Genomic DNA, 1,153,433 nt, shown 5'->3' on the forward strand with positions numbered 1-1,153,433 from the left:
CCAACTGGAACACGACATAAAGGCAGACGAGGGTAGACGGCCAGAAGTGGATGAGGATCAGGAAGAAGGAGGGGAGCAGGGGACCCAACCAGAATCAAACGTCTACTGGCAAATGACAAACAAGAAGCTGTAACTATTGTAAATAACGTATGATAACCGATGTAAAAAACAGAAGTTGACCAATGTATATTTATTTCTCTTTATTTTTCTTTTGTTTTCAATGTATGTCCACGCTTACCTTTGTTCTGTATATTACAAACAATCCGTAATAAAAACATTTAAAAAAAGAAATCGAAGGGCGGCACGTGGCGCAGTGGTTAGCATTGGGACTGCGGCGCTGAGGACCCGGGTTCAAATCCCGGCCCTGGGTCACTGTCCGTGTGGAGTTTGCACATTCTCCCCATGTCTGCGTGGGTTTCACCCCCAAAGCCACACTAAATTGGCCCTTGAGTGGAAAAAAAAGTAATTGAATATTCTAAGTTTATTTTAAAAATCTACATTCTTCAGTTCCTGCCTAATAATTTTGTAATTAGCCTTCCCTGATTTAGAAGCTTCACCTGAGGACTACTTATCTTTATCCATCAGTATCTTAAAGCTTACTGAATTGTGGTCACTGTTCCCAAACTGCTCCCCTACTCAACCGTCGACCACCTGGCTGGGTTCATTCCCCAATACCAGATCCAGTACGGTCCCCTCCCTAGTTGGACTATCTACATACTGTTTCAAGAAGCCTTTCTGGATGTTCCTTACAAACTCTGCCTCAGCCATTCCCCCAGCACTAAGTGAGTCCCAGTCAATATAGGGGAAACTAAAATCGCCCATCACAACAACCCTGTTACTTTTAAACCTTGACAAAATCTGCCTACCTATTTATTCCTTGATCTCCTGCTGGCTGTTAGGAGGCCTATAGTAAACCCCCAACATTGTGACTACACCCTTCCTAGTATTGAGCCCTACCCATACCTCACGGTATGAGCCCTCTGAGGTGTCCTCCTGCAGTACAGATGTGATATTCTCCTTAACCAGTAGTGCGACTCCCCCACCCTTTTTATATCCCTCTCTATCCCATCTGAAACTGTACTCTGGAACGTTAAGCTGCCAATCCTGTCCTTCCCTTAACCAAGTCTCTGGAACGGCAACAACTTCATAGTTCCAAGTATTAATTCAAGCTCTAAGTTCATCTGTCTTACCTGTTACACTTCTCACATTGGAACAATTGCACTTCAGTCCACCAGACCCTCTTTGATCAGCAAGCACACCCTGCCTGCTCTTCCTCTGAGTCTTACTAGCCCTACACTCTAGTTCCCCTTCAGTTAATTATCCTTTGCTATGGTTCCCACCCCCCTGCCAAACTAGTTTAAATCCTCCCATGTAACACTAACAAACCTCACGCCAGGATATTTATGCCTCTACAGTTTAGAAGCAACTCGTCCTTCTTATTCACGTCCCACCTGCCCTGGAAAAGCTTCCGATGGTCCAGAAATCTGAAACCCTCCCTCCTAAACCAGCTGTTTAGTCACCTATTGAGCTGTACTATTTTCCTATTTCTAGCCTCACTGGCACATGGCACAGGGAGTAATCCTGAGATTACAACTGTAGAGGTCCTGCTTTTTAACTTTCTACCTAACTCCCTAAACTGCTGCTGCAGGACCTTGTCACTCTTCCTACCTATGTCAATATGTTCCACGACCTCTGGCTGTTCATCCTCTCCCTTTAGAATGCTTTCTGCTTGTTCAGAGACATCCTGGATCTGGCACCAGGGAGGCAACATATTATCCTGGAGACTCTTTCACATGCATAGAAGCACCTATCCATACCCTACCTTGGAGTCCCCTATAACTATTACTCTAGTGCTCTTTGTCCCTCCCTGCGTAACAACAGAGCCAGCTCTGGTGCCACTGCTCTGGCTGCTGCTGCTGTTATCCCCTGATAGGCCAGCCCCCAACAGTATCCAAAACAGTATACTTGCAAGAGAGGGGGACGACCACAGGGGATTCCTGCACTGACTGCCTGTCCCTTCTAGCGGTCACCTATCTATCTGCCTGCATCTTGGGTGTCACCACTTCACTAAAACGCCTGTCTATCACACTTTCCGCCACCTTCATGCTCCTAAGTGCATCCAACGGCTGCTCCAATCTATCCATGTGGTCTATGAGGAGCTGCAATTGGGTGCACTTCCAGCAGATGTAGTTGTCCGAGACGCTGGAAGCGTCACGGATATCCCACATCTCACAAGTGCAGCACCTAACCCCACTCACCGACACCAATTAAATTATTTAAAAATGTATTAAACTCTTACCTTCACTTATCACTGCAGGTACCCGAGGTAGGTCTTTACATCACTCATCTTCCTAGGATGCTCTCTGGATCTCTCCCTGCAGATTAACAGTTACAAAGCGAGAAGAAAGAAAACAAAACAAAAAGAGAAAAAGGACCTCCTCCCACTCTGCACTGAATTACCACACTGCTCCAAATTACCAAGTTTCAATCCCACTCTGGCTGCCTCACTCAGGCTGTCTCCCACGTCATGTGCGCAAAGCTTATTGAGAGTGCGCTAATGCCTATCACTTATATGGAGCTCAGCTGGGCTGAGATGACACACACCAGTTAGGCTTCAAACAGATGTGTAACTGGGTCCTGTGTGAATACTGCTGTTATGCTGAATAAATGTCTTTCTTATAAAGGGAGAAGGGGGTGAAGGAAGGATTAGGGGGCGTTGAAGAGAGGGGTGTGAAGGGAGGGTTGGGGGTTTGAAGGGAGGGTGGTGGAGGGAGGGCTGGGGATCACATGGAGAGTTAGGGGGTGGATACTCTCGTGGGGCTGGAAAGATCTCGGCGGAGGGGGGGTGGGTGTCTACTCACTCATGCTGCCCGGTGTAGATCGTTGATCGTTTTCCAGCACTTGATGCCAGTCCTCCTGGTCACACTCCCAGTGCTCACACCTGCCGCCACATTGTCCCAGGCAGCACTGGCTGCCCTGTGGCTGACCCTCCGGGACATCTCGCCTGGCCTCCACTGCATCTATGAGCCTCCCCAGATCTGCATCCCCGAATCTTGGGGCCGATCGCCTGGGCGAGCTGGCTGAGGATGGCTGAGCAAGTGCCGTGCGACCTTGTTAGTGGGGGGGCGGGGGGGTGGGGGGGGGGGGGTTGGCCAGCGCGGTGCCGGCGAATCGGCTGGCGAACCTTCATTTGCAGCGAGAAGCCCGTGGGGCCTCGTTCAGTGGACCAATTAACATTGAATAGCATTGCCTGCCCTGCTGGGCCGAGCGCCGGGAAGCTCACAGCAATTCCCACTCCCTACCACACTTGGGAAATCTTTCCAGAGAATTGCGGCCAACATTTCGAGTCTGGATGACTCTTTGTCAAAGCCGCTTGAAACGTTAGCTCCCTTTTCTCTTCACAGGTGATGTTGGACCTGCTGAGATTATCCAGTAGTTTCTGTTTTTGTTTCAGATTCCAGCAACAGCAGAAATTTGCTTTTATATTATTCTAGTAGATCATGATGAAAGCTATAGGTTTCAGGATGACAAACAGGATGATGAAATGAGCAGAAACATGACAGATGGAATTTATTGCAGTGAGTGTGAAGTGATGTACTCTGGGAGGACTAAAATAGAAAGATAGTACTCTATAAATGTCACGATCCTGAAAAGTGTAGATGAGTAGAAAGACATGTGTACTCTACACACAAATCCTTAAAGTTAGCAGGGCAAGTTGATAAAGTAGTTAAACTGCAGATGGGTTACTTAAGTTTATAAGTAAAGGAATAGAATATTAAAGTAAAGCGATCATGCTGGAATTTTATTTCATAAACTCATTAGGCCTGAGCTGGAATATTGTGAACAATTCCAGACACCACCTTTCAGGAGGTTTGGCTTAATTAAGGAAAGCCAACATGGATTTGTTCAGGGCAAATTGTGTTTAACAAACTTGCTTAAGTTTTTTGATGAGGTGATGTAGTTGATACGGTGCATATGGACTTCCAAAAGGCACTTGATAAAGTGCCACACTAGAGGCTTATGAGCAAAGTTAAAAATCATGGAACAGAATCGACAGTGGCAGCATGGACATGAAGTTTCCTCAGCAACTGGAAACAGGAGCGAAATTCTCCATCCCGCCCCGCCACATTTCTGCCCCGACCCGCCGGCGGGATGCTCCGTTACACCGGCCGGTCAATGGGGTTTCCCATTGTGGGGCAGCCCCATGCCGTCGGGAAACCCCCGGGCGCCGGCAAAACGGAGACTCCCGCCGGCGGAGAATGACGCCCCAGATTAGTGGTGAAAGTTTGTTTTTCCGACAGGAGGACAAAATGTAGTGGGATTTCCCAGAGTTGGAGTGAGGACCACTACTTTTCTTGATCTGTATTAAAGAATTAGTGCGAGGGAACAAGGCACAGTTTCAAAATCTGCAGATGATACAAAACTTGGAAGTATTGAGAAATATGATGAGGGCAGTGATAAAGTTCAAGAGGACATAAAATAGGCTGTGGAATGGGTGAACACATGATGGGTGCGATTCTCCAGAAGGATTTCTAAGTGTAGTCGCAAGCAGGACCTGCCGGGAGCTTCCCAGCTCTTGGTCCAGCGAGGCCAACAACACTATTCAATGTTAATTGGTTCACCTAACAATGCCCCACAGGCTTCGCTCTTCAAAAAATGGCTCCCTTCACCCCCCTCTCTCTTCAATCTCCCAAACCTTCCTTCATACCTCCCCTCTCATCACTGTGAACCACACGTGTGGCTAACGATGCCCTCTCTGCGTCTCCTCAGGAAACGCTCTCCCACAATTGTCAGGAGAGGGGCCAGACTGGCGGAAGCGTGCTGGACTTAAGAACACTCACTACCTTTGAGGAATGGGCCCTGGAGATGACGGGGTGGCCGAGGACAGAGCGGTCACCAACCCATCCCTCTCATTGACCAAATGTCGATTCTCCCTCAGGTCCTCCAGCTGACGGTGCTGGCCCATCCCAGGTGGCCCGCTCCCCAGTCTCCCATGAGAACATCTCAGAGGAGAGCTCCGAGGATCCCCACCCTCCACCAGCGTAGATACACCACCTCGGTGGGAAATGTTAATGGACAGGCTTCTGGGGCACAGTCTGGTGAGCACCACACAGCTGCAGATGCACATCAGGTGGAGGCAGGAAATCCCAGGTGAGACGGCTGTTGGAGGTCTGCTGGATCCCAGGACCCAGCTGGTCCCAGCGTGATGCTGAGCCTTAGGTAGAGAGTACCCTGAGCTGATGGAGACGTTAGAATGCGGCCGGGACATTCAGAGGGAGATGACAGCGACACTCCAGCTGATCCACAGCCGCTTACAGGAGTCCCAGAGGCTACAGACGCAGGAGATGTCGCCGGCAATGCGAGGCAGCATGGCCAAAACTGCTAGGGTGGCGTACACGGTGAAGAGCCTGGTGCACAATATCAACACCATTAGTGAGGGTGTCCAAGGGGTCACGCAATCGGTGACGGCCATGGCTGAGGGTCTCGCTGGGGGATGTGACCCCAGCTGACCAGTCTGACCTTGATGAGATTCTGCGGGACATGTCCCGCTCTCAGATGGGAATGGCTGAAGTTCTGCAGAGCTTGCCCCAGTCACAGATGGGCATTGCCGAGGCACTGCAGAGTGTGTCCCAACCACTGAGGAGCATCGCCGAGGGCGTTGACGCGAGGATCATGAGGATCGGCCAGGACTGGCAGAACCAGATGACGCAGGGGCAGCCGGGACTTGAACCAGCTGCCCTTCTGTCCCGAGGTGAACCCCAGGCCCTATGGGCACTGATCGGGGGGAGGGGACATTGGGTGCCAACCCGGACCCATCCCACTGAGTGGGGATGGTGGCCACCAGCTCCCCTGAGTTCCACCCCTCGATGAGGCTGCGTCTCGGGGTCAGCTCACGGGACAGGACAGCGCGGCTGTGCATTTTGCCGTCGACAAGTGCGCCAGGGCCTTCCAGCCCCAGGGGATGCCCATCAGGGGCATCAAAGGTCACGGGACGAGGTAAGCAGCTGTCTGCCTCCCCTTCTGATGTGTATCCTGGGGACACACTTAGATGCAGTGGTCGAGCAAGGAAGGCAAAGTACACTGAGGATCACTGAGGGCACAGGGGAAGGAGAGAGAGGGCGGGGGGGGTTTGAGTGGGGGCGGGGGGTAAGGGCATTTTGGCGAGGGTGGGGTGGCACCATCGGCAGAGTGGGGAATTGTATGACACATTAAAATCCCTACAACCAGTATGACGCCTCTGTCACTTTCTTCCGTAACACGACCGACCTCCGAACTCTTGGCCCATCTATCCAGGAATCCATTACCCCCAGCACACCGCATGCAGTGGGTGGGAGCGAGCACTCAGCAGGCAGGCAGGGGTCAGACTATGGCATATATTGAGGAGCAGCGGCGCTCAGCTCTCTGCGGGTTATCATCACCCACCTGCCGAGCACCCTGGAGTGATGTGACACAGACCCTGGGAGGGTGAAGGTGGGTAAGGGATTGACGACGGACCAGGCAATACCCTATGTCAATCAGGCGAGTATCAGGATCACTCTGGTCCTCCAGGCTTGCCGGACCTTCGCCGCTGCTGCCTGTCCTCCAGCACCTGACGATCTGGTGGCGCCTCATCATCCTCGTCCTGCTCCTCATCCTCGGAGGTGGCCATATGTTCCTCATCACCAACCTCCAGCTCGGCCCTCCGCGGCTGTGCCAGGTTGTGGAGGACACAGCAAACAACCACAAAGCGTGCGATCCTCTGGGTGGTGTGCTGCAGGGCACCACCGGAACAGTCAAAGCATCAGAACCGCAACTTGAGGAGTCCGGTGCACTGTTCAATGACGGCCACATGGACCTCGTTGTACTGGGTCTCCGTTTCGGTCTCCAGCCTCCGTACTGGTACCATTAGCCAGGTCCTCAGCGGGTAACCCTTATCCGCAAAGAGCCAGCCACCACTCTGTGGTGGTCCTCAAAGAGGCCGGGGATGACCGACTGCCCAGGAGGTAGGTGTTGTGCATACTCCCCGGGAAGTGTGCACACACGTGCTTGATCTTCATGTGATGGTCGCATATCAGCTGTATTTTCAGGGACTGGAACCCCTTCCTGCTAATGTAGGGCACTCTAAGATGGCCTGGAGAGCGCAGGGCAACATGCATGCCATCCACTAACCCCCGGACCTGCGGCATCCTGGCGATGGTGGGAAATCCTGCTGCCCGGGCATCCTGTTGGGCTTGGCCCATGTCAAAGTAATTTTCCACCCAGTCAAACAGGGCATCTGTTACCCGTCAGATGCACCTATGGGGTGGGCTGTGGCCTGGGAGATGCCACACGGGTCCCCGCTCGAGCCCTGGAAAGATGCTGAGGCGCAAAAGTTCAGGGCTGCGGTGACCTTGATGGCCAATGGGAGCAGGTGTCTTCCTCCTCCATGTGGTGCCAGGTCCGCGAGGACATGGCACCGGTTCTGTGCCTTCTCCTTGTTGAGGCTGAACCTCCTGCGGCATATGTTATCCGTCATCTGTTTGAATGACCAGCGACGCCTGTACACCCTGGGCCGTTGCGTACCTCACCCTCTGGGTCCCTCGGCCTGATGGGCGGCTGGGTCCTCAGGGTGTGTGGCGGGGTCTGGCACATGGGCCTCTTCCTCTAGCATCTGCAGGCGCTGCTGCCGCTGTCTCTGGCATCTAGCCACCCAGCTTAGCAGCAACGCCATTAGGGCAAGTTCTGCAGGTCCAAAATCCCATCCATAGCATTTAATACTTGTAAGGAATTGGGAGAGGGTGCTCGACTGACAAACAGTGTTGGCTCTCACCCCAGGACCCTCCATTCCCCATTCATCCCCCCCTCTCCCCCACTTATAAGGCCCTGCCCACGCACACCCGCCGGGCCCCCCTCAATGGACCCCAAACCCTGTACTCCAGCCACCTGCTCATAACGTCACCAGGCTTGGGCACAGGTCCCCTCCCTGTTGCACTCACCCACCTTCTGGCCATGAACATGTGTCCCATCGCCCGGGAGTTTGGATGTTGGCTGCTGCGTGTGTGGTGTTGCCTCCCGCGGTGTTCAGGCACAATGTCCTGGCATCAAGGTTTGATTGGGTTGCTAGGCAAGGATTCGCACATGTGAATCCAATTGGGTTGTGTGAAGTGTTCACTTAACCTTGGCTGAGCTTAATAAACTGCAGTCACCAGGTTTGTGAAATTAAAACAAAAATAACCTTTTTATTATTTAACAGTAATATAATTACACTTACAAAAATGTAACTGACTACCAAATATCCCTTTCCCAACCCCCCCTTTCTAACTATCCCACTCTCTACACACACATGGACAAACAACACAAAGAGAAAAGGGTGGTTAATAGGTAAAGAAAGGCTTCCGGGTGCGGCGATGACCAGCTGAGTCGCACGTTTCGGCAGCTCCCTGTGAAACGGACTTTTGGGCTCTTGATAGGAGCCCCAACGGCAATTTTAACGGCTGAAAACACCGTGCGGTAAACCAGAAGGGTGTTCCCCCTGGACACGGATGGAAAAAGGAGAGGAAAGTGGCCGGATTGCAGCGGATCCTTTGGAGCAGCGGCAAGGAAGGCAAGCAGAAACCAAGATGGCGTCGGAAGGTGGCAGTTTCATATGGGGCCCTGAACAACAAGAGTTTTTGAAACGCTGCGTGGAGGAGATAAAAAAGGAAATGAAGAAAGAGTTGTTGGCCCCGATATTACAGGCGATTGAAGGGCTGAAAGAGGAACAAAAGACCCAGGAGCAGGAGCTTCGGGTCGTGAAGGCGAAAGCAGCAGGGAATGAAAACGATATACAGGGCCTGGTGGTGAAGTCGGAGATACAGGAGGCACACCAGAAACGATCTGTGGAGAGGTTGGAGGCACTGGAAAATAACGCAAGGAGGAACAACTTGAGGATTCTTGGCCTTCCTGAAGGTGTGGAGGGGGCGGACGTCGGGGCATATGTGAGCACGATGCTGCACTCGTTAATGGGAGTGGAGGCCCCGACGGGTCCGCTGGAGGTGGAGGGAGCATACCGAGTTATGGTGCGAGGATCGAGAGCAGGAGAAGCTCCCAGAGCCATAGTGGTGAGATTTCTCCGTTTTAAGGATAGAGAAATGGTCCTTAGATGGGCGAAGAAAACTCGGTGTAGTAAATGGGAGAACGCGGTGATCCGCGTCTATCAAGATTGGAGTGCGGAGGTGGCGAGAAGGAGGGCGAGCTTTAATCGGGCCAAAGCGGTACTTCACAAAAAAAAGATAAAGTTTGGAATGCTGCAACCGGCAAGACTGTGGGTCACATATCAAGGGAGGCACCACTACTTTGAGACGGCGGATGAAGCGTGGACTTTTATTGTAGAAGAAAAATTGGAATGATTGGACTACGAAAATGAACGTTTGGACAAAGTGGTGGGACGAGTGGGGGGGGGGGGGGGCAAAGAGGGATTGTATGATTAATCCTGCGGTATGGTAACTTTTCTTTCTCCCACAGGTGGTGATGGGGGGAGGTGGGGAGGGAGAGGAGATGGGGCGTTGGCCGTGGGAGGCGGGGCCGAGGGAGAGGCGCGGGCTTGGTTCCCGCGCTATGATAATTATGGCGGGAATAGAGAAGCAGGAAGGAGGGGGCGCCGCACGGGGCGAGCCGTGATCACGGGGGGAAGCCGAGGTCAGCCAGAGTTTGCTGACTTCTGGGAGCAACATGGGGGGAGTAATTACGCTAGCGGGGGGTCTAGCGGGGGGGGGGGGGGGGAGGGGGGAATTACTGGGTTGCTGCTGCTGGGGAAAGGGGGGAGTGGGTACGGGAAAGGATGGGCGGGGGGGCACCGTCTGGGAGAAATACAGCTGCGTGGGAACTGGGCGAGAAGCTGGAAAAAGATGATGGCTAACCGGCAAGGGGGGGGGGTGGGAAGCCCCCCAACTCGGCTGATCACGTGGAACGTGAGGGGGCTTAACGGGCCGATAAAGAGGGCACGAGTACTCGCACACCTTAAGAAACTTAAAGCAGATGTGGTCATGTTACAGGAAACGCACCTGAAACTGATAGATCAGGTTAGGTTGCGCAAAGGATGGGTAGGGCAGGTGTTCCATTCGGGGCTGGATGCGAAAAACAGGGGGGTGGCTATATTAGTGGGGAAGCGGGTAATGTTCGAGGCAAAGACTATAGTGGCGGATAACGGGGGCAGATACGTGATGGTGAGTGGCAAATTACAGGGAGAGATGGTGGTGTTGGTAAACGTGTATGCCCCGAATTGGGACGATGCCAATTTTATGAGGCGAATGCTAGGACGCATCCCAGACCTAGAGACCGGAAAGCTGATAATGGGGGGAGACTTTAACACGGTGTTGGAACCAAGGCTGGATAGGTCGAAGTCCAGGACTGGTAGGAGGCCGGCAGCAGCCAAGGTGCTTAAGGATTTTATGGAGCAGATGGGAGGGGTGGACCCGTGGAGATTCAGTAGACCTAGGAGTAAGGAGTTCTCGTTTTTCTCCTATGTCCATAAAGTCTATTCACGCATAGACTTTTTTGTGTTGGGTAGGGCATTGATCCCGAGGGTGAGGGGAACGGAATATACGGCTATAGCCATTTTGGATCATGCCCCACACTGGGTAGACTTGGAGATAGGGGAGGAAACAAGAGGGCGTCCACCCTGGAGAATGGACATGGGACTAATGGCGGATGAGGGTGTGTGCTTAAGGGTGAGGGGATGCATTGAAAAGTACTTGGAACTCAATGACAATGGGGAGGTTCAGGTGGGAGTGGTCTGGGAGGCGTTGAAGGCGGTGGTTAGGGGGGAGCTGATATCAATAAGGACACATAAAGGGAAGCAGGAGAGCAAGGAACGGGAGCGGTTGTTGCAAGAACTTTTGAGGGTGGACAGACAGTATGCGGAAGCACCGGAGGAGGGACTGTATAGGGAAAGGCAAAGGCTGCATGTGGAATTTGACTTGCTGACCACAGGCACTGCAGAGGCACAATGGAGGAAGGCGTAGGGTGTACAGTATGAATATGGAGAGAAGGCGAGCAGATTGCTGGCACACCAATTGAGGAAAAGGGGAGCAGCGAGGGAAATAGGGGGGGTGAGAGACGAAGATGGAGAGACGGAGCGGGGAGCGGAGAGAGTGAATGAAGTGTTTAAGACATTTTATAAAAAATTGTATGAAGCTCAACCCCCGGATGGGAGGGAGAGAATGATGGAGTTTTTGGATCGGCTGGAAATTCCCAAGGTGGAAGAGCAGGAAAGGATGGGATTGGGAGCACAGATCACGGTAGAAGAAGTGGTGAAAGGAATTAGGAACATGCAGACGGGAAAGGCCCCGGGACCGGACGGATTCCCAGTTGAATTTTACAGAAAATATTTGGACTTGCTCGCCCCGCTACTGACGAGGACCTTTAACGAGGCAAAGGAAAGGGGACAACTGCCCCCGACTATGTCAGAAGCAACGATATCGCTTCTTTTAAAGAAGGAAAAGGATCCGCTACAATGCGGGTCCTACAGACCAATCTCCCTCCTCAATGTAGATGCCAAGGTCTTGGCCAAGGTAATGGCAATGAGAATAGAGGAATGTGTCCCGGGGGTGGTTCATGAGGACCAAACTGGGTTTGTGAAGGGGAGACAGCTGAACACGAACATACGGAGGTTGTTAGGGGTAATGATGATGGCCCCACCAGAGGGTGAAACGGAGATAGTAGTGGCGATGGATGCCGAGAAAGCATTTGATAGAGTGGAGTGGGATTATCTGTGGGAGGTGTTGAGGAGATTTGGGTTCGGAGAGGGGTATGTTAGATGGGTGCAGCTGTTGTATAGGGCCCCAGTGGCGAGTGTGGTCACGAATGGACGGGGATCGGCATATTTTCGGCTCCATAGAGGGACAAGGCAGGGATGTCCTCTGTCCCCATTACTGTTTGCACTGGCGATTGAGCCCCTGGCGATAGCGCTGAGAGGTTCCAAGGGATGGAGGGGAATACTTAGGGGAGGAGAAGAACACCGGGTATCTTTATATGCGGATGATCTGCTACTATATGTGGCGGATCCAGCGGAGGGGATGCCAGAAATAATGCGGATACTTGGAGAGTTTGGGGATTTTTCAGGGTATAAATTGAACATGGGGAAGAGTGAGCTGTTTGTGGTGCATCCAGGGGAGCAGAGTAGAGAAATAGAAGACCTACCGTTGAGGAAGGTAACAAGAGACTTTCGTTACCTGGGGATCCAGATAGCTAAGAATTGGGGCACATTGCACAGGCTAAATTTGACGCGGTTGGTGGAACAGATGGAGGAAGATTTCAAGAGATGGGATATGGTAGCATTGTCAATGGCAGGGAGGGTGCAGGCGGTTAAGATGGTGGTCCTCCCGAGATTCCTCTTTGTGTTTCAGTGTCTCCCGGTGGTGATCACGAAGGCTTTTTTCAAAAGGATAGAAAAGAGTATCATGGGTTTTGTTTGGGCCGGGAAGACTCCGAGAGTGAGGAAGGGATTCTTACAGCGTAGTAGGGATAGGGGGGGGCTGGCACTACCGAGCCTAAGTGAGTATTATTGGGCCGCTAATATTTCAATGGTGAGTAAGTGGATGGGAGAGGAGGAAGGAGCGGCGTGGAAGAGATTAGAGAGGGCGTCCTGTAGGGGGACCAGCCTGCAGGCTATGGTGACAGCCCCATTGCCGTTCTCACCAAGGAACTATACCACGAGTCCGGTGGTGGTAGCTACACTGAAGATTTGGGGACAGTGGAGACGACATAGGGGAAAGACCGGAGCACTGGGGGGGTCCCCGATAAGAAACAACCATAGGTTTGCCCCGGGGGGAATGGATGGGGGATATGGAATGTGGCAAAGAGCAGGTATAACGCAATTGAAAGATCTATTTGTGGATGGGAAGTTTGCGAGTCTGGGAGCGCTGACCGAGAAATATGGGTTGCCCCAAGGGAATGCATTCAGGTACATGCAATTGAGGGCTTTTGCGAGGCAACAGGTGAGGGAATTCCCGCAGCTCCCGACACAAGAGGTGCAGGACAGAGTCATCTCAAAGAAATGGGTGGGGGACGGTAAGGTGTCGGATATATATAGGGAAATGAGAGACGAAGGGGAGACTATGATGGACGAACTAAAAGGGAAATGGGAAGAAGAGCTGGGGGAGGAGATTGAGGAGGGGATGTGGGCAGATGCCCTAAACAGGGTAAACTCGTCGTCCTCGTGCGCCAGGCTAAGCCTGATTCAGTTTAAGGTATTACACAGGGCACATATGACTGGAACACGGCTCAGTAAATTTTTTGGGGTGGAGGATAGGTGTGCGAGGTGCTCGAGAAGCCCAGCGAATCATACCCATATGTTTTGGTCATGCCCGGCACTACAGGGGTTTTGGATGGGGGTGACAAAGGTGCTTTCGAAAGTAGTAGGAGTCCGGGTCGAACCAAGCTGGGGGTTGGCTATATTTGGGGTTGCACAAGAGCCGGGAGTGCAGGAGGCGAAAGAGGCCGATGTTTTGGCCTTTGCGTCCCTAGTAGCCCGGCGCAGAATATTGCTAATGTGGAAAGAAGCCAAGCCCCCGGGGGTGGAGACCTGGATAAATGATATGGCGGGGTTCATAAAGTTAGAGCGGATTAAGTTCGTCCTAAGGGGGTCGGCTCAAGGGTTTACTAGGCGGTGGCAACCGTTCGTCGAATATCTTGCGGAAAGATAGATAGGGGAGAACAAAGAAGGCAGCAGCAGCGGCCCAGGACTTGGGGGGGGGGGGAGGGATGGGGGGGGATGGGGGGGGGGTGTGGCCTGAGACAAGGCAGTTGCCAATTAGGGCTAGGTTTTATTTTTTGTTATTTAATATTTATTTATTTGTTGTTGTTTTTGTTTAAATTTAAAAAGGTCATTATTATCTGTAGTGTTACAATGTTGTGTAAAGGATGCACAATGTACTGTGTTGGTTGACCAAAAAGTTTCAATAAAATATTATTTAAAAAAAAAAAAAATAGGTAAAGAAAATATCAATAAAAATAAAAGGATAAAGAATCTTTGACGCATTGGGAAGGCTTCCAGTTAATGTCTCTCTGGAGTTCAAGCTTTCATTTGGGTACTTCTTCCTTCTAGGCTTGGGATGGTTTTCTCTGGCAAGGTTGTCTACTTTATCTGTCGATTCAAGATCATTTCAAGTTTATAGTAAAGATGTGCCAAGCACTCACTGGTTTTTGAACAATAAAACAATTCTTTCCTTCAGCAGCGAGAGCGAGTTCTTTGTCCTTTCAAGGTCTAATCACTTCTGCCCAGCTCTCTCAGGAGCATCATTCAGGAACAAATCACCGACTGTTGTCTGGCAGAACACTCTCTCTGACCAACCCACAGTTTTCCAGCTAGCTGGTCGAACCAACTTCCTCCAAAGCTAGTTCTTAAGGTTCCCTTGGCCTTGCCGAGTCTGTTTTTCCTCTCTGATTAACATTCAAGTAATATCCCTAAGACTATTGGCCACCAGTCCACTGGTTCACAGGATGTATTGCGCATGTGGCTCAATTGTCCTGCTACTTCCTCAAAATGTATGCCAATAATTAGTCCATTTCATTTCTGTGATTATAGAAAGAAGAGAAATTAAATTAATTTAACAGCTGATATTCCACTCATCTGGGAGAAAAGAAAACACACATAAAACAGTGAAATTAAATGACTAATTCATGAATGTTTATTACAACTCCTCCAAACTGCAATATGAGGGGTTAAAATGCTAAACGTTTCTTCTCTGCTCAACATAAAATGTGAAAATGCAGGTGATTATCCAACAGGGAGAAACAGTTGAACAATATGCACGCTGTTAGCACAACATTGAAGTTCAGTGAAACGATTGCAGCAGTGGACTTTGTCACAGAATGTCAGTTACTATAGCAACGAGGCCATACATTGTTAATTGCTGTACAATAAGTAAGCTGGGTGGCAGGGAAAATAAATGAATGTTAATGAAATCTAATATCCTCCTGCCTTTTCTTGATTATTGTCAGGCTAATTTTTTTCTGATAATCTTGAACAGCGTACCAATTGTGAATTTTTTAAAAATTACATGGCAGTCATTGGCAAGGCCAATATTTGTTGCCTGTCCCTAATTGCTCTTGAATGAGTGGCTTACTAGCTCAATGGAAAGAAAGGGAAGGGGGGGGGGGGGACGCATGGGAACCACTAGGGCCACAGAAAGCAGACAGGAACAAGGGGGAGGGGCAACGGGGGTTGAGACCCAAGGAAACGCCAGGAGTGAACCCAGTGAGAGATTGACATTGGGACCAGCCCCCCCCCCCCAGCTATAACAGCAAAACAAACAACAAATAAACCATCTACGGCGGCAGAAAGGGCCTAACATGGGCCCTGAAAATAGTAGAAAAGGGGAGGGGGAAGCAGGGGGTGGGAGGGAACAAAGGGGGAGAGAGGGAGTGCCAAAAAGGAACAGCATGTAAATTGTAAATAATAACTGTTTCAGACACCTCCCTAACAGTGTAAAAATGTAAACTTCAATAAAAATATTTATGAAAAAAAAGAATCTCGCAAGAGGCCTGTCGTGAGATTTGTGATGCTCAAAACACCATGCGAGATTTAACAAAATCTCGCGAGACATTGCGATCTGGATCTTGACCTTACTGGCATGATCCAGATCTGCATATTTAAATAAACCATTAGACTCCTTTAGATATGCAGTCGTGGAATTCTCCCGAGCTTGGGACCAAAGGCGGAGCCTAGGAGATGTCGCCAGGGGGCCGTTTGGTACTGGTTTCCACAAACATGGACCATCATAATGACACCTGGGGGGAAGGGGGGGGGGAGGGGGGGGTCACCCACGCTACTGGAGACCCTTGGGTATCATAGACATAGTGGCATGGTCACACTCCCTCTGGCACCCAAGCACCTTGGCACTGTCAGGCTGACAGTGCCAGGCTGTCTGGATGACATGTTGACACTGCCAAGGATCGGGCCCGGGGGCCTTCGCAGGCTGAGTAGTGTGAGGGGGCGTTCCCCCAGGGGCCTCTCCGAGGTTGGCGAGGGGTGGGGGTGGGGGTGGGGATTGAAAATGGGGGGGGGGTGGCTGAAAGCGGGGGAAAGATCAGGGCAACCAGACAAAATCAAAATGGTGCCCAGTTCTCTCATAATATCCACGCATGTATATAATGAGATGCAGACAGGCAGTGATTGACACACAGGATGACCAGTAAGCACACAGCACTGTGCAGCCAATCACCAGACAGGTCACTACCACTATAAAGCCAGAGGGCACTAGGTTTCCCGCTATCTCTGGACCCAGCCACTGAGACAGTCAGAGTCCACGAGCTAGCACAGTGCAAACACCATGCGGTAGCTAGTAAGTCTGGTCAGACTAGTACAAGGTCTCCAGTCAGTTCAGTATAGTGTTGACCAACAGTTAAAGATGTATGTATGTTCTATCGTTCAATAAAACCGTGTTGGATCTTCTACAGTGTTAGACGTCTGTTTCTAGCTTCCCTGCATCGAGTGCAGTCCACATCGAACCTACCTGCCTAACACATCATGGTACCGCAGTGATACTGATCTTAACGGACCTACCTCGAGTGAATCAGCATTGACCAGCAAACAGCCATCCGGTGAAATGGAAAACATCCAGCCTCCTCCGCAGCTCCGCATCTCCGGCAGCCTCGGCGTCATTTGGAAGCTCTTCAAGCAAAAGTTCCTCTGGTTCATCGAGGCCTCCGACCTCGAAGCAGCATCGGATGCCAGGAAGATCGCGCTATTTCTCTCCACCGCGGGGAACCACGCCATCCACATCTACAACTCCCTCACGTTCGCTAACGGTGAAGACAAAACAAAATTTAAAACAGCCCTGCTGAAGTTTGACAGCCACTGCGACATTGAGGTTAATGAGAGCTTTGAACGGTACGTTTTCCAGCAGAGGCTTCAGGGTAAGGATGAACCTTTTCAGTCCTTCGTGACCCATCTCCGCATCCCAGCACAGTCATGTAACTATGGCTCGATGGCTGATTCCATGATCCGGGATCAGATTGTTTTCGGGGTCCACTCCGACTCCCTTCGGCAGCATCTCCTGAGAGTCAAACGGTTGACCCTCTCTGTCGCTATCGAAACGTGAGTTGTCCATGAGCATGCTAAGAATCGTTACTCCCACATCAGGGTGGCAGAAACTGCAAAGCTGGCCTCCCACGAGGTGGAACGGGTGCAGACCATTGCACAAATGCAGGGCCTGAGCATCGAGGAGAGTGGCCGTTTCGCGCGCTTTTCCCGGGTCCCTGCGCATGCGCGCCACGACCGAGTGGGCGACGAGCCCAACAACCCGACTGCGCAGGTGTGTAAGTCGACCGACTGCACTGCGCATGCGCGATGGCTCACGGAACGCGCTGACATCCGCGTCATGATGTGTCCGAGTTGTGGCTCCACCCATTTAAAGCGGCAATGTCCGCCAAAAGGACGCCGGTGTCTACAGTGTGGCAAGCTTGGCCACCACGCAGCCCTTTGCAGATCTGCTCCACCGCTCAGCAGCCAGCGATCCCAGCTGTGGCGCAGAAGTGTCCGTTCAATACAACAAGGCATGGCCAGATTCCGATCCTGACAGCCCAACAAACTCTGATGCTGAGTGCCTCAAGTCCCCATACCGGGTGGGTAGCATAACTACACATGCACTGCCTTCTAGCACAACGGTGAAACGCCTCGTGATCCTCAGTGTGGATCCCGACGACGAGTGGCCTGCTGTCCTCACAGTGAACAAGGCCCGCATCCGATTTAAACTGGACACAGGCACATCAGCAAACCTCATCTCAAAATCCGACCTCAACACCATCCGCGCCAGACCAAGCATTCTTCCACCGGCCTGCCAGCTCCTTGACTACAATGGCAATGCCATAGCTGCCAGTGGCTACTGTCAACTGGGGGTATCCAACAAGGCGAGCAAGGCAACACTGCGGTTTGAAATCGTCGGACCTGACAGAGCGTCCCTGCTCGGTGCTCGAGCCTGCAAGCTCCTGAACCTGGTTCAGCGAGTCCACACCATGTCATCATCACCGGCGATGGCCTCACCCGATGGAAACTTGCAAGCCGACATAGACGACATTATCACGCAGTACCACAGCGTATTCGATGGAATGGGCACGCTCCCATACCGATACAAAATCCTGCTCAAGCCGAATGCCACCCCTGAAATTCATGCACCTCGCCGGGTGCCGACACCCCTCAAGGATCGTCTGAAGAAGCAATTACAGGACCTCCAAGACCAGGGCATCATATCGAAGGTCACAGAGCCAACAGACTGGGTCAGCTCCATGGTCTGCGTAAAGAAGCCGTCAGGGGAGCTTCGCATTTGCATTGACCCTAAGGATCTAAACCGCAACATCATGCGGGAACATTACCCGATACCAAAACGTGAAGAGTTGACCAGTGAGATGGCTCATGCCAAATTCTTTACTAAGCTGGATGCCTCCAAGGGTTTTTGGCAAATACAGCTGGACGCATCCAGTCGTAAGCTGTGCACGTTCAACACCCCGTTTGGTCGCTACTGCTACAACCGGATGCCTTTTGGGATCATATCTGCCTCCGAGGTATTTCACCGCATCATGGAGCAGATGATGGAGGGCATTGAGGGGGTGCAAGTATACGTTGACGACATAATTATCTGGTCCACAACGCCCCAGGAACACAATCGCTCGCCTCAAGAAGGTATTCCAGAGAATTCATGAACCTAGGGCGAAATTCTCCGGAAACGGCGCGATGTCCGCCGACTGGCACCCAAAACAGCGCAAATCAGACGGGCATCGCGCCGCCCCAAAGGTGCGGAATGCTCCGCATCTTTGGGGGCCGAGCCCCAACCTTGAGGGGCTAGGTCGGCGCCGGACAAATTTCCGCCCCGCCAGCTGGCGGAAAAGGCCTTTGGTGCCCCGCCAGCTGGCGCGGAAATGACATCTCCGGGCGGCGCATGCGCAGGAGCGTGTGCGGCCGCTGACAGCTTCCCACGCATGCGCAGTGGAGGGAGTCTCTTCCGCCTCCGCCATGGTGGAGACCGTGGCGAAGGCGGAATGGAAAGAGTGCCCCCACGGAACAGGCCCGCCCGCGGATCTGTGGGCCCCGATCGCGGGCCAGGCCACCGTGGGGGCACCCCCCCAGGGCCAGATCGCCCCGCGCCCCCCCCAGGACCCCCGAGACCGTCCGCGCCGCCTTGTCCCGCCGGTAAGGTAGGTGGTTTAATTTATGCCGGCGGGACAGGCATTTTAGCGGCGGGACTACGGCCCATCCAGGCCGGAGAATCGAGCAGGGGGGGCCCGCCAACCGGCGGGGGCGCGATTCCCGCCCCCGCCGAATCTCAGGTGCCGGAGACTTCGGCAACCGGCGGGGGCGGGGTTCACGCCAGCCCCCGGCGATTCTCCGACCCGGCGGGGGGTCGGAGAATCTCACCCATGGTCTCCAGCTCAACAGGGCCAAGTGCTCATTTGATCAATTGGATATTAGGTTCCTGGGTGACCACATCTCGCAGCAGCGCGTGCGGACAGATGCCGACAAGGTCTCGGCGATCAACGCCATGAAGACCCCGGAGGACAAGAAGGCGGTCCTCCGCTTCCTCGGGATGGTCAACTTCCTCAGGAAATTCATTCCCAATATGGTATCCCACACTACGGCCCTCCACCATCTCGTCAAGAAGTCAACGGAATTCCAGTGGCCGCCACGCATGAAGAGGAATGGCATGAGCTGAAAGCAAAGCTCACCACAGCCCCGGTTCTAGCGTTCTTCGACCCAACCAAGGAAACCAAGAATCGACTGATGCAAGCCAGGATGGCATTGGGGCGATGCTCCTTCAGCGAGATGATTCCTCATCCTGGGCTCCAGTGGCATATGTCTCCAGGGCCATGACGCCCACTGAGAAATGGTACGCTCAGATTGAGAAGGGGTGTCTGGGCCTCCTGACAGGGATTGTCAAGTTTCACGACTACGTTTACGGCCTGCCAAAATTCACGGTAGAAACGGACCACAGGCCTCTAGTACATATAATCCAGAAGGATTTAAATGACATGACACCTCGGTGACAGCAAATTCTTCTTAAGCTACGCCGCTACAACTTCGAACTTGTCTACACGCCAGGCAAAGAGCTGATCGTTGCAGATGCCCTATCCAGGTCCATTACCACACCGTGTGAACAAAGTGATTTCATCTGCCACATAGAAGCCCCAGTGCAGTTGTGTGGCACCAACCTTCCGGCCTCTGACGAACGGGTGGTCCAAATTCGTGAGGAGACGGCCAAGGATCCTCTGCTGCAGCATGTGATTCAGCACCTTACCAATCGCTGGCAGAAGGGACAATGTCCCCAGTTCTATAACGTAAAAGACGACCTGACGGTGGTGGAGGGAATCCTCCTTTGTAATTCCTCAGAGCATGCGTGCTATGGTGCTGGGCCAACTCCATGAGGGTCACCTTGGGGTCGAGAAATGCCGACGCAGTGCTCGGGAGGCGGTCAATTGGCCGGGCATCAGCCAGGACATTGCCAACACAGTCCTCAACTGCCCTACCTGTCAGAAGTTTCAACCAGCTCAACCCAAGGAAACGCTGCAACAGCACGAGATCGTGACCTCTCCGTGGTCCAAAGTCAGTGTAGACCTTTTCCATGCAAAGGGGCGTGACTACGTACTCCTGGTCGACTACTTCTCCAGTTACCCAGAAGTGGTGAAACTGTCCGACCTCACGTCGAAGGCGGTAATCAAAGCCTGCAAAGAAACGTTCGCCAGGCACGGGATTCCGCTCATGGTAATGAGCAACAACGGTCCTTGCTTTTACAGCCAGGAATGGTCAGATTTTGCACAGTCCTACAACTTCCGTCACGTAACCTCCAGTCCCCACTACCCGCAGTCAAACGGGAAGGCCGAGAAAGGGGTCCATATTGTAAAGCGGTTGCTGTGCAAAGCTGCAGATTCAGGCTCCGACTTCAACCTGACGATGCTGGCACACCCCAGTGTCCACTGGATTGTCTTCAGCGCAGATGCTAATGAATCGCTCTCTGAGGACCACAGTTCCAGCCATCCATGTTCCAGACCTTGACCACCTCACGGTCTTACAGAAAATTCAGCCGTCACGGGCCCAACAGAAGGCCACATACGATGCTCATGCCACGGATCTACCCGAGCTGGCCCCAACTGATCATGTTCGTGTCCAGTTGCCTGAGGGCGTCTGGTCAGCCACAGCTGTTGTGATCAAACAAGTGGCCCCAAGATCGTTCCTTTTCCGCATGGCTGATGGCTCCCTGCTACGGCGCAACAGACGGGCACTGCGAAGAGTTCCACGCCCGCTACCTGACCGAAGTGCCCCGCCGCCTACGATGCTTCCTCCGGACGTACCCTGCCACGAGGCCACAGATCTACCAGCAATCCTGCCAGCCCCTGCGACCACCGCGATGGCAGCGATCCCGCCTATCCACGTGCAGGCGGCTCCTGATCCACCTCTGCGGTGATCGACAAGAATTTGTCGCCCACCACAAAGACTGAATCTGTAGACTGAACTTTTGTACATTTTGTGACTTCATCGATTTAACCTCTGTAAATATTGTTTTGTTTGCCATGTATCTGCACTATTGACACCTTCCTATGTATATATGTTCATTTAGACACCTTTTGTATATAGTCAGGCATATATATATATATACGCACACACACCTTAGTATTTATTTATCTAAAAACAAAATGGGGAGATGTCATAATATCCACTCATGTATATAATGAGATGCAGACAGGCAGTGATTGACACACAGGATGACCAGTAAGCACACAACACACTGCAGCCAATCACCAGACAGGACACCACCACTATAAAGCCAGAGGGCACTAGGTTTCCCGCTCTCTCGGGACCCAGCCACTGAGACAGTCAGAGTCCACGAGCTAGCAAGTGCAAACACCATGCGGTAGCCAGTAAGTCTGGTCAGGCTACGACAAGGTCTCCAGTCAGTTCAGTATAGTGTCGACCCACAGCTGAATATGTATGTCAGTTCTATTGTTGAATAAAACAGTGTTGGATCTTCTCCAGTGTTAGACGTCTGTTTCTAGTTTCCCTGCATCGAATGCAGTCCACATTGAACCTAGCTGCCTAACACATCAAGTTCAACGAGGAGCCTTTCCTGCTGGGCTCACCACAAAAAAGGGGCAAACGTGGTCTCGGCAGAGTGAAACACCCCGTGACCAAAAAAAGTGACAAAGTGCTGCTGACTAGCGGGGTGTTCCTTCGCACTGCAACTGCTGAGAAACACTCCGCTAAACCCGCCCAAAACCCAACAAAGATTTTTCTGTTGAATTATGCTTTGTACATTTACATATGTAACATTAATGCTTTTATTATCTCTCCAAAAGCCTCTGACCCCAATAAATACATTATCCTTTAGGAAACAGTCCTGAAATATGCTAATGAGGCTCTGTTGTTAAATTTGGCTGTGTCTCCACATTCCCCCAAGCCTTGTCAGTTTACCCTACGTGGCCCTGCACACTCCCTGCCTCACTGTAATTATCAGGGTTCGTATTTCCCTTGTCGCTACTTGACTGCAATTTACCCTAGCCAGAATTCTCCAGCCGTTCGCTGGTGGCGGGATTCTCCGGTCCTGCTGGCAGCTCACCCCTGCTCATGGGTTTCCTGGTGGTGTGGGGTGGCATCAATGGGAATTCCCATTGACGCATCTGGGAGGCCGGAGAATCCCGCCCCCTATTCCCCTCTTTGCTATTTCTCTGTATCTTGCTATATCCTTTTGTTTCATTGTTAAGGAAATAGACCATTTGGTATAGTGTTCATGAGGTCCCAGTTGTGATGTTTATATCACAGCACTATTGTTGTTTCAACAACCCCACAATTTGTAATACTGTGCAATGTGAATTGTGAGGTTAAAAAGTCATTCACTGGGAGATGTACCATTGCAGCAATTTCTTGCTCATAAACTTACCTTTTCTCCATAGAGATCTGGCTGATTTGCTGTGCGTTTGCAGCATTTCCTGCTTTAATTTAACTTTTCCAGTTTTTCAGTTTTGTTTCTCTTTCTACTGACATAAATCCAGTTGTGGAATACACCATTTTGTTAAAAGTAAAAGGATGCACTGCATTTGCAAAGTCTACATCAGAGAAGATACCACAAAAATTGTGGAATGAGGGCTCAGCAAAGTGCTCTTTTTGAGATCAACTCACCAACAAGACGGTAAGCAGATAAGGGGAGGAAATCATGCTTATAGTGAACGCTACATTATTCACCTGTCTCATGTGGTGAATGAGACCTGGAGTAAAGTGTGAAGGTGAGCAATGCAAAGACCCTTCCTGTTGATTTCCTTATTTCCCATTTCTTTTACTTTGTTGATTCATGGATATTTAATGGACATTTACCTTTTATTCGAGCAGAGGAAGTGGCATCCGGGCACCTGGGTTTCCGGGCACCCAGGCACCTTGGTATTGCCATCCAAGCACCCTGGTGGTCAGGTGGCAGGCTGGCCGTTCTAAGGTGCTGGGCTGCCAGCAGGCGTGCCAAGATGCCACCCTGTCCAATGTCTGACCACCTGGAGGTCTGGGATGCTGAGAGAAGAAACTGTGTTATTCTCTCTCTCTCACTTTCTCCCTCTCCAGAAATGCTACCATCTTCTGTTTCTGAATCGGCAGAGAAATCTTGAGAGCCTGATGAATCTACAGTGGAAACCATCACAGACTGAAAGCAAAGACTTCATCCAACTGAAGACCCACCCTAAAAGAATCAAACTGCAAGGCGTCCATCTGAAACAGAGACTTTTATCCTTTTACATTTCATATTATTCTTTTTCTTTTACACCCTTCTTTCTTCTCTGTGTTTCTCTGTCTTGTGTGTGTGTGTAGAGGGTGGGGCGAGTTAAAGGAGGGAGGTTAGGAATTAGATAATAGGTAACCAGTTGTTACAAACCTGGGTGACTGTAGTTATTGGGCAGCCAAAGACCAAAGACTTAAGATATTTTCTAAAAGTGAATAGTTAATAAATAGTGGGAATGGAATTGACTGCACGCTAGCTCAGGGTGTTGTAACAACAATAACAATGTATGTGAGTCATCTGTGGCTACATACTAAAATCAATTAAATTGCATTAAAGTGCTGATGACACGATCATAGTGGGTCGGATCTCAAACACCAATGAGTCAGAGTATAGGATGAGATAGAGAACCCAGTGGCATGGTGTAACGACTACAATCTCTCTCAGCGTCAAGATGTGTTTACAGATGTGTCATAGAAAGCATCCTATCTGGCTGCATCACAGTTTGGTACGTCAACTGCTCGGCCCAAGACCATAAGAAACTACAGAGAGTCGTGAACACAGCCCAGTCCATCAAGCGAACCCGCCTCCCATCCATTGAGTCTGTCTACACTTCCCGCTGCCTTGGGAAAGCGGGCAGCATAATCAAAGACCCCTCCCACCCAGGTTATTCTCTCTTTCAACCTTTTCCATCAGGCAGGAGATACAAATGTCTGAGTACACGCACTAACAGGTTCAAAATCAGCTTCTTCCCCATTGTTACAAGACTCCTGAATGACCTTCTCATGAAGTGAACTGATCTCTCGATGCACCTTCTCTACTGAGTAGCACTACACTCCGTATGCTTCACCCGATGTCTATGTATTTACATTGTGTATGTATCATATGTCCTATGCTTTTCATGTATGGAACGATCTGCCTGGACTGCATGCAGAACAACATATTTCACTGTACCTCGTACATGTGACAATAAATCTAAATCTAAAATCTGTGCTAGATATGTGGCAATGCATACCTTTACAATTAAAGCAAATTACTGCGGATGCTGGAATCTGAAACCAAAGAGAAAATGCTGGAAATGCTGGAAAGAGACCAAACGCAGGCTGGGTGGTCGCTTTGCTGAGCACCTTCGGTCTGTGCGCATTCAGGCCCCTTACCTTCCCGTTGCTTGCCATTTTAACACAAGACCCTGCTCCCATGCCCACATGCCTGTTCTTGGCCTGCTGCAATGTTCCAGTGAAGCTCAACGCAAACTGGAGGAACAACACTCATCTTCCGGTTAGGCACGCTACAGCCTTCCGGTCTCAACATTGAATTCAACAACTTCAGATGATCAGCTCTACCCCACCTCGAACCCTTTGTTTTCATTCCATTTCATTTGAACTGTCTTTTACTCTTTCTTTCTCTCTTGTCTTTCTTTATATATATTTAAACCCCCACCCCCCACCTTATCCACCTTTCCTTACCCTTTCTCCCCTTTGCTTCCCCCTCCCCCTCCCCCACATCTACATCTGTCACAGTTTACCCTCTGATCTTAGTTTCCCTGATGTTTGGCCTTTCACACCTTTTGTTCTCTCTGGGGACTGCCATTAGCACTCTTTCCCCTTGGTTTCTGTGGCTGTGACTCACCGTTCATTCTCACTCCACAGTATAAATATTCCCCACTTTCTCTGTCTGTTAGCTTTGACAAAGGGTCACCGGGACTCGAAACGTTAGCTCTTTTCTCTCCCTATAGATGCTGCCAGACCTCCTGAGATTTTCCAGCATTTTCTCTTTGGTTTCATACCTTTACAATGTTTTGTTAAATTTGATGGGGTAAATCTGTAAAACGGTTGGTAATTAGTTGACAGCCTGTTTTACATTTTCAGGAAAGATGTAAAACAGACTGCGAATTCCCTATTTTATATTTTCACACAACATCAAGATCTATCACAATTAATCTTGCAATATGGTGGAATTGCAATATCGAGGAAACCAAAGCCTACAGTTGCTGTACTTCAATAAATAAGTAATTAATTGTGAAAAGTGCTGTGACACATTTGGCATGGAAAGATTTATACAGATATAAGTATTATTATTGATAATGAAAATTGTTTTTAAGTAAGCCAACCAAATTGGAAATCTAGAAAGATGAAGGGAAGTAAAGTTGATGATTGCCTCTCATTACACACACATACGAGCAATGATATCAGTGCATTCAAGGCACTATTTGAAGTCTTTCTTGAGAACGCTGGCTGGCCCCCTGCCATGCAATGGTGTCCCTGGAATGACACAATGTGGTCAGGCATCCACTGATGTATCAAGGAAACTGGACTCCAATTAACACCTTTCTGTGGAAGATGTGGTACATTGGGTTTGTTGCTCATCTGCCCCCTCAGGAATACAGGTTAGTAAGAACATCTTACAATAACCAAATACTGCAAATGCTGGGGATCTGAAACAAACAGAAAATCCTGGAAATACTCAGAGATCCAGCAGGATCTACGGAGGGAGGGAGCAGTTAGCTTTTCTGGTGGATGACCTGGTGTTCTGATGAAAGATCATCAATCTGAAATGTTGAGTGAAATTTTGGGACCCCCCCAGATCAGGTCTGGCAAGCCAGGGCTGGGTGGGGCTGGTAGTGCTGGGCTAAAGGGTGTCATGATGGCAGCGCTGTTCTCTATCTGTCTCCACTGGGATTTTACCTGCAGATAGGGGAGATGCAGGCAGCCAGCTGACCCTTACGCCAATTGAGGCCGTCAAGTGGCCAATTAACAGTGCCGATGAAATGTTAACTGTGTTCCTCTCTACCCACAGATACAGTCTGTCCTGTTGAGTATTTCCTGCATTCTCCACCTTTCATTCAGATTTCCAGCATCTGCAATTTGTTCTTTTGCATTCGAGGTAATTGTTACACTGCCCGCTTGACAGACCCTGGATGAACAGACATGAAATAAATGTCAGCTGTAGAATTCACCTGTCAATGTCCCACTCCAATTCCACAGGTTGTGAATTTAACCTATTCTTTTCAGTAGACAAGAGGGTCACCTGCTGGTAACTGGTAACTTCTTTAGATCAGGAGATCTGGGGCGAAATTCTCCGTTATCGGCGGAAAGTCCGCCGATCGGCGCAAAAAACGGCGCAAATCCGACTTGCGTCACGTTGGAAAAATGGGCCGAAAGTCTCCGGCCCGAAATGGGCTAGCAGCGACATAACGGGATCCGCGCTTGCGCAGTGGTTCACGCCGTGCAGCATCATACGCGCCGCACGGCGTGACGGCTCATAAGGCCGCGCTGCTCCCCCCCACCCGACCGGAACACCCGACCGCAACACCCGACTGGATGGCTGGCCGTCGCTCAGCCCCGAGGTTCGAGTCACGGGATGTGGAGGCGCTCCTGGACGCGGTGGAGCAGAGGAGGGACGCCCTGTATCCCGGGCACGGCCGCAGAGTTGCCCCACGCCACAGCCGGCGTCTGCGGGTTGTGGGGGGAGACCCACGCAGACATGGGGAGAATGTGTAAGCTCCACATGGACAGCGACCCGGTGCTGGGATTGAACCCGGGCCTTGGCGCCGTGAGGCAGCAGTGCTAATCACTGCACCACCGTGCTGTCCGCTTCTCAGTCTTCTTGATTTTACATGGTGTGCTGCTACGTCTAGGTGTGTCCCCAGGATACACATCAGAGATGGAGGCAGCAGGCTGCTTTCTGCACCTTGTGGTCTTTGATGCCCTTGGTGGACACGCTCTGGTGATTCCTCACCTCTGCGGTGTCCGCCAGCCTCAGCGTGGGTGGCCGCCCTGTCCTTAGCCACACCAGTCACCTTCAGTGCACACTCCTCAGAGGTGGTGAGGAGGGAAGTGGCAGAGGCCGTCACCGCTGCGGCCCTGACACCACGGACAGGCACCCAGTGCCACAAGAAGGTGAACAACCTCGTCAGAGCAGGCAGGGTGAGCCTCCCCCATATCCCCCTCCCCCATATTCCCCCTCCCCCATATCCCCCCTCCCCCATATCCCCCCTTCCCCCATATCCCCCTCCCCCATATCCCCCCTTCCCCCATATAGTGTTTCCAGCCTCACTGGCCGAGCAACGGGAAGCTCGCGGCAATTCCTGCTCGCTACAACACTGAGAAATCTTTACGGAGAATCACGCCCTACCTCTACAAAACTGGTAATATCTATCTTCTGATATGCCTCCCATTTAAGGCAGAAATGAGGAGAATGTTTTTCTCTCAGAGGGCGGTTCGGAAATGGAGAATTCTGTGCTCAGTGTTGGCCTCAGCACAGGTAGAAGCATTTGTTGTACCGCTGTAGCAGTGGTAGCTGCCACCTGTTGTTGTTCGGGCCTTCTACTTACTCAGCTGCAGCTTATTTACTTCAGCAGATGGCTGGCAATTGTTAGCTCGAACATTTCTCGAGTCATGTTCCCCCATGTCCATGGATAATGCTGTTTGACAAACTATGCCATAAGTTAGGCAATTTCATTGACTTACTGAGAATGCGTTCACTTTCTGAACCACAAACAAATCTGTTCTGCAGTGTTCCCTCGTGAAATTTTCCAAAATTACCCATAATGGACAGCGTTTTCAAAGCCACGATAAAGTCTCCAATGTCTTCACTGGGAACTGATTCCTCCAAACTGATAGATTTGTGGAACCGCCAACATTTGGAACTGCAGTGCTGCTCACACTTGTACAAAATGTCTGGCAACGGTGTGTCTTTTGGCTGAGCTGGGGCAAGCAAATTCTTGAACATCTTGTTCACTCCTGGGCCTGCTTGAGTCAACAATGCCACCCTTTTCCTGATTAACAGCTGGATTATCAGGTTTTTGGGGGATATTATTAGCAGTGAAAAATATCTCGAGCTGCTCACATATGCACCGAAAGACTCTCAGTCACTGTATTCTCACAGTCGCCCAATGATACCTGGTGACGCAGCCATCTTTGCAAATCCAGTCCACCCACATGGGCAAACAGTCTTTTTTCTCAGACTGGATTTTTAAGCTTAATTGTCACTGAAAAGAAAAAATTCAGAAGTTCTTCTGCTGGTTTTCTCAAAGCTTCTCCAACTCAGTTGTTGAGCTAAGGAATCCGCAATCCCACCTTGCCACCAGACGGTGATATCTTTGCAGGACAAGAACGCTGTATGCTGCACGGACTCTGGTACCCAAGTAAAAATTGGTTTCATCCAGTTTGGTTTATACAGCAACATAGGAAATAGGACTCTGAGTATGCCATTCGGCCCCTCGAGCCAGCTCCACCATTAAATTAGATCATTGCTGATCTTCCACCTTAAACCCACTTTCCTGCACTATACCCGCATCCCTTGATACAAACATAGGTACATACATGTTTATATGCTTTACACAAATGACCAGAGGAGGGTGCTATTAGAGTGGCCTGGTGGAACAGCTTCAGATGACATACTGGGGGTTAAATGAGGCTGTGTAGCAACCGTTTCTTCAATGCTATGTGGCCTCAAGAGGATTGAAAATTGGAGCTAAGATATGTGTACAATTCTGACAAGAAGCACGCAGACCACCATCTTGGCAAAGGAGTTAGTGATCCTGATTGCTTGCAAAATTGGAGCCGCAAGATGATGATATAAATCAATGTACAACTCCGATTTAATGCCAGTGCTGCCATTTTCAAACTACACGCGCAGGCCAATGCCCTGATATAATCTCACGCAGTTAAGCACATTACATGGAATGAAGGAATCGTCACAAGTAGATTATGAACTACTTACAGGCCAGTTGCTGGATTATTTCTTTTGACTGTTGCGTGTTTTTGGTGTTTTCCTGTACTTGACAGAGAGTGGTCTGATTGGTGTTGAAGTACTTTTTCGGACATTTAAAATTTTGTGCTGAAGTAAGTTGCTTCCGGACATAGTTGGCCGATAGGACTTCCTCCAGGAATGAAAGAAACAGGGAGATTTTAACGAGGCCATGAGAGCAGGGCAAGTTGGTAAAAAAAGGAGAAAGTGGGGGAAAAGAGCTCTCAGCAGAAGGCCATATGGGCCCGAAGGAACTATTCCCTTACTTCAACTGGATTAAACCAATTTTCACTTGGGTATCAGACTCCATGCAGCATCCAGGCCCATAACCTCTATGTATCAGAGGTAGAAAAGTGACCAATTACCAGCGCGCAAAAATCCCAACAAACCTTCCACCCTCCAGTAGCAGCCTTCTGTGGCAGAACACTTTGAGCAGACCAGAGCATGGCGCAGTTTGAATGTACCCATGCCTCCTTGTGATGGGAAAATAAGGGAACACACATTGAGGTCAGGGATTTAAACTGCAGGTTTTAATTGAAGACAACAAGCTGTTTTAAAGGTACATTGAAGATTTTCACCTTTTTTGTTCTTTATTTTAAACATGCAATGCTGTTTTGTTTACAACATAATTTCTCTCAACCCTCCTCCGGCTACTTTCTGAGGTCCCTATTTGACTTTTCCAAAACTGCCTGCTTTACACATACCTCTCCTGCCAAAGTTACCACATCCTCGCTTGGCCGCTTCCTCCATTCCCTCTCCACCTATATCTGACCCAGGATATGTTCTGCGAGTGCATACTGCCCTTCCTTTTCACCAAAGACATTTGCCAATCCCTCTTTTTCTGCATCATTCTATCTCCTTTATCCACCATTTTAGTTTTATACTCCTCCAGCTTTTTTGCCTCTGGTATTATCGCTGACTTTTATTTCCATTATTTAGCTGTCTAATTTCTTGTATTTTGCCTGCGGTGCCAGCGATCAGGTTGCCCTGTTTTACTCACTGATTTACCCACACCGGGTCCACCTCAATGACTGGATCATCGGATTGTTGGGAGTCACAACCTTCCTTCCTTCAGGGATAACTCAGCTCGAAGATGTTTCTCTATTGCCCCATCCAGGTGCATCTCTGCACTCCTGGCTGGCTGTCAAAATCTGTAACAATTTAATTGAATATATGGTAATTAAAATCGACAATATAAAAAAGTTAAAAGAACGATAAAGGAGATTGCACACAAATATATAAAAATGTTTCTATTGGGCATGATCTAACGGCTGTGGCACGCGGGGTGAGAGAGAGTGGGAGGGCCGGTTAGATAGCTGGAGTGGCAGGAATCGGGAACCATGCCAGGCGCTATCGGATTCCGATCTAACCGGCCACTCCCATTGGCGAGATCCAGATCCCGCCACGGCGAGAAACCAATAATCACCAATTAAGACCATCTCCATCCCATGGCCGCCCAGCCAAACGGCCGCCCAGGATGTAAGCTCCTCCCAGCGAACAGCCTTGCGGGCGCCGTTTAGTAAACCTTTTCAATCATGAACCTGGTGGAGAAGTTGCTGTGGGGATTTGTGTCTGTGTGGGTTTTCTCCGGGTGCTCTGGTTTCCTCTCACAGTCCAAAGATGTGCGGGTTAGGTGGATTGGCCATGCTAAATTTCTTGTCCGTCCCACCGAATATCCCAGTGACGGTGATGGTCACCTTCACTCCCACTGCCCATAGCGTCTGCAGGTTAGTGTTAATGGGGAATCTGCAATTCCAGCACTTCCCAGCTCCCAAGTGGATTCCCAGGGTCCATGTGCCAGGAAGCAGGCGGCTGATAAAGCTGAGAATTCCAATCAGCCCGTGAGGCCGGGAGACAGAAACACCACAGAGGCAGCGGGCAACATTCCCAACCCAGGAGCTGGGCCATCGCACTGGGGTGACCAGAGGGTGGGTGTGTGGACCGGGGAGGGAACCAGCATCCGGTCCGGGGTCTGCCATCCTGCTGTGGATGGGGGTGGGTGTGCAGGGCATGTTGGATGGCACCATGAGGGATGGCAGGGGATGTGAGGGTGAGGGCGAGGTCTGGGGGACCTCTGGGTCTGGGGTGGAAGCCGTAGCTGATTGGCCCTCACCTCTCCAATTCCTTATAGATTTCACATTATGGACCCCGCGGAGGCTGCCATCATGGAGCTGCTGGCAGGACCAGACGGTCAGACGGCGGAGAAGATGTCGGCATGAGCGTCGGCAAAAGCGCAAGGCAGCTGCCCATGCGCTGAGTCCCGCCCCACACCCTGAGGACCCGGCCATCCATCAGGTCAGGGAGGCAGATGCGGGAGTCCGGTGAAGGCCCAGAGTGCACAGCATCGCTGGTCTTTCAAACAGGTGACGGACAGCGTGTGTCTCGGGAGGCTCCGCCTCAACAAGGAGATGGTGCGTCATTTGTGCCATGTCCTCACGGGCTTGGCACCACGTGGAGGAGGAGGATACCCGCTCCCGGTGGCCATCAAGGTCACCGCAGCCCTGAACGTTTACGCCTCAGGTTCATTCCAGGGCTCGAGCGGGGGCGTGTGTGGACGCGGATGTTTCCCAACCTCCTTGAAGTCACAGATGCCCTGTTTGCCCGTGCTGGTGAGTAAACTTTGAACTGGACCAGACAGGATGCCTGGGCAGCAGGATTCTCCGCCCTCGCCAGGGTGCAGGGGGTAATAGATGGTACACATGTCACCTTCCGTGCACTGGGCGGTCCGGGAGTGCCCTTCAGTAACAGAAACGTCCAGCTTGTGTGTGACCACCACCTCAATAATCTTTATTAGTGTCACAAGTAGGTTTACGTTAACACTGCAATGAAGTTACTGTGAATATCCCCGAGTCGCCACATTCTGCCGCGTGTTCGGGTAGAAGATCACGACGTGCGCCCGCTTCCCAGGGAATGTGCAAGACAGCGACATCCTGGAGCAGTTGGAGATCCCGGCATCATTGAGGAACACCCCAGGATGGGGGATAAGGGGTACCCGCTTAGGACCTGGCTAATGCCGCCAGTACGGCGACAGGTGGCTGATGCGGAGACCCGGTACAACGCTGTCATTGAGCGGTGCATCGGACTGGTAAAAATACAGTTCTGCCACCTCGACTGCTCTGTTGGAGCCTGCAGTACCCCCCCCCCCCCCCCCCCCCCCGGAGGGTCGCCCACTTTGTGATGTGGTGGTGAGGGTCCGGCATTCCCAGGGGATCTTCACAAAGGATATGGCTTCATCCGTCATCACTCCCCCCCCCCCCACTTGCCCCCCCCCCCCCCAACCTCCCACTTCATCACCATGTTCCAGCCTTCCAGGGTGTCCTCGGGTCACTGTCGAGCGCAGGGGGGTGATGATAACCCGCAGAGAGCTGAGCGCCGCTGCTCCTCAATCTATGCCATAGTCTGACCCCTCCCTGTCTGCTGAGTGCTCGCTCACACCCATCACCGGCACGTGATACACCTTGGTGGGGAGGGTGGGGTGCGGTGGGGCAAGGACCCTGGGACTGGGGAAGGCGGAGCGCAGAGGGGGGAGGGCAGCGCGGAATAACATGTCAGAGGCTTCACATGTCTCAAATGTAATGTCTGTTTGATAATGGACCAGTCCCCAGTCCCCGATGGTACCCCCCTCCCCGTGCCCTCTCAGTGATCGTCAATCTTATTAACCCTCCGTGCTCTACCGTCACGTTGAGCTGTATCCCCTGGATACACATCGAGGTGTAGACAGCTAACTGCTTACCGCGTCGCATGGCCTTTGATGCCCCATGCAGGCTTCCCCTGGAAGGACCCAGCCGATTGGCTGGCACATGCCTTGCCATGCCACCCTGTTCCACGCGCTGACCCCGTAAAGCACTGTTGTCAGGGGCGTGGACTCGGGGGAGCTGGTGACTGTCTCCCTCTTGGTGTCCCCTGGTTGGCCTCCAGCACTCCTTCCTCCCGGTCGGTGCATGTAGAGCCCAGGGGGGGTCACCTTGGGTGGTAGGGCAGCTGAATTCAGTTCCGCCTGCCCCTTCATCATCTGGTGGCTCTCCCGGTGTCCACGGCAAAGTGTCTCTGAGGCTATTCCCTCGCCAATGACCAGCTGCGTCAGGAACACAGTCCTCTGCGACCGGGACATGGTCATGAACTCCACAACGTCCACCTGAGACTGGGACTCAGAGTAGGCAGCACGGTAGCACAGTGGTTAGCACTGTGGCTTCACAGCTCCAGGGTCCCAGGTTCGATTCCCGGCTTGGGTCACTGTCTGTGAGGAGTCTGCACGTTCTCCCCGTGTGTGCGTGGGTTTCCTCCGGGTGCTCTGGTTTCCTCCCACAGTCCAAAGATGTGCAGGTTAGGTGGATTGGCCATGTTAAATTACCCTTAGTGTCCAAAAGGCTAGGTTGGGTTTTATTAGGTAGGGTTACTGGGTTTGCGGGGATAGGGCGGGGGAGTGGGCTTGGGTAGAATGCTCTTTCAGAGGGTTGGTGCATATTCAATGGGCCGAATGGCTTCTTCCTGCATGTGATGAACGGTTACTGCCTTATCACCATGTAAGGTGATGTCCCCTTTAAGACCAGGCTTGGAACCCTGGGGACTCCGCCTCTGGCTCCGCCCATCTGGGAGCCATACATAAAGGCCTGCCTCATGGTCTGTATAGCAGTCAGCTCTCGTCCAAATCTGTAGCATAGTTATTAGCCTAATAAAGCCTTCTTTACAGTTTAATCTCTAAGCATCATTATTGAGGGTACCTCAATTTAATAGGCTAAACTAGATTCAGGATGGACGCAGGCCTAAAACCAGAGAAGCTCAATCTGGAAGCACTAACGCCGGAGGCAAAGGACATTTTTAAATACTGGCTGCGGTGCTTCGAGGCCTACCTGGACTCCGCAGAGACTCCCATCCTGGGGCCACACAAGCTGCGTCTACTCCACGCCCGGGTGAGTCACAGAATCTCCGCCACGCTCGAAAAGGCCACGACTTATGAGGAAGCGATTGAGTTGCTCCGCAAGCGGTTTGTCAAACCCGTCAATGAGGTGCACGCCCGGCATCTGCTCTCTACCTGCCGGCAGTGCTCGGGGGAATCGCTCGACGGGTTTGTTGAGAAACTCACCGCGCTGGCCAGGGACTGTGACCATCAGGATGTGACAGGGGAAGTCCATATGAACCTGCACATCAGAGATTCTTTCGTGTCTGGCATCCGCTCGACCTACATCCGGCAGCGACTGCTCAAAAACGGGGCAAAAGACCTCCAGGAGACGCTAACGCTCGCCTCCTCGCTGGAGGTGGCCCGACACAACTTGGGTACGTACCCCACAGACTCTGCCAGCCCCCCCCGGACTTCCTCAGACTCGCCCGTATTACAGGCCTGCGCCACGCGGTGACCCGCTCACCATGGGGGCACACCTTGCTACTTCTGCGGGCAGGGCCAGCACCCATGCCCACGCTGCCCAGCCCGCTCCGCGATCTGCAGCGACTGCGGGAAGAAAGGGCACTTTGCGAGGGTCTGCCTGGCCAGACCCAGGGGCCAGAAAAACAAAGAACAGCCGGCCCGAAAATCACGCTCTCAGGCCCGCAGGCCTCGCAATGCGGCTGCGCACCGACCCGTCACGCCCCCTTCTGACGCGTCATCAGCCTCGTGCGAATCATGGGAGCGGCCATCTTCTCGACCTGACACGTGTGACCAACGGCAGCGGCCATTTTACGACTCCGACTACCCGCGACTGGGTGCGATCACCCTCGATCAAACTCGGCCAAAACACCTGCAGGACTCCATGATGCAGGTCCAGGTCAACGGGCACGACACTGCATGCCTCTTCGACTCCGGGAGCACGGACAGCTTTATCCACCCTGAAACGGTAAGGCGCTGCTCCCTACGCACCCATCCCACATCCCAAACCATAGCCCTCGCATCTGGGTCCCACTCGGTACAAATCACGGGGTACTGTATTGCGGATCTCTCGATCCAGAGTGCCAAATACACCCGTTTCAAATTTTATATCCTCCCTCACCTCTGTGCCCCCCTACTGCTCGGACTGGATTTCCAGTGCAGCCACCGAAGCCTGACACTGAAGTTCGGCGGACCCTTGCCCCACCTCACGGTGTGCTGCCTTGCGACACTGAAAGTTGCACCCCCCTCGCTATTCGCTAACCTCACTCCCGACTGTAAGCCCGTCGCCACCAGGAGCCGGCGCTACAGTGCCCAAGATATGGCTTTTATCAAGTCAGAGGTTCAGCGTTTACTGGGAGAGGGGGTCATCGAGGCTAGCAACAGCCCTTGGAGAGCGCAAGTGGTGGTAGTCCGGTCCGAGGAGAAGAAACGGATGGTCGTGGATTATAGCCAGACCATCAACCAATTCACGCAGTTTGATGCGTACCCCCTTCCTCGCATCGCGGAAATGGTAAATCGGATCGCCCAATACCGAGTCTTTTCCACGGTCGACCTCAAATCTGCCTACCACCAGCTCCCCATCCGACCAAAAGACCGCCTCTATACTGCCTTCGAAGCAGCCGGCCGGCTCTTCCACTTCCTCAGGGTCCCCTTTGGTGTCACAAATGGGGTCTCCGTCTTTCAAAGGGCGATGGACCAAATGGTGGACCAGTACGGTTTGCTGGCTACATACCCGTACTTGGACAATGTCACCATCTGCGGCCATGATCAGCAGGACCATGACGCTAACCTCAAAAAGTTCCTCCAGACCGCCCGAGACCTTAACCTTACCTATAACGAGGGCAAATGCGTTTTCCACACCACCCGGCTGGCCATCCTCGGCTATGTCGTGGAAGACGGGGTCCTAGGTCCCGACCCCGACCGCATGCGCTCCCTTTAGGAACTCCCTCTCCCCCGCAGCCTCAAGGCCCTCAAACGGTGCTTGGGGCTTTTCTCCTATTACGCCCAGTGGGTCCCCAAGTATGCGGACAAAGCCCGCCCACTCCTAAAGACCACCACTTTTCCCCTCTCGGCTGAGGCTCAATTGGCCTTCAACCGCATCAAGGCCGACATCATCAAGGCCGCCATGCACGCGGTGGACGAAACCATCCCTTTCCAGGTAGAGAGCGATGCATCAGACATCGCCCTGGCTGCTACCCTCAATCAAGGAGGCAGACCAGTAGCGTTCTTCTCCCGAACCCTCACGGCCTCCGAGATTCGACACTCTGCAGTCGAAAAGGAGGCACAAGCCATTGTGGAGGCTGTGCGGTGCTGGAGACACTACCTCACCGGTAGGAGGTTTACCCTCGTCACCGACCAACGGTCGGTCGCCTATATGTTCGATAACACGCAACGGGGCAAAATAAAAAACGATAAGATTTTGAGGTGGAGGATCGAACTCTCCACCTACTCGTACGATATCAAGTATCGTCCAGGGGAGCTCAACGAGCCCCCAGATGCCCTGTCCCGCGGCACATGCGCCAACGCGCAGGAGGACCGCCTGCAAGCCATCCACAATGACCTCTGCCACCCGGGGGTTACCCGGCTCGTCCATTTCATCAAGTCCCGCAACCTACCTTACTCAACCAAGGAGGTCAAGGCCATGGTCAGGGCCTGCCAGGTCTGTGCGGAGTGCAAACCGCACTTCTATCGGCCAGACAAGGTTCGGCTCGTGGAGGCCTCGGGCCCCTTTGAGCGACTGAGCGTGGACTTCAAGGGGCCTCTCCCGTCCACCAACCGTTATGCCTATTTCCTCACCGTGATCGATGAGTTCTCCCGTTTCCCATTCGCCATTCCCTGCACCGACATGACCTCAGCCACGGTGATTAAGACACTGCACAGCATCTTCACCCTGTTCGGTTTCCCTGCTTATATCCACAGCGACCGGGGTACATCGTTCATGAGCGATGAACTGCGTCAGTATCTGCTCAGCAAAGGCATCGCCTCGAGCAGAACGACCAGCTATAACCCACGGGGAAACGGGCAGGTGGAGAGGGAGAACGCTACCGTGTGGAAGGCTGTCCTTCTGGCCCTGCGGTTGAGAAATCTCCCAACCACCCGCTGGCAGGAGGTCCTACCCGATGCCCTACACTCCATTAGGTCACTCCTCTGCACGGCCACAAATGAGACCCCTCTTGAGCGATTGTTTCTCTTCCCCAGGAAGTCTACCTCCGGGGTCTCGCTTCCACCTTGGCTGACGGCTCCAGGACCTGTTCTTCTCCGGAGGCACGCGAGGAGCCATAAAACGGACCCCCTAGTTGAAAAGGTCCGACTGCTCCACGCCAACCCCAGTTACGCCTACGTGGAGTACTCCGACGGCAGGCAAGATACGGTTTCCCTCCGGGATCTGGCGCCCGCTGGATCCTCCACCACAGACGCCCCTTCCCGCGCCGCTCCCCTGCAGGACCCGTCGCCTCCTACAACACACCCCCTTCCGGCCCTACCACCCGTTGGTGAGCTCCTACCGTGCGCCCCCCCCTTTACACACCCCGCCGGTGCCGGCTCCGCTACCCCCGGCCCTGCCTAGTTCCTCTGCCCCGACCCGGACCGAAGCTCCAACCGCTGTGCTCCCGGATGTGCCCTCAACCGGGACGTCCGTGCCCGCCGCACCACCGCCCGAACTGAGGAGATCGAGGAGGACGATCCGGCCGCCGAGACGGATGGACCTATGATGGCACTTCACCCCCCGCCGGACTCCTTTTTAAACAGGGGGGTGAATGTGATGAACGGTTACTGCCTTATCATCATGTAAGGTGATGTCCCCTTTAAGACCAGGCTTGGAACCCTGGGGACTCCGCCTCTGGCTCCGCCCATCTGGGAGCCATACATAAAGGCCTGCCTCATGGTCTGTATAGCAGTCAGCTCTCGTCTCTAGCTGTAGCATAGTTATTAGCCTAATAAAGCCTTCTTTACAGTTTAATCTCTAAGCATCATTATTGAGGGTACCTCATATTATATAACAGTGCATGCTGCATGCTTAAAAGTGTTTGTATGTTTTAATTTAGAATATGGCAATTGAAAATTTAGTTGGGAAGAAGAGAAGTCAGAACTTCTTGGACCACTAACAATGGAGATTCTTGAAGCCGGACAAAATGTAAATGACACTGTCTCCTTACAGTCCTGCAGAAGGGGTCGTAAAATGTTGTTACAAGATGGTTCTGACCTGGTCAAATATCCCCCATGTCTTATTGTCTTTAGGTCTCATTGTCCTTGGAACATCTGGGGCTGGATTCTCTATTTCAGCGGCTAAGTGCCAGCTGGAACGGAGAATTTGCGGGTGGGTTATGTTGAAAAGATCAGCGCCGCCCCTTCACTTATTCCGGGACTGGTGAGGGGCTAGCAACGCACTGAAAATGGCCAGATTGGGCAGCACGGTGGCGCAGTGGTTAGTGCTGCAGTCTCACGGCGCCGAGGTCCCAGGTTCGATCCCAGATCTGGGTCAGTGTCCGTGTGGAGTTTGCACATTCTCCCCGTGTTTGCGTTCGCCCCCACAACCCAAAGATGTGCAGGGTAGGTGGATTGGCCACGCTAAATTGCCCCTTAATTAGAAAAAATGAATTGGGTACTCTAAATTTAGCAACAAAAAGAAAATGGCCAGATTATGGCCAGATCCCTGGCCGCATATGTGCATGGCTGACATGCAACGTTTGCGCCGTACAACATGGCGCAGCCATGCACAGACCTGGCCCACCATCCGCGACCCCACGGGCCACCTCCTGGCCAGTCCCCACCAATCCCCCAACACTTGCGGCCGCGGATGGGCAGGTGGAAGCCGCTCAGGCTGGAGGGCGGTCTGCTCGACAGGCCGAAGAGGAGAAGGAGGGATAAGACGAGGAGGAGGAGGTGGTGGTGCCAAGGAGGCGCCTGATGAGGCTTCGCATGTACCGGCGCCGCATGGGAGTGGGGGGGACACCCGCTACCGGTGGCCGTCAAGGTGACGGTTGCCCTCAAACTCTACGCCACGGGGTTGTTCCAGTCGCTGAGTGGGGACCTGTCCGGCATCTCGCAGGCATAGGTGCACAGGTGCATCCACGCCATCACGACGCCCTGTATGCCCTTGCGGACCGGTACATACAGTTACCTGTGGACCGCGTCCACCAGGATGCCCGAGCAGTGGTGTTCACTGCCATCGCCAGGATGCCCATGGTCCAGGCGGTCATTGATGGGATGCATGTCGCCCGACAGGCATCGGTGTGTAACAGGCCGATGTTCACGAACAGGAAGGGTTACTATTCCATGGACGTACAGGTGGTCTGTGACCACGAGATGAAGATCCTGCATGTCTGCGCCCGGTACCCAGGCAGTGTGCATGACTCATTTATCTTGGCGCAATTATTCATCCCAGGCTGTGGGGCTGGTTGCTGGGCGACAGGGGTTACTCGTTTATGTTGTGGCTGATGACGCCAATACGGAGGATACAGAGCAACGCGGAGAACCGCTACAATGAGGTGCTTTGGGGTGCTCAAGGTGCGTATCAGGCGCTTGGACCGCTCTGGAGGGGTCCTCCAGTACGAATCAAGGAAGGTCGGCCGCATTGTGGCGGTCTGCTGCATTCTCCACACTATAGCCCAGCAGAGGGGCAATGTGCTGGAGGAGGATGAGGTGCAAGGGTCTCGTCAGACGAGGAGGAGGAGAGAGAGAGGGACAATGGGTGGGACAGGGCGGCTGGACATGCACGGCAGGCTGTGTGACAACACCGGCAGGGCAAGCGAGCATGGGGCGCTTTGGTCGACTCACATTTCACCAACTGGGGGGTGGGGTTGCTGGGCAGGAGCATGAATACCATAATAGCGCCCCCCTCACCACCCTCCCCTCCCACACCACCGAACACACTCACCTTCACCACCACCGAGCACACTCCCCTCCCCCAGCACCGAGCACACTCACCTCCTCACCACCGAACTCACTCACCTCCCACACCACTGAGCACACTCACCTCCTCCAGCACCGAACACACTCACCTCCCCCACCACCGAGCACACTCACCTCCCCCACCACCGAACACACTCACCTCCCCCACCACCGAACTCACTCACCTCCCCCACCACCGAGCACACTCACCTCCCCCACCACCGAACTCACCCCCCGCCCCCACCATCGAACTCACTCACCTCCTCACCACCGAGCACACTCGCCTCCCCCACCACCGAACTCACTCACCTCCCCCACCACCGAGCACACTCACCTCCCCCACCACCGAACACACTCACCTCCTCACCACCGAACTCACTCACCTCCCACACCACTGAGCACACTCACCTCCTCCAGCACCGAACACACTCACCTCCGCCACCACCGAGCACACTCACCTCCCCCACCACCGAACACACTCACCTCCCCCACCACCGAACTCACTCACCTCCTCACCACCGAACTCACTCACCTCCCCCACCACCGAACTCACCCCCCGCCCCCACCATCGAACTCACTCACCTCCCCCACCACCGAACTCACTCCCCGCCCACACCACTGAACACACTCACCTCCCCCACCACCGAGCACACTCACCTCCCACACCACCGAACACACTCACCTCCCCCAGCACCGAGCACTCACCCCTCCCCCAGCACCGAGCACGCTCCCCTCCCCCAGCACCGAGCATACTCACCTCCCACACCACCGAACACACTCACCTCCCCCACCACCGAACACACTCACCTCCCCCACCACCGAGCACACTCCCCTCCCCCAGCACCGAGCACACTCACCTCCCACACCACCGAACACACACCTCCCCAGCACCGAGCACACTCACCTCCCCCACCACTGAGCACACTCCCCTCCCCCAGCACCGAGCGCACTCACCTCCCCCACCACCGAACACACACCTCCCCAGCACCGGGCACACTCACCTCCCCCACCACCGAGCACACTCACCTCCCCACGACCGAGCACGCTCACCTCCCACACCACCGAACACACACCTCCCCCAGCACCGAGCACACTCACCTCCTCCAGCACCGAGCACACTAACCTCCCACACCACCGAGCACACTCACCTCCCCCACGACCGAACTCACTCCCCGCCCCCACCACCGAACTCACTCCCCGCCCCCACCACTGAGCACACTCCCCTCCCCCACCACCGAGCACACTCACCTCCCACACCACCGAGCACACTCCCCTCCCCCACCACCGAGCACACTCCCCTCCCCCACCACCGAGCACACTCCCCTCCCCCACCACTGAGCACACTCCCCTCCCCCACCACCGAACTCACTCCCCGCCCCCACCACCGAACTCACTCCCCTCCCCCAGCACCGAGCACACTACCCTCCCCCACCACCGAGCACACTCCCCTCCCCCACCACCGAGCACACTCCCCTCCCCCACCACCGAGCACACTCCCCTCCCCACCACCGAGCACACTCCCCTCCCCCACCACCGAGCACACTCCCCTCCCCCACCACTGAGCACACTCCCCTCCCCCACCATCGAACTCACTCCCCGCCCCCACCACCGAGCACACTCCCCTCCCCCACCACCAAGCACACTCACCTCCCACACCACCGAGCACACTCCCCTCCCCCACCACCGAGCACACTCCCCTCCCCCACCACTGAGCACACTCACCTCCCCCACCACCGAACTCACTCCCCGCCCCCACCACCGAACTCACTCCCCTCCCCCAGCACCGAGCACACTACCCTCTCCCACCACCGGACACACTCCCCTCTCCCACCACCGAACACACTCACCACCCCCACCACCGAGCACACTCCCCTCCCCCAGCACCGAACACACTCACCTCCCACAACACCGAGCACACTCACCTCCCCACCACCGAGCACACTCACCTCCCCACCACCGAGCACACTCCCCTCCCACACCACCGAGCACACTCACCTCCCCCACCACCGAGCACACTCACCTCCCCCACCACCGAGCACATTCACCTTCCCCACCACCGAGCACATTCACCTCCCAGCACCGAGCACACTCACCTCCCCCACCCCCGAACACACTCACCTCCCCCACCACCGAGCACACTCACCTCCCCCACCACCGAGCACACTCGCCTCCCCCACCGCCGAACACACTCCCCTCCCCCACCGCCGAACACACTCCCCTCCCCGACCACCGAGCACACTCCCCTCCCCCAGCACCGAACACACTCACCTCCCACAACACCGAGCACACTCACCTCCCCACCACCGAGCACACTCCCTTCCCACACCACCGAGCACACTCACCTCCCCCACAACCGAGCACACTCCCCTCCCCCACCACCGTGCACACTCACCTCCCACACCACCGAGCACACTCCCCTCCCCCACCACCGAGCACACTCCCCTCCCCCACTACTGAGCACACTCCCCTCCCCCACCACCGAACTCACTCCCCGCCCCCACCACCGAGCACACTCCCCTCCCCCACCACCGAGCAAACTCACCTCCCACACCACCGAGCACACTCCCCTCCCCCACCACCGAGCACACTCCCCTCCCCCACCACTGAGCACACTCACCTCCCCACCACCGAACTCACTCCCCGCCCCCACCACCGAACTCACTCCCCTCCCCCAGCACCGAGCACACTACCCTCCCCCACCACCGGACACACTCCCCTCTCCCACCACCGAACACACTCACCACCCCCACCACCGAGCACACTCCCCTCCCCCAGCACCGAACACACTCAACTCCCACAACACCGAGCACACTCACCTCGCCACCACCGAGCACACTCACCTCCCCACCACCGAGCACACTCCCCTCCCACACCACCGAGCACACTCACCTCCCCCACCACCGAGCACACTCACCTCCCCCACCACCGAGCACACTCACCTTCCCCACCACCGAGCACATTCACCTCCCAGCACCGAGCACACTCACCTCCCCCACCCCCGAACACACTCACCTCCCCCACCACCGAGCACACTCACCTCCCCCACCACCGAGCACACTCGCCTCCCCCACCGCCGAACACACTCCCCTCCCCCACCGCCGAACACACTCCCCTCCCCGACCACCGATCACACTCCCCTCCCCCAGCACCGAACACACTCACCTCCCACAACACCGAGCACACTCACCTCCCCACCAGCGAGCACACTCACCTCCCCACCACCGAGCACACTCTCTTCCCACACCACCGAGCACACCCACCTCCCCCACCACCGAGCATACTCACCTCCCCACCACCGAGCACACTCCCTTCCCACACCATCGAACACACTAACCTCCCCCACCACCGAGCACACTCACCTCCCCACCACCGAACACACTCCCCTCCCCACCACCGAGCACACTCCCCTCCCCCACCACCGGACACACTCCCCTCTCCCACCACCGAGCACACCCCCTCCCCCACCACCGAGCACACTCACCACCCCCAGCACCGAACACACTCACCTCCCCCACCACCGAACACACTCACCTCCCACACCACCGAGCACACTCCCCTCCCCCAGCACCGAACACACTCACCTCCCACAACACCGAGCACACTCCGCTCCCCCACCACCGAACACACTCACCTCCCCCACCACCGAGCTCACTCACCTCCCCACCACCGAGCACACTCCCCTCCCACACCACCGAGCACACTCGCCTCCCCCACCACCGAGCACACTCGCCTCCCCCACCACCGAGCACACTCGCCTCCCCCACCACCGAGCACACTCGCCTCCCCCACCACCGAGCACACTCCCCTCCCCCACCACCGAGCACACTCACCTCCCCCACCATCGAACACGCTCACCTCCCCCACCATCGAACACACTCACCTCCCCCACCACCGAGCACACTCACCTCCCCCACCACCAAACACACTCCCCTCCCCCACCACCGAGCACACTCCCCTCCCCCACCACCGGACACACTCCCCTCTCCCGCGACCGAGCACACCCCCTCCCCCACCACCGAGCACACTCACCACCCCCAGCACCGAACACACTCCCCTCCCCCACCACCGAGCACACTCACCTCCCACACCACCGAACACACTCACCTTCCCCACCATCGAACACACTAACCTCCCCCACCACCGAACACACTCACCTCCACCACCACCGAGCACACTCCCCTACCCCACCACCGAACACACTCACCTCCCCCACCACCGAACGCACTCACCTCCCCCAGCACCGAGCACACTCACCTCCCCCACCACCGAACACACTCACCTCCCCACCACCGAACACACTCACCTCCCACACCACCGAACACACTCACCTTCCCCACCACCGAAAACACTCACCTCCCCCACCACCGAGCACACTCCCCTCCCCCACCACCGAACACACTCACCTCCCCCACCACCGACCACAGTCACCTCCCCCACCACCGAACACACTCACCTCCCCCACCACCGAACACACTCACCTCCCCACCACCGAACACACTCACCTCCACCACCACCGAGCACACTCACCTCCCCCACCACCGAACACACTCCCCTCCCCCAGCAGCGAGCACACTCACCTCCCCCACCACCGAATACACTCACCTCCCCCACCACCGAGCACACTCCCCTCCCCCAGCACCGAGCACACTCCCCTCCCCCAACACCGAGCACACTCCACTCCCCCACCACCGAGCACACTCACCTCCCCCACGATCGAACTCACTCCCCGCCCCCACCACCGAACTCACTCCCCGCCCCCACCACTGAGCACACTCCCCTCCCCCACCACCGAGCACACTCACATCCCACACCACCGAGCACACTCCCCTCCCCCACCACCGAGTACACTCCCCTCCCCCACCACTGAGCACACTCCCCTCCCCCACCACCGAACTCACTCCCCGCCCCCACCACCGAACTCACTCCCCTCCCCCAGCACCGAGCACACTACCCTCCCCCACCACCGAGCACACTCCCCTCCCCCACCACCGAGCACACTCCCTTCCCCCACCACCGAACTCACTCCCCGCCCCCACCACCGAGCACACTCCCCTCCCCCACCACCGAGCACACTCACCTCCCACACCACCGAGCACACTCCCCTCCCCCACCACCGAGCACACTCACCTCCCCCACCACCGACCACACTCACCTCCCCCACCACCGAACACACTCACCTCCCCCACCACCGAACATACTCACCTCCCCACCACCGAACACACTCACCTCCACCACCACCGAGCACACTCACCTCCCCCACCACCGAACACACTCCCCTCCCCCAGCAGCGAGCACACGCACCTCCCCCACCACCGAACACACTCACCTCCCCCACCACCGAGCACACTCCACTCCCCCAGCACCGAGCACACTCCACTCCCCCACCACCGAGCACACTCACCTTCCCCACCACCGAACACACTAACCTCCCCCACCACCGAGCACACTCACCTCCCCCACCACTGAACACACTCGCCTCCATCACCACCGAGCACACTCCCCTCCCCCACCACCAACACACTCACCTTCCCCACCACCGAACACACTCCCCTCCCACCACCGAACACACTCACCAACCCCACCACCGAGCACACTCCCCTCCCCCGCCACCGAGCAGACTCACCTCCCCCACCACCGAGCACACTCCCCTCCCCACCACCGAGCACACTCACCTCCCACACCACCGAGCACACTCCCCTCCCCCACCACTGAGCACACTCACCTCCCCCACCACCGAGCACACCCACCTCCCCCACCACCGAACACACTCCCCTCCCACCACCGAACACACTCCCCTCCCCCACCACCGAGCACACTCACCTCCCCCACCACCGAACACACTCCCCTCCCCCACCACCGAGCACACCCACCTCCCCCACCACCGAGCACACTCACCTTCCCCACCACCAAGCACACTCCCCTCCCCACCACCGAGCACACTCCCCTCCCCCACCATCGAACACACTCCCCTCCCCCACCACCGAACACACTCCCCTCCCCCACCACCGAGCACACTCACCTCCCCCACCACCGAGCACACTCACCTCCCCCACCACCGAACACACACACCTCCCCCACCACCGAACACACTCACCTCCCCCACCACCGAGCACACCCACCTTCCCCACCACCGAACACACTCACCTCCCCCACCACCGAACACACCCACCTCCCCAGCACCGGGCACACTCACCTCCCCCACCACCGAGCACACTCACCTCCCCACGACCGAGCATGCTCACCTCCCACACCACCGAACACACACCTCCCCCAGCACCGAGCACACTCACCTCCCCCAGCACCGAGCACACTAACCTCCCACACCACCGAGCACACTCACCTCCCCCACGACCGAACTCACTCCCCGCCCCCACCACCGAACTCACTCCCCGCCCCCACCACTGAGCACACTCCCCTCCCCCACCACCGAGCACACTCACCTCCCACACCACCGAGCACACTCCCCTCCCCCACCACCGAGCACACTCCCCTCCCCCACCACCGAGCACACTCCCCTCCCCCACCACCGAACTCACTCCCCGCCCCCACCACCGAACTCACTCCCCGCCCCCACCACCGAACTCACTCCCCTCCCCCAGCACCGAGCACACTACCCTCCCCCACCACCGAGCACACTCCCCTCCCCCACCACCGAGCACACTCCCCTCCCCCCACCACCGAGCACACTCCCCTCCCCCACCACCGAGCACACTCCCCTCCCCCACCACCGAGCACACTCCCCTCCCCCACCACTGAGCACACTCCCCTCCCCCACCACCGAACTCACTCCCCGCCCCCACCACCGAGCACACTCCCCTCCCCCACCACCGAGCACACTCACCTCCCCACCACAGAACACACTCCTCTCTCCCACCACCGAACACTCTCACCACCCCCACCACCGAGCACACTCCCCTCCCCAGCACCGAACACACTCACCTCCCACAACACCGAGCACACTCACCTCCCCACCACCGAGCACACTCACCTCCCCCACCACCGAACACACTCACCTCCCCCACCACCGAACACACTCACCTCCCACACCACCGAACACACTCACCTCCCCCACCACCGAGCACACTCCCCTCCCCCACCACCGAGCACACTCCCCTCCCCCACCACCGAACACACTCACCTCCCCCACCACCGACCACACTCACCTCCCCCACCACCGAACACACTCACCTCCCCCACCACCGAACATACTCACCTCCCCACCACAGAACACACTCACCTCCACCACCACCGAGCACACTCACCTCCCCCACCACCGAACACACTCCCCTCCCCCAGCAGCGAGCACACTCACCTCCCCCACCACCGAACACACTCACCTCCCCCACCACCGAGCACACTCCCCTCCCCCAGCACCGAGCACACTCCACTCCCCCACCACCGAGCACACTCACCTTCCCCACCACCGAACACACTAACCTCCCCCACCACCGAGCACACTCACCTCCCCCACCACTGAACACACTCACCTCCATCACCACCGAGCACACTCCCCTCCCCCACCACCAACACACTCACCTTCCCCACCACCGAACACACTCCCCTCCCACCACCGAACACACTCACCAACCCCACCACCGAGCACACTCCCCAACCCCGCCACCGAGCAGACTCACCTCCCCCACCACCGAGCACACTCCCCTCCCCACCACCGAGCACACTCACCTCCCACACCACCGAGCACACTCCCCTCCCCCACCACTGAGCACACTCACCTCGCCCACCACCGAGCACACCCACCTCCCCCACCACCGAACACACTCCCCTCCCACGACCGAACACACTCCCCTCCCCCACCACCGAGCACACTCACCTCCCCCACCACCGAACACACTCCCCTCCCCCACCACCGAGCACACCCACCTTCCCCACCACCAAGCACACTCCCCTCCCCACCACCGAGCACACTCCCCTCCCCCACCATCGAACACACTCCCCTCCCCCACCACCGAACACACTCCCCTCCCCCACCACCGAGCACACTCACCTCCCCCACCACCGAGCACACTCACCTCCCCCACCACCGAACACACACACCTCCCCCACCACCGAACACACTCCCCTCCCCCACCACCGAACACACTCACCTCCCCCACCACCGAGCACACCCACCTTCCCCACCACCGAACACACTCACCTCCCCCCCCACCGAACACACCCACCTCCCCACCACCGAGCACACTCACCTCCCCCACCACTGAGCACAATCCCCTCCCCCAGCACCGAGCGCACTCACCTCCCCCACCACCGAACACACACCTCCCCAGCACCGGGCACACTCACCTCCCCCACCACCGAGCACACTCACCTCCCCACGACCGAGCACGCTCACCTCCCACACCACCGAACACACACCTCCCCCAGCACCGAGCACACTCACCTCCCCCAGCACCGCGCACACTAACCTCCCACACCACCGAGCACACTCACCTCCCCCACGACCGAACTCACTCCCCGCCCCCACCACCGAACTAACTCCCCGCCCCCACCACAGAGCACACTCCCCTCCCCCACCACCGAGCACACTCACCTCCCTCACCACCGAGCACACTCCCCTCCCCCACCACCGAGCACACTCCCCTCCCCCACCACTGAGCACACTCCCCTCCCCCACCACCGAACTCACTCCCCGCCCCCACCACCGAACTCACTCCCCTCCCCCAGCACCGAGCACACTACCCTCCCCCACCACCGAGCACACTCCCCTCCCCCACCACCGAGCACACTCCCCTCCCCCACCACCGAGCACACTCACCTCCCACGCCACGGAGCACACTCCCCTACCCCACCACCGAGCACACTCCCCTCCCCCACCACTGAGCACACTCCCCTCCCCCACCACCGAACTCACTCCCCGCCCCCACCACCGAGCACACTCCCCTCCCCCACCACCGAGCACAATCACCTCCCACACCACCGAGCACACTCCCCTCCCCCACCACCGAGCACACTCCCCTCCCCCACCACTGAGCACACTCACCTCCCCCACCACCGAACTCACTCCCCGCCCCCACCACCGAACTCACTCCCCTCCCCCAGCACCGAGCACACTACCCTCCCCCACCACCGGACACACTCCCCTCTCCCACCACCGAACACACTCACCACCCCCACCACTGAGCACACTCCCCTCCCCCAGCACCGAGCACACTCACCTCCCCACCACCGAGCACACTCACCTCCCCACCACCGAGCACACTCACCTCCCCACCATCGAGCACACTCCCCTCCCACACCACCGAGCACACTCACCTCCCCCACCACCGAGCACACTCACCTCCCCCACCACCGAGCACACTCACCTTCCCCACCACCGAGCACATTCACCTCCCAGCACCGAGCACACTCACCTCCCCCACCCCCGAACACACTCACCTCCCCCACCACCGAGCACACTCACCTCCCCCACCACCGAGCACACTCGCCTCCCCCACCGCCGAACACACTCCCATCTCCCACCGCCGAACACACTCCCCTCCCCGACCACCGAGCACACTCCCCTCCCCCAGCACCGAACACACTCACCTCCCACAACACCGAGCACACTCACCTCCCCACCACCGAGCATACTCACCTCCCCACCACCGAGCACACTCCCTTCCCACACCACCGAGCACACTCCCCTCCCCCACCACCGAGCACACTCCCCTCCCCCACCACTGAGCACACTCCCCTCCCCCACCACCGAACTCACTCCCCGCCCCCACCACCGAGCACACTCCCCTCCCCCACCACCGAGCACACTCACCTCCCACACCACCGAGCACACTCACCTCCCCCACCACCGAGCACACTCCCCTCCCCACCACCGAGCACACTCACCTCCCACACCACCGAGCACACTCCCCTCCCCCACCACTGAGCACACTCACCTCCCCACCACCGAGCACACCCACCTCCCCCACCACCGAATACACTCCCCTCCCACCACCGAACACACTCCCCTCCCCCACCACCGAGCACACTCACCTCCCCCACCACCGAACACACTCCCCTCCCCCACCACCGAGCACACCCACCTCCCCCACCACCGAGCACACTCACCTTCCCCACCACCAAGCACACTCCCCTCCCCACCACCGAGCACACTCCCCTCCCCCACCATCGAACACACTCCCCTCCCCCACCACCGAACACACTCCCCTCCCCCACCACCGAGCACACTCACCTCCCCCACCACCGAGCACACTCACCTCCCCCACCACCGAACACACACACCTCCCCACCACCGAACACACTCCCCTCCCCCACCACCGAACACACTCACCTCCCCCACCACCGAGCACACCCACCTTCCCCACCACCGAACACACTCACCTCCCCCACCACCGAACACACCCACCTCCCCACCACCGAGCACACTCACCTCCCCCACCACTGAGCACAATCCCCTCCCCCAGCACCGAGCGCACTCACCTCCCCCACCACCGAACACACACCTCCCCAGCACCGGGCACACTCACCTCCCCCACCACCGAGCACACTCACCTCCCCACGACCGAGCACGCTCACCTCCCACACCACCGAACACACACCTCCCCAGCACCGAGCACACTCACCTCCCCCACCACCGAGCACACTAACCTCCCACACCACCGAGCACACTCACCTCCCCCACGACCGAACTCACTCCCCGCCCCAAACAACGAACTCACTCCCCGCCCCCACCACTGAGCACACTCCCCTCCCCCACCACCGAGCACACTCACCTCCCACACCACCGAGCACACACCCCTCCCCCACCACCGAGCACACTCCCCTCCCCCACCACTGAGCACACTCCCCTCCCCCACCACCGAACTCACTCCCCGCCCCCACCACCGAACTCACTCCCCTCCCCCAGCACCGAGCACACTACCCTCCCCCACCACCGGACACACTCCCCTCTCCCACCACCGAACACACTCACCACCCCCACCACCGAGCACACTCCCCTCCCCCAGCACCGAACACACTCACCTCCCACAACACCGAGCACACTCACCTCCCCACCACCGAGCACACTCACCTCCCCACCATCGTGCACACTCCCCTCCCACACCACCGAGCACACTCACCTCCCCCACCACCGAGCACACTCACCTCCCCCACCACCGAGCACACTCACCTTCCCCACCACCGAGCACATTCACCTCCCAGCACCGAGCACACTCACCTCCCCCACCCCCGAACACACTCACCTCCCCCACCACCGAGCACACTCACCTCCCCCACCACCGAGCACACTCGCCTCCCCCACCGCCGAACACACTCCCATCTCCCACCGCCGAACACACTCCCCTCCCCGACCACCGAGCACACTCCCCTCCCCCAGCACCGAACACACTCACCTCCCACAACACCGAGCACACTCACCTCCCCACCACCGAGCACACTCACCTCCCCACCACCGAGCACACTCCCTTCCCACACCACCGAGCACACTCACCTCCCCCACAACCGAGCACACTCCCCTCCCCCACCACCGAGCACACTCACCTCCCACACCACCGAGCACACTCCCCTCCCCCACCACCGAGCACACTCCCCTCCCCCACCACTGAGCACACTCCCCTCCCCCACCACCGAACTCACTCCCCGCCCCCACCACCGAGCACACTCCCCTCCCCCACCACCGAGCACACTCACCTCCCACACCACCGAGCACACTCACCTCCCCCACCACCGAGCACACTCCCCTCCCCACCACCGAGCACACTCACCTCCCACACCACCGAGCACACTCCCCTCCCCCACCACTGAGCACACTCACCTCCCCACCACCGAGCACACCCACCTCCCCCACCACCGAATACACTCCCCTCCCACCACCGAACACACTCCCCTCCCCCACCACCGAGCACACTCACCTCCCCCACCACCGAACACACTCCCCTCCCCCACCACCGAGCACACCCACCTCCCCCACCACCGAGCACACTCACCTTCCCCACCACCAAGCACACTCCCCTCCCCACCACCGAGCACACTCCCCTCCCCCACCATCGAACACACTCCCCTCCCCCACCACCGAACACACTCCCCTCCCCCACCACCGAGCACACTCACCTCCCCCACCACCGAGCACACTCACCTCCCCCACCACCGAACACACACACCTCCCCACCACCGAACACACTCCCCTCCCCCACCACGGAACACACTCACCTCCCCCACCACCGAGCACACCCACCTTCCCCACCACCGAACACACTCACCTCCCCCACCACCGAACACACCCACCTCCCCACCACCGAGCACACTCCCCTCCCCAGCACCGAACACACTCACCTCCCACAACACCGAGCACACTCACCTCCCCACCACCGAGCACACTCACCTCCCCCACCACCGAACACACTCACCTCCCCCACCACCGAACACACTCACCTCCCACACCACCGAACACACTCACCTTCCCCACCACCGAACACACTCACCTCCCCCACCACCGAGCACACTGCCCTCCCCCACCACCGAACACACTCACCTCCCCCACCACCGAACACACTCACCTCCCCCACCACCGAACACACACCTCCCCAGCACCGGGCACACTCACCTCCCCCACCACCGAGCACACTCACCTCCCCACGACCGAGCACGCTCACCTCCCACACCACCGAACACACACCTCCCCAGCACCGAGCACACTCACCTCCCCCACCACCGAGCACACTAACCTCCCACACCACCGAGCACACTCACCTCCCCCACGACCGAACTCACTCCCCGCCCCAAACAACGAACTCACTCCCCGCCCCCACCACTGAGCACACTCCCCTCCCCCACCACCGAGCACACTCACCTCCCACACCACCGAGCACACACCCCTCCCCCACCACCGAGCACACTCCCCTCCCCCACCACTGAGCACACTCCCCTCCCCCACCACCGAACTCACTCCCCGCCCCCACCACCGAACTCACTCCCCTCCCCCAGCACCGAGCACACTACCCTCCCCCACCACCGGACACACTCCCCTCTCCCACCACCGAACACACTCACCACCCCCACCACCGAGCACACTCCCCTCCCCCAGCACCGAACACACTCACCTCCCACAACACCGAGCACACTCACCTCCCCACCACCGAGCACACTCACCTCCCCACCATCGTGCACACTCCCCTCCCACACCACCGAGCACACTCACCTCCCCCACCACCGAGCACACTCACCTCCCCCACCACCGAGCACACTCACCTTCCCCACCACCGAGCACATTCACCTCCCAGCACCGAGCACACTCACCTCCCCCACCCCCGAACACACTCACCTCCCCCACCACCGAGCACACTCACCTCCCCCACCACCGAGCACACTCGCCTCCCCCACCGCCGAACACACTCCCATCTCCCACCGCCGAACACACTCCCCTCCCCGACCACCGAGCACACTCCCCTCCCCCAGCACCGAACACACTCACCTCCCACAACACCGAGCACACTCACCTCCCCACCACCGAGCACACTCACCTCCCCACCACCGAGCACACTCCCTTCCCACACCACCGAGCACACTCACCTCCCCCACAACCGAGCACACTCCCCTCCCCCACCACCGAGCACACTCACCTCCCACACCACCGAGCACACTCCCCTCCCCCACCACCGAGCACACTCCCCTCCCCCACCACTGAGCACACTCCCCTCCCCCACCACCGAACTCACTCCCCGCCCCCACCACCGAGCACACTCCCCTCCCCCACCACCGAGCACACTCACCTCCCACACCACCGAGCACACTCACCTCCCCCACCACCGAGCACACTCCCCTCCCCACCACCGAGCACACTCACCTCCCACACCACCGAGCACACTCCCCTCCCCCACCACTGAGCACACTCACCTCCCCACCACCGAGCACACCCACCTCCCCCACCACCGAATACACTCCCCTCCCACCACCGAACACACTCCCCTCCCCCACCACCGAGCACACTCACCTCCCCCACCACCGAACACACTCCCCTCCCCCACCACCGAGCACACCCACCTCCCCCACCACCGAGCACACTCACCTTCCCCACCACCAAGCACACTCCCCTCCCCACCACCGAGCACACTCCCCTCCCCCACCATCGAACACACTCCCCTCCCCCACCACCGAACACACTCCCCTCCCCCACCACCGAGCACACTCACCTCCCCCACCACCGAGCACACTCACCTCCCCCACCACCGAACACACACACCTCCCCACCACCGAACACACTCCCCTCCCCCACCACGGAACACACTCACCTCCCCCACCACCGAGCACACCCACCTTCCCCACCACCGAACACACTCACCTCCCCCACCACCGAACACACCCACCTCCCCACCACCGAGCACACTCCCCTCCCCAGCACCGAACACACTCACCTCCCACAACACCGAGCACACTCACCTCCCCACCACCGAGCACACTCACCTCCCCCACCACCGAACACACTCACCTCCCCCACCACCGAACACACTCACCTCCCACACCACCGAACACACTCACCTTCCCCACCACCGAACACACTCACCTCCCCCACCACCGAGCACACTCCCCTCCCCCACCACCGAACACACTCACCTCCCCCACCACCGACCACACTCACCTCCCCCACCACCGAACACACTCACCTCCCCCACCACCGAACATACTCACCTCCCCACCACAGAACACACTCACCTCCACCACCACCGAGCACACTCACCTCCCCCACCACCGAACACACTCCCCTCCCCCAGCAGCGAGCACACTCACCTCCCCCACCACCGAACACACTCACCTCCCCCACCACCGAGCACACTCCCCTCCCCCAGCACCGAGCACACTCCACTCCCCCACCACCGAGCACACTCACCTTCCCCACCACCGAACACACTAACCTCCCCCACCACCGAGCACACTCACCTCCCCCACCACTGAACACACTCACCTCCATCACCACCGAGCACACTCCCCTCCCCCACCACCAACACACTCACCTTCCCCACCACCGAACACACTCCCCTCCCACCACCGAACACACTCACCAACCCCACCACCGAGCACACTCCCCTCCCCCACCACCGAGCACACTCCCCTCCCCCACCACCGAACTCACTCCCCGCCCCCACCACCGAACTCACTCCCCTCCCCCAGCACCGAGCACACTACCCTCCCCCACCACCGAGCACACTCCCCTCCCCCACCACCGAGCACACTCCCCTCCCCCACCACCGAGCACACTCACCTCCCACGCCACGGAGCACACTCCCCTACCCCACCACCGAGCACACTCCCCTCCCCCACCACTGAGCACACTCCCCTCCCCCACCACCGAACTCACTCCCCGCCCCCACCACCGAGCACACTCCCCTCCCCCACCACCGAGCACAATCACCTCCCACACCACCGAGCACACTCCCCTCCCCCACCACCGAGCACACTCCCCTCCCCCACCACTGAGCACACTCACCTCCCCCACCACCGAACTCACTCCCCGCCCCCACCACCGAACTCACTCCCCTCCCCCAGCACCGAGCACACTACCCTCCCCCACCACCGGACACACTCCCCTCTCCCACCACCGAACACACTCACCACCCCCACCACCGAGCACACTCCCCTCCCCCAGCACCGAGCACACTCACCTCCCCACCACCGAGCACACTCACCTCCCCACCACCGAGCACACTCACCTCCCCACCATCGAGCACACTCCCCTCCCACACCACCGAGCACACTCACCTCCCCCACCACCGAGCACACTCACCTCCCCCACCACCGAGCACACTCACCTTCCCCACCACCGAGCACATTCACCTCCCAGCACCGAGCACACTCACCTCCCCCACCCCCGAACACACTCACCTCCCCCACCACCGAGCACACTCACCTCCCCCACCACCGAGCACACTCGCCTCCCCCACCGCCGAACACACTCCCATCTCCCACCGCCGAACACACTCCCCTCCCCGACCACCGAGCACACTCCCCTCCCCCAGCACCGAACACACTCACCTCCCACAACACCGAGCACACTCACCTCCCCACCACCGAGCACACTCACCTCCCCACCACCGAGCACACTCCCTTCCCACACCACCGAGCACACTCCCCTCCCCCACCACCGAGCACACTCCCCTCCCCCACCACTGAGCACACTCCCCTCCCCCACCACCGAACTCACTCCCCGCCCCCACCACCGAGCACACTCCCCTCCCCCACCACCGAGCACACTCACCTCCCACACCACCGAGCACACTCACCTCCCCCACCACCGAGCACACTCCCCTCCCCACCACCGAGCACACTCACCTCCCACACCACCGAGCACACTCCCCTCCCCCACCACTGAGCACACTCACCTCCCCACCACCGAGCACACCCACCTCCCCCACCACCGAATACACTCCCCTCCCACCACCGAACACACTCCCCTCCCCCACCACCGAGCACACTCACCTCCCCCACCACCGAACACACTCCCCTCCCCCACCACCGAGCACACCCACCTCCCCCACCACCGAGCACACTCACCTTCCCCACCACCAAGCACACTCCCCTCCCCACCACCGAGCACACTCCCCTCCCCCACCATCGAACACACTCCCCTCCCCCACCACCGAACACACTCCCCTCCCCCACCACCGAGCACACTCACCTCCCCCACCACCGAGCACACTCACCTCCCCCACCACCGAACACACACACCTCCCCACCACCGAACACACTCCCCTCCCCCACCACCGAACACACTCACCTCCCCCACCACCGAGCACACCCACCTTCCCCACCACCGAACACACTCACCTCCCCCACCACCGAACACACCCACCTCCCCACCACCGAGCACACTCACCTCCCCCACCACTGAGCACAATCCCCTCCCCCAGCACCGAGCGCACTCACCTCCCCCACCACCGAACACACACCTCCCCAGCACCGGGCACACTCACCTCCCCCACCACCGAGCACACTCACCTCCCCACGACCGAGCACGCTCACCTCCCACACCACCGAACACACACCTCCCCAGCACCGAGCACACTCACCTCCCCCACCACCGAGCACACTAACCTCCCACACCACCGAGCACACTCACCTCCCCCACGACCGAACTCACTCCCCGCCCCAAACAACGAACTCACTCCCCGCCCCCACCACTGAGCACACTCCCCTCCCCCACCACCGAGCACACTCACCTCCCACACCACCGAGCACACACCCCTCCCCCACCACCGAGCACACTCCCCTCCCCCACCACTGAGCACACTCCCCTCCCCCACCACCGAACTCACTCCCCGCCCCCACCACCGAACTCACTCCCCTCCCCCAGCACCGAGCACACTACCCTCCCCCACCACCGGACACACTCCCCTCTCCCACCACCGAACACACTCACCTCCCCCACCACCGAACACACTCACCTCCCCCACCACCGAACACACACCTCCCCAGCACCGGGCACACTCACCTCCCCCACCACCGAGCACACTCACCTCCCCACGACCGAGCACGCTCACCTCCCACACCACCGAACACACACCTCCCCAGCACCGAGCACACTCACCTCCCCCACCACCGAGCACACTAACCTCCCACACCACCGAGCACACTCACCTCCCCCACGACCGAACTCACTCCCCGCCCCAAACAACGAACTCACTCCCCGCCCCCACCACTGAGCACACTCCCCTCCCCCACCACCGAGCACACTCACCTCCCACACCACCGAGCACACACCCCTCCCCCACCACCGAGCACACTCCCCTCCCCCACCACTGAGCACACTCCCCTCCCCCACCACCGAACTCACTCCCCGCCCCCACCACCGAACTCACTCCCCTCCCCCAGCACCGAGCACACTACCCTCCCCCACCACCGGACACACTCCCCTCTCCCACCACCGAACACACTCACCACCCCCACCACCGAGCACACTCCCCTCCCCCAGCACCGAACACACTCACCTCCCACAACACCGAGCACACTCACCTCCCCACCACCGAGCACACTCACCTCCCCACCATCGTGCACACTCCCCTCCCACACCACCGAGCACACTCACCTCCCCCACCACCGAGCACACTCACCTCCCCCACCACCGAGCACACTCACCTTCCCCACCACCGAGCACATTCACCTCCCAGCACCGAGCACACTCACCTCCCCCACCCCCGAACACACTCACCTCCCCCACCACCGAGCACACTCACCTCCCCCACCACCGAGCACACTCGCCTCCCCCACCGCCGAACACACTCCCATCTCCCACCGCCGAACACACTCCCCTCCCCGACCACCGAGCACACTCCCCTCCCCCAGCACCGAACACACTCACCTCCCACAACACCGAGCACACTCACCTCCCCACCACCGAGCACACTCACCTCCCCACCACCGAGCACACTCCCTTCCCACACCACCGAGCACACTCACCTCCCCCACAACCGAGCACACTCCCCTCCCCCACCACCGAGCACACTCACCTCCCACACCACCGAGCACACTCCCCTCCCCCACCACCGAGCACACTCCCCTCCCCCACCACTGAGCACACTCCCCTCCCCCACCACCGAACTCACTCCCCGCCCCCACCACCGAGCACACTCCCCTCCCCCACCACCGAGCACACTCACCTCCCACACCACCGAGCACACTCACCTCCCCCACCACCGAGCACACTCCCCTCCCCACCACCGAGCACACTCACCTCCCACACCACCGAGCACACTCCCCTCCCCCACCACTGAGCACACTCACCTCCCCACCACCGAGCACACCCACCTCCCCCACCACCGAATACACTCCCCTCCCACCACCGAACACACTCCCCTCCCCCACCACCGAGCACACTCACCTCCCCCACCACCGAACACACTCCCCTCCCCCACCACCGAGCACACCCACCTCCCCCACCACCGAGCACACTCACCTTCCCCACCACCAAGCACACTCCCCTCCCCACCACCGAGCACACTCCCCTCCCCCACCATCGAACACACTCCCCTCCCCCACCACCGAACACACTCCCCTCCCCCACCACCGAGCACACTCACCTCCCCCACCACCGAGCACACTCACCTCCCCCACCACCGAACACACACACCTCCCCACCACCGAACACACTCCCCTCCCCCACCACGGAACACACTCACCTCCCCCACCACCGAGCACACCCACCTTCCCCACCACCGAACACACTCACCTCCCCCACCACCGAACACACCCACCTCCCCACCACCGAGCACACTCCCCTCCCCAGCACCGAACACACTCACCTCCCACAACACCGAGCACACTCACCTCCCCACCACCGAGCACACTCACCTCCCCCACCACCGAACACACTCACCTCCCCCACCACCGAACACACTCACCTCCCACACCACCGAACACACTCACCTTCCCCACCACCGAACACACTCACCTCCCCCACCACCGAGCACACTCCCCTCCCCCACCACCGAACACACTCACCTCCCCCACCACCGACCACACTCACCTCCCCCACCACCGAACACACTCACCTCCCCCACCACCGAACATACTCACCTCCCCACCACAGAACACACTCACCTCCACCACCACCGAGCACACTCACCTCCCCCACCACCGAACACACTCCCCTCCCCCAGCAGCGAGCACACTCACCTCCCCCACCACCGAACACACTCACCTCCCCCACCACCGAGCACACTCCCCTCCCCCAGCACCGAGCACACTCCACTCCCCCACCACCGAGCACACTCACCTTCCCCACCACCGAACACACTAACCTCCCCCACCACCGAGCACACTCACCTCCCCCACCACTGAACACACTCACCTCCATCACCACCGAGCACACTCCCCTCCCCCACCACCAACACACTCACCTTCCCCACCACCGAACACACTCCCCTCCCACCACCGAACACACTCACCAACCCCACCACCGAGCACACTCCCCTCCCCCGCCACCGAGCAGACTCACCTCCCCCACCACCGAGCACACTCCCCTCCCCACCACCGAGCACACTCACCTCCCACACCACCGAGCACACTCCCCTCCCCCACCACTGAGCACACTCACCTCGCCCACCACCGAGCACACCCACCTCCCCCACCACCGAACACACTCCCCTCCCACGACCGAACACACTCCCCTCCCCCACCACCGAGCACACTCACCTCCCCCACCACCGAACACACTCCCCTCCCCCACCACCGAGCACACCCACCTTCCCCACCACCAAGCACACTCCCCTCCCCACCACCGAGCACACTCCCCTCCCCCACCATCGAACACACTCCCCTCCCCCACCATCGAACACACTCCCCTCCCCCACCACCGAACACACTCCCCTCCCCCACCACCGAGCACACTCACCTCCCCCACCACCGAGCACACTCACCTCCCCCACCACCGAACACACACACCTCCCCCACCACCGAACACACTCCCCTCCCCCACCACCGAACACACTCACCTCCCCCACCACCGAGCACACCCACCTTCCCCACCACCGAACACACTCACCTCCCCCCCCACCGAACACACCCACCTCCCCACCACCGAGCACACTCACCTCCCCCACCACTGAGCACAATCCCCTCCCCCAGCACCGAGCGCACTCACCTCCCCCACCACCGAACACACACCTCCCCAGCACCGGGCACACTCACCTCCCCCACCACCGAGCACACTCACCTCCCCACGACCGAGCACGCTCACCTCCCACACCACCGAACACACACCTCCCCCAGCACCGAGCACACTCACCTCCCCCAGCACCGCGCACACTAACCTCCCACACCACCGAGCACACTCACCTCCCCCACGACCGAACTCACTCCCCGCCCCCACCACCGAACTAACTCCCCGCCCCCACCACAGAGCACACTCCCCTCCCCCACCACCGAGCACACTCACCTCCCTCACCACCGAGCACACTCCCCTCCCCCACCACCGAGCACACTCCCCTCCCCCACCACTGAGCACACTCCCCTCCCCCACCACCGAACTCACTCCCCGCCCCCACCACCGAACTCACTCCCCTCCCCCAGCACCGAGCACACTACCCTCCCCCACCACCGAGCACACTCCCCTCCCCCACCACCGAGCACACTCCCCTCCCCCACCACCGAGCACACTCACCTCCCACGCCACGGAGCACACTCCCCTACCCCACCACCGAGCACACTCCCCTCCCCCACCACTGAGCACACTCCCCTCCCCCACCACCGAACTCACTCCCCGCCCCCACCACCGAGCACACTCCCCTCCCCCACCACCGAGCACAATCACCTCCCACACCACCGAGCACACTCCCCTCCCCCACCACCGAGCACACTCCCCTCCCCCACCACTGAGCACACTCACCTCCCCCACCACCGAACTCACTCCCCGCCCCCACCACCGAACTCACTCCCCTCCCCCAGCACCGAGCACACTACCCTCCCCCACCACCGGACACACTCCCCTCTCCCACCACCGAACACACTCACCACCCCCACCACCGAGCACACTCCCCTCCCCCAGCACCGAGCACACTCACCTCCCCACCACCGAGCACACTCACCTCCCCACCACCGAGCACACTCACCTCCCCACCATCGAGCACACTCCCCTCCCACACCACCGAGCACACTCACCTCCCCCACCACCGAGCACACTCACCTCCCCCACCACCGAGCACACTCACCTTCCCCACCACCGAGCACATTCACCTCCCAGCACCGAGCACACTCACCTCCCCCACCCCCGAACACACTCACCTCCCCCACCACCGAGCACACTCACCTCCCCCACCACCGAGCACACTCGCCTCCCCCACCGCCGAACACACTCCCATCTCCCACCGCCGAACACACTCCCCTCCCTGACCACCGAGCACACTCCCCTCCCCCAGCACCGAACACACTCACCTCCCACAACACCGAGCACACTCACCTCCCCACCACCGAGCACACTCACCTCCCCACCACCGAGCACACTCCCTTCCCACACCACCGAGCACACTCCCCTCCCCCACCACCGAGCACACTCCCCTCCCCCACCACTGAGCACACTCCCCTCCCCCACCACCGAACTCACTCCCCGCCCCCACCACCGAGCACACTCCCCTCCCCCACCACCGAGCACACTCACCTCCCACACCACCGAGCACACTCACCTCCCCCACCACCGAGCACACTCCCCTCCCCACCACCGAGCACACTCACCTCCCACACCACCGAGCACACTCCCCTCCCCCACCACTGAGCACACTCACCTCCCCACCACCGAGCACACCCACCTCCCCCACCACCGAATACACTCCCCTCCCACCACCGAACACACTCCCCTCCCCCACCACCGAGCACACTCACCTCCCCCACCACCGAACACACTCCCCTCCCCCACCACCGAGCACACCCACCTCCCCCACCACCGAGCACACTCACCTTCCCCACCACCAAGCACACTCCCCTCCCCACCACCGAGCACACTCCCCTCCCCCACCATCGAACACACTCCCCTCCCCCACCACCGAACACACTCCCCTCCCCCACCACCGAGCACACTCACCTCCCCCACCACCGAGCACACTCACCTCCCCCACCACCGAACACACACACCTCCCCACCACCGAACACACTCCCCTCCCCCACCACCGAACACACTCACCTCCCCCACCACCGAGCACACCCACCTTCCCCACCACCGAACACACTCACCTCCCCCACCACCGAACACACCCACCTCCCCACCACCGAGCACACTCACCTCCCCCACCACTGAGCACAATCCCCTCCCCCAGCACCGAGCGCACTCACCTCCCCCACCACCGAACACACACCTCCCCAGCACCGGGCACACTCACCTCCCCCACCACCGAGCACACTCACCTCCCCACGACCGAGCACGCTCACCTCCCACACCACCGAACACACACCTCCCCAGCACCGAGCACACTCACCTCCCCCACCACCGAGCACACTAACCTCCCACACCACCGAGCACACTCACCTCCCCCACGACCGAACTCACTCCCCGCCCCAAACAACGAACTCACTCCCCGCCCCCACCACTGAGCACACTCCCCTCCCCCACCACCGAGCACACTCACCTCCCACACCACCGAGCACACACCCCTCCCCCACCACCGAGCACACTCCCCTCCCCCACCACTGAGCACACTCCCCTCCCCCACCACCGAACTCACTCCCCGCCCCCACCACCGAACTCACTCCCCTCCCCCAGCACCGAGCACACTACCCTCCCCCACCACCGGACACACTCCCCTCTCCCACCACCGAACACACTCACCACCCCCACCACCGAGCACACTCCCCTCCCCCAGCACCGAACACACTCACCTCCCACAACACCGAGCACACTCACCTCCCCACCACCGAGCACACTCACCTCCCCACCATCGTGCACACTCCCCTCCCACACCACCGAGCACACTCACCTCCCCCACCACCGAGCACACTCACCTCCCCCACCACCGAGCACACTCACCTTCCCCACCACCGAGCACATTCACCTCCCAGCACCGAGCACACTCACCTCCCCCACCCCCGAACACACTCACCTCCCCCACCACCGAGCACACTCACCTCCCCCACCACCGAGCACACTCGCCTCCCCCACCGCCGAACACACTCCCATCTCCCACCGCCGAACACACTCCCCTCCCCGACCACCGAGCACACTCCCCTCCCCCAGCACCGAGCACACTCACCTCCCCACCACCGAGCACACTCACCTCCCCACCACCGAGCACACTCCCTTCCCACACCACCGAGCACACTCACCTCCCCCACAACCGAGCACACTCCCCTCCCCCACCACCGAGCACACTCACCTCCCACACCACCGAGCACACTCCCCTCCCCCACCACCGAGCACACTCCCCTCCCCCACCACTGAGCACACTCCCCTCCCCCACCACCGAACTCACTCCCCGCCCCCACCACCGAGCACACTCCCCTCCCCCACCACCGAGCACACTCACCTCCCACACCACCGAGCACACTCACCTCCCCCACCACCGAGCACACTCCCCTCCCCACCACCGAGCACACTCACCTCCCACACCACCGAGCACACTCCCCTCCCCCACCACTGAGCACACTCACCTCCCCACCACCGAGCACACCCACCTCCCCCACCACCGAATACACTCCCCTCCCACCACCGAACACACTCCCCTCCCCCACCACCGAGCACACTCACCTCCCCCACCACCGAACACACTCCCCTCCCCCACCACCGAGCACACCCACCTCCCCCACCACCGAGCACACTCACCTTCCCCACCACCAAGCACACTCCCCTCCCCACCACCGAGCACACTCCCCTCCCCCACCATCGAACACACTCCCCTCCCCCACCACCGAACACATTCCCCTCCCCCACCACCGAGCACACTCACCTCCCCCACCACCGAGCACACTCACCTCCCCCACCACCGAACACACACACCTCCCCACCACCGAACACACTCCCCTCCCCCACCACGGAACACACTCACCTCCCCCACCACCGAGCACACCCACCTTCCCCACCACCGAACACACTCACCTCCCCCACCACCGAACACACCCACCTCCCCACCACCGAGCACACTCACCTCCCCCACCACTGAGCACAATCCCCTCCCCCAGCACCGAGCGCACTCACCTCCCCCACCACCGAACACACACCTCCCCAGCACCGGGCACACTCACCTCCCCCACCACCGAGCACACTCACCTCCCCACGACCGAGCACGCTCACCTCCCACACCACCGAACACACACCTCCCCAGCACCGAGCACACTCACCTCCCCCACCACCGAGCACACTAACCTCCCACAACACCGAGCACACTCACCTCCCCCACGACCGAACTCACTCCCCGCCCCCACCACCGAACTCACTCCCCGCCCCCACCACTGAGCACACTCCCCTCCCCCACCACCGAGCACACTCACCTCCCACACCACCGAGCACACTCCCCTCCCCCACCACCGAGCACACTCCCCTCCCCCACCACTGAGCACACTCCCCTCCCCCACCACCGAACTCACTCCCCGCCCCCACCAACGAACTCACTCCCCTCCCCCAGCACCGAGCACACTACCCTCCCCCACCACCGAGCACACTCCCCTCCCCCACCACCGAGCACACTCCCCTCCCCCACCACCGAGCACACTCACCTCCCACGCCACCGAGCACACTCCCCTCCCCCACCACCGAGCACACTCCCCTCCCCCACCACTGAGCACACTCCCCTCCCCCACCACCGAACTCACTCCCCGCCCCCACCACCGAGCACACTCCCCTCCCCCACCACCGAGCACACTCACCTCCCACACCACCGAGCACACTCCCCTCCCCCACCACCGAGCACACTCCCCTCCCCCACCACTGAGCACACTCACCTCCCCCACCACCGAACTCACTCCCCGCCCCCACCACCGAACTCACTCCCCTCCCCCAGCACCGAGCACACTACCCTCCCCCACCACCGGACACACTCCCCTCTCCCACCACCGAACACACTCACCACCCCCACCACCGAGCACACTCCCCTCCCCCAGCACCGAACACACTCACCTCCCACAACACCGAGCACACTCACCTCCCCACCACCGAGCACACTCACCTCCCCACCACCGAGCACACTCCCCTCCCACACCACCGAGCACACTCACCTCCCCCACCACCGAGCACACTCACCTCCCCCACCACCGAGCACACTCACCTTCCCCACCACCGAGCACATTCACCTCCCAGCACCGAGCACACTCACCTCCCCCACCCCCGAACACACTCACCTCCCCCACCACCGAGCACACTCACCTCCCCCACCACCGAGCACACTCGCCTCCCCCACCGCCGAACACACTCCCATCTCCCACCGCCGAACACACTCCCCTCCCCGACCACCGAGCACACTCCCCTCCCCCACAACCGAGCACACTCCCCTCCCCCACCACCGAGCACACTCACCTCCCACACCACCGAGCACACTCCCCTCCCCCACCACCGAGCACACTCCCCTCCCCCACCACTGAGCACACTCCCCTCCCCCACCACCGAACTCACTCCCCGCCCCCACCACCGAACTCACTCCCCGCCCCCACCACCGAGCACACTCCCCTCCCACAACACCGAGCACACTCACCTCCCCACCACCGAGCACACTCACCTCCCCACCACCGAGCACACTCCCTTCCCACACCACCGAGCACACTCACCTCCCCCACAACCGAGCACACTCCCCTCCCCCACCACCGAGCACACTCCCCTCCCACACCACCGAGCACACTCCCCTCCCCCACCACCGAGCACACTCCCCTCCCCCACCACTGAGCACACTCCCCTCCCCCACCACCGAACTCACTCCCCGCCCCCACCACCGAGCACACTCCCCTCCCCCACCACCGAGCACACTCACCTCCCACACCACCGAGCACACTCCCCTCCCCCACCACCGAGCACACTCCCCTCCCCCACCACCGAGCACACTCCCCTCCCCCACCACCGAGCACACTCACCTCCCCCACCACCGAACTCACTCCCCGCCCCCACCACCGAACTCACTCCCCTCCCCCAGCACCGAGCACACTCCCCTCCCCCACCATCGAACACACTCACCTCCCCCACCATCGAACACACTCACCTCCCCCACCACCGAGCACACTCACCTCCCCCACCACCGAACACACTCCCCTCCCCCACCACCGAGCACACTCCCCTCCCCCACCACCGGACACACTCCCCTCCCCCGCGACCGAGCACACCCCCTCCCCCACCACCGAGCACACTCACCACCCCCAGCACCGAACACACTCACCTCCCACACCACCGAACACACTCACCTTCCCCACCACCGAGCACACTCCCCTACCCCACCACCGAACACACTCACCTCCCCCACCACCGAACACACTCACCTCCCCCAGCACCGAGCAAACTCACCTCCCCCACCACCGAACACACTCACCTCCCCCACCACCGAACACACTCACCTCCCACACCACCGAACACACTCACCTTCCCCACCACCGAACACACTCACCTCCCCCACCACCGAGCACACTCCCCTCCCCCACCACCGAACACACTCACCTCCCCCACCACCGACCACACTCACCTCCCCCACCACCGACCACACTCACCTCCCCCACCACCGAACACACTCACCTCCCCCACCACCGAACACACTCACCTCCCCACCACCGAACACACTCACCTCCACCACCACCGAGCACACTCACCTCCCCCACCACCGAACACACTCCCCTCCCCCAGCAGCGAGCACACTCACCTCCCCCACCACCGAACACACTCACCTCCCCCACCACCGAGCACACTCCCCTCCCCCAGCACCGAGCACACTCCACTCCGCCACCACCGAGCACACTCACCTTCCCCACCACCGAACACACTAACCTCCCCCACCACCGAGCACACTCACCTACCCCACCACTGAACACACTCACCTCCATCACCAACGAGCACACTCCCCTCCCCCACCACCGAACACACTCACCTTCCCCACCACCGAACACACTCCCCTCCCACCACCGAACACACTCACCAACCCCACCACCGAGCACACTCCCCTCCCCCGCCACCGAGCAGACTCACCTCCCCCACCACCGAGCACACTCCCCTCCCCACCACCGAGCACACTCACCTCCCACACCACCGAGCACACTCCCCTCCCCCACCACTGAGCACACTCACCTCCCCCACCACCGAGCACACCCACCTCCCCCACCACCGAACACACTCCCCTCCCACCACCGAACACACTCCCCTCCCCCACCACCGAGCACACTCACCTCCCCCACAACCGAACACACTCCCCTCCCCCACCACCGAGCACACCCACCTCCCCCACCACCGAACACACTCCCCTCCCCCACCACCGAGCACACTCACCTTCCCCACCACCAAGCACACTCCCCTCCCCACCACCGAGCACACTCCCCTCCCACACCACCGAGCACAATCACCTCCCACACCACCGAGCACACTCACCTCCCCCACCACCGAGCACACTCACCTTCCCCACCACCGAGCACATTCACCTCCCAGCACCGAGCACACTCACCTCCCCCACCCCCGAACACACTCACCTCCCCCACCACCGAGCACACTCACCTCCCCCACCACCGAGCACACTCGCCTCCCCCACCGCCGAACACACTCCCATCTCCCACCGCCGAACACACTCCCCTCCCCGACCGCCGAGCACACTCCCCTCCCCCAGCACCGAACACACTCACCTCCCACAACACCGAGCACACTCACCTCCCCACCACCGAGCACACTCACCTCCCCACCACCGAGCACACTCCCTTCCCACACCACCGAGCACACTCACCTCCCCCACAACCGAGCACACTCCCCTCCCCCACCACCGAGCACACTCACCTCCCACACCACCGAGCACACTCCCCTCCCCCACCACCGAGCACACTCCACTCCCCCACCACTGAGCACACTCCCCTCCCCCACCACCGAACTCACTCCCCGCCCCCACCACTGAGCACACTCCCCTCCCCCACCACCGAACTCACTCCCCGCCCCCACCACCGAACTCACTCCCCGCCCCCACCACCGAGCACACTCCCCTCCCACAACACCGAGCACACTCACCTCCCCACCACCGAGCACACTCACCTCCCCACCACCGAGCACACTCCCTTCCCACACCACCGAGCACACTCACCTCCCCCACAACCGAGCACACTCCCCTCCCCCACCACCGAGCACACTCCCCTCCCACACCACCGAGCACACTCCCCTCCCCCACCACCGAGCACACTCCCCTCCCCCACCACTGAGCACACTCCCCTCCCCCACCACCGAACTCACTCCCCGCCCCCACCACCGAGCACACTCCCCTCCCCCACCACCGAGCACACTCACCTCCCACACCACCGAGCACACTCCCCTCCCCCACCACCGAGCACACTCCCCTCCCCCACCACCGAGCACACTCCCCTCCCCCACCACCGAGCACACTCACCTCCCCCACCACCGAACTCACTCCCCGCCCCCACCACCGAACTCACTCCCCTCCCCCAGCACCGAGCACACTCCCCTCCCCCACCATCGAACACACTCACCTCCCCCACCATCGAACACACTCACCTCCCCCACCACCGAGCACACTCACCTCCCCCACCACCGAACACACTCCCCTCCCCCACCACCGAGCACACTCCCCTCCCCCACCACCGGACACACTCCCCTCCCCCGCGACCGAGCACACCCCCTCCCCCACCACCGAGCACACTCACCACCCCCAGCACCGAACACACTCACCTCCCACACCACCGAACACACTCACCTTCCCCACCACCGAGCACACTCCCCTACCCCACCACCGAACACACTCACCTCCCCCACCACCGAACACACTCACCTCCCCCAGCACCGAGCAAACTCACCTCCCCCACCACCGAACACACTCACCTCCCCCACCACCGAACACACTCACCTCCCACACCACCGAACACACTCACCTTCCCCACCACCGAACACACTCACCTCCCCCACCACCGAGCACACTCCCCTCCCCCACCACCGAACACACTCACCTCCCCCACCACCGACCACACTCACCTCCCCCACCACCGACCACACTCACCTCCCCCACCACCGAACACACTCACCTCCCCCACCACCGAACACACTCACCTCCCCACCACCGAACACACTCACCTCCACCACCACCGAGCACACTCACCTCCCCCACCACCGAACACACTCCCCTCCCCCAGCAGCGAGCACACTCACCTCCCCCACCACCGAACACACTCACCTCCCCCACCACCGAGCACACTCCCCTCCCCCAGCACCGAGCACACTCCACTCCGCCACCACCGAGCACACTCACCTTCCCCACCACCGAACACACTAACCTCCCCCACCACCGAGCACACTCACCTACCCCACCACTGAACACACTCACCTCCATCACCAACGAGCACACTCCCCTCCCCCACCACCGAACACACTCACCTTCCCCACCACCGAACACACTCCCCTCCCACCACCGAACACACTCACCAACCCCACCACCGAGCACACTCCCCTCCCCCGCCACCGAGCAGACTCACCTCCCCCACCACCGAGCACACTCCCCTCCCCACCACCGAGCACACTCACCTCCCACACCACCGAGCACACTCCCCTCCCCCACCACTGAGCACACTCACCTCCCCCACCACCGAGCACACCCACCTCCCCCACCACCGAACACACTCCCCTCCCACCACCGAACACACTCCCCTCCCCCACCACCGAGCACACTCACCTCCCCCACAACCGAACACACTCCCCTCCCCCACCACCGAGCACACCCACCTCCCCCACCACCGAACACACTCCCCTCCCCCACCACCGAGCACACTCACCTTCCCCACCACCAAGCACACTCCCCTCCCCACCACCGAGCACACTCCCCTCCCACACCACCGAGCACAATCACCTCCCACACCACCGAGCACACTCACCTCCCCCACCACCGAGCACACTCACCTTCCCCACCACCGAGCACATTCACCTCCCAGCACCGAGCACACTCACCTCCCCCACCCCCGAACACACTCACCTCCCCCACCACCGAGCACACTCACCTCCCCCACCACCGAGCACACTCGCCTCCCCCACCGCCGAACACACTCCCATCTCCCACCGCCGAACACACTCCCCTCCCCGACCGCCGAGCACACTCCCCTCCCCCAGCACCGAACACACTCACCTCCCACAACACCGAGCACACTCACCTCCCCACCACCGAGCACACTCACCTCCCCACCACCGAGCACACTCCCTTCCCACACCACCGAGCACACTCACCTCCCCCACAACCGAGCACACTCCCCTCCCCCACCACCGAGCACACTCACCTCCCACACCACCGAGCACACTCCCCTCCCCCACCACCGAGCACACTCCACTCCCCCACCACTGAGCACACTCCCCTCCCCCACCACCGAACTCACTCCCCGCCCCCACCACCGAGCACACTCCCCTCCCCCACCACCGAGCACACTCACCTCCCACACCACCGAGCACACTCCCCTCCCCCACCACCGAGCACACTCCCCTCCCCCACCACCGAGCACACTCACCTCCCCCACCACCGAACTCACTCCCCGCCCCCACCACCGAACTCACTCCCCTCCCCCAGCACCGAGCACACTCCCCTCCCCCACCATCGAACACACTCACCTCCCCCACCATCGAACACACTCACCTCCCCCACCACCGAGCACACTCACCTCCCCCACCACCGAACACACTCCCCTCCCCCACCACCGAGCACACTCCCCTGCCCCACCACCGGACACACTCCCCTCCCCCGCGACCGAGCACACCCCCTCCCCCACCACCGAGCACACTCACCACCCCCAGCACCGAACACACTCACCTCCCACACCACCGAACACACTCACCTTCCCCACCACCGAGCACACTCCCCTACCCCACCACCGAACACACTCACCTCCCCCACCACCGAACACACTCACCTCCCCAGCACCGAGCAAACTCACCTCCCCCACCACCGAACACACTCACCTCCCCCACCACCGAACACACTCACCTCCCCCACCACCGAACACACTCACCTCCCACACCACCGAACACACTCACCTTCCCCACCACCGAACACACTCACCTCCCCCACCACCGAACACACTCACCTCCCCCACCACCGACCACACTCACCTCCCCCACCACCGACCACACTCACCTCCCCCACCACCGAACACACTCACCTCCCCCACCACCGAACACACTCACCTCCCCACCACCGAACACACTCACCTCCACCACCACCGAGCACACTCACCTCCCCCACCACCGAACACACTCCCCTCCCCCAGCAGCGAGCACACTCACCTCCCCCACCACCGAACACACTCACCTCCCCCACCACCGAGCACACTCCCCTCCCCCAGCACCGAGCACACTCCACTCCGCCACCACCGAGCACACTCACCTTCCCCACCACCGAACACACTAACCTCCCCCACCACCGAGCACACTCACCTCCCCCACCACTGAACACACTCACCTCCATCACCAACGAGCACACTCCCCTCCCCCACCACCGAACACACTCACCTTCCCCACCACCGAACACACTCCCCTCCCACCACCGAACACACTCACCAACCCCACCACCGAGCACACTCCCCTCCCCCGCCACCGAGCAGACTCACCTCCCCCACCACCGAGCACACTCCCCTCCCCACCACCGAGCACACTCACCTCCCACACCACCGAGCACACTCCCCTCCCCCACCACTGAGCACACTCACCTCCCCCACCACCGAGCACACCCACCTCCCCCACCACCGAGCACACTCACCTTCCCCACCACCGAGCACATTCACCTCCCAGCACCGAGCACACTCACCTCCCCCACCCCCGAATACACTCACCTCCCCCACCACCGAGCACACTCACCTCCCCCACCACCGAGCACACTCGCCTCCCCCACCGCCGAACACACTCGCCTCCCCCACCGCCGAACACACTCCCATCTCCCACCGCCGAACACACTCCCCTCCCCGACCACCGAGCACACTCCCCTCCCCCAGCACCGAACACACTCACCTCCCACAACACCGAGCACACTCACCTCCCCACCACCGAGCACACTCACCTCCCCACCACCGAGCACACTCCCTTCCCACACCACCGAGCACACTCACCTCCCCCACAACCGAGCACACTCCCCTCCCCCACCACCGAGCACACTCACCTCCCACACCACCGAGCACACTCCCCTCCCCCACCACCGAGCACACTCCACTCCCCCACCACTGAGCACACTCCCCTCCCCCACCACCGAACTCACTCCCCGCCCCCACCACCGAGCACACTCCCCTCCCCCACCACCGAGCACACTCAACTCCCACACCACCGAGCACACTCCCCTCCCCCACCACCGAGCACACTCCCCTCCCCCACCACCGAGCACACTCACCTCCCCCACCACCGAACTCACTCCCCGCCCCCACCACCGAACTCACTCCCCTCCCCCAGCACCGAGCACACTCCCCTCCCACACCATCGAACACACTCACCTCCCCCACCATCGAACACACTCACCTCCCCCACCACCGAGCACACTCACCTCCCCCACCACCGAACACACTCCCCTCCCCCACCACCGAGCACACTCCCCTCCCCCACCACCGGACACACTCCCCTCCCCCGCGACCGAGCACACCCCCTCCCCCACCACCGAGCACACTCACCACCCCCAGCACCGAACACACTCACCTCCCACACCACCGAACACACTCACCTTCCCCACCACCGAGCACACTCCCCTACCCCACCACCGAACACACTCACCTCCCCCACCACCGAACACACTCACCTCCCCCAGCACCGAGCAAACTCACCTCCCCCACCACCGAACACACTCACCTCCCCCACCACCGAACACACTCACCTCCCACACCACCGAACACACTCACTTTCCCCACCACCGAACACACTCACCTCCCCCACCACCGAACACACTCACCTCCCCCACCACCGACCACACTCACCTCCCCCACCACCGACCACACTCACCTCCCCCACCACCGAACACACTCACCTCCCCCACCACCGAACACACTCACCTCCCCACCACCGAACACACTCACCTCCACCACCACCGAGCACACTCACCTCCCCCACCACCGAACACACTCCCCTCCCCCAGCAGCGAGCACACTCACCTCCCCCACCACCGAACACACTCACCTCCCCCACCACCGAGCACACTCCCCTCCCCCAGCACCGAGCACACTCCACTCCGCCACCACCGAGCACACTCACCTTCCCCACCACCGAACACACTAACCTCCCCCACCACCGAGCACACTCACCTCCCCCACCACTGAACACACTCACCTCCATCACCAACGAGCACACTCCCCTCCCCCACCACCGAACACACTCACCTTCCCCACCACCGAACACACTCCCCTCCCACCACCGAACACACTCACCAACCCCACCACCGAGCACACTCCCCTCCCCCGCCACCGAGCAGACTCACCTCCCCCACCACCGAGCACACTCCCCTCCCCACCACCGAGCACACTCACCTCCCACACCACCGAGCACACTCCCCTCCCCCACCACTGAGCACACTCACCTCCCCCACCACCGAGCACACCCACCTCCCCCACCACCGAACACACTCCCCTCCCACCACCGAACACACTCCCCTCCCCCACCACCGAGCACACTCACCTCGCCCACCACCGAACACACTCCCCTCCCCCACCACCGAGCACACCCACCTCCCCCACCACCGAACACACTCCCCTCCGGCACCACCGAGCACACTCACATTCCCCACCACCAAGCACACTTCCCTCCCCACCACCGAGCACACTCCCCTCCCACACCACCGAGCACACTCACCTCCCCCACCACCGAGCACACTCACCTCCCCCACCACCGAGCACACTCACCTTCCCCACCACCGAGCACATTCACCTCCCAGCACCGAGCACACTCACCTCCCCCACCCCCGAACACACTCACCTCCCCCACCACCGAGCACACTCACCTCCCCCACCACCGAGCACACTCGCCTCCCCCACCGCCGAACACACTCCCATCTCCCACCGCCGAACACACTCCCCTCCCCGACCACCGAGCACACTCCCCTCCCCCAGCACCGAACACACTCACCACCCACAACACCGAGCACACTCACCTCCCCACCACCGAGCACACTCACCTCCCCACCACCGAGCACACTCCCTTCCCACACCACCGAGCACACTCACCTCCCCCACAACCGAGCACACTCCCCTCCCCCACCACCGAGCACACTCACCTCCCACACCACCGAGCACACTCCCCTCCCCCACCACCGAGCACACTCCACTCCCCCACCACTGAGCACACTCCCCTCCCCCACCACCGAACTCACTCCCCGCCCCCACCACCGAGCACACTCCCCTCCCCCACCACCGAGCACACTCACCTCCCACACCACCGAGCACACTCCCCTCCCCCACCACCGAGCACACTCCCCTCCCCCACCACCGAGCACACTCACCTCCCCCACCACCGAACTCACTCCCCGCCCCCACCACCGAACTCACTCCCCTCCCCCGCGACCGAGCACACCCCCTCCCCCACCACCGAGCACACTCACCACCCCCAGCACCGAACACACTCACCTCCCACACCACCGAACACACTCACCTTCCCCACCACCGAGCACACTCCCCTACCCCACCACCGAACACACTCACCTCCCCCACCACCGAACACACTCACCTCCCCCAGCACCGAGCACACTCACCTCCCCCACCACCGAACACACTCACCTCCCCCACCACCGAACACACTCACCTCCCCCACCACCGAACACACTCACCTTCCCCACCACCGAACACACTCACCTCCCCCACCACCGAGCACACTCACCTTCCCCACCACCGAGCACACTCACCTCCCCCACCACCGAACACACTCACCTCCCCACCACCGAACACACTCACCTCCACCACCACCGAGCACACTCACCTCCCCCACCACCGAACACACTCCCCTCCCCCAGCAGCGAGCACACTCACCTCCCCCACCACCGAACACACTCACCTCCCCCACCACCGAGCACACTCCCGTCCCCCAGCACCGAGCACACTCCACTCCCCCACCACCGAGCACACTCACCTTCCCCACCACCGAGCACACTCACCTCCCCCACCACCGAACACACTCACCTCCCCACCACCGAACACACTCACCTCCACCACCACCGAGCACACTCACCTCCCCCACCACCGAACACACTCCCCTCCCCCAGCAGCGAGCACACTCACCTCCCCCACCACCGAACACACTCCCCTCCGGCACCACCGAGCACACTCACATTCCCCACCACCAAGCACACTTCCCTCCCCACCACCGAGCACACTCCCCTCCCACACCACCGAGCACACTCACCTCCCCCACCACCGAGCACACTCACCTCCCCCACCACCGAGCACACTCACCTTCCCCACCACCGAGCACATTCACCTCCCAGCACCGAGCACACTCACCTCCCCCACCCCCGAACACACTCACCTCCCCCACCACCGAGCACACTCACCTCCCCCACCACCGAGCACACTCGCCTCCCCCACCGCCGAACACACTCCCATCTCCCACCGCCGAACACACTCCCCTCCCCGACCACCGAGCACACTCCCCTCCCCCAGCACCGAACACACTCACCACCCACAACACCGAGCACACTCACCTCCCCACCACCGAGCACACTCACCTCCCCACCACCGAGCACACTCCCTTCCCACACCACCGAGCACACTCACCTCCCCCACAACCGAGCACACTCCCCTCCCCCACCACCGAGCACACTCACCTCCCACACCACCGAGCACACTCCCCTCCCCCACCACCGAGCACACTCCACTCCCCCACCACTGAGCACACTCCCCTCCCCCACCACCGAACTCACTCCCCGCCCCCACCACCGAGCACACTCCCCTCCCCCACCACCGAGCACACTCACCTCCCACACCACCGAGCACACTCCCCTCCCCCACCACCGAGCACACTCCCCTCCCCCACCACCGAGCACACTCACCTCCCCCACCACCGAACTCACTCCCCGCCCCCACCACCGAACTCACTCCCCTCCCCCGCGACCGAGCACACCCCCTCCCCCACCACCGAGCACACTCACCACCCCCAGCACCGAACACACTCACCTCCCACACCACCGAACACACTCACCTTCCCCACCACCGAGCACACTCCCCTACCCCACCACCGAACACACTCACCTCCCCCACCACCGAACACACTCACCTCCCCCAGTACCGAGCACACTCACCTCCCCCACCACCGAACACACTCACCTCCCCCACCACCGAACACACTCACCTCCCCCACCACCGAACACACTCACCTTCCCCACCACCGAACACACTCACCTCCCCCACCACCGAGCACACTCACCTTCCCCACCACCGAGCACACTCACCTCCCCCACCACCGAACACACTCACCTCCCCACCACCGAACACACTCACCTCCACCACCACCGAGCACACTCACCTCCCCCACCACCGAACACACTCCCCTCCCCCAGCAGCGAGCACACTCACCTCCCCCACCACCGAACACACTCACCTCCCCCACCACCGAGCACACTCCCCTCCCCCAGCACCGAGCACACTCCACTCCCCCACCACCGAGCACACTCACCTTCCCCACCACCGAACACACTAACCTCTCCCACCACCGAGCACACTCACCTCCCCCACCACTGAACAGACTCACCTCCATTACCAACGAGCACACTCCCCTCCCCCACCACCGAACACACTCACCTTCCCCACCACCGAACACACTCCCCTCCCACCACCGAACACACTCACCAACCCCACCACCGAGCACACTCCCCTCCCCCGCCACCGAGCAGACTCACCTCCCCCACCACCGAGCACACTCCCCTCCCCACCACCGAGCACACTCACCTCCCACACCACCGAGCACACTCCCCTCCCCCACCACTGAGCACACTCACCTCCCCCACCACCGAGCACACCCACCTCCCCCACCACCGAACACACTCCCGTCCCACCACCGAACACACTCCCCTCCCCCACCACCGAGCACACTCACCTCCCCCACCACCGAACACACTCCCCTCCCCCACCACCGAGCACACCCACCTCCCCACCACCGAACACACTCCCCTCCCCCACCACCGAGCACACTCACCTTCCCCACCACCAAGCACACTCCCCTCCCCACCACCGAGCACACTCCCCTCCCCCACCATCGAACACACTCCCCTCCCCCACCACCGAGCACACTCCCCTCCCCCACCATCGAACACACTCCCCTCCCCCACCACCGAACACACTCCCCTCCCCCACCACCGAGCACACTCACCTCCCCCACCACCGAGCACTCTCACCTCCCCCACCACCGAACACACACACCTCCCCCACCACCGAACACACTCCCCTCCCCCACCACCGAACACACTCACCTCCCCACCACCGAGCACACCCACCTTCCCCACCACCGAACACACTCACCTCCCCCACCACCGAACACACCCACCTCCCCACCACCGAGCACACTCCCCTCCCCCACCACCGAGCACACTCACTTTCCCCACCACCGAACACACACACCACCCAGCACCGAACACACTCACCTCCCCCACCACCGAGCACACTCCCCTCCCCCAGCACCGAGCACACTCACCTCCCCACCATCGAACACACTCAACTCCCACACCACCGAACACACACATCCCCACCACCGAGCACACTCACCTCCCCCACCACCGAGCACACTCACCTCCCCCACCACCGAGCACACTCACCTCCCACACCACCGAACACACTCACCTCCCACACCACCGAACACACTCCCCTCCCCCACCACTGAAAACACACATCCCCACCACCGAGCACACTCACCTCCCACACCACCGAACACACTCCCCTCCCCCACCACCGAACTCACTCCCCTCCCCCAGCTCCGAGCACACTCACCTCCCTACCATCGATCACACTCACCTCCCCCACCACCGAGCACACTCACCTCCCCCACCACCGAGCACACTCCCCTCCCCTACCACCGAGCACACTCACCTCCCCCAGCATCGAACACACTCACCTTCCCCACCACCGAGCACACTCACCTCCCCCACCACCGAGCACACTCACCACCCCCACCACCGAACACACTCCCCTCCCCCACCACCGAGCACACTCACCTCCCCACCACCGAGCACACTCACCTCCCCCACCACCGAGCACACTGACCTCCCCCACCACCGAGCACACTCACCTCCCCCACCACCGAGCACACTGACCTCCCCCACCACCGAGCACACTCACCACCCCCACCACCGAACACACTCCCCTCCCCCACCACCGAACACACTCCCCTCCCCCACCACCGAGCACACTCACCTCCCCCACCACCGAGCACACTCACCTCCCCCACCACCGAGCACACTGACCTCCCCCACCACCGAGCACACTCCCCTCCCCCACCATCGAACACACTCACCTCCCCCACCATCGAACACACTCACCTCCCCCACCACCGAGCACACTCACCTCCCCCACCACCGAACACACTCCCCTCCCCCACCACCGAGCACACTCCCCTCCCCCACCACCGGACACACTCCCCTCCCCCGCGACCGAGCACACCCCCTCCCCCACCACCGAGCACACTCACCACCCCCAGCACCGAACACACTCACCTCCCACACCACCGAACACACTCACCTTCCCCACCACCGAGCACACTCCCCTACCCCACCACCGAACACACTCACCTCCCCCACCACCGAACACACTCACCTCCCCCAGCACCGAGCACACTCACCTCCCCCACCACCGAACACACTCACCTCCCCCACCACCGAACACACTCACCTCCCACACCACCGAACACACTCACCTTCCCCACCACCGAACAGACTCACCTCCATTACCAACGAGCACACTCCCCTCCCCCACCACCGAACACACTCACCTTCCCCACCACCGAACACACTCCCCTCCCACCACCGAACACACTCACCAACCCCACCACCGAGCACACTCCCCTCCCCCGCCACCGAGCAGACTCACCTCCCCCACCACCGAGCACACTCCCCTCCCCACCACCGAGCACACTCACCTCCCACACCACCGAGCACACTCCCCTCCCCCACCACTGAGCACACTCACCTCCCCCACCACCGAGCACACCCACCTCCCCCACCACCGAACACACTCCCGTCCCACCACCGAACACACTCCCCTCCCCCACCACCGAGCACACTCACCTCCCCCACCACCGAACACACTCCCCTCCCCCACCACCGAGCACACCCACCTCCCCACCACCGAACACACTCCCCTCCCCCACCACCGAGCACACTCACCTTCCCCACCACCAAGCACACTCCCCTCCCCACCACCGAGCACACTCCCCTCCCCCACCATCGAACACACTCCCCTCCCCCACCACCGAGCACACTCCCCTCCCCCACCATCGAACACACTCCCCTCCCCCACCACCGAACACACTCCCCTCCCCCACCACCGAGCACACTCACCTCCCCCACCACCGAGCACTCTCACCTCCCCCACCACCGAACACACACACCTCCCCCACCACCGAACACACTCCCCTCCCCCACCACCGAACACACTCACTTCCCCACCACCGAGCACACCCACCTTCCCCACCACCGAACACACTCACCTCCCCCACCACCGAACACACCCACCTCCCCACCACCGAGCACACTCCCCTCCCCCACCACCGAGCACACTCACTTTCCCCACCACCGAACACACACACCACCCAGCACCGAACACACTCACCTCCCCCACCACCGAGCACACTCCCCTCCCCCAGCACCGAGCACACTCACCTCCCCACCATCGAACACACTCAACTCCCACACCACCGAACACACACATCCCCACCACCGAGCACACTCACCTCCCCCACCACCGAGCACACTCACCTCCCCCACCACCGAGCACACTCACCTCCCACACCACCGAACACACTCACCTCCCACACCACCGAACACACTCCCCTCCCCCACCACTGAAAACACACATCCCCACCACCGAGCACACTCACCTCCCACACCACCGAACACACTCCCCTCCCCCACCACCGAACTCACTCCCCTCCCCCAGCTCCGAGCACACTCACCTCCCTACCATCGATCACACTCACCTCCCCCACCACCGAGCACACTCACCTCCCCCACCACCGAGCACACTCCCCTCCCCTACCACCGAGCACACTCACCTCCCCCAGCATCGAACACACTCACCTTCCCCACCACCGAGCACACTCACCTCCCCCACCACCGAGCACACTCACCACCCCCACCACCGAACACACTCCCCTCCCCCACCACCGAGCACACTCACCTCCCCACCACCGAGCACACTCACCTCCCCCACCACCGAGCACACTGACCTCCCCCACCACCGAGCACACTCACCTCCCCCACCACCGAGCACACTGACCTCCCCCACCACCGAGCACACTCACCACCCCCACCACCGAACACACTCCCCTCCCCCACCACCGAACACACTCCCCTCCCCCACCACCGAGCACACTCACCTCCCCCACCACCGAGCACACTCACCTCCCCCACCACCGAGCACACTGACCTCCCCCACCACCGAGCACACTCCCCTCCCCCACCATCGAACACACTCACCTCCCCCACCATCGAACACACTCACCTCCCCCACCACCGAGCACACTCACCTCCCCCACCACCGAACACACTCCCCTCCCCCACCACCGAGCACACTCCCCTCCCCCACCACCGGACACACTCCCCTCCCCCGCGACCGAGCACACCCCCTCCCCCACCACCGAGCACACTCACCACCCCCAGCACCGAACACACTCACCTCCCACACCACCGAACACACTCACCTTCCCCACCACCGAGCACACTCCCCTACCCCACCACCGAACACACTCACCTCCCCCACCACCGAACACACTCACCTCCCCCAGCACCGAGCACACTCACCTCCCCCACCACCGAACACACTCACCTCCCCCACCACCGAACACACTCACCTCCCACACCACCGAACACACTCACCTTCCCCACCACCGAACACACTCACCTCCCCACCACCGAGCACACTCCCCTCCCCCACCACCGAACACACTCACCTCCCCCACCACCGACCACACTCACCTCCCCCACCACCGACCACACTCACCTCCCCCACCACCGAACACACTCACCTCCCCCACCACCGAACACACTCACCTCCCCACCACCGAACACACTCACCTCCACCACCACCGAGCACACTCACCTCCCCCACCACCGAACACACTCCCCTCCCCCAGCAGCGAGCACACTCACCTCCCCCACCACCGAACACACTCACCTCCCCCACCACCGAGCACACTCCCCTCCCCCAGCACCGAGCACACTCCACTCCCCCACCACCGAGCACACTCACCTTCCCCACCACCGAACACACTAACCTCTCCCACCACCGAGCACACTCACCTCCCCCACCACTGAACAGACTCACCTCCATTACCAACGAGCACACTGCCCTCCCCCACCACCGAACACACTCACCTTCCCCACCACCGAACACACTCCCCTCCCACCACCGAACACACTCAGCAACCCCACCACCGAGCACACTCCCCTCCCCCGCCACCGAGCAAACTCACCTCCCCCACCACCGAGCACACTCCCCTCCCCACCACCGAGCACACTCACCTCCCACACCACCGAGCACACTCCCCTCCCCCACCACTGAGCACACTCACCTCCCCCACCACCGAGCACACCCACCTCCCCCACCACCGAACACACTCCCGTCCCACCACCGAACACACTCCCCTCCCCCACCACCGAGCACACTCACCTCCCCCACCACCGAACACACTCCCCTCCCCACCACCGAGCACACTCCCCTCCCCCACCATCGAACACACTCCCCTCCCCCACCACCGAGCACACTCCCCTCCCCCACCATCGAACACACTCCCCTCCCCCACCACCGAACACACTCCCCTCCCCACCACCGAGCACACTCACCTCCCCCACCACCGAGCACTCTCACCTCCCCCACCACCGAACACACACACCTCCCCCACCACCGAACACACTCCCCTCCCCCACCACCGAACACACTCACCTCCCCACCACCGAGCACACCCACCTTCCCCACCACCGAACACACTCACCTCCCCCACCACCGAACACACCCACCTCCCCACCACCGAGCACACTCCCCTCCCCCACCACCGAGCACACTCACTTTCCCCACCACCGAACACACACACCACCCAGCACCGAACACACTCACCTCCCCCACCACCGAGCACACTCCCCTCCCCCAGCACCGAGCACACTCACCTCCCCACCATCGAACACACTCACCTCCCACACCACCGAACACACACATCCCCACCACCGAGCACACTCACCTCCCCCACCACCGAGCACACTCACCTCCCACACCACCGAACACGCTCACCTCCCACACCACCGAACACACTCCCCTCCCCCACCACCGAAAACACACATCCCCACCACCGAGCACACTCACCTCCCACACCACCGAACACACTCCCCTCCCCCACCACCGAACTCACTCCCCTCCCCCAGCTCCGAGCACACTCACCTCCCTACCATCGATCACACTCACCTCCCACACCACCGAACACACTCACCTCCCCCACCACCGAGCACACTCACCTCCCCCACCACCGAGCACACTCCCCTCCCCTACCACCGAGCACACTCACCTCCCCCACCACCGAACACACTCACCTCCCCCACCACCGCGCACACTCACCTCCCCACCACCGAACACACTCACCTCCCCCACCACGGAGCACACTCACCTCCCACACCACCGAACACACTCACCTCTCCCACCACCGAGCACACTCACCTCCCCCACCACCGAGCACACTCACCTCCCACACCACCGAACACACACCTCCCTCACCACCGAACACACTCACCTCTCCCACCACCGAGCACACTCCCGTCCCACCACCGAACACACTCACCTCTCCCACCACCGAACACACTCACCTTGGCCACCACTGAGCACACTCACCTTCCACACCACCGAGCACAGTCCCCTCCCCCAGCACCGAACACACACACCTCCCACACCACCGAGCACACTCCCCGCCCCCACCACCGAGCACACTCACCTCCCCACCACCGAGCACACTCCCCTCCCACACCACCGAGCACACTCACCTCCCCAGCACGGAGCACACTCACCTCCCCCACCACCGAACACACTCACCTCCCCCACCACCGAGCACACTCCCCTCCCACCACCGAACACACTCACCTCTCCCACCACCGAACACACTCACCTTGGCCACCACTGAGCACACTCACCTCCCACAGCACCGAGCACACTCCCCTCCCCCAGCACCGAACACACACACCTCCCACACAACCGAGCACACTCCCCGCCCCCACCACCGAGCACACTCACCTCCCCACCACCGAGCACACTCCCCTCCCACACCACCGAGCACACTCACCTCCCCAGCACGGAGCACACTCACCTCCCCCACCACCGAGCACACTCACCTCCCACACCACCGAACACACTCACCTCCCTCACCACCGAGCACACTCACCTCCCCCACCACCGGATACACTCCCCGCCCCCACCACCGAGCACACTCACCTCCCCACCACCGAGCACACTCCCCTCCCACACCACCGAGCAGACTCACCTCCCCAGCACGGAGCACACTCACCTCCCCCACCACCGAGCACAGTCACCTCCCACACCACCGAACACACTCACCTCCCTCACCACCGAGCACACTCACCTCCCCACCACCGGACACACTCCCCTCTCCCATCACCGAGCACACCCCCTCCCCCACCACCGAGCACACTCACCTCCCAAAGCACCGAGCACACTCATCTCCCCCACCACCGAACACACTCACCTCCCCCACCACCGAGAACACTCCCCTCCCCCAGCACCGAGAACACTCCCCTCCCCCAGCACCGAGCACGCTCACCTCGCCCACCACCGAGCACACTCACCTCCCCCACCACCGAACGCACTCACCTCCCCCACCACCGAGCACACTCCCCTCCCCCAGCACCGAGCACACTCACCTCCCCCACCACCGAGGACACACACCTCCCCCACCACCGAACATACTCACCTCCCCACCACCGAGCACACTCCCCTCCCCCACCACCGAGCACACTCACCTCCCCCACCACCGAGCACACTCACCTCCCCCAGCATCGAACACACTCACCTTCCCCACCACCGAGCACACTCACCTCCCCCACCACCGAGCACACTCACCACCCCCACCACCGAACACACTCCCCTCCCCCACCACCGAGCACACTCACCTCCCCACCACCGAGCACACTCACCTCCCCCACCACAGAGCACACTGACCTCCCCCACCACCAAGCACACTCACCTCCCCCACCACCGAGCACACTGACCTCCCCCACCACCGAGCACACTCACCACCCCCACCACCGAACACACTCCCCTCCCCCACCACCGAGCACACTCACCTCCCCCACCACCGAGCACACTCACCTCCCCCACCACCGAGCACACTGACCTCCCCCACCACCGAGCACACTCCCCTCCCCCACCATCGAACACACTCACCTCCCCCACCATCGAACACACTCACCTCCTCCACCACCGAGCACACTCACCTCCCCCACCACCGAACACACTCCCCTCCCCCACCACCGAGCACACTCCCCTCCCCCACCACCGGACACACTCCCCTCCCCCGCGACCGAGCACACCCCCTCCCCCACCACCGAGCACACTCACCACCCCCAGCACCGAACACACTCACCTCCCACACCACCGAACACACTCACCTTCCCCACCACCGAGCACACTCCCCTACCCCACCACCGAACACACTCACCTCCCCCACCACCGAACACACTCACCTCCCCCAGCACCGAGCACACTCACCTCCCCCACCACCGAACACACTCACCTCCCCCACCACCGAACACACTCACCTCCCACACCACCGAACACACTCACCTTCCCCACCACCGAACACACTCACCTCCCCCACCACCGAGCACACTCCCCTCCCCCACCACCGAACACACTCACCTCCCCCACCACCGACCACACTCACCTCCCCCACCACCGACCACACTCACCTCCCCCACCACCGAACACACTCACCTCCCCCACCACCGAACACACTCACCTCCCCACCACCGAACACACTCACCTCCACCACCACCGAGCACACTCACCTCCCCCACCACCGAACACACTCCCCTCCCCCAGCAGCGAGCACACTCACCTCCCCCACCACCGAATACACTCACCTCCCCCACCACCGAGCACACTCCCCTCCCCCAGCACCGAGCACACTCCACTCCCCTACCACCGAGCACACTCACCTTCCCCACCACCGAACACACTAACCTCTCCCACCACCGAGCACACTCACCTCCCCCACCACTGAACAGACTCACCTCCATTACCAACGAGCACACTCCCCTCCCCCACCACCGAACACACTCACCTTCCCCACCACCGAACACACTCCCCTCCCACCACCGAACACACTCACCAACCCCACCACCGAGCACACTCCCCTCCCCCGCCACCGAGCAGACTCACCTCCCCCACCACCGAGCACACTCCCCTCCCCACCACCGAGCACACTCACCTCCCACACCACCGAGCACACTCCCCTCCCCCACCACTGAGCACACTCACCTCCCCCACCACCGAGCACACCCACCTCCCCCACCACCGAGCACACTCACCTCCCCCACCACCGAACACACTCCCCTCCCCCACCACCGAGCACACCCACCTCCCCCACCACCGAACACACTCCCCTCCCCCACCACCGAGCACACTCACCTTCCCCACCACCAAGCACACTCCCCTCCCCACCACCGAGCACACTCCCCTCCCCCACCATCGAACACACTCCCCTCCCCCACCACCGAGCACACTCCCCTCCCCCACCATCGAACACACTCCCCTCCCCCACCACCGAACACACTCCCCTCCCCCACCACCGAGCACACTCTCCTCCCCCACCACCGAGCACTCTCACCTCCCCCACCACCGAACACACACACCTCCCCACCACCGAGCACACCCACCTTCCCCACCACCGAACACACTCACCTCCCCCACCACCGAACACACCCACCTCCCCACCACCGAGCACACTCCCCTCCCCCACCACCGAGCACACTCACTTTCCCCACCACCGAACACACACACCACCCAGCACCGAACACACTCACCTCCCCCACCACCGAGCACACTCCCCTCCCCCAGCACCGAGCACACTCACCTCCCCACCATCGAACACACTCACCTCCCACACCACCGAACACACACATCCCCACCACCGAGCACACTCACCTCCCCCACCACCGAGCACACTCACCTCCCCCACCACCGAGCACACTCACCTCCCACACCACCGAACACACTCACCTCCCACACCACCGAACACACTCCCCTCCCCCACCACCGAAAACACACATCCCCACCACCGAGCACACTCACCTCCCACACCACCGAACACACTCCCCTCCCCCACCACCGAACTCACTCCCCTCCCCCAGCTCCGAGCACACTCACCTCCCTACCATCTATCACACTCACCTCCCACACCACCGAACACACTCACCTCCCCCACCACCGAGCACACTCACCTCCCCCACCACCGAGCACACTCACCTCCCCCACCACCGAACACACTCACCTCCCCCACCACGGAGCACACTCACCTCCCACACCACCGAACACACTCACCTCTCCCACCACCGAGCACACTCACCTCCCCCACCACCGAGCACACTCACCTCCCACACCACCGAACACACACCTCCATCACCACCGAACACACTCACCTCTCCCACCACCGAGCACACTCCCCTCCCACCACCGAACACACTCACCTCTCCCACCACCGAACACAGTCACCTTGGCCACCACTGAGCACACTCACCTTCCACACCACCGAGCACAGTCCCCTCCCCCAGCACCGAACACACACACCTCCCACACCACCGAGCACACTCCCCGCCCCCACCACCGAGCACACTCACCTCCCCACCACCGAGCACACTCCCCTCCCACACCACCGAGCACACTCACCTCCCCAGCACGGAGCACACTCACCTCCCCCACCACCGAACACACTCACCTCCCCCACCACCGAGCACACTCCCCTCCCACCACCGAACACACTCACCTCTCCCACCACCGAACACACTCACCTTGGCCACCACTGAGCACACTCACCTCCCACAGCACCGAGCACACTCCCCTCCCCCAGCACCGAACACACACACCTCCCACACCACCGAGCACACTCCCCGCCCCCACCACCGAGCACACTCACCTCCCCACCACCGAGCACACTCCCCTCCCACACCACCGAGCACACTCACCTCCCCAGCACGGAGCACACTCACCTCCCCCACCACCGAGCACACTCACCTCCCACACCACCGAACACACTCACCTCCCTCACCACCGAGCACACTCACCTCCCCCACCACCGGATACACTCCCCGCCCCCACCACCGAGCACACTCACCTCCCCACCACCGAGCACACTCCCCTCCCACACCACCGAGCAGACTCACCTCCCCAGCACGGAGCACACTCACCTCCCCCACCACCGAGCACAGTCACCTCCCACACCACCGAACACACTCACCTCCCTCACCACCGAGCACACTCACCTCCCCCACCACCGGACACACTCCCCTCTCCCATCACCGAGCACACCCCCTCCCCCACCACCGAGCACACTCACCTCCCAAAGCACCGAGCACACTCATCTCCCCCACCACCGAACACACTCACCTCCCCCACCACCGAGAACACTCCCCTCCCCCAGCACCGAGAACACTCCCCTCCCCCAGCACCGAGCACGCTCACCTCGCCCACCACCGAGCACACTCACCTCCCCCACCACCGAACACACTCACCTCCCCCACCACCGAGCACACTCCCCTCCCCCAGCACCGAGCACACTCACCTCCGCCACCACCGAGGACACACACCTCCCCCACCACCGAACATACTCACCTCCCCACCACCGAGCACACTCCCCTCCCCCACCACCGAGCACACTCACCTCCCCCACCACCGAGCACACTCACCTCCCCCAGCATCGAACACACTCACCTTCCCCACCACCGAGCACACTCACCTCCCCCACCACCGAGCACACTCACCACCCCCACCACCGAACACACTCCCCTCCCCCACCACCGAGCACACTCACCTCCCCACCACCGAGCACACTCACCTCCCCCACCACCGAGCACACTGACCTCCCCCACCACCGAGCACACTCACCTCCCCCACCACCGAGCACACTGACCTCCCCCACCACCGAGCACACTCACCACCCCCACCACCGAACACACTCCCCTCCCCCACCACCGAGCACACTCACCTCCCCCACCACCGAGCACACTCACCTCCCCCACCACCGAGCACACTGACCTCCCCCACCACCGAGCACACTCCCCTCCCCCACCATCGAACACACTCACCTCCCCCACCATCGAACACACTCACCTCCCCCACCACCGAGCACACTCACCTCCCCCACCACCGAACACACTCCCCTCCCCCACCACCGAGCACACTCCCCTCCCCCACCACCGAGCACACTCCCCTCCCCCGCGACCGAGCACACCCCCTCCCCCACCACCGAGCACACTCACCACCCCCAGCACCGAACACACTCACCTCCCACACCACCGAACACACTCACCTTCCCCACCACCGAGCACACTCCCCTACCCCACCACCGAACACACTCACCTCCCCCACCACCGAACACACTCACCTCCCCCAGCACCGAGCACACTCACCTCCCCCACCACCGAACACACTCACCTCCCCCACCACCGAACACACTCACCTCCCCCACCACCGAACACACTCACCTCCCCCACCACCGAACACACTCATCTCCCCCACCACCAAACACACTCACCTCCCCCACCACCGAACACACTCACCTCCCCCACCACCGAGCACTCTCACCTCCCCCACCATCGAGCACACTCACCTCCCCCACCACCGAGCACACTCACCTCCCCCACCACCGAACACACTCCCCTCCCACACCACTGCGCACACTCACCTCCCCCACCACCGAACACACTCACCTCCCCCACCACCGAGCACACTCACCTCCCCCACCACCGAACACACTCACCTCCCACACCACCGAGCACACTCCGCTCCCCCACCCCCGAGCACACTCACCTCCCCACCACCGAGCACACTCCCCTCCCCACCACCGAACACACTCACCTCCTCCAGCACCGAGCACACTCACCTCCCCCACCACCGAGCACACCCCCATCCCACACCACCGAGCACACTCACCTCCCCCACCACCGAGCACACTCACCTCCCCCACCACCGAACACACTCCCCTCCCCCACCGCCGAGCACACTCACCTCCCCCACCACCGAGCACACTCACCTCCCCCACCACCGGACACACTCACCTCCCTCACCACCGAGCACACTCACCTCCCCCACCACCGAGTACACTCACCTCCCCCACCACCGAGCACACCCACCTCCCCCACCACCGAACACACTCACCTCCCCCACCACCGAGCACACCCACCTCCCCACCACCGAACACACTCCCCTCCCACACCACCGAACTCACTCCCCTCCCCCACCACCGAGCACACTCACCTCCCCCACCACCGAGCACACCCACCTCCCCCACTACCAAACTCACTCCCCTCCCCCACCACCGAACTCACTCCCCTCCCCCACCACCGAGCACACTCCCCTCCCCCACCACCGAACACACTCACCTCCCACACCACCGAGCACACTCCCCTCCCCCACCACCGAACACACTCCCCTCCCCCACCACCGAGTACACTCACCTCCCCCACCACCAAACTCACTCCCCTCCCCCACCACCGAGCACACTCCCCTCCCCCACCACCGAACACACTCCCCTCCCACACCACTAAGCACACTCCCCTCCCACCACCGAACACACTCCCCTCCCCCACCACCGAGCACACTCCCCTCCCCCACCACCGAGAACACTCCCCTCCCCCACCACCGAGTACACTCACCTCCCCCACCACCGAACTCACTCCCCTCCCCCACCACCGAGCACACTCCCCTCCCACCATCGAACACACTCACCTCCCCCACCACCGAACACACTCACCTCCCCCACCACCGAACACACTCACCTCCCCCACCACCGAGCACACTCACCTCCCCAACCACCGAACACTCTCACCTCCCCCACCATCGAGCACACTCACCTCCCCCACCACCGAGCACACTCACCTCCCCCACCACCGAACACACTCCCCTCCCGCACCACCGAGCACACTCCCCTGCCCCACCACCGAGCACACCCCCTCCCCCACCACCGAGCACACTCACCTCCCCCAGCACCGAGCACACTCATCTCCCCCACCACCGGACACACTCGCCTCTCCTACCACCGAACACACTCCCCTCCCCCACCACCGAGCACACTCACCTCCCCCACCACCGAACACACTCACCTCCCCCACCACCGAGCACACTCCCCTCCCCCAGCACCGAGCACACTCACCTCCCCCACCACCGAGCACACACACCACCCCCACCACCGAACATACTCACCTCCCCCACCACCGAGCACACTCACCTCCCCCAGCATCTAACACACTCACCATCCCCACCACTGAGCACACTCACCTCCCCCACCACCGAGCACACTCACCACCCCCACCACCGAACACACTCCCCTCCCCCACCACCGAGCACACTCACCTCCCCCACCACCGAGCACACCCACCTCCGCCACCACCGAGCACACTCCCCTCCCCCACCACCGAGCACACTCCCCTCCCCCACCACCGAGCACACTCACCTCGCCCACCACCGAGCACACTCACCTCCCCAACCACCGAACACACTCCCCTCCCCCACCACCGAGCACACTCCCCTCCCCCACCACCGAGCACACTCACCTCGCCCACCACCGAGCACACTCACCTCCCCAACCACCGAACACACTCCCCTCCCCCACCACCGAGCACAGTCGCCTCCCCCACCACCGAGCACACTGACCTCCCCCACCACCGAGCACACTCACCTCCCCCACCACCGAGCACACTGACCTCCCCCACCACCGAGCACACCCACCTCCCCCACCACCGAGCACACTCCCCTCCGCCACCACCGAACACACTCACCTCCCCCACCACCGAGCACACTCACCTCCCCCACCACCGAGCACACTCACCTCCCCCACCACCGAGCACACTCACCTCCCCCACCACCGAACACACTCACCTCCCACACCACCGGACACACTCCCCTCTCCCACCACCGAGCACACCCCCTCCCCCACCACCGAGCACACTCACCTCCCCCACCACCGAGCACACTCCCCTCCCCCAGCACCGAACACACTCCCCTCCCCCACCACCGAACACACTCACCTCCCACACCACCGAACACACTCACCTTCCCCACCACCGAACACACTGACCTCCCCCACCACCGAACACACCCACCTCCCCCACCACCGAACACACTGACCTCCCCCACCACCGAGCACACTGACCTCCCCCACCACCGAGCACACTCACCTCCCCCACCACCGAGCACACTCACCTCCCCCACCACCGAGCACACTCCCCTCCCCCACCACCGAACACACTCACCTCCCTCACCACCGAGCACACTCACCTCCCCCACCACCGGACACACTCACCTCCCTCACCACCGAACACACTCACCTCCCCCACCACCGAACACACTCACCTCCCTCACCACCGAGCACACTCACCTCCCTCACCACCGAACACACTCCCCTCCCCCACCACCGAACACACTCACCTCCCTCACCACCGAGCACACTCACCTCCCCCACCACCGGACACACTCACCTCCCTCACCACCGAACACACTCCCCTCCCCCACCTCCGAGCACACTGACCTCCCCCACCACCGAGTACACTCACCTCCCCCACCACCGAGTACACTCACCTCCCCACCACCGAACACACTCCCCTCCCCCACCACCGAACACACTCACCTCCCCACCACCGAACACACTCACCTCCCCCACCACCGAGCACACTCACCTCCCACACCACTGCGCAAACTCACCTCCCACACCACCGAGCACACTCCCCTCCCCCACCACCGAACACACTCACCTCCCACACCACCGAGCACACTCCGCTCCCCCACCCCCGAGCACACTCACCTCCCCACCACCGAGCACACTCCCCTCCCCACCACCGAACACACTCACCTCCTCCAGCACCGAGCACACTCACCACCCCCACCACCGAGCAAACTCCCATCCCACACCACCGAGCACACTCACCTCCCCCACCACCGAGCACACTCACCTCCCCCACCACCAAACACACTCCCCTCCCCCACCGCCGAGCACACTCACCTCCCCCACCACCGAGCACCCTCACCTCCCCCACAATCGAACACACTCACCTCCCCCACCACCGAGCATAATCACCTCCCCCACCACCGAGCACACTCCCCTCCCCCACCACCGAGCACACTCCCCTCCCCCACCACCGAACACACTCCCCTCCCCCACCACCGAACACACTCACCGCCCTCACCACCGAGCACACTCACCTCCCCCACCACCGGACACACTCACCTCCCTCACCACTGAGCACACTCACCTCCCCCACCACCGAGTACACTCACCTCCCCCACCACCGAGCACACCCACCTCCCCCACCACCGAACACACTCACCTCCCCCACCACCGAGCACACCCACCTCCCCCACCACCGAACACACTCCCCTCCCCCACTACCAAACTCACTCCCCTCCCCCACCACCGAACTCACTCCCCTCCCCCACCACCGAGCACACTCCCCTCCCCCACCACCGAACACACTCCCCTCCCACACCACTGAGCACACTCCCCTCCCCCACCACCGAACACACTGCCCTCCCCCACCGCCGAGCACACTCACCTCCCCCACCACCGAGCACCCTCACCTCCCCCACCATCGAACACACTCACCTCCCCCACCACCGAGCACACTCACCTCCCCCACCACCGAGCACACTCCCCTCCCCCACCACCGAACACACTCCCCTCCCCCACCACTGAACACACTCACCGCCCTCACCACCGAGCACACTCACCTCCCCCACCACCGGACACACTCACCTCCCTCACCACCGAGCACACTCACCTCCCCCACCACCGAGTACACTCACCTCCCCCACCACCGAGCACACCCACCTCCCCCACCACCGAACACACTCACCTCCCCCACCACCGAGCACACCCACCTCCCCCACCACCGAACACACTCCCCTCCCCCACTACCAAACTCACTCCCCTCCCCCACCACCGAACTCACTCCCCTCCCCCACCACCGAGCACACTCCCCAATTCCCCACCACCGAACACACTCCCCTCCCACACCACTGAGCACACTCCCCTCCCCCACCACCGAACACACTCCCCTCCCCCACCACCGAGTACACTCACCTCCCCCACCACCAAACTCACTCCCCTCCCCCACCACCGAGCACACTCCCCTCCCCCACCACCGAACACACTCCCCTCCCACACCACTGAGCACACTCCCTTCTCACCACCAAACACACTCCCCTCCCCCACCACCGAACACACTCCCCTCCCCCACCACCGAGAACACTCCCCTCCCCCACCACCGAGTACACTCACCTCCCCCACCACCGAACTCACACCCCTCCCCTACCACCGAGCACACTCCCCTCCCACCATCGAACACACTCACCTCCCCCACCACCGAACACACTCACCTCCCCCACCACCGAACACACTCACCTCCCCCACCACCGAGCACACTCACCTCCCCAACCACCGAACACTCTCACCTCCCCCACCATCGAGCACACTCACCTCCCCCACCACCGAGCACACTCACCTCCCCCACCACCGAACACACTCCCCTCCCACACCACCGAGCACACTCCCCTGCCCCACCACCGAGCACACCCCCTCCCCCACCACCGAGCACACTCAACTCCCCCAGCACCGAGCACACTCATCTCCCCCACCACCGGACACACTCGCCTCTCCTACCACCGAGCACACTCACCTCCCCCACCACCGAGCACACTCACCTCCCCCACCACCGAACACACTCACCTCCCCCACCACCGAGCACACTCCCCTCCCCCAGCACCGAGCACACTCACCTCCCCCACCACCGAGCACACACACCACCCCCACCACCGAACATACTCACCTCCCCCACCACCGAGCACACTCACCTCCCCCAGCATCGAACACACTCACCTTCCCCACCACCGAGCACACTCACCTCCCCACCACCGAGCACACTCACCACCCCCACCACCGAACACACTCCCCTCCCCCACCACCGAGCACACTCACCTCCCCACCACCGAACACACCCACCTCCGCCACCACCGAGCACACTCCCCTCCCCCACCACCGAGCACACTCCCCTCCCCCACCACCGAGCACACTGACCTCCCCCACCACCGAGCACACTGACCTCCCCCACCACCGAACACACTCACCTCCCCCACCACCGAGCACACTGACCTCCCCCACCACCGAACACACTCACCTCCCCCACCACCGAACACACTCACCTCCCCCACCACCGAGCACACTCACCTCCCCAACCACCGAACACTCACACCTCCCCCACCATCGAGCACACTCACCTCCCCCACCACCGAGCACACTCACCTCCCCCACCACCGAACACACTCCCCTCCCACACCACCGAGCACACTCCCCTGCCCCACCACCGAGCACACCCCCTCCCCCACCACCGAGCACACTCACCTCCCCCAGCACCGAGCACACTCATCTCCCCCACCACCGGGCACACTCGCCTCTCCTACCACCGAACACACTCCCCTCCCCCACCACCGAGCACACTCACCTCCCCCACCACCGAACACACTCACCTCCCCCACCACCGAGCACACTCCCCTCCCCCAGCACCGAGCACACTCACCTCCCCCACCACCGAGCACACACACCACCCCCACCACCGAACATACTCACCTCCCCCACCACCGAGCACACTCACCTCCCCCAGCATCGAACACACTCACCTTCCCCACCACCGAGCACACTCACCTCCCCCACCACCGAGCACACTCACCACCCCCACCACCGAACACACTCCCCTCCCCCACCACCGAGCACACTCACCTCCCCCACCACCGAGCACACCCACCTCCGCCACCACCGAGCACACTCCCCTCCCCCAGCACCGAGCACACTCCCCTCCCCCACCACCGAGCACACTGACCTCCCCCACCACCGAGCACACTGACCTCCCCCACCACCGAGCACACTGACCTCCCCCACCACCGAGCACACTGACCTCCCCCACCACCGAGCACACCCACCTCCCCCACCACCGAGCACACTCCCCTCCCCCACCACCGAGCACACTGACCTCCCCCAGCACCGAGCACACCCACCTCCCCCACCTCTGAGCACACTCACTTCCCCCACCACCGAGCACAACCACCTCCCCCACCACTGAGCATACTCGCCTCCCCCACCATCGAACACACTCACCTCCCCCACCACCGAGCACACTCACCTCCCCCACAACCGAGCACACTCACCTCCCCCACCACCGAGCACACTCACCTCCCCCACCACCGAGCATACTCACCTCCCCCACCACCGAACACACTCCCCTCCCCCACCACCGAGCACACCCACCTCCCACACCACCGAGCACACTCCCCTCCCCCACCACCGAGCACACTCCCCTCCCCCACCACCGAACACACTCACCTCCCCCACCACCGAGCACAATCCCCTCCCCCACCACCGAGCACACTCCCCTCCCCCACCACCGAGCACACTCCCCTCCCCCACCACCGAGCACACTCCCCTCCCCCACCGCCGAGCACACTCCCCTCCCCCACCACCGAGCAGACTCCCCTCCCCCACCACCGAGCACACTCCCCTCCCCCACCACCGAGCACACTCCCCTCCCCCACCACCGAACTCACTCACCTCTTCACCACCGAACTCACTCACCTCCCACACCACTGAGCACACTCACCTCCTCCAGCACCGAACACACTCACCTCCCCCACCACCGAGCACACTCACCTCCCCCACCACCGAACACCCTCACCTCCCCCACCACCGAACTCACTCACCTCCTCACCACCGAACTCACTCACCTCCCCCACCACCGAACTCACTCCCCGCCCCCACCATTGAAATCACTCACCTCCTCACCACCGAGCACACTCACCTCCCCCACCACCGAACACACTCCCCTCCCACACCACCGAGCACACTACCCTGCCCCACCACCGAGCACACCCCCTCCCCCACCACCGAGCACACTCACCTCCCCCAGCACCGAGCACACTCATCTCCCCCACCACCGGACACACTCGCCTCTCCTACCACCGAACACACTCCCCTCCCCCACCACCGAGCACACTCACCTCCCCCACCACCGAACACACTCACCTCCCCCCCCACCGAGCACAGTCCCCTCCCCCAGCACCGAGCACACTCACCTCCCCCACCACCGAGCACACACACCACCCCCACCACCGAACATACTCACCTCCCCCACCACCGAGCACACTCACCTCCCCCAGCATCGAACACACTCACCTTCCCCACCACCGAGCACACTCACCTCCCCCACCACCGAGCACACTCACCACCCCCACCACCGAACACACTCCCCTCCCCCACCACCGAGCACACTCACCTCCCCCACCACCGAGCACACCCACCTCCGCCACCACCGAGCACACTCCCCTCCCCCACCACCGAGCACACTCCCCTCCCCCACCACCGAGCACACTGACCTCCCCCACCACCGAGCACACTGACCTCCCCCACGACCGAGCACACTCACCTCCCCCACCACCGAGCACACTGACCTACCCCACAACCGAGCACACCCACCTCCCCCACCATCGAGCACACTCCCCTCCCCCACCACCGAGCACACTGACCTCCCCCAGCACCGAGTAGACTCACCTCCCCCAGCACCGAGCACACCCACCTCCCCCACCTCTGAGCACACTCACTTCCCCCACCACCGAGCACAACCACCTCCCCCACCACTGAGCATACTTGCCTCCCCCACCACCGAACACACTCACCTCCCCCACCACCGAGCACACTCACCTCCCCCACCACCGAGCACACTCACCTCCCCCACCACCAAGCACACTCACCTCCCCCACCACCGAGCACACTCACCTCCCCCACCACCGAACACACCCACCTCCCCCACCACCGAGCACACTCACCTCCCCCACCACCGAACACACTCACCTCCCCCACCACCGAGCACACTCACCTCCCCCACCACTGAGCACACTCCCCTCCCCCACCACCGAGCACACTCACCTCCCCCACCACCGAGCACACTCCCCTCCCACACCACCGAACACACTCACTTCCCCCACCACCGAGCACACTCCCCTCCCCCATCACCGAGCACACTCCCCTCCCCCACCACCGAGCACACTCCCCTCCCCCACCACCGAGCACCCTCCCCTCCCCCACCCCCGAGCACACTCACCTCCCCACCACCGAGCACACTCCCCTCCCCACCACCGAACACACTCACCTCCTCCAGCACCGAGCACACTCACCTCCCCCACCACCGAGCACACTCCCATCCCACACCACCGAGCACACTCACCTCCCCCACCACCGAGCACACTCACCTCCCCCACCACCGAACACACTCCCCTCCCCACCGCCGAGCACACTCACCTCCCCCACCACCGAGCACACTCACCTCCCCCACCACCGGACACACTCACCTCCCTCACCACCGAGCACACTCACCTCCCCCACCACCGAGTACACTCACCTCCCCCACCACCGAGCACACCCACCTCCCCCACCACCGAACACACTCACCTCCCCCACCACCGAGCACACCCACCTCCCCACCACCGAACACACTCCCCTCCCACACCACCGAACTCACTCCCCTCCCCCACCACCGAGCACACTCACCTCCCCCACCACCGAGCACACCCACCTCCCCCACTACCAAACTCACTCCCCTCCCCCACCACCGAACTCACTCCCCTCCCCCACCACCGAGCACACTCCCCTCCCCCACCACCGAACACACTCCTCTCCCACACCACCGAGCACACTCCCCTCCCCCACCACCGAACACACACCCCTCCCCCACCACCGAGTACACTCACCTCCCCCACCACCAAACTCACTCCCCTCCCCCACCACCGAGCACACTCCCCTCCCCCACCACCGAACACACTCCCCTCACACACCACTGAGCACACTCCCCTCCCACCACCGAACACACTCCCCTCCCCCACCACCGAGCACACTCCCCTCCTCCACCACCGAGAACACTCCCCTCCCCCACCACCGAGTACACTCACCTCCCCCACCACCGAACTCACTCTCCTCCCCCACCACCGAGCACACTCCCCTCCCACCATCGAACACACTCACCTCCCCCACCACCGAACACACTCACCTCCCCCACCACCGAACACACTCACCTCCCCCACCACCGAGCACACTCACCTCTCCTACCACCGAACACACTCCCCTCCCCCACCACCGAGCACACTCACCTCCCCCACCACCGAACACACTCACCTCCCCCACCACCGAGCACACTCCCCTCCCCCAGCACCGAGCACACTCACCTCCCCCACCACCGAGCACACACACCACCCCCACCACCGAACATACTCACCTCCCCCACCACCGAGCACACTCACCTCCCCCAGCATCTAACACACTCACCATCCCCACCACTGAGCACACTCACCTCCCCCACCACCGAGCACACTCACCACCCCCACCACCGAACACACTCCCCTCGCCCACCACCGAGCACACTCACCTCCCCCACCACCGAGCACACCCACCTCCGCCACCACCGAGCACACTCCCCTCCCCCACCACCGAGCACACTCCCCTCCCCCATCCACCGAGCACACTCACATCCCCCACCACCGAGCACACTCACCTCCCCAACCACCGAACACACTCCCCTCCCCCACCACCGAGCACAGTCGCCTCCCCCACCACCGAGCACACTGACCTCCCCCACCACCGAGCACACTCACCTCCCCCACCACCGAGCACACTGACCTCCCCCACCACCGAGCACACCCACCTCCCCCACCACCGAGCACACTCCCCTCCCCCACCACCGAGCACACTGACCTCCCCCAGCACCGAGTAGACTCACCTCCCCCAGCACTGAGCACACTCACTTCCCCCACCACTGAGCACACTCACTTCCCCCACCACCGAGCACAACCACCTCCCCACCACTGAGCATACTCGCCTCCCCCACCACCGAACACACTCACCTCCCCCACCACCGAGCACACTCACCTCCCCCACCACCGAGCACACTCTCCTCCCCCACCACCGAGCACACTCACCTCCCCCACCACCGAACACACTCACCTCCCACACCACCGGACACACTCCCCTCTCCCACCACCGAGCACACCCCCTCCCCCACCACCGAGCACACTCACCTCCCCCACCACCGAGCACACTCCCCTCCCCCAGCACCGAACACACTCCCCTCCCCCACCACCGAACACACTCACCTCCCACACCACCGAACACACTCACCTTCCCCACCACCGAACACACTAACCTCCCCCACCACCGAACACACCCACCTCTCCCACCACCGAACACACTCACCTCCCCCACCACCGAGCACACTGACCTCCCCCACCACCGAGCACACTGACCTCCCCCACCACCGAGTACACTCACCTCCCCCACCACCGAGTACACTCACCTCCCCCACCACCGAACACACTCCCCTCCCCCACCACCGAGCACACTCCCCTCCCCCACCACCGAACACACTCCCCTCCCACACCACTGAACGCACTCCCCTCTCACCACCGAACACACTCCCCTCCCCCACCACCGAACACACTCCCCTCCCCCACCACCGAGAACACTGACCTCCCCCACCACCGAGTACACTCACCTCCCCCACCACCGAACTCACTCTCCTCCCCCACCACCGAGCACACTCCCCTCCCACCACCGAGCACACTCCCCTCCCACCACCGAACACACTCACCTGCCCCACCACCGACCACACTCACCTCTCCCACCACCGAACACACTCCCCTCCCCCACCACCGAGCGCACCCCCTCCCCCACCACCGAGCACACTCACCTCCCCCAGCACCGAGCACACTCACCTCCCCCAGCACCGAGCACACCCCCTCCCCCACCACTGAACACACTCACATCCCCCACCACTGAGCACACTCACCTCCCCCAGCACCGAGCACACTCACCTCCCACACCACCGAACACACTCACTTCCCCCACCACCGAGCACACTCCCCTCCCCCACCACCGAGCACACTCAACTCCCCCAGCACCAAGCACACTCACCTCCCCCACCACCGAGCACACTCACCTCCCACACCACCGAACACACTCACCTCTCACACCACCGAGCACACTCACCTCCCCCACCACCAAAGACACTCACCTCCCCCACCACCGAGCACACTCCCCTCCCCCACCACCGAGCACACTCCCCTCCCCCACCACCGAACACACTCCCCTCCCCCACCACCGAGCACATTTCCCTCCCCCACCACCGAGCACACTCACCTCCCCCACCACCGAGCACACTCACCTCCCCCACCACGGAGCACACTCACCTCCCCCACCACCGAGCGACCTCACCTCCCCCACCACCGAACACACTCACCTCCCACACCACGGAACACGCTCACCTCCCCCACCACCGAGCACACTCCCCTCCCCCACCACCGAGCACACTCCCCTCCCCCACCACCGAACACACTCACCTCCCTCACCACTGAACACACTCCCTTCCCCCACCACCGAGCACACTCACCTTCCCCACCACCGAGCACACTCCCCTCCCCCACCACCGAGCACACTCACCTCCCACACCACCGAGCACACTCACCTCCCACACCACCGAACAAACTCACCTCCCCCACCACCGAGCACACTCCCCTCCCGCACCACCGAACACACTCACCTTCCCCACCACCGAACACACTCACCTCCCCGACCACCGAGCACACTCCCCTCCCCCACCACCGAGCACACTCCCCTCCCCCACCACCGAGCACACTCACCTCCCCCACCGCCGTACACACTCCCCTCCCCCACCACCGACCACACTCACCTCCCCCAGCACCGATCACACCCCCCACTCCCACCACCGAGCACACTCACCTCCCCACCACCGAGCACACTCACCTCCCCACCACCGAGCACACTCACCTCCCCCACCACCGAACACACTCACCTCCCCCACCACCGAGCACACTCACCTACCCCGCCACCGAGCACACTCCCCTCCCCCACCACCGAGCACACTCACCTCCCCCACCACCGAACACACTCCCTTACCCCACCACCGAACACGCTCCCCTCCCCCACCACCGAACACACTCCCCTCCCCCACCACCGAACACGCTCCCCTCCCCCACCACCGAACACAGTCACCTCCCCCACCACCGAGCACACTCCCGTCCCCCAGCACCGAGCACACTCCCCTCCCCCACAACCGAACACGCTCCCCTCCCCCACCACCGAACACAGTCACCTCCCCCACCACCAAGCACACTCACCTCCCACACCACCGAACACACTCACCTCCCACACCACCAAACACACTCACCTCCCCCACCACCGGGCACACTCACCTCCCCCACCACCGAGCACACTCACCTCCCCCACCACCGAACACACTCACCTCCCCCACCACCGAGCACACTCACCTTCCCCACCACGGAGCACACTCACCTCCCCCACCACCGAGCGACCTCACCTCCCCCACCACCGAACACACTCACCTCCCACACCACCGAACACACTCACCTCCCGAACCACCGAGCACCCTCCCCTCCCCCACCACCGAACACACTCACCTCCCACACCACCGAGCACACCCCCTCCCCCACCACTTAACACACTCACCTCCCCCACCACCGAACACACTCCCCTCCCCCACCACCGAGCACACTCACCTACCACACCACCGAACACACTCCCCTCCCCCACCACCGCGCACACTCCCCTCCCCCACCACCGAACTCACTCCCCTCTTTCCCCACCGAACACACTCCCCTCCCCCACCACCGAGCACACTCCCCTCCCCCACCACCGAACACACTCACCTCCCCCACCACCGAGCACACTCCCCTCCCCCACAACCGAGCACACTCACCTCCCACACTACCGAGCACACTCACCTCCCCCACCACCGAACACACTCCCCTCCCCCACAACCGAGCACACTCACCTCCCCCACCACCGAGCACACTCACCTCCCACACCACCGAACACACTCCCCTCCCCCACCACCGAGCACACTCCCCTCCCCCACCACCGAACACACTCACCTCCCCCACCACCGAGCACACTCACCTCCCCCACCACCGAGCACACTCACCTCCCACACCACCGAACACACTCACCTCCCCCACCACCGAACACACTCACCTCCCACACCACCGAGCACACTCACCTTCCCCACCACCGAACACACTCACCTCCCCCACCACCGAGCACACTCCCCTCCCCCACCACCGAGCACACTCCCCTCCCCCACCACCGAGCACACTCACCTCCCACACCACCGAACACACTCACCTCCCCCACCACCGAACACACTCACCTCCCCCACCACCGAACACACTCACCTCCCCCACCACCGAGCACACTCACCTCCCACTCCACCAAGCACACTCACCTCCCCCACCACCGAACACACTCACCTCCCACACCACCAAGCACACTCACCTCCCCCACCACCGAGCACACTCCCCTCCCCCACCACCGAACACACTCACCTCCCTCACCACTGAACACACTCCCTTCCCCCACCACCGAGCACACTCACCTTCCCCACCACCGAGCACACTCCCCTCCCCCACCACCGAGCACACTCACCTCCCACACCACCGAGCACACTCACCTCCCACACCACCGAACAAACTCACCTCCCCCACCACCGAGCACACTCCCCTCCCGCACCACCGAACACACTCACCTTCCCCACCACCGAACACACTCACCTCCCCGACCACCGAGCACACTCCCCTCCCCCACCACCGAGCACACTCCCCTCCCCCACCACCGAGCACACTCACCTCCCCCACCGCCGTACACACTCCCCTCCCCCACCACCGACCACACTCACCTCCCCCAGCACCGATCACACCCCCCACTCCCACCACCGAGCACACTCACCTCCCCACCACCGAGCACACTCACCTCCCCACCACCGAGCACACTCACCTCCCCCACCACCGAACACACTCACCTCCCCCACCACCGAGCACACTCACCTACCCCGCCACCGAGCACACTCCCCTCCCCCACCACCGAGCACACTCACCTCCCCCACCACCGAACACACTCCCTTACCCCACCACCGAACACGCTCCCCTCCCCCACCACCGAACACACTCCCCTCCCCCACCACCGAACACGCTCCCCTCCCCCACCACCGAACACAGTCACGTCCCCCACCACCGAGCACACTCCCGTCCCCCAGCACCGAGCACACTCCCCTCCCCCACAACCGAACACGCTCCCCTCCCCCACCACCGAACACAGTCACCTCCCCCACCACCAAGCACACTCACCTCCCACACCACCGAACACACTCACCTCCCACACCACCAAACACACTCACCTCCCCCACCACCGGGCACACTCACCTCCCCCACCACCGAGCACACTCACCTCCCCCACCACCGAACACACTCACCTCCCCCACCACCGAGCACACTCACCTTCCCCACCACGGAGCACACTCACCTCCCCCACCACCGAGCGACCTCACCTCCCCCACCACCGAACACACTCACCTCCCACACCACCGAACACACTCACCTCCCGAACCACCGAGCACCCTCCCCTCCCCCACCACCGAACACACTCACCTCCCACACCACCGAGCACACCCCCTCCCCCACCACTTAACACACTCACCTCCCCCACCACCGAACACACTCCCCTCCCCCACCACCGAGCACACTCACCTACCACACCACCGAACACACTCCCCTCCCCCACCACCGCGCACACTCCCCTCCCCCACCACCGAACTCACTCCCCTCTTTCCCCACCGAACACACTCCCCTCCCCCACCACCGAGCACACTCCCCTCCCCCACCACCGAACACACTCACCTCCCCCACCACCGAGCACACTCCCCTCCCCCACAACCGAGCACACTCACCTCCCACACTACCGAGCACACTCACCTCCCCCACCACCGAACACACTCCCCTCCCCCACAACCGAGCACACTCACCTCCCCCACCACCGAGCACACTCACCTCCCACACCACCGAACACACTCCCCTCCCCCACCACCGAGCACACTCCCCTCCCCCACCACCGAACACACTCACCTCCCCCACCACCGAGCACACTCACCTCCCCCACCACCGAGCACACTCACCTCCCACACCACCGAACACACTCACCTCCCCCACCACCGAACACACTCACCTCCCACACCACCGAGCACACTCACCTTCCCCACCACCGAACACACTCACCTCCCCCACCACCGAGCACACTCCCCTCCCCCACCACCGAGCACACTCCCCTCCCCCACCACCGAGCACACTCACCTCCCACACCACCGAACACACTCACCTCCCACACCACCGAACACACTCACCTCCCCCACCACCGAACACACTCACCTCCCCCACCACCGAACACACTCACCTCCCCCACCACCGAGCACACTCACCTCCCACTCCACCAAGCACACTCACCTCCCCCACCACCGAACACACTCACCTCCCACACCACCAAGCACACTCACCTCCCCCACCACCGAGCACACTCACCTCCCACACCACCGAGCGACCTCACCTCCCACACCACTGAGCACATTTCCCTCCCCCACCACCGAGCACACTCACCTCCCCCACCACCGAGCACACTCACCTCCCCCACCACGGAGCACACTCACCTCCCCCACCACCGAGCGACCTCACCTCCCCCACCACCGAGCACACTCCCCTCCCCCACCACCGAACACACACCCCTCCCCCACCACCGAGCACATTCCCCTCCCACACCACCGAGCACACTCACCTCCCACACCACTGAGCACACTCACCTCCCCCACCACCGAGCACACTCACCTCCCCCACCACCGAACACACTCCCCTCCCCCACCACCGAACACACTCACCTCCCCCACCACCGAACACACTCCCCTTCCCCACCACCGAACACACTCCCCTCCCCCACCACCGAACACACTCACCTTCCCCACCACCGAGCACACTCCCCTCCCCCACCACCGAGCACACTCACCTCCCCCACCACCGAGCACACTCACCTCCCACACCACCGAACACACTCACCTCCCCACCACCGAACACACTCACATTCCACACCACCGAACACACTCACCTCCCCCACCACCGAGCACACTCACCTTCATCACCACCGAGCACACTCATCCCCCCCAGCACCGAGCACACTCACCTCCCCCACCACCGAACACACTCCCCTCCCCCACCACCGAACACACTCACCTTCCCCACCACCGAACACACTCACCTTCCCCACCACCGAACACACTCACCTCCCCCACCACCGAACACACTCACCTCCCCCACCACCGAACACACTCACCTTCATCACCACCGAGCACACTCATCCCCCCCAGCACCGAGCACACTGACCTCCCCCACCACCGAACACACTCCCCTCCCCCACCACCGAACACACTCACCTCCCCCACCACCGAACACACTCACCTCCCACACCACCGAGCACACTCACCTCCCCCACCACCGAACACACTCCCCTCCCCACCACCGAACACACTCACCTCCCACACCACCGAGCACACTCACCTCCCCCACCACCGAACACACTCCCCTCCCCCACCACCGAGCACACTCACCTCCCACACCACCGAACACACTCACCTTCCCCACCACCGAACACACTCACCTCCCCCACCACCGAACACACTCACCTCCCCCACCACCGAGCACACTCACCTTCATCACCACCGAGCACCCTCATCCCCCCCAGCACCGAGCACACTCACCTCCCCCACCACCGAACACACTCCCCTCCCCCACCACCGAACACACTCACCTCCCCCAGCACCGAGCACACTCACCTCCCCCACCACCGAGCACACTCACCTCCCACACCACCGAACACACTCACCTCCCCCACCACCGAGCACACTCCCCTCCCCCACCACCGAACACACTCACCTCCCACACCACCGAGCACACTCACCTCCCCCACCACCGAGCACACTCCCCTCCCCCACCACCGAACACACTCACCTCTCCCACCACCGAGCACACTCCCCTCCCCCACCACCGAACTCATTCCCCTCCCCAGCACCGAACGCACTCACCTTCCCCCCCCACCGAGCACACTCCCCTCCCACACCACTGCGCACTCTCACCTCCCCCACCACCGAACTCACTCACCTCCCTCACCACCGAACACGCTCACCTCCCTCACCACCGAACACGCTCACCTCCCTCACCACTGAACACACTCCCCTCCCCCACCACCGAGCACACTCCCGTCCCTCACCACCGAACACGCTCACCTCCCTCACCACCGAACACACTCCCCTCCCCCACCACCGAGCACACTCACCTCCCCCACCACCGAACTCACTCACCTCCCTCACCACCGAACACGCTCACCTCCCTCACCACCGAACACGCTCACCTCCCTCACCACTGAACACACTCCCCTCCCCTACCACCGAGCACACTCCCCTCCCTCACCACCGAACACGCTCACCTCCCTCACCACAGAACACACTCCCCTCCCCCACCACCGAGCACACTCACCTCCCCCACCACCGAACGCACTCACCTCCCCCACCACCGAGCACACTCACCTCCCACACCACCGAGCACACTTCCCTCCCCCACCACCGAGCACACTCCCCTCCCCCACCACCGAGCACACTCACCTCCCACACCACCGAGCACACTCTCCTCCCCCGCCACCGAGCACACTCACCTCCCCCACCACCGAACACACTCACCTCCCCCTCCACCGAACACACTCACCTCCCCCACCACCGAACACACTCACCTCCCCCACCACCGAACACACTCCCCTCCCCCACCACCGAGCACACTCACCTCCCACACCACCGAGCACACTTCCCTCCCACACCACCGAGCACACTCCCCTCCCCACCACCGAGCACACTCACCTCCCACACCACCGAGCACACTCCCCTCCCCCGCCACCGAGCACACTCACCTCCCCCACCACCGAACACACTCACCTCCCCCTCCACCGAACACACTCACCTCCCCCACCACCGAACACACTCACCTCCCCCAACACCTAGCACACTCCCCTCCCCCACCACCGAGCACACTCACCTCCCCCACCACCGAACACACTCACCTTCCCCACCACCGAGCACACTCCCCTCCCCCACCACCGAACACACTCACCATCTCCACCACCGAACACACTCCCCTCCCCCACCACCGACCACACTCACCTCCCCCAGCACCGATCACACCCCCCACTCCCACCACCGAGCACACTCACCTCCCCCACCACCGAACACACTCACCTGCCCCACCACCGAACACACTCCCCTCCCCCACCACCGAACACACTCACCTCCCCCACCACCGAACACACTCACCTCCCCCACCACCAAACACACTCACCTCCCCCACCACCGAGCACACTCACCTCCCCCACCACCGAGCACACTCACCTCCCACACCACCGAACACACTCACCTCCCACACCACCGAACACACTCACCTCCCACACCACCGAACACACTCACCTCCCCGGCCACCGAGCTCACTCACCTCCCCCACCACCGAACACACTCCCCTCCCCCACCACCGAACACACTCACCTCCCCCACCACCGAACACACTCACCTCCCACACCACCGAACACACTCACCTCCCCCACCACCGAGCACACTCACCTCCCACACCACCGAACACACTCACCTCCCCGGCCACCGAGTTCACTCACCTCCCCCAACACCGAACACACTCACCTCCCCCACCACCGAACACACTCACCTCCCCCACCACCGAACACACTCACCTCCCCCACCACCAAGCACACTCACCTCCCACACCACCGAGCACACTCACCTCCCCCACCACCGAACACACTCACCTCCCACACCACCGAGCACACTCACCTTCCCCACCACCGAACACACTCACCTCCCCCACCACCGAGCACACTCCCCTCCCGCACCACCGAGCACACACACCTCCTCCACCACCGAGCACACTCCCCTCCCCCACCACCGAGCACACTCACCTCCCCCACCACCGAGCACACTCACCTCCCCCACCACCGAGCACACTCACCTCCCCCACCACCGAACACACTCACCTCCCCCACCACCGAGCACACTCCCCTCTCGCACCACCGAGCACACACACCTCCTCCACCACCGAGCACACTCCCCTCCCCCACCACCGAGCACACTCACCTCCCCCACCACCGAGCACACTCACCTCCCCCACCACCGAGCACACTCACCTCCCCCACCACCGAACACACTCACCTCCCACACCACCGAGCACACTCACATCCCCCACCACCGAACACACTCACCTCCCACACCACCGAGCACACTCACCTCCCACACCACCGAGCACACTCCCCTCCCCCACCACCGAGCACACTCCCCTCCCCCACCACCGAGCACACTCCCCTCCCCCACCACCAAACACACTCCCCTCCCCCACCACCGAGCACACTCACCTCCCCTACCACCGAGCACACTCACCTCCCCACCACCGAGCACACTCCCCTCCCCCACCACCGAGCACATTCCCCTCCCCACCATCGAAGACACTCACCTCCCCCGCCACGGAACACACACACCTCCCCCACCACGGAGCACACCCCCTCCCCCACCACCGAGCACACTCCCCTCCCCCACCACTGAGCACATTCCCCTCCCCCACCACCGAGCACACTCACCTCCCCCACCACCGACCACACTCACCTCCCCCACCACCGAGCACACTCACCTCCCCAACCACCGAACACACTCCCCTCCCCCACCACCGAACACACTCACCTCCCCCACCACCGAACACACTCCCCTCCCCAGCACCGAACACACTCCCCTCCCCAGCACCGAACACACTCCCCTCCCCCACCACCGAACACACTCACCTTCCCCACCACCGAACACACTCACCTCCCACACCACCGAACACACTCACGTCCCCGGCCACCGAGCACACTAATCTCCCCCACCACCGAACACACTCAACTCCCACACCACCGAACACACTCACGTCCCCGGCCACCGAGCACACTCACCTCCCCCACCACCGAACACACTCCCCTCCCACACCACCGAGCACACTCACCTCCCACACCACCGAGCACACTCACCTCCCCCACCACCGAACACACTCCCCTCCCCCACCACCGAACACACTCCCCTCCCACACCACCGAGCACACTCACCTCCCACACCACTGAGCACACTCACCTCCCACACCACTGAGCACACTCCCCTCCCCCACCACCGAGCACACTCCCCTCCCCCACCACCGAAAACACTCACCTTCCCCACCACCGAGCACACTCCCCTCCCCCACCACCGAGCACACTCCCCTCCCCCACCACCGAACACACTCACCTCCTCCAGCACCGAACCACTCCCATGCACACCACCCCTCCATTATATATCCACCTGCGCACACTGAGCTGGGGGCACTGGGTTGGCAGTGACAGCGGGTCGGGTCCATGGGATGGAGGATGATGACAGCCCGCTCTGCGATGAGCTCCGTGCTCCGCATCGTTCGACAATGTCTGACTCCTGCCCACCGCAGCACCTGCCACCTTGGTGATCCCTGCATGCCAGCTGGACATTGATTCACTTGCCCCTATCCTACAGTTGGGGACAGGGTGATGCGGACGTCCGGGGGGTGGGGGTTGGTGGGCTGTACGGTGCACCCATTGGGCCTCACTCTTACACCATCCCTCACCAACAGTGGCCCTCACTTACCGCCCCACCCCCACACCCATCAGACAGAGCACAGAGGCAGCTTTCATTGGTGATAACAGGTGTTTAATGTGCAGAGGTGTATACAGTCTGTGACCTCGCCCCGATAACTAGACTGTGCCCTGCACCTGTGCCAACATTACTGGTGTCTATCTTTCTCGCCTTAAGAGCCTTATCACTACTCCTAGGTGGTTCCCCAGACGGCACACCAGGAGTGGAGGAGGATTGCTGTGACTCCTGCCCCGCGGCGAGGGTCCCATTGGCGCACGTTTCCTGGGGTGGCCCAGCCTGGATGGGGCAAGCTCCCCCTCGGGCATCCCCGCTGTCCACCAGATGCACCAGGGACAGGATTGGGTTAAGTCCGAGGTGCTGCGGTGTTCCGGCACCTCCCCTGCGGGAGTCACCAGCACGGGCCCCAGCACCTCCTCCTCCATCGACCTGCCCGATGGCCACCGGGTGCCTCAATGGGACCGGGTGCGAGCGGAGCCATCACCCGAGGCCCTAGGCCACCTGGCGCTGCAGTCCTGGAAGCCCGCTCTTGTATCGACAAGGCTCTGAATGTTCGCGGCCTTGGAGCACAGGGAGTGCGCCGTCCCTGTTTGGGTCTGTGCCACGCCAGCCAGCAACTGGGCAATGGCGCCGCTGCTCACAGGCAGCCGTGGCCTGCTGAGACTGGGCCACACTGAGGAGTACCGCTGCAGTCTGCAGCTGGCTCTGGCACATGGCTGCCTGTGAATGGGCACCCCTCTCCTGGGCCACGGCCCCTGCCTGCACAGATAACCCCAGGCCTTGCGTAAACTGGCCATGCCCGACACATCCGCCCACATTGCCTCCACCGCGGACGCCACCCGTGCGGTTTCGGCCTGGGTGGCACGCATGACCGGCAACACTCCCTGCTCCTGCAGGTGGTTGGACTCCTCCACCTGCACCTGCAATTGCTGGAAACCGGCTGTCATCCCCTTCTCTGGTCCCCGATGTCTCTGACTTAGGGGGTGGGGTGAGGGGCTCGGGTGAGGGGGGTGGGGTAAGGGGGTGGGGTGAGTGGATGGGGTGAGGGGTTGTGGTGAGGGGTGGGGTGAGGAGGTGGGGTGAGGGGTGGGGTGAGAGGTTGGGGTGAGAGGTTGGGGTGAGGGGGTGGGGTGAGGGGGTGGGGTGAGGGGGTGGGGTGAGGGGGTGGGGTGAGGGGGTGGGGTGAGGGGTTGGGGCGATGGGGTGGGGTGAGTGGGTGGGGTGAGGGGTTAGGGTGAGGGGGTGGGGTGAGGGGGTGGGGTGAGGGGGTGGGGTGAGTGGTTGGGGTGAGGGGGTGGGGTGAGGGGATGGGGTGAGGGAATGGGGTGAGGGGATGGGGTGAGGGGATGGGGTAAGGGGGTGGGGTGAGGGTTTGGGTGATGGGGTGGAGTGATGGGGTGGGGTGATGGGCTGGGGTGAGGGGTTGGGGTGAGGGGTTGGGGCAATGGGTTGGGGTGAGTGGGTGGGGTGAGGGGTGGGGTGAGCGGTTGGGGTGATGGGGTGGGGTGATGGGGTGGGGTGATGGGGATGGGGTGAGGGGTTGGGGTGATGGGGTGGGGTGAGGGTTTGGGTGAGGGGGTGGGGTGAGGGGTTGGGGTGAGGGTTTGGGTGATGGGTGGTGTGATGGGGTGGGGTGAGGGTTTGGGTGATGGGCTGTGTTGAGGGGGTGGGGTGAGGGGTTGGGATGAGGGGGTGGGGTGAGCGGTTGGGGTGATGGGCTGAGGTGAGGGGGCTGGGTGAGGGGTTGGGGTGATGGGCTGGGGTGAGGGGGTGGGGTGAGGGGTTGGGATGATGGGCTGGGGTGAGGGGGTGGGGTGAGGGATTGGGTGATGGGGTGGGATGAGGGGGTGGTGTGAGGGGTTGGGGTGATGGGGTGAGATGAGGGTGTGGGGTGAGGGGTTGGGGTGATGGGGTGGGATGAGGGGGTGGTGTGAGGGGTGAGATGTTGGGGAGTGGGTGTGGGATGAGGGGGTGGGGTGAGGGGTTGGGGTGATGGGATGGGGTGAGGGGGTGGGGGTGAGGGTTTGGGGTGATGGGGTAGGGTGAGGGGGTGGGGGTGGGCACACATGTGTTGTGACGGGCCACATACAGGCAGGGGGTTGTCACTTGGTGGCGTGCCTCCGACCTCCGCATCGGCAACCTCCCGCTCCTCGGGTCCGCCAACAATGTCCAGTGCCCTCTGCTCGGGCACGGTGAGGGGACGCAGTTCTTGTGATCCCCCTCTGGTCCTCTCCCGCTCCCGGCAGTTATGCGCGCATTTGTCCTGACGGGTAGTGGGGGTGCAAATACAAACAGCAACAGCTTTAGATGTCCAACGCATGCAGCCCCGGGGTTGGTCTCTGATCGCATCAGTGCACATGGCACCCGGCCATTGCGGCTGGCATGGGTAGGTACAGCCATGTGGGAAGGATGGGGGTGGGACTGTCCCCCTGGGTGGGAGGGCTGCGGGTCACATGTGTATGGGGGGAATGGTGGTTGGTGCCAGGGGCACAATGCTGGGTACTCACCCTGGCTGCCCTGAGGAGGTCATGCAGATTCTTCTGGCCCTGGTCTGCGGTCCTGGCCACCAGCCCGACGGCGCTGACAGCCTCGGCCACCTCTGCCCACGCACGCTGAACGGTGGCGCTTGCTATCCTGCGTCCCGGACCGGGGTACAACACCAGCCTCCTCTCCTCCACGACGTCCAGGAGGGTGTCCAACTCACCGTCACTAAATCGCGGGGCTGCCCGTCTGGTGGCCATCGTGCCTGCGACGCTGAGTGTGTGGAGGGGAGAATGCTTTTCAGCAGCTGCGGCGTTGCATCAGTGACGCAACCCGCATAAGGGCGGCCTCTCCCTTGGGCGCTCCACGTTCCGCCCGTGCTATCTCCTTGTGGGCCGTTGAATAGCTCCACCTGGGGGCCCGATGACGCCATTGTGAAACTCCATGGTTTTCACTACAGCGTCAAGACTTATCCCCATTTTCAGAGAATCCAGCCTCACGTTAACATTTAACATAATGTTTAACATTAACAGCTGTACTATGGCATTTTGTTTCATAACTACCTCAACTTTTCCAAATTTCTTGCAATAAATATATTTTTTCACTTTAACACAACACCCAATAACTTTTTTTTACATGAACACAACAGTTTTGTAAACAGAGGAGGGAGGGGTAGGGATGGAGTTGGGGATGCTGTTGAGGGAGGTGAGCAGAGGGAGGGGAGAAAGGGAGGAGGCAGGAAAGGGGAGGAGGGGTAGGAGGGAGGCTCAATGTCAAAAAGTAGCAATTCATAAAATCATAGAATTTACAGTGCAGAAGGAGGCCATTCGGCCCATCGAGTTTGTACCAGCCTTTGGGAAGAGCACCCTAATTAAGCCCACACCTCCACCCTATCCCTGTAAATCCAGTCACCTGACCTAACCTAAGGGGCAAATTAGAATGGCCAATCCACCCAACCTGCTCATCATGGGACTGTGGGAGGAAACTGGAGCACAGGAGGAAACCCACGCAGACTCGATTCTGAATTTTCCACCTGCATTGCTACTCTTTCTGATGGCAATCGTGGGCTGAAAATCACCTCCAATATGTTATGGTCATTCTTGCCTGGAAGATCCTTTATTTTGAGGCCCTTAATTAATCCTTTCTCAATGCACGTTACCAGGTCCTAAATGCTCTGCTCCCTGGTTGGTTCCAAAACGGCCACATTACACCAGACGAGAATCCACACGAGCCGGTTAGCTCGTAGGAGAGGCCGAAATTGGTAGGGGGGGGAGAGGACAGGCTGATTTTGGGGGGGGTCGGCCGCCAACGGTGGGGGTTCACCCAGGGCTGGGGGCGTGAGATGTCTCACGCCCACGAGTCCAGAATGTCCTGGACCGTGTATACGCATAACAGCGCCAACTCTAGCTGCTGCCCATTCACCCAACCGAACACCTCAGGGCAGAGCCCCATCTGTGGTAATATGGTGAAGGTCACTTTAACCCCCGTTGACAGTAGCGACCGGAGGCTATTGCTAATAGGGAATTGACAATTCTAGTACTGAGTGCACTCCAGCGCTCCCAAGTTGATTCCCGTGAGTAGACGTGCCATGTCGCAGGCAGGTGTTACTGCCAAGCACCCCAATCGGACTCTGAGGTCTAGACACTGTGCCTGAACTCCGCAGGCATCCAACACTGCAGCCAACATTCAAACACCCAAGAGTTGGGCCACAGCACCGGCAACATCCTTGCGACCAGAGGGTATGGGTGTACGTATGGACGGGAGGGAACCAGCACCTGGTTCAGGTAGCGTTACTAGCGGGGGGCTGGGGTAGAGGGATTGGTGTCCAGTGCCCAGAGGTCCCTGCTGCGGCCGGGGTGCATGTGCAGGGCATGTTGATTGGCACCCTGAGGGATGGCAGGGGATGTGAGGGTGAGGAGGAATGGAGGACTCATGGGTGCTGGGGGGGAAGCCGTAACTGGTCTCTCACTCTCTCCAATTCCTTACAGATATCAATATGATGGATGATATTGTGGACCCTGTGGAAGCTGCCCTCACGGTGGCGTTGGCAGTGCAGGCGGCCAGACACTGGGGAAGGCAGCGGCAGCAACGTCGACCGAGGCTTGGGGTGGCGGCCCATGTGCAGGGGCACACTCCACACCCTGAGGACCCAGCCACCTTTCAGGCCAGAGAGGGACAGTGGGGGAGACTGGCGATGGCCCAAGGTGTACAGGCATCGCTGGTTTTTCAAACAGATGTGGGACAGCATGTCCGCAGGAGGCTCCGTCTCAACAAGGAGACAGTGCAGCAACCTGTGCCATGTCCTTGTGGACTTTGCACCTCGTGGAGGAGGATACCTGTTCCCGGTGGCTTAAAGGTCATGGCAACCCTGAACTTTTACGCCTCAGGATCACTCCAGGGCTTGAGCGGGGACTTGTGTGGCATTTCCCAGCCAATGGCCCACAAGTGCATCCAGGAAGTCACAGATGCCCTGTTTGCCTGGGCAGCCAACTGTATAAACCTTGACCTGGACAATGTCCAAGAAGATGCCCGAGCAGCAGGATTCTTGCCATCGCCGGGATGCCCCAGGTCCAAGGGGTAATAGATGGCACGCATGTCATCTTCCAAATGGACCAGCTGGAGATCCTGTGGGAGAATGGACATGTGGTTAGTGGGAGGTAATGATCACCATGCTGGCATGAACAACACACGTGTGACAGGCCATATGGGCGGATGCCGGTGGTACTCACTTCTGTGACGCAGGTCAATCTCAACATTGGTGACCGATTTGTCCTTGGCCACCCCCGTGACCTCCAGGGTCCGTTCCTCGTACGGGGTGAGGGCTCTGATATCCGGCTGAGCCCCCTCCCATCTGTCGTGGGCCAACTTCTTCTCCGGGGACACAGAGAGGTCATCGTGAGCCGCACACTGCATGCTTCGCTGGGGGGTGTGGAGCGGGTTGCAAAGTGGGGGACAGGAGTGCGCACCGCCGCTGGGTATACGTGGCATGAGCTGATAGATGCCAGGCTGTCCTGGGGCATTGGTGCAGTATTGTGCTGGGGGGGAGATACCAAGTGCAGGGCCATCTGGAGTCGGGGGGTGGGGGGGGGTGTATAGCGATATTCAGATATCAATATACATGATCAATGTATGGAAATGTAGTACTGTCATTTCAACACTAGATAGCTCACAGTCAGATACTGTAAGAACTGGTTTCCTGCCTTTTCTAAGTCAGATGATGATCATGATGATGTGATTCAGAACAGTGAATACTGTTGAAGCAAGACATAGAATAGCTAGTGAGAGAAGTTAGAACTAGTTTATTATAATAGTGTATAATTATATAGTTATCTGTATTGTACTTTAATTCTTTATTATTAGTTTAATATTGAGTAAAAAGACTCACAGTTTATTATTTTATTACTCATTAAATAGTTCATCTTTCAACAAGAAGACTATTGGTCATTTTATCATCCTGCTGGATTCAAGAGTAATATATATATTATAGATAAGTCATTATTTAAAGTATAACGGGGGGAGTGTGCGGGGGCTGATAGGTGGGACCGGTGTCATGGGGCCGATGCCAACTCATCCATGTGGCACGGTGTAGGTCGCTTAGCTTCTTGTGGCACGGGGTGGCGGTCCTCCTGGTGACAGTCCTTAGCTGATGGCCGCTGCCATTGCCTCCCAGGCTGATCCACCGACCCCTTCTGGGGAACAGGGTATCCCGTCTGGACTCCACCATATCCATCAGTCTGGCCAGGTCGGCATCCCTGAATTGTGGAACTGGCTACGTGCTGTCTGGTGTTTGCTTTGTGGGATTGATTTAAGAGGGGCTCCCCCTCGATAGCGGGGAGCTATCGAGCACAGTCCTGGTAAATCAACTGGTGGGGCAGTCTTTTCCGCAGTGAAGCCGTGGGGCATCTTTAAGTGGCTCAATTAATGTTAGATATCAGTGACAGCCTTACCGGGTTGGCCATCAGGAAACACCCAGCTGTTCCCCCTCGTTACCACACTTAGAAACTTTCCCTTAGATTGCACCCATACTGTTCCACAAAACTGTCTCGAATACAACTCTATGAACTCATCTTCCAGGTCACCACAGCCAATCCAATTTGTCCAATCTATATGAAGATTAATGCCATCCATGATTAGTGCAGTATCTTTCTTGCACGCCTCAATTACTCATTGATATATATCTGTCCTACTGTAGAGCTACTACAAGAGGCCTATAAACTGCTCCTACCAGTGCCTTATTTCCTTTGATATTTCTTACATTCACCCAAAGTGATTCTACACCTTGATCTTCTGAACCAAGGTAATTTTTCATTATTTCACTGATCTCATGCTTTACTTTTTATTTTTTTAAATATAAATTTAGAGTACCCAATTAGTTTTTCCCCAATTAAGGGGCAATTTAGCGTGGCCAATCCACCTAGCCTGCAGACTTTGGGTTGTGGGGGTGAAACCCACGCAGACATGGGGAGAATGTGCAAACTCCACACGGACAGTGACCCAGGGCTGGGATTCGAACCCAAGTCCTCAGCGCTGTAGTCCCAGTGCTAACCACTGCGCTACATGCCGCCCGATCTTATCCTTTATTAACAGAGCTACCCCACCTTCTTTCCTATCCTCCCTCCCGAACTTCTCAAATATCAGACACCCTTGATTATTCAAGCTCCAGCTTGGTCACATTGCAACCACATCTCCGTAATGGCCGTCATATCATACCAATTTATTTCTATTTGTACTATCAATTCAACCATCCTGTTATAAATGTGCGAGTATTAAGATAAGGAGCCTTTAACTCTGTCTTTTTACCATTTTTGCTTAAGTTTGCATGCCCTGTCCCTTCCTGTTGCACTCTGGTTATCATTACGTGTACCGTTACCCTTCAAAATTGCTTTGCCAATTCTTTTTAACTTTCCAAATCGCCTCTCACTTTGAGCTCATCAGGAATGTTTTCTTTAAACCTGCAGCTGGTTTCATTGCCAGGCCTACTGATGAATTACTGATTAGGGAAGAAGTCAGAGGAACATGAACCAAGGTAGCTGAGTCAGGGAGGAAAGCCTGGTCCAATGAGGGAAAAGTTGCTTTTTCAAGCTCAGAGACAAATTGAATCAGAACACTTACCTGAAATTAGTTTGGTGAGCCCAGATAAGAATATAGGAACAGGAGGACGCCATTCAGCCCCTCAAGTTAATATATCACGGGTGGGATTCTCCATTGACTGACGTTGAAATCGGGAAATGCGATTGGGCGGAGAATAGGTTCCGACGCCAAAATCGCGCCAGGCACCGATTTGATGCCAAATCACAATTCTCCATCACCTCAATAACGGCATCAATACGTTCCGGAATGCACATACAGTAAACATTGTTTGCATATCATTGGCGTGCCTGACCCAGCAGTCTCTGGGGCCTCCGCGATTCTCTGCCTCCTATGGGCCGAGTTCCTGACGACGAGTTTCACTTGTGCTTTTAAAAATCGTGAAACCGGCGTCATGGCTGAAGAGGGAGAGAGAGAGGAGGTAGGACACGAGAGGCGTGACTATGGGCTGCAGGGCTGGACACAGGCCGGGCTGGCTGAGGTGGGGGGACCCTGCCAAGGCCAGGGGGGGAACAAGGGAACACGCCGAGTGGCCGGGACTGGGGCAATGTCCAGGCACGGACCTCCGTTGCTGCAGCCTGCAAGGCAGCCACCTTCCTGCGCACCTCACTGACCACCCAGCTTGGCCCCTAGTTCTGCAAAATGACACTGGCTGTATGGGTGCCCCTAGCTTCCCACCTACACACCCCACCCTCTGGCGGGGCATCAGGCGGCCCACCCAGGGCAAAGCCCACTGTAGCCCCTACATAAAGTTGGCAAGGGCAGTGCCAGCCGATGGTCCGTTTGGCATCAGGAGCAGCCAGCAGGACCAGAGGCCCCCACAGTACCAGGCACCGACGGGGCCAGGGGTGCGCAGATGGGGGGGGGGGGGGGGTGAACATGTGGGGGAAGAGCGCGCAGTTCCAACCAGGACCACCATGGTGCCCGTTGGACTCCCCATGCCAACATGTCGGCCTTTCACCCCCTACAGACAATGGATATTGGAATTCAATCAGCAATGGTGGCCTTCATCCTGCCCGCCGCAGCCCTGGGGAATGCCCTGCGGCTGTACGAGCTGGAGTGTTCGAGGAGGAGGAGCCTGCAGCAGCGGAGCGGGCCCAGAGGAACACGAGGCAGCTACCTAGGATGGAGACCCAACCACCCAACCAGCCTAGGAGGAAGAGGTGCCAAGGAGGCACCGCATGAGACCTTCTGTGTACCGGCAGAGTCTATCATTCGAGGACCTGCCGGACCGGGCATGCCGTCAAAGACTCAGGCTGAGCAGGGGGACTGTGCTACAGATCTGACAGATCATGGCACACCTGGCACCAGGGGTGTGTGGGGAGGACACCCGCTCCCAGTGGTCATCAAGGTGATGGTCATCCTGAACATTTACGCCATGGGCTCCTTCAAGACGCTGAGTGGGGACCTGTCCGCCATCTCACAGAGCTCAGTGCACAGGTACATCTGCGTCGTCACCGAGGCCCTATATGCCCAGACGGCACAATACATCCATTTCAATGTGGACTGAGCCAACCAGGATGCTGAGGTGCCCCGGGTCCAAGCTGATCAATGGGATGCATGTCCGCCTACAAGCACCTACAGATGACAGGCCGCTCTACACAAACCGAAAGGGGTTCAACTCGATGAACATGTAGCTGCTTTCTGACTATCAACTGCTCATCATGCACCTCTGCGTCCGATACCCAGGCAGTGTGCACAGCGCCTTCATCTTGGCACCCTCGATGATTCCTGACATGTTTGAGATGCCCCCAAAGTTGGGGGGCTGGCTCCTGGGCGACAGGAGTTATCTGTTGCGGTTGTGGCTGATGATGCTTATCCTGAGGCCGCAGACCGACGCGGAGATCTCCAACAACAACGCCCATACAGCGACCAGGTCCATGGTCGACCAGTGCGTCGACATCTTGAAGATGTGGTTCAGGTGCCTGGATCGCTCTGGAGGGCCCTCCAGTATGACGCTGATAGGGTCGCCTGCATTGTGGTGGCCTGCTGTGTCCTCCACAATGTCGCGCAGCAGAGGGGAGACGTGCTGAAGGAGGAGGATGAACACCAGGCCTCATTCCACGAGGAGGATTCGGGGGAGAGCGAGGATGGGCAGGATATGGGGCCCTTGGCAGGCACAGGAGGCTGCACGATATGTGCGCCAGGGCCAATACGCATGGGATGAACTGATAGCCTCCAGGTTCACCGACCGGGGTGTGGAGATTGGCCAGGGCCATGGACACCGCATCCTGTGAGGCGGCAACACTGTCCTGGGCCCCGGCCAGTACCTACACAGAATGCCCAAGCCTTGGACACGCTGGTCCATAGCCACGGCCGCCGCCCCCAATGCCTCCACGACGGACGCCCCCTCGTGCAGTGTTGGCCTGGGTGGCACACGTTGTTGGCTCCACCTCCTGCTCCTGTATGCAGTTGAACTCCTCCACCTACACGTGCAGGTACTGGCTGCTCGCCGCCAACCCCTCATGTATTCCCTGGCTCTACAACTGCATCTTCACAATCGATGGGACAGTCTATCCAAGAAGGCCGAAACCCATCTAGATGGCAGCTAGTTGCTTGGGTAGGCCTGCCCTCCTACAGGCGCAGGAAATGGCACCAGCAATGAGTGGCACCGAGGCCAACGCTGCTAGGGTGGCGACCGTAGTGGAGAGCCTGGTGCACGATGTTGGCACCATCAGTGAAGGTCTCCAAGGCGTTGCGCAGTCGGTGACGGCCATGGCTGAGGCAGAATGTTGACTCGCTGGGGGATGTCACCTAGTACCAGGTCGACCTGGATGAGGTTCAGTGGGACATGTCCCGCTCTCAGGTGGGAATGGCTGAGGCGCTGCGGAGCTTGTCCCAGTCGCATGTGGGCATTGCTGATGTGCTGTAGACCATGTCCCAGTCACTGAGGAGCATCACCAAGGGCATCAACATGATTGTGCAGACCATGGAGCAACGCCAGGGCTGGCAGAGCCAGATGATGCAGGGGCAGCCGGGTCTCAAACCAGCTGCCCCTCCATCCCAAGGTGAACCCCAGGGCCCTATGGGCAACGAATGGAGGGAGGGGGCGCTGAGTGCCAACCCGGGCCCATCCCATGGAACGGAGATGGTGGCCACCAGCTCCCCTGAGTTCCACTCCCATGGTGAGGCTGTGCCTCAAAGTCAGCACACGGGACATAGAACATACAGTGCAGAAAGAGGCCATTCGGCCCATCGAGTCTGCATCGACCCACTTAAGCCCTCACTTCCACCCTATACCCAGAACCCAATAACCCCTCCTAAATGTTTTGGATACTATGGGCAATTTATCATGGCCAATCCACCTAATCTGCATGTCTTTGGAGTGGAGGAGGAAACCGGAGCACCCGGAGGAAACTCACGCAGACATGGGGAGAACGTGCAGACTCCGCACAGACAGTGACCCAGCGGGGAATCGAACCTGGGACCCTGGTGCTCTGAAGGCTCAATGCTATCCACTGTGTTACTGTGCTGCCCACAAACATGGCGACATGGCTGTGCATGTGCCGGCGAGAAGTGAGCCGGGGCTCTCCGGCCTCAGAGCTTCCAGAGCCCCCATCAAAGGCCATGGGACAAGGTAAGCAGCTGGCTGCCTCCACCTCAGATATGCACCCTGGAGACGCATCTAGACGTAGTGGTAGAGCTAGGAGGGCTAAGCACATTGAGGATCACTGAGGGCACCGGAGGTGGGGATAGTGGGCAGGGGTGTAGAAAGGGAGTGGGGAGGGGGGTGGGGGTGAAGCACTATTGGGAGAATGAGGGATTGAAAAAGCACTTTAAAAGCCTTTTTGCACAACCATTATGATGCCTCTGTCACTTTCTTCCCCAATGCAGGCTGACCTCCAACCATTTGCCCATCTCTCATCTCTCCAGGCATCCCCCTCTCCCCGTGGCACTCACCCATATTCCAGCCATGGACATACCCCGGAGCTGTGGCCCATCCCCTGGACGTATAGATGTTGGCTGCTGCGTGTGAGGTGTTGCCTCCCGCAGTGTTTAGGCACAGTCTAGGCATCAAGGTGTGATTGGGATGCTAGGCAATGGCTCACACTTGCTACATGGCCCACCTGCCCACGGGAATCCATGTGACATATGTGAAGTGCTCACTTAACTACAATTGCCAATTCCCTGTCAGCAAGAGCCTTCAGCTGCATGGCCAGAGGCCTCGGCAGTTGGTGGGGGTTATGGGTAGTCATTGAGGCAGATGGGCTGGGACAAGGGTTTCCCCCCAGAACCCTGATTCAAAACGACCATGACACCACACAACCCTGTCATCGCAATCTCTGCAAGACGTGCCAGATCATCGACATGGGTACCACCATTACACGTGAGAACACCACCCACCGGGTACTCCTGCGACTCGGCCAATGTTGTCTATCTCATACGCAAGAAAGGATGTCCCGAAGCGTGGTACATTGGTGAGATCATGCAGACGCTGCGACAACGGATGAACGGACATCGCGCGACAATCGCCAGGCAGGAATGTTCCCTTCCAATCGTGGAACACTTCAGCAGTCAAGGGCATTCAACCTCTGATCCTCGGGTAAGCGTTCTCCAAGGCGGCCTTCAGAACGCGCAACAACGCAGAATCGCTGGCAGAAACTTATAGCCAAGTTCCGCACACGTGAGGATGGCCTCAACTGGGACCTGGGATTCGTGTCGCATTACATTCACTCCCCACCATCTGGCCTGGGTTTGCAAAATCCTATCAACTGTCGTGGCTTGAGACAATTCACACCTCTTTAACCTATGATTATCCCTATGATTAAGTTGCTTCGTCTGGACCTGTAGACTTAATTACTACAAAGACTCGCATTCAAAGTATCGTATTGCATCTTTGACTTTGTCTATAGACATGTTTCTGGAGCCCACCTCTTCACTCATCTGAGGAAGGAGCTGCGCTCTGAAAGCTAGTGATTCAAAACAAACCTGTTTGACTTTAACCTGGTGTTGTAAGATTTCTTATTGTGCTCACCCCGGTCCAACACCGGCATCTCCACATCAATATTGCAGGGCACAGGCATTCCTCCCACAGTTTCCCTATGTCTGACTTAAAGATTGGAGAAGTGCGCACGAGGACACTTGCGAATGACACAAGCCCTTAAATTTTGTTGTGTTCTTATGGTTTCCCTTTGTAATCCAGTTCTCTTAAAATAAGTGCTGAAAATCAAATGGAATGGTGCCTTGTACATGCTGAGATACATTCTCATTCATTTTGACTAATTTGTACTTCTTTGCCGTAATTGTAAAATGAACAGTAAGTTCTTATCACTGTGGAGTATTGCTAGCAGGCTGGTTGGCATGACGATTCTTGAAGACCAGAATCGTGAGGTTTTTTTTTTGTGTGTATTCCCCAAAGCAAAACAAAATGTTGGCTGCAATAGAATGTACCAGCAGATCAAATTACAACTGCTGCTTCTCAACATGTCAAGAGATTCATTTGAAAGTCATCTCTACTTAGTGTTTATCTATGGTTTAGTATTTTTAAAAAACATTGTTTTGGCATATGTAAATGGAATTGAAATAAATAGCAATAGCTGGGATCATGAAACAAAATACAAAATGTTAAAAATGCATAACATCCTTGGGCAGCACGGTGGCACATTGCTGCCTAAGGCGCTGAGGACCCGGGTTCGAATCCCTGCTCTGGGTCACTGTCCGTGTGGAGTTTGCACATTCTCCCCGTGTCTGCGTGGGTTTCGCCCCCACAACCCAAAGATGTGCAGGGTAGGTGGATTGGCCACGCTAAATTGCCCCTTAATTGGAAAAAATAATTGGGTACTCTAAATTTTAAAAAAAATGCAAAACATCCGCAAGGGAAAAGATAGGTTATGTTATGGGTTAAAAATCGGCCTGAGTTTCAATTCATGTGCCAGTTGAGGTGGAGGTAAGCAGTACACAAATTTGGTGCTGCCACCTCATTTATCTGATAGAAGCATTGGGCTAAGTGGCCCCCCTGCCGTTGGTTTCCTCGAGGCTCAGCAGGAAGCCAAGCAGCATGTACTAATAGCATGTGGTACAACAAGCTTTCTGTTCTGAAAACTAATGTTCTTGAAGGGAACTGCACTGAATTACAGGTGACTGCTGCTGAATGCTACAGCTGTCATTTTAAAGAAGGAAGTGGAACTGCCAGGCAGAGAGAGGGTCAGAGGGGAATAGGAGAAGAAATGCCAAGTTCATCCTCAGAAGTAATTAGGTGGATGTAGCCAGAAGATCAATTCCTGGTCGCTGACGCCAGGGCATCAATAGCACAAGAAGTTGAATGAATCACATGAGCGGTCAAGTGAGGAATTCCAGTGGCGACCATGGAGGAGTAGGTCGCGCAGTCGATAGCTCCTGCCTGAAACGGACTTTCGGACCTTTTTCCCCGACTTTTCTCGAACTTTAAGGGATAGATCGGTGTAGTGGACGATATTAAGAAGGATTCCCCCCCCCCGATGTATGGCTAATTGGACTAGAAGTGGCCGTGTGAAAAGACTCAGCCGGGATAGAGTGAAGCAGTCGGAGCTGGTACCGCGGGGCAGCATGGCGGAGGGTCAGGACCAGGGAGCGGTGGCTCAGTGGTCTAAGGAGCAGCAGATGAAGTTCTTTGAGGACTGTTTTGCTGAGCTGAAAAAGGAAACGCTGGGCCCGATCAAGGCTGCGATCGATTTGAACCAGGCGGCCCAAGGGAAAGCGATACAAGAAACTGAGCTGAAGTTGTCCAGCCAGGAGGCCTATCTAACCGTGCTGGAGCACAAGGTGGATGTGTTGGATGAGCGCCACAAGAGAATGCAGGAGAAGTTGGAGGACCTGAAGAACAGGTCCAGGAGGCAGAACTTAAGGATCGTTGGCCTCCTTGAAGGAATTGAGGGGTCGAATGTGGGAGCATATGTGGCGAGCATGCTGGAGCCGCTGATGGGGCCCAGGGCTTTTTCTCGACCCCTGGAAGTGGACGGAGCGCATCGAGCTCTCGCAAGGAAGCCTAAGGCGAATGACCCGCCGAGAGCCATGGTGGTGCGTTTCTACCGCTTTTCGGACAAAGAACTCGTCTTGTGGTGGGCCAAGAAGGAGCGGGGTAGCAGATGGGAAAACAGCGAGGTGCGCATCTACCAGGACTTGGGAGCAGGGCTGGCCAAGAGATATGCTGAGTTTAATCGGGTGGAGGCGATCCTCTTCAAGAAGGGGGTAAAATTCGGGATGTTGTATCCAGAGCGGTTGTGGGTTACGCACGAAGACCGGCCCTTTTACTTTGAGGCACCGGACGATGTTTGGTCTTTTATCAAAGAAAATAAGTTGGAAGCATCTTAAAGGACACTTAAGTCTTGAAGGAGTTATGTGGCGACGGTTTGTAATTTTTGTAATTCTTATATCGGTTCAAATAAGACTGTATGTGGTTCTGGGTTAAGTATTGGGCTGGGGTGGTGGTTTGAGGGTGCTTTGTTGTTGCAGAGATTGGATGCGGAGGGGGAAGGGGAGCCCTGAAGTTGGTGCTATTCTGTGGGAGGTTGGGTCTGGTTTCAAGCGATTGTTTCTTCATTGGTTTATGTTCATTTATTTTACTTGAGGTTGTTTACTTACTGGGGACGGCGATGTTTTTAAATTGTTTATGCATGTCGGGAGAGGGGTTCGAACAATAGAGAGCCAGACTGTTTGGCACCAAGGGCTGGGGCTGTCGGGGTCAGCATGGGTCAGCTGACCCTCGGAAACGTGGTGGGGGGTGCACATGTGCTAAAATGGTGCTTGACCTGGGGGATTAGGTTTTTGGGACTGTTGTGGGGGGGGGGGGGGGGGGGGAGGGGTGGAAGTGGGAGGTTGCTTCACTGACGGGGAGGAACTATTATCAGGGAACAAAAGGGAGGTCGAGGGCGGTTGCTGCTTGTGGGGGAGCTCGAGGAAGCAGGGGGCGTGGGCTCTGGGCTGGCCAAGAAAAGGTTATGGCTAGTCTGTAGGGATGGGGGTGGGTGTGGCAGCCCCCCCCCCCCCCCCCCCGTCCAGGCTGATTACGTGGAATGTGAGTGGTTTGAATGGGCTGGTCAAAAGGGCTCGCGTTTTCACGCATTTAAAGGGGCTGAAGGCAGACGTAGCAATGCTTCAGGAGACACATCTAAAGATTATTGATCAGATGAGATTGAGAAAGGGGTGGGTTGGTCAGGTGTTTCACTCTGGGCTGGACTCAAAGACCAGGGGGGTAGCAATATTGATCAGCAAGCGGGCGGCGTTTGAGGCTGGAAGAATTGTGGCAGACAAGGGGGGGGTAGATATATTATGGTGAGTGGGAAGCTTGATATGTATACGCTCCGAACTGGGACGATGTGGGATTTATGAGACAGGTATTAGGCAAGATCCCGGATCAATTTGGCACACGAAGCCCGCTGGGTCGCAGGGTGTGGTGACAGATCGGGAGAGTGCATCGGCGACGATGAGCTCCTTACGCGGGGTGTAGACGAGTTCGAAGTCGTACCGCCTGAGTTTAAGGAGATTGCGCTGCAGGCGCGGCGTCATGTCGTTAAGGTCTTTTTGAATGATATTGACCAGTGACCTGTGGTCTGTCTTGACTGTGAACTTTGGGAGTCCATAGACATAGTCATAGAATTTGACGACTCCGGTCAGAAGGCCCAGGCACTCTTTTTCAATTTGCGCATAGCGCTGTTCAGTGGGCGTCATTGCACGTGACGCGTATGCGACAGGAGCCCATGAGGAGGCGGTGTCACGTTGAAGGAGCACTGCTCCAATGCCGGACTGACTGGCATCCGTAGAGATCTTTGTTTCTTTGGCCGGATTGAAAAATGCCAACACCGGGGCCTTGGTCAGCTTCGCCCTGAGTTCCCGCCATTCTTGTTCATGGGCGGGGAGCCATTGGAACTCGGTCGTCTTCTTAACCAGGTTCCTGAGAGCCGTGGTGTGGGAGGCGAGGTTAGGGATGAATTTCCCCAGGAAATTGACCATGCCCAGAAAGCGGAGGACCGCCTTCTTGCCCTCCGGTGTCTTCATGGCCTTCATGGCAGATACCTTGTCAGCATCCGGCTGCACGCCAAACTGTGAAATGTGGTCTCCGCGGAATTTAAGTTCTGTTTGACCAAAGGAGCATTTGGCCCTGTTGAGGCGGAGGCCATGCTCATGGATTCGTCAGAAGACACGTTGGAGGCGATCAATGTGCTCCTGCGGGGTGGTAGACCAGACAATGATGTCGTCCACATATACGCGAACCCCTTCGATACCTTCCATCATCTGCTCCATTATTCTGTGGAACATTTCCGATGCAGAGATGATGCCAAACGGCATCCGGTTGTAGCAAAACCGGACAAATGGGGTGTTAAAGCTACAGAGCTTCCGACTGGATGCGTCGAGTTGGATCTGCCAGAACCCCTTGGATGCGTCTAGTTTGATGAAAAATTTGGCGCGAGCCATCTCGCAGATGAGTTCTTCGCGCTTTAGAATGGGATAGTGTTCTCTCATAATATTGCGGTTGCGGTCCTTGGGATCAATACATATGTGTAATTCGCCGGATGGTTTTTTTCACGCACACCATAGAGCTGACCCAGTCAGTCGGTTCTGTAACTTTAGAAATTACGCCTGGTCCTGGAGGTCCTGCAGCTGCTGCTTGAGGCGGTCCTTGAGGAATGCTGGTACCTGCGAGGTGCGTGCACCACAGGCGTGGCATTTGGTTTTAGCAAGATTTTATAAGTGTATGGGAGTGTGCCCATGCCCTCAAATACGCCGTGGTATCGGGTGATGATGGCGTTCAGCTGTGTCCGAAAGTCAGCGTCCTGAGATGCGGAAGCGTCAGCGGGTGACAGGGAGTGAATCCTTGGGACAAGGTTTAGAGGTTTGCACGCCAGAGCACCAAGCAGGGAGGCTTTAGTGGATCCCACTATTTCGAATGGCAGGTTAGCCTTTAATGACCGGTGCGACACTTCAAGCTGGCAAGAGCCACTGGCAGCAATGGCATTACCATTATAGTCCAGAAGCTGGCAGGCGGATGGCAGGATGGTAGGCTTGACATGGAGGCTTTCGAGGTCAGACCGCGCAATGAGGTTGGCTGAGGCGCCGGTGTCCAGGCGGAATCGGATGCGGGATCGGTTGACCGTGAGGGTGGCACACCACTCGTCGTCCGGATCAATGCTGAATATTGGGAGAGACTTGGCTTTTGTCTTCTGGAGCATCTTGTGTTTGGTGATGATGCCCATCCGAAATGATGCTTTAGGATCCTCGGTGTCAAGGTCCGGAATCAAGTCGGAGTCGGAATCGTTGACCGGTGGCTGGATGGTTCGGACATCCCTGCGTGGCTGGTTGGAGCGACGAGAGGTAGTAGGTTGAGCAGACCTGGGTAAGGCTGCATAGTGGCCAAGCTTGCCACATTGGAGACAGCGCCGGGATTTTGCAGGACATTGCCGCTTTAAGTGGGCGGAGCTACAGTTGCCGCACGTTGTGACGTCAGAACGTTCGGTACGCCACCGCGCATGCGCGGTGCAGTCATACGTAGTGCGCGCCTGCGCAATGCGGCCTTTGGCCTTGCCGTCCCCTCGGTCAGTGCGCGCATGCGCGGGAGCCCGCAAAAAGCGTGCGAAATGGCCGCCCTCATCCAGGCTTAGGCCCTGGAGTTGTTTAATGGCTTGCACCCGCTCTGCCTCGTGGGGACCTTGCCATGCTGTTTCAGCCGCTTGAATGTGCAAGTATCGGTTAGTGGCGTGTTCATGCAGAATGCAGGTCTCGATGGCTATCGCAAGGGTGGGCTGTTTAACCTTGAGGAGCTGCTGGCGTAGGGGGTCCGATTGCACACCGAAAACGATCTGGTCACGGATCATCGAGTCGGAGGTGGAGCCGTAATTACAGGACTCCGCGAGGATGCGAAGGTGGGTGAGGAAAGATTGAAAAGTTTCATCCTTACCCTGCAGACGCTGTTGAAAGACATCGCGCTCAAAACTTTCATTTACTTCGATGTCACAGTGACTGTCGAATTTGAGCAGGACTGTCTTGAACTTGGACTTGTCTTCACCTTCAGCCAAAGTGAGAGAGTTGAAAATATGGTTGGCGTGGTCCCCGGCCGTATAAAGGAAGAGAGCAATCTTCATGGCATCTGAAGCAGCTTCCAGGTCTGTAGCTTCGAGGTATAGCTGGAATCGTTGTTTAAAGATTTTCCAGTTTGCACCGAGGTTGCCGTTGATGCGGAGCGGCGGGGGAGGGTGGACGCTGTCCGTACTACCGGATGGCTGATTGCTGGTCGAAGGCAGATCACTTGAAGGTAGGTCAATAAACTCTAACATCACATACTGGTGCCATGATGTGCTGGGTACTCTGGATCTGTGGAGACTGCATTTAACTTGGCAGTAACATAGACAGGCTACCAACACTTGTAATAGTACAACCCTATTTTATTTAACTAAGAGCTGTTAAACATACTTGCACTGTGGGACGACACTATGTTAGATTGACTGAAGACCTATGCCTAACCTGACCAGCCTATACTGCTCGCACATGGTGGATGTTTGTGCTACTGACTGTAGGCTCTGTCTCTCTCAGAGGCTGCATCCCGAATGAGCGGGAAAACTGGTGCCCTCTGTCTTTATAGTGACCGTGCCCTAACTGGTGATTGGCTGCTGTGTTGTGTGTGTTGATTGGTCTTGCAGTGCGTCAGTCAGTGTGTGTTTCTGCACCATCATATACTGATGTGTATATTATGACAGGTGGAGCACCGGGTCTCGTTGTACGTGGACGATCTGCTCTTGAACATCTCGGACCCGGTGGAGGGGATGGGGGAGGTTATGCAGATCTTGGGGGAATTTGGCAGGTTCTCGGGGTACAAATTGAATGTGGGAAAAAGTGAATTGTTCGGAGAGGAGACTGAAGGAGCTGCCACTCAGGATGGTAGAGAGGAGCTTTCGCTACCTGGGAATACAGGTGGCTCGGAAATGGGAGGCATTACATAAGCTCAACATAACCCAGCTGGTGGAGCAAATGGAGGGAGACTTTAAAAGATGGGACATGCTCCCACTATCGCTGGCGGGGAGGGTACAGACCGTGAAAATGACGGTGCTCCCCAGATTTTTGTTTGTCTGCCAGTGCCTCCCCATCTTCATCCCTGAGGCCTTTTTCAAGCGGGCAAACAAGATTATTTTGGGCTTTGTATGGGCGAATAAAACCCCGCGAGTGAAGAAAATGTTGTTGGAGCGTAGTCGGGGGGAGGGTGGGTTGGCGCTGCCGAACTTCTGCAACTACTACTGGGAGGCGATTACTATTATAGCGATGACTAGGAAGTGGGTAATGGGGGAGGGGTCGGCATGGGAGCGGATGGAGGCACCAGTTTGGGAGCACTGGTAACGGCACCTCTGCCATTCTCGCCAGCCCGGTACTCCACTAGCCCGGTGGTGGTGGCGGCATTGAGGAGCTGGGGACAATGGAGGAGGTATAAGAAGGTGGAGGGTGCATCAGTCTGGACCCCGATTTGCAACAACCACAGGTTCGCGCCGGGCAGGATAGATGGCGGGCTCCAAAGTTGGTAGAGAGCAGGAATTAGGAGGATGGGAGATCTATTCATAGATGGGAGTTTTCCCAGTCTGAAGGCGCTGGGGGACAAGTTCAAGCTGCCGCTGGGGAAGGGTTTCAGATATTTACAAGTCTGGGACTTTCTGAGGAAACAGGTGTTGGCTTTCCCGCTGATCCCGCTACGGGGGATACAGGACAGAGTAGTGTCCGGTACCTGGGTGGGGGAGAGGAAAGTGTCGGATATCTATCAGGAGTTGTTGGAGGCGGAGGAGACCCCGGTGGAGGAACTGAAGGGCAAGAGGGAGGAGGAGCTAGGTGGGGAGTTAGAAGCGGGTCTATGGGCGGACGCCCTAAGCAGGGTTAATTCCTCCTCATCATGTGCCAGGCTCAGTCTAATACAGTTTAAGGTGGTACACCGGGCACACATGACAGCGGCGAGGATGAGCACGTTTTTCGGAGTAGAAGATAGATGTGCGAGGTGCGCGAGAACCCCAGCAAACCATGTCCACATGTTTTGGGCATGCCCGAAGCTTGGAAGATTCTGGCAGGGGTTTGCCAGGGCAATGTCCACGGTGCTAGGTATGCGGGTGCTGCTGAGTCCAGAGGTGGGGATCTTTGGGGTGTCAGAAGACCCGGGAGTTCAGGGAGTGAAAGAGGCCAATGTTTTGGCCTTTGCCTCCCTGGTAGCCCGGAGACGGATCCTTTTAATGTGGAGGGACTCAAAGCTCCCGAGCGTGGAGACCTGGGTTAGTGCCATGGCTGGGTTTCTCAGTCTCGAGAAAATAAAGTTTGCCTTGAGGGGGTCAATGCTGGGGTTCTCCCGGAGGTGGCAGCCGTTCGTCGATTTTCTCGGGGAAAATTAATATGTCAGCAGAAGCAGCATTCTCAAGGGGGGGGCAGCGGGCGGGTAGGTGCAATATGGTTAAGGATGTACAGAAAGGGTTGGGTGGGAAATGTCTAGTTTACCATGTTGATGTTTATGTTATTATTGTTTTGTTTGCTATTGTTATAAAAATTTACAAATGCTTCAATAAAAATATTTTTTAAAAAATAAATGATTGGTCAAAAGAATACACTTTAATTTGACACCTTGAACTCACTGTTCTACCAGTGTCTCATTCTGCTGAATGGACCACACCCCAATCACTTAGCCATCAGCTATGGCACAACGTCACTCAAACATAGTGCGACAAAATCTCTGACATTCTTCCTTTTCTTTTAATGGACTAGGTGGCTCATAACAGAAGGAATTAGAGCAGAACTGGTGGGGCAAGGATGCCTACATTTCATGAGCCTCATAGAGGAGATGGTTCTCAGCAACGTGAGGCTGGCCACGGTGAGTTTGTGTAATTGAAAACATTAAGGATGGCGTTATTATCTTTCTTTATGCTGGCCTTTCTAGTGGCACCCACATTCCATGAAAGAATAAAGAAAAGGCTCAGGATCCATTTGTTTGGGCTCAGCTAGAATCTGAGCAGAACAGCAGAGGAGTGGATGAAAAGGTAAGTACAGAAACCGCTGGTGGCTCTGGCTTCAGAGAAATTGGGAATGAATGGATGATACTAATTGGATTGGTGTAGAAATGTTGTAAGCAGGAGAGCGGAACAATGAAATCATTATAGAACCAAATCCTGGAGTATTTTTTCTTAACACTTATCAGGATACCAGGACATAGTGATGTAATTGCCAGGAATTTCCTTGACAATCCTGATTCAAAACGTTTTGAGTTTGAGTCCCACATGTAACTTCGAATGAGACTTCTTTACAGAATGAAGAGAGCACTACCTTAGGAAGGGAGCAACATTGAAATTTCTGATCCCATTCAATGAGATAATCTGTGACATAGACATAGAATTTACAGTGCAGAAAGAGGCCATTCGGCCCATCGATTCTGCACCGGCCCTTGCAAAGAGCACCCTACTTAAGCCCACACCTCCACCTTATCCCTGTAACCCAGTAACCCCATCTAACCTTTTTGGACACTAAGGGCAATTTAGCATGGCCAATCCACCTAACCTGCACATCTTTTGACTGTGGGAGGAAACCGGAGCACCCGGAGGAAACCCACGCACACACGGGGAGAACGTGCAGACTCCGCACAGACAGTGACCCAAGCCGGGAATCGAACCTGGGACTTTGGAGCTGTGAAGCAACTGTGCTAACCACTGTGCTATCGTGCCACCCAAATCACGTAATACTTTTCAGATGAGATGTTAAAAAAAATGTCCGTTTGGGACATAAAGGATCCCAGAGCACAATTCAAAGAATAGCAAAGAGAGTATCATAATATGCACCCATGCACATCATGAGGTAAAAACAGGCAGTGACAGACACCCAGGTTAGCCAATCAACATACAGGACTGAACACAACCAATCACCAGACAGAACACCAGAGGGGGGCTTCCAACTATAAACTACACGAGGCATCAGCACTCCGCCTCTTTCCACTGGTGACAACTGTAGTGACAGTCAGGGTGTGCAAATCATTCAACACCTTCTACACGTGGCTCAGAGCTAGCCTGATTTAGTTAGTTAGAGTTAGTACACTTAGAGTAGTAGAGTGTCAACCCACAGCCAGCTGTGTGCATTGTTACAGAAGTTCAATAAATTGTTTTGAACCAATGCCTACGTTTGGTGTCTGCTTTACAGTTCATCTGCATCCTGTTGCAGTCCGTGTTACCCCAGGGTGAATAACACGACATGATACCAGGAGTCTACTTCACTAAGTAATTTACCTTGAATAATTCAGTGACAACCAGCAAGTGCCTTCCAGCGGCATGGAGAAGATCCAGGCCCCTCCACAGCTCCTGATCTCCGGAAATCTCGGCTCCAACTGGCGGGTCTTCAAGCAGAAATTCAGTCCATACATTGCGGCCTCGGGCCTCGAGGATGCGACCGATGCCAGAAAAATCGCGCTGCTCCTAACGACTGCGGGGGACCAGGCCATCCAACTCTTCAATTCGCTCACTTTTGCCAACGGCGAGGACAAGACCAAGTTCCAGACTGTGTTAGCCAAATTCGACAGTCACTGTGAAGTCGAAACGAATGAGAGCTTTGAGCGCTATGTCTTCCAGCAACGCCTTCAGGATAAGGATGAGTCTTTCCAATCCTTTCTAACTCATCTCCGCATACTAGCGCAATCCTGCAACTAAGGTGACACTGCTGACTCCTTCACCAGGGATCAGATCGTGTTTGGGGTCCACTCCGACGCCCTGCGGGAGCAGCTCCTAAAAATAAAAAACGTGACCCTGCCAGTTGCCATCGAGACGTGTAAAGTGCATGAACAGGCAAAAAGTCGCTACTCCTGCCTTAAATCAGCAGAACAGGACCAACTTGCCTCCCACGAGGCAGTGTGTACAGGCCATCGCCCGAATGCGGTGCCTTAGCATCGATGAAGGCGGCCATTTCGCGCGCTTTTCCCGGGGTCCCACGCATGCGCACCACGGATGGGAGAACAAAGTGGCAGAAGACCACACTGCGCAGGTGCGAACGGCGGCTGACCGCACTGCGTATGTGCGACGACGCACGGAGCGTTACGACGTCAACGTGATGACGTGCCCGAACTGCGGCATTGCCCACTTAAAACGGCAATGCCCTGCAAGAGGCAGGCGATGTCTAAATTGTGGGAAGCCTGGCCACTATGCAGCCTTGTGCAGGTCTGCACCACCGATCGTGGGCCAGCGATCCCAGTTCCAACGCAATCGCGTTCGAAGTGTGCAGCAAGGGCTGCTGGATTCGGAACCTGGTAACACCACGGATCCAGAGGACGACTGCCTAGAGTCCCCACTTCATATGGGCATCATTACTACGTATGACAAGGCCTCCTCAAACTCAACAACACGCCTACCCATCCTCAACGTGGATTCTGAGGACGAATGGCGTGCTGTCGTACAAGTCAACCAATGCAGCATCCGGTTCAAGCTGGACACTGGTGCTTCAGCCAATCTCATATCTCAAGCAGATCTTGCTCGCATCCAAAGGCAGCCAAAAATTCTACCGCCGGCCTGCCAGCTGCTTGATTATAATGGCAATGCCATTACTGCGTTAGGGTCTTGTCACCTGCATGTCTCCAACAAGGCCATCCAAGCCAAACTAAGATTCGAAATCGTCAAGCCTGACAAGGCTTCCCTGCTTGGTGCCCAGGCATGCAAGCTGCTCAATCTCGTCCAGCGCGTACATGCCTTGTCCTCTGCCAATGTGAATCTTCAGGCTGACATTGACAAAGTCACAATACCCGGATGTGTTCAGTGGGATGGGCACGTTTCCGTACCGCTACAAAATCTTACTCCGACCTGATGCCACGCCTGTGATCCATGCACCACGCCGGGTGCCGGCCCCTCTGAAGGGTCGTTTAAAGGCACAGCTGCAGGAGCTCCAAGACCAGGGTATAATCTCTAAAGCGACGGAACCGACTGACTGGGTCAGCTCGATGGTCTGTGTGAAGAAGCCCTCTGGAGAACTGCGCATATGTATAGATCCCACGGATCTTAACCGAAACATAATGAGGGAACACTACCCGATCCCAAAGCGGGAGGAGGTAACCAGTGAGATGGCACATGCCAAATTCTTCACGAAGCTAGATGCATCGCGTGGCTTCTGGCAGATACAACTGGACGAGTCCAGCAGGAAGCTCTGCACGTTTAATACACCTTTCGGAAGGTACTGTTACAACCGCATGCCGTTCGGTAATGTTTCAGCCTCTGAAATCTTTCACAGGATCATGGAACAGATGCTGTTGGTGGGCATTGAGGGTGTGCAAGTTTACGTTGATGACATTATATGGTCCACGACCCCAGAGGAACACATATCTCGTCTCCAACAAGTCTTCGGACGCATACATGCCAACGGCCTCAAGTTGAACAAGGCCAAATGCTCCTTTGGCATGTCATCAATCAAGTTTTTGGGTGATCAAATATCCCAGCAGGGCATGCAACCGGACTCGGACAAAGTCAAGGCCATCAACACCATGAAGACCCCGGAAGACAAAATGGCGGTACTCCGCTTCCTGGGTATGGTTAACTTCTTGGGAAAGTTCATTCCCAACCTCGCATCACACACCACGGCTCTCAGGCATCTGGTGAAGAAGTCCACTGCCTTTCATTGGCTACCCACACATCAAGCAGAGTGGCTCGAGTTAAAGGCAAAGCTCACCACTGCTCCGGTACTAGCGTTTTTGACCCAGAGCGGGAGACAAAGATCTCCACGGACTCCAGCGAGGATGGCAATGGTGCGGTGCTCCTCCAGAAGGATGACTCCTCGTCCTGGGCTCCAGTGGCCTATGCATCAAGGGCCATGACTCCCACTGAGCAGAGGTATGCTCAGATAGAGAAAGAGTGCCTCGGCCTCCTCACCGGTATTGTAAAGTTCCATGATTACGTCTACGGTCTACCAACCTTCGCAGTAGAGACTGACCACAGGCCCCTAGTCCATATCATTCACAAGGACTTGAATGACATGACGCCCAGGCTTCAGCGCATTCTCCTTCGACTCCGCAGGTTTGATTTTGAATTGGTTTACACACCGGGCAAGGAGCTAATCATTGCAGATGCCCTGTCTCACACCATCACCTCACCCTGTGAACAGGTCGACTTCATCCGCCAAATTGAGGCACAGGTGCAACTGTGTGCCAGCAACCTCCCGGCCTCAGACGAACGTGTAGTCAACATTCGAGAAGAGACTGCCGAGGACCCTCTTCTGCAGCGGGTCATTCATCAGCTTGCAAATGGTTGACAGAAAGGGCAATGCCCCGTTCTTTAATGTCAAGGATGACTACACAGTTGTTGAGGGGATCCTCCTCAAGATGGATTGTATCGTTATTCCTCGCAGCCTCCAGAGCTTAGTGCTCAAACAGATCCACGAGAGACACCTCGATATCGAGAAATGCAGGCGCAGGGTGAAGCAACTGCTCTGGAAGGCTGCGGACTCAGCTTCTGACTTTAACCTTGCGCTCCTGGCGTACAAGGCAACCCCTCTGTCCACCGTATGTCTCCGGCACAACTCCTTATGAGTCGTGGCCTGCGGACGACTGTTCCGGCCATTCATTCACCTAACCTGGATCACCTCCCAGTGCTGCAAAAGGTGCAGCCACTCAGGAACCGGCAAAGCCTGACATACGATGCTCATGCTACTGATTTGCCTGTGCTCTCTCCGGACGATGCTGTTCGGATCAAGTTGCCTGGTGGAGGCTGGTCAGCTCCAGCTGTTGTTGTTCGACAGGCTGCTCCTAGGTCGTTCGTGGTTCGCATTGTTGATGGATCCATTGTCCGGCGCAACAGAAGGGCACTACGCAAACTTGCCTGCCCACCACCGGATCTCACATTTCCAGCTGTCGTTATGCCTTTTCCGGACATCTCGCTCCACGAGGCCACCAATCTGGCTGCAACCCCGCCTGTCAAGGTGCCATCATCCCCACCTCCACCTCGCAGGCGATCGAACGCCAGCCCCAGAGATTGGACTTATAAATATTTCCTTTGTACATATTGTTCTGTATCTGCACGCTAGGCACCTTACGTGTACATATGCATTCACTCGCCATTTGCTGTAAATAGTTATATCTATAAATATGTCATATATGCTCTCAGCAACCAACACATTTTTTTTTAAAAAGGGGGATGTCATAATATGCACCCATGCACATCATGAGGTAAAAACAGACCGGGACAGACACCCAGGTTAGCCAATCAACATACAGAACAGAACACAACCAATCACCAGACAGAACACCAGAGGGGGGCTTCCAACTATAAAACACATGAGGCATCAGCACTCTGCCTCTTTCCACTGGTGACAACTGTAGTGACAGTCAGGGTGTATATATCAGTCAGCACCTTCTACACGTGGATCAGAGCTAGTCTGGTCTAGTAAGTTAGAGTTAGTACACTTAGAGTAGTAGAGTGTCAACCCACAGCCAGCTGTGTGCATTGTTACAGAAGTTCAATAAATCGTATTGAACCAACGCCTACGTTTGGTGTATGCTTCACATTTCATCTGCATCCTGTCGCAGTCTGTGTTACCCCAGGGTGAATAACACGACAGAGAGTCCTGGCCAATATTTATCCCTCACCCAATACCAATCTGGTCATTTATTTCATTGCTGTCTGGGAGCTTGTTGTGCAAAATTGGCTGCCATGTTTCCTACATTACAGCAGTGACTATATTTCATAAGTACTCCATCAGTTGCAAAGACCTTTGGGGCATTCAGAGGTCATATGAAGTGCGATATAATTTGATGTGTTGGGTGTTCTGGATCACATACAGGTCACCAACACTTGAAGTAGTGCAACACTATTTTATTAAAAGGTTAACTATTTAAACATACTTGAACTGTGGGTAAATACGATACCAGCTTTAACTAAAGACCTTTGCCTTGTCCTAACCAGTTGATGCACTCAGCACATGGTGAATGTCTGTGTTGCAGGTTGTGAGCTCTGTGCTCATGGCTAGCTGCTACTCGAATGAGCAGGAATTCTGATGCCCCCTGTCTTTATAGTGCGCGTGCTCTCACTGGTGATTGGCTGCGGTGTTATGTGTGTTGATTGGTCCCACTGTGTGTCCATCAGTGTGTGTCGACACCATGATATACTGGTGTATATTATGATATACTTTTTGGGGACCAAGTCCATTGGGCCCAGGAACTATGCACAGGTGTTGATGCTTCTTGCTGTATCAAATTATGTAAGTTATTTGGAGATTGAAATCTATCATACAGTCCACATTTAAAAAATAACTTGGTCTGCATAAAATTCCACTCTGAATTGGAAAATGAAATAAATTAATTTATCTCATGTGTAAAACGAAGACTGCCAATAATGCAATGCTCCACCAATGCAGAAGATCATATAATGGCAGGAAATGGCTCCCTGCTAGGTGATAGGAAAATAGATCATAAAATAGTTAAGTAACCCTAGCAACTGTAAGTAGTTTTCTTGCAATATGCCACAGGACACCTGACACAACTTCCTGAGAAGTCAGTTAGCAAGGCACACAGCTGTCACATAAATCCTGGCTTCCTGTCTTCCCCAGCTCCCTGTGAGTACCAGAGATTGTACTATGTTCATCAGAATATATTTGAACAGCAACTTGAAATGGCACTCAGATTGCATTTACTAACTCCTTTACAGCTGTACCCTTCATCATGCCTGCACAACACGACTGGTGACCTGGGAGAAAAACAAGGCAGTTATGGATGAGAGTTAGTTATGAGAAATCTTAATTAAACTTGTGGAGCCATAGCTGAAAGTGCAAAGAAAATCTGAGAAAATATGATTACAATTACCCTACTCATTTTGATGCAAGTGAGTCCTGAGTTGTGTATTTGAACATGTTCACCTGTTGTTTCCTCAATTCAAAAAGGCAAAGAGGCACAAAAAGGCAAGAATATCTCACTCATACGAAACTTCACTCTTAGTTATGATTTCTAATAGCGATCAATATAAAAAACCTGCAGCTCTTTTCTCAGGCGTTGATTTTACACCAAGTCTTCAGAACTAAAAGGAAATGAATGAAACTATGTTTGTCACTTTTAACCCTTATCCTCACCTTCTCAATGATTTTTCATGGTATTGCCAAGAAATCAACATTTTTCCTCCCCCATTTAATTTGATATTGTTCATCATTTAGCATATCCTGAAATTACTTTTGCCGTTATTAAACACTGAGATGAGGAAATAATTTAGTATGCAAAGGACAGATTTATTGTCTGATGACTGTATATGAGAGCCTGAGGTTAGAAACAGTCAATAAGCTGTGCTGAACTAGTTCACTGCTTAGCGAGGGAGCAGTAATATATAATATGATGTATTCCAAGCATAAATTCAGCCATACATGAAATGAGAACCATGCACTCTAAAAAATACATTTAACCCATTTGTTTGTAGTATCTAAATTCTCTTGGTGCTTTGTCGCATGCCAAAAAACAAATTTAAGCCTTAATCTTTTTGTTAAAGGGCCATTTCCAGATAATTGGTGTGCGAGCCTTGAATCCAATCTCCAATGTGATACTTATTGCTCATTTTTGGATGGTGTTTTTCTATTTCCCAACTGTATTTTGCTCTCAATTTTCCCACTGCCAGCAATTAATTACACCCAGATTGCTCCTCAATTCCGCATGTAAAAAGGCTGCTAAAGACTTAATTAAGTTAACTGAACTCCAATTGAATCCAACGTGGAACCTGATATTGGTAAGGAATTCTGTAGTCCTCACCTGGTTTCCTGAATGTGACTCAGCAGAGAGGGCAGTATACCAAAATGCTCAGATATTGCAATGTGATACATTCCCTCTCCACTTAAAAAACTTATACATTAATATGGGAAATGTACATAAGTTTTCAGAACGGAATATGACTAAACCAACATCAGTAATACCTGAATATTTAACAGGATGGGCTACTTACTTGATTTTGCTGAAATCACAATCAAAACATATGCTCAATGCTAACAGAGTAATTAATATGGGGAAAAATAATTACTTAGCACCAGAATGTGTTTTACAAAAATATCATCATCAAACAAGAAATATTGAAAAGAACAAGATTTTTCTTCTTTATTCCTATATAGATAGGCCCATCGAGCCTTCTCAGCCTAGAATCCAAATCAGATTGTGATGCCTGGAGTCTGTGCCTGAACACCGCAGGAAGCAACACCACGGACGCAGCAGCCAACATCCGAACACCCAGGGGCTGGGCCTCAGCACCGGGGACATTTCCATGACCAGAGGGTGGGTGTGTGCATCGGTGAGGGAACCAGCGCCCGGTTCAGGTAATGATACAACCAGGTGTCTGGGGTCCAGGGTCTGGAGTCTGGTTACCAGGTGTTCCCACTGCAGCCAGGGAGGGTTGGATGGCACCCTGAAGGATGGCAGGAGACGGTAGCATTGTGGATAGCACAATTGCTTCACAGCTCCAGGGTCCCAGGTTCGATTCCGGCTTGGGTCACTGTCTGTGCGGAGTCTACACATCCTCCCCGTGTGTGCATGGGTTTCCTCCGGGTGCTCCGGTTTCCTCCCACAGTCCAAAGATGTGCAGGTTAGGTGGATTGGCCATGATAAATTGCCCTTAGTGTCCAAAATTGCCCTTAGTGTTGGGTGGGGTTACTAGGTTATGGGGATAGGGTGGAGGTGTTGACCTTGGGTAGGGTGCTCTTTCCAAGAGCCGGTGCAGACTCAATGGGCTGAATGGCCTCCTTCTGCACTGTAAATTCTATGATACTATGATTCTATGAAGATGTGAGGGAGGAGGTGAGAGGAGCCATGGGGGACTGGAGGGTCCCGGGGTGGAAGACACGGCTGGATGCTGATCTTTCACCCTCTCCAATTCCTTCCAGATATTACATGAGATGGATAATATCTTGGACCTTGCAGAAGCTGCCCTCACGGTGACCAGACACCGGAGAAGACAGCAGCAACAGCATTGACAGAGGCTCAAGGTGGCGGCCCATGTGCAGCGAGCCATTTCCTGCCATTATATGATCTTCTGCATTGGTGGTGCATATGCACCCTAAGGACACAGCCGCCCACCAGGCCAGGGATGGACCCAGAGAGGGGACCAGCAACGGCCCAAGGTGTAGAGGCATTGTGGTGAACCACTGTAATAGGAGATGTAAGGTAGGACCTGCACTACAGGTTCGCCGGTAGCTCCTGCCGGCTGGCTCCGCCCATGGAGAACTGTGTAAATATGCATGACCTCCAGTGCCCTGCCATTTCGCCAGCTGCAGCAGGAGGCCAGGCATCTGACTGTAATAAAGCCACAGTTGTATCCAACTTTAGTCTTTGTGCAATTGATCGTGCATCAATTTATTACAGTCAGATTTTCCACAGAATGGAGATCAGAATTAAGCCTGATCGCCTGCAGCTGGATCCGCACTTGCCCGACGCCAGGAAAGACTTTACTCACTGGCTAGCATGTTTCAAGGCCTACATCAACACGGCGGACCCCGCGCCAACGGAGGCTCAGAAGATAAACGTCCTGTACTCCAGACTGAGCTCCAGCGTGTTCCCGTTGATCCAAGATGCCACGACTTACACAAAAGCAATGGAACTCCTCAAAGAACACTATGCGCAGAAGGCGAACACGCTCTTCGCCAGGCATGTACTTGTCACCCGCTCGCAACTACCTGGTGAGTCCATCGAAGACTTCTGGCGGGTCCTAATTCCACTCATCCGGGACTGTGACTGTCAGGCCGTTACGGCCGGCGAACACGCGAATCTCCTCATGCGCGATGCCTTCGTGACGGGGATTGCGTCGGACCGCATCCGAGAACGATTACTGGAAGGGGCCACGCTCGAACTGGCGGAGACGAAAACCTTGGCACTCTCCATGACAGTTGCACCCCGTAACGTACAATCATACCTCTCCCGCCGCGCTGCCCACCCTTCCTACCCCTCCTGGACCCCGCCGATGACCTCCTCAGCCGGGGCCCTACCTCCGCAATACGCCTGTGCCGCACGCCGATCCGCGCACCCCGGGGGCCCCCGCTGCTACTTCTGCAGTCAGCAGAAGCACCCCCGCCAACACTGCCCAGCCCGCACTGCAGTTTGTAAAGCCTGCAGTAAAAAGGGCCACTTCACAGCTGTGTGCAGTCGCTGCGATTGCACCCGTTATCGCCCCCTCCCCCACGCTAGACGCACAATGGGAGCCGCCATCTTCTCCTCCCGGGTCCATGTGCGACCAATGGGCGCCGCCATCTTGTCCCCCTTCGGCCACGTGCGCCCCATGGGTGCCGCCATCTTGTCCCGACCCCGCAATGTGCGCACCATGGGCGCCGCCATCTTGTCCCCCACAGGGTCTCCGGACATCCCGACATCAGAACCGCACACGCTCGCCACCCGAAGCATCCGATGGCTACCCGCAGCTCGCTTCGATGACGCTGGACCAATCTCGCCCGCACAACCTGGCCACCGCGTCGACGACGGTTAAAATCAACGGCCACGAGACCCCGTGCCTGCTGGACTCCGGGAGCACCGAAAGCTTCGTTCACCCAGATATGGTAAGGCGCTGCTCCCTCGCGGTCCACCCTGCCAATCAAAGGATCTCCCTAGCATCCGGATCCCACTCCGTCCCGATCCGAGGCTTTTGTACAGTCACCCTCACGGTCCAGGGCGTAGAATTTAGTAATTTCCGCCTCTATGTTCTTCCTAATCTCTGCGCTGCACTCATGTTGGGCCTGGACTTCCAGTGCAACCTCCAGAGCCTCACCCTCAAATTTGGCGGGCCCTTACCCCCCCTTACCGTTTGTGGCCTCGCGACCCTCAAGGTCGATCCCCCCTCCCTTTTTGCCAATCTAACTGCGGACTGCAAGCCCGTTGCAACGAGGAGCAGACGGTACAGCACCCAGGACAAGACCTTCATCAGGTCCGAAGTCCAGCGGCTGCTTAAGGAGGGTATTATTGAGGCCAACAACAGCCTCTGGAGAGCCCAAGTGGTAGTGGTTAAAACTGGGGAGAAACACAGGATGGTCGTGGACTACAGCCAGACCATCAATCGGTACACCCAGCTCGACGTGTACCACCTCCCATGCATATCTGATATGGTCAATCAGATTGCACAGTACCGGGTCTTCTCAACAATTGACCTGAAATCCGCCTACCACCAGCTCCCCATCCGGAAGTCGAACCGGCCATACGCTGCCTTCGAGGCGAACGGTCGCCTCTACCACTTCCTTAGGGTACCTTTCGGTGTCACAAATGGGGTCTCAGTCTTCCAAAGAGAGATGGACCGAATGGTCGACCAGTACGGTTTGCGGGCCACCTTTCCGTACTTAGATAATGACACCATCTGCGGCCATGACCAGCAGGACCATGATGCCAACCTCGATAAATTCCTCCGCACTGCCACTCTTCTCAACCTGACCTACAACAAAGAGAAGTGTGTGTTCAGCGCAACCCGGTTAGCCATTCTCGGCTATATAGTCCAAAACAGACTTCTTGGGCCCTACCCCGACTGCATGCGCCCCCCTCATGGAACTTCCCCTCCCCCACTGCCCCAAGGCCCTCAAACGCTGCCTGGGGTTCTTTTCCTACTACACTCTGTGAGTCCCAAACTATGCGGACAAGGCCCGCCCACTCATTCAGTCCACCCAATTCCCCCTTGGCCGCCAACATTCTTTCGCCTGCATCAGAGCAGACATCGCCAAGGCCGGGATGCGCACAGTGGACGAGTCACTGCCTTTCCAAGTAGAAAGCAACGCTTCAGACGTCGCCCTTGCCGCCACTCTAAACCAGGCAGGCAGACCCGTGGCATTCTTTTCCCGCACCCTTCATGCCTCTGAAATTCGACACTCATCCATCGAGAAGGAGGCCCAAGCTATCGTTGAAGCTGTGCGGCATTGGAGGCATTACCCGGCCGGTAAGAGATTCATTCTCCTTACGGACCAATGGTCGGTAGCCTTCATGTTCAACAACACACAGCGGGGCAAGATCAAAAATGATAAAATCTTGCGATGGAGAATCGAGCTCTCCACCTATAATTACGAGGTCTTGTATCGCCCCGGTAAACTCAACGAGCCCCCAGACGCCCTCTCCCGAGGTACATGTGCCAGCGCACAAGTGGACCAACTCTGGGCCCTACACGACAGCCTTTGTCACCCGGGGGTCACTCAATTGTACCATCTGGTCAAAAGTCGCAATCTGCCCTACTCCATCGAGGAAGCAAGGACAGTCACCAGGGACTGCCAGGTCTGTGCGGAGTGCAAACCGCACTTCTACCGGCCAGACCGTGCGTGCCTGGTGAAGGCTGCCCGCCCCTTTGAACGCCTCAGCGTGGATTTCAAAGGGCTCCTCCCCTCCACCGACCGTAACACATACATTCTCAGTGTGGTCGATGAGTACTCCAGATTCCCCTTTGCCATCCCATGCCCCGATATGACGTCTGCCATCGTCATCAAGGCCCTCAGCACCATCTTCGCTCTGTTCGGTTTCCCTGCCTACATCCACAGTGACAGGGGATCCTCATCCATGAGCGATGAGCTGCGTCAGTTCCTGCTCAGCAGGGGTATAGCCTCCAGCAGGACGACCAGCTACAACCCCCGGGGAAACGGACAAGTAGAACGGGAGAATGGGACGGCTTGGAGGGCCGTCCAGCTGGCCCTACGGTCCAGGAATCTCCCAGCCTCTCGCTGGCAGGAGGTCCTCCCTGACGCTCTGCGCTCCATCCGGTCACAATTGTGCACCGCCACTTATAACACACCCCATGAACGTGTTTTTACCTTCCCCCAGAAATCCACATCCGGGGTGTCACTCCCGACTTGGCTCGCTGCTCCAGGACCGGTCCTTCTCCGTAGGCACGTCCGACTCCACAAGGCGGACCCCTTGGTGGACAGGGTTCACCTGCTCCACGCCAACCCTCAATACGCCTACATTGAGTTCCCCGACGGCCGCCAAGATACTGTCTCACTCAGGGACCTGGCACCGTCAGGTTCCACACCAACACCCCCCCCCACCAATGCGCCGCCCCCCCTACCTCCCACCAAGCCACCAATATTGACCCCATCAGACCACCCCCCCTCCCCTTTTCCGCACAAGAGGACGAAGAGTACTTCTGCACGGTCCCGGAGTTCCCCGATGACTGGCCAGCATCAGCACTGCCACCACCGCCATCGGTGCCACCTCCACCACCGCCAGCACCGACTTCGCCACCACTGTTACGCCGCTCCCCACGAAGCACCAAAGCACCGGACCGGCTGAACCTTTGACGGTCTCCGGACCGTCAACATGGACTTTTCTTTCCCTACCACTGTACATAATTGCACTAATTGTATATAGTTTCACGTCACCCCCGCCGGACTCATTTTTAACAGGGGGTGAATGTGGTGAACCACTGTAATAGGAGAAGTAAGGTAGGACCTGCACTACAGATTCACCGATAGCTCCTGCCGGCTGGCTCCGCCCACGGAGAACTGTATAAATATGCATGACCTCCAGTGCCCTGCCATTTCGCCAGCTGCAGCAGGAGGCCACGCATCTGACTGTAATAAAGCCACAGTTGTACCCAACTTTAGTCTTTGTGCAATTGATCGTGCATCAGGCATCACCAGTCCTTCGAACAGATGACGGACAGCATAAGGGGATAGCACGGCACGGCATGGCCGCTCGATTTGTGGTGGTCTGTTGTGCCCTCTACAACCTGGCACAGCAGCAGGGCGACGTGCTGGAGGCGGAGGTGGACAAAGAGGCACCAGACTAAAAGGGGCTGAAGGACAAGCCAGGGAGGACCTCCAGGACCAGCTGGAGGATAGAGGACAGGCGGCAGCGATGCGGGTCCTCCTTGTCCCTTCACATAGGACGTGGCTTCATCCTCCATATCATCCCCTCCTCCCATCCCACACCTATCCCTCTCCCATCCAACCACCCTCCCCATTTCTCCCATTCCCCCAACCACCCTGTCCCACCCTCCTAGGGTCTGTGTGACGTCACCCCAGGGTGACTGGACTGTGTTATCATACAATCATAGAATCAGAGAATTTACAGTGCAGAAGGAGGCCATTCGATCAATCGAGTCTGCACCGGCCATTGGAAAAGCACCCTACTTAAGCACATACCTCCACCCTAAAACCACACCTCCACCCTATTCACGTAACCCAACAAACCTTTTTTGGACACTCAGAGAAATTTAGCATAGCCAATCCACCTAACTTGCATATCTTTGGACTGTGGGAGGAAGCCGGAGTACCCGGAGGAAACCCACGCACACACGGGGAGGATGTGCAGACTCCGCACATACAGTGACCCAAACCGGAATCGAACCTGGGACCCTCGAGCTGTGAAGCAATTGTGCTATCCACAATGCTATCGTGCTGCCCTTGGTGCTGTCAGTGGGTCTGTCGAAAATAGGAGGGTGATGATAACCCGCAGAGAGCTGAGCGCTGGTGCTCCTCAATGTACAGCATAGTCTGACCCCTGCCTGTCTGCTGAGTGCTCGCTCACATGCATAACCTGCACGTGGCATGTGCTGGTCTGCATAAAGTGCTAGCGGCATCATATTTCTCAGGTTCGATGTGTTTTAATGCTGTACATTTGTGACCCAAACTGCCACTCGCCCCCGATGGTGCCGTCTCCTCCTTCCCCCCCAGTTTCCTCGATCTGCTTAGCCTTCCGTGCTCTATCGCTGTGTCTAGGTGTGTCCCCAGGAGGCACATCAGAGGTGGAGGCAGCCAGCTGCTTACTGCATCAAGTGGCCTTTGATGCCCCTGGCAGGCCTGGGGCCAGAGGGTCCCGGCCCACTTGCTGGTGGCACATGCCTCGCTGTGCCATCCTGTTCCAGAGGCTGACTCCGAGACGTACCATTCTTAGGGGGGGGGGGGTAGGAACTCAGAGGAGCTGGTGGCCACTGTCGCCTCTCCATCGTGTGGCTCTGTGTTGGCACCCAGTGGCGCCTCCCCGTAGGGCCCTGGGGGGTCACCTCAGGATGGAGTGGCAGTTGGATTGAGCTTTGGTTCCACCAGAGGACATGGTCTCAGAATAAAGTTGTGAGATGAGGAGAAATTTCTTCTCACAAAGGGTTGTGAGTCTTTGGAACTCCTTGCCACAGAGAGCTGTGGGAGCCGGGTCCATGTGTATACTTAAGGCTGATATTGATAGATTCTTGATCAGTCAGGGAATCTAGGGTTACAGGGAAAGGGCAGGAAAGTGAACGTGAGGAATGTCAGATCAGCCATGATCCTATTGGATGGCGGAGCAGGCTCGAGGGGCCAAACAACTGACTCCTGTTCCTATTTCTTATGGTCTTACGGTGGGCCTAGTCTACAAGAGAACAAAATCAAAATGCAGCTGCAAAGACCTCGTCAGAGTCTGCACACTTCTTTCTGCAGCACCATCTGCTGTTGGATGACATGGTGATATTAGAGCATGTTTGTCTCCATTGTTATGGGTCAGGACTAAATTTGGTTGACTCATTAGGTGCATCCCTAATTGCAAACAGTACGAATGGAATTCCTTTATCCCAATCCTCTGGATAATCTTGACAATAAGCCCTCAACATTGTCTTTAATGTCTGATGCCACCTTTCTAACGCTCCCTGCGATTCTGGATGGTACGCAGTTGATTTAAATAGTTTTATTCCTAAGCTATCCATAACTTCTTTGAATAACCTTGAGGTAAAATTTGATCCTTGATCCGATTATATTTCTGTGGGTAGTCCATATCTGGTAAAGAATTTATTTAACTCCTCCACAATCATTTTAGCTGTAATATTACGGAATTGAATGGCCTCTGGAAACCTAGTAGACACATCCATTATCGTCAAAAGATATTGATTCCCACTTTTTGTTTTAGGAAGCGGTCCTAAATTAGGACCCTTGTAAAAGGTTCCTCAAATGCTGGAATGGGTATTAAGGGCGCTGGTTTTATCACTGCTTGAGGTTTCCCTATCATTTGACATGTGTGACATGATTGACAAAATTTAACTACATCTTTATGTTATCCCAGGCCAATAAAAATGTTTTTGGATTTTAGCTTGAGTTTTTCTTATTCCCAAATGAACTCCCACTGGTACCTCATGTGCAACTCGCAACACCTCCTTTCTATACCCGACCGGCAATACTACTTGATGAACGTCTGCCCACTTTTCATCCGCCTGCATATGTAAAAGTCTCAATTTTCTCATCAAGCCATCACTTTTACGGTAATAACACTCTGGTATACACTCAGATTCCTCTTCTGTGTATGCTTTCTGATACATCCGTTTTATTTCCATATCTTTCTGTTGTAACTCTGCCAATTTTCCTGTACTAAAAATATCCGCCTCATCCTCCACCTGTTCTTGTTCTTTTTCAACCATCTAATCAAAAATCGTTTCTGATAATTGCACTTCAACTTCATCTTCACTCTTTGATTTCTCCTCTTGTCTTAACCTGTGACTTTGCGACCTTGTTACTACACAATCCGGAAAAATCCCAGGATATTTGTCCTTCAACACTTCAGTTGTCTGATTTTCCACTGGCTTATCAACCACAGGATGCATCACTCCCACCTGCGATCCAGTGATATCATTACCCAAGATAGACTGTATTCCTGGACAAGATAATTTCTCTATTACTCCTACTACCACTTCACCACTCATCACTGGACATTCCAACCTTACCTTATATAATGGAACACTACTCCTCTCACCCTGAATTACACATATTACCACCTTTTCTGGCAACATTCTTCCCAAACTACTTAACTTCTCATCTTTTACCATTAAAGATTGACTAGCTCCCTTATCTCTTAAAATTGTGACTTCTTTACCTGCTCCTCCTGATACACCTGAGTAAACTTTACCCACACAAGTAAATTCTTTAAAGAGATCTGGCACCTTCTTATCAATCACCTCTTGATCAGGCTGTACAATCTTTTGCACTTCCTTCGCTTCACTTGGGCTTTCCTTTACCACTTTAACAAACCCCACTGTCTTATCCTGTTTTACCACATCAGCCTTCCCAGTGCTTTTCTTCAACCACCAACACTGTGACTTTACATAGCCTAGTTTATTACAGTGAAAACATTTGAAACTTTTCATGTCTCTTCCACCCTCCTGGATTTCTTTTTTAATCTGAGGTACACTCTCCTTATTATCTCCCATCAGATCACCTTTACTTTTACCACTTGAGTATTTCTCATGTCCCCAGTTTCTATCCCTCACAGGCTGAAACTGATGTTGGAAACCAAGCTTTGATTTATGAACTAATTCATAATCATCTGCCATTTCTGCTTCTAATCTCGCAGTTTTTTAACCCTCTGTTCTTCCACATGAGTTCTCACTACACCAGGTATTGAATTTTTAAACTCCTCCAAAAGTATAATTTCTCTGAGAGCTTCATACGTTTGGTCTATTTTCAAAGCCCTTATCCACCTATCAAAATTACTCTGTTTGAGCCTTTCAAACTCCATGTATGTTTGACCAAATTCTTTCCTTAAATTTCTAAACCTTTGTCTGTAAGCTTCAGGCACTAGTTCATATGCACCTAAGATGGATTTTTTCACCTCCTCATACGACCCAGATACCTCCTCTGATAGTGATGCAAACACATCACTAGCCCTACTTACCAGCTTTGTTTGAATCAGTAATACCCACATGTCCTGTGGCCATTTCATTTGTTTAGCTCCCTTCTCAAATCAAATGAAAAAGGCTTATACCTCCTTCTCGTCAAACCTTGGCAATGCTTGGACATATTTAAATAGATTCCCACCACGCCTTCAACTATGGCGCTCTTTCTCACTATCCTCATCACTATCATCCAACTGTACGTTTCCCTTTACGTCTGCCAATTTTAACTGACTGTCATGTTTCATGGCCATTTTCTGAAGTTCAAACTCTCTCTCTTTATCTTTTTCCCTGATCTGTATCTCCTTTTCTCTTTCTTTTTGTTCTGCTAGGGTTATTCTTTCTTTTCTCCTTTCTTCTCTCTCCTTTTCTTTTCCCTCTCTCTCTCTCTTTTTCTTTCCGCTCTCTCTCTTTCGTATTCAAGCTGCTTTAATTCTTTCTCATGTTCCATTTGTTTAATTTGCAACTGAATTTTTGCCATTTCCAATGAGTCAAACTGTGTCTCAGGCAACTTTAAATGCTTAGCCACCGCCATAATTACCTCATCTTTTCGCATTTTGTCACGTAATGTTAACTGTTAAATGTTTTTTGCCGAATCTAACAGTCTGCTTTTAGTCTCTGTCCGTAAGGTACTGCGTGTGACCATCTCCAGCCCCAAAAACCTCTGAGCCTCTGAAACAGCCATTGTCCACAACACACTCCCCACTTAAACTAAAATACCACACCTGAAAAGCAACCACAATATGCTCACCCCTCACTGTCTTTAAGTTCACTAAGCCAATCCAATAGATAGACTTATATCCCGGACGAGACCCCAATTGTTATGGGTCAGGGTTTAGAGAATCCCAAAGTGTATCATAGAGTTCACCTGACCCACAACTTTTAATAGATTGTGGTATGGGGAGCACACGACTCACTCTACAGGTATGGTACAGCAGAAAACGGACCAGTGTTTTTTTAAAAACAAAACAATGTTTATTCTATGAATTCAAGTTAACTTTTTTAAAACAAACAGTGAATATCTTAGCAACCTGTAAATCAAATACACCCCCAAAGAATGCAACACTAAGTAACCTGTATGCTGTCCTTTTAACATCCAAAAGACTTAACAAACCTTCAAACAGGAATACATTAGGTTTACATTTAATAATGAGGCCTTTTTACAATTCTGAGTTCGCCAAATGATCCAAATGATGCCTTTGGATGGCAGAGATCAACAGCAGTGCAGCTCCCTGAAAAACACAGACACACCCAAGCTCTTTCTCAAACTGAAACTAAAAAGCAGAAGTAGAGCTCAGCTCCACCCACACTCTGACATCACTCCAGTAACATGAGCAGCTCCATTTCTTAAAGGTACATTTCTTAAACACCCATTTCTTAAAGGGTACTCTCACGTGACACCATTCTTACTCTGAAATATTTAAAACTCTTCTGACTTAAATTGTGGATCATTATCTGACACCAACACCACTGGCAACCCTTAAATTGCAAATCAATGTGTCAAAACCTCAATGGTTTTGGCACTTAAAGTATTGGACATAGGCTCAACATTTATCCACTTGCTTTAGCTGTTGGCCAAAAGAAGGTAATCATTCCTTTCCACCTCAAGGAAATTGACATTTACTTGTTCTTACGGTTTTCTTGTGTTTGAGCAAGGAGTGAAAGCGATTTTGATTGGATTATTTCTCAGTCTGAAACACACTACAACTTTTCATCAATTCTTCAACATCAGTAACTACCTTTCTCTAACAAATAGTTTATATGGATTCTTGCTACTATTTTCATACTGGCTATCCCTATGTGTTCTTGATTAGGCTTCCCGAACAATCGCCCCCTAAACCTTGGTGAAAAAAATGGCACTTAAACCCTAAAGAGGACGGACGGCCTGGGTCTATAGTCAGTTCCGTTCTTCATGTGAAATACTGCTGCAATTTGTCATCATCACACTCCTTAGGAAAGTATTTCATGACATAATTGAACACTTTACTGAGCATTACACCTTTAAGGGTTTCTTCAGTAATGTTTTTGGCAGACACCAGCATGTCACTTGTGTATGTAAAGTAATTCTCAGGTAACTCAGTGGCTAAAAATGAATCAGTCCTCAGGAAAACTCGAAAGAATGTCTACATTTATATGATCTGCTGACTTATATTTAATATTGTACTGATGGCTAATTTTATCACTTGGTCCTCCTTGCTCAAAGACCATTTTGTGCTTTCTTAGTGCTCTCACATGAAATAAGTAGATAACAACATAAGAAACAGTAGCTCTTCAAGCCCACTCCACCATTCAGCGATGTCATGGCTGATTTTCCACTTCAACAGTTTTTTTGCACCATTCCTGTACCCCTTGATGTTTTTAATATGTAGAAATCTGTTGCACCCACAGCCTTATGAGTCAGAGAATTTATACTCTAACTGATCCCTTCTGTAATTAACCTGACCCAGTTTATTCATATCTTCTTCAGCTAATTTCTTCCAATCAGATGTTTTGTTCCCTTCTACTACTATATATTCCCACCCTGGCACTAACTTCACCTAACATTATTTTATTATTGGAATAATTTAAAAAAATGAATTTATTAAGAATTTTTCATAGTGTACAAAACAAGGGCAAGTGTGTCCATACATCAAGAACAAAAGAAAAAGAAAAAGAGAAATATATACACATTGGTCGCCTTTCATTATTTACATGAGTTGACCGTTGTTATTTACAGTGGTTAGGGTTTCTTGTTTTACTTTCTTCAGTAGGCATTCATTTCTAGCTGGGTGCCCTGCCCCCTCTCACCTTTTTCTTACTGGCCCCCTCCCTTTCTGGTCTTCTGACGTGCCCTCTTCCCTCATCAGTTTTTGTGTGCTGTTCCTGTTTGGTTGGCATGATGCTGTGTGTTATGTTGTTTGCTGGGCACGGTTGGGCTCCATGCCTCTTTATTTCCCCCACCCCCCACCCCCACCCCCTCCCCCCTTTTGTTTGCATTTGTTGTTATACCATGGCTTCCCTCTCCCTTCCTCTGGCTTATTGGCTGTTGGCTACAAACTGGTTTTGGAACAACTGGGTGAATGGCTCCGGCCCCACTACCAGTTTTTGTTATTGGAATAATGAATCAGTTTCACATCAGTTTTATGCAAGGGAATGTGATCCAGGGACTTCTTGTACTCTTCTTAATCGATCACCTGTGCATTTGAGGATTTCCAGACTCCTGAATGAGCTCTAGTTACCAGGGCCTCAACCTGGTGCATGTCTGTGACCTGGAACTTTACCATGACCTGCAGAATAACTGTTTCCTGCACTCATGCCTTTTGGATGTGCCCAACTGTCCCTCGACTTTGATTGGAAAAAGGGCCATTTAAATGTGTGGTGGCTACCATAGCAACTGTAGCATCTACATTTCTGTATCTGAGGCTGTGAACTTGGCGGATATGGCCTGAATCTGGTGAACCTCTCCTGTCAGCTCAGGAGAAGAACAGCCTTATAATTTGCAATGATTAAATCGCTTATTTTTAAACCATGTCCTCTAATTCAAGACTTTCTCTCCCACCTACACGAACCTTGTCCCCATAATACACAGGGCGGTTGTGGTTAAGGCACCTGCTAGCCCACTTCCCCTTCGGTCCAATGACCACTTAAAACCTCAATCCACTTCAGTGGGATGTGGGCATTCGGGCAGCCCCCCAGGATCATACCCACTTTTGCCCCTGCCGCCTGGCCTCCAAAATTTGCCACCCGTCCCACCCGATGGGACTCAACCTCTCCACCCGATCTCTACCTGCCCAAAAGGCCTGACATACCTGTCTCCCACACAATGGCACTTTTTCGTTGGGTGCTTGCACTCTCACTCCCACACTCTTTTGCACTCCTGGGACTGCAAGACTTGCCGGTCGGTTAGGTAGTTCCACTGCTTCCAACCGACCTTTCCTCTGGGGGTCAGCGTTTAGTTCGTCCTGTAAAAATTCTATGGGTGGGATTCTCCGTTTTAGCGGCAGAGTGTTAACGCCGTCATAAACACCGCAGCGTTTTACAACGGCGTCATTTGGTCGCAAGGAGCAGCGATACCCCAATCCACAGGGGGCCAGCATGGCACTGGAGCACTTCACGCAGCTCCACCTGCCGATACTGGCTCCAGCCGGCCGGCGCGGGTCCGTGCATGCGCGTGGGTTTCCGTCTCCGCGCTGGCCCCCACGCAACATGGCAGAGACCTACAGGGACCCGGCACGGAGGAAAATAGCCCTCCTTCCGGAATTAGCCTGCCCGCCAATCGGTAGCCCCCGATCGTGGGCCTGGCCACCGTGGAGGTCCCCCCCGGAGTCGGATCCCCCCTCCCCCCCACCAGGACGGCCCCCACAGCCAGAACGCCAAGGTCCCACCCGGTAGGACCACACGCAAACAACGCCGGCGGGTCTCGGCGGGCACTCGGCCCGTTGAGTACGGAGAATCGCCGGGGGGGGGGGGGGGCGCTGCAGCCGGCGTGGCGGCCGCGCCGCAGCCATTAGTGCCGATTCTCCGGTCGCCGGAGATTCAGCGGGCCGGTGTCAGGGCGGCGTGACGGGATTCACGCGCCCCCCGGCAATTCTCCGACCCGGAGTTTAGAAAAATTCTGGTTAGTAAGATGTGACAATTGATGTGCCATAAGAAACAGTGCTGGGGCCTCAACTTTAAAATTTATATAAATGATTTGTGTGAAGGGAATGAAGGTATGGTTGCTAAATTTGCTGTTGATACAAACGTAGGCCAGAAAGTAGGTTTTAAAGAGGACATAAGGAAGCTATAAAGTGATACAGATAGTTAAGTGAGTGGGCAAATGGAGAGTAGGAAGAATAAAAGAGAAGTTTGTAGATTCATAGAATTTACTGTGCAGAAGGAGGCCATTCGGCCCATCTAGTCGGCACCGGCTCTTGGAAAGAGCACCCTACTTAAGCCCATGCCTCCACCCTATCCCCATAACCCAGTAACCCCACCTAACCTTTTGTTTTGGACACTAAGGGCAATTTATCATGGCCAATCCACCTAACCTGCACATCTTCGGCCTGTGACAGGAAACAGGAGCACCCGGAGGAAACCCACGCACACACAGGGAGAACGTGCAGACTCCGCACAGACCAAGCCAGGAATCGAACCTGGGAACCAGGCGCCGTGAAACAACTGTGCTAACCACTGTGCTACCATGCAGCCCTCTAAATGGTGGGAGTTTGCTGAGTTCTTAAAGGGAAAGGTGTCTGGGTGTCCCAGTGCATGAATCGGCACCCATTCCACGATTATAAATACCACAAGCGAATGTCACCGTCGTCACTTCCGCCTGGTGGAGGCGAAGCATTGTGTGAGGTCAGAGACTACCAAGTTGGGCCCGTTAATGAGATGCTAATGACTGTTACCATAGGATTTGCATGTCCACACTGGAGCGCGACATGGAATGCATTCACATCACGATAGAGGCGATGGAGCGTGGCATTTCATTGGACCCCCGGTGCCAACCTCAATTCTTAGCTGATGCCGTTTTCTCCACCTGATCACAGTTCGCGATCCTGGCGTCAGCTGACGGAGAATCCAACCCTCTGTCTTTCAGAGAAGGAAATCTGCTGTTCTTACCTGGTCTGGCCGACACCTAACTCCAGACCCATGGCAATGTGATTGGTTCCTACGGTCCTCTGGAATGGCCCAGAAAGCCACTAAGCCGTATCAAATAGCTACAGAAAAGTGAAAGTTTCCACCAAAAACAACAAAGCCACATCCTGCCCAATTGACCCTGCCTGTGAAAAGATTGGGAGAGCGGTCCCATAATACATTTAGATGCCAGGATTGATGAGCTAAGATGGATTAGAAGCAGAAGTAGGCCACCTGGTCCCTGAGCCTTCTCTGCCATTCAGTAAGGTCATGGCTGATCTGACTGTAACCTCAACTTCACATGACCATGTCCCCTCAATAACCTTCACCCCCTTGTTTTGCAAGAATCTATCTAGCTCTTTAAAATATTCAAAGTCTCTGCTCCTATTGCATTTTAAGGAAGAGAGTTCCAAAGACTCACTACCCTATGAGAGAAAAACAATCTTCTTATCTCAGTCTGAAATGGGAAACCTCTTGGGCTGGATTCTCTGTCAGCGGGATTCTCCACTTTGCCTGCAGTGCACTCAAACCCGTGGAATTCCCGACGGCGTGGGGTGCACACAAAGGGAAACCCCATTGGCTGGCTGCCGGGACAGAGGATCCCGCTGCTGGCGGGGACGTGCCGCACCAGAAAACAGGTACGTCGGGACAGAGAATCCTGCCCCGTATTTTTAAACAATGATCCCACCCCCCCCCCCCCCCCCCCCCCAAGTTCTAGATTCTTCCAAAAGAGGAAACTGTAAGGTCCGACACAGTGACCACATGGGTACGACCAGTTGGATACAAACAAATACAGGTTTTATTGAATAGACAGCACTACCCTCCACTCCCCTAAGGGTCTCCTTGAACATGTGGGGGTGACATGTGGAGGCATGGGCTGCAGTGTAGTCGCTGGATCTGGGTGGGCACGGGGATACTCACAATGCTAACAGGTCTGCCCCTTTACCCTCTGCAGAAAATGGAGTTCGGAGTACAGCTGAATGTGGTTGGCATCGGCCTGGCTGCTGGAGCAAATGCACTGAGGCTGCATGAGCAGGAGCTGCTGGGGGAGGACCTCGCTGACAGGAGCCTGCCCCAGAGGAGCAGGGGCCAGCAGGTGAGGAAGGAGAGCCGGCTGTCCAGCAGGTCGAGGAGGAGACTTTGCATTAGGCCTCTTGTGTACTGGCAATACCTGACATACGAAGGTGTGCCGCTGCCGAATGCAGCTGAGCAGAGAGACTGTAAACATCTGTGCCAGGTCATACCGCATTTAGAACTGCAGGGTAATGGGGGACGAATACTGCTCCCGGTGGCTATCAAGGTGGCGGTCTCCCTGAACCTTTTCACCATGGGGAACTTCCAGGCGCTGAGTGGGGACCGTGCACGGGTGCATCCGGGCCGTGACATTTGTCCTATATGCCTGGATGGGGCAATATGTCATCTTTAATGTGAACCGAGCCCACCAGGTTGAACGGCCAGTGGGATTCACCACCATCGCTGGCATGCCCCAGGTCCAGAGGGTGATTGACTGGACACATAACCTCCTGGTGACACCGGCGCAGGTGGGAGTGCAGTTAATAAATCGGAAGGAATTCCACTCACTCAATGTGCAGTTGGTGTGTGACCACCGGATGCACATCGTGCACGTCTGTGCCCGATACCCGGGCAGCATGTGGGACGCATTTGTCTTGGTGAACTCGACGGTTCCTGACACCTTTGAGGTTGATCCACAGGCGAGGGGTATGCTCTTTGGCAACAGGGGTTATCGCTGCAGTTGTGGCCAATGACTCCTATTGGGAGGTTTCAGAATAATGCGGAGAACCACTACAACGACGCCCATGCAGCAACCAGGACAAGAAGGCGGCCCTCCGCTTCCTAGGGATGGTCAATTTCCTTGGGAAGTTTATCCCCAACCTTGCGTCACACACCACAGCTCTCCGCAATCTTGTCAAAAAAACTACGGACTCCTAGTGGCTCCCCGCTCATGATCAAGAGTAGCGTGAGCTCAGAGCGAAACTCACCAAGGCCCCGGTACTGGCATTTTTCGACTCCGCCAAGGAGACGAAGATCTCCACCGACGCGAGCCAGGCTGGCATTGGGGCAGTACTCCTCCAGCGGGACGAATCCTCCTCCTGGGCCCCAGTCGCATATGCCTCTAGAGCCATGACACCTACTGAGCAACGATACGCTCAGATTGAAAAAGAATGCCTGGGCCTCCTCACAGAGATTGACAAATTCCATGATTATGTGTATGGACTCCCCAAATTCACGGTCGAGACAGAGCACAGGCCATTGGTTCACATCATCCAAAAAGACCTCAATGATATGACGCCATGGCTACAACGTATCCTCCTCAAACTCCGCACTACGATTTCGACCTGGTCTACACCCCAGGCAAAGAGCTCATTGTGGCCGACGCACTCTCTAGATCCATCACCACGCCGTGTGAGCAGTCGGACTTCGTCTGTCAGATGGACGCTCAGGTGAAGTTTTGTGCATCCAACTTTCCGGCCACTGATGAAAGAGTCGTGCAATTTCGTCAGGAGACGGCCAGGGATCCTTTACTCCAGCGGGTAATGCAACATCTCACGGATGGTTGGCAAAAGGGGCAGTGCCCCCAGTTTTATAATATAAAGGACGATCTAGCGGTAGTGGACGGCATATTAATGAAGCTGGACAGGATAGTAATCCCACAGAGCATGCGAGAGCTGGTCCTCGGCTAATTCCACGAGGGTCACCTGGGGGTCGAAAAGTGTCGCCGTCGAGCCCGAGAGGCAGTATATTGGCCAGGCATCAGTCAGGATATCGCCAACACGGTCCTCAATTGCCCAACGGGTCAAAGGTTGCAGCCGGCTCAGCCCAAAGAGACTCTACAGCCGCATGAACTGGTGTCCTCCCCATGGTCCAAAGTTGGTATTGACCTCTTTCATGCAAAGGGCCGAGACTATGTCCTCCTCGTGGACTACTTATCCATCTACCCCGAGGTGGTCAGACTAACTGACCTCACATCAGCAACAGTCATCAAGGCATGCAGAGAGACTTTTGCCCGTCATGGCATTCCACTTACAGTTACGACTGATAATGGCCCTTGTTTCTTCAGCCAGGAGTGGACGGATTTTGCCTGGCTGTACAATTTTACGCACGTCACTTCAAGCCCCCACTACCCCCAGTCGAATGGGAAAGCTGAAAAGGGGGTCCACATTGTTAAAAGACTGTTGTGCAAAGCTGCTGACTCGGGTTCGGATTTTAACCTGGCACTGTTAGCCTACAGGGCGACTTCTTTGTCCGCTGGCCTGTCCCCAGCACAGCTGCTAATGAACCGCACACTACGGACGATGGTGCCGGCTATCCACATCCTGGACCTTGACAATTTTCCGGTCCTGCAGAGGATGCAACAGTCTCAGGCTCAATGCAAGTCAGAGTACGACGCCCACGGCACAGATCTCCCTGCTCTGGCTCCTGCTGACCGAGTTCGTGTTCAGCTACCTGACGGTGGCTGGTCTGCCACGGCTGTGGTGGTTAAGCAAGTGTCCCCGAGATCGTTCCTCGTTCGCATGCATGATGGCTCCTTTCTTCGGCGTCATAGGCGGGCACTGCGGCTACTTCCGCGCTCGCCACCTGAACGTGATGTCCCGCCTCGCATGCTGATTCCTCAGGCCCTTCCACGAGGCCACCGATCTGCCAGTTCTTTTACCGACCTCTACATTGGCGGCAGTTCCGCCCGTTCTAGTGCAGACGGCCCCTGACCCACCCTTGAGGTGGTCAACCAGAATTCGGCACCCACCACAGAGTCTGAATTTATAGACTGAATGTTGCATTACCTTGTGATCCGTTTACACATCTGTACATATTGTTTCTTCCTAATTTGTTATCTGCCCTCTATCTGCACTGGATACCTTCCCATGTAAATACATTAACATACTTTGTATATAGTCAGGCTCCTGTACACACACACACTCACTATTTATTGACCTACACACATTTGTTTTAAATAAGTTTAAAACAAAAGGGGTGATGTCATAATATACACACAGGTATATGATGGTGCACAGACAGGCAGTGATTGACACACAGGATGACCAGTGAACACACAGAACACAGCAGCCAATCACCAGACAGGACATGACCACTATAAAGCCAGAGGGCACTAGTTTTCCCGCTCTCTTGGGATCCAGCCTCTGAGACAGTCAGAGCTCGTGAGCAGCAACTTGAACATACACCATGTGGTAGTAAGATAGTCTGGTCAGGTTAGCCTCAGGTCTCCAGTCAAGTCAGCATAGTGTCAACCCACAGTTATAGAACATAGAACATAGAACAATACAGCGCAGTACAGGCCCTTCAGCCCACGATGTTGCACCGAAACAAAAGCCATCTAACCTACACTATGCCATTATCATCCATATGTTTATCCAATAAACTTTTAAATGCCCTCAATGTTGGCGGGTTCACTACTGTAGCAGGTAGGGCATTCCACGGCCTCACTACTCTTTGCGTAAAGAACCTACCTCTGACCTCTGTCCTATATCTATTACCCCTCAGTTTAAAGTTATGTCCCCTCGTGCCAGCCATATCCATCCGCGGGAGAAGGCTCTCACGGTCCACCCTATCCAACCCCCTGATCATTTTGTATGCCTCTATTAAGTCTCCTCTTAACCTTCTTCTCTCCAACGAAAACAACCTCAAGTCCATCAGCCTTTCCTCATAAGATTTTCCCTCCATACCAGGCAACATCCTGGTAAATCTCCTCTGCACCCGCTCCAAAGCCTCCACGTCCTTCCTATAATGCGGCGACCAGAACTGTACGCAATACTCCAAATGCGGCCGTACCAGAGTTCTGTACAGCTGCAACATGACCTCCCGACTCCGGAACTCAATCCCTCTACCAGTAAAGGCCAACACTCCATAGGCCTTCTTCACAACCCTATCAACCTGGGTGGCAACTTTCAGGGATCTATGTACATGGACACCTAGATCCCTCTGCTCATCCACACTTTCAAGAACTTTACCATTAGCCAAATATTCCGCATTCCTGTTATTCCTTCCAAAGTGAATCACCTCACACTTCTCTACATTAAACTCCATTTGCCACCTCTCAGCCCAGCTCTGCAGCTTATCTATATCCCTCTGTAACCTGCTACATCCTTCCACACTATCGACAACACCACCGACTTTAGTATCGTCTGCAAATTTACTCACCCACCCTTCTGCGCCTTCCTCTAGGTCATTGATAAAAATGACAAACAGCAACGGCCCCAGAACAGATCCTTGTGGTACTCCACTTGTGACTGTACTCCATTCTGAACATTTCCCATCAACCACCACCCTCTGTCTTCTTTCAGCTAGCCAATTTCTGATCCACATCTCTAAATCACCCTCAATCCCCAGCCTCCGTATTTTTTGCAATAGCCTACCGTGGGGAACCTTATCAAACGCTTTGCTGAAATCCATATACACCACATCAACTGCTCTACCCTCGTCTACCTGTTCAGTCACCTTCTCAAAGAACTCAATAAGGTTTGTGAGGCATGACCTACCCTTCACAAAGCCATGCTGACTATCCCTGATCATATTATTCCTATCTAGATGATTATAAATCTTGTCTCTTATAATCCCCTCCAAGACTTTACCCACTACAGACGTGAGGCTCACCGGTCTATAGTTGCCGGGGTTGTCTCTGCTCCCCTTTTTGAACAAAGGGACCACATTTGCTGTCCTCCAGTCCTCTGGCACTATTCCTGTAGCCAATGATGACATAAAAATCAAAGCCAAAGGTCCAGCAATCTCTTCCCTGGCCTCACAGAGAATCCTAGGATAAATCCCATCAGGTCCCGGGGACTTATCTATTTTCAGCCTGTCCAGAATTGCCAACACCTCTTCCCTACGTACCTCAATGCCATCTATTCTATTAGCCTGGGGCTCAGCATTCTCCTCCACAACATTATCTTTTTCCTGAGTGAATACTGACGAAAAATATTCATTTAGTATCTCGCCTATCTCTTCAGACTCCACACACAATTTCCCATCCCTGTCCTTGACTGGTCCTACTCTTTCCCTAGTCATTCGCTTATTCCTGACATACCTATAGAAAGCTTTTGGGCTTTCCTTGATCCTTCCTGCCAAATACTTCTCATGTCCCCTCCTTGCTCGTCTTAGCTCTCTCTTTAGATCCTTCCTCGCTACCTTGTAACTATCCACCGCCCCAACCGAAACTTCACACTTCATCTTCACATAGGCCTCCTTCTTTCTCTTAACAAGAGATTCCACTTCCTTGGTAAACCACGGTTCCCTCGCTCGACGCCTTCCTCCCTGTCTGACCGGTACATACTTATCAAGAACACGCAGTAGCTGATCCTTGAACAAGCCCCACTTATCCAGTGTGCCCAACACTTGCAGCCTACTTCTCCACCTTATCCCCCCCAAGTCACATCTAATGGCATCATAATTGCCCTTCCCCCAGCTATAACTCTTGCCCTGCGGTGTATAATTATCCCTTTCCATCATTAACGTAAACGTCACCGAATTGTGGTCACTGTCCCCAAAGTGCTCTCCTACCTCCAAATCCAACACCTGGCCTGGTTCATTACCCAAAACCAAATCCAACGTGGCCTCGCCTCTTGTTGGCCTGTCAACATATTGTTTCAGGAAACCCTCCTGCACACACTGTACAAAAAACGACCCATCTATTGTACTCAAACTATATCTTTTCCAGTCAATATTTGGAAAGTTAAAGTCTCCCATAATAACTACCCTGTTACTTTCGCTCATATCCAGAATCATCTTCGCCATCCTTTCCTCTACATCCCTAGAACTATTAGGAGGCCTATAAAAAACTCCCAACAGGGTGACCTCTCCTTTCCTGTTTCTAACTTCAGCCCATACTACCTCGGAAGAAGAGTACCCATCTAGCATCCTCTCCGCCACCGTAATACTGCTCTTGACTAGCAGCGCCACACCTCCCCCTCTTTTGCCTCCTTCTCTGAGCTTACTAAAACACCTAAACCCCGGAACCTGCAACATCCATTCCTGTCCCTGCTCTATCCATGTCTCCGAAATGGCCACAACATCGAAGTCCCAGGTACCAACCCATGCTGCCAGTTCCCCTACCGTGTTTCGTATACTCCTAGCATTGAAGTAAACACACTTCAAACCACCTACCTGAACACTGGCCCCCTCCTGCGACGTCAAATCTGTGCTCCTGACCTCTATACTCTCATTCTCCCTTACCCTAAAACTACAATCCAGGTTCCCATGCCCCTGGATTAAAGATTACAGTTAAAGTATGTATGATAGTTAAGAGTTCAATAAAATCGAGTTGCATTTCTTCAAGTGTTGGAAGCCTGTCTCTCTCACTGCTGCAGTAAACGCAGTCCTCGCAGACCCGGCATACCCAACACATCAGGTCCCAGGTTCGATTCCCGCTTGGGTCACTGTCTGTGCGGAGTCTGCATGTTCTCCCTGAGTCTGCTTGGGTTTCCTCCGGGTGCTCCGGTTTCCCCCCACAAGTCCCGAAAGACGTGCTTGTTAGGTGGATTGGACATTCTGAATTCTCCCTCTGTGTACCCGGACAGGCACCGGTGAATAGGGGATTTTCACAGTAACTTAATTGCAGTGTTAATGTAAACCTACTTGTGACACTAATAAAGATTATTATTATTTGGAAAGTTGTTAAACATTACCTTCATCCACCTTCAGGGACAGGGTAATTAATGGAATTTAAATTCCCCCCGTCTGCCGTGGTGTGATCTGGAGACAAGTCTACAAAGCATTAGTAGAGGTCTCTGGATCTCTCACGCAGTAACATTGCCACTATGCTACTGCCCATCATTATACTTGAGTTTTTGCTGATTGCTGTTTTATGTATCCTTTCTTGCAAATGTATCTTTTTTATAGTGAACACGAGAGAAATCAAGCTGGAGAATTTCTTGGAGCTGCTCCAGCTTTGCTGACATTTCTTCATCAGAGTTTCATCATTGGGTTTCTGCTGCATTCCTGCCTACTGATCACTCACAATCAGCCCCCAATAGCTCACATCTGGCACAAGGCCCAATTTTCAGTTACAATTCCACAACAGAGTAGTGGGCAGCACGGTAGCACAGTGGTTAGCACTGGTGCTTCACAGAGCCAGGGACCCGGATTTGATTCCCGGCTTGGGTCACTGTCTGTGCAGCATCTGAACGTTCTCCCCGTGTCTGCGTGGGTTTCCTCCGGGTGCTCCGGTTTCTCTCACAAGTCCCGAAAGACATGCTTGTTAGGTGAATTGGACATGCTGAATTCTCTCTCCGTGTACCCGAACATGCGCCGGAATGTGGCAATGAGGGGATTTTCACAATAACTTAATTGCAGTGTTAATGTAAGCCTACTTGTGACAACAATAAAGATTATTATTATTACAGATTTCTAGCTTCATATAAACGAGCTCCAAGGCTCAATATCAGGTTTGTCTTAGCTTCACCATTCAGATGCAAGGACAGTATTCTGCACTTTCTAAGCACCCAAAAGATTGGCATGTCTGAATTATAGGCTTTTGAGTTCTTCACATCTCTGTGACTTGCAATATCTAGTTTGGAAATCTGTTTTTCTTCACTCTGTATCAGCAACAATGCTTATTAACATGGACCGTTGTTTCTCCATTGTTATTTTGACTTGTTTGACTACTTCTCATTACAGATCAAGGCTGAAAACAAAATGAACCATTTTCAGTTTTCCTTAGCTAGGCTACTGTGTGGGAGGTGTCGGGCCACCTGATAGCCCACAGACTGAGGCAGCAAAAAGTAAACCAGCAGGTGCTTTTACCTAAAATCTTCCAGTAATCCAAAATTAATCCTACAGTCGTTCATAAACAGTCATTTCTATGATTGAGTCTACAATTCTTGGATCTCTACAATTGATTGGGAGGGTTTAAACTAATGTGGCAGGGGGATGGGAACCAATGCAGGAAGTCAGAGGGTAGTAAAGAGGGGACAGAAACAAAAGCTAGTAAGGAGAAAAGTGGAAGGCAGAGAAACTGCCTAGTACGGCAGGGGTGTGTGAACCAGAGCAGTAGGTCAGCGGGAGAAATAACGGAGGGAGAGCTGTAGACTGAGGCCAATAAGATTAAGAGGAAGAGCAGGCAGGATGGTTGGTCAACGCAGCGGGGCTGGTGGTCTGAAGTGCATTAGTTTCAATGCGAGGAGTATTTCAGGTAAGACAGATGAACTCGACTTCCGGTTGCGGTGATGCCTAGCTAGCCGCATGTTTCGGCGGCTCCAGCTCCGACGGACCTTCGGGCTCTTTTAAGAGCCCCAACGGGGAATTTTTTGACCACGCAACCCGGTGTGGGGTGTGTAAGAAGGGAGTCCCCCCCCCAACGAAGGAGGAAAAAACCGGCGGCGGCGGCTGCAGCGCGAGGAATCGTCGACCAAAGGGTCAGAAAGAGAGAAGTACAAGATGGCGGCGGAGAAAGCGCAGGCGACATGGGGGCCTGAGCAGGATGAAATCGTGAGACGGTGCGTGGAGCTGCTGAAGAGGGAGGTGCTGACCCCGATGCTACAGGCAATTGAGGGGCTCAAGGAGACATTAAAGACCCAGGAGACAGAGCTCCGCGTGGTGGAGCAGAAGGTGACAGATATTGAGGACGAGATCCTGGGCCTGGCGGTTAAGACACAGACGCACGAGGCACTTCATAAAAAGTGTACTGAAAGGATCGAGGCCCTAGAAAACGGAGCGCGAAGGAAGAACCTTCGGATACTGGGTCTCCCTGAGGGTGTGGAAGGAGTGGACTGTGGAGCGTATGCAAGTACGATGCTGAGCTCACTGATGGGTGCTGAGGCCCCTACGGGCCCCTTGGAGGTGGAGTGGGCAAATCGGATTCCGGCGAGAAGACCAAAAGCGGGAGAACCACCCAGGGCGATAATTGTGCGATTTTACCGCCTTAAGGATAGAGAAGAGGTCCTGAGATGGGCTAAAAAGGTGCGGCGTAGCAGATGGGAGAATGCAGTGGTACGGGTGTACCAGGATTGGAGTGCGGAGGTGGCGCGAAGGAGGGCGAGCTTTAACCGAGCCAAAGAGGTGTTGCATAAAAGGAAGGTGAAGTTCGGGATGCTGCAGCCGGCAAGACTATGGGTCACGTATCAGGAGAGACACCATTATTTCGAGACGGCGGAGGAAACATGGACCTTTATCAAAGGGGAGAAATTGGATCGGAACTGAGGGACTGATGCTGCAGGAAATGTTATTGTTAATGTTATGGTTGAAGTTAATTGAGAAGTAAATTGGGAAGGGGGGAGACATTGGGGAAATGTGGGCGCCGGTGAGGGGGGAAAGACGGGACATAGTTGGAGAATGGGGAAGGGGAGGGGGAGGGGAAAGGGAGCTGCGCCATAAGAGGCGGGTCAGGTAAAGGGATGTTCCCGCGCCAGAAAGAATAAGGCGGGAAGACAGGCGCAAGGCGGATGTGAGTTCCCCACACGGGGGGGTCGAGGAGTGAGCAGGAGAAGCCGGGGTCAGTTGAAGTCAGCTGACTTACGGAAGTAATATGGGGGGAGCAATCACGCTAGAAAGAGATCTAGCGGGGCGGGGGGGGGGGGAACAACTGGGTTGCTGCTGCGGAAATCCAAAAGGAAATGGCTAAAGAGTGGGTGGGCGGGGATGGTGTGTGACGCTGGGGGAGCGAGCGGGAGCGCGGAGGCGGGATATGGGACTGGCCTAGAGAAGGTAATGGCTAGTCGACACGGGAGGGGGGCAGGTAGCCCCCCAGTGAGGCTGATCACGTGGAACGTGAGAGGCCTGAACGGACCGATAAAAAGGGCCCGAGTGCTCGCGCATTTGAAAGGACTAAGGGCAGACGTGGTTATACTCCAAGAGACGCACCTAAAGGTGGCGGACCAAGTTAGGTTAAGGAAAGGATGGGTGGGACAGGTGTTCCACTCAGGACTGGACGCAAAGAATAGAGGGGAGGCCATTTTGGTGGGGAAACGGGTAGCATTTGAAGCAAAGAACATCGTAGCAGATAGCGGAGGTAGATATGTAATGGTGAGTGGCAGGCTGGAGGGAATGGAGGTCGTGTTGGTTAATGTGTATGCCCCAAACTGGGACGATGCGGGATTTATGAGACGGATGCTGGGGCGTATACCGGACCTGGAGGTAGGAAACTTGATTTTAGGAGGGGACTTTAATACGGTGCTGGACCCGGGGCTAGATAGATCCAGCTCAAGGACCGGAAGAAGGCCGGCAGCGGTCAAGGTACTTAAGGGGTTTATGGACCAAATGGGGGGAGTGGATCCATGGCGATTTCTTAGACCTAGGGCTAGGGAGTTCTCCTTCTTCTCCCATGTCCATAAAGTGTACTCCTGGATAGATTTTTTTGTTTTAGGAAGGTCGTTGATCTCTAGGGTGGAAGAAGCTGAGTACTCAGCCATAGCGGTTTCGGATCATGCCCCACATTGGGTGGACCTGGAATTAGGAGAGGAAAGGGAGCAGAGAACACTCTGGCGATTAGATGTGGGACTGATGGCGGATGAGGGAGTGTGTGCAAGAGTGCCGGGGTGTATTGAGAGATACCTGGAGGTCAATGACGACGGCGAGGTCCCTGTGGGAGTGGTATGGGAAGCACTAAAAGCGGTGGTCAGAGGAGAGCTGATCTCCATTGGGGCCCACAAAAGGAAAACAGAGGCCAAGGAAAGGGAAAGAGTAGTGGGGGAGATTTTAAGGGTGGATAGGGAATTTGCAGAGACCCCGGAGGAGGAATTGTACAGGGAGAGGAGACGACTCCAGACGGAGTTTGACCTTCTGACCACCAGAAAGGCGGAGGTACTGTGGAGGAAGGCACAGGGGAGGAGGTATGAATATGGGGAAAAGGCTAGTCGCCTGTTGGCTCATCAATTGCGAAAGAGGGCAGCAGCGAGGGAGATAGGAGGAATTAGAGACGAAGGGCAGGAAAGATAAATGAGGTGTTCAAGACCTTCTATGAGGAACTGTATAGGTCTCAACCCCCAGGGGGAGAGGAGGGGATGCGGCAGTTCCTGGACCAATTGAGGTTCCCGAAAGTGGAGGAGCAGGAGGTGGTAGGCCTGGGGGCACCGATTGGGGTGGACGAGGTTATTAAGGGACTGGGAAGCATGCAAGCAGGGAAGGCCCCGGGACCAGACGGGTTCCCGGTGGAATATTACAGAAAATATGTGGACTTGTTAGCCCCGTTGATGGTGAGGACGTTCAATGAGGCCAGGGAAGGGGGGACTCTACCCCCGACAATGTCGGAGGCGACGATATCGTTAATTTTGAAGAGGGATAAAGATCTGTTGCAGTGCGGGTCCTATAGACCTATTTCATTATTGAACGTGGACGCCAAATTGTTGGCAAAGGTACTGGCATCGAGGATAGAGGACTGTGTCCCGGGGGTAGTGCACGAAGACCAGACAGGGTTCGTAAAAGGGAGACAATTGAATGTTAACGTGCGACGACTACTAGGGGTGATAATGATGCCCCCAGTGGAAGGGGAGGCAGAGATAGTGGCGGCAATGGATGCAGAGAAGGCATTTGATAGGCTGGAGTGGGAGTATCTATGGGAAGTGTTAAGGAGGTTTGGGTTAGGGAACGGGTTTATTAGCTGGGTTAGACTTCTTTATGGGGCTCCAACGGCAAGTGTAGCTACAGGTCGACATAGATCGGAGTATTTCCAACAATATAGGGGAACAAGACAGGGATGCCCGCTGTCTCCATTGTTGTTCGCGTTGGCAATTGAACCTCTGGCCATGGCGTTGAGAGACTCCAGGAAATGGAGAAGGGTGATTAGAGGGGGAGAAGAACACCGAGTCTCGTTATACGCAGATGACCTATTGTTATACGTGTCGGACCCAGCGGGGGGGATGATAGAGGTTATGCGAATGTTGAGGGAGTTCGGGGATTTCTCGGGGTATAGGCTAAACATGGGGAAGAGTGAATTATTTGTGATACATCCAGGGGACCAGAGTAGAGAGATAGAAGGCCTGCCTCTAAGGAAAGTGGAAAGAAACTTCCGATACCTGGGGATTCAGATCGCTAGGAGCTGGGGAACCTTGCACAGACTTAATCTGACACGGCTGGTAGAACAAATGTAGGAGGACTTTAAGAGGTGGGACATGCAGCCTCTGTCGCTGGCAGGCAGGGTGCAGGCAATTAAGATGATGATCCTCCCGAGGTTCTTATTTGTATTTCAATGTCTCCCTATACTAATCACCAAGACCTTTTTTAATAAAATAGACAGGAGCATCACGAGTTTCGTGTGGGCAGGGAAAGTTCCGAGAGTAAGGAGGGGGTTACTTCAGCGTAGTAGGGACAGAGGAGGATTGGCACTACCGAATTTGGGCGATTACTATTGGGCCGCCAATGAGGCAATGATACGTAAATGGATGATGGAGGGTGAGGGAGCGGCGTGGAAAAGACTGGAGAGAAAGTCCTGTAAAGGGACGAGTTTAGAGGCGCTGGTGACGGTGCCGCTACCGTTCTCACCTAAAAAGTTTACCACGAACCCGGTGGTGGCGGCAACTTTGAATATCTGGGGTCAGTGGAGGCGACAGAGAGGGGTGCGGGGAGCCCTGGTGGGGTCCCCAATCAGGAACAACCATAGGTTCGCCCCAGGAAGAATGGATGGAGGATTTCAGAGCTGGTACCAGTTGGGAATTAGGAGGGTGGGAGATTTATTTATAGATGGGACTTTTGCGAGCTTGGGAGCATTGGAGGAAAAGTATAAGTTGCCCCGGGGAAATTTCTTGAGATATATGCAGGTGAGGGCGTTTACTAGACAACAGGTGAGGGAATTTCCGTTGCTCCCGACGCAGGGGATACAGGACAGAGTGCTTTCAGGGGTGTGGGTCGGAGAGGGCAAGGTGTCAGAGATTTACCGAGAGATGAGGGAAGAGGGGGAGGAATCGGTGGGCGAACTAAAAGGAAAGTGGGAAGAAGAACTAGGGGAGGAGATAGAGGAGGGTATGTGGGCTGATGCCCTAAGCAGGGTAAATTCCTCTTCCTCATGCGCCAGGCTTAGCCTGATTCAATTTAAGGTGCTACATAGAGCACACATAACGGGAGCAAGATTGAGCAGGTTCTTTGGAGTGGAGGACAAATGTGGGAGGTGTGGCGGGCGCCAGGCAAACTACGCACATATGTTTTGGGCGTGCCCGGCACTGGAAGGGTATTGGAAGGGAGTGACGGGAGTGATTTCGAAGGTGGTGAAGGCCCGGGTCAAACCAGGCTGGGGGTTAGCTCTATTTGGAGTTGCGGATGAGCCGGGAGTGCAGAAGGCGAAAGAGGCCGACGTTGTGGCCTTTGCGTCCCTAGTAGCCCGGCGCAGGATCCTACTCATGTGGAAGGAGGCGAAACCCCCCGGACTGGAGGCCTGGGTAAATGATATGGCGGGGTTTATTAAACTGGAGCGGATAAAGTTTGCCCTGAGAGGATCGGCTCAAGGGTTCACCAAGCGGTGGCAGCCATTTCTCGACTACCTAGGGGAACGTTAGAGGGAAGACAGATGACCAGCAGCAGCAACCCAGGGGGGAGGGGGAGGGGAGGGGGGAGGGGGGGGGGTTTAGTTTAGTTAAGGTCAAAAGATAATGGGGTTTTGTTATTAGTGTATTGTTAAAAATTTCTGTATTGTTACGTTTGTTTTGTAAGAGGGGAAAAATTGTTGTTTGGGAAAAAAATTTCAATAAAATATATTTTTTTTAAAAAAGACAGATGAACTCAGAGCTTGACTTAGTACGTGGAATTATGATGTTGTTGCTATTACAGAAACTTGGTTGAAAGAGGGACAGGATTGGCAACTAAACATTCCAGGATTTAGATGCTTCACAGCTGTGCTGAAGGAGGACACCTTGGAGGGTTCAGGCAGCGAGGTAATCTGGGTAGAGCTCAGGAATTGGAAAGGTGCTGTTACAATTTTGGGGGTTTACTACAGACCCTTTAACAGCAAGCGGGAGATAGAGGAGCAGATTTGCAGAGAGATCTTGGAAAGAAACATAAACAATATGGTTGTCATGGTGGGTGATTTTAACTTTCCCTATATTGACAGGGACACACTTACTGCTAGAGGCATGACTGGAGCAGAATTTGTAAGGAACATCCAGCAGGGTTTCTTGAAACAATATGCAAATAGCCCAACTCGGCAAGGGGCCATTGATGCGACCATCAATTCACACGACTCAGAGAGTTGAAGTGAACAGTGGTTTTAATCAGCTAGAACTGAGCCTGCCTGCGACTGCTCTGCACTGAGAGCCGCCTGCAGGGCAGCAGATCTATATACCTACCCCGAGGGGGCGGAGCCAGGGGCAGAGCCCACAAGGGCACCAACATGATACAATGCAATGTAATGTAATACAATGGTCCATAGGTGGAGCCCACAAGGGCATCAACATAGTACAATGTAATGTAATGTAATACAGTGGTGATTGGTTGCCGTAATACATTCACCACAGCCATATTAGATCTGGTGCTGGGAAATGAGCCCAGCCAGGTTAGCGAAGTTTCAGTAGGAGATAATTTCAGTAACAGGGATCATAATTCTCTAAGCTTTAAGCTGCTTCTTGAAAAGGACAAGAGTGGTCCTCAGGTGAAGGTGTTAGACTGGGGGAAGGCTAATTACAACAGCATTGGGCAGGATCTGGAGCATTGACTGGGCAAGGCTGTTTGACGGAAAATCAACATCTGGCATGTGGGAGGCTTTCAAATGTCCATTGATTAGAATTCAGGACCGGCATGTACCTGTGAGGACGAAAGATAAGGGTGGTAAGTATAGGGAACCCTGGATAACGTGGGATATTATGAATCTTGTCAAAAAGATAAAGGAAGCATTCGTAAGATCTAAAAGGCTTAGGACAGATGAATCCCTTGAAGAATATAAAGCAAGTAGGAAGGAACTTAAGGTAGGAGTTAGGAAGACTAAAAGGGGTCATGAAATGTCATTAGCAAACAGGATTAAGGAAAATCCTAAGGCGTTTTATACAGAGGAGGTGTTGAACAGCTTAAAAAGCATTAAAGTAGATAAGTCCCCAGGGCCTGATAGGATCTAGCCCAGAATACTGCGGGAGGCAAGGGAGGAAATTGCTGGGACCTTGACAGTAATCTTTGTATCCTCATTGGCTGCAGGTGAGGTTCCAGAGGACTGGAGAGTAGCCAATGTTGTTCCATTGTTTAAGAAGGGGCAGCAGGGATAATCCAGGAGTTTATAGGCTGGTGAGCCTTATGTCAGTGGTAGGGAAATTATTGGAAAAGATTCTTAGAGATAGGATTTACTCACATTTGGAAACAAATGGACTTATTAGTGATGGACAGCATGGTTTTGTGAAGGGGAGGTCGTGCATCACTAATTTGATCGAGTTTTTTGAGGAAGTGACAAAGATGATAGATGAGGGAAAGGCAGTAGATGTTGTGTACATGGACTTCAGTAAAGCCTTTGACGAGGTATCTCATGGTAGACTGGTACAAAAGGAGAAGTCACATGAGATCAGAGAAGAGATGGCAAGTTGGATAAAGAACTGGCTTGAGTACAGAAGACAGAAGGTAGCAGTAGAAGGGAGATTTTCTGAATGGAAGGCTGTGACTAGCAGCGTTCCACAGGGATCAGTTCTGGGTCCTTTGTTGTTCATGGTGTATATAAATGATTTGGAAGAAAATGTAGCTGGTCTGATTAGTCAGTTTGCAGACGACACAAGAATTGGTGGAGTTGACGATAGTGAAGAGGATTGTCAGAGGATACAGCAAGATATAAACTGGTTGGAGTCTTAGATGGAAAAAAGGCACATGGAGTTTATTCCGGACAAGTGTGAGTTAATGCACTATGGAAGGCCCAATGCATGTAGGAATTACACAATATATGGTAGAAGTCTTGCGAGTACTGACAGGCAGAGAGATCTGAGCGTGCATGTCCACTGATCACTGAAAGTGGCAATGCATGTGGATAAGGTGGTCAAGAAGGCATATGGCATGCTGGCCTTCATCGGTCGGGGCATTGAATATAAAAATTAGCAAATCATGTTGCAGCTGTACAGGACCTTAGTTAGGCCTCATTTAGAATATTGTGTACAATTCTGGTTGCCATACTACCAGAAGAATGTGGATGCTTTGGAGAGGGTACAGAAGCGATTTACTAGGATGTTGCCTGGTATGGAGGGCATTAGCAATGAGGAGAGGTCAGATAAACTTGGTCTGTTCTCACTGGAACGACGGAGGTTGAGAGGCAGCCTGATAGAGGTCTGCAAGATTATGAGTGGCATGGACAGAGTGGATAGTCAGATGCTCTTTCCTAGGGTAGGAGTGTCAAGTACTCGGGGACATAGGTTTAAAGTGCACGTGGAAAAGTTTAGAACAGATGTGTGAGGCAAGTTTTTTACACAGGTGGTAAATATACGGAATGTGCTGCCTGGGGAGGTGGTGGGAGCAGATACGTTAGCGGCATTTATGGGGCATCTAGACAAATATATGAATAGGGTGTGAACGGAAGAATATGGACTCCGTAAGTGCAGACAGTTTTAGTTTAGGCAGGTGCCATGGTCGGCGCAGGCTTGGAGGGCCTGTTCCTGTGCTGTATTGTTCTTTGTTCTTTGATAATGGTTACTGGTTAAAATCTTAATCTGCTTAAAATGCTCATAAGTTGCAACATATCTGAATTTGAATAAAAAGTTTATTATTTTAGGTCTGCCTAGATTATTGTTAAGGAACTATATTGGGATATGAGCAGAAAAATATATGGTTAACAATCATAAAAGATATAATTTATGGATGGCCCTTTGATCATTTACACGATTGTTATCCTTCAGTGTGGGCCTTCCATCTAGGCTTCTTAATTAAATATTGCTGCAAACCAGCTCGGCAGACAATGTTGTCAGCATTCTTGAAAAGCATGGACAAACATTAAGAATACTGACGCTAATGATTGGCTCTCTTATAAATGTCTAGGTATTTCAAGCCACTTTTACATTTGGGTCTTTTTAGTTTATGACTGATGTCTTCACGCTGTCATTGCTGAAAGCATCTTTATACAATATCAGTCTGCTGACAGTTTCTAACTGTCACCTGAACAACCTCTCTCCTTTTTCCAACGGCATTGTATATCCACTGTGGGCGTATGATTGTGTGATTCTCCATTAGTAATGCAAAAACAATGAGTTAATCCAACACTTTTGCTCTCTGTGGGTGCTTGTATGTTGTGTGATACTGAAGAATTAAAGCTTGGAATAGCTTTTGCTTTTGGATTAAGGATATATATAAAAAAAAGCCTGAAGAAGAGGTCAAAATGAATAAGGCTGCAGTCAGGGGAAGAGACGAGCATTTGTCTGGGGAAGGGTTGGGGGTGGGGGAGGTGAGCTAAAAGCAGAGAAATAAACTGAAGATTGTTGCAAGACAAAAATTGCACACAATACACAACAAACACTGTGCACACTTACATACTAAGCCCCTCCTCCCCCATTCCAACACAAAATCAAAAATGTATTAAGGATATTGTTCTGATGAAACCAGATAAAGCTATTTACAAATATAAACACATCTTAAAACATTTTAAAGGAAAACCAGTAGTGATACTGCTCACAGAACAGTTACAGTGCAGAAGGAGGCCATTTGGTCCATCATGTTTATGCAAGCTCTCTGAAGGAGAAATTTACATAGTGCCACTCCCTGTAGCCCTGCACATTCTTCCTTTTCAAACAACACCATAGGTCACAATGGAGAAGACGGCCTTTGAAACCAAGAAAAACCCTTCCCAAAATAGGGGTCGACTGACACGGCAAATATAAAATGTGAACCCGTCGTCATATTGAAATGTGGATAACAACCCACTGTTAAATCAAATTAACTCAATGGGACACGTTTTATTGGATGATTTGATTCTACAAGGATAACTTTAATCACTATTATTTATATTATATTTCAAAAACTGTAAAACTAATTACCCTTGGCAGCCAACACAGATTTAATTGAATTCATACATAGGGGTAGAATTGTGGTGGTGCGCAGGGAGTGGAAGCACATTGCAGAATAGGGAGAGTGGCCCATGTACAGTTGGGCAATGGTGATCCCAACCATTCCAGGGTTGCATCAACAGGGGTACATCAAAAATAGTGGAACAGGTTTTATGAAGAAGAGCCTGGGCAAATCACCAGATGTAGCAAATCAGTTAATGCAAACCTCCAAATAGACTTCAGACACACAAGGAGAGAAAAATTGAGAGAGGTGTATAACGTACAACCAATCCAACATTGTCCCATTTACAGTATCACCAAAAGTTAAAATTACTCAGTGCACAGATGGGATTAAAAGTTAACAAATGTCATACATTTAAATCATTCAAATCTTAAATAGCCCCACCTATGAACTCGAGTCCTGCTTGAATTAGGATTCAGACAGCAATTAGGTCCACTTCAACTTTATTTTCAAATTATATACAGTATGACAGCTCGTGACCTTGGATCGGAGCCCATAATTCAATCTACCCCTCCCACTCCCACTCCTACCTCTGTCCTCAATCTCTTCTAACCCTTCACCTCTTGTCTCTGTACCCTCACTATCTCCTTCCATCTCAATTATCTCAGTTCACTGACCCCCTCCCTTATTCTGCCTGTTTGCTGTTGTTTCATTTTCAGCCAGCCTCCTCCATTGTCCCTAGTTTTCAGTGCTCTTTTACACATTTTCCAAAATTGGAGAAATTCAGAATTGAGTGGATGGATTACAAATCCTAGAGAACTTAAATTATCCTGTGGGAATTATATCACCATGCGACCCTGTTACACCGGTGCAGATCCGGCCGCAATGGGTGAATCGCGCCAGAGCCCAAATCGGGCTCCACGGTAGGTGCCAGGCCAATCGCAAGTCACCCCACCTGCTCCGCTAGGCGCAGTCTGGACCTCACCCTCGCTGGTGGCTCATTTAAATACCTGGATGACGGATTTACTTGGCACCCGGGACTCAATGCCCATGCCTGGGGGACTGTGCAAGGGTGCCGTTTAGTACTGGTCCACACTGGACCAGACGTAAACGGCATCTTGGGGGGTCTCGAATGCCACTGGAGGCACCAGGCTGGTTGGGGGCAGTGTAGTACACTGACATCCCCCTGGTACCCGGGAACCTTTTCACTGCCAGCCTGACACCCTGCCAGTGCCACCCAGGCACCCTGACAGTGACACCCTGGTACTGCCAGGGTGCCCAGCTGGCACTGCCAGAGTGACAGGGGCACTGCCATGGTGTCCGGTGGGCAGTGCCAGGGTAACTGGGTACCAGGTTGGCACTGCCATAGGTCAGGCCCAGGAGGGCCTTGTCAATTACAGAGGGGGTTCACAGGGGCCTCAACAGGGGGGGGGGAACTGAGGGACGGGAGGTTCAATAAAGTGGGGAGGGACTGAAAAGTGGGTGGAGGAAAGATCGGGGCTGCCAATCAAAATGGCATCCTGAATTGCGAACAGCAGGAAATCCCTCTAAGTACAGCCTCAGTGGGGATCAACATCCACCTTATTAGTACCGTTCAGGACCTTATATACATCAATCAAATCACCCCTCACTCTTCGAAACTCTAGTGCAAACAAGCCCAGCCTTTCCAATCTATACTCAGAAATCAACCTTCTCATTCCAGATATCAATCTAGCAAATCTCCTCCAAGCCACCTCCAATGCATTTACACCCTTCCTTAAATAAGGAACCAAAAATTTCACAGTCTTTCAAGATGCAGCCTCACCAATGCCCCTTATAACTGAAGCATAACTTAGCGGTGTGTTTCTTGGAGCCTGCAGTACCGAGAATGATCCCATTATCAAATGAGACTTTGTTCTTTTCTGGGCCTCTGTGAGAACATCCCGGCAAGAGCGTATTTACTTCACTTCCTGCACTGCCAAGCTCAGCTTGTTAGTGCAGAAAGAGATCGGGGCGCCATTTAAAATGCCGCCCATATCTATTGACCCCCTTCAGCCAACCCACTGAGGCCTCCAGACTCCCAAACGCCCCAACTCACCTTCATAGGTGGTCCTTGAGCGCTCCTCCTCCCACCTCTTATGGTCAGGGCACCCCCAGGCCTGATTCCTAGCATTGGCAACCTGGCACCCAGGCACCTTGGCACTGCCAGCCTGACACCCCAGCAGTGCCACCCAGGCATTCTGCAATGTGCAAGTTTTAAAAAATAAATTGAGAGTACCCAATAATTTTTTTTTCCAATTAAGGAGCAAATTAGCGTGGCCAATCCACCTAACCTGCACATCTTTGGGTTGTGGGGGTGAAACCCATGCAGGCATGGGGAGACTGTGCAAACCTCACACGGACAGTGACCAAGGGCCAGGATTCAAAGCCGGGTCCTCAGCGCCGCAGTCCCAGTGCTATCTACTGCGCCACTTGCCGCCCTGCATGGTGCAAGGCTGGCAGTGCCAATGTGCCCGGGTGGTAGCAGGAGTTCCAAGGTACCACTCTGCCCAGGGCCCGACCACCCAGGGGCCTCCGATAGCCTGGGAGATGCCGCCAGGTGTCATTACACGTTGTCCACGTTTGTGTGGACCAGTGCTAAACAGTGTCATGGAGAGGTCTCCCAGGCGAGACTGTTAGTTCCTGGGCCTCAGGATAATCGGGTGCAGACATATTTAAATGAGCCGAATGGCTAATTTTAATATGGGTGAGATCCAGATTGTGACGTCTCACGAGATCCAATGAGATCCAAATGTCGCAAATCCTCTTCTGAGATTTAACGGCCTTGTTGCGTCACCAAGTTGGGCGTAATGAGGCCGTTCGATTATGTTCTATATCTCTTATCCTGAGTGTCAACTAATAATTGATTAATGGGACTTCCGAATGCGGCTATGCGGAGCTATGTTGCACATTCGGCGGCTCCCACAAAAACTGACTTTTCGGCTCTTTTCAGGGCCCCCAACGGGACTTTTTCGACGTTTCCCGGTGTGGGAAGGGGATTATAACAGCTCCCCGATAGGATATGGCTTTTACCAGGAGCGGGGCGACTAAAAAGGTGGTGGTGGACCCGAAGAAGGTTCGATGGAAGAAGAACAAAATGGCGGCGGGCGAAGACCAGGCAGCGTGGATGCAGTGGGCGGAGGAGCAGCAGGAGGGTATCTAGCACTGCTTCAGAGAGATTAAAGCATACCTGCTAGAGCCGATGAAGGCTTCTATTGATAAGCAGCTGGAGACACAGACGGCCCAGGGGGTGGCGATCCGCGAGGCTCGACAAAAGATCTCCGACAACGAGGACGAGATCTTAGGCCTGGCGGTAAAGATGGAGGCGCACGAGGCGCTCCACAAGAAATGGCAGGAGCGGTTCGAGGAGATGGAGAATCGGTCGAGGCGGAAGAATCTGCGGATTCTGGGCCTCCCAGAGGGCTGGAGGGGCCGGACGTGGGGGCCTATGTGGTCACCATGTTGAACTCGCTGATGGGAGCGGGGTCCTTCCAGGGGCCCCTGGAGCTGGAAGGGGCCCATAGAGTGTTGGCGAGGAGGCCCAAGGCTAACGAGCCTCCGCGGGCGGTGCTGATGAGGTTCCATCGGTTCGTCGATCGGGAGTGTGTGCTCAGGTGGGCCAATAAGGTGAGGAGCAGCAGGTGGGAGAACGCGGAGGTTCGAATATACCAGGACTGGAGTGCGGAGGTGGCGAAGAGGAGGGCTGGGTACAATCGAGCGAACGCAGTGCTGCACAGGAAGGGGGTGAAGTTTGGCATGTTGCAGCCGGCGCGACTGTGGGTTACCTATAAAGACCGGCACCATTATTTTGAGTCTCCGGAGGAGGCGTGGGCCTTTGTTCAGGCCGAGAAGTTGGACACAGATTGATGGTCGGGATGGGCGATTGGGGACTGCAGTTGATATGTTAAAAAAAATTTTGAGGGGGGGGGGCTTTGCTTTGCTCTTGGTTTCTTTTTCTCTGTGTTTTTCTCTTTCGGGTCGGTGAGGGTGGTTGGGGCGGGTTGGGCACTGTTTTGGTTGGGTTGGTCGGGGGGGCTCTTGGAGGGGGGTATGTAAACGGAACAGGGGTGGTGGCCGGTGGTGAGATGGGGCCCCGTGGGGGAGGGGGAGGCCCGAGTCGGGGGTGAGGGGACTGGGCCTGTAAAAGGAGCTGCGTCAGAGGTGGCGGGGCCGGGTAGGTGGAAAGCGCGGGCTTTTTCCCGCGCTGAAGACTGGAGGGGGCGGGGCCGGGGCGGGGAAGCGAGGGTTGTTTCCCGTGCTTAGAATGGAAGGGGGAGAGCCTATGGGTGGGGATGGGAGAGGAGGGTGTGTCACACAATGGGAGAGGTCGAAGGAGAGGCGGGAGTGGCCGGGGTCAGCAGTAGTCAGCTGACTTGCGGACGTGCAATGGGGGGAGTAAATCAGCTAGGATGGGTCCTAGTCGGGGAGGGGAGGGAGCGGGGGGGGGGGGGGGGGGTCGAGTTGCTACTGCTATGGTCAAGGGGGAGCTGGAGCGAGTGGGGGGGGGGGTCGAGACGGGGGTATGCCGCTGTGGGGAACGTGCCGGGTGTGGGGTACGGGTGCGTGGCTGGCCGAGGAGGGGTCATGGCTAGTCGGCGGGGGAGGGGGGCGGGTAGCCCCCTGATCCGGCTGATAACCTGGAATGTAAGGGGACTGAATGGGCCAGTTAAGCAGGCCCGCGTGTTTGTGCACCTGAAGGGTCTCAAGGCGGATGTGGTTATGCTCCAGGTGACACACCTAAAGGTGGCAGACCAGGTAAGATTGAGGAAAGGGTGGGTAGGTCAGGTGTTTCACTCGGGGATGGATGCCAAAAATCGAGGGGTGGCGATCTTGGTGGGAAAAAAGGTGTCATTCGAGGCGTCGAGAATTGTGGCAGATAATGGCGGTAGGTACGTAATGGTAAGTGGTAAGTTGCAGGGAGAGAGGGTGGTACTGGTCAATGTGTATGCCCCAAACTGGGACGATGCGGGTTTTATGCGGCATATGTTGGGTCGGATCCCAGACTTGGAAGTGGGGGGCCTGATAATGGGGGGAGACTTTAACACGGTGCTGGATCCGGCACTGGATCGCTCCAGGTCCAGGACGGGTAGGAAGCCGCCGGCGGCTAGAGTGTTGAGGGGATTTATGGACCAGATGGGAGGGGTGGACCCTTGGAGATTTGCAAGGCCGGGGGCGAGGGAATTTTCATTCTTCTCACATGTCCATAAGGCTTATTCCCGAATCGACTTTTTCATTTTGAGTAGGGCGCTGATAGTGAGAGTAGAGGATACTGAGTATTCGGCAATAGCCATTTCGGACCACGCCTCGCATTGGGTGGACTTGGAGATGGGGGCGGAGAGGGACCAGCGCCCGTTGTGACGCTTGGAGGTGGGGCTGTTGGCGGACGAGGAGGTGAGCGAGCGGGTCCGAGGAAGTATAGAGAGGTACTTGGAGTCCAACGATTGTGCCGATATTAGCCCCCACGGGAGGAGGGAGGGATGGGCCGCTTCCTGGACCAATTGAGGTTTCCAAAGGTGAACGAGGGACTGGGGGTGGGATTGGGAGCCCCGATTGGGCTGGAGGAGCTGACCAAAGGGATAAGAAGCATGCAGGTGGGGAAGGGACCGGGTTTCCCGGTCGAAGTCTACAAAGAATATATGGACCTGTTGGGCCCGTTGCTAGTCAGGACCTTCAATGAGGCAAGGGAGGGGAGGGCTTTGCCCCCGACGATGTCCAGGGTACTGATGCCCTTGATCCTGAAACGGGACAAGGATCCCCTGCAGTGTGAATCTTACAGACCGATTTCCTTGCTAAATATAGATTCCAAGGTGCAGGCGAAGGTCTTAGCCACGAGGATTGAGGATTGTGTGCCGCAGATCATTCACGAAGACCAGACGGGGTTTGTGAAGGGGAGGCAGTTGAACGCGAATGTGCGGAGGCTTTTGAACGTTATCATGATGCCGGCGAGGGAGGGGGAGGCGGAGATAGTGGTGGCGATGGACGCTGAGAAAGCCTTCGATAGGGTAGAGTGGGGGTACCTGTGGGAGGTGCTGAAGAGGTTCGGGTTTGGGGAGGGCTTTGTCAGGTGGGTTAGGCTGTTGTATGAGGTCCCGATGGCGAGTGTGGCCACAAACAGGAGGAGGTCCGAGTACTTTCGGTTGCACCGAGGGACGAGGCAGGGGTGTCCCCTGTCCCCCCTGCTCTTCGCACTGGCGATTGAACCCCTGGCTATGGCACTGAGGGAGTCAAGGAACTGGAGGGGGCTGGTGCGGGGTGGGGAGGAGCATAGGGTGTTGCTTTATGCGGACGACCTGCTGCTGTATGTGGCGGACCCGGTGGGGGGAATACCGGAGGTAATGAGGATTCTTAGGGAATTCGGGGACTTTTCGGGGTACAAGCTCAACATGGGGAAGAGCAAGCTGTTCGTGGTTCACCCAGTTGACCAGGAGAGGGGGATTGGTGAGCTCCCACTAAAAAGGGCGGAGAGGAGCTTCAGGTATTTGAGGGTCCAGGTGGCCAGGAGCTGGGGGGCCCTGCATAGGCTTAATTTTACAAGGCTGGTGGAGCAAATGGAGGAGGAGTTCAAGAGGTGAGACGCGTTGCCGCTGTCCTTGACGGGTAGTCAATCAAAATGACGGTGCTCCCAAGGTTTTTGTTCCTGTTCCAATGCCTCCCCGTGTTTATCCTGAAGGCTTTTTTTAGGGGGGTTAACAGGAGTATAGTGGGGTTTGTGTGGGCGCGAAGGACACCGAGGGTGAGAAGGGTGTTCCTGAAGCGGAGTAGAGATTGGGGGGGACTGGCGCTGCCCAACCTCTGTGGGTACTACTGGGGACTTGTTTGTGGACGGGAAGTTTGCGAGCCTGGGTGAGCTGGAGAAGAAGTACGGGCTCCCCCCCGGGGAACACCTTCAGGTACTTACAGGTAAGGGCGTTTGCCAGACGGCAGGTGGTGGCATTCCCGCGGCTACTACCACACACAGTACAGGACAGGGTGCTCTCGGGGTGGGGTGGGTGGGAGTGGGGAAGATCTCGGAAACTTACCAGGTGATGCAGGAGGAGGAGGAGGCCTCGGTGGTGGAGTTGAAAGGTAAGTGGGAGGAGGAGTTGGGAGAGGAGATTGAGGAAGGGACGTGGGCAGATGCCCTAGGGAGGGTGAACTTTTCCTCTTTGTGCGTGAGGCTCAGCCTCATACAGTTTAAGGTGCTACACAGGGCACACATGACCGGGACAAGGATGAGCCAGTTTTTTGGGGGTGAGGACAGGTGTGTTAGGTGCTCAGGGAGCCCAGCAAATCACACCCATATGTTCTGGGCATGTCCAGCGCTGGAGGAATTTTGGAAGGGCGTAGCGAGGACGGTGTCGAGGGTGGTAGGATCCAGGGTCAAACCGGGCTGGGGGCTCGCAATATATGGGGTGGCAGAGGAGCCGGGAGTGCAGCATGTGAAAGAGGCCGGTATTCTGGCCTTTGCGTCCCTGGTAGCCCGGTGAAGGATTCTTCTTCAGTGGAAGGATGCAAGGCCCCCAAGTGTGGAATCCTGGATCAACGATATGGCGGGGTTCATTAAATTGGAGAGGGTGAAATTCACCTTGAGAGGGTCGGTACAAGGGTTCTTTAGGCGGTGGCAACCGTTCTTAGACTTCCTGGCAGAACGGTAGGCATTGGTCAATGGCAGCAGCAACTCGGGGAGGGGGGTGCGGGGGGGGGTTACTTTATTTTTGTTTTTGTTATTTACACTGAAGGGTCTGAGGGGGTGTAGATACCTGTTGTGTTAAGTCGGGGTGTTAATGTTAATTTATTATTTATGTACAGGGAGGAGGGGGGTATGGAGGGTTGCTTTTCTGGACTGTGTTTTGTACTTAACCCTGTTGGGTTCTTTTTCATTTTGTTATTGATACTTTATGAAAACCTTAATAAAAATTATTTTTTTTAAAATAAAAAATAATTGGTTAACAAAGCTGTCCACCATCACTAGTTTAGACATCTTAACCTGCAACTCATTCATTCTCTCCAGTCAAGGTTTACAAGTCATGTTTTCTATTTTTCTGTCTGAGAAGAGCACAAGCTTATTTTTCCTACAGCATTTCTGTATTCATAATGAAGTGTTAATAATATATTGATAATTATAAAAGTTATACACATTTTTCTTCCAAATTACATTTCCAGCCTTTGTAACAGAACTACTAATGAATTTGTTATTCTTTAATTGACTCACAATTAAGGCAATTAAGGCTGTCTACATAACTAATCTGGTTGGTTTCCAAAAAATGCATGCAGATTTTATTGAAAAGGCTTTTATCAATCTAGCACAAAATTCTTAATAACATACAAATTTAAACTACAAAATGCTAGTCACACTAAAACTAATGATTTTGAAACTACCAACATGAGTTTGGTAGCGTTGTCCAGTATCCTCCAGCGGATCTCTCAAATCATTGTGATATGCTGTGCTCCAAAGTGGGTGACTTGCCACATGGAGAGATGGAAGGGCTGTACATCAACTCTGATGTGGAGGGCATCAAAAGGGATAACCTCAAAGAGGACGAGGATGTTGGTGCCCCAAAGGAAGAGCCCACAGATTGGGCCAGATTCAGCATATGTGCCAGTGAGATCCTGATAGCAACAAGGGTCCAGAAAGATGAAGGTGACTAGCTCATTCAAACCCATCTCACCTGCCCCCTCGATGCAGGGCAGACATGAATACCTTCTTTGTTATCCTCAACATCTCAATGAAGGACATATATCTCAGAATGAGTAGTCACAATCTTGTCCTCATCCTTGGAAGCCTGGGCAGTTTTTGGAGCATGTGAACATTCTGTAAAGGGATAAGAATTCCACCAGCGTTCCCTGTGAAGTAGACATTGTGCAGTCCTTTCAATCATCACACTGCCTATGGCAGCCTTAAAGAGGCAGGAACATCAGTGCTCTTCTGGCACTATGCCTGGAGTGTTGCAAGTTTCCTCAAAGAGGATAATCATCAATCATTGGTTCTCACTTGACCATCTGAGGACTGATCTGAATTCAGACTCAGGATCTCTCCATAGGTCATGTCTTATGCAAGAATAATGTTCGAGCCTCATCCTCAGACTAATTCCTCAGCATGACATTGTTCTTTAGGGTGCTATGATCTGTCAGTGTCAATCATGGATATGAGCCTTCGAGTCAAATTACCTGTCTGTGCACAGAAAGAGCTGCAGCAACACTATCGTCTGATCATTGACAAGCACTCATGACCCAGCATTTGGCTGGAGCTTTCCAAGTTCACGTCCACCATTGCTATGGCAACTGAGAGAGAGGTGGCCTCGTCAGTCTGAGCACCCCATTTAAGCATTACTTAGTAACTTTGTTGATAATAATGACCACACTGCAGGTGTACTGAAGCTTTTTTCTCATCCCATTAGAGACCTCCACATTTTCATTCTAGCAGATTAAGATATACATGAGGAAGTGTAGGAAATTGATGGCCTGGTCACGATTAGATAACCACCTTGAATGCTCTTCTGAAAGCTAGTACAAGATTATATCAAGCCATGCTAGTCAGATGTAGTTGGGGGCGGTGGCCCTAGTGGTATTGTAATCCAGAGACCCAGAATCATGCTCTGGGGAAATCTGGAATTGTAAAGCTTAATGATAACCTTGAAACAATTGTTGTAAAAACCCATCTGGCTCGCTAATACCCTTTAAGGAAGGAAATCTGTGACCACAGAAATATGGTTGACTTTTAAATGCCTTCTGTTTAAAAAAAATCTTTATTGTCACAAGTAGGCTTATATTAACACTGCAATGAAGTCACAGTGAAAAGCCCCTAGCCGCCACATTCCAGCACCTGTTCGGGTGCACGGAGGGAGAATTCAGAATGTCCAATTCATTAACAAGCACGTCTTTCGGGACTTGTGGGAGGAAACCGGAGTGCCCGGAGGAAACCCACGCAGACACTGGGAGAACGTGCAGACTCCACACAGACAGTGACCCAAGTCGGGAATTGAACCTGGGACCCTGGCGCTGTGAAGCAACAGTGCTGACCACTGTGCTACCATGCCCTCTGATCTGGCAGCAATAAATGCAACACCCACATCCCATATATGAATAAACAAAACAGCATCCTCACATATATGCTGGTACCATAAGGCTAGACACACACCTATAACATTGCACAGTAATAGGCATTTCAGGTGTCAACACATGCTAGCTAAGCCCATTGCTCTGCATCATGCTGGTGGAGACTGTGAACTACTATAGGGGTAATGTTTAGCCATAAATGTGGACTCAGTGTCACATTGCAGGCCACCTGATTTATATTTTCATTGGTAAACATTAGGAATAAGGATTTATAATAAGGTAGAATTTTAAGTATGTTTAATTTAATGTTTCTGGGCCTGGAAGTGATCTATGGTTAGTTTCATGTGGACAAAGATATTTTTAACAATAATAATCTTTATTAGTGTCACAAGTAGGCTAACATTAACACTGCAATGAAGTTACTGTGAAAATCCCCTAGTTGCCACACTATGGTACATGTTCGGGTACACTGAGGGAGAATTCAGAATGTTCAATTCACTTAACAGCATGTCTTTCGGGACTTGTGGGAAGAACCTGGAGCTAACTCACGCAGACAGGGGGAAAACATGCAGACTCCACACAGACAGTGACCCAAGCCGGGAATCGAACCCGGGTCCCTGGTGCTGTGAAGCAACAATGCTAATCACTGTGTTGCCATGCTACCATGTGTGGGGGTTGGTTAAGTTCCAACTGTGTTTCCATTGTACTTAGAGAGGGCTATGGCATGGTGAATAAGTAGGCCAGCAGAGTATGTGGGTGTTGCTTAGTAACTGGAGGCTTTTGTAAGGTAAGAATAAAACTTTTAAGTTTTCTTTTAATTTGATATATTGCAGTTAGAGACAGGTCATTGCGGAGTGAATATCTCTCAACTCTGCCAGAAGAAAGACTGGACAGAGCGGGAACTACAAAGAGACAGGCTTCCTTGAGTATCAGTCATTGTTTAGATAACCAGGGAATTGGGTCAGAAATAATTTCTTAAATGAATGAAATGGAAATTGCTTATTGTCACAAGTAGGCTTCAAATGAAGTTACTGTGAAAAGCCCCTAGTCACCACATTCCAGCACCTGTTCAGGGAGGCTAGTACAGGAATTGAACTGTGCTGCTGGCCTGCCTAGGTCTGCTTTAAAAGCCAGCGATTTAGCCCAGTGTGCTAAACCAGCCCCTGACTGGATGACTGAAGTTAAGAGAACAGAGACCAAGGAATTGTTCAGAAGAATTCAAGGAAGAGTAATCAAAGTTTTCTGAGTTAACGAGACAGTAACCAGATTTAAAGTGGTACAGCAGACTTCAAATGTAACTCAAATGTTTGATGACATTTTAATACAGTCTGAAAATCAAGTGTTAAAACAATTGTAAACAGTTTGCATAGCAGTCAAGGGACTGGTTTAGCACACTGGGCTAAATCGCTGGCTTTTAAAGCAGAACAAGGCAGGCCAGCAGCACGGTTCAATTCCTGCACAGGTGCCGGAATGTAGCAACGAGGGGCTTTTCACAGTAACTTCATTTGAAGCCTACTTGTGACAATAAGTGATTTTCATTTCATTTTTCATTTCAAGAGAAAGAAATTCTAAAGGGAGTGGCGTAAAATCCTGTAATGGATTTTATGTTAAAAGTGGAGCGGATGCTTTGTTCAAAAGTGCCATTTGAAAAATCTTCAAGAAAGGTGACAAGTCCGACTGCAGTAACTGAAGATGAAATTCGTTGTTGTTGGTCACAGGGAAGGTCATCACAAGAACCTTCCTCAATCACTTTCTCCCTGTGGCTGAAGAGCACCTCCCACATTCGCAATGCGGGTTCCACCCAGTAAGGGGCACAATTGACATGCTCTTCACTGCACAGCAACTACAAGAGGAATGCAGGGAACGGCACCAACTTTTGCACATGGGCCTTCTTTGACCTCACAAAGACCTTCAACACTTTCAACTGTGAGGAATGATGGAGCATTCTCCTCCATTTTGGCTGCCTCTAAAAGTTTGTCACCATTCTCTTCCGGCTCCGTGATGACATGTAATCAGTGATCTGACCAACGGATCCACCACAGACCCAATTCACGTTTGGACTAGGGTCAAGCAAGGCTGTGTCATTGCACCGATGGTCAGCTTGATTCTTCCTTGCAGCAATGCTCCATCTCACCCTCAACATGCTCCCTGTTGCATTTGAACTGAACTACAGAACAGAAAGGAACCTGTTCAATCTTCAGAGCCTGCAAATAAGATCCAATGTCTTCCCATCCTCTGTCATTGAACTACATTGAAAAGTGTGAAGATGATGCTTGCATCTGTGCACACTCAATGGCAGAGCTCCAAGCCATCATCAAAACCTTCATTGAGGCATTTGAGAGCATGGGCCTTACACTAAACATTTGTAAGATAAAGGTCCTCTAACAACCTGCCCGACCACACAGCACTGCACACCCCTCCCCTGGTTATCAAAATCCACAATGCGGAGATGCCGACGCTGGACTGGGGTGGGCACAGGAAGAAATCTCACAACACCAGGTTCAAATCCAAAAGGTTTATTTGAAATCACAAGCTTCCGGAGCGCTGCTCCTCCATCAGGTGAAGTGGAGCAGGTTCACAATCACAGCATATATAGGAGAGGCAAGGTAACTACAGATTGGAACGTGAAGAATGGTTAGTGTGCCTTTGAATGAGGAACCTCCTCCCACTACACCTCTTCAACACCTCATTATTGCAGGAGCCACAAGCAACATTGCCAGGGTTTGCTTTTTGGGTTCCCCACATGTCAAGTTCTCTGCCCACCACTGGTTAATTACGCTCAGTGTCAGGGATCTACACTAAAACACACAGTGTGAGGGAACTCAACTAACCTGCATAGTTAAAGCTGAAATTAGGCTAATGACTAATGCTGATTCAACTCTCTCACTGATCCTGCATTTATCTGTAATATGTATATATACTTCAAATTGTTGTCTTATAAATAGATTAATAGTGGAGATAGATGAATAATGCAGATAAACAAGTAGTACTGGAAAGTACGATGACCAAAGAGCTCATTGGATTATTAAAATAAGTGTCAACAAATGGAGATCAGCATTTTAAAAACTCAGCTTCCCCCTTTTGTTTCAGTTCCAAAATCTGTGTTATGCCTGCTAGTCATGCATACGTGTAATTCGTTGAACTGAGTCTCTGCTGCCTACTCACTGGGGATTTGTGTTAAACTGACAATCCTAGCTGCCTTGTTAGTCTGAAAACAGGTTGGAAGCACCTGCTGCACAGTCGTGTCAGGGGAGGGAGGGAGAAAGGGATGGGAAGGGGAGGAGAACTGTAATTTGCATTGAACCATCTGCTTGTACATTTGAGAAGAAATTAATTTGATATAACTGTTGACTTGTCTCTCTATCATGTGCAGTGTTGTTTTTCAAGTCTTTCATGTCACATTTAATAGAATTGCAATCATTTTGCTGTTACATCGTAATATAGAATATTAGATTGTTACATTTTGATATGTATTATTATGGTATGTGTGCTCTGCCTGAAGGCAATCTTCTGTGGATTGTTTAACCCCAGGTGTTCTTTCTTTAAACATATTTTTAAAAGTTTGTTTATGGTATATGGGTGTCACAGGCTAGGCCAGCATTTATTTCCCACCCCTGATTGCTCTTGAGGGGGCAGTTAAGAATGTTGCTGTGGATCTGGAGTCATAGGTAGGCCAAGCAAGGACAGCAGATTTCCTTCCCTAAAGGACATTAGTGAACCAGATCGGTTTTTATGACAATTCACAATGGTCATGGCATAATTTGACTTTTTAATTCCAGATTTTTTATTGAATTCAAATTTCACTATCTGCGGTGGCAAGGTTTGAACCTGGGTCCCCAGAGTATAACTCTGGCTCTCTGGTTTACTTGTCTCGTGACAATACCACAGCATCCCCAGGTGACTTCCTCTGTGATTCTCCACATTAGAACATAGAACATAGAACATTACAGCGCAGTACAGGCCCTTCGGCCCTCGATGTTGCGCCGATCTGTGAAACCACTCTAAAGCCCATCTACACTATTCCTTTAGCGTCCATATGTCTATCCAATGACCATTTGAATGCCCTTCGTGTTGGCGAGTCCACTACTGTTGCAGGCAGGGCATTCCACGCCCTTACTACTCTCTGAGTAAAGAACCTACCTCGGACATAGAACATAGAACATAGAAAATACAGCACAGAACAGGCCCTTCAGCCCACGATGTTGTGCCGAACCTTTGTCCTAGATTAATCATAGATTATCATTGAATTTACAGTGCAGAAGGAGGCCATTCGGCCCTTTGAGTCTGCACCGACTCTTGGAAAGAGCACCCTACCCAAACTCAACACCTCCACCCAACACCAAGGGCAATTTGGACATTAAGGGCAATTTATCATTGGCCAATTCACCTAACCCGCACATCTTTGGACTGTGGGAGGAAACCGGAGCACCCGGAGGAAACCCATGCAGACACGGGGAGGACGTGCAGACTCCGCACAGACAATGACCCAAGCCAGAATCGAACCTGGGACCATGGAGCTGTGAAGCAATTGTGCTATCCACAATGCTACCGTGCTGCCCTTAAGAATCTGTCTTATATCTATCTCCCCTCAATTTAAAGCTATGTCCCCTTATTTTAAAAAAATAATAATTTTTATTAAAGGTTTTCATAAAATATCAATAATAAAATGAGAAAGAAAAAAGAGCCCAACAGGGTTAAGTACAAAACACAATCTAAAAAAGCAACCCCCCAAACCCCTCCCCCCTGTACCTGAAAAATAAATTAACATTAACACCCCGACTTAAGACAACAAGTGTATACACCCCCTCAGACCCTTCCAGTGTAAATAACATAAACAAAAATAAAGTAAACCCCCCCCCCCCCCCGCCCCCCCCCCCAACACCCCCCGAGCTGCTGCTGCCATTGACCAATGTCTAGCGTTCTGCCAGAAAGTCTAAGAACGGTTGCCACCGCCTAAAGAACCCTTGTACCGACCCTCTCAAGGCGAATTTCACCCTCTCCAATTTAATGAACCCTGCCATATCGCTGATCCAGGATTCCACGCTTGGGGGCCTCGTATCTTTCCACTGAAAGAGAATCCTTCGCCGGGCTACCAGGGACGCAAAGGCCAGAATTCCGGCCTCTTTCGCCTCCTGCACTCCCGGCTCCTCTGCCACCACAAATATTGCGAGCCCCCAGCCCGGTTTGACCCTGGATCTTACCACCCTCGACACCGTCCTCGCTACGCCCTTCCAAAATTCCTCCAGCGCTGGGCATGCCTCGAACATATGGGTGTGATTTGCTGGGCTCCCTGAGCACCTAACACACCTGTCCTCACCCCCAAAGAACCTGCTCATCCTTGTCCCGGTCATGTGTGCACTGTGCAGCACCTTAAACTGTATGAGGCTGAGCCTCGCGCATGAAGAGAAAGAGTTCACCCTCCCCAGGGTATCTGCCCATGTCCCCTCTTCGATCTCCTCTCCCAACTCCTCCTCCCACTTACCTTTCAACTCCACCACCGAGGCCTCCTCCTCCTCCTGCATCACCTGGTAAGTTTCCGAGATCTTCCCCACTCCCACCCACCCTCCCGAGAGCACCCTGTCCTGTACTGTGTGTGGCAGTAGCCATGGGAATTCCACCACCTGCCGTCTGGCAAATGCCCTTACCTGTAAGTACCTGAAGGTGTTCCCCGGGGGGAGCCCGTACTTCTCCTCCAGCTCACCCAAGCTCGCGAACTTCCCGTCCACAAACAGGTCCCCTAACTTTCGTATGCCTGCCCTGTGCCACCCCGAAAACCCTCCACCTGTTCTTCCTGGGGCGAACCGGTGGTTCCACCGTAATGGGGTCCACGCCGAGGCCCTAACTTCCCCCCTATGCCGCCTCCACTGCCCCCAAATTTTGAGGGCCGCCACCACCACCGGGCTCATGGTATACCTCCTTGGAGGGAGTGGCAGCTGTGCCGTTGCCAGCGCCCCCAGACTCGTACCTACACAGGACGCCGTCTCCAGCCTCTTCCATGCAGCCCCCTCCCCCTCCATCACCCACTTGCGCACCATTGTCGCATTGGCGGCCCAGTAGTACCCACAGAGGTTGGGCAGCGCCAGCCCCCCCCTATCTCTACTCCGCTCCAGGAACACCCTTCTCACCCTCGGAGTCCCTCGCGCCCACACAAACCCCATTATACTCCTGTTAACCCGCCTGAAAAAAGCCTTCGGGATAAACACGGGGAGGCACTGGAACAGGAACAAAAACCTTGGGAGCACCGTCATTTTGATTGACTGCACCCTACCCGCCAGGGACAGCGGCATCGCGTCCCACCTCTTGAACTCCTCCTCCATTTGCTCCACCAGCCTTGTAAAGTTAAGCCTATGCAGGGCCCCCCAGCTCCTGGCCACCTGGACCCCCAAATATCTGAAACTCCTCTCCGCCCTTTTTAGTGGGAGCTCGCCAATCCCCCTCTCCTGGTCCCCTAGCTGAACTACGAACAGCTCGCTCTTCCCCATATTGAGCTTGTACCCGAAAAGTCCCCAAATTCCCTAAGCATCCTCATTACCTCTGGCATTCCTCCCACCGGGTCCGCCACATACAGCAGCAGGTCGTCCGCATAAAGCGACACCCTATGCTCCTCCCCACCCCGCACCAACCCCCTCCAGTTCCTCGACTCTCTCAGTGCCATAGCCAGGGGTTCAATCGCCAGTGCGAAGAGCAGGGGGGACAGGGGACACCCCTGTCTCGTCCCTCGGTGCAACCGAAAGTACTCGGACCTCCTCCTATTTGTGGCCACACTCGCCATCGGGACGTCGTACAACAGCCTAACCCACCTGACAAACCCCTCTCCAAACCCGAACCTCTTCAGCACCTCCCACAGGTACCCCCACTCTACCCTATCGAAGGCTTTCTCAGCGTCCATCGCCACCACTATCTCCGCCTCCCCCTCTCTCGCCGGCATCATGATAACGTTCAAAAGCCTCTGCACATTCGCGTTCAACTGTCTCCCCTTCACAAACCCCGTCTGGTCTTCATGGATGATCTGCGGCACACAATCCTCAATCCTCGTGGCTAAGACCTTCGCCAGCACCTTGGCATCTACATTTAGCAAGGAAATCGGTCTGTAAGACCCACATTGCAGGGGATCCTTGTCCCGCTTCAGGATCAAGGAGATCAGTGCCCGGGACATCGTCGGGGGTAAAGCCCCCCCCTCCCTTGCCTCATTAAAGGTCCTAACTAACAGCGGGCCCAACAGGTCCATATATTTTTTATAGAACTCGACCGGGATACCGTCCGGCCCTGGTGCCTTCCCCGCCTGCATGCTTCCTATCCCGTTGATCAGCTCCTCCAGCCCAATCGGGGCCCCCAGTCCCACCACCAGTCCCTCTTCCACCTTTGGAAACCTCAATTGGTCCAGGAAACGGCCCATCCCTCCCTCCTCCCGTGGGGGCTCGGATCGGTACAATTCCTCGTAAAAGTCCCTGAAGACCCCATTGATGCCAACCCCACTCCGCACCACGCTCCCTCCCCGTCCTTAATTCCCCCGATCTCCCTAGCTGCGTGCCGCTTCCGAAGCTGATGCGCCAGCATCCGGCTTGCCTTTTCCCCATACTCGTAGACCGCCCCCTGGGCCTTCCTCCACTGCACCTCCGCCTTCCTGGTGGTCACCAGGTCGAATTCGGCCTGGAGGCTGCGCCTCTTCCTCAACAATCCTTCCTCAGGTTCTTCCGCATACCTCCTGTCTACCCTCACCATCTCCCCCACCAGCCTCTCCCTCTCCCCCCGCTCAATCCGCTCCTTGTGGGCCCTGATGGAGGTCAGCTCTCCCCTCACCACCGCCTTCAGTGCCTCCCATACCATCCCCACTCGGACCTCTCCGTTGCCGTTGGTCTCCAAGTACCTCTCTATACTTCCTCGGACCCGCTCGCTCACCTCCTCGTCCGCCAACCGCCCCACCTCCAAGTGCCACAGCGGGCACTGGTCCCTCTCCTCCCCCATCTCCAAGTCCACCCAATGCGGGGCGTGGTCCGAAATGGCTATTGCCGAATACTCGGTATCCTCTACTCTCGCTATCAGCGCCCTACTCAAAATGAAAAAGTCGATTCGAGAATAAGCCTTATGGACATGTGAGAAGAATGAAAATTCCCTAGCCCCCGGCCTTGCAAATATCCAAGGGTCCACCCCTCCCATTTAGTCCATAAATCCCCTCAACACTCTAGCCGCCGCCGGCTTCCTACCCGTCCTAGACCTGGAGCGATCCAGAGCAGGATCCAACACAGTGTTAAAGTCTCCCCCCATTATCAGGCCCCCGGCTTCCAAGTCTGGGATCCGACCCAACATACGCCGCATAAAACCCGCATCGTCCCAGTTCGGAGCATACACATTGACCAGTACCACCCTCTCTCCCTGCAACTTACCACTTACCATTATGTACCTACCGCCATTATCTGCCACAATGCTCGATGCCTCGAATAACACCTTCTTTCCCCCCAAGATCGCCACCCCTCGATTTTTGGCATCTAGCCCCGAGTGAAACACCTGACCTACCCACCCTTTCCTCAGTCTTACCTGGTCTGCCACCTTCAGGTGTGTCTCCTGGAGCATAACCACATCTGCCTTGAGCCCCTTCAGGTGAGCGAACACGCGGGCCCGCTTAACCGGCCCATTCAGTCCCCTTACATTCCAGGTTATCAGCCGGATTAGGGAGCTACCCGCCCCCCTCCCCCGCCGACTAGCCATGACCCCCTCCTCGGCCAGCCACGCGCCCGCACCCCACACCTGGCCCGTTCCCCACAGCGGCAAACCCCCGTCTTGACCCACCCCACTCGCTCCAGCTCCTCCTTGATCTTAGCAGCAGCAACTCGATACCCCCCCCGCCCCCCGGCTAGGACCCATCCTAGCTGGTTTACTCCCCCCGTTGCACTTCCGCAAGTCAGCTGGCTCCTGCTGACCCCGGCCACTCCCGCCTCCCCTTCGACTCCTCCCATTGTGTGGCACACCCTCCTCTCCCGCTCCCCATTCACAGGCTCTCCCCCTCCATTCTAAGCGCGGGAAACAATCCTCGCTTCCCCGCCCCGGTCCCGCCCCCCCCCCAGTCTTCGGCGCGGGAAAAAACCTCGCGCTCTCCACCTACCAGGCCCCGCCACCAACCAAAACAGTGCCCAACCCGTCCCATCCACCCTCCCCAACCCGAAAGAGAAAAACACAGAGAAAAAGAAACCCAAAATAATGCAAAGGCCCCCCCTCCCGAACCAAAAATAGGCATAACATATCCACCGCAGTCCCCAATCGCCCATCCCGACCCTCAGTCTGTGTCCAGCTTCTCGGCCTAAACAAAGGCCCACGCCTCCTCCGGAGACTCAAAATAATGGTGCCGGTCCTTGTAGGTAACCCACAATCGCGCCGGCTACAACATGCCAAACTTCACCCCCTTCCTGTGCAGCACCGCCTTCGCTCGATTGTACCCAGCCCTCCTCTTCGTCACCTCCGCACTCCAGTCCTGATATATCCGAACTTCCGCGTTCCCCCACCTGCTGCTCCTCTCCTTCTTGGCCCACCTGAGCACACACTCCCGATCGACGAACCGATGGAACCGCACCAGCACCACCCGCGGAGGCGCGTTAGCCTTGGGCCTCCTTGCCAACACTCTATGGGCCCCTTCCAGCTCCAGGGGCCCCTGGAAGGACCCCACTCCCATCAGCGAGTTTAACATCGTGACCACATAGGCATCCACGTCCGGCCCCTCCAGCCCCTCCGGGAGGCCCAGAATCCGCAGATTCTTCCGCCTCGACCGATTCTCCATCTCCTCGAACCGCTCCTGCCATTTCTTGTGGAGCGCCTCGTGCGCCTCCACCTTTACCGCCAGGGCTGAGATCTCGTCCTCATTGTCAGAGATCTTTTGTTGAGCCTCTCGGATCGCCACCCCCTGGGCCGTCTGTGTCTCCAGCAGCTTATCAATAGAAGCCTTCATCGGCTCTAGCAGGTCCTTTTTAATCTCTCTGAGGCAGCGCTGGATACCCTCCTGCTGCTCCTCCGCCCACTGCCTCCACGCTGCCTGGTCTCCGCCCGCCGCCATTTTGTCCTTCTTCCCTCCCTTCTTCTGGTCCACCACCACCTTTTTTGTCAACCCGCTCCCACTTAAAGCCATATACTGACGGGGAACTATTATTAACTCCTTCCCACACCGGGAAACGTCAGAAAAGTGCCCTTGGGGGCCCTGAAAAGAGCCCAAAAGTCTCGAGAGGGAATACTTTTGGCAGTGTTCGCTTCACCAATCTGCCCCAAAATGTCCGTGGAAACTCCTGAAAAAGGTCTAAGTGTCCGTTCCAGACGGGAGCTGCCGAATGCGTGACCTACTCCTCCATGGCAGCCACCGGAAGCCTCGTCCCCGCTTCTTCAGTGGCCCTGGCGAGATCTTTTCACAGTTGTTCCCTCTGCTGTTAGAATTTACTTTTGATAAAGGTCCTCAGGTCAGTTTGCATCTTTAAGCTTGCCCTTCCCCCGCTTGCATGCTGGAAGGGGCCCTGTTTATCCTGTTTGCAGCCAAATCGTCCACTGCTTCTGCCGGGCCTGGCAGCCAAAAGACACAATACTCCTGGGGGACACCATCAGGGGAGTGTTGCAGTCCTCTTGCCACACCGGGAAATGTCAAACAAATGCCGTGGGGGCCCTGCAAAAGAGCCCAAAAGTCCGTTCCAAGCGGGAGCTACCGAATATGCGACCGAGCTCTGCATAGCCGCACCCAGAAGTGTGCTATGTCCCCTCATGCTAGACATCACCATCCGAGGAAGAAGGGTCTCACTGTCCACCCTATCCAATCCTCTGATCATCTTGTATGCCTCAATTAAGTCACCTCTTAACCTTCTCTCTAACGAAAACAGCCTCAAGTCCCTCAGCCTTTCCTCATAAGATCTTCCCTCCATACCAGGCAACATTCTGGTAAATCTCCTCTGCACCCTTTCCAATGCTTCCACATCCTTCCTATAATGCGGCGACCAGAATTGCACGCAATACTCCAAATGCGGCCGCACCAGAGTTTTGTATAGCTGCAACATGACCTCATGGCTCTGAAACTCAATCCCTCTACCAATAAAAGCTAACACACCGTACCCCTTCTTAACAACCCTTTCAACCTGGGTGGCAACTTTCAGGGATCTATGTACATGGACACCGAGATCTCTCTGCTCATCCACACTGCCAAGAATCTTACCATTAACCCTGTGACATGTAAGTGCCTCACATCTCAGTGCATAGTAAGTGTTGTCACAGTACATCAGAGGTGTACCTTACAATGAATAACAGAGCTCTTAATGAGTAAGTTAACATTTTTTACAGATAGACAGACCAGAATAAAATACATTTCAAATCAATGTAGTTCAAAAAGTTGGAACAAATGTTCCAGCAGAAAATTGGGTGGGGTACCTTTTACAAGTGGGATTTGAAAATCAGGATAAGGAAGAGTGGACCTTGGGAAAAAACATTGATGATAGGTTTGCAGGTTTATCTGTGGGAGAGGAACAGACTGCTGAGATTTGGGTTTCCTGGAATTTTTAAAGGAGGAAGTTGGGTTGGATAGTGAACAATCTTTTGGTGAAAATCTGAAGGTCAAAAGTTATATTATATTCACTGCTATTTTTCTTCCCATGTACTAATATTTCCCAGGGTGACATTATTGTTCTAATGTCAGCCTCTAAGAGATAGACTCATTGAAATACTCGTTCTTCATTTGTTCCCTTCTCACTTCACTATTTCTCCTTTGCATTTGATGGGGACAGTGTGGACAGAGAGGGAAATCTTCAACTTCCACCTGAAACTAAAATACTAAAAGGTATGGTGGTAAATAAATAATGCAAATATATCAAGAAACAATTCAAAATGTTCAGCAAAAATACATCCCATTAAAAACAAAACTCATAACAGGCGAGGCTAGGAGAAGAGCAGAGTAACATGTATATGGACGCATAGAGCATGGGTAAATAGATAAACATAAGGGAATATGATGCTGTGGCAATAACAGAGACCTGGCTCAAAAAGGGGCAGGAGTGGGTACAAAATATCCCTGGATACAGGGTGTTCAGGAAAAACTTGGAATGAAAGAAAAGAGGAGGGGTGGCACTGGCAGCATTGATTAAGTGGGACATTATAGTGCTGGAGATAAAGAATGTTCTAGAGTGGTCAAGGACAGAATCTGGAGCTGAGAAACAATAGAGATAACATTACACTAGGGTGTAATCTGTAGGTCACTCATGAGTGGAAAAGCTGTAGAGGTACAAATTTGCAAGAAAATTAGAGAGAGGTGCAAAAATTATATACTAGTTATAATGGGGATTTGAACTATCCTAATATTGGAAAGGGCAAGATTGGGACAAAGTTTCTGAAATGTATTCAGGAAAATTGTCTATATCAATATGTTTTAGGTTCAACAAGGGGAGGTTCTGAGAAATATGGCAGACAAATGGGTCCAGTATTAGTGGGGAACATTTAGGGAACAGTGATCACAGCATCATAATATTTAGGTTAGCCATGGAAAAGGACAATTGGATGAGGGCCAGTTACAGTGGGGTCAGAACAGATCTGGCCCACGTAAATTGAAATCAAAGATTGGCAGACAAAAACTATAACTATAACATTAATGCACTGTCTTTAAAGAGGAGATGGTTCAGGTAGAGTCAAAGTATATTCCCATGGGAGAGGGGGGGGGGGGGGGGGGAGGTAAAGGTAGGAATAACAGAACTAATGCTCCCTGAATGATGAAAATGATCAAGAATAAGAAAAAGTGTGCACATGACAGAAGTCAAGTTTTTTTTGGAATATTTTAATGATAATTTTTAACAATTTGAATACAAAACATCCAAAAAACAGAGTTTAAAAAAAAAATTAGAGGACCCAATTATTTGTTTCCAATTAAGGGGCAATTCAGCATGGCTAATCCAATTAACATGCACATCTTTGAATTGTGGGGATGAAACCCATGCAGACACGGGGAGAATGTGCAAACTCTGCACAGACAGTGACGCAGGGCCAGATCTAACCCAGAGTAACAATAAAACAGTAAGAGTCCCCACCCCCTGCTTTTCCTTACAACAGTAAAATTTAGTTACTAAGTCAGCCCCACCCACCCTATTCCCCCCCTCCTAACAGCTAACAGTGACCAACTTTTTAAAGTACATTATAAAAGGCCGCCATCTACAGTAAAACCCTTCCACTGACCCTCTCATGGTAAACCTAATCTGCCCGAGGCGTGAAAACTCCATCAAGTCACCCAGCCATGCCGAGGTGCTTGACAGTGTAGTCGACCTCCAGCCTAGGAGGATCCACCTTCTTGCCACCAGTGAGGCAAAGCCCAGGACATCTGCCCCGCCCGTGACCTGAGTTCTGGCACAACCGGAAACCCAAAAATCCCCACCATTGGGCAAGGCTCCAAACCAATGTTCAGAATTGCTGACATAGTCTCAAAAAAGGACCTGCAGAAGTCCACCAGCTTTGAGCATGACCAGAACACGTGCGCATGATGTGCTAGGCCCCCCAAACACCCATCACATCTATCATCCACCCTTCAAAAAAATGACTCATCCTGGCCTTTGTGAGGTCTGCCCAGAACACCACTTTCAGCTGGATGAGACTAAGCCTCACACAGGATGAGGTCAAATTCACCCTCCTCAGCACCTCACTCCAAACCTCCTCCTCCAAGATCAGTCCCAGCCCCTCCGCCCACTTTGCCTTCATACCTTCAACAGAGCATGTCTCCTCCCCCACTATCTGCTGGTATATACCCGACATGTTGGCCACTTCCAAACCAGAGCAGGATAAGATCCTCTTGAGAAAAATAGAAGGCTGCTTCACCGGAAAGGCGGAAAAGCATTTTTTGACCCAGCTGCGGACCTGGAGATACCTGAACCCATCAGCGTCTGTAAGCCCGTATTTTTCTTTCAGTTCCCCAAGGCTAGCGAACCAACCTTATAAAAATAAATCTATTTGATCTGAACGTTTATCCTTCCATTCTCTAAATTTCACATCCGATTTGGCAGGTTCGAATAACTGATGGGGGTCAGCCTAGAGGCAGTCCTCAAATAAAAATATTTTCGGAGCTGCCTCCAAATATTTAATGTGCCCACTGCTACCGAGCTAGACAAAGGTTTCTTCAGTACCACCGGTAATGGAGCTGTGACCAACGTCTCTAGGCTTGCTCCCCTCACAGACTCTGCTTCCACCTGGAACAAAACTCACCTGAACCTCCGAACCACTCAACCACTGTTTCAACATTAACCATGCAGTAATAATATTGATAGTTTGGCAAGGGCAAGCTCCCCTAATTGTCTCTCGCTTTGGAGCAACATCCTCCTGATTCTCATGCTCTTACCCACCCAAATAAACCCAGTCACCAGACGGTTAATCGCTCTCAAAAAAGCCTTGGGCAAGAGTATCGGAAGGCACTGGAATAAAAATAAAAATCTCAGCAAGATATTCACCTTAACCGATTGCATTCAGCCCCCCAGGGATAATGGGAGACCATTCCACCTGCAGGTCCGCTTTGATGTTCTCCACCAGATTCGTACAATTCAACCTCTGGAGTTCCCCCAGTCCCTTGCTACCTGGATTCGCAAACATCGAAAATGACTCCCAGCTGGCCGGAAAGGCACTCCCCTAAGCCCCTCTCTCTGCCTCGGCACCTCAACCACAAAGTATTCACTCTTTCCTATATTTATCCTATAGCCAGAGAAGGCCCGAAAAGGCTGCAAGAACCCATAATGTTGTGCATTGACACCTCCAGATCCCTCACATATAATAGTAAGTCTTTAGTGTACAGTGAGACCCTGCATTCCACCCTACCTCTAACTATTCCTCCCCATGTACTCGAGGACCTCAGGGCCGTGGCTCATGAGAAATGGCCATGCTAGTGCAAACAGCAAAGGGGACATCGGACATCTCTGCCTGGTACCCTGGTGTGGTGAAATGAATTCACCAGGAGACGTGGTGCCTGTGTAACCTTTAACCTTTAAGGATTGAGCTGGAACCCCGGTGGGCTCTGCCTCTGGCTCCGCCCCCCCGGGACAGTATATAGTCCTGCGCCCAGTGGGTGGCGCTCATTTGTACAAAAGTCACTGGCAGGCTAGTTCTTTGTGTAATAAAGCCTTCATTCACTTGTTCATATGGTCTCGCTTTGAATTGATGGCATATCAATTTATTATACAAACAACATCACTATGGACGCCGCTCTCAAGCCAGAAAAACTCAACTTAGACGCCTGTGCCCCAGAAGGCAAGGGGATCTTCTCTCACTGGCTCCGCTGCTTCGAGGCCTACCTCAGCTCCTCCGAAGCGCCTATCCCCGAAGTTCGCAAGCTGCACCTCCTCCATACCCGGTGAGCCATCGAATTTCAGTTTTGATCGAAAAGGCGGTCACGTACGAGGCAGCGGTCGCGATTCTGAAGAAGCGCTTCATCAAGCCTGTAAGCGAGGTGTTTGCGCGGCATCTGCTCACTACCCACCGGCAGCACGCGGGAGAATCTCTGGACGAATATCTGGAAAACCTGACCCTACTCGCCAGAAACTGTAATTATCAAGACGTGACGGCTGAGGAGCACATGAAGCTGCAGATCCGGGACACCTATGTGGCTGGGGTCCGCTCTAATTACGTCAGGCAGCGACTGCTGGAAAACGGGGCTACCAACCTGCAGGACACAGTAAAACTAGCCACCTCGTTATAGGTGGCCGACCAGAGCCTCAGCGCGTTCCCCGCGGACCCAGCGTGCACCACATGGGCCCCGCCGAAACTGATGTCGCCAGACCCGGCCATGCCACAGGCCTGTGCCGCACAGCTGCCCGCCCAGACTGGGGGACCGTCGTGCTTCTTCTGCGGCCAGGGCCAACACCCACGGCAGCGTTGCCCAGCCCGCTCCGCGACATGCAGTGACTGTGGCAAAAAGGGTCACTTGGCCAGAGTCTGTCTGGCCAGATCGAAAGCCCAGAAGCCGAAAGCTCCTCAGGCCTGACCCATGGACTCACAGGCCTGAAGCTCGGTGGACCCTTACCCCCCTCACGACCCTTAAGGTCGCCCCCCCCCCTCGCTCTTCGCGAACCTCACCCCCGACTGTAAGCCCGTCGCCACCAGGAGCAGGCGGTACAGTGCACAAGATATGACTTTCATCAAGTCAGAGGTCCAGAGACTTTTGAGAGAGGGGGTCATCGAGGCCAGCAACAGCCCTGGAAAGCTCAAGCGGTGGTTGTCAGGACTGGGGAAAAGAACCGGATGGTGGTGGACTACAGACAGGCCATTAACCGGTTCACGCAACTGGATGCGTATCCCCTCCCCCGCATTGCGGAGATGGTCAACCAGATCGCGCAATACCGGGTTTTCTCTCCGGTGAATCTGAAGTCTGCCTACCACCAGCTCCCGATTCGCCCGGAAGATCACCACTACACGGCTTTTGAAGCAGCCGGCCGACTCTTCCACTTCCTCAGGGTCCCTTTCTTCATCACCAATGGGGTCTCGGTCTTCCAGAGAACTATGGACCGAATGGTGGACCAGTACGGGCTGTGGGCTACATACCCGTACTTGGACAATGTTACCATCTGCGGCCATGACCAGCAGGACCATGACGCCAACCTTTAGAAGTTCCTCCAAACCGCCCAATCCCTCAACCTGACATATAATAGGGAGAAGTGCGTTTTCCGCACAACCCGGCTAGCCATACTCGGCTATGTCGTGGAAAACGGAATCCTGGGGCCCGACCCCGACCGCATGCGCCCCCTCACGGAACTTCCCCTTCCGCACAGCCTCAAGGCCCTCAAACGGTGCCTGGGGCTTTTCTCACACTACGCCCAGTGGGTCCCCAACTACGCGGACAAAGCCCGCCAACTTATTAAGACCACTACGTTTCCCCTGACGGCTGAGGCCCGCTCGGTCTTCAGCCGCATCAAGGCTGATATCACTAATGCCACCATGCACGCGGTGGACGAGTCCATCCTTTTCAGGTAGAGAGCGATGCATTAGACGCCGCCCTGGCTGCTGCCCTCAACGAGGCGGGCAGGCCCATAGCCTTCTTCTCTAGAACCCTCAATGCTTCCGAGATTTGACACTCCTCTGTCGAGAAGGAGGCCAAGCCATTGTGGAAGCTGTGCGGCATTGGAGGCACTACATGGCTGGTAGGACGTTCACCCTCGTCACCGACCAACGGTCGGTAGCCTTTATGTTTGACAATGCACAGCGGGCAAGATTAAAAATGATAAGATCTTGAGGTGGAGGATCGAATTCTTCACCTACACTTCCGATATTAAGTATCGTCCTGGGGAACTCAACGAGACCTCAGATGCCCTGTCCCGCGGTACTTGCACCAGCGCGCAGTTGGACCAACTGCGGGCTCTCCACAAGGACCTCTGCCACCCAGGGGCCACCCGGCTTGTCCATTTTATTAAGTCCCGCAACCTGCCCTACTCCACCGAGGAGGTCAGAGCCATGAGCAGGGATTGCCAAGTCTGCGCGGAGTGCAAACCACACTTCTACCGGCCAGACAAGGCCCATCTGGTAAAGGCCTCCCGGCTCTTTGAGCGCCTCAGTATCGACTTCAAGGGGCCACTCCCGTCCACCAACCGCAATCTGTACTTCCTGACCATCATTGACGAGTACTCCCGCTTCCCTTTCGTTGTCCCTTGCCCCAACCTGACCTCAGCCACAGTAATAAAGGCCCTGCACAGCATCTTCACATTGTTCGGTTTCCCTGCATACATCCACAGTGACCGGGGCACATCGTTTATGAGCGATGAGCTGCCTCAGTACCTGCTCGGTAAGGGCATCGCCTCGAGCAGGACTACCAGCTACAACCTGCCTTCTCCCCATACTCATACGTCGCCCCCTGTGCTTTCCTCCACTGTGCCTCTGCCTTCCCTGTGGTCAACAGGTCGAACTCCATCTGGAGACTTAGCCTCTCCCTGAGTAGTCCCTCTTCATGGGCCTCTGCATATCTCCTGTCCACCCTTAAAATCTCCCCCACTAACCTCTCCCTTTCCCTGCCCTCTCTCTTCTCCCTGTGAGCCCTGATGGAGATTAACTCTCCCCTGACCACCGCCTTCAGCGCCTCCCATACTACCCCCACCTGCACCTCCCCGTTGTCGTTGGCCTCCAAATACCTTTCAATGCAACCCCGTACCCTCCCGCACACCTCCTCATCTGCCAGTAATCCCACATCCAAACGCCACAACAGGCGTTGGTCCCTCTCCTCTCCCAACTCCAGTTCCGCCCAGTGCGGGGCGTGGTTTGAGATGGCTATGGCCGAATACTCCGTTCCCTCCACTTTCGGGATCAGCACCCTGCTCAGAACAAAAAAATCTATCCGGGAGTAGGCTTTGTGTACGTAGGAGAAAAAAGAAAATTCTCTGGCCAAAGGCCTGGCAAATCTCCACGGATCCACTCCCCCCATCTGGTCCATAAACCCCTAAGCACCTTGGCCGCAGCCGGCCTCTTTCCGGTCCTAGATCTGGAACGATCTAATGCCGGGTCCAACACCGTGTTAAAATCCCCCCCATTATCAAGCTTCCTACCTCCAGGTCCGGAATGTGCCCCAACATACGCTCATTAAATCCAGCATCGTCCCAGTTCGGGTCGTATACATTTACCAACACCACCCATGTCCCCTGCAACCTACTGCTCACTATCACGTATCGACCTCCATTGCCCACTACTATGTTCTTGGCCTCAAACGACACCCGCTTCTCCACCAGTATTGCCACCCCTCTATTCTTCGCATCCAGCCCCGAATGGATTACCTGTCCTACCCATCCCTTTTTTAACCTGACCTGGTCCGCCACCTTCAAATGTGTCTCCTGAAGCATGACCACATCTGCCTTCAGTCCCTTTAAGTGCGCGAACACTCGGGTCCTCTTAACCGGCCCGTTCAGGCCCCTCATTCCACGTTATCAGCCGGATTGGGGGGCTTCCCACGTTATCAGCCGGATTGGGGGGCTTCCCACCCCCCCCCCCCCCCACCCCGCCGACTAGCCATCTCCTGTTTTAGGCCTGTCCCATGCCCCGCCTCCCGCGCCCTCCAGTCCCCCAGACAGGGAACCCCCGCCCCGACTACCTCTTCCGCTTTCAGTTCCCCCTCGGCCAATGCAGCAGCAACCCTATTTTCTCCCCATCTCCCCCCCTCCCCCCGCTAGATCCAAATCTAGCTCTTTTGCTCCCCCCATAACACTTCCGTAAGTCAGCTGACACCTGCTGACCCCGGCTTCCCCCGCCTTCCCGTTGACCTCCCCGGTGTGGAAATCCCCCCTCCTCCTTGCGCTCATCCATCCCCCCCTCCGCCCTTCCCTAACGCGGGAGAAAGCCCGCGCTTTCCTGAGCCAGCCCCGCCCCCTGTGGCGACCTGTTCTCGAATCTTTCGGCCCACCTCTTGTGCAGCGCCTCGTGCACCTCCATCTTCACCGCCAGGCCCAAGATCTCGTCCTTGTTCTCGGTGGTTTTTTCCCGTACCTCTCGGATTTCTACCTCTTGGGCCTTCTGGGTCTCCTTCAGCCCCTCGATCGCCGTCAGCAGTGGAGCCAGCACCTCTTTTTTAAGCTCCTCCACGCAGCGCCTGAGAAACTCCTGCTGCTCCGGCCCCCATGCTGCTCGATCTCCACCCTCCGCCATCTTGTTTTTTCTCCCCCGTTTCTTACGCTGCTCCAAAGCCGCTTTTTTTCCTTTTTTCCCCGCTCCACTACTGGTCCCCTCCATACACTATGGACGGGGGATCTTGCTCTCACCTTCCCACATGGGAAGTGGTCGAAACATTTTCGTTGGGGCTCCTCTGGAGAGCCCAAAGGTCCGTTCTAGCGGGAGCCGCCGAAATGTGCGGCTTAGCTCCGCATCGCCGTAACCGGAAGTCGATCCACTTTTTACTTAACTTACAATTGTTCTCATCTTTTAAAATTTAATTCCCTATTATGTATTTTCCTTTATTCCCTTTTCTTTCCATGTACTTAATGATCTGTTGAGTTGCTCACAGAAAAATACTTTTCACTGTACCTCGGTACACATGACAATAAACAAATCCAAATCCAATCCAATCCAGTGTCTCTACCAGATATAGCTGATACTGGGATGTCACCATGAGGGAATAGCCAGTGGAACCAAAGGGACAGATCGTCTGATGCCAACAATGACAAATGTTGTGGTGACCACTGATGTTGCACTTTAGGATCCATTGGGAGCCTTAATGCATTCAAAAGTGCTATCATTGCCTCGGATGTTTAAACTACCAATAGGCTGATTTACACTCCTCAGACATTTCATGAATGTCTCTTACACTGATCCCCATTGAGCAACCCACCCCCAACCCCACCCCCCATTGACCCAATTCCCCACCCCCACCGACCTGACTGCGCATACCCATCCTGATTACCCACACCCAGTCATCTACTCACTAACCCACTCAGCCTCCCTTTTAATCAGTCACCCACTCATCCACACACCTACCCACTTCTCAACCCACCAACTCACTGACTTACCCACCCAAACACAACCCCACATACCTATCCACTCACCCACCCACTTACTCATCCATTCAACCACACACTCACTCAAACTCACTCACTCACCCACCCACTCACACACACACAGACCCACTCAGCTATCCACACATTTACTCACTCACCCACTCAATCACCCACTTACTCTACTGAAAACCTTTGTTATCTTTAAGTACTTACCTGAATACTGTAGTTGATGTTGTAAAAAGGGGTCATGTCCTCTGCTCTGCTTCTCTTTGCCAATTTTCTCCATGGATGACTGAGTGGAAGTATCACTGCTGTTGCTTGGACAGGAAGTTCCAGCTGGAAGGATGCAAATAGATTGGGATTCAGCGACTTCACAGTCAGCGATGTTCACCCTGTTATTGCCGCTAATTGGAGGATCATGGCCAAAATGTTCTCCAATAAAGTGAGTGCTGCGATGCATGAATATGCTTGCTTCATCCTCAGGCACTTAAATGCTATTAATACACTTTTACTTTCTGCTTATCCTGGCGTTACATTTTTTTGCATATTATTATCCTCAAACAATATACAACAAATATAATGTATTTATAAACTGCCCTATATCGGTATTATTTTCATAAAATGTTCAGGTGAAAATCCACTTTGCTCAATGCAGCAGTGAAATACCATCTGTTGGTCAGTCACTGACACCATTTCCAGTATTTCGTGAAGAATAGCAGCTTCCTGAAGTGGTGTATGTGCCAGGAATCCCCACTAACCAATTCCTGTAAAGGTTTCCCTTGGCTATAAATTGGCTACATTGTCAGACTAAAGAGAATGTAAACAAGTAATACTGGAGTATGGGATTTGAGGGCATAGTACTGGCCATGTATCATATGGTAATTTTACCACTCAGTTGTATGGCATTTCTATTTTAAAAAATATATTTAGAGTACTCAATTAATTTTTTCCAATTAAGGGGCAATTTAATATGGCTAATCCACCTGCCATGCACATCTTTGGGTTGTGGGGGTGAAACCCACGCAAACACGGGGATAATGTGCAAACTCCACACCGACAGTGACCCAGAGCCGGGATCAAACCTGGGATCTCGGTGCCATGAGGCGGCAATGCTAACCGCTGCGCCACCGTGCTGCCCCCTGCATTTCTATTTTTTAGTCCAAAATACATTTTATCTGTTTTGCAGTTATGTTAATAAAATTAGAATCCATCTTACCGTTGGAACTTGTTTCAAATTTCTTTTGATGTTTTGAAATCTACTGGAAAATTAGTGTTTATCTTATGATAAAGCAGTAGCATATTATGTGCTGAAACAACTCCAGAGAAGAGTGTTTATGGGATGTCTGTGGTGTTCAGGAACTGATTGATTCTATCTTCTTCTACTAAATGAATTCTACATGCTCAGGCTCTCTTTAAAATTCAGTGAACCAGAATTTACCATAAAGGTAACGAAGAGGCAAACAACTCTCACCATTATTTATCACAAATCCAACAGTAGCTTCAGGGACCAAAACAGAAAGAAACTACTCAACAGGTTAGGCAACACCTGTGGCAAGAGAAATCCAGTTATGTTTCAGGTTGATGACCTTTTTTCTAGAAGTTAGAGATGTATCAAATTTTTATGAAGTATAGCGATAGGAAAAGGGTGAATGGTTAAAGAACAAAAGGGAAGGTTTGATGTGTAAGGAACCTCTTTTAAATGCTTGTTTCCCTTTTTAACTTCTGTCTTGTGGGCTGCTATGAAACAGCAGACTTGGGGTTTAGACTGAACCCCCCTGGTCTAATGTGTCATTTGAACTGGCCCAAGCACTCCCCTCGATCCTGTGCACTGTGCGGCAGGGTCCCGTGATGTCATTTTGATGGACTTGGCCAGCAATCAATCAGCTCTGCTGAAATCCAGGTCTTCACCGACTCTTGATCCTGATTAGGGACTGATTCAGGACTGTTCCGGAAACACACAGGCAAGCTCCATTTTGCAGAGCTAATTTTTAGTTTTGTTTAAAATTTGGAGAGAGCAGGTTCTTTCAGACCTGGAAGGCAGCAAGGAGCAGGTTTAAAACACTCTCTCAGGCCTGTGAAGGTTTAACTTCTGATTGAAAGATTGCAAGCAACAGCCAGGCCTGTTAAGGGTTAATCCTCTGTTTGAAAGGCTGGAAAAGGCCCAGTCTAATATCTCTCCTGAGAACCCTAAAAGACCCTGAAGACAAAGCCCTTCTGTCTCTCTTCATACCGCAGACAGAAACCCTGCACAAAGACCAGACAAGCAGTTAAAAGGCAGAGTAAACGGAGAACCTGCTATAAACACTCAGGTAGAGAATTATAATATTATCTCCCTCCCCCCAACATTACTCTACTGGTTACTGACTATGAACAGATCTACTAACCCCTGTATGCTAAATTTAATTATCTCCGGCCTGGGAAATTCCGCCAGGTTGAACAGCCAGGCTGCAGCTTTGGGTGGCACTGCCAATGGTCAGCTGAGTGTTATGGGCCAGGGCTTAGAAAACTCCAAACTATTTCATGGAGTTCACCTGACCTACAACTGTTTATTGACTTTAGTTATGATGAGCACAAAGGTCTGCCTTTCAGGTGTTATTCAACTGAGGTCTCAGGTGCTTTAAATCAAAAAACAGGCTTTATTCTACAAATTTAGTTAACATTTTTATAAGCACACACAGTAAGCATTTTTATCAACTATAAACATAAATACCCCACACAGCTGCAGTAATCTATGTATCACCCTTAATAAATCCCCTCTTTACTGTTCCAATTTAATAACAAGATACAAGTAAAAACCAGAACTCCTTTTTCAAAGGTGTAGGCCAGCACACAACCCTTTTCCTGATATAAGGCTTGGTATTGATACTCTTCTTTCCTTTCCAAACAGCAGGTTTGAATTTCTTCCAGAAAGCAATAATCTCTTTAAGTTATCAAGCAGTCTGGAAACCTTTTAAAATGAAGATAGAGAAACCCTTATTTTCAACCTGTGCAGTACAACACCAGTTCAAACTCAAAGCGAAAGTAAAACTCAGAGCCACAACCAGCTCCCAACCCAATTTGAAAGTAAAAACTCCCAGAACCACAGCCCAGCTCCACCCACACAATGACATCACTGAAGCCATGTGACAAGACAAAAATATTTCTTAAAGGGACACTCCAATGACACAAACAAGATTCTCCGGTGAGCAATCAAGGAGGCAAAGGCTCGGACATTGGCATTGCCCCCCCCCCCCTCTCCATGAAGAGTTCTGGCTGATCTGAAACCCCGAAGACCACCACTTTTGGGCATGGCTCCACCCTCACTCCCACAACCCTGAACATGGCCTCAGAAAAGGTCGTCCAGTACCAGAAAGATCTGGGAAAAGCCCATAAAATGTGGGTGTGGTTGGCTGGGCCTCCTTGGCACCGTTCCCATTTGTCCTCCACGTCGGGAAAGAACCCACTCATTCGGGTTCTGGTTAGGTCTGCTCTGTGATCCATCTTTTGCTGTATTAGGCTCAGCCCTGTGCACGTGGAGGTGAAGTTCGCCCTGTATAGTGCTTCGATCCAGAGTCTTCCCCCTATCTTGATGCCTAGTTCCTCCTTCTGTTTTTTTCCTTATCTCGTCCAGGGGGGAGTGTACCTCCTCCAACAGTCGCCCGTCCATATCCACACAGTTTCCCTTCCCTGGGTTGCCCACGTCCAGCAGTTCTTCCACTAGTGGCCTGGTATCTTGGGTTTGTCGTTGTTTCTTTATGGAGAAGGTTTTTGACGTGAATGTATCTCAGATCATTTCCTCTTGGTATTTGGAACCTCCACATGGATTCCCCAGGATTGCTACTCTATTGTCCTTGTACATGTCCCTAATTGTCAATGTCTCCTCACCCTGCCTCCATCTTTTGAAGGTGGCATCCATTATTGCGGGAGTAAACCTATAGTTGTTGCAGATAGGGGCCATGGTGGACATTTTGGTTAGGCCGAAGTGCTGCCTTATTTGGTACTATGTCCGGAGCATGACTCTTACCACTGGGCTCCGTGTATTTGGCTGAGGGGGATCTGAGAGCGGCTGTGGCCACGGCTCGGAGGGACGGTCCTATGCAGGAACTCTCCTCTATCTTCACTCATTCTGCTCCTGGTTCTTTCATCCATCCCCTCACTCCCTTTTGACTTCCTCCACCACACCTATCAGGTTCCATTTATCGATTGTGTCCAGTTGTGGACTATTTAGATCCCCAGGTAGCAGAATTTGGTTTGGGCTTGCTTCAACGGCAGTCCCCCCAGTTCTGTACCCCCCCCCCCCCCGCAGGATCAAAGGGAAGATCTCGCTCTTGCTCAGATTAAGCTTGTAACCCGTGAAGGTTCCAAACTCCTTTAATAGTTTCATTATCCCTTCCATGCTGGCCCATGGGTTGGAGATGTAGAGGAGCAGGTCATCTGCGAAGAGTGAAACTCTTCCCTCCCCTTTGGATACCTCTCCACCCCTTCGCCGTTCTGAGGGCGATCAACAATGGCTCGATTGCCAGAGCATCCCTGTCTCGTGCCTCTGTGCAACCAGAAGTATTTAGAGCTGGTAGTGTTTGTCCATACCATGGACAATACCATGCTCACCATGGGAGCATTGTACGGTAGTTTCAGCGAGGTGGTGAATGAAGCCTGGTCCAAACCCAAACCATTCCAGTACCTCTTTGAGAGACTTCCACTCGACTCTATCAAAGGCCTTTTCTGCATCCAGGGAGATAATCATTTCGGATGTTCTCTCCAGTTTTCCTTCCAGCTCAAAGAACATCTCACCCCAGATGGGACTTGAACCAACAACCCCTGGCTCCGGAATCGAGTGCCCATGGATGGGGTTATTATCGCGTTTAGCAGGTGCCTGATTTTCGATGCCAGCTGCCTTCCCTTGACAAAGCCCATCTGGTCCTACACGACTACCTCTGGCACACAACTCTCCAGCCACCTCGCCCAGGCCTTTGGCAGTATTTTTGCATCGATGTTGAGTACTGAGATGGGCCTGTAGGACCTGTACTCAGTGAGGTCTTTGTCCTTTTTGGGCTCAGTGATATTGAGGCTTGTGCCAGTGTTGGTGGCAGGCTGCCTCTTACTAGCGAGTCTGCAAACATCTCCCGCAAGTACGGGGCCAAAGCTGGCGCAAATCTTTTGTAGAAGTCTGCTGGCCCCTTCCCCGCTTGTATGGAGTTGATACTCTCCATGACTTATCCCAGTTCTAATTGTGCTTCCAGGCCCTCGGTAGAAGGTTGCAAAGGCTTTGTTTGCCTTTTCTGGCATGGCTACTAGCTTACCGCTACCGTCCCTAACCTGGGTTATTCCCCTCGTGGCTGTCTGCTTTCTCAGCTGGTGAGCCAGTAGGGTGGCTGGCTTTGTCTCCATGTTCATAAAAGGTCTCCTGTGCCTGGCAAAGCTGGTACACTGCCTTCCACCTGGAGAGCAGGTGAAAGCCCATCTGTAGCTTTTTCCTCTCCGTCAGTAGTTCCACGGTCAGGGCCGAGGAGTACCGCCAATCCACCTCCAGTATGGAGTCAACCAGCTGTTGCCTGGCCACTCTCTGCTTTCCTATCTTTGGATGCCTTGTACACAATAATTTCCCCTCTTACCACCGCCTTCAGTGCCTCCCAGAACGTGGCGGGTGAGACTGTGATATCCGTTCTCAGAATGGCTGATCAGTCTGGAGGGCCGTGTCCAGCCTCCATGGGGGGGCATTACGCCCAACTTGACTCCAACTTCATGTCCACGTAGTGTGGAGTGTGGTCGGAGATTACAATTGTGGAGTACTCCACTCCTGCTACCCTTGGAAGCACCGCATTTCCTACTACAAAAAAGTCAATCCTAGTTATAACCCTGTGTACCTGGGAGAAAAAGGAGAACTCCTTCTCCCCTGGGTGTGTGAACCTCCATGGGTCCACTTCCCCCATCTGTTCCATGAAATCATAGAACCATAGAATTTACAGTGCAGAAGGAGGCCATTCGGCCCATCGAGTCTGCACCGGCTCTTGGAAAGAGCACCCTACCCAAGGTCAACACCGCCACCCTATCCCCATAACCCAGTAACCCCACCCAACACTAAGGGAAATTTTGGACACTAAGGGCAATTTATCATGGCCAATCCACCTAACCTGCACATCTTTGGACTGTGGGAGGAAACCGGAGCACCCGGAGGAAACCCACGCACACACGGGGAGGATGTGCAGACTCCGCACAGACAGTGACCCAAGCCGGAATCGAACCTGGGACCCTGGAGTTGTGAAGCAGTTGTGCTATCCACAATGCTACCGTGCTGCCCGGTAAATCATTCAATTCCTTCGTCAAGTTTGATTTTTTTTCACCGACTTGGGGTTTGATCTGGGTCCTGTACGCAGTTAAAGTGTCGGGGTGTGTTTATGTCGGGGACTTCTGCCATGGTTTTCTTCATGAAGTCTGTGTCATCCCAGTTGGGAGCGTACACATTTACAAGGACCACTGGTTCCACCACTAACCATGACATACCATCCCCCTTGGTCCGTAACCGTCCTCCTCTCTGTAAATGCTGTCCTCTTATTGAGCAGTGTGGCCCTAGACCTTGTCCTGTAACACGAATGGTAAATCTGTCCCATCCAGCTCTTTCTTACCCATAGTAGGTTCTTCTCCCTCAGGTGGGTTTTTTGGATGAAGACTATGTCGGCTCTCAGACTTTTCAGATGGGCGAAGACTCTGGATCTTTTCACTGGCCTCTCAAGTCCTCCAACGTTCCAGATGACTATTCTGACAGGGGGTTTCTGTCCCTACCGATTCTACGGGATAACCATAATAATAATAATCTTTATTAGTGTCACAAGTAGGCTTACATTAACACTGCAATGAAGTTACTGTGAAAATTCCCTAGTCGCCACACCACGGCACTCATTCGGGTACACTGAGGGTGAATTCAGAATGTCCAACAAGCACTTCTTTCGGGATGATACTTACTTGTATGTGCGCCCCTGCACTCCAAAGTTTCTCTTTGTTTGGAGTCCCCCAAAATAGTTATTTGCGGTGCCCTTGTTTCTGTTGTTGCCATGTGTGACCTATCGTAGTCAGCCTTTTACCCCTCCCCCCCCACCCCTGGGCTATCCCCATGGCCCTTTCCACCTCCCCTTCACCCACCCCCCCTCAGCTGTCCCCCTTCTGTTTCCCCCCACTATATTCCCCCCATCTGGAGTTTTCTGCCCCCTCCTGCTGCATGTCACTCTCTCCCCATCAGAAGTTGTGCTTGGCCTTCCCCTTGCTCGTACTTCCCTACGCTAGCTCACCCGCTATAGCGGTGCCCCCTCAACCCCTCCCGGGATTGATTCACACCTTCCTCTGACTATTGAGTTTCTCTTGCCCCCTCTCCCCCTCCCCACCCCCTCCTTTCTGAGACTCATCGGCCGATTGAAAATTAGGCAGAGCCGTCCCGCGCTAATAGTCTCTAATGTTTTTTTAACTGATGAGACTTGAGGTCTGGTTCACTGCTGGTGTCATTGCCTTCCCAGCCCATTCTTGTGCACAAATTTGTCTGCTTCTGCCGGTGCAGTGAAGTAGTACTCCCTACGCTGGAAAGTCATCCAGAGTTTGGTAGGGTACAGCATCCCGAACCGCACATAATTCCTGTAAAGGACCGCCTTGGCTGAGTTAAATCCAACCCGGTGTTTGGCCAGGTCTGCCCCAATGTCCTGCTACACCCGGATCAAGTGCACCTTCCATTTACAGAATTGTATGTGCCTTGTCCAATTCACAATCTTTTTCTGGTCTTGGTATTGGTGGAGCTTCGCGATGATGGCCCGAGGCTGTTCTCCGGCCTTGGGCTTTGGCCGGAGTGACCTGCGGGCTCTGCCTACTTCTGGGGGCTTGGGGGAGCTTTCCCTTCCAACATGTTTGTCTCGCATCAAGCGGCATGGTGGCCCAATGGTTAGCACTGCTGTCTATGGCGCTGAGGACCCAGGTTCAATCCGGGCCCCGAGTCACTGCCTGTGTGAAGTTTGCACATTCTCCCTGTGTCTGCATGGGTTTCACCCCCACACCCCAAAGATGTGCAGGTTGGTGGGTTGGCCACACTAAATTGCCCCTCAATTCGAAAAAAAATAATTGGGTAATCTAAATTTATAAAAAAAGCTTGCCCAGTATCTGTGCCACATATTCCGTAGGGTTCCTGCCCCTGGTACTTTCCGGTAGGCCCACAATGCAGAGTTGTTTGCGACGCAACTGATTCTCTTGGTCCTTGACCTTCCTCTTTAGCATCCCGTGGGTCGCCACCATCTTGCCATCTCCGTCTCCAGTGAGGTGATCCGGTCGCTCTGGTTGGTTGCAGCCTTCTCCAGCTCTCTGATCGTCGCCTCCTGTGTATCCAGGCGCCGCCCTGTCTTTTCTGGCGCTGCTTGAAGGGAAACAGCGCCTCCGCTACTTTCACCGTCTCCATCATTTAGAGTTTGATGACATCTTTGAGCACTTGGAGCTCCTGTGTTAGGAGATCCCTCCATTATTTATCAGTGGGTAGCCAGGCATATGTTCTGATGTTCCATCCTGTTCGGGTGTGACCAATTCTCATCACACCAAATGTACACCATTGCCTCAATCTTCCTCCCCAGATTCTTACTGGCTCTGCCGTCTTTTCGGCTCCTCAGGTTGTTGTTGCCTGGCGTGTCTCATTCGTTGTGGTGGTGTTGGAGGAGGGTGTTTTTTTCCCCCCAAGTTTAGCTGTCTATTTTTGGACTAAAAGTGTCTAATTTGAAGTTTACAGGAGGAGAGTCACCTTCTGTGCGTCCGCTCAGCACATCCCCATCACCGGAAGTCCGCCATTCCTGCACTTGCCCGGATCTGGAAAACTTCTTCAAATTGTCTTCCATTATTCGTTCTTATTTCACCTTCATATGGTCCATATCTGACTCTTCCTTTCCATGACTTTTCTGTCTCCTTTCCCGGGATAGCTATCAACAGAACCCTACCCCACTTGCCTCCACTTTCAACAGATCATCTTTGCCATTTCTGCCACATCCAGCATGGCCCCCCATCAAACACATCCCTCCCTCCCTCTCATTTCAACATTCTGAAATGGCTGTTTCCTCTGTGATAGCCCAGTCCACTGCTCCAGCACCTGCAGCAATGTAACCCCTTCCTACACAAACACCAGAGATGCACCAACTATCCTTTTACTTCCTCCTTTCGCACTATCCAAAGCCCCAACACAGCATCAAGGTTGAACTTCAATTTGTTTGTACCTCTTTCAATTTTGAATACGATAATCGCTGGTCACAATGTGGTCTTCTCTACATTTGGGTGACCAAACACAGATTAGATGACTGCTTTGTGGAACACTACATTCAGTCCACAAGTATGACCCGCGCTTCTGATCACTTGTCATTTTCATTCTCCACTCACTCCCACTTTGACCTCTCTGTTCTCAACCTCCTACAATGTTTCAGGGAAACTCAACATAAGTTGAGGGCAGCACGGTAGCATTGTGGATAGCACAACTGCTTCACAGCTCCAGGGTCCCAGGTTCGATTCCGGCTTGGGTCACTGTCTGTGCGGAGTCTGCACACCCTCCCCGTGTGTGCGTGGGTTTCCTCCGGGTGCTCCGGTTTCCTCCCACAGTCCAAAGATGTGCAGGTTAGGTGGATTGGCCATGATAAATTGCCCTTAGTGTCCAAAATTGCCCTTAGTGTTGGGTGGGGTTACTGGGTTATGGGGATAGGGTGGAGGTGCTAACCTTGGGTAGGGTGCTCTTTCCAAGAGCCGGTGCAGACTCGATGGGCCAAATGGCCTCCTTCTGCACTGTAAATTCTATGAAAAAAAAATATGCTTGTGGAACAGTACCTCATTTTCCAATTTGGCTCTTTACAGCCTTCTGGATTGAATAAGGATTCAACAATTTCAGATCACAACCTTTGCCTCTATTTTCTCAGACAGTTGGTACTGGTTTTGTTATTCCCATTTTGGCCTCCTCCACAAAACCCATCTTTTGTTTCTTTACTTGTTCCATTACTATCTCCTTTTGCCTTGCACCATTATTTTGTCATTTAATCTCTCCCGCCTTCAAATGGAACACAAACCTTCCTTTTTTCCTTTCCTCAGCTTTCTCCTTTCCCTACCTGAGTCCTTGCATCTCTAACTTTTTCAGTTCTCATCAAGGATTATCAACTTGAAATATTCTCTCTGTTCCTCTCATCCCAGATGCTGTCTGACTTACTGAGTACAAAACAATTTTCTGATTTTATAATTTGACAGCTTCAGCCATCATAAGATACATAGCGAAGCACAAATCCAGATGCTTGCCGTCCAAGATTCACTCCTCCTCCATAGTTTGTGTGATCGCTATCTGGCTCCCCATTCAAATATATCGAACAGTGTCAATTTCCTGCAGTTGCATCATAGTTACAAGCTAAACGCACTATAGAAAGTTGGGTTTGTAGCCATCTGGGATGGCCACTTCCAGAATACAAATTAGACATTTGCAAAAATTGCAGGGAAAAATGGACAATGTTAAGGAAGCAAGCAGGCACAGAGCCTGTCTGCATATTGGAGAAACAGCTCCCAGACGAGACTGAAACTGTAGGCCCATTAGCATATGGATGGCCCATCTCCGGGAACAAAGGAAGATACTTAAGTAACCGATCTGGCTCCAGACCTCGCAGTGCCAGTTCCCCAAACCGAAAGCAGAAAACAAAGCAGGCCAACGGCCACCGAGGACACACCCAGCCATCAAGGCACCCACCCCTTTATTGGTCAAGATCAATACCAGTGATCAAGATACGGCCCAATTGATTGGGGTCAAGTTTAAGGCCCGCCCAAAAGCGCGCGAAGCCCCTCCGGGTAGAAGAAGAAACCCCCGAGAGAGAATCGCTCTCTTGGACTTGGCTCTCACAGCAGAGAGACCCGTCCATCAGCTGCACCAGAACAAGTAAGTCCAAGGTCAATGCACGCTACCAGACAGACGACCTTAGCTGTTTCCCCTCTACCACTTCGACCCCAGCAGCCTCAGACCCGAACAACGGCCATTGTTCCTCTGACTGAGTGGGCGCCCGAAGCTAAGTATAGGCTTTAGCAGTAGTGATAGTTTAGTTTGTAGTATTTCGTGCATGAGTAGATATTGCTGTGTGTGTAAATAAATAGTATTGACTTTGAACTAACTAACTGGTGTACCGACTCTTTGATCAGTATTCGGGTTTGAACCTTGTGGCGGTAACGAGAGATACCTGCCGACTCTAAAGCAAACATAATTAGAATTAAGGAAGGCGACCACATTGACCGCCATATTCAGAGCCAACCAAAGAGAGCAACAGGTTTGTCCATTCCCATTTTGAATCTTTTCCAAGGGTGTGATACATCTTAATTACAGCTGAACATGCTCTCTGGCAGTGAAAATTTACTTTTACAAATCTGTAACTCATTCCTTCACCTTTTAATCATTATGGACAATTTTTTAAAAAAACAATGGAAGAAAGGCAGCAGGGAAGTGCAGATGAAGGTGAGCAGTGTTTAATCCAAGAAATTGGCAATCTTCTCTCAAACAATGAAAATACTGCTTGAGAGAACAAGTGCTTTGACCAGACGTTTTGTAGTGGCCATGGCTGGAACTCTTCAATGTAACTGATAAAATCCTTCCCAGCTTCCCAGTTCACTGAAGAAGTTCTTCCTGCCCTGCACTCGCTCCAGTGATCCTGGCGAGTTGCTGATCGACCAGTAAACAAGTTCAATATGTCAGAAATCCAGGGTGTTAAAGCATCTAATAATTGGCTTCTTAACCTCAAACACATGGGCCGGGATTCTCCAAAATCCCGGCCAAGTGTTGACGACGGCGTAAACACTGGAGTGTGTCACGGCAGCGTCAATGGGCCTCTTGGCCCAGTGATTCAGTGGGCCACAGGGGGCCAGCACAGCGTCGGAGTGCTGAGCGCTGCTCCGGCGCCGATACACGGCCCTGCACTGCCAGAGTGGGTCCGCGCATGCGCGTGGTGGCCATTTCCGCGGCGCGCAACATGGCAGAGCCACACAGTGGGCCCGCATGGAAGGAGGTAGGCCCCCTCCAGATCATGCCCGCCCGCCGATCGGTAGCCCCCGATCGGGGGCCTGGCCGTCGTGCAGGCCCTCCCCGGAGTCTGATCTCTCCACCCCCGCCCCAGGACGGTCACCATGGCCGTGGGTCCGAGCTCCCGCTGGGTGGTACCAGGTTGGAACCACGCCGGCGGAACTCGGCGGGAACTCGGCCGGTCGACCACGGAAAATCAACGGCCCACGACCGGCGCCGCGTCGACCGCGCGCGGCTGCCGCCGATTCTCCTGACGTCGGAGTGGTGTGGCGGGAATTTCCGGCGCGACCGGCAATTCTCCGACCCGGCCAGAGAATCCCGGCCATTAATTATTTTCCTGACAGATACAAGGAGGATACCCTAATTCCTTCAATCCTGCCCCAGGAAAAGTCAACCGAGAGCTGGATCACTTTTGGATTGACATACCACTCAATTTCTAATTAGTTCACCAATATTCCTTAGAGAAGGAAACCTGCTGTCCTTACCTTAAAACAAGAATTGCCGTGGTCACAAGAAGGACCACAACCACAGACAGACTTACAATGAAACACACAGAGCTGCAGCGTGGGGACCCGGCCAATGGGAGGCCACACTGAGTGGTGGCTGTGTATGCCCCCAAAAGTTTATGTTCATCTCTGCTACGAAGCCTTCAGTGAGGTGGAGGAGGAAGCATTGGTCAACGACCATCGATGGGAGCAGCACGGCAGCTCTTGACCCCCCAGGCCAGGGCTGAAGAGGGCGGTTGGGCAACCAACCAAAAAGAACTGTGGCCAAGAGGCTAGATAGCAAGCAGCAGCTGCTAGACAGGAGCACACGCAGTTATCAAGAATCAAAGCTCAGCCATCCAAGTGGGAGCCAAGAGGGGAGCAGAGCAGCAGTTGTGAAGTGCAAAGAAGGCCAGGCAAGTGCCGGGATTGTGTCTCGGGGGAATCAGGGAGCAGCGGCCAGCGGGAGCGGATGTGAGTCATCCAGAGGCTAGCCAGGCAGAGCTATGAGCGAGGGGGCCGGACTGGGCAGCAGCCAGATCAGGTGGCAAGGCAAGAGAGAGCAGAGACCAGGCTGGATATGCAGCAGCAGCAGCCAGGCAGGAGCATAAATAGTCATCAACAGTCAAGGTTTGGCTACCCAAGCAAAAACCAGAGGTGAGTAGAGCAGCAGTCGGATTGTTCGAAGAGGGCCAGGCAAGTGCCAGCGTTGTTTCTTGGGGAATCCGGGAGCAGCGGCCAATGGGAGAAGGGCAACTTGACCAGAGCTGGAAGCCAGGCAGGCAACAGAGTTGCGAGTGAGCGCTGGGCAGCAACCGGACTGAGCAAGAAGGGCAAGGTTTTGGGTTTCTATGCCTTGTATTATGTGAGCTGAGCATCGACGGAATCAGAAGGACATTTACGTCATTTAGGGTGGGGCTCGAGATCATTGGGGAGAGGCTCAATGTCATTGGGGGCAGGGCGCGATGTTATTGGGGGTGGGCTGCCACATCACCAACGGGCAGAGCGTGATGTGGGGCCCCGGAAAGAGGGAGCTCATGGGGCCCCCAAAAGTGTAAGTCCACCTTTGGCCACAATCTGCTTTTGAGAACAATGAGGAATGGGCAATAAATGATGGTCTTGTCAGCAATGCCGTTATTAATCTCTCTCTTGACATTTCTTTGAAGTTAACAGCTCTGACTGTGTCATCATCCGAAACCACTGTCTACTACAATTCAATTATTTGCGTGCTAGTTTTTGCATGTACAATGCAAATTTTTTAATTGTTTAGTTTAAAATTAAAAATCTTAGGTCCAATACAAATGCAGAGGATGAAATGACAGCTATTGTTTGGTGGATTTTATTTAATCATGCACTTTCGGAGGGCGTTTCTGGCATCGGCAGCATTTATTATTATTATTATTATTGCCTATTGCTAATTGTCCTCAAGAGGGTGGTGAGCCACCTTGAACTATTGACGTCTGTGTGGTGAAAGCATTTACCTAGTGCTGTTAGGAAGGAAGTTTCAGGATTTTGACCCAGCGATGATGAAGGAATAATGCTCTCCTCCCATATCAGGATGGTGTATGACTTGGAGGAGAACTTGGAGTTGGTTGTATTCCCATGCAAATGCTGCTTTTGACCTTCAAAGTGATAAGAGGCCACAGCTTTCAGAAGTGTTTTGAAGATCTCTGTGCTCTTATCAATTTGTATTCTTCCAGCTTGAACATTTTATCCCAGCTGCGTCAATGATGATTCAGTGCAGTCATCCATGGAGAACACTGGTGAAGAGGAGCAATGCCAATGGCATCCCACCATGCCCCCCCACCCCCACCCATTTTTACAACATCAGCTGTCATATTCAGGTAAGTGTTCAAAGATCTCAAAGGTTTTCAGTGAGTGACTGAGTGAGCAGATGACTGAGTGAGTGGATGGGTGATTGAGTGAGTGGATGGGTGATTGAGTGAGTGAGTGGATGGGTGATTGAGTGAGTGAGTGGGTGGGTGATTGACTGAGTGGGTGGGTGATTGAATGAGTGGGTGGGTGATTGAGTGAGTGGGTGGGTGATTGAGTAAGTGGGTGGGTGATTGAGTGAGTGGATGGGTTATTGAGTGAGTGGATGAGTGATTGAGTGAGTGAGTGGATAGGTGATTGTGTGAGTGAGTGGGTGGGTGACTGAGTGAGTGGATGGGTGATTGAGTGAGTGGGTGGGTGACTGAGTGAGTGGATGGGTGATTGAGTGAGTGAGTGAGTGGGTGGGTGATTGTGAGTGGGTGGGTGATTGAGTGAGTGGAAGGGTGATTGAGTGAGTGAGTGGATGGGTGATTGAGTGAGTGAGTGGGTGGGTGATTGAGTGAGTGGGTGGGTGATTGAGTGAGTGGGTAGGTGATTGAGTGAGTGGGTGGGTGATTGAGTGAGTGGATGGGTGATTGAGTGAGTGGGTGGGTGATTGAGTGAGTGGGTGGGTGATTGAGTGAGTGGATGGGTGATTGAGTGAGTGAGTGGGTGGGTGATTGAGTGAGTGGGTGGGTGATTGAGTGAGTGGATGGGTGATTGAGTGGGTGGGTGATTGAGTGAGTGAGTGGGTGGGTGATTGAGTGAGTGAATGGGTGATTGAGTGAGTGAGTGGGTGGGTGATTGAGTGAGTGGGTGGGTGATTGAGTGAGTGGGTGGGTGATTGAGTGAGTGGGTGGGTGATTGAGTGAGTGGATGGGTGATTGAGTGAGTGGATGGGTGATTGAGTGAGTGAGTGGGTGATTGTGTGAGTGAGTGCGTGATTGAGTGAGTGAGTGGGGGGGTGATGGCGTGAGTGAGTGGGTGATTGAATGAGTGAGTGGATGGGTGATTGAGTGAGTGGATGGGTGATTGAGGTAGTGAGTGGGTGATTGAGTGAGTGAGTGGATGGGTGATTGAGTGAGTGAGTGGCTGATTGAGTGAGTGAGTGCGTGGTTGAGTGAGTGAGTGGGTGGGTGATTGCGTGAGTGAGTGGGTGGGTGATTGAGTGAGTGGGTGGATGAATGCGTGAGTGGGTGGGTAATTGAGTAAGTGGGTGGGTGATTGAGTGAGTGGGTGGGTGAATGAGTAAGTGGATGGGTGATTGGGTGGGTGATTGAGTGAGTGGGTGGGTGATTGAGTGAGTGGGTGGGTGATTGAGTGAGTGGGTGGGTGATTGAGTGAGTGGGTTGGTGATTGAGTGAGTGGGTGGGTGATTGAGTGAGTGGGTGGGTGATTGAGTGAGTGAGTGGGCTGGTGATTGAGTGAGTGGGTGGGTGATTGAGTGAGTGGGTGGGTGATTCAGTGAGTGGGTGGGTGATTGTGTGAATGGGTGGGTGATTGAGTGAGTGAGTGGGTTGGTGATTGAGTGAGTGGGTGGGTGATTGAGTGAGTGAGTGGGTCGGTGATTGAGTGAGTGAGCGGGTGATTGAGTGAGTGGGTGGGTGATTGAGTGAATGTGTGGGTGATTGAGTGAGTGGGTGGGTGATTGAGTGAGTGGGTGGGTGATTGAGTGAGTGAGTGGGTGGGTGATTGAGTGAGTGAGTGGGTTGGTGATTGAGTGAGTGGTTGGGTGATTGAGTGAGTGGGTGGGTGATTGGGTGAGTGGGTGCATAATTGAGTGAGTGGGTGGGTGATTGAGTGAGTGGATGGGAGATTGAGTGAGTGAGTGGGTTGGTGATTGAGTGAGTGGGTGGGTGATTGAGTGAGTGGGTGGGTGATTCAGTGAGTGGGTGGGTGATTGTGTGAATGGGTGGGTGGGTGATTGAGTGAGTGGGTGGGTGATTGAGTGAGTGAGTGGGTTGGTGATTGAGTGAGTGGGTGGGTGATTGAGTGAGTGGGTGGGTGATTCAGTGAGTGGGTGGGTGATTGTGTGAATGGGTGGGTGATTGAGTGAGTGAGTGGGTTGGTGATTGAGTGAGTGGGTGGGTGATTGAGTGAGTGAGTGGGTCGGTGATTGAGTGAGTGAGCGGATGATTGAGTGAGTGGCTGGGTGATTGAGTGAATGTGTGGGTGATTGAGTGAGTGGGTGGGTGATTGAGTGAGTGGGTGGGTGATTGAGTGAGTGAGTGGGTGGGTGATTGAGTGAGTGAGTGGGTTGGTGATTGAGTGAGTGGTTGGGTGATTGAGTGAGTGGGTGGGTGATTGGGTGAGTGGGTGCATAATTGAGTGAGTGGGTGGGTGATTGAGTGAGTGGATGGGAGATTGAGTGAGTGGGTGGGTGATTGAGTGAGTAGACGGGTGATTGAGTGAGTGAGTGGTGGGTGATTGAGTGAGTGGGTGGGTGATTGAGTGAGTGGGTGGGTGATTGAGTGAGTGAGTGGGTGGGTGATTGAGTGGGTGAGTGGGTGGGTGATTGAGTGAGTGGGTGGGTGATTAAGTGAGTGGGTGGGTGATTGAGTGAGTGAGTGGGTGGGTGATTGAGTGAGTGAGTGGGTGGGTGATTGAGTGAGTGGGTGGGTGATTGTGTGAATGGGTGGGTGATTGAGTGAGTGAGTGGGTTGGTGATTGAGTGAGTGGTGGGTGATTGAGTGAGTTGGTGGTTGATTGAGTGAGTGAGTGGGTTGGTGATTGAGTGAGTGGGTGGGTGATTGAGTGAGTGGGTGGGTGATTCAGTGAGTGGGTGGGTGATTGTGTGAATGGGTGGGTGATTGAGTGAGTGAGTGGGTCGGTGATTGAGTGAATGAGTGGGTGATTGAGTGAGTGGGTGGGTGATTGAGTGAGTGGGTGGGTGATTGAGTGAGTGGGTGGGTGATTGAGTGAGTGGGTGGGTGATTGAGTGAGTGAGTGGGTGGGTCATTGAGTGAGTGAGTGGGTTAGTGATTGAGTGAGTGGGTGGGTGATTGAGTGAGTGGGTGGGTGATTGGGTGAGTGGGTGCGTGATTGAGTGAGTGAGTGGGTTGGTGATTTAGTGATTGGTGGGTGATTGAGTGAGTGGGTGGGTGATTGAGTGAGTGGGTGGGTGATTGAGTGAGTGAGTGGGTGATTGAGTGAGTGGATGGGTGATTGACTGACTGGGTGGGTGATTGAGTGAGTAGATGGGTGATTGAGTGAGTGAGTGGTGGGTGATTGAGTGAGTGGGTGGGTGATTGAGTGAGTGGGTGGGTGATTGAGTGAGTGAGTGGGTGGGTGATTGAGTGGGTGGGTGATTGAGTGAGTGGGTGGGTGATTAAGTGAGTCGGTGGGTGATTGAGTGAGTGAGTGGGTGGGCGATTGAGTGAGTGGGTGGGTGGGTGATTGAGTGGGTGGGTGGGTGATTGAGTGATTGGATGGGTGATTGAGTGAGTGGGTGGCTGATTGAGTGAGTGGGTGGGTGATTCAGTGAGTGGATGGGTGATTGAGTGAGTGAATAGGTGGGTGATTGAGTGAGTGCGTGGATGGGTGATTGAGTGAGTGGTGGGTGATTGCGTGAGTGGGTGGGTAATTGAGTGAGTGAATGGGTGGGTGATTGATTGAGTGAGTGAATGGGTGGGTGATTCAGTGAGTGAGTGCGTGATTGAGTGAGTGAGTGGGTGCGTGATTGCGTGAGTGAGTGGGTAGGTGATTGAGTGAGTGCGTGAATGATTGCGTGAGTGGGTGGGTGATTGAGTGAGTGGATGGGTGAATGAGTGAGTGGGTGGGTGATTGAGTGAGTGGGTGGGTGATTGAGTGAGTGGATGGGTGATTGAGTGAGTGAGTGGGTGGGTGATGGAGTGAGTGGGTGGGTGATTGAGTAAGTGGGTGGGTGATTGAGTGAGTGGGTGGGTTATTGAGTGAGTGGATGAGTGATTGAGTGAGTGAGTGGATAGGTGATTGTGTGAGTGAGTGGGTGGGTGACTGAGTGAGTGGATGGGTGATTGAGTGAGTGGGTGGGTGACTGAGTGAGTGGATGGGTGATTGAGTGAGTGAGTGGGTGGGTGATTGTGAGTGGGTGGGTGATTGAGTGAGTGGAAGGGTGATTGAGTGAGTGAGTGGATGGGTGATTGAGTGAGTGAGTGGGTGGGTGATTGAGTGAGTGGGTGGGTGATTGAGTGAGTGGGTGGGTGATTGAGTGAGTGGGTGGGTGATTGAGTGAGTGGATGGGTGATTGAGTGAGTGGGTGGGTGATTGAGTGAGTGGGTGGGTGATTGAGTGAGTGGATGGGTGATTGAGTGAATGAGTGGGTGGGTGATTGAGTGAGTGGGTGGGTGATTGAGTGAGTGGATGGGTGATTGAGTGAGTGGGTGGGTATTTGAGTGAGTGAGTGGGTGGGTGATTGAGTGAGTGAATGGGTGATTGAGTGAGTGAGTGGGTGGGTGATTGAGTGAGTGGGTGGGTGATTGAGTGAGTGGGTGGGTGATTGAGTGAGTGGGTGGGTGATTGAGTGAGTGGATGGGTGATTGAGTGAGTTGATGGGTGATTGAGTGAGTGAGTGGGTGATTGTGTGAGTGAGTGCGTGATTGAGTGAGTGAGTGGGGGGGTGATGGCGTGAGTGAGTGGGTGATTGAGTGAGTGAGTGGATGGGTGATTGAGTGAGTGGATGGGTGATTGAGGTAGTGAGTGGGTGATTGAGTGAGTGAGTGGATGGGTGATTGAGTGAGTGATTGGCTGATTGAGTGAGTGAGTGCGTGGTTGAGTGAGTGAGTGGGTGGGTGATTGCGTGAGTGAGTGGGTGGGTGATTGAGTGAGTGGGTGGATGATTGCGTGAGTGGGTGGGTAATTGAGTAAGTGGGTGGGTGATTGAGTGAGTGGGTGGGTGAATGAGTAAGTGGATGGGTGATTGGGTGGGTGATTGAGTGAGTGGGTGGGTGATTGAGTGAGTGGGTGGGTGATTGAGTGAGTGGGTGGGTGATTTATTGAGTGGGTTGGTGATTGAGTGAGTGGGTGGGTGATTGAGTGAGTGGGTGGGTGATTGAGTGATTGAGTGGGTTGGTGATTGAGTGGGTGGGTGATTGTGTGAGTGAGTGGGTGGGTGATTGAGTGAGTGGGTGGGTGATTGAGTGAGTGAGTGGGTTGGTGATTGAGTGAGTGGGTGGGTTGGTGATGGAGTGAGTGGGTGGGTGATTGAGTGAGTGAGTGGGTGATTGTGTGAATGGGTGGGTGATTGAGTGAGTGAGTGGGTTGGTGATTGAGTGAGTGGGTGGGTGATTGAGTGAGTGAGTGGGTCGGTGATTGAGTGAGTGAGCGGTTCATTGAGTGAGTGGGTGGGTGATTGAGTGAATGTGTGGGTGATTGAGTGAGTGGGTGGGTGATTGAGTGAGTGGGTGGGTGATTGAGTGAGTGAGTGGGTGGGTGATTGAGTGAGTGAGTGGGTTGGTGATTGAGTGAGTGGTTGGGTGATTGAGTGAGTGGGTGGGTGATTGGGTGAGTGGGTGCATGATTGAGCGAGTGGGTGGGTGATTGAGTGAGTGGATGGGAGATTGAGTGAGTGGGTGGGTGATTGAGTGAGTAGATGGGTGATTGAGTGAGTGAGTGGTGGGTGATTGAGTGAGTGGGTGGGTGATTGAGTGAGTGGGTGGGTGATTGAGTGAGTGAGTGGGTGGGTGATTGAGTGGGTGAGTGGGTGGGTGATTGAGTGAGTGGGTGGGTGATTAAGTGAGTGGGTGGGTGATTGAGTGAGTGAGTGGGTGGGTGATTGAGTGAGTGAGTGGGTGGGTGATTGAGTGAGTGGGTGGGTGATTGAGTGAGTGGGTGGGTGATTGAGTGAGTGGGTGGCTGATTGAGTGAGTGGGTGGGTGATTCAGTGAGTGGATGGGTGATTGAGTGAGTGAATGGGTGGGTGATTGAGTGGGTGCGTGGATGGGTGATTGAGTGAGTGGTGGGTGATTGAGTGAGTGGGTGGTTGATTGAGTGAGTGAGTGGGTTGGTGATTGAGTGAGTGGGTGGGTGATTGAGTGAGTGGGTGGGTGATTCAGTGAGTGGGTGGGTGATTGTGTGAATGGGTGGGAGATTGAGTGAGTGAGTGGGTCGGTGATTGAGTGAATGAGTGGGTGATTGAGTGAGTGGGTGGGTGATTGAGTGAGTGGGTGGGTGATTGAGTGAGTGGGTGGGTGATTGAGTGAGTGGCTGGGTGATTGAGTGAGTGAGTGGGTGGGTCATTGAGTGAGTGAGTGGGTTAGTGATTGAGTGAGTGGGTGGGTGATTGAGTGAGTGGGTGGGTGATTGGGTGAGTGGGTGCGTGATTGAGTGAGTGAGTGAGTTGGTGATTGAGTGAGTGGGTGGGTGATTGAGTGAGTGGGTGGGTGATTGAGTGAGTGGGTGGGTGATTGAGTGAGTGAGTGGGTGATTGAGTGAGTGGATGGGTGATTGAGTGAGTGGGTGGGTGATTGAGTGAGTAGATGGGTGATTGAGTGAGTGAGTGGTGGGTGATTGAGTGAGTGGGTGGGTGATTGAGTGAGTGGGTGGGTGATTGAGTGAGTGAGTGGGTGGGTGATTGAGTGGGTGGGTGATTGAGTGAGTGGGTGGGTGATTAAGTGTGTCGGTGGGTGATTGAGTGAGTGAGTGGGTGGGCGATTGAGTGAGTGGGTGGGTGGGTGATTGAGTGGGTGGGTGGGTGATTGAGTGAGTGGGTGGGTGATTGAGTGAGTGGGTGGCTGATTGAGTGAGTGGGTGGGTGATTCAGTGAGTGGATGGGTGATTGAGTGAGTGAATGGGTGGGTGATTGAGTGAGTGCGTGGATGGGTGATTGAGTGAGTGGTGGGTGATTGCGTGAGTGGGTGGGTAATTGAGTGAGTGAATGGGTGGGTGATTGATTGAGTGAGTGAATGGGTGGGTGATTCAGTGAGTGAGTGCGTGATTGAGTGAGTGAGTGGGTGCGTGATTGCGTGAGTGAGTGGGTAGGTGATTGAGTGAGTGCGTGAATGATTGCGTGAGTGGGTGGGTGATTGAGTGAGAAGGTGGGTGATTGAGTGAGTCGATGGGTGTTTGAGTGAGTGGGTGGGTGATTGAGTGAGTGGGTGGGTGAATGAGTGAGTGAGTGGGTGATTGAGTGAGTGGATGGGTGATTGAGTGAGTGGGTGTGTGATTGAGTGAGTAGATGGGTGATTGAGTGAGTGAGTGGTGGGTGATTGAGTGAGTGGGTGGGTGATTGAGTGAGTGGGTGGGTGATTGAGTGAGTGAGTGGGTGGGTGATTGAGTGGGTGGGTGATTGAGTGAGTGGGTGGGTGATTAAGTGAGTCGGTGGGTGATTGAGTGAGTGAGTGGGTGGGCGATTGAGTGAGTGGGTGGGTGGGTGATTGAGTGGGTGGGTGGGTGATTGAGTGAGTGGGTGGGTGATTGAGTGAGTGGATGGCTGATTGAGTGAGTGGGTGGGTGATTCAGTGAGTGGATGGGTGATTGAGTGAGTGAATGGGTGGGTGATTGAGTGAGTGCGTGGATGGGTGATTGAGTGAGTGGTGGGTGATTGCGTGAGTGGGTGGGTAATTGAGTGAGTGAATGGGTGGGTGATTGATTGAGTGAGAGAATGGGTGGGTGATTCAGTGAGTGAGTGCGTGATTGAGTGAGTGAGTGGGTGCGTGATTGCGTGAGTGAGTGGGTAGGTGATTGAATGAATGCGTGAATGATTGCGTGAGTGGGTGGGTGATTGAGTGAGAAGGTGGGTGATTGAGTGAGTGGATGGGTGATTGAGTGAGTGCGTGGGTGATTGAGTGAGTGGGTGGGTGATTGAGTGTGTGAGTGGATGGGTGATTGAGTGAGTGGGTGGGTGATTAAGTGAGTGGGTGGGTGATTGAGTGAGTGAGTGGGTGGGTGTTTGAGTGAGTGAGTGGGTGGGTGATTGAGTGAGTGGGTGGGTGATTAAGTGAGTGGGTGGCTGATCGAGTACGTGGGTGAGTGGGTGATTCAGTGAGTGGATGGGTGTTTGAGTGAGTGAATGGGTGGGTGATTGAGTGAGTGCGTGAATGGGTGATTGAGTGAGTGGTGGGTGATTGAGTGAGTGAGTGGGTGGGTGATTGAGTGAGTGGGTTGGTGATTGAGTGAGTGGGTGGGTGATTGAGTGGATGAGTAATTGAATGAGTGAGTGGATAGGAGATTGTGTGAGTGAGTGGGTGGGTGACTGAGTGAGTGGATGGGTGATTAAGAAAGAGGGTGCGTGATTGAGTGAGTGGGTGGGTGATTGAGTGAGTGGGTGGGTGGGTGATTCAGTGAGTGGGTGGGTGATTGAGTGAGTGGGTGGGTGATTGAGTGAGTGAATTGGTGGGTGATTGAGTGAGTGAGTGGTGGGTGATTGAGTGAGTGTGAGGGTGATAGAGTGTGTGAGTGGGTGGGTGATTGTCAGTGGGTGGGTGATTGAGTGACTGGGTGGATGATTGAGTGAGTGGGTGAAAGAGTGAGTGAGTGGGTGGGTGATTGAGTGAGTGGGTGGGTGATTGAGTGAGTGAGTGGGTGGGTGATTGAGTGACTGGGTGGATGATTGAGTGAGTGGGTGATTGAGTGAGTGTGTGGATGGGTGATTGAGTGAGTGAGTCGATGGGTGATTGTGTGAGTGAGTGGGTGGGTGATTGAGTGAGTGAGTGGGTTGGTGATTGAGTGAGTGGGTGGGTGACTGAGTGAGTGGATGGGTGATTGAGTGAGTGAGTGTGTGGGTGGTTGACTGAGTGGGTGGGTGATTGAGTGAGTGAATGGGTGGGTGATTGAGTGAGTGGATGGGTGATTGAGTGAGTGAGTGGATGGGTGATTGAGTGAGTGGATGGGTGATTGAGGTAGTGAGTGGGTGATTGAGTGAGTGAGTGGATGGGTGATTGAGTGAGTGAGTGGCTGATTGAGTGAGTGAGTGCGTGGTTGAGTGAGTGAGTGGGTGGGTGCTTCCGTGAGTGAGTGGGTGGGTGATTGAGTGAGTGGGTGGATGATTGCGTGAGTGGGTGGGTGATTGAGTAAGTGGGTGGGTGATTGAGTGAGTGGGTGGGTGAATGAGTAAGTGGGTTGGTGATTGAGTGAGTGGGTGGGTGATTGAGTGAGTGGGTGGGTGATTGAGTGATTGAGTGGGTTGGTGATTGAGTGGGTGGGTGATTGTGTGAGTGAGTGGGTGGGTGATTGAGTGAGTGGGTGGGTGATTGAGTGAGTGAGTGGGTTGGTGATTGAGTGAGTGGGTGGGTGATTGAGTGAGTGGGTGGGTGATTCAGTGAGTGGGTGGGTGATTGGGTGAGTGGGTGCGTGATTGAGTGAGTGGGTGGGTGATTGAGTGAGTGGATGGGTGATTGGGTGAGTGGGTGGGTGATTGAGTGAGTAGATGGGTGATTGAGTGAGTGAGTGGTGGGTGATTGAGTGAGTGGGTGGGTGATTGAGTGAGTGGGTGGGTGATTGAGTGAGTGAGTGGGTGGGTGACTGAGTGAGTGGGTGGGTGATTAAGTGAGTGGGTGGGTGATTGAGTGAGTGAGTGGGTGGGTGATTGAGTGAGTGAGTGGGTGGGTGATTGAGTGAGTGGGTGATTGAGTGAGTGGGTGGGTGATTGAGTGAGTGGGTGGCTGATTGAGTGAGTGGGTGGGTGATTCAGTGAGTGGATGGGAGATTGAGTGAGTGAATGGGTGGGTGATTGAGTGAGTGCGTGGATGGGTGATTGAGTGAGTGGTGGGTGATTGAGTGAGTGGGTGGTTGATTGAGTGAGTGAGTGGGTTGGTGATTGAGTGAGTGGGTGGGTGATTGAGTGAGTGGGTGGGTGATTCAGTGAGTGGGTGGGTGATTGAGTGAGTGGGTGGGTGATTGAGTGAGTGAGTGGGTGGGTGATTGAGTGAGTGAGTGGGTTAGTGATTGAGTGAGTGGGTGGGTGATTGAGTGAGTGGGTGGGTGATTGTGTGAGTGGGTGCGTGATTGAGTGAGTGATTGGGTTGGTGATTGAGTGAGTGGGTGGGTGATTGAGTGAGTGGGTGGGTGATTGAGTGAGTGGGTGGGTGATTGAGTGAGTGGATGGGTGATTGAGTGAGTGGGTGGGTGATTGAGTGAGTAGATGGGTGATTGAGTGAGTGAGTGGTGGGTGATTGAGTGAGTGGGTGGGTGATTGAGTGAGTGGGTGGGTGATTGAGTGAGTGAGTGGGTGGGTGATTGAGTGGGTGGGTGATTGAGTGAGTGGGTCGGTGATTAAGTGAGTCGGTGGGTGATTGAGTGAGTGAGTGGGTGGGTGATTGAGTGAGTGAGTGGGTTAGTGATTGAGTGAGTGGGTGGGTGATTGAGTGAGTGGGTGGGTGATTGTGTGAGTGGGTGCGTGATTGAGTGAGTGAGTGGGTTGGTGATTGAGTGAGTGGGTGGGTGATTGAGTGAGTGGGTGGGTGATTGAGTGTGTGTGAGGGTGATTGAGTGAGTGGGTGGGTGATTGTGAGTGGGTGGGTGATTGAGTGACTGGGTGGATGATTGAGTGAGTGGGTGACGGAGTGCGTGAGTGGATGGGTGATTGAGTGATTGAGTGGATGGGTGATTGAGTGAGTGAGTGGGTGGTTGATTGAGTGAGTGAGTGGTTGGTGGTTGAGTGAGTGGGTGGGTGATTGAGTGAGTGAGTGGATGGGTGATTGAGTGAGTGAGTGGGTGGGTGATTGAGTGAGTGGGTGGGTGATTGAGTGACTGGGTGGATGATTGAGTGAGTGGGTGATTGAGTGAGTGAGTGGATGGGTGATTGAGTGAGTGAGTCGATGGCTGATTGAGTGAGTGAGTCGGTGGGTGATTGAATAAGTGTGTGGGTGATTGAGTGAGTGAGTGGGTGGGTGATTGTATGAGTGAGTGGATGGGTGATTGAGTGAGTGGGTGGGTGACTGAGTGAGTGGAAGGGTGATTGAGCGAGTGAGTGGGTGGGTGATTGAGTGAGTGGGTGGGTGATTGAGTGAGTGAATGGGTGGGTGATTGAGTGAGTGGATGGGTGATGGAGTGAGTGAGTGGATGGGTGATTGTGTGAGTGGATGGGTGATTGAGGTAGTGGGTGGGTGATTGAGTGAGTGAGTGGATGGGTGATTGAGTGAGTGAGTGGCTGATTGAGTGAGTGAGTGCGTGATTGAGTGAGTGAGTGGGTGGGTGATTGCGTGAGTGAGTGGGTGGGTGATTAAGTGAGTGGGTGGATGATTGCGTGAGTGGGTGGGTGTTTGAGTAAGTGGATGGGTGATTGAGTGAGTGGGTGGGTGATTGTGTAAGTGGATGGGTGATTGAGTGATTGGCTGCGTGATTGAGTGAGTGGGTGGGTGATTGAGTGACTGGGTGGATGATTGAGTGAGTGGGTGATTGAGTGAGTGAGTGGATGGGTGATTGAGTGAGTGAATCGAAGTGTGATTGAGTGAGTGAGTGGGTGTGTGATTGAGTGAGTGGGTGGGTGATTGAGTGAGTGGGTGGGTGATTGAGTGAGTGAATGGGTGGGTGATTGAGTGAGTGAGTGGATGGGTGATTGAGTGAGTGAGTGGGTGGGTGATTGGGTGAGTGAGTGGTGGGTGATTGAGTGAGTGGGTGCGTGATTGAGTGAGTGGGTGGGTGATTGAGTGAGTGGGTGGGTGATTGTGTGAGTGGGTGGGTGATTGAGTGAGTGGGTGGATGATTGAGTGAGTAGGCGGGTTATTGAGTGAGTGGGTGTGTGGGTGATTGAGTGAGTGAGTGGATGGGTGACTATGTGAGTGAGTGGGTGGGTGATTGAGTGAGTGAGTGGTGGGTGATTGAGTGAGTGGGTGGGTGATTGAGTGAGTGGGTGGGTGATTGTGTGAGTGGGTGGGTGATTGAGTGAGTGCGTGGATGATTGAGTAAGTGGGCGGGTGATTGAGTGAGTGGGTGGGTGGGTGAATCAGTGAGTGGGTGGGTGATTGAGTGAGTGGGTGGATGATTGAGTGAGTGGGCGGGTGATTGAGTGAGTGGGTGGGTGGGTGATTCAGTGAGTCGGTGGGTGATTGAGTGAATGAGTGTGATTCAGTGAGTGTGTGGGTGGGTGATTGTGTGAGTGGGTAGGTGATTGAGTGAGTGGGTGGGTGACTGAGTGAGTGGGTGGGTGATTCAGTGAGTGAATGGGTGGGTGGGTGAGTGGGTGGGTGCTTGAGTGAGTGGGTGGGTGATTGAGTGAGTGAGTGGATGGGTGATTGAGTGAGTGAGTGGGTGGGTGATTGAGTGAGTGGGTGGCTGAGTGAGTGGGTGGGTGTTTGAGTGAGTGGGTGGGTGTTTGAGTGAGTGAGTGGGTGATTGAGTGAGTGAGTGGGTGGGTGATTGAGTGAGTGAGTGGGTGGGTGATTCTGTGAGTGAGTGGGTGGGTGATTGAGTGAGTGGGTTGGTGATTGAGTGAGTGGGTGGGTGATTGTGTGAGTGAGTGGGTGGATGATTGAGTGAGCGGGTGGGTGATTGAGTGAGTGGGTTGGTGATTGAGTGAGTGAGTGGGTGGGTGATTGAGTGAGTGGGTGGGTGATTCAGTGAGTGGGTGGGTGATTGTGTGAATGGGTGGGTGATTGAGTGAGTGAGTGGGTTGGTGATTGAGTGAGTGGGTGGGTGATTGTGTGAGTGAGTGGATGGGTGATTGAGTGAGTGAGTGGGTGGGTGATTGAGTGAGTGGGTGAGTGATTGAGTGAGTGGGTGGGTGACTGAGTGAGTGGATGGGTGATTGAGTGAGTGGGTGGGTGATTGAGTGAGTGGGTGGGTGATTGAGTGAGTGGGTGGGTGGGTGATTCAGTGAGTGGGTGGGTGATTGAGTGAGTGGGTGGGTGATTGAGTGAGTGAATTGGTGGGTGATTGAGTGAGTGAGTGGTGGGTGATTGAGTGTGTGTGAGGGTGATTGAGTGAGTGGGTGGGTGATTGTGAGTGGGTGGGTGATTGAGTGACTGGGTGGATGATTGAGTGAGTGGGTGACGGAGTGCGTGATTGGATGGGTGATTGAGTGATTGAGTGGATGGGTGATTGAGTGAGTGGTTGGTGGTTGAGTGAGTGGGTGGGTGATTGAGTGAGTGAGTGGATGGGTGATTGAGTGAGTGAGTGGGTGGGTGATTGAGTGAGTGGGTGGGTGATTGAGTGACTGGGTGGATGACTGAGTGAGTGGGTGATTGAGTGAGTGAGTGGATGGGTGATTGAGTGAGTGAGTCGATGGGTGATTGAGTGAGTGAGTCGGTGGGTGATTGAGTAAGTGTGTGGGTGATTGAGTGAGTGAGTGGGTGGGTGATTGTATGAGTGAGTGGGTGGGTGATTGAGTGAGTGGGTGGGTGATTGAGTGAGTGGAAGGGTGATTGAGTGAGTGAGTGGGTGGGTGATTGAGTGAGTGGGTGGGTGATTGAGTGAGTGAATGGGTGGGTGATTGAGTGAGTGGATGGGTGATGGAGTGAGTGAGTGGATGGGTGATTGTGTGAGTGGATGGGTGATTGAGGTAGTGGGTGGGTGATTGAGTGAGTGAGTGGATGGGTGATTGAGTGAGTGAGTGGCTGATTGAGTGAGTGAGTGCGTGATTGAGTGAGTGAGTGGGTGGGTGATTGCGTGAGTGAGTGGGTGGGTGATTAAGTGAGTGGGTGGATGATTGCGTGAGTGGGTGGGTGATTGAGTAAGTGGATGGGTGATTGAGTGAGTGGGTGGGTGATTGTGTAAGTGGATGGGTGATTGAGTGATTGGCTGCGTGATTGAGTGAGTGGGTGGGTGATTGAGTGACTGGGTGGATGATTGACTGAGTGGGTGATTGAGTGAGTGAGTGGATGGGTGATTGAGTGAGTGAATCGAAGTGTGATTGAGTGAGTGAGTGGGTGTGATTGAGTGAGTGGGTGGGTGATTGAGTGAGTGGGTGGGTGATTGAGTGAGTGAATGGGTGGGTGATTGAGTGAGTGAGTGGATGGGTGATTGAGTGAGTGAGTGGGTGGGTGATTGGGTGAGTGAGTGGTGGGTGATTGAGTGAGTGGGTGCGTGATTGAGTGAGTGGGTGGGTGATTGAGTGAGTGGGTGGGTGATTGTGTGAGTGGGTGGGTGATTGAGTGAGTGGGTGGATGATTGAGTGAGTGGGCGGGTGATTGAGTGAGTGGGTGTGTGGGTGATTGAGTGAGTGAGTGGATGGGTGATTATGTGAGTGAGTGGGTGGGTGATTGAGTGAGTGGGTGGGTGATTGTGTGAGTGGGTGGGTGATTGAGTGAGTGCGTGGATGATTGAGTAAGTGGGCGGGTGATTGAGTGAGTGGGTGGGTGGGTGATTCAGTGAGTGGGTGGGTGATTGAGTGAGTGGGTGGATGATTGAGTGAGTGGGCGGGTGATTGAGTGAGTGGGTGGGTGGGTGATTCAGTGAGTCGGTGGGTGATTGAGTGAGTGGGTGGATGGGTGATTGAGTGAATGAGTGTGATTCAGTGAGTGTGTGGGTGGGTGATTGTGTGAGTGGGTAGTTGATTGAGTGAGTGGGTGGGTGACTGAGTGAGTGGGTGGGTGATTCAGTGAGTGAATGGGTGGGTGGGTGAGTGGGTGGGTGCTTGAGTGAGTGGGTGGGTGATTGAGTGAGTGAGTGGGTGGGTGATTGAGTGAGTGAGTGGGTGGGTGATTCTGTGAGTGAGTGGGTGGGTGATTGAGTGAGTGGGTTGGTGATTGAGTGAGTGGGTGGGTGATTGTGTGAGTGAGTGGGTGGATGATTGAGTGAGCGGGTGGGTGATTGAGTGAGTGGGTTGGTGATTGAGTGAGTGAGTGGGTGGGTGATTGAGTGAGTGGGTGGGTGATTCAGTGAGTGGGTGGGTGATTGTGTGAATGGGTGGGTGATTGAGTGAGTGAGTGGGTTGGTGATTGAGTGAGTGGGTGGTTGATTGAGTGAGTGTGTGGGTCGGTGATTCAGTGAGAGTGGGTCGGTGATTGAGTGAGTGGGTGGGTGATTGAGTGAGTGAGTGGATGGGTGATTGAGTGCGTGAGTGGGTGGGTGATTGAGTGAGTGGGTGGCTGAGTGAGTGGGTGGGTGTTTGAGTGAGTGGGTGGGTGTTTGAGTGAGTGGGTGGGTGATTGAGTGAGTGAGTGGGTGGGTGATTGAGTGAGTGAGTGGGTGGGTGATTCTGTGAGTGAGTGGGTGGGTGATTGAGTGAGTGGGTTGGTGATTCAGTGAGTGGGTGGGTGATTGTGTGAGTGAGTGGGTGGATGATTGAGTGAGCGGGTGGGTGATTGAGTGAGTGGGTTGGTGATTGAGTGAGTGAGTGGGTCGGTGATTGAGTGAGAGTGGGTTGGTGATTGAGTGAGTGGGTGGGTGATTGAGTGAGTGGGTGGGTGATTGAGTGAGTGGGTGGGGGATTGAGTGAGTGAGTGGGTTGGTGATTGAGTGAGTGGGTGGGTGATTGAGTGAGTGGGTGGGTGGTTGAGTGAGTGAGTGGGTGGGTGATTGTGTGAGTGAGTGGGTTGGTGATTGAGTGAGTGGGTGGGTGATTGAGTGGGTGGGTGATTGAGTGAGTGGTTTGGTGATTGAGAGAGTGAGTGGGTTGGTGATTGAGTGAGTGGGTGGGTGATTGAGTGAGTGGGTGGGTGAATGAGTGAGTTGGTGGGTGATTGAGTGAGTGGGTGGATGATTGAGTGAGTGGGTGACTGAGTGAGTGAGTGGGTGGGTGATTGAGTGAGTGAGTGGTGGGTAATTGAGTGAGTGTGGGTGATTGAGCGAGTGAGTGGGTGGGTGATTGAGTGACTGGGTGGATGATTGAGTGAGTGGGTGGATGGGTGATTGAGTGAGTGGATGGGTGATTGAGGTAGTGATTGGGTGATTGAGTGAGTGAGTGGATGGGTGATTGAGTGAGTGAGTGGCTGATTGAGTGAGTGAGTGCGTGATTGAGTGATTGAGTGGGTGGGTGATTGCGTGAGTGAGTCGATGGGTGATTGAGTGAGTGAGTGGGTGGGTGATTGAGTGAGTGAGTGGGTGGGTGATTGAGTGAGTGGGTGGGTGACTGAGTGAGTGGATGGGTGGTTGAGTGAGTGGGGGGGTGATTGAGTGAGTGAATGGGTGGGTGATTGAGTGAGTGGATGGGTGATTGAGTGAGTGAGTGGATGGGTGATTGAGTGAGTGGATGGGTGATTGAGGTAGTGATTGGGTGATTGAGTGAGTGAGTGGATGGGTGATTGAGTGAGTGAGTGGCTGATTGAGTGAGTGAGTGCGTGATTGAGTGATTGAGTGGGTGGGTGATTGCGTGAGTGAGTGGGTGGGTGACTGAGTGAGTGGGTGGATGATTGCGTGAGTGGGTGGGTGATTGAGTAAGTGGGTGGGTGATTGAGTGAGTGGGTGGGTGAATGAGTAAGTGGATGGGTGATTGAGTGATTGGTTGGGTGACTGAGTGAGTGGGTGGGTGATTGAGTGAGTGGGTGGGTGAGTGAGTGAGTGGGCGGGTGATTGAGTGAGTGGGTTGGTGATTGAGTGAGTGGGTGGGTGATTGAGTGAGTGGCTGGGTGATTGAGTGATTGAGTGGGTTGGTGATTGAGTGAGTGGGTGGGTGATTGTGTGAGTGAGTGGGTGGGTGATTGACTGAGTGGGTGGGTGATTGAGTGAGTGAGTGGGTTGGTGATTGAGTGAGTGGGTGGGTGATTGAGTGAGTGGGTGGGTGATTCAGTGAGTGGGTGGGTGATTGTGTGAATGCGTGGGTGATTGAGTGAGTGAGTGGGTTGCTGATGGTATGAGTGGGTGGGTGATTGAGTGAGTAAGTGGGTCGGTGATTGAGTGAGTGAGTGGGTGATTGAGTGAGTGGGTGGGTGATTGAGTGAGTGGGTGGGGAATTGAGTGAGAGGGTGGGTGATTGAGTGAGTGGGTGGGTGATTGCGTGAGTGAGTGGGTGGGTGATTGAGTGAGTGAGTGGGTTGGTGATTGAGTGAGTGGGTGGGTGATTGAGTGAGTGGGTGGGTGATTGTGTGAGAGGGTGCGTGATTGAGTGAGTGGGTGGGTGATTGAGTGAGTGGATGGGTGATTGAGTGAGTGGGTGGGTGATTGATTGAGTAGATGGGTGATTGAGTGAGAGAGTGGTGGGTGATTGAGTGAGTGGGTGGGTGGTTGAGTGAGTGGGTGGGTGATTGAGTGAGTGAGTGGGTGGGTGATTGAGTGGGTGAGTGGGTGGGTGATTGAGTGAGTGGGTGGGTGATTAAGTGAGTGGGTGGGTGATTGAGTGAGTGAGTGGGTGGGTGATTGAGTGAGTGAGTGGGTGGGTGATTGAGTGAGTGGGTGGGTGACAGAGTGAGTGGGTGGCTGATTGAGTGAGTGGGTGGGTGATTGAGTGAGTGAGTGGGTGGGTGATTGAGTGAGTGAGTGGGTTGGTGATTGAGTGAGTGGGTGGGTGATTGAGTGAGTGAGTGGGTGATTGGGTGAGTGGGTGCGTGATTGAGTGAGCGGGTGGGTGATTGAGTGAGTGGGTGGGTGATTGAGTGAGTGAGTGGGTTGGTGATTGAATGAGTGGGTGGGTGATTAAGTGAGTGTGTGGGTCGGTGATTGAGTGAGAGTGGGTTGGTGATTGAGTGAGTGAGTGGGTTGGTGATCGAGTGAGTGGGTGGGCGATTGAGTGATTGGGTTAGTGATTGAGTGTGTGAGTGGGTGGGTGATTGAGTGAGTGAGTGGGTTGGTGATTGAGTGAGTGGGTGGGTGATTGAGTGGGTGGGTGATTGAGTGAGTGGGTGTGTGATTGAGTGAGTGGGTGGGTGATTGAGTGAGTGAGTGGGTTGGTGATCGAGTGAGTGGGTGGGCGATTGAGTGATTGGGTTAGTGATTGAGTGTGTGAGTGGGTGGGTGATTGAGTGAGTGAGTGGGTTGGTGATTGAGTGAGTGGGTGGGTGATTGAGTGGGTGGGTGATTGAGTGAGTGGGTGCGTGATTGAGTGAGTGAGTGGGTGGGTGATTGAGTGAGTGGGTGGGTGATTGAGTGAGTGGGTGGGTGATTGAGTGACTGGGTGGATGATTGAGTGAGTGGGTGACTGAGTCAGTGAGTGGGGGGGTGATTGAGTGAGTGAGTGGTGGGTGATTGAGTGAGTGGGTGGGTGATTGAGTGAGTGAGTGGGTGGGTGATTGAGTGACTGGGTGGATGATTGAGTGAGTGGGTGATTGAGTGAGTGTGTGGATGGGTGATTCAGTGAGTGAGTCGATGTGTGATTGAGTGAGTGAGTGGGTGGGTGATTGAGTGAGTGAGTGGGTGGGTGATTGAGTGAGTGGGTGGGTGACTGAGTGAGTGGATGGGTGATTGAGTGAGTGAGTGGGTGGGTGGTTGAGTGAGTGGGTGGGTGATTGAGTGAGTGAATGGGTGGGTGACTGAGTGAGTGGATGGGTGATTGAGTGAGTGAGTGGATAGGTGATTGAGTGAGTGGATGGCTGATTGAGGTAGTGATTGGGTGATTGAGTGAGTGAGTGGCTGATTGAGTGAGTGAGTGCGTGATTGAGTGAGTGAGTGGGTGGGTGATTGCGTGAGTGAGTGGGTGGGTGATTGAGTGAGTGGGTGGATGATTGCGTGAGTGGGTGGGTGATTGAGTAAGTGGGTGGGTGATTGAGTGAGTGGGTGGGTGAATGAGTAAGTGGATGGGTGATTGAGTGAGTGGGTGGGTGATTGAGTGAGTGGGTGGGTGATTGAGTGAGTGGGTGGGTGATTGATTGAGTGGGCAGGTGATTGAGTGAGTGGGTTGGTGATTGAGTGAGTGGGTGGGTGATTGAGTGAGTGGGTGGGTGATTGAGTGATTGAGTGGGTTGGTGATTGAGTGAGTGGGTGGGTGATTGTGTGAGTGAGTGGGTGGGTGATTGAGTGAGTGGGTGGGTGATTGAGTGAGTGAGTGGGTTGGTGATTGAGTGAGTGGGTGGGTGATTGAGTGAGTGGGTGGGTGATTCAGTGAGTGGGTGAGTGATTGTGTGAATGGGTGGGTGATTGAGTGAGTGAGTGGGTTGGTGATTGAGTGAGTGGGTGGGTGATTGAGTGAGTGAGTGGGTCGGTGATTGAGTGAGTGAGTGGGTGATTGAGTGAGTGGGTGGGTGATTGAGTCAGTGGGTGGGTGATTGAGTGAGTGGGTGGGTTGGTGATTGAGTGAGTGGGTGGGTGATTGAGTGAGTGGGTGGGTCATTCAGTGAGTGGGTGGGTGATTGTGTGAATGGGTCGGTGATTGAGTGAGTGAGTGGGTTGGTGATTGAGTGAGTGGGTGGGTGATTGAGTGAGTGAGTGGGTCGGTGATTGAGTGAATGAGTGGGTGATTGAGTGAGTGGGTGGGTGATTGAGTGAGTGGGTGGGTGATTGAGTGAGTGGGTGGGTGATTGAGTGAGTGGGTGGGTGATTGAGTGAGTGAGTGGGTGGGTGATTGAGTGAGTGAGTGGGTTGGTGATTGAGTGAGAGGGTGGGTGATTGAGTGAGTGGGTGGGTGATTGGGTGAGTGGGTGCGTGATTGAGTGAGTGAGTGGGTTGGTGATTGAGTGAGTGGGTGGGTGATTGAGTGAGTGGGTGGGTGATTGAGTGAGTGGGTGGGTGATTGAGTGAGTGGGTGGGTGATTGATTGAGTGGATGGATGATTGAGTGAGTGGGTGGGTGATTGAGGGAGTAGGTGGGTGATTGAGTGAGTGAGTGGTGGGTGATTGAGTGAGTGAGTGGGTGGGTGATTGAGTGAGTGAGTGGGTGGGTGATTGAGTGAGTGGGTGGGTGACTGAGTGAGTGGATGGGTGATTGAGTGAGTGAGTGGGTGGGTGGTTGAGTGAGTGGGTGGGTGATTGAGTGAGTGAATGGGTGGGTGATTGAGTGAGTGGATGGGTGATTGAGTGAGTGAGTGGATAGGTGATTGAGTGAGTGGATGGCTGATTGAGGTAGTGATTGGGTGATTGAGTGAGTGAGTGGCTGATTGAGTGAGTGAGTGCGTGATTGAGTGAGTGAGTGGGTGGGTGATTGCGTGAGTGAGTGGGTGGGTGATTGAGTGAGTGGGTGGATGATTGCGTGAGTGGGTGGGTGATTGAGTAAGTGGGTGGGTGATTGAGTGAGTGGGTGGGTGAATGAGTAAGTGGATGGGTGATTGAGTGAGTGGGTGGGTGATTGAGTGAGTGGGTGGGTGATTGAGTGAGTGGGTGGGTGATTGATTGAGTGGGCAGGTGATTGAGTGAGTGGGTTGGTGATTGAGTGAGTGGGTGGGTGATTGAGTGAGTGGGTGGGTGATTCAGTGAGTGGGTGAGTGATTGTGTGAGTGAGTGGGTTGGTGATTGAGTGAGTGGGTGGGTGATTGAGTGAGTGGGTGGGTGATTCAGTGAGTGGGTGAGTGATTGTGTGAATGGGTGGGTGATTGAGTGAGTGAGTCGGTTGGTGATTGAGTGAGTGTGTGGGTGATTGAGTGAGTGAGTGGGTCGGTGATTGAGTGAGTGAGTGGGTGATTGAGTGAGTGGGTTGGTGATTGAGTGAGTGGGTGGGTGATTGAGTGAGTGGGTGGGTGATTCAGTGAGTGGGTGAGTGATTGTGTGAGTGAGTGGGTTGGTGATTGAGTGAGTGGGTGGGTGATTGAGTGAGTGGGTGGGTGATTCAGTGAGTGGGTGAGTGATTGTGTGAATGGGTGGGTGATTGAGTGAGTGAGTGGGTTGGTGATTGAGTGAGTGTGTGGGTGATTGAGTGAGTGAGTGGGTCGGTGATTGAGTGAGTGGGTGGGTGATTGAGTGAGTGGGTGGGTTGGTGATTGAGTGAGTGGGTGGGTGATTGAGTGAGTGGGTGGGTCATTCAGTGAGTGGGTGGGTGATTGAGTAAGTGGGTGGGTGATTGAGTGAGTGGGTGGGTGAATGAGTAAGTGGATGGGTGATTGAGTGAGTGGGTGGGTGATTCAGTGAGTGGGTGAGTGATTGTGTGAATGGGTGGGTGATTGAGTGAGTGAGTGGGTTGGTGATTGAGTGAGTGTGTGGGTGATTGAGTGAGTGAGTGGGTCGGTGATTGAGTGAGTGAGTGGGTGATTGAGTGAGTGGGTGGGTGATTGAGTGAGTGGGTGGGTGATTGAGTGAGTGGGTGGGTTGGTGATTGAGTGAGTGGGTGGGTGATTGAGTGAGTGGGTGGGTCATTCAGTGAGTGGGTGGGTGATTGTGTGAATGGGTCGGTGATTGAGTGAGTGAGTGGGTTGGTGATTGAGTGAGTGGGTGGGTGATTGAGTGAGTGAGTGGGTCGGTGATTGAGTGAATGAGTGGGTGATTGAGTGAGTGGGTGGGTGATTGAGTGAGTGGGTGGGTGATTGAGTGAGTGGGTGGGTGATTGAGTGAGTGACTGGGTGGGTGATTGAGTGAGTGAGTGGGTTGGTGATTGAGTGAGAGGGTGGGTGATTGAGTGAGTGGGTGGGTGATTGGGTGAGTGGGTGCGTGATTGAGTGAGTGAGTGGGTTGGTGATTGAGTGAGTGGGTGGGTGATTGAGTGAGTGGGTGGGTGATTGAGTGAGTGGGTGGGTGATTGAGTGAGTGGGTGGGTGATTGAGTGAGTGGATGGATGATTGAGTGAGTGGGTGGGTGATTGAGGGAGTAGGTGGGTGATTGAGTGAGTGAGTGGTGGGTGATTGAGTGAGTGGGTGGGTGATTGAGTGAGTGGGTGGGTGATTGAGTGAGTGAGTGGGTGGGTGATTGAGTGGGTGGGTGATTGAGTGAGTGGGTGGGTGATTAAGTGAGTCGGTGGGTGATTGAGTGAGTGAGTGGGTGGGTGATTGAGTGAGTGGATGGGTGGGTGATTGAGTGGGTGGGTGGGTGATTGAGTGAGTGGGTGGGTGATTGAGTGAGTGGGTGGCTGATTGAGTGAGTGGGTGGGTGGTTCAGTGAGTGGATGGGTGATTGAGTGAGTGAATGGGTGGGTGATTGAGTGAGTGCGTGGATGGGTGCTTGAGTGAGTGGTGGGTGATGCGTGAGTGGGTGGGTGATTGAGTGAGTGAATGGGTGGTTGATTGATTGAGTGAGTGAATGGGTGGGTGATTGAGTGAGTGGATGGGTGATTGAATGAGTGAGTGGGTGGGTGATTGAGTGAGTGAGTGGGTGTGTGATTGAGTGAGTGGGTGAGTGATTGAGTGAGTGGGTGGGTGACTGAGTGAGTGGATGGGTGATTGAGTGAGTGGGTGGGTGATTGAGTGAGTGGGTGGGTGATTGAGTGATTGGGTGGATGATTGAGTGAGTGGGTGATTGAGTGAGTGAGTGGATGGGTGATTGAGTGAGTGAGTCGATGGGTGATTGAGTGAGTGAGTCGGTGGGTGATTGAGTAAGTGTGTGGGTGATTGAGTGAGTGAGTGCGTGATTGAGTGAGTGAGTGGGTGGGTGATTGCGTGAGTGAGTGGGTGGGTGATTGAGTGAGTGGGTGGGTGATTGAGTGAGTGAGTGGGTGGGTGATTGAGTGAGTGAGTGGGTTGGTGATTGAGTGAGAGGGTGGGTGATAGAGTGAGTGGGTGGGTGATTGGGTGAGTGGGTGCGTGATTGAGTGAGTGAGTGGGTTGGTGATTGAGTGAGTGGGTGGGTGATTGAGTGAGTGGGTGGGTGATTGAGTGAGTGGGTGGGTGATTGAGTGAGTGGGTGGGTGATTGATTGAGTGGATGGATGATTGAGTGAGTGGGTGGGTGATTGATTGAGTGGATGGATGATTGAGTGAGTGGGTGGGTGATTGAGGGAGTAGGTGGGTGATTGAGTGAGTGAGTGGTGGGTGATTGAGTGAGTGAGTGGGTGGGTGATTGAGTGAGTGAGTGGGTGGGTGATTGAGTGAGTGGGTGGGTGACTGAGTGAGTGGATGGGTGATTGAGTGAGTGAGTGGGTGGGTGGTTGAGTGAGTGGGTGGGTGATTGAGTGAGTGAATGGGTGGGTGATTGAGTGAGTGGATGGGTGATTGAGTGAGTGAGTGGATAGGTGATTGAGTGAGTGGATGGCTGATTGAGGTAGTGATTGGGTGATTGAGTGAGTGAGTGGCTGATTGAGTGAGTGAGTGCGTGATTGAGTGAGTGAGTGGGTGGGTGATTGCGTGAGTGAGTGGGTGGGTGATTGAGTGAGTGGGTGGATGATTGCGTGAGTGGGTGGGTGATTGAGTAAGTGGGTGGGTGATTGAGTGAGTGGGTGGGTGAATGAGTAAGTGGATGGGTGATTGAGTGAGTGGGTGGGTGATTGAGTGAGTGGGTGGGTGATTGAGTGAGTGGGTGGGTGATTGATTGAGTGGGCAGGTGATTGAGTGAGTGGGTTGGTGATTGAGTGAGTGGGTGGGTGATTGAGTGAGTGGGTGGGTGATTCAGTGAGTGGGTGAGTGATTGTGTGAGTGAGTGGGTTGGTGATTGAGTGAGTGGGTGGGTGATTGAGTGAGTGGGTGGGTGATTCAGTGAGTGGGTGAGTGATTGTGTGAATGGGTGGGTGATTGAGTGAGTGAATCGGTTGGTGATTGAGTGAGTGTGTGGGTGATTGAGTGAGTGAGTGGGTCGGTGATTGAGTGAGTGAGTGGGTGATTGAGTGAGTGGGTGGGTGATTGAGTGAGTGGGTGGGTGATTGAGTGATTGAGTGAGTGGGTTGGTGATTGAGTGAGTGGGTGGGTGATTGAGTGAGTGGGTGGGTGATTCAGTGAGTGGGTGAGTGATTGTGTGAGTGAGTGGGTTGGTGATTGAGTGAGTGGGTGGGTGATTGAGTGAGTGGGTGGGTGATTCAGTGAGTGGGTGAGTGATTGTGTGAATGGGTGGGTGATTGAGTGAGTGAGTGGGTTGGTGATTGAGTGAGTGTGTGGGTGATTGAGTGAGTGAGTGGGTCGGTGATTGAGTGAGTGGGTGGGTGATTGAGTGAGTGGGTGGGTTGGTGATTGAGTGAGTGGGTGGGTGATTGAGTGAGTGGGTGGGTCATTCAGTGAGTGGGTGGGTGATTGAGTAAGTGGGTGGGTGATTGAGTGAGTGGGTGGGTGAATGAGTAAGTGGATGGGTGATTGAGTGAGTGGGTGGGTGATTCAGTGAGTGGGTGAGTGATTGTGTGAATGGGTGGGTGATTGAGTGAGTGAGTGGGTTGGTGATTGAGTGAGTGTGTGGGTGATTGAGTGAGTGAGTGGGTCGGTGATTGAGTGAGTGAGTGGGTGATTGAGTGAGTGGGTGGGTGATTGAGTGAGTGGGTGGGTGATTGAGTGAGTGGGTGGGTTGGTGATTGAGTGAGTGGGTGGGTGATTGAGTGAGTGGGTGGGTCATTCAGTGAGTGGGTGGGTGATTGTGTGAATGGGTCGGTGATTGAGTGAGTGAGTGGGTTGGTGATTGAGTGAGTGGGTGGGTGATTGAGTGAGTGAGTGGGTCGGTGATTGAGTGAATGAGTGGGTGATTGAGTGAGTGGGTGGGTGATTGAGTGAGTGGGTGGGTGATTGAGTGAGTGGGTGGGTGATTGAGTGAGTGAGTGGGTGGGTGATTGAGTGAGTGAGTGGGTTGGTGATTGAGTGAGAGGGTGGGTGATTGAGTGAGTGGGTGGGTGATTGGGTGAGTGGGTGCGTGATTGAGTGAGTGAGTGGGTTGGTGATTGAGTGAGTGGGTGGGTGATTGAGTGAGTGGGTGGGTGATTGAGTGAGTGGGTGGGTGATTGAGTGAGTGGGTGGGTGATTGAGTGAGTGGATGGATGATTGAGTGAGTGGGTGGGTGATTGAGGGAGTAGGTGGGTGATTGAGTGAGTGAGTGGTGGGTGATTGAGTGAGTGGATGGGTGATTGAGTGAGTGGGTGGGTGATTGAGTGAGTGAGTGGGTGGGTGATTGAGTGGGTGGGTGATTGAGTGAGTGGGTGGGTGATTAAGTGAGTCGGTGGGTGATTGAGTGAGTGAGTGGGTGGGTGATTGAGTGAGTGGATGGGTGGGTGATTGAGTGGGTGGGTGGGTGATTGAGTGAGTGGGTGGGTGATTGAGTGAGTGGGTGGCTGATTGAGTGAGTGGGTGGGTGGTTCAGTGAGTGGATGGGTGATTGAGTGAGTGAATGGGTGGGTGATTGAGTGAGTGCGTGGATGGGTGCTTGAGTGAGTGGTGGGTGATGCGTGAGTGGGTGGGTGATTGAGTGAGTGAATGGGTGGTTGATTGATTGAGTGAGTGAATGGGTGGGTGATTGAGTGAGTGGATGGGTGATTGAATGAGTGAGTGGGTGGGTGATTGAGTGAGTGAGTGGGTGTGTGATTGAGTGAGTGGGTGAGTGATTGAGTGAGTGGGTGGGTGACTGAGTGAGTGGATGGGTGATTGAGTGAGTGGGTGGGTGATTGAGTGAGTGGGTGGGTGATTGAGTGATTGGGTGGATGATTGAGTGAGTGGGTGATTGAGTGAGTGAGTGGATGGGTGATTGAGTGAGTGAGTCGATGGGTGATTGAGTGAGTGAGTCGGTGGGTGATTGAGTAAGTGTGTGGGTGATTGAGTGAGTGAGTGCGTGATTGAGTGAGTGAGTGGGTGGGTGATTGCGTGAGTGAGTGGGTGGGTGATTGAGTGAGTGGGTGGATGATTGCGTGATTGGGTGGGTGATTGAGTAAGTGGGTGGGTGATTGAGTGAGTGGGTGGGTGAATGAGTAAGTGGATGGGTGATTGAGTGAGTGGGTGGGTGATTGAGTGAGTGGGTGGGTGATTGAGTGAGTGGGTGGGTGATTGATTGAGTGGGCAGGTGATTGAGTGAGTGCGTTGGTGATTGAGTGAGTGGGTGGGTGATTGAGTGAGTGGGTGGGTGATTCAGTGAGTGGGTGAGTGATTGTGTGAGTGAGTGGGTTGGTGATTGAGTGAGTGGGTGGGTGATTGAGTGAGTGGGTGGGTGATTCAGTGAGTGGGTGAGTGATTGTGTGAATGGGTGGGTGATTGAGTGGGTTGGTGATTGAGTGAGTGGGTGGGTGATTGAGTGAGTGAGTGGGTCGGTGATTGAGTGAGTGAGTGTGTGATTGAGTGAGTGGGTGGGTGATTGAGTGAGTGGGTGGGTGATTGAGTGAGTGGGTGGGTTGGTGATTGAGTGAGTGGGTGGGTGATTGAGTGAGTGGGTGGGTCATTCAGTGAGTGGGTGGGTGATTGTGTGAATGGGTCGGTGATTGAGTGAGTGAGTGGGTTGGTGATTGAGTGAGTGGGTGGGTGATTGAGTGAGTGAGTGGGTCGGTGATTGAGTGAATGAGTGGGTGATTGAGTGAGTGGGTGGGTGATTGAGTGAGTGGGTGGGTGATTGAGTGAGTGGGTGGGTGATTGAGTGAGTGGGTGGGTGATTGAGTGAGTGAGTGGGTGGGTGATTGAGTGAGTGAGTGGGTTGGTGATTGAGTGAGAGGGGGGGTGATTGAGTTAGTGGGTGGGTGATTGGGTGAGTGGGTGCGTGATTGAGTGAGTGAGTGGGTTGGTGATTGAGTGAGTGGGTGGGTGATTGAGTGAGTGGGTGGGTGATTGAGTGAGTGGGTGGGTGATTGAGTGAGTGGGTGGGTGATTGAGTGAGTGGATGGATGATTGAGTGAGTGGGTGGGTGATTGAGGGAGTAGGTGGGTGATTGAGTGAGTGAGTGGTGGGTGATTGAGTGAGTGGGTGGGTGATTGAGTGAGTGGGTGGGTGGGTGATTGAGTGGGTGGGTGGGTGATTGAGTGAGTGGGTTGGTGATTGAGTGAGAGGGGGGGTGATTGAGTTAGTGGGTGGGTGATTGGGTGAGTGGGTGCGTGATTGAGTGAGTGAGTGGGTTGGTGATTGAGTGAGTGGGTGGGTGATTGAGTGAGTGGGTGGGTGATTGAGTGAGTGGGTGGGTGATTGAGTGAGTGGGTGGGTGATTGAGTGAGTGGATGGATGATTGAGTGAGTGGGTGGGTGATTGAGGGAGTAGGTGGGTGATTGAGTGAGTGAGTGGTGGGTGATTGAGTGAGTGGGTGGGTGATTGAGTGAGTGGGTGGGTGATTGAGTGAGTGAGTGGGTGGGTGATTGAGTGGGTGGGTGATTGAGTGAGTGGGTGGGTGATTAAGTGAGTCGGTGGGTGATTGAGTGAGTGAGTGGGTGGGTGATTGAGTGAGTGGGTGGGTGGGTGATTGAGTGGGTGGGTGGGTGATTGAGTGAGTGGGTGGGTGATTGAGTGAGTGGGTGGCTGATTGAGTGAGTGGGTGGGTGGTTCAGTGAGTGGATGGGTGATTGAGTGAGTGAATGGGTGGGTGATTGAGTGAGTGCGTGGATGGGTGCTTGAGTGAGTGGTGGGTGATTGCGTGAGTGGGTGGGTGATTGAGTGAGTGAATGGGTGGTTGATTGATTGAGTGAGTGAATGGGTGGGTGATTGAGTGAGTGGATGGGTGATTGAATGAGTGAGTGGGTGGGTGATTGAGTGAGTGAGTGGGTGTGTGATTGAGTGAGTGGGTGAGTGATTGAGTGAGTGGGTGGGTGACTGAGTGAGTGGATGGGTGATTGAGTGAGTGGGTGGGTGATTGAGTGAGTGGGTGGGTGATTGAGTGAGTGGGTGGATGATTGAGTGAGTGGGTGATTGAGTGAGTGAGTGGATGGGTGATTGAGTGAGTGAGTCGATGGGTGATTGAGTGAGTGAGTCGGTGGGTGATTGAGTAAGTGTGTGGGTGATTGAGTGAGTGAGTGGGTGGGTGATTGTGTGAGTGAGTGCGTGGGTGATTGAGTGAGTGGGTGGGTGACTGAGTGAGTGAATGGGTGGGTGATTGAGTGAGTGGATGGGCGATTGAGTGAGTGAGTGGATGGGTGATTGTGTGAGTGGATGGGTGATTGAGGTAGTGGGTGGGTGATTGAGTGAGTGAGTGGGTGGGTGATTGGGTGAGTGAGTGGTGTGTGATTGAGTGAGTGGGTGGGTGATTGGGTGAGTGGGTGGGTGATTGAGTGAGTGGGTGGGTGATTGTGTGAGTGGGTGGGTGATTGAGTGAGTGGGTGGATGATTGAGTGAGTGGGCGGGTGATTGAGTGAGTGGGTGTGTGGGTGATTGAGTGAGTGAGTGGATGGGTGATTGAGTGAGTGAGTGGGTGGGTAATTGAGTGAGTGAGTGGTGGGTGATTGAGTGAGTGGGTGGGTGATTGAGTGAGTGGGTGGGTGATTGTGTGAGTGGGTGGGTGATTGAGTGAGTGGGTGGATGATTGAGTGAGTGGGCGGGTGGGTGATTCAGTGAGTGGGTGGGTGATTGAGTGAGTGGGTGGATGGGTGATTGAGTGACTGAGTGTGATTCAGTGAGTGTGTGGGTGGGTGATTGAGTGAGTGGGTAGGTGATTGAGTGAGTGAGTGGGTGGGTGATTGAGTGAGTGGGTGGGTGATTGAGTGAGTGAGTGGATGGGTGATTGAGTGAGTGAGTGGGTGGGTGATTGAGTGAGTGGGTGGGTGAGTGAGTGGGTGGGTGTTTGAGTGAGTGGGTGGGTGTTTGAGTGAGTGGGTGTGTGATTGAGTGAGTGAGTGGGTGGGTGATTGAGTGAGTGAGTGGGTGGGTGATTGTGTGAGTGAGTGGGTGGGTGATTGAGTGAGTGGGTTGGTGACTGAGTGAGTGGGTGGGTGATTCAGTGAGTGGGTGGGTGATTGAGTGATTGAGTGGGTTGGTGATTGAGTGAGTGGGTGGGTGATTGTGCGAGTGAGTGGGTGGATGATTGAGTGAGTGGGTGGGTGATTGAGTGAGTGGGTTGGTGATTGAGTGAGAGAGTGGGTGGGTGATTGAGTGAGTGGGTGGGTGATTCAGTGAGTGGGTGGGTGATTGTGTGAATGGGTGGGTGATTGAGTGAGTGAGTGGGTTGGTGATTGAGTGAGTGGGTGGGTGATTGAGTGAGTCTGTGGGTCGGTGATTGAGTGAGAGTGGGTTGGTGATTGAGTGAGTGGGTGGGTGATTGAGTGAGTGGGTGGGTGATTGAGTGAGTGTGTGGGTGATTGAGTGAGTGAGTGGGTTGGTGATTGAGTGAGTGGGTGGGTGATTGAGTGAGTGGGTGGGTGATTGAGTGAGTGAGTGGGTGGGTGATTGAGTGAGTGAGTGGGTTGGTGATTGAGTGAGTGGGTGGGTGATTGAGTGGGTGGGTGATTGAGTGAGTGGGTGCGTGATTGAGTGAGTGAGTGGGTGGGTGATTGAGTGAGTGGGTGGGTGATTGAGTGAGTGGGTGGGTGATTGAGTGACTGGGTGGATGATTGAGTGAGTGGGTAACTGAGTGAGTGAGTGGGTGGGTAATTGAGTGAGTGAGTGGTGGGTGATTGAGTGAGTGGGTGGGTGATTGAGTGAGTGAGTGCGTGGGTGATTGAGTGACTGGGTGGATGATTGAGTGAGTGGGTGATTGAGTGAGTGTGTGGATGGGTGATTGAGTGAGTGAGTCGATGGGTGATTGAGTGAGTGAGTGGGTGGGTGATTGAGTGAGTGAGTGGGTGGGTGATTGAGTGAGTGGGTGGGTGACTGAGTGAGTGGATGGGTGATTGAGTGAGTGAGTGGGTGGGTGGTTGAGTGAGTGGGTGGGTGATTGAGTGAGTGAATGGGTGGGTGATTGAGTGAGTGGATGGGTGATTGAGTGAGTGAGTGGATAGGTGATTGAGTGAGTGGATGGGTGATTGAGGTAGTGATTGGGTGATTGAGTGAGTGAGTGGATGGGTGATTGAGTGAGTGAGTGGCTGATTGAGTGAGTGAGTGCGTGATTGATTGAGTGAGTGGGTGGGTGATTGCGTGAGTGAGTGGATGGGTGATTGAGTGAGTGGGTGGATGATTGCGTGAGTGGGTGGGTGATTGAGTAAGTGGGTGGGTGATTGAGTGAGTGGGTGGGTGAATGAGTAAGTGGATGGGTGATTGAGTGATTGAGTGGGTGATTGAGTGAGTGAGTGGGTGATTGAGTGAGTGGGTGGGTGATTGATTGAGTGGGCAGGTGATTGAGTGAGTGGGTTGGTGATTGAGTGAGTGGATGGGTGATTGAGTGAGTGGGTGGGTGATTGAGTGATTGAGTGGGTGGGTGATTGAGTGAGTGAATGGGTGGTTGATTGATTGAGTGAGTGAATGGGTGGGTGATTGAGTGAGTGGATGGGTGATTGAATGAGTGAGTGGCTGGGTGATTGAGTGAGTGAGTGGGTGTGTGATTGAGTGAGTGGGTGAGTGATTGAGTGAGTGGGTGGGTGACTGAGTGAGTGGATGGGTGATTGAGTGAGTGGGTGGGTGATTGAGTGAGTGGGTGGGTGTTTGAGTGAGTGGGTGGATGATTGAGTGAGTGGGTGATTGAGTGAGTGAGTGGATGGGTGATTGAGTGAGTGAGTCGATGGGTGATTGAGTGAGTGAGTCGGTGGGTGATTGAGTAAGTGTGTGGGTGATTGAGTGAGTGAGTGGGTGGGTGATTGTGTGAGTGAGTGGGTGGGTGATTGAGTGAGTGGGTGGGTGACTGAGTGAGTGAATGGGTGGGTGATTCAGTGAGTGGATGGGTGATTGAGTGAGTGAGTGGATGGGTGATTGTGTGAGTGGATGGGTGATTGAGGTAGTGGGTGGGTGATTGAGTGAGTGAGTGGATGGGTGATTGAGTGAGTGAGTGGCTGATTGAGTGAGTGAGTGCGCGATTGAGTGAGTGAGTGGGTGGGTGATTGCGTGAGTGAGTGGGTGGGTGATTAAGTGAGTGGGTGGATGATTGCTTGAGTGGGTGGGTGATTGAGTAAGTGGGTGGGTGATTGAGTGAGTGGGTGGGTGATTGAGTAAGTGGGTGGGTGATTGAGTGATTGGCTGCGTGACTGAGTGAGTGGGTGGGTGATTGAGTGACTGGGTGGATGCTTGAGTGAGTGGGTGATTGAGTGAGTGAGTGGATGGGTGATTGAGTGAGTGAGTCGAAGTGTGATTGAGTGAGTGAGTGGGTGTGTGATTGAGTGAGTGGGTGGGTGATTGAGTGAGTGGGTGGGTGATTGAGTGAGTGAATGGGTGGGTAATTGAGTGAGTGCGTGGATGGGTGATTGAGTGAGTGAGTGGGTGGGTGATTGGGTGAGTGAGTGGTGGGTGATTGAGTGAGTGGGTGGGTGATTGGGTGAGTGGGTGGGTGATTGAGTGAGTGGGTGGGTGATTGTGTGAGTGGGTGGGTGATTGAGTGAGTGGGTGGATGATTGAGTGAGTGGGCGGGTGATTGAGTGAGTGGGTGTGTGGGTGATTGAGTGAGTGAGTGGATGGGTGATTGAGTGAGTGAGTGGGTGGGTAATTGAGTGAGTGAGTGGTGGGTGATTGAGTGAGTGGGTGGGTGATTGAGTGAGTGGGTGGGTGATTGAGTGAGTGGGTGGGTGATTGAGTGACTGGGTGGATGATTGAGTGATTGAGTGAGTGAGTGGGTTGGTGATTGAGTGAGTGGGTGGGTGATTGAGTGGGTGGGTGATTGAGTGAGTGGGTGCGTGATTGAGTGAGTGAGTGGGTGGGTGATTGAGTGAGTGGGTGGGTGATTGAGTGAGTGGGTGGGTGATTGAGTGACTGGGTGGATGATTGAGTGAGTGGGTAACTGAGTGAGTGAGTGGGTGGGTAATTGAGTGAGTGAGTGGTGATTGAGTGAGTGAGTGCGTGGGTGATTGAGTGACTGGGTGGATGATTGAGTGAGTGGGTGATTGAGTGAGTGTGTGGATGGGTGATTGAGTGAGTGAGTCGATGGGTGATTGAGTGAGTGAGTGGGTGGGTGATTGAGTGAGTGAGTGGGTGGGTGATTGAGTGAGTGGGTGGGTGACTGAGTGAGTGGATGGGTGATTGAGTGAGTGAGTGGGTGGGTGGTTGAGTGAGTGGGTGGGTGATTGAGTGAGTGAATGGGTGGGTGATTGAGTGAGTGGATGGGTGATTGAGTGAGTGAGTGGATAGGTGATTGAGTGAGTGGATGGGTGATTGAGGTAGTGATTGGGTGATTGAGTGAGTGAGTGGATGGGTGATTGAGTGAGTGAGTGGCTGATTGAGTGAGTGAGTGCGTGATTGATTGAGTGAGTGGGTGGGTGATTGCGTGAGTGAGTGGATGGGTGATTGAGTGAGTGGGTGGATGATTGCGTGAGTGGGTGGGTGATTGAGTAAGTGGGTGGGTGATTGAGTGAGTGGGTGGGTGAATGAGTAAGTGGATGGGTGATTGAGTGATTGAGTGGGTGATTGAGTGAGTGAGTGGGTGATTGAGTGAGTGGGTGGGTGATTGATTGAGTGGGCAGGTGATTGAGTGAGTGGGTTGGTGATTGAGTGAGTGGATGGGTGATTGAGTGAGTGGGTGGGTGATTGAGTGATTGAGTGGGTGGGTGATTGAGTGAGTGAATGGGTGGTTGATTGATTGAGTGAGTGAATGGGTGGGTGATTGAGTGAGTGGATGGGTGATTGGGTGAGTGGGTGCGTGATTGAGTGAGTGAGTGGGTTGGTGATTGAGTGAGTGGGTGGGTGATTGAGTGAGTGGGTGGGTGATTGAGTGAGTGGGTGGGTGATTGAGTGAGTGGGTGGGTGATTGAGTGAGTGGATGGATGATTGAGTGAGTGGGTGGGTGATTGAGTGAGAGGGGGGGTGATTGAGTTAGTGGGTGGGTGATTGGGTGAGTGGGTGCGTGATTGAGTGAGTGAGTGGGTTGGTGATTGAGTGAGTGGGTGGGTGATTGAGTGAGTGGGTGGGTGATTGAGTGAGTGGGTGGGTGATTGAGTGAGTGGGTGGGTGATTGAGTGAGTGGATGGATGATTGAGTGAGTGGGTGGGTGATTGAGGGAGTAGGTGGGTGATTGAGTGAGTGAGTGGTGGGTGATTGAGTGAGTGGGTGGGTGATTGAGTGAGTGGGTGGGTGATTGAGTGAGTGAGTGGGTGGGTGATTGAGTGGGTGGGTGATTGAGTGAGTGGGTGGGTGATTAAGTGAGTCGGTGGGTGATTGAGTGAGTGAGTGGGTGGGTGATTGAGTGAGTGGGTGGGTGGGTGATTGAGTGGGTGGGTGGGTGATTGAGTGAGTGGGTGGGTGATTGAGTGAGTGGGTGGCTGATTGAGTGAGTGGGTGGGTGGTTCAGTGAGTGGATGGGTGATTGAGTGAGTGAATGGGTGGGTGATTGAGTGAGTGCGTGGATGGGTGCTTGAGTGAGTGGTGGGTGATTGCGTGAGTGGGTGGGTGATTGAGTGAGTGAATGGGTGGTTGATTGATTGAGTGAGTGAATGGGTGGGTGATTGAGTGAGTGGATGGGTGATTGAATGAGTGAGTGGGTGGGTGATTGAGTGAGTGAGTGGGTGTGTGATTGAGTGAGTGGGTGAGTGATTGAGTGAGTGGGTGGGTGACTGAGTGAGTGGATGGGTGATTGAGTGAGTGGGTGGGTGATTGAGTGAGTGGGTGGGTGATTGAGTGAGTGGGTGGATGATTGAGTGAGTGGGTGATTGAGTGAGTGAGTGGATGGGTGATTGAGTGAGTGAGTCGATGGGTGATTGAGTGAGTGAGTCGGTGGGTGATTGAGTAAGTGTGTGGGTGATTGAGTGAGTGAGTGGGTGGGTGATTGTGTGAGTGAGTGCGTGGGTGATTGAGTGAGTGGGTGGGTGACTGAGTGAGTGAATGGGTGGGTGATTGAGTGAGTGGATGGGCGATTGAGTGAGTGAGTGGATGGGTGATTGTGTGAGTGGATGGGTGATTGAGGTAGTGGGTGGGTGATTGAGTGAGTGAGTGGGTGGGTGATTGGGTGAGTGAGTGGTGTGTGATTGAGTGAGTGGGTGGGTGATTGGGTGAGTGGGTGGGTGATTGAGTGAGTGGGTGGGTGATTGTGTGAGTGGGTGGGTGATTGAGTGAGTGGGTGGATGATTGAGTGAGTGGGCGGGTGATTGAGTGAGTGGGTGTGTGGGTGATTGAGTGAGTGAGTGGATGGGTGATTGAGTGAGTGAGTGGGTGGGTAATTGAGTGAGTGAGTGGTGGGTGATTGAGTGAGTGGGTGGGTGATTGAGTGAGTGGGTGGGTGATTGTGTGAGTGGGTGGGTGATTGAGTGAGTGGGTGGATGATTGAGTGAGTGGGCGGGTGGGTGATTCAGTGAGTGGGTGGGTGATTGAGTGAGTGGGTGGATGGGTGATTGAGTGACTGAGTGTGATTCAGTGAGTGTGTGGGTGGGTGATTGAGTGAGTGGGTAGGTGATTGAGTGAGTGAGTGGGTGGGTGATTGAGTGAGTGGGTGGGTGATTGAGTGAGTGAGTGGATGGGTGATTGAGTGAGTGAGTGGGTGGGTGATTGAGTGAGTGGGTGGGTGAGTGAGTGGGTGGGTGTTTGAGTGAGTGGGTGGGTGTTTGAGTGAGTGGGTGTGTGATTGAGTGAGTGAGTGGGTGGGTGATTGAGTGAGTGAGTGGGTGGGTGATTGTGTGAGTGAGTGGGTGGGTGATTGAGTGAGTGGGTTGGTGACTGAGTGAGTGGGTGGGTGATTCAGTGAGTGGGTGGGTGATTGAGTGATTGAGTGGGTTGGTGATTGAGTGAGTGGGTGGGTGATTGTGCGAGTGAGTGGGTGGATGATTGAGTGAGTGGGTGGGTGATTGAGTGAGTGGGTTGGTGATTGAGTGAGAGAGTGGGTGGGTGATTGAGTGAGTGGGTGGGTGATTCAGTGAGTGGGTGGGTGATTGTGTGAATGGGTGGGTGATTGAGTGAGTGAGTGGGTTGGTGATTGAGTGAGTGGGTGGGTGATTGAGTGAGTCTGTGGGTCGGTGATTGAGTGAGAGTGGGTTGGTGATTGAGTGAGTGGGTGGGTGATTGAGTGAGTGGGTGGGTGATTGAGTGAGTGTGTGGGTGATTGAGTGAGTGAGTGGGTTGGTGATTGAGTGAGTGGGTGGGTGATTGAGTGAGTGGGTGGGTGATTGAGTGAGTGAGTGGGTGGGTGATTGAGTGAGTGAGTGGGTTGGTGATTGAGTGAGTGGGTGGGTGATTGAGTGGGTGGGTGATTGAGTGAGTGGGTGCGTGATTGAGTGAGTGAGTGGGTGGGTGATTGAGTGAGTGGGTGGGTGATTGAGTGAGTGGGTGGGTGATTGAGTGACTGGGTGGATGATTGAGTGAGTGGGTAACTGAGTGAGTGAGTGGGTGGGTAATTGAGTGAGTGAGTGGTGGGTGATTGAGTGAGTGGGTGGGTGATTGAGTGAGTGAGTGCGTGGGGGATTGAGTGACTGGGTGGATGATTGAGTGAGTGGGTGATTGAGTGAGTGTGTGGATGGGTGATTGAGTGAGTGAGTCGATGGGTGATTGAGTGAGTGAGTGGGTGGGTGATTGAGTGAGTGAGTGGGTGGGTGATTGAGTGAGTGGGTGGGTGACTGAGTGAGTGGATGGGTGATTGAGTGAGTGAGTGGGTGGGTGGTTGAGTGAGTGGGTGGGTGATTGAGTGAGTGAATGGGTGGGTGATTGAGTGAGTGGATGGGTGATTGAGTGAGTGAGTGGATAGGTGATTGAGTGAGTGGATGGGTGATTGAGGTAGTGATTGGGTGATTGAGTGAGTGAGTGGATGGGTGATTGAGTGAGTGAGTGGCTGATTGAGTGAGTGAGTGCGTGATTGATTGAGTGAGTGGGTGGGTGATTGCGTGAGTGAGTGGATGGGTGATTGAGTGAGTGGGTGGATGATTGCGTGAGTGGGTGGGTGATTGAGTAAGTGGGTGGGTGATTGAGTGAGTGGGTGGGTGAATGAGTAAGTGGATGGGTGATTGAGTGATTGAGTGGGTGATTGAGTGAGTGAGTGGGTGATTGAGTGAGTGGGTGGGTGATTGATTGAGTGGGCAGGTGATTGAGTGAGTGGGTTGGTGATTGAGTGAGTGGATGGGTGATTGAGTGAGTGGGTGGGTGATTGAGTGATTGAGTGGGTGGGTGATTGAGTGAGTGAATGGGTGGTTGATTGATTGAGTGAGTGAATGGGTGGGTGATTGAGTGAGTGGATGGGTCATTGAATGAGTGAGTGGCTGGGTGATTGAGTGAGTGAGTGGGTGTGTGATTGAGTGAGTGGGTGAGTGATTGAGTGAGTGGGTGGGTGACTGAGTGAGTGGATGGGTGATTGAGTGAGTGGGTGGGTGATTGAGTGAGTGGGTGGGTGATTGAGTGAGTGGGTGGATGATTGAGTGAGTGGGTGATTGAGTGAGTGAGTGGATGGGTGATTGAGTGAGTGAGTCGATGGGTGATTGAGTGAGTGAGTCGGTGGGTGATTGAGTAAGTGTGTGGGTGATTGAGTGAGTGAGTGGGTGGGTGATTGTGTGAGTGAGTGGGTGGGTGATTGAGTGAGTGGGTGGGTGACTGAGTGAGTGAATGGGTGGGTGATTCAGTGAGTGGATGGGTGATTGAGTGAGTGAGTGGATGGGTGATTGTGTGAGTGGATGGGTGATTGAGGTAGTGGGTGGGTGATTGAGTGAGTGAGTGGATGGGTGATTGAGTGAGTGAGTGGCTGATTGAGTGAGTGAGTGCGCGATTGAGTGAGTGAGTGGGTGGGTGATTGCGTGAGTGAGTGGGTGGGTGATTAAGTGAGTGGGTGGATGATTGCTTGAGTGGGTGGGTGATTGAGTAAGTGGGTGGGTGATTGAGTGAGTGGGTGGGTGATTGAGTAAGTGGGTGGGTGATTGAGTGATTGGCTGCGTGACTGAGTGAGTGGGTGGGTGATTGAGTGACTGGGTGGATGCTTGAGTGAGTGGGTGATTGAGTGAGTGAGTGGATGGGTGATTGAGTGAGTGAGTCGAAGTGTGATTGAGTGAGTGAGTGGGTGTGTGATTGAGTGAGTGGGTGGGTGATTGAGTGAGTGGGTGGGTGATTGAGTGAGTGAATGGGTGGGTAATTGAGTGAGTGCGTGGATGGGTGATTGAGTGAGTGAGTGGGTGGGTGATTGGGTGAGTGAGTGGTGGGTGATTGAGTGAGTGGGTGGGTGATTGGGTGAGTGGGTGGGTGATTGAGTGAGTGGGTGGGTGATTGTGTGAGTGGGTGGGTGATTGAGTGAGTGGGTGGATGATTGAGTGAGTGGGCGGGTGATTGAGTGAGTGGGTGTGTGGGTGATTGAGTGAGTGAGTGGATGGGTGATTGAGTGAGTGAGTGGGTGGGTAATTGAGTGAGTGAGTGGTGGGTGATTGAGTGAGTGGGTGGGTGATTGAGTGAGTGGGTGGGTGTTTGAGTGAGTGGGTGGGTGATTGAGTGACTGGGTGGATGATTGAGTGATTGAGTGAGTGAGTGGGTTGGTGATTGAGTGAGTGGGTGGGTGATTGAGTGGGTGGGTGATTGAGTGAGTGGGTGCGTGATTGAGTGAGTGAGTGGGTGGGTGATTGAGTGAGTGGGTGGGTGATTGAGTGAGTGGGTGGGTGATTGAGTGACTGGGTGGATGATTGAGTGAGTGGGTAACTGAGTGAGTGAGTGGGTGGGTAATTGAGTGAGTGAGTGGTGATTGAGTGAGTGAGTGCGTGGGTGATTGAGTGACTGGGTGGATGATTGAGTGAGTGGGTGATTGAGTGAGTGTGTGGATGGGTGATTGAGTGAGTGAGTCGATGGGTGATTGAGTGAGTGAGTGGGTGGGTGATTGAGTGAGTGAGTGGGTGGGTGATTGAGTGAGTGGGTGGGTGACTGAGTGAGTGGATGGGTGATTGAGTGAGTGAGTGGGTGGGTGGTTGAGTGAGTGGGTGGGTGATTGAGTGAGTGAATGGGTGGGTGATTGAGTGAGTGGATGGGTGATTGAGTGAGTGAGTGGATAGGTGATTGAGTGAGTGGATGGGTGATTGAGGTAGTGATTGGGTGATTGAGTGAGTGAGTGGATGGGTGATTGAGTGAGTGAGTGGCTGATTGAGTGAGTGAGTGCGTGATTGATTGAGTGAGTGGGTGGGTGATTGCGTGAGTGAGTGGATGGGTGATTGAGTGAGTGGGTGGATGATTGCGTGAGTGGGTGGGTGATTGAGTAAGTGGGTGGGTGATTGAGTGAGTGGGTGGGTGAATGAGTAAGTGGATGGGTGATTGAGTGATTGAGTGGGTGATTGAGTGAGTGAGTGGGTGATTGAGTGAGTGGGTGGGTGATTGATTGAGTGGGCAGGTGATTGAGTGAGTGGGTTGGTGATTGAGTGAGTGGATGGGTGATTGAGTGAGTGGGTGGGTGATTGAGTGATTGAGTGGGTGGGTGATTGAGTGAGTGAATGGGTGGTTGATTGATTGAGTGAGTGAATGGGTGGGTGATTGAGTGAGTGGATGGGTGATTGAATGAGTGAGTGGGTGGGTGATTGAGTGAGTGAGTGGGTGTGTGATTGAGTGAGTGGGTGAGTGATTGAGTGAGTGGGTGGGTGACTGAGTGAGTGGATGGGTGATTGAGTGAGTGGGTGGGTGATTGAGTGAGTGGGTGGGTGATTGAGTGAGTGGGTGGATGATTGAGTGAGTGGGTGATTGAGTGAGTGAGTGGATGGGTGATTGAGTGAGTGAGTCGATGGGTGATTGAGTGAGTGAGTCGGTGGGTGATTGAGTAAGTGTGTGGGTGATTGAGTGAGTGAGTGGGTGGGTGATTGTGTGAGTGAGTGGGTGGGTGATTGAGTGAGTGGGTGGGTGACTGAGTGAGTGAATGGGTGGGTGATTCAGTGAGTGGATGGGTGATTGAGTGAGTGAGTGGATGGGTGATTGTGTGAGTGGATGGGTGATTGAGGTAGTGGGTGGGTGATTGAGTGAGTGAGTGGATGGGTGATTGAGTGAGTGAGTGGCTGATTGAGTGAGTGAGTGTGCGATTGAGTGAGTGAGTGGGTGGGTGATTGCGTGAGTGAGTGGGTGGGTGATTAAGTGAGTGGGTGGATGATTGCTTGAGTGGGTGGGTGATTGAGTAAGTGGGTGGGTGATTGAGTGAGTGGGTGGGTGATTGAGTAAGTGGGTGGGTGATTGAGTGATTGGCTGCGTGACTGAGTGAGTGGGTGGGTGATTGAGTGACTGGGTGGATGCTTGAGTGAGTGGGTGATTGAGTGAGTGAGTGGATGGGTGATTGAGTGAGTGAGTCGAAGTGTGATTGAGTGAGTGAGTGGGTGTGTGATTGAGTGAGTGGGTGGGTGATTGAGTGAGTGGGTGGGTGATTGAGTGAGTGAATGGGTGGGTAATTGAGTGAGTGCGTGGATGGGTGATTGAGTGAGTGAGTGGGTGGGTGATTGGGTGAGTGAGTGGTGGGTGATTGAGTGAGTGGGTGGGTGATTGGGTGAGTGGGTGGGTGATTGAGTGAGTGGGTGGGTGATTGTGTGAGTGGGTGGGTGATTGAGTGAGTGGGTGGATGATTGAGTGAGTGGGCGGGTGATTGAGTGAGTGGGTGTGTGGGTGATTGAGTGAGTGAGTGGATGGGTGATTGAGTGAGTGAGTGGGTGGGTAATTGAGTGAGTGAGTGGTGGGTGATTGAGTGAGTGGGTGGGTGATTGAGTGAGTGGGTGGGTGATTGAGTGAGTGGGTGGGTGATTGAGTGACTGGGTGGATGATTGAGTGATTGAGTGAGTGAGTGGGTTGGTGATTGAGTGAGTGGGTGGGTGATTGAGTGGGTGGGTGATTGAGTGAGTGGGCGCGTGATTGAGTGAGTGAGTGGGTGGGTGATTGAGTGAGTGGGTGGGTGATTGAGTGAGTGGGTGGGTGATTGAGTGACTGGGTGGATGATTGAGTGAGTGGGTAACTGAGTGAGTGAGTGGGTGGGTAATTGAGTGAGTGAGTGGTGATTGAGTGAGTGAGTGCGTGGGTGATTGAGTGACTGGGTGGATGATTGAGTGAGTGGGTGATTGAGTGAGTGTGTGGATGGGTGATTGAGTGAGTGAGTCGATGGGTGATTGAGTGAGTGAGTGGGTGGGTGATTGAGTGAGTGAGTGGGTGGGTGATTGAGTGAGTGGGTGGGTGACTGAGTGAGTGGATGGGTGATTGAGTGAGTGAGTGGGTGGGTGGTTGAGTGAGTGGGTGGGTGATTGAGTGAGTGAATGGGTGGGTGATTGAGTGAGTGGATGGGTGATTGAGTGAGTGAGTGGATAGGTGATTGAGTGAGTGGATGGGTGATTGAGGTAGTGATTGGGTGATTGAGTGAGTGAGTGGATGGGTGATTGAGTGAGTGAGTGGCTGATTGAGTGAGTGAGTGCGTGATTGATTGAGTGAGTGGGTGGGTGATTGCGTGAGTGAGTGGATGGGTGATTGAGTGAGTGGGTGGATGATTGCGTGAGTGGGTGGGTGATTGAGTAAGTGGGTGGGTGATTGAGTGAGTGGGTGGGTGAATGAGTAAGTGGATGGGTGATTGAGTGATTGAGTGGGTGATTGAGTGAGTGAGTGGGTGATTGAGTGAGTGGGTGGGTGATTGATTGAGTGGGCAGGTGATTGAGTGAGTGGGTTGGTGATTGAGTGAGTGGATGGGTGATTGAGTGAGTGGGTGGGTGATTGAGTGATTGAGTGGGTGGGTGATTGAGTGAGTGAATGGGTGGTTGATTGATTGAGTGAGTGAATGGGTGGGTGATTGAGTGAGTGGATGGGTGATTGAATGAGTGAGTGGGTGGGTGATTGAGTGAGTGAGTGGGTGTGTGATTGAGTGAGTGGGTGAGTGATTGAGTGAGTGGGTGGGTGACTGAGTGAGTGGATGGGTGATTGAGTGAGTGGGTGGGTGATTGAGTGAGTGGGTGGGTGATTGAGTGAGTGGGTGGATGATTGAGTGAGTGGGTGATTGAGTGAGTGAGTGGATGGGTGATTGAGTGAGTGAGTCGATGGGTGATTGAGTGAGTGAGTCGGTGGGTGATTGAGTAAGTGTGTGGGTGATTGAGTGAGTGAGTGGGTGTGTGATTGTGTGAGTGAGTGGGTGGGTGATTGAGTGAGTGGGTGGGTGACTGAGTGAGTGAATGGGTGGGTGATTCAGTGAGTGGATGGGTGATTGAGTGAGTGAGTGGATGGGTGATTGTGTGAGTGGATGGGTGATTGAGGTAGTGGGTGGGTGATTGAGTGAGTGAGTGGATGGGTGATTGAGTGAGTGAGTGGCTGATTGAGTGAGTGAGTGCGCGATTGAGTGAGTGAGTGGGTGGGTGATTGAGTGACTGGGTGGATGCTTGAGTGAGTGGGTGATTGAGTGAGTGAGTGGATGGGTGATTGAGTGAGTGAGTCGAAGTGTGATTGAGTGAGTGAGTGGGTGTGTGATTGAGTGAGTGGGTGGGTGATTGAGTGAGTGGGTGGGTGATTGAGTGAGTGAATGGGTGGGTAATTGAGTGAGTGCGTGGATGGGTGATTGAGTGAGTGAGTGGGTGGGTGATTGGGTGAGTGAGTGGTGGGTGATTGAGTGAGTGGGTGGGTGATTGGGTGAGTGGGTGGGTGATTGAGTGAGTGGGTGGGTGATTGTGTGAGTGGGTGGGTGATTGAGTGAGTGGGTGGATGATTGAGTGAGTGGGCGGGTGATTGAGTGAGTGGGTGTGTGGGTGATTGAGTGAGTGAGTGGATGGGTGATTGAGTGAGTGAGTGGGTGGGTAATTGAGTGAGTGAGTGGTGGGTGATTGAGTGAGTGGGTGGGTGATTGAGTGAGTGGGTGGGTGATTGTGTGAGTGGGTGGGTGATTGAGTGAGTGGGTGGATGATTGAGTGAGTGGGCGGGTGGGTGATTCAGTGAGTGGGTGGGTGATTGAGTGAGTGGGTGGATGGGTGATTGAGTGAATGAGTGTGATTCAGTGAGTGTGTGGGTGGGTGATTGAGTGAGTGGGTAGGTGATTGAGTGAGTGAGTGGATGGGTGATTGAGTGAGTGAGTGGGTGGGTGATTGAGTGAGTGGGTGGGTGATTGAGTGAGTGAGTGGATGGGTGATTGAGTGAGTGAGTGGGTGGGTGATTGAGTGAGTGGGTGGGTGAGTGAGTGGGTGGGTGTTTGAGTGAGTGGGTGGGTGTTTGAGTGAGTGGGTGTGTGATTGAGTGAGTGAGTGGGTGGGTGATTGAGTGAGTGAGTGGGTGGGTGATTGTGTGAGTGAGTGGGTGGGTGATTGAGTGAGTGGGTTGGTGATTGAGTGAGTGGGTGGGTGATTGAGTGATTGAGTGGGTTGGTGATTGAGTGAGTGGGTGGGTGATTGTGCGAGTGAGTGGGTGGATGATTGAGTGAGTGGGTGGGTGATTGAGTGAGTGGGTTGGTGATTGAGTGAGTGAGTGGGTGGGTGATTGAGTGAGTGGGTGGGTGATTCAGTGAGTGGGTGGGTGATTGTGTGAATGGGTGGGTGATTGAGTGAGTGAGTGGGTTGGTGATTGAGTGAGTGGGTGGGTGATTGAGTGAGTGTGTGGGTCGGTGATTGAGTGAGAGTGGGTTGGTGATTGAGTGAGTGGGTGGGTGATTGAGTGAGTGGGTGGGTGATTGAGTGAGTGGGTGGGTGATTGAGTGAGTGAGTGGGTTGGTGATTGAGTGAGTGGGTGGGTGATTGAGTGAGTGGGTGGGTGATTGAGTGAGTGAGTGGGTGGGTGATTGAGTGAGTGAGTGGGTTGGTGATTGAGTGAGTGGGTGGGTGATTGAGTGGGTGGGTGATTGAGTGAGTGGGTGCGTGATTGAGTGAGTGAGTGGGTGGGTGATTGAGTGAGTGGGTGGGTGATTGAGTGAGTGGGTGGGTGATTGAGTGACTGGGTGGATGATTGAGTGAGTGGGTAACTGAGTGAGTGAGTGGGTGGGTAATTGAGTGAGTGAGTGGTGGGTGATTGAGTGAGTGGGTGGGTGATTGAGTGAGTGAGTGCGTGGGTGATTGAGTGACTGGGTGGATGATTGAGTGAGCGGGTGATTGAGTGAGTGTGTGGATGGGTGATTGAGTGAGTGAGTCGATGGGTGATTGAGTGAGTGAGGGGGTGGGTGATTGAGTGAGTGAATGGGTGGGTGATTGAGTGAGTGGGTGGGTGACTGAGTGAGTGGATGGGTGATTGAGTGAGTGAGTCGATGGGTGATTGAGTGAGTGAGGGGGTGGGTGATTGAGTGAGTGAATGGGTGGGTGATTGAGTGAGTGGGTGGGTGACTGAGTGAGTGGATGGGTGATTGAGTGAGTGAGTGGGTGGGTGGTTGAGTGAGTGGGTGGGTGATTGAGTGAGTGAATGGGTGGGTGATTGAGTGAGTGGATGGATGATTGAGTGAGTGAGTGGATAGGTGATTGAGTGAGTGGATGGGTGATTGAGGTAGTGATTGGGTGATTGAGTGAGTGAGTGGATGGGTGATTGAGTGAGTGAGTGGCTGATTGAGTGAGTGAGTGCGTGATTGATTGAGTGAGTGGGTGGGTGATTGCGTGAGTGAGTGGGTGGGTGATTGAGTGAGTGGGTGGATGATTGCGTGAGTGGGTGGGTGATTGAGTAAGTGGGTGGGTGATTGAGTGAGTGGGTGGGTGAATGAGTAAATGGATGGGTGATTGAGTGATTGAGTGGGTGATTGAGTGAGTGAGTGGGTGATTGAGTGAGTGGGTGGGTGATTGATTGAGTGGGCAGGTGATTGAGTGAGTGGGTTGGTGATTGAGTGAGTGGGTGGGTGATTGAGTGAGTGGGTGGGTGATTGAGTGATTGAGTGGGTTGGTGATTGAGTGTGTGGGTGGGTGATTGTGTGAGTGAGTGGGTGGGTGATTGAGTGAGTGGGTGGGTGATTGAGTGAGTGAGTGGGTTGGTGATTGAGTGAGTGGGTGGGTGATTGAGTGAGTGGGTGGGTGATTCAGTGAGTGGGTGGGTGATTGAGTGAATGGGTGGGTGATTGAGTGAGTGAGTGGGTTGGTAATTGAGTGAGTGGGTGGGTGATTGAGTGAGTGAGTGGGTCGGTGATTGAGTGAGTGGGTGGGTGATTGAGTGAGTGGGTGGGTGATTGAGTGAGTGGGTGGGTGATTGAGTGAGTGGGTGTGTGATTGAGTGAGTTTGTGGGTGGGTGATTGAGTGAGTGAGTGGGTTGGTGATTGAGTGAGTGGGTGGGTGATTGAGTGAGTGGGTGGGTGATTGTGTGAGTAGGTGGGTGATTGAGTGAGTGGGTGGATGATTGAGTGAGTGGGCCGGTGATTGAGTGAGTGGGTGGGTGGGTGATTCAGTGAGTGGGTGGGTGATTGAGTTAGTGGGTGGATGGGTGATTGAGTGAATGAGTGTGATTCAGTGAGTGTGTGGGTGGGTGATTGAGTGAGTGGGTAGGTGATTCAGTGAGTGAGTGGATGGGTGATTGAGTGAGTGAGTGGGTGGGTGATTGAGTGAGTGGGTGGGTGATTGAGTGAGTGGATGGGTGATTGAGTGAGTGAGTGGGTGGGTGATTGAGTGAGTGGGTGGGTGAGTGAGTGGGTGGGTGTTTGAGTGAGTGGGTGGGTGTTTGAGTGAGTGGGTGTGTGATTGAGTGAGTGGGTGGGTGATTGAGTGAGTGAGTGGGTGGGTGATTGTGTGAGTGAGTGGGTGGGTGATTGAGTGAGTGGGTTGGTGATTGAGTGAGTGGGTGGGTGATTGAGTGAGTGGGTGGGTGATTGAGTGATTGAGTGGGTTGGTGATTGAGTGAGTGGGTGGGTGATTGTGCGAGTGAGTGGGTTGATGATTGAGTGAGTGGGTGGGTGATTGAGTGAGTGGGTTGGTGATTGAGTGAGTGAGTGGGTGGGAGATTGAGTGAGTGAGTGGGTGATTCAGTGAGTGGGTGGGTGATTGTGTGAATGGGTGGGTGATTGAGTGAGTGAGTGGGTTGGTGATTGAGTGAGTGGGTGGGTGATTGAGTGAGTGTGTGGGTCGGTGATTGAGTGAGAGTGGGTTGGTGATTGAGTGAGTGGGTGGGTGATTGAGTGAGTGGGTGGGTGATTGAGTGAGTGGGTGGTTGATTGAGTGAGAGAGTGGGTTGGTGATTGAGTGAGTGGGTGGGTGATTGAGTGAGTGGGTGGGTGATTGAGTGAGTGAGTGGGTGGGTGATTGAGTGAGTGAGTGGGTTGGTGATTGAGTGAGTGGGTGGGTGATTGAGTGGGTGGGTGATTGAGTGAGTGGGTGCGTGATTGAGTGAGTGAGTGGGTGGGTGATTGAGTGAGTGGGTGGGTGATTGAGTGACTGGGTGGATGATTGAGTGAGTGGGTGACTGAGTGAGTGAGTGGGTGGGTGATTGAGTGAGTGAGTGGTGGGTGATTGAGTGAGTGGGTGGGTGATTGAGTGAGTGAGTGGGTGGGTGATTGAGTGACTGGGTATATGATTGAGTGAGTGGGTGATTGAGTGAGTGTGTGGATGGGTGATTGAGTGAGTGAGTCGATGGGTGATTGAGTGAGTGAGTGGGTGGGTGATTGAGTGATTGAGTGGGTGGGTGATTGAGTGAGTGGGTGGGTGACTGAGTGAGTGGATGGGTGATTTAGTGAGTGAGTGGGTGGGTGGTTGAGTGAGTGGGTGGGTGATTGAGTGAGAGAATGGGTGGGTGATTGAGTGAGTGGATGGGTGATTGAGTGAGTGAGTGGATAGGTGATTGAGTGAGTGGATGGGTGATTGAGGTAGTGATTGGGTGATTGAGTGAGTGAGTGGATGGGTGATTGAGTGAGTGAGTGGCTGATTGAGTGAGTGAGTGCGTGATTGAGTTAGTGAGTGGGTGGGTGATTGCGTGAGTGAGTGGGTGGGTGATTGAGTGAGTGGGTGGATGATTGCGTGAGTGGGTGGGTGATTGAGTAAGTGGGTGGGTGATTGAGTGAGTGGGTGGGTGAATGAGTAAGTGGATGGGTGATTGAGTGATTGGATGGGTGATTGAGTGAGTGGGTGGGTGATTGAGTGAGTGGGTGAGTGATTGATTGAGTGGGCAGGTGATTGAGTGAGTGGGTTGGTGATTGAGTGAGTGGGTGGGTGATTCAGAGAGTGGGTGGGTGATTGAGTGATTGAGTGGGTTGGTGATTGAGTGAGTGGGTGGGTGATTGTGTGAGTGAGTGGGTGGATGATTGAGTGAGTGGGTGGGTGATTGAGTGAGTGAGTGGGTTGGTGATTGAGTGAGTGGGTGGGTGATTGAGTGAGTGGGTGGGTGATTCAATGAGTGGGTGGGTGATTGTGTGAATGGGTGGGTGATTGAGTGAGTGAGTGGGTTGGTGATTGAGTTAGTGGGTGGGTGATTGAGTGAGTGAGTGGATCGGTGATTGAGTGAGTGAGTGGGTGATTGAGTGAGTGGGTGGGTGATTGAGTGAGTGGGTGGGTGATTGAGTGAGTGGGTGGGTGATTGAGTGAGTGGGTGTGTGATTGAGTGAGTGAGTGGGTGGGTGATTGAGTGAGTGAGTGGGTTGGTGATTGAGTGAGTGGGTGGGTGATTGAGTGAGTGAGTGGGTGGGTGATTGAGTGGGTGAGTAGGTGGGTGATTGAGTGAGTGGGTGGGTGATTAAGTGAGTGGGTGGGTGATTGAGTGAGGGAGTGGGTGGGTGATTGAGTGAGTGAGTGGGTGGGTGATTGAGTTAGTGGGTGGGTGATTGAGTGAGTGGGTGGGTGATTGAGTGAGTGGGTGGCTGATTGAGTGAGTGGGTGGGTGATTCAATGAGTGGATGGGTGATTGAGTGAGTGAATGGGTGGGTGATTGAGTGAGTGCGTGGATGGGTGATTGAGTGAGTGGTGGGTGATTGAGTGAGTGGGTGGGTGATTCAGTGAGTGAGTGGGTGATTGAGTGAATGGGTGGGAGATTGAGTGAGTGAGTGAGTTGGTGATTGAGTGAGTGGGTGGGTGATTGAGTGAGTGAGTGGGTCGGTGATTGAGTGAATGAGTGGGTGATTGCGTGAGTGGGTGGGTGATTGAGTGAGTGGGTGGGTGATTGAGTGAGTGGGTGGGTGATTGAGTCATTGGGTGGGTGATTGAGTGAGTGAGTGGGTGGGTGATTGAGTGAGTGAGTGGGTTGGTGATTGACTGAGTGGGTGGGTGATTGAGTGAGTGGGTAGGTGATTGAGTGAGTGAGTGGATGGGTGATTGAGTGAGTGAGTGGGTGGGTGATTGAGTGAGTGGGTGGGTGATTGAGTGAGTGAGTGGATGGGTGATTGAGTGAGTGAGTGGGTGGGTGATTGAGTGAGTTGGTGGGTGAGTGAGTGGGTGGGTGTTTGAGTGAGTGGGTGGGTGTTTGAGTGAGTGGGTGTGTGATTGAGTGAGTGAGTGGGTGGGTGATTGAGTGAGTGAGTGGGTGGGTGATTGTGTGAGTGAGTGGGTGGGTGATTGAGTGAGTGGGTTGGTGATTGAATGAGTGGGTGGGTGATTGAGTGATTGAGTGGGTTGGTGATTGAGTGAGTGGGTGGGTGATTGTGCGAGTGAGTGGGTGGATGATTGAGTGAGTGGGTGGGTGATTGAGTGAGTGGGTTGGTGATTGAGTGAGTGAGTGGGTGGGTGATTGAGTGAGTGGGTGGGTGATTCAGTGAGTGGGTGGGTGATTGTGTGAATGGGTGGGTGATTGAGTGAGTGAGTGGGTTGGTGATTGAGTGAGTGGGTGGGTGATTGAGTGAGTGTGTGGGTCGGTGATTGAGTGAGAGTGGGTTGGTGATTGAGTGAGTGGGTGGGTGATTGAGTGAGTGGGTGGGTGATTGAGTGAGTGGGTGGGTGATTGAGTGAGTGAGTGGGTTGGTGATTGAGTGAGTGGGTGGGTGATTGAGTGAGTGAGTGGGTGATTGAGTGAGTGAGTGGGTGGGTGATTGAGTGAGTGAGTGGGTTGGTGATTGAGTGAGTGGGTGGGTGATTGAGTGGGTGGGTGATTGAGTGAGTGGGTGCGTGATTGAGTGAGTGAGTGGGTGGGTGATTGAGTGAGTGGGTGGGTGATTGAGTGAGTGGGTGGGTGATTGAGTGACTGGGTGGATGATTGAGTGAGTGGGTAACTGAGTGAGTGAGTGGGTGGGTAATTGAGTGAGTGAGTGGTGGGTGATTGAGTGAGTGGGTGGGTGATTGAGTGAGTGAGTGCGTGGGTGATTGAGTGACTGGGTGGATGATTGAGTGAGCGGGTGATTGAGTGAGTGTGTGGATGGGTGATTGAGTGAGTGAGTCGATGGGTGATTGAGTGAGTGAGGGGGTGGGTGATTGAGTGAGTGAATGGGTGGGTGATTGAGTGAGTGGGTGGGTGACTGAGTGAGTGGATGGGTGATTGAGTGAGTGAGTGGGTGGGTGGTTGAGTGAGTGGGTGGGTGATTGAGTGAGTGAATGGGTGGGTGATTGAGTGAGTGGATGGGTGATTGAGTGAGTGAGTGGATAGGTGATTGAGTGAGTGGATGGGTGATTGAGGTAGTGATTGGGTGATTGAGTGAGTGAGTGGATGGGTGATTGAGTGAGTGAGTGACTGATTGAGTGAGTGAGTGCGTGATTGATTGAGTGAGTGGGTGGGTGATTGCGTTAGTGAGTGGGTGGGTGATTGAGTGAGTGGGTGGATGATTGCGTGAGTGGGTGGGTGATTGAGTAAGTGGGTGGGTGATTGAGTGAGTGGGTGGGTGAATGAGTAAATGGATGGGTGATTGAGTGATTGAGTGGGTGATTGAGTGAGTGAGTGGGTGATTGAGTGAGTGGGTGGGTGATTGATTGAGTGGGCAGGTGATTGAGTGAGTGGGTTGGTGATTGAGTGAGTGGGTGGGTGATTGAGTGAGTGGGTGGGTGATTGAGTGATTGAGTGGGTTGGTGATTGAGTGTGTGGGTGGGTGATTGTGTGAGTGAGTGGGTGGGTGATTGAGTGAGTGGGTGGGTGATTGAGTGAGTGAGTGGGTTGGTGATTGAGTGAGTGGGTGGGTGATTGAGTGAGTGGGTGGGTGATTCAGTGAGTGGGTGGGTGATTGAGTGAATGGGTGGGTGATTGAGTGAGTGAGTGGGTTGGTAATTGAGTGAGTGGGTGGGTGATTGAGTGAGTGAGTGGGTCGGTGATTGAGTGAGTGGGTGGGTGATTGAGTGAGTGGGTGGGTGATTGAGTGAGTGGGTGGGTGATTGAGTGAGTGGGTGTGTGATTGAGTGAGTTTGTGGGTGGGTGATTGAGTGAGTGAGTGGGTTGGTGATTGAGTGAGTGGGTGGGTGATTGAGTGAGTGGGTGGGTGATTGTGTGAGTAGGTGGGTGATTGAGTGAGTGGGTGGATGATTGAGTGAGTGGGCCGGTGATTGAGTGAGTGGGTGGGTGGGTGATTCAGTGAGTGGGTGGGTGATTGAGTTAGTGGGTGGATGGGTGATTGAGTGAATGAGTGTGATTCAGTGAGTGTGTGGGTGGGTGATTGAGTGAGTGGGTAGGTGATTCAGTGAGTGAGTGGATGGGTGATTGAGTGAGTGAGTGGGTGGGTGATTGAGTGAGTGGGTGGGTGATTGAGTGAGTGGATGGGTGATTGAGTGAGTGAGTGGGTGGGTGATTGAGTGAGTGGGTGGGTGAGTGAGTGGGTGGGTGTTTGAGTGAGTGGGTGGGTGTTTGAGTGAGTGGGTGTGTGATTGAGTGAGTGGGTGGGTGATTGAGTGAGTGAGTGGGTGGGTGATTGTGTGAGTGAGTGGGTGGGTGATTGAGTGAGTTGGTTGGTGATTGAGTGAGTGGGTGGGTGATTGAGTGAGTGGGTGGGTGATTGAGTGATTGAGTGGGTTGGTGATTGAGTGAGTGGGTGGGTGATTGTGCGAGTGAGTGGGTTGATGATTGAGTGAGTGGGTGGGTGATTGAGTGAGTGGGTTGGTGATTGAGTGAGTGAGTGGGTGGGAGATTGAGTGAGTGAGTGGGTGATTCAGTGAGTGGGTGGGTGATTGTGTGAATGGGTGGGTGATTGAGTGAGTGAGTGGGTTGGTGATTGAGTGAGTGGGTGGGTGATTGAGTGAGTGTGTGGGTCGGTGATTGAGTGAGAGTGGGTTGGTGATTGAGTGAGTGGGTGGGTGATTGAGTGAGTGGGTGGGTGATTGAGTGAGTGGGTGGTTGATTGAGTGAGAGAGTGGGTTGGTGATTGAGTGAGTGGGTGGGTGATTGAGTGAGTGGGTGGGTGATTGAGTGAGTGAGTGGGTGGGTGATTGAGTGAGTGAGTGGGTTGGTGATTGAGTGAGTGGGTGGGTGATTGAGTGGGTGGGTGATTGAGTGAGTGGGTGCGTGATTGAGTGAGTGAGTGGGTGGGTGATTGAGTGAGTGGGTGGGTGATTGAGTGACTGGGTGGATGATTGAGTGAGTGGGTGACTGAGTGAGTGAGTGGGTGGGTGATTGAGTGAGTGAGTGGTGGGTGATTGAGTGAGTGGGTGGGTGATTGAGTGAGTGAGTGGGTGGGTGATTGAGTGACTGGGTATATGATTGAGTGAGTGGGTGATTGAGTGAGTGTGTGGATGGGTGATTGAGTGAGTGAGTCGATGGGTGATTGAGTGAGTGAGTGGGTGGGTGATTGAGTGATTGAGTGGGTGGGTGATTGAGTGAGTGGGTGGGTGACTGAGTGAGTGGATGGGTGATTTAGTGAGTGAGTGGGTGGGTGGTTGAGTGAGTGGGTGGGTGATTGAGTGAGAGAATGGGTGGGTGATTGAGTGAGTGGATGGGTGATTGAGTGAGTGAGTGGATAGGTGATTGAGTGAGTGGATGGGTGATTGAGGTAGTGATTGGGTGATTGAGTGAGTGAGTGGATGGGTGATTGAGTGAGTGAGTGGCTGATTGAGTGAGTGAGTGCGTGATTGAGTTAGTGAGTGGGTGGGTGATTGCGTGAGTGAGTGGGTGGGTGATTGAGTGAGTGGGTGGATGATTGCGTGAGTGGGTGGGTGATTGAGTAAGTGGGTGGGTGATTGAGTGAGTGGGTGGGTGAATGAGTAAGTGGATGGGTGATTGAGTGATTGGATGGGTGATTGAGTGAGTGGGTGGGTGATTGAGTGAGTGGGTGAGTGATTGATTGAGTGGGCAGGTGATTGAGTGAGTGGGTTGGTGATTGAGTGAGTGGGTGGGTGATTCAGAGAGTGGGTGGGTGATTGAGTGATTGAGTGGGTTGGTGATTGAGTGAGTGGGTGGGTGATTGTGTGAGTGAGTGGGTGGATGATTGAGTGAGTGGGTGGGTGATTGAGTGAGTGAGTGGGTTGGTGATTGAGTGAGTGGGTGGGTGATTGAGTGAGTGGGTGGGTGATTCAATGAGTGGGTGGGTGATTGTGTGAATGGGTGGGTGATTGAGTGAGTGAGTGGGTTGGTGATTGAGTTAGTGGGTGGGTGATTGAGTGAGTGAGTGGATCGGTGATTGAGTGAGTGAGTGGGTGATTGAGTGAGTGGGTGGGTGATTGAGTGAGTGGGTGGGTGATTGAGTGAGTGGGTGGGTGATTGAGTGAGTGGGTGTGTGATTGAGTGAGTGAGTGGGTGGGTGATTGAGTGAGTGAGTGGGTTGGTGATTGAGTGAGTGGGTGGGTGATTGAGTGAGTGAGTGGGTGGGTGATTGAGTGGGTGAGTAGGTGGGTGATTGAGTGAGTGGGTGGGTGATTAAGTGAGTGGGTGGGTGATTGAGTGAGGGAGTGGGTGGGTGATTGAGTGAGTGAGTGGGTGGGTGATTGAGTTAGTGGGTGGGTGATTGAGTGAGTGGGTGGGTGATTGAGTGAGTGGGTGGCTGATTGAGTGAGTGGGTGGGTGATTCAATGAGTGGATGGGTGATTGAGTGAGTGAATGGGTGGGTGATTGAGTGAGTGCGTGGATGGGTGATTGAGTGAATGGTGGGTGATTGAGTGAGTGGGTGGGTGATTCAGTGAGTGAGTGGGTGATTGAGTGAATGGGTGGGAGATTGAGTGAGTGAGTGAGTTGGTGATTGAGTGAGTGGGTGGGTGATTGAGTGAGTGAGTGGGTCGGTGATTGAGTGAATGAGTGGGTGATTGCGTGAGTGGGTGGGTGATTGAGTGAGTGGGTGGGTGATTGAGTGAGTGGGTGGGTGATTGAGTCATTGGGTGGGTGATTGAGTGAGTGAGTGGGTGGGTGATTGAGTGAGTGAGTGGGTTGGTGATTGACTGAGTGGGTGGGTGATTGAGTGAGTGGGTGGGTGATTGGGTGAGTGGGTGCGTGATTGAGTGAGTGAGTGGGTTGGTGATTGAGTGAGTGGGTGGGTGATTGAGTGAGTGGGTGGATGATTGAGTGAGTGGGTGGGTGATTGAGTGAGTGGGTGGGTGATTGAGTGAGTGGATGGGTGATTGAGTGAATGTGTGGGTGATTGAGTGAGTAGATGGGTGATTGAGTGAGTGAGTGGTGGGTGATTGAGTGAGTGGGTGGGTGATTGAGTGAGTGGGTGGGTGATTGAGTGAGTGAGTGGGTGGGTGATTGAGTGGGTGGGTGATTGAGTGAGTGGGTGGGTGATTCAGTGAGTGGGTGGGTGATTGAGTGAGTGAGTGGGTGGGTGATTGAGTGAGTGGGTTGGTGGGTGATTGAGTGAGTGGGTGGCTGATTGAGTGAGTGGGTGGGTGATTCAGTGAGTGGATGGGTGATTGAGTGAGTGAATTGGTGGGTGATTGAGTGAGTGCGTGGATGGGTGATAGAGTGAGTGGTGGGTGATTGCGTGAGTGGGTGGGCGATTGAGTGAGTGAATGGGTGGGCGATTGGGTGAGTGAGTGGTGGGTGATTGAGTGAGTGGGTGGGTGATTGAGTGAGTGGGTGGGTGATTGAGTGAGTGGATGGGTGATTGAGTGAGTGGGTGGGTGATTGAGTAAGTGGGTGGCTGATTGAGTGAGTGGGTGGGTGAATCAGTGAGTGGATGGGTGATTGAGTGAGTGGGTGGGTGATTGAGTGAGTAGGTGGGTGATTGAGTGAGTGAATGGGTGGGTGATTGAGTGAGTGAGTGGATGGGTGATTGAGTGAGTGAGTGGGTGGGTGATTGGGTGAGTGAGTGGTGCGTGATTGAGTGAGTGGGTGGGTGATTGAGTGAGTGGGTGGGTGATTGAGTGAGTGAATGGGTGGGTGATTGAGTGAGTGAGTGGATGTGTGATTGAGTGAGTGAGTGGTTGGGTGATTGGGTGATTGAGTGGTGGGTGATTGAGTGAGTGGTGGGTGATTGAGTGAGTGGGTGGGTGATTGAGTGAGTGGATGGGTGATTGAGTGAGTGGGTGGGTGATTGAGTGAGTAGATGGGTGATTGAGTGAGTGAGTGGTGGGTGATTGAGTGAGTGGATGGGTGATTGAGTGAGTGGGAGGGTGATTGAGTGAATGAGTGGGTGGGTGATTGAGTGGGTGGGTGATTGAGTGAGTGGGTGGGTGATTAAGTGAGTGGGTGGGTGATTGAGTGAGTGAGTGGGTGGGTGATTGACTGAGTGGGTGGGTGGGTGATTGAGTGGGTGGGTGGGTGATTGAGTGAGTGGGTGGGTGATTGAGTGAGTGGGTGGCTGATTGAGTGAGTATGTGTGTGATTCAGTGAGTGGATGGGTGATTGAGTGAGTGAATTGGTGGGTGATTGAGTGAGTGCGTGGATGGGTGATTGAGTGAGTGGTGGGTGATTGCGTGAGTGGGTGGGTGATTGAATGGGTGGGTGATTGATTGAGTGAGTGAATGGGTGGGTGATTGAGTGAGTGAGTGGATGGGTGATTGAATGAGTGAGTGGTTGGGTGATTGAGTGAGTGGGTGGGTGATTGAGTGAGTGGGTGAGTGATTAAGTGAGTGGGTGGCTGACTGAGTGAGTGGATGGGTGATTGAGTGAGTGGGTGGGTGATTGAGTGAGTGGGTGGGTGATTGAGTGATTGGGTGGGTGGGTGATTCAGTGAGTGGGTGGGTGATTGAGTGTGTGGGTGGGTGATTGAGTGAGTGAATTGGTGGGTGATTGAGTGAGTGAGTGGTGGGTGATTAAGTGAGTGTGAGGGTGATTGAGTGAGTGAGTGAGTGGGTGGGTGATTGTGAGTGGGTGGGTGATTGAGTGACTGGGTGGATGATTGAGTGACTGGGTGACGGAGTGCGTGAGTGGATGGGTGATTGAGTGAGTGAGTGGATGGGTGATTGAGTGAGTGAGTCGGTGGGTGATTGAGTAAGTGTGTGGGTGATTGATTGAGTGAGTGGGTGGATGATTGAGTGAATAGGTGATTGAGTGAGTGAGTCGATGGGTGATTGAGTGAGTGAGTCGGTGGGTGATTGAGTAAGTGTGTGGGTGATTGATTGAGTGAGTGGGTGGGTGACTAAGTGAGTGGATGGGTGATTGAGTGAGTGAGTGGGTGGGTGATTGAGTGAGTGGGTGGGTGATTGAGTGAGTGAATGGGTGGGCAATTGAGTGAGTGGATGGGTGATTGAGTGAGTGAGTGGATGGGTGATTGTGTGAGTGGATGGGTGATTGAGGTAGTGGGTGGGTGATTGAGTGAGTGAGTGGATGGGTGCTGGAGTGAGTGAGTGGCTGATTGAGTGAGTGAGTGCGTGATTGAGTGAGTGAGTGGGTGGGTGATTGCGTGAGTGAGTGGGTGGGTGATTAAGTGAGTGGGTGGATGATAGCGTGAGTGGGTGGGTGATTGAGTAAGTGGGTGGGTGATTGAGTGAGTGGGTGCGTGATTGAGTAAGTGGATGGGTGATTGAGTGAGTGAGTCGGCGTGTGATTGAGTGGGTGTGTGATTGAGTGAGTGTGTGGGTGATTGAGTGAGTAGGTGGGTGATTGAGTGAGTGAATGGGTGGGTGATTGAGTGATTGAGTGGATGGGTGATTGAGTGAGTGAGTGGGTGGGTGATTGGGTGAGTGAGTGGTGGGTGATTGAGTGAGTGGGTGTGTGATTGAGTGAGTGGGTGGGTGATTGAGTGAGTGGTTGGGTGATTGAGTGAGTGAATGGGTGGGTGATTGAGTGAGTGAGTGGATGGGTGATTGAGTGAGTGAGTGGGTGGGTGATTGAGTGAGTGCGTGGATGGGTGATTGAGTGAGTGGTGGGTGATTGAGTGAGTGGGTGGGTGATTGAGTGAGTGAGTGGGATGGTGATTGAGTGAGTGGGTGGGTGATTGAGTGAGTGGGTGGGTGATTCAGCGAGTGAGTGGGTGATTGAGTGAATGGGTGGGAGATTGAGTGAGTGAGTGGGTTGGTGATTGAGTGAGTGGGTGGGTGATTGAGTGAGTGAGTGGGTCGGTGATTGAGTGAATGAGTGGGTGATTGAGTGAGTGGGTGGGTGATTGAGTGAGTGGGTGGGTGATTGAGTGAGTGGGTGGGTGATTGAGTCATTGGGTGGGTGATTGCGTGAGTGAGTGGGTGGGTGATTGAGTGAGTGAGTGGGTTGGTGATTGAGTGAGTGGGTGGGTGATTGAGTGAGTGGGTGGGTGATTGGGTGAGTGGGTGCGTGATTGAGTGAGTGAGTGTGTTGGTGATTGAGTGAGTGAATTGGTGGGTGATTGAGTGAGTGAGTGGTGGGTGATTAAGTGAGTGTGAGGGTGATTGAGTGAGTGAGTGAGTGGGTGGGTGATTGTGAGTGGGTGGGTGATTGAGTGACTGGGTGGATGATTGAGTGACTGGGTGACGGAGTGCGTGAGTGGATGGGTGATTGAGTGAGTGAGTGGATGGGTGATTGAGTGGGTGGTTGATTGAGTGAGTGAGTGGTTGGTGGTTGAGTGAGTGGGTGGGTGATTGAGTGAGTGAGTGGATGGGTGATTGAGTGAGTGAGTGGGTGGGTGATTGAGTGAGTGGGTGGGTGATTGAGTGACTGGGTGGATGATTGAGTGAATGGGTGATTGAGTGAGTGAGTGGATGGGTGATTGAGTGAGTGAGTCGATGGGTGATTGAGTGAGTGAGTCGGTGGGTGATTGAGTAAGTGTGTGGGTGATTGATTGAGTGAGTGGGTGGGTGACTAAGTGAGTGGATGGGTGATTGAGTGAGTGAGTGGGTGGGTGATTGAGTGAGTGGGTGGGTGATTGAGTGAGTGAATGGGTGGGCGATTGAGTGAGTGGATGGGTGATTGAGTGAGTGAGTGGATGGGTGATTGTGTGAGTGGATGGGTGATTGAGGTAGTGGGTGGGTGATTGAGTGAGTGAGTGGATGGGTGCTGGAGTGAGTGAGTGGCTGATTGAGTGAGTGAGTGCGTGATTGAGTGAGTGAGTGGGTGGGTGATTGCGTGAGTGAGTGGGTGGGTGATTAAGTGAGTGGGTGGATGATAGCGTGAGTGGGTGGGTGATTGAGTAAGTGGGTGGGTGATTGAATGAGTGGGTGCGTGATTGAGTAAGTGGATGGGTGATTTGAGTGACTGGGTGGATGACTGAGTGAGTGGGTGATTGAGTGAGTGAGTGGATGGGTGATTGAGTGAGTGAGTCGGCGTGTGATTGAGTGAGTGAGTGGGTGTGTGATTGAGTGAGTGTGTGGGTGATTGAGTGAGTAGGTGGGTGATTGAGTGAGTGAATGGGTGGGTGATTGAGTGATTGAGTGGATGGGTGATTGAGTGAGTGAGTGGGTGGGTGATTGAGTGAGTGGGTGTGTGATTGAGTGAGTGGGTGGGTGATTGAGTGAGTGGTTGGGTGATTGAGTGAGTGAATGGGTGGGTGATTGAGTGAGTGAGTGGATGGGTGATTGAGTGAGTGAGTGGGTGGGTGATTGAGTGAGTGCGTGGATGGGTGATTGAGTGAGTGGTGGGTGATTGCGTGAGTGGGTGGGTGATTGAGTGAGTGAGTGGGATGGTGATTGAGTGAGTGGGTGGGTGATTGAGTGAGTGGGTCGGTGATTCAGCGAGTGAGTGGGTGATTGAGTGAATGGGTGGGAGATTGAGTGAGTGAGTGGGTTGGTGATTGAGTGAGTGGGTGGGTGATTGAGTGAGTGAGTGTGTCGGTGATTGAGTGAATGAGTGGGTGATTGAGTGAGTGGGTGGGTGATTGAGTGAGTGGGTGGGTGATTGAGTGAGTGGGTGGGTGATTGAGTCATTGGGTGGTTGATTGCGTGAGTGAGTGGGTGGGTGATTGAGTGAGTGAGTGGGTTGGTGATTGAGTGAGTGGGTGGGTGATTGAGTGAGTGGGTGGGTGATTGGGTGAGTGGGTGCGTGATTGAGTGAGTGAGTGGGTTGGTGATTGAGTGAGTGGGTGGGTGATTGAGTGAGTGGGTGGATGATTGAGTGAGTGGGTGGGTGATTGAGTGAGTGGGTGGGTGATTGAGTGAGTGGATGGGTGATTGAGTGAATGGGTGGGTGATTGAGTGAGTAGATGGGTGATTGAGTGAGTGAGTGGTGGGTGATTGAGTGAGTGGGTGGGTGATTGAGTGAGTGGGTGGGTGATTGAGTGAGTGAGTGGGTGGGTGATTGAGTGGGTGGGTGATTGAGTGAGTGGGTGGGTGATTCAGTGAGTGGGTGGGTGATTGAGTGAGTGAGTGGGTGGGTGATTGAGTGAGTGGGTGGGTGGGTGATTGAGTGGGTTGGTGGGTGATTGAGTGAGTGGGTGGCTGATTGAGTGAGTGGGTGGGTGATTCAGTGAGTGGATGGGTGATTGAGTGAGTGAATTGGTGGGTGATTGCGTGAGTGGGTGGGCGATTGAGTGAGTGAATGGGTGGGCGATTGGGTGAGTGAGTGGTGGGTGATTGAGTGAGTGGGTGGGTGATTGAGTGAGTGGGTGGGTGATTGAGTGAGTGGATGGGTGATTGAGTGAGTGGGTGGGTGATTGAGTGAGTGGGAGGCTGATTGAGTGAGTGGGTGGGTGATTCAGTGAGTGGATGGGTGATTGAGCGAGTGGGTGGGAGGTTGAGTGAGTGGGTGGGTGATTGAGTGAGTGAATGGGTGGGTGATTGAGTGAGTGAGTGGATGGGTGATTGAGTGAGTGAGTGGGTGGGTGATTGGGTGAGTGAGTGGTGCGTGATTGAGTGAGTGGGTGGGTGATTGAGTGAGTGGGTGGGTGATTGAGTGAGTGAATGGGTGGGTGATTGAGTGAGTGAGTGGATGTGTGATTGAGTGAGTGAGTGGGTGGGTGATTGGGTGAGTGAGTGGTGGGTGATTGAGTGAGTGGTGGGTGATTGAGTGAGTGGGTGGGTGATTGAGTGAGTGGATGGGTGATTGAGTGAGTGGGTGGGTGATTGAGTGAGCAGAAGGGTGATTGAGTGAGTGAGTGGTGGGTGTTTGAGTGAGTGGGTGGGTGATTGAGTGAGTGGTAGGGTGATTGAGTGAGTGGGTGGGTGATTGAGTGGGTGGGTGATTGTGTGAGTGGGTGGGTGATTAAGTGAGTGGGTGGGTGATTGAGTGAGTGAGTGGGTGGGTGATTGAGTGAGTGGGTGGGTGATTGAGTGAGTGGGTGGGTGATTGAGTGACTGGGTGGATGATTGAGTGAGTGGGTAACTGAGTGAGTGAGTGGGTGGGTAATTGAGTGAGTGAGTGGTGGGTGATTGAGTGAGTGGGTGGGTGATTGAGTGAGTGAGTGCGTGGGTGATTGAGTGACTGGGTGGATGATTGAGTGAGTGGGTGATTGAGTGAGTGTGTGGATGGGTGATTGAGTGAGTGAGTCGATGGGTGATTGAGTGAGTGAGGGGGTGGGTGATTGAGTGAGTGAATGGGTGGGTGATTGAGTGAGTGGGTGGGTGACTGAGTGAGTGGATGGGTGATTGAGTGAGTGAGTGGGTGGGTGGTTGAGTGAGTGGGTGGGTGATTGAGTGAGTGAATGGGTGGGTGATTGAGTGAGTGGATGGGTGATTGAGTGAGTGAGTGGATAGGTGATTGAGTGAGTGGATGGGTGATTGAGGTAGTGATTGGGTGATTGAGTGAGTGAGTGGATGGGTGATTGAGTGAGTGAGTGGCTGATTGAGTGAGTGAGTGCGTGATTGATTGAGTGAGTGGGTGGGTGATTGCGTGAGTGAGTGGGTGGGTGATTGAGTGAGTGGGTGGATGATTGCGTGAGTGGGTGGGTGATTGAGTAAGTGGGTGGGTGATTGAGTGAGTGGGTGGGTGAATGAGTAAATGGATGGGTGATTGAGTGATTGAGTGGGTGATTGAGTGAGTGAGTGGGTGATTGAGTGAGTGGGTGGGTGATTGATTGAGTGGGCAGGTGATTGAGTGAGTGGGTTGGTGATTGAGTGAGTGGGTGGGTGATTGAGTGAGTGGGTGGGTGATTGAGTGATTGAGTGGGTTGGTGATTGAGTGTGTGGGTGGGTGATTGTGTGAGTGAGTGGGTGGGTGATTGAGTGAGTGGGTGGGTGATTGAGTGAGTGAGTGGGTTGGTGATTGAGTGAGTGGGTGGGTGATTGAGTGAGTGGGTGGGTGATTCAGTGAATGGGTGGGTGATTGAGTGAATGGGTGGGTGATTGAGTGAGTGAGTGGGTTGGTAATTGAGTGAGTGGGTGGGTGATTGAGTGAGTGAGTGGGTCGGTGATTGAGTGAGTGGGTGGGTGATTGAGTGAGTGGGTGGGTGATTGAGTGAGTGGGTGGGTGATTGAGTGAGTGGGTGTGTGATTGAGTGAGTTTGTGGGTGGGTGATTGAGTGAGTGAGTGGGTTGGTGATTGAGTGAGTGGGTGGGTGATTGAGTGAGTGGGTGGGTGATTGTGTGAGTAGGTGGGTGATTGAGTGAGTGGGTGGATGATTGAGTGAGTGGGCGGGTGATTGAGTGAGTGGGTGGGTGGGTGATTCAGTGAGTGGGTGGGTGATTGAGTGAGTGGGTGGATGGGTGATTGAGTGAATGAGTGTGATTCAGTGAGTGTGTGGGTGGGTGATTGAGTGAGTGGGTAGGTGAATCAGTGAGTGAGTGGATGGGTGATTGAGTGAGTGAGTGGGTGGGTGATTGAGTGAGTGGGTGGGTGATTGAGTGAGTGGATGGGTGATTGAGTGAGTGAGTGGGTGGGTGATTGAGTGAGTGGGTGGGTGAGTGAGTGGGTGGGTGTTTGAGTGAGTGGGTGGGTGTTTGAGTGAGTGGGTGTGTGATTGAGTGAGTGGGTGGGTGATTGAGTGAGTGAGTGGGTGGGTGATTGTGTGAGTGAGTGGGTGGGTGATTGAGTGAGTGGGTTGGTGATTGAGTGAGTGGGTGGGTGATTGAGTGAGTGGGTGGGTGATTGAGTGATTGAGTGGGTTGGTGATTGAGTGAGTGGGTGGGTGATTGTGCGAGTGAGTGGGTTGATGATTGAGTGAGTGGGTGGGTGATTGAGTGAGTGGGTTGGTGATTGAGTGAGTGAGTGGGTGGGAGATTGAGTGAGTGAGTGGGTGATTCAGTGAGTGGGTGGGTGATTGTGTGAATGGGTGGGTGATTGAGTGAGTGAGTGGGTTGGTGATTGAGTGAGTGGGTGGGTGATTGAGTGAGTGTGTGGGTCGGTGATTGAGTGATAGTGGGTTGGTGATTGAGTGAGTGGGTGGGTGATTGAGTGAGTGGGTGGGTGATTGAGTGAGTGGGTGGTTGATTGAGTGAGAGAGTGGGTTGGTGATTGAGTGAGTGGGTGGGTGATTGAGTGAGTGGGTGGGTGATTGAGTGAGTGAGTGGGTGGGTGATTGAGTGAGTGAGTGGGTTGGTGATTGAGTGAGTGGGTGGGTGATTGAGTGGGTGGGTGATTGAGTGAGTGGGTGCGTGATTGAGTGAGTGAGTGGGTGGGTGATTGAGTGAGTGGGTGGGTGATTGAGTGACTGGGTGGATGATTGAGTGAGTGGGTGACTGAGTGAGTGAGTGGGTGGGTGATTGAGTGAGTGAGTGGTGGGTGATTGAGTGAGTGGGTGGGTGATTGAGTGAGTGAGTGGGTGGGTGATTGAGTGACTGGGTATATGATTGAGTGAGTGGGTGATTGAGTGAGTGTGTGGATGGGTGATTGAGTGAGTGAGTCGATGGGTGATTGAGTGAGTGAGTGGGTGGGTGATTGAGTGATTGAGTGGGTGGGTGATTGAGTGAGTGGGTGGGTGACTGAGTGAGTGGATGGGTGATTTAGTGAGTGAGTGGGTGGGTGGTTGAGTGAGTGGGTGGGTGATTGAGTGAGAGAATGGGTGGGTGATTGAGTGAGTGGATGGGTGATTGAGTGAGTGAGTGGATAGGTGATTGAGTGAGTGGATGGGTGATTGAGGTAGTGATTGGGTGATTGAGTGAGTGAGTGGATGGGTGATTGAGTGAGTGAGTGGCTGATTGAGTGAGTGAGTGCGTGATTGAGTTAGTGAGTGGGTGGGTGATTGCGTGAGTGAGTGGGTGGGTGATTGAGTGAGTGGGTGGATGATTGCGTGAGTGGGTGGGTGATTGAGTAAGTGGGTGGGTGATTGAGTGAGTGGGTGGGTGAATGAGTAAGTGGATGGGTGATTGAGTGATTGGATGGGTGATTGAGTGAGTGGGTGGGTGATTGAGTGAGTGGGTGAGTGATTGATTGAGTGGGCAGGTGATTGAGTGAGTGGGTTGGTGATTGAGTGAGTGGGTGGGTGATTCAGAGAGTGGGTGGGTGATTGAGTGATTGAGTGGGTTGGTGATTGAGTGAGTGGGTGGGTGATTGTGTGAGTGAGTGGGTGGATGATTGAGTGAGTGGGTGGGTGATTGAGTGAGTGAGTGGGTTGGTGATTGAGTGAGTGGGTGGGTGATTGAGTGAGTGGGTGGGTGATTCAATGAGTGGGTGGGTGATTGTGTGAATGGGTGGGTGATTGAGTGAGTGAGTGGGTTGGTGATTGAGTTAGTGGGTGGGTGATTGAGTGAGTGAGTGGATCGGTGATTGAGTGAGTGAGTGGGTGATTGAGTGAGTGGGTGGGTGATTGAGTGAGTGGGTGGGTGATTGAGTGAGTGGGTGGGTGATTGAGTGAGTGGGTGTGTGATTGAGTGAGTGAGTGGGTGGGTGATTGAGTGAGTGAGTGGGTTGGTGATTGAGTGAGTGGGTGGGTGATTGAGTGAGTGAGTGGGTGGGTGATTGAGTGGGTGAGTAGGTGGGTGATTGAGTGAGTGGGTGGGTGATTAAGTGAGTGGGTGGGTGATTGAGTGAGGGAGTGGGTGGGTGATTGAGTGAGTGAGTGGGTGGGTGATTGAGTTAGTGGGTGGGTGATTGAGTGAGTGGGTGGGTGATTGAGTGAGTGGGTGGCTGATTGAGTGAGTGGGTGGGTGATTCAATGAGTGGATGGGTGATTGAGTGAGTGAATGGGTGGGTGATTGAGTGAGTGCGTGGATGGGTGATTGAGTGAGTGGTGGGTGATTGAGTGAGTGGGTGGGTGATTCAGTGAGTGAGTGGGTGATTGAGTGAATGGGTGGGAGATTGAGTGAGTGAGTGGGTTGGTGATTGAGTGAGTGGGTGGGTGATTGAGTGAGTGAGTGGGTCGGTGATTGAGTGAATGAGTGGGTGATTGCGTGAGTGGGTGGGTGATTGAGTGAGTGGGTGGGTGATTGAGTGAGTGGGTGGGTGATTGAGTCATTGGGTGGGTGATTGAGTGAGTGAGTGGGTGGGTGATTGAGTGAGTGAGTGGGTTGGTGATTGACTGAGTGGGTGGGTGATTGAGTGAGTGGGTGGGTGATTGGGTGAGTGGGTGCGTGATTGAGTGAGTGAGTGGGTTGGTGATTGAGTGAGTGGGTGGGTGATTGAGTGAGTGGGTGGATGATTGAGTGAGTGGGTGGGTGATTGAGTGAGTGGGTGGGTGATTGAGTGAGTGGATGGGTGATTGAGTGAATGTGTGGGTGATTGAGTGAGTAGATGGGTGATTGAGTGAGTGAGTGGTGGGTGATTGAGTGAGTGGGTGGGTGATTGAGTGAGTGGGTGGGTGATTGAGTGAGTGAGTGGGTGGGTGATTGAGTGGGTGGGTGATTGAGTGAGTGGGTGGGTGATTCAGTGAGTGGGTGGGTGATTGAGTGAGTGAGTGGGTGGGTGATTGAGTGAGTGGGTTGGTGGGTGATTGAGTGAGTGGGTGGCTGATTGAGTGAGTGGGTGGGTGATTCAGTGAGTGGATGGGTGATTGAGTGAGTGAATTGGTGGGTGATTGAGTGAGTGCGTGGATGGGTGATTGAGTGAGTGGTGGGTGATTGCGTGAGTGGGTGGGCGATTGAGTGAGTGAATGGGTGGGCGATTGGGTGAGTGAGTGGTGGGTGATTGAGTGAGTGGGTGGGTGATTGAGTGAGTGGGTGGGTGATTGAGTGAGTGGATGGGTGATTGAGTGAGTGGGTGGGTGATTGAGTAAGTGGGTGGCTGATTGAGTGAGTGGGTGGGTGAATCAGTGAGTGGATGGGTGATTGAGTGAGTGGGTGGGTGATTGAGTGAGTAGGTGGGTGATTGAGTGAGTGAATGGGTGGGTGATTGAGTGAGTGAGTGGATGGGTGATTGAGTGAGTGAGTGGGTGGGTGATTGGGTGAGTGAGTGGTGCGTGATTGAGTGAGTGGGTGGGTGATTGAGTGAGTGGGTGGGTGATTGAGTGAGTGAATGGGTGGGTGATTGAGTGAGTGAGTGGATGTGTGATTGAGTGAGTGAGTGGTTGGGTGATTGGGTGATTGAGTGGTGGGTGATTGAGTGAGTGGTGGGTGATTGAGTGAGTGGGTGGGTGATTGAGTGAGTGGATGGGTGATTGAGTGAGTGGGTGGGTGATTGAGTGAGTAGATGGGTGATTGAGTGAGTGAGTGGTGGGTGATTGAGTGAGTGGATGGGTGATTGAGTGAGTGGGAGGGTGATTGAGTGAATGAGTGGGTGGGTGATTGAGTGGGTGGGTGATTGAGTGAGTGGGTGGGTGATTAAGTGAGTGGGTGGGTGATTGAGTGAGTGAGTGGGTGGGTGATTGACTGAGTGGGTGGGTGGGTGATTGAGTGGGTGGGTGGGTGATTGAGTGAGTGGGTGGGTGATTGAGTGAGTGGGTGGCTGATTGAGTGAGTATGTGTGTGATTCAGTGAGTGGATGGGTGATTGAGTGAGTGAATTGGTGGGTGATTGAGTGAGTGCGTGGATGGGTGATTGAGTGAGTGGTGGGTGATTGCGTGAGTGGGTGGGTGATTGAATGGGTGGGTGATTGATTGAGTGAGTGAATGGGTGGGTGATTGAGTGAGTGAGTGGATGGGTGATTGAATGAGTGAGTGGTTGGGTGATTGAGTGAGTGGGTGGGTGATTGAGTGAGTGGGTGAGTGATTAAGTGAGTGGGTGGCTGACTGAGTGAGTGGATGGGTGATTGAGTGAGTGGGTGGGTGATTGAGTGAGTGGGTGGGTGATTGAGTGATTGGGTGGGTGGGTGATTCAGTGAGTGGGTGGGTGATTGAGTGTGTGGGTGGGTGATTGAGTGAGTGAATTGGTGGGTGATTGAGTGAGTGAGTGGTGGGTGATTAAGTGAGTGTGAGGGTGATTGAGTGAGTGAGTGAGTGGGTGGGTGATTGTAAGTGGGTGGGTGATTGAGTGACTGGGTGGATGATTGAGTGACTGGGTGACGGAGTGCGTGAGTGGATGGGTGATTGAGTGAGTGAGTGGATGGGTGATTGAGTGAGTGAGTCGGTGGGTGATTGAGTAAGTGTGTGGGTGATTGATTGAGTGAGTGGGTGGATGATTGAGTGAATAGGTGATTGAGTGAGTGAGTCGATGGGTGATTGAGTGAGTGAGTCGGTGGGTGATTGAGTAAGTGTGTGGGTGATTGATTGAGTGAGTGGGTGGGTGACTAAGTGAGTGGATGGGTGATTGAGTGAGTGAGTGGGTGGGTGATTGAGTGAGTGGGTGGGTGATTGAGTGAGTGAATGGGTGGGCAATTGAGTGAGTGGATGGGTGATTGAGTGAGTGAGTGGATGGGTGATTGTGTGAGTGGATGGGTGATTGAGGTAGTGGGTGGGTGATTGAGTGAGTGAGTGGATGGGTGCTGGAGTGAGTGAGTGGCTGATTGAGTGAGTGAGTGCGTGATTGAGTGAGTGAGTGGGTGGGTGATTGCGTGAGTGAGTGGGTGGGTGATTAAGTGAGTGGGTGGATGATAGCGTGAGTGGGTGGGTGATTGAGTAAGTGGGTGGGTGATTGAGTGAGTGGGTGCGTGATTGAGTAAGTGGATGGGTGATTGAGTGAGTGAGTCGGCGTGTGATTGAGTGGGTGTGTGATTGAGTGAGTGTGTGGGTGATTGAGTGAGTAGGTGGGTGATTGAGTGAGTGAATGGGTGGGTGATTGAGTGATTGAGTGGATGGGTGATTGAGTGAGTGAGTGGGTGGGTGATTGGGTGAGTGAGTGGTGGGTGATTGAGTGAGTGGGTGTGTGATTGAGTGAGTGGGTGGGTGATTGAGTGAGTGGTTGGGTGATTGAGTGAGTGAATGGGTGGGTGATTGAGTGAGTGAGTGGATGGGTGATTGAGTGAGTGAGTGGGTGGGTGATTGAGTGAGTGCGTGGATGGGTGATTGAGTGAGTGGTGGGTGATTGAGTGAGTGGGTGGGTGATTGAGTGAGTGAGTGGGATGGTGATTGAGTGAGTGGGTGGGTGATTGAGTGAGTGGGTGGGTGATTCAGCGAGTGAGTGGGTGATTGAGTGAATGGGTGGGAGATTGAGTGAGTGAGTGGGTTGGTGATTGAGTGAGTGGGTGGGTGATTGAGTGAGTGAGTGGGTCGGTGATTGAGTGAATGAGTGGGTGATTGAGTGAGTGGGTGGGTGATTGAGTGAGTGGGTGGGTGATTGAGTGAGTGGGTGGGTGATTGAGTCATTGGGTGGGTGATTGCGTGAGTGAGTGGGTGGGTGATTGAGTGAGTGAGTGGGTTGGTGATTGAGTGAGTGGGTGGGTGATTGAGTGAGTGGGTGGGTGATTGGGTGAGTGGGTGCGTGATTGAGTGAGTGAGTGTGTTGGTGATTGAGTGAGTGAATTGGTGGGTGATTGAGTGAGTGAGTGGTGGGTGATTAAGTGAGTGTGAGGGTGATTGAGTGAGTGAGTGAGTGGGTGGGTGATTGTGAGTGGGTGGGTGATTGAGTGACTGGGTGGATGATTGAGTGACTGGGTGACGGAGTGCGTGAGTGGATGGGTGATTGAGTGAGTGAGTGGATGGGTGATTGAGTGGGTGGTTGATTGAGTGAGTGAGTGGTTGGTGGTTGAGTGAGTGGGTGGGTGATTGAGTGAGTGAGTGGATGGGTGATTGAGTGAGTGAGTGGGTGGGTGATTGAGTGAGTGGGTGGGTGATTGAGTGACTAGGTGGATGATTGAGTGAATGGGTGATTGAGTGAGTGAGTGGATGGGTGATTGAGTGAGTGAGTCGATGGGTGATTGAGTGAGTGAGTCGGTGGGTGATTGAGTAAGTGTGTGGGTGATTGATTGAGTGAGTGGGTGGGTGACTAAGTGAGTGGATGGGTGATTGAGTGAGTGAGTGGGTGGGTGATTGAGTGAGTGGGTGGGTGATTGAGTGAGTGAATGGGTGGGCGATTGAGTGAGTGGATGGGTGATTGAGTGAGTGAGTGGATGGGTGATTGTGTGAGTGGATGGGTGATTGAGGTAGTGGGTGGGTGATTGAGTGAGTGAGTGGATGGGTGCTGGAGTGAGTGAGTGGCTGATTGAGTGAGTGAGTGCGTGATTGAGTGAGTGAGTGGGTGGGTGATTGCGTGAGTGAGTGGGTGGGTGATTAAGTGAGTGGGTGGATGATAGCGTGAGTGGGTGGGTGATTGAGTAAGTGGGTGGGTGATTGAATGAGTGGGTGCGTGATTGAGTAAGTGGATGGGTGATTGAGTGATTGGCTGCGTGATTGAGTGGGTGGGTGGGTGATTTGAGTGACTGGGTGGATGACTGAGTGAGTGGGTGATTGAGTGAGTGAGTGGATGGGTGATTGAGTGAGTGAGTCGGCGTGTGATTGAGTGAGTGAGTGGGTGTGTGATTGAGTGAGTGTGTGGGTGATTGAGTGAGTAGGTGGGTGATTGAGTGAGTGAATGGGTGGGTGATTGAGTGATTGAGTGGATGGGTGATTGAGTGAGTGAGTGGGTGGGTGATTGAGTGAGTGGGTGTGTGATTGAGTGAGTGGGTGGGTGATTGAGTGAGTAGATGGGTGATTGAGTGAGTGAGTGGTGGGTGATTGAGTGAGTGGGTGGGTGTTTGAGTGAGTGGGTGGGTGATTGAGTGAGTGGTAGGGTGATTGAGTGAGTGGGTGGGTGATTGAGTGGGTGGGTGATTGTGTGAGTGGGTGGGTGATTAAGTGAGTGGGTGGGTGATTGAGTGAGTGAGTGGGTGGGTGATTGACTGAGTGGGTGGGCGGGTGATTGAGTGGGTGGGTGGGTGATTGAGTGAGTGGGTGGGTGATTGAGTGAGTGGGTGGCTGATTGAGCGAGTATGTGGGTGATTCAGTGAGTGGATGGGTGATTGAGTGAGTGAATTGGTGGGTGATTGAGTGAGTGCGTGGATGGGTGATTGAGTGAGTGGTGGGTGATTGCGTGAGTGGGTGGGTGATTGAATGGGTGGGTGATTGAGTGAGTGAGTGGATGGGTGATTGAATGAGTGAGTGGTTGGGTGATTGAGTGAGTGGGTGAGTGATTAAGTGAGTGGGTGGCTGACTGAGTGAGTGGATAGGTGATTGAGTGAGTGAGTGGGTGGGTGATTGAGTGGGTGGGTGATTGAGTGAGTGGGTGGGTGATTAAGTGAGTGGGTGGGTGATTGAGTGAGTGAGTGGGTGGGTGATTGACTGAGTGGGTGGTTGGGTGATTGAGTGAGTATGTGGGTGATTCAGTGAGTGGATGGGTGATTGAGTGAGTGAATTGGTGGGTGATTGAGTGAGTGCGTGGATGGGTGATTGAGTGAGTGGTGGGTGATTGCGTGAGTGGGTGGGTGATTGAATGGGTGGGTGATTGAGTGAGTGAGTGGATGGGTGATTGAATGAGTGAGTGGTTGGGTGATTGAGTGAGTGGGTGGGTGATTGAGTGAGTGGGTGAGTGATTAAGTGAGTGGGTGGCTGACTGAGTGAGTGGGTGGGTGATTGAATGGGTGGGTGATTGAGTGAGTGAGTGGATGGGTGATTGAATGAGTGAGTGGTTGGGTGATTGAGTGAGTGGGTGGGTGATTGAGTGAGTGGGTGAGTGATTAAGTGAGTGGGTGGCTGACTGAGTGAGTGGATAGGTGATTGAGTGAGTGAGTGGGTGGGTGATTGAGTGGGTGGGTGATTGAGTGAGTGGGTGGGTGATTAAGTGAGTGGGTGGGTGATTGAGTGAGTGAGTGGGTGGGTGATTGGCTGAGTGGGTGGGTGGGTGATTGAGTGAGTATGTGGGTGATTCAGTGAGTGGATGGGTGATTGAGTGAGTGAATTGGTGGGTGATTGAGTGAGTGTGTGGATGGGTGATTGAGTGAGTGGTGGGTGATTGCGTGAGTGGGTGGGTGATTGAATGGGTGGGTGATTGAGTGAGTGAGTGGATGGGTGATTGAATGAGTGAGTGGTTGGGTGATTGAGTGAGTGGGTGGGTGATTGAGTGAGTGGGTGAGTGATTAAGTGAGTGGGTGGCTGACTGAGTGAGTGGATGGGTGATTGAGTGAGTGGGTGGGTGATTGAGTGAGTGGGTGGGTGATTGAGTGAGTGGGTGGGTGGGTGATTCAGTGAGTGGGTGGGTGATTGAGTGAGTGGGTGAGTGATTAAGTGAGTGGGTGGCTGATTGAATGGGTGGGTGATTGAGTGAGTGAGTGGATGGGTGATTGAATGAGTGAGTGGTTGGGTGATTGAGTGAGTGGGTGGGTGATTGAGTGAGTGGGTGAGTGATTAAGTGAGTGGGTGGCTGACTGAGTGAGTGGATGGGTGATTGAGTGAGTGGGTGGGCGATTGAGTGAGTGGGTGGGTGATTGAGTGAGTGGGTGGGTGGGTGATTCAGTGAGTGGGTGGGTGATTGAGTGTGTGGGTGGGTGATTGAGTGAGTGAATTGGTGGGTGATTGAGTGAGTGAGTGGTGGGTGATTGAGTGAGTGTGAGGGTGATTGAGTGAGTGAGTGAGTGGGTGGGTGATTGTGAGTGGGTGGGTGATTGAGTGACTGGGTGGATGATTGAGTGACTGGGTGATTGAGTGAGTGAGTGGATGGGTGATTGAGTGAGTGGGTGGGTGATTGAGTGAGTGAGTGGTTGGTGGTTGAGTGAGTGGGTGGGTGATTGAGTGAGTGAGTGGATGGGTGATTGAGTGAGTGAGTGGGTGGGTGATTGAGTGAGTGGGTGGGTGATTGAGTGACTGCGTGGATGATTGAGTGAATGGGTGATTGAGTGAGTGAGTGGATGGGTGATTGAGTGAGTGAGTCGATGGGTGATTGAGTGAGTGAGTCGGTGGGTGATTGAGTAAGTGTGTGGGTGATTGATTGAGTGAGTGGGTGGGTGACTAAGTGAGTGGATGGGTGATTGAGTGAGTGAGTGGGTGGGTGATTGAGTGAGTGGGTGGGTGATTGAGTGAGTGAATGGGTTGGCGATTGAGTGAGTGGATGGGTGATTGAGTGAGTGAGTGGATGGGTGATTGTGTGAGTGGATGGGTGATTGAGGTAGTGGGTGGGTGATTGAGTGAGTGAGTGGATGGGTGATTGAGTGAGTGAGTGGCTGATTGAGTGAGTGAGTGCGTGATTGAGTGAGTGAGTGGGTGGGTGATTGCGTGAGTGAGTGGGTGGGTGATTAAGTCAGTGGGTGGATGATAGCGTGAGTGGGTGGGTGATTGAGTAAGTGGGTGGGTGATTGAGTGAGTGGGTGCGTGATTGAGTAAGTGGATGGGTGATTGAGTGATTGGCTGCGTGATTAAGTGGGTGGGTGGGTGATTGAGTGACTGGGTGGATGATTGAGTGAGTGGGTGATTGAGTGAGTGAGTGGATGGGTGTTTGAGTGAGTGAGTCGGCGTGTGAATGAGTGAGTGAGTGGGTGTGTGATTGAGTGAGTGTGTGGGTGATTGAGTGAGTAGGTGGGTGATTGAGTGAGTGAATGGGTGGGTGATTGAGTGATTGAGTGGATGGGTGATTGAGTGAGTGAGTGGGTGGGTGATTGGGTGAGTGAGTGGTGGGTGATTGAGTGAGTGGGTGTGTGATTGAGTGAGTGGGTGGGTGATTGAGTGAGTGGGTGGGTGATTGAGTGAGTGAATGGGTGGGTGATTGAGTGAGTGAGTGGATGGGTGATTGAGTGAGTGAGTGGGTGGGTGATTGGGTGAGTGAGTGGTGCGTGATTGAGTGAGTGGGTGGGTGATTGAGTGAGTGGGTGGGTGATTGAGTGAGTGAATGGGTGGGTGATTGAGTGAGTGAGTGGATGTGTGATTGAGTGAGTGAGTGGGTGGGTGATTTGGTGAGAGAGTGGTGGGTGATTGAGTGAGTGGTGGGTGATTGAGTGAGTGGGTGGGTGATTGAGTGAGTGGATGGGTGATTGAGTGAGTGGGTGGGTGATTGAGTGAGTAGATGGGTGATTGAGTGAGTGAGTGGTGGGTGATTGAGTGAGTGGGTGGGTGATTGAGTGAGTGGGAGGGTGATTGAGTGAGTGAGTGGGTGGGTGATTGAGTGGGTGGGTGATTGAGTGAGTGGGTGGGTGATTAAGTGAGTGGGTGGGTGATAGAGTGAGTGAGTGGGTGGGTGATTGAGTGAATGAATTGGTGGGTGACTGAGTGAGTGCGTGGATGGATGATTGAGTGAGTGGTGGGTGATTGCGTGAGTGGGTGGGTGATTGAATGGGTGGGTGATTGATTGAGTGAGTGAATGGGTGGGTGATTGAGTGAGTGAGTGGATGGGTGATTGAATGAGTGAGTGGTTGGGTGATTAAGTGAGTGGGTGGGTGATTGAGTGAGTGGGTGGGTGATTGAGTGTGTGGGTGGGTGATTGAGTGAGTGAATTGGTGGGTGATTGAGTGAGTGAGTGGTGGGTGATTGAGTGAGTGTGAGGGTGATTGAGTGAGTGAGTGAGTGGGTGGGTGATTGTGAGTGGGTGGGTGATTGAGTGACTGGGTGGATGATTGAGTGACTGGGTGACGGAGGGCGTGAGTGGATGGGTGATTGAGTGAGTGAGTGGATGGGTGATTGAGTGAGTGAGTGGGTGGTTGATTGAGTGAGTGAGTGGTTGGTGGTTGAGTGAGTCGGTGGGTGATTGAGTAAGTGTGTGGGTGATTGATTGAGTGAGTGGGTGGCTGACTAAGTGAGTGGATGGGTGATTGAGTGAGTGAGTGGGTGGGTGATTGAGTGAGTGGGTGGGTGATTGAGTGAGTGAATGGGTGGGCGATTGAGTGAGTGGATGGGTGATTGAGTGAGTGAGTGGATGGGTGATTGTGTGAGTGGATGGGTGATTGAGGTAGTGGGTGGGTGATTGAGTGAGTGAGTGGATGGGTGATTGAGTGAGTGAGTGGCTGATTGAGTGAGTGAGTGCGTGATTGAGTGAGTGAGTGGGTGGGTGATTGCGTGAGTGAGTGGGTGGGTGATTAAGTGAGTGGGTGGATGATAGCGTGAGTGGGTGGGTGATTGAGTAAGTGGGTGGGTGATTGAGTGAGTGGGTGCGTGATTGAGTAAGTGGATGGGTGATTGAGTGATTGGCTGCGTGATTGAGTGGGTGGGTGGGTGATTGAGTGACTGGGTGGATGATTGAGTGAGTGGGTGATTGAGTGAGTGAGTGGATGGGTGATTGAGTGAGTGAGTCGGCGTGTGATTGAGTGAGTGAGTGGGTGTGTGATTGAGTGAGTGTGTGGGTGATTGAGTGAGTAGGTGGGTGATTGAGCGAGTGAATGGGTGGGTGATTGAGTGATTGAGTGGATGGGTGATTGAGTGAGTGAGTGTGTGGGTGATTGGGTGAGTGAGTGGTGGGTGATTGAGTGAGTGGGTGTGTGATTGAGTGAGTGGGTGGGTGATTGAGTGAGTGGTTGGGTGATTGAGTGAGTGAATGGGTGGGTGATTGAGTGAGTGAGTGGATGGGTGATTGAGTGAGTGAGTGGGTGGGTGATTGGGTGAGTGAGTGGTGGGTGATTGAGTGAGTGGGTGGGTGATTGAGTGAGTGGGTGGGTGATTGAGTGAGTGGGTGGGTGATTGAGTGAGTGGGTGGGTGATTGAGTGAGTGGGTGGATGATTGAGTAAGTGGGCGGGTGATTGAGTGAGTGGGTGTGTGGGTGATTGAGTGAGTGAGTGGATGGGTGATTGAGTGAGTGATTGGGTGGGTGATTGAGTGAGTGAGTGGTGGGTGATTGAGTGAGTGGGTGGGTGATTGAGTGAGTGGGTGGGTGATTGTGTGAGTGGGTGGGTGATTGAGTGAGTGGGTGGATGATTGAGTGAGTGGGCAGGTGATTGAGTGAGTGGGTGGGTGGGTGATTCAGTGAGTGGGTGGGTGATTGAGTGAGTGGGTGGATGGGTGATTGAGTGAATGAGTGTGATTCAGTGAGTGTGTGGGTGGGTGATTTAGTGAGTGGGTAGGTGATTGAGTGAGTGGGTGGGTAACTGAGTGAGTGGGTGGGTGATTCAGTGAATGAATGGGTGGGTGGGTGAGTGGGTGGGTGCTTGAGTGAGTGGATGGGTGATTGAGTGAGTGAGTGGATGGGTGATTGAGTGAGTGGATGGGTGATTGAGGTAGTGATTGGGTGATTGAGTGAGTGAGTGGATGGGTGATTGAGTGAGTGAGTGGCTGATTGAGTGAGTGAGTGGGTGGGTGATTGCGTGAGTGAGTGGGTGGATGATTGCGTGAGTGGGTGGGTGATTGAGTAAGTGGGTGGGTGATTGAGTGAGTGGGTGGGTGAATGAGTAAGTGGATGGGTGATTGAGTGATTGGGTGGGTGATTGAGTGAGTGGGTGGGTGATTGAGTGAATGGGTGGGTGATTGAGTGAGTGGGCGGGTGATTGAGTGAGTGGGTTGGTGATTGAGTGAGTGGGTGGGTGATTGAGTGAGTGGGTGGGTGAGTGAGTGATTGAGTGGGTTGGTGATTGAGTGAGTGGGTGGGTGATTGTGTGAGTGAGTGGGTGGGTGATTGAGTGAGGGGGTGGGTGATTGTGTGAGTGAGTGGGTTGGTGATTGAGTGGGTGGGTGATTGAGTGAGTGGGTGGGTGATTCAGTGAGTGGGTGGGTGATTGTGTGAATGGGTGGGTGATTGAGTGAGTGAGTGGGTTGGTGATTGAGTGGGTGGGTGATTGAGTGAGTGGGTGGGTGATTCAGTGAGTGGGTGGGTGATTGTGTGAATGGGTGGGTGATTGAGTGAGTGAGTGGGTTGGTGATTGAGTGGGTGGGTGATTGAGTGGGTGGGTGATTGAGTGAGTGAGTGGGTCGGTGATTGAGTGAGTGAGTGGGTGATTTAGTGAGTGGGTGGGTGATTGAGTGAGTGGGTGGGTGATTGAGTGAGTGGGTGGGTGATTGAGTGAGTGGGTGTGTGATTGAGTGAGTGAGTGGGTGGGTGATTGAGTGAGTGAGTGGTTTGGTGATTGAGTGAGTGGGTGGGTGATTGAGTGAGTGGGTGGGTGATTGGGTGAGTTGGTGCGTGATTGAGTGAGTGGGTGGGTGATTGAGTGAGTGGATGGGTGATTGAGTGAGTGGGTGGGTGATTGAGTGAGTAGATGGGTGATTGAGTGAGTGAGTGGTGGGTGATTGAGTGAGTGGGTGGGTGATTGAGTGAGTGGGTGGGTGATTGAGTGAGTGAGTGGGTGGGTGATTGAGTGGGTGAGTGGGTGGGTGATTGAGTGAGTGGGTGGGTGATTAAGTGAGTGGGTGGGTGATTGAGTGAGTGGGTGGTGATTGAGTGAGTGAGTGGGTGGGTGATTGAGTGAGTGGGTGGGTGATTGAGTGAGTGAGTGGGTGGGTGATTGAGTGAGTGCGTGGATGGGTGATTGAGTGAGTGGTGGGTGATTGAGTGAGTGGGTGGGTGATTGAGTGAGTGAGTGGGATGGTGATTGAGTGAGTGGGTGGGTGATTGAGTGAGTGGGTGGGTGATTCAGTGAGTGAGTGGGTGATTGAGTGAATGGGTGGGAGATTGAGTGAGTGAGTGGGTTGGTGATTGAGTGAGTGGGTGGGTGATTGAGTGAGTGAGTGGGTCGGTGATTGAGTGAATGAGTGGGTGATTGAGTGAGTGGGTGGGTGATTGAGTGAGTGGGTGGGTGATTGAGTGAGTGGGTGGGTGATTGAGTCATTGGGTGGGTGATTGAGTGAGTGAGTGGGTGGGTGATTGAGTGAGTGAGTGGGTTGGTGATTGAGTGAATGGGTGGGTGTTTGAGTGAGTGGGTGGGCGATTGGGTGAGTGGGTGCGTGATTGAGTGAGTGAGTGGGTTGGTGATTGAGTGAGTGGGTGGGTGATTGAGTGAGTGGGTGGATGATTGAGTGAGTGGGTGGGTGATTGAGTGAGTGGGTGGGTGATTGAGTGAGTGGATGGGTGATTGAGTGAATGGGTGGGTGATTGAGTGAGTAGATGGGTGATTGAGTGAGTGAGTGGTGGGTGATTGAGTGAGTGGGTGGGTGATTGAGTGAGTGGGTGGGTGATTGAGTGAGTGAGTGGGTGGGTGATTGAGTGGGTGGGTGATTCAGTGAGTGGGTGGGTGATTCAGTGAGTGGGTGGGTGATTGAGTGAGTGAGTGGGTGGGTGATTGAGTGAGTGGGTGGGTGGGTGATTGAGTGGGTTGGTGGGTGATTGACTGAGTGGGTGGCTGATTGAGTGAGTGGGTGGGTGATTCAGTGAGTGGATGGGTGATTGAGTGAGTGAATTGGTGGGTGATTGAGTGAGTGCGTGGATGGGTGATTGAGTGAGTGGTGGGTGATTGCGTGAGTGGGTGGGCGATTGAGTGAGTGAATGGGTGGGCGATTGGGTGAGTGAGTGGTGGGTGATTGAGTGAGTGGGTGGGTGATTGAGTGAGTGGGTGGGTGATTGAGTGAGTGGATGGGTGATTGAGTGAGTGGGTGGGTGATTGAGTGAGTGGGTGGCTGATTGAGTGAGTGGGTGGGTGATTCAGTGAGTGGATGGGTGATTGAGTGAGTGGGTGGCTGATTGAGTGTGTGGGTGGGTGATTGAGTGAGTGAATGGGTGGGTGATTGAGTGAGTGAGTGGATGGGTGATTGAGTGAGTGAGTGGGTGGGTGATTGGGTGAGTGAGTGGTGCGTGATTGAGTGAGTGGGTGGGTGATTGAGTGAGTGGGTGGGTGATTGAGTGAGTGAGTGGGTGATTGAGTGTGTGGGTGGGTGATTGAGTGAGTGAATTGGTGGGTGAATGAGTGAGTGAGTGGTGGGTGATTGAGTGAGTGTGAGGGTGATTGAGTGAGTGAGTGAGTGGGTGGGTGATTGTGAGTGGGTGGGTGATTGAGTGACTGGGTGGATGATTGAGTGACTGGGTGACGGAGGGCGTGAGTGGATGGGTGATTGAGTGAGTGAGTGGATGGGTGATTGAGTGAGTGAGTGGGTGGTTGATTGAGTGAGTGAGTGGTTGGTGGTTGAGTGAGTGGGTGGGTGATTGAGTGAGTGAGTGGATGGGTGATTGAGTGAGTGAGTGGGTGGGTGATTGAGTGAGTGGGTGGGTGATTGAGTGACTGGGTGGATGATTGAGTGAATGGGTGGTTGAATGAGTGAGTGGATGGGTGATTGAGTGAGTTAGTCGATGGGTGATTGAGTGAGTGAGTCGGTGGGTGATTGAGTAAGTGTGTGGGTGATTGATTGAGTGAGTGGGTGGCTGACTAAGTGAGTGGATGGGTGATTGAGTGAGTGAGTGGGTGGGTGATTGAGTGAGTGGGTGGGTGATTGAGTGAGTGAATGGGTGGGCGATTGAGTGAGTGGATGGGTGATTGAGTGAGTGAGTGGATGGGTGATTGTGTGAGTGGATGGGTGATTGAGGTAGTGGGTGGGTGATTGAGTGAGTGAGTGGATGGGTGATTGAGTGAGTGAGTGGCTGATTGAGTGAGTGAGTGCGTGATTGAGTGAGTGAGTGGGTGGGTGATTGCGTGAGTGAGTGGGTGGGTGATTAACTGAGTGGGTGGATGATAGCGTGAGTGGGTGGGTGATTGAGTAAGTGGGTGGGTGATTGAGTGAGTGGGTGCGTGATTGAGTAAGTGGATGGGTGATTGAGTGATTGGCTGCGTGATTGAGTGGGTGGGTGGGTGATTGAGTGACTGGGTGGATGATTGAGTGAGTGGGTGATTGAGTGAGTGAGTGGATGGGTGATTGAGTGAGTGAGTCGGCGTGTGATTGAGTGAGTGAGTGGGTGTGTGATTGAGTGAGTGTGTGGGTGATTGAGTGAGTAGGTGGGTGATTGAGTGAGTGAATGGGTGGGTGATTGAGTGATTGAGTGGATGGGTGATTGAGTGAGTGAGTGTGTGGGTGATTGGGTGAGTGAGTGGTGGGTGATTGAGTGAGTGGGTGTGTGATTGAGTGAGTGGGTGGGTGATTGAGTGAGTGGTTGGGTGATTGAGTGAGTCAATGGGTGGGTGATTGAGTGAGTGAGTGGATGGGTGATTGAGTGAGTGAGTGGGTGGGTGATTGGGTGAGTGAGTGGTGGGTGATTGAGTGAGTGGGTGGGTGATTGAGTGAGTGGGTGGGTGATTGAGTGAGTGGGTGGGTGATTGTGTGAGTGGGTGGGTGATTCAGTGAGTGAGTGGGTGATTGAGTGAATGGGTGGGAGATTGAGTGAGTGAGTGGGTTGGTGATTGAGTGAGTGGGTGGGTGATTGAGTGAGTGAGTGGGTCGGTGATTGAGTGAATGAGTGGGTGATTGAGTGAGTGGGTGGGTGATTGAGTGAGTGGGTGGGTGATTGAGTGAGTGGGTGGGTGATTGAGTCATTGGGTGGGTGATTGAGTGAGTGAGTGGGTGGGTGATTGAGTGAGTGAGTGGGTTGGTGATTGAGTGAATGGGTGGGTGATTGAGTGAGTGGGTGGGCGATTGGGTGAGTGGTGCGTGATTGAGTGAGTGAGTGGGTTGGTGATTGAGTGAGTGGGTGGGTGATTGAGTGAGTGGGTGGATGATTGAGTGAGTGGGTGGGTGATTGAGTGAGTGGATGGGTGATTGAGTGAATGGGTGGGTGATTGAGTGAGTAGATGGGTGATTGAGTGAGTGAGTGGTGGGTGATTGAGTGAGTGGGTGGGTGATTGAGTGAGTGGGTGGGTGATTGAGTGAGTGAGTGGGTGGGTGATTGAGTGGGTGGGTGATTCAGTGAGTGGGTGGGTGATTCAGTGAGTGGGTGGGTGATTGAGTGAGTGAGTGGGTGGGTGATTGAGTGAGTGGGTGGGTGGGTGATTGAGTGGGTTGGTGGGTGATTGACTGAGTGGGTGGCTGATTGAGTGAGTGGGTGGGTGATTCAGTGAGTGGATGGGTGATTGAGTGAGTGAATTGGTGGGTGATTGAGTGAGTGCGTGGATGGGTGATTGAGTGAGTGGTGGGTGATTGCGTGAGTGGGTGGGCGATTGAGTGAGTGAATGGGTGGGCGATTGGGTGAGTGAGTGGTGGGTGATTGAGTGAGTGGGTGGGTGATTGAGTGAGTGGGTGGGTGATTGAGTGAGTGGATGGGTGATTGAGTGAGTGGGTGGGTGATTGAGTGAGTGGGTGGCTGATTGAGTGAGTGGGTGGGTGATTCAGTGAGTGGATGGGTGATTGAGTGAGTGGGTGGCTGATTGAGTGTGTGGGTGGGTGATTGAGTGAGTGAATGGGTGGGTGATTGAGTGAGTGAGTGGATGGGTGATTGAGTGAGTGAGTGGGTGGGTGATTGGGTGAGTGAGTGGTGCGTGATTGAGTGAGTGGGTGGGTGATTGAGTGAGTGGGTGGGTGATTGAGTGAGTGAGTGGGTGATTGAGTGTGTGGGTGGGTGATTGAGTGAGTGAATTGGTGGGTGATTGAGTGAGTGAGTGGTGGGTGATTGAGTGAGTGTGAGGGTGATTGAGTGAGTGAGTGAGTGGGTGGGTGATTGTGAGTGGGTGGGTGATTGAGTGACTGGGTGGATGATTGAGTGACTGGGTGACGGAGGGCGTGAGTGGATGGGTGATTGAGTGAGTGAGTGGATGGGTGATTGAGTGAGTGAGTGGGTGGTTGATTGAGTGAGTGAGTGGTTGGTGGTTGAGTGAGTGGGTGGGTGATTGAGTGAGTGAGTGGATGGGTGATTGAGTGAGTGAGTGGGTGGGTGATTGAGTGAGTGGGTGGGTGATTGAGTGACTGGGTGGATGATTGAGTGAATGGGTGGTTGAATGAGTGAGTGGATGGGTGATTGAGTGAGTTAGTCGATGGGTGATTGAGTGAGTGAGTCGGTGAGTGATTGAGTAAGTGTGTGGGTGATTGATTGAGTGAGTGGGTGGCTGACTAAGTGAGTGGATGGGTGATTGAGTGAGTGAGTGGGTGGGTGATTGAGTGAGTGGGTGGGTGATTGAGTGAGTGAATGGGTGGGCGATTGAGTGAGTGGATGGGTGTTTGAGTGAGTGAGTGGATGGGTGATTGTGTGAGTGGATGGGTGATTGAGGTAGTGGGTGGGTGATTGAGTGAGTGAGTGGATGGGTGATTGAGTGAGTGAGTGGCTGATTGAGTGAGTGAGTGCGTGATTGAGTGAGTGAGTGGGTGGGTGATTGCGTGAGTGAGTGGGTGGGTGATTAAGTGAGTGGGTGGATGATAGCGTGAGTGGGTGGGTGATTGAGTAAGTGGGTGGGTGATTGAGTGAGTGGGTGCGTGATTGAGTAAGTGGATGGGTGATTGAGTGATTGGCTGCGTGATTGAGTGGGTGGGTGGGTGATTGAGTGACTGGGTGGATGATTGAGTGAGTGGGTGATTGAGTGAGTGAGTGGATGGGTGATTGAGTGAGTGAGTCGGCGTGTGATTGAGTGAGTGAGTGGGTGTGTGATTGAGTGAGTGTGTGGGTGATTGGGTGAGTGAGTGGTGGGTGATTGAGTGAGTGGGTGTGTGATTGAGTGAGTGGGTGGGTGATTGAGTGAGTGGTTGGGTGATTCAGTGAGTCAATGGGTGGGTGATTGAGTGAGTGAGTGGATGGGTGATTGAGTGAGTGAGTGGGTGGGTGATTGGGTGAGTGAGTGGTGGGTGATTGAGTGAGTGGGTGGGTGATTGAGTGAGTGGGTGGGTGATTGAGTGAGTGGGTGGGTGATTGTGTGAGTGGGTGGGTGATTGAGTGAGTGGGTGGATGATTGAGTGAGTGGGCGGGTGATTGAGTGAGTGGGTGTGTGGGTGATTGAGTGAGTGAGTGGATGGGTGATTGAGTGAGTGATTGGGTGGGTGATTGAGTGAGTGAGTGGTGGGTGATTGAGTGAGTGGGTGGGTGATTGAGTGAGTGGGTGGGTGATTGTGTGAGTGGGTGGGTGATTGAGTGAGTGGGTGGATGATTGAGTGAGTGGGCAGGTGATTGAGTGAGTGGGTGGGTGGGTGATTCAGTGAGTGGGTGGGTGATTGAGTGAGTGGGTGGATGGGTGATTGAGTGAATGAGTGTGATTCAGTGAGTGTGTGGGTGGGTGATTTAGTGAGTGAGTAGGTGATTGAGTGAGTGGGTGGGTAACTGAGTGAGTGGGTGGGTGATTCAGTGAGTGAATGGGTGGGTGGGTGAGTGGGTGGGTGCTTGAGTGAGTGGATGGGTGATTGAGTGAGTGAGTGGATGGGTGATTGAGTGAGTGGATGTGTGATTGAGGTAGTGATTGGGTGATTGAGTGAGTGAGTGGATGGGTGATTGAGTGAGTGAGTGGCTGATTGAGTGAGTGAGTGGGTGGGTGATTGTGTGAGTGAGTGGGTGGATGATGGCGTGAGTGGGTGGGTGATTGAGTAAGTGGGTGGGTGATTGAGTGAGTGGGTGGGTGAATGAGTAAGTGGATGGGTGATTGAGTGATTGGGTGGGTGATTGAGTGAGTGGGTGGGTGATTGAGTGAATGGGTGGGTGATTGAGTGAGTGGGTGGGTGATTGAGTGAGTGGGTTGGTGATTGAGTGAGTGGGTGGGTGATTGAGTGAGTGGGTGGGTGAGTGAGTGATTGAGTGGGTTGGTGATTGAGTGAGTGGGTGGGTGATTGTGTGAGTGAGTGGGTGGGTGATTGAGTGAGGGGATGGGTGATTGTGTGAGTGAGTGGGTTGGTGATTGAGTGGGTGGGTGATTGAGTGAGTGGGTGGGTGATTCAGTGAGTGGGTGGGTGATTGTGTGAATGGGTGGGTAATTGAGTGAGTGAGTGGGTTGGTGATTGAGTGGGTGGGTGATTGAGTGAGTGGGTGGGTGATTCAGTGAGTGGGTGGGTGATTGTGTGAATGGGTGGGTGATTGAGTGAGTGAGTGGGTTGCTGATTGAGTGGGTGGGTGATTAAGTGGGTGGGATATTGAGTGAGTGAGTGGGTCGGTGATTGAGTGAGTGAGTGGGTGATTTAGTGAGTGGGTGGGTGATTGAGTGAGTGGGTGGGTGATTGAGTGAGTGGGTGGGTGATTGAGTGAGTGGGTGGGTGATTGGGTGAGTTGGTGCGTGATTGAGTGAGTGGGTGGGTGATTGAGTGAGTGGATGGGTGATTGAGTGAGTGGGTGGGTGATTGAGTGAGTAGATGGGTGATTGAGTGAGTGAGTGGTGGGTGATTGAGTGAGTGGGTGGGTGATTGAGTGAGTGGGTGGGTGATTGAGTGAGTGAGTGGGTGGGTGATTGAGTGGGTGAGTGGGTGGGTGATTGAGTGAGTGGGTGGGTGATTAAGTGAGTGGGTGGGTGATTGAGTGAGTGGGTGGTGATTGAGTGAGTGAGTGGGTGGGTGATTGAGTGAGTGGGTGGGTGATTGAGTGAGTGAGTGGGTGGGTGATTGAGTGAGTGCGTGGATGGGTGATTGAGTGAGTGGTGGGTGATTGAGTGAGTGGGTGGGTGATTGAGTGAGTGAGTGGGATGGTGATTGAGTGAGTGGGTGGGTGATTGAGTGAGTGGGTGGGTGATTCAGTGAGTGAGTGGGTGACTGAGTGAATGGGTGGGAGATTGAGTGAGTGAGTGGGTTGGTGATTGAGTGAGTGGGTGGGTGATTGAGTGAGTGAGTGGGTCGGTGATTGAGTGAATGAGTGGGTGATTGAGTGAGTGGGTGGGTGATTGAGTGAGTGGGTGGGTGATTGAGTGAGTGGGTGGGTGATTGAGTCATTGGGTGGGTGATTGAGTGAGTGAGTGGGTGGGTGATTGAGTGAGTGAGTGGGTTGGTGATTGAGTGAATGGGTGGGTGATTGAGTGAGTGGGTGGGCGATTGGGTGAGTGGGTGCGTGATTGAGTGAGTGAGTGGGTTGGTGATTGAGTGAGTGGGTGGGTGATTGAGTGAGTGGGTGGATGATTGAGTGAGTGGGTGGGTGATTGAGTGAGTGGGTGGGTGATTGAGTGAGTGGGTGGGTGATTGAGTGAGTGGATGGGTGATTGAGTGAATGGGTGGGTGATTGAGTGAGTAGATGGGTGATTGAGTGAGTGAGTGGTGGGTGATTGAGTGAGTGGGTGGGTGATTGAGTGAGTGGGTGGGTGATTGAGTGAGTGAGTGGGTGGGTGATTGAGTGGGTGGGTGATTCAGTGAGTGGGTGGGTGATTCAGTGAGTGGGTGGGTGATTGAGTGAGTGAGTGGGTGGGTGATTGAGTGAGTGGGTCGGTGGGTGATTGAGTGGGTTGGTGGGTGATTGACTGAGTGGGTGGCTGATTGAGTGAGTGGGTGGGTGATTCAGTGAGTGGATGGGTGATTGAGTGAGTGAATTTGTGGGTGATTGAGTGAGTGCGTGGATGGGTGATTGAGTGAGTGGTTGGCTGATTGAGTGAGTGGGTGGGTGATTCAGTGAGTGGATGGGTGATTGAGTGAGTGGGTGGCTGATTGAGTGAGTGGGTGGGTGATTGAGTGAGTGGGTGGGTGATTGAGTGAGTGGGTGGGTGATTGAGTGAGTGGATGGGTGATTGAGTGAGTGGGTGGGTGATTGAGTGAGTGGGTGGCTGATTGAGTGAGTGGGTGGGTGATTCAGTGAGTGGATGGGTGATTGAGTGAGTGGGTGGCTGATTGAGTGAGTGGGTGGGTGATTGAGTGAGTGAATGGGTGGGTGATTGAGTGAGTGAGTGGATGGGTGATTGAGTGAGTGAGTGGGTGGGTGATTGGGTGAGTGAGTGGTGCGTGATTGAGTGAGTGGGTGGGTGATTGAGTGAGTGGGTGGGTGATTGAGTGAGTGAGTGGGTGGGTGATTGAGTGAGTGAGTGGATGTGTGATTGAGTGAGTGAGTGGGTGGGTGATTGGGTGAGTGAGTGGTGGGTGATTGAGTGAGTGGTGGGTGATTGAGTGAGTGGGTGGGTGATTGAGTGAGTGGATGGGTGATTGAGTGAGTGGGTGGGTGATTGAGTGAGTAGATGGGTGATTGAGTGAGTGAGTGGTGGGTGATTGAGTGAGTGGGTGGGTGATTGATTGAGTGGGAGGGTGATTGAGTGAGTGAGTGGGTTGGTGATTGAGTGAGTGAGTGGGTGGGTGATTGACTGAGTGGGTGGCTGGGTGATTGTGTGGGTGGGTGGGTGATTGAGTGAGTGGGTGGCTGATTGAGTGAGTGGGTGGCTGATTGAGTGAGTATGTGGGTGATTCAGTGAGTGGATGGGTGATTGAGTGAGTGAATTGGTGGGTGATTGAGTGAGTGCGTGGATGGGTGATTGAGTGAGTGGTGGGTGATTGCGTGAGTGGGTGGGTGATTGAATGGGTGGGTGATTGATTGAGTGAGTGAATGGGTGGGTGATTGAGTGAGTGGGTAGATGGGTGATTGAATGAGTGAGTGGTTGGGTGATTGAGTGAGTGGGTGGATGGGTGATTGAATGAGTGAGTGGTTGGGTGATTGAGTGAGTGGGTGGGTGATTGAGTGAGTGGGTGAGTGATTAAGTGAGTGGGTGGCTGACTGAGTGAGTGGATGGGTGATTGAGTGAGTGGGTGGGTGATTGAGTGAGTGGGTGGGTGATTGAGTGAGTGAATTGGTGGGTGATTCAGTGAGTGCGTGGATGGATGATTGAGTGAGTGGTGGGTGATTGCGTGAGTGGGTGGGTGATTGAATGGGTGGGTGATTGATTGAGTGAGTGAATGGGTGGGTGATTGAGTGAGTGAGTGGATGGGTGATTGAATGAGTGAGTGGTTGGGTGATTGAGTGAGTGGGTGGGTGATTGAGTGAGTGGGTGAGTGATTAAGTGAGTGGGTGGCTGACTGAGTGAGTGGATGGGTGATTGAGTGAGTGGGTGGGTGATTGAGTGAGTGGGTGGGTGATTGAGTGAGTGGGTGGGTGGGTGATTCAGTGAGTGGGTGGGTGATTGAGTGTGTGGGTGGGTGATTGAGTGAGTGAATTGGTGGGTGATTGAGTGAGTGAGTGGTGGGTGATTGAGTGAGTGTGAGGGTGATTGAGTGAGTGAGTGAGTGGGTGGGTGATTGTGAGTGGGTGGGTGATTGAGTGACTGGGTGGATGATTGAGTGACTGGGTGACGGAGTGCGTGAGTGGATGGGTGATTGAGTGAGTGAATGGATGGGTGATTGAGTGAGTGAGTGGGTGGTTGATTGAGTGAGTGAGTGGTTGGTGGTTGAGTGAGTGGGTGGGTGATTGAGTGAGTGAGTGGATGGGTGATTGAGTGAGTGAGTGGGTGGGTGATTGAGTGAGTGGGTGGGTGATTGAGTGACTGGGTGGATGATTGAGTGAATGGGTGATTGAGTGAGTGAGTGGATGGGTGATTGAGTGAGTGAGTCGATGGGTGATTGAGTGAGTGAGTCGGTGGGTGATTGAGTAAGTGTGTGGGTGATTGATTGAGTGAGTGGGTGGGTGACTAAGTGAGTGGATGGGTGATTGAGTGAGTGAGTGGGTGGGTGATTGAGTGAGTGGGTGGGTGATTGAGTGAGTGAATGGGTGGGCGATTGAGTGAGTGGATGGGTGATTGAGTGAGTGAGTGGATGGGTGATTGTGTGAGTGGATGGGTGATTGAGGTAGTGGGTGGGTGATTGAGTGAGTGAGTGGATGGGTGATTGAGTGAGTGAGTGGCTGATTGAGTGAGTGAGTGCGTGATTGAGTGAGTGAGTGGGTGGGTGATTGCGTGAGTGAGTGGGTGGGTGATTAAGTGAGTGGGTGGATGATAGCGTGAGTGGGTGGGTGATTGAGTAAGTGGGTGGGTGATTGAGTGAGTGGGTGCGTGATTGAGTAAGTGGATGGGTGATTGAGTGATTGGCTGCGTGATTGAGTGGGTGGGTGGGTGATTGAGTGACTGGGTGGATGATTGAGTGAGTGGGTGATTGAGTGAGTGAGTGGATGGGTGATTGAGTGAGTGAGTCGGCGTGTGATTCAGAGAGTGAGTGGGTGTGTGATTGAGTGAGTGTGTGGGTGATTGAGTGAGTAGGTGGGTGATTGAGTGAGTGAATGGGTGGGTGATTGAGTGATTGAGTGGATGGGTGATTGAGTGAGTGAGTGGGTGGGTGATTGGGTGAGTGAGTGGTGGGTGATTGAGTGAGTGGGTGTGTAATTGAGTGAGTGGGTGGGTGATTGAGTGAGTGGTTGGGTGATTGAGTGAGTGAATGGGTGGGTGATTGAGTGAGTGAGTGGATGGGTGATTGAGTGAGTGAGTGGGTGGGTGATTGAGTGAGTGCGTGGATGGGTGATTGAGTGAGTGGTGGGTGATTGAGTGAGTGGGTGGGTGATTGAGTGAGTGAGTGGGATGGTGATTGAGTGAGTGGGTGGGTGATTGAGTGAGTGGGTGGGTGATTCAGTGAGTGAGTGGGTGATTGAGTGAATGGGTGGCAGATTGAGTGAGTGAGTGGGTTGGTGATTGAGTGAGTGGGTGGGTGATTGAGTGAGTGAGTGGGTCGGTGATTGAGTGAATGAGTGGGTGATTGAGAGAGTGGGTGAGTGATTGAGTGAGTGGGTGGGTGATTGAGTGAGTGGGTGGGTGATTGAGTCATTGGGTGGGTGATTGAGTGAGTGAGTGGCTGGGTGATTGAGTGAGTGAGTGGGTTGGTGATTGAGTGAGTGGGTGGGTGATTGAGTGAGTGGGTGGGTGATTGGGTGAGTGGGTGCGTGATTGAGTGAGTGAGTGGGTTGGTGATTGAGTGAGTGGGTGGGTGATTGAGTGAGTGGGTGGATGATTGAGTGAGTGGGTGGGTGATTGAGTGAGTGGGTGGGTGATTGAGTGAGTGGATGGGTGATTGAGTGAATGGGTGGGTGATTGAGTGAGTAGATGGGTGATTGAGTGAGTGAGTGGTGGGTGATTGAGTGAGTGGGTGGGTGATTGAGTGAGTGGGTGGGTGATTGAGTGAGTGAGTGGGTGGGTGATTGAGTGGGTGGGTGATTGAGTGAGTGGGTGGGTGATTCAGTGAGTGGGTGGGTGATTGAGTGAGTGAGTGGGTGGGTGATTGAGTGAGTGGGTGGGTGGATGATTGAGTGGGTTGGTGGGTGATTGAGTGAGTGGGTGGCTGATTGAGTGAGTGGGTGGGTGATTCAGTGAGTGGATGGGTGATTGAGTGAGTGAATTGGTGGGTGATTGAGTGAGTGCGTGGATGGGTGATTGAGTGAGTGGTGGGTGATTGCGTGAGTGGGTGGGCGATTGAGTGAGTGAATGGGTGGGCGATTGGGTGAGTGAGTGGTGGGTGATTGAGTGAGTGGGTGGGTGATTGAGTGAGTGGGTGGGTGATTGAGTGAGTGGATGGGTGATTGAGTGAGTGGGTGGGTGATTGAGTGAATGGGTGGCTGATTGAGTGAGTGGGTGGGTGATTGAGTGAGTGAGTGGGTGGGTGATTGACTGAGTGGGTGGGTGGGTGATTGAGTGGGTGGGTGGGTGATTGAGTGAGTGGGTGGGTGATTGAGTGAGTGGGTGGCTGATTGAGTGAGTATGTGGGTGATTCAGTGAGTGAATTGGTGGGTGATTGAGTGAGTGCGTGGATGGGTGATTGAGTGAGTGGTGGGTGATTGCGTGAGTGGGTGGGTGATTGAATGGGTGGGTGATTGATTGAGTGAGTGAATGGGTGGGTGATTGAGTGAGTGAGTGGATGGGTGATTGAATGAGTGAGTGGTTGGGTGATTGAGTGAGTGGGTGGGTGATTGAGTGAGTGGGTGAGTGATTAAGTGAGTGGGTTGCTGACTGAGTGAGTGGATGGGTGATTGAGTGAGTGGGTGGGTGATTGAGTGAGTGGGTGGGTGATTGAGTGAGTGGGTGGGTGGGTGATTCAGTGAGTGGGTGGGTGATTGAGTGTGTGGGTGGGTGATTGAGTGAGTGAATTGGTGGGTGATTGAGTGAGTGAGTGGTGGGTGATTGAGGGAGTGTGAGGGTGATTGAGTGAGTGAGTGAGTGGGTGGGTGATTGTGAGTGGGTGGGTGATTGAGTGACTGGGTGGATGATTGAGTGACTGGGTGACGGAGTGCGTGAGTGGATGGGTGATTGAGTGAGTGAGTGGATGGGTGATTGAGTGAGTGAGTGGGTGGTTGATTGAGTGAGTGAGTGGTTGGTGGTTGAGTGAGTGGTTGGGTGATTGAGTGAGTGAGTGGATGGGTGATTGAGTGAGTGAGTGGGTGGGTGATTGAGTGAGTGGGTGGGTGATTGAGTGACTGGGTGGATGATTGAGTGAATGGGTGATTGAGTGAGTGAGTGGATGGGTGATTGAGTGAGTGAGTCGATGGGGGATTGAGTGAGTGAGTCGGTGGGTGATTGAGTAAGTGTGTGGGTGATTGATTGAGTGAGTGGGTGGGTGACTAAGTGAGTAGATGGGTGATTGAGTGAGTGAGTGGGTGGGTGATTGAGTGAGTGGGTGGGTGATTGAGTGAGTGAATGGGTCGGCGATTGAGTGAGTGGATGGGTGATTGAGTGAGTGAGTGGATGGGTGATCGTGTGAGTGGATGGGTGATTGAGGTAGTGGGTGGGTGATTGAGTGAGTGAGTGGATGGGTGATTGAGTGAGTGAGTGGCTGATTGAGTGAGTGAGTGCGTGATTGAGTGAGTGAGTGGGTGGGTGATTGCGTGAGTGAGTGGGTGGCTGAATAAGTGAGTGGGTGTATGATAGCATGAGTGGGTGGGTGATTGAGTAAGTGGGTGGGTGATTGAGTGAGTGGGTGCGTGATTGAGTAAGTGGATGGGTGATTGAGTGATTGGCTGCGTGATTGAGTGGGTGGGTGGGTGATTGAGTGACTGGGTGGATGATTGAGTGAGTGGGTGATTGAGTGAGTGAGTGGATGGGTGATTGAGTGAGTGAGTCGGCGTGTGATTGAGTGAGTGAGTGGGTGTGTGATTGAGTGAGTGTGTGGGTGATTGAGTGAGTAGGTGGGTGATTGAGTGAGTGAATGGGTGGGTGATTGAGTGATTGAGTGGATGGGTGATTGAGTGAGTGAGTGGGTGGGTGATTGGGTGAGTGAGTGGTGGGTGATTGAGTGAGTGGGTGTGTGATTGAGTGAGTGGGTGGGTGTTTGAGTGAGTGGTTGGGTGATTGAGTGAGTGAATGGGTGGGTGATTGAGTGAGTGAGTGGATGGGTGATTGAGTGAGTGAGTGGGTGGGTGATTGGGTGAGTGAGTGGTGGGTGATTGAGTGAGTGGGTGGGTGATTGAGTGAGTGGGTGGGTGATTGAGTGAGTGGGTGGGTGATTGTGTGAGTGGGTGGGTGATTGAGTGAGTGGGTGGATGATTGAGTGAGTGGGCGGGTGATTGAGTGAGTGGGTGGGTGATTGAGTGAGTGGATGGGTGATTGAGTGAATGGGTGGGTGATTGAGTGAGTAGATGGGTGATTGAGTGAGTGAGTGGTGGGTGATTGAGTGAGTGGGTGGGTGATTAAGTGAGTGGGTGGGTGATTGAGTGAGTGAGTGGGTTGGGTGATTGAGTGGGTGGGTGATTGAGTGAGTGGGTGGGTGATTCAGTGAGTGGGTGGGTGATTGAGTGAGTGAGTGGGTGGGTGATTGAGTGAGTGGGTGGGTGGGTGATTGAGTGGGTTGGTGGGTGATTGAGTGAGTGGGTGGCTGATTGAGTGAGTGGGTGGGTGATTCAGTGAGTGGATGGGTGATTGAGTGAGTGAATTGGTGGGTGATTGAGTGAGTGCGTGGATGGGTGATTGAGTGAGTGGTAGGTGATTGCGTGAGTGGGTGGGCGATTGAGTGAGTGAATGGGTGGGCGATTGGGTGAGTGAGTGGTGGGTGATTGAGTGAGTGGGTGGGTGATTGAGTGAGTGGGTGGGTGATTGAATGAGTGGATGGGTGATTGAGTGAGTGGGTGGGTGATTGAGTGAGTGGGTGGCTGATTGAGTGAGTGGGTGGGTGATTCAATGAGTGGATGGGTGATTGAGTGAGTGGGTGGGTGATTGAGTGAGTGGGTGGGTGATTGAGTGAGTGAATGGGTGGGTGATTGAGTGAGTCAGTGGATGGGTGATTGAGTGAGTGAGTGGGTGGGTGATTGGGTGAGTGAGTGGTGCGTGATTGAGTGAGTGGGTGGGTGATTGAGTGAGTGGGTGGGTGATTGAGTGAGTGAATGGGTGGGTGATTGAGTGAGTGAGTGGATGTGTGATTGAGTGAGTGAGTGGGTGGGTGATTGGGTGAGTGAGCGGTGGGTGATTGAGTGAGTGGTGGGTGATTGAGTGAGTGGGTGGGTGATTGAGTGAGTGGATGGGTGATTGAGTGAGTGGGTGGGTGATTGAGTGAGTAGATGGGTGATTGAGTGAGTGAGTGGTGGGTGATTGAGTGAGTGGGTGGGTGATTGAGTGAGTGGGAGGGTGATTGAGTGAGTGAGTGGGTGGGTGATTGAGTGGGTGGGTGATTGAGTGAGTGGGTGGGTGATTAAGTGAGTGGGTGGGTGATTGAGTGAGTGAGTGGGTGGGTGATTGACTGAGTGGGTGGGTGGGTGATTGAGTGGGTGGGTGGGTGATTGAGTGAGTGGGTGGGTGATTGAGTGAGTGGGTGGCTGATTGAGTGAGTATGTGGGTGATTCAGTGAGTGGATGGGTGATTGAGTGAGTGAATTGGTGGGTGATTGAGTGAGTGCGTGGATGGGTGATTGAGTAAGTGGTGGGTGATTGCGTGAGTGGGTGGGTGATTGAATGGGTGGGTGATTGATTGAGTGAGTGAATGGGTGGGTGATTGAGTGAGTGAGTGGATGGGTGATTGAATGAGTGAGTGGTTGGGTGATTGAGTGAATGGGTGGGTGATTGAGTGAGTGGGTGAGTGATTAAGTGAGTGGGTGGCTGAATGAGTGAGTGGATGGGTGATTGAGTGAGTGGGTGGGTGATTGAGTGAGTGGGTGGGTGATTGAGTGAGTGGGTGGGTGGGTGATTCAGTGAGTGGGTGGGTGATTGAGTGTGTGGGTGGGTGATTGAGTGAGTGAATTGGTGGGTGATTGAGTGAGTGAGTGGTGGGTGATTGAGTGAGTGTGAGGGTGATTGAGTGAGTGAGTGAGTGGGTGGGTGATTGTGAGTGGGTGGGTGATTGAGTGACTGGGTGGATGATTGAGTGACTGGGTGACGGAGTGCGTGAGTGGATGGGTGATTGAGTGAGTGAGTGGATGGGTGATTGAGTGAGTGAGTGGGTGGTTGATTGAGTGAGTGAGTGGTTGGTGGTTGAGTGAGTGGGTGGGTGATTGAGTGAGTGAGTGGATGGGTGATTGAGTGAGTGAGTGGGTGGGTGATTGAGTGAGTGGGTGGGTGAGTGAGTGACTGGGTGAATGATTGAGTGAATGGGTGATTGAGTGAGTGAGTGGATGGGTGATTGAGTGAGTGAGTCGATGGGTGATTGAGTGAGTGAGTCGGTGGGTGATTGAGTAAGTGTGTGGGTGATTGATTTAGTGAGTGGGTGGGTGACTAAGTGAGTGGATGGGTGATTGAGTGAGTGAGTGGGTGGGTGATTGAGTGAGTGGGTGGGTGATTGAGTGAGTGAATGGGTGGGCGATTGTGTGATAGGATGGGTGATTGAGTGAGTGAGTGGATGGGTGATTGTGTGAGTGGAGGGGTGATTGAGGTAGTGGGTGTGTGATTGAGTGAGTGAGTGGATGGGTGATTGAGTGAGTGAGTGGCTGATTGAGTGAGTGAGTGCGTGATTGAGTGAGTGAGTGGGTGGGTGATTGCGTGAGTGAGTGGGTGGGTGGTTAAGTGAGTGGGTGGATGATAGCGTGAGTGGGTGGGTGATTGAGTAAGTGGGTGGGTGATTGAGTGAGTGGGTGCGTGATTGAGTAAGTGGATGGGTGATTGAGTGATTGGCTGCGTGATTGAGTGGGTGGGTGGGTGATTGAGTGACTGGGTGGATGATTGAGTGAGTGGGTGATTGAGTGAGTGAGTGGATGGGTGATTGAGTGAGTGAGTCGGCGTGTGATTGAGTGAGTGAGTGGGTGTGTGATTGAGTGAGTGTGTGGGTGATTGAGTGAGTAGGTGGGTGATTGAGTGAGTGAATGGATGGGTGATTGAGTGGATGGGTGATTGAGTGAGTGAGTGGGTGGGTGATTGGGTGAGTGAGTGGTGGGTGATTGAGTGATTGAATGAGTGGGTGGGTGATTGAGTGAGTGGTTGGGTGATTGAGTGAGTGAATGGGTGGGTGATTGAGTGAGTGAGTGGATGGGTGATTGAGTGAGTGAGTGGGTGGGTGATTGGGTGAGTGAGTGGTGGGTGATTGAGTGAGTGGGTGGGTGATTGAGTGAGTGGGTGGGTGATTGAGTGAGTGGGTGGGTGATTGTGTGAGTGGGTGGGCGATTGAGTGAGTGGGTGGATGATTGAGTGAGTGGGCGGGTGATTGAGTGAGTGGGTGTGTGGGTGATTGAGTGAGTGAGTGGATGGGTGATTGAGTGAGTGAGTGGGTGGGTGATTGAGTGAGTGAGTGGTGGGTGATTGAGTGAGTGGGTGGGTGATTGAGTGAGTGGGTGGGTGATTGTGTGAGTGGGTGGGTGATTGAGTGAGTGGGTGGATGATTGAGTGAGTGGGCGAGTGATTGAGTGAGTGGGTGGGTGGGTGATTCAGTGAGTGGCTGGGTGATTGAGTGAGTGGGTGGATGGGTGATTGAGTGAATGAGTGTGATTCAGTGAGTGTGTGGGTGGGTGATTTAGTGAGTGGGTAGGTGATTGAGTGAGTGGGTGGGTGACTGAGTGAGTGGGTGGGTGATTCAGTGAGTGAATGGGTGGGTGGGTGAGTGGGTGGGTGCTTGAGTGAGTGGATGGGTGATTGAGTGAGTGAGTGGATGGGTGATTGAGTGAGTGGATGGGTGATTGAGGTAGTGATTGGGTGATTGAGTGAGTGAGTGGATGGGTGATTGAGTGAGTGAGTGGCTGATTGAGTGAGTGAGTGCGTGATTGAGTGAGTGAGTGGGTGGGTGATTGCGTGAGTGAGTCTGTGGGTGATTGAGTGAGTGGGTGGATGATTGCGTGAGTGGGTGGGTGATTGAGTAAGTGGGTGGGTGATTGAGTGAGTGGGTGGGTGAATGAGTAAGTGGATGGGTGATTGAGTGATTGGGTGGGTGATTGAGTGAGTGGGTGGGTGATTGAGTGAATGGGTGGGTGATTGAGTGAGTGGGCGGGTGATTGAGTGAGTGGGTTGGTGATTGAGTGAGTGGGTGGGTGATTGAGTGAGTGGGTGGGTGAGTGAGTGATTGAGTGGGTTGGTGATTGAGTGAGTGGGTGGGTGATTGTGTGAGTGAGTGGGTGGGTGATTGAGTGAGGGGGTGGGTGATTGAGTGAGTGAGTGGGTCGGTGATTGAGTGGGTGGGTGATTGAGTGAGTGGGTGGGTGATTCAGTGAGTGGGTGGGTGATTGTGTGAATGGGTGGGTGATTGAGTGAGTGAGTGGGTTGGTGATTGAGTGGGTGGGTGATTGAGTGAGTGGGTGGGTGATTCAGTGAGTGGGTGGGTGATTGTGTGAATGGGTGGGTGATTGAGTGAGTGAGTGGGTTGGTGATTGAGTGGGTGGGTGATTGAGTGGGTGGGTGATTGAGTGAGTGAGTGGGTCGGTGATTGAGTGAGTGAGTGGGTGATTGAGTGAGTGGGTGGGTGATTGAGTGAGTGGGTGGGTGATTGAGTGAGTGGGTGGGTGATTGAGTGAGTGGGTGTGTGATTGGGTGAGTGAGTGGGTGGGTGATTGAGTGAGTGAGTGGTTTGGTGATTGAGTGAGTGGGTGGGTGATTGAGTGAGTGGGTGGGTGATTGGGTGAGTTGGTGCGTGATTGAGTGAGTGGGTGGGTGATTGAGTGAGTGGATGGGTGATTGAGTGAGTGGGTGGGTGATTGAGTGAGTAGATGGGTGATTGAGTGAGTGAGTGGTGGGTGATTGAGTGAGTGGGTGGCTGATTGAGTGAGTGGGTGGGTGATTGAGTGAGTGAGTGGGTGGGTGATTGAGTGGGTGAGTGGGTGGGTGATTGAGTGAGTGGGTGGGTGATTAAGTGAGTGGGTGGGTGATTGAGTGAGTGGGTGGTGGTTGAGTGAGTGAGTGGGTGGGTGATTGAGTGAGTGGGTGGGTGATATAGTGAGTGGGTGGGTGACTGAGTGAGTGGGTGGCTGATTGAGTGAGTGGGTGGGTGATTGAGTGAGTGGATGGGTGATTGAGTGAGTGAATGGGTGGGTGATTGAGTGAGTGCGTGGATGGGTGATTGAGTGAGTGGTGGGTGATTGAGTGAGTGGGTGGGTGATTGAGTGAGTGAGTGGGTTGGTAATTGAGTGAGTGGGTGGGTGATTGAGTGAGTGGGTGGGTGATTCAGTGAGTGGGTGGGTGATTGTGTGAATGGGTGGGAGATTGAGTGAGTGAGTGGGTTGGTGATTGAGTGAGTGGGTGGGTGATTGAGTGAGTGAGTGGGTCGGTGATTGAGTGAATGAGTGGGTGATTGAGTGAGTGGGTGGGTGATTGAGTGAGTGGGTGGGTGATTGAGTGAGTGGGTGGGTGATTGAGTGAGTGGGTCGGTGATTGAGTGAGTGAGTGGGTGGGTGATTGAGTGAGTGAGTGGGTTGGTGATTGAGTGAGTGGGTGGGTGAGTGGGTGGGTGATTGGGTGAGTGGGTGCGTGATTGAGTGAGTGAGTGGGTTGGTGATTGAGTGAGTGGGTGGGTGATTGTGTGAGTGAGTGGGTGATTGAGTGAGTAGGTGGGTGATTGAGTGAGTGGGTGGGTGATTGAGTGAGTGGATGGGTGATTGAGTGAGTGGGTGGGTGATTGAGTGAGTAGATGGGTGATTGAGTGAGTGAGTGGTGGGTGATTGAGTGAGTGGGTGGGTGATTGAGTGAGTGCGTGGGTGATTGAGTGAGTGAGTTGGTGGGTGATTGAGTGGGTGGGTGATTGAGTGAGTGGGTGGGTGATTAAGTGAGTGGGTGGGTGATTGAGTGAGTGAGTGGGTGGGTGATTGAGTGAGTGGGTGGGTGGGTGATTGAGTGGGTGGGTGGGTGATTGAGTGAGTGGGTGGGTGATTGAGTGAGTGGGTGGATGATTGAGTGAGTGGGTGGGTGATTGAGTGAGTGGGTGGGTGATTGAGTGAGTGGATGGGTGATTGAGTGAATGGGTGGGTGATTGAGTGAGTGGATGGGTGATTGAGTGAGTGAGTGGTGGGTGATTGAGTGAGTGGGTGGGTGATTGAGTGAGTGGGTGGGTGATTGAGTGAGTGAGTGGGTGGGTGATTGAGTGGGTGGGTGGGTTGGTGATTGAGTGGGTGGGTGATTGAGTGGGTGGGTGATTGAGTGAGTGAGAGGGTCGGTGATTGAGTGAGTGAGTGGGTGATTGAGTGAGTGGGTGGGTGATTGAGTGAGTCGGTTGGTGATTGAGTGAGTGGGTGGGTGATTGAGTGAGTGGGTGTGTGAGTGAGTGAGTGAGTGGGTGGGTGATTGAGTGAGTGAGTGGTTTGGTGATTGAGTGAGTGGGTGGGTGATTGAGTGAGTGGGTGGGTGATTGGGTGAGTTGGTGCGTGATTGAGTGAGTGGGTGGGTGATTGAGTGAGTGGATGGGTGATTGAGTGAGTGGGTGGGTTATTGAGTGAGTAGATGGGTGATTGAGTGAGTGAGTGGTGGGTGATTGAGTGAGTGGGTGGGTGATTGAGTGAGTGGGTGGGTGATTGAGTGAGTGGGTGGGTGATTGAGTGAGTAGATGGGTGATTGAGTGAGTGAGTGGTGGGTGATTGAGTGAGTGGGTGGGTGATTGAGTGAGTGCGTGGGTGATTGAGTGAGTGAGTTGGTGGGTGATTGAGTGGGTGGGTGATTGAGTGAGTGGGTGGGTGATTAAGTGAGTGGGTGGGTGATTGAGTGAGTGAGTGGGTGGGTGATTGAGTGAGTGGGTGGGTGGGTGATTGAGTGGGTGGGTGGGTGATTGAGTGAGTGGGTGGGTGATTGAGTGAGTGGGTGGATGATTGAGTGAGTGGGTGGGTGATTGAGTGAGTGGGTGGGTGATTGAGTGAGTGGATGGGTGATTGAGTGAATGGGTGGGTGATTGAGTGAGTGGATGGGTGATTGAGTGAGTGAGTGGTGGGTGATTGAGTGAGTGGGTGGGTGATTGAGTGAGTGGGTGGGTGATTGAGTGAGTGAGTGGGTGGGTGATTGAGTGGGTGGGTGGGTTGGTGATTGAGTGGGTGGGTGATTGAGTGGGTGGGTGATTGAGTGAGTGAGAGGGTCCGTGATTGAGTGAGTGAGTGGGTGATTGAGTGAGTGGGTGGGTGATTGAGTGAGTCGGTTGGTGATTGAGTGAGTGGGTGGGTGATTGAGTGAGTGGGTGTGTGAGTGAGTGAGTGAGTGGGTGGGTGATTGAGTGAGTGAGTGGTTTGGTGATTGAGTGAGTGGGTGGGTGATTGAGTGAGTGGGTGGGTGATTGGGTGAGTTGGTGCGTGATTGAGTGAGTGGGTGGGTGATTGAGTGAGTGGATGGGTGATTGAGTGAGTGGGTGGGTTATTGAGTGAGTAGATGGGTGATTGAGTGAGTGAGTGGTGGGTGATTGAGTGAGTGGGTGGGTGATTGAGTGAGTGGGTGGGTGATTGAGTGAGTGAGTGGGTGGGTGATTGAGTGGGTGAGTGGGTGGGTGATTGAGTGAGTGGGTGGGTGATTAAGTGAGTGGGTGGGTGATTGAGTGAGTGGGTGGGTGATTGAGTGAGTGAGTGGGTGGGTGATTGAGTGAGTGGGTGGGTGATTGAGTGAGTGGGTGGGTGACTGAGTGAGTGGGTGGCTGATTGAGTGAGTGGGTGGGTGATTCAGTGAGTGGATGGGTGATTGAGTGAGTGAATGGGTGGGTGATTGAGTGAGTGCGTGGATGGGTGATTGAGTGAGTGGTGGGTGATTGAGTGAGTGGGTGGGTGATTGAGTGAGTGGTTTGGTGATTGAGTGAGTGGGTGGGTGATTGAGTGAGTGGGTGGGTGATTCAGTGAGTGGGTGGGTGATTGTGTGAATGGGTGGGAGATTGAGTGAGTGAGTGGGGTGGTGATTGAGTGAGTGGGTGGGTGATTGAGTGAGTGGGTGGGTGGGTGATTCAGTGAGTGGCTGGGTGATTGAGTGAATGAGTGTGATTCAGTGAGTGTGTGGGTGGGTGATTTAGTGAGTGGGTAGGTGATTGAGTGAGTGGGTGGGTGACTGAGTGAGTGGGTGGGTGATTCAGTGAGTGAATGAGTGGGTGGGTGAGAGGGTGGGTGCTTGAGTGAGTGGATGGGTGATTGAGTGAGTGAGTGGATGGGTGATTGAGTGAGTGGATGGGTGATTGAGGTAGTGATTGGGTGATTGAGTGAGTGAGTGGATGGGTGATTGAGTGAGTGAGTAGCTGATTGAGTGAGTGAGTGCGTGATTGAGTGAGTGAGTGGGTGGGTGATTGCGTGAGTGAGTCTGTGGGTGATTGAGTGAGTGGGTGGATGATTGCGTGAGTGGGTGGGTGATTGAGTAAGTGGGTGGGTGATTGAGTGAGTGGGTGGGTGAATGAGTAAGTGGATGGGTGATTGAGTGATTGGGTGGGTGATTGAGTGAGTTGGTGGGTGATTGAGTGAATGGGTGGGTGATTGAGTGAGTGGGCGGGTGATTGAGTGAGTGGGTTGGTGATTGAGTGAGTGGGTGGGTGATTGAGTGAGTGGGTGGGTGAGTGAGTGATTGAGTGGGTTGGTGATTGAGTGAGTGGGTGGGTGATTGTGTGAGTGAGTGGGTGGGTGATTGAGTGAGGGGGTGGGTGATTGAGTGAGTGAGTGGGTTGGTGATTGAGTGGGTGGGTGATTGAGTGAGTGGGTGGGTGATTCAGTGAGTGGGTGGGTGATTGTGTGAATGGGTGAGTGATTGAGTGAGTGAGTGGGTTGGTAATTGAGTGGGTGGGTGATTGAGTAAGTGGGTGGGTGATTCAGTGAGTGGGTGGGTGATTGTGTGAATGGGTGGGTGATTGAGTGAGTGAGTGGGTTGGTGATTGAGTGGGTGGGTGATTGAGTGGGTGGGTGATTGAGTGAGTGAGTGGGTCGGTGATTGAGTGAGTGAGTGGGTGATTGAGTGAGTGGGTGGGTGATTGAGTGAGTGGGTGGGTGATTGAGTGAGTGGCTGGGTGATTGAGTGAGTGGGTGTGTGATTGGGTGAGTGAGTGGGTGGGTGATTGAGTGAGTGAGTGGTTTGGTGATTGAGTGAGTGGGTGGGTGATTGAGTGAGTGGGTGGGTGATTGGGTGAGTTGGTGCGTGATTGAGTGAGTGGGTGGGTGATTGAGTGAGTGGATGGGTGATTGAGTGAGTGGGTGGGTGATTGAGTGAGTAGATGGGTGATTGAGTGAGTGAGTGGTGGGTGATTGAGTGAGTGGGTGGGTGATTGAGTGAGTGGGTGTGTGATTGAGTGAGTGAGTGGGTGGGTGATTGAGTGGGTGAGTGGGTGGGTGATTGAGTGAGTGGGTGGGTGATTAAGTGAGTGGGTGGGTGATTGAGTGAGTGGGTGGTGGTTGAGTGAGTGAGTGGGTGGGTGATTGAGTGAGTGGGTGGGTGATATAGTGAGTGGGTGGGTGACTGAGTGAGTGGGTGGCTGATTGAGTGAGTGGGTGGGTGATTGAGTGAGTGGATGGGTGATTGAGTGAGTGAATGGGTGGGTGATTGAGTGAGTGCGTGGATGGGTGATTGAGTGAGTGGTGGGTGATTGAGTGAGTGGGTGGGTGATTGAGTGAGTGAGTGGGTTGATAATTGAGTGAGTGGTTGGGTGATTGAGTGAGTGGGTGGGTGATTCAGTGAGTGCGTGGGTGATTGTGTGAATGGGTGGGAGATTGAGTGAGTGAGTGGGTTGGTGATTGAGTGAGTGGGTGGGTGATTGAGTGAGTGAGTGGGTCGGTGATTGAGTGAATGAGTGGGTGATTGAGTGAGTGGGTGGGTGATTGAGTGAGTGGGTGGGTGATTGAGTGAGTGGGTGGGTGATTGAGTGAGTGGGTCGGTGATTGAGTGAGTGAGTGGGTGGGTGATTGAGTGAGTGAGTGGGTTGGTGATTGAGTGAGTGGGTGGGTGAGTGGGTGGGTGATTGGGTGAGTGGGTGCGTGATTGAGTGAGTGAGTGGGTTGGTGATGGAGTGAGTGGGTGGGTGATTGTGTGAGTGAGTGGGTGATTGAGTGAGTAGGTGGGTGATTGAGTGAGTGGGTGGGTGATTGAGTGAGTGGATGGGTGATTGAGTGAGTGGGTGGGTGATTGAGTGAGTAGATGGGTGATTGAGTGAGTGAGTGGTGGGTGATTGAGTGAGTGGGTGGGTGATTGAGTGGGTGATTGAGTGAGTGAGTTGGTGGGTGATTGAGTGGGTGGGTGATTGAGTGAGTGGGTGGGTGATTAAGTGAGTGGGTGGGTGATTGAGTGAGTGAGTGGGTGGGTGATTGAGTGAGTGGGTGGGTGGGTGATTGAGTGGGTGGGTGGGTGATTGAGTGAGTGGGTGGGTGATTGAGTGAGTGGGTGGATGATTGAGTGAGTGGGTGGGTGATTGAGTGAGTGGGTGGGTGATTGAGTGAGTGGATGGGTGATTGAGTGAATGGGTGGGTGATTGAGTGAGTGGATGGGTGATTGAGTGAGTGAGTGGCGGGTGATTGAGTGAGTGGGTGGGTGATTGAGTGAGTGGGTGGGTGATTGAGTGAGTGGGTGGGTGATTGAGTGGGTGGGTGGGTTGGTGATTGAGTGGGTGGGTGATTGAGTGGGTGGGTGATTGAGTGAGTGAGAGGGTGGGTGATTGAGTGAGTGGGTGGGTGATTGGGTGAGTTGGTGCGTGATTGAGTGAGTGGATGGGTGATTGAGTGAGTGGGTGGGTTATTGAGTGAGTAGATGGGTGATTGAGTGAGTGAGTGGTGGGTGATTGAGTGAGTGGGTGGGTGATTGAGTGAGTGGGTGGGTGATTGAGTGAGTGAGTGGGTGGGTGATTGAGTGGGTGAGTGGGTGGGTGATTGAGTGAGTGGGTGGGTGATTAAGTGAGTGGGTCGGTGATTGAGTGAGTGGGTGGGTGATTGAGTGAGTGAGTGGGTGGGTGATTGAGTGAGTGGGTGGGTGATTGAGTGAGTGGGTGGGTGACTGAGTGAGTGGGTGGCTGATTGAGTGAGTGGGTGGGTGATTCAGTGAGTGGATGGGTGATTGAGTGAGTGAATGAATGGGTGGGTGATTGAGTGAGTGCGTGGATGGGTGATTGAGTGAGTGGTGGGTGATTGAGTGAGTGGGTGGGTGATTGAGTGAGTGGGTTGGTGATTGAGTGAGTGGGTGGGTGATTGAGTGAGTGGGTGGGTGATTCAGTGAGTGGGTGGGTGATTGTGTGAATGGGTGGGAGATTGAGTGAGTGAGTGGGTGGGTGATTGAGTGGGTGAGTGGGTGGGTGATTGAGTGAGTGGGTGGGTGATTAAGTGAGTGGGTGGGTGATTGAGTGAGTGGGTGGTGGTTGAGTGAGTGAGTGGGTGGGTGATTGAGTGAGTGGGTGGGTGATATAGTGAGTGGGTGGGTGACTGAGTGAGTGGGTGGCTGATTGAGTGAGTGGGTGGGTGATTGAGTGAGTGGATGGGTGATTGAGTGAGTGAATGGGTGGGTGATTGAGTGAGTGCGTGGATGGGTGATTGAGTGAGTGGTGGGTGATTGAGTGAGTGGGTGGGTGATTGAGTGAGTGAGTGGGTTGGTAATTGAGTGAGTGGGTGGGTGATTGAGTGAGTGGGTGGGTGATTCAGTGAGTGGGTGGGTGATTGTGTGAATGGGTGGGAGATTGAGTGAGTGAGTGGGTTGGTGATTGAGTGAGTGGGTGGGTGATTGAGTGAGTGAGTGGGTCGGTGATTGAGTGAATGAGTGGGTGATTGAGTGAGTGGGTGGGTGATTGAGTGAGTGGGTGGGTGATTGAGTGAGTGGGTGGGTGATTGAGTGAGTGGGTCGGTGATTGAGTGAGTGAGTGGGTGGGTGATTGAGTGAGTGAGTGGGTTGGTGATTGAGTGAGTGGGTGGGTGAGTGGGTGGGTGATTGGGTGAGTGGGTGCGTGATTGAGTGAGTGAGTGGGTTGGTGATTGAGTGAGTGGGTGGGTGATTGTGTGAGTGAGTGGGTGATTGAGTGAGTAGGTGGGTGATTGAGTGAGTGGGTGGGTGATTGAGTGAGTGGATGGGTGATTGAGTGAGTGGGTGGGTGATTGAGTGAGTAGATGGGTGATTGAGTGAGTGAGTGGTGGGTGATTGAGTGAGTGGGTGGGTGATTGAGTGAGTGCGTGGGTGATTGAGTGAGTGAGTTGGTGGGTGATTGAGTGGGTGGGTGATTGAGTGAGTGGGTGGGTGATTAAGTGAGTGGGTGGGTGATTGAGTGAGTGAGTGGGTGGGTGATTGAGTGAGTGGGTGGGTGGGTGATTGAGTGGGTGGGTGGGTGATTGAGTGAGTGGGTGGGTGATTGAGTGAGTGGGTGGATGATTGAGTGAGTGGGTGGGTGATTGAGTGAGTGGGTGGGTGATTGAGTGAGTGGATGGGTGATTGAGTGAATGGGTGGGTGATTGAGTGAGTGGATGGGTGATTGAGTGAGTGAGTGGTGGGTGATTGAGTGAGTGGGTGGGTGATTGAGTGAGTGGGTGGGTGATTGAGTGAGTGAGTGGGTGGGTGATTGAGTGGGTGGGTGGGTTGGTGATTGAGTGGGTGGGTGATTGAGTGGGTGGGTGATTGAGTGAGTGAGAGGGTCGGTGATTGAGTGAGTGAGTGGGTGATTGAGTGAGTGGGTGGGTGATTGAGTGAGTCGGTTGGTGATTGAGTCAGTGGGTGGGTGATTGAGTGAGTGGGTGTGTGAGTGAGTGAGTGAGTGGGTGGGTGATTGAGTGAGTGAGTGGTTTGGTGATTGAGTGAGTGGGTGGGTGATTGAGTGAGTGGGTGGGTGATTGGGTGAGTTGGTGCGTGATTGAGTGAGTGGGTGGGTGATTGAGTGAGTGGATGGGTGATTGAGTGAGTGGGTGGGTTATTGAGTGAGTAGATGAGTGATTGAGTGAGTGAGTGGTGGGTGATTGAGTGAGTGGGTGGGTGATTGAGTGAGTGGGTGGGTGATTGAGTGAGTGGGTGGGTGATTGAGTGAGTAGATGGGTGATTGAGTGAGTGAGTGGTGGGTGATTGAGTGAGTGGGTGGGTGATTGAGTGAGTGCGTGGGTGATTGAGTGAGTGAGTTGGTGGGTGATTGAGTGGGTGGGTGATTGAGTGAGTGGGTGGGTGATTAAGTGAGTGGGTGGGTGATTGAGTGAGTGAGTGGGTGGGTGATTGAGTGAGTGGGTGGGTGGGTGATTGAGTGGGTGGGTGGGTGATTGAGTGAGTGGGTGGGTGATTGAGTGAGTGGGTGGATGATTGAGTGAGTGGGTGGGTGATTGAGTGAGTGGGTGGGTGATTGAGTGAGTGGATGGGTGATTGAGTGAATGGGTGGGTGATTGAGTGAGTGGATGGGTGATTGAGTGAGTGAGTGGTGGGTGATTGAGTGAGTGGGTGGGTGATTGAGTGAGTGGGTGGGTGATTGAGTGAGTGAGTGGGTGGGTGATTGAGTGGGTGGGTGGGTTGGTGATTGAGTGGGTGGGTGATTGAGTGGGTGGGTGATTGAGTGAGTGAGAGGGTCCGTGATTGAGTGAGTGAGTGGGTGATTGAGTGAGTGGGTGGGTGATTGAGTGAGTCGGTTGGTGATTGAGTGAGTGGGTGGGTGATTGAGTGAGTGGGTGTGTGAGTGAGTGAGTGAGTGGGTGGGTGATTGAGTGAGTGAGTGGTTTGGTGATTGAGTGAGTGGGTGGGTGATTGAGTGAGTGGGTGGGTGATTGGGTGAGTTGGTGCGTGATTGAGTGAGTGGGTGGGTGATTGAGTGAGTGGATGGGTGATTGAGTGAGTGGGTGGGTTATTGAGTGAGTAGATGGGTGATTGAGTGAGTGAGTGGTGGGTGATTGAGTGAGTGGGTGGGTGATTGAGTGAGTGGGTGGGTGATTGAGTGAGTGAGTGGGTGGGTGATTGAGTGGGTGAGTGGGTGGGTGATTGAGTGAGTGGGTGGGTGATTAAGTGAGTGGGTGGGTGATTGAGTGAGTGGGTGGGTGATTGAGTGAGTGAGTGGGTGGGTGATTGAGTGAGTGGGTGGGTGATTGAGTGAGTGGGTGGGTGACTGAGTGAGTGGGTGGCTGATTGAGTGAGTGGGTGGGTGATTCAGTGAGTGGATGGGTGATTGAGTGAGTGAATGGGTGGGTGATTGAGTGAGTGCGTGGATGGGTGATTGAGTGAGTGGTGGGTGATTGAGTGAGTGGGTGGGTGATTGAGTGAGTGGTTTGGTGATTGAGTGAGTGGGTGGGTGATTGAGTGAGTGGGTGGGTGATTCAGTGAGTGGGTGGGTGATTGTGTGAATGGGTGGGAGATTGAGTGAGTGAGTGGGGTGGTGATTGAGTGAGTGGGTGGGTGATTGAGTGAGTGGGTGGGTGGGTGATTCAGTGAGTGGCTGGGTGATTGAGTGAATGAGTGTGATTCAGTGAGTGTGTGGGTGGGTGATTTAGTGAGTGGGTAGGTGATTGAGTGAGTGGGTGGGTGACTGAGTGAGTGGGTGGGTGATTCAGTGAGTGAATGGGTGGGTGGGTGAGAGGGTGGGTGCTTGAGTGAGTGGATGGGTGATTGAGTGAGTGAGTGGATGGGTGATTGAGTGAGTGGATGGGTGATTGAGGTAGTGATTGGGTGATTGAGTGAGTGAGTGGATGGGTGATTGAGTGAGTGAGTAGCTGATTGAGTGAGTGAGTGCGTGATTGAGTGAGTGAGTGGGTGGGTGATTGCGTGAGTGAGTCTGTGGGTGATTGAGTGAGTGGGTGGATGATTGCGTGAGTGGGTGGGTGATTGAGTAAGTGGGTGGGTGATTGAGTGAGTGGGTGGGTGAATGAGTAAGTGGATGGGTGATTGAGTGATTGGGTGGGTGATTGAGTGAGTTGGTGGGTGATTGAGTGAATGGGTGGGTGATTGAGTGAGTGGGCGGGTGATTGAGTGAGTGGGTTGGTGATTGAGTGAGTGGGTGGGTGATTGAGTGAGTGGGTGGGTGAGTGAGTGATTGAGTGGGTTGGTGATTGAGTGAGTGGGTGGGTGATTGTGTGAGTGAGTGGGTGGGTGATTGAGTGAGGGGGTGGGTGATTGAGTGAGTGAGTGGGTTGGTGATTGAGTGGGTGGGTGATTGAGTGAGTGGGTGGTTGATTCAGTGAGTGGGTGGGTGATTGTGTGAATTGGTGAGTGATTGAGTGAGTGAGTGGGTTGGTAATTGAGTGGGTGGGTGATTGAGTAAGTGGGTGGGTGATTCAGTGAGTGGGTGGGTGATTGTGTGAATGGGTGGGTGATTGAGTGAGTGAGTGGGTTGGTGATTGAGTGGGTGGGTGATTGAGTGGGTGGGTGATTGAGTGAGTGAGTGGGTCGGTGATTGAGTGAGTGAGTGGGTGATTGAGTGAGTGGGTGGGTGATTGAGTGAGTGGGTGGGTGATTGAGTGAGTGGCTGGGTGATTGAGTGAGTGGGTGTGTGATTGGGTGAGTGAGTGGGTGGGTGATTGAGTGAGTGAGTGGTTTGGTGATTGAGTGAGTGGGTGGGTGATTGAGTGAGTGGGTGGGTGATTGGGTGAGTTGGTGCGTGATTGAGTGAGTGGGTGGGTGATTGAGTGAGTGGATGGGTGATTGAGTGAGTGGGTGGGTGATTGAGTGAGTAGATGGGTGATTGAGTGAGTGAGTGGTGGGTGATTGAGTGAGTGGGTGGGTGATTGAGTGAGTGGGTGTGTGATTGAGTGAGTGAGTGGGTGGGTGATTGAGTGGGTGAGTGGGTGGGTGATTGAGTGAGTGGGTGGGTGATTAAGTGAGTGGGTGGGTGATTGAGTGAGTGGGTGGTGGTTGAGTGAGTGAGTGGGTGGGTGATTGAGTGAGTGGGTGGGTGATATAGTGAGTGGGTGGGTGACTGAGTGAGTGGGTGGCTGATTGAGTGAGTGGGTGGGTGATTGAGTGAGTGGATGGGTGATTGAGTGAGTGAATGGGTGGGTGATTGAGTGAGTGCGTGGATGGGTGATTGAGTGAGTGGTGGGTGATTGAGTGAGTGGGTGGGTGATTGAGTGAGTGAGTGGGTTGATAATTGAGTGAGTGGTTGGGTGATTGAGTGAGTGGGTGGGTGATTCAGTGAGTGCGTGGGTGATTGTGTGAATGGGTGGGAGATTGAGTGAGTGAGTGGGTTGGTGATTGAGTGAGTGGGTGGGTGATTGAGTGAGTGAGTGGGTCGGTGATTGAGTGAATGAGTGGGTGATTGAGTGAGTGGGTGGGTGATTGAGTGAGTGGGTGGGTGATTGAGTGAGTGGGTGGGTGATTGAGTGAGTGGGTCGGTGATTGAGTGAGTGAGTGGGTGGGTGATTGAGTGAGTGAGTGGGTTGGTGATTGAGTGAGTGGGTGGGTGAGTGGGTGGGTGATTGGGTGAGTGGGTGCGTGATTGAGTGAGTGAGTGGGTTGGTGATGGAGTGAGTGGGTGGGTGATTGTGTGAGTGAGTGGGTGATTGAGTGAGTAGGTGGGTGATTGAGTGAGTGGGTGGGTGATTGAGTGAGTGGATGGGTGATTGAGTGAGTGGGTGGGTGATTGAGTGAGTAGATGGGTGATTGAGTGAGTGAGTGGTGGGTGATTGAGTGAGTGGGTGGGTGATTGAGTGGGTGATTGAGTGAGTGAGTTGGTGGGTGATTGAGTGGGTGGGTGATTGAGTGAGTGGGTGGGTGATTAAGTGAGTGGGTGGGTGATTGAGTGAGTGAGTGGGTGGGTGATTGAGTGAGTGGGTGGGTGGGTGATTGAGTGGGTGGGTGGGTGATTGAGTGAGTGGGTGGGTGATTGAGCGAGTGGGTGGATGATTGAGTGAGTGGGTGGGTGATTGAGTGAGTGGGTGGGTGATTGAGTGAGTGGATGGGTGATTGAGTGAATGGGTGGGTGATTGAGTGAGTGGATGGGTGATTGAGTGAGTGAGTGGCGGGTGATTGAGTGAGTGGGTGGGTGATTGAGTGAGTGGGTGGGTGATTGAGTGAGTGGGTGGGTGATTGAGTGGGTGGGTGGGTTGGTGATTGAGTGGGTGGGTGATTGAGTGGGTGGGTGATTGAGTGAGTGAGAGGGTGGGTGATTGAGTGAGTGGGTGGGTGATTGGGTGAGTTGGTGCGTGATTGAGTGAGTGGGTGGGTGATTGAGTGAGTGGATGGGTGATTGAGTGAGTGGGTGGGTTATTGAGTGAGTAGATGGGTGATTGAGTGAGTGAGTGGTGGGTGATTGAGTGAGTGGGTGGGTGATTGAGTGAGTGGGTGGGTGATTGAGTGAGTGAGTGGGTGGGTGATTGAGTGGGTGAGTGGGTGGGTGATTGAGTGAGTGGGTGGGTGATTAAGTGAGTGGGTGGGTGATTGAGTGAGTGGGTGGGTGATTGAGTGAGTGAGTGGGTGGGTGATTGAGTGAGTGGGTGGGTGATTGAGTGAGTGGGTGGGTGACTGAGTGAGTGGGTGGCTGATTGAGTGAGTGGGTGGGTGATTCAGTGAGTGGATGGGTGATTGAGTGAGTGAATGAATGGGTGGGTGATTGAGTGAGTGCGTGGATGGGTGATTGAGTGAGTGGTGGGTGATTGAGTGAGTGGGTGGGTGATTGAGTGAGTGGGTTGGTGATTGAGTGAGTGGGTGGGTGATTGAGTGAGTGGGTGGGTGATTCAGTGAGTGGGTGGGTGATTGTGTGAATGGGTGGGAGATTGAGTGAGTGAGTGGGGTGGTGATTGAGTGAGTGGGTGGGTGATTGAGTGAGTGAGTGGGTCGGTGATTCAGTGAATGAGTGGGTGATTGAGTGAGTGGGTGGGTGATTGAGTGAGTGGGTGGGTGATTGAGTGAGTGGGTGGGTGATTGAGTGAGTGGGTGGGTGATTGAGTGAGTGAGTGGGTGGGTGATTGAGTGAGTGAGTGGGTTGGTGATTGAGTGAATGGGTGGGTGATTGGGTGAGTGGGTGGGTGATTGGGTGAGTGGGTGCGTGATTGAGTGAGTGAGTGGGTTGGTGATTGAGTGAGTGGGTGGGTGATTGTGTGAGTGAGTGGGTGATTGAGTGAGTGGGTGGGTGATTGAGTGAGTGGGTGGGTGATTGAATGAGTGGATGGGTGATTGAGTGAGTGGGTGGGTGATTGAGTGAGTAGATGGGTGATTGAGTGAGTGAGTGGTGGGTGATTGAGTGAGTGGGTGGGTGATTGAGTGAGTGGGTGGATGATTGAGTGAGTGGGTGGGTGATTGAGTGAGTGGGTGGGTGATTGAGTGAGTGGATGGGTGATTGAGTGAATGGGTGGGTGATTGAGTGAGTGGATGGGTGATTGAGTGAGTGAGTGGCGGGTGATTGAGTGAGTGGGTGGGTGATTGAGTGAGTGGGTGGGTGATTGAGTGAGTGGGTGGGTGATTGAGTGGGTGGGTGGGTTGGTGATTGAGTGGGTGGGTGATTGAGTGGGTGGGTGATTGAGTGAGTGAGAGGGTGGGTGATTGAGTGAGTGGGTGGGTGATTGGGTGAGTTGGTGCGTGATTGAGTGAGTTGGTGGGTGATTGAGTGGGTGGGTGATTGAGTGAGTGGGTGGGTGATTAAGTGAGTGGGTGGGTGATTGAGTGAGTGAGTGGGTGGGTGATTGAGTGAGTGGGTGGGTGGGTGATTGAGTGGGTGGGTGGGTGATTGAGTGAGTGGGTGGGTGATTGAGTGAGTGGGTGGATGATTGAGTGAGTGGGTGGGTGATTGAGTGAGTGGGTGGGTGATTGAGTGAGTGGATGGGTGATTGAGTGAATGGGTGGGTGATTGAGTGAGTGGATGGGTGATTGAGTGAGTGAGTGGCGGGTGATTGAGTGAGTGGGTGGGTGATTGAGTGAGTGGGTGGGTGATTGAGTGAGTGGGTGGGTGATTGAGTGGGTGGGTGGGTTGGTGATTGAGTGGGTGGGTGATTGAGTGGGTGGGTGATTGAGTGAGTGAGAGGGTGGGTGATTGAGTGAGTGGGTGGGTGATTGGGTGAGTTGGTGCGTGATTGAGTGAGTGGGTGGGTGATTGAGTGAGTGGATGGGTGATTGAGTGAGTGGGTGGGTTATTGAGTGAGTAGATGGGTGATTGAGTGAGTGAGTGGTGGGTGATTGAGTGAGTGGGTGGGTGATTGAGTGAGTGGGTGGGTGATTGAGTGAGTGAGTGGGTGGGTGATTGAGTGGGTGAGTGGGTGGGTGATTGAGTGAGTGGGTGGGTGATTAAGTGAGTGGGTCGGTGATTGAGTGAGTGGGTGGGTGATTGAGTGAGTGAGTGGGTGGGTGATTGAGTGAGTGGGTGGGTGATTGAGTGAGTGGGTGGGTGACTGAGTGAGTGGGTGGCTGATTGAGTGAGTGGGTGGGTGATTCAGTGAGTGGATGGGTGATTGAGTGAGTGAATGAATGGGTGGGTGATTGAGTGAGTGCGTGGATGGGTGATTGAGTGAGTGGTGGGTGATTGAGTGAGTGGGTGGGTGATTGAGTGAGTGGGTTGGTGATTGAGTGAGTGGGTGGGTGATTGAGTGAGTGGGTGGGTGATTCAGTGAGTGGGTGGGTGATTGTGTGAATGGGTGGGAGATTGAGTGAGTGAGTGGGTGGGTGATTGAGTGGGTGAGTGGGTGGGTGATTGAGTGAGTGGGTGGGTGATTAAGTGAGTGGGTGGGTGATTGAGTGAGTGGGTGGTGGTTGAGTGAGTGAGTGGGTGGGTGATTGAGTGAGTGGGTGGGTGATATAGTGAGTGGGTGGGTGACTGAGTGAGTGGGTGGCTGATTGAGTGAGTGGGTGGGTGATTGAGTGAGTGGATGGGTGATTGAGTGAGTGAATGGGTGGGTGATTGAGTGAGTGCGTGGATGGGTGATTGAGTGAGTGGTGGGTGATTGAGTGAGTGGGTGGGTGATTGAGTGAGTGAGTGGGTTGGTAATTGAGTGAGTGGGTGGGTGATTGAGTGAGTGGGTGGGTGATTCAGTGAGTGGGTGGGTGATTGTGTGAATGGGTGGGAGATTGAGTGAGTGAGTGGGTTGGTGATTGAGTGAGTGGGTGGGTGATTGAGTGAGTGAGTGGGTCGGTGATTGAGTGAATGAGTGGGTGATTGAGTGAGTGGGTGGGTGATTGAGTGAGTGGGTGGGTGATTGAGTGAGTGGGTGGGTGATTGAGTGAGTGGGTCGGTGATTGAGTGAGTGAGTGGGTGGGTGATTGAGTGAGTGAGTGGGTTGGTGATTGAGTGAGTGGGTGGGTGAGTGGGTGGGTGATTGGGTGAGTGGGTGCGTGATTGAGTGAGTGAGTGGGTTGGTGATTGAGTGAGTGGGTGGGTGATTGTGTGAGTGAGTGGGTGATTGAGTGAGTAGGTGGGTGATTGAGTGAGTGGGTGGGTGATTGAGTGAGTGGATGGGTGATTGAGTGAGTGGGTGGGTGATTGAGTGAGTAGATGGGTGATTGAGTGAGTGAGTGGTGGGTGATTGAGTGAGTGGGTGGGTGATTGAGTGAGTGCGTGGGTGATTGAGTGAGTGAGTTGGTGGGTGATTGAGTGGGTGGGTGATTGAGTGAGTGGGTGGGTGATTAAGTGAGTGGGTGGGTGATTGAGTGAGTGAGTGGGTGGGTGATTGAGTGAGTGGGTGGGTGGGTGATTGAGTGGGTGGGTGGGTGATTGAGTGAGTGGGTGGGTGATTGAGTGAGTGGGTGGATGATTGAGTGAGTGGGTGGGTGATTGAGTGAGTGGGTGGGTGATTGAGTGAGTGGATGGGTGATTGAGTGAATGGGTGGGTGATTGAGTGAGTGGATGGGTGATTGAGTGAGTGAGTGGTGGGTGATTGAGTGAGTGGGTGGGTGATTGAGTGAGTGGGTGGGTGATTGAGTGAGTGAGTGGGTGGGTGATTGAGTGGGTGGGTGGGTTGGTGATTGAGTGGGTGGGTGATTGAGTGGGTGGGTGATTGAGTGAGTGAGAGGGTCGGTGATTGAGTGAGTGAGTGGGTGATTGAGTGAGTGGGTGGGTGATTGAGTGAGTCGGTTGGTGATTGAGTCAGTGGGTGGGTGATTGAGTGAGTGGGTGTGTGAGTGAGTGAGTGAGTGGGTGGGTGATTGAGTGAGTGAGTGGTTTGGTGATTGAGTGAGTGGGTGGGTGATTGAGTGAGTGGGTGGGTGATTGGGTGAGTTGGTGCGTGATTGAGTGAGTGGGTGGGTGATTGAGTGAGTGGATGGGTGATTGAGTGAGTGGGTGGGTTATTGAGTGAGTAGATGGGTGATTGAGTGAGTGAGTGGTGGGTGATTGAGTGAGTGGGTGGGTGATTGAGTGAGTGGGTGGGTGATTGAGTGAGTGGGTGGGTGATTGAGTGAGTAGATGGGTGATTGAGTGAGTGAGTGGTGGGTGATTGAGTGAGTGGGTGGGTGATTGAGTGAGTGCGTGGGTGATTGAGTGAGTGAGTTGGTGGGTGATTGAGTGGGTGGGTGATTGAGTGAGTGGGTGGGTGATTAAGTGAGTGGGTGGGTGATTGAGTGAGTGAGTGGGTGGGTGATTGAGTGAGTGGGTGGGTGGGTGATTGAGTGGGTGGGTGGGTGATTGAGTGAGTGGGTGGGTGATTGAGTGAGTGGGTGGATGATTGAGTGAGTGGGTGGGTGATTGAGTGAGTGGGTGGGTGATTGAGTGAGTGGATGGGTGATTGAGTGAATGGGTGGGTGATTGAGTGAGTGGATGGGTGATTGAGTGAGTGAGTGGTGGGTGATTGAGTGAGTGGGTGGGTGATTGAGTGAGTGGGTGGGTGATTGAGTGAGTGAGTGGGTGGGTGATTGAGTGGGTGGGTGGGTTGGTGATTGAGTGGGTGGGTGATTGAGTGGGTGGGTGATTGAGTGAGTGAGAGGGTCCGTGATTGAGTGAGTGAGTGGGTGATTGAGTGAGTGGGTGGGTGATTGAGTGAGTCGGTTGGTGATTGAGTGAGTGGGTGGGTGATTGAGTGAGTGGGTGTGTGAGTGAGTGAGTGAGTGGGTGGGTGATTGAGTGAGTGAGTGGTTTGGTGATTGAGTGAGTGGGTGGGTGATTGAGTGAGTGGGTGGGTGATTGGGTGAGTTGGTGCGTGATTGAGTGAGTGGGTGGGTGATTGAGTGAGTGGATGGGTGATTGAGTGAGTGGGTGGGTTATTGAGTGAGTAGATGGGTGATTGAGTGAGTGAGTGGTGGGTGATTGAGTGAGTGGGTGGGTGATTGAGTGAGTGGGTGGGTGATTGAGTGAGTGAGTGGGTGGGTGATTGAGTGGGTGAGTGGGTGGGTGATTGAGTGAGTGGGTGGGTGATTAAGTGAGTGGGTGGGTGATTGAGTGAGTGGGTGGGTGATTGAGTGAGTGAGTGGGTGGGTGATTGAGTGAGTGGGTGGGTGATTGAGTGAGTGGGTGGGTGACTGAGTGAGTGGGTGGCTGATTGAGTGAGTGGGTGGGTGATTCAGTGAGTGGATGGGTGATTGAGTGAGTGAATGGGTGGGTGATTGAGTGAGTGCGTGGATGGGTGATTGAGTGAGTGGTGGGTGATTGAGTGAGTGGGTGGGTGATTGAGTGAGTGGTTTGGTGATTGAGTGAGTGGGTGGGTGATTGAGTGAGTGGGTGGGTGATTCAGTGAGTGGGTGGGTGATTGTGTGAATGGGTGGGAGATTGAGTGAGTGAGTGGGGTGGTGATTGAGTGAGTGGGTGGGTGATTGAGTGAGTGGGTGGGTGGGTGATTCAGTGAGTGGCTGGGTGATTGAGTGAATGAGTGTGATTCAGTGAGTGTGTGGGTGGGTGATTTAGTGAGTGGGTAGGTGATTGAGTGAGTGGGTGGGTGACTGAGTGAGTGGGTGGGTGATTCAGTGAGTGAATGGGTGGGTGGGTGAGAGGGTGGGTGCTTGAGTGAGTGGATGGGTGATTGAGTGAGTGAGTGGATGGGTGATTGAGTGAGTGGATGGGTGATTGAGGTAGTGATTGGGTGATTGAGTGAGTGAGTGGATGGGTGATTGAGTGAGTGAGTAGCTGATTGAGTGAGTGAGTGCGTGATTGAGTGAGTGAGTGGGTGGGTGATTGCGTGAGTGAGTCTGTGGGTGATTGAGTGAGTGGGTGGATGATTGCGTGAGTGGGTGGGTGATTGAGTAAGTGGGTGGGTGATTGAGTGAGTGGGTGGGTGAATGAGTAAGTGGATGGGTGATTGAGTGATTGGGTGGGTGATTGAGTGAGTTGGTGGGTGATTGAGTGAATGGGTGGGTGATTGAGTGAGTGGGCGGGTGATTGAGTGAGTGGGTTGGTGATTGAGTGAGTGGGTGGGTGATTGAGTGAGTGGGTGGGTGAGTGAGTGATTGAGTGGGTTGGTGATTGAGTGAGTGGGTGGGTGATTGTGTGAGTGAGTGGGTGGGTGATTGAGTGAGGGGGTGGGTGATTGAGTGAGTGAGTGGGTTGGTGATTGAGTGGGTGGGTGATTGAGTGAGTGGGTGGTTGATTCAGTGAGTGGGTGGGTGATTGTGTGAATTGGTGAGTGATTGAGTGAGTGAGTGGGTTGGTAATTGAGTGGGTGGGTGATTGAGTAAGTGGGTGGGTGATTCAGTGAGTGGGTGGGTGATTGTGTGAATGGGTGGGTGATTGAGTGAGTGAGTGGGTTGGTGATTGAGTGGGTGGGTGATTGAGTGGGTGGGTGATTGAGTGAGTGAGTGGGTCGGTGATTGAGTGAGTGAGTGGGTGATTGAGTGAGTGGGTGGGTGATTGAGTGAGTGGGTGGGTGATTGAGTGAGTGGCTGGGTGATTGAGTGAGTGGGTGTGTGATTGGGTGAGTGAGTGGGTGGGTGATTGAGTGAGTGAGTGGTTTGGTGATTGAGTGAGTGGGTGGGTGATTGAGTGAGTGGGTGGGTGATTGGGTGAGTTGGTGCGTGATTGAGTGAGTGGGTGGGTGATTGAGTGAGTGGATGGGTGATTGAGTGAGTGGGTGGGTGATTGAGTGAGTAGATGGGTGATTGAGTGAGTGAGTGGTGGGTGATTGAGTGAGTGGGTGGGTGATTGAGTGAGTGGGTGTGTGATTGAGTGAGTGAGTGGGTGGGTGATTGAGTGGGTGAGTGGGTGGGTGATTGAGTGAGTGGGTGGGTGATTAAGTGAGTGGGTGGGTGATTGAGTGAGTGGGTGGTGGTTGAGTGAGTGAGTGGGTGGGTGATTGAGTGAGTGGGTGGGTGATATAGTGAGTGGGTGGGTGACTGAGTGAGTGGGTGGCTGATTGAGTGAGTGGGTGGGTGATTGAGTGAGTGGATGGGTGATTGAGTGAGTGAATGGGTGGGTGATTGAGTGAGTGCGTGGATGGGTGATTGAGTGAGTGGTGGGTGATTGAGTGAGTGGGTGGGTGATTGAGTGAGTGAGTGGGTTGATAATTGAGTGAGTGGTTGGGTGATTGAGTGAGTGGGTGGGTGATTCAGTGAGTGCGTGGGTGATTGTGTGAATGGGTGGGAGATTGAGTGAGTGAGTGGGTTGGTGATTGAGTGAGTGGGTGGGTGATTGAGTGAGTGAGTGGGTCGGTGATTGAGTGAATGAGTGGGTGATTGAGTGAGTGGGTGGGTGATTGAGTGAGTGGGTGGGTGATTGAGTGAGTGGGTGGGTGATTGAGTGAGTGGGTCGGTGATTGAGTGAGTGAGTGGGTGGGTGATTGAGTGAGTGAGTGGGTTGGTGATTGAGTGAGTGGGTGGGTGAGTGGGTGGGTGATTGGGTGAGTGGGTGCGTGATTGAGTGAGTGAGTGGGTTGGTGATGGAGTGAGTGGGTGGGTGATTGTGTGAGTGAGTGGGTGATTGAGTGAGTAGGTGGGTGATTGAGTGAGTGGGTGGGTGATTGAGTGAGTGGATGGGTGATTGAGTGAGTGGGTGGGTGATTGAGTGAGTAGATGGGTGATTGAGTGAGTGAGTGGTGGGTGATTGAGTGAGTGGGTGGGTGATTGAGTGGGTGATTGAGTGAGTGAGTTGGTGGGTGATTGAGTGGGTGGGTGATTGAGTGAGTGGGTGGGTGATTAAGTGAGTGGGTGGGTGATTGAGTGAGTGAGTGGGTGGGTGATTGAGTGAGTGGGTGGGTGGGTGATTGAGTGGGTGGGTGGGTGATTGAGTGAGTGGGTGGGTGATTGAGCGAGTGGGTGGATGATTGAGTGAGTGGGTGGGTGATTGAGTGAGTGGGTGGGTGATTGAGTGAGTGGATGGGTGATTGAGTGAATGGGTGGGTGATTGAGTGAGTGGATGGGTGATTGAGTGAGTGAGTGGCGGGTGATTGAGTGAGTGGGTGGGTGATTGAGTGAGTGGGTGGGTGATTGAGTGAGTGGGTGGGTGATTGAGTGGGTGGGTGGGTTGGTGATTGAGTGGGTGGGTGATTGAGTGGGTGGGTGATTGAGTGAGTGAGAGGGTGGGTGATTGAGTGAGTGGGTGGGTGATTGGGTGAGTTGGTGCGTGATTGAGTGAGTGGGTGGGTGATTGAGTGAGTGGATGGGTGATTGAGTGAGTGGGTGGGTTATTGAGTGAGTAGATGGGTGATTGAGTGAGTGAGTGGTGGGTGATTGAGTGAGTGGGTGGGTGATTGAGTGAGTGGGTGGGTGATTGAGTGAGTGAGTGGGTGGGTGATTGAGTGGGTGAGTGGGTGGGTGATTGAGTGAGTGGGTGGGTGATTAAGTGAGTGGGTGGGTGATTGAGTGAGTGGGTGGGTGATTGAGTGAGTGAGTGGGTGGGTGATTGAGTGAGTGGGTGGGTGATTGAGTGAGTGGGTGGGTGACTGAGTGAGTGGGTGGCTGATTGAGTGAGTGGGTGGGTGATTCAGTGAGTGGATGGGTGATTGAGTGAGTGAATGAATGGGTGGGTGATTGAGTGAGTGCGTGGATGGGTGATTGAGTGAGTGGTGGGTGATTGAGTGAGTGGGTGGGTGATTGAGTGAGTGGGTTGGTGATTGAGTGAGTGGGTGGGTGATTGAGTGAGTGGGTGGGTGATTCAGTGAGTGGGTGGGTGATTGTGTGAATGGGTGGGAGATTGAGTGAGTGAGTGGGGTGGTGATTGAGTGAGTGGGTGGGTGATTGAGTGAGTGAGTGGGTCGGTGATTCAGTGAATGAGTGGGTGATTGAGTGAGTGGGTGGGTGATTGAGTGAGTGGGTGGGTGATTGAGTGAGTGGGTGGGTGATTGAGTGAGTGGGTGGGTGATTGAGTGAGTGAGTGGGTGGGTGATTGAGTGAGTGAGTGGGTTGGTGATTGAGTGAATGGGTGGGTGATTGGGTGAGTGGGTGGGTGATTGGGTGAGTGGGTGCGTGATTGAGTGAGTGAGTGGGTTGGTGATTGAGTGAGTGGGTGGGTGATTGTGTGAGTGAGTGGGTGATTGAGTGAGTGGGTGGGTGATTGAGTGAGTGGGTGGGTGATTGAATGAGTGGATGGGTGATTGAGTGAGTGGGTGGGTGATTGAGTGAGTAGATGGGTGATTGAGTGAGTGAGTGGTGGGTGATTGAGTGAGTGGGTGGGTGATTGAGTGAGTGGGTGGGTGATTGAGTGAGTGAGTGGGTGGGTGATTGAGTGGGTGGGTGATTGAGTGAGTGGGTGGATGGGTGATTGAGTGAATGAGTGTGATTCAGTGAGTGTGTGGGTGGGTGATTTAGTGAGTGGGTAGGTGATTGAGTGAGTGGGTGGGTGACTGAGTGAGTGGGTGGGTGATTCAGTGAGTGAATGGGTGGGTGGGTGAGTGGGTGGGTGCTTGAGTGAGTGGATGGGTGATTGAGTGAGTGAGTGGATGGGTGATTGAGTGAGTGGATGGGTGATTGAGGTAGTGATTGGGTGATTGAGTGAGTGAGTGGATGGGTGATTGAGTGAGTGAGTGGCTGATTGAGTGAGTGAGTGCGTGATTGAGTGAGTGAGTGGGTGGGTGATTGCGTGAGTGAGTCTGTGGGTGATTGAGTGAGTGGGTGGATGATTGCGTGAGTGGGTGGGTGATTGAGTAAGTGGGTGGGTGATTGAGTGAGTGGGTGGGTGAATGAGTAAGTGGATGGGTGATTGAGTGATTGGGTGGGTGATTGAGTGAGTGGGTGGGTGATTGAGTGAATGGGTGGGTGATTGAGTGAGTGGGCGGGTGATTGAGTGAGTGGGTTGGTGATTGAGTGAGTGGGTGGGTGATTGAGTGAGTGGGTGGGTGAGTGAGTGATTGAGTGGGTTGGTGATTGAGTGAGTGGGTGGGTGATTGTGTGAGTGAGTGGGTGGGTGATTGAGTGAGGGGGTGGGTGATTGAGTGAGTGAGTGGGTCGGTGATTGAGTGGGTGGGTGATTGAGTGAGTGGGTGGGTGATTCAGTGAGTGGGTGGGTGATTGTGTGAATGGGTGGGTGATTGAGTGAGTGAGTGGGTTGGTGATTGAGTGGGTGGGTGATTGAGTGAGTGGGTGGGTGATTCAGTGAGTGGGTGGGTGATTGTGTGAATGGGTGGGTGATTGAGTGAGTGAGTGGGTTGGTGATTGAGTGGGTGGGTGATTGAGTGGGTGGGTGATTGAGTGAGTGAGTGGGTCGGTGATTGAGTGAGTGAGTGGGTGATTGAGTGAGTGGGTGGGTGATTGAGTGAGTGGGTGGGTGATTGAGTGAGTGGGTGGGTGATTGAGTGAGTGGGTGTGTGATTGGGTGAGTGAGTGGGTGGGTGATTGAGTGAGTGAGTGGTTTGGTGATTGAGTGAGTGGGTGGGTGATTGAGTGAGTGGGTGGGTGATTGGGTGAGTTGGTGCGTGATTGAGTGAGTGGGTGGGTGATTGAGTGAGTGGATGGGTGATTGAGTGAGTGGGTGGGTGATTGAGTGAGTAGATGGGTGATTGAGTGAGTGAGTGGTGGGTGATTGAGTGAGTGGGTGGGTGATTGAGTGAGTGGGTGGGTGATTGAGTGAGTGAGTGGGTGGGTGATTGAGTGGGTGAGTGGGTGGATGATTGAGTGAGTGGGTGGGTGATTAAGTGAGTGGGTGGGTGATTGAGTGAGTGGGTGGTGGTTGAGTGAGTGAGTGGGTGGGTGATTGAGTGAGTGGGTGGGTGATATAGTGAGTGGGTGGGTGACTGAGTGAGTGGGTGGCTGATTGAGTGAGTGGGTGGGTGATTGAGTGAGTGGATGGGTGATTGAGTGAGTGAATGGGTGGGTGATTGAGTGAGTGCGTGGATGGGTGATTGAGTGAGTGGTGGGTGATTGAGTGAGTGGGTGGGTGATTGAGTGAGTGAGTGGGTTGGTAATTGAGTGAGTGGGTGGGTGATTGAGTGAGTGGGTGGGTGATTCAGTGAGTGGGTGGGTGATTGTGTGAATGGGTGGGAGATTGAGTGAGTGAGTGGGTTGGTGATTGAGTGAGTGGGTGGGTGATTGAGTGAGTGAGTGGGTCGGTGATTGAGTGAATGAGTGGGTGATTGAGTGAGTGGGTGGGTGATTGAGTGAGTGGGTGGGTGATTGAGTGAGTGGGTGGGTGATTGAGTGAGTGGGTCGGTGATTGAGTGAGTGAGTGGGTGGGTGATTGAGTGAGTGAGTGGGTTGGTGATTGAGTGAGTCGGTGGGTGAGTGGGTGGGTGATTGGGTGAGTGGGTGCGTGATTGAGTGAGTGAGTGGGTTGGTGATTGAGTGAGTGGGTGGGTGATTGTGTGAGTGAGTGGGTGATTGAGTGAGTAGGTGGGTGATTGAGTGAGTGGGTGGGTGATTGAGTGAGTGGATGGGTGATTGAGTGAGTGGGTGGGTGATTGAGTGAGTAGATGGGTGATTGAGTGAGTGAGTGGTGGGTGATTGAGTGAGTGGGTGGGTGATTGAGTGAGTGCGTGGGTGATTGAGTGAGTGAGTTGGTGGGTGATTGAGTGGGTGGGTGATTGAGTGAGTGGGTGGGTGATTAAGTGAGTGGGTGGGTGATTGAGTGAGTGAGTGGGTGGGTGATTGAGTGAGTGGGTGGGTGGGTGATTGAGTGGGTGGGTGGGTGATTGAGTGAGTGGGTGGGTGATTGAGTGAGTGGGTGGATGATTGAGTGAGTGGGTGGGTGATTGAGTGAGTGGGTGGGTGATTGAGTGAGTGGATGGGTGATTGAGTGAATGGGTGGGTGATTGAGTGAGTGGATGGGTGATTGAGTGAGTGAGTGGTGGGTGATTGAGTGAGTGGGTGGGTGATTGAGTGAGTGGGTGGGTGATTGAGTGAGTGGGTGGGTGATTGAGTGAGTGAGTGGGTGGGTGATTGAGTGGGTGGGTGATTCAGTGAGTGGGTGGGTGATTCAGTGAGTGGGTGGGTGATTGAGTGAGTGAGTGGGTGGGTGATTGAGTGAGTGGGTCGGTGGGTGATTGAGTGGGTTGGTGGGTGATTGACTGAGTGGGTGGCTGATTGAGTGAGTGGGTGGGTGATTCAGTGAGTGGATGGGTGATTGAGTGAGTGAATTGGTGGGTGATTGAGTGAGTGCGTGGATGGGTGATTGAGTGAGTGGTGGGTGATTGCGTGAGTGGGTGGGCGATTGAGTGAGTGAATGGGTGGGCGATTGGGTGAGTGAGTGGTGGGTGATTGAGTGAGTGGGTGGGTGATTGAGTGAGTGGGTGGGTGATTGAGTGAGTGGATGGGTGATTGAGTGAGTGGGTGGGTGATTGAGTGAGTGGGTGGCTGATTGAGTGAGTGGGTGGGTGATTCAGTGAGTGGATGGGTGATTGAGTGAGTGGGTGGCTGATTGAGTGAGTGGGTGGGTGATTGAGTGAGTGAATGGGTGGGTGATTGAGTGAGTGAGTGGATGGGTGAGTGAGTGAGTGAGTGGGTGGGTGATTGGGTGAGTGAGTGGTGCGTGATTGAGTGAGTGGGTGGGTGATTGAGTGAGTGGGTGGGTGATTGAGTGAGTGAGTGGGTGGGTGATTGAGTGAGTGAGTGGATGTGTGATTGAGTGAGTGAGTGGGTGGGTGATTGGGTGAGTGAGTGGTGGGTGATTGAGTGAGTGGTGGGTGATTGAGTGAGTGGGTGGGTGATTGAGTGAGTGGATGGGTGATTGAGTGAGTGGGTGGGTGATTGAGTGAGTAGATGGGTGATTGAGTGAGTGAGTGGTGGGTGATTGAGTGAGTGGGTGGGTGATTGATTGAGTGGGAGGGTGATTGAGTGAGTGAGTGGGTTGGTGATTGAGTGAGTGAGTGGGTGGGTGATTGACTGAGTGGGTGGCTGGGTGATTGTGTGGGTGGGTGGGTGATTGAGTGAGTGGGTGGCTGATTGAGTGAGTGGGTGGCTGATTGAGTGAGTATGTGGGTGATTGAGTGAGTGGATGGGTGATTGAGTGAGTGAATTGGTGGGTGATTGAGTGAGTGCGTGGATGGGTGATTGAGTGAGTGGTGGGTGATTGCGTGAGTGGGTGGGTGATTGAATGGGTGGGTGATTGATTGAGTGAGTGAATGGGTGGGTGATTGAGTGAGTGGGTAGATGGGTGATTGAATGAGTGAGTGGTTGGGTGATTGAGTGAGTGGGTGGATGGGTGATTGAATGAGTGAGTGGTTGGGTGATTGAGTGAGTGGGTGGGTGATTGAGTGAGTGGGTGAGTGATTAAGTGAGTGGGTGGCTGACTGAGTGAGTGGATGGGTGATTGAGTGAGTGGGTGGGTGATTGAGTGAGTGGGTGGGTGATTGAGTGAGTGAATTGGTGGGTGATTCAGTGAGTGCGTGGATGGATGATTGAGTGAGTGGTGGGTGATTGCGTGAGTGGGTGGGTGATTGAATGGGTGGGTGATTGATTGAGTGAGTGAATGGGTGGGTGATTGAGTGAGTGAGTGGATGGGTGATTGAATGAGTGAGTGGTTGGGTGATTGAGTGAGTGGGTGGGTGATTGAGTGAGTGGGTGAGTGATTAAGTGAGTGGGTGGCTGACTGAGTGAGTGGATGGGTGATTGAGTGAGTGGGTGGGTGATTGAGTGAGTGGGTGGGTGATTGAGTGAGTGGGTGGGTGGGTGATTCAGTGAGTGGGTGGGTGATTGAGTGTGTGGGTGGGTGATTGAGTGAGTGAATTGGTGGGTGATTGAGTGAGTGAGTGGTGGGTGATTGAGTGAGTGTGAGGGTGATTGAGTGAGTGAGTGAGTGGGTGGGTGATTGTGAGTGGGTGGGTGATTGAGTGACTGGGTGGATGATTGAGTGACTGGGTGACGGAGTGCGTGAGTGGATGGGTGATTGAGTGAGTGAATGGATGGGTGATTGAGTGAGTGAGTGGGTGGTTGATTGAGTGAGTGAGTGGTTGGTGGTTGAGTGAGTGGGTGGGTGATTGAGTGAGTGAGTGGATGGGTGATTGAGTGAGTGAGTGGGTGGGTGATTGAGTGAGTGGGTGGGTGATTGAGTGACTGGGTGGATGATTGAGTGAATGGGTGATTCAGTGAGTGAGTGGATGGGTGATTGAGTGAGTGAGTCGATGGGTGATTGAGTGAGTGAGTCGGTGGGTGATTGAGTAAGTGTGTGGGTGATTGATTGAGTGAGTGGGTGGGTGACTAAGTGAGTGGATGGGTGATTGAGTGAGTGAGTGGGTGGGTGATTGAGTGAGTGGGTGGGTGATTGAGTGAGTGAATGGGTGGGCGATTGAGTGAGTGGATGGGTGATTGAGTGAGTGAGTGGATGGGTGATTGTGTGAGTGGATGGGTGATTGAGGTAGTGGGTGGGTGATTGAGTGAGTGAGTGGATGGGTGATTGAGTGAGTGAGTGGCTGATTGAGTGAGTGAGTGCGTGATTGAGTGAGTGAGTGGGTGGGTGATTGCGTGAGTGAGTGGGTGGGTGATTAAGTGAGTGGGTGGATGATAGCGTGAGTGGGTGGGTGATTGAGTAAGTGGGTGGGTGATTGAGTGAGTGGGTGCGTGATTGAGTAAGTGGATGGGTGATTGAGTGATTGGCTGCGTGATTGAGTGGGTGGGTGGGTGATTGAGTGACTGGGTGGATGATTGAGTGAGTGGGTGATTGAGTGAGTGAGTGGATGGGTGATTGAGTGAGTGAGTCGGCGTGTGATTCAGAGAGTGAGTGGGTGTGTGATTGAGTGAGTGTGTGGGTGATTGAGTGAGTAGGTGGGTGATTGAGTTAGTGAATGGGTGGGTGATTGAGTGATTGAGTGGATGGGTGATTGAGTGAGTGAGTGGGTGGGTGATTGGGTGAGTGAGTGGTGGGTGATTGAGTGAGTGGGTGTGTAATTGAGTGAGTGGGTGGGTGATTGAGTGAGTGGTTGGGTGATTGAGTGAGTGAATGGGTGGGTGATTGAGTGAGTGAGTGGATGGGTGATTGAGTGAGTGAGTGGGTGGGTGATTGAGTGAGTGAGTGGGATGGTGATTGAGTGAGTGGGTGGGTGATTGAGTGAGTGGGTGGGTGATTCAGTGAGTGAGTGGGTGATTGAGTGAATGGGTGGCAGATTGAGTGAGTGAGTGGGTTGGTGATTGAGTGAGTGGGTGGGTGATTGAGTGAGTGAGTGGGTCGGTGATTGAGTGAATGAGTGGGTGATTGAGAGAGTGGGTGGGTGATTGAGTGAGTGGGTGGGTGATTGAGTGAGTGGGTGGGTGATTGAGTCATTGGGTGGGTGATTGAGTGAGTGAGTGGCTGGGTGATTGAGTGAGTGAGTGGGTTGGTGATTGAGTGAGTGGGTGGGTGATTGAGTGAGTGGGTGGGTGATTGGGTGAGTGGGTGCGTGATTGAGTGAGTGAGTGGGTTGGTGATTGAGTGAGTGGGTGGGTGATTGAGTGAGTGGGTGGATGATTGAGTGAGTGGGTGGGTGATTGAGTGAGTGGGTGGGTGATTCAGTGAGTGGATGGGTGATTGAGTGAATGGGTGGGTGATTGAGTGAGTAGATGGGTGATTGAGTGAGTGAGTGGTGGGTGATTGAGTGAGTGGGTGGGTGATTGAGTGAGTGGGTGGGTGATTGAGTGAGTGAGTGGGTGGGTGATTGAGTGGGTGGGTGATTGAGTGAGTGGGTGGGTGATTCAGTGAGTGGGTGGGTGATTGAGTGAGTGAGTGGGTGGGTGATTGAGTGAGTGGGTGGGTGGGTGATTGAGTGGGTTGGTGGGTGATTGAGTGAGTGGGTGGCTGATTGAGTGAGTGGGTGGGTGATTCAGTGAGTGGATGGGTGATTGAGTGAGTGAATTGGTGGGTGATTGAGTGAGTGCGTGGATGGGTGATTGAGTGAGTGGTGGGTGATTGCGTGAGTGGGTGGGCGATTGAGTGAGTGAATGGGTGGGCGATTGGGTGAGTGAGTGGTGGGTGATTGAGTGAGTGGGTGGGTGATTGAGTGAGTGGGTGGGTGATTGAGTGAGTGGATGGGTGATTGAGTGAGTGGGTGGGTGATTGAGTGAATGGGTGGCTGATTGAGTGAGTGGGTGGGTGATTGAGTGAGTGAGTGGGTGGGTGATTGACTGAGTGGGTGGGTGGGTGATTGAGTGGGTGGGTGGGTGATTGAGTGAGTGGGTGGGTGATTGAGTGAGTGGGTGGCTGATTGAGTGAGTATGTGGGTGATTCAGTGAGTGAATTGGTGGGTGATTGAGTGAGTGCGTGGATGGGTGATTGAGTGAGTGGTGGGTGATTGCGTGAGTGGGTGGGTGATTGAATGGGTGGGCGATTGATTGAGTGAGTGAATGGGTGGGTGATTGAGTGAGTGAGTGGATGGGTGATTGAATGAGTGAGTGGTTGGGTGATTGAGTGAGTGGGTGGGTGATTGAGTGAGTGGGTGAGTGATTAAGTGAGTGGGTTGCTGACTGAGTGAGTGGATGGGTGATTGAGTGAGTGGGTGGGTGATTGAGTGAGTGGATGGGTGATTGAGTGAGTGGGTGGGTGGGTGATTCAGTGAGTGGGTGGGTGATTGAGTGTGTGGGTGGGTGATTGAGTGAGTGAATTGGTGGGTGATTGAGTGAGTGAGTGGTGGGTGATTGAGGGAGTGTGAGGGTGATTGAGTGAGTGAGTGAGTGGGTGGGTGATTGTGAGTGGGTGGGTGATTGAGTGACTGGGTGGATGATTGAGTGACTGGGTGACGGAGTGCGTGAGTGGATGGGTGATTGAGTGAGTGAGTGGATGGGTGATTGAGTGAGTGAGTGGGTGGTTGATTGAGTGAGTGAGTGGTTGGTGGTTGAGTGAGTGGTTGGGTGATTGAGTGAGTGAGTGGATGGGTGATTGAGTGAGTGAGTGGGTGGGTGATTGAGTGAGTGGGTGGGTGATTGAGTGACTGGGTGGATGATTGAGTGAATGGGTGATTGAGTGAGTGAGTGGATGGGTGATTGAGTGAGTGAGTCGATGGGGGATTGAGTGAGTGAGTCGGTGGGTGATTGAGTAAGTGTGTGGGTGATTGATTGAGTGAGTGGGTGGGTGACTAAGTGAGTAGATGGGTGATTGAGTGAGTGAGTGGGTGGGTGATTGAGTGAGTGGGTGGGTGATTGAGTGAGTGAATGGGTGGGCGATTGAGTGAGTGGATGGGTGATTGAGTGAGTGAGTGGATGGGTGATTGTGTGAGTGGATGGGTGATTGAGGTAGTGGGTGGGTGATTGAGTGAGTGAGTGGATGGGTGATTGAGTGAGTGAGTGGCTGATTGAGTGAGTGAGTGCGTGATTGAGTGAGTGAGTGGGTGGGTGATTGCGTGAGTGAGTGGGTGGCTGAATAAGTGAGTGGGTGTATGATAGCATGAGTGGGTGGGTGATTGAGTAAGTGGGTGGGTGATTGAGTGAGTGGGTGCGTGATTGAGTAAGTGGATGGGTGATTGAGTGATTGGCTGCGTGATTGAGTGGGTGGGTGGGTGATTGAGTGACTGGGTGGATGATTGAGTGAGTGGGTGATTGAGTGAGTGAGTGGATGGGTGATTGAGTGAGTGAGTCGGCGTGTGATTGAGTGAGTGAGTGGGTGTGTGATTGAGTGAGTGTGTGGGTGATTGGGTGAGTAGGTGGGTGATTGAGTGAGTGAATGGGTGGGTGATTGAGTGATTGAGTGGATGGGTGATTGAGTGAGTGAGTGGGTGGGTGATTGGGTGAGTGAGTGGTGGGTGATTGAGTGAGTGGGTGTGTGATTGAGTGAGTGGGTGGGTGTTTGAGTGAGTGGTTGGGTGATTGAGTGAGTGAATGGGTGGGTGATTGAGTGAGTGAGTGGATGGGTGATTGAGTGAGTGAGTGGGTGGGTGATTGGGTGAGTGAGTGGTGGGTGATTGAGTGAGTGGGTGGGTGATTGAGTGAGTGGGTGGGTGATTGAGTGAGTGGGTGGGTGATTGTGTGAGTGGGTGGGTGATTGAGTGAGTGGGTGGATGATTGAGTGAGTGGGCGGGTGATTGAGTGAGTGGGTGGGTGATTGAGTGAGTGGATGGGTGATTGAGTGAATGGGTGGGTGATTGAGTGAGTAGATGGGTGATTGAGTGAGTGAGTGGTGGGTGATTGAGTGAGTGGGTGGGTGATTAAGTGAGTGGGTGGGTGATTGAGTGAGTGAGTGGGTTGGGTGATTGAGTGGGTGGGTGATTGAGTGAGTGGGTGGGTGATTCAGTGAGTGGGTGGGTGATTGAGTGAGTGAGTGTGTGGCTGATTGAGTGAGTGGGTGGGTGGGTGATTGAGTGGGTTGGTGGGTGATTGAGTGAGTGGGTGGCTGATTGAGTGAGTGGGTGGGTGATTCAGTGAGTGGATGGGTGATTGAGTGAGTGAATTGGTGGGTGATTGAGTGAGTGCGTGGATGGGTGATTGAGTGAGTGGTAGGTGATTGCGTGAGTGGGTGGGCGATTGAGTGAGTGAATGGGTGGGCGATTGGGTGAGTGAGTGGTGGGTGATTGAGTGAGTGGGTGGGTGATTGAGTGAGTGGGTGGGTGATTGAATGAGTGGATGGGTGATTGAGTGAGTGGGTGGGTGATTGAGTGAGTGGGTGGCTGATTGAGTGAGTGGGTGGGTGATTCAATGAGTGGATGGGTGATTGAGTGAGTGGGTGGGTGATTGAGTGAGTGGGTGGGTGATTGAGTGAGTGAATGGGTGGGTGATTGAGTGAGTCAGTGGATGGGTGATTGAGTGAGTGAGTGGGTGGGTGATTGGGTGAGTGAGTGGTGCGTGATTGAGTGAGTGGGTGGGTGATTGAGTGAGTGGGTGGGTGATTGAGTGAGTGAATGGGTGGGTGATTGAGTGAGTGAGTGGATGTGTGATTGAGTGAGTGAGTGGGTGGGTGATTGGGTGAGTGAGCGGTGGGTGATTGAGTGAGTGGTGGGTGATTGAGTGAGTGGGTGGGTGATTGAGTGAGTGGATGGGTGATTGAGTGAGTGGGTGGGTGATTGAGTGAGTAGATGGGTGATTGAGTGAGTGAGTGGTGGGTGATTGAGTGAGTGGGTGGGTGATTGAGTGAGTGGGAGGGTGATTGAGTGAGTGAGTGGGTGGGTGATTGAGTGGGTGGGTGATTGAGTGAGTGGGTGGGTGATTAAGTGAGTGGGTGGGTGATTGAGTGAGTGAGTGGGTGGGTGATTGACTGAGTGGGTGGGTGGGTGATTGAGTGGGTGGGTGGGTGATTGAGTGAGTGGGTGGGTAATTGAGTGAGTGGGTGGCTGATTGAGTGAGTATGTGGGTGATTCAGTGAGTGGATGGGTGATTGAGTGAGTGAATTGGTGGGTGATTGAGTGAGTGCGTGGATGGGTGATTGAGTAAGTGGTGGGTGATTGCGTGAGTGGGTGGGTGATTGAATGGGTGGGTGATTGATTGAGTGAGTGAATGGGTGGGTGATTGAGTGAGTGAGTGGATGGGTGATTGAATGAGTGAGTGGTTGGGTGATTGAGTGAATGGGTGGGTGATTGAGTGAGTGGGTGAGTGATTAAGTGAGTGGGTGGCTGAATGAGTGAGTGGATGGGTGATTGAGTGAGTGGGTGGGTGATTGAGTGAGTGGGTGGGTGATTGAGTGAGTGGGTGGGTGGGTGATTCAGTGAGTGGGTGGGTGATTGAGTGTGTGGGTGGGTGATTGAGTGAGTGAATTGGTGGGTGATTGAGTGAGTGAGTGGTGGGTGATTGAGTGAGTGTGAGGGTGATTGAGTGAGTGAGTGAGTGGGTGGGTGATTGTGAGTGGGTGGGTGATTGAGTGACTGGGTGGATGATTGAGTGACTGGGTGACGGAGTGCGTGAGTGGATGGGTGATTGAGTGAGTGAGTGGATGGGTGATTGAGTGAGTGAGTGGGTGGTTGATTGAGTGAGTGAGTGGTTGGTGGTTGAGTGAGTGGGTGGGTGATTGAGTGAGTGAGTGGATGGGTGATTGAGTGAGTGAGTGGGTGGGTGATTGAGTGAGTGGGTGGGTGAGTGAGTGACTGGGTGAATGATTGAGTGAATGGGTGATTGAGTGAGTGAGTGGATGGGTGATTGAGTGAGTGAGTCGATGGGTGATTGAGTGAGTGAGTCGGTGGGTGATTGAGTAAGTGTGTGGGTGATTGATTTAGTGAGTGGGTGGGTGACTAAGTGAGTGGATGGGTGATTGAGTGAGTGAGTGGGTGGGTGATTGAGTGAGTGGGTGGGTGATTGAGTGAGTGAATGGGTGGGCGATTGTGTGATAGGATGGGTGATTGAGTGAGTGAGTGGATGGGTGATTGTGTGAGTGGAGGGGTGATTGAGGTAGTGGGTGTGTGATTGAGTGAGTGAGTGGATGGGTGATTGAGTGAGTGAGTGGCTGATTGAGTGAGTGAGTGCGTGATTGAGTGAGTGAGTGGGTGGGTGATTGCGTGAGTGAGTGGGTGGGTGGTTAAGTGAGTGGGTGGATGATAGCGTGAGTGGGTGGGTGATTGAGTAAGTGGGTGGGTGATTGAGTGAGTGGGTGCGTGATTGAGTAAGTGGATGGGTGATTGAGTGATTGGCTGCGTGATTGAGTGGGTGGGTGGGTGATTGAGTGACTGGGTGGATGATTGAGTGAGTGGGTGATTGAGTGAGTGAGTGGATGGGTGATTGAGTGAGTGAGTCGGCGTGTGATTGAGTGAGTGAGTGGGTGTGTGATTGAGTGAGTGTGTGGGTGATTGAGTGAGTAGGTGGGTGATTGAGTGAGTGAATGGATGGGTGATTGAGTGGATGGGTGATTGAGTGAGTGAGTGGGTGGGTGATTGGGTGAGTGAGTGGTGGGTGATTGAGTGATTGAATGAGTGGGTGGGTGATTGAGTGAGTGGTTGGGTGATTGAGTGAGTGAATGGGTGGGTGATTGAGTGAGTGAGTGGATGGGTGATTGAGTGAGTGAGTGGGTGGGTGATTGGGTGAGTGAGTGGTGGGTGATTGAGTGAGTGGGTGGGTGATTGAGTGAGTGGGTGGGTGATTGAGTGAGTGGGTGGGTGATTGTGTGAGTGGGTGGGCGATTGAGTGAGTGGGTGGATGATTGAGTGAGTGGGCGGGTGATTGAGTGAGTGGGTGTGTGGGTGATTGAGTGAGTGAGTGGATGGGTGATTGAGTGAGTGAGTGGGTGGGTGATTGAGTGAGTGAGTGGTGGGTGATTGAGTGAGTGGGTGGGTGATTGAGTGAGTGGGTGGGTGATTGTGTGAGTGGGTGGGTGATTGAGTGAGTGGGTGGATGATTGAGTGAGTGGGCGAGTGATTGAGTGAGTGGGTGGGTGGGTGATTCAGTGAGTGGCTGGGTGATTGAGTGAGTGGGTGGATGGGTGATTGAGTGAATGAGTGTGATTCAGTGAGTGTGTGGGTGGGTGATTTAGTGAGTGGGTAGGTGATTGAGTGAGTGGGTGGGTGACTGAGTGAGTGGGTGGGTGATTCAGTGAGTGAATGGGTGGGTGGGTGAGTGGGTGGGTGCTTGAGTGAGTGGATGGGTGATTGAGTGAGTGAGTGGATGGGTGATTGAGTGAGTGGATGGGTGATTGAGGTAGTGATTGGGTGATTGAGTGAGTGAGTGGATGGGTGATTGAGTGAGTGAGTGGCTGATTGAGTGAGTGAGTGCGTGATTGAGTGAGTGAGTGGGTGGGTGATTGCGTGAGTGAGTCTGTGGGTGATTGAGTGAGTGGGTGGATGATTGCGTGAGTGGGTGGGTGATTGAGTAAGTGGGTGGGTGATTGAGTGAGTGGGTGGGTGAATGAGTAAGTGGATGGGTGATTGAGTGATTGGGTGGGTGATTGAGTGAGTGGGTGGGTGATTGAGTGAATGGGTGGGTGATTGAGTGAGTGGGCGGGTGATTGAGTGAGTGGGTTGGTGATTGAGTGAGTGGGTGGGTGATTGAGTGAGTGGGTGGGTGAGTGAGTGATTGAGTGGGTTGGTGATTGAGTGAGTGGGTGGGTGATTGTGTGAGTGAGTGGGTGGGTGATTGAGTGAGGGGGTGGGTGATTGAGTGAGTGAGTGGGTCGGTGATTGAGTGGGTGGGTGATTGAGTGAGTGGGTGGGTGATTCAGTGAGTGGGTGGGTGATTGTGTGAATGGGTGGGTGATTGAGTGAGTGAGTGGGTTGGTGATTGAGTGGGTGGGTGATTGAGTGAGTGGGTGGGTGATTCAGTGAGTGGGTGGGTGATTGTGTGAATGGGTGGGTGATTGAGTGAGTGAGTGGGTTGGTGATTGAGTGGGTGGGTGATTGAGTGGGTGGGTGATTGAGTGAGTGAGTGGGTCGGTGATTGAGTGAGTGAGTGGGTGATTGAGTGAGTGGGTGGGTGATTGAGTGAGTGGGTGGGTGATTGAGTGAGTGGGTGGGTGATTGAGTGAGTGGGTGTGTGATTGGGTGAGTGAGTGGGTGGGTGATTGAGTGAGTGAGTGGTTTGGTGATTGAGTGAGTGGGTGGGTGATTGAGTGAGTGGGTGGGTGATTGGGTGAGTTGGTGCGTGATTGAGTGAGTGGGTGGGTGATTGAGTGAGTGGATGGGTGATTGAGTGAGTGGGTGGGTGATTGAGTGAGTAGATGGGTGATTGAGTGAGTGAGTGGTGGGTGATTGAGTGAGTGGGTGGGTGATTGAGTGAGTGGGTGGGTGATTGAGTGAGTGAGTGGGTGGGTGATTGAGTGGGTGAGTGGGTGGGTGATTGAGTGAGTGGGTGGGTGATTAAGTGAGTGGGTGGGTGATTGAGTGAGTGGGTGGTGGTTGAGTGAGTGAGTGGGTGGGTGATTGAGTGAGTGGGTGGGTGATATAGTGAGTGGGTGGGTGACTGAGTGAGTGGGTGGCTGATTGAGTGAGTGGGTGGGTGATTGAGTGAGTGGATGGGTGATTGAGTGAGTGAATGGGTGGGTGATTGAGTGAGTGCGTGGATGGGTGATTGAGTGAGTGGTGGGTGATTGAGTGAGTGGGTGGGTGATTGAGTGAGTGAGTGGGTTGGTAATTGAGTGAGTGGGTGGGTGATTGAGTGAGTGGGTGGGTGATTCAGTGAGTGGGTGGGTGATTGTGTGAATGGGTGGGAGATTGAGTGAGTGAGTGGGTTGGTGATTGAGTGAGTGGGTGGGTGATTGAGTGAGTGAGTGGGTCGGTGATTGAGTGAATGAGTGGGTGATTGAGTGAGTGGGTGGGTGATTGAGTGAGTGGGTGGGTGATTGAGTGAGTGGGTGGGTGATTGAGTGAGTGGGTCGGTGATTGAGTGAGTGAGTGGGTGGGTGATTGAGTGAGTGAGTGGGTTGGTGATTGAGTGAGTGGGTGGGTGAGTGGGTGGGTGATTGGGTGAGTGGGTGCGTGATTGAGTGAGTGAGTGGGTTGGTGATTGAGTGAGTGGGTGGGTGATTGTGTGAGTGAGTGGGTGATTGAGTGAGTAGGTGGGTGATTGAGTGAGTGGGTGGGTGATTGAGTGAGTGGATGGGTGATTGAGTGAGTGGGTGGGTGATTGAGTGAGTAGATGGGTGATTGAGTGAGTGAGTGGTGGGTGATTGAGTGAGTGGGTGGGTGATTGAGTGAGTGCGTGGGTGATTGAGTGAGTGAGTTGGTGGGTGATTGAGTGGGTGGGTGATTGAGTGAGTGGGTGGGTGATTAAGTGAGTGGGTGGGTGATTGAGTGAGTGAGTGGGTGGGTGATTGAGTGAGTGGGTGGGTGGGTGATTGAGTGGGTGGGTGGGTGATTGAGTGAGTGGGTGGGTGATTGAGTGAGTGGGTGGATGATTGAGTGAGTGGGTGGGTGATTGAGTGAGTGGGTGGGTGATTGAGTGAGTGGATGGGTGATTGAGTGAATGGGTGGGTGATTGAGTGAGTGGATGGGTGATTGAGTGAGTGAGTGGTGGGTGATTGAGTGAGTGGGTGGGTGATTGAGTGAGTGGGTGGGTGATTGAGTGAGTGAGTGGGTGGGTGATTGAGTGGGTGGGTGGGTTGGTGATTGAGTGGGTGGGTGATTGAGTGGGTGGGTGATTGAGTGAGTGAGAGGGTCGGTGATTGAGTGAGTGAGTGGGTGATTGAGTGAGTGGGTGGGTGATTGAGTGAGTCGGTTGGTGATTGAGTGAGTGGGTGGGTGATTGAGTGAGTGGGTGTGTGAGTGAGTGAGTGAGTGGGTGGGTGATTGAGTGAGTGAGTGGTTTGGTGATTGAGTGAGTGGGTGGGTGATTGAGTGAGTGGGTGGGTGATTGGGTGAGTTGGTGCGTGATTGAGTGAGTGGGTGGGTGATTGAGTGAGTGGATGGGTGATTGAGTGAGTGGGTGGGTTATTGAGTGAGTAGATGGGTGATTGAGTGAGTGAGTGGTGGGTGATTGAGTGAGTGGGTGGGTGATTGAGTGAGTGGGTGGGTGATTGAGTGAGTGGGTGGGTGATTGAGTGAGTAGATGGGTGATTGAGTGAGTGAGTGGTGGGTGATTGAGTGAGTGGGTGGGTGATTGAGTGAGTGCGTGGGTGATTGAGTGAGTGAGTTGGTGGGTGATTGAGTGGGTGGGTGATTGAGTGAGTGGGTGGGTGATTAAGTGAGTGGGTGGGTGATTGAGTGAGTGAGTGGGTGGGTGATTGAGTGAGTGGGTGGGTGGGTGATTGAGTGGGTGGGTGGGTGATTGAGTGAGTGGGTGGGTGATTGAGTGAGTGGGTGGATGATTGAGTGAGTGGGTGGGTGATTGAGTGAGTGGGTGGGTGATTGAGTGAGTGGATGGGTGATTGAGTGAATGGGTGGGTGATTGAGTGAGTGGATGGGTGATTGAGTGAGTGAGTGGTGGGTGATTGAGTGAGTGGGTGGGTGATTGAGTGAGTGGGTGGGTGATTGAGTGAGTGAGTGGGTGGGTGATTGAGTGGGTGGGTGGGTTGGTGATTGAGTGGGTGGGTGATTGAGTGGGTGGGTGATTGAGTGAGTGAGAGGGTCGGTGATTGAGTGAGTGAGTGGGTGATTGAGTGAGTGGGTGGGTGATTGAGTGAGTCGGTTGGTGATTGAGTGAGTGGGTGGGTGATTGAGTGAGTGGGTGTGTGAGTGAGTGAGTGAGTGGGTGGGTGATTGAGTGAGTGAGTGGTTTGGTGATTGAGTGAGTGGGTGGGTGATTGAGTGAGTGGGTGGGTGATTGGGTGAGTTGGTGCGTGATTGAGTGAGTGGGTGGGTGATTGAGTGAGTGGATGGGTGATTGAGTGAGTGGGTGGGTTATTGAGTGAGTAGATGGGTGATTGAGTGAGTGAGTGGTGGGTGATTGAGTGAGTGGGTGGGTGATTGAGTGAGTGGGTGGGTGATTGAGTGAGTGAGTGGGTGGGTGATTGAGTGGGTGAGTGGGTGGGTGATTGAGTGAGTGGGTGGGTGATTAAGTGAGTGGGTGGGTGATTGAGTGAGTGGGTGGGTGATTGAGTGAGTGAGTGGGTGGGTGATTGAGTGAGTGGGTGGGTGATTGAGTGAGTGGGTGGGTGACTGAGTGAGTGGGTGGCTGATTGAGTGAGTGGGTGGGTGATTCAGTGAGTGGATGGGTGATTGAGTGAGTGAATGGGTGGGTGATTGAGTGAGTGCGTGGATGGGTGATTGAGTGAGTGGTGGGTGATTGAGTGAGTGGGTGGGTGATTGAGTGAGTGGTTTGGTGATTGAGTGAGTGGGTGGGTGATTGAGTGAGTGGGTGGGTGATTCAGTGAGTGGGTGGGTGATTGTGTGAATGGGTGGGAGATTGAGTGAGTGAGTGGGGTGGTGATTGAGTGAGTGGGTGGGTGATTGAGTGAGTGGGTGGGTGGGTGATTCAGTGAGTGGCTGGGTGATTGAGTGAATGAGTGTGATTCAGTGAGTGTGTGGGTGGGTGATTTAGTGAGTGGGTAGGTGATTGAGTGAGTGGGTGGGTGACTGAGTGAGTGGGTGGGTGATTCAGTGAGTGAATGGGTGGGTGGGTGAGAGGGTGGGTGCTTGAGTGAGTGGATGGGTGATTGAGTGAGTGAGTGGATGGGTGATTGAGTGAGTGGATGGGTGATTGAGGTAGTGATTGGGTGATTGAGTGAGTGAGTGGATGGGTGATTGAGTGAGTGAGTAGCTGATTGAGTGAGTGAGTGCGTGATTGAGTGAGTGAGTGGGTGGGTGATTGCGTGAGTGAGTCTGTGGGTGATTGAGTGAGTGGGTGGATGATTGCGTGAGTGGGTGGGTGATTGAGTAAGTGGGTGGGTGATTGAGTGAGTGGGTGGGTGAATGAGTAAGTGGATGGGTGATTGAGTGATTGGGTGGGTGATTGAGTGAGTTGGTGGGTGATTGAGTGAATGGGTGGGTGATTGAGTGAGTGGGCGGGTGATTGAGTGAGTGGGTTGGTGATTGAGTGAGTGGGTGGGTGATTGAGTGAGTGGGTGGGTGAGTGAGTGATTGAGTGGGTTGGTGATTGAGTGAGTGGGTGGGTGATTGTGTGAGTGAGTGGGTGGGTGATTGAGTGAGGGGGTGGGTGATTGAGTGAGTGAGTGGGTTGGTGATTGAGTGGGTGGGTGATTGAGTGAGTGGGTGGGTGATTCAGTGAGTGGGTGGGTGATTGTGTGAATGGGTGAGTGATTGAGTGAGTGAGTGGGTTGGTAATTGAGTGGGTGGGTGGGTGATTGAGTGAGTGGGTGGGTGGGTGATTCAGTGAGTGGCTGGGTGATTGAGTGAATGAGTGTGATTCAGTGAGTGTGTGGGTGGGTGATTTAGTGAGTGGGTAGGTGATTGAGTGAGTGGGTGGGTGACTGAGTGAGTGGGTGGGTGATTCAGTGAGTGAATGGGTGGGTGGGTGAGAGGGTGGGTGCTTGAGTGAGTGGATGGGTGATTGAGTGAGTGAGTGGATGGGTGATTGAGTGAGTGGATGGGTGATTGAGGTAGTGATTGGGTGATTGAGTGAGTGAGTGGATGGGTGATTGAGTGAGTGAGTAGCTGATTGAGTGAGTGAGTGCGTGATTGAGTGAGTGAGTGGGTGGGTGATTGCGTGAGTGAGTCTGTGGGTGATTGAGTGAGTGGGTGGATGATTGCGTGAGTGGGTGGGTGATTGAGTAAGTGGGTGGGTGATTGAGTGAGTGGGTGGGTGAATGAGTAAGTGGATGGGTGATTGAGTGATTGGGTGGGTGATTGAGTGAGTTGGTGGGTGATTGAGTGAATGGGTGGGTGATTGAGTGAGTGGGCGGGTGATTGAGTGAGTGGGTTGGTGATTGAGTGAGTGGGTGGGTGATTGAGTGAGTGGGTGGGTGAGTGAGTGATTGAGTGGGTTGGTGATTGAGTGAGTGGGTGGGTGATTGTGTGAGTGAGTGGGTGGGTGATTGAGTGAGGGGGTGGGTGATTGAGTGAGTGAGTGGGTTGGTGATTGAGTGGGTGGGTGATTGAGTGAGTGGGTGGGTGATTCAGTGAGTGGGTGGGTGATTGTGTGAATGGGTGAGTGATTGAGTGAGTGAGTGGGTTGGTAATTGAGTGGGTGGGTGATTGAGTAAGTGGGTGGGTGATTCAGTGAGTGGGTGGGTGATTGTGTGAATGGGTGGGTGATTGAGTGAGTGAGTGGGTTGGTGATTGAGTGGGTGGGTGATTGAGTGGGTGGGTGATTGAGTGAGTGAGTGGGTCGGTGATTGAGTGAGTGAGTGGGTGATTGAGTGAGTGGGTGGGTGATTGAGTGAGTGGGTGGGTGATTGAGTGAGTGGCTGGGTGATTGAGTGAGTGGGTGTGTGATTGGGTGAGTGAGTGGGTGGGTGATTGAGTGAGTGAGTGGTTTGGTGATTGAGTGAGTGGGTGGGTGATTGAGTGAGTGGGTGGGTGATTGGGTGAGTTGGTGCGTGATTGAGTGAGTGGGTGGGTGATTGAGTGAGTGGATGGGTGATTGAGTGAGTGGGTGGGTGATTGAGTGAGTAGATGGGTGATTGAGTGAGTGAGTGGTGGGTGATTGAGTGAGTGGGTGGGTGATTGAGTGAGTGGGTGTGTGATTGAGTGAGTGAGTGGGTGGGTGATTGAGTGGGTGAGTGGGTGGGTGATTGAGTGAGTGGGTGGGTGATTAAGTGAGTGGGTGGGTGATTGAGTGAGTGGGTGGTGGTTGAGTGAGTGAGTGGGTGGGTGATTGAGTGAGTGGGTGGGTGATATAGTGAGTGGGTGGGTGACTGAGTGAGTGGGTGGCTGATTGAGTGAGTGGGTGGGTGATTGAGTGAGTGGATGGGTGATTGAGTGAGTGAATGGGTGGGTGATTGAGTGAGTGCGTGGATGGGTGATTGAGTGAGTGGTGGGTGATTGAGTGAGTGGGTGGGTGATTGAGTGAGTGAGTGGGTTGATAATTGAGTGAGTGGTTGGGTGATTGAGTGAGTGGGTGGGTGATTCAGTGAGTGCGTGGGTGATTGTGTGAATGGGTGGGAGATTGAGTGAGTGAGTGGGTTGGTGATTGAGTGAGTGGGTGGGTGATTGAGTGAGTGAGTGGGTCGGTGATTGAGTGAATGAGTGGGTGATTGAGTGAGTGGGTGGGTGATTGAGTGAGTGGGTGGGTGATTGAGTGAGTGGGTGGGTGATTGAGTGAGTGGGTCGGTGATTGAGTGAGTGAGTGGGTGGGTGATTGAGTGAGTGAGTGGGTTGGTGATTGAGTGAGTGGGTGGGTGAGTGGGTGGGTGATTGGGTGAGTGGGTGCGTGATTGAGTGAGTGAGTGGGTTGGTGATGGAGTGAGTGGGTGGGTGATTGTGTGAGTGAGTGGGTGATTGAGTGAGTAGGTGGGTGATTGAGTGAGTGGGTGGGTGATTGAGTGAGTGGATGGGTGATTGAGTGAGTGGGTGGGTGATTGAGTGAGTAGATGGGTGATTGAGTGAGTGAGTGGTGGGTGATTGAGTGAGTGGGTGGGTGATTGAGTGGGTGATTGAGTGAGTGAGTTGGTGGGTGATTGAGTGGGTGGGTGATTGAGTGAGTGGGTGGGTGATTAAGTGAGTGGGTGGGTGATTGAGTGAGTGAGTGGGTGGGTGATTGAGTGAGTGGGTGGGTGGGTGATTGAGTGGGTGGGTGGGTGATTGAGTGAGTGGGTGGGTGATTGAGTGAGTGGGTGGATGATTGAGTGAGTGGGTGGGTGATTGAGTGAGTGGGTGGGTGATTGAGTGAGTGGATGGGTGATTGAGTGAATGGGTGGGTGATTGAGTGAGTGGATGGGTGATTGAGTGAGTGAGTGGCGGGTGATTGAGTGAGTGGGTGGGTGATTGAGTGAGTGGGTGGGTGATTGAGTGAGTGGGTGGGTGATTGAGTGGGTGGGTGGGTTGGTGATTGAGTGGGTGGGTGATTGAGTGAGTGAGAGGGTGGGTGATTGAGTGAGTGGGTGGGTGATTGGGTGAGTTGGTGCGTGATTGAGTGAGTGGGTGGGTGATTGAGTGAGTGGATGGGTGATTGAGTGAGTGGGTGGGTTATTGAGTGAGTAGATGGGTGATTGAGTGAGTGAGTGGTGGGTGATTGAGTGAGTGGGTGGGTGATTGAGTGAGTGGGTGGGTGATTGAGTGAGTGAGTGGGTGGGTGATTGAGTGGGTGAGTGGGTGGGTGATTGAGTGAGTGGGTGGGTGATTAAGTGAGTGGGTGGGTGATTGAGTGAGTGGGTGGGTGATTGAGTGAGTGAGTGGGTGGGTGATTGAGTGAGTGGGTGGGTGATTGAGTGAGTGGGTGGGTGACTGAGTGAGTGGGTGGCTGATTGAGTGAGTGGGTGGGTGATTCAGTGAGTGGATGGGTGATTGAGTGAGTGAATGAATGGGTGGGTGATTGAGTGAGTGCGTGGATGGGTGATTGAGTGAGTGGTGGGTGATTGAGTGAGTGGGTGGGTGATTGAGTGAGTGGGTTGGTGATTGAGTGAGTGGGTGGGTGATTGAGTGAGTGGGTGGGTGATTCAGTGAGTGGGTGGGTGATTGTGTGAATGGGTGGGAGATTGAGTGAGTGAGTGGGGTGGTGATTGAGTGAGTGGGTGGGTGATTGAGTGAGTGAGTGGGTCGGTGATTCAGTGAATGAGTGGGTGATTGAGTGAGTGGGTGGGTGATTGAGTGAGTGGGTGGGTGATTGAGTGAGTGGGTGGGTGATTGAGTGAGTGGGTGGGTGATTGAGTGAGTGAGTGGGTGGGTGATTGAGTGAGTGAGTGGGTTGGTGATTGAGTGAATGGGTGGGTGATTGGGTGAGTGGGTGGGTGATTGGGTGAGTGGGTGCGTGATTGAGTGAGTGAGTGGGTTGGTGATTGAGTGAGTGGGTGGGTGATTGTGTGAGTGAGTGGGTGATTGAGTGAGTGGGTGGGTGATTGAGTGAGTGGGTGGGTGATTGAATGAGTGGATGGGTGATTGAGTGAGTGGGTGGGTGATTGAGTGAGTAGATGGGTGATTGAGTGAGTGAGTGGTGGGTGATTGAGTGAGTGGGTGGGTGATTGAGTGAGTGGGTGGGTGATTGAGTGAGTGAGTGGGTGGGTGATTGAGTGGGTGGGTGATTGAGTGAGTGGGTGGATGGGTGATTGAGTGAATGAGTGTGATTCAGTGAGTGTGTGGGTGGGTGATTTAGTGAGTGGGTTGATGATTGAGTGAGTGGGTGGGTGATTGAGTGAGTGGGTGGGTGATTCAGTGAGTGAATGGGTGGGTGGGTGAGAGGGTGGGTGCTTGAGTGAGTGGATGGGTGATTGAGTGAGTGAGTGGATGGGTGATTGAGTGAGTGGATGGGTGATTGAGGTAGTGATTGGGTGATTGAGTGAGTGAGTGGATGGGTGATTGAGTGAGTGAGTAGCTGATTGAGTGAGTGAGTGCGTGATTGAGTGAGTGAGTGGGTGGGTGATTGCGTGAGTGAGTCTGTGGGTGATTGAGTGAGTGGGTGGATGATTGCGTGAGTGGGTGGGTGATTGAGTAAGTGGGTGGGTGATTGAGTGAGTGGGTGGGTGAATGAGTAAGTGGATGGGTGATTGAGTGATTGGGTGGGTGATTGAGTGAGTTGGTGGGTGATTGAGTGAATGGGTGGGTGATTGAGTGAGTGGGCGGGTGATTGAGTGAGTGGGTTGGTGATTGAGTGAGTGGGTGGGTGATTGAGTGAGTGGGTGGGTGAGTGAGTGATTGAGTGGGTTGGTGATTGAGTGAGTGGGTGGGTGATTGTGTGAGTGAGTGGGTGGGTGATTGAGTGAGGGGGTGGGTGATTGAGTGAGTGAGTGGGTTGGTGATTGAGTGGGTGGGTGATTGAGTGAGTGGGTGGGTGATTCAGTGAGTGGGTGGGTGATTGTGTGAATGGGTGAGTGATTGAGTGAGTGAGTGGGTTGGTAATTGAGTGGGTGGGTGGGTGATTGAGTGAGTGGGTGGGTGGGTGATTCAGTGAGTGGCTGGGTGATTGAGTGAATGAGTGTGATTCAGTGAGTGTGTGGGTGGGTGATTTAGTGAGTGGGTAGGTGATTGAGTGAGTGGGTGGGTGACTGAGTGAGTGGGTGGGTGATTCAGTGAGTGAATGGGTGGGTGGGTGAGAGGGTGGGTGCTTGAGTGAGTGGATGGGTGATTGAGTGAGTGAGTGGATGGGTGATTGAGTGAGTGGATGGGTGATTGAGGTAGTGATTGGGTGATTGAGTGAGTGAGTGGATGGGTGATTGAGTGAGTGAGTAGCTGATTGAGTGAGTGAGTGCGTGATTGAGTGAGTGAGTGGGTGGGTGATTGCGTGAGTGAGTCTGTGGGTGATTGAGTGAGTGGGTGGATGGGTGATTGAGTGAGTGGATGGGTGATTGAGGTAGTGATTGGGTGATTGAGTGAGTGAGTGGATGGGTGATTGAGTGAGTGAGTAGCTGATTGAGTGAGTGAGTGCGTGATTGAGTGAGTGAGTGGGTGGGTGATTGCGTGAGTGAGTCTGTGGGTGATTGAGTGAGTGGGTGGATGATTGCGTGAGTGGGTGGGTGATTGAGTAAGTGGGTGGGTGATTGAGTGAGTGGGTGGGTGAATGAGTAAGTGGATGGGTGATTGAGTGATTGGGTGGGTGATTGAGTGAGTTGGTGGGTGATTGAGTGAATGGGTGGGTGATTGAGTGAGTGGGCGGGTGATTGAGTGAGTGGGTTGGTGATTGAGTGAGTGGGTGGGTGATTGAGTGAGTGGGTGGGTGAGTGAGTGATTGAGTGGGTTGGTGATTGAGTGAGTGGGTGGGTGATTGTGTGAGTGAGTGGGTGGGTGATTGAGTGAGGGGGTGGGTGATTGAGTGAGTGAGTGGGTTGGTGATTGAGTGGGTGGGTGATTGAGTGAGTGGGTGGGTGATTCAGTGAGTGGGTGGGTGATTGTGTGAATGGGTGAGTGATTGAGTGAGTGAGTGGGTTGGTAATTGAGTGGGTGGGTGATTGAGTAAGTGGGTGGGTGATTCAGTGAGTGGGTGGGTGATTGTGTGAATGGGTGGGTGATTGAGTGAGTGAGTGGGTTGGTGATTGAGTGGGTGGGTGATTGAGTGGGTGGGTGATTGAGTGAGTGAGTGGGTCGGTGATTGAGTGAGTGAGTGGGTGATTGAGTGAGTGGGTGGGTGATTGAGTGAGTGGGTGGGTGATTGAGTGAGTGGCTGGGTGATTGAGTGAGTGGGTGTGTGATTGGGTGAGTGAGTGGGTGGGTGATTGAGTGAGTGAGTGGTTTGGTGATTGAGTGAGTGGGTGGGTGATTGAGTGAGTGGGTGGGTGATTGGGTGAGTTGGTGCGTGATTGAGTGAGTGGGTGGGTGATTGAGTGAGTGGATGGGTGATTGAGTGAGTGGGTGGGTGATTGAGTGAGTAGATGGGTGATTGAGTGAGTGAGTGGTGGGTGATTGAGTGAGTGGGTGGGTGATTGAGTGAGTGGGTGTGTGATTGAGTGAGTGAGTGGGTGGGTGATTGAGTGGGTGAGTGGGTGGGTGATTGAGTGAGTGGGTGGGTGATTAAGTGAGTGGGTGGGTGATTGAGTGAGTGGGTGGTGGTTGAGTGAGTGAGTGGGTGGGTGATTGAGTGAGTGGGTGGGTGATATAGTGAGTGGGTGGGTGACTGAGTGAGTGGGTGGCTGATTGAGTGAGTGGGTGGGTGATTGAGTGAGTGGATGGGTGATTGAGTGAGTGAATGGGTGGGTGATTGAGTGAGTGCGTGGATGGGTGATTGAGTGAGTGGTGGGTGATTGAGTGAGTGGGTGGGTGATTGAGTGAGTGAGTGGGTTGATAATTGAGTGAGTGGTTGGGTGATTGAGTGAGTGGGTGGGTGATTCAGTGAGTGCGTGGGTGATTGTGTGAATGGGTGGGAGATTGAGTGAGTGAGTGGGTTGGTGATTGAGTGAGTGGGTGGGTGATTGAGTGAGTGAGTGGGTCGGTGATTGAGTGAATGAGTGGGTGATTGAGTGAGTGGGTGGGTGATTGAGTGAGTGGGTGGGTGATTGAGTGAGTGGGTGGGTGATTGAGTGAGTGGGTCGGTGATTGAGTGAGTGAGTGGGTGGGTGATTGAGTGAGTGAGTGGGTTGGTGATTGAGTGAGTGGGTGGGTGAGTGGGTGGGTGATTGGGTGAGTGGGTGCGTGATTGAGTGAGTGAGTGGGTTGGTGATGGAGTGAGTGGGTGGGTGATTGTGTGAGTGAGTGGGTGATTGAGTGATTAGGTGGGTGATTGAGTGAGTGGGTGGGTGATTGAGTGAGTGGATGGGTGATTGAGTGAGTGGGTGGGTGATTGAGTGAGTAGATGGGTGATTGAGTGAGTGAGTGGTGGGTGATTGAGTGAGTGGGTGGGTGATTGAGTGGGTGATTGAGTGAGTGAGTTGGTGGGTGATTGAGTGGGTGGGTGATTGAGTGAGTGGGTGGGTGATTAAGTGAGTGGGTGGGTGATTGAGTGAGTGAGTGGGTGGGTGATTGAGTGAGTGGGTGGGTGGGTGATTGAGTGGGTGGGTGGGTGATTGAGTGAGTGGGTGGGTGATTGAGTGAGTGGGTGGATGATTGAGTGAGTGGGTGGGTGATTGAGTGAGTGGGTGGGTGATTGAGTGAGTGGATGGGTGATTGAGTGAATGGGTGGGTGATTGAGTGAGTGGATGGGTGATTGAGTGAGTGAGTGGCGGGTGATTGAGTGAGTGGGTGGGTGATTGAGTGAGTGGGTGGGTGATTGAGTGAGTGGGTGGGTGATTGAGTGGGTGGGTGGGTTGGTGATTGAGTGGGTGGGTGATTGAGTGGGTGGGTGATTGAGTGAGTGAGAGGGTGGGTGATTGAGTGAGTGGGTGGGTGATTGGGTGAGTTGGTGCGTGATTGAGTGAGTGGGTGGGTGATTGAGTGAGTGGATGGGTGATTGAGTGAGTGGGTGGGTTATTGAGTGAGTAGATGGGTGATTGAGTGAGTGAGTGGTGGGTGATTGAGTGAGTGGGTGGGTGATTGAGTGAGTGGGTGGGTGATTGAGTGAGTGAGTGGGTGGGTGATTGAGTGGGTGAGTGGGTGGGTGATTGAGTGAGTGGGTGGGTGATTAAGTGAGTGGGTGGGTGATTGAGTGAGTGGGTGGGTGATTGAGTGAGTGAGTGGGTGGGTGATTGAGTGAGTGGGTGGGTGATTGAGTGAGTGGGTGGGTGACTGAGTGAGTGGGTGGCTGATTGAGTGAGTGGGTGGGTGATTCAGTGAGTGGATGGGTGATTGAGTGAGTGAATGAATGGGTGGGTGATTGAGTGAGTGCGTGGATGGGTGATTGAGTGAGTGGTGGGTGATTGAGTGAGTGGGTGGGTGATTGAGTGAGTGGGTTGGTGATTGAGTGAGTGGGTGGGTGATTGAGTGAGTGGGTGGGTGATTCAGTGAGTGGGTGGGTGATTGTGTGAATGGGTGGGAGATTGAGTGAGTGAGTGGGGTGGTGATTGAGTGAGTGGGTTGGTGATTGAGTGAGTGGGTGGGTGATTGAGTGAGTGGGTGGGTGATTCAGTGAGTGGGTGGGTGATTGAGTGAGTGGGTGGGTGATTGAGTGAGTGGGTGGGTGATTGAGTGAGTGGGTGGGTGATTGAGTGAGTGGGTGGGTGATTGAGTGAGTGAGTGGGTGGGTGATTGAGTGAGTGAGTGGGTTGGTGATTGAGTGAATGGGTGGGTGATTGGGTGAGTGGGTGGGTGATTGGGTGAGTGGGTGCGTGATTGAGTGAGTGAGTGGGTTGGTGATTGAGTGAGTGGGTGGGTGATTGTGTGAGTGAGTGGGTGATTGAGTGAGTGGGTGGGTGATTGAGTGAGTGGGTGGGTGATTGAATGAGTGGATGGGTGATTGAGTGAGTGGGTGGGTGATTGAGTGAGTAGATGGGTGATTGAGTGAGTGAGTGGTGGGTGATTGAGTGAGTGGGTGGGTGATTGAGTGAGTGGGTGGGTGATTGAGTGAGTGAGTGGGTGGGTGATTGAGTGGGTGGGTGATTGAGTGAGTGGGTGGATGGGTGATTGAGTGAATGAGTGTGATTCAGTGAGTGTGTGGGTGGGTGATTTAGTGAGTGGGTAGGTGATTGAGTGAGTGGGTGGGTGACTGAGTGAGTGGGTGGGTGATTCAGTGAGTGAATGGGTGGGTGGGTGAGTGGGTGGGTGCTTGAGTGAGTGGATGGGTGATTGAGTGAGTGAGTGGATGGGTGATTGAGTGAGTGGATGGGTGATTGAGGTAGTGATTGGGTGATTGAGTGAGTGAGTGGATGGGTGATTGAGTGAGTGAGTGGCTGATTGAGTGAGTGAGTGCGTGATTGAGTGAGTGAGTGGGTGGGTGATTGCGTGAGTGAGTCTGTGGGTGATTGAGTGAGTGGGTGGATGATTGCGTGAGTGGGTGGGTGATTGAGTAAGTGGGTGGGTGATTGAGTGAGTGGGTGGGTGAATGAGTAAGTGGATGGGTGATTGAGTGATTGGGTGGGTGATTGAGTGAGTGGGTGGGTGATTGAGTGAATGGGTGGGTGATTGAGTGAGTGGGCGGGTGATTGAGTGAGTGGGTTGGTGATTGAGTGAGTGGGTGGGTGATTGAGTGAGTGGGTGGGTGAGTGAGTGATTGAGTGGGTTGGTGATTGAGTGAGTGGGTGGGTGATTGTGTGAGTGAGTGGGTGGGTGATTGAGTGAGGGGGTGGGTGATTGAGTGAGTGAGTGGGTCGGTGATTGAGTGGGTGGGTGATTGAGTGAGTGGGTGGGTGATTCAGTGAGTGGGTGGGTGATTGTGTGAATGGGTGGGTGATTGAGTGAGTGAGTGGGTTGGTGATTGAGTGGGTGGGTGATTGAGTGAGTGGGTGGGTGATTCAGTGAGTGGGTGGGTGATTGTGTGAATGGGTGGGTGATTGAGTGAGTGAGTGGGTTGGTGATTGAGTGGGTGGGTGATTGAGTGGGTGGGTGATTGAGTGAGTGAGTGGGTCGGTGATTGAGTGAGTGAGTGGGTGATTGAGTGAGTGGGTGGGTGATTGAGTGAGTGGGTGGGTGATTGAGTGAGTGGGTGGGTGATTGAGTGAGTGGGTGTGTGATTGGGTGAGTGAGTGGGTGGGTGATTGAGTGAGTGAGTGGTTTGGTGATTGAGTGAGTGGGTGGGTGATTGAGTGAGTGGGTGGGTGATTGGGTGAGTTGGTGCGTGATTGAGTGAGTGGGTGGGTGATTGAGTGAGTGGATGGGTGATTGAGTGAGTGGGTGGGTGATTGAGTGAGTAGATGGGTGATTGAGTGAGTGAGTGGTGGGTGATTGAGTGAGTGGGTGGGTGATTGAGTGAGTGGGTGGGTGATTGAGTGAGTGAGTGGGTGGGTGATTGAGTGGGTGAGTGGGTGGGTGATTGAGTGAGTGGGTGGGTGATTAAGTGAGTGGGTGGGTGATTGAGTGAGTGGGTGGTGGTTGAGTGAGTGAGTGGGTGGGTGATTGAGTGAGTGGGTGGGTGATATAGTGAGTGGGTGGGTGACTGAGTGAGTGGGTGGCTGATTGAGTGAGTGGGTGGGTGATTGAGTGAGTGGATGGGTGATTGAGTGAGTGAATGGGTGGGTGATTGAGTGAGTGCGTGGATGGGTGATTGAGTGAGTGGTGGGTGATTGAGTGAGTGGGTGGGTGATTGAGTGAGTGAGTGGGTTGGTAATTGAGTGAGTGGGTGGGTGATTGAGTGAGTGGGTGGGTGATTCAGTGAGTGGGTGGGTGATTGTGTGAATGGGTGGGAGATTGAGTGAGTGAGTGGGTTGGTGATTGAGTGAGTGGGTGGGTGATTGAGTGAGTGAGTGGGTCGGTGATTGAGTGAATGAGTGGGTGATTGAGTGAGTGGGTGGGTGATTGAGTGAGTGGGTGGGTGATTGAGTGAGTGGGTGGGTGATTGAGTGAGTGGGTCGGTGATTGAGTGAGTGAGTGGGTGGGTGATTGAGTGAGTGAGTGGGTTGGTGATTGAGTGAGTGGGTGGGTGAGTGGGTGGGTGATTGGGTGAGTGGGTGCGTGATTGAGTGAGTGAGTGGGTTGGTGATTGAGTGAGTGGGTGGGTGATTGTGTGAGTGAGTGGGTGATTGAGTGAGTAGGTGGGTGATTGAGTGAGTGGGTGGGTGATTGAGTGAGTGGATGGGTGATTGAGTGAGTGGGTGGGTGATTGAGTGAGTAGATGGGTGATTGAGTGAGTGAGTGGTGGGTGATTGAGTGAGTGGGTGGGTGATTGAGTGAGTGCGTGGGTGATTGAGTGAGTGAGTTGGTGGGTGATTGAGTGGGTGGGTGATTGAGTGAGTGGGTGGGTGATTAAGTGAGTGGGTGGGTGATTGAGTGAGTGAGTGGGTGGGTGATTGAGTGAGTGGGTGGGTGGGTGATTGAGTGGGTGGGTGGGTGATTGAGTGAGTGGGTGGGTGATTGAGTGAGTGGGTGGATGATTGAGTGAGTGGGTGGGTGATTGAGTGAGTGGGTGGGTGATTGAGTGAGTGGATGGGTGATTGAGTGAATGGGTGGGTGATTGAGTGATTGGATGGGTGATTGAGTGAGTGAGTGGTGGGTGATTGAGTGAGTGGGTGGGTGATTGAGTGAGTGGGTGGGTGATTGAGTGAGTGAGTGGGTGGGTGATTGAGTGGGTGGGTGGGTTGGTGATTGAGTGGGTGGGTGATTGAGTGGGTGGGTGATTGAGTGAGTGAGAGGGTCGGTGATTGAGTGAGTGAGTGGGTGATTGAGTGAGTGGGTGGGTGATTGAGTGAGTCGGTTGGTGATTGAGTGAGTGGGTGGGTGATTGAGTGAGTGGGTGTGTGAGTGAGTGAGTGAGTGGGTGGGTGATTGAGTGAGTGAGTGGTTTGGTGATTGAGTGAGTGGGTGGGTGATTGAGTGAGTGGGTGGGTGATTGGGTGAGTTGGTGCGTGATTGAGTGAGTGGGTGGGTGATTGAGTGAGTGGATGGGTGATTGAGTGAGTGGGTGGGTTATTGAGTGAGTAGATGGGTGATTGAGTGAGTGAGTGGTGGGTGATTGAGTGAGTGGGTGGGTGATTGAGTGAGTGGGTGGGTGATTGAGTGAGTGGGTGGGTGATTGAGTGAGTAGATGGGTGATTGAGTGAGTGAGTGGTGGGTGATTGAGTGAGTGGGTGGGTGATTGAGTGAGTGCGTGGGTGATTGAGTGAGTGAGTTGGTGGGTGATTGAGTGGGTGGGTGATTGAGTGAGTGGGTGGGTGATTAAGTGAGTGGGTGGGTGATTGAGTGAGTGAGTGGGTGGGTGATTGAGTGAGTGGGTGGGTGGGTGATTGAGTGGGTGGGTGGGTGATTGAGTGAGTGGGTGGGTGATTGAGTGAGTGGGTGGATGATTGAGTGAGTGGGTGGGTGATTGAGTGAGTGGGTGGGTGATTGAGTGAGTGGATGGGTGATTGAGTGAATGGGTGGGTGATTGAGTGAGTGGATGGGTGATTGAGTGAGTGAGTGGTGCGTGATTGAGTGAGTGGGTGGGTGATTGAGTGAGTGGGTGGGTGATTGAGTGAGTGAGTGGGTGGGTGATTGAGTGGGTGGGTGGGTTGGTGATTGAGTGGGTGGGTGATTGAGTGGGTGGGTGATTGAGTGAGTGAGAGGGTCGGTGATTGAGTGAGTGAGTGGGTGATTGAGTGAGTGGGTGGGTGATTGAGTGAGTCGGTTGGTGATTGAGTGAGTGGGTGGGTGATTGAGTGAGTGGGTGTGTGAGTGAGTGAGTGAGTGGGTGGGTGATTGAGTGAGTGAGTGGTTTGGTGATTGAGTGAGTGGGTGGGTGATTGAGTGAGTGGGTGGGTGATTGGGTGAGTTGGTGCGTGATTGAGTGAGTGGGTGGGTGATTGAGTGAGTGGATGGGTGATTGAGTGAGTGGGTGGGTTATTGAGTGAGTAGATGGGTGATTGAGTGAGTGTGTGGTGGGTGATTGAGTGAGTGGGTGGGTGATTGAGTGAGTGGGTGGGTGATTGAGTGAGTGAGTGGGTGGGTGATTGAGTGGGTGAGTGGGTGGGTGATTGAGTGAGTGGGTGGGTGATTAAGTGAGTGGGTGGGTGATTGAGTGAGTGGGTGGGTGATTGAGTGAGTGAGTGGGTGGGTGATTGAGTGAGTGGGTGGGTGATTGAGTGAGTGGGTGGGTGACTGAGTGAGTGGGTGGCTGATTGAGTGAGTGGGTGGGTGATTCAGTGAGTGGATGGGTGATTGAGTGAGTGAATGGGTGGGTGATTGAGTGAGTGCGTGGATGGGTGATTGAGTGAGTGGTGGGTGATTGAGTGAGTGGGTGGGTGATTGAGTGAGTGGTTTGGTGATTGAGTGAGTGGGTGGGTGATTGAGTGAGTGGGTGGGTGATTCAGTGAGTGGGTGGGTGATTGTGTGAATGGGTGGGAGATTGAGTGAGTGAGTGGGGTGGTGATTGAGTGAGTGGGTGGGTGATTGAGTGAGTGGGTGGGTGGGTGATTCAGTGAGTGGCTGGGTGATTGAGTGAATGAGTGTGATTCAGTGAGTGTGTGGGTGGGTGATTTAGTGAGTGGGTAGGTGATTGAGTGAGTGGGTGGGTGACTGAGTGAGTGGGTGGGTGATTCAGTGAGTGAATGGGTGGGTGGGTGAGAGGGTGGGTGGTTGAGTGAGTGGATGGGTGATTGAGTGAGTGAGTGGATGGGTGATTGAGTGAGTGGATGGGTGATTGAGGTAGTGATTGGGTGATTGAGTGAGTGAGTGGATGGGTGATTGAGTGAGTGAGTGGCTGATTGAGTGAGTGAGTGCGTGATTGAGTGAGTGAGTGGGTGGGTGATTGCGTGAGTGAGTCTGTGGGTGATTGAGTGAGTGGGTGGATGATTGCGTGAGTGGGTGGGTGATTGAGTAAGTGGGTGGGTGATTGAGTGAGTGGGTGGGTGAATGAGTAAGTGGATGGGTGATTGAGTGATTGGGTGGGTGATTGAGTGAGTTGGTGGGTGATTGAGTGAATGGGTGGGTGATTGAGTGAGTGGGCGGGTGATTGAGTGAGTGGGTTGGTGATTGAGTGAGTGGGTGGGTGATTGAGTGAGTGGGTGGGTGAGTGAGTGATTGAGTGGGTTGGTGATTGAGTGAGTGGGTGGGTGATTGTGTGAGTGAGTGGGTGGGTGATTGAGTGAGGGGGTGGGTGATTGAGTGAGTGAGTGGGTTGGTGATTGAGTGGGTGGGTGATTGAGTGAGTGGGTGGGTGATTCAGTGAGTGGGTGGGTGATTGTGTGAATGGGTGGGTGATTGAGTGAGTGAGTGGGTTGGTAATTGAGTGGGTGGGTGATTGAGTAAGTGGGTGGGTGATTCAGTGAGTGGGTGGGTGATTGTGTGAATGGGTGGGTGATTGAGTGAGTGAGTGGGTTGGTGATTGAGTGGGTGGGTGATTGAGTGGGTGGGTGATTGAGTGAGTGAGTGGGTCGGTGATTGAGTGAGTGAGTGGGTGATTGAGTGAGTGGGTGGGTGAATGAGTGAGTGGGTGGGTGATTGAGTGAGTGGCTGGGTGATTGAGTGAGTGGGTGTGTGATTGGGTGAGTGAGTGGGTGGGTGATTGAGTGAGTGAGTGGTTTGGTGATTGAGTGAGTGGGTGGGTGATTGAGTGAGTGGGTGGGTGATTGGGTGAGTTGGTGCGTGATTGAGTGAGTGGGTGGGTGATTGAGTGAGTGGATGGGTGATTGAGTGAGTGGGTGGGTGATTGAGTGAGTAGATGGGTGATTGAGTGAGTGAGTGGTGGGTGATTGAGTGAGTGGGTGGGTGATTGAGTGAGTGGGTGGGTGATTGAGTGAGTGAGTGGGTGGGTGATTGAGTGGGTGAGTGGGTGGGTGATTGAGTGAGTGGGTGGGTGATTAAGTGAGTGGGTGGGTGATTGAGTGAGTGGGTGGTGGTTGAGTGAGTGAGTGGGTGGGTGATTGAGTGAGTGGGTGGGTGATATAGTGAGTGGGTGGGTGACTGAGTGATTGGGTGGCTGATTGAGTGAGTGGGTGGGTGATTGAGTGAGTGGATGGGTGATTGAGTGAGTGAATGGGTGGGTGATTGAGTGAGTGCGTGGATGGGTGATTGAGTGAGTGGTGGGTGATTGAGTGAGTGGGTGGGTGATTGAGTGAGTGAGTGGGTTGATAATTGAGTGAGTGGTTGGGTGATTGAGTGAGTGGGTGGGTGATTCAGTGAGTGCGTGGGTGATTGTGTGAATGGGTGGGAGATTGAGTGAGTGAGTGGGTTGGTGATTGAGTGAGTGGGTGGGTGATTGAGTGAGTGAGTGGGTCGGTGATTGAGTGAATGAGTGGGTGATTGAGTGAGTGGGTGGGTGATTGAGTGAGTGGGTGGGTGATTGAGTGAGTGGGTGGGTGATTGAGTGAGTGGGTCGGTGATTGAGTGAGTGAGTGGGTGGGTGATTGAGTGAGTGAGTGGGTTGGTGATTGAGTGAGTGGGTGGGTGAGTGGGTGGGTGATTGGGTGAGTGGGTGCGTGATTGAGTGAGTGAGTGGGTTGGTGATGGAGTGAGTGGGTGGGTGATTGTGTGAGTGAGTGGGTGATTGAGTGAGTAGGTGGGTGATTGAGTGAGTGGGTGGGTGATTGAGTGAGTGGATGGGTGATTGAGTGAGTGGGTGGGTGATTGAGTGAGTAGATGGGTGATTGAGTGAGTGAGTGGTGGGTGATTGAGTGAGTGGGTGGGTGATTGAGTGGGTGATTGAGTGAGTGAGTTGGTGGGTGATTGAGTGGGTGGGTGATTGAGTGAGTGGGTGGGTGATTAAGTGAGTGGGTGGGTGATTGAGTGAGTGAGTGGGTGGGTGATTGAGTGAGTGGGTGGGTGGGTGATTGAGTGGGTGGGTGGGTGATTGAGTGAGTGGGTGGGTGATTGAGTGAGTGGGTGGATGATTGAGTGAGTGGGTGGGTGATTGAGTGAGTGGGTGGGTGATTGAGTGAGTGGATGGGTGATTGAGTGAATGGGTGGGTGATTGAGTGAGTGGATGGGTGATTGAGTGAGTGAGTGGCGGGTGATTGAGTGAGTGGGTGGGTGATTGAGTGAGTGGGTGGGTGATTGAGTGAGTGGGTGGGTGATTGAGTGGGTGGGTGGGTTGGTGATTGAGTGGGTGGGTGATTGAGTGGGTGGGTGATTGAGTGAGTGAGAGGGTTGGTGATTGAGTGAGTGAGTGGGTGATTGAGTGAGTGGGTGGGTGATTGAGTGAGTCGGTTGGTGATTGAGTGAGTGGGTGGGTGATTGAGTGAGTGGGTGTGTGAGTGAGTGAGTGAGTGGGTGGGTGATTGAGTGAGTGAGTGGTTTGGTGATTGAGTGAGTGGGTGGGTGATTGGGTGAGTGGGTGGGTGATTGGGTGAGTTGGTGCGTGATTGAGTGAGTGGGTGGGTGATTGAGTGAGTGGATGGGTGATTGAGTGAGTGGGTGGGTTATTGAGTGAGTAGATGGGTGATTGAGTGAGTGAGTGGTGGGTGATTGAGTGAGTGGGTGGGTGATTGAGTGAGTGGGTGGGTGATTGAGTGAGTGAGTGGGTGGGTGATTGAGTGGGTGAGTGGGTGGGTGATTGAGTGAGTGGGTGGGTGATTAAGTGAGTGGGTGGGTGATTGAGTGAGTGGGTGGGTGATTGAGTGAGTGAGTGGGTGGGTGATTGAGTGAGTGGGTGGGTGATTGAGTGAGTGGGTGGGTGACTGAGTGAGTGGGTGGCTGATTGAGTGAGTGGGTGGGTGATTCAGTGAGTGGATGGGTGATTGAGTGAGTGAATGAATGGGTGGGTGATTGAGTGAGTGCGTGGATGGGTGATTGAGTGAGTGGTGGGTGATTGAGTGAGTGGTTGGGTGATTGAGTGAGTGGGTTGGTGATTGAGTGAGTGGGTGGGTGATTGAGTGAGTGGGTGGGTGATTCAGTGAGTGGGTGGGTGATTGTGTGAATGGGTGGGAGTTTGAGTGAGTGAGTGGGGTGGTGATTGAGTGAGTGGGTGGGTGATTGAGTGAGTGAGTGGGTCGGTGATTCAGTGAATGAGTGAGTGATTGAGTGAGTGGGTGGGTGATTGAGTGAGTGGGTGGGTGATTGAGTGAGTGGGTGGGTGATTGAGTGAGTGGGTGGGTGATTGAGTGAGTGAGTGGGTGGGTGATTGAGTGAGTGAGTGGGTTGGTGATTGAGTGAATGGGTGGGTGATTGGGTGAGTGGGTGGGTGATTGGGTGAGTGGGTGCGTGATTGAGTGAGTGAGTGGGTTGGTGATTGAGTGAGTGGGTGGGTGATTGTGTGAGTGAGTGGGTGATTGAGTGAGTGGGTGGGTGATTGAGTGAGTGGGTGGGTGATTGAATGAGTGGATGGGTGATTGAGTGAGTGGGTGGGTGATTGAGTGAGTGAGTGGGTGGGTGATTGAGTGGGTGGGTGATTGAGTGAGTGGGTGGGTGATTAAGTGAGTGGGTGGGTGATTGAGTGAGTGAGTGGGTGGGTGATTGAGTGAGTGGGTGGGTGGGTGATTGAGTGGGTGGCTGGGTGATTGAGTGAGTGGGTGGGTGATTGAGTGAGTGGGTGGCTGATTGAGCGAGTGGGTGGGTGATTCAGTGAGTGGATGGGTGATTGAGTGAGTGAATTGGTGGGTGATTGAGTGAGTGCGTGGATGGGTGATTGAGTGAGTGGTGGGTGATTGCGTGAGTGGGTGGGTGATTGAGTGAGTGAATGGGTGGGTGATTGATTGAGTGAGTGAATGGGTGGGTGATTGAGTGAGTGAGTGGATGGGTGATTGAATGAGTGAGTGGGTGCGTGATTGAGTGAGTGAGTGGGTGGGTGATTGGGTGAGTGGGTGAGTGATTGAGTGGGTGAGTGGGTGGGTGATTGAGTGAGTGGGTGGGTGATTAAGTGTGTGGGTGGGTGATTGAGTGAGTGGGTGGATGGGTGATTGAGTGAGTGGTGGGTGATTGCGTGAGTGGGTGGGTGATTGAGTGAGTGAGTGGGTGGGTGATTGAGTGAGTAGATGGGTGATTGAGTGAGTGAGTGGTGGGTGATTGAGTGAGTGGGTGGGTGATTGAGTGAGTGGGTGGGTGATTGAGTGAGTGAGTGGGTGGGTGATTGAGTGGGTGAGTGGGTGGGTGATTGAGTGAGTGGGTGGGTGATTAAGTGAGTGGGTGGTTGATTGAGTGAGTGGTTGGGTGATTGAGAGAGTGAGTGGGTGGGTGATTGAGTGAGTGGGTGGGTGATTGAGTGAGTGGTTGGGTGATTGAGTGAGTGGGTGGCTGATTGAGTGAGTGGGTGGGTGATTCAGTGAGTGGATGGGTGATTGAGTGAGTGAATGGGTGGGTGATTGAGTGAGTGCGTGGATGGGTGATTGAGTGAGTGGTGGGTGATTGAGTGAGTGGGTGGGTGATTGAGTGAGTGAGTGGGTTGGTGATTGAGTGAATGGGTGGGTGATTGAGTGAGTGGGTGGGTGATTCAGTGAGTGGGTGGGTGATTATGTGAATGGGTGGGAGATTGAGTGAGTGAGTGGGTTGGTGATTGAGTGAGTGGGTGGGTGATTGAGTGAGTGAGTGGGTCGGTGATTGAGTGAATGAGTGGGTGATTGAGTGAGTGGATGGGTGATTGAGTGAGTGGGTGGGTGATTGAGTGAGTGGGTGGGTGATTGATTGAGTGGGTTGGTGATTGAGTGAGTGAGTGGGTGGGTGATTGAGTGAGTGAGTGGGTTGGGGATTGAGTGAGTGGGTGGGTGATTGAGTGAGTGGGTGGGTGATTGGGTGAGTGGGTGCGTGATTGAGTGAGTGAGTGGGTTGGTGATTGAGTGAGTGGGTGGGTGATTGAGTGAGTGGGTGGGTGATTGAGTGAGTGGGTGGGTGATTGAGTGAGTGGATGGGTGATTGAGTGAGTGGATGGGTGATTGAGTGAGTAGATTGGTGATTGAGTGAGTGAGTGTTGGGTGATTGAGTGTGTGGGTGGGTGATTGAGTGAGTGGGTGGGTGATTGAGTGAGTGAGTGGGTGGGTGATTGAGTGGGTGGGTGATTAAGTGAGTGGGTGGGTGATTGAGTGAGTGAGTGGCTGGGTGATTGAGTGAGTGGGTGGGTGGGTGATTGAGTGGGTGGGTGAGTGATTGAGTGAGTGGGTGGGTAATTGAGTGAGTGGGTGGCTGATTGAGTGAGTGGGTGGGTGATTCAGTGAGTGGATGGGTGATTGAGTGAGTGAATTGGTGGGTGATTGAGTGAGTGCGTGGATGGGTGATTGAGTGAGTGGTGGGTGATTGCGTGAGTGGGTGGGTGATTGAGTGAGTGAATGGGTGGGTGATTGATTGAGTGAGTGAATGGGTGGGTGATTGAGTGAGTGAGTGGATGGGTGATTGAATGAGTGAGTGGGTGGGTGATTGAGTGAGTGAGTGGGTGGGTGATTGAGTGAGTGGGTGAGTGATTGAGTGAGTGGGTGACTGAGTGAGTGGATGGGTGATTGAGTGGGTGGGTGGGTGATTGAGTGAGTGGGTGGGTGATTGAGTGAGTGAATTGGTGGGTGATTGAGTGAGTGAGTGGTGGGTGATTGAGTGAGTGTGAGGGTGATTGAGTGAGTGAGTGGGTGGGTGATTGAGTGGGTGGGTGATTGAGTGAGTGGGTGGGTGATTAAGTGAGTGGGTGGGTGATTGAGTGAGTGAGTGGGTGGGTGATTGAGTGAGTAGGTGGGTGGGTGATTGAGTGGGTGGGTGGGTGATTGAGTGAGTGGGTGGGTGATTGAGTGAGTGGGTGGCTGATTGAGTGAGTGGGTGGGTGATTCAGTGAGTGGATGGGTGATTGAGTGAGTGAATTGGTGGGTGATTGAGTGAGTGCGTGGATGGGTGATTGAGTGAGTGGTGGATGATTGCGTGAGTGGGTGGGTGATTGAGTGAATGAATGGGTGGGTGATATATTGAGTGAGTGAATGGGTGGGTGATTGAGTGAGTGAGTGGATGGGTGATTGAATGAGTGAGTGGGTGGGTGATTGAGTGAGTGAGTGGGTGGGTGAGTGGGTGAGTGATTGAGTGGGTGAGTGGGTGGGTGATTGAGTGAGTGGGTGGGTGATTAAGTGAGTGGGTGGGTGATTGAGTGAGTGGGTGGATGGGTGATTGAGTGAGTGGTGGGTGATTGCGTGAGTGGGTGGGTGATTGAGTGAGTGAGTGGGTGGGTGATTGAGTGAGTGGGTGGGTGATTGAGTGAGTGGGTGGGTGATTGAGTGAGTGAGTGGGTGGGTGATTGAGTGGCTGAGTGGGTGGGTGATTGAGTGAGTGGGTGGGTGATTAAGTGAGTGGGTGGGTGATTGAGTGAGTGGGTGGGTGATTGAGTGAGTGAGTGGGTGGGTGATTGAGTGAGTGGGTGGGTGATTGAGTGAGTGGGTGGGTGATTGAATGAGTGGGTGGCTGATTGAGTGAGTGGGTGGGTGATTCAGTGAGTGGATGGGTGATTGAGTGAGTGAATGGGTGGGTTATTGATTGAGTGCGTGGATGGGTGATTGAGTGAGTGGTGGGTGATTGAGTGAGTGGGTGGGTGATTGAGTGAGTGAGTGGGTTGGTGATTGAGTGAATGGGTGGGTGATTGAGTGAGTGGGTGGGTGATTCAGTGAGTGGGTGGGTGATTGTGTGAATGGGTGGGAGATTGAGTGAGTGAGTGGGTTGGTGATTGAGTGAGTGGGTGGGTGATTGAGTGAGTGAGTGGGTCGGTGATTGAGTGAATGAGTGGGTGATTGGGTGAGTGGGTAGGTGATTGAGTGAGTGGGTGGGTGATTGAGTGAGTGGGTGGGTGATTGATTGAGTGGGTTGGTGATTGAGTGAGTGAGTGGGTGGGTGATTGAGTGAGTGAGTGGGTTGGTGATTGAGTGAGTGGGTGGGTGATTGAGTGAGTGGGTGGGTGATTGGGTGAGTGGGTGCGTGATTGAGTGAGTGAGTGGGTTGGTGATTGAGTGAGTGGGTGGGTGATTGAGTGAGTGGGTGGGTGATTGAGTGAGTGGGTGGGTGATTGAGTGAGTGGATGGGTGATTGAGTGAGTGGATGGGTGATTGAGTGAGTGGATGGGTGATTGAGTGAGCAGATGGGTGATTGAGTGAGTGAGTGCGTAGGTGATTGAGTGAGTGAGTGGGTGGGTGATTGAGTGGGTGGGTGATTAAGTGAGTGGGTGGGTGATTAAGTGAGTGGGTGGGTGATTGAGTGAGTGAGTGGGTGGATGATTGAGTGAGTGGGTGGGTGGGTGATTGAGTGGGTGGGTGGGTGATTGAGTGAGTGGGTGGGTAATTGAGTGAGTGGGTGGCTGATTGAGTGAGTGGGTGGGTGATTCAGTGAGTGGATGGGTGATTGAGTGAGTGAATTGGTGGGTGATTGAGTGAGTGCGTGGATGGGTGATTGAGTGAGTGGTGGGTGATTGCGTGAGTGGGTGGGTGATTGAGTGAGTGAATGGGTGGGTGATTGATTGAGTGAGTGAATGGGTGGGTGATTGAGTGAGTGAGTGGATGGGTGATTGAATGAGTGAGTGGGTGGGTGATTGAGTGAGTGAGTGGGTGGGTGATTGAGTGAGTGGGTGAGTGATTGAGTGAGTGGGTGGGTGACTGAGTGAGTGGATGGGTGATTGAGTGAGTGGGTGGGTGGTTGGTTCAGTGAGTGGGTGGGTGATTGAGTGAGTGGGTGGGTGGGTGATTGAGTGAGTGGGTGGGTGATTGAGTGAGTGAATTGGTGGGTGATTGAGTGAGTGAGTGGTGGGTGATTGAGTGAGTGTGAGGGTGATTGAGTGAGTGAGTGAGTGGGTGGGGGATTGTGAGTGGGTGGGTGATTGAGTGACTGGGTGGATGATTGAGTGAGTGGGTGACGGAGTGCGTGAGTGGATGGGTGATTGAGTGAGTGAGTGGATGGGTGATTGAGTGAGTGAGTGGGTGGTTGATTGAGTGAGTGAGTGGTTGGTGGTTGAGTGAGTGGGTGGGTGATTGAGTGAGTGAGTGGGTGGATGATTGAGTGAGTGAGTTGTTGATTGAGTGACTGGGTGGATGATTGAGTGATTGGGTGATTGAGTGAGTGAGTGGATGGGTGATTGATTGAGTGAATGGGTGGGTGATTGAGTGAGTGGATGGGTGATTGAGTGAGTGAGTGGATGGGTGATTGTGTGAATGGATGGGTGATTGAGGTAGTGGGTGGGTGATTGGGTGAGTGGGTGGATGATTGCGTGAGTGGGTGGGTGATTGAGTGAGTGGGTGGGTGATTGAGTAAGTGGATGGGTGATTGAGTGATTGGCTGCGTGATTGAGTGAGTGGGTCGGTGATTGAGTGAGTGAGTGGGTGGGTGATTGAGTGAGTGAGTGGGTTGGTGATTGAGTGAGTGGGTGGGTGAGTGGGTGGGTGATTGGGTGAGTGGGTGCGTGATTGAGTGAGTGAGTGGGTTGGTGATTGAGTGAGTGGGTGGGTGATTGTGTGAGTGAGTGGGTGATTGAATGAGTAGGTGGGTGATTGAGTGAGTGGGTGGGTGATTGAGTGAGTGGATGGGTGATTGAGTGAGTGGGTGGGTGATTGAGTGAGTAGATGGGTGATTGAGTGAGTGAGTGGTGGGTGATTGAGTGAGTGGGTGGGTGATTGAGTGAGTGCGTGGGTGATTGAGTGAGTGAGTTGGTGGGTGATTGAGTGGGTGGGTGATTGAGTGAGTGGGTGGGTGATTAAGTGAGTGGGTGGGTGATTGAGTGAGTGAGTGGGTGGGTGATTGAGTGAGTGGGTGGGTGGGTGATTGAGTGGGTGGGTGGGTGATTGAGTGAGTGGGTGGGTGATTGAGTGAGTGGGTGGATGATTGAGTGAGTGGGTGGGTGATTGAGTGAGTGGGTGGGTGATTGAGTGAGTGGATGGGTGATTGAGTGAATGGGTGGGTGATTGAGTGAGTGGATGGGTGATTGAGTGAGTGAGTGGTGGGTGATTGAGTGTGTTTGGTGGGTGATTGAGTGAGTGGGTGGGTGATTGAGTGAGTGAGTGGGTGGGTGATTGAGTGGGTGGGTGGGTTGGTGATTGAGTGGGTGGGTGGGTGATTGAGTGAGTGGGTGGGTGATTGGGTGAGTTGGTGCGTGATTGAGTGAGTGGGTGGGTGATTGAGTGAGTGGATGGGTGATTGAGTGAGTGGGTGGGTTATTGAGTGAGTAGATGGGTGATTGAGTGAGTGAGTGGTGGGTGATTGAGTGAGTGGGTGGGTGATTGAGTGAGTGGGTGGGTGATTGAGTGAGTGAGTGGGTGGGTGATTGAGTTGGTGAGTGGGTGGGTGATTGAGTGAGTGGGTGGGTGATTAAGTGAGTGGGTGGGTGATTGAGTGAGTGGGTGGGTGATTGAGTGAGTGAGTGGGTGGGTGATTGAGTGAGTGGGTGGGTGATTGAGTGAGTGGGTGGGTGACTGAGTGAGTGGGTGGCTGATTGAGTGAGTGGGTGGGTGATTCAGTGAGTGGATGGGTGATTGAGTGAGTGAATGGGTGGGTGATTGAGTGAGTGCGTGGATGGGTGATTGAGTGAGTGGTGGGTGATTGAGTGAGTGGGTGGGTGATTCAGTGAGTGGTTTGGTGATTGAGTGAGTGGGTGGGTGATTGAGTGAGTGGGTGGGTGATTCAGTGAGTGGGTGGGTGATTGTGTGAATGGGTGGGAGATTGAGTGAGTGAGTGGGGTGGTGATTGAGTGAGTGGGTGGGTGATTGAGTGAGTGGGTGGGTAGGTGATTCAGTGAGTGGCTGGGTGATTGAGTGAATGAGTGTGATTCAGTGAGTGTGTGGGTGGGTGATTTAGTGAGTGGGTAGGTGATTGAGTGAGTGGGTGGGTGACTGAGTGAGTGGGTGGGTGATTCAGTGAGTGAATGGGTGGGTGGGTGAGTGGGTGGGTGCTTGAGTGAGTGGATGGGTGATTGAGTGAGTGAGTGGATGGGTGATTGAGTGAGTGGATGGGTGATTGAGGTAGTGATTGGGTGATTGAGTGAGTGAGTGGATGGGTGATTGAGTGAGTGAGTGGCTGATTGAGTGAGTGAGTGCGTGATTGAGTGAGTGAGTGGGTGGGTGATTGCGTGAGTGAGTCTGTGGGTGATTGAGTGAGTGGGTGGATGATTGCGTGAGTGGGTGGGTGATTGAGTAAGTGGGTGGGTGATTGAGTGAGTGGGTGGGTGAATGAGTAAGTGGATGGGTGATTGAGTGATTGGGTGGGTGATTGAGTGAGTGGGTGGGTGATTGAGTGAATGGGTGGGTGATTGAGTGAGTGGGCGGGTGATTGAGTGAGTGGGTTGGTGATTGAGTGAGTGGGTGGGTGATTGAGTGAGTGGGTGGGTGAGTGAGTGATTGAGTGGGTTGGTGATTGAGTGAGTGGGTGGGTGATTGTGTGAGTGAGTGGGTGGGTGATTGAGTGAGGGGGTGGGTGATTGAGTGAGTGAGTGGGTTGGTGATTGAGTGGGTGGGTGATTGAGTGAGTGGGTGGGTGATTCAGTGAGTGGGTGGGTGATTGTGTGAATGGGTGGGTGATTGAGTGAGTGAGTGGGTTGGTGATTGAGTGGGTGGGTGATTGAGTAAGTGGGTGGGTGATTCAGTGAGTGGGTGGGTGATTGTGTGAATGGGTGGGTGATTGAGTGAGTGAGTGGGTTGGTGATTGAGTGGGTGGGTGATTGAGTGGGTGGGTGATTGAGTGAGTGAGTGGGTCGGTGATTGAGTGAGTGAGTGGGTGATTGAGTGAGTGGGTGGGTGATTGAGTGAGTGGGTGGGTGATTGAGTGAGTGGCTGGGTGATTGAGTGAGTGGGTGTGTGATTGGGTGAGTGAGTGGGTGGGTGATTGAGTGAGTGAGTGGTTTGGTGATTGAGTGAGTGGGTGGGTGATTGAGTGAGTGGGTGGGTGATTGGGTGAGTTGGTGCGTGATTGAGTGAGTGGGTGGGTGATTGAGTGAGTGGATGGGTGATTGAGTGAGTGGGTGGGTGATTGAGTGAGTAGATGGGTGATTGAGTGAGTGAGTGGTGGGTGATTGAGTGAGTGGGTGGGTGATTGAGTGAGTGGGTGGGTGATTGAGTGAGTGAGTGGGTGGGTGATTGAGTGGGTGTGTGGGTGGGTGATTGAGTGAGTGGGTGGGTGATTAAGTGAGTGGGTGGGTGATTGAGTGAGTGGGTGGTGGTTGAGTGAGTGAGTGGGTGGGTGATTGAGTGAGTGGGTGGGTGATATAGTGAGTGGGTGGGTGACTGAGTGAGTGGGTGGCTGATTGAGTGAGTGGGTGGGTGATTGAGTGAGTGGATGGGTGATTGAGTGAGTGAATGGGTGGGTGATTGAGTGAGTGAGTGGGTTGATAATTGAGTGAGTGGGTGGGTGATTGAGTGAGTGGGTGGGTGATTCAGTGAGTGGGTGGGTGATTGTGTGAATGGGTGGGAGATTGAGTGAGTGAGTGGGTTGGTGATTGAGTGAGTGGGTGGGTGATTGAGTGAGTGAGTGGGTCGGTGATTGAGTGAATGAGTGGGTGATTGAGTGAGTGGGTGGGTGATTGAGTGAGTGGGTGGGTGATTGAGTGAGTGGGTGGGTGATTGAGTGAGTGGGTCGGTGATTGAGTGAGTGAGTGGGTGGGTGATTGAGTGAGTGAGTGGGTTGGTGATTGAGTGAGTGGGTGGGTGAGTGGGTGGGTGATTGGGTGAGTGGGTGCGTGATTGAGTGAGTGAGTGGGTTGGTGATTGAGTGAGTGGGTGGGTGATTGTGTGAGTGAGTGGGTGATTGAGTGAGTTGGTGGTTGATTGAGTGAGTGGGTGGGTGATTGAGTGAGTGGATGGGTGATTGAGTGAGTGGGTGGGTGATTGAGTGAGTAGATGGGTGATTGAGTGAGTGAGTGGTGGGTGATTGAGTGAGTGGGTGGGTGATTGAGTGGGTGATTGAGTGAGTGAGTTGGTGGGTGATTGAGTGGGTGGGTGATTGAGTGAGTGGGTGGGTGATTAAGTGAGTGGGTGGGTGATTGAGTGAGTGAGTGGGTGGGTGTTTGAGTGAGTGGGTGGGTGGGTGATTGAGTGGGTGGGTGGGTGATTGAGTGAGTGGGTGGGTGATTGAGTGAGTGGGTGGATGATTGAGTGAGTGGGTGGGTGATTGAGTGAGTGGGTGGGTGATTGAGTGAGTGGATGGGTGATTGAGTGAATGGGTGGGTGATTGAGTGAGTGGATGGGTGATTGAGTGAGTGAGTGGTGGGTGATTGAGTGAGTGGGTGGGTGATTGAGTGAGTGGGTGGGTGATTGAGTGAGTGGGTGGGTGATTGAGTGGGTGGGTGGGTTGGTGATTGAGTGGGTGGGTGATTGAGTGGGTGGGTGATTGAGTGAGTGAGAGGGTCGGTGATTGAGTGAGTGAGTGGGTGATTGAGTGAGTGGGTGGGTGATTGAGTGAGTCGGTTGGTGATTGAGTGAGTGGGTGGGTGATTGAGTGAGTGGGTGTGTGATTGAGTGAGTGAGTGGTTTGGTGATTGAGTGAGTGGGTGGGTGATTGAGTGAGTGGGTGGGTGGTTGGGTGAGTTGGTGCGTGATTGAGTGAGTGGGTGGGTGATTGAGTGAGTGGATGGGTGATTGAGTGAGTGGGTGGGTTATTGAGTGAGTAGATGGGTGATTGAGTGAGTGAGTGGTGGGTGATTGAGTGAGTGGGTGGGTGATTGAGTGAGTGGGTGGGTGATTGAGTGAGTGAGTGGGTGGGTGATTGAGTGGGTGAGTGGGTGGGTGATTGAGTGAGTGGGTGGGTGATTAAGTGAGTGGGTGGGTGATTGAGTGAGTGGGTGGGTGATTGAGTGAGTGAGTGGGTGGGTGATTGAGTGAGTGGGTGGGTGATTGAGTGAGTGGGTGGGTGACTGAGTGAGTGGGTGGCTGATTGAGTGAGTGGGTGGGTGATTCAGTGAGTGGATGGGTGATTGAGTGAATGAATGGGTGGTTGATTGAGTGAGTGCGTGTCTGGGCGATTGAGTGAGTGGTGGGTGATTGAGTGAGTGGGTGGGTGATTGAGTGAGTGGGTTGGTGATTGAGTGAGTGGGTGGGTGATTGAGTGAGTGGGTGGGTGATTCAGTGAGTGGGTGGGTGATTGTGTGAATGGGTGGGAGATTGAGTGAGTGAGTGGGGTGGTGATTGAGTGAGTGGGTGGGTGATTGAGTGAGTGAGTGGGTCGGTGATTCAGTGAATGAGTGGGTGATTGAGTGAGTGGGTGGGTGATTGAGTGAGTGGGTGGGTGATTGAGTGAGTTGGTGGGTGATTGAGTGAGTGGGTGGGTGATTGAGTGAGTGAGTGGGTGGGTGATTGAGTGAGTGAGTGGGTTGGTGATTGAGTGAATGGGTGGGTGATTGGGTGAGTGGGTGGGTGATTGGGTGAGTGGGTGCGTGATTGAGTGAGTGAGTGGGTTGGTGATTGAGTGAGTGGGTGGGTGATTGTGTGAGTGAGTGGGTGATTGAGTGAGTGGGTGGGTGATTGAGTGAGTGGGTGGGTGATTGAGTGAGTGGATGGGTGATTGAGTGAGTGGGTGGGTGATTGAGTGAGTAGATGGGTGATTGAGTGAGTGAGTGGTGGGTGATTGAGTGAGTGGGTGGGTGATTGAGTGAGTGGGTGGGTGATTGAGTGAGTGAGTGGGTGGGTGATTGAGTGGGTGGGTGATTGAGTGAGTGGGTGGGTGATTAAGTGAGTGGGTGGGTGATTGAGTGAGTGAGTGGGTGGGTGATTGAGTGAGTGGGTGGGTGGGTGATTGAGTGGGTGGTTGGGTGATTGAGTGAGTGGGTGGGTGATTGAGTGAGTGGGTGGCTGATTGAGCGAGTCGGTGGGTGATTCAGTGAGTGGATGGGTGATTGAGTGAGTGAATTGGTGGGTGATTGAGTGAGTGCGTGGATGGGTGATTGAGTGAGTGGTGGGTGATTGCGTGAGTGGGTGGGTGATTGAGTGAGTGAATGGGTGGGTGATTGATTGAGTGAGTGAATGGGTGGGTGATTGAGTGAGTGAGTGGATGGGTGATTGAATGAGTGAGTGGGTGGGTGATTGAGTGAGTGAGTGGGTGGGTGATTGGGTGAGTGGGTGAGTGATTGAGTGGGTGAGTGGGTGGGTGATTGAGTGAGTGGGTGGGTGATTAAGTGTGTGGGTGGGTGATTGACTGAGTGGGTGGATGGGTGATTGAGTGAGTGGTGGGTGATTGCGTGAGTGGGTGGGTGATTGAGTGAGTGAGTGGGTGGGTGATTGAGTGAGTAGATGGGTGATTGAGTGAGTGAGTGGTGGGTGATTGAGTGAGTGGGTGGGTGATTGAGTGAGTGGGTGGGTGATTGAGTGAGTGAGTGGGTGGGTGATTGAGTGGGTGAGTGGGTGGGTGATTGAGTGAGTGGGTGGGTGATTAAGTGAGTGGGTGGTTGATTGAGTGAGTGGTTGGGTGATTGAGAGAGTGAGTGGGTGGGTGATTGAGTGAGTGGGTGGGTGATTGAGTGAGTGGGTGGGTGATTGAGTGAGTGGGTGGCTGATTGAGTGAGTGGGTGGGTGATTCAGTGAGTGGATGGGTGATTGAGTGAGTGAATGGGTGGGTGATTGAGTGAGTGCGTGGATGGGTGATTGAGTGAGTGGTGGGTGATTGAGTGAGTGGGTGGGTGATTGAGTGAGTGAGTGGGTTGGTGATTGAGTGAATGGGTGGGTGATTGAGTGAGTGGGTGGGTGATTCAGTGAGTGGGTGGGTGATTGTGTGAATGGGTGGGAGATTGAGTGAGTGAGTGGGTTGGTGATTGAGTGAGTGGGTGGGTGATTGAGTGAGTGAGTGGGTCGGTGATTGAGTGAATGAGTGGGTGATTGAGTGAGTGGATGGGTGATTGAGTGAGTGGGTGGGTGATTGAGTGAGTGGGTGGGTGATTGATTGAGTGGGTTGGTGATTGAGTGAGTGAGTGGGTGGGTGATTGAGTGAGTGAGTGGGTTGGGGATTGAGTGAGTGGGTGGGTGATTGAGTGAGTGGGTGGGTGATTGGGTGAGTGGGTGCGTGATTGAGTGAGTGAGTGGGTTGGTGATTGAGTGAGTGGGTGGGTGATTGAGTGAGTGGGTGGGTGATTGAGTGAGTGGGTGGGTGATTGAGTGAGTGGATGGGTGATTGAGTGAGTGGATGGGTGATTGAGTGAGTAGATTGGTGATTGAGTGAGTGAGTGTTGGGTGATTGAGTGTGTGGGTGGGTGATTGAGTGAGTGGGTGGGTGATTGAGTGAGTGAGTGGGTGGGTGATTGAGTGGGTGGGTGATTAAGTGAGTGGGTGGGTGATTGAGTGAGTGAGTGGCTGGGTGATTGAGTGAGTGGGTGGGTGGGTGATTGAGTGGGTGGGTGAGTGATTGAGTGAGTGGGTGGGTAATTGAGTGAGTGGGTGGCTGATTGAGTGAGTGGGTGGGTGATTCAGTGAGTGGATGGGTGATTGAGTGAGTGAATTGGTGGGTGATTGAGTGAGTGCGTGGATGGGTGATTGAGTGAGTGGTGGGTGATTGTGTGAGTGGGTGGGTGATTGAGTGAGTGAATGGGTGGGTGATTGATTGAGTGAGTGAATGGGTGGGTGATTGAGTGAGTGAGTGGATGGGTGATTGAATGAGTGAGTGGGTGGGTGATTGAGTGAGTGAGTGGGTGGGTGATTGAGTGAGTGGGTGAGTGATTGAGTGAGTGGGTGGGTGACTGAGTGAGTGGATGGGTGATTGAGTGAGTGGGTGGGTGATTGAGTGAGTGGGTGGGTGATTGAGTGAGTGGGTGGGTGGGTGATTGAGTGAGTGGGTGGGTGATTGAGTGAGTGAATTGGTGGGTGATTGAGTGAGTGAGTGGTGGGTGATTGAGTGAGTGTGAGGGTGATTGAGTGAGTGAGTGGGTGGGTGATTGAGTGGGTGGGTGATTGAGTGAGTGGGTGGGTGATTAAGTGAGTGGGTGGGTGATTGAGTGAGTGAGTGGGTGGGTGATTGAGTGAGTAGGTGGGTGGGTGATTGAGTGGGTGGGTGGGTGATTGAGTGAGTGGGTGGGTGATTGAGTGAGTGGGTGGCTGATTGAGTGAGTGGGTGGGTGATTCAGTGAGTGGATGGGTGATTGAGTGAGTGAATTGGTGGGTGATTGAGTGAGTGCGTGGATGGGTGATTGAGTGAGTGGTGGGTGATTGCGTGAGTGGGTGGGTGATTGAGTGAGTGAATGGGTGGGTGATATATTGAGTGAGTGAATGGGTGGGTGATTGAGTGAGTGAGTGGATGGGTGATTGAATGAGTGAGTGGGTGGGTGATTGAGTGAGTGAGTGGGTGGGTGATTGGGTGAGTGGGTGAGTGATTGAGTGGGTGAGTGGGTGGGTGATTGAGTGAGTGGGTGGGTGATTAAGTGAGTGGGTGGGTGATTGAGTGAGTGGGTGGATGGGTGATTGAGTGAGTGGTGGGTGATTGCGTGAGTGGGTGGGTGATTGAGTGAGTGAGTGGGTGGGTGATTGAGTGAGTGGGTGGGTGATTGAGTGAGTGGGTGGGTGATTGAGTGAGTGAGTGGGTGGGTGATTGAGTGGGTGAGTGGGTGGGTGATTGAGTGAGTGGGTCGGTGATTAAGTGAGTGGGTGGGTGATTGAGTGAGTGGGTGGGTGATTGAGTGAGTGAGTGGGTGGGTGATTGAGTGAGTGTGTGGGTGATTGAGTGAGTGGGTGGGTGATTGAATGAGTGGGTGGCTGATTGAGTGAGTGGGTGGGTGATTCAGTGAGTGGATGGGTGATTGAGTGAGTGAATGGGTGGGTTATTGATTGAGTGCGTGGATGGGTGATTGAGTGAGTGGTGGGTGATTGAGTGAGTGGGTGGGTGATTGAGTGAGTGAGTGGGTTGGTGATTGAGTGAATTGGTGGGGATTGAGTGAGTGGGTGGGTGATTCAGTGAGTGGGTGGGTGATTGTGTGAATGGGTGGGAGATTGAGTGAGTGAGTGGGTTGGTGATTGAGTGAGTGGGTGGGTGATTGAGTGAGTGAGTGGGTCGGTGATTGAGTGAATGAGTGGGTGATTGGGTGAGTGGGTAGGTGATTGAGTGAGTGGGTGGGTGATTGAGTGAGTGGGTGGGTGATTGATTGAGTGGGTTGGTGATTGAGTGAGTGAGTGGGTGGGTGAATGAGTGAGTGAGTGGGTTGGTGATTGAGTGAGTGGGTGGGTGATTGAGTGAGTGGGTGGGTGATTGGGTGAGTGGGTGCGTGATTGAGTGAGTGAGTGGGTTGGTGATTGAGTGAGTGGGTGGGTGATTGAGTGAGTGGGTGGGTGATTGAGTGAGTGGGTGGGTGATTGAGTGAGTGGATGGGTGATTGAGTGAGTGGATGGGTGATTGAGTGAGTGGATGGGTGATTGAGTGAGTAGATGGGTGATTGAGTGAGTGAGTGGGTGGGTGATTGAGTGAGTGAGTGGGTGGGTGATTGAGTGGGTGGGTGATTAAGTGAGTGGGTGGGTGATTAAGTGAGTGGGTGGGTGATTGAGTGAGTGAGTGGGTGGATGATTGAGTGAGTGGGTGGGTGGGTGATTGAGTGGGTGGGTGGGTGATTGAGTGAGTGGGTGGGTAATTGAGTGAGTGGGTGGCTGATTGAGTGAGTGGGTGGGTGATTCAGTGAGTGGATGGGTGATTGAGTGAGTGAATTGTTGGGTGATTGAGTGAGTGCGTGGATGGGTGATTGAGTGAGTGGTGGGTGATTGCGTGAGTGGGTGGGTGATTGAGTGAGTGAATGGGTGGGTGATTGATTGAGTGAGTGAATGGGTGGGTGATTGAGTGAGTGAGTGGATGGGTGATTGAATGAGTGAGTGGGTGGGTGATTGAGTGAGTGAGTGGGTGGGTGATTGAGTGAGTGGGTGAGTGATTGAGTGAGTGGGTGGGTGACTGAGTGAGTGGATGGGTGATTGAGTGAGTGGGTGGGTGGTTGGTTGAGTGAGTGGGTGGGTGATTGAGTGAGTGGGTGGGTGGGTGATTGAGTGAGTGGGTGGGTGATTGAGTGAGTGAATTGGTGGGTGATTGAGTGAGTGAGTGGTGGGTGATTGAGTGAGTGTGAGGGTGATTGAGTGAGTGAGTGAGTGGGTGGGGGATTGTGAGTGGGTGGGTGATTGAGTGACTGGGTGGATGATTGAGTGAGTGGGTGACGGAGTGCGTGAGTGGATGGGTGATTGAGTGAGTGAGTGGATGGGTGATTGAGTGAGTGAGTGGGTGGTTGATTGAGTGAGTGAGTGGTTGGTGGTTGAGTGAGTGGGTGGGTGATTGAGTGAGTGAGTGGGTGGATGATTGAGTGAGTGAGTTGTTGATTGAGTGACTGGGTGGATGATTGAGTGATTGGGTGATTGAGTGAGTGAGTGGATGGGTGATTGATTGAGTGAATGGGTGGGTGATTGAGTGAGTGGATGGGTGATTGAGTGAGTGAGTGGATGGGTGATTGTGTGAATGGATGGGTGATTGAGGTAGTGGGTGGGTGATTGGGTGAGTGGGTGGATGATTGCGTGAGTGGGTGGGTGATTGAGTGAGTGTGTGGGTGATTGAGTGAGTGGGTGGGTGATTGAATGAGTGGGTGGCTGATTGAGTGAGTGGGTGGGTGATTCAGTGAGTGGATGGGTGATTGAGTGAGTGAATGGGTGGGTTATTGATTGAGTGCGTGGATGGGTGATTGAGTGAGTGGTGGGTGATTGAGTGAGTGGGTGGGTGATTGAGTGAGTGAGTGGGTTGGTGATTGAGTGAATTGGTGGGGATTGAGTGAGTGGGTGGGTGATTCAGTGAGTGGGTGGGTGATTGTGTGAATGGGTGGGAGATTGAGTGAGTGAGTGGGTTGGTGATTGAGTGAGTGGGTGGGTGATTGAGTGAGTGAGTGGGTCGGTGATTGAGTGAATGAGTGGGTGATTGGGTGAGCGGGTAGGTGATTGAGTGAGTGGGTGGGTGATTGAGTGAGTGGGTGGGTGATTGATTGAGTGGGTTGGTGATTGAGTGAGTGAGTGGGTGGGTGAATGAGTGAGTGAGTGGGTTGGTGATTGAGTGAGTGGGTGGGTGATTGAGTGAGTGGGTGGGTGATTGGGTGAGTGGGTGCGTGATTGAGTGAGTGAGTGGGTTGGTGATTGAGTGAGTGGGTGGGTGATTGAGTGAGTGGGTGGGTGATTGAGTGAGTGGGTGGGTGATTGAGTGAGTGGATGGGTGATTGAGTGAGTGGATGGGTGATTGAGTGAGTGGATGGGTGATTGAGTGAGTAGATGGGTGATTGAGTGAGTGAGTGGGTGGGTGATTGAGTGAGTGAGTGGGTGGGTGATTGAGTGGGTGGGTGATTAAGTGAGTGGGTGGGTGATTCAGTGAGTGGGTGGGTGATTGAGTGAGTGAGTGGGTGGATGATTGAGTGAGTGGGTGGGTGGGTGATTGAGTGGGTGGGTGGGTGATTGAGTGAGTGGGTGGGTAATTGAGTGAGTGGGTGGCTGATTGAGTGAGTGGGTGGGTGATTCAGTGAGTGGATGGGTGATTGAGTGAGTGAATTGTTGGGTGATTGAGTGAGTGCGTGGATGGGTGATTGAGTGAGTGGTGGGTGATTGCGTGAGTGGGTGGGTGATTGAGTGAGTGAATGGGTGGGTGATTGATTGAGTGAGTGAATGGGTGGGTGATTGAGTGAGTGAGTGGATGGGTGATTGAATGAGTGAGTGGGTGGGTGATTGAGTGAGTGAGTGGGTGGGTGATTGAGTGAGTGGGTGAGTGATTGAGTGAGTGGGTGGGTGACTGAGTGAGTGGATGGGTGATTGAGTGAGTGGGTGGGTGGTTGGTTGAGTGAGTGGGTGGGTGATTGAGTGAGTGGGTGGGTGGGTGATTGAGTGAGTGGGTGGGTGATTGAGTGAGTGAATTGGTGGGTGATTGAGTGAGTGAGTGGTGGGTGATTGAGTGAGTGTGAGGGTGATTGAGTGAGTGAGTGAGTGGGTGGGGGATTGTGAGTGGGTGGGTGATTGAGTGACTGGGTGGATGATTGAGTGAGTGGGTGACGGAGTGCGTGAGTGGATGGGTGATTGAGTGAGTGAGTGGATGGGTGATTGAGTGAGTGAGTGGGTGGTTGATTGAGTGAGTGAGTGGTTGGTGGTTGAGTGAGTGGGTGGGTGATTGAGTGAGTGAGTGGGTGGATGATTGAGTGAGTGAGTTGTTGATTGAGTGACTGGGTGGATGATTGAGTGATTGGGTGATTGAGTGAGTGAGTGGATGGGTGATTGATTGAGTGAATGGGTGGGTGATTGAGTGAGTGGATGGGTGATTGAGTGAGTGAGTGGATGGGTGATTGTGTGAATGGATGGGTGATTGAGGTAGTGGGTGGGTGATTGGGTGAGTGGGTGGATGATTGCGTGAGTGGGTGGGTGATTGAGTGAGTGGGTGGGTGATTGAGTAAGTGGATGGGTGATTGAGTGATTGGCTGCGTGATTGAGTGAGTGGGTGGGTGATTGAGTGACTGGGTGGATGATTGAGTGAGTGGGTGATTGAGTGAGTGAGTGGATGGGTGATTGAGTGAGTGAGTCGAAGTGTGATTGAGTGAGTGAGTGGGGGGTGATTGAGTGAGTGGGTGGGTGATTGATTGAGTGGGTTGGTGATTGAGTGAGTGAGTGGGTGGGTGATTGAGTGAGTGAGTGGGTTGGTGATTGAGTGAGTGGGTGGGTGATTGAGTGAGTGGGTGGGTGATTGGGTGAGTGGGTGCGTGATTGAGTGAGTGAGTGGGTTGGTGATTGAGTGAGTGGGTGGGTGATTGAGTGAGTGGGTGGGTGATTGAGTGAGTGGGTGGGTGATTGAGTGAGTGGATGGGTGATTGAGTGAGTGGATGGGTGATTGAGTGAGTGGATGGGTGATTGAGTGAGTAGATGGGTGATTGAGTGAGTGAGTGGGTGGGTGATTGAGTGAGTGAGTGGGTGGGTGATTGAGTGGGTGGGTGATTAAGTGAGTGGGTGGGTGATTAAGTGAGTGGGTGGGTGATTGAGTGAGTGAGTGGGTGGATGATTGAGTGAGTGGGTGGGTGGGTGATTGAGTGAGTGGGTGGGTAATTGAGTGAGTGGGTGGCTGATTGAGTGAGTGGGTGGGTGATTCAGTGAGTGGATGGGTGATTGAGTGAGTGAATTGTTGGGTGATTGAGTGAGTGCGTGGATGGGTGATTGAGTGAGTGGTGGGTGATTGCGTGAGTGGGTGGGTGATTGAGTGAGTGAATGGGTGGGTGATTGATTGAGTGAGTGAATGGGTGGGTGATTGAGTGAGTGAGTGGATGGGTGATTGAATGAGTGAGTGGGTGGGTGATTGAGTGAGTGAGTGGGTGGGTGATTGAGTGAGTGGGTGAGTGATTGAGTGAGTGGGTGGGTGACTGAGTGAGTGGATGGGTGATTGAGTGAGTGGGTGGGTGGTTGGTTGAGTGAGTGGGTGGGTGATTGAGTGAGTGGGTGGGTGGGTGATTGAGTGAGTGGGTGGGTGATTGAGTGAGTGAATTGGTGGGTGATTGAGTGAGTGAGTGGTGGGTGATTGAGTGAGTGTGAGGGTGATTGAGTGAGTGAGTGAGTGGGTGGGGGATTGTGAGTGGGTGGGTGATTGAGTGACTGGGTGGATGATTGAGTGAGTGGGTGACGGAGTGCGTGAGTGGATGGGTGATTGAGTGAGTGAGTGGATGGGTGATTGAGTGAGTGAGTGGGTGGTTGATTGAGTGAGTGAGTGGTTGGTGGTTGAGTGAGTGGGTGGGTGATTGAGTGAGTGAGTGGGTGGATGATTGAGTGAGTGAGTTGTTGATTGAGTGACTGGGTGGATGATTGAGTGATTGGGTGATTGAGTGAGTGAGTGGATGGGTGATTGATTGAGTGAATGGGTGGGTGATTGAGTGAGTGGATGGGTGATTGAGTGAGTGAGTGGATGGGTGATTGTGTGAATGGATGGGTGATTGAGGTAGTGGGTGGGTGATTGGGTGAGTGGGTGGATGATTGCGTGAGTGGGTGGGTGATTGAGTGAGTGGGTGGGTGATTGAGTAAGTGGATGGGTGATTGAGTGATTGGCTGCGTGATTGAGTGAGTGGGTGGGTGATTGAGTGACTGGGTGGATGATTGAGTGAGTGGGTGATTGAGTGAGTGAGTGGATGGGTGATTGAGTGAGTGAGTCGAAGTGTGATTGAGTGAGTGAGTGGGTGTGTGATTGAGTGAGTGGGTGGGTAATTGAGTGCGTGGGTGGGTGATTGAGTGAGTGAGTGGGTGGGTGATTGAGTGAGTGGGTGGGTGATTGAGTGAGTGAATTGGTGGGTGATTGAGTGAGTGAGTGGTGGGTGATTGAGTGAGTGTGAGGGTGATTGAGTGAGTGAGTGGTGGGTGATTGAGTGAGTGAGTGGGTGTGTGATTGAGTGAGTGGGTGGGTAATTGAGTGCGTGGGTGGGTGATTGAGTGAGTGAATGAGTGGGTGATTGAGTGAGTGAGTGGATGGGTGATTGAGTGAGTGAGTGGGTGGGTGATTGGGTGAGTGAGTGGTGGGTGATTCATTGAGTGGGTGGATGATTGAGTGAATGAATGGGTGGGTGATTGAGTGAGTGAGTGGATGGGTGATTGAGTGAGTGAGTGGGTGGGTGATTGAGTGAGTGGGTGGGTGATTTAGTGAGCGGGTGGGTGATTGTGTGAGTGGGTGGGTGATTGAGTGAGTGGGTGGATGATTGAATGAGTGGGTGGGTGGGTGATTCAGTGAGTGGGTGGGTGATTGAGTGAGTGGGTGGATGGGTGATTGAGTGAATGAGTGTGATTCAGTGAGTGTGTGGGTGGGTGATTGAGTGAGTGGGTAGGTGATTGAGTGAGTGGGTGGGTGACTGAGTGAGTGGGTTGGTGATTCAGTGAGTGAATGGTTGGGTGGGTGAGTGGGTGGGTGCTTGTGTGAGTGGGTGGGTGATTGAGTGAGTGAGTGGATGGGTGATTGAGTGAGTGAGTGAGTGGGTGGGTGATTGAGTGAGTGGGTGGGTGAGTGAGTGGGTGGGTGTTTGAGTGAGTGGGTGGGTGTTTGAGTGAGTGGGTGGGTGATTGAGTGAGTGGGTGGGTGATTGAGTGAGTGAGTGGGTGGGTGATTGTGTGAGTGAGTGGGTGGGTGATTGAGTGAGTGGGTTGGTGATTGAGTGAGTGGGTTGGTGATTGAGTGAGTGGGTGGGTGATTGAGTGGGTTGGTGATTGAGTGAGTGGGTGGGTGATTGTGTGAGTGAGTGGGTGGATGATTGAGTGAGTGGCTGGGTGATTGAGTGAGTGGGTTGGTGATTGAGTGAGTGAGTGGGTGGGTGATTGAGTGAGTGGGTGGGTGATTCAGTGAGTGGGTGGGTGATTGTGTGAATGGGTGGGTGATTGAGTGAGTGGGTGGGTGATTGTGTGAATGGGTGGGTGATTGAGTGAGTGGGTGGGTGATTGAGTGAGTGAGTAGGTTGGTGATTCAGTGAGTGGGTGGGTGATTGAGTGGGTGCGTGATTGAGTGAGTGAATGGGTTGGTGATTGAGTGAGTGGGTGGGTGATTGAGTGAGTGGGTGGGTGATGAGTGAGTGGGTGGGTGATTGAGTGAGTGTGAGGGTGATTGAGTGAGTGGGTGGGTGATTGAGTGAGTGGGTTGTTGATTGAGTGGGTGGGTGATTGAGTGGGTGGGCGATTGAGTGAGTGGGTGGGTGATTGAGTGAGTGGGTGGGTGATTGAGTGAGTGGGTTGTTGATTGAGTGGGTGGGTGATTGAGTGGGTGGGCGATTGAGTGGGTGGGTGATTGAGTGAGTGGGTGAGTGATTGAGTGAGTGGGTTGTTGATTGAGTGGGTGGGTGATTGAGTGGGTGGACGATTGAGTGAGTGGGTGGGTGATTGAGTGAGTGGGTGGGTGATTGTGTGAATGGATGGATGAATGAGTCCAAGTCTCTGCCACTGAATTTAGGAAGTTCTGGCCCTTGGTGTTTGCATACAGAGGGAGTAGTGATGCAACTGCTCACAAAAGTGGCCATTAGGAAGAGGGTGATGTTGGGTATGTCCATTCCCTTTCCCTCTTATGTTTGCAGATGAGGGTGACAAATGTACAAGCCTTTAGATAAAGGAGAAAAACAACTTACCCAACATCACCTCAACCTGATGGCCACCTTTCTGAGTAGCTGCATCACTCACCCTCCGTACGCAAGTTTCCTTTCCTCATGGATTACGAAATACTGCCGACCAGAACCATACTCTAATTTTCTTCCTGCAAGTCTGGGCAAATCCAGTCAAATTCAACTTGGCAGCTAAACCTTCATTTCCGTGAGTTTTACATTTTTGAAGTGACTTAACGGCCTTCGTCAAGCTGTCCAGAGTGTTTTTTGAGAGATTTTTTTTTTTAATATAGGAAAGACACCACTTCCAATGAAGGTTCTGTTTGTTCTATGACTGCAAGGATAGGCCATGTTTATCCTGGAGGATTTCCACATTGGCACCAAATGCACAGCCAGGCCTGACGATGCTGTATTTTCCAGGTGTGCCCAAGCCAACTACTGTTGATGCCAATCGACATTCAGGGTTCATCATGTTGCCAATAGATCCACCATCAACAACAAGACCCAGCAAAGGCCAAAGATCACAAAATTCCTCTGTGGTAAGTGTACTGGCTTGAGAGCTGAGATTGGCACTCGTCAAAGCCAGAGGTTCACCACACATCTGTGCTAACTTCTGAATAAATGGATGCTTGTCCAGAGTCCAGGTTTGGCTGGACTCCCCTACATACTGCTGACTGAGCCCTCCATGGTAGAAGACAGGAAGGACTGGGAAGCCGTGCAGTTTGTGGGCTTCATGGCTTACAGTCCGGCATTAAAGGATTTGCTGATCCTTAGTATGTCAGGCTGCGATGACGTGACTGACCCATCCTCTTCCTTCAGGTGGATAATCGCAGAACTTTCTCTGGGAGGAAACGTGAGCACATCTCATGCAGTCCCACGGAGCAGACTCTGGACCAGAAGATGATCTTGGTGGCTTCCACAGCAAAGGAGGAGTCCTGGTGGCTCTTGGAGATCCTCCCTGAAATTGACCCCCATCCAACTGCAGCGGAGCAGATTGTGCATGCCTTTCTGGACATTTCCCTTAGTCCTTTTCACCTTCTGAACACCTTTGAGGATGATGAATCTCTTGACTTTTGCCTTGATTGCTTTCCTCCAGTGCGTTGGGGACTCAAAGAAGGATTTTCCCGTTCTCCAACTTGTAATCTCTTTTGAGTTCCTCAGTGTTTTCTGGGGTTCCAACAATTTCACATTCAGTTTCCATGAACACCCTCTGCCAACCCTCTGTGTGGATAGCACACTTGCTTCACAGCTCCAGGGACCCAGGTTCGATTCCGGCATGGATCACTGCCTGTGTGGAGTTTGCACGTTCTCCCCGTGTGTGCGTGGGTTTCCTCCGGGTGCTCCGGTTTCCTCCCACAGTCCAAAGATATGCAGGTTAGGTGGATTGACCATGATAAATTGCCCTTAGTGTCCAAAATTGCCCTTAGTGTTGGGTGGGGTTACTGGGTTATGGGGATAGGGTGTTGACCTTGGGTAGGGTGCTCTTTCCAAGAGCCGGTGCAGACTCGATGGGCCGAATGGCCTCCTTCTACACTGTAAATTCTATGATAATCTATGAAACTCTCTGGTCTTCCTGTAGGTGACAGTCAGCCAGTGGTCAGAGACGAACACTTGATGTTCGTGGATCCGGCCACGGATGCTCAGGATACAAAGAGGAAGTCTATCCTGGAATGGACAGACTGATCTGGCCTTGATTGAGTGTTTATGCGTGGCGCTCCGTCTCACAGAGTTTTGAAGCAAAGAATCACTTGACCTCGCATTATTTTCACAGTAAAATTCAGGAAAATGCCTGCAATAACCTGCAATAACAAGTTGAGCAGATCAGAGTGGAGCCACTTACCTCATAAACTTTGCAAGCAGCAGAGAATATTGTTAGTTTACAAAAGGACACATTTTTGTTTCAGATAGAAGATTCCGATACGAAAATTGACAGGACTCTACCCGCTTTCTCCACCTCCCCAGAAATGATAGCCTGAAGCTGGAGTAATTGAGAAAGCAGAGGGCTGTGTCTTTCCTCAAAGATGCCTTTATGTTTCGTGCCTCAGCTGATCAGAGTGTGGGAGGGTGACATCTTGTGGCAGCTCTTTGCACTTGCCGTGCACACCATTTAGAGTGCGAGTGCTCCTGCAAACATAGTTTTCCTGCTATCCCTGGTGGCCAGTGGGATCAGAAAATTCACATCTGTTACCTGAATGTTAACTGTCACAGGGCACCCAAATTTTCTCCGTCCCGCCAACTGGCCAATGAGTTTCTCATTGTGGGCAGCCCCACACATTGATAATCCCCGGGTATGGGTGTGCTGCCGGCGCAACGGATAATCCCGCCAGCGGAGAATCCAGCCCCCTATTTATATCCCTTTGGAATCTCTTTGTATCCTCCTCACTGTTTACTTTCCCACCTAATTTAGTATTTTCAGCAAATTTAGACATGTAGATTATATTCAATCCTCCCTTCTACGTCTTTGGTATAAATTGTATAAAGCTGAGGCCTAAGAAGAATTTTTGGTGAACTTCATCAAATGCTTTTTGAAAATCTAAATACACTTGGCGGGATTCTCCATTGGCTGACATCGGAACGTGAGTGGACAGAGCATCGGTTTTGACGGCAAAATCGTGGTGGGCGCTGGTTTCACTCCAAATTACAATTCTCTGGTGCCTCAACAGTGGCAACAATGCGTTCCACTCTGCACGCAAAATAAACACATTTGGCATATCATGGGCTGGTCTGACCTGGTATTCTCTAGGGCCTGCGCGATTCTCTGCCTCCACCAGGGCGCATTCTCAATGGCGAGGTTCACTTGTGCTTTTAAACTTTGGGAATGATGCTCGATCAATGACTCCAGATGACAATTGAAGACTTTATTGGACTAGATGTTTCCCCCAGCAGCGCAGGTACAGAATGCAACTGCTAGGGAGACACAGACTCTTATACTCAGCCTTACTGGGCGGAACCAGCAGGCAGGCTTCACCAATGATCTTCCTGTCTCAGGTACCTCCCATACCAATGATCTTACAGCCTCAACCTAGGTACCGTAATACCCCTAATACCGACTACCACATTCACCCCCTGTTTAAAAAAAGGATGTCCGGCGGGGGTGGTGGTCTCACGTCATACAATGGTAGAGGTTATGAAGGTACCCGTTGGTGGTACAGTGTTTTGCCTTATTACATGTCACAACTATTTACAGTATTCATTTTACATGTACATATCAGAATGAAGCAATTAGTCGATCGGGGGCCCTGGTCGTCCTCTGTGATCGTCGCAGTTTCAGTGGTGATGCAGGCGCCAGCTCGGGCATCCGTGACTCCGGGAACGTGACTTTGGCTTCTTCGGTAGCTTCATCACCCCTGGGTGGGACCAGTGGAAGAACCGATCCACCTGGGAAGGGGGCAGGCATGGGGTACGCCGGTGGGAGAGAGGGTGGAGTTGGTGGGGGGGGGGGGTTGTGGGGGGGGGGGGGGGTTGTGGGGGGGGGATCCAACGGGCGCCAGGTCCCATAGGGAGGCCGTATCCTGCCGGCCGTCGGGGTACGCCACGTAGGCGTACTGAGGGTTAGCGTGAAGGAGATGGACTCTCTCTACCAATGGGTCCGACTTGTGCTCCCGCACGTGTTTGCGGAGCACAATGGGTCCAGGAGCTGCCAGCCAGGTTGGGAGCGAGGTCCCTGAGGAGGACTTCCTCGGGAAGACAAGGGGACATTCATGAGGTGTTTCGTTTGTCGTGGTACACAGCAGTGATCAGATGGAGTGGAGTGCATTGGGAAGGACCTCCTGCCAGCGGGAGACTGGGAAATTCCTGGACCGTAGGGCCAGTAGGACGGTCTTCCAGACCGTTCCGTTCTCCCTCTCTACCAGTCCGTTTCCCAGGGGTTATAACTGGTCGTCCTGCTCGAGGCGATGCCCTTGCGGAGCAGGAATTGACGCAATTCGTCGCTCATGAAGGAGGACCCCCTATCGCTGTGTATGTAGGCAGGGAAACCGAACAGGGTAAAAATACTGTGGAGGGCTTTTATGACGGTGACTGCGGTCATGTCGGGGCAGGGGATGGCGAATGGGAACCGGGAGTACTCGTCAATCACGTTCAGGAAGTATGTGTTGCGGTCGGTGGAGGGGAGGGGCCCTTTGAAATCCATACTGAGGCATTCAAAGGGACGGGAAGCCTGTTTCAGGTGCGCTTTCTCTGGCCTGTAGAAGTGAGGCTTGCACTCGGCGCAGATTTGGCAGTTCCTGGTGACTGTCCTGACCTCCTCGAGGAAGTAGGGCAGGTTGCGGGTCTTGATAAAATGGAAGAATCGAGTGACCCCCGGGTGGCAGAGGTCCTCATGGGGGGCCTGGAGTCGGTCCACTTGTGCGTTGGTGTGGGATAGGGCATCAGGTGGCTCCATGGATAGCTTGCCGGGATGATACAAGATCTCATAGTTGTAGGTGGAGAGCTCGATCCTCCACCGTAAGATCTTATCGTTCTTTATCTTGCCCCGCTGTGCATTATCGAATATGAAAGCTACCGACCGTTGGTCAGTGAGGAGCGTGAATCTCCTGCCGGCCAGGTAATGCCTCCAGTGCCGCACAGCTTCTACTATGGCCTGGGCCTCCTTTTCAACGGAGGAATGACGGATTTCTGAAGCATGGAGGGTGCATGAGAAGAAGGCCATGGGCCTGCCCGCTTGGTTGAGGGTGGCCGCCAGAGCTACGTCGGACACGCCGCTCTCAACTTGGAAGGGAAGAGATTCATCGATTGCGTGCATCATGGCCTTTGCGATGTCCGCCTTTATGCGGCTGAAGGCCTGGTGGGCCTCTGCCGACAGGGGGAAAACCGAGGATTGGATTAGTGGGCGGGCCTTGTCTGCATAATTGGGGACCCACTGGGCGTAATATTAAAAAAATCCCAGGCAGCATTTCAGGGCCTTGGAGCAGTGGGGGAGGGGAAACTCCATGAGTTCGGGATCTGGGCCTATGACTCCATCATGCCCTACGTAGCCGAGGATGGCTAGACGGTCGGTGCTGAACACGTATTTGTCCTTGTTGTAGGTTAAGTTAAGGGTTTTTGCGGTATGGAGGAATTTGCGGAGGTTGGTGTCGTGGTCCTGCTGGTCGTGGCCGCAGATGGTGACGTTGTCGAGGTACGGAAACGTGGCCCGCAAACCGTACCGGTCAACCATTTGGTCCATCACCCGTTGGAAGACCGGGACGCCATTTGTGACACCGAAGGGAACCCTTAGGAAGTGGTAGAGCCGCCCATCTGCTTCGAATGCAGTGTACTTGCGGTCGCCCGGGCGGATGGGGAGCTGGTGGTAGGCGGATTTGAGGTCCACCGTGGAAAAGACCTTGTATTGTGAAATCTGATTGACCAAATCAGATATGCGGGGGGGAGAGGGTATGCGTCGAACTACGTATACCTGTTGATGGTCTGACTATAATCGATGACCATCCAGTAAGTCTCCCCGGTCTTTACAACCACTACTTGCGCTCTCCAGGGGCTGTTGCTAGCCTCGATAATACCTTCTTTCAGTAGCCGCTGGACCTCCGACCTAATGAAAGTCTGGTCCTGGCACTGTACCGTCTGCTCCTGGTAGCGACGGGTTTGCAATCGGGGGTGAGGTTCGCAAAAAGGGAAGGCCCTTGAGGGTTGCGAGGCTGCAGACAGTGAGGGGGCGTATAGGGCCGCCGAATTTAAAGGTTAAGCTCTGGAGGTTGCATTGGAAGTCCAATCCCAGGAGCGTGGCAGCGCAGAGGTGAGGGAGGACGTAGAGTCGGAAATTTTTAAATTCTCTTCCCTGGACCGTGAGGTTCGCTACGCAGAACACCTTGATCTGTATGAAGCTCTCTGTGCTCCCAGAGTCGATCAGGAAGGATGTTTTGCGCCCGTTGATGAGCACGGTCGTCGTCGCGGTCGAGAGCGTTCGGGGCCGAGACTGGTCCAGGGTCACCGAGGCGAGTCATGGTAAAAGTTGAAGATTTTCCTCCGGCGGTCATCCAAATCGGTGTCCTGAGACTCCAGCCAAGATGGCGGCGCCCATGTGTCGCACATGGCTGGGTGGGGCAAGATGGCGGCGCCCACGCATCGCACGTGGTCCCTGGGGAACAAGATGGCTGCGCCCGGGGCTCACACGTGGCTCGGGAAAATGAAGATGGCGGCGCACGCGGCCCGTGGAGAGAGTTGTGGTGGCGGCCTCGGTTCGCCCCCGGAGACAGCGGCAACCACCCGGGCCTGGCATACCGCCACGAAATGGCCCTTTGTGGCCCAAGTGGCTGCTGCGCGATCGGGGACGTACACGCAGGCGTTTCGGGATGCCACATCCAGGGAGCTAGCAAGGGCCCGTGCCTCCTTGAGGCCTAGTGTCTCTTTCTCCAGCAGCCGCTGATGGATTTGGGAGGACAGCATACCTGAAACGAATGCGTCCCGGATTAATAGTTCTGTGTGGTCGCTGGGTGAAACTTGTGGGCAGTCACAGTTCCTACCTAGAACCAGGAGCGCGCGGTAGAATTCATCCAGCGATTCCCCTGGGATTTGTCACCTTGTCGCTAGCAGATATTGGGCATAAACCTGGTTTACTGGGCGAATGTAGTGTCCTTTCAACAGGGTTATCGTGGCCTCAAAATCGTCCGCATCCTCGATGAGGGTGTAGATCTCTGGGCTCACCCTTGAGTGGAGAACTTGCAGTTTCTGGTCCTCCGTGGGTGCAGTCGTGGCCGTCCTGAGGAATCCTTTGAAGCACGCCAGCCAGCGTTTGAAGATTGCACTGAGTTTGCCGCGTGGGGGCTGAGTTGCAGACATTCCGGCTTGATTCGGCGCTCCATTCTTTAAAATCGAGTCCAATAAATTGATGCTCGATCAATCACTCCAGAAGCGAGACTGGATGACAATTGAAGGCTTTATTGGACTAGATGTTTCCCCCAGCACCGCAGGTACAGAATGCAGCTGCTAGGGAGACACAGACTCTTATACTCCGCCTTACTGGGCGGAACCAGCAGGCAGGCTTCACCAATGATCTTGCTGTCTCAGGTACCTCCCACACCAATGATCTTACAGCCTCAACCCAGGTACCTTACCACAGGGAAACAGGCGCATTGGCTGATGAGGGAGAGAGGGGAGATAGGACATGGAGACGGGCTGCCGGTCCTGACACTGGCCGGCCTGGCTATGGTGGGGGGCTGCCGCGGTCGGGGTGGGAGTGACAGGGGGAAGGGCCGTGGAGACAGGGTCTGCGGCGTTGCCCAGGCATGGCGCGCCATTGCTGTGGTCAGCAAACAGCCATCTTGCTGCGTACCCCACTGACTACCCACCTTCGTCTGTGCTTCTGTAGACTGCCATTAGCCGTATGGCTGCTCATACCACCACATCCCAGCCCCACTCTCCAACCCCACCATTTACCTCACACCAGCCCCCACCCCACTACCCCCGCATCCCATCCTCCGCTATATCCCTCCCCCCCCCCCCGGCCACTGGAATCATGTGGCCTGCCCAAGTGCAACATAGCCCCTCCGGTGGAGTGCTGGACGGGGGGCACGGAGCGCACCGCTGGCATGGGCAGCGCTAGCTGATGGTACCCCTGGCTGCTGGGATGGGCAGCAGGGCCAAAGGCCCCCACAGTGCCGGGCAGGGGGGGTGGACATGAGGGGGCAGAGTTTACAGTGCCAACTGGGAGCACCTTGTAGCCCATTGGACCTGGTTAGGCACGAGGGTACGCACCATGCTAACATGTCAGCCTTTCACCCCCTGCAGACCATGGATATCGGAATACAACCAGCAATGGTGGCCTTCCTACTGGTTGCAGCAGCCCTGGGGGTTGCCCTATGGCTGCACGAGCAGGTGCTGCTTGAGGAGAAGGAAGCTGCAGCAGTGGACCTTGCCCCCCAGAGGAACAGGAGGCAGCCGCTAAGGATAGAGAGCCAAAAGGCCGAGGAGAAGGAGTTGCAAAGGAGGCGCAAAGTGTGTTCCGGCAACGCCTGTCATTCAAGGACCTACCGGACCGGGCATGCCGTCGAAGACTCCCGCTGAGCTGGGAGACAGTGCTACATATCTTCCAGATGATGGCACATGGGGGTGTCCTCCCCCATCTGGGAATGGGGGAGGACACCCGTTCCGGTGGCCGTCAAGGTGACAGCCGCCCTGAACCTTTACGCTACGAGTCCTTCCAGGCGCCGCGTGGGGACCTGTCCGGAATCTTATAGAATTCAGTGCACAGGTGCATTTGTGCCATCATGAAGGCCCTATATGCCCAGTCGGCACAATACATCCATTTCAATGTGGACTGAGCCCACCAGGGTTCACTGCCATCGCGGAGATGTGTTTGGCTCCTGTGTGACAGCGGTTACTCACAGCGGTCATGGCTGATGATACCTGTCTGGAGGCCACAGGCTGACACGAACACCTGCTACAACGACGCCCATGCCGCGACCAGGGGCGTGATCAAGCAGTGCTTCGGCCTCCTGAAGTTGTGGTATAGGTGCTTGGAATGCTCTAAAGGGGCCCTCCAGTATGGCGCTGGAAAGGTTGCCTGCATCATGGAGGCCTGCTGCAACCTCCACACATCGTGCAGCAGAGCAACGTGCTGAAGGAGGAGGATGAACGCCAGACCTCGTCCAATGAGGAGGATACGGGGGAGGCCAAGGATGGGCAGGACATGGGGCCCAGGCAGGCAGGGGAGGCGCACGACGAGAGCACCAGGGTCAACATGCACGGGACGTGCTGATCGCCTCCACGTTTAACGACTAGGGCAAGGTGGACTGGCCAGGGGCATGGACAGAGCGTACCCACCCCCCGGCCACCCCCCAGCTTGCAAACCTCTCCGCGATACATACCTGCCGCACTGCGGGATGCGGGCCCTGGGTTAGCAGTAACAGTGGGTGTGGTCAATGGGATAGAGAATGATGACAACCCGCTCTGCGATGAGCTCTGGTGCTCCGTGTTGTTTGACGTCTGATTCCTGTCCACGGTAGTACTTTCCACCGTCCATCTGCGAGATCCCTGCATGAAAGCTGACCATTCCATCACACGGTCTCATCGAATCCCTGGAGTGACGGAGGTGGGGAAGGTAGTGGTGCTGGGGGCACCAGAGCACTGAGCGCTGGCTGAACTGCAGTCCATGAGCCAAGCCACCCCCCACCCACCCACAGCCCCTCTGCAGCCAGCCCAGACCAGCCCACCCCCTCACACCCTTCTAATAGAGCACTGAGGCAGGTTGTAACATCATGCAAAGATGTTTAATGTGAAAACATATATATGGATATGTGCGCTAGTCCCTATCACTAAACTGTGCCCTGCACCTGTGCCAACTTAACTGGTGTCTACTTTTCTGGACTTTCTGGGCCCTAATGCTACATTAAGGTGGATACATCAGGAGTGGAGGCAGCCTGCTGTGATTCCCACCCTGTGACCTGGGTCCCCTTTCGCGACTGTCTTCTGGGGCGACCCAGCCTGGCCCTCCTCTCCTCCACGGCGCCCAACAGGGTCTCAAGTTCCGCATTGGTGAATCGCATCCCGCTCTCCTTGCTGCCATTTGTTGGCTGGGATGGCGCGTGTAGGGAGTGGAGTGCTAACATGCGGCGGAGTTTGTCAGTCTCTCGACTGTCAATCCCGGCTCTGGCGAATAAGACATCATGTTTCATTGGAATTGGTCATGTTCCATGTGGCGTCAGTGCTAGCCCATTAACGATTGATGAATTGGTCTTGGAATGGCACCAGTTTTGTGTGGTAGTACACCACTGATTCAGTCCTTGCATCAACAATAGTTTCTGAAACGGAGAATCCAGCCCAAGTAATCTTCCATTGGAGATGGAAATGAGAAGATTTTGTTTCCTCAGAGGGTCGTGAATCTTGGAAACGCTCTTCCTCGGAGAGGGGTAATACAGGGGGCGGGATTCTCCGGTTCTCCAGCCGCATGTTTCTCAGTGGCACACCCTTCGCTGGCGGCGGGATTCTACCTTCCCGCTGCTTGCCATTGGAATTTCCCATTGAAACCACACCACGCTGAATATTTTTAAGGCAGAGGTAGATAGATTCTAGACTAACAAGGGAGTTAAAGGGGTGGGTGGACTGTGGAGGTGAAGCCACAATCAGATCTTACTAAATGGCAGAGCAAGCGCCAGGGACTGAGTTGCCTACTCCTAAATCATAGGTTTGTTTTTAAAAGTTTTCCTGATGTGATCCTAGTCTCTAAAGTGCCATTATTTTTGTTAAGCTCTCTGTCCCTTCCTGATCCACTCTGCTAAACTTTACGCAGGTCAATACTCTGCTGTACAGACTCAAAGTTTCACTCATTGCTTTTGAATTGACTATTTCTGGCATTCTTCTACCACTCAGCTCATTCGTTCAAAGCCCTCTCTACTGTCCAAGTTATTCAATTCATCAGGAAACTGGTCCCACCCTGGTTTAAAGTAGAATCTGTCCCAATGGAACAGATCCCTCTTCCTTCTTGAAAACAATCCTTTCATTCTAGGACTGAGTCGAGTCAACCTTAGCTGCAGTTTCCTCCAAGATTAGTATATCCGCCTTTAGTCAAGGAGATCAAACTGTATAAAATAGTTCAGGTGTGTGCTCATCAAGATAATAAGCAATTGCAGAAATATAATTGAGTATTCGAATCTGTCTGGCCCTATGGCAATTTGCACATGTTTCAGATAACAATGTAGTGATTATTATCTATGTTAAGTCCCGGGAACTTAAAGCAGCTGATTGGCTGCCAGTAAAGTCCATAAACTGGACCAAACCAAGCAGCACAACTCACTGGGGGTGTCCTGAGGTCAGACGAAATAGCACCTCTGAGGGGGTGTCCAATTTTGTTTTAAAATTAAAAGTGTAGTCCATATTTTGGGCAGCACGGTAGCATAGTGGTTTGCACAATTGTTTCACAGCTCCAAGGTCCCAGGTTCGATTCCCGGCTTGGGTCACTGTCTGTGCGGAGTCTGCACGTTCTCCCTGTGTGTGCGTGGGTTTCCTCCGGGTGCTCCGATTTCCTCCCACAGTCCAAAGATGTGCAGGTTAGGTGTGTTCTGCTGCAAAACAGAGAAACAAATTAGATCTGGTATTGTGCAACAAGATACGATCATTTAATGACTTCATGGTGAAGACACCTCTAGTTAGCTGTATATGATTGAATGTCACATTCAGTTTCAGAGAAGTGTGGGTCCAAACTAATATTTTAAATCAACATGAAGGCAATTATGAGAGGAGAGCATAATAGCAGAACTAGCTAGAATGAACTGATAAATTGGGTTAAGAGGTGGTCAATAGAGACATTTAAAGGACTATTTCAGAATACAGGTACCGGACTCTGTATCTGAGAAGCTCAGGACCAGACACGTTCCAGGTATTGTGATTTTCCACATTTTGGATTATGCAATGTGCAGGTTGGTGGGGGAATAGGGTAACTTTAAGCCGGGCTGATTTCACCATCAAGCTGGACCCAGCTGGGATGGGAAAAGGACGGGATGAGGGGCAGACAAAGCTGGCTTCCACAATTAATCCAGGACCCTAAAAAAGGGGGATCAGTGTGCCATGACCTGGATATGATGGCCAGCAATGCCTGATGAATGACATATCTAGGAAGTGGAGGGAGGTGGGGCTGGTGAGGGCGAGGGATTTGTACCTGGGGAAGAGGTTTGCAGATCTGGAAGGGCTGCGGGAGAGGGCGGAGCCGCTGAAGGGAAGTGAATTTGGCTATATGCAGGTGAGGGATTTTTTGCGGAAGGACTTTCTCAAGCTGCTGGAGTATACTCTGCTGGAGTGGTTGGTGCTCCCGGATGTGGAAAGGGAGGGCAGGATTGGTGATATATATGGGTGGCTGGGGGAGCAGGTGGTGAGGATTAAGAATAAATGAGAGGAGGAGCTGGGGGGGAGATAGGGTCGGGAGTGTGGAGTAGGGTAAATTCAACTTTGTCGTGCGTGAGGATAAGTATTTTCAATTTAAGGTGACGCACAGGTTGCATATGACTTGGGCAAGGATGAGTGGGTTCTTCCAGGGGGGGCAAATGACTGAGAAGGGTGGGCGAGGACCAGCAAATCACAGCACATGTTCTGTGGTTGCGAGAGGTTGGAGAGATACTGGGAGGCGGTACTCGGGAATGTTATTGAAGATTTGGGGGGAGAGGTCAGGCCGGACCCTATGGTAGGGGAGGAGGGTTGATGTCGTGGTCTTCGTCTCTCTAATTGCCCAGCGAAGGATATTGTTGGATTGGCGATCGGCAATGCCACCGAGGGGGGGGGGGGGGGGGGGGGGGGGGGCTGGCGGCGGCCTGGCTGGGGGATCTGTATGACTTCCTTATCTGGAAAAGATCAAGTTTGAGTTGAGGGGATCAGCGGAAGGCTTTGTGACACGTTGGAGACGGTTCATGAGGAACTATTTGTCGCGGGTGGGTGGGGGGAGGAAGAGGATGGAGAGGGGGTGAATAGGGGGGAAAAGTGCACAAACTCTGAACTGTGGAGATGTTGATAATGTTTCTGATTCATGTTCTGGAATATGTTCTGAATAAAATATGTTTTTTAAAAAATGCCTGATGAGGATTTTAGTTTCTCGTGGGATCCTTCTGCATTTTGGGACGCTGGATAAGGGGAGTGGTAGTCATACACAGAATAAGTACATTCCAATGACAAAGAAAAATCTTAAGGAGAAGGCCCACCAAGTACGGTGAATTAAAAAAGTTATAATGGGCGTGATTCTCTGGAAAGATTTCTCAGTGCAGTAGCGAGCGGAAACTGCCGCGAGCTTTCCGGCGTTCGGCCCAGCGAGGCCGAGAATACTATTCAATGTTAATTGGTCCACGGGCCTTTCGCCGCAAAAGAAGGCTCGCCAGGTGATTCGCCGGCACCATGCTCGTCAGACCCCACTAACAAGGGTGAGCAGCACTTAAGCAGCACTTGCTCAGCCAACCCCAGCCAGCTTGCAATACTGACGTCCAGGAGACTGGCCCCAAGATTCGGGGATGAAGACCTGGGGAGGCTCCGAGACGCAGTGGAGGCCAGGAGAGATGTCCTGTTCTCCCGAGGGTCCTGGAGGGTCAGCCACTGGGCAGTCAGTGCTGGTTTGGATGAGGTGGCGGTGACTGTAAGCTCCAGGAGCGTGACCAGGAGAACTGGCCAGATAAAAGACAATGACTGACACTGGGCAGCACGAATGAGTAGACACCAACGACCCCCCCCCCCACTCCCCCCGAGACTCTTCCACCCCCACATGAGCACCCATCCCCCCAACACTCCACATGACCCCAACACTCCACATGACCCCCAACCCACCCTTCACCGCGCTCTCCCTTCAACCCCTCCCCCACCACTGTGAACCACGCATGTGGCTAACGATGCCCTCTCTGTGTCGCCTCAGGAAAATCTCTCCCACAATCGCCTGGAGAGGGCCCAGACTGGCAGAGGGGGGCCCAGACTGGCAGAGGGGTGCCAGACCTAAGAATCCTCACTTTCTTCAAGGAGCAGGCCCTGGAGGTGACTGGGGTGGCCGAGGACAGGGCGGTCACGGGGGCTGGCGGACGCTGCAGAGATGAAGAACCACCAGGTTCCACCCGGAAGACCTGTCAAACGTGAGTTGTTGCCTTACTGACTGACCCATCCATCCCACTGACCACATGTCCATTCTCCCACAGGTCCTCCAGCCGACGGCACCGGCCCATCCCGGGTGGCCTCCTCTCCAGCCTCCCAGGAGACCACCTCAGAGGGGAGCCCCGAGGAAGACATAATCAAAGCATCACAGCTGTCACTCCACCCTCCACCAGCGCAGAACACACACCTCGGTGGGAAACGTTTGTCAGGCTTCTGGGGCACAATCTGGTGAGCATCACACAGCTGCTGATGCACATCAGGTGGGGGCAGGACTCGCACGCAAGACAACAGTTGGAGGTCTGCTGGATCCCAGATTCCAGCTGGTGCAAGTCTGATGCTGAGCCTATGGAAGAGGTGCACCCGGAGCTGATGGAGACGGTAGGGAGCAGTCAGGACATTCAGAGGGAGATGTCAGTGCCACTCCAGCAGACCCATAGAGTCCCCGAGGCTACGGGCGCTGGAGATGTCGCCGGCAATGCGTGGCACCAAGGCCAACACTGCTAGGGTGGTGACTGCAGTGGAGAGCCTGGTGCACGATGTTGGCACCATTAGAGGTGTCCAAGGCGTCATGCAGTCGGTGACATCAGGCCATGGCTGAGGGTCTCGGCAGAGTGTCCGATTCCCTGGGGGATGTGACCCAATACCAGGCTGACCTTGATGAGGTTCTGCGGGACATGTCCTGCCCTCAGATGGGCATAGCTGAGGTGCTGCGGTGCTTGTCCCAGTCCCAGGTGGGCATTGCTGAGGTGCTACAGAGCCTGGCCCAGTCACTGAGGATCATTGCCGACCGTGTCGACAAGATGGTGCAGGCAGTGCCTTCCCATCGAGATCACAAAGGCCTTTTTTAAGAGAGTAGGCAGGAGTATTATGGGGTTTGTGTGGGCGAATAGGACCCCGAGGGTAAGGAGAGGGTTTCTGGAACGCAGTAGGGACCGAGGAGGGATGGCGCTGCCGAACCTAGGGAGCTACTACTGGGCAACAAATGTGGCGATGATCCGTAAGTGGGTGATGGAGGGAGAGGGGGCGGCATGGAAGAGGTTGGAGATGGCGTCCTGCAAAGGTTCGAGCCTGGGGGCGCTGGTGACGGCACCGCTGCCGCTCTCGCCGTCAAAGTACACCACGAGTCCGGTGGTGGCGGCAACGCTAAAGATCTGGGGCTAGTGGAGATGACACAGGGGTGCAATGGGAGCCTCGGTGTGGTCCCCGATCAGGGGTAACCATCGGTTTGTCCCGGGGAGGATGGACGGGGGGTTTCAGAGCTGGCATCGGGCGGGATTAGAAGAATGGGGGACCTGTTCATTGACGGGACGTTTGCGAGCCTAGGGGCACTAGGGGAGAAGTTTGAGATACCCCAGGGAAATGCTTTTAGATACATGCAGGTGAGGGCGTTTGTGAGGCGGCAGGTGAGGGAATTCCCGTTGCTCCCGGCACAGGACATTCAAGACAGGGTGATCTCGAGTGTATGGGTCGGGGAGGGCAAGGTTTCGGCAATATACCAGGAGATGAAAGAAGAGGGGGAAACGTTGGTAGAGGAGCTGAAGGGTAAATGGGAGGAGGAGCTGGGGGAGGAGATTGAGGAGGGGTTATGGGCTGATGCCCTAGGTAGGGTTAATTCCTCCTCCTCATGTGCCAGGCTCAGCCTGATACAATTTAAGGTGGTCCACAGAGCGCACTTGACGGGGGCGAGGTTGAGTAGGTTTTTTGGGGTAGAGGACAGATGTGGAAGGTGCTCAGGGAGTCCGGCGAACCATGTCCATATGTTTTGGTCATGCCCGGCACTGGAGGGGTTCTGGAGAGGAGTGGCAGGAACAATATCTCAGGTGGTGAAAGTCCGGGTCAAGCCAAGCTGGGGGCTGGCACTATTTAGAGTAGTGGACGAGCCGGGAGTGCAGGAGGCGAAAGAGGCTGGCATTCTGGCCTTTGCGTCCCGAGTAGCCCGGCGAAGGATCTTGCTAACGTGGAAGTAGGCGAAGCCACCCAGCGTGGAGGCCTGGACAAACGACATGGCTGGGTTCATTAAGCTGAAGAGGATAAAGTTTGCCTTGAGAGGGTCTGCGCAGGGGTTCTACAGGCGGTGGCAACTGTTCCTAGACTATCTTGTGGAGCGTTAGAGGAAGGTCGGTCAGCAGCAGCAGCAACCCGGGGAGGGGGAGGGGGGAGGGGGGAGGGGGGGACGGGGGAGGGGGTGAAGGGGAGGGGGGGGAAGGGGGAGGGGGAAGGGGTGGAGGGGGGGTTGAGGGGGGAAGGGGGTAGGGGGGAGAGGAGGGGGGAAGGGGGAGGGGGAAGGGGGGGAGGGGGAAGGGGTGGAGGGGGGGTTGAGGGGGGAGGGGGTAGGGGGGAGAGGAGGGGGTTGAGGGGGAGGGGGGGAGGGGGAGGGGGGAGGGGGAGGGGGGGAGGGGCAGGGGGGAGGGTAAGGAGGGGGGAGGGGGTGGAGGGGAGGGGAGGGGTGAGGGGCAGGGGGGAGGGGAAGAGGGGGGAGGGGTGAGGGGGAGGGGTGAGGGGGAGGGTGAGGGTGAGGGGGAGGGGAGGGGGGAAAGGGGGAGGGGGAGATTGGGAGGGGGGAGGGGACGTGGGGGAGGGGGTGGGAGGGGGGAGAGGGAGGGGGGTGGGTGGGGGGGGAAGGGGGAAGGGGGGAGGGGGAGGGGGAGATTGGGAGGGGGAAGGGGAGGTGGGGGAGGGGGTGGGAGGGGGGAGAGGGAGGGGGGTGGGTGGGGGGGGGAAGGGGAGAGGGGTGGAGGGGTGGAGGGGGGAGGGGGGAAGGGGAGAGGGGGAAGGGGAGGGGGGGAGGGGGGGAAGGGGAGGGGGGTAGGGTGGGAAGGGGAGTGGAGGGGGTGGGGGGAGGGGGGAGTGGAGGGGGCGGGGGAGAGGGCGGGGGAGGGGCATGGGGGAGGGGAAGGAGGGGGAGGGGGGAGGGGGAGGGGAAGGAGGGGAGAGGGGAATGAAGGGGGAGGGGGATGGAGGGGAGGGGGATGGGGAGGGGGGATGGGGAGGGGGGAGGGCGGGAGGAGGGGGTGGAGGAGGGGGAGGGGGGAGGGGGAGATTGGGAGGGGGCGGGAAGGGGAGAGGGGAGGGGGAGGGGAGGTGGGGGAGGGGGGGGAGGAGGTGGGGAGGGGGGGGAGGAGGTGGGGAGGAGGGGGAGGGGAGGTGGTGGAGGGGGAGGGAGGGGGGGAGGGGAGGGGGGGGAGGGGAGGGAGGGGAGGGGAGAAGGGGGGTTTGCCTAGGGGGTGTTTGAGCAAGAGAACACATGAACGTTTTGGGAAACTGGCATGTATGGGAGGGAGCCAGTGTACAAATCTCTGTAACATATCGTTTTACCATGTATATGTCTTGCTATGTGCGTTTTCTTTCTATTTTGTTACAAGGGGGGTATTGTTTGTAAGAGTGAAAAATTGTGTTAAAAAACTTTAATAAACATATTTAAAAAAAAGATGGTGCAGGCATCGGGAAGCCAGGTCTTGGCAGAGCCAGATGATGCAGGGGCACCCAGGGCTTGAACCAGCTGCCCCTCCATCCCAAGGAGAACCCCGGGGCCATATGGGCACCGTCCAGGAGGAGGGGACGCTGGGTGGCAACCCTGAACTATCCCATGGAGTGGGCACAGTGGCCACCAGCTCCCACGAGTTCCACCCCTCTGATGAGATCGTGTCTCGCAGCCAGCACACGGAACAGGGCGGCACGGCTGTCCATGTGCTCTCAACAAGCGCGCTGGGTGTGGTAAACCACTGTTGCACCGCTATTAGGTGATGTATTGTAGGACCTGTACTACAGGTACGTTGGTAGTCCCTGCCTGCTGGCTCCGCCCAGTAGGCGGAGTATAAATATATGTGTCCTCCATGCTGCAGCCATTTCGCTAGCTGCTGCTTAGAGCAATAATGCCTCAGTTGTACCCAACTCAAGTCTTTGTGCAATTGATCGTGCAATTTATTGCTCTAAGATTTACAAAAGATGGACCTCCGTATCAAACCGGATCACCTGCAGCTGGATCCGCATTCAAGCGACGCCAAAAAAGGACTTTCAACACTGGCTAGCTTGTTTTGAGGCGAACATCAACCCGGCGCCCAGCCCTGTCTCGGAGGCTCAGAAGATACAGATCCTGTACTCAAGGTTGAGCTACAGCGTCTTTCCGTTAATCCAGGACGCGCCGAACTATGCCGAAGCCATGACGCTTCTCAAAGAGAATTACGTTCAAAAGACGAACACGCACGTACTCGCCACTCGCTCTCAACTCCCTGGTGAGTCCATAGAAGACTTCTGGCGGGCCCTAATCCCACTCGTCCGGGACTGTGATTGTCGGGCCGTTACGGCCACTAAATATTCAAACCTCCTCATGCGGGACGCGTTTGTTACGGGGCTGGGGTCGGACCTCATACCCCAGCGACTGTTAGAAGGGGCCACGCTCGACCTAGCAGAGACAAAGAAACTAGCGCTCTCTATGACGGTCGCCTTGCGCAACGTTCAGGCCTACACCCCCAGCCGCGCGGCCCACCCCTCCTACGCATCGTGGACCCCACAGACGGCCGCCCCAGCGGGGCCCTTACCCAGCCAATACGCCTGCGCCACGTCCCAGCCAGCGAACCCTGGGGGACCCCGGTTACTTTTGTGGCCAACAGAAACACCCCCGCCAACGCTGCCCGGTGCGCGCTGCCCTTTGTAAAGCTTGTAGCAAGAAGGGGCACTTCGCCACGGTGTGCCAGGCCTGCGCAGTCGCCGCTATCGCCCCTACCCCCCTCGTTTACGAACAATGGGTGCTGCCATCTTCACCTCCCCGGACCATGCGCAGCCAGTGGGCACCGCCATCTTCTCCCCCTCAAACCACGCGCGGCCAGTGGGCGCCGCCATCTTCCCCTCCGAGCAACACGTGTGGCCCATGGGCCCCGCCATCTTGTTCAACCCCCGCCACGTGCAGCCCATGGGTGCCGCCATTTTGTCCTCCTCAAGATCTTCAGGCGCCGGCATCTTGTCTTCCTCGCGGCACATGGGCACCGCCAGCGTTCCACGACTTGGGCCCCTCAGACTCCCCATCATCCGACACCAACGACGACCGACCACGACTCGCCTCAGTGACCATCGACCAGTCTCGTCCGCACAACCTGGCCACCGCATCGACCAGTGTTAAAATCAACGGACACGTGACCTCTTGCCTGCTGGACTCCGGGAGCACCGAAAGCTTCATCCACCCAGATATGGTAAGGCGCTGCTCCGTCATGGTACACCCTGCCAACCAAAAATCTTCCTGGCATCCGGATCCCATTCCGTGGTGATCCGGGGGTACTGTACGGTCACACTCACGGTCCAGGGCATAGAATTCAGCGGCTTCTGCCTCTACGTCCTCCCTAACCTCTGTGCTGCCCTACTACTCGGCCTGGACTTCCAGTGCAACTTCCAGAGCCTAACCCTGAAATTCGACGGGTCCCTACCACCCCTCACTGTGTGCGGCCTTGCGACCCTAAAGGTCGATCTGCCTGACCTCTTCGCAAATCTAACCTCAGATTGCAAACCCGTCGCCACCAGGAGCAGACGGTACAGCACCCAGGACAGGACCTTCATCAGGTCCAAGGTTCAGCGACTGCTTTGGGAAGGCATCATCGAGGCCAGCAACAGCCCCTGGTGAGCCCAAGTGGTAGTAGTTAAAACTGGGGAGAAACATAGAATGGTCGTGGACTACAGCCAGACCATCAATCGGTACATGCAGCTCGACACGTACCTCCTCCCACGCATATCTGATATGGTCAATCAGATTGCACAGTACCGGGTCTTCTCAATGGTAGACCTCAAATCCGCCTACCACCAACTCCCCATTCGTAAATCGGACCGTCCATACACTGCCTTCGAGGCAGATGGCCGCCTCTATCACTTCCTCAGGGTTCCCTTCGGCGTCACCAACGAGGTCTCGGTCTTCCAAAGGGAGATGGACCGAATGGTCGACCGGTACGGTTTGCGGGCCACCTTCCCGTACCAAGACAACGTCACTATTTGCAGCCATGGTCAGCAGGGCCATTACGCCAACCTTGCCAAATTTCTCCACATCGGCACTCTCCTAAACCTCACCTACAACAAGGAGAAGTGCGTGTTTAGCACGACCCGCTTAGCCAGCCTCGGCTATGTGGTCCAGAAGGGAGTTATGGGGCCCGATCCCGACCACATGCGCCCCCTCTTGGAGCTCCCCCTCCCCCAAGGCCCTCAAACGCTGCCTGGGGTTCTTTTCGTACTACGCTCAGTGGGTCCCAAACTATGCGGACAAGGCCCGCCCACTCATACAATCAACCCATTTTCCCCTGACGGCCGAGGCACAACAGGCCTTCGCCCGGATCAGAGCTGATATTGCCAAGGCCGGGGTGCACACAGTCGGCGAGACACTGCCCTTTCAAGTAGAGAGCGACGCATCAGACGTCGCCCTAGCCGCCACCCTCAATCAGGCACGCAGACGCGTGGCATTCTTTTCCCGCACCCTTCATGCCTCAGAAATTCGGCACTCATCCGTCGAAAAGAGGCCTAAACTATCGTTGAAGCTGTGCGGCATTGGAGGCATTACCTGGCCGGCAGGAAATTCACTCTCCTCACTGACCAATGGTCGGTAGCCTTCATGTTCAATAACACACAGCGGGGCAAGATCAAGAATGATATGATCTTGAGGTGGAGGATCGAGCTCTCCACCTACAATTACGAGATTTTGTATCGCCCCGGTAAGCTCAACGAGCCCCCAGACGCCCTTCCCGAGGTACATGCGCCAGCGCACAGGTAGACCGACTCCGGACCCTGCACGACAGTCCAGGAGTCACACGGTTGTACCATTTCATAAAGGCCCGCAATCTGTCCTACTCCGTCGAGGGAGTACGGACAATCACCAGGGACTGCCAGGTCTGTGCGGAGTGCAAGCCGCACTTCTACCGGCCAGACTGTGCGCGCCTGGTGAAGGCCTCCCGCCCCTTTGAACGCCTCAGCATGGATTTCAAAGGGCCCCTCCCCTCCACCGACCGTAATACGTATTTTCTCAGTGTGGTCGATGAGTACTCCAGATTCCCCTTCACCATCCCATGCCCCGATATGACGTCTGCCATCGTCATCAAAGCCCTCAACACAATCTTCGCTCTGTTCGGTTTCCCCGCCTACATCCACAGTGACAGGGGATCCTCATTCATGAGTGATGAGCTGCGTCAGTTCCTGCTTAGCAGGGGTATCGCCTCCAGCAGAACGACCAGCTACAACCCCCAGGGAAACGGACAGGTAGAGAGGGCGAATGGGACGGTATGGAGGGCTGTCCAATTGGCCCTACAATCCAGGAACCTCCCAGCCTCCCGCTGGCAGGAGATCCTCCCTGATGCACTACACTCCATTCGGTCACTACTGTGCACCGCCACGAACAACACACCCCATGAACGCCTTTTTGCCTTCCCCAGGAAGTCCACATCCGGGGTGTCGCTCCCGACTTAGCTCGCAGCTCCAGGACCCGCCTGCTCCAGAGGCACGTCCGACTCCACAAGGCGGACCCGTTGGTAGAAAGGGTGCAATTGCTCCATGCAAACCCCCAGTATACCTCCGTGGCGTACCCCGACGACCGCCAGGATACTGTCTCCCTCAGGGACCTGGCACCAGCAGGTCACACATACCCCCCTGGCCCGGCACCGCCCTCCCCTCCCCCGGCGCTCCCAGCAACAACCCCCCCGTAACCATCCGTCCTCCCCCCGCACACGCCCGAGGATGAAGAGGGTTTTGGCACGCTCCCGGAGGCTCCGGACATCAGACCAGCATCGGCATCGCCGCCACCACTACGTCCGGCACATCAAGGCCCAGACCGGTTAAACCTCTAACTGGTCCACTGGACTTCAAAAGACATTTTTTTTTCTCTCTCTCAAATGTCAATGTAAATGTAAAAAAAGGAAACCATTTGTTATATATAGTTCTCTAACACACCCGCCGGACTCAATTTTAACAGGGGGTGAATGTGGTAAACCACTGGGGCACCTCTATTAGGTGATGTATGGTAGGACCTGTACTACAGGTACGTTGGTAGTCCTTGCTTGCTGGCTCCACCCAGTAGGCGGAGTATAAATATGTGTGTCCTCCATGCTGCAGCCATTTCGCCAGCTGTTGTGGGAGGCCACACATCTTAGAGCAATAACGCCTCAGTTGTACCCAACACAAGTCTTTGTGCAATTCATCGTGCATCACCGGGCACTCCGGCCCCAGAAGACGCCCACCATAGGCCATGGGACAAGATAAGCAGCTGGTTGCCTCCATCTCAGGTGTGCATCCTGGGGACACACCTAGATGTAGCGGTAGAGGTGAGGATGGCAAAGCACGTTGAGGATCACTGAGGGCATCAGGGGAGGGAGGAGAGGGTGGGGGTGAGATTGGGGAGGGGCGACACCATCGGAAGAGTAAGGAATTGTAAAACACAATAAACACCCTTGACCACAAGCAGTATGATGCCTCTGTCCTTTTCTTCCGCAATGCGACCCGACCTCTGACACTTCGCCCATCTCTCCAGGCATCTCCCCCCTCCCCATAGCACTTAGCCATGATAGCAATAGCCTTCAGCCACACGGCCAGAGGCTTCGGCAATCGGTGGGGGTTATGGGTGGCCAGTGGGACAGACGGGTAGGGGCAAGGGTTGCCCCTGGGACAGGTACATATGGTCCAGAGTTTGGCGTAATGGCCCCCCTACCCATGGCGGCCTATCCCTTCAGAAGGTGCCCAATACCCCGCCGAGCAGTTCCCTGCAGAAGCCCTTCCGCCAGGTTCGCGTTTTTCCAAAAGGAGTACTATTCGGCACCAGCGTGACCGCTTGTTGGGGAGGCAGATGAATGACAGGAGGCCCTTTTTAAATGCTGTGGCTACCGTTAATTGTATGAAAATAGGGCTCAAGTGGTGATAATTGGTTTTTCATCACGCTACGGCGAGATCCTGATTTTGCCTAGGGGAGCAGGCCGGTTGCATCGCAAACTGTTTGGCACCTGGCGTGGTCCTCCCCGACATGCTTTGTGGCAGCAGAGGTGGCCCGCCATTGGCCGGCGGTGGGATCGATGGGATTTCCTGTTGTTCGTACCCTCTACCGTCGGGAATCCTTGATGGGGGTTGGCCGTTGGTAGGACCAGAAGATCCCCTAGTGGGAACTGCTGGAATATTTTGGCTCATGTTCTTATCCAGCCTGCAACTGGCATCGGGCATGCAACACAAGCTTCTGCTATCCCAGTTGTAACCCATGAAAATAGTATCTATCTACCTGATTATGCTGTCCCCTACCACTACCACATTCTGTTTCATTGTCCCACTGGAATGGTCTCCAATACCATTGGGGGGGAGGGGTAGGAAATGTTCTGCTGACGAGGGTGGGACTTAGGCCAAGGGTCAGAGAGGAGGTTGGGGGCGGAGGCTGCCTGGGGGCGGCCCGGTGGAGGCACGGAGCATGGGCTGGAGGCGAGCCTAAAAAAGGGGATAGTTGATCGGCGAAAGGGGGGGCAATGAGCCCCCCAACTTGGCTGATCACCTCGAATGTTCGAGGGTTAAATGGGCCAGTCAAGAGGGCACGTGTGTTCGTGCATCTTAGGGGGCTGAAGGCGGACGTGGTAATGTTGCAGGAGACGCACCTGAGAGTAACTGACCAGATTAGATTGAGGAAAGGCTGGGTCAGTCAGGTCTTTCACTCGGGACTGGATTCAAAGACTAGAGGGGTCGCGATCAATAAGCGGGTGGTGTTTGAGGTGGGTAGAATAGTTTCGGATGTGGGAGGTCGGTACGTTATGGTCAGTGGGAAACTGGAGGGGGTGCAGGTGGTATTGGTAAATGTGTATGCGCCAAATTGGGATGATGTGGAGTTTATAAAGAGGATGCTGGGGAAGATACCGGACCTGGACTCGCACAGGTTGGTCATGGGAGGGGACTTCAACACAGTTATTGACCCTGGCTTGGACCGGTCAAGCTCAAAAATGGGCAGGGTGCCAGCAATGGCAAAGGAACTAAAAGGGTTCATGGAGCAGATGGGTAGTGGGATGGATCCATGGAGATTTGGGCAGCCGAGGATGAAGGAGTTCTCTTTCTACTCACACGTGCATAAAGTGTACTCCTGGATCGATTTCTTCATTTTGAGCAGGGCCTTACTGGCAAGTGTGGTGGACACGGGGTATTCGGCGATTACAATCTCAGACCATGCTCCGCACTGGGTTGACCTGCAGGTTTGCAAAGACAGTAACCAGCGCCTGTACTGGAGGTTAGATGTGGGGCTTTTGGCTGACGAAGGGATGTGCGAGCGGCTGAGGAAATGTATTCAGAACTACCTGCAGGTCAACGGCATGGGGAAATTTCAGCAGCGATGGTCTGGGAAGCACTGAAGGCGGTGGTCAGGGGGGAGCTGATCTTGATACGGGCCCATAGGGAGAAGGTGGAAAGGGTAGAGACGGACCGACTGGTTCAGGAGATAATACAGATCACTAGGAGGTATGCGGAGTCCCCAGAGGCAGGACTTTTAAGGGAATGGCGGAGGCTACAGGCGGAGTTCGGCTTGTTAACCACAGGGAGGGCGGTGGAGCAGCTGAGAAAGGCGAGGGGGGCGATCTATGAGTATGGAGAGAAGGCCAGCAGAATGCTTGCACAGCAGTTTAGAAAGAGGGAGGCAGCCAGGGAGATAGGGAAAGTAAATGACGGAGATGGGAACCTGGTTGGAGATTCAGCAGGGGTGAATAAGGCATTTAGCGATTTCTACAGTAGACTGTATAGGTCGGAACCCCCTCCGGGGCCGGACAGGATGAGGCACTTCTTGCGAGGGCTGAATTTCCCAAAGGTGGACGGGGAACTGGTAGAAGGGCTGGGGGCCACGATCGGGTTGGAAGAGATAGTGGAGGGTCTGAAGGCCATGCAGGTGGGTAAAGCCCCGGGGCCGGACAGGTACCCAGTGGAGTTTTATAAAAAGTTCTCTGGGATATTGGGGCCGGTGTTGATGATGTTCAATGAGGCAAGCGAAAGAGGGGTGCTGCTCCCGACGATGTCACAGGCCACGATTTCGCTGATTCTGAAGCAGGGAAAGAACCCGGAGCTGTGTGGGTCCTGCAGGCCGATATCGCTGTTGAATGTGGACGGCAAACTGCTGGCCAAAATTTTGTCCTCCAGGATTGAGGATTGTGTTCCGGACGTTATTGGGGAGGACCAGACGGGGTTTATAAAGGGTAGGCAGTTGGTGGCCAATTTAAGGAGGCTGTTAAATGTGATCATGATGCCCCCGGAAGGTAGGGAGGTGGAGGTAGAGATCGCAATGGATGCAGGAAAAGCTTTTGATCGGATAGAATGGGATTATCTGTGGGAGGTACTGGGACGGTTCGGATTTGGGCGGGGCTTTATTGACTGGATCAGGTTGCTGTATCAGGCTCCTGTGGCAAGTGTACGGACAAATAAGACAACATCGGACTATTTTAGACTGCACTGGGGGACGAGACAGAGATGCCCCCTCTCCTAACTGTTGTTCGCGCTAGCTATAGAGCCGTTGGCAATTGCTCTGAGAGCCTCAAGGGGCTGGTCTGGGGGGTGGGGGGGGGGGGGGGGGGCGGGGGTGGAGCACAGAGTCTCGTTCTATGCAGGCGACCTGCTTCTTTATGTATCGGACCCATCAGAGGGGATGGAAGAAATCATGAGGATTCTAGGGGAATTTGGCCAGTTTTCGGGGTATAAGCTAACTTTGGGGGAAAAGTGAGATGTTTGCAGTCCAGGCAAGGGGACAGGAGAGGCGATTGGGGGAGCTGCCGTTTAGATTAGTAGGGGGGAGCTTTAGGTACCTAGGCATTCAAGTGGCGCGGGAATGGGACCGGCTGCATAAATTAAATCTGGCCTGGTTTGTAGACCAAATGAAGGACGATATTAGTGAGAGGCAGCATGGTTTTGTGAAGGGGAGGTCGTGTCTCACTAACTTGATAGAGTTTTTCGAGGAGGTCACAAAGATGATTGATGCAGGTAGGGCAGTGGATGGTGTCTTTATGGACTTCAGTAAGACCTTTGACAAGGTCCCTCATGGTAGACTAGTACAAAAGGTGAAGTCACACGGGATCAGGGGTGAGCTGGCAAGGTGGATACAGAACTGGCTAGGTCATAGAAGGCAGAGAGTAGCAATGGAAGGATGCTTTTCTAATTGGAGGGCTGTGACCAGTGGTGTTCCGCAGTGATCAGTGCTGGGACCTTTGCTGTTTGTAGTATAGAAAATGATTTGGAGGAAAATGTAACTGGTCTGATTAGTAAGTTTGCAGACGACACAAAGGTTAGTGGAATTGCAGATAGCGATGAGGACTGTCAGAGGATACAGCAGGATTTAGATTGTTTGGAGACTTGGGCGGAGAGATGGCAGATGGAGTTTAATCCGGACAAATGTGAGGTAATGCATTTTGGAAGGTCTAATGCAGGTAGGGAATATACAGTGAATGGTAGAACCCTCAAGAGTATTGAAAGTCAGAGAGATCTAGGTGTACAGGTCCACAGGTCACTGAAAGAGGCAACACAGGTGGAGAAGGTAGTCAAGAAGGCATACGGCATGCTTGCCTTCATTGGTCGGGGCATTGAGTATAAGAATTGACAAGTCATGTTGCAGCTGCATAGAACCTTAGTTAGGCCACACTTGGAGTATAGTGTTCAATTCTGGTCGCCACACTACCAGAAGGATGTGGAGGCTTTAGAGAGGGTGCAGAAGAGATTTACCAGAATGTTGCCTGGTATGGAGGGCATTAGCAATGAGGAGCGGTTGAATAAACTTGGTTTGTTCTCACTGGAACGTCAGAGGTTGAGGGGTGACCTGATAGAGGTCTACAAAATTATGAGGGGCATAGACAGAGTGGATAGTCAGAGGCTTTTCCCCAGGGTAGAGGGGTCAATTACTAGGGGGCATAGGTTTAAGGTGAGAGGGGCAAGGTTTAGAGTAGATGTACGAGGCAAGTTTTTTACACAGAGGGTAGTGGGTGCCTGGAACTCGCTACCGGAGGAGGTGGTGGAAGCAGAGACGATAGTGACATTTAAGGGGCATCTTGACAAATAGATGAATAGGATGGGAATAGAGGGATACGGACCCAGGAAGTGTAGAAGATTGTAGTTTAGTCGGGCAGCATGGTCGGCACGGGCTTGGAGGGCCGAAGGGCCTGTTCCTGTGCTGTACATTTCTTTGTTCTTTGATATTCTGAGATGGGACGTTCTCCCATTGTCATTAACTGGGAGGGTGCAGACGGTGAAGATGACGGTCCTCCCAAGATTCCTGTTTGTGCTTCAATGTCTCCCCATCTTTATTCCGCGGTCCTTTTTTAATCGGGTCAGCAAAGTGATCTCTGGCTTTGTTTGGGCAGGCTAGACCCAGTGGATAAGGAGGGTAATGCTTGAGCGGAGTCGGGGAGAGGGCGGGCTGGCGCTGCTAAATTTTAGTAATTATTCCTGGGCGGCGAATATAGTCATGGTCAGGAAGTGGGTGGTGGGGGAGGGGTTGGCATGGAAGCTTATGGAGGTGGCTTCATGCAAGGGCACCAGTTGGGGGCGTTGTTAACTGCGCCTCTGCAGTTCCTGCCGGCACGGTACTCCACCAGCCCCGTGGTGGTGGCGGCCCTGAGAGGGGGCAATGGAGGAGACATGTGGGAGCAGAGGGAGCATCGGTCTGGTCCCCAATCTGTAATAATCACCGGTTTGCCCCGGGAAGTATGGATGGGGGGTTCCGGATATGGCGGAGAGCAGAGATTGAGAGGATGGGGGATATGTTTATAGAGGGGAGCTTTCCGAGTATGAGGGCGCTGGAGGAGAAGTTTGGGTTGGCGAGGTGAAACAAATTCAGGTATCTGCAGGTGCGGGACTTCCTACGTAAACAGGTGTCAACCTTCCTGCTCCTACCGCTAAGGGGGATTCAGGACAGGGTAGTTTCCAGAGGGTGGGTAGGAGAAGGGAGCTTCCCGGACATTTACAAGGAACTCATGGGGTCAGAGGAGACGCAGACCGAGGAGCTGAAGCGCAAGTGGGAGGAGGAGCTGGAAGGAGAGATAGAGGATGGTCTATGGGCGGACGCGTTGAGAAGAGTCAACGCATCCGCAACATGTGCCAGGCTCAGCCTGATACAATTTAAGGTTGTTCACCGAGCTCACGTGACAGTGGCCCGGATGAGCAGATTCTTTGGGGTGCAATATGTGCGGGAGGACCAGCGAACCATGTCCACATGTTCTGGACATGTCCGAAGCTTAGGGGATTTTGGCAGGGGTTTGCAGATGTCATGTCCACGGTGTTAAAAACAAGGGTGGCGCTGAGTCCAGAGGTGGCGACTTTCGGGGTGTCGGAAGACCCGGGAATCCAGGAGGGGAAAGAGGCAGACGTTCTGGCCTTTGCTTCCCTGGTAGCCTGGAGGCGGATGCTATTAGCTTGGAGGGTTCAAAGCCTCCGAAGTCGGAGACCTGGCTATCGGACATGGCTAACTTTCTCTGTTTGAAGAAAATCAAGTTCGCCTTGAGAGGGTCACTGTTAGGGTTCGCCCGGAGGTGGCAACCGTTCGTCGACTTCTTCGCGGAAAATTAATCGTCAGCAGAAGGGGGGGGGGTGGGGGGAAGGGGAGTGTTAGTTTAGCTTAGAGTAGGGGGTTAATAAAGGTGGGACCTGTAAGGGAGGGAGACAGCTTTTGCACTATGTTTATAGTTTCATGTACATTGTTTAGTGTTGTTGTTATAATACCAAAAAATACCTCAATAAAATGTTTATTAAAACAAAAATGGATATTGGGCAAAAAAGTTTGAAAACCATTGCCATAGAATTACTACAGTGCAGAAGGATGCCATTCGGCCCATTGAGCCGGCACCGACAGTCTGAAAGTGCACCCTACCTAGGCCCACTCTCCTGCCCTATCCCCACCTAACCTCCACACCCTTAGACACGAAGGGGTAATTTAGCATAGCCAACCCATTTAACCTGTTACAATCCTTTAAATATAGGAAGCATGCTTATTAGGCAAAGGGGGATGACCGTAGCAGCGGGTTTGGTTAATTGTTTACAGCAACACTTAATAAGCATTAAAACACAATACAGAACAAGAATGGTCATGACGAATAAGATTAAGCCTTGAACTAAAGTGGTTCCCATCGAGCCCAGCCATCCAGATGCCCAACTCCATAAGGTGTCAGGTGTTTGAATTTTTAAATCTCCTTTTGGATGTGCTCTGCCAAAGTACAAGTTACACCCTTTTCAGCAAGAACATAGTCCAGAGCCATTTGGTTCTGCAGGGACACAATACGAATAGTTACCATTTCTGCATTTATTTGAACTAGGGCTTCAGAGGTGTCATTGCCCATCTTTTCCAGGATAGATGCCATCTTAATGGACTCTCCTGCCAGCTTAGCGGTTCCATAAAAAGGGATGAAAATGAAGAAGAATCTTTCCATCTCCATGATAGCGCGCCTCATCCGAGGTCCTTTGAGAGAGTTAGATTGGCAAATAAAGGGGACGACATACCCCAAATAACAAGATCCTGTCCAAGAGCGTGGTAGCCAGGGAAAGGCCCTATGGTCACAAATAAAGTAAGCACCATTATAAGAGGCGAAATGGGCCACTGTCTCGGGATACCAGCGCTCTGAGAAGTTGCCTCCGCTGGTGAAATTGCGAAGCCCTGTCAATAGGGAGGCATCTTTTGACCGTCCCTTAGTGATAGTTCTCTCGTGTAACTTATACATTTCACTACCTTGCTCACATCAAAATAATGAATGCAATTGCAGTGTCCTATCTCTTGGCCCCCTAACCATTTGCTAGTTAGGCATATGGATCCTCTCTGACTCGAGGTGGTGGGAAGTTCTATATACGGGGGCCTATGGCTCCGATTGTAAATGGACTGGTACCACCCTGACAAAGCGGTTGAATGATAACCCACTGAGGGCCATGTTTCAATGTTACCAGTTACATCGATCAGGCAGCTACCCCCTACACATGGGGTTGCCTCTTGTGGGAGGATAATGAGTGGGAGATGTTCTGGAAAATAGATCATTCAGTCGCTTTGGACGCGTTAAAGGGGATGGGTCTCAAGGGAATGCCTTGGAATAAATGGGAATGTAAGTACACACCCAACAGCTGAAGAGATTAGCATCTTTGGCATATGTATAGAACACGTAAAGGAAGGTGTTAACATTTAGCTCCTTGGGAAGCCGTCTGGGCCCAGCGTAGCTGGATTGGGTGGTCAAGGGAAAGCAAGGAATTCAAAAACTGAAACAGATAAAACAATATGGTTAAACATGTTGGCAAATAAGAATTGCCTTTTTGAAAGATGGAGGCGGGATTCTCCGTTGGCCTACACCGAAATTGGGAAATGCGATTGGGCGGAGAATAGCCTCCGATGCCAAAATCGCAGTAGACGCCAGTTTGACGACAAATCCAAATTCTCCAGCACCTTGAAAATGATGTCAATGCGATGCGTGCTGCGTGGCGTTTAAATGCGGTTTGCATTTCATGAGTGGGCCTGACCTTGTATTGGGGCCTCCATGATTCTCCGCCTCTGATGGCCCGAGTTCCTGATGGCGCGGTTCACTTGTGGTTTTAAAAATCGTGAACCTGGCGTGGTGGCTGCTGAGAGAGAGGGAGAAGAGATAGGACTGATGCACTATCAATTGCGACGAGACGAGAGTAGAGAGTAATCGAGGCTTTATTAAGCAGAGATGTGTTGCCTCCTGCAGCTGCTACCGAAATGGCAGCAGCTTGGTGAGCACACACATTTGTACTCCGCCTACTGGGCAGAGTCAGCAGGCAGGGATCTACCCCCATACCTGTAGTACAGGAGCCTTACCGTATTACCTCTAATACACGTATTATACAAACAGTGGTGACTACCACATTCACCCCTGATGAAAAAAAGGAGTCCAGCGGGGTGGTGGGAAAACTATTTACAGGTATGTGAGAATTTTAAAAGTGTACATCTTGGTGAAAGTTTACAAATTTAGCTGGTCGGGTGCCTGGATCCTCCGCTGTGAGCGCCGCAGTCCCGGTGGTGATGCAGGCGCCGGCTTGGTCGCATGTGACTCCGGGAGCGTGTAGTCTTCATCTTCATCCCTGGGTGGAACCAATGTGAGGACGGATCGTCCTGGGGTGGGGGCTGGAGTGAGATGCGCTGGGGGGAGGATGGGTGGCGCCGGGGCAATCGGAGGGGGGAGTGGGGAACCAGCTGGTGCCAGGTACCTGAAGGAGACTGTGTCTTGGTGGCCGTCAGGGTACGCAACGTAGGAGTACTGCGGGTTCGCATGCAGCAGCTATCCCCTTTCGACCAACGGGTCCCCCTTGTGAAGCCGCACGTGCTTGCGGATGAGGACGGGTCCTGGAGCTGCCAGCCACATTGGGAGCGAAAACCCGGAGGTGACTTCCTAGGGAAGGCAAGGAGACGTTCATGGGGGCTTTCATTAGTCGCAGTGCAAAGTAGCGATCGGATGGAGTGGAGTGCATAGGGGAGGACCTCCTGCCAGCGGGAGACCGGGAGATTTTTAGACCGTCAGGCCAGCAGGGCGGTCTTCCAGACCCGTCCCGTTCTCCCTCTCCACCTGCCCGTTTCCCCGGGGGTTGTAGCTGGTCGTCCTGGTCGAGGCAATGCCCTTGCTGAGCAGGAACTGACATAGCTCATCACTCATAAAGGAGGATCCCCGGTCGCTATGTACGTAAGCGGGGAAACCAAACAGGGTGAAGATGCTGTTGAGGGCTTTGGTGACTGTGGCAGACGTCATATCAGGGCATGGGATGGCGTAGGGGAATCTGGAGTATTCATCGACCACGTTCAGGAAGTACGTGTTTTGGTCGGAGGAGGGGAGGGGTCCTTTGAAGTCCATGCTGAAGCGTTCAAAGGGATGGGAGACCTTCACCAGGTGTGCACGGTCTGGCCGGTAGAAGTGCGGTTTGCACTCCGCGCAGACCTGGCAGTCTTTGGTGACCGCCCTGACTACCGCAATGGATAGGGCAGGTTGCGGGCCTTTATGAAGTGAATGAACCTGGTGACCCCTGGGTGACCGAGACCATCGTGTAGGGCCCGGAGTCGGTCCACTTGTACGCTGGTACATGTACCTCGGGATAGGGCATCGTTGAGCTTACCGGGGCGATACAAAATCTCGTAATTGTAGGTGGAGAGCTCGATCCTCCATTTTAAGATTTTATCATTTTTGATCTTGCCCCGCTGTGTATTATTGAACATGAAGGCAACCGACCGTTGGTCAGTGACGAGACTGAATCTCCTGCCGGCCAAGTAATGCCTCCAATGCCGCACAGCTTCTACGATGGCTCAGGCCTCCTTTTCGACAGAGGAGTGCTGAATTTTGGAGGCATGGAGGGTGTGGGAAAAGAATGCCACGGGTCTGCCTGCCTGGTTGAGGATGGCGGCCAGAGCAACGTCTGATGCATCGCTCTCGACCTGAAAAGGGAGGGTCTCATCGACTGCGTGCATCGCGGCCTTTGCGATGTCAGCCTTGATACGGTTGAAGGTCTGGTGGGCCTCAGCTGTCAGGAGGAAAACTGTGGAGTGGATGAGTGGGCGGGCCTTGTCTGCATCGTTAGGGACCCACTGGGCATAATAGGCGAAGAAACCCGGGCATCGTTTGAGGGCCTTGGGGCAGTGGGGGAGGGGGAGTTCCATGAGGGGGGCGCATGCGGTCGGGGTCGGGCCCTAGAACTCTTTTGCACAACATAGCCAAGGGTGGCCAAGCGGTTGGTGCTGAACACGCACTTCTCCTTGTTATACGTGAGGTTCAGGAGTTTGGCGGTGTGGAGAAATTTGAAAAGGTTAGCACCGTGGTCCTGCTGGTTGTGGCCGCAGATGGTGACGTTATCTAGGTACGGGAAGGTGGCCCGCAGTCCGTACCGGTCAACCATTCGGTCCATCTCCCGTTGGAAGACCGAGACTCCATTAGTGATGCTGAAAGGAACCCTAAGGAAGTGGTAAAGGCGGCCGTCTGCTTCGAACGCAGTGTATTGGCGGTCCGCCTTGTGGATAGGGAGCTGGTGGTAGGCAGATTTCAGGTCCACTGTAGAGAAGACCCGGTACTGTGCAATCTGATTGACCATATCAGATATGCGTGGGAGGGGGTACGCGTTGCGCTGCGTTTACCGATTGATGGTCTGACTGTAGTCAACAACCATCCTGTGTTTCTTCCCAGTCTTTACAACTACCACTTGGGCTCTCCAGGGGCTGTTGCTGGCCTCAATGATGCCTTTCCGCAGTAGCCGCTGGACCTCCGACCTGATGAAGGTCCTGTCCTGGGCACTGTACCGTCTGCTACTGGTGACGACGGGTTTGCAATCCGGGGTGAGGTTTGCAAACAGGGAAGGTGGGTCGACCTTAAGGGTCGTGAGGCCGCATACGGTGAGGGATGGTAGGGGTCCGCCGAACTTTGGAGGTTGCATTGGAAGTCCAGGCCGAGTAGCAAGGCAGTGCAGAGGTTGGGGAGGACGTAGAGCCGGAAGTTGCTGAACTCTACTCACTGAACGGTGAGGGTGGTGGTGCAGTACCCCCGGATCTCCACGGAGTGGGATCCGGAGGCCAAGGAGATTCTCTAGGTAACGGGGAAAACCGCGAGGGAGCAGTGCCTTACCGTATCGGGGTGGATGAAGCTCTCCGTGTTCCCGGAGTCGAGAAAGCAAGGTGTCTTGTGGCCATCGACTTTCACCGTCATCGTCGCGGTTGCGAGGTTGTGCAGCCGGGACTGGTCGAGCGTGATGGAGGTGAGTTGCGGCTGGTGTTGGTAGGCTCCGGGCTGGTCGTCGGCAGTGGCGGGCGATGAGCGGCCAGATGAGGTGCCCGACGAGCAGTGGTCCTGAGATGCCGTCCAAAATGACGCCGAAGATGGCGGTGCCCACATGGCAGGCGGCGTTAAAGATGGTGGCGCCCACGGGCCGCATGAGGTCTGATGGGGGGGGGAAGATGGTGGCGCCCATGGGCCGCACGTGGGCTGCGGGGACGAAAATGGCGGCGCCCAGGGGTCGCACGTGGGGGGTGCAGGAACAATGGGCTTGAATACAGCGGTGATCGACCGGGCCTGGCACACCGCAGTGAAATGTCCCTTCTTCCCGCAGGTCTTGCAGATTGCACTTTGCGCCAGGCAGCGCTGCCGGGGGTGCTTTGTCTGCCCGCAGAAATAACACTTGGGTCCCCGGGGTTGGCTGGCTGCCGCGCGGCGCAGGCTTGGGGTTGGCTCGGGGCAGCTGCTGGTGGGGCCCATGATGTCCATGAGAGGGGCACCGTGCAGTCGGGGGCGTACAATTGTACATTACGGGAGGCTACCGTTAGTGAGGTCGCGAGTTGCTTGGTCGCTGCATGGTCGAGCGTACCCCCTTCTAAGAGGCGCTGGTGGATGTATGCCGATCGCATGCCCGTAGCGAAAGCGTCCCTGATTACAAGTTCAGTATGTTCAACGGCCGAAATTGCCTGGCAATCGCAGTTCCTTGCCAGGATGTGCAGGGCACGCCCAAAATCATCCAATGACTCACCGGGGAGTTGTTGCCGCGTGGACATGAGGTGCCAGGCATAGAGTTTGTTGATCGGCCGGATGTAGTTCCCGTTCAGAAGCGCCATGGCCTCAGTGTAATTGAGCGCATCTCGGATAAGGGGAAAAATATCAGAGCTCACCCGTGAGTACAGGATCTGGGGTTTCTGTGCTTCTGAGGGTTGTTCTGTCGCTGATCCGATGTAGGCTTCAAAGCAAGCTAGCCAATGGTCGAAGGCCGACGTGGCATTGTCTGCTTGAGGGTGCAGCTGTAGGTGATCTGGCTTGATGCGTAAGTCCATCGCTGTAAAATCTCTGCTTAATAAATTGATGCACTATCAATTACGAGACGAGAGTAGAGGGTAATCGAGGCTTTATTAAGCAGAGATGTGTTGCCTCCTGCAGCTGCTACCGAAATGGCAGCAGCTCGGTGAGCACACACATTTATACTCCGCCTACTGGGTGGAGCCAGCAGGCAGGGATCTACCCCCGTACCTGTAGTACAGGAGCCTTACCTCTAATACGCGTATTATACAAACAGTGGTGACTACCACAAGGACAAAGAGAGGAGTGACTGCGGGCTGCGGGGCCTGGACACTGGACGTGCTGGTTGGGGTGGGGGTGGGGGGGCCTGCCAGGGCTGAGGGAGGTGGGGGGGGGGAACAGGATGAGTGGCCGGGGTGACCTCGCCACAGGACTGGGGTGGTGCCATTAGGGCGGCCATCTTGCTGTGCACCCACTGACCACCTACCCTGGTCCCTGGTTCTAAACAGTAACACCGGCCGTATGGGTGTGCCCACTCCCCATGGTGCCGGCCAGTGATGGTGCAGGGGTGAGGGTGTGCGTGTGTGTGGGGAGGTGGGGGAACATGCGGGTACGGAGCCCGCACTGCCAACTGGGGCCACCATGTAGCCCGTCGAACCTGGTTGGGCATGGGAGTATGCTCCATGCTAACATGTTGGCCTTTCACCCCCTACAGACAATTTGGAATTCGACCAGCAATGGTTGTTTTGCTCTGCGGGATGCCCTGCGGCCGTATGAGTGGGAGCTGCTCGAAGAGGAGGTGGAAGCTGCAGCAGCGGAGTGGGCAGCAGCTGAGCAGGCTGCAGAGGGGCAGGTGGCAGCCACACTGGCGGCCTGCTGCATCTTCCACAACATCGCATAGCAGAGGGCCGATGTGCTGGAGGAGGCGAATGAGGAGGAAGGGCAGGCCTTGTCTGACAAGGAGAATGCAGGGGATGGGGATGATGAGCAGGTCCTGGGGCCCAGGCAGGCACGGGAGGCTGCACAACGCCATTGCCAGGACCAGTGCACAGGACGCTCTGATCGCGACACAGTTCACCGACTTGGAGGGGGAGGTGGGGATGGTTGCTGGCGAACGCCGTGGACACCACATCCCAGACCCACACCCACTTACCTCCCACACCAGCAAACCGCCCGCATGCTCACCCCCTCTGTTATACATACCTGCGGTGCTACGAGCTGGGGGTCCTGGGTTGTCAATAACAGCGGTCGGGTCCATGGGATGCAAGATGATGATCTTCAATGAGCTCTGGTGCTCCACATTGTACGACAACGTCTGACTCACGCCCACAGTAGCACCTTCCACCTGGTTGATGCCTGCATGCAGGCTGGCCATTCCATCTCAAGGTTGCACTGAATCTCTGGGGTGGAGGTGGTGGTGGTGCGGGGGTGGGATGGGGGAGGAGCACGGTCCACACACAGGGCCTGCACCAGCCCCCCCCCCCCCCCCCCCCCCACCTCCAGCCAGCCCACCCTTCACAACCATCAGAGGACCGATTGATGGTCTGAGGTGCACATCTCCTGGTTGGGCCTGTCTGCAACTCGGGTGACCCAGGAGGCATGATGCCACCCTGTTCTGCCTGCTGCCCACCAGATGCGCCAGGGACAGGAGGGTGGGGGGGGGGGGGGGTCCGAGTTGCTGCGATGTTCCCATACCTCCCTTGCGGGAGTCACCGGTACAGGCCCCATCACTTTCTTCTCCCTCGGGGTGCCCAATGGCCCCCGGGTTACTCCATGGGATGGGGGTGCGAGAGGAGCCACCCCTGAGGCGACCCCGCCACCTGGCGATGCCAGTCCTGGAGGCCGCTGCAATGTCCAGGTGTCACTGGCACAGGACTGCCTGTGAGAGGGCAGCTCTATCCTGGACCTTGGCCACCGCCTGCACAGAATGCCCCAGGCCTTGGACTCGCTGATCCATAGCCGAACCTGTCGCCCCCAATGCCTCCATTGTGGACGTCTCCCGTGCGGTGTCGGCCTGGGTGGCATGCAGGTGCTGGATGCTCGTCGACATCCCCTCTTGTGGTGTCTTGCCTTCTAATTCCATCTACACTGTGGCTGGGACTAGATGTTTCAGAAGCTCGGGACTCGTCAGGACGCAAGCTAGTTCCTGGGGTCGGCCGGTCCTCCAACCGTCCGGCCCCATGGGTGCTCCTACTGCCACCTGCTGTACCGGATCAGCTGTGTGGTGTGCACCAGATAGTGTCCCAGGAGCCTCTTCACTAAAGTGTCCAACCGACTGAGGGTCTCTATGATGGCGGAGGGTGCTGGAGACCGCTGTTGAAATCACAGTCATCCTCTGACCCGAGCTCTGGGGTGTCCTGAGGCCTGAGTCTCAGACAGAGGGCTGATCTCCGGGCTGCTCTCCCCGTCAGTGCTCGGCTGTCCTGGGGGCACCGTCTCTGGCACTGGCTGGGGGCGGAGGACACTGGATGGACCCTCCCCATCTCCAGCAAGTCCTGCAAAACACAAGTCGACATGTATGATTAGACCACGGGCCGGGGGGGGGAGGGAGGGGGGGGGAGAGTGAGTGGGGGTAGGTTGGTCGGTGGTCGAGGGCGAGGATGGTGTGGCGGTGCGGGGTGGAGGGGATGAGGGTGGTGTGGGTGTGAGGATGGTGGTGGGTGAGGGTGGTGTGGGTGTGGGGATGAGGGTGAGGGGAGTCTCAACACACGTGTCATGAGGAACAGCAACTCAGCGGGGTCTCACTTCTTCGCCCGTGACCGCACTCCATCCCGGCGGCCTCCCTCTCCTCTGGGCCGCCGGCCACGTTCAGGGTCCTCTGCTCAGCCAAGCTGAGGGGCCGCAGGTCTGGTGGTCCCCCTCAGGCTCCCAGCGGTTATGCGCGGCCTTCCCTTTGGGGGGGGCCGGGGACACATAAAACAAAACTTTTAGGCAGTCCAATGCATGCAGCCCAGGGAGTGGGTAGCTGGCGGCCTCAGTGGCCAGGTCAGCCAACCATGGCAGCTGGCATGTGGGGCAGGGTGGTGATTTGGCTGTCCCCTGGGGGGGAGCGGGGAGTTACGGGTGTGTGGGAGTGGGTTTCGTGCCAGGGGCATGGTGCTGCCAACTCACCTTGGCCGCCCTGAGGAGATTGTGCAGTTTTATCCTGTACTGGATGCCGGTCCGAACGACGTTGCCCACGATGCGGACTGCCTCTGACACCTGCGCCCAGGCACGGCGAATGGCGGTGCCTGGAAGCCTTCCTCCCAGGCCCTGATTTAGGGTCATCTGCCTCTCCTCCACCGCGTCCAGGAGGGTCTCTAGCTCAATGTCTCTGAACCGTGTCGCTGCTTCCTTCCAGCCACCCTGTTGGCTGGGACGGTGTGTGTGTGGGGAAGGATCGTTTATGTGCGGCTGCGGTTTGTCTGCCTCATGAGTGACAATTGCGGACCCGATGAATCCGGAACCCTTTTTAGTGGAATTGATTGTGTTCCACATGGCGCCGGTGCTAGTCCATTAAATGGTATCGGAATCGGTGCAGGTGTGGCGCCGATTTTTCTGTCGTAAAAGTCCACACATGCTCCGCTGGTGTCAACACTTAGTCTCAGAAACGGAGAATCCAGCCCAGGAGTTTTAACCACAGTGTGCTCGTTAACCTGAGATGCGTGAATCCAAGCTTTCTTCCCCTGGACTTTAACAGATGCTTGGGTGGTTAGTAGCACTTGATAGGGTCCTTCCCACTTAGCATCTAGAGGTTCTTTAGATACTTTCTTCACATCAACCCAAACTCCAGGGACGATGTTGTGTCCTCTTTCTGGTGGATACCCCCCCCCCCAGGCTGTCGATACCTGTTGACAAGCAAAACTAATAGCATTTGTTAGATTCTGACAATATTCTAATGAGGCATCACTCATCAAGTGACAATCGGCTTTTCGCAAATCAATGGTTCCTGGCAGGGACATGGGTCTCCCTGTTACAATTTCAAATGGACTCAGACCCGTAGTTCTATTAGGAGTTGCCTCATACTGCACAGGACTATTGAAAGTGCCTGGGGCCATGGCATTCCTTCCTGATGATGTTTGGGATGTTGTTGTTTCAGAGTTCTGTTCATTTGTTCCACTTGCCCTGACGATTGTGAGTAAAGAGGACAATGTAAGTCCCAGGTAATGTTTAGTAATCTACAGATTTCTTGGCAGACAGCACCTGTAAAGTGAGTACCCTGGTCAGAGTCAATGCTGGGCGGGACTCCCCATCGGGGAATGTAATCCTTATACAGGACTTTGGCCGTGTGATTGGCTGTGGCCCTTTCAGTTGGAACGGTTTCCACCCGTGCCATTATTTGTTGCGGGGCCCCCATGAATGGATCTGTTGAGCTAAATAGGGCATCAGTGCTTGTGACGTGACTGGCTTGTCGATACCTGTTTGTCTTCACATGCCTTCATCACATAACTTAATTTCTGCCTCAATCCATGTCCACTTTTCCTCTTGAGAGCAGTCGCCTTGCATTGTCGAGTTAGACTGATTGCTCCCACTTTGCATGTTTTTGTTGATTCCTCTGGAGAGGTTGTGAGGTGGCTTCTTTGGTTGCCTTGTCAGCTAGGGCTTTTCCTTGTGCTTCTGAAATGAAAATTGCTCATTGTCACAAGTAGGCTTCAAATGAAGTTACTGTGAAAAGCCCCCAGTCACCACATTCCGGTTCCTGTTCGGGGAGGCTGGTACGGGAATTTTCCGTGTTTTCTGTTGTATTTTCCTTTGTATGGGCCTTGCACTTCAAAATGGACACTTTGCAGGGTAGTTGTATCGCCTCTAGTAAGTCTCATATCTCTTTCCCATTTCGGATAGGTGTACCGGCGGCAGTGAGAAATCTTCTTCTCCGCCATAACTGGCCAAAGTCATGAGCAACTCCACAGCTGTACCTTGAGTCTGTATAGATGTTTGCCGTCTGTCCTTTTGCTATCCGCCATGCCCCCGCCAGGGCCTGTAATTCAGCCTGTAGGGCTGACGTCGCTGAGGGCAGACAACCCTTTGCCACAATCTCGTGTATGCTTGTGACTGCCCATCCTGCTTTCCGGATACCATTGTCAACAAAAGACGAGCCGTCTGTAAATAGGACCAGGTCTAGGTTGTGCAATGGTTCCTCTGCTGCCAACCTTGATTACTTTATTTCGTTCATGATCTCCACACAATCATGCTCCGCTCCTCGGGAAGCAGGAGCATAGATGATGGGTTCACCGGGCTAGCCCAGACAATGTGGAGATTGGAGGCTCCCAGGATCGCTGTCCATATTATCCACCTGGGATGCTGTGTTCAGAGACAGAAAAATATGTGCAACATGGGGGCACTTGACAGTTAGCTTTTGGTCCAGGACTGGATCCGCAGTGGCCATTACAACCTGACACATGGCTTCCATGGCTCTCCCCCATCTGAGGGCCACTGCACAGTTTTCCCGAATAGAACCCAATGGGTCTCTGTTGATCCCCATATTCTTGTGCCAGTATTGCTGTCAGGTATCCTTCTTTCTCATGGACAAACAAGGTAAATGGCTTCCCATTGCCGGGATTCCCAGAACTGGTGCTGAATACAAGGCCTTTTTTAGATTTGTGAAGGCCTCCAGTTCTTCTCCTGTGAGGGCAATGACTTCTTTAGATTTTCGCTTCCCCTTTACAAGGTCATCCAATGGCTGAGCCAGCTGTGTGTAGGAGTCAATCCAATTTTGGTTAAAGCTACACAAACACAAAAAGGATCTGAGCTCTTGTATAGTAGTGGGCTGTTTGGCTATCTGAATGGCTGTGGTTCTATCCTGGGTAAGTTCTCTCTTTCCTTTGAAATCTTTTGTCCCAGGTACACAATCTCTTGTTGGGCAATTTGTACTTTAGCAATGCTGGCTTTGTGTCCTCTCAGGTGGGGTGGTCCAGCATGACACGCAAGTCTTGTTCGTATTGTTTTTCTGTGTTGGATGCCAACAGAATGTCATCCACGTACTGGACAACCGTGGAATGCATGGTAGGTAACTTTCTCAAAAGGCTTTGTAAGACCATGTGAAATACCATAAGGCTGGTGTGAAAACCCTGTGGTTATTGTACAGTTGCTGTTGGACAGTAAAGGCGAACCACGGTCGAACCTCAGGTGCCAATGATACTGACCAAAATCCATTCGCCATATCTATTATCGAGAACCATTTATGTTCTGGTGTTAGAGCATTAAAAATGGTGGAGGGGTCGGCTACCAAAGGTGTCCTTTGATCAATACACTGGTTGGTCTTCCTATAATCGATGGTCAGACACCAAGACTCATTGGATTTCTGTACTGGCCATATGGGGCTGTTGGAGGAACTATGAGGTTTTACCAGCACACCTTGCTCCTCTAGTTGTTGGATGACTGGCAAGTTGCCAGCAAAGGAGGTTGGGCTGATCGAGTACTGTTTGGTGCACGGTGGGGCAATCCGAGTAAATGATGCCGGTTCCATCTGGTGTAGGCCGCAATTATTCTGATAGACCATGTTACCTGGCTGTCTTCAAAATGCAACGAGGAATTCAATTGAGTCCCACTTGGCCTACCCAGATTGGCGTGGTCAATTAATGTGGGCCAAGTCCAAGGAGTACAGGTTGAGTTTTTATGATGACCAAAACCTGGCACCCAGCCCCATGGACAATTTGTACCTTATAGAATTTACAGTGCCGAAGGAGGCCATTCGGCCCATTGAGTCTGCACCGGCTCTTGGAAAGAGCACCCTACCCAAGGTCCACACCTCCACCCTAGCCCCATAACCCAGTAACCCCACCCAACACTAAGGGCAATTTTGGACACGAAGGGCAATTTATCATGGCCAATCCACCTAACCTGCACATCTTTGGACAGTGGGAGGAAACCGGAGCACCTGGAGGAAACCCACGCACACACGGGGAGGATGTGCAGACTACACATAGACAGTGACCCAAGCCAGAATCGAACCTGGGACCCTGGAGCTGTGAAGCAATTGTGCTATCCACAATGCTACCGTGCTGCCCTACAATGCTACCGAGTCTTGAAGTGGAGGATCGAACTCTCCACCTATAACTACGATATAGTATATCGTCCTGGGAAGCTCAACGAGCCCCCAGATGCTCTGCCCCGCGGTACATGCGCCAGCGCGCAAGATGACCGCCAACGGACTATCCACGATGACCTCTGCCACCCGGGGGTCACCCGGCTCGTCCATTATATCAAGGCCCGCAACCTGCCCTACTCCACCGAGGAGGTCAGAACTATGACCAAAGACTACCAAATCTGTGCGGAGTGTAAACCGCACTTCTATTGACCGGATAAGGCCCACCTGGTAAAGGCATCCCGACCCTTTGAACGCCTCAGTATCGATTGCAAAGGGCCCTCACCTCCAATAACCGCAATACATATTTCATCAACATCATAGCTGAGTTCTCCCGTTTCCCATTTGCAATCCCCTGCCCCAATATGACCACGTTGACTGTCATTAGAGCCCTGCATAGTGTCTTCACCCTGTTTGGTTCCCCAGTTATGTCCACAGCGACCAGGGCTCGTCGTTCATGAGCGACGAACTGCGTCAGTACCTGCTCAGTAAGGGCATTGCCTCGAGCAGGACTACAGTTATAACCCCAAGGGAAATGGGCAGGTGGAGAGGGAGAACGCGATGGTCTGGAAGACCGTCCTACTGACCCTGCAGTCCAGGAATCTCCCAGTTTCTCACTGGCAGGAGGTCCTCCCCGATGCGCTCCACTCTATCAGGTCCCTCCTTTGCACGGCCACAAACGAGACTCCTCATGACCGCTTGTTTGTTTTCCCTAGGGGAGCCACCTCAGGGGCCTCACTTTCGTCCTGGCTGAAGACACCGGGACTAGTCCTCCTCAGGAAACACGTCAGGAGCCACAAGACCGATCCTCTGGTAGAGAGGGTCCAGCTCCTACACTCCAACCCCCGTATGCTTATTTCGAACACCCTGATGGCCGACAAGATACCATCTCCCTCCGGGACCTGGCGCCCGCAGGCTCCACCACCACCACCGCAGCCCCCCACTATATCCCGCCCAACATACCATGTCCAGCGCCCCCGTCCCTATTTGGCTCCCGCGCTCCCTCCCGCCCCCTGCAACGGTCCACAAGAATGAAGCTCCAGAAGACGCTCCCGGAGTCCAGGCCTGTGCCCACTTCTGCTGCCAGCACGGATGAGCCCAACACCCGGACCAGCAGCAACACCAGTGCTTCGGCAATCGCAGTGCACAATCCGTGCGCCGGACCAGCTGAACCTATGAGTCCGTTGGACTTCATTTTTTTTAACAGGGGGTGAACGTGGTGAATGTAGAGTACTAGTAATTCACCAGTATAATAGTATCATGTTCTGCCATTGTGTTACAGCTATGTTATGTTGTTGACCTTGTGGGCTCCACCTATGGGCCATTGTGTGGCTTCACCCACAGGGGGATATGTTGGGGCATGTACGGGCTCAGCCCATGGCTCCTCCCCTTGAAAGGACATATAAAGAGCAGTTAACCTGTAGGCGGTTCACAGTATTGTACCAGTCGCAGGCAGGCACTGTTCTAAGCTGATTAAAACCACAGTTTACTTCTACTCGTGTCTTTGAGTGAATTGATGGTTGCATCAATTTAATCAGCTTGTCGTCTAGACGTAAAGAATTTTTGTATCGTTGGGGGAAACATGTTAATTCGGCCCTGTACCTAGGAGACAGTCTATACTATATCGCCCACCCTCATAGTGATATACAATCCATTTCCTCGCTGTTGGATCAGTGCCAGGAGAGGTGCTGGGAGATTGGGGGGCAGCTCCCCTAGTTTTTTGCAACCTCCAGCAACTCCTTCTGTTGCTGTGGTGTAAGCTGCTTGAATCTTTGAACCAGGTTGTCTCCACCAGAGGGCGTGCCTGGTTTATGTCGGGCTGTTTCCCTGACGTCCTTTTTTATTACACCTCCTAGCCCAGTGGCCTTCTTTTCCGCAGTGATAACACTTTCCAGGTTGTTTTTCTTGGGTGCTGTTGTTGCTAGGATCCTTGGGTTTCCATCCTGCCTGCATGGTTTGTAGTTTAGCTCCGATGGCCCAGTCAAACTGGTCAAACCGATCCACGAATGCTGCAAAGGTTGTTTCTGGAGCTTCCCACCCGGGCAGAGTGACCTTCAGCATCTTTACCAATTCTGGCTTTAATCCAGCGACGAAGGCAGCTTTCGTAGGTCTGAAAGTGCAGTTGTCCATATCTTCGGGTCCCTGATTGTTCAGTCCCGATTGTTCCAACCAGACAGATCGGAATTGTTCGTTGTACTCCCAACACTTCCTCCGCTGCTTTTTGCTGGCAAGCCACTATCTCTCTCCAGTCCATTTTTGCTGGACTGAAAACCTGTAGCCAGCACTTGATCGCAGTCCCTAGTAGCTGCTCCTTGTCCCCAAGGGTGACTCGAACCTCTTTATTTAATTTCTTCCCACCATTACCGTCAGGATCTGTACCCCATCCCATGGATGGAGATTATAAATGCCCTTTAAATGTTCTAATTGTTCCCATGTTTTCATTCTCCCTTTCTTGGGATGTGGTAATTCCTTAGACCGAGGACATTGTTTTTAATAAACAGTTGTCCTTACCTCCAGGGATAGGTCCAATGTCTAGATCTCTGTTTCCGTTTCCTTTAGGACCCTGCTCGCAGATCCAAATTGTAGGATCACTTATTTTCTAATAAGGGGCGGGGTCCGGTAGTAGTTTGAGATTGGGTTTATTGCAAAATCTTGATTAGTACACGTTCAAATACATACAAAAGAAATAAAAGTCCAGCAGGGCATAAGGAAGAGAACAATGGAAAGAGATCAAATAAGAGGAACGGGAAACATGTGCAACAATAATTTTATACCTGCACGTTTTGGTACTGCCCCCTCTCTGCCCCTAATTGGCTTACAAGTTTTGAATTGTGACTTCTGAATGGTGCTCCATACCATCACTCACAATGATATCTAACTTGTGCTTACTTTGCTACATTGTCACATTTGTAGTCTGAATTCAGAAAAGCTGAAGTCTTCCTGCTGTATACTTTTCCAGTTACAATATTTGCAAAACTTGGGTTTTAATATTTCCCCACACCGGTTTCTGGCACCCAGAGGAAAGCCACACCGACATGGGGAGAACGTGAAAACTCTGCACGTAGGTGGAATTGAACCCGGATCCCTGGCGCTGTGAGGCAGCATGCGAACCACTGTAATAATAATAATCTTTATTGTTGCCACAAGTAGGCTTACATTAACACTGCAATGAAGTTACTGTGAAAAGTCCGTAGTTGCCACACTCCGGCGCCTGTTCGGGTACACTGAGGGAGAATTCAGAATGTCCAATTCACCTAACAAGCACGTCTTTTGGGCCTTGTGGGAGGAAACCGGAGCACCCGGAGGAAACCCACGTAGACATGGGGTGAAGATGCAGCCTCAGCACAGATAGTGACCCAGGCTGGGATTGGAACCTGGCACTGTGCCGCCTAATTAAGCGGGGGGGGGGGGGGGGGAAATTTTGTTTATTAAACAGTTATAGAAAAGAGAAAAGGATAAAACCAACCTCAGCACAAGAATCATTAATCAACAGAAATAAAACTGTCATGCCAGACACAAAAAATATTTACATCCAATTGCTCAGTTGTTCCAGCAACAAAGTCCCGACAGTGTAAAATGGCACTGGTGCACACACAGCGCGTCATGGGGAATAGGGCGTGTCCCTTCCTCTTCTCCTGCACTGGTTTCAGTCGGACACCATCCTTGGGGGGGGGGGGGGGGGGGGGTAGATTGACGACGCAAAGAACACAACATCCAAATGACCCCACAGCCTCAACGGTCTCCTTGAAACGGCTAATAACCTAGAGCTATAGATTGACAATCTTAATTTCCTCCTGACGGTTGTGTAGTCCGTTGGACGTCACTTGTCACCTCGACCTCCCCCACCTCCTGATGGAGCCGCTCAGGTGGGAAGGCGGTGATGTCACGGGCCGCACGCGCTCCCGATTCTTTCTGCAAGGCGCGAGGACGCCGGTTAACGGTTGAGAAATGGCGAACAAAATAGGGGTGAGGCATTTACTTTCTGCACCCACCGCGCGTGGGGGGGTGGGCGGCATTTGGTACATTGAAGCACTTTTCAGCTTTATCCCTTTTAACAAATTTCAACAACATCATCTTGCACTTAGCTTGTTGTGGAGAGAGAAATAAAGTTGATGTTTCGAACGGGCGGAGATAACAGGCGGACACCATCCGCCGTGTTACTCCCTGTGCGATAACACGGTCTTCACCTCGGGGACTTGCATCGAATTCAACTTGGGAGTTGCGAGCGTGGGTGAAGTTTACAGTTAGAGGCAGTCATTGACATTTTAGTGCTTTGAGTTTACTCTGTCTCGGTTGATCAATTTCAAACCCGTTTACTTGGTGCCTTACCTCTGAGCAAGTTATAATTGTCAGTAGGCGAACTACCTTCGTGATAAGAGGTTTGCTGAATGTATCCTGATTAACTGACCTTCTACCGGAAAATAGTTTAAATATCATGTAAAATTCAGTTAAAGGTCTTGTGCAGCTTATGACACTTCAGCATTAGGCAACTGAAAGAAGTCCTTGTTTTACACCTACATATCAGCAAGTTATCAACTTGCCGGCGACCGAACATTGAGAAAAGAGGAATAGATAAGACCGTTCGGCATCTCCCATAAATGAACAGGGACAGAAGCGGACCATTCAGACCATCAAACCTCTATTTTTCAGTCGCATTATCATTGATTTATACCCCAACTTCATTTTGCCAGTCTTTGCTTTATATCCCTTGATAAACTCAATACATCGATACAATTTTGGGTCGAGAGTTCCAAATTCACGCTTGAAATATTCACCCTGACATGGGCCAGATCTGATTTTAAGATTGTGCCTTGCTCTGAATTTTCCAACCAGAGGTATAGTTTATTTAGATCTGCACTCTCATATCGGATTCACTGCATGTGTGAGATGATGCATTTTGGTAGGAAGAACATGGACAGACAATATAAAATAAGTGGTAAAATTCTTAAGGAGGTGCAGGAGCAGAGGGATTTGGTTATGTATGTGCCTAAATCATTGAAGGTGGCAGGACAGTGGAGAGAGCAGTTAATAAAGTATATAGTATCCTGGGCTTTATGAATAGGGACATCAAGTGCAAGATACTAGTTAGACCGCAAGACATACTATAGGAAAGATGTGAATGCATTGGAGTATAGAAGAGGTTTATAAGAATGATTCCAGGGATGCAATACTGTTAGCACTGTTGCTTCACAGCACCAGGCACCTGGGTTCAATTCCCGGCTTGGGTCATTCTCTGTGCGGAGTCTGCACGTTCTCCCTGGGTTTCCTCCGGCTGCTCTGGTTTCTTCCCACAGTACATAGATGTGCAGGTTAGGTGGATTGGCCATGCTAAATTGCCCTTTGGTGTCCAAAAAGGTTAGGTGGGGTTACTGGGTTACGGGGATAGAGTGGAGATCGGGGGCGCGATTCTCCGCTCCCGCGACTAAGTGCCCACGCCGTCGAGGTTCACGACGGCGCGAAACGGCCCCGTTCTCGACAGATTCAGGGCCCGAAAATGGGCTAGGATCGGGGCCGCAAGAAACTCGGGGGGGGGGGGGGGGGGGCGTGTCGCGAAAGCAGCATCGTCAGTGCATGCCGGGCATTGGCGCGCATAAAAGCGGCGCCGTGTCATCCGCTGCGTAACTGCCGTCACCCGCGCATGCGTGGTTGCCGTCTTCCCCGAGGCCGCCCTGCAAGAAGATGTCGGATGGATCTTGCGGGGTGCGGAGGAAAGGAGGCCCTCCTTCAGAGAGGCCGGCCTGCCGATCGGTGGGCACCGATCGCGGGCCAGACCCCTTTTGAGTCCTATCCTGGTGAAAGAACCCCCCTCGCCCCCCCCACAGGCCAGGCCGCCCCCCCCCCCCCCCCCCCAGCATTCCCGCGCTGTTCCCGCCAGCAGCGACCAGGTGTGGATGGCGCCGGCGGGAAGCCGGCGTTTTGGGCAGGCCGCTCGGCCCATCCGGGCCGCAGAATAGCGGGTGTAGCGGAGAATCGCCATTTTGGGTGTCCCGGGCGATTCTCCGGCCTGCGCCGCGCAGAACTCGACGGGGCCGTTCTCGCCGCTTGGGTGAATCGTGGGAGGGCGTCGGACCGGGGTCGCGGGGAAAAATGGCGCGCCAGGCGATTCTCCCAACCGGCGCGGGAGCGGAGAATCGCGCCCATGGGCTTAAGTAGGGTGCTCTTTCCAAGGGCCAGTGCAGACACGATGTGCTGAATGGTCTCCTTCTGCACTGTAAATTCTATGATTCCATGAGGATAGATTGGCGAGGTCAGGATTGTTCTCCTTGGTGAGATGATGACTCTGCCAATTCTATACCTCTGCCAATGAAGGAGAACATACCATGTGCATTCTTTACAACCTTGTCTACTTGAACTGCTGCCTTTAGGGACCTGTGTACTTGTACGCCAAGATCTCTCACTTCATCTACCCCTCTTTGTATATTCCCATTTATTGTGCACGCCCTATAACTGTTTGAACCTCACTAAATGCATGACTTTACACTTTTTTGTTAAATTCCATCTGCCACTTTACCACTCACTCCACCAACCCATCCACATAATTTTGGAGATTATAGCTATCCTCTACACTGTCCACCACTCGGCCAATCTTTGTGCCGTTACAAATTTCCCAATCGTGTCCCCCACTTTCCTACCCAAATCCACAAACAATAAGGGTCCCAACACTGAGCCCTGTGGAACACCACTTGAAACAACTTTTCATTTGCAAGGGAAGCCATCGACCATTCCCCTTTGTTTCCTGTTATGAAGCCAACTTTTTATCCAGTTTGCCACATTGCCCTGTATCCCATGGGATTTTACCTTTTTGTCCAATCTGCCATGTGGCACCTTGTCAAACATCTTGCTAACATCCATTGCATTACCTCCATCAACCCTTCTAGTAATTTCCTCAAAGAATTCAATCAAATTTATGAGGCAAGACCTTCATTTAACAAATCCATGCTGACTATCTCTGACAAGTCCATACCTTTCTGTGTGACAGTTAATCCTATCAAGATTGATTCTACTGATTTGCCTACCACTGACGTAAGTCTTAATTGGCCTATAATTGTTTGACATTTCCTTCGATCCATTTTTCTACAAGGGTCCCAGGTTCGATTCCTGCTTGGGTCACTGTCTGTGCAGAGTCTGCATGTTCTCCCCGTGTCTGTGTGAGTTCCTCCGGGTGCTTCAGTTTCCTCCCACGAGTCCTGAAAGATGTGCTTGTTAGGTGAATTGGACATTCTGAATTCCCCCTCTGTGAACTCAAACGGGCGCCAGAGTGTGGTGACTGGGGAATTTCACAGTAACTTCATTGCAGTGACAGTAATAACGATTATTATTAACAACGTTTGCATTTCTCCAGTCCTTTGGTACCTCCCCTGTATATAGTGAAGATTGTAAAATCATCCTCGGAGCATCTGCTTCCTCCTTCCTGATCACCTTCAGGAGCCTCGGAAACAATCCATCTGGCCCTGGCACTTATCAACTTTCAAGGATTTCAAGCTTTCAAGTACTTCCTTTCTCTTTCTTATTATCCCATCCAATATCTCGCAGTATTCCTCCAGGACTAATATATCTGCATCATCCATTTCCTTTATAAACACGGGGACAAAGTATTAATTTAAAACCCTTCCCACAGCCTCTGCATACATGTTGGCATCTTCATCTCTGATAGGTCCCATTTTTTCTTTAACCTTTTACCATTATATTGGTAAACCATCTTTGGATTTTCTTTAACTTTGCTTGCTAATCTTTTTTCATTAAATGCATTCAGTGCTGGTTTCTGGTTCAGTATGTTTTAAGTCTTGATGAGGAATATTCTGGAGAGCGAAGTGAGGATGATAAGTTAAAAAGGAATACGAGAACAATTGGTGAAATTATGACTGCAGCATATGTAAACTTAATGTAACAATAGAAAAGCATGGTGAAACACCAAAAAAAGGATGAAGAAGTCTGGACCAAATTGATCGGGTAGAAAATGAACAAACACGTTGACATATGCTCTTGGAAATATTCAAATTTGAAATAGATTGCATTCAGTGCACCATGTTCAATTCAGCATTTGCTGTTGAATATATATGTTTGACAATTGTAGTCTAAACCACATCTAATGAAATTTTTATACTACGTTCCGAAGTGGAGAAAGAGCACAAGAGTTTGTGTGATAGCAGGTCGTCTCACACCCAATTCTTCAGAATGCTGCAAGTTATCAAGCTAGTTGGTATGTAAAGGCTCACTGGACAACGAGAGGGTGTTAGGACTCAATTAGTAGAAGATTGATTTATATCTATGAAATGAAAACCGCTTATTGTCACAAGTAGACTTCAATGAAGTTACTGTGAAAAGCCCCTAGTCGCCACATTCCGGCGCCTGTACGGGGAGGCTGTTACGGGAATCAGTGTTCAGTAAGTTAAAAACTATTAACAGACCATTCAAGCCTGCAGTTGGGAGGTAGCATAATATGCCACATAATGAGATTTCCATCTCTGCTCAGTTTTGGAGATTGATGTACCAGATTAGAAGTTCTTCCAAACAGAAACTGCATCTTAAGACTTGGTTTCACATCTTATAATGGATTGTGTTATGCTTAGAAATAACTATGATGAATAATGCAAGATGGTGTATAGTGTAATGGTAGAAAATATCCAAATACCTCATGGCATCCTACCTCATCTTTCCAAAGATTGTTAGGTTTAATTTGCTTAGTTATCAAACAACTATTTTATAAATGAAAACCAGATCAATCTTTTCACAAAAATGCAACTAGTGAGGCAGTAGTGTGTATCAGGTCTTAGTTTCCCTGGCACAGCACTGAATACCTGTGCCAGGTGGATGATATGCTGTTACAGAAAGGAACGAGGAAAGCAAATGCCTGTTGGACTTTTTTGCAAGGGAAATGGAACACGAGATTAAGGAAGTCTTGCTACAATGTACAAGGCTTTGGTCAGATCATATCTGGAGTACTGTGCAGTTTTGGGCTCCTTACTCTGGAAGGACAACTTGCATTGGAGACAGTACAGCAAAGATTTACTAGATTGGTCCTGGGGAAAAGAGGGTTGACATATGAGAAGCTAAATAAATTGGGCATGTACTCTGTAAAGTTTAGAAGAATAAGAGGTGATCTTATTGAAACACAAGATCCTGAAAGAACTTGACAGGGTAGACACCAAGAGATGGTTTCTGCAGGCTGGGGAATCTAAAACACAGGGGCACACTCGCAGGATAAGGGAAAAATCATTTAGAACGGAGATAACAAAAACTTTCTTCATTCAAAGGATTGTAAATCTTTGAAATTCTCTACCCTCGAAAGTTATGGATGCTCCACCATTCAATATATTTAAGACTGGGATAAACAGACTTTCCATCTCTCATCGAATTGAAGTATATGGGGAGTGGGTGGGAAAGTGGAGTTGGAACCCAATATCAGCCATGAGCGTATTGAATGGTGGAGCAGAGTGGACGTGTCTTCTTATCTCTTGTGTCAAAAACAAATTATTGAAGCAGAGCAAAGAAAGGGTTGCTTATATGATGAAACACAGTCAGTTTGAGTGTAATATTGATTTTCACAATTTAAACTCGCACTGGCTTTAAAGGCTGAAAGAAATATTCTGAATTGGATCACTAAACCAGGAAACACATTTATTCTCTTGCTGTAACATTTCTTATCCTGTTAAAATTTGCACAAAGGCTCAAAGTACTATGCTTATTTATTCGTTATCAAATTATTTTAATATAAGTAAGTTATTGCATTTTACTTTGAAATTATAAAAAGTTACAATTTTTTGTTTCTCATTTAAATTTTGGTCTTTATGTTGAGGCTGAAAGTGATCAGGAATTGGACTCACAAGATAATGAGCAGATTGGTTCAGAAAGGTAATGATATTTCAAATTTAAGATTGACTAGTCTTTGTAAGTGCTGTTGCAGATAATAAATATACTGTTTCTGTTAAGTGATTAAAATCTTTCTCTTGCGTCATTGTGGAATAGTAACTATCTCGATTGAAGCTACAGCTGACTTTCAAAGGTTTAGAGATCTGCGTTATTAATCACGTCACTGGCTACATTGTGCCCAACAATCTGGGTATTTTGTTGCCGGGGTTTTGTTCACAAAATTTGTTTTACGGATTAGGCTTTTTAGACTTTTTCACTAGCCATCACAAATGTTTACAAAAGAAGCAAGCAAAAAGTTGGAAGCAACTTTTTTCTGCCTCAACCAAACCACGGTAGTAAAGTTCAACAACAAAAACCTGTATTTATTTATGTAGCATCTTTAATGTAATAAAATGTCCCAACACATAAGATTACACAACTTCATGGCACAGAAACAGACTGTTCCATGACAAATTTATGCTCTACTCAAACCTTCTTCCATCTTTCCTCATCCAAATCTGCTATTGTAACCATCTATTCCCTTCTTCCTCAAATGCTTGTCCAAGTTCCCCTTAAATACATTTATACTATTCTCTCATCCATTCAAGTGCACAATCAAACATAATATTGCACAGTGTCACAGAAGGAGAAGGGAGGCAATGTCTTAGTGGTATTGTAATCCAGAGACCCAGATTTAAGGTTTTAAAAAAAATAATTTGCGAGATGTAGGCATTGCTGGTTAGGCCAGCATTTATTGCTCATCCCTGGTTGCCTTTCATAAGGTGGTGGGGATTTGCCTTCTTGAACCGCCCCAGTCCTTGAGGTGTAGATACTCCCACTGTGCTGTTGGGGAGGGAGTTTCAAGTTTTTCCCCAGCGACAGTGAAAGAACGGCGATATATTTCCAAGTCAGGGTGGTGAGTGACTTGGAGGGAACCTCCAGGTGGTGGGGTTCCCAGGTATCTGCTGCTCTTGTCCTTCTAGATGGTAGTGAGCATGGGTTTGGAAGGTGCTGTCTCAGAAACTTTGGTGAGTTACTGCAGTGTTGTAGGTGTTGCATATGGCTGCTTCTGTTCGTCGGTGGTGGATGGAGCGAGGGACCAGAGTTCAAATCCCACCATTGCAGATAGTGAATTTTGAATTGAACAAAAATCTGAAATTAAGAGTCTAAAAAATAATAATCTTTATTAGTGTCACAAGTAGGCTGACATTAACACTGTAATGAGGTTACTGTGAGAATACCCTAGTCGCTACACTACGGCGCCTGTTCGGGTACACTGAGGGAGAATTCAGAATATCCAATTCACCTAGCAGCACTTCTTTCGGACTTGTAAGTTTGATTAGTAAGTTTGCGGACGACACAAAGGTTGGTAGAATTGCGGATAGCTTTGAGGACTGTCAGAGGATACAGCAGGATTTAGATCGTTTGGAGACTTGGGCGGCGAGCTGGCAGATGGAGTTTAATTCGGAGAAATGTGAGGTGATGCATTTTGGAAGGTCTAATACAGGTAGGGAATATACAGTGAATGGTAGAACCCTCAAGAGTATTGACAGTCAGAGAGATCTTGGTCTACAGGTCACTGAAAGGGGCAACACAGGTGGAGAAGATAGTCTAAGAAGGCATACGGCATGCTTGCCTTCATTGGCCGGGGCGTTGAGTATAAAAATTGGCAAGTCATGTTGCAGCTGTATAGAACCTTAGTTAGGCCACACTTGGAGTATAGTGTTCAATTCTGGTCGCCACACTACCAGAAGGATGTGGAGGCTTTAGAGAGGGTGCAGAAGAGATTTACCAGGATGTTGCCTGGTATGGACGGCATTAGCTATGAGGAGAGGTTGAATAAGCTTGGTTTGTTCTCGCTGGAACGAAGAAGGTTGAGGGGCGACCTGATAGAGGTCTACAAAATTATGAGGGGCATAGACAGAGTGGATAATCAGAGACTTTTTCCCAGGTTAGAGGGGTCAATTACTAGGGGGCATAGGTTTAAGGTGTGAGGGGCAAGGTTTAGAGGAGTTGTGCGAGGCAAGTTTTTTACACAGAGGGTAGTGGGTGCCTGGAATTCGCTGCCACAGGAGGTGGTGGAAGCAGGGACGATAGTGACATTTAAGGGGCATCTTGACAAATACATGAATAGAGGGATACGGACCCTGGAAGTGTAGAAGATTTTAGTTTAGACGGGCAGCATGGTCGGCGCAGACTTGGAGGGCCAAAGGGCCTGTTCTTGTGCTGTACTTTTCTTTGTTCTTGTTCTTTGTGGGAGGAAACTGGAGCACCTGGAGGAAACCCACGCAGACACAGTGAAAACTTGCAGACTCCGCACAGACAGTGATCCAAGCTGGGAATCAAACCCAGGGGTCTGGAGCAATAGTGCTAACAACTGTGCTACCGTGCCGCCCAAAGGTGAACATGAGACCATTGTCGATTGTCGCAAAAACCCATCTGGTTCACTAATGTCTTTTGGGGAAGGAAATCTGTCGTCCTTACCTAATCTGGTCTACATGTGACTGCAGACCCACAGCATCGTGGTTGATTCTTAAATATCCTCGGGGATAGAACATAGGACATACAGTGCAGAAGGAGGCCATTCAGCCCATCGAGTCTGCACAGACCCACCAAGCCCTCACTGCCACCCTATCCGCGTAACCCAAAAACCCCTCCTAACCTTTTCTTTTGGACACTAAGGGTAATTTAGCATGGCCAATCCACCTAACCTGCACGTCTTTGGACTGTGGGAAGAAACCGCAGCACCCGGAGGAAATCCACACAGACATGGGGAGAACGTGCAGACTCCGTACAGACAGTGACCCAGCGGGCGCTCCGGTTTCCACCCACATTCCAAAGATGTGGGACCCTGGCGCTGTGAAGCCACAGTGCTATCCTCTTTGCTACCGTGCTGCCCACAACAAATGCTGGCCCTGCAGGTCAAAGTTCATTTGTAACTTTTTCCTCTCCTCCAGGAGCTCGATGGTTGGGGCCTCAGAGCATTACCAGTCTACCTCTAGAATGGAGACGATTGGCTGTTGCCTAGCCTCCCTCCTTTCCTTATCTCTTTGTGCTTTATAAGCAATAATTTCATCCCTGATCACAGCTTTCAGCGCTTCCCAAAACGTGGAGGGTGAGACCGCCTTATCCAGTTGTCAGTAATATACTCGTCTATGGCCTGTGATATGTTCCCTCAGAAAGCCTTATTGGCCTGTGTCCAATCTCCATGGGGGGCGTTGGGCACGGCCCGTCTCCAGCCTCACATCCAGGTAATGTGGAGCGTGGTCGGAGATCAATATCATGGGGTAGTTTGCATTTACTAGCCATGGAAGAACCGATTTCCCCACTACAAAGCAGTCAATTTGGGTGTATACGTTATGTACCTGGGAGAAGAAGGAGAACACCTCCCCTGGGTGGGTGATCCGCCATGGGCCCACTGCCCCCACCTGCTCCATGATTATGTCAAACTATTTTGCCATATTAGAGGTCTTCCCTGTTTTGGGGTTCGTAACATTTGCACTGCACAAGTGCCAGGCAATAACCATCTTCAACAAACGAGAATCCAAGTATGTCCCTTTGTGATTCAAAGACATTACCATCATTGAATTCAACACCATCAACATCCTGAGAGTTAACAATGCCCAGAAACTTAACTGGACCAACCATATAAATATTGTGGCTACACGAGCAGGTCAGATGCTGAGAATTCTGCAGCGTGTACCTGACTCCCGAAGCCTACAAGGCACAATTCAGGCATGTGATGAAACACACTCCACTTGCCTTGATGAGTGCAGTTCCAACAACACTCTATATACTCGACATCATCAAAAACAAGGAAACATGAGCACACTGTGGTAGCGGTGTGTACCATCGACAAAATCCACTGCAGCAACTCACCAAGCCTCTTTCACCAGCACCTTCCAAATTCATGACCTCTACAACCTAGAAGGACTAGGTTAGCGGGCACATGGGAACACCACCACATGTAAGTTTCTCGAAAAACCACACACAATCCAAGCTTGGAATTATATTGTCATTCCTTCACTGTTTCTGGACAAAACCTAGAACTTCCTAACAGCACAGTGGGTGTACCCACATCTTATAGGCTGTAGCAGTTCAAGAAAGTGGCAATTTTTGATAGACAACAAATGTTGGCCTTGCTAGTGATACTCCCCTCCCACGAACAAAAAGAGAAGCAAAGAATGGTTGCCGAAAGTTGAAATTTGAAAACAAAGAAAACTAGAATGGCAACAGCCATTGTAGAACATGGTAAAAAGCAAGTGTAAATTTTGTCACTTTCTACAATAAGTGAAATCAAAAGTAAAATGTTTCATGAGCTCCTCTGTTGGATAGTGATGGGCCTTCAATTAGAGTTGTTGAATTAAATTGAAAGAAGAATGATATGTTAAATGCGTCAGAGACCTGGTTGCATTTTGATCGATTTCAGAAAACAGTGGACATTTTGTGGAAGACTACATCATGGACTTTAGCATATTGTGTAAGATTGAAAAATTCAATTTCAAGATCCCTGCTTTAGTTTTGGCACTGAAATTGCTGGATTGTACTAAGATGTATCATATGGAGAGGCTACTAGGTGTAACTCAGGTTTGTTTCTCAGAGAGAGAAACCTATTGGATCAACAGATCAGCTGTCTTGAACAAAATCCTGTCAAAGCAATCATTTTCTTCAGCCTTTGTGGAAGAAATGGGTGCTTTTATGTGATACAAAGACCAGAGAATCCAATGATTGCCAGATTTTGGAATCATCCAAATACTGGGCGCAGGCATCAATACAATAGAAGAATTAAAGACTAGCACAACGAGGACGAAAGCATCTTCACCAGATCTGGATAATACAGCAGAAGATTAAATAAAAACTGCAATAATAGGCAGATGAATCAAATGATGATATTGTCCAAGGACCAATTAGAAGCACTCCATCTGTGACTTGAAGTCTATTATGTTGTGTGATCAGTTCCATAGAATTCATAGAATCCCTACAGTGCAGAAGGAGTAGAGATGTAAGATCCTTGAAATAACATGACAAAGAGAATTCTGAGGATCAGGATGAAAATAGTGATGAATCTGAACACATACTGGTCAGCAGGAATTTTAGTCCTTTGAAGATGTTAGCTGTTTCACTGTAGAGCGCTGGATAGTGCCTACATTTCAGCAGTACATGAAATGGAATGGCTGAAATGTTATCTTGATTCACTAAGTAGTGAAGATCGCTGCAATGTTAAGGGATATAAAATAACCACTTACTTTCGCTTTGCTGATAGTGCATTGAGGTCACTAATCAGAGTTGAAATTCCATGTGAAATGGCTGGAGGAAGTTACTTAAATACTGCTATAGTCTATTGTTATGCTATTTTATCTAAGCTATTGAATAAACCTTACGATCAAAAAGATACAAAAGGGATTTGATGTGGAGCATGATGAGACAATTACTTTTGGAAAATCAATGGATTTGCAATTTACCTAGTCAGGATATTATTATACCCCTGAACAAAACATGGAAGCGTAACTTCCTGGGTCATGAGTTTCTGGAGCTTGTTTCATCAAAAGGCAGTGGAAGCAAAGTCTTTGATTATTTCTAAGGCAGAGCTAGATAGATTCTTGATCAACAAGGGGTGAAAGGTTATTGTGGGCAGGCAGGAATATGGGGTTGGGATTACGTTCAGATCAATCAAGATCTTATTGATTGGCAAGGCAGGCCCAAGGTGCTGCTCCTAATTTGTGTATTCTTCTGTCCCCAGTGTCAGATTTGGGGGAACTCCAAAGATGTGCTGGGAATCCCTCTGGGGAAATTCCCATTTTAAGGGTTTACTCGGCAATTGTCCAGAAGTGCTATCTTTCCCTGGACAATTGCTCTGTGCTGGGAACCATCCGACAAAGCGTCTTAAATCGTTAACTTTGGATTGTTCTGCCAGTGTTTCTCAAATCGTTACTCTGAAAGAGGTATAAGAAATAAAAGCATATCTAACTTCAGCATAACTATTTTAAAGACCCAGACCAAGCCCTGCACGGAATATCCCAAACAGCCCTGTGTGGTGAACCACTATAATAGGAGAGGTAAGGTAGGACCTGCACTACAGGTTCGCCGGTAGCTCCTGCCGGCTGGCTCCACCCACGGAGAACTGTATAAATATGCATGACCTCCAGTGCCCTGCCATTTTGTCAGCTGCAGCAGGAGGCCACGCATCTGACTGTAATAAAGCCACAGTTGTACCCAACTTTAGTCTTTGTGCAATTGATCGTGCATCAATTTATTAGTCAGATTTTCCACAGAATGGATATCAGAATTAAGCCCGATCGCCTGCAGCTGGATCCGCACTCGCCCGATGCCAGAAAAGACTTTACTCACTGGCTAGCATGTTTTGAGGCCTACATCAAGGCTGCGGACCCCAAGCCAACGGAGGCTCAGAAGATAAACGTCCTGTACTCCAGACTGAGCTCCAGCGTGTTCCCGTTGATCCAAGATGCCACGAATTACAGAAAAGCAATGGAACTCCTTAATGAACACTATGCGCAGAAGGCGAACACGCTCTTCGCCAGGCATGTACTCGCCACCCGCTCGCAACTACCTGGTGAGTCCATCGAAGACTTCGGGCGGGCCCTAATTCCACTCGTCCGGGACTGTGACTGTCAGGCTGTTACGGCCGCCGAACACGCGAATCTCCTCATGCGCGATGCCTTTGTGACGGGGATTGCGTCGGACCGCATCCGAGAACGATTACTGGAAGGGGCCACGCTCGAACTGGCGGAGACGAAAACCTTGGCGCTCTCCATGACAGTTGCATCCCGTAACGTACAATCGTACCCCTCCCGCCGCGCTGCCCACCCTTCTACTTCCTACCCCTCCTGGACCCCGCCGACGACCCTCCTGGACCCCACCTATGACTTCCTCAGCCGGGGCCCTGCCTTCCCAATACGCCTGCGCCGCACGCCAATCAGCGCACAGCGGGGGTCCCCACTGCTACTTCTGCGGTCAGCAGAAGCACCCCCGCCAACACTGCCCGGCCCGCACTGCAGTTTGTAAAGCCTGCAGTAAAAAGGGCCATTTCGTGGCTGTGTGCCAGGCCCGCGCAGTCACTGCGATTGCGCCCGCTATCGCCCCCTCCCCCACGCCAGACGCACAATGGGAGCCGCCATCTTTTCCTCCCGGGTCCATGTGCGACCAATGGGCGCCGCCATCTTGTCCCCCTTCGGCCATGTGCGCCCCGTGGGTGCCGGCATCTTGTCCCGATCCCGCAATGTGCACACCATGGGCGCCGCCATCTTGTCCCGACCCCGCAATATGCGCACCAGGGGCACCGCCATCTTGTCCCCCACAGGGTCTCCGGACATCCCGACATCGGAACCGCACACGCTCGCCACTCGAAGCATCCGATGGCTACCTGCAGCCCGCTTCAATGACGCTGGACCAATCTTGCCCGCACACACTGGCCACCGCGTTGACGACGGTTAAAATCAGCGGCCACGCGACCTTGTGCCTACTGGACTCCGGGAGCACCGATAGTTTCGTTCACCCAGATACGGTAAGGCGCTGCTCCCTCGCGGTCCACCCTGCCAATCAAAGGATCTCCCTCGCATCCGGATCCCAGTCCCTCCCGAACCGAGGCTTTTGTACAGTCACCCTCATGGTCCAGGGCGTAGAATTTAGTAACTTCCGCCTCTATGTCCTTCCTAATCTCTGCGCTGCTCTCCTGTTGGGCCTGGACTTCCAGTGCGACCTCCAGAGCCTCACCCTCAAATTCGGCTGGCCCTAACCCCCCCCCCTTACCGTTTGCTGCCTCGCGACCCTCAAGGTCAATCCCCCCCCTCCCTTTTTGCCAATCTAACTGCGGAATTCAAGCCCGCTGCCACTAAGAGCAGACGGTACAGCACCCAGGACAAGACCTCCATCTGGTCCAAAGTCCAGCGGCTGCTTAAGGAGGGTATTATCGAGGCCAGCAACAGCCCCTGGAGAGCCCAAATGGTGGTGGCTAAAACTGGGGAGAAACACAGGATGGTCGTGGACTACAGCCAGACCATCAATCGGTACATGCAGCTCGACGCGTACCCCCTCCCACGCATATCTGATATGGTCAATCAGATTGCGCAGTACCCGGTCTTCTCAACAATTGACCTGAAATCCGCCTACCACCAGCTCCCCATCCGGAAGTCGGACCGGCCATACACTGCCTTTGAGGCGGACGGTCGCCTCTGCCACTTCCTTAGGGTCCCTTTCGGTGTCACAAATGGGGTCTCGGTCTTCCAAAGAGAGATGGACCGAATGGTCGACCAGTATGGTTTGCGGGCCACTTTTCCGTACTCAGATAATGTCACCATCTGCGGCCATGACCAGCAGGACCACGATGCCAACCTCGATAAATTCCTCTGCACTGCCACTCTTCTCAACCTGACCTACAACAAAGAGAAGTGTGTGTTCAGCACGACCCAGTTAGCCATTCTCGGCTATATAGTCCAAAACAGACTTCTCGGGCCCGACCCCGAGCGCATGCGCCCCCTCGTGGAACTTCCCCTCCCCCACTGCCCCAAGGGCCTCAAACGCTGCCTGGGTTCTTTTCCTACTACGCTCAGTGGGTCCCAAACTATGCGGACAAGGCCCGCCCACTCATTCAGTCCACCCAATTCCCCCTCGCAGCTGAGGCACAACACGCTTTCGCCCGCATCAGAGCAGACATCGCCAAGGCCGGGATGCACGCAGTGGACGAGTCACTGCCTTTCCAAGTAGAAAGCGACGCTTCAGACGTCGCCTTTGCTGCCATTCTAAACCAGGCAGGCAGACCCGTGGCATTCTTTCCCGCACCCTTCATGCCTCTGAAATCCGACACTCGTCCGTCGAAAAGGAGGCCCAAGCTATCGTTGAGGCTGTGCGGCATTGGAGGCATTATCTGGCCGGTAAGAGATTTACTCTCCTTACGGACCAACGGTCGGTAGCCTTCATGTTCAAGAACACACAGTGGGGCAAGATCAAAAATGGTAAAAACTTGCGGTGGAGAATCCAGCTCTCCGCCTATAATTACGAGATCTTGTATCGCCCCGGTAAACTCAAAGAGCCCCCTGACGCCCTATCCCGAGGTACATGTGCCAGCGCACAAGTGGACCAACTCCGGGCCCTACATGACAGCCTTTGTCACCCGGGGGTCACTCGATTGTACCATCTGGTCAAAGCTCGCAATCTGCCCTACTCCATCGAGGAAGTAAGGACAGTCACCAGGGACTGCCAGGTTTGTGCGGAGTGCAAGCCGCACTTCTACCGGCCAGACCGTGCGCACCTCGTGAAGGCTTCCCGCCCCTTTGAACGCCTCGACGTGGATTTCAAAGGGCCCCTCCCCTCCACCGACCGTAACACGTACATTCTCAGTGTGGTCGATGAGTACTCCAGATTCCCCTTCGCCATCCCATGCCCCGATATGATGTCTGCCACCGTCATCAAGGCCTTCAGCACCATCTTCGCTTTGTTCGGTTTCCCCATCTACATCCACAGTGACAGGGGATCCTCATTCATGAGCGATGAGCTGCATCAGTTCCTGCTCAGCAGGGGTATAGCCTCCAGCAGGACGACCAGCTACAACCCCCGGGGAAACGGGCAAGTAGAACGGGAGAATGGGACGGTTTGTAGGACAGTCCAGCTGGCCCTACGGTCCAGGAACTTCCCAGCCTCTTGGTGGCAGGAGGTCCTCCCTGATGCTCAACACTCCATCCGGTCACTATTGTGCACCGCCACTAATAATGCACCCCATGAACGTGTCTTTACCTTCCCCAGGAAGTCCACATCCGGGGTGTCGCTCCCGACTTGGCTCGCTGCTCCAGGACCGGTCCTTCTCCGTAGGCACGTCCGACTCCACAAGGCGGACCCCTTGGTGGACAGGGTTCACCTGTTCCATGCCAACCCTCAATATGCATACGTCGAGTTCCCCTACGGCCGCCAAGATACTGTCTCACTCAGGGACCTGGCACCGTCAGGTTCCACCCCAACCCCCCGCCAACCAATGCGCCCCCCCTCCCACCGCGCCGCCAATATTGACCCCACCAGAGCACCCCCCCCTCCCCTTTACCAAACAAGAGGACGAAGGGGACTTCTGCACGCTCCCGGAGTTCCCTGATGACTGACCAGCATCTGCACCGCCATTGGTGCCACCTCCACCACCGCCAGCACCGACTTCGCTGCCACCGTTACGCCGCTCCCAACGAAGCACCAAAGCACCGGACCGGCTGAACCTTTGACGGACTCCGGACCGTCAACATGGACTTTTCCTTACCTACCACTGTACATAATTGCACTAATTGTATGTAGTTTCAAGGCACCCCTGCCGAACTCATTTTTCACGGGGTGAATGCGGTGAACCACTGTAATAGGAGAAGTAAGGTAGGACCTGCACTACAGGTTCGCCGGTAGCTCCTGCCGGCTGGCTCCGCCCATGGAGAACTGTATAAATGTGCATGACCTCCCGTGCCCTGCCATTTTGCCAGCTGCAGCAGGAGGCCACAATCTGACTGTAATAAAGCCGCAGTTGTACCCAACTTTAGTCTTTGTGCAATTGATCGTGCATCACCCTGACCACCCCCCTCCCCCCAGGGACTCTTTGTACACAGACAGGTATGTGCACACACCCCGTACAATGGACACACGGTACCACGGACACACGGTACCACGGACACACCCCCATACCCCCACACACACCATCCATGCCCCACACGCCCACACATCCCACACGCTGCTGCAGCGCGCCACACGCGTGCCACGCACGCAACACACGCACGCAACACACTCCACATACATCAGCCCCCCCCCACACACACACACCTAACCACCCCACCGGCACAGGATTCCCAACCCAACCTGAATCTTACACCCACCCTACCATTGTCCACTCCCGAACTGACAACACCCTGATCCAATAGGAACTCCAACCCCCTCTACCTAACCGCAAACCTCCTGAAATGACCCCCAAACCTCCGACCTGACCTCATCCACCTGGTTCCCCCGATACTTGACCCCCACCTGAATGCCCGACTCCCCGTCCCCCCAAATGAATACATGATTCCCCAAATGTCTGAATCCCACATCCCATTCACTTACCTTCTTTTTGACCTGTTACTTTTAATGCGACCTTTAAACTCAACTGCTGTATGCCGCTAGTGTTGTAAGAAGGTGGACATCTCTTCCTTTGCTTCGCTGCTTTTAAACTTCGACACTGGCGCCAAGGATCTGCTGTTCTGCCTTAATCTCACCCGGCCTGAATCAGGAAAGTCGGGTGATTCAGGCACTTGAGAATTTTAGCACTGGTAAGTCTGTATGGAATGACAATCCACCGTTGATTGCCACTCAGGATGTTATGTTTCTAATCAAATTCCCAGGCTTGGGTGAATTCTATCCCACGCTGTTGAGGGAGACAAGAGAGAAAATTACAGAGGCTCTGACCAAAATTTTTGATTCATCTTCTGGCCACCGTGGATTGGAGGACAAATAATGTAGTTCCATTCTTCAAGAAGGGTGGTAGAGATAAATCGGGTACGTACAGACCAGTGAGTAGAGAAACTATTGGAGAAAATTCTGAATGAGAAAATTCACTTGGAGAGGCAAGATTTGATCAAGAATAGTCAGCATGGCTTTCTCAGAGGGCGGTCATGCCAAACAAATTTAATTGAATTTTTTGAGGGGATGACCAAGTGTATAGGTGAGGGTAGTGCAGTTTTATGGATTTCAGCAAAGCCTCTTGACAAGATCCCACATGGGAGACTGAAAAAGAAGGTAAAAGTTCATGGGATCCAGGGTAAGTTGGCAAGTTGGATCCAAAACTTAGTGGTAGGAGACAAAGAGTGGTGACAGATGGCTGTTTGTGTGACTGGAGGCCGGTGTCCAGTGCAGTGCTACAACATCAGTGCTAGGACCCTTTATTGTTTGTGAAAAATATAAACGATATAACTGAGAATGTGGGGCTGGGATGATAGGTAAGTTTGTGGATAACACCAAGATTGGCAGGATGGTTAATAGCGAGGAAGAAGGTCTTAGGTTGCAGGAAGATATAGACGAGTTGGTCAGATGGGCAGATCAGTGGCAGATGAAATATAACCCGGAAAAGTGTGAGTTGATGCACTTTGGAAGGAGTCACAAGACAAAGGAGTACCCAATGAATGGCAGCACATTAGGAAACTCCGAGAACCAGAGGGATCTTGGGGTGCTTGTCCACAGATCCCTGAGGGCAGCAGGACAAGTTAATAGGGTAGTTAAGGTGTTATAACCTGCCTACTTACCATTGGCTGGGGACTAATGACTATCCCACAATCCTGTGGGAGTATGAGCTTCCCCAATGAGGGGGGCGGAGAAACCACTAGTAAACTCCTAGTATAAATAAAGCTGGCCAGTTCAGGAACCAGCAGGAAGGAGTATGTAGCAAGGGAAGTTACTGCTACCGTTATGTATATATGTTATAGTAAATAAATGTTATTACTTTGTATCCTTAAAACTCGTGCTGGATTCTTCGTGGCCCTTACAAAACTGGCGACGAAGGTAAAAGTGAATAGCTGTCTACACTGCTGAAGCCACCTCCCTGGATTTTTGTTGGATACAGGTTGGAAGTTGTTTTCTATTATACCATGCCTCTGTACGGACATTTGGATGTTTTTGATGCTGCGCTGGAAAGCTGGAACCAGTACACACAACGGATGCGTTACTATTTCCGGGCAAACAATATCACCGAAAACGAGCGCCAGGTGGTCATATTGCTCACCGCCTGCGGCCCGCGTACGTTTGGGGTGATTAGGAGCCTTACGTACCCAGCTGCGCCAGACACCAAAACATTTGATGAACTTGTGAATATAGTGGGGCAACACTTTAACCCAACCCCGTCCACGATAGTCCAGCGTTACCGGTTTAATACCGCTGAGAGGACCCCTGGAGAATCCCTTGCCGATTTTCTATCCAGGCTACGCAGGATTGCGGAGTATTGTGACTATGGTGAGACCTTGTCAGAAATGTTACGCGACCGTTTGGTTTGCTGTATTAACAATGCGGCCACCCAGAGAAAGTTGTTAGCGGAGCCAACATTGACTTTTCAACAGGCCATCAGATAGTATTGTCCCGAGAGAGCGCAGAGCGAGGAGTACAGGGGCTACAGGGAATGGAAGTGCATGCCTTGGGGCGCAACCCCTTCCGTCCGAAAACGTCCCCCCGCACTCCTGCGGTACTTTGGGCGAGGCAACGTCCGGACCGACGCCAGTGGCCGTCAGACATTCCTCCCCGAAGGGAGCCTTCTCCAGAGCCAATGGATGAGGAGCCATGTCCGTGTCAGACTTGTAGGCGCCGTCCCCATCGCGGACGGTGGTCCTGGGGACGCCAGAGGCGCCGTCGTTCCGACCGAAACTGGGACCAGCCCAGGGGGCGTAACTGGGACCAGCCCAGAGGCCGTACCTTCCATGTGGATGAACCTGCGGCGACTACGCCTGAGGACGTGGAGACGGAGGACGACTGCCTGCAGCTGCATTGTGTGGCAGCTCCCTGTGTGGCCCCCATTAAGGTGACAGTACGGGTCAATGGCCACCCGCTTGAGATGGAGTTGGATACTGGCGCAGCGGTCTTCGTGGTCGCCCAGAGGACATTCGACCGCATCAAGCAGGGTATACAGACCCTTACATTAACCGACTCACAGGCCAGGTTGGCCACCTACATGGGGGAACCACTGGACATTGCAGGAACTACAATGACCCCTGTTGTCTATGAACGCCAGGAGGGGCATTTCCCATTTATCGTGGTGCACGGCCATGGGCCCAGCCTGTTGGGTCGGGACTGGTTGCGCCATTTGCGGTTGCAATGGCAGCACATCCTCCAAACAGTTTCTGAAGGGTTGACTGAGGTGCTAGGACGATACCCAGATGTATTCCAGCCTGGTTTGGGGAAAATAAAAGGGGCCGTAGCCCGTATCCAAGTTGAACCAGGAGCCACGCCGCGCTATTTCCGGGCGCGCCCAGTGCCTTACGCCTTGCTCGAGAAGGTAGAAGGGGAGCTCACTCGTTTGGAGAATTTGGGTATTATCAGGCTCGTCCGTTTTGCTGACTGGGCAGCACCAATTGTACCTGTAATGAAGCCAGATGCCACAGTTCGCTTGTGTGGCGACTATAAACTTACAGTGAATGCGGTTTCCTGACTCGACTGATATCCAATGCCTCGCATAGAGGATCTCTACGCGAAACTTGCAGGTGGACTCTCGTTCACAAAATTAGATATGAGTCACGCCTACCTGCAGTTGGAGATGGACCCTGCCTCCCGACCATATGTAACGATTAATACACACTGGGGCCTGTATGAATATACACGGTTGCCCTTTGGAGTATCCTTTGCCTGCGCAATTTTTCAACGTGTTATGGAGGGCATTTTGAGAGGTTTACCACGTGTGGCTGTCTACCTAGATGACGTTTTGATTACAGGGACGTCGGAGCAGGAACATTTGGAAAATCTGGAGGCTGTCCTTAGACGCCTTTCGGAGGCTGGAGTCCGTTTACGTCGCACAAAGTGCGTATTTCAGGCAAAGGAAGTAGTCTACCTAGGTTACCGGTGGACCGCGAAGGTCTGCACCCCGTCGCGGAGAAGGTGCGTGCAATTCAACATGCCCCCACCCCGACTGACACTTCGCATCTTCGTTCTTTTCTCGGTCTCGTAAAATATTACGGGAAGTTCCTCCCCAATCTGGCAACTACGCTGGCCCCTTTGCACCTTCTGCTAAAGAAAAGTCACACCTGGGTTTGGGGTCAGCCGCAAGAAACCGCTTTCCGGCGGGTAAAGCAACAATTGTCGTCGTCTGGGTTACTAACCCACTATGATCCTGGAAGGCCTTTGCTCGTCACATGTGATGCATCCCCGTATGGTATTGGAGCCGTCCTGTCCCACAAGATGGAGAACGGGGCCGAGCGACCGATAGCTTTCGCCTCCCGCACGTTGACTGCAGCGGAGAAAAAGTACGCGCAGATCGAGAAGGAGGGCCTGGCAGTGGTTTTTGCGGTGAAACGCTTCCACCAGTACGTGTACGGCCACCATTTCACTATCGTGACTGATCATAAGCCCCTGCTGGGACTTTTCAGAGAGGATAAGCCAATACCGCCCATTGCTTCTGCACGGATCCAGCGCTGGGCTTTGTTGCTTGCTGCATACGAGTATTCTCTGGAGCACAAACTAGGTACGCAGATAGCAAATGCCGACTCACTGAGCCGATTGCCTTTATCCACCGGCCCCATGTCGACCCCCACGACCGGTGAGGTGGTTGCAACTCTAAACTTTATGGACACCTTGCCTGTCACGGCAGCACAGATCCGTGAGTGGACCCAGACGGAGCCAGTCCTGTCAAAGGTTCGGCACATAGTCCTGTATGGTGGGCAGCATAGACAGCTCCCAGGCGAGTTGCGGGCATTTTCCTCCAAGCTGTCAGAATTCAGCGTGGAAGACGGCATCCTCTTGTGGGGGACGCGTGTGATTGTCCCGGAAAAAGGCCAGGAGCTGATACTAACAGACTTGCACAATGGGCATCCAGGCGTGACCAAAATGAAAATGTTGGCCCGGAGTTATGACTGGTGGCCAGGCCTCGACACCGACATTGAGAAGGTGGCCCAAAACTGCTCCATTTGCCAGGAACATCAGAAGCTTCCGCCGGCCGCGCCCCTACATCACTGGGAATGGCCAGAGCGGCCTTGGGCACGCTTGCATGCAGATTTCGTAGGCCCTTTTCAAGGATCCATGTTCCTTCTACTAATTGACGCCCAGTCCAAGTGGCTAGAGGTGTATAAGATGCAGGGGACAATGTCCTGCGCAACAATTGAAAAGATGCGTTTATCGTTTAGTATGCGTGGCCGTCCCGAGGTGCTGGTCACGGATAACGGCACTCCATTCACGAGTGAGGAGTTTGCGAGGTTCACGAAGATGAACGGCATCCGCCATATCCGCACTGCCCCTTACCACCCGGCTTCAAATGGGTTGGCAGAGCGCGCAGTGCAGACATTCAAAAGAGGCCTAAAGAAGCAGTCTTTCGGATCAATGGACACGAGACTGGCTCGCTTTTTGTTTACGTATAGGACCACCCCCCATGCAGTGACTGGGGTAGCTCCCGCAGAACTCCTAATGGGCCGGAGACTTCGCACCCGCCTTAGTATGGTTTTCCCGGACATTGGCGCAAAAGTACCCCGCACACAAGAACGGCAGGGACAGGGATTTTCTCGGCATCGGCCGATTCGGCAGTTTGCGCCCGGTGACCCAGTGTTCGTTCGGAATTTTGCTGGTGGTGCCCAATGGGTTCCTGGTGTAATCTTTCGCCAAACGGGCCCTATATCTTACCAAGTGCAAGCCCAGGGTCGTTTCCAGCGAAAACATGTGGACCACGTTCGGTCCAGAAGACTATCCCCTCAAAAGATTCCCCGCCCCCGGAGCTCATTTCTACAGCCGCAGAGACCAGAGACAACGGAAGGTAGTCCTCACAATCTTCCACTGGTGCCTCACTCGAAGCCTGCGCAGGTCGTTACGGGACCGAATGGAGATAGAGACGCTGACATGACGGAGGCAGCAGACTCTTGACTCCGAGATGGAGACACAGGATTCATCAGAGGGGGAATCCTTGGGTCCACGGGCCGTGGATGTACAACCGTTGCGCCGCTCATCTCGGAAGCGCCGGTCTCCGTCTCGTTACACGCCGCCTGATCCAGCGGCGTGTGCAAATGGTGTCCGGCCTGCGGCCAAACGAGTCCGACGCCCTCCTTCGCCAGGGTCTTCGGTGGATTCCTTGGATTTTGGGGGGGGGAGGGATGTTATAACCTGCCTACTTACCATTGGCTGGGGACTAATGACTATCCCACAATCCTGTGGGAGTATGAGCTTCCCCAATGAGGGGGGCGGAGAAACCACTAGTAAACTAGTATAAATAAAGCTGGCCAGTTCAGGAACCAGCAGGAAGGAGTATGTAGCAAGGGAAGTTAACTGCTGCTGTTATGTGTATATGTTATAGTAAATAAATGTTATTACTTTGTATTCTTAAAACTTGTGCTGGATTCTTCGTGGCCCTTACAAAAGAAGGCATATGGGACACTTGCCTTTATCAGCCGAGATATAGATTATAAGAGCAGGAAGGTAATGTTGGAGCTGTACAAAACTTTGGTTAGGCCACAGCCGGAGTACTATGTGCAAACAAAGAACAAAGAAATGTACAGCACAGGAACAGGCCCTTCGGCCCTCCAAGCCCGTGCCGACCATACTGCCCGACTAAACTACAATCTTCTACACTTCCTGGGTCCGTATCCTTCTATTCCCATCCTATTCATATATTTGTCAAGATGCCCCTTAAATGTCCCTATCGTCCCTGCTTCCACTACCTCCTCCGGTAGTGTGTTCCAGGCACCCACTACCCTCTGCGTAAAAAACTTGCCTCGTACATCTACTCTAAACCTTGCCCCTCTCACCTTAAACCTATGCCCCCTAGTAATTGACCCCTCTACCCTGGGGAAAAGCCTCTGACTATCCACTCTGTCTATGCCCCTCATAATTTTGTATACCTCTATCAGGTCGCCCCTCAACCTCCTTCGTTCCAGTGAGAACAAACCGAGTTTATTCAATCGCTCCTCATAGCTAATGCCCTCCATACCAGGCAACATTCTGGTAAATCTCTTCTGCACCCTCTCTAAAGCCTCCACATCCTTCTGGTAGTGTGGCGACCAGAATTGAACACTATACTCCAAGTGTGGCCTAACTAAGGTTCTATACAGCTGCAACATGACTTGCCAATTCTTATACTCAATGCCCCGGCCAATGAAGGCAAGCATGCCGTATGCCTTCTTGACTACCTTCTCCACCTGTGTTGCCCCTTTCAATGACCTGTGGACCTGTACTCCTAGATCTCTTTGACTTTCAATACTCTTGAGGGTTCTACCATTCACTGTATATTCCCTACCTGCATTAGCCCTTCCAAAATGCATTACCTCACATTTGTCCGGATTAAACTCCATCTGCCATCTCTCCGCCCAAGTCTCCAGACAATCTAAATCCTGCTGTATCCTCTGACAGTCCTCATCGCTATCCGCAATTCCACCAACCTTTGTGTCGTCTGCAAACTTACTAATCAGACCAGTTACATTTTCCTCCAAATCATTTATATATACTACAAACAGCAAAGGTCCCAACACTGATCCCTGTGGAACACCACTGGTCACAGCCCTCCAATTAGAAAAGCATCCCTCCATTGCTACCCTCTGCCTTCTATGGCCTAGCCAGTTCTGTATCCACCTTGCCAGTTCACCCCTGATCCCGTGTGACTTCACCTTTTGTACTAGTCTACCATGAGGGACCTTGTCAAAGGCCTTACTGAAGTCCATATAGACAACATCTACTGCCCTACCTGCATCAATCATCTTAGTGACCTCCTCGAAAAACTCTATCAAGTTAGTGAGACACGACCTCCCCTTCACAAAACCGTGCTGCCTCTCACTAATACGTCCATTTGCTTCCAAATGGGAGTAGATCCTGTCTCGAAGAATTCTCTCCAGTAATTTCCCTACCACTGAAGTAAGGCTCACCGGCCTGTAGTTCCCGGGATTATCCTTGCTACCCTTCTTAAATAGAGGAACAACATTGGCTATTCTCCAGTCCTCCGGGACATCCCCTGAAGACAGCGAGGATCCAAAGATTTCTGTCAAGGCCTCAGCAATTTCCTCTCCAGCCTCCTTCAGTATTCTGGGGTAGATCCCATCAGGCCCTGGGGACTTATCTACCTTAATATTTTTTAAGACACCCAATACCTCGTCTTTTTGGATCACAATGTGACCCAGGCTATCTACACCCCCTTCTCCAGACTCAACATCTACCAATTCCTTCTCTTTGGTGAATACTGATACAAAGTATTCATTTAGTACCTCGCCCATTTCCTCTGGCTCCACACATAGATTCCCTTGCCTATCCTTCAGTGGGCCAACCCTTTCCCTGGCTACCCTCTTGCTTTTTATGTACGTGTAAAAAGCCTTGGGATTTTCCTGAACCCTATTTGCCAATGACTTTTCATGACCCCTTCTAGCCCTCCTGACTCCTTGCTTAAGTTCCTTCCTACTTTCCTTATATGCCACACAGGCTTCGTCTGTTCCCAGCCTTTTAGCCCTGACAAATGCCTCCTTTTTCTTTTTGACGAGGCCTACAATATTACTCGTCATCCAAGGTTCCCGAAAATTGCCGTATTTATCTTTCTTCCTCACAGGAACATGCCTGTCCTGTATTCCTTTCAACTGACACTTGAAAGCCTCCCACATGTCAGATGTTGATTTGCCCTCAAACATCCGCCCCCAATCTATGTTCTTCAGTTCCCGCCTAATATTGTTATAATTAGCCTTCCCCCAATTTAGCACATTCATCCTCGGACCACTCTTATCCTTGTCCACCAGTACTTTAAAACTTACTGAATTGTGGTCACTGTTACCGAAATGCTCCCCTACTGAAACATCTACCACCTGGCCGGGCTCATTCCCCAATACCAGGTCCAGTACCGCCCCTTCCCTAGTTGGACTGTTTACATATTGTTTTAAGAAGCCCTCCTGGATGCTCCTTACAAACTCCGCCCCGTCTAAGCCCCTGGCACTAAGTGAGTCCCAGTCAATATTGGGGAAGTTGAAGTCTCCCATCACCACAACCCTGTTGTTTTTACTCTTTTCCAAAATCTGTCTACCTATCTGCTCCTCTATCTCCCGCTGGCTGTTGGGAGGCCTGTAGTATACCCCCAACATTGTGACTGCACCCTTCTTATTCCTGATCTCTACCCATATAGCCTCACTGCCCTCTGAGGTGTCCTCTCGCAGTATAGCTGTGATATTCTCCCGAACAAGTAGCGCAACTCCGCCTCCCCTTTTACATCCCCCTCTATCCCGCCTGAAACATCTAAATCCTGGAACGTTTAGCTGCCAATCCTGCCCTTCCCTCAACCAGGTCTCTGTAATGGCAACAACATCATAGTTCCAAGTAGTAATCCAAGCTCTAAGTTCATCTGCCTTACCCGTAATGCTCCTTGCATTAAAACATATGCACTTCAGGCCACCAGACCCGCTGTGTTCAGCAACTTCTCCCCGTCTGCTCTGCCTCAGAGCCACACTGTCCCTCTTCCCTAGTTCTCCCTCAATGCTCTCACCTTCTGACCTATTGCTCCCGTGCCCACCCCCCTGCCATACTAGTTTAAACCCTCCCGTGTGACACTAGCAAACCTCGCGGCCAGGATATTTATGCCTCTCCGGTTCAGATGCAACCCGTCCATCTTATACAGGTCACACCTGCCCTGGAAGAGCTCCCAGTGGTCCAGATAACGGAAACCCTCCCTCCTACACCAGCTGTTTAGCCACGTGTTTAGCTGCTCTATCTTCCTATTTCTAGCCTCACTGGCGCGTGGCACAAGGAGTAATCCCGAGATTACAACCCTCGAGGTCCTGTCTTTTAACTTTCTGCCTAGCTCCCTGAACTCCTGCTGCAGGACCTCATGCCCCTTCCTGCCTATGTCGTTAGTACCAATATGTACAATGACCTCTGCCTGTTTGCCCTCCCCCTTCAGGATTCCCTCTACCCGTTCGGAGACATCCTGGACCCTGGCACCAGGGAGGCAACATACCATCCTGGAGTCTCTTTCACGTCCACAGAAGCGCCTATCTGTGCCCCTGACTATAGAGTCCCCTATTACTATTACTCTTCTGCGCTTTGACCCTCCCTTCTGAACATCAGAGCCAGCCGTGGTGCCACTGCTCTGGCTGCTGCTGTTTTCCCCTGATAGGCTACCCCCCCCGACAGTATCCAAAGGGGTATATCTGTTCGAGAGGGGGACAACCACAGGGGATTCCTGCACTGACTGCCTGCCCTTTCTGGTGGTCACCCATTTCTCTGCCTGCACCTTGGGTGTGACCACATTTACATAACTGCGATCTGGTCACCTCACTCTAGGAAGGATGTGATCGCACTGGAGAGGGTGCAGTGGAGATTCACTAAGATGTGAAAGACTTGGGTTGTTTTCTTTAGAGCAGAGAGGACTGATGGGGGACCTGATTAAGGTGTATAACATTATGAGGGGTATGGACATGGTGGATCGGAAGAAGTTGTTCTCATCAGTTGAAGGGTCAAATAGGAGGGGGACATAATTTTAGGTGAGGGGCAGGAGGTTTAAAGGGGATTTGTGGAAAAAGGTTTCACCCACAGGGTGGTGGGAGTTTACAATGCACTACCTGGCAGGGTAGTAGAGGCAGGAAACCTCACAACCTTTAAAAAGTACATGGATGAGCACTTGAAATGTCGTAACATTCAAGGCTATGAGTCAAGTGCTGGAAAGTGGGATTAATGTAGATTTAGTGTAGGGATGTCGGTGGAGACACAGTGGGCTGAATGGCCTCTTCTGTACTGTATGACTCGATAACTCTAGCAGTGTTAGATAAATACATTAGGTGGGAAGTAGAGAGTCACAATTCAAATTGTCTGAGTTACATGGACAATTTTCTCTTTCTACTGTCGCAGCTTAAAAATCTGCCTAAAGGATGCAGGCATGGTTGATGAAGTCAGAGACTTTTGGATAGTCAGAGGCTTTTCCCCAGGGTAGAGGGGTCAATTACTAGGGGACATAGGTTTAAGGTGAGAGGGGCAAGGTTTAGAGTAGATGTACGAGGCAAGTTTTTTACGCAGAGGGTAGTGGGTGCCTGGAACTCGCTACCGGAGGAGGTGGTGGAAGCAGGGACGATAGTGACATTTAAGGTGCATCTTGACAAATACATGAATAGGATGGGAATAGAGGGATACGGACCCAGGAAGTGTAGAAGATTTTAGTTTAGACGGGCAGCATGGTCGGCACGGGCTTGGAGGGCTGAAGGGCCTGTTCCTGTGCTGTACTTTTCTTTGTTCTTTGTTCTTTGAAGTGCATCTGAGGCCAGTAGAAGAGATTAATGTGAGATTTGTAAAGAAAATAGTATTGGAGTTGCCATGGATCTAAAGGTATGGGATAAAGACATATTTTCGTTCTACAGTCTGTAGATTTGGCAACTAGATCTAGTGTTTCTGCAGTAATACTTAGTAAGAACAAAAGCATTATCATAGATAAATTCATGAAGAAATGGATAGGGACCAAAATTGGCACAACACCAAAGTTTCTGTCTGATATCAGAGGGATATTTGCCAGTGATGAAACTTGTGAAAACATGACTAATATGGTCCTGAATGCTGCATTTGAAAGTCTTTATAGCAGTGGACTCTGTGCAAGAAATCATGCACTCATGAAGTTTATTCTGAAGTACCAGATAAGGGGAACCCATCTTTGACAGGCAGGTGGAGTTTTACTGAAATATTCCTTGAAGATGAGACTTAGAAGGCTAAAGCGAAGCTAATTGCTAGAGGTTTGAAAGAGCAACTGGGTGATACAGATGTTAGAGCAGATTCTCCCATAGCTGGAAAAGTAATCCAGAAAAATAATTTTAGCTCTTGGTTATATATTCATAGTGTGATAAATATTAACATAAATAAATTAAAACAAAATTGACATAAAAGCTACATTTAACAGGGTAACATTTTAAGAAGGAGGTTTTTCTGAAATGCACAAAGAGACATCAGATGCAGAAGAATAACTGTGGTAACTAAACTAAGATGTCTCTGGTGTAAATGGTGCTTCCAGGCTGTGGTATTTTTTGGTGAGATCTTTTTTGCTGAAAATCGGTTATGTTCAGCTAAAGGCATACCCTTCAATATTTTAGAGACAAAAGAAAACTTTCAGGCATCTTCATGATGAAAGTAGATGATTTTTATGGGGTAGTATTGCAGAATTTATGAACCATGTCACAGAGTAAGAAGTCTTACAACACCAGGTTAAAGTCCAACAGGTTTGTTTCAAATCACGAGCTTTCAGAGCACTGCTCCTCAGGTGAACAAAGAGGTATGTTCTAGAAACATAGATATAGACAAAGTCAAAGATGCAAGACAATGCTTTGAATGCGAGCATTTGCAGATAATTAAGTCTTTACAGATCCAGAGATTGGGGTAACCCCAGGTTAAAGAGGTGTGAATTGTCTCAAGCCGGGACAGTTTGTAGGATTCCGCAAGCCCAGGCCAGATGGTGGGGGATGAAAGTAATGCAACATGAATCCAAGGTCCCGGTTGAGGCCTTACTCGTGTGCGGAACTTGGCTATAAGTTTCTGCTCAGCGATTTTGCGTTGTCGCGCGTCTTGAAGGCCGCCATGGAGAACGCCTACCCGGAGATCAGAAGCTGAATGCCCTTGATTGCTGAAGTGTTCCCCAACTGGAAGGGAACATTCCTGCCTGGCGATTGTCGCGCAATGTCCGTTCATCCGTTGTCGCAGCGTCTGCATGGTCTCGCCAATGTACCACGCTTCGGGACATCATTTTCTGCAGCGTAAGAGGTAGACAACGTCGGCCAAGTCGCATGAGTATGTACCGTGTACCTGGTGGGTGGTGTTCTCGCGTGTAATGGTGGTACCCATGTTGATGATCTGGCACGTCTTGCAGAGATTGCCATGGCAGGGTTGTGTGGTGTCATGGTCGCTGTTCTGAAGGCTGGGTAGTTTGCTGCAAACAATGGTTTGAGGTTGCGCGTTGGTTGAAGGCAAGGTGTGGGGATGACCTTGGCAAGATGTTCATCTTCATCGATGACATATTGAAGGCTGAGAAGAAGATGTCATAGTTTCTCTGCGCACCAAGAACAGGAAGCTTGAGAAACTCGGCATCACCACCAGCAGCAACCAAGCCTCCCCGGTACCACAGTAGAAAACAATACAGTGAAATCTATTGTCAACTTGTCGGACTGCACCCTTCAACCAGACAAAATTGAAGTCCTCAGCAGAGGGCTCAATTTCTGTACCACCAACAAAATAGACCCCATCAGTCTCGCGGCAGACACTGAGGAATTCATCAGGCGAATGAGGCTTTGGGAGTTCTTCCACAGACCACAAGAGGCCGACAGCGAACCCAATGAGTCAACCAAAGAACCGGAACAGCAGACCGAGAGATCTGCGGTGCGGCAACCGAAGAGGAAAGAGTTGAATTGGACCCCTCTGGGAAGCCGCTGCCCTAGACTCGACATGTATGCTCAAGCCGTCAGGAGTCGCGTCAATGCTAGATTCATCAGTCGCATTCACAAGACAGCCCCGAACATCACCCAGGCACAATGCCATCCGCGTGCTCAGGCACAACGCCATCTGCATGCTCAAGACCAACCGCAACATTATCATCAAACCAGCAGACAAAGGAGGGGCCACCGTCATACTGAACAGCACGGACTACTGCAAAGAAATGTACCGACAACTCAACAACCAAGAACACTACAGACAGTTACCCGCTGATCAAGACCTTGGAGCCAGAACTTCAGAGCACCCTCCGTGCTCTCATCCCACGTACTCCCCGCATGGGAGATCTCTACTGCCTCCCGAAAATACACAAGGCTAACACACCAGGCCTATCGTACCAGGCAATGGGACCCTGTGTGAGAACCTCTCTGGCTACATCGAGGGCATCTTGAAACCCATTGTACAAGGAACGCCCAGCTTCTGTCGTGACACGACGGATTTCCTACAGAAACTCAGCACCCATGGACCAGTTGAACCAGCAACATTCCTCGTCACAATGGACGTCTCGTCACTCTACACCAGCATCCCGCATGATGACGGCATTGCTGCAACAGCCTTAGTACTCAACACCAAAGACTGCCAATCTCCAGACGCAATTCTGCAACTCACCCGCTTCATTCTGGATCACAACGTCTTCACCTTCGACAACAGGTTCTTCATCCAGACGCACGGAACAGCCATGGGGACCAAATTCGCACTTCAATATGCCAACATCTTCATGCACAAGTTTGAACAAGACCATCTCACCGCACAGAACCTTCAACCGACGTTATACACCAGATACATCGATGACATTTTTTTCCTTTGGACCCACCGTGAAGAATCACGGAAACGAGTACAAAATGTCATCAGTAAGTTCCATCCCACCATCAGACTCACCATGGACTACTCTCCAAAATTGGTTGCATTCTTGGACACACTCATCTCCATGAAGGACGGTTATCTCAGCACTTTGCTTTATCGCAAGCCACGGATAACCTCACGATGCTCCATTTCTCTAACTTCCACCGTAAACACATTAAAGAAGCTATCCCCTATGGACAAGCCCCCCATATACACAGGATCTGCTCAGACGAGGAGGAGCGTAACAGACATCTACAGATGCTGAAAGATGCCCTCGTACGAACGGGATATGACGCTCTACTCATTGATCGACAGTTCCAATGCGCCACAGCAAAAAACCGTACTAACCTCCTCGGAAGACAAACAAGGGACACAACCGACAGATTACCCTTCGTCGTCAAGTACTTCCCCGGAGTGGAGAAACTACGACATCTTTATCGCAGCCTTCAACACGTCATCGATGAAGATGAACATCTTGGACTTCCGGGTCGCGGCGATGTGGAGCGAAGCTACGCGAGTCGGCAGCTCCCGCAGAAACGGACTTTTGGGCCCGCTAACGGAGCCCCAACGGACCTGTTTAAAAAAAAAAAAAAAAAACCCGTGGGGAAGAACGGAGGAAGTCCCCTACAGCCCTGCATGGACCGGACCCGCAGTGAAACGGCGAGGAAAGCGGCCCTGGAGCAGCGGGAGAAGAAAGAAGAAAAAAACAAAATGGCGGCGCCCACGGACAGAGGAAATGAAAGAGTTCATCAAGTGCTGCTTCGAGGAGCTGCGTAAGGAGATGGTGGCGCCTATACTGGCAATGGTGGAAAAAGTTGGAGCAACCCAGAAAGCCCAGGAGGTGAAGATTCAGGAGATACAGGAAAAAGTGAGTGAGAACGACGATGAGCTCGTGGGCCTGGCGGAGAGAGTGGAGCGGCAAGAGGTGCTTTCACAGGATGTGGGCGGGAAGACTCGAAGACCTGGAGAACAGATCAAGGAGAAACAACTTGAGGATCCTGGGTCTCCCAGAAGGAATGGAGGGGGCCGATGCCGCGGCATATGTGGGCACAATGATCAGGACGCTGATGGGTGTGGAGGCCCCCCCGAGATTGCTGGAGCTGGATGGGGCGCACCGAGTGCTAGCGAGGAAGCCCAATGCAAAAGAGCCGCCAAGGGCGATGGTGGTGAGATTTCACCGGTTTACGGACAGAGAGAGGGTCCTGAAATGGGCCAAGAAGGAACGGAGCAGCAAGTGGGACAATGCGGAGATCAGAATATACCCGGACTGGAGCGCGGAGGTCGCTAAGCGGAGAGCGGGTTTCAACCGGGCCAAAGCGGTGCTGCACCGGAAAGGAGTGAAATTTGGAATGCTGCAGCCAGTGCGGCTGTGGATTACACATAATGGCCAACACCACTACTTCGAAACGCCCGAAGAGGCGTGGACCTTTATATTAGCTTAAAAATTGGACTCTAATTGAGGGTTTGTGTGGGAGGGGGGTGTTTGAGGGGTGAAGTATGATGGTTGTTGTACATAGGGGGTCAACCACGCGCAGGAAAGGATATATGGGCTGAGGGAGAGGGACAAGGCCATGACAGGAGCTGCGCCATGGGGGGCGGGGCAGGCTTTGGGAAGCACGGGGTTGTCTTTCCCACGCGCGGCAAAAAAAAAGGCGGGAAGGGGAACAAAGGAATGTACATTGATTGGAGATTCCCACACGGGGGGGTTAAAGGGATGGCGGGGGAAGCCGGGGTCAGCAGGTGTCAGCTGACTTACGGGAGGGATATGGGGGGAGCAAAAAAGCTAGATGGGGATCTAGCGGGAAGGGGGGGGGGGAGAGGAGGGAGAGGGGGAAGGGGGGGGGGGGAAAGGGTTGCTGCTGCACTGGCCGAAAGAGAACGGGACACAGAAGAGGTGGCTGGGACGGGGGTCCCCCAGCTGGGGGACTGGAGAGTGAGGGAGACGCGGACAAGGGACTGGCCCAGAAAAGGAGATGGCTAGTCGACGGGGGGGCGGGGGGGGCGGGGGGTGAGAGTCCCTCCAATCCGGCTGATAACGTGGAACGTGAGGGGCCTGAATGGGCCGGTGAAGCGGGCTCGAGTGTTCGCGCACTTGAAGGGACTGAAGGCAGATGTGGCAATGCTCCAAGAGACACACCTGAAGGTGGCGGACCAGGTCAGGTTAAGAAAGGGATGGGTAGGACAGGTATTTCACTCGGGATTGGACGCAAAAAATAGAGGGGTGGCAATTCTGGTGGGAAAGCATGTGTCATTTGAGGCCAAGACTATCGTAGCGGATAATGGAGGGAGATATGTGATGGTGAGTGGTAGGTTGCTAGGGACGTGGGTGGTGTTGGTAAATGTATACGCCCCGAACTGGGATGATGCTGGATTCATGAAGCGCATGTTGGGACGCATTCCGGACCTAGAGGTAGGAGGACTAATAATGGGAGGGGACTTCAATACGGTGCTGGACCCAGCACTGGACCGCTCCAGATCAAGGATGGGAAGGAGGCCGGCGGTGGCCAAGGTACTTAGGGGGTTTATGGATCAGATGGGGGGAGTGGACCCATGGAGGTTTGCAAGACCGCAGGCTAGGGAATTTTCTTTTTTCTCCCACGTGCATAAGGCTTACTCCCGGATAGATTTCTTTGTTCTGGGCAGGGCACTCATCCCGAGAGTGGGGGGGACGGAATATTCGGCCATAGCCGTTTCGGACCATGCCCCGCACTGGGTGGAACTGGAGCTGGGAGAGGAGAGGGACCAACGCCCGCTGTGGCGGCTGGATGTGGGACTGCTGGCCGATGAGGTGGTGTGTGGGAAGGTGAGGGAGTGTATTGAAAGTACTTGGAGGCCAACAACAACGGGGAGGTGCGAGTGGGGGTGGTATGGAAGGTGGTGATCAGGGGAGAGCTGATCTCCATTAGGGCTCATAGGGAGAAGACAGAGGGTATGGAAAGGGAGAGGTTAGTGGGGGAGATTTTGAGAGTGGACAGGAGATACGCAGAGGCCCCGGAGGAAAGATTACTTGGGGAAAGGCGACGGCTCCAGACGGAGTTTGACCTGCTGACTACGGGCAAGGCGGAGGCACAGTGGAGGAAGGCGCAAGGGGCGACTTACGAGTACGGGGAAAAGGCTAGTCGGATGCTGGTGCACCAGCTCCGTAAGAGGGCGGCAGCGAGGGGAATAGGGGGAATCAAAGATGGAAGGGGAGCCACGGTTCGAAGTGCAACAAAAATAAATAAGGTATTTAAGGACTTCTATGAAGAGCTGTACAGATCCCAGCCCCCAAGGGGGGGGAAGGGGGGAATGAGGCGATTCCTGGACCAGCTGGAGTTCCCGAGGGTGGAGGAGCAGGAGGCGGTTGGTTTGGGGGCACCAATTGGGTTGGAGGAGTTGAGTAAGGGTTTGGGGAGCATGCAGGCGGGGAAGGCCCCAGGGCCGGACGGGTTCCCGGTGGAATTCTATAGAAAATATGTGGACCTGCTGGCCCCGCTACTAGTGAGGACCTTCAACGAGGCAAGAGAGGAGGGAACCCTGCCCCAGACAATGTCGGAGGCGACAATCTCCCTGATTCTAAAGCAAGACAAGGATCCACTGCAATGTGGATGCTAAGCTATTGGCGAAGGTACTGGCCACTAGGATTGTACAGACCGATTTCGCTCCTCAATGTGGATGCTAAGCTATTGGCGAAGGTACTGGCCACTAGGATTGAGGACTGTGTCCCGGGGGTGATTCACGAGGACCAAACGGGATTCGTAAAGGGCAGGCAGTTAAATACCAATGTGCGGCGGCTCTTAAACGCGATAACGATGACATCGGAGGAGGGAGAGGCGGAGATAGTGGCAGCTATGGACGCAGAAAAAGCCTTTGACCGAGTAGAGTGGGAGTACCTCTGGGAGGTATTGTGCAGGTTTGGGTTCGGGGGAGGGTTTATTAGATGGATTAAGCTCCTTTACAGCGCCCCGGTGGCGAGCGTAGTGACAAACCGGCGGAGGTCGGAGTACTTTTGGCTGTACCGAGGGACGAGACGGGTGCCCCCTGTTCCCCCTGTTGTTTGCATTGGCGATCGAACCCTTGGCCATATCACTTAGGGAGTCTCAGAAATGGAGGGGGATAGTCCGCGGGGGAGAGGAGCATCGGGTATCGCTATATGCGGATGACCTGCTGCTATAAATGGCGGACCCAATGGAGGGGATGGTGGAGGTCATGCAGACTCTGAAGGAGTTTGGAGAGTTCTCGGGCTACAAGCTTAATTTAGAGAAGAGTGAGCTTTTTGTATTACAGGCAGTGGACCAAGAAAGAGGGATAGGGGACCTACCGCTGAGGAGGGCGGAGAGGAGTTTTCGGAATCTGGGGATCCAGATAGCCAGAAGTTGGGGGGCCCTACATAAACTGAATTTGACGAGGGTGGTGGAGCAAATGGAGGAGGATTTTAAAAGATGGGACATGCTCCTGCTCTCGCTGGCGGGTAGGGTGCAGTCGGTCAAAATGGTGGTCCTTCCGAGGCTTTTGTTCGTGTTTCAGTGCCTCCCCATCGTGATCACCAAGGGCTTTTTCAAGAGAGTAGGTAGGAGTATTCTGGGGTATGTGTGGGCAAATAAGACCCCGAGGGTTAGGAGAGGGTTCTTGGAACGCAACAGGGACCGAGGAGGGTTGGCTTTGCCAAACCTAGAGAGTTACTACTGGGCAGCAAATGGGGCGATGATCTGTAAGTGGGTTATGGAGGGAGAGGGTGCGGCATGGAAGAGGATGGAGATGGCGTCCTGTAAAGGAACGAGCCTGGGGACGTTGGTAACGGCACCGCTGCCGCTCTCGCCGACAAAATACACCACAAGCCCGGTGGTGGCGGCAACACTAAAGATCTGGGGCCAGTGGAGAAGACACAGGGGTGCAATGGGAGCATCGGTGTGGTCCCCGATCAGGGGTAACCACCGGTTTGTCCCGGGGAAGATGGACGGGGGGTTCCAAGGCTGGCATCGGGCGGGGATAAGAAGAATGGGGGACCTGTTCATTGACGGGACATTTGCGAGCCTAGGGGCACTGAAGGAGAAATTTGAGTTAACCCCCGGGAAATGCATTTCGATATATGCAGGTGAGGGCTTTTGTGAGGCGACAGGTGAGGGAATTTCCGTTGCTCCCGGCACAAGAAGTTCAAGATAGGGTGATCTCGGGGGTATGGGTTGGGGAGGGCAAGGTGTCGGAAATATACCAAGAGATGAAAGAAGAGGGGGAAGTGCTAGTAGAAGAACTGAAAGGTAAATGGGAGGAGGAGCTGGGGGAGGAGATTGAGGAAGGGCTATGGGCCTACGCCCTGGGTAGGGTTAATACCTCCTCCTCGTGTGCCAGGCTCAGTCTGATACAATTTAAGGTGGTTCACAGAGCGCATTTGACGAGGGCGAGGCTGAGTAGGTTCTTTGGGGTAGAGGATAGATGTGAAAGATGTTCAGGGAGCCCGGCGAACCATGCCGATATGTTTAGGTCATGCCCGGCATTGGAGGGGTTCTGGAGAGGAGTGGCGGGAGTAATATCCCAGGTGGCGAAAGTCCGGGTCAAGCCAAGCTGGGGGCTAGCAATATTTGGAGTAGTGGATGAGCCGGGAGTGCAGGAGGCGAAAGAGGCCGGAATTCTGGCCTTTGCGTCCCTAGTAGCCCGGCGAAGGGTCTTGCTATTGTGGAAGGAGGCGAAGCCCCCTAGCCTGGAGGCCTGGATTAACGACATGGCGGGGTTCATAAAATTGGAGAGAATCAAGTTTGCTTTGAGAGGGTCTGCACAGGGGTTTTACAGGTGGTGGCAACCGTTCCTCGAATATCTCGCGGAGCGTTAGAAGAAGGTCGATCAGCAGCAGCAACCCTGAGGGGGGGGGGGGGGAAACGAGAGACTGTTTGAGGGGATGGACGAGCGGGAGATAGCATGGAGGGTGGGGGGAAACGGTACGCGCGGCCAAGAGCCAGTGTATAAAGCTATGTAAGTATACCATCTTGCCATGTATATATCTTGCTCAGGGAGAATTTGCATTATTTTGTTACGGGGGGGGGGGTGGTTATTGTTTGTAAGGGGAAAAAATTGTGTTGTTAAAAAACCTTAATAAAAATATTAAAAAAAAAAAAGATGAACATCTTGCCCAGGTCATCCCCACGCCTCCACTACTTGCTTTCAAACAACCGCGCAACCTCAAACAAACCATTGTTTGCAGCAAACTACCCAGCCTTCAGAACAGCGACCACGACACTACACAACCCTGCCATGGCAATCTCTGCAAGACGTGCCAGATCATCGACATGGGAGAATTACATTACACGTGAGAACACCACCCATCATATAGGCAGCACATACTCGTGCGACTCTGCCAACATTGTTTATCTCATTCGCTGCAGGAAAGAATGTCCCGAAGCATGGTACTTTGGCGAGACCATGCAGACGCTGCGGCAACAGATGAACGGACAGCGTGTGACAATCGCCTGGCAGGTATGTTCCCTTCCAGTTGGGGAACACTTCAGCAATCAAGGGCATTCAGCCTCTGATCTCCAGGAAAGCGTTCTCCAAGGCGGCCTTCAAGACGCGCGACAACGGAAAATCGCCGAGCAGAAACCCGTAGCCAAGTTCCGCACACATGAGTACAGCCTCAACCGGGACCTTGGATTCATGTCGCATTACGTTCACCCCCACCATCTGGCCTGGGCTTGCGGAATCCTACAAACTGTCCCGGCTTGAGACAATTCACACCTCTTTAACCTGGGGTTACCCCTATCTCTGGATCTGTAAAGACTTAATTACCTGCATATGCTCGCATTCAAAGCATTGTCTTGCATCTTTGATTTTGTCTATATATATATATATATATATATGTTTCTGGAACATACATCTTCATTCACCTGAGGAAGGAGCAGTGCTCCGAAAGCTCGTGATTTGAAACAAACCTGTTGGATTTTAACCTGGTGTTATAAGGCCTCTTACTGTGCTCACCCCAGTCCAACGCCGGCTTTACAGTGGTTAGAGTAGAATTTAAATTGGTTTTTAGCTTGTTGGTTTTTAAATATATTGGTTTAGATATTAAGCAAAGTAGATCTGGAATAGCTTTAATTCAAAAATCCTATTTGGAGCGTGTTACTTCCATAACAGTTAGTTGAAATAGATCCTTGCAGAACAATAATGTTATATCTAAGGAAGAAACAGCACCTGTGAAGCTTAAATTGTTGGTCGAACAGGTTGGGTACTTGGACTGGACCAAATATTAGTTTTGGTGGAGTTAAGTATTATGATGACAACCCCTAATTTGGAGGTATTGAATGATAAATAAAGCATTAGAAATAAATGTGTCCTTAAAAGATCATTAAAAGACTTTTTTATGGAGGTATTAGATTTGGGATTCTAATTGTCAAAATCTTTAAGTTAGATTCTGTACATTGGGCACACCGACGATAGTATACTCATCAAATGTATACTTTACAAAGTATACTTTACAAAAAGTGTGAGTAAGAAAATGTTTCGCAGATTGAAAGATTGACCTTGCTGACTTGAATACATGTGAAGAGAAATAAACCCTTGAAAAATAAATATATGGATGCTAGTCATCAATTTGTCTGATTGTTTTACAAAAGAAAGGCATGTAGAAATAAATTGTTAAGGGCCTTAGAGGAGGGGTATCTTGCAATGTAAAGCTTTGTGTAGAATGTGAAGTGTTTTGAATTTGTTTGTTTTGAGATTTTAGTTGTGTATATGAATTATAATTAGAGAGAGAAGAGAATCTGTTCATTTTACATAAATTATGTTTAACTATCTGCAGAAGGTGGGCATTTACTGATGATTTTCCCCGAGCGCCTAAACTAAAACTGTTAGGAGGTGTATGTTTCTTACGTAAAAGTATAAGTAAATATTTAAGATATAAAGTTGTTTCCGTTCTGTCCTTCACCAACTAGCTTTCTGGACTGTAACAGATACTTCCGTAATTTTCACCATTACTTCTCTCCACATCTTCAGATATATTCCATCCAATTTTGGTGTCTTAAAAACATTGAAAGCCTTTCTTGTACCTCTTTTTAAAAAGTCTATTTTTAGCTTAGTATCTCAACTAGCTTTTCTTTCACTGTGACTTTGGCAACATCTTATTTCCCAGTAAAGGTAGATGTAAAGTATTAATTCAGTCAAAAGTGATGCTCTCTTCCTACATGTGTGTCTCCTTTCTATATCTTAATTGGCCTCACAGCTTGCCTTACTAGTCTTTTAAAAATCGAAAGAAGACTTTTCGATCTTTTATATTAGCTGCCTGTCTCTCTTTCCATTCTCCTTTTTCGTTCCCTTTTAATTTCTGCTCTGAACTTCTCACATTTAGCCTGGCTGTCAATTGTATTATCAACTTGGCATCTGTCATAAGTCCCCTCTTCTGTTTTATCTTACTGGTCTATCATTTTTGTCATCTGAGGAGCTCTGGCTTTGCTTGCCCTACTCACCCTCCTATTGGCAATGGAATTGGATGGTACGCAAACTGCCTCCCCTTTAAGGTTAGCCACTGGTTGACTACAATTTTGGCTGCCAATTGTTGATTCCAGTTTACCCAGGACAAATCTAGCCTCAACCCCTTGAACTTGGTGCTCCTGCAAATTGCTTCTTGTCCTTTTCCATAGCTAATCTGAACACGATGGTGCCATGATCACTGTTCCCTAAAAGTTCCCTAACTAACACATCGACTTGGCTCACCTCATCTGGTTCATTAATGTTCTTCAGGGTACAAAATTTGCCACCCTCATCCGGTCTGGGGTGCATGTGACTTCAGACACACAGCAATGCACTTGACTCTGAAAATGTCTTTTGAAATGGTCGAGCAAGCCACTCAGTTCAAGGGCAATTAGGGATGGGCAATAAATGCTGACCCAGCAAGTGACACTTCCAACCCATGAAAGAATAAAGAGAAACTCATTCCCTAATACAAGATCGTCAGTTAGATGTTAACTCATAAAGAGATGTTGCAATATACCATATTTAGTTTTATCTCTTGATTAATAAAGCAGTTCAACACACTGATAATGTTATGAATTTTTTTAATATCATGATAGTGGCCTGCAACCAGAGACGACCTTGGATGTGGAACCAACAATTAAAGATAAACCACCCTCTGCACTGAAAAGGTTTGAAACTTGTATATGATAGAGTAAAAACTGAATATTTTTAATCATGTTTTATCTTTTTAAACAGTACTATGTTAAAGTTCATTTTTAAGGGAAGGGGTGTGGGAGAAGTGAATCTAGGAGTGGGAGAGGGGAAGGTGAGGGAAGTGAACCTTTGAGCAGGAGTGGGGTGTGTGAGCCTCGGAGTGGGGAGGGATAGACTTCAGTACTTAATTCAGAACGAGAAAGGGGTAGTGAGTCTTGGAGCAAGAGTGATGTAAGCGAGCCTCAGAGCAAGAGTGGGCTAAACAAGCCTTGGAGCGGGTCTGGGGTAGGCGATCCTCGGAGCAGGAGTGGGGTAAGTGAGCTTTTGAGTGATAGTAGGAGTAGCGAGCCCCAGAGTGAAAGTGGGGAAAGTGAACCTCGGAGCGGGGGTTGGGAAAGTGAACCTTGGAACTGGAGAGGGGCAAGTGAGGAAAGTGAGCCTCTGAGCGGGAGTGGGGTTAGCAAACCTCGGAGCGAGAGCGGGGTAAACAAGCCTCGGAGTGAGAGTGGGCTAAGCGAGCCTCGGAATAGGAGTGGGGTAAGCACCTAGGAGCAGGAGTGGGGGAAGTGAGCCTAGGAGTTGGAGTAGGGTAAGCGGGCCTCGCTCCGGGAGTGAGGCAAGCGGGCCTCGGAGTGGGAGTGTGGGAAGGAGGTCTTGGACTGGGTGAATGGAGCCTTGGAGTGGGGGAAGGAGGAGTGGCGGTAGTGAGCCTCTGAGCGGGAGTAGGGGAAGCGGGCCTTGGAGTGGCAGTGCGGGAAGTGAGCCTCCAAGCTGGAGTGTGGTAAGCAGGTCTTGGATCTGGAGTGACAGAAGTGCGCTTCCCATCTAGAGTGAGAGAAGCGAGCCTTGGAGCAGGAGTGGGGAAATGGCCATCGGTGCGATAGTTGGGGAAGGGAGCTTTGTTGCTGAAGTATAGGAAGTGGGCTTTGGACATGGAGTGGTAGTAATTGGTGTCAGTGCTGAATTCAGAATGGGAGCGGGGTTAGCGAGCCTCGGAGCGAGAGTGGGGTATGCAAGCATCGTAGCGAGAGTGCGGTATGCAAGCCTCGGAGTGGGAGTGGGGGAAGTGAGCCTTGGAGCGGGGGTTGAGGTAGCAACCCTTGGAGAGGGAGTGATGGGAGCGAGTCTCGGAGTGGGAGAACTGAGCCTCGAAACTGTTGCGGTGGAAGAGATCCTCGGAGATTTCCTGGCGGAAGTGAGCCTTAGGAGCGTGAGTTAAGACAGCAAGCCTTGGAGCGGAAGTGGCATAAGCGATCCACAGATGTGGAGTGCGGGACGCGGGCCTCCGAGTGCGGGACGCGGGCCTCCGAGTGCGGGACGCGGGCCTCCGAGTGCGGGACGCGGGCCTCCGAGTGCGGGACGCGGGCCTCCGAGTGCGGGACGCGGGCCTCCGAGTGCGAATGCGGGAAGCAAAATTTGGGCGAAAGTGGGGGCAGTAGGCAGCAGGCCCTGGAGTGGGAGTAAGGGAAGCGGGCCTTGGAGCTGGAGTGGGGTAAGCGTGCCTCAGAGCTGGAGTGGGGGAGTGAACCTCGGTGTGGCAGTTGTTGCTCTGTTTCTCTGGTTCTAAATATGGCGGTCAATGTGGTCGCCTTCCTTCATCCTAATTATGTTTGCTTTAGAGTTGCCAGGTATCTCTCGATACCGCCACAAGGTTCAAACCCGAAAACTGATCAAAGAGCCAATACACCAGTTAGTTAGTTCAAAGTCAATACTATTTATTTACACACACAGTAATATCTACTCACGCACAAAGTACTACAAACTAAACTATCTCTAATGCTAACGCCTGTACTTGACTTCGGGTGCCCACTCAGTCAGAGGAACAATGGCTGTTGTTCGGATCTGAAACTGTTGGGTTCGAAGGTATACAGGAGAACAACTAAGGTCGTCCGCCTGTTAGCGAGTGTTGACCTTGGACTTACTTGCTTCTGGTGCAGCTGATGGACGGGTCTCTCCGCTTTGAGAGCCGAGTCCAAGAGAGCGATTCTCTCTCGGGGGTTTCTTCTTCTACCCGGAGGGGCTACGCGCGCTTTTGGGCGGGCCTTAAACTTGGCCCCAATTAATTGGGCCGTATCTTGATCATTGGTATTGATCTTGACCAATAAAGGGGTGGGTGCCCTGATGGCTGGCCGGGTCCTAGGTGGCTGTTGGCCTGGCTTTGTTTACGCTTTCGGTTTGGTGAACTGGTGCCGGGGTGTCTGGAGCTAGATCGGTTGCTCGAGTGTCTTTCCTTTGTTCCCGGAGATGGGCCATCAATATGTTAATTGATCTACAGTTTCAGTCTTGTCTGGGGGCTGCCTTCTCAATACGCATACAGGTTCTGTGCCTGCTTGCTTTCTTAACATTGTCCATAGTTCCCTACATTCATTAGGAGCTGGTTTAGCACAGGGCTAAATCGCTGGCTTTGAAAGCAGATCAAGGCAGACCAGCAGCACGGTTCGATTCCCGTACCAGCCTTCCCAAACAGGCGCCGGAATATGGCGACGAGGGACTTTTCACAGTAACTTCATTTGAAGCCTACTTGTGACAATAAGCGATTTTCATTTCATTTCATTCCATTGCGAGCATCCATTTTGTATTCTGGAAGTGACCATCCCAGATGGCTACACAGTGGGGAAGCGAGCTTCAGATCGCGAGTGAGGGAAGCGATCCTCGGAGTGTGAGTGAAGGAAGCAAGCCTTGGAGCTGGAGAAGGGGTAGCGGGCCTGAGTGGGGAAAGCGAGCCTTGGAGTTGGGGAAGCAGGCCTTGCTGCAGCAGTTAATAAACTCAGCAGGTCTGGCAGCATTTGTGGAGAGAGAAACAGTGTTAATGTTTCAAATCCATATGACTCTTCTGCAGACCTGATCTCACTGGAACTCTGACTCCCACCCAAGTGTTTCCAAACTCCACTCTCAAAGAACACGCTTGGAATCTTCCCCCAAACAAAACTTTCTCTCAGATCCCTTCAAGGATCCACTTCCAGAATTTAATTTTCTCCTTTCAGTATTCCTGTGCCTTGGATTGCCACCTGCATTCAATCTTCCAAAGTGGTGCTTTTAAGTACCCAGTCATGTCAGTAGAACACTACGGCTTCACAGGCTGTATTAAGATACAGTGGGGACTGGGAGTGGCGGTAGTGAGCCTCTGAGCGGGAGTAGGGGAAGCAAGCCTTGGAGTGGCAGTGGGGGAAGTGAGCCTCCAAGCTGGAGTGTGGTAAGCAGGTCTTGGATCTGGAGTGATGGAAGTGCGCTTCCCATCTAGCGTCACCAAACTTCTGATTTACCTTGGATGTCTGGCTTCTCACGGAGATTACTTTAAATCTGGTTCTTGCAGCTGTCTCTTTGACTCCGAGCACTTTCTCTACTTTTTACTTGAATTCTCCTGAACAGGACCTTGTTCAATTTGTGCTTTGTTCCTTTAACTTAGCTTTGTTCCTTTGTTAACTGCCTTCCTGAGATATTCTTTTTGTCTCAATTCCCTCTTTTCTGGGATTTTCTTTTGTTCTTTTGAGAAGTCTGCTGTCTGCAGCTCCCTGACCCTGACCAGTTTCTCTAGCATTAGCTTGTAACTAATTCAGAAGACCATTCTGTTCTAGAGTGGCCCCATGTTACCCAGTTTTCTTTTAAATCCTCAGCTTTCACGTCATGAACCCTCATTGCAATACATCACCTGAACCAAACTGAAGTAATTTGTTATTTTATATACAGAAATACAAATTTGAACTTATTTAAAGCTGTATCCTATTTCTAATATCCTCAAATACAAATAGAAATGACGTTAAACTCCCTCTGTTTCCTGACGAGACAATAAAAATCCTGTAACGTTCCTTTCAATTCTTAATGGTTGAGTCATTTAACAATCTCGGGTCCCACATGAGGGATACATGTTCTTTGTCGAAGAGGGTGTGAAAAGGTAGGAATTACATGTCTTGGGCTATGGCTTGTAATATAGCCTTATAATATAGCCTTGTTGAACTGCACAATCTCAGTGTCACTTTTTATCACTCAAGGAGCAGCCTCAAAGATAAGAAGCTGTGGTCCATGTTAGACACTGGACCCCCTCTACATTGCTTGTGCTGGAGATTATGCACCATTGCCGACAAAACTCATTTCTGCATGCCTATCTGATTGTGTGAAGTCAACACCACTGGAAAAGTGAATTATCCAGAATCGGTTTTCAACTCATTGACCTCTGTGAAGAAATATCCCATTGGACTTTGATTCTGGACTCTCGAATCCACGTGACAGTTATTGATATTTTCTGTGGTCTCTGCACTGTAGATCTTCCTTTTCTCGATCTCCTTTTTACTTTTGTAAAGGAGACAACCGTACGACCATTTGCATTTTGTGTGTACAATTAAGCTAAACCTTTGAATTCATCCCATCTTGAGTTTGCTGCGGGGACAATGAATAGAAAATTGGATTATTAATAATAATCTTTATTGTCACAAGTAGGCATTAACACTGCAATGAAGGTACTGTAAAAAGCCCCTAGTCGCCAATTATATGCCCATTTTGCAAATCTATGAATATTCTGTAATTTGGTGCAGATCTCCTCAGTGTTGACTATCCCACCTAATTTGGTGTCATCTGCAAATTGCGTTTTTGATTCCAAAATCTAAGCTAATAGAATACATTATAAATTTTGAACAATGGAAGTTTCAGCATTAATTACTGAGATCCACTAATCTTCTGCCAATCTGAAGAGCTATCCATTTCTGAAGTTAAAATAAAACATCATGCCCAGATTCCAAATGAATCAGGTTGGTTCAAATAAATAATATTTTTATCAGTCTAAAGATATATTGGAATTATGCATGCAAGGGTTTGCACATGCACAACAGTTGCATCTCACCCAGCAGAACACCAAATAATAATTAGATGAACTTCATGCTTCAATCTGTATTAGAAGACCTGAAATCCGTTAAGGGAGGACAGAAAGCCATTGCAGACATTCCATTGTGTGAAAACTAATAATTTAGTTAAATCTGAGCATCAAATCAGCTTAATGATTTACCAATTTAAATGCTTATACTCATTCCAACATCTTAATATACACTTAACCATGCACCCATTTTTACTCAAATGCACACATCTCCCCAACACAAATATTTACATACATTCCATATACATTAATTGCAGCATAAGTGCCATTGAATTTCACACCATTTGTGCTACTGTTTAAGCTTCTGAGTTGCTGCAGAGTAAAGGAGACATGAGTTCTGCTTCTCCACAAAACAACTTTACTGCTTTGATCCAACTTCACATGCAAATCTCCACCAATAAATAGTGCCACTTGTAACCCCTTTATATATCAGTGACTTCTATTGGATAATTGACATTAAATTAGTATTTAATTGAAAGGTCTGTTAACCCATTCCTGACAGTCTCCCCTTCCCTGGAGGAAAAAAATATTTTGATGAATATTGGTTTTCCCAGAATATCAGAAAATACAACAAACACAAAACACACAATTTCTTCCTTTTAAAAAAAAAAAAAAAAAAATTCCTTTCTTAAAGAAAAAAAAACATTCACAGAAAGATACACCCTTCTTTGATAATGTCCAAAGGTTCTTCGAACTAGCCCCTCACAAAGTAAAACAGTCGGATAACTGATAGCTGCTGTCGACCCATTTAATTGTCCAGCATCTGCTTTAAACTGGCGATGTCAATCCTCAATCTTTTCTCATTTACACTTTTTGAGGTGCGCACATTTTTCCACAGGGATTTATTGTCAATGTGACACTCAATGGATATTTTACTCAAATCCCCTAATCCCAAAATGTCTGTTAATATCTGGGATAGAAAAAAGGCCATATCTACTGCCTCTTCAAGGCTTAATGTCTCAGTGGGCAATGTGCTTTTAACCACCCTCCTTATTTTCTTTGTTTCCCACACAAGGGCAACATTTTCCCCCAAAAGAAAAATTATGAAACCTCCTGTGCTCAAAACTCCATCACATAAATTGGCATATTACGCATCACTATAAACTGAGTTTCAAGTGCCTAAGATCACCTAAAAACAGGAACCTCAAAACACACTCCTGCATTTTTAGTTTGGCCAACGTTTTGTTTGCTCTCATTATGTTTTCCACTTCAGGATCATTAATTTTTGCACTCGACTCTAGGACATCAAAACTAACGTCATGTCTAGTCAGTCTACCTAACCAATTTAGTTGCCCAATTAAACTTTGCAGTTCCTCTTTTCCCATTTTTGAAAACACAGCGTCTTTTTGTGAAGCCCAACCACGATTAATTGCTATTGGGCTGAAGCTCTTCAAATAAAATTGCTGACGTAAAGTGGTACCTAACTCAGACTCTCCGATTTCCAGCCCAATATATTTGAAAGCACCTGAAGTCTGACTTCCAGCCCTGAATTCTTTCATCAATCCAGAGATTGCAATAGCTTCTAAATCACTATTACCACTCCACAAAAAATCATCGACATGCATCATAAAGATGCCAGAAAGATTTCCTTTACAGTGGCAGTAAAACATTACCGAATCTGCTTTCAACTGGCAACAGCCTAACTTTACCGAAACTGACCTTACCGAAAAATACCAGAGTCTAGAAGCATAATTTAATCCATATACACATTTGTTCAATTTCCAGAGTACCCCCTCTGTGTTCGCTGCCTCTTTAGGAGGATGGAGAAAAATGTCTCTCTGAAGCTGATGCCCTTGCAAAAAGGCAGCTTTTATATCTATAGATTTGCATTCCTATGCCTTTGTGGCCAATAGAGCCAAAAAGATCTTTAAAATAAACTTTCCTGCTGTAGGTGAATTCACCCTTAAATCTTGATCTTCCAAGTTTTCTTCAAATCCCCTTGCCACAAGCCTGGCCTTTGCCTTCATAAGTTACATCTGGAAGAAACTTTTCCGTGCAAATCCATCTGTGAGATAGAGCTCTTTGTCCCCTATCTGGTACTTCTGTGTATACCCCAAAGTCACTCCAACTATGCAGTTCTTGCTGTTTAGCATCTTTTATAACTTTTTCCACCTGGTTTATTGGAGGCCTCCAAAATCTCACGAGCATGTAGGCTTCTACTCCTAGTTGCATTCGTAGTCTTACCCATATTCCGAGACCTTGTCAAACCACATCCCCTATCCCGCCTGGTATCTCGTTCTGTACTGCCACTGCTTGATCTTTCACTCCTGCTGTGGGATGTACTTGCAATAGTTCTTGATCTTTTCCTGTGATCATATTCACTATCTAACTTACTATCTGAACTGGCACAACGTTTCTGTGCCCTCCATTTTTAAACTTTGTGTTCCCAATCCATTGTCTTGGTAGCCTATCCTGTATTCTGTACATTCAACCAGTGTTTATACTTTGCAATGGCCTTCCCTACTCTACTAACAAAGTTGCATTGTTCCAGTGACTGGACCCTTCAGGCAAATACGTCACTTTTGTACCAACTTTTGTCAGCTGTCCTTTCGGAAAAATGGCCTGTCCTAATTCATTATAAGTATTGTGTTCCTCTACAGGTACCCTGTCTATTTCAGTTAACTGGTCCTCATAGTGCTGTAACACGTGTGTATCAGATGACCCTGGTTCCTCATCATGTTCGTCTGCTCTTTCTAAATTTGCAACTTTGTAATTTGTACCCATTATCCTTGATGAATGTACCCTAAAAGTCTGACTGCCATGTTGCAAAACAATTGTTTTGCCATCTATGCCTATGGCCTTTTCTGGACCTTTCCATTCATTAAAATAGTCTCTCTTATAGTATACTATGTTTCTTTGCTGAAAAACGATATTTGATGGCTGTACATTATGCCTTAAAGCTCTACGAATTCTTTAGAGACTTCTGCTTCCAAAAAAGCTGTTCTACTTCTATGTAATGCATTTAAATGGTCAGCAAAGGCAGAGCTAATTGTAGCCCCTTCCCAAGCTGGAGGCTGGTCATTCAAAATGGACGATTTTCAAATTCTTTAACCGTGTTACGATTTTCAGTATTTAAAGAGTCCAGGTAACATTTTAACCAGTCAATTCCACACACACGAGATGTGCAGCCAATAGCCAATATCCAATACAGCACAATTGAAAGGCTCTGCAACCAACACTCTCATTACCGGAGTAAAACTTCTCGTTAATAGGAAAATGCCTTCTTTCTGGTCACTATCTCTTTCCTCTTACGATTCTTCCGTGCCATGTGTAGCTTCAAACGTGTTGGACAGTTGAAAGCATAATGAAATTTAGAGTCACTCCGAAAATATCGATTTATCATATCCTGAGCATTTCTGGGGTTTGTTTTCCTATTACCATTCTCCATGCCCCCCCTCCTGTTATAGATATTAAAGGGGTTTCTATCCTCATAATTTCTGGGCCCCAATCTTCTTCCATCCTCTTGTAGCCTGCTGTACAAATGCGATCTCGCCACCCTGTTAATATTGTATCTTCCACATTTCCACATGCTTTATTTTTTTTAAGATGCCTATCATTTGATCAAATAAGGTATTATTATCTGTAAACTTAACTCCTGTCAAAACCAGGAGCCTATCCATATTGGTCACTTTAGCACAGTCCAGTAACTTAAATGCCAACACGGACTGTGGAAATTCCAGGCAGTGTTTTTGCAGCTTTTTGTATAGTCTACTAAATTCCATTACTCCTCAATAGAAATATCCTGTTTTCCGAAATCTTATTAAATTCTGACTAGGCTTCATACACACTTAAGTCATCCTTTTGATAAATCTTATCCATGTAGTTCAATAGATTTTCCAGACCTTGTTCTGAGTTCAAATGTTTCAACTCTAGTTCGGAAAGCAGTCTGTGTCATGTGGGAGTACCTTTAAGACATGGATGGTTAAGCAATGTACCTTTAAGAAAAGTGTGATGTCAGAGAGTGGGTGGGGCTGAGCTCAGGTCAGCCATTTTGTAGTTTAGTTTTGCAGTTTAAAAAGCAGCTTGGGTGTGTCTGTGTGTTTCCAGAGAGCTGCAAGGTTTGGAGGAAAAGCAGCTCGTGTGCGTCTGTGTTTTGCAGTGAGCTGGATCTCTGCCATGAAAGACTATCTCTGGATCATTTGGGTGATTTAAAGTAAAGCCTTTAACCTGATGTGATTCTGCGTAAAGGTGTTAAGTCTCTTGGATGTTTGAAGGAACGTTTTAGGGAATTATTTACTGTTGCAATATTTTCTGAGTTATCTTTGAAGTAAGGGGTGTTAAGAGAGCCAATGTTTATTTAAGATGTTAAGTTGAGTTCATGGAATAAACATTGTTTTGTGTTTAAAAGCCCACGTGCCCATAATTGTAATTCCACACCTAGGGAAAAAGCCGTATGCTAGGAAAAGCAACAAATCCATTAAAGGGAGAGGTTGGTTGAACTCCATGATACATTTTGGGATTCTGAAAACGCCTCGCCCATAACAGAAAGCACTCTGCGTCTGATTGTACTTTGGTAAAGAAACAGCCCATGCCATAACTTCTTGCTTTTCCCCAAGCAGTTACCACAGTCCACATGATAACTTCACTTCTCCATTGATCATACAGTTTTGTTTCTGAAAATAATGGTGGTAGTCATATCATTTAAAAAAAAAAAATCTTTTTCTTGACATTTTCAATTAATTTGCCGTTCATTTTCATTTATTGTACAGTACAAAAAGGCTTTTTCTTAAGTTTCTCAATTTACAGTCTGCCACTGTCTGACTCTGCATACAATCCTCCCTACAACCCCCCCCCCCACCCCCACCTCGGATGCCCTCCCTGATCGATCTGGGGGGGGGGGGGTTTCCCCTTCTCTGCGTCTCTTCTTCCCCCCCCCCCCCCCCCCCCACATTTGGGTTCACAGGGAATGCCTCACTCTTTCCCAGGTTGAGTTTGTAACCTGAGAAGGTTCCGAACTCTTTCAGGATCTGTAAGATTGCTTTCAGTCCTTTCTGTGGCTTTGAGACGTACAGGAGCAGATCATCCGCATAGAGCGAAACTATGCTCTCTGTCTCCTCTTTGGATGCCCCTCCAGCTTCTTGCGTTCCTGCAGGGCTATTGCCAGCGGTTCAATTGCTAGTGCAAACAGGAGCAGGGACAGCGGGCATTCCTGCCTTGTGCCTCTTTGTAGCTGGAAGTATTCAGAGCTGGTGGTGTTGGCTTGAATGTTCGCCTTGGGAGCGTTGTACAGGAGTCTCACCCAGGCAGCGAATCCTGCTCTTAGCCCAAAACGTTCCAGTACCTCGAGGTACTCTGTCGAAGGCCTTTTCTGCACCCAGGGAGACGATCACCTCTGGTGTTCTCTCCCCAGGGGGAAATTATTACATTCAACAGCTGCCTGATGCTTGCAGTGAGCTGCCTACACTTGACAAAGCCCGTTTGATCCTCTGCGACCACTTCTGGTACACCGCTCTCCAGCCTTTTAGCCAAGCCCTTTGTGAGTATTTTCACGTCCACATTTAGCAGCGAAATGGGTATATATGATCCACATTCTGTTGGGTCTTTTTCTTTTTTGGGTAATGAAATTGTAGCTTTTTCCTCTCCGCCAGCAGCTCTACGGTCGGGGCCTTGGAGTATTTTCTGTCGACCTCCAAGATGGAGTCGATCAGCTGTTATCTGGCCGCCCTCTCTTCCCTATCTCTACATGCCCTGCAGACTTTAATTTCCCCTCTGATCACAGCCTTCAGTGCCTCCCAGAATGTGGAGGGTGAGACCTCCCCGTTCCGGTTGTTACTCAGCAGTCGCCTATGGCCTGTGATGTTTTCTGGCAGAATACCTTGTCGGCCAGGAGATGTGTGTCCAGCCTCCATGTGGGGGACTGGGCACGAGTTGTCTCCAACCTCACATCCACATAATGCGGAGCGTGGTCGTAGATGACTATTGTGGAATACTCCGCTCCTATAACTTCTGGAAGCACCGATTTGCCCACTGCAAAGAAGCCGATATGGGTGTATACTTTGTGCACTTGTGAAAAGAACGGGAATTCCTTTGTTCCCGGGTGCAGGAACCTCCACGGGTCCACCGCCTCCATCTGCTCCATAAATGCTCCCAGTTCCTTTGCCATGCCTGTCTTTTTCCCCGCTCTGGGGTTCGATCAGTTGGTCAGCGGGTCCTGTCCACAGTTAAAGTCATCCCCCATAATCAGTCGGTGTGTGTCAATGTTCGGGATTTCCACCATGGTCTTTCTTATAAATTCTGTGTCGCCCCAGTTGAGAGCGTACATGTTCACCAGTACCACCGGTGCCCCTTCCAGGACACCGCTGACCATGTAGTGTTTCCCCTGGATCCGTGACCGTCCTAGTCTTTGTAAATCTTGTCCTCTTGCTGATCAGTATGGCTACTTGTCCAGCTCTCATCCCGTAGCATGCATGGTATGTCTACCCCATTGTGGTAAACATCACTAGTGATATATTGTATGTATTACGACACTGCCCGTATATTACAGGTACAACGGTAAATCCCTGCCTGCTGTCTCCGTCCAGCAGGCGGCGTATAAAAGTGTATGCTCTCCTGCGCTGATTCCATTCTGGTTCCAGCTGTGGGAGGCACAACATTTGTGCAATAGAGCCTCGATTGTTTCACCATTCTCGTCTCGTGGTAATTGACGGCACATCAATTTATTGCACAAAATTTGAAAAGATGGATCTCCTAATCAAGCCTGATCGCCTGCAGCTGAGTCCTCACGCAGCCAACGCCACATCTACCTTCGACCACTGGCTAGCCTGCTTCGAAGGCTACCTCAGAGCAGCCACTGAAGAACCCTCCCACCCACAGAAGCTCCAAGTCCTCTACTCATGGGTGAGCCCTGAAATTTTCCCCCTCATCCGGGATGCGCCCACCTACTCGGAAGCGATGACGCTCCTAAAGGGACATTACGTTAAACCGGTGAATCAAGTGTGCGCCAGGCACCTCCTGGCCACGAGACGGCAACTTCCCGGGGAGACTCTGGACGATTTCTTGCGGGCCCTACAGATCCTCTGTAGGAACTGTGACTGCCAGGCAGTTTCGGCAGTCCAACACACCGAACTATTAATTAGAGACGCTTATGTCACGGGCATGAAGTCTACGTGTGTCCGCCAGCGACTATTGGAAGGGGGTACGCTCGATCTTGCAGAGACTAGGCAGCTTGCTAATTCACTAGAAGTGGTCTCCCGTAACCTGGAGTCCTACACCCCCCGACCGCGCGGCACCATCGTGGGCCCCATCAGCTGCCGATTCCAGCTCACCGCAAGTCTGCACCGTGTGGCAGCCAGCCAACTGTGGGTTGCCCAACTCTAGGGGCTGTTTAGCACAGGGCTAAATCGCTGGCTTTGAAAGCAGACCAAGGCAGGCCAGCAGCATGGTTCGATTCCCGTAACAGCCTCGCCGAACAGGCGCCGGAATGTGGCGACTAGGGTCTTTTCACAGTAACTTCATTTGAAGCCTACTTGTGACAATAAGCGATTTTCATTTTTTCATTTTCAACTGTTATTTTTGTGGACAAAGCAAACACCCAAGGCTGCCCAGCATGGAGCGCGACCTGCAACGGGTGTGGGAAGTAAGGAACTTTGTTTCTGTTTGCAAGGCCCGGTCGGTCGCCGCTGTTTCCAGGCCCGGCATTTCTACACCCCCCCCCACATGCGACTCGGGGGTGCTGCCATCTTCCCCTCCGCAAGCCACGTGCGGCCCATGGGCGCCGCCAACTTCCCCACCACAAGCCACATGCGGCCCGTGGGCACTGCCATCTTTCATGCCGCCTGCCATGTGCACCCCGTGGGTGCCGCCATCTTCGGCGCGATTTTGGACCGCACCTCAGGACCCCTGCTCGTCTGGCTGTTCGTCGCCTACTGCTACCTCTGCCACAGCTGACCAACCCGGGACCACCCAGCATCTTCCGCAGCTCGCCTCCATCACCCTGCATCAGTCTCGGCCCCGCAACTTCGCTACGACGACGGTGAAGATCAACGGGCACGAGCCGACCTGCCTCTTCGACTCTGGGAGCACAGAGAGTTTCATCCACCCCACTACTGTAAGGCGCTGCTCCCCCCCGGTGCACCCGTCACCCAGAAAATCTCCCTGGCCTCCGGATCCCATTCTGTTGAAATCTGGGGGTACTGTATCGCGACCCTCAGCGTCCAGGGCGTAGAGTTCGGCAACTATCCTACTGTAAGGCGCTGCTCCCTCTCGGTGCACCCGTCACCCAGAAAATCTCCCTGGCCTCCGGATCCCATTCTGTTGAAATCTGGGGGTACTGTATCGCGACCCTCAGCGTCCAGGGCGTAGAGTTCGGCAACTTCAGGCTCTACGTCCTCCCCCACCTCTGCGCTGCCCTGTTGCTCGGCCTGGATTTTCAATGCCATCTCCGAAGCCTTACGTTGAAATTCGGAGGACCCCTGCCCCCCCCTCACCGTCTGCGGCCTCACGACCTTTAAGGTCGATCCACCTTCACTATTTGCGAACCTCACCCTGGACTGCAAATCCGTCGTCACTAGGAGCAGACGGTACAGTGCCCAGGACAGGACCTTTATGAGGTTGGAGGTCCAACGGCTTCTGCGGGAGGGTATCATTGAGGCCAGCAACAGCCCCTGGAGAGTTCAAGTAGTGGTAGTGGAGACTGGTGAGAAGCACAGAGGATGGTCATTGACTGCAGCCAGACTGTCAACCGGTACCCGCAGCTCGAAGCGTACCCCCGCCCACACATACCTGACGTGGTCAATCAGATTGCACAGTATCGAGTCTTCTCCACAGTTGACTTGAAGTCCGGCTGCCACCAGCCCCCCATCCGCCCGGAGGACCGCCAATACACTGCGTTCGAAGCAGATGGCCGCCTCTATCACTTCCTCAGAGTTCCGTTCGGCGTCACCAATGGGGTCTCGATCTTCCAGCGAGAGGTGGACCGAATGTTTGACCAGTACGGGCTGCGGGCCACCTTCCCGTACCTAGATAACGTCACCATCTGCGGCCACGATCAGCAGGACCACGACGCAAACCTCCAAAAATTCCTCCATACCGCCAAACTCCTTAACCTCACATACAATGGGGAGAAATGCGTGTTCTGCACCAACCGCTTAGCCATCCTTGGCTACGTAGTGGGAAATGGAGTCCTAGGGCCCAACCCCGACCGCATGCGCCCCCTCCTGGAACTCCCTCTCCCCCACTGCCCCAGGGCCCTGAAACGATGCCTGGGTTTTTTCTTGTATAACGCCCAGTGGGTCCCTAATTATGCAGACAAGGCCCGCCCACTCATCAAGTCCACAGTTTTTCCCCTGACGGCTGAGGCCCGTCAGGCCTTGCACCACATCAAGGCGGACATCGCCAAGGCCACGATGCACACGGTCGACGAGTCCCTCCCCTTTCAGGCGGAGAGCGATGCACCGGACGTGGCTCTGTCCGCCACCCTCAACCAGGCAGGCAGACCCATGGCCTTCTTTTCCCACACCCTCCATGCCTCTGAAATTTGGCACTGCTCTCGAAAAGGAGGCCCAAGCCATTGTGGAAGCTGTGCGACATTGGAGGCATTACCAGGCCGGCAGGAGATTCACTCTCCTAACTGACCAATGGTCGGTTGCCTTCATGTTTAATAACACAGAGCAGGGCAAGATCAAAAATGACAAGATCTTGAGGTGGAGGATCGAGCTCTCCACCTATGATTATGAGATCTTGTATCGCCCGGGGAAGCTCAACGAGCCACCTGATGCCCTATTCCGTGGTACATGTGCCAGCGCACAAGTGGACTGACTCCGGGCTCTCCACAATGACCTCTACCACCTGGGGTTCACCCGGTTCTTCCATTTTGTCACGGCCCACAACCTGCCCTACTCCATTGAGGAGGTCAGGACCGTCACCAGAGACTGCCAAGTCTGCGCAGAGTGCAAACCGCACTTCTACCGGCCAGATAGAGCGCACCTGGTGAAGGGCTCCCGCCCCTTTGAATGCCTGAGCGTGGACTTCAAAGGGCCCCTCAACTCCACCGACCGCAACGTGCACTTTCTCAACGTAATTGACGAATACTCTCGGTTCCCTTTCGCCATCCCGTGCCCGACATGACTTCTGCCACGGTAACCAAAGCCCTGCACAGCATCTTCACTCTGTTCGGTTTCCCCACTTACATCCACAGCGATCGGGGATCCTCTTTCATGAGCGATGAGCTGTGTCAGTTCCTGCTCCGCAAGGGCATCGCCTCGAGCAGGACGACCAGCTACAACCCCCGGGGAAACGGGCAGGTGGAGAGGGGGAACGGGACGGTCTGGAAGGCCGTCCTGCTGGCCCTGCGGTCTAAAAATCTCCCACTGGCAGGAGGTCCTGCCCAACGCGCTCCACTCCATCTGGTCGCTCCTCTGCACCGCCACTAATGAGACCCCTCACGAACATGTGTTTGCCTTCCCCAGGAAGTCCACCTCTGGGGTCTCGCTCCCAACATGGCTGACAGTTCCTGGGCCCGTCCTCCTCCGGAAGCATGTGCGAGCCATAAATCAGACCCCTTGGTCGAGAAGGTCCACCTCCTACATGCAAATCCGCAGTAGGCCTACGTGGCACACCCCGACGGGCGCCAAGACACACTCTCCCTCCGGGACCTGGCACCCGCTGGGTCCCCCCCCCCCCCCCCCCCCCCCCCCCCGGTTGCCTCATTCACCCCTGCGCCACTCACCCTCCCTCCAGCGAACTTCACCGCAGCCCCCACCGCACCGGGATCCGTCCTCCCACTGGATCCACTGGGGTGACTAAGACGAGGACAACACGCTCCTGGAGTCGCAGGTGATCACGTCGGCGCCCACATCACCACCAGAACTGAGGCGATCGCGGCAGAGGATCAAAGCCCCCGACAGACTTAATTTTAATGTTTTCGTCACCCCCACCGGTCGTCACCCCCTCCCGACTGTTTTTTAACAGGGGGTGAATGTGGTAAACATCACTAGTGATATATTGTATGTATTACGGCACTGCCCGTATATTACAGGTACGACGGTAAATCCCTGCCTGCTGGTTCCGCCCAGCAGGCGGCGTATAAAAGTGTATGCTCTCCTGCATTGCTTCCATTCTGGCTCCAGCTGCGGGGGGGCACAACATCTTGTGCAATAAAGCCTCGATTATTTCACCATTCTCGTCTCGTGGTAATTGAAGGTACATCACCCATCCAGCCCTTCCTTACCAGTAATCTGCCTTCTCCTTCAGGTTTGTCTCCTGTAAGTAGATTATGTCAGCCTTCAGGCTCTGGATCTTTTCACCGGGCCGTTACGTCCCCTTACATTCCAGGTAACTATCCTGATGGGGGGTTTCTGACCCCCCGTTCCTGCGGGATCAAATATACTTACCTGGTGGACGCACCCCTGCACTCCAGGGTTTCCCTTTCTTCGGGGGCCGTCCAAAATGGCCACGGTCACCGCTCTCACCATGAGGTTGGGTCCTTGCACTCCGGGATTTCCCTTTGTCCAGGAGCACCCAACATGGCCGCCAGCTATGTGTACGCCATGTGGGTGTGCCCCTGCACTCTGGTGTCTCCCTTTGTTTAGGGACCCTCCAAAGTGGCTGCTTGTGCCACCACCTTGGTTCCTAGGCCTGTTCCATGCCCACCGAGTTCCATGTCTGTCTCGCTGCCAACCCTTTCCTACCTTTTTGTTGCCTTTCTGTTCTGTGAGCCCCCCCTGTCCCTGTTATTCCCCCCTCCCTGTACCCCCCTGAATTCCCCCCTCCCCCTTTCTGGCCAGATACAGTGAAGTTTTTCCTTTTTCCCCCTGAAAAAGTTATATCTTGCAACCTTTTACTTTGGCCCAGCAACCATCCTCTGTTACCACTGTTTAAGCTTCTGAGTTGCTGCAGAGTAAAGGAGACAAGAGTTATGCTTCTCCACAAAACACTTTTATTACTTTGATCCAACTTCACACACAAATCTACACCAATGAATAGTGCTACCTGTAACCCCTTTATATATAAGTGACTTCTATTGGATAATTGACAACAAATTAGTATTTAATTGAAAGATCTGTTAACTCATTCCGAGCAGCTATAAGTTAACTCTTTCTGTGATTGATCCGTTGTTTTGTCTGTTCAGATTCGTCAGAGCTTGTGTAAAGAAATATGAACAGCAGCAAGAATTCTGTTCAAAGTACAGAAAAAATATTTATCGTATAATTCTGATCATCCTCCTGACAGGTAGTGTTTAAGACATTGTGAATAACTGAAAGCAACATGATTAATACAATGATATATTGTTCTGAAATCTAATATATCGTACAAACTTGCTGTCCACATGCATTACTTCCTGTAACTTTTTTTAATTTTAACACTCGTAAGGGAAACATTCCTATATAAACATGTATAATGGGCAAATTACATGTAAGCATTTGGCTGAAACAATTATGTTTTTTGAAAAAACTCATTTACATTTTTTTTCACTAACTTAAATTGCAATATTTAACTAAGGATAGGATTTTTGCAGGTGTTTCATTATCTCCATGTCTCCGCCTTCCAGATTATTTAGTGTTTTCAGTGTAGAAGAACTGACTGTTTACCTTCAGTCTTGGGTGCCTTGGTTGGAGTTCTTCCAGCCACCATGTGTGCACTTACAAGATCTTCAGCTCAGGACTTGCAGGTCAACTATACTAACATTTGGACTGTTTTCCCACTCATTATGTTCCCCCGGTCCCTGGGGTAACAGGAGTCCAGTCTTAAGACTGACCGGTGGTCAATCCTTTCATGTCTTCACGTGTGGCAGCAAGAAGATATTACCAGGCTGTCTCGGGAACAATACAAGAAAATAATCTCTGTCACAGGTTCACCCCTGACATCAGTGGCTTAATTTCCAAAAGACTGATCTTGTGTATGTACCCTGGACCTCTGGTGGTAAGTAGAAAGAATGCGTTATTAAGCTTAAAAAAAAATAATAATAAGCGCACCAGGGAAAGAAATCTACTGGGCAGCTAATATTAGCCATGATTAGGAAGTGGGTAGTGGGGGAGGGGTCGGCATGGGAGCGGATGGAGGCGTCGTCGTGCAAAGATACCAGTTTGGGAGCACTGATAACGGCACCTCTTTCGTTCTTGCCGGCCCGGTACTCCACAAGTCCGGTGGTGGTGGCGGCTCTGAGAATCTGGTGGCAATGGAGGAGATATGAGAGTGGAGGGAGCATCGGTTTGGACCCTGATTTGTAATAGTCATCGGTTTGTACTAGGTAGGCTAGATGGTGGGTTCCGGAGATGGCAAAGGGCAGGAATTAGAAGGATGGGGGATCTATTTATCGACAGGTGCTTCCCCAGCTTGAAAGCCTTGGAGGATAAATTTGAATTGCCAGCAGGGAACGGTTTTAGGTATTTGCAGGTGCGAGACTGCCTGAGAAAACAGGTGCCAGCCTTTCCGCTGCTGCCGCCACGGGGGATACAGGATAGAGTAGTCTCCAGTACCTGGGTGGGAGGGGAAGGTATCGGATATTTACCAGGAGCTTTCGGAGGTGGAGGATCTTGAGGACGAGCTAGGAGGAGAGATAGAGGCGGGTCTATGGGCGGATGCCCTAAGCAGGTTTAATACCTCCTCATCATGTGCCAGGCTCAGCCTGATACAATTTAAGGTAGTCCACAGGGCACACATGACAGTGGCTAGGATGAGCAGGTTTTTTGGGGTAGAAGATAGGTGTGCGAGGTGCGCGGGAAACCCAGCAAATCATGTCCACATGTTTTGAGCATGCCCGAAGCTTAGAGGGTATTGGCAGGGTTTTGCTAAGGCAATGTCCACGGTGCTAAAAACACGGGTGGTGCCGAGTCCAGAGGTAGCGATCTTTGGAGTGTCGGAAGAACTGGGAGTTCAGGGAGTGAAGGAGGCTGACGTCTTGGCCTGGTAGCCCGGAGACGGATCTTGTTAATGTGGAGGGACTCGTAGCCCACGAGTGTAGAGACCTGGGTTAGTGACATGGCTGGGTTTCTCAGTCTCGAGAAAATATAGTTCGCCTTAAGAGAGTCAATGGTCGGATTCACTCGCTCGTCGACTTTCTCGGGGAAAATTAAATTGTCAGCAGATGCAGTATTCCAAGGGGGTGGGGGGGAGGGCCGGATTATTGTTTTATGGTTGGGGTGGGTGAAGATTGAGATGGGAGGGAAATGTTTATTATACCATGTTGATGTCATTGTCTGTTATTTTTATAAAAATTTTCAAGTACCTTAATAAAAATATTTTTTAAAAAAAATCGCCCTCTTCAATAATCATAGAATCATAGCATTTACAGTGCAGAAGGAGGCCATTTGGCCCATTGAGTCTGCACAGGCCCTTGGAAAGAGCACCTCACTCAAGCACACACCTCCTCACCCCATTCCCTTAACCCAGTAACACCAAATAACCTTTTTGGACACTAAGGGAAATTTAGCATAGACAATCCACCTAAGCTGCACATCTTTGAACTGTGGGAGGAAACCGGAGCACCCGGAGGAAACCCACGCACACACTGGGAGAACGTGCAGACTCCACACGGACAGTGACCCAAGCCAGGAATCGAACCTGGGACCCTGGAGCTGTGAATGAACTGTGACATCCATTATGCTACCGTGCTGCCGACAGAAGGGGTGAAGTTCGGCATGTTGTACCCAGCTCTTTTGTGGGTCACCTACGAGGGTCAAGAACTTTATTTTGGATCGCCGGATGAGGCGATGAACTTTGTTAAGGACAGGGGACTGGCAGATGATGGAGAACATTGTACTTGGGGGCGAGTAATTCTGTACCTCTGCTGCTTAATTTCTTTCTTAGTTGGGTTTTGTATGTATTGGTTTTGTACCAGTTTTTGGGCCGTTGCTCAGTTTTGTATGCGGGTTAACTTTGTTCTTAATGGGTGTTGATGGGTGAAATTTTCTATTTTGTGTTTGTTGGGGATTGTTATGTTTTGCATATGTATGTTCGAGAAGGGGGGGGGGCGGGGGGGGAGTGAGATCAGTGGGGGGTAGGATGCTTGGCGGCATGGGCGGGGGCTACCAGGCTAGCTGGGTGGGCTAGCTCACGGAAGCGCAGTGGGGGGTGAGCAGGTGAGCAGTTTGTTGAGGGTTGCGATTGCTATTTTGTTATTGGGGGAGGGGGGGTTGGGTAAGGGGGAAGAAGGGGTGAATTGTTCTGCTGACAGGGGAGGGACTGGCGTTTGGAGACAAATTGGAGGTCAATGACTGTGGACACCCGAGGGCGGGCCTGAGGAGGCGCGGAACACGGGCTGGAAGCTGGCCTAATAAGGGTGATGGCTGATAGGCAGCGGCGGGGGTTGCCCCCCGACCAGGCTGATCACATGGAACGTGAAAGGGCTGAATGGGCCGGTCAAGAGGGCTCGCGTGTTCGCGCATTTGAAGAGTTTGAAGGCAGACGTGGCAATGCTACAGGAGACGCACCTGAGGGTAGTGGAACAGACTAGATTGAGGAAGGGGTGGGTTGGGCGGATATTTTATTCAGGGCTGGACTCTAAAACTAGGGGGGTTGCGATCTTGGTCAATAAACGGGTGTCATTTAAGGTAGGGAATATAGTGGCGGACTCGGGTGGGGGGGGGGGTAGGTATGTTATGGTGAGTGGGAAGCTGGAGGGGATGAAGGACAGAAGAACATAAGAACTAGAAGCAGGAGTAGGCCTCTGGCCCCTCGAGCCTGCTCCGCCATTCAATGAGATCATGGCTGATCTTTTGTGGACTCAGCTCCACTTTCCGGCCCGAACACCATAACCCTTAATCCCTTTATTCTTCAAAAAACTATCTATCTTTATCTTAAAAACATTTGATGAAGGAGCCTCTACTGCTTCACTGGGCAAGGAATTCCATAGATTCATAACCCTTTGGGTGAAGAAGTTCCTCCTAAACTCAGTCCTAAATCTACTTCCCCTTATTTTGAGGCTATGCCCCCTAGCTCTGCTTTCACCCGCCAGTGCAAACAACCTGCCTGCATCTATCCTAGCTATTCCCTTCATAATTTTATATGTTTCTATAAGATCCCCCCTCATCCTTAGCTAGTTCTTCTCTCATCCCATTGTAATCTCTGTTTAATCACAAAGCACTAGTGCTTGATTTTACCTTCTCACCCTCCATCTGTATTTTAAATTCCACCATATTGTGATCGCCCGTTCCGAGAGGATCCCTAACAATGAGATCTTGAATCAATCCTGTCTCATTACACCGGACCAGATCTAGGACCGCTTGTTCGCTCATAGGTTCCATTACATACTGTTCCAGGAAACTATCGTGGATACATTCTATAAACTCCTCCTCAAGGCTGCCTTGACCGACCTGGTTAAACCAATCGACATGTAGATTAAAATCTCCCATGATAACTGCTGTACCATTTCCACATGCATCAGTTATTTCTTTGTTTATTGCCAGCCCCACCATAATGTTACTATTTGGTGGCCTATAGACTACTCCTATCAGTGACTTTTTCGCCTTGCTATTCCTGATTTCCACCCAAATGGATTCAACCTTATCCTCCATAGCACCGATGTCATCCCTTACTGTTGCCCGGATGTCATCCTTAAATAATAGAGCTACACCACCTCCCTTACCATCCACTCTGTCCTTCCGAATAGTTTGATACCCTCAGATATTTAACTCCCAGTCGTGACCATCCTTTAACCATGATTCAGTATTGGCCACTAAATCATAGTCATTCACGAACGGGGTGTTCTTCCCCCAACAATGTCACAGACTTCGATCTCATTGATCCTGAAGCGGGAGAAAGACCCAGAGCAATGTGGGTCACACAGACCAATCTCCTTACTGAATGTCGGTGCCAAATTGCTGGCCTCTAGGATAGAGGATTGTGTTCCGGGGGTGATCGGGGAAGACCAGACGGGGTTTGTCATAGGCAGGCAGCTAATGGCCAATGTTAGAAGGCTCTTGAATGTAATCATGATGCCCTCCGAGGGGAGGGAGGCTGTGATTGTGGTCACGATGGATGCGGAAAAGGCCTTTGACCGATGGAATGGAATTATCTGTGGGAGGTCCTGGGACTGTTTGGGTTTGGGCAAGGCTTTATTGACTGGTTTGGTTGCTGTACCAGGCATCTATGGCGAGTGTGCGACCAAACCGGGTGGGTTTGGACTACTTTAGACTGCACCAGGGGACAAGGCAGGGATGTCCCCTCTCCCCACTGTTGTTTGCCTTGGCTATAGAGCCAGTGGTGATGGCGCTGAGAGTGTCAAAGGACTGGAAGGGGCTAGTCCGGGGTGGGGTGGGGAAAGTGGAACACAGGGTCTCGTTATATGCAGATGATCTACTCCTGTATATTTCTGACCTGATGGGGGAGCTTAGGGGAATTCGGCCAGTTCTCGGAGTACAAATTGAATATGGGTAAGAGCGAGGTTTTTGTGATCCAAGCGAGGGAGCAGGAGAGGAGGCTGGGGGAGTTGCCGTTTAAAGTGGTGGGAGGGAGTTTTTGTTACTTGGGTATTCAGGTGGCACGAGGATGGGAAAAATTACATTTGGCCTGGTTAGTTGAGCAAATGAAGGAGGACTTTCGGAGGTGGGACATGCTCCCATTGTCACTGGTTGGGAAGGTACTGTAAAGATGACGGTTCTCCCGAGATTTTTGTTTGTTTCCCTACTTTTATACCAAAGGCCATTTTTAAACAGGTGAACAGGGTGATCTCTGGGTTTGTGTGGGCGGGTAAAACCCCGCGAGTAAAGAAAGTGCTGCTGGAGCTGAGAGAAGGGAGGGTTGGCACTGCCGAGCTTTCGGAACTACTACTGGGCGACAAATATAGGCATGATTAGGAAGTGGGTCGTGGGGGAGGGGTCAGTGTGGGAGCGGGTGGAGGTGGCCTCATGTAAGGGCACAAGTTTAGGAGCACTGGTATCGGCTCCTCTGCCATTCTCACCGGCCCGGTACTCCACAAGCCCAGTGGTAGTGGCGGTCCTGAGAGTTTCGGGGCAGTGGCGGAAGCATATGGAAGTGGAAGGAGCGTCGGTGTGGACTAAAATTTGTGGTAATCACCGGTTTGTACCGGGAACGATGGATGGGTGGGTTTTGGAGGTGGCAGAGAGCAGGGATTGAGAGGCTGGGGGATCTGTTTATTGATGGGAGCTTTCCCTGTTTGGAGTATCTGTAAGAGGAGTTTGAATTGCCGGGAGGGAATAGGTTTCGTTATCTGCAGGTGAGGGATTTTGTGCGACGACAGGCTTCGACCTTTCCGCTTCTACCGCCGCAATGGGATACAGGACAAGGTAGTCTCGAGAACGGTCAGAAATCTATAAAGGACTTGTGGAGTGGGAGGAAACCCAGATGGGTGAGCTAAAGCATGAATGGGAAGATGAGTTGGGAAAGGAGTTAGAGGCGGGGCTGTGGGAGGATGCTCTGAGCAGAGTCAAAACAATCTCATCATGTGCCAAGCTCAGCCTGACACAATTCAAGGTAGTTCACCGGACACACATGGCGTTGGCCCAGATGAGCAGATTTTTTGGGGTGGAGGACAGGTGTGTGAGGTATGCAGAGGGCCCGCAAATCATGTCCACATGTTTTGGGCATGTTCGAAGCTCCGGGGATTCTGGCAGGGATTTGCGGATGTCATGTCTACGGTACTAAAAACAAGGGTGGCGCACCGAGTCCAGAGATGGCGATTTTTTGAGTGTCGGAAGACCCGGGAATCCAGGGGGCGAGAGAGGCCGACGTTTTGGCCTTTACCTCCTTGGTAGCCCGGAAACGGATCTTACTAGCGTGGAGGGACTTGAAGCCTCCAATATCAGGGTTATGGGTTAGTGGCATGGCTGGGTTTCTCAGGCTTGAGAAAATCAAGTTCGTCCTGAGAGGATCAATGTTCGTGTTCGTTTGGAGGCGTTAGCCGTTTATCGACTTCGGGGAAAACTAAACTGTTGGCAGATTCAATAAAGGGGGGGGGGGTGTGGTTAGGGAAGTAAGGGGGACAGGGGAATTTAGGTTATTTGTGTCGAGCTTGGGCGGGAACAGTGGGAGATGGAGGGGTGTGTTACGCACTGAATTATGTTTACATCTGTATTTGTATCTTTTGTTATAAAACCTTAAATGCCTTAATAAAATGTTTGTTAAAAAAAAATTAACAAACGTATTACTTGTTTAGTTGTGTAGAGATTTTTGGAGAGAGACCCTTTCAGGAGCAGCACGCTTGTGCTCAACCTAGCAGCATTTGACAAAACTGCTCGAATTCAAATCCTTCGGTTTTGTCAGACTCAAACCCTATGGCAAACTGCAAACTACAGACAATCCTGGCTCCTCCCATTAATTACATCATCTGTATCCCACTAAGATTTCTCATGGCCTGCTTAGCTAGGACTAAATACAACCCCTTCATAAAGTATTTACTCTCCACGAATCTCCAGCAATCATAATATCCCATTAGCCCTTTATAACCAAATATGTGGTTGGAATGAATCATTACCTCATCTTTTAAGATTTCTTAATTACAGCTTTAGCAGCGCACAGTCTGGATACTTTAACCTAGGTTCTTTAATTATATTACTGCAAGGCTTCCGGTTGCGGCGATGACCAGCTAAGCCGCACGTTTCAGCACCTCCCGTTTCGACGGACTTTTGGGCTCTTATCGGGAGCCCCAACGGAAATTTTTTACGGCCAAACCCAGTGTGAGGCGACAAAGGAAGGAGTCCCCCCGGGTGTGGATGGAAAGAAGCGATAGTAGTGGCCAGATTGCGGAGGATCCTCTGGAGCAGCGGCAGAGAAGAGAAGGGAGAAGCAAGATGGCGGCTGAGGGAGCCCAGATGGTATGGGGCCCGGAACAGCAGGAGTTCCTCCGACGATGTGTGGAGGAGCTCAAGAAGGAGGTGCTGGCGCAGATGTTGCTGGCGATTGAGGGATTGAAGGAGACGCAAAAGACTCAGGCAATGGAGCTCCGTGGAGTGAAGGCAAAGGCAGCCGAGAACGAAGATTAGATACAGGGCTTGGTGGTGAAGACGGAGACGCACGAGGCACTACATAAGAGGTGCATAGAAAGGCTGGAAGCCCTGGAAAATAGCTCGAGGAGGAAGAATCTAAGGATTTTGGGTCTTCCCGGAGGGACAGAGGGAGCTGATGTTGGGGCGTATGTGAGTACGATGCTCCATACTTTAATGGGAGCTGAGGCCCCGACGGGCCCCCTGGAAGTGGAGGGAGCATACCGGGTCCTCGTGAGAAGACCAAAGGCAGGGGAAATACCGCGAGCAATAGTGGTGAGGTTCCACCGCTACAAGGACAGGGAGATGGTCCTGAGATTGGCTAAGAAGACACGGAGTAGCAGGTGGGAGAACGCGGTGATCCGCGTGTACCAAGATTGGAGTGCGGAGGTGGCGAGAAGGAGGGCGAATTTCAATCGGGCCAAGATGGTGCTCCACAGGAAGAAAGTAAAATTTGGAATGCTGCAGCTGGCAAGACTGTGGTTACACACCAGGGCAAACACCACTACTTCGAGCCGGCAGAGGAGGCGTGGACATTTATTCAAGAAGAGAAGTTGGACTAGATTTGAGGAATTGAGGAATTGATGTTTGGATAGAAGTAGCGAGGTGGTGGCAAAGAAATGCAAAGGGGGGAGAGGAGGAGGGTTTATCTGTAAAAATGTTAGACGGGAGATGTGGTTATGCTTCAGGAGACGCACCTGAAATTGGCGGATCAGGTCAGATTAAGGAAAGGATGGGTGGGACAGTTATTCCACTCGGGCTTAGATACGAAAAATAGAGGGGTGGCAATACTGGTGGGGAAACGGGTATCGTTTGAGGCCAAGACCATAGTGGTGGACAGTGGGGGTAGGTACGTGATGGTGAGTGGCAGATTGCAAGGTGAGGCGGTGAACGTATATGCCCGAACTGGGATGACGCGGGTTTTATGAAGCGTATGTTGAGGCGCATCCTGGACCTAGAGATGGGAAATTTGGTAATGGGGGGGTGGGGGGCGGGGGTGGGGGGGTGGGGTGGGGGGACTTCACCACAGTGCTGGACCCAGGGCTGGACCGGTCCAGATCTAGGACCGGGAGGAGGCCGGCAGCGGCCAAGGTGCTTAAGGGGTTTATGGAGCAGATGGGAGGAGTAGATCCCTGGAGATTTGCTAGACTGAGGAGTAAAGAGTTTTCCTTCTTCTCCCACGTCCATAAAGTATACTCCCGGATATACTTTTTTGTCCTAGGAAGGGCGCTGATCCCGAAAGTGGTAGGAACGGAATATTCGGCTATAGCCGTTTCAGATCACGCCCCACATTGGGTGGATCTGGATCTAGGAGAGGAGAAGGAGCAGCGCCCACTTTGGAGATTAGACATGGGACTGTTGGCGGACGAGGGGGTATGTGGAAGGGTGAGGGGGATGTATTGAAAGATACCTAGAGGTCAATGATGATGGAGCGGTCCAGGTGGGAGTAGTATGGGAGGCGCTGAAGGCGGTGGTTAGGGGGGAGCTGATTTCCATAAGAGCCCACGGGGAAGCGAGGGTAAAGAAAGGGAGAGACTGATTGTGGAGATTCTGAGGGTGGATAGGCAATATGCGGAGGCCCTGGATGAAGGGCTATACAGGGAAAGACAGCGACTACAGACGGAGTTTGACCTGCTGACCACGGGTAAGGCGGAGACGCAGTGGAGGAAGGCACAGGGAATACAATACGAATATGGGGAAAAGGCGAGCCGATTTCTGGCCCAACAACTTAGGAAGAGGGGGGCGGCGAGAGAGATCGGAGGAGTTAGGGACGGGGAGGGAAGGATGGAGCAGAGAGCGGGGAGGGTGAACGGGGTGTTAAAGTCATTTTATGAGAGGCTGTATAAGTCCCAACCCCCGGAGGGGAAAGAGGGAATGATGCACTTCTTGGACCAGCTGGAGTTCCCGAGGGTTGAGGAGCAGGAGGTGGCAGGTTTGGGAACGCAGATTGAGGTGGAGGAGGTGATTAAAGGAATTGGGAACATGCAGGCAGGAAAGGCCCCGGGACCAGATGGGTTCCCGGTGGAATTTTACAGGAAATATGTGGACCTACTGGCCCCACTCCTGATGAGAACCTTCAATGAGGCTAAGGAAAGGGGGACACTACCCCCGACAATGTCGGAGGCGACGATATCGTTGATCCTGAAACGAGACAAAGACCTGCTGCAGTGCGGGTCATACAGGCCCATCTCCCTCCTAAATGTAGATGCCAAGTTACTGGCCAAAGTGATGGTGACAAGGATAGAGGACTGTGTCCCAGGGGTGGTACATGATGACCAGACAGGGTTTGTTAAAGGGAGGCAATTGAATGCCAATATACGAAGGTTGCTGGGGGTGATGATGATGCCCCCACCGGAGGGGGAGGCGGAGATAGTGGTGGCGATGGATGCAGAGAAGGCATTTGATAGTGGAGTGAGACTACCTGTGGGAGGTACTGAAGAGATTTGGATTTGGAGAGGGGTTCATCAGATGGGTTCAGCTCCTGTACGGGGCCCCGGTGGCAAGCGTGGTTACAAACAGGCAACGATCGACTATTTCCGATTACATAGGGGCACAATACAGGGGTGCCCCCTGTCCCCGTTACTGTTCACGTTGGCAATCGAGCCATTGGCCATAGCGCTGAGGGGCTCTAAGAAGTGGAGGGGGGTGCTCAGAGGAGGAGAGGAACATCGGGTGTCATTATATGCGGATGACTTGCTGCTATATGTGGCGGACCCAGTGGAGGGGATGCCAGAGATAATGCAGACACTCAGGGAGTTTGGAGAGTTCTCGGGATATAAATTGAATATGGGAAAGAGTGAACTTTTTGTGATGCACCCCGGGGAGCAGGGCAGGGGGATATGATCTGCCGCTGAGGAGAGTAGCAAGGGATTTTCGATATCTAGGGATCCAGGTGACCAGGAACTGGGGAACCTTGCATGAACTTAACTTGACGCGACTGGTAGAGCAGATGAAGGAGGACTTTAAGAGGTGGGACATGGGGCCCCTGTCATTGGCGGGCAGAGTGCAGGCGGTTAAAATGGTGCTCCTCCCGAAGTTTCTTTTCGTGTTTCAGTGCCTCCCCATACTGATTACAAAGGCCTTTTTCAAGAAAGTGGACAGGAGTATTATGAGCTTTGTGTGGGCTGGAAAGACCCCGAGGGTAAAGAGGGGGTTCCTGCATCGCAGTAGGGACAGAGGGGGACTGGCACTGCCGAGTCTGAGCGACTATTATTGGGCCGCCAACGTGTCTATGATATGTAAGTGGATGAGGGAAGAAGAAGGGGCGGCGTGGAAAAGGCTGGAGATGGCGTCCTGTAAGGGAACAAGTTTAAAAGCACTGGCGACGGCGCCGTTACCGTTCCCCCCCGAAAAAATACACCACAAACCCAGTAGTGGTGGCGACTTTGACGATGTGGTGGGAAAATGGGTGAGGTTCCAGATGGAGAAGGTGGGGACCAGAGGGTAGGTACGTGATAGTGAGGGGGGCATTGGACGGGAGGCTGGTGGTGCTGGTTAGCTGGTATGCCCCAAATTTGAACGATGCTTGGTTTGCAAGAAAAATGTTAGCTGCAGTCCCCTTGATATTGGGAGGAGGGGGACAACTGGAGTATGGTGCTAGACCCAAAGATCGATAGGTCCCGGCCACGCTCGCTGGCTCCTTCGCGGCAGGGTGAAGATGTTGTCCGGGTTTATGAAGGGTGGGAGGGCTGGACCTGCGGAGGTTTAGACATCTGCGTGATATGGAGTACCCATTTTTTCCACTGGTGTGTAAGGTGTACTCAAAGATGGACTTTTTCTTGGTGGGGAAGGTGCTGCTAGCTGGGGTAAAGCAGGCAGAATATTTGGCGATCATATCGGACCATGCTTCTCACTGGGTGGATGTGGTTTTGGAGAAGGGTCCAGTCCAGAGGCCGGCATGGTGGCGAGATGTGGGTTTGATGTCAGACGTGAACTTTTGTACTAAAATGGGGAACGTGATTGAGCAATATGTGGGGTTTAACCGGAATGGGGTGGTCTCGCTGTCGGTGGTCTTGGAGGCGTTGAAGGTGGTAGTGAGGGGCGAGGTAATTTAATTCAAGGTGAAGGTGGATAGGGAGGTGCAGGAGGAGCGGCAGTGATTGATAAGAGGAGATTTTGGAAGTAGATGGGAGATATTCGGAGGCCCCGGAGCCTGGACCTTTGATGAAGAGGAAGGAGTTGCAGACAAAGTTTGAGCTTCTATCCACGGGGAGAGCGGTCCGGCAGCTGAGGCGAGCAAGGGAGGTTGTCTATGAGAATGGTGAGAAGATCAGTCGACTGCTGGTGGGCCAGCTCCATTGGCAATGGTAGAAAGGGATTTTGTATGGATTAGGGATGGCACGGGTGGGTTGGTAGTGGTGCCGGAGCAGATGAATAAGGAAGCCAGAGCAGATGAATAAGGCGGTTGAAGACTTTTATAGGGACTTGTACAAGTCAGTGCCATCAGAGGATGAGTCCGAGATGAGGGAATTTCTGGAGCGGCTGGAATGTCCGGAGGTGGTGGGGGAGGAGAGGGTGGGATTGGAGGAACCAGTGGGGATGGAAGAAGTATCGGCAGCAATAGAGAAGATGCAGTCGGGTAAGGCGCCGAGACCGTATGGGTTCCTGGTGGAATTTTAGAAAAAAGTTCAAGGATAAGTTGACATTGCTGATGGTAGAAATGTTTGAGGATGCAATGGTTAGGGGATTATTGCCAGTGACGATGGGGCAGGCATCCATCTCACTATTACTTAAAATCTCACTATTACTTAAAAAGGCGAAGTATCTGGTGGAGTGTGGTCATATAGGCCCTTTTCTCTACTGAACATGGATGCTAAGATATTGGAGAAGATGCTGATGTTGGAGGAGTGCTTTGCAAAAAGGTGGGGGAGGATCAGATGAGTTCGTTCAGGACAGGCAGTTGTCATTGAATGTGTGGTGGCTGCTGAATATGATGCTTTCTCTGGCAGAAGGAAAGGAACTGGAGGTGGCAGTGGCTTTGGATGTGGAGAATGCTTTGACAGTGTGGAATGGAGTTAATCTATTTGTGGTGCTGAAGAAATTTAGGCTTGGGCTGAAATTTGTGACATGGGTAAAATTGTTATACAAGGATTCAACAGTGTGCGCGGACGGACGATATGAATTTGGGGTATCCCGAGTTCCAGAGAACTAAGCAGGGATGCCCTGTGTCCCCCCCTTCTGTTCACATTGGTGATTGAGCCCATGGCCATTTCGCAGAAGGGTTCAGATTTATGGAAGGGGATAGTGAAGGAGGTGGAGCATAGGGTGTTTCTATCTGCGGAGGATCTGCTGTTCTACATCTCAGACCAGGCTCGTCGGTGAGGGATATAAGGAAATTTGGGGCGCTTTCGAGGTGCAAATTAAATTTAGGGAAAAGCAAATATTTGTGTTCAGAGGGTTGCCATTCCGGGTAGTGGAAGCTCATTTTTAAGTATTTAGGGTGCATGTGGTGCGAGACTATGCGCAACTTCTTAAGCTCAATTTTACAAGCCTGGTGTGGAGGGTAAAGGAGGACTTGTTGCCATGAGATAGTCTTCCCATGTTGCTGGCAGGCGGGGTACAGGCAGTAAAGATGAACATTCTGCCATGGTTCTTGGTTCTTTTTACCAAAGTCATTCTTTAGGGTGGATAGACAGGCTGGTCTCATCATTTGTGTGGGCAGGGAAGGTAGCGAGGATAAGGAAAGCGGTGCTCCAAAGGGGGTGGCAGGCGGGGGATTTGGCCCTTATGAATTTGTTACACTGTTATTGGACGGCAAATGCGGAAAAGGTGCGGGGCTGGTTTAGGGAGACTAAGGTTTTATGGGTGCGGATGGTGCCGGGTTCCTGTAAAGGTTGGGGTTGTACGTGCTGGCAATGGCACCGGTACCATTTGCCCCAGGGAAATACTCCTAGTCCTGTGTTGGTAGCCACGCCAAAGATTTGGAGGCAACTCAGACAGCACTTTAAGTTGAGGACAGGCTCGAGGGTGATGCTGGTAAGAGGGAACTATGGGTTTGAGGCAGGGAGGATGGATGTGAGGTTCCAGGATGGGAGGAGAGAGAAGTGAAGGATCTGTTTTTGGAGGGGTGGTTTGCAAGCTTGGAGGATTTAGGAGTGAGGTTTGGACTCCAGTGTGAGGATGATTTTGGGTATATGCATAGACAGGTGCCGAACTTCGCAAGAAAGGTCTCCCCGAATGTTCCGGTGGCACCGTCCTCTTCATTGCTGGAAGAGTTGCTGTTCGTGGTGGCGGGGGGGGGGGGGGGGTGGTGGGGGGGGGGGGGGGGTTGTTTGTGATTTATGGTAGGATCATGGAGGAGGATAAGGTGTCCAGGGAAGGGATTTAGGCCAAGTGGGAGGAGGAATTGTGGATGGTGTTGGAAGAGGGATTATGGTGAGAGGTGCTGCAAAGGGTCAAAGCCTCAACTTTGTGCGTGTGACTGGGGTTGATTAAATTAAAAGTGGTGCTTAGGGCACACTTAACGAAGGTGAGGATGAGCCAGTTGTTTGAGGGGGTGGAGGATAGCTGCTAGCGGTGCAGGAGGAGCCCAGCTATTCATCTTCATATGTTCTGGTCCTGCCCGAAGTTGGAGAAATTTTGGGGATCGTTTTTCAGCACCATGTCCATGTGGATTTGGAACCGGTCCCTTGGAGCCATATTCGGGGTTTCAGATCTGTTGGAGTTGCAGACGAGTGCGGGGGCAGATGTCTTAGCCTTCACCTAGTTGATCGCTCGCTGGTGGGTCCACTTAGGGGCTATCCGGCTACATCAACTGCTCGGTCCAAGATCGCAAGAAACTGCGGAGTGTGGTGAACTCAGCCTAACGCATCACAAGCTTGCCACCCCCACATTGATTCTGTATACACCTCCCGCTGTCTCAGCAAGGCAGATAGCATTATCAGAGACCCCTCCCACCCAGGCATTGCCTTCTTCCAGACCCTTCCTTCAGGCAGAAGGTAAAGAAGTCTGAAGACTTCTTACATCCAGACATAGGAACAGCTACTTCCCCACCTACAAGACTCCTCAATGACTCCCCCTCGGACTGATCTGTTCCCTGTAAGAACACTATTCACGATGCCCTATGTTGCTCTTGCTCATGCATTTGCTTTGTTTGGCCCCTTGTTCCACACTGTAACCAATCACTGTTTGTCGATGTACCATTTGTCGATGTTCTCTGTTGATTATTCTTTTGTCTACTATGTACGTACTGTGTACATGCCCTCAGCCGCATAAAAATACTTTTCACTGTATTTCGGCACATGTGACAATAAATCAAATCAAATCATTAAGGGAAAAATCTCTACATGATGAAATCATATCCAACACAAAGGGAGCTGGCTGTGGTTGCTGGAAGCCAATCATTTCAGCCCCAGAGCATCATTGCAGGAGTTCCTCAGGGTGGTGTCCAAGGCTCAGCTGTGTTCACCTGCTCCATCAATGATCTTCCACTCCATCATAATGTCTGAAATGAGGATATTTGCTGATGTACAGTATTTAGTTGCATTTTCAACTCCTCATGTTGCAAGACCTGAGCAGCCTTCAGGCTTATGCTGGTAAGTACCAGGTGAAATTTCTGTCAAATAATATGTTCCTTTGACATACAACAGTACTACTATTGCTGACTTTCCCACTGTCAATACACTGGGTTTTCTATTGATCAAAAAGTTAATTGAAGCAGATACATGAATACTGTGACTACAAGAATCGGTGAAATTCTGTGGCGGGTCACTTGTCTCCTAACCTTTTGATCTTCAAGGTTAGCAGTGTGATGGAATGCTCATTCACTTTACTGGATGAGCATAGCTTCAACAACACTCAACACCATCCAGGACACAGGACACTTGATTAGCGCCCTATCCTACATCTTAAACGTTCACTCCTTTAACAAAGGGCACACTGAACTGAGACACCTGCAGATGGAATGCGTAACAGCCGTGTGCAGTGTGATCAAGTGCAATACTTTGAGGGATAGGAATCCTTTTATATTGATGTAACTTTTTAGATTGACATGTAGGGCACTAATTTCCACAGGGACCTCGTCAGTGACTGCTAGGACTCTTAGTCAGCTGGTAACACCAGAAATTAAATATTCTTTCCTCTGAGTTATCAAATTACATAGTCTGTGTATGCCCGACAAAAAGAGTACTTGTTACTAGATGGTTGTGTGTAAGAACAACCAACTCTTACAAAAGTTTCTTGTTCCCTGTATTGAGCTAGCCGCCTAAAGGTTTAGAGCTTTGGTGATTTCATCTTCTCTGCCACCGCTATTGGCTGAAACCATTGATATAGTGAGCAAATTTGAAAATAAGTCTCCTTGGACCCTTTTACTGAATATTGAGACCTTATTAAAACTCCTAACAAATAGTCTGGAAGGAGTGCCTGGGGCAAAGGATTCTGATGGTCGAGTAGTTGGGAGAGTCTGACTCTCTTGACATGCTGTCTGATATGCCTTGCCTCTCTGGCTGTCTCTTCTTCCTCCAGCATGTGCATTGCATGTGATGGGATTCCCATAGGGAACTTCATATTTAAACCTTTGTCTAATTTTCAGAAATTCCTTTGAGAGGCCATCAAGTGGATGGCAAAGTCTGAGCTCGGGCTTCTACCGTTTAACTATATTGCTCCACAAAACACAAGATTGTAGGTAAACTGACAACTTTCTTTTATGAAGCTACTTCTTCCTTGATCAGCTGGCCCTAAGAATCAAGAGCACATAGTTACATAATAAAAAGAAAATACTGTAGATGCTGGAATACTGAGATGAAAACAAATTGTTGGAAAGTTAGCAGTTCTGAAGAAGAGTCATATTGGACTCAAAACACTAACTCTCTCCACAGAGGCATAATTACATCATTAATCAAGCTACATAAGTTGTGGCTGAGCATGTGGTGTTATCCACTATCTTAGCAGAGTTTTCCATGGACTAGAAATTGAGCAAAATCCCTGTGAATTCTGGGCTAACCCCAAATCCTTTCCCTTGATTTGTTGCTATACAGCCAATGAAGTGTAGTCACAGTTGTAATGTAGGGAAGTGCAGGAGCCAATTTTCACAGACAGCAGTGAGATAAATGATCAGATAATCTGTTTTTGGGAAGTTAGTTGAGGAATAGATGTTAGTCAGGACACTGGGAAAATCCCTTTTCAATACTTCACTTTGAAAAGTACAAAGGGATCTTTCTCGCACTCCATCTGAGATGGCAGACAGTTAAATATCTCATCTAATGTCAGCAGATTCAACAGTACAGTACTTCCTCACAACTGAAATGGAAGAATATGTGCTCATGTGTCTAGAGTGGGACGTGAATCTATCATAGAGGTGTACATATAAATTGAAAGCATTTCATTTTTTTTGCAGGCTACCTTTGCATGGTGATCGCAGCATGTATTTTGAACTTTACAAGAGCCCTCGGCCTCCTTGTGCTAACACTGTTGGGCATTTTCTTTTACTTTTGGGATATGCTTATTGAAAAGCATGAAGACAAAATTGCTGCGATATTTGCTTCACGGCATGGATTCTTCAATCGGCAATCAAGTCTGTTCAAAATGTGAGTAAAGCATGCATTTTTATAAATCCTAGAATTGGTCTGGCGATCTATATCAACTCAACTTTAATTATTTGTATACAATTTGATGTATTTTGTTGTTCCCATCAATCAAATTGTTAGTACTTTAATTTGTTATTTTACTTCCAGCGCTATATACGTTTCCCAGGGCATTTGGAGCCTGTGAAGGGGGAGTTTGGGCATGACTTCTCAGTAACGGGCAGTTGAGATTTCCAGCTGCACAAGTGAGGCTGACACTGTAGATGAGCCTCACAGCTCTGTGCCAAAGAGTGCCCTTTTTGCTGACTTTGCAAATTCCAGTGGGATCAAAAATGAAGAACATCCATGGATGCAGTCTTCGCATTTCTGCCTCTGTGTTCAGGACAATATTTCAAATGAAGTCATACCAAAATATTGTGCAACCTTATTATAGTGGCCATAGTTTCATAATGAATCATCCAGATGACAAAACCTTTAAGGCTTTGTTTGCTACGCAAGTGACTTCCTGACTCTGAATCTGAAGTTTGAGCAAGTGATCAATGATGATCCCGAAAACTATTTCCCACTAATTAGCTTTACGCTACGACCTCCATTAGATTCTTTACCCCCTTTATCAGCCTTGGGCTAATTTACCCAATCTGTCTCAACCAGTTTCAATCTATTTTCCTCAGCCAATAATTTTTCCACCAAATTTGGTAACGTTTTTAAATTTAATTACGAATGCTTTGCTGTCTTCCGGAACATTAATGAACAGAAAAATATCCAACTTTGAACCTAATGAATCCTCTACACAAACTGCTCTCCTTGGGCAGCTACTGTTCCGTAGACATTTATTTTCAAACTCCATCTCATTTGATTCCTTTTAAGAAATCAGGAAGGTGACCTACTTTATAGAAGCAGAGCAAATCTACAGCTCTTCAGCCCAAGGAAATACTTTAACATGTCCATAGAATAACACCCCTTCCATCCTCGGGATGCACCTGAAGTTGGCGTGGCCAGAAGCGGCTGTAAAATATGCTGCTTGCCAAGTTTGCGTTATTAACATGATATTACACTGGCTGGCCAAATAAGGCCAGTGTAATAGTGCCAAGGTTGGAATGTGAGTATAATTGGACTCAGACTGTTGGAGGGGGAGGTGAGCCACAATGAAATGGCCTGATTAATGTCCGGGTGCTGGAAGGCCTGGAATGGACCTTCAGGGAGACTTGGCACTAATATGGCTTTCTACTGTTCCCTGTCAGGAGAAGACAAGTCATAACGTGGTTGAGCACTGCATAATTGGTGGGGGAGTGCCACATCTGCCATTCCTAACCAAGCATGAAAATTATACACTAGATCTGGAGTGCCACTGGCCAGCTTGCTCCTTCAGTCGTGGTAAGTTGGGGGTCTCGGATGAAGGTAAGAGTGCAGGTAACAGATAAGTGTCCCGTGACACAGATGAGTGTCATGGGAAACATTACGGGCTGTTCTCATCGCAATGTGAGCTGTCACAGCCAGAGTGCCCATTCAATCTCTAATGCAGATGGCACCATGCACCAGATCTGCTTTGTCGCCTCAGCCTGCCTACCATGCATAGTGACTATGATGATTAAATTTATTGTCCTTTCGGTTTCCTTCTGCAGATGCGCCACCTGCGTGAGCCCCGGTGACCCAAAGGATTCCCTGTTAAACTCTGGGGAAGATTTTGCACCTGCACCACCGTCTCACAGAACCCGGCACCAGTGCAAATATTCACACATCAGTAGGCATTAGGTTGTCGGCTCCACAGGTAGTGTACAGTGGTGAGGGAACATCACATTCATGTGAGGAGCTGGCAGAGGCAGAGAGGTTCAAGGGCGCTGTCAGTGGGAGCACTGGTGGAGACCAGTCTGAGCCTCCGGAGTTGCCTATCAGTTGCTGGATGTCCAACCGGATCTGCAGGGTGATCTGGGTTTGCATGCCATGGTCTTCCTCATGGAGGAGTCCATGTGGAACATGAGTACTGTGTTGAACTTTAGCCCACAGCCTCCTTCATGGAGAGAGGGTCAACTCTCATGGAGAGGCAGCTCCAAGAGCAGAATCAGGGTTTGTACTCTGATCTGTAAGTCCTCACACAGGCGATAACCTCAGGAGGCCACTGCCAGTGTGAAAGATGGACCAGGCACCTAGCTCTCTCCACAGTGCCCATCCATTAGTGGTGAGCAGGGTGGTCCAAGTGCATCTCACATTAGTAGATGACTGCCTGTCGTCTCTACACTCTGGACACAGGCATCAGCTCATTTACGCCTCTGCCGTGACCACTGAGGTGTGCCCAACCATCGGCCTGGACGCATCCTTCCAGGCAGAATCAACTCCGGCTCCGCTGGTCAGAAGACAACCGCCAAGGTCGTCACGTTCACCAAGATAACGAAGATAGCAGATTTCCTCCAATGTCGCTGTTTTTGAGGCAACGGGTGCTGCATCTTGCATCTTCCATCATCTTCTGGCCAGCGCATGTAAGCCGAAAGCCCTTTCGCACAAAAGGAGTCTGTAACGGGTGACATTATTTGTATTCATCATTTTGAAGTTTGTGTTCAGGATGGAAACTATGTATGATGTTTTTGTTCATATGAAGTTACATAGTTTTGTTTTACTTTATTGGGATGAGTTGGCTGGGTGCATTATATGGGAGCCAGATGCTGCACAGGTTTACAACTGTATGGTGAAAGATGCTGGCATCTGGGTTGGGATCCCATTTAATTATTGTTTGCAAAGGAGAGTGCCATTTGCTCGAGTAGGCATCAATGCCTTGGATGCCCAGCTAAAGGTTCCCTGGTGTCCCGGTCCCCCTGAATGTTCCTGTCTCTCACCTCAGTGTCCTTATTCTGCACGATCCCAGGCTCTTCCTCTGACCCATCGCTGGAGTTATCATCCCTGGCCTGTGGTTTTCTCAGCCTCACTTTGTCCCCCTTTGCCAGAGCCAGGTTTTACAGGGCGTAGCATACAACAACTATGAGGGAGACATGCTCTGGCGTATATGGCAGTGCTCCTCTGGATCATTTCAGGCACCTGGAGCGCATCTTCAACAGTTTGATGGTCCTTTCCACCACTGCTCTTGTGGAGGTATGACTCTTATTCTGTATCTTCTCTGTTTCAGTTCTTGATTAATAGAGTGGGTCATCTACTTTGTCAAGGGATTTCCCTTGTCACCCAGAAACCATCCATCCAATCATGCAGGAGTCACAAACAGCTTGGAACCTGTGAGTGCCACAAAATATAATCATTGTGTGAGCTGCCAGGATATCGGACGCAAGCTTGGAGAATCTATCTGGTTGTCACAGACGATCTGAACATTAATTTTTTTTCTGCAATCTCTCGGCTCACCGACTGGCACCTTGAAAGTCAATTGAGTGCAATCTATCCCCACGAAGCCTCATGTTCCGCCCACTTGGCCTCGTCAGTGGACAAACGTGCGGACATGTGTAAAGATGGAATCAGTCACCAGCTTCACGCAACTGTGTGCAGATGATTGAGAGATGCCACATCGAGCCCTGAAAAGAACCGGAGGCATGGAAGTTGAGGGCTGCAGTGACCTTTGAAACCACCGGTGTGGGGTGTTAGCCCATGCAGTTGGAGGCAATATGCAACCTATCATGTTGCATATTGCTGTTACTGTGTTCTTGGAGAGGCATAGGTTCCTGCGACAGTGGACCTCAGATATTTGGATGTAGTTGTAGCACTGTCTGTACACTCTAGCTAAGGGGTAATGGCATCTGGGGTGTATCCTCCCAGCTTGACCTTCTTGTTGGCTCATACCTCTCTTCAGGATCTCTCCTTGGGGTGGTGCCTGTGTTCAATGACCTCCTTGCCCTCTTGCTCCTGGTTCCACCAGCAGAATACACAATCCCTATTGAATCAGCAGAGGGGCAGTGCCTTGCAAATAAGAGATCACAGTGCTCCGATTCTCTGGGAAACCTTCCAAGGAAAGTGAGGTCCTGAAATGTTAAAAGGCAGATATGAAAAGCTAAAGAATTGCTAAGCAATTCAAGGACAACTCTGCACTTACACAGCGACACACTCGCAATAACAAAAATGTTGCTTCTCCAGCGGCCTTTTATCTCTCCCTTGGATGAGGAAATGCAAAAAACATGATTAACATCCACCTGTTGCCTGTGCAATGAGCTGAACATCGCACGGACTCTGTAAAATTGCTGATCATTGGATTATTATGGGCTTTTATTGGCCGTTTAATTGCCGGTGTGCGCAGATCCGATTCGTTAAATGCGCTTGCGAGCCGCAAAACTGTGTGCATGCGCAATGGCTTCGGGAAGCAAGTCTGATGTCGTTTGATGTAATTTTACGTTTGGCTGGGTCGATCATGCACCTGATTCTCGAAAATAAAATTCTGGCCTTTGTTCTTATGATTTTGGCGATTTTGGCAAAGCCATGTTTATTTTTGACTATTGTGAGTTGCCCGGAGAAAAATAGCCTTTTTCCTGAACCACTTCATAGAACCATAGAATCCCTACAGTGCAGAAGGAGGCCATTCAGCCAATCGAGTCTGCACCGATCTTCTGAAAGAGCCCACCTTACGTAAGCCCACTCCCCTGCCCTGTCCCTGTAATACCACTTAACCTGCACATCCCTGGACTAGGGGGCAATCTTAGCATTGCCAATCCACCTTACCTACACATCTTTGGACTGTGGGAGGAAACCGGAGCACCCAGAGGAAACCCACCCAGACACGGGGAGAATGTACAAACTCCACACAGTCACACAAGGTTGGAATTGAACCCAGGTACCTGATACTGTGAGGCAGCAGTGCTAGCCACAGTGCTGCCCTCAGTCTTTGTGGTGATGGTTATCCCATAATGACTTTAGGTGGGGAATTCCTGAATCATGACCCAAGTGGTGATGAAGGAACAGTGATATGTGTCCAAGGCGGGGTGGTGTATGACTTGAAAGAGCATTTTACAGGTAATTTCAAAGTTATGAAAACAGGAAATGCTGGATAAACCCAGCAGTTCTGGCAGTATCTCGGGGGAGAAAAACAGAGTTAATGTTTTGAGTCCGTGTGAAGAAGAGCCTGTTTCTCTCTAAAGATACTGTCAAACCTTTTGAGTTTATCCAACATTTTCTGTTTTCATTTCAGATTTCTAGCATCCCCAGTATTTTGACTTTAATTCCTAAGTTATGTTAGAGTCAGTTTAAAATAGCTACAGTTTGTTGCTTCCTTATGGTGTAATAAAGTTGACTAAACTAAGCCTTTTTTAAAACTGTTATACTTTCTTTAACTTCAGAGTACTGTATACGGCTATAATTGTATTTATTATACTTTGGCTTGCACTGGACACAGCCAGGGAAGGCGCAAACCATCTAATTTCCTTTGTGGGACTTCTAATCTTTGTTATTCTCTTGTTCATCTTCTCCAAATATCCGGAAAAGGTAAATGTTTGTTTCAGCATTTGTCAATCTTAGCAAGTAAACAGAAAGTAGTTTTAGAAAATAATAATGTATTATATCTTTGTTCTTTATTTTGGTCATATATATCCGAATCATTATAACAGGCAGAGTGAATCATGTTCGAAAAACCAGTTGAAATGTTGAAGTTTTATACTTAATTAAATTGCCAGTGCTGAGAACCAAAACATATGTTCCACCCAGCATTAGAAGCAGTTACCAGGGGCAATTTTAACTTTGCTAGCAGGTGGTTAATTTAGCTGTAATGCAACCTGTGCAATTTTAATTCTGCTGAAATCAGTAGACCAGATTTCAGGCACTGTATACAATTTTTGGGTAATCCATTCTGCCAGGATACCACCCAGCTGGTAAGGTTGAAAAATTATCCTCACCATGTAAAGGAGTTTCTGAATCAAGTTAGTCAAGTGTAGAGTGGGGTTTCTACAACTTTAAAAAAAAATCATTTACGGGATGTGGACGTCGCTGGTTAGGCTGGCATTTATTGCCCATCCCGAGCTGCCCTTCAGAAGTTGGTGGTGAGTTACCTTCTTGAACCACTGCAATCCCAGAGGTGTAGGTACACCTACAGAAATGAAATGAAATGAAATGAAAATTGCTTATTGTCGCAAGTAGGCTTCAAATGAAGTTACTGTGAAAAGCCCCTAGTCGCCACATTCCGGCACCTGTTCGGGGAGGCTGTTACGGGAATCGAACCGTGCTGCTGGCCCTGCCCTGGTCTGCTTTCAAAGCCAGCGATTTAGCCCTGTGCTAAACAGCCCCTAAACAGTGTTGTTAGGGAGGGAGTTCCAGGATTTTGACCCAGCAACTGTAAAGAAACCGTGTTATATTTCCAAGTCAGGATGGAGAGTCACTTGGAGGAGAACCTCCAATTGGTGGGATTCCCAGGTATTTGCTGCTCTTGTCCTTCTAGATGGTAGTGGTTGTGGGTTTCGAAGGTGCTGCCTAAGGAACATTGGTGAGTTCCTGCAGTGCACCTTGTAGATGATACACACGGCTGTCACTGTTCGTCGGTTATGGAAGGATTAAATGTTTGTGGAAGGGGTAGTAATCAAGAGGGCTGCTTTGTCATAAATGGTGTTGAGCTTCTTGCATGTTGTTGAAGCTGCACTCATCCAGGCAAGTGGAGAGTATTCCATTACACTCCTGACTTGTGCCTTGTAGAAGGAGGACAGGCTTTGGTGGGGTCAGGAGGTGAATTACTCGCCATAGGATTCCTAGCCTTTGATCTGCTCTGGTAGCCACAATATTAATATGGCTAGTGCAATTCAGTTTCTGATCAATGGTAACCACCAGGATATTGATTGTGGTGCATTCAGTGATGGTAATGACATTGAATGTTAAGGGGCGTTATTCGATCCTCTCGTAGGAGATGGTCATTGCCTGGCATTTGTGTGGCGCAAATGTAACTTGCCAGCCCAAGCCTGGATATTGTCCAGGTCTTGCTGCATTTTGACCTGGACTGCTTCATTATCTGAGGATTCATGAATGGTGCTGGACATTGTGCAGTCATCTGCGAACATCCCCACTTCTGACCTTATGATGGAAGGCAGATCATTGATGAAGCAACTGAAGATGGTTGGGCCTCGGACACTACCCTGAGGAATTCCTGAAATGATGTCCTGGAGCTGAGATGATTGATGTCCAACCACCACAACCATCTTCCTTTATGCCAGGTATGTCTCCAACCAGCAGAGAGTTTTCCTCTGATTCCCATTGACTCCAATTTTGCTAGGGCTCCTTGATGCCACACTAGGCCAAAGGCTTCCTTGATGTCAAGGGCAGTCACTCTCACTTCACCTCTGGCATTCAGCTCTTTTGCCCATGTTTGAACAAAGGCTTAATGAGGTCAGGAGCTGAGTGACCCTGGCAGAACCCAAACTAAGCTTCCACGAGCAGGTTATTGCTGGGTAAGTGCCGCTTGACAACATTGTTTTAAATTTTTTTTTAGAGGTACCCAATTCATTTTTTCCAATTAAAGGGCAATTTAGCGTGGCCAATCCACATACCCTGCACATCTTTGGGTTGTGGGGGCGAAACCCACGCAAACACGGTGAGGATGTGCAAACTCCACATGAACAGTGACCCAGAGCCGGGATCGAACCTGGGATCTCGGGGCCGTGAGGCAGCAGGGCTAACCCACTGCGCCACTGTGCTGCCCTCTTGATAACATTGTTGATGATTCCTTCCATCACTTTGCTGATGATGAAAAGTAGACTGGGAAAAGTAGACTGACAGGATGGTAATTAGCTGGATTGGATTTGTCCTGTTCCTTGCATACAGGACACACCTGGGAAATTTTCCCCACACACTTTACAGTATCCAGTGCCTTCAGCCGCTTCTTGATATCATGTGGAGTGAATTGAATTGGCTGAAGACTGACATCCGTAACGATGTGGGCACCTCCGGAGGAGATCTAGATGGATCATCCACTCGGCACTTCTGGCTGAAGATTGTTGAGAATGCTTCAGCCTTGTCTTTTGCACAGATGTGCTGGGCTCCTACATCATTGAGAATGTGGATATCTGTGGAGCCCCCTTCTCCAGTTAGTTTAATTGTTGACCACCATTCACGGCTGGATCTGGCAGGACTCCAGAGCAAATGCATTTGTTATGGAATCAGTTATCTCTGTTTATTACTTGCTAATTATCCTGTTTGGCACACAATTATTTCTGTGTTGTAGCTTCACCAGGTTGATAACTTATTTTTAGATATGCCTGCTGTTGGTCCTCGCATGCCCACAGCGCCCCATGGATGCCCAGTCTTGAGTTGCTCGATCTGTTCAAAGCCTATTCTATTGAGCACTGATAGTGCCACACAATGCGATGGAGAGTATCTTCAATGTGAAGTCGGGACTTTGTCTTCATAAGGACTGTGCGGTGGTCACTGTAATGTTCTTGTCGGATGGCCTGATTTATTCCAAGAACACTTGTAGCTAAAGCTATAAATGATTTATTAACATTTATTGTGGTAAACGATATACAAGACAACAGATGAAAAGCAGTAAAATCATACCAAGCAACCTCTCTCTTCAACTTCCCCTAGCCAGTCTGAGGTCAGCTGACTTTAACATTCATTTATATACCAGTGAGACTCCAACTGGTCAGTCGGTGAATTAAAACACAACCATGATATCACTACAGTCACCAACATGAATCCTACATGATGCATTACATCCCTTATGTCAGTGTAAAGAAGGAAAGGAAAAGGACTGAGGTCCTTCAGCCAAAGTTTCATGACCTAAGACCTCAAAGTTTGCTCCTGGTTGGCATCTGGCGGCATGCGTAAAGTGAATATAAGAATAGCAGGACAAAACATATTAATCTGTGACTGGTGAAAAGGTGCACAAGGGAGAACTTCAGATTCTTGGGACATTGGGGCCAATTGTGGGCAGGAGGGATCTGTTCAAGGTAGACAGGTTACACTGCAGCAGAGATGGTACAATTGTATTCATGGGAGGGTAGTAATATTGTGGTGAGGGATTTTAACTAATTTATCAGGAGAAAGCCATCAGAATGAAATGCCTGAAATAAGAGGAGAAGTGAGGGATTGGGGAAAGCAAATAATTCTGGTGTAAATAATAATTGAGAAATAGGTGGATCGTGCAAGGGGAAAATGTTTGGCAGTCTAAGTTGCATTTGGAGTGCATGTATGAAAATACAGAGGGCATGGTAAAATCATGAGATCATAAGAAATATAAGTTGGCCATTTGGCCTACCATGCTTGCTCTGCCATTCTATTGGGACTACAGCTGATAAGGTTTGACCTTAACTCTGCTTTGCTGCTTGTCCTCCATAGCCCTTGATGCCACAGAGTCATACAGCACAGAAAGAGACCCTTCAATCCATTGTGGCTGTGCCGGCCATCAAGCACCTATCTATTCTATTCCGATTTTCTAGCACTTGGTCCATGGAGTTGTATGCTGTGGCAGATCAAGTGCTCATCTAAATCCACTTTAAGTATTGCAAGGGTTCCTACCTCGACCAACCTTTCAGGCAGTGAGTTCCAAATTCCAATCACTCTGTGGGGGAAAAAGATTTTCTTGAAATTCCCTCTAAATCTCCTGTCCCATACCTTCTAAATCTATGCACCCTGGTTATTGACTAATCTATTAAGGGGAAAAGCTTCTTCCTGTCTGTCCTATCTCTGTCCCTCATAATTTTGTACATCTCAATCAGAACATAGAACATACAGTGCAGAAGGAGGCCATTCGGCCCATCGAGTCTGCACCGACCCACTTAAGCCCTCACTTCCACCCTATCCCCGTAACCTGATAACCCCTCCTAACCTTTTTTGGTCACGAAGGGCAATTTATCATTGCCAATCCACCTACCAGCACGTCTTTAGACTGTGGAAGGAAACCAGAGCATCCGGTGGAAACCCACGCAGACACGGGGAGAACGTGCAGACTCCGCACAGACAGTGACCCAGCAGGGAATCGAACCTGGGACCCTGGTGCTGTGAAGCCACAGTGCTAATCACTTATGCTACCGTGCTGCCCGTCAGGTCCTTCCTCAGCCTACTCTGCTAGAAGGAAAGTATCTCCAGCTTATCCAGCCTCTCTTCATAGCTGAAACACTCCAGCCCAGGCAATATCCTGGTGAACCTCTTCTGAAGTCTTTCCAGTGCAATCACATCCTTCCTATAGTGAGGCAACCAGAACTGCACACACTACTCTAGCTGTGGCCTAACGAATGTTTTATATAGCTTCACCATAACCTCCCTGCTCAGCTGATAAAGTTAAGTATCACCACCTTATCTAGTGTCCTGCTGCCTTCAGGGATCTTTGGACATGTACCCCCAAGATCCCTCTGATCGTCTGTACTTCCTAACGTCTTACCATTGGTTATGCATTCACTTGCCTTGTTAGTCCAATCTGCCATTGCCTCCCTTTTTTTCTCCTTATCCAATGCTGTATATATCCCCTGACATCTCTGGACTTTCTTGGTCCCACCCTTTACCTTTCCAGGAACCTGTTGGCATCGAATGACTCCCACTGCTCTGATGTGTATTTTTCTCAAGTAGATGCACCCAGTCCAATTTGACAACATCCTGTATTCCCCCAATTCAGATCCTTTATTTCCGGCCTGTCTTTGTCTTTTTCCATAACTACCTTAAATCGTACTGAGTTATGGTCACTATCCCCAAAGTCGCTATCCTGCTTCATTCCCTAAAATTAAGTCCAGTACCACTCTCTCTCTCGTAGGATTTTCTGTATGCTGGCTCAAAAACCTCTCCTGCATGCACGTCAAGAATTGCGCCCCTCTAGGCCTTTCACATTTTGTCTATCCCGATAAATATTGGAGAATTTGAAATCCCCTGCTATTATTACCCTATTATTTTTACACTTCGCTGAGATTTGCCTACATATCTGCTTTTCTACCTCTCTGATTTATAGTTTCCTGCTTTCTGTCCCCTATTCTTGAATAGTGGTGTTACGTTCGTGTATTTACAATCCGCTGTGATATTTCCAGTATCTCTGCACAACATCTCCTCCACGATAGTCCTCAATACCGGGGCCCCGCAATGCTGTGTATTTAGCCCCCTATTATACTCCCTGTGCACACACGACTGTGTGGCAAAATTTTGCTCCAATCCATCGACAAGTTTGCTGATGACATGACCATAGCGGCCAGCTGAAACGAGTATGCCAACACCGTCACAGACTTCATCAGCAAGTGTGTAGAAGACTGCGTGCCAAAGAAGGTAGTATGTACGTTCCCCAACTGGAAACCATGGTTTAATTGGGACATTCACTCCCTACTGAAGGCCAGGTCTGCGGCGTTCAAGGCTGGTGACCCTGACCTACACAAGAAATCCAGGTACGACCTCCGCAAAGCCATCAGGGATGCCAAGAGACAATACCAGACTAAGCTAGAGTCACAGATTAACACCACGGACCCTCGTCGGTTATAGCAAGGGAGCGTAAACAACATAACAGGCTACAGTTATGGGCCAGGGTTTAGAGAACCCCAAAGTGTATCATGGGAGTTCACCTGACCCACAACTTTTAATAGATTGTGGTATGGGGTGCACACGGCCCACTCTACAGCAGAAATTTTTTAAAGCAAAACAATTTTTTCTATGAACTCAAGTTAACCTTTTTAAAACATACAGTGAACATCTTAGCAACCATTCATTCAAATATAACCCCCAAAGAATACAACACTAAGTAATCCTTTAAGCTTTCCTTTTAACATCCATAAGACTTAAAACACCTTTTACCAGAAGCACATCAGATTAAAGTCACGATTATTAATAGTTTTAAATCACCAGGATCGATTTACAGTCTTTAGGTTACAAAGAGAGACTCTAACATACCTTCTGGCTGTGACTGCAGCTATCCAGCTCTGAAAACGAAACAAAAACACATCCTGCAGCAAACAGCGTAAAAGGAAACTAAAAAACTGATAGACAGCCCAGCTCCACCCACTCTCTGACATCACAGCAGTAATAAACACCCCATTTCTTAAAGGTACTCTCACTACAGATACTTATATACACGCCCATTTATAAACACCCATTTCTTAAAGGTGCACTCACATGACACCTCCCTCAAGAAAACAAATAAACCATCAACTTCAAGACGGTTTCATTTTTCACCTTTTCACCATCCTTTAAGAAATGCACACAGTGAATATACTTTTCCATTAAAAAAAACCACACGCAAACAGGTATAATAATATAGTCCATTTCTTTTTTTTTTCTTCCTCCAACTGAAATTGCTTCCGTTCATCACATTCGTAACAAAGCATCAGCTATCACGTTTTCATCGTCCTGCCACATGTACTATTTTTAAATGAAATGGCTGTAACAATGATCTCCAATGAAACAGCCTTGCATTGTTATTCCGGAATCGCTCCAAAAACGTCAACGGATTATGATCAGTATGTATAATGGTGTCAGACAGATTGCTGGTCACATAAATGTGAAAATGTTGCAAAGCTAGCACCAAACTCAATGTCTCATTCTCAATCGTTGAATACTTTTTCTGGTGGGAATTCAATTTCTTTGAAAAATAACCAATAGGCCGTGCTAGCCCTTCGTCGTCATCTTGTAGAAGCACCGCACCTACACCCACATCATTCGCATCAACCGCCACTTTGAATGGTTTCGTATAATTTGGGATGGCTAACACAGGAGCAGTGGTTAACAGAGCCTTCAATTCCTGTTGACACTCCGCTGTCCACTAGAATTTATTACGCTTCTTGAGCAAGTCCGTCAGTGGAGCAATAACGCTACAAAAAGTTTCCACCGATGTTCGAACAAATCCACTCGTGTCAAGAAATCACATGATTTCCCTTCGTCTTGCGGGTATCGGAAACTCCTCAATAACTGTTGGTTTCACATCCCGTGTGACCATTCGACCTTGTCCAATTGTCTGGCCAAGGAAAGTGACTTGGGCTTTTCCAAAGTCACTTTTGCTTAGGTTTATCACCAAACCCGCCTCCTGAAGTCGATCAAATAACTCCATCAGATGTTTTAAATGTTCTTTCCAGGTCTGGCTGAAAATATCCAGATTATCGATGTATACCGCACAATTGGGTAATCCTGAAACGACTTTGTTAGTTAACCGTTGAAATGTAGCTGGGTCGTTTTTCATGCCAAATGGCATAACATTAAATTGGTATATACCATCTGGAGTCACAAAAGCTGAAATCTCCTTCGCCCTTTCGGATAAAGGTGCCTGCCAGTAACCTTGAAGTAAATCCAGTTTGGAAATAAAAGCTGATTGTCCCACTTTCTCAATGCAATCCTCCAAACGTGGGATAGGATATGAGTCGGTTCTTGTAACTGCATTAACCTTTCTATAGTCCACAACCGTTGGGTACTGTCTGGTTTAGGTACCATCACTATGGGTGAGCTCCATTGGCTGCAACCCACTTCAATTATGCCACTTTTAAGCATACTCTCAATCTTTGTTAACCTGTGCCAATTTTAAAGGGTTCAGTCTGTATGGATGTTGTTTGATTGGAATAGCATTTCCCACATCTACATCATGTATAGCCATTTTAGTACTTCCCAATTTATTTCCACAAATATCCCCACGTGATATCAATAACTTTCAGGTCAGTTTGTTTTTCCTCTGGAAGGTAACTCAACAATTTATCCCAATTTTTAAGAACATCCTCGTTTTCCAATTTAATTTGAGGTATGTCAAATTCACAGTCATCTGGATTTGGCTCGTCACTTTGAGTCAGAATCATTAAAACCTCCTTTTTCTCTCCTTCCCTTTCAAAGTACCTTTTAAGCATATTCACATGACACACTCGATGAGTCTTCCTTCTATCTGGTGTTTTTACCACATAATTCACCTCACTTAATTTCCTTTCAATCTGATAAGATCCACAAAACCTAGCTTTTAAAGGCTCACCGACCACTGGTAACAACACTAAACTTGAACTCCACTGGCAAAAGTACGAACCTTGGATTTCTTGTCTGCTACCCGTTTCATCACATTTTGTGCAACTATTTAATGTTGTCTAGCCAATTCACCTGCTCTATTTAATCGTTTCTTAAAATTTGACACACAATCCAATAATGTAATTTACTATTTCTCACTCACCAATTTTTCCTTAATCAATTTAGTTGATTAAGTTTAGTTTAGTTCAAAAGGACGAAATTTGGTTGACTCATTCGGTGCATCCCTAATTGCAAACAGTACGAGTGGAATTCCTTTATCCCAATCCTCTGGATAATCTTGACAATAAGCCCTCAACATTGACTTTAATGTCTGATGCCACCTTTCTAACGCTCCCTGCGATTCTGGATGGTATGCAGTTGATTTAAATTGTTTTATTCCTAAGCTATCCATAACTTCTTTGAATAACCTTGAGGTAAAATTAGATCCTTGATCTGATTGTATTTCTGTGGGTAGTCCATAGCTAGTAAAGAATTTAAGTAACTCCTCCACAAACTTTTTAGCTGTAATATTACGTACTGGAATGGCCTCTGGAAACCTAGTAGACACATCCATTATCGTCAAAAGATATTGATTCCCACTTTTTGTTTTAGGACGCGGTCCTACGCAATCAATTAGGACCCTTGTAAAAGGTTCCTCAAATGCTGGAATGGGTACTAAGGGCGCTAGTTTTAACACTGCTTGAGGTTTCCCTATCACTTGACATGTGTGACATCATTGACAAAATGTAACTACATCTTTATGTAGTCCAGGCCAACAAAAATGTTTCTGGATTTTAGCTTGAGTTTTCCTTGTTCCCAAATGACCTCCCACTGGTACCTCATGTGCAACTTGCAACACCTCCTTTCTATACCCTACCGGCAATACTACTTGATGAACTTCTGCCCACTTTTCATCCACCTGCATATGTAAAGGTCTCCGTTTTCTCATCAAGAAATTACTTTTACGGTAATAACACTCTGGTATACATGCAGATTCCTCTTCTGTGTGTGCTTTCTGATACATCCGTTTTATTTCCAGATCTTTTTGTTGTAACTCCGCCAATTTTCCTGAACAAAAAATATCCGCCTCATCCTCCACCTGTTCTTGTTCTTTTTCAACCATCTGATCAAAAATCGTTTCTGGTAATTGCACTTCAACTTCATCTTCACTCTTTGATTTCTCGTCTTGTCTTAACCTGTGACTTTGCGACCTTGTTACTACACAATCCGGAAAAATCCCAGGATATTCGTCCTTCAACACTTAAGTTGTCTGATTTTCCACTGGCTCATCACCCACAGTAGGCATCACTCCCACCTGCGATCCAGCTATATCATTACCCAAGATAAACTGTATTCCTGGACAAGATAGTTTCTTTATTACTCCTACGACCACTTCACCACTCTTCACTGAACTTTACAACCTTGCGTTATATAATGGAGTACTACTCCTCTCACCCTGAATTCCACATATTACCACCTTTTCTGGCAATATACATAATTCCTCATCTCTTACCATTAAAGATCGACTAGCTCCTGTATCTCTTAAAATGATGACTTCTTTACCTGCTCCTTCTGATACACATGAGTAAACTTTACCCACACAAGTTAATTCTTCAAAGAGATCTGGCACCTTCTTATCAATCACCTCTTGATCAGACTGTACAATCTTTTGCACCTCCTTCGCTTCACTTGGGCTTTCCTTTACCACTTGAACAAACCCCACTGTCTTATCCTGTTTACCACATCAGCCTTCCCAGTGCTTTTCTTCAACCACCAACACTGACTTTACATGGTCTTGTTTATTACAGTGAAAACATTTGAAATTTTTCATTTATTTTCCACCCTCCTGGATTTCTTTTTTACTCTGAGGTACACTCTCCTTATTATCTCCCATCAGATCACCTTTACCTTTACCACTTGAGTATTTCTCATGTCCCCAGTTTCTATCCCTCACAGGCTGAAACTGATGTCGGAAACCAAGCTTTGATTTATGAACTAATGCATAATCATCTGCCATTTCTGCTGCTAACCTCGCAGTTTTAACCCTCTGCTCTTCCAGATGAGTTCTCACCACATCAGGAATTGAATTTTTAAACTCCTCCAAAAGCATAATTTCTCTGAGAGCTTCATACATTTGATCTATTTTCAAAGCCCTTATCCATCTATCAAAATAACTCTGTTTGAGCCTTTCAAACTCCATGTATGTTTGACCAAATTCTTTCCTTAAATTTCTAAACCTTTTGTCTGTAAGCTTCAGGCACTAGTTCATATGCACCTAAGATGGATTTCTTCACCTCCTCATACGACCCAGATACCCCCTCTGGTAGTGATGCAAACACTTCACTAGCCCTACCCACCAGCTTTATTTGAATCAGTAATACCCACATGTCCTGTGGCCACTTCATTTGTTTAGCTACCTTCTCAAATGAAATGAAAAAGGCTTCTACCTCCTTCTCGTCTAACCTTGGCAATGCTTGGACGTATTTAAATAGATTCCCACCAAGCCTTCGACTTTGACGCTCTTTCTCACTATCCTCATCACTGTCATCCAACTGTAGGTTTCTCTTTACGTCTGCCAATTTTAAATGACTGTCATGTTTCATAGCCATTTTCTGAAGTTCAAACTCTCTCTCCTTATCTTTTTCCCTGATCTGTATTTCCCTTTCTCTTTCTTTTTGTTCAGCTAGGGTTATTCTTTCTCTTTTCTTCTCTCGCTTTTTCCTCTCTCTTTCGCTTTCTTTTTCCCTTCTCTCTCTTTTGTATTCAAGCTGCTTTAATTCTTTGTCATGTTCCATTTGTTTAATTTGTAACTGAATTTTTTGCCATTTCCAATGAGTCAAATGTATCTCGGGCAACTTTAAATGCTTAGCCACCGCCATAATGACCTCATCTTTTCACATTTTGAAATGTTAACTGCAATGTTTTTGCCAAATCTAACAGTCTGCTTTTAGTCTCTGTCCGTAAGGTACTGCGTGTGACCGTCTCCACCCTCAAAAACTTCAGAGCCTCTGAAAGAGCCATTGTCCACAACACACTCCCTACTTAAAATAAAGTACCACACCTGAAAAGCACCCATAATATGCTCACCCCTCACTGTCTTTAAATTCACTGAGCCAATCCAATAGATAGACTTTTATCCCCCTCAAGCCCCCAATTAGTTATGGGCCAGGGTTTAGAGAACCCCAAGGGTATCATGGAGTTCACCTGACACACAACTTTTAATAGATTGTGGTATGGAGAGCAAACAGCTCACTCTACAGGTGTGGTACAGCAGAAATGGAAAAGTAATTTTTTAAAGCAAAACATGTTTTTTCTATGAACTCAAGTTAACCTTTTTAAAACATACAGTGAACATCTTAACAACTATTTAAAATATATATAAGTTTTTTAACACAATTTTTCACCCTTACAAACAACCCCCCCCGTAACAAAATAGAAATAAAACGCACATAGCAAGATATGAACATGGTAAAACAATATGTTACAGAGCTTTGTACACTGAATTCCTCCCGTCCATGCCAGTTTTCCAGATCTTTCATGTGTTCTCTTGCTCAAATACCCCCCAGGCAGATCCCCCCCCCCCCTTCCCGAGACATCCCCCACCCCCCCTCCCGAGACACCCCCCCCCCCCCCCCCCCCCCCGGGTTGCTGCTGCTGACCGACCTTCATCTAACGCCCGTGAGATAGTCTAGGAACGGTTGCCACTGCCTGTAGAACCCCTGCGCAGACCCTCTCAAGGCAAACTTTATCCTCTCCAGCTTAATGAACCCAGCCATGTCACCTATCCAGGCCTCCACGCTGGGGGGCTTCACCTCCTTCCACATTAGCAAGATCCTTCGCCGGGCTACAAAGGACGCAAAGGCCAGAATGCCGGCCTCTTTCGCCTCCTGCACTCCCGGCTCATCCACTGCTCCAAATATTGCTAGCCCCCAGCTTGGCTTGACCCGGGCTTTCACCACCTTAGATATTGTTCCCGCCACTCCCCTCCAGAACCCCTCCAGTGCCGGGCATGACCAAAACATATGGACATGGTTCGCTGGACCTCCTGAGCACCTCCCACATCTGTCCTCTACCCCAAAGAACCTACTCAGCCTCGCCCCCGTCATGTGCGCTCTGTGAACCACCTTGAATTGTATCAGGCTAAGCCTGGCACACGAGGAGGAGGAGGAATTAACCCTCCCTAGGGCATCAGCCCATAGCCTCTCCTCAATCTCCTCCCCCAGCTCCTCCTCCCATTTACCCTTCAGCTCCTCTACCAACGCCTCCCCCTCTTTCATCTCCTGGTATATTGCCGACACCTTGCCCTCTCCCACCCATACACGCTCGCAAACGTCCCGTCAATGAACAGGTCCCCCATTCTTCTAATCCCCGCCCGATGCCAGCTCTGAAACCCCCCGTCCATCCTCCTCAGGACAAACCGTGGTTACCCCTGATCGGGGACCACACCGAGGCTCCCATTGCACCCCTGTGCCGTCTCCACTGGCCCCAGATCTTTAGCGTTGCCGCCACCACCGGACTCGTGGTGTACCTTGACGGCAAGAGCGGCAGCGGTGCCGTCACCAGTGCCCCCAGACTCGTTCCTTTGCAGGACGCCATCTCCAACCTCTTCCATGCCGCCCCCTCTCCCTCCATCACCCACTTACGGAACATCGCCACATTTGCTGCCCAGTAGTAGCTCCCCAAATTCGGTAGCGCCAACCCTCCTCCAAAACCCTACTGCGCTCCAAAAACCCCCTCCTTACCCTCGGGGTCTTATTCGCCCACACATACCCCATAATGCTCCTGCCTACCCTCTTAACAAAGGCCTTGGTAATCACGATGGGAAGACACTGAAACACAAAGAGAAACCTTGGAAGGACCACCATTTTGAACGACTGCACTCTACCCGCTAGCGAGAGCGGTAACATGTCCCATCTTTTGACGTCCTCCTCCATCTGCTCCACCAGTCTCGTCAGAATCAGTTTATGTAGGGCCCCCCAACTCCTGGCTATCTGGATCCCCAGGTACCGAAAACTCCCCTCCGCCCTCCTCAGCGGTAGATCGCCTATCCCCCGTTCTTGGTCCCCTGCCTGTACTACAAAAAGCTCACTCTTCCCTACATTAAGCTTATAGCCCGAAAAAGCCCCAAACTTCCTTAGAGTCTGCATGACCTCCACCATCCCCTCCACTGGATCTGCCACGTACAGCAACAGGTCATCTGCATAAAGCGACACTCGATGCTCCTCTCCCCCTCGGACCACCCCCTCCATTTCCTAGACTCCCTTAATGATATGGCCAAGGGTTCAATTGCTAATGCAAACAACAGGGGGACAGGGGTACAGACGAAAATACTCCGACCTCCAATGATTCGTAACCACACTCGCCACCGGGGCTCTGTAAAGGAGCTTAACCCAGCTAATAAACCCTCCCCCGAACCCAAACCTACGCAGCACTTCCCTGAGGTACTCCCACTCTACTCGGTCAAAGGCCTTCTCCGCGTCCATAGCTGCCACTATCTCCGTCTCTCCCTCCACCGATGGCATCATTATCACGTTTAAGAGCCGCCGCACATTGGTGTTTAGTTGCCTGCCCTTTACAAATCCCGTCTGGTCCTCGTGACTCACCCCCGGGACACAGTCCTCGATCCTCGTAGCCAGCACTTTTGCCAGCAACTTAGCTTCCACGTTGAGGAGCGAGATCGGCCTGTACGATCCACTTTGCAGTGGGTCCTTGTCCCGCTTTAGGATCAAAGAAATCGTCGCCTCCGACATTGTCGAGGACAGGGTCCCTCCCTCCCTTGCCTCATTAAAGGTCTTCACTAGCAGCGGGGCCAACAGGTCTATGTACTTCCTGTGGAACTCCACCGGGAACCCGTCCGGTCCCGGGGCCCTTCCCTGCCTGCATATTCCCCAAACTTTTGCTCAGCTCCTCCAACCCAATTGGTGCCCCCAAACCAGCCACCTTTTGCTCCTCCACCCTCGGGAATCTCAGTTGGTCTGGGAATCGTCTCATCCCCTCTTCCCCCACTGGGGGCTGGGATCTGTACAGCTCCTCATAGAAGGCCTTGAATGCCTCATTTATTTTCATCGCACTCCGCACCGTAGCTCCCCTTCCATCCTTAACTCCACCTATTTCCCTCGCTGCCAACCTCTTACGGAGATGGTGTGCCAGCATCCGACTCGCCTTCTCCCCATACTCGTAGGTCGCCCCCTGTGCTTTCCTCCACTGAGCCTCTGCCTTCCCTGTGGTCAACAGGCCAAACTCCGTCTGGAGACGTCGCCTTTCCCTAAGTAATCCCTCCTCAAGGGCCTCTGCATATCTCCTGTCCACTCTTAAAATCTCCCCCACTAGCCTCTCCCTTTCCATGCCCTCTATCTTCTCCCTGTGAGCCCTGATGGAGATTAGCTCTCCCCTGATCACCGCCTTCAGCACCTCCCATACCACCCCCACCCGCACCTCCCCGTTGTCGTTGACCTCCAAGTACCTTTCGATACGCCCCCTCACCCTCCCACACACCACCTCATCTGCCAGCAGTCCCACATCTGACCGCCACAGCGGGCGTTGGTCCCTCTCCTCTCCCAACTCCAGTTCCACCCAGTGCGGGGCGTGATCTGAAATGGCTATGGCCGAATACTCCGTTCCCTCCACTTTCGGGATCAGCGCCCTGCCCAGAACAAAAAAATCTATCCGGGAGTAGGCTTTGTGCACGTGGGAGAAAAAAGAAAATTCCCTGGCCTGCGGCCTGGCAAACCTCCATGGGTCCACTCCCCCCATCTGATCCATAAACCCCCAAAGCACCATGGCCGCTGCCGGCCTCTTTCCGGTCCTAGATCTGGAGCGATCCAGTGCTCAGTCCAACACCGTATTAAAATCCCCACCCATTATCAAGCTTCCTACCTCCAGGTCCGGAATGCGCCCCAACATGCGCTTCATGAATCCGGCATCATCCCAGTTCGGGGCGTATACATTTACCAATACCACCCACGTCCCCTGCAACTTACCGCTCACCATCACATATCGCCCTCTGTTGTCCACTTCTATGTTCTTTGCCTCAAACGACACCCACTTCCCCACCAATATTGCCATCCCTCTTCTTCACGTCCAGCCCCGAGTGGAATACCTGTCCTACCCACCCCTTTCTTAACCTGACCTGATCCGCCACCTTCAGGTGTGTCTCCTGGAGCATGACCACGGCTGCCTTCAGTCCCTTTAAGTGCGCGAACACTCGGGCCCTCTTTACCGGCCCATTCAGGCCCCTCACATTCCACGTTATCACGTTACCCCCCCCCCCCCGACTAGCCATCTCCTTTTCTAGGCCATTCCATGCCTGCGCCGCCCTCACCCTCCAATCCTCCAGACGGGAGACCCCCGCCCCGACCACCTCTTCTGTGTCCCATTCCCCTTTGGCCAGTGCAGCAGCAACCCTTCCCCCCCCCCCCCCACACCCCCGCCCCCCCTCCCCGCTAGACCCGTGTCTAGCTTTTTTGCTCCCCCATAACACTCCCGTAAGTCAGCTGACACCTGCTGACTCCGGCTTCCCCCGCCGTCCCATTGACCCCCCCCCCGTGTGGGAATCTCCCAATCAGTGTGCGTTCCTCCATTCCCCCTCCCGCCTTTCTTCCCTGGCGCGGGAAAAAAACCCCGCGCTTTCCTGAGCCTACCCCGCCCCCTCTGGCGCAGCTCCTGTCGCGGCCTTGTCTCTTTTCCCCCATCGCCATCCCCCTCTCTCCCCTAGCCCATGTAACATTTCCTGCGCGTGATTAATACCTTATATACAACAAACATCAAACATCCCCCCCCCACCCTCACAAACCCTCAGTTTGAGTCCAACTTTTTGGTTTGAATAAAGGTCCACGCCTCTTCAGGCGTTTTGAAATAATGGTGCTGACCCTTGTATGTGACCCACAATCGCGTTGGCTGCAGCATTCCGAATCTCACTCCTTTCCGGTGCAGCACCGCCCTGGCCCGGTTGAAACCCGCTCTCCTCTTTGCAACCTCCGTGCTCCAGTCCGGGTATATTCGGATCTCCGCATTGTCCCAGCTGCTGCTCCGCTCTTTCTTGGCCCATTTCAAGACCCTCTCTCTGTCCGTGAAACGGTGAAACCTCACCACAATCGCCCTTGGTGGCTCGTTAGCCTTGGGCCTCCTCGCCAGCACTAGGTGTGCCCCATCCAGCTCCAAAGGCCTCGAAGGGGCCTCCACGCCCATCATCGCCTCGAGCATCGTGCTCGCATATGCCCCGGCATCGGCCCCCTCCACTCCTTCAGGGAGACCCAGGATCCGAAGATTCTTTCTCCTCGACCTGTTCTCCAGGTCTTCAAATCTTCCCGCCCATCTTTTGTGCAGCGCCTTGTGCTCCTCCACTCTCACCGCCAGGCCCAAGATCTCGTCCTCGTTCTCATTGACTTTTTTCTGCACCTCCTGGATCTTTACCTCGTGGGCCTTCTGGGTCATCCCTAGTCCTTCAATCGGCGACAGCATAGGCGCCAGCATCTCCTTCCGCAGCTCCTCGAAGCAGCGCTTGATGAACTCTTGCAGCTCCGGCCCGCATTCCACGCTATCCCCGGCCGCCGCCATTTTGTCTTTCTTCCCTCGCTTCTCCCGCTGCTCCAATGCCGTTTTTTTGGCCGTTTCACTTCTGGTCCGGTCCATAAACGATGAAGGGGGACCTCCCTCTTCCTTTCCCACACGGAGCGTCTTCAAAAACCTCCCGTTGGGGCTCCTCTAGAGAGCCCGAAAGTCCGTAATAGCGGGAGCTGCCGACTCGTGCGGCTTAGCTCCGCATCGCCGCAACCGGAAGTCGATCTTAACAACTATTAATTCAAATACAGCCCCCAAAGAATACACTAAGTAATCTTTTAAGCTTTCCTTTTAACATCCATAAGACTTAAAACACCTTTTACCGGAAGCACATCAGGTTAAAGTCACTACTGTTATTAGTTTTAAATCCCCAGGATCGATTTACAGTCTTTCGGTTACAGAGAGAGACTCTATTACACCTTCTGGCTGTGACTGCAGCTATCCAGCTCTGAAAACGAAACTAAAACACACCTTGCAACAAACAGCCTAAAACGAAAGTAAAAAGCTGACAGACAGCCCAGCTCCACCCACTCTCTGACATCACTGCAATAATAAACATCCATTTCTTGAAGGTATTCTCACTACAGATACTTATATACACACACATTTATAAACACCCATTTCTTAAAGGTACTCTCACATGACACTACAAAGCAAAGCCGAGTAGAATCTTCAGCAACAGTACACCCCACCCTGATGAACGCAGTGCATTCTATGCTCGTTTCGTGTAGGAAACTATCAAAGCATTGTTAACTGCCCCAGCAGCCTTGCACACACCCATACCTACCATCACAGGTTCTGAAGTCAGATTGGCCTTCTTGAAAGTGAACCCTTGGAAAGCGATGGGTCCTGACGGGGTCCCTGATCATGCACTCGGATCCTGCGCAGACCAATTGCTGGATGTGTTTGTGGACATCGTCAACCTCTCCCTGCTCCGCTCCGAGGTTCCCACCTGCTTCAAGAAGACCACCATCACACCGGTGCCAAAGAAGAACCAGGCAACGTGTCTCAATTTATTGACTACAGCTCCGCCTTCAATACCATAATCTCAGCCAAGCTCATATCAAAGCTCCAAAATCTAGGACTTGCCTCCTTCCCCTGCAACTAGATTCTCGACTTCCTGACCCATAGACCACAAACAGTCATGTTGAACAACAATACCTCCTCCACAATAGTCCTCTATGCCGGGGCCCCTCAAGGCTGGGTACTTAGCCCTCTAGTATACTCCCTATACACATACGAATGTGTGGCAAAATGTGGCTCAACTCTGTCTACACGTTTGCTGATTACAAAACCATAAAGGGTCCGATCTCGAACAACGATGTGTCCGAGAGCAGGAGGGCGATAGAGAACCTAGTGGAGTGGTGTAATGACAACAATCTCTCTCAATGTCAGCAAAACTAGTCATTGACTTCAGGAAGCAAAATATCGTACACACCCCTGTCTGAATCAATGTTGCCGACGTGGAGATGGTTGACAGCTTCAAATCCTAGGTGCGCACATCACCAACAATCTGTTCTGGTCCACCCACGTTGATGCTATAACCAAGAAAGCACAAAAGCACCTATACTTCCTCAGGAAACTAAGGAAATTCAGCATGTCCACATTGACTCTTACCAATTATTACATATGCCCATAGAAAGTATCCTATCTGGCTGCATCACAGTTTGATATGGCAACTGCTCGGACAAGACCATAAGAAACTACAGAGAGTCGTGAACACAGCCCAGTCCATCACGCGAACCTGCCTCCCATCCATTGACTCTGTCTACACCTCCCGCTGCCTTGGGAAAGCGGGCAGCATAATCAAAGACCGCTCCCACCTGGGTTATTCTCTCTTCCAACCTCTTCCATCAGGCAGGACATACAAATGTCTGAGTACACACCCTAACAGGTTCAAAATCAGCTTAATCTCCGCTGTTATCGGACTCTTGAATGACCCTCTTATGAACTGAATTGATCTCTCCATGCATATTCTCTACTGAGTAGCATTACACTCTGAATGCTTTGCCTGATATCTATGTATTTACATTGTGTGATTATTGAATGTCCTATGTTTTCATGTATGGAACGATCTGTCTGGACTGTACGCAGAATAAGACCACTGTACCTTGGTACACGTGACAATAAATCCAAATCCATACTGATATCTGAGCTTTTGATGGGCTTTATCAATAGTAAATAGAGTGAAACAGCCAAGAAACCTTGCTAAACCTGTATGAAACAGTTCAACCTCACTGTGACTATACCTCCCATTTCTGGGTACCCAAAGGATGTGTGAGGTGGGGTTAAGGGGCCTGGAAATCGGCAAAACACCAAGGTCCATGATTGTTCTCCTTGGTCTGGCTGATGCAAGACAGAAAATTGAATGTAGGGGTAAAGGATAATTATTCAGAATGGCAGAGAGTGTGTCGTATGTGATCCTGAACTGAGCTTCTCCCACCAACACACCTACTTCATTTGCCTAAACATTGCCTGAATGTTTAATCTCATCTGCTGCACAAGCTTGAATCTGTACCTTTTGGATTTGAAAATTTCAATGTGCTTCTGACCAGCCTCCCATCTTTCATCTTCATAAACTTAAGGTCATACAATACCCTGCTACTATATTCTGACTTGTACAAAGTCCCATTCTCATCACCCTTTTTTATGTTCCTTGACTTATATTGGCTCCCAGCTGAACAATGTCTAGGGTTTAATGTTCTCATCCTTGTTTTCACATCCCTCCATAGGTTTTGCCTACTCTTGTCAGCCCTTCAGCCGTTTGAGATATGTGTGTCACTCCAAGCTTGCCCTTTGCACATACCCAATTTTAATAGCTCCACAATTGTTTACCACTTCAGCTACTTAGGCCCTAAAAGTCTATTCCTTTCTGCCTCTCTTTATTCTTTGGGCATGATTCTCCGAAATCCCGGCCAAGTGTTGACGTCGGTGTCAAAACCGGTGCGAGTGACGCCGGCGTCAACGGGCCTCCAGGCCCAGTCATTCTCCCCTTCCTCGGGTGCAAGAATGGCATCGGAGTGCTGTGCGCTGTTCCGGCGCTGGAAGTCGGCCCGCCACAGCCGGCGCGGGTCCGCACATGCTGCCACGACCGGCGCAGGTCCGCGCATGCAGGCCACGATCATCTGCGTGCTGGCCCGCGGGCAACATGGCGGACCCCGACAGGGGCCCGGTGCGGAGGAACATAGGCCGCACCCTGGAATTAGCGCGCCCGCCGATCGGTTGCCACCGATTGCGGGCCTGGCCACCGTGGAGGCCCCCCCCCAACCAGGATGTCCCAGCAGCCAGAACCGCGAGGTCCCACCGGGTAGGACCATACACAAACGACGCTGGCGGGACTCGGCGGGCACTCTGCCCCTTTCAACAGCCCTCGACCGGCGCCACGCTGACCGCGCCAGCGCGATTGGCGCTGATTCTCCAGCGGCCGGAGAATTAAACGCCGGAGAATCGGCGGCTCGGTGTCGCGGGATTTGCGTGCCCCCACCCCCCCCTGCAATTTTCCGACGCGGCGCGGGCTCGGAGAATCCCGGCCTTTAATACCTACCTCTTTGACCAAATGTTTGGTCATCTGTCTTACATCTTATGTACTTGCTGTGAAATTTTGTTCTGTAATGCTTTTATAATACTATGAAGGGTCTTAGAATATTTGCGATGTTAAAGGTGTCATATAAATACAAGTAGTTGTTGTTGAATTGGGGTCCCATGAGGACCAATGCTGGTTCCTCAATAATGATCCCTGTTCATTATTTATTTATTTTGATAAATATTCTTATTCAAATGTTTTCCATTTTATACACAACACCTAAAGAATTGCAACACCCCCAATCACAACCCCCCCCAGAGAGAAAAGACAAAAGAACCAACCCCCCCCCCCCCAACCCCACCTCAGCAACTAACAGTGGCCAGCTCTTTGAAGTACAAGATAACAGGTTGCCATCTTCGGTAAAACCCATCAGTTGCTTCCCTCATGTTGTACTTGACTTTGTTGAGGTATAGAAACTGATCCCCCAGCCATGCTGAGGCGCTGTGTTGAGAAGCTGACCTACATCCCATCAACACTCGTCTCCGAGCAATCAGCGAGGCAAAGGCCAGGTCATCGGCCCTCATCTGCAGCTCCGGAAAGTCTGACACCCCAAATATGATCACTAAGGTACAGGGCTCCAGTTCAATTTTCAGAATCACCAACATGGTGCTAAAGAAGGAAACCCAGAACCCCACGAGCTTAAAACACTCCCAGAACATGTGCACGTGATCATCCAGACCTCTCCTCACTTGCACTTGTCCTCAACCCTCGCAAAAACTACTCATCCTAGACCTAGTCGACTGAGCCCTATGTACTACTTAAAGCTGTATTTAGACGAGCCTCGCACGCAAGGATGTAGTGTTCACCCTCCGCAAGGCCGCACTCCACACCCCTTCCTCCAACACCCTCAACTCCTACTCCCACTTATCCTTAACCCCTCGACTGATACTGCGTCCTCGACCATGATCCGTCCATAGATACCCGAGGTACTCCCCTCCTCCAACCCTGCAAGCACAAGAACCCTCCCCACCAATGAGGTTGGCGGCGGCACAGGGAATGTCAGAAAGATCCATTTCGCAAAATTGTCAACTTTTAGGTATCTGAATGAGTCAGACACTGAGAGCCCAAATTTATCCTCCAATCTCCCAAACCGTTCCTCCAAGAACAGATTCCGCCATTTCTTCCAACACTTCTCTTCCCATCACCCGAATGTGACATGCAACCTCGCATGTCAAGAACATTATTCGTGCAGATTGGAGCCAGCCTTGATACTGCCCCCAAGTTAAAATGTTGCCAAAATTGCCTCCATATCTTCAGGGTGGAGACAACCACTGGAATTGCTGAATATTTCACCAATGAAAACGTGAGTGAGGCCGTTGCTAGTGCCCTCAACGCCGACCCCCTGCTTGATTTTGACTCTATCCATACCCATGTGGTCCTCGGATCCCCACACCAAACCAGCACCTTTACGTTCGCCACCCAGTAATAATATATCTAGCTTGGCAATGCCAAGCCCCCTGAATGTCGGTCCCACTGAAGGACTGTCCTTTGAAATTTCGCCACTTTTCCTAACCAAATAAAGGACAAAATCAATTTCTCAAGCTCATAGAACTCTTCAAACGCCCCATTGACTTTATCTGGCGCAGACACCAACCCGCCACCCGAGTTTTGAATCTGAACAATCTCTCAGGAGGCCGCCTGCGGCCTCAACTGGCAAGCTAAGAGACGACTGGCCTCTTTCCCGCCCCCTCTTCCCCCCCCCCCCCCCCCCCCCCCGGGCCCATATTTGTACATTGCCCCCCCTCAAGCACCATGACGAGTGCACCACCTTATCTGTGGACAGTAAATCAGACTGCATCTGCAGTTTCTTCCTGCTGGCCAAGAGTTCTGGGGTGGGATCACTCTAGTACCTACCATTTGCCTCCAAGGTCTCATCCACCAACCTTTGGCATTCCTCCCTTGCCTCCCTATCTATCTGCGCCTTATGCAAGATTATCTCCCCTCTCACTACTGCCTTCAGGGCCTCCCACAAAAGTGAGGGTGAAACCTCATATTCTTATTAAACCCTACATGTTCATTGATCACCCAAATCTGCTAACATGCCCACATCCAAACTCCATGCCGGCAGCTGCACCGACCCTGTCTCCAGTCCCACATCTATCAGATACTGAGCATGATTGAAATAACTTTTGCGGAATATTTAGCATTCCTCACTCCATTTTTAAATTGGCTTCAAACAGGTCCTGGAACAAGTTGGTGAATGGCCTCCATGTTTTGTGCAAGCCCTCGGATGGGGAACTTGATTTTCCCCAGATGGAGACATTCCGACAGGTCATCCAGCCAGTCTGCAGCTTTTGGTGGTTCTGCTGATTGCTAGCCGAGCTGGATTCTTTGGTGGGCGATTAGGGAAGCAAAGGCAAGGGCCCAGCCCCCTTCCCCATAAATAGTTCTGGCTGGTCTGAAATCCCGAAGACTGCCACTCTTGGGCTTGGCTCCACCCTCACCCCTACAACCTTGCATATTGCTTCAAAGAAGGCTGTCCAGTACCCAATACGTCTAGGGCATGCCCAGAACATGTGGGTGTGGTTGGCCGGGCCTCCCTGGCACCTTTCACACTTGTCCTCCACCTCCGGGAAGAACCTCCTCATTTGGGTTCTTGATATGTGTGCTCTGTGCACCACTTTCAATTGCAAGAGGTTTAGCCTTGCCCAAGTGGGAGTGGAGTTGGCCCTGTTCAGAGCATCGCTCCAGAGTCCCCACCCTATTTCTATCCCTAGTTCTTCCTCCCACTTTTTGTCCAGTGGTGAGTGTGCCCTTTCTAAAAATCGAACGTACAGGCCCCCGCAGTTTCCCCCCTCCCAGGTTGCCTGTGTCCAGTAGTTCCTCTAACATTGTGCATCTTGGAGTCCATGTGTATGTTGTCATCTCTTTGCGGAGGAAATTCTTTACCTATAGGTGTCGCAGTTCGTTCTCGTAGGCCTTCTCTGAATCCATGGGGGACGATCATCTCTGGTGTTCTCTCCCTGGATGGGGTCTTTATCACGTTTAGCAGTCGCCTGATGTTCGCTGTTAACTGTCTAGCCTTAACAAAACCTGTCATGTCTCTTGTGTCCACCTCTGGTGCGTAGTTTTCCAATCGTCTAGCCATGAATTTGTGAGTACTTTCGCATCCACATTGAGCAGTAAAGTAGGTCTGTGTGAACTACATTTGGTTGGGTCTTTGTCTTTCTGAGATATCAGTGACATGATGGCTTCCATTAGCGTTGGAGGCAAGATGCCCCTCGCTAGTGAGTCTGCGAACATTTCCCACAGGTGCGGGGCCAGTGCTGTCACGAATTGTTTACAGAAGTGTGCCAGGAACCCGTTGGGTCCCGGCCCCTTTCCCGCCTGCATGGAGCTGATGCTCTCTATGACCTCCCCCAGTCCTAGTGGTACTTCCAGGCCCCCCTCCTATTCCCAATGACTGGCATGTCCAATCCATTGAGGAACTATTTCACCTCTGAGTCCCCATCGGGGGGGCTCGGAGCTGTACAGCCCCCAGTAGAATGCTGTGAACGCTTTGTTGACCTTTTCTGGTTTGGCTACCAGTCCGCCTTTGCTATCCTTCACCTGTGCTATCTCCCTCGTGGCTGCCTACTTTCTCAGCTGGTGAGCCAGCAGGCGGCTAGCCTTGTCTTCGTGTTTGTTGAAGGTCCCCGTGTCTGGCAGAGTTGGTGCACTGCTTTCCTGGTGTATACAGTGCTCCATCTAGGACACGGCTGACCATGACGTACCGTCCCCTTTGTCCGTAACCGTCTTTGTCGCAATAAATGCCATTCTCTTACTTATCAGTATGGCTACCCCCTAGCTCTCGTCCTGTAACATGAATAATGATAGGTCTGTCTCACTCAGCCCTTGCTTACCGGCAGTCGATCCTTCTTCCTCAGGTGCGTCTCTTGGAGGAATACTATGTCGGCTTTCATACTTTTAACAGGTGGCCGAAGACTCTGGATCTTTTCACTGGGCCGTTAAGTCCCCTGATGTCCCAGGTGACTATTCTGATGGGTGCTTTCGCCACCCCCAATACTTTGGGATTAATATTTAGCTTGTGAATGCGCCCCTGCACTTCGGGATTTTCCTTTGTTAGGGGCCCATCAAAAATGGCCGTGGTCACCTTACTACCCATGAGGCTGGGCCCCTGGGCTCCGGCATTTCCCTCTGTCCAGGGACCACCCAACATGGCTGCCAACTGGGTGAGATCCTCACAGGTCACCCTGATCGAAACCCAAGGCAGGGAGCAGCCAAGAGTGTTCATTACTAAGCTGCACAGATACGAGGACTGGGAAAAGATCCTTCGCTGGGCCAGACCAACAAAGGCTTGCAGGTGGGAGGGACACAAGATCCTATCAAGATATTGGGGTAGACCTAGCAAAGCGCCGGGCAGAATTTAACAGGGTGAAGTCGGCCCTGTACAAGAACAATATCAAATTTAGGATCTTGTACCCAGCCAGGCTCTGGGTAACCTCCAGAGCAGAGAGCATTATTTCACGGCCCCTGCAGAAGTGGACAGGTTTGTCCAAAAAAAATGGACTGGACGAACTCTGGGGTTTCCCTTTGTGCAGCAACCCTCCAAAGTGGTTGTTTGCGGTGCCATCTTGTTCCACCTTTCCAAGAATGACATGTTGAAGCCAGTCTTGAGCCCCCCGCCCCCCCCTCCGCAGCCATTTTATTCCCCCTGCAGATTTGTTTTCTCCCCCCCCCTTGTTTGCCCATTTCCATTCCCCACCCCTTGTGGTTGTGCACCCTCCTCTTGCCAGGCGCGCTCTCCCTGGTGGGAGATGCCCTACGGCCCCCACTCGGTCATACCGCCTGGTGCCAGCTTTCCCATGTGGTAAACCACTGTTACACATGTATTAGGTGATGTAAGGTAGGACCTGTACTACAGGTTCGCCGGTAGTCCCTGCCTGCTGGCTCCGCCCAGTAGGAGTAGTATAAATATGCGTGTCCTCTATTCAGCAGCCATTTCGCCAGCTGCTGTGGGAAGCCACACATCTTACTGCAATAAAGCTACAGTTGTATCCAACCTGAGTCTTTGTGCAATTGATCGTGCATCAATTTATTGCAGTAAGATTTTCTATAAGATGGACCTCCGAATCAAACCACATCGCCTGCAGCTGGATCCCCAATCGAGCGACGCCAGAAAGGACTTCCATCACTGGCCAGCCTGCTTCGAGGCCTATATCAACTCAGCGACCACCTTTCTGACGGAGGCTCAGAAGATACAGATCCTGTACTCAAGGTTGAGCTCCAGTGTGTTTCCGCTGATCCAGGACGCCCCGAACTACGCGGACGCCATGGTGCTCCTCAGAGAAAACTACGCACAGAAAGCGAACACACTCTTCGCCAGGCATGTACTCGCCACTCGCTCTCAACTCCCTCGTGAGTCCATAGAAGACTTCTGGCGGGCCCTAACCCCACTCGTCCGGGACTGTGACTGTCGGGCTGTTACGGCCACCGAACATTCTAACTTTCTTATGCGCGATGCTTTTGTAATGGGGATTGGGTCGGACCTCATTCGCCAAAGGCTGCTTGAAGGGGCTTGAAGTGTTCGACCTAGCGGGGACTAAGAAGCTAGCACTCTCCATGACGGTCGCCTCACGTAATGCTCAGGCCTACCCCTCCTGCCGCGGCCCACCCCTCCTATCCCTCGTGGACCCCACAAACGGCCGCCCCAGCCGGGGCTTTACTCAGCCAATACGCCTATGCCACACGCCAATCCGCGCACCCCGGGGATCCCCAATGTTATTTCTGCGGCCAGCAGAAGCACCCTCGCCAACGCTGTCAGGACCGCGCAGTCGCTGCTATCGCCCGATCCCCCCCCTGACCCACACACAATGGGTGCCGCCATCTTCGTCCCGGACCATGTAGTGGGTGCCGCCATCTTCACCTCCCCGGACCACGCGCAGCCAGTGGGCGCCCCGCCATCTTCACCTCGCGGGGCCATGCGCGTCCAGTGGGCACCACATCTTCCCCCCCGCAGTCCACGTGCGGCCTATGGGCGCCGCCATCTTGTCCAGCCCCGCAACGTGTGGCCCATGGGCGCCGCCATCTTGTCCAACCCACTCAACGTGCGGCTCATGGGCGCCGCCATTTTGTCCCCCACAGGATCTTCAGGCGCCGCCATCTTGTCTTCCCCACTGGGCATGGACGCCGACAACATTCCACGACCTGGGCCCCCACGCTCTCCATCTTCGGACGCCAGCGACGACCAACTGCAGCTCGCCTCAATGACGCTCGACCAGTCTCGTCCACACAACCTGGCCACCGCCTCGACTACGGTGAAAATCAACGGCCACGAGGCCTCTTGCCTGCAGGACTCCGGGAGCACTGAAAGCTTCATCCACCCGGATACGGTAAGGCGCTGCTCCCTCGCGGTCCACCCCGCCAATCAAAGAATCTCCCTGGCCTCCGGATCCCATTCCGTCCCGATCTGGGGGTTCTGCACGGACACACTCACGGTCTAGGGCATAGAATTCAGCGGCTTCCGCCTCTATGTCCTTCCTAATCTCTGCGCTGCACTACTACTAGGCCTGGACTTCCAGTGCAATCTCCAGAGCCTCACCCTCAAATTCGGCGGGCCCCTACCACCCCTCACTGTGTGCAGCCTCGCGACCCTAAAGGTCGACCCACCCTCCCTCTTTGCCAATCTAACTTCGGATTGCAAACCCGTTGCCACCAGGAGCAGATGGTACAACACCCAGGACAAGACCTTCATCAGGTCTGAGGTCCAGTGGCTGCTTTGGGAGGGCATCATCGAGGCCAGCAACAGCCCCTGGAGAGTTCAAGTGGTAGTCGTTAAAACTGGGGAGAAGCACAGAATGGTCGTGGACTACAGCCAGACCATCAATCGTACACGCAGCTCGACGCGTACCCTCTCCCACCCATATCTGATATAGTCAATCAGATTGCGCAGTACCGGGTCTTCTCAACGATAGACCTAAAATCCGCCTACCACCAGCTCCCCATTCGTAAATCGACCGTCCATACACTGCTTTCGAGGCGGATGGTCGTCTCTATCACTTCCTCAGGGTTCCCTTCAGCTTCACTAATGGGGTCTCGATCTTCCAAAGGGTGATGGACCGAATGGTCGACCGATGCGGTTTGCGGGCCACTTTTCCGTACCTAGACAATGTCACCATCTGCGGACATGATCAGCAGGACCACGATGCCAACCGTGCTAAATTCTTCTGCTCCGCCACTCTTCTCAACCTCACCTACAACAAGAAGTGCGTGTTCCGCACAACCCGCCTAGCCATCCTCGGCTATGTGGTCCAGAACGGAGTTCTGGGGCCCGATCCCGACCGCATGTGCCCTCTCATGGAGCTTCCCCCTCCCCCACTGCCCCAGGCCCTCAAACGCTGCCTGGGGTTCTTCTCCTAATATGCCCAGTGGGTCCCAAACTACGCGGACAAGACCCGCCCACTCTTTCAGTCCACCCACTTTCCCCTTACGGCCGAGGCACAACAGGCCTTCGCCCGTATCAGAGCTGATATAGCCCAGGCCGGGATGCATGCAGTAGACGAGACACTGCCGTTCCAAGTACAAAGCGACGCATCAGACGTCGCACTTGCCGCTACCCTCAACCAGGCAGACAGACCCGTGGCATTCTTTTCCCGCACCCTTCATGCCTCAGAAATTCGGCACTCGTCCGGCGAAAAAGAGGCCCAAGCTATCGTTGAAGCTGTGTGGCATTGGAGGCATTACCTGTCCGGCAGGAGATTCACTCTCCTCACTGACCAAAGGTCGGTAGCCTTCATGTTCAACAACACGCAGCGGGGCAAGATCAAAAATGATAAAATCTTGCGGCGGAGAATCGAGCTCTCCACCTATAATTACGAGATTCTGTATCGCCCCGGCAAACTCAACGAGCCCCCAGATGCCCTATCCAGAGGTACATGGGCCAGCGCACAAGTAGACCGACTCTGGGCCCTACACGACAGCCTTTGTCACCCGGAGGTCACACGGTTGTACCATCTTGTCAAGACTCGCAATCTGCCCTACTCCATCGAGGAAGTACGGACAGTCACCAGGGACTGCCAGGTCTGTGCGGAGTGCAAGCCGCACTTCTATCGGCCGGACCGTGCGCGCCTGGTGAAAGCCTTCCGCCCCTTTGAACGCCTCAGCGTGTATTTTAAAAGGCCCCTCCCCTCCACCAACCCTAACAAGTATATTCTCAGTGTGGTCGATGAGTACTCCAGGTTCCCCTTCGCCATCCCCTGCCCCGATATGACGTCTGCCACCGTTATCAAAGCCCTCAACACAATCTTCGCTTTGTTCGGCTTCCACGCCTACATCCACAGTGACAGGGGATCCTCATTCATAAGTGATGAGCAGCGTCAGTTCCTGCTCAGCAGGGGTATCGCCTCCAGGGCGACCAGCTATAACTCCCGGGGAAACGGGTAGATAGAGAGGGAGAACGGGACGGTTTGGAGGGCCGTCCAGCTGGCCCTACGGTCCAGGAACCTCCCAGCCTCTCGCTGGCAGGAAGTCCTTCCTGATGCACTACACTCCATCCGGTCACTACTGTGCACCGCTACGAATAACACACCCCATGAACGCCTTTTTGCCTTCCCCAGGAAATCCACATCCGGGGTGTTGCTCCCGACTTGGCTCGCAGCTCCAGGACCGGTCCTGCTCCGTAGGCACGTGCGACTCCACAAGGCAGACCCGTTGGTGGATAGGGTGCACTTGCTCCATGCCAACCCCCAGTATGCCTATGTGGCGTAACCCGTCGGCTGCCAAGATACTGTCTCCCTCAAGGACCTGGCACCAGTAGGTTCCATTCATACACACTTCCCCGGCCTGGCGCCACCCTCCCCTCCCCCAGCGCTCCCAACATTAACCCCACCAGGACCATCCCTACTTCCCCTGCCCACGCAAGAGGATGAAGAGGATTTCGGCACGCTCCCAAGGTCACCTGACATCAGGCCAGCACCGAAGTCGCCAGCATCGACATCGCCGCCGCCGTTAGGTCGCTCCCAGCGCAACGTCAAGGCACCAGACCGGTTGAATCTCTAACTGGCATCGGACTTTCAAAAGACATTTTATTTCTCTCCTCATAAAACACTGTACATGAATTCACTACTGTATATAGTTCTCCACCACCCCTGCCGGACCCATTTTTAACAGGGGGTGAATGTGTTACACCTGTATTAGGTGATGTAAGGTAGGACCTGTACTACAGGTTCGCCGGTAGCCCCTGCCTGCTGGCTCCGCCCAGAAGGAGGAGTATAAATATGCATTTCCTCTATTCATCAGCCATTTTGCCAGCTGCTGTGGGAGGCCACACATAGAACATAGAACATTACAGCGCAGTACAGGCCCTTCGGCCCTCCATGTTACGCCGACCTGTAAAACCACTCTAAAGCCCGTCTACACTATTCCCTTATCGTCCATATGTCTATCCAAAGACCATTTGAATGCCCTTAGTGTTGGCGAGTCCACTACTGTTGCAGGCAGGGCATTGCACGCCCTTACTACTCTCTTAGTAAAGAACCTACCTCTGACATCTGTCCTATATCTGTCTCCCCTCAATTTAATGCTATGTCTCCTCGTGCTAGACATCACCATCCGAGGAAAAAGGCTCTCACTGTCCACCCTATCCAATCCTCTGATCATCTTGTATGCCTCAATTAAGTCACCTCATAACCTTCTACGAAAACAGCCTCAAGTCCCTCAGCCTTTCCTCATAAGATCTTCCCTCCATACCAGGCAACATTCTGGTAAATCTCCTCTGCACCCTTTCCAATGCTTCCACACCCTTCCTATAATGCGGCGACCAGAATTGCACGCAATACTCCAAATGCGGCCGCACCAGAGTTTTGTACAGCTGCAACATGACCTCATGGCTCCGAAACTCAATCCCTCTACCAATAAAAGCTAACACACCGTACGCCTTCTTAACAACCCTCTCAACCTGGGTGGCAACCTTCAGGGATCTAAGTACATGGACACCGAGATCTCTCTGCTCAACCACACTACCAAGAAGTTTACCATTAGCCCAGTACTCTGTCTTCCATCTTACTGCAATAAAGCCACAGTTGTATCCAACCTGAGTCTTTGTACAATTGATCGTGCATCATCCCGCTAGTGTGGTAGCCCACTTCCTGGTGTCGGTCTGACCCCCTCCTACACCCTCTATGTTCGTTTCCCCTCTATCTCCTCCTTACCCTCTGCTGTACCCCCTCCTTTCTGCAAACTGGTTCCCCTGTTCGTAACGAGTCGATACAGTCCCACGTGAATTGTTCCATTGTTTTCTCTGTCTCCTCTGTGTCCTACTCATCGCTGTCTCCCTTGTAGTTTGTCCAGTCTGGTGTTTTTTGCACAAAGTCGCTCACCTCAGGGCAGTGAACTGATTCTCTCTGATCTGGTATGTTACCCAGAGCCTGGCTGGGTACAAGATCCCAAATTTAATATTGTTCATGTACAGGGCTGACTTCAGCCTGTTAAATTCTGCCCGGCGCTTTGCTAGGCCTGCAGCAATGTCTTGATAGGCTCTGATCTTGTGTCCCTCCCAACTGCAAGCCTTCGTTTGTCTGGCCCAGTGAAGGATTATTTCCCGGTCCTGGTATCTGTGCAGCTTGGCAATGAACGCTCTTGGCTGCTCCCCTTCCTGGGATTTCGGCCGGAGCGACCTTTGAGCCCTGTTGATCTCCTGTGACTTGGCAAAGCTCTCTCTCCCACTAGGTTACCCAACATCTGGGCCACTTAGTCGGTCGATTCCTTTTGGGAGGCCCACTATTCTAATATTTTGGCCTCCCGATTTTCTTGGTCTTCCACCTTTTGTTTCAAGTTCCCCTAAGTCGCCAACAGCCTCTTAATTTCAGCCTCCAGGGCGATGATTCGATTGCGCTTGTCCGTTGAGGCTTTGATGCACTCAATTACCACAAAGACAAGACCAGTGGAATAATCGATTCTTTATTGAGCAAAGATGTTGTGCCTCCTGTAGCTGGAACCAGAATGGCTGCAGCACCGGCGAGAGCACACATTTTTTGCCGCCTACTGGGCGGAGCCAGCAGGCAGGATTTACCCATGTACCTCTACTATACGGGCAGTGCCGTAATACATGTAATACGACTAGTGGTGACTACCACATTCACCCCTTGTTAAAAAAAGAGTCCGGCGGGGGTGGTGGAAAACATTACAAGTTAAGTCTGTCGGGGGCTTTGACCCTCCTCTGCGAGCGCCTCAGTCCTGGTGGTGATGTGGGCGGTGACTTGGTCACCTGCGACTCCGGGAGCGTGTTGTCCTCGTCTTCGTCACCCCTGAGTGGAACCAGTGGGAGCTGCGGTGAGGTTCGCTGGAGGGAGGGTGAGTGTCTCAGGAGTGAATGAGGCAACCTGGAGGGAGGGGGGGGGCGGTGTCAGGTCGGGCGTCATGGGTGGGGATCCAGCGGGCACCAGGTCCCAGAGGGAGACTGTCCTGGCGCCAATCGGGGTGTGCCACGTAGGCGTACTGCGGGTTCGCATGTAGGCGGCGGACCTTTTCGACGAAGGGGTCAGATTTATGGGTCCGCACATGCTTCTAAAGGAGAACGGGTCCAGGAACTGTCAGGCATGTTGGGAGCGAGACCCCGGAGGTGGACTTCCTGGGGAAGGCAAACACACGTTCGTGAGGGGTCGCGGTGCAGAGGAGCGACCGGATGGAGTGGAGTGCGTCGGGGAGGACCACCTGCCAGCGGGAGACCGTGAGATTTTTAGACCGCAGGGCCAGAAGGACGGCCATCTGGACCGTCCCGGTCTCCCTCTCCACCTGCCCGTTTCCCCCGGGTTGCAGCTGATCGTCCTGCACGATGCAATGCCCTTGCTGAGCAGGAACAGACGCAGCTCATTGCTCATGAAAGAGGATCCCCGATCGCTGTGGATGTAGGTGGGGAAACCGAACAGAGAAGATGCTGTGGAGGGCTTTAATTACCGTGGCAGAAGTCATATTGGGGCATGGGATGGCGAAAGGGAATCGGGACTACTCATCAATCATGTTCAGATGGTACGTGTTGCGGTCGGTGGAGGGGAGGGGCCCTTTGAGGTCAATGCTGAGGCGCTTAAAGGGGTGGGAGGCCTTCAGGTGCGCTCGATCTGGCCGATAGAAGTGCAGCTTGCACTCTGCGCAGACCTGACAATCTCTGGTGACGGTCCTGACCTCCTCAATGGAGTAGGGCAGGTTGCGGGCCTTGATGAAATGGAAGAACCGGGTGACCCCCGGGTGGCAGACGCATTGTGGAGAGACCGGAGTCGGTCCACTTGTGCGCTGGCACATGTACCGTGGGCTAGGGCATCAGGGGGCTCATTGAGCTTGCCCGGGCGATACAAGATCTCATAGTTATAGGTGGAGAGCTCGATCCTCCACCTCAAGATCTTGTCATTTTTGATCATGCCCCGCTGTGTATTATTAAAATCAAGGCAACCGACCATTGGTCAGTGAGAAGAGTGAATCTCCTGCCGGCCAGGTAATGTCTCCAATATTGCACAGCTTCCACAATGGCTTGGGCCTCCTTTTCGACAGAGGAGTGCCGAATTTCGGAGGCATGAAGGGTGCGGGAAAAGAAAGCGACGGGCCTGCCCGCCTGGGTGAGGGTGGCGGCCAGAGCTACGTCCGATGCATCGCTCTCCACCTGGAAGGCGAGGGACTCGTCGACTACGTGCATCGTGGCCTTGGCGATGTCTGCCTTGGTACGGTTGAAGGCCTCGCGGGCTTCAGCCGTCGGGGAAAACTGGACTGAATGAGTGGGCGGGCCTTGTCCGCATAATTAGGGACCCACTGGGCACAGTAGGAGAAAAATCCCAGACATCGTTTCAGGGCCTTGGGGCAGTGGGGGAGTGGGAGTTCCATGAGGGGGCGCATGCTGTCGGGGTCGGGCCCTAGGACTCCATTTTCCACGATATAGCCAAGGATGGCTAAGCGGTTGGTGCAGAACACGCATTTCTCCTTATTGTGTGTGAGATTAAAGAGTTTGACGGTCTGGAGGAATTTTTGGAGGTCTGCGTTGTGGTCCTGCTGATCGTGGCCGCAGATGGTGACGTTTTCTAGCTATGGGAAGGTGGCCCGCAGTCTGTACCGGTCAACCATTCGGTCCATCTCTCGCTGGAAGACCGAGACCCCATTAGTTACGCCGAAAGGAACCCTAAGGAAGTGAATGAGGCGACCATCTGCTTCGAACGCAATGTATTGGCGGTCCTCTGGGCGGATGGGGAGCTGATGGTAGGCGGACTTCAGGTCCACTGTGGAAAACACTCGATACTGCGCAATCTGATTGACCATGTCAGATATGCGTGGGAGAGGGTACGCGTTGAGCTGCGTGTACCGATTGATGGTCTAACTGTAGTCAATGACCATCCTGTGTTTCTCCCAGTCTTTACTACTGCCACTTGAGCTCTCCAGGGGCTGTTGCTGGCCTCAATTACCCCTTCCCGCTGAAGCCGTTGGACCTCCGACCTGATGAAGGTCCTGCCCTGGGCACTGTACCGTCTGCTCGTAGTGGCGACGGGTTTGCAATCCGGTGTGAGGTTCGCAAACAGGGAAGGTGGATCGACCTTAAGGGTCGTGAGACTGCATACGATGAGGGGGGGCAGGGGTCCGCCGAATTTTAAGGTTAGGCTTTGGAGATGGCACAAAGTCCAGGCCGAGTAAGAGAGCAGTGCAGAGGTGGGGGAGGACGTGGAGCCGGAAGTTGCTGAACTCTACGCCCTGGACGGTAAGGGTCACGATGCAGTACCCCCGGATTTCCACGGAATGGGATCCGGAGGCCAGGGAGATTTTCTGGTTGACTGGGTGTACCGGGAGGGAGCAGCGCCTTACTGTAGTGGGGTGGATGAAGCTCTCTGTGCTCCCGGAGTCAAAAAGGCAGGTTGTCTTGTGCCCATTGATCTTCACCGTCGTCATCGCGGTCGCGAGGTTGCGGGGCCGAGACTGATCCAGGGTGATAAAGGCGAGCTACGGCAGATGCTGGGAGGATCTGGGCTGGTCAGCGGTGGTGGAGGTAGCAGCAGGCGATGAACGGCCAGACGAGCAGGGATCCTGAGATGCCATCCAAAATGGCGGCGAAGATGGCGGCGCCCATGGGCCGCACGTGGCTTGCGGTGAAGAAGATGGCGCCCATGGGCCGCACGTGGCTTGCGAAAGGGAAAATAGCGGCGCCCGTGGGTCGCATGTGGTGGGTGTAGGAACGCCGGGCCTGGAAACAGCGGCGACCGACCGGGTCTGGCAAACAGAAACAAAGTGTCCCTTCTTCCCACAGCCGTTGCAGGTTGCGCTCCGCGCCGGGCAGCGTTGCCTGTGGTGTTTCTTTTGCCCGCAAAAATAGCACTTGGGCACGCAGACTTCATGCCTGTAACGTAAGCGTCTTGAATTAAAAGTTCGGTGTGCTGGACTGCCGAAACTGCCTGGCAGTCACAGTTCCTACCTAGGATGTGCAGGGCACGCCAGAAATCGTCCAGAGACTCCCCAGTGAGTTGCTGTCTCGTGGCCAGGAGGTGCCTGGCGTATACTTGATTGACTGGTCGAACGTAATGTCCCTTCAGTAGATCCATCGCTTCGGAGTAAGTGGGCGCATCCCGGATGAGAGGAAAAATGTCAGGGCTCACCCGTGAATGGGGGACTTGGAGCTTCTGCGACGCTGAGTGTTCCTCAGCGGATGTTCAGAGGTAGCTTTCGAAGCAGGCTATCCAGTGGTCAAAGGCGGACGTAGCGTTGGCTGCTTGAGGGCTCAGCTGCAGGCCATCAGGCTTGAGGCGGAGATCCATCCTTTTAAAAAAACTTTGCACTATCAATTACCACAAAGACGAGAGTAGTGGAATAATCAAGGCTTTATTGAGCAAAGATGTGTTGTCTCCTGTAGCTGGAACCAGAATGGCAGCAGCACCGGCGAGAGCGCACATTTATATGCTGCCTACTGGGCAGAGCCAGCAGGCAGGGATTTACCCATGTACCTCTACTATACGGGCAGTGCCATAATACATGGAATACAACTAGTGGTGACTACCACAGGCTTTCTCCAACTCCTTTGTCGTGCTCCCCTGGGCAACCAATCTCTTTCCCATACTGTCGAGGGCTACCTGCATGGTGGCCAGCACCTCCATCACTGCCACCTTGACTGCCGCCTTTATTTCCATATTAATGTATTCCCTCATCCCCTTCAGTTTCTTGGTGATGAACATCTTTCACCCATCCCCTGGCCGTGGGTGGAGCTCCTTTTTCAGGTTGCTTGTCTCCCTCTCTCGGGAGTGGCAAAGAATCCCATACTTTGTGGGTCCCCTCGTCTTGTGGGTCCGATGACCCGTTTACTCACCGCTCCTGTCTCTTGCTGCCATTTTTCTGGTGTCTCTGCGGCCTCTTGAGCTGCTGCTTCCTGGCATCCTTGTTGTTATCAGTATTGTTGAGGGTGAAGGGATGTTTTAGTCCGATCTTTAGGGGTTAAATTTGTCTAAAAGTGCCTATTATCTTTTCTTTCGGAGGAGAGCCACCTGATGTGAGATTGCTCAGCACATCCCGTCACTGGAAGTCGTCAAACTCTTTTATTAATTAAAATTGCCATCTCCCGGGCCCTGGCATCAAAGCCCAAGTGGATCACCTGACTCATCCAACCCTTCCGAAGTGTAATCTGTTCCCTCACCCGCAGGTGGGTCTTCTGCAACAGCACCACATTGGCTCTCAAATTCCTCAAATGAGGGAAAACGTTTGCTCACTTGACTGGGCCCCCCAAACCCCCAAGTCCTCAATTTCCACCATGAGGTGATAACTCCTCCATCTCTTAGACTATTCATACCAGGGCCCACCCAAGATGGCACCCAGTCCCACCCACAGGGTGAGACAAAGAAACAACCCCTGGTCACCATCAGCAATTTACCCCCCATCCCAGAAATCCCTGAACTACTTTCTCTTGAACTTTTATCTCTTGTTAGCTCTCCTCACCATCCCTTCCCCCCACCATTCACACCTTCTCGGCTCATTGAAACCTGCCTGAACAGGTCCAACATGCGGCAGCCCCTCCCGCTACCTCATTGACGCTCACCAGCCAACCTCACCTGCTAGTGAGATAGGCCCCCCCTCCCCCCGCCAGGGTCCGCATCAAATGAGTAACAGAAAAGAACCAAAACATCCCTGCCTCCTCCTTCTGCAGAGAAATAACCATTAACATACCCATCCTTCATTTTGGGTCCAAAACGACCCGCATCCCTACCTTAATCCGTATCTCTAACTCTCTCGGCCCCCTCCTCCACTCCGAGAAACCCTAAACTCTTTCAGTACAGAATCATCAATTTTAATTAACCATATCTACATTCAAAAAAGAATAAACAATCCAACATCCCCAAACAGTTCTGTCCCAACAACCATCAAAGTCCCATTCAAACCCCCTTAGTTCAGTCTAAGTCGTTGTGCTTTAACAAATGTCTCTGCTTCCTCAGCCGTCTTGAAGAAATGATTCCTGGAATTGTGCTTGTTTTTCAGCCTCGCTGGGTACAGCACAGCAAAATGCACACCGTAAGGCTGCCACACCTCTTTGCCAACTCTGCAGCGAAATCTTGATATATCCAAATATTGCTGGCTTCCCACTGTACCGCTCGATTCCCTTTGGCCCATTTCAGGATCCACTCCTTCTTCCGATAGCTATGAAAGCACACTATCACCACTCGTGGTGGTTCATTCGCCAGTGGCTTCACCTGGAGCGACCAGTGGGCCCTATCCAGCTGGAGAGAGGGGGGACAACAAATTTGAAAACATTGCAGAAAAGTACTCAATCAGCCTTGGGTCCTCCATCCCTTCTGGAATCTCACGATCTTGAGGTTCTGCTTCCTCAACCTATTCTCCAGGTCTTCAACCTTAGCCATCAGGACCTTGTTCCTGTCCTCCACCATCAGCCCAACATCCAAAGAGGCATTCTGGTTGTTGTGTTGTGACAGGGTCTCCTCCACCCCCTTAGCATCACACCATGCTCCCGCACTCCAAGATCTTTTCCAATGCCTCCTTTATCAGGCCCAGAGCGTCCACCATTGACTTTTTGAGGGTCTCCATCATCTCCCTGACTTGCCCCAAAATGCTTGTCAAATTGTCATTCGGCCGCCATTACCTCCGTCAGCTTATCCACCGTAATAGATGCAACCCGACCCGACGAGCTTGGCTCTGCCATCTTTGTTCCCAATGGTCTTTGCATCTTCTCAAACTCCTCTGAAGGACTACTGCTCATAACCTCCTTCACAGTATTCGTTTTTGCTATCTTTGACATCTTCTTGCAAAAGGATATCAAATGGGGATGGGTCTGCCACCAATTATTCCCCAGAAACGGTGTTAAAAGGGCCAAAAACCAAGGACTCTGGCGGGAGCTACCTTTCTTGCGATCTCCTTCTAGATATGTGGTGATGCCGCCGTTGGACTGGGGTGGGCACAGTAAGAAGTCTTACAACACCAGGTTAAAGCCCAACAGGTTTGTTTGGAGTCATTAGCTTTCGGAACACAGCTCCTTCATCAGGTGAGACCTGTTGGACTTTAACCTGGTGTTGTAAGACTTCTTACTGTGCTCCTTCCACATGCCACTACTGGAAGTCCCACTACTTGTTCATAATTTATAACAATGCTATAGACTTTGAATCAAGATCACAATTTATTAATTTTTGAATGACACCAAATAGGGAGGGATTGTCAATACTGAAGAGGACTGCAACAAATTACAAGAAGACATGAATAAACTGGTAAAATGGGCATATAATTGGCAAATGAATTTCAGCGTAAATAAATCTGTTACTTCCTTTTTGTTGGAAAAATGAGAAGTCCTATTACTTGGAAAATAAGAGTCTGAATTGGGTAGTGAAGCAAAGGAATTTGTGAGTGCAAATATGCAAACACAACACAGTCAGGCAGCATCTGTGGAGAGAGAAATGGAATTAACGTTTTAAATCCATATGACACGGACTCGAAACATTAACACTGTTTCTGGCTCCACAGATGCTGCTGGATCTGCTGATTGTTGTGCCACAACGAAAGTGGACTGCCAAAATTCAACCAACACATCTTCTGTACCACCAGAGTTGCCAACATTCTCGATCACTGCTACTCAAACATCAAGGGTGCCTACCAGTCCATCCCCTGGCCGCACTTCGGAAAATTGGACCATAAGACGGTGCTCCTTCTCCTGGCATACAAGCAGAAACTTAAGCGGGAGAATCCGGTTAAGAAGGTCATGCAATGCTGGTCTGATTTAACAGAAGAGCTCTCATGTGACTACTTGGAATCAGTGGACTGATCCATATTCAGGCCAACCTAAACGAATATGCCACCACCATCACAGACTTCATTAAAAAGTGTGTAGAAGACTGTGTTCCAAAGAAGACAGTACGTGTGTTTCCCAACCGGAAATCATGGTTTAATCAGGAGATTCACTCCCTACTCTCCCTCGGGGCTGGTTTAGCACAGTGGGCTAAATCGCTGGCTTGTAATGCAGAGCACAGCCAGCAGTGCGGGTTCAATTCCCGTGCCAGCCTCCCCGAACAAGCGCCGGAATGTGGCAACTAGGGGCTTTTCACAGTAACTTCACTAAAGCCTACTTGTGACAATAAGTGATTATTATTACTGAACGCCAGGTCTGAGGCGTTCAAGACAGGCGACCGTTACCTATGCAAGAAATCCAGGTATGACTCTGCAAAGCCATCAGGCATGCCAAGAGACCATATCAGACTAAGCTAGAGTCACAGACTAATGTCACGCACTCTCGTCGATTGTGGCAAGGCTTAAGCAACATAATGGGCTACAAAGCAAAGCCGAGTAGAATCTTCGGCAGCAACGCACCTCTCTCGATGAACTCAATGCATTCTATGCTTGGTTCGAGCAGCAAACCATCAAAGCGTTGCCAATGTGCCCCAGCAGCCTTGAGCATATCCATACGTACCGTCACAGCTTCTGAAGTCAGATTGGCCTTGAAACTATTACTTTCCGAAGTCCCAAATGTTCAAGAAGTTCACCATCATACCGAAGAAGAACCAGGCAATATGCCTCAACAGTTACTGTCCGCTGGCCTTGACATCGATCAGTGTGAAGTGCTTCGAGAGGTTGGCCATGAGCCACATCAACTCCATATTCCCAGAATGCCTTGATCCACTGCACTTTGCATCCTGCCATAAAACAGTCCACAGCAGACACCATCTCCCTAGCCCTACACTCATCCCTGGAGCATCTCGACAACAAGGCCTCCTACATCAGACTCATATTAATTGAAGGCTCTGCCTTCAGCGCCATAATCCCAGCCAAGCTCCTATCAAGGCTCCAAAATCTAGGGTTTGGCTCCTCCCTCTGCAACTGGATCCTCGACTTCCTGACCCATAGACCACAATCAGTAATGATAAACAACAACACTCCTCCACGATAGTCCTCAATACCGGGGCCCTGCAAGGCTGCGTATTTAGTCCCCTAGTATACTCCCTATACACACACGACTATGTGGCAAAATTTGGCTCCAACTCCATCTTCAAGTTTGCTGATGACACGACCGTAGTGGGTCAGATCTCGAACAACGATGAGTCAGAGTACAGGAGGGAGAACCTCGGTGTAGTGGTGTAATGACAACAATCTCTCCCTCAATGTCAGCTAAACTAAAGAACTGGTCCGTAATTGTCTTTCTCGCCATGAACACCGTTCTCTTAGTTATCAGTATGGCTACCCCCTAGCTCTTGTCCCATAGCAGGAATGGTAGGTCGATCTCACTCAGCCCTTCCTTACCCGCAGTCGGTCCTTCTCCCTCAGGTGTGTCTCTTGGAGGAAGACTGTCGGCTTTCAAGCTTCTGAGATGGACAAAGATTCTGGATCTTTTCACTGGGCTGTTAAGTCCCCTAACGTTCCAGATGACTATCCTGATGGGAGGGGTTTCTGACTCCCCGCCCCCCCCCCCCCCCCCCCCACCCCTTCTGCGGGATCAATAAAATGGTGGATGTGCCCCTGAACTCCGGGGTTTCTCTTTATTAGGGGGCCATCCAACATGGCCTGTAGTTTTTACCTCACCACTATTCTTAGAATTCCCCTATACCAAAAAAGGGTCAATTTATTCTAAATGGTGAGCAGGGATTCTCACTCCCTGACTCCTACGCAGACTTTGGCGAGTGTTATTCGGGTCAAACTAATGTTTCAAGTTATCCCCCGGCATAACCCATATCTTCGTAGAAGAATTTTATTTACTTACCACTTAGTAACTTACACACGGTCTAGCTTGCTAAATGAGGTAAAGTAAACTTTCTAAAGAAAATAATAACCACTCTTTCAGGTTATCAATTTGAACTTAACTTTATTTTCAAGTTAAAAGAGAATAAACTACTTTTACAGAAAGGTAAAAAGATCTTTTCTTGTTCGGACCAGTTGCAGACTTTCAAGTCTCTCTTGACAATCAGCTTTCTTTAACTTTTGGTCTTCTGTTTGCTTCTCTGGGCTGCTCGGTCTGTCGATGTTGCTTGTCCCATCACCGAGGAAGATTCTGATTATCTGCTCATTTTCCCCAGTTTTTATAGAAATTTGGGGTCCCTTAACCTCTGCACCTGGCACCCTTCAGACTGCCTGCTTGATAGTTTGAAAGCTAAGTTTTATCGGTTTAGAAGCGTGGCGCTACTTTAACAACGACAGCGCAGCTTCATCCTCACCAGCTTGCCATTCCTGACAGGAATTTTCTCGCTTTGCTTGACATGTAATTAATTTGTCTGTGTCTTAGCACTTTTTTTGATTTATGTCTTTTTTAATGAGTTTTCACAGATTCGACCCGGGTCATCTTTGGGTTAAGCTAATGTCATGTTAGGGTTATCCCCTCTGACTCTAACTTTATCTGCTTTGGCCATCTTCTAAAAGGTTTTAACTTCAAAAATGATATACATCATAGTGTAACCTTGTCACCTTCTAGTTTTCTTAATTTGTAAATCAGTTGTTTCACTTTATTACCAGTGTCAGCAACTTTTCACACTTAACAGTTGTTCCTTATCTTATACTTTAGATTCTGGCTGCTTTTCTTAATTGTTCAATAAAATAATTCATTGCTTAAAGATTTGCGAAATACTGTTCCCCTTCATATAACTTTGAGTTTTTATGTCAATCAAATGTCTTTTCTAGCTTGTAAATTAAAATGAAGCTCCTATCTGTTTTCTTCCCTGTCTGTGAAGTTGTCTGCTTTCAAAACAGGCTGCTGCTGTTAACCCCTTGTCGGACTTCTCCCTTTCATTTAAAAGCCACAGGCATTCTCAGTGTTACTTTCATGTTTCAAATGTCATATTCTTCCGAGTTTTCACAACAGGCCATAGTCGGCGTTCTCACCATGAGGCTGGGCCCTTGTGTTCGAGGGTTTCCCTTTGTCCAGGGGGCACCCAACATGGCCGCCAACTGTGTGTGCGCCACGTGTGTGAGCCCCTGCACTCCGGCGTTTCCCTTTGTTTAGGGACCCTCCAAAGTGGCTGCTTACGGTGCCATTTTGTTCCATCAATCCGAATCTGACCTGAAGCCAGTCTTAAACCCTTCCCTCCTTATCATTATGCTCCCCCTGTGCCCCCCCCCCCCTCCCTATTCACCCCCCTAACTTCCCCATCCCTATCCCTGTGGTCCGGCCCACCCTCTCCCGCCAGAAATTCCCTCCCCGCTGAGAGTTGCGAAGTGGCCCTCCTTTCTTTCATACCTCCTAGCGCTAACTTTTCCCACTAGTATGGTGGCCCCCCTCCTGGGTCTGATCTTGCCCCCTTATGCCCGATCAATTGCCGCGCTCTCTCTCCTCTTCACCCTTTCTTGCGCTCTGCCGAACTTGCCCCTTCCCTGTGAGCTGGTGCTCCTGCTCAAAGCAAGGCAGTACTGTCCCGTGCAAAAATTGTTCATGTCCATCACTTTGGACTGGTTTAACACGGCTAAATAGCTGGCTTTTAAAGCAGACCAAGGCAGGCCAGCAGCGTGGGTTCAATTCCCGTACAGGCGCCAGAATGTGGCGACTTGGGGCTTTTCACAGTAACTTCATTTGAAGCCTACTTGTGACAATAAGCGATTTTCATTTCATTTCATTCATTTTTCTTTCTCCTTTCTCTCCCTGCGTCTTCCTCATCGCTGCTTTGTCTGTCTTTTGTCTCGGCCATTCACCTGCACAAACTCCTTATCCTCTGCCCGGGTGATGAAATAATATTCTTTGTTCTGGAATGTCACCCAGAGCCTGGCTGGGAATAACATCCCAAATTTTATTCCGCTCTTTTACAGGGCCGATATTGCTTGGTTCAACTCGGCCCTGCGCTTTGCCAGGGCGCCCCCAATGTTTTGGTACACCCGTATTCTGTGACCTTCCCAACTGCTTGTTTTGGTTTGCCGAGCCCAACGCAGGATCCTCTCCCGACCCTGAAACCTGTGTAGTTTGGCAATTATTGCCTTTGGCTGCTCCCCGGCCTTGGGCTTCGGTTGGAATGACCTGTGGACCTTGTCGATCTCCGGCGGTTTGGGGAAGCTGTCCCTTCTGACCAAGTTGGCCAGCATCTGGGGTACATAGTCAGTTGGGTCTCTGCAATCTATCCCGTCTGGCAGGCCTACTGTTTGAATATTTTGGTGCCGAGACTCGTTTTCCTGAACCTCGACTTTCCCCTACAGGTTCCCCTGGGTCGCCACCAAACTTTTTATCTCGGCTTCCAGAGCTACAATCCTGTCACTCTGGTCAGTTGACACCTTTTCGAGCTCCTGGATCGTCTTCCCTTGAGCCTCCAACGTCTTCCCCATTCCGTCGAGCGCCATCTGCATGGCGACCAGCGCCACCGCCACCTTAATGCCACCTGGATCTCCACTTTATTTCTTCCTGCATCGCAGTCAATTCCTTAGTTTGGAATGTCTTCCACCCCTCTCCAGGTTGTGGTGGTGGAGGAGGGTAGGGTGGTGGTGGGGGGGGGGCAGGGGCGTGTTTGGGTCATTGGTCTCCCTCTTTCGGGGGTGGCCGGGCACCTTGTAGATCCGCCGGCTCGCTCGCTTGCTGCTCCTGCCCTTTTTCACCGAGTCTGGCTTCCCTGCAGCGTCTTGAGCTACCACTTGCTGGTATATTCCTGTTTTTTCTCTTTTTCTGTTTAAGGGTAGAATAAGTCCGAATTCTCAGGCTAAATTCATCCAAAAGTGCCTATTTTACTGCATTCTGTAGGCGAGCCATCTGATGTGCGAATGCTCAGCACATCCCCTTCACTAGAGTCTGTTATAAAAAATGTCATAACAATGCAGTTGGGAAACAGTGGGAGAATTGGACAGTCAACATGGATTTATGAAAGGAAAATCATGCCTGATAAATCGCCTGGAATCCTTTGAGGATGTAACTAGTAGGGTTGATGAGGGGAGCCAGTGGATATGGGTTTTTTGGACTTTCAGAATGCTTTTGACCAAGTCCCACAAAAGAGATTACTGTGTAAAGTTAAAGTGCATGGGTCTGGGAGTGATGTGCTGAGATGGACAGAAAACTGCTTGGTAGACTGTAAACAAAGAGTAGGAATAAAAGGGTATTTTTCCGATTAGCGCACTGTGACTAGTGGGGTACTGTAGGGATTCGTGCTAGGACCCCAGCTATTCACAATATGTATTATTGATTTAGATGAGGGAACAAAATATAATATCTCCAAATTTGCAGATGATACAAAGCTGGGTGGGAGGGTGAGCTGTGAGGAAGATGCAGATGCAAAGTGTGATTTGGACAAGGTGAATGGTGGGAAAATGCATGGCAGATGTAGCATAATGTGATAAATATGAGGTTATCAACTTTGGTTGCAAAAACAGGAAGGCAAATTATTATCTGAATGGCAAGAAATTGAGATTGGGGATTATGCAACCAGACTTGGGTGCTCTTGTGCACTAGTCGCTGAAGGTAAGTATGCAGATAGATGCAACAGGCGGTAAAGAAGGCAAATGGTATGTTTGCCTTCATAGTGAGAGGATTTGAATACATAAGAACTAGGAGCAGGAGCAGGCCATCTGGCCCCTCGAGCCTGCTCCGCCATTTAATAAGATCATGGCTGATCTTTTTGTGGACTCAGCTCCATTTATCCGCCCGCTAACCATAACCCTTAATTCCTTTACTGTTCAAAAATCTATCTATCTTTGCCTTAGAAACATTCAACGAGGTAGTCTCAACTGCTTCACTGGGCAGGGAATTCCACAGATTCACAATCCTTTGGGTGAAGAAGTTCCTCCTCAACTCAGTCCTAAATCTGCTCCCCTAGTTCTAGTTTGACCCGCCAGTGGAAACAACCTCTCTGCTTCTATCTTATCTATTCCTTTCATAATTTTATATGTTTCTGTAAGATCTCCCCTCATTCTTCTAAATTCCAATGAGTATAGCCCCAGTCCCAGTCTAGTCAGTCCTCCTCATCAGTCAATCCTCTCAACTCTGGAATCAACCTAGTGAATCCCCTATGCACCCCTCCAGTGCCAGAACATCCTTTCTTAAGTAAGGAGACCAAAACTGTACACAGCTGGCCTCACCAGCACCCTATATAGCTGCAACATTATCTCTCTGTTTTAAACTCCATCCCTCTAGCAATGAAGGACAACATTCCATTTGTCGTCTTAATTACCTGCAAATCGATTTTTCACATTGCTCAGCAAAAGTATATACCAGTGAAAAGGAAGGATTATAGGAAAAGGGATAATCAGCAATGGATACCTAAGGAAATAAAGGAGGGTGTCAACTTGTAACGTTTTGTGATTCATGCACAAGGACACCCAGGTCTCTGCACAGCAGGATGCTGCAATTTTTTTACCATTTAAATCATAGTCTGTTTTGCTGTTATTCCTATCAAAATGGATGATCTCACATTTACCAACATTGTACTCCATCTGCCAGACCCTTGCCCGCTCACTTAAACTATCTATATTCCTCTGCAGACTTTCAGTGTCCTCTACACACTTTGCTCTACCACTCATCTTAGGATAAGAGTCCGTTCTTGTAACTGCATTAACCTTTCTATAGTCCACACACAACCGTTGGGTACCGTCTGGTTTAGGTACCATCACTATGGGTGAGTTCCATTGGCCGCAACCCACTTCAGTTATGCCATTTTTAAACATACTCTCAATCTTTTTGTTAACCTGTGCCAATTTTAAAGGGTTAAGTCTGTATGGATGTTGTTTGATTGGAACAGCATTTCCCGCATCTACATCATGTATAGCCATTTTAGTACTTACGAATTTATCTCTACGAACTTGCCCATGTGATATCAATAACTCTTTCAGGTCAGTTTGTTTTTCCTCTGGAAGGTAACTCAACAATTTATCCCAATTTTTAAGATATCCTCGTTTTTCCAATTTAATTGGAGTTATGTCAAATTCACAGTCATCTGGATTTGGTTCGTCACTTTGAGTTAGAATCATTAAAACCTCCTTTTTCTCTCCTTCCCTTTCAAAGTACCTTTTAAGCATATTCACATGACACACTCGGTGAGTCTTCCTTCTCTCTGGTGTTTTTACCATATAATTCACCTAACTTAATTTCCTTTCAATCTGATAAGGTCCACAAAACCTTGCTTTTAAAGGTTCACCTACCACTGGTAACCACACTAAAACTCTATCTCCACTGGCAAAACTACGAACTTTGGATTTCTTGTCCGTTACCCGTTCCATCACATTTAGTGCAACTTTTAAATGTTGTCTAGCCAATTCACCTGTTCTATTTAATCATTCCCTAAAATTTAGCACATAATCGAATAATGTAATTTCTGATTTCTCACTCTGTAATTTTTCCTTAATCAATTTAAGTGGTCCTCTTACCTCATGAACAAAAATTAGTTCAAATGGACTGAATTTGATTGTCTCATTAGGTGCATCCCTAATTGCAAACAGTACGAATGGAATTCCTTTATCCCAATCCTCTGGATAATCGTGACAATAAGCCCTCAAAATTGTCTTTAATGTCTGATGCCATCTTTCTAACGCTCCCTGCGATTCTGGATGGTACGCAGTTGATTTAAATTGTTTTATTCCTAAGCTATCCATAACTTCTTTGAATAACCTTGAGGTAAAATTCGATCCTTGATCCAATTGTATTTCTGTGGGTAGTCCATATCTAGTAAAGAATTTAAGTAACTCCTCCACAATCTTTTTAGCTGTGATAATACGTACTGGAATGGCCTCTGGAAACCTAGTAGACACATCCATTATAGTCAAAAGATATTGATTCCCACTTATTGTTTTAGGAAGTGGTCCTACGCAATCAATTAGGACCTTTGTAAAAGTTCCTCAAATGCTGGAATGGGTGTTAAGGGCGCTGGTGTTATCACTGCTTGAGGTTTCCCTATCACTTGACATGTGTGACATGATTGACAAAATTTAACTACATCTTTATGTAGTCCAGGCCAATAAAAATGTTTCTGGATTTTAGCTTGAGTTTTCTTTGTTCCCAAATGGCCTCCCACTGGTACCTCATGCGCAACTCGCAACACCTCCTTTCTATACCCCACCGGCAATACTACTAGATGAACTTCTGCCCCCTTTTCATCCGCCTGCATATGTAAAGGCCTCCATTTTCTCATCAAAAGACATCACTTTTACGGTAATAACACTCTGGTAGACACTCAGATTCCTCTTCCGCATATGCTTTCTGATACATCCGTTTTATTTCTATATCTTTCTGTTGTAACTCTGCCAATTTTCCTGAACTAAAAATATCCTCCTCATCCTCCACCTGTTCTTGTTCTTTTTCAACCATCTGATCAAAAATCGTTTCTGATAATTGCACTTCCACTTCATCTTCACTCTTTGATTTCTCCTCTTGTCTTAACCTGTGACTTTGCGACCTTATTACTACACAATCCGGAAAAATCCCAGGATACTCGTCCTTCAACACTTCAGTTGTCTGATTTTCCACTGGCTCATCAACCACAGTAGGCATCACTCCCACCTGCGATCCAGCTATATCATTATCCAAGATAAACTGTATTCCTGGACAAGATAGTTTCTCTATTACTCCTACTACCACTTCACCACTCTCCACTGGACTTTCCAACCTTACCTTATATAATTGAACACTACTCCTCTCACCCTGAATTCCACATATTACCACCTTTTCTGGCAATATTCTTTCCAAACTACATAACTCCTCATCTCTTACCATTAAAGATTGACTAGCTCCCGTATCGCTTAAAATTGTGACTTCACCTCCTCCTCCTGAGTAAACTTTACCCACACAAGTAAATTCTTTAAAGAGATCTGGCACCTTCGTATCAATCACCTCTTGCTCAGGCTGTACAATCTTTTGCACCTCCTTCGCTTCACTTGGGCTTTCCTCTACCACTTTAACAAACTCCACTGTCTTATCCTGTTGTACCACATCAGCCTTTCTTCAACCACCAACACTGTGACTTTACATGGCCTAGTTTATTACAGTGAAAACATTTGAAACTTTTCATATCTCTTCCACCCTTCTGGATTTATTTTTTACTCTGAGGTACACTCTCCTTATTATCTCCCATCAGATCACCTTTACCTTTACCACTTTAGTATTTCTCATGTCCCCAGTTTCAATCCCTCACAGGCTGAAACTGATGTTTGAAACCAATCTTTGATTTATGAGCTAATTCATAATCATCTGCCATTTCTGCTGCTAATCTCACAGTTTTAACCCTCTGCTCTTCCACATGAGTTCTCACTACATCAGGAATTGAATTTTTTTTTTATTTAAAAAAAATATATTTTATTGAAATTTTTCAAACGGAAATTTTCCGTTTTTTACAACTTAATAAAGGAATATACATTAAACGTTATTTAAATAATATATTAAACTAACAACAAATGAAAAAAGAGATAAACAAAAAACAAATATCAACAACTGGCAAAAAACAAAAACACGGGATAATACTCCCCCCGCAAAAAACAAAAACACGGGATAATACTCCCCCCCCCCCCCCCCCCCCCCCCCCCCCCCCGGGGTTGCTGCTGCTGTCCTTTCTGTTTTTCCATTATCGTTCCGCGAGATAGTCAAGGAACGGTTGCCACCGCCTGGTGAACCCCTGAGCCGATCCTCTTAACGCAGATTTTATTCGTTCCAGTCTTATGAACCCTGCCATGTTGTTTATCCAGGCCTCCACTCCCGGGGGCTTCCCTTCCTTCCACATAAGTAGACTCCTTCGCCGGGCTACTAGGGACGCAAAGGCCAAGACGTCGGCCTCTTTCGCCTCCTGCACTCCCGGTTCTTCTGCAACCCCAAATATAGCTAACCCCCAGCCTGGTTTGACCCGGATCCCCACCACCTTTGAAATCACTCTTGCCACACCCTCCCACAACTCTTGCAGTGTCGGACAGTACCAGAACATGTGAGTGTGGTTCGCCAGGTTTCCTGAGCACCTTCCACATCTATCCTCCACCCCGAAAAACCTGCTCAGTCTTGCTCCCGTCATATGCGCTCTGTGTAGAACCTTAAATTGAATCAGGCTAAGCCTGGCACACGAGGACGAAGAATTTACCCTACTTAGGGCATCTGCCCACAGCCCCTCCTCGATCTCTTCCCCCAGCTCCTCTTCCCATTTTCCCTTCAGCTCCTCTACCATCGCCTCCCCCTCGTCTCTCATCTCCCTGTATATTTCGGACACTTTACCTTCTCCAACCCATGCCCCCAAAATCACTCTATCCTGGATCCCCTGTGTCGGGAGCAGCGGAAATTCCCTCACCTGTTGCCTCGTAAATGCCCTCACTTGCATGTATCGGAAAGCATTCCCTGGTGGCAACTTCTATTTTTCTTCCAATGCTCCCAGACTCTCAAACGTCCCGTCTACAAACAGGTCCTTCAGCTTCCTAATTCCTGCTCGCTGCCAACATTGAAATCCCCCATCTATCCTCCCCGGGACGAACCTGTGGTTATTCCTTATCGGGGACCACACCGAGGCACCCGTCACTCCCCTGTGTCGTCTCCACTGCCCCCAGATCTTCAAGGTCGCCACCACCACTGGGTTTGTGGTGTACCTTTTCGGGGAGAACGGTAGCGGCGCCGTCACCAGCGCTTTTAGACTCGTTCCCTTACAGGACGCCATCTCCAGCTTTTTCCATGCCGCACCTTCTTCTTCCCTCATCCACTTACAGACCATCGACACATTAGCGGCCCAATAGTAGTCACTCAGACTCGGCAGTGCCAATCCCCCTCTGTTCCTACTGCGCTGCAGGAACCCCCTCTTTACCCTCGGGGTCTTTCCCGCCCACACAAAGCCCATAATACTCCTGTCTTTTTTTTGAAAAAGGCCTTTGTAATCAGGATGGGGAGGCACTGAAACACGAAAAGAAACCTCGGGAGGACCACCATTTTAACCGCCTGTACTCTGCCCACCAATGACAGGGGCACCATATCCCACCTTTTAAAGTCCTCCTCCATCTGCTCTACCAGTCGCGTCAGGTTAAGTTTATGTAGGGTTCCCCAGTTCCTGGCCACCTGAATCCCCAGGTATTGAAAGTTCCTTGCCACTCTCCTCAGCGGCAGAGCATCTATCCCCCTGCCCTGTTCCCCGGGGTGCATCACAAAAAGCTCACTCCCATATTTAATTTGTATCCCGAGAATTCTCCAAACTCCCTGAGTATCTGCATTACCTCTGGCATCCCCTCTACCGGGTCCGCCACATATAGCAGTAAATCATCTGCATATAGTGACACTCGATGTTCCTCTCCCCCTCTAAAACCCCCCTCCACCTCTTAGAGTCCCTCAGCGCTATGGCCAATGGTTCAGTTTCCAACGCGAACAGTAACGGGGACAGGGGGCACCCTTGTCTTGTACCCCTATGTAATCAAAAGTATCCCGATCGTTGCCTGTGTGTAACGACGCTTGCCACCGGGGCCCCGTACAAGAGTCTAACCCATCTAATGAACCCCTCCCCGAACCCAAATCTCTTCAGCACCTCCCACAGATAGTCCCACTCCACCCTATCGAATGCCTTCTCTGCATCCATCGCCACCACTATCTGTGCCTCCCCCTCCGGTGGGGGCATCATCATCACCCCCAGCAGCCTTCGTACATTGGCATTCAATTGTCTCCCCTTTACAAACCCTGTCTGGTCGTCATGTACCACCCCTGGGACACAATCCTCTATCCTTGTCGCCATCACTTTGGCCAGCAGTTTGGCGTCTACGTTTAGTAGGGAGATGGGCCTGTATGACCCGCACTGCAGCGGGTCTTTGTCTCGTTTCAGAATTAGCGATATCGTCGCCTCCGACATTGTCGGGGGTAATATCCCCCTTTCCTTCGCCTCATTAAAGGTTATCGCCAAGAGCGGGGCCAGCAGGTCCATATACTTCCTATAAAATTCCACCGGGAACCCGTCTGGTCCCGGGGCCTTCCCTGCTTGCATGTTCCCTATTTCTTTGATCACCTCATCCACCTCAATCTGCGCCCCCAGACCTGCCACCTCCTGCCCCTCCACCCTCGGGAACTCTAGCTGATCCAAAAAGTGTATCATTCCTTCTTTCCCCTCCGGGGGTTGGGACTTGTACAGCCTCTCATAAAATGTCTTGAACACCTCGTTCACTTTCCATACTCTCTGCTCCATCTTTCCCGTTTCGTCCCTAACTCCTCCGATCTCTCTCGCCGCCCCCCTCTTCCGAAGTTGTTGGGCCAGCAGCCGGCTCGCCTTTTCCCCATATTCATTCTGTATCCCCTGTGCCTTCCTCCACTGTGTCTCTGCCTTTCCCGTGGTCAGCAGGTCAAACTCCGTCTGTAATCTTCGTCTTTCCCTGTATAGCCCTTCGTATGGGGCCTCTTATCCACCCTCAAAATTTCCCCCACTAATCTCTCTCTTTCTTTACCCTCTTGTTTCCTCTTGTGGGCTCTGATGGAAATCAGCTCTCCTCTAACCACCGCCTTCAGCGCTTCCCATACTACCCCCACCTGGACCTCCCCATCGTCATTGACCTCCAGGTATCTTTCGATACATCCCCTCACCCTTCCGCATACCCCCTCGTCCGCCAGTAGTCCCATGTCTCATCGCCAGAGTGGGCGCTGCTCCCTTTCCTCTCCTAGTTCCAGATCCACCCAATGCGGGGCGTGATCTGACACGGCTATAGCTGAGTACTCGTTCCTGCCACCTTCGGGATCAGTGCCCTTCCCAAAACAAAAAAGTCTATCCGGGAGTATACCTTATGGATGTGGGAGAAAAAGGAAAACTCTTTACCCATCGGTCTGGCGAATCTCCACGGATCTACTCCCCCCATTTGTTCCATAAATCCCTTAAGCAACTTGGCCGCTGCCGGCCTTCTCCCGGTCCTGGATCTGGACCGGTCCAGTCCTGGGCCCAGCACTGTGTTAAAGTTTCCCCCCCCCCCCCCCCCCGCATTAACAAGTTTCCCACTTCCAGGTCCGGGATACGTCCCAGCATTCGCCTCATGAATCCCGCATCCTCCCAGTTTGGGGCATATACGTTCATCAGCACAACCGCCTCACCCTGCAATCTGCCACTCACCATCACATTTCTGCCCCCATTATCCACCACTATGGTCTTAGCTTCCAACGATACACGTTTCCCCACCTTGGATGGAGGGAAATTTGTTGAGTGTATTCAGGAGGAATTTCTCATTCAGTATGTGGATGGACCGACTAGAGAGGGGGCAAAACTTGACCTCGTCTTGGGAAATAAGGAAGGGCAAGTGACAGAAGTGCTAGTGAGAGATCACTTTGGGACAAGTGACCATAACTCCATTAGTTTTAAGATAGCTATGGAGAATGATAGGTCTGGCCCAAGAGTTAAAATTCTTAATTGGGGCAAGGCGAATTTTGATGGTATCAGACAGGAACTTGCAGAGATAGATTGGGGGAGACTGTTGGCAGGCAAAGGGACGGCTGGTAAATGGGAGGCTTTTAAAAATGTGTTAACCAGGGTGCAGGGTAAGCACATTCCCTTTAGAGTGAAGGGTAAGGCTGGTAGAAGTAGGGAACCCTGGATGACTCGAGATATTGAGACTCTGGTCAAAAAGAAGAAGGAGGCATATGACGTACATAAGCAACTGGGATCAAGTGGATCCCTTGAAGAGTATAGAGATTGTCGAAATAGAGTTAAGAGGGAAATCAGGAGGGCAAAAAGGGGACATGAAATTGCTTTGGCAAATAATGCAAGGGAGAATCCAAAGAGATTCTACAAATACATAAAGGGGAAAAGAGTAACTAGGGACAGAGTAGGGCCTCTTAAGGATCAACAAGGGCATCTATGTGCAGAGCCACAAGAGTTGGGTGAGATCCTGAATGAATATTTCTCATCGGTATTCACGGTGGAGAAAGGCATGGATGTGAGGAAACTAAGGGAAATAAATAGTGATGTCTTGAGAAGTGTGCATATTACAGAGGAGGAGGTGCTGGAAGTCTTAAAGCGCATCAAGGTAGATAAATCCCTGGGACCTGATGAAATGTATCCCAGGGTGTTGTGGGAGGCTAGGGAGGAAATTGCGGGTCCCCTAACAGAGATATTTGAATCATCGGCAGCCACAGGTGAGGTGCCTGAAGATTGGAGAGTGGTGAATGTTGTGCCCTTGTTTAAGAAGGGCAGCAGGGAAACGCCTGGGAACTACAGACCGGTGAGCCTAACGTCTGTAGTAGGTAAGTTGCTAGAAGGTATCCTGAGAGACAGGATCTACAAGCATTTAGAGAGGCAAGGACTGATTCGGGGCAGTCAGCATGGCTTTGTGCGTGGAAAATCATGTCTCACAAATTTGATTGAGTTTTTTGAGGGGGTGACCAAGAAGGTAGATGAGGGCAGTGCAGTAGATGTTGTCTACATGGACTTTAGCAAAGCCTTTGACAAGGTACCGCATGGTAGGTTGTTGCAGAAGGTTAAAGCTCACGGGATCCAGGGTGAGGTTGCCAATTGGATTCAAAATTGGCTGGACGACAGAAGGCAGAGGGTGGTTGTAGAGGGTTGTTTTTCAAACTGGAGGCCTGTGACCAGTGGTGTGCCTCAGGGATCGGTGCTGGGTCCACTGTTATTTGTGATTTATATTAATGATTTGGATGAGAATTTAGGAGGCATGGTTAGTAAGTTTGCAGATGACACCAAGATTGGTGGCACAGTGGATAGTGAAGAAGGTTATCTAGGATTGCAACGGGATCTTGATCAATTAGGCCAGTGGGCCGACGAATGGCAGATGGAGTTTAATTTAGATAAATGTGAGGTGATGCATTTTGGCAGATCGAATCAGGCCAGGACCTACTCAGTTAATGGTATGGCGTTGGGGAGAGTTATAGAACAAAGAGATCTAGGAGTACAGGTTCATAGCTCCTTAAAGGTGGAGTCGCAGGTGGACAGGGTGGTGAAGAAGGCATTCGGCATGCTTGGTTTCATTGGTCAGAACATTGAATACAAGAGTTGGGACGTCTTGTTGAAGTTGTACAAGACATTGGTACGGCCACACTTGGAATACTGTGTGCAGTTCTGGTCACCCTATTATAGGAAGGATATTATTAAACTGGAAAGAGTGCAGAAAAGATTTACTAGGATGTTGCCGGGACTTGATGGTTTGAGTTATAAGGAGAGGCTGGATAGACTGGGACTTTTTTCCTTGGAGCGTAGGAGGCTTAGGGGTGATCTTATAGAGGTCTATAAAATAATGAGGGGCATAGATAAGGTAGATAGTCAACATCTTTTCCCAAAGGTAGGGGAGTCTAAAACTAGAGGGCATAGGTTTAAGGTGAGAGGGGAGAGATTCAGAAGGGCCCAGAGGGGCAATTTCTTCACTCAGAGGGTAGTGAGTGTCTGGAATGGGCTGCCAGAGGTAGTAGTAGAGGCGGGTACAATTGTGTCTTTTAAAAAACATTTAGATAGTTACATGGGTAAGATGGGTATAGAGGGTTATGGGCCAAGTGCGGGCAACTGGGACTAGCTTAATGGTAAAAACTGGGCGGCATGGACTGGTTGGGCCGAAGGGCCTGTTTCCATGCTGTAAACTTCTATGATTCTATGAGTATTGCCACCCCTCTGTTTTTCGCGTCCAACCCTGAGTGGAATACCTGTCCCACCCATCCTTTCCTTAGTCTAACCTGATCCGCCAACTTCATGTGCGTCTCCTGGAGCATAACTACATCCGCCTTCAGTCTCTTTAAGTGCGCAAACACCCTTGCCCTCTTAATCGGCCCATTTAAACCTCTCACATTCCACGTGATCAGCCGAATTGGGGGGCCATTTACCCCTCCTCGTCGACTAGCCATCCCCTTTTTTAAGCCATCTCCTCACCCAGGTCTCACGCACCCGTCTGTCCCCCAGACGGCGCCCTCCCGTCCCGACCACCTCGTCTCGTATCAGCTCCCCCTTACCCTCAGCAGCAGCAACCCAGTTAATCCCCCCCCCCCTGCTAGATCCCCCTCTAGCTTGATTACTCCCCCCATATTGCTTCCGGAAGTCAGCTAACTCTGGCTGACCTCGGCTTCCCCCGTTCATTCTTTGACCTCCCTGCGTGTGAGGTTCCCTTCCTTCCTGCGCCCCTTTTCCCGCTATAATTTCCATAGCGCGGGAAAATACCCGCGTTTTCCTCTCGGCCCCGCCCCTAATGGCGCAGTTCCCTCATTCCCCTTCCCTGTCCCCTTTTCCACCGTCGCCCACATTTCTTCGTGTCCCCCCCCATCGGGGGGAGAAAAATTCCCCGTCCAACATTATTACACAGTAGTCCTCCCCTCTCCCCACTTTACATTTCTGTGCCACCACCTCGCTACCTCCCTCCGGACATCAATTTCTCAAGTCTAGTCCAATTTCTCATCCTGAATAAATGTCCATGCCTCCTCCGCCGTCTCGAAGTAGTGGTGTTTGCCCTGATGCATGACCCACAGTCTCGCTGGCTGCAGCATCCCAAATTTGACTTTCTTCCTATGGAGCACCGCCTTGGCACCTCCGCACTCCAGTCTTGATACACGCGTATCACCACGTTCTCCCATTTGCTACTCCGTGTCTTCTTAGTCCAGCTCAGGACCATCTCTCTGTCCCTGTAGCGATGGAACTTCACCACCATTGCTCTTGGTGCTTCCCCTGCCTTTGGTCTTCTCACGAGGACCCGGTACGCTCCCTCCACTTCCAGGGGGCCCGTTGGGGCCTCAGCTCCCATTAGAGTATGGAGCATCGTACTCACATACGCCCCAGCATCAGCTCCCTCTGTTCCTTCGGGGAAACCTAAAATCCATAAGTTCTTCCTCCTCGAGCTGTTCTCCAGGGCTTCCAGCCTTTCTATGCACCTCTTATGTTGCGCCTCGTGCATCTCCGTTTTTACCACCAGGCCCTGTATCTCATCTTCGTTCTCGGCTGCCTTTGCCTTCACTCCACGGAGCTCCATCGCCTGGACCTTTTGTGTTTCCTTTAGTCCCTCGATTGCCAGTAACATCGGCGGCAGCACCTCTTTCTTGAGCTCCTCCACACATCGTCGGAGGAACTCCTGCTGTTCCGGGCCCCATACCATCTGGGCTCCCTCGGTCGCCATCTTGCTTCTCCCTTCTCTTCTCTGCCGCTGCTCCAAAGGATCCTCCGCAATCTGGTCACTACTGCCGCTCCTTTCCATCCACCCCCGGGGGGACTCCTTCCTTTGTCACCTCAGTGGGTTTGGCCGAGAAAAGCTCCCGTTGGGGCTCCCGATAAGAGCCCAAAAGTCAATTGAAACGGGATGTGCCGAAACGTGCGGCTTAGCGATGCATCGCCGCAACCGGAAGTCCGGAATTGAATTTTTAAACTCCTCCAAAAGCATAATTTCTCAGAGAGCTTCATATGTTCGGTCTATTTTCAAAGCCCTTATCCATCTATCAAAATTACTCTGTCTGATCCCTTCAGACTCCATGTTTCTAAACCTTTGTCTGTAAGCTTCAGGCACTAGTTCCTATGCACCTGAGATGGATTTTTTCACTTCCTCATACGTCCCAGATACCTCCTCCGGTAGTGATGCAAACACTTCACTAGCCCTACCTACCAACTTTGTTTGAATCAGTAATGCCCACATGTCCTGTGGCCATTTCATTTGTTTAGCTACCTTCTCAAATGAAATGAAAAAGGCTTCTACCTCCTTCTCGTCTAAACTTGGCAATGCTTGGACATATTTAAATAGATCCCCACCAAGCATTCGACTATTGCGCTCCTTCTCACTATCCTCATCACTATCATCCAACTGTACGTTTCCCTTTACGTCTGCCAATTTTAACTGACTGTCATGTTTCATGGCCATTTTCTGAAGTTCAAACTCTCTCTCTTTATCTTTTTCCCTGATCTGTATCTCCTTTTCTCTTTCTTTTTGTTCTGCTATGGTTATTCTTTCTTTTCTCCTTTCTTCTCTCTCCTTTTCTTTTCCCTCTCTCTCTCTTTTTCTTTCCACTCTCTCTCTTTCGTATTCAAGCGAAAGTGACCCAGAGCCGGGATCAAACCTGGGACCTCGGCGCCGTGAGGCAGCAGTGCTATCCACTACACCACCGTGCTGTCCCGCGTATTCCTGATATAATCATAATCTATAATCTTTATGTTATAATCTTTATTTTTGTCACAAGTAGGATTACATTATCACCGCAATGAAGTTACTGCGAAAAGCCCCTAGTCGCCACACTCCGGCACATGTTCGGGTACACTGAGGGAGAATTCAGAATGTCCAATTCACGTAACAAGCGCATCTTTCGGGACTTGTGGGAGGAAACCGGTGCACCGGGAGGAAACCCACGCAGACACAGGGAGAATGTGCAGATTCCACACAGACAGTGACCAAAGCCGTGAATCGAACCTGGGACCCTGGTGCTGTGAAGCAACAGGTCTAACCACTGTAGAGCGAGTGTTTTTTTGTATCTCCGCCGGGGAAAGGGAGCTAGTTTGGGGGGATTGGCATTTCATGTGGCAACCACTCATTTAAGGTATTTGGGGGTGCAGGTGGCTCGAGATTGGGCCGGGCTCCGTAAATTCAACTTTACGAGCCTGATGGGTGGTGTCAAGGTAGATCTGCAGAGGTCGGAAAGCCTCCCTCGATCATTGGTAGGCCAGGTACAATCGGTAACGATGATCCAGCAGGGGAGGTGCTGGATACTGCAGCACTTCAGACCCCCCCCCCCCCCCCCCCCCCCTCTTCCTGACCCTGGTGCATCTCGTGGGCAGCGGGCAGAACGGAGAAGCTTCTTTCTTCTTCTTGACTAGAAACTTCACTTCTCTTGCCATCCAAGGCTCCTTCACTTTACCATTCCTTCCTCGTCTCAGTGGGACAAAACTATCTAGCACTGGCAGCAAGTGCTCCTGAAACAACCCCCACATTACTGTTGTGCATTTCCCTGAGAACATCTGTTCCCAATTTATGCTCTCCAGCTCCTGTCTAATAGCAGTATAATTTCCCCTCCCCCAATTTAATACCTTCCCATACTGTCTGTTCCTATCACTCTCCATGACTACGGTAAAGGCCAAGGAGTTGCGGTCACTGTCACCGAAATGCTCTCCCACCGAGACATCTGACACCTGGCCTGGTTCGTTGCCAAGCACCAAATCCAATATGGCCTTCCCCCTAGTTGGCTTATCTACATATTGAGTCAGGAATCCTTCCTGGACACACCTGATTAAATCTGCTCCATCTAAACCATTTGCACTAAGGAGGTTCCAGTCAATATTAGGGAAGTTGAAGTCACCCATGACAACTCTGTTACTTCTGCACCTTTCCAAGATCTGCCGTCCAATCTGTCCCTCCATCTCTCTGCTGCTATTGGGGGATCAGTAGAAAACGCCCAATAAAGTGACTGCTCCTTTCTTTTTTCTGACTTCCACCCATATTGACTCAGTAGCCAACCCCTCCTCGCCTACCTCCTTTTCTGCAGCTGTGACACACTCTCTAATTAACAGTGCCACTCCCCCTCCTTTTTTACCTCCCACCCGATTCTTCTTAGAACAACTAAACCCCGGAACATCTAACAACTATTCCTGCCCCTGTGAAATCCATGTCTCCGTGATGGCCACAACATCGTAGTTCCAAATACTGATCCATGCTCTTAAGTTCATCTCCCTTATTCCTGATACTCCTTGCATTGAAACGGACACATTTTAACCCATCCCACTGAGTGCAACTTTGCCCTATCAACTGTCTATCCTTCCTTACAGACTCGCTGCATACTATTTTTGCCATTCAACAGATACTCAGTCCTCTGATCCGTAGCTCTGGGAGTTTTTTTTGTAGTCAAATTTCCAGGATGTTCGTTTTCAGGTGAATTTGAATCTGGAACAAAAACAGAAAATGCTGGAAAAACTCAATCGGTCTGGTAGCATCTGTAGAGAGAGAAAATAGAGTTAACGGTTTGATGTGGAGACCCGCTAGAACGACACCCATGCAGCAACCAGGAGCGCGATCGAGCGGTGCTTCGGCCTCTATAGGGTTATTAGGTAGCCAGGAAGGAACTCAAAAATGGACTTAAGAGAGCTAGAAGGGAGCATGAAAAAAGCCCTGGCGGGAAGGATTTGGGAAAACCCCAAGGCTTTCTACACTTGTGTGAGAAATAAGAGGAGGATCAGAGTAAGAGTAGGGCCGATCAGGGATAGTGGAGAGAACTTGTTCCTAGAATCTGAGGATGTAGGGGAGGCCCTAAATGAATATTTTGCTTCAGTATTCACGAGAGAGGGATCTTGTGCTCGTGAGAACAACGTGAACCAGGTTAATAGGCTCGAACAGGTTGATATTAAGAAGGAGGATGTGCTGGAAATTTTGAAAAGCATCAAAATAGATAAGTCCCCTGGGACAGACGGGATTTACCCAAGGTTACTACGGAAAGCAAGGGAAGCGATTGCTGCACCGTTGGCGATGATCTTTGCGTCCTCACTCTCCACTGGAGTAGTACCGGATGTTTAGAGGGAGGCGAACGTTGGTCCCATGTTCAAGAAAGGGAATAGGGAAACTACTGGGAATTACAGACTAGTCAGTCTTACATCTGTGGTGAGCAAAATACTGGAAAGGATTCTGAGAGATAGGATTTATGATTATTTAGAGAAACATAGTTGAATTAAAAATAGTCAGCATGGCTTTGTGAGGGGCAGGTCATGCCTCACAAGCCTCGTTGAATTCTTTAAGGATGCGACGAGACACATTAATGAAGGTCGGGCAGTGGATGTGGTGTATATGGATTTCAGTGAGGCATTTCATAAGGTTCCCCATGGTAGGCTCATTCAGAAAGTCAGGGGGCTTGAGATACAGGGAAATTTGGCATCTGGATACAGAATTGGCTGGCCGAAAGAAGACAGCGAGTGGTAGTGGATGGAAAATATTCCTCCTGGAGGTCGGTGACCAATGGTGTCCCGCAGATACCTGTTCGGGGACCTCCGCTCTTTGTGTTTTTTATAAATGACCGCCGGTGGAGGAGGAAGTGGAAGGGTGGGTTAGTAAGTTTGCCGATGACACGAAGGTTGGGGGAGTTGTAGATAGTGTCGAGGACTGTTGCAGGTTCAACAGAACATTGACAGGATGCAGAGCTGGGCTGAGAAGTGGCAGATGGAGTTCAACCGAGATAAATTTGAAGTGATTCATTTTCGAAGGTCGAATTTGAATGCTAAATACAGGGTTAAAGGCAGGATTCTTGGAAGTGTGGAGGAACAGAGGGATCTTGGGGTCCACGTACATAGATCCCTCAAAGTTGCCACCCAGGTTGATAGGGTTGTTAAGAAGGCGTATGGTGTGTTGGCTTTCATTAACAAGGGGATTGAGTTTAAGAGCCATGAGGTTTTGCTGCAGCTTTATAAAACCCTGGTAAGACCACACTTGGAATATTGTGTCTAGTTCTGGTCGCCTCATTATAGGAAGGATGTGGATGCTTTGGAGAGGGTGCAGAGGTTATTTACCAGGATGCTGCTTGGACTGGAGGGCATGTCTTATGAAGAAAGGTTGAGGGACCTAGGGCTTTTCTCACTGGAGAGGAGAAGAAAGAGAGGTGACTTGATAGAGCTGTACAAGGTAATGAGAGGCATGGATAGAGTGGATAGCCAGAGACTCTTCCCCAAGGTGGAAATGGTTGTCACGAGGGGACATAATTTTAAGGTGTTTAGAGGAAGGTACAGGGGAGATGTCAGAGGTCGGTTCATTCCACAGAGAGTGGTGGGTGCGTGGAATGCACTGCCAACGGAGGTGGTGGAGTCAGAGTCATTAGGGACATTTAAGCGACACTTGGACAGATACATGGGCAGAAGTAAATTGAAGGGATGTAGGTTAGGTTGATCTTAGATTAGGATAAGTGGTCGGCACAATATTGTGGGCCAAAGGGCCTGTACTGTGCTGTACTGTTCTATGTTCTAATTCTTCACTTTACTAACCCCTCACTTTAGCCATAAAGCATCAAAATGAACTCAGAAACTACTGGCCTCACATGAAAGACATGATGTGGAAATGCTGGCGTTGGACTGGGGTGGGCACAGTAAGAAGTCTTGCAACACCAGGTTAAAGTCCAACAGGCTTGTTTCGAATCACTAGCTTTCAAAGCGCCGTTCCTTCCTCGGGTGAATCACCTGAGGAAGGAGCTGGGCTCCGACAGCTAATGATTCAAAACAAACCTGTTGGACTTTAACCTGATGTTGTAAGACTTTTTACTGTGCTCGTATGAAAGAGATTGAGATAATTACAATTTGTTAAAATATATTCATCTATACCTAATCTTCGTGTGAGGGAATGTGTGTTTGAGACGAGTGGGCGAAATGTGATATTTTCAGGGTATATGAGAGAATAATTAACCTTGTTTATTTCTAAACCCATAAAAAGCTTGCTGCTGTAAATAATTAACCAGGTCTCACACTCTGAGGATAAGCAAACACACAATTGTCATCATAAACTGTACAGATTATGGGCAGCAAGGGAACACGCAAATTGTATCTGTGTAAAAATCTTAATGATAACAATCCCTTCAGTTTGTTTTTTGCGCTCCCATGCCACCCTCACCATTATTAAGCATGAGGATGCTCATGGGCTTCCTCTTTCTGACAAGTCCTTATCTGTCAACCAACATTCATTGCTACATGTACAGGGTTGCATGATCCATTGGTTGTGGAATTATTTAGTTCTGTTTGTATCATGTTGCTTTTGGTGCTCAACAGCATGTTGTTGTAGCGTTGATGTTGGCACTTCTTGGGATTTCCAGTATGTCTAATGCTGTTCATGGTCTGCTATCCAACATTCTTAATTGTGCTATCGTAGGCCATCTGGCTTCATGATGGTGGAAGAATGAGGGGATTCTGGTCCATGTGCTTATATACTGAGGTGATATACAGTTCTGCTGTTTGCAAGTAGCCCACAACACCACAGGAATTTGCCCATTTTAAGCCCCTAGATTTTTTACTGAATCCATCCATTTAGCAGGATGGTAGTGCCACACAGCACGATGGAGCAGTGGAATAGGGAACTTGGTTTCCATGAAGATGGAAGTGTGGTGGTCTTTTCTACATTGGTGAGTCTGAAATTTATTCCCTCAAGTTAGTTGTCTCACTCCCAGCTGCAAGTCTTGTCTGACAGCTACAAGAAGGATGGGTTGCATCTAAACTGGAGAGGCACCAATATCCTGGCTGGGAGGTTTGCTCCGGTCACTCCGGAGGATTTAAACTAGTATGGCAGGGGGTGGGAACCAGAGCGTTAACTTAGAAGGTGTAATAACTGAAGGGGAAATAAAGAACAAAAGCAAGAGAACATAACATCCTGTCCGCTCAAACACAGTGGTCTGAAGTGTTGAAACACCAGAAGTATAGTAGGTAAGACAAATGAACTTAGAGCACTGATTAGTACTTGGAACTAAGATGTTGTGGCTATCACAGAAACATGCTAAAGGAAGGTCAGGATTGGTAGCTGAACGCTGGAGGATATAGATGCTTCAGGAGAGATAGAGGGATATGTAAAAGGGGTGGGGAAGTAGCATTACTGGTTGAGGAAAAGATTATAGCCATACTGCGGGAGGGCACCTTGGAGGGCACATACAATGAGGCAATCTATGTAGAGCTCAGGAACATGAAGGGGGCACTCACAATGTTGGGGGTTTATTGCAGGCCCCCCAACTGCCAGAGAGAGATAGAGGAGCAGATAGGTAGTGAGATTTTGGATAGGTGCAAAATTAACAGGGTTGTGGTAGGGGATTTTAATTTCCCCAATATTGATTGGGACTCACGTAGTGCTAGGGGCTTGGATGGGGCAGAGTTTGTAATGTGCATCCAGGAAGGCTTCTTGATACAATATGCAGACAGTCCAACTAGGGAAGGGGCAGTACTGGACCTGGTATTGGGGAATGAGTCTGGACAGGTGGTTAACGTTTCAGTAGGGGAACATTTTGGGAGTAGTGATCACAATTGCAGAAGTTTTAGCATACTTTTGGTTAGGGATGAGGGTTAGGTGCTAAACTGGGGAAAGGCAAATTACGATAACATTAGACCGGAATTGAAGAATTTTGATTGGGTGCGGCTGTTAGAGTGTAAATCAACATCGGACATATGGGAGCCTTTCAAGCGACAGTTGATTAGGATTCAGGAATGTCACGTTCCTGAGAGAACGAAGGATAAGTATGGGAAGTTTAGGGAGCCTTTGGTAAGGAGGGATATTGTATACCTCGTCGAAAAGAAAAAGGAGGCTTTTGTACGGCCTTGAAGGGTGGGGACAATCGAAGCCCTTGAGTATAAAGAAATGTGAGGTAATGCATTTTGGTAGGTCTAACACAGTCATTTTCAAACCCAGGGTCGTGACCTGCGGGTGGGTTTGGGGTGGGTGGGTGTTTGGAGGGTTGTGGGGCCATGTGTTGCAGCGTTTTAGATCATAGGGCCATGCTCCGCGGCATTCCAAATTGCGGAAAATAGTGCCCAACGGCACGACCGGCTTTTTAAAATGCTGGCTGCGACTGGCTTTCAGAATACCGGCGGTCCGTGCGTGCGTGCCCCCTCAGCAGGCCCGGAGCCCAGCGGGGTGGAAAGCCTCCTCCTGACATCAACGTGCTGACCCAGGGCAGATTTTATTTTGAATCGTTGCAGTCTTCCTGCCTGTAGCGGCGGCAGAGAGCAGGTCAAGCGCCCCTTCACATGTTCTGGGCGTGAGAGAGATTCCTCCATTTTGCAGCTGCCAGCAATGCTGGTGTGAACTCCAGGACCTCTGGTGAACAACCCATGAAGAAGAAGCTGAAAACAGGAACAAAGCAGCATAAAGATTATTTGAGCTCTGGGTTTATTAATTGTGCCACTGCAAATCAGGATTCAAAGTTCATGTACAGGGAAGCACTGGCAAATGAAAGTTTGAAAGCTTCAAAGGCATTTGAAGACTAAGCAATGCAAGTTCGTATACAAACCTCTAATTTTTTCAACGGATGCAGTGAGATCTTAACTCATCAGCTGAAGTCATTATCAGAAATGTAACATTGAATAACAGAGCAAGTGAGGTTGTGAGGACTGAGCAGGCTCACCTGTTACATTAAAGGTAAGTGAAAATGGTGGGTTGCAAAGTTTGGGTCGCATGGATCGCGAAGGTCGACCGGCATGGGTCGCAAATGTTCGCTGGCATGGATCCCGAAGGTCGGCCGGTGTGGGTCCCGAAGCATGGCTGTTGTTAAAATGGGCAAAAAAATTTGAAAAACTCTGGTCCAACATAAGAGGGGAAGTATACAGTAAATGGCAAAAGTCTTTGCAACATAGAAAGTCAAAGAGATCTGGGCGTACAGGTCCACAAATCTTTGAAAGTGGCAACACAAGTGGACAAGGTAGTCAAGAAAGCATATGGAATGCTTGCCTTCATTGGATGGGGCATCAAATATAAAAACTGGCAAGTCATGCTACAGTTAAATAGAACGTTGGTAGCCGCACTTGGAATATTGTGCACAATTCTGGTCACCACACTACCAGAAGGATGTGAAGGCTTTGGAGAGGATGCAGAGGAGGTTTACCAGAATGGTCTGGAGGGCATTAGCTATGCTGAGAGGCTGAATAGACTTGGACTGTTTTCATTAGAACGACGGAGGTTGAGGGGCGACCTGATGGAGGTCTACAAGATTATGAGGGGCATGGATAGAGTGGATGGCCAGGCACTCTTTCCCAGGGTGGAGGGCCTGTCATTAGGGGGAATAGGTTTAAGGACCGTGGGGCAAATTTTCGAGGAGATGTGCGAGGCTGTTTTTTTTACACCGAGGGTGGTGAGTGATGCGACCATCAATTCACTTGAGACGGGAGTAGAAGTAAACTGTGGCTTTAATCAACTTAGAACAGTGCCTGCCTGCGACTGATCCAATACTGAGAACCACCTGCAGGTCGACTGCTCTTTATACCTCCCTTCATGGGGAGGAGCCATGGGCGGACCACATACAGGCCCCAACATGTTCCCCTATGGATAATGCCATGCAATGGCCCATAGGAGGAGCCCACAAGGGCAACAGCATAGCACAGATACAAATACAAGAGCAACAGCACAGATACAAATACAATGGTGGATTATTGGCATAATACATTCACCCCTGTTAAAAAAGCGAAGTCCGGCGCGGGTGACGGGTTCATACGTTCAGACGGTCCGGCGCACAGATTGTGCGTTGCGATCGCCGAAGCTCTGGCGTTGTTGCTGGCCCGGGTGTCGAGCTCGCCCGTGCTGGCATCGGTAGTGAGGGCGCCGGTGCGGGTACAGACGTGGACTCCGGGAGCGTCTCTTCTGGAGCTTCATTTCTGTGGATCGGTGAAGGGGGGATGGCGGGCGGGAGGGAGCGCGGGAGCCATATGGGGGCGGGGGCGGTGGTGTTGGTGGCGGTGGAACCGGCGGGCGCCAGGTCCCGGAGGGAGACTGTATCCTGTCGGTCATCGGGGTGTTCGATATAAGCGTACTGGGGGTTGGAGTGTAGGAACTGGACCCTCTCTACCAGAGGATCGGACTTCTGACTTCTGACGTGTTTTCTTAGTAGGACTGGCCCCGGTGTCTTCAGCCAGGACGGATGCGAGGCCCCTGAGGTGTATGTCCTAGGGAAAATAAATAAGCGGTCATGAGGGGTTTCGTTTGTGGCCATGCAAAGTAGGGACCTAATAGAGTGGAGCGCATCGGGGAGGACCTCCTGCCAGTGAGAAATTGGGAGAGTCCTGGACCGCAGGGTCAGTAGGGACGGTCTTCCAGATCATAGCGTTCTCCCTCTCCACCTGCCCGTTTCTCCTGGGGTTATAACTGGTAGTCCTGCTCGAGGCGATGCCCTTACTGTGCAGGTACTGACGCAGTTTGTCGCTCATGAACGACCAGCCCCGGTCACTGTGGACATAATTGGTGAAGACACTGTGTAGGGCTTTAATGACGGTGGACGTGGTCATGTCGGGGCAAGGGATTGCAAAGGAGAAGCGGGAGAACTCATCAATAATGTTGAGGAAATATGTATTGCGGTTATTGGAGGGGAGGGGCCCTTTGAAATCGATACTGAGGCGCTCAAAAGGCCGGGATGCCTTTACCAGGTGGGCCTTATGCGGCCGATAGAAGTGCGGTTTACACTCAGCACAGATCTGGCAGTCCCTGGTCATAGCTCTGACCTCCTCGGTGGTGTAGGGCACGTGGCGGGCCTTGATATAGTGGATAAGCCGGGTAACCCCTGGGTGGCAGAGGACATCGTGGATAGCCCGCAGACGGCCACTTCGTGCGCTGGTGCATGTGCCGTGGGACAGGGCATCTGGGGGCTCGTTGAGCTTCCCAGGACGATATACTATATCGTAATTATAGGTGGAGAGTTCGATTCTCCACCTCAAGACCTTTATCGTTCTTGATTTTGACCCGCTGCATATTATCGAACATGAAGGCTACCGATCGTTGGTCGGTGACGGGGGTAAACCTCCTACCAGCGAGGTAGTGCCTCCAGTGCCGTACGGCTTCCACGATGGCTTGGGCCTCTTTTTCGACTGAGGAGTGCCGAATTTTGGAGGGCGCGCGAAAAAAATGCTACCGGTCTGCCTTCTTGATTGAGGGTAGTGGCAAGAGTGACCTCTGATGCGTCGCTCTGCACCTGGAAGGGGACGGACTCGTCCACCGCGCGCATCGTGGCTTTGGTGATGTCCGCATTGATGCAGCTGAAGGCCTGGCGGGCCTCAGTCGCCAGTGGGAAGATGGTGGCCTTGACTAGTGGGCGGGCTTTGTCCGCATAGTTGGGGACCCACTGGGCATAATATGAAAAGAACCCGAGGCACCTCTTCAGGGCCTTGGGGCAGTGGGGGAGGGAGAGTTGCAGGAGGGGGCGCATGCGGTCAGGGTTGGGTCCTAGAACCCCGTTTTCCACGACGTAGCCGAGGATGGCTAGTCTGGTTGTGTGGAAAACGCATTTCTCCTTGTTGTACGTGAGGTTTAGGGTTTGAGCGGCTTGGAGAAATCTGTGGAGGTTGGCGTCGTGGTCCTGTTGATCATGGCCGCATATGGTGACATTGTCCAAGTATGGAAATGTGGCCCGCAGCCCGTACCGGTCCACCATTCGGTCCATTGTTCTTTGGAACACCAAAACCCCGTTTGTGATGCCAAAGGGGACCCTATGAAGTGGAAAAGGCGGCCGTCTGCCTCAAAAGCCGTGTAGTGGGCTCCTCCGGGCGGATTGGGAGCTGGTGGTATGCAGACTTCAGATCCACCGTGGAGAACACCCGGTAGTGTGCGATCTGGCTTACCATGTCTGCAATCCGGGAAGGGGGTACTCATCGAGTTGCGTATACCGGTTTATGGTTTGGCTGCAATCTACAACCATTCGGTCCTTTCCCCCGGTTTTGACGACCACCACCTGAGCTCTCCGGGGGCTATTGCTGGCCTCGATGACTCCCTCCCGCAAGAGTCGCTGGACCTCGGACCTGATAAAAGTCCTGTCCTGTACGCTATACCGCCTGCTTCTGGTGGTGACTGGTTTGCAGTCGGCGGTGAGGTTTGCCAAGAGTGGGGGAGGGTCGGCTTTTAGGGTCACGAGGCTGCATATGGTGAGTGGGGGTAGGGGAACCCCGAACCTCAGGGTTAGGCTCCTGAGGTTGCATTGGAAATCTAGTCCCAATAGGAGAGGAGCGCTGAGGTCTGGGAGCACATATACTTTAAAATTGGCTTACTCGCCGACCTGTATTGCTAGGGTTGCGGTAGTGCACCCTCTGATTTGCACCGAGTGCGACCCAGAGGCGAGGGAGACGGTTTCGTGCGCCGGGAAAATTGGGAGCGAGCAGCGTCTTGCCATGTCCGGGTGAATGAAGCTCTCTGTGCCCCCTAGTCGAAAAGGCAAGGCAACTCGTGCCCGTTTACCCGGTCGGTCATCATGGAGCTCCGGAGGTGCTTGGGTCGCAACTGGTCCAGGGTGACCGCGCTGAGTTGCGGGTAGCTGGTGTGGTCGGAGGTGCTGGGGGGGTTCCGCGATGGCTGCCCTTGTTAATCGTACGCGTCGAGCGGCATAACAGATGGCGGCCCCCGTTGGTCGAGCGTGGCGGGAGGTGAGGAAGATGGCGGCCCCCGTGAGTCGCATGTGCTGTGAGGGCTGGAAGATGGCTGCCCCCACGGATAGCACGAGGCTGAAGACGTGTCTACAGGGGGTGGAGTCGGTAGACACGCTGCCACACTGCAGGGTCTGCGGGCCTGTGAGTCTGAGGATCGGGCCTGTGAGTTAGAGTTCTTGGACATGGCCAGGCAAACCTTGGCGAAATGTCCTTTTCTCCCACAGCTGCTGCAGTTCGTGTTATGGGCCGGGCAGTGCTGCTGGGGGTGTTGGGACTGGCCGCAGAAATAGCACAGTGGTGGGCGGCCGGCCAGCCGCGCGGCACAGGCCTGGGGTAGTCTTTTGTCGGGAGTTGCGTGGTCAGCCGGGAACGCGTTAAGGCTCTGGAATGCTACTTCCAGAGAAGAGGCTAACTTTACTGTCTGATCCAGGTCCAGGGCCCCCTTTTCGAGTAGGCGCTGTCTCGCGTAGTTAGACCAGACCCCCGTCATGTAGACGCCTCGGATGGCGAGTTCCATATGTTGAGTGACCGCAACGGCCTGGTAGTTGCAGCTGTGTGCGAGGGCTTTGAGGTCGCGTAGGTAGTCTTCTAGCGATTCCCCGGGGCGCTGGCGGCGAGTGGCGAGGATGTGTCGCGCGTAGACCTCGTTCACGGGCCGTACATAGAGGTATTTGAGCATCGCGAGGGCGTATGCATAGGAGGAGGCCTCGTCGAGTTGAACAGAGATTCGATGGCTCACCCGTGCGTGGAGGAGGCTCAGCTTCTGTTCGTCGTTGACGGAAGGCATGGAGGAGGCTGCGAGATAGGCCTTGAAGCAGCAGAGCCAGTGCGAAAAAATTTCTTTCGCCTCCGCGACCTGAGGATCGAGTTCCAGTCGGTCAGGTTTGAGGATCGATTCCATAGTTGCGTTTAAGTTGATTAAATTGATGCGACCATCAATTCACTCGAGACGGGAGTAGAAGTAAACTGGCTTTGATCAACTTCGAACAGTGCCTGCCTGCGACTGTTCCAATACTGAGAACCACCTACAGGTCGACTGCTCTTTATACCTCCCTTCAAGGGGAGGAACCATGGGCGGAGTCCATACAGGCCCCAACATGTTCCCCTATGGATAATGCCATACAATGGCCCATAAGAGGAACCCACAAGGACAACAGCATAGCACAGATACAAATACAAGGGCAACAGCACAGATACAAATATAATGGTGGATTATTGGCATAATACATTCACCACAGTGAGTACCTGAAACGCGCTGCCAGGGGATATTGTGGAAGCAGATACATTAATGGTGTTCAAAAGGCATCTCGACAAATACATGGATAGGATGGATATAGAGGGATACGGCACTAGGAAGTGCTGAAGGTTTTGGAGGGCCTAAAGGCCTGTTCCTGTGCTGTATTCTTTGTACATCTGTCAGGGTTATACCTGCTCGATTAGTATTTGTACTGCCGAGCCACTCATGGTGAACGATGCCTGTGTTTCTTTCAGTTCTTCCTATAAGTGATGTTTAGATGATACACCATCAATAATAGACGACGAGTGATAAACGTAACTGAGGCTTTAATACACTAAACAGCAAGCTTCCTGCCTCAGGACCCGAATGGGTCCGGAGGCGGAGACTTGCCACTTTTATACAGAAACCCCGAGGGGAGGAGCCACAGGCAGAGCCAGCCTGGACAAGTCCAGGCATGTACAACACAGCACAGTGAATATAATACAATGAACAATAACTCGATGTACCACATTCACCCCCTGTTTAAAAACGGGGGTGAAGTGGTGTTAAAGGTCAAGTCTGTCGGGGCTCTTGACCTTCTGCTGTGACCGCCTCAGTCCCGGCTGTGGTGTTGGCGCCAGCGTCGAGACCTGCGCGTCCGGGAGAGTGTTGTCACCTTCTTCACCCAGATGTTGAGTCGGCGGGGGGGGGGGGGGGGGTGCTTGTCCTCGGTGGGCCTGCGGGAGTCAGTTCGTGAGGGAGGTGGGGGGAGACGGTGTAGGGTGGGGTGTGGTGGTGATTGTCGCCAGGGAGCCTGCAGGAGCCAAATCCCAAAGGGAGACCATGAGCTGCCGCCCGTCCTGGTATGTCACGTAGGCATATTGGGGGTTTGCATGGAGTAGCAGGACCTTCTCGACGAGGGGGTCGGTTTTATGGCTCCTCGCATGCTACCGGAGAAGGACGGGCCCCGGGACTGTCAGCCAGGACGGAAGCGAGACCCCGGAGGTGGACTTCCTGGGGAAAGCAAACACGCTAATGAGGAGTCTGGTTAGTGGCCGTACATAGAAGCGACCGGATGGAGTGGAGCGCATCGGGGAGGACCTCCTGTCAGTGGGAGACGTTTCGACCGTAGGGTCAGGAGGACGGCCTTCCAGACCGTCGCGTTTTCCCTCCACCTGTCCGTTTCCCCAGGGGTTATAGCTGGTCGCGCTGCTGGAGGCGATGCCGTTGCTGAGCAGGAACTGACGCAACTCGTCACTCATAAAGGAGGAGCCCTGATCACTGTGGATATAGGCGGGGAACCCGAACAGGGTGAAAAGGCTGTGCAAGGCCTTGATAATGGAGGCAGAGGTCAGGTCAGAGCAAGATATGGCAAAGGGGAATCTGGAGTACTCCTCAACGATGTTGAGGAAGTACACGTTACGATCAGTGGAGGGGAGGGGCCCTTTGAAGTCCATGCTGAGGCGCTCAAAAGGGCGGGAGGCCTTTACCAGATGTGCTCTGGCCGATAGAAGTGCGGTTTGCACTCCGCGCAGACCTGGCAGTCCCTGGTCAAGGACCTAACCTCCTCGATGGAGTAGGGCATGTTACGAGCCTTGATAAAGTGGAAAACGCGGGTGACCCCCGAGTGACAGAGGTCGTTGTGGAGGGCCCTGAGTCGTCCTACTTTTGTGCGCTGGCGCATGTACCGCGGGAGAGGGCACCTGGGGGCTCATTGAGCTTCCCGGGCCGATACAAGATGTCATAGCTGTAGGTGGAGAGCTCGATCACCCACCTCAGGATCTTGTCATTCTTGATTTTGCCCCGCTGTGTATTGTTAAACATGAAGGCAACCAACCGTCAGTGAGGAGAGTGAATCGCCTGCTGGCCAGGTAATGCCTCCAATGTCTCACAGCTTCTACTATGGCTTGGGCCTCTTTTTCGATGGAGTAGTGCCGAATTTCAGAGGCATGGAGGGTACGGGAGAAGAAAGCCATGGGCCTGCCCACCTAGTTGAGTTTGGCGGCCAGAGCAAAGTCCGACGCATCGCTCTCCACTTGGAAAGGGATGGTCTCGTCCACAGTGTGCATCGCGGCTTTGACGATGTCTGCTTTGATGCAATTGAAGGCCAGTCGGGCTTCAGTCCCGGGGGAAACGTGGTGGACTTGGATCAGTGGGCGGGCCTTGTCCGCGTAGTTGGGGACCCACTGGGCATAGTAAAAGAAGAACCCCAGGCATCAGGGCTTTGGGGCAGTGGAGAAGGGGGAGTTCCAGGAGGGGGTGCATGTGGTCGGGGTCGGGCCCTAAGACTCCGTGTTCCACGACGTAGCCGAGGATGGCCAGACGGGTTGTGCGAAAGACGCATTTCTCTATTATAAGTGAGGTTCAGGAGTTTCGCGGTGTGGAGGAAGCGCCGGAGGTTATCGTCATGGTTCTGCTGGTCACGGTCGCAGATGGTGACGTTGTCTAGGTATGGGAACGTGGCCCGCAGCCCGTACTTGTCAACCATTCGGTCCATTTCCCTTTGGAAGACCGAGACCTCGTTGGTGACGCCGAAGGGAAACATGAAGTGATAGAGGCGGCCGTCTGCCTCGAAGGCAGTGTACTGACGGTCCTCCGGGCGGATAAGGAGATGGTGGTACGCAGACTTCAAGTCGACTGTAGAGAAGACTCGATACTGCACAATCTGATTGACCATTTCAGATATGCAGGGGAGGGGGTTTGCAACGAGCTGCGTGTACCAGTTGATGGTCTAGCTATAATCGATGACCATCCGGTGCTTCTCCCCAGTCTTGACAACCATCACTTGGGCTCTCCAGGAGCTGTTACTAGCTTCAATGATCCCCTCTCGCAAGAGTCGCTGGACCTCTGACCTGATGAAGGCCCTGTCCTGGGCACTGTAACGTCTGCTTCTGGTAGCGACGTGCTTACAGTCCAGGGTGAAGTTTGCGAAGAGGGAGGGTGGGGCGACCTTGAGAGTCACGAGGCTACAGACCGTGAGGGGGGGCTGGGTCCATTTAACTATAGGATAAGGCTCTGGAGGTGGCACTGGAAGGCGAGCCCCAGTAATAGGGCAGCGCAGAGATGGGGGAGGACGTAGAGCCTAAAGTTGGTGTACTCTACGCCTTGCACAGTGAGGGTCGCGACACAGTACCCCCGGATCTCTGCGTGGGACCGGAAACCAGGGAGATTTTCTGGATCGCGGGTAGGATGGGGAGGGAGCAGTGCCTTACCATATCTGGGTGTATGAAGCTGTCCGTGCTCCCGGAGTCGAAAAGGCAGGCCGTCTCGAGCACGTTGATCCGGACGGTCATAGTAGACTTTGCGAGGTGGTGCGGCTGTGACTGCTCCAGTGTGACGGATGCGGGTGTCGGAAGACGGTCGGCGGTAGCGGCAGCCAGCGTATGGTCGGGCGAGCTGGGTTCCCGGGAGGCAGCGGAGGGGTCCCAAGATGGCGGCCCCCATGAGTCACACGTGGCAAGCAAGGTTAAAGATGGCGGCCTCCGTGGGTCGCACGTGGTGAGTGATTCCCCAGGGCGTTGGCGAGGAGTTGCCTAGCATATACGTGGTTGACAGACTTCACATAATGTCCTTTTAGCAGCGTTATCGCCTCCGCGTCCCTGATGAGGTTAAAGACTCTTGGGCTCACCCGTGCGTGGAGGACCTGCTTCTTCTGGAGATCCGTGAAGTCTTCGTTGAAAGATGCGAGGTAGGCCTCGAAGCAGCTTAGCCAGTGTTCAAACGTCTCCGTAGCGTCAGCTGCTTGTGGGTCCAGGTGCAAGCGATCAGGCTTGAGTGAGGAGTTCATCTTGAGTGAAGAGTCCATCTTTAGAAGTTTAGTGTATTAAATTGATACACCGTCAATAATAGATGACGAGTGATAAACATAGCTGAGGCTCTGGACCTGAACTGGGTCCGGAGGTGGAGACTTGCCCCTTTTATACAGAAGCCCTGAGGGGAGGAGCCACAGGCGGAGTTAGCCTGGACAAGCCCAGGTATGTACAACAAAGCACAGTGAATATAATACAATGAACACAATAATGTGGTTTATCACATTAGACATGGAGGAATTATGAACATTCATATAGGGAGGATGGCATGTGATAATTGCTGATAGGTTTCCTTGGTCATGTTTGGCCTGAAACTCCGAGGTCATGGAATTCAGCATTAATTTTGAGAACTTCCCCAGCCTCTATCGGTGAGATTTGTACTCTCCCAAAGCCCAATCACTTACACAGTTAAAATTGGGTTCTGTTATCATTCACCTCGAGTGAGACAGGATAGAAGCAAAGATGGTGATGGAGGAGTCTGATCACTTTTGGAAAAAAAATTGAATTCAGATTCCTAAAGTGGGATTTGAACTCACATTCTGCTGGATTATTCACCTAGGCCTCTGGGCTACAGGCCTAGTAACACAATGCTACCTTGCCCAGCACACAATGTTGATTATTTCAGCCACCTATCAGGGAAGGAATCATGAACGTACAGCATAAAAATCAGAAAACATTTTTTTTCGAGCTCAGGGAGGGAAAATTACACGAAAATTGTTAGAAAACGCATCTCCGCTTTGAAAGAATGAAACACTCGAGTTATAATTATTGTGTTCATTCTGAAATCAAAAGCACTTTATTAAAAAGAAAAAAATTGGGAACCAATGGTATTTCTGTTCAAATACATGCAAGTACCCAGACCATCTAAATTCAAATCCAACTCCCAAGAAGTGTAATAAAATCGTACTGAGAATCATTGTTCAAAGCTTAAAGGTTGCCACCAGCATGATGAACTCAACAAAGTAACTGAGCATGTTTGAAGAAAACAGGGTTATCGATATGTTGATTACGTTACGTAACTTTGTCAGAAATATACCTTTGGACCTGAATATAGTGATTTTGGTTTCCGCATCTGAAGGAGCTTGATTTTGGATTGATTTGGATCTTCCATTCAGTTTGGCTCTTGCTCCGAGCAAGATTTTTAGTAAATAATGAGAGAAATGCTAAAATGATGATTCTGTAATTAAGTTCACCTTCTAAAATAATTCTTATTGGATTTATCTTAGGTAAAATGGAGAACTGTTTTCTGGGGCATAGGCTTGCAGTTCATTTTTGGACTCTTCATTTTGAGAACAAAGGCAGGATTCATTGCTTTTGAATGGATGGGAAAACAAGTACAGGTATTTGGGCGATTAGAAATTCTTTAAAACAAATATTGCACTCAAGTATTTATCAAATAACAGTCGATTTGTAAATCATTGCCATGACATGACGGAGGATAGGTTATTATATGAAGTGTCATATATGAGAAAAGTGCTGTACCCACATTTGTGGCCATGGCTTGGGACCTAGATCCAAGTTCTTTAAGCCCTGAAATTCTACAACCATTCCAGCAAACCACCTTCATATAAATCCAGTGGGAGTTTACTGAGGAAATATACACTCAACCAGTCCTGTCAATGCAAGATCCCTGCTTCAAAGCAGAATTATCAGGATTTTGTGGTCGTGGAGCTGGCATTCATACCCATAATGCCATCAAAGTAAAGGAGGGGCAGTAGTATAACGATTCTTTTTCAGGAATTCCGACTCTGAGGGCACGATTCTACGGAAAGATTTCTAAGTGTTGTAGTGAGCGGGAATTGCCGCAAACTTCCTGGCGCTCGGCCCAGCGAGACCGGTTTTCAATGTTAATCGGTCCACTTAACGAGGCCACACTGGATTCTCACCGGAAATGAAGGCTCGTCAGCTTATTCGCCGGCACTACACACGCCAGCGTCCCGCTAACAGCATCGAGCAGCACTTACTCAGCCAACCTCAGCCAGCTCGCAACAATGGCACGAGGAGACCGGCCCCAAGATTCGGGGATGCAGACTGGGGAGGCTGCTAAACGCTATGGAGGCCAGGAGGGATGTCCCCCAATGGTCAGCCATAGGGCAGCTATTGCTGCCTGGGACGAGGGGGTGGCGGTGGCTGTGAGCGCCGGGAATGTGGACAGGTGGCCTCCAGTGCAGGAAAAAGGTCAATGACTTACACCGGCAGCACGAGTGAGTAGATTCCAACTCTTTCACCCCCCCCCCCCCTCCCTGTCGAGACCTCGACCCATGGGACCATCCATCCCCCAACTCTCCATGCGTCCCACAACCCTCCCTCCACCCCCTCCTTCAATTCCAACCCTTCCGTCAACCCCTCCCTCCCACCACTGTGAACCACCTGTGTGGGTAATGATGCCCTCTCTGTGTCTCCTCTGGAAAAGCTTGCCCACAATTGCCGGAGAGAGCCCAGACTGGTGGTGGTGTGCCGGACATCAGAATCCTCACCATCAGGGGTGTGATCGAGCAGTGCTTCGGCATCCTGAAGATGCAGTTCAGTTGCCTGGACTTTTCTGGAAGGGCCCTCCAGTACAAGGCTGAGAGGGCCGCCCGCATCGTGGCGGCCTGCTGCATCCTCCACAACATTGCGCAGCAGAGGTGCGATGTGCTGGATGAGGAGGAAGGACGAGGATGATGCGGGGAAGGGGGAGGATAAGGAGGACGCTCTGGTCGCCTCCAAGTTCACCGACTAGGAGGGAGGGGGTGGAGGGGGAAGCTGGCCAGGGGCAATGACACCATATCCCAATGACACCCACACCCCCTCACTTCCCACCCCACCAAATCCCCTGCTTGCACCCCTCTCTGTTTTACATGCCTGTAGTGCTATATGGTGGCGGCCCTGAGTTGGCAGTAACAGCGGATCTGGTCCATGGGATAGATGATGATGACAACCCATGCTGCGATGAACTCTGGTACTCCGCATCATCTGACCCATGCCCACGATTGCACTGTCCAGCTGGGTGATCCCTGCATGCAGACTGGCTATTCGATCTCAAGGTCGCACCGATTCCCTGGGGAATTCCCTCGGAGTCTGAATTCCTGAAAAAGAATCGTTATACTACTGCCCTGCCCACAGACCCATCAGAGCACCGAGGCTGGGTGTAATGGTGGTAACAGGTGTTTATTGTGAACAAATATTTACAGATCTGTACTCCAGCCCCTTTCACTAAGGGGGATGTGCTCTGCATCCAAGCCAACTTAACTGGTGTCTAACTTTCTGGCCTTACGGGCCTTAACCCGATGCCTAGGTGGTTCCCAAAACAGGGAGACACATACAACAAAACTTTTAAGCGGTCTGACGCATGCTGTCCACGGTGTGGGTAGCTGGAGGCCTCAGTGGCCAGGGCACCCGGCCATGGTGGCTGCATGGGCGCCGGCATGTGGTGCATGGTAGGGGTTTGGACATCCCCCAGAGGGGAGGAGCTGGGTTACGGTTGTGTGTGTGGGGGGGAGGGGTGGGGGGGGGGGGGGGGGGGGGCGGGTTTAGGCCAGGGGCACGGTGCTGCCAACTCACCTTGGCCGCTCTGAGGAGGTTGTGCAGTTTTTTCCTGCACTGGATGCCGGTCCTGACGACGTTGCCCATGGTGGTGACTGCCTCTGCCACCTGCAAACAGTGGTGCCTGGCGGCCTTCCGGGCCATGGTATAGAGTCATCCATCTCCCCTCCACCGCGTCCAGGAGAGTCCAGTTCAGCGCCCTGAACCATTACGCTGCTGTCCATCCAGCCATTTTGTTGGCTGGGATGGTGTGTGTGGTGAGAAGGACCGGTTAAGTGCGGCTGCGGCTTGTCAGCCTCATGAGTGCCAATCACGGACCGGATGAATCCGGCAACGCCTTTCATGGAATTGGTTGTGTTCCACGTGGCACCGTTGCAAGCCCATTATTAGTACTGTGGGCAGCACGGTAGCACAAGTGGCTAGCACTGTGGCTTCACAGCGCCAGGGTCCCAGGTTCGATTCCCCTCAGGGTCACTGACTGTGCAGAGTCTGCACGTTCTCCCCCTGTCTGCGTGGGTTTCCACTGGGTGCTCCGGTTTCCTCCCACAGTCCAAAGACGTGTAGGTTAGGTGGATTGGCCATGCTAAAATTGCCCTTAGTGTCCCAAAAGGTTAGGAGGGGTTATTGGGTTGTGGGGATAGGGTGGAAGTGAGGGCTTAAGTGGGTCGGTGCAGACGCGATGGGCCGAATGGTCTCCTTCTGCTCTGTATGTTCTATGTTCACAGTGCCAGGGTCCCAGGTTCGATTCCTGGCTTGGGTCACTGTCTGTGCGTAGTCTGCACGTTCTCCCTATGTCTGCGTGGGTTTCCTCCGGGAGCTCCAGTTTCCTCCCACTAGCCCTGAATGACATGCTGTTAAGTTATTTTGATATTCCGAATTCTCGCTCCGTGTACCCGAACAGGTGCAGAAATGTGGCGACTAGGGGTTTTGCACAGTAACTTCATTGCAGTGATCATGTAATAATAATAATAATTGCTTATTGTCACAAGTAGGCTTCAATGAAGTTACTGTGAAAAGCCCCTAGTCGCCACATTCCGGATCCTGTTCAGGGAGGCCGGTACAGGAATTGAACCCGCGCTGCTGGCATTGTTCTGCATTACGTCTACTTGTAACAATAAATATTGTTATCATAAAAAATAACGGCGTCAACACTTAGATTCAGAAATGGAGAATCCAGCCTCTTATTTCCGGTCCACTTTTATCCTTTTCCATAACTACCTTAAATCTTAGCGAGTTATGGTCACTACCGCCGAAATGCTGGTGGTGGCCATTTTGATGAGTAAGAAAATAGGGTTTGTGAGCACGAAGGAAGTGAGGGACCCGGGTGGGAGATATGTAATGGTGATTGGGGTATTGGAGGGGATGCCTGTGGTATTGGTGAATGTAGATGCACCAAATTGAAACAATGTACATTTTATGAGGGGGTTGCTGGCAGCGATCCCAGACTTGGCCACGCACCAGTTGATTACAGGAGGAGATTTCAATTGTGTCCAAGAGCCGAGGGTAGATAGATCGAGTCCCAGGTCAATGGGTAGGATACGAATGGCAAAGGAGCTGGGTGGGTTTATGGAAAAGTATGGTGGACCCGTTGTGCTTCAAGGAAGGGAGTATTCATTTTTCTCGCATGTTGATGGGGTGTATTCAAGAACCAACTTTTTAGTGGTGAGTCAGGAGGTTTTGGTTAGGGTAGAGGGGGCAGAGTATGCGGGATAGCAATCTCAAATCATGCGTCCCATTGGCTGGAGATTCGGCTTAGATCGGAATGGGAGCAGAGGCCGGGGTGGAGGCTCAATACGGGGTTGTTGGCAGATAGAGGGTTTTGTGATAAAGTACAGGCTGTGATTAAAGGTTATGTAGAATTGAACCAAAACGGGGAGGTGTTGGTGGCCACATTTTGGGAAGCACTAAAAGCGATCAAATGAAGGGAGATTATCTCGTTCAAGGTATATGCAGATAGGGAAAGGAGGGAGGAATATGAATGGTTAATGAATGGGATAGTTGAGGTAAATGGGGAGTACTCGAGGACACCCACCAAGGAGGGATTAGCGAGGAGGAAAAAGTTGCAGGGGTAATTCGATAGGTTGATGATGTGGAGGGCAGTAGGACAGCTATGTAGCCTAAGGGGGATGCAATACGAATACGGGGAGGAGGCGAGTCGAATGTTAGCGCATCAGCTAGGGAGGCTGGGAAGTATTGAAGATACAGACTGAGGCAGGGGAGGTGGTGTCGGAGCTGGGGAAAATAAATGAGGCGTTTAGGGATTATTATAAAGAGCTGTATAGGGTTGAGCCGAGAGGTGAAGAGGGGGACATGGGATGGTTTTTGATGAACTGGAGTTTCCACAGTTGGCGAAAGAGAAGAGGGAGGTGCTAGAGGAGCCCTTGGGGTTTTGGGAGGTATTGGACAGTATAAGGGGTATGAAGACAGGGAAGGCTCCGGGGCCCGATGGCTACCCAGCGGAATTCTATAAGGAGTTTGCGACAGAGCAAGCACTATATCTCTTGTGGGCTTTTAATGAGGCGCTGGAAAAGGGGGAACTGCAGGCGATGATCACATTGATACCAAAGAAGGGGAATGACCCGTTGGAATATGGGTCGTATAGGCCCATATCGCTGTTAAATACAGTTGTGAAAGTGCTGGCTAAATCGGTGGTGAAAGGATGGAAGGTTGTGCCCTGGGGGTGGTTGCAGAGAATGAAACAGGTTTCGTAAAGGGCAGGCAGCTTTCTAGTAATATAACAAAGCTGTTAAATGTGATCATGACCCATTGAGATCCCAGGTACCGGATGTAGTGGTGTCCATGGATGCGGAGAAGGCATTTGACCGGGTGGAGTGGCGGTAGCTGTTTGAGGTCCTGGGAAGGTTCGGGTTTGGGCCGAAGCTTTTGGAAGGGTGCGCCTGCGTCTGTTATACATAGCACTGGTGGGGAGTGTACAGACTAACGATATGGGCTCACAAAACTTTGAACTGCACAGCAGAACAAGGTGCCCGCTATCGCTGTTGTTTGCGCTAGCGATAGAACCTCTGGCAATGGCTCTAAGGGGGTCAACAGAGTGGCAAGGTATTACGAGGGGACGAAGGGAGCATCAGGTGTTGCTATATGCGGACAACCTACTATTGTATATTTCAGACCCGCTGGAGAGCATGGAGAGGATCATGGACCTGTTGGGGAAGTACGAGGCTAAATGTAGGGAAAAATGAGGGCAGAATAAGTTACGATGGAGGAAGAATCCTGCAGGGGGTCCAGCTTGAGGGATATGGTGACGGCGGCATTGTCAAGGGCATCAAAGAAATACGTGGAGAGCCCAGTGGTGCAGTCCACAGTAAAGGTCTGGAAGCAGCTGAGGAGACATTTCAGGAAAGAAGGGATGTTGGTGTTGGCGCCATTGTTCAAAAACCACAGTTTTAAACCGGGGGGATGAGAATAGATGGTATGTATCGAAGTGGAAAGACACGGAGAGACGTGGGGTTGATTAAGGTAAGGGATCTGTACCGGGAATGCCAGTATAGAGGAGCTGAAGGAGAAGGTAGAGCTCACGAGAGGAAGAGAGTTTAGGTACCTGAGGTAAGGGACTTCGCGAGGGAGGTTTGGAAAGAGTTCCCCAGGTTGTTGGGTACACCCTATTGGAACGTTTGCTGCTTCGGATGTGGAAGGGGAGGGCAGGTTCAGGGACATATACAGGTGGCTTGGAGAGCAGGGAGTGAGCAGCTGGTGAAGATTAAAGAGAAGTGGGAGGGGGAGCTGGGAGGGGAGATAAATTGGGGAATATGGAGTGAGGCACTACGAAGGGTAAATGCGCAAGGATGAGCCTGATGCGGTTAAAGATCGTACGCAGAGTACATATGACTCGGTCAAGAATGAGTGGGTTCTTCCAGGGGGTGGCAGATGAGTATGAGAAGTATGGGCGGGGACCAGCAAATCATGCACATATGTTCTGGGGCTGCGGAAACTTGGAGAGATTCCAGGCGGGAGTGTTCGCAGCGCTAACAAGAACAGGGGGGGGGAGAGGTTGAGCTGGACCCTTTGGTGGCATTATTTGGGATAGTGAAAAAGCCGCAGCTGATTTGGGGTGGAAGGCAGATGTTATGGCATTCGCCTCTCTGATTGCCCGGTGAAGAATTCTGTTGGAGTGACAGTCAGCAGCACCGCCAGGGATGGTAGCCCGGCTTGGGTGACTTATATGACATTCTTCGGCTGGAAAAGATCAAATTCGAATTAAGGGGTTCAGTGGAGGGCTTTGAGGCAAAGTGGGGGATGTTCATGGCCGTGTTTGAGGAATTGTTCATCGCGGGGGTGAGGGTCAAGGGGGTGGGTGAAAAAGGGGAAACATTTGTACAAACTGCATAGTTGTGTGTTGGGGAGCGAGCTTGTTGGTTGCTTGTTTTGTAACCTTTTAATATAAATTTGGAATAAAATACATTTGGAAAAAAACTGATCCACTCGGATTAGGGAGCTTGGACTGTGCAGGATCGTGGCAGCATCACAGCATCAGCCTGGCAGTATTGAGCACACTTGCATAATGATCCTTTTCTTATTGCACATTAGCTACTGATGAATGTCGTGAAATCCCTTCTGGGAGTGCTACGTGAGTGCAATTGGTGGTGTTCTCCACCTGTGAGAAGCCAACAAGATACACAAAGATGAGCGTCTGGGTAGTCTGACTGACAGATTATCAGATAAAATTGACAGAATTGGCCTTGGCAAACAATAAATCAGAAATTGATCTAACAGATATGTGGGCTATGCCTGGTACATATCTGGGACAGAGCCCTGGAAGGATTAGGAACCAAAAGGCTATCACCCTGTAGCCTGGTAAGGTCACAGCAAATGCACTTTCATTGCATATGCACAAAGGGGTTAGGTTTCAACAAGGCAGTTATGCTGCATTTATACAGAGTCTATACACAAAAGGATTCCTCAGACACATCAAGTTTAATACTTTTAGAGACCCAAGTCAACTCACCGTTGCAAGGTAGGTTAAGAGCACCACTATTTACTGCATAATATCCACCAAAAATGAAAATGGTCAAGAATCATTTTGAAAAGGGGATATCAATTCACTGGGCCAGTTTTTGTCAGCTTTTAAAAGAGGCAAAAAACCTAAAGGATCTATTAGTCAAGAAAAGAGTAAGGGCACAAACTGCCCCATTTCCAAACCGCCTTCCACTGCTCCCACTCATAGCCCCACTTCCCAGCCCTTGCAGTTTCTCTCCCTTACCCTTTGCAGTCTCTCTCTCTGCACCTCAAAGAGGGTCACTCTTGTTGTGTTTGGTCCCTTGTACTTTTAAGATGAACTCACCAAGCACTTTGATCTGCCCAATCAAGATCCTTTTTTATTGTGTCTCGTGCAGTAGGGTGGTAATCTGATACAGAGCACGTTATCATGGAGTCTTGCTACTCCTCTGGAACTTACAACTTCTGCTGACCTGTTACATGTACGTCTTATTACCCTCTCTCTCGTGTTCTTCTGGAGATGGCCTGATGAGCCCCTCTTTATATACGGTCCACGGTCACATGACCTTGGTCTGTACCACTACCTGCTGGTTGGAGGTCTCGCACCATTCAACTATGATATGGCCCATAGGCATATCACCACATCTCTCACCCCCCCTCCCCCGAGCCCCTCACTTTTTGCCTTGGTGTCTCTCTCTCATTTCCCTGTCCCCCAACCTCTCTTCCCCTTGGAGCGTCTCTGTCTCTGTCCCTCTTTCTCTGTCTCTCCCCTCACCCCCTAGAGTGTCTCCTTCCTCCCCCACCCCTCCCAAATCCCTCAGTTTCTACCGACAGATTCTGTCTCTTCCAATTCCAAGGGGGTCAACTTTTCAATCATTCATGATTGAATTGTCCTTGGCGTTTTGTGGGATTTCAAGGATGACTTCACCCACTGCCCCTGTGTAATTTGAACCCTGCTACCATGTGATATTCAGTCATGTCAAGTATGATATGCCCTTGTCAGTTTGGTGGGTTGTGCCTCCTGTGAGCTGCATCTTTCAAGTTCTCTGCTTTTTACAGATCCCTCTCTGCTAGTCATCTCTCTGTTGGTCATCTCGGAACGACTGCCCTCTCTGCTGCTCCTCCTCTCCTGTGCAGCTATAATCTATGACCAGCTATGGCTCTTATTATTCGCATGTTACTGGTCATCTGTGGTCCAGTCTAAGGTAGCATAAACGGCATGTGACAGATCAACCCCTAATACAGAAAGTAATCATTCAGCAAAAGTAATGTGAACAAACGGGGCAGCACGGTAGCATAGTGGTTAGCACAGTTGCTTCACAGCTCCAGGGTCCCAGGTTCGATTCCGGCTTGGGTTACTGTCTGTGCGGAGTCTGCACATTCTCCCTGTGCTTGCGTGGGTTTCCTCCGGGTGCTCCGGTTTCCTCCCACAGTCCAAAGATGTTCAGGTTAGGTGGATTGGCCATGATAAATTGCCCTTGGTGTTCAAAAAGGTGAGGTGGGGTTACGGGGATAGGGTGGAGGTGTGGGTTTAAGTGTGGTGCTCTTTCCAAGGGCCGGTGCGGACTTGATGGGCCGAATGGCCTTCTTCTGCACTGTAAATTCTATTAAACCCTTATCCTTAAGCATCAGCTGTGAGTGATGAGTATCTGTTCGCATATTTCCCTGGGAGTGAGTCAATCCCCTCAATTGCTGCTGTGTATTAACCTTATTTTCACTGGCAGATGTCCAGAGGTTCAGAAAAGTTTTGACTCAATGTTATCAGTCGTGCTGAAAGCTGTTGAACTGAAGTGAAATATTGCTCTCCTAGAGGGGCTATGTACACACAGCCTAACCAGTAAAATGCCGAAGTTGGCATGTTGGAGCCAGCATCCTGACATGCTGTCTATTTCACTTTTCTAACCCCTCCAACACCACCTGAACCGAATTCCATACCCACCTGCAGATTAAAATTCAGCCCATTGAATTGCTCATAGTATTTCTCACGGGATACTTAAAAAAATATATATATTTTTATTCCCAATCAAAGTATACAAAATACACACAATCTCTAAAAACATATCACAATCCACACAGTTTGACATATTTTCCCTGTTTTCTCCCCCGACCTCCCCACCCGCTGGCAAAAAAAAGTTCTCAAATAGAGATGCAGATTCTCAGGCCCTGGGGATTCCAAATAGGGACAGTACAGGAACATCCACCTTGTCACAAAGAACTCCGCCTCTGACCCTCTGAGAGCGAACTTAATTTTTTACAATTTGAGGAGCTCTGCCACATTCCCCAACCGCGCTGACACCCTTGGTGGCTCCACCGACCTCCACCCTAGTTGAATTTGTCGTCGGCGAAGGCCACAACATCAGCCCCTCCAGTAGCTCTAACACTCTGCAAATCATCACCAATGGACACGGCGCCATTTTCACCCCCATGATTCATGATTTCCAACAGTGCTTCAGAAACGGGGCTCCAAAAACCCACTAACCTCGGACAAGAGCTTGCAGGGAACATAGACTAACACTAAGAGTTTCTATAGATATGTAAAGAGAAATGTAGGCCCCCGTCAGACAGAAACAGGGGAATGCATAATAAGGAACAAAGAAATGGCTGAGCAATTGAATACATACTTTGGTTCTGTCTTCACAAAAGAGGGCACAAATCAGATACCAGAAATGCTGGAGAATGAAAGGTTTGGTGAGAGGGAAGAACTGAGGGAAATCAACATGAGTAGCGAAATGGTGCTAGGAAAAGTGATGGGATTGAAGGTGGATAAATCCCCAGGGCCTGAGAATCTGCATCCCAGAGTGCTTAAGGAGGTGGCTCTGGAAATAGTGGATGCATTGGTGGTCATCTTCCGGGATTCTATAGACGCTGGAACAGTCCCCGCAGATGGAGGGTAGCTCATGTCACTCCAGTATTCAAAAAGGGAGGCAGAGAGAAAGCAGGGAATTATAGACCAGTGAGCCTAACATCGGAAGTGGGGAAAATTCTTGAATCCATTATCAAGGCCTTTATAGCTGGACATTTAGAAAGCAGTGGCAGGATCAGTCAGAGTCAGCCTAGGTTTATGAAGGGGAAATCATGCCTGACAAATCTGTTGGAATTCTTTGAAGATGTAACCAGTACAGTTGACAAGGGGGAGCCAGTCGATGTGGTATATTTGGATTTTCAGAAGGCGTTTGACAAAGTCCCGCTTAAGAGATTATTGTGCAAAATTAAAGCGCATGGGATTGGGGGAAGTGCATTGAGGTGGATAGAAAACTGTCTGGCAGAGAGGAAACAAAGAGTAGGAATTAATGAATCCTTTTCAAATTGGCAGTCAGTAACTTGTGGGGTGCCACAGGGATTGGTGCTGGGACCCCAGCTATTCACAATATATATTAATGATTTGGATGAGGGAACAAAATGTAACATCTCAAAGTTTGCAGATGATACCAAGTTGGGTGGGAGTGTGAACTGTGACGAGGATGCAGGGATCCCACAACATGATCTGGACAGATTGGGCGAGTGGGCAAATCAATGGCAAATGCAGTATAATTTGGGTAAGTGTGAGGTTATTCACTTTGGAAGCAAAAACAGGAAGGCAGATCACTACTTGTATGGTTGTAAATTGGCAGAGGAGAGTGTGCAGCGGGACCTGGGTGTCCTTGTGCACCAGTCGCTGAAGGTAAGCATGCAGGTGCAGCAGGCTGTAAAGAAGGCTAATGGTATGTTGGCCTTCATTGCGGGAGGTTTCGAGTACAGAAGCAGAGATGTGTTGCTGCATTATACAGGGCCTTCCTTGGTGAGGCCACACCTAGAATATTGTGTGCAGTTTTGGTGTCCTTTTCTGATGAAGGATGTTCTTGCTCTTGAGGGAGTGCAGCGAAGGTTTACCAGACTGATTCAAGGATGGAGGGACTATCATATGAGGAGAGATTGACTAGGTCAGTATTGTTCTTGCTGGAGTTCAGAAGAATGAGGGGGGAATCTCATGGAGACTTAAAATTCTAATAGGACTAGACAGGGTAGATGCAAGGAAGATATTCCCAATGATGGGCGTGTCCAGAACCAAGGGTCACAGTCTGAGGATTCAGGGAAAACCATTTCGGACAGAGATGAGAAGACATTTCTTCACCCAAAGAGTGGTGAGCCTGTGGAATTCATTTCCACAAGAAGTTGTTGATGCTAAAACGTTGAATATATTCAAGAGCCGGCTAGATATAGCACTTGGGGAGAATGGGATCAAAGGCTATGGGGAGAATGCAGGATTAGGCTATTGAGTTGCATGATCAGCCATGATCGTGATAAATGGCGGAGCAGGCTCGAAGGGCCAAAAGGCCTTCTCCTCCTATCTTCTATGTATCTATGTATAACCACAACATGGACATGATTCACTTGACCCCCTTCCAAATCTCTCACACTTGCCCTCGAATTCTTGAAAGAACCTGCTTAGAGGGCCCGGATCATATGAGCCCTATGCACCACTTTAAACTGTACCAGGCTCATCCTAGCAGAGGATGACGTTGCATTCACTGGTGCATAATTTCACTCCAGCCCCCCATCCCAATTCCATTCCCAACACTTCCTCCCACTTACGCTTTATCTCCTTAGTTGGCACCTTCTCTTTGTCCACCAACCACCTGTAAATGTCTGCAATCTTCCAATCTCCCAGCTTGTCCTGCATTAATAACTTTTTCAACAAGGTATGTTCCGGCAGTTGAGGGAACAAAGTCCCACACCTGTATATACCTAAACTCACTCCCCCTTGACAACTCATATCTCCTGCAACTCTCCCAACCCTGCAGACATCCCTTCTACAAACAGATCCCTCACCTGCTCCACCCCTTCTGTCTGCCAATGCCTGTACGTTGCACCTATCTCCGTTGGAACGAATGTGCTTCTCACATATTGGGGCAAGTATCGATATACCCTGCCATGCCAAAGTGCCACCTCAACTGATTGCAAACCTTTAGGGATGATGCCACCACCGGGCTCACAGTATACTTATTTTGGGGAGAACGGGAGAGGGGCCATAGCCAGGGCCCTCGGACAACCCCTCTCACACACACAAAGCCTCTTGCACCCCCCCCCAACAAACTCTGAACCCACGGCAATTGCCGGCCCATACAAATGTCGAAGTTAACCTGTCCATTTTTTGGAAGAACGCCTATGGCAGGAATATCAGCAGGGACTGGAAAACAACCCAAAACCCTGTAAGGTTGTTCTTGATCGTCTGCACCCTTCCTGCCAATGATAGCGGGAGGGCGCCCCACCTCTTCAGATCTCCTTTCACTCCCTCCACCAAGTCGGCTACGTTCCACTTAAACTTTGTGGCCCGCTCACGGTCCACCTGAATACCTAAATATATAAACCTACTGGTGGCCAGCCTGAATGGTAGTGCACTCAAATATCATCCCCTGGGCCTTCACCGTAAATACTTCGCTTTTTGCATCATTCAATTGATACCATGAAAACACACCAAACTTCCCCACTATGCTCAGTATCCTCTCCATGTAATCCAACAGATTCAAAATGTACAGCAACAAGTCATCCGCATTCAGCGAAACTCGATACTCCCGACCTCCCCATACAATACCCGACCACTCTCTCGATGCCCTGAGCGCTATGGACTAAGGTTCGATAGCCTGTGCAAACAGCACTGGAGATAACGGGCACCCTGCCTCTTGCCCCTATACAACTGAAATTCTGCAGAAATGATTAAGTTTATCCTTACACTGGCTGTAATAGCAGCATACAGTAACTGCACCCAGGAGATTAACATAGGCCCGAAACCGAACCTTCCCAGGATTGAATAAATACCTCCACTCTATCTTATCAAATGGCTTTTCCGTGTCCATCGACACAATAACATCCGGTACCTTACCCTTCGACAGAATCATAACCACATTCAGCAAGCACCTAATATTGTTCGACAACTGCCACCCTTTCACACCGTCTGATGCTGTGAGACCACCTCGGAACACACCCCTCCAGCCGACTAGCAAGCACCTTCACCAACACCTTCACATCTGTGTTTAAAAGGAAGGTGGCATGTATGACCCATGCTCCACCCGGTCCTTATCCTTGAGGATTAAAGAAATCAACACTTGAACCAATGTGGCAGCCAGCTCCCCCATGACATCCCTCAACTGCACTATCTCCCACATGGCCGCTTGTCGTCTCAACTGATGCGTTAACAGGCGGCTGGCCTCTTCATACTCATACAGAACCTCCCTTGATCGCTGGAGTTGATTCACTGCTTTCCCTGTCATCAGCAAATCAAATTCCCCTTGCAATTTCTTCCATTCCACCATAAGCTCCCTGGTCAGGGCCCCTGAATACCGCTGGTCCACATCCAAAAGTGCTGCCACCAACCTCTGTCTCTCTGGCGCCTCTACCTTATCACTGTGGACCTTTTACGATATCATCTCCCCCACACCATTGCATTCAATCCCTCCCAAACCGTGGAGGACGAGACCTCCCCGTTCTGTTTGAACTCTGCATACTTATTCATCACCGAAGTTACCCTTCCACAAAACCTTTTATTTGCCAACAGCGCAAAATCCATCCTCCTGAGGTCCGCTGTACCTGGCCCCTACCAAACCTTGCATCCATGTGGTGAGGCACGTGGTCTGCTCCCCACTATCCCCAGGAGCTTTGATTTCTCAACCACAAAAAAAATCTATACCGGAATATATCCAGTGCACATGCGAGTAGGAGAATTCATTCCCAGATGTATAAACCTCCATGGTTTCACCCCCCCACCCCAATCTAGTCCATAAACACTCCCAACTCCTTCACCATTCCCGACTACGTCAGCGACTTTGGGCTCGACCGATCCATCCGACGGTCTAACATACAGTTGAAACCATCCCTCCATTATTATTTAATGCAAATCCAGATCCGAGAGGGCTGCCATCACCCTCTTAATAAACTCTGCATCACCCCAATTTGGCGCATAAATGTTTACCAACATAATCAGTGCTCCCTCCTGAGGTAGCCTCAATAATGATGCTTAGAGATTAAACTGTAAAGAAGGCTTTATTAGGCTAATAACTGTGCTACAGATATGGACGAGAGCTGACTGCTATACAGACCATGAGTCAGGCATTTGTGTATGGCTCCCAGATGGGCGGAGCCAGAGGCGGAGTCCCCAGGGTTCCAAGCCTGGTCTTAAAGGGGACATCACCTTACATGATGATAAGGCAGTAACCGTTCATCACATTCACCCCCTGTTTAAAAAGGAGTCCGGCGGGGGTGAAGTGCCATCATAGGTCCATCCGTCTCGGCGGCCGGATCGTCCTCCTCGATCTCCTCAGTTCGGGCGGTGGTGCGGCGGGCACGGACGTGCCGGTTGAGGGCACATCCGGGAGCACAGCGGTCGGAGCTTCGGTCCGGGTCGGGGCAGAGGAACTCGGCAGGGCCGGGGGTAGCGGCGCCGGCGGGGTGTGTAAAGGGGGGGCGCACGGTAGGAGCTCACCAACGGGTGGTAGGGCCGGAAGGGGGTGTGTTGTAGGGGGCGACGGGTCCTGCAGGGGAGCGGCGCGGGAAGGGGCGTCTGTGGTGGAGGATCCAGCGGGCGCCAGATCCCGGAGGGAAACCGTATCTTGCCTGCCGTCGGAGTACTCCACGTAGGCGTAACTGGGGTTGGCGTGGAGCAGTCGGACCTTTTCAACTAGGGGGTCCGTTTTATGGCTCCTCGCGTGTCTCCGGAGAAGAACAGGTCCCGGAGCCGTCAGCCAAGGTGGAAGCGAGACCCCGGAGGTAGACTTCCTGGGGAAGAGAAACAATCGCTCATGAGGGGTCTCATTTGTGGCCGTGCAGAGGAGTGACCTAATGGAGTGTAGGGCATCGGGTAGGACCTCCTGCCAGCGGGTGGTTGGGAGATTTCTCGACCGCAGGGCCAGAAGGACAGCCTTCCACACGGTCGCGTTCTCCCTCTCCACCTGCCCGTTTCCCCGTGGGTTATAGCTGGTCGTTCTGCTCGAGGCGATGCCTTTGCTGAGCAGATACTGACGCAGTTCATCGCTCATGAACGATGTACCCCGGTCGCTGTGGATATAAGCAGGGAAACCGAACAGAGTGAAGATGCTGTGCAGTGCCTTAATCACCGTGGCTGAGGTCATGTCGGTGCAGGGAATGGCGAATGGGAAACGGGAGAACTCATCGATCACGGTGAGGAAATAGGCATAACGGTTGGTGGACGGGAGGGGCCCCTTGAAGTCCACGCTCAGTCGCTCAAAGGGGCCCGAGGCCTTCACGAGCCGAACCTTGTCTGGCCGATAGAAGTGCGGTTTGCACTCCACACAGACCTGGCAGGCCCTGACCATGGCCTTGACCTCCTTGGTTGAGTAAGGTAGGTTGCGGGACTTGATGAAATGGACGAGCCGGGTAACCCCCGGGTGACAGAGGTCATTGTGGATGGCTTGCAGGCGGTCCTCCTGCGCGGGACAGGGCATCTGGGGGCTCGTTGAGCTCCCCTGGACGATACTTGATATCGTACGAGTAGGTGGAGAGTTCGATCCTCCACCTCAAAATTTTATCGTTTTTTATTTTGCCCCGTTGCGTGTTATCGAACATATAGGCGACCGACCGTTGGTCGGTGACGAGGGTAAACCTCCTACCGGTGAGGTAATGTCTCCAGCACCGCACAGCCTCCACAATGGCTTGTGCCTCCTTTTCGACTGCAGAGTGTCGAATCTCGGAGGCGGTGAGGGTTCGGGAGAAGAACGCTACTGGTCTGCCTCCTTGATTGAGGGTAGCAGCCAGGGCGATGTCTGATGCATCGCTCTCTACCTGGAAAGTGATGGTTTCGTCCACCGCGTGCATGGCGGCCTTGATGATGTCGGCCTTGATGCGGTTGAAGGCCAATTGAGCCTCAGCCGAGAGGGGAAAAGTGGTGGTCTTTAGGAGTGGGCGGGCTTTGTCCGCATACTTGGGGACCCACTGGGCGTGATAGGAGAAAAGCCCCAAGCACCGTTTGAGGGCCTTGAGGCTGCGGGGGAGAGGGAGTTCCTTAAGGGGGTGCATGCGGTCGGGGTCGGGACCTAGGACCCCGTCTTCCACGACATAGCCGAGGATGGCCAGCCGGGTGGTGTGGAAAACGCATTTGCCCTCGTTATAGGTCAGGTTAAGGGCTCGGGCGGTCTGGAGGAACTTTTTGAGGTTAGCGTCATGGTCCTGCTGATCATGGCCGCAGATGGTGACATTGTCCAAGTACGGGTATGTAGCCCACAAACCGTACTGGTCCACCATTTGGTCCATCGCCCTTTGAAAGTCGGAGACCCCATTTGTGACACCAAAGGGGACCCTGAGAAAGTGGAAGAGCCGGCCGGCTGCTTCGAAGGCAGGATAGAGGCGGTCTTTTGGTCGGATGGGGAGCTGGTGGTAGGCAGATTTGAGGTCGACCGTGGAAAAGACTCGGTATTGGGCGATCCGATTTACCATTTCCGCGATGCGAGGAAGGGGGTACGCATCAAGCTGCGTGAATCAGTTTATGCTCTGGCTATAATCCACGACCATCCATTTCTTCTCCCCGGACCGGACTACCACCACTTGCGCTCTCCAAGGGCTGTTGCTAGCCTCGATGACCCCCTCTCCCAGTAAACGCTGGACCTCTGACTTGATAAAAGCCATATCTTGGGCACTGTAGCGCCGGCTCCTGGTGGCGACGGGATTACAGTCGAGAGTGAGGTTAGCGAATAGCGAGGGGGGTGCGACTTTCAGTGTCGCAAGGCAGCACACCGTGAGGGGGGGCAAGGGTCCGCCGAACTTCAGTGTCAGGCTTTGGTGGCTGCACTGGAAATCCAGTCCGAGCAGCAGGGGGGCACAGAGGTGAGGGAGGATATAAAATTTGAAACGGGTGTATTTGGCACCCTGGATCGAGAGATCCGCAATACAGTACCCCGTGATTTGTACCGAGTGGGACCCAGATGCGAGGGCTATGGTTTGGGATGTGGGATGGGTGCATAGGGAGCAGCGCCTTACCGTTTCAGGGTGGATAAAGCTCTCCGTGCTCCCGGAGTCGAAGAGGCATGCAGTGTCGTGCCCGTTGACCTGGACCTGCATCATGGAGTTCTGCAGGTGTTTTGGCTGAGTTTGATCGAGGGTGATCGCACCCAGTCGCGGGTAGTCGGAGTCGTAAAATGGCCGCTGCCGTTGGTCGCACGTGTCGTGTCGAGAAGATGGCCGCCGACCAGATGGCCGCTCCCATGATTCGCACGAGGCTGATGACGCGTCAGAAGAGGACGTGTCGGGTCGGTGCGCAGCAGCATTGCGAGGCCTGCGGGCCTGAGAGCCTGATTTTCGGGCCGGCTGTTCTTTGTTTTTCTGGCCCCTGGGTCTGGCCAGGCAGACCCTCGCAAAGTGCCCTTTCTTCCCGCAGTCGCTGCAGATTGCGGAGCGGGCTGGGCAGCGTGGGCGTGGGTGCTGGCCCTGCCCACAGAAGTAGCAAGGTGTGCCCCCATGGTGAGCGGGTCGCCGCGTGGCGCAGGCCTGTAATACGGGCGAGTGTGAGGAAGTCCGGGGGGGGCTGGCAGAGTCCGCGGGGTACGTACCCAAGTTATGTCGGGCCACCTTCAGCGAGGAGGCGAGCGTTAGCGTCTCCTGGAGGTCTTTTGCCCCGTTTTCGAGCAGTCGCTGCCGGATGTAGGTCGAGCGGATGCCGGACACGAAAGAATCTCTGATGTGCAGGTTCATATGGACTTCCCCTGTCACATCCTGATGGTCACAGTCCCTGGCCAGCGCGGTGAGTTTCTCAACAAACTCGTCGAGCGATTTCCCCCGAGCGCTGCCGGCAGGTAGAGAGCAGATGCTGGGCGTGCACCTCATTGACGGGTTTGACAAACCGCTTGCGGAGCAACTCAATCGCTTCCTCTTAGATCGTCGCCTTTTCGAGCGTGGCGGAGATTCTGTGACTCACCCGGGCGTGGAGTAGACGCAGCTTGCGTGGCCCCAGGATGGGAGTCTCTGCGGAGTCCAGGTAGGCCTCGAAGCACCGCAGCCAGTATTTAAAAATTTCCTTTGCCTCCGGCGTTCGTGCTTCCAGATTGAGCTTCTCTGGTTTTAGGCCTGCGTCCATCCTGAATCTAGTTTAGCCTAATAAATTGAGGTACCCTCAATAATGATGCTTAGAGATTAAACTGTAAAGAAGGCTTTATTAGGCTAATAACTGTGCTACAGATATGGACGAGAGCTGACTGCTATACAGACCATGAGGCAGGCCTTTATGTATGGTTCCCAGATGGGCGGAGCCAGAGGCGGAGTCCCCAGGGTTCCAAGCCTGGTCTTAAAGGGGACATCACCTTACATGATGATGAGGCAGTAACCGTTCATCACACCTCCAGAATCCCACTCGCCATCACGTACCGACCCCCTGGGGCCCGCACCTCAGTGGCCAGCACAAACGACACCCTTTTACTAAATGGGATCGCAATACCCCTCGACTTGGAATCAAACCCCGAATGAAACGTCTGTTCCACCCATCCCTACCTCAACCTCACCTGATCCTTCACCCGCAGATGCATCTCCTGCAGAAAGACTACCTCCGTCTTTAAACTTTTCAGGTACTCAAACATCCACTATTGCTTCACTTGACCATTCAACCCCTTCACACACCTCACTGGGGTTATCTGACCCCCCCCCCAATTTGGGTCTAGCATCCCAATCTATCACAAAACTACCCCTGCTCCACCTGTCACACTCTGCTTCAGTTCACCAGCATCCCTGCCAGTGTGGCAACCCCCACCTGGAGATCAACACATAAGCACCCATTCCATTTTGCCCAAACTGCCCATCCCCCGGCAATGTCTCCACTCTTTGGAGAGTCCCTGCCCAAGCCCTCCCTCCTTCCTGATCCCTCGCTCTTCCCCCTCCAACAGGGATAAGACACCCAGAACTCTGAACCAGCCCCCTCGACCAGAATAAGATATCAAATTGGAAAACGTGCAAAAAAACCATATTGCAAACACATCAAAAACCAAGACAATTGCCACCATCAACCCTCCTCCAATGCAAAAATCCTTAATAAAGTAATTTGCCTCAGGCATTGTGAAATAGTGTTCCTTCCCCAAAAATGTCACCCATAGTTTGGTTGGGTACAACACCCCAAACCGGACCTTGTTTCGAAAGAGCACCGCTTTGGCCCAGTTAAAACCCGCCCGCTGCTTGGCCAGGTTGACCCCAATATCGGTATACTTTGCGCATCAGCAGTGGGAGAGGCCACATCCAGAGTGAAGCACAGACAGCAGGAGCTTTAAACTTGAGAATTTGAAGCAGAGTGGGAGTTCGGCACAGAGCAGGAAAAGGTACTCTTTGCTATTTTTCCTGCTGTGTAACTTTTACATCTTCAGAGAGGGGTCTTGCCCTGCTGCAGCTGAGGCTAAAGGGAGAGAGCTGATTGGTAAGTAGTGGGCAAGGTCGGTAAGTCTTCACAACCTTTATCACAAGGGCTATAATTGGTAGTAACAAGGGCGTGGAGCTGCACAGAGCATGAGAAATTCGAACAGCAGCCTGGTAAGGTCAGTGGTTTCACTGATTCTCTGAGTGGGGGGTGGGGGTGGGGGGGCAGAAACTGAGAAGTGACATCACAGGAAGGCTCTGATTTGATTAGCTAATAGGGAAGTTGTGCTGAATTTGAAAATTCACTTTAAATTACTGATTATAAATTGCTTTCAGACTGAAGTAATGAGAGATATAAAAAATAATTTAAAAAAATTAAAATTTAAAAACCAAAGTAAAAACAAATTAAATAAAATAGAGATGGAGGGTCAAGTGAGGTGTTGTTCCTGCATGATGTGGGAGCTGGTGGACCTCATTGTGGTTCCAGCTGACCACATCTGTAATAAGTGTTGGTTGCTTGAGGATCTCTGTCACTTGGAAGTGCATGATAAAATAGTACTGAGTCAGCATGGCTTTGTCAAGGGGAGGTCATGTCTGACAAATGAAGTAACAAGGAAATTAGACAAAGCAGAGTAAGTGGACGTGATCTATTTAAGTTTCCAGAAGGCCTTTGACAAGGTGTTGTATAGGAGGCTGTTAAATAAGTTAAGAGTCCATTGTGTTAAGGGTAAGGTACTTGCATGGATAGAGGATTGGCTGACTGGTAGAAGGCAGAGAGTGGGGATAAAGGTGTCTTTTTCAGGATGGCAGACAGTGACTAGTGGTGAGCCTCGGGGGTCGGTGTTAGGACCACAACCTTTCACAATATTTCACAACTTTTAGCGAAGAAGGAACTGAGGGCACTGTTGCTACGTTAGCAGATAATACAAAGATATGTAGAGGGACAGGTAGTATTGAGGAAGCAGGGGTGCCGAAGAAGTACTTGGACAGTGGGCATAGGAGAGTGGGCAACAAAGTGGCAAATGGAATACAAGGTGGAAAAGTGTGAGGTTATGCACTTTGGGAGGAAGAATGGCGACATAGACTTTTTTAAATCGGAAAAGGCTTAGGAAATCAGAAGCACAATGAGACTTTGTGAATTTTCTTAAGATTAAGATTCTCTTAACATTAATGTGCAAGTTCAGTTGGCAGTTAAGAAGGCAAATGCAATGTTAATATTCATGTTAAAAGGAATAGAATATAAAAGCAGGAATGTATTTCTGAGGCTTTATAAGGCTCTGATCAGACCCCATTTGGATTATTGTGAGCAGCTTTGGGCCACTGTCTAAGGAAGGGTGTGCTGGTCTTGGAAAGGGTCCAGAGGAGGTTCACAAGAATTGTCCCTGGAATGAAGAGCTTGTCTATCATAGAATTTACAGTGCAGAAGGAGGCCATTCGGCCCATCGAATCTGCACCGAGGTTCACACCTCCACCCTCTCCCCATAACCCAGTAACCCCACCCAACACTTAAGGGCAATTTTGGACACGAAGGGCAATTTCTAGCATGGCCAATCCATCTAACCCGCACATCTTTGGACTGTGGGAGGAAACCGGAGCACCCGGAGGAAACCCACGCACACACTGGGAGGATGTGCAGACTCCGCACAGACAGTGACCCAAGCCGGAATCGAACCTGGACCCTGGAGCTGTGAAGCAATTGTGCTATCTACAATGCTACCGTGCTGCCCACGGTATGAGGAGCGGTTGAAGACTCTGGATCTGTAGTCATTGGAGTTTAGAAGGATTGGGGGGGGGGGGGGGGGGGGGATCTTATGAAACTTACAGAATAATGAGAGGCCTAGATAGAGTGGATGTGAAGAGGATGTTTCCACTAGTAGGAAAAGCTAGAACCCGAGGGCACTGCCTCAGAATGAAGGGACGATCCTTTAAAACTGAGATGAGGAGGAATTTCTTCATCCAGAGGGTGGTGAATCTGTGGAACTCTTTGCTACAGAAAGCTGTGGAGGCCAAATTACTGAATGTCTTTAAGAAAGAGATAGATAGGTTCTTGATTAGAACGGTGATCACCGGTTATGGGGAGAAGGCAGGAGAATGGGGATGAGAAACATATCCGCCATGATTGAATGGTAGAGCAGTCTCGATGGACCAATTACCTAATTCTTCTTCTATGTCTTATGATTTTATGTATTGATATGTTCAGATCCGCTGACCCTCCCAACTGCAGTCGCACATTGTCCTTTCCCACCTCAGAATCTTCTCCTGGAATCTTCTCCTTCCCCTGGAATTTATGCATTCAAACTATCATCGCCTGCAGTGGCTACCCAGATCTCGGCCTCTGTCTTAGCGATCAGTGTGCCCTGTCCACCAACGGCGCTCTGTCACAGACCCCTCACCCATCAGATTCGCAAACGTCTTTGAAACCGAGGCCATGACACTCATTCCCTCCACCCCCTCCAGCAGATCCACGATTTGTAAATTCTGCCACCTGGACTGATTCTCCTAATTGTCCACCTTAACCTTCAACTCCTTCTTGGTCGCTCCCAGCATTGCTACCTCTGCCTCCAACTCCACAGTCCGTTCACCATGATACATTACCGTGCTTTCCACCTTGCAGATCGTCACACATTGCGATTCCAGGTGCTTCTCCACCCACTTCAGAGCCCCATGAAGAGGGGCTACTGCTCCCTCAGTTGCCTTGTACCAGTCCTTTTGCATCTCCAGCCGATGCTGCCGGAGCTCCCCTTTGATCAACGGCATCAGCTGCTCCACAGGCAGTGGGGTGGACAACGATACTCCTGACTCCGCCATGCTTTCTGGAACTGCGTCACGCAGATCCTCCACCTCTGGAGCCGCTGCCTGATTTGATTACTGCCAGGTGGGGTAACCGGCCGTCATTCCACTTAGGAAGTGAATTCAACTCCCACCACTTATTTTGCACAATCTCCAACAAAAGTGCCCATCAACCGAGCAGAAAGAGCCAAAACCAAAGCTTCCAAACAGGAACCACCTTGTGTGTGACCGACCTGCTCATGGCCGCCATCGGAAGTCCTCCTCATGGGACACTTGGTGTCAGAAGTTCCGAGTAGTGGCTCTCATAGTTGAATTACCACTCTGCTTCTTTTTTCCTATCTTAATAGGGAGCTGACCTTCCTCACCTCACCATCTGTCTAGGGCCTGGTGAGAAAGGTTTAGTGCAGCGGGTTCTCAAGTCTTCAGTGCTTTGTAGCAGCGTCAAATTCCTAATCCCTTTCAGGGAGGGAGATAGGAGAAGAAACCAATGTTTCCTTTAATTTTATTGTCTTGAGTCATTCCCTGGTAGATCTGATTGGTAGGGCTAATACTGGTGGCAGAACATGTTAAATTTATCCAGAACTAACATTCCTAAAATAGGACTGGGGGTAGGGTGATCCGGGGTGAGGTAGGATAGTTTGTCAGCGTAGAATGGGTCGTCAGTTGTGGGTAGCCTTTGTGTCAGGAGGATAATTGGCAGGGTGGGGGTGAGTCGGGGTGTTGGCAGGGTAGTCCGGAGATGGGGATAGTTGGGGGTCCGTGGGGGTAGTGCGGGGTTGGAAGGATCGTTGAGGGGTTGGACGGCAGTAGTGAGGTGGGGCCGTGGGATTTGTTTGGAGGGTTGATCTTGGGGATTGGAGGGGTAGTCATGGCTGGGGGCTTCAGTCAAGGGCCTGGGGAGGGTCAGTAGTATCATTACCTAGAAATTAGAAGTAGTTTTAGTTCTTCTAAATTTTCCTGGGTAACTATTTTGCTCAGGGAATTTGAACCATCCTTTTTAAAAAAATGTTTTTATTGGGTTTTTATATATAGCACAATATAAATACACACAAAACGATAAGAGTTTTCCAAGGGGGGGCACCTGGGTGGTGCCCCTAATGTTATTTAAATTCCGGTCGGATTTTGTTATTTACATGGGTTTAAATTGTTTCTTCCTTTGGTTCTTTTGTTTTCTTTGGCTCCCTGTATCTCCTTTCCCACCTGTGCTCCCATCTCTTTTCTCCCTTCTGGTTCCCCCGTTGTTGTTCCCCCCTCCCACCCACTAACCCTGGCTCTCTCGCCATGTTCCGTTTGCTTTCTTGTTTCACCTGGCCCTCCCCCCTCCCTCTTTCCCCCCCCCCCCCTTCTTTTTGTGTCTTGACTGCATTATCTTTATCCCTGGCTACCTAGTTGCTGGCCACTAACAGGTCCCTGAACAGCCGTGTGAATGGCTCCCATGTTCTGTGGAAGCCTTCTTCCGACCCACGGAAGCATAGGCAAGGGGGTCGGCCCTCCTCCCCATGAAGAGATCTGGCTGATCTGATACCCCAAAGACGCCACTTTCGGGCATGGCTCCACCCTCATCCCCACCACTTTGGACTTCGCCTTGAAAAGGTTGTTCATACCCGGCAAGTCTGGGGCAAGACCAGAGCATGTGGGTGTGGTTGGCCGGGCCTCCTTGGCACCGTTCACATCTATCCTCCACCCCCGGGAAGAACCTGCACATTGAGGTTCTGGTCAAGTGGGCTCTATGTACCACCTTTCGTTGCATTAGGTTGAGCCTTGCATCTGTAGAGGCGGAGTTGACCCTGCGCAGTGCTTCACCCCAGGGTCCCCACCCGGAATTTGAACCATCCTAAGTGTCCAGTATTGACTGGTTCCCAATGCAGGGTAATTGCCCATCAGAAGTTTGAACAACTTTGGCAGTTTTCATGCAGTCCTTGCATTGGGACTTCAGGCGGCTCCTCCAATGCATCTTATGGAGTACCTCCTGGGTACAACTGCCTGGAGTTCGGAAGTTCTGGGCCTTAATGATGTGGATAGGATAATTGTGGGGAAATTAATTATCAGGCTCATTTTCCTGGAGAGCCTCTGTTTTCCCTCAGTTCCCCTCTAAACCCCTCTAGAGGCCCCCTCGTTGTTGATCCTTAAACTAAGGGAAATTGCTGCTTTCTATCCACCCTCATTATCTTATACACCTCAATCAGGTTCCCTCTCCGCCTTCTCTGCTCCAAAGAAAACAACGCGAGCTTAGCCAGCGCCTCTTCATAGCTAAAATGCTCCATCCCAGGCAACATCCTGGTGAATTTCCTCTGCATCCTCTCTGGTGCAATCACCTTTCTGCATTGACCAGAACTGAACACAGTCCTCCAGGTGTGGCCTAACCAAAGTCCTGTTCAGCCCCAACATAACCTCCCTGCTCTTATACTCTATGCCATGACTGATAAAAGCAAGTGTCCCGTCTATCTTCTTAACTACCCTATCAACCTGTCCTACCACCTTCAGCGACCTGTGGACAAGCACCCCAAGATCACTCTGTTGTTCTGAGCTTCCTAGTGTTCTGCCATTCATTGAGTACTTCCTTGACATGATACTCCTTCCAAAATGTATCACCTCACACTTTTCCAGGTTAAATTCCATCTGCCACTGACCTGCCCATCTGACCAATCCATCTATATCCTCCTGTAACTTCAGACCTTCACTATCAACTACCCGGCCAATTTTCATATTATCTGCAAACTTACTTATCATCACCCCCACATTTTCTTCTATATCGTTTATATATTTATATATATATATATATATATATATATGTATATATCATAAACACTAGGAGACTCAGCATTGATCCCTGTGGTATGCCACTGGACACCGGCTTTCTACTACCACTCTCTCTCCTATCACTAAGCCAATTTTGGATCGAACTTTCCATGTTATCATGGATCCCATGTGCTTTTACCTTCTTTATCAGTCTTCCATGTGGGAACATCAAAGAATTTGCAGAAATTTATATAAACTACATCAATTGCAGTACCCTCATCTGTACACCTGGTCACCTCCTCAAAAAATTCAATCAAATTTGTTTGGCATGAGCACCCTCTGATAAGGCCATGTTAACTGTCTCTGATAAACCTTGCTTCTCCGAGTGGAGATTGATTCTGTCCGTCAGAATTTTCTTCAATAGTTTCCCTCCCACCGAAGTGAGACTGACTGGTCTGTAATCACTGGTTTATCTCTACAACCCTTCTTGAAAAGTGGAACCACATTGGCTGTCCTCCAGTCCTCTGGTACCTCACCCCCTGGCCAGAGAAGAATTAAACATTTGAGTCAGATCCCCTGTAAATTCCTCCCTTGGCTCCCAAAGCAGCCTGGGATACAACTCATCTGGACCTGCGGGTTTGTCTACTTTTAAGCCCGCCAAAACCTCCAGCACCTCTTCACTCCCAGGTCAACTTCAAGAACCTCACAGATTCTGTCTGAATTCTGCACCCACCTTCTCCTTCTCCAAAGTTAAGACAGTTGAGAAGTATTTATTTAATCCCCTTTCATCATAGCCTGTGCAGCATTTTCCTGGTAAATACAGATGCAAAGTATGCATTTAATACCACAGCTATGCCTCCATTTATGAATCTCCTTTTTGATTCATAATTGTCACCACATTACTTTACCATCCTTTGATTGTGTAAATGCCAACAAAAGACTTTTGGATGTTCTTCCTGCTAATTTCTTTTCACACTCTGCATTTCTTATTTGCATATCAGTTTCCCTTTGAACCTTCTATATTTGGCCTGGCGTTTTGTTCTGTAATCAACGTGATCTGTGTTACTGGCACACTTTTTCTTCACCTTAATCTCTCTTTCGTCTGTGAATTCTGGATTTGCTTTCCCTGCCTTACTCCTTTAAAGACAGCCTGTTGTTCAGTTACAGTTCTGCCTTTGATTCCAATTTATTTGGCTCAGATCCATTCACCCACATTGAAATTGGCTTTTCTCCCAGTAATTATTCTTACTCTGGATTTTCCTTGTCCATTTCCATAGTCAACCTAATCCTTATTATACAATGATTACTGTCCCCTAAATGTTTCCCCTAAATGTTTCCCTATTGACATTTGATCTACTTGGCCCACCTCATTCCCATGAACCATATCAGGCAGTGCCTCCTTTCTCATTGGACTGGAAACATACAGCTGCAAAATAAATTCCTGAATACACACTTAAGAGTTCATGCCCTTCTCTGCTCTTTACATTAGAACCATCCTAATCTGTATTCAGATAAAGTCCAAATTATAAGTACTCTCTGCACCCCTCTGTAATTTCATGCAAAAAATAATTCCTCTATTTCTTTCACACTAGTTGGTGACCTATAACCTATGCTGAGCAATGTAATTGCAACCTTTTTTTGTTTCTTAACTCAAGCGAAATAGATTCTGATGCTGACCCCTTTGGGATATTCTATCCTGTCTGCAATATTCTCCATAATCAATCCTGCCAACCTCTCCCCTTCATAGCCTTCCTGGATACCTTGGACGGGATTCTCCGGTCTACCAGCCGCATGTTCCTCGGTGGCGCATCCTCACCGGCAGCGGGATTCTCTGTTCCCGCCACCTGCCAATGGGGTTTCCTATTGTGGCCACCCCACGCTGCCTGGAAACCCCCCTGCCTGGGTGTGGATGCGCTGCCGGCGCAATGGAGAATCCCGCTGGTGGAGAATCCCGCAGCTGGAAAATCCCGCAGCTGGAATCTGGGAATATTTAATAACTAGTCATGTTCTTCTTTGAACCAGGTTTCTTTGTTGCAGCCACAACATCATGGGCGGGATTCTCCATTGCCCGACGCCAATATCGTAATCGGCGATCGGCAGAGAATTCCTGTTTACAACTGAACCGGTTTTCGGCTGTTCCACCCCCTCCAAAGCAGCGTCATCGAGGAGTACGCTGCACGCTGTTGGGACGGCCTCAGGATGTTACCCGAAAGCCCTCTTACGATGCTCTGTCCCCAATGGGGCGAGTTCTTGATGATGTGGAACATGTGTGCTCTCAGTTTTCGTGAAGCCGGTGTGGCGGTTGCGGACTGTGTCCAGCGCCACCACAGTTGGGGGATAGCCATGCTGCTGGCTGGCGTGGGCTTCGGTGAGGGCTGGGAATATCCAGGGGCACAATATTTTGCAGGTCGGGTCCGCGCGCGGCCGGCTCCATGTTGTACGGTGCGACTGCTGCAGACCTGTCTCTGTGCGCATGCACGACCACGCAACCGGCAATTCTCCAGGCGCTTACATCGGGAAGGCCATGTGTTTTACGTGGCGCAGCTGCTAGCCCCTCACCAATCAGGGCCTCACCGATTGCTTCGTCATAAAACCAGACATTTCATAGATTTCTTAGAATTTACAGTGCAGAAGGAGGCCATTCAGCCCATCAAGTTTGCACCGGCTCTTGGAAAGAGCACCCTACCCAAGATCCACACCTCCACCCTATCCCCATAACCCAGTAACCCCACCCAACACTTGAGGACAATTTTGGACACTAAGGGCAATTTAGAATGGCCAATCCACCTAACCTGCACATCTGTGGACTGTGGGAGGAAACCGGAGCACCCGGAGGAAACCCACGCACACACGGGGAAGATGTGCAGACTCTGCACAGACAGTGACCCAAGCCGGAATCGAACCTGGGACCTTGGAGCTGTGAAGCAATTGTGCTATCTGCAATGCTACCGTGCTGTCCTCCCGACATGGCCTCAAAATCGGAGAATCCGGCCTCATATTTCTACATGGTAATCTGTAACTCACTAATCTTATTTACCACACTTCATGCATTTACATACATGCACAGGTACCCTAAGTTAGACTTTAATACATTCTCCCTTACTCTGAACCCACCTAATACCTTACTGTTTTCTAGTCTAGTGCTATCTGTATCTTCCAATATTCTGTGCTCCAGAGCATTCTTCTTTGATATTACCTCCTGGTTCCCACACCCCTGTCAAATTAATTTAAATTCTCCTCAATAATACTAGCAAATCGCCCTACACGGAAATCGGTCTCTGTTCTGTTTAGATGCAACCAGTCCAGCCTGTAAAGGTTCTATCACCCTCAAGAGCTGGTCCCAACGTCGCAAGAATCTTTCCTGTCACACAATCCTCCTATTCTATCTTTAAAAATGTAAATAAAATATTGGGATTCTGTCTAGTATCCCAGCCGCTGTTGGGGTCTGGTCTGGGATTGTAATAGTGGGAGTTTGTGGGTGACAGGTGGAGAGGAAAGGAACTCTACTTAAAATGTAACTAGCACCAAGACTTCCTCACTTTTGGACCGTGTCCTCTTCCTGGTGCCACCTGTAAGTGAGAAAGGAGAGTGGGTGAGTGCATGACCTGCCTCCAAGATGGAGACGCCCTTGAGCCTGAGGTTTCTACGAATTGCATGGATCCTCTGCCTCCTATGGATGTCCCACTCCACCCATGTTAGCTGGGCTGCTTGCCTCTCAATGTCGGTTCCCTCTAGGCGCTAGCAACAGCGCTGCTCACGATGGCCCTGTGAAAGCACTCGAGAAGTTCGGTAATAATAGCTTCATTGAGAATTTGGAGGCAGTTTCGCCAACACTTCGGGTTAGGGACAGGGTCAAGGGAAATGCCGATTCGGAGGAACCACAGATTTGAGCCAGGGAAGTGGGACAGATATTTTCGGAAGTGGGAGGAGAAGGGGATTAAGACACTAAAAGATTTGTTTCTTAGGGGTCGGTTTGCAGGATTGAAGGAGCTGGGAGCGAAATATGGGCTGGAGCAGGGGGAAATGTTTAGATATATGCAGGTTCGAGATTTTGCCACGAAGGAGATACAGAGCTTCCCAGTGGAGGCCACCTCCACATTGCTGGAGGAGGTGCTGACGACAAGGGGACTGGAGAAGGGGGTAGTGTCGGCGGTTTACGGGGCTATTTTGGAAGAGGAGAAGGCACCACTGGAAGGAATCAAAGCAAAGTAGCAGGAAGAGTTGGGAGAGGGTATGGAGGAGGGGTTCTGGTGTGAGCAGCTCCGGAGAGTGAACGCCTCCACCTTGTGCGCGAGGTTGGGGCAGATACAGCTGAAGATGGTATATAGAGCACACCTCACAAGAGCAAGTATGAGCCGGCTCTTTGAGGGGGTAGAAGATGTGTGTGTAAAAAACAGGAAAAGAGTTTTAAAACCAAATAGTCGAATGGGGTGGTGCGTATGATCCGCGGCAGGGCAAGAATGGGTGGGAGCCCTGGGTAGGGCGTTGATCAGTGCCGTTGCTCCACTACCCGAGCTTGGCTGGCCAAATGTATAGGGTGTCCCCAGGCAGGGCGGGCATCAGTGCCGTTACTCCATTGCCTGAGTGACCTTGCAAGAGTGGTATGAATTTGTAACTATATGGGTTGGAGACAAACTTGTTTCACTAACTGCCATGTGGCGTCAGAAGAGTAATTATGAGTGCATCAAGAAATTTGGTGTGAGACCGAAAGAAGAAACTGTATCAAGAAATTCAGTGAGATCCACATGAGTAGTCGCACAAATAAACAAACATTCAACATTTAAAAATAACAAATTAAAGAAAGAAAAACGGGCAGGCTCCATCAGGGTACAGGACACCGTAAATCTGACTCTCATCATCTGGACACCTCAAGATTCTATTTCAAAAAGATTTGCAATGGGGTTACCATGGTGGGAGTCAGACTCATAGCTGTCACCATCTCCCGGGTGCCAAACTCTTTCATGGAGTTTGCGTGCTAACGCGCCGTGTGCCGATGGGTCCATTTTGTCATTTTTCGTCAAGCGACAGGAATTGTCACGGTGCCAGTGCTTCATGGTCTGTAGGAAGGTTGTCGGGGGTGTCACTATCGTCGGGTGGCTGGTCAGGTTCTGGATTGGGCAGATTAATTGTTTCAAAGGGGCTGAGTGTATCATCGTCAGGGTGTTTGGGCTTGTAGTGACTGGGGCCTAGTTCGAGATATCTTTGTTCGGGTCTCTCAGGGGCTTCGGTAGTGCTGTCGCTAGCAGCCGAATCAAGCATCAGGGTGAAATTGGATTCTGGGGGCGTGGTCAAGGCCTTGTCTGTGGACGTGCTGCTGGGGGAGGGGGAACTCGATTTGTCAGTGGTCGGGTCCTCATTGTCTGCCATCGCCAATGAGAGGTGGTGCGAGTGGCTGTACTGCGTTCCATAAACCTTAAGCTGATTTACACGAAACCATCCTGATTTTCCGTTTGGAAACATGATTTTATAAACCGAGGGGCTTGCCTTGTCTGATATTGAATAGGGTCCTGCAAATTTAGGGGAGAGGAACGAACTAGGGTTGTACAAGGTGATCATTACCTGCTGTCCGACTGTATACTCCGTCAGGTGTAATGTTTTGTCAAAGCAGGCCTTACTCTGCTTTTGTTTAGAGCTTAGTCGAACAGCTGCAGCGAGCTGAGCTGCTTTAATATTCTCTATCATGTGCTGGACTTCTTTCTCATTGGTCAGGGCGGTGACTGCGGGGCTGGCCAAATCAATTGCGAATAGGAATTCGGTACCCTTCATGGATCGTCCGGTCATGAGGGTATGGGGGTATATCCTGTAGAGCTCGACACTGTGTTCCTGATAAACATCAGTGCGATTTGGAGCACTGTGTCCCATGTTGTGTTGTGCTGCTGCACCATTTTCCGAAGGGTGGCTTTTCGCGTACGATTCAATGCCGCTGGACTGTGGGTGATCGGCAATGTGGACTTTTGTTTTATTCCAAATATTGTCCTAACATTTTTCATGACCCCGTAAAATGGGAACCTTGGTCCGATTCAATACAACGGGGAAGTCCCCACCTTGTAAAAATCTGTTCTGTTAAGACCTTTGCGGTGGCCTTGGCTGTGTTTGTTCTCAATGGGAACGCTTCGACCCATTTCGTAAATGTGTCTATCACCACTAACACATACTTGTAACCATTTCTGCAGAGGGGAAGGGGACCAAGATAATCAAATTGAAGGTTTGTCCACGGGCCATTTACAGGGCGGGTGTGTGCGGAGCTGGGCTTTTCTCGCATACCTATTGGGGTTGTTTTAGCACAAATTAAACAATTTTCGATGTAGTGGGACACGTCGGTTTTCAACTCGGGCCACCAGCAGAGGGGTCTGAGGTGGGCAAGGGTGGGTTCAATCCCTTGGTGTCCATGTCTGTCATGGAACTTACAGATTATCTCATTCCTGTCCTGGGTGAGGACTACATAAACTCCATCTTTTAAAACGATTCCCTCATGGGCCGTCAAAGAATTTCTGAACTTTTCATAGGGAGCTGGGAAGTTTCCTTTTAAAATCTCCTTTAATGCTTCATCTTCTTTTTGTGCCTGGGCTAAGTCTTGGATGTTGGTCTGTGAGACCTGAACTGCGTGTACCTGGGCACTCTCGGGGGGTTGCCAAAAGTGGCCATGTCGTGAGCCTGCCTTCGCTAGGGTGTCAGCTTTCAAATTACCGGGTGGAGAAGAGTGATGGTGACTTCGTACTTTGATGATGCCGTATTCTCTGCCTTTAGCTGTTTGGTGGATATGTTTTAGTAGTGGGGCTGAGGGTAGAGGTTTTCCGTCCGCGGAAATAAATCCTCTTGATTCCCACAGGGGTAGGAATTCCGTAAGGCTGTTGCAGACGTATAAACTGTATATATGTCTATTCATATATATATATGTATATAAAAATATATGTCTGCAGGGGTGGGGAATGAATCGGGGTGCTGGACAATGTAAGCAATGGCCGCTAACTCGGCTGCCTGTGAACCTAAGTGTCCACGCAACTTTAAAGCTATCTCTTCTAAAGCGCGTCCCTGCGTGCCCTCTACATAAATGCCTCAGCCTGTTATCCTTTTTCCCTCAAGGACTGTGGAGGATCCATCTACATAAATTCTCAGGGCTTTGTCTGTGGGCTGGGGTCCGATACCTGCCTTTCTTGGTACCGACTTTGGAACAAAGGGTCCTGTGGTGTGTCTTGGGGCTATGATCTCGCACTCATGTGGGGGTCCCTGAATAATGGAAGTTATCGGCCAGAAACGTGTGCGTTTTGGTCCGTTTGGCCGTGATGTCGTGTCCCTGTAGGAGTAGGGTCCATCGCGCTGCTCGAATTTGGCTCACTGTGCCGTCTTTTAGTCTGCCCTCCAATAAAAGCTGTGTCGGGGTGTGCTCAGTCAAAATAGTTACTGGGTTGAGTCCGGTTATGTACGAGAAGTAATGTACCGCCCAGAAAACTGCTAATAGGTGCCTCTCGCAGGCTGAAAATCCTTGTTCGATGGGATCTAAGACTCGTGAGGCATAGGCCACAGGTCCCAGACGATCGTGCCTTTCCTGCAGGAGAATGGCCGAAAGGGTGCGATCTGAGTTCGCTACCTCTATCGCATCCGGGGAGTGGGGATCAGGGGCTTGCAAAGTGGGGGCTGTGCTCAGGGCGTGTTTCAATGCATCCATGGCATCCGTGTGCTGTGGAAGCCATTTCCATGGTGCCTGTTTCTTTAGTAAATCGGAGAGTGGGGCTGCCTTTGTGACAAATCCGTCGATATGGTTCCGACAATAGCCAACCAGTACTAAAAATGACTGGAGGGCTGTAACGTTTTTGGGCAGGGGCAAATTTACAATGGAATCAATCCTTTTGAGTTCTATTTCATGCTTCCCATGCGTGATGACTGTACCTAAATAAGTGACCTTTTCCTGAAGAATTTGGGCTTTCTTGGGGTTAATTTTGCATCCAATCATTGTAAGGAGTTCCAATAATTGAGAAAGAAGCGAGATGTGCTCTTCCTTGGTGTCAGTCTGTAGGAGCAAGTCGTCCACATACTGAACAAGGCATTCAGGGCGGGAAAATTTAGATAAGCTGTTTGCCAATTGTCTGTGGAAAATGGAGGGGCGTTGCGGAAGGCACGTCCACGTGTACTGCTGTCCCTGGAAGGTGAACTCAAATTTATACTTGCATGCTTTGTCCAGTGGTATGGACCAAAAGCCATTACTGATGTCTAATACCGAAAAATTTTTCGACTGGAGTCCCTGTCTCAACATGGTCTCGGGTGGGGGCTGCTAGGGGTGTCCCTTTGTTCAATTCTCTGTAGTCGATGGTCAGTTTCCATGATCTGGATTTCCTTACTGGCCAAATCGGGACATTATTTGTCGATGCAACGGGTTGAATCACGCCTTGATTCAATACACTTTGAACTACCTTGGCTATCTCGCCCTCGGCTTGCTAGGGGAAGCCGTACTGTTTCTGGGGCTTGGGATCGGGACCTGTAATGTTTACAACACTTGGGATTTTACCACAGTCGTGCTTGTGCTGGGCAAATGCTGTCTTATGTCTTTTCAAGACCTCTCTAACTGCTTTGTCTTTGGCAATGGTTTGTGGATCGAACCAGCACTCTCCTACTGAGCTGATTCTATGGGCATAATCTCCTACTGTGAGCGTAGCGGGGGCTCGTGCTGCTCTAGCCATTTTCCAGATGCATCGGTTAACTGGGTCGAATGAGAGGTTGTGTGTACTCATGAAATCGATGCCCAGAATGTGTTCTGCTGCCTGGGGCAAGTCTACTAAAACAACCGAATGTTTTGTCCTAATATTACCGAGCTGTACGTCCACAGGGGCTGTGATGTGTCCCTGCTGAAGGTGACCTGTAAAGCCACTAAGGGTAATGGTATCCGTAGTGGGCCAAATCTCTTTCTGGAACATGATGGAGGAGTTTAACGCGGTTCAGGATGTTAGACGTTTTAGTTGCTGTGATATGAAGAGTCTAAACTTCTGTTCCTTTTTCACAAACACACATTTATTTCCTTCCAATAGCCTTTGCACAAAACTCACTATCCGTCACCTGACAGAGGCCACCTGAAGCCCCTTTACATATCAGTGTCAATTAATGGATACTTAACATAAATGAGACAACTAATTGCAATGTCTCTTAACCCATTACTTAACAGTCTCCCCTTCATTGGAGAAAAAAAAAAATGAGGTGACAACAAAATTTCAAGAAACTCAAAAACATACACATGATTTCCCCCTCCCTTTTTTCCTTTTTGGACGGGAAAAAAAAACAGTCACAGAAACAAGCGCCCTTCATTTTTTTAATTAAATATTTTATTGAAAATTTTTGGTCAACCAACACAGTACATTGTGCATCCTTTACACAATATTATAACAACACAAATAACAATGACCTATTTTATAAACAAAAAATGAATAAATAATAAATAACAAAAATGAAAACTAGCCCTAATTGGCAACTGCCTTGTCACAAGTAACACTCTCCAAAAATATAATTTAACAGTCCAATATATAATTATCTGTCGCAACGACCTATACATACTATACAGTATATATTAACAACCCTGAGAGTCCTTCTGGTTCCTCCTCCTCCCCCCCCCCCCCCCCCCCCCCCCCCCCCCCGATCCTGGGCTGCCGCTGCTGCCTTCTTTTTCCCATTCCGTCTATCTTTCTGCGAGGTATTCGACGAACGGTTACCACCGCCTGGTGAACCCTTGAGCCGACCCCCTTAGGACGAACTTAATCCGCTCTAGCTTTATAAACCCCGCCATGTCATTTATCCAGGTCTCCACCCCCGGGGGATTGGCTTCTTTCCACATTAGCAATATCCTGCGCCAGGCTACTAGGGACGCAAAGGCCAAAACATCGGCCTCTCTCGCCTCCTGCACTCCCGGCTCTTGTGCAACCCCAAATATAGCCAACCCCCAGCTTGGTTCGACCCGGACTCCTACTACTTTTGAAAGCACCTTTGTCACCCCCATCCAAAACCTCTGTAGTGCCGGGCATGACCAAAACATATGGGTATGATTCGCTGGGCTTCTCGAGCACCTCGCACACCTATCCTCCACCCCAAAAAATTTACTGAGCCGTGCTCCAGTCATATGTGCCCTGTGTAATACCTTAAACTGAATCAGGCTTAGCCTGGCACACGAGGACGACGAGTTTACCCTGCTTAGGGCATCTGCCCACAGCCCCTCCTCGATCTCCTCCCCCAGCTCTTCTTCCCATTTCCCTTTTAGTTCATCTACCATAGTCTCCCCTTCGTCCCTCATTTCCCTATATATATCTGACACCTTACCATCCCCCACCCATGTCTTTGAGATCACTCTGTCCTGCACCTCTTGTGTCGGGAGCTGCGGGAATTCCCTCACCTGTTGCCTCGCAAAAGCCCTCAGTTGCATATACCTGAATGCATTCCCTTGGGGCAACCCATATTTCTTGGTCAGCGCTCCCAGACTCGCGAACTTCCCATCCACAAACAGATCTTTCAGTTGCGTTATTCCTGCTCTTTGCCACATTCCATATCCCCCATCCATTCCCCCCGGGGCAAACCTATGGTTGTTTCTTATCGGGGACCCCCCCAAGGCTCCAGTCTTTCCCCTATGCCGTCTCCACTGTCCCCAAATCTTCAGTGTAGCCACCACCACCGGGCTTGTGGTGTAGTTCCTCGGTGAGAACGGCAATGGGGCTGTCACCATAGCCTGTAGGCTAGTCCCCCTACAGGACGCCCTCTCTAATCTCTTCCACGCCGCTCCCTCCTCCTCTCCCATCCACTTACTCACCATTGAAATATTAGCGGCCCAATAATACTCACTTAGGCTCGGTAGTGCCAGCCCCCCCCTATCCCTGCTACGCTGTAAGAATCCCTTCCTCACTCTCGGGGTCTTCCCGGCCCACACAAAACCCATGATGCTCTTTTCAATCCTTTTAAAAAAAGCCTTCGTGATCACCACCGGGAGGCACTGAAACACAAAGAGGAATCTCGGGAGGACCACCATCTTAACCGCCTGCACCCTCCCTGCCATTGACAGGGATACCATATCCCATCTCTTGAAATCCTCCTCCATCTGTTCCACCAACCGCGTTAAATTTAACCTATGCAATGTGCCCCAATTCTTAGCTATCTGGATCCCCAGGTAACAAAAGTCCCTTGTTACCTTCCTCAACGGTAGGTCCTCTATTTCTCTACTCTGCTCCCCTGGATGCACCACAAACAACTCACTTTTCCCCATGTTCAATTTATACCCTGAAAAATCTCCAAACTCCCCAAGTATCGGCATTATTTCTGGCATCCCCTCCGCCGGGTCCGCCACGTATAGTAGCAAATCGTCCGCATACAAAGATACCCGGTGCTCTTCTCCTCCCCTAAGTACTCCCCTCCACTTCTTGGAACCCCTCAACGCTATCGCCAGGGGCTCAATCGCCAGTGCAAACAATAATGGGGACAGAGGGCATCCCTGCCTTGTCCCTCTATGGAGCCGAAAATATGCAGATCCCCGTCCATTCGTGACCACGCTCGCCACTGGGGCCCTATACAACAGCTGCACCCATCTAACATACCCCTCTCCAAAACCAAATCTCCTCAACACCTGCCACAAATAATCCCACTCCACTCTATCAAATGCTTTCTCGGCATCCATCGCCACTACTATCTCCGTTTCTCCCTCTGGTGGGGCCATCATCATTACCCCTAACAACCTCCGTATATTCGTGTTCAGCTGTCTCCCCTTCACAAACCCAGTTTGGTCCTCGTGGACCACCCCCGGGACACATTCCTCTATTCTCATTGCCATTACCTTGGCCAGGACCTTGGCATCTACATTTAGGAGGGAAATAGGTCTATAGGACCCGCATTGTAGCGGGTCCTTTTCCTTCTTTAAGAGAAGCGATATCGTTGCTTCAGACATAGTCGGGGGCAGTTGTCCCCTTTCCTTTGCCTCATTAAAGGTCCTCGTCAGTACCGGGGCGAGCAAGTCCACATATTTTCTATAGAATTCGACTGGGAATCCATCCGGTCCCGGGGCCTTTCCCGCCTGCATGCTCCTAATTCCTTTCACCACTTCTTCTACCTCGATCTGTGCTCCCAGTCCCACCCTTTCCTGCTCTTCCACCTTGGGAAATTCCAGCCGATCCAAGAAGCCCATCATTCTCTCCCTCCCATCCGGGGGTTGAGCTTCATATAATTTTTTATAAAATGTCTTGAACACTCCATTCACTCTTTCCGCTCCCCGCTCCATCTCTCCTTCCTCATCCCTCACTCCCCCTATTTCCCTCGCTGCTCCCCTTTTCCTCAATTGGTGTGCCAGCAACCTGCTCGCCTTCTCCCCATATTCGTACTGTACACCCTGTGCCTTCCTCCATTGTGCCTCTGCAGTGCCTGTAGTCAGCAAGTCAAATTCTACATGTAGCCTTTGCCTTTCCCTGTACAGTCCCTCCTCCGGTGCTTCCGCATATTGTCTGTCCACCCTCAAAAGTTCTTGCAGCAACCGCTCCCGTTCCTTACTCTCCTGCTTCCCTTTATGTGCCCTTATTGATATCAGCTCCCCTCTAACCACCGCCTTCAACGCCTCCCAGACCACTCCCACCTGGACCTCCCCATTATCATTGAGTTCCAAGTACTTTTCAATGCACCCCCTCACCCTTAGACACCCCCCCTCATCTGCCATTAGTCCCATGTCCATTCTCCAGGGTGGGCGCCCTCCTGTTTCCTCCCCTATCTCCAAGTCCACCCAGTGTGGAGCGTGATCCGAAATGGCTATAGCCGTATACTCCGTTCCCCTCACCTTTGGGATCAATGCCCTACCCAGCACAAAAAAGTCTATTCGCGAGTAGACTTTATGGACATAGGAGAAAAACGAGAACTCCTTACTCCTAGGTCTGCTAAATCTCCACGGGTCTACACCTCCCATCTGCTCCATAAAATCTTTAAATACCTTGGCTGCTGCCGGCCTCCTTCCAGTCCTGGACTTCGACCTATCCAGCCCTGGTTCCAACACCGTATTAAAATCTCCCCCCATTATCAGCTTTCCCATCTCTAGGTCCGGAATGCGTCCTAGCATCCGCCTCATAAAATTGGCATCATCCCAGTTCGGGGCATATACGTTTACCAAAACCACCGTCTCCCCCTGTAGTTTGCCACTCACCATCACGTATCTGCCCCCGTTATCCGCCACTATAGTCTTTACCTCGAACATTACCCGCTTCCCCACTAATATAGCCACCCCCCTGTTTTTCGCATCTAGCCCCGAATGGAACACCTGCCCCACCCATCCTTTGCGTAGCCTAACCTGGTCTATCAGTTTCAGGTGCGTTTCCTGTAACATAACCACATCTGCCTTAAGTTTCTTAAGGTGTGCGAGTACCCGTGCCCTCTTTATCGGCCCGTTCAGCCCTCTCACGTTCCACGTGATCAGCCGAGTTGGGGGGCTTCCTACTCCCCCCCCCCCCCCCCCCTTGTCGATTAGCCATCACCTTTTTCCAGCTCCTCACCCGGTTCCCACGCAGCTGTATCTCCCCCAGGCGGTGCCCCCCCGCCCATCCTCTCCCATACCAGCTCCCCCCTCTCCCCAGCAGCAGCAACCCAGTAATTCCCCCCTCCCACCCCCCCCCCTAGATCCCCCGCTAGCGTAATTACTCCCCCCATGTTGCTCCCAGAAGTCAGCAAACTCTGGCTGACCTCGGCTTCCCCCCGTGACCTCGGCTCGCACCGTGCGACGCCCCCTCCTTCCTGCTTCTCTATTCCCGCCATGATTATCATAGCGCGGGAACCAAGCCCGCGCTTCTCCCTTGGCCCCGCCCCCAATGGCCAACGCCCCATCTCCTCCACCTCCCCTCCTCCCCCCATCACCACCTGTGGGAGAGAGAAAAGTTACCACATCGCAGGATTAGTACATAAAACCCCTCTTTGCCCCCCACATTCGCCCCACCACTTTGTTCGAACGTTCTTTTTAATAACCCGCTCATTCCACAAGCGCCCTTCATTAACAATATCCAAAAGTTTCTGTGACCTCGCCCCTCTTTTCGTAAAACAGTCTGACAGTTGATAGCTCCTGTCGACCCATTTAATTTTTGTTATTTCCCCTCTGTCCAACATCTACTCCAAACTTGTGATGTCTATCTGTAACCTCTTTTCATTGACACTTTTTGTAGAGTGCACATTTTCCCACAGGGATTTATTGTCAATGTGACAGTCAATAGATATATTACCCAAATCCCCTAATCCCAAAATTTCTGTCAATATCATACTTATATAAAAGGCCATATCCACTGTCTCTACAAGGCTTAACGTCTCAGCAGCCAAAGTGCTTTTTACCACTCCTTATTTTCTTTGTTTCCCACACAAGCGGGCAACATTTACCATTGTTCCCCAAAAGGAAAATTATAAAACCTCCTGCGCTTGAAACCCCATCACATAAATTTGCGTAGGACGCATCACTATAAACTATGAGTTTCAAGTGCCTAAAGTCACCTAAAACCGGGAACTTCAAAACACACGCCTGCATTTTTAGTTTGGCTAACGCTTTATTTGCTCTTATTATGTCTCCCACTTTGGGATCATTCATTTTTGTACTCGACTCTAAGACATCAAAACTCACGTCTGGTCTAGTCTGTCTACCTAACCAGTTCAGTTGCCCAATTAAACTTCGCAGTTGCTCTTTTTCTATCTTTGAAACCATTGCGTCTTTTTGTGAAACTCGGCCACGACTAATTGCTATTGGGCTGATGCTTTCCAAATAAGATTGCTGACGTAAAGTTGCCCCTACCTTAGTCTGTCCAATTTCCAGTCCAATATATTTAAATGCACCGGAAGCCTGATTTCCACCCTGAATTCTTTCCTCAAACCAAAGATTACAATAGCTTCAAAATCACTCGTCCCACCCCACAAAAAATCATCGACATGCATCATAAAAATGCCAGAACGATTTCCTTTATACTGCCAGTAAAACAAAACAGGATCTGCTTTCAACTGGCAACAGCCTAACTTTAACAGAGTACCCCTTCTGTGTTAGCTGCTTCTTTAGGAGGAGGAAGAAAAATGTCTCTCTGGAGCTGATGCCCCTGCAAAAAGGCAGCTTTTATATCTATAGATTTGCATTCCCATGCCTTTGTGGCTAATAGAGCCAAGAAGATCTTTAAAATAACCTTTCCTGCTGTAGGTGAATCTACCCTTAAATCCTGATCTTCTAAGTTTTCTTCAAATCCCCTTGCCACAAGCCTGGCCTTTGCCTTATAAGTTCTATCCGGAAGAATCTTTTCCGTGCAAATCCATCTGTGGGATAGAACTCTTTGTCCCCTATCCGGTACTTCCGTGTATACCCCAAATTCACTCCAACAATGCAATTCTTGCTGTTTAGCTTCTTTGATAACTTTTTCATCTAATTTATTTGAAGCCACCAAAATCTCACGTGCATGTGGGCTTCTACTCCTATTAGTATTCGTAGTCTTACTCATGTTCCGAGATCTTGATAAACTACGTCCCCTGTCCCGCCTGGTATCTCGTTCTGTACTGCTACTGCTTGATCTTTCCTTCTGCTGTGGGATGTCCTTTCAATAGTTCTCGACCTTTTCCTGCAGACCTGTTCACTATCCAATGTACTATCTGAACTGGCACTGCGTTTCTGTGCCCTCCATTTTTGAACTTCGTTTTCCCAATCCATTGTCTCGACTCCTTCCCCTGAATGCTGTACATTCAACCAATGTTTATACTTTCCAGTGGCCTTCCCTGCTCTACTAATAACAGTTGCATCCTTCCATTGACTAGACCCTTCAGGCAAGTATGTCACTTATGTACCAACTTTTGGCAGTTGCCCTTTCGGAAAAATGGCCTGTTCTAATTCATCAGAAGTGTTGTGTTCCTCCACAGAAACCCTGTCTGTATCAGTTAATTGGTCTTCATAGTTCTGTAACACATGCGTACCAGATGACTCTGGTTCCTCGTCATGTCTGTCTGGTCTGTCTAAGTTTGAAAATTTGTAATCTGTACCCATTATCCTTGATCAACGTACCCTAACAGTTTGATTACCATGTTGCAAAATAATTGTTTTGCCATCTATGCCTATGATCTTCCCTGGGCCTTTCTATTCATTAGAATTCTCTCTCTTATAGAATACCATGCCTCCTTGCTGAAAAACGGCATCTGATGGCCGTACGTTATGTCTTAAAGCTCTGCGAATTCTTTCAGAGACTTCTGCTTCCAAAAAAGCTTTTCTACTGCGATGTAATGCAGTTAAATGTTCAGCAAAACCAGAGCTAATTGTAGTCCCCTCCCAAGCTGGAGGCTGGTTTACCAAAATGGATGGAATTTTAGGATTTCTACCAAACACTAATTGATAAGGACTATAGCCCCCAACCATCTGCAATGAATTCTTTGCATGTACTGCCCATGCTAAAGCTGAATTTAGCCTGCAATTTGGTCGATCTGCCAACATTTTCTGAAGCATGTCATCGATGACAGCATGATTTCTTTCACAGACACCATTACTAAATGGGCTTTCTGCAGCCGTATTCATAACTCATATTCATGTTTTCACACATATCCCTAAACTCATCATTAGCAAATTCTCCCCCATTGTCCGTAAGGAATTTTGCCGGTGGACCCATTCCTGTCCCTATCCATTTTTCCACGATTTGATCCAGAATTACTCTCTTTTCTTTACTTCGTACAATCGTTGATTGACTACATCTGGTTGCTAAATCTACAAAATGCAAAATAAATATATTATTTGCTTTATCCCAGATCTTATCGTCCATGGCTGCAATGTCATTAACATCCCTGGCCAAAGGTGGGGTTACTATCGGTCGTGCTGGTGTCCTTCTGTACTTCCTACAAACTTCACAATGGTCACTAACCTGTTCTATCAGTTTAGTGTAGCTGTCATCCCTTACCCCTGCATCCTTTAATACATTTTTCAGCCTCCGAGGAGACGGATGTGCAAATTGCCTATGCAGTTTTAATACCACAAGCTTTTTATCAGCTAAAGTCCCATTTTCAACTGCCATTAACACATCCTTAACCACTCTACTTGAGATATTATTTGTCAGTAATGGAATACAATCGTGTCCCGACTGTGTAAATTGTAAGTCCATAGTCTTTCCAAAAACTGTTGCCTTATCGTGTTCCATAACCCAGTTTCATGTGTGCTTTCTTCATCGACGGTCTGCTCAGAAGCAAAGGTATCTCACTTGATACAACATCCGTGCTAATAAAATGATTCACTCCGACAATATTGCAAGGGATCACCACTCTTTTCAGCGACTTCAGAGTATTATCATCCCCAAACCTGAAACTTGTGGAACTTTCAAACTCCTTCACCTTGTTACGATTTTCAGTATTCAAGGAGTCCAGGTAACATTTTAACCAGTCAATTCCACACACAGTAGATGTGCAGCCACTGTCCAATACAGCACAGTTGAAGGATTCTGCAACCAACACCCTCATTACCGGCGTAAAACTGCTTGTCAATACGACAATGCCTTCTTTCTGGTCACTATCTATTTCCTCTTCTGACTCTTCCGTGTCATGTGTCGCTTCAAACACTCTATCATAACGAGTTGGACAGTTGAAAGCATAATGGTATTGAGAGTCACATCGAAAACATCGATTTATCATGCCCCGCGCATTTCTGGGGTTCATCTTCCTATTGTAGGTTCTAACTGAGTTTCTGTCTTCATAATTTCCTTGTCTCGGTCTCCTTCTATAGTCTTGAGCCCTGTTCGTAGCCATACGATTTCACCATCCTGTTAGTAGTGTATCTTCCATATTCTGCCTTATTGCAGGCTGACCTATTTGGGTCATCAGAGACATCGGAATCGAATGTTTCCTCAGAAACTTTTGTAAAGCTTTTGTCATCTGTTCGAATAAGGTATCCTTATCAGTAAACTGAACTCCTGTCAAAACCAGGAGCCTATCCATGTTGCTCACTCTAGCACAGTCAAGTAATTTAAAGGCCAACACAGACTGTGGAAATTTCAGGTTGTGTTTCTGCAGTCTTTTATATAGTCTGCCAAATTCCATTATATAGTCTTCCATGGAGATATCCTCCATTTTCCGGAACTTATCAAAATCCGACCATGCTTCATACGCACTTAACAAGTCATCTTTCTTGTAAATCTTATCCATATAATGTAATAAAGTCTCCAGACCTTCTTCTGAGTCTAACTCTTCCAATTCCAGCTCAGAAAGCACTTTGTTTCGGATTTTACTGCCATATGGTAGAGAAAGAGCCAATGCCATACCTTGTTTTCTCTTTCCCAAAGCAGTTACCTTCGTCCACATAACTACTGCACTTCTCCATTGGTCGTACGATTCCCTTTCAGAAAATAAGGGAGGATAGTCGTACCCAGCCATCTTTACCCTCGGTTCAGCCATATATCCCTTTTTTGTTTTCTTTTCTCACTCACCCCTTGGTTTGATCTGGAAAAGTTGTCTCTTTCAACCCTTCACATTTACACAGCAACCATCCTCTGTTGCCAATTGTTAGACGTTTTAGTTGCTGTGATATGACGAGTCTAAAGTTCTGTTTCTTTTTCACAAACACACATTTATTTCCTTCCACCAGCCTTTGCACAAAACTCACTATACATCCTGACAGAGGCCACCTGAAGCCCCTTTACATATCAGTGTCAATTAATGGATACTTAACATAAATGAGACAACTCATTGCAATGTCTCTTAACCCATTACTTAACACGGGACCCTCCTGTGTCCCAAAGGAACTCGACGGGGTGTCCCCGGACTGAGCCTGCGACGACTGGTCTTCCGGACTTATCCCAAAGGGTATCGCAGACCCAAGTTGGGGAGCCCGAACACCGTCAATCAGTGCCACTCGTGGCCGAATTATCTGGTCGGGCACTAATGCTGTAAATGGGTCGGGTATTGTTTTTTGGGGGGGGGGGGGTGTTGTTAGGGTACTGATTCCTTTGCTGCTTTGGGGGGGCTTGACATTCTCGGGCATAATGTCCTTTCTGTCGCAATTGTCGCATTCCTGTGTCTTGGGGTGCTGCGCTGTACCCCTGCCTTCATTTACCCATGCGGGGTCTTGGTGTGCCTTTACTGGGTTCATGGTAGCATCTACTCTCGCAGGTTCTGTCTTTTTCTGTACTGACTGTTCCCAAGCTCTGGACAATCGTTTCAGAACCCACACTTCATTGTGCGCTGGGTCTGAGGGGTCATAATTGGCGCAAGCTTTCTGTCCTGCCTCTGTGGCGTGAGACACTAACGTACGGGTCCATTTGGCCGTATTGTCTGCTGATAAATGGGCGCGGGCTAACTCACCGAATGCCGCAGTGAAATGGATCCAAAGGTGTCCAGCAAACGCTGTTGGATGCTCTCCCTTTTTCTGCCTGCACCGGTTGAGTCCGTCTACCGGATCTCCTCTGTTATATCCTATGGCGTCTAAGATGGCCGTTTTCATATCTTGGAGGATACTTCCTCCTACATTTTGTGGGTCGGGAAGGGCTGAACTAACTGAGGGGTCTAAGCACATAACTATGAGCTTAACCTGCTCTGCCTCGTCTAAACCATACATCAGGGTTTGTTGTTTTACTAACCCGATAAAGTGATGTGGGTCCGATGTGGGGTGGAAAGTATCTATCTTTCTCGGGCGTCTCGTAACTGGGTGATTGATAATGGGGTGGTGTACACGAAATTGGGTTGGTCTTTCTGTGGTCACCCTGCACTGTGTGGTGATGGGGCCCATTGGGTTGGGTGCTGCCTGTGCAGTCGGTGGTGCGGGTGCTTTTCTCTTCGGGGCCTGAGGGGCTCTATTTTGATTCTCGGTCTCACTTACGTACCGTTGGGACGTTTCACTGAGTTCCTGCCAATCGGAGCTGTCTTCCTGGTCTAGCTGTGGGCCAAAGTTGTCTCTAAACCCATTTTGAACTGATAGGGATTGCAACCTTGCAATTTGCTGCCTGCGTTTGGCATGGTCCACCGAACTCTGTCTCTTTTCCGTGGTGGAACTGTGGAAGGCTCGGAGGGCTGCTTTTAAATCATCGCATTGTTTCTTTACTTTGACATTTGGATTCTAATTCAAATGCTTTTGTGGGATCTCTTGGAGTGACACGGTCACTTCTGGGTGGAGTCCCGTCAGATGTCGCCAATAACTGTTGTCGATTAGGGCAATCAGTGGATTTGATTTCTTTCTATATTATCTATGTCCGAATGCTTAGAGTCGCCAGGTATCGAATGATACCACCACAAGTTTCAACCGGCTATCAATCGAAGAGCCAAACACCAGTTAGTTAGTACAAGGTCAAGGGTACTTTATTTACATACAATCAGTCATGCAACATGAACACTATTATTCAACTACACCTATTACTAAGAAAACCTGTATTTAACTTTGGGCACCCGGTTTAGGTCAGGAAACAGTGGCCGCTGTTCAATTCTGGATCTCTTGGGTTCGAAGTGGTAACTGCTGCTCAGCTGGGCTCATCCGTCTGGTATTGGGCGTTGAACTCGAACTTGCTCCTGGTGTTGAAGCAGTTGGCAATGGCCGTGACCGGGGTACCAAGGCCAAAAGAGAGCGAACATATGGTAAACTCTTCCTTTATGCTTGGGGGGCTTTCGCACTCTTTTGGGCGGTCCTTCGATTTGGGCCTTACTAATTGGGTGATCCCTGATCACTCCGTTCGATTCCTTAACCAATAAGTGGGCGGAGATTTGGATGGCTGGGCGTGTCCCAAGCGGGACCCCGTTGTTTGCGTTTCCCTTGGACATGGAGTGGGGGTGAAATGTCTGGGACTGTCCCGATTGCTGTAGTACCAGACCTTTGTGTTGGGGGAGATGGGCCATCATCTGCTAATCGGCCTGATTAACATGCTAATGGGACACAGTTTTGATGTCGTCTGGATTTTGCTGACAAATATGCATTTCAGGCTCTGAGCCTGCCTGACTCTTGGTTTGTCCATTTTACCCATCAGTCTTTGCGAGGCTCTGTACCTAGTTGGAAGTGGCCATCCCAGATGGCTACACTTCCCTTTGCCGATCACGAGCTCTGCCTCCCTTTCATCACTGAAGCCCTGATCTTTCCTATTCTTTTCGTGCTGCTGACCGCTCATCCACAGTGTTATGGGTCAGGGTTTAAAGAACCCCAAAGTGTATCATGGAGTTCACCTGACCCACAACTGTTAATAGATTGTGGTATGGGGAACACACGGCTCACTCTACAGGTATGGTCAGCAGACATGGACCAGTGGTTTTTAAAAACAAAACGATGTTTAATCTATGAACTCAAGTTAACCTTTTTAAAACAAACAGTGAATATGTTAGCAACCAGTAAATCAAATACACCCCCCAAAGAATACAACACTAAGTAATCTTTATGCTGTCCTTTTAACATTCAAAAGGCTTAACAAACCTCCAAACAGGAGCACATTAGGGTTTACATTCAGGACTGAAAAAGTTTATAATTCTTCTGAATTCACCAAATGATCCATTGATAGTCTTTTGATGGCAGGGATCACAGCATTGCTGCTCACTTATAAATTCAGATTCAGCTCACTGAAAAACACAGACACACCCAAGCTCGTTCTCAAACTGAAATTAAAAAGCAGAAGTGGAGCTCAGCAACACCCACACTCTGACATCACTCCAGTCACATGAGCAGCTCCATTTCTTAAAGGTACATTTCTTAAACACTCATTTCTTAAAGGGTACTCTCACATGACAACAGGCAGCAATCTCTGTTACTGTCTCTCATATCATGGCTGTTTCTCTCACGCCGCAAAGACTTGGGACTCCTGTATTCCCCCTCAGTGATTGATGGGATTGTTGCTGTTGGGGCCTGCTGCTGTTTTTTCCTCTTGTACATCAGCTGGTTTATTTGGTTGAATGGCAGATATGGACTGGAAAATTAGGTTTTTGAGGTTCTGTGTTAATTTTGGAAAGTCTTCTATGTCCCCCAGGTTTTCCCCACACATCCTGGCAGCTTCCTTCCTCTCCATTAATATTGTGGCCAGTACCTCCATTCCTGACCCCAAACAGTTGATGCATATGGCAAAGAATGGCAATCCCAGCATGGATCCCTGTCGGACACTACTTCCCACTTTTTGCCAATCTGATAAACATCCTGTGGTGTATTCATGGCATTTCTGATGTTTCTTTAGTAGCAGCCTTGCAGTGGAACAGGGGCACGTTAAGAGACCGATCATGTGATGTCATTGGCAATGATGTTTAATGTGGGCAAAGCGGCAGTATAACATAACATTGTCTAATAAAGCTTTTCATTTGTTTGAACCTCTGAGGTCTGCAGACTTAATTTTAAAACCACAACATAAAAACGAGGTAGGTGAACAGTGTTTGTAGGCAACTGAAAACAAGTCGAACACCATTCGGAGGTACCCGAAAAGAAAAATAAATAATTAAAAACATCTCTACACGAAAGCTGATGACGGGAGGAGCGGAACAATGGTTGCAGGCACTGGAAGAATTGAAAAATAATCAAGGAATCCAAAGAAAATAACTTTGGAAAGAAGCTCACCACGTACTGTGCCTGAAAAGATCCGTAACCGTACCGGGAGCACCGGGAGTAGCGAGTATCCTGCAAGAACAAATTTAACGCTAGGAGTGTTATAAAACATGAAAAGAAAACAAGCTGAGTTCAGGTTTGCCTTGTTTTGTGGAGGAAGGAAGCAAGGTCATGCTAAATATTCCTGGCATGTCATGCACATCTACGTCCTTCCATGGTGAAAAATGGCAGGTGTTTTTGGTGCTGTGGGATTGTTTGGTGAGAATACAGAGCTTTGGAGCTCATATAAAGAGATGTTTAAGTGAACAAGATAGCAGATATAAAAGTCTCAACTTTTCTGAACATAATGGAGGGGAAAGCATTTAACTGCTGAGGACTTTGGTCCAGCTGGAAAAGTCAGGTAAGAAATCCTACGATGAAATAGTGGAAATATTGCAGGGCCACTATTCACCAAAACCTTTAGTCATTGTAGAAAGGTTTAGGTTTCATATGCACAACCAAGAAGAAGGTGAATCAATTGCACAGTTTGTAGCTACCCTGAAAAGACTGGCTGAACACTGCAAATTCGGGGATGTGTTTAACTATAACAGAGGTCGATTACTCTGTGTTTAAGGAGTGAAGCTATTCAAAAGTGATTGTTAACCGAAAGCAGCCTGACCTTGAAGAAAGTTTTGGACGTTGCTTATCCATGGAATTAGCAGCCTAAGAAGTCAACAGTTGAGTTTGAGTACAAGAATTCACAATATGTTAGCCAAAACGTGAACACAGATACAGACTTGCACTTGCCATAGATGTGCCAAAACCAGGCACTCAGCAGCAGATTGTTGGTGCAAAGACATCATGTGTAGGAATTATGGCAGAAAGGGTCACATTGAACATTAACTTGCTTGTTGGAAAAATAAACATGTTTCAGGCAATAGTTGTAAAAATCAAGAGCCAAATAAATCAAATGGGAAACTGAATAAAGGAAAAAGCATCCATGCGGTACAATAAAGGATGTGAGAAGGAACTCTGAAGATGATCTGCATTAACGATGCTGGCTATTGCTGGTGAAACAAACTATTACTGGTCACTCCATTACTAAATAATCAAACGGTGAGGGTGGTGGTGGACACTGGGTAGCAGTCTCGTTGACACTATAGTGATATCATGGTCCTGTTGTAATTCATCGATTGACCATAAGGTGACCCCTCAGACTGGCTGGAGGAAGCTGGAGAGAGGTTGCCTGTGCTTGATCCTACTGTTATTCATCTGTTGTTTTGTATATAGTTTACCCACAGTTAATGTTAATAAATCATTTATAGCTTTAGCTACAAGTGTTCTTGTAATATAAATCAGGCTATCCGACAAGAACATTACAGGTACCAGGAATTGTGGGCGCGATCCAATGGCCATGCTGTGCCAGAAAATCAGCTTGCTGAGGCGCAGTGTGGCTGATAAAAGCTGGGAGACCCCGCTATCGCGATCAACCCGGCTCACAAAGCCTTGTGAGATCCAACGTGATTTTGCGAGATGTTGCGATGTAAATCCCACCCATTGATCACTTTTTGGCAAATCTGCATATTAGAGAGAGGCAGCTAGTCTCACTCTAATGTGCAGATTCCCAAGGTACCTGAGACTTTGAGATTCATCCCCTTCGCCTCTGAGACCACGTGCAAGCGCTGTTCAGCACTGGAGCACTGGTCCCCACAAACGGAGCAGACGGAATGGTACATCTGGGGGTCTTCCAGGGGACCAGAGGAGCCCGGCTGGATTGCCTTTGGACAGGATGGTGCGCTGGCATTGGCAGCCTGCCAACTTAGCATTGTCACCTGTGTGCCAGCCTGGCAATGCCAAGGAGGTGGTGAGGACCCTCTATAGTGCGTTTGGGCTAGGGGGGAGGTTGGCGATCACTTCAGGAGCATCCCGATCTCGCTACACGGGGAGTTCTGGCATGTGGATCTTCCCAGTGTACAAAACGGGCCTATGTGCGGCCTCGGCCGCAGTGCGAGCGCCGGAAAACAGGCGGCTAATTGCCTTCGCTATGGGACTTTGTTCCCATTTAGTTGTATCGAGCTCTGTTTATCTAGAAAAGCTCCGACATATTGCTCAGCAACTCTCGAAGAAGTGGGCTTCTGGTGGTGGCTATGGAGTGAATGCACATTTAGCAGGTCTCGCCTCTCGTGGTCTTTTAGCGGCTTTTAAGGTGGATTTTCATGGGAATTTCTCAACATAAGTTGATAAAAGTGAGAGGAGAAGGAGGCGACCCCAATGTACGGAAACGCACCCAAAAAATAGCCGGAAAATAAGAAATTAAAAGATGGATGGAAACAAAACTCAGAAAACAGCGGGTTCAATGACAATGAGGCAAAGTTCGACCGCATCTGCCCAATGGACGATGGACCAGTTGGTTAAATACTTGGATGGGAAGTTCACCCAGCATCGCAAGGAGTGTGCTGAGGACTTGATCCAGGCGGTGGCCTCAATTAAGGGGGTGGTCGACCGGGTGGAGGAGAAAGTGAAGACTCAGGGTCAGGGGATTCAAAAGCAGGCAACGGAACGAGAGGAGGGGTCCACAGCAATTGCAATGGAAATTGGCATTCTACAGGAGCGGCATAAGTGGCTGTTGGAGAAGGTGGAAAACCTGGAGAATTATTCTTGCAGGCAGAATATCCAGATCGTCGGTCTGCCAGAGCGAAAGGAGGTCGGTGCATATGTGGGGAAGAAGCTGGAGAAGCTGATGGAAGAAGGTTCGTTCCCCAAGCCGTTGGAGGTGGACCGGGCCCATAGGGCTCTTATGCGTAAGCCCCAGGGTCGTGAGACCCCGAGGGCGATTGTGGTACGGCTGCATCGGTTCCTGGATAAGGAACGTACTGTAAAGTGGGCAAGGCAGATGAAACGGTGCATCTGGGAAGAGTCCGAGATCCAGGTGTATCAGGATTGGGGAGCAGAGCTTGCAAAGAGGAGGGCGAGTTTTGATAAAGTCAAGGCGGCCCTGTATGCGAAAGACATAAAATTTGGACTGTTCTACCCGACCAGTCTCTGGGTGACCTACGAGAACTGGGAGCTATACTTTGGCTCGCCGGAAGAGGTGGAGGTCTTTATGAAAGACAAGAACATGGTGGATGCATAAGGACTTTAAAACCTAAACTGTGGTGGACTGAATTTTTTACAAGAAAGGGGGAGGGGAAAAAAAAAGTTTCGTGCGGTTCTTTCTTTCTCTGGAAAAATCTCAACCTTTCAATTCAGTAATTTAAGTTGCGACTTTTGGGAGGAGAAGGGCTTTTTCTGATTGATTTGATTTTGATTTGTTGTTGTAGGTGCCGAATTGCAGTGAAAAGGGTTTTGAGTTGCAATGTTTTACTCTTCTGTTGGGAAAAAAGATGGTTGAGTTTCTGCTTGCATAATTTTTTTCCTAGCCCGTTTGATGTCTCTTCTGTTGTTTTGGTTCTGTTCGAAGGTGATGGGGTAGATAAGATTCTGTTAAGGAAGGGGGGGTTGGGCCTCTGCACCTGGGCCTTGGGGGATTGTCCGTTTGCTTTCTGTGTTTGATATTATGGTGTTGAGAACTTACGTTAAATGGGGAGGGGAGGAGGTCCGGCAAGTGGTAGAATGCTAGGTGCCGGGGGCGAGAGCTGCTAGGCTACCTGGATAGCTAGTCAACAGGAGCAAAGTGGGGGGAGAGCTGAGGAGAGATGGAGTAGGGGAGATGAGCGGGAGGGCACTGCTGATGAGTAATGGACTTTCGGGGGATTGGAGATGGAGAGCAGAGGGCGGTAGCTGCCGTGGGGCGGACCAAGGTAGGTGCGGGCCATGGGCTAAGGGCTGACTGAGGAAAGGTCATGGCTGATCGACACGGGGGAGGGGGGGCGGCGAGAGCCCCCCCGACCAGACTGGTTACGTGGAATGTTCGTGGACTGAATGGGCCGGACAAAAGGGCCCGTATGTTCGCACACCTGAGACTGTTGAAAGCGGATGTGGCCATGCTGCAGGAGACACACTTGAAGCACTCAGATTGAAGAAGGGATGGGTCGGAAAGGTGTTTCATTCGGGACTGGACTTTAAAACAAGGGGGGTAGCCATCCTGATTAACAAGAGGGTGGCATTTGAGGTGGTGAGGATAGAGGCAGACCCGGGGGTAGATTTATTATGATCAGTGGGAAGCTGGAGGGAATGGCAGTGGTGCTGGTAAATATATACGGCCCAAATTGGGATGATGTCGCATTTGCTAGGAAGGTGCTGGGAAAGATCCCTGACCTGGATTCGCACCGGCTGGTTATGGGGGGTGATTTCAACACGGTCCTGGATCCGAGGCTGGACTGGTCGAATTCTAGGTCAGGGACAGTATCAGCAATGGGGAAGGAATTGCAGGGGTTCATGGAGCGCATGGGAGGGGTGGATCCGTGGAGATTTGGGAGGCCAAGGAGCAAGGAATATTCATTTTACTCCCATGTGCACAAGGTATACTCCAGGATAGATTTCTTTGTACTGGATAAAACACTGTTAGTGGGGGTGGAGGACACTGAGTACTCAGCAATTATGATGCCAGACAATGTGCCACATTGGGTAGACCTACGGGCAAGCACGGGAAAGTCTCAGCGCCCATAGTGGAGATTAGATGCCGGGCTGCTAGCGGACGATAAGATCTATGAACGAGTGCGGGAGGCCATCTGGGGGTACATAAAAAACAATGTTACGGGAGAGACTGCGGCAGGAGTGGTTTGGGAGTAATTGAAGGCAGTTATCAGAGGGGAATTTTCTTTGATTCGAGCCCGTAGGGAGAAAACTGAGCGGGCGGAGTGGGACAGATTGGTAGGAGAAATCTAACAGGTGGACAGGAGGTGCACTAACAGGTGGACATGAGGAGCTCCTGAGGGAGCGTCAGGGACTTCAAATGGAATTTGGCCTCCTTTCCACAGGTAAGGCGGAGGGACAGCTGAGGAGGGCAAAAGGGGCAATATATGAATAGGGGAAGAAAGCTGGCAGGATGATTGCACATTAGCTGAGGAAGTAGGAGGCGGTGAGCGAAATAGGGAAAATAAAGGATATGAGAGGGAAGGCAGTGATAGACCCAGGGGCGGTTAATCACGTGATCCGTGAATTTTATACTCGGTTATATGAGTCGGAACCCCTGGCCGGGGAGGAGGGTATGAATCAATTCCTAGAGAGGCTAGAATTCACAAAGGTAGATGAGGAGCTGGTGGTAGACGTGGGGGGCCCAATTTGGCTCGGGGAGGTGATAGATGGGTTGGGAGCGATGCAACTGGATAAAGCCCCGGGAACTGACAGATTCCCAGTGGAATTTTATAAGAAGTTCTCTGGGTTACTGGGGCCTTTCCTGGTTAAGGCTTTTAACGGGTCTCGGGAGCTGGGAGTACCCCCCTCCCACCAATGCTATCACAGGCATCAATTTCTCTCATCCTGAAACAAGATAAGGACCCGAGAACTGTGGATCGTACAGGCCAATTTCCCTGCTGAACTTTGATGCTAAATTGCTGGCAAAGATCTTGGCCACTCGAATAGAAGATTGCAACCTGGAGGTAATCGGGGAAGATCAGATGGGATTTGTGAAGGGCAGGCACCTGCCATCCAATATAAGACGGCTTCTTAATGTTAAAATGGTGTCAGCAGTGGGGCGCGATGTTGAGGTGGCAGTAGCCATGGACACGGAGAAGGCTTTCGACCGGGTGGAGTGGATGTACCTATGGGACATTTTAGGCAGGTTTGGGTTCGGGCAGGGATTTGTGGATTGGGTCAGGCTGTTACATCAGGCTCCGGTGGCAAATGTAAGAATCAACCGAGTCCGGTCAGAGTATTTTAGTCTCTGCAGGGGGACAAGACAGGGATGTCCACTCTCCCCATTACTGTTTGCCCTGGCCATAGAGCCCTTGGCAATGGCCCTTAGATCATCAAATGCCTGGCGAGGGATAGGGAAGGGGTTGGGGGGGGGGGGGCGGTGGAGCACAGGGTCTCTCTATATGCGGACGATTTGTTGCTCTATGTCATAGACCCGGTGGGGGGGATGGCCAAAATCATGGAGATACTAGGAGAATTTGGGCGATTTTCAGGTTACAAGTTAAATATGGGAAAGAGCAAGATGTTTGTGATCCAGGCACGGGGGCGGGAAAGGAGACTGAGGGAGTTGCCGTTCAGAGTGGTTGAGAGGAGTTTTAGATGTCTGGGAATTCAAGTGGCTACGGATTGGGGGCAGCTTCATGAGTTAAATCTGGCCAAAGCGATGGATCAAATGAAAAGGGATTTTCGCAGATGGAACGTGCTCCCGCTGACGCTGGCTGGGAAGGTCCAGACGGTGAAGATGACGGTCCTTCCGAGACTGCTCTTCTTTTTTCGATGTCTTCCGATTTTTATCCCAAAGGCTTTTTTCCGGAAAATAAACGCAGGGATATCGGGGTTTAGGTGGGTGGGTAAAACTCGGAGAGTAAAGAAGGCACTCCTGGAACTGGGTCACGGAGAGCGGGGCTTGGCCCACCCGAGCTTTATTAACTATTACTGGGCGGCTAACATATTGATGGTCAGGAAGTGGGTACTGGGGGAGGGGTTGGTGTGGGAGCGAGTGGAAGCAGCATCCTGTCAGGGTACGATTTTGGAAGCCTTACTGACGGCGCCCCTGCCGTTTCCGCCGGCTCGGTACTCTACGAGCCTTGTGGTGGTGGCAGCCCTTAGGGTGTGGGAGCAATGGAGACAACACATGAGATTGGAGAGGCATCAGTGTGGTCATCGATTTGTAACAATCACCAGTTTGCCCCGGGGGGGGGGGGGGGTTGCTGGATGGGGGCTATAGGGGATGAGGATTGAGAGATTTGGGGACCTATTCATTCAGGAGGGTTTCCCGGCCTTGGAGGCATCAGAGGAGGAGCTTGAGTTGCCGAGCGGGAACGGATTTCGGTACCTCCAGGTACGGGGTTTTGTCCGGAGCCAGGTGCCAGGCTTCCCTTGCCTCCCCCTGAGGGGGTTACAAGATAAGGTGATGTCAAAAACAGAAGTTGGAGAGGGGATGGTCTCGGAGATATACAAGGAGTTGATGAAGTGGTAAGGGGCCCCTATCAGGGAGGTGAAGAGGAAGTGGGACGAGGAGCTGGGTGGGGAGATCGAATTCGAGCTGTGGGAAAACGCCCTGAAGAGAGTATTCATCCTCGTTGTGTGCCAGACTTCGCTTGATCCAGTTCAAGCAGATCCACAGTGCCCACATGACAGTAGCCTGGATGAGCAGGTTCTTTGAGGAAGTGGAGGACAGATGTGGGCGGTGTGGGGGTAGCCTGGCAAACAATATACATATGTTTTGGGCATGTCCGAAATTGAGGGGATTCTGGCAGGGATTTGCGGACGTTATGTCAGAGGTCCTAGAAGGAAGGGTAACTCCCGAGTCCAGAATTGGCAATATTTGGGGTATCGGAAGATCCGGGGGCCAAGGGGGGGGAGGGAGGCTGATGTTCTGGCCTGCTCCTCCCTGGTGGACGGGAAATGGATTTTGCTGGGATGGAGGGACTTGGAGCCCCCGAAGTCAGGAGTGTGGCTCAGCGATATGGCAGGTTTCTCAGTCTGGAGAAAATTAAATTCAATTTGAGAGGATCAATTCCAGGGTTCACCGAGATGGCAGCCGTACTTCAAGGAAAATTGAACATCAGCAGCAAGAGGTGGAGGGAAAAAGGCGGGGTGGGGGGGGGGGGAAAACAGGAGGCATAGCAATGTTACAACGGGACAGAGAATATAGTTTACGGGTAGCTAGGGAATAGAGTGGGGGTGTAGGGGGTGTTCTGTAGGTTGTTTTTTTTTTCTTCTTTCATGTGTCGGCTCGCGCGGTTTAAGAGATGTTAATGTGTTAAACTGAAAATTACAAATGCTTCAATAAAATATTTTCTAAAAAAAAAACTCTCGAAGAAGTGGCTCCATTGAGGGGCCGTATTGATGTAAGTGTGCAATTAAATATACAAACTGCAGATTTGTCCTTGCCTATAGTCAAAGGAAATTATCCGACTCTAATGGAAAGAACTTGGCTGGAAAAGATCAGATTAAATTGGGCTGAGGCAAATCTGATGATTCCAAATCAGATCTACCTAAAGTCTTGGAGAAACATGCCATTGTCTTCCAACAGTGAGCTGGGAAGCATGAAGGATATATCAGTAAAGCTGAAGATCAAGGAAGAATGTCGGGTGAGAGGCAATCAGACCCAAGGTCAGGGCAGAATTAGAACTAGAACAGCTGATCAAAACTGGAGTCCTTGACTCCGTTAATGTCAGTGATTGTGCTATGCCGATCGTACACGTGATGGAAAAAGATGGATCTATATGCATTTTTGGCAATTTTAAAGTCACTATTAATCATGTACTGTGTGCAGAGCAGTACCCTCTGCCCTTGATTGATGACTTATTAGCTAACATGGCTGGAGGTGACACTTAAGTAAAATTGACCTCAGCCAGGAATATCTTCAAATGAACATGGATCCAGATTCGCAACAGTTCTTGACGATATTGACACTTAAAGGGTTATTTTGATATAGAAGACTACTATATGGCATCACTTCCACACCAGAGTTGTTCCAACCAGTTATGGACCAAATTTTAAGCGTATTAGACGGAGTCCAGCGTTACTCAAATGTCATCTTGGTTACTAAACAGAATTACAAGGAACATCTCCACAACCCAGATGCCACACTCCAGACATTATAAGATTATGGATTAAGAGTCCGAAAAGTCAAATATGAATTTTCAATCAAATATCTGGGACATGTCATCAACATGGGACTGCTTAAATCGCCTTCAAAAATCAAGTCAAAGCCATTACCGAGGCACCCACACCTCAGAATGTGAACCAACTTCGATTTTTCTTAGGCTTGCTAAATTATTATGGAAGGTTTGCAGGGCAGCACGATGGGCTAGTGGTTAGCACAGCTGCCTCACGGCGCCGAGGTCCCAGGTTCGATCCCGGCTCTGGGTCACTGTCCGTGTGGAGTTTGCACATTCTCCCCGTGTGTGCGTGGGTTTCGCCCCCACAACCCAAAAATGTGCAGGGTAGGTGGATTGGCCACACTAAATTGCCCCTTAATTGGAAAAAATAATTGGGTAATCTAAATTAAAAAAAAAAAAATTATGGAAGGTTTGTTCCACATCTAACTACCATTCTAAAACCCCTATACAATTTACTGTGTAAAAATAAGAAGTGGACATGGGTGGATCAATGTGAGAGAGCATTCGTGCAAGCCAAAGAGGCTTTACTCAAGTCAGAAGTCCTGACACATTTTGATCCAAATTTACCCCTGCAACTAGCATGTGATGCATCCCCTTATGTGGTTGGGGCAGTAGTTTTCCACATAATGTCCACAGGTGAAGAGAAGGTGATATCCTTCATGTCCAGGACTTTGAATACCGGCAAAACAATTACGCACAGACAGAAAAAGAAACCCAGGAATCATTTTTGTCATAAAATGCTTCTACCGATTTCTGTATGGGACAATATTCACTTTACTGAACCATCGTCCTCGAACAACAATTCTTGGACCTCATACTGGGATTCCATTAATGGTAGGGTGCAGAGGTGAGCATTGCTCTTGTCAACACGCATATACACGGTTAAGTATCGTCAGTCAAGCCATCAGGGGGACGTAGATCGGCTCTCCTGATTACCCTTACCAAATAGTTTGTTGATCAGCAGTTTGGGTGGAAACATTTTCTACTTCAAGCAAGTAGATAACATTCCTGTAACCCCAAGTCAAGTTGAGAAGCATGGTAGAGATCATGGACAAGGTGCTTCGAAGAAAGACTTCATGAGCAAACCCTGAGTTAAAGCCATATCCTGTGCGAAGACTTGAATTATCTGTACAGGGAGGTTGTCTTCTCTGGAGAATCAGAATCATCAATCCACCGAGAAAATCTGTATTCAATCAATTACACAAAGTCACTGTGGTATTGTAAGGATGAAGGAGATAGCCAGAAGCTACTTTTGGTGGCCGGGGAAAAAGTGAGGATGTGTTCACCTTGTGAAAAAGTGGCCTGCTGCCATTAGCCCCATTACACCTGTGGGAATGGCGAAAAGAGGCCTGGCAACTATGCATGTTAATTAAACTGGACCGTTTGAAGGGTGTATGTTTTTCATTCTAGCAGATGCTCACTTGAAATGGCCTGAAGTTGCCATCATGAAGACAACGTCAGCAGAGAAAACAATTGAAAGATTGGGTGAAACCTTCAGCGAATTTGGTTACCCTGAACAACATGTGAACGATAATAGGCCACAATTAATTTTTCAAGATTTCATACACTACCTGAAAGAGAACGGAATTCAACACATCCGATCCGCTCCTTATCGTCTTGCCATAAGTGGGCTGGCAGAATGTTTTGTCAGTCAATGAAACAGTCGTTGAAGATTAGAGAACAAGGTTCAATGTCTGAATTCTTGAGCCAATTACTGCTCACGCACATGAATATTGTGCACTCAACAACACTAGTTTCTCCAGCATCGCTAATGGATAGACTTCAACTACACCCAGCATTCAATTTGCTAAAATCAACCAGGAAAAAATAAGTTGTTGAGAAAAGGCAGCAGGATCAGGTCATACGGCGACAAACAAGGTAAAATGTTGGGCGGAATTCAACCAAAACATTTCTAAGGGCTGGATATTTCCGCGCCGTCCGCCGCAAGATCGCCACAGGTGAGCGCGGCCGAATAACCCCGTCCTAAGTGTCATTTTGGATGAGTTTAGTGGGGTGTATCTCGCCGGTAAGATACACAGCACGATTCAACCACACTTGGTCATTTTACTTGTACCTTGGGGAATTTCTCCCCAGTCAAGCCCATAGTTAGAGGACAGGTTTCTCCGGGAAGATTTCTAAGTGTTGTAGCGAGTGGGAATTACGGGGAGCTTCCCGATGCTCGGCTCAGTGAGGTCGGCAACTTATTCAACGTTAATTGGTCCACATAATGAGGCCTCACGGGCTTCTGGCCGCAAATGAACACTTGCCAGTTGATTGGCCAGCACCGCGCTCGCCAGTATCCCGCTAACAATATTGAGCAGCACTTAAGCTGTACTTGCCCAGCCAACCACAGCCAGTTCGCAACAATGGCGACGGGACCAGCTCCAAGATCCGGGGACGCTGACCTGGGGAGGCTGCTAGATGCTGTGGAGGCCAGGAGGGATATCCTGTTCCCCGATGGTCCAGGAAGGCCAGCCATAGGGCAGCCAGTGCCGCCTGGGATGAGGTAGCGGTGGCTGTGATGCAGGACTGGCCTCCAGTGCAGGAAGAAGGTCAATGACCTACAAAGGGCAGCACAAATGAGTAGACACCAACCCCTCCCCTTGTGATCTTTCCACTCCCAAGGGAGCATCCACCCCCCAACTCTCCATGCGACCCTCAAAACGTCCTCCACCCCTCTTCCATCTTCAACCCCCCCAACCCTTCCTCCACCCTCCTCCCTGTTCAATACCCCAACCCCCCGAGCCCCCCACCACTGCGAATCACGCGTGTGGCTAAAGATGCCCTCTCTGTGTCTCCTCAGTAAAAGCTCTCTCAGAATCGCCGGGAGTGGGTCCAGACTGGCAAAGGGGTGCCAGACATCAGAATCCTCACCACCTTCGAGGAGTGTGCCCTGGAGGTGACCAGTATGGCCGAGGACAGGGCAGTCACCAACGCGGAGGCTGTCCGACGTTGCAGAAGTGAGAAACCACCGGGCTCCACCTGGAGGACCTGTCAAATATGAGTTTTTATTGCCTTACTGACTGACTCATCCCTCCCACTGACCACATGTCCAGTCTCCCGCAGGTCCTCCAGCTGATAGCGCCAGCCCATTCTGGGTGTCTCCCTCTCCAGTCTTCCAGGAGACCCCCTTGGAGGAGAGCTCCGAGGATTGCCACTGTAATAGTCGCGTCACAACTGTCATTCCCACCCTACACGCACCTCAGTAGGAAATATTAGTGTTCAGGTTTCTGGGGCACAATCTGGTGAGCACCACACTGCTGCTGATGTAGATCAGGTGGAGGCAGGAACCCCCAGGCGAGACGGCAGTCAGAGTTCTGTAGTCAGAGGTCTGCTGGATCCCAGGACCCAACTGGGTCCCAGCCTGATGCTGAACCTGTGGAAGAGGTTTTTCCAGAGCTGATGGAGTCATTTGGGAATGGCCGAGACATTCAGAGGGAGATGTCAGCATCTCCAGCAGATCCATAGCTTGGAGGTGTCACAGAGACTACGGGCGTTGGAGATATCACCGGCAATGCCAGGGTGGTGACCACAGTGGAGAGCCTGGTGCATGACATCAGCACCGTTAGTGAAGGTGTCCAAGGCGTCGCACAGTCGATGACAGCCATGGCTGAGGGTCTCAACAGAATGTCTGCCACACTGGGGGATGTCACCCAAGAACAGGCTGACCGTGACGAGGTTGGTGGGGTTGGAGAGTGGGCAGTCGCCCAGGCGGAGGTCGACAGGGCGTGCAGGATGGGGGGACAGGAAGGGGCGGGTAGCTATGGGGCGGGGCTGGGTGATATGGAGAAGTAGAACAGAGAGGCTGGCCTGCCGGTTGGCCAGGCTCCGAGTTGGCGAATCTGGAGTTAATGAGGCTCTCCTGTGCACAGCGGCCCTGGAGCACACGTTGTGCAGCCTCCTGTGCCCGCCCGGGCCCCATTCCCTGCCCATTCTGGCCTTCCTCCGTATCCCCCCTCGTCGGATGAGTTCTGGCGTTCCTCTTCCTTCTCCTCCAGCATGCCCCCCCTCTCTATTGAGATGTTATGCAGGACACAGCATGCCAGCATGAAGTGGAAGACCCTCCTAGGGCTATACTGGAGGACCCACCAGAGCGGTCAAGGCATCGGAACCGCATCTTTAGGATGCCGATGCACCGCTTAATGACGTTCCTGGTTGCTGCATGGCTGTTGTTGTAACGGTTCTCCATGTCGATCTGGGGCCTCTGGACAGGGGTCATTAGCCACGACCGCAGTGGATATCCTGTCGCCCAAGAGTCAACCCCTCACCCGAGGTAGCGCCTCAGTGCGCGAGGACAAATGCGTCGTGCATGATGTCCAGATATCAGGCACAGACATGCATGATGTGCATCCGGTGGTCACACACCAGCTGCACATTCATGGAGTGAAAGCCCTTCCTATTGATGAAGGGCACCCCCTCAAGCGCTGGTGCCCGTAGGGGGACATGTGTCCCATTGATAACCCCTTGGACCTGGAGCATGCCAGCGATGGCGGCGAATCTCACTGCTCGGGCAACCTGGTGGGCTCAGTCCACATCAAAGCATATATAGTCCTCTGCCCAGTAATAAAGGGCATCCATGACTGCGCAGATGCACATGTGCATGTACATCTGTGAGATCCTGGACAGGTACCTGCTTGGCTCCTGGAAGGACTCCATGGAACTGAAGTTCAGGGTGACCGTCAACATGACGCCCTCCGTGAGCAGGTGTCTGTCTCCATATGCTCGCATCATCATTTGGCACAGATGCTGGACGGTTTCCCTGGTCAGCCGGAGTCTTTGGCAACATGCTCAGTCCGGCAGGTCCTTGAAGGATAGACGCTCATGCCATACGAGGGGCTTGATGTATTGCCTTCTTTGCTCCTCCCTCCTGGCTCGTTAGAGGCTGTCTCCTCAGCCTCACCAATTCTCCCCTGCTCCTCCGGGGCAAGCTCCTATTCTGCAGGTTCCTCCCCGAGCAGCATTTGAGGGAGCAGCCTCAGTGCGTCCACAAGGGATGCTGCGACCAGGCAGAAGGCAATCATTCCTGCCTGAACACCGAAGTCCATTCTCTGTCAATGGGAAAGACATGTTAGCATGGTGAGTACTCCCGTGCCCATCCAGGTCCAACAGGCTACACGGGGCCCTGGGTTTCACTGCAGCTTCAGCCTCCACATGTCCCCCCTCCCAATCTCAGCTCCCACCCTTCGACTGTTTCCCCTGACACCTTGTCTTCCACACTGTACCCCTGGCCCCATCGGTGCCTTGCACCAGGGAACCTCTAATCCCACCACCTGTTCCTGCTGGCAGGAGTACTGGTGGTTGGTGCTACCCATGTCAATGATATGCTCTGCGGCCCCTGTCCTATGCCCACTGTGGGTGTCCTCCTTGGATGAGCATTTGATTCCCCGCCAGGAGGGTGGCACCAGGTTGTGGGGTGGGGGGCTCACCTTGTGCCACCAACCGCCTCCATGCTTCATGACATCCATGGACCAGGGCACATGGATCAGGCTGGATGAGGGGGTTGGGCATCTGTTGAGACTGTAGCTGTAGTGTCGTCCTGTGTGCTGCACACAGGTTATGACATCCTGACCAAGGTCAGGATGGATGGGAGCAGGAGCGCAGTAGGCAGGCATGGCTTGGAGGCAGCTGGTTGTCCTGCGGAGTGGGCTAGCTGAAATGAAAAATCGCTTATTGTCACAAGTAGGCTTCAAATGAAGTTACTGTGAAAAGACCCTAGTTGCCACATTCCGGCGCCTGTTCGGGGAGGCTGGTACGGGAATTGAACCGTGCTGCTGGCCTGCCTTGGTCTGCTTTAAAAGCCAGTGATTTAGCCCAGTGTGCTAAACCAGCCCCAGTGATAGTGTCACTGATGGGGCCTCTGCTGGGAGGGGCAGTGTGCCAGGGAGGGTGCCAAAGACCACGGTGCATGCTCAGTGGTGCTCTCTGCTCTTCCCCTGCAATGGGGCTACGCTTCTGATGAGTGAACTGAAGAGCGACAGTATCTGGTGGGCCACTGTGTGTGCATCGCTGATAGGTCAGCTGGAGTCTGAGGACTCCCATGGTAGTGACCTGGTGGGGCACCTATACGACCGATTGCGCTCCGCACATTTACAGGACATAGTGGGCAGTCAGCAGAGTGCAGCCAGATGGCTGCCTTGCAAGTGTCAATGGTGGTCCGTGCCTGGCCACCCCGATCCTGGGGTGACACCCTGAACCCATGGCCCGTCTCAGAATCAGTCCCCGCTACTCCACCCAGCCCTGGCAAATGCCCCCCAGCCAACGGCACAACTGTCAGCCCACTATTGCAAATTTGGAAACTTTTATTACTTCCTCGCTCTCCCTCAGCAGCCACAGCACCCGATCCCCGTTTTTAAATACCACAAGTGAACCACGCTGGTGTCACCTTCGCCTGGGGGTGGCGGAGCATCGCGGATCCCTGAAGAATACCGGGCCACACCTGTTGATGATATGCTAATGTATGCAAATTGCGGATTTGCATGCTGGTACGGGGCATGGAGTGCATTGACGCCACCAGCGGGACACCGGAGCATGGCGGTCGGTTCTGCGACCGGTGCCAACCTTGAATTTTGGTGGATGCCCGATTCCCCACCCGATCACAATTCGCGATTCCAGCATCGCGAAGCGGAGAAACCAGCCCATAATATGGAGTCGACATGCGGATCAGCTTTTGGTGACAGGAATTAATCTGCAAGAATCAGAACCTCAGTTGAGAACCAAACACCAAGTCAACCTCAGAACACTATGTTGACTCCAGTTGAGACGACCATGGGCAATGTCCAAACCAAGCCAAAGACACCAAAAGTTGCAGCAAGCACAAAAAAGAGACGCCTGATGTTCTCCGACAACCACACAGAGTACGACGGCCTCAGAAACGTCTGATGTATTAACTTGTTGTTGATTGATTGTTAGTGTTATACAGTATATTGTGTCAGAAACCTTTGATTTAAAGGGGGAGGAAAATGTGTTGTCATGATATTTATATTGTTTCCTCACTAGTAGCCTTACAGTGGAACAGAGGCATTTAAGAGACCAATCATGATGTCATTGGTATGCTATGTAACATAACAGCCTGTAGTGTTAACATCTTCTAATAAAGCTCTTTCTTTGTTTGCTGAGACCAACAGACTTAATTTTAAAATTACCACACATCCCTTAACTTCTACTCTTTGTTTTTTTGTTTTTGGATCATCTTTCGATCTATTCTGCTACCCGGCTCCAACTCCATATATTCTGACCTTTGTTGCAAGTCTTTTATGTGGCACCCAGTTACAGCTTTTCTGAAGGTCAATGTATACCTTTATCCACTGTATTTCCTTTGTCTATTAATTGTTATTCATTCAAATACTTTAATAAGGTTGTTTAAACTTCACTTTTTAAAAATCTATGATAACCTTTTCATTCTCTATGTCTAGATATTTTACATTTGGCAAAGTATATGATCTACCATTGGCATTAAGCTAAGTGGACTATAGCTTTTGAAGATTGGAATTAACTTGAAATCTGTCAGTTTTCTGGCCGTATTCCTTATTTCTATTGATTTTTTAAAATCAATGGACACAGTGGGTGGGATTCTCCAAAAATGGGGGTATGTCCCCACTCCAGCGTCAAAACACGGGCGTTTCACTCTGGACTTTATTCAAGAAAGTCCAGAGTGATTGTGATTCTCCTACCTGAAGGGTGCTAGCAGGGCCCCGGAGTACTCCATGCAGCTCTGCTTGCCGATACGGGGCCCTACCCTTCCGGTCGGGAGTCCGCGCATGCGCACAGCGGTGGCCTTTGGCTGCTGCCCCTCGCGACATGGCGGACTCGCAACGCGGAGCAGCCTCGACCATATAGGCCCCCCCGGAGATCGCGCGTGCCCGTGGATCGGTGGCCCCCGATCACTAGCCTGGCCGTCCCTGAGGCCCCACCCGGTGAAGGATCCCCCCGCCCCCCACCAGGGCAGCCATTCCCGACAGGCAAAGCATGGTTAGAACCACGGCGTCGGGTACTCGGCCAGTTTTCATTGGTAAATCGCGGGGGGGGGGCCTCTGTCAATGGCCCCCTACCCGCGCCGCGTAGACCGCGCACGCACGATTCGCGGCGATTCTCCGGGGACCAGCGGATCTCTCTGCCCCCGCGGCGATCGCGATTTAGGCTCGGAGAATCCCGCCCAGTGTTTCTGCCATCAACTCCCTTGTTTCTTTGTGGAAATTCCATCTGGAGCCAAAGCTCTGTACATAATAAGTTTGGCTACTATTTATTTTCCTTCTCTTCAAAGAGCAAAGAAATGTACAGCACAGGAACAGGCCCTTCGGCCCTCCGAGCCTGTGCCGACCATGCTGCCCGACTAAACTACAATCGTCTGCACTTCCTGGGTCCTTATCCCTCTATTCCCATCCTATTCATGTATTTGTCAAGATGCCCCTTAAATGTCTCTATCGTCCCTGCTTCCACCACCTCCTCCGGTAGCGAGTTCCAGGCACCCACTACCCTCTGCGTAAAAAACTTGCCTCGTACATCTACTCTAAACCTTGCCCCTCTCACCTTAAACCTTCAGTGCGGTAATATCTCCCAACACCTTTATTAACCTCTTAGTGAAAAACTAGGCTTAATATCTACAACAAGAACAATTTGTGCCTGAACCTCCACGAGGTGTCAATCACATGTTGGATTGCCACTCTGTCTCTACTTAATTACCTTGTAATCTTTTTGATCCTATCTCACCTGATCTTCCAACTCAGGCTGGGTGGGAACTATGCATGGCAGCATGCTCTTGACGCCTTCAGTTGAACACTGTGACAAGGAGGCAATGCCTTTCGTTTATGGCCCTGGCTGCCATAAACCAGGTTTAAAGGTCCAGCTGGGGAAGGTATGTTTGTCAGATAAGTGTGTTATAGGCCAGGGTTTAAAAACTCCAAAGTATATTATGGAGTTCACCTGACCGATAACTTTTTGTTGAAATTCGCTAGGATGAGCACAAGAGCCTTCACTTGAGGTCTGATTCAACAGTCTTCCCAGATACTTTAATCAAAATAACCTTTATTCTAAGAATTTAAGAACAAAGAACAATACAGCACAGGAACAGGCCCTTCGGCCCTCCAAGCCTGTACCGATTATGATACCAACCTTTGCCAAAATCCTCAGAACTTCCTTGTGCCGTATCCCTCTATCCTCTCGATGTGTTTGTCAAGATGCATTTTGAGCGCCGTTAATGTGTCTGCTTCCAGGCACTCACCACCTTCTGCGTAAAAAAACCTGCCTCGCACATCTCCTCTAAACTTTGCCCCATGGACCTTAAACCTATGCCCCCTGGTGACTGACCCCTCCATCCTGGGAAAGAGTCCCTTCCCATCCACTCTTTCCATGCCCCTCATAATCTTGTAGACCTCTATCAGGTCACCCCTCAACTGCCGTCTTTCTAATGAAAACAGTCCGAGTCTATTCAGCTCTCCAGATCGCTAACACCCTCCAGTCCAGGCAACGTTCTGGTAAACCTCCTCTGCACCCTCTCCAAAGCCTCCACATCCTTCTGGTAGTGTGGCGACCAGAATTGTGCGCAAATATTCCAAATGCGGCTTTACCAAGTGTAGCATGACTGCCAGTTTTTATGCTTGATGCCCCGTCCAATGAAGGCAAGCATTCTGTATGCTTTCTTGACTACCTTGTCCACTTGTGTTGCCACCTACAAAGATCTGTGGACCTGCACACCCAGATCTCTCTGACTTTCTTTATTCCCAAGAGTTTTGCTATTTCAGGTATATTTCCCCTCTATGTCAGACCTACCAAAATGCATTACCTCACATTTGTCCAGATTTGCCATTTATCTGCCCATGTCTCCAACCTATCTGTGTCCTGCTGTGTCTCCTGACAATCCTCAACACTGTCTGCCACTCCACCAACCTTGGAGTCATCTGCAAACTTACTAATCAGACCGTATACATTTTCCTCCAAATCATTTATGTGCACCACAAACAGAGGCCCAAGCCCCGAACCCTGTGGAACATCACTAGTCACAACCTTACATTCAGAAAAATACCCTTCTACTGCTACCCTTTGCCTTCTGTGACCGAGCTAGTTCTGTATTCATCTTGCCACCTCACCTCTGATCCCGTGTGACTTCAACTGTTAACATTTATAACCAAAACATATATAACCGAACAGAATCTTACAAACATAAAGATCCCACACAGCTACATTAGTCTATGTATAACCCTTAATTAATTCCCCCTTAACTGTTCCAATTCAAAAACAAAATCCCATAAACGAAAAACCCCTTTTTGAAGAGCGTGGCTCAGCACTCGGCATTCTCACTTGAATAAGACGGTCTATTCCTGAGATTCTGACCCCATCTCATCAGCAGGTTTAAACCTTTCCGGAAAGCAAACTAAATCTTTTAAGTTACCAAAACAGCAGGTAGCTATAATCAATGTTTTTTTTCTTGGAACAACTCTTTAAAATATAAATAGAGAGACAGGCCAAAACACTTCTCTGTCTGAGTCCACAATAACTAAAAGTGAAAGCGAAAGTAAAACTCGCGGAGCCACAGCCCAGCTCCACCCACACAATGGCATCACTGAAGCCATGTGATAAGACAAAAATCTTTCTTAAAGGGACACTCCCATGACACCTCCCCTAAGAAAAAAAATAAACCATCAACTTCAAAGATGATTTCATTTTTCAACTTTTCATTTGCCCATTCATAGCAATTGACGATAAACATACATTTTTTAAACAAAAACAGAACAGGCAAACATTTTCAATAAGTTAGTCCATTTTAGTTCTTTGTCTTCCTGCAACTGGAATCCCTTTGATTGACAGTCTCCTTGGACAAGAAGGTCTCTGCATGATCCATCCATTTCTCTACGGCATTACCATCTTTCTTTAAGATTAGGTACTTTTGTTCAATCCGATCACAAAACCTCTTGTAATTCTCCAACACAGCTTGAAGATCCCGGGACATTAATTCCTGACCACTGGGTGACACTTTCTGAAGAACTGTATTTATATTGTCTTTCAGAATACTCACTCTAACCTCTTTCTGCAGCACCTCTTTTGCCCGCTTCATCTCCTCCACTGAAGTCAATTCCTCGGGTGACTTGTACTCAAAGTCCTTCTCTAAATATTCCTCTTCGGCCAGCAGGGTCCACTTAGGCATCTCCGCAAGTTCTTTCCTCAAGTTCAATGTCTTCTCTGTCCTTCAGGCAATCTAGTCTGCTTAATCTGGTTGCTCACACTTTCCTATCTTGTTCTGTAGTCAACCATGTGAGATGACATGAATTTGGAGATAGCTGACACCGGATGTGTCTTCAGTGACTCCTGAATCTCATTCATTGATGTCAACTTTGACTGAATGTTCTGAATTTCATTCATAAATGTCGTGCACTGTTCCACCTTCTCAATGCAGTCCTCCAACCATGGGATAAGAGTCTGTTCTTGTAACTGCATTAACCATTCTATAGTCCACACATAATCGTTGGGTACCGTCCGGTTTCGGTACCATCATTATGGGTAAGCTCCATTGGTTGCAACCCACTTCATTTATGCCCTTTTGAAGCATACTTTCAATTTCTTTTTGTACCTGTACCAATTTTAGACGGTTAAGTCTATATGGATGTTGTTTAATTGGAACAACATTTCCCACATCTACATCATGTATAACCATTTTAGTACTTCCCAACTTATTTCCACAAACTTCCCCATGTGATATACCTCTTTCGGACCAGTATGTTTTTCCTCTGGAAGGTAACTCAATAATGTATCCCAATTTTTAAGAACATCCTCGTTATCCAATTTAATTTGAGGAATGTCAAATTCAGAGTTATCTAGATTTTGTTCTTCACTTTGAGTTAGAATCACTAAAACCTCCTCCTTTTGCTCTCCTTCCATTTCAAAATACCTTTTAAGCGTATTAACATGACACACTCGGTAAGTTTTCCTTCTATCCGGCGCTTTTACAAAATAATTCACCTCACTCAATTTCCTTTCAATCTGATAAGGTCCACAAAACTTTGCTTTTAAAGGTTCACCTACCACTGGTAACAATACTGAAACTTTGTCTCCACTGGCAAAACTTTTGCTTTTTTGTCCGCTACCTGTTTCATCACATGCTGTGCAACTTTTAAATGTTGTCTAGCCAATTCAGGTGCTCTATTTAATCGTTCCCTAACATTTGACACGTAATCCAATAATGTAATTTTGGACTACTCACTCATCAATTTCTCCTTCATCAATTTAAGAAGTCCTCTTACCTCATGACCAAAAATTCGTTTGAAAGGACTGAATTTGGTTGACTCATTAGGTGCATCCCAAATTGCAAACAGTACGAATGGAATTCTTTTATCCCAATCCGCTAGATAATTTTGACAATAAGCCCTCAACATTGTCTTTAACTTCTGATGCCACCGTTCTAACCGTCCCTGCGATTTTGGATGGTACGCAGTTGATTTAAATTGTTTTACTCCTAAGCTATCCATAACTCCTTGAATAACCTCAAGATCAAATTTGATCCTTGATCCGATTGTACTTCTGTGGGTAGTCCATATCCAGTAAAATATTTAAGTAACTCCTCAACAATCTTCATAGCTGTAATATTGCGCACTGGAATGGCCTTTGGAAACATCCATTATAGTCAAAAGATATTGATTCCCACTTTTCGTTTTAGGAAGTCTCCCACAAAATCAATTACAACCTTTGTAAAAGGTTCCTCAAATGCTGGAATGGGTATTAAGGGTGCTGGTTTTATGACCGCTTGAAGTTTCCCTATCACTTGACGTGTGACATGATCGACAAAATTTAACTACATCTTTATGTAATCCAGGCCAATAAAAATAATTTTATATTTTAGCTTGAGTTTTCCTTACACCCAAATGACCTCTTACTGGTACCTCATGTGCTACTTGCAACACCTTTTTATACCCTACCGGCAATACCACTTGATGAACTTCTGCCCACTTTTCATCCGCCTGCATATGTAAAGATCTCCATTTTCTCATTAAGACATCATTTTTAAGGTAATAACATTCTGGTATCCACTCAGATTCCTCTTCCGATTATGCTTTCTGTACAGGGATAGGGTGGAGGCTTGGGCTTTCCAAGGGCCAGTGCAGACTCGATGGGCCAAATTGCTTCCTTCTGCACTGTAAATTCTCTGATCTATGATTTTTAAATGGAGACCCTGCTAAATTGAGCCAGTGTAGGACAATAAGCACAGGAGTGATAAGTGAAAATGACTTGGGCATGGCAGTCAGGTTTTGGATGACCTTAAGTTGATGGAAGATGGCAGACCAGTCAGAATTGCATTGGACTAGTGAAGTGTAGAGGTAACAAAAGCATGGATGAGAGTTTCAGCAACAGTTGAGCTAAGGCAGAGGCACAGTCAGGCAATGTTACGAAGATGGATGAAAGTCTATGGCAGCACAATGGTTAGTACTGCTGCCTCACAATTCCAGGTACTGTGGGTGACTGTGGAGTTTGTACGTTGTCCCCATGTCTGTGTGGCTTTCCTTCAAGTGCTCTGGTTTCCTCCCACAGTCCAAAGATGTGCAGGTTAGGTGGATTGACCATGCTAAATTGCACCTTAGTGTCCAAAAGGTTAGATGGGGCTACTGGGTTGCAGGGATAGGTTGGGAGCGTGAGCCTAGGTAGGGTGCTTTATCAGAGTGTCAGTGTAGACTCGATGGCCCGAATGACCTCCTGCACTATAGGGATTCTATGATTCTTAGTGATGACACAAATTTTTTGGAAGTGCATCTCCGGTCAAATGTGACACCAAGATTGCAGACAGCATTGTTCAACCTCAGAGTTGCAAGGAAGTTGGATAGAATTGGCAGCTAAAGAATGGAGTTTGTGACAGGAACCAAAGACAATGACAAGATTTAGTTGGAAAACATTTCTAGGATTCTACTATTCCTAGTCAAGAAAGCAGTGTGACAATTTAATTGGCTGGCAGCTCCAGCAATCCATGCATCACCAGAGCTCAGTAGTGGGTGACACCAGGACTGCAGGAAGGAACATGAAGGAGGACAAAGCTGCCAACAAAAGGCAAGTCCCAGGGCTTTAGGGTGGTGGTGGGGAGGGGGGGGGTCGGGTCCGAATGCCAGGGAAGGGGAGATGAGGATGTGGGGGCTAGGTTTTTCTGGTAGGCGATGTGGATAGAATTGAGGGGTTTACATATTGTGGGTGTTGTCCCCAGTCCGAATAAGGGGAATGTATAACTGCATTCACTTAATATTAGTTTGCTTTTTTGAGACTTCAACCAAAACAAGGGGCTGGATTCTCCGCCCTGCTGCATCACATTTCTGTTTTAGCCTGCCGGCGGGATGCTCTGTTACGTCCGCTAGTCAATGGGGCAGCCCCATGCCGTCAGGAAAAACCCTAGGCTGCTGGCAAAACGGAGCATCCCACCGGCCGAGAATACAGCCCAAGAGCTTCTTATGGTTGCACTTGGTTTTGCGACAGCTATTATGGCTCCTTCATGCTTCCACAGGTCTTCCGCCAAACTGGATGGTTCACCTCAGAGGGACAGGGTTTACACCTTGAAGAGACAGCTGAAACAGACGTGTTACAACCAAGACCATCTGCTCACTAGGACCACCATAGATCAGGCCATTGGGTTTCTGAAGATGTGGTTTTGTTGCATGGGCAGGTTAGGCGGTACTCTGCAGTACACTCCTGCAAGAGTCTTACACATTTTGCGGGTTTGCAGCACCTAATAGAGCCCCCCAGATGGGCACAACCCATTGGAGAAGGGGTAGGAGTGGAAGAGGAGGAGGAAGAAGACACAGGATATAGATGTGGTCCAGCTGTCCAAGGAGTTTGCTATCGGAAGTGGATGTGTATGTGTGCATTTGTGGGGCGATGGGTGCACTCAATAGTCTTATCAAGATGCCATCAAAGTCAGACGCCATCAGATTCTACCTTGTTTCCTCTGAGTGCCTCTAACCCAGGAGGAACTGCATGATTTGTCACTAATTTTGAATTGTCTGTTAGAACACTTACATTGAAGATGCAGCTTCAATCAGATCAATTGCTACCACCGTGAAGGATTTGCACTGTCTAGTTGTTACACTGTTATCTTTTGCTGCCTCTTGCTCCTTATAACCACTTCATTCCCACTTTCTTGTCCCACCATATATCAATATTTACTTGGTGCTCAAAAAAACAAAAAAGTGCACTTACAGGTGAAAGAAACCCAGTGACTCACACACTGTTTTGTCAGATGTCGTGGTCTTCACTCTCAGCCACTTCTGCAGAGTGGCATGGGATGAGGTAGAGACAGCCCACTTGACTCTGCTTGTGGCAGAAATGCATATGGTAGTCTTTGTTGCGGCGGCGCCAATTGGGGCACCTCAAGAGACTGCTGCACTGGCACCACTGTACCAGCAACCTTCAACACTGGACCCTGCTGCACAGGTGCTTCCTCAGTCACAGGGCCTGAAGAGGCCTGTGATGATGATGGTGGCTGTGAAGGATGACACCCTCATCCTCTTCTGTCACAGCCTCAGCCCTTGGTTAGTCCCCCTGTTGGCTGGAGTGGACCACCGGTTTGCATCAACTGGCATTTCCTCCAAACATCTCTATGCTATCAGTGCCACTGATTTGTCAAAGCTGCATAATTGCATTCATCTGGTCAGTTTCTGTATGCACTATGTGTGCTGCTACAATTGGTTTTCAAAAAGCTTTGAAGAGCTCATGTACATAAAAACTGAGCCACGGTGGCATCCTCCATTCTCAGTCCATATTGTGTCCTCATAGTACTCTGATAAGGTTGCCCACTTGTTGCTGCTGATCTACGTAGAGCTCTTTTCCTGTGATTCATGAGGACTTGCATCTGTGGACTTCGGTCATTGCTAAGGCCGTTATTAAAGATGAGATCGCAGAGTACTTGGAAGTGCATGATAAAATAGGACTGAGTCAGCATGGCTTTGCCAAAGAGAGGTCATGTCTGACAAATCTGTTAGAGTTCTTTGAGGTAACTAGTAAGTTAGACAAAGGAGAACCAGTGGACGTGATTTATTTAGATTTCGCGAAGTCCTTTGACAAGGTGCCACATAGGAGATTATTAAATAAGTTAAGGGCAAGACCCTGGCATGGATAGAGAATTGGCTGACTGGCAGAAGGCAGAGAATGGGGATAAAGGGGTCTTTTTCAGGATGTGACTAGTGGTATGTCTCAGGGTTCTGTGCTGGGACCACAACTTTTCACAATATCCATTAATGATCTGGAAGAAGGAACTAAAGGCACTGTTGCTAAGTTTGCAGATGATACAAAGATCAGTAGGGGGCCAGGTCGTATTGAAGAAGCAAGGGGGCTGCAGAAGGATTTGGGCAGGCTAGGAGAGGGTAATGAAGTGGCAGATGAAATACAATGTGGAAAAGTGTGAGGTTATGCACTTTGGAAGGAGGAATTTAGGCATAGATATTTTCTAAATGGGGAAATGCTTTGAAATCAGAAGCACAAAGGGACTTGGGAGTCCTTGTTCACGACTCTCTTAAGGTTAACATGCAGGTTCAGTCGGCAGTTAGGAAGGCAAATGCAATATTAGCACTCATGTCAAGAGGGCTAGAATACAAGACCAGGGATGTATTTTTGTGGCTGAATAAGGCCCTTATCAGACACCATTTGGAGTATTGTGAGCAGTTTTGGGCCCCATATCTAAGGAAATATGTGCTGGCCTTGGAAAGGATCCAGAGGAGGTTCACAAGAATGATCCCTGGAATGAACAGTTTGTCGTATGAGGAATAGTTGAGGACTCTGGGTCTGTACTTATTGGAGTTTAGAAGGACGAGGGCGGCTCTTATTGGAACTTACAGGATACTGCGAGGCCTGGATAGAGGGACGTGGGGAGGATGTTTCCACTTGTAGGAAAAACTAGAACCAGAGGACACAATCTAAAGGGATGATCCTTTAAAACAGAGATGAGGAGGAATTTCTTCAGCCAGAGGCTGATGAATCTGTGGAACTCTTTGCTGCAGAAGGCTGTGGAGGCCAAATCACTGAGTGTCTTTAAGACAGAGATAGAGAGGCTTTTGATTAATAAGGGGAAGGAATTGGTGGATGTTGAGCCTGGAGAAGGGTGTGTAGATTGCCTGGGTCACATTGAGATCCAAAAAGACGAGGTGCTGGGCGTCTTGAAAAATATTAAGGTATATAAGTCCCCAGGGCCTGATGGGATCTACCCCAGAATACTGAAGGAGGCTAGAAAGGAAATTGCTGAGACCTTGACAGAAATCTTTGGATCCTCACTGTCTTCAGGTGATGTCCCGGAGGACTGGAGAATAGCCAATGTTGTTGCTTTGTTTAAGAAGGGTAGCAAGGATAATCCAGGGAACTGCAGGCCGGTGAGCCTTACGTCAGTGGTAGGGAAATTACTGGAGAGAATTCTTCGAGTCAGGATCTATTCCCATTTGGAAGTAAATGGACGTATTAGTGAGAGGCAGCACGGTTTTGTGAAGGGGAGGTCGTGTCTCACTAACTTGATAGAGTTTTTTGAAGAGGACACAAAGATTATTGATGCAGGTAGGACAGTGGATGTTGTCTATATGGACTTCAGTAAGGCCTTTGACAAGGTCCCTCATAGCAGACTGGTACAAAAGGTGAAGCCACACAGGATCAGGGGTGAGCTGGCAGGATGGGTACAGAACTGGCTAGCTCATAGAAGGCAGAGAGTAGCAATGGAAGGTGCTTTTCTGATTGGAGGGCTGTGACGAGTGGTGTTCCGCAGGGATCAGTGCTGGGACCTTTGCTGTATAGGGAATATACAGTGAATGGTAGAACCCTCAAGAGTATTGACAGTCAGAGAGATCTTGGTGTACAGGTCTACAGGTCACTGAAAGGGGCAACACAGGTGGAAAGGTAGTCAAAAAGACATACGACATGCTTGCCTTCATTGGCCGGGGCATTGAGTATAAAAATTGGCAAGTCATGTTGCAGCTGTATAGAACCTTAGTTAGGCCACACTTGGAGTACAGTGTTTAATTCTGGTTACCACACTACCAGAAGGATGTGGATGCTTTAGAGAGGGTGTAGAAGAGATTTACCAGGATGTTACCTGGTATGGAGGGCATTAGCTATGAGGATAGGTTGAATAAACTCTGTTTGTTTTCACTGGAACGACGGAGGTTGAGGGGCGACCTGATAGAGGTCTACAGATTTATGAGGGGCATAGACAGAGTGGATAGTCAGAGGTTTTTTCCCAGGGTAGAGGGGTCAATTACTGGGGGGGCATAGGTTTAAGGGGCAAGGTTCAGAGGAGATGTACGCGGCAAGTTTTTTACACAGAGGGTAGTGGGTGCCTGGAGCTTGCTGCCGGAGGAGGTGGTGGAAGCAGGGACGATAGTGACGTTTAAGGGGCATCTTGACAAATACATGAATAGGATGGGAATAGAGGGATGCGGACCCAGGAAATGCAGAAGATTTTAGTTTAGACGGGCAGCGCAGCGCTTGGCTAGATGATGGTACAGGAATCAGTCTTTGTGTCTTGACAACAGAACTTGTGGGAGACACAAGAAAACATCTTGTGAACTAAACTTAGAGCAGAAGCCTCTGCATTGCTGAGCCTTCCTAATGCAGCTGAGTCGTTGGCATGTCGTTGGATGGGGCAGAGCACAATGTGCCCACTTAATCGATACATTCTAATTTCTATTCATCAGGAATGCCCATCTTGTGTTCCCCGACCTACTTCTGAATGGGCATCCCGGTGATCTCCATTGCTTCCTCTTCGATGGTGGTGGTGATGTGAAGGATGGGGACCCCTCCTCCTTTCAGGTCCTTTTTATGAGCATCGTGAGCTCGTTTTTTGTGCAAGGCCAAAAGAGAAAGAGAGATAAGGCACTGCTAATCTTTTTGGTCAATGTCAAAGTCACACATTCATAAGAAGGTGCATATATCATTTCTGGCAAGTCCTCAGCAATGCTATGGCTCTGAACCTTGCTGAGGAGTCAGTAGTGTCATGTCAGGAGCAGTCTGTGCCTTCAGGCCCCTCAGCAGAAGTATTTGCTGAAGGTTGAGTAGCTTGAGGCCTGTTTTGTGGGCCTGGTATTGCACTCACCTCACTAGAGAGAATAAGGCAGACTTTCCTCTTCTTGCACTAAATGCAGTTTCACTGGACCAAGCTCTGGTGGTTCACAACCTCTACCATCTCAATCAGGGTCTGCTGGGTCCAGGAGGGTGGCCTTCTCCTGCCACCTGCCAGAAAATGGATCTCTTTCCTCTCTCTCAGTGCCTTGAGGAGGACCTCCAGGTCAGCATCAGCAAAGCGAGGAGCCCTATCTCGGGCTCCCCTCTACCTATCTTGCTCATTGTGTAATACAGCAAGTACATTTTTGAAAACAGCAGGCACTGTAATGGCTGGCATGGTGAGTTCAAATCAGGTCTGTTTTATTTTAGCCCTGCCTCCATTGCTGTCCCTGTGGCTGCTTATTGTCCACCCACCCACCATGTAGTCAATTAACAGTCCACTGTCATGGAAATTAGGTTAAAGTCCAACAGGTTTATTTGGAATCGCTAGCTTTCGGAGCACAGCTCCTTTAACAGGTAACTCACCTGATGAAGGAGCTGTGCTCTGAAAGCTAGTGATTTCAAATAAACCTGTTGGACTTTAACCTGGTGTCCTAAGACTTCTTTCTGTGCCCACCCTAGTCCAACGCCGGCATCTCCACATCATGAAAATCAGGGGCTGTGACTGCATCCCCTCTGGCTAAGTCAGCATCCAGAAACTGTCCCAATGTATATTTGCCAACCTTGGCTGCAAAAATTTAAAACCTTTCTCCTCTTTCACTGCTCCACACCAGTTCATTTGAAAGTAGTTAAAATCCCCCATGTCGTATGGGGTATTGGGGTTAGTAAAGGTTAATGTAACTGGAGAACTGTATGGCCCATGGTATGATGGACAGAGTCACATGGTGATAGACTTTGTAGGAGAGTCTGGGAGGAGCCTGCGAGGATACAGCACCCTTGCTGCACTGTACCTCATAGAGTTATATGTAGTTATAGATTACCAATTAAAGGTTTATGTGCAACCATATAATCTTGCAGACCTCTTAGTAACACCAAACAACCGTACAACATTGTGACAGTGAAGGATTGACCCCCAAATTCCAGAAGCATGAAAAGCAAAAGAAACTGCAGCCTGACCTGTGCAAAGTGCACCTAAATTGAAGACACAGTTGAGATAACCTGAAAGAAGCTCCATTGCAGATGTGAAAATTGAAGGACTCCACCAGGGCATGAGGTGATCCATTGCCAGATCTGATCGAATACAGAGTTATATGACCTAGTTAGATTGCAAGAAGCTGAGCAAAATGCAAAAAAAGGGGGTAAAGGGCTGAAAGGTAGAGGAAGAATCCACTGTGCAGATGAAAAGCTAGATCTGATCGAATGCAGAGACAGAGTCATAGGACCTGGCTATATCACAAATGGCTGAGCAGAATTCAAAAAAGAAAAAAAGCTGAAAGAAGGAAGAATAATCCATTGTGAGATGAAAAGAAGAACCTGAATGCAGAGTCAAGGGACCTAGCCAAATCACCAAAAGGATGAGAAAACTGCAGTAAAAAGGCATATTTGTCTTTAAAAAATGCAGCAATCCGGATCAGCACAACATGGAAGTTGGAAGAAAGCTGCAGAAATGGTCTACAGCCAGTGATCACACTTGACTGAACAAGACAACATTGTAAAATTGAAGGCAGAGCTTAACGTCACCTTCACGTACATTTCCTCTAATTTAAAAGTTCACCAGATGGCCCAAACCTCTTGTTTTACGGTTTCCTGCAGAGAGTTAAAAAAAACTGCTCCATCAGAGCAACAAGAGCCTGCCGAAACCCGACAGATGTGAAATGAAGAAAGAGAAGAAAATGGCTGCTGTGGGTACATCTTGAAGAAAAACAATTTAAAGAGGATTTAAAAATCTGTTGAGAAAAATGCCATGGAGAAGAAATTAAAACTACCAGACCAATTTGAGCTCAAGCATGGGCCAAGCCAAAAACAAAATGAGTTGTGATGGAGAAGAACATTTTTAGATTATACTATTACATCAGAATTAAGCAAGAAACCAGGATAGAATACAATTTTTAATACTTATTTTGATGTATTTGCCAAAGAAGTAATTCAAATGCAAGGCATTGATGAATCTTCAACTGCATTTGGTGAGATATTAAAAGACTTCGGCAATTATTTTAAATTACAAGCCATGGAGAGCACAAACCTTGGGAAAAAGACGTCGATAACATTCACGATAAAACACTGAAGGGGCAAGGCGACCCTCGGGCAAGGGAAACAAGACTGAGGCAAACCTCAAGATGGCCACAGACCATGTCCGTGTAATGAAGTGCACAAGCCAAAGAGTTCAGTGCGGAAGAAAGAGGTTGAGAAGCAGCCAAATGGCTCAAGAGTAGAGCTTTTTGAAAATGCCAACATGTTACCCCAAACTGCAACAGCAGGTGACGGTGCAGTGAAGGCACTGTCTGTAAATGAAAGAGAGCTATCTGCGGTAAGCAAAAAGAGACAAAGCCTACAAAATGAAAATGAAGCTATTCCACAGGAATATGTTTATATCAAAGTGTAGTTGGAATTCAACCAGAAGTACAGCCAGGCGCAACAGCAGGCAGGAAAGGCACCCAGCGAAGTTGCTGACCAGACAGACTCTTTGAAGAATCAATACATAGGCCTGGAAAATTATGAGCTAAAAAGGGTGTTGCTGTAGAAAAAGCTGCGTTGGAACTATAAGTAACAACAAGCCAATGTGCTGTCGCTAAGCCTTGAGTTGGCAAGATGTGAACACGAAAATTAACAGTTGAAAGATGAGCTGAATGGCCTTCAAGATGAAATGCAAAATAATAATACTAATAATCTTTATTAGTGTCACAAGTAGGCTTACATTAACACTGCAATGAAGTTACTGTGAAAAGCCCCTAGTCGCCACATTCCGGCGCCTGCTCAGGTACACAGAGGGAGAATTCAGAATGCCCAACTTACCTAACAGCACGTCTTTCGGGACTTGTGGGAGAAAACCTGAGCACCCGGAGGGAACCCACGCACACACGGGGAGAACGTACGGACACCACACAGACAGTGACCCAAGCCGGGAATCGAACCTGGGACCGTGAAGCTGTGAAGCAACAGTGCTACCCACTGTGCTACTGTGCTGCCCTATGAGTTCATAACCCTTCAACAGCATGAATAAATGAAAACTGTCTTGAACAACAGAATGGAAAAACAGAACAAAGTGAAGGAGACTGTTCAATTACAAGAAAATTCAAGACTAAGCTATCGAGCCTTGCAAAAGAAAGAACAAGAACAAAGAACAAAGAAATGTACAGCACAGGAACAGGCCCTTCGGCCCTCCAAGCCCGTGCCGACCATGCTGCCCTACTAAACTACAATCTTCTACACTTCCTGGGTCTGTATCCCTCTATTCCCATCCTATTCATGTATTTGTCAAGATGCCCCTTAAATGTCACTATCGTCCCTGCTTCCACCACCTCCTCCGGTAGCGGGTTCCAGGCACCCACTACCCTCTGCGTAAAAAACTTGCCTCGTACATCTACTCTAAACGTTGCCCCTCTCACCTTAAACCTATGCCCCCTAGTAATTGACCCCTCTACCCTGGGGAAAAGCCTCTGACTATCCACTCTGTCTATGCCCCTCATAATTTTGTATACCTCTATCAGGTCACCCCTCAACCTCCTTCGTTCCAGTGAGAACAAACCGAGTTTATTCAACCGCTCCTCATAGCTAATGCCCTCCATACCAGGCAACATTCTGGTAAATCTCTTCTGCACCCTCTCAAAAGCCTCCACATCCTTCTGGTAGTGTGGCGACCAGAATTGAACACTATACTCCAAGTGTGGCCTAACTAAGGTTCTATACAGCTGCAACATGACTTGCCAATTCTTATACTCAATGCCCCGGCCAATGAAGGCAAGCATGCCGTATGCCTTCTTGACTACCTTCTCCACCTGTGTTGCCCCTTTCAATGACCTGTGGACCTGTACTCCTAGATCTCTTTGACTTTCAATACTCTTGAGGGTTCTACCCTTCACTGTATATTCCCTACCTGCATTAGACCTTCCAAAATGCATTACCTCACATTTGTCCGGATTAAACTCCATCTGCCATCTCTCCGCCCAAGTCTCCAAACAATCTAAATCCTGCTGTATCCTCCGACAGTCCTCCTCGCTATCCGCAATTCCACCAACCTTTGTGTCGTCTGCAAACTTACTAATCAGACCAGTTACATTTTCCTCCAAAGCATTTATATATACTACAAAGAGCAAAGGTCCCAGCACTGATCCCTGTGGAACACCACTGGTCACAGCCCTCCAATTAGAAAAGCATCCTTCCATTGCTACTCTCTGCCTCTATGGCCTAGCCAGTTCTGTATCCACCTTGCCAGCTCACCCCTGATCCCGTGTGACTTCACCTTTTGTACTAGTCTACCATGAGGGACCTTGTCAAAGGCCTTACTGAAGTCCATATAGACAAAATCCACTGCCCTACCTGCATCAATCATCTTAGTGACCTCCTCGAAAAACTCTATCAAGTTAGTGAGACACGACCTTCCCTTCACAAAACCGTGCTGCCTCTCACTAATACGTCCATTTGCTTCCAAATGGGAGTAGATCCTGTCTCGAAGAATTCTCTCCAGTAATTTCCCTACCACTGAAGTAAGGCTCACCGGCCTGCAGTTCCCTGGATTATCCTTGCTACCCTTCTTAAACAGAGGAACAACATTGGCTATTCTCCAGTCCTCCGGGACATCCCCTGAAGACAGCGAGGATCCAAAGATTTCTGTCAAGGTCTCAGCAATTTCCTCTCCAGCCTCCTTCAGTATTCTGGGGCAGATCCCATCAGGCCCTGGGGACTTATCTACCTTAATATTTTTTAAGACACCCAACACCTCGTCTTTTTGGATCTCAATGTGACCCAGGCTATCTACACACCCTTCTCCAGACTCAACATCTACCAATTTCTTCTCTTTGGTGAATACTGATGCAAAGTATTCATTTAGTACCTCACCCATTTCCTCTGGCTCCACACATAGATTCCCTTGCCTATCCTTCAGTGGGCCAACCCTTTCCCTGGCTACCCTCTTGCTTTTTATGTACGTGTAAAACGCCTTGGGATTTTCCTTAACCCTATTTGCCAATGACTTTTCGTGACCCCTTCTAGCCCTCCTGACTCCTTGCTTAAGTTCCTTCCTACTTTCCTTATATTCCATGCAGGCTTCGTCTGTTCCCAGCCTTTTAGCCCTGACAAATGCCTCCTTTTACTTTTTGACGAGGCCTACAATATCTCTCGTCATCCAAGGTTCCCGAAAATTGCCGTATTTTTCCTTCTTCCTCACAGGAACATGCCGGTCCTGAATCCCTTTCAACTGCCACTTGAAAGCCTCCCACGTGTCAGATGTTGATTTGCCCTCAAACATCCGCCCCCAATCTATGTTCTTCAGTTCCCGCCTAATATTGTTATAATTAGCCTTCCCCCAATTTAGCACATTCATCCTAGGACCACTCTTATCCTTGCCCACCAGTACTTTAAAACTTACTGAATTGTGGTCACTGCTACCGAAATGCTCCCCTACTGAAACATCTACCACCAGCCGGGCTCATTCCCCAATACCAGGTCCAGTACCGCCCCTTCCCTAGTTGGACTGTCTACATATTGTTTTAAGAAGCCCTCCTGATGCTCCTTACAAACTCCGCCCCGTCTAAGCCCCTGGCACTAAGTGAGTCCCAGTCAATATTGGGGAAGTTGAAGTCTCCCATCACCACAACCCTGTTGTTTTTACTCTTTTCCAAAATCTGTCTACCTATCTTCTCCTCTATCTCCCGCTGGCTGTTGGGAGGCCTGTAGTAAACCCCCAACATTGTGACTGCACCCTTCTTATTCCTGATCTCTACCCATATAGCCTCACTGCCCTCTGAGGTGTCCTCCCGCAGTACAGCTGTGATATTCTCCCGAACCAGTAGTGCAACTCCGCCTCCCCTTTTACATCCTCCTCTATCCCGCCTGAAACATCCAAATCCTGGAACGTTTAGCTGCCAATCCTGCCCTTCCCTCAACCAGGTCTCTGTAATGGCAACAGCATCATAGTTCCAAGTACTAATCCAAGCTCTAAGTTCATCTGCCTTACCCGTAATACTTCTTGCATTAAAACATATGCACTTCAGGCCACCAGACGCGCTGTGTTCAGCAACTTCTCCCTGTCTGCTCTGCCTCAGAGCCACACTGTCCCTATTCCCTAGTTCTCCCTCAATGCTCTCACCTTCTGACCTATTGCTCCCGTGCCTACCCCCCTGCCATACTAGTTTAAACCCTCCCGTGTGACACTAGCAAACCTCGCGGCCAGGATATTTATGCCTCTCTGGTTTAGATGCAACCCGTCCTTATACAGGTCACACCTGCCCCGGAAGAGCTCCCAGTGGTCCAGATAACGGAAACCCTCCCTCCTACACCAGCTGTTTAGCCACGTGTTTAGCTGCTCTATCTTCCTATTTCTAGCCTCACTGGCATGTGGCACAGGGAGTAATCCCGAGATTACAACCCTCGAGGTCCTGTCTTTTAACTTTCTGCCTAGCTCCCTGAACTCCTGCTGCAGGACCTCATGCCCCTTCCTGCCTATGTCGTTAGTACCAATATGTACAACAACCTCTGCCTGTTTGCCCTCCCCCTTCAGGATGCCCTCTACCCGTTCGGAGACATCCTGGACCCTGGCACCAGGGAGGCAACATACCATCCTGGAGTCTCTTCCACGTCCACAGAAGCGCCTATCTGTGCCCCTGACTATAGAGTCCCCTAATACTATTACTCTTCTGCGCTTTGACCCTCCCTTCTGAACATCAGAGCCAGCCATGGTGCCACTGCTCTGGCTGCTGCTGTTTTCCCCTGATAGGCTACCCCCCCCGACAGTATCCAAAGGGGTATACCTGTTCGAGAGGGGGACAACCACAGAGGATTCCTGCACTGACTGCCTGCCCTTTCTGGTGGTCACCCATTTCTCTGCCTGCACCTTGGGTGTGACCACATTTACATAACTGCGATCTATGACGCTTTCCGCCACCTGCATGCTCCTAAGTGCATCCAATTGCTGCTCCAACCGAACCATGCGGTCTGTGAGGAGCTCCAGTTGGGTGCACTTTCTGCAGATGAAGCCATCCGGGACGCTGGAAGCCTCCCGGACCTGCCACATCTCACAGTCAGAGCACTGCACCCCTCTAACTGACATTGCGTCAATTAATTCAAATTAAAATTTAATTAAAATTTTTTTAAAAAATATTTTTAAAAAAATGTCAAAGTTACTGTTAACTATCTGTTTCCTAGCACTAGATTTCTAATAGAAATGTGAAAGCTAAATATAGTACTCTCCGATCTCTGGCTTAGATATCCCTCTAAATTATAATTAAGTAATTATGTTTAATTAGTTACCAATGCTTAATTTTTAAATTTAGTGTAGATTCCCAACCAGCCACTCAGGCCACAGCTTTTCTGTGATGTCACTTCAGTTTCCCCCCGACACACACAATTTGAAAAAGGTATAAAAGTAAAAATGAGTAAAAATCACTTACTTACCTTCTTACCCTCTGAGTGTCTTAGATGTTCTCAGGTTCTCTCCCTGACAGAGACTGCTCCTCCTCCTCCAAACGGCTCCCGAAACTAGGCCGCGATCTTTTAAAATCTCCGCTCCGACTCGCAGCTCCCGCGCTTTTTAAATCTCCCGTGCTGATTTCACTGTCCCGGCTCACTCAGCTCCCGCGCTGTTTTCACTGTCCCGGCTCACTCACCTCCCGCGCTGTTTTCAGAGTCCCTGCTCACTCAGCTCCCGCGCTGTTTTCAGAGTCCCGGCTCACTCAGCTCCCGCGCTGTTTTCACTGTCCCGGCTCACTCAGCTCCCGCGCTGTTTTCAGAGTCCCGGCTCACTCAGCTCCCGCGCTGTTTTCACTGTCCCGGCTCCCTCAGCTCCCGCGCTGTTTTCAGAGTCCCGGCTCACTCACCTCTCGCGCTGTTTTCACTGGAAAGGAAAACTTGTTGAAGGGTCATCACACACTACCAGGATCCCTCAGGTTAAAGTTTAAAAAAGAGAAGCTGAATGAATTCAGTGTTACTCTGAACTGAAGAACCAGTTCATCTGAAGAGTAAACGCAACAATGTTCTATATTCCAGGAAGAGGCCGAGGTACAAGAAAGAGACTGAGACTACAATTCCTCCAAATGTGATAGAATGTGATCTGGAAGAATTGTCCAGCCTGCAGACATTCTGAATTTATAAAGTCAGAGCCTTTAGTAGGGGAGAGGGTGCAGCATGGAAATAAACAACATTATATGTGGTTAAGGACTGGGGGAGGGGTGCAGGGGGGGTAGTAGAGTACCAGGTTGTTCAGCCCCACATTAACCCTTAGTAAACTGGAGAATGGTACTGCCCATAACATGATGTATATGGTCACATGATGGTAGACTATGTGTAGTTGAACCTGGAAGGTGCCAGTATGGCGTCAGAATCCATGCAGGGCTGTACCTTGGAGGTGTATTTAATTATGGATTACCAATAAATGATTTTGGTCAAACATACAAGCCTCCGGACTTCTCAGTGAGACACTAAACAACCTTACAATACTCCATGAGTACTATTTTGCATTTTCCATCATTGCATCGATTTGCCTCCCTTCATTTATTTTACACATATGGTCATCTGGTGTGTATCCTTAATAATTTGCCCAATCCCAACTTTCCATGATCTCAATTCATATATAGATACATAGATATGTAGAAGATAGGAACAGGAGGAGGCCTTTTGGCCCTTCGAGCCTGCTCCACCATTCATCACGATCGTGGCTGATCATCCAACTCAATAGCCTAATCCTGCTTTCTCCCCATAGCCTTTGATCCCATTCTCCCCATGTGCTATATCCAGCCGCCTCTTGAATATATTCAAAGTTTTAGCATCAACTACTTCCTGTGGTAATGAATTCCACAGGCTCACCACTCTTTGTGTGAAGAAGTGTCTCCTTATCTCTGTCCGAAATGGTTTACCCTGAATCCTCAGGCTGTGACCCCTGGTTCTGGACACACCTATCATTGGTAACATCTTCCCTGCATCTACCCTGTCTAGTCCTGTTAGAATTTGAAAAATGAAAACCGCTTATTGTCACAAGTAGGCTTCAATTAAGTTACTGTGAAAAGCCCCTAGTCGCCACATTCCGGCACCTGTTCGGGGAGGCTGTTACGGGAATTGAACCGTGCTGCTGGCCTGCCTTGGTCTGCATTCAAAGCCAGCGATTTAGCCCAGTGCTAAACAGCCCCATTTTATAAGTCTCTATGAGATCCCCCCTCATTCTTCTGAACTCCAGCGAGAACAATCCCAACCTAGTCAATCTCTCATATGACAGTCGCGCCATCCCTGGAATCAGCTTGGTAAAACTTCGCTGCACTCCCTCGAGAGCAAGAACATCCTTCCTTAGAGAAGGAGACCAAAACTGCACACAATACTCCAAGTGTGGCCTCACCAAGTCACTGTACAATTGCAGCAACACATCCCTGCTTCTATACTCGAAACCTCTTGCAATGAAGGCCAACATACCATTCACCTTCTTTACCGCCTGCTGCACCTGCATGCTTACCTTCAGCGACTGGTGCACAAGGACACCCAGGTCCTGCTGCACACTCCCCTCTCCCAATTTACAACCATTCAGGTAGTAATCTGCCTTCCTGTTTTTGCTTCCAAAATGAATAACCTCGCACTTATCCAAATTATACTGCATCTGCCATTGGTTTGCCCACTCGCCCAACCTGTCCAGATCTTGCTGTAGGATCCCTGAATCCTCGTCACAATTCACCCTCCCACATAATTTGGTATCATCTGCAAACTTTGAGATGTTACATTTTGTTCCCTCATCCAAATCATTAATATATATTGTGAATAGCTGGGGTCCCAGCACCAATCCCTGTGGTACCCCACTGGTTACTGCCTGCCAATTTGAAAAGGACCCATTAATCCCTACTCTTCGTTTCCTCTCTGCCAACTAGTTTTCTATCCACCTCAATACATTTCCCCAAGGCCCATGCGCTTTAATTTTGCGCAATGATCTCTTATGCGGGACTTTGTCAAACACCTTCTGAAAGTCCAAATATACCACATAGACTGGCTCTCCCTTGTCGACTGTACTGGTTACCTTTTCAAAGAATTCCAACAGATTTGTCAAGCATGATTTTCCCTTCATAAAACCATGCTGACTCTGACTGATCCTGCCACTGCTTTCTAAATGTTCCGTTATAAAGTCCTTGATGATGGATTCAAGCATTTTCCCCACTCCCGATGTTAGGCTTACTAGTCTATAACACCCTGCTTTCTCTCTACCTCCCTTTTTGAATATCGGAGTGACGTGAGCGACCCTCCAATCTGCAGGGACAGTTCCATAATCTATAGAACCCTGGAAGTTGACCACCAATGCATCCACTATTTCCAGAGCCACCTCCTTAAGCACTCTGGGATGCAGATTCTCAGGCCCTGGGATTTATCCACGTTCAATCCCATCAGTTTTCCCAGCACCATTTCTCTACTAATGTTGATCTCCCTCAGTTCTTCCCTCCCACTAAACCTTTCATTCTCCAACATTTCTGGGATATGATTTGTGTCCTCATTTGTGAAGATAGAACCAAAGTATCATAGAATTTACAGTGCAGAAGGAGGCCAATCGGCCCATCGAGTCTGCACTGGCTCTTGGAAAGAGCACCCTACCCAAGGTCAACACCTCCACCCTATCCCCATAACCCAGTAACCCCACCCAACACTGAGGGCAATTTTGGACACTAAGGGCAATTTATCATGGCCAATCCACCTAACCTGCACCTCTTTGGACTGTGGGAGGAAACCGGAGCACCCGGAGGAAACCCACGCACACACGGGGAGGATGTGCAGACTCCGCACAGACAGTGACCCAAGCCGGAATCGAACCTGGGACCCTGGAGCTGTGAAGCAATTGTGCTATCCACAATGCTACCGTGCTGCTTATACTTATTATTATATTTATTATTATACTTATTATAATTATAATTAACTTTTTTAACCCATTTATATCTATCTGCATGATTAGTTCATCCACTTTATTGCAAATGCTCCGTGCATAAAGGCACAGCACCTTTAAGTTTGTCTTTTTCACAATGCTTGTCTTGCTCCCAATATTTTTCTCTACTGCCCTGTTTGAATTTTGTCCTTGGTTTCTCCACCTTTCACTTTTCTTATTCACTTTTCTACCTTTTGCTTTTGTCCTTGCTCCCTCTTTCTCTGACTCCTTGCGTAGGTTCCCATCCCCCTGGCATTTTAGTTTATAGATTTTGTTTCTATCTCTTTGTTACTTATGTCCTTCCTTCTACTGTCACTTTTGTTGTGTTCAATGTCTTGCAAGGAATCTACCAAACAACGTGGCTTGTCCAAACCAGGATCTTTATTTAATCACACATAGTAAGATGACGATCATGAAGTTTCTTTGTACTCTTCTGGAACTACCCTAAGATTCACTGTCCATTTGTACGTCCGACAACCATCTGGTGATGACTGCATGTGTTCCCACTTATATTGGAGTGCCTTGTCACATGACCACTGTCTTGAGACCGCATGATGTGCCTGTACCGCCACCTGCTGGTTGGAGGTCGCACCACCAGCCACCTATGATATTGCTTACAGGCATATCACCACAACTTTTATCCGATTAACATCACATACTATTTTCTCTTCCCTAACACCCCTAATCATCTTATAGCCTGTCCATTATATAACTGCCAATTTTGTCTCCTGTGCTAACTTGTTTCCATTGTGCACGATTCACCCAAAGAATTTCTGTGTCCGGTTTCGGGTGCGGTTGGCCTCGGGGAGTTTGTCTCCGCTGAGGCTGCACTTAAGAGGGATTTCCTACTGGTGAGTATCAGCTCCTCGCAGACCGGGGCGCAATTTTGGAAGGCTGCCCCGATCTTTTCCACCCCCCTTTCATGGCTCCCCTGCATTTTCGCTCTCCCCCTCCCAACCTTGGGTTGGACCTGTGAGCCCCTCTCCCCTCATTGCCCCCCACCCCCCAATCTACCTGGTAAGGCCCTCCGGTCCCGATCCTTGGCATTGCCAACTTGGCGCCCGGGCATGCTGGCACTGCCAGCGAGGCAGCCGAGCAGTGCCCTGCCAGCTTGGCAGTCCCACCCGGGAACTGGCGGTATCATGGTGGCACTACTGTTACGGGCCAGGGTTTAGAGAACCTCAAACTGTATCATGGAGCTCACCTGACCCACAACCTTTAATAGATTGTGGTTATGGGGAGCACACGGGCCTACCTTACAGGTGTAGTGCAACAGAGAGTTAAAGTACTTTTAAATTAAAACAATGTTTATTTATGAAACCAGTTAACACTTTATAAACCCACAGTAAACATCTTAACAATGTCATGTGAGAGTACTTTTAAGACATGGATGTTTAAGCAATGTACCTTTAAGAAAACAGTGATGTCAGAGGGTGGGTGGGGCTGAGGTCAGGTCAGCCATTTTGCAGCTTAGTTTTGCAGGTTTTTAGTTTCAGTTTAAAAAGCAGTGTGTGTGTCTGTGTGTTTCCAGAGAGCTGCAAGTTTTGAAAAGAGCTGGGTGTGTGTCTGTGTTTTGCAGTGAGCTGGATCTCAACCATGAAAGACTATCTCTGGATCATTTGGGTGATTTAAAGTAAAGCCTTTAACTTGATGTGATTTTGTTTAAAGGTGATAAGTATCTTGGAAGTTTGAAGGAACATTTTAAGGAGTTATTTACTGTTGCAATATTTTCTGAGTTATCTTTGAAGTAAGGGGTGTTAAGAGATCCAATGTTTATTTAAGATGTTAAGTTGAGTTCATGGAATAAACAGTGTTTTGTGTTTAAAAACCCACGTGTCCATAATTGTAATCCCACACCTAGGGAAAAAGCCCCGTGTGCTAGGAAAAGCAACAAATCTATTAAAGGGAGAGGTTGGTTGAACTCCATGATACATTTTGGGGTTCTGAAAACGCCTCGTCCATAACAACAGCTATCAACACCAATAAATTCCCCAAAGAATACAGTACTCTATAAGTAACTCTTAATCGTTCCTTGCAACATCCATAAGAAATAAAACAAAACCTTTTTACAGAAAGACATCAGGTTTAACTTCTCTACAGAAACAGGTATTATTTTTAAATCCTCAAAGGATCAGGAGACAGTCTTTAGATTGCAGAGAGAGAGAGACTAATACACCTTCTTGCTGTGACTGCAGCTATCCAGTTCTGCAAATCGAAACTAAAACACACCCTGTAGCTGCGAGCCCAAAGCGTAAGTAAAAGCGGGCAGACAGCCTAGCTTCACCCACTCTCTGACATCACTGCAGCTATCTAATAAACACCCATTTCTTAAAGGCACTCTCACATGACACTACCAAGGTTCCAGGTGCCAGGGGGAATGCCAGGGTGCCACCCTGCCCTGTCCCCGACCACCCGGGGTTATCCTAGTAAGGGCGAGATCCAGATTGCGACGTTTCGTGAGATTCCGTTGGATCTCGTGAGACGTTTTGAGCACCGCACGTTTTGAGATTCAGTGGCCTCGTTGTGACACCAGATTGAGTACGACGATGTCGTGGAACCCTTCGCATTATCTCCATTGAATCCATTCTATTACTTCGAGTTGATACTTCCAATTCGCCTACTTTGTTGTTGATGCTCTATAGTTTGTTTTATAGGCAATGTAATATGCTGTTTTTTTCATTATTCCTGCTTCACGTTAATGGGTATTTTATTGTTAGGTCCTAGAACCAATCTTGTTCCTGGGTGTTTATGTTGGGGCAAAATTTGATCACCTTATTAACAGGCTCAGAAATTGTGATGAACAATTATCCCACACCTATTCTGCTGCTGGTGGGATGCAAGATTTATGTTGCTTTTTCATTTAAGTAATCATATCATGCGGCCCATGCTTTTAAAAGGCTATATACCTCATCAGGGCGCCCAAGATCACATGAGGCTAGCAGCACTTGCAGACAGCCTGCAGCTCTTTAAGCGGAAGTACATTCTGGTTGCCCTGTATGCTGAAACTGGCTGGGAAGAGTCTCTGACATTACTATGGTGCAGCAGGGGAAGAAAATGGTCCAGTGTTCTCAAATGCTGCACTGCAGGTTGTGGTGCAGGAGATGAGCCACAAGGGATCAGATAGTTATCATGATCAGTATCAGTAGTGTACTTCTGAGGACCTAGATGCATCTCACATGGTCATCTTCATATTCCATATCCCACCAACTAGAGTTCTAGGCTCATCCATTGTTCATAGGATAAAATCATATTCTATGCAGAAGGAGGACATTCAGCCCATTGAGTCTTCACCGACCCTTCAAATGAGCACTCTGCCCATGTCTACTCCATCCACCCTGCCCTATGCCCGCAAACCCATAACCTAACCTGCATGTCCCTGGACACTAAAGAGCAATTTAGCATGACCAATCTAACTAGCCCGCACATCTTTGGACTGTGGGAGGAAACCAGAGCACCCGGAGGAAACCCAAGCAAACACTGGGAGAACGTACAAACTCCACAAAGACAGTGACCCAAGGCCGGAATTAACCTGGGTCCCTGGCGCTATGAAGCAACAGTGCTAATCACTGTGCAACCCTGCCACCCATTGTGGACCTCCTCATCCAAGACAAAGCCTTCGACACAAGTACTCTTGACACCATCCCGCAACAAGCTACCTGCCACCATCTCAGCTCAACCCCGGCTTGTCGTGAGGTCGAAAAAGCCATCCGACACTGAAAAGCAACAAGGCCTCTGGCGCAGATGGAATTCCCCACAGAGATATTAAAATGTGGTGGAGATACACTCTTAACAAGAATCCACAACCTCATCACCCTTGTCTGGAAGGAAGAGCGCATGCCGGATGATCTCAGAGATGCCTTAATTGTGACCATCTTCAAGAAAGGAGACAGGTTCGACTGCAGACATTGTGTTTGGCCTAGGACATGACCCAGAGGAACTCTTGCAGAGATGTCCTAGAGCTGAGATGATAAACCTCCAATCACCACATCCATCTTCCTTTGTGCTATGTATGACTCCAAACAGCAGAGGGTTCCCCCCTTATTCCCATTGACTCCAGTTTTTCTAGGGCTCCTTGATGCCATACTCAGTCAAATGCTGCCTTGATGTCAAAAGGAGTCACTCTCACCTCACTTCTGGCATTCAGCTCTTTTGTCCATGTTTAAACGAAGGCTGTAATAAAGTCAGGGGCTGAGTGACCAATGTAGACCCCAAACTGAATGTCCGTGAACAGGTTATTCCATAGACTGTTCCATAGAATCCCTCCAGTCCAGAAGGAGGCCCATTGAGCAGCATGGACCCACTGAACAAGCACTCCACCCAGTCCCACTCCCCTGCCCTATGGCCACAACCTAACCTGCATATCTTTGGAAACTAAGGGGCAATTTAGCATGGCCAATCCACCTAACTTGCACATCTGTGGCCTGTGGGAGGAAATTGGAGCACCAGGAGGAAACCCACAAAGACACGGGGAGGACATGCAAACTTCACACAGTAACCCAAGGCCGGAATTGAACCCAGGCTAATCACCGTGTCATCGTGTTGCCCCGTGCTGAGTAATGCCGATGGTGATGGTGACGCTTTCCATTGCTTTACTGACGATTGAGAGTAGACTGATGGGATGGTAATGGGCTGGGTTAGATTTGTCCTATTTCTTGTGTACTGGACATACCTGGGCAATTTTCCACTTGTTGGGTAGATGCCAGTGTTGTAGCTATACTGAAGCAGCTTGACTGGGTGCGTGGCAAATTCTGGAGCACATGTCTTCAGTACTATTGCCGGCATTTTGTCAGAGCCATAGCCTTTGCAGTATCCAGTGCTTTCAGCCGTTTCTTGATATCATGTAGAGTGAGTTGAATTGGCTGAAGACTGACATCTGTGCTGCTGGGGACCTCTGGAGGAGGCCAAGATGGACTTTCCCCCTTGGCACTTTGGGCTGAAGATTATTGCGAATGCTTCAGCCTTATCTTGTGCACTGATATTCTGGGCTTCTCCATCATTGAGGAGAGGGATATTTATGGAGCCTCCTCCTCCTCCATTGAGTTTAATAGTCCATCACCACTCACAGCTGGATGTGGTTTGGAATCCATCCTGTCCAGCATGGCAGTGGTAGCCAGCTCCATGAGAATACTTGTGGACCTAACAATGATGCAATGGTTGATGGATAAGCTTCCATTGCAGTCAAGCAGAAACGACACAGCATTTAGGTGCTGCAGTGCAAGCCCAGTTGGAAGCCATGCAGACTCAGCTTGCTGGCACACAAGCACAGACTGCTGTAATGGAAACTCATAGCTGGGGATATTAAACGGGCTTGCAGGATCTCAAAGCAATGCAACAATCTATCCTCCAACATTACTAGGATTAATAAAGTGCCAACCCATGGAAGTATTGGTGGATCAAAAACCTGTTGTCTTTTTTCAGATTGACAGGCTTTGGCCTCCAACCACTACCAGTGTGCTTTCTATATTCAGTCAGTCAGCCAGACTGTTGCTGTTTGCATGAAGTTGATTCAATCCGAAGCCAGATGTTCTTGGGCCAGATCTTCTTGAGATCATCCTGCAAGGTCACCTGCATTCTCATCCAATGAAAGTCAGCAACCTTCTAACAACCAGGTTTCAACTGCTTGGGTAGCTATGCATCGGAGAACTAGGTAACACAAAGGCTCACGTAAGGCTGATTAGTTGACATCTATATGACATTTTTGATGGCTTATGATTTAATTTATAAAGTTGATTTGGAATATTTGTTTTATGGGGCTTTTATTTTAGCATTATGGCTGAGTGGGTGCTGTGATTGTCAGTAACAGGAAAGATAAAGTCTGGGGCTTTTACTGAATGGAGAATTTTTTTTTAACTGGCACCAGAGTTAGAGGAATCAATTATGGTGAGCTTGACTAGAAAGGGGATATGTTATGTTGCCTTATGCTTCTTTTCCTTTTCTTCTTACTATTCCTCTTCCACCGTACCCTGATCACAATAGCTGTGTCATCTTGATGACGAGATTATGTGATATTCTGTAGAATACAACAATTCTGACACAAACTCTGGTGAGCATAGCAGGGTTCTTCCACAGATAGCAGAAGCATTTAAGCACCCCTGTGGTCTGCCAAATCAAATTTTGTGTGGCAGTATGGCTTTTGTTATAAACATGCTGCTGATGTGTGCTTGGAATGTGCACCAGAGTAATCAGTGAAGCATCAGATAGCACTTGTTATCCAGGTAGCACAGTGGTTTGCACTATTGCTTCACATATAGGTTCTCCAGTGCATCTTCGGGATACTCCCCAGTTACACTGCCCTGGCGCTCAGAAATTATGGTCCAATCTCCAACATATTTCTCTACTATAGCCTCTTCGAGCATCTCAAAATAGTTAGTGGTGCTTCCTCATCACAGTGCTGTGATTCCAACATGAATAGAAAATGCACCAGGTGAGTGACCCAAGGCTAAGGTATTCTAGCTTTGTTTATTGATCTTGTAAAAATCTCAAATTGTGATGCTTTGCTGATGCCTTCCAATATTAATCCAGATGTGGCGATGCCGGCGTTGGACTGGGGTGAGCACAGTGAGAAGCCTTACAACACCAGGTTAAAGTCCAACAGGTTTATTTCAAATCTCTAGCTTTAGGAGCACAGCTCCTTCCTCAGGTGAATGAAGGAGCATATAGGGTTCCAGAAACATATATATAGACAAAGTCAAAGATGCAAGACGATACTTTGAATGCGAGTCTTTGCAGGTAATTAAGTCTTTACAGCTCCAGACAGAGCAACTGAAGAGAGGGATAATCACAGGTTAAAGAGGTGTGAATTGTCTAAAGCCAGAACAGTTGGCAGGATTTTGCAAGCCCAGGCCAGATGCTGGGGGGTGAATGTAGTGCAACATGAATCCAAGGTCCCGGTTGAGGCCATACTCATGTGTGCGGAACTTGGCTATAAGTTTCTGCTCAGCGATTCTGCGTTGTCGCGCGTCCTGAAGGCCGTCTTGGAGAACGCTTAGCCTCAGATCAGAGGCTGAATTCCCTTGACTGCAGAAGTGTTCCCCGACTGGAAGGGAACATTCCTGCCTGGCAATTGTCGTGCGATGCCCGTTCATCCATTGTCGCAGCGTCTGCATGGTCTCGCCAATGTACCACGCTTCGGGACATCCTTTCCTGCAGCGTATGAGGTAAACAATGTTGGCCGAGTCGCATGAGTATGTACCACGTACCCGGTGGGTGGTGTTCTCACGTGTAATGGTGGTACCCATGTCGATGATCTGGCACTTCTTGCAGAGATTGCCATGGCTGGGTTGTGTGGTGTTGTGGAATGGATGGAATTCCTTTCGATGCCAATGTCTTGTGGTGAATAAAACAATGATTCCATACAATGTCCTGACCTCCTTAATCCTTCTAACAACTCCACTGTTTTCTGTTCATAGAATCATAGAATTTACAGTGCAGAAGGAGGCCATTCGGGTCTGCAACTGCCCTTGGAAAGAGCACCCTACTTAAGTCCACACCTCCACCCTATCCCCGTAACCCAGTAACCCCACCTAACATTTTTGGACACTAAGGGCAATTTAGCATGGCCACTCCACCTAACCTGCAACCGTGGGAGGAAACCAGAGCACCCGGAGGAAACTCACGCCGACACGGGCCGAACGTGCAGACTCCGCATCGTGATCCAAGTCGGAAATCGAACCTGGGATCCTGGAGCTGTGAAGCAACAGTGCTAACCACGGTGCTACCGTGCCACCCAGCTGACTTATATTGGCTGATTTATATTGGCTTCCAGTCCCAAACAGCTAAAATTTTAATTTCTCATCCTCTAGTTTAAATCACATCAGGGAGTGGCCTCTCCTTATCCCTGAAAGTTACAACAAAAACTCCCCAAAGTTTGTTTCTCTGTATTGCCTTGTACATTTTCGCTGACCATGTATTAGCTGTTTCGGCTGCATTCTCTACATCTACATAGTCAGGGGCACAGATAGGAGATTTTGTGGGAGCGAGAGAGACTCACGTTTGGTATGTTGCCTCCCAGGTGCAAGGGTACGTGATGTCTCTGATCGTGTTTTCCGGGTCCTTAAGGGGGAGGGGGGGCAGCCCCAAGTCGTGGTCCACATTGGCACTAACGACATAGGTAGGAAAGGGGACAAGGATGTCAGGCAGGCTTTCAGGGAGCTAGGATGGAAGCTCAGAACGAGAACAAACAGAGTTGTTATCTCTGGGTTGTTGCCCGTGCCACGTGATAATGAGATGAGGAATAGGGAGAGAGAGCAATTAAACACGTGGCTACAGGGATGGTGCAGGCGGGAGGGATTCAGATCTCTGGATAACTGGGGCTCTTTCTGGGGAAGGTGGGACCTCTACAGACAGGATGGTCTACATCTGAACCTGATGGGCACAAATATCCTGGGGGGGAGATTTGTTAGTGCTCTTTGGGGGGGTTTAAACTAATGCAGCAGGGGCATGGGAACCTGGATTGTAGTTTTAGGGTACGGGAGATTGAGAGTATAGAGGTCAGGAGCACAGATTTGACATTGCAGGAGGGGGCCAGTGTGGTTTGAAGTGTGTCTACTTCAATGCCAGGAGTATACGAAATAAGGTAGGGGAACGGGCAGCATGGGTTGGTACCTGGGACTTCGATGTCGTGGCCATTTCGGAGACATGGATAGAGCAGGGACAGGAATGGTTGTTGCAGGTTCCGGGGTTTAGGTGTTTTAGTAAGCTCAGAGAAGGAGGCAAAAGAGCGGGAGGTGTGGCGCTGCTAGTCAAGAACAGTATTACGGTGGCGGAGAGGATGCTAGATGGGGACTCTTCTTCCGAGGTAGTATGGGCTGAGGTTAGAAACAGGAAAGGAGAGGTCACCCTGTTGGGAGTTTTCTATAGGCCTCCTAATAGTTCTAGGGATGTAGAGGAAAGGATGGCGAAGATGATTCTGGATAAGAGCGAAAGTAACAGTGTAGTTATTATGGGAGACTTTAACTTTCCAAATATTGACTGGAAAAGATATAGTTCGAGTACATTAGATGGGTCGTTTTTTGTACAATGTGTGCAGGTGGGTTTCCTGACACAATATGTTGACAGGCCAACAAGAGGCGAGGCCACATTGGATTTGGTTTTGGGTAATGAACCAGGCCAGGTGTTAGATTTGGAGGTAGGTGAGCACTTTGGGGACAGTGACTACAATTCGGTGACATTTACGTTAGTGATGGAAAGGGATAAGTATACCCCGCAGGGCAAGAGTTATAGCTGGGGGAAGGGCAATTATGATGCCATTAGACATAACTTGGGAGGGGTAGGTTGGGGAAGTAGGCTGCAAGTGTTGGGCACACTGGATATGTGGAGCTTGTTCAAGGAACAGCTACTGCGTGTTCTTGATAAGTACGTACTGGTCAGGCAGGGAGGAAGGCGTCGAGCGAGGGAACCGTGGTTTACCAAAGAAGTGGAATCTCTTGGGAAGAGGAAGAAGGAGGCCTATAAGAACATAATAACATAAGAACTAGGAGCAGGAGTAGGCCACCTGGCCCCTCGGGCCTGCTCCACCATTCAATGAGATCATGGCTGATCTTTTGTGGACTCAGCTCCACTTTCCGGCCCGAACACCATAACCCTTAATCCCTTTATTCTTCAAAAAACTATCTATCTTTATCTTAAAAACATTGAATGAAGGAGCCTCTACTGCTTCACTGGGCAAGGAATTCCATAGATTCACAACCCTTTGGGTGAAGAAGTTCCTCCTAAACTCAGTCCTAAATCTACTTCCCCTTATTTTGAGGCTATGCCCCCTAGTTCTGCTTTCACCCACCAGTGGAAACAGCCTGCCCGCATCTATCCTATCTATTCCCTTCATAATCTTATATGTTTCTATAAGATCCCCCCCTCATCCTTCTAAATTCCAACGAGTACAGTCCCAGTCTACTCAACCTCTCCTCGTAATCCAACCCCTTCAGCTCTGGGATTAACCTAGTGAATCTCCTCTGCACACCCTCCAGTGCCAGTACGTCCTTTCTCAAGTAAGGAGACCAAAACTGAACACAATACTCCAGGTGTGGCCTCAGCAACACCTTATACAATTGCAGCAGAACCTCCCTAGTCTTAAACTCCATCCCTCTAGCAATGAAGGACAAAATTCCATTTGCCTTCTTAATCACCTGTTGCACCTGAAAACCAACTTTTTGCGACTCATGCACTAGCACACCCAGGTCTCTCTGCACAGCAGCATGTTTTAATATTTTATCATTTAAATAATAATCCCTTTTGCTGTTATTCCTACCAACATGGATAACCTCACATTTGTCAACATTGTAGTCCATCTGCCAGACCCTAGCCCATTCACTTAGCCTATCCAAATCCCTCTGCAGACTTCCAGTATCCTCTGCACTTTTTGCTTTACCACTTATCTTAGTGTCGTCTGCAAACTTGGACACATTGCCCTTGGTCCCCAACTCCAAATCATCTATGTAAATTGTGAACAGTTGTGGGCCCAACACTGATCCCTGAGGGACACCACTAGCTACTGATTGCCAACCAGAGAAACACCCATTAATCCCCACTCTTTGCTTTCTATTAATTAACCAATCCTCTATCCATGCTACTACTTTCCCCTTAATGCCATGCATCTTTATCTTATGCAACAACCTTTTATGTGGCACCTTGTCAAAGGCTTTCTGGAAATCCAGATATACCACATCCATTGGCTCCCCGTTATCTACCGCACTGTTAATGTCCTCAAAAAATTCCACTAAATTAGTTAGGCACGACCAGCCCTTTATGAACGCATGCTGCGTCTGCCCAATGGGACAATTTCCATCCAGATGCCTCGCTATTTCTTCCTTGATGATAGATTCCAGCATCTTCCCTACTACCGAAGTTAAGCTCATTGGCCTATAATTACCCGCTTTCTGCCTACCTCCTTTTTTAAACAGTGGTGTCACGTTTGCTAATTTCCAATCCGCCGGGACCACCCCAGAGTCTAGCGAATTTTGGTAAATTATCACTAGTGCATTTGCAATTTCCCTAGCCATCTCTTTTAGCACTCTGGGATGCATTCCATCAGGTCCAGGAGACTTGTCTACCTTTAGCCCCATTAGCTTGCCCATCACTACCTCCTTGGTGATAACAATCCTCTCAAGGTCCTCACCTGTCATAGCCTCATTTCCATCAGTCACTGGCATGTTATTTGTGTCTTCCACTGTGAAGACCGACCCAAAAAACCTGTTCAGTTCCTCAGCCATTTCCTCATCTCCCATTATTAAATCTCCCTTCTCATCCTCTAAAGGACCAATATTTACCTTTGCCACTCTTTTTTGTTTTATGTATTTGTAGAAACTTTTACTATCTGTTTTTATATTCTGAGCAAGTTTACACTCATATTCTATCTTACTCTTCTTTATAGCTTTTTTAGTAGCTTTCTGTTGCCCCCTAAAGATTTCCCAGTCCTCTAGTCTCCCACTGATCTTTGCTACTTTGTATGTTTTTTCCTTCAATTTGATACTCTCCCTTATTTCCTTAGATATCCATGGTCGATTTTCCTTCTTTTTACCGTCCTTCCTTTTTGTTGGTATAAACCTTTGCTGAGCACTGTGAAAAATCACTTGGAAGGTTCTCCACTGTTCCTCAACTGTTTCACTATAAAGTCTTTGCTCCCAGTCTACCTTAGCTAGTTCTTCTCTCATCCCATTGTAATCTCCTTTGTTTAAGCACAAAACACTGGTGCTTGATTTGACCTTCTCACCCTCCATCTGTATTTTAAATTCCACCATATTGTGATGGCTCCTTCCGAGAGGATCCCTAACTATGAGATCCTGAATCAATCCTGTCTGATTACACAGGACCAGATCTAGGACCGCTTGTTCCCTCGTAGGTTCCATTACATACTGTTCTAGGAAACTATCGCGGATACATTCTATAAACTCCTCGTCAAGGCTGCCTTGACTGATCTGGTTAAACCAATCGACATGTAGATTAAAATCCCCCATGATAACTGCTGTACCATTTCTACATGCATCTGTTATTTCTTTGTTTATTGCCTGCCCCACCATAATGTTACTATTTGGTGGCCTATAGATTACTCCTATCATTGACTTTTTCGCCTTACTATTCCTGATTTCCACCCAAATGGATTCAACCTGATCCTCCATAGCACCGATGTCATCCCTTACTGTTGCCTGGATGTCATCCTTAAATAACAGAGCTACACCACCTCCCTTACCATCCACTCTGTCCTTCCGAAAAGTTTGATACCCTCGGATATTTAACTCCCAGTCGTGACCATCCTTTAACCATGTTTCAGTAATGGCCACTAAATCATAGTCATTCACGATGATTTGCGCCATCAACTCATTTACCTTATTCCGAATACTACGAGCATTCAGGTAAAGTACACTTATGTTGGCTTTTTTACCTCTGTTCTGAATCTTAACACCTCGATCAGTAACCTCTCCTAAGTTATATTTCCTCTTAACCTTTCTCCTCATTTTCCTTGTCGTTGAACCCATATCTTCATGTAACAACCTGCCGCGTCGCTTACCATTAATGTTTTCACTTCCCGTTTTATTTCTTTTAGTATTCCTGGTCCTATTCATTGAGCTCCCCTCAGTCACTGTACCTTGTACTGTCGCCCTTTTTGATTTTTGACTATGGCTTCTCTGCCTTACACTTTCCCCCTTACTGTCTTTTATTTCTGTCCCTGTTTTACTACCTTCCAACTTCCTGCATCGGTTCCCATCCCCCTGCCACATTAGTTTAAACTCTCCCCAACAGCTCTAGCAAACACCCCCCCCCTAGGATATCGGTTCCAGTCCTGCCCAGGTGCAGACCGTCCGGTTTGTACTGGTCCCACCTCCCAGAACCGGTTCCAATGTCCCAGGAATTTGAATCCCTCCCTCTTGCACCATCTCTCGAGCCATGCATTCATCCTCTCTATCCTGATATTCCTACTCTGACTAGCTCGTGGCACTGGTAGCAATCCTGAGATTACTACCTTTGAGGTCCTACTTTTTAGTTTAACTCCTAGCTCCCTAAAGTCAGCTTGTAGGACCTCGTCCCGTTTTTTACATATATCGTTGGTGCCTATGTGCACCATGACAGCTGGCTGTTCACCCTCCCCCCCAGAATGTCCTGCAGCCGCTCCGAGACATCCTTAACCCTTGCACCAGGGAGGCAACATACCATCCTGGAGTCTCGATTGCGTCCGCAGAACCGCCTGTCTATTCCCCTTACAATTGAATCCCCTATCACTATAGCCCTGCCATTCTTCTTCCTGCCCAGCTGCGCAACAGAGCCAGCCACGGTGCCATGAACCTGGCTGCTGCTGCCTTCCCCTGGTGAGCCATCTCCCTCAACAGTATCCAAAGCGGTATATCTGTTTTGCAGGGAGATGTCCGCAGAGGACACCTGCACTGCCTTCCTACTCTTGCTCTGTCTTTTGGTCACCCATTTACTATCTCCCTTAGTACCTTTCACCTGCAGTGTGACCAACTCGCTAAACGTGCTATCCATGACATCCTCAGCATCGCCGATGCTCCAAAGTGAGTCCATCCGCAGCTCCAGAGCCGTCAAGCGGTCTAACAGGAGCTGCAACTGGACACACTTCTTGCACGTGAAGAAGCCAGGGACAGTGGACGTGACCCTGAGCTCCCACATCGCACACGAGGAGCATGACACGGGTCTGAGATCTCCTGCCATGTCTTAAACCTTTGGTTAACTTCAACAACTACAATTTCAACAAAAAAAACCCAGAAAAAATAAATAACTATACCAATGAAAAGAAACAGAAAAACAGAAACACTACTTGCCAGTCACTTACCAGGGATAAAAAGCATCTCCTCCCCACCCAGCTTCGAATTCCAACCTAGATTCAAATTCCCAAACTCACTCTTTGCTCTCTCACTCTGGCTGTCTTCTCTCTGGCTCACTGGGAGAACTCACTGTGAAGATGAGGTGTGAAGTTTCAGTTGGGGCGCTTGATAGTTACAAGGTAGCGAGGAAGGATCTAAAGAGAGAGCTAAGACGAGCAAGGAGGGGACATGAGAAGTATTTGGCAGGTAGGATCAAGGAAAACCCAAAAGCTTTCTATAGGTATGTCAGGAATAAAAGAATGACTAGGGTAAGAGTAGGGCCAGTCAAGGACAGGGATGGGAAGTTGTGTGTGGAGTCTGAAGAGATAGGCGAGATACTAAATGAATATTTTTCGTCAGTATTCACTCAGGAAAAAGAGAATGTTGTGGAGGAGAATGCTGAGACCCAGGCTATTATAATAGATGGCATTGAGGTACGTAGGGAAGAGGTGTTGGCAATTCTGGACAGGTTGGAAATAGATAAGTCCCCGGGGCCTGATGGGATTTATCCTAGGATTCCCTGGGAAGCCAGGGAAGAGATTGCTGAGCCTTTGGATTTTATGTCATTATTGGCTACAGGAATAGTGCCAGAGGACTGGAGGATAGCAAATGTGGTTCCTTTGTTCAAGAAGGGGAGTAGAGACAACCCTGGCAACTATAGACCGGTGAGCCTCACGTCTGTTGTGGGTAAAGTCTTGGAGGGGATTATAAGAGACAAGATTTATAATCATCTAGATAGGAATAATATGATTAGGGATAGTCAGCATGGCTTTGTGAAGGGTAGGTCATGCCTCACAAACCTTATCGAGTTCTTTGAGAAGGTGACTGAACAGGTAGACGAGGGCAGAGCAGTTGATGTGGTGTTTATGAATTTCAGTAAAGCGTTTGATAAGGTTCCCCACGGTAGGCTATTGCAGAAAATACGGAGGCTGGGGATTGAGGATGATTTAGCGATGTGGATCAGAAATTGGCTAGCTGAAAGAAGACAGAGGGTGGTGGTTGATGGGAAATGTTCAGAATGGAGTTCTGTTACAAGTGGCGTACCACAAGGATCTGTTCTGGGGCCGTTGCTGTTTGTCATTTTTATCAATGACCTAGAGGAGGGCGCAGAAGGATGGGTGAGTAAATTTGCAGACGACACTAAAGTCGGTGGTGTTGTCGACAGTGCGGAAGGCTATTGCAGGTTACAGAGGGACATAGATAAGCTGCAGAGCTGGGCTGAGAGGTGGCAAATGGAGTTTAATGTAGAGAAGTGTGAGGTGATTCACTTTGGAAGGAATAACAGGAATGCGGAATATTTGGCTAATGGTAAAATTCTTGGAAGTGTGGATGAGCAGAGGGATCTCGGTGTCCATGTACATAGGTCCCTGAAAGTTGCCACCCAGGTTGATAGGGTTGTGAAGAAGGCCTATGGTGTGTTGGCCTTTATTGGTAGAGGGATTGAGTGCCGGAGTCATGAGGTCATGTTGCAGCTGTACAAAACTCTGATACGGCCGCATTTGGAGTATTGCGTACAGTTCTGGTCACCTCATTATAGGAAGGACGTGGAAGCTTTGGAATGGGTGCAGAGTAGATTTACCAGGATGTTGCCTGGTATGGAGGGAAAATCTTATGAGGAAAGACTGATGGACTTGAGGTTGTTTTCGTTAGAGAGAAGAAGGTGAAGAGGAGACTTAATAGAGGCATACAAAATGATCAGAGGGTTAGATAGGGTGGACAGTGAGAGCCTTCTCCCGCGGATGGAAATGGCTAGCACGAGGGGACATAGCCTTAAACTGAGAGGTAATAGATATAGGACAGAGGTCAGAGGTAGGTTCTTTACTCAAAGAGTGGTGAGGCCGTGGAATGCCCTACCTGCAATAGTCGTGAACTCGCCAACATTGAGGGCATTTAAAAGTTTATTGGCTCAGCATATGGATGATAATGGCATAGTGTAGGTTAGAGGGCTTTTGTTTTTTGACTTCCCATGTCGGTGCAACATCGTGGGCCGAAGGGCCTGTACTGCGCTGTATTGTTCTATGTTCTATCTCTCTCCTTGTCACCTCTCCTTTTTCAGACCTTCCTTAAAACCCATCTCTTTGTTCCTTCTTTGGCTCTTAATCCATTATGTGATCACTTCTGTGAAACAACTTCAATCTGTTTTTACAATCAAGCCACTGTATAATGTAAATTATTGATTTACCATCATATATTTGTAAGCAAATAATGTTTGCCAAACGTTTGTTGTAAATGATGCTGTTCTTTTCAACATTTGTGATACCAATATTAAATATTTAGCTCTTGTATTATTATGAAACTTGTTGATTATTCATATGCTTTTAAACAAACATTTACACAATTTAATTATTTCCTTACAGATTTTTTTGAATTACACGGATGCTGGTTCAAGATTTATATTTGGTGAAGCATACACAAACCACTTTTTTGCTTTTAAGGTCAGTTTAACATGTGCTTTTCACTTTGGAATTGTTGCTAACTTTTGGTTGGCTCTTGAATCGTAATTTGCTCTGATTGTTTAACCTTTGCTCTAGAGTCGCCAGGTGGTACCTTTATGATACCGCCACGAGGTTCAAGTTCAAGTAATGATCAATAACTCAACACACCAATTAATAAGATTCAAATCAAAACACATTTATTATACACAGTAAATCACTACTCATGCATAAACTCTACTTTCTAAGCTATTCCTATCACTAAAAGGCCTATACGTAGCTTTGGACTGGCCCACCAGGTCAGGGGAACAAATGGCCTTTTGTTCAGGTCCTGAGTCTGCAGGATTCAAAAGCTGGTATGGACTGGTAGCTAGGAGCGCCTATCTCATAGCGAGCGTTGACTTGAGACTTACTTGGTTGGAGGCAGCGAGGCAGGTCACTGTCAAGGGTTGGTTCAAGTTGCTGAGTGACCCTGCCAAAGAAGAACGATTTGAACTTGGGGGCTTTACTTTATAGTCCCCAGGGGCTACCCGCCCTTCGGGGCAGACCCCGCACTTGGTTCCAAGTGATTGGACTGCGTTCTGATCACTTGGATCGATTTCTCCAATACTGGAGTTGTTCCCTGATCGTTGGGCGATCCCTAAATGTCCGTTGGCCTTCCTTTGTCTTGGCTCCTGCTGGCGCCGAGGAGTCTGGCTTGGCTTTATTCACCTTAACTGTTGCCATTGTGCCCTGGAATCGCTCATTACCATGCAGATGGCTGCTGTATTACTATGCAGATGGCTGCTGGTTTCAGCGCTGTCTGGTTCCTTACAGGTTTCAATACACATGATTTCTATATTTGCTAGTCTTTGCCTGTGTTGGCTGAATTTCCCTTCAGCCTTTGCGGTTCTCCATTTTAAGTCGGGAAGTGGCCAACTTCGGTGGCCACACACCCTCCTTGTGATCCTAACGTGAAGCGTGAAGCATCATATAACTGCGTTGTCTTCATTCCCTGACCCGGCGAGCACTCTTCTATGGCCTCTACACTGACCATAACTATGCAAGAAAAATTTTAACTAACAATTTCTAAGTGGCGCTATGTCAAAACAGGGACATGCATTACAAAATAAAAAAATGGTACCTCTAACTATCCTCAATAAACTACACTCACTCAAACATTCAGTCATATTAACTTCCTAAACAATACAAAATAATAGCAGCATTTACATTTTCCCTGGTTTGGCAGCCAGACACAGGGTTGTAGAATCTTTCCACACAGGGTTGTACAATCTTTCCATTTCTTTATTTACAGAAGAACGCAAACGAATGTCCTTTATTATAGATCGAGGGGTTCGGGGTCCTGGGGATAACTGAACATAGGGGATCTTATTCTGTATACCGGGGTGCGAACGCGATAGGCTCTCCTTCTCCATTTTGCCATGCGGATAGTCTGCACGATGCTGTAGAGTATCGCCAACACTAATAGGGATTCGACTATGTAGGAAAGGGAGTACCACGTTATGAGCTTATCACACCATGATGGTGTGGAGTTGCCTGTTACTGGGCTCTGGGTGCTATGGGGAAGTGAATCATTAACGGCTGGGGGGGGCTTGGGGTCAGGGGGTTCACGTACGCGCGCAACCGGGTACACATTATGACGAAAAACACGTATGCCGTCTTCATTGTTGTCTTCTTCTTTCTCTTCTCTTCTCTTCCTTTCCATTTCATCTCTTTTCCTGGAGCTTCTGGGGTTCTGTGGGATCAAGCATAGTGTCTGTTACTATCTTGGTTAATATCTCGTGCGTTAGTATGTCTGTCCTTTTGTGCCAATTCTCCCTTTATGATTTGTCACCATGTGTGACTCCCTCATTTAAAAAAAAAGCCCGAATATTCCGGACAAGACACACTTAAAAATACTGAAACAGTGCGAGCCATCTCGCAGGCTGTGCGATTTACCATCCAAATGTTTGAGGATGTAAATAGCATAGGGATGACAACCTAAGGGTTGCCCAAAAACAAAACAAAACTTTTTGAACCAAAAGTGCCGAAATGAAGTGCGTATGGGCTGCGACGGGTAAGAATTGGATGGAATCTCCGGGTACGACGGCGACCAATGCCGTGTGTTCTCTACCCGAGCGTAGCTGACCAGAGGGGGGGGTCCTCAGGCAGGGCGGAGACCAATGCAGTTTCTCCACTGCCTGAGCAACCGACAAGAACGGGCAAAAAATGTAATCATCGTGGGGGGTTGCCGTAAAGGTTCTTCCTTCGAACCAGAAGAGCAGTTATGAACGGGGGTTTCGCAAGCTCTCAGCGGTTTCTGCCGATGAGTGTGCTGGCAAGTTCTCAAAGGTTTCGGCCGACAAATAAGGCGTGGGGCCCTGGAAAAAAAAATTCCGATCTTACAAACAACATTTAACACTAACAGTAACAAACAATATGAAACAACATGCTGCAGGTTCCATCAGAAAGGATACCGTTTTCTCCCAAGCGGTTCCTTTTTAAAACATCATCTGGACACCTCAGTTATCAGTTGCGAGCAGGGTCGCAAAGGGGTTTTCGTTTTGGGAGTCAGACTCAAAGTCGTCATCTTCTCCCGGATGCCATACTCGCGAATGTATAAGGGTGCGATTTTGGGTCCATCTCGTCGTTCCGGATGAGCCTGTATGAGTTGTTGCGGTGCCAAAAGGTGGTGCCTAGTTCTGTGGGGACGGAATCGGGGTCGTAATCGTAGGGCGGTGGTGTTTGGTGTGGTTTGTTGAAGAACGTGATGAGGAAGGGATCACTCAAATCGTGGTCAGATTCGCTGGGTGTGGCTCCTGTTGCATGGGGATAGTAGGGAGGCGTGCTGTGGCTATTGTCTGAGTCACAGTCGCTGCTGCTGTCTGTCGGCGTACCGGGGCTGAGTCTAGATGTCGGGGGTGGAGTCGAGGACAAGTCCGTGGATGTGGTGGGCGTGTTGGGGGAGGGTAGGGATGCGTTGGCTGTGGGCGTGGTGTGGTCTGCTGCGTTGAGCATGATGTGATATGCGTGGTTGGACTGTGGGCCATATGCCTTAAGCTGGGTAATATGGAACCACGCAGTCTTTCCGTTGGGGTACTTAATTTTATAGACGGAGGGGCTTACTTTGTCCGCAATGGTGTACGGACCCAAATATTTAGGTGAAAGGAATGTGCTGGAGTTATAAATTGAGAGCATGACCTGCTGTCCTACCTCAAACTCAGTCGCATGCACTGTCTTGTCAAAACAGGCCTTGCTTTGTTTCTTCCGTGTGCCTAATCTTACTGCGGCTGCTAGCTGAGCCGTTTTTACATTCTTCAACTAGTTGTTTTACTGTGTTCTCGTGTGTGAGGGCCGACACTTCGGGGCTGGTCAAGTCCAATCCTAATAAAAATTCTGTGCCTTTCATGGGGCGTCCGGTCATGAGAGTGTGTGGGGTGTAACCTGTGGAAGTTGAGACAGTATTTCTCAAAAACATCAGCGCAAAAGGGAGGACTGAATCCCAAGTGGTGTTGTTTTGTTGGACCATTTTTCTGAGGGTTGATTTTAGGGTCCGATTCATGCGCTCCACGATACCACTTGACTGGGGGTGGTATGCGATGTGGAATTTTTGGGTAATGCCAAATATCGTGAGGACGTTCTTCATGACACGTCCCGTAAAATGGGAACCTTGGTCGGATCTACTGCTGTGGGGGAGTCCCCATCTCGTAAAGATGTGGTGGGTTAAGATCTTTGCGGTGGTCTTTGCCGTATTCGTTCTGGATGGGAATGCCTCTACCCATTTCGTAAAAGTGTCTATGACGACTAATACGTATTTGTAACCATTCCTGCAAGGGGGCAATGGTCCTATAATATCGATCTGGAGGTTAGTCCAGGGGCCGTTAACGGGGAAGGTGTGACTAAGCTGAGCCTTCTTTGCGTATCTGTCCGGATTGTTCTGGGCCCAGATAAGGCAATTCTCAACGTAGTGCGTTACGTCTTCTTTTGAACTTGGCCACCAACAGAGCTGCCTGAGGTGGGCTGTAGTGGGATCAATTCCCTGATGCCCATGACTGTCATGGAACAAACAAATAAGCTGATTCCTGTCCTGTTCAGGAACCACATAAAGGGTGTCTTTTAACACCACACCGTCATGTGTGATCAGTGCATTTTTAAATCTATCATAGGGGGCTGGAAATTGTCCTTTTAAAATCTCCCTGAGATTGTTATCCTGCTTCTGGGCCTGCACTAAATCCTCGATATTAGTCTGCGAGACCTGAACTGCATTCACTGGTGCGCTTTCGGGGGGTGTCCAAAAATATCCATGCCTGGAACCTGCTTTTGCCAGTGCGTCGGCTTTTACATTTCCAGGGGGGGAGGAACGGTGGTGACTTCGAACTTTAATAATTCCGAATGTACTGTTCTGTGCTTTTCCTAAAATGTAGCAGAGCAATGGGGCTGAAGGGAGGGGTTTTCCGTCTGCGGAAACAAATCCTCTTGCTTTCCACAGGAGTAGGAATTCTGTAAGGCTATTGCAGACATAGAGGCTGTCTGAGTACATGCCTGCTGGGCTGGAGAAGGAATGTGGGTGATCTATAATATACGCAACGACTGCTAGTTCTGCCGCCTGCACGCCTAAGTGGCCTGGTAGCTTTAGTGATATTTCTTCTAGGGCGCGTCCTTGCGCGTCCTCGACATAAATGCCACATCCGTAATGCGCTTCCCTTCTAATACTGTGGAAGAACCATCCACATATATTCTTAAAGGTTCGCACGTGTCTGTGTGCTGGGGGCTCTGGGGTGAACTACCTATCTTTCGGGTGGGGGGGGGGTGTTTTCGCAATAAAGGGGCCTGTGTTGTGGTGTGGTGAGATGATTTCACATTCATGGGGGGTGCCTGGGTGCTGAAGGTTATTGGCTAAGAAAGTGTGGGTCTTGGTCCTTTTAACAGTGATGTCCCGTCCCTGCAAAAGAAGGGTCCATCAGGCTGCTCTAATCTGACTAACTGTACCGTCCTTGAGTCGTCCGTCAAGTAAAAGTTGGGTGGGGGTATGTTCTGTGAGGATTGTGATGAGGTTTAGTCCGGTTATGTAAGAAAAGTGCTGAACTGCCCAGAAAACTGCGAGCAGGTGCCTTTCACAGTCCGAAAATCCCTGCTCCACAGGATCTAAAAGTCTGGAGGCGTAAGCCAAGGGTCTTAATTGTTCGTGCCATTCCTGGAGGAGCACGTCCGAAAGGGAGCGGTCGTTGCTAGCTATCTCTATAGCATAGGGGAAAAGTGGGTCTGGAACCTGTAGTGCGGGGGCTGCAATGAGGGCTCTTTTCAAAGCATCCACAGCATCCGTATGCTGCGGAAGCCATTCCCAAGGGGCTCCTTTCTTTAGGAGTTCCGAGAGGGGTGCTGCCTTGCTGACGAAATCGTCAATGTGGTTTCGGCAGTAGCCAACCAGTCCTACAAAAGACCGGAGGGCTGAAACATTCTGGGGAAGGGGCAATTTAGTAATCGAGTCAATTCTTTTGTGTTCGATCTCGCGTTTACCGTGCGTGATAATCGTACCCAAATATATCACTTTGTTTTCCAAAATCTGGGTCTTTTGGGGGTTTACTTTGCAAACAATATTCTGTAGGAGTTCCAGGAGTTCGGACAGAAGCTCGATGTGCTCTGCCTTGGTGTCTGTCTGCAGTCATAGGTCGTCCACATACTGGACCAGACATTCGGGCAAGAATGTTTTGACAAACCATTTGCCAGCTGTCGGTGGAAAATGGAGGGGGCGTTGTGGAATCCTTGTGGAAGGCATGTCCACGTGTACTGCTGATTTTTAAAAGTGAAGGCAAATTTGTATTGGCACGTTTTGCCAATGGAATGGACCAGAATCCATTACTGACGTCCAAAACCGTAAAGTATTGTGAGTTGAGTCACTGTTTGAGTATGGTCTCGGGACTTGTGGCTACCGTGGGGGCTAATGTGGGGGTGACTTTGTTGACTTCCCGGTAATCGATGGTCAGTCGCCATGATCCATCGGGTTTTCTCACTGGCCAAATCATGGCATTATTAGTGGAGGCTACTGATCTGAGTACGCCCAGCTCTAATAAGCTGTCGATCATTTTTGCGATTTCTCCCTCTGCCTCTTGGGGAAATCCGTATTGCTTTTGGGGTCTAGGGTCAGGTCCTGTGATTTGAACGGAACCAGTCATCCGGCCACAGTCGTGTTTGTGGGTCGCGAATGTTAAGTAATGGGTTAAGAGACATTGCAATTAGTTGTCTCATTTATGTTAAGTACCCATTAATTGACACTGATATGTAAAGGGGCTTCAGGTGGCCTCTGTCAGGTGGTGTGTTGTTAAGAGTTTTGTGCAGAGGCTGTGGAAGTGAAATAAATGGTGTTTTGTGAAAAGGAACAAGAACTTTAGACTCTTCATTTCACAGCAACTAAAATGTCTAACAGTGAATGCTGTCCTGTGCTTCTGCAGAACTGCCCTAACCTGCTTGTCTGTGCTAATCGTGGTCGGGTCAAACCAGAATTCGCCGCCTGCGCTAATCTTGTTTGCATATTCTCCTATTGTGAGCGTTGCGGTGGCTCTTGCGGATTTTGCCATTCTCCAAACAAATTGGTTGACTGCATCAAAGGACAGGTTGTGGGAATTCATAAAATCAATTCCCAAAATGTGTTCTGCTGTGTGGGGCAGGTCGACTCAGACTATGGCGTGCTTGGTGGTGACGTTGCCGATTTGAATGGGTACAGGGGCGGTGATGTGTCCCTGTTGTGACTGGCCTGTAAAGCCGCTGAGGGTGATGGTGGCTGTAGTGGGCCACGTATCTTTATGGAATATGGTGGAGGAATTGATTGTGGTGCGGGACCCTCCTGTGTTCCAGAGAAATATGATGGGCTGCCCCCGTATCTTTGCTGCAACTACTAGTCGGCCGGACCTATCCCAAAGGGTGTCGCAGACCCAACTGGGGGAGCCCGAACACCGTCAGTCCGTTCCGTTCAGGTCTGCTTGGTCTGAATGGCTGCTCACCCTATGCATGGGCTCTGTCCTATTCTTATTCAAAGTGCCTGCCTCCTGGGCTCTCTGTGGCTTTCGTGGGGGGCTGTTCCTGCCTTCATTCACCCATGCGGGGTTCTGGTGCGTTTTCACCGTTTGAATGTCTGCTTCTTTACTCTGGCAAAGAAGTGGTGGGGGTCTGAGGTGGGGAGGAACGGTGTGATTTTCTCGCACGCGTCCCGTAATTGGGTCACGGTTAAGGGGGTCGTGTACAGGAATTCCGTGTCTCCTTCCGATGTGACTGTGCGGTGGGTGGTTACTGGATTCATTGGTGCCTGAACTATCTGCTCTGTGGGGGTTTGGGGCGCTTTTCTCTTCTGGGGCTTTCCTTGCGCACATGTTCCCTGAACATACCTATCATTTAATTCTTCCCAATCCGGGCCGTCTTCCTCATCTAACCGGGATCCAAAGGTGCTCTGGAACCCATTCTGAACTGAAAGTAAAGATTGCAGTTCTGCAATCTGCTTCCGGCACTTTGTGTGATCTCGTGAGCTTTGTCTGTGCTCCGTGGTGGTAGTATGGAGTGCTCGTAATGCTGCTTTCAGGTCGCTACATTGCCTTTGCAATGCCTCTACCTGTCTCTCTGTTTCCTCTCTTACCAGGACTGCACGTTGCGTGTCCTGATAGGCCTTTTCGTACTGTGTCTAGAAGCTGCTTAGGTGCGCCAGACAAGACTGGTGTGCCCACTTGGCATCATCCACCGCTCCGTCCTTTGCTGCTAACTTCCTTCTTAATTCTAGGTTCTCTTTCTCTATCTCGCTCATATCGACTTGACTCATTCGATGTGTCTCCTCTATCTCTTTTCGGAGCATCCAAACGACCTCCTCTGTGCCTCGCAATTGTGCCAAACAGGACATGATTGCCATCGGCTTGCGAGCTTTTCCCAAGCTTTTCTTCTGGATTTTGCTCAGGTTCTCCCACCAAGTATGTCCTATACTCCCGGGACCTGTTTCCTAATTTTCACAGAATTCGCTCCAAAGGGGCCATCCTTTTCCTTTGAGGTACTTTCTGATTTCCTCTTCCCAAACGGAACACTGTCCTACTCTACTGCTGGTCGCTGCGACCAGAAATTCTTTGGGGTTCATGAGGCATTGCATTGCCTGCATTGCCATCTTTCCTCTCTGAATACTTCTCTTAAAATTTGGAACAAGGGGTATTAAGGCGGTGCTGTAATTACGGGTACGGCTTTCGCTATTTTCCGGAATACAAACTCCCGACAGTTTTGTTGCAACAAAAATCTATCAGTTTACTTTATCGCCCTGTTAGTTACGCAAGCATTAACACACTTCCGAATTATGAGTATTGATCAGAACTGCTTGAACACTTGTGGTTTTCTGTTCCCAATTGGATTTCTAATTCAAATTTTGTGTTCTCCCGGAGTGGTTAAGCCACTTCTAAGTTGGGTCCCGTCAGGATGTTGTCAGTAATATGTTGCTAACTTTTGGTTGGCTCTTAAATCATAATTTGCTCTGATTGTTTAACTTTTGCTCTAGAGTCGCCAGGTACCTTTATGATACCGCCACGAGGTTCAAGTTCAAGTAATGATCAATAATTCAACACACCAATTAGTGAGATTCAAATCAAAACACATTTATTATACACAGTAAATCACTACTCATGCATAAACTCTACTTTCTAGGCTATTCCTATCACTAAAAGGCCTATACTTAATTTCGGACTGGCCCACCAGGTCAGGGGAACAAATGGCCTTTCGTTCAGGTCCTGAGTCTGCAGGATTCAAAAGCTGGTGTGGACTGGTAGCTAGGAGCGCCTATCTCGTAGTGATCGTTGACTTGAGACTTACTTGGTTGGAGGTAGCGAGGCAGGTCACTGTCAATGGTTGGATCAAGTTGCTGAGTGACCCTGCCAAAGAAGAACGATTTGAACTTGGGGGCTTTACTTTATAGTCCCCAGGGGCTTCCCGCCCTTCGGGGCGGACCCCGTACCTGGTTACAAGTGATTGGACTGCGTTCCGATCACTTGGATTGATTTCTCCAATAATGGAGTTGTTCCCTGATCGTTGGGCGGTCCCTAAATGTCCGTTGGTCTTCCTTTGTCTTGGCTCCTGCTGGCGCCGAGGAGTCTGGCTTGGCTTTATTCACCCTAACTGTTGTCATTGTGCCCTGGAATCACTCTTTACTATGCAGATGGCTGCTTGTTTCAGTGCTGTCTGGTTCCTTACAGGTTTCAATATACATAATTTCTGTATTTGCTAGTCTTTGCCTGTGTTGGCTGAATTTCCCTTCAGTCTTTGTGGTTCTCCATTTTAAGTCGGGAAGTGGCTAACTCAGGTGGCTACAGAATGTCTAAAGAGTGATGCCAAAATTTAAATGCCAATATCCCACAAGAACACGAGAAATAGGAGCAGGAGTAGGCCATATGGTCCATCGAGTCTGCTCCACAACTCAGCACGATCATGTCTGACCTTGGGCTTTAGCTCCACTTTCTCATCCACTTTCTGTACTCTTGATTCACTGAAAGACCAAGATATATCTATCACACTCTTAAATGTATTCTAATGATGGAACATAACCCTCTAGGATAGATAATTCCAAAGGTTCACAATCCTTTGAGTGAATAAATTTATCCTCATCTCAGTCCGTAGTGATTGGTCCCTAATTCTGAGACAGTGATCCCGTGTTTTAGATTCCCCAAACAGTGGAAACAAAGGATGGAATCTTCCAGTCCCATCAGTAGCAGGGAGCATGGTGAGCAAGGGAACTTAATTTGGAGCAAGGCCAAAAATCAGTTTCCCGATGTCACGATTGTGTTCTTGGGAAAAGGCAGGTGGAGCTTCCTGATGAACAATGTCAGGAAGCCCTTTTGCATGTATTAGTGTGTCATAAATGCTCACTAAAAGGCTCCCTTGCCAGAATTAAGTCATAGAATCATAGAATTATCATAGAATCATAAAATTTACAGTGCAGAAGGAGGCCATTCAGCCCATCGAGTCTGCACCGGCTCTTGGAAAGAGCACCCTACCCAAGGTCCACACTTCCACCCTATCCCCATAACCCAGTAACCCCACCCAACACTAAGGGCAATTTTGGACACTAAGGGCAATTTAGCATGGCCAATCCACCTAACCTGCACATCTTTGGACTATGGGAGGAAACCGGAGCACCCGGAGGAAACCCACGCACACACGGGGAGAACGTGCAGACTCTGCACAGACAGTGACCCATGCCGGGAATCGAACCTGGGTTCCTGGAGCTGTGAAGCAATTGTGCTAACCACAATGCTACCGTGCTGCCCACATTAAAGTCCTCCAAACTAAATTCCCCATCAGGAAGAAATGAGAGTATTAACTTTTACGAGTGTAGATAAATGGTATGCACCTGGTAAGCTTCACTTCTTCCATAACTGAGAACTCAGTAGACACTGCTTTCTCCTTCTTGGGACTCATCAGGTGCCGGTAGCAAGAACTGCGCGGAGGCTGGAAAGGGGAGCCGAATGGTGAATGGGATAGATAGGGTGGAGCAGATGCTGGAAATGAGGTGCAGACAAAGCGTTGGGGGGTCTAGAGTGGCTGGGTGCAGTGGAGGCTGGGCATGGGAGGCAAGCAAAGTGTGGAGTCAGACAAAGTGTGCAGTCAAGGTAGGGTGGAAAGGTAGAGCAGTCTGGATATTGGAGGTAGATGAAGGGTGGAAGGGGGGAGACTCGAGAAGGGTGGGGAGAACACCTAAAGAGGGGAGGTAGTAAGGGAAAGCGAATGTGCAGTGACATTGGATGAAGGGAAGTGCCTTTCTTGTTGGGTCAGGGCTCCTGTGGCTGCCTTGGGGAAGAGGGATTAAGGCCAAAAATGGTAAGAAACTGCAGGCTGGAGGGCAGGGTTGGTGGTGTCGATGGTTGGGTCCTAGGGGCTGAACTGAAGATACTTGGCAGAGAAGGGAACAGCCACAATCAGAGTGGAGTAGTTTGAACACAGAACAAAGAACAGTACAGGAACAGGCCCTTTGGCTCTCCAAGCCAGCACCGATCATGATGCCTCTAAACATCATAACTGGTGCAGGCTTGGAGGAGCGAAGGACTGCTCCTGGGCTGTACTATTCTTTGTTGAAGCTACTCCCCTCTGATTGTGACAGTTCCCTTCTTTGCCCAGTACCCTCAGTTCAACCTGTTATGGGCCAGGGCTTAGAAACTCCGAAGTGTATTATGAAGCTCACCTGATCTATAACTTTTATGTTGAATTTGTGTAGGATGAGCACAAGAGCCTTCACTTCAGGTGTGCTTCACCAGACTTCCTAGACGTTTTATCAAAACAAATTTTATTATAAGAATGTGGTTAACATATGTAAAGCACTAGCAAGAATTTGTTATCAATTACAAACATGACAAAAAACACAACAGCTACAGTACTCTATCTATATAACTCTTAATGAACCCCCTTAGCTGTTCCAATTCAATACAAAATCCAATAAAACCAAAACCCCTTTCAAGGGTGTGGCCCAGCACACTAATCTCACTTGAATGGGACCAGTCCTTTCCCAGAGATTCTGATCCAGTTTCCAACCAGCAGATTCAAGACTCCTTCAGGAAAGCAACTCGAGCTTTAAGGTTCCCAAGGCTGTTTGCTATGTGCTTTCAGTTCACTGGAACAGCTTTAAAATTAAACAGAGAAAACAGGGAAACGTCCTGCAACTTAACACAGTGCTTTCCAGTACTGCTTCTTCTTTTGCAGTCCAAACGAACAAACCAAGAAATGAAACCAAAAGACTAAGCTCTCTCTCACTTGACAGCCACAGCCCAGCTCCACCCATGAATTACATCACTGAAGTTATGCTACAAGCCATGTGGTAAAACAAAATCGTTCTTAAAGGGACACTCCCATGACGAATCCCGAGGGTCCAACCATTGGCAGCACCAATACTGCCCTCCAAGACCTGCGGTGGATGTGGTACGGTGGGTTAAGCTTTTATGGATGGGGCTGGGTCACGGAGGCATACTGCACTGGTGGCTTGATTTATGGGAGATGTCAGGGCAAGGATGGGCACAGGGACGATAACAGGTATCGGCTCTGTGTAGAGGACAACCATGTGGAGATGGATGGCAACAGGGTAATGGGGATGGTTCATGGGTAACAGAGGGAACCATGATGTTGGGTGGTTCGCGGGTGATGAGCGGACGTTGGTGGGTGAGGTTAGGTTGTGGACAGAGTTTTAAAGCTAAAATGCACTGATTACTATCTCCCCTGCTGATGTGGAGATGCCGGCGTTGGACTGGGGTGAGCACAGTAAGAAGTCTTACAACACCAGGTTAAAGTCCAACAGGTTTGTTTCGATGTCACTAGCTTTCAGAGCGCTGCTCCTTCCTTCACCTGAGGAAGGAGCAGCACTCCGAAAGCTAGTGACATCGAAATAAACCTGTTGGACTTTACCCCTGCTGATGGTTTGATTCTTCACAAGTGGCAAACTGCGAATATGCAGGGCCATGCCACTAAATGTGTACATTAAAACCTGTGCAGTACTCCTTTCCTCTATGATCTCTGTCACTTGTAAGTGGCATTATGTTTTTTTTAGAAAATATTTTATTGAAGCATTTGTAATTTTCACAGTTTAACACATTAACATCTCTTAAACAACCACGCGGGCCGACACACGTAAAGAAAAAACAAAAACAACCTAATAACAACACCCTCTACTTCCCCCGCTCTATTCCCTAGCTTCCCGTAAACTATATTTTCTGCCCCGTTGTAACATTGCTATGCCTCCTGTTTTCCTTCCCCCCCCCCTTACTGCTGACGTTCAATTTCCCTTGAAGTAGTCTATGAATGGCTGCCATCTTAGGGCGAACCCTTGAATTGATCCACTCAAAGCGAATTTAATTTTCTCCAGCATGAGAAATCCTGCCATATCGCTGATCCACACTCCTGACTTCGGGGGCTCCGTGCCCCTCCATCCCAGCAAAATCCGCCTCCGGGCCACCAGGGAGGAGAAGGCTAGAACATCGGCCTCCCTCCCCCCCTTGGCTCCCGGATCTTCCCATACCCAAATATTGCCAATTCTGGTCTCGGAGTTACCCTTCCTTCCAGGATCTCTGACATAACCCCGCAAATCCCGACCAGAATCCCCTCAATTTCAGACATGTCCAAAACATATGTAAATGGTTTGCCGGGCTATCCCCACACCGCCCATATCTGTCTTCCACCTCCTCAAAGAACCTGCTCATCCGGGCTACCGTCATGTGGGCACTGTGGACCACCTTGAACTGGATCAAACTAAGTCTGGCACACGACGAGGATGAATCGACTCTCTTCAGGGCTTTTTCCCACAGCTCGAATTCTATCTCCTCACCCAGCTCCTCTTCCCACTTCCTCTTCACCTCCCTTATCACTCCATCAACTCCTTGTATATCTCCGAGACCGACCACTCTCCAACTTCTGTTTTTGACATCACCTTATCTTGTAACCCCCTCAGGGGAAGGCGAGGGAAGCCAGGCACCTGCCTCCGGACAAAATCCCGTACCTGGAGGTACCGAAACCCGTTCCCGCCTGGCAACTCAAATTCCCCCTCTAATGCCTCCAAGGTTGGGAAACCTCCCTGAATGAATCGGTCCCCAAATCTCTCAATCCCTGCCCGCCGTCATCCCTTATAGCCGCCATCCAGCCCCCCCGGGGCAAACCGGTGATTGTTACAAATCGATGAGCACACTGACGCCCCCTCCAATCTCATGTGTTGCCTCCATTGCCCCCACACCCTAAGGGCTGCCACCACCGCAGTGCTCGTAGAGTACAGAGCCGGCGAAAACGGCAGGGGCACTGTCAATAAAGCCTCCAAACTCGTACCCGGATGCCGCTTCCACTCGCTTCCTCACCGACCCCTCCCCCACTACCCACTTCCTGACCATCGATATGTTGGCCGCCCAGTAATAGTTAATAAAGCCCAGCGCCCCTCTCCGCAACCCCGTTCCAGGAGTGCCTTCTCTACTCTCGGAGTTTTACCTGCCCACACAAAACCCGATATCGCCGCGTTCATTTTCCTGAAAAAAGCCTTTGGGATAAAAATCAGAAGACATTGAAAAAAGAAGAGCAGTCTTGGAAGGACCGTCATCTTTACCGTCTGGACCCTCCCCGTCAGCGTCAGCGGGAGCATGTCCCATCTGCGAAAATTCCTTTTCATTTGATCCACCGCTTTGGCCAGATTTAACTTATGATACTGCCCCCAATCCTTAGCCACTTGAATTCCCAGATATCTAAAACTTCTCTCAACCACTCTGAACGACAACTCCCTCAGTCTCCTTTCCTGCCCCCGTGCCTGGATCACGAACATCTTGCTCTTTCCCATATTTAACTTGTAACCTGAAAATCGCCAATAATTCTCCGAGTATCTCCATGATTTTGGCTATCCACCCCACCGGGTCTGAGACATAGAGCAACAAATCGTCCACATATAGAAAGACTGTGTGCTCCACGCCCCCCCTCACTATCCCCCGCCAGGCATTTGTTGATTGAAGGGCCATTGCCAAGGACTCTATGGCCAGGGTTCTTACTTTTGCCACCGGAGCCTGATGTAACAGCCAGACCCAATCCACAAATCCCTGTCCGAACCCAAACCTGCCTAAAATGTCCCATAGGTCCTTCCACTCCACCCGGTTGAACGCCTTCTCCGCGTCCATGGCTACTACCACCTCAATATCGCGAACATTAAGAAGCCGTCTAATATTGGACGTCAGGTGCCAGCCCTTCACAAATCCCGTCTGATCTTCCCCAATTACCTCCGGGACGCAATCCTCTATTCGAGTGGCCAAGACCTTTGCCAGCAATTTAGCGTCAACGTTCAGCAGGGAAATTGGCCTGTATGATCCACAGTTCTCCGCATCCTAATCTCGCTTCAGGATGAGAGAAATTGATGCCTGTAATAGCGTTGGGGGGAGTACTCCCAGCTCCCGAGACTCATTAAAAGCATTAACCAGGAGCGGCCCCGGTAACCCACTGAACTTTTAATAAAATACCACTGGGAATCCGTCAGGTCCCGGGGCCTTTCTCAATAGCATCGCTCCCAACCCATCTATCACCTCCCCGAGCCAAATTGGGCCCCCCACATCTTCCACCAGCTCCTCATCTACCTTCGGGAACTCTAGCCTCTCTAGAAATTGATTCATACCCTCTGATGTGTTAGGCAGGTTGGTTCGATGTGGACTTCACACGATGCAAGGAAGTTAGAAACAGCCGTCTAACACAGGAGAAGATCCAACACTGTTTTATTCAACTAGATGAACTGCTGTACATATTCAGCTGTGGGTCGACACTATACTGATCTTCTATAGTGACCTTGCAGTAGCCTGACCAGACTTACTAGCTACCGCATGATGTTTGTGCTTGCTAGCTCGTGGACTCTGACTGTCTCAGTAGCTGGGTCCCCGAGAGAGCAGGAAGCCTAGTGCCCTCTGCCTTTATAGTTGTAATGTCCTGTCTGGTGATTGGCTGTGCTGTGTTGTATGCTTACTTGTCATCCTATGTGTCAATCACTGCCTGTCTGCATCTCATTATATACATGAGTGGATATTATGACACCCTCCTCCCCGGCTGGGGCTTTCGACTCATATAACCGACTTAAAATTCATGGAACACATCATTAACCGCCCCCGAGTCTATCACTACCTTCCCTCTCATATCCTTTATTTTCCCTATTTCTCTCGCCGCCTCCTGCTTCCTGAGCTGATGTGCCAGCATCCTGCTAGCTTTCTAACCATATTCATATATTGCCCCTTTGCCCTCCTCAGCTATCCCTCCGCCTTACCTGTGGAAAGGAGCCCAAATTCCATTTGGAGTCTCTGACGCTCCCACAGGAGCTCCTCCTTCGGAGACTCCGCATACCTCCTGTCCACCTGTAAGATTTCTCCTACTAATCTGTCCAGCTCCGCCCGCTCAGTTTCTCCGTATGGGCTCGAATCAAAATAAATTCCCTTCTTCAATGCCTCCCAAATCACTCTTGCCGCAGTCTCTCCCATATCATTATTTTTTATGTACCCCTGGATGGCCTCCCGCACTCGTTCATAAATCTTATCGTCCGCTAGCAGCCCGGCATCTAATCTCCACTATGGGCGCTGAGACTTTCCCGTGCTTGCCCGTAGGTCTACCCAATGTGGCACATTGTCTGGCATCACAATTGCTGAGTGCTCAGTGTCCTCCACCCCCACTAACAGTGTTTTATCCAGTACAAAGACATCTATCCTGGAGTATACCTTGTGCACATGGGAGTAAAATGAATATTCCTTGCTCCTTGGCACTCCCCAAATCTCCACGGATCCACCCTTCCCATGCGCTCCATGCCCCTGCAATTCCTTCCCCATTGCTGATACTGTCCCTGACCTAGAATTCGACCAGTCCAGCCTCGGATCCAGGACCGTGTTGAAATCACCCCCCATAACCAGCCGGTGCGAATCCAGGTCAGGGATCTTTCCCAGCACCTCCCTAGCAAACGCGACATCATCCCATTTTAGGGCGTATATATTTACCAGCACCACTGCCATTCCCTCCAGCTTCCCACTGACCATAATAAATCTACCCCTCCGGGTCTGCCTCTATCCTCCCACCTCAAATGCACCCTCTTGTTAATCAGGATGGCCACCCCCCTTGCTTTAAAGTCCAGTCCGAATGAAACACCTGTCCGACCCATCCCTTCTTCAATCTGATTTGGTCTCCCAGCTTCAAGTATGTCTCCTGCAGCATGGCCACATCCGCTTTTAACAGTCTCAGGTGTGCGAACATACGGCCCTTTTGTCCGGCCCATTCAGTCTACAAACATTCCACGTTACCAGTCTGGTCGGCGGGGGGGGGGGTGGGGGGGGGGGGGGGGTGGGGGGGGGTGCTCTCGCTGCCCCCCCCCCCTCCCCCGTGTCGATCAGCCATGATCTTTCCTCGTCCCAGCCCTTAGCCCATGCCCCGCAGCTCCCTTGGTCCGCCTCTCAGCAGCTACCACCCTCTGCTCTCCATCTCCAATCCCCCGCAAGTCCCTTACTCGTCAGCAGTCGTTCTCCCCCCCCCCCCCCCCCCCCCCCCCCCCCCCCCGTTTCCCACCCCTCCCTCCCCCCTGCTCCATCTCTCCTCAGCTCTCCCCCCACTTTGCTCCCGTTAACTAGCTATCCAGCTGCCTAGCAGCTCTCGCCCCCGGCGCCTAGCATTCTACCACATGACGGATCTCTCCCCCGCTCTTAACATAAGTTCTCGGGCAGCAATGGTGGCTAGGGGAATGGTAATATCAAATGTTCAAATTTAAAACATGTTTCACCTGATTTATGTGAAGCCTCTGTCACTTTAATCTTCACAGCGGGCCTACCTGCAACTTCAGCCCCCTGTTTCCCTCCAGTCTGCCCACCTCCTGTGCCCAATGGTCCAAGATCAAATGCCAACGATGCAGACTCAGTTCATAGAATGGGGGTGTGAGCGCATTGTCAGCAGAAAGACAGGAGTCAGACTTATGCAAAGGTGAGGAGCACCAGAGCTCACCTCACAGCAAGTTATCAGCCCTTTCTTGCCATGTATATTGACCTGCTGTCATTGCCAATACAGGCCGATTACCCTGGGGTGATGTTACACAGACGTTTGAGGCGTTCGGGGGGGGGGGGGGGGGGGGGGTTGGGAAATGGGGGGGAAGGAGGGAAATGGGGGGGCAAGGAAGGAATTGGGGGGAAGGCGGGATTGGGGGAAGGAGGGATTGTGGGGGAGTAGGGAGGAGGAGTTTGCCTTGTTCCTATGAGAATCGGGCGAGGATGAGGACCTTCCAGGTCCTCCAGGCATGCCGGACCCTCGCCACCGCCGCCAATCCTCCATCCTCCAGCACCTCCAGCGTCTCTTCCCCAGGCTCATCTTCCAGCCCGTCCTGTCCGGCTCCACCTACTCAGATGAGGCCATATCCTCCTTTTCCTCCTTCAGCATGTCACCCAGCTGCTGATCCAGGTTGTGGAGGCACAGCAGACCACCAGAAAGTGGGAGACCTTCTGGGGGCGTACTGCAGTGTACCACCAGAGCGGTCCAGGTATCAGCACAGGTGGCAACATGGGCCTCATTATATCGGGACTCTGCCTCGGTCTCAGGCCTTCGCACTGGCGTCATCAGCCCGTGACCTCAGCCGATACCCCCTTATCCCCCAAGAGTCAACCTGTCATTCTGGGGTAGTCCTCGAAGATGCTGGGGATCCCTGGATGTAACTGTGATGCATGATCCAGAGGTGGTGGTCGCACACAAGCTGAACATTCAGGAAGTGGAACCCCTTCCTGTTAATGAAGGGCACTCCCCGGACTTCTGGGTGCGGCGATGACCAGCTAAGTCGCACGTTTCGGCAGCTCCCGTTGGAACGGACTTTTGGGCTCTTAATAGGAGCCCCAACGGCAATTTAAACGGCCAAAAACACTGTGCGGTAAACCAGAAGGGAATCCCCCCGGACACGCATGGATAAGGGAGAGGATAGTGGCCGGATTGCGGAGGATCCTCTGGAGCAGCGGCAAGGAAGGGAAGCTCAAAGCAAGATGGCGTCGGAAGGTGGCCATTTGTTATGGGGCCCGGACCAACAAGAGTTCCTGCGGCGCTGTGTGTAAGAGCTGAAGAAGGAGTTGAAGAAGGAGCTGTTGGCCCCGATATTACAGGCGATTGAAAGGCTAAAGGAGGAGCAGAGGACCCAAGAGCTGGAGCTTCGGGTCGTGAAGGCAAAGGCTGCTGAAAATGAAGATGAAATACAGGGCCTGGTGGTGAAGACAGAGACGCACGAGGCACAGCACAAAAGGTGTGTGGAAAGGTTGAAAGTACTGGAGAATAATTCGAGGAGGAAGAATTTAAGAGTCCTGGGTCTTCCCGAAGGCGCAGAAGGGGCGGACGTGGGGACATATGTGAGCACGATGCTTCACTCGCTAATGGGATCGGAGGCCCCTACGGGCCCTTTGGAGGTGGAGGGAGCTTATCGAATTCTGGCGCGAAGACCGAAGGCTGGAGAAATACCTCGAGCTATAGTGGTGAGGTTTCTCCGCTACAATGACAGAGAGACGGTCCTCAGATGGGCGAAGAAAATTCAGAGCTGTAGGTGGGAGAACGCGGTGATCCGCGTATACCAGGATTGGAGTGCGGAGGTGGCGAGAAGGAGGGCAAGCTTTAATCGGGCTAAGGCGGTGCTTCACAAAAAGAAGATCCAGTTTGGAATGTTGCAACCGGTGAGATTGTGGGTCACACACCAAGGGAAGCAGCACTAATTTAAGGCGGCAGAAGAGGCGTGGACATTCATTGTGGACGAGAAGCTGGAATAGTCTGGTGGGAGAAAGAGCTTTTGGGACAAAGTGGTGGGGTGATTATGTGGGGCGAGAAAAGGGGGGGGGGGATGATTTTTCAATTTGTTAATTTTGTGATCCTGTAACTTTTCTCTCTTCCCCATGTTGGGGGGGGGGGGGAGTATGAGGAACTGTGGGCGCCGGCCATTAGGGGCGGGGCCGAGTGGGAAACGCGGGCTTTGTTCCCGCGCTATGGTAATTATGGCGGGAACAGGGACGCAGGAAGGAGGGGGCCTCGCACAGTGGGGGCCGAGGACAAGGGGGGAAGCCGAGGTCAGCCAGAGTTCGCTGACTTCTGGGAGCAACATGGGGGGTGCAACTACGCTAGAGGGGGATCGAGCGGGGGGGGGGAGGGGGGGTTAACTGGGTTGCTGCTGCTAAGGAGAAGAGGGAGCTGTTATGGGATGGGGTGGTCGAGGCGGGAGGGCGCCGTCGGGGGGATATACGGGCACGTGGGAACCGGGTGAGGAGCTGGGTTAAAAAAGGGGATGGCTAGTCGACAAGGGGGGAGGGGGGGTAAAGAGCCCCCCAACCCGGCTGATCACGTGGAACATGAGAGGGCTGAACGGGCCGATTAAAAGGGCACGGATACTCGCACACCTAAAGAAATTAAAGGCAGATGTGGTTATGTTGCAGGAGACGCATCTGAAACTGATAGACCAGGTCAGACTACGTAAAGGATGGGTGGGGCAGGTGTTTCATTCGGGTTTAGATGCGAAGAACAGGGGGGTGGCTATCTTAGTGGGGAAACGGGTACTGTTTGAGGCAAAGACCATAGTGGCGGATAGTGGGGGTAGATATGTGATGGTGAGTGGCAGATTGCAAGGGGAGGTGGTGGTTCTGGTGAACGCCCCGAACTGGGATGATGCAAATTTTATGAGGCGTATGTTGGGACGTATCCCGGACCTGGAGGCGGGAAAGTTGGTAATGGGGGGAGACTTCAATACGGTGCTTGATCCAGGGCTGGACCGGTCGAGGTCCAGGACCGGGAGGAGGCCGGCAGCGGCCAGGGTGCTCAAGGACTTCATGGAGCAGATGGGAGGGGTAGACCCCTGGAGATTTAGCAGGCCTAGGAATAAGGAGTTCTCATTTTTCTCCCATGTTCACAAAGTATACTCACGGATAGACTTTTTTGTCTTGGGAAGGGCACTAATTCCGAAGGTGACAGGGACGGAATATACGGCCACAGCCATTTCGGACCACGCTCCACATTGGGTAGACCTGGAGGTAGGAGAGGAAAAAGAACAGCACCCACTCTGGAGAATGGATATGGGCTTATTGGCGGATGAGGGGGTATGTTTAAGGGTGAGGGGGTGCATCGAAAGGTACTTGGAGCTTAATGACAATGGAGAGGTTCAGGTGGGAGTGGTCTGGGAGGCGTTGAAGGCGGTGGTTAGAGGGGAACTGATATCCATAAGGGCACATAAAGAGAAGCAAGAGGGTAAAGAAAGGGAGCGATTGTTGAAAGAACTTTTGAGGGTGGACAGGCAATATGCGGAGGCACCAGAGGAGGGACTGTACAAGGAAAGACAAAGGCTACATGTGGAATTTGACCTGCTGACCACGGGTAAGGCAGAGGCACAGTGGAGGAGGGCACAGGGTGTACAGTATGAGTATGGAGAGAAGGCGAGTCGGCTACTGGCCCACCAATTGAGGAAGAGGGGAGCAGCGAGGGAGATAGTTGGGGTGAGAGATGAGGAGGGAGAGATGGAACGGGGAGCGGAGAGAGTGAACGGGGTGTTCAAGGCATTTTATGAGAGGTTATATAAGGCTCAGCCCCCGGAAGGGAAGGAGGGAATGATGTGTTTCTTGGATCAGCTGGAATTCCCTAAGGTGGAGGAGCAGGAGAGGGCGGGACTGGGAGCACAGATTGAGATGGAGGAGGTGGTAAAAGGGATTGGGAGCATGCAGGCGGGGAAGGCCCCGGGACCGGACGGATTCCCGGTGGAATTTTATAGGAAATATATGGACCTACTGGCCCCGCTTTTGACGAGAACCTTTAATGAGGCCAGAGAAGGTGGGCAGCTGCCCCCGACTATGTCGGAGGCAACGATATCACTCCTTTTGAAGAAGGAAAAAGACCCGCTGCAGTGTGGGTCCTACAGGCCCATTTCCCTTTTAAATGTAGATGCCAAGCTCCTGGCCAAGGTGATGGCGATGAGGATAGAGGACTGTGTCCCGGGGGTGGTCCACGAGGATCAAACTGGGTTCGTTAAGGGGAGACAGCTGAACACGAACATACGGAGGTTGCGAGGGGTAATGATGATGCCCCCACCAGAGGGGGAGGCGGAGATAGTGGTGGCGATGGACGCCGAGAAAGCATTCGACAGAGTGGAGTGGGATTATCTGTGGGAGGTGCTGAGGAGATTTGGTTTTGGAGAAGGGTTTATTGGATGGATACAGCTGCTGTATAGGGCCCCGGTGGCGAGCGTGGTCACGAACAGACAGAGGTCTGACTACTTCCGTCTTCATAGAGGGACGAGGCAGGGGTGTCCCCTGTCTCCGTTACTGTTTGCATTGGCGATTGAGCCCCTGGCCATAGCACTGAGGGGCTCCAGGAAGTGGAGGGGAGTACTCAGGGGAGGAGAAGAACACCGGGTATCTTTGTATGCAAATGATTTATTGCTGTATGTTGCAGACCCAGTGGAGGGGATGCCTGAGATAATGCAGACACTCAGGGAGTTTGGGGAATTTTCGGGGTACAAATTGAATATGGGGAAGAGTGAGTTGTTTGTGGTGCATCCGGGGGAGCAGATCAGGGGAATAGATGACTTACCGCTGAGGAAGGTAACAAGAGATTTCTGGTACTTAGGGATTCAGATAGCCAGGAGTTGGGGAACCTTACATAGGCTTAATTTAACAAGATTGGTGGAACAGATGGAGGAGGATTTTAAGAGATGGGACATGGTGCCCCTGTCACTGGTGGGTAGGGTGCAGGCGGTCAAAATGGTAGTCCTCCCGAGATTCCTTTTTGTGTTTCAGTGCCTTCCGGTGATGGTCACGAAGGTTTTTTCAAGAAAATTGAGAAAAGTGTCATGAGTTTTGTGTGGGCCGGGAAGACCCCGAGAGTGAGGAGGGGGTTCTTGCAGCGTAGCAGGGATAGGGGGGGGGGCTGGCACTACCGAGCCTAAGTGAATACTACTGGGCCGCCAATATCTCAATGGTGTGTAAGTGGATGGGAGAAGGGGAGGGAGCGGCGTGGAAGAGATTGGAGATGGCGTCCTGCAAAGGAACCAGCCTACAAGCAATGGTGACGTCGCCATTGCCGTTCTCCCCGAAGAAATACACCACAAGTCCAGTGGTGGTGGCAACACTAAAAATTTGGGGGCAGTGGAGACGACATAGGGGAAGGACGGGAGCCTCGGTGCGGTCCCCGATAAGAAATAACCATAGGTTCGTCCCGGGGAGAATGGATGGGGGATTTGGAGCATGGCAGAGAGCTGGGGTTGTGCAACTGAGAGATCTGTTCGTAGACGGGATGTTTGCGAGTCTGGGAGCGCTGACGGAAAAATATGGGTTGCCCCAAGGGAATGAATTTCGATACATGCAAGTGAGGGCTTTTGCGAGGCAGCAGGTGAGGGAATTCCCGCAGCTCCCGACGCAGGAGATTCAAGATAGAGTGATCTCAGGGACATGGGTGGGGGATGGTAGGGTGTCGGATATATACAGGGAAATGAGGGACGAGGGGGAGATCATGGTGGATGAGCTGAACGGGAAATGGGAAGAAGAGCTGGGGGAAGAGATTGAGGAGGGGCTGTGGGCTGATGCCCTACGTAGGGTAAACTCATCGTCCTCGTGCGCCAGGCTAAGCCTGATACAATTCAAGGTTTTACACAGGGCACATATGACCGGAGCAAGGCTCAGTAAATTTTTCGGGGTAGAGGATAGGTGTGGGTGATGCTCGAGAAGCCCAGCAAACCACACCCACATGTTTTGGTCATGTCCGGCACTGCAGGGGTTCTGGGTGGGGGTGGCAAAGGTGCTTTCGAAGGTGGTGGGGGTCCGGGTCGAGCCAGGCTGGGGGTTGGCTATATTCGGGGTTGCAGAAGAGCTGGGAGTGCAGGAGGCGAAAGAGGCTGATGTCTTGGCCTTTGCGTCCCTAGTAGCCCGGCGAAGGATATTGCTTATGTGGAAGGAAGCCAAACCCCCGGGCGTGGAGACCTGGATAAATGACATGGCAGGGTTTATAAAACTAGAACGGATAAAGTTCGCACTAAGGGGTTCGGCTCAAGGGTTCACCAGGAGGTGGCAACCGTTCATTGACTACCTCGCAGAACGATAAAGGAAATGGGAAGGTAGCAGCAGCAACCCAGGGGGGGGGGGGGGGGGGGTGGGGGGAGGGCTCGGGTGGGTCCTCAGGGGTGTTTTTGTATAGATATTTGTACTAGGTTATGTATAATGGATTGTTTGATTTTATTTTTGGAGAGTTATTATTTTTGTTATGGCAGTTGCCATTTAGTTTATATACTATTTATTTATTTGTTAAAACGACCACTGTTATTTATATTGTTTTATTGTTGTAAAAAGGAAAACCTTTGTATTGTTTTGTTTGGCCGAAAAATTTGAATAAAATATATATATTTTTTAAAATGAAGGGCACTCCCCGATGCCCAGTGCTCGCAAGGCGACATGAGTGCCATCAATACCCCCTGGACTTGGGGCATTCCGGCGATCGCAGAGAATCCTGCAGCCCGGGCATCTTAGTCGGCATGGTCCTGCTCAAAGTTGCTAAATTCGGATGCCTAGGCATGCAGGGCATCCATGACTTCACAGATGCGCTTGTGGACTGCAGCTTGGGAAACGCTGCACAAGTCCCTGTCCAAACTCTGAAATTAACTAGTTGCATAGAAGTTCAGGGCAGCGGTGACCTTCACAGCCACCGGGAGCAGGTGTACTCCTCCTCCACGGGGTGCGAAGTCCGCGAGGTCATGGCCCAGGTGCCCTACTGTCTCTATGTTGAGTCGGAGCCTCCTGTGGCACATGCTGCCCGTCATCCTCCTCCAGGTTCTTCCTCGTCCTAATGGGTGGCCGGGTATTCAGGGTGTGTGAGGGCCCCCTGCACATGGGGTGCTGCCTCCAGCATACGTCGACCCCGGGGGATGCCTTCTCCGGTGTCTGCTCGCCACGGCTGCCACCAGTACCGCGAGGGCTGCCTCTGCGAGACTGATAGTACCAGCCATATTGTTATATCTGTAAGGAATTGGGGAAGAACCGAGGCTGACAATCAGTCAGGGCTTCCACCCCAGGATCCTCAAATTCCCCAAACCTCCTCCCCACCATTATGTGTCTGCCCCTCCTCATGATGCCATCCAGCGAGCTAGTTGTGCTGGAAAACCTCGTTCTACACACTCATCCCTGACCACAGCAAGAGCCGCTAGAAACCAGAACTGTGCGGGAACATCAGGGAGACCATGCTCAGCTGCCCTCCCTGATCCACACACTTCGCCTATCGTCCAGAGGATATCCCAAGTGCTGAAGCCCAGCTCTTGCATGTTTGATTGTTGACTGCTGCCTCAATGATCCTGACTCGCTTCTCGAGTTCAGGCAAACTGTTCAGGCTTCAAAGTTTGATTGAAATATGATGCAATAATCATCACCTGAGACATGGCACGTGTACCCATGAGAAGCCACTTGAGTAAAATTTTATTGGCAAAACGGTCACATTAATAAAGATTTGAAAATCAACTACTTAACATTTCACATATCACACTAACCATTAGTCAACAAGGAAACATCACCGTTCCATATTGGCATCAATACAAAGCTATATCAGTTCATTTTCACAAAAAAAAACCCTCGCAGATTCCTCAACAAAAACAGAGGATAAGCCTGAGAATGTTTATTATATCCAGAACTTTGTCATGGAAATGATCTGTCCATCAATGTGTTACCTGTAGGTTGTTCCACGTATCAGTGTCATTCTCCGTCCATGAGCCGCAGCCCTCCCACACGGCCCAATCTCATCAGAATCAAATCCTGGCATCCGCATGTTACACTGGCGCTCAAGGTGCAGTTGAACATCCTTGACTTCCAGCATGTTTGACCCACGCGACATACTAGTTAGGTGCAGCACTCACCACAACAGCGACAAAAACATCAGGGGCAGGATTCTCCATTCTTGAGATTAACGGCTGGATTCTGCAGTCGCCGATGCCAAAATCTTGTTCGGCGACCGGCCGGAGAATCCAGGTTTACGACCAAATCGAGGGCGGCGCCGCTTTCACGATGCTCTGCCCCTTCCAAAGCGGCGTACTCTAGGATGTCCTGAGGCCCGTCCCCCGATGCTCCGCCCCCGACCTGCCGAGTTCGGGGAATATTTTGCAGGCCGGGTCCACGAGTGGCCGCTGCCATGTAGCAAGTCACGGCTGCTGCAGGCCACCGCCATGCGCATGCTTGGCCACGGACCCGGCAATTCTCCAGGGTGTTTTGGCAGCTAGAGCCGGGTGCTCTGTGCTGCCGTTCTGCTAGCCCCCAGGAAAATGGGGAATCGGTGGCCCTTTTGCACCAGCTTTTCTGGCCTAAAACGCCACCATTCCCACGCTGGCGTGGAGACATAGCCCCAGAATCGGAGAATCCAGCACTAAATATTGATATCGGGGCAGGATTCATGGACTTCCACGACAGCAAAACTGGTGCCGCACCTGGACCGATTCAGTGAATTGTTAAGGGTCCAGCACCGACATCACGTGGAACACAATCGATTCCAATGAGAAACGGTACCGAATTCGCAGGATACATGATAGAACATAGAACATACAGTGCACAAGGGGGCCATTCGGCCCATCGAGCCTGCACCGACCCACTTAAGCCCTCACTTCCACCCTATCCCAATAACCCCTCCGAACCTTTTTGGTCACAAAGGGCAATTTATCATGGCCAATCCACCTAACCTGCACGTCTTTGGACTGTGGGAGGAAACCAGAACACCCGGAGGAAACCCACACAGACACGGGGATAACGTGCAGACTCCGCACAGATAGTGACCCAGCAGGGAATCGAACCTGGGACCCTGGCGCTGTGAAGCCAGAGTGCTATCCACTTGTGCTGAAGCTGACAGGCTGCAGCCACATATACACACTTCACTCCCCATGCAAACTATCCCAGCAAAGAAGATGACAAGGAGAGCCGCCCTGAGATTCACGGACGCCGAGCTTGAGACCCTCCTGAACACCGTGGAGAACGGCGGACCACCCTTGTTCCCCGGCCTGGGAAGGAGGCTGCCAGCCGTCGCCGTGCCTGGGCCAAGGTGGCAGAGGCAGTAAGCGTCATGAGCAACACCATCTGGACCGGCCTGCAGTGCCGCAAAATACTGCATGACCTCCTCAGTGTGGCCAGGGTGAGTAGGCAGCCCTGGCCACGGAAGCCACTAGCTATCCACTCCCTGGGCTGCAAGCCTCAGACTGTCTAACACTGTGCATTTTCTGTTTCCCCCCCACCCCCCGCAGGAGAAGTCGCCCATAGCCGCAGGGAGGGGGTTAAGACTGGAGGGGGACCACCGGCCCCTCACTGGCAGAACAGTGGGCTCTGGATGTGGTCGGCGGGCCTGAGGAAAGTGAAGTCACTGGGGTAGAGATCGGCCTCGGACAAGGAAGTGATACCCCGCTGAGTTGCGGCTCCCAGTGGCAAATTTATCAAACCAATCCCCCCCCAAAACCACCCTCACCCCCACACCACCCTCACCACTCTCACCCCACCCACCAGCCCGCGGTCTAATCATGCAGCTTGCCTTGTGTCTTGCAGGAGCTGCTGGTGATGAGGCGGGCCCTACTGGTGCCCCCCAGCCACAACCAGAATTGCCCCCCCCCCGGTGTGTGTGTCGCGCAGCGACAAGGATGACGCCGACACGGAGGGGACCCATATGCCCAAGCCAATCAGAGCTTGTGTCCGATTTTGACACCAATTCCCCGAACACTCTCCAACATCCCAGAGACATGGACCTCGGTCAGGCACTTCAGTGAAGAAGCTCCTGGGACACTCTCTGGTGCTCACACCACACAGATGCTCCATTATATCAGCTGGAGGTAGGAACTCCCTAGGGGCCAGACGGTCAGAGGGCGGACCGACCCCGGGGACTAGCTACCATTCAGACGGGTTTTGGACTTCTGGAGCGGACAGATCCATCGATTGTGAAGATGCAGTCGCAGAGCCAGGGACTACATGAGGGGACTTAAGCGTGCATCCAGCACCTGCAGGCACAGTTGGAGTCCAACCTCGTAGAGGAGCAGGAGGTGGTGCCAACCATGCATGCCACCCAGACCAACACTGCAAAGGTGGTGTCCGCAGTGGAGGCTTTAGGGGCAAGGGTTTCGGCAATGGATCAGCATGTCCAAGGCCTAGGGCATTCTGTGCAGGCAATGGTCGATGCCTAGGACAGGACTGCCCTCTCACAAGCAGCCATGTGCCAGAACCACCTGGACATTGCAGTGGCGCTCCTGTGTGTGGCCCAGTCACAGCGGGCCATGACTGAGAGCGTCAGCGGCATTGCCCAAGCACTGGCCTATGTGGCATCATTGGCCGATGTGGCACAGATGCAGAGGGAGGTGGCCCATTCCCAGAGGGAGATGGTGCAGTCACTGGCTGATGTGGCACAGACTCAGAAGCTGGGGGCATAGTCGCAGCGTCATTTGGTGTAGTCCCAGTCAGAGGTGTTCCATTCCCTTTAGTCCATGGCCAATTGCATGCAGACCCTAACTGAGACAGCAGAGGGCCTCCAAGACTGGCAGAACCAAATGGTGAGGGAGCCTCAGGGGATAGCTCCGCTCACACCCCTGTCCCGTGGAATAGCCCGGTGGCCATCGGGCACCCCGAGGGAGGAGGAGGTGATGGGGCCCGTGCCGATGACTCCCGCAGAGGAGGTTCCAGATCACTGCAGCACCTCCTACTACCCGCCCTGCTTATACTGGTGCATCTGGTGGGCAGCAAGCAGAGCAGGGCAGCACCACACCACCTGGGACACCCAAGCAGCAACCAGGCCCATCCAGGCCTGGTCGCCCCAGAAGATGGGCGCGAACAGGGAAATAGGTCACAGGGTGGAATCACAGCAGGCCACCTCCACTCCTGATGTACTGTCTGGGGATCCACCTTGACGTAGCGTTAGGGCCTGTAAAGCCAGAAAGTTAGACACCAGTTAAGTTGGCAGGGGTGCAGGGCACAGTTCAGTGATAGGGGCTAGGGCAGGACTCTGTACATATTTGTTCACATTAAGCACCTGTTCACAATGTGACAACCTGCCTCGGTGCTCTGTCAGAAGGGTGTGATGGGTGGGCTGGCCGCAGAGGGAGCGCGGGGGAGAGAATGGGGGGGGGGGGGGTCGTTGGGGGTGGGCTAGGCTCAGGGATCACAGTTTAGCCAGCGCTCACTGCTCCGATGTGTCCCCCCCCCCCCCCATCCCCTCCTCAGTCTCCACCCCCTCATCGTCTCCACTTCTGCCACCCGATCGATTCGATGGGACCATGTGATGGAATGGCCAGCTCGCATGCAAGGATCTACCCAGGTAGATGGTGGGAAGTGCTACGGTGGGCCGGAGACAGAGATTGTCGAATGATGCAGAGAGCCAGCTCTCATCACAGAGCGGGTTGTCATCATTCTCCATCCCATGGACCATACCGCTGTTACTGCCAACCCTGGGCCCGCACTCCCATAGTGCGGCAGGTAGGAATCACGGAAGGGGTTGCAGGCGGGTGGAGGACGTGGGGGTGGGATGATGAGTCCATGCCCCTAGCCAGTTCCCCACCTAGTCAGGGAACCTGGAGGCGATCAGAGCATCGTGCACACAGCCCGGGTATCGGGCGCAAACGTGCATAATGCAAACCTGATGGTCACATATCAGCTGCACGTTCGTCGAGTAGTATCCCTTTTCGTTTGTGTAGAGCTGCCTGTCATCTGCAGGTGCTTGTAGGGTGACATGCATCCCATCGATCACCCCCTGGACCCGGGCATCCCGTCGATAGCAGTGAACCCCACTGCCCCAGCATCCTGGTGAACTCAGTCCACGTTAAAATGGATGTATTATGCCGACTGGGCATGTAGTGCCTCCATGATGGCGCGGATGCACCTGTGCACTGAGCTCTGTGAGATCCTGGACAGGTCCCCACTCGGCGCCTGGAATGAGCCCATAGCGTAGACGTTCAGGGCGATCACCACCTTGACGGTCACCGGGTGCGGGTGTCCTCCTTTCATGTATGATGGTAGGTGCCGCGTAATCTGGCAGATGTGTCGCACGGTACCCTTGCTCAGCCGGAGTCTTTGACGGCATGCCCGGTACATGCGAGGTCTCATGCGGCGCCTCCTTTGCAGCTCCTCCTCGGCCTGTTGGACGGCCGGCTCTCCAGCATCAGCGGTTGCCACCTGTACCTCTGGGGCACGCTCCACTGCTGCAGCTTCCTCCTCCTCGAGCAACTCCAGCTCGTACAGCTACAGGGCATCCCTAGGGCTACGGTGACAAGGAGGAAGGCCACCATACTGGTTGTATTCCAATATCTGCAGGGGTGAAAGGCCGACATGTTGGCATGGTGCATACTCCTGTTCCCAACCAGGTCCAATGGGCTACTTGGTGGCCCCGGTTGACACTGCGGACCATACCCCTCTCCCCCCTTCCTCTCCGCACCCCGGGCCCGGTCGGTGGCTGGAACTGCGGGCCTCTGGCCCTGAAGTTCGTCCCTGCTGCCAGGGGTACCGTCGGCTGGCACTGCCTTTGCCAGCGGTACAGTCCATGGCCCCTGCCTCGCATAGGGGCTACAGTGAGCGTTGCCATGGGTGGGCTGCATGATGTCCCACCAGTGGGTGGCAGCAGGTTCTGGGGGTGGTGTGGCAGAGGCTGGCATGCGGGGATGGTGGGGTGGGGGCACCAATACAACCGGTGTCATTCTGCAGAACCAGGGGCCAAGGTGGCTGGTCAGTGGCGTGCGCAGCAAGGTGGCTGCCTTGTTGGCCGTGGCAATTGCGGTCCGTGCCTGGGCACCGCCCCAGCACTGTGGGGGTTGGGGGGGTCAGGACCGGTAGATGATGGTCACGTCTTTGCCTGTCCTACCTCCTCTCTCCTTCATCAGCCACGGCACCAGTTTAGCAATTTTTAAAAGCACAAATTCAACTTGCCATCGGCAATTCCCCCCAGTGGAGGCATAGAATTGCAGAGGCTCCAGAGAATACTGGGACAGGCCAGCTAATGATATACCAATGGCGTTTACTGTACATGCATTCTGGAATGCATTGCACTTCTGTAAAGGCGATGGAGAATTGCGATTTGGCGTGCAACCGGTGCCATAATTTCGGCATTGGAACTGATTCTCCGCCCAATCATGTTTCCCGATTCAACCCGAGTAATCTGCAAAAGCATTTCTTCATGTCTTCATCAGGTTGTTCATTTGGATCAATGTCGCACACCAGGTCGTACACCATCTTGCTGCTTCAAACTTGATTGCCTTTCGGACTCATACGCCCCGCTGTGGTAAACCACTGTGTTCTGATATTAGAGGTTGTACGGTAGAACCTGCACTACAGGTTCACCTGTGGCCCCTGCATGTTAGCTCCGCCCAGGAGCTGGGTTATAAATATGCGTGGCCTCCAGCTCGCAGCCATTTCGCCAGCTGCTGTGGGAGGCCACACATCTGATACTAATAAAGCCTCAGTTTGGATTCAACTTCGTCTCCAGTCAAATTGATCGTGCCTCAATTTATTAGTATCAGATTCAGAAGTTGGACCTCCGGATTAAACCAGATCGCCCACAGCTGGATCCACACTCAAGCGATGCCAGAAAGGACTTCCAGCACTGGCTAGCTTGTTTTGAAGCGTACATCAATGCGGCACCGAGCCCTGTTCCAGAGGCTCAGACGATCCAGATATTGTACTCCAGACTCAGCTCGAAGGTCTTCCCGCTTATCCAGGAGGCGCCCAATTACGCTGATGCCATGACTCGACTCAAAGAAAATTATGAACAGAAGACGAACACGCTCTTCGCCAGGCACACACTCGCAACTCATACTCAACTACCTGGTGAGTCAATCGAAGACTTCTGGAGGGCCCTGATCTCACTAGTTCGGGACTGTGACTGCCAGGACGTTACAGCTAAGGAGCACTCAGATCTCCTTATGCGGGACGCTTTTGTGACTGGGATTGGGTCTGATATTCTCAGGCAGCGGCTCCTAGAAGGAGCCACGCGCGACCTCACAGAGACTAAAACACTAGTGCTCTCCATGACGGCTGCCCTGCACCCCCAACTGCCCGGCCCACTCCTCCTCCGCTTCATGCGCCCCACACACAGCCGCCCCAGCGGGGGCGCTACCCACCCAATACGCCTGCTCTACGCGCCAGCCGGGGGGCCCCGATGCTACTTTTGCGGCCAGCAAAAACACCCCCGCCAACGCTGCCCGGCCCGCGCTGCCCTTTGTAAGGCCTGCGGGAAGAAGGGCCACTTCGTTGCGGTGTGCCAGGCCCGCTCAGCGGCCACGGTCACCCCCCCCCCAGTTACGGACAATGGGCGCCACCACCCTCCTCTCCTCCCAGGCCATGAGCGATCAATGGGCGCCGCCATCTTTGCCTCCGCGCAACACGTGTGTTTCATGGGTGCCGCCATCTTGCTCCACCCCCGCAACGTGCGTTCCGTGGGTGCCGCCATTTTGTAACCCCCAGGATCTCCGGACGCCGCCATCCTGTCCACCCCGCAGCACATGGACACCAACGGCATTCCAGCACCTCAACTCAACGGCCGCCTCACTACCCAACGATCAACCACTGCTCGCCTCCATAGCAATCGACCAGTCTCGACCACATAACCTGACCAACGCATTCACCAGCGTGAAAGTCAACGGCCATGTGACCTCCTGCCTACTGGACTCCGGGAGCACCGAGAGCTTTGTACACCCAAATACGGTAAGGCGCTGCTCCCTTATGGTACACCCTACCGATCAAAAAATCTCCCTGGCCTCCGGATCCCATCGCGTAGTGATCCGGGGGTACTGCACGGTCATGCTCACAGTCCAAGGCGTAGAGTTCTATGGCTTTTGCCTCTACGTCCTCCCTAACCTCTGCGCTGCACTTATCCTCGGCCTGGACTTCCAGTGCAACTTCCAGAGCCTGACCCTTAAATTCGGTGGACCCTTACCACCCCTCACTGTGTGCGGCCTCGCGACCCTAAAGGTCGATCCTCCTTCCCCCTTTGCCAATCTAACTCCAGATTGCAAACCCGTCGCCACCAGGAGCAGATGGTACAGCACCCAGGATAAGGCCTTCATCAGGTCCGCGGTCCAGCGTTGCTTCGGGAAGGCTTCATCGAGGCCAGCAACAGCCCCTGGAGAGCTCAAGTGGTAGTGGTTAAATCTGGGGAGAAAAACCGAATGGTCATGGACTACAGCCAGACCATCAACAGGTACACGCAGCTCGACGCGTACCCCCTCCCACGCATATCTGACATCGTTAACCAGATTGCACAGTACCAGGTCTTCTCAACTGTGGACCTTAAATCCGCCTACCACCGTAAATCGGACCGGCCATACACTGCCTTCGAGGCAGACGGCCGGCAATATCACTTCCTTAGGGTCCCCTTGGGCGTCAACAACGGGGTTTTGGTCTTTCAAAGGGAGATGGACCGAATGGTCGACCAGTACAGTTGGCGGGCCACGTTTCCATACATAGACAATGTGACCATCTGCTGCCATGACCCACAGGACCACGACGCCAACCTTGCTAAATTTCTCCGCACCGCCACTCTCCTCAACCTCACGTATAACAAGAAGTGTGTGTTCCGCACAAACCACTTAGCCATCCTCGGCTACGTGGTCCAGAACGGAGTTCTGGGGCCCGATTCTGACCGCATGCGCCCCCTCATGGAGCTCCCCCTCCCCCACTGGCCCAAGGCCCTCAAATGTTGCTTGGGGTTCTTTTCATATGAGGCGCAGTGGGTCCCAAACTATGCGGACAAGGCCCGCCCACTCATACAGTCCACTCACTTCCCCCTGACGGCCGAGGCCCAACAGGCCTTCGCCCGGATCAGAGCTGATATTGCCAAAGCTGGGATGCACGCTGTAGACGAAACACTTCTATTCCAAGTAGAAAGCGACGCATCGGACGTCGCACTTTCCGGCACCCTCAATCAGGCAGGCAGGCCCGTGGCATTCTTTTCCCGCACCCTCCATACCACCGAAATTCGGCACTCGTCCGTCGAAAAAGAGGCCCAGGCTATTGTTGAGGCTGTGCGACATTGGAGGCATTACCTGGCCAGCAGGAGATTTACTCTCCTGACTGACCAACGGTCGGTAGCCTTCATGTTCAACAACACACAGCGGTGCAAGATCAAAAATGATAAAATCTTGCGGTGGAGGATCGAGCTCTCCACCTATAATTACGAGATTAGGTATCGCCCTGGCAAACTCAACGAGCCCCCTGACGCACTATCCCGAGGTACATGTGCCAGCTCTCCGGTAGACCGACTCCAGACCCTGCACGACAGCCTTTGCCACCCAGGGATCACTCGGTTGTACCATTTCATTAAGGCATGAAATTTGCCCTAATCTGTCGAGGAAGTAAGGACAATCACCAGGGACTGCCAGGTCTGTGCGGAGTGCAAGCCGGACTTTTACCGGCCGGACCGCGTGCGCCTGGTGAAGGCTTCCCGCCCTTTTGAACACCTCAGCGTGGATTTCAAAGGCCCCCTCCCCTCCTCCAATCGACACACATATTTCCTCAGTCTGATCGATGAATACTCCCGGTTTCCCTTCGCCATCCCATGCCCCGACATGACGTCTGCCACCGTCATTAAAGCCCTTAATTCCATCTTCACTCTGTTCGGCTTCCCTTCCTACATCCACAGTGACATGGGATCCTCATTCATGAGTGATGAGCTACGTCAGTTCCTGCTCAGCAGAGGTATCGCCTCCAGCAGAACGATGAGCTACAACCCCCGGGGAAACGGACAGGCAGAAAGGGAGAATGGGACGGTTTGGAGGGTCATCCAGCTGGCCCTGCGGTCCAGGAATCTCCCGGCCTCCCGCTGGCAAAAGGTCCTCCCTGATGCACTACATTCCATTCGCTCATCACTCTGCACTGCCACTAACAGTACACCTCATGAACGTCTTTTTGCCTTCCCCAGGATGTCCACATCCGGGGTATCGCTCCCAACTTGGCTTACAGCTCTGGGAACCGTGCTTCTCCGTAAACATGTGCGGCTCCACAAGGTGGAACCGTTGGTGGAGAGGATGCACCTACTCCACGCAAACCCACAGTACGCCTACGTGGCGTTCCCCAATGGCCGCCAGGATACCGTCTCCCTCAGGGACCTGGCACCAGCAGGTTCCACCCCCACACCACCCCCGGTGCCACCCTCCCATCCCCCGCCGCTCCCATCACCCCCCCCCCTCCCAGGACCGTCCGTCCTCCCCCTGCCCACGCCTGTCGATGAAGAGGATTTCAGCACGCTCCCGGAGTAAACTTCGACCACGACAGCGCCCACATCGCTGTCACCACTTCGCCGATCTCTAAGAACCATCAAGGCACCGGACCGGCTGAACCTCTGACCGGCCCGCCGGATGCCAAGAGACATTTTTTTTGCTGCTCTGTAAATATTAAAATTTCTAATTGTATATAGTTATCCACCATCCCCGCCGGACTCAATTTTAACAGGGGGTGAACGTGGTAAACCACTGTGTTCTGATATTAGAGGTTGTACGGTAGAACCTGCACTACAGGTTCACCTGTGGCCCCTTGCATGCTAGCTCCGCCCAGGAGGCGGGGTATAAATATGCATGGCCTCCAGCTCGCAGCCATTTCACCAGCTGCTGTGGGAGGCCACACATCTGATACTAATAAAGCCTCAGTTTGGATTCAACTTCGTCTCCAGTCAAATTGATCGTGCATCACCCGCTGAGCCTGGTTTTCCAAGTATCTTCGAACAAATTGTCCTTCTTTCCAGCTACAGGAAAAGAAGGAAACAGCAGCAGCCTCCAGGCATCTGCAGCCACAAACAGCAGAAAGCAACAAACACAACCTGCAAACATTTCAGTGTATTGACAGTATCAAAGTACAATGAGGATACCGATCACTTGGCACCTAGCACACACTCACCCGCCACCCCACCCCCCTGACCTATATCAGCAGTAGGGCTCACCAGCCCATCCCACTGGAAAATGCTGCTCCAACATAGAGGAGAGAGAGAAAACCATTCCACCCTTCCAAGAGGGGACAGTACAATCCAGAACAGGTCCAGCACATTATAAACAAAACCAAATACAGAGCAACCATCAAAGGAAAATACAAAACAGGCAGACAACGAAGACACCAGCTGCATACCAAAGACAAAATCGAGACAAAAAACAAAACAAATATAATCTGCCAGCTGCTGAGTCAGCGCACGCAGCAGACGTCTAATGCGTGTACAGGTAAGCATGTGTGTGAACGTCAGTGCATGTATATCGGCAAGAGTGTGCATGCATAAAGAGTATCAGCATGAATGACTGCATGTGCATGCCAGTTAGAGTGTGCGTGAGAGCGAGCAGCACAGACCACTGGAAAAGGTCACGCCGACTGATCTACATCAGTGGAAAGCCGCTTTGTAAGCCGACCACTGGATGGTCTCACTGACCTGGAGCATAGCGGACGAGGGGGAGAGAGTGAAAACCACCACCACCCCCCTCCAGCACTGGCAGCATATTCCAGCGACCCAGGCTACAGAGGCAATAGGGGCTGCAACTGGCGAAAAGCTAATCCGCAGTTACATGGTATCCGTCACACAAATCCTCCTCCCCCACCCCTCCAACAAACATAGCCCAAACACAGTGCAAAAGGAAACCAAGGAACACCAGTGACCTGCACGGCTCTCATAACAGGAGCATCAGATGGCCACTGAACATAAGAATTCACCATTAGCTCATGTAAGTGTCTCAGGACAACCTCCGTGTTGCGTAGTCAAGCCAGGCTGCTGGTCCTCTCCTGCAGTATCGGCATCTGATCTTCCATCATCATCCTGTCCAAGGACCGGGCCACAGGAACACAGGGGCATTAACAGGTGATCCACATGTCCAGAACAGAATACACAGTCAACACATAAAACAGGCCTTTAAAAACATGCACTGACTGCTCGAGCAAGCCCTCCTGCATCCTCAGCCCGGTAGAAGGCTTGTCAAAATCCTCCCCTTGCCGCATCCCAGATAAAAGAGACCTTCCCTCCATCCAGAAAGCAGCAAGTAAGCCCAAGGGGAAGAGGCAGCAGGCAAGCAGAAAAGGCAGCAGCAAGCAGCAAACAAATTCTCAGCTACAACAGCCTCCATGCATTTGCAAGTCACCAAAAAGAGCGACAAGCAAATAAACTCTCAACTCAAGCAGCTTCCATGCATTTGCAAGACCTGCAGCGGTCGCGCCATAAAACATGGCGCTGGCCTTGCGTGGACCCGACCTGCCAGGTAGTGCCCCCCTGGCCACCCCCCACCAGTCCACCCAGCCCTCAAGGAAGCCCCCCCGGGCAGCAGCACGGCTCCCGCCCGACTTTGGTGGCGCTGGACACAGTCCGCAGCGTTCCCGGCCCATTGGGGGCGGAGCATCGGGGGAGGGCCTTCAGGTGACGCTCTGAGGCCATCCTAATGGAATGCGGTCCGTGCCGCGATGACGGCATTTCAGGGGGGGGGTGGGGGAGGGGAGCATATGAAACCTGCGTCAACCAGGAGCCGGCACCGGTGATGATATGCCCACATCGGTGTCAAAAGGGATTCTCTGCCCGATTACAAAATCGACGTCGGGGAAAGGAGAATCCCGCCCCTAATCTTTCCGAGATTTGCTTATTTGCCCCTTGAATGAGAAAAATATGTAAATATAGCCCCTGAGTGAAACGGTTGGATAAGTGTGCTTTATCCTGACACTGTGTTTTAGACTCCCCGACCAGCAGAAACAATCAGTGTCTCCCATATTAAGCCCCCTTAGAATGATCTGTTTCAATGAAATTGTCTCTCATTCTTCTAAGTTTCAGAGAATTTGGTTTACTCAGTCTTTCATCATGGGACAACCCCCTCATCCAGGAATCACATTACTGAACCCTTGCTGTATCGCCTCCAATGCAAGTGTATCCTTCCTTAAATATGGGGCCCCAACCAGCAGACAGATTTCCAGGTGTTGTCTTACCAATTGTAACAAGTCTTTATTCCAGTGCTCCAATCTTACAGTAAAGGCCATTGTGCCATTTGCCCTACAATTTCTTTTTGTTCATTCATGGAAGGTGAGTGTCGCTGGCTGAGCCAGCATTAATTGCCAATTCCTAATCTCCCTTCAACTGAGTGGCTTGCTGGATCATTTCAGAGGGCAATTAAGAGTCAGCCACATTGCTGTGGATCTGGAGTCACATATAGGCCAGACCAGGTAAGGATGGCAGATTCCCTTCCCTAAAAGACATCAGTGAACCAGGTACACCATGGTCAGTCCACTCATCTGCAGTCCTTCTCATCCACACAGGTAGCAAACACCTAGAATCACTACAGTGCAGAAGGAGGTCATTCAGCCTATCGAATTTTATCAACCCTCCAAAAGAGGGTTACCTAGGACCACGGCCCTGCCCTATTCCTGTAACCCCACCTAACCTTTTGGACACTAAGGGGAAATCTAGCATGGCCAAGCCACCTAACCTATATATTTTTGGAATGTAGGAGGAAACCGGAGGAGACCCACCTGGAGAATGTGCAAACTCTACACAGTCACCTGGCCGGAATTGAACCCAGGTCTCTGGCACTGTGAGGCAGCAGTGCTAACCACAGTGTTACCATGCCGCCCTTTGCCATCGTGTTGCCCACTGACCTATTGGACAATGTCAAAGATTGAGGCTCCTCCATTACTACATGCTGCTTCCCCATGCCTCCCTGACTTACAGTCAGATCCTCCTATCCCTGACCATTGGCCAACTCAAAAGGCATGCGATTGTCTCCTGGAACAAAGTGTACAGGTTACTCTTCCCCTCCCTAATGCCCCGCAACGTCTGCAACTTAGGCTGCAGCTGAGCTATAAGCCACAGTTGTGCAATCTGCAGACAGTTACTGTGATGTGTGGTTGCAGTAGAATTCCCACATGAAGCAGGGTGAATTGCCTCAGTCACGGCACACCACCACCCCTGCCATGTCTGTCTAACCTTATTTCTTGAATTAGGCAATTGGTTATTAATTTACACAATGTACAACACAGCTGAAGTGTAACACAGCTAATTTTGATTTCCTTTATTTTATCACTAGGTTTTACCAATAGTGATTTTCTTCAGCACAGTAATTTCCATATTATACTATCTTGGATTTATACAGTGGCTTATCCTGAAGGTATGCAAGTTTTAATAATTGTAAAGTTTTATTATTTTCCCTCTGTTGGTCAGATGGGAAATACACTAAAACCATCAGCATCAGTATGGACTAAAAGCAGGTAAGTAATTTACCAATGTAGCTAAGCTCAATACTGGGAGAACCATAAAAATTGGGCGGGATTCTCCTTTTGCCGATGCCAAAATCGGGAAATGCGAATGGACACAGAATAGCTTCCGACCCGAAATCGCGGTCGGCGCCAGTATGACGGCAAATCGGAATGCTCCGACACCCCAAAAATGGAGTAAATGCGTCGCTCGCCGCTTGGGGTGAAAGTACAGTGGGCATATCATTAGCGGGCCTGACGCACTATTTTCCGGGGCCTCCCAGATTCACCATCTCCGATGGGCCGAGTTCCCGACGGCGTGGTTCACTTGTGCTCTCAAAAGTTGTGAACATTGCACCGTGGCTGCTGAGCGAGAGAGAGGAGGTAGGATATGGTGTGGAGTGTGTAGCCATCTGGGATGGCCACTTTCAGAACACAAAATGGACACTCACAGAGACTATCGGGAAATGTGGACAATACTAAGCAACAAGCAGGCACAGAGCCTGAATGTATATTTGGGAAGCAGTCAGCAGACGGAATCGAAACTCAGGTCAATTAACATATTGATGGCCCATCTCCAAGGAACAAAGGACTAATACTCAGGTAGCCGATACTGTCGCAGACATCCTGGCGCCAGTACCCCAACCGAAAGACACAAACAAAGCAAGGCCAACGGCCACCTAGGACACGCCCAGCCATCAGGGCACCCACCCCTTTATTAGTTTAGATCGATGACAATGATCAAGAAACTTCCAATTAATTGGGACCAAGTTTAAGGCCCGCCTAAAAGCGCGCGAAGCCCCTCCAAGTGTAAGAAGGAACCCCCACCAGAGATTCAGTCTCTTGGACTTGGCTCTCAAAGCAGAGAGACCCATCCACCAGCATCACCAGAAGCAAGTAAGTTCAAGGTCAACGCTCGATACCAGATGGATGACCTTAGCTGTTCTCCTGTATATCTTTGAACCCAACAGCCTCAGATCTGAACAACGGCATTGTTCCTCTGACTAAGTGGTCACCCGAAGTTAAGTATAGGCGTTAGCGTTAGAGATAGTTTAGTTTGTAGTACTGTTGTGCATGAGTAGATCTTACTGTGTGTGTAAATAAATAGTATTTACTTTGAACTAACTAACTGGTGTATTGGCTCTTTGATCAGTTTTCGGGTTTGAACCTTGCGGCGGTATCGAGAGATACCTAGCGACTCTAAAGTAAACATAATTATGATTAAGGAAGGCGACCACATTGACCGCCATATTTATAACCAGATAAACAGAGCAACAAGTGACTGCGGGCTGCTGGCCCGGACACTGGCCGTGCTGGCTAAAGCGGGAGGGGGCACTGCTAGGGCCAGGGGAGGGGAGGGGGAGGGCGGGGAACAGGCCAGGCAGCCGGATCCCCCCCTCACAAGGTTGGGGCGGCACCCAGGCACAGACCGCCATTACCGTAGACATCTTGCTGCGCACCCACTGACCACCCACCCCGGCCCTTAGTCCTACACAGTGACACCGGCCGTATGGTTGCGTCCACCCTCACATCCAACCACCCGCGATAGTGTAAACCCCCCCCCCCCCCGCCCCCGAACACCCCGCCCAAATGGCCACTGGGGGACCATCCAGGGCCACACCCACAGCAGCCCCCAGTGAGGGCAGTGCCAGCCAACGGTAACCCTGGCAGCAGGGACAGGCGACAGGACCGGGGGCCCCCATGGGGCTGGTCACCGACGGGCAGGGGTGCTGGGGTGGGGGATGGACATGTGTGGGCGGGACACGCAATGCCAACTGGGGCCACTGTGTAGCCCATGGAACCTGGCTGGCACGGGAGTATGCGCCATGCTAACATGTTGGCTTTTAACCCCCTGCAGACAATGCCGTTTGGTGTTCAACCTGCAATGCTGGCTGCCGTGGCGATGGTCGCAGCCCTGCGAGGTGCCCTGCTTTGAGTGAGTGTGGGCCGCTTGGAGAGTAGGGGGAAGCTGCAGCAGTGGAGTGGGCAGCAGCAAAGCAGGCAGCAGATGAACGGCCAGCAGAGGACTGGGCTGCAGAGGAAAGGGCTGCAGGGGGGCAGGTGGCAGCCGCACAGGCTGAAGGGAGCAGCTGCCCAACAGGCTGATAAAGAGGAAGTGCCAAGGAGACGCCCCATGAGGCCTCGTATGTACCAGCACCGGCTGTCATTCAAGGACCTGCCGGACCGGGCATGCTGTCGGAGACTCTGGCTGAGCAGAGAGACAGGGCGGCACATCTGCCAGATGATGGGACACATGACACCGCGTGGCTATGGGGGTGGACACCCGCTCCTGGTGACCATCAAGGTGACGGTCGCCCTGAACTTCTCTGCCACGGAGTCCTTCCAGTCGGCAAGTTTGGACCTATCCGGGATCTCTCAGGCCTCGGTGCACATCTGCATCCGTGCCGTCACGGAGGCCCTATATGCCCAGGCGCCTCAATACATCCAGTTCCATGTGGACCGAGCCCACCAGAATGCCTGTGCAGCCGAGTTCGCTGCCATCGTCGGGATGACCCGGGTCCAGGGGGCGATAGGTGGGATGCATGCCGCCATACGGGCACCGGCGGATAACAGGCCGCTCTACACTAACCGAAAGGGCCACCACTCGATGAACATCCAGCTAGTCTGTGACCATCAGCTGCGCATCATGCGCCTCTGTGCCTGATACCCGGGCAGTGTGCACGGCTCCTTCATCCTGGCACATTCGGTGATTCCTGACACGGAAGCTGTGGGGTCGGCGCCTGGGTGACATGGGGTTACCCGCTGCCGCGATTATGACACCTATCCGGAGGCCACAGACCAACGCGACGACCCACAACAACGCGCCCATACAGCGACCAGGAGTGTGATCAAGCGGTGCTTCGGCATCTCTGAACATGCACTTCAGGTGCCTGGACCACTCTGGAGGAGCCCTCCAGTACAAGACTGAGAGGGTTGCCTGCATCGTGGTGGCCTGCTGCATCCTTCACAATATCACGCAGCAGAGGGATGGAGGAGGAGGATGAGTGTTAAGGGCAGGCCTCGTCCGACGAGGAGGATTCAGGGTAGGGGGATGATAAGCAGGATATGGGGCCTGGGCAGGCACGGGAGGCTGCATAACATCATCGCTAGGGCCAATGCACACGGGACACTCTGATCGCCTCCAGTTTCACCGACTAGGAGGGAAGAGGTGGAGATGGGGGGAGAGGGCGCTGGCCAGGGGCTCATACATCACATCCCATACCCATACCCTCTCACCTCCCAAACTGCCCACAAGCACATCCCTCCATTACACATACCTGCGGCGCCACGTCTGTGGGCCCTGGGTTGGCAGTGATAGCGGGTCTGGTCCATGGGATGGAGGATGATGCCAATCTGCTCTGCGATGAGCCACGGTGGGTGCTCCACATAGTAGGACTATGTCTGACTCATGCCTAGAGTAGCACCTTCCACCTGGGTGATCCCTGCATGCAAACTGGCCAGTCCATCACACGGCCCTGTCGAATTCCCGGGCTGGGTGTGCTGTGGACGGTCAGGGCACGGGGAGGGGGGGGCACGGTCCCCCCACAGAGCCCCGAGGCAGGTTTCAACGGTGTTTATTGTGGATACATATATACAGTCTGTGCCCTAACCCCGATGACTGAACTGCGCCCTAACCCCGATGACTGAACTGTGCCCGAACCTCGATGACTGAACTGTGCCTTCACCCATGCAACCTAACTGGTTGGGCATTAACACTATGCCTAGGTGGTTCCCAAGACGGTACAGCAGGAGTGGAGGCGGCCTGCTGTGACTCCTGCTCTGCGACAAGGGCCCCTGTTGGCGCACGTCTCCTGGGACGACCTGGCATAGTTGGGCCCGGCCGATGCTCAGGTGTCCCGGGTGGCGTGGTGCCACCCTGATATGCCTGCTGCCCACCAGATGCACCAGGGAAGGGAGGGAGGGAGTCCGAGGTGCTGCGGTGTTCCGGCACCTTCCCTGCAGGAGTCACCGGCACAGGTCCCATCACCTCCTCTCTCATAGTGCCTGATGGCCCCCAGGCCACTCCATGTGACAGGGGTTGAAGCGGAACCATCCTCTGAGCCCCCCCCCCCCCCCCCCCCCCCCCCCTCCACCACCTGGCCCTGCCAGTCCTGAGCCCTTCTCTGGTCTCGACCAAGATCTGCACTCACGGTCATGGAGCACAGGAAGGGGACCATCTCTGTCTTGGACTGCACCACATCACGCTGTGACTGTGCCACCACGCTGTGGGTCTATGCCGCATCAGCCAGTGACTGGACCACCTCCCTCTGGGTCTGGGCCACCATCCTCTGGGACTGGGCCACCTCCCTCTGCGACTGGGCAACCCCACTCAGTGTCTGTGCCACTCTGGCTAGCGCGTGGGCAATGCGGCCGACGATCCCAGCCATGGCCTGCTGCGACTGGGCCATACTGAGGAGCGCAGCTGCAATGTCCAGGTGGCTCTGGTACATGGCTGCCTTTGAGAGGGCAGCCCTGTCCTGGGACTTGGCCACCGCCTCCACAGAATGCCGCAGGCCTTGAACACACTGATCCATAGCCAAAACCATCACCCCAATGCCTCCACCGCGGACGCCATCCGTGCGGTGTCGGTCTGGGTGGCACGCATGACCGGCACCACCCCCTGCCTCTGCATGTGGATGGACTCCTCCACCTGCGTCTGCAGGTGCTGGATGCTCCCCATCATCTCCTCTTGTAGTCCCTGGGTCTCTGACTGCACCTGCATGGAGGCTGGGACTGGATGTTGCAGGAGCCCGGGACCCGTCTGGATGGCAGCTGGTTCCTGGGGCTGGCCTGCCCTCGACCGCCGGCCACGCGACTGCTCCTACCTCCACCTACTATACCAGATAGTGTCACAGGAGCCTCTCCACTAATGTGCCCAACCAAGGTGATAGTCTCTGGGATGGTGGAGGGTGGAGGGTGTTGTCATGTTAGGTACACTGGTCTAACACTGGCTGCAACTGGATGCAGCTTAGATCAGAAAGATACTCCAGACCTTGATGTTAGTTCAATCAGGTTTATTGAACTAATAGCACAGTTAGCACAGTTCTCTGTGAGTTCAACTCTCTGCTAACTTAAGTGTGGTGACTCTGTCTGACTGAACCAGACTAGCTCTTAGCCACGTGGTGGAGGTGTGAGATTGTAACAACATCCTTGACTGACTCTCTAGATGTTCATCAGTGGAAAGAGGCAGAGTGTGAGTGCCTCGTGTCTTTTATAGTCAGATCCCACCCCTGAGTGTCCTGCCTGCTTATTGGTCATGTCCTGTTCTCTGTGTCCATTAGCTGCTTGTCTGTATATCATTATGTGTGTGTCTGCATATCATGACAGCTCCCCTTTTTTGTTATGTTTGGATGACATATGTGAGCGTATTTACAAGAATAGGCTAATATTAACATATATACATGCAGTGGATGTGGACATATGTACCTGTGAAAACAGCTGTCTAATGCGAGAACACAGGACATAGCATACAGAACAAATGTTCATAAGTCCAGTCTCTGTGGCTTGCATCTGATCCTGGTCGACCGCCGGAGAGGTGGTGGTGGGGACGACAGCACCTTGATGGGCGGGACTGAAGCCTGACTGGTGGCCTCGTAAGTTGAGGTATCAGGAGGTGGCAAAACAACAGAAGGAAACGGAGGAGCATGTGGTTGCGGGCAGGCAACTTTGCGCAGAGCCCGTCTGTTTCGTCACACAACAGAACCATCAGCCAGACGCACAACATACGAGCAGGGGGCAGCCTGTCGAACAATGACAGCTGGAGCTGACCAGCCTCCATCAGGGATCTTGACCCAAACAGTGTCTGACGGAGATAACACGGGCACATCGGTGGCATGAGCATCATAGCCCTGTTTTTGTCGGTCTCGGAGTTGCTGCACCTTCTGCAGCACCGGGAGGTGATCCAGGTTGGGCACGTGTATGGCTGGAAGTGTCGTTCGCAGGTCCCTGTTCATCAGGAGTTGAGCCGGCGACATGCCAGTGGACATGGGGTCGCCCTGTACGCAAGCAGCGCAAGGTGAATGTCAGAGGCAGAATCCGCGGCCTTGCAAATGAGCTGAATCACTATGTGCACCCCTTTCTCAACTTTTCCGCTTGACTGCGGATAGTGTGGGCTGGAAGTGACGTGTTTGAACTGATACGACTGGGCAAACAGAGACCATTCATGGCTGCTGAAGCACGGGCCATTGTCACTCATGATAGTGACTGGGATACCATGCCTGGAGAACGTCTCCTTACAGGCCTTGATGACGGTCCGAGATGTGAGGTCTGAGAGCTTCACGACTTCAGGGTAACTGGAAAAGTAATCGATGATTAACACGTAATCACGACCATTTGCATGAAAGAGGTCGATGCCAACCTTGGTTCACGGAGAGGTTTCGATTTCATGCTGCTGAAGTGTCTCCTTACTCTGCGCTGGCTGGAAGCATTGACAGGTCGCACAGTTAAGGACCATGTTCGCGATGTCCTGGCTGATCCCGGGCCAGTAGACAGTCTGCCTGGCTCTGCGTCTGCACTTTTCCACACCCAGGTGGCCTTCATGGATTTGACGGAGCACCAAGCTCTGGAGACTTAGTGGAATTACAATCCGGTCCAGTTTGAGGAGGATACCATCAACCACCGTCAGGTTGTCCTTTACATTGAAAAATTGAGGGCACTGCCCTTTTTGCCAGCCATTGGCTAGATGTTGCATAACACGCTGCAAGAGGGGGTCTTTGGCTGTCTCCTCACGGATACGAATCACCTTCTCATCAGACGCCGGGAGGGTGCTAGCACACAGCTGCACCTGTGACTCAACCTGTGATTCAATTTGCCAGATGATGTTCAGTGGTTCACTAGGCACAGTGATGGAGCGGGACAGTGTATCGGCAATGATGAGCTCCTTGCCAGGCTTGTAGACCAGGTCAAAGTCATACCTTCTGAGTTTGAGGAGGATGCGCTGCAACCGAGGCGTCATGTCATTAAGGTCCTTGTGGATAATGTCGACCAGGGGCCTGTGATCCCTCTTGACTGTGAATGTCGGCAGGCCTAGACATAGTCGTGAAACTTGAGAATGCCAGTGAGAAGGCCCAGGTATTCCTTCTCGATTTGTGCATACCTTTGTTTGGTGGGCGTCATTGCCCTTGATGCGTAGGCAACCGGTGCCCAGGATGAAGTGTCATCGCGACCGCACCGATGCCATCCTGGCTCGCATCTGTTGAGATTTTCGTTTCCCTGTCTGAGTCGAAAAATGCCAATACGGGTGCAGTGGTGAGCTTGGCTTTCAGCTCCAACCACTCTGCCTGATGGGCCGCCTTCCACTCAAAGGCAGTGGACTTCTTCACTAGGTTTCGTAGGACCGTAGTGTGTGAGGCCATGTTTGAGATGAACTTGCCCAGAAAATTGACCATGCCCAGGTAGAGCAATACTGCCTTCTTGTCTTCCGGGACCTTCATGGCTGCGATGGCCTTGACCTTGTCTGTGTTGGGGCACACGTCTTGCTGAGAGATCTTGTCTCCTAGGAACTTGAGTGTCGTCATGCCAAAGCAACATTTGGCCCTGTTCAGCTTCAGGCCATTGGTGTGGACACGGCGGAATACCTGCTGGAGATGGGAAACATGCTCCTCAGGGGTCATGGACCATATGATGACGTCGTCCACGTACACACGAACCCCTTTGATGCTCTCCATCATCTGCTCCATGATGCAATGAAATATCTCCGATGCCGAGACGATGCCGAACAGCATACGGTTATAGCAGTACCTGCCAAATGGTGTGTTGAAGGTGCAGTGCCTTCTGCTGGACTCATCCAGCTGGATTTGCCAGAATCCATGTGATGCATCTAACTTCGTGAAAAACCGTGCCATCTCACTGGTGAGTTCCTCCCGCTTCGGGATGGGGTAGTGTTCACGCATTATATTCTGGTTGAGATCCCTGGGATCAATGCAGATGCGCAGGTCTCCAGAGGGTTTTTTAACCACCACCATCGAGCTGACCCAGTCAGTCGGTTCGGTTACCCTGGAAATGATCCCCTGCTGCTGCAGCTCCTTGAGCTGTTCCTTCAGGTGCTCCTTCAGCGGAGCCAGGACCCGGTGTGGTGCATGTGTTGGCATCAGGTCGCAGTAGGATCTTGTACTGATATGGCAAAGTGCCCATCCCGTCAAACACATCTGGATACTGAGCGAGGATGTCGTCAATGCCAGCTTGAAGATCCACGTTGGAGGATGTCGTTGAATAAACCCGCTGCACCAGGTTTAGCTTTTTGTAGGCATGCGCGCCTAGTAGGTGCCCTGTCCGGCTTGACGATTTCAAACCTTAGCCATGCATGGGTACTCCGGTTGGAGACAAGTAGATGGCAGGACCCTAGTGCTGTGATGGCATTAACTTTATCGTCCAGGAGCTGGCAGGCTGCTGGGGGACCATGGGGGGCTTCTTGATGCGTTTGAAGTCTGCCTGTGAACACCTGTGTCCAGCTTGAACAGGATGGAGCAGCGGTTGACCTGCATCACCGCACACCATTCATCTTCCGAATCCACAGTGAGGATGGTCTGAATGCGAGATGAGTTAGGTGTGGCATGTTCACGTGTGGTAATGATGCCCACTCGGTAGGCGGACTCCAGGCACTCGTCCTCTGGATCCGTTGTACTGCCAGGATCAGAATCCTGTAATCGTCGTTGCACATTCTCAACGCTCCGTCGTCAGAATTGGGAGCACTGGCCTCTGACTGGTGGTGCAGACCTGCACAAGGCTGCATAGTGTCCAGGCTTCCCGCAGTTTAAACATCGCCTGCCTCTTGCAGGGCAATGTCCCTTTAAGTGGGCGTTGTCACAGTTCGGGCATGTCATGACGCTGTCGCGTGACGCTGTGTACGCCATCGCACATGCACAGTGCGGTCGGCAGACGTCTGCACCTGAGTAGTGTGGGTGTCGGCCGCTTCGTTATCCCGTCCGCATCGCGCATGCGTGGGGCTCCGGGAAAAGCGCGCGAGATGGCCGCTGTCTTCAATGCTGAGGCGCTGCATCCGGGAGATTGCCTGCACACTTACTGCCTCGTGGGAGGCAAGTTTCTGATTTTCAGTCGATTTGTATTGGGAATACCGATTTTTTGTGTGCTCATGCACTGTACATGTTTCAATCACGACTGGCAGGGTCATATGCTTGATTTTTAAGGGCTGCTCTCTCAGAGGATCAGAGTGAACTCCAAACACGATTTGGTCTCTGATCATGGAGTCAGCAATATTACCAAAGTTGCAGGACAGCGCTAGCAGCAGAGGCTAGTTAAGAAGGCATTGAGAGATTCATCTTTACCTTGAAGTCGTTGTTTGAATATGTAGCGTTCGAAGATTTCATTGGTGTCCACTTCACAGTAGCTATCGAACTTGTCCAGGATGGTCTGAAACCTTGTCTTGTCCTGGCCTTCGGTGAAGTTAAACGAGTTGAAGAGTTCGATGGCTTGATCACCCACTGTTGAGAGGAGAAGCGCGATATTTCTTGCATCAGATGTACCCTCAAGGTGTGAGGCTTGAATATCCGCCAGTTGGCACTGAGAGTGCCGGAGTCCTGAGCTGGTGAGGAACCTGAATCTTCTCCATGGTGCCGGGATACATTTGCTGGTCGTCATGGAATGGACTGAGGTAAGCCACCTTAAATTAGTAGTCTCCTGGTATCATGTCGTGTTAGGTACACTGGTCTAACACTGGCTGCAACTGGATGCAGCTTAGATCAGAAAAATATTCCAGACCTTGAAGTTAGTTCAATCAGGTTTATTGAACTAATAGCACAGTTAGCACAGTTCTCTGTGAGTTTAACTCTCTGCTAACTTAAGTGTGGTTACTCTGACTGAATCAGACTAGCTCTTAGCCACGTGGTGGAGGTGTGAGATTGTAACAACACCCTTGACTGACTCTCTAGATGTTCATCAGTGGAAAGAGGCAGAGTGTGTGTGCCTCGTGTCTTTTATAGTCAGATCCCACCCCAGAGTGTCCTGCCTGTTTATTGGTCATGTCCTGTTCTGTGTCCATTAGCTGCTTGTCTGTATATCATTATGTGTGTGTCTGCGTATCACGACAGGTGTTGGAGACAGCTATGACGGAAAGTCCGTGTCCTCCTCTGACCCGAGCTCCGGCGTATCCTGAGTCTCAGGCGAAGGGCTGGTGTTCGGGCTGCTCTCCCCGTCAGTGCTCGGCTGTCTGGGGGGCAGCGGCTCTGGCACTGGCTGCTGGCAGGTCTCAACGGTGTTAACAGGTGTTTATTGTGGCAACATATATACAGTCTGTGCCCTAACCTTGCATATGGCATGCTTGCCTTCATCGGATGGGGCATTGGATATATAAGTTCACAAATTAAGTTACAGTTGTATAGAACATTGGTTGGCCACATTTGGAATACTGTGTCCAATTCTTTTTTTTTAAAGAATGTTTTTATTGGGTTTTATACACAGTATATTTACAGATGTACACACAGAGAAACCAAAAAGAAATAACAAAAACACTACATAAGTAAAAAAAACCAAGGGGTGGGAAAATAAAACAGGGGTATTGTATATACAAAGAAGCAACAGAGAGACAATTTCATTATACTTGGCATTGGGGTTGGGGGCTTTCTCACCCTTTTTTCTATTTTTCTTCACAAAAATATATATATACAGAACAAGCAAAACAAAATTGGGTGGGAGGGGCACCTGGGTGGTGCCCCTGATGTTACTTGCTTCTCCCGGTCGGTTTTATTTTTTGTTTTTGTGCGTTTGCCTCCACCTTGGCTGTCTGTCGTTCCTCCCTCCTTTACTTTCTTAGTCTCTGTTGCCCTGCTGTGTTTGTCGTGGTCGTTGTCATTTCCTGTGCTCTTCTTCCAGTTTGTGTTCCCCCCTCTTTCCTCCCCTTTGGCTCCCCTCTATTATTCTCCTTCCCTTGTCCTTCCTTGCCCCCACTTCCCTCCCCTTTCCTGCCCCTCTTTCACCCCCTCCCCTCATCTCCCACTCTGCAGCTCTCCTTTCTTTTCAGCTGTGTTTGGTTACCCCCTCTTGCACTGCTCCCCTCCCTCTCCCCGGGACGTCCCTCCCTTCCCTCTCTTCTCTCAAGTCTTGGCTACTTTCCCCTGGCTCTTGGCTACTTGTTTATCTATTTGTTTGTTCGTTGGCCACAAACAGGTCCCGGAACAGTCGGGTGAATGGCTCCCATGTCCTGTGGAAGCCATCTTCCGACCCCTGGATGCCGAATTTGATTTACTCCATTTGGAGAAATTCCGATAGGTTGGACAGCCAGTCTGCAGCTTTAGGTGGTGTTACTGACCGCCAGCCAAGCAGGATTCTAGGGTGGGCGATCAGGGAGGCAAAGGCAAGGGCGTGCGCCCTCCTCCCCATGAAGTGATCTGGCTGGTCTGGTACCCCGAAGACCGCCACTTTCGGGCATGGCTCCACCTTGATCCCCACCACTTTGGACATTGCCTCAAAGAAGGCTGTCCAGTACCCAGCAAGTCTGGGGCCAGACCAGAACATGCGGGTGTGGTTGGCCGGGCCTCCTTGGCACCGTTCGCATCTGTCCTCCACCTCCGGGAAGAAGCTACTCATTCGGGTTCTTGTTAAGTGGGCTCTATGTACCACCTTTCCCTTACCAGCCTCCCCGAACAGGCACCGGAATGTGGCAACTAGGGGCTTTTCACAGTAACTTCATTTGAAGCCTACTTGTGACAATAAGCGATTTTCAGATAATTTCACCTTTAGTTGCGTTAGGTTGAGTCTTATGCAAGTGGAGGTGGAATTGACCCCATGTAGTGCATCCCTCCAAAGTCCCCACCCTATTTCGAGCCCCAAGTCTTCCTCCCATTTCCTCCTCGTCGCGTCCAGAACAGTGCCGGCCCCCTCTATCAGTCGTTCGTACATGTCGCTACAGTTTCCTCCACCTAGAATATTTGCATCCAGTAATTCCTCTAGTAGCGTCTGTCGCAGGTACGTCCTGGTCTCCTTCCGTAGGAAGTTTTTAAGCTGCAGGTATCTGAGTTTGTTGCTCTTAGCTAGCTGGAATCTCTCCGTCAGTTCGTCCAGTATTGTGACCCTTCCTTCGCTGTATAGGTCCCTACCTGTCAGTGTCCCCCTGTCCTATCTCCACTTTCTAAAGGTGGCGTCAGTGAGTGCTGGTGCAAACTAATGGTTGTTGTAGATGGGGGCTTTGTCGGACATTACGGTCAGGCCGAATTGCTGCCGCAACTGGTTCCAGGACTAGAGGGTGGCTACCACCACTGGGCTACTGGAGTATTATTTGGGTGGGAATGGGAGTGCTGCCGTGACAAGGGCCTGGAGCAAGGTCCCAGTGCAGGAGGCCTCCTCTGCGTGCACCAATTTGCCCTCTGGCTCCTTAATCCATCCCATTACTCTTTCCGCTGTCGCCGCCCAGTAGTAGTACTGTAGGTTTGGAAGGGCTAGACCTCCCATGTACTTTGTTTTCTGGAGGACCTTCTTTGGGATCCTAGCATTCTTCCCCCCCCCCATACAAACACCATGATCAGCTTGTCCAGTGAGTTGAAAAAGGCCTTGGGGATATAGATCGGGATGGATCTAAGTAGGAAGAGGTACCTCAGCAGCACGGTCATTTTTATCATCTGCAGTCTCCCCACAAGGGAGAGTGGGAGTGTGTTCCATCTTTGCAGGTCCTTTTTGACTTCCTCTGTCAGACTGATCAGGTTCCACTTGTGAACCCTCGCCCAATCATGAGCGATTTGGATCCCCAGGTAGCGGAATTAGTGTTGGGCCTGTTTAAACGGCAGTCCCCCAAGCGTTCCCCTCCCCCTTGCGGATTCACCAAGAAGATCTCGCTTTTGTTCATGTTGAGTTTGTAGCCCGAGAAGGCACCAAACTCTTTCAAGAGCGCGATGATTCCTTCCATGCTGCTTTGTAGGTCCCAGATGTAGAGGAGGAGGTCATCCGCATTAGAGCGAGACTCTATGCTCTCTGCCTCCCCTTTGGATCCCCCTCCAGTTTTTTCCTGTTCTGAGAGCGATCGCTAGTGGTTCGATCGATAGGGCAAACTGCATTGCGGACGGCTGGCATCCCTACCTGGTGCCCCTGTGCAGTTGGAAGCACTGAGAGCTGGTGTTGTTTGTCCTTACGCTCGCCATGAGAGTGTTGTACAGGAGCTTCACCCAGGAGGTGAACCCTGTTCCAAGCCTGAACCGCTCCAGTATCTCTATGAGGTACTTCCACTCGACACTGTCGAAGGCCTTTTCTGCGTCCAGGGAGATGATCACTTCTGGTGCTCTCTCCCCGGATGGGGTCATGTTCATGTTCAGCAGGTGCCTGATGTTCGATGTTAGCTGTCTACCCTTGACAAAGCTCGTCTGATCTGCTGCGCCCTCTTCTGGAACGCAGTTCTCCAGCCTTTTGGCTAGGATCTTGGCCAGCATTTTGGCGTCTGTGTTTAGTAGTGAGATGGGTCTGTATGACCCACATTCCGTTGGGTCTTTGTCTTTCTTAGTTATTAGCGAGATTGAGGCCTGTGCCAGTGTAGGTGGCAGCCTGCCTCATGCCAGCGAGTCTGCGAACATCTCCCACAGGTGCGGGGCCAGTGTTGTCGCGGATTGTTTGTCGAAGTCCGCCGGGAACCCATCTGGTCCCGGCGCCTTCCCCGCCTGCATGGAGCTAAGCATTAGCATGTCCATGATCTCTCCCACTGCTAGTGGTGCTTCCAGCCCCGGTTTTCTGTCCTCCCCCACAACTGGCATGTCCAATCCATCGAAGAACTGTTTCATCCCGAGTCCTCTGGTGGGGGCTCTGAGGTGCACTGCTCTCGGCAAAAGGCCTCAAAGGTTTTGTTGACCCTTTCTGGGTCTGTTTCCAATGTGCCTCTGTTATCTCTAATTTGTGCGTCTAGTCTCTAGTGGCTGCCTGGTTTCTCAGCTGGTGTGCCAGCAGGCAGCTGGCTTTATCTCCGTGTTTGTATGGGGCCCCCCATGCTTGGCGGAGTTGGTGCACTGCTTTCCTCGTGGAGAGCAGGTCAAAGTCCATTTGTAGCTTTTCCCTCTCCGCCAGGAGCTCTACAGTCGGGGCCTCAGAGTATTTACGGTCCACCTCCAGTATAGAGTCGACCAACTGCTGCCTAGCCGCCTTTTCCTCTCTGTCTCTTCGCGCTTTGAAGGCGATAACTTCCCCTCTTATCACGGACTTTAGCGCCTCCCAGAACATGGAGGTTGAGACCTCCCTATTTTGGTTGTTTTTCATATACTCTCCTATGGCTGTGATTCCCTCTCGCTGAAAGCCATTTTGGCTAGTGGACCTGTGTCCAATCTCCATATGGGGCGTTGGGTCCTGCCCGTCTCCAACCTCACATTCATGTAATACGGAGCGTGGTCAGAGTTTACGAGTATTCCGCTTTGACCAGCCCTGGAAACACCGTTTTCCCCACCACAAAGAAGTAAATCCTGGTGTATACGTTGTGCACTGGGGAGAAGAAGGAGAACTCTTTCTCCCCTGGCTGGGTGAACCTCCAAGGGTCCACCGTGCCCATCTGCTCCAGATAGCGACCGAGTTCCTTCACCATGTTTGAGGTCTTCCCTGTTTTGGGGTTTGACCTGTCAGTCCGTGGGTCCTGTACACAGTTAAAATACCGCCCCCCCCCCCCATGATCAGTCGGTGCGTCGCTATGTCGGGGATTTCCGCCCTGGTCTTTTAAATAAGTTGGAAACGTTCATATTAACAAGTACTACCGGTGTACCGTCCAGAGCCCCACTGACCATGACGTACCGTCCCCCTCGTCGCCTTAAACATCGTGCTCTTATTGATCAGTATTGCCACCCCCCTTGCCCTTGTCCTACCCAGCCCTTCCTTACCCGCAGTCGGTCCTGCTCTCTCAGGTGTGTTTCTTAGGTGGGTGAAGACCCTGGATCTTTTCACTGGGCCGTTGAGTCCCCTAACGTTCCAGGTGACTATCCTGCTGGGGGGTTTATGTCCTGCGGAATTAACCATGTTTACCTGGTGGACGTGCCCCTGCACTCCACGGTTTCCCTTTGTCCAGGGGGCACCCAACATGGCCGCCGATTGTGCGTCCGCCGTGGGTAGGCCCTTGTACTCCGTGGTCTCCCTTTGCCCAGAGACCTTACTGGGTGGTTACTTGCAGTGCTCCTTGCTCCGAGCCCCTGGTTGCGGCGCTTTGTAGCCATATTGCCACTCTCGCTCTGGTCCTATTGTTGCTCCCCTCCCTATTTACCCGCCCCCCACCCCTCAGTCCCCCCCTTTCCCCCCCATCACGCCTTTCCCATGCGCCCACTCCTTTTTTTCCCCTTCCCCCAGCTCTTATCCCCCTTTTCTCCCCCATCCCCGCTGTGTGTGTTCCCCCCCCACCCCTTTCCCGACCTGGCGCCGTCCACCATATCGGGGATGCGCCGTGGCCTTTCTCTGTTGCATGCTTCCGGCGCTAGCTTTCCCGCTATTGCGGTGACCCCCCTCCCGGGAGTTACTGTCTCAATTCTCCCTCGCCCGCTTTCTGTAGTTCCTGCCCATTCTTTCCCCGTCTTAACCCTGCACTCCTCTCGCTTGCCACTCTGCTTTCCCTTTTCCACTGCTCATTCTCTCGAACGAGGTCATGATCTCCCGTGCGAAGAGGTCCCTCAGGTGGTGGCTTGTTGCTTGTCGCTCAGGGTGTGTTTTGGGGGGAATGGCAGTGAGGTGCTTTCTCTACCCCCCCCCCCCCTCCCACCCCCCCCCCCCCCACCTCCCCCCCTCGTCAGCTCATCGCTGTGCTGTTGCTCCTTGCCAGTGGGTCCCTTATTGCTTCCCCTGCTGTCACTGTTCCAGGCTGCATTCCACCACAAACCTGTCTGCCACGGTAGGGGCTGTAAAGAAGTGTTCCTTGCCTTGGTATGTAACTCAGAGCTTCGCTGGGTACAGCATACCTGTAGCGCACAATGACTTACGAGAGAGACGAGAAGTGATGAAGTCGATTCAGGCTTTATGAAGCGAGACTTGTCCCCAGCAGCTCAGCAACAGAATGAAGCTGCGGGGAGAAGCTCGGGTTCTTATACTCCGCCTTCAGGGCGGAGCCAGGAGTCGGCAGCCAACCAGGACCCGGGATCTGTCAGCCAATAGCATCACGGCTTCACGGTCCCACATGACCCCTAATACATACCACCACATTCACCCCTTGTTAAAAAGGAACCCGGCGGGGCGGTGGTTCGCATGGTGGCAGGGGTTTACAAGGCTGGCCCTGGAAGGAAAATTTTGGACATGTTACTACAGTTTTAGCCCTACACTGGGCTATGTACAAGTTTGTGAAAACTATTTACAATATTAGCAAAAAATTTTTTTTTTTGTTACACCAACGGTCTTGGTGTCACGCGGATTCCACGAGTCGAGCGGGCGGTCTGGTCTTCCTCGTCGATCGCCTCAGCCCCGGTGGTGTTGCAGGTGCTTGTTCAGGCGTTGTCGTCTCCGGGAGCGTTTCGGTGTTTGTTCCTGTTTTACTCCTGGGCGGGCACGGGAGGAGGACCGATCCCCCCGGGAAGGGGGCGGTCGCGGGGTGCGCCGGTGGCAGGGAGGGGCTGATCGGTGTCGGGGGGGTGTGTGTGTTGCCGGCGGGCGCCAGGTCCCGCAGGGAGACCGTGTCCTGTCGGCCGTCGGGGTACGCCACGTAGGCGTACTGCGGGTTCGCGTGGAGAAGGTGAACCCTCTCGACCAACGGGTCCGATTTGTGCGCCCGCACATGTTTCCGGAGCAAGATGGGTCCTGGGGCCGCCAGCCAGGTCGGCAGCGAAGTTCCGGAGGAGGACTTCCTGGGGAAGACAAGGAGGCACTCGTGAGGCGTTTGGTTAGTGGTGGTACACAGCAGCGACCGGATGGAGTGGAGAGCGTCCGGGAGGACCTCCTGCCACCGGGAAACTGGGAGATCCCTGGACCGTAGGGCCAGTAGGACGGTCTTCCAGACCGTGTCGTTCTCCCTCTCTACTTGCCCGTTCCCCCGGGGGTTGTAGCTGGTCGTCCTGCTCGAGGCTATGCCCTTGCTGAGCAGGAACTGGCGCAGTTCGTCACTCATGAAGGAGGACCCCCTGTCGCTATGGATATACGCGGGGCAACCGAACAGTGTGAATATGGTGCCAAGGGCTTTAATGACTGTGGCCGCTGTCATGTCGGGGCAGGGGATGGCGAAGGGGAAATGAGAGTACTCGTCCACCACGTTCAGGAAGTATGCGTTGCGGTCAGTGGAGGGAGGGGCCCTTTGAAATCCAAACTGAGACGTTCAAAGGGGCGGGAAGCCTTGATCAGGTGAGCTCTATCCGGCCTGAAAAAGTGCGGTTTGCACTCTGCGCAGATGTGGCAGTTCCTGGTGACTGTACGGACCTCCTCCACAGAGTAGGAGAGGTTGCGGGACTTTATGAAATGGTAGAATCGAGTGACCCCCCGGGTGGCAGAGGTCCTCGTGGAGGGCTTGGAGGCGGTCTATTTGTGCGTTGGTACATGTGCCGCGGGATAGGGCATCGGACGGCTCGTTCAGCTTTCCGGGACGGTACAAGATCTCGTAGTTGAAGGTGGAGAGCTCGATCCTCCACCTTAAGATCTTGTCATTTTTAATTTTGCCTCGCTGTGCATTATCGAACATGAAGGCTACCGACCGTTGTCGGTGAGGAGAGTGAATCTCCTGCCGGCCAGGTAATGCCTCCAATGTCGCACAGCTTCCACTATGGCTTGGGCTTCCTTTTCCACTGAGGAGTGGTGGATTTCTGAGGCGTGGAGGGTCCGGGAGAAAAAGGCCACGGGTCTGCCCGCTTGGTTAAGGGTGGCCGCCAGAGCTACGTCGGATGCGTCGCTCTCGACCTGGAAGGGGAGGGACTCGTCGATGGCGCGCATCGTGACCTTTGCGATATCCGCTTTGATGCGGCTGAAGGCTGAAGGCCTGACGAGCCTCTGTCGACAGGGGGGAGGTAGTGGACTGTATTAGCGGGCGGGCCTTGTCTGCATTCTGGGGGACCCACTGGGCGTAATATGAAAAGAAACCCAGGCAACGTTTCAGGGCTTTGGAGCAGTGGGGGAGGGGAAATTCCATAAGGGGGCGCATGCGTTCGGGGTCGGGGCCTATTATCCCATTGCGCACTACGTATCCCAGGATGGCCAACCGGTTTGTGCTAAAAACGCACTTTTCCTCGTTGTATGTGAGGTTCAGGGCGTTAGTGGTCTGGAGGAACTTTTGGAGGTTGGCGTCGTGGTCCTGCTGATCGTGGCCGCAGATGGTTACGTTGTCGAGATACGGGAACGTGGCCTGCAACCCGTGCTGGTCAACCATTCGGTCCATCTCCCGTTGGAAGACCAAGACCCCGTTTGTGACACCAAATGGGACCCTTAGGAAGCGGTATAGACGCCCGTCTGCCTCGAAGGCTGTGTACTTGCGGTCACCTGGGCGGATGGGGAGGTGGTGGTAGGCGGACTTGAGGTCCACGGTGGAGAAGACCTTATACTGGGCAATCCGATTGACCATGTTGGATATCCGGTCGGCCCTCAAACCACAGGTTTTACCTCTTTGAGTGGTTCCCCTGATCCTCTACTTTACCCCTCAGACTGCCCTGCGTCTCGACCAACCTCGCCACCCCTTTATCCAGCACCACGATCTGATCACTTTTGCCGGTTGCGGCCTTTTCCATGTCCTTGATGGTAGCCTCTTGGGCTTCCAGTCTCTTCTCCACCCTGCCCAGGGCGAACTGTATTTGGGCCAGGGTCTCGGCCACCGCATTCTTCACCACGGCCTCAGTGTCCGCTTTTATCTCCACCTTTATCAGCTGCTGGTGCTGCCTTAGTGTCTCGGTGAAGGATGCCTTCCAGCTCCCCCCCCGCCGGTGTGGGAGCGGTTTGTTCCTGTCTGCCTTGCTCCTTTTGCGCTGGCGAAACTTGTGCTCCCCCGCCTCGTGCGCTGGTTAGCTTGTCTGAGTGTGGCCGTTCCTGGCTCTTTCCACTCCTGGTCTCTGTTCGGCCCCTAGTTTGGCTTTTTCCGGGCATCTTTTCTTACATTCCCCCTCTCTTTTTCCTTCCTCTGACTTACTAAGGTTGGGGAATGAGTTACTGCGTTTTTGTTTTGGCACGTTTTCTTGAACAGTGACTATTTTTCGGGTCCACAGGGAGAGAGCCACCTGACGTGCGACTGCTCAGCACATCGTTGTCACCGGAAGTCTACTGTGTCCAATTCTGGTCACCACACTACCAGAAGGACGTGGAGGCTTTGGAGAGAGTACAGAAAAGGTTTACCAGGATGTTTCCTGGTATGGAGGGTATTAGCTATGAGGAGAGATTGAATAAACTGGAGTTGTTCTCCCTAGAAAGACGGAGGCTGAGGGATGACCTGATAGAAGTTTATAAAATTATGAGGGGTATAGATAGGGTGAACAGTTAGAGGCTTTTTCTCAGGGCAGAAATGACAATTACAAGGGGGAACAAGTTCAAGGTGAGGGCGGGGGGGGGGGGAGCGTAGGGTCAGTGGAGATGTGCAGGGGAAGTCTTTTACACAGAGGGTGGTGGTGGCCTGAAATGCACTGCCAAGTGAGGTGGTTGAGGCAGATACATTAGCGACCTTGAAAACCAATCTCGATCGTCACATGAACAAAAAGGGTATAGAAGGATACAGGAGGTTGGTCTAGTTAGGACATGTGATCAGTGCAGGCGTGGTGGGCTGAAGGCCCTGTTCATGTGCTGTACTGTTCTTTGTAAACACCTGTTCACACTGTTACAACCTGTCTCAGTGATGTCAGATGAATATGAGGGGTAGGCTAGTCATAGAGGGGGAGGAATGGGTAGACATTGTGGGTGGCCTAGGCTCTCCACTTCCACCTCCCCATTCCCCACACTCCCTTGACCGTCCCCACCACCGTCATCTCAGGGGTTTGATGGGACAAGCTCGTATGCAGGAACACCCAGGTGGACGGTGGAAAGTACTACCATGGGAAGGAGTCAGACGTTGTCAAATGATGCGGAGCACCTGAGCTCATCGCAGAGTGGGTTGTCAACATCCTCCATCCCATGGACCAGACCCAGCGTTACTGCCAACTCGGGGCCCACATCCCGTAGGGCAGAAGGTATGCATCATGGAGCAGGTTGCATGCAGGGGTGGCCGGTGGGGTGCGGATGCGGTGTCCGTGTCCCTGGCCAGTCCGGCCCCCTAGTTGGTGAACCTGGAGGCGATCACAATATCCTGTGTGCGTTGGCCCTGATGCACACGTCGTGCGGCCTCCCGTGCCTGCCTGAGCTCCATGTCCTGCCCATCCTTCCCCTTCCCCGCATCCTCCTCGTCGAAGGAGACCTGGCGTTCATCCTTCTCCTTCAGCACATTGCCCCACTGCTGCGCGACGTGTGGAGGACACAGGAGGCCTGCACGATGCGGCCGGCCCTCTCAGATTGGTCCAGGCACCTGAACTACATCTTCAGGAGGCCAAAGCACCGCTCGATCACGCTCCTGGTTGCTATATGGGCATTATTGTGGCAGGTCTCCACGTCGATCTGTGGCCTCCGGTTAGCTGTCATCACCCATGACCACAGTGGATAACCCCTGTCACCATGGAGCCAACCTCCCCGTCACGAATATGTCAGGAATCGTCGAGTATGCCAGGATGAAGGCGTCGTGCACACAGCCTGGGTATTGGGCGCAGACGTGCATGATGCGAAGCTGATGGTCATATATCAGCTGCACGTTCATTGAGTGGAACTCCTTTTGGTTTGTGTAGAGCGGCCTGTAATCTGTAGGTTCTCGGAGGGGGCACGCATCCTGTCGATCACTCCCTGGACCTGGGGCATGTCAACAGTGGCAGCGGGTCCTGCTGCTCGGGCATCCTGGTGGCTCGGTCCACATTGAAATGAATGTATTGAGCTGCCTGGGCATATAGGGGCCCCATGATGGTACAGATGCACTTGTGCACTGAGGTCTGTGAGATCCCGGACAGGTCCCCACTTGGCGCATGGAAGGACCCCATGGAGTAAATGTTCAGGGCAACCGTAACCTTGACGGCCATCGGGAGCTGGTGTCCTCCCCCATACCCCTGTGGTGCCAGGTGTGCCATGATCTGACATTTATGTTGCACTGTCTCCCTGCTCAGGTCCTCGAATGACACGGGTTGCCAGTACACAGAAGGCCTCATGCGGCACCAGTAGGCACTGCGGGCTCTGCCCCTGCATGTATCCCCCCCTCCCCCTCCCTACCTCTACTCTAGTAGCCCCGTCAGTGGCCGGCACCGTCGGGGTCTCTGGCCCTGGCGCAGTTTGTGATGCCAGGGGTACTGTCGGCTGGCGCTGCCCTTTCCAGTGAAATGTTCCTCAGCCCCCTCCCGGCGTCCCCAAAGGGGTTACTGTGGATGTTGCCCTGGGTGGGCCGCCGACAGGTGGTGGCCGGGTCGGGGATTGTATGGCAGAGGATGGGGTGTGGGCAGCCATACGACTGGTGTCACCTTGCAGAACCAGGGCCAAGGTGGGTGGTCACTGGGGTGCACAGCAAGATGGCTGCCTTGCAGGCTGCGGCAATGACGGTCCATGACTGGACACCTCCCCAGTCCCATGGGGGGTCACCCCGTGTACTCGGCCTGATCCTACTTTCTTTATCTCTCCCTCATCAGCCTCGACAACGGTTTTACGATGTTTAAAAGCAGAAGTGAACCGTGCTGTTGTGAACTCAGCCCATCGGAGGCAGAGAATCATGGGGGCCCAGGAGAATACTGGGTCAGGCCCTTTAATGACATGCAAGCAGTGTTTACTGTACGTACGTTCCGAACCGCATTGACGCCGCTATCGAGGTGTCGGAGAATTTCGATTTGGCCTCAAACTGGTCCCCGCAGCGATTTTAGCATTGGAACCTATTATGTGCCCAATCACGTTTCGCGATTTCGCCGTCAGCCGACACAGAATCCCGCCCCATATGTTTTTCAGGGTTATTGGAGACAGCCCGGTCATGTTGTTTTTCTATCAGATTGTTTGTTTCAATTATCTTTTAATGAATTATCTTAATTACATTGAAATACAGTGTGAATTGTCACATATTGGTATCCACCTTTGATGAAAAGTAGAGTGTAATTGAATTATCACAAAGAGAATATTGTTTCGTTGTGCATAATGTTATCTCATTTATATCTATCACATTCTTTCAAGTGGTAAAACAATTGGAAGGTCCTTAACATTCCTAAAAAAGGTCAATTTTAAACTTTACCACTAAAATCTCTCCAGTTTTGAAAAAATACTAATTTACAAAAAAGTATAATATTTAAATGTTACAGAATTTAGTTTTCTTTGTAATAATATTTCTTGAGATACTTCAAACTCTTTTCCATTGTTCAGATTGGCTGGATAATGCAAATGTCCATGAATACAACTCCTACAGAGTCATTGGTAGCAGCAGGCAACATATTTGTGGGACAGGTGAGTGCTACTTAGATGGAAAAGTTCAGTAGAGTTAAGATTGGTTATTTTATTGGTTATGAGAAGTATTTGGCAGGTAGGATCAAGGAAAACCCAAAAGCTTTCTACAGGTATGTCAGGAATACAAGAATGACTAGGGTAAGAGTAGGGCCAGTCAAGGACAGGGATGGGAAGTTGTGTGTGGAGTCTGAAGAGATAGGCGAGATACTAAATGAATATTTTTCGTCAGTATTCACCCAGGAAAAAGATAATGTTGTGGAGGAGAATGCTGAGACCCAGGCTATTAGAATAGATGGCATTGAGGTACGTAGGGAAGAGGTGTTGGCAATTCTGGACAGGCTGAAAATAGATAAGTCCCCGGGACCTGATGGGATTTATCCTAGGATTCTCTGGGAGGCCAAGGAAGAGATTGCTGGACCATTGGCTTTGATTTTTATGTCATCATTGGCTACAGGAATAGTGCCAGAGGACTAGAGGATAGCAAATGTGGTTCCTTTGTTCAAGAAGGGGAGTAGAGACAACCCCGGCAACTATAGACCGGTGAGCCTCAAGTCTGTTGTGGGTAAAGTCTTGGAGGGGATTATAAGAGACAAGATTTATAATCATCTAGATAGTAATAATATGATTAGGGATAGTCAGCATGGCCTTATGAAGGGTAGGTCATGCCTCACAAACCTTATCGAGTTCTTTGAGAAGGTGACTGAACAGGTAGACGAGGGTAGAGCAGTTGATGTGGTGTATGTGGATTTCAGTTAAGCGTTTGATAAGGTTCCCCACGGTAGGCTATTGCAGAAAATACGGAGGCTGGGGATTGAGGGTGATTTAGAGATGTGGGTCAGAAATTGGCTAGCTGAAAGAAGACAGAGGGTGGTGGTTGATGGGAAATGTTCAGAATGGAGTTCAGTTACAAGTGGCGTACCACAAGGATCTGTTCTGGGGCCGTTGCTGTTTGTCATTTTTATAAATGACCTAGAGGAGGGCGCAGAAGGGTGGGTGAGTAAATTTGCAGACGACACTAAAGTCGGTGGTGTTGTCGACAGTGCGGAAGGATGTTGCAGGTTACAGAGGGACATAGATAAGCTGCAGAGCTGGGCTGAGAGGTGGCAAATGGAGTTTAATGTAGAGAAGTGTGAGGTGATTCACTTTGGAAGGAATAACAGGAATGCGGAATATTTGGCTAATGGTAAAGTTCTTGGAAGTGCGGATGAGCAGAGGGATCTCGGTGTCCATGTACATAGATCCCTGAAAGTTGCCACCCAGGTTGATTGGGTTGTGAAGAAGGCCGATGGAGTGTTGGCCTTTATTGGTAGAGGGATTGAGTTCTGGAGTCATGAGGTCATGTTGCAGCTGTACAAAACTCTGGTACGGCCGCATTTGGAGTATTGCATACAGTTCTGGTCACCTCATTATAGGAAGGACGTGGAAGCTTTGGAGCGGGTGCAGAGGAGATTTACCAGGATGTTGCCTGGTATGGAGGGAAAAACGTATGAGGAAAGGCTGATGGACTTGAGGTTGTTTTCGTTAGAGAGAAGAAGGTTAAGAGGAGACGCAATAGAGGCATACAAAATGATCAGGGGGTTAGATAGGGTGGACAGTGAGAGCCTTCTCCCGCGGATGGAAATGACAAGCACGAGGGGACATAGCCTTAAACTGAGGGGTAATAGATATAAGTCAACGCGACCGCTACATGCGCAAGGCTCAGCTTGATCCAATTCTAGGTGGTACACCGGGTCCATATGACAGTGGCCCGGATGAGTAGCTTCTTTGGGGTGGAAGACAGGTGTGTAAAATGTGCGGGAGGACCAGCGAACCATCCGTGGGAGAAGGCTCATCAGCCTTTCCTGATAGGTTTTTCCCTCCGTACCAGGCAACATCCTGGTAAATCTCCTCTGCACCCGCTCCAAAGCTTCCACGTCATACCAGAGTTTTGTACAGCTGCAACATGACCTCATGACTCCGGAACTCAATCCCTCTACCAATAAAGGCCAACACTCCATAGGCCTTCTTCACAACCCAATCAACCTGGGTGGCAACTTTCAGGGATCTATGTACATGGACACCGAGATCCCTCTGCTCATCCACACTTCCAAGAACTTTACCATTAGCCAAATATTCCGCATTCCTGTTATTCCTTCCAAAGTGAATCACCTCACACTTCTCTACATTAAATTCCATTTGCCACCTCTCAGCCCAGCTCTGCAGCTTATCTATGTCCCTCTGTAACCTGCAACATCCTTCCGCACTGTCGACAACACCACCGACTTTAGTGTCGTCTGCAAATTTACTCACCCACCCTTCTGCGCCCTCCTCTAGGTCATTTATAAAAATGACAAACAGCAACGGCCCCAGAACAGATCCTTGTGGTACGCCACTTGTAACTGAACTCCATTCTGAACATTTCCCATCAACCACCACCCTCTGTCTTCTTTCAGCTAGCCAATTTCTGACCCACATCTCTAAATCACCCTCAATCCCCAGCCTCCGTATTTTCTGCAATAGCCTACCGTGGGGAACCTTATCAAACGCTTTACTGAAATCCATATACACCACATCAACTGCTCTACCCTCGTCTACCTGTTCAGTCACCTTCTCAAAGAACTCGATAAGGTTTGTGAGGCATGACCTACCCTTCACAAAGCCATGCTGACTACCCCTAATCATATTATTCCTATCTAGATGATTATAAATCTTGTCTCTTATAATCCCCTCCAAGACTTTACCCACAACAGATGTGAGGCTCACCGGTCTATAGTTGCCGGGGTTGTCTCTACTCCCCTTCTTGAACAAAGGAACCACATTTGCTATCCTCCAGTCCTCTGGCTCTATTCCTGTAGCCAATGATGACATAAAAATCAAAGCCAAAGGCTCAGCAATCTCTTCCCTGGCTTCCCAGAGAATCCTAGGATAAATCCCATCAGGCCCCGGGGACTTATCTATTTTCAGCCTGTCCAGAATTGCCAACACCTCTTCCCTACGTACCTCAATGCCATCTATTCTAATAGCCTGGGTCTCAGCATTCTCCTCCACAACATTCTCTTTTTCCTGAGTGAATACTGACGAAAAATATTCATTTAGTATCCCGCCTATCTCTTTAGACTCCACACACAAATTTCCATCCCTGTCCTTGACTGGCCCTACTCTTACCCTAGTCATTCTTTTATTCCTGACATACCTATAGAAAGCTTTTGGGTTTTCCTTGATCCTACCTGCCAAATACTGCTCATGTCCCCTCCTTGCTCGTCTTAGCTCTCTCTTTAGATCCTTCCTCGCTACCTTGTAACTATCAAGCGCCCCAACTGAAACTTCACACCTCATCTTCACATAGGGCTCCTTCTTCCTCTTAACAAGAGATTCCACTTCTTTGGTAAACCACGGTTCCCTCGCTCGACACCTTCCTCCCTGCCTGACCGGTACGCACTTATCAAGAACACACAGTAGCTGTTCCTTGAACAAGCTCCACATATCCAGTGTGCCCAACACTTGCAGCCTACTTCTCCAACATACCCCCCCCCCAAGTCATGTCTAATGGCATCATAATTGCCCTTCCCCCAGCTATAACTCTTGCCCTGTGGGGTATACTTATCCCTTTCCATCACTAACGTAAACGTCACCGAATTGTGGTCACTGTCTCCAAAGTGCTCACCTACCTCCAAATCTAACACCTGGCCTGGTTCATTACCCAAAACCAAATCCAATGTGGCCTCGCCTCTTGTTGGCCTGTCAACATATTGTGTCAGGAAACCCTCCTGCACACATTGTACAAAAAACGACCCATCTAATGTACTCAAACTATATCTCTTCCAGTCAATATTTGGAAAGTTAAAGTCTCCCATAATAACTACCCTGTTACTTTCGCTCGTGTGGGGCTCCGAGCGATAGAGTCTGCTGTAAAAGTCCCTGAACGCCCTGTTTAGCCCAGCCGAGTCCCCTACCAAATTCCCATCCCCATCGATCACCTTTTCTCTTTCCCTGGCCGCCTCCCTCTTCCTAAGCTGCTGTGTCAGCATTCTGCTGGCCTTCTCCCCATGTTCATAAAACGCCCCCCTCGCCTTTCTAAGCTGCTCCACTGCCTTGCCTGTGGACAACACCCCGAACTCAGCCTGCAACTTCCGACGTTCCCTTAACAGCTCCACCCCCGGGGTTGCCGCATACCTCCTATCCATCTGTAGGATCTCCTCAACCAGTCGGCCCGTCTCTGCCCTATCCGTCCTGTCCTGAGCCCGCATCGAAATCAGCTCCCCTCTCACCACTGCTTTCAGTGCCTCCCAGACCACCGCTGCTGAGACTTCCCCCGTGTCATTGACCTGCAGGTAGTTCTGCTGCACTTCCTCACCCTCTCGCACACCGCCTCGTCCGCCAACACGCCCACGTCCAATCTCCATTGCGGGCGCTGGAAGTTCTCCTTACTAACCTGCAGATCCACCCATGTGGGGCATGATCCAAAATAGTGATGGCCGAGTACCCAGTGTCCACCACCCCCGCCAGCAAATCCCTGCTCAGAATGAAAAAGTCAATCCGGGAGTAAACCTTCTGCACATGCGAATAAAAAGAAAACTCCCTCCCCGTCGGCTGCCTAAACCTCCATGGGTCGACCCCCCCATCTGCTCCATGAACCCTATCAGATCCTTTGCCATTGCTCGCACCCTCCCCCTTTTCGAACACGACCGGTCCAGGCCGGGTCGATGACCGTATTAAAATCCCCTCCCATAACCAGCTTGTGTGGGTCCAGGTCAGGTATCTTCCCCAGTACCCTCTTTATGAATTCTACATCATCCCAGTTTGGCACGTACACGTTAACCAAGACTACCGTACTCCCCTCCAGCTTGCCGCTCACCATGACATAACGGCCCCCCCGTCCGAGACTATACAGCCCACCTGGAATTGCCACTTATTGATTAAAATCGCCACCCCTCGAGTCTTGGTGTCCAGCCTCGAATGAAAGACCTGACTGACCCAACCCTTCCTTAGCCTGACTTGATCCGCCACTTTCAGGTGTGTCTCCTGCAACATCACCACGTCCACCTTCAGAGCCCTCAGATGCGTGAACACAAGTGCCCTCTTGACCAGCCCTCTAACATTCCAGGTGATAAGCCTGGTTGGGGGGCACCACGCCACCCCTCAGTTGATCAGCCATCCCCTTTCCTGGGCCTGCCCCCAGCCCATGCGCCGTGCCTCCATCGGCCCGTCTCTTGGCAGCCCCACCCCCGACCTCCTCTCTGTCCCAAAACCTAAGACCCTCCCTCGTCAGCAGAGTAACTCTCCCCCCCCTCCCCCCACCGCCCCCCCCCCCCCCCAGCAACACCACTTTGTAACCTAATCCCTGCCATATATTAATCATATGCACACCCCCCACTGTACTTCCGTAGACTAGCTCACCCAGCTAGCCTGGTGACCCTCGCCTCCGGCGCCAAGAAGTCTCCCACCTATTGTTCCCTACTCCCCTCCCCCCCGCCCATCGAAACCACTTCCCTCCTCAAACCGAGTCCGAACAATCACCCAATTACCATAGGAGACAACCCAAAACAAAAAACCCACAAACCCCCCCCCCCCAATAGTGCAAATCAAAGTAATATAAAAGTATAAAGTCCCCACCAGCCATCCCCACCAAAACACCGAAAACCCATTGAAACCGAATAACTTTTACTTCCCCATCTTCACCCAAACTTAAAAGCAGAAGAAAAACGACAATCAAAACGTATAAACATCACTCGGAAAAGTTACAACTTAAAACAAAAAGTTCTCAGTTCAGCACCAGCCCTTTCTTCTTGGCAAAGTCCATCGCGTCTTCGGGCGACTGGAAATACTGGTCCTGGTCCTCGTGCGTAACCCACAGGCGCGCCAGGTAAAGCAGCCCAAATTTCACCTTCTTCTTAAACAGGATCTCCTTCACTTGCTTGAAGCCAGCCCTCCTTCTGGCCACCTCCACACTCAGGTCCTGATAGACACGCAATATGCTATTGTCCCATTTGCAGCTCCTAGTACGCTTAGCCCACTGGAGAACACACTCCTTATCCAAAAATCTGTGGAACCGGACCACCATCACCCTTGGGGGGTCCGCCGGCCGTGGCTTCCTCGCCATTGCCCTGTATGCCCTGTCCACCTCCAACGGTCGGGGGAAAGCCCCCTCCCCCAGAAGCTTCTGGAACATACTCGCCACAAACGCGCCAGCATCAGCCCCGTCAGCCCCTTCAGGGAGACCAACAATTCTTAAGTTCTGCCGGCGAGCTCTGTTCTCCAGATCAACACCTTCTCCAGTAGCCTCTTTTGCTGATCCTTCAACATCCCCACCTCTAGTTCGACCACCGTTTGGTTCTCCTCCTGGTCCGCCAGCGCTTTCTCCTACCTCTGAATTGTCCGATCCTGGGCATCCAGCCTGCGCTCCAGCCGATCGATCGACTCCTTCATCGGGTCAAGACAGTCCCGTTTCTGTCTGGCAAAGCCCACCTGGATGACCTGCATCAGCTCCTCTGTCGATGGCTGGGCCGTTGCAGCAGGGGTCCGAACATCAGCCATGTTGTCTTCAGCTGCCACCTCCACCCAGCCCTTGCTTATCCTTTTATTTCTTCCTTTTCGGTCCCTTGAGGTTCTCCGTTCCATGCACCACTGTGTGGATCCAGAGCCTAATCGTCTGCGCCTTCAAAGCCAAAACTCAAAACCACAAAAAAGTCAGGGATAAAGGTCCAAACTTCCGGCCAGAGCGGGAGCTACCAAACGTGTGACTTACTCCCTCATAGCCACCACCTGAAGTCGACAGTCAACATTTCAACCTGTGACTGAACTTTGACCTGTGAGCATATACTATAAGTTCATAAAATATAGGAGCAGAATTAGGCCATTTGGCCCATTGAGTCTGCTTCACCATTCGATCATGGCTGATCTCATCCTGACCTTAACTCCACCGTCCTGTCCGTTCTCCATAACTCTTCAACCCATTACCAATTAAAAATCTGTCTAACTCCTCCTTAACTTTACTCATTGTCCCAGCGTCCAACGTACTCTGGGGTAGCGGATTCTACAGATTCACAACCCTTTGGGAGAAGTAGTTTCTCCTCAACTCCATTTAAAATTTGCTAACTCTTATCCTAAGACTATGACCTCTCATTCTAGAATGCCCCACAAGAGGAAGCATCCGCTCCCTGTCTACTTAATCCATACCTTTTATTATCTTGTATACCTCAATTTGAACTCCCCTCATTCTTCTAATATCTAGAGAGTACAGGTCTAAACTGTTCAATCTCTCTTTATATGACAAACCCCTCATCTCTGGAATCAACCTAGTGAGCCTCCTGCCATTGATGATGTAATTGAGGACTGATATATTGTTGCCCTGTGAGAATAACTATTACGAAAGTTCATTAGTGTACTCCCAATCTATTGTAGAATCATTGCTGTCCTCATCTGCTGTTGTGATGACCCAGCTCTGAGGACTGTGTTGTAACAACCTTTCACCATTTCCCCCTCCAAGTGTCTGCACTTAACCAAATAAACATGCTGCAGATCACAGCATAGCTCTGCAACTGCTGCGTAATCTCAACACATGCCACTCCTGCAAATCATACAAGAACAGTAAGGCCACCAAGCCTCTACATGGTGAACCCATCACTGATAATGCCAGACTACAAAATACAATTCCTTCACTATAATGGCACCTTGACAACTTACCAATGTACCACACACTTGGATAACATACATACTAAAACAAAACCTTTTCTACTCAAGTGACAGAATGGATGAAAGAGAGCAGCCAGGAGACCTGAGAAATTTCAACTAATCAGAAAGGCTCTAGTGAACACCAACCCCTTAGCTTCACTATGGGCTACCTCCTTTGTGGCTGGTGCTGGGCCTACTGCAGTCCAAACAGTGTCCACTGCTCCTGACAGCTTTTGGGCAGGGCTATGACTGCAGGTAATTACCGCATGCTGCAATAGGGTGTACAAGTCGAATTGATTCAATTCTTCAGAACTCCATTCATACATATGGGCAGCACGGTAGCCCAAGTGGATAGCACTGTGGTTTCACAGCGCCAGGGTCCCACGTTCGATTCCCTGCTGGGTCACTGTCTGTGCGGAGTCTGCAAGCTCTCCCGTGTCTGCGTGGGTTTCCTCCGGGTGCTCCGGTTTCCTCCCACAGTCCAAAGATGTGCAGGTTAGGTGGATTGGTCATGATAAATTGCCCTCATTAACCAAAAAGGTTCGGAGGGGTTATTGGGTTACGGGGATAGGGTAGAAGCGAGGGCTTAAGTGGGTCGGAACAGACTCGATGGGCCAAATGGCCTCCTTCTGCACTGTATGTTCTATATGTCAAAAAGGTGTATAAGGCCAGACCAGAAAAACGTGTTTGATTCAAATCTCTTTAAAGTGCATTTATCAATGAAAAAGAAAAATCATGCAACTCATTTTTTTTTAGCAAATCTTACCCGGTTCGCTAACAATGATAAAAAAACTTGTAATAGGGATGTGACTCCCTTGACAACTTAGAAACTATTTTAACACATGAATCAGACTATGAACCCTTTCAATAAAAACATTTTGAATTCTTCATCCTCTGTGTCTGAGTGGACGTTCGCTGCGAACTTGGAGTTGAGGGCATGATAGAAATTGGCTTTTTTTGTTAGCTAGTGATGATATAGGTAAAAGGTTTAATTGAGAACTCATTAAGAATAATTGACTGAAATCATATCAATCATTAATTCAGTGCAAGTATGGCTGGGAATTAATCAGATAAGACTGTATTTTCACATTTCACAAGTTGCTTGAGGCCTGCAAGGTCAGTGACTCAACTAGTTAAAAGACCCTAATGTTTGGTTAAAACATGGCGGCTACCCATTTTTGGCAGTTCCGTTTCTATTGTCACAGCCAGTCTATGTTGAGATGCAGGTGTCGATAATTTGGGAAATTGGCAAGCGATGGTATGGGAAATTCACACCAATATATTTAAATACATATCTCTCTTAAATAGATGAACAGACATTTTGGCCGAATTGAGTGAATTATAAATTAGATAAAGCCCATCACAGGTGTAAAGAAGGTGAAACTTTGAGATAATAATCTTCTTAAGAATCACTTGTAGGGATGGAAACATCCCTATACTGTGTATTATGATTTGAACAATTACCATGATTTGTATTTTAAACTCAACCACTGTATTCCTGTGTAATGAGACAGGATTGATTCAGGATCTCATAGTTAGGGATCCTCTCAGAAGGAGCAATCACAATATGGTGGAATTTAAAATACAGATGGAGGGTGAGAAGGTCAAATCAAGCACTAGTGTTTTGTGCTTAAACAAAGGAGATTACAATGGGATGAGAGAAGAACTAGCTAAGGTAGACTGGGAGCAAAGACTTTATGGTGAAACATTTGAGGAACAGTGGAGAACCTTCCAAGTGATTTTTCACAGTGCCCAGCAAAGGTTTATACCAACAAAAAGGAAGGACGGTAAAAAGAGGGAAAATCGACCGTGGATATCTAAGGAAATAAGGGAGAGTATCAAATAGAAGGAAAAAACATACAAAGTAGCAAAGATCAGTGGGAGACTAGAGGACTGGGAAATCTTTATGGGGCAACAGAAAGCTACTAAAAAAGCTATAAAGAAGAGTAAGATAGATTATGAGAGTAAACTTGCTCAGAATATAAAAACAGATAGTAAAAGTTTCTACAAATACATAAAACAAAAAAGAGTGGCTAAGGTAAATATTGGTCCTTTAGAGGATGAGAAGGGAGATTTAATAATGGGAGATGAGGAAATGGCTGAGGAACTGAACAGGTTTTTTGGGTCGGTCTTCACAGTGGAAGACACAAATAACATGCCAGTGACTGATGGAAATGAGGCTGTGACAGGTGAGGACCTTGAGAGGATTGATATCACCAAGGAGGTAGTGATGGGCAAGCTAATGGGGCTAAAGGTAGACAAGTCTCCTGGCCCTGATGGAATGCATCCCAGAGTGCTAAAAGAGATGGCTAGGGAAATTGCAAATGCACTAGTGATAATTTACCAAAATTCACTAGACTCTGGGGTGGTCCCGGCGGATTGGAAATTAGCAAACGTGACACCACTGTTTAAAAAAGGTGGTAGGCAGAAAGTGGGTAATTATAGGCCAGTGAGCTTAACTTCGGTAGTAGGGAAGATGCTGGAATCTATCATCAAGGAAGAAATAGCGAGGCATCTGGATGGAAATTGTCCCATTGGACAGACGCAGCATGGGTTCATAAAGGGCAGGTTGTGCCTAACTAATTTAGTGGAATTTTTTGAGGACATTAACAGTGCGGTAGATAACGGGGAGCCAATGGATGTGGTATATCTGGATTTCCAGAAAGCCTTTGACAAGGTGCCACACAAAAGGTTGTTGCATAAGATAAAGATGCATGGCATTAAGGGGAAAGTAGGAGCATGGATAGAGGATTGGTTAATTAATAGAAAGCAAAGAGTGGGGATTAATGGGTGTTTCTCTGGTTGGCAATCAGTAGCTAGTGATGTCCCTCAGGGATCAGTGTTGGGCCCACAACTGTTCACAATTTACATAGATGATTTGGAGTTGGGGACCAAGGGCAATGTGTCCAAGTTTGCAGACGATACTAAGATAAGTGGTAAAGCAAAAAGTGCAGAGGATACTGGAAGTCTGCAGAGGGATTTGGACAGGCTAAGTGAATGGGCTAGGGTCTGGCAGATGGAATACAATGTTGACAAATGTGAGGTTATCCATTTTGGTAAGAATAACGGCAAAAGGGATTATTATTTAAATGATAAAAAATTAAAACATGCTGCTGTGCAGAGAGATCTGGGTGTGCTAGTGCATGAGTCGCAGAGAGTTGGTTTTCAGGTGCAACAGGTGATTAAGAAGGCAAATGGAATTTTGTCCTTCATTGCTAGAGGGATGGAGTTTAAGACTAGGGAGGTTATGCTGCAATTGTATAAGGTGTTAGTGAGGCCACACCTGGAGTATTGTGTTCAGTTTTGGTATCCTTACTTGAGAAAGGACGTACTGGCACTGGAGGGTGTGCAGAGGAGATTCACTAGGTTAATCCCAGAGTTGAAGGGGTTGGTTTACGAGGAGAGGTTGAGTAGACTGGGACTGTACTCGTTGGAATTTAGAAGGATGAGGGGGGATCTTATAGAAACATATAAGATTATGAAGGGAATAGATAGGATAGATGCGGGCAGGTTGTTTCCACTGGCGGGTGAAAGCAGAACTAGGGTGCATAGCCTCAAAATAAGGGGAAGTAGATTTAGGACAGAGTTTAGGAGGAACTTCTTCACCCAAAGGGTTGTGAATCTATGGAATTCCTTGCCCAGTGAAGCAGTCGAGGCTCCTTCATTCAATGTTTTTAAGATAAAGATAGATAGTTTTTTGAAGAATAAAGGGATTAAGGGTTATGGTGTTCGGGCCGGAAAGTGGAGCTGAGTCCACAAAAGATCAGCCATGATCTCATTGAATGGCGGAGCAGGCTCGAGGGGCCAGATGGCCTACTCCTGCTCCTAGTTCTTATGTTCTTATGTATTCGCTAAAGACAATCAATCTGACTAGTGATGCACGATCAATGACCACTAAAGCGACGTTGTTGTCCAACTGAAGGCTTTAATAAGCTGGATGTTTCCCCCAGCAGCTCACGTACAGAATGAGGGCTTCTGGGACGGCACGAGTTCTTATACCCCGCCTATCAGGGCGGAGCTATTATACAGTCTAGCCAATAGAAAGCATACAGTTTCCACCAATGGTGCTTTAGCCTATCAGGTAACACCTATAATACCACATTTCACCCTGTTAAAAAAAGAGTTCGGCGGGGGTGGTGGCCAGAAACTACAAAACATAACAACATGGTATAATTAGTTATGGAGGTACCGTAATACCTCCGTACAGTGTTTAGTAACTATTTACAAGTCTGGTAGCTATGTACATTTGATGGTTTATATTTACAGATTGCAGTTAAAATGAAGCAATCAGTCGATCGGGGGCCCTGGTCGTCCTCTAAGATCGTCGGAGCCTCAGTGACGACTCCGGTGGAGGCTCGGTGGTCTGTGACTCTGGGAGTGTGGCTTCGATCTCCATGGCAGCTTCGTCACCCCTAGATGGTGCTGGTGGGGAAAACGGCTGACCTGGGAAGGGAGCGCCTGCGGGGGGTGTCGGTGGGTGGGGGGGCCTAGACGGGGGCGGCGGAAGGACCGATCCTCCTGTAAGGTGCTGCGGTGGAGGGGAGGGTGGGACTGGTGGCTGGAATTTGCGTGGAGTTCCGGTCCCATAGGGAGACCATATCTTGTCGGCCGTCGGGGTACGCCACGTAGGTGTACTGGGGGTTAGCATGGAACAGATGGACCCTCTCGACCAACAGGTCCGACTTGTGTGCCCGCACGTGTTTTCGGAGCAGGATGGGTCCGGGAGCTGCCAGCCAGGCCGTGAGCGAGGTCCCAGAGGAGGACTTCCTAGGGAAGACAAGGAGACGTTCGTGAGGTGTCTGATTGGTGGTCGTACAGAGCAGTGACCGGATGGAGTGGAGGGCATCCGGGAGGACTTCTTGCCAGCGGGAGACTGGGAGGTTCCTGGACTGTAGGGCCAGTAGGACGGTCTTCCAGACCGTTCTGTTCTCCCTCTCTACCTGTCCGTTACCCCGGGGGTTGTAACTGGTCGTACAGAGCAGTGACCGGATGGAGTGGAGGGCATCCGGGAGGACTTCTTGCCAGCGGGAGACTGGGAGGTTCCTGGACCGTAGGGCCAGTAGGACGGTCTTCCAGACCGTTCCGTTCTCCCTCTCTACCTGTCCGTTACCCCGGGGGTTGTAACTGGTCGTCCTGCTCGAGGCGATGCCCTTGCTGAGCAGGAATTGACGCAGTTCATCGCTCATAAAGGAGGACCCCCTATCACTGTGTATGTAAGCGGGGAACCCGAACAGTGCAAAGATGCTATGGAGGGCCTTGATGACGGTGGTGGCGGTCATGTCGGGGCAGGGGATGGCGAATGGGAACCGGGAGTACTCGTCAATCACGTTCAGGAAGTACGTGTTTCGGTCGGTGGAGGGGAGGGGGGCTTTGAAGTCCATGCTGAGGCGTTCAAAGGGACAGGAAGCCTTTATCAGGTGCGCTCTCTCTGGCCGGTAGAAGTGCGGTTTGCACTCCGCGCAGATTTGGCAGTCCCTGGTGGCAGTCCTAACCTCCTCAATGGAGTAGGGCAGGTTGCGGGTCTTGGCGAAATGGAAAAAGCGAGTGACCCCCGGGTGGCAGAGGTCCTCATGGAGGGCTCGGAGGCGGTCCACTTGTGCGGTGGCACATGTGCCGCGGGACAGGGTGTCAGGAGGCTTGTTTTGCTTCCTGGGACGATACAAGATCTCGTAGTTGTAGGTGGAGAGTTCGATCCTCCACCGCAAGATCTTGTCGTTTTTTATCTTGCCCCGCTGTGCATTATCGAACATGAAAGCAACCGACCGTTGGTCAGTGAGGAGAGTGAATCTCCTGCCGGCCAGGTAATGCCGCCAATGTCGCACAGCTTCTACTATGGCCTGGTGACACCAAAGGGAACCCTTAAGAACTGATAGAGCCGCACGTCTGCCTCGAAGGCAGTGTATTTGCGGTCACTAGTGCGGATGGGGAGCTGGTGGTAGGTGGACCTGAGATCCACCGTGGAGAAGACCTTATAATGCGCAATCCTGTTTACCAGGTCGGATATGCGGGGGAGAGGGTACGCGTCCCGCTGCGTAAATCTGTGGATGGTCTGACTGTAGTCGATGACCATCCTATGCTTCTCCCCGGTCTTTATCACCACTACTTGAGCTCTCCAGGGGCTGTTACTGGCTTCAATGACCCCTTCCCTCAGTAGCCTTTGGACCTCTGACCTAATAAAAATCCGGTCCTGGGCACTGTAGCGTCTGCTCCTGGTGGCGACGGGTTTGCAATCCGGGGTGAGGTTCGCAAACAGGGAAGGCGGGTCGACCTTAAGGGTTGCGAGGCCACAGACAGTAAGCGGGGGGTATAGGGCCGCCGAATTGGAAGGTCAGACTTTGAAGGTTACACTGGAAGTCTAAACCCAGGAGTGTAGCTGCGCAGAGGTGGGGAAGGACGTAGAGACGGAAATTTTTGAACTCCCTTCCCTGGACTGTGACGTTTGCTACACAAAATCCGGCGGCCAGTGAGATTTTTGATTAACAGGGTGGATGAGGAGGGAACAGCGCCTTACCGTGTCGGGGTGTATGAAGCTCTCCATGCTCCCAGAGTCGATTAGGCAGGACGTCTCGTGCCCGTTGATGAAAACGATCATCGTAGCGGTTGAGAGTGTTCGAGGTCGAGACTGAACCAGAGTCACTGAGGCCAATCGCAGTAGTTGAGAGTTTTGTTCGGGCAGTGTGTGGTTGGCCGAGCTGGGGTCCTGGGGGTTCATCCAAGATGGCGTCTCCCATTGGTCGTACATGGCTGGGGGTGCACAAAATGGCGCCGCCCATCCCTCCAACGTGGCGTCCGCGGAATAAGATGGCAGCACCCGGGGTCAGCACGTGGCCCCGGGATATGGAGGTGGCGGCGACCGCTGGCCACACTGGGCCCATGGAGAAGTTTGTGGTCGCGGTCCCCATTCGCCGCTGGAGACTGTGGCCACCGCTCGGGCCTGACATACCGCCACGAAATGGCCCTTTTTGCCGCATGCCTTGCAGATGGATGCGCGGGCCGGGCAGCGCTGGCGGGGGTGCTTGGCCTGCTCGCAAAAGTAGCAGCGGGGCTACTCGGGGTTGCCAGGCCGCCTTGCAGCGCAGGCCTGTGGGGGAACGTGGGAAGTCTCGGGGTCGGCCGCAGCGGGGTTCCACGCTGCCTAGGGGGCTGCGTTCCTGGAGGTCATGTCCGGGGAGCCTGCAAGGGCCCGTGCCTCCCTGAGACCCAGGGTGTCCTTTTCGAACAGGCGCTGGCGTATTTGTGACGAAAGCATGCCTGCCACGAAAGTGTCCCGGACTAAGAGTTCCGTGTGTTCGCTCGCCGAAACTTGCGGGCAGCCGTAGCTTCTTGCCAGCACCAGGAGCGCGCGGTAGAATTCCTCCAGCGATTCCCCAGGGGTTTGTCGCCTTGTTGCAAGCAGGTGCCGGGCATTGACCTGGTTTACCGGGCAAATAGAGTGTCCTTTTAGCAGCTCAATTGCTGCATCGAAGACTTCCGCTTCCTCGATGAGGGTGTAAATCTCCGAGCTCACCCTGGAGTGCTGGACGTGCAGTTTCATCGGCCGTCTCGAGATAACCTTTAAAGCACACCAGCCAGTGCTTAAAGATTGCCGCTTAGTTCGCCGCGTGGGGGCTGAGTTGCAGACACTCCAGCTTGATTCGGAGCTCCATCCTTTCTTCTTAAAAAACTAGCTTATTAAATTGATGCACGATCAATGACCACTAAAGTGAGGTTGTAGTCAAACTGAAGGCTTTAATAAGCTAGATGTTTCCCCCAGCAGCTCAGGTACAGAATGAGGGCTGCTGGGGCGGCACGGGTTCTTATACCCCGCCTATTAGGGCGGAGCTATTATACACTCTAGCCAATAGAAAGCATACAGTTTCCGCCAATGGTGCTTTAGCCTATCAGGTACCGTAATACCTATAATACCACAACTAGCCTGCAAAATGGCTCGTCGGAATTCTCTTAATGTTGTATTGAAAATAAAGTTACCAGTGTGGGCCCCACAAGCTGACAAATAAAGTTCAATTGAGCTTTGCCAAATAGCACAGACTTGATCTCTGTTATTTGGGAACTAAGAAGGGACAACGTATATCCAGGGTTCCGAATAGACACAGAGATCCATCAACTGGCGCTGCAGGACGAAAGGAGGGGGAAGTGGACCGAAGACCGACCGACCGAAGACCATGCCGTTGACGAGAGTACAAGATAACAAATCGTTAACGACGAGGCCCGAAGGCAGAATCGCTGACCGGAAGACCGAACTTTGGCTTCGATCCGAAGATCGGCGGGACTGTGGTAAGAAATCATCTTAACCTCATTAAAGTCTCAAGCCACAATAGCTCACGTAACTTCCTCCTACCAAGAAAAGAACCTTTCAAGAAAAGACTGTGCAATTGGGTGAGGGTGCAAATCTATTATCAGACGTCTTATATCGGTGTAATTTGGTATATGGTACGGCGCAACAGGTATACAAATTACGACCTACGACTCAGAGTCCTCGATTTGCGGCCCGGGTCAGAAACCTATTCGGAAGAGTAATGGGGGATGAGGAGTTGTTCAATACTTCTCCAAAGCGCAACTGGAGTATTTATCCTACATGTGAGCGTGCTAAATCAGATGTCCCCACTGCTTCCACGGGCGGAGTAGAGCTCCCCACAGCCTTTATGGGCGACCGAGCTCCACCAGATGTGTCCACTGATGATATGCTCGGAGATCTTAAATCTTGTGTTAATCGGCAGTTTGATTTGTCCGACGCAAATATGGAAATTGAATTAAAATACACCATTCCCAAGGGCCAATGGTCCCTTGAAAATATGAAAGTGTTTGCGGTAAAACAACGCGAATGAAGGATAGGGAGTGTGTTAGACGGCCTCTTGTGTAATGGGACAGCTCCGTAGGCGATAGGAGACAATCGCCAACACAAACCAAGATCGCAAACTTAAAATTGCCAAAGATCAAGTCCAAGCAGTCTGTGAGCGATTGCAGAAATCAAAACCTAAGCTTGAACAATTAGAAACCCTATTGAGCGAACACGAAAAAACTAAAACTTCATTAACTGACTCGGACTCCAGAGTTCAACAATTACTATCACAAATTGATGGGCTACAACAAGAAAATTCCCAGTTACTTAAAGAGAAGTTTGCTCTGGAGACTGAAATGGACGACATGAAGGGTCATAACAAATTGCTGAGAGAAAATTTGGCGGCTCTGAAACCAGCAAATCCGTTTTTAAACCCTCAGCTATTTCTCAATTCTCCAACCCAGACAATTCCGCCACAGGCTAAATCAGGATTAATTCTGACCCCGACTATACCGACATCAGCTCCGGCATTTTAGCCAGTCGCTGCTGCCATGGCAACCATGAATCCTCTGACACAGACTCCACAGGTGTGGTCCGGCCAACAATTCCCCATGTCTGTGCCGGGTTCAATGGTCCCTGTCCCCACGAACGCTCAACCTCAGCTGGTCCCCACACCCGCCTGCAATGCGAGTGTGGTTGGCCAAAATACAGAGCTAACTCCAACCCAAAGGCCTTCTGGGGCAACTTCAGCAGGCTCCGAGATTGTTATCACTACACGAGATGCTGAACTAAGGAATCTAGTTAGCTCGGGTGATGACAGTGATGCAAAAAACGAACCTAGTGGCAGGACTGGAACATTACGACTCGCACCATTACGCATCAAACGGGTTAAGGTTGAAGCGACTGAAACAACCAAAAACGATGTAACAACCACTAGATCTCAATACACCTGACATTGGGTTCATGATCCGGCAGACCCCGATAAAATTGATCAATGGTCCAAAGAACTCCCGCACCCTAAAAAGAAGGGCTTAGCCACCAGGGATCAGCTACAGCGCTTACATAATATTTACAGTCTCCATCCGTTAGATGGAGGCAGACACAAAAATTAGAGCTGCCCGACTAGCAATACCAGGGGCTGGATTCTCCGTAGCCCCGCGCCGAAATCGCGTTCGGCGTGGGGACGGAGAATCCAATTTCACGCTGAAATTGGGGCCGCCGCCGGTCCAGCGATTTTCCGGGACCCGAGAATCAGAGTGATCACGGAGTACGCCACGCGGCTGGGCGGCCCATTGACAGAGGCCAGCCCAGCGATCCTCCGCTCTCGGCCGGCCGGGTTCCCGACGGCTTGGAACTAACCACCTATTGCCAGTCGGGATGCTGGCGTGATGGCTGCGGACTCAGTCTGCGGCAGCCCTGGCGGAGGGGCGGGGGTATCGTACACCGGGGGAGGGGGGTTATAGGCGGCTGGGGGTTAGGTCTGTGCGGTCAGGTGCTCGGGCGAGCGGCCGATCGGTGGGGTCTAAGTTTTATATCTGCCTCCGCGGTCCAAGTCCGCCATGAGCTCGGCGAGGCCATCGCCGTGCACATGCGCGGACTCAAAACCGGAAGTGCGGGGGCCCGTATCTGCAGCTAAAGCTGCGTGAATTACTATGGGTCCCTGCAGGGCTATGAATTAGCTGTACTTTTTCTCAGGAATCTCCAGAGTAAAATTCCAGCGTTTCTGCGCCGGCATGGGGGACATAGCCCCATTTTGGAGAATCCAGTCCCAGGTTAGTTCCACGCTGTCGGGAACTCGCCGGTTGGAAGCGGAGGATCGTTGGGCTGGCCTCAATGGGCCCCGAGCCGCGCAGCGTACTCTGCAATCACGCCAATTCTTGGGTCCCGGAGCATCGCCGGGCCGGCGGCAGGCCCGATTTCGGCGTGAAATTGGATTCTCCTTCCCAGCGCTGAACGCAATTTTGGCGCGGGGTTGCGGAGAATCCAGCCTATGGTTCCCATCAGCTTATGCAAGAAGTGAGGTGATAAACTGAAATGTATCCTGCATAGTGGTAACAATCTCTCGGCGAATTTGTGATATCGTCGAGAATTTAAAAATACAGCTTATCTCGGTTAAAGTTAACGGGAGATTTCGCAATACAACTGGATGAACGTACAAACATTACAGATTGTGCAACCTTGTTAGCTTACATTAGGTATGTTTGGCACAATTAATTTATTGAGGAATTATTGTACTGCTTGACATTAGCAACCTGCACGAATGGCGCACAGATCTTTAAAGCATTGAATACCTATGGGGTTGTAGTGCGACTCGACTGGGCTAATTGCAAAGGAATCCCAAGCAATGGGGCATCACGGTAACATAGTGATTAGCACAGTTGCTTCACAGCTCCAGGGTCCCAGGTTCGATTCCCGGCTTGGGTCACTGTCTGTGCGGAGTCTGCACGTTCTCCCCGTGTTTGCGTGGGTTTCCTCCGGGTGCTCCGGTTTCCTCCCACAGTCCAAAGATGTGCAGGTTAGGTTGATTGGCTATGCTAAATTGCCCTTAGTGTCCAAAAACGGTTAGGTGGGGTTATAGGGATAGGGTGGAGGTGTGGGGATAGTGTGGAGGTATGGGCTTAGGTAGGGCGCTCTTTCCAAGAGCAGGTGCAGACTCGATGGGCCGAATGGCCTCCTTCTGCACTGTAAATTCTATGATTCTATGAATAGAAAAACAGTGGAGTTGTTGGAAGGATTAAGGAGGCAGATGGTCAGGACATTATTTGGAATCATAGTTTTATTCACCTCAAGGTATTTGCATCGAAAGGAATTCCATCCAATCTTGAAGTGTCAAAAGGTGTTGTGAGAGCACTGAACATCATTGAACACAGTGCACTCAATAGCAGGCTTATCAAAGCTCTGTATACTGAAATATATGCAGAACATACACATTAATTGTTTCACACAGTGGTACGTTGGCTGTCAAGGGGTTGGATGCTTGGCATGTTATACCTTTTAATTACCGTTGTATGAAGAGTCAGAAGTCCTGTTCCTTTTCACCAAACACCATTTATTTCACTTCCACAGCCTCTGCTCAAAACTCCAACAACACACCACCTTACACAAAGGCCACCTGAAGCCCCTTTACATATCAGTGTCAATCATTGGATACGGAACAGAAATGAGACAACTAATTGCAATGTCTCTTAATGCATTACTTAACTCTTAACCCATTACTTAACAGTCTCCCCTTCCTTGGAGAAAAAAATAATTAGGTGAAAACAAAATTTAAAGAAACTCAAAAACACACACACGCAATTTCCCCCCTTCTTTTTTTTTCTCAAATTTTTTTTGGGAAGAAAAAAAAATCACAGAAACAGGCGCCCTTCATTAACAATATCCAAAAGTTACATTTCTGTCAATATCTGAGATATATAAAAGGCCATATCCATCGCCTCTACAACGCTTAACGCCTCAGCAGCCAAAGTGCTTTCGACCATTTTCCTTATTTTCTTTGTTTCCCACACAAGAGGACAACATTTACCATCGTTCCCCAAAGGAAAATGATAAAACCTCCTGTGCTTGATTTGCATCGGACGCATCACTATAAACTATAAATTTCAAGTGCCTAAAGTCACATAAAACCTGGAACCTCAAAACACACTCCTGCATTTTTTAAAAATAGTTTGGCCAAACGCTTTATTTGCTCTTATTATGTCATCCACTTTGGGATGACATTTTTGTACTCAACTCGAAGACATCAAAACTCATGTCCGGTCTAGTCTGAATTGTCTACCTAACCAATTCAGTTGCCCAATTGAACTTTGCACTTGCTCTTTTTCCATCTTTGAAACCTTGCATCTTTTTGTGAAAACCCGGCAACGACTAATTGCTATTGGGTTGATGCTTTCCAAATAAGATTGCTGACGTAAAGTTGCCCCGAACTTAGTCTGTCCGATTTCCAGTCCAATATATTTACATGCACTGGAAGCCTTACTTCCGACCCTGAATTCTTTCCTCAAACCAGAGATTACAAAAGCTTCAAAATCACTAGTCCCACCCCACAAATATTATTTGACATGCATCATAAAGATGCCAGAAAGGTTCCCTTTATAGTGCCAGTAAAATATTACCGGATCTACTTTCAACTGGTAACAGCCTAACTTTAACAAAATTGACCTTACCGAAAAATACCAGACTCTAGATGCAACAATTAAACCACATACACATTTGTTCAACTTCCAGAATACCCCTTCTGTGTTAGCTGCTTCTTTAGGAGGACGGAGAAAAATGTCTCTCTGGAGCTGATGCCCCTGCAAGAAGGCAGCTTTCATATCTATAGATTTGCATTCCCATGCCTTTGTGGCTAAAAGAAGATCTTTAAAATTAACCTTTCCTGCTCTGGGTGAATCTACCCTTAAATCCTGATCTTCTAAGCTTTCTTCAAATCCCATTGCCACAAGCCTGGCCTTTACCTTATAAGTTCCATCCGGGAGAACCTTTTCCATGCAAATCCATCTGTGGGATAGAGTTTTCCAGTACTTCCATGTATACCCCAAATTCACTCCAACTATGCAGTTCTTGCTGTTTAGCATCTTTGATAACTTTTCATATAATTTATTGGAAGCCATCAAAATCTCACGTGCATGTGGGCTTCTACTCCTATTAGTATTCGTAGTCTTACTCATGTTCCGAGACCTTGATAAACTACCTCCCCTCTCCCGCCTGGTAACTTGTTCTATACTGCTACTGCTTGATCTTTCCTGTCTTCTGTGGGATGTCCTTTGAAAATTCTCGACCTTTTCCTGCGGACCTGTTCACTAACCGATGTACTATCTGAACTGGCACTGCGTTTCTGTGACCTCCATTTTTGAACTTTGTATTCCCAATCCATTGTCTTAACCCCCTCCCCGAATGCTGCACATTCAACCAATGTTTATACTTTCCAATGGCCTTCCCTGCTCTAATAACAGTTGCATCCTTCCATTGACTAGGCCCTTCAGGCAAGTATGTCTCCTTTGTACCAACTTTTGGTAGTTGTCCTTTCGGAAAAATGGCCTTATCCCAGATCTTAAGGTCCACAGCCACAATGTCGTTAAAATCCCTGGCCAAAGGTAGGGTTACTATCGGTCGTGCTGGTGTCCTTCTGTACTTCCTACAAACTTCACAGCAATCACTAACCTGTTCTATCAGTTTAATATAGTCTTCATCCCTTACCCCTGCATCCTTTAATAAATTTTTCAGCCTCCGAGGAGACGGATGTACAAATTGCCTATGCGGTTTTAATACAACAAGCTTTTTATCAGCGAAAGTCCCATTTTCAACTGCCATTAACACATCCTTAATCACTCCACTTGAAATATTATTTGTCAGTAATGGAATACAATAGTGTCCCGACTGTGTAAATTGTAAGTCCACCGTCTTTCCAAAAACTGTTGCCTTATCCTGCTCCATATCCAGTTTCATGTGTGCTGTCTTCATCGACGGTCTGCTCAGAAGCAAAGGTATCTTACTTGATACAACATCCGTGCTAATGAAATGATTCACTCCGGCAATATTGCAAGGGATCACCACTCTTTTCAGCGACTTCAGAGTATTATCATCCCCAAACCTGAAACTTGTGGAACTTTCAAATTCCTTAACCTTGTTACGACTTTCAGCATTCAAGGAGTCCAGGTAACATTTTAACCAGTCAATTCAACACACAGTAGATGTGCAGCCACTGTCCAATACAGCACAATTTAAAGATTCTGCAACCAACACCCTCATTACCGGCATAAAACTGCTTGTTATTAGGACAATGTCTTCTCTCTGAACACTATCTTTTTCCTCTTCTGACTCTTCCGTGTCATGCGTCGCTTCAAACACCCTATCATAACCTTTTGGACAGTTGAAGACATAATGGTATTGAGAGTTACATCGAAAACACCGATTTATCATGTCCCATGCATTTCTGGGGTTCATCTTCCTATTGTAAATTCTAACTGGGTTTCAGTCTTCATAATTTCCTTGTCTCGATCTCCTTCTATAGTCTTGGGCCCTGTTCGTAGCCGTACAATTTTGCCATCCTGTTAGTAGTGTATCTTCCATATTCTGCTTTATTGCAGGCTGACCTATTTGAGTCATCAGAGCCATCGGAATCGAATGTTTCCCCAGAAACTTCTTTAAAGCTTTGTCATCTGATCGAATAAGGTATCCTCATCCGTAAACTGAACTCCTGTCAAAACCAGGAACCTATCCATGTTGCTCACTCTAGCACAGTCAAGTAATTTAAAGGCCAACACAGACTGTGGAAATTCCAGGTTGTGTCTCTGCAGCCTTTTATATAGTCTGCCAAATTCCATTATATAGTCTTCCATGGAGAATGCCTCTATTTTCCGGAACTTATCAAATTCCGACCATGGTTCATACGCACTTAACAAGTCATCTTTCTTGTAAATCTTATCCATATATTGTAATAGAGTCCCCAGACCTTCTTAAGACCATAAGACATAGGAGTGGAAGTAAGGCCATTCGGCCCATCGAGTCCACTCCACCATTCAATCATGGCTGATTTCAACTCCATTTACCCGCTCTCTCTCCATAGCCCTTAATTCCTTGAAAGCAGTTTTACTGGTCCTGTATGATGTCTATTCAATTATTTAATTAATGTTATCACTGATCTTACTGCCAATGTACTATTCTTATTGAAACAAATAGTCACCGAATCCCTAACGATAATAATAATCGCTTATTGTCACAAGTAGGCTCCAATGAAGTTACTGTGAAAAGCCCCTAGTCGCCACATTTCGGCACCTGTTCGGGGAGGCTGGAATGAGAATTGAACCCACGCTGCTGGTCTTGTTCTGCATTACAAGCCAGCTGTTTAGCCCACTGTGCTAAACCAGCCCCTTAACCAGACTCTTCTGAGTCTAACTCTTCCAATTCCAGCTCAGAAAGCACTTTGTTTCGGATTTTACTGTCATAATGTAGAAAAAGAGCCAATGGCATACCTTGTTTTCTCTTTCCCAAGGCAGTTACCTTAGTCCACATAACTATTGCACTTCTCCATTGGTCGTACGATTCCCTTTCAGAAAATAAGGGAGGATAGTCATATCCAGCCATCTTCATCCTGGGTTCAGCCATGTATTTTTTTTTTCTTCTCACTCACTCCTTGGTTTGATCAGGAAAAGTTGTATCTTTCAAACCTTCACATTTGCACAGCAACCATCCTCTGCTACCATTGTTATACATTTTAGTGACCGTTGTATGAAGAGTCAGAAGTCCTGTTCCTTTTCACCAAACACCATTTATTTCACTTTCACAGCCTCTGCTCAAAACTCCAACAACACACCACCTTACACAAAGGCCACCTGAAGCCCCTTTACATATCAGTGTCAATCATTGGATACTTAACAGAAATGAGACAACTAATTGCAGTGTCTCTTAATGCATTACTTAACTCTTAACCCATTACTTAACATGGCAGAGTGTTCGAACAGAGGGATGAAATACATGCTTTCCTCCTTGAGAAATGGTCCCCTCTGGCTAATTTGTTCAGTGACGAAACCTCCATCTTACGTTGAAGACATCTTTTTGATTCTATCCGAACTGAGCCTAAAATTGCAAGGAAAGGGTGATGATTTTTTTCAGCAAGAGTAATAAATAGATACTTTCCAAAATTAATTGAAACTGTGGCAAGTGTGACTAAAAATCCCCCACTACTGCATGTTCCCCACAATGTTGTGGCATGTTAAAGAAAACAGTGTTAGTAAGAAAACTGTTAATGAGCTGACACGCCTTATTTAGTTCGGGTCACTACTTTTCAGAGGAGAAATTTGACATTTTAAGACTAGGTGGATGAAATAATCTTTTTGAGTTCGAAAGCCAGAGACAGCTGACTCCTACTGAGGAGACTGAGCGGCTGCACCGTGACAACATGTTAAAAACACCACAAGTCTTTACGGTTGTCATCATTCTGGATTAGCATCTCCCAGGAGAATCCAGTGTTGAGTAAAACTAGCATTTTGTTGCTATCGCCCTTCACAATGACAAAAGTGAAGGTAAAGCAAAGGAACCAACTGAACTCTGCACCTGATATGCACATTGCCCTCTCACCCTGATTGGAGTGAGATTATGGAGACCAAGCAGGCTTACCTATTCCATTAAGTAAATTAATGTTGCTGCCATATAGGATTGATGTGTCTTGACTGGAGGCATTTTGGTATGAGGCATGGGGTTTGCTTGGATATTTATACTCACAAAGGCTTGGGCATCTAAAATGCACTGAATTGTCAGAAAAATAGAAGCAGCGTGTAAGACAAGGCTTGATCTTCTGGTGAAAAAGTCTTGGCTTAATACACCAAAGAATATGGTAATTGCCTGAAGTAAAATCCAATATTTGCTACCAGCAGCTGTGGGGTTGCTTGCGACTTTCTGGCTGGTGGGTAGGCCAAGTAAAATTTCCACCTCAGTTCTCATTCTCCGTGTCTTCTTCTAGTGATCTTCTTGCAGCATCTGTGAAGATACAATGAATTGCTGAGAATTGCAGATAAATAAGGTTACTGCACATTTTTCCTTTTACGCTCCGTCAGAGGCTTCTCCATGATAACTCCAGATAGATGAAGGAATAGAGTTTTCATTATGGCACCTCAGACATACTTTTCTCTAGGCTTCTATAATATGAATTAGGCTTGGTACATAACTGATATAGCACCTACTTTGCTTCTCTTTTCAAATCCTTTTACTTTTTCCTGTGTTGCAGGAATATTTTGGGGTTACAGAGCATCTGCTTATCAGTCCACCTTCTCTCAAAAATGCTTGAGCTGCAGTTTTCAAACTTTTTGCCTTCCGTGTCCAGAATGATGTCCCTCTATTAGAAACTCCAATTCAATTTCAGAAAAGTTTTCAGCTCTCCTTTTCACCCTGTTCACTGGTGCAGTTTCTCTTTTCTATTTCCTTATGTTGTGAGATATCTGACTTGGGCAACAACAGAGTTATAGGCTGTTGGGAGGTTGCCAGCCTCACCTTAAAAACCTAATCCTTATAAAATGGCAGAAATTACATATATGTTTCTATAAAGAAGTAATCCCTGTTCCTTCCGAAAGAAAAGTGCACTTTTCACAAATTTGTGTTTTGATGTCAAATTCTAAAATGCCTACCCTTGTTATATGTTCTGCATAGGTCGAATCGCCCCTTCTAATTCGTCCTTATATAGCGGATCTCACGAGGTCTGAATTACATTCTATAATGACTAGTGGATTTGCTACGATTGCAGGATCCGTCCTGGGAGCATATATTTCATTTGGGGTGAGTGATTGACATAAGCTATTACAATATGACAAAAGCAGAAGCTTTTTGTCCTGTTATGATTGTGCATATTTGTAATATTGATAATAATTAGGAATAATACAACTTTTTCCCAAGTTTAATATAACTGATAGACTCCAAGGACTGAGTATAGAAGAGGGTCAAAGTTGGGCATCAGCCTACTGCCTCGCCTCAGTTTCTTGAGTTGAGCATATTACCTAAATAACACAAGCTCCTGCAGGAGGCCCATCACTGAGCAGCCTTCTTGCTACTCAGGAGGAAGGTGTGGCAGTGGAAAAGCAGGAACATGAAGCTAAATGAGTAAGTTTACAGATGGAACATAGAAGCGCAGTACAGGCCCTTCGACCCTCGATGTTGTGCCGACCTGTGAAACCAATCTAAAGCCCATCTACACTATTTCATTATCATCCATATGCTTATCCAATGACCATTTAAATGCCCTTAATGTTGGCGAGTCCACTACTGTTGCAGGCAGGGCATTCCACGCCCTTACTACTCTCTGAGTAAAGAACCTACCTCTGACATCCGTCCTATATCTATCTCCCCTCAATTTAAAGCTATGTCCCCTCATGATAGCCATCACCATGCAAGGAAAAAGGCTCTCACTGTCCACCCTATCTAATCCTCAGATCAACTTGTATGCCTCTATTAAGTCACCTCTTAACCTTCTCTCCAACGAAAACAGCCTCAAGTCCCTCAGCCTTTCCTCATAAGATCTTCCCTCCATACCAGGCAACATCCTGGTAAATCTCCTCTGCACCCTTTCCAATGCTTCCACATCCTTCCTATAATGCGGCGACCAGAACTGCACGCAATACTCCAAATGTGGCCGCATCAGAGTTTTGTACAGCTGCAACATGACCTCATGGCTCCGAAACTCAATCCCTCTACCAATAAAAGCTAACACACCGTATGCCTTCTTAACAACCCTATCAACCTGGGTGGAAGCTTTCAGGGATCTATGTACATGGACACCGAGATGTCTCTGCTCATCCACACTACCAAGAATCTTACCATTAGCCAAGTACTCTGTATTCCTGTTACTCCTTCCAAAATGAATCATCTCACACTTTTCTGCATTAAACTCCATTTGCCACTTCTCAGCCCAGCTCTGCAGCTTATCTATGTCCCTCTGTAACTTGTAACATCCTTCCGCACTGTCCACAACTCTACCGACTTTAGTGTCATCCGCAAATTTACTCACCCATCCTTCACGCCCTCCTCCAGGTCATTTATAAAAATGACAAACAGCAGTGGCCCCAAAACAGATCCTTGTGGTACACCACTAGTAACTGAACTCCAGGCTGAACAGTTCCCATCAACCACCACCCTCTGTCTTCTTACAGCTAGCCAATTTCTGATCCAAACCGCTAAATCACCCTCAATCCCATGCCTCCGTATTTTCTGCAATAGCCTACCGTGGGGAACCTGATCAAACGCTTCAGTGAAATCCATATACACCACATCAACTGCTTTACCCTCGTCCACCTGTTTGGTCACCTTCTCAATAAGGTTTGTGAGGCACGACCTACCCTTCACAAAACCGTGTTGAAGATCCCTAATCAAATTATTCCTTTCTAGATGATTATAAATCCTATCTCTTATAATACTTTCCAAGACTTTGCCCACAACAGAAGTAAGGCTCACTGGTCTATGGTTACCGGGGTTGTCTCTACTCCCCTTCTTGAACAAGGGGACAACATTTGCTATCCTCCTGTCTTCTGGCACTATTCCTGTAGACAATGACGACATAAAGGGGACTTATCTATTTTCACATTTCCAGAATTGCTAACACCTCCTCCTTATGAACCTCAATCCCGTCTAGCCTAGTAGCCTGTATCTCAGTATTCTCCTCAACAACATTGTCTGTTTCCCGTGGGAATACTGACGAAAAATATTCATTTAGCGCCCCTCCTATCTCCTCGGACTCCACACAAAACTTCCCACTACTGTCCTTGACTGGCCCTACTCTTATCCTAGTCATTCGTTTATTCCTGACATTCCTATAGAAAGCTTTGGGGTTTTCCTTGATCCTACCTGCCAAGGACTTCTCCTGTCCCCTCTTGGCTCTTCTTAGCTCTCACTTTAGGTCCTTCCTGGCTAACTTGTAACTCTCAAGTGCCCTAACTGAATCTTCACATCTCATCTTTACATAAGCCTCCTTCTTCCTCTTGACAAGTGATTCACTCTACTTTAGTAAACCACGGATCCCTCACTCGACCACTTCCTCCCTCCCTGACAGGTACATAGTTATCAAGGACACGCAGTAGCTGTTCCTTGAACAAGCTCCACATTTCAATTGTGCCCATCCCCTGCAGTTTCCTTCTCCATCCTGTGCATCCTACGTCTTGCATAATCGCATCATAATTGCCTTTCCCCCAGCTATAACTCTTGCCCTGCGGTATATACCTATCCCTTTCCATTGCTAAAGTAAACATAACTGAATTGTGGTCACTATCACCAAAGTGCTCACCTACCTCCAAATCTAACACCTGGCCTGGTTCATTACCCAGTACCAAATCCAATGTGGCCTCGCCTCCTGTTGGCTTATCTACATACTGTGTCAGGAAACCCTCCTGCACACATTGGACAAAAACAGACCCATCTAAAGTACTCGAACTATAGCGTTTCCAGTCAATATTTGGAAAGTTAAAGTCCCCCATAATAACTACCCTATTCCTTTCTTTCCTATCCAGAATCATCTTTGCAATCGTTTCCTCTACATCTCTGGAACTTTTCGGAGGCCTATAGAAAACTCCCAACAGGGTGACCTCTCCTTTCCTGTTTCTAACCTCAGCCCATACTACCTCAGTAGACGAGTCCTCATCAAACGTCCTTTCTGCCACCGTAATATTGTCCTTGACTAACTATGCCACACCTCCCCCCTTTTACCACCTTCCCTGAGCTTACTGAAACATCTAAACTCCGGAACCTGCAACAACCATTCCTATCCCTGCGCTATCCATGTCTCCGAAATGGCCACAACATCGAAGTCCCAGGTACCAACCCATGCTGCAAGTTCACCCACCTTATTCCGGATGCTCCTGGCGTTGAAGTAGACACACTTCAAAGCTCCTTCCTGGCTGCTGGTACACTCCTGTGACCTTGAAACCTTACTCATGACCTCACTACTCTCAACCTCCTGTACACTGGAGCTACAATTCAGGTTCCCATCCCCCTGCTGAATTAGATTAAACCCTCTCGAAGAGCATTAGCAAATTTTACCCCACGATATTGGTACCCCTCTGGTTCAGGTGTAGACCATCCCGTTTGTAGAGGTCCCACCTACCCCAGAATGAGCCCCAATTATCCAGGTATCTGAATCCCTCCCTCCTGCACCATCCCTGTAGCCACGTGTTCAACTGTTCTCTCTCCCTATTCCTCGTGTCGCTAGCACGTGGCATGGGTAACAACCCAGAGATAATAACTCTGTTTGTTCTAGCTCTATTATTCCACCCTAGCTTCCCGAATACCTGCCTTACACCCCCATCCCTTTTCCTACCTATGTCGTTGGTGCCTATGTGGACCACGACTTGGGGCTGCTCCTCTCCCCCTTAACGATCCTAAAAAGGTGATCCGAGACATCACGGACCCTGGCACCTGGGTGGCAACACACCAACCGCGAGTCTCTCTCGCTCCCACAGAATCTCCTATCTGTCCTCCTTGCTATGGAGTCCCAAATGACTAATGCTCTACTCCTCTCCCCCCTTCCCTTCTGAGAAACAGGGACAAACTCTGTGCCAGAGACCTGTACCCCATGGTCCCCCCCCCCCAAACCAGTATCCAAAGCGGTATACTTGTTACTAAGGGGAATAACCACAGGGGATCCCTGTACTGACTGCTTCCTCCCAACCCCTCTCACCGTCACCCATCTATCTTCATTCTTCAGAGTAACTACATCCCTGAAGGTTCTATCTATGACCACCTCTGCCTCCCTAATTATCCGAAGTTCATCCAGCTCCAGCTCCAGTTCCCTAACGCGGTTTTTGAGGAGCTGGAGATGGGTGCACTTCCCACAGGTGAAATCAGCAGGGACACTGAAGGTGTCCTTCACCTCAAGCATTCTTCAGGAGGAACATTGCATTGCCTTCCCTGACAGCCCCTCTAGATAACTTGCAGATAAAACAAGAAAAAGAAAGAAAGAGCTTACCTGATATTCACTCACACCCCTTAGATTAGAGGAGGTGGAAGGGTGTGGGACACTACAAGTGTAGTGTCTCGGATTTAGGAACCGCCCATATACAGGTACGACACACCTTCCCAGAACTCCCCACGGCCGACTTCCGGTTTCCTGCTGCTCTGAAAGAAAAACAACTCCGAAAAAAGTAAGTTCAAAACAAACATTCAGCTTACCTTCAGCTCTCCTTACCAAAAAAAATCACTCCCCTCTATGCCTGCTCCACTGGAAGAATGACACCAAGATGACACCACGATTGATGGCACAGTGGATAGTGAAGAAGGTTATATAAGATTGCAACATAGAACATAGAACTGTACAGCACAGTACAGGCCCTTCGGCCCACGATGTTGTGCCGAACTAGTCTGAAACCAAGATCAAATCAATCTATTCTTTGTGGTTATTAATGAAACCAAGAAATATACTTACATGATCTTGACCAATTGGGCCAGTGGGCCAATGAATGGCAGATGGAGTTTAATTTGGATAAATGTGAGGTGATGCATTTTGGTAGATCAAATCAGGGCAGGACCTACTCAATTAATGGTAGGGCATTGGGGATAGTTACAGAACAAAGAAATCTAGGAGTACAGGTTCAGAACTCCTTGAAGGTGGAGATGCAGGTGGACAGGGTGGTGAAGAAGGCATTCAGCATGCTAGGTGTTATTGGCCAGAATATTCAATACATGAGTTGGGACGCCTTGTTGAAGTTGTACAAGACATTGGTAAGACCCACATGAAATACTGTGTTAAGTTATGGTCACCCTATTATAGGAAGGATATTGTTCAACTAGAAAGAGTGCCAAAGAGATTTACGAGGATGCTACCAGGACTTGATGGTCTGAGTTATAAGGACAGGCTGGATAGGCTGGGACTTCTTTCCCTGGAACGTAAGAGGCTGAGGGGTGAACTTATAGAGGCCTATAAAATAATGATGAGCATAGATAAGGAAGATAGTCAACATCTTTTCCCAAAGGTAGAGGAGTCTAGAACGAGAGGGCATAGGTTTAAGGTTTAAGGAGAGATACAAAAAAGACCAGAGGGAAAATTTCTTCACACAGAGGGTGGTGAGCATCTGGAGCGGGCTGCCAGAGGCAGTTGTAGGGGCGGGTATGATTTTTCTTTTAAAAAGCAGTTAGACAGTTACATGGGCAGGTTGGGTATAGAGGGATATGGGACTAGATTAGTGATAGAAACTGGGCGGCATGGACAAGCTGGGCCGAAGGGCCTGTTTCCATGCTGTAAACATCTATGACTCTATGTTAGAGGAGGCAGATGTTTTGATTTTACTTGTTTATGGCACAGTGGTTAGCACTGCTGCCTCACTGTGCCAAGGATACTGGTTCAAATCTGGACTTGCTATCTATCTGTGTGGAGTTTGCACTTTCTCCCCATGTTTGCATGGGTTTCCTCCAGGTGCTCCGATTTCCTTCCACAGTCCAAAGATGTGCAGGTTAGGTGCATTGACCACACTAAATTGGCCCTTACTGTCTAAAGATATGCAAGTTAGGTGGGGTTACGAGGTTACGCTAACATGGCGGGAGAGTGGGCCTCGGTAGGGTGCTCTTTCTGATGGTCGGTGTAGACTCAATGGGCTGAATGGCCTCCTTCTGCTCTGTAGGAATTCTATGATTCTATGGGATCAAGGTATAGCTGGCCATCCTTAATTGCCTTTGAAAAGTGATGTTGATCTGCCTTCTTGAAATACTGCAGTCAGTATGCTGTAGGTACACTGTACTAGAGTAAGGTTGGAAGTTCCAGGACGTTTGACTCAATGATGATGATCGAATGGCAACTTGAAGGGAAATTTGCAAGTGGTGGTGCTCCCAAGTGCCTTGTGTCTGCTACACTTGTTCATCTAGGCATCAGAGATCGTGAATTAGGTAGGTGGCATTTACAAAGTCTTGATATATTGCTGTAGATGAGTATATGATATGCAGTCCATTGGTGGTGAAGGGATTGAATTCTTAAAGTGATAGATAGTGTGCCAATCACACTAGCTGCTTTGTCTTGGTTGATGTTGATAATCTTGAGAGTTGTTGTAACTACACGCATCCAAGAAGTGGAGAATATTCCCCAGCTTGAGGACGGAGGAAAGATTTTGGGCATCAGGATGTAAGTTGCTTACCACCGAATTCCCAGCTTCTGACCTACACTTGTAGCCACAATATTTACATGGCTTGTCTAGTTAAGTGTCTGGTCAGTGATTAACCCCAGATTGTTGATAGTGGGGATTCAGAACTGATAATTCTGTTGAATGACAAGGGAAGCTATGCCATTCTGCTCCAATACCTCTACGTTGTTGTCCAGCTGGGTGGAACTACTCTCACCCTATTCAATTCTTATTTATTAAATCGTAGCCAGAGAATAACTTACAATGATTTATCTTCCCACTTCTGCAACATTGCCTCTGTTTCCCATAATGACCTATTCTTGCCTCCTATTTCCTCTTGCTGCACCTTAGCAACATTAATTGAAAATGTACTACTGCTCATGTGTACACTGATGATTCCTAGCTCTGTCTCATCATTCAGTTCAGTTATGGGGATAGACTGGGACTTGGTGAGAATAAGGCTGAGAGGAGATATGATAGAATTCAAAATCATGAGTGAGTTAGACACTGTAACAGCACCCTCCCTCGCTGTGAAAGGATCAAGAACGATCAAGAGGGCACAGATTTAAGATGATTCGCTAAAGAAGAAAATGTGATGTGAGAAAAATCTTTTTCACACAATGAGAGATTTGGGTCTAGATTGCACTGCCTTGAAATGTGGTGGATGCAGGCTCAATTGCGAAATTCATGAGAGCATGAGAGGATTCCTTGAATAGAGACAATATGCAGTGGTACAGGGAAAAGGCAGGGGAATGGCACTAAGCCATAATGCTAGTTTGGAGAGCCATTGTAGACATGATGGACTAAATGGCCTCCATCTCCGCAGTAACAATTCTGTGACTTTGTTCGATTCGTAAATTGTTGCTTGATTATCAAGTTGCTCATTCGACATTCAACAATGGATTAATAGAAATTTCCTTCAATTTAATATAAGAAAGTCTGATGCCATTGTTTTCAATTTCTTCTTCAAGTTCCATTCTCTAACAACTGACTCCATCTCTCTCCATGGTAACAGTCTGAGACTAAATCACTCTGTTCACAATCATGGCATCATATTTACATGGGCAGCACGGTAGCATTGTGGATAGCACAATTGCTTCACAGCTCCAGGGTCCCAGGTTCGATTCCGGCTTGGGTCCTGTCTGTGCGGAGTCTGCACATCCTCCCCGTGTGTGCGTGGGTTTCCTCCGGGTGCTCCGGTTTCCTCCCACAGTCCAAAGATGTGCAGGTTAGGTGGATTGGCCATGATAAATTGCCCTTAGTGTCCAAAATTGCCCTTAGTGTTGGGTGGGGTTACTGGGTTATGGGGATAGGGTGGAGGTGTTGACCTTGGGTAGGGTGCTCTTTCTAAGAGCCGGTGCAGACTCGATGGGCCGAATGGCCTCCTTCTGCACTGTAAATTCTATGTAAATATTTGACCCTGAGATGGCTTCAGACTACATAATCATGCCATCACTAAGATTGCCTATTTTCACCTTCATAACACCACACAACTTTGCCACTGTCTCAACTAATCTCCTGCTGAAACCCTCATTCATGCTTTTGTTACTCTCAAACTTGACTATTCTAATGCACTCCTTGCTGGTCTCCCACATTCTACCCTCCATAGAATTGAGGTGATCAAAACTTTTGCTGACCTTTTCTTAACTCTCACCAAATCCTTCTCACCTATCTCCCCTGTGCTTGCTGACTTACATTGGTTCACATTCAAGTAATGCCTTGATTTTAAAGTTCTCTTCCCTGTTTTCAAATCCCACCATTACCTCACCCTTCCTTATCTCAGTAATCTCCTCTGATCCTACAACCCACGAAGATATCTGCACTGATCTAATTCAGGTATGTTTAGCATCTCCAATTTTGCAGTGTATACTTGTGCTTTTATGCGGGTGAAATATAAACCCGCAAGATGATAGTGCAAGTCACTATCATCCAGCTCTGGATAAAGATTCACGTCAGTTTAAGTTACATTATTCAGACTTGGACTTTAACATGAAGTCGTACTCCATTGTTGCTGTCAGAAAAAGTGTAAGCTGTGGTATTTCAAATACAGGTTCCAGCTGCCCATTTGTTAACAGCTTCAGTGATGTCTGCTCCTGCTGCTCTGGCAGTTTCCAAACTGTTTTGGCCTGAAACAGAAACTCCAAAGATATCAACTAAGTTTAACATCAAGTTGGATAAAAGGTAAGTCTCAGTGCTGCCTTCATTGCTATATGAAGATGAAAATCATAAAGTATGTCAGGTATTCTGTTTTGACAACAAAAGTAATGATAGGGAAAAAAAGTCCTAAATGCGAAATCTTGCTGGGAAAAGTTTAGTTAAACTTCTTCCTGCACCTTGCAACTCGAATATAATTTGTGGGAGAACTTGCTAGAAGTTCCAAATCTTGCTGGAATGAGCTTCTTGCACCCTTCAACTCAAATACAAGGCTGAATAATAAAGTGTGAAAATGGGAGTGTTTTGTGCCTGCGCCAAAATATTATAGGGCGCGATGATGTTGGATCGTGTTCCAGATATCATCACACCTGATCTGGGTAATAATGAAGGCAGGTGGGACCCTGTCCATGTTATTCATATTTATTCAAATAGGATACTCATTGATTGATTGATTTATTGTCACATGTACCGAAGTACAGTGAAAAGTATTTTTCGGCGGCCAAGGGAATGTACACAGTACGTACACAGTAGACAAATAGTGATTGGTTACAGTGCGGTACAAGGGTCAAACAAAGTAAATACATGAGCAAGAGCAGCATAGCGCGTTGTGAATCGTGTTCTTACAGATCAGTCCAAGGGTGAGTCGTTGAGGAGTCTAGTAGCTGTGGGGAAGAAGCTGTCCCTGTATCTGGATGTGCGGGTCTTCAGACTTCTGTACCTTCTGCTTGATGGTAGAGTCTGGAAGAGAACAAAACCTGGGTGGGAGGGGTCTCTGACAATGCTGTCTGCCTTGCTGAGGCAGTGGGAGGTGCAGACAGAATCAATGGGAGGGTGGCAAGCTTGTGTGATACGTTGGGTTGAGTTCACCACAGTCTTCAGTCTCTCGCAATCTTAGGCCGAGCAGTTGCCACACCAAGCTATGATGCAGCCGGATAGGATCTGTAGAAGTTTGAGAGAGTCGATGCAGACATGCCAAATTTCTTCAGCTTCTGTAGGAAATAGAAATGATGTTGGGCTTTCTTGACTGCTGCATCAACGTGAGTGGACCAGGACACACTGTTGGTGATGGTAACTCCCAGGAACTTAAAGCTATTGACCATCTCCACTTCGGAGCCATTGATGTAGATTGGGGGGGGGGGGGGGGGGTTCGTGTCGTGCTACCTGAAGTTGATGATCAGTTCCTTGGTCTTTCCAACATTTAGAGCGAGGTTGGTTTCGGTACACTATGCAACCAAGTGATCTATCTCCCTTCTGTAGTCTGATTCGTTGTTGTTTGAGATAGGACCCAACACAGTTGTACCATCCGCAAACTTATAGATTGAATTGGAGTTAAACTTTGCCACACAGTTATGTGCGTATAGAGAGTACAGTAGAGGACTGAGCGCACATCCTTGTGGGGCCCCGGTGTTGAGGACTATTATGGAGGAGGCGCTGTTACCTATTCTGACAGATTGCCAGAGGACTGGAGGACAGCAAATGTGGTCCCTTTGTTCAAAAAGGGGAGCAGAGACAACCCCGGCAACTATAGATCGGTGAGGCTCACGTCTGTAGTGGGTAAAGTCTTGGAGGGGATTATAAGAGACAAGATTTATAATCATCTAGATAGGAATAATATGATCAGGGATAGTCAGCATGGCTTTGTGAAGGGTAGGTCATGCCTCACAAACCTTATTGAGTTCTTTGAGAAGGTGACTGAACAGGTAGACGAGGGTAGAGCAGTTGATGTGGTGTATATGGATTTCAGCAAAGCGTTTGATAAGGTTCCCCACGGTAGGCTATTGCAAAAAATACGGAGGCTGGGGATTGAGGGTGATTTAGAGATGTGGATCAGAAATTGGCTAGCTGAAAGAAGACAGAGGGTGGTGGTTGATGGGAAATGTTCAGAATGGAGTACAGTCACAAGTGGAGTACCACAAGGATCTGTTCTGGGGCCGTTGCTGTTTGTCATTTTTATCAATGACCTAGAGGATGGCGCAGAAGGGTGGGTGAGTAAATTTGCAGACGATACTAAAGTCGGTGGTGTTGTCGATAGTGTGGAAGGATGTAGCAGGTTACAGAGGGATATAGATAAGCTGCAGAGCTGGGCTGAGAGGTGGCAAATGGAGTTTAATGTAGAGAAGTGTGAGGTGATTCACTTTGGAAGGAATAACAGGAATGCGGAATATTTGGCTAATGGTAAAGTTCTTGAAAGTGTGGATGAGCAGAGGGATCTAGGTGTCCATGTATATAGATCCCTGAAAGTTGCCACCCAGGTTGATAGGGTTGTGAAGAAGGCCTATGGAGTGTTGGCCTTTATTGGTAGAGGGATTGAGTTCCGGAGTCGGGAGGTCATGTTGAAGCTGTACAGAACTCTGGTACGGCCGCATTTGGAGTATTGTGTACAGTTCTGGTCACCGCATTATAGGAAGGACGTGGAGGCTTTGGAGCGGGTGCAGAGGAGATTTACCAGGATGTTGCCTGGTATGGAGGGAAAATCCTATGAGGAAAGGCTGATGGACTTGAGGTTGTTTTCGTTGGAGAGAAGAAGGTTAAGAGGAGACTTAATAGAGGCATACAAAATGATCAGGGGGTTGGATAGGGTGGACAGTGAGAGCCTTCTCCCGCGGATGGATATGGGTGGCACGAGGGGACATAACTTTAAACTGAGAGGTAATAGATATAGGACAGAGGTCAGAGGTAGGTTCTTTACGCAAAGAGTAGTGAGGCCGTGGAATGCCCTACCTGCTACAGTAGTGAACTCGCCAACATTGAGGGCATTTAAAAGTTTATTGGATAAACATATGGATGATAATGGCATAGTGTAGGTTAGATGGCTTTTGTTTCGGTGCAACATCGTGGGCCGAAGGGCCTGTACTGCGCTGTATCGTTCTATGTTCTATGTTCTATTGCGGTCTGTTGGTGAGGAAGTCAAGGATCCAGCTGCACTGGGAGGAGTCAAGTCCAAGATTGCAGAGATTGGTTATTAGTCTTGTCGGGATAATGGTGTTTAAGGCGGAGCTGTAGGCTATGAACAGCAGTCTGACGTAGGCGTCCTTGTTGTCGAGGTGTTCGAGTGTTGATTATAGGGCCAAGGAGCTAGCATCGGCTGTGGACCGGTTGCGGCGCTAGGCGAACTGCAATGAATCAAGACCATCTGGAAGGATGGCGTTGATCCGTCTCATGACTAGCCGCTCGAAGCATAGACTACTTTGTTCTTCTTTGGTACTGGTATTATGATGGTCTTCTTGATGGAGGCGTGGACCTCGGTGCGGAGAAGTGAGGTGTTGAAAATGGCTGCGAATACACTCAGCAGCTGGTCTGCGCAGGCTTTGGGTGCTCGCCCAAGGACTTCGTCAGGGCCCGTTGCTTTCCATTTTTGTTGACACAAAAGTAATGAAAGGGAAAAAAAGTCCTAAATGCGCTTGGGTGGAGGGTGGGAAGGTGGTTGGGGAGTAATTAGATTAGCAGACCATTGTTCTATTATCGCCATTACATGTTTAACTTTTCTCTTGTTATAAATAAACAGTTCTTTTGTGTTTTATTTACAAATATGGGGTGAGATTCTCCGACCCCCCCGCCGGGTCGGAGAATTGCCGGGGGCTGGCGTGAATCCCGCCCCAGCCGGTTGCCGAATTCTCCGGCACCGGATATTCGGCGGGGGCGGGAATCGCGCCGCGCCGGTTGGCGGGCCCCCTCCCCGGCGATTCTCCGGCCCAGATGGGCCGAAGTCCCGCTGCTGGAATGCCTGTCCTGCCGGCGTGGATTAAACCACCTCTCTTACCGGCGGGACAAGGCGGCGCGGGCGGGCTCCGGAGTCCTGGGGGGGGGGCACGGGGTGATCTGGCCCCGGGGGGCCTGGCCCGCGATTGGGGCCCACCGATCCGCGGGAGGGCCTGTGCCGTGGGGGCACTCTTTTCCTTCTGCCTTCGCCATGGTCTCCACCATGGCGGAGGCGGAAAAGACCCCCTCCATTGTGCATGCGCGGGGATGCAGTGAGCGGCCGCTGACGCTCCCGCGCATGTGCCACCCGGCAAAGTCAGTTTCGCGCCAGCTGGCGGGGCACCAAAGGCCTTTCCCGCCAGCTGGTGGGGCGGAAATCAGTCCGGCACGGGCTGAACCCCTCAAGGTTAGGGCTCGGCCGCTCAAGGTGCGGAGGATTCCGCACCTTTGGGGCGTCGCGATGCCGGACTGATTCGCGCCGTTTTTGGCGCCGGTTGACAGACATCGCGCCAATTGCGGAGAATTCCGCCCATGGTATCTGTAAGTCATTGGAGCAGTCGAGGGCCAAATAACTCACAAGTGTTACACAAGTGCCAGCATGGTTTTATAAAGGACATGTTTGACTGATTTGCTTGAGTTCTTCGAAGATGTAACAAGCAAAGTAGATAATGGGGATCCTGTAGATGTAGTATAACTGAACTTCCAGAAGGCATTTGGTAAGGTGCAACACAGAAGGTTAATTCACAAGGTGAGATCACATGGGATTAGGGGTAATTTATTAGCTTGGATTTATTAGCACAGTGGGCTAAACAGCTGGCTTGTAACACAGAACAGGGCAGCAGCGCGGGTTCAATTCCCGTACCGACCTCCCCGAGCAGGCGGCGGAATGTGGCGACTAGGGGCTTTTCGCAGTAACTTCATTGAAGCCTACTTGTGACAATCAGCGATTATTATTATTATTATTGGATAGAAGACTGGCTGACGAACAGGAAACAGAGAGTCGGGATAAATGGGTCTTTTTCTGGATGGCAAGATGTAACTAGTGGGGTGCCACAGGGTTCGGTCCTTGAGCCCCAGCTACAATCTATATTAACGACTTGGATACAGGGATGGAAGGTTCTATAGCCAGATTTGGAGATGACACAAAAATAGGTGGGACAGCAAGTTGCAATGAGGAAATAAGAACCTTACAAATGGATATAGATAGGTTGGAGAGTGGGTCAAAATGTGACAGATGGAGTTTTATGTGGATAAGTGTGAGGTCATACATTTTAGTCGAAAAAATGGAAAGGCAACTTATCATCAAAATGGGGAGAGACTTCAAGGTGCTCCGATGCAAAGGGATCTGGGTGTCCCATGCATGAGTCACAGAAAACGAGCATGCAGGTGCAGCAGATAATAAGGAAAGCAAATGGAATGTTGGCATTTGTAGCAAAGGAATTGAGTATTAAGGTACATAAGTGTTAGTGCAACTATACAAGACATTGGTAAGACTGCACTTGGGAGTATTGTGCACAATTGGGTCCCCTTATTCAGGCATTGTCAAACTTAGTGGCGTGACCCGCGGGTGGGTCGCGGTGCTCCCGATCGCGCAAATCCACGCGCAACAGCCACAGCAGCCGGCTTTTAATAATGCCGGCTGCGAGCGGCCTTCAAAATGGCCAGGAACAGATGAAATAAATTCGGCCCGACTGCGCATGCGTGCCTGATCATCGGTGCGCATGCGTAAAACTATGCGCATGCGCACCGATGATCGGGCACGCATGTGCAGTGTGGCCGCATTTTATTTTATATGGTCGCAGCCTTTTTTTTCAAGCTCGGGGTGCCAAAGGGACCAAAGGGACTATTGGGGCCAAAGGGACCCAAAACCATTTCCTCCATTTTAGTCAGCAACAAACAAGGTAAGAGAAAATGGTGGGTCGCGCAGGTTGGCCAGCGTGGGCCGCAAAGGTCGGCCGGCGTGGGTCGCGAAGTTCGGCCGGCGTGGGTCGCGAAGGTTTGCCAGGTTGGGTCCCGAAGGTTGGCCGGTTTGGTAAAAATGGGTCCCCGGAAAAAAAGTTTGAAAATCACTGCCCTTATTTGAGGAAAGATGTCGTGGCATTGGAGGCAGTTTAGAGAATGTTCACTAGATTGATTCCAGAGATGAGGGGTTTGTCGTATGAGGAGAGATTGAAGTTTAGGCTTATACCCTCTAGAGTTTAGGAGATGAGGGGAGATCTAATTGAAGTATACAAGATGATACGAGAGGTCATAATCTTAGAATAAGAGGCAGCAAATTTAAAACAGATTTGAGGAAAAACTACTTCTCCCAAAGGGTTGTGAATGTGTCGAATTCGCTATCCCAGAGTGCGGTGGATGCAAGGACAGTGAGTAAATTTAAGGAGGAGTTAGACAGATTTTTAATTGGTAATGGGTTGAAGGGTTATTGATAATGGGCGGGACGGTGGAGTGGAGGCCAGGATGGGATCAGCCATGATCACATTGAGGGCGTGAGGCTCGGGAGGCTAAATTGCCTACTCCCTCTCCTAGGTTATGTGTTCTAGGGAGGAGATGCTCTGGCTGATTTTACAATCCAGCTCTTGGTCTGTAACATTGCGGGTAGCACATGAGGAACATATCAGTCATGATAGAATGGCGGAGCAGACTCGATGGGCTGAAGGTCTAATTCTGCTCCTATGTCTTATGAACTTATCTTATAAATTATTGGTTAGGACTTCCGGTTGCGGCTATGCGGAGCTAAATCTCACATTCGGCGGCTCCCGCAAAAACGTACTTTGGGGCTCTTTTCAGGGCCCCCAACGGCACTTTTTCGACGTTTCCCGGTGTGGGAAGGAGATCACAACAATTCCCCGATAGTATATGGCTTTTACCAGGAGCGGGGCGACTAAAAAGGCGCTGGTGGACCCGAAGAAGGTGCAAGGGAAGAAGAACAAAATGGCGGCGGGCGGAGACCAGGCAGCGTGGATGCAGTGGGCGCAGGAGCAACAGGAGGTTATCAGAGAGATTAAAGCAGACCTGCTTGAGCCGATGAAGGCTTCTATTGATAAGCTGCTGGAGACACAGACGGCCCAGGGGGTGGCGATCCGCGAGGCCCGACAAAAGATCTCCGACAACAAGGACGAGATCTTAGGCCTGGCGGTAAAGGTGGAGGCGCACGAGGCGCTCCGCAAGAAATGGCAGGAGTGGTTCGAGGAGATGGAAAATCGGTCGAGGCGGAAGAATCTGCGGATTCGGGACCTCCTGGAGGGGCCGGACGTGGGGGCCTATGTGGTCACCATGTTGAACTCGCTGATGGGAGCGGAGTCCTTCCAGGGGCCCCTGGAGCTGCTACTGCAATCGAGTTGCTGCTGCTGCTATGGTCAAGGGGGAGCTGGAGCGAGTGCGGGGAGTCGAGACGGGGGTCTGCCGCCGTGGGGAACGGGCCGGGCTTGGGGTGCGGGCGCGTGGCTGGCCGAGGAAGGGTTATGGCTAGTTGGCGGGGGAGGGGGGCGGGTAGCCCCCTGATCCGGTTGATAACCTGGAATGTAAGGGGACAGAATGGGCCGGTCAAGCGGGCCCGCGTGTTCGCGCACCTGAAGGGGCTGAAGGCAGATGTGGTTATGCTCCAGGAGACACACCTGAAGGTGGCAGACCATGTAAGATTGAGGAAAGGGTGGGTAGGTCAGCTGTTTCATTCGGGGCTGGAAGCCACAAATCGAGGGGTGGCGATCTTGGTGGGAAAGAAGGCGTCATTCGAGGCGTCGAGCATTGTGGCAGACAATGGCGGTAGGTACGTAATGGTAAGTGGTAAGCTGCAGGGAGAGAGGGTGGTACTGATCAATGTGTAAGCTCCGAATTGGGACGATGCGGATTTTATGCGGCGCATGTTAGGTCGGATCCCAGACTTGGAAGTGGGGGGCCTGATAATGGGGGGAGACTTTAACACGGTGCTGGATCCGGCACTGGATCGCTCCAGGTCTAGGACGGGTAGGAAGCCGGCGGCGGCTAGAGTGCTGAGGGGGTTTATGGACCAGATGGGAGGGGTAGACCCTTGGAGATTTGCAAGGCCGGGGGCTAGGGAATTTTCATTCTTCTCACATGTCCATAAGGCTTATTCCCGAATTTACATTTCTATTTTGAGCAGGGCGCTGAAAGCGAGAGTAGAGGATACCGAGTATTCGGCGATAGCCATTTCGGACCACGCCCCGCATTGGATGGACTTAGAGCTGGGGGAGGAGAGTGACCAGCACCTGTTGTGGCGCTTGGAGGTGGGGCTGTTGGCGGGCGAGGATGTGAGTGAACGGGTCCGAGGAAGCATAGAGAGGTACCTGGAGGCCAACAATAATGGGGAGGTCCGAGTGGGGATGGTATGGGAGGTGCTGAAGGCGGTGGTTAGAGGAGAGCTGATCTCAATTAGGGCCCACAAGGAGAGGAGGGAGCGGGGGGAGAGGGAGAGGCTGGTGGGGGAGATGGTGAGGGTAGACATGAGGTGTGCAGAGGTGCCCGAGGAAGGATTGTTGAGGAATTCGACCTGGTGACCACCAAGAAGGCAGAGGTGCAGTGGAGGAAGGCCCAGGGGGCGATTTACGAGTATGGGGAAAAGGCAAGCCGGATGCTGGCGCATCAGCTTCGGAAGCGGGACACAGCTAGGGAGATCGGGGGAGTTAAGGACAGGGGAGGGAGTGTGGTGCGGAGTGGGGTTGGCATCAATGGGGTCTTCAGGGACTTCTATGAGGAATTGTACCGGTCCAAGCCCCCACGGGAGGAGGGAGGGATGGGCCGCTTCCTGGACCAACTGAGGTTTCCGAAGGTGGAGGAGGGACTGGTGGCGGGATTGGGGGCCCCGATTGGGCTGGAGGAGCTGACCAAAGGGATAGGAAGCATGCAGGCGGGGAAGGCACCGGAGCCGGATGGTTTACCGGTCGAATTCTATTAAAAATATATGGACCGGTTGGGCCCGTTGCTAGTTAGGACCTTCAATGAGGCAAGGGAGGGGGGGCTTTATGCCCGACGATGTCCCGGGCACTGATCTCCTTGATCCTGAAGAGGGACAAGGATCCCCTGCAGTGTGGGTCTTACAGACCGATTTTGTTGCTAAATGTAGATGCCAAGGTGCTGGCGAAGGTCTTAGCCACGAGGATTGAGGATCAGTGCCGCAGATCATCCACGAAGACCAGATGGGGTTCATGAAGGGGAGGCAGTTGAACGCGAATGTGCGGAGGCTTTTGAACGTTATCATGGTGCCGGCGAGGGAGTGGGAGGCGGAGATAGTGGTACCTGTGGGAGGTGCTGAAGAGGTTTGGGTTTGGGGAGGGGTTTGTCAGGTGTTGTATGAGGTCCCAATGGCAAGTGTGGCCACAAACAGGAGGAGGTCTGAGTACTTTCGGTTGCACCGAGGGACGAGGCAGGGGTGTCCCCTGTCCCCCCTGCTCTTCGCACTGGCGATTGAACCCCTGGCTATGGCACTGAGGGAGTCGGGGAACTGGAGGGGGTTGGTGCGGGGTGGGGAGGAGCATAGGGTGTCGCTCTATGCGGACGACTTGCTGCTATCTGTGGCGGACCCGGTGGGGGGAATGCTGGAGGTAATGAGGATCCTTAGGGAATTCGGGGATTTTTCGGGGTACAAAGAGTAACATTATGGTGGGGCAGGCAATAAACAAAGAAATGACGGATGCATGTAGAAATGGTACAGCAGTTATCATGGGGGATTTTAATCTACATGTCGATTGGTTTAACCAGGTCGGTCAAGGCAGCCTTGACGAGGAGTTTACAGAATGTATCCGTGATAGTTTCCTAGAACAGTATGTAATGGAACGTACGAGGGAACAAGCGGTCCGAGATCTGGTCCTGTGTAATGAGACAGGATTGATTCATGACCTCATAGTTAGGGATCCTCTTGGAAGGAGCGATCACAATATGGTGGAATTTAAAATACAGATGGAGGGTGAGAAGGTAAAATCAAACACTAGTGTTTTGTGCTGAAACAAAGGAGATTACAATGGGATGAGAGAAGAACTAGCTCAGGTAGACTGGGAGCAAAGACTTTATGGTGAAACAGTTGAGGAACAGTGGAGAACCTTCCAAGCGATTTTTCACAGTGCTCAGCAAAGGTTTATACCAACAAAAGGAAGGACAGTAGAAAGAGGGAAAATCGACCGTGGATATCTAAGGAAATAAGGGAGAGTATCAAATTGAAGGAAAAAGCATACAAAGTGGCAAAATTAGTGGGAGACTAGAGGACTGGGAAATCTTTATGGGGCAACAGAAAGCTACTAAAAAAGCTATAAAGAAGAGTAAGATAGATTATGAGTGTAAACTTGCTCAGAATATAAAAACAGATAGTAAAAGTTGCTACAAATATATAAAACAAAAAAGAGTGGCTAAGGTAAATATTGGTCCTTTAGAGGATGAGAAGGGAGATTGAATAATGGGAGATGAAGAAATGGCTGAGGAACTGAACAGGTTTTTTGGGTTGGTCTTCACAGTGGAAGACACAATTAACATGCCAGTGACTGATAGAAATTAGGCTATGACAGGTGAGGTCCTTGAGAGGATTGTTATCACTAAGGAGGTAGTGATGGGCAAGCTAATGGGGCTAAAGGTAGACAAGTCTCCTGGCCCTGATGGAATGCATCTCAGAGTGCTAAAAGAGATGGCTAGGGAAATTGCAAATGCACTAGTGATAATTTCCCAAAATTCACTAGACTCTGGGGTGATCCCGGCGGATTGGAAATTCGTAAACGTGACACCAATGTTTAAAAAAGGAGGGAGGCAGAAAGCGGGTAATTATAGGCCAGTGAGCTTAACTTCGGTAGTAGGGAAGATGCTGGAATCTATCATCAAGGAAGAAATAGCGAGGCATCTGGATGGAAATTTTCCCATTGGGCAGATGCAGCATGAGTTCATAAAGGGCAGGTCGTGGACATTACCAGTGCGGTAGATAACGGGGAGCCAATGGATGTGGTATATCTTGATTTCCAGAAAGCCTTTGACAAGGTGCCACACAAAAGGTTGTTGCATAAGATAAAGATGCATGGCATTAAGGGGAAAGTAGTAGCATGATAGAGGATTGGTTATTTAATAGAAAGCAAAGAGTGGGGATTAATGGGTGTTTCTCTGGTTGGCAATCAGTAGCTAGTGGTGTCCCTCAGGGATCAGTGTTGGGCCCACAATTGTTCACAATTTACATAGATGATTTGGAGTTGGGGACCAAGGGCAATGTGTCCAAGTTTGCAGACGACACTAAGATGAGTGGTAAAGCAAAAAGTGCAGAGGATACTAGAAGTCTGCAGAGGGATTTGGATAGGCTAAGTGAATGGGCTAGGGTCTGGCAGATTGAATACAATGTTGGCAAATGTGAGGTTATCCATTTTGGTAGGAATAACAGCAAAAGGGATTATTATTTCAATGATAGAATATTAAAACATGCTGCTGTGCAGAGAGACCTGGGTGTGCTAGTGCATGAGTCGCAAAAAGTTGGTTTACAGGTGCAACAGGTGATTAAGAAGGCAAATGGAATGTTGTCCTTCTTTGCTAGAGGTATGGATTTTAAGACTAGGGAGGTTATGCTGCAATTGTATAAGGTGTTAGTGAGGCCACACCTGGAGTATTGTTTTCAGTTTTGGTCTCCTTACTTGAGAAAGGACGTACTGGAACTGGAGGGTGTGCAGAGGAGATTCACTAGGTTAATCCCAGAGCTGAAGGGGTTGGATTACGAGGAGAGGTTGAGTAGACTGGGACTTTACTCGTTGGAATTTAGGAGAATGAGGGGGGATCTTATAGAAACATATAAAATTATGAAGGGAATAGATAGGATTGATGCGGGCAGGTTGTTTCCACTGGCGGGTGAAAGCAGAACTAGGGGGCATAGCCTCAAAATAAAGGGAAGTAGATTTGGGACTGAGTTTAGGAGGAACTTCTTCATCGAAAGGGTTGTGAATCTAAGGAATTCCTTGCCCAGTGAAGCAGTAGAGGCTCTTTCATTAAATGTTTTTAAGATAAAGAAAGATAGTTTTTTGAAGAATAAAGGGATTAAGGGTTATGGTGTTCAGGCCGGAAAGTAGAGCTGAGTCTACAAAAGATCAGCCATGATCTCATTGAATGGCGGAGCAGGCCCGAGGGGCCAGATGGCCTACTCCTGCTCCTAGTTCTTATGTTCTTATGTCAGGTGCCGCTCCTCCCACGGATCTGTAAAACAATCTCTTTTTAACGAAACTTGCCAAAAATCCCAACGATTTGTTCTCCAAATGTTAGGAGGATGGGGGAACGAGAGAAAGAGAGAGGTAAATGACGGGAAAAAGCTAGTCCAGGAGCTGCACGGAGACCAGGAGTGGAAGGTGTCTGGAGCAGAGGCAGTCGGACGAGCCGACCAGCGCACGAGGCGGCGGAGTGTAAGTTTCAAGGAGCAAAAAGGGCAGACCAGCCAAGCACAAAACCCTCTCTCACCAGGAGGGAACTGGACAACATCCCTCTCAGAGGCACTGTAGAAGCACAGGCAGGAAATTAAAATAGACACACAGGCCGCAGTGAAAGACTGGGTGGCCGAAACCCTGTGCAAAACAGATCGCTCTGATCAGGGCCGAAACAAAACTGGAGGCCCAAGAAGCCACCATCAAGGACCTTGAAAGAGCCGCAACTGACCAGAGTGATTGGATCGAGGCACTGGAAAAGGAGGTGGCGAGGCTGGTCACGACGCAGGGCAACCTGAGGGGACAGTTCAAGGACCAAGAGAATCAGTCAAGGAGGCAGAGCCTGCGGATCGTGGGCCTACCAGAAGGAACCAAAACCAGGGACCACAAACTACGTGACCCAGATGCTGGGCAACCTTCCCTAACCCACAATAAATAGAAAGGGCCCACTGGTCGCTGCGACCGAAAACCAAAGCCGGGGAACATCCAAGGGCCATTATGCCCAACTGCACCGATACCAGGACCGGGAAAAAAATTCTGCGCTGGGCCAGGAAGTCCAAGAACTGCCATTGGGAAGGACAGAGACTCCGAATTTACCAGGACATTGGGGCTGACCTGGCCAAGCGCAGGGTGGAATTCAACAGGGCGAAAGCCGCGCTGCACAAGAGTGGCGTACATTTCGGTATGTTATACGCAGCCAAGCTCTGGATCACATATCAGGGCAAAGAACACTTTATTACGGTCTCTGCGGAAGTAGACAAGTTTGTCGCAGAGTGCGGACTGGTGCAGTGACAACAGGGAAAGCGGTAAAGGGCTCCAGGCAAAGAAATACAATGCGGCAGCAACCCAGCAAGGGGGTGGGGGAGAGAAGAACCTCCCACACCCCCCCAACGCATCCCGATCGCCGAACAGCAAGCCATCACCCGGGAAAACGCTGCAGGTGGGAGAATATGACCCCATTCATGCAAGTGAGGGCAGCAGCAGAGGGAAAGCGGAGTAACAAACAGGACAAGTGTAGGCTAAGATGGGGAAAGAACAGGCAGAAACCACAGAAATCGGGTGGGAGGAAAATGGGACAGTAACTCCTGGGAGGAGGGTCACTACACTAGCGGGAAAGTTAGCAGCAGGAGCATGCAGATAAAAGCCGCGGTGCACCCCCAACACGGGGTACAGCACTGGATGGTGGTGGGGGGAAAAAGCAGCCGGGATGGGGAAGGAAAAAGGGCCGGGGGAAGGGGATGGGATGGGGGGGGGGGGGGGGGAGGAGGGGGGAGCGGAAGCGAGGGGGTCATAGGGAAAGAGGGGATGGCAGGGAAGGTAATGTTCCTCCTCCATAATGTGTGAGGTGAGGGACGCTGTCAGTGTCCCTGCTGATTTCATCTGTGGGAAGTGCACCCATCTCCAGCTCCTCAGAAACAGCGTTAGGGAACTGGAGCTGGAGCTGGATGAACTTTGTATCATTCGGGAGGCAGAGGTGGTCATAGATAGAAGCTTCAGGGATCTAGTTACTCCGAAGAATAAAGATAGATGGGTGACGGTGAGAGGGGCTGGGAGGAAGCAGTCAGTACAGGGATCCCCTGTGGTCGTTCGCCTTAGTAACAAATATACCGCTTTGGATACTGTTGGGGGGGGGGGGGGACTTACCAGGGGTAAGCCATGGAGTACAGGTCTCTGGCACAGAGTCTGTCCCTGTTGCTCAGAAGGGAAGGGGGGAGAGGAGTAGAGCATTAGTCATTGGAGATTCCATAGTTAGGGGGATAGATAGGAGATTCTGTGGGAACGAGAGAGACTCGCGGTTGGTGTGTTGCCTCCCAGGTGTCAGGGTGCGTGATGTCTCGGATCGTGTTTTCGGGATCCTTAAGGGGGAGGGGGAGCAGCCCCAAGTTGTGGTCCACATAGGTACCAACGACATAGGGAGGAAAAGGGATAGGGATGTAAGGCAGGAATTCAGGGAGCTAGAGTGGAAACTTAGATCTAGGACAAACAGAGTTATTATCTCTGGGTTTTTACCTGTGCCACGTGATAGCGAGACGAGGAATAGGGAGAAAGAGGAGTTGAACACGTGGCTTCAGGGATGGTGCAGGAGGGAGGGTTTCAGATTTCTGGATAATTGGGGCTCATTCTGGGGTCGGTGGGACCTCTACAAACGGGATGGTCTACACCTGGACCAGAGGGGCGCCAATATCCTGGGGGGGGAAATTTGCTAATGCTCTTCGGGAGGGTTTAAACTAGTTCAGCAGGGGCTTGGGAACCTGAATTGTAGCTCCAGTATACAGGAGGTTGAGAGTAGTGAGGTCATGAGTAAGGTTTCAAAGTTGCAGGAGTGTACCGGCAGGCAGGAAGATGGTTTAAAGTGTGTCTTCTTCAATGCCAGGAGCATCTGGAATAAGGTGGGTGAACTTGTGGCATGGGTTGGTACCTGGGAGGGTTTAAACTAGTTCAGCAGGGGCTTGGGAACCTGAATTGTAGCTCCAGTATACAGGAGGTTGAGAGTAGTGAGGTCATGAGTAAGGTTTCAAAGTTGCAGGAGTGTACCGGCAGGCAGGAAGGTGGTTTAAAGTGTGTCTTCTTCAATGCCAGGAGCATCCGGAATAAGGTGGGTGAACTTGTGGCATGGGTTGGTACCTGGGACTTCGATGTTGTGGCCATTTTGGAGACATGGATAGAGCAGGGACAGGAATGGTTGTTGCAGGTGCCGGGGTTTAGATATTTCAGTTAGCTTCGGGAAGGTGGTAAAAGAGGGGGAGGGGTGGCATTGTTAGTCAAGGACAGTATTACGGTGGCAGAAAGGACGTTTGATGAGGACTCGTCTACTGAGGTAGTATGGGCTGAGGTTAGAAACAGGAAAGGAGAGGTCACCCTGTTAGGGGTTTTCTATAGGCCTCCGAAAAGTTCCAGAGATGTAGAGGAAAGGATTGCAAAGTTGATTCTGGATAGAAGTGAAAGCAACAGGGTAGTTGTTATGGGGGACTTTAACTTTCCAAATATTGACTGGAAACGCTATAGTTCGAGTACTTTAGATGGGTCCGTTTTTGTCCAATGTGTGCAGGAGGGTTTCCTGACACAGTATGTAGATAGGCCAACGAGAGGCGAGGCCATATTGGATTTGGTACTGGGTTATGAACCAGGACGGGTGTTAGATTTGGAGGTAGGTGAGCACTTTGGTGATAGTGACCACAATTCGATTACGTTTACTTTAGTGATGGAAAGGGATAGGTATATACCGCAGGGCAAGAGTTATATCTGGGGGAAAGGCAATTATGATGCGATGAGGCAAGACTTAGGATGCATCGGATGGAGAGGAAAACCGCAGGGGATCGGCACAACGGAAATGTTGAGCTTGTTCAAGGAACAGCTACTGCGTGTCCTTGATTCCTCTGTATCTGTCAGGCAGGGAGGAAGTGGCCGAGCAAGGGAACCGTGGTTTACTAAAGCAGTCGAAACACTTGTCAAGAGGAAGAAGGAGGCTTATGTAAAGATGAGACATGAAGGTTCAGTTAGGGCGCTCGAGAGTTACAAGTTAGCTAGGAAGGACCTAAAGAGAGAGCTAAGAAGTGCCAGGAGGGGACATGAGAAGTCTTTGGCTGGTAGGACCAAGGATAACCCCAAAGCTTTCTATAGATATGTCAGGAATAAACAAATGACTAGGGTAAGAGTAGGGCCAGTCAAGGACAGTAGTGGGAAGTTGTGCTTGGAGTCCGAGGAGATAGGAGAGGTGCTAAATGAATATTTTTCGTCAGTATTCACATAGGAAAAAGACAGTGTTGTCGAGGAGAATACTGTGATTCAGGCTACTAGAATAGAAGGGCTTGAGGTTCATAAGGAGGAGGTGTTAGCAATTCTGCAAAGTGTGAAAATAGATAAATCCCCTGGGCCGGATGGGATTTATCCTAGGATTCTCACAATGCCGTTTTACTTCAGCGATACCAGCAAAGTAAAAAATCGTTTCATACATATAAAAAGAGTGTAACAAATGAAGGACATGAAGAAAAAAATGTTAACTTCAAATAATGATTCCTCTAAGTTTACTCTGCAGGATAACCTCATGGTGAAGCGATAACCAGAGTTGATGCACTGGACACTGATGATGGAACAATAGTTCAACTCTCAGATTTAATTAAAGATTGGACTGTAACACTTAATATTAATGTGTCTGATGTTCCATTCAAGCTGGATATGGGTGCACTTGCAAATGTAATCACAGAGACGGATCTAAAACAAGTGAACAAGATTCCAAGAATTAAAAAAATCAAACTATAGGTTGACAGACTAGTCTCACTTGCCCGCATTTGGCCCATATCCCTCTATACCCAATCTGCCCATGTATCTAACTGCATTTTAAAAGACAAAATTGTACCCGCCTCTACCACTACCTCTGGCAGCCTGTTCCAGATGCTCACCACCCTCTGTGTGAAGACATTTTCCCTCTGGTCTCCTTTGTATCTCTCCCCTCTTACCTTAAACCTTTGCCCTCTCGTTCTAGACTCCTCTACCTTTGGGAAAAGATGTTGACTATCTTCCTTACCTATGCTCCCCATTATTTTATAGACCTCTGTAAGTTCACCCCTAAGCCTCCTACACTCCAGGGAAAAAAGTCCCAGCCTATCCAGCCTCTCCTTATAACTCAGACCATCAAGTCCTGGTAACATCTTAGTGAATCTCTTTGGCACTCTTTCTAGTTGATGCAAAACTAAGTTTAATACAGGATGAAACTGAAAAAGATGCAATACTTCAACGGGTGATCATAAAACTAAGAGAAGGATGGCCCAATGGCAGTTGTAACAGTTTACATAGAATTTACAGTGCAGAAGGAGGCCATTCGGCCCATCGAGTCTGCACCGGCCCCCTCATTTAGCCCACACCTCCACCCTATCCCTGTAGTCCCTAAACCCAGTAACCCCACCCAAACTTTTTCGACACTAAGGCCAATTTGCACATTTTTGGACTGTGGGAGGAAACTGGAGCACCCGGAGGAATCCCACGGGGAGAGTATCAAGGATGATCTGACTGTTATAAACGGATTCCTGTTGAAAGGAGACAGAATTGTAATAATGTCCTTCCTACGAAGAAGTATTCTGGAAAAGATACATGAAGTGTCAAAGACGTGTCAGGAAGTCAATATATTGGCCAGGCATCAATGGAGATATTGACAGCTACGTGCAAGAGTGCAGTGTCTGTAAAACACATCAACCATCCGAGTGTAAAGAAACTTTGTAGCAAGTGAGATAGTCACAAACCCATGGTCAAAGGTTGGGATGGACCTATTCTATTTCAGAGGAAATTATTATTTAATAATCATTGATTATTTTTCCAATTATCTTGAAGTCATAACGTTGTCAGATTCGACCGCTCACTCAGTTGTAAGAGCGGCGAAGTCTGTATTTGCTCGACACGGAATTCCATTAAAAGTCATGACGGATATCTGGGGGTGCAGGTTGCCCGGGAGTGGGGGAGGCTTCGCAGGTACAACATCACTAGTTTGGTAGGGAGAGTGAAAGCCGATCTGGCAAGGTGGGACGGCCTTCCTCTGTCACTGGCAGGTCGGGTACAGGTGGTTAAAATGAATGTGTTGCCGCGATTCCTGTTTATTTTTCAATGCCTACCGATTTTCCTGCCAAAGACTTTTTTCAGGGAGATTGAGGGAAGGATGACCTCATTCATATGGGGAGGGAAGGTGGCCAGAGTGAGAAAGGTGCTGCTACAGAGGGGAAGGCAGGCAGGGGGTTTGGGTCTCCCGAACTTGTTGTACTACTACTGGGCGGCGAATGTGGAGAAAGTGCGGAGCTGGGTCAGAGGGGTGGATTCTCAGTGGGTCAGAATGGAGGTGAGCTTGTGCAGGGGGTCGGGGCTGAAGGCACTTGCAACAGCGCCGCTCCCGATAGCTCCGGGGAAATATTCAGGGAGTCCGGTAATAATAGCTTCATTGAAAATCTGGAGGCAGTTTCGCCAACACTTCGGGTTGGGTTTACGGTCAAGGGAAATGCCGATTCGGGGGAACCACAGATTTGAGCCAGGGAGGTGGGATGGAAGTTTTCGGAAATGGAAAGAGAAGGGGATTGAGACGCTAAAAGATTTGCTTCTTCGGGGTCGGTTTGCAGGATTGAGGGAGCTGGAAGCGAAGTATGGGCTAGAGCAGGGAGAAGGGTTTAGGTACATGCAGGTTCGGGATTTTGCCAGGAAGGAGCTACAGAGCTTCCCAGAGGAACCGACCTCCACATTGCTGGAGGAGGTGTTGACGACAAGAGGACTGGAGAAGGGGGCAGTGTCAGCGGTGTACGGAGCTATTCTGGAAGAGGATAAGGCACCACTGGAAGGGATCAAAGCAAAGTGGGAGGAAGAGCTGGGAGAGGTTATAGAGGAGGGGGTCTGGTGTGAGGTGCTCCGGAGAGTGAATGCCTCCACCTCATGTGCGAGGTTGGGGCTGATACAGCTGAAGGTGGTATATAGAGCGCACCTCACGAGGGCGAGGATGAGCCGATTTTTTGAAGGAGTAGAGGATGTTTCTGAGCGTTGCGGGGGGGGGGGGGGGGGGCGCGAATCACGTTCATATGTTTTGGTCCTGTCCAAAGCTAGGGGAGTACTGGAAGGAGGTGTTTCGGGTAATTTCCAAGGTGGTGCGTGTGAAACTGGACTCGGGTCCCCAGGAGGCCATATTCGGGGTGTCGGACCAGCCAGGGTTGGAAACGGGAGCGGAGGCAGATATCATAGCCTTCGCCTCGTTGATCGCCCGAAGGCGGATCCTGCTGGGATGGAGAGCAGCCTCTCCACCCAGTGCCCTGGCGTGGCGGGGGGACCTGTTGGAATACTTGACCCTTGAGAAGGTTAAGTTCGAACTGAGGGGAAGCTCGGAGGGGTTCTACAAGTCATGGGCACTACTTATTATGCACTTTCACGAACTGGATAACATCGAACATTAATTGGGGGGGGGGGGGGGGGAGATTAAGGGTGACTATGGGTAATCCCTGATTCCTTTTTGTCATTTGTTTATGTAAACATGTGGGCTGAGGTTTGGGGGTTGGTGGGCGGATGGGATCGTTGTTATTATGGGGATTGACATATCTTGCTGATTATTGTTTATTGTTGATGAGTGTAAATGTGGGAGAAAATGTGAAAAAGGAGGAGAATAAAATTTTTTTTTAAAAAAGTCATGACGGTTAATAGACTCTGTTTCTGTAGTTGGGAATGGTTGTCATTTGTAGAAGAATACAACTTCCAACAAGCACCCTCGAGTCCTGTATCCCCAATTCAATGGGAAAGCCAAGAAAGAAGTCGGAATAGTAAAACAACTGGTCTAAAAGGTATTTGATGATCAAAATGATTTTTCGCGAGTGCTGTTAAGCTACAGAGCTAACACTTTATCATCAGGATTGTCGCCTGCCCAGATGCTCATGGGATGGAAGATTCGTACGACATTGGCTGCCATAACAATTCGAAACATGGATGAACAGTTAATACATCAAAAAATAAAGCAACAGCAATGCAAGTAAAAAGCATACTATGACAGGCATGCAAAACAATTACCGCCACTGAAACAAGATGTTGTCAGGCAGGATATTAAATCCAGATGGTAGTTGGTCAAACATTGCAAAGGTGTTAAATGAGGTTGCACCATGATCGTATGTGATACAAACTGCGGCTCAACTGGTGCTTAGTAGAAATCAACGAGCATTGTTAAATGTAAAGAATTTGCTGCAGTTTCCAGAGCCCACTACAACAAACCTAGATACCCTGGATGGGATTCTCTGATCCTGAGGCTAAGTGTTGACGCGTTTTACGATGGCGTCAACAGGCCCCCAGGATCAGCGATCCTGTGCCCTACAGGGGCCAACACGGCACTGGAGCGACTCATGCTATCGGCAGCTACAGCTGCCGATACGGGTGCCACGGGTCTGCGTATGTGCGCTGCGGCCGGCGTGAATTCGCGCATGCGCGTTACGACTGGCGTGAACTCGCGCATGCGCGCCCGTTGCCTTCTCCGCACCGGCCCCGACGCAACATGGCGGATACCTACAGGGGCCCGACGTGGAGTAAAATAGGCCCCCGCCAGGAGAAGCCGGCCCGCCGATCGGTAGGCCTCGATCGCGAGCCAGGCCATGCGGGTTTGGATCCCTCTCCCCTACACCAGGCCAGCCCCCGCAGGATGAACGCCGAGGTTCCGCCGGGTAGGACCACATGTGAACGGCGCCGGCGGGACTTGGCCAATATCGGCGGCCACTTGGCCCAACGCGCGCCGGGGGGGGGGGGGGGGGGCGCGTAGAGCGTGAATCGTGCCCCTCCCAGCGATTCTCCGACCCCAGCCGCCCCAAGTTTTACAACATTGACTTACCAACAGCATTGTTATCGAATACACATATGGAACCGACAAGAGCCAATTCCAATGACACTGCTAGTGAATTTAGAAGGTCAAAATGGACAAGTAAACCACTTAAACGAGTAAACTTGGAAAAACACTAAGGATTGCAACTCTGTAATTGCAATTATGACATGTAATATAACATTAAGCACGATGTATGAACGCATTCTCAACAATATATGTATGTTAAAAAAAATGTGAGAAAGAATTTCAAACATTTTTCTCAAAGAAAGGGGGAGGTGACATTATGGGAAATGTTCAGACCCCAAAGGGTTAATGTCATATCGTAATTAACCACCAGATGGAGCTAGATGCAGAACTACACAATGCACTGACTCAGGCTTCTGGGAGAGAGCTGGACAGGGTTGGAGAGTGTGCAGAGGTGAGGTCTAGAGAGTGTAGAGTACAGTTATAGAAAGGGTGTAGAGACTAGTGTTAGTAGATTATAGATTATTAGATTGTTGTTTACTATAGGAGTAAGTGATCGAGCTTTAATAAGTAGTGTAAATAAATGTTCGTAGCTTTGTTAATGAACTTAGCTTCTGTGGTCTTTGTGAACACTACAACATCCATCCTGACAACAGAATCACAAATAACACCATAGGGGGGATGAGGGGTGATTTGTTGTCTGGCATGAGGGAGCTCTCCACCTCATTGCAGAAAGCCTCAAAATCTTCCTCCATGCCCGCCACCGACCAACTGTCCTCTTCCGGGCAGTTACCGTCTGGGCCCGAATCCTCCTCCATATTGAGGGTGGGGATAGCACGGATCCACAGATTAGCCCTCGATCCCACCCCCAGGACCGCCGACGGGTGGGTTCCTCTTGGGCTCCTCCAGGGGCTCTGGGCCAGAATGTGGTGATGGCTCAGGCCCCTGCTCCGACCCCAAAGCTGGATCACCAGAACATTCCGGGAACAGCTCCAGAAATATGCCCGGGATGGGGGTCTAAGGTGCCCGGCGTCGACAGTTGGGCCAGGAGGGTGGGGGGGGGGGGGGGGGGGGGGCGGCCTTCAATGCTATTACCTCCCTACGACTCTAGAATCAGGGAGCTGCCGCTGTCCCTTGTGTTGAAAATACAAACAGATTCGGAGTGCAAAATTGCACCGGGCGGAACGTGCCCTTGGGATCCCATCCGCACCCAACCCTGCTTTAGAGGTGCCGACAGTTTAGGGATTTTCCTCACTTCCCCTTTCCTCTTTCATTTCTGGGATTAGGTGTGTGGCGAGGGGAATGAATTGGGGTGTCACCCATTCCTCATCTGGGAAGGGGTGTGTGTGTAGGGAACACATGCTCTTCTCCCCTCCCCCACTCCCCCTCCATGGAGTGACACCGTTTACAGGGGAGAGGCTCACACACTGGGGAGACTTCGGTCCCTGGGGTATCAGGACCTGACCTCCGTTGTGCCTTTCGTTGTATCTTTCTCTGCACCTTCCTGCCGCTCGGCTGCTCCCACCCCACCTTGCTAGCAGCCGGAGTGTCGGTAGGTGCCGGTCCCCCCCGTCCCCGTCCCCTGATTGCGGCGGCCGTGCCACACCCACTTACACGCATGGCACTGCACGCCGTCCACGGACCAGAGGACGCAAAATGGCTCCCTTGGTAGAGACCTCGAGGCCCCCTTCTAACACCTCCTCCCTGGCCATGTGGGCAAATACCTGGTGCTGGAAGGAGAAGACATGTCGTAGGGGAGCGTCCTTGAGGCCGAGCAGGAGTGGCGCCAACCCAAACTTAATCTCCCCAAGCAGTTGGAGGTGGAGTGGAGGAGCTCCGTGGGGAGGGATCTTTGAGAGGATCACCGCTCACCGATGGCCTCCAGAGGGTCCACCACCAGTGGGCCCCGTCCACCGTGAGCTCCCTTTCGAGGAGGAAGTGGACCGCCCCTCGGCTACTTCAGCCACTGGAATCGGACCTTCAGCCACTGGAATGGAGTTCCATTCGCAGAGGTGCGGATTCCTGAATAACGGTTCCCCAACGATAACCACGACTCCTGACAGGCGTGGGCTGCGGCGCATGGTGACCATATTCCAGAGTTTGAGAAGATCCTGGCACAAGGTGGGCAGCGCCTGCAAGGAGTTTCGAAAGCTGCACAGGTCGACAAACAGGAGCTGCATGTCGTAGTTCAGGCTGTGCACCTGCCGGAAGAAATACATCCCCAGGTCACACCATTGTGGAATGGGCTCGACGTGGAGGTATCATGCAGGGTCTGAAGGCGGAAGGTCGTCACCTGGGTATGGAGGCACTCCAGCACCTGAATGCCCTCCCCAAACATCCAAGAATAACGCATCCCGTTCTCTGGATGCGTGCAACAAAGTTAGGGGCGGGGTGTCCACAGCATGGAGGCGATCGGTTGCTTAATGACAAGAACCTGACCCTTGTAAGACAGTACTTGGGGCAGTCTTGTCCAGTCTCCCAGGTGCGCGGTGAACTTGGCGTCCAGCTCCTGCCAGTTAGCCAGCCAGGATTCTTAAGCCGGGCAAAGATGGACTCCCAAGTAGAGGATGTTGGTCCTGCTCCAGCTGAAGGACCTGAGCTCCTTTGGGAGCAGGTCCATCTGCTGTGGACTGACCAAGAATCAGGAACATTTGGCTCAGTTGATCCTGGCAGATGGCGCGTCCGAGTTCACAGCCAGGTACTCTCACATCCACCGCAGGTCAGTGGGGTCCGTGAACAGGAGGAGCACATCATCAGCGTAGGCCAAAAGGACCACCCCAATGCCTGGCTCACGCAGAGTCAGACCTGATAACCTTCTCTGCAGGCGGAACAGGAAAGGCTCCACACACAGGGAATAAATTTGGCCTTGCAGTGGATAGCCCTGACACCTCCTCGCCCAAAGCAAAGGGGCGCCATCAGGACCCGTTAACTTTAACCAGACACTTTGGGGCAGTGTACAGTAATCAGATCCGGGCTACAAAATGTGTTTCAAACCCAAATGCTCGCAGAGTCCCGAGAAAACACTCGTGCCCCACCTTGTCGAAAGCCTTCTCCTGGTCGAGAGACAGGAAGGCGCTCGACAGACCAGCCCTCTGGGAGTGATGGAGAAGGTCCTAGACCTAATCGATATTATCGTAGAGGTGCAGCTCGGGACCATGTAGGAATAGCCAGGGTGGATCACGTGGTCCAACACAGTGCCAAGGTGTAAAGATATTGCCTTGGCAAAGACTTTGTAGTCTGTGCTGAGGAGGGAGAACAGTCGCCAGTTTTTAAGATGGCGGAGACCCCCTTTCTTTGGCAGTAAGGTGATGGTAGCCTTGCGCCACGGATGGCACGGGCCCATCGAATAGCCCAGGGCCTGTCTCGATCCCACCCCCAGGCGGGTTCCTCGCCGACTCTTCCCAGGGTTCTGGTTCCGTGGGTGGCGGCGGCTCCGACCTCTCCTCCACTGTCGGGCCACCGGAGAGTTCCGGGAACAAGCCTGGAAACAACTCTGGAATGCCGGTGTCCGGAAATTGGTGGCCTTTGGTTGTCCTTCCCCTCCACGCCAGCAGCCGTGGTGGCGATTGGCACTGACTGCTTGGCATCCCCCTACATGGGGGTGGAGGGAGGGGTAGTTTTTGGGTTGGAGGAGGGAGAGGGGACAATGGTGCCAGCTATGGCTGTCTTGGTGGGGATGTCGACCTGGATATGGGGCAATTGCGGCGTATATACCCTACCCCCTTACATATGTGGCACCGCACGCCATCCGCCGACCAAAACATTTGACGGTATCCCCTTGAAAGGCGCCCTCAAAACCCCTCTCCACGATCTTCTCCCGGGCCAGGCGAATTAATACCTACCGTTGGGAGGAGTAAATGTGCCAGAGGAAGGCAGATGAGTAGGAACTACTTCTCGCAGAGGGTGGTGAATTTGTGGAACTCAGAGCCCCATAGTGCAGGGTAATCTGAGACATTAAATCAAGAAAGAGATAGATATATTTTTGATTAAAAGAAAGGGTTAAAGGGATATGGGCAACAGGTGGGGTGGTGCATTTGGGACGAGAAAGTGATCAGACATGATCTGATTGAATTGCAGAGCAGGATAGTGGGGTTGAAATGCCTACTTCTGCTCCTAATTCCTATTTTCCCATGTCTCTCAGGCCGACCTTGAGTGGAAGGACCCGGGACCTAACCTCCCCCAGTAGATGGAGGTGGGGAGGAGGTGGTCTGTGGGAAGGTATGTGATGATTAACACTGTTGGATTAATTGATGTCATCCCTGTGGTGATATACCTGTAAGCAATATTGTAGATGGCTGGTGGTACAACCTCCAAACAGCAGGTGGCAGTACAGACCCATCATGCCGTCTTGAGACAGTGGTGTTGTGACAGGGCATTCAGACATAAGCGGGGTACATCTGGTGATCGACATAAGATGCTTAGGGGTAGTTTGTGGGGAGGACAAAGAAACTCAAATGTTAACTTGCTCTGTAACAGATCGTTATCTTACCACGTGTGATTTAATAAAGATCCTGGTTTGGAAAAGTCACAAGTCATTTGGTAGATTCCTTGCTGGACATCAAACACCAAACACAATATGGTGTCAGAGTCCTGAAGATTTGAAGAAAACGATGACAAAGTTAAGAATTCGACAGAAAGACGGATCGGGTGAACTGCAGCCTGTGGCGACTCAGTGCACTAGAAGACGCTGAAACGCGAGATGGAAAGACTGAAAGCCCCCCACCAGCTTCAGACATCCGGTAATATTGACGAAAACTGACGGCTCTTCAAGCAGCAGTTCAAACTCAATGTTTCGGCCCTAGGCCTGCAGGCTCAACCTGATGAAAGGCGAATAGTGTTGCTGCTAATGGTAGCAGGTCCTCAAGCAATTGAACTGTATAATACATTTTTATTTGACAATGAGGAGGATAACAAGAGGTATGATGAAGTCATTGGGTACTTTGATCGACATTGCTCCCGCAACAAGAATGAGACATTTGAGAGATACATGTTCCATTCGTGTGCCCAGAAACCTGGCGAATCAATGGACAGTTTTGTCCCTGACTTGAGGCTGAAGGCCCAGTCATGCAACTTCAGTCACCTGAAATTGTCTCTCATCCGCAACCAAATTGTCTTTGTTGCAGCTAATGATAAGCTCTGTGAGAGGTTGCTGCGGGAAGTAGATTTGGTACTGGAACAAACAATAAAGATTTGCCTGGCGAGCGAGGTAGCTGCACAGCAAATCAGCACATTAGGCTCAAAAAAGCTAGGCACCAACTCAGAAGAAGGCACCAGTGCCATCAGTGCTGTGACGCACGTCATGAAGAAATGTGGTCTCAGTGCGGGCGGCCATTTTAAGCGGCCGAAAAGAGCCTCCACCTTGTGCCAAAAGTGTGGCACTCGACATAGCCCACGGCAAGGTCCATCCTTTGGAAAAGTCTGTTCCAGGTGCGGCCGTGTTGGGCATTTTGCAAAACAGTGTTTTGCATGTCCTTCAATGGACCATATAAGATCAGTAAATGTGGTTGATAAGATGCATACAGGCGAACAGTTCTTCATCGATCTCATTGCAACCAAGGACCAGAAGAGTCCGAACAAAACAAATGAAGACACAATTTCAAAAATGAACGAAGCTAGTAAAAATTCTCCGGAAACCATTAAAACCAGATGGAAATCGATGGTGTTCCTGAATAACTCAGTATTACCATGCAACTTTGATACTAAAACAAGGGCCAACATCCTCAGTCGGTCTGCTTTGTATAAGTTGAACTCGCAGCTGAAAGTCGCTGATCGGCCGGACTGCCGGTGTATTACGGAACAAAAACAATGGAGACTTTTCGGTGCATGTGAACTTGAGCTCTCCGTGGACAACATGAGGTACATGTTACTGTTTTATATTGTAAACATGGACATTGAGTCCATCATAGTAGCGGATTGATGTGTATCCCTGAACTTATTTGAGTGGCTGTGTGTCCCAGAAGACGGCTGGCCAGCTGAATACTACAGATCCCTACAAGATACCAGAGTGTGAAAAATTGATGAGGATTCAGAAGAAATCCAGACGGAGGACGGCAAATCAGACAAAGAGACGGAACAGTTAGCGAGCATTCCGCAATTCTGGTAAACAGTCTTCAGGAATGTGCATGTGCTTAGTGGCATGATACAGGAACATGACAAGTCCGTATTAAAGCATCTACATACAAGATGTGAATGTTAAATGGTCAGAGCATTAGAAGTCGTGGAGCTTCACTCTGGAATTTAAGTTTGTGCCCAATGAATATTTCACAAATGAAGTGATCACGAAAGTATATTAGATGGATTCACGTCCGCTTGAAATCATTCTTTGATGGACCAGAAATCACGGGGTGCATTGGATGCAAGATCGACTGGAGGGAGGGCAAAAATGTCACATTGAAAACAGTTAAAACTAAACCAAAGCACAAAGGTCGAAGCAGTCACAGAATGGTCACGAGAACTGTATGAAATGAATTGTTCTTTAATTTCTTCATTCCCCTGAAGTTCCACAATGTGGAATGTTAAGCCAAAGTTCGGCAGCCAAACTCAAGGCTGACTTTGAACTTGGCTGCCTCCTGCATGAACACATAATTCCGTGTGCAATGTTGTATTTTACAGGAGAAATCGTTGTAGACAATTCTGAATCCGATTATGACTACTACGAATATATACATGATGACTTTGAAGAGGATGCGGACGGTAATGGCGTGGAAGGTGAGACAGATGAAGACGAGTATGAACTGCTTGTAGATCTGTTTCGCAAGAGCAAGGACGGGCTCAATGAAAAGGCCCAAGAAGCGGTACTCCGGTTGTTTGGACGGAATGATGAGGTTGTCACGGGGGACGTCCAGACCGCGCTGGACACTGAAAAGGGCGGGAGCTCGGAGATGGCGCACTCCAAAATAAAAACTGAGATCAAAGTTTCTGATACCACAGAGGACCAGCCACTGACCAAGCAAGAAGCAGATGACATTGTCCCAATCTTAGAGAAGTTTTCTCCAGGAGGTACTTGGTGAATTGTTTCAGACCTCTGAAACAATTCCTGTAGTCAACTCCCTGATCCTTGAAGACACTGATGATGAGTGGGAAGACATTGATGATTCATACGTTGATAGTAACTCTGATGTTGAAGAGATTGACAACTACGAGAGTGAATCAGCAGCGATCCTCGAGGACGCTGAGGATCAATGGGAAGACATTGATGATGACTATGATGATAGCAACTCTGATGTTGAAGAGATTGACAATGCCGAGGGTGAAACAGCGGAGGGGCTAATGACAATCTCGCTATGCAGTTCAATGGATCACTCATACATTCTCGAACTAGACCAGAGAGTGTCAGCATCGTTATCCTAGTGAAGAGGAGCCATTGAGGATGTTCCAGCGAGCCAAGAAGGGGCAGCACTCATTGCCATAGGTCTAACCTCCATCCAGGCACCAGGAAGCAAGGTGCTCCAACATTCCGTTGAGGCCGCAGAAGTGGGTGTGCTCACATAACCCAGTGAGGATGCATCGGCACCTCAGAATCAACCGGAAACTCCGCGGACCTCTGAGCTCAGGGTGCAGACCAGCGCCAAGCCTCAACAAAAACACAGAAGAATTCAAAAACCTATTGTCAAAACTAGAAGAGAAAGAGAAGACTGAGAGAGCTAGTTCATCCCACTGACAAAAGTAAAAATGGAAACGATGAGGTCAGGGCTGACAAACCAGAGACAAAAGAAACAGCGAGCATCAAGAGAAGCAGCAAACATTGTTGTGGCAAGAAGCGAAAGAGAAAGAAGCTGGTGACGCATGTGTGGCAGTCACGGATGCATGCCTTCCAAAGACATACAGTAAAGAGGAGATGAAATAAGAGATTGACACTCAAACCAATCTTTGGAAAGGCTGGCAATAGCCCAAGTGATCCCATGAGGCAGGCACAATGAACTGTGCGAAAGAGTCGGAAACTGACCACATATCATGTTTATGGACACCCTAGTTAAACTTTTTCATTTTGTTTAAACATATCACAAATATATAAAGTTAAAATAGTAATAATGATTGTAAACAGACACTAATGTTTTCTGAAGAAGGGGCATGTGGTGATTTGCCTGTGAGCAGTATTGCAGATGGCTGGTGGTGTGACCTCCAACCAGCAGGTCGCGGTACAGACCCACCATGCGGTCTTGAGACAGTGGTCATGTGACAAGGCATTCAGATATAAGTGGGGCACATCCGGTGATTGACAGATGGTTATAAGACGTACATGAGTGAAAGATCTTCTTATCTCTACTCAGGATAAGGTACTCAGTCTGGTTGAAGAGGTATCTAAGCACTCTTTATTTTTCAAGAATTCATTTAATACATTTGCACAAAATTAAATCGAAACACTTTTGAGAGTACATTGAAAAGTCCCTGAAATATGGGAGAGTAAAAGAAAAGTCTTCAAAGTAAAAGTGTTCCAGAAAAGGCTACAAAATAAAAGAAATTTCAACAAAGACTTTAAAAGTAATTTTCACGGCTGCTTCAAGAATCTCGGAAGACTAAAATTCTTCTAATAATCAGTCATACGGATCACATTCTTAAGGAAATCTTTATCTATGGTTTAGCCCTTATTTACTCTCATTGGTTCTAATTCTCAGCTGAGACCCTCCTAATTCATTGAGGAAAGTATCTGTCACTAAACAGGTAATTGGTTAATTAGACATTAATCAATTACTGTAAATTAATTATCCTTCCTTGAAATCGCATGGTTCGCATGCATTATGTCCCACAGTTGAACTCCTTACATTATGTCTAGTCTCAGCTTATGCCATTGGTGCTAATTCGTTGAATGTACCCTCATCACTTCTCTCGACATATTTATACAGTACACCTTTTGCAACATTTGTCAGCATCTATTGACAGTCATGGTCAGGTTCAATAGTTTAGTCAATTTTTATAACTTGATCATATTTCTGTAGATTCAGTAATTTTTTAAGGATCATTTTACTTTCCAGTATATTTTAGCTGGTTCTCTTAAAGGACCCCTAAATAATTGTTGAATCTAATGAGGACAGTCGTGCTTAGTGGTATTTCCAGCGGAGTGCAAAGAAACTCCAAGATAACTTGCTCTGTAACAGATTGTTATCTTACCACGTCTGATTCAATAAAGGTCCTGGTTTGGACAAGTCACAAGTTGTTTGGTAGATTACTTGCTAGACATCGAATACCGAACACAACAATCCTGTCTTTAGGGTGACAAAGAAATGCAGCCAAGCTACTGTGTACCTTCCTCATGTGTACATGCTCCTCCACTAAACCAAAGTAACAAGTTCACAGTGGCATCAATGTAAGGACCAATGCCATTGCTGCATAATGTTACCTTGGACCTACAAACACTCCACAAGCCTCCAGCATTCTCAAGGTTATCCTGTAGCTTTCTGGTGCAAGGATGCACATAATGTGGACTTGCTCACCCTGGCCAACCTGAAGAGGTAATTGAGCCTTTTCTGCCATAGTGTCCAAATGCCAGACACTAGTCTTATGCTGCTGACCCCAGCTGCAACCACCTTCCAGAATGCACCTCCAACCGAGGGAGCCCTTTCTCTTGTTGTTAACTGGTATTAGTTGCTCACACTTGGTGGACACAGCCCAGAGGAGTGCGTGGAGAGATTCTTCATCAAACCTCAGGGCTGCTTTTGCCATTCTTCCCTTCCTCGCCCCTAGCTCCCTTGCCATAAGACATAGGAGCAGAATTAGGCCACTCGGCCCATCGAATCTGCTCCGCCATTCAATCATGGCTGATATTTTTCTCATCCCCATTCTTCTACCTTCTCCCCATAACCCCTGATCCCCTTATTGATCAAAAACCTATCTATCTCTGTTTTAAAGACACTCAGTGATTTGGCCTCCACAGCCTTCTGGGGCAAAGAGTTCCACAGATTCACCACCCTCTGGCTGAAGAAATTCCTCCTCATCTCTGTTTTAAAGGATCGTCCCTTTAGTCTGAGATTGTGTCCTCTGCTTCTGGTTTTTCCTACAAGTGGAAACATCCTCTCCACGTCCACTCTATCCAGGCCACGCAGTATCCTGTAAGTTTCAATAAGATCCCTTCTCATCCTTCTAAACTCCAACGAGGACAGACTCAGAGTCCTCAACCGTTCCTCATACGACAAGCTCTTCATTCCAGGGATCATTCTTGTGAACCTCCTCTAGACCCTTTCCAAGGTCAGCACATCCTTCCTTAGATACGGGGCCCAAAACTGCTCACAATACTCCAAATGAAGTCTGACCAGAGCCTTATATAGCCTTAGAAGTACAACCCTGGTCTTGTATTCTAGCCCTCTCGACATGAATGCTGACATTGCATTTGCCTTCCTAACTGCCGACTGAACCTGCACGTTAACCTTGAGAGAATTGTGAACAAGGACTCCCAAGTCCCTTTGTGCTTCTGATTTCCTAAGCATCTTCCCATTTAGAAAATAGTCTATGCCTCCATTTCTCCTTCCAAAGTGCATAACCTCACACTTTTCCACATTGTATTCCATCTGCCACTTCTTTGCCCATTCTCCTAGCCTATCCAAGTGCTTCTAAAGCCCGCTTGCTTCCTCAATACTACCTGCCCCTCTACAGATCTTTGTATCATCTGCAAACTTAGCAAAGTGCCTTCAGTTCCTTCCTGCAGACCATTAATGTATATTGTGAAAAGTTGTGGTCCCAGCACCGACCCCTGAGGTACACCACGAGTCACCGGCTGCCATCCTGAAAAAGACCATTTATCCCCACTGTCTGCCTTCTGCCAGTCAGCCAATCCTCTATCCATGCCAGGATCTTACCCTTAACACCATGGGCTCTTAACTTATTTAACAGTTATTTAACAGCCTATGCGGCACCTTGTCAAAGGCCTTCTGGAAATCCAAATAAATCACGTCCACTGGTTCTCCTTTGTCTAACTTCCTTGTTACTTCCTCAAAGGACTCTAACAGATTTGTCAGACATGACCTTCCCTTGACAAAGCCATGCTGACCCAGTCCTATTTTATCATGCACTTCCAAGTACTCCACGATCTCATCTTTAATAATGGTCTCTAAAATCTTACCAATGACCGAAGTCAGGCTAACCGGCTTCGTCGAATAATGTAGGAATAATTTCCCGTCTTCTGCTTCCCTTCCTTCTTAAACAGTGGTGTTACATTGGCCACTTTCCAGTCCTCTGGGACCCTTCCTGATTCCTGAAACATCACACCAATGCCTCCACAATCTCCTCAGCTATCTCTTTTAGAACCCTGGGGTGTAGTCCATCCGGTCCAGGTAACTTATCCACCTTCAGACCTTTCAGTTTCCCCAGAACCTTCTCCTTCATGATGGCCACTGCACTCAACTCTGCCCCCTGGTTCTCCTGGAGCTCTGGCATCCCACTGATGTCTTCCACCATGAAAACTGATGCAAAGTAACTATTCAGTTTGTCTGCCATTTCTTTGTTTCTGATTATTACTTCTCCAGCCACATTTTCCAGTGGTCCAATGTCTATTTTTGCCTCTCTCTTACCTTTTATATATTGAAAAAAACTCTTCCTATCTTCCTTTATATTACTAGCCAGCTTGCACCCATACTTCATCTTCTCCCCCCTTATTGCTTTTTTAGTTGTCCTCTGCTCACTTTTAAAGGCTTCCCAATCCCCTGGCTTCCCATTAATCCTCGCCACTTTGTATGTTTTTTCTTTAGTCTTTATGCTGTCCTTGACTTCCCTCGTCAGCCATGGATGCCTTGTCCTCCCGTTAGCATGTTTTTTCCTCCTTGGGTTGAATTTCTGTTGTGCCTCCGAATAACCCCCCAAAACTCCTGCCATTGCTGTTCCATTGTCTTCCCTGCTAGGCTCCTTTTCCAATCAAGTCTGTCCAGCCCCTTGCTCATGTTTTTGTAGTTACCCTCATTTAATTGTAATACCTTTACATTTGATTGCAGCTTCTCCCTCTCAAACTGCAGGGTAGATTCTATCATATTGTGGTCACTGCTCCCTCAGGGTTCCTTCACCTTAAGTTCCCTAATCAAGTCTGCCTCATTACACATCACTAAATCCAGAATTGCCTGTTCCCTAATAGGCTCTGTCACAAGCTGCTCCAAAAAAACATCTCTTAGACATTCCACAAATTCCTTTTCTTGGGATCCACTACCAACCTGATTTTCCCAGCCCACCTGCATATTGAAGTCCCCCACGATTATTGTAATATTGCCTTTTTTACATGCTTTCTCTATCTCCTGATTTATTTTCTGACCCACCTCCTGACTACTGCTAGGGGGCCTGTACATAACTGCCATCAGGGTCTTTTTACCTTTGCGGTTCCTCAACTCTACCCATAGAAATTCTATGCCTTCTGATCCTATATCGCTCCTTATCGATTTAACTTCATTCCTTACTAACAATGCAACCCCGCCCCCTTTGCCCACCTGCCTGTCCTTTCGATAGGACACATATCCTTGTATATTTTGATCCCAGCACTAATCCCCTTGCAGCCATGTCTCTGTGATGCCCACAACATTGTACCAGCCAATTTCAATGTGCGCAACAAGCTCATTTACCTTGTTCCGTATACTGCATGCATTAAGGTGCAACACCCTCAATCCTGCATTGACCACCTCCCTTTTCGCACTTGTCACCTTTTTTGTTCTGCCTGAGGGTGATGTTGTTCTTTTATTTTGGTTCTCTATTTCCCCTTCAGTTATTACATCTTCTAAACTCACATTCTGGTTTCCACCCCCCTGCCATACTAGTTTAAATCCTCCCGAGTGAATTTAGCAAACCTCCCAGCCAGGATATCAGTGCCCCTCCAATTTAGATGTAACCCGTCCTTCTTGTACAGGTCCCACCTGCCCGCAATGGTCCAAAAATCTGAAACCCTCCCTCCTACACCACCAGTTTAGCCACGTGTTTAGCTGCACTATCCTCCTATTTCTAGCCTCACTGGGACGTGGCACAGGGAGTAATCCTGAGATTACAACCCTAGAGGTCCTGCTTTTTTGCTTAGCTCTAACTCCCTGAACTCCTTCTGCAGGACTTCATTACTCTTCCTGCCTATGTCGTTAGTACCTCTGTGTACTGCGACCTCTGGCTGTTCACCCTCCCTTCAGGATGTCCTGTGTTCATTCAGAGACATCCTTGACCCTGGCACCAGGGAGGCAACATACCATCCTGGAGTCTCTTTCACGTCCACAGAAGCGCCTATCTGTGCCCCTTACTGTAGAGTCCCCTATAACTATCGCTCTCCTGCACTTTGCCCTCCCCTGCTGAGCAACAGAGCCAGTTGCGGTGCCACTGTTCTACATAGAACATAGAACATAGAACAATACAGCGCAGTACAGGCCCTTCGGCCCACGATGTTGCACCGAAACAAAAGCCATCTAACCTACACTATGCCATTATCATCCATATGTTTATCCAATAAACTTTTAAATGCCCTCAATGTTGGCGAGTTCACTACTGTAGCAGGTGGGGCATTCCACGGCCTCACTACTCTTTGCGTAAAGAACCTACCTCTGACCTCTGTCCTATATCTATTACCCCTCAGTTTAAAGCTATGTCCCCTCGTGCCAGCCATTTCCATCCGCGGGAGAAGGCTCTCACTGTCCACCCTATCCAACCCCCTGATCATTTTGTATGCCTCTATTAAGTCTCCTCTTAACCTTCTTCTCTCCAACGAAAACAACCTCAAGTCCATCAGCCTTTCCTCATAGGATTTTCCCTCCATACCAGGCAACATCCTGGTAAATCTCCTCTGCACCCGCTCCAAAGCCTCCACGTCCTTCCTATAATGCGGTGACCAGAACTGTACACAATACTCCAAATGCGGCCGTACCAGAGTTCTATACAGCTTCAACATGACCTCCCGACTCCGGAACTCAATCCCTCTACCAATAAAGGCCAACACTCCATAGGCCTTCTTCACAACCCTATCAACCTGGGTGGCAACTTTCAGGGATCTATATACATGGACACCTAGATCCCTCTGCTCATCCACACTTTCAAGAACTTTACCATTAGCCAAATATTCCGCATTCCTGTTATTCCTTCCAAAGTGAATCACCTCACACTTCTCTACATTAAACTCCATTTGCCACCTCTCAGCCCAGCTCTGCAGCTTATCTATATCCCTCTGTAACCTGCTACATCCTTCCACACTATCGACAACACCATCGACTTTAGTATCGTCTGCAAATTTACTCACCCACCCTTCTGCGCCTTCCTCTATGTCATTGATAAAAATGACAAACAGCAACGGCCCCAGAACAGATCCTTGTGGTACTCCACTTGTGACTGTACTCCATTCTGAACATTTCCCATCAACCACCACCCTCTGTCTTCTTTCAGCTAGCCAATTTCTGATCCACATCTCTAAATCACCCTCAATCCCCAGCCTCCGCATTTTTTGCAATAGCCTACCGTGGGGAACCTTATCAAACGCTTTGCTGAAATCCATATACACCACATCAACTGCTCTACCCTCGTCTACCTGTTCAGTCACCTTCTCAAAGAACTCAATAAGGTTTGTGAGGCATGACCTACCCTTCACAAAGCCATGCTGACTATCCCTGATCATATTATTCCTATCTAGATGATTATAAATCTTGTCCCTTATAATCCCCTCCAAGACTTTACCCACTACAGACGTGAGGCTCACCGGTCTATTGTTGCCGGGGTTGTCTCTGCTCCCCTTTTTGAACAAAGGGACCACATTTGCTGTCCTCCAGTCCTCTGGCACTATTCCTGTAGCCAATGATGACATAAAAATCAAAGCCAAAGGTCCAGCAATCTCTTCCCTGGCCTCCCATAGAATCCTAGGATAAATCCCATCAGGTCCCGGGGACTTATCTATTTTCAGCCTGTCCAGAATTGCCAACACCTCTTCCCTACGTACCTCAATGCCATCTATTCTATTAGCCTGGGGCTCAGCATTCTCCTCCACAACATTATCTTTTTCCTGAGTGAATACTGACGAAAAATATTCATTTAGTATCTCGCCTATCTCTTCAGACTCCACACACAATTTCCCATCCCTGTCCTTGACTGGTCCTACTCTTTCCCTAGTCATTCGCTTATTCCTGACATACCTATAGAAAGCTTTTGGGTTTTCCTTGATCCTTCCTGCCAAATACTTCTCATGTCCCCTCCTTGCTCGTCTTAGCTCTCTCTTTAGATCCTTCCTCGCTACCTTGTAACTATCCATCGCCCCAACCGAAACTTCACACTTCATCTTCACATAGGCCTTCTTCTTCCTCTTAACAAGAGATTCCACTTCCTTGGTAAACCACGGTTCCCTCGCTCGACGCCTTCCTCCCTGTCTGACCGGTACATACTTATCAAGAACACGCAGTAGCTGATCCTTGAACAAGCCCCACTTATCCAGTGTGCCCAACACTTGCAGCCTACTTCTCCACCTTATCCCCCCCAAGTCACGTCTAATGGCATCATAATTGCCCTTCCCCCAGCTATAACTCTTGCCCTGCGGTGTATACTTATCCCTTTCCATCATTAACGTAAACGTCACCGAATTGTGGTCACTGTCCCCAAAGTGCTCTCCTACCTCCAAATCCAACACCTGGCCTGGTTCATTACCCAAAACCAAATCCAACGTGGCCTCGCCTCTTGTTGGCCTGTCAACATATTGTTTCAGGAAACCCTCCTGCACACACTGTACAAAAAAACGACCCATCTATTGTACTCGAACTATATATTTTCCAGTCAATATTTGGAAAGTTAAAGTCTCCCATAATAACTACCCTGTTACTTTCGCTCATATCCAGAATCATCTTCGCCATCCTTTCCTCTACATCCCTAGAACTATTAGGAGGCCTATAAAAAACTCCCAACAGGGTGACCTCTCCTTTCCTGTTTCTAACTTCAGCCAATACTACCTCGGAAGAAGAGTCCCCATCTAGCATCCTCTCCGCCACCGTAATACTGCTCTTGACTAGCAGCGCCACACCTCCCCCTCTTTTGCCTCCTTCTCTTAGCTTACTAAAACACCTAAACCCCGGAACCTGCAACATCCATTCCTGTCCCTGCTCTATCCATGTCTCCGAAATGGCCACAACATCGAAGTCCCAGGTACCAACCCACGCTGCCAGTTCCCCTACCTTGTTTCGTATACTCCTGGCATTGAAGTAGACACACTTCAAACCACCTACCTGAACGCTGGCCCCCTCCTGCGACGTCAAATCTGTGCTCCTGACCTCTATACTCTCATTCTCCCTTACCCTAAAACTACAATCCAGGTTCCCATGCCCCTGCTGCATTAGTTTAAACCCCCCCAAAGAGCACTAACAAATCTCCCCCCCAGGATATTTGTGCCCCTCAGGTTCAGATGTAGACCATCCTGTCTGTAGAGGTCCCACCTTCCCCAGAAAGAGCCCCAGTTATCCAAAAATCTGAAACCCTCCCGCCTGCACCATCCCTGTAGTCACGTGTTTAAATGCTCTCTCTCCCTATTCCTCATCTCACTATCACGTGGCACGGGCAACAACCCAGAGATAACAACTCTGTTTGTTCTAGTTCTGAGCTTCCATCCTAGCTCCCTGAAAGCCTGCCTGACATCCTTGTCCCCTTTCCTACCTATGTCGTTGGTGCCAATGTGGACCACGACTTGGGGCTGCTCCCCCTTCCCCCCTAAGGACCCGGAAAACACGATCCGAGACATCACGTACCCTTGCACCTGGGAGGCAACATACCAAACGTGAGTCTCTCACGCTCCCACAAAATCTCCTATCTGTGCCCCTGACTATAGAGTCCCCAATTACTAATGCTCTGCTCCTCTCCCCCCTTCCCTTCTGAGCAACAGGGACAGACTCCGTGCCAGAGGCCCGTACCCCATGGCTTACCCCTGGTAAGTCGTCCCCCCCACAAGTATCCAAAGCGGTATACTTGTTTCTCAGGGGAACGACCGCAGGGGATCCCTGCACTGACTGTTTTTTCCCAGTCCCTCTTACAGTTACCCACCTATCTCCAATCTTTGGTGTAACTAATTCCCTGAAGCTGCTATCTATGACCCCTTCTGCCTCCCGAATGATCCAAAGTTCTTCCAACTCCAGCTCCAGTTCCCTAACTCGGTCTTGGAGGAGCTGGAGATGGCAGCACTTCCTGCAGGTAAAATCAGCAGGGACACTAACTGCATCCCTCACCTCAAACATCCTGCAGGAGGAACATTGCACTCCCTTCCCTGCCATTCCTCTAACTTTCTACCAAGATCTGGCTAACAACTAAATTAAATTTTTATAAAAAATAATAATAATATAATAAAATATGGTACTTACCTCAGACCAATGGGTTTTATTATTAGGTTAGAGGAGGAGGGTGGGTGGGAGACACTACACGTGTAGTGTCTCGGGTTTCCTCTCCACCAGAATTTATTGGTGAGGGTCTTCCCAGACGTCCGCGGGTCGACTTCCTGATCCCGCCTAAAAAACTAATTTAAAAAAAAAGAAAAATTCTCAGCTCCTGCTGAAATTGACTAACCAGCCAGCTCCACTCCCGCCGAAATCGACTGGCCTGCCCCTGCAAAGAGAAGTGCTTTTAAAGGTTGACTTACCTCCCAGCAACCTCCTTCCGCAATGCTCCCGCTGAAACTGACTCACCAGCTGCTCTCACGCCGCCGAAATCGACTGGCCTGCCCCTGCAAAGAGAAGTGCTTTTAAAGGTTGACTTACCTCCCAGCAACCTCCTTCCGCAATGCTCCCGCTGAAACTGACTCACCAGCTGCTCTCACGCCGCCGAAATCGACTGGCCTGCCCCTGCAAAGAGAAGTGCTTTTAAAGGTTGACTTACCTCCCAGCAACCTCCTTCCGCAATCCTCCCGCTGAAACTGACTCACCAGCTGCTCTCACGCCGCCGAAATCGACTGGCCTGCCCCTGCAAAGAGAAGTGCTTTTAAAGGTTGACTTACCTCCCAGCAACCTCCTTCCGCAATGCTCCCGCTGAAACTGACTCACCAGCTGCTCTCACGCCGCCGAAATCTGGCTGCTGTTGTTTTCCTCTGATAAGCTAGCCCGCCCAACAGTATCCAAAATGGTATACCTGCTAGAGAGGGGGACAGCCACAGAGGATTCCTGCGCTGACTGCCTGCCCTTTCTAGCGGTCACCCATCTGTCTGCCTGCACCTTGGATGTGACCAGGTATCTATAACTCCTATCTATGATGCTTTCCGCCATCTGCATACTCCCAAGTGCATCCAACTGCTGCTCCAGCCGAACCACGCGGTCTGTGAGGAGCTGCCATTGGTTACACTTGCTGCAGATGTAGCCGACCGGAACGCTGGAAGCGTCACAGATCTGCCACATCTTACAGTTAGAGCACTGCACCCCGCTGAGTGACATTTAAGCACTAGTTAGTCAATTTAAAATAAATTCTTGAATTATTGTTAGACTGAGTTATAATTAACTATATGGCCATGACGCTAGATTATTCCTGTAAAATTAAATGCTCAGTACTAATCTCTGCCCTCAGGTTTAGTTACACGTCTACTTAGTTTATTGATAAGTTTTACTTTTTTCAAATTTAACAGGTCCCTCCCTGCAGATTAACAGTTACAAGCCAGAAGAAGGAAAACAAAACAATAGGGAAAAAGCACCTCCTCCCACTCTGCACCGAATTACCTCACTGCACCAAATTACCAAGTTTCAACCTCACTCTAGCTGTCTCCTCATTCAGGATGTCTCGCCTGCACCGTGCCATGGACATCTACAGAGGAAAACATGCTTTAACTAGATAGCTCCTCTGTTAAGATCTTGAAAACCTGTTGATGTTCAAATTGAATGCCACTGGTGATCAGTGGCAAGAAGCAATTTAGTCCATGGACATTTCAGAGAAATAGTTAAAACATTCAAGCTCACCTGAAATCAAGCCTGATACTATATTTCCCAAAATAAATTCTCAAGATCCATCTAGAAGGCACTCATTTGCTGGATCACATGACACTGCTCCATGCCAGCTGGCATAATACTGGCCATGACCTCCTTCTTCCAGGTAATGGCCAACACCTTAGCAACTTCGAATGCCGGACAACCCACCCACTAGCACCGATTGGGCAGACTGCACACTCACTTTGTGCCTCATGGGCTGGACACCTGCCCTCCAGCCCAAATTTGCATTAATGCCATTTTATACTGTGCAATTTGATGGCAGGAGTGGGAGTTGGAAAGCCACCCATTTTCTGTTGTGAGTCCCCCCACTGTGACTGCATGTGTTATTCAGCCCATAATTTATGCCATTACATGTTGGATGTGTGAAATGATAATAGTGGGTTGGGTGCAGTGGGGTATTTAGGATATTAGTGAGCAAATGGACCAAGAGTATATCTCCTTAACCAATAGGATTTAAGGATTGAGAAAGAAACAGGCATGGCAGAGAAACAGGGGGCTGGATTCCCCGAGTCTCCACGGTGAAATTGCTTTCGGCGCGGGGGCGGAGAATGGGCGTTCGCGCGGGATTCGTGGCCGGCGCCGCTGAAGCGATTCTCCGATCCCCGGAGAATGGCTCGCGAATTATGCCGCACGCAGTCTACTCAGCGCGGGTATGGGCCCATTGACGGTGGCCCTCCCCGCGATTCACCGAGGGCAACTGGGCGAGTTCCCGATGGCGTGGTTCTAACCACCTATCATCTGTGGGAACCTCGGGTGGCGGCTGCCTTCACAGGGGAGGACGGGGGATGGAGATTCTAGCCCAGGGTGTAGGAGGATCAAATCTGGTATAGAAAGAGAAAAAAAGATTGGTTTAGACAAAGAGAGAAAAGAGACAGGAAAAGCAAGAAAGAAATAGAAAAAAAAATTAAACCTCTAACAATTTACTTGCTGCAGAAATGAGACCCCACAGTTTAATTTGTTCCCTTGTTGAGCTGGAGAGATTGATTGGCTTTGCATTAACAGTTATAATGGGCGGGATTCTCCGACCCCCCCGCCGGGTTGGAGAATCGCCGGGGGCTGGCATGAATCCCGCCCCCGCCGGTTGCCAAATTCTCTGTCACCGGATATTAGGCGGCGGCGGGAATCGCGTCGCACCGGTCGGTGGACCCCCCCACCCCCCCGCGATTCTGCGGCCCACGATGGGCCGAAGTCCCGCTGCTGTCATGCCAGTCCCGCCGGCGAGAATCAAACCACCTCTCTTACCGGTGGGACTAGGCGGCGCGTGCGGGCTCCGACTTCCTGGGGGGGGGGCGCGTGGGCGATCTGGCCCCGGGGGGTGCCCCCACGGTGGCCTGGCCCGCGATCGGAGCCCACGATCCGCGGGCGGGCCTGTGCCGTGGGGGCACTCTTTTTCCTCCGCCTCGGCCACAGCCTTCACCATGGCCGACGCGTAAGAGCATGCGCGGGGATGACGTCAGCAGCCGCTGACGCTTCCGTGCATGCGCGGACTTCCACCGGCCGGCGAAGTCCTTTCGGCCCCAGCTGGTGTGGCGCCAAATGTCTTTCCCGCCGGCTTTTTGGGGCGGCCCGACGCCAGAGTGGTTCCTGCCGGGACCTCCCGCCCCGCCGGGTAGGGGAGAATCCCAACCCATGTTACTAAAAGGGCACTTGCATTGTTCATGATCTGTTCTAACTTTCTACAATACGTTTAATGGACTATTAATATGAAAATCCATCAAGTGCTGAAGTATAGTGGGAAGATTTAGCACAAGGCATCTTTTATGGGCCAGGGCTTGGAAACTCCAAAGTGTATTATGAAGTTCATCTGACCTACAACCTTTATGTTGAATTTGGCTAGGATGAGCACAAAAGCCTTCACTGCAGGTGTGATTCATCAGATTTCCTAAACACTTTAATCAAAACAAGATTTATTCTAAGATTGTAGTTAACAGATATATATATATATATATATAAACACAGCAAGAATGTTTATGAATTACAAACATGAAGACACCACACAGATACAGTAATCTATGTATATAAAATTTAATGAATTCACCCTTTGCTGTTCCAATTCAATAACAAAATACAGTTAACCAAAACCCCTTTTCAAGGGTGTGGCCCAGCACACTGTATTCTCACTTGAATGGGACTGGTCCTTTTCCTGAATTTCTGATCAAGTTCCAACCAGCAGATTCAAACTCCTTCCGGAAAGCAACTATATCTTTAAGGTTACCAAGGCAGTTAGCCACAATCAATATGCTTTTTACTGGAACAGCTTTTAAAATGAAAACAGAGAAAGACAGGGAAAACACTTCTTTCTCCTTCTGCAGTCCAAAGTAGTCAAACTGAAATTGAAACCTAAGAAATAAAACCCTCTCACCTGACAGCCACAGCCCAATGTGTCACAGGTCCCATGATAAGAGACTAGACCCTTCTTAAAGGGACACTCACATGACTTGAGGCAAAGAACAGAATTGATCAGAAAGTTCTGGAAATCCACAACTCACAGCATATCTCTTCTGCCTTGGACAGTAAATCTGCACATTGTGCGCTCCCTGTTATTTTTCCAGATTTGGCCTACGAACTTTTGACTGTTATGTACCATGAATGGCCTTTCACATGATTTATTTTTTGTTCTACAGTGAGGCAACGAACATCATAGAAGCTGCTTGTTTAGGAGCCTTTACCTCAATCGCATTGGTGGCAAACATTGCCGTTAACCTTATTGCATTTCTGGCACTCCTGGCTTTTCTTAATGCTGTGCTTTCCTGGTTGGGAAATATGTTTAATGAGCCTGGGCTCAGCTTTGAGGTAATTTTCTTTTTTATTATATCATCTTTCTTGAAGAAATGTGTTATTCTGAAGTGCAAAATTTTATATCTAGCAACCAATTTGTATTTTCAAAGTATACATTATTGTTTTAGGAATAAAAATGACTAACTGAATTTTAATAAGTTACAACCATTGTTAAATGGGCAGCCATTACAAATTCAGTTTGCTGATGTGGTGCTCAAATATTTATCCAATATTTCAGTCATCCTAAATTTGAAAATTGACATGTTAATTGCATATGAAATTGTGTTTAGTTATATGGAGGTGTAGGAAATTAATTGGAGTTTCATTTGAGCAAATATAAAGAGACATTTGAAATGGGTGTAGTTGGATTAGAAGGTATATGCTTAGAATGTTTCACTCTAAGTAAATGTTAGACTGAGTAAGGATTGGCTCCAGTACTATCCTTCACCGACTGATTTACTGGGACATTTCTGAGGTATAGTTCATGTTTCAATCAACAATGTGAGGGCTTTGATGATCACTAGAATCCAGACCCGACAAACCTGCTTTGAAACTTTATGGAGCAATAACCTTCAGGTTCAAAAGCCTAGAATAAGGAAATGCTATGTTTTCCATTGAGTATGCTTCTTCTAATGCCACACTCCATCAAAATACCACAAAGCTATCACAAAGAAATCTGCACTAAGGAGATGTAACAAATGAAGGTTTGAAAGCACATTAATGTAGGAATTAAGAGGAGATACTGTAGTTAAAAAAAAATAATCATGCAAATATTCCTTGGGATTCACTGGGATATGATTCAATGTTTGCAGTCATATCTATAGAGAGTAGCCTTGGTTGCCAGTCAACCATCCAGATAAGCAGCAGTGGGATTATGGGTTGCCTTAAAATATAGAAACATTAAAACCAAAACTAAAAATAGAAAATAACGGAAATATTCTACTGGTCAGGGAGCACCTATGGAAAGGGAAACGGGAAAGGTCAATGACCTTTCATCAGAGATATTGAACATTCATTGGGTATTTACATGCTTCACATACACCCGGTGCGCATTAATAAACGGCTGCCTTATCCTGTTGAGAAAGTTGAGGTGCATTAGGGACTGTGGGTTTTGTCAACTGCACCTTGCATCAAGAAATGTTTAACCAGTCTGTAAAGATTGATGGATCTATCATTGTTGTGCAAGATCGGAAGGAAAGATGAATTGGACTTGTCATGATCTCGGTTGAGACCAGTAACTTTTTTTCCACGATTTAAATCACAATTTATTTTTATATACATGAGCCAAGATAGACCAGGAATTGGACCGTTTGGAGCAGCTGGAGATTATTCGCCTTGTCCACTATGCCGATTGGGCCGTGCCCATGGTCCCCGTGTTGAAGCCAGATGGGTTGGTGCAGCTCTGTGTGGACTGTGAAATGACCATGAAACGGGTATCCCGCCTTGATCGTTACCTGGTCCTTTGGATCAAGGACCTCTATGCCCGGCTCAGCGGGGAAAAAACGTTCAATAAGCTGGACATGGGCGACGCGTACTTGCAGCTTGTGCTCGTGCCAAGTTCCCAAAATACATGCTGATCAATACTTATCGGAGATTGTACGAATATATGCGGTTGCCGTTTGGAGTCTCCTCGGCTTCTGTGATATTCCAGAGGGTTATGGAGAACATTTAGCAAGGATTGCAGAGGGTGGCTGTCTTCCTGGACAATGTTCTCATCACCAGACCTTGCATCAGGAACACATGGCAGAGAGTCCCCATAAATGTATTAAGTATTACCCTGTGGAATGGAACCAATACCGTCGGACCATAATCAGTGGCTCAGGATTTAGGTGACGGCCCACCCAGTCGATCAGCATGGGTAAGCCAAGTTCCTGATTAGTGCATTAGTCCGTCTGCCAACGGCAGTCAGTAAGGTGATGGTCTGTCACTCGTCATTGGTAATAGCGTTCGTGCGTAAAAAAAGTTGAATTCTTTTGACATATTGGGCCTAATCATCTGAGTAGGCATCGAAACACACTAGTTTACCTATGTATACCATGCCTGCTGGTCGGAGAGTGGCCTCCCGAGGCGGTTGAAAAACGATCTGAAGTCGCAGCACTTTCGTCTTACGGCATCGCCACTTGATCCTTGTCGCCAGTATTGTGGAGAGAGGCAAAGACTTCACAAGAGGCCAGGCTGACAGGGTACAACCCACTTTATTCCGCACTCGTCACAATAATCACTCCTTTCCACACTCCACTCCCTGCAGGGTCTCCTTCTCCAGACTGCTTCCAGGTCAGGGTTTATATTCTGTGGGAACTCCTCCAATTAGGAGGGAGCTCTGCCCCCTAGTCACCTGAGTAGTTGATTCTCAGGTGTGTAGGAGGGGAAGCGGATGTTATACAGCTCTGTCCCTGGAAGGGGTCGTAACAGACGCCAAAATACAGTATTAGACACATATACACTTAGAGAAAAATAAGTTAACACTAGACAGTCAAGATGGTTTTGTCAAGGGCAGATCTTGGCTGACAAATTTAATTGAGCTCTTTGATGAGGTGACTCAGGCAGTGGATGAAGGTAGTGCTGTGGTATTGTATATTTGGACTTTCAGAAAGCGTTTGATATAGTGCCACATGGCAGGTTGGTTAGCAAATTCAAAATGTTTGGGATTGACGAGTCCTTGGAAGTATGTATTAGAAACTGGCTAAGAGATAGGAAACAGAGGGTAGGTTTAGATGGGCATTTCTCAAACTGGAGACAATTTGAAAGTGGTGTTCCCCAGGGCTTAGTGTTGGCATCCTTGTTTTTTCTAATTTATATAAATCATTTTGAGGTGGGTGCTGCGGGCAAAATCTCTAAATTTGTAGATGATACTAAGCTAGGGAGAATAGTTAATTGCGAGATTGATGCTGAGCGACTTCCGAGTTGGCTAAATGGGCAGACGCCTGGCAGATGAACTTCAATGCAGCAAAATGTGAGGTAATGCACTTTGGTAGAAGAAACATGGCGAGACAATATGGGCTCAATGGAACAATTTTGATGGAAGTACAGGTGCAAACGGACTTCAGGGTTCGAGTGCATAATTCTCTGAAGGTAGCCAGGCAAGTTAAAACAGTAATCAAGAAAGCTTATAGGATCCTTGAGTTTATAACTAGAGCCATAAAATATGAAAGCAAGGAAGTGATAGTACATCTCTACAAATCATTGGTTAAACCACATTTGGAGTATTGTATTTAGTTCTGGGCACCTTATTTAAGGAAGGATGTTAAAGCCCTAGAGAGAGTACAGAGGAAATTTACTAGAATAACATAGCACATACAGTGCAGAAGGAGGCCATTCGGCCCATCGAGTCTGCACTGACCCACTTAAGCCCTCACTTCCACCCTATCCCCGTAACCCAATGACCCCTCCTAACCTTTTTTTGGTCACTAAGGGAAATTTATCATGGCCAATCCACCTAACCTGCACATCTTTGGATGTGGACCAGGAATGAGGAATTTTAGATACAAGGAAAGATTGGAGAAACTGGCCTTGTTCTCCTTGGAGCAGAGAAGATTAAGAGGTGACCTTATTGAGGTGTTCAAAATTATGAACAATTTTGACAGGGTAAAGCAGGATACCCTGTTTCCACTCGTTGGTATGTCAGTGACGAGGGGTCACAGTTTCAAGGTGTCTAGCAAGAGAGGTCGGACTGAGATGAGGAGAAACGTCTTCATCCTTGTTGGGGTTTGGAATGCACTGCCTGGGAGAATGGCGGAGATGGATTCCATAGGAGGTTTCAAAAGAGAGCCAGATACATATTTGAAAGTGATTAATTTAGAGGGCTTCAGAGACAGGACTAGCTGTGTAGTTCTTTTGGAAGCAAGTGCAGACACGATGAGCCAAATGGCCTCCTTCTGTGCTGTCAATAAAAAAAATGAGGAATGTGATGCAATAACTTCCACTTGCCTGGATTAGTGCAGCTCTGACAACGCTCAAGGAGCTTGACACCATACAGGATCAAGTAGCCGACTTTATTTTCACCCCATCCACCAACTTAAACCAACACACTGTAGCAGCAATGTGTACAATCTAAAAAAAAACTTCAGCAACTCACCAAGATTTCTTTGACAGCACCTTCCAAACCCACAGCCTCTAACACCTAGAAGGATAAAGTCAGCTGATGCATGGGAACACCACCACCAGTATGTTGCCCTCCAAATCACACAGCATCTTGATTTGTTGTTTCTTCACTGGTGCTGGGTCAAAATCCTGGAATTCCCTTCCTAATAACACTGTGGGTGTACCTTTACCTGTTGGACTGCAGCGGTTGAAGAAAACGGCTCATCAGAACCTTCTCACGGGCAGTTAGTGGCCGATAATAAATGCTGGCCTAGCCTTTCCTCATAAGACAACCTTCCCACTCCAGGTATTACTCTAGTAAATCTTCTCTGAACGAAGCCAAGAAGGAAGGTTGCCCTAATTTGCTCCCTGCCTTGCCTGAAATTTCATGTTCGGTGATCAAGCTACAACCAGAGAATCCTCACGAGTATAACTTGTCTGCGTTTGGAAACCTGCAACGCTGAGGCAATAAAAATTCATCCATCTCTATATTCTCCATGCCAAAACTCCATTGGTGAGAACCTCCAAACATCCACTGGAACCAGTGGCCCATCCTCACATGAGGGAGCTCCAGATCAACAGCGTCAAAACCCTGTGAAGTTTATCCTTTATTTCTTAATGCCTTTCCTCCAACTCCATCTCAGCAGAGACCTCATCCATTTGTCCTTTGTTTGTTTCTGTGTGTATGTGCTGGGGTATTTTTATGGAAGGGTAGTTATATTTCCATCCTACAATTGTGTGTTAACCAGTTATTGCAAATTGTTTTTTTAATGAAGTTTTGTTTTTATAGTAAATTAATAATCCTGAGTTCACTGAAAGAAGCTTGGCTAAAGTCTCTTTTATCCAAGGTCAACAGTAGCACGGGTAAATAATTGGCCATTCTGGTGAATTAATTAAATATTTAAACTAATGGTGCGACCTGCGTAGTGGGACTTGATAAACTGCACACTCTTATCCTGGTAATAATATCTTTTTGTAGCCTCCTTATGTCCTCTTCACAACTTACTATCCTACCTATCTTTGTGTCGTCAGCCAGTTTAGCAACCATACCATTGATCCTTTCGTCTGAATCATTTATATAAATTGTAAAATGTTGAGGCCATTGCACTGATCCATGTGGCACACCACTCATCACATCCTGTCAACCAGAAAATGAATCATTTATCCTTACTCTCTTTCTCCTGTTAGCTGGTCAATCTTCTGTCCATGCGAATATGTTATTAAAGGGGAAATAATCCCCTTGGTTATCTTGAGCTATATCCACCATTTTAGTAGGTGCCAAGGAAACCATTTTCTTTCACCCATTTTGTTTACTCGAAAAGTATTTTCCAAAGTGTTGCTAACTTTGCCTTAGTTCAATTGCTCTGTTTTATCACCTTTGCTCTTGAGTCGCCAGGTATCTTTATGATACCGCCACGTGGTTCAAGTCCGAGTAATGATCAATAATCCAATACACCGATTAGTAAGGTTTAAATCAAAGCACATTTATTATACACAGTAATCGCTATTCATGCACAAATTCTATGTCTAAGCTACTTCTATAACTAACAGGCCTATACTTAACTTGGAACTGGCCCACCAGGTTAGGGAAACAAATGGCCTTTTGTTCGGGTTCTGAGCCTGCGGGATTCGAAGTTGGTGCAGATTGGTAGCTAGGAGCGCCTATCTCGTAGCGAGCATTGAAGTAAGACTTACAGGTTCGATGTTCACTGCTCCGGTCACGGTCACTGTTGGTTCGTTGTTGCTGGGTGACCCGGGCAGGAAAAAGAGCTGAAGAGAAGCTGCTGAAGCATGAAGAGCTGGAGAGGACGTGGAGAAGAGAGCGACTTGAACTTGGGGCTCAATTCTTATAGTTCCCAGGGGCTTCCCGCCTTTCGGGGCGGGCCTTGTACCTGGTCCCAAGTGATTGGACTTTGTCCCAATCGCTTGGTTTGATTTTCTCCAATACTGGAGCGATTCCCTGATCGATGGGCGGTCTTGAGGTGCTCGTTCACCTCCTTTTGTGTAGGCTTCTGCTGGCGCCGAAGAGTCTGGTTTGGCTTTGTGTGTCTAAATGTTGCTTATTGTTCCCGGGGATTGCTCATTAGTATGCAGATGGCTGGTGTTTTGTTATGCTGATGGTTGCTGGTATCGATCTTGTCTGGCCTTTCCAGAGGTAAATACACAGCCAACCTGCAGCTGCTCGTTTTTGTCCTGTTGGCTGACTTTCCCATCAGCCTTTGCCGTTCGCCATTTTGAATCGGGAGTTGGCCATTTTAAGTGCCTACAAAAGGCATCCCTATTACTGCCACTGATTTAACTTTCAGCTTTCATCAATTCACTTTATATGCCTTATTATAAAGCAGTGGAAGCAGATTGGCTTCTTTACGTTACCTTTAACCTCTACACAAACATTTTGTATTTACTGGAACAGATTCTGCCATTTCACTAAAGCAAGTTTTTTTTTTCCGTTCCCAAATTTCTATTTCTCCAGTTTCACTGTGGGTTTACGAATAGAGATCTTCTGCCTCCTAGCTACTTGTGGTATATTGTACCCATCTGCCAGAACTGCAGATTCCTTTAATTTAGATCTTATAGTCTTCCAAGAGTTCCCAAATAATTTTTCAAACATCTCTAAATTCATTGACTGAAACCAGCAGTCAAACAACATTTCTTTTCCCTCAACAATTCTACACATGTTTAGTTCTGTCAAAATCCAAAATTTAAACTGATAATGCTTCAAGGACAAACTCATTCACATTAAGTGCCAACGTTTTAACTATTTCATAACTGAAAGAGTGTTGATCTGAAAGTCTTGATAAGACACTTTGCAAAAGAATGGTTCCACCTCCCTTGTGGCCAAGCTAGTTTTGTAGCACTTTTGTCAAAGGTGATCCATGGGCGGACCTTGGGTTGTGAGAGAGCCAGTAAGAGACCAATAAAGTTGTGTTTAGAGTTGACAATATTTGAGATTCAGGTGCTTGCTAAGTGAATAAAGCCAAGATTTCACGGGTTTTGAAGTAACAGAAATAAACTTTACTGTACAAGTTCAGAAAGATAAAACAATTTACAATATGCATTATATTGCATATATGAGACAGCCGGACCTGCAAGGGACACTCCTAACTGGACCAGGAGATAAAGACAGCGCCCCTACTGGTAGGACAGTTGTTTGTTTGTTTCAAAATTGAAAACTAAAGGGTAAAGTGATGTCATAGGAGTCTGTGATCTGATTGGCTGAGGTAGACTGGGCTAAGATTTGAATATTTATGGAGTTACTGATTTAAATACTAGTTTTTATTTTATTTAAATAACTATTTTTAGGTTGATTTTAATTACTATTTTAAGTTGATTTAAATAACTTAGTAACTTACTTAATAAGTAGTATAGGAGACATTGGATATAATCTGACACAAAAACATCTTTCAAAAGTTTAATTTCAAAAGTTTAATTTAAAGGAATAAATCATGGCAGGGCAGCTCCAAGGCGTGGTTTGCTCCTCTTGCTCCATGTGGCAGGCTGGGGACAGTTCCTGTCCCCAGGGTCAGCATGTGTGCAGGAAGTGTCTCGAGTTACAGCTCCAGGAAGCTCGAGTTTCAGAGCTGGAGTGGCGGCTGGAGACACTGTGGAGCATTCGCGAGTCGGAGAGCATCATGGATAGCACGTTAGAGAGGAGGTCACACCGCAGGCTCAGACTCCGCAGGCAGGAAGGGAGTGGGTGACCACCAGACAGAGCAAGAGAGCTAGGCAGATATTCCCCTGCCATTCCCCTGCAGACCAGATATACCATTTTGGATACTGTTGAGGGGAATGGCCTCTCGGGAAAACAGCAACAGCCAAACTCGTGGCACCACTCGTGGTTCTGCTGCAAAGGGGAGGAGTAATAAGTGTGCCAGTGCAATAGTTATAGGGGGTTCAATTATAAGGAGAATAGACAGGCATTTCTATGGCTGCAAACGAGACTCCAGGATGGTATGTTGTCTCCCTGGTGCTAGGTTCAAGGAGTCTCGGAGCGGGCACAGGACATTCTGGAGGAGGAGCGTGAACAGCCAGTGGTCGTGGTACACATTGGTACAAATGACATAGGTAAAAAAAAAGGGATGAGGTCCCAAAAGCAGAATACAGGGAGCTAGGAAGGAAGTTAAGAAATAGGGCCTCAAAGGTAGTGATCTCAGGATTACGACCAGTGCCACGTGCTAGTCAGAGTAGAAATGTCAGGATATATATGATAAATATGTGGCTGAAGAGATGGTGTCAGGGGGCGGGTTTCAGATTTCCGGGGCATTGGGACCGGTTCTGGGGGAGGTGGGACTTGTACAAACTGGACGGGTTACACCTGGGCAGAACTGGAACTCATGTCCTAGGGGGGGGTATTTGCTAGAGCAATTGGGGAGGTTTAAACTAATATGCAAGGGGGCTGGGAACCTATGCAAGGAGTCAGATAAAGAGGGAGCAAGGACAGAAAAAAAGGTAGAAAAGTGAATAAGAAACGTGATAGGTGGAGAAACCAAGGGCAAAATTCAAACTGGGCAATAGAGAAAAATATTGGGAGCAAGACAAACAATGTGAAAAAGACAAACTTAAAGGCACTGTTCCTTAATGCACGGAGCATTTGCAATAAAGTGGATGAATTAATCACTCAGATAGATATAAATGGGATTACGGAGACATGGCTGTAGGGTGACCAGGGATGGGAACAAAATGTCCCAGGGTTTTCAGTATTTCGGAAGGACAGGCATAAAAGAAAAGGTGATGGTGTGGCACTGCTGATTAAAGAGGAAATTAACACTGTCGTGAGAAAGGTTATTGACTCTGACAATGTGGAATCTGTATGGGTAGAGTAGAGAAATACTAAGGGGCAAAAAACATTAGTGGGTGTCATATATAGACCATCAAACTACAGTGGTGATGTTGGGAATGGCATAAAACACGAAATTAGAGTTGCATGTAATAAGGGAATATCGGTGATCACGCGTGATTTTAATCTTTACATAGATTGGGCAAATCAAATTAGCCACAATGCTATAGAGGAGGAATTTCTGGAGTGTATACGGGATGGTTTTCGTGACCAATATGTGGAGGAACCAACTAGAGAGCACGCCATCTTAGACTGGGTACTGTGTAATGAGAAGGGAATCATTGCCAATCTGGCTGTACGAGACCCCTGGGGATGAGCAACCATAACATGATAGAATTTTTTAGCAATTGGAGAGTGAAAGAATTGATTCGGAGGCTACGGTGCTGAATCTTAATAAAGGGAACTATGAAGATATGAGGCGTGAGTTGGCCTTGATAGATTGGGGAGTGTTACTTAAAGGGATGACAGTGGGTAGACAATGGCAAACATTCAAGGAACGCATGGGGGAACTACAGCAACTGTTCATTCCTGTCTGGCAGAAAAGCAAAGTAAGAGGGCCAATCCATGGCTTGCAAAGGAAATTAGAAATAGTATCCGTCCCAAGGAAGAAGCATACAGATTGGCAAGAAAAATAATAGGTCTGAGGATTGGGAACAGTTTAGAATTCATCAAAGAAGGACAAAAGGGGAAGGTACAGTACAAAAGGAAGCTTGCAGGGAACATAAAGACTGACACTAAGAGTTTCTATAGATATGTGAAGAGAAAGAGATTGGTAAAGAGAAATGTAGGCTGAGCAATTGAATACATACTTTGGTTCTGTCCTCACAAAAGAGGACACAAATCAGATACCAGAAATGCTGGAAAATGAAAGGTTTAGTGAGAGGGAAGAACTGAGGGAGATCAACATTAGTAAAGAAATGGTGCTGGGAAAATTCATGGGATTGAAGGCGGGTCAATCCCCTGGGCCTGAGAATCTGCACCCCAGAGTGCTTAAGGAGGTGGCTCTGGAAATAGTGGACACATTGGTGGTCATCTTCCGGGATTCTATAGACTCTGGAACTGTCCCTGCAGATTGGAGTGTAGCTCATGTCACTCCGATATTCAAAAAGGGAGGTAGAGAGAAAGCAGGGAATTATAGACCAGTTAGCCTTGTCATGGTATGCAAACATGCAGCTAATGAACACATAGAATAGGATACGACCAATGAGCAGTCAGGACACTCGGGGGTGGTATCTCACTATCAAAGGGATGAGGCACTCACACCCTGCCTCTTTCCGCAGACCAACATCTACAGAGTGAGACAGGGTGTATCCTCAGCATCACACCCCAGCACGTGGCTTAGAGCAAGGCTGGTTAAGTTAGACTGAGTTGCTACATTTAGATTAGCAGAGAGTCGAACTCATTGAGAACTGTGATAATCGTTCAATAAAACACATTGAACTCACTTCAAAGTCTGGAGCATCTTTTACTCAAAACTGCATCAAGTGGCAGCATGTGTTATTCCAAATTACATAACATAACATGATACCAGGAGTCTGTTCAATCTAGTTAGTTCAACTCAGCAAGATCCGTGACGACCAGCGAATGTATACCAGCACAATGGAAAAGATTCCGGTTCCTCACCAGCTCAGGACCTCCGTCAATCTCAGTGCCAACTGGCGGACATTCAAGCAGAAATTTCAGCTTTACGTCGAAGCATCAGACCTCAATGGTGCGTCTGATGCACGGAAGATAGCTCTTTTCCTCACCACAGCGGGAGATCACGCTTTGGAAATATTCAACTCCTTTCACTTCACCGAAGACCAGGACAAGACAAAGTTTCAGACCATCCTGGACTAGTTTGACAGCCACTGTGAGGTGGACACCAACAAAATCTTCGAACGCTACATATTCAAGCAGCGAGTGCAAGGTAAAGACGAATCCTTCAACTCATATTTAACTAACCTTAGACTACTAGCACAATCCTGCAGCTTCGGTGATATCATTGACTCCATGATCAGAGACCAAATCGTTTTTGGAGTTCACTCTGATCCTCTGAGAGAGCAGTTACTGAAGATCAAGCATATGACCCTGCCAGTCGCAATTGAAACATGCACAGTACACAGTGCATGAGCACGCTGGAAATCGTTATTCCCAGTACAAAACGGCAGAAAATGATAAACTAGCCTCCCACGAGGCGGAGAGTGTGCAGGCCATCTCCCGGATGCAGCGCCTCAACATTGACGATAGCGGCCAACTGCACTGCGCATGTGCAGCGACGCACGGAGCGTCATGACGCGACGTCATGACGTGTGCGAACTGCAGCACCGCCCATTTTTAAAAACTGCCCTGCAAGAGGCAGACACTGTTTAAACTGTGGGAAGCCAGTTCACTATGCAGCCCTGTGCAGATCTGCACCACCAGTCAGGAGCCAGCGCTCCCAATTCCGAACATCCGGAGTGTGCAACAACGTCTCTAGGATTCTGATCCCGGCAGTGCAACGGATCCAGATGATGAATGCCTGGACAACGCCTACCATATGGGCATTATTACAACGTGTGAATATGCCTCACCAGACTCATCGCAAGTCCAGTCAATCCTAGCTGAGGATTCCAAGGACGAATGGCGAGCAGTGATGAAGGTCAACCACTGCCCCATCCAGTTCAAGCTGGACACAGGTGCCTCTGCCAACCTCCTCTCACAGGCAGACTTCAGACGCATTAAGAAGCCCCCCACGGTCCTTCCAGCTGCCTGCAAGCTCCTGGATTACAATGGGAATGCCATCACGGCACTGGGATCCTGTCATCTGCACGTATCCAACCGGTACACACAAGCACGGTTACGCTTTGAAATTGTTAAGCCGGACAGGGCATCCCTACTAGTTGCGCATGCCTGCAAGTAGCTGAACCTCATTCAAAGGGTATATACCACGACATCCTCCCATGTGGATCTTCAGGCCGGCATCGACGACATCCTCGCCCAGCATCCAGATGTGTTCAACGGGATGGGCACGCTGCCACACCGATACAAGATTCTGCTACAACCTGATGCCAAGCCAGTGGTCGATGCACTACGACGTGTCCCTGCTCCACTGACAGAGCACCTGAAGGCACAGCTCAAGGATCTTCAGCAAAAAGGCATCATATCCAAGGTCACCAAACTGACTGACTGGGTCAGCTCGATTGTGTGCGTAAAGAAACCTATGGGGAACCTGCGCATCTGCATTGATCCCAAGGATCTCAATAAGAATATCATGCGGGAACACTACCCCATCCCGAAGCGGGAGGAACTCACGAGTGAGATGGCACACGTGTGCTTCTTCACCAAATTGGATGCATCACAGGGATTTTGGCAAATCCAGTTGCAAGAGCCCAGCAGAAGGCATTGCCATCAACACGCCTTTTGGCAGATACTGCTACAATCGCATGCCATTTGGCATCATCTCGGCATCGGAGATATTCCATCGCACCATGGAGCAGATGAGGGAAGGCATTGAAGGGGTTTGTGTGTATGTGGACGACATCATCATATGGTCCACGACCCCTGAAGAACATGTGTCCCGTCTCCAGAAGGTATTCCGCCGTGTACATGCCAACTGCCTAAAGTTAAACAGGTCCAAATGTTGTTTTGGCTCTTCAACGCTCAAGTTCCCAGGCGACCAGATCTCACAGCATGGTGTGCGCCCGGACACAGACAAAATCAAGGCCATCGAGGCGATGAAGGTCCCTGAGGACAAAAAAGCGGTGCTGCGCTTCTTGGGTATGGTCAATTTTCTGGGCAGGTTCATTCCAAACATGGCCACACACACCACAGCCCTACGCAATCTGGTGAAAAAAATCAACTGCCTTTGAGTGGAAGGCGGCACACCTGACAGAGTGGCTGGAGCTGAAAGCCAAGCTCACCACTGCACAGTCCTGGCATTCTTCGACCCAGACCGGGAGACAAAGATATCCACAGATGCGAGTCAGGATGGCATCGGTGCGGTGTTGCTTCAACGAGATGACACATCTTTCCTGGGCACCAGTAGCTTACGCATCAAGGGCAATGACACCCACTGAAACCAGATATGCTCAGATTGAGAAGGAGTGCTTGGGTCTTCTCACCGGCATACTCAAATTTCATGATTATGCCTACGGCCTGCCGACATTCACTGTCGAGACGGATCATAGGCCTTTGGTCCACATCGTCCACAAGGACCTGAACGACATGACGCCTCGGTTGCAGAGAATGCTGCTTAAACTTAGGAGGTATGACTTCAACTTGGTGTACACACCTGGCAAGGAGCTCATCATCGCTGATGCATTGCCCCACTCCGTCACCTTGCTCAGTGAGCCGCTGGAGATCATCCAGCACACCAAATCGCAGGTGCAGCTGTGTGCTAGCACTCTCCCGGCGACAGATGAGAAGGTAGTTCTCATCCGTGATGAGACAGTCAAAGACCCCCTCTTGCAGCGCGTCATCCACAACCTCACCAATGGCTGGCAGAAAGGGAAGTGCCCACAATTTTACAATGTGAAGGATGGCCTGACGGTGATTGATGGTATCCTCCTCAAGCTGGACAGGATTGTCATTCCGCTCAGTCTCCAGAGCTTGGTGCTGCGCCAGATTCATGAGGGACACCTGGGCGTCGAGAAGTGCAGACGCAAAGCCCGGCAAGCTGTCTACTGGCCCGGCATCAGCCAGGACATCACGAACGTGGTCCTGAACTGTACTACCTGTCAGCGGTTCCAGCCAGTGCAAAGTAAGGAGATGCTCCAACAGCATGACATAGTGACCTCTTCGTGGTCCAAGGTTGGCATCGACCTCTTTCATACGAATGGTCGCGACTACATATTGATCATCGACTATTTCTCGAATTATCCTGAGATGCTGAAGCTCCCGGACCTCACCTCTTGGACCGTCATCAAAGCCTGAAAGGAGACGTTCTCAAGGCATGGCATCCCAATCACCGTCATGAGCGACAATGGCCCGTGCTTTAACAGTCGAGAATGGTCCACGTTTGCCAGGTCATACAATTTCCAGCATGTCACCTCCAGTCCGCACTATCTGCAGTCCAATGGAAAAGTCGAGAAAGGGGTGCACATTGTGAAACAGCTCATAGGCTGTAGCGCACAAAGACTCCGTGAGACGAATAGAGTGAAGTCGATGAGGCTTTATTAAGCGTGTCTGTTCCCCCGCAGCTCGATAGTAAACTGGCCTGCGGGGGAAGACTCCGGCTTCTTATACTCCGCCTTCAGGGCGGAGCTTGAGGTCAACGGCCAACCATGATGCCCATGCCACTGATCTGGCCGGGCTATCCCCGGCTGACACTGTCAGGATCAAGATACCGGATGGTGAGTGGTCTGCCCCGGCAGTCATTGTTCGACAGGCCGCGCCTCGCTCTTATGTTGTATGTATGGCTGATGGCTCCATCGTACGAAGGAATCGACGGGCACTGTGCATAGTTGCCTACCCGCAACCACTTTCTCCTCCGTTTCTATATGTTGAATTGCCGCCTCCTGATACTTCGCACCACGAGGCCACCAGTCAAGCTTCCATCCCGCCTGTCAAGGCCCCATCGTCCCCTCAGCCACCTCTCCGGTGGTCGACCAGGATCAGACGCAAGCCTCAGAGACTGGACTTGTGAACGTTTGTTTTGTGTGCTCTGTTCTGTTGTCCTCCGTCAGTCACGTTAGACAGACTTATTCACATGTAAATACATTCAAATACGCCAACAAAACATTTTTAAAAAAGGCGAGATGTCATGATATGCAAACTTGCAGCTCATGAACACAGAGAAATAGAACATGACCAATGAGCAGTTAGGACACTCAGGGGTGGTATCTCACTATAAAAGGGATGAGGCACTCACACCCCGCCTCTTTCCACAGACCAACATCTACAGAGTGAGACAGGGTGTATCCTCAGCATCACACCCCAGCACGTGGCTTAGAGCAAGGCTGATTCAGTTAGACTGAGTTACTGTATTTAGATTAGCAGGGATTCAAACTCATTGAGAACTGTGCTAATAGTCCAATAAAACACATTGAACTCACTTCAAAGTCTGGAGCATCTTTTACTCAAAGCTGCATCAAGTAGCAGCTTGTGTTATTCCAAATTACATAACACAACAAGCCTAACATCGGTACTGGGGAAAATGCTTGAATCCATTATCAAGGACTTTATAGCGGAACATTTAGAAAGCAGTGGCAGGATCAGTCAGAGTCAGCCTGGGTTTATGAAGGGGAAATCATGCCTGACAAATCTGTTGGAATTCTTTGAAGATGTCACCAGTACAGTTGACAAGGGGGAGCCAGTCGATGTGGTATATTTGGACTTTCAGAAGGCGTTTGACAAAGTCCCGCAAAAGGAATTATTGTGCAAAATGTCAAGTGCATGGGATTGGGGGAAATGTATTGAGGTGGATAGAAAACTGGTTGTCAGAGAGGAAACAAAGAGTAGGGATTAATGGGCCCTTTTCAAATTGGAAGGCAGTAACTAATGGGATAACTAACCACAGGGATTGGTGCTGGGACTCCAGCTATTCACAATATACATTAATGATTTGGATGAGGGCACAACATGTAACATCTCAAAGTTTGCAGATGAAACCAAGCAAGGTGGGAGGGTGAATTGTGACGAGGATGCAGGGATCCTACAGCATGGTCTGGACATGTTGGGCGAGTGGGCAAACCAATGGCAGATGCAGTATAATTTGGATAAGTGTGAGGTTATTCACTTTGGAAGCAAAAACAGGAAAGGCAGATTACTACCTGAATGGTTGTAAATTGGGAGAGGGGAATGTGCAGCGGGATCTGAGTGTCCTTGTGCATCAGTCGCTGAAGGTAAGTATGCAAGTGCAGCAGGCGGTAAAGAAGGCTGATGGTATGTTGGCCTTCATTGTGAGAGGTTTCGAATATAGAAGCAGGGATGTGTTGCTGCAATTATACAGGGCCTTGGTGAGGCCACACCTGGAGTATTGTGTACAGTTTTGGTCTCCTTCTCTGAGGAAGGATGTTCTTGCTCACGAGGGAATGCAGCGAAGGTTTACCAGACTGATTACAGGTATGGCGGCACTGACATATGAGGAGAGATTGACTCGGTTGGGATTGTTCTCACTGCAGTTCAGAAGAATGAGGGGGCATCTCATAGAGATTTATAAACTTTTAACGGGACTAGACAGGGTTGATGCAGGGAAGATGTTACCAATGATGGGTGTGTTCAGAACCAGGGGTCACAGTCTGAGGATTCAGGGTAAACCATTTCGGACAGTTATAAGGAGACATTTCTTCACACAAAGATTGGTGACCATGTGGAATTCCACAGGAAGTAGTTGATGTAAAACCTTGAATATATTCAAGAGGTGGCTAGATATAGCACTTAGGGAGAATGGGATCAAAGGCTATGGGGAGAAAGCAGGATGAGGCTATTGAGTTAGATGGTCAGCCATGATCGTGATGAATAGCGGAGCAGGCTCGAAGGGCTGAAAGTCCTCCTCCTGCTCCTATCTTCTATGTATCTATATTCTAACATTAAGGTTAAGAATGAGGTACATGTGAATTATGTGGGTGGCATGGTAGCACAGTGGTTAGCACTGTTGCTTCACAGCTCCAAGGTCCCAGATTCAATTCTGGCTTGGGTCACTGTCTGTGTGGAGTCTGTATGTTCTTCCTGTGTCTGCGTGGATTTCCTCGGAATGCTCCGGTTTCCTCCCACACGTCCCGAAAGACGTGCTGTTAGGTTATTTGGACATTCTGAATTCTCCCTCAGTGGACCTGAACAGGCGCCGGAGTGTGGCGACTAGGGGCTTTTCACAGTAACTTCATTGCAGCGTTAATGTAAGCCTACTTGTGACAATAAAGATTATTATTATTACTATTATTAAAAGGCAAACTGTGGTCAAACACACCACACTGCCCAATAAATGGCAGATGTGACCAAAACAGATTTCATGAATTTCTCAACAGCCCAAGACATCTGATACATTGTGAGCCTTTCAATCTGACCAAAACTTTGTCTTTCTCAGAAGATTTTTCAATCTCCAAATTTGAGGATTTTGCCTCGGAATTCTCTCCAAATGTTACTCTAACTCAGATGGCTTCAACAATGGCCCATCTTACAGGGCTTCAACCATGCCTTCCGAAGTTTAATTTCCCTGGATTCACGGATATGTTCAAGATCTTTAACTGTGCCAAGCAGAATACCATTTCTCCAAAGGGGTATCCTTGTCCCAGCAGTTTGCAGCACCGAGTAACCAACCTTCGGGTGCCTTCTTGGATCTTCAGGACTTCTCTTGAGCTCTTTTCGACTATTAGGATTTCTCCTGAACCCACTTCACTTAAAGTTTGCTCTCACTGCTCTTTCTTTAATTTGAGATTGTTACTCCTTTTCTTAACTCAAATGGGAGCTGTTGCTGTACATTGTCTCCAGTCCTGGCCTCTGGTTGGGGCTTTCTTGTTGTTCCTCTCCCTTGTCGCTTACCTGGGTCATTTGCTGCTCATGGGGCTATGCAGCTGGGTAGAGCATTTTGGACTTAGCTGAGCAGTTCCTTCACCAAGAAGGTGGTGAACGTATGGAGTTCTCCACAATGGAGGTAGTGGAGGCTAAGTCACTGACTATATTTAAGAAAGAAATTGATAGATTTCAAGGGGACCAACCTAAAGTATGCCAGCCCCCAAAAGTAATTCTGATTTCTCGTCAGTATACCAGTTAATCTCCAAAATATGAAATTTCATGAGGGTCTTTCCATTAGATATTGGCTGAGCAATTCTCCAAATTCTCTTCAAAATCTCACAACTGTACACTTCTCAGCTCAAACTTATGCTTCACTGTGTGCTTGCTTAGAGATTTAAACGTCATGAAGATCTCTGTTCCATAATGGCCCTCTCCACTCCAAATATTGCTGGTCCCACAGCTGATTCCAAGCTCCTGGAAGGTGATGGGTGTGAGTGGTCATGCAGGCGCCCTTTAGAACACCTATTTAAAAACGTGAAGCTAGCGCAATGGCTGCTGTGGGGATCGGACGAGATGAGTAGTCAACGTGAAAATCAGGCATCAGCCCAGGGACACCTGCCCCTATGCTCGGGGTGTGTGGTGATCTCCTCGGAGGGAGATGGGCCCAGTCGGGGGTTGCCCCTGGGCTGGGGAGTGAAGCACTCAGCGCTCATGGTTCCTTACGGCCAGCCCCTGGATCGAGTATACCCATAATCGGGTATGCTGCCTGTTCCTCCCACCGAAAACCCCCAGGAGAGAGGCCTGTCCGTGTAACGTGGTGCAGGTCATTTTAGTTTCCACTGACCGTGGTGGCCTCTGGCCACATAGTTGAAGGCTATCGCTAATAGGGAATTGGCAATGTTAGTAATGTGAGCACCTCACAGTTCACAAGTGGATTCCCGTGGGTAGACGTGCCATGTCGCAGGCGAGTGTTACTGCCTGGCATCCCAATCAGACCGTGAGGCCAGGCACTTTGCCTGAACACTGGAAGTATCAACACCACAGGGACAGCAGCAAACAATCAAACACCCAAGAGCTGGGTCTCAGCACTGGGGATATCCCCGTGACCCGAGGTGGGTGTGTGGATCGGTGTGGGGACTTGCACCACTCCAGGTAATGTTCCTGGTGGGGATTTGGGGATCTGGCGGGGATTTGGGGTCTGGTGCCCAGGGGCCCCCACTGTGGCCGGGGCTGCATGGACAGGGCAAGTCCCCCCCCAGCAGAACCGGCTCGTTGGATGGCACCCTGAGAGAAGGTTGAAGCGCAAGGGTGGGGGAGGTTTGGGTGATTTGAGGGCCAGGGGTGGAAGAAATGGCCAATTGTCAGTCTCTCATCCTCTCCCATTCCTTACAGGTATCACATGATGGATGATATCATAGATCCCGCAGCAGCTACCCTTGCAGTGGTGGTGGTAGCCCGGGCAGCCAGAAGCTGGAGAAGGCAGTGGTGGCAGCAGCGTCGACAGAGGTTCAAGACAGCAGCCCATGTGCAGGGGCCCATCCCACACCCTGAGGACCTGGCCGCCAACAGGCCATGGAGCGACCCAGAGGGAAGGTCGTCAACGGCCCAAGGTGCACATGTGTCGCCAGGCATTTGATGAGATATTGGACAGCATGTGCCGCAGGAGGCTCCACCTCAACAAGGAGATGGTGTAGCACATGTGACGTGTCCTTGTGGACTTGGTACCATGTGGAGGAGGATACCCACTCTTCGTGGCCGTCCAGGTCAAGGCAGCCCTGAATCTTAACGCCTCAGGTTCATTCCAGGGCTCGAGCAGAGACTTGTGTAGCACATTCCAACAAGCCACAAGTGCGGATGCCCTGTTTGCCCGGGCAGCTGACTACATAAACTTTGACATGAACCAGACCCTTCAAGCTGCCCGGGCAGCAGGATTCTTCACCATTTCCGGGATGCCCCAGGTCCAGGGGGTAATAGATGGCATGCATGTCACCTTGTGTGCACCAGGCGGTCCGGAAGTGCCCTTCATTAACAGGAAGGGGTTTCACTCCCTGAATGTTCCACTTTTGTGTGACCACCACCTCAAGATCATGCACGTGTGTGCACACTTCCTAGAGAGTGTGCACGACAGCTACATCCTGGGGCAGTCAGCGATCCCTGGTGTCTTTGAGAGACACCCTAGGATGACTGGTTGGCTCTTGGGGATAAGGGGTATCCGCTGAGGCCCTGGTGAATGACCCCTGAATGGAGACTGGAGACTGATGTGGCGACCCGATATAATGTGGCTACCCAGGATGTCATTGAGCGGTACATCAGACTGCTTAAAATGTGGTTCCGATGCCTCGACCGCTCTGGTAGTGCAGTGCAGTACACCCCCCGGAGGGTCGCCCCTCCTGAGGTCGTCTGCTGTACCCTCCACAACCAGGCACAGCAGTGGGGTGATGTGCGGGAGGTGGAGGAGGTGGAACATGCGGCCTTGTCAGAGGACGAGAAGGAGCTGCAGCAGGAGGGGCTGGAGGACAAGCTGAGGAGCAGCTGGTTGAAGGAAGACAGCAGGCGGCGGGGTTCTAGCATGTCCGGAGGGCCAGAAAGGCCCTTACCCTCGCTCGCTCCTCATAGGACGTGGTTTCGTCCGCCACCTCATCCCCTCTCCCTAGCATGTTGGTCTTGGTGCCATGCATTGCCGGTGCCATCTCCTGCTCCCATACCCTTTGGAGTCCTCCAATCTGCTATGGACCCTCTGGAGTATCGCTGACATCCCTCTCTAAATTGCATGGCTGTACCCTAGCATCTGCATCAGCTCTGGGATAACCTGGTACAGAGACTCGACATTTGACTGGGAGCCAGCTGGGTCCTGGGGTCCAGCAGACCTCCGACTGCTGCCCCCCCGGACATTCCTGTGTCCACCTGATGTGCATCAACCAACTGTGTGGTGTTCACCAGATTGTGCTGAAGAAGCCTGTCCACTACTTTCACCCACCGAGGTGTGTGTCTCTGTGCTGGTGGAGGGTGGGGATGACAGCTGTGACGCCTCAATAGTGGCATCCTCAGAGCTCTCTTCCGAGGTGTTCTCTTGGGAAGTGGGGGTTAGGTGGGTGGGGGGATGCCCTGGATGAGCTGGCGCTGTCGGAAGGAAATCCTGCGGGAGAATGGACATGTGATCAGTGGGAGAGAAGGATCACTCTTCTGGAATGAACAACTCAAGTGTGATAGGTCATCTGGGTGGGGGCTGGTGGATACTCAGGCCAAGCTTGACATTGGTGAGCGCTCTGACCTCGGTCACCCCGTGACATCCAGGGCCCGTTCTTCGACGGGGATGAGGACTCTGAAGTATGGCACCCTGCTGCCTATCTGCACCCTGCCACATCTGTTACGGGCCAAACTCTCCTGCAGGGACAGAGAGAGGGCATTGTGAGCAACACACTTCAAGCCTCGTGGGGGGTGCTGTGGTGGGGGGCAGGTGTGGGCACTGCAGCTGGTGGGTTGCGCTGGTGGGTGCCAGGGTGTACTGGGGCACAGGTGCAGCAGCTGTAGGGAAGGGGGAGGGCGGGGGGTTGCGATGGCAACTGCAAGGTGGTCAAGGGCGGGGGGTGGGGGGGGGTGGGGTGGAGGGTGGCAGGCGGGATAAGTGCCAGGAGGCCGATACCAACTCACACGTGGGACCCGGTGGAGGTCATTTAGCTGCCTGCAGCACTGGGTGGCGGGTCTCCTTGTGACACTCCCCACATTCACGGCTGCTGCCAATGCCTACCAGGCAACACTGGCTGCTCTGTGGCTGACATCCCGACCTCCTCGGGGGAACAGGGTATCCCATCTGGACTCCACCGCATTCAATAGTCTGGCCAGGTCGGTATCTCCATATCATGAATCTATGGAATTCCTTGCCCAGTGAAGCAGTAGAGGCTCCTTCATTAAATGTTTTTAAGATAAAGATAGATAGTTTTTTGAAGAATAAAGGGATTAAGGGTTATGGTGTTCAGGCCGGAAAGTGGAGCTGAGTCCACAAAAGATCAGCCATGATCTCATTGAATGGTGGAGCAGGCCCAAGGGGCCAGATGGCCTATTCTTGCTTCTAGTTCTAATGTTCTTATGTTATCACATTTGGAAACTTTTCCATTAGTTCGTGCCCAATATCTCTACCTATTTCAAGCTGACTCATCAAAAAGCTGACTTTTTGCAAACTAGCTGCAAACTGCCGTCTGCTACAAAGCTCTGTGAGAACCACTGTGGATTTCTACCTCTAGCTTCAAGCTATGCCAATATTCCACCATCTTTTCCTCTCCCAAATTGCAATCTGAGCTCGAGCCTCATGTGCATTTCAGGCAGTGAACAATAAAGTTAGTATTTGATCTGCTTAAGATGCAAGCCTGGCAAGCATTTACTTACTGTAAACGTGGATATAAGCAATACCAGCCTAACTGTGGACCCTTTCCTATCACTAGCTTTGGTGAGGCACTCAGCACATGGTGAATGTCTGTGATGCAGGCTGTGAGCTCTGTGCTCTGAGCTGGCTGCTGCTCGAATGAGCGGGAACTCTCCTGTCCTCTGTCTTTATAGTGCCTGTGCTCTCACTGGTGATTTTCTGCGGTGTTATGTATGCTGGTTGGTCCTACTGCATGTCCATCAGTGTGTGTATGTGATTGCACCACGATGTACTGATGTATGTTATGACAGAACTTTCTACCCCCACATCCTAGCTCCATGAAAATGTGACATGCTTTGGGATGGTCTCAAACAGGAATGTGAATGAATTGGCTTACCTTCAACACAATGTTTTGATTCTGCAACTCATAGGAATAATGCATATTACTAATGGATGTAATTATCCTCTCTCCACACTCCCTAATTTCACTAAGAGGACCAGAGGTGGATCACCCATTGTTTACATTTTCTTTCACTATCAACTGAGACATAAAGAGAAACACAGGCTACTTTTAAGTGTTATTAACTCAAGCCTGTTTGAGCTATATTTGCATCAGATTTTTTGGACTAGTTTTTCAACTACCATTCTACAGTTAAAACTTTAATTCCCAACATTAAAAGTTATGTTCTAAAACACATATATTTTGGCCAGATATTTGCAACAACCTGAAAGAATGAAGCCATCAGATTCCATTATTTGCAAAATAATGTTTAGTATCTAAGACTGATAGAAAATAAATATTGAATATTATCTTGGGCAACTACCTATAGTCTAAAACGATTGGGTGCAATTCACTCAAAAAATGATGAAGGGCACGATTCTCTGGAATGATTTCCAAGTGTGGTAACGAGCGGGAACTGCCGTGAGCTTCCCGGCGCTCTGCCCGGTGAGACCGGCAATGCAATACAACGTTAATTGGTCCACTTAACGAGGCCTCAGGGGCTTCACACCACAAATGAAGGCTCGCCAGCCGATTCACCAAGACCGTGCTTGCCAGCCCCCCACTAACAAGGTCGAGAAGCACTTAAACATGGAGAATCCAGCCCTGTGTCTTTTTATGTGGTTCTAATCAGTTTTGGTTGCCAGCTCAGTTTCAGTTTCTTTAGAAAGTGGAAGGATCAGTTTCCTTTCTCAGTTTCCATTTTTACAATAATGATAATCTTTATTAGTGCCACAAGTAAGCTTACATTTAACACTGCAATGAAGTTATTGTGAAAATCCCCTCAACGCTATATTCCGGCGCCTGTTCGGGTACACTGAGGGAAAATTCAGAATGTCCAATTCACCGAACAAGCATGTCTTTCGGGACTTGTTGGAGGAAACTGGAGCACCCGAGGAAACCCACGCAGACATGGGGAGAATGTGCAACAGTGCTAATCATTAGGGTATGTCTCAAAAACTATGGGCGGGATTCTCTGCTGGCTGGTGCGAAATGCGATTGGGTGGAGAATAGGTTTCGACTCCAAAATCGCAGTGAGCGCCGATTTGATACCAAATCACAATTCTCTGACACCTCGACAGTGGCGTCAATCCAATCTGGAAAGCACGTACAATAAAAACTGTTTGCATGTCATTAGCGGGCCCGACCCGGTGTTCTCCATGGCCTCCCTATTCTCTGCCTCCGATGAGCCGAATTCCCAGTAGCGTGGTTCACTTGCGCTTTTAAAAATCGGGAAACTGCCGTCGTTGCTGATGGGGGAGAGAGGTGGGCTCCAGGGCCAGAGGCCCCCATGGTGCCAGGCACGGACGAGGCCAAGGGTACGGGGATGTTCGGGGGTTGGGGACGAAAGCATGCGGGGGCGAGCCCGCAGTGCCAACCGGGGCCACCATGTAGCCCGGTGGACCGAGTGGGCACGAGGTTACGCACCATGCTAACATGTCGGCTTTTCACCCCCTGTAGACAATGGATATTGGAATTCAACCAGCAATGGTGGCCTTCCTGTTGGTCGCCGTAGCCCTGGGAGATACCCTGCAGCTGTAAGAGGTGGCGCTGCTTGATGCACGATCAATTGCACAAAGACTAAAGTTGGGTACAACTGTGGCTTTATTATAGTCAGATGCGTGGCCTCCTGCTGCAGCTGGTGAAATGGCAGGGCACTGGAGGCCATGCATATTTATACAGTTCTCTATGGGCGGAGCCAGCCGGCAGGAGCTACCGGCGAACCTGTAGTGCAGGTCCTACCTTACATCTCCTATTACAGTGGTTCACCACATTCACCCCTTGTTAGAAAATGAGTCCGGCGGGGGTGACGTGAGACTATATACAATTAGTGCAATTATGTACAGTGGTAGGGAAAGAAAAGTCCATGTTGACGGTCCGGAGTCCGTCAAAGGTTCAACCGGTCCGGTGCTTTGGTGCTTCGTTGGAGCGGCGTAACGGTGGTGGTGAAGGCGGTGCTGGAGGTGGCACCGATGGCGCTGGTGGCGGTGCTGATGCTGGCCAGTCATCGGGGAACTCCGGGAGCATGCAGAAGTCCTCTTCGTCCTCTTGTGCGGAAAAGGGGAGGGGGGTTGGTCTGGTGGGGTCAATATTGGTGGCGTGGTGGGAGGTGGGGGGGGGGGCGCATTGGTGGCGGGGTGTGTTGGGGTGGAACCTGACGGTGCCAGGTCCCTGAGTGAGACAGCATCTTGGCGGCCGTCGGGGAACTCAGTGTAGGCATATTGCGGGTTGGCGTGGAGCAGGTGAACCCTGTCCACCAAGGGGTCCGCCTTGTGGAGTTGGACGTGCCTACGGAGAAGGACCGGTCCTGGAGCAACAAGCCAAGTCGGGAGCGACACCCCGGATGTGGACTTCCTGGGGAAGGAAAAAACACGTTCATGGGATGTGTTATTAGTGGCGGTGCACAATAGTGACCGGATGGAGTGCAGAGCGTCAGGGTGGACCTCCTGCCAGCGAGAGGCTGGGAGGTTCCTGGACCATAGGGCCAGCTGGATGGCCCTCCAAACCGTCCCATTCTCTCATTCTACTTGCCCGTTTCCTCGGGGCTTGTAGCTGATCGTCCTGCTGGAGGCTATACCCCTGCTGAGCAGGAATGAGGATCCCCTGTCACTGTGGATGTAGGCGGAGAAACCGAACAGAGCGAAGGTGGTGCTGAGGGCCTTGATGACGGTGGCAGACATCATATCGGGGCATGGGATGACGAAGGGGAATCTGGAGTACTCATCGACCACACTGAGAATGTATGTGTTATGGTCGGTGGAGGGGAGGGGCCCTTTGAAATCCACGCTGAGGCGTTCAAAGGGGTGGGAAGCCTTCACCAGGCGCGCACGGTCTGGCCGGTAGAAGTGCGGCTTGCACTCCGCATGGACCTGGCAGTCCCTGGTGACTGTCCTTACTTCCTCGACGGAGTAGGGCAGATTGCGAGCTTTGACCAGATGGTACAATCGAGTTACCCCCGGGTGACAATGGCTGTCGTGTAGGGCCCGGAGTTGGTCCACTTGTGCGCTGGCACATGTACCTCGGGAGAGGTGTCTGGGGGCTCGTTGAGTTTACCGGGGCGATACAAGATCTCGTAATTATAGGTGGAGAGCTCGATTCTCCACCGCAAGATTTTATCATTTTTGATCTTGCCCCGCTGTGTGTTATTGAACATGAAGGCTACCGACCGTTGGTCCGTAAGGAGAATGAATCTCTTACCGGCCAGGTAATGCCTCCAATGCCGCACAGCTTCAATGATAGCTTGGGCCTCCTTTTCAACGGATGAGTGTCGAATTTCCAAGGCATGAAGGGTGCAGGAAAAGAATGCCATGGGTCTGCCTGCCTGATTTAGAATGGCGGCAAGGGTGACGTCTGAAGCGTCGCTTTCTACTTGGAAAGGCAGTGACTCATCCGCTGCGTGCATTCCGGCCTTGGCGATGTCTGCTCTGATGCGGGCGAAAGCATGTTGTGCCTCGGCCGCAAGGGGGAATTGGGTGGACTGAATGAGTGGGCGGGCCTTGTCCGCATAAGTTTAGGACCCACTGAGCGTAGTAGGAAAAGAACCCCAGGCAACGTTTGAGGACCTTGGGGCAGTGGGGTAGGGGAAGTTCCATGAGGGGGCGCATGCGGTCAGGGTCGGGCCCGATGTGGCGCACAAAGACTCCGTGAGACGAATAGAGTGAAGTCGATGAGGCTTTATTAAGCGTGTCTGTTCCCCAGCAGCCCGATAGTAAACTGGCCTGCGGGGGAAGGCACCGGCTTCTTATACTTCGCCTTCAGGGCGGAGTATGAGGTCAACGGCCAACCAGGACCCGGGATCTGTCAGCCAATGACATTAGGGCTTCCAGTCCCACATGACCCCCAATACATACTACCACATTCACCCCTTGTCAAAAATGAACCCGGCGGGGTGATGCTTCGTATGGTGGTAAGGGTTTACAGGGCTGGTCCTGGGAGGATAGAGCAGTTACATGGTAGTACAGTATTGGACAGTATCGTCCTGTTACAACTATTTACAGAGGATATAGGAAAAACAAAATGTTCATTGGACAGTCCATCATTGTTTTACATCGACGCCACGAGTCGGTCGGGCGGTCTGGTCGTCCGTGTCGATCGCCTCGGCCCCGGCGGTGGTGGTGGTGCTTGTACCAGCGTTGTCGCCTCCGGGAGCCGCACGGTTTCAGCTGTTGGTGCAAAGGGGAGGGGGACTGATCCTCCTGGGAAGGGGGCGGTCGCGGGGTGCGGCGGTGGCAGGAAGGGGGGCGGTTGGGTTGATGGTGTCGGGGGGGGGTGTGCGTGGTGCCGGCGGGCGCCAGATCCCGCAGGGAGACCGTGTCCTGTCGGCCGTCGGGGTACTCCACGTAGGCGTACTGGGGGTTTGCGCGGAGGAGGTGAACCCTTTCGACCAACGGGTCCGCCTTATGTGCCCGCACGTGCTTTCGGAGCAGGATGGGTCCTGGGGCCGCCAGCCAGGTCGGCAGCGACGTTCCAGAGGAGGACCTCCTAGGGAAGACAAGGAGACGCTCGTGAGGCGTTTGATTAGTGCTCGTACATAATAACGACCGGATGGAATGGAGAGCGTCCGGGAGGACCTCCTGCCACCGTGAAACTGGGAGATCCCTGGACCGTAGGGCCAGTAGGACGGCCTTCCAGACCGTGCCGTTCTCCCTTTCTACTTGCCCGTTCCCCCGGGGGTTGTAGCTGGTCGTCCTGCTTGAAGCTATGCCCTTGCTGAGCAGGAACTGGCGCAGCTCGTCACTCATGAAAGAGGACCCCCTGTCGCTGTGGACGTATGCGGGGTAGCCGAACAGCGTGAAGATGCTGTTCAGGGCTTTAATGACTGTGGCCGCGGTCATGTCGGAGCAGGGAATGGCAAAAGGGAAGCGGGAGTATTCGTCCACTACATTAAGGAAATACGCGTTGCGGTCGGTGGAGGGGAGGGGCCCTTTGAAATCGAGACTGAGGCGTTCAAAGGGGCGGGAAGCCTTAATCAGGTGCGCTCCATCTGGCCTGAAAAAATGCGGTTTGCATTCTGCGCAGATGTGGCAGTCTCTTGTGACTGTACGGACCTCCTCTAAGGAGTATGGGAGATTGCGGGACTTGATGAAGTGGTAAAACCGAGTGACCCCTGGGTGGCAGAGGTCCTCGTGGAGGGCTTGGAGGCGGTCAATTTGTGCGTTGGCACATGTCCCGCGGGATAGGGCATCGGACGGCTCGTTCAGCTTTCCGGGACGGTACAAGATCTCATAGTTGAAGGTGGAGAGTTCGATCCTCCACCGCAAGATCTTGTCGTTCTTGATCTTGCCCCGCTGTGCATTATCGAACATGAAGGCTACCGACCGTTGGTCAGTGAGGAGAGTGAATCTCCTGCCGGCTAGGTAATGCCTCCAATGTCGCACAGCTTCCACTATGGCTTGGGCTCCCTTTTCCACTGAGGAGTGGCGGATTTCTGAGGCGTGGAGGGTTCGGGAGAAGAAGGCCACGGGTCTGCCCGCTTGGTTAAGGGTAGCCGCTAGAGCTACGTCAGAGGCGTCGCTCTCGACCTGGAAGGGGAGGGACTCGTCGATGGCGCGCATCGTGGCCTTTGCGATGTCCGCTTTGATGCGGCTGAAAGCCTGGCAAGCCTCTGTCGACAGCGGGAAAGTCATGGTCTGTATTAGGGGGCGGGCCTTGTCTGCGTACTGGGGGACCCACTGGGCGTAGTATGAAAAGAACCCCAGGCAGCGTTTCAGGGCTTTTGGGCAGTGCGGGAGGGGAAATTCCATGAGTGCGCGCATACGTTCGGGGTCGGGGCCTATTATCCCATTGCGCACTATGTAGCCCAGAATGGCTAGCCGATCGGTGCTAAAAACGCACTTGTCCTCGTTGTACGTGAGGTTCAAGGCTTTGGCAGTCTGGAGGAGTTTTTGGAGGTTGGCGTCGTGATCCTGCTGATCGTGGCCGCAGATGGTTACATTGTCGAGGTACGGGAACGTGGCCCGTAACCCATGTTGATCAACCATTCGGTCCATTTCCCGTTGGAAGACCGAGACGCCGTTTGTGACGCCAAAAGGGACCCGTAGGAAATGGTATAACCGCCCGTCTGCCTCGAAGGCTGTGTACTTGCGGTCACTTGGGCGGATGGGGAGCTGATGGTAGGCGGACTTGAGGTCCACGCTGGAGAAGACTTTATACTGGGCAATCCGATTGACCATGTCGGATATGCGGGGGAGAGGGTACGCGTCTAGTTGTGTGTACCTGTTGATGGTCTGGCTATAGTCAATGACCATCCTTTGTTTCTCCCCTGTGTTCACTACTACCACCTGCGCTCTCCAGGGACTATTGCTGGCCTGGATTATGCCCTCCTTTAGTAGCCGCTGGACTTCGGAGCGAATGAAGGTCCGGTCCTGGGCGCTGTACCGTCTGCTCCTAGTGGCGACGGGTTTGCAATCCGGGGTGAGGTTCGCAAACAAGGACGGGGGTTGCACCTTGAGGGTGGCGAGGCCGCAGATAGTGAGTGGGGGTATGGGGCTGCCGAATTTAAACGTAAGGCTCTGTAGGTTACATTGAAAATCTAAGCCCAGCAAGGTGGGGGCACAGAGTTGGGGAAGGACGTTAAGTTTGTAGTTTTTGAATTCCCTCCCCTGTACCGTTAGGGTAACTATGCAGAATCCCTGGATCTGTACGGAGTGGGATCCTGCAGCTAGGCAAATCTTTTGTGCGCTGGGGAAGGTAGTTAAGGAACAGCGTCTTACCGTGTCGGGATGTATAAAACTTTCCGTGCTCCCGGAGTCGACTAGGCATGGCGTCTCGTGGCCGTTAATTAGGACCGTTGTCGTCGTCGTCTGGAGAGTCCGGGGCCGAGCCTGATCGAGTGTAACCGAAGCGAGCCGTGGTTGTAGTAGTGGGGTGGGGTCCGTTGTTGCCGTCCAAGATGGCGTCGGGGATGGACAAAATGGCCACCCCCATACATCGCCCGTGGCTGAGGGGTCACAAGATGGCGTCGGGGGTGGACAAAATGGCCGCCCCCATGCGTCGTACAGGTCGGGGGCGGTCCAAGATGGCGGGGCCCCTCCTCCCCTCGTGGTGGTCGGGACCCAAAATGGCGGCGTCTGCGGGTCGCACATGGTGTGCTGGGGGGTCTGGGGGGCGCTAGGACCGCGCGGAGTTCCTGCATTGCGAGCGCCCGGACGGCGGGCGCTAGGACCGCGCGGAGTTCCTTGACTGCGAGCGCCAGGGCCGCGGGCGCTAGGACCGCGCGGAGCTCCCTCGCCGGGGACAGCGGTGGTCGGGGTCAAGGTAGGTGGCGCCGGCGGGTCAGGCGTGGGGCGCGGGACGGGGGTGAGGGTGGCGTTCGGGATGCGAAAAACCCCCTCCTCTCCGTGGAGACTGTTGGCCGGCACCCAAATCGGGAGCGCCGGCGGCGGGTCGTACATGGAGTGCGGGGAGGGGGGTTGGGGAGCGTAGGCGGCGTGCAGGGCTCCCAGTTCTCCCGGGACCGCGGTGGTCGGGACCCAAAATGGCGGGGCCTGCGGGTCGCACATGGCGTGCTGGGAGGGTTGGGACGCATAGGCTGCCTGTAGGGCTCCCTGTTCTCCCGGGACGGCGGCGACCACGCGGGATCGGCACACCACCGCATAGTGGCCCTTTTTCCCGCAGCTTTTGCAGATGGCTGCGCGGGCCGGACAGCGTTGTCGGGGGTGCTTCGCCTGGCCGCAGAAATAACAGCGGGCGCCCCCGGTGCGACTCGGCGTTTGGACTGCGCAAGCCTGTGGGGTGTCCGGGGAGGGGGGTAGGGGGTTTGCCGCGGCGGGTACGTACGGGGCCCAATGGCCTGCCGCGCGGTCGGGGCCGTAGGCGCGGGTATTACGCGCGGCTACGTCCAGCGAGGCTGCCAGGGCCCGTGCCTCTGAGAGTCCTAGCGACTCTTTTTCTAGAAGTCTTTGGCGGATTTGGGAGGATTGCATACCTGCAACAAAAGCATCGCGCATTAACATGTCCGTATGTTCGTTTGCATTCACCGAGCTGCAGGCTCTTCCCAAAATCAGCAGCGCGGCGGAGAACTTGATTCTCCGGGAGCTTGCCGTCTTGTCGCGAGCTGGTAGCGAGCGTAGATTTGGTTAACTGGGCGAACGTAGAGACTTCTCAGTGCTGTGAACGCCGTCTGGAAATCGCGGGTGTCTTCAATGAGGGTGAAAATCTCCGTGCTCACCCTCGAGTGCAGGACCTGCAGTTTTTGTTCGTCTGAGACTCGGCCTGTGGTCGATGTGATGTAGGCCTCAAAGCAAGTCTGCCAGTGTTTGAAGGCTGCTGCCGCATTCACTGCGTGGGGGCTGATCCTCAGGCATTCTGGAATGATCCTGAGCTCCATAGTCCTTTTTAGGCATGCTTAATAAATTGTGGCGCACAAAGACTCCGTGAGACGAATAGAGTGAAGTCGATGAGGCTTTATTAAGCGTGTCTGTTCCCCAGCAGCCCGATAGTAAACTGGCCTGCGGGGGAAGGCACCGGCTTCTTATACTTCGCCTTCAGGGCGGAGTATGAGGTCAACGGCCAACCAGGACTCGGGATCTGTCAGCCAATGACATTAGGGCTTCCAGTCCCACATGACCCCCAATACATACTACCACACCCGAGAAGTCCATTTTGGACTATGTAGCCGAGAATGGCTAACCGGGTCGTGCTGAACACACACTTCTCTTTGTTGTAGGCCAGGTTGAGAAAAGTTGCAGTGCGGAGGAATTTATCGAGGTTGGCATCATGGTCCGTCTGGTCATGGCCGCAGATGGTGACATTATCTAAGTACGGAAAGGTGGCCCGCAAACAGTACTGGTCGACCATTCGGTCCATCCCTCTTTGGAAGACCGAGACCCCATTTGTGACACCGAAAGGGACCCTAAGGAAGTGGTAGAGGCGACCGTCCGTCTCAAAGGCAGTGTATGGCAGGTTCGACTTCCGGATGGGGAGCTGGTGGTAGGCGGATTTCAGGTCAATTGTTGAGAAGACCTTTGCAATCTGATTGACCATATCAGATATGCGTGGGAGGGGTTACGCATCGAGCTGCGTGTACCGATTGTTGGTCTGGCTGTAGTCCACGACCATCCTGTGTTTCTCCCCAGTTTTAACCACCACCACTTGGGCTCTCCAGGGGCTGTTGCTGGCTTCGATAATACCCTCCTAAAGCAGCCGCTGGACTTCGGACCTGATGAAGGTCTTGTCCTGGGTGCTGTACCGTCTGCTCCTAGTGGCGACGGGCTTGTATCCGCAGTTAGATTGGCAAAAAGGGAGTGGGGATCGACCTTGAGGGTTGCGAGGCCGCAAACGGTAAGGGGGGGGCGGGTAAGGGCCCGCTGAATTTGAGGGTGAGGCTTTGGAGGTTGCACTGGAAGTCCAGGCCCAACAGGAGTGCAGCGCAGAGATTAGGAAGGACATAGAGGCGGAAGTTACTAAATTCTATGCCCTGGACCGTGAGGGTGACTGTACAAAAGCCTCGGATCAGGACGGAGTGGGATCCGGAGGCTAGGGAGATCCTTTGATTGGCAGGGTGGACCGCGAGGGTGCAGCGCCTTACTGTATCTGGGTGAACGGAGCTTTCGGTGCTCCCGGAGTCTAGCAGGCACGAGGTCGCGTGGCCGTTGATTTTAACCGTCGTCGACGCGGTGGCCAGGTTGTGCGGGCGAGATTGGACCAGCATCATCGAAGCGAGCTGCGGGTAGCCATCGGATGCTTCGGGTGGCGAGCGTGTGCGGTTCCGTTGTCGGGACGTCCGGAGACCCTGTGGGGGACAAGATGGCAGCGCCCATGGTGCGCACATTGCGGGGTCGGGACAAGATGGGGCGCACGTGGCCGAAGGGGGACGAGATGGCGGCGCCCATTGGTCGCACATGGACCCGGGAGGAGAAGATGGCGGCTCTCATTGTGCGTCTGGCGTGGGGGAGGGGGCGATAGCGGGCGCGATCGCAGTGACTGCGCGGACTTGGCACACCGCCGCGAAGTAGCCCTTTTTACTGCAGGCTTTACAAACTGCAGTGCAGGCCAGGCAGTGTTGGCGGGGGTGCTTCTGCTGACCGCAGAAGTAGCAGCGGGGACCCCCCGGGGTGCGCGGATCGGCGTGCGGCGCAAATGTAATGGGAAGGCAGGGCCCCGGCTGAGGAAGTCATCGGCGGGGTCCAGGAGGGGTAGGAATGAGTAGAAGGATGGGTAACGCGGCGGGAGGAGTACGATTGTACATTACGGGATGCGAAAGCCATGGAGAACGCCAAGGTTTTCGTCTCCGCCTGTTCGAGCGTGGCCCCTTCCAGTAATCGTTCTCGGATGCGGTCCGTCACGAAGGCATCGCGCATGAGGAGATTCGCGTGTTCGGCGGCCGTAATGGCCTGACAGTCACAGTCCCGGACGAGTGGAATTAGGTCCCGCCAGAAGTCTTCGATGGACTCACCAGGTAGTTGCGAGCGGGTGGCGAGTATATGCCTGGCAAAGAGCGTGTTCGCCTTCTGCATGTAGTGTTCCTTCAGGAGTTCCATTGCTTTTGTGTAATTCGTGGCATCTTGGATCAACGGGAACACGCTGGAGCTCAGTCTGGAGTGCAGGACATTTATCTTCTGAGCATCCGTTGGCTCGGGGTCCGCAGCCTTGATGTAGGCCTCAAAACATACTAGCCAGTGAGTAAAGTCTTTTCTGGCTTCGGACGAGTGCGGATCCAGCTGCAGGCGATCGGGCTTAATTCTGATATCCATTCTGTGGAAAATCTGACTGTAATAAATTGATGCACGATCAATTGCACAGAGACTAAAGTTGGGTACAACTCTGGCTTTATTACAGTCAGATGCGTGGCCTTCTGCTGCAGCTGGCGAAATGGCAGGGCAGTGGAGGTCATGCATATTTATACAGTTCTCCGTGGGCGGAGCCAGCCGGCAGGAGCTACTGGCGAACCTGTAGTGCAGGTCTACCTTACATCTCCTATTACAGTGGTTCACCACACTGCTCAAGGAGGAGAAGGAAGTTGCAGCAGCGGAGCATGCAGCAGTGGACCATGCAGCAGCGGAGCATGCGGCAGAGGGACAGGAGGCAGCGCCCAGGATGGAGAGCCAGCCGCCCAACAGGCCTAGGAGAAGGAGGTGTCAAGGAAGCGTCGCATGAGGCCTCTTGTGTACCGGCAGCGCCTGACATTCGATGACCTGCCGGACCGGTCATGCCGTTACAGACTCCGGTTAAGCAGGGAAACAGTGCACCATATCTGCCAGATCATGGCACACCTGACACCGCGGGGGTATGGGGGAGGACACGCACTCCCGGTGGCCTTCAAGGGACAGTCGCCCTCAACCTTTACACGGCGTCGTACGTCCAGGTGCTGAGTGGGGACCTGTCCGGGATCTCACAGACTTCGGTGCACAGGTACATTGCGCCGACATGGAGGCCCTATATGGTCAGGCGGCTCAATACATCCACTTCAATGTGGACCAAGCCCACGAGGATGGATGGTGTTAGACGTTTTCGTTGCTGTGAAATGAAGAGTCTAAAGTCCTTGTTTGCTTTTCACCAACCACCATTTATTTCCCTTTCACAGCCTCTGCACAAAACTCTTAACAACACACCACCTGACAGAGGCCACCTGAAGCCCCTTTACATATCAGTGTCAATTAATGGATACTTAACATAAATGTGACAACTAATTGCAATGTCTCTTAACCCATTACTTAACAGTCTCCCCTTCCTTGGAGAAAAAAAATAATTAGGTGAAAACAAAATTTTAAGAAACGCAAAAACACAGATGTGTCCCCTATTTTTTGTTTTGTTTGGACGAGAAAGAAAAAAAAACAGTCACAGAAACAAGCGCCCTTCATTAACAATATCCAAAAGTTTCTGTGAACTCGCCCCTCTTTTCGTAAAACAGTCTGACAGTTGATAGCTCCTGTCGACCCATTTCATTTTTGTTATTTCCCCTCTGTCCAACATCTGCTTCAAATTGCTATGTCTATCCGTAACCTCTTTTCATTGACACTTTTTTGTAGAGTGCACATTTTCCCACAGGGATTTATTGTCAATGTGACAGTCAATAGGTATATTACCCAAATCCCCTAATCCCTAAATTTCTGTCAATATCATACTTATATAAAAAGCCATATCCACTGCCTCTACAAGGCTTAATGTCTCAGCAGCCAAAGTGCTTTTTACCACTCTCCTTATTTTCTTTGTTTCCCACACAAGTGGGCAACATTTACCATTGTTCCCCAAAAGGAAAATCTCACGTGCATGTGGGCTTCTACTCCTATTAGTATTCGTAGTCTTACTCATGTTACCTCCTGCGCTTGAAACCCCATCACATAAATTTGCGTAGGACGCATCACTATAAACTATGAGTTTCAAGTGCTTAAGGTCACCTAAAACCGGGAACTTCAAAACACACGCCTGCATTTTTAGTTTGGCCAACGCTTTATTTGCTCTTATTATGTCTTCCACTTTGGGATCATTCATTTTTGTACTCAACTCTAAGACATCAAAACTCACGTCCGATCTCGTCTGTCTACCTAACCAGTTCAGTTGCCCAATTAAACTTCGCAGTTGCTCTTTTTCTATCTTTGAAACCTTGCATCTTTTTGTGAAACTCGGCCACGACTAATTGCTATTGGAGTGATTCTTTCCAAATAAGATTGCTGACGTAAAGTTGCCCCTAACTTAGTCTGTCCAATTTCCAGTCCAATATATTTAAATGCACCGGAAGCCTGACTTCCAACCCTGAATTCTTTCCTCAAACCAGAGATTCCAATAGCTTCAAAATCACTAGTCCCACTCCACAAAAAAATCATCGACATGCATCATAAAAATGCCAGAAAGATTTCCTTTACAGTGTCAGTAAAACATTGCAGGATCTGCTTTCAACTGGCAACAGCCTAACTTTAACAAAACTGACCTGACCGAAAAGTACCAGACTCTAGATGCATCATTTAATCCATATACACATTTGTTCAACTTCCAGAGCACCCCTTCTGTGTTAGCTGCTTCTTTAGGAGAAAAATGTCTCTCTGGAGCTGATGCCCCTGCAAAAAGGCAGCTTTTATATCTATAGATTTGCATTCCCATGCCTTTGTGGCTAATAGAGCCAAGAAGATCTGTAAAATAACCTTTCCTGCTGTAGGTGAATCTACCCTTAAATCCTGATCTTCTAAGTTTTCTTCAAACCCCCTTGCCACAAGCCTGGCCTTTGCCTTATAAGTTCCATCCGGAAGAACCTTTTCCGTGCAAATCCATCTGTGGGATAGAGCTCTTTGTCCCCTATCCGGTACTTCCGTGTATACCCCAAATTCACTCCAACTACGCAATTCTTGCTGTTTAGCTTATTTGATAACTTTTTCATCTAATTTATTTGAAGTCACCAAAATCTCACGTGCATGTGGGCTTCTACTCCTATCAGTATTCATAGTCTTACTCATGTTCCGAGATCTTGATAAACTACGTCCCCTGTCCCGCCTGGTATCTCGTTCTGTACTGCTACTGCTTGATCTTTCCCCGCCACCTAGCGCTGCCAGTCCTGGACGCCTGCTCTGGTCTCGACCAGGGTCTGCAAGTTTGCAGCCATGAAGCACAGGGAGTGGATGATCTCTGTCTGGGACTGCGCCACATGACCCATTGACTGTGCCACCACCTACTGGGTTTGTGTCACATCAGCCAGTGACTGCACCATCTTCCTCTGGGACTGGGCCACCTCCCTCTGTGTCTGTGCCATGTCAGCCCGCATCTGCGCAATGCCGTCTGACGTTCCCATCCATGGCCAGCTGTGACTGGGCGCCGTCGCAGTTTCCAGGTGGCTCTGGCACATAGTTGCCTGTGAGTCAGCAACCCTGCCCTAGGCCATGGCCAGCGCCTGCACAGAATGCCCCAAGCCTTGGACATGCTGATCTACATACAACCCCCCCCCCCCCAGTGCCTCCACCACGGACGCCATCCGTGCGGTGTTACCTGGGTGGCACGCATGGTCAGTATCACTTCCCGCTACTGCACCTGCAGGTGCTGGATGCTCACCGACAATCCCTCATGTAGTCCCTACCTCTGCGATTGCATCTCCACAATCTATAGGACTCTCCGTTCCAGAAGCCCAAAACTGTCTGGGTGGCATCTAGTTCCTGGGGTTGGCCTGCCCTCCGACCATCTGCCCCCTCAGGTGTTCCTACCTCCATCTGCTGTACCAGACCAGCTATGTGGTGCGTACCTGATAATGTCCCAGGAGCCTCTTCACTAAAGTGCCCAACTGAGGTGAGTGTCTCTGGGATGGTGGAGGGTGTTGGAGACAGCTGTGACAAGAAGTCAGTTTCATCCTCAGACTCGAGCTCCGGGATGTCCTGCATATCGGGTCGAGAGCTGCCGTTTGAGCTGCTCTCATCGTCAGTGCTAGGTTCATGGGGGAGCTCCAGCTGTGACACTGGCTGAGGCCGAGGACACCAGATCAGCTCGTCCCATTTCCAGCAGGTCCTGCAAGACACAAGTCAAGACACATGATTAGACCGTGGGCCGTGGGTGAGCGTGAAGGTGGTGTCAGGTGAGGGTGGTGTGGAGTGTTGGCACACGTGTCACAGGGAACTGCAACTCAGCAGGGTCTCACTTACTCGCCTGCGGCCGAACTCCACTCCGGCGACCTACTTTTCTCCCGGGCCTTCAACTGCGTCCAGGGCCGTAGGTGCGGCGGTCCCCTCCAGCCTTCTCCCGCGGTTATGGCCAGCCTTCTCCGGGGGTAGGGGAAAACGACAGTCCGACGCAAGCAGCCCAAGGGGTGGGTAGCTGGTGGCCTCAGTGGCCAGGGCTCCATCCATGGGGGTCGGTATGGGTACCGGCATGTAGTGACGGCTGGTGGTTCGGCCGCTCTCCGGGTTGGGGGTGTTGCTTACGGGTGTGTGGAACGGGGGTTGATGCCAGGAGCGCAGTGCTGCCTACCTAATCTGGCTGAGGACAAGGAGCAGTTCTTTCCGGCACTGCTTGCTGGTCTGTTCGGTGTTGCCCACGGCGCTCACCGGCTCTGCCACCTGTGCCTAGGCATGGCGAACGGCGGCGGCTGCACCCTTTTCCCTGACCGGGGTACACAGTCATCTGCTTCTGCTCCACAGCGTCCAGGAGAGTCTCCAGCTCGGCGTCCGTGAACCTTGGTGCCGCGTGTCTTGCTGCCATCTTGTTGTCTGGGATGCTGTGTGTGGGGAGTGAAGTTGGTATATGCGGCTACTGCTTGTCAGCCTCCTGAGTGTCAATCGCGAAACCAGCGAATCCCACAATGTTTTTCATTGGAATTGATTGTGTTCCACATGGCACCAGTGCTAGCCCTGAATCAGTCCAGGTGCAGCGCCAGTTTTGCTGACGTGAAACTCCATGAATTAACACAGTCTCAGAAATGGAGAATCCAGCCCTTTATGTTTTGAACAGATGGATTCCACTGCAACCTGATTTTGTTTCACGCAGCGACTGTTTCGGATCTGGAATGCATTGCCTGATAACATGTTGTTGGGAAGTTTGATCAGGGCATACAAAGGAGAATTGGATTATTATCTGCAAATAAAGAATGTGCAGGGCTATGGGAGAAGGTGGGGGTTTGGCACTAAGTGAATTGCTTAACCTAAGAGCCAGTGCAGCCATGCCGAGCCAAATGACTTCCTTCTGTGAGGTACGCTTCGGTCTCAACATCAAATTCAACAACTTCAGTTGATTAGCTCTCCCCAACCTCAACCCCTTTGTTTCATTCCATTTAATTTTAACTGTCTTTTACCTTTTATTTCTTTCTTGTTTTTCTTTATGTATATATCCCCCCCACTCTTTCCCCCTATCTTATCCCCCTTTCCTTACCTTTTCTCCCCTTTGCTTCCCCTTCTCCCCCTCTTTTCTCATTTTACATCTTTTCCCACCCATGTCCCCCCACCCTCTACATCTACATCTGTCACAGTTTACCCTCTGATCTTAGTTTCTCTGCTGTTTGCCCTTTCACACCTTTTATTCTCTCTGGGAACTGCCATTAGCACTCTTTTCCCTTGGTTTCTGTGGCTATGACTCATCTTTCATTCCCTCACCCTCCAATTTAAATTTCTCCCACTCTCTATGCCTTTTAGCTTTGACAAAGGGTCACCTGGACTCGAAACGTTAGCTCTTTTCTCTCCTTACAGATGCTGCCAGACCTGCTGAGATTTTCCATCATTTTCGCTTTTGGTTTCAGATTGCAGCATCCGCAGTAATTTGCTTTTGACCTCCTTCTGTGCTGTAACCACTCTTGAATTTGTGATTTATGTGCCCTTATGAGGCAGTTGCCTTGCCAAATGTGTAGTAAACACAAAGTACACCCCCCTCCCCCCCCCCCACCCCCCCCCCCCCCCCCCCCCCCGGGTTGCTGCTGCTGCTGACCGCCTCCTAACGCTCCGCTAGGAAGTCTAGGAACGGTTGCCACCGCCTGAAGAACCCTTGCACAGACCCTCTCAAGGCAAATTTTACCCTCTCCAATTTAATGAATCCTGCCATGTCGCTGATCCAGGCTTCCACGCTTGGGGGCCTCGCATCTTTCCACTGTAGCAGAATTCTCCGCCGGGCTACCAGGGACGCAAAGGCCAGAATACCGGCCTCTTTCGCCTCCTGCACTCCCGGCTCGTCCGATATCCCAAATAGTGCTAACCCCCAGCTCGGCTTAACCCGGGTGTTCACCACCTTAGACACCGTCCTCGCAACGCCCCTCCAGAACCCATCCAGCGCCGGGCACGCCCAGAACATATGGGCGTGATTTGCTGGGCTCACCGAGCACCTCACACACCTGTCTTCCACCCCAAAGAACCTGCTCAGCCTCGCCCCTGGCATATGTGCTCTGTGAAGAACCTTAAATTGTATCAGGCTAAGCCTGGCGCAAGAGGAGGAAGAATTAACCCTACCCAGGGTGTCCGCCCACGTACCTGCTCTATCTCCTCCCCAAGCTCCTCCTCCCATTTACCCTTTCGCTCCTCCACCGAGGTCTCTTCCTCCTCCTGCATCTCCTGGTAGATCGCCGAGACCTTGCCTTCTCCAACCCATACCCCCGAGAGCAGCCTATCCTGGATCCTACGTGCTAGAAGCAGCGGGAACTCCCTCACCTGCCGTATTACAAACGCCCTTACATGCATGTACCTGAAGGCATTTCCGGGGGGAAGCCCGAATTTTTCCTCCAGCACCCCAAGGCTCGCAAACGTCTCATCGAAAAACAGGTCCCCCATCCTTCTGATTCCTGCCCCGTGCCAGCTCAGGAACCCTCCATCCATTCTCCCCGGGACGAACCGATCGTTCTCTCGGATTGGGGACCAAACCGAAGCCTCTACCTCACCCCTGTGGCGTCTCCACTGCCCCCAAATTTTCAAAGTTGCCGCCACCACCGGACTCGTGGTGTACCTAGTCGGCGGGAGTGTCAGCTGTGCTGTCACCAGCGCTCTCAGACCCGTGCCCACAAGAACGCCATGTCCAGCGTTTTCCATGCCGCCCCCTCCCCCTCCATTACCCACTTGCATATCATCGCTACATTGGCAGCCCAGTAGTACCCACACAGATTAGACAACGCTAACCCTCCTCTGACCCTACTCCGTTCCAGAAACACCCTTCTCACCCTCGGGGTCTTTTTCGCCCACCCACATCCCATGATGCTCCTGCTGACCTGCTTAAAAAAGGCCTTAGGGATCAGGATGGGGAGGCACTGGAATACAAAAAGGAACCTCGGGAGCACCATCATTTTCACCGACTGCACCCTACCCGCCAGGGAGAGTGGCAGCATATCCCACCTTTTAAACTCCTCCTCCATCTGCTCCACCAGTCGCGTCAAGTTGAGCTTGTGTAGGGCCCCCCAGCTCCTGGCCACCTGTATCGCCAGGTACCGAAAACTCCTTTCTGCCCTCTTGAATGGAAGCTCGTCTATCCCCCTTCCCTGGTCCCCTGGGTGCACCACGAAGAGCTCACTCTTCCCCACGTTGAGCTTATACCTGGAAAAGTCCCCAAACTCCCTGAGGATCCACATCACCTCCGGCATCCTACCCACTGGGTCCGCCACATACAGTACCAGGTCATCGGCATACAACGGAGAATTGGATTATTATCTGCAAATAAAGAATGTGCAGCACCCCCCCCCCCCCCCACCCCCCGGACCAGCCCCCTCCAGTTCCTGGTCTCCCTTAAAGCCATAGCCAAAGGCTCAATTGCCAATGCAAATAGCAAGGGGGATAGAGGGCACCCCTGCCTCGTCCACCGGTACAGCCGAAAGTATTCCGACCTCGTCCGATTCGTTGCCACACTCGCCACCGGGGCTTCGTAAAGTAGCCTAACCCAACTAATGAACCGCTCCCCGAACCCAAACCTCCTCAACACTTCCCAGAGGTACCCCCACTCCACCCTATTGAAGGCCTTCTCCGCGTCCATCGCCGCCACTATCTCCGCTTCCCCTCCACTGCAGGCATCATGATTACATTTAGGAGCCTCCGCACATTGGTATTCAGCCTCCTTCCCTTCACAAAACCCATCTGGTCCTCGTGAATCACCCCCGGGACACAGTCCTCAATTCTGGTAACCAACACCTTCGCTAACAGCTTTGTGTCCGTGTTGAGGAGGGAGATTGGCCTATACGACCCACACTGTAATGTGTCCTTGTCCCGCTTCAAGATCAGCGAGATCAGCGCCCTGGACATCGTCGGGGGTAGGGCCCCCTCCTCCCTCGCCTCATTGAAAGTCCTCACTAGTAGAGGGCCCAGCATGTCCATGTACTTCCGGTAAAATTCCACCGGGAACCCATCTGGCCCCGGTGCCTTCCCTGCCTGCATACTCCCCAGCCCCTTAGTCAGCTCCTCCAGCCCTACCGATGCCCCAAGCCCAGCCACCTGCTCCTCCTCCACCCTCGGGAACCTCAGCCGATCCAAAAATCAACATACCCCCCCCCCCCCCCTCCTCCGTCGGGGGCTCAGACCTATACAGCCCATCATAAAAGTCTCTAAATACCCCATTTACTCCCACCGCACTCCGCACCGTGTTCCCCCCTTTATCCCTAACTCCCCCAATCTCCCTCGCTGCCTCCCGCTTCCGAAGCTGGTGTGCCAGCATCCGGCTAGCCTTCTCCCCGTACTCATACACCGCCCCTTGCACTTTCCTCCACTGCATCTCTGCCTTCTTGGTGGTCAGCAGGTCGAACTCGGCCTGGAGGCTTCGTCGCTCCTTGAGTAGTCCCTCCACGGGGACCTCTGCATACCTCCTATCCACCCTTAAAATCTCCCCCACCAATCTCTCCCTTTCACTCCTCTCCTTCCTCTCCTTGTGGGCCCTAGTAGAGATTAGCTCTCCCCTAATCACCACCTTCAGCACCTCCCAGACCAGCCCTACCTGCACCTTCCCATTATCGTTAGCCTCTAGATAGCCTTCAATGCACCCCCGGATCCACCCACTCACCTCCTCATCCGCCAGCAAGCCCACATCCAGGCACCACAGCGGATGCTGGTCCCTCTCCTGCCCTAGCTCTAGCTCCACCCAATGTAGGGCATGGTCAGAGATGGCTATGGCCGAATACTCCGTGTCCTCCGCCCTCGGGATTAATGCCCTGCTCATAACGAAGTCTATCTGGGAGTAGGCTTTATGGACGTGGGAAAAATAAGAAAATTCCCTGGCCCTCGGCCTGACAAACCTCCATGGGTCCACTTCTCCTATCTGGCCCATAAACCCTCTCAGCACATTGGCCGCCGCCGGCCTCTTTCCCGTCCTGGATCTGGAGCGGTCCAATGCTGGATCCAGTACCGTGTTAAAGTCACCCCCCCCCCCCACTATCAAGCTCCCTGCCTCCAGGTCCGGAATCCGGCCGAACATGCGCCGCATAAATCCGGCATCGTCCCAATTCGGGGCATATACACCCCCTGCAGCTTACCACTCACCATCACATACCTACCTCCATTGTCTGCCACGATGTTCAGTGCCTCAAACGACACCCGCTTCCCTACCAAGATCGCCACCCCTCGATTCTTTGCGTCCAACCCCGAGTGGAAAACCTGCCCTACCCACCCCTTTCTCAGCCTAACCTGATCTGCCACCCTCAAATGCGTCTCCTGGAGCTTAACCACATCTGCCTTCAGTCCCTTCAGGTGCACGAACACACTAGCCCTCTTGACCGGCCCGTTCAGGCCTCTCACATTCCAAGTTATCAGCCGGATCAGGGGTCTTCCCGCCCCCCGCCCTCCTGCCGATTAGCCATCCCCTTTTCTAGGCCAGCCACGTGCCCGCGCCTCCCGCACTCTCCATTCTCCCCAGCGGCAGACCCCCGCCCCGACTCTCTCTCCAAGCTCCAGGTCCCCTTTGGCCAATGCAGCAGCAACCCAGTCCCCCCCCCCCCCCCCCCCCCCCCAGATGGGCCCCCCCTAGCTGCATTGCTCCCCCCCATAGCACTACCGTAAGTCAGCTGACTCCTGCTGATCCCGGCCACTCCTGCCACTCCATCGACCCCCCAGTGTGGTAGTTTCCCCCCCCCCCCCCTCCTGTCCATCTGCGGGCGCTCCTGTCCAACACCGCCCTTCCCCTCTGGCCCCGCCCCCTTCCTTCCCCAGCGCGGGAAAAAGCCCACGCTTTCCACCAAACCGGCCCTGCCCTCTCTGGCACAGCCCCCTTTTGCTGCCTAATCCCAGCTCCCTCACCTCGGGCCGCCCATCTTTCCAACCACCAACACCCACACTCTCACAAAACCCCCACTTCGAACCATTTCACCCTACCCCACTCAGCACCCAAGGAAACAGTACAGAACAGAACATCCCCCAACATCCCCCAAAACATAGTAACCACAGTAGCCCCCGCGACATCCCCTCACAATCAACCCTCAGTCCGTGTCCAACTTTTCGGCTGGATAAAGGTCCATGCCTCCTCCGGCATCTCAAAGTAATGGCGCCGGTCCTTGAATGTGACCCACAGTTGCGCTGGCTGCAGCATCCCAAATTTCACCCCCTTCCGATGCAGAACCGCCTTAGCCCGATTATACCGGCCCTCTTCTTGGCCACCTCCGCGCTCCAGTCCTGGTATATACGGACCTCTGCATTCTCCCACCTGCTGCTCCATTCCTTTTTTGCCCATCTTAGGACACACTCCCTGTCCACCAAGCGGTGGAACTGCACCAATACCGCCCACGGTGGCTCGTTAGACTTGGGCCTCCTCGCCAGGACTCGGTGGGCCCCATCCAGCTCCAGGGGCCTCGGGAAGGCACCCGCGCCCATCAACGTGTTCAGCATCGTGACCACGTATGCTCCATCATCCGACCCCTTCACTCCCTCCGGGAGACCCAGAATCCGCAGGTTCTTCCTGCTCGACCGATTCTCCATGTCCTCGAACTTCTCCTGCCATTTCTTATGCAGCGCCTCGTGCGCCTCTACCTTCACCGCCAGGCCCAATATCTCGTCCTCATTCTCCGAGGCCTTCTGCCGCACCTCCCGGATTGCCGCCCCTTGGGCCTTCTGGGTCTCGACCAGCTTGTCGATCGAAGCCTTCATCGGCTCCAGCAGCTCTGCTTTCAATTTCGTGAAGCAGCGCTTGAGAAACTCCTGCTGCTTTTGCGCCCACGGCGCCCACGCTGCCTGGTCTCCACCCGCCGCCATCTTGGTTTTCCTCCCTCGCACTTTTCGCTGCACCAAAATTACTTTTTTCACTGCTCCAGTCCTGGTCCAATCCATACAGTGCCGGGTAAATCGTACTGTCACCTTCCCACACTGGGAACCGTCGAACAAATGCCGCTGGGGCCCCTAAAAAGAGCCCACAAGTCCGTTTCTGGCAGGAGCTGCCTAAAGTGCGACTTAGCTCAGCATAGCCGCAACCGGAAGTCCCATTCTACTTCAAATTTAAGCATAAAATCTAAATTTGCACATGAGTACAATATTGAGGGCATATTAGAGCAATAGTTTTCAAACTTTTTCCGCCCCCCCCCGAGACCCACTTTTACCAACTAGCCAGCCTTCAGGACCCATGCTGGCCGATCTTAGTGACATACGCTGGCCGACCTTCGTGACCCACGCCGACCATCCTTCGTGACCGATGCCAGCCGACCCTCACTACACACCATTATTTCTTATCTTTAATGTGACAGGTGAGCCTGCTTATCTTCACAATCTCACTTGCTTTGTCATTCAATGTTACATTTCTGCTAAGGACTTCAGTTGACGATTTAAGTTCTCGCTGCATTCTTTAAAAAAATCAAGAGGTTTTTCCTTCAACTCGCTGTGCTTCAAATATCTTTGAGGGTTTCAAACTTTCATTTACCAGTACTGCCCTGCATATAACAAACATGGGCTTTGCAGCCTGATTTGCATTGGCATAATTAACACAGCCACAAAGAAATCATTTTTATACTGCTTTGTTCCTGATTTCACTTTTTTCTTTGGTGTTCATCAGAGGCCCTGGAGCTCACATCAGAACTGCTTGGTCCTGCTGTGGACTTTTTTGAGCAGATCACTCCAGCAGATTTAGTTGTGAGATCCTGGCCTGTTTGTGTCTCTGGCCCTCTCTTCCTTATTATGAAATGATCAATTTTAAATTCTTCAGTTCTGTTGCTTGATTGCTGGCAGTACGAAATGGAGGAATCCCTTTTCAGTGTGTTCGCACCCAGAGCATGTGACGTCAGCATATGGAGCGCATGACATGCTCTCTGCTACCACTTCTGGCGAGAAGATTCCATCGATTTTAAAAAAATCTGCTCCTGGGACAGCGCGCTGACATCCGGAGGAGGAGGTCCGCCCTGCTGGGCTCTGGGCCTATGCACTGCTACATCTGGCTAATGTCACTTATGCACGGGACGTGCGGCATTCTAGGATAATAATAATCTTTATTGTCACAATTAGGTTTACATTAACACTGCAATGACGTTACTGTGAAAATCCCCTAGCCGTCACATTCCTGTTCGGGTACACAGAGAGAGAATTCAGAATGTCCAATTCACTTAACAAGCACGTCTTGTGGGAGGAAACCGGCGTGTCCGGAGGAAACCCACGCAGACACGGGGAAATCGTGCAGACTCTGCACAGGCAGTGACCCAAGCCAACAATCGAACCTGGGACCCTGGCGCTGTGAAGCAACAGTGCTACCCACTATGCTACTGTGCTGCCAGGACAAAAGAACCATGGGATTCACCCAAATGTCAGGCTTTCCACTCATGCAGGGATCCACTGACTGCACACACATGGCTCTCCAACTTACATGACTTTAGGGCACACAGTTTATCAACTGCAAGTGGTTTCACTTGCTAATTGTACAGTTAGTCAGCGACCACACAAAATGCAACTCCAGGTTTGTGCGAGGTTACCAGGGAGTGTTCAAGATTTCCACATCCCTAACTGTTCTCAGATCCCTGATTATTTTGAGGGATCACAGTGGCTACAAGGCTCGTTCTTGGGACAAGGGATACCCCCTGAGGATGTGACTGATGGCGCCTGTGCAGAGACCACAAAGTGCAGCTGAGACCAGATACAACAACGCTTGTTGCTTGCGCTTTGATGGAGCAGACCATATGGATGCTGAAAATGTGCCTGTACTGATCTTGTGGAGTCCTGCAGTATAGTTCACAGAGGGCGTCGTGCATCGTTGTCATCTGCTGCGCCCTTCACAACCTGCTGTTTCAATTGGGCGAAGAGCTGCCTGAGGAGGAAATGGAGGTCTCCACGTTTCCTCTGATGAGAGGACTTCGAGATGGACGATGAACAAAAAGTCCTGGAGGTTGAGGTGGTCAGGCAGTGGTGATGATCAGAAGGGGCAGAAGAGTTCAGGACGTGTTCATAGCCAGCTGATTAATGGATGGTGATGATTAGGGTGAATGATAACATCCCATCTACCTCCATGTGCACTGCTCTCATGACTGACTATTGGCAGTGCACAACTTCATTGATAAGACTCATGTCATGGGGAGGGAGCGGTTGCCCATAGTCCCTTGACTTGCAGTGGGGATAGTGCATTGTTTCTCAAAGAACTACTGCAAATATCTGACTACTGTCTGGCTGAAGGCAGTTTGCTTACTGTCATTGACCAGTGTCATACCAGGGTGATTATGGACAGTCAGAGGCTTTTCCCCAGGGTAGATTGGGCCAATTACTAGGGGGCATAGGTTTAAGGTGAGAGGGGCAAGGTTTAAAGGAGATGTATGAGGCAAGTTTTTTACACAGAGGGTAGTGGGTGCCTGGAACTCGCTACCGGAAGAGGTGGTGGAAGCAGGGATGATAGTGACATTTAAGGGGCATTTTGACAAATACATGAATAGGATGGGAATAGAGGGATATGGACCCAGGAAATGTAGAAGATTGTAGTTTAGTCGGACAGCATGGTCGGCACGGGCTTCGAGGGCCGAAGGACCTGTTCCTGTGCTGTACTTTTCTTTGTTCTTTGTTCTTTGAATGCCCAAGTTTAAAGTCCTCTCTGAATTCGAGGAGAGAGCCCCTGGTTAAGAAAATTAAGAAATTAAGAGAAGTGTCCAAGAAGTCTGGAGTTAAATGAAGAGACCAAAGTATTTTTCAGAAGAATTCAAAGAAGAGTAAACAAAATGTTCTGAATTAAAGGGACGATTCCAGGAACCAATTGAAGTAAAGCCTGTGTGTAATTGTTAAGCTAAGTGGAGAGTAAAGTATTGTGTCATAATCCAAGTTTTTCATGTTTAATAAATGCTTTTTTTCTTTTTGTTAAAACTAATTAACGACCCAATGACTCTGTTCCTCCACATTTTATTTTAAAAAACGTTTCAGTCTCTTGAGCCAGGGTTCCTGTTGTAGCTATCTCCTTGAAGAGGGTGTGCATTGGAAAGGTCACATGACCTGATCAACCAATGGGGAACGAACATGGGGACCTCGGTGCAGAGCGTGGGCTTTTGCAACCAGATGTGATCCTGGTACTGAGAATTAAGACATTAATGATAGTGTTCTGTAAATACTTTGTTTTATAATAAACTCTTTGTTGTTAATCTGCTAACTGGTGGGCGCCAATTATTGCATTTACTACATAGACGACAAGGAAAATCAATGGCGGCTCAGATTGCACAAAAGAAACAGTTTTGAAGGCACGTTTGAGTGCAAGAGTTGCAGAACAAGTCCAATTGAGTCCAGCCTGAAAAAGGAGCAAAACGTAGCCATGCCTCTCTTCAGAAAATTAAAAGCTTTCGATATTGCTGCAGAGGATGGGTAAAGTATGTGGAGCGTTTGGAATATTATTTCCATATGAATGAAATAGAGGAGGAGGATAGGAAGAAAGTTATATTGCTGACTGCATGTGAGATCCAGATGTATAACCTGGTCCAAAGTTTTACATCCCGACACAAAGACATTTGCAGAGCAAAGCGGCAGAGCCACCCTAAGCCCTCAATAATATTACAAAGGTACACATTTAACGTCATGGGAAGAAGCACAGGGGAGGCCATTGTGGCCTTTCTAGCAAGGCTAAGACAAATCGCGGATCATTGCGATTTTCGGTCAGTGTTGAATGACATGTTAAGGGACTGATTGGTGTGGTGGAAACAATGCAGTTATACAGAGAAAATTGTGAGTAGGACCATAGTTAACTTTTAAAAAGGCGCTGAATATGGTGTCAGCGATAGATTGTACCGAGAACAGTGCCCAGTAGTTGCAAAGTGCACAGAGCATAGAGGTCCACCAGTTAGGGGAGGAAGCTGGCACCTGGGGTGAAGGCGCTGGGTTAAGTGGAGAGTATAATGCAGTAGCCAGAAAATCCACATAGAAGATTTGGACAGTAGCTCAGAAAGAATACAAATTGCTATCGGTGTGGGGTAGTGCTACACATGCGGAAGAAAAAGACATCTGAGGCACAAGTGCAGGGCCTGGCCAGTTGCAGCGGAGTAAATAATCCAGCTCCAGTGCAGAGTAAAGAGGATTGCCCAGCAGGTGAATGGAACATTTTGTCACTGAATAATGTCAGAGCAGGCAAGGTGGCCCACATTACAGTGGTGTTGTTCGTGACTGGCCAGCCACTGAAGAGGAAATGGACACAGGGGCATCAACTACTGTCGTGAGCGAACAGACATACTAGTATCTTCATGAAGGGGTTGAACCTCTGGTGTTGAAGAGTATCTCAGCTAGACCGGCTACGGCGAGGCACTAAAAATAATAGGGTGACTGTTATGGGCCAGGGTTTAGAGAATGTGTATCATGGAGTTCACCTGACCCACAACTTTTACTAGATTGTGGTATGGGGAGCACATGGCCCACAGGTATGGTGCAGCAGAAATGAAAAAGTATTTTTTAAAGTGAAACACTGTTTATTCTATGAACTCAAGTTAACCTTTTTAAAACATACAGTGAACATCTTAGCAACCATCAATTCAAATACAACCCCCAAAGAATACAACACTAAGTAATCCTTTAAGCTTTCCTTTTAACATCCATATGACTTGAAACACCTTTTACCAGAAGCACATCAAGTTAAAGTCACGACTGTTATTAGTTTTAAATCACCAAGATCGATTTACAGTCTTTAGATTACAGAGAGAGATTCATACACCTTCTGGCTGTGTCTGCAGCTATCCAGCTCTGAAAACGAAACAAAAACACACCCTGCAGCAAACAGCCTAAAAAGAAAGTAAAAAGCTGACAGACAGCCCAGTTCTACCCACACTCTGACATCACTGATAAACACCCATTTCGTAAAGGTACATTTCTTAAACACCCATTTTTAAAAAGGTATCCTCACTACAGATATTTATATACACACCCATTTATAAACACCCATTTCTTAAAGGTACTCTCACATGACACCTCACCCCAAGAAAAAAACCCCAAACCATCAACTTCAAGATGGTTTCATTTTTCACCTTTTCACTATCCTTTTGAGAAATGCACTCAGTAAATATACTTTTTTGTTTCAAGAAAAACAAGGCACGCAAACAGGGACAATAATATAGTCCATTTTTGTTCTCCTTCCTCCAACTGAAATCCTTCTCGATTGACAGTCTCATTAAACAAGAAGGTCTCTGCACGATCCGTCCATTTCTCTACGCCACGGAATTTGTCTTTAAAGTCAGATCCTTTAGTTCAATCTGATCACAGAATCCTTTGTTATTCTCCAACACATGAGCATTGGTGATCACAGCTTTCAGGCAGTCAAATGCCTGCTGAAAGTCCGCTGTCCACTGAAATATTTGACGTGTCTTCAGCATGTCCATCAGTGGAGAAATCACGCTACAAAACGTTTCCACAAATGTTCGATCAAATCCACTCATGCCAAGAAATCGCATTATTTCCCTTCGTCTTGAGGGTATCGGAAATTCGGCTTTTCCAAATTCACTTTTGGCTAGGTTTATCACCAAACCCACCTCCTGAAGTCGTTCGAATAACTCCATCAGATGTTTCAAATGTTCTGTCCATGTCTGGCTGAAAATTACCTGATCGTCGATGTATACCGCATAATTGGGTAATCCTGAAACAACTTTGTTAGTTAACCGTTGAAGTGCAGCTGGGGCGTTTTTCATGCCAAATGGCATAACCTTGAATTGATATATACCATCTGGAGTCACAAAAGCTGAAATCTCCTTCGCCCTTTCGGATAAAGGTACCTGCCAGTAATCTTTAAGTAAATCCAGTTTGGAAATAAGAGCTGATTGTTCCCTTTCTCAATGCAATCCTCCAAACGTGGGATAGGATAAGAGTCCATTCTTGTAACTGCATTAACCTTTCTATAGTCCACACAAAACCGTTGGGTACCGTCTGGTTTTGGTACCATCACTATGGGTGAGTTCCATTGGCTGCAACCCACTTCAATTATGCCATTTTTAAGCGTACTTTCAATCTCTTTGTTAACCTGTGCCAATTTTAAAGGGTTAAGTCTATATGGATGTTTGATTGGAACAGCATTTCCCACTACTACATCTTGTATAGCCATTTTAGTACTTCCCAATTTATCTCTACAAACTTGCCCATGTGATATCAATAACTCTTTCAGGTCAGTCCGTTTTTCCTCTGGAAGGTAACTCAACAATTTATCCCAATTTTTAAGAACATCCTCGTTTTCCAATTTAATTTGTGGTGTGTCAAATTCACAGTCATCTGGATTTGGTTCGTCACTTTGAGTTAGAATCATTAAAACTCCTCCTTTTTCTCTCCTTCCTTTTTAAAGTACCTTTTAAGCATATTCACATGACACACTCAAGTGAGTTTTCCTTCTATCTGGTGTTTTTACCACATAATTCACCTCACTTAATTTCCTTTCAATCTATCAAGGTCCACAGAACCTTGCTTTTAAAGGTTCACCTACCACTGGGAACAACACTAAAATTTAATCTCCACTGGCAAAACTATGGGGCGGGATTCTGCGGGAATCGGCGGGGCGGCCCACTCCGGCGCCGAGGAGTGGCGTGAACCACCCCGGCATCGGGCCGCTCCGAAGTTGCGGAATCCCTCGCACATTCAGGGGCTAGGCCGGCACCGGAGTGGTTTGCGCCGGGCCGGCTGGCGGGGAAGGGGCTTGGCGCCACGCCAACCGGCGCCGAAGGGCCTCCTCCGGCCGGCGCGAGTTGGCGCATGCGCGGGAGCGCCAGCGTGTGCTGCCGTCATCCCAGCGCAGGGGGGATTATCTCCGCATCGGCCATCGCGGAGGACCACAGCGGCCGACGCGGAAGAATAGAGTGCCCTCACGGCACAGGCCCGCCCACGGATCGGTGGGCCGCGATTGCGGGCCAGGCCACCATGGGGGCAACTCCCGGGGCCAGATCCCCCCGCGCCCCCCCCGAAGACCCCGGAGGCAGCCTGCGTAGGCAGGTCCCACCGGCAAATACCTGGTCTAATGTACGCCGGCGGGTCTGGCTGAAAACGGGCGGCCACTCGGACCATCGCGGGCCGGAGAATCACCAGGGGGGACGCTGCCAGCGGCCGCCGCGCGGCGCGATTCCCGCCCCGCCAAATCCCCACCGCCGGAGAATTTGGCAGCCGGTGGGGGCGGGATTCACGCCGGAGTCGGAGAATCCTGCCCATGAACTTTGGATTTCTTGTCCGCTACCCGTTTCTTCACATTTTGTGCAATTTTTAAATGTCCAACCAATTCACCTGCTCTATTTAATCGTTCCCTAAAATTTGACACGTAATCCAATAATGTAATTTCTGATTTCTCACTCACCAATTTTCCTTAATCAATTTAAGTGGCCCTCTTACCTCATGAGCAAAAATTAGTTCAAAAGGACTAAATTTGGTTGACTCATTCGGTGCATCCCTAATTGCAAACAGTACCAATGGAATTCCTTTGTCCCAATCCTCTGGATAATCTTGAGAATAAGCCCTCAACATTGTCTTTAATGTCTGATGCCACCTTTCTAACGCTGCCTGCGATTCTGGGTGGTACGCAGTTGATTTAAATTGTTTTATTCCTAAGCTATCCATAACTTCTTTGAATAACATTGGGGTAAAATTTGATCCATGATCCGATTCTATTTCTGTGGGTAGTCCATATCTAGTAAAGAATTCAAGTAACTCCTCCACAATCTTTTTAGCTGTAATATTATGTACTGGAATGGACTCTGGAAACCTAGTAGATACATCCATCATAGTCAAAAGATATTGATTCCCACTTTTTGTTTTAGGAAGCGGTCCTACGCAATCAATTAAGACCCTTGGAAAAGGTTCCTCAAATGCTGGAATGAGTATTAAGGGCGCTGGTTTTATCACTGTTTGAGGTTTCCCTATCACTTGACATGTGTGACATGATTGACAAAATTTAACTACATCTTTATGTAGTCCAGGCCAATAAAAATGTTTCTGGATTTTAGATTCAGTTTTCCTTATTCCCAAATGACCTCCCACTGGTACCTCATGTGCAACTGACAACACCTCTTTTCTATACCCTACCGGCAATATTACTTGATGAACGTCTGCCCACTTTTCATCCGCCTACATATGTAAAGGTCTCCATTTTCTCATCAAGACATCACTTTTATGTTAATAACACTCTGGTATACACTCAGATTCCTCTAGCTTGAATGCTTACGTTTTATTTCTACATCTTTCTGTTATAACTCCACCAATTATCCTGAACTAAAAATATCGGCCTCATCCTCCACCTGTTCATGTTCTTTTTCAACCATCTGATCAAAAATTGTTTCTGATAATTGCACTTCAACTTCACTCTTTGATTTCTCCTCTTGTCTTAACCTGTGACTTTGCGACCTTGTTACCACACAATCCAGAAAAATCCCAGGATATTCATCCTTCAACACTTCAGTTGTCTGATTTTCCACTGGCTTATCAACCACCGTAGGCATCACTCCCACCTGCGATTCAGCTATATCATTACCCAAGATAAACTGTATTCCTGGACAAGATAGTTTCTCTATTACTCCTACTACCACTTCACCACTTTTCACTGGACTTTCCAACCTCACCTTACTGAATTCCACATATTACCACCTTTTCTGGCAACATTCTTCCCAAACTACATATCTCCTCATCGCTTACCATTAAAGATTGATTAGCTCCCGTATCTCTTAAAATTGTGACTTCCTTACCTGCTCTCCTGATACACATGAGTAAACTTTACCCACACAAGTAAATTCTTTAAAGAGATCTGGCACCTTCTTAGCAATCACCTCTTGATCAGGCTGTACAATCTTTTGCACCTCCTTCGCTTCACTTGGACTTTCCTTTCCCACTTTAACAAACCCTACTGTCTTATCCTGTTTTCCCACATCAGCCTTCCCAGTGCTTTTCTTCAACCACCAACACTGTGACTTCACATGGCCTAGTTTATTACAGTGAAAACATTTGAAACTTTTCATGTCTGTTCCACCCTCCTGGATTTTTAAAAAATGTGAGGTACACTCTCCTTATTATCTCCCATCAGATCACCTTTACCTTTGCCACTTTAGTATTTCTCATGTCTACAGTTTCTATCCCTCACAGGCTGAAACTGAAGTCGGACACCAAGCTTTGATTTATGAACTAATTCATAATCATCTGCCATTTCTGCTGCTAATCTCGCAGTTTTAACCCTCTGCTCTTCCACATGAGTTCTCACTACATCAGGAATTGAATTTTTAAACTCCTCCAAAAGTATTTCTCTGAGAGCTTTACGTTTGGTCTATTTTCAAAGACCTTATCCACCTAGCAAAATTACTGTTTGATCCTTTCAAACTCCATGTATGTTTGACCAGGTTCTTTCCTTAAATTTCTAAACCTTTGACTGTAGGCTTCAGGCACTAGTTCATACGCACCTATGATGCATTTTTAAATCTCCTCATACGACTCAGATACCTCCTCCTTAGTGATGCAAACACTTCACTAGCCCTACCTACCAGCTTTGTTTGAATCAGTAATACCCACATGTCCTGTGGCCATTTCATTTGTTTAGCTATCTTCTCAAATGAAATGAAAAAGGCTTCTACCTCCTTCTCGTCAAACCTTGGCAATGCTTGGACATATTTAAATAGATCCCTACCAAGCCTTCGACTTTGATGCTCTTTCTCACTATCCTCATCACTATCATCCAACTGTACGTTTCCCTTTACGTCTGCCAATTTTAACTGACTGTCATGTTTCATGGCCATTTTCTAAAGTTCCAACTCTCTCTCTTTATCTTTTTCCCTGATTTGTATCTCCCTTTCTCTTTCTTTTTGTTATGCTATGGCTATTCTTTCTTTTCTCCTTTCTTCTCTCTCCTTTTCTTTTTCCTCTCTCTCTCTTTCTCCTCTATCTCTTTCTGATTCTTTTTCCGCTCTCTTTTTCCTCTCTTTTGTATTCAAGCTGCTTTAATTCTTTCTCATGTTCCATTTGTTTCATTTGCAACTGAATTTTTGCAATTTTCAATGGGTCAGACTGTATCTCAGGCAATTTTAAGTGCTTAGCCACCGCCATAATTACCTCACCTTTTCGCACTTAGTCAGGTAATGTTAACTGCAATGTTTTTGCCAAATCTAAAAGTCTGCTTTTAGTCTCTGTCCGTAAGGTACTGCGTGTGACCGTCTCCATCCCCAAAAACATCTGAGCCTCTGGAAGAGCCATTGTCCACAACACAGTCCCCACTTAAACTAGAATACCACACCTGAAAAGCAACCACAATATGCTCACCCCTCACTGTCTTGATGTTCACTAAGCCAATCCAATAGATAGACTTTTATCCCCTTCGAGCCCCAAATTTGTTATGGGCCAGGGTTTAGAGAACCCCAAAGTGTATCATGGAGTTCACCTGACCCACAACTTTTACTAGATTGTGGTATGGCAGCACACAGCCCACTCTATAAGGATGGTACTGCGGAAATGGAAAAGTATTTTCTAAAGCGAAACAATGTTTATTCTATGAACTCAAGTTGACCTTTTTAAAACATAGAGTGAACATCTTAGCAACCATCAATTCAAATACAATCCCCAAAGAATGCAACACTAAGTAATCCTTTAAGCTTTCCTTTTTACATCCATACGACTTAAAACACCTTTTACCAGAAGCACATCAGGTTAAAGTCACTACTGTTATTAGTTTTAAATCACCAGGATTGGTTTACAGTCTTTAGATTACAGAGAGAGAGTCACACACCTTCTGGCTGTGACTGCAGCTATCCAGCTCTGAAAACGAAACTAAAACACACCCTGCAGCAAACAGCCTAAAACGAAAGTGAAAAGCTGATAGACAGCCCAGCTCCACCCACACTCTGACATCACTGATAAACACTCATTTCTTAAAGGTACATTTCTTAAACACCTAATTCTTAAAGGTACTCTCAGTACAGATATTTATATACACACCCATTTATAAACACCCATTTCTTAAAGGTATTCTCACATCACATGACCATGACTCCAGTGAGTTATAGACAGCGATCTGCACAGCTATCGTTGATAGTGGTGTTGGGCCAAGGACCAGGTTTAATGGGGTATGACTGGCTCCATGAAATCAAGTTAAATTGGACATAAATATTTAAATTGAAAGAGGGGGGCCACCCAAAAGTCATCAAACAAACCAAGATGTGTCCCAGGAGGAACTTGGAAAGATCAAAGGATTTCAAACTAAAGTCCATGTGGACCTGGAAGCCACACCGAGATTTATTAGAGCAAGATCTGTGCCTTATGCATTAGTAGAAAAGGTAGAGACTGAACTAAAACAACTGGAAGATTTGGGCATTATTAGGCCTGTACAATTTGCAGAGTGGGCAGCTCTCATTGTGCTGGTAGTCAAACCAGACAGGATCATATGTATCTTCAGAAATTACAAGCTCACGGTAAATCAGGCCACGAAACCTGATGGGCACCCAAAATTGAGGCTCTTTATGCTAAGTCGGCTGAGGATTTAACATAAACCAAATTGGCCATGAACGACACTTACCAACAGTTAGAACTGGACGACACGTCAAGAGGATATGTCACCTTAAATAGTCTTAAGTGGTTCAATATAAATGTCTACCGTTTGGAGTTACATCAGCATGCGCCATCTTCCAGTGAACAATGGAAAATGTCCTGCAGGGTTTGACCAGGGTTGTGGTTTACTTGTACGACATTTTAATGATGTAATCCACTGAAAAGGAACATCTGGCTAATTTGGATGAAGTTTTGAAGAGGTTTCAGGAGTCGGGAGTGCGCTTATAAAGACGGAAGTGCACTTCCAAGCAAACAAGGTGGTTGATCTTGGTTATCAGTTGGATGCTCAGGGGTTAGCCCTCATAAAGGACAAAGTGAGAGCAATTAAGGAGGCACCAGCGCCGAGAAACACATCAGAACTCAGATCTTTCCTGGGGATGGTCAACTATAATGGACAATTCTTCCCAAACCTATCGACATGCTAGCACCAATGCATGTGCTGCTAAAGAAGCACCATCGGTGGGTTTCGAAAGCACTCCAGGAAGAGGATTTTAACCAAGTTAAACAGACACTTCAATCTTCATGTTTATTGGTACATTTCAACCCCTCTAAGAAGATAGTACTTACATGTGATGTTCACCATGCTAGTGGACTCCCATTCAAAATGGGGTAGGGACTGTGTTATCCCATACAATGGAGGATGGGTCCGAGAGACCCTTTGATTAAGTATTAAGAACCATAACAGACGCGGAACAAGGATACTCCCAAATAGAAAAAGAAGGCCTGGCTTTTACCTTTGGCATCAAGTAGCTTCATCAGTGCACATATGGGAAGCATTTTACCATCATCACAGACCACAAACCACTTTTAGGGTCTTCAAGGAAGACAAAACGATTCCACCAACTGCTTCTGCTAGGATACAGCATTGGGCGCTGTTCTTATCGGCCTACGGATATGCCTTCTAACATTGGCCAGGCACTCACATAGCCAAAGCAGATTGCTTAAACCACTTCCCGTTACCAGAAAGCATGCCACACCTCTAGTACCACAGGAGATTGTAATGGCCTTAAACTTTCTGTACTCCCTACCTGTGACAGTGCAGAAAATTAAGCACCAAATTAGTAGACCCCATTGTTATCAAAGGTTAAATATATGATATTGCATGGATGGTACAACGAGAAAGCTTTGGAGGAAATGAAACCTTATCATCTCATTCGAGCGTGTCCAAGTTGAAAATGCTAGCAAGAAGCTACATTTGGTGAGCTGGCATCCGATATGGATAGAGAAGGGATTGTGAAACAATGTGACCAATGCCAGTTATACCAGAAGTTGCCAACCACAGCTCTCTTGCACTGCTGGGAATGGCCAGTTCGACCATGGGTGAGTTTTCAAAGATTATTGGCCTATTCATGGATGTGATGTGTTCCTTTTGCTAGTGGACTCCCATTCAAAATGGTTTGAGGTATTTGAAATGTAGTTAGAACTTCATGTGCCATGGTTGAGAAACTGAGACAATGTTTTGCCACCCGAAGTGTACCGGAAGTGCTTATCTCAGACAATGGAACAGCATTGACAAGTGCGGAATTCCAGCAGTTCATGACGTTTAATGAAATAAAACATGTCTGTACCACACCGTATCACCCCTTCTGTAATGATATCATAATTGTGTTGTAATTCACCTTCTTACCACTAAGAGTCCCATTGGTATATAAGTGAATGTTAGAGTCTGGTGACCTCAGACTGACTAGGGAGCTGTGAGAGAGGTTGCTTGTGCATGATCATATTGTTATTCATCTGTTGTTTTGTATATATTTGACCCACAGTAAATGTTAATTAATCATTTATAGCTTTAGCTACAAGTGTTCTTATAATATAAATCAGGCCATCTGACAAGACCATTACTTGGTACTAGGACAGGATGGTATTAAACACTGAGAAAAAGCTATCACATCATCGAGTGAAGCCTGCCACGAGGTCCACAGAGATTTGAAGATTTTGCAGACTGTAAGAATGAACTTTATGGAGTCATTGAAACCACCAATGAGTCTCAGATTTCATGGTAATGTGATCAGCAACTGGCGTGTGTCTAAACAAAAATTTAATCTGTTTCTTACTACAATGAATTTAGGAGATCAATCAGATTTGCATAAGGTAGCGATGCTCCTAACAGCAGCAGTGCCTGAAGCAATTGCTGTATTTGATACGTTTAAATTTGCAAACGACGAAGATAGTAAAAATTTTAACGAAGTAATTCGAAGATTTGATGCACATTGCAGCCCCAGAAAGAATTAAATTTATAAATGTTATGTGTTTAGATCACGTTTACAGAAGACAGAAGAGGCTATAGATCATTTCATCACTGATATAAAATTAAAAGCTAAAACCTGTCATTTTTCTGAGGTGGAATCTTCCAAGATTCGCGACCAAATTGTGTTTGGTGTGAATGAAAATGAGCTGAGGTAATGGTTGCTGAGGGAATTGGAGCTGTCTTTGGAACAAATAGTTAAGATTTGTCAGGCTCATGAGCTAGCCGCGCAGCATTCTAAAATTTTTCTCAGTAATGGCGCTGTCTTCTTGGAGGGAAGCACTCCAGTTGCCGCTCTTTTTCCAAAGAGGCGGGATACTTCCAAAAAAGGCAGGAAAGTTCCTGCAGCTCCTCGCACATAACAAACAGGTTAAAGATCAGGACAAAGTATTTCTGTGTAAAAGATGTGGTCAAAGGCATAAATTAAGGCAGTATCCAGCTTTTGGCTAGTTTTGTTCCAGATGCAAAGGAAAAAAAAACAACTTTGCTCAGTATTGTTACTTTATGATCAACCCCAGATCAATCAGCACAGTGGAAGACACAGTCTCTAATGATGAAACATCATTGTTTGTTGGAGTAATAACAAAGAAGAAGAATTTTTTGGAAACATCAAAAAATTCTCCAGCACTTAAAAAAATGCTAACTGATACTCCATTTAAAATAAGAACATAAGAACCAGGAGCAGGAGTAGGCCATCTGGCCCTTCGAGCCTGCTCTGCCATTCAATGAGATCATGGCTGATCTTTTGTGCACTCAGCTCTACTTTCCCGCCTGAACACCATAACCTTTTATTCCTTTATTCTTCAAAAAACTATCTATCTTTATCTTTAAAACATTTAATGAAGGAGCCTCAACTGATTCACTGGGCAGGGAATTCCATAGATTCACAACCCTTTGAGTGAAGAAGTGCCTCCTAGGCTCAGTCCAAAATCTGCTTCCCCTTTTTATGAGGCTATGCCCCCTAGTTCTGCTTTCACCCGCCAGTGGAAACAACCACCCCGCATCTATCCTATCTATTCCCTTCATAATTTTATATGTTTCTATAAGATCCCCCTGCATCCTTCTAAATTCCAACGAGTACAGTCCCAGTCGACTCAACCTCGCCTCGTAATCCAACCTTCTCAACTCTGGGATTAACCTAGTGCAATTAACCTAGTGAATCTCCTCTGCACACCCTCCAGCGCCAGTACATCTTTTCTCAGGTAAGGAGACCAAAACTGAACACAATACTCCAGGTGTGGCCACACTTACACCTTATACAGTTGCAACATAACACCCATAGTCTTAAACTTCATCCCTCTAGCAATGAAGGACAAAACTCCATTTGCCATCTTAATCACCTGTTGCACCTGTAAACCAACTTTTTGCGACTCATGCACTAGGACACCCAGGTCCCTCTGCACAGCAGCATGTTTTAATATTTTATCATTTAAATAATAATCCCTTTTGCTGTTATTCCTGCCAAAATGGATAACTTCACATTTGTCAACATTGTATTCCATCTGCCTGACCCTAGCCCATTCACTTAACCTATCCAAATCCCTTTGTAGACTTCCAGTATCCTCTGCACTTTTTGCTTCACCACTCATCTTAGTGTCGTCTGCAAACCTGGACACATTGCACTTGGTACCCAACTCCTGATCATATATGTAAATTGTGAACAATTGTGGGCCCAACACTGATCCCTGAGGGACACCACTAGCCACTGATCGTGAACCAGGGAAACACACATTAATCCCCACTCTTTACTTTCTCTTAATTAACCAATCCTCTATCCATGCTACTACTTTACCCTGAACACCATGCATCATTATCTTATGCAGCAACCTTTTGTGTGGCACCTTGTCAAAAGCTTTCTGGAAATCCAGATATGCGACATCCCCGTTATCTACCTCACTGGTAATGTCCTCAAAAAATTCCACTAAATTAGTTAGGCACAACCTGCCCTTTATGGACCCATGCTGAATCTGTCCAATGGGACAATTTCCATCTTCTTTTTTAAACAGTTGTGTCACGTTTGCTAATTTTCATCCACCTGGACCATCCCAGAGTCTAGATAATTTTGGTAAATTAGCACGAGTGCATTTGCAATTTCCCTAGCCATCTCTTTTAGCACCTTGGGATGCATTCCATCAGGTCCAGGAGACTTGTCTACCTTTAGCCCCATTAGCTTGCTCATCACTACCTCCTTAGTGATAACAACTGTCTTAAGGTCCTCATCTGTCAGAGCCTAATTTCTATCAGTCACTGGCATGTTATTTGTGTCTTCCATGTGAAGACCGACCCAAAAAACCTGTTCAGTTCCTCAGCCATTTCCTCATCTCCCATTATTAAATCTCCCTTCTCATCCTCTAAAAGACCAATATTTACCTTAGCCACTCTTTTTTCTTTTATATATTTGTAGAAACGTTTGCTATCTGTTTTTATATTCTGAACAAGTTTACTCTCATAATCTATCTTACTCTTTTTTTATTGCTTTTTTAGTAGCTTTCTGTTGCCCCCTAAAGATTTCCCAATCCTCTAGTCTCCCACTAACCTTTGCCACTTTGTATGCTTTTTCTTTCAATTTGATACTCTCCCTTATTCCCTCAGATATCCACGGTCGATTTTCCCTCTTTCTACCATCCTTCCTTTTTGATGGTATAAACATTTGCTGAGCACTGTGAAAAATCGCTTGGAAGTTTCTCCACTGTTCCTCAACTGTTTCACCATAAGGTCTTTGCTCCCAATCTACGTTAGCCTGCTCTTCTCTCATCCCATTGTAATCTCCTTTGTTTAAGCACAAAGCACTCGTGCTTGATTTTACCTTCTCACCCTCCATCTGTATTTTAAATTCCACCATATTGTGATCGCTCCTTCCAAGAGGATCACTAACTTTGAGATCATTAATCAATCCTGTCTCATTACACAGGACCAGATCTAGGACGACTTGTTCCCTCGTAGGTTCCATTACATACTGTTCTAGGAAACTATCGCGGATACATTCTATAAACTCCTCCTCAAGGCTGCATTGACCGACCTGGTTAAATCAATCGACATGTAGATTAAAATCCCCCATGATAACTGCTGTACCATTTCTACATGCATCAGTTATTTCTTTGTTTATTGCCTGCCCCACCGTAATGTTACTATTTGATGTCCTATAGACTACTCCTTTCAGTTACTTTTTCGCCTTACTATTCCTGATTCCCACCCAAATGGATTCAATCATATCCTCCATACCACCGATGTCATTCCTCACTACTGCCCGGATGTTATCCTTAAATAACAGAGCTACACCACCTCCCTTACCATCCACTCTGTCCTTCCAAATAGTTTGATACCCTTGGATATTTAACTCTCAGTCATGACCATCCTTTAACCATGTTTCAGTAATGATCATTAAATCATAGTCATTCACGATGATTTGAGCCATTAACTCATTTACCTTATTCCGAATATGACGAGCATTCAGGTAAAGTACCCTTATGTTGGCTTTTTTACCTCCATTTTCAATCTTAACACCTCTATCAGTAATCTCTCCTAAGTTATTTTTCCCTTTAACTTTTCTCCTAATTTTCCTTATCATTGAACCCATATCTTCATGTAATAATAACCTGCTGCTTCGCTTTCCATTTATGATTTTACTTTCCATTTTATTCCTTTTAGTATTACTGGGCCTATTCACTCAGCACTCCACAATCACTGTACCTTGTACTGTGGCTCATTTAGATTTTTGACTATGGCTTCTCTGCCTTACACTTTACCCCTTACTGCCTTTGTTTCTGTCCCGTTTTACTTCCCTCCAACTTCCTGCGTCGGCTCCCATCCCCCTGCCATATTAGTTTGAACCCTCCCCCAAAACACTATAAAACACCCCCGCAAGGACATTGGTTCCAGTCCTGCCCAGGTGCAGACCGTCCAGTTTGTACAGGTCCCACCTCCCCCAGATCCGGTTCCAATGCCCCAGGAATTTGAATCCCTTACTCTGGCACCATCTCTCGAGCCACGCATTCATCCTATCTACCCTGACATTCCTACTCTGACTAGTTTGTGGCACTGGTAGCAATCCTGAGATTACTACCTTTGAGGTCCTACGTTTTAGTTTAACTCCTAACTCCCTGAATTCAGCTTCTGGACCTCATCCTGTTTTTTTACCTATATCGTTGATGCCTACGTGTACCACGACAGCTGGCTGTTCACCTCCCCCCCCCCCCCCCCCCCCCCCCCGAGAATGTCCTCCAGCCGCTCCGAGACATCCTTGATCCTTGCACCAGGGGGGCAACATACCATCCTGGAGTCTCGATTGCGTCCGCAGAACCGCCTGTCTATTCCCTTAACGATTGAGTCCCCTATCACTGTAGCCCTGCCATTCTTCTTCGCACCCTCCTGCGCAGAAGAGACAGCCTCAGTGCCATGAACCTGGCTGCTGCTGCCTTCCCTTGTGAGCCACCTCCCTCGACAGTATCCAAAACGGTATATCTGTTTTGCAGTGAGATGACCACAGGGGACACCTGCACTGCCTTCCTACTCTTGCTCTGTCTTTTGGTCACCCATTTTCTATCTCCCTCAGTAATTTTCATCTGCGGTGTGACCAACTCAGCGAACGTGCTATCCACAACATTCCCAGCATCGTGGATGCTCCAAAGTGAGTCCACCCGCAGCTCCAGAGCCATCAAGCGATCTAACACGAGCTGCAGCTGGACACACCTCCTGCACATGAAGGAGTCGGGGACACCCTGAATTCCCACATCGCACACGCGGAGCATGGCACAGGTCTGAGTTCTCCTGACATGACTTAACCCTTAAGTTAACTTATATATTATTGTGATTATTTTTTCAAACTTGTTTTTATATTTCTCCTTATTATACCGATTTGGTTTTTAAACTTTAATTTCTAAACTTTAAATTCTTACCTTCACGTACCACTTACCTTCACTTTCACCACAGATGCCAAGGTAGGTTTTTATATCACCTACATTCCCAGGATGTTCCCTGGTTTTCTCCCTGCTTAACAGAATGTAGCTGAGATACTGCCCTGTGAACCGGTCGCTAAGCTCTGCCCTCCGGACACTGCTCCCGCGATTCCCGGCTGCTCCTGGGGTTCCTGTGAAGGCATGTTCCTGAGCGACACTCGCGCTCTTTCACTGTACCCCCGCCGCTCTCCTCGCGCTCTTTCAGTGTTTCCCCGCCGCTCTCCTCACGCTCGTTCACACTGTTCCCACACTGTTCTCCTCGCGCTCTTTTATCTGTGTCCCTGTCGCTCTCCTCATGCTCTTTCACTGTGCCCTCGCTGCTCTCCTCGCACTCTTTCACTGTGTCCCCGCCGCTCTCCTCGCGCTCTTTCACTGTGCGCCGCCGCTCTCCTCGGGCTCTTACGCTAAATGTGGTTGGTGAGGGCAAATGGCTTCTACAACTTGAAGTGAACGGTACAGTGGTCCATTTGAAGTGAGACACTGGTGGCAAAGTCAATTTAATCAGCATGACTGATTTTAAAAATCTAAAAATTCAACTGATTAGAAGAAATCTCAAAATATCTCGAGCAATTATAATGCTTCAAGCAATAAATGGTGCTTGTGACCTGAGTGTGGTGGTGAACACAGTTTATTCCGTCCCATTCTGTATTGTTTCCGAGGGCTTGGATTCATTATTAGATGATCAGTCCTGTGAAGAATTAGGTCTAGTACAGTTGGTATACAGCATCAACACAGGATTAGAACAGTACTCCAACGATTTTGAGCAAATTGTCTACAATTTCAGTCATGTGTTCACAGGTTTTGGTGCACTACCATTCACCAACAAGATACAACTCAAAGAGGATGAAAAACCTATGATATATGCATCAAGAAGAGTACCTGCACCTCTTCAGGATCACCTCAAAAGGAGCTAGACAGAATGACAGAATTAAAAGCCATCAGAAAGATAGAAGAACCGACCGATTGGGTAACTTCCATGGTATGTGTAAAGAAAAAGAATGGCGATATTCACATATGTATGGATCCTAAAGATCTTAACGAGAATATCAAAAGAGAACACTACCAAATACCGGTCACCCATTTTCTATCTCCCTCAGTAAGGGAGGAAATCACATCTGAGATGCCTGTTGCACAATTCTTTACAAAACTTGACGCATCTCAAGGTTTCTGGCAGCTAAAGCTGGAGGAACAAAGTATAAAATACTGCACTTTTAATATGGCATTTGGACGGTATTGCTTTCTGAGAATGCCGTTTGGCACGATTTCGGCATAAGAAATTTTTCACCGTGCCATGGAGCACATAATCGAAGGCTTCGAAGGTGTAAATGTGTATGTCGATAATATCATCATTTGAGCTCAACCATGGAAGAGAACAATGCGAGGTTGCTTAAAGTTCTAATGAACATCTGGAGAAATGGGCTGAAGCTCAACAAGCAAAAGTGCCAATTTAGAGTAACTGAGGTCACATTTCTCGGTGACAAGCTCTTATCGCATGACATTGAACCTGAAAAGGACAAAATCCATGCAATTCTCAACATGCCAAACCCACACAACAAGAAAACCATCTTAAGAGTGATCGGTATGATCAATTTTATGAGGAAATTCATTCCAAACCTGTCAGCAAAAACAACACATCCACATGATCTCCTGCACAAGACAACGGATTTCACTTGGACTGAGCAACATGAGCAAGAGTGGAAGAAGCTCAGGACTTCATGAACCATCACGCCAGTTCTCAGATTTGTTGACCCATCTAAGCAGATTAAAGTGTCAACAGACACATCCAAAGATGGTCTTGGAGCAGTTCTTATGCAACTCGAACATGACGACTGGAAACCAGTCACGTATGCATCGCGATCCATGACGACAACAGAGCAGAGGCACGGTGACATCGATAAAGAATGCCTAAATATAGTTGTAAGCTTGGAGAAATTCCACGGCTACGTGTATGGTCTTCCAACTTTCACAGTTGAGACAGATCAATATTCTTTGGTTAACATCATCAAGAAGAATCTTAAACAAATGTCAGATGATGAAGTTACAATGCTCTGACTTCAATCTCATCTACACGCCAGGCAAATATTTGTTCTTAGCAGATGCATTATCAAGAGCTCCAATACAAAATATTAATAGTGAAATTGCTGAAGATGTAGATCTGCATGTCAATCTTATTTGCACACCACTAGCAGTATCAGATACGAAACTACGCGAGATCCAAGAAGAGATCAGGAAGGATCAAACTCTTCAAGAGGTGATGAGGAACATCAACTCACACTGGCCCAGAGGTCAATATATGGAGTTCTACAATATAAGATCTGAATTCAGTATCATTAATGGAGTGGTACTTTGTTTGAACACTATAGTTATACCTCAATCCCTTCGCAAGGATGTACTAAAGAGGATACATGAAGGACATCTCGGGATTGAGAAATGTAAATGGAGAGCTCGTGACTCTGTTTACCGGCCAGGTATAAACCAGGGTATTGACAGGCTGGTCAGCTGTTGTGATACATGCCAGACGCATCGTTGCAAGCAATCAAGAGAACCGATGCAAATATCTGATTTACCTATGGCACCATGACAGAAAGTAACTCTTTCACCTCTGAGGGAAAGATTATTTAATGATGATAGACTATTTTTCAAACTATCCCAAAATGGCTCTATTGTCAATCATAACGGCAAGCAGTGTAATACTGCATACCAAGTCAATTTTTGCTAGACACGGAATTCCTTAAGTCGTCGTGAGTGACAACGGTCTTTGTTTTAGCTGTAAAGTGTGGCAACACTTCGCAGTCACATATGATTTCAATCACATCACGTCAAGTCTGTTGTACCCACAAGCCAATGGCAAAGCCGAAAAAGAGTTACATATTGTCAAGCAATTGTTGAAGAAGGCAATGGTCAGCCAATCTGATCCATATCTCACCATATTGAGTTACAGAGCGTCACCATTGTAACATGATAGGTCACCAGCAGAGTTACTCATGAATAGAAGGTTGCGTTCCACACTCCCATACTTGGCAAAGAAGGAGGAGAATACAGTGGTACTGTAGGAAATACAAAACATGAAAGCAAAACAAAAGCAGTTCTATGATAGAGTGTCGAGAGCTTTACCACCTCTGATTAGTGATGACATTGTGAGAATAAAAGGTTCAGGCAATTGGTTGAGAAACACCATTGTACTTGAAGAAATAGCACCTTGTTCCTCCAATGTACAGACAGAGGAAGGGATGGTTTAAAGAAGAAATCATTGTGCCCTCTTGAAAACCAAAGAAAACTTTCACAACAACGTGTTGGATGACGAACCTACATCATAATCAACGTCAGTTGCAGTGTCAGATAGTTCAGCAGTTCCTGGGCATGAGAATGTCATGGAGAACATTGAATCTACAAGTTCTGAGCAGCAAGGTCAACCTTTTAGAAGATCATCCAGACTCAGAAAAACCCGATCAACTCAATTTGTAGATCTGAACTATTTATACATACTATGCTTGCGTTCTTGTTTATATATATTTGTTAAACTAGTTTTAAAAATTTTAAAGAAAATAAATTAATACTGTTAGACTCACAGACTCATGATATCACATGTAAATATACTGATAATAATGTGTTAATTTATTCCTACAAAGGAAAGGAGATGTAGTGATATCATGCTTGTTGTAATTCACCGACTGACCAGTAGGAGTTTCATTAGTATATAAGTGAATGTTAGAGTTAGGTGACCTCAGACTGACTAGGAAGCTGGGAGAGAGGTTGCTTGTGCATGTTCATATTGTTATTCATCTGTTGTTTTGTTTATATTTGATCCACAGTTAATGTTAATAAATCGTTTATAGCTTTAGCTACAAGAGTTCTTGTAATATAATTCAGGCCATCCAACAAGAACATTACTACATATCTGAACCACATCGTATCACTCCCTCGTCAAATGGGTTGGCTGAATGAGCAGTTCAGATGCTAAAGACAGGTCTGACGAAGCAATCACTTCCGTCAATAGGAATCAAAATAGCACTGTTCCTGTTAGCTTGTAGATCACCCCGCTTACTACGACTGGCATCGCTCCAGCTGAACTACTGATGGGTCGTTGCTTGAGAATCAGGTTGAGCCTGGTACTTCTAAATTTGGCAGGGAGGATGGAGACAAGTAGAGTGCCAGAGGCAGGGAAGATGGAGACAAGCAGAGTGCCAGAAAAGGAACCATGATCCATTTTTTGTAAAGAATTTTGGAAGTGGAGCAAGGCGGGTCCCGGGAGTTGTGGTGACCAAAACGGGACCACTGTCCAATGAAGTGAAAGTGCAGGAGGAGTTTTTGAAAAAAACACATTGATCATTTGTGGAGATGGGAGCCCTCCCAAGGGCCAGTGTTACTGCCTGATCCCATTGTGGCAGCAAATAATGTTATTTGTTCGAGGAGCGATGCAGCTGATCAGCCAGTGGCAGGCCAAAGTGCTGCTCCCAGTGAGATCGAGAAGTAGTGGAAAGTGATGTAATGCTACCAAGAGAGAGTTCCAGTGAAGCAGAACCAACCGAAGCTACCTATACTGCGGAACTTCAACCAGTTGAGCTCCGTCAATCCCAGAGAAAGAGAACGTCCCCTGACAGACTGAGGGGTGCAATTTAACAAAGAAAAACCAGAGTCCAATTTTGGGCATGAACAGCAGGGTGTTTCTCTGGCGCCTGCAGCGCTGGGAATGACCCTGCTATCAAACGGGACTTTGGGCTTTTTTTGGGCCTTGGGGAGGAACACTTTGCCAAGGCCGCACTTACCTCACTGTCTGCTCTGATGAGCTCAGCTCATTTAAATATGTTAATCTGGATATCACCCAACAAGATCACGCGAGATTTAATGACCTCGTTGTGTCCTGAGTCAGGCACGACAAGGCCGCTCGCTCGCGCTGAATTTCTGATAAGCTGTGTTAAAATTGTTCATTATTGTTGATGTTTTGAAAGTTATTTAAGTTATCAATGTACTGTGTAACAAGGGACTTGAAGGGGTAAAAATGCAGTAGCTCGCCTCTTTAAGGGGGCGTGCAGCTGAAGGGTGATATGACCCGATCCACCAATGGGGAACAAGCGGGGAGATCTCGGTGAGGAGCGTGGGCCTTTGCAACCAGTTGTGATCCTACTGCTGAGAATGAAGACATTGATTATAGTGCTCTGTAAATAATTTGTTTTGTAACAAACCCTTTGTTGTTTGTTAGCTAACTGGTCATCACCAATTATTGCATTTAGTACAGTTCCATTCTGGGACCTTCCCATTCAGTTATAACATCAACTGGGATCGTAACAAAAGAGTGGACTCTTGCAAGATTTCAAAATGTGGCAAAAGGATTACTGGATGCTGATTAGTAGTAATATGTTGGGATATTTCAAAACGTGGAAATCAAGTTACTGGATTCTGAATAGTAAAACCTGTTCTGGGATTTATTGTTAACTGGTGGGATCTGTGAATCCTTAAAAAGTAAGTGGGGTGCTGAGATATTGGACAAAGAAATTGGAGTTACTAATATTGTAGAGGTTAGAATGCAAAATAACATTGGAAATTGCTAAGACTTTCTAAAGATGGAAGGTGTAACTTTGATTACTTTACAGAAAGTAACAAAGAGTCAGTTAACTGAATTGACAGAAGAGGTCATTGTTATTGTCAGAAAAGGTATCTGTAGATCATGATGTAGTAAGGAAAGTTATCCTTCGTGCATGAGTTGGTTCCTTCAGCAGATTGGCAAAAGTTTTGAAAATCAAGAAAAGAGACTGGACGAACTCATCTTGAATTCAAGAGGGTGAACAAAATCATTTTGACAGTTGGATACAGGCATTAAAGATAAAGAAATCATATGATGCCCTCTGGGAGCTGACTCTGTTAGAAGAATTTAAAGGTTCATTTCCTTTGGTTATTAGGACACATGTTGAAGAATAAAAAGTTAAACCTGCTCGACAGGCAGCAGAGATAGTTGATGATTATGAACTGGTCCGTAAAACTAAATCTTTTTTCCATTATCATTTTAAACCAGAGAAGGATAGAAGATGGGAAGGAGAAAAGAAAACAAATAGTCAAGAAAGAGATGGAACTGTTGAGAATGGTTAGCAAATTTAACTCAGATCAAAAAGGAAGGGGCTGAGGATGGAAATGATATTCAGAGGCCTAAGTGTTCCTGTTGTACCAAAGTGGGACATATTGTTAAAAACTAAATGAAAAACTATTTGCAGTAGTAGGAAAGGAACATCTGAAAAGGAAATGGCTGTTAAAACTAGCAGTGGTGCAGGTGAAATGTGCCCCTTCAGAGTCAATGAGAAAGGGTGATAGATCTCAAGATAGTTCAGAGAATTATTTGAGTACTGGTGAAGTAGGTCAGCCTATTGGAGGGTCTGAATATTTTCTTTCAAAGGGAGAAGTGTTCCCTTACTCGTCTAACAAAGCAAGAAAACAAATAAAATGTTGAGAGATACAGGAGCAGATCAATCATTGATAGTAGCCAATCACAGAATCCAACAGTGCAAAAGAGGCCCATCGAGTCTGTACCGACGCATGAAAGGCCCTGACCTGCACAGCTAATCCCATTTGTCAGCACTTGGCCCAGAGTCTTGAATGTTATGACGTGTCAAGTACTCATCCAGGTACTTCTTAAAGGATGTGAGGCATCCTGCCTCTACCACCCTCCCAGGCAGTGCATTCCAGACCGTCACCACTTTCTGGGTAAAAAGTGTTTTTCCTCAAATTCCCCCTAAATCTCCCAGTCCTCACTTTGTGTCCCCTCGTAACTGACCCTTCAACTAAGGGGAACAGCTGCTCCCTATCCATCCTGTCCAAGCCCCTCATAATCTTGTACACCTCCATCAGGTTGCCCCTTATTCCTCTCTGCTCCAGAGAAAACAACTCAAATCTATCCAACCTCTCTTCATAACTTAAATGTTCCATCCCAGGCAACATTACGGTGAATCTTCTCTGCATCCCCTCCAATGCAATTACATCCTTCCTTTAATGTGGTGACCAGAATTGCACACAGTACTCCAGCTGTGGCCTCACCAAAGGTCTATACAGCTCCATCATGACCTCCCTGCTTTTGTAATCTATGATAAAGGTGAGTGTCCAATATGCCTTTATCACCGCCCTATTAACCTGCCCTTCTGCCTTCAGAGATCTATGGACAAATACGGCAAGGTCCCTTTGTTCTCGGAACTTCCCAGTGTCAGACCTTTTATAGTATACTTCCTTGTTAAATTACTCCATCCAAAGTGTATAACCTCACATTTTCAGGGTTAAATTCCATTTGCCACTTATTTGCCCATTTGACTATCCCGTCTATATCTTCCTGTAACCTGAGATATTCAACCTCACTGTTAACCACCCGGCCAATCTTTGTGTAATCGCAAACTTATTGATCCTGCCCTCCACATAGTCATTTATGTCATTAACTAAATGACAAACAATAGGGGGCCCAGATCTCTGTGGTATACAACTGGTCATTGACTTCCAGACACTAAAGCAGCTGCCTATCATCACCTTCTGTCTCCTAACACCATGCCAATTATGAATCCAACTTATCAAATCAACCTGTATCCATGTGCATTTGCCTTCACAATAAGTTTCCTATATGGGACCTTGTCAAAGGTTTTGCTGAAATCCATGTAAACTACATCAACTGCACTATCTTGATCTATACACTTGATCACATGCTCAGAAAATTCAATCACATTTGTTAGGCATGACTTCCCTTTGATAAAGCCATGCTGACTATCCCTGATCAAACCGATGATATAATTTGTATTCCTGGAAGCCTTATGAAGGAAAAAGTATTAATAAGGATTATTAATGGAAGTGATTAAGCTGTTTATTTGTGTAAAGTTAATTTAAGAAGTAGTTTTGTAAATGGAATTGTTATGGTGGGAATTATTCCTAGACTACCTATTGGAGGAATAGATTTCACCCTAGGTAATGATTTAGCTTATGGAGACAGTATGTGATGACAACTATATTGCAACTGGTGGCTGATCATGATGATCTCAACACACTTTTGAAAACTACTGTGCCATGGTGCCACCCGGGTAGCACTGCCAAGCTGGTAGGAGTACTTCCAGGATGGGCAGTGTAAGAGCGCTATGGTGACACTGCCAAGGGTCAGGGCCCTACGAGGGCCATGCTCATGAAAGGAGGGCAGAGGGGTTATGAAGGATGGGGGGTGTAGGACAAGTAAGAAGGGGCCTCTGGAAGGTTGGGGGTTGGTGAAGGGTGGGGGTCCTTGACGAGAGGGTCTGAAGAGAACCCTATAGTGGCGTGTCCTCATGTTGGGGGGGGGGGGGTGACATTGCCTGTGTGTGGGTGGTGACTTTGGCCATGGTTGGGGGGTGTGGGGGACCCATAATCTCACTTAGAGATCAGGCACCCTTTCAAAATGATGACCTGATCTGTGAGTTCAACTCTCCAGTAATGAAAATAATTCTAAGTGTGGGCTAAACTGATGAGAAATTTCCCAGGGCCCCAAAAAGTGACAAAGTGTCATTAGATAGCGGTGGGGAACCCACCAGCAGAATCGGCAGGAAACTCCAAGCAAAACCCGCCATAAAGACACTTCAAAACATTTCCGTTAGATCATGCCCATTGTTATTGCTTTGGCTAAATCATTGTAATTATATAATATGATGTGTAATTGTGAACTACAAAAACTGTACTTGTATGATGTGATCAGTTATGTGGTTTGATATTTGTCATGTTAATTTTGTGTAAAGTGAATGTAATGCCAGTGAAAAGAAATCTTCATGATAATGAAGATTTCTTTCTTTCAAAGGTGGGGTATTAGGAAAACAAAGGTAGTTTTAAGGGATTTATATTTATATTGGTAAACATTAGAAATAAAATATAGTTTTAAGTGTGTTTAATTTAATGTTTCCGTGCCTGGAAGGATAGAATCTGCAGTTAGATTTATGCTGGTCAAAGGTATTCGTATGTGTGGGGATTAGTTAAATTCCAACCATGTTTCTATTGTGCCTAGTGAAGGCTACGCTATGAACAATAAATAATCCAGCAATGGTAGTATAGCAACTGTGGCCTTGTATGGTAGAGAAGCTTTAAAGTTTTAGTTTAGCTAATTTGATTGCAATTGGAGATAGGCAGCTCTCACAGCTCTGCTAGAAGCAGTTGGTTTAGAAGGCTAGAGAGGGAATATCTCTCTCAGCTTTGCTAGAGGAAAAACATACCATGGAGTAATGGTTAAGAAAACAAGTGCAGAGATCTGAAGAACAGCTGTGCCGTTAAGGAGTGTAGAGGAATTAAGAGAATTGTCCAAGAAGTGTGGAGTTAAGTGAACAGAAACCAAGGTATTTTTCAGAATTCAAGGAAAAGTAAACAAAGTGTTCTGAGATAAAGAGACAATTGCAGTAACCAGATTAAAAGTGGGACAGCAGCCTTCAAAAGTAAAACAAATGCCTGATGCCATTTTAGTACAGTCTGGGAATTGTGAGTTAAAGTAATTGTGAGCAATTTGCACCGCAGTCAAGAAAAAAAAATCCTAAAGGGGTTGGTGAAAAATCCTGGATTAATTGTTAAAATTAAAGTAGAAACTTTGATTAAAGTGTCATTTGGAAAACCTGGACTGAATTTCAGAATGAAAACAGCGTAGGGAAAGCAAAATTATGGGAGAAGATTTTAAAGCATGTGTTTGGCCGTGGAGTAAACACGTGGGGCGGGATTCTCCCGGAATCGGCAGGGCGGGCAGAAACGGCGCAGTGGAGTGGCGGGAACCACTCCGGCGTCGGGCCGCCACAAAGGTGCGGAATCCTCCGCACCTTCAGCGGCTAGGCCGGCGCCGGAGTGCTTTGCGCCTCGCCGGCCTGCGTGGAAGGCCTTTGGCGACGCGCCAGCCAGGGCCGAAGGGACTCCGCCGGCCGGCGCGGGTCCGCGCATGCGCGGGAGTGTCAGCGGCTGCGGACGCTATCTCCACGCATGCGGAGGGGGGGTTCACCTTCGCGCCGGCCATCGCGGAGGCTTACACGCCGGCGCGTAGGAATAGAGTGCCCCCATGGCACAGGCCTGCCCGCGGATCGGTGGGCCCCTATCGCGGGCCAGGCCACCGTGAGGGCACCCCCCGGGGCCAGATCGGCCCGCGACCCCCCAAGAACCCCGGAGCCCGCCCAGGCCGCCAGGTCCTGCCGGTAAGGGACCTACTACAATTTACGCCAGCGGGACCTGCATAGAACAGGCAGGACTTCGGCCTATCGCAGGCCGGAGAATCACCGGGGGAGCCCGCCGACTGGCGCGGCGCGATTCCCTTCACCGCCAAATCTCCGGCACCGGAGAATTCGCCAGCCGGCGGAGGCAGGATTCACGCCGCCCCCCCTGGTGATTCTCCGACCCGGCGGGGGGTCGGAGAATCCCACCCGTGGAGTTTGGAAATTATCAAGTGACAATCATCTAGGGGGATTCTGTTGCTAACTTTTGGTTGGCTCTTAAATGTTGCTCTTTGTGTCTTTACTTAATTTGCTCTGTTTCTTTGCTCTTGAGTCGCCAGGTATCTTTATGATACCACCACGAGGTTCAAGTTCAAGTGCTGATCAATAACTCAATACACCAGTTAGTAAGTTTCAAATCAAAACACATTTATTATACACAGTCAATCACTACTCATGCATAAAATTCTACTTACTATACTATCTCTAACACTATAGGCCTATACTGAGCTTTGGAACTGGCCCACCAGGTCAGGGGAACAAATGGCCTTTCGTTCGATTCTGAGTCTGTAGGATTCAAAGCTGGTATAGACTGGTAGCTAGGAGCGCCTATCTCGTAGCGTGCGTTGACTGGAGACTTTCTTGGTTGATGCAGCGGCTAGGCAGGTCACCGTCAAGGGTTGTTTCGAGCTGCTGAGTGACCCTGCCAAGAAGGACGAATTGAACTTGGGGACTCTACTTTATAGTCCCCAGGGACTTCGCTCCATTCGGGGCGGACTCCATACCTGGTTCCAAGTGATTGGACTACGTTCTGATCACTTGGATCGATTTTTCCAATACTGGAGCCGTTCCCTGATTGCTGGGTGGTTCCCAAGTGTCCGTTGGCCTTCCTTTGTCTTGGCTCCTGCTGGCGCCGAGGTGTCTGGCTTGGCCTTATTTACCTTAAATGTTTCCAATTGTTCCCGGGGATCGCTCATTAATATGCAGATGGTTGCTAGTTTCAGTGCTGTCTGGGTTTCTGCAAGTTCTGATACACAGGAAACTTTGCACCTGCTTGTTTTTCCTGGTTTGACTGAATTTCCCTGCATTCTTTGCGGATCTCCATTTTAAGTCGGGAAGTGGCCAACCCAGGTGGCTACACTCCCTCCTTTTGCGAGAGGAAAAACATACCATGGAGTAATGGTTAAGAAAAGTGGGACAGCAGCGTGAAGGATCACGTAACTGCGTCGTCTTCACTCCCTGACCCAGCGAGCACTCTTCCATGGCCTCTACATTGACCATAACTATGTAAGAAATTTTTAACTGACAATTCTAAGTGGCGCTATGTCACAACAGGGACATGCAGTACAACATATTTTAAAAAACGGTACCTCTAACTATCTTCCATAAACTACACTCACTTAAACATCCAATCCTACTAACTTCCTAACAATACAAAAATAATAGCAGCATTCACATTTCCCTCTGGCTTGGCGGTCAAGCTCAGAGTTGTACAATCTCTCAGTTGTCTTTATTCACAAATGATGCCGAACCAATGTCCTTTATTGTAGATCAAGGAGTTCGGAGGCCTAGTGAAAACCGAAGATAGGGGATCTGATCCTGTATAACGGGGTGCGAGAGCGGTGGGCTCGCCTTCACCATTTTCTCATGCGGATAGTCTGCACGATGCTGCAGAATATCGTCAGTGCTAAAAGGGATTCAATTACGTACGAAAGGGAATACCATGTTATAAACCTATCACACCATGATGGTGTGTTACTTGTCACTGGGCTCTGGGTGCTATGGGGAAGTGAATCACTGACGGCCGGGGGTTTTGGGGTCAGGGGGTTCGCATTCGCGCGTAACCGAATACAAATTACAATAACGAAAAACACGTATGATGTCTTCATTGTTTTCTTCTCTCTTCTCTTCTCTTCCTTTTCGTCTCTTCTCTCTTCCTGGACCTTTAGGAATTCTGTGGATCAAGCATAGTTTCTGTTACTATCTTGTTTAATATCTTGTACGTTAGCATGTCTGTCCCTTTATAATTGGTCACCATGTGTGACTCCCTCGTTTAAAAAATTTTTTTAAACCAAATATTTACTAGACATCTAAGAGAATTCTGCCATACTGCGAGCCGTCTCGCAGCCTGTGTGATTTACCATCCGAGTGTTTGAGGATGTAAAGAGCATAGGGAAGCAATCCAAAGGGTTGCTAAACCTAACAAAAGAATTTTGAACGTAATCGAGCCAAAATGGGGTGCGTATGGGCCGCGGCGGGTAAGATTTGGATGGAATCCCCGGGTAGGACGGTGATCAATGCCGTATGTGCTCTACCCGAGCGTAGCTGACCAGAGGGGGGTCCTCAGGCAGGGCGGAGACCAATGCCGTTTCTCCACTGCCTGAGCAACAGGCAAGAATGGGTAAGAATGTGGTCGTCATGGGGGCTGCCTCTCGTGATTACCTTCGAATCAGGAGAGTAATAATGATTGTTGTCTGCCGACAGACTAGTTCCTCTGAACTATTGTCTGGGACAAACTTGTACCTTTAACCATTTTCTGTCGACAGACTAGTTCCTCTGAACTGTTGTCTGGGACAAACTAGATCCTTTAACAGCCGGGGGGCGTTAAAGGAGTGGTGGCGTGGGGCCGTGAAACTTCCGAGTTTACAAACAACACTTAACGATAACATTAACGAACAAACATTCAACAAGCATGGTGCAGATTCCATCAGAAAGGACACCGTTTCTCCCAAGTGGTTCCTTTTAAAACGTCACCTGGACACCTCAGTTATCAGTTACGAACAGGGTCGCAAAGGGGTTCTCGTTTTGGGAGTCAGACTCAATGTCATCATCTTCTCCCGGATGCCATTGCCTTGAATGGATGAGGGTTGCTAAAGCTGCATGGTGTGACTTAGGGTCCTTCTCGTCGTTTCGGACGAGCCTGTACGAATTGTCACCATGCCAAATAGTGGTGTCTAATTTTGTGGGGATGGAGTCGGGGTCGTCATCGTAGGGCGGTGGTCTTTGGTGAGGTTTGTTAAAGAATGTGATCAGGAAGGGATCACTCGAATCGTGTTCAGATTCGCTGGGTGTGGGGCCTGTTGCATGGGGATAGTAGGGAGGCGTGCTGTGGCTTATCGTCTGTGTCACAGTCGCTGTCTCTGCTGCTGCTGTCTGTCGCCGTTCCGGGGCGGAGTCTAGCATTCGGGGGTGGAGTCGAGGTCGAGTCCGTGGATGGGGTGGACGTGTTAGGGGAGGGTAGGGATTCGTTGGCTGTGGGCAGGGCGTGGTCTGCTGCATCGAGCATGACGTGGTGTGCGTGGTTAGACTGCGAGCCATATGCCTTGAGCTGGTTAATATGAAACCACGCGGTCTTCCCGTTGGGGTACCTAATCTTATAAACGGAGGGGCTTACTTTGTCCGCAACGGAGTACAGACCTGAATACCTAGGTGACAGGAACGTGCTGGGGTTGTAAATGGAGAGCATGACCTGCTGTCCTACATCAAACTCAATCGCATGCACTGTCTTGTGGAAACAGGCCTTGCTCTGTTCCTTCCTGGTGCCTAATTTTACTGCGGCTGCTAGCTGAGCCGTTTTTACATTCTCAACTAGTTGTTTAACTGCCTTCTCGTGTTTGAGGGCCGTCACCTCGGGGCTGGTCAAGTCAAGTCCTAATAAAAATTCTGTGCCTTTCATGGGCGTCCGGTCATGAGAGTGTGTGGAGTGTATCCTGTGGATGTCGAAACAGTGTTACGCAAAAACATTAGTGCAAAAGGGAGGACTGAATCCCAAGTGGTGCTGCTTTGTTGGACCATTTTCCTGAGGGTTGCTTTTAGGGTCCGATTCATTCGCTCCACGATACCACTTGACTGGGGGTGGTATGCGATGTGGAATATTTAGGTAATGCCAAATATCGTGAGGACGTTCTTCATGACACGTCCCGTAAAATGGGAACCTTGGCCGGATTCAAAGCTGCGGGGGAGTCCCCATCTCGTAAAGATGTGGTGGGTTAAAATCTTAGCTGCAGTCTTTGCCGTGTTTGTTCTGGATGGGAATGCTTTACCCATTTCGTAAATGTGTCTATCACAACTAACACATACTTGTGACCATTCCTGCTAGGGGGCAATGGTCCTATGAAATCAATCTGGAGGTTAGTCCAGGGGCCATTAACGGGGCAGGTGTGGCTAAGCTGAGCTTTCTTCGCATATCTCTCCAGATTGTTTTGGGCACAGATAAGGCAATTTTCAACATAGTGCATGACGTCTTCCTTTAAATTCGGCCACCAACAGAGCTGCCTGAAGTGGGCTGTAGTGGGGTCAATTCCCTGATGCCCGTGATTATCATGGAACAAACAAATTCCTGTCCTGTTCTGGAACCACATAAAGGGTGTCTTTTAGGACCACACCGTCATGTGTGGTCAGTGCATTTTTAAACCTATCGTATGGGGCTGGAAATTTTCCTTTTAAAATCTCCCTGAGATTACTATCTTACTTCTGGGCCTGCACTAAATCTTCGATATTTGTCTGTGAGACCTGAACTGCATTCACTGGGGCGCTTTCGTGGGGGTTCCAAAAATGTCCATGTCTGGAACCTGCTTTAGCCAGTGCGTCGGCTTTTACATTTCCAGGTGGGGAGGAACGGTGGTGACTTCGTACTTTAATGATACCAAATGTCCTGTCCTGTGCTTTGTCCAAAATGTGCCGGAGCAATGGGGCTTAAGGGAGGGGTTTTCCGTCCGCAGAAACAAATTCTCTTGCTTTCCACAGGGGTAGGAATTCTGTGAGGCTGTTACAGACATAGAGGCTGTCCGAGTATATGTCTGCTGGGCTGGGGAAGGAATCTGGGTGCTCTATAATGTATACAATGGCTGCTAGTTCTGCCACCTGCGCGCCTAAGTGTCCTGGTAGTTTTAACGAGATTTCTTCTAGGGCGCGTCCCTGCGCATCCTCAACAAAGATGCCGCATCCTGTAATGCGCTTCCCATTTAATATAGTGGAAGAACCATCCACATATATTCTCAAGGGTGCGCACATGTCTGTGTGCTGGGGGCTCTGGGGTGAACTACCTATCTTTTTGGGGGGTGTTTTCGCGATAAAGGGGCCTGTGTTGTGGTGCAGTGAGATGATTTCACATTTGTGGCGGATGCCTGGGCACTGAAGGTTGTCGGCTAGGAAAGTGTGGGTCTTGGTCCTTTTAACAGTGATGTCCCGTCTCTGCAAAAGAAGGGTCCATCTGGCTGCTCTGATCTGGCTTACTGTACCGTCCTTAAGTCGTCCGTCTAGTAAAATTTGGGTGGGGGTGTGTTCCGTGAGGATTGTGATGGGGTTCAGTCCGGTGATATATGAAAAGTATTGAACTGCCCAGAAAACTGTGAGCAGGTGCCTTTCACAGGCCGAAAATCCCTGCTCCACAGGATCTAAAACTCTGGAGGCATAAGCCACGGGTCTTAACTGTTCGTGCCGTTCCTGGAGGAGCACGGCCGAAAGGGTACGATCTGTGCTAGCTATCTCTATAGGATAGGGGGAAAGCGGGTCTGGAACCTGTAGTGCGGGGGCTACGATGAGTGCGCGCTTTAAAGCATCTACAGCATCCATGTGCTGCGGAAGCCATTCCCAAGGGGCTCCTTTCTTTAGGAGTTCCAAGAGTGGTACTGCTTTGGTGGCGAAACCGTCAATATGGTTTCGGCAGTAGCCAACGAGTTCTAAAAACGGCCGGAGGGCTGAAACATTCTGGGGAAGGGGCAATTTGACAATCGAGTCAATTCTTTTATGCTCGATCTCGCGTTTACCATGCGCGAAAATCGTTCCCAAATATACCACCTTGTTTTCCAAAATTTGGGCCTTCTTGGGGTTCACTTTACATCCAATTTGCTGTAGGAGTTCCAGGCGTTCGGACAGAAGCGCGATGTGCTCTGCCTTGGTGTCTGTCTGCAGTAATATGTCGTCTACATACTGGACCAGACATTGGGGGCGAGAAAAGTTTGATAAACCATTTGCCAGCTGTCGGTGGAAAATGGAGGGGGAGTTGTGGAATCCTTGTGGAAGGCATGTCCATGTGTACTGCTGACCTTTGAAAGTGAAGGCAAATTTGTACTTGCACGCTTTTGCCAATGGAATGGACCAGAATCCGTTACTGATGTCCAAAACCGTAAAATATCGTGAGTTGAGTCCCTGTTTGAGCATGGTCTCGGGACTTGTGGCTGCCGTGGGGGCTGCTGCGGGGGTGACTTTGTTGAGTTCCCGGTAATCGATGGTCAGTCGCCATGATCCATCGGGCTTTCTCACTGGCCAAATCGGGGCATTATTAGTAGAGGCTACTGATCTCAGTACGCCTTGTTCTAATAAACTATCAATAACTTTTGAGATTTTTCCCTCTGCCTCTTGGGGAAATCCATATTGCTTTTGGGGTCTAGGGTCAGGTCCTGTTATTTGATCCGAACCAACCATCCTGCTGCAGTCACGTTTATGACTTGCAAATGCGGTCCTGTTCTTCTGGAGAACTGCCCTAACCTGCCTAACCTGTTTGGCTGCAGTTGTAACACTTCTCTGGGGGCTGTTCATGCCTTCATTCACCCATGCGGGGTTCTGGTGCGTTTTAACTTCTTGGATATCTGCCTCTGCCTGCTGTTCTTCGGGTTTTCTAATCGCGGGTTTGTTGTGGACAGATTGCTCCCAGGGGCGGGTCAGCCTTTTTAAAACCCACTTTCCGTTGTGCGCTTCTTCCGAGGGATCATAATTCGTACAAGCTTTTTGTCCTGCCTCTGTGGCATGTGAGATAAGGGTGTGGGTCCATTTGGCCATGTTGTCTGGGGACAAATGGGCACGGTCTAAGTTTCCGAAAACGGCTGTAAAATGGATCCACAGGCGTCCAGCAAACGCTGTGGGGTGTTCTGTTTTCTTCTGCCTGCACTTATTCAGGCCTTCTACTGGGTCACCTCTGTTATAACCGATCGCGTCTAGGATCGCCGTGTGCATCTCTGCAAGGGTGCCTCCTCCTACATTCTGTGGGTCAGGAAGGGCTGCTACAACGGAAGGGTCTAAGCTTAAAACTGTGAGCTTCACTTGCTCACGCTCATCGAGGCCATACATGGTCGCCTGCTGCTTCACTTTAGCAAAGAAGTGGTGGGGGTCTGAGGTGGGGAGGAACGGTGTGATCTTTTCGCATGCGTCCCGTAATTGGGTCACGGTTAAGGGGGTGTTGTAAAAGAATTCCGCGTCTCCGTCCGATGTGACTGTGCGGTGGGTAGTTACTGGATTCATGGGTGCCTGATCTATCTGCTCTGTGGGGGTTGGGGTGCTTTTCTCCTTTGGGGCTTTCCTTGCGCACATGTTCCCTGTACATATCTATGCGCGGTTTTGTTTAGTTCTTGCCAATCAGGGCCGTCTTCTTCATCTAATTGGGATCCAACTGTGCTTTGAAACCCATTCTGCACTGAAAGCAAAGACTGCAGTTCCGCAATCTGCTTCCGGCATTTTGCATGATCCACTGAGCTTTGTCTGTGCTCCGTGGTGGCAGCATGTAGTGCTCTTAGTGCTGCTTTTAGATCGCTGCACTGCCTTTGCAATGCCTATACCTGTTTCTCTGACTTTTCTCTTACCAGGACTGCACGTTGCGTGTCCTGATAGGCCTTATCGTATTGGGTTTGGAAGCTGCTCAGATGCGCTAGACAAGACTGGTGTGCCCACTTGGCATCATCCACCTCTCCGTCCTTTGCTGCCAACTTCATTCTCAAGTCTATATTCTCTCTCTCGATCTCACTAACATCGACCTTGCTCATTCGATGTCTCTTCTATCTCTTTGCGGAGCGTCAGAACGACCTCCTCTGTGCCTCACAATTGTGCCAGACAGGACACGATTGCCATCGGCTTGCGAGCTTTCCCTCAGCTCTTCGTATGGATTTCTGACAGGTTCTCCCACCAAGTATGTCCTATACTCCCGGGTCCTGTTTCCTCATTATCACACAATTCACTCCAAAGGGGCCATCCTTTCCCTTTGAGATATTTTGAGATATCTTCCCAAACGGGACACTGTCCTACTCTGCTGCTGGTCGCTGCGACCACAAATTCTTGAGGGTTCATGAGGCGTTCCATTGCCTTCATTGCCATTTTTCCTATCTGAATGCTCTCTTTTAAAATTTGGAACGAGGGGTACTAAGGCGGTGCTGTAAACACGGGTATGGCGTTCGCTATTTTCCGGAATACAAACTCCCGACACTATTTTCGCAACAAAATCTATCAGTTTTACCTTATAGCCCTGTTAGTTACGCATGCATTAACACACTTCAGAATTATGAGGATTGATCAGAACTGCTTGAACACTTGTAAATGTTCCTGTTCCCAATTGGATTCTCAATTCAAATTTTGGGTTTTCCCGGAGTGGTTAGGCCACCTCTGACTCCCGTCAGAGTTCGCCAGTAAATGTTGCTACCTTTTGGTTGGCTCTTAAAGTTGCTCGTTGTGTCTTTACTTAATTTGCTCTGTTTCTATAACCTTTGCTCTAGAGTTGCCAGGTATCTTTATGATACCACCACGAGGTTCAAGTTCAAGTCCTGATCAATAACTCGACACACCAATTAGTAAGCTTCAAATCAAAACACATTTATTATACACAGTCAATCACTGCTCATGCATAAAATTCTACGGATCAGATGTAGTGAGGTGGTCCCCAGATTGTGATTCCAAGGCCTCGCTAATACTAAGTCCCATTGAGATGTGTGCCTCCACACTGATGGAGGGTGTGGATGAATGCTGTGATGTTTCTTCAATCTCTACGACGGAGAAATTATATGCACTGGTCTCTTGGGTGGACACCTGCACCTGGCTGGTGCAGGCACTGGGCTCCTCCTCTGATGTGCCGACAAGAGAAGGGAGATTTCATTAGTGCATGGCAGGGACATAACGATAGAAGGACTCAGGTTAGCTTGCTGTGATGGCTTATGGTGTTCTGGATTCCTGACTTGGATTTTTGGCGCCCACCTGGCGCTCGGTGCAGGTGTGCTTGCCATCCTCCCCGACCAGCTCTCTCCTCGAATTCAGAGAGGACTTTAAACTCGGGCATTCAAAGAACAAAGAACAAAGAAAAGTACAGCACAAGAACAGGTCCTTCGGCCCTCCAAGCCTGCGCCGACTATGCTGCCCGTCTAAACTAAAATCTTCTACACTTCCGGGGTCCATATCCCTCTATTCCCATCCTATTCATGTATTTGTCAAGATTCCCCTTAAACGTCACTATCGTCCCTGCTACCACCACCTCCTCCAGCAGCGAGTTCCAGGCACTCACTACCCTCTGTGTTAAAAAACTTGCCTCGCACATCACCTCTAAACCCTGTCCATCGCACCTTAAACCTATGCCCCCTAGTAATTGACCCCTCTACCCTGGGAAATAGTCTCTGACTATCCACTCTGTCTATGCCCCTCATAATTTTGTAGACCTCTATCAGGCCCCCCCGCAACCTTCTTCGTTCCAGTGAGAACAAACCAAGTTTATTCAACCTCTCCTCATAGCTAATGCCCTCCGTACCAGGCAACATCCTGGTAAATCTCTTCTGCACCCTCTCTAAAGTCTCCACATTCTTCTGGTAGTGTGGTGACCAGAATTGAACACTATACTCCAAGTGTGGCCTAACTAAGGTTCTATACAGCTGCAACATGACTTGCCAATTTTTATACTCAATGCCCCGGCCAATGAAGGCAAACATGCCGTATGCCTTCTTGACTACCTTCTCCACCTGTGTTGCCGCTTTCTGTGACCTGTGGACCTGTACAATAAGATCTCTCTGACTGACAATACTCTTGAGGATTCTACCATTCACTGTATATTCCCTACCTGTATTAGACCTTCCAAAATGCATCACCTCACATTTGTCCGAATTAAACAACATCTGCCATCTTGCCGCCCAAGTCTCCAAACAATCTAAATCCTGCTGTACCCTCTGACAGTTCTCATCGCTATCTGCAATTCCACCAACCTTTGTCGTCTGCAAACTTACCAATCAGACGAGTTACATTTTCCTCCAAATCATTTATATATACTACGAACAGCAAAGGTCCCAGCACTGATCCCTGCGGAACACCACTAGTCACAGCCCTCCAACCAGAAAAGCACCCTTCCATTCCATTGCTACTCTCTGCCTTCTATGACCTAGCCAGTTCTGTATCCACCTTGCCAGCTCACCCCTGATCCCGTGTGACTTCACCTTTTGTACCAGTCTGCCATGAGGGACCTTGTCAAAGGCCTTACTGAAGTCCATACAAACAACATCCACTGCCCCGACCTGCATCAATCATCTTTGTGATCTCCTCGAAAAACTCTATCAAGTTAGTGAGACACAACCTCCCCTTCACAAAACCGTGCTGCCTCTCGCTAATACGACCCCTTGCTTCCAAATGGGAGTAGATCCTGTCTCGAAGAATTCTCCCCAGTAATTTCCCTACCACTGACGTAAGGCTCACCGGCCTGTAGTTTCCTGGATTATCCTTGCTACTCTTCTTAAACAAAGGAACAACATTGGCTATTCTCCAGTCCTCCGGGACATCACCTGAAGACAGTGAGGATCTAAAGATTTCTGTCAAGGCCCCAACAATTTCCTCTCTTGCCTCCTTCAGTTTTCTGGGGTAGATCCCATCAGGCCCTGGGGACTTATCAACCTTAATATTTTTCAAGACGCCCAACACCTCGTCTTTTTGGATCTCGATGTGACCCAGGCTATCTACACACCCTTCACCAGACTCAACATCCACCAATTCCTTCTCTTTGGTGAATACTGATGCAAAGTATTCATTTAGTACCTCATCCATTTCCTCTGGCTCCACACATAGATTCCCTTGCCTATCCTTCAGTGGGCCAACCCTTTCCCTGGCTACCCTCTTACTTTTTATGTACGTGTAAAAAACCTTGGGATTTTCCTTAACCCTATTTGCCAATGACTTTTGGTGACCCCGTTTAGCTCTCCTGACTCCTTGCTTAAGTTACTTTCCTTATATTCCACACAGGTTTTGTCTGTTCCCAGCCTTCTAGCCCTGACAAATGCCTCCTTTTTCTTTTTGACGAGGCCTACAATATCCCTCGTTATCCAAGGATCGCAAAATTTGCCATATTTATCATTCTTCCTCACAGGAACATTCCGGTCCTGAATTCCTTTCAACTGAGATTTGAAAGCCTCCCACATGTCAGATGTTGATTTACCCTCAAGCATCCGCCCCCAATCTATGTTCTTCAGTTCCCGCCTAATATTGTTGTAATTAGCCTTCCCCCAATTTCGCACATTCACCCGAGGACCACTCTTATCCTTGTCCGCCTGCACTAAAACTTACTGAATTGTGGTCACTGTTCCCGAAATGCTCCCCTACTGAAACTTCTACCACCTGGCCGGGCTCATTCCCCAATACCAGGTCCAGTACAGCCCCTTCCCTAGTTGGACTATCTACATATTGTTTTAAGAAGCCCACCTGGATGCTCCTTACAAACTCTGCCTCGTCCAAGCCCCTAGCACTAAGTGAGTCCCAGTCAATATTGGGGAAGTTAAAGTCTCCCATCACAACAATCCTGTTGCTTTTACTCCTTTCCAAAATCTGTCTACCTATCTGCTCCTCTATCTCCCGCTGGCTGTTGGGAGGCCTGTAGTAAACCCCCAACATTGTGATTGCACCCTTCTTATTCCTGATCTCTATCCATATAGCCTCGCTACCCTCTGAGGTGTCCTCCCACAGTACAGCTGTGATATTCTCCCTAACCAGTAGTGCAACTCCTCCGCCCCTTTTACCTCCCCCTCTATCCTGCCTGAAACATCTAAATCCTGGAATGTTTAGCTGCCAATCCTGTCCTTCCCTCAACCAGGTCTCTGTAATGACAACAACATCACAGTTCCAAGTACTAATCCAAGCTCTAAGTTCATCTGCCTTACCTGTTATACTTCTTGCATTAAAACATATGCACTTCAGGTGCAGACTCAAAGGGCCGAATGGCCTCCTTCTGCACTGTAAATTCAATGATAATCTATGATTAATCTAGGACAAAGGTTCGGCACAACATCGTGGGCCGAAGGGCCTGTTCTGTGCTGTATTTTCTATGTTCTATGTTCTATGTTCAGGTCACCAGTCCTGCTGTTTTCAGCAACATCTCCCTGTCTGCTCTTCTTCAGAGCCATAGTGGCCCTATTTCCTAGTTCTCCCTCAATTTTTTCACCTTCTGACCTATTGCTCCGGTGCCCACCCCCCTGCCATACTAGTTTAAACCCTCCCTTGTGACACTAGCAAACCTCGCGGCCAGGATATTTATGCCTCTCCAGTTTAGATGCAACCCGTCCTTCTTATACTGGTCACACCTGCCCCAGAAGAGCTCCCAGTGGTCCAGATAACTGAAACCTACCCTCCTACACCAGCTGTTTAACCACGTGTTTAGCTGCTCTATCTTCCTATTTCTATCCTCACTAGCACGTGGCATAGGGAGTAATCCCGAGATTACAACCCTTGAGGTGCTGTCTTTTAACTTTCTGCCTAGCTCCCTGAACTCCTGCTGCAGGACCTCACCCCCCTTCCTGCCTATGTCGTTAGTACCAATATGTACCACGACCTCTGCCTGTTTGCCCTCCTCTTCAGGATGCCCGCTACCCGTTCTGAGACATCCTGGACCCTGGCGCCAGGGAGGCAACATACCATCCTGGAGTCTCTTTCACGTCCACAGAAGTGCCTATCTGTGCCCCTGACTATAGAGTCCCCTATGACTATTGCTCTTCTGCGCTTTGACCCTCCCTGCTGAACATTAGAGCCGGCTGTGGTGCTCTGGCTGCTGCTGTTTTCCCCTGATAGGCTATTCCCCCCGATAGTATCCAAAGGGGATACAAAGATGTTTGAGAGGGGGACAACCACAGGGGACTGCCTACCCCTTCTGGTGGTCACCCATTTATCTGCCTACACCTTGGGTGTGACCACATTTATACAACTGCTATCTATGATGCTTTCCGCCACCTGCATGCTCCTAAGTGCATCCAACTGCTGCTCCAGCCGAACCACGCGGTCTGTGAGGAGCTCCAGTTGGGTGCACTTTCTGCAGATGTAGCTGATGCACGATCAATTCTACAAAGACTTGAGTTGGGTACAACTGAGGCTTTATTGCTCTAAGATGTGTGGCCTCCCACAGCAGCTGGCGAAATGGCTGCAGCATGGTGGACACACATATTTATACTCCGCCTACTGGGCGGAGCTAGCAGGCCGGGACTACCAACATACCTGTAGTACAGGTCCTACCATAAATCACCGAATAGAGGAGCAACACTGGTTTACCACATTCACCCCCTGTTAAAATTGAGTCCGGCGGGGGTGGTGGAGAACTATATACAACAAATAGTTTTCTTTTTACATTTACAATCTTTGACAGAGAGAGGAAATAAAGTGTCTTTTGAAGCCCAGTGGACCAGTCAGAGGTTTTACCGATCCGGGGCCTTGATGTGCCGCTGGGAGCGACGTAGTGGTGGCGGAGATGCCCATGCTGGTCTGATGTCCGGTGCCTCTGGGAGCGTGCCAAAATCCTCTTCATCCTCGGGCGTGGGCAGCGGGAGGACGGATGGTCCCGGGGAGTTGCTGCTGGGAGCGCCGGGGGAGGGTAGATTGGCGCCGGGCCGGGGAGGGGGGTGTGTGTGTGTGGAACCTGCTGGTGCCAGGTCCCTGAGGGAGACAGTATCCTGGCAGCCGTCGGGGTACGCCACGCAGGCATACTGGGGGTTTGCATGGAGCAATTGCACCCTTTCCACCAAGTTGGGAGCGACACCTCGGATGTGCACTTCCTGGGGAAGGCAAAAGGCGTTCATGGGGTGTGTTGTTAGTGGCGGTGCACAGTAGTGACCGAATGGAGTGTAGTGCATCAGGGAGGACCTCCTGCCAGCGGGAGGCCGGGAGGTTCCTGGACCGTAGGGCCAGTTGGACGGCCCTCCATACCGTCCTGTTCTCCCTCTCTACCTGTCCGTTTCCCCGGGGGTTGTAGCTTGTCGTTCTGCTGGAGGCGATACCCCTGCTGAGCAGGAACTGACGCAGCTCATCGCTCATAAAGGAGGATCCCCTGTCACTGTGGATGTAGGCGGGGAAACCGAACAGAGCGAAGATTGTGTTGAGGGCTTTGATGGCGGTGGCACACGTCATATCGGGGCATGGGATGGCGAAGGGGAATCTGGAGTACTCATCGACCACACTGAGAAAATATGTATTACGGTCGGTGGAGGGGAGGGGCCCTTTGAAATCCACGCTGAGGTGCTCAAAGGGGCGGGAGGCCTTCACCAGCCGCGCACGGTCCGGCCGGTAGAAGTGCGGCTTGCAGTCCGCACGGACCTGGCAGTATCTGGTGATTGTCCGTAGTTCCTCGACGGAGTAGGGCAGATTGCGGGCCTTTATGAAATGGTACAACCATGTGACTCCCGGGCGTCAAAGGCTGTCGTGCAGGGTCCAGAGTCAGTCTACTTGTCCGCTGGCACATGTACCTCAGGATAGGGCGCCTGGGGGCTCGTTGAGTTTACTGGGGCGATACACAATTTCGTAATTGTAGGTGGAGAGTTCGATCCTCCACCTCAAGATCTTATCATTCTTGATCTTGCCCCGCTTTATGTTATTGAACATGAAGGCTACCAACCGTTGGTCAGTGAGGAGAGTGAATCTCCTGCCGGCCAGGTAATGCCTCCAATGCCGCAGAGCTTCAACGATAGCTTGGGCCTTTTTTTCGACAGATGAGTGCCGAATTTCTGAGGAATGAATGGTGCGGGAAAAGAATGTCACGGGTCTACCTGCTTGATTGAGAGTGGCGGCTAGGGCGACATCTGATGCGTCGCTCTCCATTTGAAAGGGCAGTGTCTCGTCTACTGCGTGCATCCCGGCCTTGGCGATATCCGCTCTGATACGGGCGAAGGCCTATTGGGCCTCGGCCGTCAGGGGAAAATGGGTTGACTGTATGAGTGGGCGGGCCTTGTCCGCATAGTTTGGGACCCACTGAGCGTAGTACGAAAAGAACCCCAGGCAGCGTTTGAGGGCCTTGGGGTGGGGGAGCTTCATGAGGGGGCACATGCGGTCGGGATCGGGCCCCAGAACTCCATTCTGGACCACGTAGCCGAGGATGGCTAAGCGGGTCGTGCTAAACACGCACTTCTGCTTGTAGGTGAAGTTTAGGAGAGTGGCGGTGTGGAGAAATTTGGCAAGTTTGGCGTTGTGGTCCTGCTGATCATAGCCGCAGATGGTAACGTTGTCTAGGTACGGATAGGTGGCCCGCAAACCGTACCGGTCGACCATTCAGTCCATCTCCCTTTGGAAGACCGAGACCCGGTTGGTGACGCCAAAGGGAACCCTGAGGAAGTGATAGAGGGGGCTGTCTGCCTCGAAGGCAGTGTATGGACGGTCCAATTTACGAATGGGGAGCTGGTGGTAGGCGGATTTCAGGTCTACCGTTGAGAAGACCCGGTACTGTGCAATCTGATTGACCATATCAGATATGCATGGGAGGGGGTACGCGTCGAGCTGCGTATACCGATTGATGGTCTGGCTGTAGTCCACGACCATTCTGTGTTTCTCCCCAGTTTTAACTACTACCACTTGGGCTCTCCGGGGGCTGTTGCTGGCCTCGATGATGCCTTCCCGAAGCAGCTGCTGGACCTAGGACCTGATGAAGGTCCTGTCCTGGGTTATGTACCGTCTGCTCCTGGTGGCGACGGGTTTGCAATCCGAGGTTAGATTTGCGAAGTGTGAAGGTGGATCGACCTTTAGGGTCGCGAGGCCGCACACAGTGAGGGGTGGTAGGGGCCCGCCGAATTTCAGCGTTAGGTTCTGGAGGTTGCACTGGAAGTCCAAGCCTAGTAATAGGGCAGCGCAGAGGTTTGGGAGGATGTAGAGGCGGAAGCCGCTGAATTCTATGCCCTGGACCGTGAGTGTGACCATACAGTACCCCCGGATCGCCACGGAATGGGATCCGGAGGCCAGGGAGATTCTTTGACTGGTGGGGTGTACCGCGAGGGAGCAGCGCCTTACCGTATCTGGGTGGATGAAGCTTTCGGTGCTCCCGGAATCCAGCAGGCAAGCGGTCACGTGTCCGTTGACTTTAACGCTGGTCGATGCGGTGGCCAGGTTGTGCGGACGAGACTGGTCGATGGTCACTGAGGCGAGTCGTGGTCGGTCGTCGTTGGTATCGGATGATGGGGAGTCTGAGGGGCCCAGGTCGTGGAACGCTGGCGGTGCCCATGTGCCGTTGGGGAGACAAGATGACGGCGCCTGAAGATCTTGAGGAGGACAAAATGGCGGCACCCATGTGCCGCACGTGTCGGGGGTTGAACAAGATGGCGGCGCCCATGGGCTGCACCTGTTCTCGGAGGGGGAGATGGCGGCGCCCACTGGCCGCGCTTGGTCTGAGGGAGAGAATATGGCGGCACCCACTGGCCGCGCGTGGTCTGAGGGGGAGAAGGTGGCGGTGCCCATTGGCCGCGCGTGGTCTAGGGAGGTGAAGATGGCCGCGCCCATTATCTGTAAACGATGGGGGTGGGGGCGATAGCGGCTCCTGCGTGGGCCTGGCACACCGCGGCGAAGTGCCCCTTCTTGCCGTAAGCCTTACAAAGGGCAGCACAGGCCGGCCAGCGTTGGCGGGGGTGTTTCTACTGGCTGCAAAAGTAACATCGGGGACTCCTGGCGTTCGCTGGCTGGCGAGTGGCGCAGGCGTATTGGCTGGGTATGGCCCCCGCTGGGGCGGCCGTCTGTCGGGTCCACGATGTGTAGGAGGGGTGGGCTGCGCGGCTGGGGGTGTAGGCCTGAACATTGCGCAAGTTGACCGTCATAGAGAGCGCTAGTTTCTTTGTCACTGCTAGATCGAGCGTGGCCCCTTCTAACAGTCGTTGGCGTATGGGGTCCAACCCAATCCCCGTAACAAACGCGTCACGCATAAAGAGGTTTGAATGTTCAGTGGCTGTAACGGCCTGACAGTCACAGTCCCGGACGAGTGGGATTAGGACCCGCCAGAAGTCTTCTATGGGCTCACCAGGGAGTTGAGAGCGAGTGGCGAGTACGTATCTGGCGAAGAGCGTGTTCGTCTTCTGAGCGTAATTCTCCTTGAGAAGCGTCATGGTTTCAGCGCAGTTCGGCACGTCCTGGATTAGCGGAAAGACGCTGGAGCTCAACCTTGAGTACAGGATCTGTATCTTCTGAGCCTCCGAGACAGGGCTAGACACCGAGTTAACGTACACCTTGAAACAAGCTAGTCAGTGTTCAAAGTCCTTTTTGGCATCGCTTGAATGCGGATCCAGCTGCAGGTGATTCGGTTTGATACGGAGGTCCATCTTTTGAAAATCGTAGAGCAACAAATTGATGCACGATCAATCGCACAAAGACTTGAGTTGGGTACAACTGAGGCTTTATTACTCTAAGATGTGTGGCCTCCCACAGCAGCTGGCGAAAAGGCTGCAGCATGGAGGACACACATATTTACACTCTGCCTACTGGGCGGAGCCAGCAGGCAGGGACTACCAACGTACCTGTAGTACAGATCCTACCATACATCACCTGATAGAGGTGCAACAGTTGTTTACCACAGTAGCCATCCGGGACGCTGGAAGTCTCCCGGACCTGCCACATCTCACAGTCAGAGCACTGCACTCCTCCAATTGACATTGCATTAATTAATTAGTAACTTAAATTTAAATTTAAAAAAAAAGTTACTGTTATCTATATGTTTCCTAGCACAGAAGAATACAATGTACACCCTTGTGCCACTAAACAGGCCTCAAGTGACTGACAGCAATTGCCTCTCAGCAATTAGGGTGGGGGCAGCTTCAGCCAATCAGACACTGAGCTAGACACTGACCTTTTAACTGAAAAACAGTTTTGAAGATTTGAATTCACCACTTACCTCTTTAATTACCACACTGCCCAAATTACCAAGTTCCAATTCCCACTCTGGCTGTGTCTCACTCACTCAGGCTGTGTCTCCATCACCTGCGCGAAGCTTCTGCCCATCTGAGATGTTGCACTTTTATTATGTACCAACTTGCCCTGAACAAAGACAGATGGAGAGAGTATAAGCAGGCGCCTGTCAAGGCAGATGGTGGCGACGCTGGCATGTGTGTATAGTGAGTGGGAGCAGGGAGGTGATGAGGAGAAGATCGCAGGGAATGTGAAGATGTGTGGGAGAATGAATGATAGTTTCTCTTGAGCTCGCAGTGAGTGAGCTTCCTGTGGACGTGTGATAAGTTCGTGAGTGTGAGGGTCGAGAGTGATGAGAAGAGTGACTTAGCCTGCCAGAATGGAGATGATCATTCATCCTTTCTTGGCACTGACTGCCCATTCTCTCCTTCAGGGAGCTGATGCTTACCAGTGTTGCCATCACCTCCCATGCATGGTTGGTGAACTTGTTTGATGGTTTCTTCCCAGTACTTGGGTGCAGGACATCACGGCGTTGCTCCATGCCATACAGTAGTCTGCCAAGGAGGTCTCCGGAAATCTTGGAGCATATTTCTTAGCAGCCATCCTCTGCATTTGAACTTGAAGAAGAGGCTCGGGAGTGTTGGGGCAGCCATTGATTGGAGCGCCGCGCTTATTCAAGTGCTCAGCTGATGGCAGAGTGAGCGAATCAGAGCCCGCCTGCCATGGAGGCAGCGTGAAACCCGTGCAGAAATTTCTTTCCCCCTAACTTGTGAAAAGATACGGCACATAAACTGGAAACCCAAATGCAGCTTTTCCTGCCCGCTGCAATATTCTGCCAAAATATGAAAACATTCTGCCCTATATGTGCCCCACAAATTGATAACAACGCCTTGTCCATGTGCTTTTTCAGCATGTTGGAATACATGCTGCCATGTTGCTCTATCATGGCAATATAGATGCGCCACCATTTTCTGAATTTGTATTGATTGAACTATTGAACTTTGCAACTCGCACAATTGGATTCAGTTTCAATGACTCCATGTGCACCCAAATTGATTGTGTCGCTGTGAGATCCCTTCTAGGTCCAGCGCTCACTAACATTTTCACTCTTTCCACAAGAAATGCATTTTTGATGGAATGAGTCCTAACCTACTCCATTATCAGAAATACATAGATGATCCATTCTTAATCTTTGAATCTGCAGCCATATGCATGGATTTCCACCCTCCAATTCACTTTTGAGATGGAGCAGTTTAACATGCATATTTTCCTCAACATACTAGTTAAGAAATCCTCTAATGGGGATTCCACTACTGGATTGGATTGGATTGGTTTATTGTCACATGTACCGGGGTACAGCGAAAAGTACTTTTCTGCGAGCAGCTCAACAGATCATTCAGTACATGAAAATAAAATAAAACAAAAAGCAAATACATAATAGGGCAACACAAGGTACACAATGTAACTACATAAACGCCGGCATTGGGTAAAGCATACAGGGGACTAGTGTTAATCAGGTCAGTCCATAAGAGGGTCGTTTAGGAGTCTGGTAACAGGGGGAAGAAGCTGTTTTTGAGTCTGTTCATGTGTGTTCTCAGACTTTTGTACCACCTGCCCAATGGAAGAAGTTGGAAGAGTGAGTAAGCCGGGTGGGAGGGGTCTTTGATTATGCTGCCCACTTTCCCCAGGCAGCGGAAGGTGTAGATGGGATCAATGAATGGGAGGCAGGTTTGTGTGATGGACTGGGCTATGTTCACGACTCTCTGAAGTTTCTTGCGGTCTTGGGCCAAGCAGTTGCCACACCAGGCTGTGATGCAGCCAGATAGTATGCTTTCTATGGTGCATCTGTAAAAGTTGGTAAGAGTTAATGTGGACATGCCGAATTTCCTTAGTTTCCTGAGGAAGTATAGGCGCTGTTGTGCTTTCTTGGTGGTCGTGTCGACGTGGGTGGAACAGAACAGATATTTGGTGATGTGTACCCCTAAGAATTTGAAGCTGCTAACCATCTCCACCTCAGCCCCGTTGATGCTGACAGGGGTGTGTACAGTACTTTGCTTCCTGAAGTCAATGACCAACTTTTTAGTTTTGCTGGCATTGAGGGATAGATTGTTTTCGTTGCACCACTCCACTTGGTTCTCTATCTCCCTCCTGTATTCTGACTTGTCGTTATTCGAGCTCCGGCCCACTACGGTTGTATCGTCAGCAAACATGCAGATGGAATTGGAACCAAGTTTTGCCATGCAGTCGTGTGTGTACAGGGAGTATAGTAGGGGACTAAGTACGCAGCCTTGCGGGGCCCCGGTATTTAGGACTATTGTGGAAGAGGTGTTGTTGTTCATTCTTACTGATTGTGGTCTGTGGGTCAGAAAGTCGAGGATCCAGTTGCAGAGTGAGGAGCCAAGTCTTAGGTTTTGGAGCTTTGATATGAGCTTGGCAGGGATTATGGCGTTGAAGGCAGAGCTGTAGTCAATAAATAGGAGTCTGATGTAGGAATCCTTGTTGTCGGGATGCTCCGAGATGTTCTGAGAGTTTGGAGTTGATGCGCTTCGTGACCAACCTCTCGAAGCACTTCATTACGACTGATCTCAGGGCCACCAAACATAGTCATTGAGGCACATTGCCTGTTTCTTCTTTGGCACCGGTATGATGGTGGTTTTCTTGAAGCAGGTGGGGACCTTGGAGCGGAGTAGGGAAAGGTTAAAGATGTCCATGAACCCATCTGCCAGCTGGTCTGCGCAGGCTATGAGCGCACAACCAGATTTCCTGTCCGGCCGGTCGCCTTCCGCGGGCTCACTTTCAGGAAGGCCGATCTGACTTCGGAAACTGTGATGGTGGGTATGGGTGTGTTATGGGCTGCTGGGGCACTCAACAGCGGATCGTTGGTTTCCTGCTCGAACCGAGCATAGAATGCAATGAGTTCATCGGGGAAGGGTGCCTTGCTGCTGGAGATACTGCTCGGCTTCGCTTTGTAGCCCGTTATGTTGTTTAGGCCTTGCCACAACCGTCAAGAATCTGTAATGCTAGTCTGTGACTCTGGCTTGGTCTGATATTCTCTCTTGGCATCTCAGATGGCTTTGCGGAGGTTGTACCTGGATTTATTGTATAGGTCAGGGTCGCCTGGCTTGAACGCCTCAGACTTGTCCTTCAGGAGGGAGTCAATCTCGTGATTGAGCCATGGTTTCCGGTTGGGGAACGTATGTACTGCTTTCTTTGGCACACAGTCGTCCACACATTTGCTGATGAAGTCTGTGAAGCTGGTGGCATACTCATTTAAGTTGGTCACTAAGTACTATCTACTGAAAACCAATTTTCACCAGTCAGTGCGCATATTGGGATTCTTATCACTCCCACGAGTAATAAGATTGGTCTGAGTAAATAAGACGCTTGCCATTTCTTTCACCTTGCAACTTGATGCAGAAATAGAATGCATCATACCTTACCTGTGGGACAATGGCTATCCTGATTAGATCATTGTTGGCTGTGTATCAGGCAAACCTGCAAATGTGCCAAAGGTCGTCATCTTCAGACCTGAAAAGTACCTAGCCTACCTCAGATTGTCCCAGAAATTCGCAATACCACCAAAATTTGAACGGGTTAAGTAAGTCCTTCTATGCTACTGCTATGTAGTGGCCATGCAAGTAGTATTTTCCACTAACAGATTGCTGCTATCTGTCCAAAAAAGTGTTACGTCCAACGCACAGCTAAATAATGTTGTATATGAATTTCAATGCTATTTAAACCATAGGTGCCAACGATTTCCTGATCAAATCAAACTACATATTCTTTCGGTTGTTTATACTAGGCAGAGTACAAACCACACTCAGTCACACTTGCAAAATCCAAAACTAATTGTCTATGCTTAGATGTGCTTTAGTGATTGGGTAGCACTTGCTGAACATTCCAGAGTGTGCTAATGGCTTTACTCACAGTCAATTTAAGATAATCAGTTGAGCTCGTAATCTGGCTCATTTAGACTTTCTAGAAGTGACATATATTCATGATTTCTGCAAACACAAAGATTTTGTTCAAGCCTTGCGCCTTACTTGAATTACCAGGAAGTTTGGGAAGTCCACAGTTCCCCATGATTTTGTCCATGACAACACCTCAACCAATCAAAGTGGACGCTAACTTCCCACAGTCCAAAGATATACAGGTTAGGTGGATTGGCCTGCTAAATTGCCCCTTAGTGTCCAAAGATGTGTAGGTTAGGTGGGGTTATGGGGATAGGACAGGGGAGTGGGCCTAGGTAGGGTGATCTTTCGGAGGATCTGTGCAGACTCAATGGACCGAATAGAATCCATAGAAGGAGGCTATGATCAGCAGGCTTTTCTACTGCAGTGTAAATTGCTGTGATCATCTGAAATTTGTCATTCTTGCATTTGTCCTGATGAGTGCAAGACTTAAAGTTGATGAGTGCAAGACTTAAAGTTTCGGCAATGTGTCTGTCTTTTCAGTAAACAAAAAGGGACGCCTGTTTAAATGACAAATGGTTCCATGGTACAAAGATTTTGTTTTTGTTTTTGTTTTTATAAATTTAGAGTACCCAATTCATTTTTTCTAATTAAGGGGCAATTTAGCGTGGCCAATCCACTTAACTTGCACATCTTTGGGTTGTGGAGGCAAAACCCACGCAGCACGGGGGAGAATATGCAAACTCCACACGGACAGTGACCCAGAGCCGGGATCGAACCTGGGACCTCGGTGCGGTGAGGCTGCAGTGCTAACCACTGTGTCACCGTGCTGCCCTGCATGGTACAAAGATAAAGTGAGTTGTAATGGAACAAGTAATGAAACAGAAATATGTCTAGAGGAGGTTTAAATGTCAAGTTAGCAGCCACCCAAATGCAAAGTAAAGGATTTAATCAAGGAATGAGAAGAAAATGACCCAGCAAAAGCAGCTGAATCAAAATGGGGGCAGAGTTTATGCTTCTAAATTGTTGAACACAATGTTGACTACAAAATAAAATAAAGTGCCCAATTGAAAGATGAGGTGCTTTTCCTCAAACTTGCACTGACTTTCACTGGCACACTACAGTAAGCAAGATGGTACAGTGGTTAGCACTGTTGCTTCACAGCTCCAGGGTCCCAGATTCGATTCTCGGATTGGATCACTGTCTGTGCGGAGTCTGCACGTTCTCCCCGTGTCTGCGTGGGTTTCCTCCGGGTGCTCCAGTTTTCTCCCACAAGTCCCGAAAGACGTGCTTATTAGGTGAATTGGACATTCTGAATTCTCCCTCTGTGTACCTGAACAGGGGCCGGAGTGTGGTGACTGGGGGATTTTCACAGTAACTTCATTGCAATGTTAATGTAAGCCTACTTGTGACAAAAATAAAGTTAATAATTAATAGGCTAAGGACAGAAAGGTCCGAATGGGAGTAATGTAAAGAATTAAAATGCTTGCAACTGCAAACTCAATTTGAAGCTTGCAGACAACTTGGAAGTGTTCTGCAAAGTGGTCACCCATCCTGCATTTGTTTCTCCAATATAGGGGAGACTGTATCATCAGTAATGAATACAGTGTAACAAATTGAAAGAAATACAAGTAAATCATGTTTCAATTGGAAAAAGTGTTTGCAGTATTCGATGGTGAGAAAAGAGGAGGTAAAAGGACAGGTTTTCCACCCTCTGTATGGAACAGGGGGTAGGAAAATATGGGATGTTGGGGATAACTGAGGAATGAACCAGGACGTCGAAGAGAGAATAGTCTCTGCAACACTTAAATGGGAGGGTAAGGTGTGAAGAACCATAGAAAGGTTTGGTGCAGAAAGGCCATTCAGTCCTCGTGTCTGTGCTGCCCCAAAAAAGAAGGAAAAATCTAGCTGTACTTCAGATGCAGATCCAGGTACTTTTCATTTCAGCCTTAGCCAGTATCTTAGGCAGTGGATTCCAGATGTCCACACCCTCTGGGTGGAAAAGGTTTTCCTCATGTCCCCTCTAATCCTTCTACCAATCACCTTAAATCTACACCCCTTGGGAATTGACTCCTCAGCCAGTGGAAGCAGGTCTTTCCTGTCTACCCTTTCTAAGTCGCTCATAATTTGTACACCTCAAGTAGGTCACCCCTTAGCTCCTCTGTTCGAAGGAAACATCCCTAACCTATCCACTTTCATGCCCTGGCAACATTCTTGTGAATCTCCTCTGCACTCCAGAGCAATTATGTTCTTCCTGTAGGAGAGAAGTCCTGTGGGAGTATTGTAGACTCTTTGTCCAGCTTTGACAAAGAGTCATCGGACTCAAAACGTTAGCTCTTTTCTCTCCCTACAAATGCTGCCAGACCTGCTGAGATTTTCCAGCATTTTCTCTTTTGTATGTTCTTCCTGTAATGTGATGACCAGAACTGGACACAAAACTCAACTGTGGCCTAACCAGCATCTTATACAGTTCCATCATTATGTCCCTGCTTTTGTATACAATGCCTTGCCCAATGAGAAAAGCATTCTATCTGCCTTCTTGACCACCTTATTTACCTATTCTGCCACCTTCTAGGACCTGTGGACATGCACTCATATTTCCTCAACCCCTCTCAGTATGTTTCTGTTTACTAAGTATCCACTTGCTTTGTTTGCCCTTCTTAAATGTATTACTTCACACTTTTCCAGATTGATTTCCATTTGTCACTTCTCTGTTCACTCAACCAAACCATTTATATAATTCTTGAGTGGTCATCTATTCTTTTCACTGTCAATTTCATGGACAATTTTTGTTTGATCTGCAAATATCCCAATCATGCCACCCACATTTAAGTTGAAATGCTTAATATATATAACAAACAGCAAGGGCTCCAACACTGAGCCCTGCGGAACACCACTGGAAACTGTTTTCCATTCGCAATAACAGCCAGCAGCTACTACCCTTTGTTTCCTGTCACTGAGCCAATTTTGGATCCAACCTGCCACTTTCCCTTGTGTCCCATGAGATCTCACTTTTCTGATCAGCTACCATGTGGAACCTTGTCAAATGCCTTACTGAAATCCACATAGACAATATCCACTCCACCACCCTCATCAATCCTCCATGTTATTTCCTCAAAGATTCTATTGCTTGATGGTGGAGTAAGTGTCAGAGACTGATCAGTCGAATACGGGGGCTAGTGGGTGGAAGGTGAGGACAAAGGAAACCATGTCAAGGTTCTGGGAGGGAGGGGAAGGAATGAGAGCAGAAGTGTATGAAATTAAATGAACAAGGGTCGAGGCTCTGTCAACCATGGTGGAGGAAATCCTGAGTTGAGGATAAAGGAAAACATATTGAAAACGTTTTTATGGAAGCTTGCATTATTTGAAAAGGTGCAGTGGAAATGGAAACTCGGAGAATAGAATAGAGTCCTTAATTCAATGTTATGCAATGTTTCTTCCAGCTAATTTGCTCCTATGTCTTCATGCCGCTTGCCTTCATGATGGGAGTAGACTGGAATGACAGCTTTATGATCGGTGAGCTCATCGGAGTGAAAACATTCTTCAATGAGTTTGTAGCTTATGAGAGGTTATCTGCGCTGATTAACAAACGAATTGAAGGCAAACTTGAGTATGTTGATGGTGCAAAGCAGTATTTGTCAGTAAGTAAATATAGTTATTTCTGCATGATATTGTATCAATAAAAGCATTATCATACATACTTTTGTCTAACTAACCAGGCTATTATTCTTGTTCATCACTCAAGGGGTGCCAGAGGACTGGAGGATAGCCAATGTGGTATCATTATTGAAGAAGTGAGGAGGTGATAAACCAGGAAACTACAGACCAGTCAGTCTAACCTAAGTGATGGGGAAACTTGAAAGCAGTTCTGAGAGACAGAATTAATCTGCATTTGGAAAGGCAGGGATTAACCGAGAACAGTCAGCATGGTTTTGTAAAGGGGAGGTCATGCCTGACCAACTTGATTGAATTTTTCTGAGCGGTGACCAGGGGCGTCATTCTCCGACCCCCCAGAGGGTCGGAGAATGGCCGTTGGCCGCCGTGAATCCCGCCCCCGCCGGTTGCCGAAGTCTCCGAAGGGAGAAAAGTCGGCGGGGCGTTAATGTCGCCGCTGCCGCGGAGAATGTCACGGGTCTGCGCAAGGCAGCCGATTTTCGGCCTGCCGATATTCTCCCTTCTGGATGGGCCGAAGTCCCGTCGACGTGATGACCGTTCACGTCGACGTAAATTAAACCTCCTTTTCATCGGCGTGACCCGGTGCTCCAGACTCACGCCGACCAGCGTGGAGGTGAGTGACGGCCTGGGGGGTTGGCTCTGGGCAGGCAATGGCGTGGCCGCAGTCTGAATGCATGAGGAGAGGTGTGTCTCGGCTTGTGTGTGTGTGTGTGCGGCGGGGGGGGGGGGGGGGTGGTTAGAGTAGGCTGGGCTCCGGGGGCGTGCCGGGAGGGGGTCCGTGCCGGGGAGGTGGATGGGGGGTCTGTGCCGGGGTGGAGGTTGGGGGGGGTCCGTGCCGTGCTGGGGTGGAGGTTGGGGGGGGTCCGTGCTGGGGTGGAGGTTGGGGGGGGGTCCGTGCCGGGGTGGAGGTTGGGGGGGGGGGTCCGTGCCGTGCCGGGGTGGAGGTTGGGGGGGGGTCCGTGCTGGGGTGGAGGTTGGGGGGGGGTCCGTGCCGGGGTGGAGGTTGGGAGGGGGTCCGTGCCGGGGTGGAGGTTGGGGGGTGGTCCGTGCCGTGCCGGGGTGGAGGTTGGGGGGGGGGGTCCGTGCCGTGCCGGGGTGGAGGTTGGGGGGGTGTCCGTGCTGGGGTGAAGGTTGGGGGGGGGGTCCGTGCCGGGGTGGAGGTTGGGGGGGGGGGTCCGTGCCGGGGTGGAGGTTGGGGGGTGGTCCGTGCCGTGCCGGGGTGGAGGTTGGGGGGGGGGTCCGTGCCGGGGTGGAGGTTGGGGGGGGGTCCGTGCTGGGGTGGAGGTTGGGGGGGGGGGGTCCGTGCCGGGGTGGAGGTTGGGGGGGGGTCCGTGCCGGGGTGGAAGTTGGGGGGGGGGTCCGTGCCATGCCGGGGTGGAGGTTGGGGGGGGTCCGTGCCGTGCCGGGGTGAGGTTGGGGGGGGTCCGTGCCGGGGTGGAGGTTGGGGGGCGGGGGGTCCATGCCGAAGTGGAGGTTGGGGGGTGGGGGGTCCATGCCGAGGTGGAGGTTGGGGGGGGGGGGGGGGTCCGTGCTGGGGTGGAGGTTGGGGGGGGGGGGGGTCCATGCCGAGGAGGGGGATGGGAGGGCAAGTGAGTTGGTCCACCTGTCCAGGTGCCAGCCTCCAACAGTTGGACCCATGCGGTCCATGCCACCTGGCTGGGGGGAGGAGGGGATATGGGCAATGATGACATGTCGTCGTTCCCCTCCCCCCCCACCAGGCCGTCATGTTTTCAGATCATCCAGCGATGTTGGCCGCCGTGGTGGCAGCCGCTCATGTCTATGTTGCCCTGGATGAGGAGCAGGAGGAGGAGGAGTGTGCCAGAGAGGCGGCGCAGACTGCCGCAGAGGGGCAGGCGGCAGCCGCCCAGGCTGGAGGGACACCTGACCGACAGGACGAGGAGGGGGAGGAGGACGTCGCGGCCCCACGGCAACGGAGGCACCCGAGGGCGCCCCGTGTGTACCGGCCCCGGCAGTCATACCAGGACCGCACGGACCGGGAATGCAGGAGGAGACTCCGGATGAGGCGGGAAACCGTGGCACACATCTGCCACCTGCTGGCACACCTGTCACCGCGTGGCACTGGCGGGGGACACCCTCTCCCCGTGTCCGTCAAGGTTACGGTGGCCCTGAACTTTTATGCAACGGGGTCATTCCAGGCACCGAGTGGTGACCTGTCCGGCATACCGCAGACTTCGGTGCACCGGTGCATCCGGGCAGTGACAGATGCCCTATATGCCATGGCGCACCGCTACATCCGCTTCCCCGTGGACCAGGCCAGCCAAGATGCCTGGGCCGTGGGCTTCTCTGCCGTGGCCGGGTTACCCATGGTCCAGGGCGCGATCGATGGGATGCACGTCGCCGTGCGGCCACCTGCAGATAACAGGGCCGTGTTCACTAATAGGAAGGGGACCTATTCGATGAACGTACAGGTGGTCTGCGACCACCGCATGATGATCCTGCACGTCTGCGCCCGTCACCCAGGCAGTGTACACGACTCATTCGTGTTGTCGCGGTCATCCATCCCCGGCATGTACGAGGGACGCCATCCCCGGCTGAGGGGCTGGTTGCTGGGCGACAGGGGCTACCCATTGCGATCGTGGCTGATGACGCCTATACGGAGGCCACGCAATGAGGCGGAGAACCGCTACAATGATGCCCATGTAGCGACAAGGGGAGTGATCGAGAGGTGCTTTGGCGTGCTGAAGATGCGTTTCAGGTGCCTGGACCTCTCTGGGGGCGCCCTCCAGTATCGGTCAGATAGGGTCGGCCGCATCATTGTGGTGTGCTGCGTCCTGCACAACATAGCCCAGCAGAGGGGCGATGTGCCGCAGGCAGAGGAGGGCGGAGTGGAGGAGCAGCAGGAAGAGGCCCAGTCCTCCCCAGATGAGGGGGATGGGGGCAATGGTCAGGGCAGACGGGGTAGACACAGGCGGGTGGCTGTCCACCGTTACCGGCTGGCCCTGCGGGCACGGGACAGACTGATAGACGCCCGCTTCACTGACTAGATGGGCGTGGGAATCGGGTAGTATGGCCACAGACCGCACACCATGGCAACAGCCGACCACCCACACCCCCCACCCATCCACCCACCCAGCACCCTCACCCCCCTCCCCAACCCCACCCACCCCACCTGCATGCACACCACCCCCCCCCCCCCCATTGCCGATCCACCTGCGGCACAACGGGCCGGGCTCACACAGTTGCGGGTGGACGCGTGTCTATCGCAGGCCATGGAGGATGATGACAACCCGCCATGCGATGAGCTCCTGGCTCTACATCGTTGGACTATGTCTGACCCATGGCCACAGTACCACCATCCACCCGGACCATCCCTGCATGCGGCTGTGACACTGCAGCGCACGGTCCCGTCCTCTGCCCGGGGGATGTTGATGGCGACCCAGGGAGAAGGGGGCAGACTCACCTGGGGCTGAGGTAAGACCACCCGTCACACACACACACTTGCGCTCAACGTACATGACACGCCCGCACACTTTGGACAGAGCACAAAGGCAGCTTCGGTCGGTGTAACATTGACTTTAATAACCAAAGGAGTTCATGCACGTGCCCTAGCCCCTAAAACTCATCTGTGCCCTGCACCCGTGCCAACTTACTCAGTGTCTGATTGTTTGGCCTTACGGGCCCTTTGACTACGTCTACGTGGTTCCCCAGACGGTACAGCAGAACTGGAGGTGGACTCCTGTGATTCCTGCCCTCTGACACTGGATCCCTTTGGCGGCCGTTTCCTGGGGCGTCCTGGCCTAGATGGGCCAGGCTGCGGCCCGGGCGACTGGGATGGCGAGCTGCCAGCCTGTCCTGCCCGTTGCCCACCCGATGCACCTGGGACGGAAGGGGGGGGAGTCCGAGGTGTCGCGGTGTACCGGGACCTCCCCTACAGAGGGAGCCGGGACGGACCACACCACCTCCTCCTCCCTCGTGGTGCCCGATGGCCCCCAGGCCTCTACATGGGTGGGGGATGCGAACGGACTGGCCATCCGACGCCCCCCCGACATCTGGCGCTGCCAGTCCTGGAGGCCCGTGCTGGTATCACAGGGGTCTGCAGGTTTGCAGCCATGGAGCCCAGGGGGTTGGCAAACCCTGTCTGTGACAGTGCGACGCCGGCTCGCACATGGCCACTGGCGCCGATGCCCTCAGCGATGGCCTGCAGAGACTGGGCCATGGCCTGCTGAGACTGGGCCATGGCCTGCAGAGACTGGGCTATGGCGTTGAGCGCCACTGCCATCTGGCGCTGGCACTGGCTCATGGCCTCCTGTGAGAGGGCAGCCATTTCCTGGGCCACAGACGCCGCCTGCACGGAAGGCCCCAGGCCTCGCAAACCGTTCCCCATGTCTGACACCGTCGCACCGTCACCGTCACTGACACCCATTGCCTCCACCGCGGACGCCACCCGTGCGGTGTTGGCCTGGGTGGCACGCATGACCGGCACCACTCCCAGCTCCTGAACGCGGGTGGACTCCTCCACCTGCGACTGCAGCCGCCGCAAGCCGCCCGTCACCCTCTTCGCTCGTCTCCGGGTCGGTGGTTGCATCGGATCTATGTGTGGGTGTGGTAACTGCAGGAACCCGGGATCCATCTGGGCGGCAGATGTTCGCTTGGGCTGGGCTGCCCTCCGACCGCCCGGTCCCTCTGCTGCTCCTACCTCCACCTGCTGTACCGGGACGGCTGTGTTGTGCGCACCAGTGAGTGTACCAGACGCCTCATCACTAAAGTGCCCAACCGTGGTGAGTGTTTCTGCGATGGTGGAGGGTGTTGGTGACAGCAGTGGCGTTGTGTCGTGCTCTTCGTCCCACTCTGAGTCCATGGCACTTTGGGGTGGGGGTTCGTCTCCACCCATCCACTCTGAGTCACTGTCCGGTATTTCGTCTTCCTGGGTAGTGCTGTCCCGGGGAGGGGTGTCCTGGGTAGTGGTGTCCTGGGTAGTGGTGTCCTGGGTAGTGGTGTCCTGGCTCGGATGTGACGGGGGCCTGTGGCTGCCCCCCTCGTCGCTGGGTGGTCGCTCCCGCACGTGACTACACAGGTGGAGAAGGTAGTCAAGAAGGCATACGGCATGCTTGCCTTCATTGGCCGGGGCATTGAGTATAAGAATTGGCAAGTCATGTTGCAGCTGTATAGAACCTTAGTTAGGCCACACTTGGAGTATAGTGTTCAATTCTGGTCGCCACACTACCAGAAGGATGTGGAGGCTTTAGAGAGGGTGCAGAAGAGATTTACCAGAATGTTGCCTGGTATGGAGGGCATAAGCTATGAGGAGCGATTGAATAAACTCGGTTTGTTCTCACTGGAACAAAGGAGGTTGAGGGGCGACCTGATAGAGGTATACAAAATTATGAGGGGCATAGACAGAGTGGATAGTCAGAGGCTTTTCCCCAGGGTAGAGGGGTCAATTACTAGGGGGCATAGGTTTAAGGTGAGAGGGGCAAAGTTTAGAGTAGATGTACGAGGCAAGTTTTTTACGCAGAGGGTAGTGGGTGCCTGGAACTCACTACCGGAGGAGGTAGTGGAGGCAGGGACGATAGGGACATTTAAGGGGCATCTTGACAAATATATGAATAGGATGGGAATAGAAGGATACGGACCCAGGAAGTGTAGAAGATTGTAGTTTAGTCGGGCAGTATGGTCGGCACGGGCTTGGAGGGCCGAAGGGCCTGTTCCTGTGCTGTACATTTCTTTGTTCTTTGTTCTTTGTTTGTGACGGGGGTGTCGTCTCCCTGTTGCTCCAGGTCTCTCCGTCTCCCGTGGTGTGCGAGGGGCATCCTGCGGGCGTCGCATGCTGGAGGGTGCGGGTCTCTCCGTCTCCCGTGGTGTGCGAAGGGCATCCTGCGGGCGTCGCATGCTGGAGGGTCCGGGTCTCTCCGTCTCCCGTGGTCTCCGAGGGGCATCCTGCGGGCGTCGCATGCTGGAGGGTCCGGGTCTCTCCGTCTCCCGTGGTCTCCGAGGGGCATCCTGCGGGCGTCGCATGCTGGAGGGTCCGGGTCTCTCCGTCTCCCGTGGTCTCCGAGGGGCATCCTGCGGGCGTCGCATGCTGGAGGGTGCAGGTCTCTCCGTCTCCTGTGGTCTCCGAGGGGCATCCTGCGGGCGGTCTGCATCTGCGGGGATGGGTGCCTGGACGTTTGGTCCTGCGATACACAATGAAGCATGCATGGTTAGACATCAGGCAGTGATCAGGTGATACGGGGGAGGGGGATATAGGGGAGGGGGGATATGGGGACGGGCTGTCGGTGGCTCACTCGCTAGTATGCCCCCGACCTCTGCATCAGCAACCTCCCGGTCCTCAGGTCCGCCAGCCAGTTCCAGGGCCCTTTCCTCGTGTACGGTCAGTGGCCTCTCATCAGCGGGCCCTCCTCCAGTCCTCACATGCTCCCTATTGTTGTGTGCGCGCTTCTCCTGTGGGGGGGGGGGGAGGCAGGGGTAAAAGGCAACAGTGTTAGGCAGGTATATGAATGCACGCCATCTGTTGCGCGTGCATTGCAGAGGTTAAGGTTAGGGCTGGATTCACTTGGGGATATGGGGGATATGGGGGAGGGGGGATATGGGGGAGGGGGGATATGGGGGATATGGGGGATATGGGGGAGGGGGGGATATGGGGGATATGGGGGAGGGGGTTATGGGGGAGGGGGGATATGGGGGAGGGGGGATATGGGGGATATGGGGGAGGGGGGGATATGGGGGAGGGGGGATATGGGGGAGGGGGGATATGGGGGATATGGGGGAGGGGGGATATGGGGGACTGGGATATGGGGGATATGGGGGAGGGGGGATATGGGGGAGGGGGGTTATGGGGAGAGGGGATATGGGGAGGGGGATATGGGGGAGGGGGGATATGGGGGATATGGGGAGGGGGGATATGTGGGAGGGGGGATATGGGGGATATGGGGGAGGGGGGATATGGGGGAGGGGGGGATATGGGGGAGGGGGTATATGGGGGATATGGGGGAGGGGGGATATGGGGGATATGGGGGAGGGGGGATATGGGGGAGGGGTGATATGGGGGATATGGGGGAGGGGGGATATGGGGAGGGGGATATGGGGGAGGGGGGATATGGGGGCGGGGGGATATGAGGGAGGGGGGATATGGGGGATATGGGGAGGGGGGATATGGGGGATATGGGGGAGGGGGGATATGGGGGAGGGGGTATATGGGGAGGGGGGATATGGGGGAGGGGGGATATGGGGGAGGGGGGATATGGGGGATATGGGGGAGGGGGGATATGGGTGAGGGGGGGATATGGGGGAGGGGGGGATATGGGGGAGGGGGGATATGGGGGAGGGAGGATATGGGGGAGGGGGTATATGCGGGAGGCTCACCCTGCCTGCTCTGACGAGGTCGTTCACCTTCTTGTGGCACTGGGTGCCTGTCCGTGGTGTCAGGGCCACAGCGGTGACGGCCTCTGCCACTTCCCTTCACAGACGCCGGCTGTGGCGTGGGGCAACTCTGCGGCCGTGCCCGGGATACAGGGCGTCCCTCCTCTGCTCCACCGCGTCCAGGAGTGCCTCCACATCGCGTGACTCGAACCTCGGGGCTGAGCGACGGCCAGCCATCCAGTCGGGTGTTGCGGTCGGGTGTTCCGGTCGGGTGGGGGGGAGCAGCGCGGCCTTATGAGCCGTCACGCCGTGCAGCGCGTATGACGCTGCACGGCGTGAACCACTGCGCAAGCGCGGATCCCGTTACGTCGCTGCTAGCCCATTTCGGGCCGGAGACTATCGACCCATTTTTCCGACGTGATGCAAGTCGGATTTGCGCCATTTTTTGCGCCGATCGGCGGACTTTCCGCCGATAACGGAGAATTTCGCCCCAGGTGTGTAGATGAGGGAAACACATTTGACATAGTCTACCTGGACTTCAGCATGGCTTTTGATAAAGTCCCACATGGGAGACTGATAACGAAGGTAAGATCCCATGGGATCCAAGGAAATTTGGCAAATTGGATTCAGAATTAGCACTGTTTCTTCTCAGCTCCAGGGTGCCAGGTTCAATTCCGGACTCATGTTACTGTCTGTGTGGAGTTTGTACTTTCTCCCCGTGTCTGTGTGGGCTTCCTCCGGGTGCTCCGGTTTCCTCCCACTGTCAAAGAAGTGCAGGTTAGGTGGATTGGCCATGCTAAATTGCCCTTAGTGTCCAAACGTTTAGGTTGGGTTACAGGGATACGGTGGAGGTGTAGGCTTAAGTAGGGTGTTGTTTCCTAGGGCCAGTGCAGACTCTATGGGCCAAATAGCCTCCTTCTGCACTGTAAATTCTATGATTCTATGAGAATTGGCTGAGTGGTGGAAAGCAGAGGGTGATGGTCGAGGAGTATTTTTCCGACTGGAAGCCTGTGTCCAGTGGGTCCCACAGGGATCAGTGTTGGGGCCCTTGCTGTTTGTGGTTTCGGTAAGTGATTTAGACATGAGTGTAGGTGGGTTGATCAGTAAATTCGCGGATGACATGAAATTGGTGGGGTGGTAAATAGTGAGGAGGATAGCTTTGGAGTACAGGAGGATATAGACAGGCTGGTCTGATGAGCTGGTTAGTGGCAAATAGAATTCAATTCGGATAAATGTGAGATAATGCATTTGATGAATTGAGAGCCTGGATTAGGGCATTGAACTATGATGTAATTGCAATTACGGAGACATGGTTAAAGGAGGGACAGGACTGGCAGCTTAACATTCCAGGATATCGTTGTTTAGACGGGGCAGGAGAAACAAAAGAGGTGGGGGAATTGCATTGCTGTTTAGAGAGCAGATCACAGTTGTGTTGAGGGAGGACATTGGAGGGATCTTGTAGTGAGGCATTTTTGGAGCAAGGGTGGAGCTCAGGAATAAGAAGGGTGAAATCATAATGTTGGAGTGTACTATAGACCTCCCAATAGCCCACAGGAGACAGAGAGCAGTTGTGTAGTCAGATTCTGAAAAGGTGTGAAAAAAGCAGGGTAGTTGTGATGGGCGATTTTAACTTCCCCATATTGACTGAGAATCCTTTACAGCCAGGGCTCGATTGGAGAGCAATTTGTTAGATAAAAGCAAATTACTGTGGTTGCTGGAATCTGTTACATATGTCCAGAAGAGCTTTTTGATACAATCAATCCAATCAGGGAGGGGTCCATACTAGACTTGATATTGGGGAATGAGCCTGTCCAGGTGATTGATGTTTCAGTGGGGGAGCATTTTGGGCTTAGCAACAATAATTCCATATGATTTTGAGGAGTCATGGATAAGGACAAGAGTGGCCTGCAGGTCAGGGTGCTTAATTGGGTGAGGGCCAATTACACCCAAATTAGACAGGAACTGGGGAATGTGAATTGGGAGCGGCAATTTGAGAGCAAATCCTTGTCTGACATGTGGGAGGTTTTTAAAGGCCAGTTGATTGCAATGCAGGCAGCCATGTTCCCAGAAAAATGAAGGATACAAATGGCAGGATTCGGAAACCATGGATGACAAGGGAAATTGTAAGCTGAGTCAATAGGAAAAAGGAAGCACACGATAGGTCTAGGCATCTAAAAACTGACGAAGCCCTTGAGTACAGTGAAAGTAGGAAAGAACTTAAACGTGGAATTAGGAGGTCTAAAAGGGGCCATGAAATGTCTTTCGCAAACGTGGTGAAGGAGAATCCCAAGGTTTTTTGTGCATATATTAGGAGCAAGAGCAAGAGAAAGGGTTGGCCCACTTAAGGACAATGGAGGGAAGTTACGCGTGGAACCACAGGAAGTGGGTAAAATCCTTAATGAGTACTTTGTATCGGTATTCACCAGGGAGAAGGACATGACAAATGTTGAGGTCAGAGATAGGTGTGTGAACTCCCTTGAGAATGTCAATATATCAAAGGAGGAAGTGTTGAGTATCCTAAATTGCATTAAGGTAGACAAGTCCCCGGTGCCGGATGGGATCAATCCCAGGTTACTGCGGGAGGCAAGGGGAGAAATAGCTGGGGCCTTAACAGATATCTTCACATCCTTTTTTTTACCACAGGTGAGGTTCTAGAGGACTGGAGAATAGCAAAGGTTATTCTCTTGTTTAAGAAAGGAAGCAGGGAAAATCCAACAAATTATAAGACGGTGTGCCTGACATCAGTGATGCGGAAGCGTTTGGAAAAGTTACTGAGAGACAGAATGTATGCACATTTTGAGGAAAATGGACTAGTTAGTGACAGGCAGCATGATTTTGTATGGGAAGGTCATGTCTCACCATTTGATTGAGTTTTTTGAAGAGATGACAAAGAACATTGATGAGGGAAGGGCTGTGATTGTAGTTTATATGGACTTTAGCAAGGCGTTTGACAAGGTCCCACATGGCAGACTGGTACAAAAACTAAAATCACATGGGATTCGGTGTGGGCTGGCTAGATGGATACAGTACAGGCTTGATCATAGGAGACAGAGAGTAACGGTGGAAGGATGTTTACTGAATGTAGATTTGTAGCTAGTGGTGTTCGCAGGGATCAGTGCTGGGACCTCTGTTGTTTGTAGTATATATAAATGATCTGGAGAAAAATGTGGAATGTCTGATTAGTAAGTTTGCAGATGACACGAAGATTGGTGGAGTTGCTGATAGTGCCGAGGATTGTCAGAGGATACAACAGGATATAGATAGATTGGAGACTTGGGCACAGAAATGGCAGATGGAGTTTAATCTGGACAAACGCGAGGTGATGCATTTTGGAGGATAAAATCTATGTATGAATTATACTGTAAATGGCATCATCCTTAGGAAGATTAACATGCCGAGGGATCTGGGCATGCAGGTCCACAGTTCCCTAACAGTGGCAACACAGATGGCCAAGATGATTAAGAAGGCATATGTCTTGCTTGCATGTTGCAGCTATATAAAACCTTGGTTAGGCTGCATTTAGAGTATTGCGTGCAGTTCTGGTCATGACATTTTCAGAAGGATGTGGACGCTTTGCAATGAAGGTTCACCAGGATGTTGCCTGGTCTCGAGGATGTTGACTATGAGGTTAAATAAACTAGGATTGTTTTCACTGGAAAGATGGAAGCTGAGGTGAGACCTGATAGAGGTCTGCAAAATTATGAGAGGCACAGACAGGGTGGATAGTCAGAGACTTTTTCCAAGGGTGGAAGTGTCAAAGGGGCACTGATTCAAGTTGAGAGGGGGAAAGTTTAAGGGAGATGTGCGGAGTAAGTTTTTGACGCAGAGAGTGGTGGGTTCCTGGAATGTGCTGCCAGAGGATGTGGTGGAAGCAGGCACATTAGCAACATTTAAGAGGCATCTGGATGGATACATGAATAGGGAGGAAATAAGAGGGATACGGACCGAGTAAGGGCAGAAGATTTTTTTCAGTTAGGGCATCATGATCGGAACAGGCTTGGAGGGCCGAAGGGCCTGTTCCTGTGCTGTAATTTTCTTTGTTCTTTATTCTCTTTGGGCAGGACCCTGGGAAGCACCGAGGATCAGAGATACCTTGATGTGCATGTACACCAGTCCCTTAAGGTAGCAGAGCAGGTAGATTCAGTGGTTAAGAAGACATATGGTATACTTGCCTTTATCAGCTGAGGCACAGCATTTAAAAGCAGGGAGGTTATAATGGAACTGTATAAAACTTTGGTTAGACCACAGCTAGTATGCAGTTCTGGAATCCACATTATAGGAGGGAAGTGATAACACCTGGAAGTGTACAGAGGAGATTTTCCAGGATGTTGCCTGGGCTGGAGAGTTTGGTTATGAAGAGAGATTGGATTGACTTGGATTGTTTTCCTTGGAGCAGAGGAGACTGAGCGGGGCCATTATTGAGATGTATAAAATTATGAGGGGCATAGAGTAGACAGGGAGAAACGTTTCCCCTTGGTGGAGGGGTCAATGACCAAGGGGCGTAGATTTAAAGTGAGGGGCAAGAGGTTTAAAGGGGATGTGAGGAAAAACATTTTCACCCGGAGGGTGGTGGAAGTCTGGAACTCGTTGCCCAAAAGACCTTCATAACATTTAAGAAGGATTTAGATGTGCACTTGCTATAGGCTATAGGACAAGTGCTGGAAAATGGGATTAGAATAGTTAGGTGATTATTTTTGATCAACGCAGACGTGATGAGCCGAAGGGCGTTTTCTGTGTTGTGAACCTCTCTGACTCTATGACAAGACCTGCTTTTGTTAACTAGCATAGAACTGTAATACGCTCAAGAGGCAATACCTGTTTCATTTGCAGTAAAATAATCAGTTGTAAAGAACACTGAAACTACCCCAAGGCTGAATTATTATCCAGAGTCAGCGGTACATCTTTATGCTGGGTGAAAGTCTAACCATACTCTAGTTGCGACCCAGTACTGTAATAATGTGTGACTGCTATCATGGCATGCAAAGTGAAATTGGTGACAATAGTATGAGCAATAAACCCACACTTGTAAATGTGAATTAAGGAACCCTGCAATTTTAAAAATTATTTCTGTTTATTAAATTTTGTTAACAATCATAATGAATAACAGCACAGAAAATAGCTACAGTACAGCAATAATTTAATAAACTTACATCTGGAAGAGAAAGAAAAGAGAAGTCGGTGGAAGAAGAAGAAAAAGGAAAGAAAACAAATGACAAAGAAACCCTCCGTTGCTCCCCCCTAAAAAAGAAAAAAAATGAACAACAATCAAAAGGACATAGTTTCACATGATCTAATATATACAACCTTATTAAGATCAGTTATTTGAAAGTGGAGAAATGTAATTCCTCAAAATAATGTAAGAAATGTTGCCAAGCTACATAAAATCCATCAGTGGTGTCTCTTATAATGTACTTTATTTTCTCAACCATGAGATTCTACATAAGGTCAGGTATCCAGTAGGTAAAGAAGGGCATGGAAGACTGCTTCCAATTTAATAGAATAATGCGTCCAGCCTATAATGTTGAAACAGCATTTGCATCAGTGTGAATTTTTCTAAGGAATGCCATTTGGTTCCACTCCAAAGAGTGCTGGAAGAGGAGACAGTTCATTATCACTACTAAAAAATGAGATGTGTGATGGGAAAAGTATTTTTGACCAATACAAAGCCAATTTAGGATACAACCAGTACATATGAATTAGAGAGACGGGGGAAGTATGGCATTTAGCACAGGTTGGATCAAAATGTGAATAAATCTTAGATAATGTAACTTTTTCAAGATGGATAGGATGTGTTTTATCAGATGAGGAATGTACACAAGAGAGAATAGACTTCCAGTTATCCTCTGATCAATCTGAACCAAAATCTTGTTCCCAAAGTGTTTTTAAGCTAGAAAGCAAAGGGTAGTGTAGTGAAAAGATTAAAGAACACAATTTGGGAATGAATGCCCGAACTGAAGATTTAGTTTTAATATGATATCTATTGGTGATTAAGGGGGCATTAAAGGAAACTGAGTGGCAATATTTCATAGTTCACTATTTTAATAAAAATTATTTTCCTCAAATAGTTTGTCTGTTTTGCAAATTCAAATATATTTTGCTCTATATGAGTAAATTCAAATATAGCATCACAAGAAAATTCTGGCTTTTTTACAGCATAATGAAGTATTTAGTCTCTTTTCTCTTTGGCTCTTTTATAGATTCGTTCTGAAGCTATTGCTACTTATGCCCTATGTGGATTTGCTAACTTTGGTTCTGTTGGTATTGTGATAGGAGGACTGTGTAAGTTTTGATTTGCAGTTAATGTGTACTTAATCGAAAAAGATGTACTTTGAAGCTATTAGGTGATACTGGTAAATTATATGTACTGTGTTTGAATAAATGCGTCATAGCAGACATCAAATTCACTCATTTAACCATTCTATGTTATGAAGCTACCAGGTAAATTTTCTAATTATGTTCTGCTGCAGAACTTCAAATTGCTGTCGCATACATGAGATTTACTGATGTGTATTCCTTGAGGATATGACACCAAGCTGAAAATATATAGTTGAAAATGTTTCCTTCAACCAATGTTCATTTTTATATGCCGAACATTATAAAGCTATTAGTTAGTACTTTACTTTTTAGGAGCCTTGTAATTTGACAAATTTTGCACATTTGTTAGAGTTTTAAATTTTTTTTCGAATTAAGGGGCAATTTAGCGCGACCAATCCACCTACCCTGCACATCTTTGTTTTGTTGGAATGAGACCCACACAGGCATGGGGAGAATGTGCAAACTCAACACGGATAGTAACCCGGGGCCGGGATCGAACCTGGATCCATGGCATCGTGAGGCAGCAGTCCTAACCACTGCGCCACCATGCTGCCCAAATTCTTTGCAGAACTGACCAATCCATGGTGGATCTGTACCGCCACCTGCTAGTTGGCACCACCAACTATATACAACATCATCTACAGGCTTATCACCACATACCGCTTCCTTAGAAGATATTGCAGTTTAATTACAAACATGATTACTAACATTACTCCACAGATTAGTAATAAGCATAAACATTATAACAGGTTTAAGTAGGGTGTCCATGAACATGATATACCTGGTCAGCTTCTGTCCCTTTCACACAGGTCAATGTGCCTCCCTCATGGGATCACCTCTGTGATCACTTGGGCTGTTGCCAGCCTTTTCGAAGATTGGGTTACATGCCGGTCTCTTGCTTCATATCCTCTTTACTCTGTGCCTTTGAAAGGCATGCATTCGTGATTGCCACACGTGCATCACCAGCTTCTTTTTTTTCTGTTTCTTGCCACGATGGTGTTTGCTGCTTCGCTGTATGTTTTCTGTCTCTTCTCTGGCTTGTCAATCATGACCTCACCTTCTTATCTTTTACTTTTGCCAGAGTGATGAGCTAGGTCTCCCAGACTTCTCCTCTTCCTCCTTCTTGTTTTAACAATTAGTTTGCGAATTTATTTATTTTTATGTTTGGGCTGGCAGCCCCTGGTTCGGTGCTGGTCTGCACCCTGTGCTTAGAAGTATGTCAGCAAGGGAACCTGAGGCGCTGACACATCATCACTGGATTGCATGACCATGCCCAATTCTGCAGCCTCAACTGGATGTTAGAATGCCTGGCTTTCTGGTGCCTGGGTGGAGGTTATATCGACGACAACAGGTGCTGCCCCTTCTTGGCTTGCTGGAGCAATACTCAATGGCTCTTCATCACTGGAAATGATGATGTAAGCGCACGCTGGGTCTGATGCTCCAGGCGTCGGGTCATCCTTGTCTTGTTCGAGAATATATGTGTGATCCGTTGAGCTGCATAGAGAGATAGCCAGCAGCTCCTCTGCTGTTTCACTCTCGGAGTTGTCATTCTCTTCAACATCAGAGTTAATATCATTGTACTCATCATCAATATCTTCCCACTCATCCTCAGTGTCCTCGAGCATCAGGGAATAGACTACTGGAATCATTTCAGAGGCCTGAAATGATTCACCAAGTTCCTCTGGTGCACACTTCTCTAAGATTGGCAAGATGTTGTCTGTTTCTAGCTTGTTCAGTCGTTGGTCCGCCGAGGTATCAGCCACTGCGATCTCAGTTTTTATTTTGGAGTGCGCCATCTCAGAGCTCCCTCCCTTCTCAGTGTTCAGCGTGGTCTGGACGTCCCCCGTGACCACCTTGTCATTCCCTCCAAACCACAGGTGTAGCGCTTCTTGGGCCACTTCATTAAGCCCGTCATTGCTCCTGCAAAAGAGATTTACAAACATTTCATATTGGTCTTCATTTGACTCACCTTCCATGCCATTCCTTTCCGCATAATCTTCGAAGTCATCATAGAAATCTTCCTCGTATTCATTGTTGGATTCAGCATCATCTGCAATGATTTTTCCTGTAAAATACAACATTGCACACGGAATTGTGTGTTCTCACAGGCGGCCACCAAGTCCAAAGTCAGCGTTGCGTTTTGTGGCCGAACTTTTGTTTAACATTTGTGGAACTTCAGGAAGACTGAAGAAATTAAAGAATGATTCATTTGGTACAGTTTTCATAACTGTTCTGCAAGTGCTTTGACCTTTGTGCTTCGGTTTAGTTTTAATTGTTTTCAACGTGACATTTTTGTCCTCCCTCCAGTCGATCTTACAGCCTGTGCACCCCATGATTTCTACTTCATCAAAGAGTGGGGATTCAAGCTTGTCAGGCTGCGAATCCATCTGGTATCTATTCGTAATCACTTCATTTGTGAAATACTCATTGGGCTCGAACTTAAACTCCAGAGTGAAGCTCCGCGGCTTCTCATGCTCTGAAAATTTGACACTCACATCTTTAAGATGCTTTAATATGGGCTTGCCATGCACCTGGATCATGCCACTAAGCACATGCACGTTCTTGAAGACTGTTAACCAGAACTGCGGAATGCTCGCAGGCTCTTCCATCTCTTTATCTGATTTGTCGTCCTCCACCCGGATTTCTTCTGAATCCTCATCAAATGTGCACAGAATGATATCTTGTATGGATCTGTAATATTCAGCTGGCCACCCGTCCTCTGAGACATACAGTCGCTCAACTAAGTTCAGGGATTCACATGCATCCGCTCCTATGATGGACTCAATTTTCATGTAATATAAAACAGTAACATGTATGTCATGTTGTCCACGGAGAGCTCAAGTTCACATTCACTGAAAGTTTCCACCTTTTTTGTACCATAATATATCAGCAGTCCGGCCGATCAACGACTTTCAGCTGTGTGTTCAGCCTGTGAAAGGCAGACCGACTGAGGAGGTTGGCCCTCGTTTTAATGTCAAAGTCGCATTGTAATAATGAGTCATTCAGAAACACCATAGCTTTCCATCTGGTTTTGATGGTTTCCGGCGAGTTCTTACTCGTTTTGTTCTTTTTTGAAATTGTTTCTTCATCTTTTTTGGTCGGACTCTTCTGGTCCTTGGTTGCAATGAGATCAATAAAGAACTGTTCATCTGGAGGTATCTTATTAAACACATTTACTGATCTTATATGGTCCATTGTCGGACGCACAAAACACTGTTCTGCAAAATGCCCAGTACAGCCGCACCTGGAACAGACTTTTCCAAAGGCCAGACATTGCCATGGGCCATGTCGATTGCCACACTGTGGGCATAAAGTGGGGCTCCTGCCGCTCGCTTAAAATGGCTACCCGCACTGAGACCACATTTCTTCGTGTGACTTGCATCACAACACTAATGGCGCTGGCTTCTTCCTCTGTGTTGGCGCCAAAATCTTTCAAGTAGAGTGCGCTGATTTGCTGTGCAGTTACCTCACTCGACTGGCAAATCTTTATTGCTTGTTCCAGTTTCAAATCTTCTTCCCGCAGTATCCTCTCACGTAGCTTATCATTTGATACACCAAAGACAATTTGGTCGCGGATCGGAGAAGATTTCAGGTTACTGAAGTTGCATGACTGGGCCTTCAGCCACAAGTCAGTGACAAAACTGTTGAACGATTCGCCAGGTTTCTGGGTACTTGTATGGAACATATATCTCTGGAATGTCTCATTCTTTTTGGTGAAGCAATGTCAATCAAAGTACCCAATGACTTAATCGTATCACTTGCTATCCTCCTCATTGTCAAAAGCAAAAGCATTATGCAGTTCAATTGCTTGTGGACCTGCCACCATAAGCAGCAACACTCTTCGCCTTTTGTCAGGCTGTTCCTGCAGACTTAGGGTCGATACATAGGGTTTGAACTGCTGCTTGAAGAGCTGCCAGTTTTCGTCTACATTACCCGATACTTGAAACTGGTGGGGCGCTTTCAGTCCGTCCCTCTCGACCTTCAGTGACTTTTACTGCATTGAGAGCCAATGGCTTCAGTACATCAGGTCGGTCCTTCCGTCGAATTTTAACTTTGTCACAGCCGTCGCTATCTTCAAATCATCAGCATTCTGGTACTATGTTGTGTTCGGTGTTTGATGTCTAGCAACGAATCCGCAGAACTACTGGTGACTTGTCCAAACCAGGATTTTTATTAATGCACACGTGGTAAGGTAATGATCAGACACAAAGCAAGTTAACATGGAGTTTCTTTATACTCCCCTGGAACTACCCCCATGCATAACTGTCCTCATGTACGTTTTATAATCTTCTGTGGATCACTTGTTTGACCAACCCAAATTATAATTGCCTTTCATATTTTCCTCGCAGACCAAGAATAAAAGCTGTGTGTATGCTTGCCTCACACTGATCTAATTGTAGTAAATATACATATCTCAACCATATCAAATTTTATATATATATCAATTTCTGTTTATCAATTTGATTTTTTGCAGCATCTTTGGCTCCATCAAGACTGCATGACATAGCAAGTGTTAGTGTTAGGGCTCTCATCGCTGGTACAGTTGCCAGCTTCATGACCGCCTGCACAGCAGGTATGATTTTTCTATTATTATTAAAACAATATGGCTCATAACTATCTACAGAAGGGCAATGAATGGTGTCCTTTTAAATTTTAGTTAGATGTACCTTTGCTCATTTAATCTCAATGATATTTTCTGCCCCAAATTGGTTAAAGTGAAAGCAGATAACATCACAGTGAAGGAAACTGGGCCTCTGGGACCTGAGTGAACAAGACAAGCAATTACATATCTCCTTCACCAATCAGATTTTATTTTGACAGTGAATTAGATGATTGTGAAGTGAACAGAGGAATGACTGAGAAGGAGGGTGAATTAGAGTGAATGAATTTAATGCCATATCAGGTACAGAAAAATAAAAAAGAGGAAAATAAATATCATATGAAGGAAGAGAGGGAAAATGGAAAGGGGAAGTAAAAAATGTTAATGTTTTAAAAAAAATGTTTTACATGTTCTCTGGTCAGAATTTGATGTTACCTGATTGGCCAGCAGCTCTCCAAGGCAGGACATCCTCCTGATGATGGGTGGAAGTCCTGCTTCTGCCAATCAACTCTTATTCGAGCTTTAAATGGCATTCCCTGCCAACTCTTTGGATGGTAGGAGCCGACACTCTACATTTGTGATAGCTAATTCTCAGTACCGGAGTGATTATTGACAGTAATTAATAGTGAATACATTGTGAAAAGAATCTCTAACAATTCCATTACTTTAAATGACTTCCAAGACAGGCTGCTTGTCTCACCTCAGACCAGCTCCAACTTTCTGTAGTGAGCACTGTTCTATGACTACTTACACAAATGGGTAACAATGGAGCAACTACACAATGCTCTTTAATTTGGACCAGATATTTGTACCTTCCATAAATGTACTCTTCAATCTCTGACAGTGGGCCTAAATAACACGAGAGGGGGAAAAGTTTGGTTCACCTTGTAAGGTGCTTCATGCCACAGAAAGACGAAACAAACTAAACAACAATCAGAGTGACTTAGTTCAGCCAATGCAACTTGCATTCACTTAATTATATCAAAATAATGAAAATGCAATGCAGCATAACATTGATGGTTAGTATGAAAAAAATGACTACTCTTCCATGCTTTAGGCTCTCTCTTCAACCTTAATTGTGGGGTCTTTAATCTTCATATAGACTGAACAAGTCAAATAGGCAAAGATAGTCGAGAAGATGAATTTGTGGAATAATTTCACAACAGTTTGCTGGAACAGTATGCGTTGGCACCAACTATGGATAAAACCTGTTTTAGATATAGCATTGTACAATGGGACAGTTTAAATTAGTAATCTCAAAGATCCTCTGGGACAAAATGATCATTTACAATTAAATCCCATATTAATTTTTAAAACAATATACCCTGGTCCCAAACAAGAATTTCAAAGTTAAGCAAAGCCAACTAAATAAGTATGAGGTAAGAGCTGGCTAAGGTGGAATGGATAAATAGACACACATATATGGTGATAAATAAACATAGGAAAATATTTAAAGAAATTATTCAAAATGTTGTAGAAATACAACCCATTAAAAAGCAAAATTCAGCAAGAAAGATCTGCCTGTGAATTACTTGGGTAGTTAAGGATAGTATTACATTAACCGAAAAGGCTTATAATGTTGCAAAAATAGACCAGCAAAGGATGACCGATACATTGATCAAAAGGGGTAAAAATAGAATGAGAGTAAACTAGTCAGAATATAAAAACAGATTATAAGAGCTTTTACAAGCATATAAAAAGGAGGGGAGTAACTGAAGTAAAAATAAGTCGCTTAGAGGCAGAGATAGGAGAAATTATCATTGGATGAGGAAATGGCAATACCTTTAAACAAATGTTTTGTGCCTGTGTTTACAGTGGCACAAATTACATACCAGAAATGGAGGGTAACCAAGGAGCTAATAAGAGTAAGGAACTTAAGGTCAATAAAATCAGCACCGAAAATGTATTGGAGTTAAGGAACTCAATGTCGATAAATTGCCAGGACTTGATAGACTACATAAAGGATGCAAAGACGTAGCTGCAGAGATATTGGATATACTGGTTATAATATTGAAAAATTCTCTGAGTTCTAGAATGGCCCCACTGGATTGAAAATTAATTAATGTAACTCTGTTATGCAAGGAAGGAGGGAGAAAGAAAACAAGGGAACTACAGGTCAGTTAGCCTGACATTTATCATCGTGAAAATGCTGAAATCTATTATTAAAGAAGTCTTAAATGAACTCAGAAAATTGCAGCATGGTAATACAACAGGCAGGATTCTTCATGGGCCATTGCCAAAATCAGGAAAGGCGATTGGGCAGAGAATCGGTCGTGAAGCCAAAATTGTGGCAGATGCTGGGCGCACAGCAATTTTCAATACTCCGGTGCCTTGACAACGACATCAATGGATTCTACTCCGCTAGTACAGTAAACACCGTTTGCATATCATTAGCGTGCCTGACCCGGTATTCTCCGGGGCCTCCACGATGCTCCGCCACTGCCGGGGGAATTCCATTAAAAAATTTTTTTTAGAGTACCCAATTCATTTTTTCCAATTAAGGGGCAATTTAGTGTGATTAAATCACCTCCCCTGCACATCTTTGGGTTATGGGGGCGAAACCCATGCAAACACAGGGAGCATGAGGAAACTCCACACGGACAGTGACCTAGAGCCGGGTTCGAACCTGGGACCTCGGCGCCGTGAGGCAGCAATGCTAACCACTGTGCCACCGTCCTGCCCCTTCAGCCGGGGGAATTCCTGATGGCGAGTGTCATTTGTGCTTTTAAAAATCGGGAAACAGGCGCCGTGGCTGGCGATGGGGCTGGAGAGGAGGTAGGACACGCAGAGGCTGCCGGTCCAGCTGCTGGCAGGGCAGCGTTTGGGCCAGCCAGGCCCGGGGGCAGAAGAGGAAGACAGGGTGATCAGGGGTTGGGCCGTGGGGTCGGGGTGACCCCCCATGGGAACTGGGTGTCCAGGCATGGACCGCCATTGCTGCAGCCTGCAAGGTAGCCATCTTGCTGCGCACCCCACTGACCACCCACCATGGTTCCTGGTCATGCAGAGTGACACCGGCCATATGGGTGCCCCCACCCCATCACCCTCCCCCGCAACCCAGTCCCCACTAATGCCTCCCACAAACTGCTGGTGGGGCAGCACGCACCCACCCAAGGGCAACGGCCACAGTAGCCCCTGCAGGAGGGCATCGGACGGGGCCACGGCATGTACCGGTGGCATGGGTAATGCAAACAACCGGTACCCCTGGCAGCAGGGACGGGCGCCTGGGCCAGAGGCACCCACGGTGCCGGGTACCGACAGGGCCAGGAGTGCGGTTGGCAGAGTGTGAAGGGAAACAGATGGGGATGGGTGTGGGGATCGGGGAAGGGGAGGTAGGGGGACATGCGGGGGCAGGAGCTGCAGTGCAGACCAAGGCCTCCGTGTAGCCCGGTGGACCTGGTTGGGTACTTGGGTACGCACCAGACTAACATGTCTGCCTTTCATCCCCTGCAGACAATGGACTTTGGAATTCAACTAGGAATGGTGGCCTTCATCCTGATCGCCACAGCCATGGTGGCCGTGGAGGGTGCATTGAGGCTGTACAAGCTGGAGCTGCTCGAGGAGAATGCTACAGCAGTTGAGACTGCCCCGGAGGAACCAGAGGCAGCCAGTGAGGTTGGGGAGCTGGCCGCCCCACAGGTCGAGCAGGAGGAGGTGCAAGGGAGGCCTCGTGTGTACTGGCAGTGCCTGTCACTCGAGGACCTGCAAGCCAAGACATGCCGTTGAAGACTCTGGCTGATCATGGCGCACATGGCACCACGGGGGAATGGCACCTGCTCCCGGTGGCCATCAAGGTGACGGTCGCCCTGAAGTTTTATGTAACAGGCGCTAAGTGGGAACCTGTCAGGGATCTCACGGAGCTTGGTGCACAGGTGCATCCGCGCCATCACATATGCATTTCGTGCCACAATACATACATGTGGATCAAGCCCACCAGGATGCCGGGGCAATCGGGTTCGCCATCATTGCCGAGATTACCCAGGTCCAGAGGGTGATCGACAAAATGCATGTCACCCTACGAGCACTGGCCCATGACAGGCCAGTCTTCACAAACTGAAAGGGGTTCCACTCGTTGAACGTGCAGCTGGTGTGTGACTATGAGCTGCGCATTATGCACGTCTGCACCCAATACCCGGGATGTGTACACAACGCCTTCATCCTGGCACACTCCAGGGATTGGCTCCTGGATGACAAGGGTTTATCCACTGTTGGCGTGGCTGATGATGCCTATCCAGAGGCCACAGACCAACCCAGAGACCCGCTACAACGACACCCATGCAGAGATCAGGGGCGTGATTGGTGCATCGGCATCCTGAAGATGCCGTTCAGGTGCCTGGATCATTCAATAGCGGCCCTCCAGTATAGTGCTAGGAGGGCGTGTTATGGGCCAGGGTTTAGAGAACCCAAAGTGTATCATGGTGTTCACCTGACCCACAACTTTTAATAGAGTGTAGTTATGTGGAGCACACGGGCCTACTTTACAGGTGTAGCACAAAGACTATAAAGTACTTTTAAATTAAAACAATGTTTATTTATGAAACCAGTTAACGCTTTATAAACCCACAGTAAACATTTTAACAACTATCAACACCAATCATCCCCACAGATCAATATTCTACAAGTAACCTTTAATCTTTCCTTGCAACATCCATAAGACAAAAGACCATTTTTAACAGAGATCAGGGGCGGGATTCTCTGATCCTGAGGCTAAGTGTTGACGCCATCGGAAACGCTGTTGCGTTTCTTGACCGCGTCAACATGGCCTCAAGAGCAGAAATTCTGACCCCTAAAGGGGGCCAGCACGCCGCTCCAGCTGCCGATCCCCGGCATCAGATGGGCGGCGCGGGTCTGCGCATGCGCAGTGGGACCGGCGCCAATGCGCGCATGCGCAATGGCTCCCTTCTCTGCACTGGCCCTGATGCAGCATGGCATAGGGTTACAGGGCCGGCGCGGAATAAAAGAGGCCCCAGCCCGAGAGGCCGGCTCGCCGCTCGGTAGGCCCCAATCGCGGGCCAGGCCACAGCGGAGGCCCTGCCCCCGAGGTCGGACTCACCCCCCCGCCCCCCCCCCCCCAACCAGGCCACCCCCGGATGCATCCACGCCGAGGTCCCGCCAGGTAACAGCAGGTGTGAACGGCACCGGTGAGACTCGGCTTTCTTTGCGTGGCCACTTGGCCCATCCCGGGCCCAGAATCGCCTGTGGGGCCCCGTAGAGGGGCCCCCGACCGGCGCCGCACCAACCGCGCCAGTGGCAATGGCGCCGATTCTCTGCTCTCCGGAGAATCGGCGGACCGGTGTCGGGGCGGCGTGGCGCGATTCGCGCCCATCCCGGCGATTCTCTGGCCCGGCCCAGTGGTGAGAGAATCCCGCCCTAGGTTTAAATTCTCTGCTGAGAGCAGTTATCATTGTTAAATTAGCAAGTGATCTGAAGACGTTCCTTTCATACAGAGACAGACCAGAATTACATCTTGTTTCTCTGGATGCAGCTCCCAATTTGCAAAACTGAACTAAACACTCCCTCTAGCTGCCAGTCCGAAGTAAAAGTGAAAGACAGCCAGCCCAGATCCACCAACACTCTGACATCACTGCAGCTATTCGATAAACACGCGTTTCTTAAAGGTACATCCACTACAACTATTCAATAAACACCCAGTTCTTAAAGGTTCTCTCACATGACACTTCCCCCAAAGAAAGATCAACTTCAAGATGGTTTCATTTTTCCCCTTTTCACTTTCCTTTAAGAAATATAGACAGTGAATATTAGTTTTTTTTAACAAAACAAAACACGCAAACATTTAATAATAACATAGTCCATTTTAGTTCTTCTTCCTCCACCGAACCTGTTTCTTTTCATCACATTTGTGGCATAGCATTGGCTATCACGTTTTCTCGTCCAGCCACATGTATTATTTTTAAATGAAATGGCTGTAACAATAAACTCCATCGAAACAGTCTTGCATTGTTATTCCGGAATCACTCCAAAAACGTCAATAGATTATGATCAGCATATATAATTGTGTCAGACGGATTGCTTGTCACATAAATGTGAAAATGTTGCAAAGCCAGCACCAAGCTCAAAGTCTCCTTCACAATCGTTAAATACTTCTTCTGGTGAGAATTCATTTTTTTGAAAAATAACCAACAGGTTGCTCGAGTCTGTCTTCATCGTCTTGTAGAAGCACCGCACCTATGCCCACATCGCTCGCAACAACAGCCACTTTGAATGGTTTTGTATAATTTGGGATGGCTAACACAGGACAGTGGTCAACACAGCCTTCAGGCAGTCAAATGCGTGTTGATACTCCGCTGTCCACTTAAATTTGTTATGCTTCTTTCGCAAGTCCGTCAGTGGAGCAACCACACTGCTAAAGTTCGGCACAAATTTCCAGTAAAATCCATTCATGCCAGGAAATCGCATTATTTCCCTTCGTGTTGAGGGTATTGGAAACTCCCCAATAACATTTGTTTTCACATCCCGTGGGACCATTTGACCCTGTCCAATTAAATGGCCCAGGAAAGTGACCGGCTTTTCCAAATTCACTTTTGGCTAGGTTTACCACCAAACCCGCCTCCTGAAGTTGATCGAATAACTCCAACAGATATTTTAAATGTTCTTTCCATGTCTGACTGAAAATTACCAGATCGTCGATGTATACCGCACAATTGGGTAATCCTGAAACAACTGTGTTAGTTAACCATTGAAATGTGGCTGGGGCATTTTTCATGCTAAATGGCATAACTTTGAATTGGTATATACCATCTGGAGTCACAAAAGCTGAAATCTCCTTCGCCCTTTTGGATAAAGATACCTTCCAGTAACCTTTAAGTAAATCCAGTTTGGAAATAAAAGCTGATTGTCCCAGCTTCTCAATGCAATCCTCCAAACGTGGAATAGGATAAGAGTCTGTTCTTGTAACTGCATTAACCTTTCTATAGTCCACACACAATCGTTGGGTACCGTACAGTTTTGGTACGATCACTATGGGTGAGCTCCATTGGCTGCAACCCATTTCAATTATGAAATTTTTAAGCATACTTTCAATCTCTTTGTTAACCTGTGCCAATTTTAAAGGGTTAAGTCAATATGGATGCTGTTTAATTGGAACAGCATTTCCCACATCGACATCATGTATGGCCATTTTAGTACTTCCCAATTTATCTCCACAAACTTGCCCATGTGATATCAATAACTCTTTCAGGTCAGTCCGTTTTTCCTCTGGAAGGTAACTCAACAATTTATCCCAATTTTTAAGAACATCCTCGTTTTCCAATTTAATTTGAGATATGTCAATTTCAAAGTCATCTGGATTTGGTTCTTCACTTTCATTTAGAGTCATTAAAACCTCCTCCTTTTACTCTCCTTTCCTTTCAAAGTGCCTTTTAAGCATATTCACATGACACACTCGCTGCGTTTTCCTTTCTGGCATTTTTACCACATAATTCACCTCACTTAATTTCCTTTCAATCTGATAAGGTCCACAAAACCTTCCTTTTAAAGGTTCACCTACCACTGGTAACAATACTAAAACTTTATCTCCACTGGCAAAACTACGAACTTTGGATTTCTTGTCTGCTACCCGTTTCATCCCATGTTGTGCAACTTTTAAATGTTGTCTAGCCAATTCACCTGCTCTATTTAATCATTCCCTACAATTTGACACATAATCCAATAATGTAATTTCCGATTTCTCACTCACCAATTTTTCCTTAATCAATTTAAGTGGTCCTCTTACCTCATGACCAAAAATTAGTTCAAAAGGACTGAATTTGGTTGATTCATTAGGTGCATCCCGAATTGCAAACAGTATGAGTGGAATTCCTTTATCCCAATCCTCTGGATAATCGTGACAATAAGCCCTCAACATTGACTTTAATGTCTGATGCCACCTTTCTAATGCTCCCTGTGATTCTGGATGGTACGCAGTTGATTTAAATTGTTTTATTCCTAAGCTATCCATAACTTCATTGAATATCCTTGAGGTAAAAATTGATTCTTGATCCAATTGTACTTCTGTGGGAAGTCCATATCGAGTAAAGAATTTAAGTAACTCCTCCACAATCTTTTTTGCTGTAATATTGCGTACTGGAATGGCGCCTGGAAACCTAGTAGACATATCCACTGCAGTCAAAAGATATTGATTCCCACTTTTTGTTTTAGGAAACGATCCTACGCAATCAATTAAGACCCTTGTAAAAGATTCCTCAAATGCTGGAATGGGTATTAAGGGCGCTGGTTTTAGCACTGCTTGTGGTTTCCCTATCACTTGACATTTGTGACATGATCGACAAAATTTAACTGCATCTTTGTGCAGTATTGGGGGTCATGTGGGACTGGAAGCCCTAATGTCATTGGCTGACAGATCCCGGGTCCTGGTTGGCCGCTGACCTCTAGCTCCGCCCTGAAGGCGGAGTATAAGAAGCCGGAGTCTTCTCCCGCAGGCCAGTTTACTATCGAGCTGCGGGGGAACAGACACGCTTAATAAAGCCTCATCGACTTCACTCTATTCGTCTCACGGAGTCTTTGTGCGCTACAATTTATTAAGCGTGCCTAAAAAGGACTATGGAGCTCAGGATCATTCCGGAATGCCTGAGGATCAGACCCCACGCAGTGAACGTGGCAGCAGCCTTCAAGCACTGGCAGACTTGCTTCGAGGCCTACCTCAGAACGACCACCGGCCGGGTCACAGAAGACCAAAAACTGCAGGTCCTGCACTCGAGGATGAGCACGGAGATTTTCTCCCTCATCGAAGACGCGGAGGATTTCCAGACGGCATTCGCAGCACTGAAAAGTCTCTATGTCCGCCCAGTTAACCAAATCTACGCTCGCTACCAGCTCGCGACGAGACGGCAAGCTCCCGGAGAATTGATGGACGAATTCTACGCCGCGCTGCTGATTTTGGGACGAGCCTGCAGCTGCCCGTCGGTGAACGCAAACGAACACACGGACATGTTAATGCGCGATGCTTTTGTGGCAGGTATGCAATCCTCCCAAATCTGCCAAAGACTTCTACAAAAAGAGTCGCTAGGACTCTCAGAGGCACGGGCCCTAGCAGCCTCCCTAGACGTGGCCGCGCGTAATACCCGCGCCTACGGCCCCGACCGCGCGGCAGCCCATTGGGCCCCGTACGTACCCGTCGCGGCAAACCCCCTACCCCCCCCCCCCGGACACCCCACAGACTTGCGCGGTCCAAACGTCGAGTCGCACCGGGGGCGCCCGCTGTTATTTCTGCGGCCAGGCGAAACACCCCCGACAGCGCTGCCATGCCCGCGCAGCTATCTGCAAGAGCTGCGGGAAAAAGGGCCATTATGCGGTTGTGTGCCGGTCCCGCGAGGTCGCCGCTGTCCCGGGAGAACAGGGAGCCCTGCAAGCCGTTTACGCGCCCCATCCCCCCCAGCACGCCATGTACGACCCGCAGGCGCAGCCGCTCTGGGTCCCAACCACCGCGGTCCCAGGAGAACAGGGAGCCCTGCACGCTGCTTACGCTCCCCAACCCCCCTCCCCGCAGCCCATGTATGACCCGCCGCCGGCGCTACCGCTTTGGGTCCCGGCCAACACTCTCCACGGAGAGGAGGGATTTTGTGCGTCCCTAACGCCCCCCTAACCCCCACCCCGCGCCCCACGCCTGACCCGCCGGCGCCACCTACTTGGGCCCCGACCACCGCTGTCCCCGGTGAGGGAGCTCCGCGCTGTCCTAGCGCTCGCGGTCCTAGCGCTCGCGGTCCTAGCGCTCCCCAACCCCCCAGCGCACCATGTGCGACCCACAGACGCCGCCATTTTGGGTCCCGGCCACCACGAGGGGAGGAGGGGCGCCGCCATCTTGGACCGCCCCAGACCTGTACGACGTGTGGGGGCGGCCATTTTGTCCACCCCGCCGCCATCTTGTGACCCCCCAGCCACGTGCGATGTATGGGGGCGGCCATTTTGTCCATCCCCGACGCCATCTTGGACGGCAACAACGGACCCCACTCCACTACTACAACCACGTCTCGCTTCAATTACGCTCGATCAAGCTCGGCCCCGGACACTCCAGACGACGACGACGACGGTGCTAATAAACGGCCACGAGACGCCATGCCTAGTCGACTCCGGGAGCACGGAGAGCTTTATACACCCCGACACGGTAAGACGCTGTTCCTTGACCACCTATCCCAGCGCACAAAAGATTTCCCTAGCTGCAGGATCCCACTCCGTACAGATCCAGGGATTCTGCATAGTTACCCTAACGGTGCAGGGGAGGGAGTTCAAAAACTACAAACTAAACGTCCTTCCCCAACTCTGTGCCCCCACCTTGCTGGGATTAGATTTCCAATGCAATCTACAGAGCCTTACGTTCAAATTCGGCGGCCCAATACCCCCACTCACTATCTGCGGCCTCGCAACCCTCAAGGTGCAACCCCCGTCCTTGTTTGCGAACCTCACCCCGGATTGCAAACCCGTCGCCACTAGGAGCAGACGGTACAGCGCCCAGGACCGGACCTTCATTCGGTCCGAAGTCCATGGGCTACTAAAGGAGGGCATAATCCAGGCCAGCAATAGTTTCTGGAGAGCGCAGGTGGTAGTAGTGAAGACAGGGGAGAAACAAAGGATGGTCATTGACTATAGCCAGACCATCAACAGGTACACACAACTAGACGCGTACCCTCTCCCCCGCATATCCGACATGGTCAACCGGATTGCCCAATATAAAGTCTTCTCCACCGTGGACCTCAAGTCCGCCTACCATCAGCTCCCCATCCGCCCAAGTGACCGCAAGTACACAGCCTTCGAGGCAGACGGGCGATTATACCATTTCCTACGGGTCCCTTTTGGCGTCACAAACGGGGTCTCGGTCTTCCAACGGGAGATGGACCGAATGGTTGATCAACATGGGTTGCGGGCCACGTTCCCGTATCTCGACAATGTAACCATCTGCGGCCACGATCAGCAGGACCACGACGCCAACCTCCAAAAATTCCTCCAGACCGCCAAAGCCTTGAACCTCACGTACAACGAGGACAAGTGCGTTTTTAGCACCGATCGGCTGGCCATTCTGGGCTACGTAGTGCGCAATGGGATAATAGGCCCCGACCCCGAACGTATGCGCGCACTCATGGAATTTCCCCTCCCGCACTGCCCAAAAGCCCTGAAACGCTGCCTGGGGTTCTTTTCATACTCCGCCCAGTGAGTCCCCCAGTACGCAGACAAGGCCCGCCCCCTAATACAGACCACGACCTTCCCTCTGTCGACAGAGGCTTGCCAGGCCTTCAGCCGCATCAAAGCGGATATCGCAAAGGCCACGATGCGCGCCATCGACGAGTCCCTCCCCTTCCAGGTCGAGAGCGACGCCTCCGACGTAGCTCTAGCGGCCACCCTTAACCAAGCGGGCAGACCCGTGGCCTTTTTCTCCCGGACCCTCCACGCCTCAGAAATCCGCCACTCTTCAGTAGAAAAGGAAGCCCAAGCCATAGTGGAAGCTGTGCGACATTGGAGGCATTACCTGGGCGGCAGGAGATTCACTCTCCTCACTGACCAACGCTCGGTAGCCTTCATGTTCGATAATGCACAGCGGGGCAAAATCAAAAACGACAAGATCTTAAGGTGGAGGATCGAGCTCTCCACCTTCAACTATGAGATTTTGTATCGTCCCGGAAAGCTGAACGAGCCGTCCGATGCCCTATCCCGCGGCACATGTGCCAACGCACAAATTAACCGCCTCCAAACCCTCCACGAGGACCTCTGCCACCCGGGGGTCACTCGGTTTTACCACTTCATCAAGTCCCGCAATCTCCCATACTCTTTAGAGGAGGTCCGTACAGTCACAAGGGACTGCCACATCTGCGCCGAATGCAAGGCGCATTTTTTCAGGCCGGATGGAGCGCACCTGATTAAGGCTTCCCGCCCCTTTGAACGCCTCAGTCTCGATTTCAAAGGGCCCCTCCCCTCCACCGACTGCAACGCATATTTTCTTAATGTGGTGGACGAATACTCCCGCTTCCCTTTTGCCATTTCCTGTTCTGACATGACCGCGGCCACAGTCATTAAAGCCCTGAACAGCATCTTCACACTGTTCGGTTACCCCGCATACGTCCACAGCGACAGGGGGTCCTCTTTCATGAGTGACGAGCTGCGCCAGTTCCTGCTCAGCAAGGGCATAGCCTCAAGCAGGACGACCAGCTACAACCCCCGGGGGAACGGGCAAGTAGAGAGGGAGAACGGCACGGTCTGGAAGGCCGTCCTACTGACCCTACGGTCCAGGGACCTCCCAGTTTCACGGTGGCAGGAGGTCCTCCCGGACGCTCTCCACTCCATCCGGTCGTTATTATGTACGAGCACTAATCAAACGCCTCATGAGCGTCTCCTTGTTTTCCCTAGGAGGTCCTCCTCTGGAACGTCGCTGCCGACCTGGCTGGCGGCCCCAGGACCCATCCTGCTCTGAAAGCATGCGCGGGCACATAAGGCGGACCCGTTGGTCGAAAGGGTTCACCTCCTCCACGCGAACCTCCAGTACGCCTACGTGGAGTACCCCGACGGCCGACAGGACACGGTCTCCCTGCGGGATCTGGCGCCCGCCGGCAACACGCACACCCCCCCGACACCATCAACCCAACCCCCCCCTTCCTGCCACCGCCGCACCCCGCGACCGCCCCCTTCCCAGGAGGATCAGTTCCCCTCCCCTCAGCACCGACAAAGAATAAAGCCCAAGCTGAAACCGTAAGGCTCCTGGAGGCGACAACACCGGTACAAGCACCACCACCACCGGGGCCGAGGCGATCGACACGGACGACCAGACCACCCGACCGACTCGTGGCGTCGATCTAAAACTAAATATGGACTTTTCACAAGAACAGTTTGCTTTTCTTCCTATACCCTCTGTAAATAGTTGCAACAGGACAAAATTGTACAATACTGTATTGCCATGTGAATGTTTTTTTCCTCCCAGGACCAGCCCTGTAAACCCTTACCACCATACGAAGCATCACCCCGCCGGGTTCATTTGTGACAAGGGGTGAATGTGGTAGTATGTATTGGGGGTCATGTGGGACTGGAAGCCCTAATGTCATTGACTGACAGATCCCGGGTCCTGGTTGGCCGTTGACCTCTAGCTCCGCCCTGAAGGCGGAGTATAAGAAGCCGGAGTCTTCCCCCGCAGGCCAGTTTACTATCGAGCTGCGGGGGAACAGACACGCTTAATAAAGCCTCATCGACTTCACTCTATTCGTCTCACGGAGTCTTTGTGCGCTACAAAAAGAATGCCACGGGCCTGCCTGCCTGGTTGAGAGTGGCGGCTCGAGCGACGTCTGATGCGCCGCTCTCGACTTGAAATAGTAAAGTCTCGTCAACCGCGTGCATCGTGGCCTTGGCGATGTCAGCCTTAATACGGTTGAAGGCCTGGTGAGCCTCGGCCGTTAGGGGAAAAAGAGTGGATTGAATGAGTGGGCGGGCCTTGTCCGCATAATTTGGGATGCACTGGGCGTAGTAGGAAAAGAACCGCAGGCAACATTTGAAGGCCTTTGGACAGTGGGGGAGGGGGAGTTCCATGAGGGGGCACATGCGGTCGGGATCGGGCCCCGGAACTCCGTTCTGTACCACATAGCCGAGGATGGCTAAGCGGTTCACGCTGAACACGCACTTCTCCTTGTTATAAGCTGGTTGAGGAGAGTTGCGGTGATGAGAAATTTGGCGCGGTTGGCGTCATGATCCTGCTGATCATGGCCGCAGATGGTGACATTGTCGAGGTACGGGAAGGTGGCCCGCAGCCCGTACCGGTCAACCATTCGGTCCATTTCCCATTGGAAAACCGAGACCCCGTTGGTGACGCCAAAGGGAACCCTAAGAAAGTGGTAAAGGCGGCCATCTGCCTCGAAGGCAGTGTATGGACGGTCCGCCTTACGGATGGGGAGCTGGTGGTAGGCGAATTTTAGGTCGACAGTTGAGAAGACCCGGTACTGTGCAATCTGATTGACCATGTCAGATATGCGTGGGAGGGGGTACGCGTCGAGCTGCATGTACCGATTGATGTGTTTCTCTCCAGTTTTCACAACTACCACTTGGGCTCCCCAGGGGCTGTTGCTGGCCTCGATGAAATGAAAATCGCTTATCGTCACGAGTAGGCTTCAAATGAAGTTATTGTGAAAATCCCCTAGTCGCCACATTCCACCGCCTGTTCGGGGAGGCTGGTACTGAAATTGAACCGTGCTGCTGGCCTGCCTTGGTCTGCTTTCAAAGCCAGTGAATTAGCCCTGTGCTAAACAGTCGCTGGACTTCGGACCTGATGAAGGTCCTGTCCTGGGCGCTGTACCGTCTGCTCCTGGTGGCGACGGGTTTGCAATCTGGGGTTAAGTTTGCAAATAGGGAAGGTGGGTCGACTTTAGGTCGCGAGGCTGCACACAGTAAGGGATGGTAGGGGCCCGCCGAATTTCAATGTTAAGCTCTGGAGGTTGCACTGGAAGTCCAGGCCGAGTAGCAAGGCAGCGCAGAGGTTGGGGAGGACGTAGAGGGGGAAGCCGCTGAACTACACGCCCTGGACAGTGAGAGTGGCTATGCAGTACCCCCGGATCGCCATGGAGTGGGACCCGGAGGCCAGGGAGATTCTCTGGTTGGCGGGGTGTACCGCGAGGGAGCAGCGCCTTACCGTATCGGGGTGGATGAAGCTCTCGGTGCTCCCGGAGTCCAGCAGACAGGATATCTCATGGCCATCGATATTCACATTAGTAGAGGCTGTTGCTAGGTTGCATGGGCGGGACTGGGCAATCGTGACCGAGGCGAGACGCGGCTGGTCATCGATGGTGGCAGACGATGGGGTGCCCGGGGGGTCATGGGTCCTGGTACGATGGCGGCTCCGACGGGCCGCACGTGTCGTGGGGGAAACAAGATGGCGGCACCTGATGATCCTGGGGAGGACAAGATGGCGGTGCCCACGGCCGCACGTGGTCCGGGAAGGGAAAAATGGCAGCGCCCACTGGCCCTACGTGGGGAGGGTCAGAACAATAGTGGCGACTGCGCGGGCCTGTCACACCGCAGCGAAGTGTCCCTTTTTGCCGCAGGCTTTGCAAAGGGCGCTCCGGGCCGGGCAGCATTGCCGGGGGTGTTTTGGCTGCCCACAGAAATAACATTTGGGGCCCCCGGGGTTGGTTGGCTGTCGCGTGGCACAGGTGTGGGGTTGGCGGAATGGAGTCCCCGATGGGGCGGCTGTCTGCGAAGTCCACGATGCGTAGGAGAGGTGGGCCGCGCGGCCAGGGGTGTAGGCCTGGATGTTGCGCAAAGCGACCGTCAGCGAGAGCGCTAGCTTTTTGGTTGCCGCGAGGTCGAGCATGGCCCCTTCTAAGAGGCGCTGGCGGATGTAATCCGACCCTATCCCTGTAACAAAAGCATGTGTGCTCCTCGTACAGCAGCCATTTCGCCAACTGCTGTACGAGGCCACACATCTTAGTGTAATAAATTGATGCACGATCAATTACACAAAGACGAGAGTTGGATGCAATCGAGGCTTTATTACACTGAGATATGTGGCCTCCTACAGCAGCTGGCAAAATGGCTGCTGTACGAGGAGCACACATATTTATACTCCGCTTACTGGGCGGAGCCAGCAGGCAGGGAACTACCCCCGTACCTGTAGTACAGGGCCTTACCACAATATATACATCAGTGGTGACTACCACACGGATATCCAAAACCGAAAAATCCGTGGAGATCAAGTCCAAGGATGACACGGATTTCCCTTCACAGCTGTCTCCAGCACCCTCCACCATCCCAGAGACACTCATCTCGGTTGGGCATTCTAGTGAAGAGGCTCCTGGGACCCTATCTGGTGCTCATTGCACAAATGCTCAGGTGGAGGGAGGAACTCTCAAGGGAGCAGACGGTCGAAGGGCGGGCCGATCCCAGGGACTAGCTGCCATCCAGATGGGTTTCAGGCTTCGGAACGGACGTCCCATCGATCGTAGATTTGGAGTCGCAGAGTCAGGGACCACACAAGGGACTATCCACGAGCATCCAGCACCTGCAGTTGCAGGTGGCTCCAACCGCATGCAGGAGCAGGAGGTGGTGCCGGCTATGCATACCACTGAGGCCAACACTGTGCGGGTGGCGTGCGAGGTAGAGGCCTTGGGGGGGTGAGGGTTTCGGCCATGGATCAGCATTTCCAAGGCCCGGGGCATTCTGTGCAGGTTGTGGCTGAGGCCCAAGACAGGGCTGCCCTCTCACAGAGGCATTTGCCAGAGCCACCTCGACATTACAGCGGAGCTCCTGAATGTGGCCCAGTTATAGTGGGCCATGGTTGAGAGCATCAATGGCATTGCCCAGTGGCTCGCTGACATGGCACAGATGCAAAGGGAGGTGGCCCAGTCCCAGATGGAGATGGCGCAGTCACTATCTGATGTAGTGATCTTTATATGGGTATGTACTTAAGGGGTTAATGGGAAATCGGAAGATCACTGGAGGGCAGCACTGGCGGGTATAAAAGCCAGGTGCAAACAGCTCTCTCCCTCTCTTGGTGATTAGACTGTGACGAGAGCAGGAGCATAGATCTAGCTCAGCGCGACTAGTGTGGTCAGACATAGCTACTGTATATAAACTTTGTAACCTTTCTACTGGTATTGATCTTAAAGTAAGTACTCACGCAGTTGTTAATTCTGTTACTCAATAAATCTTTCAATATCTCTGGACGACTTTGAGCCTTCTTCATCAAGGTACAGAAAGCCTCTTCAACAACTGGATTGAGTAACGCATGTTACGCACAGTAGTGCTACCAAACACACTACAGTAAGGTAACAAAAGAGCGCAGTCCCAGACGGAGGTGGTCCACTCCCTGTGCTCCATGGCTGCGCGAATGCAGATCCTGGTCGAGATGGCAGCGGGGCTCCAGGACTGGCAGCGCTAAGTGGCGGGGGAGACTCAAGGGATAGCTTTGATTGCACCCCTGACCTATGGAGTCCCCCAGGGGTCACCCGGCACCCCGTGGGAGAAGAGGGTGATAGGGCCCATGCCGAAGTGCTGCGATGTTCCGGGTATTGCAGAGGAGGTGCCCACTCCTGACCCTGGCGCATCTGGTGGGCAACGGGCAGAACAGGATGACATCACGCCACCTGGGACACCCAAGCAACAGTCAGGTCCATCCAGGCCCGGTCACCCCAGAAGATGGCTGCCAAAGGGTACGCAACTCACAGGGCAGGAATCACAGCTGCCGCCTCCACTCCTGATGTATTATCTGGGGGTCCACCTAGACGTAGCATTAGGACCTGTAAGGCCTGAAAGGTTGACACCAGTTGAGTCGGTACGGGTGCAGGATACAGTTTAGTGATAGGGGCTTGGGCATGAATCTGTATACATACTTTCACATGAAACACAGGTGCACAATGTTAAAACCTGCCTCAGTGCTCTGACAGAAGGCTGTGAGGATTGGGCTTGTCTGGGCTGGCAGCAGAGGTGGCGCGGGTGTCGGTGGGCTTAGTTCAGGGACCACAGTTCAGCCAGTGATCACCGCTCCAGTATTCCACCACCCCCCCGGCCACGCCCCCCCCCCCCCCCCCCCCCACCCCCTCACTGCCCACCGTTCCCACCTCCGCCACCTCAGGGAATCGATGGGACCCTCGTTGGGCCATGTGATGGAATTGCCAGCTCGCATGCAGGGATCACCCAGGTGGAAGGTGGAAAGTGCGACTGTGGCCAACTGTCAGACGTTGTCGAACGCTGCGGAGGATCAGAGCTCATTGCAGAGGGGTTGTCAACAACCTCCACCCCATGGACCAGACACGCTGTTACTGCCCACTCAGGGCCTGCACCTCGTAGTGCGGCAGATATGTATCACGGAGTGGCCGGCACAGTGCGGGTGCGGCGGGGGCGGGGGGTGGGGGGGGGGGAATGCAGTGACTGTGCACCTGGCCAGTCGACCCCCCCCCCGCCCCCCCGAGCCGGTGAACCTGGAGGTGATGAGAGCGTAACGTGCATGTTGGCCCTGGCGCATAGGCTGTACAGTATCCCATGTCAGTATGGGCCCCATGACCTGCCCATCCTCGCCCTACCATGCACCCTCCTTGTCAGTCGAGGCCTGCCATTCATCCTCCTCCTCCTCCACCAGGTCGCCTTCTGCTGAGCGATGTTGTGGAGAATGCAGCAGGCCACCACGGTGAGGGCGACCCTCCCAGCGCTATCCTGGAAGGCCCCTCCAGAGTGTTCCAGGCACCTGAAACGCATCTTGAGGATGCCGAAGCACCACTCGATCATGCCCCTGGTCACTGCGTGGGCGTTGTTGTATCTGGTCTCCGCGTCGGTCAGTGGCCTTCGAATAGGCATAATCAACCACGACTGCAGTGGGTAACTCCTGTCGCCAAGGAGCCAACCCCCCAGCCGTGGTTGCGCCACGAAGAGGCCTGGGAATCGTTGCCCACCCTGCACCCTGCCCACATATCGCCCTTAGGGTGACATGCATCCCGTCGATAACCCCCTGGACCGGGGCATATCGACGATGGCGGCGAACTCTGCTGCCCGGGCATCCTGGTGGACCAAGTCCACATTTAAAGGGATGTATTGTGCTGACTGGACATATAGGGCCTCCGTGGCGGCACGGATGAATCTGTGCGGCTCTGTGAGATCCTGGACAGGTCTCCACACGGCATCTGGAAGGAGCCGGTGGTGTAGAAGTTCAGGGCAACCGTCACCTTGACAGCTACCGGGAGTGGGTGTCCTCCCCCATTCCCATAGTGCCAGGCGTGCCATGATCTGGCAGATATGTTGCACTGTCCCCCTGCTCTGGAGGAGTCTTCGACGCCATGCCCGGTCCGGCAGGTCCTCGAATGACAGGCGCTGCTGGTACACGCGAGGCCTCCTTTGCACCTCCTCTTCCTCAACCTGTGGGGCGGCCAGATCTTCATCCTCAGCAGCTGCCTCCTGTTCCTCTGGGTCAAACTTCGCTGCTGCATGCTCGGCTGCTGCAGCTTCCTCCTCCTTGAGCAACTTCTGCTTGTACAGCCACAGTTCATCTCCAGGGCTGTGGCAACCAGGAGGAAAACCACCATTGCCTTTGTATTCTGAAGTCCATTGTCTGCAGGGGGTGAAAGGCATGGTGCACACGGTGGCCCCGGTTGGCATTGCGGACTCTTCCCCCACATGTCCCCCTTCCTCCCCCATCCCCGCACCCATGGCCCCATCGGTGCCTGGTACTGTGGGGCCCTCTGGCCCTGGCGCCCGTTCCTGCTGCCAGGGGTACCGACGGCTGACACAGTCTTTGCTAGCAGTATGCTCTGTGCCCCCATCTGGCGCCCCCTTGCACTTGGCTGGGCCGCGTGATGCCCCACCGGCAGGTGGCGGCTGGTTGGGGGAGGGTAAGGCGGAGGATGGTATGCGGGGGTGATGGTGTGGGTGAGTGGGGTGGCGTGGAGGAGGGTGGTGGCTGGGGTGGGAGTGTGGGGGCTAGGGTGTGGGGTGTATGAGCGCCCATATGGCCGGTATCACTCTGTAGAACCAGGGGCCAAGGTGGGTGATCAGTGGGGTGTGCAGCAAGATGGTTGCCTTGCAGGCCGCGGCACTGGCAGTCCGTGCCCTGACAGCGCCCCAGTCCTGTGGGGGTCACCTCGGCGATTCAACGTGAAATTGGCACCCCCCACAATTTCGGTGTTCAAACCGATTCTCCGCCCAATAACGTTTTTCAATTCCGGTGTCAGCCGACAGAGCACCCACCAACGCATCTTTTAATCAAACATGGAGGAACAGAATCACAGGACCGCTAATTACTTTTAACAAGAAAAAGACATTGTTTAAACGTGAAAAAATTGGTTTATAATACAAATGCTCTTTGATTCTCTATTTGGTTAATAATTACACACAGGTTTGAAGATTAACACAGATGAAACAGCACATTTGAAGCCAAAATGGTCTCATTAGCACACAAAGCCCTTTTTTTAAATATACAGATTGGCTGATAGACAGAGCATAGAGGGAGAACTAGGGAATAGGGACAGTGGGGCTCTGAGGCAGAGCAGACAGGGAGAAGTTGCTGAACACAGCGGGTCTGGTGGCCTGAAGTGCATATGTTTTAATGCAAGAAGTATTACGGGTAAGGCAGATGAACTTAGAGCTTGGATTAGTACTTGGAACTATGTTGTTGTTGCCATTACAGAGACCTGGTTGAGGGAAGGGCAGGATTGGCAGCTAAACGTTCCAGGATTTAGATGTTTCAGGCGGGATAGAGGGGAATGTAAAAGGGGAGGCGGAGTTGCGCTACTGGTTCGGGAGAATATCACAGCTGTACTGCGGGAGGACACCTCAGAGGGCAGTCAGGCTATATGGGTAGAGATCAGGAATAAGAAGGGTGCAGTCACAATGTTGGGGGTTTACTACAGGCCTCCCAACAGCCAGCGGGAGATAGAGGAGCAGATAGGTAGACAGATTTTGGAAAAGAGTAAAAACAACAGGGTTGTGGTGATGGGAGACTTCAACTTCCCCAATATTGACTGGGACTCACTTAGTGCCAGGGGCTTAGACGGGGCGGAGTTTGTAAGGAGCATCCAGGAGGGCTTCTTTAAACAATATGTAGACAGTCCAACTAGGGAAGGGGCGGTACTGGACCTGGTATTGGGGAATGAGCCCGGCCAGGTGGTAGATGTTTCAGTAGGGGAGCATTTCGGTAACAGTGACCACAATTCAGTAAGTTTTAAAGTACTGATGGACAAGGATAAGAGTGGTCCTAGGATGAATGTGCTAAATTGGGGGAAGGCTAATTATAACAATATTAGGCGGGAACTGAAGAACATAGATTGGGGGCGGATGTTTGAGGGCAAATCAACATCTGACATGTGGGAGGCTTTCAAGTGTCAGTTGAAAGGAATTCAGGACCGGCATGTTCCTGTGAGGAAGAAGGATAAATACGGCAATTTTCGGGAACCTTGGATAACGAGAGATATTGTAGGCCTCGTCAAAAAGAAAAAGGAGGCATTTGTCAGGGCTAAAAGGCTGGGAACAGACGAAGCCTGCGTGGAATATAAGGAAAGTAGGAAGGAACTTAAGCAAGGAGTCAGCAGGGCTAGAAGGGGTCATGAAAAGTCATTGGCAAATAGGGTTAAGGAAAATCCCAAGGCTTTTTACACGTAGATAAAAAGCAAGAGGGTAGCCAGGGAAAGGGTTGGCCCACTGAAGGATAGGCAAGGGAATCTATGTGTGGAGCCAGAGGAAATGGGCGAGGTACTAAATGATTACTTTGCATCAGTATTCACCAAAGAGAAGAAATTGGTAGATGTTGAGTCTGGAGAAGGGTGTGTAGATAGCCTGGGTCACATTGAGATCCAAAAGGACGAGGTGTTGGGTGTCTTAAAAAATATTAAGGTAGATAAGTCCCCAGGGCCTGATGGGATCTACCCCAGAATACTGAAGGAGGCTGGAGAGGAAATTGCTGAGGCCTTGACAGAAATCTTTGGATCCTCACTGTCTTCAGGGGATGTCCTGGAGGACTGGAGAATAGCCAATGTTGTTCCTCTGTTTAAGAAGGGTAGCAAGGATAATCCAGGGAACTACAGGCCGGTGAGCCTTACTTCAGTGGTAGGGAAATTACTGGAGAGAATTCTTCGAGACAGGATCTACTCCCATTTGGAAGCAAATGGACGTATTAGTGAGAGGCAGCATGGTTTTGTGAAGGGGAGGTCGTGTCTCACTAACTTGATAGAGTTTTTCGAGGAGGTCACTAAGATGATTGATGCAGGTAGGGCAGTGGATGTTGTCTATATGGACTTCAGTAAGGCCTTTGACAAGGTCCCTCATGGTAGACTAGTACAAAAGGTGAAGTCACACGGGATAAGGGGTGAGCTGGCAAGGTGGATACAGAACTGGCTAGGTCATAGAAGGCAGAGAGTAGCAATGGAAGGATGCTTTTCTAATTGGAGGGCTGTGACCAGTGGTGTTCCACAGGGATCAGTGCTGGGACCTTTGCGCTTTGTAGTATATATAAATGATTTGGAGGAAAATGTAACTGGTCTGATTAGTAAGTTTGCAGACGACACAAAGGTTGGTGGAATTGCGGATAGCGATGAGGACTGTCAGAGGATACAGCAGGATTTTGATTGTTTGGAGACTTGGGCGGAGAGATGGCAGATGGAGTTTAATCCGGACAAATGTGAGGTAATGCATTTTGGAAGGTCTAATGCAGGTAGGGAATATACAGTGAATGGTAGAACCCTCAAGAGTATTGAAAGTCAAAGAGATCTAGGAGTACAGGTCCACAGGTCATTGAAAGGGGCAACACAGGTGGAGAAGGTAGTCAAGAAGGCATACGGCATGCTTGCCTTCATTGGCCGGGGCATTGAGTATAAGAATTGGCAAGTCATGTTGCAGCTGTATAGAACCTTAGTTAGGCCACACTTGGGGTATAGTGTTCAATTCTGGTTGCCACACTACCAGAAGGATGTGGAGGCTTTAGAGAGGGTGCAGATGAGATTTACCAGAATGTGGCCTGGTATGGAGGGCAATAGCTATGAGGAGCGGTTGAATAAACTCGGTTTGTTCTCACTGGAACGAAGGAGGTTGAGGGGAGACCTGATAGAGGTCTACAAAATTATGAGGGGCATAGACAGAGTGGATAGTCAGAGGCTTTTCCCCAGGGTAGAGGGGTCAATTACTAAGGGGCATAGGATAAAGGTGAGAGGGGCAAGGTTTAGAGTAGATGTACGAGGCAAGTTTTTTACGCAGAGGGTAGTGGGTGCCTGGAACTCGCTACCGGAGGAGTTGGTGGAAGCAGGGACGATAGTGACATTTAAGGGGCATCTTGACAAATACATGAATAGGATGGGAATTGAGGGATACGGACCGAGGAAGTGTAGAAGATTGTAGTTTAGTCGGGCAGCATAGTCGGCACGGGCTTGGAGGGCCGAAGGGCCTGTTCCTGTGCTGTACTTTTCTTTGTTCTTTGTTCTTTGTTCTTTAGATTTCTGGCAATGACCGAGTAAATGTCAGTTGATAGCTTTTTTAACCATTACTCTGTTTTATGGATTTTCTTCTTGCAAAGCTGAGAATGATGTTCCCTCTCTAGCTGCCTGTTGCTAAGTGCTGCAACCTCCAGCTAAAACTAAAGAACAAATGAAAATGGGCTCAATTCTCCATTTGGGAGACTAAGGGGGCGATTCTCCAATATTAGGCCCAAGAGTTTGCGGCGTTGTGAACGCCGTCGCGTTTCACGACGGCGTGAACCGGGCCCGGTTACGTACGATTCTGGCCCCGACAGGGGGCCAGCACAGCGCTGGAGCGGTTCACGCGCATGCGCATGCGCAGTTGGGCCAGCTCAATCCTGCGCATGCAGGGACTTCTTTAGCCTGCTGGCCTCCACTCAAGGTGGAGTCGGTGTTCAGGGGCTGGCCACGCCAGAAAGTATGCCCGGGGGGGCGGGGGGGGGGGGTGGGGGGGGGGGGGGGGGGGGGGGTGGGGGAGAGGCCGGCCCACCGATTTGTGGGCGCCATTCGCGAGCCAGACCCCATCAGAGACCCCCCCCGCTGGTGAAGAAGCTCCCCCCCACAGGTCAGCCCCCGACCATTCCCGCAGAGTTCCTGCCGGCAGCGACCAGGGGTGAATGGTGCCGGTGGGACTCTGTCGTATCGGCGCGGCCGCTCAGTCCATCCGGGCTGGAGAATCGGCGGCCCCGCCGATTCCAGCGACCGTCGCCGCGCAAAACACGCCGGCGCAAATGGCGCCGATTCTCCACACCTCGGAGGATCACGCGCCGGCGTCGTGGCGTCCTGGCACGATTGCGGCGATTCTCCAGCCCGGCACAGGGCTCGGAGAATTGCCCCATCAGCGTTGACGCCAGCGGAGCAAGTGTGGTCTTTCACAACAGTAAAATCGGCACAAAACCCTCACCGATTCCAGTACCGCTGAGGGGATAGCACCAGCGCTGAGTGAAACTCCTGTGGATTGCACCAAAAATGCCCCCAGGCCGTGCATACATACGGCTGATGAACTGCACGGGACGCGCCATAAACCATGGCGCTGGCCGTGCACGAATTCAACCCGCCAACCGCGACCCCACAGCCCATCCCTGACCACCCATTGGCCACTCGCCTGCTTGAGCACAATCCCCCCCCGGCCAGCGACATAGATGCCGGCTTAGTGTCGCCATGCTGGATATTTTCCGCAGCCGGCACGCCGGGTTCCACCTCTGGCCTGCGGCATCGGGAACTCGGCCCATCGGGGGTGGAGCAGCGCGGGTGGACCGGCCAATGACACGCCAATGGCATTGAAACAGCACGTGGCGCGCGTCACGATGACGCCGGTTTGGGTGGGGCTGAGCATGGTGGACCACGCTGGCCCCGATTCCAGCATCGGAATCCATTCTCCGCCCATTGCCGATCACAATTTTGCCGTCAGGCTATGGAGAATCCAGCCCAATGTTTTTTCTTATCAGGGCCTTAAGTTGCCAAGCAACTATATTTGCTCTTCATGCCATAGCGCCCTACATCACAATAGAATCCCTGTTGGAACTGAAACCAACCCCCACACACGCAAACACCTTTTGACTGGCATGAATCTAATTATAGGTCTCTTCCAGGCACAGAAACATTAAATTGAACTCCCCTAAAACGATACCTTATTTCCAATGTTTGCCAATATTTAAATGACCGTTGTTTTCCTAATAACGTCTAAATGCGTAACATTAGTAAAGGAGCCAAGCTTGTTAATTCTGTATTCGATCCTTGAGTCCAGTACTCATCTGAACCATGGGCGAAATTCTCCGTTATCGGCGGAAACTCCGCCGATCGGCGCAAAAAACGGCGCAAATCCCACTTGCGTCGCGTCATAAAAATGGGCCGATAGTCTGCGGCCCGAAATGGGCTAGCAGCGACGTAACGGGATCCGCGCTTGCGCAGTGGTTCACGCCGTGCAGCGTCATACGCCCTGCACGGCGTGACGGCTCATAAGGCCGCGCAGCTCCCCCCCACCCGACCGGAACAGCCGACCGCAACACCCGACTTGATGGCTGGCCGTCGCTCAGCCCCGAGGTTCGAGTCACGCGATGTGGAGGCGCTCCTGGATGCGGTGGAGCAGAGGAGGGACGCCCTGTATCCCGGGCACGGCCGCAGAGTTGCCCCACGCTACAGCCGGCGTCTGTGGAGGGAGATGGCAGAGGCCGTCACCGCTGTGGCCCTAACACCACGGACAGGCACCCAGTGCCACAAGAAGGTGAACGACCTCGTCAGAGCAGGCAGGGTGAGCGTCCCCCATATCCCCCATATCCCCTCTCCCCCAAATCCCCCCACCCCCATATCCCCCCTCCCCCATATCCCCCATATTCCCCCCTCCCCCATATCCCCCATATCCCCCCTCCCCCATATCCCCCCTCCCCCATATCCCCCCCCTCCCCCATATCCCCCCTCCCCCATATCCCCCATATCCCCCTCCCCATATCCCCCCCTCCCCCATATCCCCCCTCCCCCATATCCCCCTCCCCCATATTCCCCATATCCCCCCTCCCCCATATCCCCCCCTCCCCCATATCCCCATATCCCCCCTCCCCCATATTCCCCCCTCCCCCATATCCCCCCTCCCCATATCCCCCATCCCCCATATCCCCCATATCCCCCCTCCCCCATATCCCCCATATTCCCCCCTCCCCCATATCCCCCATATTCCCCCCTCCCCCATATCCCCCATATTCCCCCCTCCCCCATATCCCCCCTCCCCCATATCCCCCATATACCCCATATCCCCCCTCCCCCATATCCCCCCTCCCCCATATCCCCCATATCCCCCCTCCCCCATATCCCCCCTCCCCCATATCCCCCCTCCCCATATCCCCCATATTTCCCCCTCCCCCATATCCCCCCTCCCCCATATCCCCCCTCCCCCATATTCCCCATATCCCCCCCTCCCCCATATCCCCCTCCCACATATCCCCCTCCCCCATATCCCCCATATCCCCCCTCCCCCATATCCCCCCTCCCCCATATCCCCCATATTCCCCCCTCCCCCATATCCCCCCTCCCCCATATCCCCCCTCCCCCATATCCCCCATATTCCCCCCTCCCCATATCCCCCCTGCCCCATATTCCCCATATCCCCCCTCCCCATATCCCCCCTCCCACATATCCCCCCTCCCCCATATCCCCCATATCCCCCCTCCCCCATATCCCCCCCTCCCCCATATCCCCCATATCCCCCCTCCCCCATATCCCCCATATTCCCCCTCCACCATATCCCCCATATTCCCCCCTCCCCCATATGCCCCATATCCCCCCTCCCCCATATCCCCCATATCCCCCCTCCCCCATATCCCCCCCTCCCCCATATCCCCCATATCCCCAAGTGAATCCAGCCCTAACCTTAACCTCTGCAATGCACGCGCAACCGATGGCGTGCATTCATATACCTGCCTAACACTGTTGCCTTTTACCCCTGCCACCCCCCCCCCCCCCAGGAGAAGCGCGCACACAACAATAGGGAGCATGTGAGGACTGGAGGAGGGCCCGCTGATGAGAGGCCACTGACCGTACACGAGGAAAGGGCCCTGGAACTGGCTGGCGGACCTGAGGACCGGGAGGTTGCTGATGCAGAGGTCGGGGCCCCACGAGCAAGTGAGCCACCAACAGCCCGTCCCCATATCCCCCCTCCCCTATATCCCCCTCTCCCGTATCACCTGATCACTGCCTGATGTCTAACCATGCATGCTTCATTGTGTATCGCAGGACCAAACGTCCAGGCACCCATCCCCGCAGATGCAGACCGCCCGCAGGATGCCCCTCGGAGACCACGGGAGACGGAGAGACCCGCACCCTCCAGCATGCGACGCCCGCAGGATGCCCCTCGGAGACCACGGGAGACGGAGAGACCCGAACCCTCCAGCATGCGACGCCCGCAGGATGCCCCTCGGAGACCACGGGAGACGGAGAGACCCGAACCCTCCAGCATGCGACGCCCGCAGGATGCCCCTCGGAGACCACGGGAGACGGAGAGACCCGAACCCTCCAGCATGCGACGCCCGCAGGATGCCCCTCGGAGACCACGGGAGACGGAGAGACCTGGAGCAACAGGGAGACGACACCCCCGTCACGTGCGGGAGCGACCACCCAGCGATGAGGGGGGCAGCCACAGGCCCCCGTCACATCCGAGCCAGGACACCACTACCCAGGACACCACTACCCAGGACACCCCTACCCGGGACACCACTACCCAGGACACCCCTACCCGGGACACCACTACCCGGGACAGCACTACCCGGGACAGCACTACCCAGGACACCCCTACCCGGGAAGACGAAATACCGGACAGTGACTCAGAGTGGATGGGTGGAGACGAACCCCCACCCCAAAGTGCCATGGACTCAGAGTGGGACGAAGAGCACGACACAACGCCACTGCTGTCACCAACACCCTCCACCATCGCAGAAACACTCACCACGGTTGGGCACTTTAGTGATGAGGCGTCTGGTACACTCACTGGTGCGCACAACACAGCCGTCCCGGTACAGCAGGTGGAGGTAGGAGCAGCAGAGGGACCGGGCGGTCGGAGGGCAGCCCAGGCCAAGCGAACATCTGCCGCCCAGATGGATCCCGGGTTCCTGCAGTTACCACACCCACACATAGATCCGATGCAACCACCGACACGGAGACGAGCGAATAGGGTGACGGGTGGCTTGCGGCGGCTGCGGTCGCAGGTGGAGGAGTCCACCCGCGTCCAGGAGCTGGGAGTGGTCCCGGTCATGCGTGCCACCCAGGCTGACACCGCACGGGTGGCGTCCGCGGTGGAGGCAATGGGTGCGACGGTGTCAGACATGGGGAACGGTTTGCGAGGCCTGGGTCCTTCCGTGCAGGCGGCGTCTGTGGCCCAGGAAATGGCTGCCCTCTCACAGGAGGCCATGAGCCAGTGCCAGCGCCAGATGGCAGAGGCGCTCAACGCCATAGCCCAGTCTCAGCAGGCCATAGCCCAGTCTCTGCAGACCATGGCCCAGTCTCTGCAGGCCATGGCCCAGTCTCAGCAGGCCATCGCTGAGGGCATCGGCGCCAGTGGCCATGTGCGAGCTGGCGTCGCACTGTCGCAGACAGGGTTCGACAACCCCCTGGGCTCCATGGCTGCAAACCTGCAGACCCCTGTCGATACCAGCACGGGCCTCAGGACTGGCAGCGCCAGATGTCGGGGGCGCGTCGGATGGCCAGTCCGTTCGCATCCCCCACCCATGTAGAGGCCTGGGGGCCATCGGGCACCCCGAGGGAGGAGGAGGTGGTGTGGTCCGTCCCGGCTCCCTCTGTAGGGGAGGTCCCGGTACACCGCGACACCTCGGACTCCCCCCCTTCCGTCCCAGGTGCATCGGGTGGGCAACGGGCAGGACAGGCTGGCAGCTCGCCATCCCAGTCGCCCGGGCCGCAGCCTGGCCCATCTAGGCCAGGACGCCCCAGGAAACGGCCGCCAAAGGGATCCAGTGTCAGAGGGCAGGAATCACAGGAGTCCACCTCCAGTTCTGCTGTACCGTCTGGGGAACCACGTAGACGTAGTCAAAGGGCCCGTAAGGCCAAACAATTAGACACTGAGTAAGTTGGCACGGGTGCATGGCACAGATGAGTTTTAGGCGCTAGGGCACGTGCATGAACTCCTTTGGTTATTAAAGTCAATGTTACACCTACCGAAGCTGCCTTTGTGCTCTGTCCAAAGTGTGCGGGGGTGTCATGTACGTTGAGCGCAAGTGTGTGTGTGAGGGGTGGTCTTACCTCAGCCCCAGGTGAGTCTGCCCCCTTCCCCCTGGGCCGCCATCAACATCCCACGGGCAGAGGACGGGACCGTGCGCTGCAGTGTCACAGCCGCATGCAGGGATGGTCCGGGTGGATGGTGGTACTGTGGCCATGGGTCAGACATAGTCCAACGATGTAGAGCCAGGAGCTCATCGGAGGCGGGTTGTCATCATTCTCCATGGCCTGCGATAGACACGCGTCCACCCGCAACTGGGTGAGCCCGGCCCGTTGTGCCGCCGGTGGATCGGCAATTGGGAGTGGGGGGGTGGTGTGCATGCGGGTGGGGTGTGTGGGGTTGGGGAGGGGGGTGAGGGTGCTGGGTGGGTGGATGGGTGGGGGGTGTGGGTGGTCGGCTGTTGTCATGGTGTGCGATCTGTGGCCATACTACCCGATTCCCACGCCCATCTAGTCAGTGAAGCGGGCGTCTATCAGTCTGTCCCGTGCCCGCTGGGCCAGCCGGTAACGGTGGACAGCCACCCGTCTGTGTCTACCCCGTCTGCCCTGACCATTGCCCCCATCCCCCTCATCTGGGGAGGACTGGGCCTCTTCCTGCTGCTCCTCCACTCCGCCCTCCCTTGCCTGCGGCACATCGCCCCTCTGCTGGGCTATGTTGTGCAGGACGCAGCACACCACAATGATGCGGCCGACCCTATCTGACCGATACTGGAGGGCGCCCCCAGAGAGGTCCAGGCACCTGAAACGCATCTTCAGCACGCCAAAGCACCTCTCTATCACTCCCCTTGTCGCTACATGGGCATCATTGTAGCGGTTCTCCGCCTCATTGCGTGGCCTCCGTATAGGCGTCATCAGCCACGATCGCAATGGGTAGCCCCTGTCGCCCAGCAACCAGCCCCTCAGCCGGGGATGGCGTCCCTCGTACATGCCGGGGATGGATGACCGCGACAACACGAATGAGTCGTGTACACTGCCTGGGTGACGGGCGCAGACGTGCAGGATCATCATGCGGTGGTCGCAGACCACGTGTACGTTCATCGAATAGGTCCCCTTCCTATTAGTGAACACGGCCCTGTTATCTGCAGGTGGCCGCACGGCGACGTGCATCCCATCGATCGCGCCCTGGACCATGGGGAACCCGGCAACGGCAGAGAAGCCCACGGCCCGGGCATCTTGGCTGGCCCGGTCCACGGGGAAGCGGATGTAGCGGTGCGCTATGGCATAAAGGGCATCTGTCACTGCCCGGATGCACCGATGTCTGCGATATGCCGGACAGGTCCCCACTCGGTGCCTGGAATGACCCCGTTGCATAAAAGTTCAGGGCCACCGTAACCTTGACGGACACGGGGAGAGGGTGTCCCCCACCAGTGCCACGCGGTGACAGGTGTGCCAGCAGGTGGCAGATGTGTGCCACGGTTTCCCGGCTCATCCGGAGTCTCCTCCTGCATTCCCGGTCCGTGAGGTCCTGGTATGACTGCCGGGGCCGGTACACCCGGGGCGCCCTCGGGTGCCTCCGTTGCCGTGGGGCCGCGACGTCCTCCTCCCCCTCCTCGTCCTGTCGGTCAGGTGTCCCTCCAGCCTGGGCGGCTGCCGCCTGCCCCTCTGCGGCAGCCTGCGCCGCCTCTCTGGCACGCTCCTCCTCCTCCTCCTCCTCCTCCTCCTCATCCAGGGCAACATAGACATGAGCGGCTGCCACCACGGCGGCCAACATCGCTGGATGGTCTGAAAACATGACGGCCTGGTGGGGGGGAGGGGAACGACGACATGTCATCATTGCCCATATCCCCTCCTCCCCCCAGCCAGGTGGCATGGACCGCATGGGTCCAACTGTTGGAGGCTGGCACCTGGCCAGGTGGACCAACTCATTTGCCCTCCCATCACCCACCCCGGCACGGACCCCCTCCCCAACCTCCACCCCGGCACGGACCCCTCCCCAACCTCCACCCCGGCACGGACCCCCTCCCCAACCCCCAACCTCCACCCCAGCACGGACCCCCCCCCAACCTCCACCACAGCACGGACCCCCCCCAACCTCCACCCCGGCACGGACCCCCTCCCCAACCTCCACCCCAGCACGGACCCCCCCCCAACCTCCACCCCGGCACGGACCCCCTCCCCAACCCCCAACCTCCACCCCGGCACGGACCCCCCCCCACCTCCACCCCAGCACGGACCCCCCCCCCAACCTCCACCCCGGCACGGACCCCCTCCACAACCCCCAACCTCCACCCCAGCACGGACCCCCCCCCCAACCTCCACCCCGGCACGGACCCCCTCCCCAACCCCCAACCTCCACCCCAGCACGGACCCCCCCCCCAACCTCCACCCCGGCACGGACCCCCTCCCCAACCTCCACCCCGGCACGGACCCCCTCCCCAACCTCCACCCCGGCACGGACCCCCTCCCCAACCTCCACCCCGGCACGGACCCCCTCCCCAACCCCCAACCTCCACCCCAGCACGGACCCCCCCCCAACCTCCACCCCGGCACGGACCCCCTCCCCAGCCCCCAACCTCCACCCCGGCACGGACCCCCTCCCCAACCCCCAACCTCCACCCCAGCACGGACCCCCCCCCAACCTCCACCCCGGCATGGACCCCCTCCCCAACCCCCAACCTCCACCCCAGCACGGACCCCCCCCCCCCCCAACCTCCACCCCGGCACGGACCCCCTCCACAACCCCCAACCTCCACCCCGGCACGGACCCCCTCCCGGCACTCCCCCGGAGCCCAGCCTACTCTAACCACCCCCCCCCCCCCCGCCGCACACACACACAAGCCGAGACACACCTCTCCTCAGGCAATCAGTCTGCGGCCACGCCATTTCCTGCCCAGAGCCAACCCCCCAGGCCGTCACTCACCTCCTCGCTGGTCGGCGTGAGCCTGGAGCACCGGGTCACGCCGATGAAAAGGAGGTTTGATTCACGTCGACGTGAACGGTCATCACGTCGACGGGACTTCGGCCCATCCGGAAGGGAGAATATCGGCAGGCCGAAAATCGGCTGCCTTGCGCAGACCCGTGACATTCTCCGCGGCAGCGGCGCCATTAACGCCCCGCCGACTTTTCTCCCTTCGGAGACTTCGGCGGGGGCGGGGGCGGGATTCACGGCGGCCAACGGCCATTCTCCGACCCGGCGGGGGGTCGGAGAATGACGCCCCATGTTCTTCATGGTTTCAGCAAGAATTTTACAGGATGCCCTTTCAACCTGCCCAAAGTTGTTTTGCGGAACCTCTCCCCAATTGATGTTTTTCCAGCTTGCTTTTCAAATTGTGCCATTCTTAGGTGAATGCAAAAATTATGCTGTTGAGGTCAGCTTCTAACCTCCCTCCATCCTCCTCCTTACTCAATGCCTCCTAATTACCATTCCCTCTATCACTAGCTAGCCTTACCCTGTCACCCAATCATTGTTATTTTCCTGTTCTCCCAACTTTACCCTTTAATGTTGATGTTACTATGTCTTTTGATGATCTGACCCCTCCCCTTCTTGAGGCCACATGTAGCCTTACTCTTTTTTAATATATTTTGCCAGTTGCTGGCTAGTCCAGGATTTATTACCCATCCATAATTGCCCTTGAGAAGGTGGTGGTGAGCTTCCTTCTTCAGCTGTTCCAGCCCATGTGGTGTAGGTACACCCACAATGCTGTTAGGGACTAAATTCTATGATTTTGATCCTTATGGTTGCAAGTCAGGATGGTGTGTGGCTTGGAGGGAAACATTCAAGTGGTGGTATTCCCATTTATTGTGCTAGTGTTGATTGATGCCTTGGTTTCAAGGACAGTCACTCTCACCTCGCCTCTGGAGTTCTGCTCTTTTGTCCACGTTTGGACTAAGGCAGTGAGGAGCTGAATGACCTTGGTGACTGAGTAATGACTGAGTAAATGTCAGTGGATAGCGCTGTTGATAACTCCTCCCATCACTTTACTGATGTTCAGGAGTGGCCTGCTAGAACGATAATTGGTTTGTCCTGCTTCTTGTGGACAGGACATATCTAAGCAGTTTTCCACATTTTCAGGTAAATGCCAAGGCAAGAGCTGTACTGGAACAGCTTGGCTAAGGGTGTAACTAGTTCTGGAGCACAAATATTCAGTATTATTGCTGGAATGTTATCAAGGTCTATAGTTTTGCAGTAACTCGTGCCTTGGGATGTTTCTTGCTATCACTTGGCATGAATCAAATTGGCTGAAGACCAGCATCTGTGCTACTGGGGACCTCTGGAGGAGGCCACTCGGTACTTCTGGCTGAAGATTGTTGTAAGCCCTGTCTTTTGCACTAATATGCTGAACCTGCATCATTGAGGATGGGGCGAAAGTATGGAGCCTCCTCCTCCTGTCACTTGTCTAATTGTCCACCACAATTCATGATTGGATGTGGCAGGACTGCAGAGCTTAGACATGATCTATGGTTGTGGAATCAATAGCTTTCCATTGTATGCTGCTTTTACAGTTTGGCATGCAATTTGAAAAGAAATAAGGAGCTAAAAAAAATACTTTTTTCCTTTTACTTATGATTTTTACCCCTTTCCAGCCCTCTGTGTTTATCTTGTGTGTGTGTGTGTGTTTGTAGATGGTGGGGGGCAAGTTAAAGTGGGGAATTAGGAATTAGATAATAATCAACCAGTTGTATCTGCTGCATATTTCATCATAAATCTTGTTATAAATAAACAGTAATTGGGTTTAAATTTACAAACCTGGTGACTGTAATTATTGGGCAGCCATGGGCCAAAGACTTCTGGTATTTTTCGAAGAATTATTGTTTAATTCATGTGTATTGTGACTCGGGGTCAAGTGGGGCTGGAATTGACCGCGCACTAGCCCAGGGTGTAGTAACAACACCCACAAACAGTGAGAACTTCCTTTAATAGATATAAATACATTTTTATATGATTAGCCAGCCCCATCACATGATCCTCTTTGCTCAATATTCAAAGCTTTCCAACATTATATAACAGCTTGTTGAAAATGAAATTCAGTTGAGGGGATCCCTCCAGGGCACAAAGGTAAGTATATCCCCTGGGGAGATAGGGATATGCCTGGCACAGGTTGGCACAGTCATTTTGGCACAGAAAGAGCCACTGATACCTCTGTGGTCAAAGGAGAGGAGTGGGGGGAGTTCCACTTCAGTGCTGATCGGGGTGCCCTTTGAAGATAGCGCCCCGATCTCTGTGGAGTATGTTGAAATAAGTGAACTGAGTATGTGGAGCCGGCTGTACCAGGCCCTGCCCCGCCAGAATGACAGCATAAATCCCACCCACTTATTATTTTTACGCAGAGACGTTCAAGATCTAGAGCAAAAACTGGTCTGTCTAGCTGGAGAGCTACACACCAGTCTGAGCCTGACACTTTGAAAAAATATGGTAAGGTTCCACCCAATATTTCATAGCTATTGTATTAATTTAATGTGAATGCAGCGTATACTGACCTCCAAGTCATGGATGAATTGAAGCTTGCCAGGTGCATGCCATTTATATACAGTTCTAAAACAGACGCTTCTAATTATCTGCTGGTGGGGCACTTAATTTGGAGGGGAACATAATTCCGGTGTGTTGGCCTTTTAATGAGCATTCATGAGATGCAAATGAATGCAAACGTGCTTCCCAAAGATCACTGGGAAACTCAACCTGCCTTTAACCCGCCCTCAAAGTCAGCAGAACAAAATTCCAAATTAATTTTCTGCTGGCAGGAAACAGACTTTTTCAGTCATACCAAATTTAGTGCTCCTGCTCAGCACAATTTCTACCTCTGTTGGGAGCAGAATATTCTGTTGAATGCATTATCACCAAAGCTAATGCATTGTGATTGTGTTTGTTTGGTTAACTGATTCTAGGAAATGAATTTGAATGTCCACTGAAAGTCAGGCAATTATGTGCAAATAATAAAGAATCAAAAATAGCTTTTGTGGGACTCTTACAACCAGCAGATGGATTTCTTGTCAGTCACTTCTGAATGACACAAAATGAAAAATAAATGTCCAATTTTGGAATTTGTTTATGACAATTAAAAAACAGGATTCTTGCATTTTTATTTTGGGGATTGTATTCTACTAATCTGTCATGCCTTGGAGATGTGTTCATCCACTGGAGTAGATATTGTTTGTCCCCTGTTTCCTGGTCCATAACAAGTGGTGCACTGATGGTGTCCACCTCATTGCAAGGCCTGCAGCTGCTTCTTAGCCTGAAATGGCCAGTGAAAATTTCTGAACAGAGCAAGTCTGCCATATCTTTTACTTCTCAGAAAACAATTGTCATTGCTGCTGCTTGCAGCTACTCCTACCAGGAGATTAACTGTCATTATGTGCCTTGCGTTATCCTCATTCATCCACTGTAGTTCACCGACAACTGCTCTGTGACATACATCATCAAATTGTTCAGGAGAATTCATCAAAGAGGTCCTTGAGCAGCAGTGTGTAAAAGTAGTCACAAAGCCTAATGTATGTTTAAAATTTAATGTTGCCTGACATGTCTAAAAATGGGCCCAACAGTAGCATATGCTGAAGTACAGATTCAGTGCAGGCTATCCCCATGCTACATTTGTCATTGCTGTTCCTGTTTTACACCCCAAAATTGGATGCAGTGTCTATCGGTTTCTACCCTGATATACTAATTTATTGATATTTAACATTACAAAGGATGCTCCAATGAAACTTAGAGACTTTGTTTGTTTTAAACAGGAGTATTATATAAATCTCCCCAAGACGCTTTAATTGCCTGTCCCATATTTCTGACGAATTCTTTTAATACTTCAACCCTGATATACTAATTTATTGATATTTAACATTACAAAGGATGCTCCAATGAAACTTAGAGACTTTGTTTGTTTTAAACAGGAGTATTATATAAATCTCCCCAAGACGCTTTAATTGCCTGTCCCATATTTCTGACGAATTCTTTTAATACTTCAAGCTCGCCAGTGAAGAGTTCACATTTCATTGAGTGCTGCATGGATCTTTTCAAAAAGTAAGTAAGCTACTTACAAGTTTAATGATACTGAATGTCTAAACCTTTACAAAACAATTCTTTATGAATTAATAGATCTTATTAAGAAATAACCAGTTCTACAGTTTATGCCATCAAGGTGAAGCGATGTTTTGAGTTTGAATTGAATAAAGAATGTGAATAGATTTGTTGCGCACACCCATGTGAAGAGGTCTAATAAGAGAATCACTGTTTTCATAAAAGCATTCCGAGACACTGCTAGCCAACCTGGGTAGGAATAGTAGAGGATTAAGAACAGACCTCCTGTTTGACCTCTCAATTGAATATTGGAGACAATTCATAGAGGGAACAAAAACTATCTTCATGTGGCTGGGGAGGGCAAGTTGAAAAGAAGGAATAAAAATGGAAATTGAATGGGAATTATTCAAGCACACAGCAAATCAATCCATATTAGAAAGAGAGAGATAAGCTTCAGCTTTAGATGGAAAGTTATCAGAATTTTAGTTCTAAGGAAAACATTAAAAAAACAACTTGTATTGTTATAATGCCGTTCACAAGGCACCACAAAACACTTCACAGCCATGAAAAAATGTTTCAAATGTAGTCATTCTTGTCATGTAAGAAAATATGGCATCTAATTTGCATATGGCAATCAGAAAAATAATCTAATGAATTAATCTATTGCCGGTTGAGGAAACTTGTTGCCCAGAACACCAGGAGAACTTCTCTGCTCCTCTATGAATAATGATATTGGATCATTTACATCCATCTTAAGTGATAGATGGGACCTTGCTTTAAAGCTTCATTCCATGGCTGATGGCAGAAGATGGTACCATTCTGTTTAAATTGATTTCACTATGATATACAGCACACAATCAGTCCTATTCTTTCACAGGATTTGGTGTTGCTGGCGAGGTCTCTCTCTAATTGCCCTTGAACAGGTGCTGGTGAGTCAGCTTCTTTAACTGCTGTTGTCCATATGGCGCCAGTCCCACCCACAGTGCTGTTAGGCAGGGAGTTTCAAGATTTTGACCTGCGACAGTGAAGGAATGACGAGTTCCAAGTCAGGGTGGTATGTGACATGGAAAGGAACTTGCAGGTGCTGGTGCTCCAATCCATCTGCTGCCCTTGTCCTACTAGGTGGTACAGATTGCAGGTATGGAAGGTGTTGCCAAAGAAGGCAAATGAGTTGCTGCAGTGTATCTTGCAGATTGCACACACGACTGCTACTGTGTATTTGTGGTAGAGGGAGTGAATGTTGAAGATGTTGGAAGGGATGCCAGTCAGGCAGGCTGCTTTGTGCTGGATGGTGTCAAGCTTTTTGGAGTGGCACTCATCCAAGCAAGTAGAGAGTATTCCACCCTGCTCCTAATTTGTGACTTGTAGATGGTGGACAGGTTTTGAGGAGTGTCATGTGTCATGTGAGAGTATCTTTAAGAAATGGGTGTTTTTAAATGGGTATGTATATAAATATCTGTAGGGAGAGTACCTTTAAGAAATGGGTGTTAACTACTTAAGTGATGTCAGAGAGTGTGTGGAGCTGGGCTGGCTGTCAGCTTTTTACTTTCGTTTTTGAGCAGGCTGCAGGGTGTGTTTTAGTTTTGTTTTCAGTGTTGGAGCTAAAGCCAGTCGAAGCAGATGTACCGCTGTTCTCTCTGCTATCAAAAGACTATCTCTTGATCATTTGGTGAATTCAGAATGATAAATGTTTTCAGTAGCGACTTTAACCTGATGTGCCTCTGATAAAGGTTTTATTTTAAAGTCGTATGGATGTTAAAAAGGAAAGCTTAAAGGTTTACTTCGTGTTGTAGTCTTTGGCGATTGTATTTGAATTAATGGTTGCTAAGATGTTCACTGTATGTTTTAAAAAGGTTAACTTGAGTTCATAGAAGAAACATTGTTTTGCTTTAAAAAATATTTTTCCATTTCTGCTTTACCACACCTGTAGAGTGGGCCATGTGCTCCCCATACCACAATCTAGTAAAAGTTGTGGGTCAGGTGAACTCCATTATACACTTTGGGGTTCTCTAAATCCAAGCCCATAACACATGTGAGAGTACCTTTAAGAAATGGGTGTTTATAAAAATATCTGTAGTGAATGTCACTTTAAGAAATGTTTGTCTGCTCAAGTGGCTGCAGTGATGTCAGAGTGTGGGTGGAGCTGAGCTCTGGCTCTGCTTTTTAGTTTCACTTTGAGGAAAAGCTTGGGTGTGTCTGTTTTTCAGTTTCGCTTTAGTGTTGGAGCTGCACCCAGCCAAAGAAGGTGTAATTTTGATCTCTCTGGCTTCTAAAGACTATCTGTAGATCATTTGGTGAATTAAGAGTGATAACTGCTCTCAGTAGAGAATTTAAACCAGGGGCGTCATTCTCCGCCGGCGGGAGTCTCCGTTTTGCCGGCGCCCGAGGGCTTCCCGACGGCGTGGGGCTGCCCCACAATGGGAAACCCCATTGACCAGCCGGTGTAATGGAGCATCCCGCCGGCGGGTCGGGGCAGAAATGTGGCGGGGCGGGATGGAGAATTTCGCTCCAGGTGTGCTTCTGTAAAAAGGGTTTTTTGTCTTATGGATGTCAAAAGGAAAGTTTAAGGACTACTTAGAGTGTTGTATTCTTTGGGGCTTGTATTTGAATTGATGATTGCTAAGATGCTCACTGTATGTTTTAAAAAGTTAACTGAGTTCATAGAATATACATTGTTTTGCTTTAAAAATTACTTTTAGATTTCTGCTGTACCACACCTGTGGAGTGGGCCCTGTGCTCCCCATACCACAATCTAGTAAAAGTCGTGGGTCAGGTGATCTCCATGATAAAAATTGGAGTTCTCCAAACCCTGGCCCATAAAAATTTGGGGGCTTGAGGGGGATAAAAGTCTATCTATTGGGTTGGCTTTGCAAACTTAAAGACAGTGAGGGGTGAGCATATTGTGGTTGCTTTTCAGGTGTGGTATTTTAGTTTAAGTAGGGAGTGTGTTGTGGAAAATGGCTCTTTAAGAGGCTCAGATGTTTTTGGGGGTGGAGATGGTCACACGCAGCACCTTAAGGACAGAGTCTAAAAACAGACTGTTAGATTTGGCAAATACTTTGCATTTAAAATTACCTGCCAAGGTATGAAAAGAAGAGGTACATACAGAGGTAGCTGAGCATTATAAATTGCCTGAGATACAGTCTAACGCATTAGAAATGGCAAACACTCAGTTACAAATCAAGCAACTTGAACATGAAAAAAAATTAAAGCAGCTTGAATACGAAATGAGAGAAAAAGAAAGAATTGCCCTAGCAGAAGAAAAAGAGAGATAAAATATGGCCAATGCAGGATTCAGGTGAACTCAGAGCTTAAGTGTATATTTGCCACTAGATAACCAGACACTATTAAAACCCCCAGCTGATTTGCATTCTAATGGCCCATTTCCCCAGAACAAAAGACTTGTACTCAGGTATCAGATACAGATTTAGACTCTTTGGCACCACTCCCTTCACCCAGGAAGCCCAAACAGCTGAGGTCAATGACCGCTCAGGACACACCCAGCCATCCAGGCACCCGCCCCTTTATTGGCTAAAATCGAAGGCAGTAATCGAAGCCTGACGAATTATTGGGCCCAAAGTTAAGGACCGCCCAAAAGAGCACGAAACCCCCGAAGGATAAAAAGAGACACTGCCATGTGTTCAGTCTCTTTTGGCCCCGGTGCACCGGCACTCTCTTGGCTCCGGCTTGTGCCCAAAACCAATTGCAGCACCACAACCAGAAGCAAGTTCAAGACCAACTATCGCTACGAGACGGATGAGCCCAGCAGAAACAAACTCACTTCTCCAGACCCAGCCACACAAGATCTGAACAAAGGCCTTGTTCCTCTGCATAAAGCCGGGTGCCTGAAGTTAAGTACAGGTTGTTGTCGTGTTAGGTGTAATTTAGCTTGTAGTGTTTTATGTTGCACGTCGAATTAATTCTTGTGTGTAAATAAACTATCATTGAACTTGAACTAACTAACTGGATGTTAGGTCTTCGATTGATATCCGGTAAAACCTTGTGGTGGTATGATTTGATACCTGGCGACTCTGAAAAGCAATATCATCATTAATAACTCATATTAGTATGCAGTTAAAAGGAGCAACATTATTGGCGTCTCCGGTGCAAATTGGCAACAGTACGAAAAGATGAGGTACTTACAGAGGTAGCTTAGCATTTAAAATTGCCTGAGATACAGTCTGGCGCATTAGAAATGGCAAAACGTCAGTTACAAATCAAGCAACTTGAACATGAAAATGAAGAAAGCAGCTTGAATACGAAATGAGAGAAAAAGAAAGAATGGCCCTAGCAGAACAAAAAGAGATAAAGGGAGATACAGATCAGGGGGGAAAAAAGAGAGAGAAAGAGATAGAGAGGAACAAGAAAACGAGAGAGAAAGAGATAGAGAGGAAAAAGAAAAGGAGAGAAAAGAAAGGAGAAAAGAAAGACTGGCACTAGCAGAACAAAAAGAAAGAGAAAGGGAAATACAGATTAGGGAAAAAGAAAGAAAGAGAGAGAGAAAGAGAGAGAGAGGAAAAAGAAAGAGAGAGGACAGGGAAAGAGAGAGAGAGAGTTTGAACTTCAGAAAATGGCCATGAAACATGACAGTCAGATAAAATTGGCGGATTGAAAGAAAAACGTACAGTTGGAGGATAGTGATGAGGATGAAGCAAAAGAGCGTCATAGTCAAAGGCTTGGTGGGGATCTATTTAAGTATGTCCATGCATTGCCAAGGTTTGATGAGAAGGAGGTAGAAGCCTTTTTCATTTCATTTGAGAAGGTAGCTAAACAAATGAAATGGCTACAGGAGATGTGGGTATTACTGATTCAAATAAAGTTGGTAGGTAGAGCTAGTGAAGTGTTTGCATCACGATCAGAGGAGGTATCTGAGACGTATGAGGAGGTGAAAAAATCCATCTTAGGTGCATATGAACTAGTGCCTGAAGCCTACAGACAAAGGTTTAGAAATTTAAGGAAAGTACCTGGTCAAACATACATGGAGTTTGAAAGGATCAAACAGAGTAATTTTGCTAGGTGGATAAGGGCTTTGAAAATAGACAAAAAGCTCTCAGAGAAATTATACTTTTGGAGGAGTTTACAAATTCAAATCCTGATGGAGTGATAACTCATGTGGAAGAGCAGAGGGTTAAAACTGTGAGATTAGCAGCAGAAATGGCAGATGATTATGAATTAGTTCATAAATCAAAGTTTGGTTTACAACATGGGTTTCAGCCTGTGAGGGATAGAAACTGGGGACATGAGAAATACTCAAGTGGTAAAGATAAAGGTGATCTGATTCGGAGATAATAAGGAGAGTGTACCTCAGATTAAAAAGGAAATCCAGGAGGGTGGAAGAGACATGAAAAGTTTCAAATGTTTTCACTGTAAAAAAACTAGGCCATGTAAAGTCACAGTGTTGGTGGTGGAAGAAAAGCACTGGGAAGGCTGATGTGGTAAAACAGGATAAGACAGTGGGGTTTGTTAAAGTGGTAAAGGAAAGCCCAAGTGAAGCGAAGGAGGTGCAAACGATTGTACAGCCTGATCAAGAGGTGATTGATAAGAAGGTGCCAGATCTCTTTAAAGAATTTACTTGTATGGGTAAGGTTTACTCATGTCTATCAGGAGGAGCACGTAAAGCAGTCACAATTTTAAGAGATACGGGAGCTAGTCAATCTTTGATTGTAAGAGATGAGGAGTTATGTAGTTTGGGAGGAATATTGCCAGAAAAGGTGGTAATATGTGAAATTCAGGCTGAAAAGAGTAGTGTTCCATTATATAAGGTAAGGTTGGAAAGTGCAGTGAAGAGTGGTGGTGGTAGTAGGAGTAATAGAGAAACTATCTTGTCCAGGAATACAGTTTATCTTGGGTAATGATATAGCTGGATCGCAGGTGGGAGTGATGCCTACTGTTGATAAGCCAGTGGAAAATCAGACAACTGAAGTGTTGAAGGACGAATATTCTGGGATTTTTCCGGATTGTGTAGTAACAAGGTCGCAAAGTCACAGGTTAAGACAAGAGGAGAAATCAGAGAGTGAAGATAAAAGTGAAGTGCCATTATCGGAAACGATTTTTGATCAGATGGTTGGAAAAGAACAGGTGGAGGATCAGGCGGATATTTTTAGTTCAGGAAAATTGGCAGAATTACAACGGAAAGATGTAGAAATAAACCAGGTGTATCAGAAAGCATACACAGAAGAGGAATCTGAGTGTATACCAGTGTTATTACGTAAAAGTGATGTCCTGATGAGGAAATGGAGATCTTTACATATGCAGGCGGATGAAAAGTGGGCACAAGTTCATCAAGTGGTAGTGCCGGTCAGCTATAGAAAGAGGTGTTGCGAGTAGCGCATGAGGTCATTTGGGAGTTTGGTGGGAGGTCATTTGGGAGTTTGGTAAACTCAAGCTAAAATCCAAAAACATTTTTATTGGCCTGGACTACATACGCAAGGGTCCTAATTGATTGTGTGGGGCCTCTTTCTAAAACAAAAAGTGGGAATCAATATCTTTTGACTATAATGGATGTGTCTACTAGGTTTCCAGAAGCCATTCCAGTACGTAATATTACAGCTAAAAAGATTGTGGAGGAGTTACTTAAATTCTTTCTGGCTATGGACTACCCACAGAAATGCAATCGGATCAAGGTTCAAATTTTACCTCAAAGTTATTCAAAGAAGTTATGGATAGCTTAGGAATAAAACAATTTAAATCAACTGCGTACCATCCAGAATCGCTGTTAGAAAGGTGGCATCAGACAGTAAAGACAATGTTGACGGCTTATTGTCAAGGTTATCCAGAGGATTGGGATAAAGGAATTCCATTCGTACTGTTTCCAATTAGAGATGCGCCGAATGAGTCAACCAAATTCAGTCCTTTTGAACTGATTTTTGGTTAAGAGGACCACTTAAATTGATTAAGAAAAAATTGGTGAGTGAGCAGTCGGAACTTACATTATTGGATTACGTGTCAAATTTTAGGGAACGATTAAATAGAGCAGGTGAATTGGCTAGACAGCATTTAAAAGATGCATAACGTGTGATGAAACGGGTAGCGGACAAGAAATCCAAAGTTCGTAGTTTTGCCAGTGGAGATAAAGTTTTTGTATTAGAACATAGACCAATACAGCGCAGTACAGGCCCTTTGGCCCACGATGTTGCACCGAAACAAAAGCCATCTAACCTACACTATGCCATTATCATCCATATGTTTATCCAATAAACGTTTAAATGCCCTCAATGTTGGCGAGTTCACTACTGTAGCAGGTAGGGCATTCCACGGCCTCACTACTCTTTGCATAAAGAACCTACCTCTGACCTCTGTCCTATATCTATTACCCCTCAGTTTAAAGTTATGTCCCCTCGTGCCAGCTATTTCCATCCGCGGGAGAAGGCTCTCACTGTCCACCCTATCCAACCCCCTGATCATTTTGTATGCCTCTATTAAGTCTCCTCTTAACCTTCTTCTCTCCAACGAAAACAACCTCAAGTCCATCAGCCTTTCCTCATAAGATTTTCCCTCCATACCAGACAACATCCTGGTAAATCTCCTCTGCACCCGCTCCAAAGCCTCCACGTCCTTCCTATAATGCGGTGACCAGAACTGTACGCAATACTCCAAATGCGGCCGTACCAGAGTTCTGTACAGCTGCAACATGACCTCCCGACTCCGGAACTCAATCCCTCTACCAATAAAGGCCAACACTCCATAGGCCTTCTTCACAACCCTATCAACCTGGGTGGCAACTTTCAGGGATCTATGTACATGGACACCTAGATCCCTCTGCTCATCCACACTTTCAAGAACTTTACCATTCGCCAAATATTCCGCATTCCTGTTATTCCTTCCAAAGTGAATCACCTCACACTTCTCTACATTAAACTCCATTTGCCACCTCTCAGCCCAGCTCTGCAGCTTATCTATATCCCTCTGTAATCTGCTACATCCTTCCACACTATCGACAACACCACCGACTTTAGTATCGTCTGCAAATTTACTCACCCACCCTTCTGCGCCTTCCTCTAGGTCATTGATAAAAATGACAAACAGCAACGGCCCCAGAACAGATCCTTGTGGTACTCCACTTGTGACTGTACTCCATTCTGAACATTTCCCATCAACCACCACCCTCTGTCTTCTTTCAGCTAGCCAATTTCTGATCCACATCTCTAAATCACCCTCAATCCCCAGCCTCCGTATTTTCTGCAATAGCCTACCGTGGTATCAAACGCTTTGCTGAAATCCATATACACCACATCAACTGCTCTACCCTCATCTACCTGTTCAGTCACCTTCTCAAAGAACTCAATAAGGTTTGTGAGGCATGACCTACCCTTCACAAAGCCATGCTGACTATCCCTGATCATATTATTCCTATCTAGATGATTATAAATCTTGTCTCTTATAATCCCCTCCAAGACTTTACCCACTACAGACGTGAGGCTCATCTATAGTTGCCGGGGTTGTCTCTGCTTCCCTTTTTGAACAAAGGGACAACATTTGCTGTCCTCCAGTCCTCTGGCACTATTCCTGTAGCCAATGATGACATAAAAATCAAAGCCAAAGGTCCAGCAATCTCTTCCCTGGCCTCCCAGAGAATCCTAGGATAAATCCCATCAGGTCCCGGGGACTTATCTATTTTCAGCCTGTCCAGAATTGCCAACACCTCTTCCCTACGTACCTCAATGCCATCTATTCTATTAGCCTGGGGCTCAGCATTCTCCTCCACAACATTATCTTTTTCCTGAGTGAATACTGACGAAAAATATTCATTTAGTATCTCGCCTATCTCTTCAGACTCCATACACAATTTCCCATCCCTGTCCTTGACTGGTCCTACTCTTTCCCTAGTCATTCGCTTATTCCTGACATACCTATAGAAAGCTTTTGGGTTTTCCTTGATCCTTCCTGCCAAATACTTCTCATGTCCCCTCCTTGCTCGTCTTAGCTCTCTCTTTAGACCCTTCCTCGCTACCTTGTAACTATCCATCGCCCCAACTGAAACTTCATACCTCATCTTCACATAGGCCTCCTTCTTCCTCTTAACAAGAGATTCCACTTCCTTGGTAAACCACGGTTCCCTTGCTCGACGCCTTCCTCCCTGCCTGACCGGTACATACTTATCAAGAACACGCAGTAGCTGATCCTTGAACAAGCCCCACTTATCCAGTGTGCCCAACACTTGCAGCCTACTTCTCCCCCTTATCCCCCCCAAGTCACGTCTAATGGCATCATAATTGCCCTTCCCCCAGCTATAACTCTTGCCCTGCGGTGTATACTTATCCCTTTCCATCATTAACGTAAACGTCACCGAATTGTGGTCACTGTCCCCAAAGTGCTCTCCTACCTCCAAATCCAACACCTGGCCTGGTTCATTACCCAAAACCAAATCCAACGTGGCCTCGCCTCTTGTTGGCCTGTCAACATATTGTTTCAGGAAATCCTCCTGCACACACTGTACAAAAAACGACCCATCTATTGTACTCGAACTATATCTTTTCCAGTCAATATTTTGAAAGTTAAAGTCTCCCATAATAACTACCCTGTTACTTTCGCTCTTATCCAGAATCATCTTCGCCATCCTTTCCTCTACATCCCTAGAACTATTAGGAGGCCTATAAAAATATTGTTACTAGTGGTAGGTGAACCTTTAAAAGGAAGGTTTTGTGGACCTTATCAGATTGAAAGGAAATTAAGTGAGGTGAATTATGTAGTAAAAATGCCAGAAAGAAGGAAAACGCAGCGAGTGTGTCATGTGGATATGCTTAAAAGGCACTTTGAAAGGAAAGGAGAGTAAAAAGGAGGAGGTTTTAATGATTCTAAGTCAAAGTGATGAACCAAATCCAGATGACTGCGAATTTGACATACCTCAAATTAAATTGGAAAATGAGGATGTTCTTGAAAATTGGGATAAATTGTTGAGTTACCTTCCAGAGGAAAAACGGACTGACCTGAAAGAGTTATTGATATCACATGGGCAAGTTTGTGGAGATAAGTTGGGAAGCACTAAAATGGCTATTCATGATGTAGATGTGGGAAATGCTGTTCCAATTAAACAACATCCATATAGACTTAACCCTTTAAAATTAGCACAGGTTAACAAAGAGATCGAAAGTATGCTTAAAAATGGCATACTTGAAGTGGGTTGCAGCCAATATAGCTCACCCATAGTGAGGTACCAAATCCGGATGGTACCCAACGGTTATGTGTGGACTATAGAAAGGTTAATGCAGTTACGAGAATGGACTCTTATCCTGTCCCGCGCTTGGAGGATTGCATTGAGAATGTGGGACAATCGCTTTTATTTCCAAATTGGATTTACTTAAAGGTTACTGGCAGGTACCTTTATCCGAAAGGGCGAAGGAGATTTCAGCTTTTGTGACTCCAGATGGTATTTACCAATTCAAAGTTATGCCATTTGACATGAAAAACGCCCCAACCACATTTCAATGGTTAACTAAACAAAGTTGTTTCAGGATTACCCAATTGTGCTGTATAGATCGACGATCTGGTAATTTTTAGCCAGACATGGACAGAACATTTAAAACATCTGATGGAGTTATTCGATCAACTTCAGGAGGCGGGTTTGGTGATAAACCTAGCCAAAAGTGAATTTGGAAAAGCCCAAGTCACTTTCCTTGGCCATACAATTGGACAGGCCCGAATGATCCCACGGGATGTGAAAACAAAAGTTATTGAGGAGTTTCCGATACCCTCGACACGCCGGGAAATAATGCGATTTCTTGGTATGAGTGGATTTTACTGGAAATTTGTACCGAATTTTAGCAGTGTGGTCGCTCCACTGACGGACTTGGCTTAAGAAGCTTAACAAATTCCAGTGGACAGCGGAGTGTCAACAGGCATTTGATTGCCTGAGAGCCGGGTTAACCACTGCTCCAGTGTTAGTCATCCCAAATTACACAAAACCATTCAAAGTGGCTGTTGATGCGAGTGATGTGGGTGTAGGTGCGGTGCTTCTACAAGATGACGATGAAGGGCGAGAGCGGCCTATTGGTTATTTTTCAAAGAAATTGAATTCTCACCCGAAGAGGTATTCTACAATTGAGAAGGAGACTTTGAGCTTGGTGCTGGCTTTGCCACATTTTCTAATTCATGTGACCAACAATCCGTCTGACACAATTATCTATACTCATCATAATCCATTGAAGTTTTTGGAGCGATTCCGGAATAACAATGCCAGACTGTTTCGATGGAGTTTATTGTTACAGCCATTTTATTTAAAAATAATACATGTGGCAGGACGAGAAAATGTGATAGCTGATGCTTTGTCTCGAATGTGATGACGAGAAGCCGGTTCGGTGGAGGAAGAAGAACTAAAATGGACTATGTTATTGTACCTGTTTATGTGTGCTGTTTTTGGAAACGAAAAACTATATTTACTGTCTGCATTTCTTAAAGGATAGTGAAAAAGTGAGAAATGAAACCATCTTGAAGTTGATGGTTTATTTTGTTTTCTTGGGGGGAGGAGTCATGGGAATGTCACTTTAAGAAATGTTTGTCTGCTCAAGTGGCTGCAGTGATGTCAGAGTGTGGGTGGAGCTGAGCTCTGGCTCTGCTTTTTAGTTTCGCTTTGAGGAAAAGCTTGGGTGTATCTGTGGTTTTTAGTTTCATTTTGGTGTTGGAGCTGCAGCCAGCCAAAGAAGGTGTAATGTTGATCTCTCTGCCATCTAAAGACTATCTCTGGATCATTTAGTGAATTCAGAGTGATAACTGCTCGCAGTAGATGATTTAAACCTGATGTGCTTCTGTAAAAGGGTTTTTTGTCTGATGGATGTTAAAAGGAAAGTTTAAGGATTACTTAGCGTTTTGTATTCTTTGGGGGTTGTATTTGAATTGATGGTTGCTAAGATGTTCACTGTATGTTTTAAAAATGTTAACTGAGTTCATAAAAGAAACATTTTTTTGCTTAAAAAAATTACTTTTAGATTTCTGCTGCACCACACCTGTAGAGTGGGCCATCTGCTCCCCATACCACAATCCAGTAAGAGCCGTGGGTCAGGTGATCTCCATGATATACTTTGGAGTTCTCTAAACCCTGGCCCATAACTGTGTCGCTGGTGGGGGTGGTGAGTGTGGTCGCTGGTGGGGGAGGTGAGTGGGGTCGCTGGTGGGGGAGTTGAGTGTGGTTGCTGGTGAGGTGGTGCCGTGTTGTGGTGTCCGTGCCCCTGCGCATCAGAGAACCCCAGCCTCGTTGGTGAAACATGTGGCTATTAACCCGTCCAGTCCTTGCTGTCCCTGCCGGTGGCACCATGCTGCCTCCCGCCCACGTCCAGCCCCCATGTTCCGCCTCTCCCCCTCCCACTTTTCTGGAGAGGCCTGCCCCTCTTCCTGATCCTCCTCCTCCCTCTCCTCTACCTCCAGCACATCGCCACTCTGCTGGGCTATATTGTGGAGGATGCAGCAGACCACAATGTTGCGGCTGACCCTCCTTGAGTCATACTGGAGGGCTCCACCAGAACGGTCCAGGCACCTGAAGCACATCTTCAGGATCCCAAAGCACCTATCTACCACACTCCTGGTCGCACAATGGGCCTCATTGTAGCTGGTCTCCGCGCTGGTCCGTGACCTCCGTATAGGTGCCATCTGCCAAGACCGCAACGGGTAACCCCTGTCACCCAGCAACCAGCCCTGCAGCCGGGGGAGGGAAGGGGGGGGGGGGTCCCTCAAACATGTCAGGGATCACGGATTGTGCCATCACGAAGGAGTCATGCACAATTACCAAGTGCAGACGCGAAGTATCTTCATCTGGTGGTCACAGACCACCTGCACGTTCATAGAGTAGTAGCCCTTCCTGTTCATGAACATCGGTCTGTTATATGATGGTGGCCGCAGGGTAACATGCACACCATCGATGACCCCCTGGACCATGGACATCCTGGTGACAACAGCGAACACCGTTGCCCGGGCATCCTGGTGGGCGCAGTCCATGGGCAACTAGATGTACCGGTCCGTAATGGCATTCAGGGCATCAGTCACGGCAGGGATGCACCTGTGCACCGACACCTGGGAGATGCGGGACAGGTCCTCACTCGGTGACTGGAACGACCCCGTCGCATAGAAGTTTAGGGCGATGGTAACCTTGACAGCCACCGGGAGAGGGTGTCCTCCCCCAGTCCCACGCAGTGCCAGGTGTTCCATCATGTGGCATATGTGGGCCATGTTTTCCCGGCTCACCCTCCTGCATGCCCTGTCCGGGAGCTCCTGGAACGACATGTGCTGCTGGTACACACGGGGCCTCATCAGGTGCCTCCATGGCACCACCTCCTCCTCCCTCTCCTCCTCCTCCTCCTCCCTGTCATCATCCTGCAGCTCCCCCTCGTCAGGTTCCTCTTTCTCCTCCCGCTCGGCCTGTCGGGCAGGCGGACTTGCAGCCTGAGCAGCAGGCACATGCCCCTCTGCAGCCCGCTTCTTTTCTGCGGCCTCCACCTCCCCTCTGAGTTGCCCCCGATCACGTTCCCAAAGGGTGACATGCAGGGTAGCGGCACCCGCCGTGGCTGGGTGGAGGCCAAACATTGTGATCTGCATGGGGTGAGGGGAAACGGAATGTTATCATGGCGCATACAGCCGTCCACAACCAGGCGCCATGGACTACATGGTCGCCCCGGTTGGCACCGTGTGCCCTAGCCACGCATGCCCCCCACCGCCGTCCCAATGGTGCTTCCGCACCTATCGTCCGTCCCTCCTGCCAGGGCCACCGTTCCATGGCACAGTCCTCACCGGGGGCTGTCATGGGTGTGGCCCTGCGTCTCCACCCCTGGTGGGTGCCGCCGGCTGGGTGGGGTGGCCGGCGAGGTGCCCGGCAATTACCCAAACAGCCGCGATGCCTGCGAGAGGCCAGCACCTGGTGTAGCTGCCCATCGGCATGGCTGCCATAACGACGGCCATTGCGAGGGCATCACCCTGTCATGGCGTGTGGTTCCCAGCCACTCAGCCTGTTCCCCCCACCTTCCCGACACTACCCTGACCCTGGTAGGCTTCCCACTCCTCCCGCAGCAGCCATGGCCCGGTGCAGGTGTCCATCGACAGGGTCGCCGTAATGAAGGCTGGCGCAAGGGTATCGCCCTCTCATGGCGGGTGGTTCCCGGCTGCTCAGCCTGTCCCCCCACTTTCCCTGACACTCCCCCAACCATGAATGGCTGTTCCCACCCCCCGCATCAGGTTAAAACCACGCTGTCGTGACTTTGAAACACGCCGTCGGGACTTTGACCCACCCGGGCAGCATCATTAGGGGCCTGGAGAACCAACTCCAGCGATTCTCTGGGCCGTGCGGCATCTGCCGCAATTGCGCGATTTTCTTTGGGTGCAGAGAATCGGAAAACAGCCTATTGGTCAACGCCTATTTTCCGCCCGAGCGCGGGCTCGGAGAATCCAGCCCTGGCGTTCCATTGAAGTTGGTCTCTGTTTGCAGTAGCCGGGAGAAACATTGGAAAGTGACTGAAAATAGCTGTTTATACTGTTCCTCTAAAGGTTCTGCCAGTCTTCTTGCAAAATTACAATAAAATTTGGGCATATCCCGCCACAGAAATTTAGGATCCAGGTATTTACATCAATTATAACGATCTTAGAATATTTACTGCTTTTCATGAATCATCAATATATGTGGCTAACAGAAATTCCAATATCTGGAATTATACTTACTCAACATTCTTCTATTGTTGACAAAAAAGAATAATCTTTCAAGTGAATATTGTTTCATATTTGTACAAAAAGGTCATTGTTTTATCTTTGATTATTCTTTTACCTTTACTTTTTAGCACTGTTATCAGTAGTTCCACGGATTACAGCATAGGAGGACAGTACACTAATTCATCACTTGAGGGTTGCTGTGGAATGATGGAGTCCCCCACATTCAGCTGCTATCAGATCTCTTTTTAAAACAAAAAAGAATTTGGAGAAATATAATCTCTTTTAATTTGCAGCTGCATTGTTGACTTAATTGCATTGATTAGCCATCCATACGAAGTATGTCCAACCCACTCTGTCCACTACCCATTTCTCCACTACACACTGTTTAGGAAAAACATAAGGCCCCAAAGTCTATGATTTAAAAATCATTAACAATTGATGCAACTTGATGAAAGCAACAGTGATGCAATCCACCTTATAAAACACATGAATCGTACTGCAGCTATCTCCGCATTAATAGTTTCCCATTGTTTCTGACATAATGCCCATTTCTTTCAGGTTGAAATTGGAACACTGGGAGGCATTTGCCTTCTTTGGGCAGGACACTGGTGGACTCAAAGCATGAGTTGTGTGAAAATTCATTGAAAACCTTTTCTAGGAATTTCTTTTGGGATTCTCCCACTATGTCACTGACAGAAAAATTAGCAGAAAATTACCAGCCCGAGGAAAGCAGATTGTTGGCAGGAGGAGCCTATAAAATAGCAGAGAACTGTACAGGTCTGGATCCTTGATGTGATCTCACCACTGAGACATGTTACCAGCAATGGGACTAGATGAAGATCACCTGCCTGCTTCAAGAAGACAGCCAGCGAACTTCCATAATCAAAGCCCCAATTAGAGATCATTTTGCTTGGCAGTTGGAATTTTGTTGAAAGCAGAGGGGGAGGCTGCCAGCTTAATGGAGGCAGCTTCTGTGCAGTAGCCTGGTTGGCCATCGGAAGACAGAGGTTCTAAGGCATAAAAAGGGGGTCATTTACAGGGAATTCAGACCCTGCAGCCACAACAATCACCCTGGTGAGGCTCTCCCACCAACACTTGACACTGAATTTTTCTTTTTATTTAGACTTGCCTGCTTTAGGCTGGAGGTTGCTGGACATGCCTTAGCAACACCCACCTCTCTCAGTGGCACTGTTGAGGTTTCACAGCTTCCAGCCCTCTGTTTGGGGCAGTAGCATCTAGACCTCACCTATCACCCTTAATTAAACACAACAGGCCCACAGGCAGCCGATTATGAAGCTGCCTGTGGTAAAATTGTTGAAAAGTGTGGCCTTAGAATTTGCTTTTCTCCCCTATGTCGAGGCTCTTGGTAGAATTTAGGCCTCTTTACACATTTAAAAGCACATTTCAATACATTTCTGCTGACGTTACAAATGAGCTAGAATGGGAGAACCTTCAACAAAAGCTTGCCCTAGTCAGTCATCCTCCCACATTCTCCATCCACAATTTGCCTTTTGTTGGATCCACTAAAAGATTTTTAAAAAGTCCAATCATCCCTCTAATCCTGTACTGATTGCTGTTCTAAAACTATGCATTAACTCCAAAATCCATTAATTCTTAGGGCCTATAATAGAAGTCACACGTAGTAAATAACTTACCCTTCCTCCCAGCACTCCGACCAAACTGCATCTCTGCCACCATAGGCACAATGCATATAAGAATGTCAGCAGATTATCTGTAAATATAACAGAAGTGTCATGTAACTGTAAGAATGAACCAATTGTACAATAAATGAAATAAAGCCTGCTGAAACTCATACATTGAATAAAACCAAATTTCCTCTGCCATTTTAGGGAGTTTGCTAACAACTGAGTCACAGATATGCTGATCCAGAATTTCCCTAACTTCTTAGAGCCTTCATTTATTTTGACTATCAAAATGAGCAATGGGGCTAACCTTGATTGGGAATTCCCATTTCTTGGCCCTCAGAGTCAAGTGTAATATTGGAATCAGATGCGCCACAAAATAAGTAGTTTACTGGCTTCTTAGGGTGGCTGCATCCCCCCACTTGGATGCCCTGAAGACTTCCACAAAGTTTTTTTAAACAATTAATCCCTTACAAAGACCATCGTTCCTCTGTTTTGGGTGGCTGCAACACCCCTCCACCTGAACCTAGCATCTAGAAGTTGGACTTTCCAGTAGGCTGAGCAGACAGGCAATGGAGATGTGCCCAGTATACTTCTGTGACGCCAGATGTTCAAAATTCATGGCTCTTGGAATTCTGGGCCATTGTACTGCTCCTCACAATTACTCCAGAAATTCTCCTAGGTGCCTGTGGGAGCAGGTGTACATTCTTAATCTGTTGTGTCCACTACAGACAGAACATAATCTCGGTCTTCCCATCAAGGACGGAAATATAAGAATAAAGTATGATGTCAGGTGTGCCCCTTTCACCTCATTGACAAGTCTTTGCCTCAAACTACAAACGTCTGGCCAGAAGCCCTGAAAATTCCTAGGTTAAATTATTATTCATCAGCATTTCTACACCTTAATACTGATATTTTGCATCAAAGGAACTGAGTATTTTCTGAAGGCAAGGACCAGGAAGCTATATATATGGGTTGATTTTTCATGGACTCTCGTATGGTAAGGTGTTTCGCTAACTGGAAATGCACATTAGAAAATCATGGGGGTCCATTGCTCATGATTTTCCCGATGAAATTACAGTGTGCAAGGTAACTCGCTACAGGTGAGAACTGACAGATGTTACCCTATGTTGTACATTGACTAATAATTGCTTTTAACTATGGAATGTATTTTCAGATTTTATGACCAATTTGAAGTGTTTGAAATGTATTTATAGCATTTGTAACTTAAAAATAGAGATGAGAGGTGGTCTAACATGTAATATGAAGAAGGTCATTTGTGTCTTAATGGAATTGCTTTCTGTATTAAATGCATCTGCTCTGACATTTCTTTTTTTTTAATAAACATTTTATTGAGTTTTTTTTTTGGCATTGTAACAGCAGCAATATAAACAATGTACATGAAAATATAAACATAGTGCAAATACCACGTCCCTCCCCAACAGGTCCCACCATTAATTAACCCCCTAATCTACGCTAACCTATCTCCCCCCTGCTGACGATTAATTTTCCGCAAAGAAGTCGACGAACGGTTGCCACCTCCGGGCGAACCCCAACAGTGACCCTCTCAAGGCGAACTTAATTTTCTCCAACAGAGAAAGCCAGCCATGTCCGATAGCCAGGTCTCTGCTTCAGGGGCCTTGAGTCCCTCCATGCTGGTATCCGCCTCCGGGCTACCAGGGAAGCAAAAGTCAGAACGTCTGCCTCTTTCTCCTCCAGGATTCCAGGATCCTGCGACACCCTGAAAATCGCCACCTCTGGACTCAATGCCACCCTTGTTTTTAATACCTTGGACATGACATCAGCAAACCCCTGCCAAAATCCCCTCAGCTCTGGACATGCCCAGAACATGTGGACATGGTTCGCTGGTCCTCCCGCACATTTTGCACACCTGTCTTCCACCCCAAAGAATCTGCTTTTCCGGGCCACTGTCACGTGGGCCCGGTGAATGACCTTGAATTGAATCAGGCTGAATCTGGCACAAGTTGCGGTCGCGTTGACTCTACTCAAACTGTCCGCCCAAAGGCCCTCCTCGATCTCTCCCCCCAGCTCCTCCTTCCACTTTTGCTTCAGCTCCTCAGTCTGTGTCTCCTCTGATCCCATAGGTTCCTTGTAAATGTCAGAAACGCTCCCCTCTCCTATCCATCCTCTGGAAACTACCCTGTCCTGAATCCCCCTTAGCGGCAGGAGTGGAAAGGTTGATACCTGTCTACGCAGAAAGTCTCGCACCTGCAGATATCTAAATTTGTTTCCCCCCGCCAATGCAGACTTCTCCTCCAGCGCCCTCATACTCGGAAAGCTCCCCTCTATAAACAAGTCCCCCACCCTCTCAATCCCCACTCTCTGCCATATTTGGAACCCCCCGTCCATCCTCCCCGGGGCACCCCCACCAGCCACTTCCTAATCATGTCTATGTTAGCCGCCCAGCCCAGTAATAATTGCTACAGTTCGGCAGCTTCAGCCCGCCCTCTCCCGGACTCCGCTCAAGCATTACCCTCCTCACCCGCGGGGACTTGCCCCCCCCATATGAAGCCCGCAATAACTTTATTGATCTGCTTAAAAAAGGACCGCGGAATAAAGATGGGGAGACATTGAAATACAAACAGGAATCTCGGGAGGACCGTCATTTTCGCCATTTGGACTCTCTGCAGCTAGAGACAACGGGAGCACATCCCATCTCCGGAAATCATCTTTCATCTGATCAAACAACTGGGCCAAGTTCAATTTATGTAGCCGGTCCCAATCCCGCGCCACTTGAATACCCAGGTACCTGAAACTGTCCCCTACCAATCTAAACGGCAGTTCCCCCAGTCGACCCTCCTGACCCCTCGCCTGGACCGCAAACATCTCGCTCTTCCCCATATTAAGCTTATAGCCCGAGAACCGGCCGAATTCCCCTAAAATTCTCATGATTTCTTCCGCCCCTCAATTGGATCTGAAACATACAGAAGCAGGTCATCCGCATACAGAGAGACTCTGTGCTCCAACCCCCCTGGACCAGCCCATTGAGGGCCTCAGAGCAGTTGCCAACGGCTCTATAGCCAGCGCAAACAGCAGTGGGGAGAGGGGGCATCCCTGTCTCATCCCCCGGTGCAGTCTAAAATAGTCCGAAGTTGTCCTGTTCGTCCGTACACTTGATACAGGAGCCTGGTACAGCAACCTGACCCAGTCAATAAAACCCCTCCCAAACCTCAGAACTCCCGCCCCAGAACCTCCCATAAATAATCCCACTCAACCCGGTCAAAAACTTTTTCCGCATCCATTGCGACCACTACCTCCACCTCTCTACTTTCCAGGAGCATCATGATCACATTTAACAGCTTTCTTACATTGGCCACCAGCTGCCTGCCCTTAACAAACCCCGTCTGATCCTCCACAATGACGTTCGGTACACAATCCTCAATTCTGGAGGACAACATTTTGGCCAACGGTTTGCCGTCTACATTCAACAAGGATATCGGCCTGTAAGACCCACATAGCTCCAGGTTCTTGTCCCGTTTCAGGATAAGCGAAATTGTGGCCTGTGACATCGTCTGGGGCAGAACCCCTCTTTCCCTTGCCTGATTAAACACCTTCATCAGCACCAGTCCCAATATCCTAGATAACTTTTTGTAGAACTCCGCTGGGTGCCCGTCCGGTCCCGGGGCCTTACCCGACTGCATGGCCTTCAAGCCCTCCACTATCTCTTCCAACCCGATCAGGGCCCCCAGTCCTTCTACCAGCTCCTCGTCCACCTTTGGGAAAGTCAGCCCCTCCAGGAAGTGCCTAATCCCCTCCGGCCCCGCAGGGGGTTCCGACCTGTACAGCCTGCTGTAGAAATCCCCGAACGCCTTACTCACTCCTGCCGAATCCCCAACCAAGTTCCCATCCCTGTCAATAACTTTCCCTATTTCTCTGACGCCTCCCTCTTTCTGAGCTGCTGTACAAGCATATCCCTTAGCCTTCTCACCATGCTCGTAGATTGCCCCCCCTTGCCTTTCTGAACTGTTCCACTGCTCTCCCTGAGGTTAACTTCGCCTGTAGCCTCCGCCGTTCCCTTAAAAGCCCTATCTCTGGAGTCTCTGCATACCTCCTGTCGACTTGTAGAATCTCTTTTACCAGTCGGTCCGTCTCTGCCCTGTCCGTCCTGTCCCTGTGAGCCCGGATCGAGATCAGCTCTCCTCTCACCACTGCCTTCAGCGCTTCCCAGACCACCGCTGCTGAGACCTCCCCCATATCATTTACCCGCAGGCAATTTTGTATGCACTTCCTAAGCCTCTCGCACACCGCTTCGTCCGCCAACAGCCCGACATCTAACCTCCATTGCGGGCGCTGATTGCTATCTTTGCTAACCTGCAGGTCAACCCAGTGTGGAGCATGGTCCGAGATTGTGATCGCCGAGTACCCCTTATCCACCACCCCCGCCAGAAAGGCCCGACCCAAAATAAAGAAATCGATCCGAGACTATACCTTATGCACGTGGGAGTAGAAGGAGAACTCCTTCACCTTCGGCCGCCCAAACCTCCATGGATCCACCACCCCTCGTCTGCTCCATGAACCCTTTCAGTTCCTTTGCCATTGCTGGCACCCTGCCCATTTTCGAGCATGACCGATCCAGTCCGGGATCAATAACTGTATTAAAGTCCCCTCCCATGACCAGCTTGTGCGAGTCCAGGTCCGGTATCTTCCCCAACATCCTTGTTATAAATTCCACGTCAATCCAATTTGGCGCATATACATTAACCAGGACTACCTTCATCCCCTCCAGCTTACCACTATCCATAATATATCGGCCTCCCACATCCAAAACTATTCTACCCACCTCAAATATCACCCGCTTATTAATCAAGATCGCAACCCCTCTAGTCTTTGTGTCCAGCCACGAGTGGAAGAGCTGACTGACCCAGGCTTTCCTCAATTTAACCTGGTCCACTACTCTAAGGTGCTTCTACTGCAGTATTACCACCTCCGCCTTCAGTCCCCTCAGGTGCGCAAACACACGTGCCCTCTTAACCGGCCCATTTAACCCTCGAACATTCCAGGTGATCAGCCTAGTTGCGGGGCAAAGTGTCCCCCCCCCCCACCGCCGATCCGCCATCCCCTTTCTTTGGCCCGCCTCCAGCCCATGTGCCGCGCCTTCTCCGGCCCACCCCCCCGGCAGCCCCCGCCACCGACCTCCTCTCTGTCCCTCAACCAAAGCCCCTCCCTCGTCAGCAGAACAACTACCCCCCCTAGCAACACCACTCTGAAACCTAACCCATACAATAAACTAAACATGTGCACACACCCCCACTGCACTTCCGTGAGCTAGCTCACCCAGCTAGCTTGGTGGCCCCTGCCCCGGCGCCAAAATGTCTCCCACCTATTGTTCCCTCGCACCCCCCCCCCACTCATACAAATAAATTCCCTCATCTAACGATCCCCACACACTCACCCAACTGAAAGAAAAACACCGAAACCCAAACAAGCACGTCTCCATCCCACAAAAGTGCACATCAAAGCAAAAGGCATTGCCAAAATTCACCAAAAAGAAAACCCGAAAACGACAAACTTTTCTTCCCCTCCTTCTTAAACAAAACTCAAAAACAGAAGAGAAAAAAGTAAAAAGAAAACAATATAAGCCAACAAGTTGCATCAAAGTTTGAAAGTTCTCAGCCCACCACCAATCCTTTTCTTTTCGCGAAGTCCAGCGCGTCTTCGGGCGACTCAAAATAATGATGCTGGTCCACATATGTGACCCAGAGACGAGCCGGATGCAGCAATCCAAACTTCACACGTTTCTTGAAAAAGATTGACTTAACTTGGTTGAAGTTTTCCTGGCCACCTCTACACTCAGGTCCTGGTACACCCGCAGGATACTGTTGTCTCATTTACAGCTCTGCGTTTGCTTGACCCACTGAAGAATACATTCCTTGTCCAGGAACCTGTGGAATCTCACCACCATTGCCCTCGGAGGGTCCCCCTGTTCACGGCTTCCTCGCAAGCGCTCTGTACGCCCTGTCCACCTCCAAGGGTCAGGAGAATGTCCCCTCCCCCAGCAGCTTTTCAAACATACCCTCTACGTATGCACCAGGATCAGCTCCCTCAGACCCCTCCGGAAGCCCGACAATTCTTAAGTTCTGCCGGCGGGACCTATTCTCTAGGTCCCCCACCTTCTCCAGAAGCCTTTTTTGCTGGTCCCGCAACACCCCCACCTCTAGCTCCACCGCAGTTTGATGCTCCCCCTGCTCAGCCAGCGTCTTCTCAACCTTCTGGATCGCCCAATCCTGGGTGTCCAATCTGTGCTCCAGCCGATCAATCGACTCTTTAATCGGGTCCAGGCAGTGCCGTTTCTGCTTGACAAAGCCATCCTGGATGACCTGCATCAACTGCTCCGTTGATCGCTGGCCCGACACACCAGGGGTCCGGTCCTCAGCCATGCTGTCTCCTGCTGTAGCTTCAGCACAGCTCTTGCCTATCTTTCTATTTCTGCCTTTTCGTGCACTTTTGGTTCTTTTCTCCATACACCGATACGTGGAAACAGTGCCCAATTGCCTCAGCCTTCGAATTTACAGTTTACAACCGGAAAAAAGTCGGGGGGAAAGGTCCAAACGTCCGACCAGAGCGGGAGCCACCAAATGTGCGACTTACTCCTTCATAGCCGCCACAAGCTGGAGCTGCTCAAGGAGGAGAATGCTGCAGCAGCTAAGCCTGTCTCAGAAGAACAGGAGGCAGCCAGTGAGGCTGGAGAGCTAGCCGCTCAACAGTCCGAGGAGAAGGAGGAGGTGGAAAGTCCCCATGAGGCATCATGCACCTGTCATTCGAGGACCTGCCGGACCGGGCATGCCATTGAAGATTCCGGCTGAGCAGGGGAACAGTGCAACATATCTGTCAGATCATGGCGCACCTGGCACTGCGGGGGAATGGGGAAGGACATTTGCACCCAGTAGCTATCAAGGTATGGTCGCCCTGAACTTCTATTCCTTGGGGTCCTTCCAGGTGCCGAGTGGGGACCTGTCCGGGATCTCACAGACCTCAGTGCACAGGTGCATCCACGCCGTCACAGAGGCTCTTTATGCCCAGTCGGCTCAATACATCCACTTCAATGTGCACCGAGCCCACCAAGCTGCCCGGGCAGCGGGGTTTACCACCATCGACGGGATGTCCTGGGTCCAGGGGAGATCAACGTGATGCATATCCCCCTACATGCACCTGCAGATGACAGAGCGGTCTTCACAAACTGAAAAGGGTTCCACTCGATGACCGTGCAGCTGGTGTGTGACCATCAGATGCATATTATGCATGTCTCTGCCCAATACCCGGGCAATGTGCACAACGTCTTGATCCTGGCACCCTCAATTGTTCCCAGTTGGGGGTTTGGCTCCTGGACAACGGGGGTTATCTGCTGCAGTCGTGGCTGATGCTGCCTATCCGGAGGCCACAGACCGACGCGGAGACCCACTACTACGACACATATGCAGCGACCAGGGCCGTGAACAAGCGGTGCTTCTGTATGCTGAAGTTGAAGTTCAGGTAATTTGGACATTCTGAATTCCCCCTCAGTATACCCAAACAGGCGCCGGAATGTGGTGACTAGGAGATTTTCACAGTAACTTCATTGCAGTGTTAATGTAAGCCTACTTGTGGCAATAAAGATTATTATAGGTGCCTGAACCGCTATGGAGGAGCCCTCCAGTACTGCACTGGCGAGTCTCCCACATCGTGGTGGCCTGCTGCATCCTTGACAACATAACATAGCACAGAGGTGGCGTGCTGGAAGAGGAGGATGAATGGCCAGGGGCACGGACATCTAATCCCACGCCCGCACCCCCCCCCCACCCCGGCTGACCACACCTTCCCATGAACACCCTCCCTGCCCCACCCTTGTGATTCCTACCTGCTTCACTATGGGGTGTGGGCCCTGGATTTGCAGTAACAGTGGGTCTAGTCCATCGGATGGAGGATGATGACAACCCGTTCTCCGATGAGCTCTGGTTCTCTGCACCATTTGACCACCTCCGTCTGGGACTGCGCCACATCGGCCAGTGACTGCGCCATCTCCCTCTGGGACTGGACCACCGCCCTCAATGTCAGTGCTATGTCAGCCAGTGCCTGCGCAATGCCGCTGCCGCTCTCAGCCAGGGCCCGCTGTGTATGGGCCATGCTCAGGAGTGCCGTTGCAATGTCCAAATGGCTCTGATACATGTGAGATACTCTCAATTACAACTCAAGAGAGATGATTGGTAATACAAAGGCTTTAATTAGCAGAGAACCAGACAGCTGCCGAGAAGTGTGCTCACTGCACGCTGCCCACTGAACATTAGCTTATATACAGCTCCCTGGGGGGGCGGAGTCGGAGGCGGAGTCCCCCAGGGTTCCAAACCCGGTCTTAAAGAGATCATCACATTAAAGGTACAGTTATCATTCACCCCCTGTTTAAAAAAAACCACATAGTCCGTCGGGGGTGAAGTGCAATTACATGTCCAGTCCTTTGGGTGTCCGTGTTGACCTCAGCTCCGGCGGTGGTGCGGCGGATACGGTCGTCCTTGGTGGGGGTATATCCGGGTGCACGGTTGTCTGAGCGTTTGCCCGTGTTGGAGCAGGGGGAGTATCCGGGGTGACCAGGGTGATTGGCGCTGGTGGGGGAGGGGAAGGGGGCGCTGGGGGAGGGGGCGCTCTCGGGGTTGACAGTCGGTGCGGGAAGGGGAGCGTCGGTAGAAGGGGGGGCGTCGGTGGGAGAGCCAGCAGGTGCTAGGTCTCGCAGGGAAACTGTGTCTTGCCTTCCATCGAGGTGCTCGACGTAGGCGTATTGAGGGTTTGCGGATAGCATTTGGACCCTCTCGACTAGTGGGTCTGTCTTATGGCTCCTCACGTGTCTGCGGAGCAGAACTGGTCCCGGAGTCGTCAGCCAACGTGGAAGCGAGACCCCAGAGGTGGACTTCCTGGGGAAGACCAACAAACGGTTGTGAGGGGTCTCGTTCGTGGCCGTGCAGAGGAGCGACCTATTGGAATGTAGGGCATCGGGTAGGACCTCCTGCCAGTGGGTGGTTGGGAGACTTCTTAACCATAGGGCTAGAAGGACAGCCTTCCAAACTGTCGCGTTCTCCCTCTCCACCTGCCCGTTTCCCCACGGATTATAGCTGGTCGTTTTGCTCTAGGCAATGCCCTTGTTGAGCAGATACCGACGCAGCTCATCGCTCATGAATGATGTACCCTGGTCGCTGTGGATATAAGCGGGGAAACCAAACAAGGTGAAAATGCTGTGCAGCGCCTTGATTGCAGTGGCCGAGGTCATATCGGGGCAGGGGACAGCGAATGGGAAGCGGGAGTATTCGTCGATGACAGTGAGGAAATAAATGTTGCGGTTGGTAGACAGGAGGGGCCCTTTGAAGTCCACGCTTAGTTGCTCAAAGGGCCAGAGGCTTTTACCAGGCGAGCCTTGTCTGGTCGGTAGAAGTGCGGTTTGCACTCCGCACAGATCTGGCACGCCTTGGTCATGGCCTTGACCTCCTCGGTGGAGTAAGGTAGGTTTCGGGACTTGATGAAGTCAGCAAGACGAGTGACCCCCAGGTAACAGAGGTCATCGTGGATGGCAACTGATGCACGATCAATTAGACTCGAAGACGAGGTTGTATCATAACTGAAGGCTTTAATAGACTAGATCTGTTCCCCAACAGATTCGGTACAGAATGAGGGCTGCTGGGACGGCACCTGTTCTTATACACCGCCTGTCAGGGCGGAGCCACATACCAATGGTAAGCTGCTAGGCTTACCCAATGGTCTACAGCCTTTCGGGTACTGCAATACCTGATACTACCACATTCACCTCCTGTTAAAAAAGAGTCCGGCGGGGGTGGTGGCCGGTGGTTAAAATTGCATACAACATGGTATGATCAAATATCGAGGTACAGTGAGTATTTACAAGCGTCGAAGATATGTACAGTCAGTGTTCATTTACAGTTACAGTTACAGTGTAGCAATCAGTCGGTCGGGTGGCCTGGTCGTCCTCCTGGATCGTCTGAGCCTCTGTGGTGATTCTGGTGGGGGTCTGGGCGTCTGCGACTCCGGGAGCGTGGCTTCGTCGTCCATGGCAGCTTCGTCACCCTTGATGAAGTGAGCAAGACGAGTGACCCCCAGGTAACAGAGTTCATCGTGAAGCTGGTAGGGCAAACGGTTGACACGAGAGGGGGGTGCCTGCAGGGGGCGTCGGTGGGTGGGATGGCCTAGGTAGGAGCGGCGGGAGGACCGACCCCCCAGTGAGGTGCTGTGGGGGGTGGGGAGGGGGTAATGGATCGCGTGCAGCAGGTGGCCCCTCTCGACAAACGGGTCCGACTTGTGCGCCCGCACGTGCTTCCGAAGCAGGATGGGTCCGGGTGTTGCTAGCCAGGTTGGGAGCGAGGTCCCGGAGGAGGACTTCCTGGGGAAGACAAGGAGACGTTCATGAGGTGTCTGATTGGTAGTTGTACAGAGCAGCGACCGAATGGCGTGGAGGGACTCCTGGAGGACTTCTTGCCAGCGGGAGACACGGAGAGTCCTGGACCGCAGGGCCAGTAGAACGGTCTTCCAGACCGTTCCGTTCTCCCTCTCTACCTGCCCGTTTCCCCGGGGGTTGTAACTGGTCATCCTGCTTGAGGCGATACCCTTGCTGAGCAGGAATTGACGCAGTTCGTCGCTCATAAAGGAGGACCCCCTATCACTGTGTATGTACGCGGGGAACCCGAACAGTGTAAAGATACCCTGGAGGGCCTTGATGACAGTGGTTGTGGTCATGTCGGGGCAGGGGATGGCGAACGGGAACCGGGAGTACTCGTCAATCACGTTCAGGAAATATGTGTTGCAGTCGGTGGAGGGGCCTTTGAAGTACATGCTGAGGCGCTCAAAGGGTCGGGAAGCCTTTATCAGGTGCGCCCTCTCTGGCCGGTAGAAATGCGGTTTGCACTCTGCGCAGATTTGGCAGTCCCTGGTGACTGTCCTGACCTCCTCGATGGAGTAGGGCAGGTTGCGGGCCTGAATGAAGTGGAAAGAGCGAGTGACCCCCGGGTGGCAGAGGTCCTCGTGGAGGGCTCGGAGGCTGTCCACTTGTGCGGTGGCACAAGTTGACAGGGCATCAGGAGGCTCATTAAGCTTCCCAGGACGGTACAAGATCTCGTAGTTGTAGGTGGAGAGTTCTATCCTCCACCGTAAGATTTTGTCGTTCTTTATCTTGCCCGCTGTGCATTATCAAACATGAACGCCCCCGGCCGTTGGTCAGTGAGGAGAGTGAGTCTCCTGCCGGCCAGGTAATGCCTCCAGTGTCGCACAGCTTCTACTATGGCTTGTGCCTCTTTTTCGACCGAGGAATGTCGAATTTCTGAAGCATGGAGGGTACGGGAGAAGAAGGCCACGGGTCTGCCTGCTTGGTTGAGGGTGGCGGCCAGAGCTACGTCGGACGCATCGCTCTCGACCTGAAAGGGGAGGGGCTCGTCGATGGCGTGCATCGTGGCCTTTACAATGTCTGCTTTGATGCGGCAGAAGGCCTGGCGGGCCTCCATCGACAGGGGGAAGGTTGTGGACTGGATTAGGGGTTGGGCTTTGTCTGCATAGTTGGGGACCCACTGTGCGTAATAGCTGAAAAACCTGAGGTAGCGCTTCAGGGCCTTGGGGCAGTGAGGAATGGGGCGCATGCGTTCAGGGTCGGGGCCTATAACTCCATTTCGCACTACGTAGCCGAGAATGGCTAGGCGGTCGGTGCTGAAGACGCATTTATCCTTATTGTACGTTAAGTTAAGGATTTTCGCGGTCTGGAGAAGTTTTCGGAGGTTGGTGTCGTGGTCCTGCTGGTCATGGCCGCAGATGGTGACGTTATCAAGATACGGGAACGTTGCGCGTAAGCCGTACCTGTCAACCATTCGGTCCATCTCGCGTTGGAAGACCGAGATCCCATTAGTGACACCAAAGGGAAGCCTTAAAAATTGGTAGAGCCGCCCATCTGCTTCGAAGGCAGTGTACTTGCGGTCACTAGTGCGGAGGGGTAGCTGATGGTAGGCGGACCTGAGGTCCACCGTGGAGAAGACTTGTATTGCGCAATCCAGTTCACCAGGTCGGATATAAGAACATAAGAACATAAAAACTAGGAGCAGGAGTAGCCCATCTGGCCCCTCGAGCCTGCTCCACCATTCAATGAGATCATGGCTGATCTTTTGTGGACACAGCTCCACTTTCTGGCCCGAACACCATAACCCTTAATCCAATTTATTCTTCAAAAAACTATCTATCTTGATCTTAAAAACATTTAATGAAGGAGCCTCAACTGCTTCACTGGGCAAGGAATTCCATAGATTCACAACCCTTTGGGTGAAGAAGTTCCTCTTAAACTCAGTCCTAAATCTACTTCCCCTTATTTTGAGGCTATGCCCCCTGGTTCTGCTTTCACCCGCCAGTGGAAACAACCTGCCCGCATCTATCCCTATATGCGGGGGAGAGGGTACGCATCCAGTTGCGTAAACCTGTTGATGGTCTGACTGTAGTCAATGACCATCCTATGTTTCTCCCCGGTCTTTACCACCACTACTTGAGCTCTCCAGGGACAGTTTCTAGCTTCAATGACCCCTTCCCTCAGTAGCCTCTGGACCTCTGACCTGATGAAGGTCCGGTCCTGGGCACTGTACCGTCTGCTCCTGGTGGCGATGGGTTTACAATCCGCGGTGAGGTTCGCAAACAGGAAAGACGGGTCGACCTTGAGGGTCGCGAGGCCGCAGACAGTAAGGGGGGCTATAGGGCCGCCGAATTTAAAAGTGAGGCTTTACAAGTTACATTGGAAGTCCAACCCCAGGAGTGTAGCCGCGCAGAGGTGAGGCAGGACATAAAGGCGGAAATTATTGAATTTCCTGCCTTGGACAGTGAGGTTTGCTAGGCAGAACCCCTTTATCTCCACTGAGTGTGACCCGGAGGCCAGGGAGATTCTTTGGTTTACAGGGTGGGTAACAAGTGAACAACGCCTTACCGTGACGGGGTGTATAAAGCTCTCCGTGCTCCCAGAGTCGATCAGGCAAGCCGTCACGTGGCCGTTGATGAAGATCGTCGTCGTTGCTGTTGCCAGTATCCGAGGTTGATTTTGGTCCAGCGTCACCGAGGCCAGATGGAGCAGTTGTGGGTTGTGATCGGGCAGCATATAGTCGGCTGTGCTGGGGGCCTGGGGCCCCATCCAAGATGGCGTCTCCCATGGATCGCACATGGTGGTCGGGGATGTACAAAATGGCGGCAGGGATGGACAAAATGGCGGCGCCCATCCGTCCAGCGTGATGTCCGAGGGGCAAGATGGCCGCGCCCGTGGTTCGGACGTGGCCCTCGGATAGGGGGGTGGCGGTGAGTGCTGACCACCTGGTGCCCGAAGGGAAGGTTGCCGCGGCGGTCCGGAGTCGTTGGAGACTGCAGCCACGGCTCGTGCTTCGCAGACCCCCACAAAATGGCCCTTCTTGCCGCACCCTTTACAGGTGGAGGTTCGGGCTGGGCAGCGCTGGCAGGGGTGCTTTGCCTGCCGCAGAAGAAGCAACGGGGCCCTATGGAGCTAGCGGGCCGTCTTACAGCGCAGGCCTGCGGGGACATGGAGAAGGCCAGTGGGGCTGCCGCTGCGGCATGCCACGCAGCCCAGAGGGCCGCTGCGCAGTCGGGCGCGTAGGGCTGCGTGTTTCTGGAGGCAACATCCATGGACCCTGCCAAGGCCCGTGCTTCTCTCAGTCCCAGGGTGTCCTTTTCTAAAAGTCTTTGGCGGATCTCTGAAGAGCTCATACCTGCTACGAAGGCATCCCGGATTAGAAGTTCCATGTGCTCGCTGCCCAGCCACAGTTGCGGGCAGCCACAGTTTCTGCCCAGCACCAGTAGCGCATGGTAGAAGTCCTCCAGTGATTCCCCGGGGCTTTGCCGTCTAGTTGCAAGCAGGTGACGTGCGTAGACCTGGTTTACAGGGCGTACATAATGTCCCTTTAACAGTTCGATCGCATCATCATAGTCCTCCGCCTCCTCGATGAGGGAGAAGATTCGAGGGCTTACTCTCGAGTGCAGGAGATGCAGTTTCTGTTCTCCTGAGGGGGTGCCTCCGGCCGTCTCGAGGTAGCCTTTAAAGCACGCCAGCCAGTGCTTAAAAATCGCAGCCGAGTTCTCCGTGTGTGGGCTGAATTGTAGACACTCCGGCTTGATTCGGAGATCCATTCTTTCAGCTCACGAGTAGTCTATTAAATTGATGCACGATCAATTAGACTCGAAGACGAGGTTGTATCATAACTGAAGGCTTTAATAGACTAGATCTGTTCCCCAGCAGCTTCGGTACAGAATGAGGGCTGCTGGGGTGGCACCTGTTCTTATACCCCGCCTGTCAGGGCAGAGCCACATACCAAACAGCCAATGGTAAGCTGCTAGTCTTACCAAATGGTCTACAGCCTCTCGGGTACTGCAATACCTGATACTACCACAGCGACGTCTGATGCATCGCTTTCTACCTGGAAGGGGATGGTTTCGTCCACCGCGTGCATGGCGGCCTTGATGATGTCGGCCTTGATACGACTGAAGGCCGACGGGCCTCAGCCATCAGGGGAAAAACCGTGGTCTTAATGAGTGGTCGGGCTTTGTCCGCATATCTGGGGACCCACTGGGCGTAATGGAAAAAGACCCCCAAGCACCGTTTGAGTGCCTTGAGGCTATGGGGAGTGGGTGGGGGGGGAGTTCCTGTTCCTTAAGGGGGCGCATGCCGTCGGGGTCTGGGACTAGGACCCCGTTTTCCACGGCGTAGCCGAGGATGGCTAACTGAGTTGTGTGGAACACGCATTTCTCTTTGTTGTATGTCAGATTTAGGGCCTGGGCGGTCTGGAGAGACCTCAGGTTTGCGTCGTGGTCCTGCTGGTCATGGCCGCAGATGGTGACGTTGTCCAAGTACGGGTATGTAGCGCATAAACCGTACTGGTCCACCAGTTGATCCATCGCCCTTTGAAAAACGGAGACTCCATTTGTGATGCCAAAAGGGATCCTGAGGAAGTGAAAAAGCCGACCGGCTGTTTCGAAGGCCGTGTAGGGGCGGTCCTCCGGGTGGATAGGGAGCTGATGCTAGGCGGATTTTAGATCAACCATGGAGAATGCTCGGTACTGGTCGATCTGGTTCACCATTTCTGCTATGCGGGGAAGGGGGTACGCATCGAGTTGTGTAAAACGGTTTATGGTCTGACTATAGTCCACTACCATTCGTTGCTTTTCCCCAGACCGGACTACCAATACTTGTGCTCTCCAAGGGCTGTTGTTAGCCTCTATGACCCCTTCTTTTAGTAGTCGCTGAACCTCTGACTTGATGAAAGTCATGTCTTGGGCACTGTACCGCCGACTCCTGGTGGCGACGGGCTTACAGTCAGGAGTGAGGTTCGCGAAGAGGCGGGGTGGTGGTGCAACTTTAAGTGTTGCCAGGCTACATACCGTGAGTGGGGGCAGGGGTCCACTGAACTTCAGTGTCAGGCTCCGGTGGCTGCACTGAAAGTCCAGACCAGCAGGGGGGCGCAGAGGTGAGGGAGGATATAAAGTTTAAAAGGGGCGTATCTGGTGCCTTGGATAGCGAGGTTCGCGACACAATACCCCGTGATTTGGACCAAGTGGGACCCAGGTGCGAGGGTGATAGTTTGGGAGGCGGGATAGGTGCGCAAGGAGCAGCGTCTTACCGTGTCTGGGTGAATAAAGCTCTCCGTGCTCCCGGAGTCAAAAAGGCAGGGGGTGTCATGACCGTTGATTTGGACCTGCATCATTGAGTTCCGCAGGTGCTTCGGCCGTGATTGATCGAGAGTGATCGCTCCCATTTGCGGGTAGTCAGAGTCCTCAGTTGAGTTGGACTCACAAAATGGCCACCGGGAGTCACAAAATGGCCGCCGCCATCGGTCGCACACGTCGGATTTTGAAGATGGCCGGCGCCAAGATGGCCGCCCTCATGACTCGCACGAGGCCGATGACGCATCTAAAGTGGGCGTGTTTGGACGCCGCGCAGCCGCGTTGCGGGGCCTTTGTGCCCGGGAGTTCGATTTTTGGGCTTGATGAGACTTTTGCTTCTGGCCTTTGGGCCCAGCCAGGCAGACCTTTGCGAAGTGTCCCTTCTTTCCGCAGTCGTTGCAGATAGCGGAGTGAGCTGGGCAACGCTGGCGTGGGTGCTGGCCTTGCCCACAGAAAGAGCACGGTGTGCAGTCGGTGTGAGCAGGTCACCGCACGGCGCAGGCCTGTAGCGTGGCTGAGTCTGGAGGGGATCGAGAGGGGTTTGCAAGGTCCGCGGAGTACGTGCAGAGATTATGGTGGGCCGCTTCCAGAGAAGAGGCGAGCGTTACCGTGCCTTGGAGGTCCTTTGCTCCATCTTCTAGGAGCCACTGCCTGATGTATGTGGATCGTATACCGGACATGAAAGCATCTCGAATGTGCAAGTTCATATGGACTTCTGCCGTTACTTTCTTGTGGTCGCAGTTCCTAGCGAGCGCGGTGAGTCTCTCCAAGTATTCGTCCAACGTTTCCCCGGAGCGCTGCCGGCAGTTCGAGAGCAAATGCCGGGCGTGTACCTCATTTATCAGCTTAACGAAGCGCTTCTGCAGGATCTCGACCGCTGTTTCGTATGTAGTAGCCTTTTCGATCACGGAGGAGAGTCTGTGGCCCACCCGGGCATGTTGTAAGCTCAGCTTGCGAGGTCCGTCGACTGCAGTCTCTGGGGAGTTCAGATAGGGCTCAAAGCACCGAAGCCAGTATTTAAAAATTTCAGCAGCCTCCGGCGACCGAGCGTCCAGATTGAGCTTCTCCGGCTTTAGACCGCTGTCCATCTCTAAGTATTCAGTTAATTAAATTGAGATAACCTCAATTACAACTCGAGAGAGATGATTGGTAATACAAAGGCTTTAATTAGCAGAGAACCAGACAGCTGCCGAGAAGTGTGCTCACTGCACGCTGCCCACTGAACATTACCTTATATACGGCTCCCTGGGGGGGGGCGGAGCTGGAGGCGGAGTCCCCCAGGGTTCCAAGCCCGGTCTTAAAGGGATCATTACATTAAGGGTTCAGTTATCATTCATCACAACATGGCTGCTTGTGATAAGGCAGCCCTGTCCTGGGCCTCAGCCACCACCTGCACAGATTGCCACAGACCTTGGCCATCTTCACACATGAATGATACCTTCGCCCCCAGGTACTCCACTACGGATGCTACCGTGCGGTGTTGAACTGGATGGCATGCATGGTCGGCACCATCTCCTGCTCCTGCATGCAGTTGGACTCCTCCAACTGCACCTGAGGTACTGGATGCTCGCCAACAATCCCTGGGGCTGGTTTAGCACAGTGGGCTAAACAGCTGGCTTGTAATGCAGAACAAGATCAGCAGCGCGGATTCAATTCCCGTACCGGCTCCCCGAACAGGTGACTAGGGGCTTTTCACAGTAACTTCATTGAAGCCTACTTGTGACAATGAGCGATTATTATTATTATTCATGCAGTCCCTGGCTCTGCGACTGGATCTTCACAATCGATGGAAGCATCAGTTCTAGAATTCTGAAACTCATCTGGATGGCAGCTAGTCCATGGGGTCGGCCCGCCCTCTGACCGTCCACCCCTCGGGAGTTTCTACCTCCACCTGATGCACCAGAGCATGTGTGTCATGCATACCAGATAGTGCCCCAGGGGTGGTGTGGGTGTGGGGGTGGGGGTGGTGGTGGGTGTGGGGTTGGTGGGGGTGTGGGGGATGGGGGTCAGTAGAGGGGTAGTAGTGAGGAGGTGGTGGGGAAGTTGACACACGTGGCTTTCAGAACCGCAATTCAATGATGCCGACCTCTGATTCAGCGACTGCCCTTTCTTCAGGCCCATCGACCGCGTCTGCTGCCCTCTGTTCTGCGGTGGTGAGGTCCTGCAGGTCCGGCGGTCCCTCTTCCCCCACTCACGGCGGTTGTGAGTGGCCTTCTTCTGGGGGGAGGATGCGATGGGAAACAGAAAATGCACAGTATTGTACAGTCTGACGCATGCAGCTCAGGCGTTGGGTAGCTGGTCGCTTCAGTTGTCAGGGCACCCGGCCATGGTAGCCAGTATGGGTGCTGGCATTTGGTGCAGGATGGGGGCTTGGCCGCCCTCCTGGTAGGGCCGGGGAGTGTAGTAACGGGTGTGTGGGACAGGGGCTGATGCGAGGGGCACAGTGCTGCCTGCTCACCCAGGCTGTCCTGAGGCAGTCGTGCAGTTTCGTTCAGCACTGCTGGCCAGTTGCCGCAGTGTTGCTCACAGCGCTGACCACCTCTGCCACCTGCATCCAGGCCTGGTAAATGGTGGCGGTTGGCAGCCGCCTTCCCACCCTGGGGTACAGGGTCACCCGTCTCTCCTCCATGGCATACAGCTGTGACTCCAATTCCGCATGGGTAAACCTTAGTGCCAAAGGACAAGAACAAAGGACAAAGAGAAGCACAGCACAGGAACAGGCCCTTCGGCCCTCCAAGCCAGAGCTGACCATGCCGTCTAAACTAAAATCTTCTACACTTCCGGAGTCCGTATCCCTCTATTCCCATCCTATTAATGTATTTGTCAAGATGCCCCTTAAACGTCACTATCATCCCTGCTTCCACCACCTCCAGGCACCCACTATCCTCTGTGTAAAAAACTTGCCTCGTACATCTCCTCTAAATCTTGCCCCTCGCACCTTAAACCTATGCCCCCTAGTAATTGACCCCTCTACATTGGGAAAAGTCTCTGACTATCCACTCTGTCTATGCCCCTCATAATTTTGTAGACCTCTATCAGGTCGCCCCTCAACCTTCGTCATTCCAGTGAGAACAAACCGAGTTTATTCAACCTCTCCTCATAGCCGCTCATTTTGCTGCCATCTTGTTCGCTGGGTGAGTGTGCATGGGGAGTTAAGTACGTGTATGCGGCTGCAGCTTGTCAGCCTCCTGAGTGTCAATCAAGAACTCGGCAAATCCTGCACCATTTCTCCTTGGAATCGATCATGCCAGTGCCAACCCCTAACCGCCGTTGAATTGGTCCAGGTGTGGCATCAGTTTTGCTGTCGTGGATGTCCACTAATCCTGCCCCAGCGTCAACACTGTGGGCTGGATTCTCCGATCATCCGGAAAATGCATTTTTACGCTGGAATCGGGGGTGGTGCTGTTTTTCCGATGCTCCGCCCCCTCAAAAACAGTGTACTCGAGGAGTACGCGCACGCTGGTGGGACGGCTTCAGGACGTCACCTGAGGCCCTCCTCGATGCTCCGCCCCCGATGAGCCGAGTCCCCAGCGGCGTAGGGCGCATGTCCTCACAACTTTCGGGGACCTTGTGTGGCAGTTGCGGACTGTGTCCAGCGCCGGCACAGTCGGGAGGGCAGCCATTCCGCTGGCAGGGGTGGCTTCGGAGGGTGCTGGGGGGACTGATGGGGGGTGGTCCGGGGGTGGCGATGGGGGTTACAGGGGGGCAGCTTTTGGAAGGCTGGGTCCGTGCTCTGCCGGCGCTATGTTGTACGGCGCGGCTGCCGTGATCATGCGTGGCCACGGACTCAGCAATTCGGTGGCCGTATCCGAGGTAAAGCTGGGGCTTTACACGGCGCGGCTGCTAGCCCCACACCGGGTGGAGGATCGGTGCGTGGGTGGCACCGACTTTAGGTCATAAGACCAGACGGATTCTGCGGATATCGCCGCAGAATCGGCAAATCTAGCCCTTAGTCTCAGGAACGGAGAATCCGGCCCGGATTACTGCCAGTTGGAAATCAGTTCAGAATTTTCACTTCATCGCTTTCATGGCGGGTGATGCATTGCCATCATGAATACTCATTAAAAATGTCACTCACGGGAATTATATCCCCAATCTTGTAGCCAGCGGGAAATTAGATTGGTCTGAATCACATTTGGAAATCAGTGGGGTGCAGCTGCCAGCCTTCATCTCGCTTGTGACTTCAAATTGAGTGCAAACCTCACCTGCAGCAGCACTGCTCCAGGTGCTCACCAATGCCAGTGGACACTAAACTGGTTGTTATGTAGAGTTGGTCTGGGTTCCTCTGTTACATGGGAAGATGTGTTCTACAGGGCTCAGGCAGGGCTACATACAAGACAGAGACCTGTATTGTGACCTGGTGGGGGGAGGAGGGAAGGAAGACAAAGGCATGGTGACAATGAACAATGGTGTGGTTGGAGACGGGTGGAGGAAGGAGACATGGGACAATAATGGGGTTGAAGAGAGGAGGAAGAAGACCTGGGTAACGATAGTCAATAGTGAGGTTAGAGAGGGGGGATAGGAGGAAAGAGGCACGGGGGAAATTAGGCAATAGTGGGATTGGCGAGAAGGGAAAGAAGACTTGAGGACAATGGGCAATGGTAAGGTTGTAGAGATGGAGAAGGAGACACAGGGAACAATGGGAAATTATGGGTGGAGGGGGAAGGAGACACGGAGGCAATGGGTAATGGTAGGGTTGATGAGGGGAGACAATGGGCAATGGTGGGGTTGGAGAAGTGGGGAAACAATGGCAGGCAGCGGGGAGATTGAGTGTGGGGAAATTGGAGCCTGACATGGAAGACTAGAATGCAACACAGCAGGGGGTGGATGGGAATTGAACTGCATGAATGGGAGGGGATTTACACAGACTGTGGAAAACGTGGTGATGAGGGGTGAGGTTTGTGTTATTGTGCCAGAGACTCGTGAGATGGGGGTGGTTGCAGAAAGACAGTTGTCATCAGTAAAGGAGAAATGGGAGAGCTCATTGAAAGATAATCATAGTGCCTCGTCTGGAACCAAGATGTCAGAAGATTAAAGACAGCCCTGGAGATTAATGGGTCATGCTCCTGGTCTCTGCATGGCACGGACATCATAGCCTTGCTCCAGGAATGGGCAAGGGCTGTGTGCTTAATTGGGATAAGGCACAGCTAGGTATATAGGGTGTGGTCATGGTCTTAAAGTCAGTGACCATATGCACACCTGGCTTGGTACTGGTCTGCAGATGGGATGGTCAGGGGTAGGAGAGGCAACTGCAGCCTGTAAAGGGGAATAGATAATACAAAGAGAGTTATTCAAAATTGTCTTGGGGGTGGGGTTCTCTAAACATGGCCATGCACACAGCCTCGAGATGGGGAGATGGTGAGGTCCACATTGGACAGGGGAGCATCAACCCTGATGGGTTCAGGTGGAAGGGTTGGAATGTCAACCAGAATTACAGTGGGATTCATCAGGATTATTGGAGGAGGCTGGGGAATAATAGGAGGGAGCTCTACATATACACCAGAGGTTCCAGGAAGATTGGAGGGACCCAAACACTGACAGGGTGAGGGTTGAAGCTAGACTCAGAATAAAATGTGTCATGTCCATCTTGAAACCTTGAAGTTGTTGCAATTTTAAAATGAAACTGGAAAAGAATGCACGGAAGGGGTCTGATCCAGTGTGAGAGGACTGCATTCAGGGGCCTTTTCAGCTGGCACCCTCAAGCTGTTTAGAGTCACAATATTGAAATAGAATAAGAGCTGAGTGAAAGAGGAAGACTTAATTGAGAAGGTGCAATTGGAGCCATTGTCATTTGTTTACGAGAGACTGCAGGAGTCATTGGCTTCATAATATAGCTTCTCCATTTGAGCTTTAACAGAGAGATATGTGAGAATGGAAAATACAGGCAACTTTTAAGGAAGCGCAGCTGCTTCACATCTGACAGGCCATCAATGAAAACCTCCAATGTGCTATGTCCAATTGGCATGGTTCACACGGTGGCACAGCGGTTAGCACTGCTGCCTTACAGCTCCAGGGTCCCGGGTTCAATTCCGGCCTCGGCTAACTGTGTGTGTGGAGTTTGCACTTCTCCCCGTGTCTGCATGGGTTTCATCTGAGTGCCCCGGTTTCCTCCCACAGTCCAAAGATGTGCAGGTTAGGTGGATTGGCCATGCTAAATTGCCCCTTAGTGTCCAAACGGTTAGGTGGGGTTACTGGGTTACTGGGATAGGGTGGAGGGTTGGGTTTAAGTAGGATGCCCTTTCCAAGGGCCGGTGCAAACTCATTGGGCTGAATGGCCTCCTTCTGCACTGTAAATTCTATGATTAAAAGAACATCCAGTCATCGCTGAAGTGCAAGTTCAGCTTGATCAACATACCAGATCATAGATTATAGATGTGTCTTTGGTAAGGTGGCACATTTCATTAATATGTCCAATCCTCACAAGTTCTGTGGGATTGAGACGGCAAGTATCAGGGTTGGTATCATAGTGACCTGGGCATATGAGTGTGTGCCTTAGCTACAAGGCTGTATCAGCGAAAAGCTAGTAGCACCAACGCAGCTCTAGAGTGTGGCATTGACTTTCTGTTTGCAAATGGAAGGTCTACTTTATTTGCCCACTATTCATAAATCTTTCACATCTATTTTTCCCCAGGGAGAAGGAGGATTGAACAAGGGAGCCTGTGCTTAATGTTGCCTTCTTGATGGTAGTGATCCAACTGAGGATGAGTAGATGGGCCTGGCGCCACCGAGCCCAGCCTCAAAAAGAAGCCCAACCCAGGCCTTTGATCCGGGGAGCCCCAAAAACAACCAGAGTACGAGAAAGTTAGATTCATCCATGTAGGCAACATCCCTGTAGGCAACTCATATGACCAAGAGTCTACCAAAGAAGACTTTCTGATCTATGAGCGACAGACAATGCTGCACACTTCTTCGCTTGTCAAGAGAGGTTGTGAAATTGATGCTCCGATCAATAACTCCAGAAGCGAGATTGGAGACAATTGAAGGCTTTATTACACTAGATGTTTCCCCCAGCAGCGCGGGTACAGAAGGCAGCTGCTGGGGAGACACGGGCTCTTATACTCTGCCTTACTGGGCGGAACCAGCAGGCAGGCTTAACCAATGAAAACAGTACCTCCTACACCAATGGTCTTACAGCATTACAGGGTACCGTAATACCTCTAATACCGACTACCACAGAAACATACCTGCCACATTCAGGTATGCTGGTCAGCATACACTCAATTTATTTTGCCTGTGAATTATTTCAAGGATGCAAAAGGACCTATAAGGCATCTCACAGTCCTCGGCACATAAATGTATCAAGCGGGTGGTATGCCCTCTAGTAAGACTCATCAGTTAGTGAACTTGACACTGGATGAAGCTAGCAAGGCTGTTAGATTTCTGGGCTATGCTGCTATCTTCGGCTTCCTTACAGTCGATTGCACACATCTGGCATTGAGAGCTTCATGGCATCAGCCCCTAATGTTCAGTAACAGAAAAGTGTTCTACTCCATCAAAGTTCAACCAATGTGCGATCATCAAAAGCGCATCATGCATGTTTGTGCCAGGTACCCTGGGAGTTCCCATGTCTCTTACATCCTATGTCACTCCAGATGCCTCGCATATTCAAAAGGCCTCAGAGAATACAGAGTTGATTGCTTTGGGCTAAGGGGCACACGCTCAAATGATGGTTCACGACACCTATCCGTTGTTCTCTGAGTCACTCAAAAAAGATACAATACGGCATATAAGGTGACACAATCCACCATTGAGCAAACTCTTGGCATCTGGAGATGCAATTCCGATGTTCGGACTGGTCAGGTGGGGCTCTGCAATGTTCTCCACAGGGGGTGTCCTGCATAATCATGATGTGTTGCACCCTTCAAAACCTGATACTTATCCTTACCAGTGGGAGACATGGAGGAGGCTGAAATCGCCTTGTTCAATGAAGAACAAGAAGGGCAGGAACCTGAATTGGGAACTGAGAGTCGTCTTACACGTTAGGATGCCATTGAAGAAACACAGCATGGAAAGCGTGCCAGTGCTACAATGTGAAGTAAGGTACAGGCAACAGGACACAACCACATTCTTTCTGCCCCTTGGTGTCATGACAGTGGACGGGCGCCGCCATCTTCCTCTTTCAGGGCCACGTGTGACCTCCGGGCGCCACCATCTTGTCTCTCGGACAGTGGGCAGCACGTTAGCATTGTGGATAGCACAATTGCTTCACAGCTCCAGGGTCCCAGGTTCGATTCCGGCTTGGGTCACTGTCTGTGCGGAGTCTGCACATCCTCCCCGTGTGTGCGTGGGTTTTCTCCGGGTGCTCCGGTTTCCTCCCACAGTCCAAAGATGTGCAGGTTAGGTGGATTGGCCATGATAAATTGCCCTTAGTGTCCAAAATTGCCCTTAGTGTTGGGTGGGGTTACTGGGTTAAGGGGATAGGGTGGTGGTGTGGACTTGGGTGGGGTGCTCTTTCCAAGAGCCGGTGCAGACTCGATGGGCTGAATGGCCTCCTTCTGCGCTGTAAATTCTATGAGATTTTATGAGAAATGCTTTTACAACCAGTGAGATCGAGAGCAAGTTCAGCATTCAGGCGTGCACCTTCAACATTCATGATTCACTAGGCTTTCATCTTTGGTAAAGTGAGTGACAAACCCTATATCCGTGCCCACTGGGAAGTGAAAGTTGCCACAGTTGTGCCGACGTTGTGTCAAAGGACCTGATGTGGTCATCGCCATCGAAATGAGAAACTTTTAGCGGACACTGAGTCATAGAGGTTTACAGCATGGAAACAGGCCCTTTGGCCCAACCTGCCCATGTCGCCCAGTTTTTACCACTAAGCTAGACCCAATTGCCCGCATTTGGCCCATATCTCTCTATACCCATTTTATCCAGATAACCGTCTGAATGCTTTTTAAAAGACAAAATTGTACCCGCCTCTACAACTGCCTCTGGCAGCTCGTTCCAGACACTCACCACCCTCTGTGTGAAAAAAATTGCCTCTCTGGACCCTTTTGTATCTCTCCCCTCTCACCTTAAACCTCTAGCATCCCCTACCTTTGGGAAAAGATGTTGACTATCTGCCAATTCAAAGCCCCTCATTATTTTATAGATCTCTATAAGATCACCCCTAAGCCTCCTATGCTCCAGGGAAAAAAGTCCCTGCCTATCCCGCCTCTCCTTATAACTCAAACCATCAAGTCTCGGTAGTATCCTAGTCAATCTTTTCTGCACTCTTTCTAGTTTAATAATTATCTTTCTATAATAGGATGACCAGAACAGTATTTCAAGTGTGGCCTTACTAATGTCTTGTACAACTTCAGCAAGACGTCCCAACTCCTGTATTCAATATTCTGACCAATGAAACCGAGCGTGCCGAATGCCTTCTTCACCACCCTTTCCACCCATGACTCCACTTTCAAGGAGCTATGAACCTGTACTCCGAGATCTCTTTGTTCTATAACTCTCCCCAACACCCTACCATTAACTGAGCAGGTCCTGCCCCAATTCGATCTACCAAAATGCATCACCTCACATTTATCTAAATTGGGCCCACTGACCCAATTGATCAAGATCCTGTTGCAATCTAGATAACCTTCTTCACTGTCCACTATGCCACCAATCTTGGTGTCATCTGCAAAACTTACTAACCATGCCTCCTAAATTCTCATTCAAATCATTCATATAAATAACAAATAACAGTGGACCCAGCACAGATCCCAGACCCAGCACTGATCCCTGAGGCACACCACTGGTCACAGGCCTCCAGTTTCAAAAACAACCTTCTACAACCACCCTTTGGCTTCTGTCATCAAGCCAATTTTGTATCCAATTGCTATCTCACCCTGGATCCTGTCAGATTTAACCTTATGCAACAAATTTCCATGCGGTACCTTGTCAAAGGCCTTGCTAAAGTCCATGTAGACAATGTTGACCGCACTGCCCTCATCTACCTTCTTGGCTACCTCTTCAAAAAACTCAATCAAATTTATGAGACGTCATTTTCCACTCACAAAGTCATGCTGACTGTACCTAATCAATCCTTGCCTCTCTAAATCCCTGTAGATCCTGTCTCTCAGAATCTTTTAACAATATACCCACCACAGACGTTAGGATCACCGGTCTGTAGTTCCCAGGCTTTTCCCTGCGGCCCTTCTTAAACAAACTCTCCAAACTTCAGGCACCTCACCTGTGGCTGTCGATGATTCAAATAACTCTGCTAGGGGACCCGCAATTTCTTACATAGCCTTCCACAACGTCCTGGGATACTTTTCATCAGGTCCTGGGGATTTATCTACCTTGATGTGCTTTAAGACTTCCAACACCTCCTCCTCTGCAATATGTACACCCCTCAAGTGTACATATTATTTCCCCAAGTTCCCTAACATCAATGCCTTTCTCAACAGTAAGTACCGATGAGAAATATTTATTTAGGATCTCACCCATCTCTTGTGGATCCACACGTAGATGACTTTGTAGATCCTTAAGAGGCCCTACTCTTTCCTTAGTTATTCTTTTGCCATTTATATATTTGTAGAAGCTCTTTGGATTCTCCTTTGCCTTATCTGCCAAAGCAATCTCATATCCCCTTTTTGCCCTCCTGATTTTACTCTTAACTCTACTCCGACAACCTCTATACTCTTTAAGGGATCGACTGCCTATGCATGACATATGCCTCCTTCTTCTTTTTGACCAGGCCGTCAATATCCCGAGTCATCCAGGGTTCCCTACTTCTACCAGCCTTCCCCCAATTTAGAATTTTAACTTTTGGGCCAGAACTATAGCTATACTCCATAGCCATCTAAAAACTAATGGAATTCTGGGTGGGATTCTCCCCTACCCGCTGGGCGGGGGATCCCACCCAGCGGAATGGAGTGGCGTGAACCACTCCGGCGTCGGGCCGCCCCAAAGGTGCGGATTTCTCCACACCTTTAGGGGCCAAGCCCTCACCTTTAGGGGCTAGGCCCACGGCGGAGTGGTTGCCTTCCCGCCAGCTGGCGTGGAAGGCCTTTGGTGCCACGCCAGCCGGGGCCGAAGGGACTCAGCCGGCTGGCGGAAGTACGCGCATACGCGGGATCGTCAGCAGCTGCTGACGTCATCCCCGCGCATGCGCGGGGTGGGTCACCTCCGCGTCGGCCATCGCGGAGGCTATGGCCAAGGTGGAGGGAAAAGAGTGCCCCCACGGCACAGGTCCGCCAGCGGATCGGTGGGTCAAGATCGCGGGCCAGGCCACAGTGGAGGCACTCCCCGGGGCCAGATCGCCCCGTGCCCCCCCCAGGACCCCGGAGCCCGCTCGCGCCGCCTGGTCCCGCCGGTAAGGGAGGTGGTTTGATTCACGCCGGCAGGTCAGGCATTACAGCAGTGGGGGGTCGGAGAAAACCGCCCCTGGTCACTGGTCCCAAAGTGATCCCTCACTAAAACTTCTGTCACCTGCCCTTCCGTATTTCCAAGAGGAGGTCAAGTTTTGTCCCCTCTCTAGTTGGGCCATCCACATACTGAATGAGAAATTTCTCCTGAATGCACTCAACAAATTTCTCTCCATCCAAGCCCCTAATGCTATGGCTGACCTAGTCATGTTGGGAAAGTTAAAGTCCCCAACTGTTACCACCTTATTTTTCTTGCAGCTATCTGTAATCGCCTAAAATATTTGCTTCTCGATTTCCTGCTGACTATTTAGGTGCCTATAGTACAGTCCTCTCAAAGTGATCTCTTCTTCTTATTTTTCAGTTCTACCCACATAGACCCAGTGGGCGAAGCCTCGAATATATCCCCTCTCAGTACTGCCGTGATATTCTCCCTAATCAAAAACGCACCTCCCCCTCCTCTCTTACCGCCTGTTCTATCTTTCCTATAACATCTGTACCCTGGAACATTGAGCTGCCAGACCTACCCCTCCTTTAGCCACGTCAGTAATAGCTATAAGATCCCAGTCCCTAATATCCATCCATACCCTAAATTCATCTGCCTTGCCCATCAGGCCTCTTGCATTGAAATAAATGAAATGAAATGCACTTATTGTCACAAGTAGGCTTCAAATGAAGTTACTGTGAAAAGCCCCTAGTCACCACATTCCGGCACCTGTTCGGGGAGGCTGTTACGGGAATTGAACCGTGCTGCTGGCCTGCCTTGGTCTGCCTTCAAAGCCAGTGATTTAGCCTTGTGCTAAACAGCCCCTGACCTTCCAGGCTTCCCTTGCTCTCTGCCCTGCTTTCCCACACCATCTGTCTGGTCATGTTTTGTATACTCTCCCCTGTGCCTTACTGGACCATTCACTGAGCTCTCCACAGTCTCTGTACTTTGTATTGTGGCCCGTTTTGATTTTTGAGTTTGGTTTCTCTGCCTTTCACTGAGATGCATGCATGGCTAGGGAATCCATCCTGGCTGCAAATATTGGGCGGGATTCTCCATCGGCCGACTCCGGAATCGGGAAACACGATTGGGCAGAGAATCGGTTCTGACGCCAAAATCATGCTGGGCACCAGGTTCACGTCAAATTGCAATTCTCCGGTGCCTGGACGTGTCAATCCGCATGTGCAGTAAACTCCATTGGCATATCATTAGCGGGCCCAACCCGTCATTTTCTAGGGCCTCCGTGATTCGCCGCCTCCACTGAGAGGAATTCCCAATGGCGTCACTTGTGCTTTTAAAAATTGAGAAACAGGTGCTGGGGCTGATGAGGGAGGGAGAGGAGGACACGGAGAGGCGTGACCATGGGCTGCCGGGCTGGACGCTGGCTGGGCTGGGGGGAGGGGTGGCTGGGCTGCCAAGGCCGGGGAGGTTGACTAGGGGACGAGCCGGGGTGACACCCCACAGAACTCGGGCGGTGTCCATTCATTGGCTGCTATTGCCACAGCCTGCAAGGCAGCCATCTTTCTGTGAACCCCACTGACCACCCCTTGGCCCCTGGTTCTGCAGAGTGACACGGCCATATGGGTGCCACCACCCCCGCACCCCAGGCCCCAAATCCAGCCCACCATCCCAGTATTCCAGCCTCCGCACTCCAGCGCACCATCCGCACACCCTACTGTGCACCATAGCAACCTGCCCACCCACCTGCCGTCACCCGTGGCAGGGCATCACATGGCCCACCCAAGGGCAACACCCACAGCAGCCGCTACAGGGTGGCACAGGATGCAGGGGAGTGGGGGAGGTCACCAGCTCCCGGTGGCCGTCAAGGTTATGGTTGCCCTGAACTTCTACGCAACGGGTTCCTTCCAGGCGCTGTGTGGGGACCTGTCCGGGATCTCACAGAACTTGGTGAACAGGTACATCCGTACCATAACGGCGGCCCTTATACCCAGTCGGCACAATACATCCACTTCAATGGACCGAGCCCACCAGGATGCCCGGGCAGCGGGGTTTGCCGCCATAGCCGAGATGCCTCGGGTCCAGGCAATAATCAATGGGATGCATGTCACCCTACGAGTACCTGCAGATGACAGGCCGCTCTACACAAACCGAAAGGGGTCCCACTCGAACAACGTGCAGCTGGGTATGTGACCATCAGATCCGCATCATGTACCCCTGCACCCGATACCCAGGCAGTGTGCATGACGCCTTCATCCTGGCACACCCGACGATTCCTGGCCTCTTCGAGGCGCACCGCTTGCTGAGGGGTTAGCTCCTGGGTGACAGGGGTTATCCGCTGTAGGCGTGGCTGATGACGCCTATCCGGAGGCCACAGACTGACATGGGCACCTGCTGCAACGACGCCCATGCTGTGACCAGGGGCGTGATCGAGTGGTGCTTCGGCATCCTGAACATGCGGTTCAGGTGCCTGGAACACTCTGGAGGGATCCTTCAGTATGGTGCTGAGAGGGTGATCCATATTGTGGCAGCCTGCTGTGTCCTCCAGAACATTGTGCAACAGAGTGGCGACATGCTGGAGGAGGTGGATGAACACCAGTCCTCGTCCAACAAGGAGAATTCAGCGCGGCTGGGCAGGGCATGGTGCCGAGGCAGGCACGGAAGCTCGCACAACATGTGTACCAAGGCCAACACGCATGGTTCCTCTGATTGCCTCCAAATTCACCAACTGTGGGGGGTGGGTACTCCCACATCGCCCCACCCCAGCCTCTGGCCAGTCCCCACCTGCAAATCCCCCCCCCCCCCCCCCCCTCCTCCCCGTGATACATGCCTGCCGCACTATGGTGTGTGGCCCCTGGGTTGCCAGAAACAGCGGATCTGGTCCATGGGATGAAGGATGATGACAACCCGCTCTACAATGAGCCCTGGTGCTCCGCATTGTTCAACAATGTCTGACTCCTGCCCACGGTAGCACTTTCCACTGTCCACCTGGGTGATCCCCACACGTTCTCATCAAATCCCCTGGGGTGGCGGAGGTGGGGAGTGTGTGGGATAGGGGTGTGACACCAGAGCGGTCAACACTGGCTGAACTCTGGTCCCTGAGCCAAGTGTACCCCAACATCTGTCCATTCCCCCACCCGACCTGTGCATCGTGACAGGTTGTAACATTGTACACAGGTGTTTAATGTGGAAACATTTATACAGATACATGCCCTAATCCCTATAACTAAACTGTGCCCTGCACCCGTGCCAACTTAACTGGTAACTAATTTTCTGGCCTTACGGGCCCTAACCCTATGTCTACATGGAGCTCCAGACGGTACATCATGAGTGGAGGTGGCCTGCTGTAATTTCCGCCCTGCGATGGGTACCCCTTAGCGGTTGTCTTCTGGGGCTACCAGGCCTGGAGGTGTTGCTCAGGTGTCCCAGGTGGCATGGGGCTGCCCTTATCTCCCGCTTCCCACCAGATGCACCAGGGACAGGAGGGGGATGTCCAAGGTGCAGCAGTGTTCCGGCACCTCCCTTGTGGGTGTCACCACTACGGCCACATAACCTCCTCCTCCCTCGGGGTGCCCGATGGCCCCTGGACTACTCGATGGGATGGATATATGAATGGAGCTATCCCCGGAGGCTCCCCCGTGCTGTCAGTCCTGGAGGATCGCTCTCATCCCTGCCAGGGTCTGCATGCTCGCGACAATGAAGCACAGGGAGTTGACCACCTCCATCTGGGTCTGTGCCACATCAGCCAATGACTGTGCCAGCTTCCTCTGGGACTGGGTCACCTTCATCTGTGTGCCTGGCACGTCGTCCAGCACCTGGGCAATGCTGGCGACTCTCTCTGGCATGGCCCGCGTTCAGGAGCACCGCTGCACTGCCCACGTGGCTCTGGCACATGGCTGCCTGTGAGAAGGCAGTTATGTCCAAGGTCTTGGCAACTGCCTGCACAGATTACCCCAGGCCTTGGACATGCTGATCCATAGCCGAAACCCCCGCCCCAAGGCCTCCACCACAGACGCCACCCGTACTTTTCTGGCCTGCGTGACGCGCATGACCGGGACCACCTGCTGCCCCTGCACACAGTTGGACTCCTCCACCTACGCCTTCTGGTGGTGGATGCTCGCTCACAACCCCTCATACAGTCTCTGGCTCTGCCACTGCATTTCCACATTATATGGGACTGTCTGTTCCAGAAACCCGAAACCCATCTGGACAGCAGCTAGTCCCTGGGTTCGGCCCGCCCTCCAACTGTCCGCCCCCTCGGGGGTTCCTACCCCACCTGCTCTACCAGAGCATTTGTGTGGTGTGCACCAGGTAGTATCCCAGGAGCCTCTTTACTAAAGTGCCCAACCGAGGTGAGTGTCTCTGGGATGGTGGAGAGTGTTGGAGACACTGTGATGGGAAATATGTGTCTCGGGTATATGGCTCCCCTCTTTGTCAGTGCCCTTGTCCTTGTCAGGGTTCTGGCTCTGGATGTGACTGGGGGCAGGGACACCAGAACGATCCGCCCCATCACCAGCAGGTTCTGCAAGACACGTGACAAGATGCATAATTAGATCGCGGGTCAGGGGGGAGTGGAGGTGGCGGGGATGTGTGGAGGTGGGAAGAGGGCGTGGTGCGGAACCTGGGGTTGTGTGATTGTGGTGTGGGGGCAAGGGTGGTGTGAGGGTGATGTTTGGGGCTGTTAACATTCGTGTCATAGGGAACCGCAACTCAGCGGGGGCTCACTTCCTCGCTCGACGCCAATCTCCACCCCGGCGTCAGCCCTTTGGACTCATCGACCACATCCAGGGCCAACTGCTCTGCCGCGCGCCCCCCTCCCCGGATGTCCACACCACCCCGCCCCCAGCGAAAGACAGGGCCAGGTGATGGAGTGTCCAGCCCGCAGACAGGGACCATCCAGGTGGAGGGCCTAACTGTGGGCATGAGTCAGACATTGTCTAACGATGTGAAGCTCAGAGTTCATCGCAGAGTGGGCTGTCATCACCCTCCATGCCATGGACCAGACCCGCTTTCACTGGCAACCCTGTGACCCCACCTCATTTTGCCACAGGTAGATGTGTGATGGAGGAGTGGTGTGCATGTGGGTGATGCGGTGGTGTGGGAGATAAGGTTGGTCGGTGGTGAGGGAGGTGAGTCTCATTGGTGTTGTGGGAGGTGAGGGTGGTCGCTGGTGAAGTGGTGTGGTACTGTGGTGTCCGTGCCCCTGCTCAGCAAACCCCCAAGTTGGCGAAATGTGCGGCGATTAAATCGTCCCTTGCTCGCTGGCCCTGCCGGTGGCGTAGTGCAGCCTCCCGTCCATGTCCAGCCCCCATATCCTGTACATTGCCCACCCCCTCCCCCTCCTCCTCATCTGGAGAGGTGTGCCCTGCCTCGTGCTCCTCCTGCCCCTCTGCCTCCCCCCCCCTCCTCCTCCAGCACATCGCCCCTCTGCTGGGCTATATTGTGGAGGACGCAGCAGACCACAACAATGCGGCTGACCCTACTTACTCGTACTGGAGGGCCCCTCCAGAGTGCTCCATGCACCTGAAGTGCATTTTCAGGACCCCAAAGCACCTCTCGACCACACCCCTGGTCACACAACGGGCCTCATTTTAGCACGTCTCCGTTTCGGTCTGTGGCCTCCGCATAGGCGTCAACAGATACAACCTCAATGGGTAACCCCTGTTGCCCAGCAACCAGCCCTCAGCCAGGAGGGGTGTCCCTCAAACATGCTGGGGATGAATGATTGCGCCAGGATGAATGAGTCATGCACACTGCTCGGGTACCGGGCGCAGACATGCAGCATCTTCGTCTCGTGGTCACAGACCACCTGAACGTTCATGGAGCGGTATCCCTTCCTGTTCATGAACATCGGCCTATTATCCGCTGGAGGCTGCAGGGCGACGTGCACCCCATCAATTATCCCCTGAACCATAGGTATCCTGGTGATGGCAGCGAAGCCCGCTGCCCGGGCATCCTTGTGGGCGCAGTCCACAGGGAACAGAATGTAGAGGTCCGCAAGGCCATAGAGGGTGTCAGTCACTGCATGGATGCACCGGTGCACCGATGCCTGCGAGATGCCGGACAGCTCCCCACTGGGCGACAGGAACGATCCCGTGGCATAGAGGTTTAGAGCGACCGTCACCTTGATGGCCGGGAAAGGGTGGCCTCCCCCAGTCCCACACGGTGCCAGGTGTGCCGTCATGTGGCAGATATGGGCGACGGTTTCCCGGCTCATCTGCAGTGTCCTCCTGCATGCCCGGTCCGGGAGTTCCGGGTAGGACATGCGGCGCCTGTACACACGAGGCCTCATCAGGCACCTCCGTGGCACCACCTCCTTCACCCACCCCCTCCCGCTCCTCCCTCTCCTCACCGGCATCCTCGTCCTGTGGCTCCCCCTCGTCTTGGTCCTCCTCCTCCTCCGCATGTCGGGCAGGCGGCCCTCCATCCTGAGTGGCTGCACCTGCCCCTCTGTGGCCCGCTCCTCTGCTGCAACCTCCGCTTCCTCTCTGAGATGCCCCCGCCTCCGGCTCCCACAGGGCTGCATGCAGGGCATCGGCCCCCGCCACGGCGGCCAACATCGCTGGCATGTGCCCAAACAATCTGATCCGCAGGGGGTGAGGGTACACAAAATTTTTTCATGGCGCATACACCCTCCACAACCAGATGCCATGGGCTACATGGTCACCCCGGTTGGCGGCGCACGCCCCAGCCACGCATGCCCCCCACCCCTGTATTCTCGGTGCCTCGGCTCCTGTCGCCCTTCCCTCCTGCCAGGGCCACCGTTTAATGGCACTGCCCTCACTGGGGGCTGCCGTGGGTGTGGCCCTGGGTCTTCCACCCCGATGGGTGCCGCCGGCTAGGTGGGGGGCCCTGTGTGGGGGGTCTGGCACCCATCCCGACGGCCGAGAAGTCTGCGCTGAGCCAACGCCTGGGGTGGGTGCCCATCAACATGGCCACTGAAATGGCATCCGTTGCATTGGCACCGCCCTGTCATGGCGGGTGGTTCCCGGCCACCCAGACTGTAACCCCCCCCCTTCGCCGACACCCCCTTGACCCTGGAAGGCCTTCCCACCCCCGCCCCCACTGCAGCCACGGCTGTGTCCGTTTCGAGAGCCCGAGGTCCCCCCCCCCCCACGTCGACCCCTACCTCCTCCAGACGCCTCAACAGCCAGCTGACGATTTTTCAAACATGGTCTGAACCGTCGAGACTTTGGAATGTGTAAGGGCCCGGAGAATCGGTTACGAGGCACCTCCCGCAATTTTCTGGGCTGTGCGGCGCCAGCCGCAATCACGCCATTTTTGGGGTACAGAGAATCTAAAATCGGCGCCGGAACGGCATCAGCGCCGATTTCACCGTCAAATCCTATTCTCCGGCTGATAGCGTTTTCGCAATTTCAGGGTGGAGGATCGGAAAATCCAGCCCAGGATACTCTGTGGTAGTCACCACTAGTAGTGTATTATATGTATTACGGCAGTGCCCGTATAGTAGAGGTACATGGGTAAATCCCTGCCTGCTGGCTCCGCCCAGTAGGCGGCGTATAAATGTGTGTTCTCGCCGGTGCTGCAGCCATTCTGGTTCCAGCTACAGGAGGCACCACATCTTTGCTCAATAAAGCCTCGATTATTCCACTACTCTCGCCTTTGTGGTAATTGATAGTGCATCATACTCATATCGGACCAAGTCAGAGCAGATCTGCAGAAAGGGTGAGTATGTTTTATATATCACCTGTAATTAGTGCAGGAAGCCTGTCTGAAACAATCTGGTCGAGTATCGAAGAATCTGGGAGAGGAGAAATCAGGACAGAGGCAGGCGCCGGGGTAGGGAACAGAGCTGTGCAGGGGTTGAGGCTGCGCGACATGGGCCAAGCTACTCGCGAGTCCAAGGGCGAGGGTGGATCAGAGGAGTGAAGCCGTGCAGGTGGACTGTGGTTTGGTAAAACGCAGGTGGACTAACAGTCAGAGGAGCATTTGGTTGAAACCACAAAGCAGAAGGATACCGCATCTTCATAAGCTAACAAGAAGCGCGCAGCAGTCCAAAACTAATCGTGCAGAAACAGGGGGAATGTCTGACAAGAAAGAGGAAGGGAGTACTACAGACTTCAACTGGGGAGCCGGGAGCCCCATCATGAGGTTAATAGTGGAATAACAGTAAAAATGAGGTCAGGAAATGCAGAAGGTTGGTGGAACCCAGAAGGAATCTGTAAGGCACAGGGACTCTGATGGGTAGATCAGAAGGACACATAACAGAAAGGGGTAATGTTTTACACCTACATCGGTTTATATTTACAATCGTTAGACAAATGAATGACAAAATCCAGAGCAGCTGGTGGCTGCAGTTTGCAGCAACACTGTTGGACATACCCTCCCATAGGATAAGACAGTCACAGATTGCCCTTTGGGCCGAGGACACTAAGCCCCTCTGGCCATAATAAATAGATTTTAAAACATACAGATAAGACTAAGCCTGAAGGAACTCGAATTTGCTGCGAGTGGGAAGGTGAGGGTGTCACTTTACCTTGCCTGAAAGCATAGGAAACTGACCGATAAAATGAAACAATTAGACTGGCCAAACAGTAAATGGCTTGTATCTCAAGAAATTCTGTCTGTGAAAAGGCATTTTGTAAACCGTAATCAAGGCCATTCATTCAAGGCCATTCACAGCTAGCTGCAAGTTGTCACGGTAAAGCACAGCTCCTTATGCAGTTCCAAAGGGGGAAGCTGTTCTAAACCTTCAGTCATATATTCTCCCTTCCCTTGCACTAGCGAGTTAGGAACAGTTAAAGTTAAAATGAAGCAAATTAATTGAATGTTTCCGTTTTGAGATATGCGTGCAAGATTTTTATTATTGTCGTGTAGAGTTCCGTAAAATAAAATGTTTCAAAATTAATTCAGGTAGGAAACTAAACTTTATTTAATGTGAAACTCTGTTTAAAAGAAATTCAAATTGCGCTAGATAGGACTGGAGTTTTGAAATTAAGCTGTACAAATTTAGAGTTAAAAAGGCCATTTTGTTCAGTTTGGTAGCAATCCAATTTGAGCTGTCAGAGAACTTTACGAAACATCTAAGTTAAATGGAAGGGAGAATTACTAAAGAAACACGAGGCACTTTGAACCAGGCCTGCCCAAAACGGAAAAGGAAGTTAACACTTTCTGATAGCAGCTCGAACTTTTAGACTGAGAAATTAATCCAATCCATCCATAATGGGGCCCCTGTGCTTTATTGAGAAAATAGATTTACCAGGCTACCTTTGGAAAATAAAACATTGTTTACGGAAAAAAAGAGGCAAAATCTAAATGTGTTAATGCCTGGAATCAAACAGGGATATTTGATTTCAGTTTAAAAGATATTTTAAAAATACTCTATTGGACTGTAAAGTGGGCAGCACGGTAGCAGAGTGGTTAGCACTGTTGCTTCCCAGCGCCAGGGTTCCCGGCTTGGTTCACTGTCTGTGCGGAGCCTGCACGTCCTCCCTGTGTCTGCGTGGGTTTCCTCCGGGTGCTCCGGTTTCCTCCCACAAGTCCCGAAAGACGTGTGATGTGTTGGGTACTCTGCTGCACAGACGAACCAACACGGTTGCGAATGGTACAACTCAGTTTTATTACTAACATATATTTACAGTGGTAAACTGGTTACTGAGATTCGATCATAACCCTTGAATCTGTGGACCTATTCCTAACACTATCTTGGAGTGGCACTCAGCACATGGTGGTTGTCTGAGTGGCTTGCTGTGAGCTCTGTGCCCTGAGCTGTCTCCTGCTGGAATGTTTGGGAAGTGTTGTGTTCCCTGTTTTATAGTGTGTATGCTCTTGCCTGTGATTGGCTGCGGTGTTGTGTGTGTATTGATTGGTCCGTTGATCTGTCCATCAGTATGTATGTATGCTTGCACTATGATGTTTACCTGAATATCATGACAACGTGCTTTTAGGTGAATTGGACATTCTGAATTCTCCCTCTGTGTACCTGAACAGGCACCAGAATGTGGCGACAATGGGATTTTCACAGTAACTTCATTGCAGTGTTAATGTAAGCCTACTTGTAACAATAAAGATTGTTATAATTATTAAAGTCATATAGCGAGCGCGTTTAGCCGCATGTTTTCCGGCACTTGCAGCGCCGTAAAACACAATGCTATTAAATGTTGTGTGGGTGAGTTAGGGGTCCTCAGCGGGGAACGTGTGGCCAAGGCCACACATAGCCCCATTTTCTGTACTGAGGAGCTCTGCTCACCAGAATTCCTCAGTGTAGCGAGAGTCTTAATGGCGTCCCGATGTCTAAAGCCCCCAATGTGACCCCCGACCTCCCCAAGCCCTAACTCAATATAAGGGATCCCCAGGCCCCATCCCACACACCCACCAACACCCGAGCAGGGCACCCCTAGCCAGATTGCTGACGTGTGAAAGTTGCCATCTTGTCACCTTGGCAGTGCCAACCTGGTTCCCTGGGGAAGTGCCCCTGCCTGCTAGCAATGACACCTGGACACCTTGAAAGTGTCAGGCTGGCACCCAGGTGGCACTGACAGGGTGTTAGACTAGCAGTGCCAGGGTGACACCAGCAGTGCCAGGGTACTACCGTGGCCAAAATGCATGCGTCTGGGGGCATCTGATCCCCTGTGAGATCCCCAGGAGTACTGTTCTGTCTGGTCCCCATTTGTGGAGACCAGTACTGAACGCCGCTCACCCAAGGTCTCTGAGGCGAAGGGGATAGATTCCAATGCCTCAGGTGCCTCAGGAACTGCATGTTACAGTAAAGTGATCCCGCCCACATCACAATATCTCATGAGATCGTGTTACGAGGCAGCTATGTTGTGCCACGGCGCGCTGCTTTTCGGGCGCAGCATGGCTGTGCGATCGTACCTGTATTAATGACTTGGGAGAGACAGTGGTATTAGAATGCTCCCTCTGTTAGAGCTGGAAGGGTCTATCTCTGAATTGTAAAAGGACAGGCACAATGTTATTGTACAATTGTTTATGTGTTTTGCGAACCACTAATAAATCAATTGATCTGCTCTTCATTTTAGGGCATTCTGTTTGATTCCATTCCTCTACCTCCTTTTCAATATCCATTTTTCAAACTGAACTGGGTTATAGGCTTTTAGCATGTCTGTGGCTCTGTGATCCAAGTACCTGTTTGTGCAACATTTCACTGTTTCTTGATGCCTCTTATGTTTATGACACCCTGAGTTGGGGCACGGTCAATTCCAGTTCCCTTGACCCGGAGTCACAACATAGTGAATTAACCAATAATTCTTCTAACGTTTTCAAGGTCTTTGATCCTGGACTGCTCCATTTACTTACAGGCACCAGATTTGTAAGTAAAACACAAAAACTGTTTATTTATAACAATAAAAGAGTTAAAATATGCAATAATTAAACCAGAATAACGGCCTGCTAATCTATTACTGTCCCCTTTTATGGTCCCACTCTCTACTCAAAAACACACAAGACAGAGGCACACAGAGTAGGGGAAAGGGGTAAAACGATAAGGGATTAAAAGGTGGGAGTAAGAGAGATGTGTTCTCATTGCTGATGCTGCAGTCTTTGTAGTCGGCAGTCTTCTTCGGTCGCGGAGTGTTGAAAACCACCAGTTGGATTGGACCTTCTGGTGTGTGCATTCTGTCAGAACTCACAATTATCAGCCTCACTGAGTAAGATTGTTCTCCAATTATCAGATTTTGAAAGGAGATTTTCAAAGCCTGCCTGGTACTGGTCTGGATTTTCCTGCAGGGTTAACTGGCTGTAGAGGGAGATTGAGAAAGGCCTTTTCTTCAGGAGAGAGAAAGTAATGAGAACTCTGGCTCTCCAAACTTCTTAATCAAAAGTGGACTTCTCTCTACAAAATGGAACCTGTTTGAGTTCGGCAGAACATTCCGCAAAACCACAAAATCATCATTGAGAGCCAGTCAAGTCCCAGGAAATCAAAGTAGCCGATTGGATACCAACCAAGTTCATCAACATATATCAGCACTGGGCCAGACCATGTAGTATTGGGATCAGGGGTCTAATTACACTTAAGAAGGTGGTGGTGAACTGCCTTCCTGAACCACTGCAGCTATTGTGCTGTATATACCCTCAAAGCTGTTAGGAAGGGAGTGTCAGGATTTTGACCCAGCAACAGTGAAGGAATGATGATATAGGTCCAAGTCACGATGGTGTGTGACTGGAAGGGAACTTGCAAGTGATGGTGTTTCCAATCTGCTGCTCTTGTCCTTCTAGGTAATAGAGGTCATGGGTTTGGAAAGTGCTGCCAAAGAAAAATAATGCTCATTGTTGCCCTAACCTTGAACTCGCATCATTCTCCAGTTTCTCTTGTATCTCACTCATGCGCTCGCTGAGCTCATCTTGACCATGAGACACACTTCTTGTTTCTTCAATTGATTTCTCACAAAACTGCTGACACCGAGCTTCTCCTCCTGTTCCCCAGGTTCAGCAATATTGTAAACAGTTCAGATGTTGCCATCCTCTCCGTTAAATCTGCTGTCTTCATCCCTCTCCTCAAAAAAAATCCCTTTTCGTCCTGGAAAATTAAAATCCCATCTCCAACCTCTCTTTCATCTCCAAAGTCCTTGAATTTGTTGTCACCTCCTACATCTGCACCTATTTTCCTGGAACTCCATGTTTAAATTGGAAATAACTTATTAAAAAGTCACAAATGCTATCCTATGCGACAGTGACTGTTACGACCCCCTCAGGAGCTAACCCCTATATTATATACAGTTCCGCTCCTACACCTTTGATCATGAACTCCCCAGATGATGGGGGGCAGAGCCTCTCCCGAAATGGGAGGAACTTCGAAGGATATAAACAAGTGATGAAAGGCAGATGGTCACACTGTTAATCGCCGTTGGCGGTCCAACCTATGCTTTAGTTAAATGCCTCGCCTACACAGACAGGCGGGACATTCTGTCATTCGCAACGCTGGTAGACTTGGCCGAAAGACACTTAAACCCACAATACCCAATCATGATCCAGAAGTACCATTTCCGCATGGCCTTGCAGGCCCCGACCAAATCCAATGGGGAGTTTGTGGACTCTCACTGCCCTATGGGGATTTGGGATCACCTTGACCGTATCCCTGCGGGACCATTTTGTCTGTGGGAAACACAGACAACGCAAATTACTGATGGAGACTCCTCTGACCCTCCAGAGCGCTGTAGACATCGTACTCTCCAGGGAGAATGCTGTGCGCAGCCTCCAGGAACTCCAGGGCCTCGTGGCCCTCACTATTGGCCGACGGTAGGACCGCCGGCCGGCCGAAACCGGAAGTGACCAGCCAGAGTTTTTGTGAGGGGAACCCTCCACAGGATCTATGACTCACCGCGGAGTGACCTGAGTTTTCCCTGACCTAATGTTCCAGGATGGCAGCCGCCAAAATCGAGTGGGACGCTGCGACCAGGAGCAAAGCTCTTGGTGACCACTTGGGGGTGCCATTCCCGAGGAACAGACCAGTCATCATCCCCCCGCAGAGGCCAGACATAGTGATGCGCAATCAATTACACTCAAGACAAAGTGATTTCATAACTGAAGGCTTTAATCTACTAGAACTTGTTCCCCAGCAGCTTCGATACAGAAAGTGAAGGTTGCTGGGATAGCACCGTTTCTCAGCGGAGCTACGTACAACAGCCAATTGTAGATTCCTGGGTCTAACCAATGGTCATCAGCCTGTTAGGTACCACAATACCTGGTACTACCACATTCACCCCCTGTTAAAAAAGAGTCCGGCGGGTGTGGTGGGCAGAGGTAACAGTCGACTTTAACATGGTATGATCAGATATGGAGGTACCGTGATACCTCCTTACAGAGCTGTTGAGAATATTTACAAAGTGTTCGTTCATGGTTAAGGTCACAGTGAAGCAATCAGTCGATCGGGTGGCCTGGTCGTCCTTCTGGAGCGTCTGGGCTTCGGTGGTGATTCTGGTGGGGGTCCCGGTGGTTGCGACTCCGGGAGCGTGGTTTCGTCCTTCCTGGCAGCTTCGTCACCCTTAGGCGGTACTGTTGGGGCAAAAGGTTGACACGGGGGGCGGGGGGGGGGGGCGCCTGGAGGGGACGGCGGTGGGTGGTCGGGCCTAGGCAGGAGCGGCAGGAGTACTGACCCTCCAGTGAGGTGCTGTGGGGGAGGTGGGGGTGGGGGCAATGGTTTGGGTGCGCGTGGGGTTCCGGCGGGCGCCAGGTCCCAAAGGGAGACTGTATCTTGCCGGCCGTCATAGAATGCCACGTAGGCGTACTGGGGGTTAGCATGCAGCAGGTGGACCCTCTTGACCAACGGGCCCGACTTGTGCGCCCGCACGTGCTTCCGAAGCAGGATGGGTCTGGGTGTCGCTAACCAGGTTGGGAGCGAGGTCCCGGAGGAGGACTTCCTGGGGAAAACAAGGAGACGTTCATGAGGTGTCTGATTTGTGGTTGTACAGAGCAGCGACCGGATGGCGTGGAGAGCCATCGGGAGGACTTCTTGCCAGCGGGAGACTGGGAGATCCCTGGACCGTAGGGCCAGTAGAATAGTCTTCCAGACCGTTCCGTTCTCCCTCTCTACCTTCCCGTTTCCCTGGGGGTTGTAACTGGTCGTCCTGCTCGAGGCGATGCCCTTGCTGAGCAGGAATTGACGCAGTTCGTCGCTCATAAAGGAGGACCCCCTATCACTGTGTATGTACGTGGGGAAACCGAACAGTGTAAAGATACCCTGGAGGGCCTTGATGATGGTGGTTGTGGTCATGTCTGGGCAGGGGATGGCGAAAGGGAACCGGGAGTACTCGTCAATCACGTTCAGGAAATACGTGTTGCAGTCGGTGGAAGGGAGGGGGCCTTTGAAATCCATGCTGAGGCATTAAAAGGGACAGGAAGCCTTTATCAGGTGCTCCCTCTCTGGCCGCTGGAAGTGCGGTTTGCACTCTGCGCAGATTTGGCAGTCCCTGGTGACTGTCCTGACCTCCTCGATGGAGTAGGGCAGGTTGCGGGCCTTGACAAAATGGAAAAAGCGAGTGACCCCCGGGTGGCAGAGGTCCTCGTGGAGGGATCGGAGGCGGTCCACTTGTGCAGTGCCACAAGTGCCGCGGGACAGGGCATCAGGAGGCTCGTTTAGCTTCCCCGAACGGTACAAGATCTTGTATTTGAAGGTGGAGAGTTCTATCCTCCACCGCAAGATCTTGTCGTTTTTAATCTTGCCCCGCTCTGTATTATCGAACATGAAGGCAACCGACTGTTGGTACATGAGGAGAGTGAATCTCCTGCCGGCCAGGTGATGCCTCCAATGTCTCACAGCTTCTACTATGGCTTGTGCCTCTTTTTCGACCAAGGAATGACGAATTTCGGAAGCATGGAGGGTACGGCAGAAGAAAGCCACGGGCCTGCCCGCTTGGTTGAGGGTGGCCGCCAGAGCTACGTCGGACGCATCGCTCTCGACCTGGAAGGGGAGGGACTGGTCGATGGCGCGCATCGTGGCCTTTGCAATGTCTGCTTTGATGCGGCTGAAGGCCTGGCGGGCCTCCGTTGACAGGGGGAAGGTTGTGGACTGGATCAGGGGCCGGGCTTTGTCTGCGTAATTGGGGACCCACTGTGCATAATTGCTGAAGAACCCGAGGCAGCGCTGGGCCTTGGGGCAATGAGGAAGGGGGAACTCCATAAGGGGGCGCATGCACTCAGGGTCGGGGCCTTTAACTCCACTTCGCACTACGTAGCCTAAAATGGCTAGATGGTCGGTGCTAAACACGCATTTATCCTTATTTATTGTCAGATTCAGGAATTTCGCGGTCTGGAGAAATTTGTGGAGGTTGGTGTCGTGGTCCTGCAGGTCGTGGCCGCAGATGGTGACGTTATCCCGATATGGGAATGTTGCGCGTAAGCCGTACCAGTCAACCATTCGGTCCATCTCTTGCTGGAAGACCGAGACCCCATTAGTGACACCAAAGGGAACTCTTAGAAATTGATAGAGCCGCCCATCTGCTTCGAAGGCAATGTACTTGCGGTCACTATTATGGGGGGGGTAGCTGGTGGTAGGCGGACTTGAGATCCACCGTGGAGAAGACCTTGTATTGTGCGATCCTGTTTACCAGGTCGGCTATACGGGGGAGAGGGTACGCAACCAGCTGTGTAAACCTGTTGATGGTCTGGATGTAGTCAATGACTATCCTTTGCTTCTCCCCGGTCTTTACCACCACTACTTGAGCTCTCCAGGGACTGTTGCTTGCTTTGATGACCCCTTCCCCCAGCAGCCTTTGGACATCTGACCTGATGAAGGTCCGGTCCTGGGCACTGTACCGCCTGCTCCTGGTGGCGACGGGTTTGCAATCCGGGGTGAGGTTCACAAACAGGGAAGGCGGGTCGACCTTAAGGGTCGCGAGGCCGCACACAGTAAGGGGGGATATGGGGCCGCCGAATTTAAAGGTCGGACTTTGCTAATGGCATTGGAAGTCCAGCCCCAGGAGGATAGCCGCGCAGAGGTGCGGCAGGACATACAGGCGGAAATTGTCGAATTTCCTGCCTTGGACAGTGAGGTTCGCTCGGCAGAACCCCTTTATCTCCACCGAGTGTGACCCGGAGGCCAGGGAGATCCTTTGATTGACAGGGTGGGTTTCAAGTGAACAGCGCCTTACCGTGTCGGGGTGAACAAAGCTTTCCGTGCTCCCAAAGTCAATCAGGCAAGACGTCTCGTGGCCGTTGACGAAGACCGTCGTTGTAGCTGTTGCGAGTGTCCGGGGTCGACTTTGGTCCAGTGTCACCGAGGCCAGATGAAAAAATTGCGAGTTCTGATCGGGCAGCGTGTAGTCGGCCGTGCTGTGGGCCTGGGGCCCCATCCAAGATGGTGTCACCCATGGGTCGCACATGGTGTACGGGGATGAACAAGATCGCGGCGGCGATGGACAAAATGGCGGCGCCCACCCATCCAGCGTGATGTCCGGGGGGCAAGATGGCTGCGCCCGTAGCCCTAGGATAGGGGGTTTGGCGGTGAGCGCTGGCCGGTCGGGGCCTGAAGGGGGGGTTGCCGCGGCGGTCCATAGTCGCTGGAGACCGCGGCCACGGCGCGGGCCTGGCAGACACCCACAATGTGGCCCTTCTTGCCGCACCCTTTGCAGGTGGCGGTATGGGCCGGGCAGATTCGCCTGCCCGCAGAAGAAACAGCGGGGCCCGGCGGTGTTAGCGGGCCGTCTCGCCGCGCAGGCCTGCGGGGTCAGGGGGAAGGTCTGTGGGGCTGCCGCTGTGAGGTGCCACACAGCCCAGGGGGCCGCTGCACGGTTGGGCGCATAGGACTGCGCGTCCATGGACCCTGCCAGGGTCCGTGCCTCTCTATGTCCCAGAGTGTCCCTTTCTAGGAGTCTTCGGCGGATATCGGGGGAACTCATACCTACTACGAAAGCATCTCTGATTAAAAGTTCCGTGTGCTCGCTCCCCGAAACTTGCGGGCAGCCACAGTTTCGGCCCAGCACCAGTAGCGCCCGGTAGAAATCTTCCAACAATTCCCCGGGGCTTTGCCGTCTAGTCGCAAGCAGGTGACGAGCGTGGACCTGATTTACAGGGCGGATGTAATGTCCTTCTAGCAGTTCGGTTGCGGTATCATAGTTCTCCGCCTCCTCGATAAGGGGGTAGACCCCAGGGCTGATCCTTGAGCGCAGGAGATGCATTTTCTGTCCTTCTGTGGGGGTGCCTCCGGCCGTCTCGAGGTAGCCCTTAAAGCACACCAGCCAATGTTTAAATATTGCAGCCAAGTTCTCCGCCTGGGGGCTGAGTTGAAGGCACTCCGGTTTGATTCAGAGATCCATCCTTCCAGCTTAATTCTAGTAGATTAAATTGATGCGCAATCAATTACACTCAAGACGAAGTGATTTCATAACTGAAGGCTTTAATCGACTAGAACCTGTTCCCCAGCAGCTTCGATACAGAAAGTGAAGGCTGCTGGGACGGCACCGTTTCTTATACTCTGCCTGTCAGGGCGGAGCTACGTACAACAGCCAATGGTAGACTCCTGGGTCTAACCAATGGTCATCAGCCTCTTAGGTACCGCAATACCTGGTACTACCACACATAGTACATGGACGACCCAGAAGCAGAGGACCCTCCTCTGCCGCTGCACTGTTAGGGGCTCCAGGTACGCATCTATCCGGTTCACGCTACAGATACATGGTCACTCCATCGAGATGGAACTCAACACCTGGGCGACGTTTTCAGTGATAAGCTATCGGATGTTCACTGCAATCCAGACTGGCCTCCAGATGCTGGAACTTCAGGACACACAGCCAGGTTGGCCACTTAGACCGGGGAGCCCTTGGGCATCGAGGGAACTGCCCATGTGCCCATAGTATACAGGGAACAATCAGTGTGCTTGCCATTGGTGGTGGTCTGCGGCGATGAAGCCAGCTTGCTGGGCTGCAATTGGCTACGCCACCTGCAGTTGGTTGGCAGTGCGTATGTTGGTTGCACCCCAGCAGGTCGGAAGGAGTGCTGGCCAAGTTCCCGGGAATCTTTGCTGAGGGCGTTGATATCATAGAGGGAGCGATGGCCACAATCAGCGGGGGTGAGAATGCTCAACACCGGAATTTTTGCGCCCACCCACTACCTTACACACTGCGGCCCGAGGTTGACCACGAGCTGGACTGGTTAAAGCATTTGGGCATCTTCGCATTGAAACCTGACGGATCCGTATGACTCCGCAGCAACTACAAAATGACCATGAACCGGGTATCCCACCTCGACCGTTACCCAGTCCCGCATATTGAGGACCTATAAGCTAAGCTCTGCGGGGGCAAGAAATTAACAAAGCTTGATACAAGCCAGCAGCTGGTGCTGGCTATGGGTTCCCGAAAATTTGTACTGATTAACGGCCATAGGGGCTATACGAATATACCCGGTTGCTGTCCGGGTTTTCTCAGCACGTCATGGAAAACAACTTGCGCGGTTTGCCAAGGTGGCAAACTTCAACGGCATCTCTGAAAAGGAACATATGGAGAATCTCACTAAAGTCCTCGAGAGGTTTGAACAGACTGGCGTCCGCCTCCGAAGGGAGAAATGCGCTTTTCATGCCCACAATTTCATAGATTTGGCACATGGTTCAACACCGAGTCCAGCATAAAGCACTCCGGACGATCTGAAGGCCTACACCACAAAGCTACTGGAGCTGAGGGAAGAAGACAGCGTTCTTTGTGGGGATGCAAGTGGACGTCCCTGAGCAGGGTTGCATGGCCTTGTTGAAGAATCTCCACAATGGGCAGCCAGGGGTGACCAAAATGAAGATGCTGGCTAGCATCTACGTTTGCTGGGCCAGGATGGACTCAGAGATTGAGAGGAACGAGAAAATGCTGGAAAATCTCAGCAGGTCTGGCAGCATCTGTAGGGAGAGAAAAGAGCTAACGTTGCGAGTCCGAAGACTCATTGTCAAAGCTTGAGATTGAGAGAGTGGCCCAACATTGCAGCCTTTGCCGGGAGCACCAGAAAGCCCCACCGGCGGGCCCGTGCCCCATGGGAATGGCCAGGGAAACCATGACCCCGCATCCACGTGGACATTACAGCCCATTCCAGAGGACCATGTTCCTAATCCTGGTAGATGCCCATTCCAAATGTCTGGAGGTCCACCGGGTACAAACCATGACTACGAGGATGACTATAGACAGGCTACGACACATTTTTAGCATAAGCATACACGGAGCACCCGAAGTCCTGATGACCGACAATGGGACAGCACTCACCATGAAGAAGATGCCCACTGCACCTTGGGAGACATGGCTAGCTCTCTTTCTCTTTAGCTACCATACGACACCGCATGCCATCACTGGGGTTGCACCGGCAGAATTACTCATGGGATGATGGCTCAGAACTCGTCTTAGCCTCATTTTCCCCGACATCGACGCATGGATCTGCCAACGGCAGGATCGCTCCAAGGTGGACTCACATCGGAAATCGCCACTACGCACTTGCGAGATGGGCGACACGGTCTTCGTACAACATTTCAGCGCCCGGGCCACATGGATCCCTGGTGTGATAATCCGAACAGCGGGTCCTGTCTCCTACGTGGTCCAGGTGCAAGGGAAGGAAGCCAACTGCCACCTTAACAACATTTGATGATGCACACACGAACCACTAGAGCTACGTCAGGGTGTTCCAACCAGGCACAATCCCCTTCACAGCCAAAGAAGACCCCCAAGGGACCGCCGGGATCAGAGCTCCCCATCACCACCGCCTGTCAGGCAACGGGAATCTGATGCACCCATGGGGCTGTCCAACGAAGACGACAACAACAACAATGGCTCCAACATGGACTGCAGCCTGCCCAACGACAGCGTACCGGCGCTGTTTGTGCCTACACCTTTGCCGACTGAGCCACTCCCACCTCAGCGCTCTTCACGAAAACGACAGTCACGCGCCTCCTGGACCAACCTTACTGCCACTTGACCCCCATCTGCTTCACAAGAGGTCGAGGAAATCACTACCTGAAGCAATGGACATTTCTCGAGACTTTGCAGGGGAGGAGTGTTGTGACCGCCTCAGACGCCAAACTTATATTGTATATGATTCCCCTCCTTCACCTTGAAGTACGAGTGGAGGGCGGAGTTTCCCCCCATAATTGAGAGGAACCTCACAGGATAATAACCCCGACCTGGGAGCAGGTCAGGGAGGGTGACCTTGCATGGAGAGCAGTAGTGTAATTGTAGTATTGTGAGTAGAATAAATAAACCTAGTTGTTAACCTGCCTACCTGGTGTCATATGAAGTCCTTAACTTCGGTTATTACAGTGACAAAAGTAAACTTTCCTTCCTTGTCCTTCTCTACCTGTCTTCAACCTGTCTCCAACGCCTCTGCACTTTTGTCCAGTTGGGTGGGAATGCTCCCATGTGGTTTTGTTCTTATCTACCTAATCATAGCAGAGAATCACTTGTAATTGCTTCTCTTCCTGCTCCTATACTGTTACCTCTGATGACCCCAAAAAATACCAGAGACAGGGTGCAAAGCAAAAAATGAAAAATTTGGATGCATCAAATCAACTTCTACGAGGTCATCGGATTCAGGTACACCTGACGAAACAACAAAAAGGCAAAAAGAATCCAAAGAATATGCACCTCTAACATGGTTCGCATACAACAGAAAATAAACATAAACGAGTGGATGAAGACACGCATGTCGAAGGGAAAGAAATGCTAATGGTGGTGTCATGTGAGAGTAACTTTAAGAAATGGGTGTTTATAAATGGGGGTGTATATAAATATCTGTAGTGAGAGTACCTTTAAGAAATGGGTGTTTGCTACTGCAGCGATGTCAGAGAGTGGGTGGAGCTGGGCTGTCTGTCAGGTTTTTACTTTCGTTTTAGGCTGTTTGCTGCAGGGTGTGTATAGTTTTGTTTTCCGTGTTGGAGCTGAAGCCAGACAGAGCAGGTATACTGTCGATCTCTCTGCCATGAAAAGACTATCTCTTGATCATTTGGTGAATTCAGAATTATAAATGTTTTCAGTAGTGACTTTAACCTGATGTGCTTCTGTTAAAAGGTGTTTCTTGTGTAAGTCTTCTGGATGTTAAAAGGACAGTGTAAGCATTACTTAGTAATGTATTCTTTGGGGGTTGTATTTAAATTAATGGTTGCTAAGATGTTCACTGGATGTTTTAAAAAGGTTAACTTGTGTTCATAGAATAAACATTGTTTTGCTTTAAAAAACACTTTTTCATGACTGCTGTACCACACCTGTAGAGTGGGCCGTGTGCTCCCCATACCACAATCTATTAAACGTTGTGGGTCAGGGGAATACCATGATATACTTTGGGGTTCTCTAAACCCTGGCCCATAACAAAAGCAAGAGGGTGGTCAGGGAAAGGATTCAACCACTTAAGGACAGTGGGGGAATCTATGTGTTGAGCCAGAGGAAATGGGAAAGGTATTAAATGAGTACTTTGCATCAGTGTTCACCAAAGAAAAGGACTTTGTTGAAGATGATTCTTGGGTAGGGTGTGTGGACAGTTTGGGCAATATTGACATAGATACATAGAAGATAGGAGCTGGTGGAGGCCTTTTGGCCCTTCGAGCCTGCTCCGCCATTCATCACGACCATGACTGATCATCCAACTCAATAGCCTAATCCTGCTTTCTCCCCATAACCTCTGATCCCATTCTCCCCAAGTGCTATATCTTGCCGCCTCTTGAATATATTCAAAGTTTTAGCATCAACTACTTCCTGTGGTAATGAATTCCACAGGCTCACCACTCTTTGTGTCAAGAAATGTCTCCTTACCTCTGTCCGAAATGGTTTACCCTGAATCCTCAGACTGTGACCCCTGGTTGTGGGCTCACCCATCATTGGTAACATCTTCCCTGCGTCTACCCTGTCTAGTCCCATTAAAATTTTATAAGTCTCTGTGAGATCCCCCCTCATTCTTCTGAACTCCAACGAGAACAATCCCAACCTATTTAATCTCTCCTCATATGACAGTCCCGCCATCGCTGGAATCAGTCTGGTAAACCTTCGCTGCACTCCCTCGAGAGCAAGAACATCCTTCCTCAGAGAAGGAGACCAAAACTGCACACAACAATACTCCAGGTGTGGCCTTACCAAGGCCCTGTCTAATTGCAGCAACACATCTCTGCTTCTATACTCGAAATCTCTCGCAATGAAGGCCAACATACCATTAGCCCTCTTTACCGCCTGCTGCACCTGTATGCTTACCTTCAGCGACTGGTGCACAAGGACACCCAGGTCCCGCTGCACACTCCCCTCTCCCAATTTACAACCATTCAGGTAGTAATCTGCCTTCCTGTTTTTGCTTCCAAAGTGAATAACCTCACACTTATCCAAATTATACTGCATCTGCCATTGATTTGCCCACTCGCCCAACCTGTCCAGATCATGCTGTAGGATCCCTGCATCCTCGTCACAATTCACCCTCCCACCTAACTTGGTGTCATCTGCAAACTTAGAGTTGTTACATTTTGTTCCCTCATCCAAATCATTAATATATATTGTGAATAGCTGGGGTCCCAGCACCAATCCCTGTGGTACCCCACTAGTTACTGGATTTGAAAAGGATCCATTAATCCATACTCTTTGTTTCCTCTCTGCCAACCAGTTTTCTATCCATCTCAATACATTTCCCCCAATCCCATGCGCTTTAATTTTGCACAATAATCTCTTATGTGGAACTTTGTCAAACTTTGTCAAATGAAACCTTGACATCAAAAATGAGGAGGTATTGGCTGTTTTTAAAGATATTAAGGTAGATAAGTTTCCTGGGCTGGATGGGATGTACCCCAGAATCTGAGGGAAGCAAGGGAGGAAATTGTTGGGGCCTTAACAAAGGCATCTTTGTACCTTCATAGTTTAAACTCTATGTCTCAGCCCTCGGCCTGCAGGCACAGACAGACGAAAGGCAAATTGCGTTGCTGCTTACGGTGGCAGGCCCACAAGCAATTGAAATTTAGAATACCTTTGCTTTTGGTAGCGAAGAGGCGAGCAAGGGATATGATGAGGTGAGCAAGTACTTCGATCGACATTGCTCTTCGAAAAAAATGAAACATTTGAAAGATATATTTTTCATACGCGAACCCAGAAACAAGGCAAATCTTTCAACAGTTTTGTAACCAACTTGAGGCTGAAGGCCCAGTCCTGAAATTTCAGTGATCTAAAATCATCGATGATACGTGACAAATAATATTTGGCATATCGAATGATAAGCTCCGTGAAAGGTTGTTATAGGAAGATGACCTGAAATTGGAAAACGCTATTTAAGATTTGTCATGCGAATGAGTTGGCTGCACAGCAAATCAGTACACTCACTTTGAAATATGGAAGAAGACACCAGCATCATCAGCACTGTAATGCAGGTCAATAAGGAATGTGGCCTCAGTGCAGGCGGACAGGAGCTGCCATCTTATGGCAGAAATGTGGCAATCGACATGGCCCACTGCAATGTCCAGCCTTTGGAAAAGTATGTTATAGGTGTGGCCATGTAAATAATTTTGCAAAACAATGTTTTTTGAGTCCTGCAATGGACAAAATCAGATTAGTTAATGCAGTTGATGAGATGCCTCCAGATGAACAGTTCTTCATTGATCTCATTTTAACCAAGGACCAGAAGAGTCCGACTAATAAAAATGAAGATATGCTTTCAAGAAATCACAACGTTAGTTAGGACAAACCAGATGCCATCAAAACCAGATGGAAAACATTAGTGTGGATGAATGACTCATTGGTAAAATGTGACCTCGACATGGAAATGAGGGACAACCTCCTCAGTCGGTCTGCTTTGCACAGGCTGAATGCATAGCCGAAAGTTGTCGATCGACACAGACTGCTGATACACTATGGTCGGAAGAAGATTGAGATGCTGGGTGAATGTGAGCTTGAGTTGAACGTGCATGACACAACATACATGTTACCGTATTTCATTGTGGACATGAAATGCGAGTCCATCATAGGAGCGGATGCATGTGAGGCCCTGAACTTAGTTGAGTGGCTGTATGTTCCAGACAGCGAGTGGCCAGCTGAATTCTACGAATCTCAGCACGATATGCTGGTGCAGTCATTTGATGAGAATCAAGCAGAAGTCCGAGCAGAGGACGACAAATCAGATGAAGAGAAGGAAGAGCCAAAGGATATGCAAGACTTCTGGTTAACATCTTCATGGAGGTGTATGTACTCAGTGGCATAATACAGAGCATGATGAGCCCATATTGAAGCATCTATAAGATGCAAATGTTAAATGTTCAGAGCGTGAACAGGCAGTGAGCTTCACTCTGGAGTTTAAGTTCGGGCCTAATGAATACTTTACAAATGAGGTAATTACAAAAGTATACCAGCTGGAATCGCAGCCTGACAAGCTTGAATCTTCATGCTTTGACGAAGCAGAAATCATGGGATGCACAGGCTGCCAGATCAACTGAAAACCATTAAAACAAATCCGAAGCAGTGGGGTTGGAGTGCCCGCAAAATAGTTACAAAACTACCAAATGACTCATTCTTCAATTTCTTCAGTCCTCCTAACGTTCCACAGCATGGAATGTTAAATAAAAGTTCTGCAGCAAAACATGCTGCTGACTTTGAATTTGGTCGCCTCCTGCACAAACACAGAATTCTGTGTTCAATGTTGTATTTTACAGGAGAAGTCTTTGCAAATGATACTGACACCTATGACGAATATTAGAATGACATATACGAGGACCATGAAGACAATGCAGAAAGTAAAGACACGGAGAGTGAACCAGATGAAGACGACTATGAAATGCTGGTAAGCTTGTTTCGCGGGAGTGATGGCAAACTTGATGAAGTCGCCTGTGAAGCGCTGCTCCAGTGGTTTGGCGGAAATGACGAAGTGGCCACAAGGGTCGCTCTGATTGCTCAGGACACTGAGAAGTGCGAAAGGTCTGAAAAGGCACACGCCGAGATGGAAAGTTAGATCGCAGTAAATGACACCTTGGAGGAACAGGACTCGAATAAATTAATAATTAATCACTCTGCAACTGGATCCTCGACTTCCTGACCCATAGACCACAATCAGTAAGAATAAACAACAACAACTCCTCCATGATAGTCCGCAGTACCGGGGCCTCGCAAGGCTGTGTACTTAGCCCCCTATTATATTCCCTATACACACACGACTGCGTGGCAAACTTTTGGCTCCAACTCAACTACAAGTTTGCTGACGATACAACCTGGTTGGAATCGGGTTCCATGGCTTTACGTCATACACGAGGAAAGTGATGACTAATAAAGCAACAATGTTCAGCCTTAAACATGGAGAATAAATTACACTGCTTGGAGACATGAAAGACTGCTTGCTCGATGATGAATCCTACTTAAACCAAAATGACCCACAAATAAAATAAATGCCATTGCAGCAGGAATTTGTGTGAAAAAACTGCAGCGTAATCTGGAAAAATTGCATGCACATAACAGGCTTCAGAATCAAGATTATCACTTACCTTGATGAACAATTTGTAAAAGGTTGTATCTTTGCTTCTGATGGAAGGAATATATGTGTCTTGTACAGCTATCGATTTCGGCGTGAGAACAGCTGGTGAGTCAGTTTCAGCGGGAGCATTGCGGAAGTGGTTGCTGGGAGGTAAGTCTGTCCTTTAAAAGCACTTGTCTTTGCAGGGGCAGGCCAGTCGATTTCGGCGTGAGAACAGCTGGTGAGTCAGTTTCAGTGGGAGCATTGCGGAAGTGGTTGCTGGGAGGTAAGTCTGTCCTTTAAAAGCACTTGTCTTTGCAGGGGCAGGCCAGTCGATTTCGGCGTGAGAACAGCTGGTGAGTCAGTTTCAGCGGGAGCATTGCGGAAGTGGTTGCTGGGAGGTAAGTCTGTCCTTTAAAAGCACTTGTCTTTGCAGGGGCAGGCCAGTCGGTTTCGGCGTGAGAACAGCTGGTGAGTCAGTTTCAGCGGGAGCATTGCGGAAGTGGTTGCTGGGAGGTAAGTCTGTCCTTTAAAAGCACTTGTCTTTGCAGGGGCAGGCCAGTCGATTTCGGCGTGAGAACAGCTGGTGAGTCAGTTTCAGCGGGAGCATTGCGGAAGTGGTTGCTGGGAGGTAAGTCTGTCCTTTAAAAGCACTTGTCTTTGCAGGGGCAGGCCAGTCGATTTCGGCGTGAGAACAGCTGGTGAGTCAGTTTCAGCGGGAGCATTGCGGAAGTGGTTGCTGGGAGGTAAGTCTGTCCTTTAAAAGCACTTGTCTTTGCAGGGGCAGGCCAGTCGATTTCGGCGTGAGAACAGCTGGTGAGTCAGTTTCAGCGGGAGCATTGTGGAAGTGGTTGCTGGGAGGTAAGTCTGTCCTTTAAAAGCACTTGTCTTTGCAGGGGCAGGCCAGTCGATTTCGGCGTGAGAACAGCTGGTGAGTCAGTTTCAGCAGAAGCATTGCAGAAGTGGTTGCTGGGAGGTAAGTCTGTCCTTTAAAAGCACTTGTCTTTGCAGGGGCAGGCCAGTCGATTTCGGCGTGAGAACAGCTGGTGAGTCAGTTTCAGCGGGAGCATTGCGGAAGTGGTTGCTGGGAGGTAAGTCTGTCCTTTAAAAGCACTTGTCTTTGCAGGGGCAGGCCAGTCGATTTCGGCGTGAGAACAGCTGGTGAGTCAGTTTCAGCGGGAGCATTGCGGAAGTGGTTGCTGGGAGGTAAGTCTGTCCTTTAAAAGCACTTGTCTTTGCAGGGGCAGGCCAGTCGATTTCGGCGTGAGAACAGCTGGTGAGTCAGTTTCAGCGGGAGCATTGCGGAAGTGGTTGCTGGGAGGTAAGTCTGTCCTTTAAAAGCACTTGTCTTTGCAGGGGCAGGCCAGTCGATTTTGGCGTGAGAACAGCTGGTGAGTCAGTTTCAGCGGGAGCATTGCGGAAGTGGTTGCTGGGAGGTAAGTCTGTCCTTTAAAAGCACTTGTCTTTGCAGGGGCAGGCCAGTCGATTTCGGCGTGAGAACAGCTGGTGAGTCAGTTTCAGCGGGAGCATTGCGGAAGTGGTTGCTGGGAGGTAAGTCTGTCCTTTAAAAGCACTTGTCTTTGCAGGGGCAGGCCAGTCGATTTCGGCGTGAGAACAGCTGGTGAGTCAGTTTCAGCGGGAGCATTGCGGAAGTGGTTGCTGGGAGGTAAGTCTGTCCTTTAAAAGCACTTGTCTTTGCAGGGGCAGGCCAGTCGATTTCGGCGTGAGAACAGCTGGTGAGTCAGTTTCAGCGGGAGCATTGCGGAAGTGGTTGCTGGGAGGTAAGTCTGTCCTTTAAAAGCACTTGTCTTTGCAGGGGCAGGCCAGTCGATTTCGGCGTGAGAACAGCTGGTGAGTCAGTTTCAGCGGGAGCATTGCGGAAGTGGTTGCTGGGAGGTAAGTCAGTCCTTTAAAAGCACTTCTCTTTGCAGGGGCAGGCCAGTCGATTTCGGTGGGAGTGGAGCTGGCTGGTTAGTCAATTTCAGCAGGAGCTGAGAATTTTTCTTTTTTTTAAATTAGTTTTTTAGGCGGGAACAGGAAGTCGACCCGCGGACGTCTGGGAAGACCCTCACCAATAAATTCTGGTGGAGAGGAAACCCGAGACACTACACGTGTAGTGTCTCCCACCCGCCCTCCTCCTCTAACCTAATATTAAAACCCATTGGTCTGAGGTAAGTACCATATTTTATTATATTATTATTATTTTTTATAAAAATTTAATTTAGTTGTTAGCCAGATCTTGGTAGAAAGTTAGAGGAATGGCAGGGAAGGGAGTGCAATGTTCCTCCTGCAGGATGTTTGAGGTGAGGGATGCAGTTAGTGTCCCTGCTGATTTTACCTGCAGGAAGTGCTGCCATCTCCAGCTCCTCCAAGACCGAGTTAGGGAACTGGAGCTGGAGTTGGAAGAACTTCGGATCATTCGGGACGCAGAAGGGGTCATGGATAGCAGCTTCAGGGAATTAGTTACACCAAAGATTGGAGATAAGTGGGTAACTGTAAGAGGGACTGGGAAAAAGCAGTCAGTACAGGGATCCCCTGCGGTCGTTCCCCTGAGAAACAAGTATACCGCTTTGGATACTTGTGGGGGGGGGGACTTACCAGGGGTAAGCCATGGGGTACGGGCCTCTGGCACGGAGTCTGTCCCTGTTGCTCAGAAGGGAAGCGGGAGAGGAGCAGAGCATTAGTAATTGGGGACTCTATAGTCAGGGGCACAGATAGGAGATTTTGTGGGAGCGTGAGAGACTCACGTTTGGTATGTTGCCTCCCAGGTGCAAGGGTACGTGATGTCTCGGATCGTGTTTTCCGGGTCCTTAGGGGGGAGGGGGAGCAGCCCCAAGTCGTGGTCCACATTGGCACTAACGACATAGGTAGGAAAGGGGACAAGGATGTCAGGCAGGCTTTCAGGGAGCTAGGATGGAAGCTCAGAACTAGAACAAACAGAGTTGTTATCTCTGGGTTGTTGCCCGTGCCACGTGATAGTGAGATGAGGAATAGGGAGAGAGAGCATTTAAACACGTGGCTACAGGGATGGTGCAGGCGGGAAGGATTCAGATTTCTGGATAATTGGGGCTCTTTCTGGGGAAGGTGGGACCTCTACAGACAGGATGGTCTACATCTGAACCTGAGGGGCACAAATATCATGTGGGGGAGATTTTTTAGTGCTCTTTGGGGGGGTTTAAACTAATGCAGCAGGGGCATGGGAACCTGGATTGTAGTTTTAGGGTAAGGGAGAATGAGAGTATAGAGGTCAGGAGCACAGATTTGACGTCGCAGGAGGGGGCCAGTGTTCAGGTAGGTGGTTTGATGTGTGTCTACTTCAATGCCAGGAGTATACGAAACAAGGTAGGGGAACTGGCAGCATGGGTTGGTACCTGGGACTTCGATGTTGTGGCCATTTCGGAGACATGGATAGAGCAGGGACAGGAATGGATGTTGCAGGTTCCGGGGTTTAGGTGTTTTAGTAAGCTCAGAGAAGGAAGCAAAAGAGGGGGAGGTGTGGCGCTGCTAGTCAAAAGCAGTATTACGGTGGCGGAGAGGATGCTAGATGGGGACTCTTCTTCCGAGGTAGTATGGGCTGAAGTTAGAAACAGGAAAGGAGAGGTCACCCTGTTGGGAGTTTTTTATAGGCCTCCTAATAGTTCTAGGGATGTAGAGGAAAGGATGGCGAAGATGATTCTGGATATGAGCGAAAGTAACAGGGTAGTTATTATGGGAGACTTTAACTTTCCAAATATTGACTGGAAAAGATATAGTTCGAGTACATTAGATGGGTCATTTTTTGTACAGTATGTGCAGGAGGGTTTCCTGAAACAATATGTTGACAGGCCAACAAGAGGCGAGGCCACGTTGGATTTGGTTTTGGGTAATGAACCAGGCCAGGTGTTGGATTTGGAGGTAGGAGAGCACTTTGGGGACAGTGACCACAATTCGGTGATGTTTACGTTAATGATGGAAAGGGATAAGTATACACCGCAGGGCAAGAGTTATAGCTGGGGGAAGGGCAATTATGATGCCATTAGACGTGACTTGGGGGGGATAAGGTGGAGAAGTAGGCTGCAAGTGTTGGGCACACTGGATAAGTGGGGCTTGTTCAAGGATCAGCTACTGCGTGTTCTTGATAAGTATGTACCGGTCAGACAGGGAGGAAGGCGTCGAGCGAGGGAACCGTGGTTTACCAAGGAAGTGGAATCTCTTGTTAAGAGGAAGAAGGAGGCCTATGTGAAGATGAAGTGTGAAGTTTCGGTTGGGGCGATGGATAGTTACAAGGTAGCGAGGAAGGATCTAAAGAGAGAGCTAAGACGAGCAAGGAGGGGACATGAGAAGTATTTGGCAGGAAGGATCAAGGAAAACCCAAAAGCTTTCTATAGGTATGTCAGGAATAAGCGAATGACTAGGGAAAGAGTAGGACCAGTCAAGGACAGGGATGGGAAATTGTGTGTGGAGTCTGAAGAGGTAGGCGAGATACTAAATGAATATTTCTCGTCAGTATTCACTCAGGAAAAAGATAATGTTGTGGAGGAGAATGCTGAGCCCCAGGCTAATAGAATAGATGGCATTGAGGTACGTAGGGAAGAGGTGTTGGCAATTCTGGACAGGCTGAAAATAGATAAGTCCCCGGGACCTGATGGGATTTATCCTAGGATTCTCTGGGAGGCCAGGGAAGAGATTGCTGGACCTTTGGCTTTGATTTTTATGTCATCATTGGCTGCAGGAATAGTGCCAGAGGACTGGAGGACAGCAAATGTGGTCCCTTTGTTCAAAAAGGGGAGCAGAGACAACCCCGGCAACTATAGACCGGTGAGCCTCACGTCTGTGGTGGGTAAAGTCTTGGAGGGGATTATAAGAGACAAGATTTATAATCATCTAGATAGGAATAATATGATCAGGGATAGTCAGCATGGCTTTGTGAAAGGTAGGTCATGCCTCACAAACCTTATTGAGTTCTTTGAGAAGGTGACTGAACAGGTAGACGAGGGTAGAGCAGTTGATGTGGTGTATATGGATTTCAGCAAAGCGTTTGATAAGGTTCCCCACGGTAGGCTATTGCAAAAAATGCGGAGGCTGGGGATTGAGGGTGATTTAGAGATGTGGATCAGAAATTGGCTAGCTGAAAGAAGACAGAGGGTGGTGGTTGATGGGAAATGTTCAGAATGGAGTACAGTCACAAGTGGAGTACCACAAGGATCTGTTCTGGGGCCGTTGCTGTTTGTCATTTTTATCAATGACCTAGAGGAAGGCGCAGAAGGGTGGGTGAGTAAATTTGCAGACGATACTAAAGTCGGTGGTGTTGTCGATAGTGTGGAAGGATGTAGCAGGTTACAGAGGGATATAGATAAGCTGCAGAGCTGGGCTGAGAAGTGGCAAATGGAGTTTAATGCAGAGAAGTGTGAGGTGATTCACTTTGGAAGGAATAACAGGAATGCGGAATATTTGGCTAATGGTAAAGTTCTTGAAAGTGTGGATGAGCAGAGGGATCTAGGTGTCCATGTACATAGATCCCTGAAAGTTGCCACCCAGGTTGATAGGGTTGTGAAGAAGGCCTATGGAGTGTTGGCCTTTATTGGTAGAGGGATTGAGTTCCGGAGTCGGGAGGTCATGTTGCAGCTGTACAGAACTCTGGTACGGCCGCATTTGGAGTATTGCGTACAGTTCTGGTCACCGCATTATAGGAAGGACGTGGAGGCTTTGGAGCGGGTGCAGAGGAGATTTACCAGGATATTGCCTGGTATGGAGGGAAAATCTTATGAGGAAAGGCTGATGGACTTGAGGTTGTTTTCGTTGGAGAGAAGAAGGTTAAGAGGAGACTTAATAGAGGCATACAAAATGATCAGGGGGTTGGATAGGGTGGACAGTGAGAGCCTTCTCCCGCGGATGGATATGGCTGGCACGAGGGGACATAACTTTAAACTGAGGGGTAATAGATATAGGACAGAGGTCAGAGGTAGGTTCTTTACGCAAAGAGTAGTGAGGCCGTGGAATGCCCTACCTGCTACAGTAGTGAACTCGCCAACATTGAGGGCATTTAAAAGTTTATTGGATAAACATATGGATGATAATGGCATAGTGTAGGTTAGATGGCTTTTGTTTCGGTGCAACATCGTGGGCCGAAGGGCCTGTACTGCGCTGTATTGTTCTATGTTCTATGTTCTAACCGGGGCCACCATGTGGCCTGTCGAACCTGGTTGGGCATGGGATTTTTCACCATGCTAACGTGTTGGCCTGCCATACCCCGAAGACAATGACTTTTGGAGCTCGGCCAGCAATGGTGGCTACCCTGGTGGTCGCCACAGCTCTGCAGGATGCCCTGCGACCATACAAGCGGCAGCCGCTCAAAGAGGAGGAGGAAGCTGCAGCAGGGGAACAGCCTGCAGAAGGGCAGGTGGCAGCTGCCCCGGCCGGCATACTGGCCACCCAACAGGCCGATGAGGAGGAGGTGCCAACGAGGCGCTACATGAGGCCTCATGTGTACCCGCAACGGCTGACGTTCAAGGACCAGCCAGACAGGGCATGCCATCAAAGACACCCGCTGAGCAAGGAGACAGTGCAACATGTCTGGCAGATGTGGCACACCTGGCACAGTGGGGGTATGGGGAGGGCACCTGCTCCTGGTGACCATTAAAGCGACCATCGCCCTGAACGTCTGTACCACGGATCCTTCCAGGTGCCGAGCGGGGATCTATCCAGGATCTCACAGGTGCAGCTGTGCTGTCACAGAGGCCTGTATGCCGAGGTAGACCAGTACATCTAATTCCATGTGGACCGAGTCCAGCAGGATTCGCCACCATCGCTGGGATGCCCCGGGTCCAGGGAGCAATCGACGGGATGCATGTCACCCTAGGGGCACCTGCGGATAACAGGCCGCTCCACACCAACTGAAAGAGGTACCAATCTGTGGTAAACCACTGTGCTCTGATATTAGAGGTTGTACGGTAGAACCTGCACTACAGGTTCACCTGTGGCCCCTGCATGTTAGCTCCGCCCAGGAGGTGGGTTATAAATATGCGTGGCCTCCAGCTCGCAGCCATTTCGCCAGCTGCTGTGGGAGGCCACACATCTGATACTAATAAAGCCTCAGTTTGGATTCAACTTCGCCTCCAGTCAAATTGATCGTGCCTCAATTTATTAGTATCAGATTCAGAAGATGGACCTCCGTATTAAACCAGATTGCCTGCAGCTGGATCCACACTCAAGCGACGCCAGAAAGGACTTCCAGCACTGGCTAGCTTGTTTTGAAGCATATATCAACGCCGACCCCTGTTCCAGAGGCTCAGAAGATCCAGATATTGTACTCCAGACTCAGCTCCAAAGTCTTCCCGCTTATCCAGGATGCGCCCAATTACGCTGATGCCATGACTCGACTCAAAGAAAATTATGAACAGAAGATGAACATGCTCTTCGCCAGGCACACGCTCGCAACTCGTACTCAACTACCTGGTGAGTCAGTCGAAGACTTCTGGAGGGCCCTGATCCCACTAGTTCGGGACTGTGACTGCCAGGACGTTACAGCTAAGGAGCACTCAGATCTACTTATTCTGGATGCTTTTGTGACTGGGAGTGGGTCTGATATTATCAGGCAGCGGCTCTTAGAAGGGGACACGCGCGACCTCGCAGAGACTAAAACACTAGCGCTCTCCATGATGGTCACCCTGCGAAATGTCCGGTCCTACGCCCCCAACCGCGCAGCTCACTCCTCCTATGCTTCATGGGCCCCACACGCAGCCACCCCAGCAGGGGCGCTACCCACCCAATGCGCCTGCGCTACGCGCCAGCCAGTGATCCCGGGGGGCCCCGATGCTACTTTTGTGGCCAGCAAAACACCCCCGCCAACGCTGCCTGGCCCGTGCTGCCCTTTGTAAGGCCTGCGGGAAGAAGGGCCACTTCGCTGCGGTGTGCCAGGCTCGCTCAGCGGCCGCGGTCGCCCCCACCCCCCCCTCGGTCACGGACAGTGGGCGCCGCCACCCTCCTTTCCTCCCCAGGCGATGTGCGACCAATGGGCGCCGCCATCTTTGCCTCAGCACAACACGTGCGTTTGATGGGCGCCACCATCTTGCTCCACCCCCGCAACGTGCGTTCCATGGGCGCCGCCAGTTTGTAACCCCCAGGATCACCAGGTGCCGCCCATCTTGTCCACTCCGCAGCACATGGACATCAACGGCATTCCAGGACATTAACTCAACGGCCGCCTCACTACCCGACGATCAACCACGGCTCGCCTTCATAGCAATCGACCAGTCTCGACCACATAACCTGACCAACGCATCCACTAGCGTGAAAGTCAACAGCCATGTGACCTCCTGCCTACTGGACTCCGGGAGCACCGAGAGCTTTGTACACCCAAATACAGTAAGGCGCTGCTCCCTTAAGGTACACCCTACCAATCAAAAAAACTCCCTGGCCTCCGGATCCCATCGCGTAGCGATCCGGGGGTACTGCACGGTCACGCTCACAGTCCAAGGCGTAGAGTTCCACGGCTTTCGCCTCTACGTCCTCCCTAACTGCACTTATCCTCGGACCCTTACCACCCCTCACTGTGTGCGGCCTCGCGACCCTAAAGGCCGATCCTCCTTCCCTCTTTGCCAATCTAACTCCAGATTGAAAACCCGTCACCACCAGGAGCAGACGGTACAGCACGCAGGATAAGGCCTTCATCAGGTGCGTGGTCCAGCGGTTGCTTCGGGAAGGCATCATCGAGGCCAGCAACAGCCCCTGGAGAGCTCAAGGGTAGTAGTTAAATCTGGAGAGAAAAACTGAATGGTCGCGGACTATAGCCAGACCATCAACAGATACACGCAGCTCGACGCGTACCCCCTCCCACGCATATCTGACATGGTTAACCAGATTGCACAGTATCGGGTCTTCTCAACGGTGGACCTGAAATCCGCCTACCACCAGCTCCCCATCCGTAAATCGGACCGTCCATACACTGCCTTCGAGGCAGATGGCCGGCTATATCACTTCCTTAGGGTCCCCTTCTGCGTCAGCAACGGGGTTTCTGTCTTCCAAAGGGAGATGGACCGAATGGTCGACTGGTACGGTTTGCAGGCCACATTTCCGTACCTAGACAATGTGACCATCTGCGGCCATGACCAGCAGGACCACGACGCCAACCTTGCTATATTTCTCCGCACTGCCACTCTCCTCAATCTCACGTATAACAAGGAGAAGTGTGTGTTCCGCACAAACCGCTTAGCCACCCGCGGCTACGTGGTCCAGAACGGAGTTCTGGGGCCCGATCCCGACGCATGCGCCCCCTCATGGAGCTCCTCCTCCCCCGCTGCCCCAAGGCCCTCAAACGTTGCCTGGGGTTCTTCTCATATTACAAGCAGTGGGTCCCAAATTATGCAGACAAGGCCCGCCCACTCATACAGTCCACTCACTTCCCCCTGACGGCCGAGGCCCAACAGGCCTTCGCCCGGATCAGAGCTGATATTGCCAAAGCTGGAATGCACGCTGTAGACGAAACACTTCCATTCCAAGTAGAATGCGACACATCGGACGTCGCCCTTGCCGCCACCCTCAACCAGGCAGGCTAGGCCCGAGGCATTCTTTTCCCGCACCCTTCATGCCTCCGAAATTTGGCACTCGTCCATCGAAAAAGAGGCCCAGGCTATTGTTGAGGCTGTGCGACATTGGAGGCATTACCTGGCCGGCAGGAGATTCACTCTCCTCACTGACCAACGGTCGGTAGCCTTTATGTTCAACAACACACAGCGGGGCAAGGTCAAAAATGATAAAATCTTGCGGTGGAGGATCGAGCTCTCCACCTATAATTACGAGAGTAAATATCGCCCAGGCAAACTCAACGAGCCCCCAGACGCCCTATCCCGAGGTACATGTGCCAGCGCACAGGTAGACCGACTCCAGACCCTGCACGACAGCCTTTGTCACCCAAAGGCACAACATTTGCCCTACTCCGTCGAGGAAGTAAGGACAATCACCAGGGACTGCCAGGTCTGTAAGGAGTGCAAGCCGCACTTCTACCGGCTGGACCGCGCGCGCCTGGTGAAGGCCTCCCGCCCCTTTGAACACCTCAGCGTGGATTTCAAAGGCCCCGTCCCCTCCTCCGATGGACACACATATTTCCCCAGTGTGATCGCTGAATACTCCCGGTTTCCCTTCGCCATTCCATGCCCCGACATGACGTCTGCCACCATCATTAAAGCCCTTAATTCTATCCTCACTCTGTTCAGCTTCCCCATCCTACATCCACAATGACATGGGATCCTCATTCATGAGTGATGAGCTACATCAGTTCCTGCTCAGCAGGGGTATCGCCTCCAGCAGAACGACGAGCTACAACCCCCGGGGAAACGGACAGGTAGAAAGGGAGAATGGGACGGTATGGAGGGCCGTCCAGCTGGCCCTGCGGTCCAGGAATCGCCTAGCCTCACGCTGGCAAGAGGTCCTCCCTGATGCACTACATTCCATTCGCTCATTACTCTGGACTGACCCTAATTTCTTTTTGCTGCTCTGTAAATATTAAAATTTCTAATTATATATAGTTATCCACCATCCCCGCCGGACTCAATTTTAACAGGGGGTGAATGTGGTAAACCACGGTGTTCTGATATTCGAGGTTGTACGGTAGAACCTGCACTACAGGTTCACCTGTGGCCCCTGCATGTTAACTCCGCCCAGGAGGCGGGGTATAAATATGCGTGGCCTCCAGCTAGCAGCTATTTCGCCAGCTGCTGTGGGAGGCCACACATCTGATACCATTAAAGCCTCAGTTTGGATTCAACTTCGTCTCCAGTTAACCTGATCGTGCCTCATAATCAATGAACGTTCAACTGGTCTGTAACCATCCGCTGTGCATTGTCCTGAGTCTTGGGCGGTGGGCTGGTGCCCAGGCTGCTCAGGTCGCCACTGCTCGGCTGTCCAGGGGGCACCGGCTCTGGCACTGGCTGGGGGTGGGGGACAACAGATGGACCCGCCCCATCTCCGGCAGGTCCTATAAGACACAAGACGATATGCATGATTAAACCGCGTGCCAGGGGCGAGTGGCGGTGGGTGTGGCGGTGGGTGTGGGGGGGGGGGGGTTTAGTGGTGCAGGGTGAGGGCAGTGTAGCGTGAGGGTGGTAAAGGATGAGGGTGGTGTAAGGGTGTGGGGATGAGGGACGGGTCTCAGCACACGTGTCATGGGGAGCCGCAGCTCAGCGGGGTCTCACTTCCTCGTTCGTGACCGCACACCACCCCGGTGACCTCCCATTCCTCCGGTCTGCCGGCCTTGTCCAGGGCCCTCTACTCGACAAGGTGAGGGGCCTCAGGTCTGGTAGTCCCCCTCCAGTCTTCTCCCGCTCCCAGCGGTTGTGCGCGGCCTTTTACTAGGGAGGGGCAGGGTGGGGGGGGGGGGGGCGAGTAAGCACATAGAGCAACACTTTTAGATGGTCTAACGCATGCAGCCCAGGGATGGGTAGCTGGTGGCCTCAGTGGCCAGGGCACCTGGCCATGGCGGCTGGTATGGGTGCAGGCCTGTGGGGCAGGGTGGGGCTCCGGCTATCCCCCGTGTAGAGGAGGAGGCGGGTTACGGGTGTGTGGGGGGGCGGGGTTCGTACCAGGGGCACAGTGTTGCCAACTCACACTGGCCGCCCTGAGTCGGTCGTGCAGTTTTTTCCTGCACTGGATGTTGGTCCGGACGACGTTGCCCACGGCGCTGACTGCCTCTGACACCTGTGCCCAGGCACAGCCGATAGTGGTGCCTGCCACCCTTCCTCCCCGGCCGGGTATATGGTCGTCTGCCTCTCCTCTACCATGTCCAGGAGGGTCTCCAGCTCGGTGTCAGCGAACTGTGGCACTGCTCTCCTTGCAGCCATCTTGTTGGCTGGGACGGTGTGTGTGGGAGGTGCATTTAGTGCGGCTGCGGCTTGTCAGCCTCACGAGTGTCAACCACGGACCCGATGGATCCGGCATCATTGTGCTACATGTGGTGCCGGTGCTAGCCCATTAGTGGTATCAGAATCAGCGCAGGAGTGCTGCCGATTTTCCTGTTGTGAAAGTTCACACGTACTACGCTAGCGTCAGCACTTAATCTCAGATACGGAGAATCCAGCCCATTGTCTTCGGTATCCAATGCTGAGAGTTACTTTGGCTATGGCATCAGGGCAAAGATTTCAATCTGGATCAGATGGGGCACTTTCAATTTCAGAATGGGCATCTTCTTCAGAGCGGATTCCTTCTTCTTCCAATCTTGCACCAGATTTTCACTAACAACAAATTTCCCACTGTAGAACAATAAATGATCTTTCTCTCCATACATTGAATTGGATATTCTGCATTTTTTGATGACAGTTTGTCTCCTAATGATATCCCATTATTTGATGATGAAATGAGAGAAGACATCATGCGGGGCAGAATGCATATCTCCCCTCTTTCTGAAGGGGTCTTTCTTTGTCAACCATCCACTTATTCTATTTGTCGTGAACATGATTCTTGAATGACTTGTTGAGGCCACATAAAATGTTGAACTATAGATATTAGACAGATTAGTATAACTGCAATGTGGGTGTCATTTCTTCAGAGGTGCCTCTTCATCTCATCTGTTATATGAGATATGAACATGTTCCACATTAATAAGCAGCATTCTTTACATATACTACTGAGACAGCTAGGGCAGCACGGTAGCACAGTGGGTAGCACTGTTGCGTCACAGCTCCAGGATCCCAAGTTCGATTCCCGGCTTGGGTCACTGTCTGTGTGGAGTCTGCACATTCTCCCCGTGTCTGCGTGGGTTTCCTCCGGGTGCTCTGGTTTCTTCCCACAAGTCCCGAAAGACGTGCTGTTAGGTGAATTGGACATTCTGAATTTTCCCTCTGTGTACCCAAACAGGTGCCGGAATTGGCGACCAGAGGCTTTTCACAGTAACCTTTTAAATAATAATCGCTTATTGTCACAAGTAGGCTTCAATGAAGTTACTGTGAAAAGCCCCTAGTCGCCACATTCCGGTGCCTCTTCAGGGAGGCTGGTACAGGAATTGAACACGGGCTGCTGGCCTTGTTCTGCATTACAAGCCAGCTGTTTCGCCCACTGTGCTAAACCAGCCCGCTAAACTTCAGTGCAGTGTTAAGCCTACTTGTAACAATAAAGATTATTATAATTATTATTATATTCCACACATTATCCATCCATAATTTCACTCCATTCTCATCCATCCAACCAGACATTCACAATAACTCCTGCAGGGAAGTTTAGCATGGTTTTATGTTTGAATATTACCATAGACTATAATTTAGTCCTGTTGACCATGCACCGAGTAACACCAAGAATCTTGGGCGGGATTCTCCAATAATGGGGCTATGTCCCCATGCCAGCGTCAAAACACGGGTTTTCACTCTGGACTTTCCTTAAGAAAGTCCAGAGTGATTCTTGAGTTTGCAGGGTGCTGGCAGGGCCCTGGAGTGCTTCTCGCAGCTCTGGCTGCGGATACGGAGCCCTGCACTTCTGGTTGGGAGTCCGCGCACGGCGGCGGCCTGCGGCAGCCGCCCCGTGCGACATGGCGGACTCAGCCCGCGGAGTGGCACCATGAATGTAAGTACCCCCGAGCTCGCCCGCGGATCGGTGCGGCCCAATCGCTTGCCTGGCTGTCTGTGAGGCTCCCCCTCCACCAGGGCGGCCGCGGACTGAGTCAGCAGCCGCCCACAACCATTCCTGACAGGCGAAATATGGTTAGAACCACGCTGTCGGGAACTCAGCCAGTTGTCCTCACTGAATCGCCGCGAGGGCCTCTGTCAATGGCCCCCTACCCGCGCTGTGTAGACCGCGCGCGATTCACGGCGATTCTCCGGGGATCGGAGAATCGTAGGAATGGCGTCGCGCCGGGCTTTGGCATCAACTCCCATTCTCCGCCCTGTGTTGATCGTGATTTAGGTGCGGAGGCTCAGAGAATCCCGCCCCAGGTCTTCTCATGTCTATTGGATTTCACTAAAGCTGTGGTACAATGGGTACTCGTGTTACTGCTCCTGTTTGATGATGAATGAGTAGAAACTGGTAATTTTGGCATTGTGGCCTTTGTGTAGTCTATGAGTGATCATGGTCTTCTGCTGCAATGCTAGATGCTTTTGTTCCATAAAGTGCCTCACCAATCAGCAGTTGCTTTGCCATTTTTGCTGGATTCAGGGTTTGTTTTAGCCACTTAAGTACTTATTTACACATTGCATTTCTGATCATGACGAAAACATTCTAACTATTTTCAAGGACCCATTCCAATACATGCTTCTCAAGATCAGGCCGATGGCTGGTTGGCCCCTGTTCTAAAGGCACATTTGGTTTTGTGCATCTTCTTCAAAACAGATTCCTTCTTCTTCAATTCTTGCCCCAGATTTGCACTAACACCAAATTCCTCCACTGCAGAACAGTTACTTGATGCGTTAGCAAATGTTACACATTTTAGCTTTAAACTATTGTAACCTGCCTTTAAGTGATAGCAGCATGACATTATTAGAAGGGAAGTGTGCCATGCGACCAAGTCTTCGTTTCACTTTTGTCTGTCAGCAGAACACAACACAGTTCTGATATATTCAAGCTTAATACCTTTGTATAAATATTCTCATGTGCTTTGTCTAAATAAATGAATTGACAACAGGTTTACCCAATCCCTTGTGAGTGATTGGTGTCTTTATATCTGTATAACAACATTACAGGGATCATAATAATATCAAAGAATGACGTGCTGAAATGTCAAGGTTCCTATCTGAAATTGCTTGCCAATCCTGCCCAAATTCACTTCAGAATTATTATCACTGTGGGGGTGACGGTGATGGACCGAGCGAACGCATATCAGGTGGTTCTCCTCCAGACCAGAACCAAATAGGCACTTTTATGCACAATTTGCCTGAAAATTAGAAAGCAACTTAACCTCGACAGTGGGAAGAAAATATCAGTACCAAAATTCCAGCAAACGGGAGCTTGAGGGGTCGGAGGGGTGGCAGAAGTGGCGGAAAGGGTCACGAGCAGCAGGCAGACAAGCCAGCAGACCCACGAGACGAAGGGGCTCACCCAAGAAAGATGGAGACCAAAGAACCCGAACATCAGCCTCCCCTCCATCACCTGGAGATGGATGGAAGACTTTCCTCATGAAGGAGCTGACCGTCATGAAAGAGGCGATCAAGGTCGAAATCCCGGTGGCGGTCAAGGTGGCAGTGAAGGAGGTGATGGTCACCGAACAAAAATAATCAATGGGTTGGGGAAGAAGGTGGAAGCACAGGAAATGACAATCCACGACCTAGAGAAAGTCTCGGCGGACCAGAGCGACAGGATCGTCGCCCTGGAGGCAGAAGTGAAAAGGTTGGTGGTGGCCCAAAGGAACTTAAAGTGGAAAGTCGAGGACCAAGAAAACAGGTCCCGATGACAGAACATTCGGATTATGGGCCTGCCAGAAGGTATTGAGGATGGATACACGACGGACTATGTCGCCCAAATGCTCGGCAACCTAGTCGGGAGAGACAGCTTCCCCAACCCCCCAGAGCTTGACAGGGCACACAGGTCCCTCTGGTCAAAACCCAAAGCTGAGGAGCAGCCGAGGGCGGTCATCGTGAAGCTGACCAGGATCGTGAGAGGATCCTGAGGTGAGTGAGACAGGCCCTGGGTCACGTACCAGAATAAGGAGCACAATTTCAACACCCCGGCGGAGGCAAACAAATTCCTGTGGACCAACGGCCTGGACCAGGGGCAAGCGAGGCAGCGATGACGGCAGATCAGAGAAGGATTGCTAAAGAGATAGAGACTTTTTGGACAATTGGTATGTTTGCGAGGAACTCTGCTGCCTCACTCTGATCAAAAAGACCGGGTCACAGGGAAGCACGAGGACAGGAAAATGCAGGCGAGGTTGTGTTACAGGCGGAGAAAGCGGACAGTCAGTGGGTATAAGTTCGGGGCTAGATCCTGGGAGGGGGCCACCAGACTAGCAGGGATAGCTAGCATGGGAAGACAGACAGCAAGGGGGGTCGCGGCACACCTCCCGACAGGGAGGGGGTGCCTCGCCGGGGGGAGGGGATGACGACCCAGGGTAAGGGAGGGGGAACGGTTAGGGGGAGGTAGGGAGGGGGGGAAATGGGGAAGAAGGAACACAAAAGGAACAGGATGGGAAGAGAGGGTAGGTTCTTGGATTGGTCTCAGCTGGTAAGGAACAGGTTGAAGGAACAAGATGGCACCGCAAACAGCCACTTTGGAGGGTCCCTAAACAAAGGGAAACCCCAGCGTGCAGGGGCGCACCCATGTGGTGTACACACAGTTGGCGGCCATGTTGGGTGTCCCCTGGATAAAGGGAAATGCCAGAGCGCAGGGGCCCAGACTCATGGTGAGAACAGTAGCTGCAGCCATTTTGGACGGCTCCCGAACAAAGGGAAACCCTGGAGTGCAGGGGTCCACAGGTAAGTATGGTTGATGCCACAGGAAGTGGGGGACAAAACTCCCCCACCAGAATTATTATCTGGAATGTCAGGGGACTTAACAGCCCAGTGAAAAGATCCAGAGTCTTTGTCCATTTGAGTAGTTTGAAAGCCAGCATAGTCTTCCTGCAGGAGACACACCTGAGGGAGAAGGACCGACTGTGGGTAAGGAAGGTCTGGGTGGGACAGACATACCATTCATGCTACAGGATGATGGCTAGGGGAGTAGCCATACTGACTAGTAAGAGGACGGTGTTTATGGTGACAAGGACGGTTAGGGACCCAGGGGGACGGTTAGTGATGGTCAGCAGTGTCCTGGACGGGGACCGGTAGTCCTGGTAAATGTATACGCTCCCAATTGGGAATACACAAATTTCATAAAAAAGACCATGGCGGAAATCCCCAGCATTGACACACACTGACTGATCATGGGGGGGCGACTTCAACTCTGTACAGGACCCACTGATGGACCGATCGAACCCCAGAACGGGGAACAGTAAAGGCATGGTTAGGGAACTGGAAGCATTCATGGAACAGATGGGGGCAGTGGACACATGGCAGTTCCTACACTCCGATGAGAAGGAATTCTCGTTCTTTTCACTGGTGCACAAAGTATACTCACGGATTGACTTCTTTGCAGTGGGAAAATTGGTGCTTCCAGGAAGAGTAAGAGCGGAATACTCCGCGATAATTATCTCCGACCACACTCCACATTACATTGATGTGAGGTTGGATACGGGCCTTGCCCAACGCCCCACATGGTGTTTGGGCACGGACCACTTGGCAAACAAGATCTTCTGCCAGAAAACATCACAGGCCATAGGCGACTATTTTACTAACAACTGGAACAGGGAAGTCTCACCTTTCACGTTCTGGGAGACACTGAAGGCGGTGATTAGGGGAGAGATTATAGCTTACAAGGCACGTAGAGACAGGGAAGAGAAGGTAGCTAGGCAACAACTGGTCAACTCCATCCTGGAGGTAGACAGAAGATACTCCAAGGCCTGAACTGTAGAGATTCTGGCAGAGATGAAAGAGCTACAAATGGACTTCACCTGCTATAAACCAGGAAAGCAGTGCACTTACTCTGCCAGACACGGGGGACCATCTACGAACATGGAGAAAAGGCTAGCCGCCTACTTGCTCACCAGTTGAGAAAGCCGGCATCCTTGAGGGAGATAGCGCAGGTGAAGAATAGCAGAGGCAGACTGGTAGTCAAACCAAAAGAGGTCAATTGAGCATTTGAGGCCTTCTACTGGGGACTGTGCACCTCTGAGCCCCCCGACAGTGATGCGGAGATGAAACAGTTCCTTGATGGACTGGACATGCCAGTCGTGGGGGACGATAGGGGGGGGGGGGGGGGGGGGAGATGGAAGCACCAATAAGACTGGTAGAGATCATATGGAGAGCATCAGCTCCATGCAGCCGGGGAAGTTTCCTGGCAGACTTCCATACAAAATTGAAACCACCCTAGTCCCACACCTACGGGACTTGTTCGCAGACTCGCTAGCAAGGGGCACCCTGCCTCCAACGCTAACACAGGCCACGATATCGCTGATACCCAAAAAAGACAAAGACTCGATGGAATGTGGATCAGAAAGGCCCATTTCACTGCTCCATGTGGTTGCGCAGATACTTGCGAATGTCCTGGCTAAGAGACTGGAGAACTGCGTACCAGAGGTGGTCGCAGAGGGCCAGACGGGTAGTCAGCTAACTGTAAACATCAGGTGGCTGCTGAATGTAATAATGACCCCCCCCCCCCCCGCCACCTCATCTGGAGAGAGCACCAGAGGTGATCGTCTTCCCGATGCAGAAAAGACCTTCGACAGAGTCGAATGGAAGTACCTCACAGATGTACTGGAGCGGTTTGGGCTCATGACGGGGTTCACCTCGTGGGTCAAACCCCTGTACAATGCCCCAAGATGAGCGTTTGGACCAACATCACCAGCTCTGATTACTTCCAGCTGCACAGACGCACCAGGCAGGAATGTCCACTGTCCCCGTTCCTGTTCCCCCTGGCAATCGAACCCTTAGCAGTTGCTGAAAGTAATCATGAAGCTCCTGAACGAGTTCAGAGCCGTCTCGGGCTACAAATTCAACCTGGGCAAGAGCGAGGCATTCCCGGTGAACCCGAATGGGGAGGGGCAGAGCTGGAAGATCTACCATTCAAATTAGCCCAAAACAAATTCCGTTAACTGAGTATCCATTTGCCAATGAGTGGAAACGGATCTACAAGTGGAATCTGACCAGTTTGTTGGAGGAAGTTAAAAAGGGTGCAGATGATCAAGATGAACGTAATGCCGAGGTTCCTCTTCCTGTTTATATCCATACCAATCTTCATCCCCAAGGCCTTTTCCCAAAAGATAGCCAAAATGATAATGCCGTTTGTGTGAGGGGGTAGGAACCCAAGGATCCCTAAGTCGACATTGCAAAGGAGGAAAAACATTGGTCGGCCTGGCCCTACCAAACCTGCAATACTACCACTGAGCAGCCACAGCCAAAGGGTGAGGGGATGGTCACAGAACCCAACATGGAATGAGTGGGGCTGGAGAAATGGTCCTGCAAGGAAACAACCTCCAAGCACTATCCACGGCAGCGCTCCCCCCCCCCCCCCCCCCCCCGCGCCCCCCCCCCCCCCCCCCCCCCGGCAAAATACATGTCCTGCCCAGTGGTGGAAGCCACAGTAAGGAACAGGAACCAGATGAGGCAGCATTTCAGTCCAACCGAGATGTCATCCATGGCCCCCATCTTTGGCAACTACAAATTCCCACCAGCCATGTTCGATGCCACCTGTAGAAAATGGAGACAGGATGGGGGTGGGGGGAGCTAGCAGTCAGGGATGTTTACATAGGGGACCGACTTGCAACCTTGGATGAACTGACGGAATACCTGGAGCTACCAACAGAACAGGAACTCCGGCACCTTCAAATTAAACACGTTCTCCGCAAGGAGACGGTGAGGTACTCTAGGGCCCCGAGAGACAGATTCCTGGAAGAGCTAATAAACATGGACAGTAAAGAGGGGGAGAACTGTGGGGACATGTAAGGACGGTTGCTGGAAAGGGCAAGAACACCACTGACAGAGCTGTGAAAATGGGAGGACGAACATGGGACTGAAGTGGGTTGGGGATTCTGGAGCGAAACACTGAGTAGGGCTGACTCCACCTCCTCTTGCCCAACACGCCCACACGCTCTTAGCCTTCCCCAGACTTGTCGAGTTCTGGACAGCCTTCTTCGAGGTGTGTCCAAGTCTGCAGCTGTGAGTGGTGCAGGTATGGGTGAGAGTTGTGCCATGCCCGAGAGTGGCAGTCTTCGAGATATCGGACCAGCCAGAACTACATATGGGGCAGGGGGCGGACGCCTTTGCTTCCTTAATCGCAAGCTGGGGAATCCTGCTCAGCTGGCGATCTGTAGCACCACTCACAGCTGCAGACTGGCTGGCAGACCTGTCAGAATTAATATATATTGTGACTAGCTGGGATCCCAGCACCGATCCCTGTGGCACCCCATTAGTTACTGCCTGCCAATTTGAAAAGGACCCATTAATTCCTACTCTTTGTTTCCTCTCTGCCAACCAGTTTTCTATCCACTTCAATATACTTCCCCCAATCACATGCACTTTAACTTTGCACAATAATCTCTTATGTGGGACTTTGTCAAACGCCTTCTGAAAGTCCAAGTATACCACATCGACTGGCTCCCCCTTGTCAACTGTACTGGTTACCTCTTCAATGAATTCCAACAGATTTGTCAAGCATGATTTCCCCTTCATAAATCCAAGCTGACTCTGACTGATCCTGTCACTGCTTCCTAAATGTTCCGCTATAAAGGCCTTGATAATGGATTCAAGAATTTTCCCCACTTCCGATGTTAGGCTTACTGGTCTATAATTCCCTGCTTTCTCTCTACCTCCCTTTTTGAATACTGGAGTGACATGAGCTACCCTCCAACCTTCAGGGACAGTTCCAGAGTCTATAGAATCCCAGAAGATGACCACCAATGCATCCACTATTTCCAGAGCCACCTCCTTAAGCACTCTGGGATGCAGATTCTCAGGCCCTGGGGATTTATCCACCTTCAATCCCATCAATTTTCCCAGCCACATTTCTCTACTAATGTTGATCTCCCTCAGTTCTTCCCTCTCACTAAACCTTTCATTCTCCAGCATTTCTGGTATCTGATTTGTGCCCTCTTTTGTGAAGACAGAACCAAAGTCTGTATTCAATTGCTCAGCCATTTCTTTGTCCCTTATTATACATTCCCCTGTTTCTGTCTGTAGGGGGATTACATTTGTCTTTACCAATCTCTTTCTCTTCACATATAGAAACTCTTAGTGTCAGTCTTTATGTTCCCTGCAAGCTTACTTTCATACTACTTTCCCCTTCTTAATCAATCCCTTTGTCCTTCTTTGCTGAATTCTAAACTGCTCCCAATCCTCGGACCTATTTTTTTTTCTTGGCCAATCTGTATGCTTCTTCCTTGGATCGGATACTATTTCTAATTTCCTTTGTAAGCAGTGGATTGGCCCTCTTACCCATTTTGCTTTTGTGCCAGACAGGAATGAACAGTTGCTGGGGTTCCTCCATACGTACCTTGAATGTTTGCCATTGCCTATCCACTGTCATCCCTTTAAGTAACTCCCCAATCTATCAAGACCAACTCACGCCTCATATCTTCATCATTTCCTTTATTAAGATTCAGCACCCTAGTCTCCGAATCTACTACTTCACTCTCCATCTTGATAAAACATTCTACCATGTTATGGTCTTCCCCAAGGAATCTGGCACAGCCAGATTGGCAGTGATTCCCTTCTCATTACCCAGTACCCAGTCTAAGATGGCATGCTCTCCAGTTGGTTCCTCCACATATTGGTCAAGAAAACCATCCCATATACACTCCAGGAAATCCTCCTCTATAGCATTGTGGCTAATTTGATTTGCCCAATCTATGTGAAGATTAAAATCACCTATGATCACCGATATTCACTTATTACATACATCTCCAATTTTGTGTTTAATGCCAGAATTGCACTGAACAAAACTCTGGTGCAGCCGCATTTGGAGTATTGCGTGCAATTCTGGTCGCCGCATTATAGGAAGGATGTGGAAGCATTGAAAAGGGTGCAGAGGAGATTTACCAGAATGTTGCCTGGTATGGAGGGAAGATCTTATGAGAAAAGGCTGAGGGACTTGAGGCTGTTTTCGTCAGAGAGAAGAAGGTTAAGAGGTGACTTAATTGAGGCATACAAGATGATCAGTTTTCGTCAGAGAGAAGAAGGTTAAGAGGTGACTTAATTGAGGCATACAAGATGATCAGAGGATTGGATAGGGTGGACAGTCAGAGCCTTTTTCCTCAGAAGGTGATGTCTAGCACGAGGGGACATAGCTTTAAATTGAGGGGAGATAGATATAGGACAGATGTCAGAGGTAGGTTCTTTACTCAGAGAGTAGTAAGGGCGTGGAATGCCCTGCCTGCAATGGTAGTGGACTCGCCAACACTAAGGGCATTCAAATGGTCATTGGATAGACATATGGACGATAAGGGAATAGTGTAGATGGGCTTTAGAGTGGTTTCACCGGTCGGCGCAACATCGAGGGCCGATGGGCCTGTACTGCGCTGTAATGTTCTATGTTCTATTCCCAACATCACCACTGCAGTTTGGGGGTCTATATATAACACCCACCAATGTTTTTTGCCCCTTGGTATTTCTCAACTCTGGTTTTCATGTCTTATTAGAAAAGCACCTATTTGGGACTTCCGGTTGCGGCGATGCGGAGCTAAGCCGCACGTTTCGTCAGCTCCCGCGACAATGGACTTTCGGGCTCTCCAGAGGAGCCCCAACGGAGCTTTTTCTGAATCAATCCCATGTGGGAAGGTGCAGTAAGGTCCCCCCTTACAATATATGGCAGAAATTAGCGGTGGAACGACGAGGAAAGAGGCCCTGGAGCAGAGACCAAATCGAGGAGGAAAAAATCAAGATGGCGGAGAGCGGAGAGCGAGCAGCGTGGGGGCCAGACCAGCAGGAGTTCCTCAATCGATGTGTGGAGGAGCTGAAAAAGGAGGTGCTGGCGCCAATGCTGTTGGCGATCGAGGGGCTGAAGGAGACCCAGAAGACCCAGGCGGTGGAGCTTCGTGAGGTGAATGATAAAGTGAATACCAACGAGGACGAGATCCTTGGCCTGGCGGTAAAAATGGAGGCGCACGAGGCGTTGCACAGGAGGTGGGCTGAGAGAATTGAGGTCCTGGAGAACAGGTCGAGGAGGAAGAACCTCCGGATTCTGGGTCTTCCCGAAGGAGTGGAGGGAGCTGATGCCGGGGTGTACGTGAGTACGATGCTCCATTCGCTGATGGGTGCGGAGGCCTCTCCGAGCCCCCTGGAGCTGGAAGGGGCCCACCGGGTCCTGGCGAGGAGACCCAAGGCCGATGAGCCACCAAGGGCGATAGTGGCAAGGTTCCATCGCTTCGCGGACAAAGAAAGTGTGCTGAGATGGGCCAAGAAGGTGTGGAGCAGTAGATGGGAGAACGCGGTGATCCGAGTCTACCAGGATTGGAGCCCGGAGGTGGCAAGGAGGAGAGCTGGCTTCAACCGGGCCAAGACGGTGCTGCATAAAAAAAGAGTCAGGTTCGGCATGCTGCAGCCTGCGCGACTGTGGGTCACTTATCAGGACCGACACCATTATTTTGAAACGCCAGAAGAGGCTTGGACCTTTATTCAGATGGAAAAACTGGACTCGAACTGAGGGGATGTGGTTGTGGGGGGAGATGTCGGTTGTATATGGGGTTGTAAATATGGGTAAAGAATATTTCATGGGTGGGATGATGGATGGGGATGTGGGAGAGTTCTGGTTAAAATTCCTAAAATTCCTTTTTTTTCGGTAGACGAGATGATGATGATGGGGAATGTGGGCGTCGGTGCTGGAGGGAGGTGAGATTCGAGGATCAGGGAATTGGGATAAGGGCTGCAACAGGAGCTGCGCCACAGGGGGCGGGGCTGGTTTGGGAAAGTGCGGGCTTTTTCCCGCGCCAAAAGGGGGGGGGGGATGGAGGAAGGTAAGGAGGAGGAGAGACTCCCACGTGGGGAGATCAACGGGAAGGCGGGGGAAGCCGGGGTCAGCAGAAGTCAGCTGACTCACGGAAGTAATATTGGAGGGAGCAAAAGAGCTAGACGTAGGTCTAGCGGGGGGGGGGGGGGGGGGGGGGGGGGGCGGAGGAGGGGGGGGGGTGGTTTTAGGGTTGCTGCTGCACTGTCCGAGGGGGAACTGAAAATGGAAGAGGTGGTCGGGATGGGGGTTCCCCGCCTGGGGGACTGGAGGGTGCGGGAGGCGCGAGCACGGGACTGGCCTAAGATAGGAGATGGCTAGTCGGTGGGGGGGGGGGACCCCCAATCCGGCTGATCACGTGGAATGTGAGAGGCAAAAATGGGCCGGTTAAGAGGGCCCAAGTGTTCGCGCACCTAAAGGGACTGAAGGCAGACGTGGTCATGCTTCAGGAGACACATCTGAAGGTGGCAGATCAGGTCAGGTTAAGGAAGAGATGGGTAGGACAGGTGTTCCACTCGGGGCTGGATGCGAAGAATAGAGTGGTGGCATTATTGGTGGGAAAGCGGGTGGCGTTTGAGGCAAAGAACATAGTAGCGGACAAGGGAGGCCGATACGTGATGGTGAGTGGTAGGTTGCAGGGGACGGAGGTGGTACTGGTGAATGTATATGCCCCGAACTGGGACGATGCTGGATTAATGAAACGGATGTTGGGGCATATTCCAGACCTGGAGGTAGGGAGCTTGATAATGGGTGGGGATTTTAATACGGTGCTGGACCCAGCATTAGATCGCTCTAGATCTAGGACGGGGAAGAGGCCGGCTGCGGCCAAGGTGCTTAGGGGGTTCATGGACCAGATGGAGGGAGTAGATCCGTGGAGATTTGCCAGGCCTTTGGCCAGAGAATTTTCTTTTTTCTCCCACGTCCATAAGGCCTACTCCCGGATAGATTTTTTTGTTCTGGGCAGGGCATTGATCCCGAAAGTGGAGGGAACGGAGTATTCGGCCATAGCCATTTCAGACCATGCCCCGCATTGGGTGGAGCTAGAGCTGGGGGAAGAGAGGGACCAACACCCGTTGTGGAGGTTGGATGTGGGACTGCTGGCAGACGAGGAAGTGTGCGGGAGTGTATCGAAAGGTATCTGGAGGCCACCGACAACGGGGAGGTGCAGGTGGGAGTAGTATGGGAGGCGCTGAAGGCGGTGGTCAGGGGAGAGTTAATCTCCATCAGGGCTCATAGGGTGAAGAGAGAGGGCAGGGAAAGGGAGAGGTTAGTGGGGGAGATTTTAAGGGTGGACAGGTGTTATGCAGAGGCTCCAGAAGAGGGACTACTCAGGGAGAGATGAAGTCTCCAGATGGAGTTCGACCTGTTGACCACAGGGAAGGCAGAGGCACAGTGGAGGAAGGCACAGGGGGCAATATATGAATATGGGAGAAGGCGAGTCGATGCTGGCACATCAGCTCCGTAAGAGGATGGCAACGAGGGAAATAGGCGGAATCAAAGATGGCAGGGGAACTACGGTGCGGACTGTGGGGAAAGTGAATGAGGTTTTTAAGGCCTTTTATGAGGAGCTGTATAGGTCCCAGCCCCCAGGGGGAAAAGAGGGGATGCGGCGATTCTTGGACCAATTGAGGTTCCCGAGGGTGGAGGAGCAGGAGGTGGCTGGTTTGGGGGCACCAATTGGGGTGGAGGAGCTGGTTAAAGGACTGGGGAGCATGCAGGCAGGGAAGGCCCCGGGGCCGGATGGGTTCCCGGTGGAGGTTTATAGGAAGTATGTAGACCTGTTAGCCCCGTTGCTGGTAAGAACCTTCAGTGAAGCAAGGGAGGGGGGGACCCTGCCCCCGACAATGTCGGAGGCGACGATCTCTTTGATCTTGAAGCGGGATAAGGACCCACTGCAATGTGGGTCGTATAGACCGATCTCGCTCCTTAACGTAGATGCTAAGCTGCTGGCAAAAATGTTGGCCATGAGGATTGAGGACTGTGTCCCGGGGGTGATTCACGAGGACCAGACGGGATTCATAAAAGATAGGCAGCTAAACACTAATGTGCGAAGTCTCCTAAATGTGATAATGATGCCATCGGTGGAGGGAGAAGTGGAGATAGTGACAGCCATGGACGCGGAGAAGGCCTTTGATCGGGTAGAGTGGGAGTATCTCTGGGAAGTGTTGAGGAGGTTTGGGTTCGGGGGAGGGTTTATCAGTTGGGTTAAGCTGCTGTATAACGCCCCGGTGGCGAGTGTGGTCACGAACCGGCGGAGGTCGGAGTATTTCCGGCTGTATCGAGGGACGAGGCAGGGGTGCCCCCTGTCCCCTTTGCTGTTCGCATTAGCAATTGAACCTTTGGCCATGGTGTTAAGGGAGTCGGGGAAATGGAAGGGGGTGGTCCGGGGGGGAGAGGAACATCGAGTGTCGCTGTACGCAGACGACCTGTTGCTGCATGTGACGGATCCAGTGGAGGGGATGGTTGAGGTAATGCAGATCCTACGGGAGTTTGGAGACTTTTCGGGCTCTAAGCTCAATGTGGGAAAGAGTGAGCTCTTTGTGATCCATCCGGGGGACCAGGGAAGAGGGATAGACGGCCTAACGTTGAGGAGGGCGGAAAGGAGCTTTCGATATTTGGGGATTCATGTAGCTAGGAGCTGGGGGGCCCAGCACAAACTTAATTTGACGCGGTTGGTGGAACAGATGGAGGAGGATTTTAAAAGGTGGGACATGTTGCCACTCTCGCTGGCGGGCAGGGTACAGTCGGTTACAATGGTGGTCCTCCCGAGGTTTCTTTTTGTATTCCAATGCCTCCCAATTGTGATTACTAAGGCCTTCTTTAAGAGGCTAAGCAGGAGCATTATGGGATTTGTGTGGGCGAGTAAGACCCCGAGGGTAAGAAGGGGGTTCCTGGAGTGTAGCAGAGATAGAGGACGGTTGGCGCTGCCGAATTTGGGTGGTTACTAGTGGGCAGCCAACGTGGCAATGATCCGTAAGTGGGTGATGGAGGGAGAGGGGGCGGCGTGGAAGAGGTTGGAGATGGCGTCCTGCAAAGGAACGAGCCTGGGGGCGCTGGTGACAGCACCGCTGCCGATCTCGCCAACAAAGTACACCACGAGCCCGGTGGCGGTGGCAACGGTAAAGATCTGGGGACAGTGGAGACGACACAGGGGTGCGATGGGAGCCTCGGTGTGGTCCCCGATCAGAGACAATCATCGGCTTGTCCCAGGAAGGATGGACGGGGGGTTTCAGAGCTGGCATCGGGTGGGGATTAGAAGAATGTGGGACCTCTTCATTGATGGGACGTTTGCGAGCCTAGGGGCGCTGGAGGAGAAGTTTGGGCTACCCCCGGGAAACGCTTTCAGGTATATGCAAGTGAGGGCATTTGTGAGGCGGCAGGTGAGGGAATTTCCGCTACTCCCGGCGCAGGGGATTCAAGATAGGGTGATTTTGGGCGTATGGGTCGGGGATGGCAAGGTGTCGGCGATATATCAGGAGATGAAAGAAGAGGGGGAGGCTTTGGTAGAGGAGCTGAAGGGTAAATGGGAGGAGGAGTTGGGGGAGAAGATTGAGGAGGGGCTATGGGCTGATGCCCTAAGTAGGGTTAATTCTTCTTCCTCGTGTGCCAGGCTTAGCCTGATACAATTTAAGGTGGTTCATAGAGCGCATATGACGGGGGTGAGGCTGAGTAGGTTCTTTGGGGTGGAGGACAGATGTGGGAGGTGCTCAGGAAGTCCGGCGAACCATGTCCATATGTTTTGGTCATGCCCGGCACTGGAGGGGTTCTGGAGAGGAGTGGCGGGAGCAATATCTCAGGTGGTGAAAGTCCGGGTCAAGCCAAGCTGGGGGCTAGCATTATTTGGAGTAGTGGACGAGCCGGGAGTGCAGGAGGCGAAAGGGGCCGGCATTCTGGCCTTTGCGTCCCTAGTAGTCCGGCGAAGGATCTTGCTAATGTGGAAGGAGGCGAAGTCCCCCAGCGTGGAGGCCAGGATAAATGATATGGCTGGGTTTATCAAGTTGGAAAGGATAACGTTTGCCGTGAGAGGGTCTGCGCAGGGGTTCTACAGGCGGTGGCAACCGTTCCTGGACCATCTCGTGGAGCGTTAGATGAAGGTCGGACAGCAAGCAAGAGCCCAGGGGGGGAGGGGTGGGGGGATATCGTTCGTGGGGAGGGGCGGGGGGGGGGGGGGGGGGGGGGGAGGTGGGTTCCCTTGGTGGGCATTTGAGCAAGAAGACACATGAATGATCCGGAAACTGACATGTACGGGAAGAATCCAATGTACAAAGTTCTGTATCATATTGACTTGCCATGTTCATGTCTTGCCACGCGAGTTCTCTTTTCTTTTCTTTGTTACGGGGGGGGGGGTTTGTTTGTGAGGTGGAAAATATTGTTGAAAAATTCTTAATAAAAACATATTTTTTAAAAAAAAGGAAAAGCACCTATTTAGTGTCTGCTTTTACCTTTCATCAAAATAAACCCCAGATAGTTTTAAACTAGGTTGGATGAAATTGGATCTATACATTTTATTCTCTGATGTAGCATCTGGACTCATGATCCTGTCAGTGGTTAATGAGAAATCAAATATGGAGTTGTGTGACTTAGTTTGAGTTTGGTTGGTATGGGCTATATTACATTTGTCACATCGAAACATACATAAAAATAGAAGCAGGAGGAGGCCCTTCTGCCCTTTGAGCCTGCTCTGCCATTCATTATGACCACAGCTGATCACATTGGTAACAGCACTACCAAAATATAATGGTTCACAAAGCCCATTATAGCTCTGCTCGTCTCGAAATGGTAGCACAGAATTTATATGCTTTCTCAATCTTTGAGGGATAAGCATTCATATGATCAAGCAATATCTGCTGGTTCTGTTAAACAAATTTCCAGGTGTTGCAGAGGATTCTTGGGTATTATCAAGTTTATGTTTCCAATATTCTGGGCTGCTAACCAGAAACTGAAAATTCAATAGTTGCTATACCCACAGATAGGCTGTAAGTGATTCTGATTTTAACTTAATCATCATTTCCAGTCAGGAACCGAAGTGAAGCAACATGTCAAAATGAGAAACCTGGCTGCTTTATCCTTTACTTAGACAAGGACACTGAGGACAATTTGTTGCACCCCTACCTCCAGCTCAGATGAGATCATCATCATAGACCAGGAATAAACAGGGGACCTTCCCATCTATTTTACTACATTGTATTTTAAGCCATTGAGTCAACAAGGCAATAATTGTTACATCATCTTGCTTAGCTCTATTATTATTTTGTTGCTGGGCCCAATGTCTCTGTCCCCTTGTAGCTCTCAAATAAAAAGAAAAGCATGGGAAATTAAGATGGAACTGACAATAATATAGAATAATGTGTAATCAAAGAGGAAGTAAGAAGTCGCAGGATAATTTAAAATGACAGCTGAAAAACAAATCAGTAGAATTATAAAATGAGTTGACCAGGAAAAAAATGAGGTGTTGCCTCACTGTACTGATTGGTTTATTATGGTCCTGTTGCCCAAGCAACAATAAAATTGGCTCCATTTCATCATAATGCAGGCATAAAGCAAACAATTTGTTTGTTGATAGCTAAAGTGCAACTTAATGATCTCAATTAAATGGATTAAGTAATAAAGTTGCATGACAAAAAGCAGATTCAATAGAAAAGCAAACAATTGATTTTGCTGAGAGAAAGACCGGAGGTCACAGGAATATTAAATCACTTCACAAGTCATACATTAACCCAAAGTGGAGGTTTCCCAATTTTTACGGCATTGTTTTTTCAGTAGTTATATTGCAGCCACAACAAACTGCTTCATAACCAATATTAAAAACACATTACATAACATTGACACAAGAATGATAGGAATGGTTCGAATTCTGCATACACTGATGAAATATTACTGCTCTCTTATAAGGATCCTCATACTAAATGTGTTTTAATTATTTATAGTTATATTTTTAGAGTGTTACGGAACACTTCCATTTGAAAAAATACATTTGTGATATAACAGAATTATTAAAATTAAATAGTTTACTAGCAATCATTTAAAATTCTTCCCATGCGTTTATGTATGGAGATTTATAGGTGAGAAATGCAGGGAGAAAAATAGATATTAACCTACATGATGAAGCCTAGTATAGATCTGGGACCTATTCATATTCATTTATGAGGAGACAGTGAGGAGCCAATGTAATATCGTGTCATATTTAATGGCTTAATTATTCATAAGGCAAACTGAGGTTTCCTGGTTTTGCTGGAATACTTTGTGGTATAGGTTTTGGTTAAGAAACATCTGTAAATCCTATTGTGTGGGATTCTCTGGCCTCCCAGCTACACGTTTCTTGGCAGCGCGGCGTTCGCTGGCGAAGTGATTCTCTGTTCCCGGTGCTGTTGAAGCCATCCCGTGCCATCGGGAAACCCACGGGTGGGGGTGCGCTGCTGATGGGACCAGCGAATCCTGCTGCCAGCGAAAGGCTGGAGAATTCCTGTCATTATTCCTGCCCATACTGTTGGGTGGGGTTGCTGGGTTATGGGGATAGGGTGGAGGTGTGGGCTTGGGTAGGGTGCTCTTTCCAAAAGACGGTGCAAACTCGATGGGCCAAATGGCCTCCTACTGCACTGTAAATTCTATGAATCTATTCTATGAATTATTGTTGTGTTATTCACCCTGGGGTAATACGGACTGCAACACGATGCAGTTAAATGATCAAGCATAACCAAACGTAGGCGTTGGTTCAATAAGATTTATTGAACTTCAGTAACGAAGCACACAGCTGCCTGTGGGTTGACTCTCTACTACTCTAAGTAAACTAACATTAACTATCGAGACCAGGCTAGCTCTGATCCATGTGTAGAAGGTGTTGAATGATTTGTGCACCCTGACTGTCACTACAGTTGTCAACAGTGGAAAGAGACAGAGTGCTGATGCCTCGTGTGTTTTATAGTTGGAAGTCCCCCTCTGGTGTTCTGTCTGGTGATTGGTTGTGTTCTGTTCTGTATGTTGATTGGCTCACCTGGGTGTCTGCCTGCTTTTACCTCATGATGTGCATGGGTGCAGATTATGACAATTATCTTTTTGGTCATCGCATTTAAACCAAAGTTATTGTGCCCCATTTTAAGTGGGTATTGTCATACATTGTACAACAACAACAATCGTTTATTGTCACAAGTATGAAGATACTGTGAAAAGCCCCAAGTCGCCATATTCCGGCGCCTGTTCAGGTAAGCTGGTATGGGAATTGAACCTGCACTGTTCTGCATCACAAACTAGCTGTCTAGCCCACTGAGCTAAACCAGCCAGTTATGAATAGTATTAGAGAAAAGCAAACATGCTAAATATCCAACAAAAATTCAAATAAGCTGGAAAAGGACACCATTGTCAATCAGAACTTAAAATAGTTCTGACATTATGAGCTGGATTCTCTGCACCCCGAAATCGCATTCGGCGACAGGGCGGAGAATCCAGTTTCACGCATGAAATTGCGCTCAGCGCTGGTTCCGTGATTCTCCGCCCCTGAAAAGCGGCGTACTCGGGGAATATCCACCACCTGAGGCCATTGTCAGAGGCCCACCCCACTATTCTCCATCCCCGACCGGCCGAATTCCTGACAGCGCGGATCTAAAATGGTCCTGCCGTTTGGGAAACACGCAAGGCGGCTGCGGACTCAGTCGGCGGCCGCCGCAGTCAGGTGCGGGCCGCTCGGAGGCTAGTGGGGATCTCATTCGGGACTGTTTTTTTTTGTGCGGGCGGTCTGGGTCGGGCGAGCAGTGAATCGGGGCACTATTTCCACAGTCCAGGACCGCGGTCTAAGTCCGCCAAGGAGCACGGCACAGCCACTGGAGGCCACCGCTGTGCGCATGCGCGGCCTCTGACCCGGAGGTGTGGCAGGGCGTATTGGCAGCTGGAGCTGCGAGCTCCACGACAGCTGCCTGCTCGCCCCCTGCAAGGCTGTGAATCTGTGGCCTTTTGACACCAGTTTTCCTGGCGTAAAAGACCACAATTTTCACAATGGCGTGGGGACATAGTCCCGAAAACAGAGAATTCAGCCGTGGTGTCGATAGATTTTGAAGAAGTGTTGGAGGAAGACTCCCGATGATACTTCCAGATGTCTTTTTCACAGCATTGACCATGAACCTCTAAGTATCCTTTTTAATTGTGCTTGAAATTCACTGCCAAACAGTAGGTCACAGTTAGGAGAGAGTGTTAGCTGAAGCACTGGCCAGCAAAATGGCATACAGACTCTTTACTGGGTTCAAGCAGACATTTAAAATGGGAATCAGTTGTTTAACAAGCCTCTGGACATACACATTTAATTCCTTTACCAAGACGGCATCTCGCACCAAATAGAGGCTAAACTGACTTTTCAGGTTAAGACCCATTCTTGATCAGCTTTTTAACACTTTAAGCATTGGGTGAAATCCCACTCCTATCTGCCACAGTAACTCCCACGTGAACCATACGTTTTAGAATATTTTTATCCTTTCCTGGGATGTCAGTGTCACTTATTGCCCACCTTTTGCCCATTTATTGCCCATCTCTAATTGCCCTTGAGAAGGTGGTAGGGAGCCACCTCCTTGAACGGCTGCAATTCATGTGGTGTAGGGACACCCACAGTGCTATTTGGGAGGGAGTTCCAGAATTTTGACCCAGTAACAGTGAAAGAATGACGATATATGCCCAAATCAGAATGGTGTGTGGATTGGAGGGGAACATGCAGGTGGTGGTATTCCTAGGTATCTGTTCCCTTGTCCTTGGTGATAGAGGTCATGGGTTTGGAAGTTGTTATCAGAGGAGCTGGTGGTGCAGTGGTCAGCACTACTGCCTCACACCTCCAGGGTCCCAGGTTCAACTCCGGCCTCGGGTGACTGCCTGTATGGAGTTTGCACTTTCTCCCCGTGTCTGCTTGGGTTTCCTCCGGGTGCTCCGTTTGCTCCCACAGTCCAAAGATGTGCAGGTTAGATGGATTGGCCATGCTAAATTTCCCCTTTGTGTCCAAAAGGTTAGGTGGTGTTACTGGGTTATGGGGATAGGGTGAAGGTATGCGCTTAAGTAGGGTGCTCTTTCCAAGGACCAGTGCAGACTCAATGGGCCAAATGGCATCCTTCTGCACTGTAAATTCTATTTTTCTATGATTCTATGAGCCTGGATGAATGGAAGTTGGAGGTGGTGGAAGGGATACCAATCAAGTGGGCTGGTTTGTCTGGATGGTGTTGAGCTTCTTCATTGTTGTTGGAGCTGCACTCATCCGAGTAAGTGGAGAGTATTCCATTACATTCCTGACCTGTGCTTTGTAGATGGTGAACAGGCTTTGGGGAGTCAGGAGGTGATTTGCTCTCTGTAGAATTCCCAGCCCCTGACCTGATCTTGTGGCCACAACATTTATATGTCTGGTCCAGTTCAGTTTCATGTCAATGGTAACTCCGAGGATGTTGATAGTAGGGGATTCAGCGATGGTAAATGACATTGAATGTCAAGGGATGATGGTTAGAATCTTTCTTGCTGGAGTTGGTCATTGCCTGATACTTGTGTCATGTGAATGTTACTTTCCACTTATCAGCCTAAGACTGAATGTTGGCAAGGTCTTACATGGACTGCATCAGTATCTGAAGAGCCATGAATGATGCAGAACATTGTGCAATCGTCAACAAATATCCCCACTTCTAACCTTATGTTATGGGCCAGGGTTTAGAGAACCCCAAAGTGTATCATGGAGTTCACCTGACCCACTACTTTTACTAGATTGTGGAATGGGGAGCACACGGCCCACTCTACAGGTGTGGTACAGCAGAAATGGAAAAGTATTTTTTAAAGCAAAACAATGTTTATTCTATGAACTCAAGTTAACCTTTTTAAAACATACAGTAAACATCTTAGCAACCATTAATTCAAATGCGCCCCAAAGAATACAACACTAAGTCATCCTTAAGCTGTCCTTTTAACATCCATAAGACTGAAAAAAAAACTTTTAATAGAAGCACATCAGGTTAAAGTTACTACTGAGAGCAGTTATTATTTTTAAATCACCAAAGGATTGATTTACAGTCTTTAGATTGCAGAGAGAGAGACTCATACACCTTCTGGCTGTGAGTGCAGCTATCTAGCTCTGAAAACGAAACACACACCCTGCAGCAAACAGCCTAAAATGAAAGTAAAAAGCTGACAGACAGCCCAGCTCCACCCACACTCTGACATCACTGATAAACACCCATTTCTTAAAGGTACTCTCACTGCAGATATTTATATACACACCCATTTATAAACACCCATTTCTTTAAGGTACTCTCACGACAGATATTTAACAGACATTCTTTCCCGAAGCATGGTACATTGGCGAGACCATGCAGACGCTGCGACAACGAATGAACAGACATCGCGCAACAATCACCAGGCAGGAATGTTCCCTTCCAGTCGGAGAACACTTCAGCAGTCAAGGGCATTCAGCCTCTGATCTCCGGGTAAGCGTTCTCCAAGGCGGCCTTCAGGACGCGCGACAACGTAGAATCGCCGAGCAGCAACTTATAGCCAAGTTCCGCACACATGAGTGTGGCCTCAACCGGGACCTGGGATTCATGTCACATTACATTCACCCCCACCATCTGGCCTGCGAAATCCTACCAACTGTCCTGGCTTGATGTAATTCACACCTCTTTAACCTGGGGTTACCCCATCTCTGGATCTGTAAAGATTTAATCACCTACTAATGGTCGCATTCCTAGCATTGTTTGGCATCTTTGAATTTGTCTATATATTTGTTTCTGGAACATACCTCTTCATTCACCTGAGGAAGGAGCAGCGCTCCGAAAGCTAGTGACATTGAGACAAACCTGTTGGACTTTAACCTGTTGATCTATTATTACAGCCATTTTATTCCAGATGTAGCGACATTCCTGGCCCCACCCCTTCACTTTCTCCGACAGAAACTCCGGCCCTGGATTTGGGGCGATGTACAGAGGCTGCTTTCTGGTTGGTGAAGTGGATATTGGTTTCATCAAGAGTACTGATCGATTTTGGCGTAACTAAGCCCCTATATCTGATGTGCGATGCATCGCCTTATGGCATCAGCGCCTTCCTCACCCATCGGATGGGTGACGGCCATGATCATCCGATAACCTTTGCCTCCAGGACGTTGATTTCCGCAGCGTGTAGGTTTGCGCACATAAAGAGGGTCTGGCGGTCTTGTTTCGAGTCAAACTTTCATCAGTACGTTTACAGCTGTAATTTTTAAATATTTGCTGATCATAAATCATTGCTTGGCCTGTTTCGCGACGATAAGGCAGTGCCACCGATCACGCCAGCGTGGATTCAGAGGCAGGCTCTGCTATTGGCTGTGGACCAGTATTCTCTTGAACATCGCCAGGCAGCGCTGAAAAGCGGATGCGGACACATTGACTCACCTACCCCTGCCAGGTTTTGGTGGATCCGCCCATGGCGGACAAAATTGTTGTGATCCAAAATTTCCTGGACACTCTGCCCATGACGGCTGCATGTAACCACGTCTGGACACAGTAAGATCCGGTGCTGGCTAAGGTGCGACATTTGGTTTTGCCCGGTGGACCATGACAATAGCTTCCAGTGGAGTTGAAGGCTTTTTCTACCAAGATGTTGGAGTTGCCTGTCGAGGCGCTGAGTGGGGACTTGTCCAGCACCTGCGCCGTCACCGAGACCCTATATGTCCAGTCAGTACAATACATATCATCCTGTGGGGCATAAGAGTTGTCATCCCTGCAAAAGGTCTGTATGGGTTTCCTCCGGATGCTCCGGTTTCCTCACACAAGTCGGAAAGACGTGCTTATTAGGTGAAATGGACATTCTGAATTCTCCCTCAGTGTACCCGAACACTGTGTGGCGACGAGGGGATTTTCACAGCAACCTCATTGCACTAGCATGGGTGGCGCCCTGATCATCTATGCCACAGAGTCCATCCAGGTGCAGTGTGGGGACCTATCCAGCATCCGCGCCGTCATGTAGGCCTGAGATGTCGGTCCAATACATATCATCCTATGGGGCACAAGAGTTTTCGTCCCTGAAAAAGGGGGAGCATTGGTTCTGAAAGATCATCAAATGGCACATCCAGGTGTCTCCAAGATGGAAATGCTGGCCAGGACTTACGTCAGGTAGCCAGGAATTGACGCGGACATTGAGCTGGTAGCCCAGCACTGCCGTGCTTGTCAAGACCACTGATTTAACTCGCCGGTCCACCTCTATCCAAGCTGTTTCTTGCTCTGAAGCTGCTCTCCATTCTCCCGCTGTTTTAACTGGCTGTTGTGACATTTGATTTGATTTGATTTATTGTCACAATAACCGGAGTACAGTGAAAAGTATTATTCTGCGGCCGGGGGAACGTACACAGTCCGTACATAGTAGACAAAAAGAATAATCAACAGAGAATATTGACAAATGGTACATCGACAAACAGTGATTGGTTACAGTGCGGAACAAAGGGCCAAACAAAGCAACATTTTAGAAATGTTCAGCATACAAAGAGTTAATGTCATGTTACAATTAACCACTAGATGGAGCTCGATGCCGTACTATACAAAGCACTGACTGTCAGACTACTGGGAGAGAGAGTGAAGGCTGCAGTAGAGCGCACAGGAGAGATCTAGAGAGGATATAGTACAGTTAGAGTTGGAGTGTAGAGGCTAGTCTCCCCCTTACCCACGTCCTGACCGTCCCCCGACACCCCCACCCTAGGATTCGGTGCGACCTTGAGATGGAATGGCCAGCTCGCACGCAGGGATCACCCAGGTGGACGTCGTCATACGCTGTGGGCATCAGAGCTCATCACAGGGTGGATTGTCATCATCCTCCATCCCATGGACCAGATGCCAACCAGGGCTCCCAGTTCGTAGCACTGCAGTTTTGTATAATGGAAGGGTGTGCAAGCAGGCGGTTTGGGAAGTGAGGGGATGTGGTTTTGGGATGTGGTATCCGTGCTCCTGGCCAGGCCCCCCCCCCCTTCGCCTCCACCTCCACCTCCTAGTCGATGAACCTGGAGGTGATCAAAGCATCTTGTGTGCGTTGGCACTGGCATACACGCCGTGCGGCTTCGCCGGCCTGCCTGGGCCCTATGTCCTGCTGCCCCCCCCCCCCCCCCACCTCCCCCACATTCTCCTGGTCCAGCACATCGCCCCTCTGCTGCGCAATGTTGTGGAGGATGAAGCAGGCCGACAAGATTAGGGAGGGCCTCCAGCCTCATACTGAAGGGGCCCTCCAGAGCAGTCCAGGGTGCATCTTCAGGATGTCGAAGCACCACGCGATCACACATTGCCGGGTGGGGGGGGCGGGCGGAGGTGCCCCTCGGACATGTTAGGATCGCCAATGAAGGAGTCATGCACACTGCCCGGTTATCGGGCGCAGAGGGGTATGATGTGCAGCTGGTGGTCACAGGCCAGCTGGACATTCATTGAGTGGTATCCCTTTCGGTTGGTATAGAGCAGCCTGTTTTCCACAGGTACCCGTAGGGGGACATGCATCCCGTCTATCGCCCTTTGCACCCTGGGCAATCCAGCAATGGCGGCGAACCCCGCTGCCCGGGCATCCTGGTAGCTCGGTCCACATCGAAATGGATGTATTGATCCGCCTGGGCATATAGGGCCTCTGTGATGGCGCGGATGCACCCGTGCACCAAGGTCTGCGAGATCTCGGACAGGTCCCCACTCAGCGACTGGAAGGACCCCGTGGCGTCTAAGATCAGGGCCTCCGTCACCATGACGGTCACCGGGAGTGGATGTCCTCCCCCATACCCCCGCGGAGCCAGGTGTGTCATCATCTGGCCGATGTGCCGGAGTCTTCGGCGACATGCCTGGTCCGGCAGGTCCTTGAACGACAGGCACTGCTGGTACACACGAGGCCTCATGTGGCGCCTCCTTGGTACCACCTCCTCCTCGGCCTGTTGGGCGGCCGGCCCTCCAGCCTGTGTGGCTGTCAGCTGCCCCTGTTCCTCAGCAGCCCAATCCTCTGCAGCCCGGTCCTCTGCAGCCCAATCCTCTGCAGCCCGGTCCTCTACAGCCCAATCCTCTGCAGCCCGGTCCTCTGCAGCCCGGTCCTCTACAGCCCAATCCTCTGCAGCCCGGTCCTCTGCAGCCCGGTCCTCTGCAGCCCAATCCTCTGCAGCCCGGTCCTCTACAGCCCAATCCTCTGCAGCCCGGTCCTCTGCAGCCCGGTCCTCTGCAGCCCAATCCTCTGCAGCCCGGTCCTCTACAGCTCAATCCTCTGCAGCCCGGTCCTCTGCAGCCCGGTCCTCTGCAGCCCTGTCCTCTGCAGCCCAAACCTCTGCAGCCCGGTCCTCTGCAGCCCGGTCCTCTGCAGCCCAATCCTCTGCAGCCCGGTCCTCTGCAGCCCGGTCCTCTGCAGCCCAATCCTCTGCAACCCGGTCCTCTGCAGCCTGGTCCTCTGTAGCCCGGTCCTCTGCAGCCTGGTTCTCTGCAGCCCGGTCCTCTGCAGCCCGATCCTCTGCAGCCCGGTCCTCTGCAGCCCGGTCCTCTGCAGCCCAATCCTCTGCAACCCGGTCCTCTGCAGCCTGGTCCTCTGTAGCCCGGTCCTCTGCAGCCCGGTCCTCTGTAGCCCGGTCCTCTGCAGCCCGATCCTCTGCAGCCCAGTCCTCTGCAGCCCAGTCCTCTGCAGTCCAATCCTCTGCAGCCCGATCCTCTGCAGCCCGGTCCTCTGCAGCCCGGTTCTCTGCAGCCCGGTCCTCTGCAGCCCGTTCTTCTGCAGCCCAATCCTCTGCAGCCCGGTCCTCTGCAGCCCAGTCCTCTCCTGGCCGTTCTGCTGCTGCAGCTTCCCCTTCCTCTTCGAGCGGCTCCCGCTCATATGGCCGCTGGGCATCTCGCAGAGCTGCACCATCACCAGGGCGGCCACCATTGCTGGTCGAACTCCAAACTCCACTGTTTGCAGGGGTTAAAGGCCAACATGTTGGCATGATGCACTCTCGTTCCCAACCTTGTTGCATGTGTTACATGGTGGTCCCGGTTGGCACTGCGGGCTCCGGCCTCGCATGTCACCCCCCCCCCCCCCCCCACCGCGGGTGCCCCTGATCCTAGCACCCATCGCTGATGTCAGGGGAACCGTTGGCTGGCAATGCCCCCACTGGGGGCTGCCATGGGTGTGGCCCTGGGTGGTCCGCCGCTAGATGGCGGCCGGTTGAGCGGAGTGTTTGGGGTGGGGGGTGGGCACTGTGGGGGGGGGGAGAGGTGGGATGCTGGGGTGGGTGTACCCAAACGGCCAATGTCACTGTGTAGGACCAGGCGCCGAGGTGTGTGGTCAGTGGGCGCGCAGCAAGATGGCCGCTGTAATGGTGGTCGATACCTGGCACCGCCCCAGTCCTTTGGGGGTGGGGCCCAGCTGCCTGGCCTGTCCCTCCCCTCTCCATCCCTGGTAGGGCCTCCCACACCCCAGACAGCACGGCCAGTGTCTGGGCCGGCAGCCCGCAGTCACTCCACTCCATTTCCTGCCTCTTCTCTCTCTTGCTCAGCAGCCTCGCAAGCAAGCTGCCTGCAAGTTGAAGAGCAGCCCATGCAGAAATAGTGAAATAGTGAAACATCACTGCTTTTTCACTTACCTGTCCCTTACACCTGTTCACGATTTTTGAAACCACAAGTGAACCGCGCCATCAGGACCTCGGCCCATCAGCAGCGGTGAATTGTGAAGGCCCCGGAGAATAGAGGGTGAGGCCCGCTGATGATATGCAAATGGTGTTTAAACGCCGTGCGGCGAGCGATGCATTTATGCCATTTTCGGGGTGCCGGAGGATCCCGATTTGGCGTCACACTGGCGCCTCCCGCGATTTTGCCGTCAGAGGCTATTCTCCACCCAATCGTGTTTTGCGATTTTGGTATTGACCAATGGTGAATCCCGCCCTCTGTAAGTAATTGCTTCGGGTTTGCACTGGTGCCAGGAACAGTGTCCAGTACTGAACTCCCATAGACCACCATCAGAGACCCCTATCAGAGACCCCCATCACGTACTCCATCAGATTCCCCACCAGAGACTCCAACCAGAGATCCCATTCAAAGATCTCCAATATCAGAGATCCCCCCATCAAAGTCCCTCCATATCAGAGACTCCCCATCAGAGATCCTCACACGTATCAGAGAGCCCACCCCACCATAATCACCCCTGCCTGCAAGCTGAAGAGCAGCCCATGCAGAAATAATGAAATAGTGAAACATCACTGCTTTTTCACTTACCTGTCCCTTTCACCTGTTCCCTCAGACAGAGTTATAGAAAACAGTTACTTCATGGAAAGCCAAAATCATATCACAAGGCTTTAAACCCCTCAGACCCTTTGATCTGCGAAGCCTCTCTTCACTTTCGAATATAAGTAGTTTTTAGTAGGCTGTAATTAACAGGGTGACAACTTCCAGACAGCCAGTGTTTGGATTATTTATTTTAATTTCCCTTCATGCTTGAATGCATCTAATATACCCTGCTGATGTCTCTGATGTGGGAAGTGTCTCTGACGGGTGTCTGAAGGGGGTCTCTAATGGAGGTCTCTGGTGGGTGGATCTGATGGGGGTCTCTGGTAGGGTGGCCTGTTGGGGGTTTCTGGCGGGTGGGCTTGATGGGAGTCTCTGGTGGGGAGTTTAATGGAGGTGCTGGGGGTGGGCATGATTTGTGTTGTGGACAGGAGGGGTCCTCCAATGGACTTTGGGGTCACCTGTGTTAAATACTTACCCGCTTGGCTCACCGTAAGGTATTCTGCATCAGGGCCACACTGGCAAATATTTACACCAATCCACGCCTGCGTGAATTCTTGCCGAGAGCCAGAGCATCACAGAGGCGTGGAGAATCCGGTGCCCAGCCCATTAATAGGATGCAAATAGGTTCAAATGATACATTTGCAACCTTCCACCGGCACAGGGCAAGAATCTCAATGCCACCGCCAGCGGGGGATTGGAGCATCACAATGGCGCCAATTCCGTTTTTTGCCCGATGCAAGATTTTCTGCCGCATTGGGAACTTCCCTACCAGCAGTTTCTGTGTAAAGTATCAGGCAGGGGAATGCCAATGGATGTTATTTATATGGACTCCCAGAAGGCATAAAGTTATAGTTCCTGGAGTTGAAAGCAAATTATTACATGATTAGGAAATTGGTTGAGCAGCAGGAGACATGGAATAGGAATAATGGCCAGGTGTTCTAATTGGCAGGATGTAACCAGTGGCATCCTGCAGGGATCTGTGTTGGGGCTTCAACTAATCACCGTACTGCGAAATGGCTCAGGTTTTGGGATGAAAATTTGCCAATGACACAGAGGTAAATGTCATTATAAGGGGCACAAATGAAAGCATAAAATTACAAAGATATATTAAGGAAATGGGTAAAACTGAAGCAACTGAATTTCAATGTAAGCAAATGTAAGATCATCCATTTGGACCTTCATAAAAAGGATAAAACAGCACTTTCTAAATGTGGAAAGGTTGGGAATAGTAGAGGTCCAAAGACATTGGTTGTCCAGGTACAAAGATCATTAAATGTCATGATCAAGTACAGGAAATAATCAAAAGAGAAAAGGAGCAATTTCTTCTCTCGGATGGTAATAAATCTTTGGAATTCTTTATTGCAGAGGGCTGCAGAGGCTGGGCGGTTAAGTATGTCAAGGCTGAGGTAGACAGATTTTTAATCAGTAAGGGAATCATGGGTCATGAAGATAAAGTGGGGATCAGATGTTGAGGATTATCCTATCAGGTCAGTCATGATCGAATTGAATGGGAGCAGACTTGATGCGCTGAAGGCCTACTTCTGTTCCTATGTCCTCTGATCTGACGGTGTTAGGGAGTGAGATGAATGAGTTTTGCTGTGTACAGAGAACCACTGTGATCTCTGTTACAAAGCATCATACTGTGAAATGAAGGGTGCAGACAACAGCATTTTTGATGACCTCAAGTTAACAGTGTAGAATGTTGGAGACTGGCCAGAAGTGCATTGGAATAGGCAAGTCCAGCATGAGGAAAAGCTTGAATCAGGGTTTCAGCAGCATGTGAGCTGAGGTAGGCATGAAGTTGGGTAATGTTTTGGAGGTGGAAAAATGCAGTCTTTTGAGGAATAGAAACAGATGGACTACCTCTCCCCATTGTAAATAGAATGCAGTTTTGAAGTGGATACATCAGTTACAACTTGACACACAGAATGCAGGAGATACAGAAGTCTGAGAACAAGCACGGACAGTCTCAAAAACAGCTTCTCCCCGCTGTTATCAGACTCCTAAACGGCCCTCTTATGGACTGACCTCATTAACACTACACCCCAGTATGCTTCACTCGATGCCGGTGTTATGTGTACATTGTGTACCTTGTGTACCTTGCGTACCTATTATGTATTTTCTTTTATTTCCTTTTCTTTTCATGTACTTAATAATCGGTTGAGCTGCTCGCGGAAAAATACTTTTCACTGTACCTTGGACAATAAACAAATCCAAACTAATCCAAATCCAAATGAGCCCAAGTGCTCTGAGTTCCATATTTCCGAACATATTTACAAATTATGTCAGTGCACTGAATGTTTCCAGAGATTGTTTTATATTTGTTTGCTCTGAAGGTAATTTAAATTAACAAATGCACAGATTCTTATAATATTAGGTCACAATCTTATGAAGAAGATGCCATGGTTATTCGTTAAAAGGTAAGCAGATATTGACTGGAATTTATGACCTGCTGACTTTCAGGCATATCAGCCAGCAACAATCAACTCAAGACTCATTTAATGACCGTAACCTAAAAACCCACAACTTAACCTAATTAAATTTTGCCCACATAATGCTGTTTCTTTTCTTCACCTATAAATCAGTATACATTTTAATGGTGATTCATTATTTGGTCATTCGGCGAGGAACTGGTAACTGAAAGAAATAACTGACTGCCCGTAAGAGATTCAGATATACAGACCTACAACCATCACACATTTACCAACTATGATTGTGGGGAAATGTGTTGAAAATTATCATCTATTAATTTGTTAAATAATGCAAGATACATTTTAATAGTGAGGTAATGGACAAAATATAAATATAATTTCAAAATATATTGAGCTAGAAAAACAGAATAATATTTGAGGGAAATGCACATACAAGGATGAAAATGCAAATTATATGAATGGCTGTGTTCGGACTGGAGGGGGATATACAGTATCATTTCCCAAGTTTCAGTGCTTGATCACTGCTGTTTTGGCTGTGCATTAATAAAGTCAACTTGGAGATACAAAGCATGGTTCCAAAGTTTGAAGTATATCAAGGCCCAGGGGAGGGGGTAGGCAGACCGTGCCAAACATCAGGACCTGGTAGGATGGGGGGCTCAGGCTCCACATTTTGAACAGAGTTTCTTGTCACCCAGAAGGACCAGCTTCTGAGAGTTCTTTTAAAAGCCAGTCTCTCAGTGTCAATTTCACTGAGTTGCTGCGCTGTTGCTTCTGACCTTTCGGCAGCTTCGTGGGATCGTTTTTTGTGAAATATCATAAAGCTGCCCGAAAGTCAACAGCAGCGCAGCAACTATCAACAGAGTGTTCTTGCTTTGAAAATAGTAAATAAAGTCTCTACAATTTTAGAACTAATTGGATACTGTATGTTTGGGTTTTCAAAAAATATTCTTTCAAGGGATGTGGACTTCATTGACTGGGCCAATATTTATTGCCCATTTCTCATTGTCCTTGAGAAGGTGGCAGTTAGCTGCCTTCTTGAACTGCTGCAGTCCACGAGGTATTTGGGAGGGAGTTCCAGGATTTAGACCCAGCGACAGTGAAGGGAGGGCAATATTTCCAAGTCAGGATGGTGAGAGGCTTTAAGGGGAGCTTGCTGTCCTTGTCCTTCTTCATGGTAGAGGTTTGGAAGGTACTGTTGAAGTTACCTTGGTGAGTGGATGTTGGAGGTGGTAGATGGGGTGCCAATGCATTTGCCCACTCAGTCAACTTGGCCAAATCACACTGAAGCATTTCTGCATCCCCCTCACAGCTCACCCTCCCACCCAGCTTTATGCCATCTGCTTTGTCCTGGATGGTATCGAACTTCTTGACTGTTGATGGAGCTGCATTCATTCAGGCAAGTGGAGGCTATTTCATCAAACTCCTGACTTGTTCCTTGTAGATGTTGGGCAGGCTCTACGGAGTCAGGAGATGATTTACTCACACAGGATTCCTAGCCTCTGACCTGGTCTTGTAACCACAGTATTTATATGGCTGGTCCAGTTCAGTTTCTGGTCAATGGTAACCCACATGATGTTGCTAGTGGAGGATTCAGAAATGGTAACACCATTGCATATCAAGGGGCAATGGTTAGATTCTCTCTTGCTAGAGATGGTCATTAACTGGCAGTTGTGTGGCATGAATGTTACTTACCACTTGCCAGCCCAAGCCTGGATACTGTCCAGGTCTTGCAGTATTTGAACATTGTGCAATCAGTTGGGGGTGGATGGGGTTTGGAGAGAAGGGGTTGGAAGATTGTTGGGGAGGAGGCTGTGGGGAGGGAGAGTTAGAGGGAGTGAGGGGAGGTTAGGGTTGGAGGCAGGTTGGGGAAAAGGGGAAAGGTGGGTGGGGGAGAAGGTTGGAGGTGGGTTGGTGGATGGGAGGGGGATTGGGGTGAGTTGGGAGTTTGCGGGGGGGGGTGGTTGGCAGGGGTGTGGTAAACCTTTGCTGTTCTCCCTCCATAGCAAGACACCCTTCCTCAGATAAGGAGACATAAACTGCAGACAATGGGCTGGATCCTCTGGTTCCCCAGCTGTGGGCTGTTTGCTGGCAGTGCGATTCTAACCTCCTACTGTTTGTCAATGGAATTTCCCATTGAAACAACCCCACACCACCACGAAGCCTGCCGGCGGGGTGCACTGCCAGCGGGAAAATTGAATCCCGATGACTGGAGAATTCAGGCCAATATTTCAGATGTAGTCTCACCAATGCTCTTTATAACTGCAGCAAGACATCGCTGTTCCTGTACTCGAATCCTCTCACTATGAAGGCAAACATACCATTTGCCTGCCTCACTGTCTGCTGCACCTGCATGCTTACTTTCAGTAACTGGTGAACGAGAATAGCCAGGTCTCGTTGCACACCCTCCTCTCTCAATTTATAGCCATCCATATAATAATCTGCCTTCCTGTTTTTGCTACCAAAGCAGATAACCTCACATTTATCCAAATAATATTGCATCTGCCATGCGTTTTCCCACTCACTCAACTTGCCCAAATCACACTGAAGCATCTCTGCATCCCCCTCACAGCTCACCCTCCCACCCAGCTTTATGTCATCTGCAAATTTGGAGGTAATACATTAAGTTCTCTCATCCAAATCATTAATATACTGTGAATAGCTGGGGCCCTAGCACTGATCTTACCAGTTACTGTCTGCCACTTGGTAAAATACCCGTTTATTCCGGCTCTTTATTTCTCATTAAGAAGTCTTACAACACCAGGTTAAAGTCCAACAGGTTTGTTTCGATGTCACTAGCTTTCGGAGCGCTGCTCCTTCCTCAGGTGAATGAAGAGGTATGTTCCAGAAACATATATATAGACAGATTCAAAGATGCCAGACAATGCTTGGAATGGTTCCGCACACATGAGTGCGGCCTCAACCGAGACCTGGGATTCATGTCGCATTACATTCATCCCCCACCATCTGGCCTGCGAAATCCTACCAACTGTCCTGGCTTGACACAATTCACACCTCTTTAACCTGGGGTTACCCCATCTCTGGATCTGTAAAGATTTAATCACCTGCTAATGCTCGCATTCCTAGCATTGTCTGGCATCTTTGAATCTGTCTATATATATGTTTCTGGAACATACCTCTTCCTTCACCTGAGGAAGGAGCAGTGCTCCGAAAGCTAGTGACATCGAAACAAACCTGTTGGACTTTAACCTGGTGTTGTCAGACTTCTTACTGTGCTCACCCCAGTCCAACGCCGGCATCTCCACATCATTTATTTCTCATCTTCAACTAGTTTTCTATCCCTATTATTGCAAGTGCTCTACTATCAAATATTTTATAATGGACTCCAGCATTTTCCCCATTACCGATGTCAGGCTGACTGGTCTATAATTCCCTGTATTCTCTCTATCTCCCTTTTTAAACAGTGGGGTTGCATTAGCTACCTTCTAATCCATAGAAACTGCTCCAGAGTATATAGAATCTTGGAAGATGACCACCAATGCATCCACTATTTCCAGGGCCACTTCCTTAAGTACTCTGGGATGTAGATTATTAGGCCTTGGTGTAAGGAACTTGTTAAATTCTTGTCTGTTTCATGTTTCACTTTTTAATCCCTGTCCCTGCAACCTTGCAGTTCTCGTTTTAACCTGCAGACGTTAGTCAATTTGGTCAAACTGAAAACACCTTGAGTCTAATGTACTGACCCAGATTCCCCCCTTGATGCTCTGTGGCACAGCCTGTGATATCATTTTGATGGACTTGGCAAGCAATCAATCAGTGCATCTGAACTTCTGAGGCATCTCCTGCTCTTGCTTGCACTTGGTGGATTTTTTTCAGAAAAGTCTGGAACAGAAGGCAGTCTCCATTTTGTCTCAGTTCTGTGAAATCCTAGGAAGCAGAGCGCAGCCAGTCTAGGCTTCCTCCATCAGCCCCCAGCCAGATGATTTGAATGCTTCCAGTCAGTTTGGGGAAGTAACTTCTGCCTTAAATATCTCCAGCTAAGTCGGTGAAACTGTAAAAGCTGTTTGAAAGGCCTGGTGATTTAAATGCTCCCATGAAGCCTGTGAAAGTGACCTATGAGAGGAACTGTGGGAAAGTAGACATTTCCATCCTTATTAAGAACTATGAAGCCAGTGCTCTAAATCCTCTCTCCTCTGTTGGATTCTTTCTGAGGATTCAGAGCAAGCAGAGGGACTGTTTAAAAGCCCACATAAAACCCTCATGCTGAGAACTGTAGTTTTAACCCAGTGAGAGTGGGAGTCTATCTGGTGGACACAGGGTAGAATTGCACCATCGTTGGAGGGGGAATTCTCCATGTGAAGACCCTGATTGTTAAAAGTGAAAGTGACTTACCAGAGAACAATCTACAGCCTGCAGGTTTTTGTTGATGCCGACCATTAGAAAATCGCTGACTACAAAGATAGCTACCTCGGCAGCAGAGTACCATCTCATGCTTTTTAATACCTGTTATTTTCAATCCTACCCTCACCGTATGTTTGTCTTTTATGTGTCTGGGTAAAGGGTGGGACGGGGTTTGGGAAATAGATTAGCAGACCATTGTTCCACTCTTATCACTATATATTCATCTTTTTCTCTTGTTCTAAATAAATAGTGCTTTGTAACATTTTACTTACAAATCTGGTGTCTGTGACTCATTGGAGCAGTCAAGGGTCAAAAGTCTCAGGAAAATACACAAATTATTGGTTAATTCACTTATGTTGGGACTCCGGGGCCTGTGGGCCTGGAACTGACCATGCGTTCGCCCAGGGGATTTAACGGCCAACAATCCCATCAATGTTCCCAACGCCATTTCCCGACCAATACTAATTTCCTTCAATTCCTCCCTCCCAATAAACCCTGGGCGGGATGCTCCGGTACCCGAGCTGAGTGTTTCTCGACCACGCGCCATTTGCTGGCGGCAGGATTCTATATTCCCGCCATTTGTCAATGGGATTTCCCATTGTAACAACCCCCCGCCACCGGTAAACCCACGGACGAGCATGCGCTGCCGGTGGGAAAAGTGAATTGCAACCACCAGAGAATTCCGGCCCCTGTGTTCCTCCACATTCTGGTACAATTGTGTCCTCCTTTGTGAAGACAGAACCAAATGTATTTAGTTGGTCAGCCACTTCTTTGTTTCCCATTATAAATCCTTGTTTCTGACTGTAAGTTTCCTACATTTGTCTTCACCAATCTTTTTCTCTTTACATACCTGTAGAATCTTTTACAGTAAGTTTTGATGTTCTCGAAAGCTGACTCTTGCACTCTATTTTTCCTTTATTAATTGTCCTTCTTTGCTGAATTCCAAACTGCTCTCAATCCTAGGTCTACTTTTTTTCTATGCTTCTCCTTGAATCTAGTACCATCTCTAATTTACGTTGTAAGCCATGGTTTGGTCACCGTTTACTTTTGCTCCAGACAGGAATGAACAATTGTTGCAGTTCACCCGTGTGCACTTTGAATGTTTGCCATTGCCTATCCACCATCATTTCCTTAAGTGACATTCCCCAATCCATCATAGCCAACTGGCACGCCATACCATCCTAGTTTTCTTCATGTAGATTCAGGACCCTACTTTCAGAATCAGCTTTGGCCTTTTCCATCTTGATGAAGAATTCTATCATATTATGGTGACCTACGCCCAAGGAGCCTCACACAACTAGATTGCCAATTATTCTTTATCATTGCACAATACCCAGTCTAGGATGGTCTGCTGGTTCGAGGATTTGTTGAGGAGATTGAAGTGTTGGCGTCAACATACTTTCACACAAACTGGTACACTCTACCTTCACTCCAGCAGTGTAATACAAGATGGAAAAAAGCATTTTGTTTTCTGTGGACAGCTCAATGTGGTCAGCCAGCTTTATACAATGCATCTCACTGATGGGTTCATTGGGGAACATTTATGGGACTGGATTCTCCGTTTCTGAGACTACCGGCGCAGAATTCATGGCGTTCCATGACAACAAAACTGGCACCGCACCTGACCGATTCCATTGCTGTTAAAGGGCTCCACCGGCGCAATGTGGAACACAATCGATTCAATTAGAAACGGTGGGATTCGCCGGTTTCGCGACTGACACTCAGGAGGCTGACAAGCTGCAATCCCCATACTTCAATCCCCACACACACCATCCCAGTCAACAAGATGGCAGTAAGACGCGTGGCCCCACGTTTTGCAGATACAGAGCTTGAGACCCTCCTGGAAGCCATGGAGGAGAGGCGGATGATCCTGTAGCCTGGCCCGGGAAGGAGGCTGCCAGTCACCGGCATTCACCGTGCCTGGGTGTAGGTGGCAGAGGCAGTCAGCAGCGTGGGCAACACCTTCCAGACCGGCCAGCAACACTGAAAAAAACTGCACAACCCCCAAACCATCTTCACCCTCACACCATTCCTCCACTACACCACATCACCCTCACCCTAAACCACCCCCATATCCTCACCCTACACCACCCTCACCCCACCCTCACTACCCCCCAACCCCACCCACACGCTCACACCCACCACCCCCCGGTCCACGATCTAATCATGCGTCTTGTCTTGTATCTAACAGGAGCAGCTGGAGAATGGGCAGGTCCATCCAGTGTGGTCTCCCCCCCCCACCAGCCAGAGCCACAGTGCCGAGCAGCGATGACAGCAGCTTGGATGCCAACCCTCTGCCTGACACTCAGGAGACCCTGTAGCTCGAGTTGGAGGATGACATTGACTTTCCGTCACAGCTGTCTCTAACACCCTCCACCAACCCAGAGATACTCACCTTGGTTGGGCAGTTTAATGAAGAGGCTCTTGGGACACTCTGGTGCACACCACACATCTGATTCGGTACAGCAGATGGAGGTAGGAACAACTGATTGCAGATGGTCGGAGGGCAGGCCGACCCCAGGAAATGACGGGTTTCGGGCTTCTGGAATGGGCAGTCCCATCCATAGTGGAGATGCAGTCGCAGAGCCGGGGATTACGTGAGGGGTTGTTGGCGAGCATTCAGTACCTGCAGACACAGTTGGAGGAGTCAAACCGCGAGCAGTATCAGGAGATGATGCTGATCATGCGTGCCACCCAGGCCAACACCTCACGGGTGGCGTCTGCGGTTGAGTCATTGAGGGCGGTGATTTTGGCTATGGATCAGCGTGTCTAAGGCCTGGGGCATTCTGTGCAGGTGCTGGCCATGGCCCAACACAGGGTTGCCGGAAATTGCAGTAGTGCTCTTCAGCGTGGCCCAGTCACAGCAGGTCACGGCTGGGAACGTTGGCAGTATCGCCCAGGCACTGGCCAATGTGGCACAGACGCAGAGGGAGATGGCTCAGTCCCAGATGGTGATGGCACCAGAGTGTCCCAGGAGCCTTGTTGGCTGATGTGACACAAACCCAGAAGGTGGTGGCACAGTTGCAGCGTGATGTGGCGCAGGCCCAGATGGAGATGGTCCACTCCCTGTGCTCCATGGCCGCGAATGTGCAGACCCTAGTAGCGACCAGAGCTGGCCTCCAGCATTGGCAGTGCCAGGTGGCGGGGGGGCCTCAGGGGATTACTCCACTTGCAGCCCCGTTCCATGGAGTAGCCCGGGGGCCATTGGGCACCCCAAGGGAGGAGGAGGTGATGGGGCCCATGGCGATGACTCATGCAGCGGAGGTGCTGGAACACTGCAGCACCTCAGACTCACCCCCTCCTGTTCCTAGTTATCTGGTGGGCAGCAGGTGTACCATGCCACTCGGGATTCCTGAGCAGCCGCTGGACCTATCCTGACTCGGTCGCCTCAAAAGACGCCCCCCAATGGGTATATAGATCACAGGGCGGGAATCACAGAAGGCCTCCTCCACTCCTGCTATACCGTCTAGGGACCAGCTAGATGTAGTGCGAAGGCCCGTAAGGCCAGAAAGTAAGACACCAGTTAAGTTGGCATGGGTGCAGGGCACAGTTTAGTTATCGGGGCTAGGGCACATATCTGTATATATTTGTTCAAATTAAACACATGTTACCACTGTTCCAATCTGCCTCAGTGCTCTGTCAGATGGGTGTGAGGACTGGGTTGGTCTGGGCTGGCCAGAGAGAGAGTGTGGGGAGGGAATGGGTGGATGTTGTGGGTGGCCCGTGCTCCACACCCTTCCCTGCACCCCCTGACTATCCCCACCACCGTCACCCCAAGGACCTGATGGCACCATGTGATGGAATGGCCAGCTTGCAGGCAGGAATCACTCAGGTGGATGGTAGAAAGTGCTACCATGGGCAGGAGTCAGACGTTGTCATATGATGCAGAGCACCAGAGCTCATCGCAGAGTGGGTTGTCATCAACCTCCATCCCATGGACCAGACACACTGTTACTGCCAACCCTGGGCCTCCACCCCGTAGTGCGGAAGTATGTATTACGGAGCGGGTGCAGGCGGGGGATGCCGGGGGAAGGGGTGGGTGTGTGTGATGTGGTGTCCATGCCCCTGGCCAGTCCGCCCACATTCTTAGTTGGAGAACCTGGAGGTGATTTCAGCGCCCGGTGCGCGTTGGCCCTGGCACACATGTCGTGCAGCCTACCGTGCCTGCCTGGGCCCCATGTCCTGCCCATCCTCTCCCTGCTCCACATCCTCCTCATCGGTAGAGGCCTGGTGTTTATCATCCTCCTCCTGCACATGGCCCCTCTGCTGCGTGATGTTGTGGAGGACGCAGCAGGCCACCACGATGCAGGCTACACTCTCCGCATCATACTGGAGGGCCATTCCACTGTAGTCCAGGCACCTGAAGCGCATCTTCAGGAGGCCAAACCACCGCTTGATCACGGACCTGGTCGCTGTATGTGTGTCATTGTGGTGGGTCTCCGCGTCGGCTTGTGGCCTCCGGATTGGCGTCATCAGCCAGGACCGCAGCGGATAATCTCTGTCATCCAGGAGTCAACCCCCCCCGACGAGAGTGGGGGGCGGGGCGCTGCTGCCCCTCGAACTTGTCAGGAATCGTCCATTTGTCGGATTTGTACCTGTAGGAAGGGTTTGCCAGTCTGGAGGAGTTGGGGGAGAGGGTAGCACTCCCGAGAGAGAGTGAGTTCAGGTACCTGCAGGTAAGGGACCTGTTATTGACAATTGTTGAATTCTTTACCCGTCAGTCTGGCCTCAATAAAACTCGAGATGGATTTGTAGGCATAGTATTATTTATTTTTAACCAACTTGCAAGTCTGACTCGCTTCTCAGAGACACAGAACACAGAACCAGTCTCCTGGACCCCTTGAAAATTAATGAGGTCCGAGACAAAGGGATCTCTGCAAATACATCCAAATGGCAACAAGATTCCCATAGGTCATCCTATACCCCTCCTGACCTGGCCATACATCCTAATTGGCTCACTTCTCATTCCTTAACCCTGGGCCTCTTGTTACCCAGTATCCTTTTCTTCTCCTCTACCAGACACCCCTCCCCCTTCCTTGCCATGCTTTCTGAAATCCTTTGTCTGTGAACTCACTAGAATTAGACCGGCCTACATCTACATTACTGTAACTAATATATTTAAACTAACTATTTTATATCACATTCGTCATTAAGGGCGAGGCGTTTTCAGAACCCCAAAATGTATCATGGAGTTCTCTCCCTTTAATGTATTTGTTGCTTTTCCTAGCACACAGCTTTTTCCCTAGGTGTGGGATTACAATTATGGACACGTGGGTTTTTAAACACAAAACACTGTTTATTCCATGAACTCAACTTAACATCTTAAATAAACATTGGATCTCTTAACACCCCTTACTTCAAAGATAACTCAGAAAATATTGCAACAGTAAATAACTCCTTAAAATGTTCCTTCAAACTTCCAAGAGACTTAACACCTTTAAACAGTATCACATCAGGTTAAAGGATATATATATTTTCTGTAGAATGGTAGAGATATATTAGCTTGGGTGACTTCAGCTCCAGCACCTTTCTTTCTTCATGCAGCTCTCTGGAAACTCACAGACATAATCACGCTGCTTTCTCAAACCTGGCTTTCTCCCTTCAAGTAGATCACAGCAAACCAGAACTTCTCAAGCTGCTGTCTTAAACTCGCTTTCTACTTTTAAACTGCTCTCAACAAAACCAGCCAGGCACTTTTTAGCTGCTCTCAGCAAAACCAACCAGGCACTTTTCAAACTGCCAAACCAAACTGCAAAATGGCTGAACTGAGCTGAGCTCCACCCACTCTATGACATCACTGTTTTCTTAAAGGTACATTGCTTAAACATCCATGTCTTAAAGGTACCCTCACATGCCAGACCTTACACAAAAGGTTTGGAAGGAGTTCCCCAGGTTGCCGTGGTACACCCGGCTGGAGCAACTGCTGCTTCCAGATGTGGAAGGGGAGGGTAGAATTGGAGTCATATACAGGTGGCTGGGAGAGAAGGGACGTGAGCGGGTGGTGAAGATCAAGGAACAATGATTTTATCTTTTCCAGCCGCAGGTATGGAGTAAGGCACTGTGCAGGGTACACACGACCTCCTCATGCGTAAGGATGAGCCTGATACAGTTCAACGTCATAGATCATAGAATAGAATCCACAGTGCCGAAGGAGGCCATTCGGCCCATTGAGTCCGCACGGCCCTTGGAAAGAGCACCCCACCCAAGCCCACACCTCCACCCCATCCCATCCCTGTAACCCAGTAACCCCACCTAACCTTTTTTGGACACTAAGGCCAATTTAGCACGGTCAATCCACCTAACCTGCACATCTTTGGACTGTGGGAAGAAACCGGAGCACCCGGAGGAAACCCACACAGACACGGGAAGGACGTGCAGACTCTGCACAGACAGTGACCCAAGCCGGGAATTGAACCTGGGACCCTGGAGCTGTGAAGCAACTGTGCAAACCACTGTGCTACGGTGCTGCCCATACGGTACACAGGTCATACACAAGGTACATATGACTCGGGCAAGAAAGAATGGGTTCTTCCAGGGGATGGCAGATGTGTGTGAGAGGTGATGGAGTGTTCGCGGCCCTAGCAAGGATAGTGGGGGAGGAGGTGGACCCTGATCCTCTAATGCCGATATTTGGGGTTTCGGAGAAGCTGGAACTCATGGAGAAGAGGAAGGCCGATGTTGTGTACTTCGCCTCTCTGGTTGCCCAGCGACAAATCTTACTGGAGTGGCGGTCGGCATCGCCACAGTGGGTAGCGGCCTGGTTAGGCGACTTTTATGACTTCCTGCGGCTGGAAAAGATAGAATATGAGCTAAGGGGCTAGGCATAGGGGTTTGAGACAAGGTGGGGTATGTTCGTGACCATGTTTGAGGAGTTATTCATCACAGAAAGGATGTTGGGGGGGGGGGCGGGGAGAGGGGGGAGAGTGAAAAGGGGGGGGAGATGTTTGTACAAACTGTATAGTTGACTGTTGGGAAGCATGTTTCCCGGGGCCTGTATTTGTTGTAACTTTTTTGATACGTTTGTAATAAAATACATTTTTTAAAAAAGGTGACGTCGCCCTGAACAGAAACGCCACGGCGTCCTTCTAGGTGCTGAGTGGGGACCTGTCCAGTATCTCACAGACCTCGATGCACAGGTCCATCCGCGCCATCATGGAGGCCATGTGTGTCCACTTGGCTCAGTGCATCCACTTCATTGTGGATCGAGCCCACCGGGATTCCCGGGCAGCGGGTTTCGCCACCATCGATGGGATGCCCTGGGTCCCGGGAGGGGGGGGGGGGGGGGGGGTGAATGACTGGATACATGTCCCCCTACAAGCACCTGCAGTTTACAGGCCGCTCTACACAAACCGAAAGGGGTTCCACTCGATGAGCGTGCAGCTGATATGACCACTCGATGACCATGAGCTGCGCATCATCCAAGTCTGCACCCAATACCCGGGGAGGCATGGCGCCTTCATTCTGGCACATGTGACGATTCGTGACATGTTCGAGACGCCCACCCGGATGGGGAGTTGGCTCCTGGGTGACAGGGGTTATTCGCTGTGATCGTGGCTGATGAGTTCACCTATGCGGAGGCCACAGACTGACACGGCGACAACAACGCCCATGCACCCACCAGAGATGTGACTGAGCGGTGCTTCAGACTCCTGAAGGTGCTATTCAGCTGCCCGGACGACTCTAGAGGGACCCTCCAGTATGATGCTGAGAGGGTTACCTGCATCCTGGCGGCCTGCTGCGTCGAGGAGGTTGTGGGGGAGGGCCAGGAAGGGCAGGGCATGGGACCCAGGCAGGCACGTGCGGCCGCACAATGTGTGCACCAGAGCCAACGCACACGGAACGCTCTGATCGCCTCCATGATCACCAACTGGGGGGGGGTACAACTGGCCAGGGGCACGGACAACGCATCCCATCCTCACAACCCCTACCCCCCCCCCCCCCCCCCCCCCCCCCCCCCGGCCACCACCCTGCCTGCACCCACGCCGTGATACGTACCTGCTGCATTACTGGGTGCGGGCCTGGGTTGGCAGTAACAGCGGGTCTGGTCCATGGCATGGAGGATGACAACCCGCTCTGCGATGAGCTCTGTGCTCCACATCGTATGATGAGGTCTGACTCCTGCCCATGGTAGCACTTTCCACCGTCCTCCTGGGTGATCCCTGCATGCGAGCTGGCCATTCCGTCACACGGCACCATCAGATCTCTGGGGTGACAGTCAGGGCGGGGAGACACTGTGGGTGGGGAGCACGGGCCACCCACAACATCAGCCCATTCGCTCCCCGCACTCCCCTCTCCCTCCTCTGTGGCCAGACCAGCCCGCCCTTCACACCCATCTGACAGAGCACCGAGATAGGTTGTAACACTGGTAACAGGTGTTTAATGTGAACAACTGTATACATTTACGTGCCCTAACCCCGATAACTAAACTGTGCCCTGCACCTATGCCAACTTAACTGGCCTCTAACTTTCTGGCCTTATGGGTTCTAATGCTACGTCTATGTGGTTCCCCAGATGGTACAGCAGGAGTGGAGCTGGCCTGCTGTGATTCCCGCCCTGTGACCTGGGTCCGCATTGTCGGGCGTCTTCTGGGGCGACCGGGCCTGGGTGGGCCCTGTTGCTGCTTGGGTGTCCCAGGTGACGTGGTGCTGCCCTGTTCTGCCTGCTGCCCAGCAGTTCTCCAGGACAAGAGGGGGGTAGTCCGAGGTGCTGCGCCAGTTTTACTGTCGTGGAAGTCCACGGATCCTGATCTGACGTCAACACTAAGTCTCAGAAACGAAGATCCCGCCCAGTATTTTTCTTCAAAATCTCTTTTATCTACACTATAGTATATTCTAAGTTTGTAGGTAAGTGCGTCTCTCTCTTGTATGAACTGTTCCATCTTCTCAGCTGATGTCACCGTTATATATGGTACACATTACCATCTCATGACTATAAGAACAATGCAGCACAGGAACAGGCCCTTCGGCCTCCAATAACTATGAACACATTATCCTGTGCACATTGCATTCTCAGTGGAAGTGAATGAATGGAACCTTTTATACTCTTCTACGAAAATTGCTTTTAATCAGCACATAAGTGGTGAACCTGATGGTACCCATTTTAGCACCTTCAAGAAAATTCAGATTATGGTAATCAGCAATTAAGGTCAAAACCAGACCTTCAAACAAGTGTGTTTTATTAGTACACCAGTATCTGTGTTGTCCCTTTCACCAAAATAAACCCCTAAAATATGCTTTCTGCACCTTTATCTGAATTGAGCATTAATTATAATGTTTCAGCCAGTGACTCATACGAAAATGTTTAAAAGTTTCAGTGAATTTACTGGAACCAATTTGAATATTACTGGTGCATTCCGAGAAACTGCGATGTCAACATTACTTCAGATGAATCATAACTTCATTGGGATGTCCTTGTTTAAAGCCTTTGCATCTTTTTAATTTTGTGAGTGTTCTCTTGCCTCAGCTATAACTAAGATTTTTGGCTGGAATCCATTCTCTCAATAACTATATCTTAACAGAATGAGCCTAAACGTCAGACCTGGCAGAATGAATGTGAGAAACTATAGATATGACTGTACAGTCATTATATTCTTGTATAAACTGCTGCTACTTAATCTTATCCCTGGTCATTTTTTTCTGATCTATTTTAGGCTGATCAAAACAAGTGTACAAATTACTAAAAGCCTAAAAAAGCCATTAAAAAACAGACCAGATTCCGTCATTATTTCCAGAAGGCTAGAATTGAGATGCAGAGAAGTGATATTTACTTGTATTGAACCTTGGCTGGACCACATTTGGACCACCTTGAACAGTTTAGGTCTCCATGTTATAAAAAGGACTTAGAGGTTTTGGAGAAGATTGCAAATGAATTGTTACCTGTGATGGGTTGCATGGAGGACATTGAGATGTAGGTGCAAGAGAGGGATGGGAGATGCTTATACACACATGATTCAGCTGACCTCTCCCACTACAACCATCCAGCCAAATAAAGATCCACATTCAATCTACATTGTCAGCCACCTCTGCTCCAATCCCAAAACCCCTCAGTCACTGGAGCTTGCTGCTTCTGCAATGTATGAAAGATGGCCATGCACACCATGGTCATCCTCTGCCAGCCCTTGGGGTGACCCATGCTACTCATTCACTGTCAGAGGGCCGCCAACAATAAATGATAACTTGCAGAAACCAACTAGGCTGGCTATTACAAAAATAATCAAAAATAATCACCTAATCACCCATGAGCATATTTGGCCATTGTGTTTTCCTAATTCTTTTATGAATGCTCCGATGCAGTGTGCCCTTTGCTGTCAGCGGCATGGGAAGCAGGCTGGTGACCTTGTTGCCTTGTGACCTAGAATGATCTTTGTGTCAGACCTTTAGTTGGCAGAGGCCTGGAAGACCCAGTATGCTGAGGAATTCATACATCTCCTCTGTTATTGTGACTAAGTGAGGCACTGGTGTCACTGGCCGATGGGCTGAGGGATTGCTGTCCACACTTAGGGCGTCCTGAGAGGAGCCTCCTGAAACAGCAGGCAGCTCCTCCCCTTCCTTTATGAGATACATTTGCACCTCTCTGCTGACCTGAGAAGTACGAGCATCTGGTGAATGCGCCAGACAGCTCATTCCGATCTCACCTTGTCACTGCTCTAATGAGCTCATTGGCAAAATGATGGCACACGTGTCTGTTTGCCTCTGCAAAATCTGGGCTTCTCAATGTAGCTCTCCAGAAGAGTCACCAATCTCATGATGGAGGAGATCCGGTACACAGATAAAAGGGAGATTGCAGCATTCATGGCCAGGTTATGGATATGCCCTGGAAGCTCCGCCAGATCTTCAAGCACCTTATGCTGAACATCCACAATTAGCCGTCTTACTGATGATTACCTTTTAAATGATTGTCCTCTTGTCCTGAAATGCTGGCCCAGGTTCAGTAATGTCTCCCTGCAGGGTATCCTCCATGGTGTCCAGGAAAGGCAGTAGGTACTCTTACCCAAGGGTGGGAATAGGAGATACCCCTGCTTGACTAAGGTAGTTAAGGCATTTCAAGGAGATCACAGAATAAGTGAGCAATCATGGGGCCCACCCAGAATGGATGCAGGGCCACAAATGGATAAATAACGTCATCCTATCAGCCATGGTAATGACAATGTAGTGTTGCATCAAAAGGTATTTCAAACCAAGGGAGTTTATCAATGAAGAGAGAGGCCAGACTGGGAAATATGTGGTCATCATCAGTACTACATGGCTAAAGTTGCCACATTATGTGCCAATTGTGCGATAAGGGGCTGGGGTAGCAGTTGGATTCTGTGGTCAGTATGTTGTATGGGATGCATGGACAAAAGGGGGTTAGGTGTCCCTTGACATGTTAAGAACTCTCCAATTCCTCATGCAGGATTAGGAGACATGCCTGGGAGAGGGCCAAGGCAGGAGGTGGATTGACAGAGCTAAAAGTGATCATTCCTTTGGAGTTGGAGGCCTTGGAGCTTGTTGGAGAGCAGAGAGGATGCTCTGTTGAAGATGATGGAGCTGGATTAGCCAGTCAATAGAGTGAGAATGTCTCCAAGCTGGTATGGAGACATTGGCATTTTAGAGACATGCATGAAACAAAGGTTTCCTGACAGACTGAGTTCTTCTTAATGTCTTTCTCGTTGTTCTCTACTGCAGGTCATAACCATAGGCTTAGAAGGTGAAAGCTGATGGTGTAAACAGACAACTCTATCTCTACTGCAGCCCAGGAGCACCTAGAGGGTGCATTGTTCCCCTCCCTGGTTCTCCTTAATTACACTCACATGGGTTTTATAGGGTTCTTGGATGTAATCTGGAGCACATGCTGGTGATCACTTCACAGACACGCCCCAGCCTCTGAAGGAGGCTGTGTTAGTCGAGGTCACTGACAGTGAGAGGATTGTTGGGGATCAGGCTGTTATTGAGCCCCGGTCTAATGATGGTCTCTCTCTGGTCTCAGCCACGATAAGCCTGCTGGAGACGCAATGACAGCAGGGAAACATCTGGCTGAGGTTTCAGGCACTATGTCGAACCTCATGTAGACGTTAGGGGAGTCCACACAAGCCTTGATTCCTGCATGGCTCTGCTTGTGAGCATATGGCTTCCACCATGGAGAGGTTGGTGATGGTCATGGGAAGCCAGGTTTATCATATGACCCATATGCACAAGGACTTGCATTTTGTAACTCTAGTCATGGGCTCAAAACACCAGTAGTTAGGTGAGAGGGGAATGAGACTTCCTCCAAGTGCCCCTTCTCCTCAGGGATACAGGGAGGTGCATTGTGCACTGAGATAGAGCAGGAATGGTTGCCAGAAGCCCTGAAGCTGTCCTTTCAGAGCATTCCCTCTGCCAGTGACCTCTGAGACTTCAGGTAGGCAAGGCCAAAGAGTACCTGGCAACAGACCCTCAGTAGGCCAGGATCTTTAAGGCCTTGAAGCCATACAGCAATATCAATGTGCATAATGGAGAGTACTCCTCGCAGCCTGCCTACTAATCAACTGCTGATGTCAGGGTTGCAATAAGGCATAGTGATTGTAAAAGTATATTTTGTACACTTTTTAAAATAAATTTAGAGTACCGAATTCATTTTTTCTAATTAAGGGGCAATTTAGCATGGTCAATCCACCTACCCTGCACATCTTTGGGCTGTGGGGGCGAAACCCCCGCAAACACGGGGAGAATGTGCAAACTCCACATGGAGAGTGACCCAGAGCCAGGATCGAACCTGGGACCTCGGTGCCATGAGGCAGCAGTGCTACTCACTGCGCCACTGTGCTGCCTCATATTTTGTGGACTTGATCATTATATGCATTAAAAATATTTTTGGGACGTTCTCCTTCAAAGGGCTTATTGCACCGTCATGCTTCATGTTTTGCTGAATACAGGGGACTGACGGTCATTTCACTTCTGTAGGTAATAATGTAGCTGTGTGCCAGTGGTCAGTCTTTATTAGATAGCAATGTGTGCGGTGTGATTTGTAATCTCAAGGCAAAGCAACATGGCTGAACATTTACCACATGCTGGCCTCCCCATCAATGACATACCGAGGAGACTGGCTAAAGCCACTGATGAGTGCAAGAAGTGATGTGCTGTTCATGCATTCATGGCCTTGGCAATGTGGACAAGGAATCACAAAAGAATCATAGAATCCCTACATTGCATTAGAAGGCTGTTTGGCCCATCAAGTCTGCACTGACCCTCCAAAAGAGCGACTTACCTAGGCCCAATCTTCTGCCTTTCCCCGTAACCACGTAACCCCATCTAACCTTTGGACACTTGGGGGCAATTTAGCTTGGTCAATCCACCTGACCTGCACATCTAGTGGAAAGATGGTTCATGGTAGCTTCATTGACTTGGATGTTAGTGCAAACCTGATATCATGGGGGCAGTTATCTCTTTTCATTCGTTTGATACTAGTCAGTTCCCGTTGGTCTACCAGGCGTGAAGGACGTATGTCGTGAATTAGCTCCAGGTGGAGACTGGCAGAGATTGGCACACAATTGGAGCAAGCAAACATTTGAAGGTGAGGAAATGATGGTTAAGTGCGTGGAACACTCTTGGTTAAAACCATTGAAGATAGGTTGTCTCTGATAGCCTAGGCACGTCTCTGCATAGCCTTGGCAATTGGTAGAGGATCTGTGTCTTCTTCAAATTCCTTCCTTATTTGAGGAGGTTAGCAGCTGTTCCATGTCCTCGATTGACAATCCTCCACTCTACAATGCCACTCTCTGCAAGGCACAGCAGGTGACAAAAATCCTGGAAACTGTCTGTGGTGCGCATTCCAAAGCTCCACAGTACCACCTAAGGAGTCAGGAGCGCATTTTGAACAATCCTTTGGTCTACTCTCTGACTGCCCTTGTTGGCCGTGTTCTGCATTGTAACAATCCTTGAAGGGCTGTGGAGATGATGCATTGTGCCCTGAACCATATCCTGAGAGGACAGCCCTTGGCACCAAGGATCAAATGCCATACTTGGGCATGGCCTTCAAATAGCAGCTGTAGCTGGGAGTTCCATAAGATGTAAGGTGTCATGAAAGCTCTTTGAGAATGAGCACACATCTGCATGATCTTTTTGAGTTATCACAGGCAAGTGGAAATTCAAGGGGTAAAGCCCCTTATAGTAACAAATGCATCTGGCTGTTCCCAGGGAACACTAATGGCCACATGAGTGCAGTTAATTACATCCTGGGCGTGATTCTCCACTCCCGCGCCGAAATGCCCACGCCGTCGTGAACGCCGTCGAGGTTCACGACGGCGTGAAATGGCCCCGATCCTGAATGATTCAGGCCCCGACAATGGGCTAGGATCGGGGCCGCATCATCTACACGCGCCAGGCCTTGTCGCCGCGTAAAGGCGGCGGACGCGGCTGGTGCCGCATAACTGGCGTCACCCGCGCATGCGTGGTTGCCGTCCTCTCTAAGTCCGCCCCGCAAGAAGGTGGCGGACGGATCTTGCGGGGCCGCGGAAGGAAGGAGGTCCTCCTTCAGAGAGGACGGCCCAACGATCGGTGGGCACTGATTGCGGGCCACCCCACATTTGAGGTACCCCCCGGTGCAGGATCCCCCCTCGCCCCCCCCCCCCCCAGCGTTCCCGCGCTGTTCCCGACGGCAGCGACCAGGTGTGGACGGCGCCGGGGGGAACCCGCCGTTTTGGCCTGGCCGCTCGGCCCGTCCGGGCCTGAGAATAGCGGGGGTGCCGGAGAATCGCCATTTTGGGTGTCACCGGCGATTCTCCGGCCTGCGGCCCGCGGAACTCGACCGGGCCGTTCCCGCCGCTTGGGAGAATCGCGGGAGGGCGTCGGACCGGCTTCCCGGGAAATTTTGGCGGCCCAGGCAATTCTCCCAACCGGCGCGGAATCTCGCCCCCTGTACCTGTGGAAACCATGTGATAGCCCCAAAACCATCTTCTCTAGCAGCCTGGCTATCAGCATTGGTTGAGAATATTGTTCGGATACCAGACAAGATCCCAACTTTTGTTCCGGTACCGGATAAGAACCCCAATCTCTCACTTTGTAAGACTGTGAGGAAAGGATGCTTCACCCCAGGAGTGATGACTCTGACCATTAAGTATCTTTAATGTTAACACAAACTTTAATTTAAACACAGAATTAACCATATTAACATCAAAAAAAGAGTTATACAATTATCAGTTAAATAGTTCTTAAATAAAAGGAAACAAATTTAACTCATGCCTCACAACCTTCACTATAAATATGCTAACCAAGCAACCCCAATACAGTTCAAATGCCACTTATGAATAAAGTTGAGACAATAGGTTTACTTGCGGTCTTATGTGTAGAGACTTTTAGAAAGAGACCCTTTCAAGAGCAGATCCAATACATTTCTTTCTTGCAAACCCTTCAGCTCAACCTAGCCGCATTTGGCAAAACTGCAAACTGCAGACAGACCTGGTTCCTCCCATGAATTAGACCAATGTATGCCCCTCACATGTCCCATCACCTGCATGGCTAGGACTAAATACAATTCCTCAAATTATCTATACCCCTGGAAATCCTATGCAATCAAAACAATGCTCTATTAGCCATCTCTCTATAAAATAGTAAATGGTTAAAATCAATTATAATCTCACCTTTTATGGAACCTTAATTACAGTTTTAGTAGATGCACTGCCTGCATATATTTTAAACTACGGTTTTGTTGAGGAACATTACTGCTACAAATATGAAATGTAATATATAACAAGTTCTACATTCATCACAATATGATGAATTTGTTGGCCCTTCTGAATAGGTTCTCAGTCATCACCTATATGTATTCATGAATTGCATGCTGGAAAATAACACAAGTGTCTCCTGTAAAGCACTGGAATAGAGGTTTAGAGCGGCTGTCACCTTGAGGGTGACTGGCATAGGGTTCCCTCCAAAGCCATGGGACTGTAGGTTGTGGGAGCATGCACAGGTCAGTAACTGTCTCCAGGGAAAGCCGTCGCCACCTCTGACAATGTTTCTCAGATATCTGGAGGCCTATTTTCTGAACACGCAATGATACGCCAATACTCTTCGGTGACGATGATGACTTCAGTAGAGCTTCTTTCACTTTGTTGTATGCATTCCAACATTCTTCTGACTTGTGCCATGCCAACTTGACACATAACAACATAAGTAAAGGCTGCAATTGTTTTGTTACCATAATGATTAATCATTCCTAAATCAACTTTACTTTTGTCATATTTTGAGGTATGGTGCTTTTAAGATTGCTGACATTTTCTTCCCTTCCCTGTGGAAACCATCTTTTTTGATGATATGACCAAGCTAAGTTATGGATGACTTGATAAAAGTCACACTTTTCCTTCTTAACTCTCAGATTGTGGCTCTATAACTGCTTCAGGGTAGCTTCCAAATTTTCCAAGTGTTCCTGTTTCCTCAAACCAGCGATGAATCTGTCATCTAAATAATGTTGCACTCCATTCAACCCACGGAGAATTTAATCCATGGATCTTTGAAAAAGAGCAGGCACAGATGTTATTCCAAAAGGAAGTCATCTGTAGTGAAACAGACCTTTGTGCTCTATGATGGTGAGTAGTGGCTGTGATTTGACAGTCACATTCACCTGCAAATATGCCTGTGAAAGATCACTTTTACTGAATTTCCGTCCTCCAGAAAGTCCAGCAAACATGTCTTCAATCAGCAGCAGTGGGTAACGAGCTACACACAAAACTGGGTTAATAGCAATGTCACCCAATCACTTGTTGCAGCTGGTTAAATGGCTCCTGTCCTTACCAATCTTTCCAGTTTTTCTTCAACTTTAAGCATAATGCGTATTTATGGTTTTAGGTTTGAGCCATTTGGGTGTGCTGTTTGGCTTCATTTTTAGGTGTCGCTCAACTCCAGTCATAGAGCTTAATGAATCTTCAAACACCTACTCATACTTCTTCGGAAGTTGTTGTGAATTGCTCTTTGAATCTATTAATTGATTGACTGTTTCCCAGTTAAGCCTAATGTTAGCCAACAAAGCTCTGCCAAATACAGCAGAAAAACTTCCATGGACAATGTGAAGAGACAACTGAGCTGTCTGTCCATTTGCTTCTATTTTCACCATAATGCATCCTTTTAATGTTACGATATCATCAGTGCATTTCCTTAGGGTCACATTTGACAGTTTTAAAGGCAGATGCCTCAGCTTTTGAGGATAAATTGTCTCATGTATTAGTGATACTGCTGCACCCCTATCCACTTCCATTTTAATTTCATGACCTTCAAGTTTTGGATATGCCCAGAAACGTTGTTGATCGCCCTTCATAGACAAAACACCCATCTTTAGCTCTTGTAGTAGTTTGATTTTGCTGTCTTTTTAATGATCTTGAGCTTCATCCAGTACTTGGTAGACACGACTAGTTGTTTAACTGTTTTGTTCTTCTTACACGTTCTTGGTGCAGGAGAATTTATCTGAACCCAACAGACCTTAGCAATGTAGCCCTTCTTACCACAGTTCGTGCATGTATTTGATTTGCTTCAGCATTCCCCTGCTGAGTGTCCAAATTGTGTACAACGGTGACGTGGTTGCACCTTTACAGCCTTGCTCCTCGATGTATTGATTTTGTGGCTCTTCACTCCAGTCCCTATCTGTGGAGTTTCTCTCATTGCAAGCTTCAGAGATGTGGCAACTTCCACAGAAGTTTTTAGAGTTAAATCACTTGCAAGAGGCAGCTTCCTCTGAATAGCTTCACTGTGTAACCCACAGGCGGTGTTGTAAGACTTCGTACTGTGTTTATAAGTGGCATTTGAATTGTATTGGGTTGCTTAATTGGAGTTAATAGCAGGCATAGAAAGGCAGCTGGATTCTCCGTTCCTAAGACCAGGTGTTGACGCTGGGGCAGGATTCGTGGGCTTCCACGACAGCAAAACTGGCGCCGCACCTGGACCGAGTCAGCGACCATTGAGGGGCTAGCACCGGTGCCACATGGAACACAATCGATTCCAATGAGAGACGGTACCGGATTCACGATTGACACTCAGGAGGCTGACAAGCTGCAGCCGCATATACACACTTCACTCCTCACACACACCATCCCAGCCAACAAGATGGCAGCGAGGAGAGCAGGTCCCTGTTTCATGGATGCTGAGCTGGAGACCCTCCTGGACGCCATGGAGGAGAGATGGGCCAGCATGTACCTTGGCCCGGGAAGAAGGCTGCCTGCCATGCCTGGGTGCAGGTGGCAGAGGTGGCCAATGTCACCAGTACACCATCTGGACTAGCCTGCAGTCCAGGAAAAAAACTACACAACCTCCTCAGGGCAGCCAGGATGAGTGGGCAACACTGTGCCCCAGCACCAACTCCCGTCCCACACACCTGTGACCCCCCTCCCCACCGGAAGGGAGGTTGAACCCCCATCCTGCACCAAATGCCGGCATCCATTTTGGCCGCCATGGCCGGGTAACATGGTCACTGAGGTTCCAGCTGCCACCCCCCTGGGCTGCATGCGTCGCATTGTCTACCACTGTCATTTTTTGTTTCCCCTTACCCCCCACCCTCACCCCACACCACCCTCACCCCCACATCACCCTCACCTCCACCACCCCCCACTTTCCCCTGGCCTGCAGCCTAATCAAGTGTCTTGTCTTGTGACTTGCAGGACCCGCTGGCAATAGGGCGTGTCCATCTGATGTCTTCTGACCCCAGCCAGTGCCACATCCTGAGGCCCTACCCCCGTGTGCTGTCAGGCGACTGTCATGATATACACCAGTATATCATGGTGCAGATACACACACACTGATGGACACACAGCAAGACCAATCAACACACACAACACCGCAGCCAATCACCAGTTAGAGCACACTCACTATAAAGACAGGGGGCATCAGAGTTCCCGCTCATTCGGGATGCAGCCTCCTACAAGGACAGAGCTTACAGCTTACAGCACAGATCCTCACCATGAGCTGAGTGCATGGACTGGTTCGGACAGGCATAGGTCACCACCGAAGCCCAGATGATCCAGAAGGATGACCAGGCCACCCGATCGACTGATTGCTTTGCTGTGACTTTAACCGTGAACGAACACTTTGTAAATAGCCCTGTAAGGAGGTATCACGGTACCTCCATATCTGATCATACCATGTTAAAGGCGACTGTTACCACTGGCCACCACCCCCGCCGGACTCTTTTTTAACAGGGGGTGAATGTGGTATTATCAGGTATTGCTGTACCTAAGAGGCTGATGACCATTGGTTAAACCTAGGAGTTTACCATTGGCTGTTGATACAGGCAGAGTATAAGAAACGGTGCTATCCCAGCAGCATTCACCTTCTGTACCAAAGCTGCTGGGGAACAAGTTCGAGTCGATTAAAGCCTTCAGTTATGGAATCACTTCATCTTGAGTGTAGTTGATCGTGCATCACCGACGCTACAACATGCGGCAACTGTGGCTCCGCCCACTTAAAGCGGCAATGCCCTGCCAAATCCTGACAATGCCTGAGATGTGGCAAACGTGGATACTATGCTGCTTTATGCAGATCAGCTCGGCCTGCCAATTCGTATCGCTCCGGCCAGACTCGCAGGAATGTCCGGGCCATTCAACCCATGGTCACCGAGTCCGATGGGGACCTACTACCCGATATTGACACCGAGGACCCGAAGACACCTTTTCGAATCGGTATTGTTACAAAAAACAGGGTGTCCCCGAAGCAAAGAATCCAGCCTCTATCGGTATACAGCATTGATCCAGACGATGAGTGGTGTGCCACCCTGACGGTCAACCAGAATTCGTCGCCCACCTCAGAGACTTAATTTATGAACTTTGCGGACTTATACACTCTCTGAATTGTTTTGTTGCTTTGTTTGATCGTTTCCCTGGTTTGTACATAGTGTTGATTTCGTTATTCTTGTTGCATACTGCTTCTCTGCACCAGGCACCTTCCCATGTAAATGGCTTAGTTCTCATGTACGTAGTCTTGTTAATATGTCTTCACACCCCACACATAGTTAGGTATATTCTCACCATACATTATTTATTGCCACACACATACATTCTTTTATAAAAGGGGGAATGTCATGATATATACCAGTATATCATGGTACAGATGCACACACACTGATGGACACACAGCAAGACCAATCAACAAACACAACACCGCAGCCAATCACCAGTTAGAGCACACTCACTATAAAGACAGGGGGCATCAGAGTTCCCGCTCATTCGGGATGCAGCCTCCTACAAGGACAGAGCTTACAGCACAGATCCTCACCATGTGCTGAGTGCATAGACTGGTTCGGACAGGCATAGGTCTTTTGTTTAATCTAACATCGTGTTAACCCACAGTGAAAGTATGTTCAACAGTTTCTAACTTAATAAAATAGTGTTGCACTATTTTAAGTGTTGGTGGCCTGTATGTGTTCCACGGATCCGGAACACCCAACACATCAGCGACGAGGAGAACGACACAGACGGGAGCCATATTATGCCTGTGACCCAAGACACCCCAGAGCTCGAGTCCGGAGATGACACTGATTTCCAGTCACAGCTGACTCTAACACCCTCCACCATCCCAGAGACACTCACCTCAGTTGGGCATTTTCATGAAGAGGCTCCTGGGACATCCTCTGGTGTGCACCACACTGCTGCTTCGGTACATCAGGTGGGGTAGGTTTCAGGTTTCTGGAACGGTCAGTCCCATTGATTGTGGAGATGCAGTTGCAGAACCAGGGACTACATGAGGGGTTGTTGGCGAGTATCCAGCTCCTGCAGGTGCAGTTGGAGGAGTCCAGGAACAAGAGGTGATGCCGAACATGTTTGCCACCCAGGCCAACACCGCATGGGTTGCATCCGCGGTGGAGTCCTTGGGGGCGAGGGTTTTGGCTATGGATCAGCATGTCCAAGGCCATTCTGTGCAGGTGCTGGCTGAGCCCCAGGATAGGGCTGGCGCCTCAAAGGCGACCATGTACCACAGCCACCTGGACATTGCAGCCGCGCACCTGAGCATGGCTCAGTCACAGCGGGCCATGGCTGCGAACATCGGCGGCATTGCCCAGACGCTGACCGACGTGTAGAGACACAGAGGAAGGTGGCCCAGTCTCAGAGGGAAATGGCGCAGTCACTGGCTTATATGGCACAGACCCAGCCAGAGATGGTCCACTTTCTGTGTTCCATGGCCGCGAGCATGCAGACCCTTGTCGGGACCAGAACAGGCCTCCAGGACTGGTAGGGGCAGGTGGCGGGGGTGCCTTCGGGGATAGCTCCGCTCATTCTCCCGTCCCATGGAGTAGTGCAGGGGCCATCAGGCACCCCGAGGGAGGAAGGGGTGATGGGGCCCGTGCCGGTGACTCTATATCATTTTATCCTGTCCCTGGTGCATCTGGTGAGCAGCGGGCAGAACAGGGTGGCAGCACACCTCCTGGGACACCCGAGCAGCAGCTGGGCCCATCCAGGCCCAGTCGCCCCAGAAGATGGCTGCCAACGGGGACCCAGGTGATACTATCCCTCTGTCCAGCGTCCTGTACACCTCTAACTTCTGTTTATGAATTGTCTGTTTAAATATGTTTGATACCATGTTGTGCGGTTATGCATCATACCAGTCGTGCAGTTTGGAGACATGAAACCTGATAGTAAACATTAATTGCTTCAACTGAGTTAAAATCACAGATTCCAAACCAGAGTTAACTCCTGTGTTTCACCTACACCAGTCCACCGCCACCCCACAAACACACGCTACTTTCTGATTCACATCTGGACGAAAGTAGCAGTAGTGGTAATGGTACCTTTCACACTCAATCTGTACTAAATGGTTTCCAAAATGCCAACAGTCCAACAATAGAGGCAGCTCATCTTTAAGGAAAATATCTGAATGTAACCTTGATCTGAGTAACCATTGTCTTGTTTCCATAAAAAATAGATCAACTGAAGATTGTGATAATTTATTTGCAATATGTTTGCAATCAGCAGTAAAGCTTTACTGAAGTGAATGGTAACAGGTGGAAAGAACTGTGTTTCATTCCAGACAATCAGCGCAGTCTGAGGCACAATTTAATAGCTGTCACGTGGAACAGAAAGGCCAAAGCATTTGTTGGATAATCAGAGAATGAAAAATGGCGGGATTCAAGTGAGATCACGAGTGCCTTATTCATGCCTTGGGCTCTCTTGACTTTGCATGCAAGCATAAGGGATATAAAAATTGCTAATACAAGAAATCAAGGTATTACAGATGAAGGAAATCTGAAGTCAAAAACAGTAAATATTGGAAACCCCAGCAGGACACGCATGGAGAGTTCTTCACATATAATCTCTTTCACAGAATTATGAAGGTTCAATGTCAGAAATGTTTCTTCTGTTCCCTCCACAGATCCTGCATGCTGAGAGTTTCCAATGTTTTCTGCTTTTGTATAAAATTTACTTTGATTGTGGGCTCTCCTTATTTGAGGGGAGTAAGATATAGTCATGGGTAAATATATGCCTCAGGCTCTGGTCTGGAGAGTTCTTGCCAATTGGCAAATCCAGTAATGCAAATGGTTTGTAAATTGCTATGCCATGTTTTGCGATGCCTGCAGTGCAAAATGTGTTTTGTTTTAAATAATGTTTGCTTCTTGTGACTGTTCTATTGTACCAAAATCTAGATCAGTTAGGTTGAGTACTGACAGATAAACAATGCTGGACCCAAGGATTTTTTCCTTTTGAGGCCCTGGTGTTGTAAACAAAATTTCACTCTGCCATAACAAGATGGGAAGAACTTAATTAGTGGCTCAACATTCCTGATTGCAGAACTCGAAGAGGCCGCCATTTCTACTTTCGCTTTCGGAACTGACGCCCACGCAGTCCATTTGAAAATTTAAAGAGCCAGTAGCAAGCAAGTGAAACACGTGCTATTAAAAGTGAAACGCATGCTAATACAACTGAAACACATGCTACTACAAGTGAAACATGTGCTATTATAAGTGAAACACATGCTATTACAAGTGAAACGTGCTACTACAAGTGAAACATATGCTCTTACAAGTGAAACATGTGCTATTACAAGTGAAACATATGCTCTTACAAGTGAAACGCATGCTAATACAACTGAAACACATGCTACTACAAGTGAAACATGTGCTATTATAAGTGAAACACATGCTATTACAAGTGAAACATGTGCTATTACAAGTGAAACATATGCTCTTACAAGTGAAACGCATGCTAATACAACTGAAACACATGCTACTACAAGTGAAACATGTGCTATTATAAGTGAAACACATGCTATTACAAGTGAAACGTGCTACTACAAGTGAAACATATGCTCTTACAAGTGAAACGCATGCTAATACAACTGAAACACATGCTACTACAAGTGAAACACGTGCTATTAAAAGTGAAACGCATGCTAATACAACTGAAACACATGCTACTACAAGTGAAACATGTGCTATTATAAGTGAAACACATGCTATTACAAGTGAAACGTGCTACTACAAGTGAAACATATGCTCTTACAAGTGAAACGCATGCTAATACAACTGAAACACATGCTACTACAAGTGAAACACGTGCTATTAAAAGTGAAACGCATGCTAATACAACTGAAACACATGCTACTACAAGTGAAACATGTGCTATTATAAGTGAAACACATGCTATTACAAGTGAAACGTGCTACTACAAGTGAAACATATGCTCTTACAAGTGAAACGCATGCTAATACAACTGAAACACATGCTACTACAAGTGAAACATGTGCTATTATAAGTGAAACAGATGCTATTACAAGTGAAACGTGCTATTACAAGTGAAACATATGCTCTTACAAGTGAAACATGTGCTATTACAAGTGAAACATATGCTCTTACAAGTGAAACGCATGCTAATACAACTGAAACACATGCTACTACAAGTGAAACATGTGCTGTTACAAGTGAAACATATGCTCTTACAAGTGAAACATGTACTATTACAAGTGAAACATATGCTCTTACAAGTGAAACGCATGCTAATACAACTGAAACACATGCTACTACAAGTGAAACATGTGCTATTATAAGTGAAACACATGCTACTACAAGTGAAACGTGCTACTACAAGTGAAACATATGCTCTTACAAGTGAAACGCATGCTAATACAACTGAAACACATGCTATTACAAGTGAAACGTGCTATTACAAGTGAAACATATGCTCTTACAAGTGAAACATGTGCTATTACAAGTGAAACATATGCTCTTACAAGTGAAACGCATGCTAATACAACTGAAACACATGCTACTACAAGTGAAACATGTGCTACTACAAGTGAAACATGTGCTATTACAAGTGAAACATATGCTCTTACAAGTGAAACATGTACTATTACAAGTGAAACATATGCTCTTACAAGTGAAACGCATGCTAATACAACTGAAACACATGCTACTACAAGTGAAACATGTGCTATTATAAGTGAAACACATGCTATTACAAGTGAAACGTGCTACTACAAGTGAAACATGTGCTATTACAAGTAAAATGCATATTACATGTTAGGGGTGGGGGTGGGTTGGAGGAGCCTGGCATCAGGTGACAGTTCAGCTGTTTTAGAAGTGGATCTATAAAAGAGCCTCCTGGACCTGCAGGGAGGCCCTGCAAGAAAGGCCATGGGGCCATGTCATTCTGTGTTTGTTCTGCAGTTTAGCCATTTTGTTTTTGCAATCATTCATAGCCCTCAGTCCTCTTCAAGCATATAATCCCATCGCTGCCCCCTCTTTAAAATCTACTGTCCTGGGAGTCCCACCTCCTGGCCCACCTCACCCCACCCATAATACCCAAGTCCAGTATAACCATAATTCAAGATGTCAGAGTAAAGACAGAAACTAGCCCAGAGTTCAGTGACTCTCTGCAGATTCTCCTTCAGGCTGCAGAGAACGGTGGGAGGCACACTTCCCAAGCGATGGCAACAGGAGACTCTACAGCCTGAGAAAGACGGCCTGCATGGCGGTCACAAAGGAGCTTCGCAACCATGGAGTCCACTCAAGATTATGGGTTCAGTTCTGGAAAAGTTCAATGATCTCCTTTGGTCCGCCCAGGTCAGAGGCACAGTAACATGGATTGTCTCTCACATAGACATATACATTTGTGTGAGTGTGTAGCTAGGACAGGCAGGTGAATGTGTGAGGGCTTAGTGTATACAGGAGGTGGAGGGAAGTGGGGCTGGCCAAGGTGAGGTATCTGTATTTGGAGGAAGGGTTCGCCAGTCTGGAGGAGCTAAGGGAGAGGGTGGAGCTGCCGAGGGGGAGTGAGTTCAGGTATCTGCAGGTTAGGGACTTTGCACAAAAGATCTGGAGGGGGTTCCCTCGGTTGCCAGGATACACCTTGCTGGAGCGACTGCTGCTTTTGGATGTGGAAGGGGAGGGAAAAATTGGGGATATATACAAGTGGCTTCTCCCTTTCCACATATCCGTTTCCCCGGGGGTTGTAGCTGGTCGTCCTGCTTGAGGCGATGCCCTTGCTGAGCAGGAAATGATGCAGCTCATCACTCATGAACGAGGAGCCCCGATCACTGTGGATGTAGGTGGGGAAACCGAACAAGGTGAAGAGGCTGTGCAGGGCCTTGATGACAGTGGCCGAGGTCATTTCAGGGCATGGGATGGCAAAGGGAAAACGTGAGTACTCATCAAGTTGAGTAGTTGAGTCGGAAACATTAGGGACCTTCAAGCAGCTATTGGATAGGTACATGGATTACGGTAAAATGATATAGTGTAGATTTATTTGTTCTTAAGGGCAGCATGGTAGCATTGTGGATAGCACAATTGCTTCGCAGTTCCAGGGTCCCAGGTTCGATTCCGGCTTGGGTCACTGTCTGTGCGGAGTCTGCACGTCCTCCCCGTGTCTGCATGGGGTTCCTCCGGGTGCTCCGGTTTCCTCCCACGGCCCAGGGATGTGCAGGTTGGGTGGATTGGCCGTGGTAGATTGCCTTTAGTGTCCAAAATTGCCCTTGGTGTTGGGTGGAGGTGTTGGGTTTGGGTGGGGTGCTCTTTCCAGGAGCCGGTGCAGACTCAAAGGGCCGAATGGCCTCCTTCTGCACTGTAAATTCAATGATAATCTATGATTAATCTAGGACAAAGGTTCGGCACAATATTGTGGGCCGAAGGGCCTGTTCTGTGCTGTATTTTCTATGTTCTATGTTCAACGATGTTGAGGAAGTAAGCATTACAGTTGGTGGAGGGGAGGGGCCCTTTGAAGTCGATGCTGAGGCGTTCAAAGGGGTGGGAAGCCTTCACCAGGTGCGCTCTGTCTGGCCGATAGAAGTGCGGTTTGCACTCTGCGCAGACCTGGCAGTCCCTGGTCATGGTCCTGATCTCCTCGATGGAGTAAGGCAGGTTGCGGGTCTTGAAAAAAATGAAATAAACGGGTGACCCCCGGGTGACAGAGGTCATTGTGGAGGGCCCAAAGTCGGTCTACTTGTGCGCTGGCACATGTACCACGGGGCAGGGCATCTGGGGACTCATTGAGCTTCCCAGGACGATACAAGATGTTGTAATTGTAGGTGGAGAGTTCGATCCTCCACCTCAGAATCTTGTCGTTCTTGGTCTTGCCCCGCTGTGTGTTATTAAAACATGAAGGCAACCGGTCAGTGAGGAGAGTGAATCGCCTGCCGGCCAGGTAATGCCTCCAATGTCGCACAGCTTCCACAATGGCCTGGGCCTCCTTTTCGACGGAGGAGTGTTGAATTTCAGAGCCCTGGAGGGCATGGGAAAAGAAAGCCACGGGCCTGCCCACCTAGTTGAGGTTAGCGGCCAGTGCAAAGTCAGACGCATCGCTCTCCACCTGGAACGGGATGGACTCGTCCACAGCTTGCATCGTGGCCTTGGCAATGTCTGCCTTGATGCGGTTGAAGGCCAGGCGGGCCTCAGGCGACAGAGGAATAAGGGTGGCTTTGATGAGTGCGCGGGTCTTGTCCACATAGTTGGGGACCCACTGGGCATAGAAGAACCCCAGGCATCTCTTCAGGGCCTTGGGGCAGTGGGGAAGGGGAAGTTGCAGGAGGGGGCGCATGCGGTTGGGATCGGGCCCTAGGACTCTGTTTTCCACAACGTAGCCGAGGATGGCTAGATGGGTCATGCGGAAAACGCACTTCTCCTTATTATACATAAGATTAAGGATCTTGGCGGTGTGAAGGAAATGCTGGAGGTTAGCGTCATGGTCCTGCTGGTCATGGCCGCAGATGGTAACATTATCCAGATACGGGAACGTGGCCCGCAGCCCGTACTGGTCAACCATTTGGTCCATCACACGTTGGAAGACCGAGACACCATTGGTGACGCCGAAGGGGACCCTGAGGAAGTGGTAGAGGCGGCCATCTGCCTCGAAGGCAGTGTATTGGTGGTCCTCCGGGCGGATAGGGAGCTGGTGGTACGCGGACTTCAAGTCTACCGTGGAGAAGACTTGGTACTGCGCAATCTGGTTGACCATGTCAGATATGCGAGGAAGAGGGTACGCATCGAGCTGCATGTACCGGTTGATGGTCTGACTGTAGTCGACGACCATCCGGAGCTTCTCCCCAGTCTTGATGACCTCCACTTGGGCTCTCCAGGGGCTGGTTCTGGCCTCTATGATCCCTTCCCGCAGGATTCGCTGGACCTCTGACCTGAAAAAGGCCTTGTGCCGAGCACTGTATCATCTGGTCCTGGTGGCGACGGGCTTACAGTCCGGAGTGAGGTGAGCAAAGAACGGGGGTGGGGCGACCTTAAGGGTCACGAGGCTACAGACGGTGAGAGGGGGCAGGGGTCCACCGAACGTTAAGGTCAGGCTTTGGAGATGGCATTGTAAGTCTAGGCCTAATAAAAGTGGAGCACAGCGATAGGGGAGGACGTAGAGTTTAAAGTTAGCGTACTCTACGTCACGTATCGCAAGAGCTGCGACACAGTACCCCCGGACCGCAACAGAGTGTGATCCGGAAGCCAGGGAGATTGTCTGGGTCGCAGGAAAAATTCGGAGGGAGCAGCGCCTTACTGTATCCGGATGGACGAAGCTGTCCGTGCTCCCGGAGTCGAATAAGCAGGTTGTCTCGTGCCCGTTGATCTGGACGGTCATCATGGAGTTCTTGAGATGACGGGGCAGGGACTGGTCGAGGGTGACGGAGGCGAGCTGCGGAAGGTGGCTGGTCTGGTCGGTCGTAGCGGGTGGCGTCGAAGATGGTGGCCAAGATGGCGGTCCCCACGAGTCGCACGTGGCGGGTTGCATAGAAGATGGCGGCCAAGATAGCGACCCACACGAGTCGCACGTGGCGGGTCGCATCGGAGATGGCGAACTCCATGGGTCGCACGAGGCAGATGACGCATTAGAAGGGGCGGTCCCGACAGGCGGGATTTGGACATTTTAGGCCGGGCCTGGCAGACTTTTGCAAAGTGGCCCTTCTTACCGCACTCGCAGCAGGTCGCGTTCCGAGCTGGGCAGCGTTGTCTGGAGTGCTGACCCTGGCCACAGAAGTAGCAGGACGGTCCCCCGGAGTTGGCGGTCTGCCGCGCGGCACAGGCTTGTGACACCCCCGGATCAGGTGATGGCTGCACCCAGGACGCCCACGAGGATGCCGCGTGGTCGGGCGTGAAGGCATCCATATCCTGGAAGGCCACTTCGTTTGTGAGCCGCACCGTGTCGTTTAGGTCGAGGGTACCCCCTTCGAGCAGGCACTGACGGATGTAGTCAGACCTAACGCTGGCCACATAGGCGTCCCGGATCTTGGAGCTCGGTATGTTGAACAGCCATTACTGTCCGGCAGCTACAATTCCGAGTGAGTGCCCGCAGGCCACACAGGAACTCGGCCAAAGATTCTCCTGGACGCTGACGCCTCGTGGCGAGGAAGTGCCAGGCGTACACCTCGTTTACCGCCGTCACGTACTGCCCTTTGAGGAGTGTAATCGCCTCCTCGTACGTGGCCGTGTCTCTGATGAGGGTAAATATTCGGTGGCTCACCCGGGCGGTGAGGACCCGAAGCTTGTGCTCCCCTGAGACGGTTTCAGTGGAAGAGTCGAGGTAGGCCTCGAAACTGCTTAGCCAATGCTGGAAGACCGCGGTGGCGTCGGCTGCCTCTGGGTCCAGGTCCAATCGCTCAGGCTTGAGTGACTTATCCATCGTACTATCTTAGAGTATTAAATTGATGCACCATCAATTACACACGAGGCAAGTTGTGGGAAACAAAGTAATGGTTTTAATACTCTAAGATGTAGCCTGTCTGCTGCTGAACCCAGACTGGAGACAGGGCTACAAATCAGTCAACTATATACAACACCCAGTGGGGCAGAGCCACGGAAGAACAATATATAATACTAACAATGGAACAAACAGTAACAGAGAATATATACAGCGCTGTAAGTAACAGTGGAACAACAGTGGAACTACAATAACAGTGGTTCACCACACTTACCACGCAGTTGTTATACGCCACTAGTCACCACCTGCCATCCTGAAAAAGACCCCTTTATCCCCACTCTCTGCCTTCTGCCAGTCAGCCAATCCTCTATCCATGCCAGGATCTTACCCTGAACACCATGGGCTCTTAACTTATTTAACAGTCTCCTATGCGGCACCTTGTCAAAGGACTTCTGGAAATCTGAATAAATCATGTCCGCTGGTTCTCCTTTGTCTAACTTCCTTGTTACTTCTTCAAAGAACTCTAACTGATATATGAAGTAATAGCAGAACAATGGTCTAACAATCTACCTAATCCCAAAACCCACCCTCCACCCAGGCCCACATAAGACACACGGTGGGAATGGGGGGAGGGACAGGTTTAAACTGAAAAAGGGATGGATAGTTATGAGATTGTTCTTTGCTGCTGACGTGGCTCTTTGTAGCCAGCGATCTCCTAATCATGTATCGAATACGAAACTGCAGGTTGTAGAAGGTTCTCTAAATCAACAGGCAGAGAGAGAGGGAGAGATTCAAAGCTGCCTTGTGCCTGGAACTGTTCACAGGGCACGCCAAAAACAATATGGCACTCTTCACAAGATCCTCTTTGTCTCTGGAACTTTCTGCCTGGCCCCATCAATCATAGGTCCCGATAGGAAATTGTACATTCCGATTGGCTGCTTGTCAAGTCTGTCAAATCATCATCACCGGTTATACCACAAACCTAAAGGGGCTGTCTTGGCTTAATCCATCACGATAGGGGTACTTACTCTGCTTAAAATCTGTACTTTAAACAGAAATCCAAGCTGGTGTAGCAACATTGTACCAGCTTTATCAGAAGACAGGCAGCAGGGAGGGGATAAAAAGGAAAACACAGGACAGACAAAAAGGGTTTCACAACAGTATCTTGATAATATTGTTGCCTTAATGTGCAACTAGTATGTAACCACAGGCAACTCATCATTGTGGCAGGAAGCAGAGGGTGATGGTAGGTGGATGGTTCTGTGATGGGAAGTCTTTTTCCAATGGGGTTCCATAGAATTCGGTGTTGGGGCCCTGGCTCATTATGGTGGACATTATTGATTTGACTTGAATGTTGCGGGTATGATCAAGGCATTTGGGATGACATGAAAATTGGTAGGGTGGTAAATAGTGAGGAGGATAACCGTAGATGCAGGAGGATATCAATGGACTGGTCAGGTGGGCAGAGCAGTGGGAAATGGAATTGAACCCGGAAAAGTGTGAGTTAATGCACTTGGGGAGGGCTAACAAGGCAAAAGATTACAATGTGACTCGTACGACCCTGGAAAGCACTGAAGATCAGCAAAACCTTGGAGTGCATATCCACAGATTCCTGAAGGCAGGGCAGGTTGATAAGCTGGTGAAGAAGGCATCTGGGAGTACTGCCTTTATCAGCCGAGGCACAGAACACAAGGGCAGGGTCACAAGGTCATGCTGCAACTGTATAAATCACTGGTTGGGCCACAACTGGAGTACTCTTTGCAGTTCTGGTCACCATATAGGAAGGATGTGCTTGCACTGGAGAGGGTGCAGAGGAGATTTACCAGGATGCTGCCCGCACTGGAGGGTCTGAGCTATGAAGAAAGATTGGAATGGCTGGGGCTGATTTCTTTGGAGCAGTGGAGGATGAGAGGGCACCTGATAGACATATATGAGATTATGAGGGGCATAGATAGGGTGGAGAGGAATGCACTTTTTCCATTAGCTGAGCGGTCAATAACCAATGGCATAAATGTAAGCTCAGAGGTAGAAGGTTAAGAGGGGAGTTGAGGAAAAACTTTCATTCTCAAAGGGTGGTGGCATTCTGGAACTCACTGCCTGAAAGGGTGGTTGAGTCAGAAACTCTCGTAACATCTTAGATATTAATTTGAGCTGCCATAACTTCCAGGGCCATGAGCCTAGCGCTGGACATTGGGATTAGTGTACTCAGACTTTGTTGACCGGTGTTGACATAATGGGCCAGATGGCCTCCTTCTGTGCTGTGGAAGTGTACGAATTATGCAGATTTGTATATGCTACCTGGGCAGCAGCCACGGGGCTGGATTCTCCACTGGTGGGATGCTCCGTTTTACCGGCAGTCCGGGGGTTTCCCGACGACATGGGGTAGCCCCACAATGGGAAACCCCATTGACCAGCCGGCGAAACGGAGAATCCCGCCGGCGGAGTGAAACAGAAATGTGGCGCGGCGGGCCGGAGAATCCAGCCCCCGATGTCTATATACCGAGGCAATCCCATGCACCAGAAATGTTCAAACTTTGCATGGCAGGCTTCTGGGGGATAAAGGATATCCTCTTAGGAGATAGCTGATGATGCTGCTATGGACCTACGGATGGAGGCTGATGGTGGTACAATGAGAGCTAATCACTTACCCGGGCCCTCACTGAGTAGATCATCAGTCACATATTCTTGGCCCTTCCTGTCCCTCTCAGGGACACTGAGGCAACGATTGCTAATGACTCGGCAGAGTCAACAAATAATGCCAAACAGAGCGACCCACATGAACACAATCTCTCTTAACATCATCAAGTTGAAACAAATCAAAAGCTTCACTTCACACACAGATAATGCACCAATGCAGCTCGATCATGTTCAAAGAACACTAATTTAATGACATAAATAAATAGCATGAATCCAAAATCACATGTGAAAATCACCAATGTGTGACTAATGAAGTGTTTTAAATATTTTTTGGTTCTGCCCTCTTCACTGCCAACTGTGCTGGAGACAGGTGGCCGACCCTTATGCCCCCTTGTCTACGATGACTTTAGCAAATGCCCTGAGCCAGTGAGAGCCTGCTTGGAGTGTCCTGCACAGTGCCAGGTCAGTCACCTGTCATCATGGCACTTAGGGGCAAAGAGGCAGAGAAGAGGCTGTCCCCATCAGTAGCACCATGAGAGCTGCTCCCCTGATGGCAACAGCAGCTGCTTAGCCGTGCTGTGGGTTCCATTTGGCTCTCCTTGATTTCTTGGGAGGAATCAGGACCTGACTGTGTCTCGAGGCTCCCCATCCTCCTCTTGGCTGGCTCTGGGCACCAGAGCCCCAAAACAAGACGAAGGAACATGCAAAGATAGGTACAGGGAGCGGGAGTAGGCCTTTTGGCCCATCAAGCCTGCTCTGCCATTTTATAAAATCATGGGTGACCTGATAGTAACCTCAGATCTATCTACCCCAAATAACCTATTGCTTACTAAGAATCTATATATCTCTGCCTTAAAAATATCCAAGGGCTCTGCTTCCACCATCTTTTGAGTATAACTCACGACCATCTGAGAGAAAACATTTTGCTTTACCTCTATTTTAAATAGACAACCTTTTATTTTTAAACAGTGACACCCTCACTCTAGATTCTCCCACAAGAGAAAGCATCCTCTCCACATTCACCCTGCCAAGACTCCTCAGGTTATGTTTCAATCAAGTCACCTCTTATTCTTCTAAAATCCAGCAGATGCAATCCTAGTCTGTCCAACCTTTCCTCATAAGACAAGGCACTCTGTCCAGGTATTAGTCTGGTAAACCTTCTCTGAACTGCTTCTAATGCGTTTACATCCTTCCAAGGTGACCCAAACTGTACACAGTACTCCAGATGTGGTCTCACTAGTGCTCCACATAACTGAAACAGAACTTCCCTACTTTTGTATTCAACTCCCCTCACAATAAGTTAATACATTCTATTCGCTTTCCTAATGACTTACTGTACCTGCATACTCAGCTTTTGCAATTCATGCACTAAAGGCACCCAGATCCCTCTGAATCTCAGAGTCTGCAATCTCTCACTATTTAGATGACATGCTTCTCATTTCTCATCTCTTCCTGCCAACATGGAATGCAAGTCAGAACACTTAACCAGTATCCCGTGAATGAGCTGCTGAATTTGATCCTTCTTGACAGTTGCTAGTCTCTCAACTGAGGAAATCACGCTTTCCAAAGAGTGAGCGATGACAGTGCTCATGGCCTGAATGGACTCCTCCACTGTCTGTGCCAGTGTGTGTAATACCTCTGATATTTCTGCCACATTTCACCAAACCTCGCCCTGTACGTCCAGCATCTGCCACCTGACATATGAGTCCAGAGGCCGGGGGCTCAGCATCTAGGCCGTCTCCAACACCAAGTGCCAGCGACCTGCACGATCTGAATCTCCGACAACTGGTCTTGCAACTGTGGTGTGCTCTCATCGGAGTGTGGGCCCCTTGCAGTTGTACTGCGCATATCCAATTAATTATCTACGCTGGTAGTAGGTGTGGAGCAAGGGTGTGACACTATGTCCTCTGAGACTCTACAGTCCTCCTCAGGTGTCGGAGAGTGTCCGTCAGGGCATGTGGTAGCTGATGCCAGTGTATGTTCTGTGGGAGATTAAGGGGCATCATTATCATTTCAGTTGTTTTCAGAGAGACTCGCTTCCTCAGAACACACACTGGCACCATTCCGACCTTAATGTTTGAATCTTAGACCCTGCCACATTCAGATTGACAGGCCTCCCCACATTTTACAGGTCTCCACAGACAAAATCCATAAGTGCCACCTTCCCAACAACCTCCCTAGTTTCCATGTGTCATGTGAGAGTACCTTAAAGAAATGAGTGTTTATAAATGGGTGTGTATATAAATATCTGTAGTGAGAGTACCTTTAAGAAATGGGTGTTTACTACTGCAGTGATGTCAGAGAGTGGGTGGAGCTGGGCTGTCTGTCAGCTTTTTACACTCGTTTTTGAGCAGGCTGCAGGGTGTGTTTTAGTTTCGTTTTCAGTGTTGGAGCTGCAGTCACAGCCAGAAGGTGTATGAATCGCTCTCTGTAATCTAAAGACTGTAAATCAATCCTGGGGATTTAAAACTAATAAGAGTAGTGACTTTAACCTGGTGTGCTTCTGGTAAAAGGTGTTTTAAGTCGTATGGATGTTAAAAGGAAAGCTTAAAGGATTACTTAGTGTTGTATTCTTTGGGAGTTGTATTTGAATTAATGGTTGCTGAGATGTTCACTGTATGTTTTAAAAAGGTTAACTTGAGTTCATAGAACAAACAATGTTTTGCTTTTAAAAAAAACTTTTCAATTTCTGCTGTACCACACCTGTAGAGTGAGCCGTGTGCTCACCATACTACAATATATTAAAAGTTGTGTATCAGGTGAACTCCATGATACACTTTGGGGTTCTCTAATCCCTGGCCCATAACAAATTGGGGGCTCGAGGGGGATAAAAGTCCATCTATTGGATTGGCTTAGTGAACTTAAAGACAGTGACGGGTGAGCATATTGTGGTGTTTCAATTTAAGTGGAGAGTGTGTTGTGGACAATGGCTCTTTCAGAGGCTCAGAAGTTTTTGGGGGTGGAGACGGTCACACACAGTACCTTACCGTCAGAGACTAAAAGCAGACTTTTAGATTTGGCAAAAACATTGCAGTTAACATTACCTGACAAAATGCAAAAAGATGAGGTAATTACAGCAGTGGCTAAACCTTTAAAGTTGCCTGAGATACAGTTTAACTCATTGGACATAGCAAAAATTCAATTACAACTTAAACGAATGGAACTTGAGAAAGAATTAAAGCAGCTTGAATATGAAAGAGAGGAAAAAGAAAGAGAGTGAGAGCGGAAAAAGAAAGAGAAAGAGATAGAGCGGAAAGAGAAAGAGAGAGAGAGGAAAAGGAAAAGGAGAGAGAAGAACGGAGAAAAGAAAGAATAGCCCTAGCAGAACAAAAAGAAAGAGAAAGGGAGATACAGATCAGGGAAAAAGATAAAGAGAGAGAGTTTGAACTTCAGATAATGGCCATGAAACATGGCAGTCAGTTAAAATTGGCAGACGTAAAGGGAAATGTACAGTTGGGTGATAGTGATGAGGATAGTGAGAAAGAGCATCAAAGTTGAAGGTTCGGTGGGGATCTATTTAAATATGCCCAAGCATTGCCAAGGTTTGACGAGAAGGAGGTAGAAGCCTTTTTCATTTCATTTGAGAAGGTAGCTAAACAAATGAAATGGCCACAGGACATGTGGGTATTATTGATTCAAACAAAGCTGGTAGGTAGGGCTAGTGAAGTGTTTGCATCACTACCGGAGGAGGTATCTGGGACGTATGAGGAGGTGAAAAAATCCATCTTAGGTGCATATGAACTAGTGCCTGAAGTCTACAGACAAAGGTTTAGAAATGTAAGGAAAGAATTTGGTCAAACATACATGGAGTTTGAAAGGCTCAAACAGAGTAATTTTGATAGGTGGACAAGGGCTTTGAAAATAGACCAAACTTATGAACCTCTCAGAGAAATTATGCTTTTGGAGGTGTTTAAAAATTCAATTCCTGATGTAGTGAGAACTCATGTGGAAGAGCAGAGGATTAAAACTGCGAGATTAGGAGCAGAAATGGCAGATGATTATGAATTAGTTCATAAATCAAAGCTTAGTGTCCGACATCAGTTTCAGCCTGTGAGGGATAGAAACTGGGGACATGAGAAATACTCAAGTGGTAAAAGTAAAGGTGATCTGATGGGAGATATTAAGGAGAGTGTACCTCAGATTAAAAAAGAAATCCAGGAGGGTGGAAAAGAAATGAAAAGTTTTCACTGTAATAAACTAGACCATGTAAAGTCACAGTGTTGGTGGTTGAAGAAAAGCACTGGGAAGGCTGATGTGGTAAAACAGGATAAGACAGTGGGGTTTGTGAAAGTGATAAAGGAAATCCCAAGTGAAGCGAAGGAAGTGCAAAAGATTGTACAGCCTGATCAAGAGGTGATTGATAAGAAGGTGCCAGATCTCTTTGACGAATTTACTTGTGTGGGTAAAGTTTACTCATGTGTATCAGGAGGAGCAGGTAAAGAAGTCACAATTTTAAGAGATAGAGGAGCTAGTCAATCTTTAATGGTAAGAGATGAGGAATTATGTAGTTTGGGAAGACTTATCGGAGGAAACCGGAGCACCCGGAGGAAACCCATGCAGACACGGGGAAAACGTACAGACTCCGCACAGACAGTGACCCAAGTCGGGAATTGAACCTGGGACCCTGGCACTGTGAAGCAACAGTGCTAACCACTGTGCTACCAAGCCGCTCCAGGAAACAACATTCAAGGGCTTGTCCGGGATTTCAGCCCGTGACCTCTTGCAAGCTCCTAAACTGAAACAGCCAAAGCGAGAATCATACCCCTAGACCAACGAGCCGGCACCTAAACCAGGCTGACCTTGAGGTTCTGTGGGACATGTCCCGCTCTCAGATGGGAATGGCTGAGGCACTGCAAAGAATGTCCCAGTCATTGAAGAGCATCGCTTAGGGCGTCGACACAATGGTGCGGACCATGGGGACCACCAAGGCTGGCAGAGCAAGATAATGCAGGGGCAGCCGGGGCTCAAACCAACTTCCCCTCCATCCCAAGGTGAACCCCAGGGCCCTATGGGCACCGGTGGGAAGGAGGAGGTGCCGGGTGCCAAGCCGGACCCGTCCCATGAACTGGGGATCGTGGCCACCAGCTCCCCCGAGTTCCACCCCTCTGATGAGGCCGCATCTTGCAGCCAGCACACAGGACAGGGTGGCACTCCACCCCGGAGCCCCCAGACAACGCCTTTCAGGGGCATTGAAGGCCACGAGATGAGGTAAGCAGCTGGCTGCCTCCACCTCAGATGAGCATCCTGGGGACAAACCCAGACGTAGTGGTGGAGAGATAGGAGGCAAAGCACATTGAGGATCACTGAGGGCATTGGGGGAGGGGTTGGGGGGGGGGGAGGCAGGGGGTGGGGAGGGGGTTTGGAGTTTGGGGTGGTGGGGGGATGCCAGCATTATTAAACACCTATTTGCACAACCATTATGATTCCTCAATGCAGGCTGACCCCTGGACCCTTTGCCCACCTCTCCAGGCATTCCCCCTCCCCGTGGTGCTCACCCAACCTCCAGCTGTGGTCATGTCCCTGGACCTGTATCCCATTCCGTGGGTGTTTGTGGTTTGTGGTTTGTTGCGTGTGTGATGTTGCCTCCCGCAGTGTTCAAGCACAGTGTCCAGGCATCAGGGTGTGATTAGGATGCTAGGCAATGACGTCCACATGGACCGCCCCCCGACGGGAATCCACTTGGCATGTGTGAAGTGCTCACTTAGCCACGATTGCCACGATTGTCAATTCCCTATTAGCAGTTGCCTTAAGCCGCACGGCTAGAGGCCTCAGCAGTCACTGGGGATAATGGGTGGTTGTTGCGGCAGACGGGCAGGGATTGCAGCCATCTAAGATGGGCACCTGTAAAGGACCATGGGAATTATGGCCAACCCAGGACTCAGACAGATACAGAGCCTATGTGTACCTGAAACACAGGTAACCAGACCTGATCGAAACCCCCGCTCATTTGGATTTTAATGGCCCATTTTCCCAGGACAATAGAACTCCAAACAAGCAACCGGTACAGCCACAGATTGATCGGCTCCACTCCCTTTACTCAGAAAGCCCAACTGCTACCAAGGCACCCGCCCCTTTATTGGCCCAAATCGAAGACAGTGATCAGAGCCCTGTTGAACTATTGGGTCCAAGGTTAAGGACCGCCCCAAAGGTGTGAAATCCCAGAGGGATAAAAGGGGACACAGCCGTGTGTTCTGTCTCTTTTGGATCCGGCCTGCGCCAACCCAATTGCAGCAGGAACAGCCAGCTACGTTCAAGACCAACGATCACTACCTGACGGATGAGCCCAGCAGAGACAGAGCCACTTTCTTCGAACCAGCCAAGTGAAAGCCAGATAAAGGCCTTATCCATTTGCACAGTGCCCGTCGCCCTGAAGTTAAGTATAGGTTATTGTAGCTGATAGGTGTGTTAGACGTTTTAGTTGCTGTGATATTAAGAGTCTAAAGTTCTGTTCCTTTTTCACAAACACACATTTATTTCATTCCAACAGCCTTTGCACAAAACTCTAACTATACATCACCTGACAGAGGCCACCTGAAGCTGCTTTACATATCAGTGTCAATTAATGGATACTTAACATAAATGAGACAACTAATTGCAATGTCTCTTAACCCATTACTTAACAGTCTCCCCTTCCTTGGAGAAAAAATAATAATTAGGTGAAAACAAAATTTCAAGAAACTCAAAAACACACACATGATTTCCCCCCTTTTTTTTTGTTTGGACGAGAAAGAAAAAAACAAGTCACAGAAACAAGCGCCCTTCATTAACAATATCCAAAAGTTTCTGTGAACTCGCCCCTCTTTTCGCAAAACAGTCTGACAGTTGATAGCTCCTGTCGACCCATTTATTTTTTGTTATTTCCCCTCTGTCCAACATCTGCTTCAAACTTGTGATGTCTATCCGTAACCACTTTTCATTGACACTTTTTGTAGAGTGCACATTTCCCCACAGGGATTTATTGTCAATGTGACAGTCAATAGGTATATTACCCAAATCCCCTAATCCCAAAATTTCTGTCAATATCATACTTATATAAAAGGCCATATCCACCGCCTCTACAAGGCTTAACGTCTCAGCAGCCAAAGTGCTTTTTTACCACTCTCCTTATTTTCTTTCTTTCTCACACAAGCGGGCAACATTTACCATTGTTCCCCAAAAGGAAAATTATAAAACCTCCTGCGCTTGAAACCCCATCACATAAATGTGCGTAGGATGCATCACTATAAAGACCATAAGACATAGGAGCGGAAGTAAGGCCTTTCGGCCCATCAAGTCCACTCCACCATTCAATCATGGCTGATAAACTATGAGTTTCAAGTGCCTAAGGTCACCTAAAACCGGGAACTTCAAAACACACTCCTACATTATTAGTTTGGCCAACGCTTTATTTGCTCTTATTATGTCTTCCACTTTGGGATCATTCATTTTTGTACTCAACTCTAAGACATCAAAACTCACGTCCGGTCTAGTCTGTCTACCTAACCAGTTCAGTTGCCCAATTAAACTTCGCAGTTGCTCTTTTTCTATCTTTGAAACCATTGCGTCTTTTTGTGAAACTCGGCCACGACTATTTGCTATTGGGCTGATGCTTTCCAAATAAGATTGCTGACGTAAAGTTGCCCCTGACTTAGCCTGTCCAATTTCCAGTCCAATATATTTAAATGCACCGGAAGCCTGACTTCCAACCCTGAATTCTTTCCTCAAACCAGAGATTACAATAGCTTCAAAATCACTAGTCCCACCCCACAAAAAATCATCGACATGCATCATAAAAATGCCAGAAAGATTTCCTTTATAGTGCCAGTAAAACATTGCAGGATCTGCTTTCAACTGGCAACAGCCTAACTTTAACAAAACTGACCTTACCAAAAAATAACAGACTCTAGATGCATCATTTAATCCATATACACATTTGTTCAACTTCCAGAGCACCCCTTCTGAGTTAGCTGCTTCTTTAGGAGGACGGAGAAAAATGTCTCTCTGGAGCTGATGCCCCTGCAAAAAGGCAGCTTTTATATTTATATATTTGCATTCCCATGCCTTTGTGGCTAATAGAGCCAAGCAGATCTTTAAAATAACCTTTCCTGCTGTGGGTGAATCTACCCATAAATCCTGATCTTCTAAGTTTTCTTCAAATCCCCTTGCCACAAGCCTGGCCTTTGCCTTTTCAGTTCCATCCGGAAGAACCTTTTCCGTGCAAATCCATCTGTGGGATAGAGCTCTTTGTCCCCTATCCGGTAGTTCCGTGTATACCCCAAATTCACTCCAACTATGCAATTCTTGTTGTTTAGCTTCTTTGATAACTTTTTTGTCTAATTTATTTGAAGCCACCAAAATCTCACATGTATGTGGGCTTCTAATCCTATTAGTATTTGTAGTCTTACTCATGTTCCGAGATCTTGATAAACTACGTCCCCTCTCCCGCCTGGTATCTCGTTCTGTACTGCTACTGCTTTATCTTTCCCTTCTGCTGTGGGATGTCCTTTCAATAGTTCTCGATCTTTTCCTGCGGACCTGTTCACTATCCGATGTACTATCTGAACTGGCGCTGCATTTCTGTGCCCTCATTTTTGAACTTCGTTTTCCTAATCCATTCAATGTCTTGACTCCTTTCCCTGAATGCTGTACATTCAACCAATGTTTATACTTTCCAGTGGCCTTCCCTGCTCTACTAATAACAGTTGCATCCTTCCATTGACTAGACCCTTCAGGCAAGTATGTCACTTTTGTACCAACTTTTGGCAGTTGCCCTTTCGGAAAAATGGCCTGTTCTAATTCATCAGAAGTTTTGTGTTCCTCCACAGAAACCCTGCCTATATCAGTTAATTTGTCCTCATAGTTCTGTAACACATGCGTACCAGATGACTCTGGTTCCTCGTCATGTCTGTCTGCTCTGTCTAAATTATCCTTGATGAATGTACCCATTATCCTTGATGAATGTAACCTAACAGTTAGATTACCATGTTGCAAAATAATTGTTTTGCCATCTATGCCTATGCTCAACTAATAAGTTGACAGTAACTTTGTAATTTAAAAAAAAAAGTATTTATAAAAAAAAAAGACAAATTTTAATTTTAATTAATTGACGCAATGTCAGTTAGAGGGGTGCTGTGCTCTGACTGTGAGATGTGGCAGGTCCGGGAGGCTTCCAGCGTCCTGGATGGCTTCATCTGCAGAAAGTGCACCCAACTGCAGCTCCTCACAGACCGCATGGTTCGGTTGGAGCAGCAATTGGATGCACTTAGGAGCATGCAGGTGGCGGAAAGCGTCATAGATCGCAGTTATGTAAGTGTGGTCACACCCAAGGTGCAGGCAGAGAAATGGGTGACCACCAGAAAGGGCAGGCAGTCAGTGCAGGAATCCCCTGTGGTTGTCGCCCTCTCGAACAGATATACCCCTTTGGATACTGTCGGGGGGGATAGCCTATCAGGGGAAAACAGCAGCAGCCAGAGCAGTGGCACCACGGCTGGCTCTGATGTTCAGAAGGGAGGGTCAAAGCGCAGAAGAGTAATAGTTATAGGGGACTCTATAGTCAGGGGAACAGATAGGCGCTTCTGTGGACGTGAAAGAGACTCCAGGATGGTATGTTGCCTCCCTGGTGCCAGGGTCCAGGATGTCTCCGAACGGGTAGAGGGAATCCTGAAGGGGGAGGGCAAACAGGTAGAGGTCGTTGTACATATTGGTACTAACGACATAGGCAGGAAGAGGCATGAGGTCCTGCAGCAGGAGTTCAGGGAGCTAGGCAGAAAGTTAAAAGACAGGACCTCGAGGGTTGTAATCTCGGGATTACTCCCTGTGCCACGTGCCAGTGAGGCTAGAAATAGGAAGATAGAGCAGACAAACACGTGGCTAAACAGCTGGTGTAGGAGGGAGGGTTTCGGTTATCTGGACCACTGGGAGCTCTTCCGGGGCAGGTGTGACCTGTATAAGATGGACGGGTTGCATCTAAACCGGAGAGGCATAAATATCCTGGCCGCGAGATTTGCTAGTGTCACACGGGAGGGTTTAAACTAGTATGGCAGGGGGGTGGGCACGGGAGCAATAGGTCAGAAGGTGAGAGCGTTGAGGGAGAACTAGGGAATATGGACAGTGTGGCTCTGAGGCAGAGCAGACGGGGAGAAGTTGCTGAACACAGCGGGTCTGGTGGCCTGAAGTGCATATGTTTTAATGCAAGGAGCATTACGGGTAAGGCAGATGAACTTAGAGCTTGGATTACTACTTGGAACTATGATGTTGTTGCCATTACAGAGACCTGGTTGAGGGAAGGGCAGGATTGGCAGCTAAACGTTCCAGGATTTAGATGTTTCAGGCGGGATAGAGGGGGATGTAAAAGGGGAGGCGGAGTTGCGCTACTTGTTCAGGAGAGTATCACAGCTATACAGCGAGAGGACACCTCAGAGGGCAGTGAGGCTATATGGGTAGAGATCAGGAATAAGAAGGGTGCAGTCACAATGTTGGGGGTATACTACAGGCCTCCCAACAGCCAGCGGGAGATAGAGGAGCAGATAGGTAGACAGATTTTGGAAAAGAGTAAAAACAACAGGGTTGTGGTGATGGGAGACTTCAACTTCCCCAATATTGACTGGGACTCACTTAGTGCCAGGGGCTTAGACGGGGCAGAGTTTGTAAGGAGCATCCAGGAGGGCTTCTTAAAACAATATGTAAACAGTCCAACTAGGGAAGAGGCGGTACTGGACCTGGTATTGGGGAATGAGCCCGGCCAGGTGGTAGATGTTTCAGTAGGGGAGCATTTCGGTAACAGTGACCACAATTCAGTAAGTTTTAAAGTACTGGTGGACAAGGATAAGAGTGGTCCGAGGATGAATGTGCTAAATTGGGGGAAGGCTAATTATAACAATATTAGGCGGGAACTGAAGAACATAGATTGGGGGCGGATGTTTGAGGGCAAATCAACATCTGACATGTGGGAGGCTTTCAAGTGTCAGTTGATAGGAATACAGGACAGGCATGTTCCTGTGAGGAAGAAAGATAAATACGGCAATTTTCGGGAACCTTGGATGACGAATGATATTGTAGGCCTCGTCAAAAAGAAAAAGGAGGCATTTGTCAGGGCTAAAAGGCTGGGAACAGACGAAGCCTGTGTGGCATATAAGGAAAGTAGGAAGGAACTTAAGCAGGGAGTCAGGAGGGCTAGAAGGGGTCATGAAAAGTCATTGGCAAATAGGGTTAAGGAAAATCCCAAGGCTTTTTACACTTACATAAAAAGCAAGAGGGTAGCCAGGGAAAGGGTTGGCCCACTGAAGGATAGGCAAGGGAATCTATGTGTGGAGCCAGAGGAAATGGGCGAGGTACTAAATGAATACTTTGCATCAGTATTCACCAAAGAGAAGGAATTGGTAGATGTTGAGTCTGGAGAAGGGGGTGTAGATAGCCTGGGTCACATTGTGATCCAAAAAGACGAGGTGTTGGGTGTCTTAAAAAATATTAAGGTAGATAAGTCCCCAGGGCCGGATGGGATCTACCCCAGAATACTGAAGGAGGCTGGAGAGGAAATTGCTGAGGCCTTGACAGAAATCTTTGGATCCTCGCTGTCTTCAGGGGATGTCCCGGAGGACTGGAGAATAGCCAATGTTGTTCCTCTGTTTAAGAAGGGTGGCAGGGATAATCCCGGGAACTACAGGCCGGTGAGCCTTACTTCAGTGGTAGGGAAATTACTGGAGAGAATTCTTCGAGACAGGATCTACTCCCATTTGGAAGCAAATGGACGTATTAGTGAGAGGCAGCACGGTTTTGTGAAGGGGAGGTCGTGTCTCACTAACTTGATAGAGTTTTTCGAGGAGGTCACTAAGATGATTGATGCAGGTAGGGCAGTAGATGTTGTCTATATGGACTTCAGTAAGGCCTTTGACAAGGTCCCTCATGGTAGACTAGTACAAAAGGTGAAGTCACACGGGATCAGGGGTGAACTGGCAAGGTCGATACAGAACTGGCTAGGCCATAGAAGGCAGAGGGTAGCAATGGAGGGATGCTTTTCTAATTGGAGGGCTGTGACCAGTGGTGTTCCACAGGGATCAGTGCTGGGACCTTTGCTCTTTGTAGTATATATAAATGATTTGGAGGAAAATGTAACTGGTCTGATTAGTAAGTTTGCAGACGACACAAAGGTTGGTGGAATTGCGGATAGCGATGAGGACTGTCTGAGGATACAGCAGGATTTAGATTGTCTGGAGACTTGGGCGGAGAGATGGCAGATGGAGTTTAACCTGGACAAATGTGAGGTAATGCATTTTGGAAGGGCTAATGCAGGTAGGGAATATACAGTGAATGGTAGAACCCTCAAGAGTATTGAAAGTCAAAGAGATCTAGGAGTACAGGTCCACAGATCACTGAAAGGGGCTACACAGGTGGAGAAGGTAGTCAAGAAGGCATACGGCATGCTTGCCTTCATTGGCCGGGGCATTGAGTATAAGAATTGGCAAGTCATGTTGCAGCTGTATAGAACCTTAGTTAGGCCACACTTGGAGTATAGTGTTCAATTCTGGTCGCCACACTACCAGAAGGATGTGGAGGCTTTAGAGAGGGTGCAGAAGAGATTTACCAGAATGTTGCCTGGTATGGAGGGCATAAGCTATGAGGAGCGATTGAATAAACTCGGTTTGTTCTCACTGGAACGAAGGAGGTTGAGGGGCGACCTGATAGAGGTATACAAAATTATGAGGGGCATAGACAGAGTGGATAGTCAGAGGCTTTTCCCCAGGGTAGAGGGGTCAATTACTAGGGGGCATAGGTTTAAGGTGAGAGGGGCAAAGTTTAGAGTAGATGTACGAGGCAAGTTTTTTACGCAGAGGGTAGTGGGTGCCTGGAACTCACTACCGGAGGAGGTAGTGGAGGCAGGGACGATAGGGACATTTAAGGGGCATCTTGACAAATATATGAATAGGATGGGAATAGAAGGATACGGACCCAGGAAGTGTAGAAGATTGTAGTTTAGTCGGGCAGTATGGTCGGCACGGGCTTGGAGGGCCGAAGGGCCTGTTCCTGTGCTGTACATTTCTTTGTTCTTTGTTTGTTCTTTGTTCTTCCCTGGGCCTTTCCATTCATTAGAATTGTCTCTCTTATAGTAAACCATGCCCCCTTGCTGAAAAACGGCATCTGATGACCGTACGTTATGTCTTAAAGCTCTGCGAATTCTTTCAGAGACTTCTGCTTCCAAAAAAGCTTTTCTACTGCTATGTAATGCATTTAAATGTTCAGCAAAACCAGAGCTAATTGTAGTCCCCTCCCAAGCTGGAGGCTGGTCATCCAAAATGGACGGAATTTTAGGATTTCTACCAAACACTAATTGATATGGACTATAGCCCCCAACCATCTGCAATTAATTCTTTGCATGTACTGCCCATGCTGAAGCTGAATTTAGCCTGCAATTTGGTCGATCTGCCAACATTTTCCGAAGCATGTCATCGATGACAGCATGATTTCTTTCACAGACACCATTACTAAATGGGCTTTCTGCAGCCGTATTCATAACTCTGATATTCATGTTTTCACACATATCCCTAAACTCATCATTTGCAAATTCTCCCCCATTGTCCGTAAGGAATTTTGCCGTTGGACCCATTCCTGTCCCTATCCATTTTTACACGATTTGATCCAGAATTACCCTCTTTTCTTTTCTTCGTACAATCGTTGATTGACTAAATCTGGTTGCTAAATCTACAAAATGCAAAATAAATATATTATTTGCTTTATCCCAGATCTTAAGGTCCATGGCCACAATGTTGTTAAAATCCCTGGCCAAAGGTAGGGTTACTATCGGTCGTGCTGGTGTCCTTCTGTACTTCCTACAAACTTCACAGCGGTCACTAACCTGTTCTAGCAGTTTAGTATAGTCATCATCCCTTACCCTTGCATCCTTTAATAACATTTTCAGCCTCCGAGGAGACGGATGTGCAAATTGCCTATGCAGTTTTAATAACACAAGCTTTTTATCAGCTGAAGTCCTATTTTCAACTGCCATTAACACATCCTTAAGCACTCTGCTTGAAATATTATTTGTCAGTAATGGAATACAATAGTGTCCCGACTGTGAAAATTGTAAGTCCACCGTCTTTCCAAAAACTGTTGCCTTATCCTGTTCCATATCCAGTTTCATGTGTGCTTTCTTCATCGACGGTCTGCTCAGAAGCAAAGGGATCTCACTTGATACAACATCCGTGCTAATGAAATAATTCACTTCGGCAATATTGCAAGGGATCACCACTCTTTTCAGCGACTTCAGAGTATTATCATCCCCAAACCTGAAACTTGTGGAACTTTCAAATTCCTTAACCTTGTTACGATTTTCAACATTCAAAAGTCCAGGTAACATTTTAACCAGTCAATTCCACACACAGTAGATGTGCAGCCACTGTCCAATATAGCACAGTTGAAGGATTCTGCAACCAACACCCTCATTACCGGCGTAAAACTGCTTGTCAATAGGACAATGCCTTCTTTCTGTTCACTATCTTTTTCCTCTACTGACTCTTCCGTGTCATGTATCGCTTCAAACACTCTATCATAACGAGTTGGACAGTTGAAAGCATGATGATATTGAGAGTCACATCAAAAACATCGATTTATCATGCCCCGTGCATTTCTGGGGTTCATCTTCCTATGTAGGCTCTAACTGGGTTTCTGTCTTCATAATTTTCTTGTCTCGGTCTCCTTCTATCGTCTTGAGCCCTGTTCGTAGCCATACGATTTCACCATCCTGTTAGTAGTGTATCTTCCATATTCTGTCTGATTGCAGGCTGACCTATTTGGGTCATCAGAGCCATCGGAATCAAATGTTTCCCCAGAAACTTTTGTAAAGCTTTTGTCATCTGTTCGAATAAGGTATCCTTATCAGTAAACTGAACTCCTGTCAAAACCAGGAGCCTATCCATGTTGCTCACTCTAGCACAGTCAAGTAATTTAAAGGCCAACACAAACTGTGGAAATTCCAGGTTGTGTTTCTGCAGCCTTTTATATAGTCTGCCAAATTCCATTATATAGTCTTCCATGGAGATATCCTCCATTTTCCGGAACTTATCAAAATCCGACCATGCTTCATACGCACTTAACAAGTCATCTTTCTTATAAATCTTATCCATATAATGTAATAAAGTCTCCAGACCTTCTTCTGAGTCTAACTCTTCCAATTCCAGCTCAGAAAGCACTTTGTTTCAGATTTTACTTCCATATGGTAGAGAAAGAGCCAATGCCATACCTTGTTTTCTCTTTCCCAAAGCAGTTACCTTAGTCCACATAACTACTGCACTTCTCCATTGGTCGTATGATTCCCTTTCAGAAAATAAGGGAGGATAGTCATATCCAGCCATCTTTATCCTCGGTTCAGCCATATATCCCTTTTTTTTTTCTTTTCTCACTCACTCCTTGGTTTGATCTGGAAAAGTTGTATCTTTCAACCCTTCACATTTACACAGCAACCATCCTCTGCTACCAATTGTTGGACGTTTTAGTTGCTGTGATATGAAGAGTCTAAAGTTCTGTTCCTTTTTCAAAAGAACACATTTATTTCATTCCAACAGCCTTTGCACAAAACTCTAACTATACATCACCTGACAGAGGCCACCTGAAGCCCCTTTACATATCTGTGTCAATTAATGGATACTTAACATAAATGAGACAACTAATTGCAATGTCTCTGAACCCATTACTTAACAAGGTGTAGTTTAACTCGTAGTAGATATTGTGTTTAAAACGCGCCCTAGGCACAGCCCCCGCTTTACAAGTTCCAGACCCAGACTTGCCCTATGCCTTGACCAGGGACCCCACATGAGTGCCAGATCATAGCAGCCGAACACCACACAGGACCCTTTATCCCAAAGTCACTACACCCACGAGCAGACAGTAAGACACAGATTTCCCAAACCACAGGGAATACTTCAAATATTTATGTAGACGGTTTGTCCACATTCGAAAATGGAGTTAGAATTACTGGTTGTGGAATTTATGGCTAAGACGCGCTGGGACGCCCACTGGAAGAGATCTCTTTAAAATTGCCCGGCCACCTAGGTTTACAAGCAGCAGAACTCGCAGCCATAGCTTATGTAATTCAACACCCCAGCACTTTTCCAACCCCCGCAGACATACACTCAGACAGCCTGTATGTGTGCAACAGCTTAACAGAATTCCTGCCCCTCTGGGAATCTCGAGGTTTTGTTTCAGCCGATGGAAAACCCCTACCCTCTGCCCACATTCTCAAGACAGCCTCAGATCGCACATATGGTATCGTTAAAATAAAAAGCCATCATCGCTCCTCCCCACCCGGTAATGTAAAGGCAGATGCCTTAGCCAAAGCAGGATCACGCCATGGTCACTTCTGTCAGCCACCCGAAAGCGAACGGATACACTCACTCCAGGTTTCCCAGACCAATATTGAAGATCCATCCCAAGCCCAAAAAGCAGACGACACCCTCAAACAGGTTTTAGATGGCAACTTCCCAGCCCCCTATGATAAATGGAAGGACGCACTGACTGTACAGGAGGTGTAGTTTTAAAAAACGGAATTTATGTGGTCCCCACCCAGGACAGAAACCAGCTCATTTACCAATTTCATGACGGACACAGACATCAGGGGGTAGACAATACCATTGCCCATTTAGGACCTTTGTGTTGGTGGCCCAATTTAAAAAGCGATGTAACCCATTATGTCGAGAATTGCCTTATCTGTGCACAGAACAATCCTGAACGTTACTCAAAGAAAGGACAATTACGTCACACCCGACCTGTGAATGGCCCTTCGACAAATTTGCAAATCGATTACATTGGCCCCCTTCCCCCTTGCAGAAACGGTTTCAAGTACTTGCTGGTTGTAATCGACACCTTTACTCAATGGGTAGAAGTATTTCCCTCACGGACAAACACAGCAAAGGCCACCACTAAGATTTTGACTCAACAGATATTCACACGCTGGGGTCCCCCCACAGCACTGAGTCAGACCAAGGCTCCCACTTCACCGGCAGAAATTCCAGAGAGCATACCACCCCCAATCCAGTGGTATTGTCGAGAGAATGAATCGAACTTCAAAAGCGACCATTAGGAAGATGGTGCAATAGACCAATACCACGTGGGACACAGTCTTCCCATTTGCTCTCATGTTTATTCGGAACACCATTTCCAGTTCCACAGGTTTCACCCCCCCACACTCTCATGACCGGACGGCCCATGAAGGGTATTGAATATTTATTGGGCCTCGATCTGGTGAGTCCTACAGTAACCGCCCTCGCCCGCAATAAACAGTCCAACAGGTTACAGATAACATTAAAGCGGCACAACTCGCTGCAGCTGTCCGATTAGGCGCTAGAAGGAAGCAGAGTAAAGCCTGCTTTGACAAAACCGTCCACCCCGTAGAGTACACAGTCGGTCAGCAAGTAATGGTTTCACTTTACAACCCCAGTTCTTTCCTCTCCCCCTAATTTGCAGGGCCCTACTCCATTTCTGACAAAGTGAGCCCCTCCGTGTACAAGATGAGCAGCACGGTAGCATTGTGGATAGCACAATTGCTTCACGGCTCCAGGGTCCCAGGTTCGATTCCCGGCTTGGGTCACTGTCTGTGCGGAGTCTGCTCATCGTCCCCATGTGTGCGTGGGTTTCCTCTGGGTGCTCCGGTTTCCTCCCACGGTCCAAAGATGTGCAGGTTAGGTGGAGTGGCCATGAGAAATTGCCCTTAGTGTCCAAAATTGCCCTTAGTGTTGGGTGGGGTTACTGGGTTATGGGGATAGGGTGGAGGTGTTGACCTTGGGTAGGGTGCTCTTTCCAAGAGCCGGTGCAGACCCGATAGGCTGAATGGCCTCTATCTGCACTGTAAAAATTCAATGATAACATACCCCAACGATAAAACTGGTTGGTTCCATATCAACCAACTCAAAGTCTACAGATCCCAATGTAGCCACTCCCACCACATCTCTCTGGCAATAGGAGACAATTACGCCCCGCCCATCGACAACCTAGTCTGACCCCTACGCCAACCCTCCCCCAGCCATGCCGGCATTTATCCCTTGTCCACGCCCACAGACCCGAAGTTGTCTCCGCCCACAGGTACGGACTTTCACCTTGAACTTGACTCCAACGACAGCGAGAGCCTCCCGGATTTGATTACTATCCCTGAACACTGGCGTGATCTCTCTGCCCCCAGTCACCCCAGCCCCCGGAACCACAACTTAGATATCTTTGACCCCCTATATGCCCTCCCCCAACCACCGCCACAGCCACCGCCCGACCACAGTAACTTGCCCTCCACTCCCACCGCACCTACACCTTACGACAAACAAGCCCCTCTTTGGCACTGCGACAACTCTTGCAGACTAGTAAGGCACGATGATTCAGACCATCTGATGGCCCACGCGGCCAAGGCACAGAAACGGCAGGCACGGGTCTGGCAACCGGGAGATGGTGATGATTCAGATACTGAGTCTCGTTTCGATAATGCTTTTACAACACTGTTTGGTACAGAACCCTGAGGTGTCCAGATGATGAGAAAGAGACACCGCCTAAGTATTAAGGTGTCCAAGTTCTGATGGAGTCTGCCCGCCTTTTTCCTTCTTCTTTTTTCTACGACATGGTTTTAATTCATGTCCCCTGACACACAATTACTCTTCTCATTCAAGGGTACGATACCCAATGTCAGTTAAAGGCACAAATTTGTCGAGAAACAGATCACTGTTCTCCCAGTCTTTATGACAAGTTTCCACACGATTACAAACTCTTGCCGTCCACCCAGATCACCCAGGTAGGGAGTAACGACACTGATCCCCACCCTACCTGAGGACCCCAAATGCAACCGGTCAGTTAAGCTCGGGTAGTGGAGTAATGGCACTAACCCCTACCCTACCCGGGGATTCCACCCATTCTTATCCCGCAGCGGCCCACACGCACCTCATGTTCTCGTCACTTCATACGCTCTGGAATGGTTCTCTACACTCTGCACTGTCTTTGGCAGGCCTTAAATTCACCTTCTCTACTCTCCCTTTGGTTGTGGTATAAAGAATGCATTTTGCCAAGTTCCGTACGCTCACCCCTTCTTTCCTTTACCTTCTGCGACCCCCTGGTCACTCCCCACCTGCTATTTACACATATGGCACAATTGGCTTCTATACACGCTGCTACACGCGAATTACCCCTGAACCCTGGGACGAAACTCTATAAACCTGGCCGCCCTGAAATTCGACTGGTTAAGATAAGCCTCAACCACCACTGGTTACAAGTAAAGAAAAGACTGGTCGAAGAAATTGTCCGTCCACTCCCCGCATCGACCACAAGCTGCGAGAGTCTCTATACTTTAAAAATTTGCATTTCTTATCTCTCCAAAATGGTATTTCAAAAAATAACGAGGGAGTTACACAAGGTGACAATCAAAACGGATCATAATCATCCCAGAGGTAATTGGAGTAAGGAGAGAAAGACTAATAAAACGAGATATTAACCAAAGATAATAACAGATACTATGCTTGCATCCCCACGATCACCTGGAAAACAGACAACACAGGATGAAGCAAGGACTGCTGACATGCGTTTGGATCATCGCTGGACTTCTGCAACTGCGCGCGCAATGGACTTTTGTTACAAGCCCCACACCAGCCCCGAACACTACCACATAGCAGGCACCACCAGCCCAGACACTACACCACACATAAAGACAGACATCGAAACCCCCACCTGGTGCGAAAACATTGCCAAATGGAACCCCCATTCATACATAGTAGAGGCCCTTCTAGTAATTGCAATAATCTGCAGTGTCATTCAGACACTCCGATTCCGTAAATGGTGAGCAAAAGCCTCCCACTCCCCGATATATACAGTCCGAACCCCCTTCTTTGGAATTCAGCAAAATTAAACTCATGTACCAATCGCTGCTAAAAATAAATCATGTACCTCTTTAACTTTATTAGGATTAAGTAGAAATGTGATGCTGCTGTTTTAAATTTTACACTGTATATAAGTTCTTTGATATTCACCAGCAGCATGAGAGTAGCTTAGATAGTGTTAGCTAGAGATCTACCGTGCGGATAAATTAAATGTTTTATAGTGACCTGAAATAGAGTGACCGTTAGAGATGAATTAATTTATGAATGTATTAATGGAATATTAGGTAAATATCCCAAACCATAAGATAGAGTAGAGTAGAACCTTGCCTTGATCAAGGGTGACCGGGCCACCAAGGATGAACAGGGGTCGATAGTGTGATCCACCATGCTTCGCGTTCAGGATCAAGAGGACGGAATGTAGCCATCTAAGATGGCCACCTGCAAAGGACCATGGTAATTATGGCCAGCCCAGTACTCAGACAGATACAGAGCCTATGTGTATCTGAAACACAGGTAACCAGACCTGATCGAAACCTCCGCTCGTTTGCATTTAAATGGCCCATTTTCCCAGGACAATAGAACTCCAATCAAGCAACCGGTACGGCCACAGACTGATCGGCGCCACTCCCTTTACTCAGAAAGCCCAACTGCCAAGGTCAATGACCACTAAGGACCCGCCCAGCGACCAAGGCACCCGCCCCTTTATTGGCTGAAATCGAAGACAGTGATCAGAGCCCTGTTGAACTATTGGGTCCAAGATTAAGGACCGCCCCAAAGAGCACGAAATCCCAGAGGGATAAAAGAGGACACAGCCATGTGTTCTGTCTCTCTTGGATCTGGCCTGTGCCAACCTAATCGTAGCAGGAACAGCCAGCCAAGTTCAAGACCAACGATCGCTACCTGACGGCTGAGCCCAGCAGAGACAGAGCCACTTTCTTCGAACCAACCAAGTGAAATCCAGATAAAGGCCTTATCCATTTGCATAGTGCCGGTCGGCCTGAAGTTAAGTATAGCTTATTGTAGCTGATAGGTGTAGTTGAACTCGTAGTAGATATTGTGTTTGCATGTCGAGATAACTCTTGTGTATGTAAATAAACCATCTTTTGGACTAACTAACTGGTTGTGTGGTCATTTGATCGATATAAGGGAAGGCTTGTGGTTCACCAACGGTATTAATCGAGCAACAGGACAGGTGCTGCCCCCGGAATGGGTACATATGATCCAGGTGTTGAGATGGTGGTGCCGCGAGCAGTTGCCCACCAGTTGCCCCACTGGCACACCACCCCACCCACCCTGGCAGCCGACCCCTGTTGGCGGTTGGCTACCAGGGCCAGGGGGAGCAGCGGGGAGTGACTGGCGACAGCTCCGTGGACTCAGGGTGTCCCCCTCGGGATCGGGGTGGCCTTGCTCCGGCTGCTATTGCTACAGTACTTGTTTGAAACGCACTCATTTAGTACAAGTTACAGGTCCTTGATTTCTCACTCTGCTGACTGCTCACAAGACCTGTAAATGTTGACAGAGTCATTGATAATTTGGGAGACCAGACTGCCCCTCTGGAAACCCATCAACAGGATGGGCATGGCCAAACTCAATCAGTGGCTCACCAGGTGCTGCCACTCCTCATCAGAAGTGCAGCCCCACTGCAGAGGAAGCAGGGGAATAGCAGAGCTCATCCCAAACAATTGGACACATGCACAGCTGTTTCCTGAGATTGGGCAGCCCTCCAACTGTCCGCTCCCTCAGGAATTCCTACTTCCACCTGATGTTCTGCAGCATGTGTGATGTGTGCACCAGAAGGTGACCCAGGAACCTCCTCACTAAATTGCCCCACTGAGGTGATAGTTTCTGCGATGGTGGAGGGTGCAGGTGGATGCAGTGCCCAGAAGTTGGCGCATCCCGGGACAGGTCCTCCGGCATGTGCTGGGTTTGTGTCTGTGGGCGAGGTACCCCAGAGGGGCCGGCATGGTCTGATAGTGATCCTGCACTACATAGAACATAGAACATACAGTGCGGAAGGAGGCCATTCGGCCGATCAAATCTGCACCGACCCACTTAAGCCCTCAGTTCCACCCTATCCTCATAGCCCAATAACCTCTCCTCACCTTTTTGGACACTCAGGGCAATTTATCATGGCCAATCCACCTAACCTGCACGTCTTTGGACTGTGGGTGGAAAGCGGAGCACCCGGAGGAAACCCACGCAGACACGGGGAGAACGTGCAGACTCCGCACAGACAGTGACCTAGCGGGGAATCGAACCTGGGACCCTGGCGCTGTGAAGCCACAGTGCTATCCACTGTGCTACCGTGCTGCCCACTACAAAAGATAAGCCAGTTAGTGGGATGTTGAGAAGGAGTGTTCTGGGGGAGAGGGGTGACTCACTTGCTGCAGGGACATCACTTTGCATTAGGGGGCTGTCTCATGTCGACTTCTGCCTCGGAGATAGCCCTCTCCTGCACCTCCCTGGATAATTCCATCACCCTCAGCTCAGTGGGGGTGAGAGCGCTGAGGTCTTCTCCCATCCCCTTCTGTTTTGGACTACCTTTTCCTAGGGAACACATAAAGGATATAGTGAGATGCATGAAGTGAGTTAAAGGGGGAAGGGGGGTGCTGTAGCCATTGGCATTTATGTCCAATGCATCTTACCAAAGAGGACAAAACAGGTGTTGGGGTTTGGTGTAGGGTGGGATGTGAGGCAGATGCAGGCAGGTGGGGTTTGATTGGCCTCCATAGGTGTGTGGAGGTGTGATGTCAGGAGTGAGGGACAGGTGTGATGCCAGGGGAACAGAGGTACACCCTCCCAGGTACACTGCCCCTCCCAGTGTACATTCCCCACCAGTGGCAGCATCAGCTAGCCCAACCCACAAGAACATCGTCCGGCACCAAGCTGGCCTGCCCACTGCGCCCTGCTCCCATCCATCCTGCCCCTGGACAGGTAGGCACAACCCATGCGTCACACAGAGGACTCATGGCACACTACAGCTACAGTCCCAATTGGTGCCCATCGCCTCACTGGCCCTGCCCGGGGGCCCTGCCGGCATGCACGACACTGAGCATGACGCCAGTCGGTGGCATGCAGTGCCCCTCTGCAACCAGCTGGCACTCAACTGGTGGGGTAGCACGGGCCCACCCAAGGAGGGCAAACATGATAGACACCACAGGAGGGCATGGGACAGGGGCATCGTATTGGGTATTTTGCGACAGAGCATAATGCTGGAAGCGACGAGTGACAGGAACTGGTGGGGCCAGGGGCACGGCGAGGAAGCAAGAGTGTCAGGGAGAATGGCTAGGCGGTGGGTTAGGATCGGGAGGGGAGAGGGGGAGAGGGGCATGCGGGGGCAGGGGCTGCAGTGCAGGCCACGGCCACCATGTAGCCCATTGGACTTGGTTGGGCATGGGGGTTCTCACCATGTTAACGTGTCTGCCCCTTTATCCCCTGCAGTGAATGGATTATGGGGTACAGCCAGGTGTGGTTGGCATCTGCCTGGCCGCCACAGCACTGGCGGATGCACTGATGCTGTATGAGCAGGAGCTGCTGGGGAGGACCCTGCAGAACCGGAGCCTGCCCCAGAGGAGCAGGAGCAAGCTGGTGAGGATGAAGAGCTGGCTGCCTAACAGGTCAAGGAGGAGGTTGGAAGGAGGTATCACATCAGACCTCGTGTATACCGGCAGCGCCTGTCATATGAGGACCTGCCGGATCGGGCGTGCCGCCACCTCCTGCGGCTGAGCATGGAGATCATGCAACATCTGTGCCAGATCAGGCACATCTGGAAATGTGCGGGTATAGGGGAGGACACCCGCTCCCCGTGCCCTGAACATTTAAGCCATGGGGTCCTTCCATGTGCTGAGCGGGGACCTGCCTGGGATCACCAAGACCTCTGTGCGCATGTGCATCCGGCCCCATAATGGAGTTCCTGTATGCCGCGGCGGCACAATACGTTACCTTCGATGTGGACCGAACCTGCCAGGTTGCACAGGTGAAGAAACATGGCGCTGGATTCTCCGCTTGGGAGACTAAGCCCCCACGCCGGTGTGAAAACGGTGGTGTTTTACAGCAGGAATACTGGCGCAATACGGCCACCGATTCCCTGCTCCGGGAGGAGCTAGCAGCCAGGCAGCGTAGAGCTCCGATACAGCCCGGAGCATTTCTGGGTCCGTGGTCGCACATGCTCACGGCGGCAGCCTGCAGCGGCCACGCCGTGCTTCATGGCGGACTCAGCTCGTGGACCCGGACTTCAAAAATAGTCCCCCCATTCAGCCGGCTCGCGTGTCCCGGGCCCCCCCCCCACAGTGCCCCCATCCCCGAATAAAGCCCCCTCCGTGCCCGCGGATCAGTCTTCCCACGACTGTGACAGCGCTGGACTAAGTCCACAGCCGCCACACTGAGTTCACGACGAGTGAGACCATGAGAGTCCCATGCCATCGGGAACTCGGCCGGTCAGCGATGGAGCATCGCTGGGCGCTCTTCAGGCAATAAGTATGCCACTTTTCAGGGGCGGAGCATCGCGAAAGCGGTGCCGCCCCCGATTTGGTCGTCATCAGGGATTCTCTGCCCCGTCGCCAAACTTGATTTCGGCGTCAGGGATTGGAGAATCCAGCCTGTGGTCTCAGTGCGGCAGCCATTTTCTTATGCCCAAAGTGTGACAATCGACATGGTCCACGGCAATATCCGGACTTTGGAAAAGTCTGTTCCAGTGCGCCGTATTGGGTATTTTGCGAAAGTGTTTTGCCTGTCCTACAATGGACCATATAAGATCAGTAAATGTGGTTGATGAGATACATACTGACAAACAGTTCTTCATCGATTTCATTGCAACCAAGGACCAGAAGAGTCGGAACAAAGAAGATGAAGACACAATTTCAAAAAAGAACGAAGCTAGTAAGAACTTGCTGGAAACCCTCAAAATCAGATGGAAAGCGGTGGTGCTCTGAAATAACTCACTATTATGATGCCACTTTGACATTAAAACAAGGACCAACCTCCTCAGTCGGTCTGCTTTGCACAAGCTGAATGCACAGCTGAAAGTCGCTGATCGGTCTGGACTGCTGGTATATTACAGAACAAAAAAGATGGAGACTTTCAGTGCATGTGAACTTGAGCTCTCCGTGGACAACATGAGGTATATGTTCCAAAGGGTCATCTGGACTCGAAACCTTAGCTCTTTTCTCTCCCTACAGATGCTGCCAGACCTGCTGATATTTTCCAGCATTTTCTCTTTTGGTTTCAGATTCCAGCATCTGCAGTAATTTGCATTGATTTATGAGGTACGTGTTACTGTTTTATATTGTGGACATGAAAATTAAGTCCATCATAGGAGCGGATTGATGTGAATCCCTGAAATTAGTTGAGCGACTGTGTATCCCAGAAGACGGGTGGCCAGCTGAATGTTACAGATCCATACAAGATATCATTCTGTGCACATTTGATGAGGATTCAGAAGAATTCCAGATGGAGGACGACAAATGAGACAAAGAGACGGAAGAGCCAGCGAGCATTCCGCAGTTCTGGTTAACAGTCTTCAAGAACGTGCATGTGCTTAGTGGCATGATCCAGGTGCATGGCAAGCCCATATTAAAGCATCTTAAAGATGTGAGTGTCAAATGTTCAGAGCATTGGAAGCCGCGGAGCTTCACTCTGGAGTTTAAGTTTGAGCCCAATGAGTATTTCACAAATGAGGTGATTACGAATAGATACCAGATGGATTTGTGGCCTGACAAGCTTGAATCCCCACTCTTTGATGAACCAGAAATCATGGGGTACACAGGCTGTAAGGTCGACTGGAGGGAGGACAAAAATGTTACGTTAAAAACTATTAAAACTAAACCGAAGCACAAAGGTCGAAGCACTCGCAGAAAAGTTATGAAAACTGTACCAAATGAATCATTCTTTAATTTCTTCAGTCCTCCTGAGGTCCAACAGCGTGGAATGTTAAGCAAAAGTTCGGCAGCCAAACTCAGTGCTGACTTGGCGGCCTGCTGCAGGAACACATAATTCCACGTCTCTGTCTGGACCCCTAATAATTTTGAATACCTCTATCAAATATCCTCTTACCTTCTCTTCCTTAATTTGGCGCCGAGGACCCGGGTTCGATCCCAGCCCCGGGTAACTGTCCGTGTGGAGTTTGCACATTTCCCCATGTCTGCCTGGGTTTCACCCCACAACCCAAAAAGATGTGCAGGATAGTTGAATTGGTCACGCAAAATTACCCCTTAATTGGAAAAAAAAGAACTGGGTACTGTAAATTTATTTTTAAATTCTCTTCCTTTAGGTTGACAACCCCAGTTTCTCCAGTCTATGGCGCATCACGTAGTCCCTCCTATGGAACCATTCTCATAAATCTTTTCTGCACCCTCTCTGATGCCTTCACATCCTTCCAAAAGTGCAGTGCCCAGAATTAGACACAATAATCCAGTTGAGGCCGAACCAATCCTGGTACCATGTCATGTTCTACAGACTGCCTGAAGTGAATGATGAACGACAGAACATGTAGTTTAAAATAATTTATCGTAGAACAACTGCATGGTAAGATAACTAGGATAAATAAGATAATAAACGTAGCACAGTGGTTAGTACTGTTGCATCACAGTGCCAGGGTCCGAGGTTCGACTTTCGGCTTGGGTCACTGTTTGTGCGGAGTCTGCACGTTCTCCCTGTGTCTGCATGGGTTTCCTCCGGGTGCTCCGGTTTCTTCCCACAAGTCCCGAAAGACATGCTGTTAGGTAATTTGGATATTCTGAATTCACCTTCCATGTACCGAACAGGCGATGGAGTGTGGTGACTAGGGGCTTTTCACAGTAACTTCATTGCAGTGTTCATGCAAGCCTACTTGTGACAACAAAGATTATATGAAATTTAAAAAAAAACAATTAACACTAAGCTATTGTGGAACTACTGCGGATTATTGTGGATACTATCTATCTCCCAGCACAACCAACTCCCAACTCCTCAATCACAGGGTCATGTGATGGGCTTACAATGCCACCTAGTGGATGGAGGTTATGCATAACATTATGTGCAAACTAGTCTTATATATATCATCATACCAACGTTTTATTCAAGTTCATTAGAACTTCTTTGCTTCTATACCCTATGCCACTATTTATAAAGCCCAGGATTCCACATGCCATTTTAACAATTTCTTCACTTGCCCTGACACCTTCCTTGATTTGTGCACAAGGTCTCTCCATTTCTGAGCCCCCTTTAAAATTGGGCCCTTTAGTTTACATTCCTTTTTGTAATGAATTTGTTTTTTATGGCTCAGGTTTTACAATAGTAATGGCGGTGAAACTGTTAGAAATCACGATCATTATTCCTGCGAAACTGACAGCAAAATCTTGAGACTGAGCATGCACAGTCAAACATGGAAGTCCAGAGGTGGGTGTCAGGTTACTTCCCTGCAAATTGCAATCAATTATAAATTACAGAACTGACAAGAACTTTCACTTTTAAGCTATTAGTCTTGCTTTAAAAACTCTGTTACACCCTGTTGAAGGCGATTTTTGAACAGAGCGGTTAGTTTATATTTCTGCTATAATCTCTCTAGCCCTGAAACACTAATTTTATATTTGCAGAAAGACAGATTTATGATAAAAACACATCTTTTTTAAATCCATCGCCGGGATTCTCCGTCCCGCCACATTTCTTCCTCACCCCGCCGGCGTGGTGCTCCGTTACGCCGGCCGGTCAATGGGGTTTCCTGTTGTGGGGCAGCCCCATGCCGTCGGGAAACCCCCAGTTGCTGGCAAAACAGAGCATCCCGCCGACGAGGAACCCAGCCCATTATTTCAGCTTCTATCTGAATCCCATTTGTATGTCCCAACTTCTTACTTCATTAAACTTTACATTTCATTAAAAGTGAAAGATAATCAGTGATTTTTGCTTCCTGGTTTGCTGTCTATGCGAATACTACAATGTGATTGGCTACTTACCCTGCTTGATGGTATTACGATTCCTGGAAACCAGCAGATCCTGTTGACTTGGAACCAGATTTAATTTAATTAGGAAAGGAGTGATTTACACAACAGAGATCACTGGATCCTTGTGGGTAGCTTTCTATGAGGGCAGTGTTGAGCACTTGCCACTGACCATGAAATTACACCAAGTTCAACATAAATTTTCTTGTTACACATTTCTACAATTATTTATTTTCTTGTTCATATTTCTGGCACTCGACTTCAATCCATCATTCTTCATGTATCTCCAAGATGATTCACCCAAACCTTCAGCTCCTAATGTGAAACAGGAACAAAAGCTTGTGATCTCAAAGAAGAAGTATGTGTCTGCTAAGAAGGAAAAATCTTTTATTGTAAGGGAAACCATGGGAATGGAAGAAATTCAATACATTTCTTGTGAGGAAAAAGACTAGCATACATGAGAGGCCTTGAAATTATAGTTGACAATACAAACAGATGAATGATTGCTTTCACTTACCTGACATTTGTATATAAAAAGTTTAGCAGCTCAATTAAAATAATGAACAGACAGATATCACACTGAAGCATTAGTGCATGTTTGCTAATATTTCTACCAGTAACTTCATAAAGGAATTTGCGCTATGACGAGAGATACGATTATCTTAACCCCCGGCCAGTGGCACGACTGTCAGAAAACTATGGCGATGTTGAACACTTTCCATTCCCCTCTCTCTCCCTCAGCAACCACGGTGCCTGTTTCACGAGTTTTAAAAGCACAAGTGAACCTCGCAATGGGGAATTCGCACCAGTGGAGGCGGAAAATCTCCGAGACCCCGGAAATACCAGGTCAGGCCCGCTAAGGATATGCCAAGGGTGTTTACTGTGCCTGCATTCTGGAATACAGTGACGCCGCTGTCGAGGCACCGGGGAATTGCGATTTGGCGTGAAACCGGCGTTCGCCACGATTTGGGTTTCAAAAC

The 1,153,433-nt window shown here is 51.3% G+C and overlaps 1 protein-coding gene and 1 long non-coding RNA gene across 2 annotated transcripts; one reads left to right on the forward strand and one right to left on the reverse strand.

Moving 5' to 3' along the window:
* Nucleotides 1–230: 230 nt before the first annotated feature.
* Nucleotides 231–30,472, reverse strand: LOC140430034 (uncharacterized). The gene is made up of 4 exons (XR_011949289.1): nucleotides 30,433–30,472; nucleotides 29,406–29,565; nucleotides 2,300–2,375; nucleotides 231–445 (listed from the first exon to the last, which is right to left on the reverse strand). It is a non-coding gene; the product is annotated as an uncharacterized lncRNA (long non-coding RNA).
* Nucleotides 30,473–425,193: 394,721 nt separating this feature from the next.
* LOC140430128 (solute carrier family 28 member 3-like) lies at nucleotides 425,194–942,042 on the forward strand. Its single transcript, XM_072517641.1, has 16 exons — nucleotides 425,194–425,289; nucleotides 435,975–436,094; nucleotides 438,018–438,073; nucleotides 489,073–489,173; nucleotides 506,217–506,406; nucleotides 511,662–511,806; nucleotides 585,900–586,013; nucleotides 688,350–688,427; nucleotides 726,877–726,957; nucleotides 749,297–749,377; nucleotides 774,948–775,073; nucleotides 783,435–783,565; nucleotides 825,393–825,561; nucleotides 923,562–923,759; nucleotides 937,311–937,392; nucleotides 941,903–942,042. Exons 1-16 carry the CDS (start codon nucleotides 425,194–425,196, stop codon nucleotides 942,040–942,042), a joined length of 1,908 nt encoding a protein of 635 aa, XP_072373742.1.
* The last annotated feature ends 211,391 nt before the right edge of the window (nucleotides 942,043–1,153,433 follow it).

The sequence above is a fragment of the Scyliorhinus torazame genome, chromosome 9 (genome assembly GCF_047496885.1).
Source record: "Scyliorhinus torazame isolate Kashiwa2021f chromosome 9, sScyTor2.1, whole genome shotgun sequence".
Lineage (NCBI taxonomy): Eukaryota > Metazoa > Chordata > Chondrichthyes > Carcharhiniformes > Scyliorhinidae > Scyliorhinus > Scyliorhinus torazame.

What these genes read in the sequence shown, in the direction of transcription:
- LOC140430128 (XM_072517641.1), top strand. Translation starts at nt 425,194, where the DNA reads ATGGCATTCCTTCCTGATGATGTTTGGGATGTTGTTGTTTCAGAGTTC. An exon ending in CAATCAAGTCTGTTCAAAAT is followed by an intron (nt 506,407 to 511,661) that starts GTGAGTAAAGCA and finishes CTTTAACTTCAG; the next exon opens with AGTACTGTATACGGCTATAA. An exon ending in AGCCTGGGCTCAGCTTTGAG is followed by an intron (nt 825,562 to 923,561) that starts GTAATTTTCTTT and finishes TGTTTCTTCCAG; the next exon opens with CTAATTTGCTCCTATGTCTT.